Consider the following 1,153,433-nt stretch of genomic DNA (forward strand, 5'->3'; position numbering starts at 1 on the left):
TAATAGGATGAGATTTAATAGTGAGAAGTGTAAGGTGATGCATTTAGGGATGACTAACAAGAATTTTAGTTATAAGTTAGGGACGCATAGGTTGGAAGTGACGGAGGAGGAGAAGGACCTCGGAGTCCTGGTTGATCGCAGGATGACTATGAGTCGGCAATGTGACATGGCTGTGAAAAAAGCTAATGCGATCTTGGGATGCGTTAGGCGAGGTATTTCTAGTAGGGACAGGGAGGTGCTGCTTCCGTTATACAAGGCGCTGGTGAGACCTCATTTGGAGTACTGTGTGCAGTTCTGGTCTCCTATGTTTAAAAAGGATGAACTCAAACTGGAACGGGTACAGAGAAGGGCCACTAGGATGATCCGAGGAATGGAAAACCTTTCCTATGAAAGGAGACTCGAGGAGCTCGGTTTGTTTAGCCTAACCAAAAGAAGGCTGAGGGGGGATATGATTGCTCTCTTTAAATATATCAAAGGGAATAATACCAAGGAGGGAGAGGAATTATTTCAGCTCAGTAGTAATGTGGACACGAGAACGAATGGATATAAACTGGCCGTGGGGAAGTTTAGGCTTGAAATTAGACGAAGGTTTCTAACCGTCAGAGGGATGAAATTTTGGAACAGCCTTCCGAGGGAAACGGTGGGGGCGAAAGACCTCTCTGGCTTCAAGATTAGGCTTGATAAGTTTATGGAGGGAATGGTTTGATGGGATAATGTGATTTTAATCAATTAGGCATTAACGTGCCATCACGGGTAAAATGAGGGTCCGGCTGTAGAATCTTGCCTGTATGCTCGGGGTTCTACTGATCGCCATATTTGGGGTCGGGAAGGAATTTTCCTCCAGGGTAGATTGGCAGAGGCCCTGGAGGTTTTTTGCCTTCCTCCGCAGCATAGGGCAGGGGTCGCAGGCTGGAAGATTCTGTTGTGGGTGGGTCAGCTTTTGTGGCCTGCATCATGTGGGAGGTCAGACTAGATGACCATATTGGTCCCTTCTGACCTTAAAGTCTATGAGTCTATGAGTCTATGAGTCTTCCCTGGTGGAGTACCGGAGTCAATGGGAGAGCGCTTGGCGGTCGATTTAGTGCATCTAGACTACACCCCTGCTGGATTGGTCGCTGCCCGTCAATCCAGCGGGTAATGTAGATAAGCCCTGAGGCTCAAAGACCCAGTCAATTGACTTGGACTCAGGGGGCTTGGTCTGCAGGGCTAAAAATTGCAGGAACGCTCAGGCTGGAGTCCTGGGGGGGATCTCAGAGCCCAGGCTTCAGCCCAAGCCAGAATGTCTACTCTGCTATTTTATAGCCACACAGCCCAAGCTCTGTAAGTCTGAGTCAGCTGACCCAGGCCAGCCATGTATGTGTTGTGGGTTTTTTTTATTGTAGTGTAGACATATCTTAAGATTTCTACATATTATATATAACCGAGTTCCTTGTGGTCATCCTGGAAGTTATATAAAGACAACATTCTGACCTTCTAAAGCAGGGTTTCTCAAGCTATTATAATATAGACTAGAATTTAGTAGAGATGTTGGCTTGCCTTCTTTCCTATTTCCATTGCACACACCACCTTTCTTTCATGATCACATGATATCCTCATGGCAACTCTAGTCATGGTTTGCATAGATAAGTAATATTAAGACTGTATTATATGTATTTGTAACTGTCTCTTAATGTGATGGAACAGATGGCAGATGGAACAAGGAGGTATCAGCATCATGGGCCAGATTCACAATGACAAAATTATATCAACCTAACTTGGCATACAGCCACTGCACTTATTAAATCGCTTGTGTGTATGCACACTTGGCTTCTTGTGCTGGCAGTGCACATCCTCACCAAGAGCATTTGTATCAATTGTATAGTCACTGTGGAGCATTGTGGGACAGCTCTGAAAACCAGTAATAGTCGATGTAAGCAATTCAGTGTCTATACTGACACTGCATTGACCTAATGGCATTGACCATGAGTCTATGCCACTTGGGGAGGTGGTATTACTAAATCGGTGTAGAGAGGCACTTACATCAGCAGGAGCCAAATTTAAATGAAGCTACTTTCACAGCTAGATCAACGCAAAACAGCTTATGTCGACCTAGTCATGTAATGTAGACCAGGCCTAATTCTCATTAAAGCACCATTGTAAATCTGGGCCCATGTAACTGGTATTTGCTCTATAAAGACAACAGTTTGAGCTGTTGTCCTTCAGATTTGTCAATTGCACAATAAAGAGAAGGACAGAAGTTAAATATTACAGAAAAAAAGATGTGGAGAGAGTAATTATGCCAAACCCTCAACCTGTTGTTGTGACCACTTGGCCACATATTCATGACTTATAAGGTCTGGATGTGGGAGCTTCTAGAGCAGGAAAAAAATAAATGAGCTTGAAGAATCATGACGTGCAGTCTCTTGAGCCTTTTAATACTTGTTAAACCATAAATCAGAGATGCCAAGGCCTAATAGTTTTCTCTTATGCCTTTTGGTTGTATTGATACTTATAAAGTTTCAGCCATCAATTTTCAGCCACCAACTATACAATTGTTCTTAGTGTTAAGGATTTTTTCCTAATGCCTAGTCTAAATTTGTCTCTGTTTATGTGTAGTTCTAAGTCATTACTCTTGTTCATCTTCTGAAAGTGAAATAATTCCCTTCATTCATTGTAATCTTGAAAGCATTTAGAGACTGTTTATTTATTTACTCTTTTGATTTATATTGTGCCTCTATCTCCATTCTCTAGGCATGCAGACAATAAAAATATATTTAAAATATGAGTTAGATGAGCACAATGCCATCAACGATAACTAGAGAGAAGATGATATTGAAAGAAGTCCAATCTACCAACCCCCTGAGTGAACAGATAGGATTTGCCTGGGAGTTAAACAAATCTATTCTCTATCAGGCTATGGCAGAAAGGAAGTTCCAAGATGAGGCTGTCTGTCTGTCTGTCTTTACTTTGTATTTTTTCCCATGCTCACCAAGAAAAGATGGGAAAAAAATAACACTTTTGGTTATAGCTATTATCTGATACATACAAATGCAATCCAGGATATAATAAAACTCCAAGATCATAAACCCAAGAAAGAAAAGGTGGGGGAACCCTTCAGCTGAAGTAGATTGTCCACTTCCTCCAGTTGTTTTTCCAAACCTACCAGCATCACTTAGTGGGACTTAACCTAAGCCAGCTAGCACTCACCCAGGTACTAGGAAAGCCATGTGACTGAAATATTTTGTTGTGCCCTCCAGGTGGTATTTCCTCTTTGACACTATACGAATTAAATGTAGTCTTCTCAGTGTTCCTTTGTATGTCTTATCTTCCAATCCTTGAAATGCTTTTGTTGCTCATATAACTGGGGCCAGTGCCATACTGGGTATGAACTGGACTTTCTCTATATTCACTGAGGAATCAGAATAGACAGCAAAATACTGGATGATGTGTTCAAGACAGTGACCTGTATTGATAAGCAGATGGGTGGCTGTATTTACCTATACTTACTTCTTGTAAATTTAGAGATTGGTATAGTTGATTGATGCTTTTTCAGAGCATGTGGCTCATTTCCCAGATTGGAGTCACAGTAGTCAACCCTGGAGATTATTAATGTGTAGGTCTCCCCAGACAGATTTATGACTGACAGACTGGGGTGCTACTTTCTAGCCTTTCAAACAAATATGGGTGTGGTTTTGCTGCTGTGACTGTTTTGTTTCCAAAAGCAGTGGGGCTGCTGTGGGCTGATTTAACAATCTGAAGGTAGAAGCCCTCACAGGACAGGCTGTTGTGAAGCAGGCAAGCACTTCCCTCCTATACTGGCATCATATCAGTCTTGTCTAGCAGGTTTGAGATTTAGCCAGATGTTCTTCATCAAGGAACTGAGCTCAGGTAGGCAATGGAGAAGCTGGAACATGGGCCCAGATCCTCAAAGGTATTTAGGTGCCAAGCTCCCATTGGGGAATATCTTTGAGGATTTGCACCATAATGCTGTTGACTTTCAATGCAAAGGGGAGGTAGGGCTGGTAGTCATTGCATACAATTGGCACTTCAGCTCATATTGTCTCATCAGCTTTCCCAATGTCTGTGTAGAGATGTGGGGGAGATGACTGAGTCTTGTGGGGATGCCACAAGGAAGGGCTCTGGAGATGGGGGAATAGTTGCCCACAACATTCCCTGAGATCAGTCCGAGATGAAGCACCTTAGCTATTTCTGGAAGTTTCCATTCAACCCGGGCTCCTCTTGAAGTCAGGATAGGGATATATGGGGCTCAGAATATAAGGTGGTCAGCAAAAGACAGAGGACCAGCAGGTTGAATGTTAATGTATGCCCAATCAATGGACAGTGGGAATTCATCCACCAGAGCAATATGTCATTGCCATTCCCTTCCCGTTGCAGATCACCTTATTGACTTATGATCTTCACATGTGGTTCCCTTCTGCTTTCATCTTCCACTTCTTCTGCTTCACTTTCCATCTGCAACATCTTTTCAGTGAGGTCTCACTGAGCACTGGGTATATCTCTGATAATTCAAGGTGGAAGAAATGTATTCAGTGACCCTACAGTGCTATGTTATCAATTCTTCTCAATTTTCCTCTTTGTAAACATCTGTAGGTTCTTCATGTTTCATTTTCTTGTACTAGCCACATTCAAGTCTGCTGAAAGTAACTTATTCCCTGAGTGCAGCTGAGCTTACAGCCAGAAAAAAAACCCACATAGAATTCCTTAAAAATTTGTCACAATTTGAGCAAGTTCATGCTACTTTATGTTCACATGGCTAAGTTTTATCCGAAGGATTGTTTGCAGAAAATGAATTTTAAGCTCAAATGCTTGACTTGACATACCCAACAGAGTCTATTTAATAGGGGTGGTGCGAGGGATCATGGGTCTCAAATCCAGATCTGTTAGTCCCCAGACAGTCGTCAGACCACAGCCACCATGCGCCAACTTGCTGTTAATGACTGTGAATGTGAGCTGGTGGACTAGTTCACCAGAGGCACTGCCCACAAAGTTCTCAATTGGAGATGTTTGTCCTCACCAGTTGGCTCAGACTCACTACTTAAGCAGCACAGGAAGTTGTTGAGCAACTACATGAAATCATGGATGGCTGCTACATTTTATTCTGCCTTTTTGCTTGACTCCTGAGCCGTGCCTTCCTGTGCTGTTCCTGGTTCCTGCCCTTCTGCCTTGTTCCAGAACCCAACTTCTGTAGCCCAGCCCTGGCTACTGACTCTGGTTCTGACTCTTACCTTGTTTCCTGACTTGGTCTCTGTCTCTGACCTCTGGTTCCTGGCTCCTGATTCCTGTTTTGACTACTAGGTCTGATAGCCTATGCCCTGGTCTATGACAGGTACACAATGAGAAAAATAATATAATATTCATTAGGTGTAGCCCAAGATCGAGTGTGCTTTAACAGCAGCTGTGGAAACCAAACTACAAACTGCAGCATGTTGGGAAAACTTCCTGGTTCATGCCAGCATGTACCCTCTGCCCTCCCAGAAGGAGGTCTCAGCACTGACTGAGCTGAGAGCACATAGCAGGCAAGCAGAAAGGAGGCAGCTGGACTGTAATCCTGTTCTATGTTCTTTACCGGTAGGGCCAAAAAGTGTTTAAAGAGCACCCTGAGAGGAGTTTAAATGACACAAAAGGAGCACATGGGCTTGTTTGCTTGGGGGTTTAGTTATTGTGGGAATTAGAACATGTTTGCAAGTTTGGGAGGGTGTTGCACAATGTACCCTCTGCTCTCCCAGCAGGAGGTCTCAGTATTGACTGAGCTGGGAGCACGTAGCAGGCAAGCAGAGAGGAGGCTGCTGGACTGTAATCCTGTTCTATGTTCTTTACAGAATAAAGCCTGGTTCCTGGTGGTTTGTCTAAGTGGGTCTGGTCTGAGGTGAACACACACTGACACACAACGCAGATCACACAAAGGAGCCTCAGGCCCAGTTTCCCAAAGTTGTGTAAAAAGTCACAAGGCAGGCTTCCCCTATCTTGAACAACGTCATACTGGGCCAATGAAAAGGAGGTGTGACTATATATGTATATAGTGCTTTTCATCTAATAGTAGACCAGAGGGTCACACACTTAATCGCTTATGTAGACTGAGGTGTACATCCAAGTGGGCCCCTCACCCCTTACCCCTACCACAGCTGGACTCCTGGCTATTCTACACTTATGATCTGAGTTCCCATTTGGTCACTCAGGATACAGGGGTGGGAGAAGGAGAGTGAAGAGCCTGGCTTAATGGGGTCAGGCTAGACTAAGGGATGGGGCTGGCTGGAGTGCGAGGTTGAGGGCATGGCTGGAGAGGGACTGAAGGAGTGGGTGGGGGACAAGGGGCCCTGCCTGAAGGAAATGCTAGCTGGAATGTGGAGGGAAAGAGGTTTCTAAGAGCCTGATTTCCATGAAAATCAGACCCACAGAATGCTCATTTGGTGCTGGAGGCAGAGGAAGCTCTCTAGTGCTCTAACCCTCACCATTACCTTGAGGTTACTACCCCACCCCTGAATTGAGAATGACTTTGCTCCCCTGCCACGGACCTCTGCAAGGTCACAGTCTCACCACGGTGTCCTAAATTACCAAGGGGACACCCTGTGGGCCTGAATAGTGGAAATTGGGCTTTTCAGGTTTGCTGATTTTCACTGAAATCAATATGTTTCTCCCTATTGATACCAAGACAATTCTCTGAAATTTTGGACTTGATTGGATGTGTTTTCCAAAAGCTATCACATGGCAGACAGGTAGACAAACAAAGAGATGCCATTGAGTTGAGTGTAGGGCCTCACACTGCTTGGTCATCAATAACCTCATTGTATGGAACACAATTATAGTTCACACAGCATTAAACATATACCCTGCAGTCTCCTGCTGTCCAGGAGAAAGAGGCAAGCCAGGTTGTTGGAGAGGAAGAGGTTGCAGATGAAGGGGAAACTCTTGTGCAAAAGTCACAAGAGGAATGAATATCTATTTTCTACTGATATCTGATACATTCAGCTGACCAATGGATTGCCATATGTATTTCTAGTGACAGATGAAAGGAGGACATCATGGATCTTAAATGGTAGTACCAGGGTGTTAACATTAGCTGGTTGGATTACTACCTCTTTAATACCCCTTTTAATTTACCCCTTTCTCACACACTTCCTCAGCTGTATAGAAGTGGTCAAGCTCACCTATTAGACTCCTGGGCAGTAAGAGCCAGCCCAGTGTCTTCTCTGCCATGATGAATCGGGAAGAGAATTCCTAATACCCCAGGTACTTTGACATGGAGGCAACTAAATATTTGACTGCACCCTTTGAACTAAAAGAATGGATACAAGTAACTTAGTGTTTACTTAGTGTTAATGATTGTACTGATGACAGAAAATTACAGAGCAGTAAATGCAATACACTTGGTATATTTTTCTTGGAATGGGATACTGCTTGATACAGCATCACCAAACCTGGCACAAAAGCAAATAATTGAGCCATATGAGAATCTGACCTCACCCTTCGCAACCAGTACCATGTTCACAATAATTGTGTATGATTGTGACAAGAGAAAATTAAATTTAAACTTTTCAGTCAGCCAGTAAATCTTGCAGTCATCTACTTTCTATAGCAGTAACACCTCAGACAAGGTTTGTGTTAACACCAAGGAAAGTGCTTACAGTCTTCTAAAATTCCTTAATCTAATATCATTGCTTAAACTACTCTCTCTCTCTCGGGGCCTCAAAGGCTCAGTGACCTATAATCCCTTCTATTATATGAGTACAGCTTGTCCAGTCAGGGAGCAGAGATCAGTGGTGATTGGTCATGAAAATCACATGGTAAACAGTAATATTTGAATTTTGAATACTGAGTATCAAGTATTCAAAAGGAACTGCTTGTGATCATATATCTTGGGGAAAACTGATAAGAATTTGAATAACGAAGACATTCAAGGAAACAATGATCTGCTTGAAGACCTGCGAGCAGAAAAAAGGGGCTAAATTTATAAAATGATTTGCTGTGAATTACTCACTAAATTGTGTGTCCAATTCAGCAGATCATTTTTTAGATTATTTCTGGTGGAGGGATGACTTTCAGATGAAAGGATATTTAAGGAAAAGCAAATTAAACCCAGGATAGTTGAGTTGGCAAGGAAGAATAATGTGGGAGAGCTATATAAAATAATTATACCACTGCAATTAGTGGGGTTAAACTGGACAGAGTTTGCTCCTTTATGTTTAAATCAGAAGTAGAAGAAATTTGTGCCCTGGCAGACAATGATATTTTTCATAGTTGTATGCAAACAAAATGTTTAGCTCCTGTGCAGGCTCCTTCTCATTAACACAGTATGAAGGGCTTGTTTGGTTTTGAAATATCTGAAATTGCAGCAATTAATTATATCACAAGACTGGAATGATCTTGCCATCATTGCCTGCTTTGAAGGCGAATATTAAAAATGTGTGAACTTTGGGAACATGGCAGTTTTAATTCTCACTTCAGCCACCTACTGTGTCTCCTCGGAGTTTAGCATAGTTCGTTTAACAATGTTTCAGCCTAGTTTTTCCATACGTAGTAGAATAAATGATGTGCTGGTTTTAATAGAGCAATCAAGAGAGATACATGGGGGGGTGGGCATAAGCAAGTGCCACCTTTCCTGCTCAGTAATTCTGTTAGAGGAGGGGGGGAAACTTGTAAGGAATTAATGAAAGTTTTATACAATTTCACAGCTTTTTTGTTAGCGTCTGTTTAAAAATAAAAAAGCACTAGAGAAGTTGTTTGCATATTCCTGTTGGAAATGTGACAGTGTTCTGTCTCTATTTTGTGCTTGCTGGTTGTGTCTTACACTAAATAATACAGTGTTGATTTTTGCCTCTTGTAAAGTATTTTTGGATTTAATTTAATTTATTCTATTCATCAGCTACTGTCTACTTTAGTATTGTTCATTAATGTAATTTAATTTGATTTATTTGGATGTATACAAAAAATAAAAATAGGCAGCTCTCCAAAGCTCCAGCCATCCCTGGTGCAAGTTACAAAAGAAAATGTAAATAGTGGTTGTAAATCCCCTTCTCAATGCCCACCAGCTTGCAGAACTCAATCCCCAACAAAACACACAACTTCTCTCCCTACACAGATCTGCTGGTGCCCCCATTGCAGCTGCCTGTGCTAACAGTGGCACTTTGAGTGTGTCCTGAGGTCTATAGTCCTGGGCTGTTTTGAATGGGGACTGGGGTGAAGCTTGTTCCAGAGCTGTGAGTTCCTCAGAGAGAACATTCTGTCCCCAGCCCCCACCTCATTGAAATAAGGGAACTCCAGTCTGAGCAATGTCGCTGATTGCAGCTCTGGCAGTATGGTACAGGGAGAGAGACAGTCTCTGAAGTAGGTGAGTCCCAAGCTATTTAAGGCCCAGAACCTCAAACATATTGATTTGGGAGTAAGGTACCTAAATACCTTTGGGGATCTGGGCCTTAAGGCGTCAAAGGTCACACACAGACACCTTCAACTGTTTTACTTATTTTATTTTAAAATTATTATTATGCATTCGCACTGTAGCAGCATCTAAAGGTTCAAGGATCAGGGCCTCATCATATAAACAAGTGTAAAAAGTCATTCCTTGGCCCTGGGAGCTTCTTATGTGTTATGAAAGAAAGAGTGTCTCTAAGAAGTCTGTGAGTGTTTCTGTATTTTTCATAACTCATTTGGATCTGGCGATGGTCATATAAACATCAGTGGCAATTAACAGCAAAGAGTTTTTTAAAGTTGAACTTTTTCATCTGAAGAACATGAAACTGCAAACACACCGAGCTTCAGTGTTCACAAGAAAATGCCTTATTTAGTCACACTAAAATATATATATTTAGAAATGTTCTACTGCAAAATGTTTGAGGAGGATTCAACCCTCCAATCCCCAATGGGGAAACAACTTACCCTACTCTGTCACCATTTTTCACCAGCAAAAGCTACTTTATGAATTAATACTAGTTTTCCTAGCTGAAAATAAGTGTGCACCATTTTATATTTCAGCTGGGAGTGGCAATGAATCATCGTCAACCTCTCCCCAGTGTTATGTTGTAAATTACAGAATTCTATGCCCTCTTTGTGGCATGCTGATGTGACACAATTAAATGATAAAAGTCAAGTCCCTGCAGAATATTTAAAGTGACACACACTAATGTTCATCTAGGAAGTTACTCTTAACCCATTCTGTGTGAGCTTTCCCAGCTAAGAGAGGTAATTAACAGTAGTAGCAGAGAGCAGCCTTTCTCCCAGCTCTTTCTAAAAATTCAGGATAATTTTTTAAACTTGCTTTCTTTTTATGTGTCTTTTGCAACTGGGAGTCCCAGTTATTGGAGTGCTTGGACTCCCTTAATTTGTCATTTTATCTCTGAAGGAAAATGCTAAGGGAATTCTTACTAAAATCCTGACAGAGAAACACTGTTATGGGAGAGTTACTTTGATTTACACCAACCACTGTCCATACCTATTGCTTTATTTTGTGTTGCTATTTTTTACCATTTTTGTCTATGTATCAACAATCAGCAAGCCCAATGGTCCATTGCAATCTTTCCTTGGATGTAAAGACTCCACAAATAGTAAGCGTCAGGGAGTATGTCTGACAAGAGCAGTCAGAAAGGTAGGAAATCGGGAGATATCATGTAAATGAGGAAGAGCCTGTGAGATTCTGTCAATAATTATGTGAGTAAAAAAAAATCCATTTAACATACCTACCAAGAATTGTCCAGAATGATTCCTTATTCTGTCTACACTATGCAGCATCTCACTTCAGTTTCTAAATGCCCGTTGCTAGTAAAGACGCTCCCCGGGTTACGCAAACCCGACTTATGCAAATCGACACTTACAGGAAAAGTTCTGTAAGTTCTGTAAGGGTTTTTTTTTTGCGTAATTGTCGGGTATACGTTCCCTACTTACGCAAAATTTGACTTACGCAAGGCGTTCCGGAATGGAACGCCTTGTATAAGTCAGGGAGCGTCTGTACATAGTGGTGACAACAACAAAAATCTGAGTTTGCTAGATTCATCTTAGTTATCACTAATAAACTTTAGTGCTCACTATAAAACACCAGAGAATTTAGCACTTTTCAGAGTTTCTGCCCAGAAGAAGCCTGAGCATTTGCAAGTCAGGATGGAGATGCATTGGTAGAGCTGTATAAGGAAACCTGAACACAACATCTGCCTGCTTATCTTTAGCCAATACCATTAGTTGGTCATTTCAAAGGTTATTCATGTATTAAAAGGCCAGAAGGGATCACTGTGATAATCTAGTCCAGGCAACCTTTGGCACGTGGCCCATCAGGGAAATCCACTGGCGGGCCGGGACGGTATGTTTACCTGCAGCATCCACAGGTGTGGCCGATCACAGCTCCCACTGGCCGCAGTTTGCCGTTCCAGGCCAATGGGGGCTGCGGGATGCAGCGCGGGCCGACGGAAGAAGAGGAAGAAAACAAAACCAAAACCAGGAAGATAAACTATTTAGCAAACAGAAAAGGATGCACATTGGTAGGAGGAAAATTTCTACTTTTAAAGAGTATTAAAAGTAGTAAATAAAAATCATAAAGTGTAATATTATTTTCCTTCTGCCATTTATTTCTACACTTCTTGAGCCAAATTCATGAAAAAATATTTTTAACTGAAAAAAAATCAACGTTTGTTATTGATTTCTTTTTGAGTAAGAGGATGGGGGCTGAGTATGTCAAACATAATTTTTCAATTTTGTGTGTACAAAAGAGGTATTCTGACAAGTGTAGCAATACAAAAACAGAGGTTCCAGGGATTCAAAAATCTTGCAGTAGATACAGAATTCTACTGTCTATAGTTCTCTTTAGGTATACATGTGTGTGACTGTCAGTGCAACCCCATCAGCAACCAACCTTCAAAACACAATTAGAGGCTGGTTCATTTCCAACAGCTGTTTGGAACAGGATAGCTCTGAGTGAGCCATTTCAGCAACTAGAAATTGCAGCCATCTACCGGTAACTGCCAAAATGTCAGTCAGAGATGTTTAGGGCTTGGCTTCTATTTATATTCTTTCCCCTGACAAATACAAGCTTGTCCAAGCAGCTGTTGAACACCCCTTGAAGAATGAAATCTCTATAGAGTTTGGCATCTGGTTCCTAGGAACCTTGGTTAGTCCACTATTGTTCTTATTACAAAACATTTTTTTACATACACACAAAAAACATTTTAACATTTAACACACAACAATGAAAAAAAATACTTTAAATGTATTATAACAAAGCACCCTTTTTATGTTCTCCCTGTATTTTGTTCATCTGTGTCATTTCCTTCTCATTAATAGGCACCGTAGAAGTACTAAATGATAAATCTTGCCCTCCCTGTGGTATTGTAGTGGAAAAACAAATGTACATGCTGTTTGAAATAGCTGCTCAGTGGTGACTGATTTGATTGTTTGGGAATGTGCAGTAAGTATGTAGTAAAAGAATACCTCAGGTACTCTCCTGTCCAAAATATTGACCTATACCACTTCAGAGTTTACATTTTTATTTATAATCTTATTTATTTATTATTTATAAGGGTTCACTGATAAAGGCAGAGGATTTTTCAGTGTTCTCATCTGAACTGCATGGGCTTTGGCATACAGTTTCTTTCTTTGGTTGCGGGGTTACAAGGTTTAATAATCATGTCAGGAATGCAGAGAGATTCTCCGTGTTGGTCTGGGAATGCCATGTTTTTGTGCTTAACAAATGGTAGACTGCATTTTGAGGGGCTACTTGACACAAAATCTCCAGGGGAGCAACTGAGATGGGAAATATTTGGAGGGGCTACAGGATATGAAGGAGTTTCCCTTCCTGAAATCTTCTAATTGAACCACTGTTTTATCTCAGCATTAGTCATGGAAGTCTGGGTTATTTCACTTCTTTGCAGGCAAATATCTATACCTCTGCTTCCTTTTTGCTGCTCCTTGGATGGCAATTTCCCTTAAAGTCATATTTGTGTGCAGTTTAGGTTTTAGTGCTCTGAACGTTTGATCTCCTAGTATTTGGGATTGATTTTTCCTTGTGGTTATTTCCTTTGATAAGAGGTGGAAAATATTTGTTTTAGCGGAGAACCTAGAAATAAATGTAAGCCTGAGATGCTGAAAACAAAGACACTTCAATGGTCATTGTGCTGAATTAGTACTAAAATGTGTGGCAAATAACTTCTGAGTTATGTCATAAAGTACTGTACACTAATAGCTTGGTAGAATTAACTCTGATGGCAAATTCTGGATGGTTTAACTACCAAGATGACTTTGTCAAACCTATCAGGACAGATGAGGTTCAGCATATGAATACATGCTGGTGTGAAGAGGTATTTGTCCTTCACTGGGGGTATACTGAGTTTTTAATGTCTAAACAATCAGTTGAGTTTAATGGGTAGAATTTCTCTTTATCATATTTACATTGGAAAAGTGTGTGTGAAATGTGCCTTCTCCCCATACCTCCATAACATGGTAGAGAAAAACAGGAGTGATATTGTCACTGTTACTTTTATTAGGAATACACAGGAAAATTTGCTTTCCAGGTGACTTAAAATAAAGACTCTATCTTTCATATTTTAATACTATGCTTACCTAGAATTTGTCATCAAGCTCTGGAGTGCACAATGAAGTTGGTCAGGCTGGCGTAAGTATGGGCAGCATTCCCATTGATCTAGATCTATATGCAGACTCAAGTGTTTGTATTAAAGAAAGAAAACAGACCTTTGCAGCTTTAAATTACTTCGTAATTATTTGAAACAAAAATCTTGGTATTTGTGAAACATGGGGGAACTTGTTCAAAAATATTATTTTAAAAGGTAAGTATCCAGGAAGAAATAAATAGATGGTGTATTATAATTAGCTCCCATTCTCTTCCTATGTTCCTTTCTCTTAATATTCCATATTTTGATTCTTTGTTACAGTTTGCTGTAGTTATAACCTCTTTTAATACATAGTATTATTTTTTTTTAATTTGCCCACTATAACCATCTTTTGTCAGAAATGTGATTATCCAGATCTTTGTCTCCTGTTCTTCCAACACAAGTGTCCTGTTGCAAATGCCAGCATAACTCTATAACTCTTCCGCTGAATACTAGCAGAATTCTGCTAGCTGCAGGTCAGCTTCCCATTGGAGGAGAAAACAGAGATATCTGGGTATAGTCTAAGGCAGTGGTCAGCAACGTTCGGCACGCGGCTCGCCAGGGTAAGCACCCTGGCGGGCCGGGCCAGTTTTATTTACCTGCTGACACGGCAGGTTCGGCCGATCGCGGCCCCCACTGGCTGCGGCTCGCCGTCCCGGGCCAATGGGGGCGGCGAGAAGCGGCGCGGGCGAGCAATGTGCTGGCCGCGGCTTCTCGCTGCCCCCATTGGCCCGGGACAGCGAACCATGGCCAGTGGGGGCCGCGATCGGCCGAACCTGCCGTGTCAGCAGGTAAATAAAACTGGCCCGGCCCGCCAGGGTGCTTACCCTGGCGAGCCGCGTGCCAAACATTGCCGACCTCTGGTCTAAGGCCTGGTCTACACTGGGGGGGGGGGGGTTGATGTAAGATATGCAACTTCAGCTACGGGAATAGCGTAGCTGAAGTCGACGTATCTTATTTCAACTTACCTCCAGTCTTCATGGCACAGGATCAACGGCCGCGGCTCCCCCGTTGACTCCGCTACCGCTGCTTGCCCTGGTGGAGTTCCGGAGTCGACGGGAGCGCGTTCGGGGATCGATATATTGCGTCTAGACGAGATGCGATATATCGATCCCTGATAGATCGATCGCTACCCGCCGATCCGGTGGGTAGTCTGGACATACCTTTAGTGTAACTTGCTTTATTTATACATATACACCACTTCTGGAAGTGTGGTAGTCCCAAACCAGCATGCAGGCAACCCCCTTTTCCAGAAATCTCAGTCCATCGCCAATACCTAGTTCCTAAAAAGCAACTCTGCCTCAATGATTGATTCTACTTAGAGAGATTAAGTCGACTCTCAAGCTGTTCACACAGCTTCCCTCAAAGGACCTTTGCACAACCAAGTTAACAATAATGCAAGGTATCAACAATGCAAGCATTTTGTCCATATCTACAAAATTACTCACATGCTAAGAAAATCAATTGGAAGACAGTGTAACAGCACCAACTGCTGACACTTACCAGTACATTATTACAATTCATAAAAAATATTGAACACAAAAATTGAATATATGAGCCGTGCTCCAAAATCTGTTGAAATAAATGGACTTTCAATGTCTTTATGTGCATTGGATCAGGCTTATGGTCCTTTTGCTATTTTACTCGGTACTATGAGTGGTCATATTTGTATTTGCATGTGAGCTGCAAAGCAAAATGAAAATTGAATAAATCAGACTTTTTTTTTTAATAGTGAGACTAACTTGTACAAAAAAGTGGTTGGAGTACTTAACTTAAAAAAACAAAAACAAAGGATTTATATCACTTTAAAATCCTCTCAGTACTAGTACTTCCTTTTTCACTGAAAATATCCCAGACCATGATGTCATGAAAACCAGAAGTTTCACTGTAGCCATTCTGACAATTTGTTTAGTGAGCCAGAAAGTTCCAAGTGGCTTTTACAGAAGGAAGAAAGAATCTCTTAAAATGGTCTTTAAAACATATTCCTTTGCTGACTGGCCCCCTCACAGGCTTTTTTGTTTTTGTTTTTGTTTTGTTTTGTTTTGAGGGTGGGAAGGGGGAAAGGGTATTCAGAAAAAAAGTCAGCTCAACTCAATTTTCATGCTTGGACTATAGGTCACTTTTAATTAAAGCCTGTTTTCATTTAGGAACATGTATATTTGGAATCACTTTGCTTTTTGGAGTTGGCTCTCTCCCTTCAGAGTTCCATTGATCTTATTCGAGAAAACCATTTTCCTTCTCTGCCCATTTATCTCTACTTCCAGCCTCACACTCCTTCCACTCTTCTATTCTACCATTGTAACTATACTACACTATACCTGTAGTTTATAGAAATTAATCTCCCTTTAAATAACTTGTCAGCCTTCTAGTGACTCTTTCTGTGTTCTGTGCTTTAGTAACCAGCTGGAGCAGCTGTGTATATAAGTAACCCTTGCCTATTGTGCATATTTAGTAAACACAGTTATTTGGACTCAGTGGTGCCAATGTGATTTCTTCATGCTATTATTGTTACATGAAGGTCAAAATACACAACACTACTTTTTTGATTTTGCTCTTAGCTGTGTGGTTTCTCCCCTACTACATTCAGCAATCCCAACGAACCAGGACAATGCACTCTCTGTTCCAGACGACAACACAACTGATGCCAGAAATGTTTGATTTGTGTTGCAACCCCCTCTCTTCTTCTCATCCTATTGCTAAATTCACTAATGTTTGATTGACTGGGGAGAGGTCAGGTTTGAACATCCACTAAAAAACTCTGTCTCTTAAGCCTACTGCAAACCGGTGTTATTTAAATTAAATGTGAACTTTAAAATACTGTTTTCATCAGCAAAGATTTAACCAATATTGTTCAAATAATACCTACATTTTCTAGAACACATCCTTCTGGTCTTGTGTTTCTTAGAGAACAAATTTGTTTTAGGTTTTTCTTACTGTGAAACCAAGTTCCCTAAACGTGGGGTTTGATGTGGGTTTTGTTTGTTTGTTTGTTTTCATTATAGGAGACAAAGTGACACCTAACACAAACAATTTCTTGCTTTCCTTTGTATGTCTACACTACGAAATTAGGTTGAATTTATAGAAGCCGGTTTTATAGAAATCGGTTGTATACAGCCGATTGTGTGTGTCCCCACATAAAATGCTCTAAGTGCATTAAGTCGGCGGACCGCGTCCACAGTACCGAGGCTAACGTCGACTTCCGGAGCATTGCACTATGGGTAGCTATCCCACAGTTCCCGCAGTCTCCGCCGCCCATTGGAATTCTGGGTTGAGATCCCAATGCCCGAATGATGCAAAACAGTGTCGCGGGGGGTTCTGGGTACATGTCGTCAGGCCCCTCCCCCTCCGTCAGAGCAACGGCAGACAATAGATTCGCGCCTTTTTACCTGGGTTACCTGTGCTGACAACATACCACGGCAAGCATGGAGCCCGCTCAGCTCAGCTCACCGTCACCATATGTCATCTGACTGCCAGCAGACGTGGGACTGCATTGCTACACAGCAGCAGCAGCTAACTGCCTTTTGGCGGTAGATGGTGCAGCATGACTGGTAGCCTTCATCGGCGATCTGGGTGCTGGCAGCCGTGGGGCTGGCAGCCATAGGGCTGCATTGCACCAGCCTTTTGCCTTTTGGCAGTAGATGGTGTATTACGACTGGTAACCGTAGTCTTTTCCTATTACAAGTTGGATCATCGCACGTTAGCAGAGTCTTCCCTGAGCAGCAGATCGTGCAATAGGCCTGAAGGCCATCGTCATCATACAGGAAAAATGTGGCTATCAGTCGTAGTACACTAACTGCCAAGCGCCCAGTATTTGCTGCCAAGCACCCAGAAGATGCCGAGGGCTATCAGTCATGCTGCACCGTCGTCTTAAGATGTAAAAAATAGATTTGTTCTGTATTCATTTGCTTCCCCCTCCCTCCGTCAAATCAATGGCCTGCTAAACCCAGGCTTTTGAGTTCAATCTTTGGGGGAGGGCCATTCTGTGTGACAGTTGGTTGTGTTTCTCCCTGATGCACAGCCACCTTTGTTGATTTTAATTCCCTGTACCTGTACGCCATGTCGTCACTCGCCCCTCCCTTTCTCCCTCCCCTGGTCCGTCAGATACTAGTTTCGCGCCGTTTTTCAGACCAGACGCCATAGCTAGCACTGGGATCATGGAGCCCGCTCAGATCACCGCGGCAATTATGAGCACTATGAACAGCACGCGCATTGTCCTGGAGTATATGCAGAGCCAGAACATGCCAAAGCAAAACCAGGACCAGCTGGTGAGGAGAGTGATGAGGAAATTGACATGGACATAGACCTCTCACAAGGCACAGGCCCCAGCAATGTGGAAATCATGGTGTTACTGGGGCAGGTTCATGCCGTGGAACGCCGATTCTGGGCCTGGGAAACAAGCACAGACTGGTGGGACCGCATCGTGCTGCAGGTGTGGGACGATTCCCAGTGGCTGCGAAACTTTCGCATGCGTAAGGGCACTTTCATGGAACTTTGTGACTTGCTTTCCCCTGCCCTGAAGCGCCAGAATACCAGCATGAGAGCAGCCCTCACAGTTGAGAAGCGAGTGGCGATAGCCCTGTGGAAGCTTGCAACGCCAGACAGCTACCGGTCAGTTGGGAATCAATTTGGAGTGGGCAAATCTACTGTGGGGGCTGCTGTGATCCAAGTTGCCAGGGCAATGAAAGACCTGGTGATATCAAGGGTAGTGACTCTGGGAAACGTGCAGGCCATAGTGGATGGCTTTGCTGCAATGAGATTCCCAAACTGTGGTGGGGCGATAGACGGAACCCATATCCCTATCTTCTCACCGGAGCACCAAGCCACCGAGTACATAAACCGCAAGGGGTACTTTTCAGTGCTGCTGCAAGCCCTGGTGGATCACAAGGGAAGTTTCACCAACATCAACGTGGGATGGCCGGGAAAGATACATGATGCTCGCGTCTTCAGGCACTCTGGTCTGTTTCGAAAGCTGGAGGAAGGGACTTTCTTCCCGGACCAGAAAATAACCGTTGGAGATGTTGAAATGCCTATCGAGATCCTTGGGGACCCAGCCTACCCCTTAATGCCATGGCTCATGAAGCCGTACACAGGCAGCCTGGACAGGAGTCAGGACCTGTTCAACTACAGGCTGAGCAAGTGCCGAATGGTGGTGGAATGTGCATTTGGACGTTTAAAAGCGCGCTGGCGCAGCTTACTGACTCGCTCAGACCTTAGCGAAAAGAATATCCCCATTGTTATTGCTGCTTGCTGTGCGCTCCACAATATCTGTGAGAGTAAGGGGGAGACATTTATGGCGGGGTGGGAGGTTGAGGCAAATCGCCTGGCCGCTGATTACGCGCAGCCAGACACCAGGGCGGTTAGAGGAGCACAGCATGGCGCGGTGCGCATCAGAGAAGCTTTGAAAACGAGTTTTGTGACTGGCCAGGCTACGGTGTGAAACTTCTGTTTGTTTCTCCTTGATGAACCCTCCGCCCCGCCCCCACCCGGTTCACTCTACTTCCCTGTAAACCAACCACCCCACCCTCCCCTTCCCCCTTTGAGCACCACTTGCAGAGGCAATAAAGTCATTGTTACTTCACATTCATGCATTCTTTATTAATTCATCACACAACTAGGGGGATAATTGCAAAGGTAGCCCAGGATGGCTTGGGGAGGAGGGAAGGAAAAGGACACACTGCAGTTTAAAACTTTAACTCTTATTGAAGGCCAGCCTTCTGATGCTAGGGCAATCATCTGGGGTGGAGTGACTGGGTGGCCGGAGGCCCCCCCACCGTGTTCTTGGGCGTCTGGGTGAGGAGGCTTTGGAACTTGGGGAGGAGGGCTGTTGGTTACACAGGGGCTGTAGCGGCGGTCTCTGCTCCTGCTGCCTTTCCTGCAGCTCAACCATACGCTGGAGCATATCAGTTTGATGCTCCAGCAGCCGGAGCATCGAATCTTGCCTTCTGTCTGCAAGCTGACGCCACCTATCATCTTCAGCCCGCGATTCAGCACGCCACCTCTCCTCTCGTTCATATTGTGCTTTTCTGTAATCAGTCATTGACTGCCTCCACGCATTCTGCTGTGCTCTGTCAGCGTGGGAGGACATCTGGAGCTCTGTAAACATGTCATCATGCGTCCTACGTTTTCTCTTTCTAATCTTCACTAGCCTCTGTGAAGGAGAAACATTTGCAGCTGGTGGAGGAGAAGGGAGAGGTGGTTAAAAAAGACACATTTTGGAGAACAATGGGTACACTCTTTCACGTTAAATTTTGCTGTTCACATTACACAGCACATGTGCTTTCGTTACAAGGTCGCATTTTTCCTCTTATATTGATGGCCTGCCGGTTTGGTGTGAGAGATCACTCACGCAGTGCCAGGCCACAGATTTCAGCTTCCAGGCAGCCATGGTAAGACACAGTCTTTTGGCTTTTTTAACCTTCTTAACATGTGGGAACGGTTTCAAACAGTAGTGCTCTCATTTCCCATACCAAGCACCCGTTGGGTTGGCCATTTAAAATGGGTTTGCAATGTAAAAGGAGGGGCTGCGGTTTCAGGGTTAACATGCAGCACAAACCCAACTAAGTCCCCTCCCCCACACACCCAATTCTCTGGGATGATCTCTTCACCCCTCCCCCCCACCGCGTGGCTAACAGCGGGGAATATTTCTGTTCAGCAGAGCAGGAACGGGCACCTCTGAATGTCCCCTTAATAAAATTGCCCCATTTCAACCAGGTGACCGTGAATGATATCACTCTCCTGAGGATAACAAAGAGTGATAAGGAATGGATGTTGTCTGCATGCCAGCAAACACCGGGACCATACGCTGCCATGCTTTGTTATGCAATGATTCCAGACTACGTGCTACTGGCCTGGCGTGGTAAAGTGTCCTACCATGGCGGACGGGATAAGGCAGCCCTCCCCAGAAACCTTTTGAAAAGGCTTTGGGAGTACATCCAGGAGAGTTTTCTGGAGATGTCCCTGGAGGATTTCCGCTCCATCCCCATACATGTTAACCGACTTTTCCAGTAGCTGTACTGGCCGCGATTGCCAGGGCAAATTAATCATTAATCATTAAACACGCTTGCTTTTAAACCATGTGTAATTTTACAAAGGTACACTCACCAGAGGTCCCCTGTGTGCCCTCAGGGACTGGGAGCACATCTTGGGTGAGTTAGGGGGTTACTGGTTCCAGATCCAGGGTGATAAACATATCCTGGCTGTTGGGGAAACCAGTTTCTCCGCTTCCTTGCTGCTGTGAGCTATCTACATTTTCTCCATCCTCATCTTCCTCGTACCCCGAACCCGCTTCCCTGTGTGTTTCTCCAGTGAAGGAGTCATAGCACACGGTTGGGGTAGTGGTGGCTGCACCCCCTAGAATGGCATGCAGCTCCGCGTAGAAGCGGCATGTTTGCGGCTCTGCCCCGGACCTTCCGTTTGCTTCTCTGGCTTTGTGGTAGGCTTGCCTTAGCTCCTTAATTTTCACGCGGCACTGCTGTGCGTCCCTGTTATGGCCTCTGTCCTTCATGGCCTTGGAGACCTTTTCTAATATTTTGCCATTTCGTTTACTGCTTCGGAGTTCAGCCAGCAGTGATTCGTCTCCCCATATGGCGAGCAGATCCCGTACCTCCCGTTCGGTCCATGCTGGAGCTCTTTTGCGATCCTGGGACTCCATCACGGTTACCTGTGCTGATGAGCTCTGCGTGGTCACCTGTGCTCTCCACGCTGAGCAAACAGGAAATGAAATTCAAACGTTCGCGGGGCTTTTCCTGTCTACCTGGCCAGTGCATCTGAGTTGAGAGTGCTGTCCAGAGCGGTCACAATGAAGCACTGTGGGATAGCTCCCGGAGGCCAATAACGTCGAATTCCGTCCACACTACCCCAATTCCTACTCCCTAAGGCCGATTTTATCCCTAATCCCCTCGTCGGAGGTGGAGTAAAGAAACCGGTTTAAAGGGCCCTTTAAGTCGAAAGAAAGGGCTTCGTCGTGTGAACATGTCCAGGCTTAATTCGATTTAACACGGCTAAAGTTGACCTAAACTCATAGTGTAGACCAGGCCTAAGTCTCCTGATGAAGTGGTGCAGAAGAAGTAATAGTGCGGAGCCCTCACCTGCCACGAGAAGAATAAATCAGAAGAGATGGCTGCTTCAGATCAGCTTCTAATAAGTTCATTTTCTTTAGTTCTGTGAGGTAACTGACAGGAAGAAACACTTATCTCAGAGTTTTCTGATGGAGCACATTGAGATCAATGAAATGAGACAGATAAAAAGAAACCTTAGATCCGCCTAAGGGCTGTGCCTATAATGACTTCCCTCTACCATCTTTCCCATGCATGTATGCACCCACTCACAGACTGGAAAATTGAAGCCTCCCATTCACTGAAGTTTAGGAGCATCCTACGTGTTACACTGCTTGTGCCCTGGTATGGGGCAGAAGCTTGAATCTATTGTAAAAACCTTTCCAGTAATGCAGTGTGCATCTGTGTGTGCAGATCTGCATACATTTTAAATGTCTTTCCATCAGTTAGCCACTTCCTAGGTAGAAAGTGTTTTGATCTTTGAGTAACAGTGCAGCATGTGAGTATGCATGAGTAGTGTCTGCAGTCTGTGGGAAGAGATTGGGATTGAGGAAGGAGAAGTGTGGCTTGCAGTAAAAGGGTTGACAAAAGTTGTTTTGACTCAAATGTGTGCATATGTCTTTCTTTATTTAAGTGGTTGTTTGTGTTTTTGTGTGTGTAAGATTTATTATTTATTATCTTCCTTTGCCCACATGCAGAGGGCAGGCTTCCATGCCAGTATTATTGGACTTATTTGTGCCATTCAGCATCATGGATCACAGTGTTCTGCTAGCTAATCAGCTGGAACAGGTAGAAATAGGTCTGCAGTTGCAGCAGAACCACCTCACTAGAGATTAGGCTGAGACCAAATCTTTGCCATTTCTGGCAGCATCAAAAGATGGCCCTCTCCATGCAGGCATTTTCCTAAACCCTAACACCAACATAGCTTTGCCTACAATATGAAAAATATCCATTGCTGAAAAGATACAAGAGAAACAAAGTGGCAAGAAAAGCAGCTAAACTGGTGTTGAATATAGTTCACCTGCAAATATATACAAGGGCAAACTACGTTCTATGCTACAGAAAGTGTGGTTAAAACCTGTCTACACTTGCAACTAGATAGAGTTAAGAGACAGAGTTGATGGTATTTTGGGTCAATAATGGGTAAATTGCACAGTGTAGACAATGCTTTGAAGTTTAACTTTTGATTCATAGATTCATAGATTCATAGATTCTAGGACTGGAAGGGACCTCGAGAGGTCATCGAGTCCAGTCCCCTGCCCGCATGGCAGGACCAAATACTGTATAGACCATCCCTGATAGACATTTATCTATCCTACTCTTAAATATCTCCAGAGACGGAGATTCCACAACCTCCCTAGGCAATTTATTCCAGTGTTTAACCACCCTGACAGTTAGGAACTTTTTCCTAATGTCCAACCTAGACCTCCCTTGCTGCAGTTTAAGCCCATTGCTTCTTGTTCTATCCTTAGAGGCTAAGGTGAACAAGTTTTCTCCCTCCTCCTTATGACACCCTTTTAGATACCTGAAAACTGCTATCATGTCCCCTCTCAGTCTTCTCTTTTCCAAACTAAACAAACCCAATTCTTTCAGCCTTCCTTCATAGGTCATGTTCTCAAGACCTTTAATCATTCTTGTTGCTCTTCTCTGGACCCTCTCCAATTTCTCCACATCTTTCTTGAAATGCGGTGCCCAGAACTGGAAGCAATACTCCAGCTAAGGCCTAACCAGAGCAGAGTAGAGCGGAAGAATGACTTCTCGTGTCTTGCTCACAACACACCTGTTAATACATCCCAGAATCATGTTTGCTTTTTTTGCAACAGCATCACACTGTTGACTCATATTTAGCTTGTGGTCCACTATAACCCCTAGATCCCTTTCTGCCGTACTCCTTCCTAGACAGTCTCTTCCCATTCTGTATGTGTGAAACTGATTTTTTCTTCCTAAGTGGAGCACTTTGCATTTGTCTTTGTTAAACTTCATCCTGTTTAACTCAGACCATTTCTCCAATTTGTCCAGATCATTTTGAATTATGACCCTGTCCTCCAAAGCAGTTGCAATCCCTCCCAATTTGGTATCATCCGCAAACTTAATAAGCGTACTTTCTATGCCAATATCTAAGTCATTAATGAAGTTATTGAACAGAGCCGGTCCCAAAACAGACCCCTGCGGAACACCACTCATTATGCCTTTCCAGCAGGATTGGGAACCATTAATAACAACTCTCTGAGTACGGTTATCCAGCCAGTTATGCACCCACCTTATAGTAGCCCCATCTAAATTGTATTTGCCTAGTTTATCGATAAGAATATCATGCGAGACCGTATCAAATACCTTACTAAAGTCTAGGTATACCACATCCACAGCTTCTCCCTTATCCACAAGACTCGCTATCCTATTGAAGAAAGCTATCAGATTGGTTTGACATGATTTGTTCTTTACAAATCCATGCTGGCTATTCCCTATCACCTTAGCACCTTCTAAGTGTTTGCAGATGATTTCCTTAATTACTTGCTCCATTATCTTCCCTGGCACAGAAGTTAAACTAACTGGTTTGTAGTTTCCTGGGTTGTTTTTATTTCCCTTTTTATAGATGGGCACTATATTTGCCCTTTTCCAGTCTTCTGGAATGTCTCCTGTCTCCCATGATTTTCCAAAGATAATAGCTAGAGGCTCAGATACCTCCTCTATTAGCTCCTTGAGTATTCTAGGATGCATTTCATCAGGCCCTGGTGACTTGCAGGCATCTAACTTTTCTAAGTGATTTTTAACTTGTTCTTTTTTTATTTTATCTGCTAAACCTACCCCCTTCCCATTAGCATTCACTATGTTAGGCATTCCTTCAGACTTCTCGGTGAAGACCGAAACAAAGAAGTCATTAAGCATCTCTGCCATTTCCAAGTTTCCTGTTACTGTTTCTCCCTCTTCACTAAGCAGTGGGCCTACCCTGTCTTTGGTCTTCCTCTTGCTTCTAATGTATTGATAAAAAGTCTTCTTGTTTCCCTTTATTCCCGTAGCTAGTTTGAGCTCATTTTGTGCCTTTGCCTTTCTAATCTTGCCCCTGCATTCCTGTGTTGTTTGCCTATATTCATCCTTTGTAATCTGTCCTAGTTTCCATTTTTTATATGACTCCTTTTTATTTTTTAGATCATGCAAGATCTCGTGGTTAAGCCAAGGTGGTCTTTTGCCACATTTTCTATCCTTCCTAACCAGCGGAATAGCTTGCTTTTGGGCCCTTAATAGTGTCCCTTTGAAAAACTGCCAACTTTCCTCAGTTGTTTTTCCCCTCAGTCTTGATTCCCATGGGACCTTACCTATCAGCTCTCTGAGCTTCCCAAAATCTGCCTTCCTGAAATCCACTGTCTCTATTTTGCTGTTCTCCCTTCTACCCTTCCTTAGAATTGCAAACTCTATGATTTCATGATCACTTTCACCCAAGCTGCCTTCTACTTTCAAATTCTCCACGAGTTCCTCCCTATTTGTTAAAATCAAGTCTAGAACAGCTTCCCCCCTAGTAGCTTTTTCAACCTTCTGAAATAAAAAGTTGTCTGCAATGCAGTCCAAGAATTTGTTGGATAGTCTGTGCCCTGCTGTGTTATTTTCCCAACATATATCCGGATAGTTGAAGTCCCCCATCACCACCAAATCTTGGGCTTTGGATGATTTTGTTAGTTGTTTAAAAAAAGCCTCATCCACCTCTTCCACCTGGTTAGGTGGCCTGTAGTAGACTCCTAGTATGACATCACCCTTGTTTTTTACCCCTTTTAGCCTAACCCAGAGACTCTCAACACTTCCATCTCCTAAGTCCATCTCTACCTCAGTCCAAGTGTGTACATTTTTAATATATAAGGCAACACCTCCTCCCTTTCCCCCCTGTCTATCCTTCCTGAGCAAGCTGTATCCATCCACACCAACATTCCAATCATGTGTATTATCCCACCAAGTTTCAGTGATGCCAACAATGTCACAGTTGTATTTATTTATTAGCACTTCCAGTTCTTCCTGCTTATTACCCATACTTCTCGCATTTGTATATAGGCATCTAAGGCCTGGTCTACACTACGAGTTTAGGTCGACTTTAGCAGCGTTAAATCGAATTAAGCCTGGACACGTTCACACGACGAAGCCCTTTCTTTCGACTTAAGGGGCCCTTTAAACCGGTTTCTTTACTCCACCTCCGATGAGGGGATTAGCGATAAAATCGGCCTTAGCGGGTCGGAATTGGGGTAGTGTGGACGGAATTGGACGTTATTGGCCTCCGGGAGCTATCCCACAGTGCTTCATTGTGACCGCTCTGGACAGCACTCTCAACTCAGATGCACTGACCAGGTAGACAGGAAAAGCCCCGCGAACGTTTGAATTTCATTTCCTGTTTGCTCAGCGTGGAGAGCACAGGTGACCATGCAGAGCTCATCAGCACAGGTAACCGTGATGGAGTCCCAGGATCGCAAAAGAGCTCCAGCATGGACCGAATGGGAGGTACGGGATCTGCTCGCCATATGGGGAGACGAATCAGTGCTAGCTGAACACCGTAGCAGTAAGCGAAATAGCAAAATATTAGAAAAGGTCTCCAAGGCCATGAAGGACAGAGGCCATAACAGGGACGCACAGCAGTGCCGCGTGAAAATTAAGGAGCTCAGGCAAGCCTACCACAAAGCCAGAGAAGCAAACGGAAGGTCCGGGGCAGAGCCGCAAACATGCCGCTTCTCCGCGCAGCTGCATGCCATTCTAGGGGGTGCAGCCACCACTAGCCCAACAGTGTGCTATGACTCCCTCACTGGAGAAACACACAGGGAAGCGGGTTCGGGGTACGAGGAAGATGAGGATGGAGATAATGTAGATAGCTCACAGCGTATGGTTGAGCTGCAGGAAAGGCAGCAGGAGCAGAGACCGCCGCTACAGCCCCTGTGTAACCAACAGCCCTCCTCCCCAAGTTCCATAGCCTCCTCACCCAGACGCCCAGGAACACGGTGGGGGGGGGGGGGCCTCCGGCCACCCAGTCACTCCACCCCAGATGATTGCCCTAGCATCAGAAGGCTGGCCTTCAATAAGAGTTAAAGTTTTAAACTGCAGTGTGTCCTTTTCCTTCCCTCCTCCCCCACCCATCCCGGGCTACTTTGGCAATTATCCCCCTAGTTGTGTGATGAATTAATAAAGAATGCATGAATGTGAAGTAACAATGACTTTATTGCCTCTGCAAGCGGTGCTCGAAGGGGGAAGGGGAGGGTGGGGTGGTTGGCTTACAGGGATGTAGAGTGAACCGGGTGGGGGGGGGCGGAGGGTTCATCAAGGAGTAACAAACAGAAGTTTCACACGGTAGCCTGGCCAGTCACAAAACTCGTTTTCAAAGCTTCTCTGATGCGCACCGCGCCCTGCTGTGCTCCTCTAACCGCCCTGGTGTCTGGCTGCGCGTAATCAGCGGCCAGGCGATTTGCCTCAACCTCCCACCCCGCCATAAATGTCTCCCCCTTACTCTCACAGATATTGTGGAGCGCACAGCAAGCAGCAATAACAATGGGGATATTCTTTTCGCTGAGGTCTGAGCAAGTCAGTAAGCTGCGCCAGCGCGCTTTTAAACGTCCAAATGCACATTCCACCACCATTCGGCACTTGCTCAGCCTGTAGTTGAACAGGCCCTGACTCCTGTCCAGGCTGCCTGTGTATGGCTTCATGAGCCATGGCATTAAGGGGTAGGCTGGGTCCCCAAGGATCACGATAGGCATTTCAATATCCCCAACGGTTACTTTCTGGTCCGGGAAGAAAGTCCCTTCCTCCAGCTTTCGAAACAGACCAGAGTGCCTGAAGACGCGAGCATCATGTACCTTTCCCGGCCATCCCACGTTGATGTTGGTGAAACTTCCCTTGTGATCCACCAGGGCTTGCAGCAGCATTGAAAAGTACCCCTTGCGGTTTATGTACTCGGTGGCTTGGTGCTCCGGTGCCAAGATAGGGATATGGGTTCCGTCTATGGCCCCACCACAGTTTGGGAATCTCATTGCAGCAAAGCCATCCACTATGGCCTGCACGTTTCCCAGAGTCACTACCCTTGATATCACCAGGTCTTTCATTGCCCTGGCAACTTGGATCACAGCAGCCCCCACAGTAGATTTGCCCACTCCAAATTGATTCCCAACTGACCGGTAGCTGTCTGGCGTTGCAAGCTTCCACAGGGCTATTGCCACTCGCTTCTCAACTGTGAGGGCTGCTCTCATGCTGGTATTCTGGCGCTTCAGGGCAGGGGAAAGCAAGTCACAAAGTTCCATGAAAGTGCCCTTACGCATGCGAAAGTTTCGCAGCCACTGGGAATCGTCCCACACCTGCAGCACGATGCGGTCCCACCAGTCTGTGCTTGTTTCCCAGGCCCAGAATCGGCGTTCCACGGCATGAACCTGCCCCAGTAACACCATGATTTCCACATTGCTGGGGCCTGTGCCTTGTGAGAGGTCTATGTCCATGTCAATTTCCTCATCACTCTCGTCGCCACGCTGCAATCACCTCCTCGGCTGGTCCTGGTTTTGCTTTGGCAAGTCCTGGCTCTGCATATACTCCAGGACAATGCGCGTGGTGTTCATAGTGCTCATAATTGCCGCGGTGATCTGAGCGGGCTCCATGATCCCAGTGCTAGGCACTTGTTCTGAAAAAAGGTGCAAAACTAATATCTGACGGACCAGGGGAAGGAGGGAGGGAGGGAGGGGCGAGTGATGACATGGCGTACAGGTACAGGGAATTAAAATCAACAAAGGTGGCTGTGCATCAGGGAGAAACACAAACAACTGTCACCCAGAATGGCCCCCCCCAAAGATTGAACTCAAAAGCCTGGGTTTAGCAGGCCGTTGATATGACGGAGGGAGGGGGAAGCTAATGAATACAGAACAAATCTATTTATTACATCTTAAGCTGGCAGCCGACGGTGCAGCATGACTGATAGCCACTGCAGTATGATGAAGATGGATACCAGTCGTAATATACCATCTTCTACCAAAAGGCAAGGGGCTGCTGCTGTGTAGCAATGCAGCCCCACGTCTGCCAGCCCCACGTCTGCCAGCACCCAGATCGCCCTCGGCCTCTTCTGGGTGCTTAGCAGAAAATATTGGGCGCTTGGCAGAAAATAGCATACTACGACTGATAGCCATCATCGTCAAGACAGTTCAATAGGACTGAGCATGTCTGCCCAGGTGCCCATGATCGACAGCCACTGCAGTACGATGACGATGGATACCAATCGTAATATACCATCTTCTACCAAAAGGCAAGGGGCTGGTGCAATGCAGTCCTACGGCTGCCAGCCCCACATGCTGCACCGTCTACCACCAAAAGGCAGTTAGCTGCTGCTGCTGTGTAGCAATGCAGTCCCACGTCTGCCGGCACCCAGATGACATATGGTGACGGTGAGCTGAGCTGAGCGGGCTCCATGCTTGCCGTGGTATGTTGTCTGCACAGGTAACCCAGGTAAAAAGGCGCGAATCTATTGTCTGCCGTTGCTCTGACGGAGGGGGAGGGGCCTGACGACATATAGCCAGAACCCCCCGCGACACTGTTTTGCATCATTCGGGCATTGGGATCTCAACCCAGAATTCCAATGGGCGGCGGAGACTGCGGGAACTGTGGGATAGCTACCCATAGTGCAATGCTCCGGAAGTCGACGCTAGCCTCGGTACTGTGGACGCGGTCCGCCGACTAGAGCACTTAGAGCATTTTATGTGGGGACACACACAATCGGCTGTATACAACCGATTTCTATAAAACCGGCTTTTATAAATTCGACCTAATTTCATAGTGTAGACATACCCTAAGATACTGGTTTGATCTTTCCTCCCAGTTTTGTCCTGACCCTCCTTTCTCTCTGCCAATATAGCCCACACTCCCTCTTGTTTCCGACCCATCTCCCAGGTCTCCATGTTCCCCACTTACCTGCGGGCTTTGCTCACCTGTCCCCGTCGAACCTAGTTTAAAGCCCTCCTCACTAGGTTAGCCAGTCTGTGTCCAAATAGGGTCTTTTCCCTCCTCGAAAGGGGAACGCCATCTCTGCCTGGCAGATGTGATAGCTGCCTAGCTTGACAGTGTTCATGAAAGAGAAGTATAGCTTCTATGTCCTCCCCACACCTCCAGGCCACCTTCAACTGCTGGAAAGGGGTGTCCTGTGTGTCCAGAAATACCTGACTCCTAGAGGGCCCTGTTGGGCTGTGAGTAGCCAAAGTAAGACAGAGAAGACTTCCACCTATCTTATGCCAAAAAGGTGAGACTGGTGCTCGATGACTCTAATCCAAGCACAAAGATGGCTTAAAGTGACTTTGCCCACACTTTGTGAAGCTTCACTAGGAACTTAAGAGACTGGACCTCAGGATCTGGCCCCCAGTAAGTTCTGCAAAGCATCAGCCTTGCATTAATTATGGCAGTTGAAATTTAACATTGTGTTTATATTTAGCTCTTAAACTTGGGCAAAAATACAAAGCAGAACCTGACTGTCAGTTATGAAGAATAACTTTCTGACAACTAAATTATTTTAAGGAATAGAAGATCAACATGCATTTAAGATTTTTCATGGATTGAAGAGCATAAGTGGAAGCTTCTGTGTTCATAGTACAGAGCTCTCTTCACTCAGTCATACTGTTCAAGGAGCCAGCATGACATCTTATTGTCCTGCTGCTACATTTACTATACCCTTGTTTTGATGTTCTATTCCTATAAAGTTTTATGTTGACATAATACTTCATTTCTTGCCTGGAGCCTTCATCCATGTAAAGAATTTATTTATGACAGTCTGAACACTGAAGTGTTTTTGAAAATAGTTTCTCAGATCGCTCCTGAAATTTTCAAAGGACTTATGATGTCCATACTTTTAGCTACTACAGCTTTCAGACAGAGGTGGTTGTTACCTTTGAGAGCAGCCCATACAGAACTTGTTTAAATCTCACTTTTTCACACATACATTTGTTATATTGTTCAGAGTAAGAAATACTGACATATAGGATGCACATTTATTTTTATAATAAAACCATTTTCAGTAGCTCATAACATTGTAGACAAATTCTTTTTTTGGGGGGGGGGGGCTTAAACTTGCTATGAATGGTCATAGCCCTACATTTTTTGTGGAGGGAAGAGGAGAGTTGTTTGTTTATTTTAAAGAGATTTTGAGAAAATTCCATTCAGTAGACTTTAAAGAACATTATAGGATGAGAAAAAGATCCTTTCTTCATTTAAAAATGTTCAGATTTTTTTCCTCTTCATCAGTAGTAAAATAGTTTAATTAAAATTCTTCAGACTGAATGATCATGTAGCTAGTCCTCAATGGGGGGATAGTCAGCCATAAAGGTCTGAGAGCTTTTTAAAATAACAAAGTCATGAGGGATTAAAAAAAACAACATTCAGTAGCAAACTTCTAAAAATGTTAGACTCCCCACCCCATAAGTGAAATGGTGATGTCACAACACAATGAACCAAGACCCATAAGACACATTTCCTACCAACAGCAAAAGGAGTGGGGTCAAGAATATCTGTGGCAACATCCTCCTTTCCTCCTCAATCTCAAGAACACTTTATAGGGTATGGAATCTATAAATGGGGAGTAGGGGAGAATCAGGAGGACCTGTAGGTTAGGGAGAGGGTGGGACACAGTGTCTCCTCCTAAGGCCCAAAGGCAGTACTTTTACAGCACTGGTAAATTGAAGCTCTATGACATTTTCCACAGCCCTTTCTCCATGCTTGGAATTGAACCTTTCCCTCTCCCCCCTCTCTCCTCCCCCCCCTCCCCGCCCAGGGTGAGTTCCAAGGTCTACTGTCTGCAGGGGAAGTCATGCTGTCAGAGAGAATGGAAAGAGCAGCAGAGGAGACCCATTCCCCATACAGAAGCAAAGGGCCTCAATGTAGTGTTTGCCTGCAGAGAATCTCTCATGTTCTTCATGGAGCTGTAGAATTGGGGATGGAGTCATCTAGGCATGTAGCCCCCTTCATGGCATGATTGACACAAAGTCTGTTTAAATTACGAAGGGCAAAACCATGCCATTCAGGCCTTTTCTTCTTAGGACAAAAAAGATGAAAAAGGGATGTGACAAAGGTTAAAAAAATGAGGGAAGTAAAGCGATAGTGAATGCCACCAAGCTGGACAAGAGGATGTCACGACAAAACAAGATGGCACAAATTAAAATTTGGGTAATAAAGGACTGGACAATCAGGAGATGATTGACCCAAAGAGTAATACAAGACAAATAGTAAGTAGATCCAATTCCACTAAACACAGTGGGGTTGCACCTGACATATACCAGAAGAGAATTTGACTTATTGTGTGGTACAAACTCTAGCTACAATGGACACCGTGGATGAAGTTACAGAGACCAAGAAGACGTCCTTCCCTACCAAAATAGGATGAAGAGTAGGCAGAGCCATAACTTTATACCCCTTGCTCAGTGGAGATGAGTGGCCCTGCAAAGTAGAAGAGGGGTTGCAGTTTTCACTCCCCCAGTGCACTGAGAGTTCTGAGAAGAGAGCACAGGGAGGCAGAATGCTTTCTGTGCTCCCTCTGGGGCAATATAGTTCTGCACTATCCTGGATGCAAGGCTGTGGCACACAGGAACAATCTAACCCTATATTATTATGTAAAATGAAATCAATGTTGTTATCTAAATGAGTTTTTGATGAATGGAAAGATTGTAACATATTATTATTATTATAAGCTAGAGTGTGTTTCCTTATATTGTCGTAGAGCAAAGTGGACTGTGTGCTTTAAGAAATTTGGGTTTGTAGTGGTTACAACATCCAATTACTGACTTGCAGTTTCCAGATCAATGGCCTTAAGGGAATGTAAGGTTAATTAATCCTTAATTCCCTCAAGATAAATTGACATTTCCATCTTACAGCTGTAATTGTCTGAACATAAAACGTGCTAGTGGGGGAGGGGAGTTAATAAAATAATAATAATAACCACCATTTTTATTATCTGAAGCATCATTTACTAAAAGCCTCCCTACATACTACAAATATAAAACCCAGTAGGTGCAACAATAGCCATAACAGCACCTATATATAATTCTGGCTTTAAACCCTGGCACACTTGGACCTGTTAATATATCTTAGAAGTCAGCTCCATAGTTTAGACTGGGGCAATAATAGCTAAAGGGCCTAGCTTCAAGGCTTATTAGATATCAAATTTACCCTTGGAGCTTGTAATGAACTGTTCACTGCTGAGTACAAGGTGCTCAAAGCTCAAGTAGGAAAGCTTCAAGGCCATGAGCAGATTTAAAAACAAATGAAATAATGTAAAAGTCAATCCTAAAACCAACTAGTAACAAAAGAAGGTTTAATACACTCAGGTTTTTATGTTTAGTCAGCAGATGAATTGCTGCTTTTACTGAAGATTGAAGCCATGCTCACAAATCATCAGACAGTCCAACAAACGGAACATTACATAATCAATTTTTAATGTAGTAAAAGCATGAATTAAGTGTTCTGCCTCAGTAAGATTCATATAGTTCAAGATGTTAGCAATATTCCCTGGCCTCAAAAAAGAAATCTTTACTATACTATTTATATGCAATTTAATGAATAACTCCATAGATAATGGGCCTGATTCTCCACACCCTTTTACCTTGTGTAGTTGTTGGCACCTGGAAAGTGTGAGTGTAAAATTCCACCATTCTGATTTGGCTCACTTTTGCACAGGTGCAAATGGTTATAAAATGCAGGGCAATGGAGAAGGAGGCCCCGTTATGTCAAATAGTACAGCATATGGTGAAAAATAGTTTGCTAATATCTCTGCTGACTTATACCCCATCCAGCATTTGGACACTGGCCCCAATACTGTTATGAGTTACACTTGTGCACTATTGATGTCATTAATGTTGCATATGAAGCAAGTCTTAATTTAACACAGGATGAATCTTAAGGGCTGAATTCACTTTAGTTGGTCTTATTTGCAGCATATGTCCTTTTTCAGTAGTGACATCAGAACTGATTACAAAGTAACGTCATTACAGTGCAAGAAAACACATCAGTACTGTATAAAATCCTTATAGCAAACTGGTTTTCTAACAAAGATGGGAAAGGAAGAAGTTTGGTTTTGGCAGATAGCTATTTGTTTCCAATATTCTTTTTTTTACCTTGTCATTTAACCATAATGTTGTTTTTTTCCTCCTTAGATTCTGGTTTCTGTTTTAGTTCAGGGCTATGCGTGGCTTCTCTGAATCTCTTATGGTACCTTTAAGTAGCCTCCATCAGATGTCTAATGATTTTAACATGCTCATGTTTGAGTTTAGGATCTTTTTTGACATGTTTCCTTGTTGTTTTTAAATCCCCTTTTCAAAAGTTTAGTGTTATCACAATGCCTGGTTTTGGTACAGTTCCTTCTCTGGGGGATTATACCAAATGTAGGCACTGGATGTGGAACTTAAGTGTGCTCACTGTGGCTTAACAGCTGCTGAACCAACATCTGAAGGTTTCTTATGATCAAGTTGTGAAGAGCCTATCATCTTGTATGTTCTAGTACTGTTATAAGAAGCAACCTTTTAAGATTTTTAGTTGTCTATTTCTCTCTTTTTTCCATTATTCTTTAAACTTCTCATGAAAAAGCTGGTTAAAAAATTGCACATTTCCTTACTAAAATATATGAAACTTTAGTCAACATTTACTAATTCAGATTCATCTTCCTCCACAGCCTGCAGAACATCAATGAAGCCACTGTGTGTCACTGCTTCAGCCTCAGGGAAACAGTAGCCATCTCAACCATTATATTCAGCCTCCATTGAGGAGAATAGGAAGAACCATGAACTTGTGGATGCATCTGCCCACTCCCCAGCTCCTTCCTGCTATGCCCTCAAAACATGAGCTCACACTTGCAGGATCCTCTCCATGGATTTCAGCTCCATAGGCTGTTTGGAGTGGCCAAACCACCTTCCAGCTCACAAAATCCTGCACTGGATTTGCAACATCCATTAAACCTCCTGTTTGAAAAATACCACCCAGCTTTTGAGATTTATGTTCTACTGTGATAATTGTTGCATTCATATTAGGATCCGTGCTATCTTATGTGGATAATGCTTATTGTATATAGACTTTTTTATATTTATATGTAAAAAATTAGGGCTGGCATGGTAGTATTTTTGGCTGACAAAGTACACAGGAAAAAAAAATTTTCAGTTGGCGATAGGAAATCTAAAAAAGTTTCTATTTTCTTGTTCCCTTTCCCTTGCATACATCTATCCCTGATGAACTGGGAAAAGTCCTTCCATCTCATACACTATATTTTAACATTGGAACCTTCATGAGGAGAAATGTTAGTCCTCTTTCTCCATTACCAAGTTCATGCCTACCTGTCATGTGATAACATACAATCTCCTTGTAATGGCCAAAAAACAGGTGGCTTTGCAATTCGTCATGATCTGTCAGACGTTTTGGTACTCGACCATAAAGTATTGCTGACACAGCTGCAGACTTAGGGGAAGTTGCACATGAGTATAGTTGCATTGATTTTTTTCTCATGGAGAGGACCAAAAGGAAAATGTTGGGTGATTATTTTTCTTCCACTTGAGGTGCTACAAGTTCTAGTTCTGATCTCCCATTGTACAGTGTGCATGGGGACTACTTTAAGAGATAATGAGGCAATTAAAGTTGCAATGCTACCAATATGCTGAGGACACTTTGATGATATGTATCTTTTCATTGGATAAGACAGTTAACTTTATCATTACTGGGAATGGGACTTAAAAGAGAGTGGGCTGCCTGAGTCTCAAACCAGAGAAGATCATTGTTAGGATGGATGGATGGATGGATGGATGGTAGAAAATCTGGAAGTGGTTGTGGAGTTGATATTTACCCTTTGACAGAAAAAGTATGTCCCACTTTTGTTACTGTGGTCTGCAGTCTAAGGGTGTCTATTTGTTTTAAGAAGTAGAAACAGTAGCCAAGTGTGGGAAAATGTGAATGCAAAAGATCCCCAATTCCTGACATTTTAATGTCATTCTCCAATTTTTCATCTATGTTTTGCTAGGAAACCGAGATTTCCTTTTGGATATGTACCTGACCACAGGGATCAGTTCTTGGCTCTATGCTATTTAATATTTTTTATCAATGACTTGGAAGAAAACATAAAATCATCACTGATAAAGGTTGCAGATGACACAAAAATTGGGAGAATGGTAAATAATGAAGAGGACAGGTGCCTGATTCAGAGCGATCTAGATTGCTTGGTAAGCCGGGTGCAAGCAAACAATATGTATTTTATTATGATAAAATGTAATGTATAGATCTATGAACAAAGAATGTAGGGCCACAGTTATAGGATGGGGAACTCTATTGTTGGAAACGGACATTCTGAAAACGATTGGGGGGGGTGGGGTGGATAATCAGCTGAACATGAGCTCCCAATGCAATTCTGTGGCCAAAACGGGTAATATGATCCTTTGATGCATAATCAGGGGAATCTAGAGTAGAAGTAGAGAGATTATTTTATCCCTGTGTTTGACACTGGTGTGACCACTGCTGGAATACTGTTTCCAGTTCTGGTGTCCACAGTTCAAGAAGGATGTTGATAAATTGGAGAGGATTTATAGGAGAGCCATGAGAATGATAAAGGATTAGAAAACCTGCCTTAGAGTGATCGACTCAAGGAACTGAATCTATTTAGCTTAACAAAGAGAAGGTAAGGGGTGACTTGATTACAGTCTGTAAGAACCTACATGGGAACAAACATTTGATAATGGGCTCTTCAGTCTAGCAGAAAAAAATGTAAAGTGATCCAATGGCTGGAAATTGAAACTAGACAAATTCAGATAGCAAATAAGGTGTACATTTTTTAACAGAGTGAAAAATTAACCATTGGAAGAATTTACCAAGAGTCATGGTGGAGTCTCCATCACTGGCAATTTTAAAATTAAGATTGAATGTTTTTTTCTAATATATATGCTCTAGGAATCTTTTCTGGAAAGTACTATGGCCTGAGTTATACAGAAGCTCAGATTAGATGATCACAATGGTCCCTTCTGTTTTTGGCATTAATGAGTCTATGATTCATTACTTTTGCCATTATCAGTTTGGATTATGCATTCCCCCTCTCCCCCAAAGTGCTGCACCTGAAAAGTACTCAGAAACTTGAACTAATGCAGAATGTGTCTATTCAATTAGTTGTGCTTTTCACAAGGAAATTACTACATCTGTGCTGCACAATTTACACTAGCTTTCAATAGTTGCGAGGTACAATTCGGGTGCAGGGGTTATGATACACATCTGCCCTGGCTAGCATTGTTTATTCAATGGCTCTAACTTCTGGGGCACTCAAATAGACCACTTTTAAATGCAAAGTGTTTCCAGGGAAATCCTTAACTCTGGCTCTCACTCTCCTCAGTGATCCAATAGAGCCTAAATTTGTTGATCTCTAAGTATGTTGCAAGGTCTGCGTATTTAAACAGACATTTGCCTGAGAGAAGGTCTGGGAGGAGTATGAGGCTCTTTTTGTTTTGGGGAGGTTGTTGGCAGTCTGAATTTTGTGCATAGGGGCTACACAAAGCTCTATCACTTGTGTCCTTTTTAATTACCTTAAGTGGCACCTAGGTGCTGTCCAAGGCTGAATTTTGCCCTAAACATTGGGCCCCATCCTACATGGATGCACTGGGGTGAGGAAAGGGAATAGTTTTCTCTCTCTTAGCATCCTGGTCAGGGTGTGAATCCAATCCCAGCCATCGTGCTCAGGAGGAATGAACATTACTTTATGTGAGTGTAGCACCGTGGTTCTCAAACTGTGGGTCGGGATCCCAAAGTGGGTCCTGATCCCATTTTAATGGGGTCACCAGGGCTGATGTTAGACTTGCTGGGGTCTGGGGCTGAAGCCCAAGCCCAAGCCCCACCACCCAGGGCTGAAGCCCTTAGGCTTCGGCTTTGGCCCCTGAGCGCAGGGCCGCAGGGCTCAGGCTTCAGCTTTGTTCCCCACCCCCATCCCGGGGCAGTAAGGCTTGGACAGGCTCAGGCTTCGGTCCCCCTCCTGGGGTCAGCTAGTAATTTTTTGTTGTCAGTAGAGGGTAACGGTGCAATGAAGTTTGAGAACCACTGTCTGGTTATAAACCTCCCAAGGGATAGAGGCATTGTCCCAAAATACCCTCCATACAGTCCAGTCAAACTCATTGCCATTTTGTCAAAGAGTAGCAAAGCAGACTGACTCCTCATGAGCCCCTGCCTAAAATAAATTGCCTCTAGGAATTCCCTGTGGGGAAGGTCACCCACCCCAAATCCTCTACTGTGACTGTGACTTTAATGTATACTTGACCTCTTGGTTTAGTCAAATCCTCTGTGAGTGTAATTTTACTGAAGCCAAAGGAGTTCCACTTGCAGGGGATTTGGACCCTTGCTTTTATTGTGTTGTTACTGATAGATCCATAGATCTGTTATTTCAATCTGCACATGTTCATTTGGAAATACTTCCAAAATAAGTTAAAACAGACCTCTGAACTATAATATTGCACACATTTTTTTGGTGAAACTTCAGCATAATTTGCCAGTATTTTCAACAGATTTTGTTTGGCTTTGAAGTTATTATGTTAAAAGCCAAAAATGAACATAAAATTAATTACACCTTATTGTGAGGAAGCATTAAAATGTTTTGCAAGGGGAAAATGGCACAAATTCCAGCCATTTGCATCTGTAATTTTTCTGTGGCTTTGACCAGAAAGCTGTAGAAAGCTACAAGAATTGACCTAAGCTCTTTGTGCCATGTACAGAATACAATATAGAACAGATCTTGAGAAGTGCTGTATATATACAGCTGCTGGCTCTCATGTCTCCTCTTTTTGTTCCACTTACACCACTTTTTCACCATTCCATGAGTCTGATCCTTCCAGGTGCTGAAGTGCCAACTGTCTGTTCCTCAGCTCCCACTGTAGTCAGACATTCCCATGGGAGATTAGGGCAGCTCTGCAGAACCTCACTGGACATGTTCAGCACCTTCAAAGATCAGACTCATTTTTTTTTTATACATGTAACCCTTCCTCCAGGTGGAGCCGGCAGCAACCAGGACTGGGTTCAATATCTAGGGGTTCCTTTTCAACAATACAACACTGAACTGGCTTGAATGGCCACACAGTAACCTGAGAAAATTACACACCACCCCTGGGCACCTCTGAGAGGCAATACTTCCCCACTCGCAAGCACAGAGTCTGAGTGTAAAAAAGAAACTTTTAATGAAAGGAAGGAAGTCACCTGACATTAATTAGGGAAAATGTCACAAGCAGGATTCATAATCACAAAACTGTGAGCAGGACACCCATCCCAGAATGCGTGGGGCAGTGCCTTCTGCCTCATGTTCTTGAGTTCTACAACCAAAAGTTCCTTTTCTGTGCCTCTCTCTGCTTCCTCACCATACCCCACTCACAGTGGTTGTCCTTGGTGAGTGAGGACCCAGGGTTCAGAAGTGCATCTGTTTGAGTTCACCTCCCACCTGGGAAAGAAAGCACCCTGCTTGCTCCACCATCTGAGCACTTGCGCTGTCCCACCATAAGTGATTGTCAGCTCTTTTGAGCACTTAAAATAACAAAGGGCTCCTAATAGAGCCTATTTAACTCTATCTTTGAAGAGCAGGAAGGAACATGTTAAACCAGACTGGGGTCCCTTGGGAGAGTTCACATTTCCTAGCTAGGATACCTGTCCCCACCCCTCTGACTGTCATAGGGATCTGGCATTTGAGCCCCTGGCTTAATGGGGTCCTTTCAGCTGAGGGTGACCCTCTTTTGGGGGACAGGTTAAGCACAGTTCTGCTTCCCTTTACTCATACAATGAAGATAACAACATTGATAACAACATTCACTACCCCACATTCAGTACTAAGGTGATTTGTAACCCAACACCACCCAAAGTTGATCACTTTGAGCCACACTGCTCTATCTGCTAAATATCGAGGCAGAGTAGGTGTGTTCATGTAAATACAGTTTGCTCCTGAAGTCTCTCCCCCTCTCAGCTATCTGTCAGGGGAGAACTCATTCAGACCCTGCTTACACACAGACACAAAGGGTTAAACTTTTCATAACAGAAATTGAATTTTACAGATGAAACCAAAAGCACCTAAAACATCAGCAATTTTACTTGCATGTAAAATGTTGGGGTGTTTTATTGTCTCTCTTTTTATGTGCCATTTCATTCTTCAGTTCATCCACTATTGGAAATTAGATAGAGCCTTTTCACTTTTAAAATTACAGTTGCAGTCTGTTTTCAACACAATTCTAAAAAAGTACATATCTGTTAATTCACTGATTGTTTTTATTCCTCTTTCTCTGCCAGTTCTGTCTCTGCTATCTAGCTGCATATCTACAAAATGACATCCACTTTCAGTCAGAGCAGTAGCAATCCTGGCTTCACAAACTGCCTTCTGAACGTAAAAATGCTTTGGGAAAATATCTGGGTTATCTTAACATGTCTTTACTTTCACCTCAGCTTTTCTCAAGATAATATTTCTAGATAAATGAATTATACTAATTGCCAATCACTGGCATATTGGAGTCCTATTTTCAGTCACAGTCTGCTGTAAGATGACCACCATTAAGATGAGATGGAAATGCTGGTGAAATAACATAGGACAGTCATTTATATGACAGCTATTTATTTCTCCTTAAAGATTATCAAGATTTATTTATAAAACAAACTGAAAATGTTCAGAATCCTACTTTTCCCTGGTTGATCTAGCAAGAAAAAACTTTGGGTGGAATTAATAAAGGGGATGTAAGGCACCAAAGGCAATGTCTATGCTACAACCTTACAGCGGCACAGCTGTACTGCATCTGCACCGCTGGAAGGTCTCCCATGTAGTTGCTTGATGCTGACAAGAGGGAGCTCTCCCATCGGCATAATTAAACCACCCCCAATGAGTGGCGGTAGCTGTGCCGGTGGGAGAGCATCTTGCACTGACATAGTGGTGTCCATACCTGCACTTTATGTTGGTCTGGGGTGTGTTTTTTCACACCCCTGACTGACAAATGTTTCACTGACAAAAGTGGTAGAGTAGACATAGCCTAAATCAAGCACTTTGCCACCATTGGCATTCATAAAATCCCTGCTCAGCTGCCGCCTAATCCTAGGTGTCTACGTTTCCAGTGGTAAAATCCCTTGAATACCTAAATTTTGGTGTCTGGACATGAGCACAGACACCTAAGTCCAAACACTACCCAGCAACTTGATGACTAACACACCCCTATACCCCAGCAGGATTCACAAACTAGGTGTTTCCCTGCCTATCTTGCCTTTGGGGCCTGATCCAGTAGGTATGCTCAAAGCACATCTAAACCTATACCAAAAGGATGGCTGAGGAGGTGCTGCCCTCTATAAACTTTATCCCAGTGGTTAGAGCATTCACTCAGGAGGTGGGGTGCCTGGGTTGAAGTGCCCCCTCTGTCTGATGTAGAGTGCCATATCCTCTGGGCTATGGGGTATTCTGGAACAGTTCTATCTCTTGATGAAGTTGTTCTGCTTTTTGTATAGCTAATTAATGTTGCATTGGAGCAGGGGGACTGGGTCCTTAGTCTCCCACTCCCAGGTGAGGGCCCTAACCACTGGGCTGTAGAGTCAGTCTCACTCGCTCTCTGGCCCAATGAATATTTAATTAGTTACACACAGTTGCTCAGCTCCAGGAGGAGAGATTAAGAAAATCCCATAACCCAGTGGTTCGGACACTCACCGGAAAATGGGATACACAAGTTCAAATACTTGCTCTACATCAGGTGCAGAGGGTAACTGAACCTATGTCTCCTACATCTGAAGTGAGTGCCCTAACCACTGGGCTAAAGTTTATAAAAGGGCACTAAGTCCTTTTTTTTTTCTTAAAAAACTACTGACCTGGCTTAAGTACCTAACTCCAGGAGAAGATCATAGCTCTCCAGTCCAGACACTGGCGTCTAACTGCCTTTGAGGAGAGAGGCTTAGGTCACACCCCGCTTCTCAACATTTCCTATTGGCTAGTTTATGTGGATCCCCTCCTCAGAGAATATTCTTTGTTATCTGAGTGCCTGGCTATAGATAATAGATAACTTGGTGTGTTGGGGGTAGTTTCTGGATCTATGAATATAGATGTGGTGAGCTGTGGGTTTCTGAAGGGTTCCATTGCTGAAGACAAACGTGTAGTCCAGGACATTGATGCTAGTGTGGGAGTATTCCAGAGATTGCTTAATGGATAAGTGGTGATTGTTGAAGTTTTGGTTGAAGTCTATGAGGGAGTTTGTTGCCTGTCCATAGGATGAAAATATAATTGATGTATCTCAGGTATATCATTGGTTTCACGGTGCATATGGCCAGAAATTCTTCTTCAAGATGGCCCATGAAAAGGTTGACATATTGGGGAGCCATCTTAGTACCCATGGCTGTTCCCACGGTTTGATCAAAGCATTTGTTGTTCAATGTAAAATTGTTATGGGTGAAGATGAAATGGATGAGTTTGCCGATGTGTTTGGGCTGGATATCTGAGGGTTATTCCTTGTCTTGTAAATATTTGAGGCAGGCATTGTGAGGGATGTTGGTGTACAGGGAAGTGACGCCCATGGTGTCAAGGATGGTGTTCTGAGGGAAGTTGTTAATATTGCAGAGGGTTGTGGAGGAAGTCGATTGTGTACTGAAGGAAGCTGGCCCTTTGTGTGGTGGGTGGTTTGAGGATGGCTTCTATGAGTTCCGATATTTCTTGCGTAAGAGTATTAGATATGATGGGTCTGCCTGGGTTGTGTTGTTTGGGTATCTTGGAAGCACGTAGAAGGTCCCTGGGGTGGGTTCATGGGGGATGAGTTAGTAGAGTTTCTCTTGGAGTTATTTGGAGAAGGATTTGGTGATATCCTTAAATTCCTGGGTAAATTGTTGTGTGGGATCTTTGAGTTCTTTATGTAGGTAGTGTTGATGAGTTATCAGCTGGCCTCATTGACATAGTCATCACAGTTGAGGACTACGATGGTGCCCCCTTTGTCTGCTGGTTTGATCCCTTTGTGGTGATTAGATTTCACAGACTGTATAACTGTCCTCTGGTGGTGGAGAGATTGTGGTGGATGTGATGTTTGTTAAAGATTTCACTGTCAATTTTTTTCCTGAAGCAAACAATGTAATGATCAAACGTGTGATTTCATCTGTTTTTTGGTGTCTGGTCAGATGATTCTTTTTTCTTATAATTGTCGGTGGTACATGGTAATTGTGAGTGATGTCACCATTGTTGTGAAAGAATTCTCTCAGGTGGAGTTGGTGAAAGAATCCTTCTAGTTATGCACATCAAGAAGAGAGGTGAGTTTGGCTACTAAGCCAGAGTGTGTGTGTGTTCTGTGCAAGGGCAGGTAAGGACTACGCTTGTTCATGGCACCCATCTGCAGTCTGTATAATTAGTTTTTGTATACAATTAATTACACACATCACAGATCAATCTAAATCCCTACCTGTTCTTGCACAGAACATACATGTTGGGTTTGTGCTCAAACTCTCTTCCTGGGGTTCTTCTCTTAGGTTGCAAAGTCAAACTCTTGGAAATTAGGAAATGTCAAAAAAGTCTTCCTTTAGACACCCATAAAGTAAGGAACACACAATTAGAGGTTTCCTGCAAAGTTTTGGTTTAAGTGATTTGCCCAAAACCATATAGAAGTCTGTGGCAGAGGCAGGGATAGAAATGAGTTCTCTTGGGATATGTCTACACGGCATTGTGGAGCTTATGGGAGTGAGCCTCCCAGCCCAGGACAACAGACTTGGGTTAGTGAGACTCCTGCTAGTGGACTAAAAATAGCTGTGTAGACAGCACTCTGAAGTTGCAATTCAGGTTGGCGCTCCAGTTCGGCTTGAGAGCCTGAGCTCCAGGTTGAGCTGCAACATCAAAGCACTGTCTACACAGCTATTCTTAGAAGGCTAGCCTGAACTCTGCTAGCCCAAGTCTGTTAATCCAGGCAGAAACTCTCTCCCGCAGGCTCCAAAATGCTGTGTAGACATACCCCTAGGTAGGGGAAGCCATCTTAAGCTGAAGGTTATCCTTACTCTCCCTACCTCATTCTCTGCATAATGCACCTGACAACTGCTATAGAGGTAGAGGAAAGGATCCTCCAAACAGCAGCCTCTTTCATTATGCAATCCTGGTCCATTTGCTGAATAACGAGTGAAGCAAGGGTTCATTTAATCAATTCAGTTTCTCTACTCATGGAACCCTTGCCCTTTCTACTGCAGAGACTTCCAGCAGGGTTGTCAAATAATGCAATAGTTTTCCTGAGGTGAACCTTTAATCAGGTGCTACCAAACAAGCACCATCTGCTAGTGACTTCTGATCACAAATACTCGAAAGTGTTCATGTCCCCATGAGCTATTGAGTCCAACTGATTTTACAGGGATTATATGAAATAACCTAAATGTCTTAAATATATTGTATTTTATTTTGATGAAACCAAATTAAGTCCTAGCAGAATAATTTAAACATCAAGGACCAGATCCTCATTTTCTTTAATTAAGTCAATGGAGCTACATTAGTGCAGACCAGCTAAGGATCAATACTTTAAAAATAATCAGAGGCTGGTTATTTACAACAAAAGTTTATCTATTCAGGACTTTTTCTGCATGGCCCTGGATGTGGGGTAATGGAAGGACCTCAGAAGGGTATGTCGTGCAGGTGACATGGAACTCATCTAAACAAGTTTGCCTTAAAGGGACCTGAATTTTTCAGAAATGCTGAGTACCTGCCCACTGAAAATCAAGCCCCTTTAAAATGGCATAAATTGGGCACCCAAAAATGGAAGCATCCAAAGTCAATAGTCACTTTTAAAAATGTAGGCCCAGGACTAGAGCAGCACAATTTTGAGTAATATTTTATGCCTTTTATATAAACATTGTATGTCAAATAAATGGAAGTTTGTCTTCTCTCCTTTCCCCTGGTGCCACCCAGACCACTGAAACCAAAAGAAAGAAAAAAAAATCCAGATAGATAGTGTGGTTGTTATGAGGATTATCCACGTTCCTTACCAAGAGCTTGTCATTCTTTTCCTAAGTACCTTTAAACTATAGTTACAGTGAGTCATTTGCCCCTGTGGGCTTGTGATCTTTAGGTGTCATGCTTACTGCTGTTCTCCCATTAGGATTTCATTGAAGAGAGAATCTAAAATAATCTGCTAAAAGGCATCACTGAGCCACAGGGAAATTCAAACTGCTCTGCATGCTAGAGCCAACAGAAATGCTAAAATCAACAGGTAAAGTTCAAGATGGGATCATTTCATTGCAATCTCCATCAGAGTGTGATTTGTTTAAAATATGAATTGCTGTGAATTGGAGCCAAAGTCTGAGCATCAGAAGGGCTTTGATGTAAAAAGAAAAGGGCTATAGTAAAACAAAATAATAAATTATACCTTGCAAGTGTATAGTACTTTCCATCTGTGGATATCAAAGTCCTTTAGGAACGGTAGTGAATTTAGTCTCACAGCACTGTTGTGAGATAAGAAAACATTATTAACCCATCTTATAAGTGAGGAAACTAAGGCACAGAGATATTAAGTGATTTTCCCAATGTCAAATAAGAAATCTGCGGCAGAGCTGAGAATAGATCTCATGTCTTCTGACACCCAATCATGTGCCTAGTCATGGATTGGGCCTTCAAAGTGCATTTGTTGTGCTTTTATTCCTCAAATGTGAGAGGGACTGATGGGGCAGATTCTACATTGATTTTGCATGTTGAACTCTTATTGACAGCAGTAGGAGTTCCACATGTAGAAAGAATATATCAGAGTGTTTAGACTCCCAGTATACATCCAGAAGGGCCTCACCGTGACCTCCACCCCTGGTTGGGGTAATGGTGGTGGCAGGTCCTCCCACAGAAGAGCCATCTGTTAAGGGTGAATATTCAGACTTAGTTGCTTAAAGTCAGGCACATATACAAAGTGCCTAAATATGGATTAGACAACCAATTTGGGAATTTTTGACCTTATCTGCTAAATTACCCCAAAGAGTAAAATTGGGAAACATTTGAAACTTCACAGGTGCTGTTAGGACTGTCCTTCAAAGTGCTTGCAACCCCTCCCAGCGTGGTGTCATCTGCAAATTTTATAAACATATTCTCCATTCCATTATTCAAGACATTAATGAAAATAATGAATAATACCGAATCTAGTATTGACCACTGTGTGATCCCACTAGATACATCGTCCCAGTTTTACGTAAACCATTGAAAATTACTCTTTGAGTACAGTCTTTCAACCATTTGTGCACCTACCTTATAGTAACTTCATCTCAACCACATTTCCCTAGTTTGCTGATGAGAATGGCACATTGGACTGTGTCAAAAGCCTTACTAAAATCAAGATATATCACATCTGCTGCATTCCCCCATCTATTAGCCCAGTAAACCTGTCACAGAAGAAAATTAGGTTGGTTTGACATGATTTGTTTTTGACAAATCCATGCTGGCTGTTCCTTATAACCCTGTTATCTTCTAGACTCTAGGTGCTTATAAAATGTTTGTTTAATAATTTATTCCAGCATCTTTCCAGGTATCAAAGTTAGGCTGACTGGTCTATAATCCCCCAGGACCTCTTTGTTCCCTTTTTAAAGATAGCTATGATGTTTTCCCTCCTTCAGTCCCCTGGGAACTCACCTGTCCTTCATGAGATCTTGCAGATAATAGCGAACGGTTCTGAATTTGCATCAACTAGTTCCTTAAGTACCCTAAGATGAATTTCATCAGGCCTTACCAATTGGAGTATATCTAACTTATCTAAATATTCTTTAAGATGTTCTTTCCCTATTTTCGTTTGCATTCCTTCACCTTTGTTGCTAATATTGTCTTGAGTATCAGGTCACCATTAACCTTTTGAAGTAAAATAAGCATTAACCACCTCAGCCTTCTTGATGTCATCAGTTATTAGTTCTCCTTCCCTACTAAGTACATGAAACTAAAAAACTGGATGGCTTAGGGGACTGGTAGTGGAATACGAGTCTCTTCAAGGTTACTGTTTCAAATTAATTGCAAGTTTGTAGTCAACAAGATTCTTTATCATTTGATGGCTTGTTGGAAGGGTGTTTTTTCCTGATCTATGTGAAATGAGTTGGTAATCTAAGTCCAGTTCTTAGTGGAAGGGGCCACCTTTATAAAAATAACCCAGACAAACACCATGCTTGGGACAGTTGTTGCCAACCACAGTAGAAAAGCTTTGGATTAAATGATCAAGCAGAGTGAACTACTGTCTCAATTTTTGAGATGGAGGTAATGTTTCTAGAGGTGGGAGAAATAAAGCTCATTGCTGGAAGAGTATATCCCTCAGGGTACAATATTATATATGACGCAAAGAGAACTCTGCAAGATTATGTCTGCAAGATGGCAGCAAACTAACCCACTGCCATTTAAGTTCCTCTTACCTCTAAAATGAATGCCGTCTTGCTCTCCATACATGTGTAACTCCTATTGTCTTCACTTCTATATAGCAATACTGTGCATGTTCTACTCTAGACTGGCTCGGATCAGTTTGTGTGTGTTTGAGGTTCAGTAAAAATCTTTTCATACACAGTACTGTACCACCCTGTGTAAATCCAGTATCCAAATTAATAGAAGAAGCCTTAATACAAAGCAGAAGGGTTGTTCTATGAATACATTTACAGATATGTGGACATCCACTTGAGTACAAGCTCAATGGGTATCATTCTGAATATCATAGAATCATAGGACTGGAAGGGACCTCGAGAGGTCATTTAGTCCAGTCCTCTGCACTCATGGCTAAACTAAGTATTATCATTCTAGACCATTCCTGACAGGTGTTTGTTTAACCTGCTCTTAAAAATCTCCAATGACGGAGAATCTACAACCTCCCTAGGCAATTTATTCCAGTGCATAACCACCCTGACAGTTAGGAAGTTTTTCCTAATGTCTAACCTCTTTTGCTGCAATTTAAGCTCATTGCTTCTTGTGCAATCCTCAGAAGTTTAGAAGAACAATTCTTCTCCCTCCTCCTTGTAACAATGTTTTATGTGCTTGAAAACTGTTATCATGTCCCCTCTCAGTCTTCTCTTTTACAGACTAAACAAACCCATTTTTTTCTATCTTCCCTCATAGATCATGTTTTCTAGACCTTTAATCATTTTTGTTGCTCTTCTCTGGACTTTCTCCAATTTGTCCAAATCTTTCCTGAAATGTGGCACCCAGAACTGGACACAATACTCCAGTTGAGGCCTAATCAGAGCAGAGTAGAGTGGAAGAATTACTTCTCGTGTCCTGCTTACAACACTCCTGCTAATATATCCCAGAATGATGTTCACTTTTTTTTTGCAACAGTGTTACACTGTTGACTCATATTAAGTTTGTGGTCCACTAAGAATCCTAGATCCCTTTCTGCAGTACTCCTTCCTAGGCAGTCATTTCCCATTTTGTATGTGTGCAACTGATTGTTCCTTCCTAAATGAAGTACTTTGCATTTGTCCTTATTGAATTTCATCCTATTTACTTCAGATCATTTCTCCAGTCTGTCCAGATCATTTTAAATTTTAATCCACTCCTCCAATGCATCTGTCTCATCCACCATTAGTGATTTTCAAAGGCTGTTTTATTTTGCATCTCTGTTTAACAAAGATCATAAAGCAGCCAACATATTATCACAACATAAAGACCAAATCAATGTACAGTTGACCTCCCAAAGTCATTCTCCTAGTTTATTATTACTGACAATGAAAGAACTGAAGTGAGAGCAGTGTGAGATGGTCTATTCACACTATGCCATGTTTTATACAGTGTGCTAGCTTGCTCTCATATGATTTTCCTAAGAGAGGTGATAGTGTTAGACATTTTCTGTCAGAAGCTTAAAAATACCTAAACTATTTAGTCACTCAGGCTTTGTCTTCACTACCCGCCGATCCGGCGGGTAGCAATCGGTTTTTCGGGGATCGACTTACCGCGTCTAGTCAAGACGCGGTAAAATCGATCCCTGATCGCTCTGCCGTCGACTCCGGAAATCCACCTCGGCAGGAGGCGGCAGCGGAGTCGGCGGCAGCGCGGCAGCGGTCGACTTTCCCGCGTCCTCACCGCTAGGTAAGCCGACCTAAAATACGCAACTTCAGCTACGGTATTCACGTAGCTGAAGTTGCGTATCTTAGGTCGGAACCCCGCTGCAGTGTAGACCTAGCCTCAGTGAAAGCGTGTAAAATTCTTAGAAGAACATTGTCTACCTATACTGCTAAGACTTGAAATGCAGTATAATATCATGGAAAGCATAAAGGAAATCACTTAATCTACCTCATCAGTCTGTTGAGAAACATTCAAAAGCTAATAGACAAAATTTGGAAAGGTTACTAAGATGTTTGCTGTGACAGCTGTAGATTTTTTTTCTTCATGAAATGTGAAAATATAACAATTTCTAATCTGAAACCTCTCCAAACAAGAGGTAAAGCTTAAGAATTACACTTATGCCTCAGCCACTAAACAGGTAGAATCAGAAAGAAATGCTGAAAACAATACCCCTGAAGAAAGAAAGGGACCAGTAGAGAATAAATATTTGTCCTTTCATTAGAACTCTTTAGCTAGAGGAACTAATTCTCCTCTCACACCTGTGTACATCAGGAGTAACTTCACTGAAGGCAGTGGAAGTGCAGGATGTGAAAGGAGGAAATTTACTAACTACATTTCAAGGTTTCTTTCACCTTCCTATGAAGCATTTGGTACTGGACATTGCTGGAGACATAATACTGGGCTAAATCAGTATGGCAAGTCCTATGTTATAAATGAGAGGAGAATCGGGCCAAGAATATTTTATATTTACTTCTATCTTCCATAATCTCTTAACAGTACTCCCCATACCCTGACAATTTCCTCCAATGCTTCTGGGTCTTTCCCCCTTTTCCCAAGACTCTCAATAACTGTTGCCTTGTCACATTTTTCTTTTCCTTTTCTAAAAGTATTCCAGAATTAGACGTGGTTGGAAATTCTGATGAACTGCTTTTCTGGTTTTTTGTTTGTTTGTTTGTTTGTTTTTCTGGAGGCACTAGCACCAAATTCCCCAGCTACTTGGCAGTTCCTCAGGTGGGCTGCTGCACATCCGGGGCTCCCAGGGCTGGGATGTTGGGATCATATTTCCTTTTGGAAACACTGAAACATTCAAGCTGTGGGAATGTTTTGCCATTTCCAAAACAAAATATTGCAAACTTCCAGTTCTGTGGGAAAAAATGAGTGTTTGGATTTTGGGCCTGATTCAGGATATTTTGGTTTTTTCCAAAAAGCCAGTGTGTGTGTGTGTGTGTGTGTGTGTGTGTGTAACTGGAAGTCCATTTCCTGGCCAGTTGTATCCAGAACACCTACCTCTTCCTGGTGTTCCTCAACCCCCAACTCCCTGGTATACATCAGAGTCATGCTTGCCTCCCCTCACCTCACCTCACAGTAATTTCTATAGCTCTCAGATTACTCTTATGTTTTCATCTGATCCATTGTTGGTGTCTCTCTGTCTCTCATAATCCTAAACATCTCTAAAGAGAGATCAGATGGCTTCATGGAAGAAATGCATCAAGTCTTTGAATGTACTGTTCAGATACTCTGCTATGAGAGGATGATAGTGGAGTTGATAATCTATCTACCTTGTTCCCTCATTACAATTCCCATGTTACATCCAAGGTTATATATTAGGAAAAACTTTCTAACTATAAGGATAGTTAAGATCTGGAATATGCTTCTTAGGGAGGTTGTGGAGTCCTCATCAAGAGAGATTTTAAAGAAGAGGTTCCACAAACACCTGTCAGGGAGGGTCTAGGTTTACTTGGTTCTGCGAGAGCACAGGGGTCTGGGCAAGATGACTTCTCAAAGTTCCTTCCAGCCCTACATTTCTATGATTGTAAGTCAGTATCATGCCTTTTTAAATTAAAGTTTGCAGCTAAATCTATATGACAGGCTTTAAAAATGAATTTCAGCTGCCCTTTGCATCAGTGGTGTCAGGAATCAGGAATTTCTGGATTAGAACAGGCCTGTAATTTATTTTCAAAATGTCTTGCTACCCAGACTTTTTTCACTTTTATCTCCCCCCCCATACACACACACACTTGAGCTTTACTGAATAGGCTTGCAATCTTTAAGAGTTTTTTTTCTTATTTTAAAAAGACAAGCTAGATTGTCCGCTTAGTTTCTGAAGTTAATTCAGAATTATTTGGGCCTCAGTGCAGAACTTGTCTTTTTATGTGGTTTCGTGATAACTTAACATTTAGCATGCTAAAACATGCTCTATGTTTCTGGCACATATGGCCTGCATGTCATTTTTCCACCCACAAATCAAACTTGCTTTCTTGTTTTTTACATTCCTATTCCTCAAACTCTATATATTCAATCTGCTATGAAAAATATGTTGGCCCTATCTTAATCTCCATTTAGCACCTTGCACAACATAACAGGATGAGAGGATGATGTTGGAATGACAGGGTCCAAAGGGGATATCCGCTTCTAGAGAATCACACAGCTCACTTCCTTTTGTCATTTTAAATTACACTTTAAAAAACTTGATCAGGTAAGAGACCACATTTGTGACAAAAGGAATAAAAAATGAAACATCTCAGTGTAAGAAAGTTTCTTTTTTTCTACATGTCAGATATAAGACTTCAAAGAACAAACCCCGCCTCCATTTCCACATTTTTCTAACAACTCATACCTTGCTGGGAGAGGATAAACTTTTCAAGATTCACAGTGGTCATGCTGTATTGTATTATAAGTCAGCTCTCAGTTCTGATTTTTATTTCTATTTTTTCAGTTTTCATATTTTTTGTCCAAATGTTAACCCTATTACAACTTTTCTAAACCTAAAAATGGTTAGAATGAGTGTCTGATACATGCACAATTATATATACAGGAAAAGCTGTGTTATCCAGCACTTTACAAACCAGAAAGTTCAATAAACCGGCATTTCGGCAGAGGGTGTGGGGCATGGGCTCTGGGAGGGAGTGTGGGTGCAGGAGGGGGTTTGGGGCAGGGTGTTGAGGCGTGGGAGGGATTTTGGGGTGTCAGATCCAGGTGGCACTCACATCAGGTGGCTCCCCTTAAGTGGCGAAATGTCCAGAGAGGTGCAGCCAGGCGGCTCTGCATGCTGCCTCTGCCCACAGGCGCCACCCCCGCAGCTCCCACTGGCCACGGTCAATGCTCCTAGGTGGAGGAACGGCCACGGGGGCTCCGTGCGCTGCTCCCACCCTGCCCCGAGCACTGGCTCCGCAGCTCCCATTAGCCGGGTACTGCGGCAAATGAGAGCTGCAAGGGCGGCACCTACAGGTGGAGGCAGCGTTCAGAGCCACTTGGCCGCACCTCTCTGGACATGTTGCTGCTTGTGGGGAGTGGTCCACGGTGAGCGCTGCCTAGATCCGGCACCCCGAAAACCCTCCCACACCCCAACCCTCTGCCCCGAGCTCCCTCCCATAGTCCATGCCCTGCACCCCCTCCCATGCCCCAACCCTCAGCCCTGAGCACCCTCCTGCAAACAAACTCCTTCCCTCTTAGTTAATCAGAATTTTTTACTTACCGCCACCCCCCATTCCTCCAACATGCCAGATAAAAAAGCTTTTACTGTAATTTTAATGGACCATTCCCACTGGGGGGAAGAGCAAGTTCAAAGCTTTTGTACTCCTAACAAGGCACTCAATTTATTTTATTTCTGGTGAGCATGCTTCCTCTTTTTCATACCTCTTAATTTGTCCTGTTCGATGGAATATCAGGAAGAAAGATGTTCACCTGCTTAAATATCTGTGAAACTAGAGCTAGAAAACCCTAATTACCATATAAACGAATGTAATTGGGATGAATGTATTATGATCACATCACAGAAACATCAGCACATTCCTCATATTAACGTGATTTTCACTATCTTTTGTGATGTACTTGTCTTCTCTTGTCATAATCCACTTTCAGCGATGTTGGATAATTCCAGGTGGTCTCAGAAAATCTACTTTATTCTTTCTTAAAATGTTGTTTAATAAATGCAGACACAGAAAAATGTGCATAGATAAACAAAGAAGCGTACCGTGGGTCAGAAAAAAACATCAGTGGTTTACAAGCTAACTAAAATACTAGCAGGTTTTATACCACATCCCAGAGTGCCAACACTAAAACCACCTCAGCTAGGCAGATATGAAAGGTTAAGGGCCAATGTACACATTAAACATGCTACATTAAGACAAGTAGTGTAATCAAAAAGATGACAGTGCATTGTTGGGAGTTGATAGCACACTCTAAATAGTGTTATACAGTATGAAGGTGAAGGCCAAGTGATTTGAAGTGCTTAAATAATGATAATTATGCCTCTAATATACTGTCTGGTGAAAAGATCCAAAAGAACCATTATTTTGCAGTTCAGATCAAGCTGTGCCTTTTTAAACCTGTCATTTACCATTTTAACTGTTTGCTATATTTCTGTTATTTCCCATACTTAAAATGATCACAGAAATCAAAAGTAGTTTTGGGGTTATATTGGTAAATGACAAGCTTTCAGGTTGCTTACTGTATTTAGAACACGCCAATATGAATATTTTCTGAATTATACTAAGATATGCCTATCCATACCAGCTGCACTGTCTTGGTTTAAAAATGAAAAATGTAGACATGCATCCAAAAAATAACATTCAAATTCAGACTTTTCCTATGTCCATTTCGGGGATAGATTGGGGTGACACTTCAGGTCCTTTTAGAGCAGGGGTGGCCAACCTGTGGCTCCGGAGCCACATGCGGCTCTTCAGAAGTTAATGTGCGGCTCCTTGTATAGGCACCAACTCCAAGGCTGGAGCTACAGGCACCAACTTTCCAATGTGCCGGGGGGTGCTCACTGCTCAACCCCTGGCTCTGCCATAAGCCCTGCCCCCACTCCACCCCTTCCCACCCCATCCCCTGAGCCTGCCATGCTCTCGCTCCTCCCCCTCCCCCCCCAGAGTCTCCTGCATGCCAGGAAACAGCTGATCGGGAGGTGCGGGGAGGGAGGCGGAAGCACTGATTGGTGGGGCTGCCGGTGGGCAGGAGGCTCTGGGAGTGGGGGGAGGAACTAATGGGCAGGCTCCTGATGTATTACTGTGGCTCTTTGGCAATGTACATTGGTAAATTCTGGCTCCTTCTCAGGCTCAGGTTGGCCACTCTCGTTTTAGAGAGATGAGGCCTTTTACAGACCTGGCAGAGTCCCCCTAGTGGATGGTCACCAATCACTATGATATTGGACCCAGCCTTTGGATCCCACATACTTCCAAGCCAGCTGGGTCCGGGCAGTGTCCAGAGACTGTTTCTAGTTCTGGCTTCTAGTTGTGCACTCGTGGTATGCAGACTTGCTGTCTGACCCCCGCTTCCTTGGGATATGAAGTTGTGCTATTCAACTGCCCGAGGCCCTGAAACCAGTGCTGAACCTCGCAAACCTCACCAGTCACTAAGGATCCTCCCCCAGAGCTCCCATACTCAGTGGGCTTTATAGTTTAACTCTTTGGGACCACATGGCCGGCAAAATAAGGAACACAGGCTTTACATAAGAGTTCTAAAACCACAGAAAGCATACATAGTATATGCTCACCCCTTATTGTGAGTCCTTCTGTTTCTTGCAGTCCTTCTGGTTCCTGAGGGGAGAACAGGGGAGAGAATCACATCTTGACTTTTAAACAAGGTTGCTGTGTTCTCTGTCATATTTGTAGTGTAGTGTTGGTTCCAGGATACTGTAGAAACAGGAGAGGTAAAATAATACCTTCTTCTCCAGACCTGGAGAAAAGCTCTGTGTAATCTTGAAAGCTTGTCTCTTTTACCCACTGAAATTTGTCAATAAAAGATATTATTACGTCACCCACCTTGTCCCTCTGTCATGTGGCTCACTGACTGGCTTCAGAGTCCAGTCAGGTAGTTAAAGTTCCAGCCCCCTGGAATCAAACTGGTAGCTTGGCCACTCCCTTTAGCAAGCCCACTATTCCCATAAGAGAGAGTTGCTCAAAGCTGATGGTCCCTTGATGACTCTCTTATTCAGGATCAGACACCTAGGCACTAGGCCCCCTAACAGAAGAGTGATGTAGCAATCCTACATGGCAGTTACGGTATATAGAAAAGGTCATAATAAAGGTTACACTCAAACTGGACACTGAAAATACAATTTGGCTTTCACAGAATCAGAACAGGGAGGTACTTAGACATAACCCCAAACTATTACAAGTCTAAGTTGACACATTCAGATTTGGACACAGACCCAGATCAGAGAAAGCAGGCAGGAAATTATGTATTTATTGTGTATTTCATATACTTGTTTTACATCATTGTCAGCTATTCAGGAACCATTTTATGAATTACTAATCTCCTCTGTAAATGTCAGCTTGGTGCAGATTCCCACAGCCAGACTGCTTTCTCAGAAGTTGGTCCAATAAAAGATATTACCCCACCCACCTTGTCTTTCACTGTAGGCAGAACAATCATATCATCTCTATCTTTTAATAGAATCGTATTATATATCTCTTAACTGTCTACCTGTCTCTCAATGAATTCAATTTAAAAGTGCCAGTTAGACATCTGACAGTGTCACATACACTCTCATCTCATGGTTTTCTGTTCCCTTCACTGCTGAATCTCGAAATCCAGAGATTGACCACATCTCTCTATCTTCCCTGTGACACTCTATGGTTGGGAAGGACTCGGGCAATTTACCTGTGTTGTGGAAAAAGTCACCCACGCATCATTTTGATTAGAGACTCAAGCCTGAGTCTCTAATCAAACTTAAAGCCGCGCACAAGCGACCAGGGAGCTTTGCGAACAGGGGCTGCTAACAGGGAGTTTCGCAAGGGAGTTCTCCAGGTGAAGGAGGAGCTAATACAGCATCTGTGGGGTAAGTGACTGTCTGTAGTGTGTGTTTGTTTGTGTTTGGGGGTTACTTGCTGTGTGCTGAGCTTGTGTTTGTTTGTTTGGTTGTTTGAGGGACCGTGTGCTCTGGCTGGCAGTTGGAGGCAGGTTTGAAAGCTCGAAGCCTCTGGTAATTGGCTGAGCCTTAATCAGTGGGCGGGGCATTCACTCAGGCCAGGGCTTTATAAAGCCGCGCACAAGCGACCAGGGAGCTTTGCGACCAGGGGCTGCTAACAGGGAGTTTCGCAAGGGAGTTTAGAAGGGGAGTGGGAAGGGAGTGGGAGTCCCTCGCCAGCCGTAACCCCATCCCCGTGGCCCCCCCATAAACCTATAAACCAAACCACATTCCAAAACTCCCTTCTGTAAACCACCCTTTCACTAACTAGGATACAATGCAGGCAGAAGCCCAGCAGCAGAGTGGGGGCTATCCAGTTTATTGCACCGACTGTTGCATGTATGATTACCTGCCCTGTGGGTGGATGGCGTATGTGTGCAGTCGGTGCAAGGAGCTCCTGGCCCTCAGAGACCATGTACGGACTTTGGAGGCCAGGGTGGCGGAACTGGAGGAGCTGAGAGAGGCAGAGAGGTATGTTGATGAGGCTTTCCGGGACACTGTAGAATTGTCCCACCTCCGCTTAGACAGCACCTGTGCTGTTGAGGAGGAAGAAGGGCCCAGGGAAGTAGAGCAGTCAATGGGAGCAGAGGGAAACTTTCCCGTAGTTGGGACCCTCCTTCCAGATGGTTCTGGGCTTGCCTCTCGCACTGAGGTTGCCTCTCCGGGGGAGGGAACTCCAGTTTCTAGGAAAAGGCAGGTGTTAGTAATGGGAGATTCGATTATTAGAAATGTAGATAGGTGGGTCTGTGATGACCGGGAGAACCATATGGTGACTTGCCTGCCTGGTGCAAAGGTTGCGGATCTCTCGAGGCATCTAGATAGACTTATGTGTAGTGCTGGGGAGGAGCCGGTGGTCGTGGTACATGTAGGTACCAATGACATAGGGAAGGGTAGGAGAGATGTCCTGGAAGCCAAATTTAGGCTGCTAGGGAAGTGACTGAAATCCAGGACCTCTATGGTGGCATTTTCAGAAATGCTCCCAGTTCCACGCGCAGGGCTAGGTAGGCAGGCAGAGCTTCAGAGTCTCAATGCGTGGATGAGACGATGGTGTAGAGAGGAGGGGTTCACGTTCATTAGGAACTGGGGAAACTTCTGGGATGGGAGGAGCCTATACAGGAGAGATGGGCTCCACCTAAACCAAAGTGGAACCAGACTGCTGGCACTAAACATTAAAAAGGTTGTAGAGCAGTTTTTAAACTAGGAGATGGGGGAAAGCCGACTGCTGCAGAGGAGCGTGTGGATCGGACACAGACTTCTCTTAGGGGAGAGTCTGATGATAGAGAATCTCCAGGTTATAGTCAGGAGCAGAGGACTGAAAAGTATAATGTAAGGGCCGGATCAAATGATAAACAGCCACATAAAAAAGAATCTGGCACATCAGAAAAAGGCAGGCTAATAAACAGGGACAAGTTTTTAAAGTGCTTGTACACAAATGCCAGAAGTCTAAATAATAAGATGGGTGAACTAGAGTGCCTTGTGATAAAGGAGGATATAGCTATAATAGGCATCACAGAAACCTGGTGGACTGAGAGCAATCAATGGGACACAATCATTCCGGGGTACAAAATATATCGGAAGGACAGAACAGGCCGTGCAGGGGGAGAAGTGGCACTATATGTTAAAGAAAGTGTAGATTCAAATGAAGTAAAAATCTTAAGCGAACACACAGGTTCCATAGAGTCTCTATGGATAGAAATTTCATGCTCTAGTAAAAATATAACATTAGGGATCTATTATCGACCACCTGACCAGGACAGTAATAGTGATGATGAAATGCTAAGGGAAATTAGAGAGGCTATCAAAATTAAGAACCCAATAATAGTGGGGGATTTCAATTATCCCCATATTGACTGGGAACATTTCACTTCAGGACGAAATGCAGAGATAAAATTTCTCGATACTTTAAATGACTGCTTCATGGAGCAGCTAGTACGGGAACCCACAAGGGGAGAGGCGACTCTAGATTTAATCCTGAGTGGAGCGCAGGAGCTGGTCCAAGAGGTAACTATAGCGGGACCGCTTGGAAATAGTGATCATAATACAATAGCATTCAACATCCCTGTGGTGGGAAGAACACCTCAACTGCCCAACACTGTGGCCTTTAATTTCAAAAGGGGGAACTATACAAAAATGAGGGGGTTAGTTAGACAAAAGTTAAAAGGTTCAGTGACTAAAGTGAAATCCCTGCAAGTTGCGTGGGCCCTTTTTAAAGACACCATAATAGAGGCTCAACTTCAATGTATACCCCAAATTAAGAAAAACAGTAAAAGAACTAAAAAAGAGCCACCGTGGCTTAACAACCATGTAAAAGAAGCAGTGAGAGATAAAAAGACTTCCTTTAAAAAGTGGAAGTCAAATCCTAGTGAGGCAAATAGAAAGGAGCACAAACACTGCCAACTTAAGTGCAAGAGTGTAATAAGAAAAGCCAAAGAGGAGTTTGAAGAACGGCTAGCCAAAAACTCCAAAGGTAATAACAAAATGTTTTTTAAGTACATCAGAAGCAGGAAGCCTGCTAAACAACCAGTGGGGCCCCTTGACGATGAAAATACAAAAGGAGCGCTTAAAGATGATAAAGTCATTGCGGAGAAACTAAATGGATTCTTTGCTTCAGTCTTCACAGCTGAGGATGTTAGGGAGATTCCCAAACCTGAGCTGGCTTTTGTAGGTGACAAATCTGAGGAACTGTCACAGATTGAAGTATCACTAGAGGAGGTTTTGGAATTAATTGATAAACTCAACATTAACAAGTCACCGGGACCAGATGGCATTCACCCAAGAGTTCTGAAAGAACTCAAATGTGAAGTTGCGGAACTATTAACTAAGGTTTGTAACCTGTCCTTTAAATCGGCTTCGGTACCCAATGACTGGAAGTTAGCTAATGTAACGCCAATATTTAAAAAGGGCTCTAGGGGTGATCCCGGCAATTACAGACCGGTAAGTCTAACGTCGGTACCGGGCAAATTAGTTGAAACAATAGTAAAGAACAAAATTGTCAGACACATAGAAAAACATAAACTCTTGAGCAATAGTCAACATGGTTTCTGTAAAGGGAAATCGTGTCTTACTAATCTATTAGAGTTCTTTGAAGGGGTCAACAAACATGTGGACAAGGGGGATCCGGTGGACATAGTGTACTTAGATTTCCAGAAAGCCTTTGACAAGGTCCCTCACCAAAGGCTCTTACGTAAATTAAGCTGTCATGGGATAAAAGGGAAGGTCCTTTCATGGATTGAGAACTGGTTATAGGACAGGGAACAAAGGGTAGGAATTAATGGTAAATTCTCAGAATGGAGAGGGGTAACTAGTGGTGTTCCCCAAGGGTCAGTCCTAGGACCTATCCTATTCAATTTATTCATAAATGATCTGGAGAAAGGGGTAAACAGTGAGGTGGCAAAGTTTGCAGATGATACTAAACTACTCAAGATAGTTAAGACCAAAGCAGATTGTGAAGAACTTCAAAAAGATCTCACAAAACTAAGTGATTGGGCAACAAAATGGCAAATGAAATTTAATGTGGATAAATGTAAAGTAATGCACATTGGAAAAAATAACCCCAACTATACATACAACATGATGGGGGCTAATTTAGCTACAACGAGTCAGGAAAAAGATCTTGGCGTCATCGTGGATAGTTCTCTAAAGATGTCCACGCAGTGTGCAGAGGCGGTCAAAAAAGCAAACAGGATGTTAGGAATCATTAAAAAGGGGATAGAGAATAAGACTGAGAATATATTATTGCCCTTATATAAATCCATGGTTCGCCCACATCTCGAATACTGTGTACAGATGTGGTCTCCTCACCTCAAAAAAGATATTCTAGCACTAGAAAAGGTTCAGAAAAGAGCAACTAAAATGATTAAGGGTTTAGAGAGGGTCCCGTATGAGGAAAGATTAAAGAGGCTAGGACTCTTCAGTTTGGAAAAGAGAAGACTAAGTGGGGACATGATAGAGGTATATAAAATCATGAGTGATGTTGAGAAAGTGGATAAGGAAAAGTTATTTACTTATTCCCATAATACAAGAACTAGGGGTCACCAAAAGAAATTAATAGGCAGCAGGTTTAAAACAAATAAAAGGAAGTTCTTCTTCACGCAGCGCACAGTCAACTTGTGGAACTCCTTACCTGAGGAGGTTGTGAAGGCTAGGACTATAACAATGTTTAAAAGGGGACTGGATAAATTCATGGTGGCTAAGTCCATAAATGGCTATTAGCCAGGATGGGTAAGAATGGTGTCCCTAGCCTCTGTTCATCAGAGGATGGAGATGGATGGCAGGAGAGAGATCACTTGATCATTGCCTGTTAGGTTCACTCCCTCTGGGGCACCTGGCATTGGCCACTGTCGGTAGACAGATACTGGGCTAGATGGACCTTTGGTCTGACCCAGTACGGCCTTTCTTATGTTCTTATGTTCTTATGTTCTGAGGCCCGTTTATTGCAATACATACCAACGCATTGGGGGTAGCAGTTAGAAACCACTCCCCCGATTGGAGTACACCAATCCCTTTTAAAGCCGAAAACCGCAAACATATTATACGTTACACGTCATTTAGAGGAATAGGAGAGTCTTCTTGGTGGTTTCCGACACTGTCATTTCTTTGCATCATTTGGGGTGCCTGTTACTCAAATGTTCCAGGCAGGGTACAGTTACACAATAGGGTTTTATGCAATTGTGGGGGCATAGATACACAAAAAGATAAGAAGAGGCATAATTAATCATTTTAGCTAGTTACTTAATGCTTATTGCTTTACACAAGCGGTTATTATATTTCACCAGCCATAAACACACACACTATTATTGCAGTCGCCAGGACTTACCATTCTTCCCCTCCCCGCCCCCCCCCCCCTCCTCTGGTCATAACCCTTGACTGTCCCTGTCGGGAAGCACAACACTTAGCTTGGTTCAGGCTTGTGGCCTGCAGGGTGGGCCTATGTCGATTTAAGGCTTAAACTAATAGGGCTGGCGAGATTTTTTCCACACCTGTGTTTACACCAGGTAATAAACAATGAATTTTTTTAGGAATCATAAATCAACTCTTCATGGTTAGTAACATACTGTAAATTATTTACTTTGCTATTAACCCAGCTAGTTTGCTATTGCCTCAACCACCTTGCATTACTGAAATGTTTGCTGCTGACTCTTTTGTACAGACCTACCAGATTGTTATTGCGTTCCTCTTCTTATTCTTTGGAGTACCCTACAGGATCAGAATTGGGCCACAGGCAATCAAAGAGTCATAGGAACACAGATAGTGAACCATTTGGGGAAAGGCTGTGTGGGAACCAGATTTCTGTTTTGTGGGAAATTCTGCAATTTCAAAAAAATTTCTGTTCCAAAACAGAATGAAAAAAAAATAAAATTTGAAATTTCCCATGAAACAGACTTTGGGGGAAAAAATGGTGTTTTAGGTCAATCAAAACATTTTGTTTTGATAAAATTTAAACAAGTTTTCCAATTTTAACTTTTTAACTTGTTTACATAAAACAATGTATTTTGTTTACGGAAAGTCATTTTGAAGTGAAAACTTGAGAGTTGAAATGGGCTATGTAACATTATCAATATATATATATATATTGTGTATGTGTGTGGGGGGAGTTCAAAACACAATTTTGTTGAAATCACTTTTTCCAAACATGTTGATTTCTACATAAATGGCATTTTTAATTGAAAATCCATTTTGATTAAAAAAATTCTGATGAGCTCTAATAAAAAGTTAGTCCCACTGTAGATCATCCTTGGTGAATGCATGAACATTTAGAGCTGTTTTCTCCCTCTCTTTCACTCTGAAGAGGAGGGAGTTTTATCCCAATTTGCCCATCTTAAGATAAGTCAGGAAGGGTCTAGGTGATGAGAAGGAAATAGCTTGATCCAGGAAGAAAACAGCTGGTGAGTACAAGATGGTCTATGGAAGTTCAGGCAGCCAAGACAAACAAGGAAGGAAGGGACTAAGGGTATGTCTACCCTGCCGCTTACATCAGCAAAACTTATGTCGCTCAGGGGTGTGAAAAAAACACCCTCTGAGCAACATAAGCCACACTGACATATGCGCTTATGTGCACAGTGCTATGTCAGCAGGAGAGCTGCTCCCACTGACATAGTTACTGACCCTCGTTGAGGGTGGTTTAATTATATCAATGGGAGAGCTCTGTCCTGTTGGCATGGAGCGGCAATACTAGAGATCTTACAGCAGCGCAGCTGCATCGGTACTGCTGTGCCACTGTAAGCTCTCTAGTGTAGATATAGCCTATATCATGGTCCCTACTGCTGAAATGCGAGACTAAGAACAGCCAGTGCGGAGTCAGCAACTACAAGCATGTGGGGAAAGACAGGATTTTGGAAATGTGATTAAATCCAAAGCCTGAAAGGATCTAAATCTCTTCTGCTTAACCAAGAAAGAAAAAGATTATAAAAATCAATTCAGGTGCTAGATCTGAGAAGTCTGATGGGTAATGCATGCACCAGATGTTGGAGTTTATTTGCTTACAATACTTGCCTTGGACTCTGTGGAACACTAAGATGCTAGCCAATGATTCAGGTTTTCTAAGACATTTAATAGCAACCACAAGAAAAGGAGGGTCATTTAAAATTTCAGTGGAATTTTTGGTGGCCTTAAATTCAGAGATGAGTCCATATTATTCCACCTATTGATAAGGTGGTAAACTGGCAAGAAGATTATTATTTGTGGATTATTTTTATTATATGGAGCCTCGTTGTGCTAGGGGCTGTGAGAGAAATAGTGAGAGAAAGGCCTTGCTTTTAAGACCTTACAATATAAATGGAAAAGATTGATGAGCACTAGGGATAGGGGATACAGCATACAAGCAAGTGATTGGGGTAATGTCTGGCGAATTAGGGTATGGACTTTTCTGAACAAATTTATCTAGTGTATTGTTTTATCTTAGAGTTGATCAGGAAATTATTTCCCCACCCTCCACAAAATATTCAATGAAAATGGAAAAAGTTTTGTTTTCATATAAAATTTCTTCAACATTTTTCCGGTTTTCAATAAACAACTGAAATCATTTTAGCAACTAAATAGCTTCTACCCCACACCTCCAAAAATTTGACAAAACTGTTTTGTTTTAATTTTCCAGTTTGTCAAAAAATCATTTCCTATTAAAAAACATTTTGATGGAAAAGATTCAATCAATTTTAATATTAATTAACCAATCCAGCCTGTATGTAAAGAACATTAACACCGGGTGACATTTTGTCCCCTTTCTGTGGATAGACCATATGTAAAGGTTTATGAACTGCTGATGCTTCAAAACTAGCAGACCTGACCTTAGCTCTCTCAGATGTGGTTCATACTTACAAATCCAGAAGTCCTGGATTCAGTCCTAGCAGATCATAGAATCATAGAATCATAGAATATCAGGGTTGGACGGGACCTCAGGAGGTCATCTAGTCCAACCCCCTGCTCAAAGCAGGACCAATTCCCAACTAAATCATCCCAGCCAGGGCTTTGTCAAGCCGGGCCTTAAAAACCTCCAAGGAAGGAGACTCCACCACCTCCCTAGGTAAAGCATTCCAGTGCTTCACCACCCTCCTAGTGAAATAGTGTTTCCTAATATCCAACCTAGACCTCCCCCACTGCAACTTGAGACCATTGCTCCTTGTTCTGTCATCTGCCACCACTGAGAACAGCCGAGCTCCATCCTCTTTGGAACCCCCCTTCAGGTAGTTGAAAGCAGCTATCAAATCCCCCCTCATTCTTCTCTTCTGGAGACTAAACAATCCCAGTTCCCTCAGCCTCTCCTCATAAGTCATGTGCTCTAGACCCCTAATCATTTTTGTTGCCCTAATCATTTTTGTTGAGATGACTCACTTAGGGACATTGTCACATGTATAAAACGAAACCATCTATACATATAATACACTTACAAAGCACAGTTCCAGAGTTTTTCCATGAGAATATTTAAACAGCACTTTGTACTTGTTTCACTCTGAGTGTACTACGTATGGATCTAAAAGCAAAAAGGCTTTAAGTGCTCCCAGTTCCAAAGTAGTCTGCTTTTCTTTATTACCAAAAGGAGGATAATTTTGCTAAAGAAAAGAAATGCTGAAAGCACAAACAATTCTTTTCACCATAACACTGTTACGGTAAAATTGGACATACCTTCTTTTTTATATTGAGGGTAAGGTACAGAGCTTTGGGATCTGATTCCGTTTTAGACTATGTAGAAAAAAAAATCTAGAATTATTTTTGTTCCATTTACAAAACACTGCTTATAGCCTGAAGACCTTGTAATGCATTTCCCCCCCATCCACTCCCGTCTCCACCCCCCCCCCCCAAAAAGGAATTGAAGAGCCTCACCTTGATAAGATCTCATCAACCAGACAGGGCAGAAGTGTGACCATATCTAATATGTAATCTTATCCATCTTGACAGTTATATGCAGGTTAGAAATAAGGGTACACAGAGAACTTGAACCAGACTGATTACAGATTTTCAGAATGTTCTTGGCATTGCTCTAGGAGCACAATCTGACTTTCCTTCTGACACATTTGGCTATAAAATAGACAATGTGGCATAGTACAATGGAAGGATCAGGAGCCAAATGTATTCCTGGTATAAAAACTCCAATGAAATCAGTGGGGATTACAACAGGGGGAACCTGGCCTGATTGTGAAATTCTGCCCTTTGGCAGAGCTGTGAAAATCCCACAGAAATCAATGGGTTTACACAGACATAACTGAAGATAGAATTTGGCCCTACTGGGATATTTTTAGCCAATATTGGCAGTGAGGGGAATTGAAAGCTTATTAAAATCATGATACATGAGTCATCTGCCCATTCCCAAAATTATTTATTTTTATTTTTCATTTACACACGGGTATAGAGTAGGCAGTACTGGCAAACAAATGCCTAAATTAAAAATTAGTATGCAATGTTTCAACATATTAATAACTTACAATGAAGGAATCTTAAATTGCATATTGCTGTTCAGGGACATCAGCACTATTCAGAAAACATTAACTATTGAACAATTTATATTTAATTTCCTCATTCTAGAACTGAAGAAATTGATTTCCACTGTAATCATTTCGTGAAGGCATGTGGCCAAGATTTTGAAAAATGGGTGCTTAAAATTCATCTCCTAAATCAATACTTAGGCACCTATGTAAGTGGGCTTATTTTCAAATGTGCTGAGCACTTGGAAGTGTCCATTCAAGTCAAAGTGAGTTTTTGGATGCTTACCACTCTTGATCATCAGGCCACCTACTTAGGAATCCAATTCTGCAAGGTACTTAAGTACATGGACAATCAATGAGTGCGTAAAGTTATTCATATGCTTAAGTACCTTGCTGAATAATGATTTAGGGCCCAGATCCTCAAAGGTATTTAGATGCCTACCTTTCAGTTGGAAGATCTGGGCTCAGGTGCCTAAATATGGATTTTGGATCCTAACTGTGCATATCTGTTTTTAAAAAATTACCAATATGTATATGTTTTTTGCAGTGTTGTAGCCATGCTGGTCTCAGGATATTAGAGGCACAAGATGGGGGAGATAATATTTTTTATTGGACCAGTTTATGTTGGTGAAAGAGATTTCCTGACCTGAAGACCTCTGTGTAAGCTCAAAAACTAGTCTCTTTCGCCAGCAGAAGTTGCTCCAATAAAAGATATTACATCCCTTACCTTGCCATTCTAAATCTATATGCACACAAGTAAACTTCTCTCTCTCATATATTACACAGATCACACATCTAATTTGACCAACCTTAGGGTGATGAATAAAAACTGTGTAGAGAAACTAAAGCAGGAAATCTATAAAAATACGTCACTCTGAACAGCTATTGGGAGTAATCATAGTTGCATCCACAGGAAGGAAGAAAAAAAAAGCTACCCTAAAATGGAATCAAATTACAGAACTCCACAGCTGCTTCTCTCAAGATTGACAATTACAATCCATTTTCTGGATATATTTCCATTAATGTCACATATTGCTGCTTCTATGGAATTTTCCCTGCTTGTTTTAATAGGATGGCTATCAAGAGATAAGCATTTATCACTTAAAACTTGATATACTGTGGCTATAGCCAAAGACGCCTGCAGATTTAAACATGTGTATGCAGCATTATCTCACATTAGAGGGTTAATTACTTTCTTTCTTAATATAGACATTGCATTCAGTTGCTAAGGAAACAAATTATTTCTTCATAATCTACAAGTATGCGAGTTGTATTATGTTGGGGGGCGCGGTGCTAGAAATGTTAAATCAGAAAAGAAAAATAACCCTGTGGCTCAAAAAAGTGAAATGGAGGCAAACTCCCTGAGCGGGCCAGCTAAGTAATGTAGAGGTAGAACAATGCACTGCCTCATGGGAATCCAATTGCAAGTTCGGAGTTTGTTCTTCACTCACTGGGTCAGCAGAAGGTTGGAACAACGTGTCTACTAAGAGCTCAGTGCTGAGATAGGAGGTGTCTCGTATCTTGCTCAAGCAAGACCCTCTGTCCAATGTCTGAAGCAGCACATATTTCCTCCCAGATAATACTTTAGGTATTAAAATAACAAGCAACCACATGGAGCTCTCCAATAAAATATGACTAGGTAACTTGTTCCCATTCTACCACCTACCCGATAATAGGGTGACCAGATGTCCCGATTTTATAGGGACAGTCCCGATTGTTGGGTCTTTTTCTTATATAGATTCCTATTCCCCCCCCCACCCCTGTCCCGATTTTTCACACTTGCTGTCTGGCCACCCTACCTGACAACCAATCCAACTGGTCAATAGAAGTTCGTGGCGTAAGCATCAGAAATAATCTCAGAACTGTGTAGTGTGGCTGATTTATTACAACACATAGCGTAGTCTGTGGCTACTATGGTGTTTTTGGTGGTACTAGATGCTTCAGCTTGTGGAGGCAGCAATAAACCCATCTGCCACTGGGGAACTTCATACTTTGCAGGTCACAGACTGCAGGTAGCACAGGGAGGAAGAAGAGAGGAGGGAATACAAATTTCTATGGGGTATTTCAGATCACATGCACATGCTCCCTGCTGCCTCTGTTCTTGTTTTTCCAGACCCAACAAAAAGCCTGGGTGGGGGGGAGCGCTGGGAAGCTAAAGCTGGGAGGCATCTGCCCTTGTGTCTGTGGGTGTCAAGTAGAAGGATGAAGTATTCTAAGCCAGTGAGGATGGGTTTTGTGAGACTGGAGTGGTGGGCGGATGTGTGCATTTCTGGGAGAAGGAGTGTTCTGAGCCTGGAGGTGGTAGTTCGCAGAAGGTTCATTGCTGTCGGGAGTCATTCTGAGGTGTCAAGAGGCTAAGTAGAAAGGAGAGTTTCTCAGCCCAGGGAGGCTATAGAAGGTGTGGCTGTTTCAGACCTGGTGGAGGTTGGTTGGCAGATGCTGATGAGTTGTGAGAACATCTGAACTGGGAGGGGGTCAGGTTGGCTTGGCAGTGTGAGTGCAGGGGGTAATGCAGCTAATTACAGGGCTTTTAAGTGTCACACTTTTGATAGTCCTGTCACACATTCCCAGAGCTTAGCTGGAATGTCACACATCTAAGGCTACATCTACATGTCATGCTTCTTTCAGCAGTCTATAGAGTATGTACTTGGGTAGCCCTCTGAATGAATTTAAGTAGCAGTATAGACTGAGAGGCATGGCTTAAGTGAATAGAGTACAGGCATACTTGAAGGATGTAGTTATGTATGTGGCTCTCTACTCACCCATGCTGTACCTTCCCATCTATATGGCTATTTTTAGCCATTGCCTCCCAACTGCTGGATCCTTTCACCACTGCAGGGAAATACTCCAGTCACGAGGAAAGGCTCTGGTAGGGGAGGGGCAGCAGGGAAAGGCTCTGGCAGCTCCTCCCTGCTGGAGCCTTCTCTCTGCTGCAGGAAAAGACTCCAGTGGCTCTGGCACGGCCTTCTCCCCACTGCCTCCCCTTTTCTCAAAGACTTTCACTGGCACATGTAGCTATACACCACAATGTGGATGCCGCCTGCTCTTCGCTGTGGCATGTAGCTATGCATAGCCTTCATGCTGCTGAAAGTGGTGGGTAGTGTGGACATAGCCTATGTGTCCTGTGGTCCTCCTGTGGAAGCCAGAGGCCTCTCTATTCCACATAATGCCTGAATTCAGAGCAGTGGCACCAATTAGTAGAATGTGGGAGCAATGCCCCGCTCCCTTCAAGGTTTTTGCACTCGCTCAAAACTCCTTAGGCTGCAGAGCTAGCAGGTGGCACAGGGACGTGTCCTGACCAATTTTAAGCAGTGTTCCCACAGTAAATCAGCATGACTCCTGCTGGAGTGTCTGGAGAGTTGCTCTGGCTGGGTGGTAGCAAAGCCACTGAAATGTGACTCAGCAGGGACAAATTTCAATGAGAGGCATTGAACCCTGGTGCACAGCGTCGCAACACCACTCAGATTTGGCTCCGCAATCCTTCCGTCCAGACAGAGGACAGCCAGGCCAAGTGACATTGGAACCCGTCACACAGATGTGACAGGATGGTGAAGTGCGGGAGAATCCACTGAGAACTTGTCTCCTGGCAGCACTGGCTCATGCACTGTGTGGGTAAGAGAGAGGGGAGACTCCCTGGTTGAGGGAGACCTGGGGTCCCTGCGGCGGATGGAGGGGACAAGCGGGGACGTCGCTGTTGGGGGAGAAGTGCAGGCACCAGAATTTCCTCTCCCAAGAAATATCTGAATTGGCGCCACTGGTCCTGAGGTAAAGACAGCAGCTTTGGTCATGATAGCTGCAGCAGCTAAGAGGAGCAAGTTGGGACAGATTGGGGAGCTGAGAATGTGGGATTTAATATGTAGGGTCTACACCAGAGAGACTAGAGAGGAGAGGATGAAAAAGAAGAAGGTAGAATGGGGAGGCTGATGGCATGAGGGGAAGAATGGGGGAGGCAGCCCTAGCTCCCCTATAAGGTCAGGAAACCATACCCCACTTACTACAACCCCACTTAGTACAACCAGCTTAGCTTGTTCCAGGTACTGTCTCACCCTATCAATTACGTCTTCAAGTCAAGTGGAAGAATTTGAGCTAAAGGTCTGGGATCAAATCCTGCTGATGAGCTTTGTTGAGAAAACATAGAGTGTGGTCATATATTTAAAACTGCATCATAATGAATATGCACAAAGGGACCAAATCAAGGCAACTTTGATTCTGATATTTTCAAACTTTTGAGGGCTTGACTCTTCAACCTTAACATTCTTCTAACATTGTTTTTCTGTTTGTTTAATACATACACATTATATATTATGTATAACAAATATAACCTCAGCTTACTTTAGCACTAATTGGGGGACTAGATGCTTCAGGGCACTGTTAATGGGCTAAAAATCCTTTTGATTGTAGGTCACTAGTTTGAATTGAGCCCAAATGGGTGGGAAGTAAAAATTGTTCCCATCTAATGGATGTTTGGTAGCTCCTAAAAGAGTCTCACTTTCAGCTTCCACATCACAAATTCACCACCATGCTTTGCACAAATTGACAGAGTTGGCAGAGAAGGCAAGAATTTCATGGGCCATGGGAAAACAGAGTAAAGGAAGTTACCAGTAAAGGAAGTTTTTCCCCAGATCGGGGTTGAGGTATGCTAGCTGGCCAGTGTGTGTGTGTGTGTGGAAACTTGCCATACTTCTGTCCTGTATTTACATAGCTATCTTCATTCACCAAGGAGTGAATCCAATTTGTTTTAATTTGCAATTTATTTTCAAATGTGAAAAATAACTAAATAACTTGCATGGCACGTCACTGGGGAGCTACATAAAACTGTGCAGCTCTTCCATTGGTAAATGAGGTTCTGGGCAAATTGGTAGTGTGTGTTTGGAGGGAAAAGGTAACAGAGAGAACTACTAAAGCAAAAGATAGATTGGAGGGGGAGAAATTTGAGTCATGAGAGAACAGTATACGAGAGACACAGAAATAGATATTATTTTCTCCCACTCTACCCTTTTCTCTAGAGTGCCTTAGTGTTTGATTCTGAGAGTGGATGCTCTGTTTTCTTCCTACTTACTAATCAACTTCCCTTCACTTCTCTCTATCACTTTGACCATACTGTTCCAGTTTTCCTCTTTGAAAATATAATCAATCAAAGGAAGATGGGGAGAAGCTGCAGATTGCTACCTGTAGCCCCACCACTTAATCTGGACACCAGTCGCCACTACTGACAACAAAGGTAGCAGCTCTCTATCCTGTTTCTCCTACACACATAAAATACCTTCTAGCAAAAGGCACCATGCTGACTTAGGGACTGAAAATTATTGTAAGACTAGTGCTGGAAAGGCCAGCAAGAACTTTGTCCAGCTTTAGAAGAACAATCAAGTAATGCTGACCCCCTGACAATTGGGGAAGTGAAGTAAAAGGAAGATGCATGGGAAATCCCAGAGAATCTCTCTTAAAGAAATGTTCCCTAAAACCTCTCCTGAGATCTGGAACTTTAGAGTGCATCTAATATCCTGTATTGTTTGGTGCCAAGTTAAACTCTTTCATGTCTCTACATTCCAGTGGTTAAAGTATTGTGTGGCTCAGTTTTCTACCATGCAAAGAAATCATTCATCACTGTAAGGTACAATAAAATCTGAGCATTTTAATTTCATTTTAATTCTGTCTGGCAAGCTCTCAGAACAATCCAGTGATAACGATTGAACCTGGCAAAAGGAGGAGTATACAGTGCTTCAGCAGGAGGTTCTAAAGTGAGTGTGCATGTTGTGTGTCTGCTCAAAATGAAATATTAGTGAATGTGTTTAAATTTAGGAGCATGTACTGTCGATTTAAATCTGCCCCAGTGAGGGCTACAAACATGACAAAACTAGAGCCTCTGAACTCTTCAGCTTCATACATGAAAGCACTAGATGCATAGCTACAATTTGTGGCTCTCATGAGAGTAATTTCATCTCATTCATGACCTTTTCTATTCTAGCTATTGTTTGTATCATATAGTGTATATTTGTTCTTTATTTCAATGTTCTTAATATTCATCTAGGCCTTGCTTTATTTTCAGCAGTTTATTACATCTGTTTAGAGTTGTTCATTCAACATCATATATAACACACATTCCATTATTAGTCCCTTCTTGTTCATTTAAAATGATATATCAGCAAAAATAGCCAACATATTTTCCTAATACATTGTTAGTGAGATTTATAAAATTGTGTGGGAACAAAGCAGTAAATGGGTGGCAATACAAAAAAAATATAGAGCACAGACATAAAAAATGAGTCTTAAACCATTTGTATAATGGTTACAATAATAGCGTGCATCAGTTGAGACTTTGCTACTTCTATTGATTTTACATGAAAGGCACTCAGGTAGCATGGTGATGGGCAGTAATATAAACCAAGATAGATAGTGAAAATAAAGGGCTAGATTCACCACTAAACTCTAGCTGTTTTGTGCAGCTCCACTGACACAAAGCACACTTAAATCTGGCTTTACTGGCTGTTTAATCCAAGTTTATAGCTGGTTTGCAGAACTGGAGCAGGTTCAGTTTTATTTGCAGAAATTCCTGAGTAAATTCTGACAAAGTGGTCACCACTAAGAAGTCAACATTTATCATCAGTTATCGTACAATGTATCTAAGATGCCACAGTATTTTCCCATACTTAAGATATTCCATTTATTTCCTATACTAAAATACCATGATGTTAAGAGTGGCAAATGTTATCTTTTTTGATGGTGACCATAAGTAGAGCTAGTGTTGGGTTTCAGATAATTAATACTGGAGAGTTTTTGCATGGTCAGTGTTAGAAATGCTTACTTGGCTGACTATGTCTCTTTTTTTAAAACATTTTGTTTTATTGAAGAGTCTTTCTTTTGTAAAATAACAACAAATAAATGAACTAACCCAAATTAATGTGAGTTTACCCATATGTCGAGAATGGCTCTAAAAGAAGAGTTTAGGAAAACGGAGTTAAATAACACACATTTTCCCCTTTCCTGTCCTTCCAGGAAAGAAAGATAAATGTAGCCTTTTAACCCTCCATAAGAAAATAAAAACATGGAACAGTGATGTTCTATTCACTGCCAAATAATAATAAATTTTTAAAAACCACTACATTTATACGAAAGTCTTCTTAATCTAAATTGACAAAACACATGAGAGTTAAAGTTAAAGCTAAAACACTACTTCAACTTTCTTTGTTAAGTCATTTTTCTATGTGTATGGCCTGAACTAAGTGGAGCATCTATTCTATCTGTGAATTTCACTGGGCTTTTTGGCCAGGTATTGTAACAAACCCAATTTTATTTAAACTTATTTTTATTGAATTGACCAGACACATATTAAAAAAATGACATTCACTTTATCACAGAAGAATTGAGAGATGAAAGTTCTCCAGCTAACACCCAAATTTACTAACCCAATCAATAATTCAGTCAGCAAATCAGAGTTCCAATAGGCAACACAATTGCCTACAGATATTGCATTCTCAACTGAACTGAATAAGAGAAGGCCTTACTTTGAACAATTGATCTCACTATTTCTTGCAGGCTTCTTACATATGGAATGCATTTTTGAAAATTCAATAAATCACCATCCTTCTTATGCAATTTGACACATCTGAGTGATGGAGGCTTGAAAAGAGGAGGGGGAATCTGCAGGCAAAACAGTGTCAATACAGACAATGCACATATTCATAAAAGTATGCAGAAAGTCTTCCAAACAGTCTGCATAGGCTACTGCACCCTGGGGCAAACATCACTTCTGTGCCAACAGCTTATGTGTGCTCTCATGTATCTATTTGTTCTGATGGTTAAAAATAAAAAAGACAGTATCACAGCTACAAAAGCAATACATAGCATGGAAGCTTCACTGCGATACGAAGCACATCCCTAAAGAAACACATTTACTAATATGTAATTGAAAAGATGATGTTGTACTTAGGGCATAGAACTGAAATAGTCATTATCTACTGATGAGGCAACATTTTGTCCCACTTCGTGCTCATTTTTAAACATGATTCTTTTCTTTTCTTTTAATGTTAAACGTTGTTTGTTTATAAGAAATGGAAAGCTTTAGTTTATGTGTGCCAGGCATAGCTAAAGTAGATTTTACTGGTATACTTTTGTGCCACTGAGTGAAACGCTGGCTCCATTGAAATCAATGACAAAACTTTCTGACTTCAACGAGGACTTGATTTTACCCACTATTTCTTGCTACTATAATTAAGTATTCATATACAGCACATTTGTAGGTCCAATCCTGCAGACATATATTTCTTGTAAATGGTAGCAATTCATTACACCCATTAGTAGGTGTTGTCAGTACTGGGTCCTTACTTTAAAACACATGGCATGAAACGTTAAATGTTCCTTTCTGTTTATTGATCATTTCTCCATAGCAATACCTGTTCATAGGGTGAAACCCTGGCTGCATTGAAGGCAATGGCAAACTCTCACTAACTTCAACAGGACCAGTGTTTCATCCTTTTAGGCTTATACTGAACAATATTCTACTATAGCACATTTCAAAGAACAACAGCTGATCTCTCTTTATGATTCATGAATGTAATTATGCTACACAACTTTTTCCATGGACATTTTTAATAACATTAGAGTACTGACTAAAATGCCTTAAATATATAGACCTGTCTCAAATAGCAAATCTCACATTGTTAATACTCATTTTGGGTGCTCTGAAACATCTATATGACTGGCCCATAAAAATTGCTGCTGGTTAGATCTAGCCTTCTGGCATGACTCAGGAACCGAGTAACAACATGCCAGAGGTTTAGTTAAAGGACTAAGAACTAGTTCTGGGAGCTATTCCAATATTTTAATAAACCTGAAAAAATCTTTGAAATTTCTTACTTCTCATTCTGTCATTTTTTACATTTTCATAAAAACTCTGTGAAATTGGACTCTCAAAAGTAAACTGAACCAAATATTTGTCAAATTCTGAAAGTCTTATGGTCTAAGTATGAAAGTCATTATTCTGTTTCCAGGGTAATAGCTCTAGGTTTTGACTTCAAAAGGAAACATGAAATGTCTGATTTTCTACATGATTTAGATTTAAAACATCTTATTGGCTTGTTGAAATACTGGTGAATATCATTAAAATGTTCATAAAAATCATGTGATCTGACTTCACTAGTTTAAAAAGAGAAAAGAGTACGGTGATTAGATGTACAGCCACTACCACCAATTAAATTAACTACCTTCAATTCATATACATCTATCTAACTTGAAGAAAGAAATGACATATTACCTGTAGCTCATCCTATTAATCCTTAAAAGGATTGCCTGGAGATGACTTTAATATTGCCTCATCAATATTGTGTGCTAATGAGGGAGGGAAAACTGAAGATTGAATGTAATGCCAATTTTTTTAAAAGGTTCCAGAGGCTATCCTGGCAATTACAGGTCAGTAAGCTTAATTCAGGCAAATTGGTTGAAACTATAGTAAAGAACAGAATTATCAGAGGCATACATATACACAATATGTTGGGGAAGTGACAACAAGGCTTTTGTAAAAGGAAATCATGCTTTGACAATCAGAATTCTTTGAGGGAGTCAGTAAGCATGCAGACAAGGGTGATTCAGTGGAAATAGTGTATGTAGACTTTCAGAACGCCTTCAACAAGGTTCATCACCAAAGACTTCAGGAAACTAAGCAGTCATGGGATAAGTGGGAAGGTCTTCTCATGCATCAGTAACTGGTTAAAAGATAGGAATCAAAGAGTTGAAATAAATGGTCAGTTTTCACAATGAAGAAAGGTAAACAGCAGGGTCCCCCAAGCATCTGTACTTGGACCTGTGCTGTTCAGCATATACATAAATGATCTGGAATAGGGAGTAAACGTTCATGTGGCAAAATTTGCAGATATTACAAAATTACTCAAGATAGTTGAGTTCAGAGCTGACTGAAAAGAGTTGCAAAGGGACCTCAGTAAACTGGGTGACTGGGTGATAAAATGGAAAATGAAATTCAATGTTGACGAGTAATACACATGGGGGAAAAATAATCCAAACTAAACATACAAAATGGTGGAGTATAAATTAGCTGTGACCACTCAAGAAAGAGATCTTGGAATCATTGTAGATAGGTCTTTGAAAACATCTGCTCAGTGTGTAATGGCAGTCAAAAAAGCTAATGGAATGTTAGAAACCATTAGGAAAGGGATAGATAATAAGACAGAAACTATTATAATGCTGCTATATAAATGCATGGTACGTCCACACCTTGAATACTGAATGCAGTTCTGCTCACTCCGTCTCAAAAAAGATATATTAGAATTGGAAAAGATACAGAGAAGGGCAACAAAAATGATTAGGGATATGGAACTGCTCCAATATGAGGAGAGATTAGAAAGACTGGGACTGTTCAGCTTAGAAAAGAGACGACTAAGGGGGGATATGATAGAAGTCTATAAAATCATGAATAGTATAGAGAAAGTGAATAGGGAAGTGTTATTTACCTCTTCATATAATACAAGAACTATGACTCACCCAATTAAATTAATAGCAGCAGATTTAAAACAAACAAACAAAAGGAAATACTTCATTACACAACACACAATCAATCTGTGGAACTCATTGCCATGGGATGTTGCGAAGGCCAAAAACATAACTCAGTTGAAAAAAGAATGAGCTAAATTAATGAAGGATAGGTCCATGGCTATTAGCCAATATGGTCAAGAATGCAACCCCATGTTCTGGGTGTCCCTAAACCTCCAACTGCCTGAAACTGGCTCTGGAGGAGAGGGGATGGATCATTCAAAATTGCCTTGATCTGTTCATCCCCTCTGAAACATCTGGCACCAGCCACTGGATACTGGATTAGATGGATTATTGGTCTGACCTAGAATGGCCATTCTTCTGTTCTTTTGAATGGAGAAGACTGCTAATATTACTTAACAATCTAGACTTTAATTTATGGAACATTGATAGTTAGTTTAGGTGGTGGTTACAATAGAAAAGGAGTGTTTTACTTTCTCCATTTGTTAGTGGGCATGTAGATAAAATGAAGTAATTTCCTGACCTTAGCCTAAAGACCAAGGAGTAAGGACAGTGACCCTATCTGGCAGCTCCCCTGAAGACCATAATTAGGAACTTCACTATTAATTCTCAGCACCTTGGTTTAAAGGAGCTCCTCAGACCCTTAATAGTACAATGTCTGAACTTGGGATGGGAGAATCTAGTTGAATTTAGGTGCTTTTGTTTTCATTAATAGTTTTGTGATATATATCTTCTCTTAACTTCAGCCACTGATGTGAAAGGGAAATGTAATCAAACAAACATGTACTCTGAGCTAATTGGAAGCCTGTGTTGGGCAAAGAATAAACATTTGTCCTTTAAAATACTTTTTGCCGTGCTTCCAGGATAAGCAGAGGAATACATTGTGCAGCAGCAGGAAAGCCACAATTTGGCAGAGCAAAACAGAACCTGAATCTCACAAGATGAGATTTTCTCTAAGGCTGGAACTCCTGGTTTCCAAGCAAATTCTAAAGTTTGGCCCAATGAGTTCACCTATCCTCGCTTTTTCAAATTGGGTTGCATCCAACCCAACTATTTTTTGCTTTAGTCTGATAATCATTCGCTCCTGCTTCTGTTGTTTGGAATTATAAGAAATGGAAAAATGAGTCCTGGAAAAAGGTAACAGCTGAATCCTTCTGGGTTATTAGTAAGATTTGTGCAGCTTTCGCTGAATATAAAATGAGCTCAAGCTGTCATGCTCTGCAGCTAGTTTAGCACCTACAAGACTCTCCATGTTGTTTGATTTTATTAGTTAATGATGAGGAAAGTTTATTTTAGCATTGCTGTTGGGTTCTTTTTCAATATGTTCCTTAGTCTTTGGTGCAAAAATATAATGCTACAACAAGTGAAAATGCATTATCAGACAATAGTTTGAAATAACAAAGATCGTGAAAAGATCTCAGTTGCAATTCAAGTATATGACTCATTTTCCCCTGATAAATATTAACTTCATCAAAAGTCTAAGGACATACTGAAAAACAGAAGGAAAGGGAATATAGTAAAGACAGTAGATAAAACATGTACATAAGTGTAGTTATCCCTTAGCTACTCAGAAAGATTGTTTAAGGAAACTCATATATGACTTTACTGCTTATAGACTAAGGGGCGGGTTTTCAAAGATATTTAGGCATTTTAAGGTGCATATAGTCATATAATGGGATTTTTAGGCACCTAAGTCCCTTGGTAAATTTGGCCCTAAGGCCCTGGTTCTGCAAATGCTTATGTACTTTGTTGCTCCATTTAACTCTCTACTATTAATCACATGTGGAAAGTTAAACATATGCATAAATGTTTAAAGGATTGGGGCCTAGAGGATTATATAGGTACATCAGGGTGGGCATACCTGCCCGGATAAGCAGATATCAACAGCGGCAGTGTCTAGAGCTAAATGAAAAGTTGTCAGTCAATCACTGTCCAGTACGTGCAGGAAGAAAGACAAGACACAAGGCATGTGGTTTAATTAGGCCACAAATGTATTAACTTAACTCATCTGAGAACTATTTGGCAATAACTTACACAGTGAAGGTCATCCTTCTTTCTATAATCTGTTCAACCTGGTGGTGTGCTGCCATCAGCCCTGCTAATCACTAACCTTATCTTGGATGATATATGGTTTGAGGTAAAATATAATCTATTTGCTAAGCATGCATATAGAAATAGTAATGGAAGTTATTGAAACTGTAGCAACAAGCCGAAGAACCAAAAAAATATGAATTAAAAATAGGCTTTGCTATAGATTTTAAGTATTAAGGGCTTACAGTGAGGCCCAGTAGAAGTTGACAGCTGGCATAAGCTAATGTGATTATTATGTACCTGGCCTATGGTCATAAAATTTAGCAATATGTATCATGTGATAGTTTAGCAATGCATTTTGTGATAAACAGGTAAACCACAAACGAACATATGGTAGCATCTTAGGGTACTTTTGCAATAAGGTAATAATGGAGCTAATTGCACTGATGTATCAAAACTATTGGGACATTAATGGAAGCAAGTGAGATATTAACGGTCAGAAGTTTAACTATTGTTAGCCAGAATACCACACATTGGCAGGGGCCAAAACCTTATCAGATATGTTCCTAGGCTTGTGTGGGTGAATTAGAAAAAGTTGCAGGGATGCTGGAACCAGAAGTGCTGGGGATGCGGGAGCATCCCCTGGCTAGAAGTTGTTTCCATCATATACAGGGCTTACAGTTTTGCTCAATGGCTCTCAGCACCCCCACTATACACATTGTTCCACTGAAAAGTTGTATAAAAGATGTGGTTATCCAGCCTGTTGTTGGGATATGGGATGACATGGGACAACCAGGTAGGAAGACTGGCCCAGCACCATTCTCTTGGGGTGATCGTCACTTACTTTTCTTTCCATCTAATAGTTTTCATAAGGTTGTAAGTATGCACAATGTAAATCTGTAAGTATGATCAATGCAGGAAAACACTTTACTGTACTTATCTTATTCATATGTATATTGATTTTTCCTATGATTTCAATTATAAGTGTCTGTATTTACTAATGCTCATAAAGTTTCATCAATTTCATGTTCTTAATTAACTCTAAGTAGCTGCCTGAAAAAGAACCTCTTGTGACAGGTTTATGTTGCACCCCAATAAATAATTTTATAATTGCAATAATTAATCAGACTATAGCCCTCAGCCCTTCCACAGCTGGTCCCCAGCCCAATGCTGGCACCCTGCCACTCTCCCCTCACAGGAGGGTTAAAGAACTGGGTAAAAGGGGTTGACTCTTCATCATATCAGATATTAAGAGCCCCTATTCCCATTCCCAGGTTTGTTTAGGAGATACCCTCCCTATAATCAATTCCCAAGTCTGGTTTATCAGGGAACTGGACCCCTATTAAACAAATACCTGCACTGGACACATTAAAAGCTGTGACAATTTGAGCCTTACCTCCTGTCCTATGCACTGGGTCCCTGGGCTGCTATAGGGAAGGTGAAGAAAAACAAAACCTATCCCAGCCTGTCCAAACTGAGAAAAAATATTTTGCAGTGTCAAAAAGCTAACCATAGCAGACCCAAAAAACAGACCCAACCATGGTTGGGAGGTGGGAGCTGCTGGTCCAGCTCAGAATGGCATCCAGACAGTTGGGAAAAGGCTTATATGCCCTCCCATCTAATATGTGAAAGCCAATGGGCTGCCAGAGAACTCCTGCCACTTCTACTGTCTCCCAAGTACTCTTTCCCACCACCGACACCCACACCAAACTGCAAGAAGCTGGCTCTCATGAGGGGGTGGGGAGAGAGAGGGACAACCTCTCCCTCCTCCCCACCCCCGCTACAAGGGCAGCAGCCTTTTTCCTCCTGGAGTTTCACACACTGAGCCCTGCCCTTGAGGCTGTGTTGGTCCAATTTTTTCAATGTACATGAAACATCTACAAGCAGATTGTGTTGCCTTAAATGATTAGATTATTTCTTTTTTGGAATATTTTTACTCTGTGAATTGATCATGAACAATTTTCCTGTGCATATTTGACTTTGGATACTTGCTATTTGAGATGTATTTGTTAATTGTGATTGGTCAGATAAATTAACTAGAATTGTTTCTACTCAATGATTGGACAAGCCCACAAGCATCTCTAATATTAATGCTCATGTATGAAAATTTAAAATTTGGCTTCTGTGAATATTAGTCCCATTAAAACCCAAAGGTGGTTCATGGAAAGTGAACACAAAAGGGACATGAACATGGCAAAACAAATCAACTTAAAATTCTGAATGAATATTTGAGGAAACTTTTTCTCTACTATTATTCTGGCTCCAACGCTATTTCTTTCATTTAGCACCATCTTTAAAAAGGACCCCAAAGTGTTTTACAGACTGTACAGTATACACAGAAATCATTTCTGAAGTGGCATTATACAACAGTGTTGGGTTTTTGGTTTTGTTTTTTACGAGCAATGAAGAATAACTGTCTTTATTACATTTAAGAAATGATTTAGAGATGGCTAATGGCTTCTTCTTATATAACACACTGAGTTTAGCTCCACAGACAGGCAGATTTTGTCATCCCCAGAGAGACTTCTATACCTTCACTACTTTTTTGGACTGTACCACTGAAGAGTCCTTTCACTCATGGTCAGGCTGAGCATCTCTGACCCAGGAAACGCTTTCTGCCAAACACTGTTGTAACCAACGCTTCCAGCAGTGAACTCTAGGTATGTTTTCTTGGCATCATGTCAGCTCATGATGGCTGTCAAGAGGGTCAAACCTCTCTTCTCAACATCAATTTGCAACACATATAAACAAATACAGTAGTGCACAGCCTATATTACCCTCCTTCTACATCAAACAAAATCCACCCAACCATAAAAATGCATGCACACAGCACAGCCTCCCTGATGAAACTGCCTTTGAAATTGCAGACATTTCACTAGAATCTAGACATTCATAGAGTGAGCAGACATCCCATTTTTAAAGGTACAGTCCTGTATTTAAGCCCTCCTGCAGGTGTCCTGACTTTTTCTTAAAAACGGGCAAATTGTCCCATATTTTCTGTCTCCTCTCCATCAGTACTGGTGGGTCCTGCTGCTGGCTGGATCCCTGCTCGCCAGCCACCTGCCCACCAATGGTGAGTGGTGGGCTCCAGTGGCCGACGATGGGGGTGGGTGTGCAAGGCTGGTGGCGGGGCAAAGATGCAGTGTGCGGGACCGGCCACTTCCCCGCTGGTCCATCAGGGCAGCCCCTGCTGCACGCCGGCTGTTGGCCAGCAGGACCGCAGCCCCCATTCCATTTCTGGCTGGCACTGGCTACGTGTTGCGGTGGCTGGTGATCGCGGGCAGGCACCAGGTGGCGGCCGGTTACGTGCTGCCCACCCATCAGCCCTTTACATGCTTCCCCTCTCACTGTCCTCTCTCTGCTTTGCCCCTTTTCCCCCGTCCCCAGCCCTGATGCTCCTCCATATCCCTCCTGGTGGGGTGCGTCCCGCTCCCAGTGCTGTGCAGAGAATCAGACCCTGGTCAGAGCACTGAGCTCACCAGCAGCCTGGCCGTCAGGCTCCTTCCTTCCCATATAACCTCTGCCTGGGCCAGCGCCCCGGGAAATCCCAAGACCCTCCGGCCCAGGACACTGGCCAGGAAGAGCCAAGTCCTGCATATGGCAAAGCCCCACACAGCGTTGGCACAAGAAGCCTCTCCGACCCTCAGCTAAGCTCTGGAGTGGTGGGGGGAGCGATTTCCAGCCTGTTCACACCCCGAACCTGCAGGCTCCACAGCAGCCCCCCGGGGCAGGGGCTTAGCACCCTCTTCAAACCCACCCCTCACCCCTGCCCTGGTTCCTGCCCCCAGGGAGTGTGGGGCTGCTCCATTCCCTAGGCACCCTCCCCAGTTGAGCCACCTCTCTGGCCAGGTTCGCGGAAGCCCCTGCAGTCAGGTTCCCTGAGCCCTGGTGCACAATGCATCCTTAGGGCTTAACTCCTTCCTGCCCATGCTGGAGCCTGACCAGCAGTAGCCTGGAGGTGTTAGCTGCCTTTCAACACTGTTCGGGCAGGAAGGGACAAGCTGCTTCCAGCCACACGGAAGTGGTGGGGGAGGGAAGAGATAAGCTCTACAAAGACACAGGCCAAGTCATCCCTTCCCCCACCACTCCTCCTCCCCTGTGGTTGGAAGCAGAACATTTTATTTATTTATTTAACAGCTCCCGTCCCTTCCCTCCCGTACAGTGCCAAAAGGCTGCTACTGGCCACATTCTAGTGTGAACCCTGGCAGAAATCTGGGGAGGGGGGGACATGTGACCCTGTATGCCCCCCCCCCCAGCGTTGCCTCGGGAAGACATAGTGCCAGGTACCAGGAGAGGCGGGACCATCCTGGGGGCTCAGCCAGGCCCGGAGGGCGGAGAGCGCTGGGCAGGGAGGGTTGGATCGGTCAGTCATCCCCCCGTGTGAGAGATGTGTATGGGGGGGGGTGTGACACCCTTCCCCGTGTGTGTGTGTGTGGGGGGGGAGGTAAGGGTGTGTATGTCACCCCTTCCCGTGTGAACCCTAAAGTCTTAAAGATAAGAAGGTAAATAAAAAGAATCCAATTACGCAGTATTTCTTTTTAACAGGGGCTCAGTCAACTTGATGTTAATTTGAATGTTTGTAAAATTGATTGCTATTGAATTCGCTTGAATACAAGTAATTTTACCAAGTGTCCCATATTCAGCAGAGGGAAATATGGTAACCCTAGGCATTCATACATCACTTCGTAAATGACGCTCTGACCTTGAATTCAAGCCCACACCCACTTCTGTGGACTCTTAGAATGAGCTCTCTCAAAAGAGTTTCCTGTGCAGAATACTGCCTCCCTTTTAGTAAGAAGCTGATTACTGACATATATTTACTTTTGCAGCACCTACCCTGGGAATGTGGATTTTGGAATGCAATGCCTATCAGCAACTGCTTCATTTTATGCATCCTATATATAATATATTCAATATTTCTTAGAAGAAGATTCACAGATCCTCAGACTTCATTGGATTCATTCATCTCTAGTTTAAACTAACAATTTTTGAGTAATTTTTACCTGGATACAGAGATTAACACACCTACTCTTACAAAAAGTGTTGTGGGTGACAACCTAAATTCTACATCAAACCAAGTTGAGATAGTTCAAATATGAAGAGACTAGCATGCACAATATTCTTCTGAACATATGCAAGAGTCCCATTCAGATACTAACAGGACCCAATCTTTATATCCAGTCACCTCATGGAATAAGGTGGGATTGCTGCAGGATAAATAGACTCCAATGTAACATTAACAATCTAATATCCAGCTTTCAGCTGGATTTAAAAGTCTTGCTGGAGTTAGCACAATAGCTCAGTGGTCTTTAGAGAATATAATTTAGTTAAATGTGTGTTGAAACAATTCTGTTCTCAAAGGGATCTTGTTGTGATAACTCTTCTACCTTCAGTTTCCCTGACTCTTCCCTTTTACCACCTTTTTACACTTCACACTTGAAGTTAATATTTTTTTGCTGTATCTCATTTTAGGTATTGAACTTGATCTAGTGGTACCAAAGATGTTTAAAGGACTGTTACAATATGTCGTGCCTACTGACTCTCATTTTGAGTTTTCTAAAGATATATTTTTTTTAGATGTTGACAGCTAGAATCACTTAGAGAGGCCTTCAGGATGTTTTAACATGCCAGAGGTTTGAACCGGCATACAGGGAGTTCTAAGATCAGGGGAGCATAGATGTGTGAGAGGTCATCAAGTTCAGCCCCCTGTGCTGAGGCAGGACCAAGGAAACCTAGATCATTCCTGACAGATTTTTGTTCAACCTGTATTTAAAAACCTCCAATAACTCCACAACTTCCCTGAGAAGCCTATTCCAGAGTTTAACTTCCTTACAGTTAGACAGTTTTTCCTGATATCTAACCTAAATCTCTCTTGCTGAAAATTAAACCTGTTACTTCTGATCCTACCTTCAGTGGACAGGAAGAACAATTTATCCCTGTCCTCTTTAGAACAGCCTTTAACATATTTGAAGACTTATCAGGTTCTCTCATTAGTCTTCTCTTCTCAAGCCTGAATATGCCCATTTTAAATGTTCCTCATATATGTCAAGTTTTCTAAACCTTTTTATCATTTTTGTTGTTCTGCTCCAGACACTCTCCAATTTGTCCACAAATATATACTATACTATGTTTTTTATATATTTTATAAATTCCTCTGAGATTTTGGGCTCAATGAAGTATTCACAGAGGTATCAAGAGTGCAGCACAGAGTTAATGTTCCTACTATGTATAGCTCTGGTGACACAGCACTTGGAATACTGAATTTGGTTCGGGGCTCCTCAGTATCTGAAAGGTTGTCAAATTTTAGGATGCTCAGTCTACGCTTACTTAGGTGCCTAAATGAAGATTAAGAAACCTAACCCTTCACAGCATTTAGCTGTGAAACTTTTTGCTTTCTCTTGGTTATGCCTAATTCCAGAAAAGAACTTGTGGAAATACAACAATTAAATAAAGCTAAAGTAGGGGGAAGAATCACTTAGAGTTCCAGCTGGGTATTCCACTTTGCTAGCAATTATCACAAGTGCCTCCCCACAACAGGGAATGAGATAGAAGCTTCGGTTACTGCCGCTTCCCTGCTCTCTATGTTGCTATTTTATCAGTGGTAGCCCCCTAAACAAGTTATCCAAAACCAACAAAGTGCACATACTACATATTCTTTTCAAAAGCATTTATGCAAGCAAACTGCGCACGCTGTTCCTAATTTCTCAGCCATCACCTTTTTCTACTGAGAAAACAAACAAACGAACAAACAAAGCAAACAAACCAAAAACTCCAAAATGAGAGCATGATCTGCTGTAGAAAAATTAACTATAAAAACAAAGTGAAGTGTTACTCTGGAAAGATGCTCAGGTCCTTGGACAGCTGGATACCACTCACTAACCTAGAGGTGTCTTCATCAAATTCTAGTCTCTGAGGGCTGGTCCACACTAACCCCCCAGTTCAAACTAAGATATGCAACTTCAGCTATGTGAATAACGTAGCTGAAGTCGAAGTATCTTAGTTCGAACTACAAGGTACTTACCGCGGGTCCACACGCGGCAGGCAGGCTCCCCCGTCGACTCCGCGTACTCCTCTCGTGGAGCAGGAGTACTGGTGTCGACGGCGAGCACTTCCGGGATCGATTTATCGCGTCTAGACAAGACACGATAAATCGATCCCAGAAGATCGATTGCTTACCGCCGAACCCAGAGGTAAGTATAGATGTACCCTGAGTCAGCCTCTTGATGCCTCTTGTTCTAGCAGTACAAAGGAGAATTATGCCATCAGCTGAGGATTCCACTAGTGCAGGGAAATCCTCAGATGGTGTAGGGCTGTCACAACAGCATTTTACAATAGCTTAGGGCTGGCCTTTTGGCTGATGGGATGTTCCAGAGTGGGAGGGTAGCGTGGGTAGGGGCAGAATCAGAGTATGATATGCTCTTGAGGTCAAGGCCAAGGAAGTGACCTACTGAGGCTTGATATCTTCTGGCACAATTCAGAGCTGTACTAAATACCCAACTGCCCCTCACCAGAATCAGGGGGATAGATATTCATTGCAAGCCACCCACAACTCCTGTTCTATATATACTGAGCATTTCAGTGGTGCACTAGCCTTTGTAGTGGTTTGAGCATTGGCCTACTAAACCCAGGGTTGTGAGTTCAATCTTTGAGGGGGGCATATAGGGATCTGGGGCAAAAATCAGTACTTGGTCCTGCTAGTGAATGCAGGGGGCTGGACTTGATGACCTTTCAGGGTCCCTTCCAGTTCTATGAGATAGGTATATCTCCATATATGAAAAAAAAATCATTTGCTTTGGGACATTTCAAGATGAAAGGCACTACATACATGAAAATCATTATTATGTTTAAAATTTCTGGTAGAAGTAGCAGTGTAATAATGACCCTTTCATCTTCTTTGTTGTTACTTTGCATGATATGCATAATTACTCCCCAACTGATCTGTGGACTTCACAAAGCAATTAAGTATGTTGGGTTTTAAGAAATATATTGTGTCATTTTTTTGTAAAATTAATATAAACCATCTATACATTGAGTTCAATGAATGAACTTGAATTCTGTTCTGGTTAACATAAAAGGCTGTAGTTAGGTTTGTATTACAACTAAAAACTAGTGAAATTCTAAAAAGATAAGTCAAATAGGACATTCCATATACTAGCAAAAGTACTAAACATAAAGGAAATTTTAAAAATAATTATGAGGAGCAATAATGAACTCACCTTAAGGGCACCATGAGCATCCATTTAACTGCAGATGTCATTAAATATATCAGTAAAGAAATATGTCTGTGTTTTAAAGTTTTTCCAGAGTTTCTGGCCAAGTCATTTTCACAATAAGTACAAGAAGGAACTTCCACAGGGACATTTGGTCACAAACGAGTCCGAAATCTAAACCAAAAGCTTCATTTATTTTTAGGCTGATCTATCTATTTAGTTGGAGTACAGAAAAATGATACTGTATATGAAGTAACTACAGCTGAGTGAAATTTTTCAGCTGAAGCTTTTTACAAAAATACAGATTAGAGTCAAGCAAAACATTTAGCAAATCCATATTTAAGAAATGTCAAAAAATGAAACAAAACATTGTGTTTCAGGTTGAAGGAAACACCTTGTTCGACCCAAAGTAAAAGTTTACACAGCTCAATTATTAACCATATTATAAAGGAGTAACACAAGTTAATCATCTTGGGCTTTTATTGTTCTTTAGGGCCTGATCCATCCCCTTCCCCCCTCCCCCCCCCCCCCCGAGTCAATGAGGCTAATGGAACCATAAAAAATAAGCAGTGTTAGTTTATAAAGATTGATTTTTTTTTAAGAGGCAAAACATGACTGTGTTTTTTATTTGGTAGCGTCTCACAAAATCTTACTCTGAGAAATCAAATTGCCTTGGATATGAACACTTTTATATGGCATGAAAAGTGGCTGAATAACCATAAATAATATTTAATGATGAATGACAACTTATCAAGTAGGGAGAGATGTCTAGGGGCATATCACTGAGGCAAGTTTCAAGTTTCTTCTTTTCCGATATCTTCATTAACTATTTAGAAGGGGGGTTAAATAACACATTAATTAAATTCACAGAGATGTGTTGCAAACATACATGAGGATAGAGAATAAAATAATGAGACATTGAGTTTGATCCTGATAGATACTGAGTGTCTACAATTCTCACTGATTATGCCAGTCTAAACATCTCTATGTGTACATCTGAGTGTTCCCCTATACATAGGTATGGCAGAATTCAATTTCTTACATATTATTTTGACAAATAATATTGATGCAGGTAGATACCCTGGTAGAGTTTAGAAGGGGGTTTGAGCAGCTAATGGAGCAAAGGCAAGGAGTGGCTGAAGGGGAATGCTCAGGGGTACAGGTGGAAGTAGGGGCTAAGGTCTGTGAGGGGGAAATGTTGGGGGGAGAACAAGGGCAGTGGAAGCATGTGACCGTGAGAAGCAGGCCAAGGAAAAGGAGGGTCAGTGAAGGAGAAATAGAGCTCAGGAACAGGTTTGAGTGTTTGGATAACGAGGAAGGGGTGCTGCAGTTTTAACTGAAGGGGGAAGGGTGAGGAAGAAGAGAAGAGCGGCTAGTCCCATAGAAAGAGGGGAGGAGTTGATGGAGACAGCACCAAATCTGGGCCCCGGGACGGTACAGGGTGGCATAAGGGGGACTATAAGGGAAAATAGGAACGGACAGGGGTTGCGACTAGAGGGAACAGGGGATAGATTAGTAGATCGCACTGTCACCAGGCAAAGGCAGGTTTATGTGATTGGGGACTCCTTACTAAGGTTAGACAGGCCTGTGACCAGGGCGGACCCAGAGAACAGAAGGGTGTGCTGTCTGCCGGGTGCTAAGATACGGGATGTGGACCTGCAGTTGAAAAGGATCCTATAAAGAGCAGGTAAGAACCCCTTGATCATCCTTCACGTAGGAACGAATGACACGGCTAGGTTCTCGCTAGAGAGAATCAAAGGAGATTATGCCAGGCTGGGGAAGATGCTTAAGGAAATCGAGGCTCAGATCATTTTCAGTGGGATTCTGCCTGTTCCTAGAGAAGGGCAGCAAAGGGCTGACAGGATTGTGATGATAAATAGTTGGCTAAGGGAGTGGTGCTATAAGGAGGGCTTTGGGATGTATGGCCACTGGGAGGCTTTCGGGGACAGACAACTGTTCTCACGGGATGGACTTCACCTAAGTAGGGAAGGAAATAGACTTCTGGGAGGGAGGCTGGCTCATCTCATCAAAAGAGCTTTAAACTAGGAATTTGGGGGAGACGGTTGGGAGATGTCCAGTTAATCTCCACGCCAAATTACAACATTGAGAAGGAGGGTGACGAGACAAGAACGGATATAGCCGGGGGGATGAGATTGGACATAAGGAAGACAGGGGGGATGGATACTAGACTAATAGGTCATACTGGCGGTACGGTGTCCGTACCAAATCGGATAACTAATGTGAGGGAGGCTAAACGGCATAAATTAAGATGTTTATACACCAATGCGAGAAGCCTAGGTAACAAAATGGAGAAATTGGAGCTCCTGGTCCAAGAAATGAGACCAGATATCGTAGGAATAACCGAAACGTGGTGGAACGGTAGTCATGACTGGAGTACAGGTATGGAAGGGTATGTGCTGTTTAGGAACGACTGGAACAAAGGTAAGGGTGGGGGAGTAGCATTGTATGTCAATAATGAGGTAAACTGTAAAGAAATAATAAGTGATGGAATGGATAAGATGGAGTCTGTCTGGGCAATACTCACATTGGGTAAAAAAACTACTAGAGCCTCCCCTGGGATAGTGCTTGGGGTGTGATATAGACCGCCGGGATCTACCCTGGATATGGACAGAGAACTCTTTAATGTTTTTAGGGAAGTAAATACTAATAGGAACTGTGTAATCATGGGAGACTTTGACTTCCCGGATATAGATTGGGGAACAAATGCTAGTAACAATAATAGGGCTCAGATTTTCCTAGACGTAATAGCTGATGAATTCCTTCATCAAATAGTTACTGAACCGACGAGGGGGGATGCCATTCTAGATTTGTTTTTGGTGAGTAGTGAGGACCTCGTTGAGGAAATGGTTGTAGGAGACAACCTTGGCTCGAGTGATCATGAGCTAATTCGGTTTAAACTAAATGGAAGGATTAACAGAATTAAATCGGAGACTAGGGTTTACGATTTCAAAAGGGCTAACTTTAATAAATTAAGGCAACTAATTAGGGAAGTGGATTGGACTAACATATTTATGGATCTAAAGGCGGAAGGCGCCTGGGATTATTTCAAGTTGAAGTTGCAGGAGCTGTCGGAGGCCTGTATACCGAGAAAGGGAAAACGGATCGTAGGCAGGAGATTTAGACCGAGCTGGATGAACGAGCATCTCAAAGGGGTGATTAAGAAAAAACAGAAAGCGTACAAAGAGTGGAAGAGGGGAGGGATCAGCAAAGAAACCTACCTTATTGAGGTCAGAGCATGTAGAGATGGAGTGAGAAAGGCCAAAAGCCGTGTAGAGTTGGACCTTGCGAGGGGAATTAAAACCAAAAGTAAGAGGTTTTATAGCCATATAAATAGGAAGAAAACAAAGAAAGAAGAAGTGGGACCGCTGAAGACTGTAGATGGAGTGGAGATTAAGGATAATCTAGGCATGGCACAATGTCTAAACGAATATTTTGCATCGGTCTTTAATGAGGCTAATGAAGGGTTTAGGAATAGAGGCAGCGTAACGGAGGGGAATAAAGGAGGGGGGTTTGACATTACAGTATCCGAGGTAGAAGCCAAACTCGAACAGCTTAAAGGGACTAAATCGGGCGGACCGGATGATCTTCATCCGAGAATATTAAAGGAACTGGCGCGAGTAATTGCAAGCCCGTTAGTGATAATTTTTAATGAATCTGTAAACTCGGGGGTGGTACTGTTGGACTGGAGAATAGCTAATGTGGTTCCTATTTTCAAGAAGGGGGAAAAAAGTGACCCGGGTAACTACAGGCCTGTTAGTTTAACATCTGTAATATGCAAGGTCTTGGAAAAAAATTTGAAGGAGAAAGTGGTTAAGGACCTTGAGGTCAATGGCAATTGGGACAAATTACAACATGGTTTTACGAAAGGCAGATCGTGCCAAACCAACCTGATCTCCTTCTTTGAGAAAGTAACAGATTTTTTAGATAAAGGAAATGTGGTGGATCTAATATACCTCGATTTCAGTAAAGCGTTTGATACGGTACCACATGAGGAATTATTGGTTAAATTGGAAAAGATGGGGATCGATATGAAAATCCAGAGGTGGATAAAGAACTGGTTAAAGGGGAGACTGCAGCGGGTCGTACTGAAAGGGGAACTGTCAGGTTGGAGGGAGGTTACCAGTGGAGTTCCTCAAGGTTCGGTTTTGGGTCCGATTTTATTTAATCTATTTATTACTGACCTCGGAACCGAATGTAGAAGTGGGCTGATAAAGTTTGCGGATGACACAAAGTTGGGAGGTATTGCCAATTCGGAGAAGGATCGGGATATCCTGCAGGGAGACTTGGATGACCTGGTAAACTGGAGTAATAGTAATAGGATGAAATTTAATAGTGAGAAGTGTAAGGTGATGCATTTAGGGATGACTAACAAGAATTTTAGTTATAAGCTGGGGACGCATCGGTTGGAAGTGACGGAGGAGGAGAAGGACCTCAGAGTCCTGGTTGATCGCAAGATGACTATGAGTCGGCAATGTGACGTGGCCGTGAAAAAAGCTAATGCGGTCTTGGGATGCATTAGGCGAGGTATTTCTAGTAGGGATAAGGAGGTGCTGCTTCCGTTATACAAGGCACTGGTGAGACCTCATTTGGAGTACTGTGTGCAGTTCTGGTCTCCCATGTTTAAAAAGGATGAACTCAAACTAGAACGGGTACAGAGAAGGGCCACTAGGATGATCAGAGGAATGGAAAACCTGTCATATGAAAGGAGACTCGAGGAGCTCGGTTTGTTTACCCTAACCAAAAGGAGGCTGAGGGGGGATATGATTGCTCTCTTTAAATATATCAGAGGGATAAATACCAGGGAGGGAGAGGAATTATTTCAGCACAGTACTAATGTGGACACGAGAACAAATGGATATAAACTGGCCGTCGGGAAGTTTAGGCTTGAAATTAAATGACAGTTTCTAACCGTCATAGGGGTGAAGTTCTGGAATAGCCTTCCAAGGGAAACGGTGGGGGCGAAAGATCTCTCTGGCTTTAAGATTAAGCTTGATAAGTTTATGGAGGGGATGGTTTGATGAGAAAACGTGATTTTAGTCAATACGTCAATAACGTGCCATGGCAGGTAATTAGTGTCAATGTGGGTCTGGCTGGAGAATCTTGCCCGCATGCTCGGGGTTCTGCTGATCACCATATTTGGGGTCGGGAAGGAATTTTCCTCCAGGGTAGATTGGCAGAGGCCCTGCAGGTTTTTCGCCTTCCTCCGCAGCATGGGGCAGGGGTCGCTTGCTGGAGGATTCTCTGCGACTTGAAGTCTTTAAATCATGATTTGGGGACTTCAACAGCTGAGTCAAGGGAGAGAATTATTCCAGGAGTGGGTGGGTCAGATTTTGTGGCCTGCATCATGCGGGAGGTCAGACTAGATGATCATAATGGTCCCTTCTGACCTTAATGTCTATGAATCTATGAATCTATGTTCATTTTAAGCCTTTTTTCCAATTTTTATCAATTAAAATTTTCACAATTGTAGGAAATCGGGGGGGAGGGACAGACAATTATTATTTAATGACAGTAGGTGTTGAGATTCAAAAGGTTAAAACAGGGGTCGGCAACCTCTGGCACGCGGCTCGCCAGGGTAAGCACCCTGGTGGGCCAGGCCAGTTTGTTTACTTGCCGTGTCCACAGGTTCGGCCAATCGCAGCTCCCACTGGCTGTGGTTCGCCGCTCCAGGCCAATGGGGGCGGTGGGAAGCCGCAGCCAGCACGTCTCTCGGCCCGCGCCGCTTCCCGCAGCCCCCATTGGCCTAAGATGACAAACCACAGCCAGTGGGAGCCACGATTGGCTGAACCCTGCGGACACGGCAGGTAAACATACAATTGGTTGCCGACCCCTGGGTTAAAGCTTTATAACTGTTAAAACAGAAATTGTCAACATCACATCAACGCATACAAAGTAAACATCCTTAAATTGAACTCTAAGTTCTCAAACAGCATTTTTCATACTTTGTCTATCTGTAAGTTTCAGTTATTATTGTTGGTTTATGTGTGTACAGTGAAATTAACACTTACCAATAAAATCTAATCCTTACAGGCCTATCTGTACATGGAACAGCCTGACACCTGCTTGTAAAGTCATTGTCCTCCTGGCTTTCAAATTCTTCCTAAAACACTTCTGCAGTGTTACCTATGGAAAGTGGACAATAATAATTAAAAAATAAATAATGACACAATAATAGTTTAGCAGAAACAGAAAGATATATTGTAAATGCTTTGATCCCACAAGCTACTCTGTACTGGAGGTCCTATGCAAGGAGTAACTGGCAGTAGTGGAGGTGAAATATGTGACTGATTTTACCGTGTGATATTATTGACACTCTTGTCCTACTCATTGCCCTTTTTTAATTGGTTTATTACATTCTTTTTTGTGTCATATTTGAACTAAGCCCTTGTACAAGGGTTTGCCGGGGCTCGACCCCCTCTGGGACAGCGGTGAGCCACACCGGCTCCGTACACACAGTTGATGTTCGGGGGAATTAGTCTGGCCACAGAGTCTTCCTCGGCAGCCCTTGCAGTACTGGAACAAACACCGTAAGCCCAGGCCCTGGGTCAGGGCGGGGCAACAAGGAGTCCGGTGCTCAGGCCCTCAGGCAGGGCTGAGCAACCACAATACAATAGAAATAGGCCTAGGCCCTGGGTCGGGGTGGGGCAACAATGAGTCAGGGCTCAGGCCCTTAGGCAGGGCTGGGCAGTGACAGTAAAATTAGTAGCAAGCCCAGGCCCTAGGTCAGGGTGGGGCAGTACAGAGTCAGGAGCTCAGGCCCTCATGCAGGGCTGAGCAACAAAAGTAGGCCCAAGCCTCCACAGGCCTGGGAGATGGGGAGACTGCCACCCACGAGTTGGGTGGCAGTGGGGACGCAGGCCCTCCCACTCCACTGCGTCCCAGCCCAGGGCCCTAGCAGTGGCAGAAGACCCGCTGCTGTGTCAGTGGGGATCCTGGCCGCAACACACTGACAGGGGCTCTGGCAGTGCTGCAGCCAGACTAGGGTCGGCTGCCCCCGGGCTACTTCCAGACTCCCTCTTGGGTAGTACCTGGGTCAGGGTGTTGTCCTCTGGGTGGTCCAGCACCATGGGTTCTTCGGGGCAGTGGGCGATCAGCAGGCCCAGCAACTCCTCCGGGTAGTGAGCGCAGGGCAGGCCCAGCAACTCCTCCGGGTAGCGAGCGCAGGGCAGGCCCGGCATCTCCTCCGGGTAGCAAGCGCAGGGCAAGTCAGGCCAGTCCTGGCCTGCAGCTTGGGCCGCGGGGGTTTCCCAGTCGTGGGCTAGACTGGAGGCATCTGGTTTCTCCGGCGGCTGGGAGCTTACTGAACTCTGAGGGCGAGCCTTTATACTTCCGGGTCGCCGCCTGACCCTCTGAGGGGCGGGCTCAGAGCTCCCTAGCTCCACCCACTCCGGCCTCGGATGGGCTCGACCCCCTCCGGGGTGGTGGGGAGCCACACCGGCTCCCTACAGCCCTGATCCTACAATCTGATCTATCTACCAGACTTCCTGCAGCCACACAGAGCCCCACTGATTACAGTAATGATTCTGATGGAAAGAGGAAGCTACCCACATGGATTATTTTGCAACATCATTGAATTGTATGTTCAAGTTCAATACTGCCGCAGAAGTTTAATGTTGCTACTAAGTAACAGGACATTTGTACTGAGGCATGCACCAAACAAAAACAAAACAAAAAAAACTACATTCAAAAGTAAATATTTTCATTTGTGAATAATCACAATCATCATGTTCTGTAAAATAAGTTTATATTTTTATTAGCTCCTTCAGACACCTTTATTCTCTTGCCTCACCAAGGGAAAACTTGATACAGACTCAGCTTCCCCTATCCATGTTTGAAAACGTTTAGCTGCTCTAGAATAAGAGCTGTGTCAATGCATTGAATCGGCAGTCATTCAAGTGTAAATTGGCTTTTTTTAGTTTGTAATGAACAAAGTGACATTCATCTAACAAGCCCTACTGTATTAAGCTTGGTTTATTTAAATTTAATGAGCCTTAAGGATTTCAATGGAAAAAAAAATGGAAGAAGAATGCCAGAAACTCAGCACTCAAGAAAGGAACTAAAATGGTCAATTTTAGAACTTATTCTTTTTGGTTCATAGTAACAGGACTATCTGCATTGTTCAGATCCTTTGGAATAACAGGGAATTATTTTCATATTTCATGAACCTTATGAATGATATAATATACAATATTTTTTTCTGGTTAATACCAGTGCATCTTGATTTACCTTAGGAAATACTGTGTGTCAGATTCTCAGTCTCAGTTGAGGAGTGTACAGAGCATACGAGAAGGGGTGTGTGTGTGCAAAGCTAAAGTGAAGAATACTTCTATGCTCCCCTGATCTTAGGACTCCCTATGTGCTGGTTCGAACCTCTGGCATGTTAGAACATCCTGAAGACTGCTCTAAATTATTCTAGCTGTCAACAGCTCCCAAGAGGCTGAACAGATGTCAGAGACTGGTGGGGAACAGAGAAACTACAGCTATGGCCCTTATGCTATCATCAGAGGTGGTGGTGTACGAGCCTCTCTACACCAGCTTTACATGACCAGTGAATGCCCTACTCATTGCCCTTTTTAAAAATTTTTAATAGGCTGGGGCTATTCTCTCAATGCTGGTTACGTCGGATCCACTATCAGTTTCCATTGGTAATGTGGTGCAAAGAGGATGTACTTGATTCAAAAATTTCCCCCAGTGTCTCCAAGATCAATGGTCTACAGTGCATTGAGAGGCCATGAAGTGACTGAACTTATAGCTTCATCCAGCTCAAGCTATTGCTTTTCTAACTCCTTTCCAAATACATTGTTTTCTTTTTGGTTTCTTAATTATGCATTTGCTGTAGACAATGTAAAATCAAATAATTTTTCCAGGACCCATCTGATCCACATTCCCTAAACTGTCTCACTCTCAGGCAATGGAGGGGAGGGGGTGCAAATGAGAGAATTTTTCACTTGGGTCATACTATATGTTTTGAATGTGAATTTTGGAGCTGGTAGAACATTTTGGGGAAATCACAGTGCACATATGCTGAAGGCTCATTATATATTAGCATAATGTGGGGAGAACATTGGCATTTTTGAGTAGTGGAACCTTTCCAACAGCACATAAGAATTAAAGAAAACCCTATTCCACTTAGAATATATATATATATTAGGGAAAGACGGCAAATAAAATTGATAGGCACATCAGCGAATAACATAAATTCAGCAGATCTATACAAGTGAAAATTATACAGTTAGCAGAATACGATTTTCATTTCTCTAAAACTTAAACCTTATAATAAAGCCTCCACTAGGAGGGCTATATGAACCCAGTAATGAGAATCAGTTACACTGAACCATCCAGCAACACAGCTCCTTTTTTATTTTTCTGTTAATTCTGACAGGTTGATTCCAAAGAAAAAAAATCTGTCATTAGCATCTGACTCCTGCAGAAGACAAAGCATAACAGACACATTAGAAATTGATCATTCAAAGATTGATGGTCCGGTTAATCTATGTATCTTTGTGCACTGTCTCGCCGAATCGAACCTTCACTGGGAAATTACATTTATGTTTTCTTTTTATTTCCCTCCCCTTTCAGTGGGATACAGGGAAACTACCTTTCTAATTAGCTATTATTCTTCGTTCCTCAAGTTGTATCATTTTTCCCTGGGAAAAAAATTATATGTTGGCTCTTCAGACCTCTCAAGGAATGAACCTTATTTGCAGGAAGTTATTCTAGCATAAAATTATTTTGTCGGAAGGAGACTAGCAGCAGGTCCTGAAATAAATCAGCACTCATCATTCTGGAGGGATATTAGAAAAGCACACTCTCTCTATAAAACTGGCTACTGATGTCAAAGAATTTGTGTGGGAATTGCTAATGTTAGGCCAGGTAACAGCTTAACATGAACTGTGTTCAAGATGAGAACAGGAGCATAGCAGTCCTAAGATATATATTGTGACATGGTGCACTGCATTTGAAGAGGGCTAACAGCTTTAATATCCTGCTAACTTTCTCCGAGACATGTACTGTCTGCATAGAAAATAATGGATAGAATTCTCAAAGCACGGTATGCACCCAAATAATGAGGTTTCATCAAGCAGGTTAGTGGAACTAAGCACATAAAAAATTGTCAGAAGGGTGACTTAAGCTCACACAAAGCTGCTGCAGGCACCAGGATTGGTATGTCTATTTGTATGTTGTGGGTGTGGCCAAAAGGGATTTTGAAAATAGATGTCAGAGCACCTAACCAGAATTAGTCACTGAAAAGTTACACCAATCTAGGGCACACTTACATTGTTAGGTGCTAAGGCAGGTTTTTCCTAGGTGCTAGGTCAGTGCTGGAGAGGTTGTTTGTGGGGAACATCAAAAAATACCAGCTGATGGAGGAAAAGAACTAAGGTAAGAAATCAAAGAGAAAAGGCAGATGATACCAAAGTAAATTAGGTGCTTCGTCTTCATTTTTTCCTCTTCAAATGCTTGAGCTGTTTCGTGGTGACCTGCTGGGAAGGTGTATGGATGACTCTTAGGAGACTCAATGAGAGAACTTGGCTGGTCCATTGTTGCTGAGGACATATGTGAACCTTGTGGCGTGGGTCGGGAAGAGGAGGTATTAATTGATCAGTGGGAACAGAAAAATTAAAGATTGTGATGACACCTCAGAATACAAGGTAGACTCCCCAGACTCCTTGAGTGGGTGCCTTGCCAAGAAAGCTGTGCACATCTAGTGCTGGGTGGCTCTACTAAAAAGTCTGTGCTCTTGCATAGGGAATCAGCCATGCTAGCCAGGGCCTCAAGGAACTCTGATTCACAAAGGCCTAGTTTGCCATTTCCCTGTAATGAAGGTCACTGCTTCTTGGCCTTTACATCACTACTGTCTGTGTCTGATCCAAAGCTCACTGAAGTGAACAAAAAGACTCCCATTGACCTCAAAGGATTTTGCATCACAGGCCTGTGGTGTCTTAAATTCCTGAAAGAACTTTCATTTTGCCAGACATCAGCATCTTTTCCGTGAGGATCAAAACCTCCTGTAGAGGAAGTGCAGTGCCCTGCCAGAAGGACCAGGGGCCCCACTGGTTCTTCATGGAGAGATATTGCTGTCATCTTGGATGAAGATGCCACTGCTCCTATCATGCCATTGTTGACTAAGCAGGCTGTGGGGGTGGAGGAGCACACATTCCTGTTCCATAAAAGGAAGGAAAAGATAGGCACAAAACACTTTTGGGTGTTAATCTTGAACAACAGGCAACAGTCTGTTTAGAAAATCCAAATTCTGCCCTTGCTGACAGGGCTCCTGTTAATTAAACTCAGTCGGATTTTCAAACCAAAGCTTTTGAAAATACATATGTAAAAGAGGACACATAAATCAAACCCCATGACTGTAAACTTAGATGTTCACAAGCACATCTTGAAAATTCGGACCATCAGATTAGTATGGATGCTGAGACAGTCAGAAATGCTGTATTAGTTTATAATTTGCAAATAATGTTGCAGAAACAGACCTCGGATTTACACTCGTAAGAGATGCTGCTTATTTAGCTTCTACTTCTTCACATGTTTTGGATACAAATAAAATGTCACACCTCAGGGGATAACACAACGTTATAGATGCTATTAGCAATAAAAGGAACAGAATGAATGGACATTTTTTTAGTTTCTGGTTCAACTATATCAACATTGTTTTAAAAATCGAAATTTTGCCTACTACTTTAATGGAAGCAGCATTGTTGCACAGTGCCAGGATATATCAGCTAAAATGAAGGCCTGATAAATTCTTTACTCATTATAACATCACTGTGTAACAAAACTAATTTACAGCTTATTCACACCACATACTACAGAAGGTTCAGGTAAACAGCAATAATAACACTTTATAGATTTAGGGTATGTTAGATTTGTCACTGAACTGACTGGCATGTGTAATGGGGATGCAAAACACAGGTTAGCAGTGAGAAAGCACATTTTACATCTGACAAGTTTTCTCTCGGCAAATAGCTTTGAATGCATGGTGCAACATCACAGACAAAGAGACAGTGGCAATGTTTGCAATGTACTTTTCTATATGAATAAAATAGTGTTGATAAATAAGCAAGTATCCAAGTCTGACCTTCAGTTCAATGTCACTTTGACTTTCAAAAAACACTAGTATGCTTGAGAATGTTCATGGTAAGAGAAACTGTAATTGCTACTGTCACATTTGCAGATCATATTTAAGTATTTTCTTGACCTCAGCCTAGGCTAATTTTAGAGAAACATTATTTTACAAGTATTTGCATTGGGAAACAAGGCAAGATTGCTACAGTTTGTTCTATTTCTTGTTTATTTTTCTTTTCTTGTTTCTCTTGCATGGTATGATCCATTACATCCAAAAAACTACATTAAGAGAATGTTAAGGTTGCCAAGTCAAGCACTCAGAGCTAGGAAATGCCAGAATTAAGGGTGCCTCACCCTTGCATTATGATGGTCTAATTAAATGATTGCATACTATTTTTCCCTGTCTGATTCAGTGAATAGGCAGTTATTAAATATTTCTTTGTATCCACCCTATTCAGAGTGTGGCTTCAAGCCTTATTTAACATACACTATCCAAAAGTGCACTGCACTGCACTTCATTTCCCCCTAGCTATTTCTATGGTACTCTCAAGCATCTGAGTGCTTTACTGACATTAATGAATTTATCTTCACAACAGCGGTGAGATTAGGTGAGATTATCCTCATTTTACTGATGGAGAACTGAGCCACAGAGAAATTAAGACCAAAACTAAAAGTATACATTACATTTGGGTGTCTCTTAGAAACATCTGTGGTCTATTTTTCTGTGCATTTAGCATTTTTATATGCTGCTTTGTACGTTCAAAACACAGCTACGATTGGCTTCAGTTGTGGTTATGAGTACTCAGCACTTCTGCTAATTCGGGCCCCAGGTGTCTCAGGTTGGGCAACCAATCAGTGGCCAAGTGCACACATTTATTTTAACTGATTTGCTCAACATCACATAGGAGCTCTGTGGCAGAGGCCAGGATAGTATTCAGTTCTTCAGGGTGGCATTTAATTGTACTAACCATGAGAACATACTTTCTCTTTCTATAATCCCATGCCTTGTTCATCTTTCAGCTTCTGTAAGAAATAAATCAAGGGTCTTACGGACAACAGTGTCCTTCACTACACAGTTCTGAGTCAGACCCAGACCAGATCCATCCTGTGCAGTGAACGAGGAAAGGTCCTAGGGTTCAAAAATAGCGAATATGCGATCATGCAATTAAAGACTGTATCATAATGCATACACACAAAGCTGTCAAATTGTGAAGCATTAACCTTGGCATTTCCTAACTTTTGAGTGATTGATTTTGCAATCTTAATGTTCTTTTCAGGTAGTGTTTTTTTTTAATGAAGTTTAATATTTTTTTTTTAAAAATCAACCAAAGAAAAAACCCCCACAACAACAACAAACTCCACTATATAGAACCATGTTGACCCCAACAACATGGGGTCATCAGCAGGGTTCAGTCCTTTAGATCCGTGGCAAAGACTTCTACCACGTGGGCTAATGCAGTAACTGGTATCAGTAGTAAGCTGTTATCTTCTACGTGGACCAGTCACTAGATGGGTGATGAGGCATACAATTTGCCTGTAGGTTTCACAACTATTTTCTGATCATGAAAGATTGTAGACACTCTGGACTTCCAGGTTCAACTCCAAGTGATGTATAGGAGTGTGCTCTAGTGGTCATAGAGCTTTCTACCCCATATCTGTAACCTATTTCTGTCCCCTTGTGCTCCTGTCTGCCCCACCCCAACTCCCATCCACTCCTCTGCTGCTATGCGGCCCTCCATTCTGATCCTGCCTTTCCCCACACACTCTGTTCCTATCTAATCCCCATGGTGCATGACCCCTTCACTACCTCCCCTTACTCTTAGAATCCTGCTACCCACTCTCCCCACCATACTTCTCAGCCCTCTGAATTCCAGTATAGCTGCTTCCTCCTTCTCTTCCCTACTGCTTGGATGCGCAGAGGTAGTATTGAGAGCAAAGGAGAGATCATTTAGTTTTGGTTCCCAGTACTACAGCAGCCCATAGCAGCCAAGAGGAGAAACTGCAGGGAAAGTCTTGCTCAGTCCCTGCATCCCTGGGCTACTGTAGCATGCTTAGTGCAGATGAAATCTCTGGAGAATTTAGCTGCCAAGCTCTAACAAGTCTCTGCGGATTTAAGTATGTTTTTATCATGGGCAAAAAATGTTTTTCCCCTAGTTTCATTATCAGAAACAGCTAAATAGTTTTAGCTGAAACTTTTCCCAATTAATAAATAATAATAGCAGCCCGAGGCCAATACATGGTATGGAATATTTAAGCCTGAATGGTTAAAGTTTGGAAAAGTTATAAGCAAAATGCCCTATGATGGCAAATGTTAGGTAACCTTAAGTATAGGCTCCACTACCAGTTTTGCCTATAATAAGCTCAAAATGCACATAAGATCAAAGTTATATGATTAGGTCTGATTAAATGTGGGTCAAATTCATCACTGATCTACAAACAGGTAAGTCTGGTAGAGTTCTGCCAAAGATGGAATTAGCCCTATATATTTCTTTATGAATGAGGCCAGATAATTGTTACTCCCAATTTTGCATCAGTCAAAATGTCCATATATAAGAATAATGCAGAATATGATAAATATTCTTTGATCACAATTAATACATTGCAATTGTAATCAACAATTCAGTTTGCAGGAGTTTAAAGCAGTTGTTTGGAATTTTGAGTTCAATCCCTTAGCCTTCCCCCCTGCAACAAACCCTAAGACAGCCACCCCTGCCTTCTTATAGGGGTCCTATAAAGGTATCCAGCCAGTCAGGCAGTGGCACAGGCAGCTGCAGCGGCACAGGAGTCAACAAACAGAGCTGTAAACAGGGGAGTTTGAGTAGAAGTTTTGGGGAAAACTAAGAGAGGCAGGAGAGGAACAGACAGGCTAGTGAAGGGAGTGTGTGGTGTTCTGGCAGTGTTTTGGTGCTCACTGGGGGGTTTGTTTTGCTGTGGGTGGTGGTGTTTTGGTTTGGTTTGTGTTTCCCGGACTTACAGGATTTAGGTGGGAAGGCTATGACAGATACAGAGGCAGCAGTGGTAGTGACCCAGGCAGTGGAAGACACAATGAAGATGACTGGATGTGGAAGCTGTGGCATGTACATGATCCTAGAGGGGGTATCTGAAAAGAGTTTTGTCTGCATGAAGTGTCGCCTGATAGAGCTGATGGAAGAAAATCTCAGAGGATTGGAGATGCAGGTGGAAACTCTGGTTGAGTTTAGAAGGGGGGGGGTCGAGCAGATGATGGAGCAAAGACATGAGGAGGTTGAAGGGAAAAGCTCAGACTTGCAGATGGAAGCAGGGCCAAAGAACTATGACGGGAGACAGCTGGGTGAGGAAAGTGGGCAGTGGAAGTATGTGACTAAGAGAACCAGGCAGAGGAAAAGATGGGCTAGTGAAGTTGAAATGGAGCTCAGGAACAGGTTTGCGGTGTTGGAAAATGAAGAAGGGGCACAGCAGGTGATCACTGAAGCTGAGAGGGCAAGGAAGAAGAGAAGAGCAGCTAGTGCTATAGGAAGAGGGGAAGAGTCAATGGATATAACAACACAAAATATGAGCCCCAGGAGGATACGGGATGGGTTGCAGAGGATTGCAAGGGAGAATAGGAATTGAGAGGACTTGCAGCCAAGGGAATGGGGATAGACCGGAGAATCTCACCATCACCAGGAAAAGGCAGGTCTATGTGATTGGGGACTCCTAACTGAGAAGAATAGACAGGCCTGCAACCAGAGCTGATCCAGAGAATAGAAGGGTGTGCTGTCTGCCAGGTGCTAAGATACGGGATGTGGACCTGAGGCTGAAGAGGATCCTAACGGGAGCGGGAAAGAATCCACTGATTGTCCTTCACATGGGAACAAATGATACAGCTAGATTCTCACTGGAACGAATCAAGGGAGACTACGCCAGGCTGGGGAAGACACTTAAGGAAATTGAGGCTCAGGTGATCTTCAGTGGGATTCTGCCTGTTCCTAGAGAAGGGCAACAAAGATGTGACAAGATTATGACGATCAACAGATGGCTCAGGCAGTGGTGCTATAAGGAGGGCTTTGGGATGTATGGCCACTGGGAGATATTCATGGACAGAGGACTGTTCTCTCGGGATAGACTTCACCTGAGTAGGGAGGGAAATAGACTTCTAGGATGGAGGCTGGCACAACTGATTAAGAGAGCTTTAAACTAGGAATTTGGGGGAGATGGTTGGGAGATGTCCAGGTAATCTCCACGCCAGATTTTAATATTGAGAGGGAAGAAAACAAAGTAAGGAAGGATACAGCAGTGGGTAGGAGAATGAACATAAGGAGGAAGGGGAGTGTAGATACCAGTCTAGGTGATACTGGTGGTAGAATGTCTGTGCCGAATTGGGTAAAGAATGTGAGTGAAGACAAACAGCAAAAATTAAGATGTTTGTACACCAATGTGAGGAGCCTACGTAACAAAATGGAGGAACTAGAGTTATTGGTGCAGGAAGTGAAACCAGATATTATAGGGATAAAAGAAACATGGTGGAATAGTAGTCATGACTGGAGTACAGGAACTGAAGGGCATGTGCTGTTTAGAAAAGACAGACATAAAGGCAAAAGTGGTGGAGTAGCATTGTATATCAACGATGAGGTAGACTGTAAAGAAATAAGAAGTGATGGAATATATAAGATAGAGTCTGTCTGGGCAAAAATCACACTGGGGAAGAGCCTCCCCTGAGATAGTGCTTGGGGTGTGCTATAGACCACCGGGATCTGATCTGAATATGGATAGAGACTTCTTTAATGTTGTTAATGAAGTAAATATTAATGGGAATTGTGTGATCATGGGAGACTTTAGCTTCCCACATATAGACTGGAGGACAAGTGCTAGTAATAATAATAGGGCTCAGATTTTCCTGGATGCGATAGCTGATGGATTCCTTCACCAAGTAGTTGCTGAACCAACAAGAGGGGATGCCATTTTAGATTTGGTTTTGGTAAGTAGTGAGGACCTCATAGAAGAAATGGTTGTAGGGGACAACCTTGGTTTGAGCGATCATGAGCTAGTACAGTTCAAACTAAATGGAAAGATAAACAAAAATAGATCTGTAACTAGGGTTTTTGATTTCAAAAGGACTAACTTTAAAAAAATAAGGAAATTAGGGATGTGGATTGGACTGAAGAACTTGTGGATCTAAAGGCGGAGGAGGCCTGGAATTACTTCAAGTTAAAGTTGCAGAAACTATCAGTAGCCTGCATCCCAAGAAAGGGGGGGAAAATTATAGGCAGGAATTGTAGACCAAGCTGGATGAGCAAGCATTTCAGAGAAGTGATTAAGAAAAATCAGAAAGCCTACAAGGAGTGGAAGATGGGAGTGATCAGCAAGGAAAGATACCTTATTGAGGTCAGAACATGTAGGGATAAAGTGAGAAAGGCCAAAAGCCATGTAGAGTTGGACCTTGCAAAGGGAATTAAAACCAATAGTAAAAGGTTCTATAGTCATATAAATAAGAAGAAAACAAAGAAAGAAGAAGTGGGACCGCTAAACACTGAGGATGGAGTGGAGGTTAAGCATGACCCAATATCTAAACAAATACTTTGCCTCAGTCTTTAATGAGGCTAATAAGGAGCTTAGGGATAATGGTAGGATGACAAATGGGAATGAGGATATGGAGGTAGATATTACCACATCCGAGGTGGAAGCCAAACTCGAACAGCTTAATGGGACTAAATGGGCGGGCCCAGATAATCTTCATCCAAGAATATTAAAGGAACTGGCACATGAAATTGCAAGCCCATTAGCAAGAATTTTTAATGAATCTGTAAACTCAGGAGTTGTACTGTATGACTGGAGAATTCCTAACATAGTTCCTATTTTTAAGAAAGAGAAAAAAAGTGATCCAGATAACTACAGGCCTGTTAGTTTGACATCTGTAGTATGCAAGGGTTTGGGAAAAAAATTGAAGGAGAAAGTAGTTAAGGACATTGAGGTCAGTGGTAATTGGGACAAAATACAAGATGGTTTTACAAAAGGTAGATCGTGCCAAACCAACCTGATCTCCTTCTTTGAGAAGGTAACACATTTCTTAGACAAAGGAAACACAGTGGATCTAATTTACCTCGATTTCAGTAAGGCATTTGATACGGTTCCACATGGGGAATTATTAGCTAAATTGGAAAAGATGGGGATCAATATGAAAATTGAAAGATGGATAAGGAACTGGTTAAAGGGGAGACTACAACGGGTCATACTGAAAGGTGAACTGTCAGGCTGTAGGGAGGTTACAAGTGGAGTTCCTCAAGGATTGGTTTTGGGACAAATCTTATTTAATCTTTTTATTACTGACCTTGGCACAAAAAGTGGGAATGTGCTAATAAATTTTGCGGATGACACAAAGCTGGGAGGTATTGCCAATACAGAGAAGGACCGGGATATCATACAGGAATATCTGGATCACCTTGTAAACTGGAATAATAGTAATAGGATGAAATTTAATAGTGAAAAGTTCAAGGTCATGCATTTAGGGATTAATAACAAGAATTTTTGTTATAAGCTGGGCACGCATCAGTTGGAAGTAACAGAGGAGGAGAACACCTCAGAGTATTGGTTGATCACAGGATGACTATGAGCCGCCAATGTGATATGGCCATGAAAAAAGCTAATGCGGTCTTGGGATGCATCAGGCGAGGTATTTCCAGAAGAGATAAGGTGTTAGTACCGTTATACAAGGCACTGGTGAGACCTCATTTGGAATACTATGTGCAGTTCTGGTCTCCCATGTTTACTAAGGATGAATTCAAACTGGAACAGGTACAGAGAAGGGCTACAAGGATGATCTGAAAGTTGGAAAACCCGTCTTATGAAAGGAGACTCAAAGAGCTTGGCTTGTTTAACCTAACCAAAAGAAGGCTGAGGGGAGATATGATTGCTCTCTATAAATATATCAGAGGGATGAATACCAGGGAGGAAGAGGAATTATTTAAGCCCAGTACCAATGTGGATACAAGAACAAATGGATATAAACCGGCCATCAGGAAGTTTAGACTTGAAATTAGACGAAGGTTTCTAACCATCAGAGGAGTGAAGTTCAGCCTTCCAAGGGGAGCAGTGGGGGCAAAGGACATATCTGGCTTCAAGACTAAGCTTGATAAGTTTATGGAGGGGATGGTATAATGGGATAGCCTAATTTTGTCAATTAATTGATCTTTAACTATTAGCGGTAAATATGCCCAATGGCCTGTGATGGGATTTTAGATGGGGTGGGATCTGAGTTACTACAGAGAATTCTTTCCTGGGTGTCTGGCTGGTGAGTCTTGCCCACATGCTCAGGGTTTAGCTGATCGCCATATTTGGGGTCGGGAAGGAATTTTCCTCCAGGGCAGATTGGCAGAGGCCCTGGGGGGGTTTTGCCTTCCTCTGCAGCGTGGGGCACAGGTCACTTGCTGGAGGATTCTCTGCACCTTGAAGTCTTTAAACCATGATTTGAGGATTTCAATAGCTTAGACATAGATTAAGGGTTTGATACAGGAGTGGATGGGTGAGATTCTGTGGCCTGCATTGTGCAGAAGGTCAGACTAGAGAATCATAATGGTCCCTTCTGACCTTAAAGTCTATGATTCTATGATTCTTACCTTGGATGTCTCTAAGGTGGTCCTTGTACTTGTTGGGAATGGAGATAGATGCTAGGGGAGTTCAGAATGGCAGCTGTAAGGGATGAAGGGTCATCTATTTTTCAACTGAGATATTCCAGGTTTGTCTACCTTTTGTGTATTTGGGAAGTGTATTGAACCTTGAACACAAGGCTCAGTGGGACTGAGTTTGAGGTTAAATGTAGAGATTATGCAACAATTTGATATATATTTGCAAATGGGCACACATACGCATGTGCACACACACATCATCTTTTTTATTATTCAAGTTCATACTCTAGTCTAAAGCTGAGAAGATGGATCATCATTTTTATTTGGTGCCAATGTGCATTTGTTTACTGAAGGTCAATGTGTATTTATGGTGCTACATAAAACAACAACAACAAAAGTCATGGAATAGCTACAATCCATTTAAAACTTGTGACAATTCTAGGTAAATCCATCTAGTCCAGGATTTACCTGACACTATTACATGCAAAAAATGCTCACTAATCAATTAACCCAAAGGAATGAACAGGCTGACGGATTCCTCTGCTTCCTGACTGAGGCTAGTTCAGTTTTCATTAGTGTACAAGCTTCACTTGTGACAGTAAAATGTATATCTGAAGTTGGATTTTTTGGTTTGTTTAAATAGATTGTGATTTTTCCCATAGCTGAGGGAAGCATACTCTGATCCAGGAAAACACATGCTTAATTTTAAGACTTAATGGTTCTGTTCACATGCTAAAAGTTAAGCATGTGCATAAAAGTGTTTCACTGGAACTGGGGCTCCAGGGAGTAATGCAGCCCTGTGTTTCTTTGTTTCCTAACCTCAATGATTCACAGTATGTTTTTAACTTCAGGGAGTCTCCCATTCTCCAACAGTCTGTGAGCTGGAAGTACACTGTCAAATCCATTGGCAGCTGCTCTGCCTGACAGTACTGCGTGGTATAACCCTGCTGAATATCCAGGGACAGGTTTAAATAGCTACTGAAAATTTCTGTACAAAGGTGGACATATTTTAAAAAAACATACCTTCCGGTAACAAAATGCTCCTACTTTGCTTTTTTTTGGTGGTAAAAATCATACAAAATCTAACACAAATATTCACTATATTTTTATTGATTTATTTTGAACAAATGGCAAGGCAATGTCTTTTGATAAAAAAAATCAATATTGGTAAGTGGATCAGGAAATATGACCTGGCCAATGGACTTAAGATAGCGTGACTAAGGTCACTCAGGGTTGCGTGTGAAATGATTGAATCCATGTACAGTAGTATAGATTTTTATTTATTATACACATACATTAAGTGTTAGAGGGCTTTCCCTTCACCCTCTCCCCTGGTTCTTGTCGTGCAGATAGAAAGCAGAAGACCAGAAGTCCAAAGTGCAGACAATGCGATGTTTATTGGGGTTAGTCCCAAGCAAGCATATCTATAGCTCTACATGCCAGCAGTTTTTCGGTGTTTTCCAGTTTTCCAACACTGTTTTCCAGTGTTCCGTTCCCAGATCTGACACCACAGAGTTTTTACCCCATGTTCCCCTTCCGAGCTCTGATGCCTCAGAGCCTTGCCTGTGTCTCCATTTCCCATTCCCATTTCCCATCTCCTCCTTTGTAGCAGGCCCAAATATACATGCAATGCACACCCTCAGTCCCACCACTTACAACTTATGGTCATGTTCCATTTGGAGGGTCATGAGTCTAGGGTCTTCATCTCACCTCTTTTGTATTCTATGGCAGGGGTGAGGAGTGAGGTTGTGCTATTGTCAGGGACAGGCATTTCTTTGGCCTCTTAGTGTTTTATGCCTTCTCCCCAATCCCCCTTTGCCCCTTCCAACTGGTTGCTTGACCTTGCCTTGAGAGGAGCCAAGCACATATTAATATAAGTATATTAGTATAATATTAGTAAATTAGTACAAGATGTATGAGTATCAAAAAGTTAAATCCAAAATTCTATCTCAGTCTGACAAGCATGCCTATATACTAATATTAGACAACACAAAGAAGCCTATATACTAATATTAGACAACACAAACCAGCACTTTTCTAACTTGCTATGGCCATTGGTTGCCATCAGACATGCATACACAATTTAATAAGCTATCCAACTGTCAGTGGGCAGAATTTGTTCCTGTGCAAACCTTTGCAGGCCAACATTTTTCTTAAATGAAGATTTCAATTTTTTTTTACTCTCCTCGTTTATGAAAATGCAACAAGTACTATATTTAGGGACAGATTCTAATCTCATTTACACTAGAATAATTCCATGCATACACCAATGACTTCAATGGAGAATTCAAATTCACACCAGGAAAGGTAGTGATACAAGCATTTTTTTTTTAAAGCTGCTCTCATCCTGTGTAAAAATTTGCAGCACCCAGGACAGAGACATTCTGTGAGGCAGCTGGAGAGGGAGAGACACATCATTAAAAACTTATCTCCCCCAATTAGCATAATGAAGGTGGTGACAGTATCAAAATGCTTTAGCTTGCATAAAACAGTAGTTAGTTTTAGAATTAAGGCTTTAGATAAGGAATAAATAATGATAGTTTAGAGCTGAAAATCCAAAATGGAGGGCTCAGATCAAATCAACCAATAACAGATAAGAAATAGGGGTGAAATAAAGTTCAGCAGGTATGATTCAGGTCACTGAAAAATACCTGAAGGGAGGGCTAAGGAGGAGGTTCAGCTCGAGTGACAGGCAAGGCTGATTGGCTGAGCTGTTGCCACCCATGCAGGGAGGATCCATGCTAATTAGTGAACCAATCAGAGAAGGCCAGAAACTGAATATAAGGCTAACAGCCAGCAGGCTTGGGTATGAGTGTTGGAGCAAAGAAGAGCGAGTGGCGGAGAAGAGCAGAACAGCAGCAGGAGAGTGGTAGACAGTAGAGCGGAGAAAAGAAGCAGCAGCAGCAGCGAGCCCAGCAGCGGTGACCCCAGCAGCATCTTAGACAGAGCAGAAGAACCAAAGACGTATCAGAGGGATTGATAGAAGACAGAGTGTAAATCTGATTTTATGTTTATTTCTGGAGAATGACTGGGTGTGCTTGTAAATAAAACTGGATACCTGAGTTTGTGATACCCCACACATTCTGTGATCGTTTGTCCAGCACTCACAGAATGGTAGTGTTAAATAGTAAATGCTTCATTGGTATGTAATGTTGAAATGTTCTCTAATACCTATGTATAGAAGTTCTGCTTGTTACATCATAGTAGATTTAGTATTATACTGTAACAGCATATTAGAGCTTTATACATATGTCTGAAGGGTCTCCATGTACCTTAAGTATTACATTGTAACCGCATATAGTCTGTGTCTCCTGTGTATTCCATTATACTTTGCCGCTTTAGTGTATAATTCTCAATGAAAGATAATAGTGTTCTATAATGTCTTATAAATTATAGTGTATTTTTCTTGCTATATTGAAGGTACTGTAACTGATGATTTCTTTTAAATAAATGATGCTTTGTTTTCAAAGAATTACTGCTTGAATGTCAATCCTTGAAGCGGAGGGCTGTATCTGTCCTCCCACAGGTTAGCAGGATTAGCCTGCCCTGGGGAGTCCACTGGGGGTCAGAGACAAACCTCCTGGTAAAACCTTGGCAATTCATATAGGGTGAGCCATCCATTGTTACCCATTTGGGTGGGGGGAAATTAACAATTGGTTTATGGTCATGGACAAGTCGTTATTGGGGTGCCTTGGATCCAAATTTTGGGGTAACAATAGGGTGATATTATCTTATCAAGGCAAAAAGGTTATAGGAAGAAGCCCTTACAATGCAGTGGAATCACAATAGCTCTGCTGCATGGGAGGGAGAACAGCTGCAAAACTGGTGCACATGGGGAATTGTAACCTTTGTTCATGATGACCCAGGGTTCTGCATTAGCTGTAAAGCTGGTTGCAAATTTTTCATCAGAATGACATTTCTGTCAGAATTGAAACCATAAAAAAACCAAGTCAGCTTCAACAAAATTTGCTTAGAATCACCATTCTCCCTAACCCTGCCAGGCCACCTCACAAAGCATTTTGATAATGTTGCAACATTTTTAGCATTTTTAGAACAAAACTTTTCAGTTTTTCATTTCAAAATTACATATTTTATATAAAAATACACTTCACAATGTTTGAAAAGGCAAACTTAGAACAAGTGTTTTTATTTTATCAAAATGAAACATTTTGATCAACCCAAAATGATTTTTTTAAATTTCCCCCCTAAATTTCAACATTTTGTTTTTGTTCAATTTCTGAAGGAAAAATATCAGTCACAGAATTTCCCACAAAACAGAATATCCATTTCCTGCACAGCTTTAATTCACTCTACTTAACCCATCTCACAGTGGTTTATTGTAGGAGAACAACCAACATTATGAGTATGTAGTGGGCACACAACTACATGGGGCCATGTCAGATTTCCAACTTGCATTCCAGCTCAAGAGTTGAAGTGATGCCTGTAGAGTTTGTCAAAGAGACAAAAATCTAGTGAAGCTCCCACCTACCTCATGTTAGGGAGCTTGGCCCAAGAGCAGTCAGTTCAATAAAGTGAGTGCACTTAAATACCTCCATTGTATCTTCAAAGAAGTAGAATTAGAAGCAAGTAACTATCTCTTATTTGCACTAAGTTGCATATGCACAATTAAAAGCAGTCTGAGGAGACACTGAAATGCCTTAGAAAGGAGACCTTGCTACAGCTCTCCCTCATAAATCTTTGCTGAGCTTTTTTCTTCACAAATTTTATGCTATCAGCAACCTGATTTAATGAGATTTTTCTGAACTGTTTTATTTTATATTTTCAGGGTGGTGGGCTAAATTAAAAAAAAGGAGGGGCTTCTTTTAGAAAAGCAAATTTGACAAAGCACGTAAATCCTTACACAAGGAGCTAATGTGGCTTCTCAAAATACAAGAAAACAAAACCCCAAATTACCATTCCCCCCCCCATACTATCTACCAAGTCTATTGTAGGTTCAAAGTCACCATCTCTTGCCTCTGGGTTGACAGTCCCAAAATGTGATCACCTGGTCCCTAAGGCAATAATTCAAGGACAAAGGCCTGCAGTACACAACACAACTGCTATTTAATTTATCAAATCTGAATCTTTTTTTCTCAGAGACAGCACTACTTGGGATATCTGGGATGGAAATCAAGGTTGAGAATTTGCAAGGAAAAGGTCACATGTACCCTGGCTTCACTTATGTATCTGAGAGAAGTGACTAACAGAAAAATTGAAAGAATAAAAGTTAAAATGTTAGTTTAGTTTTCTGCTATACCTTCTGTCCCTTCTATCATTTAAGAAGCAATCTATATTACTGGAATGCACCTGTGAATATATGTAACATGCACTGTAATACTTCAATCATGGTTAGTCAATAGTACAGTGTTATTATTGTCAAAGCTGTGTTGCCAAGAATGGCCCTTCATGTGCCTCTGAATTTAGTAACTGAACCTTGTCCACCCATACAGAGAAAAGTATAGCTCTGTTGTCAAGATTTTGCCACTTGAAATAATACAGCATTATAATATGTTACCAAAATGTAGCCAATTTTATTTATTGTTAAGAGAATCCATACTTATGCCAAAGTGAACTATTTTCACTAGCATCCTCTATAATGAAATATATTAAAAAATGTATGTGAGCTTTTGTTCTTCACATACACACAGATAAAGCAATGTTTTGCTACGGTCTGTGAAAATAATAAGCAACTCATATAGAAACTAGGTACAAATTTCTAACAACCTTGAATAGTAAGTTCAGACTGCATGGGAATGAAAATATTAGAGTAAGAATGACACAAACTAATTTAGGAGAGTTTTGTGCTCATGATACCAGTCTAAGATATATATATTCCTCAGCAGCGACTTATATTTCCAGAACAGTCTATGCTGCTCGTTGTATCCCTAAGTCGATGGAGAGGTAAAGTATTTAACCCTTATCTTTCTATATTTGTGCTGATTGATCTTTGACTAACACTCATGGGTTAATAAATTTGGTTAACTGAGATTATTTGACATCTTATTGATAAAGAACCGAACCTTTGAGTAACAGATATTATTCCAATTTATAAGACAGAGGACAATTCATACAGAGAATCATTTGATACCAGTTATTAATTAATTACTGTTTATTATTATTTTGGGTAGTACAATTTAGTATGAACAAAGAAGAAAGTCACCAAGGGGCTGACCAATCTCCTATTTAAGTTAGTGGGAAGATTCTCAGAGAGTTAAATGGAGTTGGATTGGGCCCCAAATGAGCAAATGTTAGTTGTCTTCTTCCGCTCCTATATACAATAGCTAACTAGTCTGCTTGTCCATAGGGGCACTATCCAGCTTTGAGTTTCAACAATGAAAAACACTCAGATAAGTTCCATTTAAGAGAGACCATGGGATGTATTAAAAGCTTGCCAATCATACCTTAGAATGATAACATTATCTCAGTATTTGTAGTATTTTCAGCTAGCTGGTAGTCCCTACACTACGTACAGGGAAAATAGGAATATGCTGAAGTAACCATATCAATTCATTATTTGCACCAAAAATGGCAATTTTTTAAGGGTAGTAATTGGACTATACTTTGCAATAATATTCATTAGAGCAGACTCTACAGGTGTGTAAACTAAGCAGAAGAACAAAATCATATTATTATAATCTTTGTCCTGCACCTCTCCACCTTCTTTGTTTGTAACCTTCACTTGTCAAGTGAAGTCTGGAATTTAGACTGTAAGTGCAGTGTAGCAGGAACCTTGTTTTTACATGGTTGTAAAATACCTAGAACAATAGCAATTTCAAGGGTTTTTTTGAAATGCCTTTTTTAAAATAAGATAAAGAATAAGGATGTTATCATGCCTCTGATATCAGAAGAAACTGTAAATTTATTTTATTGCCATAGTTTAAAAGGCAATGCATGATTCTGAAATAAATATTTTTCTAATTGACTCAGCCTCAAGTTTGTGTAGTGATTTCATACAGTTTACTGATTGTCACCCCACCTACTCCTCCGTATAGCCTTGTTAGACATCTCTGAATCATGACTTCAGACAGGCTGGACAAGTGCTATACATGCATTGTTCCCCAAACTGGGCAAGTTGAAGAGGGGCAAAGTTACAGCTCGACCCCCCACAATATGTTGGCCAGCAGAGCTGATTGGGTAAGAGAGGTTAAGCATGTTGTGCTCTGTAAAAGTGGCTGTAGCAGATTACTCAGCCCTCCAAACACAGAAGTGGCTCAGGGTGGTGTCACTGAGCCTCTCTGAGTAACTCCTGCAGGATGCAGTTTATCCACCACACCTTCTTACGGGGCTATGCCTAAAGACACAATCCAAACTTTCATTTTTTGTTATTTTCCTCTCTGAACACATTTCAGAAAGGCCATGGCCATGTTCCATTACCATATATCAGATACATTGCACTCTTGCTCTGAATCAACAAGGGGTCCGGTGGCACCTTAAAGACTAACAGATTTATTTGGGCATAACCTTTTGTGGGTAAAAAACCCACTTTGCCTGAAGAAGTGGGTTTTTTACCCACGAAAGCTTATGCCCAAATAAATCTGTTAGTCTTTAAGGTGTCACCGGACTCCTCGTTGTTTTTGTGGATACAGACTTAACACGGCTACCCCTCTGATTCTTGCTCTGAATGTAATACTTGAAAAGGAATAGAAATATCTTGAATATTAGAAATGCCATTAGCAAGGCACTGTCTTCACTGTTGTTCAGGTAAGCATTCTAGAAACATTCTAAAGGCACAAGTTGAAGCACAAAAGAAACACTTGGGAAACTTTAAATCATCTCTCCCTCTGAAATTGTTTTTTTATGATCCCTCAGGGCTTCACACCCTTTTAGTTTGTGCAATGTATTTAATATGCCACAAGGCAGAACATTTCAATAAAATTATGTCTCTTATTATGAGAACCATATGCTTAGGTATAAAAGCAGTTCTTAGCATTTTAGTATTTTGGGCCACTAGAAACCTGGAGTGCATTCTCTCATAACATGTTGTAGACATTAATCCACCATTGTCTCTAGGGGGGAAGCAAATGGCAAAAACAACCCCCTTGCATTGGTCTGCAGGGCTGGCCAGGCAAGCCCGGGGATGGTACAGCAGGCAGAAACTCCTCTTCCTATGCACAAAGGCTCTTAGGCAGATATTCTGCCTCCCTGCAGCAAAGTTCCTTCCATGACCTCCCCCTGGGATGGTGTAGATTATAGATAGTGGCTAATTTATACCATTTTACCCACATGGAGCAGCAGTGGAAACATTCACTGGGAACAATCATGGATCCACACAGCTCTATTCATTTCCAAGCCCATCATAAAACCCACCTCTGTCCCAACACATAAGGGGCTCCTATGAAGCTATGATCCATTGTAACTGTTCTCTTTCCCTGAAATGCAGAAACTCACCAGTTCAACAGCTTTCAAATCCTTCTGCTCCAAGGGTTCAGTGAAAATACAACATCCTCCAACGACTGCTCCCAAAATGAATGTAAGCTTTGCCATTTACTTTAGTAGGAGCAGGCCCCATGAGAACCCACAGAATACAATCTGAATGTTTTTAAACATTTCAATCTAGGAGTATCTTTTCAGTGCTAATTAACATAACTTGACACAATTTTAGGTATAAACACTTTATAAGCACTCAGTAGCAGCAGTGTAAAAAAATGTGCTACACTCCATCTGCTCATATTGTATACTCTCTCCGATCTCATGTAGCACTTGAAAAGCAGAGAAATATGCTCAGGTTAGCTAGCTAGCAATACAAAAGAGGGAACTGTGCAATTTAGGTTGTCAGCAAAATAAGTGTGGAAAGGGACAGTTTTCATTTTAAACCAAGAATGCGAAACAAGCACGGCGAAATTCAGAGTATTGTAGCCCCGTTTTCCAACACCAGTTTACCATTGCTGGCACTGGTAATTCTAGTCTTGGGTAGCAGAATTCTGAGGCCTTGCAGTTTAGCTGCTCAGAGGAGAAGAAATCAATAATGCAGATTGTGATATATTCTATATGTTATTTACACATATACACCAGTCCTGAAACAAAGACAGTGTAACAGGTTGGCCTGCCCCTTTAAAGGCCAGAGGCCTAGGGCAGCCAGCCGTGGTCAATTATCAGAACCAGCTGGGAAAGGAGTTAAGTTATTATAAAAGTGAGCAAGTGGCTCAGTTGAGAGGGGACGACAGGGAGAAGCTGTAGGAAAGGACTGGCTCCTGAAGTAGTCCTGGAGGAAGTAGGAATCCAGTGGGTAAGCCCTGGGATTCGTGGCTGGGTAGAGAACCCCAGTTGTTTATTTTCCTTTTGTAAGTCTATGGCCAGCCCAGAACTAAGGGCTACAGACTAATTCAGTCTGGCTGACAATTTCATAGGCTGGTAAGGAACCCACTGTCTTAGAGGCATCACAAAAAGCAGCCAGACAATGCCCCCTTCCTGAAATCTCAGCCCATTCACCAATACCCAGTTTCTAGGAAGCTGTCCTGTTCCAATGATTGCCTCCCTTTCCCAATGTAAAGAATAAAGCAAAGTGAAAACTCTGCTATCTGCCACAGCTTCTTTCCAAGGAGTACTGCATAACAAGACCAAGTGATGCATTTCTTAAAATATTAAAAAACACGCTTATATGTTAAGAAAAATAATGTCTAAGGTTATGTGTAACTGTATCAACTAGGGACTCCTGTCATCACAGTATTATAACTACAGCCAGGTGAATGCCTCCAAAAAAGAATTTTCTCTCCCAATTTAATTATTTTGTTTGTCATATTCATGCCCTTTTCTATTCTGTCTATGAATATTCATGTGATAAACATTCATAGAAAGCAAATCTTTTTCAGAGTCACATATGGGAGTGTGCATAGGAGCTGAACATTTGATTTACATATGCAAGTGTAACACCCACAGACCCTGGTTGTTGGTGGGCAGGATCGAACCTGGGGCCTCTGGAGCTAAGTTGGCTCTTAGCTAAGGCAGTAGAGCAGATTCATTTCATCTCTCTCTTTAAGTGGTCTTGGTGCCACTAGATGGGACAGAACACGACACCCAGGAGGTGTGTGGATTACATACTTCCCCTAGCTGAGGAAGCGCATCCCAAGCTTCAGAGACTTCCCAGTTGAAATCCCAGATGAGCCCTCACTTGTAATGCCGACAGACCCTGGTCATTGGTGGGCAGAATCGAACCAGGGACCTCAGTGCCTGAACTTCTACTGCATGAGGTAAAAGCCAATTGGCTCTTAACTAAGGCTGTAGAGCAAACTCATTTAACTCTCTCTCTCTCTACTTGGTCTTGGTGCCACTAGATGGGATAGAACACCACACCCAGAAGGTGTGTGGGTTACACAAGCAGTTGCTTGTGTGCTAATTTAGTCATGGAATAGAAACAATATCATGTCATTTATCTGAGCAACCGCAACACAATTTAAATATAAAATAATGCAGAGCTATATTCAGAGTATACCTATGACATTTTGGGTTTCACCCAGGCCAGTAAGGAGTTTGATCACCATCTGCCTTGTACTGGGGAATCTTGTGGCTGTGCAGCTTTGGTCCAGAGTTCTGACCCCGACAGCCTGCTAGCAGCTCACAAGCCTCAGTCTGGCTATTCCTTACAGTCTTACCTTTACAGTCCCAAATTTTTCCCTAAATCATCCTACTGCAATGACCAGTCCCTCTCACTAGACCCTCACAGAGAAAGTGTTAAGTTTGCTGCCTCTTCAGAGACAGTAAAACACTTCAAGTTGTTAGCTTTCCAGAAGCACACACTTTACTGAACTTACACAGTGCTGATTTATAATGAAAGCAAAACAAATAATTAACAAAAGAACATGGATTAAGTGATAGCAAGTGAAAAGGATAAAAGATAGAATTGGTTAAAAGCAAAGAAAAATGAAAATACACATCTAAAAGACTAAAACTTAATCTGGCAAGATACAGTCTTTGTTAAAGCCGGTTTCTCTCATGCACAGTTTCGTTTCCAGCTTTTACTGGCCAGCTTGGCCAGGATCCATCACAAAGACCAAATTGTTTGGTTCCTTTGTCTTCTAAGGTGAAAGATAAAGATGAAGTCTCTCTCTGTGTTCATTATGTCCCCCAAGGAATGCTCTTGTCTTACAAGTCAAGAAGGCCTCCTCTGGGATTCAGTCTCCTGTGTCTCTCTGGGGTTCAGGAACCATGTTACTTCTCTGTTCCTCGAGATCAGGATCAGGATAACCGCTGCTAGTTTAGCTCCATTGCTTTGTTTACTGCCAATATGTAAATTGAGGTAAACTCTCATTCCTTTGTCTTGAACAGATCTGTTTATCCCCTTTACATGGTCTTAAACATGTTCTAGTAACATCATTCAGAGGGAATTCATAACTTCACATAACGTTAACACATACATACATACATACACATACATTTACAGTTATTAATAATCTACGTGTTGTTAGCTTTCGTATGATAACTTACACAATGCCTTTTTGGATAAATACCATAACAACAGAGTGTTGAGTGTAATGAGTTGGTTGGGTCTGATGATTGACAGTGTACCCTATGCCCTATGAGCATTAGGGGATCTTAGCTCCCTATTTAAAATTTTACAAAAAATTTAACAGTTCTGCATAATTAATATATCTGAGAAAATTTCAGTTTGTTTAGAGATATTCCTCAAGTTAAAAAGCTTAATTGTCTTGATAATTACTCATTTTTTAATTATTTACTCAGCTCTAATCATATTAATAAATAGATTTCATGTGCAATTACTTTTTAAAGAGCTATGTCTGAAACGGAAATTTCTTACTGAACCTTGAATCTTTAGTATAAAAATGTCCACCAGAGAGTATTGAAGGACCCTTCACATATCTTTTGAGAAGAAGGAAGGCAAAATGGTCAGCAGATTATTCTTCACTTAGAAGATTTAATTCCAGGAATCTTTCTTAAAATACATTTTAGGTTGAATTATTTTATAAAGTTATCACAAGATTTTCATTTTTCTAGCAAATAAATCACTTCCATAAATTCCTCACTTTTGACCCCTTTTATATAAAATACTCATTTTCCATCATCTTAAATTTAATTTGTCATGAATGAATCTTAATTATTAATTATAAAATAATGTATTTAAAGAGTTATATTACATTAGTAGGGTTGTTTGTTGGTGATGGTGGGGTTTTTTTGGCAGCAAGATCATCTGGGACCATTTGTTTTCCAGCTCATGACCACCACATCTCCTCTCCTTCCCTCAAACATACAGAGGATTTTCCCCTTTCCATATGCTTCCATACATTTCCCTGCACACACTTACCCTAGTGTGCCAAACACATACCCTCTCTTCTGTCACCCATATTCCCCTACACACTTCCCCAAAGTTTGCCCCACTAGAGATCTAATGCAACAGGTAACTTTTGAAAAGGGTCATTTTGTCATTATTCTTTATAACTGAAAGTTTGTTCTTGGACAGGCTGAAAACTGATGTTCTGTTTCAGAGAACTCCATTTCAGAGAACTCCACAAAGAAGATCCATCTTTCAAAATGGCTGCCATCTAGTTTCAATGGGACTGAGACCACAGGTGTCCTGAGTTTAGATGTCCCCTTTCACAGTGGCCACCATCTCCATTTTTTTCCAGTTAAAGTGAAGCCAAACTGCCCTCAGAGGACATGGTGTCCTCTATGTCATCAGAAGCCATCATCTTCCCAGAGGCCAGGATGGCTTTATTCTCCTTGTTTCCACTAAGGACTTGAGCCAAAAGTCTGTTTTCCCAATGGCTATTTCCTGATCAACTCACAAGTGAAAGAAGGAACATCCATCCTTCTGTACTGGTACTAGTCTCCAGAAAGGAATTACACAGCAAGAAGCTATTCATCAATATATCCCGTAATGATTTAGGAAGGTAGGAAAGGTTTTTAAGCAAGACAGTATCTTTGTGTAGCTGGTAGAAAATGGGACGGAAAGAGTGGAATCTCTACACCTCTCCAATCCAGAAAAGATCAAAATAGGTAAGTTTCTGAGGATCTAAAATGGCAATGAGTTGATATAAATACCTAGATTAAGTTAGATTAGAGTAGATTTTTGGGGGGGAAATCTTCATAAACTTTTAGGAAGTTTTAGTCTTTCTAAAAAGGTCCTGCTCCAATGTTCACACAGGATACACTCACTGAACTTAGAACCTCTGTTTGTGATGATCAGAGTAAATGCCCTTCAGAACCTATTAAAGTCTGCCTTTGATCACCAGCCATCAACCATTAGGAATATAGCCCCTCTCCAGAAGTGTGGCTCAAGTGTTGTCCCTGGCACTTGCTATTTGGAGTGACTTCTCCCCCCTCCTCACATAGGTTTGGTCCTGGGTTCTTTTCTGTGGTGCCTGGTGCCTCCACACAAGGTCACTCCTTACTGTGACCAAGACATAAGAGGTGCTGTCCCTGAGAAAACTGAATAATGCTACCACTGCTGGAAAGAAATATAACACCCAGGAAACATGAAGCAATAAAATAGAGCAACACAAACCCCAGCAAAGAAATTACATACCCCCAAAATAAAATAAAAAAAGGGGAACTTTAATTGGGAGCTGAAAAATAGGATCTATGGAAGAAAAGTGTTAGGATTAACTAATAAGTACTAGAACATCAACCAATTCCCCACTTCCCAACACTTAAGACTCATACCTTCCAACCCATCTACCTCCCTGGCACCTTCTCAAGCTGATTGTATGCTGGGGATGAGTCTGGAGACGAGTCCTGCAGTGTTGTGAATGTTGGCTGGCTTAAACCTCCCTGTCTTGTGGAGATCTCAGCTGGCTCTTGATAGGCAGTGCTGGGTCACATCTCTGCCATTCTGGATGCTGGTCTCTGCAGGGCTGAAACTGCCTGACCCATGCTCTAGATCCCACTCCCATTGTGGGAATGGGAGTTAATCAGCTCCATGAGCTGTTCTGATTCTCTCTCTCAATGTGCAAACTCAAAGCTCAAAACTGAAATTTAAACTAGTATATTTTTCTTTGAGTCAGGTTGCCCCCTCCCATGGGGCTGGGCAGACCTGGCTCATCATGGGCTCAGCAAGCTGCTTGTCCAGATCATTCCATAGAGAAGAGTTCTCCAGACATCCCAGTAAGACATATGATCCTTGCTGAAGATGCAATACTCAGAAGACTCAAAAGACCATTCTGTAAGGGACAGGTGGAGAACAGGGCTGTATGCTGTCCCAAAACCAAGACATGAGACGTCACTCTAAGATTGGATAGGCTTCTGAAGTTGATGGACAAGGATTCATTGGTGATGGTTTATATTGGCACTAATGACGCTGCATTCCAGGGTATCTCACAGATAGTAAATGACTTCAGCACTCGGAAGTGTTCTGAAGAAGAAGAAAGTCCAAGCAATCTTCTCTGAGATCCTTCCTATCCCACGAGCAAAGGAAGACAGAAGGAAGAAGATTCTTGAAAGGAACCACTGGATACATAAGTAGTGTAGAGTGGAGGCTTTTGGTTTTGTGGAACATTGGTCCACCTTTTCTGGGGAGAGGGGCTGTATAATTTGGAAGTCCTCCACCTGAGCAGAAAGGGGACCAATCTTCTCAGGGACAGGCTGAGTGTTAAACTAGCAGCAAAAGGGGAGGGCAAAAAGAGTGAAGGTATGAGTACTCAGCACAAAATTATGATGTTGACAACAAAATTAATAAAGGAACCAAAGGACTTAAAGAGAAGACATTCTTGAATTACCTATTGATCAATGCTGGGAGCCTGGGTAACCATAAAGAGAATTATAATTGCTCATTTATGAGTAGAAATGTGATCTAGTTGGTCTACTGAACCCTGGTAAGAAGATTTGCAAGACTGGAATGTTGAAATCAGTGGTTATAAACTATGTAAGAAGGATCGAGTGGGCAAAAAAGGGGAGGGGAGTGACACTGTCAAAAATGGCATTACCTGTTTCCAAGCCACTGATAACTCAGCAAAAATGATTTTGAATATTTATGGATCCATGTCCTAATATATAAAACACAAGATAGAGTATTAGTTAGTGTCTGCTTCACACCACCAAATCACACTAGGAACAGTATGATTGGCTTCTTATGCACCTAACTATAATCTGTGGGGGAGGGGGAACTACATAGAACCATAGGACTGGAAGGGACCTTGAGAGATCATCTAGTCCAGTCCGCTGCACTCATGGTAGGACTAAGTATTATCTAGACCAGGGATCGTCAACCTTTGGCACGCAGCTCGCCAGGGTAAGGGCCCTGGCGGGCTGGGCCAATTTGTTTACCTGCCGCATCCGCAGGTTCGGCCGATCGTGGCTCCCACTGGCCACGGTTTGCCACTCCAGACTAACGGGGGCTGCGGGAAGCAGCGTGGGCCACCATTCCAGAGCACATGGTTCCATGTTGATGATGCTCGTTAAAAAAAAAAGCATTAATTAAATTTGTGACTGAACTCCTTGGGGGAGAATTGTATGTCTCCTCTCTGTTTTACCTGCATTCTGCCATACATTTCATGTTATAGCAGTCTCGGATGATGACCCAGCACATGTTCATTTTAAGAACACTTTCACAGCAGATTTGACAAAATGCAAAGAAGGCACCAATGTGAGATTTCTAAAAATAGCTACAGTACTCAACCCAATGTCTAAGAATCTGAAGGGCCGTCTAAAATCTGAGAGGGACGAGGTGTGGAGCATGCTTTCAGAAGTTTTAAAAGAGCAACACTCAGATGCGGAAACTACAGAACCCGAACCACCAAAAAAGAAAATCAACTTTTTGCTGTTGGCATCTGACTCAGATGATGAAAACGAACATGCATCAGTCTGCTCTGTTTTGGATTGTTATCGAGCAGAACCCATCATCAGCATGGACGCATGTCCTCTGTAATGGTGGTTGAAGCATGAACGGACATATGAGCGTTTAGCATATCTGGCATGTAAATATCTTGCGATGCTGACTACAACAGTGCCATGTGAACACCTGGTCTCACTTTCAGGTGACATTGTAAACAAGAAGAGGACAGCATTATTGCTTGTGAATGTAAACAAACTTGTTTGAGTGATTGGCTGAACAAAAAATAGGATTGAGTGGACTTGTAAGCTCTAAAGTTTTACATTATTTTATTTTTGAATGCATTTATTTTTGGTACATAATTCTACATTTGTAAGTTCAACTTTCATGATAAAGAAATTGCACTACAGTATTTGTATTCTGTGTTGTAATTGAAGTCAATATATTTGAAAATGTAGAAAATATCCAAAAATATTTAAATAAATGATATTCTATTATTGTTTAATAGTGTGATTAATCACGATTAATTTTTTTAATCACACTATTACTCATTATTAATTTTTAAAATAATTTGACAGCCCTAATATACATATATATTACAGAAGAAAGGGGAAGATGATAGTTATGAATATAAATCAGAAGTTAGGAATTATAGAAAATTGATAAGGAAAGCCAAGGGACACAGGGAAAAATCTGTGGCCAGCAGAGTTAAGGACAATAAGAAGGAGGTTTTCAAAAATATTTAGGAACTAAAAGAATCCTGAAAATGTTATTGGTCCATTACTAGTTCAAAGTGGTAGAATTATCAATAATAATACAGAAAAGTCGGAAGTGTTCAATAAATACTTCTGTTCTATATTTGGAGAAAAAACAGATGGCGGTCTATCATATGATCATGATAACACTCTTTCCATTTCACTAGTATCTCTGGAGGATGTTAAACAGTTAGACTTTTTTAAATCAGCACATCCAGATAACTTTCTTCTAAGAGTTTTAAAAGAGCTGGCTGATGAGCTTGCTAGACCATAATTTTGCTAGACCATAAAGACCATTAATAAGTCTTGTAGCACTGGGGAAGTTCAAAGAATGGAAAAAAGATACTGTTGTGCCATTTTTAAAACAGGTAAATGGGATGATCCAGTCAGCCTGACATCAATCTGGGGCAAGATAATGGAGAAGCTGATATTAGACTAAGAATTAAAGGAGGGTAGTGCAATTAATCAAATCAACATAGGTTTATGGAAAATAAATCTTCTTTAACTAAGATGCTATCTTTTTTTTATGAGATCACAGGTTTGGTTGATAAAGTGAATAGTGTTTACAGACTTCTCTAAGGCATTTGACTTTGTACTGCAGGACATTTTGTTTAAAAAATTTAAATGATATAATATTAAAATGGCACACATTAAATGGATTAAAACCTGGCTAACTGATAGGTCTCAAAATATAACTGTAAACAGATAATTGTCATCCAGCAGGTGTGTTTCCAGAGGGTTCCACAGGGATCAGTTCTTGGCCCTAAGCTCTTCAACATTTTCATCAATCACCTGGTATAAAACATAAAATCATCACTGATAATGTTTGTTGATGATGCAAAAATTGGGGGAGTGGAAAATAATGAAGCGGATAGGTCACTGATTCAGAGCCATCTGAATTGCTTGGTAAACTGGGCACAAGCAAACAGCATGCATTTTAATACCTCTAAATGTAAAAGTATACATCCAGGAACAAAAAATATAGCTGTGCTTACAGCATGGGGACATACCCTGGGAAGCAGTGACTTTGAAAAAGATTTGGGGGTCATAGTGGCTAATCAGAAGAACATGAGCTCGCAGTGTGACACTGTGGTCAAAAGAGCTAATGTGATTCTGGGATGCATTATCAGGGTAATCTTGAGTAGGGGTAGAGAGGTTATTTCACCTCTGTATTTGGCATTAGTGTGACCTGTGCTGGAATACTGTGTCCTGTGCTGGTGCTCACAAATCAACACACCTATGATAAAGTGGAGACAGTTCAGAGAACAGTCCTACAAATGATTAAAAGATTAGAAAACATACCCTATGGTGATAGACTCAAAGAGCTCAATAAACTTAGCTTAGCAAAGAGAAGGTTAAGGGATGATGTGATTGCAATCAATAAGTATCTGCATGGTGAACAAATATTTAATAATGGGTTCTTCCATCTAGCAGACAATGGTATAACAGGATCCAATGGTTGGAAGTTGAAGCTAGAAAAAAATCAGACAGGAAGAAAGGTGTAAATTTTTCATGGTGAGATTAATTAAATATTGGAATAATTTACCCAGTGTTTTAGTGGAGTCCCTATCACTAACAATTATTAAATGAAGAGTGGATTTTTTTCTAAAAGAAATGCTTTAGGAATTATTTTGGGGAAGTTCTGTGGCCTGTGTTGTACTGGATGTAAGACTAGATGATCACAATAATCCTTTCTGGCATTGGAATCTATGAATAACCCTCCTGACAAGCCACAATACAAGTTTCTAATGCATTCTGTCCCCACTCCTGGCTTAAAGATTGCTTGGAAACAGTGACTGAAGCCTCTGGTAGTCTTTATTGTTGTAGTCCATTGGATAGGACCGACTAGAAGGTCAGTAGTTCCAGGAGCTGACAGACTCGAAATAGGGGTTATACTAAAATGCACAATATCCTGAGAAAAAATATAGCATTTCACATTTTGTTTTTCTCCCATTATTCAGAAGTTGATTTTACTGCTCAAGGAGAAGTTCTAGATCTGAAGGGAAATTCATGCCATTGCCAATATCTTAGTGAAGAATGTCCTTTCATATCTTGGGAGTTCCTCCTGTGAGCAGTGCCTGGCTTGGAAATGAACTACTGTAGAATTCTTTCATACACATCACTTGGCATTATCAGAATGGCTTTCATCTAGCTAACCTTTATCAAAAGGACTCTTATCAACCACAAGGAAGAAAATGCATTTTGTGGGCTCATAAGTGCCTCTTTCTAGATCATTTTTTATCATTTCCTTCAGCAAAGATTTAAGTACAAGGAAAAAAATACATCTAATCCAGTATCAGAGGAAGGTGGAAAAAAACCTGTATCTCACTTAGCCAATGATGCAGTGCTATAAAGGAGAGTAAATTCCTTTCTGACTTCTTTAGGTAATTATTATCCTACACTTTTAAGCTACAGTAATTCTATGCATAACACCCTGCCATTTTATTTTTGATCCATGACATCTTTTAAGACATTGTTTTCCTTTGCACTAAGGGAAAGGAAACAAAGAAGCAAACATTTAAAAAGAAGAATGAAGAGGCGAGAGTAAGAATAGAGAAAAGTTTTACAGACTAATAGAAAACAGACAAGAAAGGAGAAGGTACCTCAGAACACTAGTGTTAGCAGCCTACCCTAGGAAAGGTATCTATCGCATATTAGCATATTGTTTCTGAAGGGCACCTAAGGGCAGAGATGAAATGTTCTTATTAGGAATAACGTTAATAGGACATCGTTACTTTTATGCCAACACTTCCCTAAGTGGCAAGGTTAAGCCCCCTAGAGTGGGCTTTGCAGAAAAGCTGATGAAAAATGATTGTTAAGTCAAATATCGGTGAAAGATGGAGGCAGCTTAAGAGGGAGCTGAATGGCTTCAGAAAAGACTTTCTAGTAGGGTGCAGAGGATCAAGGAAATAGTAATTGACATAGGTATTGCTCAGCCAGGATTAATTTAACGAGTTCAAAAGTATGGAGAAGTTGATTAAGGCTCAATTTCTCCATTTTGTGTTTTCACTCACAACACTTATGGTGTTATGATTCTGGTTCAGAATCAAGATATTAGAATGTCACTATTATTACTACTAAATATTTATATTATAATGGTGCCCAAAGGAGCCTGCTGTATTAGATGGAATACAAATAAATATAGACTCTCTTCATTCCCCCCAGCACTTTTTAATTTAAAATGACAAACATACAAAGCTATGTGGAACTAGTGTGTATGTTTAAGGGAAATAATCAACTATTGCACACACACACACACACACACACACACACAGTATTTTTCCATTAATTGGCTTTGGATAAGGTGCTTAAATACTGTTCTTAAAATACTTTCAAGCCACTATGAATCATGTTAGTAACTCCTCCACCATTCTGCTGTGGACAGTTGAAATTTAGATTTGCTATTCACTGAAAGTAGTTACTACTGATCAGAGGAAGGATGCTACAATCCTCCACTATCTAGTTTAAAATACAAAGGCAGCACTGTTAATTTTCCATTACAAAGGTTTCCATCTTAAGTGGAAATACAAAGAAAATGAGTATTTTGGTCAGTTATTAAATGTTACAGACTAAGCATGCTGTCCCAATATAAAGACTTTTTTATAAATTATAAAATCATATGTCTTGCTGATTTATGAAACAGATGAAGCAGGGCATAATTAATCACTCCCTTATGCCACTAAAGGTTTTAGAAGTAGACACAACAAAAATGTATGAACATCTAATATTTGGGGGAGGTTCGAAAGAGCCACGAAACTCTACTTCTTATTAAGGTGTGAAAACCAATGCCAGTATAAAAAGGCCATCATCCCACACAAAAGGCTCATTACAGATCCCAGCACTGGCACCAAAAATTCACAAAGCAACCACCAACGTACACCCAGATTTGCCCCTATTCCAAAAAACAAATTTTCCAGATTTTTGTTGGTGCAGTCATCCAAACACAATGAATGAGGAACATACAAGATACATTCATCTGTTTCTGTACAAATGCAATAATGTTACTATTGCTGTTCTTAATTATAAAATCTTCTAGTGAGGTCCCATAGCAGTACTGCACAAATACATATTAAAGGACAGCCCCTGCCCAAGATACATTATTATCTACATAAACAAGGAAAACAAAAAGCAGGAAAGGAAAGATGGTCTAGTGGTTAGGGTACCTGCCTAGGACTGGGGGAACTAGGGTTCATGTCCCTGCTCCACCACAGGCTTCTTATGTGACCTTGGACTGTGGGCAAGTCTCTTAACCTCTCTGTGACTCATTTCCCTACTTGCAAAAGGGGATAAGAGCACTGGGAACATCAGAGGGGTGTTGTGAGGACAAGTACATTAAAGACTGTGAGGTGCCCAGATACTATGGGAATGGGGGTCTTCAAGATAGTGGACTCACTGCTGGTGTGCCTTCTAGTGGCCAGTAATGGGTCTCTCCTCACCTGGCAACCCCTACCAACTGGTTCTGCAGTCATTTCTGTTCCCGTGACTTAGTCCTCCAGCCAGGTCACAATTTAGCCCACCCCTTTCGGGTAATAATGTCCCAGATCAAACGAACAAAAACTCTTCTATCGTTCCCAGAAACAGTCCTCTGCACACTTTTCACACCACTCCAGGCTCTGCAGAGTCCCTCTTCACTCTAGCAAAGGGCTGGGCTGCCTCCCAGGGCCTTCTCCTTGGGGGTCCAGCTCCTCCTGAGACACTGACCTTCAGAACATGCTCTCTGAAGCCTCTCTTCTCCCAGGCCTGCTTTAAGAGTCTTCTTCTTCCCAGCTGCCTTCTTCTTTCAGAGACAGTCTCAGGGCACAAGCTTCGTCATGCAAGCACCTCTATTGTTACTTTCCCCTTTCTTCCTGGCCTTCTTCCTTAGCCCAACTTTCCTAGCCTTGCTCCTTGTTCAGGGCTTAGCATTTATTAGATCACTCCTGCATTCTGAAGTATCCCTTTTAATTGCCAGTATACCCGATAGCAAATCTGAAAAGATAACAGCTGTGATAGGCCATACGTCCTGTGATGGGTTCGATCACAGAGACCCCCTAGGGACTGTCATCTGATGTGCTGAAACTACCTCTGAACCCATTTTCTTTGCCAGCTTGGGACTCCAGAACCCTGTCTTGTTGAGCCAGACATGCTAGTCTGCTGCAACACAGACCCAGAGTCTGAACCACCCCCCAAAGCCGCAGACTTACCTGAAAACAGCTCAGCAAGTACTCCTGTCTCCAGCACCCAGACACCCAGCTCCCAATGGGATCCAAACCCAAAATAAATCTGGTTTATTCTGTATAAAGCTTATACAGGGTAAACTCATAAATTATCCACTCTCTATAACACTGATAGAGAGATATGCACAGCTGTTTGCTCCACCAGGTATTAATCACTTTTTCTGGGTTTACTAATAAACAAAAGTGATTTTATTAAGTATAAAAAGTAGGATTTAAGTGGTTTCAAGTAATAAAAGACAGAACAAAACAAAGTTACCAAGCAAAATAAAACAAAACATGCAAGTCTAAGCCTAATACATTTAAGAAATGAAATACAGGCAAATCACACCCTTAGAGATGTCCCAATAAGCTTCTTTCCCCTGGCACAGCCCTTGTTAGTTCCACCTCAGGTGGTAACTAGGGGATTTCTCATGACTGGCAGCCTCCTTTGTTCTGTTCCACCCCCTTTTATGGCTTTGGCACAAGGCAGGAATCTTTTGTCTCTCTGGATTCCCACCCCTCCTTCTAAATGGAAAAGCACCTGGTTTAAAATGGATTCCAATTCAGGTGACATGATCCCATGTCAGTGTAAGATCCCCTTCTTCATTACCTAGTAGCTGGGAGACAGGTACATAGGAAGGCTTGCAGATAAACAAACCCATTCACAGTTCATTGATTCTGAAGCACCCTTAATGGCTTCCACTTAATATGTTTACATCAGTAATACAAGTTTATATCTTATTCTTCTAACTCCATACATAGAAATAATACATGCAAACTAATAGGATGAACACACTCAGTAGATCATAAGCTTTGTAATGATACCTTACAAGAGACCTTTTGCATGAAGTGTATTCCACTTACAGTATATTTACACTCATTAGCATAGTTCCATAAAACATATGGAATGCAACGTCACACGTCCCTTATACATTTTAATACTAACATTCCCACCAATTCAGCTGTCATAATAGCCACAAAATTAGATATGCTTTTAGAGTTCTAAACTCCAGTCTCAGGGATGCAAAAGGCTGCTCTCACTCTACTTATTTTTTTGTCATTAGATCCGTCAGTCTATATTTGGTGATGGTGACTCCATTTACCACATACAAACTCAAACTTTATCTGTCATGTAGGATGACTTTTTCTTTTCCTTTATTTTATTTTATTATATAATTCTAAACTCACATCTGGAGGGATGATTTTCCAGGCATAATTTACTGCCCCATAACTATAAATCTTAATCTCTTCTAGTCTTTCCTTTTCACTTACATATTTTACGTACATTTTAACTCTAACAGATTGAAATTTATTTTGTTGGGCGACATTCGATCTGCTTATTTCCCAAAATTCCTTGTATATTTGTCAAGCATTCTTATCTGCACTATTTCCTCTTATTTTAGCCCAAAATGTCAGATCTAACATTAGAGAGACAAGTTAGAACATAACATAAGAACATAAGAAAGGCCGTACCAGGTCAGACCAAAGGTCCATCTAGCCCAGTATCCTGTCTACCGACAGTGGTCAATGCCTGGTGCCCCAGAGGGAGTGAACCTAACAGGCAATGATCAAGTGATCTCTCTCCTGCCATCCATCTCCACCCTCTGACAGACAGAGGCTAGGGACACCATTCCTTACCCGTCCTGGCTAATAGCCATTAATGGACTTAACCACCATGAATTTATCCAGTTCTCTTTTAAACTCTGTTATAGTCCTAGCCTTCACAACCTCCTCAGGTAAGGAGTTCCACAAGTTGACTGTGCGCTGCGTGAAGAAGAACTTCCTTTTATTTGTTTTAAACCTGCTGCCTATTAATTTCATTTGATGACCCCTAGTTCTTGTATTATGGGAATAAGTAAATAACTTTTCCTTATCCACTTTCTCCACATCACTCATGATTTTATATACCTCTATCATATCCCCCCTTAGTCTCCTCTTTTCCAAGCTGAAGAGTCCTAGCCTCTTTAATCTCTCCTCATATGGGACCCGTTCCAAACCTTTAATCATTTTAGTTGCCCTTTTCTGAACCTTTTCTAGTGCCAGTATATCTTTTTTGAGATGAGGAGACCACATCTGTACGCAGTATTCAAGATGAGGGCATACCATCGATTTATATAAGGGCAATAATATATTCTCAGTCTTATTCTCTATCCCCTTTTTAATGATTCCTAACATCCTGTTTGCTTTTTTGACCGCCTCTGCACACTGCGTGGACATTTTCAGAGAACTATCCACGATGACTCCAAGATCTTTTTCCTGACTTGTTGTAGCTAAATTAGCCCCCATCATATTGTATGTATAGTTGGGGTTATTTTTTCCTATGTGCATTACTTTACATTTATCCACATTAAATTTCATTTGCCATTTTGTTGCCCAATCACTTAGTTTTGTGAGATCTTTTTGAAGTTCTTCACAGTCTGCTTTGGACTTAACTATCTTGAGCAGTTTAGTATCATCTGCAAACTTTGCCACCTCACTATTTACCCCTTTCTCCAGATCATTTATGAATAAGTTGAATAGGATCAGTCTGAGGACTGACCCTTGGGGAACACCACTAGTTTCCCCTCTCCATTCTGAGAATTTACCATTAATTCCTACCCTTTGTTCCCTGTCTTTTAACCAGTTCTCAATCCATGAAAGGACCTTCCCTTTTATCCCATGGCAGCTTAATTTACATAAGAGCCTTTGGTGAGGGACCTTGTCAAAGGCTTTCTGGAAATCTAAGTACACTATGTCCACTGGATCCCCCTTGTCCACATGTTTGTTGACCCCTTCAAAGAATTCTAATATATTAGTAAGACACGATTTCCCTTTACAGAAACGATGTTGACTATTGCTCAACAGTTTATGTTTTTCTATGTGTCAGACAATTTTATTCTTAACTATTGTTTCGACTAATTTGCCCGGTACAGACGTTAGACTTACCGGTCTGTAATTGCCGGGATCACCTCTAGAGCCCTTTTTAAATATTGGCGTTACATTAGCTAACTTCCAGTCATTGGGTACAGAAGCTGATTTAAAGGACAGGTTACAAACCTTAGTTAACAGTTCCGCAACTTCACATTTGAGTTCTTTCAGAACTCTTGGGTGAATGCCATCTGGTCCCGGTGACTTGTTAATGTTAAGTTTATCAATTAATTCCAAAACCTCCTCTCGTGACACTTCAATCCGTGACAGTTCCTCAGATTTGTCACCTACAAAAGCCAGCTCAGGTTTGGGAATCTCCCTAACATCCTCAGCCGTGAAGATTGAAGCAAAGAATCCATTTAGTTTCTCCGCAATTACTTTATCGTCTTTAAGCGCTCCTTTTGCATCTCGATCATCAAGGGGCCCCACTGGTTGTTTAGCAGGCTTCCTGCTTCTGATGTACTTAAAAAACATTTTGTTATTACCTTTGGAGTTTTTGGCTAGCCGTTCTTCAAACTCCTCTTTGGCTTTTCTTATTACATTCTTGCACTTAATTTGGCAGCGTTTATGCTCCTTTCTATTTGCCTCACTAGGATTTGACTTCCACTTTTTAAAGGAAGTCTTTTTATCTCTCACTGCTTCTTTTACATGGTTGTTAAACCACAGTGGCTCTTTTTTAGTTCTTTTACTGTGTTTCTTAATTTGGGGTATACATTGAAGTTGGGCCTCTATTATGGTGTCTTTAAAAAGCACCCATGCAGCTTGCAGGGATTTCACTTTAGTCACTGTACCTTTTAACTTCTGTTTAACTAACCCCCTCATTTTTGCATAGTTCCCCCTTTTGAAATTAAATGCCACAGTGTTGGGCTGTTGAGATGTACTTCCCACCACAGGGATGTTGAATGCTGTTGTATTATGGTCACTATTTCCAAGCAGTCCTTCTATAGTTACCTCTTGGACCAGCTCCTGCGCTCCACTCAGGACTAAATCTAGAGTTGCCTCTCCCCTTGTGGGTTCCCGTACCAGCTGCTCCATGAAGCAGTCATTTAAAGTATCGAGAAATTTTATCTCTGCATTTCATCCTGAAGTGAAATGTTCCCAGTCAATATGGGGATAATTGAAATCCCCCACTATTATTGAGTTCTTAATTTTGATAGCCTCTCTAATTTCCCTTAGCATTTCATCATCACTATCACCGTCCTGGTCAGGTGGTCGATAATAGATCCCTAATATTATATTCTTATTAGAGCATGAAATTTCTATCCATAGAGATTCTATGGAACATGCGGATTTGCTTAAGATTTTTACTTCATTTGATTGTACATTTTCTTTCACATATAGTGCCACTCCCCCCCCTGCACGACCTGTTCTGTCCTTCCGATATATTTTGTATATATTTGGGTGAGGTATCTTTCATTGGATCAACTTCTCAAAAGCTTGTCTCTTTCACCAACAGAACTTGGTTCAATAAAAGATATTACCTGATCCACCTTGTCTCTTTAATATCCTGGGACTAACTGTTCCAACCATACTGCAGCTAACATTTTCATTTTTAAATTGATAGGATTTATTCATATAGCTAGCTGCATTACACAGAGCGGCGAGCCTTTTTGTGCTACAAACTTCCTCTCTTTATATTAATCAGCCTGCTCCTGCCCAGCTGGGCTTCATGATCTGGTAAGTCTGGCTAGCCCTCCAAGTGCTGCCTGGTATGTAAGTTGGCCTCTCAGGACCACATTAGCTCATTCAGAGCCCATATGAGGTATATACCCAATCACAGTGCCATAAAAGTTCCATATCTAGTTACGAAGTATTTAGCTGGAGTGTTGTAATTAAGACTATGCAGCACTGATAAGACCTCAAGTGGAGTATTGCATCCAGTTCTGGATACCACACTTCAGGAAAGATGTGGACAAATTGGAGAAAGTCCAGAGGAGTGCAACACAAAATGATCAAAGGTCTAGAAACCATGACCTATGAGGAAAGATTGAAAAAACTGGGTTTGTTTAGTGTGGAGAAGAGAAGACTGATGACATTATAACAGTCTTCAAGTAAGTAAAAGGGTTGTTATAAAGAGGAGAAAAATAAATAGTTCTCCTTAACAACTGAGGGTAGGAGAAGAAGACTTAAATTACAGCAAGGGAGATTTAGGTTAGACATTAGGAAAAATATGCTAACTGTCAGGGTAGTTAAGCACTAGAACAAATTACCTAGGGAAGTCGTGGAATCTGTCATTGGAGGTTTTTAAAAACAGGTTACACACCTGTCAGGGATGGACTAGATAATACTTAGTCCTCCCTTTCTATTATTCTATTTTCCTGGTTTTAGGGACTCAGCACTGAAACACAGAGGGCTAGATTCACAAAGAGGATTTAGGCGTTATAACTTCTAGGTGACCTGCAACCCAGTGGAATTCACAGCCTTGGGTGAGGTGCTCAGGCTCCCCGTGCATTGTATAAGTAAAGTCAGGTGCCTACAAAAGGGATTCACAAAAGCCAGCAATCTGCGAGGGCAGCTGCCTAAACTAGCCAGCAATGAAATGAAGAGGAAAGGGGAGCTTACAGATTTAGGGGCCTAAATGACAGCCTGGGGAGAGATGCTGCTTTTCAATTGTGGCTCCACAATGAACCTTCTCATGGAGTTAGGCCAGGTCAGCCCTTTCTTGAAAAAAAAAAAGAGAGAGAGAGAGACACCCCATCCTGCTACAGCCAATAGCTCAGCAGTTAGGACATTCACCTGGGATATGGGAGACCTGTTTTCAAATTCCTGCTCTACCTGATTGGGAGCAGAGATTTGAATCTAAGAGTTCCACACTCCAGATGAATGTCCTAGTCACCAGGTTATTGAGTACTCCGGGGTGGGCTGCTCCCAGCCTCTCCTGTGGCAGCTGTTCCACTTTGTTTAGATAATTAAATAGTCATTGTTTCAGAGAAAGTGAGACATTAACTCTGTAGTCCAGTGGGATGTGGAAAATCAGGTTCAAGGCCCTGCCTTAATGAATATTTAATTGTTTATACAAAGTGGAACAGCTCCATCAGGAGAGATTGAGAGAGATTCACCCCAGTGTACTTAATACACTGGTGGTTAGATCACTCCCCTGGGAGGTGAGAGACCCAGGGTTAAGTTCCTGCTTCAAATCAGGCAAAGTAGGGATTCAAAACTGTCTCTCCTATATCCCAAGGGAGTGCACTAACCACTGGGCCATTGCGTATTACTTAGAGCATGTCCCCTGAGCCCCAGAAGTGAGATAGGTGGAGGAACACCTAGCCTGAGAATCCCATTGGGGTTTAGGCATGACCCAGGGCACCAAGCAGCTTGGGGGCATCAGGACTTAGTCAGCTTTGGACATGCCCACAGGCAGAGAATTAGTCTTCTAGGTGCTTAAAAGGGTAAGCTGAGCAGTGGTTTTGTGAATGTCAGTGGAGTTGGAGTTAGGTCTTTTTGTGAACATAGCCCAGAGAGACTTTAAGCAGATGCTTAATTTAAGCACATGAATAATCCTATCCCTGTTCAGCAAAGCACTTAAGCATGTGAGTGGCTCCATTAACTTAATTCTTGCAGCATCAAGCCCAGAGGATATATAAAAGGGAAAAAAATCAGTCCTGCACTCTTGTTGGCTCAAAGAGGTCTTGCACCATGTTAGGGGTCCAAGTGTGGTCCAACAAAACAAATATTTTGGAATTTATGAAAGTCATGTCACTGTAGAAGATGACAATGACTCATCAGTTTTCTGATGTTCCTGACCTCTCTCTCTTTCTGCTTATTCATCTGTGTAAATAGAATTCAGTGTAATTTCAAATCTTTTTGAAAATGAAAGCTGCTAATGGAATTGAACAAATGGAATACAAAAGTGACAATATGGTTAAATTTTAGCTCCTTTTTATTCCAGAACAGTAGCATTTCATTTAAGCACAAAGTAAATTTGTGACTTTAATGTCATGTGGCACTTTGTCATTATTCATAAAACTGACTTCACAAAGGTGACTCATGGTAGGCGCTGATAAATTATTAACATACGTTATTGCCATCTTTGTTCATCTGTGTGTGTGTAAAACACAGCAGGTAATCTACCAAAAGTGTTATTTGTGACAATAAACCATTTCTGAGAATCTACACAATATTATTCTGTCCTCATGTTCACTAACTCAACAATCTTTTCAACAAACATTTCTCCAAGCCTGATTTTATTTTAGCAAAAGCACTTCTAGCCCATATGCATTCCCACATACAATTTATTTCAATAGAATGAAATAACCCCCCTGCAGCCTCTTAAAGGGACATGTCACAGGTTAGCAACTGATTTCCACATTGCCTGATGTGTAGTGACTGCTGCCTCTGCTGGATCAGATTTATTTCTACTCCAAACAGTATGTGGCAGCTGGGACATGATTCAAGTTTGGACCTTTGGTGAAACTAAGGAGCTATTCTTCTAAGGTAAAAAAATATATATAACATTTTAATCTGAGACAAGCTCCCCAAACAAAAATTTATAGTAGTAGCAGATGAGTGATTATGTAATGATTTATAGTGTAATCACTTATAAGGGACTTAAGGGTTTATGTTGCTGGCTTGGTATCAGCCAACTGTTTTACACAGTATCCAACTTTTGTGCAACAAACCTTTTTTAGCCTTTTTCCTAAGAGTACTGATGTGCTTACTTCATCATATAAATAGGATGAACTTTAGTACGCAGAAAAGAAAACAGCAGGAGTCACTGTGTGTTTGACTGAAGAGAAGAGTCTGGGAAAGAATATTTAATAGGATGTCCACTTAGGATACTCTAAACATCATTACTGGCACTTGTCCAGCTCAAAAAAAAAATTAGGAGAAAGGAAACTACATACTGCTTATTTTAATTAGGTGAAATTATGTGGTTCAATAAAGCATGACAGCCTGCATAATGAGAGGAGAGACCCATGTTTATGAGAGAATTATTGATGACAAAAATGTTGGCAGAGTGCATGTTTTACTGTGACAGTTGAAAGCCATTTTATTATCTTTTCATTCATAATTTCCCACAAAGTGTTTCAGAGTGTAAACTGATAACACCATGGAAGTGTCGAGGGGGAGGGGAGTAGATTTTTTTTTTTGCACAGGAATGAGCACGAAGCATTTTTGTTCGTCACTTCAGAAGAACTGAGTCTGGTTGACCCTATCACAGTCCTCAGGGGGACAGTGTAGAGGTGGGTAAAGAGGGACACTAGACTGCTATCCATCCTGCCATCTGGGTCTCGGATTTCTTTTTTTTTTTTAAATGTCAGCAACTAAACTTCAAATCTTACTGATCAGCACAATGAGCTCTAGTTTTTGGCACTAAATGGAAAATTATTGGCTGCCTACAGTCTAGCAGAGGGTTTAAACATAGACCTTTATTAAAATAAGTTTTCTGTCTGCAATATTTTCTCCCTCCTCCTCTCCATACAATGCCATCACTTACTGTTCAGATCCTAACCAGAGACTATCTCAGCATGTTTAATGCTTAGCAACTTAGAGATGTTTATTTTCATGAGTGCTGTAAAAAAGAAATAAAAGGAAGCATCAATACACTGAGAAAACAAGATGACAGATAACTTTCCATTGGAATTGGTTTAAACAAGCCATTTTTTCCCCACAGGAAATCTTTTTTTTTTTTTTTTAATTGCTTTCCAACTCACTTTCAGTAAAAGAATTAGATTTCAGATTTTTGGAAAAAATACAGGAAAAATTCATCCAAACTGAAATTTCTCCACAAAAAGTTTTGTTTTGTTTGAGAAGCCATTTCTCCGAGAAAAAATGTTTGGATGAAAAAAATGTTGATTCTACTTTGGACATCCAGCTGCAATCAGCTCACCCACTCTTCTGAGCAACTAAAGAGTTAAATAGTTTGGCCTCTGCTCTGCTCCTGTCAAAGTGAATGGCAGTTATCATTTCAGTGGGAGCAGGAATGGATTCTAACATCTATTTTGTAGTATCTGGAATCGGATTTACTGTATTACAGTCAAATGCCGCTATTTACATAGGGGAGATGGGCAGTGTAATTGCTTGCATTTTATGAGTAATAGAAAAGAAAAAAAAAGGTGAACAAAGAGAAAAAGGGAGACAGAGGAGGGGAATCAAACCTCTCCTTTTACTTCACCCTTTCATGAAGCTCAGTATAACTACCTATCTTTGGTGCAAAGAGAAAGGGAAAGAGAAGAAAATGTAACTGAAACAATCCCAATATAGATGACTAAGGTGGTAGATTCTCAGATATGCTTGAATAATACTTCATGAACCTGGCCCAATGGACACTATGTTACCTTCCCTCCTGCCTCAACCCTAGAGCAGCCAAGGGACAGCTCAGCTCTCACCATAATTTAAAGCAGACTTAGAATAAATCAGCTGTTTCAAGGCTTCTCTAAGTTAGGACAGCTTGTAACAGGTCCTAAAAGATTTCTGGGGATTCCTGGAGCACAGCAAATTCTGACCTCACCCCTTCCCCATGAACATGGTTTTACAACAAACAAACAAAAAACAGAGAATGGGCCTCACACGGTCACCCATAATCAGTCCCTCATTAGGCAAAACTCCCATTGACTTTGCTTGACTAAGGCTGATTAATGGCTATAAAATTTGGCCTAATATATTTAATACATTGGTTAAAATGTTCAAACCTGGATGTCCCAAGTTGGGCTCCTACATACAGTTCAGGGATACTCCATGTCAGCATCTCTCATTGACTTTATTGGAGTTACACCTGATTTACACCAGTGGGAGTGAGAGGTGTATCAGGCCCAATAACCATTAGCAGATTATGAAAGAAAAGATGCACACACATTATAGCTTCCGCTCAATTTGTACTTAATATTTAAACCAAAATAACATTTTATCTCTCTGCTGAAGCTGGAAATAAGCTAAATTGTGTTAAGTTATCTTTACTCTTACCTTTATAAAGAGACACTGTAAACAGGGAGCTTTTGCCAAGGGGAGTGCTAGCATTACTAATTGATTTAAGATATTTTTAAAATGTTGTGTATATTTTGTGATTAGTTTAATTATCCCCATTTCCTCTAAAAGGCTCTACATTAATTCCTATTGACTGTAATGCTAATCACTAGCAAGGCCAGAGATGTTCAACTGCTGGCTCCATGAAGCTGAGCTGTGCCAACAAGCCACTGCTGACTTCGGATGGTTGTGTGCTTTACACCGTGTAAGACCTTTGCAAGCCATTACTCCCACACCTTTCTAGAATAAAATGCCAACATGGTCAAAATTATGAAAACCCTCTTGTGATTCCAGAGAGGAAAGTGCTAAACAGTGAGTTTCCAAACACTTAGCAGGTCTTCTGGGGGGGTGGTAGGGCGGGGCATGATGAAGGTAAAATAATTGCGGAGTCTAAATAATTCCATTTTAATTTGGCTGATCTACTACTTCCTCATATCCCACTGTAGACATTAGTTTCTCACTCTGACCCCAGTGCAGGCCAGAGCTGAGGAAAGGTTCTTACTGGTTCAGCAGGCCTGCCACTGCTGAGTATCCTGCTGTCTCCCGCAGGGAGAGGTGTTCATTTGAGATTTTAGAGAACAAGAGCCTTTTCATAACCTCAATTACCACAAGGTCAATCTGTGACTGAGTGTTCGAGTGGTACTTAGATTGCCTAGTAAGCAGCTGTGGCCCAAGAGCTGTGCTGAAACCAAGTTAAACTGTCATCAATGTCTATCTGCTAATGACAGCAGGGGCAGAGATACTTTTCTCATAATTGGCTTTTTGAGGAGCCAGAGATGGGATTTGACTCTTGAACAAATAAAGCCTTGTCAGGATTAAACTTTCATTTGTAATTCATAAGAAATTTCTCTGTCTTTTCTATGTCCCTCTTCATCCCAGAGAACTTAAAAAATAATAATAATTTGCTGAGCAATAGCCTTAATAGGCTTTCAAAATTGCAAAAAAAAATTATTCATGTATTTTACTATAAATATATATTACAATTTTGCAATAAATATATTTATGCTCTGCCATGAGATTCATGCATAAGAATTGAAAATTACTGAGAAGCTGATGGCAGTATGTCAATTGATTGAGAATCCTTCAATCCCTTCAACTTTTATTCTTTCAGTAAGGTCTTACTGTAGGTCAAAATACAGTATGAAAAACAGCATTACAGTGGAATGAATAAACTGATCCAGTTAAATTAAAAACCAATGGTAGCTTGTCAATACCTAATTCAGAATGTTCCAAATCAAAGCCCCAAACTAAACCAAATGTTTTAACTTAAGATCTACTGCATATCCATAGGAAAGAACTAAATGTGTTGTAGTCACAACTGTTTGAATGTTTGTGATGTATTATAAACATACATGTTTTATGCATTATGCAGATTCTCTTTGATCTTCCCTTGGAACTGTTTGTCCTTGCTGACAATTACTTAAGCTTGGCAGATTTCTGGAGAAAAGCCATTAATGCACATAGAGTAGGATGCCATCATTATTCAATAATGTACTCTAGAAAGGAACTTGCTACCCAATGTACTTCTCTTTCTGAAATTTAGCTGAAAATTCTTTCTATTATTGACCAATCTGTGTGTTTATTGAGAAGATGAGTTTTGAATGGTAGGCTCTACTGTATGGTTTAATCATACAGTTGTTACTCAGGCAAAACAACAAATGACCTCAAAGGGAGTTTCACTGCATCAGAACTACATGATCATCACCTGTAATTCTAGTCCTTTATTTTTCAGTATCAGTGGGTGGGATTTTTATATGCAGTGGAATTCTGATAGAGGGCCAATCCTGCAATCATCCTTACATATTTACCTCTAACGTGAGCAGTGCCACTGAAGTCAATGAGATTAGTCCCATGACAAGCAGCTGCAAAAATATTTGCAAGGCCACAATGGACAGTTTTTTACATCTCCCCGTTTGAGTGTTACAACCAAATGATCACTATATACAGATTCATAAAACAATCCAGAAATCAGGCATACAGCCAGAAGGAAAATCTTTATTTTAGGGTATGTCTACACAGCAAAAACTTTGCATGGGCTAGGCTGCCCAAACTAGCTTGCATCCAACTAGCACAGATAACAGTAGCAGTGAAGGCAGAGTAACATGGGCTTCAGCATAGGTAATATAATCCGGGCAAAGACCCTGGGTATGTATTTGGCTCAATAGCCCATGGTGGGTTAACTTCACTACTATGGTAGCTAGCTCAGGTAGGCTAGCCCAGGCACAGCTTTTGCTGTATAGATGGCTTGGAAGGACAGGCATTAGGTTAAATTTATCAGTCAAGCTATAATTGCTTGCAAATGGTGTTTCCTTCACCTGATTATTATTAAAAAGCTGAAGAAAAGCCTTTCCAATCTGATGCTTACATCAGCCGTTCTCATTGGTCAGTGTGAGTGGCAGTGTGAAAGTGGCTTTTAGACTGTACAGTAGGGTTTGAATTGTATACCCACCTGATCTCTCACAGCAGTGATCAGTGAAACAAAATCCCATTGTGTTCAGTTAGGTGCTACATGTTATTAAAAGGCACTGGGCTGGTTTGTGACTCGTGCCACAGCCGTGTGTGGTGTGGGGGCTACAGGGCCTCCCTATTCAGGAGAAGCCTTCACGAGCTTGTGCCTCAGGCAGATACAACCTCTGCCAGGGCTGGTTCTTGCATATGGTGAAAGAGTTGTGGGGAGATAAACCACCTGCGTCAACCCATTCAAGGGGGGAGTTTTCTCTCCCAAAGCTTTGACTGTCCTGTTCTCAGTGGTGGCAGACTGCCAGAACGAGGAGGCTTCTTCCTCGCTCCTGTGCACCTGAGAAGTGGCTCCACTGCTGCTCCATGGCTGATGGGGGGCCTTTTCCCCCTAGCACACACAGTGATCTTAATGCACAGAGTGACTGCTCAGGACATCTTCTCTACTCTTGGTATTTCACTTACCTCTTATTAGGATAAGAGGTAAGTGAAATACTCAGAGTAGACAGTTTAGAGTCATGTTTACTTTGATCATAAACTCTTTGGGGGCAGGGACTATCTTTTTTGTGCTGTGTTTTTACAGGGCCCAGCACAATGGTGTCCTGGCCTATGACTGGGGCTCCTAGGTGCTACTATAATACAAAAAATAAATAAATATCTAAAAGTGGGTAAAGGTTTTCTAAAAGGGTAGGGGGAATTCTCAAAGACAAACAGAGAGTTGGACACCTGAATGCCATGGAAAGTTTTTAACAAGCTGCCTATTCAGGTGTTTAAATCCATGTGTTAGACACCTCAAAGGTAATTTAGGACCTTGATAGGATAGTGATATCAATATTGGCATGGGGCACGGGATGCAGAAAATTAACTCAGTCTCAGGCTATATAACTTTCCCTTTAAAATCTCTGTAGATATGGTAGGAGGGGAAGACGTGTAGTATCCTGGCTCTGCTCCAACCCACCCAGTGTTCCTTTGGCCCTTCTTCTGCCTGCCGCCCCACCTATGCAGAAATGTGGGCCTATGGAGACTGCCTTCTGGGAAGGGGGAGATATTGCTGCAAAGGCAATGACCCTCTCTTTGTGGGCAGAATGGGCAGGTCTGTACCTTGATCATTACCGTACTATCCTTTTTCCTAACCTAAACAACTACAGAACCTACCTCAGTATTTGTGTTGCCACATAAATACACTTTTGCCAGTAGATTGGGCTTATGTACCCTAATGTTTACATGGCCTGCTCGCTGTCACTTACTCATACAATTCTGATCCAACGGACCAAATTCTGTGGTGAATTATATGCCTATAACACTACTGAATTCAACAGAATTACTTCAGATTAGACCAGATGTACCTCAATTGAATGTTGGCCCTTTTAGGTTTATTTGATGATAAATGGCCACCATGAGGAAAAAGGAACAATCCATTCCCACTGTCATTACATGACTATATGTAGTTTTACATGTAGATTACAAGCGATTTCTTTTTGAGATATCACCAAAATTAGACAGGGAAAAGAGTTAAATATTGTTTTACACAGGGTTTTTGTTATTGATGTGTTTTATTGGTCTTTCAGAAACAAAAGCTAGATTTCTCTCTTCTTTTTGACACATTTTGACAGAGAATGGAGAAATGCAGAAAAGACAACTGACACTGAAGAGTCAAATATAAGGTAGTAATTTAATTTTAAAAGTGTGCTGATGACTATAAACAACTCACACTTCTCTTTCAGAGTTTATGAGATCAATAGAACCACTTGAGTGAATTACTGCCTGATATTTAGATCTCAGTCATTTATCATTCTAGCTACTGCATTTAGCTTATTCTTTATTATTTTTACTATTTTACTATTTTAATTTTTTCAGACAGAAATATTGGAAAATCAGTTTGGTGCTTTTTTCTTGTATGCTCTTTTAAGATATTTGAATCCAGGGAGTACTAAAAGAGCCCTAAATAAAGACATAAGAAATTCAGGAATATTTTAGCACATGCTTGCAGTTTCACCAAAAGCTGTTTGGCTTTACTAATAGAGAAAGGAGAAAAAAGGATTTTTGGCTAACAAATTTTGTCCCCGAAGGCAGATTACACAGATGATGATTATTGCACTGGCACCTTGACTACAAATTCGATAAAGCGCTTAGCACAGCCGATCTCTGTGCTGAGTATACTAAAAAACAAATGGAACCCCTGGGCACTGCTGAGAATACTGAAGGACACCTGATACCATTCATTTGTCATTTATCTTCTTTAGTGTCAAAACTTTGTGAAACTTGGTGAAACACAAAAAAAGAAAGCCAGATAGGAAATTGATAATTGTCAAGGTCAAATGGAGACATTCTTCTTCTTTAAAGCTGTCAGCAAAAATTGTATTTGCAAGTTCACTTTACAAAAAATATATTTTAACTTTTTTAAAGCCTACGTACCTCACTGGAATTACAGCTTTACCTATCAGTGCTGAAGGCCAACTACAGGTAAGAGATGACGAGCAGGATCCATTTATTCGAGTTGTGAGTGTGTTACCTGCTATTTTCCTGAATTGTACCTGAAAGTAGGACATCAGAACCATTTTTTATTCTGATGAAGGCTGCACTATAAGCAAAGTCAGAGCTATTGTTGACCAGACAGTAGTGTACTGCGAGAAACCCCCAAAATGTCAGACAAGATTCTGTAGTCAATGCTGCATTCCCTAACCTGCCGATGCTCCAGTGGTCACCAATTCTTGTCAAATGCAAGAATAGGATTAAAAGAAAAATCTCCTTCCATCTGTTGACATTTCTCCCAGTTACCAAGCAGTAGATTTTGAGACAGGAGTGTGTAAATCTCCCTCTTCAGTTAGAATAGAAAATAACTGCAGTACCTCAGATATTGCTGTCTAATAAGCATGAGTAAACATTATTTTTTAAATGGCAACTACTGTATTTGCAGTATTACGATGTTTGACAAGGTGGCATATTGCCCTAGACATTTTCATAGCCCTAAAGAAAAGTATTACCTCCACACACCAAAAATGAGAAAAAAAGAAGAAGAAATACACTCTTCCTGGCATTTTGAATAGTTTACATTCACAACTAGTCTTTGACTACTTTGTAGTCAAAGGACTCACATCCACTCCCCAATTCTTTTGAAAGTCATTTCTTGATACATTAACGGATTCCATAATGTATTCCATAATGGAGAATGAATGGATAATCTAGGAATTGGGAGACTGGTGTTCAATTGCCTACTATTCCACAGACTTCCTGGGTGATCTTGGGCAAGTTACTTAGTCACAGGTTGGCAAAGCTATTTAGGCCTTGCTTGGTTCAGCATTGCAACACCTAACTGGGATAGGCTCCTAACTCTTATTTTCAGAAGTGACTTAGGCATTTAGAAGCCTAAGTCTCATTGAAACTGAGGCTGCCTTTGACAATCCCATGCTTAGTTCAGTGCTGTTCTGAAGTTTGCCAGCTGTATGGTGACCAATATGAAGAGAGCTGGTTGTTTCAGCTGAGTTCCCAGTAGCTGGGTAGCTGTCCAGAGCAGAACAAATCACAACTGACATTAATGAGTGGCCACAATAGAGAGACCAAGGACTGAATATTAATGGAGACAAATCTAGTCTCTTCCTCCTGCTGGAAGATTGGTGGGTCAAGCTTTCTCTATTATCAGTCAGAGATGTTGCTGGACTACTAAATTAACATACAGGTAAAATAGTCAGTGAGGAGACCCACAAACTAACATACAGTGCATAATCTATTTCTATAACTGTATTTTTTCCATTATTTTAATAGCCAAATAGGACATATGGTCACATTCTGAACTCATTTGCAGTGGGGAAAAGCTAAAGCTACACTGTTGTAATTCTAGAGTACAATGTAGTTATTCTCTGTTTACACCAGTGTAACAGCAGTTGGAAAATATATTGTAATAGGGCCTCAGGTTTAAACTGAAATTTACTTCAGGGGATAAATAAGAGTAGAGTTGTCTGCCTCATTCCAGAATGGATTGAAAAAATTTATATTGCTCTACTTTCACAGAGCTGTTCATTGTTAAAAGCAAATACACTTGTGTGTGCTTCTAGAAGGCTGCCCAGTTCATAGACCATTTAAAACAGAACCACTGCTGATAGCTATAATTAGTTTCATAACAACTCTTCCTGCTGCTGCTCTGTAAATGAGACTGCCAGTCCAACTTTTATAGCAGGCATGTCACTAATTAGCACAGCCCAAACCACGTCCAAGGATGTCATAATGAAAGTATAACAATTGAGGAACTGAGGTCATTTTTCCAGCAGAATCTTGGAGACATTCCATTTGTATTCTGCATGTAAAGGTCGACTTGAGAAGAAATAATTGTACTTTGTTTTAGTCCATCTGGATTGGACTGTAAATATGCCTTTCAGTTTTACAACATTAAGGGTTGGGGACAGCACTCAATGTCAGAATAATGTTCAAGAAGTTCTATCTGGGTGATTAACCTGGGAACATTCATCAGTTCCAATGTCCTGGTTTTGTCTTTCTAATCTTCCAAAGATTTATTCTTAAATGTAAGAAAAACATCTATATCTCAGATCTTGGCAGCTAGACCAGGATCTGAATTCGTAATAGGGTATAAAACTTAGTTCCAGGGCAGCATATTTTTTCCTTTCTGGCCAGTCATAGTATATAAAATAAGTTTGTTAGCAGGGGAGAGGGAAAGTGAAGTGAACAAATCTATATTCCTTTGGTATGGTATTTTTATTGGTTCTTCAGCAATAGGAAGTATTGTATTTTGCTAATCTTGTGACTTGCTTTATATTAACTTGCTGGGTTTTACATAGTGTTTGAAAAGTATCTGGCATTTCTAGCTGTTTCTATTTCTGGTTTAAATTTTCACATACCCATTAACTTCCTTCTTTCTCTTCCAGTCTAAATTAATTTAGAATGAGATCTAGCAATTTTAGCCCATGCAAGCACAATATCAAGGCTGAGCAAGGCTATTGGACTAAAGTGTCTAGCTCATTCCCAAAATCTTCACCTTCCAGTTTCAAGTGTTCTGCAGCCAGCCACATACTAGCCATTAGTACCAAGAGGGCAACTGTTCACTCTTTAAGAAATTATTTAACAGAAAATGCCTGAAGTAGAAATAAAGTCCTGTTGATGCCCCCTTTTACAGCCCACCCCTACCCTACATGCCCTTTCAGCTAAGGACACCCAGAAATTTTATTTACAACAAAGAAGGAATACAGGTCAAACAGGTGCTGGGAAACATCTGGTACTTAAAGAACTGATGCAGAGACCCCTGAAGTCACAGGTAGGCTTTCTATGGATGACAGAGGGTTTTGGATCAGGTCCTTAAACTGCAGGACTGTTGACTGACATGTCTTTTTCTACCAGCCAAACCTTCTGAAAGTATAGGAGCTGTTTTTCATGCCACTCTGTCTCTGAAAACAATGCTAGTTCCAGAATGACATTGCAGTTTTGCAAAATGCTAGCAGAATGGCACTGTGACATTCTCAGAACTGCTACCAAATGGAGTAGGTCACATATTCCCATTCTGCTGTCTCTATGCAAGCAGCTTTTTGGTGGTTTTTTTTTTTTTAAACACTAAGTAATGCCAAATCCTTCTATCAGAGAGTCATGTGCACTTCCCATACAACTCCACTTGGAAGAAAACTTCTTTTCATCTTTCTAGGTGGCTGGAAAAGTGCTAATATGGATGGTATGCTATTAATCTCCTTGGGCAAGTTCTACCAGTAGGCATTTACAGTCAACTTCCACTGTAACTCAGTAAGTAACAGGCGTATCTGAATTTGACCCCAGGGTCTGAACAGCATACAGTCTTGGTTAACACTTTCCCAGAAATCTAACAAAATCAAAGGGAGAAGTTGTCTTTATTCATTTGTAATATCTGTCTGTACACAATCATCTAGACCTCACACGTATATCTTTGGACAGTTCTAAAAAAAATCACTACCATGCAACTAATGCACCTGTTGTGACAAAGGAAACAAAAAAGGAATAGGAAATCTATCCTTGTATAGAAATATTGCTCAGAATGGCCCTTAGAAATACTTGTGGATGAAAGGCACTATAAAAATGCAAGATCATCATTAATGCAATTAATAACTGAACTAGAACATCAACACATACTTGCACTCCACGTCCACTTTTACATGCATAATTTATATGTTTAAAGACATAGGACTGTCAAAGTGAGCATTTCAGTTGTACACACCACACAAACACCATCTACTGTCATTCACTGCAAACCTAACTAATTATCCTGGGACTGCCATTACAATGAGTTGCTATTATATTTCCTGATCCTAGGGCCATTGACATAGGGGTCATTCTCTTTAATCATGGAAAGTGCAGGGAGTGGTTCCCACCTGGAGAGAAAAAAGGAAATAGAATTCCTGTCATCCCAGATTGTTTAAATATGTTGCTGATACAGCAACGCTATTGACAAGCAGCAGCTGTGGACGGAGCTTGTATTATTCCTGTCTCTTCAGTAGCAAAATATTCCTGCGAGGCCATGTTGCGATTTGCTAGAACTAAATATATGGTAAACTGGATTGATCATGCTTAACATAAAATAACTGTCTTATATACGTAGTAGGCATTTACTTTAAAAAACCCACAATTTCAGGTTATATTTATTTTTTCCCTAGACATGAGGAATTCTTGCCAGAATAAGAATCTTACACACAATCACAAATATGTATTGGAAGAACTCAGCTTCTTTAATGAGACTTGGAGAAAAAAATATACTGCTTGTGTAAAAGCAGCTATGTACTAAACCAACCCAAGGGGCTAGCACATATTTGCATACAGAAATTGCTTTCATTATAGAGAAAGAAAAACTAGGTGGATTCTTCTAAGTTAGTGGTAGATGCAGTGCAGGTTGAAGCGATGAATGGCAGAGTACAGCTGATACTGTGAACCCAATCCTAGATAAACTAGGCATATCCTATTCATCCACTGAAGTCAGGTACTCAGAAAGGTGATGAGCATGGTATAAAAGAGAATGTTAAAACATTCATTGATTTCAGTGAGCGCAGGATTAGGTTACATTCTTGGTTATATAGTAAAGCAGATGCTGTCACTGTAGACTCTCAAATGAATTGTTCTGGTTTTGTTACCTTAAGCCTTCTGCTTCATTGTTTCAGGGATTCTTATCTTGTTCCCCCCTCTGTTTAAATAAGAAACATTTAAAAAAAAATCAGGATATGTTCTGGAACTCCACTTCTAAAGACAAAAGAACATTTTTCTAAAAAATGTCAGGAGAAGATAAAAATGACTAACTGGAAAGTACCTGAAGTCTTGCTTTATAGGGGCTCAGTTAGACGTACAGGTATGTGACACTATGTATGTAATATTGGTTGACATCGGGTTTTACTGGGTCTGGGCTAAACTTCATGCTCATTACACAACCAGGTGAATTTAAGCTATTATGTTATGTTATGAGAGTTCCCTAAAACTATATTCTCAATGCAGAATCCCTCACTATGCTGTTCTGTTCACATTCCCTTCCTTCCTCAAAGACCCCCCTGGTCAGGCAATCTACCAATCTGATGCTCACCACCACCACTATATTAGACAATGATTTAGAGAAGCATTGTTTTCCATTTCAGGGTCAGAAAGTGTCAGATCTGCATAATTCTCAACACCTCCCGGCTGAGAAAGCTTAAGAAGTGACTCAAGAAGCATCTAGCTCAGAACACAGAAATGAACCTGAATCTCTCACAGAGCAAGTAGCCCAAAGCACTAACCACAGAGCCACAATGCCATTCCATAGCTGATAGCTAATAACAGTAAGGAAACATGCCAAACAGTTTGTTTCTTTCTTTGTTTTGCTTAGGAATGTTTCAATATATTCAGAAATATACAGTAGCATGAGTAGGAGGAATAAGGAGATTTTTCCACTGAACATTTATACCAACTAGGCACGACATGGCAAGTGCTGGATGCTTGATTTACCCAAAAACTATACACATATAGCCCTTTCAAAATATACTGCACACTATTTTCCTCTTTTTAGGATTATTGTGTGGATTTAAAAAAACAAGCAAGCTGGTAAGCAGGGAACCTTATTGTAAGAGTAACACCTCTGGTGGGGGAGAGAAGGGACCCAATCTCTTTCAGGTGTAGTCAGCATCCCTCCACAATCACAAATGTTTTTATTTGCTCTCAGCCTGTATAGCCGGGTTATTTTACCACAGTTTATTTTGTTGTTCTTGTTGCTGACAAGTGCAGGAAATGCCAGCCTGAGAATGGCCTTTTCTGGTGAGGTTTTTGGACACACACTGTGCTGTAAATTGTGGCAGCTGGCTTGAGAAAGTGACAAGAGAAGTTCTAAGCAAGAGGATGGTTTGGGGGATTGACTGATGACAGCAAAGCACATGAGGTTTGTTTTTTCAACAATTCCAATTATTCAATTTCAAAATATGGTGAATTATTGCTTCAGCAGTACTGAGGGTGCCTACAGTTAGAATGGACAAATGAAGGGGGAAAACACAGTTAGAATGATGAAACTCCTCACAAGAGGCACAATGGGCAAGATCCAGAACTAATGTACATCTGCATAACTCCATTGATGCATTCCAGCTGTAGATATAGTCAAAAAATCCTGGGCTAGATTGTGAATAGCCCTGCATGGCTATATAAACTCTGTGAAAAGATCCCCCGCTCCTCCCCCCCACACACCTTGCACAGGTGCAACCACAATCTTGGCTTCCATTTCTTGTGTATAAGGAACGGTGATGGGTAGCACCACCAGACCCCTAAAGGCCTTGCCATTTTCCATAGCAGACAGAAAAGCAGTGCAAGGGACAAATGCTGCACCCCTACAAAGGGTGTCAGCTCCCATAGTGGCAGGACCGCGCTCTGCAGTGCTAACAATGAAAGTCTGCCAAAATGCCTTGGGAGGCTGTCATTGAGGTAGAGAACCTCCAAGCCCACCCTAACTACTAACGGACACTCTGGCCGTAAGAACACTTCCATTACCTCAATGTGAAAACAATCCCTTCCTTCCATGAGAGATCATACACAGTGTAGGAGAAATAGTAACTGAAGCAGGAAATGGATACCGGAAGACAACTGCTTTTAAGAAGAAGCATATCACGATTGCCACAAAACAGCCACATCCTAAACATTAGAGATCTATCAAAAACCTCAGAGAAAAGCAGGTACAACTCAATGAAAAGGAAGGAAAGGGTTTCTTCCTTTACTATGTTTCTAAAAACTCCTTACATTATTGGGAACTGAAATTTTGTTTTTGTGCGTTATCAGAAACATTGCCTTCATTAATTATGTAAGCCAGGAATGACAGTAAAGTCTAATGTCCATCCATCAACTTCCTCCTGTTTCCAGGTTGTCTTCATAATCACTGCAGAATTAGACCTTCAGTTTCTGTTCCTGTCTCAAGGATTCAGGTAAATCATAATATCCAAACTAACTTCTTGAGCATTTCAGATGTTTTGCAGGATTCAGATAGTACATCAGCTATTCTAGAGATAAGAAATAAAAGTGAAAGAAAGAAGTTATTAAATTATAAACTTATCTATGCCCAATGTCCAGAAGATCTTAAAACAATCAATTGAAAGCACCAGGGCAAATAGCTGTAAACCTGTGAAGATTAGTTTAAAGATGCTTTGTGTTGCTGAGGAAGTGCAAATCAGCTGAAGTATACTGGTGTATCTTTATTTGCAAACAGATCACTAGTTGCAAATAAAAAAGCAACATTTTCCAAATAAAACAAAAAGAGGAGCAATGGGGAAAACACTCCAAACATTCCTTCTAGACAAAGTATAAATATACTCACATACTCGGAAAATATAAAAATAACAAAGAAATTCAAATAAAGAGGCCTTGAGCTTTGCTTTAGAAAATGTCACAGATTAAATTTGGTGTATATAAAGATGTACTCCAAAGAAACAAGCCTTCAAAGAAACAGGCCTTCAACAGAAATAGCTCCCTCTCCTTGGGATGCTCAGCAGCTATAATCTTGCAAACCTCAGTTGCTGAAATAAGAGAATGGGCAACAAACTGCCGGGTTTGGTAGGAAATATTTTTGGAGATTGAAGCAGTTTGACTAAACTTCCTGGCGGCTCCTCCTGAATTTCTGGGTTTGCTTTTCTGGGTGGATCCGACAGTTTTATTTGGTTAATTCCTTTGATGCTCTGCAAATTCATTTGTATCTGTGCTGTGGTTTTTCTCTTCTTTCTTGTAACTGAAAAGTGGCATAGGCAGGAAGACAAGGATCAGTCCAACTCCTCCTCTCCTTTTACACCTTTTTGTGATTTGCCTGCAAGTTCAACTACAAACTTTTCAATTTTAACATTGAAACGATTAAAGACTGAGAAACTGACAATGAATAAGTGATATTCTCTCATCTTCTCCTTCAGAGGGTATCTATTTACATTCCAGGTGCTGTTTCCTCTCTGGCCCTAAAAATACCTCAAGCCCCTATTTTTCTAATTCTCCCACAATTCCCCTTGAAAAGTGCCACCTTAGGAGGTGATTCACTCTTGAACTTTTGCTGTCCTCTTCTCTGCTTCTCCTGTGCTATGCCATGGTACCCCTGTAGGCCTGTTCATTCTCCCACCCCAGTCTAAGATCCTGATTCATTCCACGGTTGAACTATTTCTTCTCAGCTGAGAAGAAGTGAGGCAAGACAATGTTTTTAATGGTGCAGTTATAAAAAGTCAGCATTTCCCACACAGCAATATATATCTTTACTGAAAGATTTGCAATAGTCTTTAAACTTGGAAAGGGCAATATCAGAAATACCACATGAAGTTTACTATACCTGATAATAAATGTTGATTAATGGCATTCATATACTCCAGGCAAGAATTCTGATCTAACTTGCCTTCCAATGACCAGAAACCCTCTCATCTTAGCAACCACACTCAGTGACTAAGTGATTTTACCGGGAAAACTGCTTGCAGCTATCCTACTGCTAAGAATTAGTCTGCTCTCAAAATTCAGATTTATACTCCTTTCCTAAACTCATAAACCAACTGATACTCCTTCAACATTCTGTTCAGCTGCAACCAAGCTCACTAGCCCTTCAGTCTGCACTCACTCTTGGAAGTGTGTGCACCTGGTCATCCTCATTATCCTGTCTTGCCTAAGCATTTCATATCTGGTGTGGGGATGGGCAGAGTGGTGAGGAAGGGGGGTTTCTACAACTTGGCCATCTGGGAGTCTTAAACAGGGGCACAAAATAGGCAGAATCCTAAATCCCTGCATCAAAATTGCATTCTCCCCCCCCCCCCCCCCCCCGCAGGAATTTCTCTTCCTTCCTCCCTCAGCAACTCATACATACAAGACAGCAGGCTGATCTCTTCCTTGCATTCCAGGGATGTTGAGGTACTCACCTTTTCATGTACTATGCTTTTGTAGGATAACATTGCTCCAATAAAGTTTTTATAATTTTGCACTTGGACTGTTATTATTCATTCTTCAAACACTGCCAGTAAAACACTCTTGTATATCTGAGAGTGCACCGTTGATATAATGTTCCCCCAGAAGCAACACTGGCACTGACTTGCGGAGTGACCTTCAACAAATCACTTCATAGTAATGTACCTTAATCTCTCCTTGTATGCAATGGAGATAGGGACACTTGTGATGTTATCTGATTAAAATATGACCATATAGATCAGGGATCAGCAACCTTTGGCACGCAGCCTGTCAGGGAAATCCGCTGGTGGGCCGGGACGGTTTATTTACCTGCAGTGTCTGCAGGTTCAGCTGATCGCAGCTCCCACTGGCTCTGGTTCACCGTTCCAGGCCAATGGGGGCTGCAGGAAGCGGCAGCCAGCACAACCATCAGCCTGCGCTGCATCCTGCAGCCCCCATTGGCCTGGAACGGTGAACTGCAGCCAGTGGAACCTGCAGACACTGCAGCTAAACAAACCATCCCCGGCCTGCCAGTGGATTTCCCTGATGGGCCGCGTGCCAAAGGTTGCTGATCTCTGATATAGATCATTGTTTCAACCACTGTTATATATTTGCAACAAATCTTGTACAAAATGTGGCATGTAAGATGTCTATGAAAAGGTTATGATTTGCTGGTTATGATTATGCTATCCATATGCTTGTATCATTTTTGTATTTAGAGTTATGAATATTGGCTCTATACCTGGATTTCAAATGTTTGCTCCTGGGGTAACACCCACAAGGTAGTTAGCCAGCACATCTTGGAGGGATATTCAAATTGAGTGGCCCATCGAAAGAACATTTAACTGACAAATGGACCATGGGAGACGCCCATCTACACTGAATGGACAGTCCTGCATACGTGCTTTTTTGAGGTATAGGTAATGGCTTCTACTGTGTCCAAATCTTCATGAATGGACGTGACTTACCCATGTGACTCCAAACTCCCATCTTGTCATCTGTAATTTTCCATTAACTGTGCTGAGGGCTTTCTTTGAAACAATGGGTTTCCATCCACATGACAGAAGATATAAAAGGCCATGGAAACGCCTCCATTTTGCCTCTTTTCTGCTCCAGCCTCTGGACTATGAACTTATACTAATGGGAGCATTCTAACCAAGGAATTGAGTACCTTCCAATTATTTGGAAGCAGTCAGAGACTTGACTTAAGCCAGCAGTTTATTCCATCACTGCTACAAGCCTGAACAGAGAATTTATCAATTATTGAATGTATTTAATTCCCTTACCCAATTTTAACTCTCATCTTTCTTTCTTTGTTTTTATGAATAAACCTTTAGATTTTAGATACTAAAGGATTGGCATCAGCATGATTTTTGGGTAAGACCTAAGTTATATATTGACCTGGGTACGTAGCTGGTCCTTTGGGATCAGAAGAACCTTTTATTTGAAGAGATTGGTTCTAATGAACCACTCATCTCTAAGTCTCGTGTTTTCAGTGGTAATACAAGAACTGGAATGCTTAAGGAAACTGCTTTTATGACTTCTTGTTAGCCAGTATGGTGAAGCAGAAGTTTACTTTTGTTGTGGGTTTAGTATATCCTATGGGGGATTAGCCACCAGTCTTGGGGTTTATCTTCCCTATTTCTCAGCACTTTGTCCTGAATTTGGCATTCTCAGTTATGGCCCACCGAGGCACGGTTACACTCCCCTTGTATGCAATGGAGATAGGGACACTTTAAACCTGCTTTGCAATCTATGACTGAAAAGCCCCATGTAAGTCCTACATATTTACTTTTAACTGTGGGGCTAAGGTGTACCTTGTCCCATCTCCCTATCTCAGGGGTTTTGAATATTAAACAATCCACTCTGAGAAAATCCTTGGGAAAAGCCAATAGTCTCTTCTTAGCCTCCAATGTGTACATAACTCTGAGGTTCTCCTGTATCTGTGCATTCAGACTTTTCATTTTCAAGAGTTGTCAACTAGTTTCTATCACCCTTGAATAGCATCAGATGATAACCAGCAACCACATTACTAGGGAAGCTCCCCAACTTGTTGATATAGTAAAATTTTTGCTACTAGATACCTATAATAATAAAATGTCCAATGAAAGGATCAAATCTATAGCCTTGAATATCGGTAATCAGCATATGATGCTACTAAAACTAATTCCATTCTATATTTAGAACTGTACCTGAAAAACATACTTTTCAAAGACTGGAAAAATGTGTCTTAGCTCAGCTCATTACTTTAATATTAGAGAAGAATCTGTTCAGTTTCAGATTTCAACAGGTCAGAACAACAAAGCAAGCATGTTACTTAAGTGTTTGATTTTTATTCCTCCAAACCATGATAAGTTATTTAAAAATTTGGGGAAAATTAAAAATCAATATGACACTTCCATAAAAAAAAAGATTCATTCATTGTAAGGCTTTTAAGGTAGTTTCCATTTGGATCACCCATGTGGAGTATGATTTTTCTCTATATACATTGTTACCAGGAGGTACAAGAGGAAGTGAAATTTGACTGAAGAGAAGGCAGATATTGCAAAAATATTGGTTGGATGTTGCTTTACTTCCAACTAAAATGTATTAGAAATAAAGGAATCCAAACAAGCAGTTCTGTTGAGGCTTTATTACAAAACTATGATTATTTAATATATTATGGAGAAGACCTGGAGGCTGGATTGATATATGGGTTGTACACAGTGAAAACTGCAGTGCTGCTTGTTTGCTGTTCCGTGATAAAAGAATAAGGGTTGGCTCATCATGAATGACAGACAGTTAAAAAAACAGAAGGCAAAACACTTCGCACCACATGTAGCTAGTATGTGGAAGACACAGTCCTATTCTCAGACTAATAGATATATTTGCATACATGCAGAGGTCTAAGAGAAAGTGAACAAAACAACATACATATGTATGGACTGGATCCTTGGCTAGTTTAAATTAAATTAAATTAGTGCAGCTCCATTGAAGTCAATAGAGGTACACTAATTTACATCACCTGGGGATCTGACTTACAAGGTCTAATTTTTTTATTTTTTTTGGGTACTTTGAGATGCAGATTTCTATTAGTCAATCTTAAAAAGCAAGGGAAAAAATGTACTCTCATCATGATAGAAAATATCATTCCTATTTTCTGCACAATGGCCATAGATATTAGTCACTGCTGATAACTTCTAGAGGCATGCTGGTGATTTATTGCCTTGTGTAACTGCAGGTATGCTAAATACATGAAACTTATTGCAGCACTGCTCCCAGGTGCATCATCATCAAAATCATCCCTGAGTGAATTAGCATGGTGAATCAATGCTACTAGCAATATAATTCTCAACAACCCAGGCTAGCTCTTCTTGGAATGATGTTCACAAATCAGACAGCACTCAAAAGATAAGCAAAGGTCTGAGTACCATGTACCTTATTGCATGTCGGCTAAGGACCCTCTGGCAAAGACATGGATGTCTGAGCACAATGTTCGTATGATAATCTGTAAAAAATAGAAATAAAATAAAAATGAAAGACATCTATATAACATGTACAATTTACTAAGTCAATGCATATGACTCATTAGAGAAAAATGTCAGTTGCCTTTCAATATTTATGCTTTTATATTGACAATATCCAGCCAGATCCTGAAAGCACCTAGGTGCATGAGTAAATTTAATGCTGTCATTTAGGGATCTAGGAACCTAGCCACACACATGACCATTTTAAGCTAACTTGCTCTTGGGTCTGGGTCCTGTGTGAAGCACAGGGAAGGAGCTTCAGGTGGTGAAGTGAGGAGTGAACTGAATAAGAAAAGCCTTTGCTGGACACTGAACTGAACTGATCCCTGAACTGAGCCAGGCTCTTTTGTTTTATTTCCTCTCGAGGCTTGGTATTAGCTGCTGGCAGATCAAGGAGGGAGTAGCTTGCTTATAGGCTCTCCTTACACCCTTCTCTGCTGGTGTGGGGCCTCTCTAATGCTTCACAATTATTTATTACAAGATAATAAAAAACATTTTAAGACATTAGTTATAGAGCTGCCCACTAACATAGCAATGGTTATCATTCAGTCAATGTTTCCACAATATTAAGCCCATTTTTTTGTAAAATTTCCTTTGGGTTTAAGCTTTGACACAACTGAACAGCCACTTTCACTTTTGCCATCTATTTCCCCAATCCCTTCAGAAAGGAGTAATAATCCTGTCTAATCTTTTATATAATTTTGCTCTATATATTAGATGTCTAACTCTTACAAAGATTAGCTTTTTGTTGGCATTGTGTCCTGAATTTGGACTGGTTCTTTATGTCCATTTGTTTAATTAAAATGATTTATTAGGATTTGTATGCATGTGCAGTTATTCTACAGCTTTTTCCTGAAACAGATTTTAGATTGTATCTGTTTAACTTTGTGGAGCTCAGTGTTGTGAATTGAATCATGTTAATGTTTTATTTTATTAAATGAAGCTACAGCCAAATCTACACTATGGATCAAATCCTTAGTCATGCCCACTCCAGTCCAAATAAAAAAAATCAGTATTTATAATATGATAGCACCCAGCTGGCGTTGAAACACCTCCAAAGAGCTTCTAATCTAAGTATCAGACTCTGAAAACCCTCATGTAGAATGGGTATTTTTTCTCTTCTCTTTATCTAAACATTACATTTAGTTTATTTTCTTCAATTTTTACATCTTTTTTATTTTATATCTATTTTAATTATTGTTAAACTATTGGTTATAAACTCCCTTCCACAATGGCTTTAATTTCTCCATAACATATTACTAGTTTTTGCTTTATTGTAATGTTTACCTATTTTCTTTTTCTACCCTACCTCTCCCTCTCATGGTAGATTCAACACTTAGCACATCACTCCCCTTCTCTGTCCCTCATGGTTTCATAATTCAGTTCACAGTTCTTCTGGTACCAGAAGACTGAACACATGCAGAGTTGCTGAAGAAGGAAGCTGCTTCTGTCCCACCATTTCTCTGTCTGTCAATGACCCAACACATGCCTAATAGGAGGAGCTGTGTGGTTCATTTCTCAGGGAGCGACTTGGAGGACTTCTGACCATTTGTTCCAAAAGGGTAGGTGTCACGTTCTGGGGTGCAATTCAGCCAGTGAGAGGTTGTATCACTGTTTGTATTATAACCCTGACTGCCACAATATTCTTCTGCTACTTGTGGTTCCCTGCCTGGGGCATACACACAGCCAGCATGCACTTCATGTTCTGTATGCTGTACAGCTCTGATTCAGCCACTTGGAATGCCTGCCCGCAGGCATCACAGACACACTTTTGTCTTTACCAGACATGGTTAATGTCTGCAGGTGACACTAACACCCCCCCCAGTCCTGAACTTCCTCAGACCTGTGTACTCTGATATGTCTACCTCTCTCCTGCAATATTAAGAGGAATATAAAGATCCTTTTGCTCCTTTAAGGAGACAAAACCCACATTAACCAGAGCTGATATTCACTTTAGTACAAACATGGCACTGTTGGTTTAGATAATGGTAAAACAAGTTTATTAAAGGTAGAATTTTAAGTGAGTTGAAGTATAAAATATAGAGTTGGGTTGGGTTGGGCTTGCAATGTCTTATGGGACCAAAATATTGGCATGGGTGGTTATGGGAACATGGCGTTAGCCTCCCATGATCCACTTACCTCCATCCCTCCCTGAAATCAATGGCAAACAAACCAAGCCTTTTTCATGCTTTTTTTCGTAAGCCTGGATTACCTGGCTGGATGCCATAGTACCATAAGCATGGATCCCACTCAGCTGTACACTGTTGTTGTGAGCATTACAAACACCTCGTGCCTTATCCTGCAGTATTTACACAGCCGATACAGGAACTGCAGCGTGGAACAATGTGATGCCATGCAAGCAGCCTTGCTAGTAGACAGAGCAGAGTAATTTGCAGATGCTGGCAACAGTCGCACATCACCTTGAGACGGTTGAGTGCCATTTCTGGGCCCAGGAAACAAGCACTGACTGGTGAGACCACATCGTTATGCAGCTATGGGATGAAAAGCAGTAGCTGCAGAACTTTGGAATGCATAAGGCCACTTTTATGGAACCGTGTGAATAGCTTTCTCCAGTCCTGAAGTGCAGCAATAGTAAAATGAGAGCTGCTGTGACAGCGGAGAAGCGAGTGGCGATAGCTCTGTGGAAGAAACAAAATAATACAGAACTAACCCAGATCCATCAGTTATTCTAGGTGCAAAATGCTAATGATTTTAATGGGAGTTCCACACACTAAATCACAGGATCAGGACTTTCACTGTCTTATCTTACCCCATTCCATGTGAGTACTTTAGGAATCTCACTATAGTCCATGGTGCTGGACAGAATATGTGTTGTATGGTTTAGAGCACAATGAAATGAAGGGAAGATGGAATAGGGTTTACTCTATTTCCTTGCTTTTACTTGTTTTTAATCTGAATCTTAACATTAACATTTTACTACTTAGAACAGTTGTACACCCAGGCATTTCCAGATCCCTGCTCACACAACTATATCCTGCAGAGATATTTATTTAATGCTACACTGAGCAGATGAAGCACTCTACACAATAATAGCTTCTGTTTTCTGAATGTAAACAGAAAAAAAAATCTTATAAGTGCTCAATACTCTTGAGAAACCTTTTTCCACATTCAGAAAGTCTGTGGCTGTTTTTCCTTATAAATGATTAAGGTTTCATAAATGGATTAGCTTAGTATTTTTTGAAGAAAAACACTACTTTCATATGATCTAAACATACGCTGAACAGAGAAGAGACAGAATAAGGAATGCGGAAATTAAATTAAAGGAACTGCACACAACACCTCCTCCTCATCCTGCAGACATTCAAATAAAGTTAAGGTTTTTTTTTCTCCTTTCTTTCTTTTTTTCATGGGGGGTGGGAGGGAAGGGGCAGACAACATGGAACAATCCCAAGCCTTCCAGACACAGGATTAAGAGAATAACTTAAAAAACCAAATTTTCGCAAGTCACTGCATTGAGAAAAATCCAACAGTGTGACTGGGATTCTAGTGTCCACAAAACTAGGTAAAATCCTCTAAAACTCAACATTATAGCAGAACTAAGACAGAACTTAGTCTATTTTTCAGTGAGTGATACAGTAGGGAAGAGGAATTAAAACCCAATGCTATGTGCAGCAGCTGCCAGGCAAGTCAGAATGTTAACACTAGGAGTGATATCCTGACCCTACTGAAGTCAGTGGCCAAACTCCCATTGCTGTCAATGGGGGGTCGGGGGGAGGCAGCCACAATTTCACCTTAATGGTAGAAATGGATGGTTTCTTTAGGTAAAGCTGTTTGAAAGGGAGAGAGAAGTTATATATCCAAAGATGGAGTCTAGGTTTCCATTTTCAAGTATCATTATCTGACAAAGAAAATCAAAACATATTTATAAGAATGTTGTGCCCAATCCTATATAGTGCCGAGAGACTTCTGAGAAGTGTTAATGGTTATAATCTGCCACTGAAGTCAGTGAGAACTAAGGATGGCTGGCACCTATCTAGATCTGGCCTTTATCAGGGAACCATGGCAGCTACATGTTGTTATTTTCCTAGAGGCTCCTTACAGCAGATGTTTTCATGTGTGTTTCCTCAACTAACATTCATCTTGCACAGAAGGAGCAGATTGCATTGCTGCTCTCCTTCTGAGCTAAGGAGACGAATCTATAAGTGTTGGATAATTTGCACTAAATATAATACTGATTTTTCTCCTAATGCCCAAATTATGTCTTTCCCTCACCAACGTCTCATTGTGGTGACGTCAATTGATTACACTGCTCTACAGCCAAAATGCTTCTGAAATAAATGTAGTCAAACTTTACTAATTCTGGGTCACTGAGAACGAAAATGATTCTTAAAATTGTTGATTGGCTCTAGTTTTCAAGATATGCTATTGGGTCAGTATATACGACCCTTGACTTGGGAATGGTGGAGGATAAGTGAGTTATAAAGGGAAGGGATCTCAATTTAAACCAGAAATGACTAAAATACGTCTTTGACTGGATCTATGAATAAATCTATGACAGGGTTTGGACAGTACTTGCTTTTTAGGCGAAACAATGAATGATGCAATCTGAAGCTGGTATTGCGTCATACAGGATATGAATTGCATCATGTTATTCCTAGAAGTCATGGATGATGCAATCATAACGAAGCTTACATCACTCTGCTGAACAAATTGCCCTATATCAGCTCTAGAAATAATACAGTGTCGTGCTCTCTTATTTGTCAGTGTTTGATTTTGCAAAGGGACACATTTCTGTGTAGCCAAAGTGAGCAGAGATGCCTCGTACTTGTGTGAACAGTGCAGATAACTTCTGCTATGTTTGTGGTGAAGTGACTTTTGCATCACAAAGGCGCAGTATAACCACTATGGTTAAGAAAGCCTATCACCTTTATTTTGGCTGCAAAATTGGAGATCAGGACAAGAGGTGGGCCCCACAGATATGCTGCAACACTTGTGCAACAAATCTTCGCCAGTGGATGAACAGGAAAAGGAAATCTATGCCTTTTGCAGTGCCAATGATTTGGAGAGAGCCAACAGATCATACCAGCAATTGTTACTTCTGCATGGTGCCTCCAGTTGGGAAAGGTGTGTTGAAGAAGAAAAAGTGGACTGTGCATTATCCAAACATTCCATCAGCTATACGCCCAGTACCCCACGGAGAAGGACTGCCGGTTCCTGATGCACCAGAATCATTCTCACTTGAGTCAGACGAGGAAGAGGATGAAACTTCTGGTCCTGAACCATCAGTGTCACAGGACCCACATTTTCTCCCATCCTCCTCCTCTGAACCACACCTCATAACACAAGGTGAACTGAATGACCTTGTCAGGGATTTGGAACTACCCAAGAGTAAGGCAGAGCTATTGGGCTCCAGACTACAGCAGTGGAATCTCCTGGCAGGTGATGTTAGGGTTTCCATGTTCCGTGACCGCCAAAAGGATCTTGTCCCATTCTTCATGGAAGGTGATCTTGTAGCCTGCAACAACATCGATGGTGTGATGGCAGCCCTCAACATCGTTCATGATCCAGATGAGTGGAGACTGTTCATTGATTCATCGAAGACGAGTCTTAAAGCTGTTTTACTGCATAATGGCAATGTTTTGCCATCAATTCCAGTTGGTCATGCAGTCCATATGAAGGAAACCTATGACAACATGAAACAACTTTTGAGGTGCATAAACTATGACCAACATCAGTGCAGCTTTGTGGCGATTTGAAGGTTGTTGCTCTCTTGCTTGGTCTGCAGACTGGATACACAAAGTACTGCTGTTTTCTCTGCCAATGGGATAGTCGTGCAAGAGATTCCCACTACATCAAGAAAGATTGGCCACTCGACAGTCATTGGAGCCTGGGAGGAAAAGTGTTCAGCATCCACCACTTGTTGAATCAAGGAAGATTTTGTTACCACCCTTACACATCAAGCTGGGTCTGATGAAGAACTTTGTCAAGGCCATTGACAAAACACAAGCAGCTTTCAAGTACCTCCGTGGAAAATTTCCAAGGTTAAGTGAAGCTAAGATAAAGGAAGGTGTCTTTGTTGGTCCTCAGATTCATGAACTTCTTCGAGATGATGCATTTGACCATGCACTGCGTGGCAAGGAAAAGACGGCATGGAAAGCCTTCCAGTTAGTGGCAATAAATTTTCTCGGAAACAACAAGGCAGACAACTACAGGTTGTTGGTGGAAAACCTCCTCAAGGCATACAAAAGCCTTGGTTGCAACATGTCACTAAAGTTACATTTTTTGCACTCTCATCTAGATTTTTTTCCACCGAACTGCGGAGCAGTGAGCGACGAGCACGGCGAGCGATTTCACCAGGACATTGCAACAATGGAGAAACGCAATCAGGGCAAATGGAGCCCATCAATGCTTGCAGACTATTGCTGGACAGTGACAAGAGATGCTCCATTTAATGAATACAAGAGACAAGCCAAGAAGCGCCGAGTAGACACTGAATAGGACTAAACTATGTACAGAATAGTTTTTTGCCTTTTGTTTCATAATAAATTGTATTTATATAACCCTTTTGCTGATTTTTAAAGTGTTACATAAACAGGACAGGTGAAATATTATCATGTAAAGCAACCATAAACACATGAAAAGACCTAGGTTTACAATTTATGATTAAAACTCTACTATCTACACAATATACATAGACCTAAAATGTAAAAACTTAAATATCTTAGAAACAGTAGCCAATCAGTTGTTTTAATTGTCATATTTGAATTCAGCACGTCAAAATACATAATAAATAGCACATTTTATCTCTGAAGCAGACGACTTCTCAAAAATTGTAGACCAGTGTTATGTACATTGCAACAGTGTAAAACTCTTCCATATAAAATAAAACGAAACCTTCCAAAATTATATCAGTCTCATGACTGAGTGAATAAAATAATTTTGCTCTTTTCCTCTCAGGATATTTTTATATGAAAATTAATTATATACTTGCAATAAAAACACCACCACCTTATACATCTGACTGTTAAGGCGTTACCCTTCACCTACTGGAGAAGGCATGGTCCACACTGATCACTCAATGTGCTCCTGCAGGCCCATGCTGTCTATTAATGGCCATGTATGGAAACCTAAATAACTACTCAGTCCACAAGTTCTATGCTGTTTAGTTTTGTTCATTTGTTGCAAATGCTCAGTAGGCCTTGATTGCTTTGTCTGCTTCTGCAAGTGGAGACCAACATGCTTGGCTGAGCTGTCCTGCATGTGTGGAAAGTGCTGGCTGCCTCTACAGCATCATTGCCCTTTCCCACTATGATATACCCAGGGTACTATCCAGGCTAATGAGTTGCTGTGTCACTCCTGCCCTCTAGCCTGGGGTGCCCTTCACACTGCTTTGCTGCTGTAGTCTCCAGTATGGACTGCCCACAAACAGCCTCCAGCATGCAAGTCACTCCCAGCTATGTCTGTGTGTGCTGCAGAAGGGGTGGGGCCAGGGGGCTAGCCTCCCCGAATGGGTGGTTCATGCGCCACCCTTGCCTATAAGCCCTTTCATAACTCAACCTATGCATGCCACTGACAGCACTGAGAGTTGCAGAGCCATATTAAGGACTTGGCATGGTCATAATTATATTATATATTCCAGTCACCAGTTTTCTGAGGACAGCAGCAGCAGGTAAGTAGCACAGTACACATTGGTTTTCATAAAGTGTCCCATTGGTGAAAATCTCCATAGAATATGTAGTATATTGTATATCTATTTCCAAAAAATACCACTACTGCTGGTAAGAACTAGGTCTGCAGAGGGATGTCAGAGCACCACATGACAATCCAAAAGCATGCCACTGTATTAAATTTGGATGCAAAATAGTAGTTCTGCCCAATTCTTGTGATAACATGGGGAATATTCAGATCAAGACCTATTAGTCAAGCAAGTTATATTTTATCTCTGACCTTCAGCTCAATTTCCACTGTGGCGCATCACATATTGTACAGTTTTTTCTAAGTAAAAGTGTTTTCCACCATAATTAAACAGGCATAAGAGCCCCAACAAGCTGATTTTTTGCTCCTGTAATTAAATAAGTGTGTGTATGTATTAGAGTGTGAGTGTGTGTGAGAGAGAGAGAACACAGAGATTTAAGTTTTACAGTCGTGTTTTAGGTAGTATACATTTTCACATGCCTTCACGTGACCGTGTCTTACATGTAAAGCACCTTACTAGTTAGAGTTATTCAGCCTCTTTCACAAATAGCATTAATATGTAAGTCATTAAAGAACATATCTGATAAAGCCTCCCTTTTCTCCAGATGCAGAACACAATATTATTCTTTGCCAACTGGGATTTAACATAGAATGATTTCATTTGCTTTAGGAACAGGACAAATTTGAACTGCAAATCTGAACCCTGATTGTTTACATTTGAGGTATCTGGACCCAAACTGGTTCGAAAGAAAGAAAGAAAGAAAGAAAGAAAGAAAGAAAGAAAGAAAGAAAGAAAGAAAGAAAGAAAGACTACTTGCTTTAAAAAAATGTATTTCTACCCTGAACAGCTAACAATCTAAGGCTCCAATCTTGCAATCAGAATCATGGGATGGACTCTTTTACCTCACACGATCTAGTTACAAGATCAGAGCCTAAGTCAACAAACATGACACAAGCAGGAGAGGAAATCAATTTATATATTTATATACATACTATGTATGTAGTACTTATGTTATTTGTATATGTTACACACACACAAAGAAAATAACCACTCTTCAACCTATCTCCAGTTAGCAGGTTCATTTCTTGTAGGCAATGCAGAAGATTTGTATCTTGAGGAGGTCTTTAAGGAGGAACTGACTCCCATTTAGCTTGCCAAGTAACTGTTGTTATTGTTTTTTAATCTGTGAGAATCGTGATGATATTTATGTATAATAACCTTGGGAACCAGAAAAAAAGTCTCTCGCTGCTCCTCTCTAATGTATTGACTTTGGAATCAGAGTATGTTTTTTAAATATTTGCTGGAAAACTACGTATGCCAAAGGTGAAGCACAATTTGAAGTAACTAAAAATCACACATGGTACACCTCTACCTCGATATAACGCTGTCCTCGGGAGCCAAAAAATCTTACCGCATTATAGATGGAACCGCGTTATGTTGAACTTGCTTTGATCCACCGGAGTGCGCAGCCCCGCCCCCCCAGAGCACTGCTTTTCAGTGTTATATCCGAATTTGTGTTATATTGGGTCACGTTATATCGAGGTAGAGGTGTATGATTGTAATTATTGGATTGTTTTAACACTTAATAAAATATACTTGACACATGATGACAGGGATGTACAGTGCATTTGATAACTGTGAACCATGTAAAGAGATTAAGTGAAGCTGTCCAGAACTTGTTTTGCACACTGTAAGAAACATGTATGGGTTGACTTGCTATTTAGGTGGTGGGAAAAAAATTGAACTATTGCTCCAAAATTTCCTTTCTGTATACCTCAAATTTAAATGTTTCCCATCATAATTTGCTTACCATACAACTACTACTTCAATACAATGCATACACAAGGATACATTTTCATGGGAAGAATTACCATGTAACTCCCATTGACATTAATTGAATTCACATAGCTAAATCCCCATGGCCCTACTTTAAAAATGGATCCTATAGCATGAATATAGATTTGTACTTTGGATCAACATAATTACTGATTTATAATAAATGCAGTGTGCAGTTTAAGATTTGCAGGTAAATAATTTGAGTATCATAAATTTATCCATCAATAAATAAATGAACTTTAGTGAACTCCATAAACCATAGAGAGAGACAAGGTGGGTGAGGTAATATCTTTTATTGGACCAACTTCTGTTAGTGAGAAAAAACAAGCTTTCGACAGACCTGAGGAAGAGCTCTGTGTAGCTCGAAAGCCTGCCTCTCTCACTAACAAAAGTTGGTCCAATAAAAGATATTACTTCACCCATCTTTAATACCCTGGAGCCAACACAGCTACATCACCACTGCATACCTATAAATTGTAGAAACTTGTAACAAGGGTCCTATAAAGCAGTTTTTTACCCCAACTACATCTGATAGACCGACATCACTAAAGTTCCCATTCAGCTAGCATTGACCCCTTACGTTGCCACCACTTAAACCCTTCTGATGTTGGTGCTCTGGATAATGGGCTCCCAGATGGTAAGTGTTATTCCAGCCAGCACTGGCCCTTTGCAGGTGCTCCTGTCATATATCAGTGATAGCATGTGACTTGCTATTTTGTGTTGCATCTCCCATTGTCTTTTTTACATCGGTTATATTAATGTACCTGTATCAAATCTAATATGCAATCTGTCTGTTCTACTCCAATCATGTTAGTTTCATATTGCAACATTAATGTATTGGAACATGCATATTTATGGTTGGGTATCATACATATGCTGGTTTAAAAGGAATGAATGTTGGGGCATGGTATCCATGACCCATCTCCAAATGAGTAAAATGTCTTATAGATATAGTTGAAGTATTGCTGGTGTATTTGAATTACTAGACTTATACACTATATTCCCAACCATAAGTAGAAAAATGAAAATAACAATAATTATTGTTCTCTGAATGTATTGATTCTGCAGATATGTTTGCATCAGAGCCACATGTCAAGCCATGTAAACATGGACTCATTGGAAGCACTAAGTTTTATGTGTCGAGTGTTTGTGCTTCTTGTTTCCAAAGTCATCATCATTGTTTGAAAATCCCAGCCATTCACCATGCTTCAGTTCCTGTTCACCTTAGTAAAGGTAATTATGAAGCAGTGATAAAAAGACAGAATATCTGCAGAAGCAGTATGTTGAAATAACATTTACTTTCCTCCTCTATACATCCCCACAGTAAAGATCTGAAAAACAGCAACATTTCTCAGGAGGTCAATTGAGGAGCACTTACTAAAAGAGAGACCGAATCACTGTTCTCCCAAACAGAGATTCATAATGAGATTCATCATGATGAAAGTATTTATTTGTATATACAGCTTCATCAGACCTTTATGAAAGTAGGTCTGGATAGGTGATGTCTGGTGCAACATCCATCCATGCAGGTATGTATACCATGCAAACAACTGTGGTATTTAAGTGTCTGAGTTATGGAAAAAAGGTCTCCCTGATACATACATAGTCATAAGAGACATCACAAACAAAGATAATTCTGAATTTATCAAAGATAAATGACCACCCAAAGAAAGAGGAATAATGCAAGACTAAAACGTTCCTTTAGTTCTTGCAAAAACTTTGTAACTTTCAACCTAAAAGCATAAGAATGCTTACTGGAAAACTTTGTTCGTACAACATAGATTTATATAGCGTATTCCAACAGAAACATTCCCCAGTTAACAGTTCAAAACCCAAGTTTTCATGTGAAGCAAATTCAGATAGGAGTGTAACCCCTGACTTTCCTTCCAGGAAAAAAAAATCTGGATTTGTGTTGGGGTGGGAAATGGAACTTTTTGGAACAAAGTTTAATCTTCAAGCTCCAAGAACTCAGTGGTGAAATTCATCTTTGTGAAGGACCACATACTGCTCTGCTGCTCTGCTTAGCTATTGAGGTTCATCAGTCTTTCAAATATCTAAGGACACAGGCATTGTTATTCCCAGGGGCACATCATTTAATTCCATTCCTGGCACATCTAGGGAGACATCCTCCTTGTCAGATCAGATTAAAAAATTGCCACTGTGCTGTCTGAGAGAAAGTTTACTGTCTGTCCTCTGATCAATGGAATGATCACCCTGAAAGTGATTTGTATTGCTCTGAGATTCAAAAGATTTGTGAAACCTGATCCCCATGGTGACCAAGTACTGCAAATTATTCCTTTATATGCAGTAACTGTGCACCACATTCCAAATTGGACGCATCTGAAACTATCACTAGAAATGGAACTGGGGTGAAAAAAAGCATCTCCCTCAAAATATTTCTGGAGATATAGATAAAAAACTATAGAGAATCCTCATGTAAGAGCTCCTATAGGACACTCAGACAGCTGTGAGGGGATCCAAATGCTGAACCCCTTGATGGGCCTGGGCAGGGTTTAGGCAACATCTGGGCACCAAGTATCTGGGCACACATTCCAGATTCAGCCTCATGTCTGACATTTGTCTCTACTGTGGGGCTCCTGTGGTCCAGTTACCTATGTCCTGGAACTAATGCCATCTTGAGCTGGGCAAAAAAAATTGGGCTGAAACTTTTTCACCAAAAAACAGATTCGGGCTGATCAAAATATTTTATAAATTCGCGCCAGTTTCTGAAAATTGTTTTAGTTGGAAAAAAATGTCAAAACTAGAGTCACAAGGGGCTTAAAGTACCGTTCACAAAGAAGAGGTTTTCCTAGTGGCTCCAACACTCACCTGGAATATAGGAGACCCAGGTTTGAATCCCTGCTCTGGAGCAGGGACTTGAACCCAGTTCCCCCTATGAGTTCCCTAAACACCAGGGTATTCTAGGGTTGTGCTCTGTTGATGCTGTTCCACTTTGTATAAATAATTAAATATTAATTGAGTCAGAGAGAGACTCTGCAGCTCAGTGGCTAGGGAATGTGGGAGGCCCAGGTTCCAATCCCCTGTTCTAATATGTATTTAATTATTATATAAAGTGGGACTGCTTCAACAGAAAAACCTGAACAAAAGTCATCCCAAAATACCCTACAGCCTAATGGTTAGGGCACTTACCTGGGGGAGGGAAACTCTAGATTTTGAGTTCCTGGTCCAAGGTGAGGGTTAAAACCTGAGTCTTCTATATCCCAGCTAAGTGCCATATCCACATGGCTGTAGGGCACAAGGCAGGGACCTCCATTGCTTTGTCAATAGCACCTAAAATGTTGATGTTAGGCACCTAAGGCCCCTTGTAACTTTCCAATTTTCCTTTGCTTTTATTTAAAAAGAAATTATAAATGCCCAGAAATGAAATGAAATATTTTGTTCAACCCAAAACAATTTCCCCAACTTTTAAATTCATCAGAATTTTTAAAAAAATGGTTCTGAGTTGACCTGAAATTAATTTATTTGCTTTTTCAGAACTGCCGGCAAATCAGAGTCATTCCCACAGATCTAGTGCCATCTCCCTCAAGCCTCCTTAGCAGTTCTTGGACATTCTCTGGAATCCCACCAAAGGTGTGAGCCTTACCGTTTACAGGCTACATCTTCAAGGATGTGTAGCCCATAAAGCCAGCTTGCTATATTGCATAATGTGTTTTCTTTTGGTTTGATTCATATTATTGTATCATATCTTATTATTGGTGAATCATAGTATTTTCTTGGGTTTTGTTTATGTTGAATTCCAGTTTATGGTATTCATAAGAGTTATTCATAATAGTTAAGTATCAGAGGGGTAGCCGTGTTAGTCTGGATCTGTAAAAAGCAACAGAGAGTCCTGTGGCACCTTTAAGACTAACAGATGTATTGGAGCATAAGCTTTCATGGGTGAATGCCCACTTCGTCGGATGCATCCGACGAAGTGGGCATTCACCCACGAAAGCTTATGCTCCAATACATCTGTTAGTCTTAAAGGTGCCACAGGACTCTCTGTTGCTCATAATAGTTAGTTGTAATTCAGTAACCTACAGGCCTGTCTCCTGTATGATTAGCTAGAGCAAGTTAGTATGAGTGTTTGTAACCTTTGGCATAGATAAATGGCCTACCGGTCGCCCTGCTTAATTTTGGGGAACTGAATGGAGAACCGAACAAAGAAGTGAATCTGTTTTAACTGAAGTCTGGAGCAGACTGGTAACTGCAGGGCACACTGCAGGACATGGAGGTCATTAGTTAGGCCACGGGTAACGATTTCAGGAATGAGATAATCAATACTAATACGTATGAATATATGTCATAATATGTTAACCTATAGAGTAAGTGTACCCAAACATTCATGTGGGTGAGGAAATAAGATCTGGCCATGGTAGGTTGGGCCTAGATTCCAGCATTGGGCAGTACCTGGACCCTATAAGAGGGCAAACAACCATGCAACAGAGTCGCTTTTTTCTATCTTCTATCAAGCTATCAGCTCAGCTTTGCAACACAGCTGAGCTACTCAACACTCGAACCTAATCCCTACCAACTTGGGAAGCCTGGACCATCGAATTCATCAGGCATGCCAGAGACGAGGCTGGTCCTCTGTCTCTTACTACCAGGTCTTCAAGGAAGGGTGTGAGTATGCTAGTTTAAGTAGTCTTTTAGAATAGAGATGTTACCACCAGGGGTCATAGAATTGTATTACTTCTTTGTGACTCTGTGTTTTGTAACATTTATTCTTCTTTCATTCATTTTAATAAAGATCTTAGCAAGTTGGTATTGTCCTCAGTATAAGTGCCCTTGCCATACACCCCAAGACTCGTCTCACAATATTGAACTCTCTGTGTTCTCTATTCGTGTAGCCTGAATTGGGACAAAAACCTAAAATATCTTCTAATCTAATCAGTGGTGAACCATAATAAACTAGCCCATAAATTCAGGTCAACAGATGCATACTGCAGAAACAAATATAAACAGGCTTAGCAAAAGGCATGTAACTCAATTACTCTTTACTTAAAAGATAAAGAATAGAGGATGCAGTTCATTTAGCACCCATCCTAAACCCAGCACTCCTCACTGTATCTCACCCTTCCACTGTGAGTCACTGGGGTCCCCTTACTTCATCAAGCTCCTGCAAAAGCTCCATTGAGTTAGAGCTGGTAAAAATGGCCAAAAAGCAAAAGTAAAGCAGCTCCTGCTCTTCTATAATCCTTCCAGTTTCCTCTGACATGTGACCGCCTCATCAGCCTTAACAGGAGAGCACATATTCCCTACCAGGTGATTTCATTACCAGGCAACCTCCCTCCTAACAAAGCAGTTCTCCTGGGTGGGAGTTAGCCTATTGTCTATGGTGTGTCTATTTGAACAGAGGACCATCAAGTTTTAACAACCCTCTTTGGCTAGCCATGTGCCACTACCCCTTGGAAGTCCAGTCTGTGGAGGTAAAAGGACAATAATAGAGAAGGAAAATAAACCATTCATACAACATGGAGTCTGCAGTCTGTCATAGACAGACATCCCCAATATCAAACTGAATTCATAAACTGTAAATAGACAGACGCCTCAAATCATCGCATCCTGCCTCCCTGAATGAGGGGACAAAAATCCTATTAAGACTAAAGTGCTAGGGTTTAAAGGAGGATTCACCCTGCTTTGAATGTGAAGGGGTCACATTCAAAGCCTCACAAAAAGTACTCTAATGGTGCAAGGTGCCATCAGTCTCAGAATTTGAGGTTAAGACTTTCTATGTCATTGGTTCAAGATGTTGTCAAGCAGAACCTCAGAGGTTTTTTTGACAGAGAGAAACCAAGGATCTTCTGGAATCCAAAGAGATCTGAGTGTCATTATCTATTGGGTCTTAGAATAAACTTTTCTACATCCCCCACAATGTAAGGAATAGGTTAGTAGGGAACAATCCAGCTATGTCATTGGGAAGGATTGGTTGACCTAATACGTCATTTTTGTCTCTAACTATTATGATTTAACCACATTTGTGTCTTGTGTTACTGTAACTCTCAGATTGTTCAGTTGGAACAATGTATTATATCCTCCCAATTACAAATCAACGCAGCATTCCAATACAGTATAGTATGACTTCTAACTGCTATGGGCACACTGTCACGCTGTCTGGGGTGGCTCATGACCATGAGTGCCAACCTGTGGGCAGATTGTCAAAAAGTAGGGCAGACACCTCCACAGGTGGTATGTTCTATAGACTTCACCAAACCAATAATAAATGTGAACTCCCAAAGTACTACAATAGTATTATAATGGAGTCACACACAGTCTTCTTCGATACTCCAGTCTATCTTGCCACCCAGGCAAGCTGGACTATGTGATAGATGGGCACTTACACCAAAAATCACAAAACATTCAGGTTACACCCAGTCCCAAGAGAACAGTCTCTCACCCACGTCCATTTGCATCCCAGATCTCACACCAAAGACAACACTAATATTCAATTCTATAATAAACTCACTAAAGGTTTATTAGCTAAGAAAAGGAATGAGAGTTATTGAGAGGTTAAAGCAGGTAAAAATGTATGTACAGGTGAATCACTGTCTGCAATTCCAAAACATAGCAGAGATGTAGTAAACTACTAGTTTCCCAAAAGTCTTTTAGAGCTACCCAGAGTAACTCTGGGGATCTCTGTCTTCTCATTCAGTTATTCTGCCCTGTTAGAATTCAAAAAGTCCAGAGATTAAGAATTTTTTCTTGTGTCCATATTTATAGCTTCTCACAGAAACCAAGCTGATAGCAACAGTTCCCACACAGGTCCCTTCTTCGTGGTGGTGGTGGTGGTGGGGTGCAATGCACTTAACAAAGTCTTTGATCCTCGATCTTGCACAATGGCTCATTTGCATTGAATGAACAGGATTTTACATCATTTTGTAAGAGACTGTCATTTGCATTGCACAAGGCTTCTTTCTCATTTGATGAGTTACTTAGTTACAGGGATATATGCAATAAAAATATTTGCTGTTACATTATAACATGGGGTATAGTTGAGTGAGACCAATACATGCAGCATCGTACAAATGATTTATAAGACACTAAACACATTCTTATCAACTTAACTACTATTTTTTTTTATAATGCTAATACACAAGTAAGAAGGACTGGTTTCCAGCTATGCGTTTGTAAGTGTTCAGTGAAGCCTGGGGCCTTGGGATGAGCTGGCACCTGGTCTGCCAGCATCACCCACACTCGTGTGACTTTTCAGTGGTAGTTTTGCCTACTTCAGTGAGGGTTGTCTATGTTTAAAAACCACAAGACTTATCCCTTTGCGGCTACTTCAGTGATGACTCCAATGTTCACCATTGGTTTGCTCCAAAACAGTCATTCACTGAAACTCTCATTACTCATGCATTATCGATTGTCTCCTCTTGTACTGCAGCTTAGCGATTGTATGCAACCATCTCAAAAAATAGTACCAGGGCATTTATTTTCTTTGGTCATCATTTCATTGTTGAATACATAGGTTTCATATACTAACTCATAGAACAAGTGGCAGGACATCTGTGAAGCTATTGCAAGATACAGTAGCCAATACATCAAAAAAGCTATTTTAGATTAAAATATTCATAAAATAAAAAAGCAATGGACACAGAACATTTAATTGCACAGCACTACAAATTTTCTTTCTGACACCATCTCCATTTGCTCATTTAGTTTAAGATCTGTCTCCTATACATTGACAATGAGATGATTCCATTTGAACAAGTACTTTTTCCACTTGGAAGAAAAAGATGCATTTCACTCTTTGAAAACTATACCTTGCTGGTAAATGTATGTAAAGCTTTCTAAATATTAGCCAATTAATCCTTCCATCTTCTTTGTAGGGTTAATATTATCCTCCTCCTTCTACAGATGGGGAAAGAGGCAGAGAACTTCACTGATGTTCCCAAAAACATATTCTGTCAGGGATGGTATTAGAATGTGGGAGTCTCTCATTCCTACTCCTCTGTTTATAGCATTTCATCGCTCCTCCCTCACTCTCTCTCAGTGCATTTCACCTGCCTTTTCTCGGAATTACTTGCTCTTATTTACCCAACATACAGGCATGCCAAAAGGAACAGCAGACAGAATGATTTTATATGGAACATGCAAATGCCCTGCTTGGTTCCAGAAATAAAGATTCAAATGGCACTAGCATAGCATGTTGACTGGAGAGATTTAAGTATTTCACCCTTCTGTTTGTGTTTATTGTAAATAATTTTAAAAATTAGATTGGACATCTGCAATTATTTAGGCACTAATTTCAGAGACCATGAAGCCCTCTGGGTAACTTTTTTCATTTCCTTAATAGATAGTTTAGTTTTAAACTACATACTTTTCCTTCGAAAGATGAAAAGCTTGCCATAAAATTGATTTGGCATATACATAAAGAAAGTCTTTGTATGGAGCGGTACTAACCAAGAAACCTTCTTCACCAAACATCTGTCAAAAAATTAAAAAGTTTTACTCAATTCTGGATAACCGCCCCAGAAGAAAATAGCACAAGTCTGTTCTACAAAAAAACCAACCTTGAATGCACTGTCTTATGTTTTAAAAATGAGTCATTAACTTTTGTCTTCAGAATTCATTGTGCCCTACTCCAAGACTGAAAATATAAGAGATACATTAGACATTCTGAACTAGTTCTATCTAAGAGGATTCACCATACCTCCTTTCAGTCTAAGTGTCCCTATTATTATTTTTGTTTAAACTTAAATATACAGTAGTTTTGATAGTATATTTTATGTTGTCAGCATATTGCTCTGTTCTATGGAAAAGCCACAGGGAAGAACACATTTGAAACTCTCCATCACTCAGTGAACTAGGGAAGAAAAACTCCTTTGAGGACATGACACAGAAGGGGCAAGAAACTCAAAGCTGCTATATTATTCAAATACACATTGCTATCCAGTTTATGAATAAAATTGACCCGAATCTCATGAGAGGCTGCTTGCATTGCACAATTTAGGATTAAGAAGAAAAATGCCTTACTTTCAAAAGATATGCCTATGTTAAAAAAGCAAGGATATTTTCATACCTTATTGAAATAATTGATCATATGTTAAATGAATTCTGTGTTGAATGAGCTGTACAGAACTGTCTTTTAATGCGTATTATTCTGGCAGTCTGATGGTGAACCCTCCTCCATTATTCCACCTCACCAAGTAGTTATTTACCTTATCTGACCGCAGTGATGTCACATGTATTCTAGGAAAGTCAAAGAAACAATTACCAGACTAATTACTTTTTATCACCTGACATGACAGCAGTGCTGAAATGATTCATTTTCCAGTTCAAAGAGTAGCCTCAAGCTCCATTTCTTAATTTTATTTATTCATCTGGCTCAGAGACTAGCTGTTTCATTTCTGGTGTCCAATGTTTCTGTAAAATATTTTTTGATAAACTACAGTACCCAACACCAGAAGCAAGGAGCTTGAAAGCAGTGTCCATGCACATTTGTGCTCAACTGACTTTCAATCATATCATGCCCAATGAATGTACAAATTCAGGAGCTGTACATATGTGTTCCTATGTGTTTAAGCGAATCTGAGTACATGCATGAGGCACTATATGTGCACATTTTTGAAAACGTGGGCCAGAATGTCATGTCTGAATAATATTAATTGCTGAACAATCTGTAACTTTTGTGAGTGCAACATTTATTATACCATAGGCAGTATGAAGCATATGACACTGAATGTATTTAAAATATACATGAAAATACTATGATCTGCATGTGCATAAAGCCTGTACAACAAGATTTAATGGAGACAAATATACAAAAGAGAGAAAATATATTGTAATCTGTTAAATGTGAGAATATATATTTTGTATGTCAAAAATAAAAACTCTTCAACAAGTTTGAGATATATAATATATAGATATAAATATAAAGATAGATTATCTCTCTCCATCTGTGTGATATTTATATATCTGATCACTGGTGCATTATGTATGGTTTGCCTATTTAGACCCCATTTAAGAGAATGGGATACTCTGATTAGTAAAAACTAGGTTTATCAGTAAGTATTTAGAGGACTGGGTCGTTAAAGCATAAGCTCCTTGAGGCAGAGACCAAGGTATGTACAACATATAGGGTGAAATAAATAAGTGTCTATTTTCAAATGCATGATGTGAGAGAGTTTACATACAAGTAATGCGAAAGAATAAAGTCTGGCCAAATGATTCTGGGTAACAGGTCGGTATGATATCGTCAACATCACAAATGCACTGCACTCCTCTACATCATGTAAAATACCACAATTCACATCTATCTCCATAAAGGAACCTAAAAAATAGGCAAAAATGTGTTTGTTTCAGTAATTAAAATTTTACCATATCATCTAGGAACCTCACAAGAAATATGCATAAATATCAAGTCATTTATATAAATCCCTGATTTACCTACTGCCCTTTTATGTGCCTAATATAGGAACCCATCATCTCCCATAATGAATTAAAGGCTTGAATGAATCAGGTACACTTGATACCATGCTCTTAATCCACTGATTGCACTGCACAAGGGACTTGTTGGAGGAAGGTGTGTACCACTTTAAGGGGTTAGAGAGGCAAGGAGTGACTTTAACAGTGCTGCAGAACAGGTCAGCCTGGGGACTCTGACCCATACCTTTCCCCAGGCCACAGGAATACAAGGGGTACTTTAGAGGTCCATGCCAGGCAGGAAAAGCCTCCCCCCCCCCCACACACACGGAAGTGGTGAAATACTAGGTTGTCGGGATCTGCTGTGGGCATTGCACTGGTTGCTCCTTTCTCAGCGGGCTGGGAAGGAAATTTTCCTTCACTGCCAGATTGGGCAATGCGAGGTGAGGTGGGTTTTTTTTTGCCTTCCCCATAGCAGGCTGCGGGGGAGGGGAGGTTCAGTTGGGGCAAACTTGGAACTGGAGTTAAGCTATGATGTCTCCATTCGTTACACAAATGTGGGGTGGATATCCAGTGCAGGTACTCCATAGAGAAGGGATACAGTGATCAGATAAAATGGATTAGTAAAGGATTTAAAGGAGGTATTTGTTAAAGGAGCAGGGTGGTCAGGGCTTCTATGAGTGGCACGGCAGAGAGCCAACACCCCCTTTATAGCCCTTTCCACCTCATTCAAGGGGTTGGTGATGTGGAGGTCCCAGCAGCAGGTTGCCTAGGGTCCGGGCTCGATAAGCAGTAGGGCTGACAGAAGCCCCCCAGTTATATATGAAAATGCTCATGGAATAACCTGCACCATACACTTTTATCTGCTGGGTACTCCCAGACAATCAAGAATAAAGCTGTGGCCTAATTAAACCATATCTAATGCCTCCTGTCCTTCCAGCATAGCTGGACAACAAATGTAGGCACTAGATGATCAAAGGGAACATGTTTCACAGGGGAAGGCCTTCAACTTAGAATGCTCTGCCACAGTTCCTAGAAAGTTTTACTCCAGGAGAGGAAGTGTAAATTATTCTTAACACCCTACGGGTCTGGTTCAGTAGCAGAGTTACAAATGACTCAGGATTTTAAGGATAGTTACTGCTAAAAGCTTGAACTGCATTTAAAACTACTATTTTGCAAGAGTGGACACGAATCATTGGTGTTCATGACAGTCCACCCCATTATTATTTAATAGGTGAGAAGCAACCCTTTTGAGCTTCCTGAAGCTTCTCAAAGTCTTTCTAGGATAGCTTCATGTAGAGAGCATTGCAATTTAAGCCTGGAGGCAACCAAGGTGCATATAACAATGGAAAAATCCTCACCACAAAAAGAGAGCTTTTTGCAGCCTTTTGGCTAGTCATAAATTGAATAAGGTATTTTTAGCTACTAGTGACATCTGAAAAACAAAGATTGATGTAGTCTGACCCTGAAAAACCATCTAGGCCAGTGTTTCCCAAACTTGGGATGCCGCTTACGTAGGGAAAGCCCCTGGCGAGCCGGGCCGGTTTGTTTACCTGCTGCGTCCACAGGTCCGGCCAATCGCGGTTCCCACTGGCTGCGGTTCGCTGCTCCAGGCCAATGGGAGCTGCTGGAAGTGGCGGCCAGTATGTCCCTCGGCCTGCGCCGCTTCCAGCAGCTCCCATTGGCCTGGAGCAGTGAACCGCGGCCAGTGGGAGCCACGATCGGCCGAACCTACGGACGGGGCAGGTAAACAAACCAATCTGGCCTGCCAGGGACTTTCCCTACACAAGCGGCGTCCCAAGTTTGGGAAACACTGATCTAGGCAATAGATAGGCATAGCCTTTCTAACAGAAGAGGCTAACAGAAACCCTGCCTACTCCCACAGTTGCTTTCTCCTGCCAACTAACATTATTTTCTGGACTGAGCCTCATTCAGTTTATTTTTATCTACCTCAGTCTGCAACACTGTGCAAGGAAAGACAAGTAGAATGTGGGTTTGCTGAAAAGAACATAGAGCCGAATATCATCAACATATTAATGACAGTGTAAGCCAACATTCTCAGTCATCCCCCTCAGCCTTAGATATACACTGAACAGGAGGCAGGAAGAGATTGATCCCCTATATGGGAGCTCACATGTGAGCCCTCAGGGAAGAGGAATAAATTATTCAACACCATCCTTTGGGATGTCAGCGCTTATGGTGTAACAGACTACACATGTTGTGAGAGCGCCTCAAGGTTCAAACATTTGGGAAATTATTCAGTAAATACTGAAAAGGAAGTGTTGTTTAGACATGTCAAACTTAACATAGTCGTAAGCCCAAACTAGGTAATGAGAATGAAACACCAACCTCTCTTGGGTCCTGGCAGCAGTATGTATTACACTCACAGCATGCTGGCAAAACTCTTTTATTCCAACAGCCAACAAATGGTGTGTTAAAATATAGGATGCGCTCCCCACTGACTGATGTGCCTACATCACAAGAGACAATCTGGAATTCTGAAACTTTCAGTTTAGGCTCAAAGAACAGAAATAGCCCCTTTCCCACCTGTTGATATACTGTAATATGGAATGGATGCTGTAAGGGATTAATTTTTAGTAAAACTACAACTACTTCCAAGATGGAGAGCTGGGGAAAGAATCAGAACTGAAAATAATGTGGCCCCTTTGCTTTTACTCAAGATTGTTAAAGTGACTGGAACTGCGTACCTGTTTGTATAGAAGTCCCTATTTTTATTTCTGTGACTAGAAATATATATATCCCTTGCTAAACTAGGGTAGCGGATAATAGTGGTGTAAGCTGCTCTACTTCAGGGCGTGGTTGTCCCTATCCACACAAACCTCAGGTCTCACTGCCCCTCATCAGTGTTACCAGATAAGGGCTCCTACTCAGGGTAACAAGAGAAGGCCAATGATGGACCACGAGGACGAGAGCCAAGTTTGCCAATGTTAGTGAAAGTGGATAAGCTATAACTGTAGAAGCCTGGACCACAGTAGGGCATGTAGTAAGATGAGGCCCTGAAACATAAACCCTTATCAGAGGCCCAGTATGACGCCTAAGGCCTGAACTAAAGTAATGGTCAAGACTTTGCTAACATAAAGCAAAGTTAAGCTGTGAGCCGGAGGCAGACCCTGCTCACAGAAGCTGGCAAGGAAAGGGCTGATGCTGCAAAAAGAGACATACCTAAAAGGTACTGGACACCAGATATCAGAACATTCACATACTTGTACATTCCACACACAACAAGGAACAAGCTGACCCATCCCAATGACAGGGCCAAAAGGTACAAGGTGAGAGGCGGCACCTTACTACGTAGAGGGGTTGTACCTTGCTACGTAGAGGGGTTGCACTTCAATACGTCAGGAGTGATGTGTAACTTGTTTGTACCTGTGTATAAGAATGCATCCCTGGAGTGGTGTCTTTGTCCGGCCAGGGGGCAGTGGAAAGTCCTACCACTGACTGAGCTGAGTCCATTGTCAGGGAGCACATAAGTACTAGCTAGCCGCACCTCAGCAGCACCTTGGACTTCTATGCCGGGGAGCTGGAGACTGTGTTTCTCTTCGACAATAAACCTGGCCGACGTGCCTTCGTACCTTACTAGAGTCTGTGGTCATTGGGGGTTCTCTCGGGGTCTGCTGTGTCAGTTATCTGTGCAGAACTGGGACAGCACACAGAGGGAACACACGCACGCAGCCGATTGATATCAACATTGAACAGAGCAGAGCACCACACCGGTAGCATCTGACAAAAGGACAGAAGAAGAGCTAGATCTTTTTAATGGTAACCCATGGCCTCAGGAACTAATGGCATCTGGCAGAAGAGTTCCTGGGAAGGGGGATGGTGTCCTCAAAATAAAACCCTTCTATATCTCCCAAGTCCCAAGGAAGAAGAGTGAAATGTGGCCCTCACAGACCACAACAACAGCATCAGGGTTACATCTCCTGTTATTACCATCTTCACGAGGAAGGGGATGTTCTGCATAGTGCGGGCCGAGGGATGTGCTGGCCGCCACTTCCCGTAGACACCATTGGCCTGGAACAGTGAACCGTGGTCAGTGGGAGCTGCGATTGGCTGAACCTGTGGACACTGCAGGTAAACAAACTGTCCCGGCCCGCCAGCGGATTTTGGAGAGATCTGGCCTTCCTTCAAGTCACTCATTATATTCAAAAGCAGTGTTGCACGCTCTTCAGGCACATTGACAGAACGGGCAAAAACACTCCAGTGCACCATGCTCTCAAGTTCTCCATCGATGCATTAAGGGGTTGCACACCTTGATCCTACCTGGTGACACCTGTGGGGCCACCCCACAGATTTGTGTATTCACAGGATTGAGCCAGATCTGGGAGCATCACTACATGATGCCCAGTGGGATGCCATCAACCATGGTCACTCTGGCTGGTGCAGTTGTCCTCAGTAGACTATACATGTTTGATTTGATGTTTGACGCTAAACTAAATTGCATGTGATATAAGAACAGCTGTGATTATGAAGACGCTGTTTTAAGAGAACAAACATAAAGAAAGAAAGTTCTTTATGTGAAATATGATTTTATCACTTTCTCCACAAATGTAACGACTTCCCCACACATAATCATGTCTAATAAGAGCATTTTAAATAGTTTTAATAAGAGAAAAACACCAATTTCTAGATTATTAGTCCTAACTAAGACTGAGAACCAATTCTGTGAGGCGCTGTACAAACACATAGCAAGAAGCAACAGAGGGTCCTGTGGCACCTTTAAGACTAACAGAAGTATTGTTAGTATAGTAACTAACAATACTTCTGTTAGTCTTAAAGGTGCCACAGGACCCTCTGTTGCTTTTTACAGATTCAGACTAACACGGCTACCCCTCTGATACATAGCAAGAAAGGATCCTTTTCCATTTAGACTGTAAGCTGTTAGGGATAAGACAGACAAAGGGAAGGAGAATTATCTCCACTTTACAGATAGGGAACTGGGGCACTAAGGGTGAGAGATTTACACCCAGTGGTGCAGTGCTCAGTCTCCCCTCTCCCAGGTGAGTGCTCTAATCACTGCACTGCAGGGTCACTCAATCTCTGTCAGGTCCAATAAACATTTAATTTATACACCATGTACTTCTGGGGGAAATCTGCGCCACTGTGCATGCACAGAATGTATGTCCCCCTGCTGATTTCTTTGCTTCCTCTCAGAAAAATGACTTTCTGATAGGGAAGCAAAGGGAAGCCACAAGAGCCGAAATGATACCTTCCTCAGCAGTATATTTTGGGGACCCAGGGCAGCTGGCAGAGAGGTAAATCACTGTGGGGTCTGGGGCGGGACTGGGGAAGACTCGGCTGGTGGCTCCTACCCTGCGCCAGTCTCAGCTACTCTTTGTGGCTGGGCTGGGGAAGATGGGACTTCCTCTTCCCCTGCACAGCATCCGGGGCCGTGTCAGACCCACCCCCAGATTTCTCCCCTGGCTGTAGGAAGTTCTGCAAACTCTCTCCCCCACCCCCGCTTCCTGCACCCATTGCTCCTCAGCTGCAGGGAGAGGGATCCCTGTACAGGGAGCTGCTCCCCCCATCCACCCAACCCACGTGCATCCAGACCCCCTCATACCCAGACCCTCCCACCGAGCCTCACCCCCCGCACCCAGAAACCCTCCCCCCATGAGCCCCACTCCCCCGCACCTGGACCACCCTGACGAGCCACCTGCACCTGAATCCACACCCTACTGAGCCACAATCAGCTGCACCTGGATACCCACCCCACTGAACCCCACTCCCCCAGCATCTGGACCCCCACACACCAAGATCCAAGTGCTGAGCTCTATCCCCTCCACACTCTCCCCCCCCCCCCCCGCTGAGCCCCAACCACCTTCACCTGGACCCCCCCATTACCAGAGTCCCATTACCGTTGCACACAGAACCCCCCCAACAAGCCCCAGTGCGTCCAAATCTCCTCCGCACCCAGATCCCCCATTGAGCCGCCCGCACCCAGATTGCCCCACACAGAACCCTCTCAACCCACACCTAGTTCCCCCCACATTAAGCCCCTCCACACTTGGATCCTGCCTTGCTGAGCCTGCCTGCCCACACCTGGTGTACCTGGCACAGATGGGCAGGGCCCTGGGGTGTTTCTGGAGCAGGCCCTGTCCTTGCCTTTGTGCTGTGTCAGGATTGGGTTCAGCCTTATCGCTTAGTCCATATCATGGGAGGGAGCTGAACAGAGAACTCCCATCTCTGTGCAGCCAGTGGCCTGTGCTCCCCAATGCCATGTTGGAGCCTCCACATTTATTTGACAAATAAAATTTGCAGAATTTTGCAGAATTTTAAAATATTGTGTGCATATTTTTTTATTTGTTGGCTCATAATTTTTATTTGTTTGGCACAGAACGCCCTCAGGAGTAACAGTGGAAAAGCTTCAACAGATGAAACTGAGATTCACCTTCCCCAGAATATCCCCTAGCCCAGTTCTCCCTCAGAGGTGAGTGTTCTAACCATTGTTCAACAGGTTATAGGGTGACCACCATCACCTCTATGCACCTTTTGTTCAGGTTTAGTCTTGCTCAGAGCATGTCGACTGAATCGGGCCCCAAATGTAAGACAGATGGGAGAAATGTCTGATCTGTGGATCACATTAGGGCTTAGGTACACGTTATATGTTGAGCGGCTAGGTGGTGTCATGACTTAAATTACAGCAGTTTGGAATGCTCACAGTTGCCTAAGACTTGTGTATCTTGGGACTTTAATAGTGGACACTTAGTGTCTAGGGACTTTAAGGACCTACAGGGTTAGGCAGCAGCTGTGGTGTCATTTTAGGCACTGCTGACATTCACAAAAATTGGATTTATACACTACACTGACAAATAAAAGAGGTAAAGGGCTGGATTTTTAAAGGTAATGAGGTGCCTATCACCCGTTGATTAAAAATCAGGTCCTCAAAGTTTCCACAGGACAGTCTTGGGACAGATTCAGGAAATGAACCCAGATTGGCTAAGTGGCAGTTCTGCAGAAAAGGACCTGGGGATTACAGTGTATGAGAAGCTGGATATGAGTCAACAGTGTGCCCTTGTTGCCAAGAAGCTTAACGGCATATTGGGCTGCATTAGTAGGAGCATTGCCAGCAGATCGAAGGAAGTGATTATTCCCCTCTATTCGGTACTGGTGAGTATTCACATCTGGAGTATTGCATCCACTTTTGGGCCCCCCACTACAGAAAGGATGTGGACAAATTGGAGAGAGTCCAGCGGAAGGCAACGAAAATGATTAGGAGATTAAAGCACATGACTTATGGAGGAGAGGCTGTGGGAACTGGGCTTATTTAGTCTGCAGAAGAGAAGAGTGAGGGGGGATTTGATAGTAGCCTTCAACTACCTGAAGGGGGCGAGGGTTCCAAAGAGGGTGGAGCTAGGCTGTTCTCAGTGGTGGCAGATGACAGAACAAGAAGCAATGGTCTCAAGTTGCAGTGGGGGAGGTCTAGGTTGGATATTAGGAAAACTATTTCACTAAGAGGGTGGTGAAGCATTGAAATGGGTTACCTTGGGAGGTGGTGGAATCTCCATCCTTAGAGTTTTTTAAGGCCCAGCTTGACAAAGGCCCGTCTGGGATGATTTAGTTAGGGTTGGTCCTGCTTTGAGCAGGGAGTTGGACTAGTTGACATCCTGAGGTCTCTTCCAACCCTAATATTCTATGATTCTATGATTTCTTGAGCCTCAGACCAGTGCTTCAATCAAATGGCTATTCTTCCTCTCATTCATATCCAAGGCTATGGCTACACTACAGCTTAAGTGGATATAAGTTATGTTGCTCAGGGGTGAGAATTAGCCACCCCTCTGCACAACATAACATATGCCGACTTAAGTGCTGGTGTGGACAGCACTATGTCAGTGGGAGAGCTTCTCCCGCCAACATAGGTACTACTGCTTGTGGGGCTGGATTAATGAAGTTGATGGGAGATCTCTCTCCCATCAGTTTAGAGTGCCTACACGAGAGAGATTACAGTGGTGCAGCTATGCTGCTATAAACTCCCTAGCATAGCCATATCCCACATGGTGTAGTGAGTGGAAAGTACATGGCTATGATGATTAAACAGGTTTAGTTAGGCAGAAGTATTCATTAAATATGGGAGAATCAATACAGCAGCTTCCACACGCTTCATTAGTAGAGGCAAAAGGATGAAGGAGGAAAGATAAGTAAGTCAGATGACTGTCAATGAGACTTGGGCTCCTAAATCACTTGGGCGTTTTTCAAAATTTTACCCAAGATCTCAAGCAAACTTTGCTCTTAGCATCTCCTAGAAGGAAAAAGTTAAGTCTACTTTAGGATGAACATTTCCATTTTTGAGAAACTATTGAATTAGCCTGCACTTACGTTGAACACTTTTAGATATGCAGATCCACACATTCTTGTGGAGGAAATATCAAATTTATATGTACACACCTACACCCAGCAACAACCTATTAAGTCAGATGCCAATAATAGGGCCACAAGATACTATTTTGCTCTTAAATCAAAGTCTTCTTATAGACAGAGATAAAATTAGTAGATGAAGTTTTATGATGTTTCCTCTCTTCATAGACTATGGACCAATCCTCTAGTCTTTACTCAGACAAAAACTCCAACTGACTTCAAATTACAGAACTGCAGGATTGAGCCCTACATCAGATTCAAATTGTCAATGCCCTTACACTATTCTGCAAGATACTTTTCCATTTTGAAAGTTAATCCCAAAACCAAATATTTTATATAGCAAAGCTTATTGGATTTGACTTATTGGATTCGATGGTGGTCAGAATAATGAATGGCACAGTAAAATAAGTGCTGTTACTTTGCTTACTTTTCACTGAGTTTCTCTTCAGAGATATGTGAAATGGCATCATGAACTTATGAGTAAGATCTGAACATAGGTTTGATGTATTGTAAGAGAAAGCAGTTTAGTCATTATTGTATAATTACATGGTGTACATTTTAATCCAAATGTCATGATCCTCTTAAGGGTATAGTAAGATAGATTTCAACCACAACCAGAGTTGTAGTTGTCAGTGTATCTGCAATATATTTTTGCCAAATATTATAAATTAACTTCTATGCATTAAGCTGAATGAGCTTGGGCAAACCCAATCCTATGTACTGAACAAAGTCACTTTATTTCCCAAGAAAAAGCTCTAAAAACATGTAGGGCTATCAAGTTTCTTTTTTCCTGTATTAAACCAAGTATGTACATTTCATGTGCCTATTCCTATTACAGATTTGTTTGTCAGGCTGTGATGGCTCAAGACCTGAATTTCCTTTTGACTTTCACTGAGATTCGTCATAACTGAGTTTTGAGCTCCTTCTGCACCTATCAATGTCAAGTTTTGGTTTAACTAAACTGTTTCTGTTGCAGTGAGATTTTACTTGAGTGGGTCACAAACCCAATTGCAGCACCCTTCGGACCAGCATTGTTACTAACTCTGCCATAATGGTGAATGGCTTTTGAATCTTTGTGGCACAAATATCCTGTGGATAGGAGGCAGTCTCTTCCAGTACAAGAGGATTCACAAGCTCATATGGAAATCACCAGACAATGCAACTGTCTACCTTATGGCTCACGTATATATCTAAGAGATGGGTATCTTCTCTGAGGGATATCAGGCAGCAGAGAAGCAGACATTGGCTCATTTATTATCTTTTACTGGCCGTGTTACATTTTAAACAAACAAAGAAACAAAAAACTGAAAGAGAGTGTTCTAGCAATAGAGAATTTCAAGTACATAGAAACAAAGATCAGATTCCAAATTGCATTTAGCAACCATTCCAGTGGTGTACAAGGTCAGGCTGATGAAAGTCTGGAAGACAAATGGACAAAGTGCAAGAAGATGGTTGACAAGACAGCAGAGGAAGTACCAGGCCACCAAACATGGCAGAAGAAAGATGCACGGATTACATCTAGAACATGGGCAGATCTTGATGAGTGGAAAGCTCTGAAGGCAAAAAAGGAACAGTGCAAGAGATGGATGCAAGATACATAAAAAAGGGCAAAGAAATATAGTAAGATAGAAATGTCTTGGTTCAGAGGAAGGCTGCAGAGGTAGAAGAAGCAGCACAAAGGGGAGACATCAAGCAGGTCTATAAAAGAGTGAGACACCTCTCAAGAAGAACCGGACCATCACAGGCAATTTCCATCAGGGACTCTACTGGATGGATGCTGAAAAACACTTTAAGAATAAGCCAGACAATGGAAAGAACATTTGCATTTCATATTAATCTGTCCAGAGCCAATGAGCATGCACAGGTTCAAGAGAAATGCTAATGTCAAGTTAGAAATAGAAGAGGGACTAATCACACTGGTTGAAGTTAGAGCAGCCATAAAAGGCCTCAAACAGGGGAAAGTACCTGGGGTTGACAGAATTCAAGCAGAGGTAGTAAAGGTGGAAGGCAAAATTCTGATTAAGTAGCTCATCAATATCGAATGAAATATGGATGAAAGAACAAGTGCACAAGACTGGAAAGATGGTATCATTGTGGCATTGCCAAAAAAAAAAAAAAAAAAGGTGATCGTATTCAATGCACAAACTGGAGAGGTATTGTACAGCTATCAATCCAGGGTAAATTATGCCTACAACTATGCTGAAGGTAATGGATGAAATATTACTAGAAGCAAAGGCTGGGTTCCGTACCGGTAGATCATGTTGTGATTAGATATTCACTCTTCCACAGTTCATCAAAAAGCTACTGCTTAGCAAAAACCTGTCTTAATCAACTTCATTGATTTAAAGAAAGTGTTAGATAGTGTCCACAGCTAGACCTATGGAATATTGCTAGAAGTTATGGGATAAATGATAACTGAAAAGCTGACTAACATAATAAGGAATTTATATGAGAGATGCAATACTGTGACTGGAGTTAAACAAAGATGTAGGTTATCACCAATACTCTTTGCACTAGCAATAGACCAGGTGATGAAGTAGGTAATAAAAGGTATCATGGACAGTGTAAAATGGGTTAGCAGAGATGAGCTACACAAACCTTGACTTTGCTGGTGACAGTGCTTTACTAAGTATGATGTAGAATGGAATGATTGTCTTTACATCACAGGTAGAACAGGAAGCAGCGAAAATTGGACTGAAAGTAAATGAAGAGAAAAATCAAGCCTATGAAGGAAGAAAACTGATTACACACAAAAGTGGATGGAAAAGAAACTGAAGTATTCTGCTCTCTGGGGAGTATGGTGACATTTGAAGGTAACTGCAATAAAAATATTTATATGAGATTCGGAAAAGCAAACATAATTTTGGAAGATGATTAACATCTGGAAAAACAGATCTTCACACCAAACTGTAGGTCAAATTATATCACACAAGTGTACTGAGCACATTACTGTATGGAGCAGAGCCTTAGTGATGACAGTGACTAACAAAAAGAGATTGGAGGCTGTCCATCACAGATGGCTGAGGAAGATATTACACATTTAATGGAAAGACAAAACAAAAAATGTGAGCGTAAGGGAGCTGACAGGACAGGTTGGAAAATATCAAAGACAGAAGGCTCAGGTGGTTGGAACATGTGCACCATATGGAAAATGGGAGAGATTCTAAGCAAACTTAAAGTTGAGTACCTGAGGGAGGAAAGAAAAAGTGAGGAAGGCTGCGGAAGAAATGGCAGAAGACAGTGACAGGATATTGAATGTGTTTGAACCAGCTGGGAAAGAGTACTGCAACTAGCAAGTGATCAATGGAAGAACTGGACTGCCTATGTGTCAGTGGCATTGGAGGAACTAAGGTAGGTAAGATAAAAGTTTCTAAAGGCATTATCAGCAATGGGACTTCAGCACATCCTTAAAGTTAAGCACCTGCTTAAGAACTCTACAGAATTGGGGCCATAACGGGTTTGTCTACACAGCACTTTGGAGCGAGCCTCGCAGCCCAGGTCAACAGACTTGGGGTAGCAGGGCTCATGCCAGCTCGCTAAAAATGGCTGTATAGCCATCCCTTACCCCCAGGCTACAAAACCCAAGCTACAATTTCAAAGAGCTGTCTATACAGCTATTTTTAGAGCCGAGACTGTTGACTGTTGACCAGGGCTGTAGACATACCCAATCTAAAGTACAGATTTGCATTACATTCAATGGGCGTTCCATTCATGGAGGTGCTTCAGGATTAGCTGCAGAACCAATTCTTTCCTTAACTTCTTCTTTTTACAGTTGTCAGGAACAGAGTTTCACTACTTACCTACAAGTAATGTTTGTAAAGCTCCTGGAGAGCTTAATGAAAAAGAAATGATAGGAATGATTTTTGTGTGTATGTAACAATTTCAGGATTCATGAGTCCAGGAATGACAACATCAGACTGCAGCAGAATAGACACAATAAGGAAGCTGCATATTTAAGATAGATGATCTAACCTCAGACTTCTACATACACCTAGGTTAGCAATACCTGAACCAAATTCTTACCTATGGAAGCTTTCCCCACTGTTTACCAACAATATTTTATCATTTCCATTTGTGGAGTACGTGGGGCTACTAATGGTAACTGCCAGAGCATGTGAGGCACTTGGGGATGTTTGAGCCTTATTGTTAGCATACATTTCTGTCCATTACTCCAAGAAACAGGAAATATTCTATGGGGTTTTCATAGGCTAGGATTTTATTTATTTATTTTTAAACTCCAAAGAATGGGTGTAATTATTTGTATTTGCTGTTAGTGTCATTTGACTGTCCTAATATTTTATTTGCTTGCATTATCAGGTACATAAAATGTACACGTCATCTAAACTGAGCCCACAAATAACTGTTCCTGCAATTTTGCAGCTATCAAAAGTTGCAATTATAGGCAGGATGAAATTTCAAGCCTAGATAACTACACCTGCATGTATTTGCACCTTCCAGCCTCCAGATAAAAGCTATCACACAGGAACTTTCCATTCCATACAAAGGCACTATCCCAGTGGACTGGTCATTCACAAGTACCTGGAACAGACCTCCATAAAATGTTTCCTTCCTATCATTACCTGACCAGCACATTGGCTATTGAAAGCTGGTCACAATTTTCTGATTTTGATTTCTTTTTCACTTAAAAAAATGTATTTTAATAAATATTTTGATCAAAGTGTTTGGAATTTTTGACCAGTTCCAGCTGCCAACCAACTTTCTGCAAATCTACAGCAACATGGTGGAGCTCTGTTTGATATATAGATTCCCTGTGACTGCTGGGATTGTCCATTTCAGAGCACTTTATGACTTTCCCAACACTCTTCCTATGCCCATATTTGGTTCTGACTTAACTAATCAAGACACTGTAATTTATAATTCCCCCCCCCAAAGTATATGATGTTAGTTTTTATTTCCATAATCTATTCTTATTATAGGATGTGTTTCTTACAGTTGCAACTTTTAATCTTAGAAAATAATAGATTATATATTTGACTACATAAGTAGCATTATCACATATTTTTGAAATAATTAAGACAGGTATATAATAAATTCAGTCTTTTTTATTCTTTTAACTGGGCACCTATAGCTTTGGATAGGCACCCCCCATTGTTTGGGTTTTTACTACAACAATTGATTATTTCAGCCAGATATAAACATATTAATTTTAAATATAGGCATATATAGAGATAGCCTAGGCAGGCAGCTACAGACATCTCAATGGTCAGCTTGCAGCATATGAAGAAAGGTTTCTCTACTGCTAAGAAGTTTCATATCAATAAGTGATTATAGATGTTAAGCCTCAAATAGGCAAAATACAAATTCAACAACATGTTTTTAAAAAGTTTGTTCAATTTTACTGTAAAGTAAAATAGAATAGTCAATCAACAACATAACAGTCATTGTGTTCAAATTGTGATATTCTTATTCAGGTGAAACTCATTGGGCCCAGTTCACTGCTGGCATAAATCAACTCTGCAGGCTTTGTAGGAATTTTGCTTGAGTAAATACTTCAGTACTGGACTAAAGGGAAGGCTTAAGGTAAATAAATTACCTGCTCAGCTAAAATAAAAAATTTGGAATAATAGCATGGGAAGCATAATGAATGACTAGCAGAAAGTATCACATAGGATCTCTGAATTTTGTCAATGGCTTATGCCAAAGATATACATTCATGCTGCCATGTACTAATAAACCAACCAAGTGAACAGTCACACATGTGTAAGAAGTGAAGCAGAAAAGAACTGTGAAGTAAAAAAGAACTAATTTTCCTCAGGACTTTTCAATAAAGAAGGCAGAAGCTTAATTTTCAGCCTACCTACAAGTCAAAGCAAAAACATCCTGAGTGTCACGTAGAGTGGAGAATATATTACACTTCAGACTTTCTTCTTTATATATCCTGGTTTTATTAAGTTTTCAATTTTCATTAGTAGATGAAACTTTCACTTTTTTATTAAGTCTGGAGAACACTGTGAGAACATCTGTGCATTGATAGAAGTTATCTATATTTCTTCTTAATTGTGATATTTGAGTGTTGTTTAAAATTAAATATTCTGTGCCATCTATCTTATTACATATTTGAAATCTTCATTCATCCACAGGGATCAACAAGTCCTTGGAAACCACAAATACTCAGCTCCTTTCTTGTACCCCATCAATGCTATTCAAATGAAAACTCAGCTGGGAAGCAGCATCATATTTGGCAGGTTCTATATGAGTCTCTGAACAAGACAAGTCAAGATTGTAGAGACTTCATAGTAATAAGTATCTGTATTTATCTCTCTTCATGCTTGATAGGAAACTAAACTCTAAATATATATATCCTCTACTTCAAAGGAGTATACAAAATAAACTGGTAAAAACCTGCTACACATCACCTTTTGCTACTTGCATATTTATAACACAGATATCAACTATAAATATACTACTTGAAAATGAAAACTGCCAAAATATCTAGGTGAGCACAGTCATGCAAAATTAATGTGATGAATATTCAGAGGTACTCAGTATATTTCAAGTTATTTCAAGCTACTTGGACTGATCTTAAAAAAAAAAAAAGTAAATGTGATGCTAAAGACCATTCAGAAGGGTCCTGGGCAGTACATTAATCATAATCTAAGAAATTCAGTTTTCCAAACTTTTCTAATATTCATCTCATGCAACAAGATGTCCCTTACTGTATAATACAGTAAATACTCATACCATTTATAAGATCAAAGTGGTTGCACATTTGTTTTGTTTTCCTATTTGGAGTTCTTTACCTTAAGTCATCCTTTTAATGAAGTATTTGCATTAGACATCAGATACCTCTTAAGTTAATAAAATATATATTTCTTGTATATGTAGCTTGTTCAGTTACACTGTAATTTATATGCACAACATGTTGAGATATATCTGACTCCCTTGATCCCCTATTCCTGCCAGTCCTTGAGGTCATTGGGATTTTCCCATTTCCCTAATGATTGTACCCACTGTCTGGAGGACCCTTTTTATGGGGTATGCCTCAGCCAAGTGTTCCAGGACAGGTACAGTTTCTCCCTGACTGAAACTCACAAGAGGCAAAGAGATTGTTTTGAAGGAGAGTCACTAAAGTACATCCTTGAGGGAAAACAGTTCAAGATTCATATGGTCTTATTAAAAATTATGTAGAGAAAAAAGTCATAGTAAATCAGTTAGAGTAAGCATTCTTTCTCTTTATGCCATTTTGTAGGGCAGCACTCCGGCTTCTTGGGTTGGGTCCTCACTAGTGTAATCAGTGAGCCTTTTGATCTTAAAGACATTAGCCCATGCATTACAATAGCAAGCATCACCACACAAAGGTATTTACAGAGATCCTGTCTAGGAGGTGATCAAAACCTCTTATGAAATGTCATTCAGGAGTGTGCTTTTTGCTTTGTATAGATTGGTTTCTCTTTTTCCTGCATAACTTGCATGTTTTTTTACAGGCGCATGCGCACAGTAGTTGTCATCCAGCATCCCTCTGCATCTGATTTTCAAATAAGCAACTAGAACTAAAAGGGCCATTTGTCCTCACCTAATATCCAAGTTTTTCCATGTTAGTAATTTGCCTGGAGATGTCCACCTGAAGCCAGGTCAGTCTGATGTTAAAGATACAGGGGTTATATAATACCTGCACTGCAATTCATTTTTAAAAGCTTTGTTCTCTCTATCAAGCATGAAGTATAGACAAATTTCAACCAGCGTGACAATAACCCCCCCGTTTTCACCATCCCCCTAAGGGAGCCTGGAAGATGCATTTTCACTCCCAATCCTCCACCCCACTACTTTTGTGACCACATCTCTGCTGTACTTCTGTATCTGTGTTAGATATTTAGCTAGCATTCAAACACTTGTCACCCTTGCCATCTCTACAATTTTGCTATTTGCTCAATTAATGTTAGTGCAGTGACCCTGCTCTGATGTTCCACATTATTCACAGCTAACTTAGTTAGGATATTGTGTTGTTTTAACACATTTTAGTAAATGAAGTCCAACAGGAATAAATTCAAGTTTATTTTGTGCTGAGAGCCAAGCCCAAGAATGTTATAAAAAGTTGTCAAAAATATCTATTATATACTCTTGTCCTTTTAGGCCAAATTATAGCAAACTGCATCCATTGGTGTTTTGATGGCAAATTCTTAATCCTGACAGGTTATCAATAAGAGATGTCAACAATCCTTTCTTCTGGATGGATGGCTAGAGTGAGTGACTGCAAACCCATCTTCTGCTGGCAAGCAAAGCTAGTCAACTTTATAGTTTTTACCTGGTAGGCTCACTCTTGAAATCTGAATCTCTAAAGCAGCGAGATATATAAATTTAGGCAAGCACAGAATTCAATAAAGTTTATGTTACAGAGTGGCTGGCCCCCAAATTAAAAATAAGACCAGCTCCCCTATGCCAGAGCAGGTGGTCCCAGTTGTGCCTATTAAGGGATTGGGGCTATAAACCTGGGCTATAAAGGATCCAATGGAGTTCAGTGGGGACACAGCTGGAAGGGAAACTGCAGGGTGAAGCTGAAGGGAAACAAGGCCTCCCACAATGGTCACTGGAGGGTGTTGGGGCTGGGGAAGAAGACCCAGCTGAGACTCTACCTCAGGGAGCAGGGCTGTACCCAGTTTAGGGCTGGGTGGAAGATTTGTTTTGTGTTTGTTTCTCTTTGGAATTTTGTAAATAAAGAAACCAGGCCCCAAGAAGGGCTGTGGTTTTAATGAAAGAGACTGTGCAGGGTTTGTTTAAGGAGCCCTGAAGAAGGGGAAAACAGGGGTTGGGCACTGGCGAGGCAACCCTGGCCATGAGGGGGGTGCTCAAGTGGCAGCCACTATAACCAGTTTTAAGATTAATAGATTTTAAAGCCAAAGGGATTGTTATCATCATTTAGTCTCACCTCCTGAATAACAAAGGTCACAGCCATCAGGCCCATACATTTTCTTTGAGCTCTAGCATCTCATTTAGAAAGAGAAGATGTCAAGTGGAGAACCCACCATATCCTGTTTGTACATGTAACCCTTCTGCCAGGCCGAGTTGATAGCAGCAAGGGCTGGGTTCAGTACATAGGGGTCCCCTCCCAACAGCGTAACACAAAACCAGCTCGAGCCCCCACCCAGTGACCTGGGAAAATCTTACACACACCCCTGGGTGCCTCGAAGAGGCAATACTTCCCCTCTCACAAGCACAGAGTCTCGGTGTAGCAGAAAATGTTTAATAACATGAGGTAAACGACATAGCATTAAATTGGGAAAACACCACAACTAGAGTTCATAGACCAAACCATGAGCGAAGACCCACCCCAGCAAATTGGGCCGTGTCCTTTCCCGTTGGTTCTTGAAACCAGCAACCCAAAAATCACCCAAAGTCCCAAAAGTCCAACACCCCCAAAGTCTCTGTCCCTGGTCAGTGCAGCCCCAGAGTTCAAAGGGGGGCATGCAGGGTGTTAAGGGGCACCTTACGTGATCCGAGGCCGACCGGCTGCCTCTCCGTGGGGTTCCGCCGCAGCCTTCATCATGAGCCACTCCACTCCACCAGCCATCCCATGAGCCGCTCCTGCATCCCACGAACTGCTCTGCTCTACCAGCTGCTCCACTCACCGACCCGTGAGCCGCTCCAGCTGTCCCCACAAATGGCTCTGCTCCACTCGCCATTCCTTGGGTGGCTCCAACCGTCCCCGCAAGGCTCCGCTCTGCTAGCTGCTCCTGCAGCCGTCCCCGCAAACTGCTCCGCCAGCCGCTTAGCAATATAGCTTCAGGCTCCCCCACTAGTTAACACAGCACTCAGTGATCTCAGCTCTTAGTAACTTTAGCTCTTTTGTGATTTCAGCTCTTAGTGATTTCAGCTAGTAGTAGGGGAGCCCCAGTGCTGGTGCACTATTGGCCCAAAGTGAATTCAGCTCAGCAGCCTGTAATTAGACTCCTAATGGAATCAAAGCTAGCTCTGACATTCAACAGTGGAGAGAGAAGGAGGTGCAATTGGTGTTTCAGGCTCACAAAAGGGCCCACACCACCAGGTACAAATACCTGTCCAAACCTCTGTCAATTCACTAGGTTTTGTAACCCATGCCCCTTGTCAAGCGAGTGCTAATTAATTAATGGTGAGTCTGTCTGTCATACAACAGTTCCACTGGCCTTGATTCACAGAATCAGGGTAATAAAACTTTATTCTTCCTGCCCCAATAACAGAGAAACTGGGGATCCCACACCAGCCAAAGTAACCACTTTCAGTTGCTGTTGTCTCATGCCAGGCGGGTGGGTGTGCCTATGCAAACAAGATCAGCCCCTGGAGTTCTTTTCCACACTCACCATAATTCACCACCAGATGTCAGGGTAGAGGTCATCCTGACTCTGCTTACATCCAGAAAATTGGCTTTTCAGCTAAACAATTTTTCAAGCGTCTGCTTTTTGCACAAAATTTAGATTTTTCACTGAAAAAACCTAGTGCCTGAAAAACTGAAATATTTTGATTAAGATATGCTGCCAGAGTGCCTGATATGAGCTGTAGTTTTGCTGCCTCCTGTCCTCATTCTCCACTATGGGAGAGACTTCCCAACCAGACTTTATCTTCCATGGTATACTAGGGACATGGGACTCCCATGATGTACCACCTGCCTTGGTGAGATGATGGTGCACCATGGGAAATGTAGTCCATCCAGGGAGCCCATTTAGAGAGGAAAATGGGAACAGAAGGCACCTGAACGACAACTCCCATTACAACTGCAGTGGAATTTCTGAATTGAAGTATTTTGGCTTTCAGCCAAGGAGTCATGCGGGGGAGGGGGGAGTAATTTTCACATGTGGTTTATTATTTACCATCACTTAATTTATATCTTCTTTTTAATCTGAATTTTTTTGGCTTCAGCTTCCCATCATAGGATCCTTTTATGCTTTTTTTCTGCCAGATTAAAGAGCTGTCTACTATCAGCAATCTTCCCCAAGCAATATCACCTCCTTCCTATCTGATATTCCCCTTCTGAACCCTTTCCAATTTTCCAAAAATCATCCTAGACATTGTAGCAATGTGATTTTATTTTAGGGCCTGCATAATGTAAATTCAGGGTTCTCAATGAGAAAGAAAGCAAAGAAGGCACTGAATAGAGAGACGATCAGCAGCAAACAGTGAATTTGGGGGAAGGAGAGATTGAGCTTCATAGCTGTACCTTTATTGTATTGCACTTTTCCCCATAGGATTTGGATGTATTTGGGGCCATGTCTGCCCCAAACTGACCCTGATAAGGTTCTCAGTATCCCAGCTACATACAATACGACCCCCAACTGGCTCTAGGAGAACCCTTCATTCTCATATCTCCAGGAGCCTTGTTCATTTTGGACTATAAATGTAACTTGCCATGGTATTATGTTTTTTATTTATTTGTTTGTTATTTAGTTTTGTTTTTAAAGAAAATACTAAGATTCAGGGATGTAGTAGTCGGGAAGTAATTATTTTTCAATAGAAAACATAAGTATTAAACAATTACAACAAAATTTAATGTAATTGTTATCCATAATTATATAGCACCCAAAAGCATGCTATGTGTTTCTTAGGAGACATAGAAAGACACAGTCTACACCCCTGAGAATTTTTAGATGTGACATGATGAGCCAGGATGACAAACAGAGTGAGAATGGGCATTAAAGCAGTGTGATCACATGGTTACTCCTCTAGGCACATGCATATCTTTGGTCTCATAGATGAGATAAAAAGAAAGATGATCAGATAAGATAGAGACTACTACTGATTCCTTGATTGTGGCCATGTGGAAGAGAAGTTTTCAAGAGTGATTTGAAAGATAAGTGTGTTGGTTGACCATGTTATTATATATAAAATGGATAACCATATTTTACAGTATCTCCATTACATTGTAAGCTCTTTGGAACAGGGAATCTTTTCTTACATACTTGTACAGTGTCTAGTATAATGCAAACATAATCCTAACTGTTGCCTTTGATTGGTACCATCATATGAACAATACTAATAATGTTCAATAATTAACATTCTCCCTACCTCTTAAGCACTATGGATGGGCTGTGCTGGTGAGGATCCAGACAGAATGGTCACACGGAGAATCTCCACATCTTTGGGGAGCAGGCACGGCTGTTTATGCATATCCAGTGTCCTTAAACCCAGAGGTGCTGATTGATGTTCCAGCCCATAGGGAATAAAAAATGGTAAAAAAGAGAACATTCTTATTACAAAGGAAATGAATCAAATTACAAAGCAGTGAACAAGGACATTTAGTGGGCATGGAACAATGGCTAAAGTAACAAAGAGTAACACTGAAGAATTCAATGGAAGTGAACTCAGAGAGAATGTAACATATTGTTAACAAATTCACTCTATAAATCACAGGCTTTCCCCCACTACTCCTCCGCAAATGCACATAAAGTGAAGTCTGAGGATTTTTTTCTTTAACAAAATGAAAATTGAGGAGACAGTGCTTGGAGCAGAAAGTATAAATCACCAGCCCTGTGCCAAGGTGCCCCTTTCACTATCAGATATGCAATAATTGAGGAACAAAGACTTGTTAGTAATGGATGAAATGCTCAGCTGTGCAAAGTTCAAGCCAAATGGCTGGGGATATTCAGAAACTGGTTGAACATTAGATGGTGTCTTCTCTTGGGCTTGGGCCCTGCTTCTGACAAAGTGATCTGGGAGGAGACTCCTGTGCCCATGAGGGTGTCAGTGGAGATCCACACAAGCACAAGGGTACACCAAACTGGATGCAGCTGCAGATTTTGGGGCCCAACTTTACACGTACTAAGCAATGTAACCCTAAACACACTAAGTGTCTAGGCTTCAATCAAACTATCGCTGAATTAATTTTGCTCAAAAATTTCGTGTAGACAAAGTCCTCCTCCCCCAAAATATACACACCAGAGCTCTCCAACCCATCTTCCTTTTTAGCCCAAATTCCTCAGATTCTCTTCTCTTTCCCTCCCAATCTTCCTTCCCCCAAATCACTCTTTATTCTTTCCAATCTCTTCATCTCCTACTGCCCCCCAAGCCCTTTCTGCTTTTGTCTTAGTCTTCTTCTTGGAGTCATTTCCTTCTCCTCAGATCCTCCTTTCCTATACCCCCCACCCGTGTTTTTCCGGGTGCCCCCCCGCAAGAATCCCCAATGTCCATGACTCCTTATGAGAAGGAGTCTGAGCACGTAGCTTAATCTCCTACAAGACTTGGCTGCAGTGAGATTCAGGAAAGAAGGCTGTTGTGGGAGTGAGATGAGACAGCCAAGGAGAGACAGCTCAGATGCCAACTTCCTTCTCACCCAACATTGGGCAAAAAGGAGAATTTGTAGTCAGAGGTGATGGCCACTGAAGATGTTGATGAAATGCAGCCAGGAGATGGAAGGAATTGGAGAGAGAGAATATTGTATATCTTTCTCTCCCCAGACTGAAAACTCCCAATGTTCCCTTCATGAAATTATAACTATGATGCCTATTCTGGGTAGTAAACACTGTGCTTGATTATACATGTTTGCAGGCTCTGACCCTTGTTTTGCAATCCTGTATCATTCAAATGAGCAATGAAGATAGCATAGTCAAACCCACCAGCTGCATCCATCAGCCCTGGTTCAGTTATAGTGGCATTTTTGATACTGACATATTATTAGGATGGAAGACCCGTAAATTACAAAGTATGTTTACCAAGATATATTGCTACATGGGGCCGGTGATCACGTGGGTACCAAAAGCTTCATTGGTGCAATAAGATTGACAGTGATGGATATGGACTGAACATCCAACCAGACAGTCTTAAGGACCTAGCTAGAAACCAATCAGGGTGGCACTCGATCTGCAAGACTACACACCTTGGAGATTTGCCTTATTGATCATCACTATCATTAAAGTGGTAGTCACAATCAGGCCCTTTGTGGAAGAAGAAAAGGAAAGGGGGAGAAAAAAGGAAATGAAGAAGTCCAAACAAATGCATGATCATGGCTATGTAATGTGAAGTCATGGGGCAGTAATTTCAATTTACATTTTGGCTCATGCCACACTTTTCTCTAAATGGAGAGGTTGCAAATATATGCAAAAAGAAAAAATAAGTATATAGGAGAAAATGAACAAGGGAAAAATATAAAGCAAAAGTGACCTACATTATGTTCTATATGCTAAGTGTCACTTATTGATTTTCAATTTTGTGGTGCTTGAAATCTTAACTTTTAGTTTAACTTTGAAAATGTGTTTAATACAATGCATAAAATATTTGGTGTTGGACTTGAAAGTAAAGGACTTGCTGGTATTACAAACTTTAAATGACTATTATAATTTGAGTGCTGCAGCAACCATTACATTTTAATTGTTAAGTTTGAAATGGGTACTATAACAATGAGACTCGAATATCAACTATACGTTTTTTCCCCTTAATAATTAATGAGTTCTTTTAGTGAAAATCTGTGTGCACTTTGAGCTTAAGTCCAGTATTGTATGATTGTGTAGAGTATTGTAGTTTAATAATATAATTGTATATGGATCTTTCTGTACTTTGTCATTAATCTCTTTTGTACAGATGTGATAATTATGACATATCTAATGAACTTAAATAGGCGACCTTGCAAAATGTATCATAGACATGGAGATACAGCTCAATCTACTCACTGAAGAATAAACATTTCAGCTTCAATCTATCCATGCTTTTTTTTTTTAGCAAATATTTGATAATATTGATAATTGCTGTCCATTCGCTGGGAAGGCAAGTGGTGTAGCAATCTCCCCAGGCCCTGTCAAATCTCTCAGACACTTAAGCAAATCAGTAGATTTGAGTAGTGTGTTTAAAAAACAACAATCTGTCATCACCTTCCCTTTGACTGAATAAGCAAAAACAAGATTTGCATGGAGCTAAGGTCTTCAGCTGTGAGTAGCCAGGAAACATTAGGGGACTGTAACCTCAAACTCACTACTTATATCCATTCACCCCTGAGCCAAGACCCCTTAGCGCCATGAAACAAGCTTTATAATTGAAACTAAGGTCCATAAAATGAATACATCAAAAATAATTTAAAAACCTCTCTCTTGTCCTATTGAAATTATCCAAATTCAAGCGATCCAACAGATAACAAGTGACACTCACTGCAAATTCAAATTATGCTTTATTGCATAAGCTATAAACACAGCCCTTGGGGCAACTCTGTCCCACATAGCCATAATGGACAAATCATTTTACAAAAAAAAAAAATCTTAGAAATTAGAAGTTGATACTTAAAACTGCCCATCAAAAAAACAAACAAACAAACAAACAAACAAACAAAACCCCCAAACCCCAGAAACAAAAAGCCAATGAACAAACGAAAAAGAAGGACCCAGATACCAAATACTGGAAGCACCCAGAACTGCAGGTTATTGCAAACAATCCTGAAGTAAAATTAACTCATTGTTTTGCTCATATTTATAATACTTCCATTATTAATCTAGATAAAGACAAGAAGAAATGACAGATATGTTCAAAGAGAAGACTATGGTAAATTACCATCCAATAACCTCAGTGCAGCAGTAGCAGTTAAGCTTTCAGCATTTTGAAACTTAGCACACACAGTAATACAGACTACAGCAGACTATTACAGGGGAAATGGGAGTGGGAAGTGGTTAATGGAGCTCAGACACTGAACTTCGCTCTACCACAAACTTCCTGTGCGACTTTGAGTAAAACACTTAATCTCTCTGTGCCTTGATTTTCCATGTGAAAAACAATAATGGAAAATGTGGAAATTAAGCAGAAGTGCTTAATGACTTCTTTGTTTCAGTTTTCACCAAGAAGGTTGGTGGTGATTCTATGTCTAACATAGTGAATGCCAGTGAAAATGAGGTAGGATCAGAGGCTAAAATAGGGAAAGAACAAGTTAAAAATTACTTAGACAAGTTAGATGTCTTCAAGTCACCAGGGCCTGATGAAATGCATTCTAGAATACTCAGGAAACTGTCTGAGGAAATATCTGAGCCATTAGCGATTATCTTTGAAAATTCATGGAAGAGGGGAGAGATTCCAGAAGACTGGAAAAGGGCAAATATAGTGCCAAACTATAAAAAGAGAAATAAGGACAACCCAGGGAATTACAGACCAGTCAGCTTAACTTCTGTACTCAGAAAGATAATGGAGCAAATAATTAAGCGATCAATTTGCAAACTTCTAGAAGATAATAAGGTAATAAACAAACTAGGGAAATGAAACCTAGATGGAACTACTATAAGATGGGTGCATAACTGGCTGGAAAACCATTCCCAGAGAGTAGTTATCAGTGGTCCACAGTCGTGCTGGAAGGCCATAACAAGTGGAGTTCCACAGGGATCATTTTTGGGTCCGGTTGTGTTCAATATCTTCATCAGTGATTTAGATAACGGCATACAGAGTATACTTATAAAGTTTGCAGATGATACCAAGCTGGGAGGGGTTGCAAGTGCTTTCGAGGATAGGATTAAAATTCAAAATGATCTGGACAAACTGGAGAAAAGGTCTGAAAGTCATAGTGGACCACAAACTAAATATGAGTCAACAGTGTAACACTATTGCAAAAAAAGTGAACATCATTCTGGCATTTATTAGCAGGAGTGTTGTAAGCAAGACACGTGAAGTAATTCTTCTGTTCTACTCTGTAATGATTAAGCCTCAACTGACCTCCAATTCTGGGTGCCAAATTTCAGAAAAGATGTGGACAAATTGGAGAAAGTCCAGAGAAGAGCAACAAAAATGATTAAAGGTCTAGAAAACATGACCTAGGAGGTTAGATTGAAAAAGTTGGGCTTGTTTAGTCTGTAAAAGAGAAGACTGAGAGGGGATATGATAACAGTTTTCAAGTACATAAAATGTTGTTACAAGGAAGAGGGAGAAAAAATGTTCTTCTTAACCTCTGAGGATAGGACAAGAAGCAATGGGCTTAAATTGCAGAAAGGGAGGTGTAGGATGAACATTAGGAAAACACTTCCTAACTGTCAGGGTGGTTAGGCACTGGAATAAATTGCCTACAGAGGTTGTGGAATCTCCATCATTGGAGACTTTTCAGAGCAGGTTGGACAAACACCTGTCAGGGATGGTCTACATAATACTTTGTCCAGCCATGAGTACAGAGGATTGGACTAGATGACTTCTCAAGGTTCCTTCCAGTCCTCTGATTCTATGAAATTTGGGAATAACATCACTTCACTGATCCCACACTGTCTATCTTGTCTGCTTAAGCCTTGCTACACACAAAAGTTGTACCACTTTAACTATCTTGGTATAGTTAACGAGTTCAATACAACTCCCCTTGTGTGGATGCAGTTATATCAGTATAAAAGTGCTTGTATGAATATTGTTTATTCCTTTATGAGAAGAGGAATAAGCTATACCAGAATAACTGCATTCACACTAGGGATTGTACCTGAATAACTGCTTTGGTAAAAAAAAATCACATCCCCAACCAAGATAGTTATACTCGTATAAAATTTTTGTGCAATGCTGGATTTAGACTTTGTCAGGCACCAGACTTCTCCAACCCAGACCCATCAAGAAAGAGCACCACGACCAGCAAGGTCATATAAGGGAACTGCAGCTAATACTCCACCACCAGAGGCTACACCTTCTGAATCAGAGGGGTCAGGTGACTAGCAGCAGACTGCTGATTGGCCACCACTATGTATGAACCTTCCTATTCCTGTCCCACCACTTGTCTGAGCAGCTAGTCATTAGGTCTACTGCTGATCAGACCCTAGAGACCACATTCATGCCTCCTTGATTCCCACCCTTTGTTCCTGTCACCACACCTTGTCCCTGGTTCCTGCTTCCTTGTCCTAACTCCAGTTACAGACTCAATCTTTGACCCTTGGAGTGACTCTTGACAATAACCATGACTCTACTCTGAACTCTGACCATTAAATCAGACCGCCCACGGTACAGGACTTGACAGTTTACTTAGACCCTCTCAGAGTATGTCACATATCAAGTTAAGGTAGAGATAGGACTGAGCCTGCTTATCAGGCCCTCCTGTGGCATGGGCCTCCCCTTTTCTAGAACAGGACCATTCAGTGTTGACCAACTGGGACTCATTCTTTCAAGCATTTGTCACTATTTTCACAAAGCCTAGAAGTCAGAGACAGACTTACAAGAGCTGTGGCAAATTTCTTATGTCACCCAGTCCAGATGTTTGACCATAGAGACCTCCTAGAATGATACTGCACTCCTCCATCAATTTTGGTGATGTCTTTGTGAAGAACTGAAAGATGAACTGGCTTGGGTGGATCCCCCACCATCCCAGCCAGTTTATAAGCCTTTATGGATCTGTGTATCCGGATAGACATCAGACTTCATAAACGGCAATGGGAACATAAGGAGGGAGTCACTTACCTCCTGCACTTACCTAAGGCTCAGCCTGCAGGCCCAAGTGAGGTTGGCCATAGTCAAACCCGTGCAGACTGATAGGGTATGGCCACGATGATTTCCTTGCAAGTGAGTACCTCTGCTTCTATTGTGGAGGAACCGTGCTTGCATTAGCCACTTGTCATGTCAAAAGCCAATGACAGAGAAAAGTACTCCTACACCTGGCTAGGGTCCCAAGCTTGGGTAGCACCAGAGAGGAAAACCAAGATTATGTTAAATCAGGAGTTCCTCATTCATCTCCACTTCTACAGATTCCCCAGCAAATGCGGATCCCACAGGTTGAGCAGAACTGTCCCATATAATTGGCCTTGATTAATTTAGGAGCAGGAGAAAGTTTCATGGAATTTTTCCATGGTCTGGGTCCTCGGGCTTCCAGGAACCCAGATCTGATAGAAACAGTAGATGGGTCACCACTGTATTCGGGTCTTGTTACACAGGAGACCACACCACTTGAAGTGGTGATTGAGGAACACCAGGAAGTCCTACCGTTTAAACGTATTTCCTCCCTGCCTTTTGACCTGATTTTTAGGGTCACCCTGGCTAATCTGTCATGATCCCCATATATTATGGTCCAAATGTGTCATTTCCTTCCCATCAAGCTTCCACAGAAAGTACTCCCTTCTTCTTCCAGAACTTGGACCCCTGAACACCAAGTCAGAGGATTACATTCCAAGAAAGTATCTGCAATTCAGGAGTAGGCAGAACCTCAGAGCAGCCAATATTTCCAAAAATTAATGGGGTTTACCAACTTTTCCAGGAGGTTTATTTTAGACTTCTCAAATGCCACAGCCCCTATAACTGCCATCCTGCTAATATTTGCAAGATTTCACTGGTCCCTGTGGGGCTGCCAAGCCTTTGAATGTCTGAAGATAGCTTTCATGCCTACCCCAGTGCTGGTCAACTGGGATCCTGACCAGTCCTTTATCCTTCAGGCTGACACCCGTGATGTAGCCAGGGAAGCAGTATTATCCCAAAGAACAGGACCCCAGTGAGAAATGCACCCATGTGCATATTTTTCACAAAAACATACACCAACCAAACATAATTATGAAACAGAAGACAAGGAGTTACTCACTATCAAAGCTGATGACATGGGGACACTACCTGATGCCCTTTATGAAAAGGGGAACACTATCAGAACCTGCTATCCCCAAAGAACCACTACCCAGCAATTAAAAACCACGTCATTTCATTTGTGGGTCTGTATCCTTGGACTCTCTTAGCATGCTTTGAGCAGCCCCCCCATGACCTTTTTTTAAAACTCAGAATACTATCCAAGTAGGTCTCCCCAATACCATCCAATGACACTATTAATGGGCCAATGACCTTCTCCATGTCAATGGCTGCCTATATGTCCCTGACAGTTCCCCAAAATAGGAGGTGCTGTACACACATCATGACACTTCCTGGGCAGATCACTTTGGGCAATCTCAAACTTTGCTTGCTATAGCCCGCTCAGTCTGGTGTCCACAAATTCAGGATGATATCCAGTCCTATGCCCTGCAATGCCTGTGCTCAAACAAAGACTCCCCAGAGCAGGCCATTCAGCCTCCAGATGCCATCTTCCCAGACTTGGTCTCTCATAACTCTCAGTGGTTTATTTTTTAGTGGGACTACCTGAATCAGAAGGCTACAACACCATACTGACTGCCATGAACCAGCTTACCAAAATGGCATCTTTTGTACCAGGCATACATCTTGTGACTGAAGAAACTACAGCACACCTAATTATACTATATGTGTTTTCCTTCTCCATGTCCTCCCCAAACATTTTACCACAGACCATGGCTCCCAGTTTATATCCACGTTATGGAAGGAGGTGTTTGACCTCTTGGAGGTCCGGTCCCATGCATCCATCATCCATTACCCTCAGGTGGATGACCAATCAGAATGAGTTAACCAGGTGCTCAAACAATACCTGCACTGCTTCTTGGACCACTGTCAAGATAACTGGATTATGTTACTACCACTTGCTGAATTAGCAGAACACATCTCTACCCGATACAACCCCTTTTACTCAAACTATGGTTTTCACCATGTTTCCATCCCTCTGTTTCCTCATCCATAATGGTTCCTACAGCCTCTGATCTGGTACAGATTACTCAAGAAACTCAGGCCACCTAAAGAAGCACCTGGAATTGACTAAAATGACCTACAAACACCATGCTGACAAACACCACCAAGAAGTCCCACCTATAAAACTAGGCCAAAAGGTGTGGCTGTCCACAAAACCCCTACAGATTGGCCAACCTGCACACAAATTAGATCATCAGTATTCAGGCCCTTTCATCATTATTTGGCAGATCAATCCAGTGGTGTTTGAATTACAGCTGCCTCAATCCTGGGACATCCATCCAGTATTCCATGTATCCCTCCTGAAGCCTTCCTTTGACAATCCTTTCCCTGATGGGGTGTGCTGCCTCCACTACATGTTCAAGGCCATGAGGACTACATCAGACATGACATCCTGGACTCCCAAGTGTATAAAGATGCCCTGTACAATCTGACTGTCAGATTGCCTGAAGAACACTCTTGGGAACTGGATCAACACATGCATACCACTGCAAAACTATAGGCCTTCCACAGAAATCATCCGGAGAGGCCTGGCCTTATGGATCACCCTGGGAGGATCGATAGTGTTAGGTGGCACAGGTCTCAAACCAAAGTCCATGGGGTTGCCATGCAAGAGTCCTACCCTTTGACAAGATCAGTCAAAGAAGTTATTGCTAACACCCCACCCCCATAAGCTACGCCCACTGACTCAATGGGGCCAGGTGACTAGCAGCAGATTGCTGATTGAAAACCACAGGGTATAAACCTTCTTGTTCCTGTCCCACCTCTTGTCTGAGCAACTAGTTGCTAGGTTTACTGCTGACAATATCCCTGAGATCAAATTTCTGCCTCCTTGCCTGGTTACTGCTCCTTGTTCTTGTTACCATTACTTGTTTCTGGTTCCTGCTTCCTTGCCCTAGCTCCAATTAATGACTCTGGCTTTGACCCTCAGTGTGTTTTCTGGTTCCAACTCTGGCTTGACCCTTGGCATGTCTTCTGGCTCTGACTTTGGTTTGACTCTTGGCATGGCTTCTGACGCCGACCCCAGCTGTGACCCCTGGCTTGACTCCTGACCATGAACACTACTCTGGGCTCTGACCTTTCAGTCAGACCACCCACGTTACAGGCCCTGACAAACTGTCAGAGCACAGACTGTCTTCTGCTATGAATATGTACAGAACCTAGCACTGAAGGGCCCTGTTCTCAGTTGAGATCACTAGGGCACTAATGATATAAATAATGCAATCTATATTTTCTCATTTACTTCTTGCTTTTACAAGCATTATTGTTATGACTTTAGACTTGCATTATGGATTTTTTTTCCTTTACAAATTATGTTTTTTCAGGATATTAAAATAATTTAAACAATCAGTAAGATTCAATTTAGAATGTCTGCAGTGGACATAGCCATGGTAACATACATGGATTGCAAGGGGGAGGGTGTGTTTACAGGAATTCAAGACGATTTCCTCATCAAAGCAGTAGGTTTTGTTTAGATGGCCACAGCTGTATATATTTTCATCTATATTAAAGAAAGGAATATAAAACTAAACATAAATAAGGAAAAACAGATAAAGAAAAATAATTAAAGGACCAGAGTGGTTTAAGATTTTAAACTGAATTTTTCTAATAAGTATCCTGGAGACTTATCTGTCATATTGCCTCAGCGATTCAAAGCTGAGATCTCTGGTAGGCTTTGTTCAATTCATCAGCAGGTAGCTGAATAAAGATCTAAGAAGCAGACTACATGGTAGATACAGACATACACATTGTACAAAATAGCACCATTCTCATCTAGTCACTGATTAATTCTAGTAGGTCTATGTATGGGAGTCAGTGAATGATGTTAGTGTGTTTTTCTTCACTATGTGTGCATGGAGGATTTTTTGTTTATTCTTAAATAGCTTTCAATTTTTCCAGCAGAAATGTTCTTTTGGCTGCTTACCTCGGGGCATCGACTGAGCTTTTATAGCCAGTATTTCCTACCAATACTTTTTGCTGGTTTGACATAACATGTTAAACTAGCTCTGAGGACCTTTCTCTAAGGGCTTCATCCAAATGCCATTGCAGTCAATGGAAAGACTCCCATTGACTGCAAATGTCTACAAGATGTCCCTGATCCCACACTATGTGCCAGTCAACATAAGGTCGGGACTTGCCATATAGGAAAGCCCCATGACTCTTTCTTGTGCTCTATGGACCACCAGTTCTGCTTCCCTTTATATCCCCTTTGTTTCCTTCTTCAACAGGTGCCTCTGAGTCTTTCCTCATGCTGCTCTGTCTGTCTGTATCTTGTGTGAGGCTAGGAGGGTGAGGTAATATCATTTACTGGACCAGCTTCAGTTGGTGGGAAGGGGGGACAAGCTTTCAAGCTTCACAGAGTTCTTCCTCAGGTCTGGAGAAGGTAACCAGAGAGTCCAAGCTAACTACATGGTGGGACAGATTGTTAAACATAAGGGGTTAACATATTTTGCAAGAAACCAATTTAAACAAATTGGGTAATTAACATCTCTGCAGACATAGGACAAATAGGTTACAAATTGCTGTAATGAGACATAGACTCAGTGTCTTTGTCCAGACCATAATTTTGTCCAGCAGAGTTATGAATTTAAATTCCCAGGCTTGTCTTTGAAGGTGTTGTGCAGGTTTCCCTTTAGGATGAGGACCAAGAGGTAAGTTATGGAGTGACCGCTTTGTGAGAAGTGTTCGCCCATGGGTGATCTGGTATATTTATCTTTTATAATTTTTCTGTGTAAGTTCATTCAGGTGCATGCTGATTGTTTCATTTCATCCACAGTTGTTGGGACATTTGATGCACTGGATGAGGTAAACACATGCTGTGAGAGGCATGTCTAGGACCCATGGAACTTGAAAGGTGTGTTGTGGTGAATATTGGACATTGCAGCAGTGTAGATACATTTGCAGGCTTTGCATCTGTTGTTATGGCAAGATCTGGTACTGCTTTGAATTGGTGTGTCCCAGTCTGTGGGTAGCTTGCTTCTAATGATGAACTTAGTGAGGTTGGGAGGCTATTTGAAGGTCAGAAGAAGGGGTTCGGGAAAGTTTTCTTTCAGGATGTGGTCCCCGTCAAGTATGGGTTGTAATTGTTTGATGATATCCCATATGGGTTCTGGGGTGGGGTCATTAGTGACATCTAGGGGTATGTGGTCAATGGTTTTTTTTTCTTTACTGAAGCAGATTCTCCTGGGATGTGTCATACAGCCTTCTTCTCCTCTACTTTGAAAAGCCACCTGCTGTTCAGACTTTCATTCCAGAGTGCACAGACTGAATTCCACATAGTGACCATGTCCTGGTTCACATAGAGAAAAGTGAGAATGAAAAGAGAACAGAACACCAGAATGAGAAAAGAAAGTATTGTTAAAAAGGAAGGGGTGGGCTAGTAATAGAGAAAAAAGAGGATACAGAAATAAGATGACAAAATAACTTAGGTTATTGTATTTAATTGTATTTATTTACAGTCTCATTTTAGTGTAATTCCTTATATCCTAGATCAGGGGTGGGCAAATTTTTGGCCCAAGGGCCACATCTGGGACTAGAAATTGTATAGTGGGCCATGAATGCTCACAAGATTGGGGTTGGGGTGTGGGAGGGGGTGAGGTCTCGGGCTGGGGGTGCGGGGTCTAGTGTGGGGCTGGGGATGAGGAGTTTGGAGTGTAGAAGGGTGCTCTGGGCTGGGACAGCAGGGTTCGGAGGGCGGCAGGGGGATCAGGGCTGGGGCAGGGGGTTGGGGCATGGCTAGAGGCTCAGGGGTGCAGGCTGTGGGCGGCGCCTACCTCAAGCAGCTCCCGGAAGCTGCGGCATGTCCCTTCTCCAGCTCCTACACGGAGACGTAGCCAGAGGGCTCTGTACATTGCCCCGTCCGCAGGCACCACCCTGCAGCTCCCATTGGAGTGCCAGAGGGGGCCATTGGAGTACATAGGAGCCGAAGGGGGGGTGATGCCTTGGCTTCCGGGAGCTGTGCGGAGCGGCCCCTGACCCTGAGCCCTGGCTGGAGTGCCGGAGGGGGACTATGCCATGGCTTCCAGAAGCCGCGTGGAATGGACCCCAACCCTGCACCCCGGCTGGAGCACCGGAGAGGGGCAAGCCCCAGACCCTGCTCCCCAGCTGTTGGGCCGGATGCAGCCCATGGGCCATAGTTTGCCCACTCCTGTCCTAGATCTTTGTACATTCTGAACAAAACTAATGGAAATGGTTATTTTGAACACTTATAATATATTAATATTTTTGTTTATATTCTATAGTTAAATAATTGGACAAATGGCAAAGAAAATAACCTAGAATTCACCAGAAAACAGACACCCCTCCTTGAATTGTCCCTTGAATAATTTTCATTTTTTAATTAATTATGATTATTATGTGTATTGTGATATCATTCAGAGGCCTCAGCTAAGGATCAGGGCTTCTTTGTGCTGGGCACTGTACATGCATATAACAAAGAGATAGTCTCTGCTTCAAAGAGCTTACAGTCTAAATATAAGATGGGATACAACAGGTGGCTAGAAGAAACAGATGAGGGGAGCACAAGTTCATAGTAAGATGATTATGATTAGTGTAATAAGCACCAGTCATAGCACACCAGCTGCCCAGCCATTCACAAATGTTTTGTAGGCATCAAAATAATAACAACATGATAATATGTTGACAACTTTGTCCAGATTCCAAGATAGCAGAAGGCTTCATTTTCCTGGCAGCCAAGGAGGATGAGGGAGTTCTGAAGATACCACTTTTTATATAAGATATGTGAGATAAGTTTGACAGTCCCAAAGAATCATCTCACTGAGCCTTCCTAAAATCAGAAGGCTGGCCCTCTGCATAATAGTGTGATCCTAGTGGAAAGGAAAATGTTAAGTTTAGGGGATAGAGTGGACTGAAATATTTGCACTCTAAAATGCCAAGGCCAGCTTTGTGTACATAGTGACTTTCTCAATCATACAAAGCACACATCATATTGATACTTATGACTAACATCCTGAGGAGTTGATCAAACCAGTCTCCACTTTCGTCAAAAGATTATTGGCATTGTGTGATTTATAAAACCTATCTAGAACAGTGCAGCATGCTGTTGCTGCTACTGCCAATGCAGATGTTATGCTTACTCTCATACATGCAATAAACAAGCACCAGCATTTTAGCTGTCATGCCATTGAGGATGCCCTTACGTTGGATACATCTGACATAGAGAAAGGAACTAGGATTTGGGTCATATGGTGGATTCTACTTGTTCTTTCTCAGGGACAACATATATGCACCCGTGCCATCTGAGAAAGACAAGCATTTGCCTTGAGAAAATGAATTGGGAAGAAATGAATCCCACTCCACCTATAGCCTGTATAACCTTCTAAGCCACAGATTTTCCCACAGGTGTCCAATGTTCTGAGAAGAACAAGTTCTGAAGGTGACACAATACAACCAAGGTGCCAAGATGCTAGGTAACCTTATGCCACACGTGTAACACCATTCATAATATCATAAAAATAAACCATGCACATAATCACTTCTTTGGGTCTCTGACAGCTGAAAAACATATTGCTATTGCTGCCAACAAGTAATGTGGCTGTTTTCTGCACCACTGATGATATCATAGGTTTAATTCTCCTTATTAGTCCTTACTGCTTCTCAGTTTTCATTTCCAATGCTTTCTAAAGCATGGTCAAGTACCTTGGCTGTGCTGTAGTGGAAAATAGGAATTTAAAGTGGAAGCCCAGCATCCAGGATTAGAATGGAACCAGGTGTTTCTTGTTTCTCTCCTCACAGCAAAGACTATGTTACTACAGTTTGTCAGAATTTTTATTTATTTATTTATTTATTTATTTATTTATTTATTTATGCATTTGTCTCCCTCCTGTGGAAAATTTCAGATTTTCAGTGAAAAATTGAAAACTCCATTCTTTTGGCTGAAAACTGAACATTGCAATCCTGCTATGGTACGTCATGAGAGTTATAGTTCAGGTGCCTTGTGCCCTCAGTCTCCTGGCCACACTAAATCTCTCACAATGTACCAGTCTTATTTCTTTCTGAGCCAGTGCAGTGCATCATGGGAGCTGTAGTCCAGCTGGGGAACCTTGCTGATAGAGAAGAATGGGAGCACCCAAATTACAGTTCCCATGAGGCTCTGCAGCCGCATTTCCAAATCAATATTTTTTTTGTTTAGTTTGGGGAGTTCAGCTTTTTAACAAAAAGTCAAATATTGCTGCAGAAAGCAGACATGCTTCACAAAAAAATTGTTTAGTTGAAAACCCCCTTTTCTATCACAAAATAGTTTTGACAGAAATTTTCTGAGCAGCCCTATATATTACCCTTCCAAAGCAGAGTAATTTCTTCCTTTGGGTCTCCCCCTCTTGCATCTGTGCCTTCTTTCATGTAGTTCCATTGATCGAAGCTACTTGCTTGCATATCCTCAATTTTTCTTCAGTTGCCTCCTCAAAAATACACTTCTTCCAAAAAGGCCATAAACCCTAGTTATTCCCTATAGAAGTGTTAATGAAACAGCAGAGAGTAACTGACAATAATAAAAATTAACAAAAGTCATGTAGCTAACAAGACACATGCCAGATTGTTCTGGCTAATCATTTATTTTCTTGATGCATCCACTCTCCTGAGTAATATGGTGTGCTCATTGAAGTGAATAGGGGTATAGAATAAATATGAAATTAAAGAATTAGTGTTATCTTAAATTTGGTTAAGAAAATATATGTGTTGTAAAGAAAAGCCCTGACTAGCAAGTAGAAGGAAGGCCTTGAAAATAATGAATTATAAGGAATGAAGTAGGGAGGCTGTCTGATTCAAAAAATAACTCATGAAATAAGGGGAAATTTCTAGAAAAAAAAAAAGACCTCTGGCCGATAGGGGTGACTGAAGTTGGTTTTAAATAAAACAAAGAGACTCTGTCTTAAAATGAGCCAACATGGCCCTTTCCACCCCACATACCAGAGTTATCTCAAAAATGAAGGTCTACGTAAAGCCAGGTGCAAAAATAAAAATTGTTGGTCAGCAAGAAGGATGGGAAGAGATAGGGAGGAAAGGCCTTGGAGAAAAAGGAGGTTGTAAATCTTATCTGGATTAAGACTGGAAATAAGGATAAACTCTCTCAAATTGGTTTTTAGCTCTAGTCAGTAACTGGCAATGACATCACCTGTTTGCTAAAGAGTATACAAAAGTAAACTCTACAAAGGTTCATTGCTAATACCTGCTTGAGCACTTTGGAGCCGACCAATATGGGTTGGAGCACCCCTGGATTTAGCCGTTTGTAAATATATTGACCAAATCCTTCTAAATGTTTTGTTACTGTTTGGATGTAGTACTTTGCTTATTATTTAGACTTTTTAGGCATGTTTAGAGCAATTGTACAAATACCATTTTGTCTTTAGATTTACTAAAGGAATTTATGATTAAATTATTGTTGTGGTAATACCTTGCATAAATAATAATAATTCCAACAAAGGGACAGGATTTCACCACTGGCTGAGACCCTGGGGGGGTTTAACCTTCCTCTGCAGCATGGGGCATGGGTCACTTGCAGGTTTAAACTAGTGTAAATGGTGGATTCTCTGTAACTTGAAGTCTTTAGATCATGATTTGAGGACTTCAGTAACTCAGCCAAAGGTTATGAGACTATTAGAGGAGTGCATGGGTGAGGTTCTGTGGCCTACAATGTGCAGGAGGTCAGACCATTAGATGATCATGATAGCCCCTTCTGACCTTAAAATCTATGAGTCCATGAAAGAAGATAATAAAATGCAGTAAGCCATTGTTTGCCAATCAGACAGATACATGGACTAAATTCTATTTCCCTGGATTTTTTATGTGAGAATCTCAAATAGAAAGTGCTACACAGGAGAAGTACAAAATGTTATTGTGCTTTCCCTCAGTAGATTGCTATACAAACATTCACTAATTATCCTTAGCCAATTTTCTTGCATTTTAAAAGGAGGAAAGAATAATTTCACTCTGAAGTTTGATTTGGTTCCAATGTGGATATAAAGCTTTAACCTGTGATGTGTCACTTTTACCTCTTTTCTAAGGGAGCAAATTTCAGGATGATCTAGTCTAGCTAGCACCTTGTCAAAGTGACAAGGCTAGCTGAACCTCTGATCCCTCCTGGTCTGAGTGCACTCTCCCCAGGTCTCAGGTTTCTTACCTTCATCTTTCTTCAGGTTGGAACAGGTCCAACTGAGGTCAGGAATTTCCAGTTCTTTCCTTTGGGAGCTTGTGACCAATAGACTTAAATGACACAAAAACCTTCTTAAAACAAAGGTATTGTTGGTGTAACCATAGGAACAAAGCAGAGTATCAGAAAGAAAAGATTTAAAAACAACGAAGCATATGCATGCATATCTATCTTACCAAAAGCCTAACAATTCCCTGTAGCTTTTCCGTAGATCGACACAGCAGGCTTTAGTGTCTCCTTAACTCAAAAACCTGATTCTGCTTGATGGCATGTGTCTCTTTTTAAACCTTCCTCAGGGTTTTATTTATTATTAATTATTATTATTATTTTATCCCCATCCCCCTTGCACAGGAACCAAGTCATTCCTGGGTAAACCTGTCTGGCAGGCCCAGCAGGGGGATGAACTGGGGCTTCACAGGGAATGGCTCTTGCACTCTTTAAGTGTTTGCTCAGCGGTATAAATCTGGATTTACCTCCATCCTTTCTGTGTGCACTTCCTGACAACCAGGCTATTGAATTAACTCAATATATGCATATAGTAGACATCACCATAACCTGGTCAAGAATAAGATACAGTATTAATAAATTATTGGAGTTTCAGATCCATTACACACCTAGCCATTTCTCTCCCCTTGACTAAGTATCACTAAATCAACATTTCCCTTAATGAGTTCTTGCCTCCACTGGTCCTGTGCTCCTTCAGCATATACAGACTCAGAACAATAATATAGTGTAAATTTTCATCTTGACACTTACATTCTTGTAATGATCTTGGCAAATTCATAAGGATTTGCCCCATAAATTATCCAAGTGTCTATTTAGGGATATGAATATGGGGATGGAGAATGGTGGGACTTATCATTTCAACAGAGCTATTCTCAGGCTGTCTTATTTCCATGCTGCTCCTCTATGCTTTGGATCCTCTCTAAAAGCAGGAGTCAAGAGGTGGCCACCTGTGTGGAAAATTCTGTGGAGCAGCTATGGTGGAGCTACATTGCTTGTATCTGAAGTTAATGGGAGTTGGAAACTAAACCCATGTAAAATTGTCCACACATTAAGTTGCACCAGTTTAATTAAATGGCTGCAACCCCATAACTTTAGTTAAACCAGTGCAACTTTGTGTGTAGTCCTTCAGTCTCTGTATTTTAATGTGTCCGGGCATACCTATCACATTAGGATCCCCATCTCAGTTAGAAACTCTATATGCAACTGTAATACAAATAATAAGCAAAAGAAATATGTGTCTCATTTCCCCTTTCTGGAATGTTTGAAAACTCTTCACCCATTTTTAAAGCACACTGTAGAATGTGCAATAAAACCCACACTTTAAACTTCAAACAAATTAAATTAATTAGTGGTCATAAATTAAGATAAAATAAAATAAACCCGGAGTTAAAAAAAGTGTTCAGATTTAAAATTCATGCAAATTTTGCTCAGACTCTATGTCCTTTGATCGCTTTTGCCAGATCATACCATGGGCAGAGTCAAAGCACAAACACTAACAAGAGGAACTTGTTAAATTTTCATTTCTTGAAATGTTAGAGCAGAAAGAAGCAAAATGTCTTACAAGTGTGGTTGGAAAGAGATCAGAAACATGGAAACTTGAGGATTAGAGCAGAACTTATTTCTTTATAAAGAAAATCATTCACATATTAATGTAAGAAAGAGGATCATCAGAACTTCACAATCTGTTAAATACTACAAACTACAAAGCCATTGGCACATACAGTGACAATAGCAAGTCAAGACAATTCATAAAAAGTTGCAGAAGTATTTAAATTGCTACATTTAATTGGTTTATGCACTTCTTTAAGGTAATAATCTCAGAACAATCACGGGGGAGAAGTCGTGTTTATGGAAAAATAAGGTAACTTCTAACATGTTAATTTCCACTCTTAAGTAAACTCAAAGGAAGGCTTGGGAAACTATAGCAAAACATTGTTTGTATAGTATATATCTTTCAAATAGCTGTGCTGAATGTTTCAGTTTGCTTTGGGAACTCTCTATTCATTATATTATAGGACAACCAACCAAGTATTGTAGCTACCTGTAATTATATGGAAATAGTGATCTACTACTTCTTTACACTATATATCCTGTACTATATTGCAGAAGCTGTTTTGGCCCTTCAATATTACATAAATAGATATATTAGGGGGTCTTTCTGTATTATTATAGCAATCTTAACTTTAAGTTAAAGGAGTTTTATGTTTGGTTTGTTTTTGATAATTAAATGATCAATGCAAGAATGACAGAAACAATTTCCTAATTACTGAAAGGAAGAAGAATCTCAGTCACTGAAAAATTGGAGTTCTGCCATATTTATCCAATATATGGGGCAAAGTACATGGCTAGATGATATCCTACTCGTGTGCAGAACATGAGGTACAAATCTCAGTGTTTCAAAGGATTGCTCAATTCTGCCCCAGCACAAGAACTTTATCAAAATGATGCAAATTAAGGTAAAGAATTGGGTGGGTCAAATAATGAAAACAATTATTCACAAATAATTAGTCAAGAGAATAATGACAATATTCATAATGAACATTATTTGCTATACATTACATCAACGCTAGTCTTTCCTCCTCTACTTCCATTCCCCAAACAACAAACAATGTTAATAAAGATAATTAAAGGTAACATGAGTCTTAGCACTATGGCTTCTAACTAACTAAAATAGTTTTATTAAACTCCCAGTTACACATACACTAAAATCCCCGAATTTAGGTGTCTTAGAGCATGTCTAACCTCCAGCGTAAGCACAGGGTTTGAACTCAAGCTGACACCTAACCCCCCTTCTGTTTGCACACAAATAGCTCTAATCCAGGGCTCAGACTCAAGGTCTCAGGACCCCGACCCAGGGTCCCAGGACCCCACATGCCTGGAAGGTCCAAGCCTGAGTCAAGCCAAGACCAAGGGTTCAAGCCCTGTTGCTTTGCAGTGTAGACAGAGCCTCAATGGACTTGTGCAATGGGACTCTGCCAAAAGTTTTCCACAGTCCCACAGGCCAACTTTCTTTGTTCTCTGGACAGACAATTTTGGTGAACAGTCAAGTTTTCTCACACTGCACTCACAAACAAGGGGCTAGAGTGGCCACATTTTGGGAGGATGCTGGGAAGACTGAGATATGGGTAGCTGGATTTGGGCCCTCATAATACAGTGTAGATACTGGATTCTCAGATTCGGACACAGGGTTCAATAATTCCTAACCTGTGGTTACAAATGAGGGTATATGCTCAAGCTCTAGGCTTACACTGCAATGTAGACACGAATACCCTTAGTAAATTTCTCATTATACAACTGACCATTCACTATTATCCCAGCCAATTTCTACCACTCACTCATGCTTAATTGTACCCCTTTATTTGGCTAATTGATCAATCTATGGTTTTAGATGCACAGATGTAAATATGTATGCTGCTTGTAAAATGCTTATGACAGGTTTTAAAGTAAATAGTGGGTTGTCCATTTAGAATCACATTTAGAAAGAGAGAGAGAGAAATATGCAGGTTAAAAATAGTTGGTGGGTAATACAGTGTTAACATTCTTTCCACTTTAACTACCATTTAATGAAGGGCTTATGTGTGAATTTCCCAGATTTTTGAGGTTTTAGTATTTTATCTTCAGTTGTATAATTATTGGAGGTGATTGGAATCCATCTCTCCCACTCACTTGATGCAGAACATTTTGACAAAAATAGGGGGGAAATTAACTTTTCATCACAAAACAAAAAGCTTGGAAACCAAAAAGTGTGGGGAAGGCAGGGTTTCAGATTTTTAACAAAACGTTTAAATATTCCATGGAAACCAGACAGTTTTTTGGTCAAAAACCCAGCCAGGCCTAATATTTATAGGCTTGACAGCCAGATTGGACCCTTATGAACCCTACCTGGAAGGGACCATCTTTCAATTCAGAAAGGAGGCAAGCTACCCCTGTGTCACCAAGCCCCTACTCTCCCCTTCTTTCACATGGTTCTCTGTGGCTAGGTCTACACTACAGCGGGGGTCCGACCTAAGATACGCAACTTCAGCTACGTGAATACCGTAGCTGAAGTTGCGTATTTTAGGTCGGCTTACCTGGCGGTGAGGACGCGGGAAAGTCGACCGCTGCCGCGCTGCCGCCGACTCCGCTGCCACCTCTTGCCGAGGTGGATTTCCGGAGTCGACGGCAGAGCGATCAGGGATCGATTTTACCGCGTCTTCACTAGACGCGGTAAGTCGATCCCCGATAGACCGATTGCTACCCGCCGGATCGGCGGGTAGTGAAGACATAGCCTGTGTGTTTAGGTATCTACACGGGGTCCGTGGAAGAACAATATGTCAGCAGGGGAAGAAATGGGTCAGCCAGGGGCTTCTTCCACATCATTGTGCATTTTAGGTGGAGCTTAGGTGTGCCGAAGGCCTTATGTCAGTCCTCTGCATTGGGATGAATTTCATCCTTACAGAAGTATGGGGGGAGACATGGTGCTAAATAGGAAATAAGAAGTGTGATTTTTCAAATGGCCACAAATCCTGCCATACTGTACTGTCTACTAATGTTAGGAGCCGTAGTCAAAAATTCAAAATATGTGTTTGTTGATGTGTGATAACATAAGACTTTAGCTATAATTAATTACTTATGTTTAAAACATGGCATATGGGAAGATATGGAGCTTCCAGAAAATATTAAAACAGATTCAGGATTTCTATATTGATGAACAGGAAATCCATCCTCCTCTATTGATATAGTAAGGAATGCTTTGAAACACACACAAGGGATAGTGTAATTAGATATGCTACTGCTAGGAGACACATAGAAGATTTAAAAAAAAAGCCGGCCTTGAAAAAAAAAAACTGTGCAGTAATTAAAATAACTAAAGACTATCATATTGGCGACATCTATATAAAGTCATTTTCAGTTCATATGCCATCTTAGAAATGTGTATGTGATTAGGCAGTCAGAAGAAAGTCTGGCAAACTCCAGCTAAACTGAGTTAATGGGACATGACAGATTTACATGTGTGTGATATAATGTATACTCCAAGGTTAACACTAGCAGCCATAAAACATCTTAAAACTCGATCCTACAAAAAATGTGGGGGTTTTTTAGATTTGTCAGCAAAAGCAATCAATGTTTATTCCATTTTTCACAAAAATCCTTAGAGTTAGCAGTGTACATCACTTCTGGATGTCCGTCTCCTCATTATAACATAAACATTTCAGATGCAGCACGTAAACCAACATTTATTGGCCATGATTTGTATTCATTAAAGCTAACTGTCAACATTTCAAAATCATTTTAATAGCAAAATTGACTTTGTGATTTTGTATCTTTTTATACTAGTCTTTGGCAAACTGTGAAATCTGTGTACATTTGCTATGGTAAATCTATAAAATCTGTCATGTATCTCTATGATTTATTAAAATTCTTAAGCCCAATCCTGATATCATTTAATTCAGTAGGTGTTTTGACATTGACTGCAGTAGGAAGAAGATTGGGACCCTATTGGTTAAAGATACTACATGATGGTGTACCAGATAAACAATTACACTGTTAAGATTCATACTTTTTTTAAAAAAGAGCATCTGTCATACCCCATCTCTCTACTCCTTTGCCTTTGGATATAGCTTTGTTCTTGATTATTTTTCCCATCTACCTGCATAAAATACTAAGTTTTGTTATTAGGGACCTGATCCAGTTTCCATTGTAGTCAACGATTTTCAATGAAAGTTAGATTAGGCCCTGGATAAGCACTGGGAACGGGCATGTAAATGATATCTTTAAAACTATTTACCCAATATTTTTAAATGAATAACTGAGTTGCTTTAATAAAGATTTCAAGTTATTCTCTAAACATAGAAAATCTGTCATGTTCATGTACATTCTGGTAGCCCCTGAATTAATAATAGAAAAGCACAAAGTACATTGTTTGCTCAAGTAATAGGCCAACATCATTAATTTTGTAGTTATTGTAATAAGGGTCATTGCTGAAATTTTGACGGTTTTATTGAGTCTGTATCTAACTAAAACCACCAGTTTAAACCATATGGGATTATGCAACAAAGTTTCATATTACATCCCGTACTAATTTTAGTGAACTCAGTGTAAGCTGCTGAAGAAGTGAAAACCATCATTGTGAAAGGCAATTTTGACTGTTATGCAGAAGGCATCAGGCAGCAAAGAATCCGTTTCCATAGAGAAATAAAGATGGCTTTGGTGATATCTTCATTAGTGAGAATCAGGGTGTCTTTTTCATATTTCATTTAAAATTGGTCATTATTGATGGAATGACCTTAAAGTATTCATATCTTCAAAGACCCACCAGTCAAAACTGTCTTTTTACCCTTCTTCTTACATCTGGTGCTATCATCTTCAGCATAACTAATTAAACAATAATAAGAAATTTAGAGAATAAATTCTCATTATTATTCAATATCACGAATTGAGCATGCATGCAGCCATTTGTTAATTGTAGCCAATCCCGCTACTTTCCACCATTTCATTGCAAACAAATGGACTAGATACCGTAACATGGACCAGGGCCGCCCAGAGGATTCAGGGGGCCTGGGGCAAAGCAATTTTGGGGGCCCCTTCCATAAAGTTTTTTTGCAATACTATAGAATACTATATTCTCGTGGGGGCCCCTGCGGGGCCCAGGGACTGGGGCAAATTGCCCCACTTGCCCCCCCTCCTCCCCCAGGCAGCCCTAAAATGGACAAAGAAAATGTTAAAGAAAAAACCTACACACAAAAACAACCAATCAACAAAACAAAAATCACTCAGCCCACCCACCCAATTTTGTTCTAGAATACTTTAATTAGTTCTGAGATGAATACTGCTACTGTGACATAAAATAATAGGAAATTCATGCACTGCTGGAGTTTAATGCAGTTATACAGCTTTATTCAAAATAACATCAGATACCTATAAATGCCCACAGATCCACTGGCATTTTTATTGAGACATTTTCTTTTACTGACTGCCTGAGTTTCTGTTTCATGCTGATCAGATGTTTCCAGTTACAGATTTTATTTATCATGATGTTCAACCCACCTACATTTACCCTATTTTATGTTCCAACCATGTTCCAGAGAATGGGGGAGTATCAGGTGGAAAGATAGATTGCAGTAGTGTCAGGGTGCACAATAAGTGATACCAGAGCCCTCACCCAGTGCTACTGCCCTTTCTCTTCATCTTAGAGCAAACACCCCCCCTACCTTTTCTAAAGCCAAGGCTGTAGAGGTACCCAACATTGACAGCTTCCAGAAGATCAACATGGTCCTAGCATGGAGAATGCTCCTGAGAGCAAGCAAACTTGAGACCTGATCAGGGAAAGAAGGGATTTGGCTTCCACACCAGCCACTGATTTGAGCAGGTCCAAGGGTTCACCTCCTTGTTCAGCAGTAGCTGGGCTGAGGGAAACCTGCAGAGCCCAGGGAGCTCCACAGGCACCATGAGCAGCCTGTACAACAAATGACTTGTAGTAGCTTGGAAGCGTGCAGATAGGCACGCTTCCTAAGACATGCAGCAGGGTTAAAGGATGTTGCTTTAATATTCTGAGTGCCCCATGTGTGCGTTTTAAAATGTGCATGATACCAATGCATGCCTTATAAATACAGTGCTCTGCCCCGTAAATCTGCCTCTTTCTAGCTCTGCAAACTTCCTCAGACATCAGCTGCCGCTTTGTGTCTGTGGGGCTATTTGCAGGCTTCCTCATTCAGCAAGAGATTTTAGGAATATCCTCATTAGTGTCATCACAAAGGTTAGGTCTATAACAAAAAACAGAAAAAATGGGTAACAATGGACAGGATATAAGCATAAATATTAAATTTAATTTCCACATTCAATTTCTTTAAAAACCCGAAAGCGTTTTTCATTAGCTTAGGTTTGTGGCATTCTTGATCAATGGTAGTTCAAAATGACTTATGCTACAGTGTTTTTTTGATTGTACAGTTTATTATTATGTATTTGTATTATGGTAGCACTTATGGTTCCCAATTATACATCAGAGCTCCATTGTGCTAAGCACTGTGCAAACACAGAACTAAGACAGTCCCTGTCTACAAAAGCTTACAATCTAAGTGACCTGCCTCTTCCACTTCTCTTGCTCATTTAAAACACTATCCTACTCCTGCTGAGGTCAATGGCAAAATGCTTATTGATTTGAATAGTGCAGAATTGGAGCCATGCAACAGAGGAACATAGATATCACCATATTGGATCAGACCTAAGGACTATCTAGTCTGATATCCTGTGTCTAATGGTGTTCAGTACTATATGCTTCAGCTCAGTGGCGTAGCCAGCTTCTCAGTGCAGGGGGAGCAACCATAAATAAGGCACTCCCCCCTTGGCTCCCCCTCTGGCCACGCCCCTCTTTGGCTCCTCCTCTGGCCGCTCCGCGCCCCCCCCCCCCTTGGCTCCTCCGGCCATGCTGCGCCCCCCCTCGGAGGGGCTCCATGGGGGGGGGGAGGCCGGGCGCGGGGGAAGGAGTGGCGGGCGGGCGCTGCTCACTTCTCCCGGGGGCTGGGGGGAGCGGAGCAGTGGGGCGGGCAGCAACTGGCGGGCAGATCCCCTCTCCCCGGCAGCTTCCTGGTTCCCTCGCCTGGGCAGCCCAGCAATTTTTTCAAAAGCGGAGCCTGCCAGGCCGCTGCTGGGCTCCTGCAGGCAAAGGGGGGGGGCAGCACGGCCGGACTCCGGAGGAGTCATTGGGGGGGGGCGGTGGGCGCAGTGGGCTGAGCGAAGCGGCCGGGCTCCTCAGCCATCGCACCCCATGCTCAGCGCAGCCGCCTCCTGCAGCGGCTCAGGGCTCAGTGGCCAAGCGCTCCGCAGCTGGTGGGCAGATCCCCTCTCCCCGGCAGCTTCCTGCTTCCCTCGGCCCGGGGCGATGTTGGGGCCGCGCTGAGCATGGGGCGCGATGGCTGAGGAGCCCGGCCGCTTCACTCCTCCGGCCATGCCCGCGGCCCCCCCCCCCAATGGCTCCTCCGGAGTACGACAGTGCTGCCCCCCCACTTGCCTGCAGGACCTCAGCGGCGGCCCAGCAGGTGCCGCTTTTGAAAAATGTACTGAGGGGAAACGGCTGCTTCCCCTGAACCCCCCTAGCTACGCTACTGCTTCAGAGGAAGATGTAAGAACCACCATAATGAGCAGTGGTGGAATAAGCAGCCCAGAGGCAAAGTTTCTTGCTAGTTCATATCAGTTAAAGTTAGCATGGGCCCCAAAGCCTGAAGATTCATATCCCTTCTATCCTTTTCATGTCTAATGTGGACTGTGGATGGTCTCATTATCCATATAAATGGATAATTCTTTTTTTTTTTAAATCATACTAAGCTCTTGGCTTCTGTGATAGCTTGTGGCAATGAGTACCACAAATTAATCAGACAGATAGAGAACTATCTCTACTTATCAGCCTTAAACTTGCTACTTTTCAATATTATCTTTGTTCTTGTGAACCAATGAGAAATGGTAAATAGAAGTATCTGATCTACCTTCTCTAGCCAATTCATTCAATATTTTGTATACCTCAGGTCTCCTCTTATTCATCTCTCGCTAAACTAAACAGTCACAATCTTTTCAATCTCTCTTCAGGATCATGCTTGATCCTGAGGTGCCAAGCCTCTCTTGTGAGGAGCTAAGTACTATCCATTCCAGTTGAATCCACTGGGAGATAAATGACAGAGCACCATGACAGGATATACATTTCCTAAATATACAATACATGTAAAAAGAATAAAAAGCCAAAAATAAACAAATACATTTATAATCATCTAACCAAAGGCTGTTACCTTTGCTCTGCAAAAATGCTGCATATATTTTGAGAACATATTGGTGATGCTATCTGTATTACCTCTGCTGAAGAAAAGGTCAACAGCTCTATCACACATCTTATGTTTTAAAGTGTTTCACAATTTTCACTGTTACGTATCAATTTTTGGACAGCAAATACAATTTTATGACAGGCGACCTTATCCCTGTCAGCAAGAGATGTGCTTTTGAGCTGTACATCAAAATGAAATACATTCTCTATAATTCTTTCACCGTTACCAAGGTAGAATAACATATCTTCATTAAATGTCAAGTATTTACCTCAGAAGACTGAAGAAATAATACAGAATAAAGTTATAGGAATAATATAAGAAAAACTGATGATAACACAAGATTACTTTCACCAAGGTAAAATTGAAAAATGTTTTGAATAAAGAACATTTTTGCAGCAACTGGTCTTAAACCGTGCCTACTGAATATTTTCACACTGTAATAGCTCTTTACAGACATTATCTTCTGTTTTCCTCCCCCCAAAAAACAAAACAAAATGTTTCTTTTGCTGGAAGTAGATATTAATCCTATGAAGTTATCAACAGAGCCTGAAAGTGAGAACATATAGTATTATAGCATACTTAACAAAATATGTAGCCATGACCTAACTTTCACCAGCTAACACATCTGAATCACATGATAGCAACTCAAAAATTATCTTTTTCTGGGAGGGGCAGCGGGGAAATTCTCTCTTTTCATAATCTCTCCTTATAGTTTTACTTCTTGTATGTCCTTCCCTTGCCCGTAGTTTATGGTTAAATTCAACCCTATTTATTTAAACACTAAATAACAAAAGCAAACACTTTTACTAAAACCAATGTACTTTTGTCTATTCCTTAGTTTTCTGTGGCCAAAGATTGAGGAAAGAGAAGGTTGATTCTCTGGCGATACAAACACTGGAAATCTTGGCCAGCAGTAGAAAGTAGGATTTTGCTACACCATTTATATACAGATTACCCATAACTTTTGCTTTTTCTCTAACTCTCAGGAAATTACTTCTGCCTGACATGGCACATAACTTGCTCCCCAGAAGTACTCATCTTACCACTCATCTTACTCATCTTACCACTACTCAGAAAACGTTCAGATCACAGCAACATTCTTTGGTTGGGTGGACAGGAATATAACTTCCTGCAGAACTTAATGTCACTCCTGACTATCTGGTAGTGCTCACTATAACTGGAGTATACGACTCATCCACTCTTGGGGATGGAACACATCTGTTGCCCAGAATTTGAATAACCTCTTGAACTACTCAAACCTCTAAAACGGTACACAGAGATCATCTCTGCCATGGCACTAATTTACATTAGATGCTTTTATTTTGTGACGTTGTGCAGTCTATATGGTTTTATAAAAATATGATAATAAGTGAATATAATGTAACTGGGATAGTTTTAGAAAAATGTGGTAATAAGTGAATATAACGTAACTGGGATATGCTTCATGCAAAAGGTCTCTTGTAAGGTATCATTACAAAGCATATAATCTACTGAGTGTGATCATCCGATTTGTATAAATGTACCACTCTTGTATCTAAAACTAGAAATATAAAATATAACTCTGAGGGCCTATTGTAATTTTGTAAAGTGTGGGCCATTAATGATGGTTTGGAATCTTGATGACTCCCATTAACAAGGACCATTATCCGCAGATGGCTGTGTTTACCTGTGAGTCTTCCTGTATATGTGTGTGCTGGCAAGTGGGCAATGAAGTCTTGCAGTGACATGTGATCATGACACCTGAACTGGAATCCATCTTTAACCTGGTGCTTTTCCAGTGAGGGGGGGTGGAAACCCAGAGGGACAAAGTGTTCCCGCCTTATGCAAAAGATATATAAAGGGGTGGAACAGAACAAAGGGAGAGAGGCACCATCATGAAGAATCCCCTAGCTACCACCTGAGCTGTAACAAGAGCTGTACCATGGGAAAGAATTGTGCCCAGGCCTGGAAGGTGTCCAGTCTGAGAAAAAACTTACTGAAGCATCTCTGAGGGTGAGATTATCTGTATTCAGTTTGATTAGACATAGATTTGCGCATTTTATTTTATTTAGCTTGGTGACTTACTTTGTTCTGTCTGTTACTACTTGGAACCACTTAAATCCTACTGTCTGTATTTAATAAAATCACTTTTTATTTAGTAATTTACTCAGAGTATGTATTAATACCTGGGGGAGCAAACAACTCTGCATATCTCTCTATCAGTGTTATAGAGGGCGAACAATTTATGAGTTTGCCCTGCATAAGCTTTATGCAGGGTAAAACGGATTTATCTGGGTTTAGACCCCATTGGGAGTTGGGCATCTGAGTGCTAAAGACAAACACACTTCTGTGAGCTGTTTTCAGTTAAACTTGCAGCTTTGGGAAAGTGATTCAGACCCTGGGTCTGTGTTGGAGCAGACGGGAGTGTCTGGCTCAGCAAGACAGGGTGCTGGAGTCCTGAGCTGGCAGGGAAAACAGGAGCAGAGGTAGTCTTTGCACATCAGGTGGCAGCTCCCAAGGGGGTTTCTGTGATCCAACCCGTCACAGTAACCTCTTGAACTACTCAAACCTCTAAAACGGTACACAGAGATCATCTCTGCCATGGCATTAATTTACATCAGATGCTTTTATTTAATTTAGATTAATTAGTTAGTTAGTTTTAACCTAGATGTCTTATTGCAGGCCCTGAGATGGAATCTTCATGCCCATTGCATGTCCATACCTCAACATTTAAAAAAGTTCAGTTTACTTATTTTTAAAAAAGAAAGGGGGGGGGGAACCCTAGCGCCCTGAAACTGGACTATGTTCCTGCCATTTTGTGTATTAGAAGCCAGATTCCCCCATCTGGGAATATCCAGTGCAGGAGGTAAGCCTGGTGGTGGATACCCAGCATAGTATCTGTCCTCCGCTGTCTCTCACAATGCCTGATGGAAGGGTTTGCTGCTGGCTGGCTGAGAACAGGATGGGGTACAGTATGTCACAGAAGGGAGGGGTGTGCCTGAGTGTTCTGTGCCCCAGCTATTCTGGACCAGTGGAGTAAGTCAATAGTCAGCTGTGGAAATTTACAATGCAGATCATATAGACCCCCTAGCTTCTAGCCAGATGTTACTTTTTCGTTCACCTCAGGCTGTCCTTTCTGAGAGGTATAGTTCAGCATCAAAATCTAAGTATGGCATTTTTAAGTCAAACTGGCTTTACTTCCAGAGAAGTCTAATGGACAACACAGTGGTCTAATAGCAAAACACTGCATTATCGTGCAAAGGCTCTGTGTTTTTTGGTTAAGAGATCAGTCGCAAGCCCTTAGATAAAGTGAAGTTGGGGAGTGCATCCCAGAGCTATTTAGCAATCTTCTAATTGAGGCATGGAACAGCTAGAATAGGCTCCACAATTAGTCATGCACAAAGACCTTGTCAGCTAGAAGGAAGGAGGTAGGAAGCCCTTGAAGAAGTGAACAGCTAAATAGGGGTAAATGGGGCATCCTTGGGCCTTCCAAGAGTGACGAAGAAAAAATTAATTTACAGCAATGTTTGTTTCTCATGTCAATGACGTACCCATCCATTTGATGATATGATATGTAGCTCTGAGATGAAGCCTTCATCCAGTGTAGATACAAATTCATTACCAGATGTTATTTTGAAAATCAAAACAGTAAGAAAGGGTAAAATTGAGGATATTTATAGTGTAAAGTATTTAAAAATGCAAAATAATGGTGGATTCCTGCAAAGAATGAAATTATGGTGTTTGCAGACATAAAAATAAGCTACTCCTCCCAAAGTTTTGCAATCTGACAGTAAATGCAGTTTCTTTAAAAAACAAAAACAAAAAAAACCACTTCCCAGGAGTAATGAGTGTTGCAGTTTCAGACACTTATTATTCTCCGATTGCCTTTCAGTTGCCTCATCTTCTGTGAATTCTGTTTCTCTATTTGGCATCCAGCAGATGTCTTCTAAAAAGATATATGTTAGGAACAGAACCATTGAAAGACACAACAGACACAGAATTATAGCTGGAGACTTTCATTTTCTACCTGCTGGAAAATTAATTGAATGTGCACTTTTCTTGCCGTTAATGTTCTGTAAAGCTCAATAGTTAATAAGATAATTGAAAGCTGAAAGGTGGAATAAGAAAGGAGATGTGCAATAATGTGTACTGGAGATGATTACACATGGTGTTGTTACAGGATGAATGCTTTCATCCATATAGGTAGGTGAGAAGACACAATAGTAAAAGACATCTTGTCATTCAAGGGCTGATTTCTTAACAAATGTGTGTTGCTATTTATATTAGTAAAACTGTAACCAACATGCTCACTTCAGTTGCTCATTACCTAAGTCATTTTGTCCAACTGAGCCCCCCGCATACTCCAATATTTATCTAATTTCATATTTTAAACTGAGATGCTGTTAGTCTCCTGCAATGCTTGTTCCTCATGTGGGTAAGTTTGTCCAGTTGCTCAGATAAATATACCCACCTCTCCTCTAGACAAGGATAACAAAAATGCTATTCTATAAGGAAGCATTTCAAGTGTACAAAAAGGAAGAAGAAAATTTATAGAAAATTAATGAGGGGAAAAGAAGAGCAGAAAATATCAAGTGCCAAAGCAGTCACCAAAGTTTCCCCTGTAAAAAATAAAATAGCATGTATCTTTTGCTCCTATGGCATGTTATGCACAACAGGATGAAATTGGAGCCAAGATACAGCAGTGATAAGTCATCCCACATGCTTTAGTGAGCTACTATACTTAGATGTGTCAAAGAGGTAAGCAAATAGGCTAGCCATTTTGGTGGTATCTCTGTGGAAGGTAAATTATAATGACACTGCTATTTCTATGATGTCAAATACTGCTCTCAGATTGTAGTCATAGAATCATAGAATAGAATATTAGGGTTGGAAGAGACCTCAGGAGGTCATCTAGTCCAATCCCCTGCTCAAAGCAGGACCAACACCAACTAAATCACTCCAGCCAAGGCTTAAAAACCTCTAAGGATGGAGATTCCACCACCTCCCTAGGTAACCCATTCCAGTGCTTCACCACCCTGCTAGTGAAATAGTTGTGACGGGTTGGATCACAGAAACCCCCTTGGGAGCTGCCACCTGACGTACCAAAACTACCCCTGCTTCTGTTTTCCCTGACAGCTCAGGACTCCAGCACCCTGTCTTGCTGAGCCAGACACTCCTGTCTGCTCCAACACAGACCCAGGAATCACCTGCCCCAAAGCTGCAAGTTTACCTGAAAACAGCTCACAGAAGTGTGCTTGTCTTTAGCACTCAGATGCCCAACTCCCAATGGAGTCTAAACCCAAATAAATCCGTTTTACCCTGCATAAAGCTTATGCAGGGCAAACTCATAAATTGTTCGCCCTCTATAACACTGATAGAGAGATATGAACAGCTGTTTGCTCCCCCAAGTATTAATACATACTCTGAGTTAATTACTAAGTAGAAAGTGATTTTATTAAATACAGACAGTAGGATTTAAGTGGTTCCAAGTAGTAACAGACAAAACAAAGTAAGTCACCAAGCAAAATAAAATAAAATGCGCAAATCTATGTCTAATCACACTGAATACAGATAATCTCACCCTCAGAGATGCTTCAGTAAGTTTTTTCTCAGGCTGGACACCCTCCAGGCCTGGGCACAATTCTTTCCCCTGGTACAGCTCTTGTTCCAGCTCATGTGATAGCTAGGGGATTCTTCATGATGGCTCCTCTCTCCCCTTTGTTCTGTTCCACCCCTTTATATATCTTTTGCATAAGGCGGGAACCCTTTGTCCCTCTGGGTTTCCACTCCCCCTCACTGGAAAAGCACCAGGTTAAAGATGGATTCCAGTTCAGGTGACATGATCACATGTCACTGCAAGACTTCATTGCCCACTTGCCAGCACACACATATACAGGAAGACTCACAGGTAAACACAGCCATCTGCGGATAATGGTCCTTGTTAATGGGAGTCATCAAGATTCCAAACCATCATTAATGGCCCACACTTTACATAATTACAATAGGCCCTCAGAGTTATATTTTATATTTCTAGTTTTAGATACAAGAGTGATACATTTATACAAATCAGATGATCACACTCAGCATTGTAATGATACCATACAAGAGACCTTTTGCATGAAGCATATCCCAGTTACGTTATATTCACTTATTACCATATTTTTCTAAAACTATCCCAGTTACATTATATTCACTTATTATCATGTTTTTATAAAACCATATAGACTGCACTACGTCACAATAGTGTTTCCTAATATCCAACCTAGACCTCCTTCACTGCAAGTAAAGACCTTTGCTTCTTGTTCTGTCATTGACTTCAAGTAGGAATGGTCATATACTACAGTGATTGGTTCTGTATATACTGTGACAGACCCAGACCAGTGGGGTACAGGAGTCTGGTAGAGGGCAAATATACTGGTCACTGGATGACTAGTTTTCTGTTCCCTGAGTGACCAGAGCAGGGGCTGCACTAGAGTAATCAGGAACCTGCTAGAACCAGTTAAGGCAGGCAGACTAATTCGGAAACCTGGAGCCAATTAAGAAGAAGCTGCTAGAATCAATTAAGGCAGGCTAATCAGGGCACCTGGGTTTTAAAAAGGAGCTCACTTCAGTTTGTGGTATGAGTGTCAGGAGCTGGGAGCAAGAGGCGCAAGGAGCAGAGAGTGTGCTGCTGGAGGACTGAGGAGTACAAGCATTATCAGACACCAGGAGGAAGGTCCTGTGGTGAGAATAAGGAAGGTGTTTGGAGGAGGCCATGGGGAAGTAGCCCAAGGAGTTATAGCTGTCATGCAGCTGTTACAGGAGGCACTATAGACAGCTGCAGTCCACAGGGCCCTGGGCTGGAACCCGGAGTAGAGGGCAGGCCTGGGTTCCCCCCAAACCTCCCAATTGACCTGGACTGTGGGTTCTTCCAGAGGGGAAGGTCTCTGGGCTGTTCCCCAACCCACATGGTGAATCTCTGAGGCAAGAAAATCCGCCAATAAGCGCAGGACCCACCAAGATAGAGGAAGAACTTTGTCACAATACACACACCTTAGATTAGATTGATTAGGAAGAATTTTGTTCATATTATGTTTAGTTCTTATAAGAAAATTATATTAATCATGAATATATAAATATCCATTATCAATATACTATACAGATGATGAGCAAGGAACATATCATACAGGGCCTGCTCAAAAGCCCATTGAAGTCAGTGGGTGTCTCTCAGTTCTGTTTGATGGGCTTTAGGCCAGGCCTTCAATGCATTTTAGTGCTAATCTGCTCACAGTTGACTACAAAACAGCTGAATTCATACAAGTGGGTGATGTTATGAATCAAAATGCACAAATGAAATCTTGAAAAACTATATTTCATTTAATCTTCTATCTAGTCAAACAGGTTTAATGAATTATGTGGATGTTTAAATAAATAAAATCTCTCTAAGGTGCTTACTACCATATTATTTATGAATGGTGAACATTGGTTTCTGCAGCTTCTGAACTGCTGACCTTGTAAATTTGCATGCTGTCTCCACACACAGGATGATGCCTGTTTTCTAAGGTTTATGCAGAACCTAGACAGGCCTAAATGAAGCTAATACTGGAAGCCCCAAAGTTCTGGGAACGCGCACAGCATAGGGATTTTGAAGATGGACTTCTGTCTGTAATTTAGCTATGTTGCCGCACAGCACATGTCTTTTGCCCGCTTGCAAAAATTGTAAAGTATACTGCAAATAGGGCCTTGGCAGCTATTTATATAAGACCCCCATTAGGGGGTAATAGCTGAGCAACTCACAAAACATTGCTGCATTATGCTTACAACATCCCCTTTATGGTCAGGAAATATGATCCCCATTTTATAGATGGGGGAAACTGAGGCACAGATAAACTGGGGTACAGCTACACTTGGTGGAGTGTGGAGGAAAGAAACCGCATGTCCAGCTAGTAGGGGTATAAATAGCTGTGTAGATGGTGAGGCATGGCTTAGGCAAGTAGAATAGAGTGCCCTAAGCTCCTAAACCCGTAGGATATACCCTGAACTGCTCTCTACATGTCCAAGCAGTGACTCCCACGTCTACACTGCTATTTTTAGCAATGTAACGTCCCGCTGCCTCCTGCCCCCAGAGCCTTTCACTGTGGTGTATAGCTGCTCACCACAGTGACAAGTGTGTACTCAGTCTGCCTTTCACTGAGGCATGTGTTGCCTGTACTCTACGCACTGCTGTAAATGTGGACATAGCTTAAGTGACTTGCCAAAAGTCAGACAGCAAATTTGTTGCACAGCTGGAAAAGGAACCAAGGATCTCTGTCCTGATTTTCACTTCTTTTTCGTCATAAGAAGACTATCATTCCTCCTACTAATAAAAAAAAATCTAAGGAGACCTATATTGTACATTTGTTCTCCTTTTACTGTACGGATGTAAGCCATACATAATAAAATATTAAATAGATATAGAGTGAGTCCATACACTGTTGATATCTGCTTCAATTCTAAAATAATAAGTATGCCTGGGAAGATAATAATATTTTCCTTACAAATGAAATGAAGACATGATTTAAAATGTCTTGGTTCGGGTACGTGAGCAATCATATCCAATAGCCGGTCACACACACACAAAAACAGTTTTCTTGTTGGCTTATAGTTACATTTCATTTGAGAAAAAGGCCAGGTTAGAAAAACCTGAGCAGACATGATATCTGTAAAAACTCCCAATTAGAAAAACATTGACCATCTAAATGGTCAAATCAGACTAAGCACAGTTAGGGTTTGTCTACACAAAGGGTATAGGCCGCACTAGCTCAAGTTAGTCTGGTCTGGAAAAAAATAATAATGGAGATATCCTATCTCCCAGAACTGCAGGGGACCTTAAAAGTCATTGAGTCCAGCCCGCTGCCTTCACTAGCAGGACCAAGTACTGATTTTGCCCCAGATCCCTAAGTGGCCCCCTCAAGGATTAAGCTCACAACCCTAGGTTTAGCAGACCAATGCTCAAACCACTGAGCTATCCCTCCCCCCTACATTAAGTGTAAGTGATTACATACACTTGATGCAATTCCTCTGAGAGCACTAACTCCAGAATTACAGCAAATTCTGGAGTCTTTTTTCAAAGTGTGCTACATTTACTGCAAATTGAGTTAGTGTGGGGGTCTATTGCTTGTGCCACTATTTTGGCAGTCCTCCAATAGTATCCCACACTGCTGGGTGGATATCTGTGACTGACCTGTCTATTTACCTATATGCCCTCCACATCCCCACGGTCAAGTTCACCAGCTGTCCTCTCCCCCATTTAAAGCTTTTAAAGGTGGCCCAGTGCCAGGATTGACCAATTTGTTCCAGAATTCCAGTTCTATTACAATGATATTACTCCAGAAGCCTTTACAACAAACCCCAAGAAGCCGCTTGAAGCCATGCTGAGAACCTAGATCTCATTGAGGTCCGGGCAGACGTGTTGGTGCAACAAGCTCTTGAGGACAGCCACCACGATAAATGCGAGTTTGTGGACATTGCTAGTAAGATTTCTGAGTGGGGTCACAGCTGGTACCCTGACCTATACCCACAGGTTTAGTAGCTTAGGGCACTCTACTCTACTTGCCTAAGCCATGCCTCACCATCAACACAGCTATTTATATCCCTGCTAGCTGGACAGGCAGTGTCTTTCCTCAACACGCCACCAACATAAACAGAAAACAGCTCAAGGAAAACTTATATTAAAACCAGGGCTGCCAGGAAGCAGTCTGAATGTAGAAATACAACCTGTCCATTTTTTGAGGAGCTGGACAAGATTTGGAGGAGGAACAAGAGAAGGACAGTGAAGTGATCTCCCTAGAAAGCCAGGATTTCTTTGAGACTCAGGACCCTGAGGGTGGCCAGGTAGGAAGCCAGCTGAATTTTCAATGAGAAACTCAGCCTAGGGCTCAGGAGGCAGATCCTTTTGAGGGTACCTTGGCAAATCTCAACAATTTATTTATACTATACTGCTGTGCTAACTTCTGTTCCGGTTGCTGTATGACGACAGCCATTTTGGATGGATGTGAGCTAGGAGCTTTTCCAAGTCTTCAGTCCTCATTCTTTCCCTCCTTCAGCACATGCTGTCCCTCTTTGTTCATTTGCACTACCCCATTTGTGTTTTTAAAATGGTGGATGATCTGGCCAGGCAATTGGTTTCTGCCTTATGCTAAATCCTTGTTTATAAGACTGTTTCCAAATCCATGCCATGGAAGGCACCTATGTTCTTTTTCCCTCCCTGCATCTGCCCTGCCTGGTGAACACCTCTCCCAGAGGTTATTCATCAGCACATATTGGCAGCTGGCAACATGGCACAAGCTGCAACTTGTACATCCCCTCCCCTCATCTCTCCTCCGGCAGTATATTCAAATAATGAAAACATTCAGTTGTGCAAAATTCAGAGGGAGTGGCTACAAGAAAAAAAGTTTAGCTGGTATTCTCAGTTTACCATTATATGCCCATAAAGGTATTAAGACTACAGCTCCCTTCTGAGGCATATATGCTCTGTAACAGGGATTCATATGAGGGAAGTTTACATTTGGGATAACATAGCCATACAGCTTTTTGTGGCTTTTCACAGGCTTAGATAGAAAAAGACTGGGAGCAGTTAAAGTTTCAAACAATGAGTGCTGAACCCGATTTATTTTTCTCTGCACTTTCAGCAGGGGAGATAAAGCAGAATTTAAGACTGAGAAATTGCTCAGTTTTAATCTGTACATTCTGTAGGATAGCTGCTCAGTCATTTCCCCCAGCACAGCTAGACACTCCCTTCAACTTCTGCAGCACTTGGTGGGGGACCATCTTGGTGAATAACTTCACAGCATATCCCACTGACCTTCCCTTTGCCTTTTTGAATAAAGCCAATCATTCCCTACCTCCTAGTCACCTGTTTCAGTGGATCATCATCAAGAGTCAGGACAGCCTAAAGAAGATGAAGAGAGTATTATTATCCAGTTCTGTCCTAGATGACCTACTGCTAACCCCTCTAACTCCCTATAAGCATCTCCAAGGCACAGTCTGAGCTGCCAAGCCAAAACAGGAACATAATTCCCAGCCCCTCACAGCCTCCAAAGCACAACTGTAAACGCAAATATATTGCGCAGCCAAAAATCCCAATCTAGACCCTCCCCCCATGCACACACCACTTGCCATCTCTAAGGTCTGCCCAGACATCCCTCAGCCCACGCCTCTTACCACCACTCCCATTGGCCTGGAGCGGTGAACCGTGGCTAGTGGGAGCCGCAATCGGCCGAACCTGCAGATGCAGCAGGTAAACAAACTGGCCCGGCCCGCCAGGGTGCTTACCCTGGCGAGCTGCATGCCAGAGGTTGCCGACCCCTGAACTAGATGTACAGCTGTACATTTTCAGGCCTCAGACTCAAAGTAAGAGCAATAGGCATCCCTGACAGTATTGCCCTGGAGGTTTCTATTTTCTACAGGACACCTTGGTGACTGCTCAAACCTCTGAGCAAGTCTCTGCACCTCCGCCTCCCACCCATCATTCAGGCTTTCTCCTTTACTTTCACCACTATTGTGTGAAACACAGCATGCAGCTATAATCCTAGGCAATTTTTTTCTGAAGCTTCCAACATAGCCACAAACAGCACCACCTTCCTTTCAGGAGGCCAACTGCACACTCCACTGTCATTCTGCCGCTACTGACATCAGAGTTAAACAGTTCCTTCCTTCTGTCCAGGTGGCCTGTAAATGGCTTCATTAACCATGGAAGCAAAGGGTAAGCTGGGTCTCCCAGGATAACAGGAAAATGTTGACAGTATTACTGTCCACAGTGATCCTGTAGGCAAAGTCTCCTTTATTTATTAATGTAAATAGAGCTGAGTTCTGAGAGATCCTATCATTGTGAGCCTTTCCAGACCATTTATCTTTGGGAACCTGCAATGGTAGTCAATCAGGCCTGGGAGCACCTTAGAAAAATACCCCTTTCTGTTTGGTAACTCTGAACCATGGTGTGGGGTGCAAACAATATGCAAGTGGGTCCCATCAGTTGCTCCAGTACAGTTTTAGGAACCCCATGCATGCAAAGCCATCAATAATCTCCTGAGCATTACCACACTTTATAACCCAGTGCAACAGTACCTTATGCATGACATCCCACTTCTGGCATGACAGTGGCCTCAATGGCGGATATCTCTATGCTGAATTGGTTGGCTACAGATGACAACATTTTGGGGTAGCCAGCTTCCTGATGGTAATGTAATCTGTTTCTCAATGGATATGGGACACTACATATAGAAAGCTGCCACTGCAATTCTGGGCTAGCTCAGCACAGATCTCAAAAAGGTTGCCTTCACCATCCTGATATTGTGTCATGACTGCTGGTTGTCCTAGGGCTGCAGAACAAGCCTTTTCCACCAGTGAATGTTGGTTCCATGTGCCCATAAATGTCATTGCATTGTGTGCAGCTGCTCCAGGAGCAGCAGTTGCTTGGTGTTGTCCTCTTCTTCCTCATCCTCTTGCCTTGGCTGCTGGAGAAGCCACTGCTGCAGCCACATCATCTGGTCGGTGATGTGACAGGTGAAGTCCAAAACCAAAGCCACGCAGTTCCAAGAGCTTAAATAAATCCCAAACAACCTTTGCAGATTCGCAGTTGCCAGCACAGTGGCACAGAACATCGTTGGGTCTATCCGGGTGGCCAGCAATATGAAAGTGGTGCTAGCTCCACCAGAGAGTGAGGAACCATGGGACGGAGAAAGCAGAATCACAGGATTGTTTGAGTCTGACCCCAAGACCCATAATTCAACTGGCTTCCACTATGCATCCCACAATGACCAGCAAGAATACACATAGCTCAGCATCAAAGCAAAGGACCCCCAGAATGCCACACACTTAGTGTGCTCCAAGCCCTCCCCCGCCTGCCCCCCGTACACAATGAGGCAAATTGAAAGAGGGCACAGTCAATTTGTGTGCACTCTATTAGTGTGGTTTACTTATTTTGCACTGACTAGTGCATGTCAACTCAGTGAAAACTAAACCCCTCATGTAGACAAGCCCTTAAAAGTCAACTATATTTTGGCCTCCTAACTTTGAGCTCCCAAGTGTGAATTTAAACCACAAGTTAGCCCTAATTGTGCCTTGTTTTGGATAATGTGCTCACTGATATCACTTTTATAAGGTGGCTGTTTATATTTATCATATACAGGTTTTCTATGGCTTAAATATTTGGGAATTTTGTTTTAAAATTCTATTTCACTATTACAATATGTGCAATGTTTTTGACAAGACTATTTCCTTTTTTCAAAAAATGGTAAGAACTAATTAATTTGAATGCATTTAAATATTAGTTAATGGCAGCATTTAAAATAAATTAGAGATGAGTCAACTAGTACCAAGCATCCACTGAACTATGAGAAAGTATGTATGGGTAGACGCTATAATACCATAGCTCTATTTCTGTCTCTTGTCTTCAATATCAAGAGTGTGACAGTGCCCACTATTGAAGCTCATTTGGTAATTCCAATTCTTTCCTCTGAACACACATCTACTAAGAGGGCAGGGTTTATTTACTGAAAGCTTTATTCCTGCTAAGGTCAGCCCCTGACGTTGAAAACGGTAGATAATGGGCAGGAAGGCTTCAAAGGGAACATCAAGACATTCTGAGAGCAGCAGGGGCAAAGTTAAGAGAGTTAATTGATGCTGCCATGAAAATGGGAAACACCTGAGCAAATACATCACAGATCAAAAGAGAGTGAAGTGGGCTACACTGAGGAAAAATTGCCTTGCAAATCCTGGGAAAGGCTACAGATAGTTTCTGTTGTTTACAAAGATGGGCTTAACCTGCAAAATTCAGCCCCAGACCCAGATTTTGCATACACCAGAGTTCAGGAGCATTAGATCTGGGATTTTGGCTTGGACCCATCTTTAGTTACCAATATAAGTAGAGTTTACTATAGAAAAATAATTCAGTGTGCCCTCTGACACTAAAACATCAGTGCTAAGCCTGTGTCCTTAATATACCCAAGGTAAAAAATAATTGTTCTCACTGAGTAGGGACTACACCTGAGGACTGATTATTTTTTCATTATATATCCAATAGAGCAGTTTTGGAAATGTTGTGGCAGCATTAGAATATGTTGAGTGACAAAGTAATACTTTGCAAAAGCTAGAACTTTCTTCCTGGCTGGAGATAAGGGAATGGCATATCTAGTTGCATAGGATGGAACTTCCTTTAAAAAGAACAATTCTTTTAAAATGCTCCACGAAACTGCATTAAAAAAGAATGTTTAAGGTTGTAAGGTGCAGCACTCGAAAGAGAGGAAATAGCACCAAGCACAAGGGAGCTCAGATATTAATAGATATCTTTGGATGATACCATAAAAGAATAATGTATAGTTGTATGTACATGTACAGTATATCTATCTGTCTTATCATCACCACTCGATCACTTGTTTTTTTTTATTGCATCCCTTCCCCTTATCTTCATGTATACATTATCTATTTATATGTAAGACCTTCAGGGCACTGGCCTTGTCTTCATGGTTATCTGAAAAGCAACTATCACCTTTATGGTGCTGTATAAAATAGAAAAAGAAGCATTTTTTTTTATAATGGAGATAATCCTATCTGCTAGAACTGGAAGGGACCTTGAAAGATCATCAAGTCCAGCCCCCTACCATCACTATAGCAGGACCAAGTACTGATTATTTTTGCCCCAGATCTCTAAGTGACCCCCTCAAGGATTGAACTCACAACCCTGTGTTTAAGAGGTCAATGCTCAAATCACTGAGCTATCCCTCCCCTAATTCTGAAAGCCTTATTTCAGAAGGTGGTTATTCTTGGAACAATATGTCTCAAAGCACTACCAACCCATGATTACTGAACTACTTTCATAATCAGAAGTACATCCAAATCTTTGGGGTTAAATAAGCAACATGTTCATCCCTGCTGCAGTTAAGACAATGACTATATTAAACAACACAGCCAGGTTTAAAAAAAAAACATTCTGGCTAATTAGAACTCTAATTATGATGCTTTATACTCTAATGCTCCAAGAGATATGATAAACATCAAGTGCAAGTCTAAGAAACATTTTAAATGTTGTTATTTGAAAGTGTCTTTATCTAGAATTGTTCCCCTTTGTTACAGAAGAGTCTGACTGGAAATATTGGCTACCCCATTTCCCCCTTACCCCAATAACTGCATTCATTTCTAGAACAGTGAAAAACAACTTGAAACTCAGGACAAGTTGCAAAGCATGATCGGATTAATGGGATGAAAGCAGACAAAGGAAAATGTAGGCTGAATCTTTTTTATGATTATATTGATTAGATTGTGGTAAATTATTCTCTCCAGGAAAGTGGTGGAATTACCATGGTTTGAGGTATTTAATAAAATCTAAACTGGAAAAAGTACTGGAGTATATACTATAGGGAACAATTCTTCATTGGAGGCAAATGAATTAGATGACCTAACTTGTCTATTGTAATTGAAATGTGTATGATTCTATGAGGGAAAAAGTGCAGAGCAGTCTCCTGTCCAGCAATGCTCACCATCTCATGGAACCCTGGCATATGAAGTTACTGAGATGTAAACAAGGGCAGAATGCAACACCTCCATTGAAATCCTGTCCCTGTTGAAGTCAATGGGATTTTTGCCATGGATTCAATAGGGACAGGATTCAACTTCTTGTCTCCATAGTGCCTGTGTATTGGGTGATCTGCAGAAAAGCTTATAGACACAAGTTTAAAAAAAAGTCATCTATCCATCCTCCATTACAAAGGGCACGATGGAGCACATTTATCGTAAATGGGTAAAAGGACAGAGATGTGGGTGACAGAGGAAAAAAAATAATGATCTTCCCAGATACAAGTGAAGAAATTATACAGTTAAACAGAATTTGGTTATGTTAAACCATTAGTAAAAAGCAAAAATTTACAAAATTCAAACACATCCAGCTACATTGAAAAATTAAACAAAAAAGTGAAAGACAACTCCTTTGAAACTGAACAAATTATATTATATTTTCAGGATACACAGATTAAACAATTCTGCTTGCATAGAGAACAGAAAAATACCAAGACTATTCTCAACAGATCAGATTTATACCTATAACTGGTTTTTTTTTTTAATTGCATTTGTGGCTGATGCTTTAATAGGTACATTCAACATGACATTTACCATTTATTTTTCATTGTAACAAGTGAAAATATTTAAAACTTAGCTCTCATGATAAGTGAATATCCATGTGTATGAAAAAGACTGCTCACAATCTAGAAAATAAATACAAAATCATAATGCATGACTACTGTAGGACATCCCCAAGGGACGATGTCAACACATAAGACTCATGTTATCCCTGATTGACTTCATCATGTCCACGACCTCTAACATCATGCAGACACCTACATCAATGAAATCCTCCCTATCTTAGGCCCTGAATCAATTCCCCTGAAGACAAACACACATTTAACACTGCAAAAACAGCATTTTCACCAGTCCCTATCTCTGTCTGCAATTGTCTCTGCCTTCATGCCAGTGCACATCATTCCTGTCAGGAGCAAACATGCCTAAGGCATACAATAGATGGGGGAATCATATGAGCTAAAACTTGCTGGCCACCCTTCTAACAATACATGCGATCGTGGAATGAGACCTTGTGGCTGGAGCAATAGAATAATTCCTGTGAACTCAGCGGTTTTGGGGGAATCCAGGAGACGGGAATAACAGTAATGCTCTGTTTTCCTGTCATGGTTGCCATATACAATTATCACTGGATCTAAACTGTAGGGGTCTTCTGAAATACAGCAGAGGAAACCTTGTGCAGCTTCAAGCTCCAACTTTGGTGAGTTTTCCACCGTTATCTCCCATAGCAGGCAGCTCTGGAACACAATTTGTGCTGCCTTCCCATTTCTGCCATTGCAAGCGGATCCACCAGTGATGTCATCAATGAAGGAGATAGGCCTGCCTGCAGAGAGCAAGTAAACAGAGGATCCAGTGGAAAGGAAATATAGTGGTATTTTTAAAAGGAAAAATGTGTCTGATCTTTTGATCAAATGGAGACACCGAGGACATATTTTTAAATGTGGGAGGCCTAAAATTAGATTTAGCAGTTTGTGTATTTGTTTGCAAGCACACATTCCTGTCATGACATCCCTCTGATATGTCTGCCTCTGTCAGTCTCACAGACAGAAATGGTATTTAATCCTGTTTACAGGAGTAATCATGGAACACAATTATTGCATATTTCAATACCCAGCCTTCTCTAAATGCTGGAGCTGCTAAAATTATGCTCTTTGGGGAGAAGTGGGGTCTCTGTACCATTTGTGGCACAAAGAAGGTCAAATCTCATTGCATTACAATTACAAAAGAAGTTCCAGGCACTTGAAGAAATAGTGAAAATCTATTGCAGGAACTTGAAGAAAGATCCCCCCCCCCCCCCTTGTGCTGTCATTTAGTACAACAGCAGTATCTTAGAGAATAAGTAGCTGGAGAACCGCTTGGCACAAATAAGCTTCACATCATGCACAACTCTCTGCTCTACAACGAAGAGGCACATTTCAAAATGAAATTATAATTATTCTCTTTTTACAAGCTCGACAGTTGTACTGCTGAAACACCAGGGCATTTAAGTGGAAGCTAAATTAATCTTTATTAATCCTTGTTATCATGATTGCATAATGTCTGGATTTGAATGTCTGATGTGCAGTTTTCTGTTTCCTGCTCCTCTGGCAATCAGAAGTGTGAAAATAAACCTTACACTTAAAAAGGAACACTTCGTTTGGAAAAAAGAGATATAATCATCTGTACTATGTAAAAAAAAAGAGAGAGAGAGACTTTTACTTCACACAAGAATAAATATACAGCATGTCAGAGCTTCAGACGTGCTATTTTATGTTAAAATATGCACTGCTACATGTCAGGGCTGTGAAAATGGGAGGTAAAACAAGAAGGCAGTTGGCCAAGTAGGTACAGTACGGTTCCTCCCCGCCCCCCCCCCTTTTTTTTTAGAATATCACTCCCACAGCTTAATTACTGCATTTAAAATACCCTCTAAAATGGTCTGTGTGCCCTATTGAAACTCCACTCTTCCCTAATTAATAGAAAACAAGGCTATGTTAGACTTTGGGTCTTGATCTTCTTTCAGGCTTCCTCATCACAGACACAGGCTGTAATGTGAGCAACCAGTTTCAAACAGATAAAATGTATAACACTGTTTAAAATACTTTCTCCATCATTGGTTTAGAATTAAGTTTCTGTCAAGTTTACCATTGTGAACCTAACTGCTGAAGAAAACAGAAATCTTAACTTAGTTACAAATGCATTCTGCCTAATATAGCTTAAAAGGACTACTCAACTAGAGTAGATGTTTTATTTAAGAATATAACCTGAGAAATTTATGCCTAATTTAAGTTAAAGAAAATAAGGGAGAGAGAAATTGTTCCTGGTATCTCACTTTTAAAAAATATAATATAAATGATTTTAAAATACTCAAAATAGTTTTAAAAGCTTTTGCTATTAAAACAGTCAATAAGTTATACATATTTTGAAGTCTACTTCCCCTTTTCTCCATTGTTTTTCAGGCATGTGTGTTTTTGGGATGAAGCATTTCATACTATAAACTGACACGATATATGGGACAGATTTTCAAGTACTCAGCATCTACAGTGAGGGAAAGATTTTCAAAAGAGCACAACTCCCATTAAGACAACTAAGTTAGAGAAAAATTTTCAAAAGTGCTCAATAACCATTGTGCTGTGAACACTAAGACCACCCAGTCAGAAAGACATTGTACCTTTAAGCATTTCTATTTTCATCTTAAAAATAAAAACAAAAACTTCAAATGGTCACTTTTTTCCTTTTCGTTTGCTAAACACAATTTTCTTCCCACAGCTATGATAGCACATTGCATATTTGGAAACTTGACATATGTCTTGCTAAGAACAAGAAGATTAAAATGCTTTCATTTTCCACTGTTTTTTCTGACAATTAATCCTAGATCACCTCAAGACCTGGAATATTCAGTTTGTTTCATATTGCTCTTTGAACTTTTTAATGATTGATCTATTGCACTTAAACTTTGAACTCTGAAAATTATCAGTTCACCTTATTGTTGGCCATGGGGGCCTGTAATCCTGCTTTAGAAGGAAATCCTCTTGATAGGTATTGATCCAAAAGAAATTGAAAAATATACCATTGAAATGACTAATCACCACCCCACAAATCATCTTGTTTTCCACAATCTTTGTCATGAGGAATTAAAGAATTGCAAGAAAATTAACTGGTATTATTGGGAATGTATTTCATCATATAATTATTAATCTGACTACTCTGTTGCAGAAACCCCATAACCGCAGCATGAAAATGACCTTTATTTTGGAAAGAGAGGTTGGAACCAATTGACCCTTGGCTTCTGTGAGTTCTGATATATGACAAGCTTCAGCAGTTTGGACATTCAGTTGTCTAAAGTAGAGTGGTCCATATACATACTGGTCAGTGAATTACATAGTGAGATGGAACCCAAAAAGATTTGGACCTGTGACTCTCTTTTGTTACAAGTACACAAAAGTTAAAATGTTTTCTGAATCTTATTCAATGTATCTGAGCAACCCTGGAATCTGGGGAAGTTGTTTGGAAATCTCACCACAATTAACTTTCTTCAGATATTTCCACAATGTCCTGCTTCCAGATGGGCTCATTTTAAGTTGAGAATAGCCTTGCTCATGACATTTTGGCATGTGCACTTAAAGACATGGAGGTTCAAAGGGGCACAGAATCAAAACATTACTAGTGGTACCGTGCCTTAGTAGGTCACACCTGAGAATACCAAATACAGGACAAACTGCTGAGAAATAGGGCAGACTACCCCAAACTGGTAGTTATTCTATCATTAAATAAACCAAGCCAGTAACAAAAGTAAACTTCTGTGTCACTACATTGGTTAACAAGTCAAAAATGCAGTCTTCTTAGGCATTCCAGCCCTTATTTCACCACCCAGACACTGGACTCTATGATGAGTGGCTATTGAAAACCAATTTCATGAAACAAAGGGTACTTCTGATTTCAAGAGATCAGCCACACAGCCAGGTCAATATATAACTCAGATCTTACCCAATAATCATGCTGCTGCCAATCCTTCAGTAACTAAAATCGAAAGGTTTATTAATAAAGAAAAGAAGAAGAGAGTTAAAATGATTAATAGATCACATACATACAGTAATGGCAATGTTTTTATATCAGGTTTGTAGCAGTGATGCAGACCGCTGGCTTGTAAAGTTTCTGGTAACTTCCAAAAGATCGGAAGGTCCTCAGTCCATAGTCAATATGCTCCTTTTAGTTTTAAAGCACAGTCCAGAGAATCAGAACAGGAAAGAGGCAACATGGAGATATTTCAAGGGTCTTTTATACCCTTGGCCATGTGTTTGGAATTTTACTGTCCCAAACAAAGCCCACAGCACAGTTTGTGGAACAGTACTGGCACAAGATGGAGTCCAGGGTCATATGAGCATGTCACATGCCCTTTCATGGCTTGCTGACTCACAGGGGCAGCCATTGGCCATATCCATGCTAAGGCATCCACAAGGCAACAGTGGGAATGACTCTACAAGCTGGTAGTTAGCACCCTCACCTGGGAAATATGTGACCCAAGTTCAAGTTCCTGCTCCAGTGACTGGTTATAAAAAGTGGAACAGCTTCAAGAGGCGAGAGTGAGAAAACTACACACTACTATATCCCATAGCTCACTGGCTAGGGCACTCACCTGCAATGTGGGACACCCTAATTCAAATCCCTTTTCATCAGGCAGAGGGGGGGATTTAAACTGGAGGAGTCCCCTAACTAGTGGGCTAAACCTTATAAGGGAGGCAACTGTGACAACAGATTCTCCTCCAGCCATTTTGTGAATTTGCTCCTCCTTTGCTTTTGTCACAATGCCTCTCAGATGAAACAAATTTGAGGTCAACACTAAACATTTTGTTTCAACATTATGGAAGTGTTTCATTTTGACTCATATTTTTACAATTTTTTGATTGACTGAAAAATTTTGGCCTGCCATTTTCAGTTTGACTTGAAATAGAACATTTTTTTCAGTTTTTCAGAATTCCCAGCAAACCAAAAAAATCCATTATTCGCCCAGCACTAACTGCAACAAAGTCCAAATATCCCGAGTCTCAGAACTATCATGCTTAAAAGAACCAGTTTCCCTCCCTATATAACACTTCTGGAATTATAGGTGAAACTATTGCTTTTTTGCTCAAAAACTGCATACAGTATTCAATACCACCATTAATTTTTGATATAGAACACTGGAAAACTGATCAACAGTAGAATATATTCTATGGCATGCTCTGTTCCACCACAGATCGCCACTCCTATGTGCACTCCTGTTAGTATACTTATTTTCACAGAGTTATTGACTTCATTAAAGTTTGAATTATCCCAGATGTATTCCATGGTCCTTATTTTTTCACAGAACATTAAAAAAATTCTATTCTACACCTACTAGTTCTGTGTGTGAGTTTTTGGTTTAAAACATATAGCCAGTGGTCCAATATATTTTACTAATAATCTACTGTATTGCCATAAAGCAGGGGTTCCCAAACTTGGTTCGCGGCTTGTTCAGGGTAGGCCCTGGCAGGGCACGAGACACTTTGTTTACCTAAGCATCTGCAGATACAGCTCGCAGTTCCCAGTGGCCAAGGTTCGCCGTTCCCGGCCAATGGGTAAACAAAGCATCTCACGGCCCGCCAGGGGCTTACCCTGAACAAAGCCGCGAACCAAGTTTGGGAACCCCTGTCATAAAGTTAAATATTCCTTATGACAACTGAGAGGGCAGAGCTTTTAATGGCTTCATTTTTGTTCCAGTTCCAATATGTTTAACTTTACGGCATTCCCACTCTTCCTGAGCTTAGCACTCGTCATGTTGCAGCCAAGGCTGACTAACACTTCATTACTTGTTCCAAAATTCCTTGGAGAGTAAAAGCTTCTTTCATCTTCCTTCCCATCTGCGCTGACTTATCTTTCACTTTTTCAAGCACTACATTGTTATCTCATTCAGTTGACATTTCCACATCAGCTCTAACTGGTAAAGATTATCGTCAGGGTAGGAGGCTAGCCTAGTGGCTGGAGCAGAGGTGACCAGGCTTAGTGATCAGAGTCCAAATCAGGAGCCAAGTTATCAAGTCTAAGGAGTGAGCTAGAGTGGAGAACCAGGAGTCAGAGCCAGAGCACTATCTGGAGCAGGGTAGGAGCCAGAAGTAGAAACAAAGAACCAGGAGCTAGATGCAGAAAACCAGGAGCAGGAGAAGGAACAAAGATCAGGGGGCAGGAGCTGGAGTCAGGAAGAAGGACCCAGAGCAAGAAAGTAGCTGAAAACAGGAAGCTGGACCAGAAACATAGCTGCAGACATGAAACATTATTGAGCAGCCAGAATCCCAGGCCTGCTGCAGAATGTAAGAATGTGCCTGCTGGAGCCTTCAGCCAATCAGGGGGCCAGGTTCATTAGTTGAGTCAGCCGAGGACAGTGAGCTGCATCTGGGTTCAATTGTGTGTCCCTGAGACTGACATGAAGATAGTCCAGAGTACACATCAGTGCTCATGAAACATTTTACCAAAAGGAACATCAATATGAAAGGTTAAAAAAATGCACTATACCAAATTTACTCTTGTAATGCCTGTACATTAATGCCCTGTGTATTGATGAAATATAGAATATTACCAAAGGTTGATGTAAAGTAGTTTGCAAGATTTTCATTAACTTATAGGTCGGGCAGTTATTTTCCCATCAACATGACCCATACACTAATTTTAATGGCAGCTTAGATAATTTAGACTACTCTCAAACATTGCAATTGACGAGTTCATGTTAAATAAATTATGTCCTTTGACTTGAGCCAAATCTCCTTTGACTGCCAGAAGCTGGGACTGAATGACAGGGGTGGATCACTTGATAATTGTCCTATTCTATTCATTCCCTCTGAAGCATCTGGCACTGATCACTGTTGGAAGACAGGATGCTGAACTGATGGACCATTGGTCTGACCTAGTATGGCTATTCTTATATGATCTATCTCTGACTTACCACTATCATGTGATTTCTCTATGACTTCCTGACAAAAATATGTCAGCTTAATGTGTATCTAACAGTGGGACAGAATAACACAGTTTCTATGGCTATTAGTGGAGAGAGGGTAGAAGGGAGATATTAAAATTCCAAATAAGCTTATTAAAAGCTTATTTTTGTTCACTAGTTAATTTTATTTGTAAATAATTTTCTAAAATTGTGTAACTAATTCTCCAGTTCATTAGAGCTGATTTACACTGCACTGCCTGCATTAACTGGCCAAAGGAGATCTTGTTAGTGCCGGGGTGGACTTCCAGTGGCATAGAACTATTCCAGCATCTACTTTTCTTGTTTCCATAACAGCAAGGAAAAAGCTTGGTGGCTAGAGAACAGGGGTGTGTCGCCAGGATGCCCCTGTGCTATGCCAATCCTTGGTTGCATTGTCAGCCCTCTGTAATCATTGCAACTCAGTGTAAATTAGAGCAGTCCTCAAGCTATCCTAATACAGAGTAGGAGGAACAGAACAGCACCAGGTTCAGGGAAGTGCAAAGAAGAGTTTTAAAGCCAGTTTGGATAGACTATGGTAGTATGCTCTAATTAGTACCACCCTTGCAGACTACCAATAAGCTTCAGTTATTGGAGCACATAACACCTGAGCTGAATGCACTAGCTTCAGGATTGCTTCTTGTTTCAATTCAAGGTGTTGGAGTCAGTCTAGAAAGCCCTGAATGATTTAAACACAGCTACGTAAGGAGACATCTCTTATCATATACCTCATCACACCAGTTAAGACTGATGTGTTCTTGTTTCTAGTGTCTGGAAAATTCAACTCCAGATCTTGGGCCTGTGGTAGAGGGCTCAAAGTAGAGAATCCTCACATTTGGAACACCCTTATCTTGATAGCCTTCCAGCCCCCGGACTTGGTGGCGTTCAGAACACTGTGACTGTTCCACCACCAAAATATCACTTAGTTGAGTTTGTGTTCTGTATCTACGTTATTCCTGGCAATTTGATTTTGTTTTGATTGGTCGGTTGCCATTTACAGCATTGGAGACTCTCTCTACCACCAATTTCAGATAGCATTTTATCATATGTAACTGATTTTAATATTTTGCATCACAGCCCATGGATGCCAAGGCATTAGGCACAATGAAAGTCAATCAAATCAAATAAATAAGTATTATGCGTAGTTTCCTACTGAAGCTGTTTATCAAAAGGGAAACAAGTATAGAGACTACTTCTCCTTGGAATAGTACAACTAAATTGAAAGCATGTTCAATTAGCCTCTTATTGAGAAAAATTATAAATGAGGTTATTTTGCCCATTACAGTTACAGTCACTATGTTCATCTAAAGTACATATTTTGACAAACTCCAAAATGGACCAGAAAATATGTTCCTGCATCAAATCATTAGCTCTTACCTTCTGAGTGTATTGAAAGTTCTACAAATCAAAGCCTCTTAGCAGCTATTACAGATAATTACAGACATTTCAGTTACCATTTATTCAGGAAATAAAATATTTTAGTCATCTAAATTTTCCCAGTTGAAATGGAAGTTTATAGACAAACATCTTTTATGAAGATCTAATTTGAATACCTAGATTTGTAGCTCCACCTACTCCATTTTGGAGAGGTTCTGAACTAATGCAGTGCAGTAAAATATGAGACAACTAACCAAATCAGGATTTCTTGTAAGATTATCAGTAACATCCTGTTTCTGCGTGTGGAAATAGCAAACTATCTTTCTAACAGTGTTTTTTTAAGAACTTCTAGTCCTCGCCAGAACCAGGAAGTGCAGAAATATCATATATGGAAAACAATTATCAAATTTCTGAGCTTGCAAAAAGGATTGGTTTGAGATTTCAACAAAAGTTTTTTTTCCCCTAAAACATTTTGCCATCCTTTGTTTTTAGGTGTGAGACAGGAATGTAAAGTATTGTGTTTTTTTTAATCTAATTTTTATTTTTATTAAAATCTTTATAATAATAAATTAATAAAGTTATTTTTGCTTTATGCATTGTTTTTAAAAACAGACACATTTTAGGAGTTTTATGAAGCAGAGCTTCCTGGGGAGAGGGCACTACCGAAGTGACACTAAGCTTTCATAAAGCAAAATTCCTCCTGGGCACTAGGAAGGTGCAGTGGACTGCAAAACTTGCTACACCTTTAAAAAATACTGGCAAGTATGTACAGAGATGTGCCTCCTCCTAGATATAAGGCTGTGGTCTCAGTCTCTAAAGGGAAGGAATTCTCTGCCACCTTCTACTGGTGAACTGTCCAAACTCTCTCTCTCTTCTCCACTGGCCTCCAATCACCCTCCTTACCCAATATTCCCCTTCACCATTGGCTCCCAGACCTAATCTCCATTCCCAGGCTCAGTTTCCCCCCTCCCTGGCTTTTTTTCCCATTCTCTTTCAGTTCTCTGCCTGCACCCTGGGTTCTCAGAAGATCTGTATCCCTTTTCCCACACCACCTTCATCCCACCCCACTGGTCCCCAGTCCCAGTCTCCATGTATACCCAGTCCTAGATTCCTCATCCAATGTCAGTCTCCCACCCCACTTACTGGCTCCAAGACCCTGTTTTCCATGATTCCCAGGCCAAACATACTTGCACAAACATACAGTCCCAGTCTCCTCTTCCCCGGCTCCAGTCTTTCTCTTCCCTACCAATCTCCAGTCTCAGTTTCCTCTCCCCACAGGTTCTTTGTCAGTCTATCTCCCCTGACTCTGCCCACCTACATGATCTCTTGTCATGGGTGGCACATGACTTTTGCATTTCGGGAGGCTGGTGCAATGCCAGTAGCTCCCTAGAAGTGGGGGGGCATGCCCCCTGCTCTGCTCCAAGGCCTGTCCCCACTTTGGCCTTCTCCCCCCAAGGCCCAGCCCAGGCTCCACCCCCCACTCCACCCCAGACCCCACTCAAGTTCTGCCCCCACTCACCGCATAAATTGGATATCTGTGGAGCTGCAGTGCTCTACTTGGAACCACAGTGGCAAAAGCATGTTGGACCACCGCTCGCAAGAGCCAACGCTCAGTCTGGGCAGCTCCTCTGGCATGGCTGTACCACTGGGGTGGGCAGCAGGCTCACCAGCAGCTGTCCCTGGTCGTGCTAGTGTGTGCAAGCAGTGCACATGCCCCTGGACAGCAGTCTTGTCCATGCAGAGGTGAGAGTCTCCTGTCCAGGGGCATGCGAGCCACTTGCACACATTAGCGTGACCAGGGACAGCTGCTGGTGAGCTTGGTGCCCGCCCCAGTGGCTGGGACTGGAGGTGGTAGAGCCATGCCAGAGGAGCTGCGGGTGCAGGGCACTGGCACCTGGGAGTAGCGGCCTGAAATGCTCCTGCAGCTCCTGGTAGAGCTCTGCAGCTCCTCAGATACCCAAATTATATCCGCAGATATACATTTTGTATCTATGCAGGGCTCTCCTCTTCGTCCCCTCACCACCTGTACTTGAGCCTCTTCACCTTTCCCCTGAGCTCCTCCCCCACCCGCTGGGGGAAGAGAGGCATGAGCAGCTGGGGAGGCGGGGGGGGGGGGGGGGCTCAGAGGAAGGGAAAGAACGGGCGGGGGGAAGAGGAGCAGCACAGGTGGGGCCACGGCCCCAGAGCCCTTTCCACAGCGGCGCTCCAAAGATGGCAGGCAGGTATGCCTCCAAAGGGAGGTGTGCCTCGTCCTGTTTGGGGAGACTTATCCTCCCCTGGACTATTATACCTGCTGCCCAGTCTCTTGTCCCCTCCACATTAAAATTAGGCATCTTCCTCCTCCACCCTCCTTGTGTCCAGAAGGTGGTTAGTTGACAGCACTGGAGAGACAGGCTATCTTCTCCTAATTCCCATGCCCAAACCCAGACCTGGCGTAACCTGGAACAGTCAGGAATGGCAATTGCAGGGAAAGGCCTACTCAGCAATTAATAAACTTTTCACAGTGAGTGTAATTGAACACCGGAACAATTTACCAGGGGTTCTGTGGATTCTCCATCACTAGCAATTTTTAAATCAAGAGTGAATGTTTTTCTAGAAGATATGCTCTAGAAATTATTTCAGGGATTTTTTGGCCTGTGTTATACAGGAGGTCAGACTATATGATCACAATGGTCCCTTCTGGCCTTGGAATGTATGAATAAGTATATTGCAACCATGGGCTAGAGCATGCAAAGTGCAGATGGAATCTTTGAAGATTTTAGCTGTGAAGATCTAGCAAGTATCTGCTCACATGTATGAACTTCAATTTTTCAAAGGATTACAGTTTGGCTAAATTTGGGTGGATTTTCACAGGGATGGTAAAGGCACTTTCCTGACATAAAGGCCAAAATTTGAAGTCCCTGCTTCCTGTGGGAACAGAAGAGCTTCTCAAAGAAAAGGTCACCAGAATTTTGTAGCATGGACAAAACAATGTATTTGTCTCTAGCCTCATTCATAGAAATAGCTGGACTGTTTTGGCTGAAATTTCAAAAAAATCATCCTGCTGCTGATACCCAGCATGGAAAATTTCAGCCCAAATGTTTAACATTTGTCAAATGTATAAGCACCGGAATGTAGGGTCATTCAGGATCTTATGCTAGGAAGTGTCAGGCAACCTGAACTAACAATGGAGCTAACTCAGTCTTCAACTTTGTCTTCCTGCTAACACAATAAGAACATAAGAACGGCCATGCTGGATCAGACCAATCGTCCATCAAGCCCAGTATCCTGTCCTCTGACAGTGGCCACTGGCAGATGCCCCAGAGGGAATGAACAGAACAGGTTATCATCAAGTGATCCGTGCCCTGTTACCCAATCCCAGCTTCTGGCAAACAGACGCTAGGGACACCATTCCTGCCCATCCTGGCTAATAGCCATTGATAGACCTATCTTCCATTAATCTATCTAGCTCCCTTTTGAACCCTATTATAGTATTGGCCTTCACAACACTCTCTGGCAAGGATTTCCAGAGGTTGACAGTGTGTTGCGTGAAAAAATACTTTCTTGTGTTTGTTTTAAACCTGCTACCTATTAATTTCATTTGGTGGCCCCTTGTTCTTGTATTATGAAAAGGAATAAATTACACTTCCTTATTTACTTTCTCTATACCACTCTGGTTTCATAGACCTCTATCATATCCCCCCTTAGTCGCCTCTTTTCCAAGCTGAAAAGTCCCAGTCTTATTAAATCTCTCCTCATTCGGAAGCCGTTCTATATCCCTAATAATTTTTGTTTACCTTTTCAGAACCTTTTCCAATTCCAATACATCTTTTTTGAGATGGGGCGACCACATCTGCATGCAGCATTCAAGGTGTGGGTGTACTATGGATTTATATGGAGGCAATATGATATTTTCTGACTTATTATCTATCCCTTTCTTGATGACTCCCAACATTCTGTTCACTTTTTTGACTGCCGCTGCACATTGAGTGGATAATTTCAGAGAACTATCCACAATGACTCCAAGATCTCTTTCTTGAGTGGTAACAGCTAATTTAGACCCCATCATTGAATATGTATAGTTAGGATTATGTTTTCCAATGTGCATTACTTTGCATTTATCAACATTAAATTTCATCTGCCATTTTGTTGCCCAGTCACCCAATCACATATACAACTCATGTGTACAAAATTCACTTCTTTTTATCTTGAAACTTACAAACAACACTTTAAGAAATTCTTTTCTGTGGTTCATTCCTAGCATTTCAGGAAATGCTAATTAAACAATTTTAATCACTAAGTCATGCCACTTCATATTTTTGAAATACTTACAAGAGCTTGCCGATTTCTTTTTTCACTAAACCAGCCAGCATAATCAAAACTAACACACAAAATCACTCCATCTTAATTTCAAATATTTAATCAGAGTAATGTGTGTCTTGGGGAAAACAGATGCACTGCTATCTATAGAATGCGTTTCCAAATCCATGAAAAACCAATTAGACTGAATGTGGTACATGGAGCATACAAAGTAGTGAACTTTCCTGAAATCTCATTGTTGCAAGGCTTAAAAAAAAAAGTACATTTTCTTCTGAGTTAAATTTCTGCCTCTCTGCATCTGCTGTTCACTAGTCTTATCCAGTAATGAGACATCTGATACACTGATAGCAAGCTTCCATTTCTGTACATTCCTGCCAAAGCAATAACAACACCCTAAAACAGGTCTTTTCTGTCCTTTTTTATATAACATGTATTATTGTTCCCGTGTTTTAATATCACTAGTACTGTCTCCTAGGTAAAAGATTAATTACTTGGCTGTGGTTCATAGGAATGGAGCTGAAACTAAATTACTGAGCCAGCATATCAACCTCTGCTTTTGTTATGTTATGAAGTACAACTGCTAAAGAGAGGAAACAAAGTATTAATTTACCTGTAAGATACAATGCTTACATCTCAGGAACAGTATCAATAACCCAACTGCTGTAAGAGTATTAATGTGCAACAAATGTATTCTGTCATCAGCAAGCTACATCTTTATTGCCTCTATCATATCAATGCTCATTACTGTAACTCCTCGCTTAACGTTGTAGTTATGTTCCTGGAAAATGTGACTTTAAGCGAAACGATGTTAAGCAAATCCAATTTCCCCATAAGAATTAATGTAAATGGGGAGGGGTAGGTTCCAGGGAAAAAATTTTTTTTGTCTATTGAAATTTTTTTCACCAGACAAGAGACTATATATATATATATATATATATATATATATATATACACACACACACACAGTATAAGTTTTAAACAAACAATTTAATACTGGTACACAGCAATGATGGTTGTGAAGCTTGGTTGAGGTGGTGAAGTCAGAGGGTGGAAGAGGGCGGGGTATTTCCCAGGGAATGCCTTACTGCTAAATGATGAACTAGAACAGCTGAGCCCTCAAGGGTTAACACATTGTTGTTAATGTAGCCTCACACTCTACAAGGCAGCACAAATGGAGGGAGGGGAGACAGCATGGCAGAGAGAGACAGAGACATACACCCTGTGTGTGTGAGAGAGAGATGTGCATTACCCCTTTAAGTACGCTGGCCCCACTCTAAGTACATTGCCTTTTTTACGTAGATCAGCAAGTTGAGACAGCAGCTTCTGCCCCCTCCGTCCTGAGTCCTGTCATGTCCCCCCTCCCCCCAACCCCCTCCCCCCCGCTCTATGGTGATGCGGTAAGCGAGGGGGCAGGAGCAGGGGGGAGGGGGACAACCTGACATTAGCCCTCCTCACTTCCCCGCCCCACACACACACAGCAAGCAGGAGGCTCCCAGGAGCAGCTCCAAGGCAGAGGGCAGGAGCAGCACATGGCAATGGGGGGAGGGACAGCTGAACTGCTGGCAATTGATAGCCTGCTGAGTGGCTGCCACACAGGGAACTGAAGGGAACGGGGAGCTGATGGGGGGCTGCCGGTCCACCCTGGTTCAAAGCCCCCACCAGCTAGCTCCAATGGGCTGCTTTTTCTGCAAGCAGTGGACAAAGCAAGCAGCTGCCAAACAACGTTACGAGGGAGCATTGCGCAACTTTAAACGAGCATGTTTTCTAATTGATCAGCAATGAAACAACGTTAACCAGGACGACTTTAAGTGAGGAATTACTGTAATTATATTTAGGTCATCTTATTTCTGCTAACCTTCAAAACTGGAAGTCCCTCCCTCCCCCACTTCAAGTAGGTGTGAAGGGAAATAGATTCACAACTAATTAAAAACCAAAACCCAGATTCTTACTTCTAGTGTGGATTATCTTTGAAGTCTGGTTTTTACAATAGTGTCTTTCAAATATATTAAAGATGCAGAAAATAGCTTTACATAAGAATATAAGAATGGCCACAGTGGGTCCGACCAAAAATCCATCTAGTCCAGTATCCTGTCTTCCAACAGTGATCAATGCCAGCTGCCCCAGAGGAAATGAACAGAACAGGTAATCATCAACTGATCCATCCACTGTCACCCATTCCCAGCTTCTGGCAAACAGAGGCTAGGGACACCATCCCTGCCTATCCTGGCTAATAGCCATTGATGGACCTATCCTCCATGAACTTTTTTTGTTCTTTTTTGAACCCTGTTATAGTCTTGGCCTTTACAACATCCTCTGGCAAGGAGTTCCACAGGTTGACTGTGCATTGGATGAAAAATAATTCATTTTGTTTGTTTTAAACCTGCTACCTATTAATTTCATTTGGTGACCCCGAGTTCTTGTGTTCTGAGAAGGAGTAAATAACACTTCCTTATTTACTTTCTCCACACCAGTCATGATTTTATAGGCCTCTATCATACCCCCCCTTAGTTGTCTCTTTTCCAAGCTGAAAAGCCCCAGTCTTATTAATCTCTCTTCATATGCAAGCCGTTCCATACCCCTAATAATTTTTATTGCTCTTTTCTGAACCTTTTCCAATTCCAATATATCTTTTTTTGAGATGGGGAGACGACATCTGCATGCAGTATTCAAGATGTGGGCATACCATGGATTTATATTGAGGCAATATGATATTTTCTGTCTTATTATCTATCCCTTTCTTGATGATTCCCAACATTCTGTTTGCTTTTTTGACTGCTGTTGCACATTGAGTGGATGTTTTCAGAGAACTATCCATAATGACTCCAAGATCTCTATCTTGAGTGGTAACAGATAATTTAGACTCCATTTTATATGTATAGTTGAGGTTATATTTTCCAATGTGCATTACTTTGCATTTATCAACATTGAATTTCATCTGTCATTTTGTTGCCCAGTTTTGTGAGATCTGTTTGAAGCTCTTCGCAGTCTGCTTGGGATTTACCTATCTTGAGTAGTTTTGTATCATCTGCAAATTTTGCCACCTCACCGTTTACCCCTTTTTCTAGATCCTTTATGAATAAGTTGAATAGGACTGGTCCCAGTAGAGACCCCTGAGGGACACCACTATTTACCTCTCTCTCCATTCTGAAAACTGACCATTTATTCCTACCCTTTGTTTCCTATCTTTTAACCAGTTACGAATCCATGAGAGGACCTTCCCTCTTATCCCACGACTATTTACTTTGCATAAGAGCCTTTGGTGAGGGACCTTGTCAAAGGCTTTCTGAAAATCTAAGTACACTATATCCACTGTAATCCCCTTGTCCATATGCTTGACCCCCCTCAAAGAATTCTAGTAGATTGGTGAGGCCTGATTTCCCTTTACAAAAACTATGTTGATTCTTCCCCAACAATTTATGTTCAGCTATGTGTCTGACAATTTTGTTCTTTACTATAGTTTCAACCAGTTTGCCTGGTACTTTATATTTTACAGAGTAAATCAGAGAGATAGCTCTGACTGGGCAGTTATATCAGAGAGCTATAAAAACTAGAGAAGTGAGACCACAAATGTATAAAGCATCTAACCAGTCTCAATTTTATTATCTGATTCTCCTTAGCTGTGGTCACTATTGACAGGTTGTGTCGATACGGTAAATCTTAATATTGATCTGAACAAATCCAAATATGCTTCAAGGGCAGCAGAGAAAAGTGGCATCACAGAATATTCAGGAAGCTTTTATACATGGCAGCATACTGCTATATATATTCTAAATGTATATTAACCTGTAATTTATACTCTATAGCAGTGGTTCTCAACCTGTGGCCTGTCCAGCTCAGCTGTGTGCTAAAGGCCACGGGTATACCCAGGGTCCCAGGTTCCCAGCTACCTGGGGGGATGGGTCTGGGCTGCCCCGCTGCCTAGTTTGGGGGTCAGGCTCCCAGCCAGCCCTGTAGGGTCAGGGGGAGTGTGGGCCAGGGGCTCCCCGCCGGCCCCGGGTGGTCACATGGTCTGGGGCAACCACCCAGCCTCATAGGATCTGGGGCAGCTGTCCGGCCCTGCAAGCTCCAGAGGCCTGGGCAGTTGTGTGTGGGGGACCGGGCTGGACAGCCAGCCTGCCCTGCATGGCGGGGGTCCCGGGGTCCGGGGCAGCCACCAGGGCTGGCTCTGGCTTTTTTGCCTGGGGCGGCAAAAAAGCCTCCGCCCCCCCCCCCCCCCCACAGCGGGGCCACAGCGCGGGGGGGGGGAGGGCGGCCGGAGCCCCGGGGGGAGGGCGGCGAGCCCCGGCCGGGGCTCTGCTCTCCCCGGCGGCCGGGGGGAGGGCGCCGGGGGGGAGGGCGGCCGGAGCCCTGGGAGGAGGGCGGAGTGCCCGGCCAGGGCTCCGCTCTCCCCGGCGGCCAGAGCGCCGGGGGGAGGGCGGAGTGCCCGGCCGGGGCTCTGCTCTCCCCGGCGGCCAGAGCGCCGGGCGGAGGGCGGCGAGCCCGGCTGTGACCCCGCTCTCCCCGGCGGCCGGAGCCGGAGCGCTGCGCCGCCCCCCTCCAGGTGCCGCCCCAAGCACAAGCTTGGTGGGCTGGTGCCTGGAGCCGGTCCTGGCAGCCACCCAGCCCCACAAGCTCTGGGGGCTGAGGGAGCTGAGCAGCAGGGGACGGGGCGGGACAGGGGTCAGGGTAGCCACCCAGCCCCATGGGCTCTGAGGTCTGGCCTTCCCCACATGGCAGGGGTCCCAGGGTCCGGGGCGGTGGCCCACGTGGCGGGGGTCCAGAGTTGGTGTCCGGGCTGCCACTGCCCTGCCATCCAGCCCCTGCAGCCCAGGTTACATATTGTGGGCCGCATCTGTCGTAATATGTTGAGAACCACTGCTCTATAACCTGGTAATCATAACAGCCCTGTAGTCTATTCCTCTTTTTGTACCTGAAACAGTTCACTCAGAGTACGGATGAATGTAAGCCTTTTAAAAGTTAAGGTTGGTCTTTTCTGACAATCAGCTTAAGAGCCTTTTTTGTCTTCTGCTCCTTTAGGGCTTAGTATTTCAACCCCAAATTTCCATTTCTCAAAAAATCTAGTGATAATTACCTTTTGTACGCAGGTGGAGTTCTCGCCTTGCTCTGATCAGAATGCACACACAAACTGCATGTAGTCCAAGCTTAACTACTTCCTGGGGTTTTGCTTTATCAGTAACTCAGATAGCAACAACAAAACATACATGTAAATATAATCTTCTCCAAAGACCAGGACCACCTCCGTGCCAATCCCTCAGACTCATAGCCTCTGAGAGAAACTCTTCAACCCCTCTGATGTCCTTTTGGTATAAACAAGATGCACCTGCCACTTTGATGGAGCAATAATTACTCTGTTTCCCAAAGAACAGTTCCAGCACCAGAAATCATATAACTAAAAAGAGAAGACCTTCACCCCTAAAAACAGTTGAGGTGCTAATCCTGCAAACACTTATCTTCAATGGGACAGCTATAAAGTTATTGGGGTGCTTAAGTGTTTGCACATCAAGGACTTAGAGTCTGCCACCATGTTACACCTCTATCTTCCAGTATGGTTAGCAGCTCTCCTGAGTTTAAAGGAGTTTTTCTTTACTAGTATTTTCCTCTTAGATGCTTGAGTTCTCACAGAATGGAATGTCTTTGATCCAGTCATGTAGAAAATAGTTACATTTATCTGAAATTCCAAAGCAAAAGAGGGTTTGGTGCTAATGCTAAAATAATGTTCATTTAACAAATTGAAGTGGTTTTTTTCCTTATCAAATTACCAGAAAACTGACTGTTTAAAATGTGTGATAAAGATTAATTATGCTGTGGCTGTTGAATTCTAGAGCCTGAGCTTGGAAGATACACTGAATGGCTGATGTAGGATACACTAGACTGTATATCTGAAAGCAAGTAGATAAATCCCAGGCTGGCTGCTAGCTAAGACTCTCCCTACTTGCCTGACTTCTTGCTAACACCCTATGGAACAGCAGGCACAGCTGCTTCCTATGCAGCTCATGTCTGCTGTTTCATATCGGACACTAAATGGAATGAGGAGATCCATTTATTTGAGTTTCAGTGGGGCTTGTGGGATGAGGTCAAGGATGAACAGGCCCAAGTCGAGACCTCAATGGCTCTGGATGCCTTCATAGATCTTGTTATCCATATTGACAACTGTCCACATGAGTAATGGGAAAAAAGAAGAGGGGTGTCACAACCACACCCTCTGCTATCAGATCCAGCCCCACCAGATGAGCCAGGTCATATTATCTCTAATTGTCCCAAGAGGAACCCATTCCAAAGTAATCCGGGAAATGAGCTAGCCCAAACTCAGTGAAAGGGGCTAGCCTGGGCATCCTAACAAAGAATTCCCCTGAAATTCAAACCGAGGTCCTCACTGGAACATGCACCGGTTCCTGTCAACTGGCACCACACCTGAAAGTATCAGTTGTGTTATGAATCCCAAGGAATCGCCAACCTCTCCCTTCACAGCAGGCCCTTTTTGACTTGGAGGCACAGGACAACTTTATCAATGAAGAAGCAGCCCAAGCACTACAGATTCCCCTGTAGCCAAGCCTGTTCCAGACCTAGTACAGACAATCAGTGGATCCTTCTTATCCTCTGGGCCAGTGGCCATGCAAACTGTTCATCTCAAGGTTACTATTGAGAGACCCCACCATTCAGTGCCATACTTTCCTCTGATCCTGGGTATCTTGTGGTTGACTTTCCACAACACCTTTATCCATTAGCATGAACTAAAAGTTGAATTTCTCAGAATTCTGCCAGCAGCATTGCTTGGCTCCAGGAAATGGGCAACACACAGTAGTTCCCCAGTGAACGCATACTAGGATAGCTTACCCAGCAGAGCCACCCACTGATTCTGGTCTTTGACTTTCATCCAAATACAGTGACTACAAAGATGTCTTCAGAATGCAGACACCTTGTTCCCGCACAGGATCTATGATTGCCCAAATGAGCTACAACCAGGCACAAACATTCCATTTGGATGTATGTATGCCATGTCCGAGCCCAAACTAACTGTGTTGTGCACCTACCTTCAGGAGAACCTCGACAACCCTTTATTCGTAAATCCACTTCACCTGCTGGGGCACTAGCCCTCTTTATTTTTTTTAAAAAGGATGTAGGACTCTGACTATGTGTAAACCATCAGGCACTGAATCAGGTCACCATTAGAAATGGATACACGTTACCACTAATCTTGATCTATTGGACTGTGTGAGCACTTCCTGGGTGCACACAAAGCTAGGCCTCTGGGGGCATACAATCTAGTATGTGCTAGAGATGGGGATGAATGGAAGACTGCCTTTTGAATGCATTACACTCACTTTGAGTATCTTGTGATTCCTTTTGCTTTGATAAATGCACTTGTGACTTTCCAATATTTTATTAATGATATACTTCAGACCATTTTGGAGAGATATGTGGTAGCATACTTATTTTTTTCAGACACTGCTGAACAAAACACCATGCACATCCATTCCATCCTGAAGAGCCTATACCACCATGGCTCTGTGCTAAGGTAGAAAAATGTGCCTTTGATCAGTCCTCCATAGAATTCCTAGGGTTCATCGTATCTCCTTCTGTTATCAAAATGGACCCATGCAAGTTAAAGGCAGTCCTCAGGTGAGCAGTTCCATAGAATGTTCATGAATTGTAACGCCTCCTGGGATTCAGGAACTTCTATTGGCAGTTCATCCCAAAGTTCTTGGAGTGGATAGCCTTTCTCACTACCCTGCTCTGCAAAAACACCATGTCCCGCTGGTCACCCGAGGCCCAGCAGACCTTCAAGCAATTAAACCTTGTGTTTACCACTGCTCCCATATTAGTCCACCTCAACACCACGCAATCTTTCACCATTAAAGCTGATGCTTCCAACTTGGCAATCCGAACGGTGCTATTCCAGAAGCATGGTCTGCAACAATTACTACATCCCTGCACCTTTTATTCTAGGGCACTCAAATCCATAGAGCAAAATTGTAGAATTTGGGACAAAGAACTCCTTGCAATTAAGACCAGCTTTGAAGAGTAGTGTCACTACCTAGAAGGGGCCCAGTACCCCATTCCAGTGTATAACAAACATAAGAACCTTGAATATCTGCATAAGGCCAAGGCCCTCAACCAGTGACAACTTTGTTCGGCCTTCTTCTTCTCACACTTTATTTTCATAATCTCCTATTGTCTAGGAACCAAAAATAGGAAGGCCAACACTTTATCCCAGAAGGGCAAATATTACACTGACCTAAAGGAATCGAACCCTAAAACCTCCTGCATCCTCAAGTCTCATAATGTTCTGGGCCTGGCTCCCCACCAAGATCTGTGCACCCTTATGCCATCAGCCTCAACTGACGGGATCCATCCTGATGAACAGGAAGATATAAATAAGGAACCCCACTATGTTTGAGATATGGTGATCTATGTAAAAGGGTGTATATATGTAACCTCTGGACCTCCAAGGACTATAGCCTTCAAGTATATCATGACCCCCCCCCCCCCCCCCAGGCAGGACATTTTGGCTTCTTTACAGCTCAACACCAACTCTCTCATGCTTTTTGGTGGCCTCACAGTGCATACCTATGTGGCCTCCTGCAATGTATGTGCCCATTGCAAGGTGCCACACAATAAATCCCTTGGACTCCTGCAACCCCTCAAGACTCCATCTGGTCCTTGGACAGTCATTGCTTTAGACTTTGTAGTAAAACTACCCAAGTCCAATGAATTCATGACCATTCTGACAGTAGAAGACAATCTCACAAAGATGGCATACTTCATCCCCTGCTCTGGTCTACCTTCTTGCCAGAAAACTGCCTGGCTCTGAGTGGACCAAGTTGTCTGCCTCCATGGAACTTCCAGAATCCTCATCTCCAACCATGGTGCACAATTTATTTCTCACTTCTGGCAAGAAACTCTGGATTTTGGGCATCTGCTCTTGCCTCTCTTCCACCTACCACCCTCAGACAAATGGTCAAGTGGAGAAAACCAACCAGATCCTGGAGCAACATTTTCAATGCTACATTAATGTCCACCAGATTAACTGGTCCTCAGGCAGACTTTACATACAATAACACAGAACACACTTCCACAGGGTAAAGTATCCCCCACCATTTTTTCAGAACTATGGGTTCCATCCTCAGTTCTACTGAAAGCTACCCTCAACTCAGCAGCCCTAGACTGGATACAACGGATATGTAAAACTCAAGATAACCTAAAAGTTTACCCAAAGAAGACTAAGAGCTACAAACAATAAACAGACTGTTGACAACAGGTATGCCAGAAGATACGGTTGTTGACGAAACACCTACACACCATCTCAGAAATTGAACTACCAATTCCTTGGCCCCTATTGAGTTCATTGGCAAATTAACCCAGTGACTTTTGAACTTGATTTACCCTGTTCTTCCAAATACACCCAGTTTGTCATATATCCCTCCTGAAGCCCCACATTCAGAACCTATTCCCTCAATGCTCCCAACCACCACCCCGCACTGGTAAATGTTCAAGACCATGGTGAGTATATACTCCACGAGACCTTGATGTCAGAATCAGTTGGGATTGACTCTGATATCTCATGGATTGGGAAGGATGTGGTCTTCGAGAGCACTCCTGGGAACCGGTGAAGAATGTCCAAGCTCCTGACCAGGTAAAAGCCTTCCACAAAAAACACCCTGGAAAACCCAACGCACTGCAAGCCAGAGGGTGCCCTGGGGCAGAGGATGATGTGAGAGATCATGCATCTCAAAGCCAGGTCTGTGGATCCCCAAATAGTGCTCAGACCATAACCCCTCCCCAGAAGCTCACCCCAACTGGTAGAGAAGGTGCTAGTAAAGCTCCAGATCACAAAGAACCCTACCCACAAAACTCCTGGTTGGGGGAGACGTTATACCCCACCAATTGGCTAAGATGCACTACTTAAGCCAAAAACACACACAAGAAGTTGTCTCAGCAAGTAGGTGAATCCCTGCTTACTTGTCTGACTCCTGGTTCCTTCCTCCTTATCCCAACATCCCATCTGCTCCCAGTCCCTGCTACCACGCTGTGCCCCTGACTCCATCTTTGACCCCTGGCTTGACTCCTAACTCTTTCTCTGGTTCTGTCCTTTGGCTTGGGAGCTGACCCTGACCACAGCTCTAGTTCCAGGCGCCCAAATCTAACTATTAGACATGATCACCCACACTCCTGTCCCTATACATAACAGATGTGGCAGACTGAGATGCTGCAATTGTCTAAATTATATTGTACAGGGAAGGATGCAATTGGCCAAAGTACTTTTGGAGAATGGGGGAAGTACCACATTTAGGGAAAAGGGGGATTTATTTTTTAATGATAGCAGTTTGAAACAGCATAGAAGTTTGGAATGTTAGTAGTACTGGAGGAGAGATTAATGGGCAAAGTGCAGGTGAAGGGAGGATCAAAGGCACATAATAAATACAATTTATCACGAGTTTGAGTTATCAGCTAGACATCACCATCACATGTGGCATAGGGAAATATTAACAACAATTTTAAACCTATTATTTCAAAAGAGAGGTAAAGTGCTTGAAATTTGCAAACAAATTCAGGGGTTATCATACCACATGGCTGGGAAGGGTTTTGACTAGGCTTATTTTGTATAAATCTTTTCTGGTGGAAAGTTTATGAGTTCTGCCTCAGTACCATCTTAGTATTGCCAATCCATTGCTCTTATGCTTCCATCCACAAAGAGAAAAATGTCTTATTTTAGATTAGCTAAAACAACAACAAAATAGAATAATGAAAGTCTCTGAGAGAGCACAGTGTGGGGGTCTCCTTTATAACAGGCTGCACCAAAGCTGAGTAAAAATGGCTTCAGTCTCTGCAAACATACGGAGTTCTTTGAAATGTAAATCTGCAGTATACAGAGAACAAAAGAATCGAAGTCTGACAGCCACATATACTACAAATTCTGTTTCAATTGCTAGTTTCTCAATAGTAGTATGTTTTTCAAATTTATTCATAAGTGTGGGCAGTGAATATTGACTTGGTTCCTGGGCACAATTTAATCTTTGTTCTACGGTGTCAAATCTTTCCTTGAATACAACTCTGTTATCCGTACAAATATATTATATTTCCCTATCTGGGAGATGGGGGTAGGGGTGGGCTCATGGGATAATAATGTTTCATTCTTATGAAAATCATGGGATCAGCTTAGGCAGATTTACTTAAGCCAATTTCTGTTCACTTAGGCAGGCTTCCCTTTAGGTATTTCTATCTGAATAAGCACTAACAATATGTCTGTGACATGTGCTAAACCACAGTGAATGCTGAAAAACAGTGCAGTGTATACCACCTCCAGAAATTGAAATAACACAGTCTTCATTATACATTTAGGAATACAGACGCTTGAAACATAAAGGCTCAAGTGTATTGAAAGTGCAGCACTCTGTGACTGTATCATCAAATACCTGCATATAACTTATCTAACAACCCAAAAGAAATTGCGCTTTTGACATCGTTTGAAATTGGTCTGGAAAATAAAAGCACTTTTGGGGGCAGTGATACCAAATAAATGCTTATAAAACAGATAACGCTGTTATTCAGTCTCAAAATAATAGAGTCTTTTGAAGGATGGATTGTAAGTATTAACCATGTGGATTTAATTTTTTCCGTCAAAATACAGTAACTTATTCAACTATGTTAGAATTTTTAATCACAGGATAAGTATAGTATCCTCCAAACTGTGATATGTTTGTTGCCATGCTGATATTGAAAACAACAGATTTGGAGACCTAACCAACAGTTATGACAATGAAGTGTCATAAAATAGAGACACTTGCAGAAAGAAAATGAAGCAGTTACACCAACTTTCAAAAGCTAATGCTCTCCATATATTTGCTGCACTAATCGTTTTGGATTTCAATTCATCCTTTGCCTGTGAGTATGTTTAGTGTAGAAAATGTATGTTTTCTCCCATTATTGTAAAATAATTACAATCTGTGCTAATCTTTCCTTAGACCAGTCTCCTCTTCATTGCAATTACACCAGTACATCAATTATTTCACAAATAAGAGTTTTCCTGGAGATGAAATACACTATTGCACTGAATTAGATAAAATCTACTGTTCATATTTATCATTACCAAAGACAGAATCAAATTAATGTAGCTAGAAATAAATAAAAAAAACATAAACAAAAAACAGAAATGACATATTAAGGGAGACTCAAGGTGGAATTGACAGAAAACATAACACACAACATGGTACATATAGCTAGACATACATATATGCAGTCTACTTTTAGGTGCAGTGTGATAGAAAGACTTTATCAGCATGAGTTTAGGATAATCATATTATTCACAAGTGGCAAAACAGGTTGAAGTAGCCTTTTTCCAGCTGTGTTATTTCAATATGCTGAACACTGAGAACCCAAAGCTGCAAAACAATTTTACAATCAAGAGGCAGGATACAAAGGGGCATTATGAAGAAAAGGAATTCTTTGACGTATTTCTCTCTTCTTAGAAGCATACTTTGCCAGGATCCAGCTTTAGCCAGATATTCTTCTTCCAGGTGCAGATCTCTGCTGGCATTGGAAGAAATTACATCTGCCATAATAGAGAAGTAGAGCTGGGTATTACAGTGCATTTTTGGCATTTCAACTCTTGGCATCTAACTGGATAGGGAACAGGATAGAGCCGTTTGAGAAGATGAGGATTCTTGCAGCAGAGGGCAACTAGCTAATCACAACTCCCTACTTTCAGTCTCCAGTTTTTTGGAAGTGGGATAGGAGCATTTGGTGTTCAGTGTTACAGAATGCCAGAGAGATATAGCAGGGATGAGGATGAATGTAGTTCCCTTCTCAATGGGCAAAAAAAGGATCATCCTACCAGAGCAACACGTGCTGTCTTTGTACCATGTTCTGACCTGAACCGTGACTGAGAAGAGCCTAGAATACCATTAGCTGACAAGTAGCATTCGAGGCTAAGGTTTGTCGTAGTTGTTGTTATAAAAGTAACAATGTACTACCAGCTTCCAGATCAAACTGAAATTGAGTGCACATCATCAAGGGAGATCACTGATTCAACTACATCTAACAATGAACAGTAACAAGTGACTTCATCTGCTCATACACAAACAGGTCATATGTCACACTGAGATAAGATTTGAGATGCAATTTTCTGACACCTTTTTTGAAATGCTTGTTGTTGCTGCTAGTTCTAGATCACACAGGAGGAGAGGCTACACTCATTGTCCCGAGTAACATACAGCAGTGGTTTCACTATGTAAATACAAATGAACCAAATTCAAAATATAAAAGTTCAACATCCTTCTGGGAGGGCTAGCACCAACAGCCACCAATGTTGTATTAAACTTTTGAAAAGGGGACTTTAAAAAAGTAAGGAGGATGGTTTAAAGGAAATTAAAACCATAGGCTCAGCATGGAGGCTATTTAAGCATACCATAGAGTCACAGAAGGCATATGTCTAAGGTACCTCTACACTCGAAAAGAACAGTGGGGAAATAGTTTGTTTATATATTCAAGCCAACCAGGTATTCTTCAAGAAATTGAAATGTATTTCAAATGAAGTTAACAGAAAGGAACAAACTACAAGTAAAATGTAACCTGGAAGTTAGAAAGGCTAAGAGGGATTTTGAAGAGCAAATAATTGAAGGTGTAAAAACAAAGGATGCAACATTATTTAATTATTTCAGAAGAAGGGAGCCTGCAAGGGAACCAATGTACCTGCAGGACAATTTAAGGAGTAAAAGAGCCAATTAAGGAGGATAAGGACATGTAGAGAAGCCATGGCTGTGAAGCCTGTAAGGAATCAGCTAACAAACTATGGCTAGATTGAGAGGATGTTGAGAGAGCTGATTTTATCAATAAATTTTAAATTTGTTGGGTAAACAAAACAAACAAAAACAAGAAAAAAAATCAAACAACCCCTTCCCCCCAAACTTTCAAATGATATATTACCATCATTTTTACAATAGCTAACCTATGGAACTATAAAATCCTGTTATCAATGTCCTTGACCTCTCTTCCCATTCCCTGTTGTTTAGTGTACTAACTTGCTGCATACTGTTTCAAATTAAGTTGCAAGCTATTCAGGACAAGGAACTATACATATATATAGTGTATGTGTCCGAATATATTTATTTATCTGTATTTCAGTAGCAACCAAAGGCCCCAATTAGGATCAGGGACCTATTGTGCTGAGCACTATACAGACCCATAGGAAAACATGTTCCTTGTCCTGAATAGCTTGCAACTTAATTTGAAACAGTATGCAGCAAGTTAGTATATATATTTTTTCCAGCCTTCAGCACAGAAGACATTGCAGAGATGTGTATCCTATACCTATTCTTTCAGATAATGAAGATGAAGCCCTGTTAGAAATTGTGGTGTCAAAAACAAAAGTGGTAGAATAAATGATCAATTAAAAAGTTACAAGTCTCCAGGTCCAGACATCCACACGCTCTGAAGGAACTTTAGAATGAAGAGAAGGGGCAGATCTTTGGTCTCTCTTTCTGTTATCTTTTTACATCTTCAGTGACACAAAGGGAACTTAAAGCTGCCCTGAAGCAAGAGCTGAGAACTCTGTTACACTAGGGGCTCAGTACCTTTGAAAAATCAGGCCAAAGAATATTTGATGATTCAGGGGAAGGAGGTGTTAATTTTGTGGGGGGTCCTAATAAACTTACTACTTAAAGTTTTTTATGAATGGGGGAGGGAAGCAAAAATATTATGGTCAATGTTATGGTTGTATAACTAAGTTATCTACTAAAGAAAACAGAGCCCTTTCTAGTCGTACTGCAGCTCTGTCACATTCCTCCAAAACATTCTGAAGAAAATCAATAACATATCAAGAACACAGTGATACCTGGCAGTTTAATTTCAGAAAGTCTGCAGATCAATAGCTTTAGAGAGGCTTACAGTTCTTCAGAATCTAAGTGTAATAAAACTAATGCCGGAGACTGTGTGTGTGAGATTAACATTCATTATTGGGACCTCTACAACGTTGTATTTTAGTCACAGCCTGTAATGTCACTTGGTAAATAAGATTTAGAACCAGACATTTCTCATTCTTTTGATGATTATTTGATTTAATTTATTTTAGAGCCGCCCCTCCCCTTCCCCCCGGGTTGTGCCGCAGTTAAGGCTGTCAACATTTCCATTAAAGCCCAAATATTAGAAGTGTATAATTCAACAACAAGATAACAACAGAATGAAACTTCACCTCCAGGATCTCTGATCACGAATACATTATTTTAAATTCAATTTGCCTAAACTTCATTCAACTATTTTTAAGTAAATGCCAATAGATTAAAAAAATATATGAGTTTAGGATTATTTGTTTGCCCTCAAACTCAAAAATTGTTTCAATTTAAAAATTAAATTGTGCAAGATTTAGTTTACAAATCCCAAGTAGGGGGAGAGAGGCCTTTTGGATATTTCCAAATCAAAATAGCCAAGAGATAACTTGAGTTTGAAAACAGGTTAGTATTGACACAAAGTAATATTTTATGGTGATTTTTACAGTGGATGTATAATAGAAAATTCAATCTATTCTAAATACACACACACAATCAATACTGTCATGGCTGCAACAGCTCCATTCTTGCCTATACTGTACACAAATATTTACAATAATGCACAAAATACTGTACACAACATTGTCAAGATAGTAACTCATTCCTTACTGACTGACCTGTAATTTGAGTCAATTCGCTGAATACTTACCTTTTCAATGTCTACATAGGCAAGTCCATTTATGAGAATTTAAATGGACAAATCCTAGCCCCTGTTCAAAGCCAAATTCAATAGGCTTTGCTCAGGGAATATAAGTGAGAGTTGGGGAATAGAAACTGGAAATGACCTCACCTCATGTTAAGCAGTGTGAGCTGCTGTCTGGGTTGTAGGAAAAGGTGTGTGGCCCTTTTAAGGCCAAATAGCCAGAGCATGACTTGCTGCAGCAGCTTCAGACCAGCTCAGTGTGGCTGACCCCTCCCCGTCCCCAGGTAACCAGAAGAGAGGGGTATTGTTTAGGTCCAGGTCGGTGCAGAAAAAAACCCTCTTTTACGTGGACCATGTGGTGCAACCTCCCACCCATGGAAGTAGTGAAATACTAGGTTTTGTCAGGATCTGCTGTGGGTATTGTGCTAGTAGCTCCTTTCTTGGGGGCCTGGGAAGAATTTTTCCCTCTCCACCAGATTGGCCAAGGTGAGGTGGAGGGGTGGGGTTCGCCTTCCCCACAGCGAGATGAGGCAAACATGAAACTAGGGTTAGGCTTTTATGTCACAACTCATTATGTAAGTGTGGGGCGGATGTCCAGGGCAAGTACCCTGTAAGAAAGAGATATGGAGATCAGCTCAAATGGATTACTAAAGGATTTAAAGGAGGTATTATTTAAAGAAGCACAAACAGGGGGGAGAGGTTGGGACTCGTATGACTGGTACTGCAGGGAGCCAATCCCCCCACCTCTTTTATAGCCCCCCTGAACCCTCTTTCAAAGGGGAGGTGGCGAGGTCTCAGCAGCGGGTTGGCTGGGGACCAGGATGGGCAAAGGGGGAGGGATGACAGCAAACCTCCCATCGCCCACGAATTACCAGCACTGTACACTTATCTGCTGGGTACAACCTGATATTTAGGAATAAAGTTGCAGCCTAATTAAACCACATCCAGTGTCTTTTATCCAATGATGTCATCCCCACCCCAACAGGAGCAAAGCACCAGAGCAGATATTCATCTACTTACATAGCACAGGGCCCATAATAGCAGATACTGCCCCTCCATTCCCCCTTTATGGAATGGGCTTGGAATAAGAACTATATTAATCCAATGTTGAGACCACACAATTTAAATGAAAAGTCAGTGAATTCAAACAACATGTTGCTAGATCTTCCAACTGTTGGTTTAAAACAATGAAGGGCAGGGTCAATTATAGCTCCAAACTGACAACATTGCCATCTCCTTCTGACCAATTCCCACGCTCAAACAAATGGGGAGGTAAGCCAGAGACTCCCTGAAATCAACCAGGGACTTTGCTATTACTACCAGAGCTGGTTGAAACTCAGAATTGCCATCTTCTGGGAAATTTTGACAGTTTTGTAACATTTTCACGCTGAATAAGAACAAAACCTAATATTTTCAAAATTCCCCAATTTAAAAAAATCATTTTGATTTTTTTTCTTTTGCAAAAAATTCAGTTTAATCAAAACAGCTTTTTCCATAAAAAATAATCTGACCAGCTTTAATTGCTAATAATTTTTTGTGGATGGTGCTCAGGTTCTGTAATGATGGGTGGCGGTATAAAACACGTCTATTTATTTGTATTTATTTATTTATGGGAGGTCAAAGAACCTAGGCTCCTCTCTTCCTGGATTCAGAAATAAGACTCTTCCCTTGCTGTTGAGCAGAGCTGGTGGGAACTTCCCATCAGAATGATTTTCCAATGAAAAATGCCCTTTGTGCAAAAAACAACTCATTTTTTTTGTCAGGAGAACCAAAATGATAATTCCCCCACTGCTGACCTGGAAGACTCTCTTCAGTTTCACTCTCTGGCAACTCCGCTGAGGAGGAAACCCGGGAGGGAGAGCCAGGGAGACAGACAGGAGCCTTGTAGTGGCCAGCTGTCAAGCTGAAATATTTGGTTTCTGGTTTTTTTAATGGATTTTTTTTTAAAATGTCTTCCTGTGAAAAATTTACCATTTTTGTCTTTGGATCCCAATTCAGGAGGATTTTTGTTTCCCCAAAATGTGAAATTTTCCTCAGAAGGGATTTCTATTTCCCAGCCAGCTCAACTGACAACATGTCCAGAAGAATCTCCCTGAAGCTCCTTCATGGAAGCAGAATGGGAGATGGCCAAGCTGCTGAGGAGAGGAGCTTTTTAAGGACTAGATCTAGCAAAGCACTTACATGCATGCTTAACTTAAAGTAGATGAGTAATACCATTGATTTCAGTGGGGCTGCTCACATTTTTTCAGTTAAGCACAAGTTGAAGTATTCAGCTGGATTGGTGCCTAAGAGCTGACAAGAAGGGGCACCAGCAGTCTGTTTGCAGAGAATATGGTCAGGATCAAGCACCTCAAGCTCCACTGTTCATCAGTAGGGGGTGGGGGCACTCTTCTCCCTCTCCCTCTCCCTCTCCCTCTCCCTCTTCTTCTGGTTGCCCACAGATGAACCATGCCATGGAGAAACAGGGGGAAAGGTCAGGGGTAGTCACTCACACAGGTGTTTGCCTTTCTCTCCCTCCCTCCCTCCCACTGTAGGTAAAGGGCTGCTGGCATCACTATTCCCTGCTCTTTAATCCTGCCACAGAGATCAGAGAGGAAAGTGTAGCTTCATTGGATCAGCCCCTCTCTTTCCCCTCACGCCTCCGATACTTCTCCCTGTTCTAGATGGGCAGACGGATCCCTAACGGAGCAGGGGAAATTCTGGCCCCTTCAATGGGGCTATCCTGATTTACAGCATCTTAGAATCTGGACCAAAATCTTTTCTTCTAATGAATTATTTTCCAAGTGTTCTATTATTCCAACTATTCAGTTAAAACTGTATATACTCCCTACTGCCCCACAATGAAAAATATATAGCTGTGTCTATGCTAGGATATTTTCCTAAAATGTCTCATCATTATCATCACAGGTAAGAAGAATAGGGATGATAATGCAGTCAGAGTTCCAGGGAGCAGTCCATGCTTTAAGTACTGTAGATGAAATCTTGGCCTTAATGAAGTCAATGGCAAAACTTCAGTGGGGTCACAATTACATCTTGTGGCATACTATATTCAGGGCAGGTAGGTCTACATGACACAATGGCTATAATATGGAACTGAAATAACTGGCAGTGATCATGGGGAATTTTAGGGGGGAAACTGCTAGTGTACACAAAAGCTTATGTGAATTACTCCAGGTAACAATAAATTTATAAACACCTATCTTAAATTAAATTATCTTATACATCAACCTAAAACTGATTATATGTTTCAGATCAGTTTGCTGCTCATTATCACTAATAATTATTTAATTATAATATGCTATACACACATATTTATCATTTGTATTTATATTATAATTTAATTTGTTCATGCTGTATCTATAGCTATAAACACAAAAAACATGTTGAAGGAGAACACCACTTTATTAGCTACTATAACACTGATTGTTTTAAACCATTCATGGCAGCCATCTGCCATAATAGTTCTTAAGAAGTCTGTAAAGAGCCTTCTTATGTTCAATGCAAACAAAGTTTACAAAACAGCTGAGTGAGCTGAGAGTAAAAAGGTGCTGAGCTGTTAGTGCCCCAGGATATACTTTGAGTACCACTGATATAATATTTTTTTTATTTTTAACCAGAAATTAATAGGCTAATTTTCAAAGATTAGCCTATTTATATCTGAGTTTGTTAAACATTGCAGTAGACTGGAACCAATTAACTGAATTACTCCTAATTCCATATTATTAATGTCAGAAGTCCCATGTTTCTTTTGCTGAAATTCTGTGAAAAGTGGGTCTGTATAAAGAATAGATTTCCTAGGGATCAAAGCAGGTGGTACAACTTTGTAATACAATGTCGTAATGGTTTGCACTAGCCAAAAGCCATTGTTTCACTTGCAAAAATAATGCTCTTGTAAAACAACTGAGAGACTCATGAAAATTAGAGGCAGAAAAGACCATTCTGTCTATTGCATTCCCCTCCTTCTTGGAATTAGAGTGTTATATTTTCCCTTTGGCTAGGGTGTGAACATGTCATTATCTGAATTTTGGGCAAACATTAGTGATACCATGCAAAAATCTCCAAATAAATTTACAATGAAGATCAAGAAAAGAAATGTGCCAAAAGAATCAGAGGCAATTGAGAATAAACCTTACTTCCCAAATGGCCAGGAAAATTGTCATAGAAATTAACTTTAACCTACAATGAGTTTGGAGTCAAAATTTGCCAAGCTGGAAGCTAAAATAGACAATAAATTAGAAAAGATGAACACTACAATTTCAGAAGTACAAGACGCTGTCTGAGGGAAGGATAGATCAGTGCCTTGATGTTAAATGAACAGAGACAGATAATCAAGATACCGAATGGTAGAGCAAATAAAGCTACTGGCTGCCAAATTGGAAGAACGTGAGAACCATAGGGAAAAAAAATCTAAGACTGATTGGACTCCGAGAAGGTACTAAGGAAAGTAACCCACATCTTTCTTTGAACAATGGATTCCTGCTGTGCTTAAAATAAGAAGTGAAAAATTGTTGGATTAAAGCCAATAGGATAATTTTTTCACTACCCGCATGCTAGACCCATAGCCACTGTTACAAGAGTCCAACATTTTAAGATCAAAGTACCCTAGAAGAACTAAGAAATAGTCAGGTCCTAAAGTGAGGTGATAATAAGCCATTTATATATCAAGATTAGTTACTCCATTTGTGCCCAGCACATAAGAGTCACTTTCCTATATCCATCTCTAAAAACAGACAACACCCAAGCTCCACATCTCCACCAGAATCTAAAGATTTTTTCAGTAGTATTTCTTCAGAGAAGTATGGACCATGCAGCTACTATATTAGAAATATAGTTGTGTTTCAGTATATCCCTTTGATGTTTTATATATTTTCTCCCAACTAGACATACCTGGAGCCATACATGCTGGAACTAGGGATGCTGGGGGGTGCTGCACCACTCCCTGGCTTGAAATGGTTTCCATTATATACAGGGTTTACAGTTTGGTTCAATGTCTCTCAGCACCCCCATTATAAAAATTGTTCCAGAACTCCTGCCTGGAGCCCACCTGTGGCCCTGCCTTGTGGCCCCTCACCTCTCACTCGGAGTGGTAATGGTGGACACCTCTTTCCTCTCCCCCCCAAGAGTTGCAGCTAGTGAAGTGGTAGATTGCATCTCCCCAACCCCTAAAGAACCAGGTCGGGCAGCAGGTCCAAGTCCCTCCCTCCCAGGACTTACCCCAGCAGTGAGAGTGTCTCTTGGGTGATCTGGACCAACTGCATTCTCCTCCTGCCATACATTTAATCCTCTTCTGGACTGGTGTTAGCAGGACTCCCCAGAGAGGTGGGTCTTGAGTGTTAACTTCCCATGGAGATGAGCTGGACACATCGTATGCATCTCAAAGCTATCATTTCAGACTCTCTGCAGACACAAACATTGCTATATCAGTTACACTCAGTTCACACTTTAAAGCTCTTCTTTGCATCCAAAGCAGCTAATCACTTCACTTATTTTTATTTAAAAATACATCATAATATGAGTTACTGCATGGCTCCAAAAGCCAGGGCCCTGTGATATCACAGTAAGTGTAGGAGGGGAAAATCTTTCTGGCTAGCTAGACCTCAGATTAAAGCTAATTGATTAGCATGTCCAATGAGTTTGTGACATCACTATTTCACAGAAAACAGAGCATACGTCTATGCTGCAATGTAAGCCTGTCATTAGTGGGACTTGAGCCAGCTGACCCTGGGTTAGAGAATCCAGGGTTTGAGCATCTACACTGATTGTTAACCCTGCGTTAAGAATTTTCTAACCTGGGTTGATCCTGGGACTCTGGCATTCACACTTCAGCACACAAACCTGAGTCAAACCAACTATACCCTAGACTCCCTAGCACTCTCCTGAAATGTGGCCAATCTAGCCTTTTGACTGTGGTGCACTGTGGGAAAACTTGACTACCCAACCTGTTTCAGGAAGTTTGAACAGTCCACCAACACATCCCGCTGAACTGTCATTTTGGTGGATGTGCTACCAGCTACCAGAACCAGAAACATGGAGGAGGCTACTTTTGAAGAATTCTCTTGCTTGTGCTTTCATGCCTGTGTCAGGAAATGGCAGAGTTTGTGTGAGATGCTGATGGACATTCTGGCAGTGTTTTCTGACTCACCAAAAGCACCTGACACAGGAGAAAGCAGAGGAGACTACTACCCAGGCATGGCAGACATGAACTGGCTGATGTTGCTCATGACACTCACTATAGCTACTGCTGCTGCCTCCTATGTAGAACAGCTGGAGCAGGGCCACAAGCACAGACAGGTGGGATCACATCATTATGCAGACCTGGGATGACCAGCAGTGGGTCCAGAACTTTTGCATGAAGAAAGCTACATATCTCAAGCTTTGAGAACAGCTTGTTATGAACCTCCAGCATAAAGACACATGCATGAAGCCACTCTTGCTGGTCCATAAGAAGGTTGCTATGACCATCTGGAAGCTGGCTACCCCAGACTGCTACAGGTCCACTTCCAACCAATTTAGGATTGGAAAGTTGACTGTGGATACAGTGGTGGCAGAGGTTTCTGAGGCAATCAGGTGTTTGGTTTACTCCAAAGTGGTCAGCATAAAAGATTGTCCAGAATAATTGCTGGCTGTGAGATAATGGGATTTCCAAACTGTGCTGGGGCCATTGATGGGACTCATGCCCATTGTTTAGCATTCTCAAGAGGCATTCTCAGGAGTCTACATTCTTGGACAGGCTGGGACACTATTCCCACCAAATAGTCATAAATGGCATTACTGTCCCAACCATTAGTCTAGGTCCCCTGCATATCTGCTTTTGCCTTGGCTTATGAAACCATACCCTGATTTCAGAGGTCCTGGCAAAAATGGTTTAATTACACTCTCAGCAGGGTGCAGAATGGTTGTTGAATGTATGTTTGGCAGATTGAAATGCCATTGGCGGGGTGTCTACTGTAGCCTTTTATTTTATTTAAAGTGAATTTTGTAATGTGGTATTACACCACCGTGGGCTCGGCTCTGGTGGGTACAGTTTCAAGCTTACCAGAGTGAAAGTCACCTCTGCTACTTGTTTTAGAGTTAGAGTCTCTAGGAACACATAAAGACCAAGGGTAGTGATCACACATATATTCACATTCCTCTAGCTGCAAATCCCTCTGTCTTTTGCACTGGACCTGCTTGTTGGCCCTGTCCAGAACTTCAACCATAAGTTCCTCCCGGAAATGCCGGCTCTTGGAAGCGTCCATGAAGGGACGTCAGCTCAGGTTTCTGTGGCGGTGTGGGTGAGCTGTGGGGGTATTGCAGCCAGTAGACATTGAGGGGCCTGGATCAGGATAAGACACAGGGTTATTGTCTCAAATAGCTCACTTCAGGAGCACAGAAAAAAATCCTTGTGGAATTTCAAGGACATGAAATGTTACTTTTAATAACTGAACTTCAGTATACTGTAAGAAGGATGTTTCAGACCCCAGAAGCTCCCTGGGCACAGGTTGATTAATCGCAGCGAAAAAATTGTAGACACAATGGTAAGTTAAAAATGCAAAGCTGCTTTTTGTTTTCTAAAAATTGCAGAACTACTTTGGTTGGGGGGCAATAAGGGCATTTTGGAGGAGATATCAGTTCTTGTGGTGCCTGACTGGCAAAAGGAGATATTATTCCAAGCTGCTGATGGAAAATCTGCAGTTTATGCAACAGAAGTATTCACACATATAAAATGGGACATATTTGAGTGGAGTGGGCTGGTCAGCTACCAAGCTGGCCCTGGACAATATGCCTTTCCCCAAAAGGTAAGTACCTATCTGGAGTTCCTACTTCAAGAAAAGCTTGCAGCTATCTGCCCCTGGGATTGGTTCAGAATTCATGAAGGACTCAACAGAATGCTGTGTTACCTTCCACATATGTGTTGCCTTCCTTTTATGGCTGCATGCAAACACACAGTACTCTACAGCCTTCCCCCTCCCTGCCCCAGCACATTTCTGGACAAAATTTCAAACCCCAGTTGTATTTTCTGACCTATGGACTGCATGGGCTACCCAAACTGAAATGGACTAGATTTGTAAATGGAACACATTTCCAATTCCCCCAGCCCCACTCAGTTCACTGTTTCCAGGCAGCTTGATAGACTGCAGAATGGTTACAAAGTGGCATATTTACAGGCCTGGCAATGTAAGGCTCTTATTTTCGTAAGAAACGGAAATGGACCTAGCAAAAATCTGGGCCTTTCCAGTAAAAATTCACTTTAAAGGCATTCTTTACTGTTTGCATTCCCCAGTTGCCATTTTGAACACCACGTGGTGGTGGTGGGGAAGGGGAGGTGGAATGCCAAGCAGCTGCTGGCATGCAATCCCCCATTAGCAGATACATGCTGCTAGCCCTGGCTTATAATAATTTTTGCATTGGTTCATAGAGCAGAAATCCCTCCCATTACTGTCTTAATAAACATTAAAAAAAAATCAGACTCAGGGGTGGCTTCTGCCCTATCTGTGTCTGCTGCAGGCTCTGCAATGGGCTGTTTCTTTGGTGGTGGGGGTGGGTGGGATTCAAACAGCTTATCTGAGTATGGACCCAGAATGTGCTGGCTGCTGCTCCTGTCCAAAGCCTGCTCTGGAACTAATTTTAGCAACAGAGGGACCTCATTGTACCCACTCTGTGCCTGTTGCTAACTCCCATCAGTAACTTTGCTGGATTCTGGGCCCATTCCAGCTGACCAGGTCATCATGCACCATTGTTAGCTTCATGCTGGGCACAGTGCCCAGCACCCAGTGAAACATCTCATAAAATGGATTTGATGTCAGCGAGTTGCCCCAAGTACAATTCTGGTTCCTGGTTTTCCAGTACTCACTCTTGAGTGATTTAATCCAACCCTGCTCTGGTCACCGGTCCAGTACATTTACAAAGCTGCAAGTTTCATTGTGATTTTCTGGTATGCGTGGTCATTCCTGCTACTCTTACTAAAGTCTAGTTTTGCTGGCCTTGCACCAGACAGCTACCTAAATCAGGCTGTGCTCCCATGACCATGAAGCAGAACACTTTGCAAAAGGCTTACTCTGTTAAGTCTCCGCTGCAAACTCAAAAGGCTCTCTGATGATGAGTTTACAGCTCAGGAGTCAGAAGACAATGGAAGGATTAACACTGACTCACTGAGCTGCTGGTGTATGCCAAGGGGATTGCTTCCCTTTTCCATGCAGTCGAATGGAAATTCTTGGGATAGAGAGGACAAAGGAAAGTTGGCCCATGGGTATACTTTTTGGAGGACTAACAGGACCCAAGTCGAGGGTCTGGATCTACACTGCAGAACAATAGCGTTTGGACCCAGGATCACGGTTTGGCTCGGGCTCAGACCCTGTAGCTCCTGGGGTAGTGTGATTTGTGTGTAAATGGAAGGGGGGGATTAGGCTTGAACCTAAATCTGAGCCCAGGCTTACATTGCAGTGTAGACATATCCAGAGTTACATCTACTGCTGAGAACAAAGGGCTGTGGCCAAAAGGTTAACTTCATGGAGGAATAAAACACAGATGCAAAAAGCTGATTTACTTTTTGGTTTGATTTTAAAGTTATTAGGATGATTTAAAAACATAAATGTTAACATATGAGAGGGTTCAGAAAAAATCAAAAACAGCTTTATAGGCCATTTTTAATACCCTACTTCTCTAGTCCATAGTTTGAAGCAAGATAAAGGAAGGAAGAAGGGGGAAAAGAATAAACTGATTTTCAAAGAAAAGCCATTTCATGCTGTATTGCTAATCATAGCAACCACTTCATGGACATAGAAGTGTACATGTCAGGGACTGGGGGAAAACACAATGGGAAAGTGTCTATGGAGTGGCTGATCCGATTTCCAACTCCCAGCTAATTCCCAGCTCTACTGGTGTTTGAGCTCTGGAAACAAACCAAAAGTCTCACAGATGCTTGTTCATTCACCCCTTTCTTGTTGGCCTTAATTAATTTATAAGAACTGAATCAATAGCTTACCACTATATCATTTATTCAGTTTCATACTATTCCCATGGGCTGATGAAGATAATGCAATTTTTGAAAGCTTCTACTTGATTTTTATAAGTTAGTCCAATAATTATTATCAACAAACTTCTGAGATTTGGTGCATCTAATTTTCAATCCACGTTTAGAGACTGATTTAAGAAAGGTTACTAGTAAATATCCACAATTGGAATTGAATTAGATTCTGTTCAAGATATAATTATTATTAATTCTTTTGTGGTACTCACAAGTTTGTTTGGGGGCCACAGAACAATGTAGGGTGGAAAGACAGGTACTGTGCTTCAGTGAAAACATATAATGAATAGGTTCCTATCAACATATGGGCAGTGGGTATAAAATGCAGACCCTATTCCCCACTGCAGCACACTCTTATAGTGTGCAGGGGGTATGGATTAATTCATGACAATTTGCCCAGCTTAGCTAGGCTGATTGACAAGACCAGTACTAAGGGCATGTAGCTGTGATCTTTAACCCTCTCCCTGCTAAAACCTAGACAGTGTTAAACCAGCTGATTGCAGACAACCCCCATAATAAAGGCTGAAATTAAAGTGCATGTGGGGGTGGGGGAGAAGCAAAATTGTAGGATATTAAACTTAGGATAGTGTTAGGGAGGACTCTCTCCCACCTTCAGATTGCTTTCCCCCTTCTCTCCTTGCTCATTTTCTTTTCTGTTGTTTTTCCCATTTTCTTTCCCTACTTTCAGTCTGTCTCTATCCCTACTGCCAGTCCTCTTGTTTCCTCTGCTTAGTTACTTTCTTTTTCTCTTCAGCCTCTCTGCATATATTTCCCTCCATCTTCCCAGCTCCCACATCTCTTCCCCCTCCATTTCATTCTCTTTCTTTGTCTTCTTCTGTCTTGCCAAACAATATTTTCTTGTTGTTCGTATGAAATATCCATCAACTTTTATTCCTCTCCCTAACTCTCTCTTAAACTTCCCAGCACCCATGCTGAAAATCCTTCCTGGGATTCCTATCCATTTAATTTTTCCTTTTGGCCTCTTTTCTTCTCCTTTTTGCTGTTTGCAAAAAGGGGAGGGCGGGGAGTCAGGTTCAGTGTATGACCAGGGAATACATGGAAGATAATTCTAATTGACTCACTATTATCTGCTGTGAGAAAATCTGTTTGAGTTTGAAGAAAAGAGCAGCCATCACTCTCACCCAATTCAGGCACATTTAGCAGACTCTCATATCCTGCACACCTTGAACTTCTGGAAGACTTGCTTTCATGGGACTGAGGAGCCCAATACTCTCCCCTCCTTGATCTTTCCCTATGTCTAGTTTTAACTTCCCTCCACTTATGCTAGTCAAGAGAAGAGGAGACAGGGAGAGAATTTACCATTTTGAAGATCATCATTAACAGGGTTTGTTCCTTCTTTTGCTGTCTTCTGTCCACAGCTGTGGTGAGGTTGGCAAGGGAAATCTACCAGGCTAATGCATTTACTTGCTGAAAACGAGGGTGACAAAAACATTCTTTGCCTTGTGTGAGGGAAGCTGAATTCTTACTGCTCTTCTTTAATATGTCAAATTGAAGAGGACCAATTTATATTCAGTTCCTGTTTTCATAATTGTGTGACTAGGAGGAAGATAACATGCCAGGAGCAAACACAGAAATATATACTTAAGCATTTATGGACAAAAACGTTCAGCGTTTAAAGCTACTTTATGTAAACATTTCTTTTAGATAAGGAGTAACAGTCATGAAAGCCAATAGTTAAAACAACTCCAAAGCATAAACAAAAATTACCATGAAAAATGCAATTCTGTACCAGCTGGCAACTAGTGTGAAGGCTGTTATTAGTATATTTAAACAACTGAGCAGACGTTCTCTGACCTGTGGAAAGTACAAAAAACTTTTTGGGAGTGTTAATGCACATCAGAACTTCTAGATTAGTGAGAAATGTTAAAATTTTGCAAAATGAGGTCTGGAGTGCATGTTGAAAAAAAAGAGGAAGTGGAGACCAATAGAGTCAGCCACTGCTTAGGATAATTATTGACATCCATCTTTCAAAACATGCTAAGCTTTTTGCTTCTTACACATTTTACCATTTGTTGCTGCATTCCAAGAATCCCCCAAGCAATTCATGATTCACAAATGTACACCTTCAATACCAAGACATTTGTTTCACTTTGCATAATAATCACTTTTGTTTTAATGGCTTATGATATCTCATTTGTGAATTTTCATTAAAGAAAGACACTTGTCTCTAAAATATCATCAAAATATGCAGCACACAATCAGAAAATGAAACTCTTGTGGTAATGAATTATTTGCAAGAATATTTCCAACATCACACGCATACACATTCACAGTAATGAGCCATATAAACAGAATAATGTTAAAGGCATGAATGTTAGGCTGCTATTCTTTAGCTGTGTTCTTATGTTTTTGTATCATAAGTAATGGTACAGAAGAAACTCATGATTATGATCATGGATATATATTGCTTGGGAATAGCTGCTATGTATAGGGATGTGATAAATCACTAATTTACATGCATTCTAGACATAGATCATCACATTTGGCAGGCATTTGTATCCAGCAGAACCCTGATCTCAACCCACATAAAAAGAAGATGAAATTCACCAAGGTAGGGAGGCCATCCTGCGCCACTTCAGTCCTGCAGTAGTGGGGCACAGCAAGACCTGCCAGCCAAGGGATCTTCCACATTTTCTGTCTCTATGTTGGGCTATGGGATGAGGGACAGCCAAAAGCAGACTAGAGAAGGATTCTCCATATTCACAACAATGTGAATCCAGTGGCCAGAGATCATATACATGTAGCACTGGGAGGCTAGGCTAACACTTATTAACGCTGATAGCATTTACAAAATGGTGGGTACATAATTAAAGGCCAGGCTTTAAAAAAAGGCATATACTGTCAGTTGACTACATAAATGCTAAGGTGCTTAAATATATATCTCTGCAGATTATATTTTTTATTATTATTTTAAAATAGGTCTTGTGATGAACCTCAAAACTCAAGTTTATTTATTCAATGAACCAGTCAGTTAAGAAAAAAAGCAGAAAATTACTAATGCCACCATGAACAAGTCAAAATATAGTCTGCCATGCCCAGAAAGGACAACAAAACCTACTTCTCCTTAATGGGCCACTTTACTTTGAATGGTCTCTTAGAATATGTCTTAACTACCTATGCTAAACAATCTGTTCCACCTTTTATTTAGTTGTGACACTGAGTACCTTTCTCAGACCAGATGAAGAGCACTATGTAGCTTGAAAGCTTCTCTCTTTCACCAACAGAAGTTGGTCCAGTAAAAGATATTACTTTACCCACCTTGTCTCTCTAACAAAACCCAAGGTATACCATCCAACCCTGGTGAAAATGGAGCCACAGAGATGTAAGAGAAATAAATGGACAGCCTTCACTACAAAATATCCTTAAACAAGTGGCCATAAATACAGGAAATATAAGCAGGCAAATAGACAGCAGAGATTAAGAAGAAAACAATGAGAATAGGATAAGTGGAGAATCATGGTTCAAATTTAGCAGATAATAGGTTGCTGTTAAGAGCTAAAAGCAGGAAGAGTTAGGGAACAATTATGGGTGAAATCCTGGCCCCACTGAAGACATTGACAAAGCCCCCACTGACTTCAATGGATCCAGGATTTCACACTAAAAGAAACAGAACTACAGCAGAAGAAGCAAGTGACCCCATTGTAAGCATACAATATAGTGATCATTGTGCACTCAAAACTGCCTTTGACTTCAAGGGATTTTTTGGGTGTATAAGGAAAGTAGAACTGGGCTCCAATTAACTTAGATTCACAATTCACCTTGCAGATTATTTAGGTTCAGATCCTGCAGTCAGACATGCAAGTAGTGGCTACTCATGGGGGTAGTCTCCTTATACTGCAGTGGATGGGACTGTTCATATGCATTAGAGTTTGTTGTATGGGCCTTTATTAAGCATATGCACAGCAGTGTCTGTCTAAAGAAAATCCAACAAGTACATTAGCATAGTAATTATTGTTGTTCAGATTTTAACACTCAATCTAGGCTACTTACAATTATCTGCTCAATAAATGCAGTATGTTCCCACACAAGATAGTTAATATTCATACTGATTTCCTGATTAGAACTACACTGTAGGTCCCATTATATTTTGTTTATGTAAAATTGAATATAATAATAAATAATAATAGTGACAATCTTCTGAGAAAGAGTGATATATTGAACCACGGAAGAAAGGCGTTATCTCTCCCATCAAAGCCCAGGTGATTAACTTGAGGATCTTCCGTTAAATGCTAACCTGAGTTATGCATGTAAATCCTCTGCACATTGATGAAAGAAGAGACCCAAAAGTGTTTGACATAATTAATCTTTTGCTCAGCTTCTTTTGCTTCACTATAAAAAAAAATATAAATAATGCAAAGGGACTGAGTAGTAGGTATCTCTGTACAGTTACAAGATGATTAATTACAATGGCTAATACGCAAAACATTAAATTGAGTACTAACCTAATAGCAGAGTCTGGAATGAGGCCAGTACATAGTCCAGGTTATTTTCTATCAGAGTCCTAATTTGGCAGTGGAGAAAGAAACAAATATTACTTCGGGTCCCATATGGATTAATCATACACCATGTACAGTACTGTATTTACAGGTAAATTTAAGAATAAAGAAGTGACAATCTAGATCCTTATCATTTGATGTTAGGCCCTGCTCCTGCAAACAATTATACATAAACTTAACTTTATATACTATTATAAGGGTTTCAGTGGCCCATCGTCCATGAGGCTCACTCTTAAGGAAATATGACTCTCAACAACTTCATGGAGCCTCTATAATTTCAAAGACTTCTTAAGGAATGAGAAGGGCAAATGGAGGCCTGATTGTCTTACTCATCATCATCATGTTCCTATTACACCTCTGGCATTTAGGGCAGTGACGAAGCTCCTCCACTCCTGACTGTTTCTGGCAAGTCTTTCAATGGTTCCCCAGCTGTACCCCAGGTTTTTCAGGTCGGCTTCCACAGCTCTTCACCATGTGGATTTCAGGCGGCCTCATTTTTGCTTGTCTTCAGGTGTCCATCTTATTGCTATTCTGGTAATTGAATCAGTTTCCATCCAAGCACATGACCGATCCATCTCCAACGCCTCCTGGCAATGATGGTGCTCAGATCCTCTTGGCTGCACTGTGATCTTGGTTTGAGATTGTTCTGGGCCAAAAGATACGGAGGATTTTTCTGAGGCCGGTTGTATGGAATCAAGACAGTTTGCACATGTCATACTTTCTCATTCCCCAGCATTCTGCACTATAAAGTGGTGTTGAAACTACGCATATCTGATAAATCTTGAGTTTGGTTTGGTATTGTATTTTGATGATTTTCAGACTGTATTTAAGGTCCTGAAGGTGTTCCTGGCTTTATTGATTTTGTTCCGGATGTCCTGGCTTGTTCCACCATCCTGGCTGATGGTGCTGTCCAAGTATGTGAATGTTTCTACATTGGTGGAACATAATCTTCTATCCATACTGGTGATGGTGAGGCAATATTAAAGGTCATATCTGTCTTATTGCGGTTGATTTTCAGTCCAATTTGCTGACTGAATGCATTGAGTCAAGTTGTTTTTTCTTGTATTTGGTGTTGGGTATGTGATAGGAGAGCAACATCATCTGTGAAGTCCAGGTCTTCAAGGGTTGAGAAGAATGTTCATTTAATGCCTCTAGGCATGTCTTCTGTTGTACACTGCATTACCCAGTCGATGGCAATCCGGAGAGGATTGCAGACATGACATACCCCTGACGTACTCCTCTTTTGACTTCAAAACTAAGCTCACTGTGAACAACACTGCATGTAAAGTTGAAATAGAAGCTTTTGATGAGGTTGATTATAGACTCATAGACTTTAAGGTCAGAAGGGACCATTATGATCATCTAGTCTGACCTCCCGCATGATGCAGGCCACAAAATCTGACCCACCCACTCCTGGAATAATTCTCTCCCTTGACTCAGCTGTTGAAGTCCCCAAATCATGATTTAAAGACTTTAAGTCGCAGAGAATCCTCCAGCAAGCGACCCCTGCCCCATGCTGCGGAGGAAGGTGAAAAACCTCCAGGGCCTCTGCCAATCTACCCTGGAGGAAAACTCCTTCCCGACCCCAAATATGGCGATCAGCAGAAACCCGAGCATGCGGGCAAGATTCTCCAGCCAGACCCACATTGACCATTGATACTAATTACCAGCGATGGCACGTTATTGACCTATTGACTAAAATCACATTCCATATGCCCACAGAATATGGAATCAATGCTGATCCTGTGAATGCTATCAAAAGCCTTCTCAAAGTCTATGAAATGTATGTAGCATTGCTGTTGCCATTCTAAGCACTGTTCTCTTATGTTTCGTAGAGTGAAGATCTGGTCTGGAAATCCACGTCCTTTCCGAAAACCAGCTTGCTCTTTTCTGAGAACGCTATCAACTGCCTCGGAAATATGCTGGACTTTGATCTTATGCAATACTTTGCTTGGGACAGATAAAAGTGTGATACCACGCCAGTTATTACAATCACTGAGAGTTCCTTACTTTGGTATCTTCACTATAGCCCCATTGGTCCACTCATCTGGCACTTTTTCCCTTTCCCAGACTGATGTAAATAGAGGGGCCAGGATAGATGCTGCTAATTTAGGATTTACCTTGAACAATTCTGTATTCAAGTTATCCTTGCCAGGAGCTTTCCCAATTTTTAAGGATTTGATGGCTTGAATGATCTCTTCCTTAGTTGGGATGGCTGTGTTGATATCAAGATCTTCTTCTGCCACCTGGGTGTTTGCTTCCTCTTTAGATGGCTCCCTGTTCAGCAGTTCTTTGAAATGTTCTGTCCAGAGCATTTCTTGTTCTTTTTCGGTTGTTAGTAGGTATCCTTATTTGTTCCTGATGAAAGTGTTTGTTGGTGTCTGCCGTTAACCACTGATAAGCCGCGTCATTTTGTAGACGGTTCCTTGTTCACCACAAGCAGCCGCATCCTCTGCTTGTGTTGCCAGATTATCAATATAATGCCGTTTGTCCCCTCTCACAAGGCGTTTGACATCCCTGTGTGCCTTGCTATACTGCTCGTGGTATTTGTCCTTTAGCTTCTGGGATTTTGTATCTAAAACTTTTTTCTTCAGAGCTCATCTGGTTTCTATGGTGTTCCATGTGCTGGGTGTAATCCAGTCCTTCCTTCTCTTCTGCCTGTAGCCTCGACAGGTTTCACTGCTCTGTTTATAAATTGCTGTTACTTTGTCCCACTTCTTACTGATCTCCTCATCTGCATTCATCAAGGTGCTTGAAACCTGTTCTTTAACTGCAGAACGAAGGCTTTCTGTATTTCAAGGAACTTTAGCTTGTCAATATCATAACGTCTATGTTCCTTGTATGGTGGACCCACACATCTCAGTTTTAGCTTGACGGAGACTGTCACAAGGTGGTGGTTGCTGCCAACATCTGCACCCCTTCTCACTTTCACATCTGTCAGTGAGCGTCACCATTTGCCATTGATCATGATATGGTCAATCAGGTTCTTATCTCTGCCATTTGGAGAACACCATGTCAGCTTGTGAATTTCACAATGTTCAAATAGGGTTCCGCCGATGACTAGGACATTCATATTACAGAAATCAACAAGCCTTTCTCCGTTTTCATTCATAGTGCCACACCCATGTTTCCCCATTGCTCTGTCGTTGTTTGTGTTGTCCTTACTGACCTTGGCATTCAGGTCTCCCATGACGATAGGTTGTGGCATAGTACTCTCTCTAACTCCACCTGTAGTGTAAGGTAGAATTTGTCCTTTACTTCTTCATCACTGTCATTTGTCAGAGCATAACACTGAATCAGGGTGATATTATTATGTTTCCCTTTCAGTCTGGCTCTCATAAGTCTGCTGCTGATGGATTTCCATTCAAGCAGGGAATGCTCCACTCCCTTCTTCAAAAGAATGACAACACCCTCATGGTGTTGTCCATCATCCCATCCAGAAAACAGCAAAGTTTCTCCCGAGGCTGTTGTTAATCTTCCTGATCCCGTCCATCTGCCCTCGCTGACACCCAGGATGTGTAAGCTGTAGCGTCTCATTGCTGCTGTGACCTGAGCTAGCTTTCCGGCTTTGTACATTGTCTGTACATTCCAAAAAACAAGTTTGGTTTTTGTCTTGGTTTTGAGCACTTCAGTCTCCATGCCAGTGGCTTCCTTTCAGCTTTCACCACTGGCAGTCATACTGGTCATTGATTCCTGAAGGCCATCACACATAGTAATGGTCGATTTCTCTGTTGCTGTTTCCGTAACATATTTTGTTTTTTACGGGACAGGGTTGTTAGCCCTGTGCCTAACCCCCAACCTGGAGGACCAGGGTGTCTGTTTTGTCTGGCCCCTCCCCATCAGACCAATCCGGCATGTTGAACCTACCAGGAGCAAAAAGCCCCCACTGATACAGACTCTGGGGATCGTTAGAGCACGCAAGCTGTCTCATCGCGACAAGGCACGGACACCAGAGGACAGGATCATCTTACTACAAAAGTGATAATTATTCATCATACCTTTGACATATGACCATCTGATGCCGCTAATGGTGTGTGTATGTTACTAATACAATCTGATGCCATTAATATACATTTATTTGAATTATTTATTTTGAGTTGAATATGGGGCTTATGGGACATATGACAACAATGCTGAAACAGAAACAAATACCCTATGGTGCTTAGATTATCATCCTTATCAAGTTAACACTGATGACTCTCTGAAGAATGTGCAACCCATGGCTTATGCAGAACTCAAGTCAATGGGAATTGGAGCACAGCATACTAGGAAAATGGACTCCATATATATTTTGAAAAAGGTGACAAGCTGAAGTTGTCATAATAGGAAAACTAATAAAGAAAAATTCAATACTTGTCAATCTGTCCTTCAACTATGACTGGCAAAAAGGCCATGATTGTTAAGGATATCTGAAGAAGAAATTGCCTCTATGTCATGCCAAGCTAAAGATACATAATTTCCCTACCAGCATGGTGACTGAATGAATTTGAAGTGTGCTAGATATTAAAAAAATTACAAAACGAAAAAAGAATTAAAAATTTAGGAGGAAAAAAAACCATTGAACCTGGTCCAGCTGAAATAATAGAAAGTACACCAAGGGAAAATTTGATCTATTGAATTTTCCCAAACAAGCAAAGAAAAAGTCACAGAATGCATATAAAATGGGGTGGGATTTGTTATAAAAAGTACAGCAGTTGCTTCTCTGATAATTAAGTAGGTTGCTGCAGTGAAGTGTCCTAGTTCAACTTTCTACTTTTATCTCACTTTTCAGTTCCCATTCCACCCTTCACCAACATCCAAATGGGACAATTTTTTCTAGCGCTTCTCCCTTCTACTCATTGAAGTTTTGTTCTTTTTAAAATTAGTCTTTGCCCACTACTGTATTTTGAGATCTTTCTCAAGTGGCCATGCTCAGATGGGCTCATGGAGCTTAGCCAACAATGGCAATGGTGCGAAATTATCAGAAAACTTCCATCATGTCGACAGGGCCAAAAGGTACAATTGAACAGTATAGGGGGTAGTGTGGTCTAGTTCAGTGTTTCTCAACCTGTGAGTGTGTGCCCAAGGTGGCTTGAGAGAGTTAGTAACCCTAACCCACCCAGTGCAGAAAACAAACAAAATCCTGCAGAACTAGGACAAAGAAGCAGTAAAGGAAGGAGAAACCACTTTTATACCTTCCAAACATCTGCACCTCACCCTACTCCCACGTAAGCTGCTACTTTCAGAACTGATTCCCTTGACCATGAGCTTTCAAGTTGGCTTCATAAACACTTTTGGCAAAAATATATTCCTGCATGATTCCCCACTCTTTCTCTTTACACACACATTTTTACAAACAAAATCTTTCTTGTTTGGATGTTCACAGAAAGCTAATAAAAGGCCTCATAAATATCACTAAAGAGGAGATGAGAGGTTATATTTGGACTACATATTGTGACTACTTTTTCTGCAGCGTTCACTCAGCTCTTATACCAAATAAGTACTGGTTCTGGTCTGTACAATACGCAAATGCCAGTCACCAGATTACAGAGGAGGAAATCATTACAGAACAAGAAATAACAAACAGAGAAGAAAACAACCCTTGGTGCTGGATATCCCACATATGGCTACCATTTCTAGCACTGGTGCTACTATCACAGAGCTTGTCTGCTCCTCCATATTGATGAGCTAGAGTTAGATTGCTGCTTTGGTAATGGAATTAATGCTTTGATTTTGTGCTGGGAGATCCTTGTTCCCCTTGAAAAGGGAATTCCATGGATACAGAAGAAGTGGCTGGATTTGTCCCACTGTATGTTCCAAAGTTTTGCTAGCTAAGCCCTAGGCACCAAACACACATAGAATAAACTAATAGCAAATCAATATATAAACCGATAATACATCACTCTTCTCCCCAGTAATGTACCACAGATGTTTCAGAGAACAAAGTGATTTTCCACAACAGGTCATATGTGTAATACAGAAAAGGAGAGCTGTTGCTGGTAAATATGCTCTCTGCTGCACAGAAGCTATTCTCACTTACCCTTTCCTGATAACTTGATAACTTAAAGAGACACTGTCAGCCTGTACACCCTGCTTCTGCCTGAAAGTGTGGTGTGTATAATGTAAACTATAGCATGTATAGTCAGAGGTGCTGGAACTAGGGGTGCTGGCTTTAAGTGGTAATAACAAACCAAATACATGGTTTCTGCCTTCAGCACCCCCACTATAAAAATGGTTCCAGCACCACTGTATAGTTACATATAACACCTACAATATCATAACTGAAAGAAGCAGGTTTCACTTTTCCCACTGTGTAGTCAAATTCACCTTTGCTGAAAAGTTTTTTATAAAAATTAACAGGGAAGGAGAGAAAACACTTATGCAACTTTTAAAGTACATTTTAAAAAATATTAGCACATACTGTTTAAAGGCTTCTCTAACAGAAAATGTTTTTCTTTTATAACTAGTCAATTAAAAGAAAAACAAGATGGAAGGGTCCCTTTATATCAAAAAGGTCTGTAGACAACAAAAAATGGCTTGTGTTCTGCTGAAAGACTGTCCCTGGTTGCTCTGTGCAGCATGGACATTGATAACATCCACTTTCTCTCGGCTTCACAAACTTTTCCCCTGTTACTGGCCACGGCACGCTTGCATGGCAGCATGTGCTTGTTTTAAGCCTCTCAGAGTTTCCTGAAAAGTGACATTATTCACTTGTCAGTCACTCTAGGACCTTCTACACTAGATGCCTGCTTGAAGTACACAATGGTAATAGGCAGCAGATACAGACCACCTACTTGAAAAGGTGCAATCCACAAGTCCCTCTTGAACTGCCAGTACAGTTGCCTTTCTGTGTTAGAAAAAAACAAGAGTTATCTTGATGACTAGCCCTAGCCTGTGCAAAATCCTCAATCTCTGAGACACTACAAACATATCCAAAGCTGTGCTCCAAGCTATCCCCAAAGGTACTTTCCCTGCATAACTGCTGCTGCCTTCCTTCTCCATGCTGTTCTCTGAAATCTACCCTCGCATGGGTTACACAAGGACAGACAGGCTTTTTGTGCATATCTCCCTCTCCCCCGACCCACAAGGGCAAATCACAATGTGATCCTTTGTGTTAAGAAGGTTTACAACAGAAACAATTAAAGTAAACCAGTTTAAGCATAGAAGGCACCTACTTTATGATTCTCTCTCTCTCTCTCTCTCTCTCTCTCTCTCTCTCAGGCTTTCCTCACATTAAAACAACTACAGTTTCTGACAAGAATAGTGGCAAAAATACGCATCTTAAAATATTTTAGATAAAATAATCTCACCTACTTGAGTCCTTTCTCAGGAACAGCATCTTTCTGATACTATATCCACTCAAGGGAAGTAAGAAAGAGACTCAGGCCCCTCCCTACTATTTTCTCTGAGTCATGTTCCTGACTACCAAACTGAGTTGGGGCTTGCCCTCTTTGTCTCAAGGTCACGGATGGTGGGTGAACCCCCACTTTGGGGAGGCTAACCCGCTGCCCCTGCCCCTTCTGCCCTCCCCTCCCCCACCACCACCAGAGGAGCCTGATCCTCCCCCCGCCCGCTGCTGAGCACCAGGCCGAGCCGCCAGCCCCAGTGCCAGTCCGACCCTCTGGCCCAACCCTCGGGATGGCCCAAGTCGCCCAGGGCAACCGCAGCCCCAGGCCGCTGGCTTGAGCTGAGCCCCCACCAGCTTCAGGGGAGAGGGGAAGGGAGGCAGGACCTGGGGGGAGGGGAGACATGGGGGCCATGGCCTGCGCTAGGGGAGGCCTAGGCTGCCCTGGCCTTTGATACCCACCACCCATGATCAAGGTCCCTGTGACCTTCAGATATGAAATTCTAGAGTTAGCGGCTTTGTATAATAGAAAGGCTTGGCACAGACTGATTTGTTAGAAAATTGCATAATTGAATGTTTCTGGCCATTAGCTTCCTAAAGATGTTTGATCAAGAATTAGGTTTAATTAAATTATTACCAGTCCTGTATAGTATTTAACAAACTTTCATCTTTTATGGCATTCAATTAAAACAATATTCCTTTTGCACCTGAGCAAATATTTCTCATTCATGGAAAGCCAGGTGTCACCAGGACTTTTTCTCTGAAATCCGTGCCCCCTCCCCTTTTTTTTTATCATTTGAGACCTAGCCATTTTTATATAATGAAGTTTTAGCTTTCTCTTTTGAATGTAATTGGATCTTTGAACACCCAGATAGTTACAGAAGTTCCCAATCAGATTCTTCGTGGAGGTGTATTGTTCCTAAATTCTGAGTATTAATAGCTATTGCTGACTCACTTTACACACACAACCTGTTGTTATAATAAGATGGATTTTGAACAAAAGTTACCACTATTACGTTGACTGATTTATTTTATTTTATGATAAATATATCTAAAGCTAGTCTCTCTCATATGAGTAAAGACATAATTTCCCAGGTACTTAAGGTCAAACAAGACTAAATGCCAATCACCTCAGTCTAAAGTGATAGTATCGGGGGGGGGGGGGAGAGGGGGGGGTCAAGCGAAATTGTTCCAGAGCGTGAAATGACATATATATTAGGCACCTAATGACCTTTGAAGATTTGGGCCTTAAAGACCAGAGTCATTTTAACACACACACACACACAAAAGATTTGGGACATATTCCCCCATTACTGTAAGATCATTTAATGGGAATTTTGAAGCATATAAAGGAGAAGGGAGAACACATCTATATTTTTTTCTGCCCAATTAATCTCCTTCTTCCCCAATACAAAAGCCAAAGCTGGCCTTTTGAAACAAAAAATATAAAAAGGTGATGGGTTTGATGAGTTGGGATTGGATTTGTACCGATGATCTCAGGACACAGAATGATACTAACAAAAATTACAGGCAGTTTACATAATGAAGTTATTAGAATACATATAATTGTGGTGTAATTATCCAATATTTACAAGAGAATGAATTAGTAGAGGATTCATCTTCTATGACAAGCAGAACAACATCAAGTGAAATACCATGTGTCTGTTATATTATAGTCACATGCACACATAGTGTTTTGATGGTCCTCTAGTGATGGTTCTAATTATGTTACTAACTGCTATACAAGATGCTTTTTGGCCTACTCTACCCAGAATCCTTAAGTGGAAGTTGGTTTGATGTGTTTTGGCAATGGTAAAATAAAGTATGGTGAATTATTAGCAGCAAAAGGTAAGGTCTTGTTTTTCTTTATAATACATGTGTGAGCATAGTTTAAAAAAAATGCCAAGTGAAAGAGTCAAATCAGCTTTTACGTTCATGCCAGACAAATTGAGGCCAAAAATATCATTACATATACAGTACAATTAAACCATCTTACTGATCTTACGTGGAATACACATGCTTTGGCTTAGATTTAAATCTGAGTATGTGAAAACTCGAAGTTATGTAAGAAAATAGATATGGAGATAACACCTCATCTTATTCAGAAGGTCAAAAGAGATCACTGTGATCATTAAGTCTGACTTCCTGTATAACACAGGCCAAAAGACTTCCCTAAATAAATAAATCTTAGATGCACAGCCATTTACAAACTGTGATCTATGAGGCACTGGCTAGTAGTCTACAGAGAGCTCAGTCACATGGTGATGACCTTCTCCGTGCAGAGGGAGAGACAGGGGAATGTGAAAGTAAAAGTAAAAGTAGACAGCGTAAGAACATAAGACCCAAAGGTCCATCTAGTCCATCTAGTCCAGTGTCCTGTCTTCCAACAGTGACCAATGGCAGGTGCCCCAGAAGGAATGAACAGAACAGATAATCATGAAGTGATCCATCCCCTGTCTCCCATTCCTAGTTTCTGGGAAACAGAGGCTAGGGACACCATCCCTGCCCATCCTGGCTAATAGCCATTGATGGACCTATCCATGAATTTATCTAGTTCTTTTTTGAACAGCATGATTAACTTTTTCAAAAAGGACTTAACACTTATTGCTCTGAAGTCAATACAAATACATTAAACCACTTCCCAATTGCTACTCTACGTTGTCAGTGCCTGGTTTACCTGCCCCAGGGATGTTATGTGTTTGCAAATGGGAATAGAGCAGTCTATGAGAGAAGGGGACTGACTCTGATTTCACTTACTTGGTGCAAATCAACAGTAACACCACTGAAGTCAGTGGAGCTAGAGGAATGTAAAACAAGTGCCCATGAAAGGAGGACAAAGGCCAATCTATTAAGAAGTGGTCAACACTATAAACATTTTGATAACCTATGCCCAAGTGGACATATATTGTTGAGTAATTTTTTGACAGAAGTTCACATTCTACAAATACAAATTTGGGAATTTGTACCCAGGCCCCTGCCATTTATATTTATATTTAAATTATATTTGTAGGAAGATTGCAAAATAATGTACAAGGTTAGCTATTGTTCTAATAGGAAAAGAACTTCATGTACAACATTTCACCCACATTCTATAAGAGTGACTCTTGAATAATTTTGTGAAAACCAATGAAAGACTAATAAAACTTTCAGTTTGCAAATACATTTGTAGGTCCTTAACAATCTAGCACACTTGTCAAAATAGGCTCTGACTTCCAGACCTCCCACTATGATATAATTAACTTGAATGAGCTTCTCTCCATCATGAAGACAAAGGTGGGAAAAGTGATGTAACTGCAATCCATCTAATGCAGGTTTTGTACAACCTCGTTCTTATGACTGGCTTCACACACTGATTAATAGACACTTTCCACTTCAGACTTTAATTAAAAATTATAAAAGCAGTCAGCTGTAGGCCATGAATGTGTTGGTGACAAAAAAAAAATAGTGCCATTTTATAGTAGGAAGATCAAGCACTGAACAAATTTAGTGTGAAACCATGTTAAGTAGATCCATATGCCTGAATTAAGTGTAATTCTGAGATCTACTTGGTTTCAGTGGGAATACTCAAATAGAGTAAAATATCAATTAAAGTCAGGTAAAAATGGCTTTAATTCAGAGGATACCTACTGAATATCAAAGTGAGTGAAAACATCAAAATAAGACAACTTTGAAAGTACAGCTTTGAGCCTTCAGGTTGTGTTGTAAATATGAATTGCTAAATTGTGTTGAATCTGAAGATTAGTTTGCTATAGATTAGAGCTGTGCTAATAATTTAAAACAAATAATTGATCCCGTCACAAATTGTCTGTGAATAGAGTGCAATTTTCTTTAATGTATCTATTGTTCAAAATTATTCACTACATAATTTCAGTGAATAATTCTTGATTTGTAGCTCGCATGATGTCTGTTATGAGTATTCAGTATTTGAAATTCAATCTGTCTTGAACAGAGACACAGATCACACAGTATTTTTCTGTTCCCTGATTGGATCAGAATAACTCTTAGAATCAGCTTTCTAGTACAAATGAAATTATACATTTAAAAATAGCTTTGCATGCATATTTTGTAATAGTCATTTAAAATGTGTTTTCTCCCTCCAGTAAATTCATTTGCTAGACTATTTGTAGAAAACAAACACAAGAGCATGAACACAATCAAAGCAGTTTTATTTATGAATTCTAAGACATATTTGTGGAAAATGTTTAACAATATTCAAACATCTCTGCTGTAAGTCAAAGAAAAGATCACATATACACTGCTATGGATTCTACAGAAATCCAAGTAAGTTGGTATTATTTTCCATTATACTACACTGATTATTTAAAAACAATTGTATTATAACATAAACCTTCATCAAACTTTCTGTTGCATATATTTATTCAAAATAGTTTCAGGACCCAATATGATGACAATGTGCCACACATTCTGTAGTTTGACTTGATAACAGAATAGGAAGTGATCTCCTGGGTTTCCATCCGTATTCAGTCTAACCTAGATATTTTAAAGGGCCTTTTGCATTGTAACTGAAGTATCTGCAAGCACTGTACAATAGTTTGTTAGCTACTGGTCTCACAGTAACTAAGATTTTATGGTAATCCTTGTTCAAAGCATTAGTATGCAGCAGGTACATATTTGGGTTGAGCAAGTATTGGATTTTTCTGTTTGGGGGCCAAAATAAAAAATCTGAAAAAATCTGGTTTGATCTGAACTGATATCTTTTTATCCTGAGAGTTTTCTAGCAAAAGAAAAACTCAAAAAAGTTCATCTTGAATCAAGACAGAATGTTGAGAGCTGAGACAAAAGATGTTTTTATTTAGTTTCTGGTTTGAATCAGCTCTTTGGAGGGTTTTTCACCCTTTTTGGGTGTTTTGTTTTTAATTGGCCAAATAAGGTTGGACAAATTTAGGTTGGACATTAGGGAAAAGTTCCTAACTGTCAGGATGGTTAAACACTGGAATAAATTGCCTAGGGAGGTTGTGGAATCTCCATCTCTGGAGATATTTAAGAGTAGGTTAGATAAATGTCTATCAGGGATGGTCTAGACAGTATTTGGTCCTGCCATGAGGGCAGGGGACTGGACTCGATGACCTCTCGAGGTCCCTTCCAGTCCTAGAATCTATGAAATGTCAGCTCAAACCACTGTTTCAAAATATTTTGAAACAAATGGTTAAAAATAGTTTTGAAAGAGTTAACACAAAAAACATTTCAACTCTCTTCACCCCCACCCCCCCAACTGAAACATTTTGTCAAATTTGACAAACAGGGACTCTAATTTTTCGGGACTCAATTTTTTTTTTTAATGAAAAACTATTAGTCAAAAATATTTTGGCCAGCTTTAGTGCATATTGCCAAATAAAAATACAGTTAAAAATGTGGTGAGCCTATGTACATTCAACAAAGAATAATCTATCCCATGAGTTCAGATTCTTCCCATTCAGAAGATGGGACAATCAGATGATTAGGAAAATACCCCAAACACTTTTCTGCTTCATTTAGGATAAAAGGACTGAACTAGCTTTCCAAAATCCAATTTAAAATTATATATTAATATGTCATAATCCCTCCCTTATTTATATAGCTTTGTAGGGAAAATAGTTTAGATTCTATACTAGAGATAAAATCATTTTGTTTTGCAGGTAGAGGTTTCTTTGTAGAAACCTTTCATCATAGTCAAGTAAGAAAATTGACTATAAATTCTTTTGAGTTCTTTTTTTGTGTAGAATGACAAATACAGATCCATAAATATGAGCTCAGATGTAATTTTGATTGACATTTGGTACACCTGCTCAGATTTCTTTGATTGACAGCCTTAGCATCTGGTCATAGCATGGAAGCATTCAACATGTTACAGCTAGACTAAACACATATAGTCTTGCTTGCACTTATACAGTAGATAATCTGACTGGAAATTCATACAAAGATGATGTCTGGAGTTCTGAATATGTTTGTGGGCTAAAGGAATTGTAAGTTCTTCTTTGTTCTTACTATTTAATATTTCTGTTCAAAAACACATTCATCAGGGAATGCATACATATTACATATAAATGAACTTTGGATTAAAGCATTGTGTATCCTGCCATAATATCAGTCCCTTAATTACCAGTCGGCAAAAAGGTGGCCTATGATTGGGAGATCAGCTGTGACTGCCTCTTAATGCAATAATCATTCTTTACTGCATCATGGTTAACTGAGAAGGTGTTGGAGCTGGTGGAAAAATGATACAAAGTGAAAGAGAATGGCTTGGACACAGTAGAATGTAGGACACAATATAAGGACTGAACAGACAGATTCAAAGGCAAACTAGATAAGACAAGAACAAATATATAAGGGCAAAATGTATGGAACCTGAGAATTACAAAGAAAGTAATAAAACAAAATATATATTCACAGTGGTCAGACTTCTTACCAGGAGGTTTTCCCATTGACCAAACATAATAAAAGGTCACTGAAGATGATGATATTAAATGTAGATGGAGATATTACTGAGCCTCCCCAGAGACACTCATAATACAGAATGACAGAAAAGAGGGTACCGAGCTGTACCCATATATTGGGCAAGAGGAAGTGGTTCGCACTATTATGAAAATGAAGTCTAGGAAAGCACAAGAGGTAAATAACATGCCTGCAGAATTGTTAAAAGTGATTGATGAATGGGGTACTGATCTTATGTGGAATATTGATAATGATATATGGATGGCTAGAAATTGTCCAAAAGACTGGATGAAGGCAATTTTTCTGCCCTTACCATAGGAAGGGGACTTAATAGAGTATTGTGCAAGAAAAGGTCTACTCCACATAATCCAGGATCGTATAAAATGAAGGATAGAAGCAAAACTATCACCACAACAGGTTAGTTTCAGAAAAGGTCGTGACCAAATTGTGAATACCTGTCACACAACTGAAAAATGCAGACAGTGCTTCATTGTGCTTTACTGACTACTCAAAAGTGTTTTATACCATCTGACATGACTGCCTTTGGAGGATACTGGCAGACATCGGTTACCAAAGCATCTAACTGAACTCACCACATACAGACTATGGTGAGAGCAGCAGGATGTGACAGTGAGTGGTTTTCCACAGAGTAAGGTGTGAGACAAGGGTGTATGTTGTCCCCAAGCCTCTTTAACATATTCACAGAATTTATTATGAGATAAGCCTCAGAAGGTCTTGACAAAGCAGAAGACACTGGAATTTCCAATGGTGGACACCTCTTAACCAACCTGAGATATGCTGATGACACAACACTCTTTGCTACAACCACCGATAAATACTGAAATAAATACTGGACTCTGTAAAAACAGCTAGTGAGGAATATGGACTGAATGCAATGGAAACAAGATGTACACTGACAAACTAACAAAAACTGGATGCAAGCTGACATCACAATTAACAGACAAACTGTAGAGGCAGCAGACGAACTTAATTATGTGGGATCATATATATCCAACCAAGGAGGATGTTCCAAAGAACAAATGCGGTGCTGGCAAAGGCTCTTGTGTTTCCTCTGGATGGGAAAAGAGACAAATGCCTATATTAGAAATATTATTAGAAAGAAGCAGATGTCAGAAATCAACAGAAGCAAATTTCTGTACTTTGATCACATTAGGCATAAAGATGGAAATAACCTTGAAAAAGTTATTGTGAAGGAATGGTGGTGGGTCACCAAAGCAGAGGACAACCAGCAAGGAGACAGATGGATGGTGTGTGGCAGATCATTGGGAGGTCTGCTGCTAAGTGCTCAAAGTTAGTGATGGATCATGAAGGATTCAAAAAATTCTACTATGATGTCACTGATATTCAGACATGAATAAACTGATTTACTTACTTACTTAATCAGGGAACACCGAAGACATTAGTCTATTAGATCCATGTGCCATACAGCCTATTAAGGGCCAGCCCACTGAATTAGACATAAGCCTGCTAACAGGGTCCGGGGTGAGTGTGCTGCCGGGAGGAAGAGGGGAGTCCTCCTCTCTGGCCCCAGCCCCAAGGCAGCCTGCCTGCACCCAAAACTCCTCTTCTCCAGCCCCACCCCACCCCAGTGCCCGTACCGCCAGCCAGAGCCCTCACCCCCAGCGCCCCAACCCTGAGCCCCCTCCTGTACCGTGAACCCCTCATCCCCGGCCCCATCCTGCAGCCCTCACCCCCACACCCCCACACCCCAACCCTCTGCCCTAGCCCTGAGCCACTCCCACACCCCAAACCCCTCATCCCCAGCCTCACCCCAGAACCCTCAGCCCCAGCCAGAGCCCTCATCCCCGCCCCCATGCCCCCACATTGTGCAATATAGGGACACTGTTAAATGCTTACTGTTTCCAGTCCATTTTTACATTATTTTAAAATATATATATTGGCGTACAAGGCAGGTATGTGTGGGGGGGGTGGGGGGGACTTCAACCTGTTCGGGGCACCACCAAAAATTATACAAATCTGCCACCCCTGAATGTGGCTCCAGGGCAAAGTACAGCAGTTGTAGAGCACTGTAATCCCCCATCTCCCAATTTAATTGTCAATTTTCTTCTGCCAGAACTACCCTGCCAACCAAAACTTATGAACTTCAATTCATGACAAGAATAACATCCATATGATCAAGTGCAATATCACCTTCCTGATACATAGGGACGAGAGGGCAGGGAATGCAATGCAGCAAACAGAATAATTAACAGAACACTTGAGCAGTTTACATAATCAGATGTAAAATGTGATTCCTCTGGTCCAGCACAAGGCTGGGTGGGCAAAGCACAAACAAGAGAGAGCGAAATGCCGGGGGGCCCTTCCAAACGTTAAGAGAGTAGTGGGAGGCTGCCTAGCCACTGTGGATTAATACTGGTGCTCCTTAGGCCCCAGAGGGCAATCTGCCATAGCCCGACATAATGGTTGAGTGTGCCTGCAGTCCTCCACAGCAAGCTCTACCTTGCGGTAACTAGGGAGGATTTCATTACAAAACCCCAAAGTACACAGAACTCCCTTACTTTGGGGTTTGTTTAAGAAAAAAATCAATCCAGTATTCAAAGCAGGTTGGTAATAGTTTGAAAACCTTTCAAGAAAACTTGAGCCCAACTATCGTTCACATTTTTCCTCCCAAACAATTTTGCTCATAATTTTCCTCAGTTTTGGTTATTTAATCCTTCTGAAGCATCAAATAAATATATTACTGATTGGGTTTGCCCTCTGTTTGCCCATATTAATGTAATTAGATTATTATAATTGGTCCCTATTCAATCATTAACATCTAATTTAGTGATTAATTTATCTTTATCCATCATAATAAGAGCCAAAGAAAGTTATCTCATGTTGACTGCAGTACATTTTGTGTTAGAAAATTATCAGCTATATTTTTAGAAACTTTTATGCTGTTCTACTACTTACTGCATGAGGCATGTGTCTCCCAAACTGGCTTAGGATCAGGCCCTTAGTACTGTGCAGTCTGTAGGATTCATTGCTAATAGCAATACACAAGCCAGAAAGGAAGGAAAAGGACATGTTAGTCTAAAATGAGAAATTTCTAGCTAACGGGTATATTTTCTAGCAGATTTCACATGACCCAGAGTCAAAATACCCATTACTCAGTGCTATCTCTAACACACCTGCACACAGGCAGCTGAGTAATCTTACCTGTCAATTTCCCAAGCAGTGGTTCAGTAGTCAAACTATAGTTACCCCAGAATGATTGCCTGCAACAAGATAAATTATTTCTCTCATAGATGAAAAAGGAAATAAAGAATCATGAGGAAGACAGTAGTGCCATTCTTGTTGTTTGTTACTTACCAAGTGTCCTATTAAGAAAGATATTAAGCATGTGCTTTACTAGGCATAGGCGTCCTACTGAAGTCAATGTGACTACTCCCTTACTTAAAAGAAGGCTCTTCCCGGGAGTAACATAAGACACATGCTCATGGACTTTACTGAACTGGGGCCTAAATCTCCAACAGAACTTAAAGAGTTTCCAGAACAGACCTTGGAAAGATATTCTATACAGCCTTTGCCTTAAATGTTGACCAAATGCTGACTTTTAAAAAAAAACACAGCACAGCATTCTGGTAGGATAATCTTTCATGCCAATGTTTTTCTCTGGTCTAAGTAACTGTAAAGCATTGTACAGTAGCTGAAGGCAGGTACACATTTCCTTCATTATCAGGTGCAGTTAACTAACACCAGTGATTATCAGCAATAGAGATGGTTCAATAGCAAAAAAAAAAAAAAAAAAAAAAAGAAGAGTTCACAAGGATTTGCACAACAAAACCTGCCAACATTTACAACAAATATTATCAGCAGTGAAGAGTTTTTGATCAGTTCTAATCATTAGAATCACTGCCATTTCAATTTGTAATGCCAGCTGGCCTGTCTGCCAGAGTGTTTAAATAGTGAAGATCTAGATGGGCTTATCTGCTGGCTCTCTATCTGTGAAGCTGGAGGAGTCTTTGCTTAATCAAAAATTATTATTTATACAGCACCGTGTGTGCAAGGTACTTTAAAAAGCCAACTAAAACATCCATTGCTCTATGCTTTCAATTAAAAACTGAATGCAATTCAGAACAATATCCAGTATCACCTTCACTTTGACCTGATGCTACATGGAGGTTTCTTAGATTGTTATTTTTTCACTGGCATTGTATTTCCTAATATATCTTAAAGTTGAACTTAATGCTCCTGCAAGATGCTTGGTTGACAGTCTTAGAGACTGAATTCCTCTATTCAGAAAATAAGTTCAGCATAACAACCCTCCAATGCACCTCAGTTGTGACCTCGAAGGATAACCTCAAGTGAAATAAAGTAACTCTCTTTTCTCTCTTTTTTCCCCCCAATCCTTGGTCCCTCTACTGAGGATGGTAATAAGGACAGCAACTGTGGCATTGTTTGTTTGTTTGGTATTTGTGTTGTGATCATATCTCCATCAGGCTGTGAACACCAGTTCATTTCAGATATCATAAACCACTAAACAGTCATTAGATGATGATGGCGGCTTTCAGTCATTAGCTATATAGGTTGGGTTTAAAGCAGTGATTTAGAGGTTACAGGATCTGTATACTCTTGCTGATCCCCTACATTTTGTGAATTTCAAACGAGCAGTTTGTGGATGAAAAAAGCTTATTGGCATATGGGGGTAGGCAAACTTTTTGGCCCGAGGGCCACATCTGGTTATGAAAATTGTATGGCAGGCCATGAATGCTCATGAAATTGGAGTTGGGGTGAAGGAGGGGGTGAGGGCTCTGGCTGGGGGTGCAGGCTCTGAGGTGAGGCCAGAAATGAGGAGATCTGGGTGCAGGAGGAGGCTCCGGCTGGGGCAGGGGATTGGAGTGCGGGGTGTGTGTGAGGGCTCTGGCTGGGGCTGCAGAGTCTGGGGTGGGTCTGGGGATGAGGGATTTGGGGTGTAGGAGGGTGCTCTGGGATGGAATTGAGGGGTTCAGAGGGCAGGAGGGGGATCAGGCTGGGGTACAGGGTTGGGGTACAGGGGGAGTGAGGTCTCCAGCTAGGGGTGCAGGCTTTGGCATGGGGCTGGGGATGAGAGGTTAGGGGTGCAGGAGAGTGCTCTGGGCTGGGATTGAGAGGTTTGGAGGGTGGGAGGTGGATGAAGGCTGGGGAAGGGGGTTAGGGTGCATGTGTGGTGATGGCTCTAGCTGGGGGTGCGAGCTCTTGGGTGGGGCTGGGGATGAGGGATTTGCAGTGCAGGAGGGGGCTCCGGGCTGTGGGGTTTGGAGTGCAGGCTGGGGCTCTGGGCTGGGGCAGGGGATTGGGGTGCTGGGGGGGAATGAGGACTCCAGCTGGGGGTGCAGGGCTGGGGTGGGCCTGGGGATGAGGGGTTCAGAGGGCAGGAGGGGGATCGGGCTGGGGCAGTGGGTTGGGGCTTGGGAGGGGCTTAGGGCTGCAGGCTCAGGGTGGCACTTACCTCAAGCAGCTTCTGGAAGTAGCGGCATGCCCCCCTCTAGGTCGTATGCAGAGGTGCGGCCAGGCAGCTCTACACTCTGCCCTGTCTGCAGGCGCCGCCCCTGCAGCTCCCATTGGCTGGGAACTGCGGTCAATGGGAGCTGTTGGCTGGCGGCAGTGCGCGGAGCCCCCTGGCTGCCCCTAAATGTAGGAGCCAGAGGGGGGACATGCCACTGCTTCCGGGAGCTGCTCGGAGCAGCCACCGATCCTGTTCCCCGGCTGGGGAGGACAAGCCTCAGACCCCGCTCCCCAGTGGGAACTCAAGGGCCGAATTAAATTGGCTGGCAGGCCAGATGTGGCCCGCAAGCCGTAGTTTGCCCACCCCATAGTGGATCACACAAAAACCTTTTGGTAAGTTGTGATTTCTGATTTCTTTTACCAAAGGACTCTATACAGTAACAGCAAGTAATGGTAATGAATAAGATAATTACTACTGAGCTGGAACATACCTCCAGATTTCGATCTCCCAACTAAATAAATAATAAATATTCCATTTTAGGAGGTATGGTTTAGGGGATAGATTCTCTAAGCTGCATGCTGCTTTCTGCCTAATTGTCTCTGCCCGGCCACTTCAATAGCTAGAGTTACTCCATAGCACAGTTCAGTGATCACTCTCACACTCACTGTTTTTATTATTTTCACTTTTGCCCTATTCTTCTAAAACAATTCTGAGGTTGCCTGCTCTTCCCCCAGGGAACATCTGTGTTTTCAGGCTACATAGCCCTTCTGTTACATCTAAAAGAGAATAATTGCCCACACTTAGAAACCCAAGTTTCTCCCTCTGCTTCCTTGATATGTGTGCAGGGCCCATCCAGCAAGAACATAGTACAGCCACCTATTCAACTTTAAAATGAAGGTGCTACCTTATATGCTATAATGCCTGCAAATTAGGGTTGCCAACTTTGTAATATTTAAAAACCGGACACTCCAGCAGGAGTGCCAGATCCTCCCCATCCGGCCTCTTCCCCCTGAGGCCCCACCTCTGCCCCACCTCTTCCCCCAAGGCCCCGCTCCTGCCCTGTCTCTTGCTCAAGGCCACACCCCTCATTCACTCCTCTTTCCCCTACCCCCTCATCGCTCGCTGATTTTCCCCTCTCCACCTCTCCCCTCTTCCCGGGTCAAAGGAGGTACTCTCCTGTGGAGCTGGGGCTGGGAGCTGCAGCCGCCTGACAAAGGTAGGAGAGGACCCCAGCTGAGTAGGGGCTGGCTTGGGTAATGACCTGATGCCTTTCTGCCTCCTCCACCCACAGTAACCAGACTTTGGGTGTCTGGTCAGTAGATCTGACCAGACACTGTCAGGTCCCCTTTTCGACTGGACTTTCTGGTAAAAAACCAGACACCTGGCAACCCTACTACAGATACTGCCTGTTGTCCTTACAAGAAAGAATATTTAAAGAAATAGAGTGGGCTTTCTCATGATTCATTTGGCACAGAAAGCCACCTCATATTGCCTGTATCACATATGTCCAACCAGATTGTTCCTCTTCCTTAGCAGAGATTAGAACTGTGTGAATATCTTAAAAGAGAATTCATGATTATTCAGTCAAATGAAAGCTGTGAATTCATCTCACCAATCACAAACACTTTCACTTGCTTTTCATTAATGTTTCATTTTAGGAATCCCTTCCTTTCCTGCAGATTTTGGGCATGAAGTACTCTTGTCCCTCCATTGCCTGCTCCCTCATTGCCTACTCCCATTCCTGTTCCTGCAGTATCTTGGCCTGTGTCTGTGGTGTCTCCCTTTCCCACCACACAGATAAGAGCAACTGTGTAGCCTGCTCAATCACAGTGTCCAAAATGGGACCCAGGCAAGATGTTTGTGGCTTCACCTGGGGCTGGTTGAAGGGGGTTAGCGAAGTGTTGTTGTAATGGGTGGTACATGGCAGCCATCTCTGGCACGGAGGTGTTCACTGGGGCCCCAGCACCTTGGAGTGCCTCTTGTAGAGGTGGCACAATAGGACACTCCTCTTGGAGTCCCTCACCATCTGAATGGGAGCCTCCTTCTTCATGGTGATGGCAAGCAACCACATCCGGCTGCCCTGTCACCACTGCCAAAGACTCCCAAGCACTGGTGCAATGCTGACTACTGGGCTGGTGAGAGAGTGCTTCCTCCACATTGATCCCACCTCACTCCTCATCATCTCCCTAGTCCTAGTCCTAAGGGGAGGGGGACATTTATTAATTTATTTGTCTTTTGTTTTGACCATGCATCAGTGAGCTGTCCGACTCTCACCCTGACCAATTGACAGTGAGCATGGACACAATGAAAATTGAATTCAAAATGGACACTTATTGGACTTTCTGGTCTGGGTGGAAAAAGTCAAAATGCTTGTTTCAACATTTTCAAATCAAACTATTTCAGATTGTTTTGTCTTGTGAAATATTTTGATATTTCCATATTTTATCTCAATTTGGAATGAAAACAAATGTCAAAATACTGGAATTTCCTGTGGGATGAAAACAAAATCTATTTTTGGTCCAGTGCTAACAGTTTCTTTTGCTGTGTGTGCCTTATTGAGGTATTGCTCATAAATCACACAAGCATTTAGGTCATATTTAATTTAATTAATTTAATACAAAGTGTTAGTCTTTCTTATAGTGAAGTTGATGGACAATACATTAGTAATTACAATAAATTTTGTTATGATAGGAAATCATAGTATTGGAATGCAGTGTCATGTAGTCCATGTTATCATGGAGCTATATCCTGCATGTTTTGTTTTATTGTTTTACTTTATGGGTTCATTGCCTATACTATCAAGAGGAGGGGCTTTAGTGGATATTTAGAAGTAATTCTTGTGTGAGGACACAGTGAATACGGGACCTCTTCTGTGAAGCTACAGTATTCTACTCCCAAAGTGGATGATTTTCAAGTGAGATCCTAAAGGTATTATCTTTAATATACCTAGCTCTTATATAGCTATTTTCATCCATAGATCTCAACGCACTTTAATCCCTCTTCTCACATTCTCTCTTAGGCTATGACTACATTACAAACGAGGGGTGTGATTTCCCATGCTCACGGACGCATTTGCGCTAATTAACATAACAGTGTAGCTGCAGGAGTACAGGTGGTGGCAGTGAAGGCATGGCTGAGCCGAGCTGAGTAGAAGTTCGCTTGAAACTGCTCAGTATGCTGGGCATGGATTTTTGCCCATGGTACAAGATCCAACAGAAATGTAAAAAAAAATCCATATTTTCACTCTTTTTCTAGGTGGAGACCATTAAAGAGAGCATGCAAATGTATGTTAGTACTGTCAGTTTGCCTGACTTGGACTGAATTTCCTTCAACTGATGCTGCACCATAGAGATTCTGGGCAATGAAATACTTAAAAATTATGATTGCCATGGTAACTACCAGCTACTATTGTACCAGTTCCACCAGTAATACTGTTTCATTAAAGATATTTCTTTAATGCACTGCAGCAGAAGAAATAAAATATCTCTTGCCATAATAGGTACAAAAATTTTCACTCTGCTGGATTTCTGAATTCATATTTTGGTAGCTATAGATTTGTGAAACACTATTACTATGGTCTATGTACACTATTATATATACATATATAGTTACAGTGTTTCAAATATCTATATACATACATTTATAACAACAATATCATCCATACAATGAAAGCCATTGGATTTCAGCTGCATCCATTTTAATAAAGGCTTTTAACAGCCTTGGTATGGCAGTAGTCAGCAATCTGGTTGATAAATACACAGCAAATGACAAATTAATATGTGCTGGCCCTCGTCAACAACAGAGACAAATGTTATTATAATGTTTTGGACTCTACTCAGTTTTGTCTATCTGGGGAAAGGCTGATGTAAATGGGATGTGAAACTGCAATACAGAGGTATAAACTGCCCTCTGTGTGAAGAGAGTGTGAGCTACATCATGCACAACAGAAAAAGTGGGAGGTTGATAAGGTTCAGAGTGAAATGGATTTTATTAAGCTGCCAAATCTATTAAACTGCTTAAATGTAAAAACGAGTGTGCTATTGAAATCCCAGTAGGACTCCTGTTCAGCTAGACCAGGGGTTTTTTTTCCAGTGGATAATGTACTTGCACGTGTTAAGTATCCTGACTGACTTCATTTTTCATCTTTTAGGGAAGGGGTTTAGAATCTACAAGAACTTTTCATGTTAATCACAGAGGTGAATTTACAAATAAAAAGTTAACAATAAATATTATTACATAATCCAGTCTGTCAATTTACCGATTTACCATACACTATAGTTATTTGTAAAAATACGTTTGTGAAAAACTGAGTAAGTAATGGTGCTTTTTTATATTCAGGTCATAAATATTAACTATTTTTCTGATGTGGTTGGAAAATGTTTTGGTTTACTTTTATTTTATATATTTATTTATTTTACTTTTTGGCAAAAAAAACCCCACATTTTTATTTTTTACTTCTAGCATTTATTTTATTTTACTTTACTTTTTGGCAAAATAATCCAAAGCCAGACATTTTTGGGTGTAAATTAAAATATATTGGCCAAAAACTTTTGGTTTAAACCAGAAAAATATTGATTTCGAAATACAGCCATAGTGCCTCATGGGAGTCATAGTTCAGGTGCCTCAATTCCCCATTGTTACCAGGCCCTAGCATTTCTTATGACTCACCAGCTGAGTCACGGTGGTGCATTATGGGAGTTGTAGTCCGGCTGGGGAAGCCAAATCACAGAGAAGAATGGGGATATGAGGAACCTAAATTACAACTTTTTTGAGACACTGTGGCAGCATTTCCAAACCAAATTTTCAATTTTGGGGGTGACATCAAGGACAAACCAGAGTTTCTGAGGGTTTTTTTTTTATCCAGATGAACCATTTCCTGAGGAAGTTTGATCTGAGTGACCAATATCAAATATTTATAAACTGCTCAGGCTTGCTTATTTTAGATGGTGTCCCAACCTAGTTCAAAACAGTCAAAAGCCTATAAGTGCTGAAGATGTATTTACCCATGGTTAGGATTTTCACTCCACATGCATCCACCATCCATTGTAAGTTGGTCAAGTAGAGTAATAGTAAACTTTCAGATTGGCAGTGAACAGATCCCCACAGGTGCCACTAAAAGCTCCTTTTCTAAAAGCCTATGATTAACAAATTAGAGGGGAAATATCATCTCCAGAGTGCTGGCAAGACAACTGGTGCTTCAGAAAAAGAAACAACTTCTAAAATTCTCACAGCAGCTTTCAGGAAAAGTGAGAAAGAAAAAGAGAAAAGTCTCTTGTTATGTTTTTTCCAGGCAGAAAAAAGCAGCCATATATATTTTCAGTCTCAATGACTTTTATTTTAAAATAAAACAAATAACCCCAATCCCAAGAAAGAACAAAAGCAAAGTGTCTAGGAGGGAATCCAAGAGGCAGTGTAATTCTGTTAATGTGCGGCATGAACTCTTCCTCACAAAATGGCAGCCTGACAGATGTCTTGGAAATTTAAAAACAAAGTAATAAAAGTGAAAAGCCAAACACCATTGTACTTCAACCCTCTTCCAACATTATAAGTGATTAGTGTTGCTGAAACTTCCAGCCTTTCAAAACAAATCAATGTAGAGTATAATATTAAAGAGAGTAAACAATAAATCCATCTAATCCAGTTACCCAGCATCATAGGATCGCTCTATGCTAGACTTCATGAAAAATGGAAAGGTAATAGTTTAAATAAATTACAAATGTATTAAGCTAGATCCTTGGATATGACTAAAATGCACACAGTGAAAGGCAGGAATATGTGTGCTAAAGTGGTTTACAGGTCTCCTTTCTATCCCTGAACTGTGGCACCACTCTGTGTGTGGCGGATCACCTTCACTGCTGTTACAGCAGCTTAAGGCCTATTCTAAATCACACTGGCCTTTAATAATCATTGTTGCCAGAAACACAGCCTGGAATTGGCATGGTATAGTGGCATCCTGGTCTCATCCCCTTTCTGTAGCCTCACCCCTTTTTTTCACAATGCCAACAGCAGGGAGAGTGGGCAGTGTAGAAGACTCTATGTTGGCTCTATATCGCCACAAACTCACCCTTAAACTGAGGTGATCCTCTCTGGGTCTATCTAGCCCATTGTTTTGAGAAAACCTCATAAGGAAGTACTTCCTCTGGCAAAAGTTTCTGCTACAGCAGCCAGGTATTGAAGGAGAAGAAAGTAATATTCCTCCCCACAGTACCATTTAAAGAATACCTAGGACACTATCAACATCAGCAAAAACTTAGCTGGACACCTCAACAGTTATGTAATTTCAAGTGAATTCAATGGTAATTCTTCCTCAAAGTGCTGCTCCAAATTTTGATCAATGGGCACTGCATCAAAAGAGAAAGTCTGGATACATAAACTTAATTGGAAAAAAAATGTAGTGCTTATAGCAATTAACTGATTGTAGAAGTTTATAGCCACTCATTATTGGTTATAAGATTTAACTAAATTGATGTATTAGATTAGGCCCTCATTCAGCAAGGTATTTAAGCACAACAAGTTTAGGAGTGACTTCAGTGGGATTACTCACATACTTAAAGTAGGTGTAAGCACTTTTCTGAATCAGGCCTTCAGCTAAGATGTAAACCCACAAAACTGAACTCTGTAAATAGCATTAGTGTACTTAGCCATGATTTATAAATCATTGCTATATCTGCAGGTTGCATTGAAATTCCATACTCAAATATCACAATAAAATATTTATTAAAAACAACCACCAACAAACGAAAAGCCTTATTTATAAACAGATTTCATTACTTAACTGTAGTTGCTGAATTGTATAAACTCTGTGGCCTGATAAAAATATTACAGCAGCCAGAGACAGAGGACATCACGCACCACTGACAACAGTAATAGCAGAGACCACTGGGTGGTCGGGAATGTTTCATTTCATACCCTACAGTTAATATATTCTGCAGTGGTTCCATAAAGTCAGTCTTATAATTTTAAAATTCTTAATAATAAAGGAGGCTCACTCTTTTCTAGTGATTTTGAAAGTTCTGTATTACCTAAGCCTAGAATTGTTGGGCACCTTCTGACACCAATTCCATTCCCATTGTACTACTTTGACAGCATAAAATCATTAGTTAAAAATAAATCATAAACCAGAAAGAAAAGTATAGAAGAGAAATACTGCAAAAGTTTTTACTGTGTCTTTATTTTTAACTTTTAACTTTATAAACAGAGCTGGGAAAATACAACAAATAGTGAATGGACAAACTCCAGGCTAAAATTAGATAAAACTACAAATAAACACATTTGTAAAAATTACCACCTGCTCACATACAATTCACAAAGAGAACAAAGGCTAAATTTATAAATCAGATAAATTAACTACAACTAATTAATTCAGAAAGCCCTATTTCTAAGGATGTAAGTACTTCATCCTGTAGGGGCAGAATAATACTAAGAAGTGAGTAACTTCGTAGGTCTTTACGGTTCTGCCTATGCTGGACACCTTGACCACTTGAAAATGCATCGTGACGGCTAGGCAAGTATTCAGATTCCCCTGCTTCAGGAATCTGATCCTGCACCACTGAGGTCAATGGGAGTTTTGCCAATGAATTCAGTGGAAGTTGGATCAGACCCCCAAATCACAGGCCTCTGCCATTGGAGCTAAAAGAGAATCTTCAAAACAATATGTAGCCTATGAATCACAGCTGAGAAGTTCTGACTCCAACAAGTAGAGGGAAATAATATAATTCACATTGGCCAGTTCATTACATATAAAAAAAAGAAACCACATTGAAAGAACAATCCAGGAAAGTCAATGGTTTGAGAGTAAATTTAAGGGATATATTCAGAGGGAAACAAGGGATTAAGACATTATAAGGCACTGTTTAATAAATGTGTTTCCCTACTGTAATGCAGTGATGACAAAGCCATTTGTCTTTTGATTAATAAATTAGAAGAAAGGAAAGACTTTTAAAAGAGTGTTTTGAACTTGAATGTTTTCTAGTGTCTCAGGATAAACACACTGGGCATTTCCCATCATTGAATTAATTATCGTTTCGTTGCACTGACAGTGAAGCAAATAGGGTATGTTTAAATGAATAATAAATCATAAATAAAGAATAGAAGAAAAATATTTTTGCTTTTCAATGCCAGGAAATACTTGGGCCAGTTCCACTCTTAAAGCACTGCCTGCCACAGATTTATGGTTCCCTGTTGCAGTGTGCCGGCCGCAAGTCCATTTATCTGCTCATTAACAAACAGAAATTACAGGACCAGAAGAACGCAGAATGCTATTGAGTGTATATGTAAGATAGCTTTGCAGAGTTTTAAGGTGCTGAGTTATAACAACAAGGCAAGTGATTAGGTTGGACACCTGCTTCAGCTGCTTTCATTTCATTATGTCCGAAAGAGGAGAAGCTACCTTAATTGGTGCATGCTACCATATAACTAGAGCTTCAGGAAACTTTTGTAACAAAATCCCACAACCTGGTGAATTTAAACCACACAAAATTTACCTGGCTTTAGGTTTAATGACAAATCTAAGACTCTAATTAGGTTTGTGATGTTGACCTGAGCCCTCTCAGCAGTCCATATCTGAACATAGATATAGCATCTGAACCAAAATGGCAGACAGTTGGGCATTAACAGAGGTCCTTAGGGAATGGAAATGTATTCATTTCCATTATTTCTGCCTTCTCCCCATAAAAAGTTTACACCATCTTACACTGTGATAACTTTACAATATCTTTTATTGCATCTTTTACTGTACTCAGATTGTTCATTGAAACCCTTGACGAGTCTTAGCATGCTACTCCTGAGATGACCCTTCCATTTAGAATATACAATGGATGGGATCCTCTGTAGTTTGTCAATCAGAAGTTTATGTAATTTAAAGTTCTCCTCTTTGGCAAATTTTATCCTTATTCACAAGAAAGCCACCAATGATTGTTTGGGGCATGACAGTACTGAACCAAACACTTTTTGGAAGTAATGAATGAGCTACCGAAATCTGCAGTAGTATCAAGGCTAATGGGCAGGGTATTTTCACACCAGCCTCTCTCTCTCTCTTTCTGTTCTTTGTTTTTATTTTGTTTTACTGAGATTTATGACCACGGCAGAGTTGCAATACCACATAACATCTGAAGTTAGTTATAATCATGCCTATTTTCAGTCCCAGGTTCCTCTATTCTAAAAACGAAGTGGAACAAAGAGTCAGGAGCAAGTGCTGCAGACAACATTCCAGAAACTGAGAAAAAAGCATCACAACTGGCAAAAACATACTAATGACTTCATTTAGGATGCAAAGTTCTTCCCACAGCTCTCATTATGGTATCTGGGCTCCCCTAATTCCAAGACAAACAACCTAGTTTCAGAGACAGGGAGACCATCACATAGTGCAGACATTCTTACCATTTTTGAGACAGCCCTGCCAAACGGTTTTTGCACACTTCACTGCCCAATAAATTCCAGTCTGCCATTATTGCACCATGATGAGCATGGCCACTCAAAGGATTTGGGAAAGGGTTAGTTAGATGATCCTTTGCACAGTCCCCAAATTTAAGTGTTTTCCTGTATATAGACAAAGCAGGTACTGAAATCTTTAGGTTCCCTCTTGCCTACTCGGCCTCTTTTCCAAAAGTCGCACCCAGCTGCCCTTTTCTTTTCAACTCTAGTACTCCCTTTACATCAATTCATGTTTCCGAGACTATTTTGGTAGAAGCTTACTCTTTTAATAAATGGAAACCTGAGATTCCCCTTTACACCTGTGACATCCCCAAATCAAAGTCCAATACTGTCTGACAGTGACTTGGAAAAAGATGCCTGATGCTTCAAGGTGCTGAGCACCCTTTAATTCTATTTCAATTAGTAGGTGCTCAGAGCACTTTGTAGAAGTAGTATCCACAGGGGTGCTGGAACAATTTTTATAGTGTGGGTGCTGAGAGCCATTAAACCACACTGTAAAACCTGTATATTATGGAAAGCACTTCAAGCCAGGGGGTGCAGCAGCACCCCCCACATCCCTAGTTCCAGCACCTATGTGTATCTATATCTAATATTGTGCCAGTGGAAAAGGATTAATGGGAGTCCTTTCTCCCCTTGTTTTTCACTGCAGGAATTTCATTACCCTCTTAAAATTAATTGAAAACTTGTCTGCTCCTGATAGGTCATATAAGTGAAGACACCTACAGCACTGACACTGTGATCTCAATTTTGAGGTGTCATTTTAGGCTGTCCAAATCCGCCATTCAGATGCTGATATTAGCACATCAGTATGTAAAACTGGCATTTATATGTATATGTTTTGGGGAATATTTTTACAGTTAAGTTCACTCACCAAACTAGTAACCATGAGCATTCACGCCAGACGCAAGATCCAAAGATTTATGTTTCTCCATTCAAAGAAAAAGAAACCTACCCATATGTCCAATCTAAACTGCTCAATTTGTGAATACTGAATACTCACAATTTGTTCACCAAAAACCTACAGACCAACAGCTATTTCCATACTCAATACATTTCAAATAATTTCAAATAACAAAAATGTAAGAAAATTTGTTTTCAGATATGTTGTGAACAGCAAAATAGTGACATTAAATTAACAAATTATTAATTGTGTTTCCAGTCACTGACAAACCCTGTTCATTAAGTGTGTGTCACAAGTTTGGGTTCATTGATGGAACGTGGGCATCAAAAGAGAGATGCCATTATCGCTTCTAGGAGCACAGCTAATAGTTTAAAATAGTTACTTTAGATTGCTAACATTAATATTGTAGATCATATGCCTAGAACTAAATACAACATTGTATTACACAGATTTTGATCTAAATGGGTGGAAGAAAGTTGAAAGTGTGTGTGCAAGATAGTGAGATGAGGAAGCAGCAGTTCAAGGGATAAAAAACACAGATTCAACAATGAAACTATTAATGTTTGTCATTTTTTCAGATATTATGTTGCAAGATGTACTGTATAAAATGACTAGCTTCAGAATGTGTCTAGGCTATAATAAAATTTGGTGAAAGCTGTGAATACTGCTGAGGTAAAGCACAAAGGACAAAGTACTCAGTACTTACCCTCCCCTATTCTCTTTTGTAAAACACTGACCAATGTTGACAAGTACTACTATTATTTATTATTTGTTTTATGGTAGAGCTTAGGAGCCAACTGAAAATGGGGCTTCACTTTGTACAAACATTGAGTAACAGACAGTTCCTTTTACAGGTGAAGGGATGGGATTTAACATAGTAGTAGAATGAGTGAATGTGTTGATCAAACATACCAACTGAACTCTTTTCTCAGTTACACCTGTTTCACTCCATCGACTCCAATGGTGTTGCAGTGGTACAGCTTTTGAGCAAAGCCTGGTCTGTAGCCTCCACAGCACAGAATGCAGGTCCAGCTGTGCCTCACAACCATGAAACCTTACCCATATCCTGCAAGAGTCTCCCCATGGTTGGAAACATAGGTCCTACATGAGCACTTATCCCGGCCTTCTCAGGGCAGGGTCTTGGATTCCCTCCCCTCGCTACGCCCAACATACTGAGTCATATATGACAATCAGGGCATGGGAGAAGGATCCCTGGGCCTTGAAAAGCACTGAAGAAACAGAATAAAATGGTATCTTGGCTTAAACAGAAATCCCAGTAGACGGGTGGGTTCCTCTTTGGCTGCTTGACAGCCAGGGAGGGTAACCATAGTGGATCCATACAGCCCACAGACATCAATCCCTGCTGACACATTTGACATCCAGTAATTATCTGGAGAGGGGTTGTACATGCTGGTAAAGATCCCTCTGCACCAAGCAATCAGGAGAAGGAAAAGAGAATGATTATGAGAAATCCTCAGGTTTTGTCAGAATCCCCTGTGAGCATTATACTAATTGCTCTTTTTGCAAAGGGTGGTAAGTAATTTTTCCCTTCACCACCAGATTGGCCAAGGGAAGGTAGGTTGTTGTTGGGCTAGTTTTGTTTTTTGGGTTCTTTTTTTTTTCCCTTCCCCACAGTAGTTTGTGGGCTTATTTGGGGCAAATGTGAAATGGGGGTTAGGCTATGATGTTGAAACTCATTATGTAAGCATGGGGCAGATGTCCGGTGCAGGTACCCCATAGGGAAGGGATACAGTGATCAGATAAAATGGATTGGTAAATGCTTTAAAGGAGGTATTCTATAAAGGAGCAAAAACGGGAGTTTAGGTGTTCTATTACTGGTATGACAGGGAGCATCTCCCCCTCCTTTAAACACCCCTCACACTTAACCAGGGGTCGGCAACCTTTCAGAAGTGGTGTGCCGAGTCTTCATTTATGCACTCCGATTTAAGGTTTCGCGTGCCAGTAATACATTTTAACATTTTTAGAAGGTCTCTTTCTATAAGTCTATAATATATAACTAAACTATTGTTGTATGTAAAGTAAAGAAGGTTTTAAAAATGTTTAAGAAGCTTCATTTAAAATTAAATTAAAATGCAGAGCCCCCCAGACTGGTGGTCAGGACCTGGGCAGTGTGAGTGCCACTGAAAATCAGCTCGCGTGCCCCCTTCGGCACGTGTGCCAAACGTTGCCTACCCCTGCACTTAACCCTCATTCAAGGGGTGGGGGTGGTGAGGTCCCAGCAGCAGGTTGGCTGGAGACCAGGATGGGCAAAGGGAGAATAGCTGACAGAAGCTTTCCCTGCCTACAACTATATAAATGATTATGGAATTACCGGCACTGTATACTTATCTGCCGGGTACTCTCTGACATTTAGGAGTAAAATTGCGGCCTGATTAACCACATCCAGTGGTTAACCTGTCCTTCTTTCAGCATATCCAGACAAGGACCTCATGGTAAGATAAGAGGATGTGCAGGGGGTTACTTGCTGAGGAAGTACTCATTTATGAGGTTCCTCATCCCCAGATGGATTCCTGTAGGGTTGATATGACACAGAATGGACATGGAGCCCCTGCAGAATGGCTATGGGCCTTCTTCATCTCCATACCCCTCAGTCTGGATTTGATTATGGTTTGAAACTGAGTTATACAGGAGTAAGTGACTATCATGACTGTTTTTCCCACATAAGCAAGGATCAGGGATGAGACCCGAGAACAGAATTTGATTAATAGAATATAAGCTTTTGCCTCTTTAAAATAACACTGGATATTTATCAGGAAAAAGGTTTTATCTGAGTTGGGTTTCATTACATTTCATATATGTAGAATAATAAAAAAAAATGTCTTGACCCAAATAGCACAAACAAAAAGCAGTCATGTCACAACCTATCAAAATGTACAAGGTAATTCAGATTGTAGCTAAGTTACTGTTATCAGTCTGGATTCAAAGTAATCAGTCAAAATACATTTTCTTTTAAATATCTCAAACTAAAGATTTTCAAATTCAATTTTTAGGTTACATCTACACCAGGGATCGGCAACCTTTGGGGGCTGCGGGAAGTGGCGCGGGCTGAGGGATGTGCTGGTCAGCGGTTCCCGCAGCCCCCATTGGCCTGGAATGGTGAACCGCAGCCAGTGGGAGCTGCGATCGGCCGAACCTGTGGATGCTGCAGGTAAACGAATCGGCCCGGCCCGCCAGCGGATTTTCCTGGTGGCCATGTGCCAAAGGTTGCCGATCACTGATCTACACTATGAGCTAGGGGTGTGGTTCTGCTGCTCATGTACACCTACTTGTCATACCCATGTACACGTACTCAATGAAAGCTACCATGTATGAGCAGGGGAATAGCACCTTCATAGTGTAGATGTAGCCTTAGTGTAGAAGTGAAAACTAAGAGGCTGCCACACTGCTAGTGAATGACTCTAATTATTTTGCACTATATCAGCCAAAAGTGTTGGGTTATATCCCAAGCATAGATTGAATCCTACCAAGGCTCTCAGCCTCAGTGATATCTTGTGGCAATGAGTTCCACCGGTTAATTGTGTGTTCTGTAAAAAGTTTCTTTTTATCAATTTTAATTTTATTGCCTTTCATACTCAAGGAATATATTCTTGCTCTTGTATTATGAGAAACAAACAAACAAAAAAGTCTCCACTGTTGGGTACAAGTGAATTATTACTGACTGTACAAAAACAGTTTATTTTTACAAAGAATAACTGTCCCTGGTTCAGCTTATTTTCTTTTATTCATCAGTATCCTGTTTGTCTCCCTTCAATGTACTTTTAGCAATCCCCAGGCCTTTGTAATCTCATGTAATATGAAGGTACCCAAGAATAATACCAAGCTGCTCTCTTTTAGTGCTGTTAGCTAGACTTTTTGTTCCTTTTCTTGGCACTTGAACAGTTACTGAATAGGAGATTCTGTCATGGTTAATTGACACAGATTCCATTATTTCAACAATTGAATTACTGTTAAGCGCTGTGTTGCTAAGCTTTGTGGTATGTCATTCTTTCATTATCATCAGTAGGCCTGGTATATTGTTTAAGATATAGGATTTGTTCAAACCTGAATGATAGGAATAAATTTGGCTAAAATTATTTAATACAGATTCTATTAGGGATTGGAAAAAATAATTTATAGAATCCTTAGCTCTTTGACTACATAATAAGATATTACAGGAACAATTGTTAGACTTTTATGAAAAGACCTCAAAATCTTTTACCATTTATAAAAGCTTACATAATAAAAGAAAATCATAATAATAATTCAATTTTCATAACTCTGATCAATTCAAAGTAATAGAATAATACATTGTTTTTTGGTAAAAAAAACAACAACCCTGATTTTTATATTAAATGAACCTCAGAAGAATTAATTTTGCCCTGGACAAAGGTTATATATTTTATGAAGTACATTAACTGACTTCTTTATCAACATAGGTTCTATTTTCTGAATTCATGAGTAGGAATACTGTTTCTTCAATGAAGAATCTTTGCAAAGGCTGAATGGCAGGGATCAGATAAAAACACAGGCTTTAAGCTGCTGAGCATTTTAATTAATACAAGTAGATAAATATTTGACTATCTCTAAATGCTCATTTCACTAGTAGGGCATTAGGTATATTATAATATATAGGGTAACTGATTCATTTTCATGCTCATCATCTGGAATTTCCCCAAATAAAAAAAAGATTACAGTGAGATATGCTTTATTTGACATATTCTCCCTATGGAACAATTAATTTGGGGAATTTAATGGAGTTTTTTTCAGTGACAGAGCTGTGCAATGTTTCTCCATTCTCCTATTAAAATATTCTAATTAAATCAGTCATCCTAGTCCCATCTGTTATATAGAGCTCTCATGTGGGGTGGCTGCTGGATTCTCTCCAGGGTAGCCTCTGTATTTAGCTCCCTTCATGGCTGGTTGGATGTCATACACAGCAGAATCTTGTTCTCTGTTAGAAATTATTGCTAATATATATTTTGGTGTTACATCACACACAAAAGAAATCCCAGGAGAATCGGCCCATCATGAAAAGTGTTAACTTGACAAGATGAACTGAATCATATCTCCCTGTTTGTTTTCTGTAGCAAAAAGGATGGTTTACATTCTTTTGAGAGGGCGGAAGGGGAATTTCATGTATGAGAAAAGGAGGTAACTAATTAGTTATTAAGAGCATACTTTGAGCCCCCATCTCTTCTTTGTCAAAGAAGAAGCTTCTTTACAATTATTGCTGCAGATGTCATATATCAAAGAAATGTTAACTGAGTAGCTGAAAGTTTATTTCCAACCCCATCAGGCCATCTCATAAAAGAAACAAAATACTTGCAAAACCATTCAATTGCATCGGAAGTCTGGTTAGCACCATACCAGGTACTCTGGGTGAAATCCTAGTCCCACTCAAGTTAATGGGACTTTTACCATTGATTTCATGGGGTCTGGATTTCACTTTCTAAATACAATTGATATGAAACTAGAAGCTAAACTATGTTATATATACCACCCAATCCATGCAATAAATACTCCTCAAATGTTTCAAAATGCTATTTAACTAGGGTAAATCCATTCTGATTCAATACAGTTTAAGGATTTTCATATAATTTTGTATTGTTGAATTAGGCACACACAGGTCCAGAGGCGATGCCTGGAGAGGGAATCATGTGGGGACATGTGCCCCCTTCTGATTTCTGTCAGAGTTTATATTTTTATTGTTTTTTTTATGTGGGCAGTGCGTTCAACTATCAACAGTTATGCATCGCCACAGGTCAAAGGACTTACAATGGATTACAGAATGAGTCTGTGGTACATACATTATATCTGTAAAACACTGAGTAAATATACAGAGCTGTAAATTATTTTTAATAATAAAATCAACCACCATCCGATTTCAGTGCACTTGAACTATTCGTCTCAAATCTCCATGACAGGACTTTAGGACATGCAAACAGTCTCAGTATAGCTGTGTGACTAAAACATTAATACTTGCATAGGGTGAATTGTAACACCTCCAGGGTTTGAAATTTCACACTGGCTATACTGGATGGCCAGATACATTCCACCCCAACTCAAGCAGAGTTTGAAATTTCAAAAGTTGTGTGCAGTTCTTCTGTAGTCAAAAATAGAGATGGTAACCCCCATATAGATAATTTTTATATATGAAGTTGTGTGTGTTCTTCCTTATTTTATTCACATACTGGCTCAGACCTGTATACTTGCATCAGGCTTTCCTTTTTCAATGCATCATGCAGAACAAATTACAAAAGGAGTTCAAGCCCCCCCATGCACTTATACATACCATCATAAGACTGATTTCTTTCAAGATAACCTTTTCAAATTATGTAGCTTCTGCTTTTCCTTTATGGCATGGCCCAGGAACCTATGAGAAGGAATTGTGCCAGTAGGAGCAGGACATGTTTTCCACTAGGCGTTTGGCTCCAATTGAAATACATAGTTCACGTGTAAACAAAAATGGTGCATCAGGTGATTTGAGTTCTATGAGTCGAATGCAGATTCTCCGCATGCATGCATGTGCATGCTGAAGGTTTGTTTTTGGTTGGTTTACCATTTGTATCACCCTTTCCCCTGAAAGAATCCAAGGGCCAGTTGCTTAATCATGGTATTTGCTTCCTCACAACCCCCCTTTTTTAAAAAAGCAATCCACTCATCCAGTCAGGGGACAGAATTATGTTTCTAAAGTAATCTATCACACACAGATCATATATCATAAATCACAATATATGCAATGAACATAATTTGTGAGCCAACCAGAGGATGAAATTTAGTAGCATGAAATGTCAATCAATTAATTTTGAAAAATCAACAAATCTATAAAAAACATACAGAAAGAAAAAGATAATATATGTCAAATAAATAGCTCACTATGAATAGTTTCTGTGGCTGAAATGTAGACTTCATATTCATATATATTTATATATAGAGAGAGGTAGAAGATATATTACCATGCTGTATAAGCACACATATATAGAGAGACGTTAGCTATCAGTTTTAAGAGGTATGATGCGACTGCCTCTCTGTAAAACTTCAATTATTGTTTATCTAATTTCAAATCATAGGGCTTATGACTGCTATGTCTTTGTTAAAATTCAGAAAATATTTTAAAAGATCTGCTTAATCTTCTTGCATGGATGAATCTGGCTTAAAAAGATTAATTTAAATATTTCATAATAATGACTATTTCCCTATTAGATTTATTTAAAGTATCCATGGCTATTCATTGAAAAGAAAGGTTTAAAGCACTTTATAAAACATTATGGGAAAGAGTATAAGTGGAACATTTCATATTTTTCCATTACCTTAATATTATTCTGGGCTATTGAGGCTGAATGTTGGTTTTGTTCCCTAACTCTTTCACAATGCAGGCTTTGTGTTTTTTCTCAATTATCACTATTATTATCACTGCATAATTAACGATCAATGATTAAAGCCTACAATTTTATTCTTGTTTGTGTGGTTTCTTTGTTTTTGATTGGCTTTGTAGCCTCAGCAGCTTCACCAGAGATCAAAAGTCTTTGCGTTTTTTTAGCCAGATGGAATAGTTTCCATGTTCAGTGGGAGGGCCACCTATGAAAGGCCAGCTGGATGAATTTCAGAATAAGATGCAAAGAGTAGGAAACCACATCTTCAATACAGAGACTTCATAAATATCAACACAACCACAAAAGGCAGGAGGTGAAGTGCAGTAACAGACAAGGGATTCAGGCATATAATATGAGCTCTGATATTTAATATAATTTTGGTGATTCAAAAGATATGTACAACACTACAAAGTGTCATTGTACTTCTTAACTGACTGAAAAGCAGATTTTCTTAAGACAATATTGTACAATAACGGAACATAAGAGGTATTTCATAATGAAAAAACAGTTCAACTACTTAACTGGCTTTTCATAGAACAACAGAAATTAGAGATGAAAAAGATCCATTAGATCATTGACTCATTTCACTGCTATTGGAGGATCGATCCATCCTTGATATTTCCATGCAGAATATAATTTACATTTTAGTACTTTCCTACATGTTTGGACATGTTCAGACACTACTCTTAGAGTTTAGACCACATGCAAATGGATCTCACCTCCAAGAAGATTTTCCTAAATTCATCCTGAAATTTATGTTTCTTAGGTTCGGCTCATTGTTTTTACTTACATCCACTTATCCCATGCTATATAATTTTTTCTTCATCTGCAGTGTTCTTCTCAAATATTTTTAGTTAGTGATTTCTTTTCCAGCTGTAACTTAGCCAGACTATTTCTATTTAACTATCTTAGGGCCTGATCCAAATCCCATTGACGTCAATGGATCGACTCCGTTGACTTCCAATGAGATTTGGAACAGACCCTTAATTTTTCCTTCTGCTCAAACATTGGACTTGTTTCTCCACTGCTCTGCACCCTACACAGTCACTTGCAACTCTTCAAGGAGAGTGCAGCGTGGGTATAAAATAGTACCAAATGAGAGTGCTAACATTTTACACTCCCTTTGCACAGAAGTCAATGGCTGCACAAGGTTCTGGGCCATGGGCCATTATTTTATTTATTTATTTATATAGGCATATACAATATTCTATTGTTTGTTTGTTTTGAAAATTCATATAAAACTATTTATGGCCATAATAGGCGCTTACCTAGGCATCTTAGATTATCCCAGCAAGGACTTTATGCCATTGGAATTGGGAGATTGCCAGCTTACTAAAGGGAACCAGCCTTTGCTTCTAGCCCTGGAGGGCGCAAGGCAATGAACTTTAAAACGGTGACATTTTTAGGTACAGAAAAGGTATTTTTGATCATTTTTACAGGCTTTTATGGCTCCTTCTGAGTCCTGCACGGTGAGGCTCCCATTGACTACATTGCTTGGCTTCACAGGTGGAAGAAATAGCCCCAATAAAAATGTGAAAACAGTCAAACTATTTCAGAAATATCTTAGACTATAACATATATGGCATGCACAGAATACGTTAGTATGGTGTATGCTATAAAGGTTTTATGAGCACTCATTTGGGTTGATCTGCAAAATTCGCTCATGGCTTCATCACCTTTGGGTAATATGTCTGTCTCAAACTCTCATTGTTGAAACCTTTATACCATGCCTTTCTGTACTTCATACATGTATCATTAACAATGTTAGAACAGAAATGGGATGTGTGACAGACTGACAACATACTATAATATCCTGGACAAACCTCACTGAATTAAGTTAAAGTTTAAAGAATTAAGTTTAACATTTTTGGAGTTCATTGTATTAGAAATGCAAATGTCTATGTAGTATTATGTAGTATTGTGAGACTATATATGTAGCTTCTTTAGCAGGAAAACAAGATTAATACAATCTCTGGGAGGTATCAGGAACTTCAACGTTCTGAAGAATACCTATGAAGTGGATTTCCTAGGAAGTACTTTGAGGTAAGGGGGAATTCAAATTCTCCCCTCCAAAGCCAAGCTTTTGAAGGTACACCCTGGGGAGAGAGCCCCATTGTGTACTACCTACCTACTTTGGAAAACTCCAGCTCAAAGTTCCCTGATCTGCATAAAGGGTGAACCGAATATGTCAGGAGTGTGGTTGTTCTGAGTGGAAGCTGTGATGAGCTGGTAACCACAAGGAATCCCCTTGCACTGGGCTGAAGGACTTCTCCTGCTTGAATCCAAGTCAGGGTTGCAGTTAACTCTGGTAAGCTTTTTAGCCCATGTGTAGGTTCTTGTATTATTTTTAATATGTTTTCTCTGTAATGCTTTGTACCTTCAGAATAAAATGGGCTTGTGTGGTAGCAATTATCCCTGTTAACTGTCTCTGAAGAGAAAGCAAGCAGGTGTCCTTGGGCATCCCATCTGTGCTGGGAAATACAAAGTGAAGGCAGGGCACTGTGCAGCCTGGAGATACCATGGTCAGAAAGGAGAGAGAAGCATGTCTCCACCCAATAGAGGCAACAACTGGGGAGCTGGAAGCCTGAACATGGATGCCTGGACTGAACCACTGGTGGAGAATACAGATGCAGTTGCCCTGAATCATGAAAGTAAGTTCTTTCAAAACTGATTTACCTGTTAGAATGCAGTACTGTACAAATAGTAGAACTGATTATGAAAAATACAACAGCATGCTTAGACAGCAGATGTCCATGGCGCCAAATGTCCATGACCACACTGTACGACTTTATTCCAGGCATCTAAGACCTTCACAGGATTATTATTGATCTGGTGCAATGAGGTTAATCACGGGTGACCACATGACTCCTAGTCCATGACCAGATAGTGACCCCTCTTGACCTCAAGTCTGATCTTCAGAGTTCAATGTTTAGGGACTTTGTCTTTGAGAAGGGCAACATGATGAAAAAGGGCCAGCCTACAATGGCCAGTGATGATTTCAATCCTTTCAAGGCCAGTTCTCAGTGATATCTTCCTATTTCTGATAAAGTCAAACCATCTTATACAGAGCAGTTGCTGCTTGCAACTCCTATGAAATGCCTCCAGCCTCCTGATGTCTTGTTTAAGCAACCTTCATATTTCAGATCCATAAAGGAGGATCAGAAGTACACAGGTTTGGTAAATCTGTACTTTTGTATATAGTTTTGCCTTCTTTTGGCTCCAGATCCTTTGCAGGTCCCTTATGGCTAAACCAGTTCTCCTTAGGATGTTTGGCTGTCTGTGCCTGTCTGATGACAGTTTACTGCCTAGAGAGATAAACTATTTCCATGATTTGCCCAGCAGACCAGACTTCTTGTATCACAACTTTTATGCCAACACTCTGGATTTTTGTTTTTGCCCAAGAAAACCGTAGTTCAAGGGCAGCTGCCTCAGACTAGAAGCTCTCTGATGCATCTTTGAGATCAATTGCATCCTGACCAAAGAGGATGACATGATTTGCAAAATCTAGATAGGTGAAGAAATTGAACCAACAGTTACACCAATATTTGTGGAGATACATTTGAGGAGCCAATCCACTGAATGGCATAACGGGGCTGAGGCCAGGACACATCTCTGTTTTACCCCAGATCTAGTGTGAAACCTGTCAGATCTATGGCCAATGCAGCCATGCCCCTGCATGTCATTATGCAGGTCTTGAATTAGCGTCAGGAGGATGTCAGGAACACTGGTGCCTTCTATCAGCAGAATCAATGGCTGCCTTTAGGTCCATATATGCTGCTGTCAAAGGCTGTTTGAATCACGATGGATCTCAGATAATAGACAAGTATGAGAACAAGGATAGGTCCATTGTAGATTGCCCAGCAGTGAAGACCAATTGCTCTGGGTGATGGCATTTCACAATGCGAGGTTGGAGTCAGGTGAATAGGACATGAGTGAAGACATTTCCAGGAAGAGAGCACAGACTTATGGGCCTATAGCTATTGCACTCAGTGTGTAGGCCTTTCCCCTAACAGAGTGGGACAATGATTCATTTCCTTCCACTCCACTGGTACCTTCCCAGCAGTCCAAGCCCAAACAAAAATTTGGTGTCATGTGACACTTATGGGCTCTATGGCACACCTGAGAGGATCAGGCATTATGTCGCTGGGTCCAGGAGCATGTCCACTTCTAAGTTTCTTTATGGCAGATCAAACCTCTTCCAGTGTAGGTGCATCTATACAAGTTTGGGGGTCAAGGATTGCATCTACTGCTAATGAATTCAGATCTGGACATGGAGTCGCTTCATGATAGTTAAGCTCAGACTCAATATTCTTTCCATCTTTGCAGGACTTCTTCTTTGGTTAAGCATGTTTTACCATCAGCCTCACTTATTGGCAGAGACCCAGTTTTGGATTAACGTGATTTAATAGCTTGGAATGGAGGTCATAATTTATTAACTCTTATTCCCTATTCTGCCTCTTTTGCTAAATTCTCACAATAAGCTTTGTCACAGTTCAAGGCAACTGCACCTGTATTTCCCTTTAGTGATTCAACAAGGGCTCCCCGTCTTGACTTTCAGCTCCCCTCTGTTGCCTCTCTTGGATGGAGATATACATCTCTCTCCATTCTGACTGGGATATTCCCAGGCTGCAACATTCCCTTGCCTTTACTTTGTTATTCCCAGCACAGACAGGTTGCCCTGCCACACCTGCTTATTTTCAAAGATAGATAATAGTGTGATTGCTACAGGTATAAGTTACTACGTGGCTCTTTCTAAGTAAGCCTATTTTATTCTTAAGTTTCAAAGAATTACAGAGAACAAATATTAAAAAAATAAAAGAACCTACATGGATGCTAATAAGCTTACCTGAGTTCACCTTAACTCTCACATGGGTGCAGTATTTTAATATCCCAGACTAGAGGCAACCTTGTAGTTACAAGTTCATAAGAGCTTCTGCTCAGAACAAGCATACTCATAACATGTTCAGTTCATTTTTTGTATAGTTCAGAGGTCTCTGATCTGGAGTTTCCAGAAGCAGGTAGTTAGCATACAAAGGGTCTACCTCCCCAGGGCATATTTTCAAAAGCTTGGTTTGGAGGGGGAGAATTTGTATTCCCCTCATTTCAAGGCATTTCCTTAGGAAATCCAATTCACATGTATTGTTCCAAAAAGACCTTTGAACTTCCTAATACCTTCCAGAGATTGAATTAATCTTGTCTTCCTGCTAAAAAGTTTCATTTAGTCTCACAATAGTGCATAAACATTTGCATTTGTAATATAATGAACTCTATAGGATTTAATCCTAATTCATTCATTTAATTCAATAAAGTTTATTTGACTTTCATAAATTTTGTTCAGGATATAGCAGGATATGGTCAGTCTGTCAAATCTCCCCCCTACAGAAATGTGTGTAACTAGAGTGCTGACTGGCACACAAGAGCAGGGGTCAACCACATTCAGCACGTGGCCCATCAAGGTAATCCGCTGCTGGGCCACAAGACATTTTGTTTATGTTGACCGTCCGCAGGTATGCCCCCCCCCCCCCCCCAGATCCCAGTGGCCGCAATTTGCCATTCCCGGGCAATGGCCCCATAGCTAAATTCCTGTCTCTGCTCCAACTCTCCTGAGGTTAGAGCTCGGAGATTCTGGTGGCCTCACCTCAGCTTCTTTGGAGAAGGAGGAAGAATATTGATCCCGAATAGGGTGGCTTTTTGTTCCCCACTGAATCAAGGTGAAGAATTTATCAACCCTCAAATAGGTCGAGACAATCTGAATGGAAGACTCACCTGGGCATGGAAGAGAGAGCCATTACTAGGTAAACTGGATCTGTGACAAGTTATTAGAAAAGGAAAGAGAGGGAAGAGAAATCAGAGCTGGGAACAGAGACCTGGCTAAGCTCAGGATGTGATGTACTTGTATCTTAAAATGTGTACCCAGCAAGGTTAATGATAAGCAACCTGAGAATACAGTGGGAAGCTTTGCCATTTATTTTTATTTTAGTTAATTCTTTTTAGGGCTGTCAAGCAATTAAAAAATTAATCACAATTAATCGCACTGTTAAGCAATAATAGAATACCATTTATTTAAATATTGTTGGATGTTTTCGACATTTTCAAATATATTGATTTCAATTACAACACAGAACACAAAGTGTAAAGTACTCACTTTACAGTTATTTTTATTACAAATATTTGTGCTATAAAAACAAAAGAAATAGTATTTTTCAATTCATTTCATACAAGTACTGTAATACAATCTCTTTATAATGAAAGTTGAACTTAAAAATGTAGAATTATGTACAAAAAACCTGCATTCAAAAATAAAACAATGCAAAACTTTAGAGCCTACAAGTCCACTCAGTCCTACTTCTTGTTCGGTCAGTCACTCAGACAAACAAGTTTGTTCACATTTGCAGGAGATAATGGTGCCCTCTTCATGTTCACAATGTCACCTGAAAGTGAGAAGAGGTGTTTACATGGCACTGTTGTAGCCAGTGTCACAAGATATTTACGTGCCAGAGGTGTTGAAGAGTCATATGTCTCTTCATGCTTCAACCACCATTCCCGAGGACATGTATCCATGCTGATGACAGGTTCTGCTCGATAATGATCCAAAGCAGTGCAGACCTACGCATATTCACTTTCATCATCTGAGTCAGATGCCACCAGCAGAAGGTTGATTTTCTTTTTTGGTGGTTCGGGTTCTGTAGTTTCCACATAGGAGTATTGCCATTTTAAGAATTCTGAAAGCATGCTCCACATCTTGTCCCTCTCAGATTTTGGAAGGCTTTTCAGATTCTTAAATCTTGGGTCGAGTGTTGTAGCTATATTTAGAAATCTCAAATTGGTACCTCCTTTACGTTTTGTCAAATCTGCAATGAAAGTGTTCTTAAAACAAACAACATTTGCTGGGTCATCATCCGAGACTGCTATAACATGAAATATATGACAGAATGTGGGTAAAACAGAGCAGGAGACATAGAAGTTCAGTCACTGTATGAGGTGAATTGAAAAATACTATTTCTTTTGTTTATCATTTTTACAGAGCAAATAATTGTAATAAAAATAATAATATAAAGTGAGCACTATACACTTTATATTCTGTGTTGTAATTGAAATCCATATATTTGAAAATGTAGAAAAATATCCCGAAATATTTAATACATTTCAATTGGCATTCTATTGTTTAACAGTGTGATTAAAACTGCGATTTATCAAAATTAATTTTTTTAATCACGATTAATTTTTTTGAGTTAATCATGTGAGTTAACTGCGATTAATCGACAGCCCTAATTCTTTTGATTTTTGAATAAACCTTTAACTATTTTAGAGTTATTGGCTGATTATGGTTCTCAAAGTACCTATGCAAAGCTGCAGTTATTACCTATACCAGGTACAGGAAAGATTACCTATATTTCAAATTGATCTTATCTTTGGAAATAACTTCTTTTCCTAGCAATGGAGGCCTGCACCAGAAGTTCTGCCCCTCTTGCCTGGAACGTGAAACTGATTTACATCAGAGGATACTGAATGAGGAGCCACAATGTATCTCTTGAAGAATTACCTGAGCACATGAAGTGACACAGACATACACAAGAGGAGACAACTGTTTTTCCAGGGAGGAGAAATGGTAGCATGGAGAATATTAACATGGAGATTTTGATTAGGTAATATGTAGAGTATATTATGAAAACTAGCATCTCTTGGGGACACTGCATATTGAATGGAGAGGACTTCATTGTACTCATTATTATTGTACTGGCTCTAAGAAAACCAGTGCAATACTTCAGCAAAAATGAACGTTATCAAAATGTCTAAATATAAATATGTAATAATTTTTATTTCAAAGAATCATCATCTAAAGCATCTGTGAAATCTGACATTTTTCAAAGCTTTCAGTTTTGGAAAAAGTGCTCCTACTTCTTGGAACCCTTTCCCTTCTTTCTACCTATTCATCAACTCTTATTTTTCCCGTTTGGGAGCATTTAGTCCCAAGTGAAATGTGTGAATACTATAGCACACTCTGTTCTGTTCTAATGTATATAATTTATATTCATTATTGTTCATTATTATTATTTATGTATAGTCTAGGTACTTTCCTCCAATAGTGAAATTACATGACAAACATAATGAAAATAAATATAAGATGTTTCATGACCTTTTGCAGAAATCCTACATGGTGTATATCTTCTAAAATAAAATACTTAGTATTAGACTAATTGGTAACACACAACACATATGTGATAGTCAAAGTTGATGTGATAAATTCATGATCATATAGTGCTTCCTAAATGGACAAACACTGCAATGTCAGATAACCCAAATAATGAGCATAACAGAACATGAAATCCTGATCCTATTGAAGTCTATGGCAAAACTCCTGTGGACTTTAACTGGACCTGTATGTGACCTGTGGACTGTAAATAAGCTAATATAGGAGTCATTTGGCTATGATTCAGGTTTGCTTCTTTATAATGAGTGTGAATTTTACATTCAAATATACAGTTTAAAAATAACTGGAAAAAAATTCAGCATTCCCAAGTTTTTCAGCTAAGTCCTGCAACATAAACACCATACTCTGTGTGAGAATATTTCCTGAAGGCTTCAGAACTACTAAAGAATCCATAAATTAAATTGTTTTCTACAGTTGTAACACTGCAACTATGGCATGAGATTTCTTCGTTGTAGATTCATTTAGGGGAAGAAGGACAAAAACAATTCATGAGTCTGTTACATACCAAAATGGAGCATTTTTAAAATGTAAAAACCCTATAAAAATAGATCAGGTACACACACACCCTGAGTACCTCCCCTGAAGACAGGGGGCAAGTGCCTTGTAGTGCAAACCTTGCACTTGGTTTCTCTGTCTCTATCTTTCCCTCCCTCCCTTGTGTCTTGATATAAGATTTCAAGGAGGGTTTTAAGATTTAAATTGCCTTCTGTGTTAATCCTTTATTAGCTCTTCCCCTTGGGCTCATTCATCCTCAATGCCAAGTTGTACAGTCACAATGACCAGGATTTAAAAGAAACAAGGTCCAAAGGTTAGGCTGCTAAATTTGGACTCAAGTGCCCCAAAATGGGGCTGATTTTCAAAAGTACTGAGCACCCAGCATCTCCCATGGACTTCCATCTGTGAGAACTGCTGGGTGCACAGCTGCCACTGTGGCTAGTGACAAAATGATTGGTAGGCCTGCAGGTAAGAAGCAGAGGTCAATATTCACAATGAAAGGGAATATTTGTATCCAAGGGTCCATTATTAAACAGTTTAGAGACCATGGATATTTTTTTTATGATTGTGAGATTATCCATCTACCATCTCAACGCCCAATGTACCTGTTTAAGGAGAGTAGATCCTTTCTCCCCAGGCAGGGACTTCTTCCAAGGAGTGGCAGCTATTGAGTACTCTCTCTCTGGCAGAAGCAGGTTTCTTTGGGGTCCGAGGGGGAAAATGTTGGGGAAAGGGATAACTATGGGAACACCATGTAATAGGCGGGAGTTAGTTTTCTTGGGGATGGCCCCTCTCAAACATACTGAGAACATGGGAGTGGTATTGAACTTTAGGGTGTGGGCAAGCTCTTATGGACATTTTCACTACACTTTAAAATCAGGACCAGACATCAGAGAAGGAAGGAATAATAAATCCAGGATTCTTCCCTGCCTTACAAGACATATCAGGGACAACAGGCTTTTATCCACTATGCTAAATGTCATCTGGCTTCTGTCATGACAATGTATCTAACTGTGCATATCTCTCTCTTCCTGATGCTAATGCTGACTGTCTCACCCCCCACACTTGCTGGCTTTTTCCCCCTCAAACTTGGAACAAGTCAATTTCTGTCACCTGCCAGCTGGCTTCCTTGCAGCCTCTTCTCACACCAGAGCAGGTGCTTCATATTCTGGACTATTTTTTAGGCAATAAGACATGAGGGAAGTATGGAATGCCTATTGCTGGTCATTTGACCAAACTATAACTAATGATGGCTACCAAAAAACTTCCCCAAAAAGGTATTATGCATCTATATTTAAACAGGGAGAGAGCAGCTCAATACAAGAGGTTGTAATGGAAATTATCATACAAATTTAACACTAATGGGTCAGATCAGTGTCCAGCCGTAACTACATTAGGAAATACTATACTTAAGATTGCAGGAAATTTCAAATGATAACTTCTTATTTTCAAATTTTCATAACTTTCTGGGAAAAAAGCACTTTTCAGATAGAATTTTGCATGCTTTGTTTCTCTGTAAAGGTGAATTTTTGAGATATGTTTGAGCCAAATGCCTTCAAGCAGTCTATAAATTTAGGCTGTGGTGAAAAATATGCTTCCTTTACAAAGTACTCTAATCACATATAGCCCTTGATTATGCAATGAGCTCTGCAAAGATGGAGAAGTCTATTCATGTGGCACTTATTGCAGGGCCAGGTCTTGCCGCAGTCCCGCCTCTGTCCTGCACCCCTCCTTGCTGGCTTTGACCTAGGCTGGACACCTGCTCCAACCACTAGGTTAGCTTGCTCTCATCTCAGGTGGCTGACAGTTTCTTTGCCAGGTTATTTTTAAAAAAAACACAACCAAATAGAACCTGGTATTGATTTAACTAAGTTTTTCCCTTTGAAAACTGAGTACCCTGCATGCATAGCACAAGGTTTTCAGCTATGCTGAATCACACGACAAAGCTGCTACAGCCTAGGAAATGCATGTGTTTCCTGAGAGCTTGAGACCTGAATCCTTCCCATTCTCCTGCCAGCTCACTAGAACCCTTCTGTTTATTTGACGTAAGTTGATATTTTCAATTCAGATATCCCTGGCTCTCTGGGAAAATGTTTCAAAAGCACGTAAGTGACTTGTGAAAATCCCGTGCTTGGACAAAATATTACTGATTTTTTTTTTAAAAAAAATTACAAAATATGCATTAGGCCAGTTGATATTGCTGCAAGAACCTTCCATTTTAAATTTCCTTTAATATTTTTAATGAGCACTGGATTATTATTTTATATGACAGAGGTGCTGGAACAATTTGTACAGTGGGGGTGCTGAGAGCCATTGAACCAAACTGCAAATCCTGTATATGATGGAAACCACTTCAAGCCAGGGGGTGCTTCTGCACCCCAGCAATTCTAGTTACAGGACCTATGTTACATGATATATTGAATATACTGTAGACAATTATTCTGACTGCAAAACCTACCTTTTTCAACGCACCAGGCTCACTTTATGGTGAATAAATTTTTTATTTTCTTGTCTTCACTGCTTTATTGAAGAACGCACTGGAAAGAAAACATGCACAGTTTTATATGGCAAAAAATTTAAAGTTAATTTCCTATTAAGTATAAAATGTTGTTTCCCTAATCTGCTAATACTGTGTGTGGAAACTTAAAGATACCATCTTCAGAAAAAAAATACTTTTTGCCTTTGTTCTCTGAGATTAATTCCACTGAACTAATGAGACTTTCAGTATGATCCTTATTAAGTAAAGCTGATTTCAGGGACCCTGTTTATAAATATTTAGGAACCAAAACCATCATATTAAACCTTGGAAAGTAACTCTACAGAACTATTGTCTGACAGTGACCTAATTAGAGTCATTTGCATAATAATGAGACTTTGAAAGAGATAAGTGATAGCATGCTTGTAATAGATAATTAATTTGTGTTTCAAAATAAGCCATGGATATTTAACCACAATCCATATGACATGTTGAATTAAGGGAGTTGTGCAAGTTATTTTATAACAATAAACCACAGTTACAGCTTTTCAGTTCCACTTAAGCTCCCATTCAACATATTCCCCTCTATGTTGAAAAGGTAAGGCTGTTCACTAAGGTTTTGATTCTGAAGTTCATTTGCCAAAGGGTATAGCTAGGAAATAAAATACTTCTTCACATCATAAAAGCAGCATAACCTACTCCATATGTTGTCCTTCATTTAGTATGATTGGTGCATGGCTCTGTTCTCCTTCCAGTCACTTACACCTTCTCTCCATTCCTAAATTGTTCTCTTTGAGCCCATAACATGAGAACACTCCATAATATGCCTTATCCACAACTACCTGCCCTCTGAGTCACCATTCCCACTTGTAATAATTCAATAGTTTGGATACATATGGATTCATTAAAATCTTTTCTTGGGCTTTGATTCGCATGGATGCCCAAATTTAAGATTGACTTTGAATTGAGGATGTGAATACATCCAAAAAAAATCAAAGTGCTGCTACTTCCAAACCACTGAGTTTCACCTCATTTCACATTAAAAAAACATGTGAAACCACAAGACTCAGACTGTTTCTATGCAAAATCATAAAGTGGCTAAGATTCACTAAAAACTGGCCAATGTTTGCACGCTTCATTGAGCAATTTGGTAATGGCCGAATTGTGAGTTTGAACCACAGGTTTCAGGTTTCATAATTAAAGCTTCACCCACAGCTCTGGTGCAGAACTCTGACGAGATCAACAAAAACCTATTGCAGTGTGTCACATTCCAGGGTACAGTCCAGACCAGTGAGAGGTTCTGTCACCACCTGCCCCATTATCCTGGATGCCTCACAATACTTGGCGGTTGTAACTCCAAACCTGGCCTGTTCACAGAGGGCCTAACGGAATGCAGGTCACACCCTGAGTGCTTGTGTACAGTTACAGCCCTGGCCCAGCAGCTCTGACCCCAGCAGCCTGTCAGCAACACCCCAGTCAAACTCTGGCTTCCAACAGCCTCAGTGACTACTTGCAGGGTGGTCCTGATACACTGCCAGTCCTGAATTTTCCCCAAAAATTGTGTTCTGCATTTTCCAGCCCTCTCCTGTCCAGTTCAGATATTAGAGGTCTGTTGCCCCTTTAATGGGTCAATATTCATGAGTTTCCTACTTTAACTGGAGTTACCAAACAGTTCAGTTTAACCACAACACTGGATTAGTTTTGATTAAAAAATATTAACAAAATAAAATAGGATTTTAAGTGAGTACATGTATAAGGTAATAAAATCAGAAATGATTACAAGAGAAATAAAGATCAAATGCTTTCTAGTAGCTAAAACTTAACAAGCTTGACTTGGTTCAAGGTAAAATTCTTACCACATATTCCCAGCAACATGGCTGACCTAAATCTCAGGTCAGGCTCTTCCTGCCCAGCTGCTCCCAGAGTCAAAGGGCTGGTTCCTTTCTCTTCTTAGGTGTGTGTGGTGGGTGAAAGAGAGAGAGAGAGAGAGGGACAGACAGAGGGAGAGGGAGAGAGAGATGCTTTGGGGAGTTTTAGCCCCTCACTTTTATAGTCCTGTCACCCTTTGAAGTGGAGTTTTCAAAGCAAAACTTATTCAAATAGTAAAGAAAGTGATATGGAGACGAGGAGGGGGGGGTTAAGGTGGCTCCATGATGTTTCTTCTCCCCGTGTATGCTGAAATGCAGATTTGCCTTGTCTCTTGCCATTTCCCCCTCTTGTTCTCTCAAGGACCCTCTTTATTACTTATGTAAATTAAGGTTAACACACATTCCTTTGGTTCACTAGACGTGTTCAACAACTTTTCCCTAGTCAGGACTATAAGGGTTTAAACATGTGCTACCAACATAATACAGTGAGAATTAATAACTTTACATATAATGTTGCTACATACATTTCACCATGATATTATTGACCAGCAAGTTATTGGTTTTCACATGAGATACCTCACGAGCATATTTTGCACAAGGATTACTACAATAGCATGTAGGGTGTGAACACAGGGTTTTTTTTGGTCACATAATGTAAATTATTAATGTTTGAAAAGTATTTCTGTTGGTACACAAAAGGTGCATTCAAGTGTCAGGCTAGCCTCCTTTCAAGTTCATCACTTAGCTGATGATAATGACACTACAAAATTGCTTTAAATAGGATCCTGCATATTTTCATTAGTGCTATATACAGAGAGAAACTAACATTTATGCTATTTTTAATAATGCAAATACATTAGAGATGCATTAAGATATTGTTTTTGGCTTCCCAATTTTTGCATATGACAACTTCATAAGAATTCATCCAAATGTAATTTTTATTTCCCAACTAAGCAAATGACTACAGATTTACATTGGGGGAAAAAAGGGACCCAATATTAATTTCGGAAAACACCACAACCATAATTCAGAAGCATGTAACCATTAGCAAACACTCAGCCCATAGTGTGTCCTTTGCCTCAGTTTCTCACCTTGCAGTGTGAAAGTGCAACAAATGAATGTCCCTTAACGTACCACTCCCCTTTCCCTCAGCTGCACCCCACTCACAGTTGGAGGTCCTTGGTTAGTGAGGACCCAGAGTTCAGAGGTGTATTCATGGGGGTTCAGCTCCCACCCTTGGGTGGCAGTGAGTGTTGAGTAATGTATCTGCTGCTGCCACCTCTGCAACTGGCTCACAGCTACCACTGTCTCTCTGCCATTGCTCTCTCTCTCTTGACGCTGGCTGCCACTGTTTGCTGCTCCCGCAATGTCATGGTCTGAGGTTCCGCCACTTAACCCAGTTCTTAGTGATTTCACGTCTCAATGATTTCAGTAGGTAGTAAGGATCCTCATCGCCAGTGCAATCTCTGTGTTGTATTTCACTGTCCCCACAAAAGGTCTAAGGGTTAGACATCAGCAGTGATGTCAACTCTAGGAATCTCTACCTGGAAACAATGACTTTCAATTGAGTCTAACCAGCTCTATCATTAAACACTGGAGGAAGGAAATCAAATGGTGTCTAAAACTCTTTAACCAGAGCCAACACTGCCAAAGCGGAATACCCATCCTCACCCTCTCTCCTTTTCTCTGGGATTTGGCATCCCTACCCCCTGCTTAGCAAGTGAGGTTCACTTTAAGGTGGCCCCCTCAATCAGGACATGCTAAGTACAGTTCTGCTGCCCTTCACTCATACAATAAGGATAACAATATTTCATTACCCTTACATTCAAATACTAGAGTGATTTGCAACCCAAACCAGCCAAAATTGATCATTTTGGCAAAACAGCTCCATTTGCTGTGCACCTAGGCAGAGTAGGCGTGGCTATGCAGACACGGTCTGCTCCAGAAGTCTCTTCCCACATCATCACTAGATGTCAGGGGAGAGCTCATTCAGGCCCTGCTTACATCATATGTTTGCACACATGTGATATAAGCACACGTGTGAGCTAAGTTTTGCAAAAACTACCACAAATTTGAAGTGAAAATGTGTGTGTGTGTGTGTGTGTGTGTGTGTGTGTGAGGGGGAGTAGGGGTATCCTCCTCTTTCCCCAGTGATTATGTATTTCCATCTCCAGAAATTTTACTACATGGATTATATCCAAGCAAATATCAGTGTTGCAAATCTTTAAATATACTCACACTGCAATTAGCCAACCTGGTAATAATAACTAAGCAAAGGTGTTTGTCTTTTGTTTTCTCTTCATGGGTGTATTGAAACTATGTCATAGCTAAGCCAACATAGGGAAGAGTGTGAAGGAAGGAGGGAGAATAAAGTGATTGCTGGACTAGAGGAATAGGCTTAAGAGGGGCAGGGTACTGGGAGAGAAGTACAAGAGAGAAGGAGGATTGTCCTATTAACCTCCTTGGGACTACTCCCATGGTTAAAGTTAAGCAAGTGTTTGAATGCATTGCTAGATGAGGGCCTCCAATTGTAAGCTTTTCAAGGCAGGAAACTCGTATCCCTTTACATCCATAAATAAATATTTAAAATTCTAAATAAAGCTCATTAAACTTTATTCTTTTATAAAAGTAAAATGGTAAGATTTAAGAAAAAAAAATCACAGGAATTCTTCCTTATGTGGTTACCACAGGTGATAGACTAGTCTTTTGTCTAAAGTACAGGCTAGGCTCTGCCTTTTAAGAAGTCACTAAGACTTTGAACAACTCACTAATACTGTGGCAGTGTAAAGAACTCTGCAAACAGATGCAAGTGCAGGACTGGGGCCTAAATTCTTTGTGCATGTGTTGCCCCATAAATAAAATAAAAATAAAACCTAACTTAGAGTTGTATTTGCTCACAAGGGCGACTGTGAGGCTTAATTCCATTATGTTAATAAAACACTATGAGAATCTTGGATGAAAGGTGCTATGTTAAAAGGAAAAGTATATCATGTCTGTTGTATTTCCATATTTCATAATGAAAATGATGAAGCATAAAGTAAGTACCAACTTATCCACTGCAACTGGCTAAAGAACAACAAAGGGTTTACAATGATTTATTGAAATTCTTCTGTTAGAATGTCTTCCTCTTCTAGACCATTAATCTCTGTTTCATATAAAGATGAAGCTATGCTTTGGTTTATTTTCATAAAGTTAAGTCACTCTGCAGTAAGGCAGTGCTGTTAACAATTACAATATGCCTAGCACTGCTAAAAATAGACATAATTGCAGTTGTACAAATCAAATAATAAAAGGCCACCCTAGACAGAGAGTTCTAAACTTTTTATTTACCTTCTAGGTGACTAAAAAGGTCACCACTGAACACTGACATTAACAGGCATTTACAGAATGAGCTGTCTACTGTTGTAGCCAGAAAAGTACATATCTGATTAATACCATGATCAGGTAGCTCTGAAGAAAACAGAAGTGAAGCTAACTAAAAAAGGTTAGTGAGAGTAAGCAAATAGGGCCTGGATTTTTTTTTTTTTTTAAAGATGCTAAAGTTAGGCTCCTCAATCCATATTTAGGCAAAAAGTAAGTAATTCTGATTTGTAGAATTTTGGCATCTTGGGAAATTAGCCCATTTATTTAGGTGCCTAAATATAGATTTGTGAAACTGAATTTAGGCATATTTTTAAAAGCAATCATTGTCAGTTTATCCACGGGTGAAAAAAAAAAAAGTGTGGAGCTACATTCCCCACCTTCTGCATGGCTAAAAGAAATACACTGATGATAACTATGAAACAGTTGCCAAGATTTTTCCCTATACTTAGAAGAGGAAATAATTGTGGTAACTGATTGATATCTGTTAGCAAAGGTTGACTTCTAAACACCAATGACTGTAAAAGCATAATCAGCAATGAAGGACTGACAAGGGAAAAGAAAGAGTAATGTGGAGAAAATTGGTTAAAAATACTTTATAATAATCAGCAATGACATCCATGCAATCAACTACTTGTGAATAATAGTTTACATGTTATTATATACTGGCATGCCCTATTCTTTCATAGAATTGTAGAGTTTAAAGTCAGAAAGGAACATTATTTCATTGAGTCTGACCTCATGTATCCCATAGGCCATTACATTTCATTCAGTTATTCCCATATTAAGCCTAAGCTCTGGTCCACAATACAAACTTATGTAGCTATAACTACGTCGCTCAGGGTTTGGAAAATCCACATCTCTGAGCAATGCCATTATGCCGACTGAACTTCCACTGTAGACAGGGCTTCTCCCAACGACATAGATATGGCCTCTTGGGGAAGTGGAATACTATACACCAACGGGAGAAGCTCTCCCGTTAGCACAGGTAGCATCTTCGCTAGGTGCAGCTATGCCACTACTGTGCTCAGGGCTTAATTTGTGCTAGGGCTTGCCTGGGCTGAACTCTAGGCATTGCAATTCACAGCCCCGACACCTCTGGGCTTTCTGCGTCAGTTATGGAAGTAAAAAATTGCTTGAGCCCCGGCTCCTCTTTCATTACAAATTAAGCACTGGGTGCGCTGTAAGTGTAGAAAAGCTGTAAGAATTTATGTTTGGCTACAGCATACAAGGACTAGATTGTTTATGAGAGTGGTTATGGCATATAGAACCTGCGCTGGGGGCTGATTTTCAGGGGAAGATATGGAGTATTTGTAGGATGATTCTTGGGGTTGCCACCCAGAAAAAGGACAGAGCAGGGAGGTTGAGAGATTGAGGAGAGTTGGATAGTTACCTGCATGGTTACCAGATGTCCCATTTTAAAGGGACAGTACCTTATTTAAGCCCTCCTACAGGTGTCCTGACTTTTTCTTAAAAACAGGCAAATTGTCCCGTATTTTCTCTCTCTCCCCCATCAGTACTGGCGGGTCCTGCTGCTGGCCAGATCCCTGCTCGCCAGTCGCCCACCCACCAGCGGTGAGTCAGGGAGTCTAGTGGCTGATGATGGGGGTGGATGTGCAAGGCTGGTGGCTGGGAAAAGATGCAGCGCGCAGGACCAGCCACTCACCCTGCTGGTCCATCAGTGCAGCCCCTGCCGCGTGCTGGCTTTTGGCCAGCAGGGCCCTGCCCACCATCCTGTTTCCGGCCGGCACTGGCTGCGCACTGCAATGGCTGGTGAGTGCAGGCAGGCGCCAGACAGAGGCCAGTTACATATTGCCTCTGTTGACCACCGATCAGCCCTTTACATGCTCCTCCTCTCACTGTCCTCTCCCTACTTTGCCCCTTGGCCTCCCGCCCCAGCCCCGCTGCTCCTCCATATCCCCACCACTGGGGCTCGTCCCGCTCCCAGTACTATGTGGAGAACCAGCCCCTAGTTAGAGCACTCAAATCATCAGCAGCCTGGCCAGCAGGCTCCTTCATTCTCCCACTGCCTCTGGCTGGGAAGGTACCTTGGGAAAGCCAAAGACCCTCCGGCTCAGGGACTGGCCACGAGGTCCTGGGACCTGCATGTGCCAAAGCCCTTCACAGCACTGGCACGAGGAAACCTCTTAGCCCTTCAGCTCTGGAGTGGCAGGGGGGGAAGTGATTTCCAGCCTGGTCATGCCCCAAATCTGCAGGCTCCACAGCAGCCCCAAGGGCAGGGACTTAGCATCCTCTTCACCCCCCAACCCGGGTCCTGCCCCCAGGGAGCTTGGGGCTGCTCCATCCCCTAGGCACCCTTCCTGACTAAGCCACCTCTCTGTCCGGTTTGCTGAAGCCCCTGCAGGCAGATTCCCTGGGCCCTGGTGCACAATGCATCCTTAGGGCTTAACCCCTTCCTGCCTGCACTGTAGCCGGTGGTGACAGGAGGCAGCTGGGTTATGTTGGTGGCCAGCAGCAGCCTGGAGGTGTTTGCTGCCTTTTGACACTGTGTGGGCAGGAAGGAACAAGCTGCTTCCAGTCACGGGGCAGGCATGGGGAGGGAGAAAAGAAGAGATGAGCTCTGCAAAGACATGGACCATGTCATCCCTTCCCCCCCTCCACCCCTGTGACTGGAAGCAGCTCCCATCCTTTCCCTCCCGCACAGTGCTGAATGGCTGCTGCTGGCCACATTCTGTTGTGAACCCTGGCAGAAATCTGTGGGGGCATGTGACCCTGTGTGCCCCCTGCCTATGTGTTGCCTCGGGAAAATGTAGTGCCAGGTACTAGGAGAGGCAGGTCCAACCTCTGGGCACAGCCAGGCATGGAGAGGAGAGAGCGCCAGGCAGGGAGTGTTGGTTTGGTTGGTTGATCAAACCCCTGTGTGAGAGAGGTATATGGGTGTGTGTGTGTGTCACCTCTCCCCATGTGGGGGGGAGTTTAGGGGTGTGTGTGTCATCCCTCCCGGTGTGAACCCTAAAGCCTTAAAGATAAGAAGGTAAATAAAAAGAATCCAACTACGCAGTATTTCTTTTTAATGGGGGATCAGTCAACTTGATGTTAATTTAAACGTTTATACTACATAGTTCTGATTGATTGCCTTTGAACTTACTTGAACATGAGTAATTTTACCAGGTGTCCCGTATTCAGCATAGGGAAATATAGTCACACTACTTCTCTGGATTGTGAGGGAAGATGGAGAAGTTGCTTACAAGGGCAGTTTGGCCTGCAAAAGGATTTTTGGCCTGCAAAGGGAATTTTGTACATACTGAGTAACTTATTTTGTTACTAGATGTTCATATAGCTAGGTAATTATATCACCCTCATCAGCTGTAGTATCCGAGAGCCTCACAATTAATAATGGATTTTATCCTTACAACATTCCCAAATGTTTTAGTGTTATTTTAATATGAAAAAATAAGTAATTTCTGCAAATAACTCTTAGCCTTTAGCTCTTTCAATTGTGAGTCATTGCAAATATTCAATATTCAGAACTTAGGCATTTTGATTGGACATATAGGACATATGGTGTCTCTGTGTTTCCAGAATGTGTGCAACTCTTATGAACATGTTTCCAGAGTGAATATTAAAGATTACGAACTGGCTTTGAGTAAAATGAGAAAGAAAAATCAACCTGGACACTAAAGCTGATTTTAAAATAGTGGTTGTAAAAAGGTGCCAGGATAACAATGGAGCATGAATCACTCTGTTTAGCAACAAAAGAGATAGAGCTTAGGAACTGAGAGTTCAAGCTTCATCATGCTTCCCTGTCAATGTACGTCAGCATTGTTCTTTTTAAGTGGATACCTATAGGGGTAGCATTCAGGTCTAAATGGCCCCCTTGCTGGTAGTCTCAGCAGAGAAGCCATTTGCAATGGTGTTTTTGTTGTTGCTTTTCTTTTTCTTTCATGGATACATCTGCCAAGTAGTAACTGGAATGAAACCATCAACTAATTCCAAACAGATCACTGAGCAGTGGTCAGAGGGTAACAACTTTTATTAATTATTATTATTATTATTGATTCATATTGCCCTCGAACATAGGAGCCTCAATCAAGGACCGGGACCCAACTGTGCTAGGCACTGTAGAAACAGAAAATAAAGAAGGTTTCCACTCCAAAGAGCTTACAGTCTAAATAAACTAACTAAACAAAATTTAAAGTAGCATCTCGAGATGAAAGGCCTGTTACGAAGTTCAGGAAGCATCAAGACCACTGTTCCAAAATACATTTGAAAAGAAAAGTTGTAAGTTTCTTTTAAACACTCGAAAGAGAGTAAGTTTTTGTGGCATCTAAAGAATGGCTTTTTGTCAAGCACATAGATAGTAAAAGTTTGATCACCAATGGGCTGAAATCTGCTTGAAGAAACTGAGAAAAAGCCTGAATCATGACAAGAGCTAGCCACAATAAATCAGAATATCAGATACATAATTCCACACAATATCATAGGGAAAAACAAGTACTGTGCACATCTTCTCCTGAAGAAAGAGATACTAATGCAAACACAAAGTGAAAATGTATAATAGAATTAAATGTAACAGTATTCCCCCTCCTTTGATTTTTGTTATGCTGGCTAAGTAGAGCTGTGCAATAACTGATTTTTCATTTCACTGGCTGAACTGAAAACAAATAATTTTGGGTTGACCCAAAATGATTTTTGTTGTTGTTTTCTTGTTGAAACGAACCCCACTCCTCCCTCCCCCCCAAAAAATAGTTCATGATGCCTAAGACGTTTTGCTTGACATTTTCGGTTGGGGGAGGGAGGTTAACCTTTTAAAAATGAATTTGGGCACATTTTGAAATAAAACATTATTTTAAAATTAAAAATTGAAATGGCTTGTTTTGTAAACATTTTCTCCTTTTTTTTAATAGCAAATAGTTTCAGTTTACCCCAAACTGCTTTTTCAGTTAATATAATATTTGCCTGAATTGTTTTCCCCAGATCTATGGTTAAATAGCTGACAAAATTTTAAGTAGGCTTCTGCATTTGGTAAAATGTCCTAAGAAAGTGGAGTTAAAGAACTATTTCTAGGTTGTTTTGGTTTTGTGATTCATCCTATGTTTATCCTGCTTTCACGCTACTACCAACAACAAAAATTAAGTAGTTTTATTTATCTCAATCTCTCAGTCTCCCTTCCCACTGTTAATAGTGAACAGATTTTTTTCCTGAAAAGCAAAACTTTCCAAAGATACCAAGACTAAAACATCCACGTCAAGAGAGTTTAGCAAGACTTGTTTATGTAAATGTTCACAGACACATACTAACATTCAGGGGCACATTTTCAAGGTAGCACACACAGATTTACTGATAATAATAATAATCTAATTATTTAATTAATACTAATAGTCAATTCTTATTGATGGTAATAGTAGTAATAGTAGTCAGGCATTTAAACTGTTTGTCACTACCTTAAAAATGTAACTAGCACCCAGCAGAGCCACTATATTCTACATTTGTTATCCCACCCAGGCCACTTAACATTTTGTCCATACCTCTTGCTCCTTGGTCATTTCCCAAGCTTTGTTAACTTATCCCGCTGCTGTGCCAATAGTAATCACGAAAAGTCCATTTTCAGACAAGGGAGAGGAAGACCACTGATGAAAACATTACTATCCTCTTGAAATTCTTCCTCAGAGCTCAAAATTGTTGTTGTACCACATGCCACGCTAACATCACAAACAGAAGGTAAGCACCATTCCATGCTTCCCAGAGGTGTGTAATTGTGAGTCAAAGAAAATTAGCAATAAAGAAAATAGGCAGCTTGTCATTTACATATTTTGATTGTGCCAGCTTTGAAACCTCATAAAACCAAATAAAACCATTTCTTTTTTGTCACTAAGCTCAAGTGCGCCATAAAAATGGATATAAAATAGGAATTCCATCAAGAACAACAAAACAATATTCTATATAGAAATGGTACAAAAAAGGTTTTTCACCTGTCCCTCACCCCCCCTTGATAGACTATTCCACCTGCTTACAGATCTCACTGGTCAAGACATTTCTTCTATTATTTATCCTGTGTTTAATTTTACCCTATTCTCTAGGTTATGCTCCCTTTAATGCATGCTATATACTTTCAATTCCCCATTGGGATTTTCACCCTCCAGTTACTTAAAGATCTTTGTAGAATGCACTTGGAACTTCAGAAGAATGGTGCACTGGTGAGCTGGGTGACTAGTGGAAAAAGATGCTTAGCTGAGCTGGTCAACAAATTTCTAAATCTGAAATCAGCAACAGTTTTAGCATTTTTCTTTCTGTAATGGACAAAAGGGTGGATATAAGCTCACAGTAAATTGGAGACACCTATTCACTTGATATTACTACGTCCACACTTACCAGTGATTTGCTTCTTTTAGACACCCTTCTTTTCTTAACTAACGACTGCAACAATCATGCTTCACCTCATAATCCCTACTTTGAAATATAATCATGTAAATAGTAAAGTTAATATTAATGCAAAATTAAACTAAATATTAATACTAACTCATTTTTATAAGACTAGACTCGGGGAACTAAATAAGAAGACACAAGCAATATAAACAATCTAAATCATATGACATTATATGTTCTCTCTCATTTTATCCTTTGTATTATGTCTAACTAGAATATACACAAGCACCTTTTATTCTTCTTCCTCTAAAGTGCCATTCACAACTATGAGGCTACATAAATAATAATACCTGTAACCCTTCTGCCCACTGGAATGGCAGCAAAAAGGGCCGGGTTCAATATTTAGGGGTTCCCCTTCAACAATACAGCACAAAACCGGCTCAAGCTCCCGCCCAGTAACCTGGGACAATTACATACCACCTCCTGGGCACCTCTAAGAGGCAATACTTCCCCTCTCACAAGCACAGAGTCTGAGCATAGAAAACAAGTTTTTAATAAAAGGAGGGAAGTAACCTGCCATTAATTTTGGAAAATGCCACAAGCAGGATTCATAAACATAAAACCATGAGCAAAAGCCCCAGCCCAGAGTACATTGGGCAGTGTCTTTTTGCCTCAGGTTCTTAAGTCCAGCAACCAAAAGTCCCTTTAATGTGCCCATCCTTTCTCTGGACCCCACTCACAGTTGTTGTCCTTGGTCAGTGCAGACCCAGAGTTCAGAGGTTCATGTGCACAGTTCACCTCCCACTCTGGGTGCAGGTGGGATAAGAAGGCACCTTATTCGCACCACTGCCTGGGCACTCGCTCATCAGCTCCTCTCCGCCAGCCGACTTGCTAGCTGATCACCGCCCCTCTCCACCAGCCGCCCTGCTGGCTGAGCACCATGCCCCGCATCGATCCTCTCCACCAGCCGCCCTGCTGGCTGATCACTGGGATGTCTTCAGATCCCACCACTTAACACAGCTCTCAGTGATTTCAGCTGTTAGGGAGAGAGCCTCACTGCTGGTGCACACTGGGCAGTCTCTTGCATCAGAGACACTGTCCCAAAGCAGGTCTAGCACTTAAACCTAGATATCAATGATTTCAGCTCTGCAGTGTGTAACAAGACTCTCAATTGAGTCTAAATTAGCTCCTTTATTACTCAGTGGAGAGAGAAAAGGGGTCAAATATCATCTAGGACCCTTAATCAGGGCCCAAACCACCAGGTACAAGTACCTATCCCCACTCTTTTTCAACTCACTAGGCTTTGGAACCCATGTTCCCTGTCTAGCAAGTGTCATTTAGTTGATGGTGAGTCCCTCAGTCGGGGTATGCTAAGTACAGATCTGTTGTCCTTTGTTCATACAACTAGGATAACAATGCTGTATTACTCCTACTCCAATAACAAGAAGACTGGGGATACAACAACAACCAAAAAGTGATCATTTGGGCAAGCATTCCCATCATGCTGAGCACGTAGGAAGTGTGGGTGTGCCCATGCAAATGAGATCAGCTCCTGAAGTCCTCTTCCACAGCTCATCACTAGATGTCAGGGGAGAACTCATTCAGACCCTGCTTACAATAGTTACAACAACACTTAGTGTCCTAAAACATTACACATTTATCAAAGAAAGCCATAACTTGATCAACTCTGTATTTAAATCAAAAGTTTAAACTCTGCTGAACCGTAGAACTTTGAAGTGATTAATTCTGATGCCTGACCTAAATCAGATCTCAGTCTTTTCAGTACAGCTACCTCTAGCTTTTATTATCTCACATTTCACTTCCCATCCAGGGTGTAAAAAAAAAAAGAGAGAAAATGTTTCTGCTAACCACACACATGCACACATGCACGCTAGCTGTTCTTACAAAAGAATCCCCATTTTACAGCTGTAAATTAACAACAATGATGTATAGTCCTGTGTCAGTTGAGGAACTATTGCCCCAATCATTAAGCATCTATTAGGGAGCTGTTCTTTCCAGTTTCCAGCTCACAACCATGCTCTGTAAGGTACTGCTCTAACAGTCACCTTGGAGATATGTGATACTAGCTAGCAGCATATCATATAAATGACATTTCTTTAAAAACAAAAGTCATATGTTCTGCTCACTCCAGATAAAAATAGCAGAGGCCTCCAGCACTGTTCTCCTGGCATTCTAGTACAAAGAGGGCAGTGGCAGAATTCAAGAGCTTCCAACTTCCTGAAATAAACCCAAGTCTTTCCAAAGTGGGGTTTGACTATTTTAAAACATAGTGTTCTCCGTATAAACATTTCACTTGTGTATCATCTTGTGATGGATTTTCCAGGTTGCTGTCTGCAGAGCATGTGGATCCTGACTGGTGGAAGAACAGGATTTAAGAACATGTGTGTTTTTGTTACTATAGGTATAAACAGTATCTACTAAGGAGAAAAAACAACAGTGTAATTGACATGTAGTCATGTCTATACTTTACACCTCATGCACTACACTAAATGAAACACAGGATTAAACTGAGAGATGAAGTGAAGGAGGGTGCAATTAAATAAGGTGGCACACGCTTAAGCTCTTTCAGTAGACTTACATACCAACATAAGAGCATCAGGGAGTCTAGGTTGGTGCAAGTTGCATCCTGAGCATTTTGAAGCAAGTATAAACTGAAATAGAGGGCAGTCTCTTTAAATTTACACTCCATACTCATTTCTTTTAGTTGCTTTTATTTCTACACTTCTCTTGTCTGCCTTCTCAGCATATAAATTACACTGCCTTTGACTCCTAGTGCCAATTCCATAGTAATGCATGAGAAGGGGTGTAAATTAGATGGTAAATGTTACCATTGTAAGCACAACTGCACCTGTATTTCCCCTCGAGGATACTCCCTTAAATATTTCTGGCTCCCAGCCATCACCTGTCCTATTACAACTCAATCCCTTCTGACTGGGAGTTTTAAGGCTGCACAGCTCTCTGACCTAGGCTGTGATGTCTCCAGCAAGCCAATCTTTCTAAGAGACAGCTTCTGTGCTTTGCTTTCTCTCCAAGGAGTAGGACCAGTGTATTGCCTGCAGTTGCAAGTTACCACACAGCTCCTAAGCAAGCACATGTATTCTTAGGTAAAAGCATTACAGAGAAAGTATATAAAAACAATGAAAGAACCTACATACATGTTAAAAAGCTTACCAGAGATCACCTCAACTCCAATCTAGTGCTCTGGTAGGTGTCAGTCCTTCAAAACCCACAACTAGATTTTCCCTGTCATAATAAGTTCATATCAGTCTTCAAATCAGGAACCAGAATCCAGAATGGGCAGATCAGCCTTTTCTTTATACTGACTGGGCCTTTGATCTCCAGTCTCTGGGAACAGGTAATCTCCTCATGATATAGCTTCAAAAGACTCAGTTTTATGCGTAACCAGAGCTGTGACATTAACCCATTCCCAAGGTATTCCCCAGGAAATCCATGTAACAAATATTGTCCCAAAAGTTCATTCTTCTCTGGCACATTTCAATATAGTCATTTGAACTCTTTACACTTCCCATATCTATCATGTTAAGTAGTTGTGAGTCTGATTCTAAGAGCTTGTCTATACTCTGGTGTAATGCACTCTACTGGAGGGTGATTTCCAAAGCACAGTAACATCCTGTGCATTAATTGGCTCATTTAGACCCTGTTGGTACACACTAAAGGCTCCCTACTGCACTTTAACAAAGTACTGTTTCAAATGGCACCACATTAAAGCACACCAGCAGGGCCTAGATGGATACATTAATGGGCTACACGTTAGTGGGTTTTAGAAATTACACTCCCATAGAAGGCATTACCCCACTGTGTAGACAAATCCTAAGAGCCAATTCTGGTACAAGCCAATTGGTCTGACGTCAATGCAGTTGCCTCAGTGTAACTAAAAGAAAAAATTGTTCCTAACTATCTAAGGTTCTGACCCAAAGCTCATTGAAATCCTTGGTATCAATTCAATGCCATTAAACAACTGAGATTGTTCCATCACCTTGGCAGCAGAAGAAGTAGCAAAAGGAGAAGAGCATGCCTGATGGTATATCAAATAATGTTCTGGCGGAAGATATTTTGGGCTATCTACTGAACAGTACCAGTTGCACGCTGTATATTAAATTAGTATGGGACCAAGTTTAACCAGAGTTTTGAAAAATGATAAACAAATAGCTTAGTAATCTATCAACATTTTTTTCTGGATGGCACAACTTCTTAATAATGTCCTTTTTCTCAACAATGTCCTTCCCTTTGTAGTTTGCAGAGAATATAATTGCTGGACACACTACATCGTTTGTTATATATTAAGGCTATATTTACATTGAAGCTGGGGGCGTGAATGTCAGCTCATGTAGACATATCCATGCTAGCTGTATTCTCACTAGCTCACTCAAAATAGAAGTGAGGACACTATGGCAAGGGCTTCAGTGTCAGCTCCACAAGTGAGTACGTACCCACAGGGCGAGGGGTCAGGTGAGATTATGCAGCCCACGTGAAGTCTCTGCTGTGGCATCCTCACTTCTATTTTTAATGAGCTGTCTAGAGTATAGCTAGCGGGGTATATCTACATGAGCTGCCATTCACATCGCTGGCGCTAATATAGCTGTATCCTAACTGACTTAGTTTGTTGAAAATAGAATTTAATTAATTATACTAAGTCACATGCCATGACATTTTTGCAAACAAGAGTAAGTTAAGTTAGCCCTATGAAAATACTAAGGGGCACTGGATGACTGTACAATCCATCTACGAATGTAAGAGGCAAAGTGTCCAAGTGGACAGGACTGGGATTCAGGAGACCTGTGTTCTTTTCCAATCTCTACCACTGGATTGCTGAGTGACCTCAAGTAAGGGTATGTCTACACTACGGGATTAATCCGAATTTATATAATTCGAATTTGGAAAACAGATTGTATAAAGTCGAATGTATGCAACCACACTAAGCACATTAATTCGGCGGTGTGCATCCAAGTACCGGGGCTAGCGTCGATTTCTGGAGCGTTGCACTGTGGGTAGCTATCCCATAGCTATCCCATAGTTCCCGCAGTCTCCTCCACCCATTGGAATTCTGGGTTGAGATCCCAATGCCTGATGGGGCCAAAAACATTGTCGCGGGTGGTTCTGGGTATATCCTCCCCCCTCTCCAGGAAGCAATGGCAGACAACCGTTTTGCGCCTTTTTCCTGGGTGAACAGTGCAGACGCCATACCACGGCAAGCATGGAGCCCGCTCAGCTCAAGACAGCAGTCATGAACATTGTAAATACCTCGCACCTTATCGTGCAGTTTATGCTGAACAAGAACCTGCAAAACCAGGTGGCGAGGAGCAGGCTACGGCAGCGCGGCGGCGAGAGTGATGAGGATATGGACATGGAATTCTATCGAACTGAGGGACCCGGTGCTTTGGAGATCATGCTGTTAATGGGGCAGGTTATAGCCGTGGAACGCCGATTCTGGGCCCGGGAAACAAGCACAGACTGGTGGGACAGCATAGTGTTGCAGGTGTGGGACGATTCCCAGAGGCTGCGAAACTTTCGCATGCGTAAGGGCACTTTCTTGGAACTTTGTGACTTGCTTTCCCCTGCCCTGAAGCGCCAGAATACCAAGATGAGAGCAGCCCTCACAGTTGAGAAGCGAGTGGCAATAGCCCTGTGGAAGCTTGCAACGCCAGACAGCTACCGGTCAGTCGGGAATCAATTTGGAGTGGGCAAATCTACTGTGGGGGCTGCTGTGATGCAAGTAGCCAAAGCAATCACTGAGGTGCTGCTACGAAAGCTAGTGACTCTGGGAGATGTGCAGGTCATAGTGGATGGCTTTGCTGCAATGGGATTCCCTAACTGTGGTGGGGCGATAGATGGAACCCACATCCCTATCTTGGCACCGGAGCACCAGGGTACCCAGTACATAAACCGCAAGGGGTACTTTTCAATGGTGCTGCAAGCACTTGTGGATCACAAGGGACGTTTCACCAACATCAACGTGGGCTGGCCGGGAAGGGTTCATGATGCTCGCGTCTTCAGGAACACTACTCTGTTTAAAGGGCTGCAGCAAGGGACTTACTTCCCGGACCAGAAAATAACCGTTGGGGATGTTGAAATGCCAATAGTTATTCTTGGGGACCCAGCCTACCCCTTAATGCCATGGCTCATGAAGCCATACACAGGCAGCCTGGACAGGAGTCAGGAGCTGTTTAACTACAGGCTGAGCAAGTGCAGAATAGTGGTAGAATGTGCATTTGGCCGTTTAAAAGGTTGCTGGCGATCGCTACTGACTCGCTCTGACCTCAGCCAAAGAAATCTCCCCTTTGTTATTTCTGCTTGCTGTGTGCTCCACAATCTCTGTGAAAGTAACGGGGAGACCTTTATGGCAGGGTGGGAGGCTGAGGCAAATCGCCTGGCTGCTGATTACGCGCAGCCAGACACAAGGGCGATTAGAAGAGCACACGAGGAAGCGCTGTGCATCAGAGAAGCTTTGAAAACCAGTTTCATGACTGGCCAGGCTACAGTGTGAAATTTCTGTTTGTTTCTCCTTCATGAAATCCCACCCCCTTTATTGACTCATTCATGCTCTGTAAGGAACCCACCCTCCCCGTTCCCCCAGCTTTCTTTCAAAGGAAATAAAGTCACTATCGTTTAACAATCATGTATTCTTTATTAAGTGATTATAAACATAGGGAGAGAACCAACAAGGTAATCTGGGTGAGGTTTGGGAGGAGGATAGGAGGGAAGTAAAAGGCCACTGAACAAATTCAATATAATGACAGCCTTTTGGTTGGGCTGTCCACTGGGGTGGAGTGGGAGGGTGCACGGAGCCTTCCCCCCCCCCCCCCCCGCGTTCTTACATGTCTGGGTGAGGAGGATATGGAACATGGTGAGGGGGGAGGGAGGTTATACAGCGGCTGCAGCGGCACTCTGTCATCCTGCTGCCGTTCCTGAAGCTCCACCAGATGCCGGAGCATGTCCGTTTGCTCACGCAGCAGCCCCAGCGTTGCAGCCTGCCACCTCTCATCTCAAGCGTCCCTCATGACCTCATTCACTGGCATCTTTCCTAAATTTAGATACAGTGTCCTTCCACTCATTCAATGAGCTCTTTCATTGCGGGTACATTCCATTATTTCCGTGAACATGTCGTCTCGCGTCCTCTTTCTACGCCGCCTTATCTGAGATAGCCTTCGGGATGGAGGAGGGAGGCTTGAAAAATTTGCAGCTGCTGGAGGGAGTGTTGAAAAAAAGGAGAGAAGTTTTTAAAATGATACATTTTACAGGACAATGCTTATACTCTTTCATTGTGAAAAACACTATTCACATTATATAGCACATGTGATTTCAGTACAAGGTCGCATTTTCCATCTTAATATTGAGTGCCTGTGGCTTTGGTGTTAGAGATCACAGATGCAGGTCCGGGCAACAGAATTCAGCTTGCATGCAGCCATGGTAAGCCATTGTCTTTTGGCTTGTGCGCTCTCCTTTCCCACATACCAAGCAAAGCCCGTTGACTGGTGCGGTTTTCCTGTTAACCTTCAGCAGCAGAAAACAAACTAATCCCCCCCCCCATCCAATTCTCTGGGATGATCGCTTTATCCCTCCCCCCACCGCGTGGCAGGTATCAAGGAAGATCCCTGCAGAAACCAAACTAACCCCCCCGCCCTCCCTCCCGCCATGAATTCTCTGGGATGATCGCTGTACTCCTCCCCCCACCGCGTGGCTGGTAACAGGGAAGATCCCTGCTAGCCAAACGCGAAAAGCTCAGGGCCAATTCCCCCCCCCCCTGCACTTGGCTAACTGCAGGGAAGGGTTTCTTTTCAGCCACAGGCAAACAGCCCAGTAGGAACGGCACCTCTGTCCCCTTAATTAAGTTCCCGTATTTCAACCAGGTTACCATGAGCGATATCACTCTCCTGAGGATTACACAGCAAGATAAAGAACGGATGTTGCTTGAATGCCAGCAAACACCGGGACCATACGCTGCCAGGCTTTGTCAGGCATTGATACCAGATTACTTGCTGCAAGCATGGCGTGGTCAAGTGTCCTACCATGGAGGACGGAATAAGGCTGCACTGCCCAGAAACCTTGTGGCAAGGCTTTTGAAGTACCTCCAGGAGAGCTTCATGGAGATGTCCCTGGAGGATTTCCGCTCCATCCCCAGACATGTTAACAGACTTTTCCAGTAGCTGTACTGGCCGCGAATGCATCCCAAGTCCTCAGGGCAAAGTAATCATTAAAAAACGCTTGCTTTTAAAACAAGTTTTATATTTTAAAAGGTAAACTCACCTGAGGTCCCTTCCATGGGGTCATGGTCTTGGATACTGGGTTGGGAGGGTTGGGAGGGTACTTCAGTCAGGCTGAGAAAAAGATCCTGGCTGTTGGGGAGAACGGAGTGCTGGGTGCTCTCTGCAAGCTCGTCCTCCTCCTCCTCCTCCTCCTCTTCCCCATCCGCAGAATCCTCAGGTGTAGCTGATGAGACTATCCCCGACCCGGAATCCACGGTCACAGGTGGGGTAGTGGTGGCGGCCCCCCCTAGAATTGCATGCAGCTCGGCGTAGAAGCGGCATGTCCGCGGCTCTGACCCGGAGCGACCGTTTGCCTCCTTTCTTTTTGATAGGCTTGTCTGAGCTCCTTGACTTTCACACGGCACTGATCTGAGTCCCTATTGTGGCCTCTCTCCATCATGCCCTTGGAGATTTTTTCAAAAGTTTTGGCATTTCGTCTTTTCGAACGAAGTTCTGCTAGCACTGAATCCTCTCCCCATATAGCGATCAGATCCAGTACCTCCCGTACAGTCCATGCTGGTGCTCTTTTTCGATTATCGGCCTGCATGATTACCTGTGCTGATGAGCTGAGCTATCTGTGGTCACCTGTGCTCTCCACGCTGGGCAAACAGGAAATGAAATTCAAATTTTCCTGGGGCTTTTCCTGTCTACCTGGCCAGTGCATGCGAGTTCAAATTGCTGTCCAGAGCGGTCACAATGGTGCACTCTGGGACAGCTCCCGGAGGCCAATACCATTGAATTGCGGCCACACTAACCCTAATTCGAAATGACAAAATTGATTTTGGCGCTACTCCGCTCGTCGGGGTGGAGTACAGAAATCGATTTTAAGAGCCCTTTATTTCGAAATAAATGGCTCCGTTGTGTGGACGGGTGCAGGGTTAATTTGATTTAACGCTGCTAAATCCGAATTAAAGTCATAGTGTAGACCAGGCCTAAGTTACTTCCTTTCCCTATGACCCAATTTCCCATGTGTAAAACACTGATAATTATGCTTACCTCCTTTGTAAAGTTTTTTGGGCGGGCTCTGTATATCAGTGGTGGGCAACCTGCGGCCCGTGGGCTGCTTGCGGCCCATCAGGGTAATCTGATTGCGGGCCACGAGACATTTTTCTCACTTTGACCGTCTGCAGACACAGCCCCCACAGCTCCCAGTGGCCACGCTTCGCCGTTCCTGGCCAATGGGAGCTGCGGGAAGCAGCGGGCCAGCAATCAGATTACCCAAATGGACCGCATGTGGCCCGCAGGCCGCAGGTTGCCCATCACTACTCTAGATGAAAAGCACTATATAAGAGCTAAGCACTATTATTAACTACAGTACCATTCACTGCTATTCTATCATTCTATGGATCCATCTTGACTAGTCACTGAAAGTGCTCCTGAGTTCTCTATCTATAAAACACAAAAAGGCATGATAGTGATGAAAGCTGTGTACGCAATAATCAACTAATAATGTGTGCTACTATACTATGCAATTACTGTTCTGTGTAATGAAGTCACTATGATATTATTCAATGACTTGAGCTAGATGTAATAAAAATCTAATCTGCTTTCTATTAAGCACAGGGTAAGATAACACACCTCTGTACAATTCATTTGTGGCTCCAGCAATCTTCCACAATGTGGAAAGAGGAAAGAATGTGTATTATACTTTGCCTTCTCTAATTAGCCAGCATCACCATTGTATCCAGAGAGCCTAGTGTTGTATGATTGATTGTTTTGTAGTTTGGGAAATATGGTCATAGTTTCTGTGAATTACATATTACCAATCTAGTAGAAAGTGGACTTCTGTAATTACTGAGAAGCTCAGCTGAAAAATTTTAAATGACATTATAAAGCTTACATTTGCTTTTACTAGCATATGATCTTGATAAGCACTTGTGTGTGAAATGTTAACGATTATTCTTTTCAATATTCATTGTTTTCCCTTTAAAAAAAATAAGCTGTTTCTGATTTAGAAACCAGGCTGAGACATCTTGAGCCAACGTCCCCCAAATATCCCATTTAAACATTTTTGTCCTTACCTTCAACCTTGCACGAGTCCTGCCTACTCTCCTCCTTTCTTTTTTCCCTATTATCTGTCTTTTTTTCCCTCCTGCACAGAAACTTCTTCCCTAAGTGCCTTCTCTTTAATTTTCTATGTTTGTTTTTATTGATATTGTGGTAGCGTCTGGGAGTCCCTATCATGGATCAGGGGCACATTGTTTTCAGGCACTGTATGAACATCTAACTAGTTGTCTCTGAAGAGCCTACAATTTAAGTATACGTTGAGAGACAACAGGTGGAAACAGCAAACAGCTGTGGGAAGCACATGGAAACAGTGAGACAATTATGAACAGCATGATAAACAGTGGTCACAGCATACCCTTAACCATTTATTGCTCAACTGACTAAATATTGTCAGAATTTTGTCGGTCTCATTACAGAGTACATTTTTACAGAGGGATTTAAAAGAGGAGAAAGAGGTGGCTGTGGGGATATATACAGGGGCTTTCTTCATACATAGGAGAAAGTACAAAGGTGCATGTTGGAAAATTTAACAAATGAGCAATCGAGAATGGGATCACTGGCAGAGCAGAGGCAGGAATCAAAGTCTCCATAGCATATCAGAGATGATAGGTAGGGTGGGCACTCTTACTCTTCATTTTCTTCCAAATAAACCCATTATGTTTTTACAATTTTCCTATTTCACATCAATGAACTACCTCTCTCCCGTCAAATGTCGTCTTCAAACATCCTTCTGCAGATCGTTTCCTGGATTCTTATAAAGTGCTGACACAGGAAGATTGCACAGCCTCAGGCTTGTTGCGTCATTAGGTGTATTACTTTTAAGTCTGAATTGTTTTGTCTATGCCTAAGTAGACTGTAAACTCTTTGGTGCAGTAACTGTTTCTGTGCCTATGTTTGTACAGGGTTGAGCACACTGTTGAGATTCTATAAATAACTTCCCATAATAAATGGATTCAGTAAATTGGATTCAAGGTTTAAAATATGTATCAATTACTTAAAGGGAGTGGGGGACTTACAAAAATATTGTTATTTAAAACAAACAGTATAAGAAAACCAGGAAATTCTAAATTATGGTTAAATTGTAATATAAATTGTAGGAAAATAAAGGCTTAAACACCTACATCTTCAAGCTGTTGGCTTCTCACATTCTCCCCTCTGCCACCCCTCTTTCCATCTTTGCCCAAGGCCTTAGAACCATAGAATCGTAGACTGGAATGGACCTTGAGAGCTCTTCTAGTCCAGTCTCCTGCACTCAAGGAAGGACTAAGTATTGACCATCCCTAACAGGTGTTTGTCCAATCTGCTTTTAAAAATCTCCAATGACAAAGATTCCACAACCTCCCTAAGCAATTTATTCCAGTGCTTAACTACCCTGAAAGTTAGAATGTTTTTCCTAATTTATAACCTAAACCGCCCTTGCTGCAATTAAAGCCCATTGCTTCTTGTAACCTCAGAGGTTAATAAAAACAATTTTTCTCCCTTCCCCTTGTAACTACCTTTTATGTACTTGAAAACTGTTAATATGTCACCCTTCAGTCTTCTCTTCTCCAGACTAAACAAACCCAATTTTTTCAGTCTTCCCTCATAGGTCATGTTTTCTAGACCTTTAATCATTTTTGTTGCTCTTCTCTGATCTTTCTCCAATTTGTCCACATCTTTCCTAAAATGTGGCACCCAGAACTGGACACAATACTCCAGTTGAGGCCTAATCAGTACGGAGTAGCGGAATAATTACTTCTTAGGTCTTGTTTATAACACTCCTGCTAATACATCTGTAGTGGGGTGGTCACCCCACTCCGGCCCTGAAGGGGTTAAAGCAGCCCGGGAGAGGGCTGCAGCTGGGAAAAGGTAGGCTGATGGGGAAAGCAGCCACAGCTGTGGCCAGCTTAATCAGGGCCCATCTGGCCCTTATAAGAGGACTGTGGGCCAGAAACTAACAATCTCTCTCGCTTTCTGAGAGAGAAGGACCTGGCTGCCTGGGAGCTAAGAAGGGTACCTGAGATACAGCAGTGCTGGGGAAGGGCAGAGGGAGCTGGGGAACTCCAGCCTAATAAAACCCCAGGCTGTAGGCCTTGCTAAGAAGGCCAAAAAGGTACTGGGGCTGCAGGGAGGCAGCCCAGAGACAGGCAAAGGCAGCAAGTCCTAACCCCCCTTTGCCGATGATGAGTGGTATACAGACTGCAGTCTGCCCCAGTGAGCAGGAGATAGATGGGGTCTCGTAGTAGCCATTGAGGCAAGGTGGGGATAGAGGGTTGGGGGTTCCCCTGGGTGGGGAGACCCTGCTTGTGGGTTGCTGCTGGGGGCAGAACCCTGATGTAGAGGGGCACTGGGTTCTGGGAGGGACTTGGGGGCCAGCAGCAGGCAAGACACCGGCCTGCAGAGGGCGCTTTGGGCTGGAAGAGCTAATTCCCGAGACGGCCAGCAGGAAGCGCCGTGCCGGTGAGTTGTCGCCCCAACACAACATTCCAGAATAATGTTCGCTTTTTTTGCAACAGTCGTACACTGTTGACTGATATTTAGCATGTGATCCACTAAGACCCCCCTGATCCCTTTTCACAGTACTCCATCCTAGGCATTCATTTCCCAATTTGTATGTGTGCAATTGATTGTTCTTTCCTAAATAGAGTACTTTGCATTTGTCCTTATTGAATTTCATCCTATTTATTTCAAACCATTTCTCCAGGTCATTTTGAATTGTAATCCTATCCTCCAAACCACTTGCAACCCCTCCCAGCTTTGTATTGTCTGAACATTTTATAAGTGTATTCTCTATGCCATTATCTAAATCATATAATGAAGATATTGAACAGAACTGGACCCAGAACTGATCCCCGTGGGACCCACTTAATATGCCTTTCCAGCTTGACTGTGAACCACTGATAACTACTCTCCAGGAATGGTTTTCCAACCACTTATGCACCCACCTTATAGTAGCTCCATCTAGGTGGTATTTCCCTAGTTTGTTTATGAGAAGGTCATGTGAGATAGTATCAAAAGCCTTACTAACATCAAGATATACAACATATATTGCTTCCCCCCCATCCACAAGGCATGTTACCCTGTCAAAGAAAGCTATTAGCTTGGTTTGACGCAATTTGTTCTTGACAAATCCATGCTGTTGCTTATCACTTTATTATCTTCTAGATGTCTGCAAATTGATTGCTTAATTATGTGCTCCATTATCTTCTTCAAAGAGATAATTGACGAGATCAGATGTAATCTTCTTGCCTCCCTCCCTTCCCAACACCCTTTCCTTCTTTTTCTGTCACTGACTCTGATTCCTCATCTGCTGTCCATCTACAGACTTCCAACCTGTTCCCGCATCTCTCCCAATCCATATTCTTTGTCTCCCCACCCAGCCCTCATCCTCTTTTACCCTCTGATTCCTTCCTCCTAAAGTACAAGTATACTCTAATATGCTCCATCCTCAAAACACGGCAGCATCTAAAATGTTTATCCAGGCTAAACAATCTGACAATATCACCTGTCTTTGTATTTTACTCCTAGCTTCCCTGTGAACACTGCATCAGACTTCGGTTACTCTTCCTTAACTTCAAGGACCTACACAATTCTTCCATGGCCTACATCTTGGATCATGTCTCTTATCACATTCCTTCCTTCTGATATGTCATCCTTGATGCCTTTTTTATTTCCTTTCCCACCTCTCAATAGAATTCAACACTTCCCTTTATGCATAGAATGGCCTCCCATTTCTTGGTTCAACAGGGTTGTCTCCCTTTGCTCACTCCAATTCATCTTAAGTGTTCACTTCTTCCACAATGTTCACAAGTGCTTAGTACATAATTAATAGCAATAATGCATCATTCATACTAAATAATACATAATACAGTATAAATAATTAACACTAATAAGGAACCTCCCCCGGCCAAATTGTAAATGATCCCCTCTTCTGGATTTCACAGTGTTCTCTGTCTTCTCTGAATCTATCTTTCAGGCCTGAATCCTGCAAAAATTAACATACTAGAGCTGGTTGGGACCTTTTCATGGAAACATATCAGTTTTGACAAAATTTTCATTTTGAAGCTTTCTCAGGTCCAAGAAAGACTTTCTGGAGATGAAGAGGGGGAGGGGGAGACAGAGAGAGATGAATGTAGGAGACCCAGTTTCAAGTCTGTCTTCTGCCAGCTTCAGATTTGGGATCAACTTGAGTCTTCTACATCCATTATACATGGGAATAGAAACACATGCCTAAATTTCAACTTTTTTCATGAAACAGAATTCTTATTTTTTGGCCAGCCTTATTACGTGCATGCTTAACTTAATTCATACCAGGTGAAAATCTGCCCCACTGAAGTCAGTAGGATTGTTACCATTGACTTCAATGGAGCCAGGGTTTCACCTGTTGGGACTACTCACATGCTTAAGCATGTGTGTCAGTACTTACAGGATTGAGGCCTAAGACAATAAGAGTCATATGAAACTTGGGGACAGAGTTATACATTTTTTTTCTAAAAATTTGCAGTTGTGGGTGTGCGGATTATTCTAAATAGATAAAGTAAATGCTGGTTAGCTCCTTCTGACTATCAAGCCATGATGAATTATTTGATAGTATAGGCATCATGACAAAGAGAGGTCACCAGCAATGCAGATCCAAGATTTTCAATAAAAAAAACCCAGAGAAGTAGAATATTTTTATTCAAATTCTTGTCAAATCAAACAACTGATTCTCACCTGGTTTATTCAATTTTTCAGTCAATAGACTGATATATTTTTTTTTGATGTAACTATTCAAAAACATCATTTAATCATAATCTTGAGAGAGTTACCTCTTAACATATTTAACAAGACTATGGCTACAGTCATGGACTTATTCAGTAAATAATGATCGCACCTGAAGTGGGGGGGAACATTGTCTAGGCTTGCTGAAGGAAGGTGGGAGGGCAGAGGTTAGAAACTGCAGCAAAAAGGTGAGTGGTGGTCAGCTTTGCAGTGCTGACCTCACCCCTGTGGAATGTAAGGGGCAGAAGGTTTTAAAGGTGCAAGCCCTGGGTGTTAGAAGCCATGATTTCTCGACTCAGCAGGCAAGGCAGCACATACAATCAGTCTCACTGATTTCAATGACTCAGGTACATAAAGTTAAGCACACGCATAAATCCTTGAAGGATCAGGTCCAATGCTTGTCAGGAAAAAGTACTGAAACAATAAATACTAGCAAGGAAAATTCTTCCAGCAGCATAACCATTTCAGTTTTCCTTCCATCCTGGAGTTAGGATGGAAAACATGGATTTGTTTTATCAATATAATAGTTTTCTTTCCTTTACTTTCCAACCACTGACACCAGTGTGTCATTATCTTAAAAAAAGACTAAAAATGTACTATGTTTTTGCATCCGAAAGCTATTATCAGATGGAAATACTGAGGCTGAAAGTTAGTTGGGAATTCAAAACAGTTTTACACTTTTTAGTGAAAGATCATATTTAGGCCTGAATGTTTTTAAATTACAAGAAGAAAACTTCAGGGGAATTCTAAGCCTTCAGAATTAACTCTGTTTCACCAATTGGTCCCATCTGGTTAATCAAGCAAATCTTTGATAGACTTCCTTGCAGTCCTGGCTATCATCATCCTAACCCAATCCACTGCCAATTCTCTTGTAGATTACAAAATTACAATTACAAAACCAATTGTAATACAATTCTGAAGACAAAGATGTTTTTGAGGTTGGTAATGTCCAGCAGACCTAGAAGACAGAGGGTAATAAGATACTTAATGCCAATATTCTGGCTGACCGGATGGAAACAAGGACCTCATGGTCCACCAGAGAGATAAGATCCAGCTGGCAGGCCTTACCCATATGCTCAGTTTCTAACTGATCACCTTTTTTTGTGTGGGAAGCAATTTTCCTCCAGCTCAGACTAGCAGAGACCACCTGAGCAGGGCCAGATTTACACCTTGACCCCAGGCACAGCATCTTCAGTGCTCTCTCTGCCTACAGATGAGCTTTGTGTTGCACACTGTTTTAGAGAGGTAAGGCACCGCCAGAATGCGGGCACCCCTAGACATGTGCCTACTGTGCCTAATTGGAAATATGGCCCAGTTCCTGAGTGTTTTTCACATTTCTCTGTAGTGGGGCCTGGGTCACTTGCTGATTTGAACTAGTGTAAGTGATGGATTCTCTGTAACTTGAAATCTTTAAATCAAAATTTGAGGACTTTAGTAACTCAGCCAGTGATTATGGGCCCATTACAGGAGCAGATGGGTGAGGTTCTGTGGCCTGCACTGTGCAGGAGTTCAGACTAGATCAGGGGATCCCAAACATGGTTCGCGACTTGTTCAGGATAAGCTCCGGGCAGGCTGCGAGACGCTTTTGTTTAACTGTGTCCCACTGCTCCCATTGGCCAGGAACGGCGAACCGCGGCCGCTGGGAGCTGCAAGCGGCCGTACCTGCAGACGCTCAGGTAAACAAAGCGTCTCGTGGCCCACCAGGGGCTTACCCTGAACAAGCCACGAACCAAGTTTTGGAACCCCTGGACTAGATGATCATGATGGTGCCTTCTGGCCTTAAAGTCTATGAGTCTATGAATGGTGACAAAATGTCTCCCCTTAACCTACATATCATAGCTACAGTGTTCAACCTCCGGCAGGGAGTGTGAGCATAGTCCTCCCCACACCCAAAATTCTCTGGACCTGATTCTGCTTTCACACCATTCTGAATCCAGAGTTACAGCATTAAAGTCAATGAAATTACACTGGTGTAAAACTAGTATGAGAGACAGAACAGAGGCAGTGTCTTTCCCTCTGTGATACACTTGAGCTCCATCATTGCACTAGCTGCACGAGTACGATGTCTTAGAGTTAAGATGACATCACATTTTCTGTGCGGAGGGAATGTTTGGCTAGTAGAGTGCTCACTTCTGTTTGTGTGGTTAGCAACTGCAAATTGCCTGGGAATATTCTGTTGTAAAGTATCATTTGCACTTTCTGGAAAGCAATCTGGCTGCAAATGAGCACAGGAACAATTATCTTGTTTCCCTTTCTATGACACAGGGTCAAAATAATTAAAATCTAAGGAGATTTCACACATTTGTACAGTTTCAGTTTCACAGAACACTTCACATATCCCATACTTAGTTGTTCTACCACCTACCGCTGTGATCAGTTCCTATATGCATAGGAATTGCTTTCTCAACCTGAATACATATTAGAAGCCAAGTTTTTGAGAACTCTCTCCTTAATATATTACTACTCCTGATTTCTATGATGATGACCTAACTGAAAAAATATTATACTTCTAGTTTGTATCTATTTTCCATCTATTTCTCTCATTCAGACTCAAAGTCTAACTTCTACTACAAACTGTAGCTTTCCTTACAAATTTATTGAAAGCATTCTGTACCACCTGTAAGTTACATGTGTTTCATATTTCAACAGCTGTTATACATTAGCAATGATTTCACATTTTCCTAAAAAGCATCAGAGAGGCCTCTTGTCTGGCTCTGTTGCTGTGGTAACTAATTATTATTACTTTAATTATATTGAAGAAATAAATAGTTTTAAACAAGGAAAGCAGCCTAGACTCTATCTTAAAGCATAAGCTTGAGAGTGTCAGAATCATAACTGGCAATTTCCACCAAAATATTTTTTTAAGTATGTAATCTGGCAAAGATTTCTTTTATATATGTATGGAAGTTGTTTTCCTCGTATAACACAGATCCCCAACCGTAGTTAATAGAAGCACTTCACCAATACTTCAAATCGTACTTCCACCAATTTTATTAACATCTGTGCTGCACCAGTATCCAATCTACTGGACAAAATTAAATATTCCCAAACTCTCTGCAACTACCAACAAAACCAACAGCTTCACTGGATATGGATTTTATTACCCAGAACTGCCTCAGATTTGTCTCCCTAACCTAAGGAAGTATGTTTTTCATTTGCACTCTACACTAATGCTGTCTATTTGACAAAATCAGAAAAATGACATTGCATACCACTATCATTTTAAATTGTCTTTTTCTTAAAATTGAATAGTCTGAGGATCAAGATTTTGATTTACTGTTTAAGAAGACAAAATGGCTAAAGCTACCACAAATGTGGTTTTATGATAATTAATCTCCACCTTTGAAAGGCTAGTTACTTTAAAACTATTTCACATCTTGTGTTCTTTCTAAATTTTTCCACTTGGGGCCCAGTCCTGTAAATATTTATTTCCAAGCGTAGTGTTAACTCTGGGGTATAGCACTTTGACAGGTCCTTATTTCTGTTTACCTTGCTCCTTTGCCCTGAACCAAAATACATTGCCAGTTAGGGCAATCCTTTCTCACCAAGAATCCTGAAATACAAAGAGACTTGCCTGTTGAAATCAGTTTCTCCATTTTACCATGCATAAAAAGACACCTTAACAGCATCAAAGAAGATAGAAATGGGAAAAACTTATTAAATCAATTGATCCCTCCCTCCTCTCTTTCTCACTCTCTCCAGTCTTACTGAAAAGATGATTAGTGAGTGTTACAAAATTACTGAGCATTATTTTTTTTTTTACTAAAATATAACATTATTATTATTAGCTTTGGAATATTTTTGTCACAGTAATCAATTCCAAAAACTTACCCTATTTGTTTAGCCTCCAACAACTCCAGTGAAATCCATCATTGGGATCAGCTTGGACTCCTCAGTCGTTCATTCCATTAAAGGTTTTCTTTTTCCATTAATAGAGCTCATCACCCCTTCTCTGTCCCTTTCCCCTGGAGTAGCTGAAGCTTTTTCATTTCTCTCACTAGTGTAATGGTTATGCGTTTAATATTCCCACCTAATTTGTACTGATGAATACCTAGTTAAGACAAATCTATTTTTCCTCAAAGAAGGGCATGGGCATGTACATTGGAAACAATTTCATTAAGTCAGTGACCTTTTTAAAATGAATTCCTGTTGATAAAATAAAACTGGTTACCACCTAAAGGCAAATAGAAGTAAGGCAAATAGAATTTACATGTGTATTGGTTTCTAAGATTGATATTCAGGAAGAATAGAAGAGGGACAACTTACCTCCTAAGCATAGGAAAGCAGCTATAATTTTTTTTATGGCTCTGAGCACTGTAACATGGTTATTTTAATTTGCTATTAGTTAGTTTATAATAGCAAATTCCTAGTGTATGGTTCACTTTAATTTCATGCTCAGTAGTGCTGGAGTTTAACACTGTAATTTCTTCAGCTGAGCTTTGCATTTGCACAAGTATGAAACTAATACACTTTCAACCCTCTAACATTGTATAGACTGAAAAACACACAATGGAATAAAGCACAGGAATCAGCAAGCATTTTAACTCTTTCCCCTTCCCACTCCTCTTATACACCCTGTTGCAATAGCTCACCCACCCTGCAAACCTGCTGATACTAAGCAGGCTTCTAGCAGTGGTCATTCAGACTATCATCAGAACCTCCAGGGAAAATAATCATTGCACTAATGACAACTTTTAAAGTACACAGAATTTCTATAAAATCAAAACACTGGTATTTGGGTAGGCCAGAATCTCATTTATTTACATCAATAAAATATGCACCTTAGGACATTCTGGGTCACTGTTGAGTAATGTATTGCATTTTCCACTGTTTTTAGAAGGAATGAGTAATGACAGTGGAAAGGCTTGGGTTCATTAAAGAAAAACAAATTTGGAGCACTGGAGCCCTTTATTTAGAAGGAGCTTGTGATATGAGTTGACAGTTGCTTTGTTTAGACAAGTGTCATAGTTTTATTTCATTGACCAAATTTTCTAAAGTCAAACAGGGCAATCATTATTTCTGTGTGCACATTTGAGTGAATGATAGCATCAAGAGCAAACTGTTCTTAATTTAAGTTTTGGAGAGAGAGAGACCTACAATTAAAAAATCTTTGTTTTAAAATAATGGCATCGTTTGACCCAAACTGAACTTTTATGTAAAATGTTCTACAGCTAGCAGAATTAGAATTTGGTCTCCAGGCTTCTTTTTCCTCCTAAACTAGGGTCCAAATATGCAGCCTTTACTAACACAAGTTATTCATGTGCATTCCTGAAGTACCTTCATCTTTAACTCATGTCAGTAAAAGTTTGCAGGTTCAGGCCATTGAAGCCCAATTTTGACAGCAAAATTCATTATTTATTTATTCTTGTTATTCAGACTTCTTGTTATCATCTTCACAGGTCTACATATCTGACCTCTGCCCCTGTGCCTCTATCTTTCCCTCTACATAGAATGTCCTTCCTGAGCTGGTTTGTAAAGAGGGCAGTGTGGGAGGAAGCACAGAGTTTGTGAGAAAAGTAGGAAAATTAAGGTGGAAATTGAGGCTGGTGAAATGGAGAGGATGGGCGGCATTGCAATAAGACACTAGGCTGGTAACATAGGCATAGAAGGAATTATTTATATGGTGCCTGGAAGGAGGAGATAAGGGTTGAGATCCATTCATGCTCAGTAAAAGGCCAGAGAGCATAAAGCAGCCCTAAAAGCCCTGTTTGTGGCTCAGGGAAAATTCCCCCATCCCAAGCACTGTGGAAGATTATGCCTTCTGTAGAGCCTATCACAAACCCCAGCATAGGGAAGGTGCCAGGGGCAGGACTGAAGGTGGGGCTTGTTTAGTTTTAACAGTTGGAATAAAAGTAACATAAGACAAGAAGGATTTTAAAACAACAGTCCACATGCACAACTATCTTACCTAAAGGCCACCACCTCTCCTGATCGAAGCTGTCACAACCTGCCCTGCCCTGGGCATCACCCTGTTCAACACCAGTGTCTCTGTGTTACTAGCACAGCCTTTTTACCCCACTAAGCTTATTTACAGGCACGTGGCCTGAGAGTATCGGGTGATCCTGGCTGCTTTTCCTAATTCTGTTTTGAGGGCTCTGCTGATCGCTTCAAAACCCACCCATTGAGTAGGTTTGAAAAACACTCATCTTGTATTTAACCAGAGTAAATGTAAAAACTCAACATCAGCTTTTAGTAACCTTCCTTCTGACTCTTCTAGGGACAGCCTAATTTTATAAGAGCCTGGCAGTGCTTCCCCATATAATCCCAGTGTAGCTTCCTAACCCCTTTTGTAATCCTCCTCAGGAGCCACTTGATGACCCTTCAAATTCAAACCCCCAAAGTTCTGAATGAACAGCTTGGGTGGAGCTTCCATTCAGGAGTCCCAGCCACTGTGGGTATATTTACACAGCAAAGACAAACCTGTGCCTGGGTTCCTGGCTGGGTACACTTCTGGGTTCAGGCTGGAGCCTGAGTTCTAGCACCCTCTCCCCCCACAGGGTCCTAGAGCCTGGGCTCCAGCCTGAGCCTGGAAGTCTACACAACAATGAAACAGCCCCGCAGCCTGAGCCCGGCGAGCCCGAGTTGGTTAGCATGGGCCAGCTGCAGGTGTCTAATTGCTGTGTAGACATATCCTGTGTCTCTGTGTGCCCAGCACCATATGCTCTTCTTGGTCTTTGTCCCGTAACATTCTCCATCATACAATTTTGATTAACATTTATCATCTAACAACATCTCATATCAAACAATTTCAAGTTAACATAGTAGCATCTCCACAAAAGCCTGGGAAGGCCTACGTTCTTCAGACATCTCCAGTGGTGTCTGAATATTTCAGTCTGAACAACTTTTCAGCCACAACTCTCTTCCCCACACCCAGAGTATCATTTTTTTATCCAGCCAGAGTTTTTTGTTCTCTCAGTTCATGTACTTTTTGGCCTTGAATTTGATAGGCTCAGTGGGAGGTTGAGCCAATGGTTCTCCATTGTCTTATAACAATCTTCAAGTGCTTGCTGACAGATAATGTATTTTGAGTCATTGTTTTATCTTCCTGTTTGTTTCCCAACAGTCATGAGTCATACAGTAAACACCTCAATATTTAACTCAATATAGTCATACAGTAAATATTCCTATAACCAGGTCAACATACAGTATTCATAATTTATTGAAGGTCTGCTCCATGCCTATCTCAATATCAACAAAGGAAAATATTTTTTCCTGACTAGATTTATTCTGTACAAATCCAGGCTACTTATTTTGTATTTTAACATCTAGATAGTTGATTCCCCCACCCCTTAATATTTGTTACATTATTTTACTAGGCATTGAAGTTACATTTGACAGACAGTAATTGCCAGTAATCTCTTCCTGTTTTGAAAAATGCTTATCTCAAGTAAATGTTATTGGTTCTCCCCCTCCATATCTAGACTGTAGCCAAAGCCTATTGCTTTTTCTTCCACACAATGTTTAAAAAAATAGCTCCTTTAATTTTCATCCTGACAGTTAATTCCCTTGGTCATGTCCTTATCTCCTGTCTTGTCTTCTCTCTGGTTTCTTTCATATCAGTTTCAACCCCTCCAGTCCATTCAAAAGACTACTGCCCAAATCACCTTTCTTTCTGTTAATTCAACAACATATGTCCCTTCTCTTTTAGGCAGTCCAGCAGCTCTCCATTGCATTACACAAAACATTTAAACTGCTTGTCCTCATCTTTAAGATCCTACCACTCACTGTTCCTGCCTGTATCTTTTTACTTTTATGTTTCCCCTTGCCTCCTCCATCCCATTAATACTACCTTCATAACCTTCCTTAACAGATTTTTCTATGCCTTTTCCCACGCGACCCATTTTAGCACATCCTCCTAAAACCTTTATGCAACATCACCTCCTCAGCACTTTCAAATACTTCCTAAAATATATGTATGCTTTTTCACCTACAAGAAGTGAAAGGAAGGCATGGCAACAAAAAATCAAAAACTGAATAAAAAAAGTTATCAAAACATTAAAATACTTAGCGAGTATAGTAAGCCATCCAGCAAAAATAGCAAATCCTTGCAATAAATTCAAACTAGAAACTCCCCTTACTTGGCTAATTTTATCTTAATCTGCCCCAAAAGGGAGCAAAAATTACTGTGTCTCACAAATTATTCCAGACATTCTTCTAAGGATCCTCCCCCCAAAGTAATTATGATAAGGAAAATAAAAATGGTTTGACTGCTCTTTCCAGGAAAGACCACCTGAACATGCCAGTTCCTTGGGTAGAGACCTGGGTAGAGACCGTCGAATCATGGAAGTCAACGAATGGCTACGCAGGTGGTGTTGGAGAGAAGGCTTTGGATTCTTCGACCATGGGATGGTGTTCCAAGAAGTAGGAGTGCTGGGCAGGGACGGGCTCCACCTAACGAAGAGAGGGAAGAGCATCTTCGCCAGCAGGCTGGCTAACCTAGTGAGGAGGGCTTTAAACTAGGTTCACCGGGGGAAGGAGACCAAAGCCCTGAGGTAAGTGGGGAAATGGGATCCTGGGAGGAAGCACAAGCAGGAGAGCACAAGAGGGGAGGACTCCTGTCTCATACTGAGAAAGAGGGACGATCAGTGAGTTATCTTAAGTGCCTATACACAAAGGCAAGAAGCTGGGAAACAAGCAGGGAGAACTGGAAGTCCTGGCACAGTCAGGGAACTATGATGTGATTGGAATAACAGAGACTTGGTGGGATAACTCACATGACTGGAGTACTATCATGGATGGATATAAACTGTTCAGGAAGGACAGGCAGGGCAGAAAAGGTGGGGGAGTTGCGTTGTATGTAAGAGAGGAGTATGACTGCTCAGAGCTCCGGTATGAAACTGCAGAAAAACCTGAGTGTCTCTGGATAAAGTTGAGAAGTGTGAGCAACAAGGGTGATGTCGTGGTCGGAGTCTGCTATAGACCACCAGACCAGGGGGATGAGGTGGACGAGGCTTTCTTCTGGCAACTAGCACAAGTTGCTAGATCGCAGGCCCTGGTTGTCATGGGAGACTTTAATCACCCTGATATCTGCTGGGAGAGCAATACAGCGGTGCATAGACAATCCAGGAAGTTTTTGGAAAGTGTAGGGGACAATTTCCTGGTGCAAGTGCTGGAGGAACCAACTAGGGGCAGAGCTTTTCTTGACCTGCTGCTCACAAACAGGGAAGAATTAGTAGGGGAAGCAAAAGTGGATGGGAACCTGGGAGGCAGTGACCATGAGATGGTCGAGTTCAGGATCCTGACACAAGGAAGAAAGGAGAGCAGCAGAATACGGACTCTGGACTTCAGAAAAGCAGACTTTGACTCCCTCAGGGAACAGATGGGCAGGATCCCCTGGGAGAATAACATGAAGGGCAAAGGGGTCCAGGAGAGCTGGCTGTATTTTAAAGAATCCTTATTGCGGTTGCAGGAACAAACCATCCCGATGTGTAGAAAGAATAGTAAATATGGCAGGCGACCAGCTTGGCTAAACAGTGAAATCCTTGCTGATCTTAAACGCAAAAAAGAAGCTTACAAGAAGTGGAAGATTGGACAAATGACCAGGGAGGAGTATAAAAATATTGCTCAGGCATGCAGGAGTGAAATCAGGAAGGCCAAATCACACTTGGAGTTGCAGCTAGCAAGAGACGTTAAGAGTAACAAGAAGGGTTTCTTCAGGTATGTTAGCAACAAGAAGAAAGTCAAGGAAAGTGTGGGCCCCTTACTGAATGAGGGAGGCAACCTAGTGACCGAGGATGTGGAAAAAGCTAATGTACTCAATGATTTTTTTGCCTCTGTCTTCACAAACAAGGTCAGCTCCCAGACTGCTGCACTGGGCAGCACAATATGGGGAGAAGGTGACCAGCCCTCTGTGGAGAAAGAAGTGGTTCGGGACTATTTAGAAAAACTGGACGTGCACAAGTCTATGGGGCCGGATGCGCTGCATCCGAGGATGCTAAAGGAGTTGGCGGATGAGATTGCAGAGCCATTAGCCATTATTTTTGAAAACTCATGGTGATCGGGGGAGGTCCCGGATGACTGGAAAAAGGCTAATGTAGTGCCCATCTTTAAAAAAGGGAAGAAGGAGGATCCGGGGAACTACAGGCCAGTCAGCCTCACCTCAGTCCCTGGAAAAATCATGGAGCAGGTCCTCAAGGAATCAATTATGAAACACTTAGAGGAGAGGAAAGTGATCAGGAACAGTCAGCATGGATTCACCAAGGGGAAGTCGTGCCTGACTAACCTAATTGCCTTCTATGATGAGATAACTGGCTCTGTGGATGAGGGGAAAGCAGTGGATGTGTTATTCCTTGACTTTAGCAAAGCTTTTGATACGGTCTCCCACAGTATTCTTGCTGCCAAGTTAAAGAAGTATGGGCTGGATGAATGGACTGTAAGGTGGATAGAAAGCTGGCTAGATCGTCGGGCTCAACGGGGAGTGATCAATGGCTCCATGTCTAGTTGGCAGCCAGTTTCAAGCGGAGTGCCCCAAGGGTCGGTCCTGCGGCCGGTTTTGTTTAATATCTTTATTAATGATCTGGAGGATGGAGTGGACTGCACTCTCAGCAAGTTTGCCGATGACACTAAACTAGGAGGCGTGGTAGATACACTAGAGGGTAGGGATCGGATACAGAGGGACCTAGACAAATTAGAGGATTGGGCCAAAAGAAACCTGATGAGGTTCAACAAGGACAAGTGCAGAGTCCTGCACTTAGGACGGAAGAATCCCATGCACAGCTATAGACTAGGGACCGAATGGCTAGGTAGCAGTTCTGCAGAAAAGGACCTAGGGGTCACAGTGGACAAGAAGCTGGATATGAGTCAACAGTGTGCTCTTGTTGCCAAGAAGGCTAACGGCATTTTGGGCTGCATAAGTAGGGGCATTGCCAGCAGATCGAGGGACGTGATCGTTCCCCTTTATTCGACATTGGTGAGGCCTCATCTGGAGTACTGTGTCCAGTTTTGGGCCCCACACTACAAGAAGGATGTGGAAAAATTGGAAAGAGTCCAGCGGAGGGCAACAAAAATGATTAGGGGTCTGGAGCGCATGACTTATGAGGAGAGGCTAAACCCTGATTGTTTAGTCTCCAGAAGAGAAGAATATGGGGGGATTTGATAGCAGCCTTCAACTACCTGAAGGGGGGGTTCCAAAGAGGATGGAACTCGGCTGTTCTCAATGGTGGCAGATGACAGAACAAGGAGCAATGGTCTCAAGTTGCAGTGGGGGAGGTCTAGGTTGGATATTAGGAAACACTATTTCACTAGGAGGGTGGTGAAGCACTGGAATGCGTTACCTAGGGAGGTGGTGGAGTCTCCTTCCTTGGAGGTTTTTAAGGCCCGGCTTGACAAAGCCCTGGCTGGGATGATTTAGTTGGGAATTGGTCCTGCTTTGAGCAGAGGGTTGGACTAGATGACCTCCTGAGGTCCCTTCCAACCCTGATATACTATACTATGACTATGATTCCTTCCACTTCTTTCTCCTGATACATGGGAAAGGTTTTTTTTTATATACACACACACACACACACACACACACACAGAGTTTCCTAGCAAGACTTGTCAAAATCTAAAACTACAAAATGACTCTCATGATGAGTTACGTGTCCCAGCCCAGTTTTCCCATGTCCTCTTTTTCTCCTCTATGGGCTGAGCTCCCCAGCCATATTTCATCTTCCATCACACTTCATGATGCTCTCATAATGCACCACCTCTGCTCTCCAAGAAGAGAGATCATGCTGCATCATGGGAGACAAAGTCTGACCAGGGAGCCCAGCCTATAGAAGAGAATGATGGACCCAAACTACAACTCCCATGAGGCACCACAGCAGCATTTCCCAACTCAAAATATTTCAAATATTTTGGCTGAAAATTGAACTTTGAATTTGAAATTTTGTGTGGAAAATTTCAATGAAAGCTTTTTTCTGTTTTTGTTGATATTTTGCACATAAAAATAATATCAATTTTCCAACCAGCTGTGTTCATAACATTAAGCAGCAATGCTATATTATTATGTAAAAGCAGCAAAGAGTCCTATGGCACCTTATAGACTAACAGACGTATAGGAGCATGAGCTTTCGTGGGTGAATACCCACTTCTTCAGATGCAGGTATTATTTTACCATTTAAGGTGCCAGCATGCTCTAAATGCTCGTAATCCACTTTCTCAGAAGAAAAGTCTATAGAGCTGATCAAAAATTTCCCTGCTGAAAAAATATCGTAGCGAAAAACTAATTTTTATAGGAAATGTCTAAATGAAACAAACATTTACACACCTGCATCCGAAGAAGTGGGTATTCACCCACGAAAGCTCATGCTCCTATACGTCTGTTAGTCTATAAGGTGCCACAGGACTCTTTGCTGCTTTTACAGATCCAGACTAACACGGCTACCCCTTTGATATATTATTATGATCACCCTTTTTCTTTCTATGCCCTTCGCTGGCTATGACCCTCACATTTCTAGACACTTAACAAAATTTCCTCCATGAAAATTATTCTTCATCCTCCCATCAAACTGAAGACATTTGTGACCTGAGGGACCAAGCACAAGGTATGGCTTTGAAGCTTGATTGAGGGGGAAATCAAATCCCATCCTTGCAGATCCAGGGACAGCAATGCATTAAGATGGCCTTTACAAGAGACTTCCCTGAACAGAGGGAGCAACCTTTCATTGTGAAATATCTCCCCCTACCCTGCAATATTCCCCCCCATATTCCTACTCTTAAAGGGCATTAATTCTGCTTACAGAACAGATGTCTGCTATGAAATTAGCCACATCACCAAGAGAGCATGCTGAGAAGACTGTATGCTTGAAAGCATTACTGTGTTCTGAACCATGAAATCCTGATTCCAGTGTGCCCTGCAGAGGCACTTACATGGGCTCCAATAGACGAAAGGGACATTTTACACAGTTACTGCTCCCCTACCTCTTTTGGTCTTCCTCTTGTCTGGTATTTACTTCCTTTCACCTGTATCATGGGAGGAGCATCAGGGTCTCTATTTTTTTTGTTAGAGACATTTAATAATAACTTTTGATTCATCATGATTTTTATTTCCCACCTTCTATAAGTTCAGATTCTGTCACCCTTACTCATGCTGAGTGCCCCTTACTTTTTGAGAAGCTCCATTGATATTAATGGGACTAATCAAAGAGTAAAGTACAACTCAGCATGAATAAGGATATTAAATCTGGCCCTAATTAACTACTTCCACTGTAGTTCTTCTTTATATATTCTGATATCATTTTAAAAGCCATCCTTATACCCCCTTAATTTATCTGGCTAGTACTAACCCATGCTGCATTTTGTGCAACTTAGATCTCCTATTTTGATCTCCTTATTTTCCCCCGACTATTGTTCATTACCTTTCCCTTTTCAATACCAATGGAAATTATGTCAACTCCCTTAATGTGCTTCCATCTTGTAATATACAGGCCATTGCATCTGAGCATTTAATAAAAGTGAAAGAACTAATAGATTTACATGAGTCCTTTTGGCCCAGGACAATCTCCAGGATGCTAGAGCATATTCCCCCGGCATTGCATGTTAACTAAATAACAGAAACATTTTTAAAAGAGTTAGAGGTCAAATCACTTGTCAATTAATACTACAAAGGTCAACAGCTTGATGCCAAAGAGGTCAGAGAAGTGACATTGCAAATAGAACTTCATGACCTACAAATATACCTAATGACTATCTACAGCAATGAAACTGCCGGGTAATAAAAGCAACACATGCATTCAAAACTAGCTACAACAGGTATTGTAGATACAGTAAAACAAATGCCTGCAAATAACACAGGAACAGATATTATCAGTATTCAGGTCATTTTCAGACTGCACTTTTAATTCCACATTTTATATCTAAAAACCCACAATTCCTAGTAGCCAATATTCTTTAAATATAAAGGACCAGATTCTCTCACTCCACACAATGAGTGAGGTCATCTTATTTCCCAAATTGTTCCATTGAGTGAATAGGACTTATAAAGGAAAACCCATTTTGGTTTAGAAGTATTTAGGGACTTCAGTGGAAATATTCATGAAGTAAGATACTCCTCAGCTTGAGTAAGTGTGGCAGCTTTTATGAAATCAAGCTCTTAAAGCCATGACAGCTGAAATTATATAATTCCAAAGGTATTATTTTACCATTTAAGGTGCCAGCATGCTCTAAATGCTCGTAATCCACTTTCTCAGAAGAAAAGTTTATAGAGCTGATCAAAAATTTCCCTGCTGAAAAAATATCGTAGTGAAAAACTAATTTTTATAGTAAATGTCTAAATGAAACAAACATTTACTTACTTTTGAATTGCATTTTTCTAGTTTGGTTTTCAACAACTGATTTATTTGTATTTTATTTCAGATTTGGCTGTGTTTTTAATTACTATTAAATTGTTTAATTACTTTTTTAACTCAAACTTTTCAAAATTTCTCCAACTTCAGAAAAGTTAGAGTGACAAAAAGAATAAAAATGGAAACCATGTGTGTGGAGGGTGAGGAGGGAGAAACCCTACATATAAGTCATTCAATTGTAGTTAGTGGCAAAGAAGGAAAAAGGGCAGGAGGGGGAAACAACTCCAATTTCAAACAAACCACACAGAAACAAAAAAATCCATTCCAATTAAGACAAAATTATAAGTTCATTTCATTTTGAAATTTTTCTGTACAAAATTTAAATACTTCAAACAAAAATCATGAATGATTTTTTTTCAATCAAGATTTTTCATGGGAAATATATTAGGTGTTTAATGCACTCTTGTGGTACAATAAGGCAAAGTATTGTAATAATATAAAATTTTTAGCTTTTCAAAAAAAATGTAAAGGCCATTCCTGTACTCATTACTCAAGGACAGCTTCCACTAAAATCATTTTACTGAGTACCTAGAGAAGAGAGGAGTCAGAAAATTATTCCTTGGAGACTTATGTACTAACTCCAAGCAGAGGTTGGCTCACTGAAATCTGCATCTGCCAGATCTCTTTTGATTAAGTCATGAAAATTGAATCTTTCAGGTATCATTCATTTAGTGGATCTGCCTATCTGTCAGATCACTGCAGTATCTGACAGGTAGAGTAGCTGTTACCCAAAGGCACATCTCAAAGGTGTTATTTGGGATTCTAACCGTACATACAGACAGAACAGAGTGGACCTACCTCTGAAAAGGTTTTAAAAAAAACCCACCATGAGTTTGTTAGTAAATTCCAAAAAGTAAAGCTTGTCTATGTAGGAATGTGACAGAGTGCTGAGAGATGGAGTTTGAACCAGCACTCTGGTCACCATTCGCACCAATTAATTTCCCCCAGAGAAGGCCTGATTGGTCATGAGTGTGTCTAATTACTAGGCCAGACTGGAGTTATGAAGTTAATGAGCTAGTTAGCCCATTAACAGGCAAGTGGCTTCAAAAGAACACAGGAAGAAGTGCTAGAGGACAAAAGGGGAGAAAGAGAGAAGGAGAGTGAGAGGAGACTAGGGCAGTTCTCTGAGTAGAGACCAGGGCCGGCTCCAGGCACCAGCTGAGCAAGCTGGTGCTTGGGGCGGCAGATTGTTCGAGGCGGCATTCTGCCCAATCCTAGGGCGGCACGGCCGCTTTTTTTTTGTTTGTTTTGGTTTTTTGTTCCGCTCCGGCCGCCCTGTAGGGGGCAGTGGCGCGGAGAACCAGAACGCCCTGCAGGGCAGTCCTCTTCCTTCCCTCCCCGCCGACTGGAGCAGAGCCCTCGCGGCAGGAGGCGGCGCAGCGGGAGGGGCCGTGTGGCAGCGCCCCTGCTGTAGCCCTGGCCGCCCCCTTCTCTCTCTCTCCCGCCCGCTCCCTCCCCCCCCCCCAGCCGGTCCCCCTGCACCCGCGCTCTGGCCACGCCGCAGGTTTTTTTTGTTTTTTTTTTGCTTTGCCGTTCTGGCCGCCCTGTGTTTTGTTTTTTTTTTTTTTTTTTGCCTAGGGTGGCCAAAAAGCCAGAGCCGGCCCTGGTAGAGACACCTCAAGCACTCTCCCTCCAACCCTGGTCAAAAGGGCCAGAAAGCAGGGGAAAGAGCAAAAGTGTGGATGATCTGATATGTATTGGTACAGGAATTGAGAAATAGTCAATAAAAGTACACACCGGTGTTTACAAACAAAAGTCTCAGGGTGGCCTGTGTTTGTCAAAGATGCAGGGGAATGGCACCCTAGTCCCATCACATGGAAACAGCACTTTCTTGATGTCTGGGCTGACACCGTGGAACCAATTCTCACAGGAACTCAGGATCCTCACAAATCTCATCACCTTCCACTCCTGGTGCAAGGCATACTTCTTCGACCTTGACTTCTCCAATATAAACACAGATCAGAGTGGACACAAACAAAAAGCAAACCCCCAAACCCTATCAAAACAGAACACTCCACTGTGCATGCAATTCTTCCCTTGGGAAGAGGGTAAGAGAAAGAACAAACCTGATGTGACTAATGTTAGTTAGATCAAATAATGCACTACAGGAAGGTGCTCAGATAGTAGAGTAACAAGGATGGTTTAAGAATCTATGAACCTATATAAAATGAAATAGAATAGACCATTATAAAACACAGGGAGGGAGGACATATACCACACTCCCAACATCTTTTTGTGTTTAAGCATTCCCTTGGGCCAGAGCATAATATTGTTTTTCTGCAAGGATGGTGTTTTGGGTGATACAATATCAACATTCTCAAGCATGAAAAAATGTCCACTGATGAAAACTGCAAAGTATTTTCTTTTTCTAAACTCTCAATTTCATGTTTTTTAAACTGTGAATACTATATCTTAATATTTGTACCACACTTTAGTGGTATGGGTTGAGATTTGCAAAGCTGCCAATGTGGCCCAATGGGAAAAATTCATTTCTGATCTCAAAACAGGCAATCAGTCAGACCCACAGCATCCTGAACACCCAGCTCCTTTAATACAAATGAAGTGAGGGAGCCTAGGGCAGCTAAAGGGCACATGAGGAGTCAAAAGCAAGGGACAAGGTTTAAATTATTGGGAGAGGAGAACAGAGACCAATCAGCTCCTCCTCCCCTCTGGCTGTTCAATGGGAAACGGAGAGCGTAATAAGGAAGATGGGCCCAGCTGTGACTTCCTAAGACACCAGCTTCTTTTTCTCTCCCTTTCTGCCCTCCCTTCTGGATAACTGTTTTTCTCTTGCTGGCACATTCTAGATCCTTCCCCAGTGTAGTTAGGAGTGGGCATTTCCTAGAAGTTTCAGATGTATAGCAAGTATTGTCTCTGATCAAGCTAAACAACCCCTTATGCAGTAACATGATTCACAACAAGCGGCCAGAAATCACAAGTGCCCCAATTCAACACTAAAAATTTGTGTAACTTGTGGAATGACTAAATGATCTAAAATTTGGTGACTGGTCTGATCTAAAATTTGAAGGCTGGCTTGAAAAGAAAGGTGCCTGTTCGTTTGTTCACTTGAATCATTTCTGAGAGAGCTTTTACTTCAGCTTTTAACTACATTTTCCTACCAAAAAATAATGGTTCACTGCCGTTCTATTTAGTAGTTGTTAAACTCATGCAGCATCCCATATGAATGTTTCATTTTCGCACTTTTAGACCTTCTCTGAAGCTCAGCAAAGAATTCTCCAGTAATGTAGTTGTGCATTGTACTAATCTGAGCAGTTCATTTCCCCAGTTAATAGCAAGAACTATAGCTTTACATCAAACACAAATATCAATTTTTATGGTAATAAAGTCTTACCGGTAAATTGACAACCAAAGTTTGTACTTAGTTTAGTTTATGTATTATTGTATTTGCACAGTAAGCACCATATGGACATCAAATAAATCATGAAACTCTTAATTATATCAATAAGAGTACCTTCTTTACTATAGCACAACCATCCTTCATGCCAGGCTAAAAATATTCCCTCCTGAAATCCCAGATTTCCTACCCCTATTTTCCACATTAATTAGTTACATAAAATCATACTCTACAGACAGAGAGCTAGTACTAAAAGTTGTTTTCCTTTGTGCACTACATCATGCATGTGCAATAGTGCCTTTTTCTTCATCCTTTTCAGAAACACGGATATTGTCCTCATCAGACATTTTTGATACTAAATGGGCAAATTTCACCCATGTTATAGAGAGCCAGTAATAGGTTCTCTGGGCCACTTAAGCTCCACAGACAGTCTTGTGAGGACAGGGGAAATGTTACGTCAGAAGCTAAACCTATGCACCCTACTATGAGTTACAGAAATGGTTCCTACACCATCTTAGTGTAAACTGGTGAGGAAAGCCATGATGGAGGCCAGGAGAACGGGACATGGGATCTCCATTTATACAAATCCACTTGGCCTCAATACCCCTTTCAAAAGGAACTGAGGGGCTGAAGCTGCTATTGCCACCTGGAGGATGTCATACTTATGGCAGAGGACGAGCATGCTGCAAAAGCAGTTACTCATTGGCCCCAGTTGTGGGGGGCAGTGGATTTCAAATCCCCAACCCCTTCCATACCCACCTTCCAACCCCTTTCATACCCAGTCTAATAGATGGGTGCATTTTGCCCAAAGCATACATGATTCTTTCACATTGTAGGCACCTGCATGGACAGCCCAAGTAAAAACGGAGTCGTGGAAATTAACTTTTTGTATTACGTTTGAAACTATGAAGGCATTGGGTGTACTGTATGCTATTTCAAACTGGCACTGTGGATTACCTGCAAATACCATTTTAAAAAAATCTTAACCCACAAGGAAAAAGGCTGCCCTCACCATCAATAAAGTCAGCTAATGGTGACAGATTAGTCTGCACGACAAGTACAATACTCTTTCAGCTAAAGGTTCTCTTTTATGGCTCCCTCTAGCACAAAGCTATTATGTTCTGGCTTACAACTCTATTGAAGACTATTATAAAAATACCCTTATGCAACTCATCATATTGTAACAACTTTTCTTCCAAAAATATATTGTTCATAGTGATTCTATTGTACTGCTCATTACACAAGCTTTGAAAACATGGTGAAAGTTATCAAACTTTGATTCTACCAACCTTGATATTGTCCCTCAAACTAAAGTAACACAGCTACATTTTCTTCTGCTTCTGTGACATGAGCATTTGTTACATTGCTTTATAGTGCTGATTTTTCACAGGTCACACTGTTCTTCTGTAACCCTTCTGCCAGTTGGAGTCAGCAGTGAGTCAGGGCCAGGTTAAATATCTAGGGGTTCCTTTTCAACAATACAACAGAACTGGCTCAAGTCCCCACCCAGTCAGGCTGGAAAATTACACGCCACGCTCTGTGTGCATCTAAGAGGCAATACTTCCCCTCTCGCAAGCACAGAGTCTGAGTGTAGAAAGAGACTTTTTAATAAAAGGAGGGAAATAACCCAGCATTAATTTGGGGAAACAGTGCAAGCAAGATTCATAAATATAAAACCAAGGGCAAAACACCTACCTCAAAGTATGTTGGGCAGTGTCTTTTGCCTCAGGTTCTTGAATCGAACAACCAAAGTTCCTGTAACATGCCGCCCCTTCTTTCTTCAACACACCCCACTGCCAGTTGTTGTCCTTTGTCAGTGAAGACCCAGAGTTCAGAGGTGCATCTGCTTGAATTCACCTCCCAGCATGGCAGGGGAAAAAAGACACCTTGCTCATCCCACAATCCAGGCTCTTGTTCTGGTGTCAGCTGCCCTGACAGCTATCACCCCTGCACTGCTGCGCTGGTCACCCTGCCAGCTGCTCGGCCGGTCACTCACTGCTCTGCACGTCGTCCCGCCGGCCACCTTGTTTAAAAAGTAACTGTTTCTGGTGGGAGTGGTGATAAATAAGGTCTAGTAGCATCCTGAATATTCAAAAAAGTCCTTGCTTCAATGGACAAAAATCCAGTGGAACAAAATAAATACTGTGTTTGCTGGGAAGACTCAGGAATCAGCTCACAGTACAATTGTTGCAGTGTTAGTATTGTTAGGTAAGGAGTGGACACCCTTAACACCGATGAATAAATTAGGACCTGCTCTGACAAACACTATGGTCCTTTCCATGTATTAGTATTAATAATGCATGACACTTAGAGAGCACTTCTTGGGTCAGAGTCTGATCCCAGAGATGCTGGTGTAATTGAAATCAGAATTGGGTGCCATGTTATGAATGCAGTGTAGAAACATAAACTGTTTTTAATTAATGTAGAATTGCACAGTGAGTCAAAATACACATTAAAATAGGTTAACAACATGTATCAGTTGGTCCAGCCTTGGGATCAATTAAAGAACACCCTGTTGCCAAACTCATTTTAAAGTGGTGACTTTCATTGCCCTGATTACATAATGTAGGACTCTTGTTCTCAATCAGTCTACTAAATTCACATTATTTTTCAGTAAGCTCAAGATCTGTCCAACCGTGGTCATTGGTCAGGACTTAGTTGTGATCCCAGCTAGAAATATGCAGTGTCTAAAGTTATAGTTAATTGTTTGCACAGCCAAGGCTTTCCTGTAGGTAAGTAATCATGTTCCACACCCTCTTTATGCCTGTTCAGAATGGATGGTAGATTACTTCCTTCCATGCCTCAGAGATTCAAACTTTTCTTCTTATAAGGTAAAGAGGAAAATAAGAGATTTTGCCTTTAGGGGTGTAATTTTAATAACTTTCATAAACATAACTAAATTTATGCTTTAAAATTACATTAAGAGCTTGTGTATACAGGGATGCTAGCTGTGCTGGGGATACCTAGAAATACATACATACAAGGGTTACACCTTGATTTTCTCTCATTTTTGCAAGTGACCAGAGAGAGATGGATTGTATTTCCATTCATTTTATGGGTCCTGGAAATGTAATTTTAGTAGTACTTTGAAGATAGGACTTTTGGAAATGTCTAATAGCAGTGAAGCTAAGAAGAACAGTTCATTTTTTTGTTTACTTTAACCTTCATTTTTATTAAACATTTTCACTTTGTAAGACACAGGAGAGGGAATGACTGGATTTCATACAATTGGAATTGTTACTCAGGTAATTTTAGCACAGGCTGATGCCAGTCCTGGTTCTGTTAATATTACCCAGCTCTAATTGAACAAATTAAGTTACTATTTCAAAATTGTGTTTGTGTGTTAAACATCTTGGTGAAATGAGAGAGAGAAAGAGAGAGACTTTTTTTTTATATATAACAATCACCATTTTTACCATTCCTGGTCTCTTCTGCAGGAGACCCAACACAAATAAAATAAGTCTGTGAGCAAGTCAAATATTTGAGCAAGCCATCCAGCCTTTACTGAACATACCAAATGTTCAGAAACAATAAAATACATCAGCTAACAAGGGCTAAATCTCACATATTGACCTTATTGTGTAACAGTTTGTAAATGAAAACACTCTTTTGTAGTCCCACACTTCCTGACCGCAAAAATAGACTACTTACAGCAACCTTTGGAGAGGGATGCTAAGGACTCAATCTTGCAAATACTTATGCACAGTCTCACTGACTACAAGGAGAGAAGCTGAACAATATCATTAGGTATATCATTATATGCATATAACTATTGCTTTGATCATCGCTGTGAGTGCACAGGTACAACAGAGCATAACCTGGTTCAATATATCTTCTAGACCTTTAAAGAGACAAGGTGGGTGAGGTAATATCTTTTTTTGGACCAACTTCTGTTGGTGATGGAGACAAGCTTTCAAGCCACACAGAGCTCTTGCTTGTCTCTCTCACCAACAGAAGTCAGTCCAATAAAAGATATTACCTCACTCACCTTGTCTATCTAATACCCTGGGACTGACACAGCTACAACTATACTGCATACTTCTAGACCTTTAGTCAGTCAAGTTTTAAGGATCTCATTTGGTGGGATTCAACAGTGTCATGAAGGTTTTCATCAGACTTACCCTAAATTTTCCATGGAAAAATTCCATGTATTTTTCCCATTGTACCATGTTAAATAATTCATCTCCCTATTTGGTGATCATATCCTTCAAGTACCAGTAGAATGTTATGTTCACTTTCACTCATTTCATAACCAATTTACAGATTGGAAATTTTGAAACAAGTTGATTTTGAATAGAAAATCAAAACATTGTGCTTCAAAAATTTCAAAACCAAACTGTTTTTACTTTTTTGGATTGGGGAAAGGAATGTTGACCAAATAATTTAGCAAATTTGACACAAATTTGCAAAATGTTTCAGTTGACCTGAATCTGAATTTTTCACTGAAAAGTTTTGCCCCCAAAATTTTGCCCAGATCTATATTCATATGTACAGATACATCTCTACTTAACAGAAACTGCTTGCAAACATATGTTCTAGCTATTTCTTCTTGGCCAAATATTAGGCCCATGCTCCACCCTTAATATTCCTGACCTGTCTGCTGTTTCTAACGCCACTGGTAACACCCTCCCTCCTTAACAACTTGTCTCCTTTGGTTTAGTGTCCCCTCTCCTCTTTGGCTCTTCTCCTACCTCTCTGACTTCTCCTTCAATGTCTACTTTGGTAAGTCCTCCTCCTCTCTCTCCTCATGCTCTTTGGGGATGCTACAAAACTCTGTCCTCAGACTGTTTTTCTTCTCTCTCTCATCCATTCAACTATGGTTACTATGCTAATAACTCACAGATCTACCTTTCCATTCCTGAAACACATCCCTCTGTCCAATCCTGAATCTCAAACTCTCTCTCTCTCTCTCTCTCTCTCTCTCTCTCTCTCTCTCTCTCTCTCTCTCTGACATCTTTTCCTGGACAAATTGCTAACTACTTATAATTTACATGTCCAAAACTGAACTACTGGTTCTCCCTCCATTCTCTGTCAGTGTTGACAAAGCCACTTTCATGTCACTGACACTCAAAACCAAGAGGTCATCTTTGACTCCTCTCTTTCTCTGACTCCATATATCCAGGCCAGGTCCAAATCCTGCTACTTCTTTCTGTGTATCTGTCATAACTATAAAGGGAAGGGTGACAGCTCTCCTGTGTACAGTGCTGAGATCCCTCCTGGCCAGAGACTCCAAATCCTTTTACCTGTAAAGGGTTAAGAAGCTCGGGTAACCTGGCTGACACCTGACCCCAGGGACCAATAAGGGGACAGGATACTTTCAAATCTTGGGGGGGGGGAAGGCTTTTGTGTGTGTCCTTTGTTTGAGGGGTTGTTCGCTCTTGGGACTGAGAGGGACCAGACATCAATCCAGGTTCTCCCCATCTTTCTAAACAAGTCTCTCTTATTTCAAAATTGTAAGTAAAAGCCAGGCAAGGCGTCTTAGATTTACTTTGTTTTCTCAACTTGTAAATGTACCTTTTACCAGAGTGCTTATCTTGTTTGCTATACTTTGAACCTAAGACAGAGGGGATTCCTCTGAGCTCTTTAAGTTTGATTACCCTGTAAAGTTATTTTCCATACTGATTTTTGCAGAGATGATTTTTACCTTTTGCTTTAATTAAAAGCCTTCTTTTTAAGAACCTGATTGATTTCTCCTTGTTTTAAGATCCAAAGGGGGTTTGGATCTGTATTCACCAGGAGTTGGTGAAAGGAAGGAGGGGGGAAGGGTCAATTTCTCCTTGTTTAAGATCCAAGGAGTTTGGATCTGTATTCACCAGGGAATTGGTGAAAGGTTTCTCAAGGCTTCCCAGGGAGGGAATTCTTAAGATGGTGGCAGCGGACCAGAGCTAAGCTGGTAGATAAGCTTAGAAGTTTTCATGCAGGCCCCTACATTTGTACCCTAAAGTTCAAAGTGGGGATACAGCCTTGACATGGTGGCACAGCGGTGGAGATCGTTTTAAACCCAAAAGCCAGGAAGAGATTTTTTTTTTCCTTCTAGCTGCTTGGAAAGCAGAGCTGAAGGTAGATGCATATCTTATCTCTCCTTGCCTGAAGGCAGAGGTGTTACGTTTTTTTTTAACAAGGTCCTTTGTTAAGAGAACGGTTCAATCAGTGAGCAAACTTTGATCTAGTAAAGGTAATTTACAAGCTGAATTGTTTTTTTTTTTCTTTTTACATCCTCGGGAGTAGCTTGTTAGAAAGTCTCTGTTAACTCAGCAGCACTCAGCAGGAGCCTGAGCTAAGTACATCCCAGTTTCAGTCAACTGCAGAGGGGTGTGACCCAGCACAAGAAAACCAGGAAAATGACTACCAAAGAAGAAAAAGCTAAAGAGGAGGCCCACAAGAGAGCTATGGAGCTGAAAGAAAAAGAGATAGAGCTGAGAGACAGAGAAGAGAAAGCCAAAGAGGGGGCCCACAAGAGAGAGATGGAGCTGAGAGACAGAGAAGAGAAAGCCCAAGAGGAGGCCCATAAAAGAGAGATGGAGCTGAGAGAAAAAGAGATGGAACTGGAAGCAGCAAGGACTAGGCAGGGTGCATCAGACCATCCTAACAACTCCTCTCCAGGTACCACTTCCCATCCCAGGAAATTCCCCACCTACAAGGCAGGTGATGATACTGAGGCCTTCTTAGAAAATTTTGAAAGGGCCTGCCTTGGATACAACATCCCTTCAACCCAGTACATGGTAGAACTGAGGCCGCAGCTCAGTGGACCCTTAGCAGAGGTGGCGGCTGAAATGCCTAAGGAACACATGAACAGTTATGAACTTTTTAAAAACAAGGCCAGAATCAGAATGGGGCTAACACCTGAGCATGCCCGTCGGCGGTTCAGAGCCCTAAGGTGGAAACCCGATGTGTCATTTACCCGACATGCCTACCACATTGGGAAAAATTGGGATGCCTGGATATCAGGAGCAAATGTTAAATCTACGGAAGAGTTGCCCTTCCTATTGCAAATGGAGCAGTTTTTAGAGGGTGTTCCTGAGGAACTAGAAAGGTACATCCTAGATGGGAAGCCCAAAACTGTAACCGAGGCGGGGGAGATTGGAGCCAAGTGGGTGGAGGTGACAGAAAAGAAAAAAGCTAGTAGCAGTTGGAGCGAATATCAGAAGGGGCAAGCCGAAACAAAACCTTACCACCGGGGACAACCCAAGGCCCCACCCACATCCCAAGGGAAACCCCAGACGCCTTCTCACCCCACCACACCAGTCTCCATCAACCAACATCGCCCCGGTGATACCTTAGCAGGGCGATGTTTTAAATGTAATGAACTGGGACATATAAAGGCTCACTGCCCCAAGAACCCCAACCGATTACAGTTCATTACACCACAATCACACCAAAGATCCCCAGACCCAGATGCCTCTCTCATACCCTCGGAGCGAAGGGAAACCTTGAGAGTGGGCGGAAAGAAGGTTATCGGTTGGAGGGACACTGGGGCACAAGTGTCAACTATTCATCAATCCCTAGTGGATCCCAAACTCATCAACCCGGAGGCTACAGTGACAATTCAACCCTTCGTGTCACAGTCTGTAACCTTGCCTACAGCCCAGTTGCATGTCCAGTACAAGGGCTGGGCAGGAATGTGGACTTTTGCAGTCTATGACAATTATCCCATCCCCATGCTGCTGGGGGAAGACTTGGCCAACCATGTGAAGCTAGCCAAGAGGGTGGGAATAGTCACCCGCGGCCAGGCTAAGCAAGCTTCCACCCCCATCCCTGTTCCTGAGCCGTCCACCAGGACCCCGTCTGTGTTACCAGAGACCCAAACAAAGGTGGTGGAACCGGATCCCCTGCCAACGACTGCAACAGCCGTAGTGGATCCAATCCCAGAGACCCAGCCAAAGCCAGTCCCAGAACCGGAACTGGCAACGCAACCAGCACCAGAACCATTGTCAGCACTGAGTCCAGCGCTTGCAAGCCCGTCTACAACTCCAATGCCAGAGGACACCAGCGAGCCTGAACTGGCGGAAGCAGCAGATAACCTTACCCAAGAGGCTCAGCCAGAGCCTGAGATACCACATAGTGCACCAGCGAACAGCGGTTCACAGTCAATGGAAACAGCCCCAGCACCTGCATCGCTTCCAGAGGGACCAAGCCCCAGTCCACAGTCCAAGGAGGAACTGATGTCTCCAGCATCAAGGGAACAGTTCCAGGCCGAGCAGGAAGCAGATGACAGCCTTCAAAAAGCTTGGGAGGCGGCGCGGAGCACCCCACCGCCTCTCAGCTCTTCTAACCGATCCCGGTTTGTTGTAGAACAAGGGCTTTTATACAAGGAGACTCTTTCTGGTGGGCACCAGGAAGACTGGCATCCTCAAAGACAGTTGGTAGTTCCCACTAAGTATCGGGTAAAGCTCTTGAGCTTAGCCCATGATCATCCCAGTGGCCATTCTGGGGTGAACAGAACCAAAGACCGGTTGGGGAAGTCCTTCCACTGGGAGGGAATGGGCAAGGACGTTGCTAATTATGTCCGGTCTTGTGAGGTGTGCCAACGAGTGGGAAAGCCCCAAGACCAGGTTAAAGCCCCTCTCCAGCCACTACCCATAATTGAGGTCCCATTTCAGCGAGTAGCTGTGGATATTCTGGGTCCTTTCCCAAAGAAGACACCCAGAGGAAAGCAGTACGTACTGACTTTCATGGATTTTGCTACCCGATGGCCGGAAGCTGTACCCTTAAGCAACACCAAGGCTAAAAGTGTGTGCCAGGCATTAGCAGACATTTTTGCCAGGGTAGGTTGGCCCTCCGACATCCTTACAGATTCGGAACTAATTTCCTGGCAGGGAACATGAAAAACCTGTGGGAAGCTCATGGGGTGAATCACTTGGTTGCCACCCCTCATCACCATCAAACCAATGGTCTGGTGGAGAGGTTTAATGGAACTTTGGGGGCCATGATACGTAAATTCATAAATGAACACTCCAATGATTGGGACCTAGTGTTGCAGCAGTTGCTTTTTGCCTACAGGGCTGTACCACATCCCAGTTTAGGGTTTTCACCATTTGAACTTGTGTATGGCCGCGAGGTTAAGGGGCCATTACAGTTGGTGAAGCAGCAATGGGAGGGGTTTACGCCTTCTCCAGGAACTAACATTCTAGACTTTGTAAGCAACCTACAAAACACCCTCCGACACTCTTTAGCCCTTGCTAAAGAAAACCTAAAGGATGCTCAGGAAGAGCAAAAGGCCTGGTATGATAAACATTCCAGAGAACGGTCCTTCAAAGTAGGAGACCAAGTCATGGTCTTAAAGGCGCTCCAGGCCCATAAAATGGAAGCGTCGTGGGAAGGACCATTCACGGTCCAGGAGCGCCTAGGAGCTGTTAACTATCTCATAGCCTCCCCCACCTCCAACATAAAGCCTAAGGTATACCATGTTAATTCTCTTAAGCCCTTTTATTCTAGAGAATTAAACGTTTGCCAGTTTACAGCCCAGGAAACTGATGACGCGGAGTGGCCTGCAGGTGTCTACTATGAAGGAAAAAGGAATGGTGGCGTGGAAGAGGTGAACCTCTCCACGACCCTGGGACGTCTGCAGAGACAGCAGATAAAGGAGCTGTGCACAAGCTTTGCACCGATTTTCTCAGCCACTCCAGGATGGACCGAACGGGCATACCACTCCATTAACACAGGTAATGCTCACCCAATTAGAACCCCACCCTACCGGGAGTCACCTCATGCCCAAGCGGCTATACAAAGGGAGATCCAGGACATGCTACAGATGGGTATAATCCGCCCCTCTAGCAGTGCATGGGCATCTCCAGTGGTTCTAGTTCCCAAACCAGATGGGGAAATACGCTTTTGCGTGGACTACCGTAAGCTAAATGCTGTAACTCGTCCTGACAACTATCCAATGCCACGCACAGATGAGCTATTGGAGAAATTGGGACATGCCCAATTCATCTCTACTTTAGACTTAACCAAGGGGTACTGGCAAGTACCACTAGATGAACCCGCTAAGAAAAGGTCCGCCTTCGTCACCCAGGCAGGGGTGTATGAATTCAATGTACTCCCTTTCGGGTTGCGAAATGCACCCGCCACCTTCCAAAAACTTGTAGATGGTCTCTTAGCGTGATTGGGAGAATCTGCAGTTGCCTATCTCGATGATGTGGCCATTTTTTCTGATTCATGGACAGAACACCTGGAGCACCTGAAAAAAGTCTTCGAGCGCATCCGGCAGGCAGAACTAACTGTTAAGGCTAAAAAGTGTCAAATAGGCCAAAACAGAGTGACGTACCTGGGGCACCAGGTGGGTCAAGGAACTATAAATCCCCTACAGGCCAAAGTGGATGCTATCCAAAAGTGGCCGGTTCCAAAGTCAAAGAAACAGGTCCAATCCTTCTTAGGCTTGGCCGGATATTATAGGCGATTTGTACCACACTACAGCCAAATCGCCGCCCCGCTGACAGACCTAACCAGAAAGAAACAGCCAAATGCAGTTCAGTGGACTGATAAGTGTCAAAAGGCCTTTAACCAGCTTAAGGCAACACTCATGTCTGACCCTGTGCTAAGGGCCCCAGACTTTGACAAACCGTTCCTAGTAACCACAGATGCTTCCGAGCGAGGCGTGGGAGCAGTTTTAATGCAGGAAGGACCGGATCAAGAATTCCATCCTGTCGTGTTTCTCAGCAAGAAACTGTCTGAGAGGGAAAGCCACTGGTCAATCAACGAAAAGGAATGCTACGCCATTGTGTACGCGCTGGAAAAGTTACGCCCATATGTTTGGGGACGACGTTTCCAACTACAAACAGACCATGCTGCGCTACAGTGGCTTCATACCGCCAAGGGAAATAACAAAAAACTTCTTCGGTGGAGTTTAGCTCTCCAAGATTTTGATTTTGAAATACAACACATTTCGGGAGCTTCTAACAAAGTGGCTGATGCACTCTCCCGGGAAAGTTTCCCAGAGTTAACTGGTTAACAATTGTTCTTGTAATGAAATATATTGTTAGTTTTTATATAATCAGTAGTATGTCTAAAGGTACATGTGTCTTATTAACTCTGTTTTCTCCTAGAGCTCCAGGAAAGAAATCACAGCCAGTGTGGAACCAAACGTCCAACACTATCTGTGATTTGGGGGGCGTGTCATAACTATAAAGGGAAGGGTGACAGCTCTCCTGTGTACAGTGCTGAGATCCCTCCTGGCCAGAGACTCCAAATCCTTTTACCTGTAAAGGGTTAAGAAGCTCGGGTAACCTGGCTGACACCTGACCCCAGGGACCAATAAGGGGACAGGATACTTTCAAATCTTGGGGGGGGAAAGGCTTTTGTGTGTGTCCTTTGTTTGAGGGGTTGTTCGCTCTTGGGACTGAGAGGGACCAGACATCAATCCAGGTTCTCCCCATCTTTCTAAACAAGTCTCTCTTATTTCAAAATTGTAAGTAAAAGCCAGGCAAGGCGTGTTAGATTTACTTTGTTTTCTCAACTTGTAAATGTACCTTTTACCAGAGTGCTTATCTTGTTTGCTATACTTTGAACCTAAGACAGAGGGGATTCCTCTGAGCTCTTTAAGTTTGATTACCCTGTAAAGTTATTTTCCATACTGATTTTTGCAGAGATGATTTTTACCTTTTGCTTTAATTAAAAGCCTTCTTTTTAAGAACCTGATTGATTTCTCCTTGTTTTAAGATCCAAAGGGGGTTTGGATCTGTATTCACCAGGAGTTGGTGAAAGGAAGGAGGGGGGAAGGGTCAATTTCTCCTTGTTTAAGATCCAAGGAGTTTGGATCTGTATTCACCAGGGAATTGGTGAAAGGTTTCTCAAGGCTTCCCAGGGAGGGAATTCTTAAGATGGTGGCAGCGGACCAGAGCTAAGCTGGTAGATAAGCTTAGAAGTTTTCATGCAGGCCCCTACATTTGTACCCTAAAGTTCAAAGTGGGGATACAGCCTTGACAGTATCATTTCTAAGATCCAGTCTTTTCTTTCTGCCAAAAAGATAATCCTTGTCCTCATCTTCTATCTTGACTATTGCAACTTCCCCTCTTTTCACCTCCCGAATTCCCACATCTTTCTCTCCACTATATTCAGAACCATAGCTGATAAAATAACCTGACTGGATCATACATCTGACAACAGCACCTCTCCATCTGAGCCCTCAGTGGCTACTCCTTCTCAAGCAAATCAAGTTTAAATAATAATAAGTTAAATCCTTGCCCCATTGAAGTCAGTGGCAAAACTGCCATTGACCAAAATGGAGCCAAAATGTCACTCCTTGTCTTTATCTTCAAGAGCCTTCATAATGTAATTCTTTCCCAACATACTATCTGATTTATTGCCTCCCCCCCACCCCCCACACACACACCCTTCTGCTCTGCTAATGATACTTCTCCCACATCCATCTCTGTGACTTTTTCCATATTGCTTCTTACACCTTGAATATCCTCAGCTGGACTCTAAGACCTCTTCACCTTCTGACCTGGTATGCATAGGGTAGTCCTCACTGAAAATGCCAAGGTCAGGGCAGGCTGCAAAAGGGAGAGCAGATACTCCCAGAACTGATGGTTAACACTGAAGTTAGACTCACCAACCAATCAGAAACTGTGCTCCTGATCTCCCACACTGGTTATCAAGAATGTGGGGGATCAATAATGTTCAGTAGATTATGAGTTTTCTCATGATACCTCACAAGGCATACTTTGTACAAAATTTATCATAGCCTTGTAGAAGTATTGAAGATAAGGGTACAGTCTGTGACAATTATAGGAACATATGTGTTATTTCACTTTTACAGATGGTGAAAATGTGTCAGAGGTCTAATGATTTGTCTGAGAGGCACTGTGGCCTAGAAGAAGCAGCACAGGGTGAAGTTAGAGCTAGGTTCTAATCCTTGTTTGACACCAATTTGCTGGATCACAGATACCATAGGGAACCTGATATAGATATGCTAAGTTCATGGGTGCAGAATAAGACCCAGTATAAGACTACAATACGGCTACTTTTCTCATCTGATAAATTACAGCAATATTTACCTATTTACCCTCTTCAAAGAAGTGTTGTGAGAACTAAATGTATATATTGTGCTTGTAAAAATGTGGGACAAGTCCAATGTGTTATTATGGTTAGAAAGCAACATAACTGAAAACAGAATTCAGTAGTTCTGCACGCCTCCATATTCATCTCCTTCTGCTCAAATTTTCATAAAATGAAGGCTTGTTTAGTTATTGCATGCACATTTTCCATATCCTGAAATATTTAAAAATATAAATCAGGGCATACAGAAAATCATATTAAATGAGTAAGCTAAAAATATCACATGAGCTTTCAAAAAAATGTGCCACTAATTTTGTCTAGCTCTTTTCATCACATATCCATTTCTATGTCTAAATTAATCTGAATTGAACACCGGTGTGCTTCATAGGAATATGGAATAATTAAGTAGTTCATTTTTAAGTACTTTATGAAGATTTAAGTAGTTTCAGTAATTTCAGAGTCACTTATAGCATTCCAATTGTAGTGATATGTGAATATGTCTCAACAAAATATAGCTGGCAAAAACAGCTTATTCACCAATTTGTATGTAATGCTGGTAGCTTGCCACCCACAAACGTGTTTGGATGTTTTTCTAAAAGGCATGCTTAGGTCAAACAGGAATTATTTTGGGGAAGTTCTATGACCTGTGCTATGCAGGAGGTCATCTAGATGATCACAGTGGTCCCTTCTGGCCTTAGAAACTAGAACTGTAATGTTCCTTACACAAGAAAAGCATGTTTTGCCCCCATCCATCATGATACATGAAGCAAATTGAAAACATTGCTAATCCTGCACAGTGTCTGAAACTTGGTAAGAAGCAAGTATCATACAAATATATGGAATTTATATTTCCTACCTAAATAGCTGCTGCATCCTTGGGTATTATACAACATGCCAATTAATTAAAATTACATTTCCTGCTTGCTACAATAAATCTTGGACAATAGAAAAATCACATTCAAGTACAATACACTCTAAAGAACAAAAATACTCCTCATCCTTACTCAAAACAGCATTCTGCACGTTTCAGCTTTAACGGATAATCTTCTTTTTTGGGGGAGGGTGGGGTAGAACATTCAAGCTTTTTTCTATTTTTGAAATGAAGGCTTTTAAGATTTTCTGTGCCATCATTCCTTTCATATGGCAGATTGTGACACGTTGGGTATAAACTAGAATTATATATATAATGGAACATTGTTTTGTCAGGAAATGTTAGATGACTGCCAGTGTTGAGAGGAAAAAATAAGAAACTGTGCACATATAAACCAGCAGATTGCCACAGAAAACTATTGCATGTTGTCTCTTGATTGTTTAGCAGATTTTAACCTAATGTAAATCCAGGCTTGTGGTTTGTATGATCACTCACTGCAAAAGCCAAAAAAACCACAAAATGTGCAGAGGGATTTTAAAGTAGGGCTGGCCAGAAAACAAGAATTTCATTTTGCAAAAAAATTCAAGGTTTTGAGATCACCCCCCCCCCCCCCTCCATTTTCCAAACAAAATAGCTAATTGGAGGTAACTGGGAATTTTCCAACAAAATATTTTTCAAATCAGAAAATGCTGATTCATCAAAACCAAAATGTTAATGCTGAATTAAACCTACCTGGTTTCCTACCATCTTACCTGGCAGACTGCTGGAGAGCCCAGGCTTCCAGGTCCATGGTTCTATGTCAGCCCCCTCATGAGGACTGCCCTGGGACTGGGAAGCACACAGTTTATAGGAGCCCTGCTGCAGATTCTGGCACCAAGTTCCCAGGGCTTCTCAGCTCCCCAGTCAATGGCTGGGAAGTCTGGAGTTGAAGCAGCATGAAAAGTCCTTGAGAAGGGTAGCTGGCTGCTCCATTTTGTTTCAGAAAAACTGAATGAAAATATTTTGATTTTTCTGAAACAAAAATGTTTGGAATTTTACTTTCTGTGGGAAATTTCAAAATTCCTAGTTTTCAATTAGAATTGGAATGAAAACTTGTTTGCAGTGCTAGAATTTCCTATGGAACAGAAATTGGAGAGTTTGGTTAACTGTATAGCCATTAGCCCAGTGGTTGGGGCACTTGCTTAGAAAAATCCCAGCTTTTCTTTTTCAGACCATGGACTTGAACCTGGGCCTCCCACATCTCACGTGAGCATTCAAACCATCAGGCTGTTGGCAATTTTGGTCTATGGCTGGTTTTGACCATAAATTCCATCATGGACCTGAGAAACGTTTCCAATGAAATTTAAAATCTTACTGTTTTATAACTCTACGCCAAGGTTTTACGTCTAATTTCTAAGATCCTGAAACAATGTTATATAGAAAGGTAAAAATTCAAAAAGTATTTATCTTTTTATTCACTGGAATAACAGAATCTTGGTAGAAAATTATAATTTTCTCTTATTCACTGAAATTGTATAACTTTAGTTAAGTTTCATGTAAAATTTCATTGTGATTAAAGTGATTTTTATCTCCAATTTTAAATGTAAACTTCAGTGCAACCCTAAAGATGGCCAGTGGAGTCACCAACAGTTTCATTCTACAGCAGCTTTTATTATTTTGATATTCCACATACAATTTCAGTTTATGTGTGGTCATAACAGAAACAGTGGACCAAATTTCACCCTGGGGTATTTCTCTTGAAGGCCATGAAATTATTCCAGAGATTAATTTAACCCATTACATTTATGGTGGGATAATTTGTTTTCAGATTATGGCCAGATCCATCACTATGCTATGAGTGCTTTGTGTCACTCTGCCAATGCCAAGCAGATGTAACTTGTCTTAACTGGCTAGTTAAGGTAGGTTTGCAGTGGCTATATTTTGCCAGAGTGACACAAAGCGGCTAGAGTATCCTAGTGAATCTGGTCTGTATCAAACACTTCTTAGATTAGATATTCACCTTCTCACATCATTGTTCTATAAATCAGTAACTGAGGTTTACAGACCAGACTCTACAATGATGAGAGTACAATGACAGATAAATCAACAGGATGACTGGCCAGTCTATGGCAGATAATAGGTGCAGTTCAAAATCCCTTAGAATAAGGCATTCATCTAGGGAAGTGGTGGATAACCTGCAGCCCACAGGCCACACGCAGCCCATCAGGGTAATCACTGGCAGACCACCAGACAGTTTGTTTATATTTCCACGGCCGCCCGCAGTTCCCAGTGGCCATGATTCGCCGTTCCCGGCCAATGGGAACAGCAAACCACGGCCACTGGGAGCTGCGGGTGGCTGTGCAAATGTAATAAACTGTCTGGCAGCCCGCCAGTGGATTACTCTGATGGACTGCATGCGGCCTGCGGGCCGCAAGTTGCCCACCACTGATCTAGGGTGACCATATTTTCCCAAAGGATAAACAGGACATTCCACAGGATGGGCCAAGCCCTTCTGACCAAGGCCGGCCCAAGGTGTCCCTCACCCCCCCACGCACAGGGCTGGCCCAAGGCCCTCCTTCTTGCCCCCCACACGGGGCTGGCCTGAGGCCCCCTGCTGCCTGCATGCGCAAGGGGCCAGCTGGCCTGAGCTGCTCTCCCTAGCCCTCCTCCAGTGCGGGGCTGGCATTGCTGCTCACCCCCCCGCCACAGGTTCTTTTGCGCCCCGCTAGGGGTTGCACCCCACATTTTGGCAACATTGTGCATTTGTCCAGTTTTCTTTTGCCAATTAGATCAGTTACTAAGAACAAATGGGACAAATGCCCAGTTTTGCCTAAAAAGTTGGGATGGCCAGGACAGGGCCTAAAAAGGGGACTGTCCTGTCCAAAATGGGACGTATGGTCACCCTACATTCTTCACTTTATTTTTAGTCTGTGTCAAAATATGTTGATTTGCTTTGAGTAGCTCTGAACTGACTATTTAGATTTGATCCACAATGCCCAACTTGAATTGCAACAAGATCAACTTGCCACACTTTGTACACTACAAAGTCATCATAAACTATCAATTGCAGTGCATATTCCTTATCTCACAGAGTGGTGGATTACAGTTTGGCTAAATTACTGCTCCTTATATTAATTGATATGGAAAATTATCTGTTAATATTTATTTTCCTTCTTTTAGACCTTACCTCTCTTTTGTTGAGTTTACTAATTTCTGTTCTAGTTTTATTTTTAATCTGTGTCAAAATATGTTGATTTGCTTTGAGTAGCTCTGAACTGACTATTTAGATTTGATCTACAATGTCCAACTTGAGTTGCAACAAGAACTATCAACTTGCCGCAAGCTGTTTACAGCTCAATAAAGGAAGGGGACTTATTTCAAACATCCATACAATGATTCAAGAGCACCAATCCACTTAGATGAGTTCCAGATGCATCAGGAGCCCTGCTTAAAGCATTTCTGGTCTGTGTCAGGAATCAAAAACTATCTTCAAATGACTCAAAACTTAGTTGAGCACCAATCCCTTCTATGTCAAAAGGGGCAAAACTACTGCAACTATCACCGTAGTCAGTTGTCCAGGTACAGTTGCATCAGGATGTCAACTTCTATTGATCAGAGCTATTAAGAAGTGCCTCTAGAGGAACCAAATACAATGAGAGGCATCGTCCTGTCTTGTCTGGTTCTTGTTCACATAGTCCTAGAAAAAAATGTAACATGCTCAAACCTCATTTTAGCCTGTTAATGGATCAGTGAGACAGGTTGGATGGAACTATGGTTATGAGCAGTCTCTGAGTGCCTTGAGATCCTCTGATGAGGGGTAAGTGCATAGTATTCTAAGGGGGTGGCTAATGTGTGTGTACCATGGCGCTCTACCGCATGTAATCAGCATAATTCAAATGGGTATCAGTAGTAAAGCTGGTTGAAACACAAGAGAAACTTTTCAACCAATTCTAGTCATTAGCCCTATAATGAGAATTAGGCAATATATATCTATGTTTGTAATTAGCCTGTGATTTCAGAGAAGAGGGTTCTGTCCACATTGTTGCTGGATGCACTGGGTGACTACTGTGTTCAGCATAACGACAGCACAAAGGTCCCAGGTTGCCTGAATTTGTTACAGCATTTATTATTATGCAAAATAGGTGACTTCCTGCAATGTTTATACACTGAAGCTGGCACACAGTACTGGTTTTAAACAACAGCACTATCATTCACTGCTTACCTCTTTTGTGAACATAGGGTCAGATTATCCGCTGGTATAAAATCAATGGAGCAATGCCGATTCATACAGCAGAGGCCATCAGTCTATAGAGTTCTCTCCTTTACTACATGGATTCTACAAAAATACAACAATAAATATTTCTTTAAATTTCAGGACATGTATCAAGACAAAAAAAAATACTTGAAGTGTGTCAAATTCTGTTCTTAGTTACATAGGTGTAACCACAACTGACTTCAACTGGAGTTGTATTCATAATGATGGGAGAAGAACTTGGTTCAGGATAAGTATGAGGAATGAGCAAGACATTTCTTGAAATAGAAGATCTCTCTTAGACTTCATCTTTTGATCTATTCCACTGAACCCCAAACCTTTTTTTAAAGTTTAAGTGAGTTACTCTCCTCATTTAACCAATGGGCTGTGAGGAAAAAAATCCCTTTCTCTTGAAACCACACCATCTACCAGCCCACTTCACTCCAATTTAGATGATCTCCTTATGGCATTACTTTGAGAATCCCAGAAAAAGGATTGGGAAAACAATGCTATTGGAGGAATCAGGCTGTCAGCGCTGTTCCTTCTTAACGATCACCTTAGTAGGGAAGTAGCTGTCAAAACTCTCATTCAAGTCTCCGATGACTAGTATGGAGAGTGAGAGTTATCAGCAATGCACTTGCATGAGACGAGTAGGACACTTATCATGCCCTCATGAGGATCTGGCTATGGAAGGTGAGTCATTCCAAACACACACAGGGCCAAGCATAGGATCTTTATCCACTGGAAAGCTGAGCCAGGTTTAATTTATTCAAGCAATATGGACATGTTAAACTAGAGAAAATCCTGTTGTAAGTTTGAGGGGACTTTTGTAGATGATGGTGAGGAGGCTGGTGAAGCCAAGGATAAGACCTGAAAAGGACATTTTGAATTTTTATTCAATCCAAACCTATAAACTGGCTGAGGTTGTCCTATCACTAATAACTACACAGATTTACATGGAGGATACTTTTCAGCTCTGTAATAACAACATATTCAAACCTCAATAGCATAGCAGACCTCAAGGTAAGTACCAGACCCTTCACTCTGGTTTAGAAGACAAAAATAATTACGTATTTGATAACAGTACAATAGTTACTATGTAATTACATGGATGTAAGGAGCATACTTGGTATTTAATTGAAAAGCGTTGACAAACTTGCTCAACCATATAATCCTGTTCTAATACATTGTAGCAGAGCAGAGATAGAATAGTCAAGGGCAAGGATTTCCTCCTTGCTCACGTTGCTTTTATGAATGACACATCTGATTCCTTTTGGCATAAATAGATAAAAGCCCAAGAGAGCCAGAGACAGAGCTTCCTAACCAGACTTCTTGTGCCCCCCAGACTAAATACAGATCCACACAGATGGATGTAAGCCTCATGATGTAAAGCCTGGAGATGCCTGGTTTTGCAGTGCTTTAATGCATGAGGTTTGTGTTTCCAATTAAGGCTGATAAACTGCAGAGGTGTTACCACTCTGCCTCTGTGAGCTTTTTCCTCATTGTCAGGGTTGCTGTTCTCTGAGAGGGTAAGGGGATAGCCTCCCCCCAAAAAATTCCTCTGAGTTAGTAAGAGACATGTCATCAATCCTACATCAGTCAGAGCCACAAAATGGTTGCTAAAAGCTCTTAGGAGCTCCCTCTTAGCATTTGAAAACATACTAAAATCATTAATAATATCTCTTTTCGAATTTTATATGAGATTTGCAATACTATTGTAACCAAACAGATGATTTTGCTTGCAAGAGGCAAGATTCTGTGTTTATCACTTATCAAAGGTATGAATATGTACATATTTTGTAGGACTCTTTAAAGATAGCTGATAGAGTTTCAGCATGGCTCAATCCTGGCTAGCTACAAACAAAAGGCCACTGTTCTCTATAAATCCACCAAATAACACCAATTGAAATATTGTGCACAGAAGCACAAACACAGGATAACAGTACTTTTCTGACCAGCAAGAACACAACAAAGTGCATCTCAAGAGCTTTGTTTGTATGGAACAGGCCTCTCTAAGCTCCATCTGTGCAGAATGAACTGGCTGAAGAGGCTTTCCTTAATGCACTTCTTAATGGCACGGCTCTTCAGACTGTTCCCATTCCATTATGGCATGTGCACTGCTTCTCCTCGTTCGTCTGGCTAAAGGAATACAAGGGAAACATGAAAAAGGTTGCAGCTTATTCAACCCAATTGCTTCCAACTCCCTTCCCAAAATACACATAGTATTTAACAGTGGCAAATTTGATGTTAATTCTCTATTTGGCAATGTCTCCACTGAAAACAATGAAATATGTAGAGAGAACTTGGTACACTTGCCCTCTTGCGCCATTAAAATCTCATTAATTTAACGGAAATGGTTTGATTCGATCAGAAATAGAATCACAGAAATCTTGAGATTTGCAGATATTATCTGACATGCAAGTTGAGAAGCAGCCATATATCTTCCTCTGTAACGTCTATGTACTTAATGCAAAGGACATTAAGTACAGATGAAATTTGATATTTTTTTTATAAACTAATTTGCACTGCTTTTATTAATGTGCACTATCTTCTGCTACATCTAAGAGAGCTGTGCGTGTAAATACCTCTCATAATTATATGTGGATGCTACTTAGGTAGGCACACCTTTTAGCTAGCATTGCAAATTATATGGTACAGTGAAGTGGTGATCACCACTAATTACAAAGAAATGCTTGTCATCCACGAAGTACTGTTTTGGTTTGCATTAAATAATGACCAGGGCACGAGGTGAGGGAGATGCTGTGAAGCACTGAGGCGAGAGGGAGTTGTATTCTGCTTCAAGAGGTCTCTCCACTTGTGATATAATCACTTGATTTATCCACATATTTTGCAAATAAATCAGAACAGATTACGGTATATGCACACAAATAGTATATGGAATCCTGTATTGATTCAGATGCAATACATGAAATCCTAAGGGCTTAATCTTAAAATATGGCAGAGAGAGAAAGGTGAGCAATCTGATCCTGACCTGTGATCTGAGGTGAACAAATTTATTTTTCGGGTTGGCCAGCAAACTGAAAAAATAAAGGGAAACTTTTGGTTTAGTGGTTCTGGAAATGTTTGGAATTTTTCAGCATATTAGAAAAAGTCTGTTTGGGGCCAGCAAACTCTGTACATGTGTATGCCTTTAGTCCAGTGATTTGCCCAGTATGCAGGAGACCCAGGTTTGCATCCCCACTCTGTAGGCAGGAGTGGAACTCAGATTTCCCTCCTAACAATTAGGCTATTCTAAGGCGGGGCACTCTCAGTGTCTCCTGTTCATGTTGTTCCACTTTGTGTAGATATATAAATATTCATTGGGCCAGACACAGAGAACAACTCTATAGCCTGGTGATTAAGGCAGTCACCTGGGAAGTAGGAGATGTGGATTCCAATCCCTCCTTTGTACCTGAGAGAGGCTTGCACCCTTAAATAGCAGCAGTATACTCAAGTGGTAACAAATTGTGATAAAATAGGAACTAAACTTTCTGATTAGTCTCTTTCTTTAATTCAGTCCTCTCCTTTATGTAAAGCAAATAATAAACTGTGCTCTAAATCCCAGACTGTGGGATTGTGCAAAAAATTTAAATTACTAGACTGTTTCTGTGTCATTCTACTGTTCTTCAATGTGTACAAAAGCTTCATCCAGGAGCTCTGGATCTTTAATAATACAGCTGTTTTCCTAAATTCCTGGAAAATCTCAGGCTGGAAACGCCTCGCATCAGATTGGTGGTTTAAGTATCTAATGGAGCATAATCGCTACAGTGGACATGCTTTAAAAGTTTCCACTGTTTTGAAAGATTTTATTGGTTTAAGAGACATTCCCTACACATTGAATGGGAAATACTGTTACATCTGATATAAAAAGTTTTCAAACAGGCAGGACATTTTTTAATAAAGTCCACTCTGTCTGGTTTCAAAACAATAAACCAGGAAATCTGTACCAAGGAAAATTCAAACCATACTTTGTTTTTTTCTTTCTCTCAGAATACTACCCAAGATTAAATTTCTTTGTCCAATTATTTCAAACCAATATCCCTGCTCTCTAAGGCCCTCTCCTGCTGTGAGCGTCACCAATGTTAGAAACATTGGGAATATGAGGGTTTGTCAAAACTAGGATTTAGAAGTGTCATGATGGATCACATTAGATAGCTTGTTCTAACACCAAGATTCCTAGGGTCACCAGATTTTTTACTACTGACTAATTAAAACCTGCTGTGAGCAGAGTTAGACAAAAACATAATAAAACTCTGAACACTTGTAAGGGCACGGTTACAATAGTACTCTCACCATTGCTACCACTGTTGGAGCAACTTTGGTAGCATCAACAGTGGAGATGTTGTGCCAAAAATCCTCACGGTGGACACAATCCCAGAAATGAAAGTCTCTCTACTCCATTTCCAATCCAATCTCCCTTAATTATATTTTTTCTTTTATAAAACTACTCATATTTATTTCAACACATTGTTCCTATCTCTAATTGTATCACAACACAAACATTCTAACTGAAAAGCTTGATTTAAAAACTGTGTCTAAATACATATATGTTTAATATTTTGATGGAGTATGCAGTGACAGCAACAATAGCTTTTCATTGACAATTTTTCTTGGTAATCAGGTAACTTGGCTCTGCCATTAACCTGCAGTTAGCCATGTAATTTCACTTCTCTGTGGTTCTGTTTCCTCTTCCGCCCTTTGTCTATCTTTTCTTTTTAGATGGTACACTGTTTGGAATAGGAGCTGTCTCTTACTATCTATCTAAAACTCCTAGCAAAATAGGTACCAACTGAGATTGGGGGCTCTAAGTGCATCTGAAGAACAAATAATACTCTTACTAATAGTTACTATATATAAATAGATCTTGGCTTTCACAACTGTTTTCTGATTCTGTAAGATTTTCAATTTATAAAGAAAAGAAACAAAATCCATATAAAGAAAAAAAAGTGCTACTAACTGCACGTACTATGCCAATTTATTTCCATTAAACATAATTAACTATTAGTTGAAATGAACAGATGGTCAAAACCAGAGAAAAGTCAGGGTAATTTACTGCCTTCAAAAATATTTAATATAGCTAGTCCAGAATCAACACAGAAAAGAGTTATTTTATCTTTCAGTCTGAAAGATCAGTTGGTGCTCTTCATTAAAGCATTGGCTCTTAACATCTAGGTCCCATGTTCACATTTAAAACATAGTTGAAGAGTGCGTGAATGATCTAAAACAAATCTATAAAACCATCACATGTACTGTGTTATGTCTAAGGAAGGAAGATGGAAAATTACAAATCATAGGTTCTGCTTTCATGGATTCTGTAGATTAAGGCCAAAAAATGACTTAGAAAGGAACGAGTTCAGTGAGGGAACCCATCCCCCACTCTGGGATTCACCAAAAGCTGGTCTGAAGTGGTAAAATATGAAGATTTCATTAAACTTCTTTGGATTCTTCCATGGCTAATACTCTCTGGATAATAAAGCGTAATTCCAGCAAATAAATTCAGTAAAATGCTGCTGCAAAAATTGCCTTCTTATATAGCTGCACAGACTGTCACGCTTACTTCTTTCACTGGCTTCACTTTGCCTTTTGCACCACAATCCAACTTCTGGTCTTCACTTTCATAGCTGTACTCCTGCTTGCATCTCCACACCCTGGCTCTTTCTTGAGCCCTTCACTCCATTCTAGCCCCTCTCTTTGTGTCCCTCTCCCACTCTCAGCCTTGTTTCTTCTTTCATGCTGTCCCTTATATCCAGAATTTCCTCTCAAAGCTATTGTGCAGGCTGACCACCTCCGCTTCTATTATATCCTTCCTTAAAGGGAAAGCATCAGTGAAACATCAATTCTGCTGGAAATGAGTTTGCTTACTCTTTAAAAAATATATATCTAGCTCCCAAAATTACAATAATTGAAAGATGAAAGGGAAAAAAATCAGACTTTGTTTAACTTTGTGCATTTGTATAATCCCTGACAAAAATTGTAATTGGTGTTAAGGGTGAAAGTAAAGATCAATAATTTAGGGTAAAATACATTAAAAAAATTAAAAGAAATCCAAACTAGATAAGATATGGAAATGCACAGAGCACTCTAACAACCTTCTCTTTTCAGTCTCTCTGCATCAGATGCTTGCACCTATCAGGCCAACTTTCCAAAAGACCCTCAGTTGGGTCGCCATTTGTGCTTATGCACCATTTTGCATACAAATTACGTGCACACACAATTTTCTATGCATACTTGTGCACACAAATGATCAAATTTTCAAGCACAAAGTAAACTTCCACTCATTTTTTGCTCAGTTTGCACTGCACTCACATGCACAAACAAACACATGTAAATTATTGCAGCACACATCCCTTAATTGCCTGAAAAATTATCTGCATGCACAAAGCTGTTTGTGTGCAATGGAGACCATGATTTGAAAAATTGGCTTTTTAATTTATACTCAACAGTGTCACAAGCTGAGGCTATCGTTTCAGAGAAGGTGAGAAATAAACTTTTACAACACTACTGTTTCCATTCATAGATGCCATATTAATTCTCTAGCTCTGCTAAGCCTCTTATTAATCACCCTTCATTAACAAAACAAAATAAGAATTCAGCTTAGTCCGGGAAAATTCTCTATGATTCAAAAGGAATTAAAAAGAAAGAACTCTTCTTCAAAGTAGTTGTAGCTAGGAACTTTTTTTTTCCAGTCAAAGGTTCCTTAGCTTAATTTTATAATTGTATTTTACAACAACATGCCACAATGTTTAAAAATAAAACAAATCAAGAAAGTCTTATTAGAACTGAGCTGCTGTTCTTGCGGTCAGCCTGCACCACCACCCCCTTCTCGTCTAGATCTTTGTCTCATGATTCCCAAGCTATTTCTGCCCTTCTTGCTCTTGTTTTGGTCTGAGCAGCTACTTCAAAAGAGATCATAATAAAAAGAGTGTTGTATTTTTATCAGGGATTAGTGGTTGAACTGACAATTAAGAATGGTGGGTACTCTCCTGTAGGGTCTATTATCTCCCAGGCCTTTGTTTTTCGATTTAATATTAACAAATGTCAGTGTTCATCATTATCACCGTCTGTTGTACTAGAGGAGATGCCTTCAGTGGACTGGAAATGAAAGGTGGAATGCCATTAGAGAAACATTATTATTAAGCATTGAAATCCAGTCCTTTGGGGTGATGTTTTTGTAATTATTTTGTGTTCCAGGGGATTCCCAGTCCTCATGGTTAGAAACTGGAGATTCTGATACCCTGTTATGACCTGTTTTCCAGTTCTTGCCTCTTACTATCTCCTAAAGAAGAGATAGGGCATTGATGAAAATGAACACTCCGACTCCACACACAACTATTGTACAGGCAAACGCCCTGCTATTTCTTATCTTGATAGTAACATTAAGGGGAATGCAGTTGCACTGGTGAATGTACAAGTAAAAGCATATTTTTGCCCCTTTTGTGTACTATGTAACATATTGCTAGCCATAAATCTTTCTAAAGTCTCATCTGGAAAAGCAGACTGTCTCCTTTTATTCAAGGCAATAGTAAAATACCCTTTACCAAGTTGCATGTATTTCATATACATTTCACACCAATGGAATTAAGAATTTTGTAAAACAATCCTTTTGAAAAGAAAACACTGACTCCACAAACTCTGAGCTACGCATACACCCAGATGACTGGTCGTTAATAGCCCTACTTGGTTGTCTTAATTTGTTTTAAACTATTCTAGGTACTTATCTAGCCCCATCACAGTAGCATCTGTGCATCTCACAATCCTTAATGTATTTTTCCTCACAACACCCCTGTGAGGCAACGAAGTACCATTATGACTATTTTACACACAGGGAACTGAACCATGGAGAGACAAAGTGACTTGCACAGGTCACACAGGAAAGTCTGTGATGGAGCTAGGAAATGAACTCAGATCTCCTGAACATCAGGCGAACCCCCTAATAAATGGACCATCATTCCTTTCTTAAATACAGTATGGATCCTAAAAAATAATTAACACCCAGTTCAGCATACTCTTAGCTTTAAGTGTATGCTTTATTTAATCCCTGTTCAGGAAATCATGTAATCAAAGGACTTAAGCACATGCTTCGGTGCTTTGCTGAGTATCGGGGCCTTACGAGCACAGCAATACCTGATACTCCTTTGTTCAGGGATGCAGTCTGGTACTCACATCAGGTGGTTTGATTACACCAGATGAGCTCCACTGATTTCTGTGAAGTTACACCTGATTTACAATGCTGGGAATAAGGTTAGAATCTGGGCATTAAATTGTTCAACGAAACTAGTTCAAAAATTATCTGTAATTTTTCATGCTGTTATATAAAAATATTGTCAAAGGAGGAAGTTTCCTTCTTGCTCATATTGTCTAGTGTTATGTTGGTCATTTGCTAACTACTTATGCATATGTAGTAAGTTTCCTTCATTGTTACTGATTAACATGAGCTACAGTGTAAATCCGAAACAAAAACAATCAGCCATGTTAATCATGATAAGTTATTCTTTCTGTGAAAAATGCCATAACCCAGGCATAGTTAATACGTTACATATATATTATTAGACAATACAAACAGAAAAAAGGGGTAGAAGTTAAAATATTACAGATGAACATTTTTCTCTCATTGAGAGAGTTGGGAAATTATTATTCATATTCCATAAATATCTATTTTTAAAAATACATCATCAATTCTAATTATTTTAATATATATTAATGTATAATAAAACTGAGGATCAGATACAAGGATTTTAATAAAGCTTTCCTAAAACTCAGGGAGAGGAAGAGGAGGAGGATGATCAACTTACATATTAAGGCTGAAGAAGAATAAACAACTCCTTTGGATATAAGGAAAATCATGGGGAAATATTATATTATGATAAGTTGGCAAGAGGCACAGTAGGTAGAATATTGAATGCGTTATTCAGTGGACACATTTAAAAAAAAAAAATTACCAAAGTATGTTATATGTGTTACATACATCACCTTATATTTTTGTGGTGTATATAGCTGTGAAAACTTCGGTTTTTTTGTGGGTTACAGTCTTTAGATATCTAAGAACATTGTCTGTGTGCAGACTGGAAATACACAGGGAATACACAGGAGTAGCTGTTTTAATTGCAGAGCCCAGGAGATCTGCTGGGCCTGATTCACCACTGCCTTGCACGTAGTAAACATTTAAACTTGGGACATGAAATGCTACTTTGCACTTGAACGTTATATAGTGGAGACTCAGACATCAGGCTCTACACTAAAAAATAACAGGCTGACTATGACCTATTGGAAAAACATTCTTGATTTAGAGAAAACTCGAGCAAAGCTAATTTCTCTGTTCAAACAATGGACATTGATGCTAAGTAATATTAGAGGGACAAGGTAAATGAGGTATCTTTTATGGGACCAACTTCTGTTGGTGGAAGGTACAAGCTTTCGAGCTTCATAGATTGTCTCTCTCACCAACAGAAGTTGGTCCCGTAAAAGACATTACCTCACCCACCCTCTCTCTCTCTCTCTCTCATATTCTGGGACCAACATGGCAAAAACAAAACTGCAAACTAGTAATATTAGGCATTTTAGACTTAGTTATTTTTAACAAAAATAGTTAAAAACTGGGAGACGAGGGAGGAGAGACATAAATACATATTTGTAATCTACAATGAATTCAAACAGTTCTAAATATTGCTACTATTTCAGCAAGCAATTTTTTCCATCTTGTGCCAAAGAGAAGTGGTAGTGCAGAGAAATGTCAAGCTAGTAAATTGCAGTCTTTTTTTTCTGGTAACCTTTTTTTCATAGCTTTTCTCTGTACCCTACCTCAATCTCCATTAAATCTATGCTGGTTGCTCAAAAAGTACAGCTTGCTAAAAGCACTCAAGGGAGGGCCAACTTGTAAAATGCATGTAACAGTTCATTATTTTCAAGAGTAAGTACAGACTGTGTTGTGAGAATGCACTAAATTAGCAGGGAATAGACACAAAACAAACCACTACATGCTGCTCCTAATATTTCCAGGAGGAATAATTTTTTTTTAAATCACTTTCTTTTTTCCCTTGTCTGGCTTCATAGTCAGCTATTCTTCATGCCATAGCATATAATTATGTTTCCACTATAAACTAATAGGAAAAATAATTTGTCAAATTAATGAGGTATTTTTATTAGTCAGTGTGACCACTAAAACAGAAGGTAAAGATTTCAAATGGTAAAAATGCAGAATCATACTCTATGCATGGAACAGCGCACTGTATAATTCCAATAGAATTACGTGGACCTTAGAGAGTTTCTCTGGTACTATACAACATGCACCTTAAGACTCATATCCCTTTTTATACCTCCAAGTCCCTTCTGCCTTTACTCACAGAATAGTACTTACTCATGAGAATCATCCCTTGGATCCTCAAACTCGTCTATACTTATGAACTGTGTGTATTGTGGGGTTATTCTTTTAATGGTATTTCTGGGTATTCCTTTCACACTACGACACAGTCTCGGGTAGTCTGAAGAAGAATATTATTATGAGATACAACATCTCTGAAGCCTTTTTGATAGCTGTTACATCTGGACTCAGCAGAGGAGATACAGGCACAGAGGAGCTCATTTAAGCATAGCTAGGTGCCGTGCAAACCTTTATTGTTCACACTGCAAAACTGAACCCGACACAAAAGTGAGGCTTTCCATGGAGTAAGGGGAGAGCTCAAATGTTAAAGGGACAGGACATCACATTCCTCTACCCTACTTTAGGAAACTTTCCAAATATATATACGTTATTGTTCACTTGGTTAACAAGCATTGTGGGTGGACTACTGCAAACTCTTAAATTGCAAGGGAATAATCTACACTGAAATAGCAACTCACTAACTAAACAATTTATAAGTTCGGATGCACCACTCGCTTTCACACTCTGTTGGGATAATGTGCTGATATGGCAGTGTCCTGAACAACAGGAACAATTGGTAGTAAGGAATCAACTGGAGCTAGTATGAAATGTACTAGATCTGGTATCAAAGTTTCTCCCAACAAGTTGTCAAAATTAGCAGCTGTAACAGAAGGGGGTTTGATTGGAGGAACAGAATGTCCTATTGGAACATTTCTGGACTCTGGTATTTGTTGAGGCTGCAACTGGTCCAAATGTTGTTTCCTCGAAATACCATCAGATAGTTTTACCACAAACAAAACAGGCCATGTGCAATTTACTAGTTCTCCAGGTGCCCATTTCACTCCCCAATTGTAGTTGCACATGCACACTGTCTCCTATTTCAAAAGAACAAAGATGAGTCACACTTCTTCCATCAACCTACATAGCTTGTGATTTGGCTACCTATGAGTCAACATTAAGATGTAACAGGTCCCAGCAGGTACACAAAAATAGCTTCAAGAAAAGAGTTGCAGGTGACTCCTGGGTAGTAGCATGTGATGTGGTCCTGTAGACAAGCAAGGAATTGTCCAATTTCTGCTGATGACTCAAAATAGACTTGTTAGTTCTTAAGCATCCATTAAGTGTCTGTATAAAGCATTCCACTAGTCCATTTGTAGCCAGATGGTATGGTGTGGAACATATGTGCTTAATTCCATTTGAAGATAGGAACCTCTGAGATTATTCAGAACAGAAATGAAGCCATTGTCACTCATCAGCTGTAACGGTAACCTAAACTGGCTAAACAAGGTATGGAGATATCCAATGGTCTTGGTAGCTGCAATGGAAGTCATTCTGAAAACTTCTGGCCATATCTGAAGCCATGACCAAGGGTGTGGACAAGCTGAGTCAAGATTGTCCTGAATTTGCTCACACGTAGTACAGCACTTAGCCTTCCTCTCAATATCTTTGTTGATCCCCAGCCATGAGAAATGACTCCAGACCATGCCCTTCATCTGTACAATGTGAAAATGTCCTTTGTGAAGAGCTTCCAAAACCTGAGACTGAAGTGATTTTGGAGTGATCATTTGCATAACCCATGAGATGCAATTGTGATTCACAAAAAATTCACGTTGACGTGCAACGGATTGTGTAAACTGGAGATTCTTTTGAATCAACACTGTAAGTTGTAGTACCATTCCCTTCACAAGAGAAAGCACGTCATCCTTAGCAGTTTCTGTGTTGATGTCTGTGCTAGTAATAGGTTAGGGAAATAGAACACTTTGTCTGAAGTTCCTCTGGGTTGATGGGATCTTGGTCATGGCAGGCGCAAAAGCCCATCAGCATTACCGTGTTAAGTCCCTTTACAGAATTGAATAGCATAGGAATATGCTGAAAGCAGCAATGCCCATCATTGCATATGAGCAGCAGCTAATGACAGAATTCCATGTTTCAGTTCAAAAATTGAAAGTAAAGGACATGATCCATCAGCAAGGTCAAACATCTACCATACAGATAGGTATGAAACGTCCAAATTCAAAGATAATGCTGAGAGCTTCTCACTCTATTAGTGCATACTTCTTCTCAGGTGTAGTGAGTGTTTGTGAAGCGAAGGCAATTGTTTTCGCCATGCCATTAGGAAAAATATGGGGAAAGAACTACTTTCACTCCATATGGTGAAGCATCACTAGACATCGCAATAGTAATGAAGCATTCAAGTATGTAAGAACTTCATTTGATGTCAATAGTTTCTTTGTTTCTTAAATGTCACATTCTTTAGTCAATTTCTATTTTCTCTTTGCTTGTAACAGTTCCCATAAAGGTGTCAATACTGTCACCAGATTAGGCAGACGTTTACCACAGTAGTTAAGCAGCCCTAAGAATGAACATAACTGATACACATTCTCTGGTGGGTGCACTTGAAGAACCACCTTCTCTTTCACTGATAAATTCCTTAAGCCAATGACATCAGTTACATGCCCAAGACATTCAGCCAAAGGTTTTAAAAACTCACATTTGTCTCCGTGTAGTCTCAGTCCATGGTCTTGGAAACATTGCAAGACATCATCCGTATTTCAATCCTTTCCTGTAACCAGGGTGTCATCCAAATAGCACTGAACTATGTTCAGTCCCTTAAGAATCTCACCCATGATTTTCTGGTACAAGTCAGGTGCTCGAATGATACGAAAAGGCAAACTGTTATAACAAAATAAGCCTTTTGGCATGTTGATCATAAGATATTTGTGAGATGCCTAATAAATCTCCATTTGAAGATATGCATTGAGTAAATGCAATTTACTGAAATACTGTCCTCCACTAAGAGTAGCAAACAAATCTTCAGTATGAGGTACTGGATACTGGTCTGCACATAAAACTGGATTTATCATCACTTTGTAATCTCCACGAATTCAGATTGAGTCATCCATCTTGCTTACTAGTATGATGGGTGTAGCCCACTCACTATGTGAAACCAGTGATAGGACTCCAACGTTCACTAGATGGTCCAAATCAGCTACCACCAGAGGCTTCAGAGCATAAGGCACAACTCTGGGCTTGCAATATTTTGGCTGGCTGTGATACTTAAAAGTGAGCTTCACTGACATATTGCTCATTTGTCCAAGTTCTTTGTCAAAAAACTTTGGAGTGCCTGTCTAGTATTTCTTGAAGATTTTGAGGGGCTTTCATGACCACCTTGATCTCGGTCCAGTTCACCTTGAACTTCTCAAGCCAAAAACTACCAAATAATGGTGGATACTTTCCTTCAATCACATACAAAGGTAAAATGATTGATTGTCCATCTAGTTGAACTTTCACCAGGAATATTCTTTTTGATACCAACTTTTCCCAAGTATAAGTCTTCAAAACCATGGAGGTTTCTTCCAGAGGAACTGGTGACAAAGTCTGGTGATTGGTAGATGCAGAAATCAATGAAACAGCAGCTCTAGTATCAAGCCTCATTCTTGTAGGAATTCCTTCAATCAAGGATGTGACCCAAACGCTATTTCTTACTCCAGAATCTGATAACACATGGCATGCTAGGGCTTGATCAGTATCACTTGAGTTCTTGTCTTTTTCCAAAATTATGAGTTCCCAACTTCCATCCTTTCTTAGTGTCAGTCTTCATAAGTAACAGAGGGTCCTGTGGCACCTTTAAGACTAACAGAAGTATTGGGAGCATAAGCTTTCGTGGGTAAGAACCTCACTTCTTCAGATGCAAGTCTTCATAAGTGTCTTCTTGATTGGACAGTCACTCTGTATTGCTGGTTGTTTTGTATGACAGGTCATGGCGACATGTCCTTTCTTTTGGTACTTCCTGCAAATAAGCTGATGTGCACCTCAATCCTTCTCAGCAAACATAGTTTGTGCACAATGGCCATACAGAAATTCTGTAATTCCCACGGTTCTCTGTCTCACTGATTAAGGAGATGAAATTCTCAGTTCACACTAAATTCCAAAGAGATCTTCTCGGTGGTCTCAGTGGAAATAGCTATTTCAACAGCCTTCTTGAATGTAAGAGTTGATACAGTCAATAACTTCTTCCACACCTAGTCATTGCATAATCCAGAGAGACTAACTGGTCATGCACGGCACCATTTAATGTTTGTCCAAACTGACAATGCTCTGAAAACTTCCTTAGAGCACCAGCAAACTATGCTACCAATTTTCCACTTCCCTGATGTCGCTGGTGGAACCAATATCATTCTGCTATTATCTATGGGATAGGAGAAAAATGTTCCTGTGTTGCTGCTGTAATTGCAGCATACGTGACAGTTCCAGGCACTGTAGAAGACAATAGAAGTCGAATGGCTTCAGATCCATCACTGTTAGTAATGTTGAAACTCGTTGTCCTTCTGGAATGGTGTTGCACGGTACAAATTGCTCAAAATGTTCTAGGTACACCACCCATGATTTGCAATTATTATTGAATTCACCAACACTGCTCATAAAACTTGCCACTCTATCTGTTCTCCCATTGGACTTCATGCCCTTCTGGACACCTTTTGTTCCACAGGGAAACTCTTTTTTGTTACTGTATGATCTGGGCTCAATCTGTCTCTTCTGGCTGCATGACAAAATTGCAGAATGCTTCCTTTGGCTGTATTTGGGCTTCCAATGTTGGCTATAGACCAGGGATCGGCAACCTTTGGCATGTGGCTCGCCAGGGTAAGCACCCTGGAGGGCCGGGCCAGTTTGTTTACCTGCCGTGTCCACAGGTTCGGTCGATCGCGGCTCCCACTGGCCGCGGTTCGCCGCTCCAGCCAATGGGGGCTGCGGAAAGCGGCGCGGGCCGAGGGATGTGCTGGCCACCGCGTCCCACCGCCCCCATTGGCCTTGAGCGGCCAGTGGGAGCCACGATCAGCCGAACCTGCAGACACGGCATGTAAACAAACCGGCCCGGCCTGCCAGGGTGCTTACCCTGGCGAGCCGCGTGCCAAAGGTTGCCGATCCCTGCTATAGACCCTCAATGCAGGCTAAGCTATTTCTCTGTCTGCCTGCTTGCACATGGTCAGTGAAGACAGCTGCTAGCTTCCCTCTTAATGCTTTGTTTGAACAGGTCCAACAGTAATTGCAGAAACCTTATTCTTTGCTCTATCTTTATTTCCTACTTCCCTCTGGTTCATGCTGTGCCCACAGCAAAAAGAGCAGCTTGTCACCTTGTGCCTGTAGGTGAACTTTCACTTTTTTTATAGTATTATTTGCCTACACTTTCTTCTTGTTGTTCAGGCAGAGGCAGCACCGGACACTCGTGGGATATAAATCCTTCATCGCCAAATGTTATATCTGAACCCAGCAGAGAAAGAGATACAGATGTGCTTAAATGAGATTCTCTGTATCTAGCTGCTATGCAAATGTTTATTGTTCACACTGAAAAACTGAAACCAACATGAAATTGAGGTTTTGCACTGGGGAAGAGTGCTCAAACATTTAAAGGGACAGGGCATCACAATAGTCTTATATAATTAAACTTATTTTATGGACCACTTAATCAAACAAAAACAAAAGCAGACTGTTACAATTTGCTAAGGCTGTAAGTAAAGCCTTTGTGGGTATCTCCAGCTTTAAGTCAAAAAAGGATTAATTTCTTATTTCTCTTCATTGAGAGAAAGAGGCTTCATTGCTTAGGAAATATAAATGTCTTGTGTTACTGTTACTAGGAAATCCCTCATTAATGAGGAATTATGATGGTGCAGCAGTGCCACTACAGCTAAAGTTGCATCATGACTTCTGTTTAAAGGTTGGCATTTCTAAGTCCACTAAAATGAACATGCTTAGTTAGATTCCTTTGAAATTTGGTGTGCCTCAGAAGGGTGCAGGATAGGGTAAAAAAGCCCAATTTGGGATCATTTGATGTAGGTGTTGAGGAGATATAAACCCTGAAAAAATAGCCATTTTTCAAAAAGTTTCTAGGTATTGATTCTGCCCTCTCCTCCCCCTCACCTGTGCAATTAACTCATGTTGTTTGCTACAAGTTGTCTCTTTTTATTTTAATGTGTTTTTATTTTAAGGGGAGGTTTACTGTGAACACAGTAGAATAGTCAGAAGTTGGTCTAACCAAGATTTTTGGACTTGCAGCGGGCAGTTGGGATGAGGGCACAGGGATGGGGGTTGCATCTGTGAAGGGAGTGGGAATAAGGAGGGGTGGTAGGCAAGCCTTGGAGTGGTTGTTGGAGTGTATTTTACTAGACCTGGGAGGTGGGGAGTGGGAGACCCAAGTGTCTACTTCCTGATCTCAGGACAGATTAATGTGGTGTTCTGAAAGATGCACAGCATGGATGTTTGGAACTGACAATGCAGGTAGCTTAACTAATAAGGGGGGAAATATATGTGTACTGCCAGGGTTTCCAACCTGTCAGGGTTTCCAATGTGTGGATCTGGGCAATCCCTGCATCACAAGGTTGCAGGAGTTTGCAGGAGAGGAAGGAGTACACCATGAAATGGGGATTGCTGATTAGGGTGGAGAGAGATGGACTGTGTTGGCATAATGCCCATTCTGTAGCATCTAAGTGATGACTTAAGAGGTTGTGATCTATCGGACATTGCGGTGATTCACGCAGGCAGAAATGACCCAGTGTGTACCTCATATGATGTACAAGAGCAGGTTTGGACCATATCTGAGATTTGTGTCCAGGAACTGTGATAGTTTACTCTGATTTGGCTGTGTGTCTGCATAATTGCTACAGAAACAATATGAAAGTTCTTAATAAGTGTTGAAAGAACATTAACTGGGAAATCAGAGGGTTCATGGCTGACTAGAAAATATATAATGTACGGCATAGAAATATTACAAGCTCTGGCACCTCAGTGTTTCTCGGAGATGGGAGGTATATCTATTGACACAGATCAGTCAAACATAAAACTGACAGTATTTTGGGGTAGAAACCCTGTCTGTGATTTTCATGTATTTGTATGTGTGTATGTATGTATTTTTTGCCATTTTATAGTGTTAGATGGAATCCTGTGGGTGAGAGTGAATGTGCTATAAAAGGAGGCAAAGAGCCCATTACATTTCAGCACCTGTGTGGTTAGCAAGCAGAATAAAGATATGTGTGTTAACGGGACATTTGGGGCATTGCTAAAAGAGGACAGAGATAAGGTAGCCTTGGGATCCCTTTACTGTGCATTTTCTGGTTTTCAGACATTTCAGTCTTTCTCAAATCAACATTCTGAAAAAGGATTACATACCACTATCAGCCTTAACTCTGAATTAACATAGTTTCCCCCCCACCCCCCCATTGAATAAGACATAAAATTAAGCAGAGGTGTTTAAAGAAGGACTCACAAAGTAATGTAAAACTGAAAAAAATGAGCATGTTTTGAAAGAAGAATTGGCTTGTCTAATATTCTTCTGCTTTCTTTGCCTGTCTTAAGGAGGTCAGATTAGATGACGACCGTTGTCTCTTCTGGCCTAGTAATCTACGAACAATGTGATTTCTGTCAATTTCTTCCTGCAATTACACCGGTCCTATCTCAGCAACTGCAGTGGGAATATATTACTTAGGGCAGAACATAGTCCATTTGTGTTTTAATAAGTGCTTTTCCCTCTCACAGACCACCTTTCGTTTTTGCTTATAGTATTTACAGTGCATTGTTCTAGAAATTATGATCATGTCACAATTCAATGTTAGTGAACCTATGTTCCTGCCCTGTAGGCTTTATTTGTGTTTAAAAGACATATGTCCACTTGTTCGAACTTTTAAATGAATGTGCTTCAGCTGTGTTTGCACCTATTTTGTGTTCACTTTCTCTGAATATTGTAACAAGTTAACAGGCACAAAAATAGACAGTTTTAACCAAATATTGTGGAATGGTCATGTGCAGCCAAGCCGGTTTATGATCATCCAACCAGGGAACAAAAACTGATCAAGCTGTGTCCAGTCAAACAGCTTGAATGTACAGTTTGTGAATAAGATACAAAAATGATTTGGTAAATAATTATGGACAGCAAACAATTTCAAGAAACATGGAGTTTCTGCAGATAATTCATAAAAATGCACCAAGCTATATTTCCTGAATAGGATGATCAAGATGCTAACGGCGCACTCAAGGAGGATAAAGCCATTACAGAGAAACTAAATGAATTCTTTGCATCAGTCTTCACAGCTGAGGATGTGAGGGAGAATACACAACCTGAGCCATTATTTTTAGGTGACAAATCCGAGGAACTGTCCCAGATTGAGGTGTCATTGAGGAGGTTTTGGAACAAATTGATAAATTAAACAGTAGTAAGTCACCAGGACCAGATGGTATTCACCCAAGAGTTCTGAAGGAATTCAAATGTGAAATTTGAAAACTACTAACTGTGGTATGTAACCTGTCATTTAAATCAGCTTCTGTTACAGATGACTAGAGGATAGCTAATGTAACACCAATTTTTAAAAAGGCTCCAGAGGTGATCCCGGCAATTACAGGCCGGTAAGCCTAACTTCTGTACCAGGAAAACTGATTGAAACTATAGTAAATAACAGAATTATCAGACAAATAAATGAGCACAATGTGTTGGGGGAAGTGACATGACTTCTATAAAGGGAAATCATGCCTCACCAATCTATTAGAATTTTTTGAGGGGGGGTCAACAAGCATGTGGAAAAGGATAATCCAATGGATATAGTGTACTTAGATTTTCAGAAAACTTTTGACAAGGTCCCTCACCAAAGGCTCTTAAAAAAAGTAAGCTGTCATGGGATAAGAAGGAAGGTCCTTCCGTGGATCAGTAACTGCTTAAAAGATGGGAAACAAAGGGTAGGAATAAATGGTGCATGTTCAGAATGGATAAAGTTAAATAGTGGTGTCTCCCAAGGATCTGTACACAACTTGGTGACTGGGCAAGAAAATAGCAGATGAAATTCAGTGTTGATAAATGCAAAGTAATGAACATTGGAAAACATAATCCCAACTATACCTACAAAATGATGGGATATAAATTATCTGTTACCACTCAAGAAAGAGATGTTGGAGTCATTATGGATAGCTCTCTGAAAACACCTACTCAGTGTGCAGCAGCATTCAAAACAGCTAACAGGATGTTAGGAACCATTAGGAAAGGGACAGTAAATATCATAATGCCACTATATAAATTCCTGGTACTCCCATACATTGAATACTGCATGCTGTTCTGGTCACCCTATCTCAAAAAAAGAAAAGCGACTAAATGGGGTAGCAAGTAGCCGAGGGGAGCCAAACCTTGAGCAAAAGGTCAAAAAAGCAAACAATGTTGGGAATCATTAGGAATTCATAAGACATATAATCATATTGCCGCTATATAAATCTATGGTACACCCACATCTTGAATACTGCATGCAGATCTGGTTGTCCCATCTCAAAAAAGATATATTGGAATTGGAAAAGGTACAGAAAATGGCAACAAAAATGATTAGGGGTATGGAACAGCTTCCATATGAGGAGAGGTTAATAAGACGGGGAGTTTTCAGCTTGTAAAAGAGGCGACTAAGTGGGGATATGGTAGAGGTCTATAAAATCATGACTGGTGTGGAGAAATAAATAAGGAAGTGTTATTTACTCCTCATAACACAAGAACTAGGGGGTCACCAAATGAAATTAATAGGCAGCAGGTTTGAAACAAACAAAAGGAAGTATTTTTCCACACAATGAGTTCCACAGGTTGACTGTGCAACTCTTTGCCAAAGAATGTTGTGATGGCCAAGACTATAACAGAGTTAAAAAAATAACTAGATAAGTTCATGGAGGATAGGTCCATCAATGGCTATTAACCAGAATGGGCAGATATGGTGTCCCTAGCCTCTGTTTGCCAGAAGCTGGGAATGGGCAACAGGGATGGATCACTTGATGATTACCTGTTCTATTAATTCCCTCTGGGGTACCTGGCTACTGTCAGAAAACAGGATACTGGGCTAGATGGACCATTGGTCTGATCCAGTATAGCCATTCTTATGTTCTGAATAAATTATTTAATACCAGTTATTCATCCTGGTCCTAGTTTCAACTTTAGCTGAAATAACTTGTACCATCAGTACCAATACATGTGTAGTCACTGGGGACTTGTATAGCTGCATTGTAGTATTTATAGGCCTGTCAGATAAATTAGATATCGACAGGTAAAATACAGAACTTAGCCCATGTAGCCCCAGTGTAATCAGTGGGGTTCCATGGATATAAATGAGAGCAATTTTCAAACTTCCACTTGTATCAGACAGACACTGTCTCGCTCTTATATTTTCCATGTTATTTAAAGAGAAACTACACAGGATTTGAGGAAGCCACACAGGTGATGCCCATCATACTGCAGTTTTCCTGTCTAACTGTGCAAGGTGGACAAGGGTGGGATGGAGTTAGATGACCTGAAATGTGGAATCTTCAGGGTGTTTTTTTTTCTATTGGGTGATGATGATGGGAAATTTAGGGACATGGAAGCTACTAGAGCGGTTCCATTCACACTGACGGGCCTGAGAAGGAGGATTCTTTTCCCTTCTACCATGAAGTTATTTATGATGGGGCCCAAGGAGAGGACTTAACTCGTAGTGTTTTAGTCAAACTTTCCACTTAAGGAAATTTTGCACTCATTCCATCTCTTAAAGATCCATGGACAATGATGTAGAAGACACATGGATCTGAAGATTGGTACTGTTTGGGGCATGACAGAATATTAGTATATATCAAGCTAAATGGTGACACTATCTGCCCCCAACAAATTCTTAATTTAATGCACATTTCAGAGATCCATGATGCTGATCTGGTCAGAGATTTGACCTTAAGCATGGATGACTTCTGCTGTGATCACTGCAAGTCTAGATACTGTCGGGTAAAAGTTTCAAAAGTGCCTAAGTCCTATTTTCAAAACTAAAATAGATATCTAAGTCTCACTGAAAGTCAAAGGGACTTAAGCTCCTAAGTAGAGCTAAGTGATTTTATTTTTTTGTTTGGTGGCCGAACCAAGAAATCTGAAAATCAAAACACTTTGGTTCAATAAAATGAAATTTGGGGGGAGGGGTGGTTCCATTTTTTTTCAATTATATTTTTGGGTCTTTTATATCCTTTTCAATTTTATTTTTAAACAAATCTAGCTTATTTTTAAAATGAACGATTGTTTTGAAATGAAAAATCAGATTTTTTAAAATTTTAAATGTCAAAACAAACTATTTTGACTTTTCTTTTTCTTTTCTTGTTTTTCATTTGGCCAAAACTATTTGCTGAATTCAACCCAAATGCACAAATAGTTTTGGTCTAGCAAAAAATGCCTATTTTTGGCAAATGAACTACTCACCAATAAAACAAAACAAACAAAAAAGCTCACCCAGCTTTATTTCTAAGGGCCAGATCCACAACATAATTTAGCTGCCACTAGACTGCCATTCCAGGTGCCCAAGTCTAAATTTTAAAAGATGGGCTGTGCAACAAAAATCAGGCTATTTTGGGCTGACATGTGGAGTGAATTCCAAAGTCAATGCCTGCACTTCAGCTTGCATGGCTCTCTTGATTTCAGCTGTGGTTCTATGATGTGAAGAGAGAAGCATTTTCTTATGTGGGTCAGGACCACGCCACATAGGTTTTTGCAGGTCAAAACCAACACTGCAAACTCAACATAGAAGCCAATATGCAACCAATTCAGATCCCAAAGTACTGGCATTGTGCTCATGATAAAATGCTACTTTCAGAAGTGGGATCCTGTACTTTGCACTACTGTTAGGTTCCAGATGGATTTAGGGTGTTTTTTCAAGCAGAGTGCATTGCTGTAATCCAATATGGAATTGATAAAAGTATGGCTCACCATAGCCCAAGTCATATCTAAGAGGAAATGGCACAACCTCCTCTCCAGATGCAGATGAAATAAGCAGTTCTGGTATTGCTGCTATTTGATTATTTAGAAGCAACTGCAAATCTAGTCAGAAACCCACATTCAGAACTTTGCAAATGAAAGACAGACATGCACATTCAGTTAGGATGGATGATGTAACTTCAGCCAAAGCCTCCTGCTTGTTCTTCCAGCCCACCATAAAAAAAAAATTAGTCTTATACAAATTGAGACTTAGCTAGCTTCCTCTCATCTGTGCCTCAGTATCACCCAGATTTTGGAAAAGACAACTGTATTCTGTGCTGGAAGTGATGGAGATACAAAGCTGGGTGTCATCAGCATACTGAAACTATCATATCTATAGTCCTATTTTCTGTGACAAGGCAATAGAGTTCTATGTCAACTCTCATTGCAGTTTATAGCCGTTCTATAGCAGCAACTTCAAGTAGCTTTAACCACCTTATTTAAAAAAGGAAAGCACACATCCCTATTCCATTAATAAAAGCCTACCATAATATGTTCCTCAGTTAGCTACTTTAAAATAATTGCACAGGTATTTGGCAAGGACCCCAAGTGAAAAGGATTAAACAGATTTTACTATGATGGTTTTCCTTTTGCATGTTTTACTTACATATGGCTATATTGTGTCTAAGAATAGCTCTGAACATGGGGACTGGGCATTGGATTGCACCAACCACACAGCAGCTCTGGAAAGCATTGTGACTCAGGGACACAGTTGAAATACAGTTCCTTCTCTACCTCTCCTTGTTGTGTATGGGTTGGAAGAGTGATAGGCTTTACTTTTGGCCTATACCTGCAGCAAATATCTCTAACGGCTGGTGATGGGACACTAGATGGGGAGGGCTCTGAGTTACTACAGAGGATTCTTTCCCAGGTGTCTGGCTGGTTGGTCTTGTCCATGTGCTCAGGGTCTAACTGATCGCCATACGTGGAGTCAGGAAGAAATTTTCCCCTAGTCAGAATGTCAGAGACCCTTAGGGTTTTTCACCTTCCTCTGCAGCATGGGGCACAGGTCACTTGCAGGTTTAAACTAGTGTAAATGGTGGATTCTCTGTAACTTGAAGTCTTCAAATCATGATTTGAAGACTTCAGTAACTCAGCCAGAGGTTAGGGGTCACAGGAGTGGGCGGGTGAGATTCTGTGGCCTGCACTCTGCAGACTACATGATCGTGACGGTCCCTTCTGAATTTAATGTCTATGGGTCTATAAGTTAGAACATGCCACTCATACCAGCTCAGCTCCACTGGCCAGCATGTGAGGGAAGGTGAAACCAAGACTCTTCTCATTCCATACCTCTCCCTGTCATCTGCTCCTGCTAAGGAGTAAGTGGCCATACAGCACCCATTTACTCATGTGCACCTGCAGCTAAGGTCTAGGTAATCCACTCAGAGATGTTGTGGGGAGTTATTACTTCCTCTCACTCCCTTGCATGGGTATGGAGTCTAAGTCACAATCTAGCACATAAGAATTGTTACTGTTGTGGTCTTAATATTTAGATGCTTGAAGGCTGTTGCTATTATTATTAGCCATTACCATTTATACAGAGATGTACATTTACCAAGCTCTGTGCAAACCTTAATTAATTTGCTGAAACAGTGGTTCTGCCATTTAAATTTCTCTAGTATATACACAGAACTTTGAGTGAACAGATTGAGAGTTTATAGCAGACATCTTTTGTGAAATCAGATAGGATTCCTTTTCAAACAAGGATCAAATGTTCAGAGAAAGCCAAATAAATAAAGTTGTGATCTAAACTCTTGATATATACCTATCAAAATTCTGTACCGGGGGGGGGGGGGGGGAACATGAATAAAACATGATTTGCCAGAAAATTCTAGGTGAGGTGGCTTTTCACAATCTCATTCTCAAAACTTTTAATAAGACAGAGTTTCATATAATCCTTTAAGTGTACTTGTACTTAGAGCAGAAATTCACAAAAGGTCATTTGGGGAGACCCTGTGGACATATGCTGCATGTCATCAAAAATTACTGCCAGAAATGGAAATAAAAAACCCAGAGGCTGCATCTGCTAAAGCAGTGGAAGTATTAAACATTTTCTATGAAGTATATCAAACTCAGTATTGAAGAAAGCTGTATTTTAAGTAGGGCTGTCGATTAATCACAGTTAACTCACACGATTAACTAAAAAAAACCTTAATCGCAGTTTTAATAGCACTGTTAAATAATAGAATACCAACTGAAATTTATTAAATATTTTTGGATGTTTTCCTACATTTTCAAATATAGTGATGTAAATTACAACACAGAATACAAAGTGTACAGTGCTCACTTTATATTATTATTTTTACCATTTTTACAGTGCAAATATTTGTAATAAACAAAAGAAATCATGTTTTTCAATTCATCTTGTACTAGTACTGTAGTACAATCTCTACAACCTGGCAAAACGGGAATTACATTTTGAAATATAAATTTATATATATGCAGCGCTGTATAGCAGGTTAGAATATTTCCACTTATTTAGTAAATACAAGTTTACAAGATGATCCAAAATTGTGCAGGATAATCCAAGAAATGTACAGGTTATTCTAAAGTGAAGCTTACTGTTAAAGTGAAGCTTTAATGTTAAAGTGAAGCTTACAAATGTAGATTTTTTTTGTTACAGAACTGCACTCAAAAATAAAACAATGTAAAACTTTAGAGCCTACAAGTCCACTCAGTCCTACTTCTTATTCAGCCAATCGCTAAGACAAACACGTTTGTTTACATTTACAGGAGATACTGCAGCTCGCTTCTTATTAACAATGTCACCTGAAAGTGAGAACAGGCGTTCACATGGCACTTTTGTAGCTGGCATTGCAAGGTATTTACATGCCAGATATGCTAAACATTTGTATGCTCCTTCATGCTTCGACCACCATTCCAAGGGACATGCTTCCATAATGATGACGCTCATTAAAAAAGTGATGTGTTAATTAAATTTGTGACTGAACTCCTTGGAGGGAGAATTGTATGTCTCCTGCTTTGTTTTACCCACATTCTGCTATGTATTTCATATTATAGCAGTCTCGGATGATGACCGACCACATGCTGTTCATTTTAAGAACAATTTCACTGCAGATTTCACAAAACACAAAGAAGGTGCCAATGTGAGATTTATAAAGATAGCTACAGCACTCAACCCAAGGTTTAAGAATCTGAAGTGCCTTCCAAAATCTGAGAGGGATGAGGTGTGGAGCATGCTTTTAGAAGTCTTAAAAGAGCAACACTCCTATGTGGAAACTACAGGACCCGAACCACCAAAAAAGAAAAAGCAACCTTCTGCTGGTGGTATCTAACTCAGATAATGAACATGCATAGGTCTGCACTGCTTTGGATCATTATCGACGAGAACCTGTCATCAGCATGGATGCATGTCCTCTGGAATGGTGGTTGAAGCATGAAGGGACATATGAATCTTTAGGTCATCTGGCATGTAAATATCTTGCAAGGCCAGCTACAACAATGCCATGCAATCACCTGTTCTCACTTTCAGGTGACACTGTAAACAAGAAGAGGGCAGCATTATCTCCTGCAAATGTAAATAAACTTGTTTGTCTGAGTGATTGGCTGAATAAGAAGTAGGACTGAGGGGACTTGTAGGCTCTAAAGTTTCACATTGTTTTATTTTTGAATGCAGCTATTTTTTGTACATAATTCTTCATTTGTAAGTTCAACTTTCATGATAAAGAGATTGTACTACAATACTTGTAGAGGTGAACTGAAAACATTTTTTTTTGTTTTTTACAGCACAAATATTTGTAATAAAAATAAATATAATGTGAGCACGGTACCCTTCGTGTTGTGTTGTAATGGAAATCAATGTATTTTAAAATGTAGAAAACATCAAAAAATATTAAAATAAATGATATTCTATTATTGTTTTACAGTGTGATTAATCGCACAATTAATTGTGATTAATTTTTTTAATCACTTGACAGCCCTAATTTTAGATAAATATGGTGTTCATGGAAAGTACTAGGTTGACTGCACAAGACTGAAGTTCAGTACTGTATTTACAAAAATCACACCAAAAATATGGTATGAAAATTGGTGGTGCAAACTTCCTTCCACCGATCCACCAGTGTGACTCAGCTCTGGGCTGGGGAGACTGCCTGTAGTCCTTTAGTTCTGACACCATATCCTTAATATAATTAATAACTAATAATTGCAAGGTATTTAATAAGCACAAAAGGTAAGGTAAGGCCACTGTCATAAAATGCTCACATGCTAAAAAAGTGAGAGTTGGAGAGAAAGAGAAAAGTACAACAGACAAGTAAATTGGAAAGTAATACATTCTAAAAAGAGAGCTTCAGAAATTAGTCACATATCCAATAGCCTTTTCAGTTTTAACTACATATGGCAAAATACTGCAGTTAACACTAATTGAAAATTCCTGCTGAAATCAGTGGGAGTTTTATCTGAATGTGGATTTCAGCACTGAGCACATACCATTTTAAATCTACCACTTGTCTTGCTTCCAGCTTCATACAAACAGTGTGAATCTTCCTTCATAGCTACTCTAACTTTAGCTCGGTAGATATTTTCTTTTCTTCTTCAATATGGCTAGAATGCCTATGATATAGCTTAATTAGTGTTGTAAGGGAAATATTTAAGGACAGGCTCATCTGCCCTTCCTCATTTGTGTAATAATTTAGGACTTGATTTTCATTTACACTAAGCCCTTTTATGTTGCCAGAGGAGCATAAGAATGAATTACTTTGGAATTCATCCCATTGAATTCAGTGGTTCTAATTACAGATTGCAATATTACTTAATATGAGTAAGGGGCAGAATGTGGACTTTAGAAAGGAAAAACATATTTTCCTTCTTTCAGGTACTATTTTATGATCTATGTAAGCAACTCCATACCATTTTTTAGTTCTCTGTGGGATTTGGTATGGAAATATTTCAATGTTAGTATGCTCTGGGATGTTAATACTAAACAAAACTTAATTAGACAACTTCACTTGTCGTCATTTATCTCCCTTTAAATTAACAGAGATGCCCCAGGGATTAATTCGACCCAGTCTTTTCAGCTATGTCCTAAAATAGATTTGAGCAAAGAACATCTTAGTAAATGCCAGAACTAGAATGAAAATTATTTAAACCTAAAGGCATGAAACCAAACTTCTAAGCAAATTAAAAGAGAAGTAATCCAACTATGCAAATATAAAGCAACAGCAACATTGATTGTGGTCTTGCTCCATTATCACTTTGAGTGATATTCACTCTCAATCAACACTCAATATAAAAAATAACATACTCAGTGTAATACCATAAATGTAGCATCAGAAAATCATTTTGGATGGACAGAACAATCAGTGTGTTATCTGTTCCACTACAATCTATTGTGGTAACATTAATGTAATTATCTTTTAAATGTGTTCCTGGGCTATCTTTCAGCAATGGAAATTCCATGACATCCTAGTTCTGTTGCCTGACTTTTTAAATTTACCTGATTAAATAATATAAGGCAAAGGAAAGGCTATACTCTGAAAACTATGTAGATAGTAGACTGAGACTGGTGTTTATTATTCCAAGCATATTCTTTCACTGTTGGTTTATCCATCCTTCCCCTCTCCTGATATGTTTGTTCTCTGCATCTGTTGTCTCTTGTCATAGGATATGATTGCAAACTCTTCAATGGAAGATGACAGTGCTCAAAACTTTGAAAAGTGGGTCCAAGGTGCCTCAGATTAAACACCCAGAAATTGAGACACTGAAAATCAGTGGTCACTTTTGAAAATTTGTCTGTGTCTCTCCCTCGTTCATTCATATTTAAAAAAAGAAACTTGAAAGTTACAACTTGTGCACATTGCTAGTCTACATAATGATGTCTTCCCAATTTCTCTCACCTCCCCATTCTCTGCACCCTGTTGTGTCTTGTCTCTAGGGCAGGGAATGTGTCTTTTAATATATGTTTGTATAATGGAGCCCGTATATTAATTGGAGCATCTAGGTGCTACTGTAATATAGATAGATAATACATTATGGCTAGGATTTTCAAAGGAAACTAAGATAGTTAGATGCCCAACTTTCAGTGGGCCTTTCTTTTAAGCTTCTCTGAAAATTCCAATCTTTAAAAACAAATAGGGCAATTATGAATCATAGGCTGAAATGAGAACTATTGGTGGTGTTGGAGGATGCTGCTCTTCCTTACATTATTTTCCTTTTTGAATGCTACAGCTGTTTTTAACAGAGCTGATTTTACAAAGACATGATTTTGTTTATTCTACAGTCCAGAATCTGGTATTTGGCAAGTAATTCTACAAACAAATGCACAACCACAGGACACCGGCTATCTCTTGGATGATTGCCACAAAGTAAGAACACACAGACAGCCCGCTAGCTCAGGGAGCACTTAGCTTCTCACAGCCCTCTACATTAGATGGCATTGAAGGGAACTTTGGAGGTGCTTATTAATGGGGACCTTCTGGAAAGGAAGATTCATTAAATATAAAGTGTTAGACCATTGCATCGAATCTATTGCATGACAATGTATATGGGTAATTAATTACGTTTTATTTATAGCTCTTAATAATATTACATAGCGCTATTGTTTGCATTACTCAAAGGCTTTAACGGACAGTGTAGCTCTGGCATCATCTAATAGCACATTCTTTGCTTCCACTCCATTTGTGCTTTCAGAAGATACTTATTTTGTCTGTTTCTATACTGAGAGTAGTAATAGGTTACCTCTAAATGTATTCTAATTGCATTTCAAAGTAACAGATAAGCCTCATCTGTTTTTTCTTGCAAGAAAGGAAAAACGAAGTATCACATGCACAGAGTGCCTTTTGCAAATCTGATTTATTTGTGAAATGTCTCTGCTAATGATAGCTTATTCGAGTTAAATAAGAAGTAATGTAATATCTGGTAAAGAGTTTGTTAAAGCTAATTCTTCATCCAGATGCAAGCCATGCCATTTCCAAATTGTTTAGATGACTAAAGTGCCAGAGTAAAGGTACAGAGAGTCAGAGCTGACATATTAGTCTGCTTTAACCCTTATAAGAGAAGACAGATCCAACCTTAGTTATTTATTCAAGCTTTCAGATCTTGACAAATATGTATTTTGTTTCCTCTAAACTATTTCATATGTGGAAAAGAATCCAAACTGATGCTACAACAGATGTTTATACAGTTAGCTCTAGGTCTATATGCCCTTGCTAGAGAATTAAATGATTGATCCACATTCTCATTAGTCTCCAAGCACCTGAATGTTAAAAGTCACAGTATTTTATAGAAGTATAACTTTTAAAGCAGAATTGTGCTTCTGAACCCAAATTGTTTTAATCCTTCTCTTTGAAAACATTGCCAAATATGACAATGTTTTACATCGTAATTGACTGAAGGAAAGAGGCACAGTATGTTAAAGGACCAATAACAGGATGGGAGAAAAGCTCTGTTCTTTTTCACAGTCACTTTGTAACCTGATGAGCTCTGAGAATTTGTCAAGTTTAAACTGGCCATACCCAGACAAAGTTGTTCTCTTTCTGTTTCTTGGAGGAGCTTTGATAGAGCTAAACCCCTGCCCCCTATCTTTCCTTCAGGCAGATATAATATACTGTGTTTATAAATCCAGCCCCAGACTGAGTTTTGTTAAATGGTCTTTCAAAATCTCCTTACCTCCCTCGAATAAGCAGTGCTGACTATAATGTCATGAGGTGCCAATATATATTAAGTTGAAGGTTCCCTTTGTGTTTTACTTTTTTCCAGAATGACTAACTACTCACCAGTGATTCCGAGTGGTATATTTTCTTTCAGTTTACAAATGCCAACAAGCATAATTTTATGGAGGACACACGAAAGTGATATGGCTTTAGTTAGAAAGTAGCAAAAGATTCATTAATATTTTGCATAATACTAACATGCTATCTACCTGTAGAGATGTATTCCCCTCCCTTCTCTTATCCTGTGATCTACCACATTGAAATATGTCAGTTCCAGAAATATCACCTTAAAATCTTTCCAAACAATTTTAGTGTTAGTAAAACAGCATTCTGAAAATTAAACCATAACATCACTCTGAGGGATTTTAGAGTGATACTTCTGGAATACTGAAAGATGTGGTAGCCCTCACTGTTGACAACAAAATGCTAACGCCACAACGACTTATTCTCCAGAATTATTATGACCTATGGTGAACAGGGCCCTCAGAACTCACAAACTTTTTGACATGCCTGATGGGTTCTTTGCTATGGAGCTGTTTTGTTGGGGTTTTTATAGAGAGACAAAGAGAAAATTACAAAACCAGTGGCAAACCTAAACTGCTCTGGGCATGAAAGGCAATGTGGAACCTTTAATGATTTTTTACATTATGAATGAGGTTAGTACTCCGTTCTCATTCTTAACCACTGCAATTATGACTCTCTGTGTTTTCATTGAAAACACAATGGAACATTTTGACTTACCTCATGCACTATGCAGCACTCAAAGTACACTTCAGCCACCAGGCTGTACTTGGCCTGGTAAGCAGCTGTGAAGCAGACTGATGACTGATTACAGCTTTCAGAAAACAACATAGCTCAGTGGATAGAACATTGGATCTGGGAGCCAAAACACCTAGGTTCTGTTCACAGCTTGGCCACTGGCCAACTATGTAATTTTGAGCAAGTCACTTCATAGATTCCATGGCCAGAAGTGACCATTGTGATAATCTAATCAGATCTCCTGTATCACAGAGGCCATGGAACTTCCCCAAAATAATTCCTAGAGCAGATCTTTTACAAAACACATCCAATCTTGATTTAAAAATAATCACCACTGGTAAATTATTCCAATTATTGATTACTCTCACTGTTAAAAATCTATACCTTATTTTCAGTCTGAATTTGTTTAGCTTCAACTTCCAACTGATGGATCTCATTACACTTTTCTGTTAGATTGAAGAGCCCATTATTACATATTTGCTCCCCATGTAGGTACTTATAGACTGTAATCAAGTCATCCCTTAACTTTCTCTTTGTTAAGCTAAATAGAGTGAGCTCTGGGAGTCTGTCACTATAAGGCATGTTTTCTAATCCTTTAATCATTCTCATGGCTCTTCTCTGAATCCTCTCCAGTTTATCAACAACATTGTTGACTTGGGGGCACCAGAACTGGACAGAGTATTCCAGCAGCAGTTACAGCAGTTTTCAAATATAGAGGTAAAATAATCTCTCTACTACTACTCAAGATTCCTGTTTATGCATCCAAGGATGGAATTAGCCCTTTTGGGCACAGTATCACACTGGGAGCTCATGTTGAGCTGATTATCAACCATGACCCCCAAATCTTTTTCAGAGTCCCTGCTTCCCAGGATAGAGTCCCTCATCATGTAAGTATGGCCAAAATTATTTGTTCCTACATGTACACATGTAAATATAAGCCATATTAAAATGCACATTGTTTGCTTGCAACCAGTTTGCCAAGAGATCTAGATTGATCTGCATCAGTAACATGTCCTTTTCATTATTTACCAATTGGCCACACCCCCAATTTTTATGTAATAAACCTTATCATTGATAATTTCATGTTTTCTTCCAGATCATTAATACAAATGTTAAATGGCATAGGACCAAGAACCGATTGCTGCAGGAACCCACTAGAAATACACCAGTTTGATGATGAATTCCCATTTACAATTACATTTTGAGACTATCAGTTAGCCATCTTTTAATCCACTTACTATGTGACATGTTATTTTATATCTTTTCTAGTTTTTTAATCAATGTCAAGTGGTACCAAGTAAATGCCTTAGAGAAGTCTAAGTGTATCACATCAACATTATTACCTTTATCAACCAAATTTGCAATCATCAAAAAAAGATATAAAGTTAGTCTGATTTCAGAGTAGCAGCCGTGTTAGTCTGTATCCGCAAAAAGAACAGGAGTACTTGTGGCACCTTAGAGACTAACAAATTTATTAGAGCATAAGCTTTCATGGGCTACAACCCACTTCTTCGGATGCATATAGAGTGAAACATATATTGAGGAGATATATATACACACCCATACAGAGAGCATGAACAGGTGGGAGTTGTCTTACCAACTCTGAGAGGCCAATTAAGTAAGAGAAAAAAAAAAACTTTTGAAGTGATAATCAAGATGGCTCAGTACAGACAGTTTGATAAGAAGCAAGTGTGAAAATACTTACAAGGGGAGATAGATTCAATGTTTGTAATGGCCCAGCCATTCCCAGTCTTTATTTAATCCTGTGTTGATTGTGTCTAGTTTGCATATCAATTCCAGCTCAGCAGTCTCTCGTTGGAGTCTGTTTTTGAAGTTTTTCTGTTTTAAGAAACAATACACCAATAATACACCAATATTCCACACAAAGATGGACTACAAGCTATCAGGAACAGTATCCCCGATAATGTCACAGCTAACCTGGTGGCTGAACTCTGTGACTTTGTCCTCACCCACAACTATTTCACATTTGGGGACAATATATACCTTCAAGTCAGCGGCACTGCTATGGGTACTCGCATGGCCAACATTTTTATGGCTGACTTAGAACAACGCTTCCTTAGCTCTCGTCCCCTAACGCCCCTACTCTACTTGCGCTACATTGATGACATCTTCATCATCTGGACCCATGGAAAAGAAGCCCTTGAGGAATTCCACCATGATTTCAATAATTTCCATCCCACCATCAACCTCAGCCTAGATCAATCCACATAAGCGGTCCATTTCCTGGACACTACTGTGCTAATAAGCGATGGTCACATAAATACCACCCTATACCGGAAACCTACTGACCGCTACACTTACCTACATACCTCTAGCTTCCATCCAGGACACACCACACGATCCATTGTCTACAGCCAAGCTCTAAGATATAACCGCATTTGCTCCAATCCCTCAGATAGAGACAAGCACCTACAAGATCTCTATCAAGCATTCTTAAAACTACAATACCCACCTGCTGAAGTGAAAAAACAGATTGACAGAGCCAGACGAGTACCCAGAAGTCACCTCCTACAAGACAGGGCCAACAAAGAAAATAACGGAACACCACTAGCTGTCACCTTCAGCCCCCAACTAAAACCTCTCCAGCGCATCATCAGAGATCTACAACCTATCCTGAAAGATGATCCTTTACTCTCACAGATCTTGGGAGACAGACCTGTCCTCGCTTACAGACAACCCCCCAACCTAAAGCAAATACTCACCAGCAACCACACATCACTGAACAAAAACACTGACCCAGGAACCTATCCTTGTAACAAAGCCCGATGCCAACTCTGTCCACATATCTATTCAAGTGACATCATCATAGGGCCTAATCACATCAGCCATACCATCGGGGCTCGTTCACCTGCACATCTACCAATGTGATATATGCCATCATGTGCCAGCAATGCCCCTCTGCCATGTACATTGGCCAAACCGGACAGTCTCTACGCAAAAGAATTAATGGACACAAATCTGACATCAGGAATCATAATACTCAAAAACCAGTGGGAGAACACTTTAACCTGTCTGGCCATTCTATGACAGACCTGCGGGTGGCTATCTTAAAACAGAAAAACTTCAAAAACAGACTCCAACGAGAGACTGCTGAGCTGGAATTGATATGCAAACTAGACACAATCAACACAGATTAAATAAAGACTGGGAATGGCTGAGCCATTACAAACATTGAATCTATCTCCCCTTGTAAGTATTTTCACACTTGCTTCTTATCAAACTGTCTGTACTGACCCATCTTGATTATCACTTCAAAAGTTTTTTTTTTCTCTTACTTAATTGGCCTCTCAGAGTTGGTAAGACAACTCCCACCTGTTCATGCTCTCTGTATGGGTGTGTATATATATATCTCCTCAATATATGTTTCACTCTATATGCATCCGAAGAAGTGGGTTGTAGCCCACGAAAGCTTATGCTCTAATAAATTTGTTAGTCTCTAAGGTGCCACAAGTACTCCTGTTCTTTTTAAGTTAGTCTGACAGGATCTATTTGCCATAAACCCATGTTGATTATCATTAATTATATTACTTCCTTTAATTCTTTATCAGGCAAGTCCGAGATCAGTTGCTTCATTGTTTTGCCCAGGATCAGTTTCAGACTGACAAGCCTTTACTCTTTTAAAACAGTGGTCTGACAATAGTTTTCTTCCAGTCGTTTGGAACTTCTCCAGTGTTCCAAGACTTATTGAAAATCAACATTAATGGTCCAGTGAGGTTTTAAAATTGCTGGATGCAAGTTATATGGACCTGCTGATTAAAAAATGTCTAACAGCTCATGGACAATTCAAGAAGTGAAAAATGGTAAAAAGTACCAAAAAAGTCTCATGTTACAAGTTAAAAAGCCCAACCCATTGCTTCAAAGTAGCTGGCTTTGATTTGCCTTTAAGTCATCATCTAAATTGCTTTCTTTCTGAATAATGCACTACAACTATGGCAACATTGCAAGTTCTTGACGAATAATGGAGTGCTCTTTAATAATTGTTCAAACTGTTTCTTGGGCTGTCATTGGCCATGGTGGTTTTTATACCATATAGTAGAATGGATATTTCTCTTTGGGAGAAAGGGAGGAAGCCCTTCTACTAGTCTCCTAATAACTTACACTTATGAGTCACAAAGACACAAAGCCAGTTAGAGTGAGAAGCCTTAATGACTCTACAGTACTCTTGGGAAGTTGGAGGTAGAGAGTTTGAACAGGACGAGTCAGAGACTGAAGTTTTGCCAGTGTGCTGCATTAGTCCAGGTATCTAAGGCCTGGTCTACACTAGGAGGTTATGTCGAATTTAGCAGCGTTAAATCGAATTAACCCTGCACCCGTCCACACAACAAAGCTATTTAGTTCGACATAGAGGTCTCTTAAATTCGATTTCTGTACTCCTCCCCAACGAGGGGAGTAGCGCTAAATTCGACATGGCCATGTCGAATTAGGGTAGGTGTGGATGGAAATCGACGCTTATAGCTCCGGGAGCTATCCCACAGTGCACCACTCTGTTGACGCTCTGGACAGCAGTCCGAGCTCGGATGCTCTGACCAGCCACACAGGAAAAGCCCCGGGAAAATTTGAATTCCTTTTCCTGTCTGGGCAGTTTGAATCTCATTTCCTGTTTGGACATCGTGGCGAGCTCAGCAGCACTGGCAACGATGCAGAGCTCTCCAGCAGAGGTGACCATGCAATCCCAGAATAGAAAGAGGGCCCCAGCATGGACTGATTGGGAAGTCTTGGATCTGATCGCTGTGTGGGGCGATGAGTCCGTGCTTTCGGAGCTGCGATCGAAAAGACGGAATGCAAAGATCTACGAGAAGATATCAAAAGCCATGACAGAGAGAGGATACAGCCGGGATGCAACGCAGTGCCGCGTGAAAATCAAGGAGCTGAGACAAGGCTACCAGAAGACCAAAGAGGCAAACGGACGCTCCGGATCCCAGCCCCAGACATGCCATTTCTACGAGGCACTGCATTCCATTTTAGGTGCGGCCGCCACCACTACCCCACCACTGAATGTGGACTCTGAGGATGGGATATTGTCGAGGGCCGCTTCCTCAGAGATGTTAGGGGACGGGGAAGATGAGGAAGGAGATGAGGAGGACGAGGCAGTCGACAGCACTTACAACGCTGATTTCCCCGACAGCCAGGATCTCTTCATCACCCTCACAGAGATCCCCTACCAACCGTCCCCAGGCGTTAACCCGGAGCCAGAATCAGGGGAAGGATCAGTCGGTAAGTGTTTAAAACATGTAAACATTTATTTTGAACAGAACAGGAATATTAACAATATTAACAATGGGTTTTTCATGATTAGTTTGCCCTAGGCACTTAACGTTTTAGTCCTTGGCAGTGCAACTACTGCAAAAGAATCAAACAATGTCCGGTTTATGATGATTAGTTTGCCCTAGGTGCTCCACTTTTTAGTCCTTGCCAGTGCAGCTACTGGAAAAGAAGGTCTATATGTCCGGGGATAGAGCTAAAATCCTCATAGGACATCTCCACGAAGCTCTCCTGGAGGTAATTGGAAAGCCTTTGCATGAGGTTCCTGGGGAGATAGGCCTTATTGGGTCCTCCGTGGTAGGAAATTTTTCCACGCCAGGCTATCATCAAGTACTCCGGGATCATTGCCTTGCAGAGCATGGCGGCATAAGGCCCTGGTTTTTGCTGGCTTTCACGCAGCATGCGGTCTTTCTCTGTCCCAGAAATCCTCAGCAGAGTGATGTCGCTCATGGTGACCTGCTTTGAATTAGGGGAATGTTACTGTTGGGACTGCTAGCCTGTTCCTTTACAGAACTGTAACCGGCGGTTTACAGCCATGCGGTGGAGGCAGGAGAGGGGCAGCATACAGGGATCTTTCCCGGGGACAGCCATGAGGGGGTGGAACAGGGGCAGAGTTCATGCTTGCCGGATTGCCAGCAGCAGGAACTGGCCAACGCTAGAAGCATGGCTTTGAACGTGAAAGGAGGGCACTGCTATAATTTAAGTTTTAAGCAGCCAAAAGTCTACGGCTTACCATGTCAGCCTGCTACCCGAATTCCGCTGTCCTGCCCCACTTCTCTGATCTCCAGTGCAAGACCCCAGGCACTGAATGCGAAGGCCGAAAATTCGATCTTGTCCTGAGTGCGCATGTGATAGGTGCTGTGCATGGTCTTGTTCACAGAGAAAGACTATGTTCATTGTTCACAAAAAATTATCTTTGTGAGGAATTCACTCCCTTTTTCACATCCCACAGCTGCGACTGTCTCCCGACCTACCTTGGCATCCCCCTCCCAGAGGCTGGCGCAGATTAGGCGGAGAAAGAAAAGGACACAGGACGACATGTTCTCAGAACTTATGGGCTGCTCCCGAGCCGAGGCGGCCCAGCAGACCCAGTGGAGGGAGAACATGTCCCAAATCCATCGATCACACATTGAACGGGAGGAGAGGTGGCGTCAGGAAGACCAGCAGGCGACTCAAACGCTGCTTGGACTAATGAGGGAGCAAACGGACATGCTCCGGTGCCTTGTGGATGTTCTGCAGGACTGGAGGCAGGAGGACAGAGCCCCGCTGCAGTCTCTCTCTAACCGCCCTCCCCCGCCACAAAGTCCCATACCCCCCTCACCCAAAGTCCCAAGAAGGAGGGGCGGCAAGGGCCGTGAACACTGTCACTCCACCCCTGCAGACTGCTCAAGTAACAGAAGGCTCTCATTCCCCAAAATTTGATAAGTCCTTTCCTTCCCACCTCACCCAAGCCCCCGGCCCAGTTTCATCCCCTAACTGTTTAGTTGCTAATAAAAAATATTTTTCTTTTAATTACTGTTTCCATCATGTTCTTTTAGAGGACAGTGTGTTTGAAGGGGGGGAAGGGGATTGGTAATTGGACAGGACAGTCACCTTTACCAGGGTACAGACAGGGGGGCATGTTCAGCAGCAGGTCACACACACATTGCAGTCACTAGGCACCCTGGTCAGTCTGGGAGGTGGTTTTTATGTTCTGTGTGTGGAGGGGCTATGTGAGTTTGTGGCGGGGGAGCGCGGTTAGAGATCTTATGCAGCGGTCCTTATCCTGGATCACAGAGCCACGCAGCAGCTTCCTCCCCCGCCACAAAGTGACATAGCTCCCACACACAGAGTCCCGAAAAGGAGGGGTGGCAGGCTCCGTTGAAACAACCAGTCCAGCACTGCGGACCGCTCTAGGAGCAGAAGCCTGTCATTCCTCGAGTTTATAAGCATTCTTTCCATCACTACGCCCGCTCCCCACCACACTCTGCATCCCAGTTTCAACCCTTTACCGCGAAACCCGTAATAAAGACAATGGTGTTCATTAACAAAGTTCCATTTATTTTATTTTTAAACGTGTGTTGGAAGGGGGGTGACGGGGTGAACGGGGTATGTAGCTGCAGAGGATAGTCAACATAAACTGGGTAAAGAAACGGGGGCAGGTTCAGCTTCTCTTTAAACAAAGTTAATAGTCACAGGTTACCCTGCTCACTGAGGAACCTAGCTTTCAAAGCCTCCCGGATGCACAGCGCGTCCCGCTGGGCTCTTCTAATCGCACGGCTGTCTGGCTGGGCGTAATCAGCAGCCAGGCTATTTGGCTCAACCTCCCACCCCGCCATAAAGGTCTCCCCCTTACTCTCACAGAGATTGTGGAGCACACAGCAAGCTGCAATAACAATGGGGATATTGGTTTCGCTGAGATCAGAGCAAGTCAGTAAGCTTCTCCATCTCCCCTTGAGACGTCCAAAAGCACACTCCACCACCATTCTGCACTTGCTCAGATGGTAGTTGAAGAGTTCTTTTTCACTGACCAGGGCGCCTGTATAGGGCTTCATGAGCCAGGGCATTAGCGGGTAGCCTGGGTCCCCGAGGATCACTATAGGCATCTCCACATCCCCAAGAGTTATTTTGTGGTCCGGGAAGTAAATACCTTCCTGCAGCCGTCTAAACAGACCAGAGTTCCTGAAAACACGAGCGTCATGAACCTTGCCCGGCCATCCGACGTTGATGTTTGTAAAACGTCCCCTATGGTCCACCAGTGCTTGCAGCACCATTGAAAAGTAGCCCTTTCGGTTAATGTACTGGCTGGCCTGGTGGTCCGGTCCCAGGATAGGGATGTGAGTTCCATCTATAGCCCCACCGCAGTTTGGGAATCCCATCGCGGCGAAGCCATCTATGATGACCTGCATGTTTCCAAGGGTCACTACCTTTGACAGCAGTAGCTCAACGATTGCGTTGGCTACTTGCATCACAGCAACCCCCACGGTAGATTTGCGCACGCCAAAGTGGTTCGCGACTGACCGGTAGCTGTCTGGCGTTGCAAGCTTCCAGAAGGCTATGGCCACTCGCTTCTGGACACTCAGGGCTGCTCGCATCCGGGTGTCCTTGCGCTCCAGGGCAGGGGACAGCAACTCACAAAGTTCCAGGAAAGTTCCCTTCCGCATCCGAAAGTTTCGCAGCCACTGTGATTCATCCCAGACCTGCAGCACTATGCGGTCCCACCAGTCCGTGCTTGTTTCCCGGGCCCAGAATCGCCGTTCCACAGCATCAACATGACCCATTGCCACCATGATGTTCACGGCGCGGGTTCCCGTGCTTTGCGAGAGGTCTGTGCCACTCTCAGACTTCATGTCCTCACCGCGATGCCGTAACCTCCTCGCCCGATTTCTCAGCATCTGCCTCTGGAAAAGGTGGACGATAAGGTGCGAGGTGTTGACAATGGCCATAACTGCAGCGATGGTCGCAGCGGGCTCCATGCTCGCAGTGCTGTGGCGTCCACTCTGTCACTCACCAGAAAAGCGCGCGAAATGAAATGATTGCCCACCGGCGCTTTCAGGGAGGGAGGGCGGGAGTGACGGTTGGATGACAACAGTTACCCAAAACCACCCTCGACACATTTTTTTCCCCAGCAGGCATTGGGGGCTCGACCCAGAATTCCAATGGGCAGCAGGGACTGCGGGAACTGTGGGATAGCTGCCCACAGTGCACCGCTTCCAATGTCGACGCTTGCCCCGTTAGTGTGGACTCACAAAGTCGAATTACTTCCCTTAGTGTGGATACACACGTTCGACTTTGTAATATCGATTCCACATATTCGATTTAAGTAAAATCGAACTACTCTCGTAGTGTAGACATACCCTAAATACATCACCAAACCCTTTCTAGTGTAGACAAGGCCTCAGATAATCAGATTGAAAGTTACACACATTCTCAGGAGCATCGAGATAATACTGAGTCCTGCCATGAGTGCAGGGGCCTGGACTAGATGACCTCTCTAAGTCCCTTCCAGTCCTACGATTCTATGATTCTATGATCTAGGCTTTGCAAGTTGGTTCTATTCTGTACCTGTAAATTAAGAGAATAGTTTATCTCATTTACCTTGGAGCAAAGTTTGAGATTAAATGAGACTAAATAAGCATGTGGGCTGTTTGCTATTTTAAATCCTTTTCCCCCTCTAATGCTCTGTTCCAATTGCTAAGTGAAAACACCTTGTTTCAAGAAGGCTTTTGATCATTCTCACTAACCACACATTCCCAAAGGGAAGAAACACAGATGTCCAAAACCCAGTCAGACCTGTGCATTTCTAAGTAGTTGTCATGCATGGGGTACTGTAATCAGGCCCATGTCCAAGACAGGAGGAATCAAGAGGGTCCATCCTGAGACAAGTAAATGCAAGAGACTGAAACATGAAGGGGTGCATTCAGACCGAAAAGGGATTGAAGTGCAACTAGCCCCATAGCCATGGCATAGTTACTCTTATTTTACCACTGTTATAAATTCATTTCTCTCTCCATTTCTGAGATAGTGCTAAGAGTGAGACATCGTTAAAACAAAACACTTTTCCTCCCTCCATCCCACTCTACCCTTGGACGGGCTCACCATACCTTCTAGGGAGATATCTGCCTCCTGGAGAAAATTATCATTTGTATTGCAGTAGCATTTAGAGACCCCAGTCAGGAATAGGGCCCTATTGTGCTAAGCACTGTACTGACCCCTGTCTTTCCTACAAAATCCAGCCAAATAATAGGCCCGTTTATTCTAAAGCAGGTGGGTTAGTTCAGGTTTGGCTTGAACAAGACTATCAAATTATTACCATGTACCAAAGACAGAATGAAGATAATTCTCAAGCCTGGAAGTACCCATGCCTTACCTATAAATGCAAACATCTCTCTTGAAGAGAAATCCACAGCCCCTCATATTCTTTCTTATATTGGAATATATGGAACAGAAGTTGTTGTTGTCACTAAAGGTGGGTGTGACCCAGGGATCTCTTTGTGACAACTGGCAGAGGACATAGGGATGCATAAGGGTTACTGGGTCTGGCATCTAATACTAGCTCCCCAAAGAGTGTCATGTAAGGTTGTGACATTCCCAAGAGGTGGCCTGAACTGCTAAGCTGCTGTGTCTCCTTAGCTCTCCAGCCTGGGATGATTTTTACACTGTTTTCCTAGTGAACAACTCACCTCTCCAGGTGATGATCACTTACAGCATGTACAGTCACACCCAGATGAGTAACATGAATGCTCTCCTGGCCACTCATGAACTACACACAGGGCAATAGCCTCAAATTCCCCAGCCCAAGCCTCAGGGCCGGCTCTAGGATTTTTGCTGCCCCAAGCACAAAAAAAAAAAAAAAAAAAGCCGCGATCGCGATCGGCGGCAATTCGGAGGCAGGTCCTTCGCTCCGAGAGGGAGTGAGGGCCCCGCCTCCGAACAGCTGGACCTGCCGCCCCCCTCTTCATTGGCCACCCCAGGCACCTGCTTGCTACACTGATGCCGGCTCCTGCCAAGCCTTCCACCCCAGAAATGTGCATCTTTCAATGTCCAGTGCAGTACTGAAGACAGCAAGCTCATAAATCAGTTTTTCATTCAAACAAAGGGTAATAAATAACCTGAGTAGAGATTTCCCAAACAAACACACTGGTTTAGACAAAAGAATAAAACAAGTTTATTAGCTACAGAAAGATAGATTTTAAGTGATTTACAAGTGGTAAGGCACAATGGTCAGAATTGGTTACAAAAGAAATAAAAGATAAACACACAATCTGATTCCTAAACTTTACCAGACTAAGTAATATTTGAAGCAAACAGCTTTCTCACTCCACCAGATGCTGCAGGCAATTCACAGGTCTTATTTCACTGGGTGGATTTCCTTTCAGCCTGGGACCACTCCATTTAGTTCAGTGTCTTTTAGGTATTCATTGATGTTATGAGCAGAGAAATGTAAGGTGAAAAGGAGAGGTAATTTGTGTGTTGTGTGTTCTCCCTTCTTGTACTCCAACCCCCTGTGCTGGAAAAGTCCTTGCTTGGTCATGGGGTAGGCAGTTCCATAGCATATGTGCTCTGCAATCAGTACTTCATATGAATTGTAAATTATTTAGTTTATACCTTCCCCCTTCTGTTGAATGTCTGATTAAACAGGTAATAGCTCCAACAGTTTGCTGGTGAGCCAGTATGCCTTTGTCTCTGAGACATTGGCTTGTGGGTGTTACCCAGAGTTACAACACATTTCAGTAACAATCATACAGCAAAATATTATAACTCCATATACAATGTTGGTACACATATTATAACAATGATGTTCAGCAGATTATGAATTTTAAATGATATTGCACAAGGCATACTTCGTACAAAATATAACATTCTATGATTCTATGATTCTATGATTACTACATAAAAGTGGTAAATATGGGGTACAGGGTGTTACATGGGGTTCAGTGTGTCACAAAGGTCTCTAATGAAAGCCTGTTTCACACTGATCACCATAATCACTGTGTTATATATGTATGTATAACATGTAAGGAGTTATGTTTATATGCTGAAAATTATGTTTGTAAGGCCTGTGACTTGAGGCTGGTCACCAAAAGGTGAGATACAGATTTCTTTCAGACAAGAGATGTTTATCTATCGGTCTATGTATACATTGAGTATTTTATGGTTCACAGTGAATGCCCATTTACAGTCTGAGCCAAATGCTAATGAAGGGATTAAGAGATCTTCCAGAGAGGGAATTTACAGGAAGAAATAAACCAACAGGAGGGAGTCCATTTACATGTGAAGACAATGGATTTTTGGACTATAACTGTAGATACAGAACTATATTCTGCATCCTTCACTGAGGGGCAAGCTGAGAGCTTGGCTTGCTTTATAAAAAAGGGATCACTGCCTATCTGGCTGAAAAATGCTGGTGAGCTATACGAAGTTTAAGAATGTATGTTATGGTTTTATTTTATATGTAACACTTTGTTTCCAATCCTTCCAAGCAGTTGCTTCTTCTCAAAACTCTGTTTTGTGTTAAATAAACTTCTTCTTGTTTTTTATTATAAATAGATCTAGGGCATGTCTACACTTACCGGGGATTGATGCTGTGGCGATTGATGCACCAAGGTTGAGTTAGTGGGTCTAGTGAAGACCCACTAAATCGACCACAGATCACTCTTCCATTGACTCTGGTACTCCATCGGAATGAGAAGAATAAGGTAAGTCGACGGGAGAGTGTCTCCCGTTGGCCCAGTGTGGTGTAGACACCTCAATAAGTCGACCTAAGCTACGTTGACTCCAGCTACGTTATTCACGTAGCCCAAGTTGTATAACTTAGGTCGACTTACCCCTGTAGTGTAGACGAGGCCTAAGTTGTGTGTGCTGAGCAGTGTAACTGGTAAACTGATGTGTACTGCTCCTTTGAGAGTAGCAGATCTGTGAGTGCTATGTGTCCAGTAGAACAGGGGCTGGACATGCCAGGGGGATGCTCGCGGGGTGGAGTGTGCCTACCATTAACCTATAAAGACAGCGAGGCCTGCGGAGACCTGGGAGGCAGAGCTTGTGTTGCCAGAGACTGGGGGTATTAATGAACTGACCCATAGTAGACACAGACAAAGCTTCTTCACACTAAGAGCTGATGCTAGCCAGGTGCCTCACAACCCTGGGTACCCCCAGGTAGCGTCACAGTGGGGAAGGTAAAACCTATATTGATCAGCATGCAGTTCAGTGACACTATAATCTGAGATAGTGTGGCAAGTCGGGTTCCACAACTACGGGTTATTGAGAACACTACAAATAGAGAAGCAGTTTTAGTAGCTGTGACTTTGGATGCAAACCTAATGAGATGTGCAATCTGGTGTGGATCAGCAAAAAGATCCACTGAATGTAACTGTTTATGAATAAGAATTTTTTTTAAACAAACTGCATTGAAATAGCAGGAACCCTTAAAATGTATATTGTACAGATGCATTGTTTTTCACATGCTACACCCATTCAAGGATCAGGGGTCCCATTGTGCTAATCATTTTTCAATCTGGTAGTAAAGGTCCTTGTTCCAAAGAACTTAGAGACTTAGTTGATGACAAAATGAAATAGGTGGATGACATAAACAAGCTGGTGCGGGGGTGGAAGGGAGGGAGGATGAGGTAATCATAACATAGGAATATTTTTGCAGAAACCAGTGGGGCACACAATGTAGCTTGCCACCAGCTTACTGTTACTGTTTAATTACAAATCAGATGCAACATCTTATTGGTGATAATTCCTGCACTTCCATTTGTTCTCTTAAATCAACATGTTTAGGTATGTTGCCTCCTGTTACTGTACAGCTGGTCAGAAATTTTTCAATAAATTCTTTTTCTTTTTTGTGTGTGAGAAAATGCCAATTTGTCAAAACCAAAATCATTCACTGAAACACTTCTCAGATCCAGGACGGAATTTCTGGTCAAAACATGTATGTGTGTGAGAGAGACAAACACATAGAATATCTAATAACTCAGTGGTTAGGGCACTCACCAAGAACATAGAAAATCAGAACCTGGGTCTCCTACGTCCCAGGTGAGTACTCTAAACACCAGACTATTGGCTACTCTAGGATAAAAGTTCTTTTTTTTTTTCATGAAGAATTTCAAAAGGTCTTGTTTTTAATCTGATGTGGAATGAACTCAAATTCCAAAACATTGGAATTGTTCACAAAGATGGGGTTTTTTTTGGCCAGTCCTACAGTGGAAAGTAAAAGTATAAATTGTAAATACTGTACATTTAAATAAACAACAACTACCATGTTGCTGAAGTTATTTCTGTTTTAAGATAAAATTTTACTGATTCTCCCTCTTTTCCTATATTGTAAGATGTGGTCAAATGCCATTTTTGTCACATTTCAGTTTCTGAATTGATTCTTTAAGAAAACATATAAAATGAACCCATTTAACTTAAAATAATCAAGTTATGAAGTAAAGATAAAAAAAACAATCTGTGGTTTTAAAGGCATGCAAATCCTACTGCCAACTGAAGAATTTGGAAGAAGCTTAAAGTGGAGATTCCCAGGGGGTCTCTGCAGGAAAGGTATCACAGCTATTGCTGTCTCAGACTTCCTAAAGTAATGCATTTTCCTTTTAAACCCAATTCTTTTCACCCTTGTCCTGCTCCTTCCACAACCAAGAGCCCTGAATCCCACAAAAATGAGCCACAAGAGGGACAATTCTATAGAGGTAGCTGACCCTCTTCTCTCACAACACAAGTTGTTACTCATCTAAGGCCAGATTAAGTCATAGGCCTGTGCCTAGAGCCAGGGGTCACATAACATCAGAATCTATTTTTTCTTCTAAAAAAAAAAAAGGTTTCTAGCCCTCATGGTTGTGATGAAAAAGGTTGAAAAAAGCATGAACCAAGGGCTATTGATGCAGTGATCTCTACCTGTGTCCGCAGACAGCTTGAAACCACAGCACTGAGAGTAGTCAATTGGCCCATTCACCTTAATTGGCTGTTAACTCTGAAACCTACTGCTTTTGGGGCCAACCCCATCCAACCAGTGGGCTTTGTGTCTAGGTGCCTTCTCTACCACTACTACTTTGTATGGCTCTGCTGGAGTGAATGAGGGAGTTTCACACACATACCTACCCCCCTACACAGCCCTCTGCTTAGAGTGGAAGCCTCTAAAATGGACCACAGCCTTCCTGAACATAGAGAGGTTTTCACTTGTCCACAGTGGAGTGGGCCCCCCAGCAACCAGCTCTTGTATAGGTGGGTGAGTGTTGGTTATATGATCTGGCCCACACAGTATATCTAGCATCACTTTTCTTTTTATTGTATTACAGGCAGCATAACAGGCCAACTGAAGAATTTAACACACTTTCTTCTGTGCATCTCTATTTTCTCCACCTTCCTCCCACATTATCAGTAATTCCCCCCCACCCCCAAATCTATCACCTTGAACAATTAAACACATTAGCATACAGTTTGTGCTAGTAAAGTCTATGGTTAAGGTAAAGTTGTCAAAGGATAGATACTTGGAGGGCAGTATCATTAAAGTATTTCCCATAAGAAAAGCTTCCTACAATAGGAAATAATGCCTTTAAACCCCATTTAATTAATGGGGTAATTTTTCAATCCTGAGGGAAATAAATTACAGAGCTACTGCTAAAATAATTAAACAACAAATGTAAATAATCTCATATAGAACTTGTGAATGCTATATGGAACTTGTGAATTTCTTAAATTAAATGGCATAATCCTTATCCGGAAAATTCTCCCGCATGGGAAGTGTGTGGTCCATCATCAGTTTTAGTTGCTGGAAGCACAATGAATTTCAGTGTACAGTATGCAGTAATACTTTTACAGGCAACCGTTCAGAATTATAACATGAGATATGACACCAGTCAGAATCAAGAAAGATGTGTGTAAAATGCATACTGTATACAGTTCAATATGAGAAAGCATTTCCCAGTAAGCATGTATAGCTTGTACCCATCCTACATGGTTTTGTTGGCATTTAAATTCTTTCTCATTTCTTAATAATTTCCCTATTAGCCTATGAAAAGATGGATATACTGTAATGTAGCATGGAAAAGAAAAGCTTGTTTTGTAATGAAGACTCATCTTCTGCTAAACCTAGCTAAAATAAAAAACAAACAATTTCCTGCTCAGCTCTAAAATATAACCAGCCATATACATGGGGCGGCTATTTTTTATTATTTTTTGCCAGCCCTGACAGAAAAATTATGTTCGGGAATTTGAAACTCTTATGCACCATTCACATATACCTAATAAATAATGACAGAGAACTGGGTAAGCCTAGTGGCTTACATGTCTGAATAATATTTACTTAACCAGAACATTTATGCATCACATTTTTTCTGAGCTGAATGGTTCATATAATACAATTGCCACAGTCATTCTCTCAGAAGCTCTGAAATTGCCATTTAGGTGCCATCTGTGAGGCAGCTGAAAATGGGCTGATTCTATGCCTTTGTTGTTTCTGTGTGATGTTATGCCTTGGTTAATAACTGAGAATTCAAGCAAAGAGAAAGATGAATCTCTCTGATGTCATTCCCTTTATTATACTTGAAGATCTGTGCCCCACCACCTACCAAGCTTTCCCTGACTGACCTGTGTTTACCTTCTGTTGGTGCCACTTCCCACTGTGTTATTGATGTGCTTTTCTGCCCAGGAAGCCAGCTTTCTTAATGCACTTTGTTAAGCTCAGGCTATGGGCACACACTGTTCTTTGTTGTACTGTATATGAAGAATAATGTTTTTCGAGGGAACACTGAAGATATCAGTGATTAAGAGTTAAACTGTCTTCAAAACTGTTGAAGAGCAGCATATTCTTTCTACTGAACACTCTCCATATCATTTGGATTATACCTGAAAGCTACTGACTTTCTAATGAAACAAAAGGTCAATTCTTCCTAATCGTTAAGTAGGTCCTTCATGCATAATAAAAAATTAGGTACTTCCGTACATACAGAACTGTGTGTGTTTCAGTCAGGATTTGACTTTCTCCTTTTGCAGAATTGTTTCCCTAACTTAGTTTGGTAGTCAGAGTGGTTTGAAAGGGTTCAATAGTTAGTGTCAACTACACCATTAGCTGAACAAACTGGGTGTTTCTTAAAAAGCTAGGAAACCAGATGTGCAAGACGTGGGTTTGATTTTTCTGATACCTTAGGCCAGAATTTCACAAATTGTGAGACGTGCCCACGAAAAATTAGCCAGGGTGGGTTGGAAGATTTATAAATTAAAATGGATAGACCTTTCTCAGGATTGAAGGGGCGGGAGGACATGATTGGTTCCACCATTGTCCTGAAAAGGGGACTCAGCCTTCAAAAGTTTGGGAAATGCTGCTTTAGTTTGTTTTTCTCTCTTTACACTACGATGAAATTTGTGCACATACTTATTGCATCATTTATTTCTTTCATTATTCAACTAGGACCCATGTAAAAGGTTGGCTGTTTATTTACAAATAAGAAATCTTAGGAAAATAAAAATTGACTAAGAATCCTGCTCTCCCACACACAGCCCTGGTAGTTTATCTTTCAAACCCTATTGACTGCGAATATGCTTGCAAAAAATGCTCATTGTGAATTCTGATCTTCATTCTATCTGAAGAAAACAGACCTCAAGCCACTTGTGACACTAAAAGTTTGGACCTAGTCACCATTTTTCTTTATCAATGAACTCTGATTTAAGAAGTCTGGCCATTAAAAAACAAAAACAAAAACACCTAGAAGGATTCTTTCCCCTACCCTCACTTCCATTTTAAGGGAGTTCACATTAGATCTGTGACAGCACTACTCATTTCCCTCCCTCCCCTAGAAGTGTGGTAGGTCTGTACTATCTTTTTAGTTATATTCTTTACCCCATAAATGCTGGTTCATCCTACTAGAGGAAACAGCATTAGTAAACATGTAGCGACATCAAGAGGACCAACTGCTGTTGATCCATTGACAATGGACATTCTAGACTGGAATAAACCCAATATATCATCAGAGCTTGCTTGCTTTGAAAAAAAAAAGCATTAGTTATCTAAAATACAGCCATACTTCAAATCTGTTTTCTGTCTTTACATAAAAATAAAAACCTGAAACTAAGCATTAGTGGTGATCATTCACTTAAAGTATTTTTGCAATAAAAGTAGAGTAAACAAAATAAAAATACTAATATTGGTCGCTGATTTCATTTTAACCTCAGCTTGAATGCCATACCCTATTCACTCAAAAAGGCTGAGATTGCTGTTATTATTTCAACATTTCTTGTCACCTTTATTTTAATCTTAAATATGAAAACATTCACATAGCTTTTTTTTTTCAGAATTACCTATTTAGGTACACGAATTATAGCTTGCATACAAGATCAGACTTCAAATAGAACATTTTTTTCATGTTGGCAAGAAACAGAATAATTCTACCAACCTTTCATTCACCTTTTCTTATGTTTTGTCAGAGTATGAGGAATTTTTGTTTATAAAATATGAAAATTGCCATAAATATAAATGAAGGGAAAATCCTCATACATTTTTATATATTGCAAAAGCAACAGTTTATAATAGATGGGCAGTCAATTAATATTCTGGTACTCACTGCATTATCATTAATCACTAACATATTTTTTTTCTGTTTATAGGAAGGTAACAGAGTTTCACAGGAATTTCATTTTAATCCATCATTATCACTTATTATAATTCCCACCAATCATTTATATTCAAATTCCAGAGCTCCAAGAACAGGGAAGCAGATTTGCTATTTCCCTAACTTAAGGATCTAAGGAAGAAAAAGTATTCCATAGATGGCATTGCTTTTTTCTTTATTGATCACTGAGTAGTATTGGAAAAGATCCCCAATGTCATTGCTGCTTCCTGTTTTACCACAGATGATATACTGCTCTCTTTGGAAATAAACATACAGGAACCAATATACTCATAGCAGGCAAAAGTGCCATATCAATCCGGTCAAATGTGCCTAATCTCTTTATGGGGTAGCTATGGGTCATAGATAATTAAGCCTTGTTAATAATTCATTTTCTATTTGCACATGAAAATATGGCACTAGTTTCAGAACAGGGAGGCTTAAAACAGAACAAAAGGCTCTGGCATTCTCAAAGGGGGGGTGGGATTATTTTTTTCCCCTTAGTCAAATATATTTAAGCACAACCTCTGTAAGGTAATAAAAGAGAAATAAATGAACAGATAAAAGTTTTTCATTAGTAATTATGATAATGAACTCTTGTTTGAAGAAAAATTATATTAGCAAGGTTGGACAGTTATTGAAAACCAAGCTATTTACAGATAACTTTACATATCTCATATTGTGTATACTAATAAAGGTGCTTTCAGCAGTGGTAAGTGATTTCTATAAGCTATCGTCTTGTAACTGTACAATAACATTTGAAAATGCAATGATACAAGATAGCATATCTACAGCATAAGGCATCTTATCTTTCAAGGCAGGTCATAAAAGCATGTAGCTTCTGTTTATTAATATTCAGGACAAACATACAATTAAATTCCATAAACTGTTTGTAGAACAACAAAAAAATCCTTCTTTATCTTTGCCTTAGCTATAGTGCACCTCAGACAGATCTTTTAAATGTGAGCAATGCATTATGGAAGATATGACTAATCGAGAGAATTTCCATTTGAAAGAGAAATGAGTAATAATTGATTGGCCTAGATCCAAAGTCACAGTGGGGTTCAAAAAGCTTGTAAGTGCCCTCATAAAAATAGAAGCTGTATCAACCAATTGAATTTAATTATATATGAAGGTGATGATGGAGCTAAACAGCCTGTAATTGGAGTCCAATTACTCAGCTGGTCTTCCATAAAATTAATTCATCTGAAAGTTTGCCATTGTCCCATGCTCCAGGCCTGCTGCTGGTTTAATTAGTTAACACTAAGGAATCTTGAAACATTAAATTATTTTGTCTTTATTGCCAATTATGGGTTAAGGAAAATTGTATATAAAATATTAACATCTGCTTCCAGATGGCAAAAAGGAAAACATGTGGGTTTTTTTAAGTTAACAAATATCAAACCACACTGAAGCAAAGGGAAACATCTTCCTGCCACTTGCGGCTTATAAAATTAGAAGTCAGAGTGCACAAAATCATTTGAATATAAGATGATTCTAAATATCAAGATCTATTCAACAGGACACCTGTAACAGTGTTTTTACCACTGAATTCAAGCATCATTTGAATTCAAAAGGATTGGACAGGCGGACAACAACAAGAAAGCTTGAGAGCTTGATCCAAAGTCTCTTGTAGTCAATGGGAGTTTTTTCATTGTCTTCAATAGCCTGTAAAGCATTTATCATAACCTTCTCCACTTTCCTCTGATTATCAAACCAATACAACATTATTTTTTTGTTCCAATTACATAACTCCTGACTAAAAGGAGGTGTTCTTAGCTTACTTTAAAAGAATGAAATTTGCTCAGGTAATGTGTGTCTGTATGTTATATACCACCGCTGCCCAGGCCAATTCAAATTAAACAACACTGCCTACACTTGGATAGCTTTTTGTCTCCCCTTAACTCCTCTGCTGCCACTAACACCAGCTATATTCATGCTCAGACGTGCTTCTGACAAGGCTTTCCAAACTCCACCAAATCTGTGTGCTCCTCTGCAACATGATCCAAAGCTACCTGAAGTCAATGGGAGTCTTCCCATTAATTTTAATAGGCTTTGGACGAAGCCCCAGTTCCAGAGAATTTGCAAGTGTTACAGAGTTCTATAGAAAATTCATTCTTGTTGATAATCACCCTCTTATTTCCATTTTAGTTTTATAAATAAAGAAAAATAATTACACACACACAAATCTCCAAAATGATACCAGTTTATTTTGCAAAAATCACATGAATTTCTAAAGAGGACAAATTAAGACCTATAAAAGATCTAATTTAGGAATCCAGAGGAAGTGTGTGTTAAACAATCCAAGGCGTCCTTGTTTTGATTTCTGTTTTTCTTTGAAGAACAGTATTTGGAGGGAGGCTGTCTTGTGAGCATTGCAGCTTGACCCGAATAGCTCTTTTAAAGACTTGCGTACACACTACATGCACTACATGTATATTTCTGCAGATTTAATAAATAATTCTATTATAGTACCACTCAATGTAGTTAAGACAAATTGTCATTACATTTTTTCTATATCTTCTCCAGAAATACCATTACAAAAGCCAATTAACCTTTTAAAACCCTTTAATTCGATCAAGAATGTCAAATTAAATCCATATTTACCAGAGCAAGACTAAAGTCAGCCTTGGAAAACAAACTATACTATATACTTCAAAAACGGTGAGAGAAAGAATAGATTGCTAGATTTCACTATTATCTTCAAAAAGAAAAAAGCTTCTGATTTAAGACTAATTCAGAAATAAAAGATCATCCAGCTTTTATATATGAACTAAACAAGAGGCTTTACATAGTAAGTACAGGATGGAAGCTGTGAGAGTCTTGAACATTCTTTTAAGCCATAGGGGTACATGTTATGTTTCTTTGATTACTCTGAATTAATTTTTATGCTTTGCCAGTCCTGGAAAATATGAAGAACAAAAACAAAAAGGAAGCTATTGAGTCAGAGGGCGTAAAGCAAGGAAATTACATTGGTAATGCATATGTGCTTCCTGACAAGGCAGAGAGTGGGGTGTTATAAAAAAACATTATTAGTAATGATCTATGGGGAATTGGTAAACAGACTTTAAATAACTTTAACTATATATAATTACTATATAGGATTACAACATCATGGGATGATAGCAGACTAAACAGTAGATGATTTATATGGTTCACAGTTTCTGTATTTTTCCTTCAATCCTTTTCTAACTGTTCTTAAGAATGTTACTGAGAATTGCACAATATACAGGAAGTGAACAGTTGCCTAAGGTTATTAACATAGAAGAAGAGATATTGAAGTACTCCCTATTGAGAAGAAATGGCAGGACATCAGCAGTAATAATGCCTGCGTTCACTACTGGGAGGAAATTGAAGTGCTAATGCTGACCCCTTTGTACAAGTTTAGAGTGCTCCCTTATTAAAATAAGTAAACACACTCTCCATGCAAAAAGTGGGAGCCTTTCCCATGCAGAATGAAAATCAGAGCTTCTGCTGAGGCAAAGTGATGCACCACACAGAGAAAATATATCAGTGTGCTATCACTCATTCTCAATTTAAGAACTTTGACTACAAAATTTCGATATTAATTTTCTCCAAAGTGCAAAAATAATAACTGTAGGTTTAATGTGTGTGGGGTCAAGTTTCCTCCTAATGTGGCCATAGTTGAATATTTCTATTTTGGCACTTCATTGTATTTGTTTTACTTATAATAGTTATTCTGAATTATATGATGTGTCTTTACCAAAGCTTCTGAGTGAATTTATACACTCAACAATTCATTTATATTTTTTATAATATATTGCTGGCACTTGACAATGAACAAACAATTCTTAAAATTGTACAGCTTCCAAAGCTAGCCAATAAACAAGGAAAATTCAAAAGGACCGTCATTTAAACTTTCCTCCTAACTCTTACTCAGGTAAAATCCTATGCAAAAGCCTTGCCTCATGCTCTGAAGCCTGGGTTCTGGCAGATATTGGTGCACAATTTCACTTATGCTGAATATGAGTGATTTTTACAAACTATATAGTGACGTATACATATATGTATCAATAGAACCAATCCCAATATCTTTAACTGTTTAAATGTAAGTATGGTATAGAACGGGTGCTTTAGAATGGGTGCCATCAAAAATAGAGGTTTATTCTCAGGAAGAGATTTTCAAAAGACCTCAGAGTTAGTCTAACTCTTACAAGTCAGTGGTTAATCTACTCCTGATTTCAACAGGAGCTGAGTTAAAGCACGGTTGAGCACTTTTGAAAATAATGGTATTTCCTATCACTAGAATGAGAAACACCACAAATATGGTGGCCAATTTAATTGTCGCAGGTAGTTAATGCTGAATTTTTATTAGCGGCACCTACATCTAGGGTCTTTCATTTTTTCAAATTTACACCCTAATATACTCTAGATTTCCAAATGGTGAATTATACAGGGCATAGTTACTTTTCCACACACTCCAGTGTGCCTATGAACATCATTAGTTCTCCTTCCCATTATATTTACAGTCCTTGAAAATCTTTTAGCTATAAAACACGCTGCAGGGTGCTCCAAGTCAAAAGGCTGACAAGACAAGTATAATGACACTCAAATATGACAAACCTTTAGAGCTGTGTGAAACTACTAATTAGATATTTAATGGTGAACTGCAAAACTTATGTTTCCCTCTTTGTTATTCCTTTAAAAGGATGATAGTTCTTCTACAGTGCTTTTTCTGAGTAGATCTCAAAGTGCTTTACAAAGGAGGTCATTATCATTTTCAAAGATGGTGAAACTGAGGCACAAGGAGAAGAACTGACTTGCCCAAGGTCACCCAGTAGCAGAGCTGGGAATTGAACCCAGGATTGCTTGAGTCCTACTCCAGTGCTCTAATGCGTAGTCCATACTGCTTTTTAGGATATGTTGAGATAGCCACAGGGTATTTTCTTCTACATTTTTTCCCAAGATTTTTTCCCCCCAAAACATACTGTACCTTAGAAAAATACAAACAAGTTTTCACTTTCCATCTTTTCCTGGGCAACTGCCAAGATCCTGGAGGACTGGGAAGAGGATCTAAGAGGATATTTAACCCTGAGTTGTTCACTTCTTTTGTCAGCTGGCCACTAACAGATATTGTGTTTCCAAGATAGACAGTCATTCACTCTTTCATACTCTTCTCACACATCTACCAGTATTACAACATTTTCTCCTTTCTCCATGGTCTTGTCCTTCTGCGTACTGATACAAAGTTCTACTTTAGCAGTTTCTGTGCTTATGCTCATAAAACATCTTTTCATTCCTTCCAAGTTGATAACCAGTATGACTATATCATCTGGAAATTTTTACACCAGAATAGCACATTTGGGTTGCAGTGATGGATTCCTCATGCCTGTGTGGCCCTCTTTAGAGAGTTTTGTGTGTGCCTTCAGGCTGATGGCAAGGAGGGATAAGTAAGTGATTGAATTTCACTCTTTGTGGCTATTCATATGAGTTTGAATGAGAATTTATAGATATAATCAATGGCAAAAAAAAAAAAAAACAGCAAGCACACATGTTTGCTGTGAACACGGAGCCAGAATTGCAAAGTTGTTGAGTCCCCACAGCTCTCATTGATTTAAATGGAACTGCAGATGCTCGGCAACTTTTGAAAAGGATGAAATGTCATCAGATGCAAAACCATGAAACTTCCCATATTGATCTTGGGTGAAGAGTGCTCCCATTTTCCATAGAGAACTGTCATGATTTTTTTTGTTGCTTTTAAAAAATAAATAATAAATACATCTAATGGCAGGTGTTTTATGCTCTACAGAAGCCCTTTCATTTTCAGAGAAATCAGGGAAGCATTCATAGGAGACCCTATAAATAGTTCCATATTTTCTTGATAAACTATGAAAGAAAGTGCTTTTTTCTGCCTGTTTTGTCGGAGGTGACAGGGTATTTTTGGTTTGGTTTTGATTTTGTTTTTTTTGCAGCTCCAGTTGGTACTCTACTTGTACGACACTTGCAAAGTGCCTGCTTGCTATTTTAAAATAACACTGAATTTGCAAGTTCCAACCTGGGGATAATTTCTCCAACCCTCACATATACAAAACTCCCCATCTACTTCAAGAGAAATTAATATGGAGCCAGTATTGAAGCACTTACACTTGTATAATTAACTTCTATTCATAGCAGAACAAGTCATTCCATCTGAAAAAAAGAATTGCTCTTTATATAAGGCCTGGTCACAATAGAAATCAGTTCTTTTTAAGATACATTTTATTTTAATTTTAAAGAAAATGAAGGCGGAAATAACTGCCTAAAACTAGACAATATTCTTCTTCATTTTCCCCTACCACTTGAAAATACCTGTGAAAGGGTCCAGTCTGACTCATATTAACTGCACAAGGTCAGATCCACAGTTGCAGCATAAGTGCTATATGCTCTTAAATAAATAGGACAAAAATTGATTTAGCTTTTTCCCCGTGAGTGATTTTTTTAAAATCAAGCCATTATGAAAATAAATACCTAATTTCATCTCTCAACAGTTCTGCAGTTTTATGAAATCACAGGTAGGCCATAATTTCAAAAGAAAACAAAAACAAAACCTGTTTCTCGTGTTTTGCATAGTCCTAGTACAACTGTGGCTTTTAAAGGCGAATAATTTTCCATAACTATAGTGTACAACTGAGCACCAGACAAGAATAAAAAAGAACCAGTATCTCTCCATTATACAGTCTCTGGGCAGTTGCAATTTTTAAAAGTGACTACCACTTTAATGCACATGAAGTAAGATTTTTTTCCCTTTAAATGATTAAATGCTTAAGGCCCTATCCTGAACTTTTCAACTCACATGTGCGCATCTTTGATTAGGCCATGTGTCTGCTGCATGGCTTCAGAAGTAGCTGCTCTGCCCAGTGTTCTGAACTTCTGATAATTCAGATACATCTAAGAAGGAACAGTTTATCTCAAATATTTTTGACATTTTTGATTCTGTGATCACTGGCAGTTCATTACTGCAAAACTCACTTCATCCACCGCCGACAGAGAGCATAATTGTCAGGAGAAACAACAACAAAAGACTAACCTTTTCAGCTAAATAATATTACACTTTATTTGCTTATTGACTTACAGTAAAAAACATACTAGCTATAATTGTAAAAGATGGCAGAACGACTGACATAATGACTGCTATGTACAGATACCAAATACACAATCCCCCAATGGCAGCTAGATGATAGATAGGCTTGACAGTTTTTATACAATTCCAACAGATATCAGTGTATTTTTCAACTTTTTTATTTGCATTGATTTAATTTTTCATGGTTGCATAAAATTTGGGGTTTTAAGCAATTCTTTGTGTTTTATTGATTTAAATTTTCACAGTTGTGGGACATTATGGGGGGAAGGGAGTCAGACAATAGTCATTTAAGGATGATAGGTAAAGCTATCTAAATGGCACCCCTGCTCCAGCTCAATTAATACTAGCATTTCAACATGTTTTATCGACATTAAAGGTGGGAGTCTAAGCTCTCAAGTGGCATTTTTTCTTACCCTGCCTATCTGTAAATTTTGATTACAATCAATGACAATATTTTTGTTTTGGTTTGTATGTGTATGGTGAAACCAATGTTTACTGACATTTACCAATAAAAATCTAGTCTTTCAAGCATAGTTATAGATACTACGAAAGTGACAGACAAATCCAGCTCAGAGGACAATACAGAACAGAGGACCCAGTCCAATACAGGTTCTGTATTGTCCTCTACTGTCCTCTACTACCCCTCTACTGACCAGTCCAATATCTCTCTCCCTATCCTTATGAGCCCCTAGTCTCCTACACCTACTCCATTAGGATTTCTTATTAACAGTGCTCTTATAAATATTCTATAGTATTTGATAAAGGTGAAACAAATGGGGTTCTTTAGAAATTAAATACAGTTCTATAGAAATTATATGGAATCTAAACCCTATATAATTTATCAGAGAACAATATCCTTTCTTTAGAATTTTTAAGCCATCCTGTGTAGATTAATGGAAGCTTATATTCCTACAATAGCCTCTCTAGGTCTGTTTAATTTCCACTGTTTAATTTGTTTTTTTTATGGAATTAATTCTGGTTCTCAGTTTATACTGAGCTATTGTATACGTATGTCAGTATTCTCTTTTTAGAGGAGACCTTTTCCACAAAAGAAATTGATAGGTATCCTCTAAAAAGAGAATACTGACATACATATACAATAGCTCAGTATAAACTGAGAACCAAAATTAATTCCATAAAAAACAAATCTACAATAGTAACATAAAACCTGGGCAAGCAAACACATCCACAACTTTCCTCAGATGAATAGCCCCATTATCTGCAAGTTTATGTAGTAGATATAAATATTGTTATGATTAATTTTGTATCAATACTGACTTTATTTTTAACAATATATTTTAAAATTTCTGAAGGGCAAGTAATCTATGATATTTGTATAAAATTAATTGTTACCTGGAAGACATGGTAAAATCATAATACAGTGAAGCACTAGCCTTTAAAAGCTGAAAAATATTGTAACTATATGGGATATATTTCACTCTAGGTGTAGAACATAGATTTGCAAAATAATAAAGATATCGACACACAGGAGTAGCCGTGTTTTATTTCTCTGTGACACTCCTCACAGATTAAAGTTTCACGTCTAACTAAACTGCAAATAACGCCAGTCCACTCTCCATTGAAAGATTTAATTTCTGAGAGATGACACAAAAGCAGATGGTACATCAAAGATGATTTTAAGACAATGGTTTGCAAATGGTGGACTATGGACTTCCAGGAGGTCCACAGAGCTGATTCTGTCACAGTGAAGCAGCTGTCATTCAGTAAGCAGTGACACTTAGTGCTTTCTGTAACCCACTCTGGGACTGGTTTAAAGCTTCCCGCGGCTTTTCTAATCCACTAAAGTAAAACAAAAAAAAATCACCTTCTTGTACAGCTACTTCATATCTCTGTCAGGCAAATTTCACTAAGATCAAATGTGTTAATGAGTAAAAAAAAATATCAAACTGAGAAGAACAGCAAAACCACAGGATGACAAAACCAAACTGCAATGTGACTGAGAGAGACTAGAAAAAGTCGCAGCTGAAGGATATAAGGGAATTTTTATGAGTAATTTTATAGGGCCAGAACCAAAACACCAGATCTGAATTCCCATAAATTTTGGGCAAGTTACATTCTGGATCTGAATATTGCAGAAGCCATTGCTACAACTAGTAAAGATAGTTCTTACACCCAGAGAGAGAATATTAAAAAATGCACAGATGGAAAACAGGGTTTATAACTAAGTTGTTGTACCCATTGTATTTTCATCTTTCTTTCTTAAAACTGTCCATATTACTTTTTTGGGTAACCAGCACTACCATCACTGCTGGAAAAGTATGAAATTAGTAAGGGAAGAGGAGGTATGCAGAATAGCATTCTGCTGTAAACAGGAAGTCAACAAGATGAAAAACTTGGAAAACTACAGTTTTAGGACATTAAGCAATATAATTTGTCTTTCAGACAGCTAAATGCAGCTAAAAAGAGGAGACGAGAAGCTTGGATTGCTGTACAAATATTCCAAAAGGGAGGGGGGAAAAGCCAATATGAGAGTATGTTTATCATTGCCTAACTAAACAATAACATTAATTAGACCCTCATCCTGCAAAGACTCATGCATGTGCTTTACTTTATACCCAATAATACTACTCATACACTGTTACTTTAGGATAAGACTCGATATTTGAAATCATTCTACTGTCTTTGACTACAGACATTAACACTATTTTTAAATTTACTGTGTTTAAATCATATAATATTATTGAGGTATTAAGAAGAAGCATGCAGGTGGGAGGGATATTTAATTGAACAAATTAAGTTTTAATTTTGAAACAAAATGAAATTTACAATGAAAAATTAAACACAAAAACGTGGCATAAAGGAAACAATCCTGCTGTATTTTCATCTAGCCAATTCTCCCCTGACCTTTATACTCATATGTTTGTGAATTAGTAGGTCTACACTCTTAATTTAATGTTCCTGCAAATGCTAATATTCTTTTCTGGTATCAGGAGAAAATTTCAAAGTCACCTTATTATGCATAAATGAGTATAGTTTTAAATGATGTCTCTATGTATGATCCAATTACATTACATATTACATAAATGAAGGCTGCTAATGTGTTTCATGTAACCTTGTTCCCCATGGCTTCAGATAACCACTACTATATCTGCATTATAAATAAATCAAAATGATTATTTTCAGGATAGCAAATTATGAAGTGCCACAATCCGATTGGTGGTCTCCAGACATTCACTCTCTGTCACTGATATAAAACTGTATGTTCGCTGAGGGTTTCTGGTGACAACATAAATCAGAAATCTGGAGTGGTTTGTATAAAACACAAAAAACCTCAAAGACAAAAATATATCCTCATAATTTCCATGCATTTTTGATACCACACAAGACCCAGTTAGATATTTAATACAAATGTTATATTTTTTTCCTCTAACAATTTACATTGAGTTTCTAAATACACAGGTATTTGTATTGATTTTCTAAAGCTGTTGCTCTCCAACTTGGGTGCATTGGAAGCTTTTGTGTTGCATGGTAAATTAAGTTCTGTTTAAACGTGCAGAGTTTTAATTTTCCCATCAGTTCTGTCGTGTGTGGAAGGACATCCTGCCACAAAAAAGTCAAATCTTGTTCAACAGACTCCCTTTATATTTATAGAAAAGGCGAAGAGGAGAGACAAGGTCTATTTGTGCAGTCTCTCATATCACAATTGTGCTCCACAAACCTTTAACCTATAAACCCAATTTGGGGCTAAAATGTGTCTAGATACTCACCTCAATTGTATTCATTACCTTCATTATTTGTAATGCTCTGTTAATGTCTTGAAAAAATATTTATTTCACTACACAGTCTGTGCTTTTTCTTTTTGGCATTAAGCATTAATTCCTTCACATTGAGGGCCTGTCTTCACTATTGGGGTAAATCAGCCTAAGTTACGCTACTCCAGCTGCGGTATCTTCACTGTGCTGCATCGATGGGAGATGCTCTCCACTCGACTTACCTACTCTTCTCGGGGAGCTGGAGTACTGGAGTCGACCAGAGAGCACTCTACTGTCAATTTAGCGGGTCTTCAATAGACCTGCTAAATCAACATCTGCTGCATCGATCTCCCCAGTAGTGAAGACAAGCCCACACAGTGCTACTCAGGAAATCTGCCCACAGCTGTTTCAAATGGAATGGAAGCCAACATAGATTCATGTTGTTTAGATTCCTGTTGAGCACAAACACTATTGCCGATGATCACCAGGAATGCACACAGCTTTTTGGAATATTGTTAATTAGTTATTTTAATGTAGAGAGAGGCAGTGGAAACAGCTGCACAATTTTGAGAATACTGTCCTAGAGCACATTCATTATCTGGTGCTCCCTCTAGAGGCTGTGACAAATCTCCTATGTAAAGCGTTGCTGTTGATCATGTAATTATTTTTAAAACAAAACAATATCCACTCATCATAGAGCTGTTAGAAAATTTGTATTATGACCCAAACTTTGGGCCTGATCCTGTATACAGATCTGAGCAGGCAGATCTAAACTACTCAAGATAGTTAAGACCAAAGCAGATTGTGAAGAACTTCAAAAAGATCTCACAAAACTAAGTGATTGGGCAACAAAATGGCAAATGAAATTTAATGTGGATAAATGTAAAGTAATGCACATTGGAAAAAATAACCCCAACTATACATACAACATGATGGGGGCTAATTTAGCTACAACGAGTCAGGAAAAAGATCTTGGCGTCATCGTGGATAGTTCTCTAAAGATGTCCACGCAGTGTGCAGAGGCGGTCAAAAAAGCAAACAGGATGTTAGGAATCATTAAAAAGGGGATAGAGAATAAGACTGAGAATATATTATTGCCCTTATATAAATCCATGCTTCGCCCACATCTCGAATACTGTGTACAGATGTGGTCTCCTCACCTCAAAAAAGATATTCTAGCACTAGAAAAGGTTCAGAAAAGAGCAACTAAAATGATTAAGGATTTAGAGAGGGTCCCATATGAGGAAAGATTAAAGAGGCTAGGACTCTTCAGTTTGGAAAAGAGAAGACTAAGGGGGGACATGATAGAGGTATATAAAATCATGAGTGATGTTGAGAAAGTGGATAAGGAAAAGTTATTTACTTATTCCCATAATACAAGAACTAGGGGTCACCAAATGAAATTAATAGGCAGCAGGTTTAAAACAAATAAAAGGAAGTTCTTCTTCACGCAGCGCACAGTCAACTTGTGGAACTCCTTACCTGAGGAGGTTGTGAAGGCTAGGACTATAACAATGTTTAAAAGGGGACTGGATAAATTCATGGTGGCTAAGTCCATAAATGGCTATTAGCCAGGATGGGTAAGAATGGTGTCCCTAGCCTCTGTTCGTCAGAGGATGGAGATGGATGGCAGGAGAGAGATCACTTGATCATTGCCTGTTAGGTTCACTCCCTCTGGGGCACCTGGCATTGGCCACTGTCGGTAGACAGATACTGGGCTAGATGGACCTTTGGTCTGACCCAGTACGGCCTTTCTTATGTTCTTATGTTCTTATCCTTTCTAGCCTCACTGCAAAACTGGGCTCCACATAGATGTAGAAATCTGTCCACATGGATTTTATTGCAGGATCAGGAGTGACGTGTCTGGCCCCAGTCTTTATAGTGGCCTTGGGCAAGTTAGGATCCAAATTTTGTGGCTTGGACCACAGAGATTCAGAATGAGAAGATGTCACAGCAGTTTGTAACTGTTTTCGAGTAGGCTAGAATTGAGCCCTTAACTATTGGGCAGCAACCTTTTACACCATTGGCTAATAAACATTCCAAGCAATCTAAATACTGAATTGCCTACTTCCATTTTATAAAACAATTCTTTCTTTTCTTCTCTATTTACAGGGCCGGCTCCAGGCACCAGCTGAGCAAGCTGGTGCTTGGGGCGGCAGATTGTTTGAGGCGGCATTCTGCCCAATCCTAGGGCAGCAGGGCCACTTTTTTTTTTTTTGTTCCGCTCCGGCTGCCATGTAGGGGGCAGTGGCGCGGAGAACCAGAGCGCCCTGCAGGGCAGTCCTCTTCCTTCCCTCCCCGCCGACCGGAGCGGAGCCCTCGCGGCAGGCAGCAGCGCAGCGGGAGGGGCCACGTGGCAGCGCCCCTGCTGTAGCCCTGGCAGCCCCCTTCTCTCTCTCTCCCGCCCGCTCCCCCCCCCAGGCGGTCCCCCTGCACCCGTGCTCCGGCCGCGCTGCAGGTTTTGTTTTGTTTTTTTGCTTTGCCGTTCTGGCCGCCCCATTTTTTGTTGTTGTTTTTTTTTTTTTTGCTTGGGGCGGCCAAAAAGCCAGAGCCGGCCCTGTCTATTTAAACAAAAATAGAAGAAGAAACTGCATTTGGGAGAAGATATGAGAAAAAATATTTTAATACATGGACTTCTACTCTAAGGTAGCAAATTGGTGGCTATAAATATTGTACTACATTCAAAGTTGTGTACACGCCATCTGGTGACCATGTGCTTAGTGTATCTATGGGGCAAAGGAGGGAGTGAGGGCTTGTCATCCCCTTATTTATTTTCAATGCTCAACTATGCACTTTCTTAAACCCTAGCCATATGCTAGAGCATCTGTTAAAGGAACATTTTTTTCTGAATTTCTCATTTTAAATTAAGTTGAATTTGCCCTTTAGAATTTCATGCACTGAACAATACTTTAGAATGCCAGATACTATAGATCAAATTATTATTATTATTTCTGCACTGCCCAAAGTCTGGTAGGCAGCTTGATCAAACAGAATAAAATTCCCATTTGGTAAAGAATCAGGATATTCCAATTTATGGTACCAGAATGCAAAATCACCCCTCTTTATTTACAGCTCTATTTACCAAAGTAGTTATGATTAACTAAAATGTCACTCATGCAGATACTCTAATGAACACATTTTAATTTTTCCTCACACTGCATTTTACATTCTCTAATGTGCTGGCATTAAAGAAAGCCTTTTTGCATGAATATAAAGAGATGCTGTGCAGTGGTTATATATGTGAAGAGGAAATTCAGTACTTTAACGGAAGAATGTTTCATATACCTGAAATCATTACTTAATTTATAGAGCACTAACAAAGGTAGTTGCCAGCATGCCTTTGGCAACAAAAACAACAGCCTTTGTAGTTATTCATCACATCCATGCCACAAAAGAGTAGTTCAAACAAATATAATCTTAAAAAAAAAAAGAAATACGCATTTATATTACAAAGATTTTCATTTGGAAATACAGGGGCCCCTAGCCTGTAGTCCTTACTCATGCAAAATTTCCATTGAAGTCCACAGGGGTTGTGTCTCTGAAACTATTACAAGACCAGGTTCCAACTTCACTGCTCTAACGTATTACGGAGCATTTTAATTCATCATCTCTTTTGCTACTTGAACTAACTGAAAGCTGGAATGAGGTATTGAAAAGAGGAATGTATGAAGTTTATCAAGATGATGTTTATTATTTCAACAGAAAACACTTGTCACTTCTAAATCATGTTAAATACACGTAGCTCCTCCTTCCCATGCAGAATCATTTGTATGGAAACTCATTTTTTTGCTGCACTATTAAATAGGGCACTGCGGTCTTATTGAACTTTTCCCCTCTTTCAGAATTCCAGAATTATCCAGATTGACGTGCCCATGTCACTGGCACTGCATTATCCTACTTTCCGACACTAATTTCATGCACCAGATCCCATGATGAACCTGGGCTGTGCAGTTTCTCAGTATTTATGCTAGGTCAAGGTGGCAGAATTTAATCTTGCAAAGCTAGCCCCAAAAGGGCACACCAGCTGCTGTGTCTAAATAAATCAGATAACAGCAACAGATCTAAAGAGGGAATGGGACAGAAGTAAGTGAGATTATTACATATATTTAAATCCTATAACCCTTACAACCATCTCTAACGCACATATTTGTTATCAACTGCACAAAAATAATGTTAAAGCATAATTAAAACCAGCCGATAATGTCAGTTTGGAATATTTTGTTTCTAATTGTGTTTTAAAAATAGGATTGTTGTTAGAGTCCTAAGAGCAGCTGGGAAGAAGTTCAAATGCGGGTCAGCATGCAGCCTAACTGAACTAAGATTTCTGCATCTTTAGCCTAAATTAGAAGAACATTAAAAATCAATGTACTGTGATATGAAATGGCAGTTCTGAGCCTGGTACACAAACAATGTGTAGAAATGAGGACAGGGTGTTGTCTTACAGAGCTGATTTATTCTGAAAGCACTGACAAAAGCTTGGGAAAATGAAAACAAGAAAATAGGCCTTTCCCTTTTTTTTTTTTTTTTTTTTAATTTAAAGAAATAGAATAGCGATCATGTACGGGGATTGTAAAATGCCCTTATTTTGCACTCCACATGAATTATGATGTTTACTAGCTTCCTAAGTGGGTAGCCAACATTGTAATTACTGTATCTCACAGAAATCATGATAAGACAATCACTGATGGAACTGATAGATACTGGACGTAAAACAGAATTGTTCTGGCTGTTCCCTGCACATGTCACAGTGTGTTGTATCAGTTCATGGCACTGTGCTGCACTGGAACTAGGCAGGAAGTGATATTGTAGTGCCCCGACCTCTCTTGCACTCATGGATACTTTTAGGATGCCCACAAATACCCCATCATGTGGTTCCATTCCCTAAAAGTAGCAATTTGGGAGAAATGACATGACATCAGCAGCAAATTAGCCTTTCCCAAACTGCATGGCCATCCCTGAAAGCATCATTCTCAGCGCTTTAGAATGATCTCTGAATAAGCGTGGCAATCCAGGCTCACTCAGCTTGTGCACTTCAGTGTTGAACTTGATCCATGCAGATCAATTTACAAAATGGTGGTTGCAGTTATTCCAAACTGAGGCTCTGATTCAGGAAAGCATCCCTATTTGGAACAGAATTTAAGCATGTGTTTAAGTCACATTAAAGAGGAAGTGTACAAACTATGGTTTATTGAAATTTCCCATCAAAACTATTACTGGAGAGAAAATTGTTTTTTTGACAATATGATTTTTTTTATGCAAAGTATCTCCTTTCCACAGAAAATTTTAATTTTTCATAAAAAAAACTGAAATATTTTTTGTTGAAAACCAATGTATTTCCATTTGAAAATGATGCTGCGGTGCTTCTTGGCAGATATAAGTTCATTGTCTCATAATCTCATTCTTCTCTATGAGCTCCCCAGACAGACTACATCTACCCTGAAGCTCTATGGCCCGGGTGTCCCATGATGAACTGCTTCCACTTTCCAAAAGGGAAGACTGGGGTCCCTAATGGAGATGAAATCCAGCCTATAGAGGAGAAAGGGAGTTTGAGGCACCTGAACCATAACTCCGATGAGGCACCATTCTTTCTACAATCAAAGTGTTTGGGGTCTGGTCAACATTTTTCAGCTTTTGAACTTCCATTGAAAAAATCAAAATTTTCCATGGAAATTTCAAAAGAAAACTTTTTTTAAAAAACATTTCCATGGAAAACAATGCCCATTTTTTACCAGATTTTTTTAAAGACACACACACACACACACACACACACACACACACACACACACACACACACACACACACACATGCCTTTTCTAACACAGAGATGAATGAGTCCATGTAACTTGTGCTGTAGAGTAATAAGTCATGACTGAATGACTGAACATTTGTCAGCCTGGAGAAGATGTTTCCAAACAACCCCCACCACATTCTAGAACACCAAGAGTGTGACCCAGACCCTTGTATTTTTGGCCAACAAACAAGCAGAGAGGGGAGAAACTGGGAAATAGATGGATCCTAACAGGAAAATAGGCAGAAACATTTCCTGAAAAAATCTTAATTGTTTCATCAGGAAAGCTAAAGAGTCAAGGTGGGTGATGTAACATATTTTATTGGACCAACTTCTACACAGAGCTCTTCTTCAGGTCTTCTTCAGACCAGAATTCTGTATCGCTCAAAATCTTGTCTCTATCACCAACAGAAGTTGGTCCAATAAAAGACAATAACCTCACCCACCTTGTCTCTCTAATATCCTGGGGGGACCAACATGGCTACAACATTGCAATCAAGAAAGTTGCCTTTTTTTGGTACAACACTGACATGTTAAAAATGTTAGTCATAAAAATTACATTTAAACAATGTATAGGTTGGTCATCAATTGATGCTGGGAAATGTAGCATAGCTGACAGCCAGCACTTCAGTTGCACAGGCCAGATTCTGCCACTCAGACCCATGTTTACTGGTAACTTACTTTACAAACATCTAACTTTGACTCATAACTATTAAAGATCTAAGAAAAAACATCTTGAGACTGAGGCATAAAGTAAACATTTCAATGTCAAATTTAAATCCATTCCAGGGATAGCAGAATAGTCTAGTAGTTAGACTGAAGGACAGGGAGTCAAGGAAGCCGAGTTCTTAGCCAGATATTAACCGCTCTGTGACCTCAGGAAGTCCTTTTGTGCTTCAGTTTCCCCTACGTCTACAAAATAGATTTTTTTTAGATTAATTAAAATAGATTTGCAACACCTCACTGGGGTGTTGCAAATCATAGTCAGTTAACACTTGTGAGGTGCTGTGAGACTCTTGGGTAGTAGATGTGTGTGATATTATTTGTATGCAGAATGTTTATTTTCCTTGTTCTCTGTCTCTCTCTCACACATTTTTTAAGAGGTACAAGGACAGCATTTAAAAAAAACTGAGCTAGAAAGATACACAGAGCTCAGTGTTTTCTCTGCTTTTGTAACTGGGCAGTATTTAAAATGCATATTATGTACTTAACAGAGCAGAAAACCTCTGGGAAAATATTTGGGTCTTTTTTGACAGCTTGTGTCATGTTGCCAGTAATTACACAATTACTTATTGGGGATATGTCCTAAAAACCTTTCCATTTTACATCTGAAATATTTTGGGGAAATAGTATTTACATGTAAACATACAGGGCAAAATACCAGCCTACTAGGAGCTGAGCCAGGAATGGGGAGTGGAGAAGCAATGCAGACTGGGTATCTGCATCTGTATTTATTTCACCTAAAATGCAGATTCAGGCTGACCAAAACAAGTTGCAAATTTGTGTCGAATTCACCAAATTGTTTCAATAAAAAAACCCATCACATTGATTTATTTTGACATTCTAAAAATATTCTGATTTTTCCTACTCAAAATGACTTCTTGTTTTGCATTTTACTTCAATTTAATTTTTAAAAGGGTTGAACTCAAAAACCAAAACATTTTATTTAGGGTCAAACAAAACTTTTAGTTCAACTCTAAACCAAATATTTTCAACTTTTTGAGAAAAATGTAAACGAAATTGTTTTGGGTTGACCTGAAATGATTTCCGTCTCCTATTCCCACCTAACCGTTTTTCATATGGCTCTACTCACAAAACTTTTACCAAGTACTGCAGATAAAATACTTATTGGGATCACTTCTGCAAACCCCTGAAAAGCAGCCCTCTGAAGAGAACAGAAGCAGCTGTTTAACAATGCAGAGCAGTGCAGGCAACATCAGGGTAAAGCAGGAAGGGAAGTGTGTCATATGAAGCTAATCCTCAACAGGGATGTTAGGTGGGCAAAACACAGTTCCCCATATTGGAATTTAACCAATACATCTGGATTAGACACATCTAGAAAAAGTACCATGAGATCTTAAATTACTACAATTGGTAAAGAGCTCAGTTTGATGCCTGATGATTCTCCACTGCATTGTGTCTTTTATAGCACAGGCATAAATGGCTAAGTGAGGGTAAAACACTAATAATCTGATTTGGTAGTTTATTGAACTACACAAGAAGCCTAGAACTTCCAGCAACACCATGTCCCCCAACATCAACCTGGACATTAGGTCAGAAACTAAGGGCTTATCTACACTGCCCTGGAGTTCAGACTACAGGGATGTGAATAGTGAATAGCCCCAAAGTGCTGGACTGTAACTCTGGTATGGATGTTGCGGGCATGAACTAAAAGGTTCCAAGGTTGCTTTAATGTAGTCCCAGTAATCTTTTAGCTCACACCTGCAGTGTCCATACAGGAGTTACAGTGCAGCACTTCGGTGTGCTAGGCTATTCATAACCCATCATTTGAACCGCTGGGCAGTATATACATACCCTAAGTCAAAGGGAAGAGCTCCACTACTATATCACCAACCTCACTTTCTGCAGAACTGAAAGAATGACCCAGTTTATCCATGTACTGCTTCTAGCCAATCCTGCTTATCTTTTGAGAGCGGACATTCACAGAACAAAGCAGTGCATAGCTGTAGCAGCCTCAGAGGCTCCCTTTAAACTTAAAGAAAAAAATTATTATGTATCATATAAAGTCCGGAAAAATATCTTCAGCATGAAAATGCTGGCCATAATTTAAGAGCAACAAGACCAGTAACATGACTGCTTTTAGAAATGGGTGACCATAAGCAGTTCAACATTAATTACCCACTTGAATTGAATTGGTGGAAAGAAATTGTGAAAACCCTGGGTAAAAATATTAAAAATAGACAAATGGTCCTTCGCCAGGCTGTAGTCAGCCTTGTGTTTCCAGTACATATTGTTTCTGTCCTCTTAAAGGGCCAGGTATAGTAACAAATTTTCTTTATTTGGCCTACTGAATAACACAGTCAGAGTAACAATTTTGTGGGCACAAAGTCCCTGTTTCAGACATTTTAGCATCGCTTTCATTTCTAGAAGTTCAGTGGTCTCAGTGTCTATTAAAGTGATATTTTTGCTACTGAACTCTCTTCAAAGGAACAGAACATACTCCCTTCATATATCTATCTGTCTTGCTGAACCGATCAATTCACATTGTTGCATGTCAGAAGCAGGTGTGGGTGATCAAACACTAATATTTTCATCAGGCATTAAAATGCATGTCTGCTGACTGTTCTGTGTCAAATACTGACACAGTCTTTTCAGAACTTCCAGATAGTCCTCAGATCTAGATGTGTCTTGTACTGACACAATTTTCCATATCTTCACCTTTGTATTTGAACATAAAAATTCTGCACAGGCAGAAACATTTTTGGTAAGCGGTTGATTAAGCAGTGATTTAAAAACGGAGTGAGAAAGAATTATGCTGAGTCTCTTTCATGCTTGCACACTGATGAATTGACTGTGCAGGCTTGAGAGACTGGCTGCAGTGCAATCAAAGTGGCTACACCTGTCTGTGACTAGATCTCCTAGAGGTAGGCAAGGAAGCTGGTTTTAACACACAGGTTCCCCAGTGGAAAAGAGAAAATAATTTGCAGTATTAGATCATGGCTTGCCTTGGCTATACGCCAGCAAGAGGAAAGCTTTCATTGGTGCTGCAATCCCATAGATACTAGTAAGGAGGGAGCCAAAATGAGAACAATTCAGAGACGTCTTTGTGGAATTACTAAAGAACAAAGGTTATACAAAACCCAGACTATTTTGACTTTAGACTTAGATAATTCAAAGCAAAAGCCTTTTAACGGTGTAATTGTATCAATAAGAGAACAAACAGGGCTAAATAATGATAGAAACTGAATTAATGAGTTATTTGCTTGCAACAGTTCCATAGCAGGAGAAAACTTTAATTATTCCGCCGGCTGCACATGGGGAAACTTTCTCCCTACTTTTCACTGTCCTCATGCTCCTATTGATTTTATCATAATTCAAATACATGGCAAAATGCACCTGAGCACAAAAGCAGAGGGCTAAGCCTCACTCTCTTTTATTACACCAGAGAGCCACTAAGTAGGAAAGGATTTTGATTTAGATTCCAGCATTAAAATTAAATCACACATCCTAAGGAAAAATGATCTGTAATAATGGAAGTCACACACAGGGGGATTGAAAGTGCTATTGAATAATGAAGAAAAAAACAGTTGCAATGAATGTAAGGGCCCAATATGATTTAATGACGAGATATTTCAGAAAGCAATGTCTCCTGTCAGTGTTTTCTATTGATGGCCTGAATATTATCAAACAAATTATGTGAAATATGAATATCATTAAGTGCAAATGAATTATTGCCTTTTGATTTGGGTTGCCTCATTTTATGGCTGTGCTCTAGGAAAGAGTTACATGTAGAGGGGTGATTTTCAGTGCACCGTACAGGATGAACTCATTGAGCCTCCAGGGCTCCCGGCAGTAAATGTACTTCCATTTTGTAAAGTATTGCACTGTGACGCTGGCCACTGGGTAGTGAGATTATATATCATTCCAATACTGGCATCTTTGCTGTTGCTCTCACACCAACAGCACCATTGGTGATTTTATTGGTTAACACATTTTCCCCAAAACAAACTAGTAATCTATTTCTGTTTTGATGGCATTTGCTTTTTAATTTTTATGTCTTTATTGTTTATTTGATTTGATTTTTTTTTCCATTTTAAAATTCATTTTAGCGGTAATTCAATTTTAAAAAGAAATAGGACTTTTGGAGTGAGGGATTGCGGATTCTGGGGGCAGGAGGGATTAGAATTGTCTGCACCCAAACATTCATTTTCAGTCATTTGACTGGTCATCAGCAGTGAATGGGGGATGGCTCCATGGATACTCCTGAAACCATCACCAGTGGACATTGTTCATGACTCATATTGTTATGCAACCTCGGAATAGTTTGACTCCCATGACTCCAACTCCATTACTTTCCACCATAAGAATTACACTCATACCCTTCCCCCACCAAAAAAATCCATAACCAGCCAATCAGCCAGAACAATATAAATACCCCTGACACAAATCAACCACACAACAAAATGATTCTAAAAATCTAAAAAAAAAACCCCAAAAACAGATTTTGCGCCCTGAAAATGGAGACATGATGAAGATTAGATGAAACCCACTCGGGATTTGGCTTTTGTTATTGATTTTATGTGGAAGGCCCTCCAGCTCTATGGTGATGGCAGCAGACAATTAGGGTAGATAGGAAAGATAGATAAACTCTTCTTATTTAGCCACTTCCAGGGCTTCTGAAATTGTCACCAGACTCTGGCCTCTCTGATTTTATTCTGTTTTTTGTGCAATTGGGAAAGGAAAATTTGGGTTTTATCACAAAAAAAAAGACATATGAGAAAAGAGCACTGTCACAATCTGGAGCATATGCATCAAAGATGACTGAATACCTTACAAATTATTGGTTAAATAATTAATTGGCAGCTGATACGGGTTTACCTACAATGCCTATAACGGCACACAAATTACAGCGTATGTGAAAGCAGCACCAAAAAACAAAAAAACAAAAAAAACAAACACACCAAATGGAGTATGGTTGTCAGTATGCCCATTCCATAAATTGGCAACAGAAAATTAATTGAAAAGAATCCTACAATTTATATGGGGGATTGTATGTAACTGTATGCCATTTATATGGCTGAGAACACCTATAGTTAGGTTCTAAGCATACAAAAGTGCTTGAGTGATTTAGGAGTCTAAGTCCCATTATCCAAAGTGTCTTAGGAAGCCTAAGTCATTTAGGTGCTTTTGAAAATGTTACACCTAATCACTCATGCTTCAAGGCATAAGCCAACCTTATGGGGGTTAGGAAGAAGCTGCCTCCAAGGACATACTATTCCATGATTTCCACTGCAGGGTGTTTTGCACCTTTCTCTGAATCATCTGGTCCTGACAAGTCAGAGCCATATATTTGATTACTATCAGAGACAGGCTACCACTCTCAGAGGTGTGGACTACTGGTCTGATCTGATCAGACAATTTCTGTGTTAAGAAAGTGAATGTACAGTAGACAACAGAAGTGCAAACTGTGCATTCTGCCATCATCTCTATCTGCTCCCAAGATGAAAAAGAATGACTCGCACACTCAAAGCCCCCATGATTTATTTCCACATCTCTAGAACCTTTATTCACGGAAGCCCTGGAGAGCACACCTTGTTACCTCTGCTGTGTTACAGAAATGTTAACTTCCTAAATGTACAGGATTTTAGCTGTAGATGTTTATTTCTTTCAGTAGAACAGATGGGTATGTTCCCTATGCACTGAACATACTAAGGACTCTCTTCACACTTCTGACAGTCACAGCTTTATACACTCATGTGCTGTACATCTGTGGCTTATTGGCAATGTACTTGACTGCACAGCGGGAATATCTCCGCTTTAACACTAGCTTTATATCTGTTTTCTCCATTTGATTCTTTTATAATGTCTCTTCTCTCCCTTTGCATGTCTGTTCACAGCATTCGCCACTGAAGATGAACCTCACAACCTTTGCAAAATTTAGGATCTCATGCTCCCCCCACTCCTCCTACATGCATGGGAAACAGCTGTTATAAACAGGGCAGCGACCAAGCGGTGCCTCTGCTGTCCCCTCCCTTTCCCAAGAGATTGTCCCCACTGCATGTAGTTCAGTCTTCATAGCTCTGGGAGAGAATGGGAGTGCTAGGGGCTAACAAGGGGAGGATAGGTAGAGCCCTCCACACCTTGATCTCCAGCAATCTCATAGGAAAATTAACGTTGCAGAGGATATATAATGTTCATACTTCTCCTGTTCCACAGCAGTGCATCACCACAAAGAGGAATATATTGCCCGGAATTAAATAAAACCCCAGAGCAACACAGCTCCCTGTCAATCTACAAAGTAGAAGGGTACTTTTATGTAGCACCACAAAAAGGCAGCTGTCCTGCAGAGGCAATGTTTCCTTTCCCTCATAAGTCTCGGGAATAACCATGACAATATACCACACTTCCTCTGCAATTCCACTTGAAGAAAGCATCATTCAGAAACTCCACAAGCTGAACTTCATGGACTTTCCTGGGCCAGAGTACAATATAGTCCTTAATTATAAAGCCAATGTTAATAGTGCTGTACTCCAGAACACCGTAAACAATCATGGTAACACATGTCGGTGGAGGACAGAGTGCCCAGGAGTTTTTGCAAGTTTTGCCATTCTGAGTTTCCACCTGATGCTCCCATCAGAAAGGAGGATGATTGGGGTAACTGAGGATGCAGGTAGCTCAGCCACTGAACCAACAGACCTAGAGAAACAAAGCAATAATCCAGCAGAGTCAGGGCTGGATTAACGCAATTTAGGTCTCTAGGCACACCACAACAAGGGGCTGCCTGGGGTTCCACTCCCATAACCTCTCTCCACACCTCACTATGACCCCACCCCCTCTTGGAATGGCTGTAGCAGAATCCCCAGTCACCTCCCAAAGAGGAAGGGTCAGCAGCATGGGACTCCCTTCTGCCCCAAAGTGACTGCAGGGGCCCCTCTGCCATGATGCAGCAGCAGGTGTGACACCTTTCCCCAAAAGCTGGGGGGCATCTGCTTGAGCGAGTGGGCTGTGCCGTTTGCATTTCTTTCCTCCTGCCACACACAAAGTCCTCTACTACAGTAGTGTGGGCAGGGCCCACCAGCAGTGGGTCTTGGATTTATTAATCCAGTGAGATGCGTGGAGCAGTTCCCCCTCTCAGAGATATTGTCCCAGTCTCTCTCTGCAGACACAGGCAGGCATCACTGCATTGGTTATATTCAGGATACATTTTCAAGGTTTTCTTCACAATCACGAAGGCTAAAAACTTACTATTTTTAAACAAAATCTGAAATTCTGATGTGTCGTCATGACTCAGAGCTGGGGTCCTAGGCATGGGCCTATAGCCTATCCCTATAGCGAGTCTGGCTCTAAGCAGAGAAGCTGCCACCCACAATATTACCTGAACTCCCTTACATCTAACAGCATGACTTTCTCAGAAACCATGTGGCAATGGGCTGCTTTAACTAGGCATACTGAGATGAGGATGGAGGCATAGACTGATAGTTAATGCTGATTAGACCATTAACAACCTTGGCCAGTATTCCCCTGGGTATGTGTCTATTCACGAGGGGAGTGTGCCATAAAAACTGGCCTCTCCCTTGCTTTGCATCCCTCCTCATGACTGGCACATAATTCAGGGCAATGGAACAGTGTCTGCTCTGAGTGAGGACAGAGGAGCTTTCACAATCCCCCAAGAGAGGGAAAGTACTGTCCCCACCTGCCACCAACTGCATTTGATCCCCTCCACCCACATGTAATGGTGGAGAGAATCAAGTGCATAATGATCTATACATAAGAATAATCTTACGCATTTTAATATTCTATAATCATGTAAGGTAGGTATCCTCACATTTGTTCTTAAAAGCAAAATACATAATCAATGATACAGTATGGTGGGTTAAGAGAAAGAATTCCAATGAGTATTCTCAGCAGCAACATCTTCAGTTTTGGAAACAAATTTAGCAGGGCCTTTGCTTTCTGAGTTAGCATCCTGAGTAGGCATTTGCTTTTCCATCTCACTTTCCCCATGTATACAGAATAACCAGTGTAGATTATGCATCTGGATTAGCACTTTCACCAAAAAAGAAACATTGTCTGTGTTCCCTTGGAGATCATGAAATAGATGGCAAAAGCGAAACTATCTATATGCCGATGCGTGCCCATGCATTTCTACATAAAAGCACCACACAGTGTCTGAGTCACAGTTCAGATCTGAGGAGGATCAATGGATGTGGACAGTAAACACAAAACATCAGACTATGGCCTTCCTTATTTTTCCATTATACAGCCAACTCTGTAATACAGCTCCTCACCAATTTCATATATAACAGGTGAAACTGACAAGGGGACTACATTAGAAAGTTAGAGTCGCTACTGTTAAGTAAATATAATTTCTTGTGGTGAGCCATGCAATCATTAATTGTACATTGATTAAAATTCCTAACTGCAGTGATATGTAGCTTATAGACCTCATAAATTAAATTAAATCAGAACGTATCATATTAGCTTTTGGAAATACTTCAGGCCTTTGAATTAGGATTGGAAATTTAGTAACCAATGGATGAGAACCCTTCAAATTATATTATCAAAACTTTAAATCTACCAAACCTAAGGACATTTATTTTTATTTTTAATTTAAAAATAACAACTTTCTGTCTTTGACAGAAAGATTTAGTGCAACAAGTAACTGGTTAATTTTCAGTCATTTATTGTGGTGTTTAAGTGGTATTCGGCTATACATTATTTATTGAGTAAGGCATTAAAAAAAAGGGGGCCAAGACAGAATACAATTTAATCTGAATAACTAGGGGGAATAATATCTGAGATCTTACTATCAGAAAATATTTAATAATTGTGTTCTGACAAAAAACAATTATTAGTCTGCAACCTTTACTTATGCTTCTGCTGAGTAGCAGTCAGTCAGCCAGTCGATTGATACAGTGGGGTTACTATAAATACTACTTTAACATAAATAAGGGGTGCAGATTCTAGCTTTAAATGGAAACCTAAAAGATGATGTCATTCATGCCTCTGAAATATGGCTCAGTGCATTAGGTTCTATCATTAAAACTATGGATTTTTGTCTTTATTAGATCAGACTTTGTATAACTTTTTTGTACACATTTGGGTGAGATAAAAGAAAAAGAAAATGAAAATTAGGGCAGTTCATCCCAACACATTTTTTCTGGTCATTACTTCCTTTGTAACTATCTCTCTCTATTTCATGCTAAAATGTAGACTCCACACTTTAGGTTCAAATGTGATAAAAGCTTTAATGTTGTTCATTCAAGCAGAAGAAAATGACTCTCTCTTTTACAAGGGCTTACAATTTTGTACGAATATTTAAGTGCCTGATTCCTACAAAGATTTAAGCACAAGTAAATTTACTCATGTAAGTACTCCCATTAGATTAGGCCTTTAATCAAGTGGAGAATGGTTATGAGTCAAGTATAAATTATATATAATATATATATATTAGGACTGTCAAGCAATTAAAAAAATTAATCATGATTAATCACACAATTAAAAAAATTAATCGTGATTAACTGCGTTGTTAAACAATAATGGAATACCATTTATTTAAATATTTTTGGATGTTTTCTACATTTTCAAATATATTGATTTCCATTACAATACAGAATACAAAGTATATGTGCTCACTTTATGTGTATTTTTATAACAAATATTTGCACTGTAAAAAACAAAAGATGTAGTATGTTTCAATTCATCTCATACAAGTACTGTACTGCAATCTCTTTATCGTGAAAGTTTAACTTACAAATGTAGAATTATGTACAAAAAAATAACTGCATTGAAAAATAAAACAATGTAAAACTTTTGAGCCTACAAGTCCACTGAGTCCTACTTCAGCCAATTGCTCAGACAAACAAACTTGGTTACAATTTGCAGGAGATAATGCTGCCCGCTTCTTCTTTACAATGTCACCTGAAAGTGAGAACAGGCATTTGCATGGCACTATTGTAGCCGGCATCGCAAGATATTTACATGCCAGATGCGCTAAAGATGCATATGTCCCTTCATCTTCAACCACCATTCCAGGGCACATGCTTCCATGCTGATGATGGGTTCTGCTTGATAATGATCCAAAGCAAAGCAGACCGATGCATGTTCATTTTCATCATCAGAGTCATATGCCACCAGCAGAAGGTTGATTTTCTTTTTCGGGTTCTGTAGGTTCTGCATCTGAGTGTTGCTCTTTTAAGACTTCTGAAAGCATGCTCCACACCTCGTCCCTCTCAGATTTTGGAAGGCACTTCTGATTCTTAAACCTTGGGTCAAGTGCTATTTTTAGAAATCTCACATTGGTATCTTCTCTGCATTTTGTCAAATCTGCAGTGAAAGTATTCTTAAAACCAACATTAGCTGGGTCATCATCTGAGACTGCTATTACATGAAATATAAGGCAGAATGTGGGTAAAACAGAGCCGAAGACATACAGTTCTCCCTCAAGGAGTTCAGTCACAAATTTAATTAACGCATAATTTTTTAATGAGCATCATCAGCATGGAAGCATATCCTCTGGAATGGTGGCCGAAACATGAAGAGGCATATGAATGTTAAGCACATCTGGCACATAAATACCTTGCAACGCCAGCTACAACAGTGCCATGTGAACGCCTGTTCTCACTTTCAGGTGACATTGTAAATAAGAAACAGGCAGCAGCATCTCCTGTAAATGTAAACAAATGTGTTTGTCTTCATGATTGGCTGAACAAGAAGTAGGACTGAGTGGACTTGTAGTCTCTAAAGTTTTACATTGTTTTGTTTTTGAGAGCAGTTATGTAACAAAAAAAAAATCCACATTTGCAAGTTGCACTTTCATGATAAAGGGATTGCACCACAGTGCTTGTATGAGGTGAATTGAAAAATACTACTTATTTTATCATTTTTACAGCACAAATATTTGTAATAAAAATAATAATATAAAGTGAGCACTGTACACTTTGTATTCCGTGTTGTAGTAGAAATCAATATATTTGAAAATGTAGAAAAATATCCAAAAATATTTAATAAATTTCAATTGGCATTCTATTGTTTAACAGTGCGATTAATCACAATTAATTTTTTTAATAGCGATTAATTTTTTTTTTAGTTAATCGCGTGAATTAACTGTGATTAACTGACAGCCCTAATATAAACCTAGAATATAATAACTATATTCTAGTTATTACAGCAGGGCACTTTGAGGAGAACTATCCACCAATAATTGTGCACTTCTGGGCCTGTAAAGAGTCTACATTTCACAAGGCCTGATTCTGCCACCTTTACATTGAGTACTAACTTACTCCTCTAAGAATCCTATTTAAATCAACAGGGCCAATGGTGTGGAGCAAAGGTGTCAGAATCTGGACCTAACTTTCCTGCTGAAATACCAGATTTCTGCTTTCTCATATTTTACTTATGAAGAAGCAGAAATAGGTAGTTCACATGCTATCAGTAATTATAATGTTACTGCCTGATGCCAACTTTATGCTTCACTTTGGACATTGACTGTGCATCTACAATTTGAGGGAATATGATGATTTTTTTCAGAGGTCATTTTAGGAGTTACATTTCTGACAGGGAAACTGACTTTCTGTTTCACTTAAATGTGTAAACTACATCTACACTAGCAGTTGTTTCATGAAAAGTGCTGCTGCCACTTTGGAAAATCTTTTAGTTCCCCCTTTACATTATGTTGGATTTAATGTGCCTTAGATTTCATTTTGCAGTACTATTTGTATGTAAAATGTGATGTTAAATTATATCCTGGTCTTTTCCAGATACGAGATGATATAACTCCTTTTTGCCCCAAGGGCAGCAAACCACAAGAACTTTTTTTCCCCTTAAAAAAAGATGTTACCAAAAGAGCAAGTTACCAAGTATACCCCTGTCTGTAAATTGTCTTTAGCTTTGAGATATGAGATGCTAGTGTTGGATGAGAGATGCAAAAATGAATAACCCCACTCAGTTCAATGGTGCTTCTTGAAAGAGGAGAAAGAATAATTAGGATGGGAGGTAGAAAGTGCAACACAGATTGATGAGGAAGAAAAAGACAGAGGATTATCAGGTGTTACTTTAAGATAAATTGAGATCTGAAATTGTCCTGTCTCATGTATGGCACAAATATTAATAATTCACAAGTTAAAAAAATCTTGATTCCAAGTTCTGGAATTACTCTATAAACTGTACTTCACTATCATTTTTTCTTTGTAATTATTCTCATTTATTTCAAGTTGAAGATTTTCTCCATTTTTAATTTTGTATGAATATGGAGGCGGGGGTTAATGTTGTACTGCATTAATCAATGTTGTTACATTATTGATTGCTTAGCAACCTCTCATACGTTTTTCATTCTCTCATGGTTTTAACCAAAAAAAACTTAAATTTGAAATCACTGCATCCAAGTCATTTCAAACAAACAAAACTAGATACCTATTTTATAGATTATGTGAGATCTTTCTAGTCCTGCCAGTTACCTATTACTTTGACCTAGTTTATGGTAATGGTTGCATATTACTAGCTCATTTTTAGTGACTGACATACTCTACAACAGTTTCTTGACTCCTGAACCTATCTTTGTCCAATGCGTACAGAAAACCTTCTGTAAGCACCAGACCCACAACAATCCTCCCTCTAGTCAAAGTAATCCTATGAATACTGCTCTATAAAGGCCAAACAAATCTTTGTGGGTCCTCCCAGAATTCCAGAAGTAGTCTCAAAGAAGAATTAACAGTACAATTACAAAGGAGACCTTTCTTTGAAATAAAAAAAATCAATCCAGATCATCAATTAAACCAGCAAGCTATGGAGATGCACATCCAAAAGTTCTAGCCCTTCCATTATTTCGAAATATGACTCAAGAAAGATTGATAAACCAAGTACCAGTAGAGAGCAACTACATTGTAATGCAACATTACCCCTTCAGAATATGATGTATGATGCCAAAATTCATCTACCCTATGCGGCAATACATTCTTATGTACATCCAAACCCCATCTTTTTCCAATACTGAATTTTGCAAGTTGTAGATCAATTTTAAATTGAACCCATTGATTCAATATACCAAATACATAAAATTTCCTAACAAAAGAGTCATATTGACAAGCAACTTAACTTCAAATTGTTTAGAACAATATTATAAACAATAACTTCCAGATGTTTTTATCCATCACATAATGTTGTTTGGAACTACATACATGAACAAATTTCATTTCCGGCCTTACAGTTAACTGAATGAGCAGGGAGAAAAATTTCCACATTAGCAATATCTTTGGAGTTTTGCTGTTCTAAAACCATATTGAAAATAATGTCATGCATGCCCTTCAGTTCTCCTATGCCCTCTCAAGCCCCTAGCCTAAAATACTGACTCCAGAAGGATAAAGATGGGGGGGGAAAGGTACTCAAGGCTGACCTTGCTGCTACATCCACTGGGCCAATGTGATTCCCACTCTCATAACCCTACATTTTCATTCCCATGGCATATTTGTTCCCAGTTGGACAGCCATTCATAAGTTGTCTGGTTCAATAATAAAAGGGAGTAAACCCTCTTACATACTTGGGAAAAGAGTTCTCTTTAGTTTTCTAGGTGGTATCAATAAATTCATGGTCCATACTTAACTGCAAGGCAGGCATGTCTAACCTTTTGGTGGGAGGCTCAGTTTCCTTCCTCTTTCCAGCTTTTCGTCACCAGCCACCAGAGGTGGTAATGAAATAAAATAACCCATTCAATTCATCCAGGGCCGTAGCAACAAAGAACGTGGCCCCCTCCGAATGGTGGCCCCCTCCGAACATATGTCCGGGCGGGGCCCCTTACAATGCAGAAACTGGAATGCGGTATTTAATTTGCCACTTTTAGGGGCCCCCTTCCTTGCGGGGCCCCCTCCGGTCGGAGGGTAAGGAGGGCACTCGCTACGCCTCTGAATTCATCTTCCACCCAACATTTTTCTCATTATTTGTTATACATTCACTTTTATCAACATTAGGAGGGCCTTTATTCAGTTATTTTCAAACAGATCTATCTATATCAATCATTTTGTTGAGAAAGTTCCTTATAATGTTTCCTCTCTTAACCACACTGGTAACATATTTCCCCATTCACAGTTCCACTAAGGTCAAATTCTTTTCTTGAACAAATTAAAAATGTTAATTCATATATGGAGCACTTGAAAACAGTGCTGTCATCAACGGCACATACATCAACTAAAGCAAGATTACTAAAACTAACACTCTTTCCTGCTTACAAAATGAAAGAGCTGTTTGATGTTGGACAATGTATACAGTGTTTTCTTTATCTTTCATGCTTCATTGCTTTATTATTTCATTTCTTTATTGTCCTCCTGACTCAATTGGCTGTATCCTATGTCACTACTCATCATCAACATTTTGTGCATTGGATTGTCTGATATATTCCTGTGAGCTTCTGCCCATTGTCAAGTTTCTTTTTCTCTATCTTAGCTATATATATATATATATATGTATATATGTATGTATTTAAACCTCCCCTAAACACACTATTCACTCATTAAAGACACTTTATCATCTGCGAAAAAATTATCAACAGTATGACAAACCTGTAGCCTTGCACACAAATTTAAAAGTCATTATGGAGCTGAATGCTCACCTGACATTCTGTATTATACTGGCATTAGAAAAGGTTCAGAGAAGGGCAACTAAAATGATTAGGGATTTGGAACGGGTCCCATATGAGGAGAGATTAAAGAGGCTAGGACTTTTCAGTTTGGAAAAGAGGAGACTAAGGGGGGGATATGATAGAGGTATATAAAATAATGAGTGGTGTGGAGAAAGTGAATAAGGAAAAGTTATTTACTTGTCCCCATAATATAAGAACTAGGGGCCGCCAAATGAAATTAATGGGCAGCAGGTTTAAAACAAATAAAAGGAAGTTCTTCTTCACACAGCGCACAGTCAATCTGTGGAACTCCTTGCCTGAGGAGCTTATAAAGGCTAGGACTATAACAAGGTTTAAAAGAGAACTAGATAAATTCCTGGAGGTTAAGTCCATTAATGGCTATTAGCCAGGATGGGTAAGGAATGGTGTCCCTAGACTCTGTTTGTCAGAGGGTGGAGATGGATGGCAGGAGACAGATCACTTGATAATTGCCTCTAAGGTTCACTCCCTCTGGGTCACCTGGCATTGGCCACTGTCGGCAGACAGGATGCTGGGCTGGATGGACCCTTTGTCTGACCCAGTATGGCCATTCTTATGTTCTTATTAAATCTTCATGTTTCTTTTGGTATTCAGCTGAAAAGCACTGCTTCCAAAGTAGTCCCATATAAAATAAGTTTAAACACAAACCAGAAGAGTTTGCAATAATAACCTCAAATACTATATGTTACCATAGTGTAGCTACAGCATTGTCTCACTAATTTTATTTATTTAGATTCATACAGATGCTATAAATGGCACCATTGAAATAGGTATTATTTGTGATTTTTCAAAGGCTTTCTTGTTTTTCTGCTGACCAAACCTCCAATATTATAAATAGCAACTCAGGTTTTTTTTTCCCACTTAACCTTAGGTACTCAGAGTACCATTAAAGATGGACAATGCACCCAGGCTACTCAGTAACTTTTCTTTTTATTCACTGATATATATACACATTATTAAATATTATATGTGGATTCTCAGTTCAATCTCTATTAAGTTTGTTTTTGCACCAAATGCAGTATTGCAGTAAGTCTCCAATTGCCACATGATTTATATAAAGGAAAAACACAGGTAGCTGAAAATACATCTATAGTGATGTATACATCTCAAAAGAATGAGGATGGCAGCCTGCGTGGGTACTCAGACTGTTAGCTCTTTGGAGAAGAGGCTGTCATTTTGTTCTGTGTTTGTGCAGCACCTAGTACAAAGAGGCTCCATGACTGGGACTTCTGGGCATTACAATAATACAAATAATAAATAAGAATAAGTACCACTACGAAGGAGGCCAAGGTTCAGTCCTTTTCAAGCTTTTACTCATATGAACATGTTCTCGTTTCCAAAGCAATTTTGAGAGGCGGGACAGGAAGAAAAAATCACATTTTCATTAAAAAGACCCAATCCTGTATTTCTTGCTCTAGCAAAACTCTCACTGGCATCAATGGGAGGTTTCTAGAATTCCAGGATTCTAAAGAACGGGTTTTGCCCAGATCTTCAACACAAGGAGGAAGGGGCTAATTAGTGACTGCACATATTTTAAATAATTTCCATCACAAACATTCTTTATATGCCTGAGTCATTAGATGCCATAACCAATTCCCTTAGTTAGAGGATTAAATCAGTCCCATATCAAGGGCTCTCAAAGTAATGAAAACTCTCATAAATTGATATAGGCATATATAGTCTGGGCATGCACCCATCATGTCTTGATATCATCTATTTCTTTCTCTTTGGGTTCAAACGTCTCACAGCCAATTTATTAAGAGTCTAGCTGTATACAAAAACTAAATTATAGCAACAAATCTATGATGATATTAATTTAGAACAAGCTATAAGCTGAATGTAATTTTAGAAAATTGAAAAGAAAATTGCATGAATGCTTATTGCAGGTTCTACAGTTCTTACATGACACCCAACAGGCCTAGTAAAAGATTGAGACTATGACTTTCAAAGGAACATAAGGGAATTAGCTGCCCTGGCTCCCAAGGATTTGAGCACTTAGCTCCCTTAGGCTCCTTTGAAAACCTCAGCCTGCATAACTTTTGCAGTAAGTATATTAATACTAAATGACATATATTTTGCCCATTATCTGGTTCTTACAGTATCCCCAAGAAGCCGCACCAAACTATATTTACTGTACCTGTTAGAGCCCTACATGTTTCTCATATATTAGAGTCATGGCACTAATCTGATCTGCAACAACGAGGGATGTTTTCCAATTCTCCAATCATACAATATAAATATTTGGACCATTAGGCTCACCAATCCTTTTGTTCCACCCAAACACCTCAGTCCTTGCACAGTATCTAAAAGAATAATAAATGTTGAGTGTACATGAGTGTCAAATTCTACCCCACTGTTGATTTACTCTAAGCCATTTCTTCAGAACAAGATCAGTGTGAGTCAAAGCCGACTAAAGAGACAGACCATTCAGCTGTGGCCCATAACAGAGAATACTTTCTGTTGACTACATTGTGTTCTCTCTAGTGAAATAAGGGACCCAGCCAGCCTCAGTGAAATATACAACCAGATGTAATATATTCCAAATATGAATCTCAAAATGTCATTTGTGTAGAGGCCGCTATTTAAAATGTATTTTACTACATGTGAACAGTAGAGCTGGGCAAATCATTTACAAAGGTACATCTCATTTCAAGAAATATTCATCCCTTTTCAATGCTCTTTGTAAATTAGCCACCATTTTTCAAATATCGGAGAGGATTGTTGTAATGGTGTTTCCATGCACCCTTCCCCACACTTGTTTTTATGAGATTTGGTCAAGCATTATGTTTCCACTGATAAAAATTGCCTTATGTATCCAATAAAAATCTGTTAAATAGCAGTGATAATGTGATATTAAAAATCTTCTCATAATGGTGGGGAAAAGCCACATTTTCTGTTTCTATATTACATGCAAAACTTGTCAAACTCTTCTGGGAAACACAAACAATGACAAAAGAGACAGAGAGTCCATTAAGAATTATGGTTTGCTAGAGTGCTCCACATGCAAGATATCTCAAAATTCTCAACAAAACTCATCTTTTCTGTTTCCTCAAGGAAGAAGTATGGTCCAGTGGTCTGGTACTAGCCTGGAACTTGGGAGACTTGGGGTACATCTACACTACCCGCCGGATTGGCGGGTAATGATCGATCTATCGGGATCAATTTATCGTGTCTAGTGTAGACGCGATAAAATCAATCCCCGATCGCTCTGCTGTCGACTCCGGAACTCCACCACGGTGAAAGGTGGAAGCGAAGTTGACAGGGGAGCAGCAGCGGTCAACTTGCCGCCATCCTCACGGCCAGGTAAATCGACCTAAGATACGCCGACTTCAGCTACGCGAATAGCGTAGCTGAAGTTGCGTATCTTAGGTCGACCCCCCCCCCAGTGTAGACCTAGCCTTGGTTAGAATTCACCACTCTGCCACAGACGCCTGGGTGTCTTTGGTCAAGTCCCTTAGGTTTCTCTGTGACTCAGTTTCCCATCTGTAAAATGGGGATAAATAGTATGTCCCTATCTGACAGGGGTTTTGTGAGGATATATACAATCCTAGTTGTGAGGCACTCATCTTCTGTGGTAATGGGGGGCCATATAAGTACCTAAGATAGAAAGCTCATATAGTTTGAGAGAGGACATTTACGGTGGATAGAGAGTGGGTTGGGAACTGGTTTGCAATACATATGCCCTTTCCACATGGGTCTTATTTAACACTCCAAAGGTGATATAAAAGGTGATAATGGGAAGCTTTGAAATGGCCACATTTTGGCAGTGTAGCTCAGCAGATGGTACTTATAAACACATATTGTAGAGGGGATTGCTCTGAAGTCTGGATTTTTTGCAAACCATTGAGACAGTGAGTTTGATTTTAGGATTTTCCACCATTGCTCAATGTGTCGATTGCTGTTCTTAGGGAGGTAGATAAAAATGAGCATTCAACAAAGATGATCCTCTTTTGTCCTTCTGACTGATTATTGCCAGACTCACTATTGCAGCTCAGTGGCTAAACTCCACTGTTCCCACACTGGGCAGTTGTTTTTGTAAAATGCAGGATAGTCGCATCATAAAAAGCCTTTATTAATATAAAACATGGAATAAGTAACTTACATGTTGCTATTTGTTTCCTTTTATTAAATCATCCTTTTGCTATCTTTTGTTGCATACTAATTTCATATGCAACACTTAATATTTGAAATCTTGTTAGTAGTGTTTACTTTCTCTTAACCATGTAACTATCAGCCACTTGCAAACTATACCTCTACTGTGTTCTTTAATTATATTTGGATAATTATGCAGCACCAACTTTCTTTCTTTTATCTTTTCTGCAACTCAAATTAAATTGTTGTCCATTACTTCCAACAGTGCTACTAGGAATAACAAGTAACTAAAATGAAAATGTCACCATTACTTTAGCGACACTAAAAATTACTTTTAAAACATAGCTGTGCACGTTTATTTCCAGAAGTCTAAAAAGGGGAGCTGATACCCTGGTTTCCTGTCATTCAAATACTCTGAGCACCAACACTGCACGTGTATTTCCCAACATTTGGGTAACAGTAGTTTTTGTTTCAAGGACACAAATTGAGAACTGATTGTTTTTCTCCATCACAGCCAAGAGCATAAACAAGAGTTGCTATTTAAGTGTTGAGATCTTATTAGGTACTCCTATCATATTAGGGTAGCACTAATTACTTTTAAAAAAATCAAATATCAAACTCCAGTGACAAACAGTTCTCATTTTACTAGAGAACAACCATATTTTCTCCTTTCCTTGGTGTCTCACTGTGTAAAAACTAATACTAAAGATCCAAGACACTTGATTTGCCTCATTTTTCTGTGGCTCACAGAGAGAAATAAAGACTGGCTAAGATCCTCATACTTCAATGGCTTCACTGACTTCAATGGTAGTACATCAGTTTTTACCTCTGGAAGCCCTGGCCCGGCCCATTGTCTTACAAATTCAAGGAGAATATCCAGTACAGTTATAACCACATAGGAACACTGTAATAAGCTTTCTGGTCCATTATTGCGTGCTTTATTCCCCCTTAGGCTGATATGGATGGAGAGGATTTAGCCAAAAATTGTCACTAGTGAGTCATGGACACAGCTCAGCACTTAGCTAATAGATCTAGAGTACACCAAAACAGAAGTAATATCCAGAGGATCACAAATATGATGACTGGGAGGGTGTGTGAGAGCAGCAATTGAGAGAGCTGAGGACTGGTCAGATAACAGTGCTTACTAGATGGCTGCAAATAGCACCCAGGACACCTGAGGCTAGTAAAAGCAGCCCCCGAGAGGCTGGGGAAATCTATTGTGACAGACCCAGACCAGTGGGGTACAGGAGTCTGGTAGAGGGCAAATATACTGGTCACTGGATGAGTAGTTTTCTGTTCCCTGAGTGACCAGAGCAGGGGCTGCACTAGAGTAATCAGGAACCTGCTAGAACCAGTTAAGGCAGGCAGGCTAATTCGGACACCTGGAGCCAATTAAGAAGAAGCTGCTAGAATCAATTAAGGCAGGCTAATCAGGGCACCTGGGTTTTAAAAAGGAGCTCACTTCAGTTTGTGATGCGAGTGTGAGGAGCTGGGAGCAAGAGGCGCAAGGAGCTGAGAGTGAGAGGGTGTGCTGCTGGAGGACTGAGGAGCACAAGCGTTATCAGACACCAGGAGGAAGGTCCTGTGGTGAAAATAAGGAAGGTGTTTGGAGGAGGCCATGGGGAAGTAGCCCAGGGAGTTGTAGCTGTCATGCAGCTATTACAGGAGGCACTATAGACAGCTGCAGTCCACAGGGCCCTGGGCTGGAACCTGGAGTAGAGGGCAGGCCTGGGTTCCCCCCAAACCTCCCAATTGACCTGGACTGTGGGTTCTCCCAGAGGGGAAGGTCTCTGGGCTGTTCCCCAACCCACATGGTGAATCTCTGAGGCAAGAAAATCCGCCAATAAGCGCAGGACCCACCAAGATAGAGGAGGAACTTTGTCACACTATGTACTCAGGTACAAGTATGGTCTCCATCAGAATAATATCTAAACAGAGGAAAGCAGAGATGGGCTGACCTTTTCAAAAGATGAAAAGCGCCTAGCAGAGAGGCAGCAGTGGAGTCACATAGTAGGACTGGGAGGGGCCCAGGGAAAGTCTGAGGAACAGCTGCTGTGATCAGTACAGCTAGCGCTGGAGAAAGACAGCCTTGCTGTTGGCGAGGGGGAGCAGCAGGAGTTGGCACAGCAGGCACAAGCAGCCTCCAAACCTGCAGGGGAGCGACTGGCAGCAACCCAATTTTACAGAGAAACATAATTTTAGTTACAGAAATTCAAGCAGAAATCTCGCAGCAGGTATAACAAAATGGAATGATTTTAAATACACTTGGAAGAAAACACAATTAGTGAGGAACCGCTGCCAATTCAACACCAAAAAGAAACATTGTCAAGTAATAGCCCTTGATCCAGTTTTTCCATATGAATTTCCCTAATTTGCAATATTTATTGTTGAGATTCCCTGTCTGCTTCTCTCTGTTCAGCTGATTATTCCTCCTGATATTATTTGTTAAGCATCAAAAGTGTGGTCAGCACTCTACAAACACAAACAGCCCCTTTCTCAAGGAGATTGCTACATGAGTTTTAAGGATGTAATTGAATGAAGAGAGCTTAGATGCTCTCTAATATTAGGAGCAGGTGTAAGGGGCAGCTTGAAAGAAGGCATCAAGAGTAAGAGATTGCAAAAGGAGCAGTTCAGTGCGAATCTGAGGCTCAGCACAGGTACCAAGGATCAGGAGTTACAGGGAATGGAACTTTCCATATAATAATTAAGACTATGCAACACTGCTTAAATGGACACAGCAGCTTTTCTTGTTGGTGTTAATTTATTTTAAAATAGTCTGCCGAGCCAGTCAGGGCACTCACCAGCTGCTTCTGATAGGCGACCAGAATTGCTCTTATCAATACAAATTCCATGTGCAGAATGATGGCCCATAAGGCTCCACTCCTGTTTCTTTTGTAGTCAGTGGTAGTTTTACATGGGAGAAGGAGAAAGCAATTCTGTATTGCCAACCTAATGATCTCCCTTTACAAAGTTTTAACTGCAATTAACAAACCCTCTTTAAAATGATTACTATTTTAATGTGGGGATCTATAAATCCTAGCACAACAAATCACATACATTCCTCTTCCCCTATACATACAGTATTCTTTTTGTGAAAGGAAAAAATGTGATATATGCCATTTTGAGGGGCCTTCGGGATCTATAGAATGCAGACAGAGGCATAATTCCTATAACAACTTTGAATCTTATCCCAAACATTGCCCAAAACATTGTCTTTTACTTACAGATCATTTTCCTGTGATACATAGATGTTGTATTGGGTCTGTCTCCAAATATAAATCTCCCTGCTGTGCTTCAACATATATTGAGACATTACTAATTATCAGTAGTCTATATTATTGGTCAGTCTGCCATCCTGTCCTTGTATGTATTTTGTTACAACATATCCACACCCAAGAACTACCTACTTAAACTTTGCTAGATGCCTCAGTCTACTAACTAAACCCATACAGGAGCAACTGATTTTTATTTTCAATAAGAAAAATATTTTATCTCTGCGTCAGCTAAACGTAGCCAATATTCTTCCTTGCCTCACCAGATATTTGTGTATGTATCCTTTACATTCTATTTAGCATAAAGACATATTTTATAACTTTTTTTAGCTTTATGTACAATTTATCAATAAAGAAAGAGAGGACTTGCCATGTAATAGAAACGTCTTTCAGATTTGTTCTAAAATGACAATATTTTTCCCGAGTAGTGCTCTTTAATATCACTTATGTTTCACAAACTATTTTACTTCTGTCTGTAAATATCTATAATTACCAGGCCAATAATGATAAAAAGAATAAGGCTTCTAGAACTTTATTACTCTCTGGACCATGCCTTAATTATATCTATTCTAATTCAGGAAGGTAGGACCACAAATATTGTAAAGATTTCAAAATCCTACGAAGGCTAGATCCTCAGGGGTCTAAATTGGCATAGCTCCATTAGCTTCAATGGGACTATTTTAATTTACACCAGCTGGGGATGTGGTCCCAGATGCTTTATTTCTTCCATATGCCCTTGATTAAAGTAAATAAAAAAGAAGTTACAGGCTTGTTTGTTGTTGTTTTCAATCAAACATGAATGCACAACATGAAGTGTTAGTGCTCTTATGGTCTGTGATGAGAGAAGGTTCTGGCTGGAGGGTGTAGAGTATCAAAGCTCTGCCCCCTGTCTCCGCAGTGTGTCTGGTGCACTGGTGTCCTCATGTCAGTCAATCACTTCTGGTTCCCACTTGCCTCATCTTGGGTATTGTACACTTCGTCCTCACCTTGTAATCCAAGGGCATTGGGGACCCTGAAAGGAGCTGTAACCCTTTTCTTCCTGTTGGCCAGACAAAGTCCCACTGCATTCAGTTGAAGTGAGAATGTTGTGTAGAGACCTCACAGTCTGCTAGGTGCAGTACACACAAACACAAGAAAATAAAATCTCTTCCCCAAGCAGCTTTAATTTTGTCTCATACAAGAGACAATAGGTGAATACAACAAATGCGCCAAGGACTGTTGAGTGAAATCTTGTTTTGTACAATAAACAGCAGCACCAGTACACCGACCAACCGCTTTGCTATTAAAATGTTCACACTGATTATTAATGATGCTTAAAAGGATTAATGCAGATTATTATGATTTTAAAATGTCCAATTATGTTTGCTAAGCCACATTACAGAAATTTTTAATGTCCAAGGTGTAATGTTAATGGAAGACTAGTTGTGCATAAATCTTAACATAATTAGATAGCTTAGAGTTCTGTTTATGACTGATTTACACAGGGATTTTTGTGCCAATTGCCCAATCGAAATGCACTACAGGAGCAAGCAAGCCATATGAAGTGGGTAATTTTAATAAGGAACCTCGTTGATATGCTTTGCCCACTCAAGAGGGATTATACTTTCATGGAAGTATTACTGGGTGTTAATAAAAAGATATTGTTTTAAATTTTTTTAAAATTTTTTTTAAAATTATTTTTATTTTTAAAACAATTTATGCAATGTTCTAAGAACATAAGAACGGCCGTACAAGGCCAGACCAAAGGTCCATCTAGTCCAGTATCCTGTCTACCGACAGTGGCCAATGCCAGGTGCCCCAGAGGATGTGAACCTAACAGGTAATGATCAAGTGATGTCTCTCCTGCCATCTATCTCCACCCTCTGACAAACAGAGGCTAGGGACACCATTCCTTACCCATCCTGGCTAATAGCCATTAATGGACTTAACCTCCATGAATGTATCCAGTTCTCTTTTAAACACTGTTATAGTCCTAGCCTTCACAACCTCCTCAGGCAAGGAAAGTTGACTGTGTGCTATGTGAAGAACTTCCTTTTATTTGTTTTAAACCTGCTGCCCATTAATTTCATTTGGTGGCCCCTAGTTCTTGTATTGTGGGAATAAGTAAATAACTTTTCCTTATCTGCTTTCTCCACATCACTCATGATTTTATATACCTCTATCATATCCCCTCTTAGTCTCCTCTTTTCCAAGCTGAAGAGTCCTAGCCTCTTTAATCTCTCCTCATATGGGACCCGTTCCAAACCCCTAATCATTTTAGTTGCACTTCTCTGAACCTTTTCTAAAGACAGTATATCTTTTTTAAGATGAGGAGACCATGTCTGTACGCAGTATTCAAGATGTGGGCATACCATTGATTTATATAAGGGCAATAATATATTCTCCGTCTTATTCTCTATCCCCTTTTTCATGATTCCTAACATCCTGTTTGCTTTTTTGACCGCCTCTGCACACTGCGTGGATGTCTTCAGAGAACTATCCATGATGACTCGAAGATCTTTTTCCTGACTCATTGTAGCTAAATTAGCCCCCATCATACTGTATGTATAGGTGGGGTTATTTTTCCCAATGTGCATTACTTTACATTTATCCACATTAAATTTCATTTGCCATTTTGTTGCCCAATCACTTAGTTTTCTGAGATCTTTTTGAAGTTCTTCACAGTCTGCTTTGGTCCTAACTATCTTGAGCAGTTTAGTATCATCTGCAAACTTTGCCACCTCACTTTTTACCCCTTTCTCCAGATCATTTATGAATAAATTGAATAGGATTGGTCCTAGGACAGACTCTTGGGGAACACCACTAGTTACCCCTCTCCATTCTGAGAATTTACCATTTATTCCTACCCTTTGTTCCCTGTCTTTTAACCAGTTCTCAGTCCATGAAAGGACCTTCCCTTTTATCCCATGACAACTTAATTTACGTAAGAGCCTTTGGTGAGGGACCTTGTCAAAGGCTTTCTGGAAATCTAAGTACACTATGTCCACTGGATCCCCCTTGTCCACATGTTTGTTGACCCCTTCAAAGAACTCTAATAGATTAGTAAGACACGATTTCCCCTTACAGAAACCATGTTGACTTTTGCCCAACAATTTATGTTCTTCTATGTGTCCGACAATTTTATTCTTTACTATTGTTTGAACTAATTTGCCCGGTACTGACGTTAGACTTACTGGTCTGTAATTGCCGGGATCACCTCTAGAGCCCTTTTTAAATATTGGTGTTACATTAGCTATCTTCCAGTCATTGGGTACAGAAGCCATTTAAAGGACAGGTTACAAACCCTAGTTAATAGTTCCGCAACTTCACATTTGAGTTCTTTCAGAACTCTTGGGTGAATGCCATCTGGTCCCGGTGACTTGTTAATGTTAAGTCTATCAATTAATTCCAAAGCCTCCTCTAGTGACACTTCAATTTGTGACAGTTCCTCAGATTTGTCACCTACAAAAGCCGGCTCAGGTTTGGGAATCTCCCTAACATCCTCAGCCGTGAAGACTGAAGCAAAGAATTTGTTTAGTTTCTCCGCAATGACTTTATCGTCTTTAAGTGCTCCTTTTGTATCTCGATTATCTAGGGGCCCCACTGGTTGTTTAGCAGGCTTTCTGCTTCTGATGTACTTAAAAAACATTTTGTTATTACCTTTTGAGTTTTTGGCTAGCCATTCTTCAAACTCCTCTTTGGCTTTTCTTATTACATTCTTGCACTTAAGTTGGCAGTGTTTATGCTCCTTTCTATTTACCTCACTAGGATTTGACTTCCATTTTTTAAAAGATGCCTTTTTATCTCTCACTGCTTCTTTTATATGGTTGTTAAGCCACAGTGGCTCTTTTTTAGTTCTTTTACTGTGTTTCTTAATTTGGGGTATACATTGAAGTTGGGCCTCTATTATGGTGTCTTTAAAAAGCGTCCATGCAGCTTGCAGGGATTTCACTTTAGTCAATGTATCTTTTAATTTCCGTTTAACTAACCCCGTAATTTTTGCATAGTTCCCCTTTTTGAAATTAAATGCCACAGTGTTGGGCTGTTGAGATGTTCTTCCCACCACAGGGATGTTAAATGTTATTATATTATGGTCACTATTTCCAAGGGGTCCTGTTATAGTTACATAAAGTTTACATATAGCATAAAGTTTGGGCAAAATCATTCCTTCCTGCAGGAATACTGGCAGGAGAGGGACAAGGGTCCATGCAATCTAGTGAGGGGAACCTTATGGAGTTTCCTTCAAACTGTTTCCTTAGGTTAGAGGAATATTGGGTGCCATGGAAGTGGCAGGGGACAGAGCCTCCCAACCCTATGAACCCTGGAATTCCACATGGAGAGAATCTTTAGTGCAAAAGAGGGTTGACCTCTCCAGATACCCCTCTAGAACACCCTTCATTATAGCAGCACTGCTCCTATAGGAAACAAGCTAGAAAAATGAACATGCTACATCTCTGTCTGTATAAAACACACAACCAATATGCACCATTTACATTCTCTTCATCACCCAAATTTTTCTGACACCTACTTTTAAAAAATATGTTTTCATCAAACAAGGTCTTCAGATTTAGAGCAACAGCATCTCCCTTCTGAGTCATGCTGTGTTACGGCTTGTTGCCTATTTGTTAATAAATCATAGACATTTCATTTCTTGGGAATCTCTAAATGTTAGTTCTCACACAATTAGACTAGTGCTATACTAGCATTTTTAGTAGGGGTATGTCTACACTGGCAAGTTTCTGCGCAACAAGTTATAGCACTTTTATTAAAGCACTGGAATTAAACCGCTGTTGCGTGTCCACACTGTGCTCCTTATGACGCTGGAGCACATCCACGTTAGCAGCTCTTGAAACAACAAAGAGAGCAGAGCATTGTGGTAGCTATCCCACTGTGCAACTGGCCAGAGGGTAATTTGGGAAGGGTTTGCAATATCTCATGGGGCAGGCACAGTATCACATGAAGCAGGTTTCCCAATCCCATTGTTCCATGGGCATCCTACTACATTGCCAGCTGCTTTTCAACTGAAGTGGGATGGGGGGACAGAGTGTGTGTGTGTGTATGGGGGGGCGGGGAAGAGAGATAGTATGTTTTGGGGGACAGAGAATGTGTCAGCATGCTATCTTGTAAGTTCAGACAGCGGCAGGAAGCAACCAGTCCTGAGGTAGGGGGAGGGGGAAACCCCGACATCAGCCATCGCTTCCCTCCCCAGCTCTCTGCACAGCAATCTCTCTCTCTCTCTCACACACACACACACACACACGACTGCCTCTGAGTTCAACAGCACAAGCATTCCACATTAATGGTTTGCTTTGTGTCCCAGAACAGATCAGCACAGCGTGCAAGGGCTGTCAGAAATGGAGCTTTGAAAGGAGAGGGGCACATGTCTCCAGGGCAGCTGAGTTCAAAACAATGAGCAGAGCGGCCACTTGAGGGATTATGGGATACTTCCGGAGGCGGATTGATTGCTTTCTGTGCTGTAATGTGTTTACACTGCTAACACAGTGCTGGAGCCTCTGCACTTTAAGGCTTACAACTCTCGTCAAGGTGGGTTTTTTGCAACACTGCAACTGAGGAGTTTCTGCACACTAAGTGGCTTCGCAGTGTGTACGCCTCGGGAGTTATACCACAGAAAGCTGCTTTAGTGCACAGAAACTTGCCAGTGTAGACAAGACCTCAGATTTCTACCTCTGTATCACCCACAGTAATTGTGATGGAAGCACCAGTGTAGACCAGGTGATGATGTTTTAACCAACATGTCTTCTTCTAACCCCAATTAGATCAGGTTGCATGACTTGGTGATTAAAACACTGATGGACACTTCTTCCCTGTCAACATGAGTACTCCCACCCTAATGGTTTACACAGAGATAAGACTTTGCAGTGTGCAAAGTTTTAAGTGAGAAGTGGCTAAAAGAATGCATAGTATAAAAGCAGCTATCACTCTGGGAAGAAGAGAACCAGAAAATGATATAATAAAACAGAGACTAAGTTGAACTTACTTTATATAGGTTTCAGAGTAGCAGCCGTGTTAGTCTGTATCCGCAAAAATAACAGGAGTACTTGTGGCACCTTAGAGACTAACAAATTTATTAGAGCATAAGCTTTCGTGGGCTACAACCCACTTCTTCGGATGGGTTGTAGCCCACGAAAGCTTATGCTCTAATAAATTTGTTAGTCTCTAAGGTGCCACAAGTACTCCTGTTATTTTTACTTTATATAGATACCTGTTCATGCCCCATGGTAGCTTTGCCCAATCCTATTCAGGAATGGTTAACTGAGGTCAAAATGCAGATGAAAATGGACACTTTGAAAGTGCACTGCACAATTCAGTAGCAATTTTTAAAACAACTGTGTTATTTTAGTCGTTTCCAATGAATACACAAATTTACCTCCCTAAAATATGTCAGATTTATTCAGAACATGTCTGTGCTCTTTCTTTCTGCTCCTGGCCAACATAAAGCTCTGATGAACAATGCCACTGCTTCAATAAAATGATTATACAGAAAATGCCAATTCACAAGTGGCTGTTTTCTCTTCAGCCTGACTATAAAATTACTACAGAATACATTGCGTCTTCCGATCTCACTTTGTTGATGACATGTTATATTTATTACAATTATTTCAATTGAATGGTCTTTCATTTTGAGCTAGCCTAAAAGCTCCAAATAAGCTAGAGTGCCATAGTAAGAGAGAGAAAAAAGAAAAAAACGTTGTTGAAGAGTTTTTATTGTAGCACCCATATCTTTTTGCAGTTCAACAATACTGTATTTGTTACCTAATCTTCCTGATAAATATCAGCTGGATCTTACCTAAAGGCTCTTTTAACTGTAATTATTGTAATTCAGGGTGGAGGGGAAACAGCTTTGTATCTGCAAAATGAAATATGTTACAAAAAGAAAACGGCTGGTGATTGATGGCTTTTTGTTTTACTTTAGACATCAGAGTCCTAACTTTCAATTCCTGCAACTGCTCTAAACATGAGGTCCATACTTTTCTCATGTCTTAAAATACAGATGCCTATCTTTGGAAATCAGTCACCAAGTCCTCAAAAACCAATTACAATGAAGCAATTGTATCATTTTAATGTGTTTCTGGAGGTACAGATACTACAAATAAAAGTGGCATAGGCATAGGCATAATAAAAATTGAGATATTGTTTTCAAACGTTAAATGTTTGCCTATAGCCATGGATAGATGTGTAGAGCAAACACTTGGCTAAATTAAATTACAAGGAGATATGCATTGTCTACAGAAGCCTTTGATGTCACCAATTAATATTCAATCCCTGTATATCTCACAAAAGAGTAGACCTTTGGTTCTGTTCTCTCCAACTATTGTGACAAGTCCTTTTGAGAAATGTGATTATACACTCAACTGGCATATACACTTTAATGATTCATTCAATGTGTTCAAAGTGATTGTGATAGGATATGGAGCCATATTATTTTACTAATGACACTTTTCCTAGGCACGAGTCACTTTGGAAAACAATATAAGAACATCTTTCACTTACACAAACAAATCTTCTCTCCAATCTCAAATCAAAATATTTTTTCTTGTTCAGAAAAATTTGGTTAACTCTGTGTTATTATTATATTTATTACTTATTTATATGCACTACTGGGTTCTGCCTGTGACTGGAAGAGGAAGTGCCATGAGACCATGACAAAGTATACTTTGATAAGTAAGATGAGTAGGATTAACCCTATGATTATTTTTACAATGTTTCTGACATGACCAAAAGTAGGAAATATTGGACATATGAGAAATCCTCTTTGTGAAAGACTTCCAATCAGTTTTGCACACACTAGTGGGTAAGATAAGGATCTGGAGTGAAATCCTGTCTCCACTGAAATCAATGGCAAAATTCTCATTGACTTCTGGGCAGATGGATGTTCATTTCCCCCATTACCAAATAGGGTCAGATTCTGTTATTCTTCTGTTGAACAATACCTAGGTCCACACAGGCTGAACAAAGGCTGTTTTGCTTTGTTCTAAAGTTATTTCTCAAAAGCCACAATAGCAATATAGTTAATGTGTTACCTCCATTCAAAAATGTTATATTTATGAAGCAGTGTATTACATCGATGAGTATGTTCTTTAAAAAAAAATCTCTTTCTCTGATAAACTCAAAGTAAGGGAGGGAAATGGTTTATATGCTAAGCTGGAACAATCAATAATGAATGAAAACAAGAACATTCATAGTTAAAAGTATGAGCTTATTTCAAAGGGAATATGTCAGACATACAGTACTAGTTTGTTTTCACCAAAAACTCTAATATTATTTACAGACATTGATCCTTTTACTTATGTTAAGAAAGATTAATAAATCCTGTCCATTAGCAATGCTAACAACTTTGAATTTGCAGGGTGTTTTTATAATACTGATTTTCATTTGATCCTCAGATACCATTTTGTTTAAGAAAGTGATCTAAAATAGAGCATGTTGAATACTTGACCAAATGCCAGGTTTTGCAATTCCATTAGCAGCACATTCGCACCTATCCCAGTGTATTTCCCACCAGCTATCACTCAAGTTGTTATTTAGTTTGAACATGTTAAAAGGATGCTCTGGGTGAAATCCTGTTCCCAAGGAAGTTAATGGATGTTTTGCCATTGGCTTCACTTAGTTTGTTTCTCTCTCTCTCTTTCCTCACCACCACTCCATTAACATTGCACTCTCCCCTTCTCACTAACCTCAAGACTCAGTTCTATTGTTTGGCTTTCCAAACTTTACTTCCACTCCACTGTAGGCCCTCCTGATGGTCTTTGGCCTGGTCTACACTACGACTTTAATTCGGATTTAGCTGCTTTAATTCGAATTAACGCTTGACCCGTCCACACAACGAAGCCATTTAATTCGAATTAAAGAGCCCTTTAATTCGATTTCTGTACTCCTCCTCGACGAGAGGAGTAGCGTCAAAATCGGTATTGTTAATCCGAATTAAGGTTAGTGTGGCCGCAATTCGAAGTTATTGGCAATTCAATGTTATTGGCTACCCACAATGCAACGCTCTGGAAATCGATGCTACTACGGTAGCTTGGATGCACACCACCGAATTAATGGTGCCTAGTGTGGCCGAATACATTTGAATTTATAAAATCGGTTTCCTAAATTCGAATTATATAAATTCGGATTAATCCTGTAGTGTAGACATACCCTTTGTTCCCTCAAACTGCAAGATAAGGATTGCATCATGAAATGCACTTAGTGGTAATGATAGATAACCAATTAAACATGAACTCACAGTTTGATGATGTAGCCAGAAGGGTGAATGCAATCCTTCTATATATAAACAGGAGGAAATCAAGTAGGAGTAATGTATATAGCATTAATGAAACCATTACTGGAGTACTGAGTCTTGTTCTGATACACACAATTCAAAAAAGATGTGGACAAATTGGAAGGTTTCAGAAAAGAGCTACCAAAAGGATTTAAGATCTTGAAAATCTGACATACTGAGAGACTCAAGCATCTCAATCTATTTAGTTTAGCCAACAGAAAATTAAGAGGTGACTTAATCACAGTCTCTGAGTACTTACTTGGGGAAGAAATTTCTGATAGCTCTTTCATCTAGCAAAAAAAGGCTTCATGAGATCCATTGGTGGGAATCTGAAGCTAGACAAATTCAAACTAGAAATAACACATGTTTTAACACTTGCATCTGAAGAAGTGAGGTTCTTACCCACGAAAGCTTATGCTCCCAATACTTCTGTTAGTCATAAAGGTGCCACAGGACCCTCTGATGTTTTTAACAGTGAGGCTAATTAACTATTAGAACAATTTACCTTGGAATAATTCTCCATCAATTCAAGTCTTTAAATCAAGGCTGGATCTCTTTCTAAAGAACACTCTATTGCTCAAACAGAAGTTATGGGCTTGATGCAAAAATTACTGGATGAGGTTTTTTGGCCTGTGTTATGCATGAGATCAGTCTTGATAAACATAATGGGGGCTTCTAGGCTTAAAGTCTATAAATCTATAATATATTAACATAACAAAAATTTACATTTATATACACACACATTTTGAAAGGTGTGCATGTCATTTTTTCCCCCCAGTTCTAGCACTCCATGATCCCTTAACAAATGGAAAGAGGTAGTGTACTGATTTTCATGTTGTTATTCCCATTTGTCTGTCATTTTTATTGTGTTCTAATTTAGGCAATAGAATTCAGTGGAATAATTCTTATTCATGAAAATACTCACAGACATGTTTGCAGAATCGGGCCCTTACATTGAAATCCATTAAAAGTCCTGCTAGTGGCGCAGCATGGGGCCTCGGGGTAAGGAAGGCAGCCAGGAACTGGGAAGCTCTGCGCGCTGCCCCCACCCTGAATACCAGCTCCGCAGCTCCCATTGGCCGGGAACTGTGACCAATGGGAGCTGCAGGGGGCGGTGTCTGCAGGTACGAAGGCACCACATGCCGCACAGAGCTGCGTGGCTGCTCATGTGCCTAGAGGCCGCAGGGAGATGGTGACCACTTCCTCAGAACTGTAGTAAGCACCAGCGGGATCACCCCCCCCCCCAGCACCCCAACCCCCTGGCCCAGCCCGGAGCCCCCTCCAACACTCCAAACCCCTCATCCCCAGCCTCACCCCCAGCTGGTGCCTTCACCCCACTGCACCCCAATCCCCTGGTCCAGCCTGGAGCCCCCTCCTGCAGCCCAAACACCTCATCCCCAGCCCCACTCCAGAGCCTGCACCCCCATCCCAGAGCTCATACCCCCTTCTGCACCCCAACCCCCTGCCCCAGCCCAGTGAAAGTGAGTGAGGGTGGGGAAGAGTTAGGGAGGGAGGGGGGGAATGGGGTGAGCGGGGGTGGGACCTCGGAGAAGGGGCATGGTAGGGGTGTTTGGTTTTGTGTGATTAGAAAGTTGGCAACCTTACCTCCAGCCTCAGCCAGCCATCTTGTGATTCTAACACCCTGATCCTGCAATGAGCTCTGTGACAGTGCAAGGATGTGCCTGTGTAGAGACCATTGAATGATCAGGGCTGTATAACCAAAGTGGCACTATAGAAAGATCAACATGAAAATAAAAAGTGTGATTTTTGAGCTGACTGTGTCTTTCCTTAAAATAAGGAAATAATCCATCTTGATTTCCTTCTTTGATAAGGTATCTGGTTTGGTGGAGAGAGGGAATACGGTGGATGTAATATACCTGGACTTTACAAGATTTTTGACACAGTCCCACATGACATTCTGATAAGTAAACTGGAGAAATGTGGGCTGGGCAGAACTACCACTAAAGTGGATACATAATTTATTAAACAATCATAAATAAAGAGTAACTATTAATGGAATGATTTCAGATTGGAAGGAGGTCTCAAGTGGGGTTTCACAAAGATCTGTTTTGGGTCCAATGTTATTTAACATCTTTATTAATGACCCAGATGTAAGTATAGAGAGCATACTGATCAAATTTGCAGATGACACAAAGCAAGGGGGGTGGCAAATAATTTGGAGGATAGAGCTAAAATTCAAAGAATCTTGATAAACTGGAAAATTGGGCTATACACAACAAAATGAAATTCAACAAAGACAAATGTAAGGTGCTTCACTTAGAGAAGAAAAACCAAATGCACAAACACAGAATAGGAGAACAACTGACTTGGCAGCAGTGCTGCTGAGAAGTATTTGGGAGTTGGTGGATCGCATCCTCAACATGAGTCAGCAATGTAATGCTGTTGCAAAAAAAGCAAATACAATTTTAGGTTGCATTAACAGAGGCATAGCATGCAAGTCAAGTCAAGTCAGCTGGAGTAGTGTGTCCAATTTTGGTCACCAATGTATAAAAAGGATGTAGCAAAACTGGAAAGGATCCAGAGGAGAGTAACAAAGATGATGGAATGCAAGCCATATGAGCAAAAGCCAAAGGAACTGGGTGTGTTTTGTGTGGAAAAGAGGAGATTAAAGGGGGATATGATATCAGTCTTCAAAATACTTGATAAGCTGCCATAAGGAAGATGGAGAAAAATTGTTCTCTCTTGCCACAGAGGGCAGGACAAGAGGCAACGGGTTCAAACTACAGCACAGCAGATTTAGATTAAATCTCAGGAAACACTTCCTAACTGTAAGAACAGTAGGACAATGGAACAGGCTGCCTAGGGAAGTTATGGAAGCTCCTTCACTGGAGGTTTTCAAAAGGAGGCTGGATAGCCATCTGTCTTGGATTGTTTAGACACAAAAATCCTGCATCTTGGCAGGGGGTTAGACTAGATGACATTTGGGGTCCCTTCTCACCCTCTGCGGCCCATCAAGGTAATCTGATTGCGAGCTGCGAGACATTTTGCTGATGTTGACTGTCAGCAGGCACAGCCCCCCGCAGCTCCCAGTGGCTCAAGTTCGCCATTCCCAGCCAATGGGAACTGCGGGACGTGGTGGGCCGTGGGGACGTGCTGGACATTGCTTCCCGCAGCTCCCATTGGCCAGGAATGGTGAACTGCGGTCACTGGGAGCTGCAGGCGGCCGTGCAAATGTAAACAAACTGTCTCGCGGCCCACCAGCGGATTATCCTGACAGACCTTGTGCGGCCCGTGGGCCGCAGGTTGCCCACCACTGGCTTAGAGGCTGGCTAATTCCACAACACAGCCCAGAGGGATGCAGACATCTCTTATATTCTTTAGCCCAGTGGTTAGGGTATGCACCTGGTAACGGTGGTGGGGTAGTATTGTATATCAATGAAGCACTGTGCAGTAAACTGTAAAGAAATACCAAGATATAGTATGGACAGAACTTAATCTCTTTGGTTCAAAATCACTTTGGAGAAGGATTTTTAAAAAGGTTCTGTTGGGATAGTGTTTGGGGTCTTCCATAGACCACCAGAGTCAGAGTTGGATACGGATGGGTGATCTTGTTAAAGTTATTAGAGAGATAAATACTTCTGTAAATTGTGTCATAATGGGAGACTAACTTCCCGGATGTAGACTGAAGAATAACTAATAATGGTAGGGCCCACTTATTCCTGGATGTGATAGATTATAGGTTTCTTCATCAGACTGTCACTGAACCAACAAGAGGTCATGCAATTTTAGACTTGGTTTTAGTAAATAGTGATGACATCACAGAAGAGCTGGTTCTAGGAAATAAACTTCTATTGAGTGATCATGAGTTGATTCAGTTTAAATGCAATGGATAGTCAAAATCAGGTTATCAACAATGTTTTTTTATTTCAAAAGGGCAGATTTTGGGAAATTAAGTGCAAGTTAAAGTCAGCTGGACTGAAGAGCTCAAGGACTTAAATGTAGAGAAGACTTGTAATTTCTTCCAAATCAACTACACAAAATGGTCTGAAATTTGCATCCCTACTGTGATGCTGTGAATGAGAAAGGTGACCATTTATATCACTGTTATACAATTTCCACAAATCTTATACAAAGTATGTTATATGAGGTATCAGTGGAAAAGTTATGGAGATATACCTATCTCATAGAACTGGAAGGGACCTTGAAAGGTCATCAAGGCCAGTCCCCTGTGTTTACTAGCAGGACCAAGTACTGTCCCTGACAGATTTTTGCCCCAGATTTCTAAATGGCCCCCTCAAGGATTGAACTCATAACCCTGGGTTTAGCAGGCCAATGCTCAAACCACTAAGCTATCCCTCCTCCCATATTTGCTAAGTATGATTATCTTGTTTATATGCATGTATCATCCTTGAATCTGAAGTTATGAATATTGGCTATATATTTGTACCTTAAACATGTGGTCTATTCCTGCGTGACACTCCCTAGGTAGATTTACATCAGGCATGGACAGCTATGTGTTGATGGCCCAGTAAGGACATTCAGCTCTCAATGGGCCAGTAAGCCTTTCCTGTGGATGCCTCAGAAAGGATGTGGACACTGGCTGCCCCTGAGTCAGCAAACCATGTAATGACATGTGACCCTGGACTCCATTTTGGGCCAGTAACTTTCCATGCACTTGGGCTGTGGGCTTTATTTGGGGCAGTAAATTTCCATGCACACGGCAAAGAATATAAAATACACCAAAGACAACTCAATTTTGCCTCTTTCCTGCTCTCATTCTCTTGACTGTGGATTTACAATTAAAAGGAGCATCTTGAACTATGGTCTGAGGACCTTCCAATCATTTGGAAGTTACCAGAGAGACTTTGGCAAGCCAGCAGTCTATTCCATCACTGCTACAAACCTGATATAAGCACTTTGCAGTCATTTGTATGTACGTAGTCTATTTACTATTAATAAAAGAAAATTAGAGAATTATAAATGAACCTTTAGTTAGTTTACTAAGGATTGGCTGACTGTGATGATGAGATCTGAATTATATATTGACATGGAGTAAGTTTCTGATCCTTTGAGATTAGTAAGAACTTCACATATGGGGAACTGGGTTTTCAGTAACTTATCATTATATTAGACTTGGTTGTCTGGATGGGAGCCAAGGGTTGGAATGCCCAAAGGGGACTGTGTGGGGCTTCTGGTTAACCAGTGTGGTACACCATTGTTGGGGATTATCTGCCCTATTTCTTGCAGTTTGCCCTGAGTGTGGCATTCTCAGTGTTGTCCATCCCAGACACCTGGTCACACTTTGTGCAGGGAAAAACTTGTAGGGAAAGGCTCCAAACCCAGCTGGATGAATAACCACCTCAAAATGGTTATTAGCAGAGAGCCTGTAGGGAATGGGAAAAGGGGGGGATCACCAAAGAAAACTATGTCATGGAGATGGGAAAATGTAGGAATAAAGTGAGAATTGCTAAAAATCATGCTCAATTAGTTCTTGCTGAGGAAATTAAAATGAATAATAGAGTTTTCTAGTTATGTTAATAAAAAGAGAATAAAGGAGGAGGAGGTTGAGCTGCTAGGCATTGTAGATGGGAAGGAGATTAAAGATAATCTAGGGATGGCCCCAAAGCTAAATGAATACTTTGCCTCAGTTTTCAATAAGGGTGATAATATGGAGCATGTGCATGAAGGCAGTATGACTGATGGAAATGCGTGTCAAGAAATGGAAATGACCACATCTAAGGTGGAAGAAAAATTTAAAGAGCTTAATGCACTCAAATCAGGGGAATCAGATAATTTCCATCCAGGAATACTGAAATAAATGGTACATGAGATTGCTCGTCTGGTAAGTTTTTTAATAAATCTATCTATTCAGAGGTAGTACCATATGAATGGAGAATAGCTAACATTATATCTAATTTAAGAAATGGGAAAAAAGCGAAGCAGGCACACACCGACCTGTTAGTCTGACCTCAGTATTATGCAAGGCTTTAGAACAAATTGCGATGGAAAGAATAATTAAATTTATCGAGGTAAAGGGACTGTAAGGCAACATGGCTTTATCAAAGGCAGATCATGCCAGACTAACCTGATTTCCTTCTTTGAGAAAATAACAGATTTAGATAAGGGAAGTGCAGTACATCTAATATACTGGAACTTCAATAGAGCACTTGACAGAGTACCACATGGGAAATTATTAGGAGATAAGATAAGGTAGATAAGGAGTGGGATAAAAGGCAAGAAGGCAATGGGCTGTGCTGCAAAGTGAATTATCAGACTGGAGGGAGGTTACTAGTGAAGCTCCTAAAGCATCAGTCTTGGAACCAATCTTATTCAATATTTTTATAAATGACCTTGGCACAAAAAGTAGGAGCGTGCTAATGAAGTTTGTTGATGACACAAAGTTGGGAGGTGTTGTCAATACAGAGGATGACCAGAATATTATACAGGAAGATCTGTAAGACCTTGAAGACTGGAGTGACAGAAATGGGATGAAATTCAATAGTACAAAGTGGAAGATCATGCAATGAGGGTCTAATAATAATAATTTCTGACGCAACCTGGGGGCTTATCAGTTGGAAGTGACAGAGGAGGAGAGAGACTTGGGTGATGGGTCGATCACAGGATGACTATGAGCCACCAATGTGATGTGGCTCTGAAAAAGGCTAATGCAATCTTAAAATGTATTTGGTGAGGACTTTCCAGTAGAGCTAGAGAAGTATTAATTCCAATATACAAGTTTCTGGTACGACTCATTTGGAATACTGTGTACAATTCTGGCCACCCATGTTCAAGAAAGATGAATTCAAACTGAAACAGGTGCAGAGAGGATCTTCCAGAATGATCAGGGGAATGGATGAGCTTGGCTTGTTTAGTCTAGCAAAAAGAAGCCTGAGAGGGGATATGATTGCTCTCTATAAATACATTAGGAGGGTAAATATCAGGGAAGGTGAAGAGCTATTTAAGCTAAAGGACAATATTGACACAAGAATAAATAGATATAAATTGGCCAGGAACAAATTCAGGCTGGAAATTAGAAGAGGGTTTCTAACTATCAGAGGGGTGACATTCTAGAACAGCCTTCCAATAGGAGTTGTGGAGGCAAATGGTTTAACTAGTTTTAAGAGAGAGGTGGACACATTTGTGAGTGCAGTTGTATGACAGGGTCACTTGTGATGAAAGGGGAGGGCTCAACAGCCCTGGGGCTCACTTCTGATTTATGTCTTATGTTCGTAAACTCATGCTTCAGGGTTTCAGCCAGCCACTGGCAGTGGTCAGGAAGGGAATTTTCCCCCCAGTGTATTCTGGGAGGGTATATTTAAAAAAAAAATCTTCCTCTGAAACATCAGAGATGGCCACAGCTGGAGATAGGACATTAGGCAGGGTAGGCTAGAACTTTGAGGTGGCACCAAGAATTTTCTCTGTCAGGTGCTTGGCTGGCTAGTTCATGCTCATGTGATCAGGGTCTAAATGCCATATGTGGGGTCAGGCAGGAATTTGCCCCCAGCTCAGAATGGCAGTCACTTTGGGGGCAGTTCTCCTTTCTCTTTAGGGTGTGGATCAGGATTATCTGGGTATATCTGACAATCATTTTCCTCAAGCACTTGGGCACCTCAGTTCCTCCTATCTCTGCTCATGGCACATAATAATCTAGTCTCCTATGGGCTGTAATATTTTGGTCTCATTTTGGTTGCTGGCTGCTGTTGATGGCCTGTGATACACAGATTAGGTCAGATTAGATGTTCTAGTTGTCCTTCCAGATCCTAAATTCTATGACTTGACCATGGATGTGGGAGACTACCAGTTCAAATTCCCCTTCTCTCCACACCTCACCTGAGGGGAAGAAGGAATTTGATCTGGAATCTGCTACCTCAAATAAGTGTTCTAATCACTGGGCTATATAGTGATTTTTCACTCTCTGGACCAATTAATATTGATTTATTCAATTATTTAACTGAAGTGGAACAACTTCAATACGACAGTAGGAGGGAGCCCCACATCCCATACCACATGGTTAGAGCATTCACCTGAGAGGTGGTAGATCCCTGCTCACATCCCTTCTCCTCATCAGGCAGAAAGGGGGACTTGAATAAGTACTCTAATCATTGGGCAAAAGATTATAAGGGAGGTCCTGTCAAGGTGCCTATCTCCATGAGAGGAGTGGGCCTTGGAACATATTCCTCCTGTTAGCAACTCCCATTTGACCAGCAAGCTGTCTTTGTGGATCCCATTGTAAGGATGTCTCTCTCTCTCCATTCATTGTAGAGGGAGGAGCAATCTCTCTCTCTCTCTCTCTCTCTCAATTCATTGTACAAGGAGCCTAGGCACCTAACTCAGTCTTTGTGGCTTGCAATGCTGTTCCTGTAATTTTCTAGGTGTCTGAAAGTTAGGCACTGCAACGCTGAGTGTCGCACTGCCTACGTCCCTTTGTGGATCCAAGCCTGTGTGTCCTGTATACAGAAAAGAAAGAAGCAATCAAAGTCAGTCAGAAGCATGAATCATGGGAACTGCTCTGGCAGGCTGCAATTGAATGTCAAAACTGCCAGCAACTGAAACTTTCAGTGAAGCGATAAGGCGTGATTATGACTCAAGATGGGGTGGCAGCCAGGCCATGGAGGCACAGTGTATATCCAGCATAGGTTATGTAGCAAAACATGCAGCAAAAATCCAGGAAGAAAACTGATTAGTAAACAACTAAAACTGTCACTTTACAGTCATATAGAAATGTTATATCTGTAATTTACAATAAACCTCAGGATACCATAAATGATTTCATTAGCTTGTCACTTGCTGTTCTAGTAATAGATAAACAAATAATGCTGGAAGTGTACAACAACATATCTGAACTAAACGCCTGGTTAAAAAATGTGCTATGATAATTTCTTCTTAACTATATGCCAACGACTATTCAATTTAAGGGGGAAAAATGTCAAATAATTAAACCCCAGAAAATAGAAACTGTTTTCAACTGAAATTCCTCATCAGAACCAGCTTGATTTTCTTAGGAGGGGACAACAAAACAAAAAATCCACAATTAGAGTATTTAAATGTCAAATTCCCCCTACCATCAATTCAGAAAATAACTACCATACCTGTTTCCATCTAGTGTTGCTTATAACTTTCCTAGGAAAAAATTCCACTTGGGCATCGCATTTATTAAAAGTAATTAATCAAAGTATAAAATTTAAATCTCTAAATTGAGGAGTTTTTTTACAATATTAAAACACATTCAGGGATATTTATAATAAAATATTGCTTTATTTTTCTTTTATGTATATATCAAGCTTTGGTCTTTAATACAAAGAGAGAAAAACTATTTAAAATGTCCGAAAAATGTCTTATCCAGATCTTCCATTACTATTAAATGAAAATCAAGAAGTTAGACCACTAAACACCTTTTTCACTAATGAAAGGCTGTTCAAATGTAACATATAAAATTTCCTCCAACAAAGCAGGTAAGGTACTAACCATATTTTTTCCTTCTAAACCCTGGTTTAAACCTAATACTTGAAGATTAACCACACAAGAATTGTTCTTTAATATTTCTATTTTATATCGAATTGCAATGTTTTTTCAGCTAAAATTACTGGGGAAAAAAGATTTCAAATTGTTAAATTCAATTTTCATTTAATGATCACGACTCTCTTTTGATATTTTGTTTTGCTTTCATTGTATTTTTGGACCTAATTATGTAACTTTCACATTCTTTTATATATTTTTACACACACACACACACACACACACACACACACACACACACACACACACACACACACACATTATAAGCTATTCACTAGGATCTAGTATCCAGCAGACAATAGCCAAACACTTTAAACAGAAAGATCATTTGAAAAATGTAAGTACCCAATTTTTATAATGTCACTTTCTTTATTAAAATTCGCCATTTATCTTATAGGAAAGAGACACCTATCAATCATTGTCAAACTCCAATCAAAAGTTGTCACAACAATATACATTTGTTCAACTGTGATCCATAATAGCAGCAATGCCCAACCTTTTCTGAACAAGGGTACAAAAAGTGTATATATTTCTCTATTCGCAGTGGTGGCAGCAGACCTCCCAGCCTTAGGGGTACAACAACTATTGTGGGATGGTACAATCTTTGAGCACAATGAACATTGGGGGGGAGGGGGCACATTAGACTTAACACTGACATTCATAAACCACTTCAAGAAACTGAAAAGAAATGTGACCTCTAAGAATTTTGTAGTCCAGAAACCACCCAACACAAAATGGAGAGCAGACCCCCAAATGCCCTGAGAATCTGTGAAGAACTGTGCCCTAATATGGTCATGCTCAAGCTATGCACACAAAATAGAAACTAAATTCTATTTAGTGATGTAGTGTCATCACAGGGACTTTGATCCCAACTCCCATACTGTCTTGCGGAGATTGCAACATCATCAATAAGGTGGGATGCATTCAGTAAAAAAGGTGCATGATCCAAGACATCTGCTGAATGGACACATTCCACTACTGATCTTGTAGAACCAAGATCCTTCAGTTCCTTCAGAACAACTTCATCCAGGCACTAACCTCGAACAAAAATATGGGTGTACTGTACTCTTCTTTGTCACAAATAAAACAAAATTGGGATATTTTAAGCAACATACGGCTTTTGGAACTGCCACTTCTGTTTCTTGGGACATTGGAGAGCTAGGATGGCAAAGACTCATGACAATTTGACCAAGTGGAAGCTGAGGAATGACCCCAAATGAGAATGTGGAGAGCTTAGGCAAACACCTGGACTCTGCCAGATGGAGTGCCCTCTGTCAATGTCCTGTACTCCTGAGGAACTATTCAAAATAAGTGACAATACCAGGTCTAGGATGCTGTTTTGAAGTGACAAGATATGATGATAATGACTAAACCTAGCAACATGTGCCTCCTTCTATGCAATTTTTTTTCTCTCACCTCTCCTTTTCAATTTCTAGTCCTCTGTTTCCCATGCTGCCACATACCTTCTCTATATGCTACACTTCTGCTTTTTCTTTACTTTGTTCTATTTTTATGTTTCCCCCTATTAACATATACATTCCCTACTTTCCTCTCATTCCTTTCTTCTGTTCCATTGTCTAGTCACATCAACTCTTTCTTTTCCTCCCTAATCTTTTGCGGGGTTTTTTTATCCACCAAATACCCAGTTTCCCTGCTCCGTTTTCCTTTACTCTCCCCAATTATGTTTACCATTCCTTATATCTTAGGGTCCCTCTAAAATGTCCCTTCCACCATTTCTCCTCAAATTTTCTCCCTGACTTCTTTCCAGGGCTCCTCTCAGCTTTGGTTACTAATCAGGCCTCATGACTATGAAGATGAGGCTGGTGGGAGCCTAACATTGATAAAATCTATACAAATTGACAAATTGGAACCAGCGTCCAATTCTAAACCAGAGGTGGTTAAATAATACAAAAAACATTTTCAAATAGTTTAATGAATGATCATGGCATGTTGCTTTGCTAGTCTTTGTGAGGTCATACTCATTGGTTGTTTTTGAATAATTCAGATGAACTCTGGTTTATTTGTGCAAATGTTTGAATCCAAAAGTTTCACAAATTTTAGTATAAGTGCACTACTCATCATTTGATATGAAGTTTTCTCCTGTTTATAAACTTCCCATCTTCCAGTCAGGAAGCAGAAACAATACTGCATGATCCAGGTGACATTTATCCCAAATAATGAGGATCAAAGTACAGTTTTTGAGCAATCTATTGGATGAAATTTTTCAACCAATTCTTAGTTGCGCAGAAAACAGGATGTGTGTGTAACACATACTTATACAGAAATCAGGATGAGTTTGGGAATAATTTGCAAAGTGAATAAAAGGAGAAATTCATCAGATAATTTATTCACAAACTATAATTTCACCAACCCTACCTAAATCCTCCTAAGTCAACCCAAACTGAGATTTTTTCTTTCACCTATGCACCATCTGTCAATTTGGGATCTTAAACAATTATTAGTGGGCTTTTTAAAGCAATCAGTTCATCTTTAAAAATCACAATAAACTTTTTTTTCCCCACCACAGAGCTTTTGATACAGTTTTCCGGGAATAATAAAGGAAAAGAACTTTTATTGTTGGTGTTTAAGATATCTCTTTATATTTTCTTTTAATTCAGTAGGAATTTAAGTTGTCTCCTATCTCTACTGAGTCATCAGAAACAGACCCTTTTGTGAGACATATTGCAGCACTACATGCCCATTTCTCAGCTCTTGAGAATAGCTGTCTCAAGGGAATTTGATAAATTTACCAGGTCAAAATTATCTTTGCATATAAACACCACAGACATTTTGAGTTCTCTCAGTCAAAACATGGGAAAATAAACTTTATAAATGCATAAATAGATTTTATAGTCTATCTGGAGCAGCCCAATAACAAACTCTCTTAATAACATTCATTTTTTACACAATGACATGTCTTCACTTCTAAATAAAACTAATGGGCAGTGGAAACATGCATGCCCAGATCAGATCTTAAATGAATAATGTCATTAGATTAAAAAAAAAATGAAATACAAAGTCCATAAATACTGATTAGGAAATTAATGGCGAGTGCAACACTTACTTCATTATAATAATCAGCTGAGCCCCTGGAAAATATTATTTGTTTAGTTTTGCATGCAACATAATTTACATTTGAGTGTAATGCTGCATACACAGTTCAACGTTATAGAACTGCACCACTTGGTTGCTCTTGATGTCTAACACAGACGTTCCTTACATTCAACTAACAATGGTCTCTCAATTTATTTTAAAAATGTGCATAATTTTGTGGCATGTTTTGTATATTAAAAATGATGCCCAGGCCTATTGCATAGAGACAAAATAAAGCCAATCTTGATTAACTCAGCCAAAAATTTCAAGAGCTTCAAAAACTAGGTCATACCATAATAGTGACATTGAACTTTTCAACTGAAAATAATTAGATTTTATTTCCAGAGCTCAGTGACCCACTCTGAAATTTAATATAATACAAGAAGAGTTTGGTTTTGTTTGTCGTAATTTAGCAGCTTTTTTATTGTTTCTTTTTGTACCTTACAAATTCATAATTATTACCTACTCAGAAAACAACAGCTGACAGCTGTGTCAGATACTTCTGCTGCTTAACATGTCATGAAGAATCTGTTGCAGGCAATGATGATATCATTAGGGAACAAGGATGCTGTCTTTCTTCAGAACCAAATAATCCAGTATTAAATCATTTCAACTGCAGTGTCACTTGCAGGGAATGGGAAAGGGCAAGAGTTACTGTATATAAAATAAGCTTTACAGTAATAATACTTACAACTCAGAGGGCATTTGAAGCACACTTGCTTATGTAGCCCCTCCAGGGTGTTTTAAAAGTCTTTTATTTTATTTAAGAGCTGACTCCTAATGCAAAGAGACATAATAGAATGCACTTGTGTCTGCTAGCTCAAATAACAAGACATGTTCTCTGATATTTTTTTTTTCATTCCAAGAGCCATTAGATACAATTCAGACTACTGTATGCTGCAACATGGAATTATTCCCTCCAGTGAGTTTTAAATTTTTTATCTGCAAGCATTGTCATTGCAATAAACAATGCACCATCTGCTTCAATCACGTGTTTGCCCTTATAGGTGTGCAGGGTGGCCTGCTGAATCATGTCAACCTGCATTATAATATGGCATGCACAGCATAACTTGACATAGTATGACAGATGTGGCAGAACACAGTAAGGCATGTATGAAATTTTCCTAGACAAGGGACCACAATCATGTTGGGACATATAGTCATTGTTCTTTACATGGGTGTGCACTGGGAGAAGGGAGGTCAGAGATCTTTGTCCACTCCACCCTCATCTCCACTTGCATGGTACACATAGATTGCATGAGAGTCTTTCCCCTCTGTACACGGGATTCATGTACACAGGGGTTTGCAGGCACTGCTTCACTGGGTGCACATAGCACTCCTAAAAGATGGAGAAGAGAGGAGTCTGGACTGCAACAATAGGGGCATGTGTGGGGAACAGAATGCTGCACCCCAGAAAGGGGTGGAGCAGCAGACATACTTCCTTTGTGTGCTGAGGCACTATTCTTCTCTGAGACAGGATTGCCTCCCAGTGCTATTCCTGGAGTGCTGCAACTTCACACTTTGATGGGTTTGGGCCCTTTGGGGTGTCACCTGAAGTGCTGGGGTTTAACTGAGCCTCCCCTGCTCAATCAGCCTATTCTGCCAGCCTGGGTCCCCTTTACCTGGCTTTGCTGGGTTAGGCTCACAATCCTCTTCCAGCCAAGGACACAGGCAGGGCCACACCCAGCTGCACAGAGAGACAGGGATCTGCTCTGGAGAGATTCAGCCTTAGGGCTTACCCCCAACACTCCGGTGCCCACTCCCTTAAAAGGGGTACAAACCCAAAGGTTTTAAGAAATTTGCCCCCTCCCTCAATGGGTTATATTATAAACAAGAAATAAGTTTACTAACTACAAAAGGTGAATTTTAAGTGAGTATAATAGATAACAGACAGAATAAAGCAGATTACTGAGCAAATAAAAACAAAGTATGCAAGCTAAGCACAATATACTTAAGAAACAGGTTACAAAATGTAAATTCTCATCCTAAATGTTATTTTAGGCAGGTTGGAAAGTTTCTGTGGTTCAGAGTTCCAGTTATATTCCTTTTCAGACTGGACCCCTGTCTCAGTCTGGACTCCCCCCTTGCCTTCCCTTCAGGAGCCTTTAGCAGTCTTTCTTCTTGGGCAGACAGGCCATGGAGAGGAGGAGTCCCATTTGCCTTACTCCCCACCCTTAAATAGGATTTACATAAGATAAGAATCCTTTGTTTCTCAAACTTGACCCTCCCCCCCCCTTTCCTTCCACTGGAAAGATACAAGAAGTCCCAGGTAATGTTTAGCATCAGGTGACAAGACCACCTGACTCTGTAGTATCACAGCGTCCATGAGTCAGTGGCAGTATGGAGCATCCGCAGGAAGACCAAGCCTTTTCACAGTCCATTGTCCTCACTGACGGGCCATCAGTCCTGACTGGCTTTTCCATTATTGTACCTGAAGTGTCACCCAAAGTAGCATAGTTGAAATACAGATACATAGTCAATATTCCTAACTTCAGATACAGAAATGATCCAGGCATACAAAATGGATAATCACATTCAGTAAATTAAAGCCTTTCCAATGATATCTTACAAGACCCATCTTGCATGAAGTACATCTCAGTTATGTCATATTCATATCATAAGCATATTTTCAAAAAGAATATGAAGCGAAATGTCACACACACCTCCTACAACACAGGAACATGCCTTAAAGACGCAACTGAGTCCAGAATCTTTTCCATTCTAGGTCCCATTCCCATTGACATTTTGTCATTGATTTAAGTGGAGAAGAAGTGGGCCTTTCATAAGGAAACAATCCAAGTTTTCTCAGGTGGTATTTTTCAGCCTTTCTGATTGTTTAAAAGAGTGGTGCAGGGAAACTTTTTTTTTAAATGACAGAAATCCATGATGAATCCTTTCCAAACTTTCTAACAGTCCTTAATTTTCATATTCAGGTCATATAAACCATAGTTTTTAAACAGCTCAAGAAGGTGTAAAATTAGGGTGACCAGATGTCCTGATTTTTATAGGGACAGTCCTGATATTTGGGGCTTTGTCTTATATAGGCGCCTATTACCCCCCACCCTGTCCCGATTTTTCACATTTGCTGTCTGGTCACCCTATGTAAAATGCTACTGTGCAATTTAGGCATGGCTACAAACACACACACACTGTGGATTATCTTTGCACTTTGAAGTTAAATCAGTGCTTGGGAATAGGCAGCCCACATGGTGATGTCATTAACAGAGGTACAGCACAAGCAGTAGCAGTGTAACACTCCAGCTGTGACAGCCTCTGAATCCAGTAAGTTCTCAGCCTCTCTGCCAAGCGACTAACAAGAGTGTACTCAGCACCAATGGCCTTAGTCTTTGTTACTATGTGAACACCTGTTCATTGGGAGCTGGACTGAGACACCCACCCTCCTTCCCCTCTCAAATATTTCAGCTTGGAGTAGAATTAAAAAAAGCAACCTCGTGATGAAAACCTCCATTTAGAGAGCATTTTTGCTGCAAACAGGTGGAAGGAGCTGCTTGCTGGGCCCTATTTGTTGCTGCACAGTCATCCCATAATATTAGGCAGAATAGTAGTATGTTTATTACTACCAATTACTGTGGGACGCAGAGAGCCATACATTCCATATTACCAATCCATCAGCAGATAAGAAGAGTAATGAGACCACGGTAAAGGCCTTTTTGTTATGGCTCCAATTCAACAAAACACTTAAGCACATGCTTAAGTCCATCCTATTCAGATAAGCACTTAAAGCTATTGTTAGGTAGTTTGCTGAATCGAGGCCCAGGGGAAACATGCCTAAAATAATATTTCAAGTAATTATGATTTTTCAGAGGAAAATAAAATACTTTTAAAAATCTTTTTTAAAAGCAACTCATGGAAATATTCAAGACAAATGTTTCCTCGTGGCTTTGTGGGGTACCTGATGTGCTCAATACTCCTCAAAAGCAGGGAAATTTTCAGTTCAAGGCAGCTAGAAGTAAATCCTAGGGTTCACATTTTGAATCTGGCCAATTCACAATTAACTTTCTTACAGCATCTGTCTGTGGAGCTTTGTAGCTGACTGCTTTAGGGAAAATGTGTTGAAGCCAAACTAGTAGGTGCTGCTTTACATTCAGAGTCTCTCTCTAGCAGTGTGTGAGTGGGATAGACACAGACCCAACTAAAATATTACACAAAATGTATACTACTTACGCTCAATTACTCCTCCTCCCGACACCAAGTACTTTATATTACTTTTAGGATACTGTGATACTTATGGTGCATGTACAGTAAGTCAAAAATTATAGCATTGTGGGTCTGTCAGATTGCGTAGTATACATCCCTTTTATCAGAGATTTCTAACTCATCTATACAAGAATGATTTAGACTGGACAGAAGTAAAGTTCAGTCAGAGGGTTTTATTTGGATCTTTTCCAAAAGAAAATTCCCAGAAATCTGTCTAATGACTTGAATTTCCAAGTCTCAGGAATAGATTTTACAATTTAACAAGTAAAGGATTTTTTTTATTAAGCTTATAAAATACAGTTTTTATAGTGAATCTTTCAGTAACCCGATGAAATTAATTGTTGTATCATAAGAAAAGGATCCAAAAATCTAAGTGTTCATAACATTTCCCGGTCATTCTGTGCTGTAGTCTCCTCTTAAGGCACATAGAAGGCAGCCATTAATAGAGTGAGTTATGTGCAGACATCAAGAGGAGAATATACACCACAGCTTGTAATAGGTACTTTATTGATATGAGTCAGTAATCTGCAATCTAGGGTTGTGTATAAAAGAGCTTTATACCATAAAAAAGGCTGTCAGTTTATGCCAGTACTGCAGGGATTTTACAATGTACTATGGTGCCACAACCTTCTTCCTACCTTATCCCAAATTTTAAGGCCAGATTATGCAAACCCTTACTCAAGTAGATAAACCTTATTTACATGAGTGAACCAAGTGATGTCAGCGAGTGGGGTGTAAGGTACAGCTCAATGTGAGTCAGAGTGTGCAGTAATTCCTAATGGCATCAGTGGAACAAGTCACTTAAGTAAGGATTACTCCATGAGTCAGTGTTTGCAGGATCAGGACTTTAATTTTAAAACATTCTCATGAAAGTAAAGAGGGTGAGGATTCAGTGGGGAAGGAAGATTAAATATTTTAACACACACACACACACCCTTATTTTATTTCAGAAACTAGGTATTTCCCCCATAACATTGGGAAGCCCATGTGAGCAACAAAATTTGTTTTAAAAGGTGGTCTTCTGATAAAGCTAAAACAGTATGATACTCTATGCATTTGAATAACTTTTGGGGGCAGTCACTTAGGACTGGAGGTTTGATAATAAGGGTGATTATTGTACAGGTTTCAATTTAATATTCCTACTCTTATTATTTTTAGTAAAAAGAAGAAGATTTGCTACTGGAACTGCACATCTGAAAAAAACATTAAATTAACAGAATATCAATTAGTGTCTGGATAAAAAAACCTATTGAGAATAAATATGAGTGTTTTTAAGTTACAATTAAAAGAAAATTCAGCCTAATAAATCTGTTTAAAGAATGCCAGAAGAATACACAGTGAAGATTATTCTCCAATACCTAGGTTCAATACAGCAATATATAACTTTTTGTGCAAGATGATTCAAAAGACAAGCCTGCCTTTACTGTAGAGAATGCACTGTATCAGATCAGTTTGCATTTAAGCACGTTAACCTATGTGACTATCATTCAAGGAGCTTGTAAAGCCAGGTACCCACCCACCCCACAACACTAAGGTTGTGGGCTTCACAGATACTTTTTTATTTGCTCTGCTTTGGAAAGCTGCAATGAATTTGGATCAAACAGTATTTACTCTCTGTGGCTTGGCTCTGACAAAATCTTTCATAATTCTTCAGAACTCAGCTATGTGCTGGGCCAGTCCAATTCTGAAAGGTTTTTGTTATTCTTTTAAAGCTTTTTGTAGATCAGCTACTATATCAAAAGTGGATGAGTGGATAATGTTTGGGTCCAGACTATCCACCCACAAAAGCTTGCTGCTATTATTAAGGGGATGAGGAAATGGACGCTTAATCTGCCATGGGCATAAAGTGAACTTTATCTGCCCTGATATTTTTAGCCAAATAAAACAAAAACAATAAAAAACCCAGATGGAATTTTATCATCCAAAGTAAAATTGGAATAGGTCAACCATCCACCAGCAGTATAACAAAAGATTAAAAATGTAGACCAGCCCGTTCAGAACAGGAGCAGTGGTGGTGACCCTGTGTACCTCACATTAGCTGTGAAACAAGAGAATGCACTACGTGTGGTGAATGAGAATACAAAAGGTTGTATAAACAAAATAGCATTTATCTATTTTTTTTTTACATTTGTGCAAATTTGAAAAAAAAAAACACATTATCACCTGTCACAAAATATTTGCATCAATGTTAATGGATGCCACGTTGCTGACATTAGTGTTATGGCATGTACTATTACTGGAATCACATGATGCAAAACAACCCAGAGCTTGAACTCACCTTGGAATTTTGCAGTTACTTGTGATTGAATGTTTTAAATTAATCATTACGAATTTCTAACTTTCTAAGCAAAGTTTACACTGAAATAAATAATTGTACATATTACTGTAGTGATGTAGTCAAGGAGAAACTGAGTATTTTAACAAGTGCATAATATACTGCTTACCTGAGAGGCCTGCAATGTGTCTCAAAGTATCTTATGTGCTATAAAAAATATTAAATTTCTGATCATAATATCTTGTGATTGTTTTTTAACCTTTATCTATTAATTCAGAGGTTTTATACATTTTTCCAGTCTTGAAACCATTCCCATCAACTTTAAACCCCCCCACAAATAATCAGTAAAGTATAGGTGAAGACAACAGTTGGAAATATCTAATTTGCACATATTGTGATAAAAATTTCCCTACAGAAAATTCAACCTGTTAAAACATTTTAGTATCCATAAATAAATAAAAATAAATACAATTAAATTAAATTAATTCACAAGAACTGTTAAAATGCCTTTATCTTAACTTTACCATGTTACATTTTTTTTCCAGCATTGGGTTGCAGAGTCAGTATAGGGAGGTGGGGGGGACTTGAATGCAGGGCCAGATACACCGCTTCATTATTGTAGTTTTATCCTGGTGTAACTCCATAGAAATCAGTGTTGATTTACTGGTGCAAAACTGGAGAAACGCAGTAGTGAGTCAGGCCTCTCTCTCTTTCCTGACATTTAAAGAAGATCTCTGCTTTAGATGAGATACTGAATTACCCACCAAATACAAATGCAAGATAGAAGATTAGATGAGATGGTGATCTCCGAGGGGTGAGCCTCAAAAGGTCTCAAAAGTCCAAGCTTGTCTGGAAATGTTACAAAATAAGTTTGTCTCAAGAGATTGTAAGTTATTCTGGGTTCCAGCTAAGAAAGAAATACCTTTCACCCTTGGAATATTTCAACCCTTTTTCTCCTGGCCCTCGCCAAAATCAGGTAGTTCAGAGGCAAAAAATAAATATATGATCAAACTTTTTCCAGTCAAAAATATTCCCTGTTTGATTCAGGTTGAGCTGAAGGTTTGGGTATAAAATGGACCAGTACAGGGAGACTGAAATGGAATCAGAAACTGAAGTCTGAGAATGTGTTTCAATATTATGTTCCAGACTGGGCCTGTTACAGAGATGAGCCTTAGCCACAAAGTTCAGATCTGGACTTGAACTTCCACTGTGTTCAGATTGGGAGCAGCCAGGGTAAAGGGACTGGATATGTTTGTTCCATTTTGGGCCTCTCTTTAATTTGACTCATCTCCTATATTATCTAAACCAGTTCTTTCATCCATGATAAGGATCTATACTTTGGGGGGGCTTACTAAAAGCGAACCTCTGACCATTTAGAGATGCCTCCTTCCCTAATTAAAATCCATTTTATAACATAATTACTGTATCAGTGTTGTAACAGAAATCTGTCTATAGACATGCAATTGTGTTAATAATTCATAAGCTACAGTAAAACTTTCATTCAAGGCAAAAAAAATGTTGACAAAATTTCAAATGTCTAACGTTTAGAGGGTTACAGACAAATTTAACAATCCTGAACCTTTAAACACATAATAGCGATGTCTGCTAAAAACTCAATCATATCAGATTGCAGTTTGTGCTCACTAGATGGGAATTTTCTACTCTGCTGAACCAAAGCTTTACACTTTCATTAGCTCACATTCTCTGTCATGACACCAGTGCCCTCTCATCAGATGCAAGGCTGAGCTGAGTTGTAGAGACAGGGAGAGGCAGATAGAAGGAAACTGATGAAAGAGCTAAATGTTTGCCTTGTGGGTAAAAGCTGCATTTGGCTCTGCTGACCACGGATTTCCTTCACACGGTTCCAAGGAGACAGGAGTGTGGCTTGTGCTCAGTTTTTACACAGTGTAGCTTTGAGTTCAACAAATTTCATTTTGGTGGGTCCAGAAAAAGCAATTTCTGCCCAAGCTGAAATAAAAAGGGGGTATTTTGCTGCTTCAGTTGGAATCATTCAAGACTGGGATTTTGAAAAGTAAAGGGGAGAATCAAACTTAATCCCTGAATTTTCAAAGACCTGGACAGGATTTAGCCAAATTCACCAAAGTCTATAGAAGTCTGACTACCCTAAGAGGAGTCCAGGGAGATTACTTTGTGCTCTATTGGGTACCTAGGACAGTCTTTAGGTGTGGCATAACCAGAAAGTCCCAGGAGCTAATTTGGATATGATCCTGTACAATGTTGAGCTTTTTCAAATTCCACTGACATCTGTTGGGGTTGCAGGTATTCATATCATCTTGCAGGAGGCAATCAGCCCTAGAACTGGTCAGAACATTTTCAACTAAATCAAGTTTCATGGAGACTCATAGGTTTTAACAAAGGTTTTTGTCAGATGGAAGGAGACAGAAGAGTGATAGATTCACACTCTATAGCTCAGTGATTAGGGGCAGTGGCATGGGATGGGGGGAAATTCAGGTTCAAGTCTCTTTTGTTCCTGATTTAGAGTAGAATTTTTTTATTCCAGATCACTCTGTGTCAGGAAGGAGGGACCTGAACCTGGGAATCCTCTAGGCAAACACCCTAATCACCAGGTGGACATGGGCATGGACTTGGACACACACACTCTTTCTGTAGGAAAGAGTCATTTTGACAAGTCAGGTTTCATTAAAAAAAATATTCAAATGTCCAAACTGGAACAAAAACAAATTTCAAAACCCTGAAAGTTGCTGTAAACCAAATGTCTCATCCTCTAGTTAATATTACTCAGCGATTTGTGTATTCTGGTGTCATTTGTAGGGAAACCAAACTAACACATACACACCCTAATGCAATGGTCAGAACCAATATGCAGTGATCACTGAGATAAAGCAGCCCTCACACAGAATATTTATTCAAGTTATCAGGTTTTTTAAATAACTCCCCAGCTCCTAACATATATGCATATGGGTGGGTAAGCCTATCTGGAAACATACAAACTATACCTTGTATAACACCAGAAACCATATTCCATTCATTTGCCCAGAAAAGTAAAGCAGGACATGGCACATAATAGTACATTACAGGAGCACACAGTTATCTAATAATGGATGGCTGTGACCCTAAGCACTGATGTATTCACACTATTGTAATAATCTTTGTACAAAATATGCTTAGTGAGGTATCATTTGAAAACTAATATCTCATTAACCATTAATATTCTTGTGTGATGTATGTACAGACTATGTATTAAGAGTTATCAATATATGCTGGGGGCTTGACTAAAATATATTTAAACCAAGCTTGTTAGGGGAGTTGGTAAACAGATCTGCCCTAGACAAAGGAATGTGTTTGCCTCTCTGACCAGCCCAGTCATCAGGCAGAGAAAATGAAGGTACATTTACATGTAAGCATTACATAGGGCCATCAAATTAGCAAGGGGAGAGATTGCAGGAAACAGAACAATTAACACCAGAATCAGAAGAAAGCACATGGAGCTTCCTTCACCACCAGGCTCCTTGTCACCTTCCTCCCAGCTTGAATAAGCTTTACTTTGAGAGGTAACCCTCCTAAGAATCCATTTTAAAGGTTTACTGGACTAAAAAGACGAAGAGAGGCTGAATCTCAAGTGATAAGTAATTGAATCATCTAATTGTCTATAATATTACTGTATTATAAAAGTGTTTAGAGCGAGGTCTTTTCTGAAACCTAATGACACTGGTGATTAATATCATTGTGCAATATATGATTAACCCTTTACGATGAAATATGGATACCTAACAATATGCTTTAAAGTCTATGGCCAAACAGGGAGAAACAGATTCCTTCCCAGAAGGAAGAGAAGGCACCTATCTGTCTGTCTCCAATATAAATTAAGCATGGCGGAATCAAAACAATCAAAGTCCCATTTACATTTGGGGGAGAGGAAGCCCAAAGGAAGGGAAGAACATCATGAGGTCATCCTGCCTTGTGGAAAAAATTCATTGAACTTTGGAAGACATAAGCAAGGTCAAAAGCCATCTTTGGCATCCAACACTAGACAGAAACAAGCGAACAGAGCTCTTGCAAGCTGAAAAAGATTGGCCCTTGAACCAATGGGAGGGGGAGGGTTTAAGTCTCTGTAAACTAAATATAGGTGAGAAACCTGCTTAGGCGAAGATCTTTCAGGTAGGAAGACAAGGGAAGCCAACCCCTTGTACTTCTGTGGAAAGTCCTGACTTAGGGAAAGCCAGTCATGGCTGAGGAAAAGAATGATTGGTGGGAGATACCAGCTTGAACAAAACCTGTACCTTGCTAGATTATATTTGTGTTTTCACTTTTATTTGCTTATAATCCTTTCTAACTTTGTTCCTTTTACTTGGCATCACTTAATCTATGTCCTGTTAATAAATTTGTTTTATTTTTACTATAAACCACCTCAGTCCTGAGTTTGGAGGGAAGGGTGTATTTATTCCAGCTAAGTTAATAAGCCATGATGTGTTTTTGTCTCTTTAAAGGAACAAATGAACCTTATTGTTTCTCTGAACTGTCCAGGAGACAGCTGGACATCACAGAGCACACAGTTTTGGGAAAATTCAGGACTGGGAGTGTGTTAGGGTCATCCACACCAAGGCTGGTGGAAGCCAGAGTGGGACTGTAGACAGGCTACGGGGTCAGAGCTGCTGAACCAGGACTGTCTAGCACAGAGGCACTCAGGGTGTGACCTGCACGGTTGCCTGCTGGCATCAAGGTTGTGGGCCACAGCAGCAGGGCACTTCAGGCACCCACTGTTTTAGGGCAGGTGGTGACACAGCCTCTGACTGGTCTGAGTTGCACCCCAGGATGTGACAACAGCATGTTTGTTTAAGGCAGCATGCTTTCTTTAAAATAATTAAGCTACAAACAAAAAGTTAATATAACTTGAAAGGTCTAAAACCAAAGAAATGATAGTAAATGCTGGACCTTTACAAGTGTTCTTAGTGGTGTTTTTAAATTTGCTTCTGTATCTGGGACCATCATGGAGATTCAGAAATAAAATTTCAGCTCAGACTTTAAGACAAAAATCTAAATCTGTCTACTTGTGGGCATTCAACTATTTTTTATATTAAATCAGCTTTTTTGTTGTGAAATTCCTTTTCTAAGGGCAGCATTTTCAAAAAGAAAAATGGAGACCAATTCTCTTATGAAAATATATAACAATTGACAGTATATGTTCAGATTCACCATGTTCTTACAGGCTAGATCTTTAGTCAAATTCTAGAAGGTGCATTTTATCTTGATGGACCATAAAGACTACAGATAAACCATTGCACGCTGTCAGATAAATACGTACATAGATCTCTAGTGTATCTGGAACTGTTTCACTTCACACTGTGTGTACATATTAAGATGATCATTTACAAGAAGAACTATGATGGCTCCATCATTTTAATTAAAAAAATAAAACAAAGAATGGCTGAAACATATAAAAATTAGGACCCAAATTCTTTCCATGCTCAACGGATTTTTGAAATGCCTCAGATTAACAAGATTTATGGGGCCAGAGTTGGTTTGCCTACATTTAGCCCTGTTTTGTTTTACTTTAGTCATTTCAACCATTGGTTGTGTCTGTTCTTCCTCACTGATTGAACTTTTTACCTTTTAATCGGCCAAACACTCATCTGGCTTACAGTACATTGAAATGGCATCATTCCACTTTTCAAACTGAAGTTTGAAGTGAACAAGACCGATTATCATTGCTCTCTGCACTTGTAGCTCATGAATTTATTTGATTGTTTCTTTCTCATGTTAATCTTTGACTCAAATGTCTGACAGTAAAAGGTTAGAAGCAGTAGGCTGATCAAAAACTATTATTCACCAAACACTTAGCAAAACATTCAGTTCAAACCTGGAAATTAAAAAAAAAAAAAAAAAAAAGGACAAAACAAAAGGAATTTCTCAGGGGTCTATCATCACCACAATACAAGTGTTTTCATGTGTCCTTCAATTTCAAACTCAAAGTGATTTGCTTTTTTTCAAGGCTCACCATGAATGCATGGCCCATCACATTGCATATTTTGCTGAAGTGCAGCCATCTTGAAAATATTTTAACCCAGAGGTGTCAATAAAAATGAATGTAAGACACTGCATTTACTCTGTGTTTTTATGTGAAAATGTTTTGAAGACAAGTCTACTTCTGAAAATTTGTTCTCAGTTCAAAAACTTACTTTGGGAGGAAATAATTAACTTCATTCATTTTTTTACTCTTTGTACATGGAGAGTAAAATCCAGCATAAGGTATGTGAAGTCTGTTATCGCTAGCATTTTCCAAACTTATTAATATGAACTGTCATCTTCAGCTCAAGCAATTATATACACTGTGCCTCAGTACTTCCAGTGTTTCAACCATATCTGTCATGTACACCAATGCAAACCACAGAACAATCTACAGCAGCAAGGAGCTATCCTGAAATCTTTTAGTAGAAGTGAGCCAATGCATTTACTTCATTTCTCTGGACAGACACAACAGTAGCAATATTTTAATTTATTTGACAGCCTTACACACTTTTTCAAGAAGTAGCAACTCTTTAAAAACCTGCTGAAATCAGCAAATTTTAGAATGTTGTATTTCTTTGTCCTCTTGTTTAAAAACGCTTTTATGATGACACAGAGGAAGGAAAATTGTGCTGCTAAGTATAAATGTGTACTTATAAAAATATCTTCACAAAATGTACAGCACCTTTAATCCTAAATTAAAATTATTGCCGGAATGCTATTACTTTAGCCCTAGGGCATATGTGATTTCTAAAGAAACAAATTCAGCATTTAATTAAGTCTGAAATCCTCCTGTAAATGGAGCGTATGTGTCTGTGTAAAGTTCAAGGCAAGCAGGCTGAATCTATAGAAGAAAACTGCTTGGAGGTGCTGCTGTCCTAGAGAAGAAAGTCTGCCCTATCTGAGGCAGACAGGCTTTACCACATGGCTACATGTACTAAATTAAGAAGTGGGGAAGTTCATCCAAAGTGCACAGATTAAAATTTTCAATAGGCCTAAAAATGACTCTAAGGCATGAATGAGCCTGTCACTTTTTCTCTGCCTCTTCAGCAAATGATGGATTCACTCTATGCCCATAATATAACCCGTGAGATATGCCTGACTTCGTTGGTTATTCTTCATTCTCAGTCATGCTGAAATAGAGGCTGTGGTTAAACAAATCTGCTTTTATGGAGCAAAGCGCTGTGAAACAGAGCTGATTATGGCCTGACACATTGAATTAGACTGTGGTGTAAAGTAGTGCTGATGACTGTTGTTTCAATGAGTTTTTCCTGGGTTTTATCCTTCTTTCTCAAGCCACACACATTTCTATTTTTCCCTCACTTCAATTTATTTACTATTTGCAATGGACACTTGAGTACAATATCATTTATAGGTCAGTTCAGAAGAAGGCAGAGACTGTGCTTCTACCCAAGGGAGTCACATTTGTTTCTGCATCACAACTAAAAACTCAGTCAGTTCCTATGTAGTTAAAAATATAGTAATATTGGGCATTTACATTTTTCATCTTCAAAATAATTTACAAACATTAACTAATTAATGCCTTTGAATCGCGTGGTCTAGAGCAGGGATCAGCAACCTTTGGCACACGGCCCATCAGGGAAATCTGCTGGTGGGCCGGGACGGTTTGTTTACCTGCAGCATCCATAGGTTCAGCTGATCACAGCTCACACTGGCCGCGGTTCGCCGTTCCAGGCCAATGGGGACTGCGGGGAACGGCGCGGGCCGACGGATGTGCTGACCAGTGGATTTCCCTGATGGGCTGTGTGCCAAAGATTGCTAATCCCTGGTCTAGGGTTTGAGCAGAGGAGTAGGAGTCAGGAACTCCTGAGTTCTAATCCCAACTCAGTTACACGTTTCCTTTGTTCCACTGGACAAAAAAACCATAAACATTTTGCATCAGTTTCACAGAATCCTATCCACTCCTGACCTCAGTGATAACCTGTGACAGTGAGTTCCACAGGTTAATTTTCAATTGATTGCCTTTCAATTCACTGGATTCATTGTTTCATTCATACATTATTCTTGAACTATGAAAATAGTTAATCTAAATTAATTTAGATCGGCATTTCATGTATTTCTATTATGTTCCCTCTTATACATCTCCTTTCTACTCCTCTACCCTCACAGTCCAAAGCTTTTCAGTCTCTACTCATATTAAAATTTCTTATTGTCTAATGATTTTTGTCGCCGATCTCTGAACCCCTTTTATTTCTACTTCCCCAGATAGGCTGTCCTGTATTAAGCACAATATTCCAGGTCAGGGTATACCATAGATTCAGGGCTCGTCTTCGCTTGAAATGCTACAACTGCACAGCTGTGCTACTGAAGCACTTCAGTGTAGACACTACCTATGCCAACAGGAGGGATTCTCTTATTGGCATAGGTAAACCACCTCCCGAACAGGTGGTGGCTAGGTCGATGGAAGAATTCTTCTGTTAACCTAGCACTGTCTACACAGGGACTCAGGTGGGCTTAACAACGTTCCTCAGGAGGTTGGATTTTTCACACCCCTGACCAACTTAGTTATACTGATTTAATTTTCTAGTGTAAATGATGCCTTAGAAAAGGGCATATTCTCAATATAATTTTCTATATTTTTTGTACACCCTAACTATTGATGTGCTTTTTTGTCCACCACTGTACACTGAGCAGATATTTGCAATGAGATAGCCACAATGACTCCTAAATCTTTTTCATGAGTGTCTATAGTTAAGAACTATGTATGAGAAAATCAAATTATTCTTTCCGATATCCATTATCAATTCACATACATATGCAACATATGTAAGAACTATATGACAATCTCTGTGAACACAGGGCCAGTTTTCAGAATTGCAGAGCACATATCTTCATCTCCTTTTGACTTCCGTGGGAGCTGTGGGTGCTCAGCACCTTTGAAAACTCTGTCCAAAATCCTTTCCAAATGAGATTATGGACACACCTGTTCCACCTGCACAAGTCTAGTGCCCACTTCCCCAAATACTTCCATAAAATGTACTTTCCTCAACCCCATGAAAGTCAGCTTGAGGTTTGAGAGACTTCTTAAATTGGTTCAAAATAACCAAAGAAAGTAATACTTAATGGCTAAGATTCTCAAAAGTGACTAATGGATTTCTGGAATCTTAATTGTTGGATGCCCAACTTGAAACAACTAAAAGCTGTCTGCTTTTCAGAGGATCAGAGTTAAGTGCTTTCTCAAAGTCAGATCTCTCAAGAGGGATAACCAGAAATTGAGGTACACAAAATCACCACATTTTAAAATCTTGGCCAATATAAGGACATAATATTGTTTTATGCTTCTTATACATTTTTGTGAGTGTGGTTAAGACCTATACCATGCAGTAGAATGATCAGTACCCACGGTGTATAAATCAGACCACAATTGAAAAGAATAAAAAAAAATTCCAAGAAAATAAAGTTCAACTACTTAATATATACAAATGTAGTTAGAGTGGATTGACATACTTCTGATATTTTCAATCCCTATTTCTTTACTCACTTTCCTCATGCCTCGTTTTGAGTTTTAACTTGGTTTTGTTTCTTTTGCCTTTGGTTTTCTCTTTCTAGTAGAACACCTACAGTATCAGTCTTTTTACATTCTCTCTCTAGGGGCTTTCTCTTGTGTGGCATCTGTTTGTTAAGTCTGTGACTGCCATGGGAGCTACTGTACTAACTCAAGCATCTGACATCTTGACCTGATGGTAACTTCCAGCTGGCAACATCAAGGTGACAGACACTAAAGCCAGATTGTCCAAAACTGGCTTCATCAAACAAAATAGGACACACTTTCTCCAATCTGACACAGTTACAACTGCAGCATTTTTGCCAAAAAAGTAAATATTTTGGAGATTTAAAAAAAGATTGGAATTAATTCTCTCAAAAATAATGAAGCAGAGAACATCTCCACCTTGAATGAAATTGTCACTTCAATGGCTGACAGCATCATAATCCATAAATAAATATCACAATGAGTTTAGTCTGAGTGCTGAAGTTTTGAAATGTGCATTTGAAAATCTACACAATCAGCCAACTAACAATCTCTTGCACTCCTACAAATTTTCAACATGGTGAATCCTGTCAATTATTTTTAGATTTTTTTTTCAAATTGGTAAATGAAATTCACTGAATTATTATTCACTCTACTCTAGAAAGAAGATGAAGCAAAACCAAGAACAAGGGGGAAAACAATTTGAGAAACATACTGAAACTCAGAAGCAATAATAGGATTGTATTTACTAGCTGTGCAGTGAACATCTTTCTTTATTAGTAGATCAATTCAGTTAGTGATAGTTTCCATTTGCAACTTTAAAAAAAATCTGAAGTGACAGTACAGCTTGTGAAGAATGCAGCCCTAATAACACTGGAGAGTAACCTTCTCTGCTCATATAGAGATTGCATGTGCAGCAAATGAGCTGTGCAAGCTTCCCCATATTGCCCTGGCAATGTGCATCAAAAAAATGTCCTAGAGTGACTCTAGGAATTCAGTCATCATAGGCTCAACCTTGTATCCAAAAAACTCTCACTGAAATCAATGCATAAAAGAGCCTAATGGATTTAACCCCATCTGTGAATATGCAGTTTTGTCTTCTCTCCTAAGACGGGCTACCAAACTTTCGAATTGTGGATCTCTGTCCACTAGGAAATTAATAGAGAACACTGATGTTTGCAGTGTTGGTGTATCCATGTTGTTCCCAGGATATGAGAGGTACAAGATGGGTGAGGTAATGTCTTACCTTAATAGTCACTTAAGTGTTTCCTCATGCACCTTCTCTCTCCCATATCCTGGGACAATGTGGCTACAACAATGCTACAAAAAACAATGGAGGATATCAAATGTTGCCAGCTGAAATGGAAACTCCACAACATGAAGAAGGAATTCAGACTTAATAGAGACATTTACTTCCTAAGCAAATTCAAGAAACAAATCATCATCACTAGAGGACTCACCAACTATAAACCTCTGACCATTACATACAACAAAGTCGGTCCAATAAAAAATATTACCTCACCCACCTTGTCTCTCTCAGGGAACACTGACTCATTTCACATACACAACTGCATAGTCTTTAGATAATAAGTTTCATTTCTTTTAAATCTGGACTGGATTGGACCATTCTGCATGAAATTCACCTCAGGATATAAATACAGCCTTCCACAAACTTCCAGCCTTTAAGTGAGGCTCAGGTAGTGTAAAGGGCCAAAAACAGACTCTCTTCACAGAAGTAACTGCTTCAGCTTGTACTTAATAAGTAACTCAAGCAGAAAAGAAAAATGCAGTGTCTTCATTCAGTCGATCTTTTCATCTCAATAGTTGCCCATGCAGCTCCCATCGATTTCAATTCATGCACATGCAACTGATGGGATAATTGGAGATATAATTTCTGGCAGAAGTGATACATTCTGAAATATAATTTTTCCCTGTGCAGAAATTTCCTAATGGTATAAATATGCAGGTTACTGTACAGTAAAAAATAAATAATGATGCAAATTTTTTAAATAAATGCAGAAGTAATGTCATGTAGCTATGATTTTTATAATACTGAGCAAAAATCTGGGCTTTCAGTGACTCAGAAAAGTGTTCAGAGATGCTGCAGGAGCTTATATGCAACGTTAGTTAAAACTTCGCACCAAGGGCCTGATCTTTTTTCCAATGAGATCAGGAGGATCCTTTCCATTGGCTTGTATAGAAGTTGGATCAGGCTTTAAATGTTATTGTGAAAAGAAATTCATAGAGTCATTTTTATGTTACTTCAACATTAGTGCCTTTCAGAGACTTCAGGAAGACTATGTAAGATAAAAAGAGCTTGCCAAGGAATTGCTGATACTTATATTTTAATATATATTTATACCCCCATTTGGGCTTGTATGTTTTCAGTTTCAACAGTAATTATTTATCTGAAACATTTTAATAATTAAATAACAAAACAACCTGAACCGATCCCCACATTTATATTTATGCAGTCATTTTAATGCAATCTTTTTACCTCCATTCAGCCTTTTATCAGTCCATTACAAAGACAGTCATAATGACTATTCCACCTTTGGTAGTCATGGAACTTTTTCATGTTCATTATCATTAATGGCTTAATGGTCTCCAAATTGTTACATTAATCTTTTTCCATATCAGTGAGATATTTCCTCAACAATCAGCATTTTGCATCTATTACATCTATTAAGAATAGCCATAGTTGAAAGCATGTTCAATAAGTGGAGAAAATAATTATATTTAATGAAATGGAAAATGTTGACAGTATTTCTCTTTTTCCATTATATGACCCTTTAGAAATGTCCTGTTTAAAAATACATACATATACTAAATACAGTCTATAATACAATCTGACGTGAATATATGTTAATTAAATATATTTCAAAATACAATAGAGTCTATAGGAATTAATGACAGGTACAAAGTTGATCTATTGGTTCCTATATTATCCAATGATATATGGGAATCAGTTTTATTTGTTTGATGATGTTTTCTATATAATGTTTCTTTATAGATGCCTGTGCATTGTTTTTTTATTTACTATTAATATTATAATAGTGGCCCCAAATGAGCTAAGTGAGACACACAGAGTTCCTGCAATTTACTGTATCATGGCCATTTCTGCAGCTGGATATGTGCAGACAGACTGGTATTGGTTTCAGTGAGGGTCATGTGAACAAAAGGGGGTCCCCTTCCATGCTGATCCGATTATGGGAACAGGACCTTCACAGACAAAAATATGAAAGGTGTGTGTGGGGGGGGGAGGGAATAGCATAGAGACAGGTTTTGTTGTATGAAGTATATGACAAGTTCCCAAATGCACCCGTCTGATTATTAGTTGGGCAACTCCAAGCTGGTGATCAAGGCAGAAGTAAGTGTTAAGGAAGGGGTTGAATGAGGAGAGAAGAGGACAGGAGAGGAATCTAATCAGTTTAAGAGGGAGCTCCATGTGTGAAGGGTCATAGTATTAATAAAAAATTAAGTCATTTCCATCAAAATTCATTCAATTTAATACAAAAATATTACAACAGAAAAAGTAGGGATTTATTGTTCAAGCTCTCTAGGACCATACCTTTGTCTCTCACATTTACCTGCATTAAAATCCTTAGAGATCAGTAGCTCACACACTTATTACAGTGCAGCAGCAAGGAATATTCAAATTTATTTCTGCACACCTTGCCCTTCTGAACTAGTGCCTGAGTTTAAGGCAGCGGGAGAGGGAATTAGAATCAGTGTAGCCTAAGGCTAGACACACCACAAGGAATGGTTCATCATAGGTTCAAACTCTGATGAACAAACCCTTTAAACCTAAGACTCACTTGAAAGACTCACCTGCCATTGAGATCACACCTACCAAAATTACTGTCTTAATTTCTTTCATCCATTTTGAAGCTTATAACACTTTTAGACTCTTGCATACATGTGGCATCATTATATTATTTCGGTCTGTGTTTTGTGGGGGAATATGAGTGCTACATTCTTCAGTAATATTATTTGGAGATTTGTTATATCTGATTGTATCAGGTAGAGAGAAAAAAATGGTGGGAGACAGAATAAAAACCAGCACAATAAGTCACTTTATTTTCCTGCTTGGAGATCTCTATTATTGTTAATCAACCAAACATATGGGTCTCAAGCTTGGAGAATTTGCTGTTCATTTGCCGTCCAGGTAGATTTTTTACAAACTCTCAATATAACCTTTGACTGATTTTTGGCTAATATTTAAACATTTACAACACTGTATTCTAAGATACCTAAAGCTGGACATAACTTATGAAATTACCATATACAATTAGTGTCAGATCATGGAATAAAAAAGGTAAATAAAATACTGTAGGTCCCTAATATAGTTCAGTTAATTCTACTGACAGAGAAATTTTTGTTGCCTTTTTCCTGTTATATTAAGCCAAATCTTTGCCAGAACTATAGTGTCTAGATTTTTAGCTCTTTGAAGACAGAGCTGATGTTGATGAAGGTCACTAATTGCAAAGTACAATGTCTCTATCTATCACACAATATTCATAGTTAATTACTTTAGGGTGTAAAGTATCACGCTGAATGATAATTTATATTTTGAAGATCTACCTTTTTCACAAGCAGAATTTCAAAACCACATTAGTTTTCACGTCATCAATAGAATATTAAAGAAAAGAGTCTGAATAGATTTCAAAGGGGAAAGTTTGATATATATTTATTAAGCTCCAGGCGAAAACTGGTTAATGACTGAATATATGCACAAAAGAGATTTTTCTGTGTATTAAACAAGATTTTTTTTTTTTACCAGTTCATGTCTAGGTCAAATAAAGTTCATTTATGTCCAATAGATTATTCCAGTTAAAAGGAAAGGCAGAGATTAAAGAGTATAGTGAAATACCTTCCAATCTGCCATGGATGCAGTCTTTAATATTAAAGTCAGGTGACACAAATGCAGCTAGCCCTTGGTAGCTAACCTAGAGACCTACGGGTGTTGAGCTGGAAAAGATGAAGTCTGATTTTGACTTCATAGTATAAACAGAATGTCATCCACACATCAAAATTCCACCCTCAGTGAACCTCCGGCATGGTTAATGATTATAATCTTCACATTTAATCATGGGAACACAGTGACAGGCAAACAAAGGTTAGCTAAACTGACAGATCAGACTGTTTCAATGGAATAAGGGAACTTTGCAAGTTTTATTTTAAAATGCATATACCCTTCCAACAGCACTTTTCAGCTTTAAACCTAGCTGCTTGTACAAAACCTAGCTGCTTGCAAGAACTGGCAGTGTGCATAATTAACCTTTAGATGGCAGAAAGGCTGGACATTTTGATTTCTTTAAAACTGTTGCTATGCCAATACCACTTTCAAGGTTAAATTAAGTTAAGGGCACCTAAAGGGTGAAGGGACGAACACAACACTAACATGTCAAAGGGAAAAAAAGCCATTTTAGAAATGACACAGCTATCTTGAAGAGATATTCTCTTGGGCTAAAGGACAATGACAACTTATTGAGAACAATATTTCAAGATATATCATATTCTCTGTTCAATTTTTTTGTCCATAAAACCATGTGTCACTTTCACCCCCTTTCTTCTCCATACCACAATGTCAAAGAATTGTGAGTCTTCAAAATAGTCTGTAAGAACTTCAAAGGGTTTATTATTATTTACACATATTCAGTGTTCTTTCAGGTGTATGTTATAAAGACATCCAGCTTCAATAAGGAATAATTAATGAAAAGACCAATTTTTATCCTTACAGATAAAGTGAACCCAATACAAACATTTCCGATATTTCATTATCAGCATTTGAAATAGCATATAATTACTGTCCAATATTTAAATAAATGCTTACTTGCTATTTTTAAACCAGATTTTAAATTATTTTATTGCAATGTACTCATGTGTTTCAGCAGGAAGGTGCTTCATAAACAACAATACAAACAATATTATTAATTAATAACATTCATGCTACATTGACCATTCAATTTCAGATTTCATTAATCCATTCACACTGAGGTATCAAAATGCTTAACAAATACCTATTTGAAGTCAAAATAAAACAAGTAGAATAAAATAATATCTATTAGTAAGTTATTACAATACAATTAAAACAACTTACTAATAAAAATACACAACACAGAAGAGGGCCAGATTTTCAAAAGTATTTAGGCAGCTAAAGATGCAGTTAAGTCCCTTGGAGATTTTCAAAAGTTCCCACTGCACCTAAACAGCTTTAAAACTGGCCCAGGACCTTTAGAACTCAAATCAGATGATTTATAGTGGATTAAATAATTGCATAGACAGACCAAAACAGTAATAAAATAGAGAGTAAAACAATACTAAATAAAACGGATGTATCTTTCTTCCAGTTGGAAATAAAAAAATATATTTAGGAAATGGGTAATTTAGAGTCAGAAGTTAGCAACATATTGTCTTGATTTCTTTTATGTTTTATTAATGTAGACTGTTAAACAAAACAAAAGATATGGACAAATTCTGCACTGACTTATCACCTCTCCCATTCCACTGAGCTCAGCGGCAGGGATATAGCCACTTTCATGGGACAACTGCACAGTTAACGTGAATTCAGTGACCTCTTTTCATCCAACCTACATTTTTGGCCAAATTCTCTTCTCAATTTACTAATTTCCATGGAGTCAAATTGGGTAACAGAAGACTTAAGTGCCTTAAGGTTCTCATTTCTCCATTTTATTCCAGATTCTGTTCTATTTGTAAAATTATTTCTGTTTTACTTTTCATTCATTTCTACCTCTATGAATCATTCTTTTGGGGACAGATTGTGGATATTACTGTTTTCTTTTGAATAATTATTTCTGAACTTTTTTTTGTTTCCTCCTTTACTATCTTACCCTTTGGATAGCATGGACAGCAATTCTTCCTGCAGCTTACTTCCTGAGAGGAACCCTTATTTATACACTGTAGCTATCTGGCTTCCAGGCACACACATAAGTCAGAACAGAGTTACAGACATTAGGCAGAAAAGTGGCTCTACAGAGGGATAACAGATGAGATTTTTTTCCCTCCCCAACACAGACTGCTGATGTTGATCAGCCATTAAATGGTATATAGTAGAAGGCAATGCATCTATTTACAGACTGAAATTTAGCATCCTTTATAATAAAAATTTAAAAAGGAGTGCCAAAGCAAAAAAATATTTTAATCTGTTCATGCAAAAATATGTTATTGCACACTTAGCTTGTACGCACCATTACAGCAGTGCGGTGTACAGACTGATTAACTGCACCACAAATACCAGACCGAACTGTTAACTGGCTGTTTGCAAAGCTGCTTCCCGAGGGGCATGAGCAATTGCGGTAATTAGATGTGGAAACTTGGTGTATAACATTTTGAAAATCAAACCCCGAGTGGTTCAGAGAAGGAACAACTACGTTTCTAATTTTTCTGTGGTAAAAAAAAGAAAAAAAGAAAATTGGGCCTTCTTTTAATTTGAGGTCTGATCCAGCACACTGAAATTACTGCGCATTGTCCCACTGACTTCAATTGGTATATGCCATATGATAACACTGCACTTGCTAGCATGTGTTTGGAGAGATCGGACCTTTAATAATATCATCATTAATGTGGCCTCTAAAATCACTCATAAAAGAGAGATTTAAGAGCTTGCTATATTTTTGTGACCAGCTCACACAGCCAGTCTCTTCTAAAGAGGTTGTATCCCAGCATAGTACTGTAACATAGGCCCATTTGCTGAACTATTTAAATATTCTTTAACTAACAGTCTTGTGTTACAACTCCAGCTCTGATGAATAGGCCTCATCATGGAAAAGAAAACCACCTCCGGTTGTTTTTAGAGTGTTCAGGGAGACAAATAACTATTCAGGGGGGAAAGTAACAATTAAAAAAACAAAACAAAACAACCAAACAAAAATGCTATAACTCCAAAACAGAAGGACAAAGCACATGCAAACAAGAGACCAGCATTAAATAAAAAGGCTCGGCCACCAGCAACAGAGAGACCATTTCAGGTTAGTGAATCCTTTCTCCTTTTCACATTAATAACTGAACACTGTCTGAACTAAACACACCATGAAATTTATTGATTGTGCTGTGAGAGATGTCTGACACAGAGAAAAACATTTGCTAAAGCTGCAGTCTTATCAGCTTCCACAGTGAAAGGGCAGTAGTGGGAGAGCAGCTACTTAAATTCATCCCAGTTAGAAAGAGGACACCACCAACTATGTATTTTCTGCCCCGGTTAATCCAAGTCTGTCTGCAAACTCCATTTTTATTCAGATTAACAAATCCTTGTTAAATGCAGGCTATAAGATAGGTTACAGTTTAAATCCTTCAGATAGCCAGACATATGGATAAACCAAGCATGGATTAAGTAGCTGGGACTGTAAATCCAGGAAACAATGTCTGTTAATTAGACAAGGTCAGGACTATAATGGGGGGAGGGGCGGGAACAGGGAAAATAAAGCAGCTGCCTCAAGGCCAGAGAGAGAGTGTGTGTGTGTGTGTGTGTGTGTGTGTGTGTGTCCAGTCCATCTGTCCCTTCTGGAGTATAAAGACAAGAATAATCCCACTTTTTCACTGAAAAAGAAATCTGAAGTCACCTCCTATTTTGGGTTCTCCCCTTTCCCCTTTTCTGGTGGAGAGATGGAGGAGGAAGGTACTTTCCTTTCATTTCCCACTGTTTTTCAGAATTTCCTTTTCCTGTGCTACTTACAAAGAATCAGACTACAGTCTCACAGGGAAGGGGGAAAAAACAACACATAATAAACTGCCGGTATTATTAAGATTTCTATCCCCCCCCCCCCACACACACACACACAAAAGAAAAAAGAAATACCTTCAAAAATAAAGTGCAAAGAAAACACAGTTATGGATCTTGGGGTATGCATGCTCAAGACATACGATACAGAGAAGCACAATAACAAACAATGATTTCAGCATCACTAAATTCTGGTAGCACCCAACATTCCTCAAGAAGTGTAGAGAGAAAGCAGTAAGGTATAGAAGTGAGGGAGCTATGTAACTTTCCTTCATTATTATGATTTTACAGGTGGAATCACCAAATCTCTACAGCTAGAAAGAATAAGAACAGAAGTCTCTCCACACACCATCATCCCTCCCTCCCTCCATCCCTTTCCTAGCTCATTTCTTACCCCCACCCCCGACACACACACACACACACACCTGCCCATCCCATTGCATGAAACAAAGAGGGAATTAAGTAAAAGTTGTTCAAAGGAGGTCATCAGTTAACAACAGGGCCACCTCAAGAGAGGAGAAACTCTTTGAGGACTTCTGAATGCTAAGAATGAGAAGTTCTCTAGGAAACAACATTCAGCTGAGGGAGAACACCCCAGAAAGACACTCCAGAGCTATGAGAATTCATTGTGAAGTTCACCTGCCCTTTGGGATGACAGCTACTCTTGTGTGAGAAATTCTCGTAGGAAATGTGAAGCTCTAATGAGATCATAGTCTCCTAGCCCTAATATTTGAGTATAGTGAAAACCTTCTTGAAAATCATTCCTCATATATGTTCCAAAGCAGTGAAAAAGGTTTGCCCCTAACATACAACCTCTTGAGCATGGCTTTTCCCCAATTTTCATAATCCAAACTGCCTTTTTACTTTGTAAAAATGATCGTGCCGTCAGCAACACAGGGAGATCAGCAAAAGGTCAATTCTACTGGCACTTAAACACATTTTCAAAGCCAGAACTGGGCTCAAATGGTGAGCTGAGTTCAGACTCATGAGAGGTTTGTTTATACTGGATATACAGTGTTAGTCTCTTGGGTGATATGAAAAAAAGGTTGAACTACATTTTCTCTGACTTTGATAATGCCACACCCTTGTGGGAGCACAAGAAGCAAGTGGATGAATTTGGTGAGATAAATATTATGCTCAGTTTGAATAATGGTCTGTCTTTTTCCTTTGCTTGTTTCTGTGTACTGGAGAAACAAGTTAAAAACTGTGTGAAGTTCATTAAAAAAAAAGGGAATCCTAAATTAGCAGATGTGTGACATGGAAAGGTTAGAAACATTATGATGAGATAAGCATCAAAAAGTTCCGGATTGAAATTGTGGCCCATTGAAAAATCAATGGCAAAACATGCACTTCATTGGGACCAGGTTTTCAGCCCTGATGTTTATCTGACCTGCTGAGGTTTACCAAACTTTGCTGGGGATCTCACAAAAACATCCTCTCATGATTTCTGGTACCTTCCTGCTTTTGGAATAGGAAGGAAATAATATGAGAAAGGCCTTTGCTGCGTGAGATTTGAAACATCTGCTTCCTGTGCCAATTAGAACAGGTATACAAAAATGAAGAACACAAAATTAATCAGACATTTTTGAACTTCAAAACCAAGGTGGTTGTAAAAACATTAAAAAATGGAGACAAATAATTTAAACATTCACCTACATGGTAGCTGTTTGAAAGATGAAAAACTATTTGAATGAAAAATTTCTACCTTTCAATGTAGTTTTTGTTTTATAGGTTTTGAAGTGGACCAATTTTTCTTTCTTTAGTTAATTTTTTGGAAAATTGTTTAATATTTTTATCGAAAACATGATTTAAATGGTTATCATAACGGTTTATGAAATTTTTCATATGTCAAAATCCCAGGTTTGTATAAATGAATTTTGAATAATGTTTTGATAATGCTTTAATCATTTAAAAAATATGTATAATGACAGCACATAATATTTCATGAGCAATGAATACTGAATTTTTGGCAAGACATTTTTAATAGGCCATTTTTCAGCAAAAAAATTGTTAAAAAATGTCAACCCTCTCTAACACACTTGTGCATAAATACACCAACACATGCTTTTAACTTTAATTAGAAATTTGCATTCCCATTTCAGTGCTCTCCTAACAGTCCTGTGACTCTGAAACTCTGATAGTTGGTATTCAATCCTGTCCTAATTAATCCCTGACATTCCCTCTCCAAATCTCCCTACCTTTATTAATATTTCATAAGGGTTGGATTTGACAGTTTATCTGCTAGACTTTGACCATTCTCTATCTCTCACTAGTTCCAGTAAGATGCCCCAGAATGCATTGCCTTCTCATGCTCAAATTCAGGAAAGTCAGCATCTCACCATATTACATGACAGCAGCTTACTCAACTGAGAGTGTCAGATCTGCTGAGATCTTTTGAATTTCCAGAAAAAAGAAGACACCTGTAGGAGGTCAGGTATTTTTTTCCCAAAAGAATACTCTTTTGATGCAGTTCGGTTCAAGAAATAGGTTAGGATATTGGCCTGTCGTCCTCCCCACCCCCCCACCCTCAAACAGGTTTGTACATTTCAAATGAAGACAAATGACTTTCAGCAACTATTGATATTATGAATTACACTATGTGAGCCATTATGAGAGACTGTCAGTGCCTGTATTGCCTAGCCCAAGGCAAAGAGTGGCCTACTATATCAAGAAAGAAAGATTAAGCACTGGTTGCATCATTGATCTGTTTTCACTTGGGTTTGTATATCAACACAATAACTGTTTCAAACTGTTGCAGTCAGTGTCAGGGATGATGATGATAATGATGATGAAAGAAGAGGAAGAAACCAACTTTAGAAGTTATAGCTATTTTTGTTTAATAGTGGTAAAATGAGACGTTAAAAAAATAAGCGTTTCATTCCTGCTAAGAGTATGCTCTTTAACTTTGGAAATTTGGTGTAAAAGATGTTTGGAAACATAACTGGTGATAATAGGAATATAATTGGAATGGTAACATTTTAACCAGAGGCCCAGCAGGCTTGTAAGATCGCAGCAAAATCGCTTCTATGTTAAAATGAAAATCAGTCTCCTTTCTCTCCAGGTTGGGGAAGTAAAGTTAGGGCAGAAAGAAAAATATTCCTAAGAAAAAATATTTTGTAAAATTTTAAACTGACAACACTTATAGTATAGAAATAGTAGCAATAAAGAACATAAGAGGGGAATATTGTTCAGAGATAGAGCACCACCCTGCCAGCCATTGACTTGCTGCGTAGCTTTGGGCAACTAACTCAGCCTCTGTGTGCCTCAGCTTACCCATCTTAAATAAGGATATAAACAACACCTGCTTTCATCGGACTATTGAGATTCTTATTTAATGTTTGTAAACTACTTTGAAATTAGATTAAAGGTTCTGTTGGAGAGCAGGGTATTGTTAACTAGCATTATTAGAAATACTATTGAAGTGTGAGAGAGAAAGAGAATGCAGGCAGAAGTCCTGCACAGATTGGGGGCTATCCAGTTTATTGCACCCAATGCAGCATGTATGACTACCTGCCCTATGGGCAAGTGGCATATGTGTGCATTTGGTGCAAGGAGCTCCTAGCCCTCAGAGAGCGTGTACGAGCTTTGGAAACCAGAGTGGCTGAACTGGAGAAGGGGAAAAATAGGTAATAATATACGTCTTTCTGTGATCACAACTATATTTATGAAGCAGGGTTGAACCCAGCAGTAGGCAAATCATTTTTGAAGCAGTCAGTAGCAATTGAAATAAACACAGTTTTCAACAATTAGGGAGAGAGAGAGCAGAGGAAATGCATCCACAATTAAAAGCATACAGACTGGCAATGATAGTAATATATATACATTCAGTATATTCACTAATTAAAAAGGCAAGATGGAAAATGGATGTACTGGGGAATATCAGAGAAAAGCATCACACTGAAATATAATTCACTAGTTGAGAAATAATTTTTGGAAGACTCCCCAGTTGGCAGCAACATCCTAAAAATTATACTGTATATTGTATATAAGCCACCCTCTGAGTGAATAGTTGTACAACAGCAACAGTAATCTCAGGCCCAGTTCAGATCAACATAAGGAGCTTGGCCAAGTTCCAAAAATATGGAATATGTGTCTGCCTTTTCCTCTCATCAAGCATCTGTAAAATTCTCATCAGGAATTTCCACACTGGCGCATTCAAAGAGCACAAGAGGCCGATTTGCCAGTCTGTTTAATTCTCCCTAGGTGAGCAAAATGATATGTGGTGGTATTTACCCAACACAGATTAACAAAAGCAGTGCCATCCTTGCTTTTCTATCATACTATTCATTGAAAGTTGAAGTACAATTTAAATCCCATGCCAATCCTTAACCTAGTTTTTGTTTGACTGCACTTTTGTCAGGCAACTGGCCTGCAATAGCATGCATTATCACTAGATTCCTTTGGGCAGTGAAGTAAACCTCAAAAGAATGTAATACATTTGGATGAAACGTGGGTTTCCAATCAAGTTGAGGTCACAAGTGAAATGAGTCTGCTGCTCTCAATTTATTGCCTAACACTAATGTGTTCACATCACCCACTCAGCACAATTTCATTTACCCTGATTGTGCAAGGTAAGACAGAATAGTACAGAGAAGCTTAAACACTATGCTCACTTGCACTATTATCTTACTCTTAACCAATGTGATCTGTGTCTATTTTTTGAGCACTGAAATTGATTACATTCCATCAAAAAAGAAAATGGAAAAAATACAAAACATTTTGAAGTGAAAAGTGAAGAACATTAAGTTATGTCTTTTGCAAATGTTATACAGATGTTTACACATGTAGTATAAATTTGGGGATTAGCATCAATAATGCACTGATTTAGGACGCTTATTCACATACCTATGTATCACAGGTATGCACATAGAAAGAGCTGCTAAACCCCTTTAGGGAGTTTTTTTAATCAAGTAAGAAGAAGCAAGAGTAACAAAGACAGGAAGAAGACAAATGGAATGGCATTCAGATCACAGAACCAAGGGAATAAAGGGGAAGCTACACAGTCTATTGAAATATCATGTATTTTCAAGGTTTTTCATCTAGACATTTCCCAGAGTGCATGTGAGATTTTAATGGAATGGCTGCCTATGCTCATGAGGGAGGAAGTAGATGGCTGGTCCCCATTAGGAAGCCTTCTAAAGGCAGAAGTCATCATTTAAAGGTTGGAAAAGTGACTCCTAGAGACAAAGAATGAAGTTGTGTTGGAGGTCGTGTTGAGGTCCTGGAGAAGAACATGAACTGAAACCTATATTTAAGCCTGAGTCTTCTTGTGAGACACATCCCTGTTGCCCAGCTATGTTATGCAACTGTACCTCCTAGGTAGATGGATTCCTCTAAGCCAGCTCTCTCTTGGTATCTAAGCAAAGATTATATACCTGATGCTACTGTGCACTGCACTTTGTGGAGAGGAGCAAAAAGAGAAGTTGTTGATCCTGAAATGGAATGAACACTACATATATACACAATGACAGCAATCAAGGGGGAAGTTTCCTCTCCCCCGAGACTATCAAAGCCATACTACACAGCATCACACTTGGGGTTGCATAGATGTTGTCAAGAAGGAATATTAGTACCAAGGGGAAGCAGAGCTGTTTGTTAATGATACAAACATTTGTCTCCTGAGAACCCAGTAGACACTCAGATGAAATTCATGTAGGACTTAATGTTTTACTCATTGGCATTACCAGCTCTTGTATCCTATGTGAGTTCTGCTACCAGGAGGGAGGGAAAGTCACAGAAAGAGTAATGAGTAGAATAGGATAAATTCTCGAGGATGATTCCTTGGGATCTGTAGAAGCACGCAACACTCCCTCCTCCACCATCTACCAGCAAGCCCCTCCCCCAGAGTAGAAAATGAGGTGAATTTTTGCATATTCATATTTAGTGCCAGATTTAGTCAGGCCCTGTGTAGTGCATTGAATAGTACCTTACTCTAAAATTAAATCAGTTGGACTACTCCTAGAAGAAGGTACTACTAAAGGCAAGAGTGGCAGAACCTGACCCTTGGCATTTTCTGAGTCTTTAGTTCCCTCAGTGGTGCAAGGAACTAGGATGGTCAGATTTCAAGGAGAATTATGTAATCACCTGATCAAAATTGTATACTCCAGTCTTTAGTTTGTAGCTATTTATACGAAGAGCTCCTAGCATTGCTCTTTTAGAACTAAATCCTACCCGTAAACTGAGTAAATGACTGGACAGCTGATCGCTGGCTGCATATTAGACGATCCTCCATGACAGGATGTGATGCTTTAGGGACAGTCACCACAATGCACTACAGCTGCATGTTATTTCTTTTGAGTTTGAGTAAAAAAATCTGATCTCTGACTTCCCCCCCCCCCCCAAGATCCTTACATCTAAAAGTTTTTTATTAGAGTAGATCAAAATTACCCCAGTGAACACTTTTCCATCAGAAAACTCTGCTTTGATGGAATGGAATCATTTCACAGGAATGTGTCAATTCCATCAATTTGAAACAGAAACAAGTAGGCTGGCCCACTTGTTGGCTCATTCCGCAGCTGGTAATGAAATGGATTGCTCCCTTATTCCAGAAATTCCATGAAGTTGGCATTTCATTCTGCTATGGAACTGAACAAAATCTGGAATTTCCCGCCAAAGAGAAATTCCCTTTTCCAACCAATTCTACCATATAAATATTAACAAAAAATAATATAAGATACTAAAACACCCAAACCCGGAGTGTAACCTCCACAGTTAACCCAAGTTACTATATTATCTTAGTTTTTTCCCCCCCATCATGTAATGAAGATGTGACATATGACAGTGCTGCAAAGAGACTGCTATATCCTGACCCCAGTCACACGATATAGGTCAATATAACAAAATATCATATGGGTTGAGTCAACATCAACAGATTCTACACTTGTTCCCTTCAGACCCTCCCTGTACAGTATGTGTCATCTCCTAGTTTTCTTGCTTTAACTTAAATAGTAAAACTGGTTGGAGCAGGGAGTATGTCTTCTTCATATGTATTTGCAGAGAACCTTGAACATTGGGGCCCCAATTCTAACTGGGGTCTGTAGATGGTACTATAATTTAGATATTTAGTAGTTTGGAGCAGGGACTCATTTGTATTGTAAAAAGTTATGCGCATCACTGGCACTGTATACAGCCACTAATTAATAAGCAATTTTAGCTGATGGAAGCATGCACACTGCCCTAGTGACATGACACCCCTTCAAGTCTCTTTCCCACAGGTTGTGCTGCATGCTCTAGTACAGTGCTTCTCAAAGCCGGTCCGCCGCTTGTTCAGGGAAAGCCCCTGGCGGTCTGGGCTGGTTTGTTTACCTGCCGCATCCGCAGGTTCGGCCAATTGTGGCTCCCACTGGCCGCGGTTCGTCGCTCCAGCCCAATGGGGGCTGCGGGAAGCAGCGTGGGCCGAGGGATGTGTTGGCAGACCGGCTTTGAGAAGCACTGCTCTAGTACATTAGGGGCTGGATTTTCAATGGACCTCAGCTTCCATTTTATGCACCTAAATAAAGGCCAAGTGTTCTGAAGTGTTCCACACCCAGCAGTTCCAATTGTAGAGCCAGATTTTCAAATGAGCCCAGTACCCACCATGTACCCAATATGCTGAGCTCTTTTGAAAACTGCAGCCTACAAGGGCATAAAGCCTTATTTGCTCTCCAGTTCCTTTGCTCTTCCCCTCTCCAAATCTCCACTGTTCTGCTCATCCTACTATCACCCAACCTGGAGAAAATACACCAAATGTTCTTGCTTGGAAAAAAGGAACGCATGAAAGTTCCCTCTAACAGGCATGGTTCTTCCTTCACCTTAAGCAACCCCTCTTAGCAACTTGCTGGGTTGACTTTGACCCAGGAACAATCTTCCTACTGCTGCTTCCTGTTTCTTTCCTACAGAAATGTCCCCACCAGTTCCGCTCCATCTTCATAACTTGCAGTCACAGGAAAAATTATGGGTAAGAAAATAGAAAAAAGGACAATCTGGAAAGATAAAAATAGATGTATTTGGAACTGTAGGACAGTCCAACAGTGTTTTAGTGGATCTACTAATATATGCTTAGTGGATCTACTAATATATGCTTCACGCGGTGAAAGGCATGTATCCATTAATTATAACTTGTTCAACAAAAATGCCTCTTTATATCTAACTACTGAAGTGGCACAACACAAACGATCACTTGCATGAAGTGTATGTTATCATACTCCTCATTACCTGACCATTCATAGCACGATTGCCAAGGAATAATCAACTGAAGTCAATTATACAGTAAGCACTGCAACGATTCCTGATAGACATGACTGCTATCATTGAAGAATAATAAAGCAATATATTTTGAACTTTATCTTATTGCACTCAACAACTGTCACTTGTTCTGTGAATTTGCCCTGTGAATGCTGATTTTCAGAAATATTTGATTAAATAATTCTTGACAGTTGTTTACTAACGTTTAAATATACTGCATACATCACAGTAATGATGGGCGAACTAGAAATGCCTTAAATATATTCCATTCATAGACACCAATCCTGCAATCAGATCTGAAAGCAAGCATCCTTGTGCCTGGGCACAACCCTTATGGCTCCACACAGGTGCAGAGGGCTGCACAGATCTGATTACAGGATTGGGCTCTGAGGGCCTCAAAAAGCTTATTGAATGTGATGTTTCAACTGATTTCAATGGACTTTGGATCAGGCCTCTAAATTTGTAGACACCACATATAACCCTACTTTTGCAGGTAAATTTAATTTTTTGGATTCCTTTTATCAGTGAAAATGAAAATCACTTGACTAAATTAAGATGACTGATATTTAGCAAAATGCCTTAATAGGAGCTGCAAAAGTTTTACCTGTCTACTTCTGTATAACGAACATTTAATAGCAGACCTTTTTTTCTTTCATGCCATGAATGTATACAATGCACTTCGAATTGCTTCACAAAAAAATATTAACATTTGGCTCTAAATGACATTAATTGCAGATGTCTGGATCAGTCTTTTCTGCTTAAGCATTCCCAAGTCTGCATGTTCATTTCCTCAGCTATCGGTATATCAATTTAATTGAGTTGACAAGATTTTTTCACCTCAGATCTAAGAAATAGGTTGCCTCTGTATTTAGTCGTATTTCTGAGTCACACATTGTGTTCATCATGCTCCCTTGATGAGTGATTTGTTAACATTATCCATCCTATAAATTAGTAGTTGGAATGTAATACACCGAGGGTATTTATTTCGTTTGCTTAATCCTATGAGTTGTAGCCATAAATAGTAAATAATTTAGCTCTTTTTCTGTTTGTAACTTATATGCATTTTACAAATGGATTTCACTGGTCAACAAAGGCCTGATCCAAAGTCCCCTGGAGCATTTCCATTGACTCGAACGACCTTTGGATCACCCCTCAAATATTTTTTTTGCAAACACATTTCAAATAGGACTGGTCAAAAATTTTCCATTAAAACTGTTTTCCAAAGAAAAATTGGATTTTCAATACAACAGAAAAATTAAATGTCTTCTTCCCCCCACAAAAATTTTAATGTTTCACCATGCATTCTTATGTATTTTGCCATGATGGAATTTGTGTTCAGGGTTTTTTAAACTCTAGGACAGGGGTCGGCAACCTTTGGCATGCGGCTCGCCAGGGTAAGCACCCTGGCGGGCTGGGCCAGTTTGTTTACCTGTCCCGTCCACAGGTTCGGCCGATCGCAGCTCCCACTGGCCGCGGTTTGCCGCTCCAGGCCAATGGGGGCTGCAGGAAGGGCGGCCAGCACATCCCTCGGCCCGCGCTGCTTCCTGCAGCCCCCATTAGCCTGGAGCAGCGAACCGCAGCCAGTGGGAGCCGCGATCGGCCGAACCTGCGGACGGGACAGGTAAACAAACCGGCCCAGTCCGCCAGGGTGCTTACCCTGGCGAGCCACATGCCAAAGGTTGCCAATCCTTGCATTAGAAGAACACTAGCATTGAAAGGTCAAGCACTCAAACAATTAGAAAATGCCCTTGAATGAACGCATTATGACTCGGTCTTTAATTATGATAACATACTATTTTTTCCCTCTGAGGTTTGGCTGTGTTTTTGTTTTGTTTTTGTTTTGCTTTGTTTTATTTTAAGAGCAGAGTAGGAAAGGTCAGGGTAGAGGGTGCTATTTAAATAAATACTCTAATCTTCAGTTCCAATATGACAACAGGATTCAGAGTGTGCCTACGTGCACTGAGCTTGAAAGCACCTTGAAGAATACTCTGTTATTCATAAGAGCCATAAAATGCTAAATCAACCCAGGGATCCATGACAATATGCCTGGAATGACTCCACCACTAGACCAGTAACCAGGGCCACAAACTATCAGCTCTTGGGGAAATCTCATTAGGATTTGGGTGTCCGCTTCACACTCACACAAGGTGCATACACTCGAAAAAATCCATGTTTGCAATCGAGCACATACCTTCCCTGCATCTGAAACCAGATGCAAATGGCACAGCGCTCCACCACCTCTCTGACCTTTCTCAACTCACACTTAACCACACAGGCAGCTGGAGAGAGCTGGGCATACAAAGGTCTTGTTGCAGCATCTAGCCCAGATTCAATTATACAGCAAAGTCGAGGTGCTAGTCCATGTTTCACTAATGGATATTGATTACCATACTTTACTTTATAAGCCACTGTCCTTGCACTGAAGTCCATTAATCCTGAAAATCCCAGAAATCAAATGTCAAGTGCCCTCGATTCTGAGAAGAGAGCCTACACAAGACCTACGCAACAAATGTTTCACAAATAATGTGTATCTATATAACAAAACCAACCTTCAATCTTGCCTTCCTAAATGCTGCTTAGCAGTGATTTTTTCCAACCCAGGCCCCTGGAGACGTGTTTCCACCCCTTCTCTTCATAGTCCCAGCCTCTCATAATTACATTAACCAAAATACAAAATAATAATAGTGCCGTTCCCCCAAACTGGGAGAATTACAGCAGATCAGATGGCAATGCACTAGGCCACTACCTGGCAGGTCAAAAATATTCAGGAGTTGGACTAAGAAATGCATTGTGACTTTCCCAGTAGGATGAGAGATCACAACTCAATTGCAGCCATCCCAGACCCAGATAAGTGAAAATTGCTTGTTCTCCACTGAACTGACCTTTAGGATCACATGGGATTGACGTAACTAAACAGATACAATACATAGGAAAAATAGCTTGTGACTTCCCCATGTGACCTGTTCCACCAAATCAGTTGCAGTTGGATGTTATTTCTGGTCATCCAGATACACTTAAACCAGCTTTGATGGGCAGTTCATAAACAGAAGCAAAATTAAAGTGCTGATCTATGGGTGCAATTCAAACTAAAGCCAAGCCTGACTTAGGATAATTTTTGGTTTCAGTTTAAGAGCTTGCACTAACAATGAATGTGATAGAAGTATTGTTTAGCAGTCCTGCTATTTTTACTTATCTGGTAGTACCCCTATCTGAAGGAACAGTCCCTCCCTAATGAGCTCACACCACACAAATGCTTAGTAAGTCTAGTCAAAATTTCCCCCCGTAAACTGTTATTGGACTGAACATTTGTTTTTTTCACAAAACATTCTTTTTGCCAGAAGTGCCTGCTTTTCATTGCAAGTTTTCATGGAAAATCTTAGTTTTCAACTTTGCAATGAAAACATTTTTCACAGAAAATTTAGACAATTAGTTTGTGTCATTGAAACTTTCTAGAGGGGAAAAAACATTTACCTACCAGCTTTACTGCTCAGTGTTGGAGTCAGATTTTTTTAAAAGAGAACAATTGATAAGCTTTCACAGCATAAGTGGGAAACTGAAGATGCTGGGATTTACATTTCACATACCCATACTAAATTTCTTTCTAGCATTTGAAAAAAAAATGAAATAAAACAATTGGTTTTAAAAAAACAGGAAAATAACCCTTATTTTAAGTGAGTTTAGGAAGAGCATGGCTCAAATATTAAAAAATGGTCTTGTCTGCAGCCAGTCTGGTGAGGACCTATTTTATCTCTCCTCCCTCTATTTTATGTCAAAATAATTTTCAAGTGTGCAGCACGTGAAGCCATAGCAATTGTGTCATATATAGCCCTGCAAGGTTGCAGACAATCCTGATTGGTTGAAAATACAACCAGAAGCCTAAAATTAGGCAAGTATATTTGACAACTCAGATTAAAGACTAAGGTATTAGACTTATCATGAAAGAAAAAATTAGAACAGATTATTAGGTATGCAGCAAAACCTTTTCAAATTTATTTTTAAAAATCCAATGTTGCCAATCTAAGCATTCAAAATCTTGAGTTTGCCCCCAAATTTATGAGATTGGTTTAAAAATGAGGGTTTTTAAAAAATGTTTGTAGGTATTTCTATTTGCCTACTGATTTTTGAGCCTTTAGAGTAGAGCCAGGTCACATTTTGAAGCTTTTCTCCATTGCCACAAGGACTAGAAACATTTCATACACACAAAGACACAATAAAAATTGAAAACCCAATTTTCCATCAAACCGTTTTGATGGAAAATTCCTGACCTCACCTAATTACAATCTATATAATAAACTGGAAGACTTATTAAAATATTTCCATCTTATTGGTGAAAGTGGTACAGAAACAACACTATGACTAGTACTAGAATAGCAAATTATGTTAGGTTTATCCAAAACATTTTCCAATTACTTTTAGACTTTAAAAAAAACCACACATACAATTAAAAAGAACTAATCACCCCCAATTGTTAAAGTTTTGTCACTGGATAAAATAATCTACATGGAACAAAAATATATCACCTATCTGAATGCCCTGTAAGTAACCTTTTTTACGTATTGGACTTGTTTAACTCAATATGAAAGTCACCCTCTTCAAATTTGACAAAAAATATGATTTACAGTCACTTATATGAAACACCTATTAGTTCCATGTAGACCGTTAGCAATGTATTAGATGTGCATTTGGAGGATTCTTCTGGAGCAGAAAATTAAAGACTGTACAAACCTGTTTATTATGTTTACAATAATTGCAATACACAGATGAAAAGTGCACTCATTGAAGAGGATGAGGATAACTGGCAGTAGCTGCACAGTATGGGACAGGCAAGTGACAGTTAAAGCATCAGTGGGAGGTCCTGCTTTCAAAGAAAGCAGCAGAAAGGATGTCTACAGGGGAGAGACATGAATCCCCTGACAGGTATAACACTGGGAAGGAACTAAAAGCTCTGGAGTATTATTTTATATTTCACATGGTGAATCAATCTTCTGTTCAATCTTCAGCTTCTATGTTTCTCCTTACACTCCTTTCTCTTTACCCATGTTCTTACCTTTTGGTTTTCTTTCCTCTTCCGCTTCTACTATTCCTGCTTCCTTTTCTGGTCTTTACCCTTTCAGCTGCATTTCATAGCTCTTGGAAAATCTGAATTGCCCTCGTTGATACAGCTGCTTCCTTCACAAGCCACTTTCCAGGGTGAGTCGTATACTGCCTTTATGTTTGAGCTCCCCAGCTGCAAATGCAATACATATTTGAAGCTGCTCAGAAAAGTATAATCTTAAAGAACACATTAAACATTTCCCTCACAATCCAATATTTCCCCATGACCCATCATTAACAACCTGTACCATACATAACTGATAGTAAATCATAATTGCAGTGATTTTTAATATTGGACAGGTAGGGTATCATCAATTCGTAAGTAGCATAAGTTAGATTTAATTAACATAAAATGTTTCTAGCTAAAAAGATGTGTCATTTGGTGCCACTGATTTTGGTGATGGATTCTCCATCAGGAACATTTGACATTTGGAGTGAAAGGGTTCACTACTTAAAACAGCATCGCATACAACTTCTGGCTACAAAAAACTTAGCCATTAATGGTAAATTTGATCAAATTGTAACAAATTAAAAATACTTTCTGCTTTCCATCAATCTTCTTCTAAACAAGGCTTTTTTTAAAGGTCAGGGTTGTAAACCGTACATAAGATCAGAAAACAACAAGGCAATATTATTATGACTTGAGTTTAGATGGCTCCAGAGTGCAGCATGTAAGAATTAGGTCTGACCTAGCATGTTGACTGCAGAAAAGCTGCCCCAAAGCTACATTTTGAACTAAGAGGACATGACACATAGATATACATTCTAAATTGCCAAAGATATGTGGTCTATCTCTGCCAAATTGGCTCACTTATTAGAAATTAGAGTTGGATGCACTATTCATAAGTATTTGCACTATTTGCAGCATATAGTACTGTACCGGATATCTAGGGGGGTTATGATTTAATTAACCAAGAGATTGCAATCTGTAGTCTTAAAACAACTGAATGCATATCAGCCTACTAACCCCATGTTCCAAAAATATAATACATTGTTGATTAATATCTCCTTAAGAGCCTGCAGACTGTCCGTTTTCTTCATGCTTAATGTGTTATGAGATCTTATTCAATTAAAGTGTTAACATTACTGGCAATGTTTTTAATGCCTGGGAGAGAATAGTAATTTCAGACAGGGTTTCTGTGCTGGTGCTCAACTACAACTGGGCTTCCTCATCAACTGATAAAATCAATGTGTCCCAAAATGGATACTTCATCTAAGCTTCAAATAAATGATAAACTCCAGTTTATATCCACCGATGTAGGACTAAGGTGTTGGCTTCTTGTTTGGTTGTCTGAAACAAAATATTCATTCAAATATATTGTACTGATAGTCATCACATTCAAATATTGTCATCAAGAATAGAAACGTCTCTTTATGTTATACTTATCTCATTGTAGCCTCCCCTCCTTATTTTCAGTTTTAAAGAAAAGAATGATTGTTCAGAAGCTAGCAATTTGTATGATTGTGTACAGTTCCTCATACAAAATGCATTTCAGATTCTAAAAGTCAAATGACATTCCATTTACTTAGCAATTATGAAGTAAAGGAAATTTAAAAAGTACTTTTCTTTCCAAGACTAGATTTAAGATTTGTGTCTAGTCTAAACATCCACTTTATGTGAGAAAAGTTCTAGCCATCTCAACATTCCCAACAGAAATGGGCCAAGTCATTTTCTCTCTCTTCCAAAGTTCATGGCAATTAAAGACTATTAGCCAAGTTTTTTTCAAATTGCTAAACATGTTTTGAAAAAAACATGTATATAAAGTTGGGCTCCTAAATCTGCATTAGACACCTAACTAAGTGGCTTGATTCTCTAAAAATACTGAGCTTTCATTGATTTCTGGGTGCTCAACAACTTTAAAAATTAAAAATTTATTTGAAGATGGAATTTTCAAAAGCACTTTGGTGCATAAAGCTCATGGACTTTCAATGTGACTTGCATTCAAGTCACTTAGATACTTTTGAAAATGTTACCCTTTGTTCCTAAATATGGATGTAGGAGCCTAATTTTATGCTTTATTGTTGAAAAACATGACTTTAGTTTTCTCAAGTTTTAGTTGACAGCATGGCTTTTTTGAAAACAGGTAGGAGGACTTTTTATTGTAGTTGTGAGAGAGAAAGTTCTGTAACTGAAAACATTGCAACAGTCCAGCTCTCTGATAAAGAAAAAGACTGAAATGAAACTGCAGAGCCTGCTACACGACAGTTAGGAATATCCACTAAAGTGAACAGAGACACATGACATATTGCAGCCTCTTCTTATTGCTCTTCTTTTTTATCTCATCACCTCACATGCATTTCTTTTATCACAATGGTGATATATGGTGCCAAGACAATGGTTACATCACCACAAGTTGTTGTTAGTGACTAGCAAAAGTCACAAGACAGTTGGTTTCAGACAGACCCTGAAAATTCTGGATGTCTATCTGACCTTTTGAGATTTCACTTCTCCTTTCTTCCTCCCTATTTTTGCTTCCCATTCTCCTGATTGCCTCACTACCAATCTTAATTTAACTTCCTTCTTCTGACCAGGGATGAAATTGGGAAAAGCTCTTCACCCTAGCAGCATCACCAAAACTAGCTCTGCCCAAAACCTCTGATCCACTTGGGATTACAAAAAAAAAAAAAAGAAAGAAAAAGTCAGTGACAGTAGAGATCTTTTAAATAGAGTTTTCTTTCTCAAATGCTATGCATGCAAGGACATCACCTAACTATTGTCTCCCTCTCCATTACTGAGTGCTTTGATCACAGAAATAGTTCAGACTATGGAAATTTAAAATCGTAATTTAACTTCAGGACTAACATTGTATTGCAATGAATTGGAGACCTGACATCTCTGAATCATTTTACACATGCTACAAACTTGAAGAGACTTAAAAAAAAGTTTACATTCTGGAGCGCAGTGTCCAAGAAAAACAGGTGCTGATTATACGAGCCACTGCAAGTCAGACCAATTTGACCCATGCCACGGACTTCATTCTTCTTTGTCCCTCACATTTAATTCTCCAAATCCCTCTCATTGACTTCCAATTCTTTAGTAATCTTTGTCAGAGCTTCTGATCAGTGTCAGCTCTGGATCTGCCTGGCAGAATTTACACTCTAAATCCCTGTGACAGAATAACTTTTGATTAATTTACCATTCTTTTTGTCCAGTTATTGGAGCATTTATCATCATTATTTAGACTAGAGTACTCTGCATCTGTGCAGGTTATGAATTACAAGTTGCAGCACACAGATACTGCATATGCAAGCAGAAAAAAAAACTATCTACTGATTCATCAATTGGGAAACATTGGACTACTCTGGGCTAATTTTAGATACCATATCTTGGGTTGGGTGATTAAATTTCATTTCATCTGGCAACACTGCTATGAGCTGCAGAGCAGCCCTCCTTCGTTTTATGAAAACAATTCAATTCCATCAGAATTACCTGAAAACCATCTCTGAAGAGATTACTTTCACACAGAGATGGGACCTGATCTAGACAGACAGACTGACAGAATGAGACCATGACTGGAAGATTGTTTTAGTGGTAGATAGATGCTGAGTTCAGGACAAAGTGGAGTAGATAATGATTTCGCTGGTGATAGTTTTGCTGTTTTTATTTTTTTCCCCTACTCCTATCAGAGTACCTAAAATTTATGGATAGATACAGATATTGAGTAATAAAGTACAATTCTTTGTTTTAGATCACGGCATGTAGTCTAGACCTGGCTAGGCAAGCCATTAGTAGGCATCGGGTAGTGAGCATTCTTGCTATGAATAACCCAAGTGGTCTTTTCTGGCCAGTCTATAATTTCTTGAGTAAAACACAACATAAAACGTTTCAAACTCGATTACTAAAAATAAAAGCTGTAGGTGGTAACATTTACCAACTAAGGTTTTTATATTAATTCTACTGTGTCATAAGCTAGGGAAAGTGAATATGTTCATTTATATCATCACTCAGAAGAACGATTCTTGGCACTGTTTAAGAGAGAATTGTGACCCATGTAAGAAATTGTTGCAATTCGGTGCAACAAGCAGCTAGAAAGGTTGACATGATATATTTCATAAGATAGTGGCTTTTGCATTATGACCCATATCCGTTGTCTATGAGTGGCCATATCCACTGTCCATGACTTTCTTCTTGACTGCTCAGCACACACACACACACACACACACACACACACACACACCTTCCCACCCCCACAACTTTAATGATAATTACAGAGGGAGCCAGCATCTTCCAGTCTCCCTCCAACTGAGCAGTATCTTACTCTACAAGGAATACTATTTAAGTGCTTGCAGAGAAAAGTAAACCCTGAGGAAGGTTCACAGAATCTGGCCCTTGGAAAGTAAGTAGGGTAATCAGGTTACTCATCCATACAAATAATAGTATAGCAGTTCTGGAATTAAGATAAAAAGGTGAAACTTTAATAAGGAGAGACAACAAAATTACACACAAAAACCTCTGAAATCTTGACACTTCGCGGGTAGCATTCAGGATTCTAGGTTTCCAACATACCTTTTTGGTACATACCAAGTCCAAAGAAAAAGCCTCACCCTTAACCATATTTTTTGTATAGATCTCAAACCTGGATGACAGAAGGCTTTATTATACCTGTATTTTTCCAGCTCTTTTCATTTCCTTCAGATTGAGCTATCAAGACATTAAACTAAAGAACAGTATTATCAGACCACTTCTCTGCCATTCTAGGCTGCTTTGCTTAAACTCCACATCCTCAATACACGGAATGGATTAAAACATGGACTTGAAGTCAACACCCACTGTTCCGTTTGAGTAGCAATGATACTCAGACATAAGCAGTAATGGAACAGCATAACTTTCTCTGCACGTGCCCTCATGCTGTCAGCCAAATCTGTGTCTACATAGTGACCTGAAACCTGTCATAGTGACCTTGTTTGTCGTACCATTGTGACTCCTGATATACTCCTAGCTCAACAAACTTTTAAAAATTAACACACATTTCAAAACAGCAGGAGATAATTAGCAACATTAATGAGGCTGCTCATTGGATTCCACAACAATATCTTTCACAGCAGGAGAGCCAGACTACGTATATGTCAGGGATGCTTACCCTTGACATTTCCTAATTACTTTTTGAAGGTTTTGTTAACTCACCTTACCCACCAGAGGCCACTGACCTTGAAGCTGACCACGGAGGCTAATGTGTGCCATTGTTAGGTAAAAAGCAAGTCCTTACTCACCTCTCCAGCACCCGAGTTCGTGCGGAGTTGGTATGGGGCTCACAATCTGTCAGAGACCAGACACCAATTCGTTGATCAACGGGCTCACACTATCCTTAGCTTAAAAGGCTTCGGAGTAAGTGTGGCAAATTTATTAGGGGTGAGCATCAATATTTATACACAGAAGTAAACAAAGTGATTAACAAATCATAATGGTCATGCATAATCAATCAAGATTCTACAGGATAAAACAGGTTAAAATGTAAACTTAAAAAGACGAAAGGGGAGATGGCTACTTAAGGGGAGGGGGGGTGTCATGAGTAGTTAGCAGGTCAGAGCTTTGATTAAAACTTTCAGACAGAGACATCAAGTCTGGCTTAAGTTTAAGCTCATCAAAAGTTCAGACTCAATATTATCAATTATGAAAAAGTTAGGTTGCAAGACCCTGCCCTAATATTGAACAGAGGTCAAAGTGTACCTTCTAAAGAAACCATATTCCTAGCATTACTGTAAGAATGAAGCTTTTTTTTTATTATTATTATTATTAAACTGTCATACATTGTTTCCGCATTCAGAATTATTTAAACACTCGGATCTACCCAGGGCCTCGCTAACTGAGCACACAGAATTGGCAGTGCATCAATTTCACTTAATGTTCTGTCTTCAGAGTGGGGAAAAAAGCCTTTGGGTTTAAATAAAAATCTTTAGAGCTTTGTGAACATTTGTAGAGATTTCATTATATAGTTTTAGAAACAGAAGGCACAGGGTGGGATCTTCAGAAACATTCTACATTGACCTAACTCCTTCTCCTTTGGAGCCAATGAGAGTTTTGTCCTTGATGTCAAAGGCAGCAGAGTTAAACCAATGCTGAGTATTTTTGAAAACCACACCACCATTGACTCTGAATTCTTGTGCACATGACTGCTGTAGCTCAAATGAAAATTTCAGGATTTTCACTCAGTGAAATGAGAAAATAAATTAAAATGAAAACAATGTCATATCTACAACATCTTTATTAAACTCATAACTCCTTGGAGGAGAAATGAATTCCTTGGCAAGTTTTATTAATATAGGCTCTCTTCTCCTGAGCACATTTTTCTCTCCTCACCTTTTCTTTGCTTTTGTCTAGCTTTTCTCCCTCTGCCAACTCTGCTCCTAAGTATTCCCTTCTGTCCATCAGCTACCAGATCCTGCCTCTCTGTCACATTCTCTCCATCAGAGCGTCCCTCCTTATTACCTATTTTCTAACTTGTGATGTCTGAAAAACATTCTTATTACATAGGGATTGCCCTGATGTGGCCTTCTATGCAGTGCTGTGTATATTATCAGCCTGTAAGGAAAAAATATACTAAAATTGATCATAGAAATAGCAAAATATTTCAACACTACTACTAATAATAATAATAATTTGGGTCCTTGACTGCATCTCTCCTCATGGTATCTGAGCATCCCCTCGTGCAGCATTTTCCTCAATAAACTAGTCTGCTTTTCATTTCTCCTTATTAGAAATTACTACCTACATACAAGCAGGCAGTAATGCACATTGCAGGAAATGCCAGTTTTCAGCTCTAGTTAATGAATTGAAAGAGCAAATCTGATGCCAGGATACAGAGCATTTCCAGGCCAAATCCAGTCTAGGCTGGGAATGAGTTAAAGTTATTATCATCAGTAGCTCCTGAGTGCCCTATTGGTATATGAAATGAACTGTTCCCAGGATTAAGCTGCTAGTGTCCTGCAACTTATGCTCATTTTTCACTTGATGACAATTTCTTGGGGTGGGAGGGCAGATGTTTTTCCTGTACTCTTTTTGAAGGCCAAGCACTTCACATTTTCACTTAAATATGCAGGGCTTGATTCTCTCCTTTGTCTGAATTCTAGCACTAGTGTGAGATTAGTTTGAAATGTCTCCACAAGCTATACCTATTTCTAATTTCAGATGCATAATCAATACACAATTTGTATGTACAAATACAACAAAGTAAGGTTAAGAATAGACAGGTCACAATCTGCATCGCAAACTACTTGGCCCTATCTCATCATCATTGGCATTCACAGCTGAGAAGATAAGGAAAGAAGTGACATGGAGACTCAGCTGCCCAGTCTACATTTAGAGGTGGTATTGTCCCCTTTGCCAGCCTTAATGCACATTGGTATGACCAGGGCCGGCTCCAGGCACCAGGCAACCAAGCACATGCTTGGGGCGGCACCTGGTAAGGGGCGGCCAATCTTGGGGTGGCGGGGGGCAGCGCGGCGCGGCATTCCGCGGGGGGGGGGGCGCTCCGGCGGCGCAGCACTCGGCGGGGGGGCGGAGCGGGGCGCTCGGGGGGGGTCTGGCGGCGCGGCGCTCGGTGGGGAGGGTGGGCTCTGGCGCCGCGGCACTCGGCGGGGGGGGGAGCGCGGGGCACGGCGCTCGGGGGAGTCCGGCGGTGCGGCGCTCGGCAGGGGGGGGCGGGCTCCGGTGGCGCTCGGGGGGGGTTCCGGCGGCGCGGCGCTCGGGGGGGGTTCCGGCGGCGCGGCGCTCGGGGGGGGGTTCGGGGGGCGGCGCTTTTTTTTGCTGCTTGGGGCAGCAAAAAAGTTAGAGCCGGCCCTGGGTATGACAGTGTCAGAAAGCTTGTGCTGCTGCCATTCTGTGAATAGAAAGACTATTTCAATACTTCAGTCTCCAGGACTGCCAATCCCAGCATCTTTCATGGACACTAAAATTCATAAACAAAGCAAATAAAAAATGATAATTCTGCCCTCATTTCCATTGCATCTTTCACAGACTACAGACTTTTAATGACTGTTACGGACACAAGAGAGATTCTGTGGCAGCTTTTCACAATGGAAGAGACATTCAGGGATTAGTCAAAGGCAATGTTGCACTGTTACACTTCTTCCCACTTCATCAGGGAAGCACGGCTTTACTAAAGCGCTCATTTTGACGAGATGTGCCATGGTCAGTATCACAAGACAAGAGTGAAATCTGAAGTAGGAGGCATGTGGAAATCAGGCCTGGCTATCTCCTGCTGGGTTTCTTTACTGTAGGAGTAGCTGCACAATGGAACAAGGAAGGAAAAAAATCATCCACCGCCCTCTACTAAAGGTGGGAACTGGGGATTAAAATAGCTTGTAGAAGGGCTCTTCCCATCCTTCACCCTTCGTGTATTAAACCATCATCACCTGCCACACACATTTGAAATATCCTGATTTATCTAACCGCCTCTTTTAATTTCATCTGACACATTGCTGCAACATGCACATTCCTCCCCACTCTAAAAACACTTCACAGCAGGCTCTGTGTCTTCCAAAGTAAAATTCCCCGATCATGGAGCACAAATGCCATATTGACAAATTTACATTCCATTGAATAGACATTTGTTTAGCTTCAAAGAATACACACGGCTTCATGAAGAAATAAAAACTAAGGCAGCTCTCTCAAGGAAAGGAAAGTTGTTGTGTTTATTTTTCTTTCCTAATAATGCAATCTTTTCTCTAACACAGCAAGTGAAGGGATATAAGGCAGATGAATTACATGGCTGATATTCAAGCTCGTATCCCTTAATATTTGGTTTGGCTCTGACCCTTACTATTCAAAAAAAATGGGGGGGGGGAGGAGTTCCTTTATTTTTCCTTCAGGAGGCATTATACAACTATTTTCCCTAGCACTCTTCTCAAAATATTTATAAACACTTCATTAGTGTCTTTCATTTTGCAGGCTTTAGTGGTATGTTTATAAGAACTAAAACCCTAATTTTTAAGAAATTTGGATTGCGAGGGGCTTGTCTGGGAATTTTATTTTGTTTAACAATATCAAATGTGCACACATGTCATCAGTCTTAGCTCTGTTCAGCAGGAGTGTGTAGCAAGTCAGGACCAATGCACTCAGGGATAAATCCTACTAAAGTCAAGTGAAATGTTTCCATTGATTTCAATACAGCTAGCATATAGCCATGAGAAAGGTGTACAAAAAAGTTTCGGAATGTCTGCCTGTCTCTGCAGGCCCCAGACTGGAATATCCTTACTCAGGCTGAATAGTACTTTATAAGTAATCCCACAATGGAAGTGATTGTGATGTGAGATGATATTCAGTGTGAGCAAAGAATATGTCAGTCTGGCCCTTAATGAGCAGAAAAAACATACCAAGCACTCTACCTTCAGATTTAAAATCAAGAATAACTGGAATAGAATTTGGTCATTTCTGAAGGGTTAGTCAAAATAGTTGCAAAACTCCATTCTTTAGAAGTTCATGGACAGATCCACGATTTGACAGCCGACATCTTCATACCCGACTTGAACCACAGAGAATAAAAGAACCATAGGGCTTGATCCTAAAATTTACTCAGCACTAGAACTGGGCAAATTATTTTAAGTCTATAGTAAATTAGACATGAATTAGCCAAATAGCTTTGGCCCATTCCCCCCCACCCAGTATGAAGCACCGTTCATAAAACCTCCAGAAGAGGAGGAAGAGATTGTGGTGGTAGTGGGACCTCCTTTATAAGCTTTAGTCCAGTGGTTATGGCCCTCATCTGGGATGTGGGAGACAGATTCAATTCCCCCCTCTGCCTGATGCGGAGAAGAGATTTGAGCATTGTGGGAGCACACCTTAGCTTCTGGGCTATGTAGATTCTGAGGTGCATCTCAATCTCTCCTGTTGAAGCTGTCCCACTGTGTTTAAATAATTAGTCCTTGGAGCAGAGATTTGAACGGGGGCCTCCCACATTCTAGGAGTGTGCTCTAACCCCAGAGCTATAGAATAAGCTGGGGTAGGTCTTTCTTGGTCTCTGCTATCCTTCGTATAAATAATTTTAAAAGCAGTCACTGGGCCAGAGAATGATTGTGAGGATTACTCTATAGCCTAGTAGTTCAGACACTCCCCTAGGAGGTGGGAGACCCAGATTCCTGTCTCTGCTCCAATGACCATTTACTTATACACAATGAGATTCATATTTTTTCCCATTTTTTCAGTAAACTGAAAAATCAGTTATTCACCCAGTTCTACTCAGCACCAGGGCAGATGGGGTGGGGTTGGGGGCAAATTATATTGAGGCCCTGAGTTGCTTCCCCAAAACATCACTAGCTGGGATGAAATGGGAGGGGGTGGGCTCCAGTGAACATGATATAGCAGGGCCCCAAATTTCTATTGACTGGCATGCTCAGTACCCTCATCTGTCATTGATATCAGCATCTCACAGGATCAGAATCTAAGGTCCATCACATGCAATCTAGAGCTATCTTAGGTACTTCAAACCTTAGTTTTTTAAGCTCTCCGGGGCCTGAACTTCTACAAATATATAAACTATATAAACTATCTAGCGCATTTATCACCACAAATAATGAGGTTGGATAGAACCTTGTTGAAGCAATTAAGCTCCTCCATGGAATAAGATCGCGTAAACAATTGGAACCACCACCCAAAGCACAGGCCACATAAAAGGGGTAATGGTATTGTTGATAACACTACCATTTAAAATAAAATAGTTATAAAAAATAAATACAAATAAGAGTAAAGCAATGAGGGGTTGATTGTATTGAATACTTACACCTTTCAGGTTTTTAGCTAGTTTTACTAACCTCCAGACTCAATTTTTAAACATTTAAAATCTCCCTGTAATGGTCCTCACTTGGGGTTTGGTTGACGAGCATGGCCTAGTGACCATGGCTGTAACCCCTGACTGCCAAGGGGGTTGTGGGGGTGGGGAGCCTGGGACCTCCCACTCCACTGGACTCCGACCCAGGGCCCTTTGGGCTACCAGTAGTCTGGCAACCAATAATCCCCCCATCCCCTCTTTGGGGTTAATTTAGTCTAACACTTTCCCCTAGTGGGGAAATCCAAACCATAATAAGTAAGAGGGGTTACCAATGTCCAAGTTCCACAGGATACTTCCCTCTCTGGTTGTCTCTGGGGTGGTTGCTCCCTTCCTTCAGGGCGAGCCCTTTTGGGCAGCTGTGTCAGAGTCTTAGGCTTCCCTCTCCTCTCCTCTCCTCTCCGCTGCGCTGCTGGAGCGGTGGGCTACAGGGCTGCTCACCTCCAGCTCTGCCACCCAAATGAACTAATTACTTGCTTTTTAATTCCTCCAGCAGATGGAGCATTTGCTGCAGGTGTGACAGGGCAGGGCTGTCTGAGCCCAAAATAATCCCTTAACCCCTTGTTGCCCAGCATGGGGTTTGTACACCCCATCACATTCCCTCACAGATGTGTGCACACACATACACACCCAGACGGACTCCCACAGGAAAGTAACTAACACAACTAGAAAATCTCATATTAAGGGTTGCTTGTATCACTTCATTTTTTTGTAAATACAGACGGTTGCATTTTCACATTGTGTCAGTTATACTATAAGTGTTTTGACTGATAAAATTAAAAGTAGACCCTAATTTTAATAAACTAATTTCTTTGTACAAGTACTACAATCTAAAAAATAAGCCCTATTTGGTAGAGATTTCCATGAAGTTTATTACAACAAATGGTGTGGAAAAAGTTAATGAAGCTGCTAAGGTTCATCCAAATCTTATTTTAAGATCCAGCTAAAAAATACTTGTCTCTAAATTGGACTTTTTTTCCCCCCTAACATCAGGCCACTGTAACAGAGAGTGAAAGATGTCTCTTTGTAAAACAGTCATTGCCCAGCTATGCTCAGCAACCATTATATATCTTTGGCATATAAAAAGCAGAATACTTAACACCTCTAGAAGGATGTCAATTACAGTATTTTATTTGAAACTGTATCTGTCAGCTAAAAAGATAATGTTGCTAATTTTCTTATTATTATTTTCAATTAAATATAAACAGCTTTAAGTCAAAACAGTTTAATATAGCACAGGCCTTAGGTTTAACATTTTTCAACATATCATATCTGGTAGTTCTTTTCATTAATTCATGGAGGTCCAAAAATATATATTTCCCTTACACAAAGAACTTAACCATTATGTTGGATGGGGAACAACCAAATGGGCAACAAAAAACCTAATTGAGGAAAAATAGAAGTGTTAATTATTTTTGGAGAGAGAATACATGAATGATTTCCAAAAAAACCCCAACAACAACAGTAGAATACATTGTCTGTTATATCAATTACATTATTGCAAATTGAATCAACTGGCATACAGACAACTTTTGGAAACAACCCACTTTGTGTGTGTGTGTGTGTGTGTAAATATAAATAGAGGCATTGCTAGGTTGGCCTCTCTCCTTAACATAGATACTACTGAAATGAACTTATAACAAGTATATCTTTATCAGGGAATGGATAAAATAAGATAGAAGATATTTTAATAAATGTCACATTACATAAATATTTCCTTGTATCCCAATCTACTTTTCCTTATCAGACTATTTTGTTTTGTTGGTGTCATGTAATTTATGCACATAGTTCCAACAACTGACTCTTTTTAGAAAGGTTTAAGATGTCTTATTTTTCAGAGTCCAAAGAATGATGATAAAAAAATGTTAATGTCAAAATCATTTGCTAAACCACCATTAAAAGCTGAGCAAACTATGCAATGTCTGCTTTTTTTTAAACCATGAGTTAAACGTTGGGTTTAACCATATTGGGGAATTAAATGTTTCAGTGCTGGGGTCTAAGAAATGCAGTTGCAAAATCCCTTACTCTGTCCTCTTTCCCAACATTTTGGTGTGCCAGCATTTTACAGCCTCCTCAGAAGATGATTTTTCAAGAGCTTTTGAAAACAGAGCTGTGTTGGACTGATGATATTAATCATAATCCAAATGGCTAGTGTAACTAATGCACCGATGAAAAGATAGCAGCTGCTGTCGTCCAGGGATGAGCCTATCTTTGACATTTCATTCACCTCTCCCTGGGCAAAGGTGACTCAGCATACTATACGTCTTCATCTGTCTTCTCAATCCCTACAAGTTAACAGGATAATAGGGTGGTCGCTTGGTGGTCTGCAATACATACTTCTCTTTATCTTTCCAGTCACAATTCAGAAGAGCATAAGGAAACTCATTTTACCGGTGTGCTGGCTATTCTATCCCTTCCTGGTCATCTGATCTAGGGCCTGTTTTGCAACCCAGGTCCTAATGACAGAGAGATAGTATCAGCCAGCTACTGATAGCTGCCAGCCTTTGAAGCTACACTCAAGTCAGATGTAAATCACACACAATGAAGCCACAGAACATTAAAGGCAGAAAGTCTGTAAAACCAGTTGAGCTGATTAGTACTAAATTACTGATGTTCCATCTGCTAGGGTGGTAATATTTTTTTTTTTAAAAAACTGCCTGACTGCAGTGCTTCATTTCACAAAGCCCCCATGTTCAATGGGTTTATAGGGAACACTTTATGCTGACTGACAAAGGAAGGAGATGGTGACAAATACATAATTACTCTTTCAGGGAGTAATGCATCCATTAAGAAAATTAGCAATCTGTGTGTGTATACATTGAAGAAAAATATATAAATATATACATACACTTTTCAGTGAGTAGATTGTAGGCCACTTTCCTTAGGTTCTAATTGTTAAAAACAAATTTGTAGCAGAACAAGTATGTACAGAAGACATTTGTTATTTAAAAGAATCAGGAAACAGATCAACAAAATACAATCCTTAGGGCTAAATTTTCAAATGTGGGAAATTAAGTTGACCTGCAAAATCTGTTTTTGCTTGTTCAGACAGATAACTTTGCGCATACTGCCTGAGAAATGTTCTTCTGAGAAACGCTAGCCACAGCATTAACAGGGGACATTGCCAGTTCCTCCATGCAACCCGACTGCAGTGCTGAGCAGCACATGAGACGGGGTTGGGGTCTTCTAGTGGCACAGACTATAGGACAGGGATCGGCAACCTTTGGCACATAGCCCATCAGGGAAACGCGCTGGCGGGCCAGGACGGTTTGTTTACCTGCAGCATCTGCACGTTCGGCCGATCGTAGCTCCCACTGGCTGCGGTTTGCTGTTCCAGGCCAATGGGGGCTGCGGGAAGCGGCAGCCAGCACATCCCTCGGCCCGCGCCACTCCCCGCAGTCCCCATTGGCCTGGAACAGCGAACCGCGGCCAGTGGGAGCTGCGATCGGCCGAACGTACAGATGCTGCAGATAAACAAACCGGCCTGGCCCGCCAACGGCTTTCCCTGATGGACTGTGTGCCAAAGGTTGCTGATCCCTGCTCTAGGAGATAGAACTAGGAGTTCTGCTAAGGCTCCTAGCTCAGTATCTTGACATGAAGACCAAGTTTAGGGTGCTCGTGCCCTACCCTCTGGGAACCAGGCTCACCTGACTGACCGCTTTATGTCTGTTTCCCACAAATGGCCCATGCTTTCTCCCTCACTGCCCCTTGCTGCTGGAAAGACTTCCTTCATCCCACGTACCATGCAATCAATCTGTCCTCCTCTCAATCCCTCCCTAATTTTGATCATTTTTAAAAAATAAAAATCTTGATTTTTATAGAAAACATCTTGATTGAAAATGTTTGTGTAAAAACTGAAAATAATGAAAAATGGATCTATTTTGAAACCCTGTGAAAGGAAAATGGAAACAACTTCAATTTTTTGTGTTTTTGTTTAATTGAACAAGCTCTAATTTCAACTATTCCTGATGTATGATTGGTCACCTAAATTACAGTTTGTTTCAGATATGTGTTAAAAGTTCATAGCTAAAAACAAACAGATAAATAATAACAGGTTTCAGAGTAGCAGCTGTGTTAGTCTGTATCCGCAAAAAGAACAGGAGTACTTGTGGCACCTTAGAGACTAACAAATTTATTTGAGCATAAGCTTTCGTGGGCTACAGCCCACTTCATCAGATGCATAGAATGGAACACACAGAAAGAAGATATTTATACATACAGAGAACATGAAAAGGTGGAAGTATAGCGGTCAGTAGAAGTCCTCGAGGAATTCCACCATGATTTTAACAATTTCCATCCCATCATCAACCTCAGCCTAGACCAATTCACACAAGCGGTCCATTTCCTAGACACTACTGTGCTAATAAGCAATGGTCACATAAACACCACCCTATACCAGAAACCTACTGACCGCTATACTTACCTACATGCCTCCGGCTTCCATCCAGGACACACCACACGATCCATTGTCTACAGCCAAGCTCTAAGATACAACCGCATTTGCTCCAATCCCTCAGACAGAGATAAACACCTACAAGATCTCTATCAAGCATTCTTAAAACTACAATACCCACCTGCTGAAGTGAAAAAAACAGATTGACAGAGTCAGAAGAGTACCAAGAAGTCACCTACTACAGGACAGGCCCAACAAAGAAAACAACAGAACGCCACTAGCCGTCACCTTCAGCCCCCAACTAAAACCTCTCCAGCGCATCATCAAAGATCTACAACCTATCCTGAAATCCTCTCTCACAGATCTTGGGAGACAGGCCAGTCCTCGCTTACAGACAGCCTCCCAACTTGAAGCAAATACTCACCAGCAACCACACACCATACAACAAAAACACTAACCCAGGAACCTATCCTTGCAACAAAGCCCGATGCCAACTCTGTCCACATATCTATTCAAGGGACACCATCATAGGACCTAATCACATCAGCCACACCATCAGGGGCTCATTCACCTGCACATCTACCAACGTGATATATGCCATCATGTGCCAGCAATGCCCCTCTGCCATATACATTGGCCAAACCGGACAGTCTCTATGCAAAAGAATAAATGGACACAAATCTGACATCAGGAATCATAACATTCAAAAACCAGTGGGAGAACACTTCAACCTCTCTAACCACTCAGTGACAGACTTGAAGGTGGCAATTTTGCAACAAAAAAACTTCAAAAACAGACTCCAAAGAGAGACTGCTGAACTTGAATTAATATACAAATTAGATACAATTAACTTAGGTTTAAACAGAGACTGGGAATGGTTGGATCATTACACTAATTGAATCTATTTCCCCATGTTAAGTATCCTCACACCTTTTATGGGTCATCTCGATTATCACTTCAAAAAAAAAAATTTTTTTTCTCCTACTGATGATAGCTCATCTCAGTTGATTGGCCTCTTACAGTTGGTATGGCTACTTCTACCTTTTCATGTTCTCGTATGTATAAATATCTTCTTTCTGTGTGTTCCATTCTATGCATCCGATGAAGCGGGCTGTAGCCCACGAAAGCTTATGCTCAAATAAATTTGTTAGTTAGTCTCTAAGATGCCACAAGTACTCCTGTTCTTTTTGCAGATAAATAATAATGGAGAACAGCAAATAGTCCTATCCCATATAACTGGGGTAAGAGGGGTGAAGAACCAGCCATTCTTCAAATATTTTTGTGAACAAAAGTCCATTCACAATAAAGGGAATGAGCATGGTCAAAGTGAGCAGCTACTTGGAATGCACACAAATGACTGTTTTGCATTATTCAACCAGCTCTAGTCTGTAAAATGCCATGCACGCTTAGGGCACTATATAATAAAACACATTGTTAAACACATGAAAAAATGTATCATCCAGCAGGGTGTTTAAACAATTTGTATAGTGGGGGTGCTGAGAGCCATTGAACCAAACTTTAAACCCTGTATATAATGGAAACCACTTTAAGCCAGGGGGTTCAGGAGCACCCCCCAGCACCTCCATTTCCAACACCTATGCCATCTAGTTAAATTTTGCACTGAATCATAATAGCAAGCCAGTGAAAATAGTTGTACATTGTTATAAGCTGGAAGCAACAGTTATGGGGGATTAGGTTGCTCATTTTGCTTTTAATTAAAAAGCAACTACTTTAAAAGCATAGAAGCCTTCAAGTAACTTTGCAGGTATAATATAACATTACAACGTGTGATCCTTTTTTAGGTATATTATCACATGAATAATAATTAGCCTAGGGCATGGTTTTGATAACTGTTGATATGCTGTTGATGTATCTTATGTCTTCTCTGGTGTCAAGGCATATCAGCACCATGATACCTGCTGTTCTGGTGTTAGATTAGCAAATTTAAGTGCATTTCATTTTGTATTATTCTTTCAAACAATCCCCTGAGAGATATGGCCTGACACTATCTTCACAGATTTCTCACCATAAATGCTGGGGGGAGGGGGAGGGGTTTTTTTTTTTTTTTTTTTGGAAGTGGGGAGGGGGGAGAGTCTTATCCTCCTCACATAGTAATTGTCCTTGTTGTATTGTTTTTAAAGGGAAAGAACTACTTGAGCTCACAAAACCTAAAAAGACTAGAAGCTCTTTTTATCAATAGTGTCTGTTCATGCAAGGATCAGGTATGATGCTATTATTCAAATTACAAACTTCTCCACACATCTCAACTATTAAACAATTTTGAAATGAGGGTTTAGACTCTTGGCCTTTTAAAGTATAAATGAACAAAACACTGCTGTTGCCCACTTCCTGTCATTGTGCACATAAGGGAACAGTAAGAAAAATAGAAAGACTCCAGTGCAATGGAGGAGATTGCAGAACTGAAGAGAAGAGAGGGAGAAAAGGACGTGACTGTTATGCTTCCATCCTAAGAGGAAAACAGATACGTTCCAAACTAACTTGTTTTCCTTAATACAAAATAACAAGAAAGAACAAGAGAGACGACTCCAGGAGTACTAGCATCATCCACCTCTGAAAGCCTGGGAGCAGTATGAGGCTAATCGGGAGGAAAGTGTGCTTAAATCTAGATGGGCTGAGCAGCCATGGTTCATTTTGTTCAAAACACCAAAGTTTGTTGGGGTTTGAATAAAAGGTTTCAATTATTTCCCATGTCTTGCTAAATACCATAATGATTGCATTAGACTCATATCTGGATCCCAGCTCCTGCATCCTTGGCAATTGTAAATGTGCACATCTGCATGACCGGATGGTAATTAGATACCACAGTCATGGGTGCATTAGAAATGCATTGACAGAATTCTAACTCATGTCACTAATATATCATTGCTGAATGGACTTCAGTCAATTTAAAGATAAAAGCCCAATGCTTATCCACTGAACTATCCAGCTCTTCACATGCCAACAAAAATGTTCAAAGCATATTTGCTTACTTCAAAAGGCAAATATATAGTTTAGTTTGTGCTTCAAGGAAATATGATTTTACCTCACAACTTTATTAAATGGCCAGAATGTGAACAAAGCTAGGAAGAGAAGAGAAAATAAGGGGATGGCAGGATATTCCTTTGCACATTAAAACAATTAGAAAAACTGGCAAGGAAGGTGCAATTTAAAATTAGCATCTCTTTGGCTGCTTTTATTTATGCACAGCCCCTGCATGGGTGATTATTTCAGCCCAGGCCTGCATAGATTCCACATACAAACTTCCTCAGAAACAGAAAGCCACAGAACAACAATTTTTAGTCACCATTACAAGTTTCTAAGAAGTTCTAATGAGCCTGGAGCTATTCATTCTTTTACATTTCCTCTTCAAGGTCTTTAAATATATTCACTTTAAGGATACAAATACTGGTGGATAGAAACCAATGTTCTTATTTTCTTTCCAAACTCAAAATAACAAACTGTATTTCTCCTGATCCCTTTATACAACCTGAATAAGATCAATAACAAAGCTGCTGTTGCCTATGTATATTTTTTATTATTAATAATTTTCTTTTCTTTTTAAAGCTTTAAATCAAACCACAGGTTTAATAAAAAGTTTGCCATTTTTATTCTCAGCTTAACACATACAGCCATGTGCTCAACTGATGTAAATTGTACCTAGTGCTTTGGAGTCAATGGAGCAACACTGATTCACACCAGCTGAAGATCTGTCCCATACCTATTTTAAAAGTCTTTTAATTTTGCAGCTAACATGGAGCTACCGTATCAGCATTGTAGCTGGGCCTGCTCAGACTCTCCTGTGATTCCTCCATTTTCTCTGCTGTGTATTCCTCAGCTGTCTCTTTTCTATTGGCAAGGGATGAGACCACCCTGACTAATTACAGACTAAATACTGGTGTTGGGGCATAGACTGCTCTTACTCTCCAATTACTGGTACAGAGTGGAAAGGAAGACTCACCATAACCTTTTAAAAAATGGAAACAGAGAAGAGGGATCCAGCTGTTAAATCTTGATTTGATTATATAGGTAGGAATTGTGATCCTTTTTACTTGTAAGTTACAACCTATTCTTACTTGTATTTGCAGAACCAGTAGCTCCATTTCAAAGACAGTTAAGCCAAATTAGTATATCAGTAATGGGGGAGGGGGGGTAAACAAAGGTGTTTTCTAGGGACCATTTAGAAAGTAAGTCACTATGACAGGAATGCTGAAACACTCTCTGTCACAGGGAATTGCAAGGAGTAAAAAGTTTGCTCCTTTTCTATTTTTCCTTTTAAATTTGAGAGCCTGGATAAAGCTAGTAATGTTGGGACCATCTATTACTAGTTGGGACTAGTAATAGATGGTCCCAACATTTGCCATAGCTTTTCCTCAACTGCTCTTTCTTTCTCTATCCCCCTTTCTCCTTCTCTGATATAAGCATACTGTACCTGTTTCCTCACATCAGGAACTGGATTTGTTTGGCAGAAGGAAATCAATATGGAGGATGGGTTTTTAATAAAAAAAAGCTCCTCCTACAAAAAGGGTTAAGCCAATGATTAGGCAGGGATCAGCACCTATGTGTAATACAGTTCTGCCCCTGTTAGCATTCTTCCTGAGCTAGTGATTTTTATCTCTTCAGGTACAAAATGCATGCAAACACAACATAAAAATATTCATGTTTCTTTGTTTGCAAGAGAACACATTCATATAATGCCCAGATAATATTAGACTATTAAAGTACCGAGTATTAAATATTAGAATATTTAATATTAGAGTGTTATCAGATTTTCATGTCAGAAGAAAAAAGGAGTTTTAACATTTTTATTTTTCAAAAAATCAGTAATTTCTAAGGCAAATACTGAAGCTGTTGCTTCAATGGTATTAAGATATATTATTAGTTGCAAGTGATATATATGTCACATGTCATTGAAATGTCAGCCAACAGAGAAAGCATGCACTGGTGTTTTGTAATAAGATGAAACTAGCATGTTAGATATGCTGGTCTAGATTTGAAAACAGAAGTAGAGAATAGAGGTAAGAAAATAAGTGTTTTTCAGTTCTGAAAAAAAATGAAAAATCAGGGCAGGTATTTGGTTCTGTTCCAAAATCTTTGGAATTTGCCAGCAAAGTGGAAAAGCCCATTTTCATCCAGTAAACGAAGAGCATATGCCCCTCTGTCCACTCATGACCTGTTGCAAAGTGGTTAAGGCGCTTTGAAGCAAGCATATGAACTCAGGTCTCCCTCCTCCCGCAGAGCAGGCTATAGATTATTCTGGGGTGTGATGCCCTCAAACTCTGTGGAATTGCACTCAGGGTGGATAAAAATCAATTATTTAAAAAAAAATCGGATTTTTTTAATTTAAATCATTTTTTTATAAAATGCTTTTTGAGGAAAAAACCTATCTAAAGATAGTTTTAATTAAGATACATTATAGCTTAAAGTTATCTCATCATGGAATAGGGATTATAAATTCTAATTCTATAGCATGAGACAATATATTCATGAAATGTTTAAGAAAAGTTTTGTAAACGAGTTCCAATAGTTCATGGATTAGGGACCCAATCTTATGGGTTTCCAGGGGGTTCTGTATAGATTATTTAGGTTAATTTTTCTAGCTACCCAATGGGACTCAGTGCTCAGTCTAGAACAAGGTTCGGCAATCTCTGGCACGTGGCTCGCCAGGGTAAGCACTCTGGCGGGCCGGGCCAATTTGTTTACCTGCCACGTCCGCAGGTTCGGCCTATGGCGGCTCCCACTGGCCACGGTTCACCATCCCAGGCCAATGGGGGCTGTGGGAAGCAGTGCGGGACAAGGGATGTGCTGGCTGCGGCTTCCCACCACCCCCATTGGCCTGGAGTGGTGAACTGCGGCCAATGGGAGCCATGATCGGCCGAACCTGCGGACACGGCAGGCAAACAAACTGGCCCGGCCCGCCAGGTTGCTTACCCTGGCGAGCCGCATGCCAGAGGTTACCAGCTCCTGGTCTAGAAGATACTATCAGAGATGTTTAGTTTTGCAATTCTCAAACTGTGTATTTGTGTCTCCAGAGATAACATGCTTGTTAACAGCAAAAATGTTTTAAAATAAATAAATAAATAAATAATATATAGAGGTGAGAAATAACAGACCTCAACCCTATTGTCCCTCTGTAAATTTGTGTACACAGAGTCAATCCCTTACCTCTCTCTAAAAGTGCAAAGTTTCAAAAAGTTCAATGAATAGAAGATTGTTGGGGGCAGAATAGATCTGGACAAGGAGGAGACGTCTGGAGATAAATGTGAGAAGAGAGGGACAGGTAGTAGAAACAAAAGTGAAACTGTTTGAGCAGCATATTCCAGATGTCTTGAGGTCTTTCTGAGTGTAGCCTTCATTGATTTGAGATCTACCATACCATTCTCTCACTAGAAGGGAAAACCTATAATGGCAGCAGGTCGTAAAAGAGACCCAGTTTGGGAATATTTTAATGAAGTTCCTCTACCTGTGGGTAAACAGGCATGCGTGCAAAATGCAAACAGTGCAACAAAGAAATGCAAGGCCTGGTTGCCCGAATGAAACAACATCATGAGAAGTGTTCCTTCTTAGGAGAAAGCTGCATTGAAGATGATGAAAAGAACGTGTCTGAACATGGAGGATCTTCAGGTCAGTAAACATTTTTATTTCATACTTCTTTCTTAAGGACTGCCTGTCTTGAAGGCAGGGGGCTGGACCTTTCAGGGTCCCTTCCAGTTCTATGAGATAGGTATTTCCTTCTGGACTATTCTTGAATACTCATGTTTGAGCAAAAAATATAGTTGTTACTCTATGGTACTATCATTTTAGATGCAGTTGTGATAAAAATAAATAGCTGAAATAGGCAGATCTTCCTTTTACAATTTCACCTTTAAAGTAGTACTGAGTGTCGTGAATGCAATGAGTAATACTAAATGAGCAGTATGGTAATAATTAAATAACTGCATTGACTTATTTTGTTTACAAGAATCCATCCTCAACATACAGGATTCTGATGACTATCCACCTTCAAGATCACCATCATTTTCTATAGTTTCAGAGTTATTTGCCAATAATAGTGTTTCAGTCACATCGTGTATGTCACATAGCCACAGTATATCACCTGTAGCAAAAAGAAAAATAAATCTCCATCATCCAGAAACAACCATGTATAAGTTTGTGATAAGAACCAACAAATTACAAAAAGAGGTAATTGATGAAAAAAATTGCCCGGTTTGTTTATGCAACAAACTCTCCTTTCCATATGATTGAGAACCCACACTTCATTAACATGGTTCAGTCATTAAGATCAGGATACAGTCCACTCAACAGAGCAGATGTTGCAGGAAAACTGCTGGATAAAGTGTATGAAAGAGAAATTGAGCAGTGTGCAAAAGGTCTAGAGGGTAAAATTGTTAACATGAGTCTTGATGGGTGGAGCAATGTCCACAATGATCCTGTTGTATGTGCTTGTGTGACAACAGAAGAAGCGAATGTCTTCCTTATAGAAACAACTGATACATCAGGAAATGCACACACAGCAGAATACTTACAAGAAGTAGCAGTAAAAGCTTTCAAATGTCTAGTCCACAGCTTGGTCACAGATAATGCTGCAAATGTATCCAACATGAGAAGAAATTTAGAAGAGAATAAAGAGAGTCCCAAGCTAATAACATACAGTTGCAGTGCTCATGTGATGTACCTCCTAGCCAAAGACTTCAGTGTTCCAGAAATAAAGACTAATGTTGTTGAAATTGCAAAATACTTCCATAACAACCACTTTGCAGCAGCAGCTCTGAAAAGAATTGGAGGAACCAACCTATCTCTCCCACAAGACATGCGATGGAACTCAGTAGTGGACTGTTTTGAGCACTATATCGAGAACTGGCCTAATCTGATGACAGTTTGTGAACAAAATTGTGAAAAAATAGATGGCCCTGTCATAGCCAAAGTTCTCAACATTGGGCTTAAGAGAAATGTTGAACACATGCTGAATACCCTGAAGCCTATTTCTGTTGCCTTGGACAAAATGCAGGGAAATAACTGTTTTATTGGTGACGCTGTTGAAGTTTGGAAGGAACTGAGTGAGATCTTAAAAAGAGAAATATTCAATGACAGAGTTAAATTACAAGTATTAAAAAAAACGAGTGGGACAAGCACTGTCTCCAGCTCATTTTCTTGCAAATATTCTCAATACTCGGTACCAGGGTCAAACCTTAACTGCGGAAGAAGAGGAGTTGCAGGAGTTGAAGAAAAGGACATCCAGCAATCAGCCCTCCATAATGCCAACTGTAATAAACTTCAGAGCTAAGGGTGAACCATTCAAGAAATATGTTTGCTGATGATGTTTTAAAGAAAGTCACACCAGTGAGCTGGTGGAAGTCACTTAAGCACTTGGATTCAGAGACTGAAATTTGACAGAGAGAGCAGAATCCATGTTCAAAATTCACTCTGAATTTCAGTATTGCAGGAAAGCTGTTTTACCTCTGGTGGAGATTTTAAAAGCACGAAGAGCCTTTATTGTTTGCCAGATATTTGAAGTCATTGGGGCAGTTAGACAATTAGACACTGTCTTCAATTTATTGAAAATGAGTAATCTCATTTCTGCTATGCTGTCTCTTGACATATAAAGGCATTTGATACCAGCCCAAGAAAATCATCCCAGCTACAGCAGCATTCACAAGTTGGTTTTGCCTTAGTGATGACTCACAGCATTCTATCTGTTATTCTTTAAAAATGAAATAAATTGAAATAAATAAGTTGTCTCAGTTTGAAAACTAAGAGCCAAATATATCCGTTCATCTACAGGGAGAGTGAAAACACAATGGATTCTGAGGGCATGGAATGACATCAAAACTTCTTGTCCCTGGACTCCACATAGAGCCTTTTGCAGGTCACATGTATTGCCCACTGGGGAGAAATTGGCCAGGGTAGAAGGGGAAATACTAGGAGCGGAACCTGGAAGAACAGGTGTACTGGTGCATCCTCCATCCAGAAGGCCAACAGAGAATATGTTGTTGAGGCAATTCAACCTTATGATACATTTACTTTTGTGTGCTGTGTTTCTATGGAACCACCTTTTAGATGGATTTCAGAAATAGCAGCTAGTAGAAAAAGCCAGTGGTCTCATGCTGATAGCTAGCATGAAAGAGACTGGGATGCAGAGATGGCTGGGATGCAATGTAGAGATAGATTTTGCTTACTGATAGCCCAGTCAGATCTCAGGAGAGCCACAGGTTTTAAAAACTGAATCCCTGCTCATTCCACACGTGGAAATTCCTGCCACCAAAGAAGAATCCAGTGGCAATTCTGCAAGGGGAAACCTCACAGTGTTTCCTATGCCCTACCTGGGACTTTCCCCATTGGGGAAGATTCTAGGCCTAAACAGGGGAAGGTTCTTAGCCTTTGTTTCCCCTAGTGGTTTTAATTGCCATTGCTATTCCCAAATACGAAAAACACCTATCCTCTGGTGTGCAGCACTGGAGAGCAAGAGATAGGAATATAGGTTTTGACAAATCAGATCAGATCACTGGTCCATCTAGTCTAGTCTTCAACAGTAGCCAGAACCAGATGTATCAGAAGAAAGTGCAGAAAAAAATGGAATTATGGAACAATCTGTTCATTGTGTAAGTTTCTTCCTAAAAAGCACTAGACCGTGGTTGGCTGACTTATGCTCTGAAGTATAACGGTTCATCTGACATGTTTTATGTGTTTTCTAGTATACAGAGAAATTTTAAAATAGGCAACAGTTTGATACACATCCTAATTAATCACAAACAGGCCAACTTTTCCTTTTGGTAAATGAAAATATAAAAACTGTCATACAATACAATAATACAATATTGTGTGAGTTAGATTTTCTGCTCCCACAGAAATCAGTAAATTAGATCTGAGGACTTCCACAGCAACCATAATTAGACAGTAGCTTGTATTTCTGTACATGTTAGTTATAATTTTTATATTACTTATTATGCTTTGTGTACTTTGTGCAATAGAATTCACAATTAATAATGTATTCAATTAATGTCATCTTTTTATCTGCTCACAGAATATTTGCGAGCAGAATGTAACTCACTACTTATGTGAATGCATTCAGTAAATATAGGGTTACCATATTTCCTCAATAAAAAAAGAGGACACTGGGGGGGGAAGCCCCGCCCTAGCCCTGCCCCCGCCCCGCCCCCATCCACTCCCTCCCACTTCTCACCCCCTGACTGCCCCCCTTCTCACCCCCTGACTGCCCCCCTCAGAACCCCAACCCCCCCTGCTTCTTGTCCCCTGACTGCCCCCTGCTGAGAACCCCCCACCCTAACTGCCCCTCCTAGGACCCTACCTGTCCCCTGACTGCCCCGACCCTTATCCACTCGCATGGGTGGCAGGGTTGTAGAAATTTTGGTGGTGCCCAGAACCCACCCCACTCCACCTGCCTAAGGCTCTGGGAGGGGGGTTGGGTGGGGGGAGGAAGTCTGGGATGCAGGTCCTGGGCTGGGGATTAGGGTGCAGGAGGGGTGCAGGGTGCAGGATCTGGGATAGAGTTTGGGTGCTGGGTGCAGGCTCCGGGCTGGGGCAGGGGGTGGTTGTGCAGGAGGGGGTGAGGGGTGCAGGCTCTGGGATGGAGTTTGGGGGTGGAAGGCGGTGCAAAGGGAGGGGGTGCAGGCTTTGGGAGGAAGTTTGAGGGCAGGAGGGGGTGTGTGGGAAGGGTGGGGTTGGGAGGGAGTTTGGGGATAGGAGGGGATGCAGGGGTGAGGGCTGTGGGTCTGAGGATGAGGGGTTCATGATGCAGGAGGGGGCTCAGGGATGGAGCAGAGGATTAGGGTGTGGGGGGATGAGGGCTCTGGCTGGGGCTGGGGATGAGGGATTCATGATGCAGGAGGCGGCTCAGGGCTGGGGTAGAGGATTAGTGTGCGGGGGGATGAGGGCTGGGGATGAGGGGTTTGGGGTGTTGGAGAGGCTCAGGGCTAGGGTGGAAGGGCAGGGTAAGGGCAGCCTGTCTTCCCATTAGTGGATGGGGGACGCTAGGACCCGGGGGCAGCAGACAGCAGTTGCTGCTGGCTCTGGCAGTACAAGCTGGCAAGGGAGAGGCAGGCAGGGAAGGGGGGTCATGGGGGGGACGCGCGGAGGGGGGGTGGCAGGTGGAGGCCGGGGACCCATCCAACACTCCCCCGCTCCCTGACTGCGCCCCCCCCCGGACTCCCCTTACCATTCTGGCTCCACGTGTTTGCAAAACACGCTGCCCGGTGGGTCGGTTTGTGTGTTACACAGGGCTGCAGACAGAGGGAGGGGGGAACAGGGGAGGGCTCTGGCTGCTGGAGGCCAATGGGAGCGGTTCAATTGGCCCAGCCGCCCAATCAGCAGCCGCACTCTGCATGGAAGGGAGGGAGGGAGAAAAAAAACCCGGACATTTTAACCTTGTTACCAATTCCTCCCGGACAGCTATTTAGAGACGCAAAAGCCGGACATGTCCGGGGAAATACGGACGGATGGTAACCCTAGTAAATATCTTCTCAGCTTTGTTGTTCTATGAAATAACTGAATTTTCTAAATTTGAGCCAATTTTTATTGGTTTTGATTCATTAGAGAAATAGCATGAGCATGCATGCTAATCTAAACAGGGAATAGAAACAATCTTTTCAGGACAAGTTTTTGCATCTTCAAATGCAAAATTTTGTTGCAGAAATTTGTTTGAAAGTGTTTGAAATATGCTTTCCATGATTAATTTTCCCAACAGAACTCAAATGGCTGAGGAAAGTAGAATTTGACTGTTTTACCCATGTCCTCAGACCTCAACTAATATGAATACAATGAGCTGTGTTCTGCTCTCATTTACCCGAAGTAAATCTGAACTAACTCAGATAAAATCATCAGGGTTATTTCACGTTTACACCGATGTAAATAGGAACAGAACTGGGCCTAATTCATTTCAGTTTTCTTGAGATACAAATTACGTTTAGGTATACAACTGCATACAGTAATGGAAAAGAAAATTCCCAAGAACACACATGGTATCATTGAACAAATGCATTAGCTCGATGAAAGGCTTTCTGAAACCACAGTTGGGTGAACCTCAGAAGGTTTGTTTTGTTTTAGCTAAATATCAGATGTTTACATGAAGATTTTCTAAATTTTACTTTAATGCCTTTAGTCTGAAAACTGGAGAGGAAATCTCACAAGATTAATACATCCTGATTTCAAGTGGACCAAGAAACACAAAAACGAACAGTCTATCTCATTCAAAAATAGGATTGCCTTTTATTGCACTTATATTTCATCCTCGTTATATTACCCTTAGCCTCTTGTTCACCTCAATTTTTAGTTCTCATCGGTTCTTACCATTGGAACTATTGTACTGTTCACCTTCTCAATGACATTTCAGTAGTGATGTCCCCATTTGCCAGTGTTTTTCCCTCCACTGCGCTCATGACTGACACTTGTGAGGTAAATGGTGCATTCAGCTGAACTCAGCTAGCTCCAAACATATTTACAGGGTAACTGTAAAAAGCTGTCATGCTGCAGATTTCTTTATCACTCCTCATGTCACTAATGGCTGCTTAATGATAAGGCTATGGTTTAAAAGTAATTCTTGATTTTTCTGGACTTCTGGGGACAGGGCATGGAGTGAGAGTAAAGTGGGATTTTCCCTCTTTTTTTGTTTTTATTGTTGCTGGTGGGCTGTTTTTTGTTTGTTTGTTTTGTGTGTGGCCTATTTCATATTGCTGTGACTCAAAAATACTGTTTCTGAATGTAATAGTTTGTGCTATGTGTGTGAGAAACACTATAAAATGGGTTAATTTGCAAAAGACGGCCATATATTATTTGTTTTTCCTACTGACCCTCAGCATCACTCTTCCCCCAATTCAGGATCTGACTTACGGCCACTTACAATGACCTCCTAACATGAAACTTAATTTTTTGAATTTGCCTGTACACATAGCATCTGACCGTAGCTCTGTACAAAACTCCAGACTATTGGTGAAAAGTAAAAAGTTGATATTTTGGCTCAGATTATTTGCTGTTCTGAAAACAGGTTGTTGTTTTTACAAGAACCTTTAGATATGTAAATCATAAATCTTCTAAATATGGCCCCAGTCTTAAATAGCCAGGTTTGGCTTAGTTTATTCCACAGAGGAACGCAAAAGTGAATTATTTTACCCATCTTGCTGTGTATTCTTTAGGGCCACCACTGTGCTGCAGGCTGGAGGTTGCAAGCCTTCGATCACCCCTGTGTACTTTGCAAAAGTGCCAGGGACAATAGCAGTCCCTGTGCTCAGGCTGCTCCCTCCAGACACACTCAGGGCACCAATCATCCTTCCCTCCACAATGTCCATAGACTTGGCAGTCCATGCAGTGGGTAGCCCAGCCCACTCTTGAGTGAATGCACAGAATGGAGCTCTGAGGATTATGTCTTTTAAGATACAACCTTTCTCAGAGTCCCTCATGGTACATTGTGGCTCTGTGCTGTCCCCCGCCTTGGGGCTGTAGCTAAATATCTAGCATTAGTTATTTCACTATTTTTATGTTTGTAACAATCTTGATGCCATTAAATAGCAAACCAGTGAATGAGAAAGGAATAAAACTTCAATAAAACAAACTGGAGAGCTGCTGCCCACACCCATGTGGTGTTCCCAACCCCCGCCTCCAGGGCACATCTCCAAACTCCCACACTGTCCCTTATGAGGGAGCATCTCCAAATCACAATCTTTCATAAACATCTCTACATCTTCCCTCTTTAAATGAATTAACTCTTATATATATATAAGCTGCAAAAGTATGATTTCATTGTGACTACGGCTGTTGATTAATCTCAGTTAACTCGTGATTAGTAAAAAAAAATTAATTGTGATTAAAAAAAATAATCTCAATTCATCACAGTTTTAATTGCACTGTTAAACAATAAAATACTGATTGAAATTTATTAAATATTTGTGGATTTTTTCTACATTTTCAAGTATATCAATTTCAATTGCAACACAGAATACAAATATTATCATTTTATTACAAATATTTGCACTGTAAAATGATAATTAAAAGAAATAGTATTTTTCAATTCAGCTCATACTAGTGTTGTAGTGCAATCTCTATTGTGAAAGTGCAACTTACAATGTAGATTGTTTTTTGTTACATAACTGCACTCAAAAACAAAACAATATAAAACTTTATAACCTACCAGTCCACTCAGTCTTACTTTTTGTTCATCCAATTGCTAAGACAAACAAGTTTGTTTACATTTATGGGAGATAATGCTGCCTGCTTCTTATTTACAATGTCACCTGACTGTGAGAACAAGTGTTCACAGGGCACTTTTGTAGTGTATTTACATGCCAGATATGTTAAACATGCATATGCTCCTTCATGCTTTGGCCACCATTCCAGAGGACATGCTTCTATGTTGATGATTCTAGTTAAAAAAATAATGCATTAATTAAATTTGTGACTGAACTCCTCGGTGGGGCGGAGGGGATTGTATGTCTCCTGCTGTTTTACCCTCATTCTGCCATATACTTCATATTATAGCAGTCTCAGATGATGATCCAGCACGTGTCATTCGTTTTAAGAACACTTTCACTGCAGATTTGTCAAAACACAAAGAAGGTACCAATGTGAGATTTCTAAAGATAGCTACAGCACTTGACCCAAGGTTTAAGAATCTGAAGTGCCTTCCAAAATCTGAGAGGGATGAGGTGTGAAACATGCTTTCAGAAGTCTTAAAAGAGCAACACTCCACTGAAGAAACTACAGAACCCAAACCACCAAAAAAGAAAATCAACCTTCTGCGGGTTGCATCTGACTCAGATGATGAAAATTAATATGTCGGTCTGCACTGCTTTGGATCATTATCAAGCAGAACCTGTCATCAGCAAGGACGCATGTCCTCAGGAATGGTGGTTGAAGCATGAAAGGACATATGAATCTTTACTGCATCTGGCTCGTAAATATCTTGTGACTCTGGCTACAACAGGTTCTCACTTTTAGATGACGTAAACAAGAAGTGGGCAACATTATCTCCTGCAAATGTAAACAAATATGTTTGTCTGAGCAATTGGCTGAACAAGAAATAGGACTGAGTGGACTTGTAGGTGCTAAAGTTTTATATTGTTTTATTTTTGAATGCAGTTATTTTTTGTACATAATTCTACATTTGTAAGTTCAACTTTCATGATAAAGAGATTGCACTACAGTACTTGTATTGGGTGAGTTGAAAAATACTATTACTTTTGGATTTTGCATTGCAAATATTTGTAATCAAAAATAAACATAAAAGCGAGTGCTGTACACTTTGTATTCTGTGTTGCAATTGAAATAAATATATTTGAAAATTAAGGAAATATCCAAAATCATTTATATAAATGGTATTCTCTTATTGTTTAACTGCACGACTAATCGCGGGATTAATCATGATTAATTTTTAATTGCTTTACCGCCCTAGTTTTACCTACCCATATGGTAAATTTATGTTCACTGAAGATGCACTTTCCAGAGCAGTGACTCCCATGAAACCAGAGAAGTTCAAATTGACTCCCAGAGAAGTCAACCAAATGGACTTGTGAAAAGGTTTATACGGACAGTAAAGAACCTTATGAAAAAGACTTTTGACAGTGGGGCTGATTTGTATAAAGGTTTATTGGTTTACCAAAGTACATTTCTGGAGAATGGCTCTTCTCCTGCTCAGTTGTTAATGGGAAGAAGGATCAGATCTAATATACCAATTACTGATAACCTGCTGAAATCACATAACAATGCAATCATATGGAAAATGAAAGAAAATCAGAAGTGGAATCAGAAATATTATTTTGACAAAAGGGCCCATGATTTCCATCTCTTAACCAAGGTGATAGAGTGTGCCTGAGGAGTCACACCTCTAATACTTGGGGACAAAGATGTACCATTAAAGAACAGCTGCATTCAAGGTCTTATGTCAGTGTTGGGCAACCTGCGGACCATCAGGGTAAGCTGATTGCGGGCCATGAGACATTTTGCGGACATTGACTGTCCACAGGCATGGCCCCCTACAGCTCCCAGTGGCCACGGTTTGCAGGTTGCCCACCACTGTTTTATGTAGTCCAGACAGACTAAGGGGACACATTTCAATGTAATCAAAGGGATCTATGAGTAATCTCAGAAAGTTCCAACACATTGATAGCTGATATGGACTGGCATTTCGTATCTGACTGATCCTTTATCATCAACGCACAAAGGAGAAACTGTCAAGGAACAAGAGAACAACTCAGACTCTAATGAAAGATTGATAGTGAGAACATCAGAGTGAAGAGATTAAACATCCTGAAAGACTTGCAGAGACTTGGTAACCTGCCTGCAAAAGGGGTATTTGAGGAAAGTGAGTGGCAAAGACTCACTCTATAGTGATGTGTGGTAACCTTTCATCTCTAGGTAGTTGACACATTGGGTTTATGGAAATGGTTTCTGGAAATGTACTAGATGGGTTGGAATTTAATGTATGTGTTATTAGATAGCTGCTAACCGTTTATATCAGGGATCAGCAATGTTTGGCACGCAGGCCACCAGGGTAAGCCCGCTGGCTGGGCTGGTTTGTTTACCTGCCGCGTCCGCAGGTTCGGCCGATCGCGGCTCCCACTGGCCACAGTTCGCTGCTCCAGGCCAATGGGGCGGCAGGAAGCTGCGGCCAGCACATCCCTCGTCCTGCGCCGCTTCCCGCAGCCCCCATTGGCCTGGAGCGGCAAACCGCGGCCAGTGGGAGCCGCAATCGGCCGAACCTGCGGATGCGACAAGTAAACAAACCGGCCTGGCCCACCAGGGGGCTTAACTTGGCGGGCCGCATGCCAAATGTTGCCGATCCATGAAATCCGTTGGGCATCTGGGAATGTGGCATCGTTTCAATGGCTGAAATCTTCCTCTTATCAAGGAATCTTACACCTTCTTTGGAAATAATGTCCCCAACAAAAGTCAGTTCTGTAACTCCTAAAGCACATTTCTCCCTATTTAATTGGAGGTTTTCAAACTTGAGGTTTTAGTTTGAGCTCTAGTTGCACCCAGGATATCCTGAAGTCTATGATCATGCTCCTCTTTCATTGAGCGACTCATTTACTTCTGTTGCTGAAGCTATGATGAAGGGTAAGCGTAAAAATCTGTATCTTCCAAATGGGGTATTAAATGTGCATAGCTTTCAGCTTTCTTCAGTTAATTTTAGCTTCTGAAACCTTGAAGATGCATCCAATTTACTGAATTATTGAGCATTTGCAAATTGAACCATAATCTTTTCTCTGGTAGTTTGAAATGTTCTCTTTTTACAGACTCTGGGATCTAAGCATGTGCATAACTGACTAGGGAGTTCACCCATTTTGTTGGCTCCTCAATTTTTTGTATTACTTGCATTGCTTCCATCCTTGCAAGCTCAGCCTTGAGATTATCCTGGAGTACAAATGGCACCTTTCTACTTGGATGGATAACTGGAGGGACCTGCTTGTTTATCTGGATTGTATGTTGACCCTGCAAGCAACCCAACCCTTGAAACAGGTCATGATATTCCTGAAAGAGTACTTCATAGCCAGGTTCAGTATGATCTTGTAGTGAGAGCACCCATTTTACCAGACTGAGTTTCTCTCATGTAGCTAGGCCTAAAATTGGTGTCACCTCCCTTGGCCCTACAATGAATTGGAGGCTGTACATCGTGTTTTTATGGTTGATTCTAGCAACTACACACAAGTACTGTATATTTGTTCCAGAATAACCAGTTACTTTTATTTTGTTGGTCCCAGTTTTGCTCTTAATTTCAGTCTCTCATAATCTTGTTCAGACAGAATATTAACCTGAGCTTCTGTGTCCAGTTTCAGTGGAATAATTGTTCCATTCACTGTCATAGGCAGTATCCAGTCCCTCTCATCAGGCTTGGTAGATCCTAATATGCCTATGAAAAACTCCTCAACCAGATTGTCTGTAACTGAATGCACTTGACTTTTCTGAATTTGGGATCTGCAGAATTTTGCAAAATGATTATTTTCCCCACATTTATGACAGCGTTTCCCAAAAGCAACACACTGTTTCGGGCCATGCTGTGATCCACACCTTCCACATAACTGTCTGTACCCAGTCTCCCTCCTAGCAGTGGTTTTCATAGCGTGGTTCCACTCTTTGATTTGACCTATTCTGGCTATATTCTTTTGTACTTAGTACATGGATAACCCCTTCTGGTGAATTCAGCTCTTTGGCTTGTGCTTTCACAGTTTCTGCTGCCCTGCATATCTGGAGAGCTTTTTTGAAAGTTAAATCTCCTTCGGAGCAGTCTCTCTCTTAACACCTTGTCTTTAATGCCACAAATGATTCTGTCTCTGACCAGAGACTCTGTCAACTCACCAAAGTCACATGTTTTACTGAGTTTCCTTAATTCTGTGACATGTTCCCATCAGTTTGGTCATCATATTGTGTCATCATTTTTTTTTTTTTACATGCATGTAAAAAAATTGTGTCTTTCAAAGGTTTCATTCCTTTTTGGCATGCAATGTTCCTCAAATTTAGTCAGTATTTTTATTTAACTTCATGCTTTCACCTTCTTCAAACTTAAAAGTTGCTATAAATATCCCATGCTTACTCCCCGGCAACATGCAAAAAGATTGATGATTTCACTTTATCATTTTTTCCTCTGCCCTTTTGGCTGCTAAATACAATTCAACTCTCTGTCTGAATATTTTACAGTTCTCTGCAACATTGCCTGACAATTGCAGACTGGAAGGAGATTGCGACACATCCATTTTTCTCTCCCCCCCTTCCCCCCCATAAGCTAGTCAAGCTACTATTGTGCTCACCAAATACATGCAAAAACCTCTGTGCCTGGTGCTCTACATGCTTCTCTGATGCCTCCCTTTGTCTCTGCTTTCAGCTGCAAACACCTGACAGGAGTTAACTTCAAAATGACTGCAGTTTCCTTCTCATTCAGCACTTCTGACACCAAGTAATGGTGCTGGGGTTCATTAAATAACAAACAAATAACACAGGAATAAAACTTTAATAAAACAAATGGAAGAACTTCTGTAGTGAGCTGCTGCACACAACCATGTGGTGTTCCCAACCCCCGCCTCCATGGCATATCTTCAAATTCCCACACTCACAACACTGTCTCTTATGAGGGAGTGACTCCAAATCGCAATATTTCGTAAACATGTCTCTATAGTGTTTGCCACAGGTTTTCAGTTTATCGTTCGTTACTTAAATTGAAAACAGGAATAAATGAGAGCTGTCTTTGGTTTTGTTTACTATTAATGAGTTCATAGATTGGTGGCCAGTACTGGCACTGCTGTTCCTATGCTGGACTATGAAAAAATGGCACTGGCATAACAGTGCTTGCTCAGCAGACAGAGAAACTCCATGTGAAATCACAATCAGAAACATTTTTTTCTTTAAATCACTGTAGGCATAGTACTTTGACATCAGTGTAATTTGGGAGATTGAATCGGTTCCAAATCTGTCCATACGCCCCAGTACAGACAGTAATACTGAGCTACTGCCTATCAGTCAGAAACCTTGCAGAATCTCGAGAGACTCATCCACACAAGCTGAATGCTACCATTATGAACTCATCCGTAAAGTGCACTGAAGGCCAGCTGGCTTGACAATGTTCCAAAAGCAACATTTGATACCATGTACTTTTTTGTCATAGATTTTCTATTGCTATTTTTTAAGAAGTGCATGAGCCAAAGCACAATACAGGAACTAGATGATATATTAACCTAGCAGTACAGTAAAAAAAAAAATACAGCACTTCCAATCAATTCAAGTGATAGCCAATGCAAATAAATGTGAAGAAAAAGAAGAAAGAGGGAAGGATTGGAGCAGTTAGTAGGAACCTGAGGAAGGGAATGGATATTTCTCAACTATATAAATATTAGCAAGAATATTTGGCTTTGATATCAATACAGTATATAATGTTATGGTGCTACAGTAAAATGAAATCCATGTAGACATTAAAGGGTACTTGACATGTAATGTGGATCAAGTATTCTTGCTTTTCTTCTGAGCTTGAGAGCAGTGAAAGATTTTACCAGAAAAATTTACCACTAAGGCCTTGACTACATGATATAAGTTGCACTGGTAGAGCAAAATCCATCTAGTTTAACTGGTGTCAGCCCTATATGTAGACACAGTTTAACCCTTTCTTATAGTGGTTTAGTTAGCATCAGTACATTTCTGAATTACATTAAACAGATTTAAACAAGTTTTAGGTTCAGATTGGCTGTTGTCTAATTGGTTTCAGGCTGGGCTTTAAAATTAGGCCCAAGCAGACCTCTAACCTTCACCTGCTTGCTTGAGTTGCTTGATATAGTTACACCAGTACAATGTATATCATTGAGACAAACCCAGGAGCGGTAAACTGGCTCCAGTAATACATGTACCCAAACTACATGCATCTCGCAAACTGAATCCAAAGAGATCTTTTTTGCTGGGCTGAATGCATTCAGTTACCTTCTTTGGTTACCTTCATTTTCACTCAACTTTGCACTTCTTAGTACCATTCACAGCTGAAAATCAAAGAGGAAAAAAAAATAACAATAAAAGCTGTGCACATGATATTCTGTCCAAACAGGAAAGAGTGGAAATCTTGTCAAATGCAGAGATCTAAGAAGTTAGGACATTTTAAACAAGCATAAACACTTTGTTCATCTGAACTGTCCCTCCTAACATTTTCAGGTATATCCATCAAACATCAGCATACAAATATCATCTTTATATGCCTCAACTTCCCAAAGGAAATTTTCCAAACTCAACTAAAAATATTTTTTTTAAATGAGAAATATGTTTATCTGTTGTATGCTTGTTGTATAAAGGTCTGTACTACAGCCTCAACATAGACTTAGATGCTGCACATAGAGACCATCATGTTCAGTTATACCAGGCCAAAATATATATATAAAAATAAGCTGAATGATTAAAAAATAGTATTAGTATTAATTTTATGTTTTCTTCATGTGTTCCATTTTCCTTCCTCATAGCCCTACCACAGGATAGGAAACATGTGGCTTAAAAGCTGAATACAGCTCATGTATTATAATGTTGTAGCTCTCTGCACTTCTTTATTGATATAGGACCATTGCTACAGGAAATATTCAGAGCACATGCAAAGAGCTCTTAGTGTAGGCATTATACCCTAGCACAGGGTATAATGAGGCAGTCCCCTGTCCATGGTAGGCCCCAATGAAGCAACCTAGGCACATACTTAAGTCATCACAATTAAGCATGTGCTTAAGCATTTTACTAAATATGGATGGACTATACAAATACTAAACATACTAACAAAACAAACAAGGCTCCAATTCTACAGAGATTTACTGCATGTACAGTAACTCCTCACTTAACGTTGTAGTTATGTTCCTGAACAATGCGACTTTATGCAAAACGATGTTAAGCAAATCCAATTTCCCCATAAAAATTAATGTAAATGGGGGGGGGGGGTAGGTTCTAGGGAATTTTTTTTTGCCAGACAAAAGACATTATATACATATACAGTATAAGTTTTAAACAATTTTAAACAAACCGTTTCATATTGTACACAGCAATGAATGATTGTAAAGCTTGGTTGAGGTGGTGGAGTAAGAGGGTGGAATATTTCCCAGGGAATGCCTTGCTGCTAAATGATGAACTAGCACTCAGCTGAGCCCTCAAGGGTTAATGCACTGTTGTTACTGTAGCCTTACACTCTACAAGCCAGCATGGACTGAGGCAGGAGGGAGGAAACATAATAGGTGCAGGGCAGTAGCTGCAAACACTTCCCTGCAAAAACTGAACATGCTGATGAGCCCACGCTATCCAGCTGGAGTGCAGCACTCCCTCCTCCTGACAGCACATGCATGGCTACACAGGTGCTGACTTTCCAAAATGCTGGGGGGTGCATGCATGAGTGAGAGAGACTTGCATTGCCCCTTTAAGTACGCTGACCCCACTTCAAGTATGTTGCCCTTTTAAGCAGATCAGCCAGTTCAGACAGGAAGCAACAGCTTCAGCAAGCTCCCCCTCCCCTCCTTCTGTCCCCAAGCCCTGTCCCCTCTGTGGAGAGGGGGTACAGAGCGGGGGGAGGGGGGGGGCAGGAGCAGGAGCAGGGGGACATCCTGATATCAGTACCCCTCCCCCAGCAAGCAGAAGGCTCCCAGGAGCAGCTCCAAGGCAGAGGGCAGGGCAGGAGGCATCACCGTGGCGGGGAGGGACAGCTGAACTGCTGATGGGAAGCTGCTGAGCCACATACCTTACAGGGAATTTAGGGGAGCTGATGGGGACGAGGCTGCCAGCCCCCCCTGGTTCTAATCCCCACAAGGAGGGGCTGCTCATCCAGAGAATCCTGCAAGCAGAGGACAAAGCAGGCAGCTGCCAAACAACATTATAAGGGAGCATTGTGCAACTTTAAACGAGCTTGTTCCCTAATAGATCTGCAACGTAACAGCATTAACCGGGACAACGTTAAGTGAGGAGTTACTGTACTTACCTTCACACACAAGCACATTGGAATTACTCACATGCAATGGAAGTATTCTCATGTATAAACTTAAGCACGTGTGTAAGTCTTCATAACATTGGGGCCAATGATCTGTCTCAAGGATATCTGTTGTACTATATCTGCAGCCATGCTCACCTTTTATGATGGAATGTCATGACATCCTCCTGGCCATAACATATACTTTTGAAGAAAATGATGGGTTCAGATGAAATGCAGGCCTATGTATCCCATGAATGAAAATTTGTATCTGGAGCAGGGGTAGGCAACCTTTCAGAAGTGGTGTGCCGAGTCTTCATTTATTCACTCTAATTTAAGGTTTTGCGTGCCTGTAATACATTTTAACGTTTTTAGAAGGTCTCTTTCTATAAGTCTATATTATATAACTAAACTATTGTATGTAAAGTAAACAAGGTTTTCAAAATGTTTAAGAAGCGTCATTTAAAATTAAATTAAAACGCTGATCTTACGCCACCAGCCTGCTCAGCTCACTGCCAGCCTGGGGTCCTGTTCACCTAGGCCGGCAGCGGGCTGAGCAGGGCCTATGGCTGGGATCCCAGACCTGGGGGGCGGGTGTTTCAGGGGTCAGGGCAGAGGGCTGGGGGACGGGGTTCAGGGCAGAAGGCTGGGGGGGGGAGGTTCAGGGATCAGGGCAGAGGGCTGGGGTGTGTGGGGGGTGTAGGGCAGAAGGCTGGGTGTGTGGGGGTTCAAGGGTCAGGTCAGAGGGCTGGGGGGAGTGCAGGGCAGAAGGCCGGGTGTGTGTTGGGGTGTGGGGGGTTCAGGGCAGAGGGCTGGGGGTGTGTGGAGGTGCAGGGCAGAAGGCTGGGTGTGTGTTGGGGTGTGGGGTGTTCAGGGCAGAGGGCTGGGGGGCGTCGGGCAGAAGGCTGGGTGTGTGGGGGGTTCAAGGGTCGGGGCAGAGGGCTGGGGGACGGGGTTCAGGGCAGAAGGATGGGGTGTGGGGGGGGTTCAGGGATCAGGGCAGAGGGCTGGGGTGTGTGAGGGTGTAGGGCAGAAGGCTGGGTGTGGGGGGGGTTCAAGGGTTAGGGCAGAGGGCTGGGGGTGTGTGGGGGTGCAGGGCAGAAGGCTGGGGGCGTGGGGGGTTCAAGGGTCAGGGCAGAGGGCTGGGGGTGTGTGGGGGTGCAGGGCAGAAGGCTGGGGGCGTGGGGGGTTCAAGGGTCAGGGCAGAGGGCTGGGGGACGGGGGACGGGGTGCAGGGCAGAAGGCTGGGTGTGTGTTGGGGTGGGGGGTGCAGGGCAGAAGGCTGGGTGTGTGTGGGGGGTCAAGGGTCAGGGCAGAGGGCTGGGGGTATGGGGGTGCAGGGCAGAAGGCTGAGTGTTGGGGGGTTCAGGGCAGAGGGATGGGGCTGTGGGGGTGCAGGGCAGAAGGCTGGGTGTGTGTTGGGGGGGTTCACGGCAGAGGGCTGGGGTGTGTGGGGGGTGCAGGGCAGAAGGCTGGGTTGCTCGGCTCGTGGGGGTGCTCCCAACCCCCTGCCCTGAGCGGCTCAAAGCAGGGGGCTGGAAGGGATATGCCCTGTTCCACCCCCTTCCCCCAGGCTCCATCCCTACCTCTCTCTGCCTCCTCTGCGGGGCTGTGTGCACGCTGCGGCTCTTCTCCCTCCCCCTCGCTAGGGTCATCAGCTGATTGGCGCAGGGATGGAGAGGAGGAGGGGCTGGAAAGCACCACGCTGGGGGAAGAACCAAGCTTCTGCCTCCTGCCCCCGCAGGGGAGAGCGGTAGGCGGGGGGGGGCTGAGTGGGGCTGGGGGCCGGGACCGCGGCAGGGAGCTGCGTGCCACTCAGAATCGGCTCGTGTGCCGTGTTTGGCACACGTGCCGTAGGTTGCCGACCCCTGATCTGGAGAGTTAAATCCCGGAAAACTAAACAAATGAATTTGATTTTTTTAAATGTCATTGCATTACATGGGAATCATAGCATACAAAATGATATATTAGATAACAGATACTCAGTATACATGAAAGTTTCACTTCACACATTAAAAATATCCATTGTAATAATTTAAAAAAGTCTAAATAACACATTTTCCCTCAGAGCCATCTAGCACTCATTATAAATCTAAACACCATATGCTAATAATATTTTGAACAACTGATTGACTGACTTGAAAATAATTTGGGCATCTCCAGCATCTAAAATGATACTACACTGATTTATCATTTATTAAAATTCCAGTATTTATATTTACACCACATAATTTATAAATATACTTGGAAGGATTAAATTTTTATCGATAGAAACATTGATTTCCACCATAGACACACAAATGGATGAAAAAATATTTATTGATAACAATTGAAATTTGCAGATAAGCAAAGCAAGAAAAATGCTGCTTGAAAACTTCTTAGAGTTTGATTTAAGGCTATTTATTTTGTATGCTTTGACATATGATGTTGACAATTTGTATTTTAATGGTTATCAAACTTTAACTTTTTGAATCTCAGTGTTTACTGTCATTAAATAATTATTGCCTGACCCCCTACATTTTAACCCCCATAGTTTCCTGCAACTGTGAACATTTCAATCAATAAAAATTGAAAAAAGCTTAAAAATGAACATTGATCTTATCCATCAAAATTATAAACAAGTAAAAATTGAATTCAGCCAAGACTATTTATAGAAGCTTTCTGTGGTGCTATTAATCTGATGTGGTGTTTTCTGTAGGTTAAGGATTGTTCAGAGTTCATATTGCTACATCTCTAATGTGGGATTCGTTGGTACAATCAATAGATTTACAACAGGCTTTTTGCTCACAAAGGAGTTTATATTCCAGACCCTTAAATTCGAGCTAGAGAGTTGTTAACATATGAGGATTCCCAAAATGTATAATGAGGAGTTAAATGCTTGAATCAGCCAGCAAGCTAGCAAAGTATGAAATGAGGACTCAGTACCCCAAAGCAGTGCATATAATGGCAGTTCCATAAACAATACATGAGTAAGGATGAACAATAATCACATTTAGAGCATCTTAAATGTAGTTCTTGATTCACTCTGTTAGAAATAGGAGAAAAATAGCAAAGTCTATACAGCACAAAGTATTGCATTTGCTTTCAAAAGGACATTCATGTGCTTTCTGCCATTGATTATCTTTAAGTGGTATTTTAAGATGTTGAGTCCAGAGTACAACACGTGGACTATCCATTTGCACCATTTTCTTAGCAAAGAAGTGGCTCAGGAAATATCGCTTAACTATTTGGGTTAGGCACTCTCTCAGTGTTTCCTCTAATTAGTTTTGTCCAACTTGTAGACTTTTCTCCTTTTGTAACTATCTAGGAAATGCCTATCTTGCAGATACATACAGAAATCCGGATAAGACACTGTGACCCTAAGAGCATATCAATGCCAGCTGGCACACTGTTGCCCAAAAGATGTAATGTAATGTATCATAACTCACAGATCACTAATATTAATGTGTAGTGTATGTACGGGTAACATATGCAAAACTACAAACATGAGCTGAACTTAGGTTTTTAAAATGTGTAGCAGACAGAACTCAAAGCTTCCTGATTATGAGATTGGTCCTACATCATCCCCAGAACTGCTCTAATTTACATTCGATAGCTGGAAAATGGCCCCGGGAGGCCATAGCCATTGATTACTGAAGTACAGAGCTCTCTGGCCATGGCCACTTTTCTTCCTTCCATGTCTCCTATGCTGGGGTGGTACAGGAGCCTTCTATATCACCTCTATGCCAAATGGGGACTTGGGGACTTGCCCATGGCTTGAGAATTTTCATCTGGGAGATCCAGTGGCTTTTTGGTCCCTTTGTGCTACCAGATCATGCTGAAAAGTTGGTTCATCATGGCGAGGGCCTCTGATAGTTCTTTAAGACATTGCATGCCACTAAGATAAAGTAGGCTACACGTCTGCAAAACAAACTATTTTACATTCTTTATCATGAATTGTGATGCTCTGACTCTCTGGAGAATCTGATAGTTATTGCAAGATGTTCAATGGATAGAGCAAACAGACAAGGTGATAAAAGGCAACCTGGCCTTGTGTGTTCTTTAACAAAAAAGGCTGAGCAAAATCGATTCAAATAAAAGAATGCATCTGGAGAATGGGAAACGGTATGACTGGAAAAAATAAACTGATGTCTGAAATTATTTTTTTCTAATGCTGTGAAAAGATAATCCCAAAGAACCCTAGTGGATATCTTCCACTACTACTAGAAGACCACACTTAATAATTTCCTTAATTAATGTGATTAAAATTTGTGGGTCTCCCTGGAATAAAATTAGATTGATCAGTTAGTTTGAATTAGAAGTGCTAAGGCTGGAGATAGTTGGTTTGCCAGTATTTCATTGTCTCAGTTAATTAATTACTTTTGTCAGTATGTTCTGCAGTCTTCCAGATTTTTAGCTCATTTATTTATTTCAAGAGAATGGCGATCCTTGTTTCCAAACAACACCTGGGCAATTTTTCCTGTTATAGAAAGTGACAGAAAATATGAATTATTTGAGACATTAGAATCTCTTGACAAATTCCAGTGGGTGGATACTTCTTTTTTTTTTTTTTTGAAGAACTGAAAAATTTGTCCATGTAATTTTTTGTAAATATTTTTTCCTTTATTTGATTCTGTTGCAATTGTGGGTAATGGTTGGTGCATTACTTGGATAGTAGATTTTTGAAAGCATAGAGCTAGCTTAAAAAAACATAGTCATGAGACAGGTTTCAGTGGTAGCCGTGTTAGTCTGTATCAGCAAAAAAAAACAAGGAGTCCTTGTGGCACCTTAGAGACTAACAAATTTATTTGGGCATAAGCTTTCATGGGCTAGAACCCACTTCATCAGATGTATGACATAAAAAATACAGGAGCAGGTATAAATACGTGAAAGGATGAGGGTACTTTACCAAGTGTTAGGTCAGTCTAACAAGATAAATAAATTAACAGCAGGATACCAAGGGAGGAAAAATAACTTTTGAAGTGGTAAGAGAGTGGCCCATTATAGACAGTTGACAAGAAGGTGTGAGTAACAGTAAAGAGAAAGTAGTATTGGGGAAAGTAAGTTCAGGTTTTGTAATGACCCAACCACTCCCAGTCTTTATTCAGGCCTCATCTGATGGTATCTAGTTTGCAAATTAATTCCAGTTCTGCAGCTTCACGTTGGAGTCTGGTTTTGAAGTTTTTTGTTGTTGAAGAATTGCCACTTTGAGGTCTGTTATTGAGTGACCAGCGAGATTGAAGTGTTCTCCTACTGGTTTTTGAATGTTATGATTCCTGATGTCAGCTTTGTGTCCATTTATTCTTTTGCGTACAGACTGTCTGGTTTGGCCAATGTACATCAGGGGCTCGTTCATCTGCACATCTACCAATGTGATATATGCCATCATGTGCCAGCAATGCCCCTCTGCCATGTAAATTATAATATCACATTGGTAGATGTGCAGATGAACGAGCCCCTGATGGTTTGGCTGATGTGGTTAGGTCCTATGATGGTGTCCCTTGATATGTGGACAGAATTGGTTTGTAGCAGGGTTTGGTTCCTGGGTTGGTGTTTTTGTTGCTGGTGAGTATTTGCTTCAGGTTGGGGGGCAGTCTGTAAGCGAGGACTGGCCTGTCTCCCAAGGTCTGTGAGAGTGAGGGATCGTCCTTCAGGATAGGTTGTAGATCCTTGATGATGTGCTGGAGAGGTTTTAGTTGAGGGCTGTAGGTGATGGCTAGTGGCGTTCTGTTACTTTCTTTGTTGGGCCCGTCTTGTAATAGGTGACTTCTCGGTACCTTCTGGCTCTGTCAATCTGTTTCTTCACTTCACCAGGTGGGTATTGCAGTTTTAAAAATGCTTGATAGAGATTCTGTAGGTGTTTGTCTCTGTCTGAGGGATCGGAGCAAATGCGGTTGTATCTTAGAGCTTGGCTGTAGACAATGGATCGTGTGATGTGCTCTGGATGAAAGCTGGAGGCATGTAGGTAAGTATACCAGTCAATAGGTTTCCGGTATAGGGTGGTTTTTATGTGACCATCGCTTATTAGTGGACCTTTTGTGTGGACTGGTCCAGGCTGAGGTTGATGGTAGGGTTGAAATTGTTGAAATCTTGGTGGAATTCCTCAAGGGCCTCCTTCCCATGGGTCCAGATGATGAAGATGTCATCAATGCAGGGCAGGTAGAGTAGGGGTGTAAGGGAACGAGAGCTGAGGAAGCGTTGTTCTAAGTCAGCCATAAAAATGTTGGCATATTGAGGGGCCATGCAGGTATCCATAGCAGTCCCGCTGACTTGAAGGTATAAATTGTCCCCAAATCTGAAATAGTTGTGGGTGAGGACAAAGTCACAAATTTCAGCCACCAGGTTTACCGTAACAGTATCGGGGATGCTATTCCTGATAGCTTGTAGTCCATCTTTGTGTGGAATATTGGTGTAGAGGGCTTCTACATCCATAGTGGCTAGGATGGTGTTTTCTGGAAGATCATCAAAGGATTGTAGTTTCCTCAGGAAGTCAGTGGTGCCTCGAAGATAGCTGGGAGTGCCGGTAGCGTAGGGCCTGAGGAGAGAGTCTACATAACCAGAAAATCCTGCTGTCGGGGTGCCAATGCCTGAGATGATGGGGCGTCCAGGATTCCCAGGTTTATGGATTTTGCCCTATGTGATAGCTTTGTTAAACTGCAAATGAATTTTTTCAGCACAAGCTTTTGTTTCCTGGAAAGCACCAGTGATCACTTAGGCCTGGTGTACACCTAAAAATTAGACCTACCTTGCTAATTCATTCAGGACTGTGAAAAATTCTGCACCTTGTGTAACATAGGTTGACCTAACCCCCACTGGAGATGCAGCTAGGTAGAATGAAGAATTTTTTCTTCATCCTAGCTACTGCGTCTCAGAGAGGTGGATTACCTATATTGATGGGAAAATCTGTCCCATTGATGTAGGAAGCATCTACACTACAGTCACACAGTTGCAATGCCACAGTTGTGCCACTGTAGTCACTGTAGTGTAAAACATACCCTTATTGTTTACTTAGGTTGCAAGCTCTTTGAGCAGAGATTGTCTTTTTGTTTTCACCTTGGGGCCTCAGTCCATGACTGGAGTTCCTACACACATGTACAATAAGAATAAATAAGTAATAAAAATAATAATTGTTGAACAGATTTTACTGTCTTTCCCAACATCAGTCTCTGCTGAAAAGACTCTTTGATTTGCATCATATATGTAGTTTTCCTCTCTTTAATGTATGTCTTAAATGCCTGTCACAAAACCTGTACAGTGACTGTCTCCTATTAATTGATAAACTGAAGTAACACTTAAATTCTTTCAAAAAATATAAAGGGGAATGTCAAGTCAGCTGTGATCTTAGACATCCCATGTTTCCAGCCAGATTTATACTGCTGTGTTACCTGAGAGGAGTCCTGTGCCTATCTCAGGACCTAAATATTTTAAGGCTGTTTCAGCTTTAGTGGAAATCAAATCTATTCTAGAGGAGGAAGCATAAACTTTGGACTGGAAAAATAATGTCCTTACATTTATGCATAGAATGACATCTCTGAACTAGTCCTTAAAACCGTCCACCTTCAAATCTTCCCACAAGACCCACTATTGTGATGCCTATGGTGCTGAAAACTGATAATGACTAGGCAAGTGGCAAGTAGGGATTAGTGATTTTATGAATACTTTATTTTTATCTTTAAAAAATGAACAATTTGACACCAGCTAATTGTTGTACCTAGCCAGTCTATGTAACTATGTGTTATCTTCAATCTCCTTCCACCTTCCTTCTGGTTGCTTCATACACCTACTTGTGTGTTGGTTTTTTAATTAAGTGCCAATCTGGCAAATACACATAAGTTTAACTTTATGCACAAGTAGTCTTGTTAGGAATCTCCCTGCCAGTCCTTCTCCTCTCTCAAAGAGGTTTCAAAGAAGCAACCCCAAAATATCTTGTTTCTGCTTCCCAGTGGCACCTTCTAGAGCAGTGTTTCTCAAACTGGGGTCGCCGCTTGTGTAGGGAAAGCCCCTGGCGAGCCGGGCCGGTTTGTTTACCTGCCCCATCCGCAGGTCCGGAAAAATAATATATTTGATCTTTTTTCTAATTGGTTTTTTTTTTTAAAGATATAGCTGCCCAAGAACAGTACACATTTTAAAAGTGCTCATTAGGGTCACAAACCACCTAGAACAAAGCCAAATCCTGGAAAATGGGACTCAGCTTCGCTCTTGAAACTCCTACTGGCTTCAACAGGAATTGCAGGTTTTCAGTATATCAGGGTCTGACCCACTGATCAAATGTTCTGGCTACCCTCCCTGCCTCTGAAATCCAGAATACCTTCTTAAACATAATCTAAATATTTTTAACTAAGCACTTCCCACCAGCCATACATTTCCCCTATCCATTTACTGATAATTTGTTAACAAAATATTTCAGCTTTACTGGTTTTCCCTTCACTTTAGAGGTCAAACAATTTTAATGAAAACCGGCTCAGTCATGTTTACATGGTAGGTGATCAAGTGAAGTGGTCCACACTAAGAACAGTCAGCATCCCTCTGATGTGACAGGGTATTTTAGGTTTGTTTTGTTTTTTTCTGCTGATGTGTGACTAATGCAAAATGGGGGGTTTCCACACATGAAGTATCTATCAAAGTTCTATTGAAATTAGTAGAAAGATTGCCATTAATTTCAGTGGATGATGGATGGGGATCAGACCCAGGAGTGGCTTCAATGCAGAATAGTCACCCTCCAGTGTCTGGTTTCATTAGTTTCAGGGCAATTTTCCACAGGTGCATTAGTGAAAAACTGCTCTCATGCAGCTCAATGTTGAGTTTTCAAATTAGGTGCACTGTTATAATGTAAACTCTGAAAATTCCTTGGGGCCCTAATTCTGTGAAGACTTGTGCATATGCTTTAGATTATGTATGTGAGAAGTTCCAGTGATTTCAAAGAGACTCATAAGAACATAAGAACATAAGAACGGCCATACTGGGTCAGACCAAAGCTCCATCTTGCCCAGTATCCTGTCTTCCGACAGTGGCCAATGCCAGGTGTCCCAGAGGGAATGAACAGAAGAGGTAATCATCAAGTGATCCATCTCCTGTCACCCATTCCCAGCTTCTGGCAAACAGAGGCTAGGGACACCATCCCTGTCCATTCTGGCTAATAGCCCTTGATGGATCTAACCTCCATGAATTTATCTAGTTCTTTTTTGAACCTTGTTATAGTCTTGGCCTTCACAATATTCTTTGGTAAGGAGTTCCACAGGTTGACTGTGCATTGTGTGAAAAAATACTTCTTTTTGTTTGTTATAAACCTGCTGCCTATTAATTTCATTTGGTGCCCCTAGTTCTTGAGTTAAGAAAAGAAGTAAATAACACTTCCTTATTTACTTTCTCCACACCAGTCATAATTTTATAGACCTCTATTATATCCCCCTTTAGTCGTTTATTTTCCAAGATGAAAAGTCCCAGTCTTATTAATCTTTCCTCATATGGCAGCCATTCTCTTTCTTGAGTGGTAACAGGTAATTTAGACCCCATCATTTTATATGTATAAAATTCATGTGTGTAAGCGTTAATTCATTTAAGAACACCTTACTAGCTGCCCAAAAAGTCACAATCCCACAATTAAGGAAAAAGGCAACAAATGGAAGCAGAGGGAAGTTGATAGTAATGAATATAAATCAGAAGTTAGGAATTGTGTAAAAGTGATAAGGGAATCAAAGGTTTCAGAGTAGCAGCCGTGTTAGTCTGTATCCGCAAAAAGAACAGGAGTACTTGTGGCACCTTAGAGACTAACAAATTTATTAGAGCATAAGCTTTCGTGGGCTACAACCCACTTCTTCGGATGCATAATTTAGGACATTATTATTAGGACATATATTTTAAATATATATAAAACACCGTCTTATTGTCCTTAATTTTGCTGGCCATAGATTTATCCTGGTGTCGCTTTGCTTCCCTTATCACTTTTACACTGATGATGGTATTGGTCTAGATGGAAATGGTAGAACTGTTAATAATAATGCAGAAAAGGCAGAAGTGTTCAATAAATATATCTGTTCTGAATGGGAAAAAAACAGATATAATCTCATCATATGGTGATGATAACACTCTTTCCATTCCACTAGTATCTCTGTAGCATGTTAAACAGAAGCTACTGAAATCAGATATTTTTAAATCATCAGGCCCAGATAACTTACATTTGAGAGTTTTAAAAGAGCTAGCTGAGGAGCTTGTGGAACCATTAATGCCAATTTTTAATAAGCCTTAGACCACTTGCGCTGTTCTAGAAGACGGGAAAAAAGCTAATGCTGTGCAAATTTTTAAAAACGGTAAATGGGATGGCCTGGGTACTTAGAGGCTTGTCAGCCAAATATTGATCCCAGGCATGATAATGAAGTAGTTGATATGGGACTCAAATAATAAAGAATAAAAGAATAAAAGGATGGTATTGTAATTAATGCAAATTGACATGGTTTATGGAAAATAGCTCCTTTTAAACTACCTTGATATATTTTTTTATGTCAAAGATAAATAATGCTGATGTAATGTACTTAGACTTCTGTAAGGTGTTTGACTTGGTACCACAAGATATTTTGATTAAAAAACTAGAACAATATAAAATTAACATGGCACACATTAAATGGATTAAAAACTGGCTAACTGAGAGGTCTCAAAATATAGTTGTAAATGGGGAATTGTCACTGAGTGGGTGTGTTTCCATTGGGGTCCTGAAGGGATCAGTTCTTGGCTCTACACTATTTAACATTTTTATCAATGACCTGGAAGAAAACATATAATAATCATTGATAAAATTTGCTGATTGGGGGGTGGCAAATAATGAAGAGAACAGGTCACTGATATAGAGCAATTTGGATCACTTAGTAAACTGGACACAGGCAAACAATATGCATTTTAGTATAGTTATATGTAAATGTATACTTCTAGGAACAAAGAATGTAGGCCATATTTACCTGATTGGGGATTTTATCCTGAGAAGCAGTGACTCTGAAAAAGATTTGGAAGTCATGGTGGATAATCCGCTGAAAGTTAGCTCCCAATGTGACGCTGCAGCAAAAAGAGTTAATGTGATCCTGGGATGCGTAAGTAGGAAAATCTTGAGTAGGAGTAGAGAGGTTATTTTACTTCTGTATTGGCACTGGTGTGGCTGCTGCTGGAATACTGTGTCCAGTTCTGGTGCCCACAATTCAAGGAGGATGTTGATAAATTGCAGAAGGTTCAGAGAAGGGCCGTGAAAATGAATAAACGATTAGAAAACATGCCTTATAGCAGTGTTTCCCAAACTTGGGACACCGCTTGTATAGATAAAGTCCCTGGTGGGCCAGGCCGGTTTGTTTACCTGCCGCGTCCGCAGGTTTGGCCGATTGCGACTCCCACTGGCCAAGGTTCGCTGCTCCAGGCCAATGGGAGCTGCTGGAAGTGGCGCGGGCTGAGGAACATACTGGCCGCCGCTTCCAGCAGCCCCCATTAGCCTGGAGCAGTGAACCGCAGCCACTGGGAGCCGCGATCAGCCGGACCTGCGGATGCGGCAGGTAAACAAAGTGACCTGGCCCGCCAGGGGCTTTCTTTATACAAGCGGCGTCCCAAGTTTGGGAAACACTGCCTTATAGTGATAGACTCCAAGAGCTGAATCTATTTAGCTTAACAAAGAGAGAATAAAGGATGACTTGATTACTGTCTAGAAGTATCTACTTGGGGAACAAATAGTTAATAATGGGCTCTTCCATCTTGCACAGAAAGGTATAACAATGGCTAGAAGTTGAAGCTAGAGAAATTCAGACTGGAAATGAGGTATACATTTTTGACAGTGAGGGTAGTTAACCACGGAGCAATTTACCAAGCATTGTGGTGGATTCTCCATCACAGACAATTTTTAAATCAAGATTGGATGTTTTTCTGATAGATATGCTCTAGGATTTATTTCAGGGAAGTTTTAAGTCAGACTAGATGATCACAATGGTCCCTTCTGGCCTTGGAATCTATGAATCTAAGTATGTGCATAAGTTGAGGAAAATACTGACCATCTTCGCCACATGTGTGCACTGGCAATACTAATGATAGTGCTTGTCTGAGGATACCATGCTAGATTCAGCAGTAAAAATTTCCCGTGAGAAAAAACATCTTTCTTTCCATAGGAAATGGACAGTACAGTCTGCTTCATCCTCAGGTCCACTGTCATATGGCAGACGCACATCTGCTCTGTTTCTTTGTAGAGAAAAAACAGATATTTTTCTAATGAGAACTGACCATAGAAGAAAATCCACTGTTTGTAAGTGTATGGGAAGCAAGTGGCTTCAGATCACAATAAAATACTTTGTATTGGAAGTACAGGTTTATTTGAGAAACTGTCTGGGCTGTCATTAATGCAATTTATAACTGTTGACATACAGAGACTAAGCATTTGAGCTAATTCAAACAATTTAAAGTCACTTTTCCTCTCTTATATAAACAAACCTATGGTGTAGTGCCGTCAGAGGCCTCCTGCTGTTCTTGTGTACTACAGCAAATTTTTGTTATCCAGTATGCACGGCTTTGCATTGCCTTTGAAAACAGGTTTTTACTGATGTAGGCATTTACAAAACTAGCAATGAGCTGAAAAAGCTTCAGGAATCAAAAAAGGAAACAAAGCTGCCATCTCCACAGATAGAGAGTAGAGCTGAGTGAACAGTGTGGGTAAGCAGCCACATAAGCATGAACCAGCAGCCCACATTCAAGTCTGCTGAAACAAACCTCAGACCTTGGCAGATAAGGGTGAACTCACTTCCTTGTTTGTGTGGCCATGTTGTAAATTGTACAAGTACAAGGAGGAGATTGACTGTTAGCCATCCAAGAAGAGTGCTGAGCTTCTGAGGCCACATCCAAAGGCCAGTGAATGCATGGGGGGCTAGAGTGGAAGCTACATTTGGTAATGAGTTGATACAGTATATTTCCTTTCCTGAACAACAGGGGTGAGAACACGATAAAAGACAGGTGAGATTAGATTAGCTATGTCTGGTAACCCATAGTCAAAATCATACGTCAAGATCCACTTTACAGGCAGGGAAGGATTAGAATTGATTCCCATTAGCCTGCATTCAGGCAGATATGTGCTAGCAATCATAAGATATCCGTGTGGACTTCTCCAGCAGTAGAATTTGTTCCTAAGATTCCTGATTTAAGACTGCAGCACATTCATTAAGTATGGTACAGAAATCTATAACAGTGCTTTCAGCTTAGCAGCACAGAGAGAGCAAAAAGCAATGAGCCATTACAATATCTAATTCACATAATATTGAGAGTAGCTGCCTAGGAAGAGTGAACATGAGTTGATGGTAAGTTATATGAGCTCATCCTTGTCAAGGCACCCATTAAAGGGCCAAGCCTGGGACACAATTGGATTAGTGAGATCTTTTGTATAACATCAGAGCTAATAAAATAATGAGGCAAATGCACTACATAATCAAAAATAAATTGAATTCTGTCAATTTTCTGCTCACTCTCTATTTGCTCCATATGTACTCTCTTCTAGTAATAGTAGAGATCATATTGTCTTTCTAAGTATCCTTGAGGCTGGAATTTGCAAAGCAATTTCAATATAGCTGGGACTTTAGATCCTGAAGCTTTAAAGAAGGGTGACCTTACGAAGATAGGGTTATAAAATATTTAATTAACTACAATTAAATTCAAGTTTAAGGGAAACCCATCTATGAAATGGTCATATTTAAAAAACTGAATAAAGTGAATCTGCATTGTTTTAAAAGGACATAGCCCACAAAGGTAAATATAAAAAGTAGAGCTGGATAAGACTTATTCTATCATTAAATCCAGTCTTCTTCCAGTGAAGGATTTTTCCCTGAAATATAACTTCTTGGGTGAAATCCTGAACCTACTGAAGTCAATGTGATTTCACCCCTACTGCTTCATCCACTTTAAGAGGCCAGGATTATGGAGCTTGCACCATTCCATTCAAAGGCTGTTCTAATAAATCTCACTTCCTGAAAACACCATCCTGGCCACCATGGATGTAGAAGCACTTTACACCAATATTCCACATGAGGATGGACTACAAGCTGTCAGGAACAGTATCCCTGATGAGGCCACAGCACTCCTGGTGGCTGAGCTTTGTGACTTTGTCCTCACCCACAACCACTTCAGATTTGGGGACAACTTATACCTTCAAGTCAGTGGCACTGCTGTGGGTACCCGCATGGCCCCACAGTATGCCAACATTTTTATGGCTGACTTAGAACAACTCTTCCTCAGCTCTCGTCCCCTAGTGCCCCTCCTCTACTTGTGCTACATTGATGACATTTTCATCATATGGACCCACAGAAAGGAGGCCCTTAAAGAATTCCACCTGGACTTCAACAATTTCCACCCCACCATCAACCTCAGCCTGGACCATTCCACACAAGAGATCCACTTCCTGGACACTACAGTGCAAATAAGTGATGGTCACATAAACACCACCCTATACCGGAAACCTACTGACCGCTATACGTACCTACATACCTCCAGCTTCCATCCAAGACACATCACACGATCCATTGTCTACAGCCAAGCCCTAAGATACAACCGAATTTGCTCCAACCCCTCAGACAGAGACAAACACCTACAAGATCTTTATCAAGCACTACCCACCTGGGGAAGTGAGGAAACAGATTGACAGAGCAAGACGGGTACCCAGAAATCACCTACTACAGGACAGGCCCAACAAGGACAATAACAGAACACCACTGGCCATCACATAAAGCCCCCAGCTAAAACCTCTCCAGCGCATTATCCACGATCTACAACCTATCCTGGAAAATGATCCCTCACTCTCACAGACCTTGGGAGGCAGGCCAGTCCTCACTTACAGACAACCCCCCAACCTGAAGCAAATACTCACCAGCAACTACACACCACACCACAGAAACACCAACCCAGGAACCAATCCCTGTATCAAACCTCGTTGCCTACTCTGTCCCCATATCTACTCTGGCGACACCATCAGAGGACCCTGTGACGTTGTGCAGTCTACATGGTTTTATAAAAACATGATCATAAGTGAATATAATGTAACTGGGATAGTTTTATAAAAAAATTGATAATAAGTGACTATAATGCAAATGGGATATGCTTTGTGCAAAAGGTCTCTTGTAAGGTATCATTACAAAGCTCATAAGCTACTGAGTGTGATCATCCTATTTGTAGAAATGTACCACTCTTGTATCTAAAACTAGAAATATAAAATGTAACTCTGAGGGCCTATTGTAATTATGTAAAGTGTGGGCCATTAATGATGGTTTGGAATCTTGATGACTCCCATTGTCTGCAGATGGCTGTTTACCTGTGAGTCTCCCTGTATATGTGTGTGCTGGCAAGTGAGTAATGAAGTCTTGCAGTGACATGTGATCATGTCACCTGAACTGGAATCCATCTTTAACCTGGTGCTTTTCCAGTGAGGGGACAAAGGGTTCCCGCCTTATGCAAAAGATATATAAAGGGGTGGAAGAGAACTGAGAGGGAGAGAGGAGCCATCATGGAGAATCCCCTAGATAACACCTAAGCTGGAACAAAAGCTGTACCAGGGGAAAGAATTGTGCCCAGGCCTGGAAGGTGTCCAGTCTGAGAAAAACTTACTGAAGCAACTCTGAGGGTGAGATTATCTGTATTTAGTTTGATTAGGCATAGATTTGCGCATTTTATTTTATTTTGCTTGTGACTTACTTTGTTCTGTCTGTTACTACTTTGAACCACTTAAATCCTACTGTCTGTATTTAATAAAATCACTTTTTATTTAGTAATTTACTCAGAGTATGTATTAATACCTGGGGGAGCAAACAGCTGTGCATATCTCTCTATCAGTGTTATAGAGGGCGAACAATTTATGAGTTTGCCCTGCATAAGCTTTATGCAGGGTAAAACGGATTTATCTGGGTTTAGACCCCATTGGGAGTTGGGCATCTGAGTGCTAAAGACAAGCACACTCCTGTGAGCTGGTTTTCAGGTAAACTTGCAGCTTTGGGACAAGTGATTCAGACCCTGAGTCTTTGTTAGAGCAGACTGGAGTGTCTGGCTCAGCAAGACAGGGTGCTGGAATCCTGAGCTGGCAGGGAAAACAGAAGCAGGGGTAGTCTTTGCACATTGGGTGGCAGCTCCCAAGGGGGTTTCTGTGATCTAACCCGTCACAGACCCAACCACATCAGCCACACCATCAAGGGCTCATTCACCTGCACATCTACTAATGTTATATATGCCATCATGTGCCAGCAATGCCCCTCTGCCATGTACATTGGCCAAACCGGACAGTCCCTCCGCAAAAGAATAAATGGACACAAATCGGACATCAGGAATGGTAACATACAAAAGCCAGTAAGTGAACACTTCAATCTCCCTGGTCATTCTATTACAGATTTAAAAGTCACTATTATTGAACAAAAAAACGTCAGAAACAGACTTCAAAGAGAAACAGCAGAACTAAAATTCATTTGCAAATTTAACACCATTAATCTGGGCTTGAATAGGGACTGGGAGTGGCTGGCTCATTACAGAAGCAGCTTTTCCTCTCCTGGAATTGACACCTCCTCATCTATTATTGGGAGTGGACTACATCCACCCTGATTGAATTGGCCCTGTCAACGCTGGTTCTCCACTTGCGAAGTAACTCCCTTCTCTCCATGTGTCAGTATATAATGCCTGCATCTGTAAGTTTCACTCTATGCATCTGAAGAAGTGAGGTTTTTACCCACGAAAGCTTATGCCCAAATAAATCTGTTAGTCTTTAAGGTGCCACCAGACTCCTTGTTGTTACTGTAGAGACATTTATCCACATATTGGGCCTGATTCACCAATACATTATTTGGGTTTCACACTGGTATAACTTCATTGATTTCTAGCAGTCCTAGGTTTGTTTTGTTGTTGGTGGTGTTTTTTGTTTTTTAGTCTATGCAGCACTCACAAGACTCTTGGCATAATGTTCCTTGGGCATAAGTTTATTCCTCCATGTGTAAGTTAGTCTTGTGAGTCCAATGCAGAATGAATATAGAGGGACAGCTCTTTTCTGGTGTAAATCATAGAATCATAGAATATCAGGATTGGAAGGGACCTCAGGAAGTCATCAAGTCCAATCCCCTGCTCAAAGCAGGACCAACACCAAATAAATCATCCCAGCCAGGGCTTTGTCAAGCTGGGCCTTAAAAACCTCTAAGGATGGAGATTCCACCACCTCCCTAGGTAACCCATTCCAGTGCTTCACCACCCTCCTAGTGAAATAATTTTTCCTAATATCCAACCTAGACCTCCCCCACTGCAACTTGACCCCATTGCTTCTTGTTCTGTCATCTGCCACCACTGAGAACAGCCGAGCTCTATCCTCTTTGGAACCCCCCTTCAGGTAGTTGAAGGCTCCTATGAAATCCCCCCTCACTCTTCTCTTCTGCAGACTAAATAACCCCAGTTCCCTCAGCCTCTCCTTGTAAGTAATGTGCCCCAGCCCCCTAATCATTTTCGTTGCCCTTCCCTGGACTCTCTCCAATTTTTCCACATCCCTTCTGTCATGGGGGGCACCAAAACTGGACACAATACTCCAGGTGTGGCCTCACCAGTGCCGAATAGAGGAGAATAATCACTTCCCTCAATCTGCTGGCAATGCTCCTACTAATACAGCCCAATATGCTGTTGGCCTTCTTGGCAACAAGGGCACTCTGCTGACTCATATCCAGCTTTTCATCCACTGTAATCCCCAGGTCCTTTTCTGCAGAACTGCTGCTTAGCCAGTCAACAGAGCTCCATTGATATCAGTGGAGTGCTGATGTCAATAGAGCTACACCAGCTGAGGATCTGGCCCAGAGTCTTTAACCATCAGGGCAGTTTGATCCCAGACAGAGGACCTCTGGGCACAGGCTCTTACAGTGCATGTATGACCTTGAAACTAAGGGCCCCTCCCAGAACCCCCAAACTGTCTTTTAAAAGCCTGCTTAACTAACGGGGCCCAGCAGTCAGCACTTCCCTAATGAACTGATAACTCATACACTTTCTATTGGGCAGGGCGTTTTCCCTTCTGTGCATGGATGCTCAGTAACCTTTTCCTCCCCTTGCTGGGCCTAGTTATGTACACTATATTACTTGCTATTTCCTATCACTAAAATCTCTCAATTCATAGAATTACCAGTAGGCATAACATTTGCTACCTTGACTTCAATGTGACTGTTATAGTAAATATCATGCAGAGCAGGGTTTGTAGGGACTGAGCCTTTAGATTAAGCTTCTCTGGGCTGGGGTTTTGCCTTTATCGTCATATAAAGCACAATACGTTTAGGTCCATCTTTGGACAACACAGTCTCCCTCCTTCTGACTTCTACTCCAGTAGGTCGCCTGCTAGTGGCCGAATAGATTTATATCAGGACATAGACGGGATCAAAGCACATACTCACCTCCAGAGACTGAAGGACAACATGAATCTTTATCTAAGTACTTATCTGACTTAGATAAAGTCAGTGTCCCCAGCTCCAACCCCAGTCTTCACAGAACTCAGGACTGCTGGGGGATGCCATCAGATTCCTGTTGGTAAAGACTGCCACCTTTGGAAACAAGAGTATCTGGCAAATCTTCCATTTCCTCCTGCTCTGTGCTGCCATCTTCCATTGCACAAGCCTGACATTTATTCAGCAAGCTTCCCATTTAAATTAACTGAAGCAAATGTATAATAAAAACAACAAATTACACCTCTACCCCGATATAATGCGACCCAATATAACACGAATTTGGATATAACACGGTAAAGCAGTGCTCCGGGGGGGGGCGGGGAGGGGGCTGCGCACTCCGGCAGCTCAAAGCAAGTTCGATATAACGTGGTTTCACCTATAACGCGGTAAGACTTTTTGGCTCCCGAGGACAGCGTTATATTGGGGTAGAGATGGATTACTAAAATAATTTTCTTCTGACTTAACATTTTAATATTTTAGTAGAGTTAGATATAGAGCTATCTCTAGTCGTGTATACAATAGAATACAGTGCCTACCACAGGGACAGGAGATTTAAAAATACATAAGACAGATAAAAATCCACATGCTCTGAAAATATTATACTTATTATGGAACTTTTCTTAGCTTCAGAATGAGATGCCTATCTGGAGGTATATAAAAATTAAGTTTACCTTAGGTTATCTATCTCAGAGTAAAGAATGTGTTTGATATAGTTTCTCTTTTTCATATTATCTCTTTAATCTTTTGAAACAAAAAGTTTATAAAGTCACTTCAAAGGAATTTTATTGTAAATCTTGGCAACAATAACCATCAGACTATTGCTTTAACAACTCATCAGCAGTGAAAAATTGCCTGTTTTGGGAAGTAACTCAATGACCTGATAGCTACAGTACTGAAAGCTTCTTTAGCATAACACCTTCTAAACATACATAGACTAGTTTTTCTATACCTTGTTTCTTGAAACAGCCTGCCAGCCCACATATCTTTTATGTGGTTGCTTCTTTGATGTCTTTCAACGCAATAGGTTTAATTTGTATAGTTCTTTCCTGGGACTTTCAGAGTATGAATGTTCATCTGGCGGAAAAGGTACTCTCATTATTGAGTAAATCATAATTTGAGGTTACTTGCCTCTTATCACTCTTCTTTTGATATACAGATTCTACTTTTCATTTCCACTGAGTTGTTTTATCAACTGACAGGTGGTCCTGATGTGGTTCACTTCAGCAACCTCTTTCTGGTTACTAGCTGACGCTCCAGATGTTTAATTTAATCATTTTGATATGCTTCAGTGACTTTCTAGGCTAGTTCTCCCTAGCATTGATACAGGTCTCTCCCTCCTCTATCTTTCCTCCTTCCATCCTACCTTTAGAAGTAGTTTTGTTATCTCTCATCTATGGATAAATTCCCTAGCATTAGCCTTAGGATATTTGGTAAGACTGGTAAAGTATTCCAACTATTGTGACACATGATGTCATGACATACTATTTCTTGCAATGCTACATCAAAATACAACCCTACACTGTGATCCCAAAAGTATTCAGGGTTCTTTGATTCATAGGCATTTCAGAATATGAGAGATACTTATGAAAATGGGGATTGTCTCATAAATTTTGAGATGGGACTGCAAGTAGTGTATCGGCTGCCCCTAGACGTGATGCAAGGAAAGTGACAAAATGTTCAAATCAGCCATTTTGTCTTTGTGCACGATCTCGAGGAAAAGCATCACAATGACTCTGCAACACCTTAATTCTAAGAAGCCTGTAAACTGGCTTTTGCTGCTAGCTTTTCTTTATTGTATTTCTCTGTGTCTCCTGCTATGTATCTATGAATGCACAACAGTTTTTAAACTGATGCTCATTCTGTGTGTATTTCTGTTCCTGTGGCAGTCTTGGATTAAGCTGATTCACTTCCACCTCGGGAGGTGTTGGCTATTATAGTTAGGCACAACTCTCTCATCAACTAATATCCAGAGTTGGAAATGTGAATGAGATAATTTACTGTATTTATCAGTTATGATGAATCTTTTTTCTTTGAAGTGTTCTCCCACCTCCAAAATAATAATAGTAATAATAATAAAAGGAGATGGAACACAGCCTGCAGTGACAATCATAATGTAGATGCTGCTGTCAAAAAGTTGCTGATTGAAAAGCTATAGATGGGCAACATTTTCATCTTTCTTTTCCAACTTCACCCATATTTAGAACCGGGGATGCAACAGCGTCGGGGGGGGGGGGGAGGGCAGGGGGAAAGCAGGTTAACCCTTGGCCATAGACACTACTAACAAATCATGGTATCAGTCTCTCTAGTGAGAGGGGAGGGGGAACAGATCCCAGGAGATCCTGCTTTCTCTGGTGGGAGGGGAGGGGAAAGGAGTGCAGTGGAGTGGGAGACCTCCTGGCTGTTCCCGGTCTCTCCAGTGAGAGGGGATGGGATGAGTGGGAGAGACGTCCTGGCCAGTCCTCGTCTCTCCAGTAGGAGGAGATGGTGGAGAGTCCCAGTCTCTCTGGTGATGGGTCCTCCTGGAAGTCTGGCCCCCTAGACCCAGCTCCCCACTTCCCAGAACCCCAGGCTGCCATCACCTCAGGCTATCTCCTTCACCTCTTCCACTTCTGGGCCCACTCCAGAAGAAGAGATAGTGGCTCAGTGAGGACATACATGTGCTGCAAGGCAATGTAAAGGTGAGGAGGACCCCATACACATGTGTGCGCTACTTGGTCCTCTCTTTAGGAAAATTCTGCTAGTGCCCCTCAGGAGAACTGAACTCAAGCCACATCATTTTTGCTTGGATTCGTTAGGAACCCTGTCAAAATATCATGAGAAAGTCTGTTCTTGTGGCAATTCCAGCCACGACTGGAAGAAAAAGCCTGTTCAAAAGAGAGTTCAATCCTATATTCAGAGAATTAAGAGTTTTGATTAGGTCAGATAAACTTTGGATAAGCTTGCACATCTGAACTGAATCATCAACATTTTGAGGCTTGCCCATCTCTGCCTGTGCCCCACCTAAAACACTGCAGCTAAGAAGGAGAGAAAGTTGAGAACAAGTGTTAGAGAGTAAAAGTCTATTTTAAAAGCACCTCCAACTTTATGGCTAAGAGGAAAGGCTCTCCCCTGCTGAGATAGTTTCAGTTATTGAGGAGAAACATTAATAAAACTGAGGAGACAAAGGTAAATCGAAAACCATATCCTTCCTGGAATGCTTCAGACATTCCAGAGTGGATGCCAATTTGTCTTCCAGCAGCCCAGAATAATCTGTAGCTTGATCAGTGCTTCCCAAGGTATGCTCCAGAACTATGGTTGTGCAAGTTTCCCTTATGCTGACTTGCCACATGGTAGGATTATAGGTTTGGGGATAGGGAAGGGGGTGTGTGTGTGTGAGAGAGAGAGAGGTTACTTAGAATTTCCTGAAGAGGTGCTCAGATTTCAAAAGCTTGGGAAATGTTGAGCTAACGAAAATGGATCTGTTATTTAGTCCTTCATTGATTCGTCCTCAATATTACTCATACAGCTAGAAATGAGTCAACAAAATGGGAATGTGTCAAGTCATTGCTAGGATGTGTCAACCACTTTCATAACTGACCTAGCTATCTGGAAATGAGGGAAGAAAACACTACAACTTTGGTCACACCTTCTTCTTACTCCACCACATGAAGTAAAGTGACCAAATAGTGCATGCTGCATTGTGTGTTCAACCATATTAGCCTCCACTCATTTTTTTTTTCTGTTTTAGGTTTCTGGGGTGCTAGGAACTGTATATCTGAATCCCACTATTGGCCCTTTTTTCTTAGAATGCAGGTTGTTAACCTGTCTACAGAAGAAAGATTGGGTGAAATCCTGACTCCATTTTACATCAATGGCAAAATTCCCTTTGAGTTCAAAAGGCTCAGGATTTCAGCAATTAAGTGCTAGTTTGAGCACATATGATTGGTATAAAGGTGCAATTGAAATTATTTATATTTCGTAACAATATTGGTATGAATTTTTGGTAGAATAGAGATTCTCAGCTCACGTTTTTCTGTTTAACATACCTTGTTTTATTTGTAGTAATAATAAGAGAAGTATGTGGAAATGTTGTAACAAAATATAAAACTACTAGAGAATTACAATTTCCAAAATTATAAACAAAAAAGGTAATTTTTCAGCCCAAATAGACCCATTTGAGGGCAAACTCAGAGCCATTTCTGTGGGCCAATTTTAAAACTAAAGATGATGTTTACATCAAAAGTAGGCAAAAGTGAGTGGATTGGCATATTATCAGTAAAAAATAGATATTTTTGTCAAAATGGCAGATAAAGTGAAAAGGAAAGCAAGAAGAAAGAACTTAAGTAAGGTACATGTTCTTGTATCCAGAACTTCTAGTACCAAACTCCCCTACATGATATAGAGTAAAACATTCAACCAATGAAACATAAGACATCAACAGAATACGCTTTCACTGGTCAATCACTGGCACATGCTGCAGAAAGCTCATTAAATCTTTTTTGGACATCACATACTACACAACTAAAACTGAATAGGTTTCAAACATTCCATAAAAACATTTAATATGATAGTGTTCCATACCCTTGTAGCTAAATACACCTATCAATGACATTAACATAGAGATTCTACTCCCAAAATTTGGATGAATCGGAATTTCTATGTATCTACCTTGTGGGTATGGTAACATGATGGGGCCAGTGCTGAAAGGAAACAGCCCCAGCAGTGAGGGAAGGAGATGCTCACTGAGGGATACCAGGTGGCTCCTCCCCCACACCGTTGAAGTCTCTGGCAACCAATGTTCAGTTTTGTGGGAGGGATGCTGATTGACCCACATCCCCCAGGTCCAGGAATTTAACCTGGAGCGGGAGCCAAGTAAAGCCTCTTTCACTCTGTTCCAGAAGCCCCACCCTACCCATCCTGAACTAGGAATGGGAGTCTGGCCTGGCAAATGCTGCGGGTTTAGCTGATCACCCATTTCAGGTTCAGGAAGGATTTTTTTCTCACATGGGCCAACTGGCAGAGGACTGGGGAGTTTTTCACCTTCCTCGCAGGACTTCAAACACAGTGGGTTAAGCAAGAATGCACTTGGTACCTAACTGAGGTACTTGGGTTGAGTTGTTAATTGATCGCAATTTGCATCCAGATTCCAGTGTGATTTAAACGATAACATGAACCATTTCCAGAGGTAAAAGACCTGGGAATTTGCTGTTGGGCCTTGGGCTCATGGGGGTAAGATAAAACTGTGTGGCCCTCGCAGGCTGAGGTCAGACCTTGTGACCTTTGCAGGCTGAGGTCCCTACCCTGCTGCACCCTCTGTCCCCCTCGCGGGGTAGGGAGGTAGTAGAATTCAGAGAGAGCTGTGTCCTGGGGAGTAGGCTCAGGAGATTTGACTCCGAGTTACAGATTATATGGTGGAAGCCCTGTAACCCCTGCAATGGAATTTATTAAATGCCTAGTATAGGAGTGTATGGGTGATGGGCAAGTAGTGCCCCTCCGCTGTGTTTAATAAAAGTTGTGACCTGCCACATAAAATCCATCTATGTGTCTCTCTTCATTTTGCCACCGTGTTCAGATCAACCATTCTTGGCAATGCAGGATCCAATGGGGGCAGGCAAAGGGGCCCCTGTGCCACCTTCAGACTCCTCTGATCCTAGAGCAGCCTGAGATTGTTATTTTAATATTATTATTATTATTTGGAAATTTTGGAACACGCGTAGGGCTGTTCTCAGTTGTGCATGGTTGCAAGAACGTCAAATGAAGAATTGCTAAAGAGCCATGTGCTCCAATCACAGCACCTTTTTAACAGCCCTGACATGGCCTTTATGCTGTAAGAGAAGAATGACTCTGCACCACCTAGGGATTCTCTCCTCTGCTTCATCCAGCTTTTCAGCATCTGCAGCTGGCATTTTGTTTTAGCTAAAGCACTGAAGTTTAGCATTGAACAGAGGAACACACCAGGTAGTGCACTCCACAAATCATCCTTAGTGCCCTGTGCTTTAATGCGGAGTTGAGCATCAATCACTCAGGCTCTAAATAGCTGAGCCAGATGGGCACTAGTGTGAGGGTTCCCGCTATACCAAAGAAGCAATTTAGAGCTCAGTTACCCAGATCGGCGGGGTTTAGGTTCAGCTCTATCCCAGATTCACTTTATTACTCTTCTGTACGTTTTCACTCTTCTTAGCTATTATGCTTTTACATACAAAAAGAGCAGCCACATCCTTTCAGTCTGAATCACGTTTTGTTTCTTATGGGAAATAAAACAAAATCAAAAGAGAAGAAAAATAAAGTCTCTCTGAGAGTGCGAATGATGTACCATCTCTGCCTCACAAAATGGCAGCTGCTTTTTGTAGTCAACAGACCCCTGGAAAACTGAAAAGGTTCAGGACAGAGGACACAAAACTATAACACAGTCACAATAGCTACATACACTATGGTTCAAAAATTAAAAGGAAGAAAAACCCCTTCAAACATGTGCCAGGACACCAAGAGGTAAATCCAACGATGCCCTACACAGAAACAAATGATCAAAGTGAATGCAGTGCAAAATTGTCCAGACTCAGCAAATGTCTCCAAGGGTGCTGAGACTATAACTAACTGTTGTTGCTCTACTTCTGGCTGAGTCAGGGCCACATGACCCTATGAGCTAAAACTGAGAGAGAAACTGAAACAGAGGTAGCTGAAGCTGCAGCACATTTAAAAGGCATTTGGAAGGTTGCAATGAAACACGTACAGTAGCGCTTGAGGTAGTAGTTTAGGAAGAAAACTGCCATTGGAGCTAAAAATATAACATGAGGGGTTTTGCCTATTTTTGTCAATGATTTCCAAGCCACAGAGGAAAGGTTCTTATAATAAACTTGAACTTCAATTCTCTAGTCCTCTAAACCCAGATTCGTTCTTGTTCTAGCGCTTGGCATCATTCAGGCAGTGCGGTGAATCTGGCTTTAACTGGCCACAAAAAAATACCCTGCCATAGGTCAGTTAGCCTAAAGAAGCAAGCTGGCTCCTGTATAACTTTCCTCCCAAACCATGGTATAGGGCATGAGTGGGGGAGTGCTGGGAAAAAGCAGAATATCCCTGTGCAACATCAAATCTCAACTGACACAATATGGTTCCACGGAGACCATAGCCAACCACTTTGATGGGCAGTGGGTCAGTGCAAAGGCTTCCCTGATTTTCATGATGTATAACTTGCTCCCCAATAACCCACCACCCTCTTCTGAGCTGAATGTATCTCAGTGTAGGAGAGGGTATGAACTCTATTACTTTTGATTGATAATACCAAAAACTTACATGCAGGGCCGTCCCTAGGGAGGTGCGGTGCCCGGGGCGGAAGCAACAAGTCCGTCACTTCCGGGACTGACCTGTCACTTCCAGGACCGATCGCACCGGCCAATCACACTGGCCCATGGGGCCCCACAAAGCTCGAGGCCTGGAGTGGTCACCCCGATTAGCCGTATCCAAGGGACAGCTCTGCTTACATGGATCTATCTCATTGTGCTTTTATTGTATCTTGCCTGCCATGACATTTCCAAAATGCATGTGTCTGGGAAATATATCCATAATCAATGTGCATAAACTAAATTATTATTAGTTATAACTATACAAGGTCATTGTTACTGGTGACACTAGACAGACAGATAGCTCTTTGATTGTTCTCAAAGACAGAGACACCTATAATGCAATGAAGAAACAAGGCATTGATCCTAGGTACGTCCAGATCAATTGCAGCTGACGGGACCCAAAAGTGTTCAGCAGCTTCAAAGATAAGGCCTGAAGTGAAAATAATGGAAAGATTTTTCCCAAAGTTCTAATTTGGAGTTGACTCTACCTTTGATATTAAAATCGTTAAAGCATTTATAGTGGCATCATTTTTATAATATAGTCCAATAAAATGCAGACATTTAAAAAAGGCTATTGACATATTTTTGTCAATATTGTGGATCTTTGTTGATGCTACAAAGCTGAAAGGTTACCGTGTTATGTGAAATGGAGAAAAACTAAACCTTCATTTCAATGTGACACATGTACATGCCTTGAGCACTAACAAGGCATAGCTAATTACTGATACAGTTGCAGAAAAGGCGCTCTGACAGTCATGATATATGAACAAATTTATCTTGCAAGTGACAAGTCAAACAGAGGTTACTGAGGAGTCATGGGCACTGCCAGCACTGTGGGTGGGTTACAGAAAATTTCTGCAAATTTTTTTTTTCTGCTGCAGGTGAAATATTCCCCCTTCAGAGCAGAAAGTTGACACTTTTATTCATGCTTTTACTGTTTCCATTACAGGCACCAATATTTCTTTCTATATATGTTGCCAAAATGATTTTAAATCCAACAATTCTTAGTATTCTTAGTTTTCCTAAGTTCTTCCAAGATTTTCCATGATCTATCACACAATATGTAGTTTATCTGGATCAAAGGCATTTACTTCGTGTTGAACAGTTAAATCTCACACATCTGTAACTATACTTTAGGCAAATCTTTTAAATATAACCATATTTGTGAAGCATTATAAATTTCACCCTTTCATCATTTCAAGCACCTTCCTTTTTTTTATTATTGTAACTTATGTTTCTGACCATCTAAATACTAGTGCAAATAAATGGGCATGCACAAAATCAGATGGATGTATGGCCAAATCTAATTTATAACAAAAATGAATATTTGAAATCAAGTAAAAAATACTCCACAGTTTCACCAACAGCTTTGTTTCCATCCAGCATTCTTTTTTTAATAGTGTTTTAGCCTTGAGATAAAGGCGTTCTCAAACCTCCCCTTCCCACCCCCCATGCCAAACGAGTTCAGATAAGGCTCAGTAAAAGTAACTGTTCTTTATCACGATGAAATAGTTATTTCTTCTTATGATTTCTTCAACTATACATAATGCTGAATCAGTGCTCCCAGTGCTATACGAAAGACATGATATGAGGACTGAAACATGTATGACATTAAAACGCAGAAAATTTTTTAATCAGCAGTTATTATTCACTTGTAGTAAATATATTACAATAAGTTACTCTGGAAACAACAGAGAGTTACTGAAAAAGTCATCACAATGCATCCAAGTACAGTAAGATAAAGACATTTTGCTCTTATAAATTATATATATTATTTATATACAAGGGATTTATTTTAAATAATAGCTCCATTTTTTCATTTTCATATCAGATGCTTTATAATTTTTTGTTTAACTGTGCTGCTAATTTAATCAATTTGCAGGAACACTTTCATGCACTGAGTTGTCATAAGTTATTAAATAATATTTCTTTTTCTTTTACACACACACAACACAGTCTGTGACATCATTATAATGCCAGAAACATTTAGGGCTACATTAGACAAAAGCCCTAAGTAGGGGGTGTAGAAAGCTGCATCACTCCAGTGCAATTAGAGGAGAGATTGTGCATCTTTCCCTCAGCTCTCCCTGGCACAGAGGGAGTGCATAGGTTGCCCCATAGTACCTGCTTCCTGGTGCCCCATGCCAGTCTGTGAGGGGCACAGTGCCACAGCCCACCACCTCTTCACCCTGGCAGTGAAAGAAGGACCACAATTATCTCAGCTTTATCTGAGAGATTATTTATCTGAGAGAAGGCCCTTTGTTTTGTAAAAAAGAGATGGACGCACAAGACAAACATCCCAAACAATATACAAACTGTCACTACAGTAGAAACTCAGAGTTACCAACAGACGTTGGTAACTCTGAAATGTTTGTAACTATGAACAAAACATCACAGTTGTTCTTTCAAAAGTTTACAACTGAATATTGACTCAATACAACTTTGAAACTTTACTATGCAGAAGAAAAATGCTGCTTTTAACCGTCTTAATTTAAATGAAACAAGCACAGAAACAGTTTCCTTATCTTGTCAAATCTTTTTTTGAACCTTTTCCTTTATTTTTTAGTAGTTTATGTTTAAGCCAGTACTGTGCTGTACAGTGATTGCTTTTTTTTTTTTTTTTTTTGATCTCTGCTGCCTGATTGCATACTTCCGGTTCCAAATGAGGTGTATGGTTGACGGGTCAGTTCATAACTTTGGTGTTCATAACTCCTCCTCCCTCCATCTCGTGTATCTGAACAAGGGCAATGGACAATCTGGCTCTTAGCAGTTAGCCATTCAATTGCACTACCTAAACTTCTTCTTCAAGTATGTGCAACATGCCTCCGATGGCAAGTGACCAGGATTCATCAATGAATTTGGTCCGCTGGTTGAATCATTAGCTTCCTCAGCATGTGCCAGGTACTGATGGGGAGTGCAACAGGAATACTGTCCATGCCCCTCACCTGTTGCATCATGCTGTCAAACAAAAACAATGAACTAATTTTGGTTTAGATTCATTTGTTTGCGTATTTGGGTATTTCTTCCAACCAAAACACCAAACAACACAAGGACATGGCCTTTATTCCTGACTCCATGCCTCCCAACATTCACAAAGCATCACCCACTGCCAATGTTCAGGGGCTGTTACCTGTCATGGTTTCAACATTATTTTAGACTGGGGATGTCTTGGAAGACATTACTGTTCTGAAAATCCCAGAGTGGAAGAAGGACCAAATTTTCCAGGCTACTGGTGTAATTTCATCTAGCTTCAAGACAACAACAATATTTATACAATGTTCATGCTTCTGAATCACAAATGCAAGAGTGAAATATTAATGTGAGTAGAGAAACAGCGGGATTTCTTGCTCGCCCTCCACTGGGAGTAAATTCTTTGAGTAATGTGGTGATCTGCAGTACAATCTGAATACAAAAAATAAAGGTTGAAATAGACTCTTCGAAGTATTATTCCAACAGTGCAAAGAGTGTAAAACGCTACCAGATCAGAAAAGCAGCATTTTGCATTCACTCTGCATTGTCATAAATGACTACACAAGGTGAAATGCAACAGAAACCAATATGCTTTCCTAAAGTATGATTGGGGAAAACATGCAGGTCAGTGGAATTTGCTGGGGTTGTCTAGGTTCTGAGATCTAATGCTACCCAGCACAGCTGACCCCTGAATGGAAGCACTGTGGAAAAAAGACTTCCTGCACTCAACACACTTAGCACATTAGCACATGATTTGACCCTTAGCACTTTCCTAGATTTCCTTCTGAGTAACAGATACTGCTGGAGATGGAAGAATGGACTAGATGGACCACAGGTCTGATCCAGTATAACAAATCATATGTTTCTATACAGAATTATTTTACATTCTTAATGCTAAGCCACATTTGATACATGTTATTGTTGACTGTTCTATGGATTCATTCTTATTATGAGATAAAATATGCTCTGGATAAATTCTAAATTTTGAAAAGGGGCATATTGGAATTTTAAGCCCATGTTACATCTCAATGAGAGGTAAATAAAGGGCTAGCTTCAGTATTGCTGTCAGCACAGCATCTGCTCACATGAGCTGTTTAGTCATGATAATGATGCTTAGTCTCAATATATCAAAGCAGATTTAGAACCTAGCACACAGTGCACCTCTTGAATATTCCCAATGAACTGCATGTGAGCAATCTGCATGCCAAGAATGTATTAACTGGAGAATTTTAGTAATAATTTGGGGTAATGAATAAATCTGAGAATTTTGCCATATGTTTGTGGACAATTGGTGAACGGAAAAAAATGTTGGCAAAATTCATCCAATATATTATTCATTACAAATTATGTGCCTGGATCTGTTTTAAACCTGAAGAATTAACTGGCTTTGAGCTTCTTTTTACATGTGTCACTGTCACCCAGTTATTTCATACATTCTGTGCTCCCCATCACCTCTGGTTACCATCAAAGGCATCACACCTAGCCAGGAGAGGAAGAGAACAATCCCTTCTGAATAAAATGCTAAATCAGGTTACATCTTATGTATGTCCCCATTTCAAAGGCTGAGGCCATCACCTCAGTCTGAATGGGCAAGAGACTGAGACAGATCACAAGGATAAGATAATGCAGTGGGTTGACTGGTACCTTCCTTCGCCTCCTGCCCCCTGCTTTGTAGTCAGCCATTGTTGAGACATGGAAGAAAAATGACTAAAGCTGAAAAGTCAGTTGTAGTGAAAGTCAGCGTCATCTCTCTCTCTTTTTCTCTGGCTCAGGTCAAAAGTTCAGCATCATCATTCCAGAATAATTAACCTCATTTCTGAAACAAATTTCTAAATTTAAAGTTATTATCTAAAGAGACAATCTGAAATCTTGTCTAATACCTTATGAGAGTGAAAGTTAAAACAAAAACAAAACAAAAAGGAAGATAGAAATAAACTTCCAGTCTAACGTTACTTAAACAGAGTACTTCATAAATATAATGTTCTTGACTCCACTATGCTGAAAGTTTTAGCAGCATTCTTCCTAGAAAGGTTTATGTTAATGATCTATTTTTCTTAGAAGAAAGTAGCCTAGCTCGCATAAAAACAGAACAGAAGTGAAAGCACAAAAAAGATTGCTTGTTATATACACCAACCAGCCATGGAAAACACTGTGTGATGTAGTAAATTATCCTGGAAGATAAAGCCTTAATTTATGTTTAAAATGCCGGCACAGCAAAAGTAAAATGCAGTGATTCATTATGTTATGTACCACAGGAACATAACTAAAATAAACTATCACACCAGAAAAGTTTACTTAAGTACTGACCACCTTGAGGCTTATTCATGCAACACTTTCTCATGTATTTACCTGAATGGGACTACTCACCCAACTATGGACTGCAGGATCAGTCCTTTTTGTGGATGCCAGACCCTGATTTTAAATGTGTTTGATATTGTATTGGCCCATGGAAACTGAACCAGGAAAAATATAGGATGAAACTTAGATAAATGCTTAGCACTGAGCCATTCTTGCTCAGCTTACTACTACAGAAAAAACTGGTGCACTTAAAGCTTACCTGTTAAGATCCTGCATTGTGACAAGCTAAACCAGGGGTCGGCAACCTTTCAGAAGTGGTGTGCCGAGTCTTCATTTATTCACTCTAATTTAAGGTTTCGCGTGCCAGTAATACATTTTAACCTTTTTAGAAGGTCTCTTTCTATAAGTCTATAACATATAACTAAACTATTGTTGTATGTAAAGTAAATAAGGTTTCTAAAATGTTTAAGAAGTTTCATTTAAAATTAAATTAAAATGCAGAGCCCCCTGAACTGATGGCCAGGACCCGGGCAGTGTGAGTGCCACTGAAAATCAGCTCGTGTGCTGCCTTTGGCACGCACGCCATAGGTTGCCTACCCCTAAGCTAGACAGTTCTTAGGGGAGTCAGTTAAAGGGCTTATTTGTAATAACATTTGTTTCTGTATAACCTCCTCCATCAAATGATTGTGCTGCAGTTAGACTACAAAGTATTTATTCCAAGCTTTTTAATATACAAGTACAGCAAGTGTAGTTATTAATCTTTCATTTACACCTTGACCAGTTTCACTTTGTTTTGGTGGATACCCAGGGCCAAATCTTCAGCTGGTATAAAGCAGTTGAGGATCTGGCTCCAACTTTTGGTAACATGAGTAGCCCAATGATGGTTAACACCATCCTTACACAGTCATTGAGGAGTTTTTAAACAAAGGGCTGGGGGAAAGCCAACAGGTGCAGAGGAGCACATGGTTTGGCAGAGACATCATAGAAGGATCTATTAACTGGGATTCTCTATAGCCTAATAAAGAGGAGAGGATAGAATTTGATAATATACAGGTAAGAACTGAAAAGAAACACTCAAATAAAAAAGAGTCCCATTCAATTACATCACAGGAATTGATGTAAGGAAGGCAGACAACTAAAAAGTGAAAAAAATTATAATTGCTTGTATACAAATGCTAGAAGTCTAAATACTCAGATGGGTGAATTTGAGTGCCTGGCATTAAATTATATTAAATGATAATAGATATAATAGACATCACAGAAACTTGGTGGAATGATGAAAATAAATGGGATACTGTAATACCAGGGCACAAAATATATGGGAATGGCAGAATAGGTCATGCTGGTGGGGGAATGGCACTATAAGCAGCCATAGTCCAGCAAGGGAGCTACAATGCAATGACTCGTCTGCATGAGACCACACCAGGGGAATTGCTCAACCTTACTTGAACAGACTCAGCAATGCCCCCCAGACATGCCTGCACTTGTGCTCCAAAAGCACATGAACTGAGGGTATAAAACAAACAGTGTGGACACATACGGGGCCCTCTCCTGCCCTCACCTATGCTGTAAGCCACCACGACACTGAGAAGAAGACAAGACTCCAACACAGGAGATTGACCCAGGTTTAAGGAACAAACCTGTATACTAAGAACTGCAATATCCAGTGGGGTGAAAAAAACTGCTTAATGTAGTTGCTGCCCAGTCTAATAAGGTTGATAGTTTAGACTGTGTGCTTATATTTTCTTTTCTTTTGGTAACTAACTCTGACTTGTTTTGCGTTGACTTATAATCACTTAAAATCTATCTTCATAGTTAATAAATCTGTTTGTTTAGTCTACCTGACGCAGTGTGTTTGGTTTGAAGTGTGTCAGAGACTCCCCTTTGGATAACAAGCCTGGTACATATCAATTTCTTTGTTAAATTGATGAACTTATATAAGCTTGCAGTGTCCAGTGGGTATAACTGGACACTGCAAGATGGAGGTTCCTAGGGTTGTGTCTGGGACCGGAGATATTGGCTAGTGTCATTCGGTTGCAAGTAGCTGGGAGCAGCTTACATGCCAGAGGCTGTGCGTGAACAGCCCAGGAGTGGGGGTTCTCACAGCAGTGTAGGATAAGGCTGGCTCCCAGAGTCAAGGATTGGAGTGTCCTAGCAGATCACCGGTCTGGATAACACCAGAGAAGAACATCACATTGTGAAAGAAAACAGAGAGTCAAATATGATAAAAATCTTAAATGAATCAAACTGTACTATACAATCTCTATGGATAGAAATTCCATGCTTGAATAATAAGAGTATGGGAGTAGGACTATACTACTGATCACTTGACCAGGATGGATTGTGAAATGCTCAGGGAGATTAGAGGCTATAAACGTAGAAAAGTCCTTAATAATGGAGGATTTCAACTATCCCCATAATGACTGGGTACATGTCACCTCAGGACAGGATGCAGAAATAAAGTTTCTGGACATCATTAATGACTGCTTATCAGAACAGTTAGTCCTGGAACCCATAAGGAGAAAGGCAATTCATGATTTAGTCCTAAGTGGAGCACAGGATCTGCTCCAAGAGATGAATAGAGCTGAACCATTCAGTAATAGCAACCATAATATAATTCAATTTAACGAGCTTGTGGTGGATGTGTATGTGTGGGGAGGAGATACCAAAGAAGCCCACCACAGTAGCATTTAACTTCAGAAAGGGGAACTACACAAAAATTAGGAAGTTAGTTAAACAGCATTTAAAAGGAACAGTCACAAGAGTAAAATGCCTGGAAGCTGCATGGAAAATTAAAAAAAAAAAAACCCACCATAATAGAGTCTCAAATTAAATGTATACCCAAAATTAAAAACAATAGTAAGAGGTCCAAAAATGCCACCACGACTACACAACAGAGTATAAAGAAGTGATTAGAGGCAAAAAGGCATCCTTTAAAAATTGGAACTCAAATCCTACTGAAGAAAATAGAAAAGACCATGAAACTCAAGTGTAAAAGTATAATTAGGCAGTCCAAAAATGAATTTGAAGAGCAACTAGATAAAGACTCAAAAACTAACAGAAACAAATGTTTTCAATACATCAGAATCAGCAAGCCTGCCATAAAATCAGTGGGGCCACTGGACAAACGAGGTGATCAAGGAGCACTCAAGGAAGACAAAGCCCTTGCAGAGAAGCTACATGAAGTCTTTGCATCAGTCTTCATTGCAGAGGATGTGAGGGAAATTCCCACACCTGAGCCATTCTTTTCAGGTAGCAAATCATAGAATCATAGAATCATAGAACTATAGAACTGGAAGGAACCATGAGAGGTCATCTAGTCCAGTCCCCTGCACTCAAGGTAGGAATAAGTATTATCTAGACCAGCCCTGACAGGTGTTTGTATAACCTGCTGTGAACAAAGTACTGGGGGGGGGGGGGAGGCACACTGAGATTGCTCAGTCAGGGCAAACTGCAAAGAATGGGGCAGACAATCCCCAAAAGTGGAGGTTATTTCTATTACTTAGATTTACCAATGCAGCAACAAAACAGCTTCTACAATACCTTACTGGTTATCCAGAAGCCAAAAACACAGTTCCTTTAAAGCAACCAAGCCTTGGGCTCCCATCCAGATAGCCAAGTCAAATATGATGAGGATTACTGAAAATCTTGTTTATCATATAAAAAGTTCTATCAATCCCAAAGGATTGGACACATGACCTCCCAGGTTAATGAATATTCCAGATTTTACCCAAATACACGCTTACAGCCAATTCTTAATAACTAAACTAAAATATATTAAAAAAGAAAAGGAAGAGAGTATAGGTTAAAAGGTCATTATACATACAGACATTAATAAAGTTCTTAGGTCAGTTTCATCGTAGAGATGGTGATCTTTAGAATTGCAAAAAGTTCTTTCAGAATTAGTCCAGAGGTTACAGTCCAATATCAGGGTGAGCCAGGTGGGACTGGAGACCTCGTCTTGTGACTCAAACTTCCCCTGACAAAGCTTAAGCAGATATGAGCTACAGGATCAGGGCCCAAGAGTTCTTTTATAGTTCTCTAACAGCCTCTTGACAGTTTGACGAAGTGGGTATTCACCCACGAAAGCTTATGCTCCAATAGGTCTGTTAGTCTATTAGGTGCCACAGGACTCTTTGTTGCTTTTTACAGATCCAAACTAACACAGCTACCCCTCTGATACTAGGTAAGCATTGTGGCTTTGAAGTAGACCTCCTATGTCCTAAGCATCACCAATAATTAGCTACATGGATTAGCATAAGGCAACTGCCCATCTCTCACCATTTACAGGTAGTTTATTACATACTTCAAAAAGAAATTAAGACAATGATATTACCACATTCACAGTTCATTTAAATGTTAATATTCCCTTTTGATCTTCGAATCACTAGAAAATAGTGACAGACAGGAACCCCCTGGTTACATTGTTAACCTCTAACAAGATATAGGTAAACATAGACTACTACAATTACTATCTTCTTCCAATTCTTTAACAACACAGCAACACATTTCAAAGCTCTAGTCTATCCAACATGGTTTTGCTAGCTATTTATAAGGAATAGCCCTAATTACCATTTACATACTTTCCTAATATGTCGTTAAAGGTAGAATTTGGGTTATTTAGCCTGCAAGTTGCTTAACCCTTTCTGGCTCAGTGTCACATCTGCTCTTAAAAATCTCCAATGAGGGAGAGTCCACAACCTCCCTAGGCAATTTATTCCAGTGCTTAACCACCCTGACAGTTAGGAAGTTTTTCCTAATGTCCAACCTAAATTGCTCTTGCTGCAATTTAAGCCCATTACTTCTTGTTCTATCCTCAGAGGTTAAGGAGAACAATTTTGGTCCCTTCTCTTGAGAATCTGAGGAACCGTCCCAGATTGAGGTGTCAATAGAGGAGATTTGGGAACAAATTAAATAGTAATCAGTCACCAGAACAACATGGTATTCACACAAGAGTTCTGAAGGAACTCAAATATGAAATTGAAGAACTACTAACTGTTGTAACCTATCACTTAAATCAGCTTCTGTACCAGATGACTGGAGGATAGCTAATGTAGTGCCAATTTTTAAAAATGGTTCCAGAGACAATCCTGGCAATTATAGGCTGATAAGCCTGACTTCAGTATCAAGCAAATTGGTTGAAACTATAGAACAGAATTATCAGACACACGCATGAACATGATTTCTTAGGGTCAACATGACTTTTGTAAAGGGAAGGCATGACTCACCAATCTATTACAATTATTTGAGTCGGGCAACAAACATATGAACAAGGGTGATCCAGTGGATATAGTGCACTTGAGCTTTCAGAAAACCTTTGACAAGGCTGTCACCAAAGGCCCTTAAGCAAAGTAAACTATCATGGGATAAGAGGGAAGGTCCTCTCATGGATCAGTAACTGGTTAAAAGATAGGAAACAAAGGTTAGGAGTAAATGGTCAGTTTTCAAAATAGAGAGTGTGGTGTCCCACATGGATTTGTACAGGGACCAGTGCTGTGCAACATATTCATAAATTATGTGGAAAAGGGGGTAAACAGTGAAGTGGCAAAATTTGCAGATGACACAAAATTACTCAATAAAGTTAAGTCCAAAGCAGATCACAAATAGTTACAAAGGGATCTCACAAAACTGGGTGACTGAGCATCAAAATGGCAGATGAAATTCAATGCTGATAAATGCAAAATAATGCACAGTGGGAAGCATAACCCCAACTATACATACATAATGGAGGAAAGCTTGAAAACATGACTAAGTGTATCCTAAATGCTCAAAACCAAAAGGCAAATAAAAGAAACCCTTTTTGAAACAATCTCATGATTCTCAAGCTAATTTCATGAATTTTGTGGCCTGACCCATGATATATGAATAGTTGGGGTGAAACGATGGCTCCATTGAAGTCAATGGTAAAAATGGAGCCAGCATTTCACTCTGGGCATTGGCAATACCATTGACAAGAGCACAGCAGTGTCTTTAGGAAATGCACAGTGGTGTCATTGGTTTTCTGTTGCCCTTTTTGTTAAAAAACCTAGGGCACTGATTTTTTTTTTTTTTTTTTTTAGTTAAAATCCTAGGGCATTGAATAGCAACCCACACCCATGCCCAACACACATACACACACAGGTTACAAACATAAAGAAAATAAGTCAGGAAACGCAAAACTGTAGGTTCTCACAGCACTATCAGCTCCCTTTTTTGGCAATATTGCATATATCAAGATGTACTCTTAACATTCCAACTAATAATGAAAACCTTTAATTTCTTTATCCTCTGACTTTTCACATTTAATGTTTCATTAAAAAAAGACTGTTGCATTTAATATATTTTTTGTGTAGAAAAACTAAGGTTAACATTTGCAAACTTGGGACCCTAAATCCATATACAGACACAGGCAGCTGGATTTTCATATACCAGACACCCACAGCTCTCATTGAAGATTTCTGTCAAATTTGCAGTGTGGGGAGCAGTTGGGGTTATTAGGCACCCATATTTTAAAACAATGGCCTGACTCTTTATACATTTGATGCAAGGTCCTTCATTTTTATTTTGTTTAAAATGTCCAAGAAATGTATCAATGTTTATTATCAATAATAATAAATGGATGAAAATCAGTGCAAAATATAACTTTTCTAGGTAAATACTGGGGGACAGGAGGACAGAAAAATAACAAAAATAAAGAAAAAATATTGAAAGTAAAAACAATTTAATCATAGAATCATAGAATATCAGGGTTGGAAGGGATCTCAGGTGGTCATCTAGTCCAACCCCCTGCTCAATACAGGACCAATCCCCAACTAAATCATACCAGCCAGGGCTTTGTCAAGCCTGACCTTAAAAACCTCTAAGGAAGGAGATTCCATCACCTCCCTAGGTAACCCATTCCAGTGCTTCACCACCCTCCTAGTGAAAAAGATTTTCCTAATATCCAACCTAAACCCCCCCCACTGCAACTTGAGACCATTACTCCTTGTTCTGTTATCTGCTACCACTGACAACAGTCTAGATCCATCCTCTTTGGAACCCCTTTTCAGGTAGTTGAAAGCAGCTATCAAATCCTCCCTCATTCTTTTCTTCTGCAGACTAAACAATCCCAGTTCCCTCAGCCTCTCCTCATAAGTCATGTGTTCCAGCCCCCTAATAATTTTTGTTGCCCTCCGCTGGACTCTTTTCAATTTTTCCACATCCTTCTTGTAGTGTGGGGCCCAAAACTGGACACAGTACTCCAGATGAGGCCTCACCAATGTCAAATAGAGGGGAATGATCATGTCCCTCGATCTGCTGGCAATGCCCCTACTTATACAGCCCAAAATGTCATTAGCCTTCTTGGCAACAAGGGCACATTGTCGACTCATATCCAGCTTCTTGTCCACTGTAACCCCTAGGTCCTTTTCTGCAGAATTACTGCCTAGCCATTTGGTCCCTAGTCTATAGCAGTGCATGGGATTCTTCTGTCCTAAGTGCAGGACTCTGCACTAGTCCTTGTTGAACCTCATCAGGTTTCTTTTGGCCCAATCCTCTAATTTGTCTAGGTCCCTATGTATCCTATGTATCCTATCCCTACCCTCCAGCATATCTACCACTCCTCCCAGTTTAGTGTCATCTGCAAACTTGCTGAGAGTGCAGTCCATGCCATCCTCCAGATCATTAATGAAGATATTGAACAAAACTGGCCCCAGGACCGACCCTTGAGGCACTCCGCTTGATACCGGTTGCCAACAAGACATGGAACCATTGATCACTGCCCGTTGAGCCCGACAATCTAACCAGCTTTCTATCCATCTTATAGTCCATTCATCCAGTCCATACTTCTTTAACTTGTCGGCAAGAATACTGTGGGAGACCATATCAAAAGCTTTGCTAAAGTCAAGGAATGTTGTAGTTTATTTCATGAATTGTATATTAACAACAAGTACTACACATATGTATGTATCTTCCATTACATTGCCTTACTTTAAACAAACAGTCTCACATTTACACTTAAACTTCCTTATTAAGATAAACTCATCTGCCTAATCTAATGGATTGGATTTTTTTAACAAACTCAGTATTTTCATGTACCCGAGTAGTCCAAATTTTAGGTGAAAATAAGTAGAAAAAGAATTATAGCTTTTGTAAAACTCAGGGTTTTTTTCAGTAAAATTCAGTAAAAACAGAAAATGAAGGTTCTTAATTTTATGTAACCATACTCATGTTTCCAGATAAACAAATAACAAGGCTCCAGCTGTATTTGGGAAAGGATGTTTAATATTCTTAAAATGTTTTTTACATTTTGGCATTTTTAACTTTTTCTTTAAAATATTTGTTAGACTTTTCCTAGGAAGGTTGTGACATGATAAAGGCACATATCTAATAGTATCCTGATTATCCAAACACTGATTTCTTTGTGATAATTGGGAGTTCATAAAATCAGAAGTCAATATAAATAGAATCAAAAGGAAGGCAGATATGACGGTAGTTCATGAGATAGAGAGAGTTGTCCACTGTAAGTTTTGTAAAACAGGATCCTACTGTAAATGCATGTGGGACTCAGAGAGAAATTATATTACAAAGCCAAATTCTTCTCCCAGCCCTTGGGGTTGTCTGAGAGTATCTCATGGGAAAATGTGGTCCATAAATATATGACCTCTTATAATAGTAATAGTACCTTGAATATAAATTTTAAGATCGCAACATGCATTTTCCTTAATAGTAATACTGAAGGCAATACATATGAGATAATAACAATAATCCTAATGTTTAGCTGTTGTCATAATTATAGTATTTCTCTTTCAATTCAAAAGGACACATATTGACACATATTATAGGCACTTAAACTGATACTATAAAATATGCACATTGACTTATAAAAATATGCAGTTGCACATACCATTTGCTGTGTAGATGTGCATATTTTATACAATTACTTGATCTGCTTATGATTTTTTTTAAACTTAAAGATATTGCAGAACAAAGATTGATTTTTATTTAAGTGAAAGAAAAATAGGTTTTAGAGTTAATCTCCTGAAAACCTGACGAAGTAGAATATATCCTCTCCCTTCTGGATTTAGTTCCTGATCCTGTATCACTGACTTCAATAAGGCTTGGATCAGGCCTCAAGTCTTGACCCTGTCCTAACACTAAATCTATTTATAAGCCTTGTCTTCTAAGTGTGATATAAAGCCCATTCACTTGACTTTTAAAATTTAACCTTTTTTTTTTTTGTCTTTTTCACCCAAACTTAATCCCACATGATGTCTCATATTTGAACATTATCCAGATTGAAATGCTTACCCTTTCTGATCCAGTGGATAATGACTGTAGTACTTGTGAGTTCCTAGATCACCACTGGTGTCTAACGACATCTACATGTTCTGGGGACTTGACTATTTATTTATTTTTCAGATCACCCAGAATATAGTTAATACTAGTCTTGAAGATTGGGAGAATATGTCCATAATCAGAACAAGTTCTGTCTCTTTTCTGTTTCCCTCTCTCTCTCTTTGAAGTAATCAGTCCCACATGTTATGGAAATAAATTTTAACTCTGATCACCAGTAATGGAGGTCAGGCTTTGGCAGCTATATAAATCCAGTGAGGTTAACTAACCCATAAAAAATAAGTGCTGAAGTGTTTGTTTCTCTGTGGGTTATCCCACTAGGTGACTTGCTTTTCCTGTTTTACCCGTTTTATTACAAGTTTCTTCAGACAAGGCAAATGCCAAGTGATTTCAGGAGAAGAAATAAACAATAAAAGTCAGTTGCAGCCTTTAAATAAGTATATTTGTATATACCATAATAAGCCAAATTGAGTTATAACATTTTTCTACAGTGGAAAAGTCAAAAATAAACTGATTGGCATGCTATTAAATTTAGTGACATAATACAAAAATGACAACTAAGACTTATGCATTTGCCTAGAATTATATTTGTTATTTCAAGTGCAATAACTTATCAAAACTGTGTTTTGGAAAATGTAACTTAAAATAGGAAACTAGAGTGAACTAGTTCATCGATATTCAAACTGTGAGTCTTTGGATGAATTTAAGTTAGAACTTGATTCTTAATTATTCCAGCACTTCAAAGCGCATATCTTTTAGCATCTCCTCATTTCCCAATATTGAAGTTACCTTCCCCAGCAACTGCACTTTACGCTGAATCATGCTGGGAAGTTTTCCCCATGATGTGTTTCTACATAAAAGAACAACCTGTACTTATCCAATCTAAAACCTAAATTTGTGCCATCAGATCCTACCTCTTGAGTCTGAGATATTTAAATCCTCATCCCTTCCTTACTTTGCATGGGAATCCTTCCATCTCCCAAAATATGCAAAATGTTCAGTTCCAAAGTTACACCCTTGTAATGTGTTTGGGGGAAAAGAGGAAGGAATTGTTTAAATTAAATTAATTCTATCTTCTTTCTAAACAAAAAAATTGATCCCGTATCAAATATATGTTCTATAGGGGAACAGCTGTGAAGGTGATGACCGGGAACCTGTTCCTGCAAAGCACTTAAGAATGTTCTTAACTTTAAGCACAAGTAGGCTTGTTGAAGTCAATGGGATTATTCACATGCTTAATATTAAGACCATGTTTAAGAGCTTGTTGGATCAAGTCTCTTATCCTCAACTGCTACAAATTGGCATAGCTTTGCTGAAATCAGTGCACCAGCTGAGGCCCTGACCCAGTAACTTGCTCTTTCAAATTGTGTACTACATGTTTCTAATAATAGCTCTCTGTGTTCTAGAGAGCTTGAATTTGGGAGTTGAGTGATAATGCACTCAAAGGATGTTCTGGAATTTACTATATTCTGTATGTGGCATTGAATTTAAACTATGAGGCAGGAGTGCTAGGTTCTATTCCCAGTTCTGCCACTGCCCTATTATGTGACTTGGACACAGGGCCGGCTCCAGCATTTCTGCCGCCCCAAGCAAAAAAAAAAAAAAAAAAAAAAAGCCGCGATTGGCGGCGGCAGTTCGGCGGCAGGTCCTTCGCTCCTAGAGGAAGTGAGGGACCTGCCGCCCCCGAATTGCCGCACGTGCCGCCCCTCTCCCTTGGCCGCCCCAAGCACCTGCTTGTTAAGCTGGTGCCTGGAGCCGGCCCTGCTTGAACAACTCACTTGACCTTTCTGTGCTTCTCTCTCCCTTCCAACTTTTATTAGTCTTGTCTATTCAGATGGTAAGCTCTTCCAGGACAGAGATGGTCTCTTACTGTGTGTGTGAACAGTGCCTACCACAATGAGGTTCTAATCTTGGTTGGAGTCTCCTGGTGCTATCATAATACAAATAATAAATAACAAGGTTATCATCATCCTGGGCTTTAGTTGGTCTTGACAGACACTTGTGTGTCTACTCAAGGCTTACTGATAGCTCTGTGTAAAACCAAATGGACCATCTTCAAAGGCATACAACACTTCCTTCATTTCACAGAGGGATACTAGGAGCATCAATGGAAACAAAATTAAATAAGAATACAAAGCATTTATCTATTAAATAGGATATATTCTCAAACTGAAGTCATTGAGATAATCATTGTTCAACTGAAACTATTACTCTGCAGAGAATGTATAGATTTTTAAGCAGCATTCCCCACTGAAATCAATGGGGACAGCAGCTTAAAAATTGATGGTGCAATATGGCACATGTTATCAAGAGTTTATATTTTTTCACTCGGCTGAGTTTTCAGCTGTCTGTCTTTTGGATTAGCCATCAGAATACTTGAACTGTAGCCCAAAGTTGATCTTTTGTTTAATAATATTTTTCAAGCCTGCAGGAAGTAAAGTACTGCCCAAAGTAAGGGCAGCAGAATCTGATCTTTCCCCACAACCCCCAAATTTATTTTCCCATTACCTATTACGACATTTTGTTTTTGTATACCAGGAATTATTTAACACCATAGTTCTCTATCTGCAGTAACACTGGGATTACTTATTAAGGGCTAGATTTTTCACCCCAGACTTGTTCATGAGCACATATTCACCTGGGTAGGCCAATCCAGGGCACAGCTGGATTGTGAGTCCAGGCACTGGGCTTGGGGAGACAACAGGCACTGTGTGACCATTACTTTCACACATCTGAAGAAGTGGGGTTTTTTACCCACGAAAGCTTATGCCCAAATAAATCTGTTAGTCTTTAAGGTGCCACCGGACTCCTCGTTGTTTTGTGGCTACAGACTAATTCGGCTACCCCCTGATACTTAGTACTTTCACATATTAGCACATAAGCAAGGAACTGGTCTGTGAGACTGTAATTGGTAGAGCCAGGGCTCCACTTGCCTCCGCCCATACCTCCAACGCACATTAGTGTGGATAGCTCAGTGAAGCTCTCTGTTCAATATGCAGCTACAGACAAAAGGAAACAAAACGTTAGGTTGCATAAGGAATGAGACAGATAATAATACAGAAAATATTCTAATATATTCCTCACCTGGAATATTGTATTCAGTTCTGGTCATCACATCTCACAACGGATATAGCAGAAACACAGATAACTCAGACATAGGTACTGCAAATTATTAGAGAATTGGAAAAGCTCTAATGAAGAGAGTTTATAAAGCTTGGGGTTCTTTACCTGGGGCTAGGTCTACACTACAGCAGGGGGTCGACCTAAGATACGCAACTTCAGCTACGTGAATAGTGTAGCTGAAGTGGCGTATTTTAGGTCGACTTACCCGGCTGTGAGGACGGCGGCAAGTCGACCGCTGCCGCGCCGCCGTCGACTCCGCTACCGCCTCTTGCCACGGTGGATTTCCGGAGTCGACGGCACAGCCATCGGGGATCGATTTTATCGCGTCTTCACTAGACGCGATAAGTCGATCCCCGATAGACCGATTGCTACCCGCCGATCCGGCGGGTAGTGAAGATGTGCCCTTAGAGACAAAACAAATAAGAAGGGACATGATAGAAGTATATACAATAATAAATGGCATAGAGAAGGTAGATTATTATAATACAAGAACAAGTGGGCATTTAAACAAATCAAAATGTGCACATTCAAAACTGATAAAACCTTTTCCACACAGCTTGTGGAACTCATTGCCACAAGATGCTATTGAGGCCAATCAATGAGCAGAATTTAACAAAACATTTGGACATTTATATGGCTAACAGGAATATCCAGATTTATAATAATAAGGATTTTTTTTAAATAGAGTTTTGGAAGGGATATAAACTTTCATGCTTCAGGACATAAGGCAGCCTAACTAATTCCTTCTGAGCAAGTTATTGAACAACTATTTACTGAAGGTTTCTTGCACCCATTTTTGAAGCAGCTGATATAGGCCACTTCTGGACACTGGATGCTGTACTGCATGGACCGCTGGTCTGATCCATTATAGACATGCCTATGTTTCTATATTCCTCAGAGGGTTGGTGGGGCAACATACCTCTCTCCTACTCCTTCCCTGTTTGGAAGATCAGTAACAGGAAATATGACCCAGAAAGGTGTTGGGATTCATCATTCCTTTCTGGAGCTCTTTGTGGGGTCTTGCACAACTTGAACAGATTGAAAGTAAGCTTTTTTTAATCCTTAGTTTGGAAAGTATGGCACGTATGCCAAGAAAGGAAACCTGCCCAACAAGACGCTTAAAAAAAGAAAGGGCAGCATATCAAGTACATTCTGCAGCCCTGAAGATACTCATTCATGTAAGGAAAAATATGCTTATGCCTGTATATCTGCAAAGCAGCAGAATTTGTCCCACTTACTTTTTAGAGAGTCTCAATTGAATTAATAAGAAACTCTAGATTTTCTCTGAATTCCAGCAGGCACCAAGAGGAGGTCAGTGCCACTGTTTACACTGCAACTCACTTTAACTCAAATATATTGGTGTAACTGGGTCTACAATCATTTTGAAGAAGGAATTTCCTGCTACTCTCCTGTGCCTTTATTTCTCTAGCATTTCTGAATATCTCCTAGAATGATTCTTAGATGCTTTAGGGCAAGTGAAGCAATTATTACATCGTGAGATCGTATTAATGGGTTATAAGTTCAATGGCATTTTGAAAGAAATAAAATAAGAGAGCAAGTACATTTTCTACCCTCTCTAAGACCCCTTTGTCCTACTTGTCAACTTACTGTCAGTCTCTCACCCTCACCAAAAAAACCCTCTAATGCTGTGCTAAGTCTGATTTGTAAAAGGCGGGGTGAAGAGTTCAGATAGGAATCTAAACACGCCCCAAACAAAATAGCTCCGATTCCCGTACAGTCCATGAACAAATAAGAGATGCATCCCCTCGGACTCTTGACAGAACTGTCATTGTTTACAATTAGCACTGTCATATTCGTATGCTTTGTCATTCTATACAGCAGGGCATTGGTTGGAACACTGCCAAATTGCCGATTTGCAGAAGAACTGCCTTGTGTCTTTGACTCTCTGTGGATATTGCAGGCAGCATAATTCCTGATGAAAGTGTGCTCTCTAGTGTTGCAGTGCTACAAAAGCCAGTGAGCTTCAGTTAGAAAACTATAAAGCAAAAGACATTCGGAACTGTTATTTCAGCAGATTCAGCTGCTCAGTTTGTGCAAAGGTTATTCTGGATGAATGTCTCTGCTTGTACTTCGAACTACCATATGTATTTCATTCAAAAAGGAGGATTAAAACTATTTCCATATTTTTTTTTTCCAGAAAGGTGAAAAAGATACTTCTTTGTCTGGTGATTTAGGACCAGGTTTCCGAAGAAGTGGGTTGTAGCCCACGAAAGCTTATGCTCTAATAAATGTGTTAGTCTCTAAGGTGCCACAAGTACTCCTGTTATTTTTGCGGATACAGACTAACACGGCTGCTACTCTGAAGCTTGGCCAAAGCGCATAATATTACATGGACATCTGAGCACATTAGTGGCCTAATTCTCAGAGCTTCTGAGCACCAGCAGTTCCCACTCATTTCAGCTGGAGTTGCAAATGATCAGCACTTTTGAAAATAAAGTCCGACGAACTTAGACATCCTGGCAACAGTAACTGTGCCTGCAATTATTTTGTACCTGGTATGATCTGTGGGGTTCAAAAATGGTGCACTTTTATAAAATCTCATTCTGAAACATTCCCTGACCCTTTATAGAGAATTCTGAAATACGTAGTGTCTCATTCTCCATTGTCTTGCCCCTTACATAGTCATTTACCCTTAATTGGAAGTTAAAGGACACCATTTTTATTTTCTATTGTTTTGCATCCACTTTGCACTCACCTTTCCATAGGTGTAAATGGTTGCACAGAGTACATGATTCTGGAGAATCAGGCCCATTATATGTTGTGATGCAAGGCAAATTCTGAAATCCATTAAACCAATGTAAATCCAAATTAACACCACTGAAACCAGTTTCAAAGATGTTACAAAGGTGTAGTTTGGATTTGCACCATTGTAACATAGATCAAAATTTGGCTCATTTAATACGTTTGGATATCATAGAGCTGATCTTGCATCCCATGTGCTCCTCAAGCTTCCAGGAATTTGTTCTGATGACATCACAATCATTTCTCCAGCAACTGACCACTATGTACCACAAAAAAAAAAAAAAAAAAAAAAATTCAAGTAGGAAATTGTCAGCAGAAGAATGCTTGAAAGCAAAGAGATTTTTCTGCAGAGTTCTTAGTAATATAACTCTAGAAACAGAAAATATAGGGCTAACTCCTGTATCCCTTCACCTGATGTCAGTAGGAGATTGAAATGCACAAGAGATGCAAGATATGGTGCAACTTATATAAACAAACAGGTGCCAATTGGTGCTGGGTAGGAAGTGTTTTATCCAACCCAGAGAAATGTATGTGCATTTGTAACTTTTTTCTCTCCCAAATTGCGATAAAAAGTTGAAATCTCAAAGTTTTTGTGAAATATAAATATGAAATCAATTTCATTTCAGGTCAACCAAAACATTTCATTGCAATAATTTTAAAATGTTTTAATTTGATTTGGGCCTTTTTAATTTTTAAACATACTATACAGTATCTTACATTTTGAAATGAAAACTGAAATTTTTTGTTTAGAAAATGTCAAAATGGGATATTTTTTTAAACAATTTTGAAGCTACACCTCTACCCCGATATAACGCTGTCCTCGGGAGCCAAAAAATCTTACCGCATTATAGGTGAAACTGCGTTATATCGAATTTGCTTTGATCCGCCGGAGCATGCAGCCCCGCCCCCCTGGAGCACTGCTTTACCGTGTTATATCCGAATTTGTGTTATATTGGGTCGCGTTATATCGGGGTAGAGATGTATTTTCATTTTTTCCCCAAACAGGAAGTCTGTTAACACTGACCCTTTCCCATCAAAAGTTTCAGTTTTGATGAATTGTCATTTTTCGACAGAAAAATGTTTATTGAAAATCCCTGTCCAGCTCTAGTGCTTATTATTTCAGATACAATTAATATCTGATGGACATCGAAGAACCTGTCTTGCAAGCACAATCAGTTATTTAGTCATTCAAGTGAAATGCAAAAATAGAGTCCTGGATGAGGCAGAGATGAAAATGTTCACCCTAAATTTTCAAAATGCTATATAATAGGCCAAATGTTGATATCCCAGCTCATGTTGAGTTGTATTTTCAAATAGTGCTACAGGATACAATGGAACTTCTCACAGCATAAGGTACTAATCAATGCAAGGTTATCACTGTCTCACCCAATATATGAATGGATGCACAACAGATACAGGATTGGGCCCTATATTTTTTGTATTACTCTTTACAAAAAGTTACATTATTAAGGACTTTTGTTCAAAAATATCTTTGTATTAAGAGTTCTTCTTCTGACTATTTCCTCCTGGAAATAATTTATTTTTTTCCTGACATCACAATCAGTTGCTGGAGAAATGATTGCAATGTCACAAGTAAAGGAGTACATTATTTCATGTGGGAAATATGCAATAGAACCAGATGAAAATTTAAAATGTGTCTTTATATAAAAAAAAGGCAGAAAGCAAAACCGTCTGAAAATATATTACATATAACTGACAGACTGCTTTCTATATTTCTTAAAGTTTTCTATCAGCTTCTCATTTATAATAAATAGACTGTTGGAACTTAGAATATACAGCCTTTTTACTTCAGTCCTGCCTAATGAGGCAAAAACTAAAAGTTCTTTAATGTATCTGAATGGATTTCAACTATTCCATAGTAGACATGAAAAAAATGATTTATATTTAGATTAAAAAAAAATAATGTATTCATCCTAACGTCCCTATGGTCCTTCAGAAAATACTCTTTTTTAGATTGGAAGCTCCTTGAGGTAGGACTATTTTCATTTTGTGCCCTGTCGCAGCACTGACAATATTGTCATCATTTAGCCAATAATAAACAACAATATTCTCTTACAAAAAACTACCATTAAGGGCCCAGATCCTGCACTGTGATCCACATACATGACCCTTATGTCTGCATATCATCCTGTTCAATCAGTGGGCCTCCACACAGCTGCAGGCTTCTAGAGACACAGATTAGAGCAAAGGATTACAGCCCAAATCACTTGCAGTTTCTTTTTGTCAGGTTCGGAGGAGCTGTTCCTTAAAGAATGTGGCATACTTATTAAATCAGGAAAATATACTGGTCCTGAAGCCTGCTCCCAGTGGAGTCAATGAGAGCTCTATCATTGACTTCAATGGGACAATGAATGGGAATGAGATGCAGACTGTGTCCTGGCACCACCCAAAGCAAGTGTGCATTTCCTTCTGTGAGCCGGCGGATGGCTCTCACCTAGCAGTCAGAGTCTGTGGCGGCAACCCGAACCTCCTTGTCAAAGTCTATGGTGACAGCCATTCCTGGTAGTTAAAGTCTGTGGCAGTAGACTTGCCTAGAGATGAAAGTCTGTGGCCACAGCCCCGCCTCATGGATAAGAGCATAGGAGAACCCAGGCCCTCCCACGCCACCAGGTTCCAACCATGGGGCCTTCTTAAGCTCTGTAAGGAAGGTGTCTGCTACCTGCTGTCTGGCTAACACCCTTCACTGTGTCCCTTCCTATCACTCTGCACCTCCTCGTGAGCATTGTGGCTTGTGGTTGTTCCTTGCAATCTGGCCCACATGCTTCAGCAAGCTGGGATCACAGATTCATGCAGCAATCCTCCTCGTGGGGAACTCTCCTGGCTGAACCCTCTGTAGCAATGAGTGCAGGCCTGCCTCTCTCTTTCCATCCATCACATTGCTGAACTGAAGAGACTCCCGTTTAAACTCCTCCTCCAACTGGAGCATGTGCAGCAGTCCTGCCAGGGTGGGGCTTCCCAGGACTAGAGTTGCTCCTGCACCTCTTCCTCCCCACCACACCTTCACAAATAAAAATGACTGGAAAGTTGGAAGTGATCTATTTGCATGTCATGTCAACAGGACAGTAATACAAGAAATATTCCTAATCCCTTTCTACAAAAGACCACTGAAGAATGGCATTTCAAACATCATTGTGTTATTCACTTTATCAAAAAGCAAGAAGATATTTTAAATTTGACTTACTATCTGACTGGTGAAAATTCCCTGCATTGTAATGGAACAATGTAAAATTCAATATAATCTGACTTTCTTTCATATAGTCATTAGAGATTTTGAAATAATCCATTTTTTACCTTTTAATTTGTGATTCAAAACACAATGTGATAGTGTAGCACTAATTTTACATTTATTCTAAGGGATAAGTTTAACTATTTGGGGTGGCTGAGAGAAAGAAAATATAATCAACCAGTATCATAAATCCGTTCAGCCCCAGAATTTCTTGAAAACTAAGTATTCCAGATGTGTCTGGTTTTGATTTGTTTACTGATTATTTTGCACACATTCTACATATTCTTCAAGACAAGAGTTATGCTTTGGTTAGCTATTATAGCTTATGACTTTATTTTGCTCTTGCTGAGAGACTTGCACTTATCTCAGGGTTTTTTCATGCTCCATCTGTGTTGTTTAATCAAGTGCAGTCTTTGCCCAGAATGCTGCCATGTTTGGTTTTAAAATGTAATATCCTAGATCAGTTAATAGGAAGATTTTTGTGACCCTCAAATTTTACAACTAACTGCATCATTAAAATAATGAAAATAATTTTGTCATGGTTTCATGGTACAACTCTGAAAGTGTATATTATTCTACCACATATAAAGTCTGTATGAAGGTCTGAATCCTGCCGTGTGCTGTAGATGGACACAGGGTACAACCCAAGTAGAGTTCAGTCCAGAATCAGATCTTAGAGTCAATCCCTTTCTGTCATTCCATTGACAATCTAGCCCAGTGCTACAGAGCTCCGGCAACTCTTTATATTTTAAATTTTGAAAAATGGAAAGGGTTGTGGTTTTTTTGTGGGTTTTTTTAAATATAATTGCGAGCATAGCACATGTAAGGTAATTTGGTATATATGATGCATGGTATATATTTTGTTGAAAAATATGTTACTTTCACTCATTGGTTTCAATGGGAAACTGAAATTATTATATTGTATATGGTATGTAACTTTAAAAGAAGTCAGCTGACAATCATTGTGAATAGACTGCAGTAGTTGAAGGTATACATGGTTTTCACGATAAATGGCATGATGATTGTAGTATATATAATTATAGTAATTTTGAAGCAGTTTATATGTGTTTTGAGTTTATCATATTAATGCCTTGGATACATGCTTTAGACGTAATTTCTATGATTTTCAAATAATTTATGCTCTGCATTAGAGAATGAGACATAACTTCCTCATTATTCCAAAGAAAGGTTCATATAATTTTGTCATTATCTTTTTTCCACCAATTACAACCTCTTCTCTTATCCCATGCATTAAGTAGCAAGTGCACAATAATTTTTAGGCCAGACAACAACGTTTCAGACCAGAGAACTGCCTGCATGAGAAAGCCACCTCAAAGGCAGGGGAGGTCATAAATGTGGCAAAAATGTGGAGAGGAGGGAGCTTCTGAAGTAGGGAGGATCCTTTTGAAGTAGTGCGGAGCCGAAGAGAATGTGGGGCCAAGCCTAAAACTCATGCTCTGTTCTTGGGTTAAATTCATTGGCTCTGCATCAAGGATGATGACCTGCAGTAATGGTGTGTAGAGGAACGAGAGGAACAGCAACTGTCTCACTCTTCAGTGCCCGCTTCTGCTTTGTGTAAGGATGGGTGAGTTTCACCACGTGGTCATATTCTATGTGCCCTATACTCCTTCCAGTCATTTCTTAATATGTCTTAGAGACATCCTAGATTTGGTTTACATGGTACCAATTTATTTGGCCCTTCCTGCTCTGTGCTACTCCTCCAGCCTCCTCACTAGAGTAGCTTCTGCATCACTTGCATCTGTGTCATGTAGAGAAGAATGACTGGTGGATGTACCTCCTATCCCCACATCCCTACTGCACAGTGATGCATAGGATTCTATAGGAAGCACCTATGAAGTCAAGTATGAGGTGTACAGCCTATTTCAGGATTCCCAAATTATGATCCATTCTCTGTGTGGGCCCTTTGAATCAGAATTGGTAGATTTTTCTCCTAAGAAATGTGTGAACTCGTTCCGTTAATCTCAGTAGGTGCTAATATTGACATCTCTCTGTGTTTGTCTCAGTCTTATCATTTGGAAGAGCAATATGGATGAAATTACCATGCAACATCAATTGTCCCCCTGCAGCCCATCCCAAACAATCTATCCTGACGTACTGATGGCAAGTAGGTTCTAGAGTACATCATGATGTTTTTATCATACGAGATATATGCAAATCTTATTGGACTTCTTGAGATAAAATTATATATGAGTAGGTGTTGTGCTTCTTCATTTGGCTGAAAACTTCAGCACCTTAAAATTTCAATACACAATATAATTTTATCTCATGAGGGACTTTAGATATTATTCATCAATAAGAAGTTCTTATAACAAGAAAAATTGCCTCTCAATTGTGAATGGACAATGCTTAAGATTTATTAATCAGGGAATGTATTATAAACAGGAACGGCACTATGACTATAATAAAGTGACCACAGATCCAAAGAATGGAGATTCTAGTCTGAACTACAGACAGCCAAACCCCTGAATCAAAAGGCCACAAAGTTTGGGGAAGTTTGTATCTGGATCCCGACTTGGAATTTTGGACCCATGTCTAGAATAAACTACCAGATGAAGTAAAATGAAAACTCAGGAGAAGTCTATAGTTGCAGCATGTCACAAAATATCAACCTTACAGCCTTGAATATAACTAAAATTATACTGTGCTTCACTAAATTCTAGGTCTCATGGTTACAGAATATTCTAGGGCTAGGTCTACACTACGGGGGGGAGGGGGGAGTCGACCTAAGATACACAACTTCAGCTACGCGAATAGCGTAGCTGCGTATTTTAGGTCGACTTACCTGGCTGTGAGGACGGCGGCGAGTCGACTGCTGTCGCTCCCCCGCCGACTCCGCTTCCGCCTCTCGCCACGGTGGAGTTCCGGAGTCGACGACAGAGCGATCGGGGATCGATTTTATCGCATCTACAATAGACGCGATAAATCGATCCCCGATAGATCGATTGCTACCCGCCAATCCGGCAGGTAGTGAAGACATGCCTTACGTCTCACAGTTACAAAAGTGAATAAGTTGCAACTCCAATTGTGCAAAATTCAACCTTTTTGCTCCACAGGAAATCATGTGAACATTTTCTTTAGGTATGAGGTTTCATCCTCTGAATTTTGCTTTGGGTTTTGGGTTTAAAATAAATGTATAGCCAAGGATTGTCTCTTACTATATGTTTATACAGTAAAATAGGGCTCTGGAAACTACTTCAAACTAAGTGTTAAACTAATAAATAATAATAATGAAACAGCAAAAACGGTCACATTTTGATCTGAAACCATCAAACAAGACACCTCTCCATAGTTCCTGGATTCCATCTTGTCTCTCTGTGGTGGCAGGGCAGTCCCCTAGGGCATTCCTCTCTTCCTGCTAGTTAGTCCCTTCCTCCAACTGCAAATCTGAGAGTATGTGGTTTTCTCCCACTCACCCCTTCCACAGTATTGGGGGATGCAGAAAGGTCAGTTCATTCTCACATAGGGCACATATATTGTCATGAGGGTTGCAGATAGCCGTTCTGTACACTCCTTCCTCCATTTGGCAGCAGCCGGATTCTCAGTGATAAAGTCTGACTGCTACCATGGGGCAAGGATTCAACCTCTTCGCCCTGGGCATTAACCTATTGTAACTGCTACTCTTTCTCAGTTTCTAATACGTTCTTCTGCTCCACTTTGTTGATACTTCTGTGTCTACCCTTTTACCAGCTTAAATGTCATCTAATTCATTAGATGAAACAATGCGGTCACCAGAATCAGTATCAACAATTCCATCTGACCTCTGCTTTGATAAGGGCTGGTCCCTCTGAGGAATGTAAAGGACAAATAAAATTGTAATGTTTTAGCCGTTTGGAATTGGAACTACATGGTTAAGATATGGACAACGATTAGAAAACTATGCTGAGCTAGTGGATAGTTTCCTAAAGGCAACCTACCTTTGCCCCCGTTCATAACCATCTCTAAAAAAATCCCTGCCTACATCCCAGGCCATCCTATACAAAAAGAGGTGTTGTGTGAATAAAGACTTTTTTGTAGGAAAAATCTCCCTAACCATGAACTCTGCAAGGCTGTCAAAGTCACCTAACGTAGGTGCTGGGAACCCCCCTGCTTGGGACAGTTAAAACTGGATGAAGCACTATATGAGTCAAGTAAAAAACTATTCTGCACTGACAATGAGGTGACCTAATAGTCCTTTTCCATCTCCAGCTTCTAGGATTCTTTTGTAAACTGCAACTACAGAGTTCAATTAAACACAGTTGTTCATTATAAATACTGGCTGGCCAGCCTTCCTGATTACAGGGGTTAGGCTTGAACAATCAGATACCCAGAACGGGTGTTAGGCATAAGCAGACTAAGCAATTGCTTAGGTCCCCAAGCAGCTCAAGGGGGCACCCTATTAAATATTAGCATTTAATGTGTGGGGAGTGGGGCCCAGAAATATTCCTGCTTAGGCCCCCCAATGGGCTAGCACCAGCACTGCAGGAACCCAAAAGGTCTACCTTGTGAATTACTACAAGGGACTTTTTTCAACAAATCAGGAACACATCAACCTTTAGTTTTGTCAAAAGTACTGAACTGTTCAAGCAAAACCCAGATGCTTTGATTTTTCTGTGAAAAACTGAGGCTTGCATAGTTTGTGGAGCTCTTGTCCGAGCTCAGCTTTCATTGTAACCTCCTGTTTTCACTTGCACATTCTTTTGAGAAGAAACTTCTCTTCTTGGTGTCTGCTCAATTATGAACCATTTTGGAAAGTTTAATCAAAGCCCACAAGATGAGCAGAGGAAAAAAACTAACCCTTTTGAGGTTACAAACCCTCAAACTTTTCCCTACCTAAGTGTTATTAAAATGACTAAACTTTATAATTTTATAACTCCAGTAAGGAATAGCTGCTTAGTTAATTAATATATTTTAAATTAAAGTATTATACATTTGATTTTGCACATACAGTAATACCAGAATGTGATACTTCGAATCTTACTCATACCAACAACCTGCTAAAGTTCTCAAGGTCGGGCTAACACCCAGGGAAGAAATTTCCATCAGTGTTTTCCCCACACTGATGTGGGGCCAAGGTTTGCCACTCTTCAGAAAAAGCCATAGGTTAGGCTTCAAATGCCCTGGGATCCCAAGGAGACAAGTGTCTTTGTGTGGATGCCCTGTGCCTGTGGGCTGCCTCTGGGACATCATGGCAGGATCCCACAGAAAAAGTGAGACACCATAGTAAGTTACTTCTGTCGCTGCCCCAACTCCTACCCATGCATGAGCCATGACCCCACTGAGAGCTCCATGCAGGGTCCAAGGAAAGAAAAGAATAATGTCACAGAGGAGTCTGAGACCTGTCCCCTCTCCCCCTCCTCTCCCAGGGTAAATGACAACACAATCTGCAGAGCAGCAGAATATCAGGGCCCACGTGTATTTGCTTTGAAAACTTTAACTTTTTTTTTTCCAGTTTTCAGTTTGCCACCTTAAAATACATGTGAATATAACATTAAAAACAGTTTAATTCAATCACTGTTGGGTTCTGCTTGAAGAAACCTGACACTGATACAGCTTTTCCACTTTCTGGTTAATGTAATTTGCATCTCTCACCCACATATGGTGTTGAATAACTATTTGCAGTCAGACCCATTACTGTATTTGCTTTTATCCCTTGACAGGATATTTACCAGGAGTGCAAGAAAGTGCTTTTGCATGTTATTGTTCCCTTCCATGTTTGCAAGAAAGTGCTTTTCCATGTTACTTGTTCATCAGTGTTCTCAAAATGCCTAAAATACTAGTTTTCAGCCATTTTAATTTACATAAAACTTGGTTCAGCTGGACCTGAAACCCATTTTCTCTGTGATAAACAGGAATGTTCCTAAAGGACTGAGGCAAAGATGGGCAACATGTCACTGGGACAAACCTTTCTGCTCCAGAAGGGATTGCAGAGGTTCAGAATTGGACTTGAAGAGATGCAGGGCCCTAATCACTGAGGATGCTGAAATTGTGTCCTTAGGGCAAAAGTGACCCAAACACACAGTGCAAGAGCAAAAGCATAGTTAGCCAAAGCATAGTTCTGGCATGAGTTATAAAGGCTTGTCTGTCTACTGACCTGAGCAAAAAATGCACTACAAGTCAGGACAAATAAGATTTGAACTGGGTGGTAGAGGAATCCTTAAGGGAAACATTGTATGTGTGTGGCAGAGAGAGGGAAGGGGGAAGGAACACCATTCATTTGGAAGGTATTACTGAAAAATTGGGCTGGACATATTGTCAGTGTCACAGGCACAAATTGTCTGTACACTTCTCACAATTTCTCCCTATTACTGAGCTTTGCCGATTTATGCATATTGTCGCTTCAAAGCTGCCTGTAATACATCAAAATATTCAACAAGAACAAAACAGAGCCTAGAGTAGATGCTTGTGAGAAGGGGAGCCTGTAGGAAAGTAGGTAAAATTGCTTTGGAAAAAAAACAAACATTTCTCCAGAAGGTCATTGGGGAGTTTCAGAATCATCCTTGGGGTTATTAAAATAATTCTAACCAGCCACACAGGATGTCTCCATTTGCAACTGCCTGTTATTGATCTAAGCTGCTGACTTTATTTTACATCTTTCCCTTTTGCAGTTTGGAGGACAGGAAATAAACTCTCATATGCTTTCAGAGCACAGCGGCTGAGAACTTAAAAAACCTCACCCCTATAATACAATACGAGGGTAATTACAAAGCCTGACAGGGAGATAAAAATTGTCTCTTAAAAGCAGCATATATTGTAAAATCAAAGCCAGAAAGAAATGTGATGTGGAAGAGCCATTAAGGAGCTAATTCTTAATTGCTTCATGGGATTAGTTTGTTACATTTTTTATTTCCAGGGATGTTCTAATTAGCACAAAGGGGCAATTTGAGCAGTTTGGCATTTAGCAGCCTATTGTTGTGCTCAGGTAACTTCAATCATTTTGTTCAGCAATTATCAACCTCAGTATTTTTATATGCCTCTAACAAGAATACTGGCAAGAGTCTGTTACTACCAGGTAATAGTCCTGTTAAGTAAATTAAACCTTTGCAGCTTTTAGGAGAGAAAACATCAGCAGTTATAAATGTGAAGGGCATCAAGGAATCTTTTTTCTTCACTCGTGATGATAAGAGATGAGTATTAGTTTGGTGTGTTTCTCAAAAAAAAATAATAATAATAATAATAATTGTGAGTGGGGCATGGGGTAGGAGCCAGGAACTAATCCAGTGAAGATAGCAGCCACAAAGGAAAAACATCTCTCTGATAACAGAGACTTGAGGGGGATTCCAATGTTGATTTTTTATTTTATTTAAGAGGGAGTAGGGGCAAATTCTCTGCTGGCAGGTTTCAGGAGAATTATGGCAGTGGAGAAAGTGGTCTTTTGCTAAGTTTTCATTTTGCTAATGATCTCTCACATGATAGGGTTTTTTTTTTTTTTTGTACAGAACAGAGGTTGTCTTGCTCTAAATTACCCCATCATTTTACATAGAGTTTCCTATAAAAGTCTATACAGTTATTGAAGGATACCGAAAGGATTTCTCTTTTTTCTTGGCTTTGAAAAGGCGACCATTACTAATGGTGAAATTGTCCTCAAAGAATAAGTGTCTAGACCAACTTTTAGATATGTCGCTTAATTTTCCTGTTTGTAGTTCTGGAGGAACCTTCAGTTTCAGCTTCCCTTAGGCAAAAATAATCATTTTGTGCAAGTGGACGGGATAATGTCTGTCAGACAACTCAGACAACCACAACTGAGTGCACCAGTGATATTTGTTTTGGGTTTTTTTTAGTTTGAAAACATTTCTAGCTAGACAATAAAATAAGAGAGAGAGAATTCCATTGTCTTGGGGAAAATATCATGTTGTCATGTCTTAAGTCTTCAATGAACATCTATAGTTTTGAAAGAATTTACTCTTGTTCTTTAACTTCTTTTTTAAATTTGCTGAAGGGCGTTTTGTTCTTCCTTTTACACATCTGGTATAAGAATTTCCAACACAATTTTGTCTCATCTTAGTGCTGGAAATGATTTTCATTTGCTGATTGCTTGGACAAAATTAAAGACAGACTCTTTAACAGCGCATCCTCCACATTGTTCCTGAGTAGCAATTAGAAATGAATAATTTCAGTTTGCAAGACAGACTATCTTCCCATCAAATCAGGGTGTGTTCTTGTGAGGCAGCATGTCTTTTATCAGTTTGAAGTCAAAAAATGTATACACTGCCAGCTTGGCTGGTTAGATACAGTTGGCAATAACCTTGTAAGTAACAGATGATGATAATGAAGACAAATAAAATGGTACATTTGAATGTAAATTTCAATTGTCAGGATCAGTACTTGAGCCCAGACAAGTCACATGATCTTTGTAGATGTATTGACCACACTTACCCACCCACACACTGGCAAACCAACTACTGTAAATTAAAATTGGGAACATGTGCTGTCTAGTGATTAGAGTGACAAACCAGCTGGCAATGGGTTACAATTTCCATTGCTACCAGTGACTTATTGGGTGACCTTGAGTGCATCATCTAACCACTGTCTCAATTTCCACATCTGCAAAATGGAGGTATACTTATCTTCCTCACAGGGTTTTGGTGAGTGTTAAATATGCTTGTAGCTCACTTTGTAGATGTCCAGAATTAATATTATATATTTTTATAGAACATAAGAACAGCCATGTTGGGTCAGACCAAAAGTCTATCTAGCCCAGTATCCTGTCTTCTGAAAGTGGCCAATGCCAGGTGTCCCAGAGGGAATGAACAAAACAGGTAATCATCAAGTGATCCATCCCCCTGTTGCCCATTCCCAGTTTCTGGCAAACAGAGGTTAGGGACACCATCCCTGCCCATCCTGGCTAATAGCCATTGATGGACCTATCCTCCAAGAACGTATCTAGTTCTTTTTTAATCCTGTTATAATCTCGGCCTTCACAACATTGTCTGGCAAAGAGTTCTACAGACTGACTGTGCGTTGTGTGACAAAATACTTCCTTTTGTTTGTTTTAAATCTGATGCCTATTCATTTCATTTGATGACCCCTAGTTCCTGTGTTATGCATAGGAGTAAATAACACTTCCTTATTTACTTTCTTCACACCAGTCATGATTGTATAGACCTCAGTCATATCCCCCCTTAGTCGTCTCTTTTCCAAGCTGAAAAGTCCGAGTCTTATTAATCTCTCTTCATATGGCAGCCATTCCATACCCTTAACAGTGTTCCCTCTAATTTTTCCCATGCATGTGCAGAATGAATTTTGTTATGTGCACCAATATGGAGAGGATGTGTGACACATGACTTTCATATTGGTGCACATAACAAAATTCATGTGGTGGGGGTGGGGCCAAGGGGTTCGGAGTGTGGGAACGGGCTCAGGGCTAGGGCAGAGGGCTGGTGTGCAGGGGTGTGAGGGCTCCAGCTGGGGGTGCGGTGGAGGGTTGGGATGCAGGAGGGGCCAGGCTTGGAAAATGTAGGGGACAATTTCCTAGTGCAAGTGCTGGAGGAACCAACTAGGGGCAGAGCTCTTCTTGACCTGCTGCTCACAAACCAGGAAGAATTAGTAGGGGAAGCAAAAGTGGATGGGAACCTGGGAGGCAGTGACCATGAGATGGTCAAGTTCAGGATCCTGACACAAGGAAGAAAGGAGAGCAACAGAATACAGACCCTGGACTTCAGAAAAGCAGACTTTGACTCCCTCAGGGAACTGATGGGCAGGATCCCCTGGGAGAATAACATGAGGGGCAAAGGAGTCCAGGAGAGCTGGCTGTATTTTAAAGAATCCTTATTGAGGTTGCAGGAACAAACCATCCAGATGAGTAGAAAGAACAGTAAATATGGCAGCTTGGCTTAACAGTGAAATCCTTGCTGATCTTAAACACAAAAAAGAAGCTTACAAGAAGTGGAAGATTGGACAAATGACCAGCGAGGAGTATAAAAATATTGCTCAGGCATGCAGGAGTGAAATCAGGAAGCCAAATCACACTTGGAGTTGCAACTAGCAAGAGATGTTAAGAGTAACAAGGGTTTCTTCAAGTATGTTAGCAACAAGAAGAAAGTCAAGGAAAGTGTGGGCCCCTTACTGAATGAGGGAGGCAACCTAGTGACAGAGGATGTGGAAAAAGCTAATGTATTCAATCCTTTTTTTGCCTCTGTCTTCACGAACAAGGTCAGCTTCCAGACTGCTGCACTGGGCAGCACAGCATGGGGAGGAGGTGACCAGCCCTCTGTGGAGAAAGAAGTGGTTTGGGACTATTTAGAAAAGCTGGATGAGCAGAAATCCATAGGGCCGGATGCACTGCATCCGAGGGTGCTAAAGGAGTTGGTGGATGTGATTGCAGAGCCATTGGCCATTATCTTTGAAAAATCACGGTGATCGGGGGAGGTCCCGGATGACTGGAAAAAGGCTAATGTAGTGCCCATCTTTAAAAAAAGGGAAGAAGGAAGATCCGGGGAACTATAGTCAACCTCACCTCAGTCCCTGGAAAAATCATAGAGCAGGTCCTCAAGGAATCAATTCTGAAGCACTTCGAGGAGAGGAAAGTGATCGGGAACAGTCAGCATGGATTCACCAAGGGCAAATCATGCCTGACTAACCTAATTGCCTTCTATGAGGAGATAACTGACTCTGTGGATGAGGGGAAAGCAGTGGATGTGTTATTCCTTGACTTTAGCAAAGCTTTTGGTACGGTCTCCCACAGTATTCTTGATGGCAAGTTAAAGAAGTATGGGCTGGATGAATGGACAATATGGTGGATAGAAAGCTGGCTAGATTGTCGGGCTCAATGGGTAGTGATCAATGGCTCCATGTCTAGTTGGCAGCCGGTATCAAGCAGAGTGCCCCAAGGGTCGGCCAGTTTTGTTCAATATCTTCATTAATGATCTGGAGGATGGCATGGACTGCACTCTCAGCAAGTTTGCAGATGACACTAAACTGGGAGGAGTGGTAGATACGCTGGAGGGTAGGGATAGGATACAGAGGGACCTAGACAAATTAGGGGATTGGGCCAAAAGAAACTGAAGAAGTTCAACAAGGACAAGTGCAGAGTCCTGCAATCAGGACGGAAGAATCCCATGCACTGCTACAGACTAGAGACCGAATGGCTAGGCAGCAGTTCTGCAGAAAAAGGACCTAGGGGTTACAGTGGACGAGAAGCTGGATATGAGTCGACAGTGTGCCCTTATTGCCAAGAAGGCTAATGGCATTTTGGGCTGTATAAGTAGGGGCATTGCCAGCAGATCGAGGGATGTGATCATTCCCCTCTATTCGACATTGGAGAGGCCTCATCTGGAGTACTGTGTCCAGTTTTGGGCCCCACACTACAAGAAGGATGTGGAAAAATTGGAAAGAGCCCAGCGGAGGGCAACAAAATTGATTAGGGGGCTGGAACACATGACTTATGAGGAGAGGCTGAGGGAACTGGGATTGTTTAGTCTGCAGAAGAGAAGAATGAGGGGGGATTTGATAGCTGCTTTCAACTACCTGAATGGGGGTTCCAAAGAGGATGGATCTAGACTGTTCTCAGTGGTAGCAGATGACAGAACAAGGAGTAATGTTCTCAAGTAGCAGTGCGGGAGGTTTAGGTTGGATATTAGGAAAAACTTTTTTCACTAGGAGGGTGGTGAAGCACGGGAATGGGTTACCTAGGGAGGTGGTGGAATCTCCTTCCTTAGAGGTTTTTAAGGTGAGGCTTGACAAAGCCCTGGCTGGGATGATTTAGTTGGGAATTGGTCCTGCATTGAGCAGGGGGTTGGACTAGATGACCTCCTGAGGTCCCTTCCAAGCCTTGTATTCTATGATTCTAGAGGTGAGAGGTCCACCTGAGGTCTGGGCTCTGGGCTGGGGCTGGGGATGAGTTTGGGATACAGGAGAGTGCTCCGGGGCTACAGCAGAGAGAGAGGACTCCCCCCAGCTCTCTCCATGCTGCGGCAGCTGGGCTGGGGGAGAGGAGGGGCAGGTATGGGGCTGAGTTGGGGTCGGGGGAAGGGCGCCCCCATAGGCGCTGACTCTGTGGGTGTTCCAAGGCTGGAGCACCGACAGAGAAAAATTAGTGGGTGCTGTCCAGCAGCACCCACCGGCAGCCAAGCTCTCCTCGCCCTGCAGCACCTCTCACCTGCCAGTGGCCCCGCTGACCAACTCCTCCCCCTTCCTCCTAGTGCCTCCCACCCACCGCAAACAGCTGTTTTGTGGCATGTAGGAAGCTTCGGGAGGGCGGGGGAGGAGCGGGGATGGGCCACACTCAGGGGAGGACGCGGGACAGGTGTGGAGCAGGCCGGGAAGAGGCAGGGCGGGGGCAGAGACTTGGGGGAAGGGGTGGAGTGGGGGCCGGGCCTGGGGCAGAGTAGGGGCTCCAGCTAGAGTGGAAGCCTATGGTGCACCCCTCCCCCGGCCGCAGCAGGTTGGGGCCAGGCTAGGTTGGGACTGGGGGAGGGGCACCCCTCCCCCGGCAAAGGCAGGTCAACTGGGCAGGTTCCCTGAGTGCTTGTGCGGTGATAAATAGGCTGCTGCGCGGCTGTGCAGCTTACAGGGAACTTAGAGCCTAATAATTTTTGTTTGCCCTTTTCTGAACCTTTTCCAATTCCAGTATATCTTTTTTGAGATGCGGCAATCACGTCAGCACGCAGTATTCAAGATGTGGGTGTACCATGGATTCATACAGAGGCAATATGATATTTTCTGTATTATCTATCCACTCCTTTCTTAATGATGCCCAACATTCTGTTTGCATTTTTGACTGCCGCTGCACACTGAGTAGATGTTGTCAGAGAACTATCCACAATGACTCCAACATCTCTTTCTTGAGTGGTAACAGCTAATTTAGACCGCATCATTTTATATATATAGTTGGGATTATGTTTTCCAATGTGCATTACTTTGCATTTATCAACACTGAATTTCATCTTCCATTTTGTTGCTCAGTCACCCGTTTTGTGAGATCCTTTTGTAGCTCTTCACAGTTTGCCTGGGACTTAACTATCTTGAGTAGTTTTGTATCATCTGCAAATGTTGCCACCTCACTGTTTACCCTTTTTTTTTTCAAATCATTTATGAATATGTTGAACAGTACTGGTCCCAGTATAGACCCTGGGGGACACCACTATTTAACTCTCTGAAAACTGACCATTTATTCCTACCCATTGTTTCCTATCTTTTAACCAGTTACCGATCCATGAGAAGAACTTCCCTCTTATCCCATGACAGCTTATTTTGCTTTGAGCCAAATTCTGGTTTCAGCTTCACCCATGTGAATATGGAGTATATCCAGGAGCACTCATTGGAGGTATTTCAGATTCACATGGGTATAACTAAGATCCAAAATTGGCCCTTAGTGGCAAAGTTTACACTATGTTTGTAAAAAAAATCATAACTAATATCATGTTTTTCATGACTCTGAATGTAGGAATCACCTCATGCAGAATAACCATAAGTGGAATTAATTCATTATTTGCTATGTTTATTGTTTTGTACCTTTTAGGGACATGGTTGTTGTTTTTTTTGTTTTAATTCAAGGCAAAGCTATCAGAGATGGTACGACTTCAGCAAGTCCATTAGAAGTTACTCTCAGACCTTTTCATTTCTTCAAACCAAACCTTGCAAGCATCCTTTTTGAATGAACTCAGAATTGTAGTATTTGCAAGAGACCTGCCATGTAAGGCTTGTTATAAATTTGCTTTTTGTGAAGGTTGATTTTTGAGAATCAAAAAAATCAGGGGCTCTCAAGACAATACTTGCACAGATGGATAGTTGTAACTTAAGGTGGGAATCAGAAAACCTGCCACCAAGCTGGCCTCTCAAAGTTCAGAATAAGCATCTGGTAAGTATGTACAAGATATTAAACAGGCTGTGGAGTTCTGAGGGAAAGCTACTGTGCTCTCATACCCTTTTTGTGGTAAAAGCATATGGATGTAAGCAGGGGGCCTCAAGTGGGGACAGAGAAAACTGAAAGTAAATTAAAAACAGAACTTGAATAGACTTCTGATGAATTAAAAACTGCCAACAATGTCTGATGTCTAAAGCTGATAACGGATTTGTATTTCCTTTATTCCTCTGAAAACTTTATCACTCCTTTCCCTGCAAAATACCAGGGTTACATTTGGTATAGTGGAACTTCTGTATCACATATCCTTGCACATTACTAAAGAGCTGCAAACAGAAAAAAATATAGCAATTCTTTTTTTAGAATTTAATGCCTAACTGCCTTCTAAAATACCCTACTCCTACAGGTGCACAAATCCTGCCAGCACAAATTTTATGCATAATGTCATATTAGATAGGTAATTTTACTTTACTTAATAATATAATCCAATATTTGATTTGAGAATTGTGGTTCATCCAAAGACATGAAAAAGTGATCACTCCTACCAGGCAAATCAGGTTACTTTAAGTTTACCATCATTTGTGTGCTAAAAGGGTTAAATAACTTTAAAATAAAATCTCTGTCCTCTTTATTTATTTATTTATTTTTGCCTAGTATTCTAACCTGTGATCATTGTAAGTGAAAGAAATTAGAGAAACAATATATTTCTCTGCTTCTGGTTTGATGACTTTCTCTATTTGATTATATTTTGAATAGTCAGTTCCCTAGTTTCCCCTGAATGGTCACTTTCAGGCAAACTGTCAGCACCTGGTGTGGGAAAAGCATTTAAAAAAATAGGAAAATGGGACTGTAAAATCAGAACAATTGTTAGGAGAACACAGTCACTGTCCCTCTGCAGTCTCTTTGCAGTTCAGGAACTGAACCCACATCTACTGAGTCCCATTTAAATGTCCTAGGTGGTAGGGTGGCCCTAAACTGACCCTCTCTGCCCTCAATTGATTCTACAATTCCCACAACCGCTGATGGTAGCGCTGACTTAATTCTGGTGTAGTAAGTGAGCTTTGACAAGCAAAGGGGTTAACATGAGCTTGTCACTGTACAACACTAAATAGTTAAATATGGATTGGGGTTTCAAATACAGAGATCTTCGGCTGCTTAGTTCCACAGAAAATATACTAGAAAAAATATACCAAACTTTGGAAATGTATTGATTGGAATAAACAAGAGAAAACTAACCAAAATAAAATAAAGCATTTCCAAATTAAAATGGAGTTGTTATGCAAAAAAACAAAAACAATCAAAACTAATCAAAGTCCTTTGGGATATCAGTTAGAGTCTCTTATTTTGTTGCCCAATCCTTCCTGGTGGGGAAGCAAGGCTTAGTTCTGCTGTTGAATTTTGAGTTTCCCTGCCTTTGACAAAACAGACAGAAGGGAGAAGAAGAAATAGGAAAGTAAAAGTGGGGAAAATATGTTTTTTTGTTGATATTCTCAGGCTACAAGGTGGTCAGCCAGGGACGGATGCTCTTGGCTGACAAGTCAGCCACAACAGCTGTTGCTCTGGACCCTGGCTCACTTCCCCCCATCTGGGACATCATCTGGTTGGTCTTGTTACGTCCTTCTCCTTTACTGGTCTGTCCAAGGCTGAGCAGAGCAGGGTGAGCTGTCTCATCTCATTAAGCTGATGCTGTGCAGTGTGGTTGATCTCAGGCAGTGGCACTGGAACACTTTTTACAGTGGGGGTGCTGAAAGCCAGTTGCCCCCAAACTTTTTACTTTGCACCCCCTTACCCTATCCATGCCCTGTCTCCTCAGAGCTGGGGCCAGGCCCAGGCCCTGGCTCCGGAAGGGTGGAGGGATTCGGATAAGGGTAAGGGGGATGAGGGTGGGACTACAGTGGGGACCCCAGGCATAGGACCGGGAGCAGAGCCCTAGGCGCGGGGCCAGGAGCAGAGCCTCGGGAGCAGGGCCAGCAGCACCGGAACCCTTGGTGTGGAGTCAGCAGCCAGGACCCCTCACAAAACCTGGGGGTGCTGCAGCATCCCCCGCACGACTAGTTCCCATGCCTATGATCTCAGGATTCAGTGAAAAGCCAAAAGAGATATGACTGGGGGAGTTGAGGGGGGTAGTAAGGAACACGCAAAGGAAGGGAAGACAGAGCAGAATCTCACATATATTAGCCTAGGGTCCTCACTTATCCAAGGGTGATGGTCTCTCCAGTGTGCTAGTACAGACACCCAATGATCGAGGTTCACCCACAAAGGACAGACTCTCTGAGGTGAGGCAAAGCAAAGGCTTGTCATCTTTTGCTTGAGGGAATTGACAGGATCTGTTTCCTGCAAGCCATTTTAATCCTCAAAACCCTCTTTTTAAAAGGACCCCAAAGTGGGGGTAATGGTTGGAAAAGGCCTTTCCTCTTCATTCTTTTGTTCACCCATTAGGCAGAATTTCTGATATTTCCATCAAGGTCCATGGATTTCCAATTTCAGATTCTTTCTGTTTACAAGCCATGTTCTTTACAACCCAGTCCTTGGGTTGTATGAGTAGCCCTTTTTGTTTGGACTAATCTAGTCTGTCTTCTTTTCATCCCTTTTTTATCAACATTCATTGTTACAGGTTATGGTAACATTTTATGATTTCCCCCCCCCCCTTTCCAACTGTTGACCTTACCACCGGAGTAGACCTGCTAGACCTCAATTATTATAACAATAGTATGTGGCTCATAGTTGGATATCTAGGTCAGCCTTTCGTTCTCAAATAGAGACAAAGGGATAACACCTGCAGTAATTTTACATTTACACAGGTTCAACTGAGAGCAGAATTGGGCCCAGTATGTTCAGCTGCTGGATGGGAAGCAAAGAGAGAGGAGGAACTTGGTGAACAGTACCTCCAGCTGACACAGGACCAGCACTGGTAAATTCCAGAGAGTCATATTTAGATGAATGCAGGGCATTTTAGAACAGGGAATATATTAGAGAGAAGCCCAATATATAGAGAGAAACACAGATGAAAGTCAGAGATGGAAGAGTTTTATTAAGTCTCTAAGTCCATCCCCCGCCACTTCAGCATAATTTCACACAAACTAATGTCTCACTGTCTGAATTTTTTTCCTAATATTCAGCTGACACTTTCTCCTTTCTTAATTTTGTTTCATTAATATGTTTGTGCTGCTCTCCCCTGAACTCCCTTCATCCTGTTAATATTATTCTGGTAATGTAAGGTGAAATTGTGTTCCTTCTGTCTCCAAGGTTGGAGGGGATGAAAAATCCTATTGATCCATGAGGCTGGCAGGCAAGGAAAAGAGAATGGCAACCAGCACAATATCATTTCCTTCTTCTCCGGACCCTGTGGAAACATTTCCAGCAGGTTAAGAAACTGCACATGGAAAGGGCTCAGACAGGAAGAGATGTGTATTGTCCCCACAATAACCCCCTGGGGATCCTACAGCAAAGTTAATACTGACCAAGTCAGTCTCCATGTTTATGGATATGTGCCTTGCAAGGAGGAACCTCTATCTTTAGAGGAATTCTGAGGGGAATGACTGGCTGGAAAGCCCCTGGCAGTACAATTTCAACACAGCTGCGTTGCCATGGCCCAAGAAATGGAAGCCTCCAAGATAGTGTTCCTCCAGACAACTACAGGGACATTGTAGGTTTTGGAGCTGAACCTGTTGCTTATTCTACAAAGGCCATCATCAATACGGAGGAGATTTCCCCGCTATAGTGGATGCTCCAAGCCATGGTGCCTGGAACTGAATGTAGCCCACATTCCAGGTATGATTAGAGACCAAGACGGTTACCTCTCTGCTCCATGATGTGATGCTATATATACAGCCCCAAATTTTGTCAGCAGTCCTGTTGCATTGTAAACTCAAATGGTTCACAATGCCTTCCAATTTAATATTGTCTATGATGTTAATTGGTCTGCACTCTGGGCCTGATTCTTTTTTCACTGACGTCAATGGCAGTTTTGTCATTGGAGCAGAATCAGGACTCCTAATATCTGATGCTCAAACAGACATTTAAAGCAGCAATACTTAGGCTATATCCACATTTCTTTCTCGTTTCCCCTAAAAAGGTGCACAGATACAAACACAATTTTCAGAATGAGTGCAAGATACAGAGATCAACTGCTGAAGCTGCCTTTTTGATTCACTAGATCTTTTGGCTCCTGGGCTTGAGGCAGTTTTAAAATTTAGTAGCTCAACATTGGACCAACGGCAATAAAATTGTGCGCTATAAGGGGCAGGCTAGCAGCAGTACAGCCCTCTAGCAGATATCTCACTGTTCTTAATTTCATTCATGCCCACCTGTTGGCTATTTTTTAAAAAAAATAATGCAAATAGGCTCATAGGGACAAAACAGAGCATCAGAATTAGATCCAGTTTCCTATATTTTTGCCCTGCGTAGCTCACTGCACCTGCAGAAGCAGTAGAAAGAATTAATATGGCATGTCTGAGGATACCCTGCAGCTCTTTCCTTATTTCACCACCAGCAAGAATTAATTCAGAGCTTGTTACATTGCATTCTTGGTAATAGAATCTTCAGATGGACAAATTCTGTTTAACTGAGTGATTACCTGCAGCCTATTTGGCTTGATTAAGAGGGCGTGGAAGGGGAAAAAAGGTGACTGTATTATAGTAAATAATAGAAATGGAAGAATGAAAACAAATTTAAAATATTTAGGGACATAAAATACCAGTTTATGAAATACAGCAAGTGTGCGCTGAGCCTGACCTGTCTAGACAGAGACTTAAGGAATGAATCCAAGTACCACAGAAAACTGAATACAATATCTGAATTTAGGTTTAAACTTTAGAAAAACAACTAGTTTGACATTTTACTAGGGTTGAAGAAATGGCTTGGGGGGAAAACAGACAGACAGACTGATAACTACTACGAACATTAAATACTGCAAACACACAAGCCCAGTAGCAGCAAGGTACTTGAGCTTGTGCCAGACTTTAAGCATGTCACGTACTCCCTTTAAAGTCAGACCTTTCATTTGAGAATTTTGCACTTTGAAGTGATTTGCCAAAAGTCACCTAGCAAGTCACTGAGTGATAGGAAACTTGACTTTTCACTCATTCTTTGATTCTATGTAAGACATGCAAAATTATAGAGGTTCACATAATTTCAAGTGATTGATAGTTAGATGTGATGTGAACGCATATCTGAGGGGAGAATTTATTCCATATATTTGTCCCAAACCTAGTTTGGGCTAAATTAATATTACAAAGGATATGCACAAGGAACATCTGCCTGGGCTGAAACCAGGAAGTACTGGTTGATTTTTTTGTCAGTCTCTCACTGGTGGGGGCTAGGAATAATCCTTAGGAAGGTTATTACTTAGCAGCCTATTGTAGGGGCTTTTCCACCTTCTCTGAAGCAACTGTTAATAGCCATGGTCAGACTAGACCAACCACTAGTTTGTTCTTGTTTAGCAATTCCTGAATTTTTATGACTTCCACATAAACAGCTATTCCAAAGAAGCAGAGAGAGGGGGAGATGTTCTGTGTTGAGGATTTTGATTGCATCATAGCAGTTAATAATATGACAATGTAGGCAGTCTGAAAAGAACCAGGCAACTCTCTCATCTGCTTATTCTGTTGTTATCGTGTAACAATGCCCAAAACAAGCTATGTGTCTCATAAATGCACATAGAAAGACACAGCAACTCTCCAAAGAGCTTACAATCCAATTAGAAATATTACCAAGCAGATGCTAACAAACCTTCACAGTGGGTTAGAAGGAGGCTGGAGAATGGTGTTTGTGAAGGGGTCAGAGGCAGTTTGAGTTTCTGACACCCAGGCACCTATTTCGTTTCCAATTTTAAAAGGTTAGCCCAAATCAGGCTTATAATAATAACAGAATCTATTATAACAGTAGCTCCAGTTCAGTTCATAATAAAAAAGAGGAGATTCCACATAGGCAACCTCTGTCTTCATCCACCATGTGAGTCATCATTTTTAAAATAATGAAGGCTACTTAGTTGCTATTCGTTTAGTCCATCATTTCAAGAAGAGCTATATCATAGTTGGTACTACAGACAAGAGCTTGTTGGAAAACCAAATTTTTGCCCATGAAAAAAAATTCAGGAAATATGCCTGTTCTGAAATTTTTCAGTTGAAGAATGCAGTTTTCCACAAGAAATTTCAAAATGAAACAAAGAAATGAACAAAGAAAAATGTTTCTTTTCATTACAAAACATTTCAAAAAGAAAATGTGCTGATTTTTTTGAAACATGGAAATAAAAAAAATCCATTTCATTTTGACTTAAAATATAATTTTGTAGGCTATCACACACTTCATAATCTAAAGGGAAAGAGGCAAAACCCATGAAAAGCCAAAAAACCTAATGTGGAAAACTTCTTTTTTTAAGTTCAAAAACATTTTGTACCGTTTTGGGAAAGTCAAAATTAAACAAAATCTTTTGTTTCATTTCAAAATGTCACTTTGAAATTATTATGTTTTGGTTTTAATTTTCCTGTTGGATATTGTGCTCTTTCCTTTAAGTCAAGTCAATATTGTGTCATGCAATGTCACAGCCTAGTTTTTTCTAGTACTGTGATGCTAGAGGAGACTTCTTTCTGGTGAGATATAAAACAAAGGTCCTTGAGATCATTTAAGATCCAAGATCCATTTAAGATTTAAGATCCATTTAAGAGACGTGTTATTGTCACTGCCTTAGCCACATTCCAATTTGAGTCATTAATTACATTCTCTCTTCCAAAATTTCCTCTAAATAAATGCCTAGAAACACTTTTCAAATACACATTATAGGGCAACCCTAGTACACTTGTACCTACAGACTTAAATAATTATAGCCTGTACTGAAACTAGAAGAATATCATTTGAATATATTTGTTCCACAAAAGCTAATATACTGTATTGATAATGTCATTCCTATGACATTTTTGGTTGAGTGTGGGGGAAGAGTCAAAAGAAAAACACAAACAAACAAAAATGCATCTACAGAAACCTGTTCACCAGGAAACAAGAATACTTCATTTTATTTGGTTGAGAATTAGTGCCACCATTAATGCTTTGATGTCAGCCATTTTCCTATTGGCCCATCAATGGACCAGAAATCTGGGTCTACAACTGAAACTAATATATAGGTAAGGTTTCTGACCTTGGAAAATACTTACTACTGACTACTGACATTGCTGTCTACCATTTGTCATCTGATCTGAGGTTGTTAGCAAACAGATGTCTCCTTTAGCCTAAGGCATACTCTTAGTTACTAGGGCAGCTGTTGCTATGATATTTGATAAAGGTATGGAAAGTGATGATAATGTGTTTATAGGCCTATCTGCATTAAGTGTATAATACTGAGATGTGGCTGATGCATTCCCTGCTAATTTTTTAATGCCTATTTAAAAAAAAATGCTTTTAGTTCAATGTAATTTCCTGTGCCAAACAGTTTTTTTCTTTAAAGTGCTTTCTAAGATAAATTACAAAAGGATAATCTTTGCCTAGTAAATTTTCTCTTTTTTTACATCTGAACTCCAAATGTTATCTCACATGAGATTGTAATATACCTTTCTCACATCCTAGTCTTTTAAAAGGAAATATATCCTAATTAGCAGCCCTGGAACATGTGGCAGCCTTAAGACAGTCTCATCTTTCATGCATCTGAGAAGAGGTGTAGCTAGGTTGCTAATACAAGCACTGTGTTCTCATTTTCTTGAAGTGCAGTTAATGTATTCAATACCAAATTCTAGAATAACTTAGAAAGCTCAAACTGAAAGGCTGGTGCCTATTATAGACAAAGAGAAAAACCTCTAATGAGAAACGAAGGTGCTTTATACATAATGTATACAACAGTACAATATTCACTATATTTGAACATAGTAGCTAGAAAGAAAGAAGTGTATGTAAACTAAAGAAAGTGCTCAAGTAGTGTACCTCAAATTTTAGAGAGGGAATAGCCTGGGGAATTTACACTGATAGAAATATTAGAGTTTAAAAACCTGCCAGGTGTACAATTTTCTAATTGGTAATGTTTTATGTTTCTGCAAGTTTGAGATGATTCTTGGGTATGAAATTGTGTAAAAAAAATGTGGATATTGATAAAAGAATGTAGTCAGAAGCCTTCATATGGCCTGATTCTGCTAGCATTTAGGTAAATGTGAGTTCTGCAATGGACTTTAATTGGAGCAAGAACAGGCCCAAAGTAAAATCTTTTTTTCCTCTTATACAACAGCTGAGCTAGGCATGGGTTCACTAGAATTAGAGATACAATTTGCACATTGCGATGGGCTGACATAATCCAAGACTTCTTACACCAGTATTGCAAATGGAGTTTAATTATATTAGCGTTCACTTGAAACAGGTTCCACTTTAACAAGTAGTCTACAAAAGAAATTCTGAATTCAGAAACTCTCTTCTCTGGTGGATGGCTTGTGCCATGGGATGGTTCAACCCCTCTTGTGGCAAAAGAGAGCCTATCACAGTTTCAGGCTAACTGCACCTGTACTAACCCCTCCCCATGGTCTCGAGGACAGTCATTTAAAGGTTTCTAGCTCTCAGTCATCACATCCCATAAGTAGAAACCCATGTCTAACTCCCTTCTTACTGGGAGCTTTAAGGATGCTATAAAGCTTACAAGAGGTCCCTCATCAGTCTTCTAGGGCCCTAGTGGGTCAAGTCCTTCCAACCCTTCTGCAAGAATTGCTCCTCCTTCCCTCCCCTCAAGATCCTCTCTGTTTTCTGGATCAGAAAGAAGGCCCTGAATCAGTTTGACCTCCAGCTATTTATCCAAAAGTCCTTTCTTTGTCTGTTGGTCTTTGGAGAATCCAGTTTCAACAAGTATATGTGAGGCTTCCCAGAAGTTGGTACCTCTCTGGGGAAGGGTGGGGGAAGGAGAGTTACCATCTGGCTGATTTGAGTTTAGTTCCCAGAGGAGCTGTGTTGGCCTTCCCCCACAGAGTAGAGCACAGTCATACATAAACTATTGATTTAAAACAATGGACCCCAAAGATACTGCATGGTGTTGCAATATCATCACATCTCCCCTTTAGGGAGGTGAAATGCAATCCCAGCCTACAATAATACATATACTGAATACAATAAGGTCTTTCAAGTCTATTGTAGGAAATTGCCATATCTCTCACACTGCCCTCAAATACCAAGGATCCCAGGGAATCAGTAGAAGGCCAAAGCCATCCGTGAGGCGGTACTACGCTTCCACGGTAGCTCTTCTCCTTGATACCCTTCTCCCTGGGCCCTGATACTGCAGTTCTGCTGCAGCCACACTACCAGGGATTCCCCGGCCCATGCTGCCTTAGGGACTCTCCAAAGGAGAAACCCCTCACAAAGATGGATCTGTAGTAAAAATAATGCAGGCCTGGGGTTTATTATCACTTCCTTGGCAGCTCAGAGGAGCCAACAGAAGAATGATGTGCATCTCCTTAGTTCTGCCTCTAACCAGCATGAATCCAAGTCATATACCGTGCATATTCAAGGAAGAATTTAGGAAGGAATACTGCTGGTTCTATGGGACTGCTAAGAAGAGCTATAAACAAGATGTGGATGGAGGTACTTCAGCATTCTGGCAGAAAGGGTATGCAATTGTCAGATTTATGGATGATGGAGTGGACATGCAAATGCATACTTATACCCACTGTTTCTCTTGAATATCCTGCCAATCCCATTAAGAACGTAATGTCATTAGATTCAAATTGACTACATATTCTATTACCAATATTTGTACGACTCTATGGCCTGGTAAATAAGGGAATGGAGAAAGGAGGTTAATAAAGATTATGTTCATTTGGTAGTAGGTAGTTTATTATAAGGGTGATATCAATACTTTTAGGGAGAAAAAAGGTATCCGAGAGCTTGTACAAGTCCATCCCATAAGGAAATATGTCATTGAGTGTTTCACATTGATTTAATGTCTGATACAATTGTACACAACTGATTCCAAAACACATTCATCCTGTTTAGTGAAATAGATACTACATGACCCTTGATGTAACAACCATAGAGAAAATGATGATGAACACCATAGAAAGGGCTTAATGGGATAACATCAAGAAAACGCAGATTAAATGAAATGAAAGGAAATGCTTTCTATCATTTCTTGTTATTGGGAAGTAATGATGGAGCTACAAAAAAAATCCTTAGCAGATGGCAAGTCATCTTAATCAAGCAAATTAACGGATCATACATTTAAAAAATAAAGTAGTGGGTTATTTGACACGCACTGTAATTACATTGGACATATTGCTTTCAATAAACGTTAAAGGACAAATTAACATTACAGTCGTGCCAACTATGTTTCTAAATCTGCTTTTCAAGCTTATAATTAAAACCCTAAATTATTACTGCAGCAAATTAAGAGTTTTAATGTGATTCAAACATTGTGATCATTAGCATTTAGTTTGCTTTCTTCTTTTTTTTTAAGTAGACATTTTAAAATGAAAATCCAAACAATATCCACCTCAGTAACTGCTAAATAGTAGATAGGGTAGAATTACATAGTGCAAATACACATATTCCAGGCCTGTGCTCTGTGAAAATCATTATGACACTGAGGTTAAACTGTATATTTTAAAGAAAAGTACCATCCAACACTCTGGGTAGTTGAAAGATAGTCTGCTTTAGTAGCTTTTAAGCGTCAAAAGGGGATGAATAACTTATTAACTACCGTGAGCTATTGGAATAGGCATCTCTTCTGCAATAAATTGTTTGTATATGTCTTATGCCATCAGGGTCTGATCCAAAAGCCCCCTAAAATCAGAGAGTCTTTCCATTGACTTTAAGGAGCACTTGATCAGGCGCTTATTCCCTATCATTTCCTCTTCACCGTGCTCTGCTCTCTCTGCCTTAACTGCTCTTCACCCTTCCCCATGACTGCTTCTGTCTCCTCTCATCACCTGATCTTTCGTGATCCGTTTGCTCCTTCACCATCCCTCTGTTTTCTACTTTTCTCCTTTCATTGCAAATGAAGAGCCAGACAAAGGGTAAATTTAATTGTAGGTGGGATTAAAATATTCAGGTGAAAAATAAAAGCAAACATTTTCAAAACCGCAAATGTTCTCAGTGCTCTTTTGCCAGCTGCTTTTTGCAGCCAACTCAACAGCACCTCAAGTTGTTTAAGTCAACACTTACCTGTGTTATAATCACTTAAGACTAATTTTTTTTTAAATAAACAACTACTGTAGCTTCTGAGCCAATCAGCCTACCTATCTTTAACTCCCAAACTACCTTTTTGCTCTATTCCACTCTAATGCCTCCTTTTAAAAATGCAGATTCAACCATTCTTTCCCCCTTCTTTGGTCTTCTCCACAGCTTCTCAATCTCACCCTGATCCCTATCAAACATTTAAACACACACACAAAAACCCCTTATATAATGCATCTTTTTTTCCAGAAATTATCCTGCTACTATCCCATCTCCCCTACAGCTTCTTAGTTTTTTCCCCACATAGTTTCATGTTTTGCTTGTAAATTTCATTGGGTCTAAAGTAACCCCATAGTCAAAAGATGTGGCTGCTCTGTTCTTTTTCTGGAGCTTTCATTTACAGTAATTCTTGCAATGTAATATTAGAGATATCCATCGATGTACAAAGACAACAACTGCAAGTCACTATCATAAAAGTTTAATTAACCTGATTTTTTTGAAGAGTGGCCTCAATTACTGCAAGCATAATTCTGTGCCCAAAATTAAATGAGAGAAATAATCCTGTCACGTAGGGACAATATGCTGGCTAGCCAGTGTGCAGGTGTGCCGAGAAATGGTGCAAGGAAGCACAGTGGGGGCAGCTGTGATCCCTCTGTGTGGAGGAATGCCCTCTTAAAGTACCCTCGGGGCGCCCCCTCACAGAAAGAAAGTGGGACCATGGTGATGCCTCCCTCCACAGTGGCCTTACCAAGAGGTTAAGCTGCTCTGTTTTTTAGGCTTGGTATGTGACGGGGTGTCAAGCTGTACCCTCACTGACCTACCCTCATGCAATATGGCTTGACACAATCCCCTGTTCAGGATTGTCCCTTAAAGAACAATATAGCCATAAGTAGTTAAAAAAAATTGCATTCACAAGGAAGGGTAATTAGATCTCTAAGTAATAGCATTCATGTCCTTAATTAGTTGTAGTCTTACAAGTGCAAGTATTGGCCGGGCAGGGCTGGCCTTACCATGAGGCGAACTGAGGCGGCCACCTGAGGTGCCAGATTGGGGGGGGGGGGGTGCCACTAGGACCCAGAGTGTAGAAAATTGTGTCTGCTGCTGGTGCATATGTATTCTCTCTGCTCTAGATGCACAGAGATGGTGGAGTGCTGTGCTGGAGGAAGGAGGGCACAAGAGACATAACAGGCAGGCAGGAGAAAAGGTGAGAGGGAATAACAGAAAGCAGCAGGAGCTGCAGGGAGAGAGAGGAGGAGGAGCCTCTTATGTACCTCTCTAGCACCCCCGGGAGCCTGGACTGATTAACAACAGCTTCTCAGGGAGCTTCCTGTTTCCTGCTGCTTCTCTGAACCCACTTGAGGAGAACAGACAGTCAACTGAAATAGTAGGAGCCAGTTAGGCCCTTAAGACGCTGATATCTTCCCTCACTCGGGCCCTGCTACCAGCCTGCTTATTTGTCCCCTTCAACTGAGTGTTCAGAGCCACTATAGCTGGCACAGAACAGCAGTCATGAGTGAAAGAAGAAAACGCCCCTCTGGGGCAGCATTCAGAAAAAGAAAGAAATCAAAGGAAGCTTTTCTATCTAAGCAGGAAGGAGCTCTTCTGAGATACATAGACATAAATCAGAGGGGTAACCGTGTTAGTCTGAATCTGTAAAAAGCAACAGAGGGTCCTGTGGCACCTTTAAGACTAACAGAGGTATTGGAGCATAAGCTTTCGTGGGTGAATGCCCACTTCATCAGACGCAAGTAATGGAAATGTCCAGATTCCTGATATCTGACTTGTGTCTATTTATCCTCTTGTGTAGTGACTGTCCAGTTTGGCCAATGTACATAGCAGAGGGGGCATTGCTGGCACATGATGGCATATATAACATTGGTGGACGTGATCTACAACCCATCCTGGACAATGATCCCTCACTTTCACAGACCTTGGGAGGCAGGCCAGTCCTCGCCCACAGACAACCCGCCAACCTTAAGCATATTCTCACCAGCAACCACGCACCGTACCATAACAACTCTAACTCAGGAACCAACCCATGCAACAAATCTCGATGCCAACTCTGCCCACATATCTACACCAGCAACACCATCACAGGACCTAACCAGACCAGCTACAACATCACCGGCTCATTCACCTGCACGTCCACCAATGATATATGTGCCATCATGTGCCAGCAATGCCCCTCTGCTATGTACATTGGCCAAACTGGACAGTCACTACGCAAGAGGATAAATGGACACAAGTCAGATATCAGGAATGGCAATACACAAAAACCTGTAGGAGAACACTTCAACCTCCCTGGCCACACAATAGCAGATGTTAAGGTAGCCATCTTACAGCAAAAAAACTTCAGGACCAGACTCCAAAGAGAAACTGCTGAGCTCCAGTTCATTTGCAAATTTGACACCATCAGATCAGGATTAAACAAAGACTGTGAATGGCTATCCAACTACAGAAGCAGTTTCTCCTCCCTTGGTGTTCACACCTCAACTGCTAGCAGAGCACCTCACCCTCCCTGACTGAACTAACCTCATTATCTCCATACTGATTTATACCTGCCTCTGGACATTTCCATTACTTGCGTCTGATGAAGTGGGCATTCACCCACAAAAGCTTATGCTCCAATACCTTTGTTTGTCTTAAAGGTGCCACAGGACCCTCTGTTGCTTTTTATAGACATAAATGTTCACGGTGAGCCTTCCAGTCCCAGTGAGGATGTGAATGGTAAGGAGATGCCTGATCTTCCAGTTAGTCAGAGTGCAGGTGACCTGGAACTACTGCAGCATCCATATCTCCATCTCAAATGGATGTAACCATGCACATTCCTGAAGAAAAGTGTAGATCAGAGAAGAGTGTGGTGGAGGCACAAGAAACAGCTGCTGTTGAGTTTAGTTCCTTAAGTCTAAATGATCCAGGACTGTGGCACTTGAGCAGTAGCCTGAGGGACTTCCTTGTATTGCATGGGACACAGCAAGTGAAAAACTTCATGTTCCCCAAAGACAATGAAAATAGAAGTTTCCATCCAACACATTACTGGCGTGAAATCCCCAATGGTGACAAAGTGGAGAGGCCATAGCTTATGTACTCAAAAACCCAGAATGTTGCATACTGTTTTTGTTGCAAACTCTTCCAGCCTAATGTTGTGGCCACATTGGGATCTACAGGAACAAAGGATTGGAAAAATCTGGCAGCAAATCACCAGGGAACATTCCATAGGTGGAAAGAGCTTGAGATGAGACTAAGGTTAAAGGCCACCATAGATGATCAGCATCAAGAGAAGATTGCATCAGAGTCTCTTTACTGGCAAAATGTTCTGAAAAGGCTCATTGCCATTGTGAGAATGCTTGCTACTCAAAACCTAGCACTGAATGGCACTTCAGATCAGTTGTACGTGCCAAACAATGGAAACTTCCTTAAAATTATGGGGCTAATGGCTGAGTTTGATGCTGTACTTCAGGAGCATCTAAGAAGAGTCACCACCCAAGAAATGTACACACACCACTACCTTGGAAAAAACAATTCAAAATGAGATCATACAGTTACTGGCAACAAAAGTCAAACAGAAGATTGTGGCAGATCTGAAGTCAGCAAGATATTACTCTGTTATTCTGGACTGCACACCTGACATCAGCCATAAGGAACAAATGACTTTAATGGTGTGTTTTGTAACAACAACAGAACCTAGTGAAAATGTCCCTGCAATGGTGACTGTCAGAGAGCATTTTCTAGAATTTATTGACATTGATGATACTACAGGAACTGGTATGACAAATGTGCTTCTTAAAAATCTGGAAGATACGGTAATTGCGATAGTTGACATGAGAGGTCAGGGCTACGATAATGGTGCCAACATGAGAGGAAAGAACAGAGGAGTGCAGACAGTGATCCAAGAGTTAAACCCTTGAGTTTTTTTCGTCCCATGCAGTTCTCATTCATTGAACTTGGTGGTGAGTGATGCAGCATCAGCTTCTAGTGGGGCTGCTGAATTTTTTAATGTAATTCAAAGCATCTATGTATTTTTCTCTGCATCAACTCATCGATGGCAAATTTTGAAGCAAGATCTGGGAACATCCTCTCTGAAACTGAAACCACTGAGTGCCACAGGATGGTAAAGTTGAGTGGAGGAGATAAAGCCTATCAAACACCAAATTGGGAAGATAGATGATGCCATAGTTGCCATTATGGAGGATAATGCTATAACAGGAACTGTTCATGGGAGAACAGTGGTAGAGGGAAATGGAATCAACAGAAACATACATAACTTCAAATTTCTGTGTGGCTTAGTGTTGTGGCATGACATACTGTTTGAAATAAATGTTGTAAGCAAGAGACTCCAAGGTGTTGACCTTGATATATCTGGAGCAATGGAACAACTGGACAAAGCAAAGTCATACCTACAGTCTTACCGGTCAGGTGAGGGATTTAAAAACGTTCTGAAGAGCACACAGAAATTGGTAGAGGAACTTCACACTGAAGCTATATTCCCATCCATTCAAGAATACAAGAGTCACTGAAGAAGAAGACATTTTGATTACGAGGCACAGGATAATCCCATAAGAGACCCCAAACAACAATTCAAAGTTAAATTCTTTAACCAGGTGCTAGATTGTGCAATACAGTCAGTTGAAGAACGTTTCATGCAGTTCAAGGAACACAGCAGTATATTTGGGATGTTGTATGATATTCTAAAACTCCTCACTATACCTGAAGAAGACCTACACCAGCAATGCAGGGCAATAGAGACAGTTTTGACACATGATGACATGTGTGATATTGATGAGAGTGATTTAGGTGATGAACTGAAAGCACTTTCAAGATACATTTCAGCAGGATCAGCTCCAAAGGCTGTTCTGGAATATATGTGCACAAATAAGATGACCACCCTCTTTCCAAATGCTTTTGTTGCTCTGCGCGTACTTCTAACACTTCCTGTAACAGTTGCCAGTGGAGAACGCAGCTTCTCCAAGCTGAAGTTAATAAAAACACATCTACGCTCCACAATAACACAGGAGAGGCTGGTCAGCCTTGCAACCATCTCAATAGAGCATGAGCTGGCCCAGACTGTGGACCTTCAGGAAGCAGTTCAAATCTTTGCAACCAAGAAGGCACAGAAAGCACCACTTTGATTATTCGAACAGATAAAAATGCCAGTGTTTATTATGCAGACAAGAAAAGTTACATTTGCTGTTCAGGCATTTGAAAATTAAGTGTTACTTAAAATTTTTGAACAAGGCATTTTAAGTTTTTAGTTCTCCTTTATTGGAGTAGGTAGCAGAGGAGTAGAACAGGAAGAAGGCAGAATTGAGACCTTTCAAAGTTTTGGCCCAAGCGAGGCGGCATGGGGGCGTCATTAGAGCTCCCTACCTCAGGTGCCAAAATGTTGTAGGCCGGCCCTGTGAAGAGTATCATTTTCAAAAACAGGCCAAAAGGGCAGATTTTGTAAGACATTTAGGTGCCTAGAAGTACAGAGAGCTCAAAATCAATGAGAGCTAAGTGCTTAGGTGTTTTTGAAAATCCCACTAGACACCTATCTGCATCTTTAGATGCTTAAATGCCCTTGAAAATCCAGCCCAAAAGTACCTTAAATATGATACGGTATACTGCAGCACATACATAAACTGATGCACATGAATAACTTCAATGAAGACAGTGGGAGTATTCCCAGGCATAAAGTCACGTATGTACTTAAGTCTTTTGCAGTATCGGGGTGTTAATTTGTTCTTTATCTAATATTAACTAATGTAGCACTTATGAATACAATATAAAATGTGCCATTACAATGTATAATCAAGCATGCCAAGTATAATTCTTTATGAGGGCAACTGTCTCATTTAAAATTAGTTTTAAGTGGAGCTGGGTGAAGTTTTTCAGGAGTATAGTTCATTCAACAAAAATGCAATTTCATATAGACTGAAACTATTCCCAAATTTGACACATATTTGCTAGATAATTTGGGCCAAAAATTGTTTTGAGACCAATTCCAAGGGAACTTAGCTGCCAATAACAGAGGAGTTGGTAGACATAGTACCTCCCTTTTACATTCTAGCCCCATGGTTAAAGCATTCACTAGGATGTGGGAGACTCAGGTTTAACTTCCCAGGCTACCAGACTCAGAGCAGGGTCCTTAACCCAGGTCTCCCTCCTCCCAGGTGATTGTCCTAACCACTGGGCTCTAGGGGATTCTGGGATATGTCTCTCTCAAGCTTTCCTGTTGAAGATGTTCTACTTTATATAACTAATGAGAACAAACCAAAAACCAAAAAATATATTTTTTTTGTTTGGTTTGGCCAGACAACCAAAACATCAGTTTGTACAGCTTTAGTGTTAAGGCATTCTTTAAAGTCTCTCATACTTTGGAGGAAGGATTTTACTGTGGCAACATTATATAAATAATTTGTTCTATCTGCAGTCGTAGGATAGAAGACTCTTCCAGTTTTATAGTTCAAAATGTTGCATCATCATATGCCAACTATTACACTCCTACTATACTTAAATAATCATTTTCTCCCATTAGAATAATTATAAACCCTCTAATATATATAACCTGTATTGTTTTAGCATACTATTATAGGGATTTTTATGACATTCTTAATGATATAGTGTAACTGATTATCATAGTTAATTCACAATAATAGTTTATTTCATGAATATTAATGTGACCCCTTTAATTCTCAGCAGTAGACCTTTGATTTTAATATATTCATTCAACAATTTTAGTCACTGGTACTATGACACTGTTATTTCAATTTCAATTTCTAATTATCTAAAGCTTGAAATATTGAACAATGAGTTATACAGTTATCTAGAGCTAGTGATGGATGTTTAATCCTCTCTGAAAGTGTCTCATAGCAACCAATTATTTGGGATAAATTGCATAAACCTTCTATAATTAAGTCAAGAATTACAGGGACACCTAGGGTGAAATCCTTGCCCCATTAAAGTCAATGGAAGTTTTGCCATTGACTTCGATTTTGAAAAGGATTTCACATCTAAAATAAAATTAGCTGTGGAAAGATGCCTCTATAGTTTCTTCTTCCTACTTTATTGTTCTTTATTTCTACTCATAGTCATATATATATTATTGTAACACTCAATGTGTCTTTGATGATATGGAAACATATTTTGAGTGCTTCAACAATATTAATACCTGCTTTATTTACCTTGCACAAAAGTAATACAGTAATGTCACTTTAGTCTTGCACCCATTTTCAATTTATTTTTATTTTTTTCTTAGTGCCAATTTCAGAACAAGAGGAGCCAGGTCCCTAATTTACTTGTAACTGTTTCAAATCCGCATAATTGAAACTGTCTACATTATACTGTCATAACTAGCCTTAGAGCTCGATGTCATCTTTAACTAAAGTTCTCTCCAAGGAAATTAAATGGAATATACATTGTTTAAACCACTCCATCCTCCTTCCTACAAAAGAACACACTGGCACATGTCAGGAGTGTCTCACAACTGAGTGCCTACCTCAGGACAGACTGTCAAAAAAAGGGCAGACACCCCAAACTGGTGGTATGTTCTATAATTAGATTTCACCAACCCAGTAACAAATATGAACTCCTGGATCACTGTAACAGTCTTACCATGGAGTCACAGACAGTCCCCTTAGGCCTCCAGTCTGTCTTGCCACCCAGGCAATCTGGACTTAGTGATAAATGGCCACCTACACTAAAAATCCCAAAATATTCAGAGACCAAAAAGTCAGTCACTTACCCCAGATCAATTTGTATCTTAGATCTCGCACCAAGGACAATGCCTGTAGTCAATCCTGTAATAAACTAGCAAAGGGCTTATTAACTAGGAAAAATAAATAAAAGAGAGCTATTCACAGGTTAAAGCAAGTAAGCATACACACACAAATGAGACCAGATTTCCACTACAAACTTACCACACCCCTGAGCGACATAGTTATACCGACCTAATCCCCGGTATAGACAATGCTACCGCCTCTCACGTAGGTGGATTAACTTTGCCAACAGGAGAAGCGCTCCTGTCGGCGTAGTAGCATCTTCACTAAAGCACCGGTACAGCTGTGCCACTGTAGTTTTCTTAGTGTAGACCTGCCCTGAGTTACCATCTTGGTTCCTAAAAAAGACAGAGATATAGTAACCTGATAATTCAAAATGTCTTTCCGGGTGGATCTATGGGTGACCCTTGGAGAGCAATGCCTTAGTTTAGTGTCTCTGGCCCTGTAATAGTTCAAACAGCAAAGAGATGAAAAATTTTCTTATGACCCTGTTTTTCTTCATTTAGCCTTCCAGTCCATGAGACGAGCTCCCTTGCACATAGCATTTCCAAGGTGTGACAGGGCCATTCACCAATTCTTTGTATCATGATGTTCCCCCTTAGTGGCCTGCTTAATCTTGATAGGCGTCCTGAATGGGTGGGGTGGGGTCAGGTGGGGTGGGGTGGGGTGGAGGGATGGGGACAATTCCCATGCCTGGGTTCACAAGTTCAGAGCAAACATTTTCAAAGTTATAAAACAAAACTTACGTATTTCCTTATAGCATGGAATACAGGCAGGAATTTATAAGAATTTCATAGTGTTTAAACACCAAATACATTTTGATAAGACTAATACATATTTTGAACAAAGCTAACATACAGGTGAGCTGGTTTGGTTTTCTGCTATGAGTTTGTCAGTGCTCAGCTAATACCTATGGCCTTGGCGAGAGTTAACACTTGGTTTACCAGCATCACAAACACTAACAATTCTTTGATCTTTAAGATGTAGGGTAACATTTTTAAAAGCTCCTAAGCACCAATGACTTGCAAGGGGCCTTTGACTCCTAAGTCCCTATGCTTTTTTTTTTAAATGGGACTTAGAACCATAAGTCATCAAATCTTTTGAAAATATTATCAGTGATCACATGCTCTTTCAAGAGACTAGCTTCAACATAGCTGAATCAAAAAAGTTATGTAAAGACTGAATGGGCCATCTATTTTACAAAGCTTGTCAAAGGATTCTGCTAGTGTCAATGACACTATGTCATGAAAAGTGTTGACAATCAGGATCCTGAGATAATCTTCTGATAATAAAAGAAAATAGATTTAAAATATTCAAAAAGTAATAAAATAGCTGTTGTAAAATATACATACACCTCCCTGCAAAACTAATCTTCTCCAATACTCTGCCTGAGGAAATATAGAACACAACAGTCTCTAGAGGAATTTGGACAGAAGATTTCAACTTGATGCTAGATCCTTTATCCAATTAATCTAGACACTATTATCTGAAGCAGGTGCTCTTGCAAAATTCCAGCCTCCCTTTAAAACTGCCATCAAGTATTCTGGAGCATTCTGATGACTTCTTATCCAAATTCATATTCCTGGATTGATTTTACGGTAATCTTATATTCTCTTATTTATTTTATTTAATCTCACATTCTCTAATTAGAAGGTGTATAAAAGACAATATATATTGAAGCTGTAACAAAACATAATCATTATTATATATGTAGTAGTCATTGTTTCACTGAGGGAGGACTTCCTCAATAACTCAAGCTTAATATCAAACACTGCAACCCATGCAACAGAATTTAGGGCTTGATCCAATTCTGAATGGCATCAAAAAGCATCATTTTATTAAATTGAATCAGAGCTAGATCAGGCCCTAAATTAGTTAGCTCAGAATGAATGCAAATGGTTCCTTAGAGACCTCACAGGAACTAAGAAAAATATTTCTAAAACCATAGTAAAGCAAGATGGGATCCAATTATAGACACTGAGTCAATGGACCCATATAGGTGCTTGACTGGCTGATTTTTGTTCACATGCTCAGGGTCTAACTGATTCTCATTTGTGAGGTTGGGATGAAGTTTCCCCCCACATCAGATTTCTAGCGACCTTGGGGTGGGGGGTTCACCTTCCTCTGCAGTCTGCGGGTGTGGATCACTTGCCAGGACTATCTGGGTGTATCCCACTTAATCACTTCCCTGCCAGTGCACTGATGCACCTCTATCCCATCTATTCTCTGCCCATGGCACACAATAGTCTAGTATCCTGTGAGCTGTAATACTCTGGTCTAATTTCAGTTGTTGGGGTTAGTGTGCGGGTGCTGGGTGGTGTTGGTCGCCTGTCATATACAGGAGGTTAGACTAGATGATCCGATAGTCCCTTCTGGCCTTAAACTCTATGACATTAGACGGCCAAATGTGAGCAGTTAAAAGGAAAAATTAGAGCTTTCAGTGAAATATGCTTCCCTCTCCACCCACTCCCTGGCCCCCAGCAACAGTAGGGGAAATAAACTAATAATACCTCAAACAACTCAGCATGATCAAATATCTTCCTTAATTATGATTGTCCCAATATCTCCTCATACTACTATAGCTACATATTATCTCAGACGGAACAAATACATCTATTTCTTCATCTATTGGACAGTGGAGTTAATTAATTCCGCTAAATCTTATCCAAACCTCCTTGACCTTCTCCTTCCGTAGCTGGGATATCACCAATATCTTTCTTTATCTCTCACTTAAAAAAAAATCCATTCCTCTATAACTAGGACCCAAGTCTGGTAACAATCACCTGAAAATGGACAGGGCAATGACTTATCTCCAAAAGACTGCCTCGAATCAAACACTATTATCTTTAAAGAAAATATGGATTAGATAGCATAGAATTTTATTGGATATATAATTTCTATACTAAACAGATGTTCACATTTTCAACTTTTATATAAGACTGCACAAAAATATCTGTGTAGAAACCTGGTTATTTATTGCTGGTCATATGCTGCTGTTTTGTAGAGAAATCAGTTCAAGCCCCATTTTGCTCAGCTTCCCCTCCCACGTCAACAAAATTAAACCAACACATCTGAAGTTTTATATCACACATTTTAACACAGTGTATTTTTTTTCTAAATAATTGTTATCAGTATTATTTCCTTGATCAAGCTGGTATAAAAACATTGATTTTTCAAGGAAAAAAAGAGAAACTTTCAGTTCTGAAATTTTCACTATTTTTTTTAGCTCTTAATATTTCCAACATGGCCTGGACTACAAACTTCAGTTATTTTGTCTTTCCTCAGGAAAGGTGTCTGAATGTAGTTTTAGGAGGCTGCTGGTGGAATTTAATAGATACAAACAGTTCTTTGGAAAATACATATTTACAGCAGGAACAGAAAAGTAAGGGTAGATTGAGCCTATTTCAGGAGCTCTGCATAGAGAAAGGTAAGGAATCCAGTCACTGTCTTTGCTTTCTGAATGTCCCAAACCCCTCAACCTAAACTTCCCCAGTGCATCTATCAGCTAAGTGTTCCTTTCTCCCTAGAACTTCCAAGGCCCAGACTAACATTCCCAATCTACCCCTCCCAAACCCCCATAAGGCCATGATGCCCCCAAAACCCTCATGTTTTTTCCTCTTCCAATTATAAGAACATAAGAAAGGTCATACTGGATCAAACCAAAGGTCCATCTAGCCCAGTGTCCTGTCTTCCGACAGTGGCCAATGCCAGCTGCCCCAGAGGGAATGAACAGAACAGGTAATCATCAAGTGCTCCATTCCCTGTCACCTGTTAGGCGTGCTAGTGCCAATGTAGGATCCAGGCCTGTATTTTTGCCTGAGATAGTATTTTGGGGTTTTGCTTGCAATGGGGGTGGCGTGAAGCAGCGGCCAGCACATCCCTCGGCCTGCGCCGCTTCCAGCCACCCCCATTGACCTGGAGCAGCAAACCACGGCCAGTGGGAGCCACGATCGGCTGAACCTGTGGATGCGGCAGGTAAACAAACCGGCCTGGCGTGCCAGGGGGCTTACCCTGGTGGGCCACGTGCCAAAGGTTGCCAATCCCTGATCTAAACAAATACTTTGCCTCAGTCTTTAATGAAGCTAATGAGGAGCTTAGGGATAATGGTAGGATGACAAATGGGAATGAGGATATGGAGGTAGATATTACCACATCCGAGGTAGATACTACCACATCCAAGGTAGAAACCAAACTCGAACAGCTTAATGGGACTAAATCGGGAGGCCCCAGATAATCTTCAGCCAAGAATATTAAAGGAACTGGCACATGAAATTGCAAGCCCATTTGCAAGAATTTTTAATACATCTGTAAACTCAGGGGTTGTACCGTATGACTGGAGAATTGCTAACATAGTTCCTATTTTTAAGAAAGGGGAAAAAAAGTAATCCGGGTAACTACAGGCTTGTTAGTTTGACATCTGTAGTATGCAAGGTCTTGGGAAAAAAATTGAAGGAAAAAGTAGTTAAAGACATTGAGGTCAATGGTAATTGGGACAAAATACAACATGGTTTTACAAAAGGTAGATTGAGCCAAACCAACCTGATCTCCTTCTTTGAGAAGGTAACAGATCTTTTAGACAAAGGAAATGCAGTGGATCTAATTTACCTTGATTTCAGTAAGGCATTTGATATGGTTCCACCTGGGGAATTATTAGCTAAATTGGAAAAGATGGGGATCAATATGAAAATTGAAAAATGGATAAGGAACTGATTAAAGGGGAGACGACCATGGGTCATACTGAAAGGTGAACTGTCAGGCTGGAGGGAGGTTACTAGTGAAGTTCCTCAGGCATTGGTTTTGGGACCAATCTTATTTAATCTTTTGATTACTGACCTTGGCACAAAAAGTGGGACTGTGCTAATAAAGTTTGCAGATGACACAAAGCTGGGAGGTATTGCCAAAACAGAGAAGGACCGGGACATCATACAGCAAGATCTGGATGACCTTGTAAACTGGAGTAATAGTAATAGGATGAAATTTAATAGTGAAAAGAGCAAGGTCATGCATTTAGGGATTAATAACAAGATTTTTTGTTATAAGCTGGGGACGCATCAGTTGGAAGTAACAGAGGAGGAGAAGGACCTCAGAGTATTGGTTGATCACAGGATGACTATGAGCTGCCAATATGATATGGCCATGAAAAAAGCTAATGCTGTCTTGGGATGCATCAGGCGAGGTATTTCCAGTAGAGATAAGGAGGTGTTAGTATCATTATACAAGGCATTGGTGAGACCTCATCTGGAATACTGTGTGCAGTTCTGGTCTCCCATGTTTAAGAAGAATGAATTCAAACTGGAACAGGTACAGAGAAGCGCTACTAGAATAATCCGAGGAATGGAAAACCTGTCTTATGAAAGGAGACTCAAAGTTGGCTTGTTTAGCCTAACCAAAAGAAGGCTGAGGTGAGATATGATTTCTCTCTATAAATATATCAGAGGGATAAATACCAGGGAGGGAGAGGAATTATTTAAGCTCAGTACCAATGTGGACACAAGAACAAATGGATATAAACTGGCCATCAGGAAGTTTAGACTTGAAATTAGACGAAGGTTTCTAACCATCAGAGGAGTGAAGTTCTGGAACAGCCTTCTAACGGGAGCAGTGGGGGCAAAAGACATATCTGGCTTCAAGACTAAGCTTGATAAGTTTATGGAGGGGATGGTATGATATGATAGCCTAATTTTGGCAATTAATTGATCTTTGACTATTAGCAGTAAATATGCCCAATGGCTTGTGATGGGATGTTAGATGGGGTGGGATCTGAGTTACTACAGAGAATTCTTTCCTGGGTGTCTGGCTGGTGAGTCTTGCCCACATGCTCAGGGTTTAACTGATCGCCATATTTGGGGTCGGGAAGGAATTTTCCTCCGGGACAGAATGGCAAAGGCCCTGGGGGTTTCTCGCCTTCCTCTGCAGTGTGGGGCACGGGTCACTTGCTGGAGGAATCTCTGCACCTTGAAGTCTTTAAACCACGATTTGAGGACTTCAATAGCTCAGACATGGGTTAGGGGTTTGATACAGGAGTGGGTGGGTGAGATTCTGTGGCCTGTGCTGTGCAGGAGGTCAGACTAGATGATCATAATGGTCCCTTCTGACCTTAAAGTCTATGAGTCTATGATTTGATATTCAGGAGGTTGTCAAGGGTGTTACTGCCCAGCAATGCACTGGGGCAGGCACAGCGATCTACGGGTGAAGGGTCATTGACCTTCTCCCCTCCACAGGCTCAGAGCCTGTCTGTCAAACTGAGCTGACTGGACTCTTGCTCTACCTTCTATTATATCCAAAAAAAGAGAAGGACAGTTTCATGATTTAGGCAGCTGAATATCTACATGAAGAATTGGATTCTGTCTCTGCCTCTGTCACAGATTTCCTTTGTGATGCTGGACAAGTCATGTAAGCCACCCTTTTACAGGTGGCCATTGTGTGTTCCTCATTTTCTGGGTACCCAACTTGAGACATCTGGGGTATGATTTGCAGAAGTTCACAAATGCAATTGGTGTCAATGAGATGTCTTCTCTGAATATGTAAAGTGCTATAAAACTGCTCTGGAAAATCCAGCCCTATTGGATATCAAATTTGGCACCCAAAACTAACTATGCTAAATATGTGATGTAATCCATATAACCAAATCTGGTCTACCAAATGGAAGACACAGTTTCATAGCCCTTATCCATAAATTCCTCTGCCAGTTTCAATTAATCAATATGTTGTAGATGTATCTTCTTATCCTTAAAGCGCTTGATTTTTTATATATAAAATTGTTGGGTTCCTATTGTATTTACCATCAGAAGCTAGCTGTATCTGGAAGGATGAGTGCTTTTATCTTAAAATTACCTTTTGCATTCCCATTTTTCCACCTCTGATTACTGCCACCTTCTCTAGCAACATCGCATACAGTACTGAACCTGCAGATTTGCTCAGGCATACTGCCTTGATGTGAATTGCTAGCTTACACTGCAGCTCTCACCTAGGTTTGGATATTCATAACCAACAGATCAAATTTGGTGATGAATCCTGGTCATACCATTTGAGACACATTGGGCATACGCTAAGAAGATTGGTCAGTGTTTGCATGTGGACCCACTTGATGTATGTGGCACTGTGCATAGTCTCATCTGCAAAATGACGTAGGCAATCAGGTAAACTTTGATCATTTGTTTAACTCCAGTAAGGATACAGCACAGACAATTAGGAGTGTGAGCCATTATCTTAACTGGATTTGCTAAAACATGTCAATGTTATATAAAATAAACATCATTAACTATTCTTCTACAGTAGTTTACATTAGCTAGAAAATGAATAGCTGGAGCTGCTCAACTATAAAACAACCTACTCTGGCAGTAGTTACCAAGTTATAAAAGCCTGATCAGCAAAGTAATTTCTTTCACTGGTACTCAGACTGCTAATCGATTCACAAAGTCTGAGAAACTGTCCAAATTTATGCCACTGGTGCAGAGCAGAAATCAAGCAGTTACTGCCAAAGATAGGCTCTTGATATTATCAAACTCCTTTAAATAAGATCCAGTTAATACTAAAGAAGAGGAAAAGCATGCTTTAGAACAGGGGTCGACAACCTTTGGCATGCGGCCAATCAGAGTAATCCGCTGGCGGGCTGCGAGACATTTTGTTTACGTTGACCATCCGCAGGCACGGCCTCCCACAGCTCCCAGTGGCCACGGTTCACCGTTCCCGGCCAATGGGAGCTGCAGGAAGCAGCACGGGCTGCAGGGACTTGCTGGCCGCCGCTTCCTGCAGCTCCCATTGGCTAGGAACGGCAAACTGCGGCCATTGGGAGTTGCGGGGGGCCGTGCCTGCGGATAGTCAACGTAAACAAAATGTCTCGTGGCCCGCCAGAGGAATACCCTGATGGGCCACGTGCCGAAGGTTGCCAACCCCTGCTTTAGAATCAATTGATACCATTACTTAACAAGGTGGGGGTTGCTTTCTACCTTCATATTTCTGGTAGTTTTTTTTAACTTGGTCCCTTGTGCTTTTTATTTAATTTATTTAATTAATTTATTTATTTATTAAAGTTGAGATTTTGAAAAGATTGATGTGCAATGGGCTCATTTGTGAAAGAGCAATACTACTGCCTTCCTATTCAAATAGGAAAGATTTGGGGTTTATTTGAACAGTAAAATGAAGTGCAATTTATTAACAGGATTGAGTATCTAAGCACTTTATTTTATTTATTTATTTATTGCCTCAATTTTGTTTTTCATCCACCCAGCACAAATGTGTATATCTAACTGAACACTGTACAAATCCAAGCATTTAGAATTCGCTCTGTACAAACATTCTACCAGTTAAATGCAATTTTGCAATACTTGTCATGAAGGCCGCAGTCCTGCATTGCCAGGGCACGTAAAACTATCATTAACATTACAAGGAATGAAGAGTTAGGCCCTATTCTATGTTCCTTATTTTCAAAATACACCAGAATAGTCAGAATAAATAGACCATCAATAAAATATATTACATGAATTAAAACCACAGGACAGCTCCAGACATCTCATCGTTAAGCCTGTGGATGTCTTTATGTCTATTTTCCATAAATCCGGTGTATTTTCTTTGGGACTGAAAGTGGATCAAAATAAGATTTAGAGTGAGCAAACTTCAAAAGGTTTGAATATCTGAGTCAGGCAAGCACCCATAGGTTTGCATGTTCATTCAAATCCTGTCCAAACATCTTATGTCTGCAAAATTGGGCTGAAAGAGAACAAAGCTTTTTACAAAATTTAAAACATTTTTGTTACACCCCAAGAACAGCTTTGCTCACGTGTTCTGGCAGCTGTACCTCTAGTCCTGGCTAGAATAAAGAAGTGTGCCACTAATCAGTTTATTTCACCATGTTCACTCATCCATAAATAGAATATCCCAAATCCTGACCTTCTTACTCACTTTTTAGAGGTTTGGACCTCAAAGAATTGGTTGTGAGACATAAAACCAACTAAGGTCTTGTTCCTTCCTCAGGAATCATACACTCTCTCACTCTTTCTCCAATAATGTTGACTGGGACTGTAACATCCAAGAAGAGAATATACAAAGAGATTGAGTTACTTGTTAGCTAAATTTGAGTAGACTCAGAAACACAAATTTGAATTTCTTCAAGCCTGCAAAGAATAACCTTGCCAAAATACAATGTAACAGAATTATGTGGCCCCTCAGAGCTGTTGAGGTAAGAAATATTTTGATAACCTGGAAACCTAAACTTAAAATAAATGTGTTCAATAATTTTCTATATAACAATATTAGTAATGGACCAAAGGCATTCTGTTGTGACAAGCTTTGACACCAAATATAAAATGGGAAAGTGATTTCAGAATGCAGCTCTCCAAGACACTCTTTGGATCAATTTTATTGAACGGGTTTTATATCAACTTAATATGATTTTATTTACTGTATATATCAGCAGACTGGCAAAGATAGATATGTGGCAGGGCTAGAATAAGTTTTCTCTAGAAAAGGCTCATAGGTAAGACATAAGTAATAATTCTCTTACCCTAATTTTCTTTTTGGTGTTCTGGTTCTAATGCTTTGCCACCTCACTAGGATGTTCTGTCAGGCTTTGTTAATTAAGACAATATAGATGTAAAATGTATTATGAACAAATAATGCTATGGAGTTTATACAACGTTTTGGTTGGTGCAGTCTTCTTCATTCATATTCAAATACGTTTTGGATGGGCAAAAGTATTTAACACAGACATAACAAAAACAGCATGAGCCCAATCCTGGACCCGTTTAAATCCTTGGCAAAACACTCATTGACTTCAAGGGAAAAACATTGTGTTCTAAAAGTTTAAAATACCAGGTCTACTTGTTCTATTGCTCTGCATTTCAGATTTTATGCAGTCAGGTCTCTATCTTTTTAATATAAAATTAAATAAATTATTTCCTCTTTCAAGTCTATTTCAAGAATAGTTGCAACTGTTTTGCCCTATGGTACGTTATATAGTAGTTTTGAATCAAATCAAAGAAGCTGTTTCTACTAAAATGAGATAATTAGAAAGGTTTTGAAACATGGGCCCCAAATTAATAAACCTTGAGCTGTTCATTTTCTATTGCCTACACAATATTTTAATAAGTGAAGAGAAAGTTCAGGTCTTTGCCCACAATGTGTTAGTGGTGCCTTATTGCAATCTGGTATTAGGGGTTATTCAGAGTTCACACCAGGGTAGGTCTTTCGTCAAATTTCAAATAAACAGAAAATAAAAAAAAACTATTTTTTTCTTCTTCTTTTTAAAGAAATTTTGTTCATGTGTCCCAGAGGCCAAATATATTATCTGCATAACACTTCTTTGAGAGATTGAAGGTAACATTTTATATAATGTGAAGTATATAGTAAATTCAGGTGAATTGATTCAAATATAATTGTGTGAATTATACTTTGCAAAATCTCCAGCCTTTCTGCATGCTTGAATGCTTTAGTTTTTTATAAAATGCCAGCCTTAGTTCTGTCTCTATTATGCAGTTGGAAATGTCTCTTGTGAGTCACATGAAATGCAATGCAAGTCTAAGCACAGATGTTGCTGTAAACTACAATCCTACAAACATAAATTAAATTAAATCAGGCATATGAATAAATAATATATTTTGATTTTGCATTACATCTCGGATTCTTTTAAAAACAAACTACTTTCCTCTGCAAACAATTTCATTTTTTTTTTTTTTATAAAAAGAGTACATTATCATTGGAGCCATTTGAAGAAGTGATGCTGCAACAGACAAAGAGAAACTTACTGAGGGCTTGATGCTGCACATAAACCTACCTATAATCTAGATAGGCACCTGGAGTGTGTAAGGAATGCAGGATCAGGTCCAAAAATACTAATTTAGGCCCTGTTCTATGTAAATTGGCTCATATAACCACACAGAACCGATTGACTTCTGTGCAGTTCTGTACACATGCAAGCGTCAACCCACATGCAATAACTAGGATGACTAGGGCCTTAATGAAATGTATCCCACTACCACAGCTGTGACTACTTATAAGTAAAAAATAACAGCCAAAGTCATCAAGTATTGAATGCACACGTTCCATTATTTTTACATAGAGACAGAGCATTTAAGATAGTCCTATAGATACCTGGATGTATTTTCCTTTTGATTTTAAAAATGTCATCTGTATTTCTCCCTTAATAAGTAGCAGAAATGTCTCCTTTGGCAGTAAAAAATTACATTGATATTTTCCCCAATAATTGCCCCATTTTAATACTCCTACAACATAACATGTAAAATGTCACTACTTCAGCATAATTGCCTTCCGTTTTTATCCTTTCTTCACTATTTCTTCCTGTTTTCCCCATTCCCCAGTATTCAGACACTGATTGGCTTTCATCTTTTCAAGTCTCAGGGAACCTGGTTGGGATAAAAAATTCAGGGCCTGGGCCATAAGAAATTCCTATCGACACTGTGCACGTTCCGAAAGCGCTGTCTTACTGCTATAATAGGCTACTCTTGGGTCTCATACTGTACATGATTATCCTCTAAAGTGCTGAAAGAACTACCCTCAGAACTCTCTTAATGCTTTACATGATCATCCAGTAGCAGGTATTGTTCAGTGATAAGAGGCTCTGACTCCCCAATAGATCTATCAGCATCATTCCCACCTACGGGCAACATAGAGAAAGAGAAACCGACAAGTCCAAATTAAATGTTTATGCAAAGTCCCTATATAATGTAATAGAAAATAACCTTTTACACCATCTTATAGAATGTAATAGAAAATTATATCCTGTTACAAATTCTACTGAATGGGACAAAGAACCTACAGAAATGATATTGTTTTGGTATTCAGCAGGGGTGCAACCAATATTTTCCAAGTTACCAAGGTCCAGGTTACCAGCCAAGTAGCAAAGGTCACATTCCAAGAGGTGTGCATGTCTCTCATGTTGCATTGCTGAGTGGCACATGTATGTCCTAGCTGAACTGCCATCTATCCTTCCAAAGCAGGCCCAAATGTGGAAGGGTTGGAGGAGGCAGTATGAGGAGATAGCAGCCCAGCATCTGGGGTGGTATTTGGTGGGAGGAGAGGGGAAAGTCCCAGTTTCTGTCACTCAGTCATTGGAGACAGGGAAGAATCATAGAATCATAGAATATCAGGGTTGGAAGGGACCTGAGGAGGTCATCTAGTCCAACCCCCTGCTCAAAGCAGGACCAATTCCCAACTAAATCATCCCAGCCAGGGCTTTGTCAAGCCGGGTCTTAAAAACCTCCAAGGAAGGAGATTCCACCACCTCCCTAGGTAACGCATTCCAGATAGAAGCTGTGACTGACTAGGGGCAGCAGCTCCTCTTGGGGCTCTGACCTCTGGGACTTCGTGGACCTGACTACCTTCTTCCCAGGACTCCAGGCCGACATCTCCTCATGCTGCATCTTCCATCTCTTCCACTTCCAGGCCCGCTCTGGAAGGGGAGTTGGCAGCTCAGTGAGGACATTCACGTGAATTTGCTATTCAGAGCAATTTCTATAACATTCCCTTAGTTCAGACTTTGTTACCTTCATGATTCCTCCATGGGGGTCTGTTGCAGAGTGCAAAGGGCAAAAAAGCCATGCAAAATGGTGTGACAGGGAAAAGTGGCTATGATGAATGTTCTCATATTCTCCATTTCTATAGTTAATTTTTTCTACCCTCTAAAAATATCTGTTTGGTTCATCAGGTGGTCAAATAAAGATAGATAACCAAAGAAGGGGGCTGAAGCTGAAAAATGGTTTTTTGCCTGTATAAGCTGGTGACTACTAGGCACGAGTATGTGAAACCAATCTGAAAATAGTAGTCTCAGATGTAATTGGCAATCCCGCAAACCAGATCCAAAGCCCTGATGGGCCTGATCCAGCCCATGGGCCGTAGTTTGCCCACCCCTGATCTACTATGAGGTTCAACTGTTATGAATTTAGATTTTGAAATGATATTGGTAGATTGAGACCTGACTAAAAAGACACTAGAAAAAACATATCAAAGCCAATAAAGAGAATGCTGAGTTTAGAGAATTGTTCCAGAGGTTGAATTTTATGCCTTGGGGTTTTAGTAACAAGAAATGGATGCTCTCACCTCTAGTTCATTGGTCTGAGACCAACATGGGTCTAAGCAGTAAATTCAAATCATTGGGTCAGATACTGTTTTAAAGCAGAAGTCTTCATTGAAATCAATTGGAGAAATCCTGGCTGTATTGAAGTCAATTGGAGTTTTGCCATTGACTTCAAAGGGGCTAGGATTTCATCCCGGGAGTTTTGACTATAACTCAACAACACAATATAGCCCATTATCATTATTTAGAGCTCTCTTTCACATCAGTTATTCCGGAAAAACTTCTTCCATTGGAATAAGAATAAGTAAAGAATACTTAACAGGGACCTAACATCTGAAAAATAAAAAGATGGGTTATTTTGTTAAAAATCTTTCATAGCAATTATCTAATGGCAATACAAGATACTCAGGAGGGACTATGAATTAGACTTGGGAAAGAACAAAGCACTCTCTCTTACATGTCTCCCTGTCTTTTCCTCCAGAGATCACAGAGTAAAACCACTCATCTTAAAAATCTATAAAAAAACATCTTTCTGGAAAGTTACCTGCTAAAATATTGGATCAGAGTAAAATGTTTCTTTTTTTAATTAAAAATCCTATCCCCATCATTGATTTAAACCTACATATCCTTGCTCCTAATATTCTGCAACTCACAACACAAATGCTGGAGACTATACTGATATGATAGTCAGATCCTCACCTCTGTGCACCTTGACCTGATGAACTAAAGCTGACAGCTAGTCGATTATGAGCATTCAGCTGCGCTCCAGACTAAAATACAGAAGCGTGAGCATTAACTCCAGTGACAGGCTGCTCTAACTTGGCTGTCATTTGGCGCATTATCTACTACAAACTATCAACATAATTCATCCTAAAGAGCTTTAAAGGGAGTGCCTAATGCTTTTCTTCCCCCCCCCCCCCCCCCATGCACAATAGAGAATTCAGGACAGATTATTTTAACTTCATAATCTGAATAGTGATCTAATAGGGGACAGCTGTGGCATCTAAGTCTCACGTCTATTTATCATCAAGTAGAATGAATCCCAAACATACTCCCTTCAGTCTGTATTTGACCTGTTCTTAGACAGTAGACAATGTTACATGTGGAAAAGAAAATATGAATGTATGGCAAGGACCGATGACTTGAATCTAAACGCTGTGAATACAAAGAAACCTCAAAATGAATTAGGTAAAGGGCTAAGCTAATGAACCTTTGTAATGTGAAACCAAATGCTCTTAAAGCATTATTTGATAATAAAAGGTACCCAGAGGGAGACAACAGAAATACAAGCTGTCAGATTTAAGCCATGTGTTACAGTTACCACTAGACTAACTACAAATACATCATCCTTCAAAAAAATAAATCCCTCTGGTGTTTTATAAACAATCTCTAAACCTTCCAAGATGTAAAGTGTCTTCAAAATCTGTGCAATCAAAAGATTAGATTTTCAACACTGTGTAAGGGGGAAAATGGGGGATTTGCCACCAAATGCATTAGCCACTGTTAACCCTGCATGCACCAAGTTGCACTTCAGCATGTAAACAAGCACAGGGAGTGCCATTACAGTGTCAGCATTTGCCCACCATTACTACATAGTGGTATCTGAGACCACAGTCATTTCCTATTCTTGGAATACAGGGCATCTGTTGTAACTGTATGGGAACAGTTGGGAAAGGCTGCCTTTTTAATATACTACTGTAATGTCAAGAGTGGTTTTGTTTGCAGGGGTTTATTATTATTAGCAAGTGGCAAATCTAAAAGGTTTCTATGTGTCTTAAGCAGTGCTTAATTTGTGCCAGGGCTTGCTAGGGCTGAGTCCCAGCACCTCTAAGTTTGGCAGTTCATAGCCCCAGCACCTCTGGGCTTGTCACATCAGTTCTGAAAGTAAAAAAAAATTGCTTGTGCCCCAGCACCTCTTTCATTACAAATTAAGCACTGGTCTTAAGTATATCTGTAGTGCCATAGTATCAAAGGTCTTATCTCTAGCCATTAAATTTTGGATGCTAGTTTATACATGCAGTCAGCCCTGGAATATCAATATCAATTGACTTCACAATGCTGATTCCACATAGAGGCTTGTCATTATATCATTTAAAAAAGAAAAGAAAAAAGAAACAAGGGGCTTGTTGGGTGCTGAAAGGATGGGTTGTAGCATGAAAGAAAAATGTGGGAACCAAGTCTGTCTTACAATAGATGATATGAGAATAATGTAGGGCAGGGGTCGGCAACGTTCGGCACGCGGCTCGCCAGGGTAAGCACCCTGGCAAGCCCGGCCAGTTTATTTACCTGCTGATGTGGCAGGTTCGGCCGATCGCAGCCCTCACTCGCCGCGGTTCGCCGTCCCGGTCCAATGGGGGCGGCGGGAAGCGGCGCGGGCCGAGGGATGTACTGGCCGCGGCTTCCCACCATCCCCATTGGCCCAGGACGGCGAACTGCAGCCAGTGGGGGCTGCGATCGGCCGAACCTGCCATGTCAGCAGGTAAATAAACTGGCCCGGCCCGCTAGGATGCTTACCCTGGTGAGCCGCGTGCCGAACGTTGCCGACCCCTGATGTAGGGTATCAGTTTGAGAACAAGTTGTCCAGGAAGGTATATTTATATATATCCAGACAGAAGGCCTCCCTGTAATAAAGTATTCAGGAGTGCAGGTAAGTCCCCCGTAAAGATGCAGAGAAGTGTGTCTGATCTTTATTTCTTAGTGTCAGTCTCCTGACACGAGTCAAGGCTATGAAAGGCCACAGGACAGTGATGAGTAAGCGCTGAATCCAGTGGCTGGTGTTTCATGAACCACCTCTTGAACTGACCTGTAAAGACGTGAGAACATTGCACAGGCATCAAACTCAGTGAAATTTCGTTTTGGATTTGAATGCTCTCCGCTGTTAAGTTTTAGTGTTTTATTAAGAGAGTTTGGGGAACCCCCTGGGAAGCACATTTTACATGGCAGATTTTAGAATTAATTCTGCACCATTGAGACAGAAAAGGATACCTGCACTTGCTAAACAGACAATAAATACCCTTGCAGAAGTTCTTTATACTCTGTATTGTGATAACATTGCACCAAAATCTTATATGAAGGTGCAGTATGGATTGATCTGGATAGGGAGAAGCATACCTTCCACTTGATGTCCTCCCAAATACAGGCAGAATAAAGAGGGGGAAAGTGTCCTTTCATATGAAATGGAAAGATCCAATACTTAGGCCTGGTCTACACTACAGGGTTAGGTCGAATTTAGCCGTGTTAGGTCATTTTAAAAATGACTGCGTCCACACAACCAACCCCGTTCCGTCGACCTAAAGGGCTCTTAAAATCGACTTCTGTACTCCTCTCCAGTGAGGGAAGTAGCTGTAAAATTGACTTTGCTGGGTCGAATTTAGGATGCAAAATGATGGCATTGGCCTCCGGGAGCTATCCCAGAGTGATCCACTGTGACCACTCTGAACAGCACTTTGAACTCCGATGCACTAGCCAGGTACACAGGAAAAGCCCTGGGAACTCTTGAATTTCATTTCCTGTTTGGTCAGCATGGTGAACTCAGCAGCACAGGTGACCATGCAGTTCTCCCAGAATCATAGAGCATAGAATGTTTCTACGCTCCCCCTATCATCTCCGTCCCTGAGGTTATCGCAGATTAGAAGGCGAAAAAAACGCACTTACGATGACATGTTTTCCGAGTACATGCAGTCCTCCCGCACTGATAGGGCACAACTTAATGCATGGAGGCATTCAGTGGCAGAGGCCAGGAAAGAATTAAGTGAGCGCGAAGAGCGGAGGCAGGACGCGATGCTGAGGCTAATGGGGGAGCAAACGGACATGATGAAGCATCTGTTGGAGCTGCAAGAAAGCCAACAAGAGCACAGACCCCCACTGCACCCACTGTATAATTCCTACCCTCCTCCCCATGTTCCATAGCCTCCTCACCCAGACTCCCAAGAATGCAGGGTGGGGAGGCTCTGGGCACCCAGCCACTCCACTCCAGAGGATGGCCCAAGCAACAGAAGGCTGTCATTCAAACAGTTTGATTTTTAGTGTGGCTACAGTAAGCAATGTGGCCTTGTCCTTCCCTCCTCCCCCACCCCACCCGGGCTACCTGATCCGTTATCTTACTTTTTTTTAATTAATAAAGAAAGAATGCATGGTTTCAAAATAATAGTTACTTTATTTGAAGCGGGAGGGTGGTTGTCTTGCAGGGAATTAAAATCAACAAAGCGGGCGGGTTTGCATCAAGGAGAAACACACAGAACTGTCACACCGAAGCCTGGCCAGTCATGGTTTTCAAAGCCTCTCTGATGCGCAGCACGCCTTGCTGTGCTCTTCTAGTCACTTGCCGTGGTATGGCATCTGCCCGGGTAACCCAGGAAAAAAGGCGTGAAACCATTGTCTGCCGTTGCTTTCACGGAGGGAGGGGCAACTGACGACCTGTACCCAAAACCACCCTCAACAATGTTTTTGCCCCATCAGGCATTGGGAGCTTAACACAGAATTCCAATGGGCGGCGGAGACTGCGGGAACTGTGGGATAGCTACCCACAGTGCACCACTCCGTAAGTCGATGCTAGACACGGTAGTGAGTATGCACTCCGCCGACTTAATGCGCTTAGTGTGGACATATGCAATCAACTGTATAAAATCGATTTCTAAAAATGGACTTCTATAAAATCGACCTAATTTCGTAGTGTAGACATACTCTTTAAAAAAGTCATGCTACACCTGCTCTGGGCACAGACATATCTAAAGTGTAATGGAAATAAAATTACGCAAAACAGGTCAAAAGTAACTACTAACTGAGAACAATTATTAAACCACACTGATTGCAGAATCTAAACAATAGTACGGATTTGACATAAGTAACCAGTTGTCACAATTACAGGGCTAGCTGCACCTCTATGGCTTTTCTGGTCTCTTGAGTGTACCCCACAGGTGTTAGGCCTCATGCCTTTACTGAGCACAGGAATGCTGTAATTCTCCCACTCCTCAACTGGGCCCTGGGTCACAGTACCCTGTGTATCAACCGTTCTTACCCAGCACTCTGACCAGTGGTGTAAAGTGATCAGACAGCCACATTAGAACACAGTGTTGTTTATTTAACAGTAGGAACAAAGTATTTAGAGAAAAAAGGATTTTAAAACAATCAGCCTACATGCATGCTATCTTACCTATAGGCTTACTCTGATGGTAACTTATGGAGGACTACTTTCTCTGGATGGCCCAGTGGTTGCATATGTTTCACTCTGGTTCCCTCAAACTCTCTTGAGTGTGTTCTATTTTAAACTGCTATAGTCCCTTTATTCTTTTGTATTCCTGGGGTTTAGCCCTTCTGGACAAAACCAATCAGATAAACTCAGCAGGACATCAAGCCAGAATCCTCCAAGCCATTGTCTCTGCCATGATATCTTAACAATCTTCAAGTGTTTGCTGAAGGGGGGCTTATCTTGAGATAAGCCTATATATCACTACAGTAAATAGCCTCATAACCAGGTCACCATACCATATTCATAACTTACCACACACAGCTATCACACCAGTTTAACCAGCAACCAGAAGGATGCAAGTGCTAGGAAATAAAGCTCTCGTTGCCATTACTTTTTACTATGCAGTATTGCTGTAGCTGTGTTGGTCCCAGGATATTAAAGATACAAGTGGGAAGGATGATTATCTTTTCTTGGACCAACTTCCGTTTCTGAGAAAGACAAAAGCTTTCTGGGCAGGCTGCAAGGGTCGTGGTTCCAATTCTCTGCCATCCTCTTCTCCTAGCTCCAGGATTAGAGAGGAAGAAAGCCAGGGTGCTCAGCCTCTCTGACTCAAGCGTTGGGAGGATGCAGGGAGGTTGAGCGGCTGGGCTTTCTGCTTCTTCGGCAGCTGGGCTGGAAGGCTCCTGTCAATTTCTGCAGAAAGTGTAATTGACAAAAGCTTTCTATGCGGGTTGCCCAGGCTGAGTGCCCTAGCGTCTCCTTACGGAAGCTGGAGGCTGAGTTGCTGAGCTGAGCATGCAGACACACTCTGTCTCTGACGACTAAACCGAAAGGCTCTTGTTCATTTTACCTAATTCAAATGCTCCCCAAACAGAATTTTTTCTGGAAAATTTCACATTTTGGCCATTTTGTCCTGGTTCAGAACATTTTTTATTTCAAAAACGCCAAAGTTTTCACTGGGAAGAATCTCCATTTTCCAGCCAGCTTTACTCCACAGGCCTTGCTGTATGACTGGCTGCCATTAGTCACTTGAGGAACAGTCACCTCTCTCTAAGCTGCCTATTGACAAACAGGTACCAATCGTTTCCCTCTTTATATTTCCTTGGAATAGCCTTAATTTAATTATGCTGAAACTTCTCCCCTGCCCTGCCATTCTAAATTATTTTTTTAAATAATACCTGTGATTATGGCTCGTAGTTTTAAAAAATACATACGAAAAACCTGACAACATAAACTTTCTCCGAGGTGTATTCCAACCTCTTATCTGTGTATACTCATTAAGAGAGTTCTTTCCACAGACCATCACCGCTCCATCTCCAATCCTCCTACTGATGGTTCTGAAAATATTGTATTATGGAGATCATCAGGAATGGTGCCAAGGACCCTAGTTTTAGAGCCAGGAGGGGAAAATAATAAGATTCAAATCCCCAAAGAAATATATGCTATTCTCTTCTCTCCAAATGTGCACAGCTATGGGAAGTCTGCCAGGGAACTAAATAAAAGAGCAGGAATAGAATTCGCTAACCCTGAAATCTGTTCCTGTTTTTATTTATTTTGTTCTTTTCCCATTTTTATACATCTCTTTTCTCTTTTGATACATCTACTATGCTTTCCCTATTTTCATTTTCCAGCTCTTTCCTTCAGTCCTTAGATTTTCTCTCCTCTTTCATCTTCTTTTCTCTTTCTTAGGATAAAAGAAGAAACTACTGTCCCCTCGCTTCCTTTTTTTCCATCATGTCCCCATCTCTTTACCTGCCATTTTTGTCTTTTCTACTCCTCTCTTTTCTTGACCATATGGTTCCAATCTCTTTTCCTCCCAAGGACCCTGCTCCCACTTTTCTTTCTTATGCATGCCTATCTAAGAGGCAAATAACCATGGTGTACCAAAACCAGACCAAAACCAAAGGCTGCATCTCATGAAACCACACATTCTGGATTGGCCCAAGATTGATTAGGTGAAGGAAAGGAAACAAATTGCTGGAGTGACTGTATCCAAGCCAGAGGGATAAATCAGATAGTGGATTGTACTCAGGAGAATGTGTGTCAAAATTAGTAGGGAGCTATTTCCTCATTTAATAGAATTATAGCAGGCCTAACTAACTATTATTTGTAAAGTGCAATAAGTCCAACTATTAAGACCTCTGGGATCCCAGCCATGTGCTTAATCCTAGACCATCTCACTTTTGGAAAATATCCCTACCCACCACAATTCCACATGTGAATTTGTAGCTGAAAGTTCCTTTTCATTCTTCACAGTTATCCTAAAAGCAAAAAAAGTTGTGCAGTGAATTTCGTTGCATGATTCAAAACATCATTAAAAAAGGCTCCAAACACTTGAATATTTCTCAAACAGGAAAATGTCAATGAAAATAAAGGTTAGGAGGCTATAGGAATTGTAGCAAAAGAAGGGGAGCTAGAAGAATTGCCAACTTAGGAAAAACCAACCAACCAAACTGATCTGTCCCTTCAAAACGGGTTGGGGCTTGATTCTGGTCTCACACCTGTGTTACTACTACTCATTTTGATTACTCTTGTTTTACAATGGTGTATGTGGATTTAGAATCCGGCCCTCGTTTGGCTAAAGTTACATGCATTATTATTCTAAACTGTTTTACCCATTCCCCATTTCCGGAGAGCAGAATTTCTGTAATGCTTACTCTGTACATTCCAGGCATATGCTATACCACAAGTTATATCACTTGTGAGAATGATCAGCAGCATGGCTTACATAAGTGATAACATTAAAAGCTGTTTCCAGTCATACTTTAAATTCAGTCCAAAATGTTTCATCTTGTAACCCCTCACTCAACGCAAGAAATGTAATCAGTGCAGGTGCACGCAATTACACTACTTGTACTTCTGCCAAACCACCATCTAAAATATGATCTGAACATTACATCCACCACTACCAAAATTTTGCTCTTTATTTTATTATTTCTTTAGCCAATGTTCTCTTTGTGAAATGAACTCTTCACCTACCACAAAGCTCTTAAAAAAAGTTGGTGGGGGGAAGATTGCAACCGCCCCACAATCTGATTGATTTATTGGAGGTAAATCATGGTTCTTCATAAAGAACGTCTCTGCCTAGTATGATGGTGCTGAAGGAAATCTTTTGGCAGGGATTTGGTCAGGGCACAGTAGTTAATACTTCTCTTTCATCAGATCCTTCAAGCCTGTAAAACAGAGTGACACGATAGACAGTCCAGTTAATACACTATTCTGAGTGCTTGGGAGATTTATGGAGCCATTTGGTTCTCAAGCATGTTTTGTATTAAAACTGTGGCAGCATTACACTGAGCTTGTTTCACAGCAAGCCTGGACTGGCGTTGCAGGATGGATTTGTTTTTGTGCTCTCCAAGATAGTGCATCAGTTTGCCTCTATATATGCTCTGCCTCGGAAGTCCCCAGGTCCCCAGGTGTAATTCTCTCAGCATACGTAGTCCTCAGTGGTCTGTTAGGTGTCTAGCTAAACTGTAAGCTTTCAGCACAGGGCCCATGTCTTCTTACACACCTGTAAAGTGCCAGGCACATCAATGGGCCTATAGAAATAATTTCTAAATAATTATTTTATTCAGTAATCTACAGTAGGGACCAATGTTGCACTGCCTGGGTCAGTAAGAGATTAGCCACTGAGGGTATGTCAACACAGCAACATCAACCCATACTTGAGCCCAGGTTTAAGACTAACCCCCCTTGCATCTACACTGCAATTGTGATAACCAAGGGCTTGGGCCGAGGATCCCAGGACCTTGCAGGGCTGGAGGGTTTGAGCTCAAGTTAAGCCAGCACCCAGGGTCCGAGCCCCCTTGCTTTGCAGTGTAGACACAGCTCCTCTTGATTCAGGTCCCGAGAATCATCCGGAAGTATCCCGTAATTCCATGGAACAACTTCCTTAGTCCGCTCTATCCCAACAATCTGCAATCCACTCAATTGAAAATAGAAGCCAGGCCCCGTTTGTGAGTGGCAGCAGCTGAGGTCAGCATTAAGCCATTCTGGTCTCATCACTGATCTGCAAGAATACTGTCAGAGAACCTCCTGGTTTGCAATAGAAAGTGAACTGACCAAGCCTTTTGCAAAGCGAGCTGCTTCAAACACGCACTGAAGTTTTTCCACAGTGCACCTCTCTCCTACGGCTAGAGCAGCCACATTTGGAGAGGGGTACTAGGCACTCTGGGATAGGGTTACTTTGACCCAGGTTTGTGCACTGCAGCGTGGATGCCAGAGCCCGAGGTTCAAGCATAGGTTAGAAAAGCCCTAACATATGGTTAAAATACAATGTAGCTGTTCAAGCCCAGGGTTCCCTAACACAGGTCAGGTGAGATGAGTCCCACTAACCCTGGGCTTACATTGCAGTATAGACATACCCTCAATGGGAGCAGGATTAGGGCTCCTTCTCCCCAACAGCATGTCATAATATGTTTGTCAGTTCCTCTGTAGCATCACACACATGTCTATACTGCAATTAAAAGCCTGTGGCTGGCCTATGCCAGATGACTCAGGCTCAAGGGGCTTTGGATAAGGGGCTGTTTAATTGCAGTGTAGGCTTTCAGCCTTGGGCTGCAGCCTGAACTCTCGGTCCCTCTCACCTTGCAGGGTGCTAGAGCCCAGGCTCCAGCCGAAGCCCGAATGTCTACACCGCAATTAAACTGCCCCTTAGCTCGAGCATCATGAGCCTGAGCCAGCCATGAGTGTCGAATTGCAGTGTGGACATACCGTTAGTGGCTAGATGAGGTACTCTCATCCTATCCCTTTCTTCTCCTCTGCCTCCCACATCCTGTAAATGTCTTGCCTCTCATGAAGCTATTGCATATAACATCAAATATCAAAGTCATATTGGATCTGTTACAAATCACAAATACATGCTTTGTAATCGAACCTTTGAGACTGTTGTAATTCAAACTGGTAGTTCTGCTGCACATAAACTGCTCCTAATGTACTTTGGCTGTTTACGATGTCAGCAGAACCCCTTGACTGAATTATGGTATTTTGCTGAAGTGTTGACTCCGTTTTATTACAGGTCTGGGCTCCCATGTTACACTTTTGGGCTTTTCTGGACGAAAAAATATACAAGTACTAAATAAAGGTAGCCGAGTGCACTGATCTCAATAAATAGGAAGAATTTTTTTGGCATTATATGTGAGTGCCATTAGAAAGACACTTTATGAATAGAAAGCTGCATGTATAAAGTAAAACTGGGTCATTAACATTTACTCACTTTTTCTTAATTGCATTGCCACAAACCACCTTCCTGAACTGGGCAAGCATTCTGTAATAGGCTTTAGAATCCATTCTGCCATCCTATTGCTCTATATTTATTTTCCCTCCCACCAGGAACAGCACAATTGGACCATTGTCAAGTGGCACACTTAGAAAAAAGAGTTTGATATAAATCCTTGGGCTCCATTTATCGAAAAGTTTATATACCATTTACATTAAAATTGTATGTGTTTAGTTGGGAAAAGTTCAGAATGCACTTTTCTGAGTTAATTACAGTAGATTTCTTAACTAAATATTGATTTTATTCCTTTCCACAGAAGTGGCCAACGTGCTATTTGAGTCTGCTTCAAGAGCTTACAATTAAACCTTGAGGGCACCATGTCCTTAATTCAGTGGTGTGCTTCCAAGTATTGCAGTGTAGTAAAGCAAGTAAAAACAAGCAAACAAAATCTCTCAATTTGAAAATAAAGATTTATGCTTTTACCAGTCCCAAAAATGTACAGAGTACTGTTATCTGACAGTGACCACCTTTAAAAAAAAATTGGTTCTAACGGACAGTTACTATAAGGGTATGTCTACACTACGGGATTAATCCGAATTTACAGAATTCGAATTTTGGAAACAGATTGTATAAAGTCGAATGTAGGCGGCCACACTAAGCACATTAATTCGGCGGTGTGTGTCCATGTACCGGGGCTAGCGTCGATTTCCGGAGCGCTGCACTGTGGGTAGTTATCCCATAGCTATCCCATAGTTCCCGCAGTCTCCCCCGCCCATTGGAATTCTGGGTTGAGATCCCAGTGCCTGATGGGGCAAAAAACATTGTCGCAGGTGGTTCTGGGTACAGCCTCACCCCTCCCTCCATGAAAGCAACGGCAGACAACCGTTTCACGCCTTTTTTCCTGGGTGAACACAGCAGACGCCATACCACGGCAAGCATGGAGCCCCCTCAGCTCAAGACAGCAGTCATGAACATTATAAACACCTCGCGCATTATCGTGCAGTTTATGCTGAACGAGGCCCAGAAAAACAAGGCAAGGAGGAGGCGGCGATGGCAGCGCGGTGACGAGAGTGATGAGGACATGGACATGGACACAGAATTCTCTCAAACCGCGGGTCCCGGCGCTTTGGAGATCATGTTGTTGATGGGGCAGGTTCTATCCGTGGAATGCCAATTCTGGGCCCGGGAAACAAGCACAGACTGGTGGGACCGCATAGTGTTGCAGGTGTGGGACGATTCCCAGTGGCTGCGAAACTTTTGCATGCATAAGGGCACTTTCATGGAACTTTGTGACTTGCTTTCCCCTGCTCTGAAGCGCCAGAATACCAGGATGAGAGCAGCCCTCACAGTTGAGAAGCGAGTGGCGATAGCCCTGTGGAAGCTTGCAACGCCAGACAGCTACTGGTCAGTCGGGAATCAATTTGGAGTGGGCAAATCTACTGTGGGGGCTGCTGTCATGCAAGTAGCCAAAGCAATCATTGAGCTGCTGCTACGAAAGGTAGTGACTCTGGGAAATGTGCAGGCCATAGTGGATGGCTTTGCTGCAATGGGATTCCCTAACTGTGGTGGGGCGATAGATGGAACCCATATCCCTATCTTGGCACCGGAGCACCAGGGTACCCAGTACATAAACCGCAAGGGTTACTTTTCAATGGTGCTGCAAGCACTGGTGGATCACAGGGGACGTTTCACCAACATCAACGTGGGCTGGCCGGGAAGGGTTCATGACGCTCGCGTCTTCAGGAACACTACTCTGTTTAAATGGCTGCAGCAAGGGACTTACTTCCCGGACCAGAAAATAACCATTGGGGATGTTGAAATACCTATAGTTTTCCTTGGGGACCCAGCCTACCCCTTAATGCCATGGCTCATGAAGCCATACACAGGCAGCCTGGACAGGAGTCAGGAGCTGTTCAACTACAGGCTGAGCAAGTGCAGAATGGTGGTGGAATGTGCATTTGGCCGTTTAAAAGGTCGCTGGTGCACTTTACTGACTCGCTCAGACCTCAGCCAAACCAATATCCCCATTGTTATTGCTGCTTGCTGTGTGCTCCACAATCTCTGTGAGAGTAAGGGGGAGACCTTTATGGCGGGGTGAGAGGCTGAGGCAAATCGCCTGGCTGCTGATTATGCACAGCCAGACACCAGGGCGATTAGAAGAGCACACCAGAAAGCGCGGCACATCAGAGAAGCTTTGAAAACCAGTTTCATCACTGGCCAGGCTACAGTGTGAAAGTTTTGTTTGTTTCTCCTTAATGAAAACCCGCCCCCTTTATTGACTCATTCTCTGTAGGCAACCCACCCTCCCCCTTCGATCACAGCTTGCTTTCAAAAGAAATAAAGTCACTATCGTTTAAAAATCATGTATTCTTTATTAATTGATTATAAAAAGAGGGAGAGAACTGACAAGGTAGCCCGGGTGGGGTTTGGGAGGAGGATCGGAGGGAAGGAAAAGGCCACTAAAAAAATGTTAAAATAATGACAGCCTTTTGCTTGGGCTGTCCACTGGGGTGGAATGGGAGGGTGCACGGAGCCTCGCCCCCCCCTCCCGCGTTCTTACACGTCTGGGTGAGGAGGCTATGGAACATGGTGAGGGGGGAGGGTGGTTATACAGGGGCTGTAGCGCCAGTCTGTGGTCCTGCTGCCGTTCCTGAAGCTCCACCAGATGCCGGAGCATGTCTGTTTGTTCACGCAGCAGCCCCAGCGTTGCATCCTGCCTCCTCTGATCTTCCTGTCCTCACGTTCACTGGCATCTTTCCTATACTTTGAAACCATGTCCTTCCACTCATTCAGATGAGCTCTTTCATTGCGGGTGGATTCCATGATTTCCGTGAACATCTCGTCTTGCGTCCTCTTTTTCCGACGCCTTATCTGAGATAGCCTTCGGGACGGAGGAGGGAGGCTTGAAAAATTTGCAGCTGCTGGAGGGAGGGGAAAAAGGAGAGAATTTTTTTTAAAAGATACATTTTACAGAACAATGCTTATACTCTTTCATAGTGAACAACACTATTCACATTACACAGCACATGTGATTTCTGTGCAAGGTCGCATTTTGCCTCTTAATATTGAGTGCCTGTGGCTTTGCTGCTAGAGATCACAGATGCAGGTCCGGGCAACAGAATTTGGCTTGCATGCGGCCATGGTAAGCCATTGTCTTTCGGCTTCTGCGTCCTCCTTTCCCACATACCAAGCAAAGCCCGTTGATGCTGCGGTTTTCCTGTTAACCTTCAGCAGCAGAAAACAAACTAACCCCCCCGTCCAATTCTCTGGGATGATCGCTTTATCCCTCCCCCCACCGCGTGGCTGGTATCAGGGAAGATCATCCCTGCTAGCCACACGTGAAAACCTCAGTGCCAATCCCCCCCCCACCCCCGCGTTAGGCTTACTACAGGGAAGGATTTCTTTTCAGCCACAGGCAAATAGCCCAGTAGGAAGGGCCACCTCTGTCCCCTTAATTAAATTCCCATATTTCAACCAGGTTACCATGAGCGATATCACTCTCCTGAGGATTACACAGCGAGATAAAGAACGGATGTTGCTTGAATGCCAGCAAACACCGGGACCATACGCTGCCAGGCTTTGTCATGCAATGATACCAGATTACTTGCTACTAGCATGGCGTGGTCAAGTGACCTACCATGGAGGACGGAATAAGGCTGCACTGCCCAGAAACCTTCTGCAAAGGCTTTTGGAGTACCTCCTGGAGAGCTTCATGGAGATGTCCCTGGAGGATTTCCGCTCCATCCCCAGACACGTTAACAGACTTTTCCAGCTGTACTGGCCGCGAATGCATCCCAAGTCCTCAGGGCAAATTAATCATTAAAAAACGCTTGCTTTTAAACCATGTTTTATATTTAAAAAGGTAAACTCACCTGAGGTCCCTTCCATGGGGTCATGGTCTTGGGTACTGGTTTGGGAGGCTTGGGAGGGTACTTCAGTCAGGCTGAGAAAAAGATCCTGGCTGTTGGGGAGAACGGAGTGCTGTGTGCTCTCCGCAAGCTCGTCGTCCTCCTCCTCCTCCTCCTCTTCCCCGTCTGCAGAATCCTCAGGTGTGGCTGATGAGATTACCCCCGCCTCGGAATCCACGGTCAGAGGTGGGGTAGTGGTGGCGGCCCCCCTAGAATTGCATGCAGCTCAGCGTAGAAGCGGCATGTCTGTGGCTCTGACCCGGAGCGACCGTTTGCCTCCTTTGTTTTCTGATAGGCTTGTCTGAGCTCCTTGACTTTCACGTGGCACTGCTCTGACTCCCTATTGTGGCCTCTCTCCATCATGCCCTTGGAGATTTTTTCAAAAGTTTTGGCATTTCGTCTTTTCAAACGAAGTTCTGCTAGCACTGAATCCTCTCCCCATATAGCGATCAAATCCAGTACCTCCCGTACGGTCCATGCTGGTGCTCTTTTTCGATTATCGGCCTGCATAGTTACCTGTGCTGATGAGCTCTCTGTGGTCACCTGTGCTCTCCTGTGCTGGGCAAACAGGAAATGAAATTCAAAGGTTCGCGGGGCTTTTCCTGTCTACCTGGCCAGTGCATCCGAGTTCAGATTGCTGTCCGAAGCGGTCACAATGGTGCACTGTGGGATAGCTCCCGGAGGCCAATACCATCGAATTGCGGCCACACTAACCCTAATTCGAAATGACAATATCCATTTCGGCGCTACTCCGCTCGTCGGGGAGGAGTACAGAAATCGATTTTAAGAGCCCTTTATTTTGAAATAAATGGCTTTGTTGTGTGGACGGGTGCAGGGTTAATTCGATTTAATGCTGCTAAATTCGAATTAAACTCATAGTGTAGACCAGGCCAAAGACAACTTCAGAGATACTGTAGACATTTCCTGAGTGTGAACGAGTGTTAGCATCTCAGAAACCAGGATGTGGTAATGGCTGGTAAATGTTGGGCTTTAAATAGTGACCACTCTAATTCTATTGAAATATTGTGGATTAAGGAGTCATCATGGGATATAGTTTGGAGCCAGATCTCCATGGTCTCATAAGAGTTGGCTGAATTTAAAAGGAAGTCACATTAGACTGAAAGCAGTAGAAGAGTTCCAACTCATTTCTTGATAGGAGCTTCAAATTTTTTAAAACTTCTTTAGTTCTCTCTAATAATATATGTATTTGATAGTATAAGATGTATGGTGTACACAGACATATTTTAAACATTCGTTTGACTGGCTGCCACAAAATGCCAGTATTTTAAAGTTACCTACTTCAAGTAAATCATGTTGCTTCAAGATACTAAAATTCATATTGTTTCCCCCTACTTTTATTTTTAATTTACTTACCTATTTTAAAGGGAAGGGTGATAGGGGGATGGATCATTTGATGATTACCTAGTTTTTTCATCCCTCTGAAGCACCTAGCATTGGCCACTGTCAGAAGACATGATACTGGGCTAGATGGACCTTTGGTCTGTCCCAATATGGCCGTTCTTATGTTCTAATTTAAAAAGGTAAAGAATCTGATCAATAAGCAATGGGAAAGGGAACTGAGATATCTAAGAATCATAGACTATTCTTTGGCAAGTCTCAGTACCCCGTCTATAGAAGCATCCACAGAAAAATTCCAGCTACTTTAAGTGAAGTGTGCACTTGATGGAAATGCTATATACAAACTCTTGCTGAACAAGCAAGAATGTGTGTTCTTGGCTAGGTTTCTGTTAATAGGTAGAGCAGGGATCGGCAACCTTTGGCACGTAGCCCATCAGAGTAATCCGCTGGCGGGCCGCGAGACATTTTGTTTACATTGACTATACGCAGGCACGCCCCCCCGCAGGTCCCAGTGGCCACGGTTCACTGTTCCCGGCCAATGGGAGCTGTGGGAAGCAGTGCGGGCCACAGGAATGTGCTGGCCACCACTTCCTGCAGCTCCCATTGGCCAGGAACAGTGAATCGCGGCCACTGGGAGCTGCGGGGAGCCGTGCCTGAGGACAGTCAATGTAAACAAAATGTCGCGTGGCCTGCCAGCGGATTACCCGGATGGGCTACGTGCCGAAGGTTGCCGACCCCTGAGCTAGAGTATGAGTACCTTGTCTAACCCCATCCACATGCTAGTCATATATAAAAGAATTAAAACTTAATCTCTTTTCTTTTTGAATAAGGTCCCACTACTTAAACTCAGCAACTAGTAAGAACTACTGCAGTATCCTGAACCCACACAGGGAGATTAATAATAATTTTAAAAAAGTAATAAGGCCACCTAATTTTTGCTATGTTTTTATAACCCTAACTGCCATAAATTTTTGTGCTTCCCCCCCACCCCCCCGCCCCGGTATTAGTTTCCCTACTATTTATTTTCCTGAACTAATACATTTGCTATTTAAATCAACAGTATTCTTATTATATTTGATGTAATAATAATTCAAAACCTACATATTCTCTCCATTTCCAAAAATGTCACTCTTTTATTTTAAGATAATTAATTATAAAGTTTGGTGCCTGCTACATACTAATTATAGATCTTGGTTGCTATTACATACTTTTTGGCCTAAATTTCCAAAAGTAGTTAGTGATTAAGCTGAAGGGCAACCTTAAACACATATGATATTCAAAAAGTTATGAGCACTCACTTTGTGAAGATCAGGCCCCTTTAACATGTGTCAAGTTAAATACTAATGACATGATATGGAACTTTAGAAGAGTTCATACTTTCCTTAATAGGCACTCACAAAAGTAACTCCTATGAGCTTCAGTGCCTGTGTGGGCATTAAGGGAGAAATGGAACTGTCCGAATGGAATATAAGAGAGACAAGGTGGGAGAAGTAATATCTTTTATTGGACCACCTTCTGTTGGTGAAAGAGACAAGCTTTCGATCTACACAGAGCTTTTCTTCAGGTGACCTGAAGTTGGTCCAATAAAAGATATTACCTTACCCACCTTGTGTCTCAGATATCCTGGGACCAATGTGGCTACAACACTGCAAACTAGAATGGAATATAGGCATATTTATAAAGATAAAGGTATGAAAAAGCAAAACCAAACAAAGTGAATGTTACCTCAAAACTCATCTGGATTTGAGTTTCATTACAGATTCAAAGGTCAATACAGACTCATTCAAATGATCATTGATTTCTGGAAAACTTTTGAGTCATCCTAGGCATCTTGAGAGAACTTGGGACAGTTTAATATCTCACAAAGGTAACAGATGAATCGTGTAGTTTCAGGTGGTTCTGGTGAAAAACTGAGTGAAAAAGTGAAAAGTGAAAAAGTGAAACTCATCTGCTGAGCTTCTGGATATGAAATTCAAAATGAAACATGAGAGATTACACTTCATGGTGTACGGGGAGATTTTGGCAAACCTGTAAGCTGCCTGAAACCACTATTGCTTATTGCTAAAAGCAGCCAAGTCAGCAGGCCGTAAATTGGCCATGCAGCAGCCTTAGCTTAACCAAGGCAGGAGGGGTGGGGATTTTGGGTGCCACAGAAAGGGCAGACCTTCCTGATAAGAATTGTGTTGAAGTTGCTGATACATGCATTTTCGAAGAGCAGGATGTGCTCTCAGGAATGTGTCTGACAGGGCTTCAAGGCTGCAAACTCTGGGAAAAAACCACACCTGGTTAATCAATAATCAGAAGGAAACCTCTTGCTTGACCGTTGAAACTGCTTGCTTAACAAGTTTTCTTTAAGTGACATGTCATTGTATTACTAATGTATAAATAAGGGGGGAAAGTTTGAGGTAGCGGGACTCTCCCTCTGGGTGCATCTTGTGTTCCCCACCGGCAGACGGGCTGCTGCTGTGCCACTCGAGAGCCACACTCAGCTTCAGTAATTATCGAGGGTTAGGGCTGTTTTACTAACCTGTTGCGGACGTGTGTAAGTGCTTGAGACTAAGTAAAGTTTAGCTTGAAGTGAAAGCACTCTTGTGTTGTCCTGTTTGTGCCAGCCATCTATCGGTCAGACAGCCGTGTGTCCCCTGATTTATTTCCTGACACCACCTCGCACAGAGTAAAAGTTATGAAGAGCTTTGGTTTGAAAGAACCCTGGGTAACAATGCAGGTCAATACAATAGAAAAATGTTGACACAAACCACTGAACAGCAAGACCTGAATTTCAAACAACTCTAGAATGGCGCCTTTACTCTTTATCTGTCTATGCATCTTTAATATGGTCTTCACTGTAGTATGTAAGGACCACCATAACATCTACCCATCAGAAATATACCACATTTATTGCCAGTTATTTTAAAAATGAAACACTAATCACCTGTCTCCAAACACATGCGTTCTCTCTCATGTTGTTGTTACTTAACTACCTAAGAGGATAGTAAGCAATTGTGGGGAACAATCTAATGTCTGTGTCCTAATCCCTTTGCTCTTTCACAAGACATGTGGGTGGAAGAGTTGGGGAAAATTGTTACTTTTTTCTGACTTTCATCCAATGGACCTTTATATTAAAGCAGGCCAGGGTCGAAACGAAAGCTGGTTTCAGTTTGCTGTTAGAAATAAATAGCACCCAAGGGAACGAGTACAAAATAATCACTATGTGTACCCCTCACTAATGCACTATTTGATAAAACCACCCAAATAGCACACATTCTTCCTCCTTCTACCTCAATTAGCCTTTAGCCTGAGGTGCATAGAAGATAATTACATCACAATTACTACCCTGCCCCAAATTTGAGAAGTCCTTGGAATACTTGGTTATAAGTCTTTTCAGAGGATGCAAAGCTTTATTAGAGAAGGGTAATTGTCTAAGACAGGGGTGGGCAAACTTTTTGGCCCGACGGCCGTATCTGGGACTAGAAATTGTATGGCGGGCCATGAATGCTCACAAAATTGGGGTTGGGGTGTGGGAGGGGGTGAGGGCTCTGGTTGGGGGTGCGGACTCTGGGGTGTGGTCAGAAATGAGGAGTTCAGGGTGTGGGAGGGGGCTCTGGGTTGGGGTGGTGGAGTGGGGTGGAGGGGGGCTGAGGGCTTCGGCTGGGGGGGATGGGCTCTGGGGTGGGGCTGGGGATGAGGAGTTTGGGGTGTAGGATGGTGCTCTGGGCTGGGACTGAGAGGTTCGGAGGGTGGAAGGGGGATTACGGCTGGGGCAGAGGGTTGGGGTGTGGAAAGGCGTGCAGGCTCTGGCTGGGGGGTGTGGGCTCTGGGGTGAGGCTGGGATCTAGGGGTTTGGAGGGCGGGAGGGGGATCAGGGCTGAGGCAGGAGGTTGGGGCATCGGGAGAGGCTCAGGGGTGCAGGCTCCGGGCAGCGCTTACCTCAAGCGGCTCCCAGAAGCTGCGGCATGTCCCCCCTCAGTCTCCTACACGGAGACATGGCCAGGGGGCTCTGCACGCTGCCCCATCCACAGGCACCACCCCTGCAGCTCCCATTGGAGCACCAGAGGGGGCCATTGGAGCGGGGCCATTGGAGCGGGGCCATGCCGCGGCTTCCAGGAGGCACGTGGAGTGGCCTCCGACTCTGCACCCCAGCTGCAGCGTCGGAGCGGGGCAAGCCCCAGTCCCCACTCCCCAGCAGGAGCTCGAGGGCCGGTTTAAAATGGCTGTCAGGCAGGATGCGGCCCACGATCGGTAGTTTGCCCACCCCGGTCTAAGAGCTGAATTCTGGTTTTAAAAATATAGCCAAATGGTAATATCTTAGATCAAAGCAAGCTGTTTGATGAAAACACAACAAAACAAAGACCTACCCTGCAGCATGCCAAAGACCTGTTGTCTTTCCATTTCTTATACCAGACTCTAATATGTCCATGTAATAATTTTGTAAATAAAACAAAACAGTTGAGCTTCACAAAGCTCTTTAAGTGATACCAAAATATGTTAATAAAGTAGTTGATTGACCTTGTACAATATGACACAAACGATACCAAAGTGTTTAATGTTTAATAAAACAGCTTCACTATATTTGCCATTTGCCACTGAATGTTGAAAACTTCCTACCATGTAGGTTCATGTTCACTTCACATGTAGTATATAGCCATCAATTTTGGGGGCACAAATTTAAAACTCATTATGAGTCTAAGGATCTCAGAATTATCTGACAGAAATATTTCCTCAATAAGCTAAATCAACAAGATGAAATGGATAAATCTCCAAAAATCAATTTTAGCACTGATCCCCTCTGAGACCACTAGGTAGACATAAAGCCCAAACCAATCACATGCTACATAGTGTAAAACCATTTCTGGCACAAAAAAGAAAATCAGGCCACACAGAGAGTAGCAAGGATATTTTCCATATGTGGCACTGCCAAAAATAGAACTTTTGCACTGCTTCTGGACCTCACATGGTGCCATTGTATATTGTAAAAGGGACAGGGTTTCATTAGAGAGGTTGCAAAACCTGCAATCATAGGGGAATGAATGTAGATCTTAGTATTTTAGAAGTCTATCGAATAATAGCAGTTGAGATTTTTTGAGATGCTTGAGCCTGTTTTTTAGAAGAAATGGAGAGGGCTGGTGGCAGGTGAGGTGTTCTTGCCTCTGGAACTTGCTTACCTCCTTGGTCCTCTTATAGTCCAGATATGGTAACCTGCAAGATGTTCCACAACAGTAGTCTGTGTACCCAGCCTTTTCCAAGTGGAAAGGGGAATGACTGATTGGGGAGGTTATCTAAGATCCTGAAGTCTTTGTGTGAAATCCTGACCCCACTGAAGTCAATGACAGAATTCCCAATAACTTCAGTAGGGTCAGACTTTCCCCCTGTACCTTTAAGATCCTTGTAGGGACAGTGTATTATTATTTTATTACAGTGGTAATGTTTTATGTAAATCCCTAATACACCTAGATAGGTGCAGTTAATGCATTTAAGTAAAATACGTCTTAGCATGACACGCTAACGCCCCACTGTTTCCACTGTGCATGGATTTCTCCTAGTGCGAGTAGCAAACCTTCGCAAAAAATAAAAAATAAAAATGACTATGATCAGTCCCTCTTTAGTCTATTTCTCTTGAGACATTTGTGATAATTTATCCTAATTTCATCACCTAGAGTCAGATCCACAAAAGGACTTAGGTATCTAAATGCCAAGTTTAAACACCTGAGTCCCAGTTTTAGGTACCACTGAGGTCCACAAAACCTCTGCACAGCAGGCACCTAACCTTGTAAGCACCTACATTTCTACTGTAAAAGTTCCCTAGGCACCTACCTCCTGCCTAAGCCTCAGCACAATCCACAAACTGGGGAAGGCAGATGTTGCCCCACCTATCTTTTTGACAGGGCCCTATCTGGCAGACATGCTCAGAGCATGCCTACCTCCTCAAAAAAAGGCCAAAGGGAGGATGAGGACCTTGCTTACAACCTTTAGCCCAGTAGTTAGGGCACTTATCTGAGTGGTGGGGAACCCCTGATCAAATCCCTTCTCCTTAGGCAAAGAGAGGAACTGAAACAGGGTCTCCCACATCCCAGGTGACGATCCTACCCCCTGGGCTAAAGGTTATAAGGGCCTCATCTACCTCCCCCCTCTACTATTTTGTGTGGAACTAGGCACCTGCCTAATTCATTCTTACAAGAAACAACTTAAGCTCCTAAGCAGTCTGACGGCATGCAAGGAGTTCCCATTTGTGGATTGCAAGCAGAGATAGGCACCAAACTTAGTGAGAAGGGTGGGGTTTAGGACACGCCCCACTTGTCAGCATCTCCCATTGGCTAGCTTAGGCATACTGGCTTAGCATACTGGCTTTTGTGTATTGCATTCCAAGGAGCCTATCTCACCCCATGCACTGTATAGGGAGCCTAGGCTGTAAATCAGGCTTTGTGGATCCCATTATTGTTCCAATGATTTTCTAGGTGCCTAGGTCCCTTTGTGGATCCAGGTGCTACTGTTACTCACATCCCTGGTAAAACTGTCTCTGCAGCCTGCTGTGTTTGGGTCCCAATACACTAGATCTGCATGCTTTTAATCTTGCCTGGGTCTCAGTAGGCTGCAGCCACTGTCTCTCACCTTCTTATGTGGCACACTTTTTGGTACAGACTCTGTCTCTTACCCCTGCATGGGAAATGGGACCACAGGACAAGTGCTGATTCCCCAAAGATACCCTCATAGAATAAGCACTCTTTCCCAGAACTTCAATTTTGTGAGTGCTTTGGATTTGAACTTTAATTCTTCACTAGCATATGAAGTGAAGCAGACAGAGATTGGCTTTGAAATTGTTTCTAAACACAATTATTCTTTCGATAACACAAGAGATAAAGATCGAGCAAAACAATAAGGAAACCTATATGCATTTGCCTGCATTGTTTCCTCACTATTCCGGAGTGTTGTTTAGGCTTAAGTCAAAGTCCTCTAAGAAGCCCAGGATTCCCCCTCCTGCACATGGCTTCTCCTCCTAACCATGGAATTTTTCTGTCTCTCCTCCAACTCAACTACTGTCCTTTTTTCTTGGCTGGACCCACAGTTAAACAAGACCCCTCTGGTAAAAAAATATGCCCCTCTCTTCCTGTCCAGTCTCCCTCTCTCTCTCTCTCTATGTGTGTGTGTGTGTGTGTGTGTGTCTCTCTCAGGCCTAGTGAAGACCCACTAAATCGACGGAAGATCCCTCCCCTGAGTGTGCCCTATCCCCGTTCCTCCTCCTCCCTCCAAGAGCCTCCTCCATGCCGTGAAACAGATGATTGCAGCAGGCGGTAGGTGCTGGGAGGTAGGGGAAAGAGTTGATCAGCGGGGCCACCAGTAGGCAGAAGGTGCGGGGGGAGAGGGGGGAGATGGCTGCCAGTGGGTGCTAAGCACCCACAAATTTTTTTCTATAGGTGCTCCAGTCCTGGAGCACCCACGGAATCGGTGCCTATGACTGGAGTAGCGTAACTTAGATCAACTTATTGTGGTAGTGTATACAAGGTCTCAAGGTCCTTCTGAGTTTCCCCATAACCTCTCAGGCTATGTGGCTTTTAATACTCTGCGCTAACATCTGACTTCTTTGTTCTCTTGTCCTGGAATTTTCCACTCCCCAGACCTGAAGACAATCTTGGTCAAACTAATTTCCCACCTCACGCAAAACTTCCTTATCATACTCATTATACGGTCAGAGCACAATCATTAAGGTTAATGACTTTCCAGTGTCCCTGGTCTGGGGGATACTGTGACATAGCCCTGATAGCACATCCACTGAGGCATTCCATGGTGCAACAATTTTATAACAATCAGAATTCATAAGTTGCACATAAATAGATTCCTCAAATCATCATATCTCCAAATGCAGTTGCACTACATGTGGGCCCTAGCCTGCAGTATCTCTGCAGGCAGAACTCCCATTGACTGTAATGGGAGTTCTTTTTACATAGAAACTACAAGATCAGGCACTCTGTATATACTGGGTTTGAAATAAACAGGAACAAAATTCAGCCTTGAATGGAGGGGAAATGGACAGAAATGTATAATATCTTCCTGATACAGTACCTAAACCATGCATGAATTATATTTGAAAAAATCATTGTAAAATGATATAATGTACAGTGTACATAGGAAAACATACAATATTATTTGTTGCATGCATTTATTGGATTTTTCTAACCCATGGAAAACAAATATAAATGATGCTGTTTTCGCAATATTAATGAAGATTTGAGATCTTTGCCTTTATAGGAGCTGACTTTTCTTGTTTCTCTGTCTCATAAATCTTGCCAAGGAAGATGTAGTTACTTCAATAGATTGTTGATTTTTATACTGTCTTTTGGGCTCAGGATAATGAGTTACAAAAATGATATTGATTTCATACTAGCTAGGTAATCTTCCATGACCTTGTCTTTTCACTGTGCAATTATTTTTCTTTTGTTTTATTAGTTTTTCTAATATGCCTTAGAGTAATTCACGTTTTGTATACAAAATGATTCAACCAAAGGGGAAAAAAGTGTACTTGTGTGTTTTATTTCCCAATAAAAGCACTCCAACTTCAAGTAGTGTTGATTATTCAGCTGTGCAATTCTCCTCCTCCCCCTGATGTTAACATTCCCTCACATCATCCCTTCTTTCCTTCCAGAATGGGTTTTAACTTTTAAGAGATAGTCAAACAACAATAAAAAGGGGCACGCTGATGCTATCTTGCGTAATAATCATACTTTGCACTTCCATCGCGACTGTTAAACAATTAATTCGCCTCTGTGAGAGAGTGCAGGGTTATTATTCCTATTGAGGATGTTTGGGACACCACACTGACATAAGGAGCCGAGCCACCCACCACAGATCCAACTTCAGGATCTGGGGTTCAAGCCTGTGACAGAACCAGGAATAGAACAAAGATTTCCTATACTGTCCCTAACCCGGGAATATTCTCCATAGCGCTGTGTGTCATGTAACTTCCCTCTTCACCTATTCATTCCACAAAAAACACCGCTTTCCACATCCCTCAAATACTTCCCCAGTTCCCTTTCAACACTGAAAAATAATGCAATCCTTAAACAAACACCTAGTCACTTGCATGATTTGCACTGTACTGTACTTCTCAAGTCACCCGTATTCAGCATACCACCCCCCACCACCACCACCAATCTTGTTTGCATGTGATCTCCCTGAGATTTCAGTGGGCAGCATTATCCTGTGCAGATATCATTTCTGCAATGTGGAGCCCTCCAACGGCATGTGTGGGGATGGATGGGGGTTGAGTAAGGGGCAGGCACATATATGGGTGAGGGATGCTGTCATGAAGAACAAAGGCCAATGACCCTGTCCATTTCCTTCCTTCCCAAACCTCAGTAGGACCTTTTTTTGGCCTAGCACTGTGATATACCTGGGAGCATCCCATGCTTCTATTACCTCTACAGTGGCCTTTTGAGACCACACAACTTTCTTTCTTCACAGGGTGGTAACCAGCACCAGCGGGATGATGATTAAGAATCCTCACATTTCATTTTAGACAGTTTGCTGATACTACCACAGGCTTTTCCCAGAAAGGATATGATTTGACCCTCTCACACTATACATGACCATAGACACAACTATTGAAACAAGCCAAGTAATACACAAAATAAACAGAATATGTTCTCATACTACAGTACTTTACATTTCTCCTTCTAAAAGCACTGAAGCAGAAACCTTGATCAAGATCAAGCTCTCCTTTCAATACTGTGTGCAAATTAACAGCTACAGTTAAGATGTAGGCAGGGGTAAAATAATTGTGTGCTTTCCTTTGGTTACATTTTAGTTTCTTCCATCTTTATAAGTCCCATTTTTATCCTTCTAGACAAAGTTGGAAAATAATGGAACATTCACTTGAATTTCCTGTTTTCTTCTTTTGGTCTAGCAATAAATGTTTGAGCCTTGGGCAATGACATGAGAGTAAAGGATTCTTCTAATGCATACACAACACAAACTCATCCAGAGCAAAGAACACCCTTAGAGCAATCATCATTTGAAGAAGCAAAGTGATTAACACTTTTAAGCAGCTTTATTGGAACCATTGTATGCCATTTTAATAGATCAACCATTAAAAATAATCAGAAGTACTGCTACTAAAAGGAAACTTCATCTTCACAAGTGACAAATCTTATTTGCTAAAATAGCTGGCTTTGTTAAAAAAAATATAAAATAGCCAGAGAGTTTTGCAATTAATGGATGCTAGCAAGGACACTTTCAAACACTATGAAACAAGATGTGGAACTTGCAGTCAATCTATAAAATAAAAAGAGAGAGACAGGGCCTGTGACAGCTTCCCAAGTGTAACACCAATGAGGAAACCGCATTACTTTACATGTGCAATCAGATCCTTCTGTCTGGGGTGAATGATTATACCCTTCATTTTCACAATTAACTAAGTTTGTCTGTTAACCAGCATGATTTTCTAAGCTGAAAGAATTATTTTATAGTACAAAATCCATTCATTTGTTTTTTATTGGATGCATTAGCTATCCAGTTGAGGCCTGGTTCTGCAGTCAGAACCATGCAGAATTCCACTGATTTCAGTGGGGCCCAGATGAGTGACCGGATCTGACTGTATGATCAGGAGCAAAAAACGTTGTTTTTTTGTTTTACACTTGGAGTCTTTCGATGATTTTTATTTTAAAAGAAAAAAAATCAAAATTAAGATATTTGTATGTCCTCAATCTTGCTTGATATACATGTTTCTTACAGCCTTACGTACACAGGTTAAAATCTGTTATTGTATATTTTTTTATTTAATCAATTTGCAGTTTTAAATGTCAGTTCTTTCATTTGTACATGATCCTGCAATTTGCAAGGTCAGGTAGATTTCCTGGGGCTCTGTAGCTCACAGCAACCACTGAGGTTCTGGGGGGAAAGGTGCAGCAGACCAACTGCATGTTGTAAATTGCAGAATTGGGGCCTTTGGGTTGTAAGTATTTTGTTCACTTTGATTAAAAAATGCAAATATTTCTATAAAGAAGTATGATTATACTAACCTTTGAGTAGAGCTGAGCTGAAACTATAAATTCTATCAAGAGCTATGCAGTACTTCTACAATATAAAATGAACTCCATTTTTCCTGTCCATGCCTTTAAAAAAATATTCTCTCTCTCAAGGGTAAAGCATTTTGATTACTGTATAAAACTTCACAGTAGTTATTTTATAAACTCTGTGTTAAATCCCAATCTAGTAAAGTAGTTTAATCTTGAGTAAAACTGTAGCTATCTTTTGGAGTGTTACCAGATTTGCCCGTTACTTTGGGGTATGCTCATTTATTAGGGTTACTCTTCTGGGGGGCGGTGTTCTGTAATTCTATTAATGTACTGCTTGTGTCACTTGTGTTTTCATATGGAGCTCTACTTCTCCCTTCTGCAAGTCCCTTCCCAATGGAGCTATCCTGCAGAACCTCGGTTCCCCAGGGCTGGGTTCCTCCAGCCCCAGAACCAGATGAACACACCCACACCCACACATACATTAACAGAGCAAGTCTGAGTGGATCGGGTCAATCAGCACTTTCAAACTGACCCCTTATATGTCCCTGGGTTCAATAGGCTGGGCCAAGCAGCACTTTCAAGCTGCAACCCTTATATGCCACAGGTTCAGCATGTCCCTATCCCCACTTTCACGTTACAATTGTTCTGGTAGTAACCCACTTGATAAGCAAACCCCACAGTATTTTTGGGCACTACAGGGATCTTTAGCTTAGGTAAAAGAAGCGTTGCTGCAGAGTAAATGGGGAAGCTAAAAACACACAAGAGTAAAGTTCAGAGAGAGAGGGAAGCAACCAGCTTAACCATAAAAGTTATTTATTGAATAATAGTGATAGCTACACAAGGAGAGCCTAAACCAACATAACAGTTGCATTATTAAAGGTTAATACCTGAGGTAGAAAAGAAAACACAGAGAGAGAGAGAGAGAGAGAGAGAGGGATCTCACTGCTCCATGAAGCTTGAACTGGTCGGGGTTCCCAGGTGATGGTGGTAGCTCAGGGTCCTGAGTGCTGGAGACAGGCAGAGCCCTCAGCATGATCAGTCAGGAGAAGATGAAATCCCAGTGGAACTGATTAAGAGTTTGGATCCATGCATCAGAACACTTACTTGAACATAGGGAGTTTTATAGAGAAACAACAATGGTTCAAGGGAGAACACCAGATTTGTTTATGGGTAAACTGATGACTCAAGTGTCTTCTTTAGACTATACAATAGGAGCTGATCACTCTTGGCTATGGGTGGTGTTCCTTCCAGGGAGCTCACAATGCAATTAGGCTGCTTCAGTATTTTGGATATCAATTAAGGATTTATTACTAGAATTGGTCTGATAACTGCGGGGCTAGGTGTGTGCAGGCGTGGATTTATTAACATCTGGAGAAGAGATCCCCCACGATGCAGTGCTTCCCTGCTTTTCTGGTCCCAGAGTTCAAGTGCAGTTCTTGCCTTGGAATCTCTGTTCTCCATTCTGTATGCTAATGGAGATGCCTCCCTGTCCCATCTTTGATGCAGATGAGGCTAGGGGAGTTGCCTTAATCTTGTCACCCTTGTCAGGAGGGGTCTAGGTGTGTTTCCCACCGCCCGTCACTGCTTTCTACAAGTCTTTTCTCTGATAGTTTTTGGTTCAAGCAGAGACTGGAGGGTGTCCTTCATAAGTCAGACAGGTTGGAATGGGATAGCTCAATGGTTTGAGCATTGGCCTGCTAAACCCAGGATTGTGAGCTCTATCCTTGAGGGGGCCATTTGGGGCAAAAATCTGTCTGGGGATTGGCCCTCCTTTGAGCAGGGGGTTGGACTAGATGACCTTCTGAGGTCCCTTCCAAACCTGAGATTCTATGATACTGCGCCCTGGTTCCCCAAGAACACAGAGCTGACTGTTATCAGGAGTTGCTATAGCAAATACATTTAGAATTTCCCCCTGAAGGTTTTAAATTTACCACCATCTTCTTTGTTCTCATTCAGACTTTTAAGATGTTCACTGTTATCATTTTGCATGCAAATTAGTCCTGCTACAGACAAATATTAAACATTATAGACCATGGTTGTAGTTTGTAAACATGAAGATAAATAAAAGTATCACAATTTTAAGTTATACAAGATGCACTTCTCAATCAATAATTTATAATTTCATAATTTAGTGTTTAGGCTCCAAAATTTTAATACTGTTACTAGGCTAGTCAAGATTTGCCACTCCTTCTGTGGAGAATTATCGTATGGAGTTACACATGTGGCTTTAGCAGATACAGCAAGCATACTAACGCACTACCCAAAACCAATATTCCTTAACAAGAGATCAAACATTATTAGAAATGACATCTTATAATACACCAGGGGTCGGCAACCTTCAGCAGCACGTCCCTGCAGCCCACGCCGCTTCCCGCAGCTCCCATTGGCCGGGAACGGTGAATCCGCGGCCACTAGAAGCTGCAGGAGGCCGTGCCTGTGGATGGCCAATGTCAGCAAAATGTCTCGTGGCCTGCCAGCGGATTACCCTGATGGGCCATGTGCTGAAGGTTGCCAACCCCTGTAATATACCATATGTTCAAAGTAGATTCAATTATCTCTTTTCTGGTTTTATAACAACTCTAGGCCAAGTTCTGAGGTCCTTACTCAAGGCCTGTTTCTATAGCATTGAGTAATATGTAGTTACATGAGCTGTCATAATGAAGCCAACAGGTACAGATAGGTGCTGCAGAATTGGCCATCAGATGTTAACAATGAGAATTCTCCCTGAATAAGCACTCAATAAAAATGGAGTAAGCACTATAATTTTAAGGTAACGAACTTGATTGCATTTTGTTTCAGACATCTGATAATTAAACCCCAGTTTGCTGTATAAACTGAATTGCCTAGTATCGAAAGTGCATAATATTTCTTGGTATTGGGTAGAGAAGAAGCAGTTTCTGCTTAAGCAAACAGTACTAGCCACTTAGCTGGCATAGATAAATGTAAGAAGCTCTGCCCGATCTACAGAGATTAGCTCTCAGTTCTATGGCAACAACACACTGATCTCAGGAAAACAAATTCTCTTTTAAAACCTGTAATTAGTATGCAAACATTCTATGCAATTAAATAAAATTAATGTAATATTAAAGTGGAAAACTTAAGCACTTGAACAGGAAAAGCTGAATATTAGCTCTCTACCCTTGTGCTTTAAAGCATGCTAATTTCTTTAGATTATAATTGTATTAATCTATTACATAATATAAACTAGACTTTTATTCAACCTTGTGTAGAGAACGACTTTACTTGATTTTTAAGTCTCAGTAAAGTCTACAGAAGATCAAATAGTAGGAAATTGTAAAATTTGGTTCCCTTGTCAAGGTTTTTCTTTCCAACACATTATTAGTAACATACTGATATTTTTAAAAGCAGTACACATTCTACTTTCTCAATACTACCAGTAAATCTAGCAATCAGCAAGGTCTATATTTCCTGTTGTGAGAATTAGTATATTGCACATTCCTAAAGATAGCCACAAGGAGCTCTCATATACTAATGCACCCTGGGACTAATTTAGTTTTGAGACCTTTAATTATTATTTATTAATATATTATTTCTTCTGTGTAAATACAGCGATGTTATTTCAGAACTTAACTTCAACAGGGGTTTAGTTTAGGTCAGATGAGAAGGTGTATCTTACATGGAGTTATAGTCCAGGAAACAAAAACGTGCCTTGAATGAAATAGCAGCATCCCTAAACTGTTCCCTTCCAGCCTTTCATGCTTTTAGGGTTTGGGGCTGTTTCTGCAGTAGAAGATTTAACATATGGAAATTAAAAAACATTTTTGGGTCAGGTAGATTCCACTTATATATTCTTTCAACCTTAATTATTTCCCAAGTAGCTGGTTTATTAATTTAATCTGACATTTATATATAGCTTTCAGGTATAAAAAATGAAGAACTAGAATAAGTTGTTATATTTAAAGTTAAAGGCTTGTTTCTGTGAAGACATAAACTTGTGAGTAACTTCATTCACATAAATAGTAGCACTGATTACTCAAATACGTTAATACATTTTGCAGGATTGAGGTGGGAAGAGCTAAATCAGTTTAATGGGTAGCTGTGGTGGAACAGAGATCAGTATTGGAAGTAGAATCAAAATAAAATGGATTGTTAAAGAAGTTGAAGTAGGACAGCAAGGCCATATGGCACAGTCTCAGGGAGGATATTCTAGCATGGGGAATAGCATGAGAAACATCAGAATTGCCACACTCCCCTCTACAGAACGATTGTAATACCAGCCTCATAGGATATCTTAAGGCTTGATTAGTGTTTGTAAAAGTGCTTTTATGAAGGGTACTATTTTAGGTGCAAATTACAATTAAACAAGCACACATCACCTCTACTTTTATGGCTACCCATTAAAAGAAATTATCAGAGGGGAAAAAATCTTCAATATTCATTCTAAATCAAGCACAGAGTTAGATATCAATGAGGGTGACATGCCTTTTACACCTTGAATTTCTGAAGAGAAAAAGCCATTTTCTAGAACACATAATGATATTTCTTGTGATTTACACTTATTTAAACCCTGTAATCCTGTACTCCAGGAGTCAAGACAAAACAAATGTGGCCTGGTCTAGTTCAGGAAAAACAGGATCTTATCAAAGATTAAAAACCATTATTATAAAGAATAAAACTGCTACTTATATTAATTGCGATCGCGGTAGAACCCAAAGTGGGCTATCAGAGGGGAAAAGTACTTTCTATTCTGCAGGAGACACATTTTGTTTTGTGGTTTGATTTTGGGGGGGAGGTGAGTGAGGGGGAGGAATTGTTCTAATGGGGAAATAAGACAGTGGCATATACATTTTTTTACATTTAGATTCTTTTTATCTAAAAATTGGCTTAAAGAAGACGGTATGAGCTGCAGTTAGTTGAATACAGTTATTAAGCTAATAATATATCTAATGAATAATTTATTAAGTGGAAATAGTATCTTGTGATTAAGACATGGGACTGGACTCATGAGATCTGTGTCCCTGGGTCTGTCACAGACTTGCTGTTTTATGTTATGCAGATCATTTAGGCACAGATTTTAAACACACAAACACACATGAGTAGTGCAAGGATACATTCTTTAATGTTTTAGAGGTACTCAGATACTACATTAACTGGAACTATAAGTGTAGGAAGAAAGACTATACAACCAGCTCTAGTATGAGCAACAGAATTCTGTATCACAACCCAAATCCAGAAACAAATAATGTACTGAATTCATCTGACTCCAAAATGTAATATGCTTCTCCCATTTCTCTCTTCAGTACACATGCTGGATAGCTGGCCAAAGATGTCAAAAACTAACATCCTCAATATGGTTTGCAACAGTCACCAAGCTGTAGGAACAAAACAGTTTTTAAACAGAATTTTTGGCTAACTAGTTTTATTTTCAGTTCACTTTTGTTAAGATTTACAGTTTTCAAAGATGATCTTACAAATATTTATTCAGCCTTTTGCATAAGGTCTGAACAATGGCCTAAGTCATATTTTTCTAACATATTTTTCTAAGTGAAATATGCTGTAAACATACTTAGAACTGGAACAGCACCATTTATCCAAGGATTTTAGTGTTCCACAAATCAATTGATTAAAACCCTTATGATGTAGCATTATACTGATTATTGCAGAAGCTACAGAATGTCCTCATTCTTTTTGAGCCAAACAAGTTTTCACTCAAGCAAACAAATGTATTTTAGAGAATGATTGATCTAAAGATCTTGAACATTTTCCATCCTGATAATGACAAAATGTTTCAGGAATATAGTTCCCTCACTAGCAAACTGAAGCAGAAACTTGCCACTACCGGACCAGAAAAAACAGAGTGACGATGAGCATTATCTTACCAGACAAGTAATCAAATGACTGTGAAATAACAAAACAAAAAAATCCCCAAGAAGAATATAAAAGGAGACAAATCTGTGGGATGAGCTACAGGTGGACAAATATAGTCTCAGTAAAGATGCCAACCTCTGAAAAGTACAAGAAAGGAAGATACAATATAGTGCCTATGAAAATTACATAGTTGAAATCCAGAGAACAAGAGCAGTGGGGCAAATTCTGCCCACTGTTACATCTAGGCAAGTGCAGATCGATACAGTGGGAATCGCACAGTTGTAATGGAAGGCAGAATTTGGCTTGATGCTTTCAAATGCAGATTATGAACATTGGCCTTATCAGTCTATTACTGCATGAAGGTCTCCACAGTCATTCTCTGTATTTCTGCTGCTCTGTTCCTTCCCTCTCTGGCAGTCTCTCCACATTAATTTTCATTCTCCCAATTCAATTTTGTAATTACTTCGTAAGCACTATATTGTGTCTTTCTTTATTGCACTTTTCAGTGCTTGGCAGATTTTCTGAGAGTATATTTGTCCACCTGTTGTCTGTTTCCCTGCTGACATGTCTTGGCTGTGTATTTCTCTTGATCTGCACAGTGTCAGCTGTTGATTTAGATTTGTTATTTCATAGCAATTTATTTGATTTCTTGTCTGCTAAGATTTATTTTATTCTAGTGGGGCTGCACTGGTGTAAGTGAATTTGTGATTTCCTGCAAGATGAATTGTTCTTCATCACAGAGATTACAGTTTAGAAATTCAAAATAAAAGGCAAAATCTGTAAACAGTCCCACAGTCTGCAAAACGCAGCAGCTGGCTTCATGGAGTTTGAGGCCTCAAGGAAAAAGGAAAAAGAAAAAGATAGTGTTTCAGGGTTAAAGCTATCATATATGCCTAGCTTCCATTTCAGCAGGTTCCGTAGCCATTTTCAGTTCCGAGTTTCTATTACTAAAGCTAAAAAGGTGAGCTATTTAAAATTTCCAAAAAGCAAATGAGAGTTCCAAGTGACCATATGTACACAGACCACTGGTAAAGAGACACTTGTGTTCACGAGGGAAAGAAGGAAGAAGGAGATCAAATAATCCAGACCTCTAACAATACAGAACACATATGTATATATTTAAATATAAATAGTATTTTTTGGGGTGGGATGGGGCTTTTTATTAATGTAAAATTACAATAAAATATTAACATACTACATTACTTATTACTTATTCAGGATCTGGTTAATATGCAAAGTATCTGGCAGAAAATTCTGACTTGCTGGCTGGGGACCCCTCCTTCTCTGAGTATGCTAAAAAGGGTGACCACATTTCTAAATACCTATCTTCGTTTTGGAGATTCTCTTGCATACATACTTTTCCATTACAATGACAGTGCATAGTTTACTATACCACAATTCCGTAGGAGTTACATTTTTCCAATAACGTTCAATGCAAAGTTCAGCCGCTAATAGTAAAAAAGATATTAATTTTTACTTCTGTTTAAAGTGTAGATCCTTTACTGCAGCATTAAGCAAGCAGATCAGGGGATCTCTAGGAAGCTGGCATTTTATCACAAGATGGATCTCTTTAATAATTTGGTCCCAAAGCAATCTAATTCCTGGACGTGACCACCACATGTGCAAGTATGTTCCCTTTTCCCACAATCCCTCCAACAGAGCACCTCCCAAGTAGCAGAAATAAGATGGATCTTAACTTGAGTCAAATGCCATCTATACAGTAATTTATAAAAAAATTTCCTTTATGAGCTATACAAATTGAAGATATATATCCCCTTTCCCATATAGAGATCCACTCATCCAAATCTATTTCTTTCTCCAATCTCTCTCCCATTTTATCATCTGGATTATTTCTTAACATATTTTTCAATCAAAATCACAGAAATTAAACCTTTTTCTCCAGTTTGCTCCTGGGTCAACACCTCAAATATGGTTAAAGATCACGATAGAGCTAGATTGTGTCTAGATTTCACAATAAAATGTTTGGCCTGGCAATATTGAAAATACAGGATTACATGCAACTCAGTATGGGTATGTCTACACCCAGCCGCTAGTTCGGCGGCTGGGAATCGAAGTTCTGGGTTCGACTTATCGCGTCTTGTCTGGACGCGATAAGTCGAACCAGGAAGTGATCGCCGTCGACTGTGGTACTCCAGCTAGACGAGAGGAGTACCGCGGCGTCGACGGGGGAACCGCGTCGTCGACGGGGGAGCCTGCCTGCCGCGTGTGGACCGAGTTAAGTTCGAACTAAGGTACTTCGAACTTCAGCTACATTATTCACGTAGCTGAAGTTGCGTACCTTAGTTCGAATTGGGGGGTAAGTGTAGACCAAGCCTATGATTTCAAATCAGGGCCCAGGAATAGATGACTGAATTGAGTAATCTGAGCACTTACAAGGAATAATTATGTTGATGAAAGTAACTGGGGATGGGGGTGCTATTCGGTAACAGGAGTTAAAAAAAATTCTAAAGTTGCTAAGGCAGTCTGGATGAATGGGTGATTTATTTCAACTACTGTGCAAGCGCATCCCAACTAAGCACTACTACCAAAAATCTCCAATCAATGGCACTGGGATGCACCGACACCTGAAGTGGAGCACCCACAGGCACACACATCTTGAAGATCCTCAGTTACTGCATAAGGTGAGTAACCCTCTCATTTGTTCCATTCCTCTAAGGCTTTTATTATTTTATTCCACATTGCAGGGCAATCTGGTTTACAAAGATTTGTATGTTTCTCCACAATATTTATTCCTACCTATTTTAAATTTATGTAGATGACAGTTTGTTTTAACCCTTTTGAGAATATTCATTCCTAAAAATTTCAGTTTTATTGTAGTTTATTTTGAAGCTGATACCTGCCCAAACTCCAAATCCAGTTGTTTTATAATTTTTAACAAGGCTTCTGGATGCTGCAAATACAAAAAGATAATCTCAACATACGACGCTATTTTGTGTTCTAATCCAGAAAGTGTTTTGATGCCCTTTATCAAGCAGCTGCTCTCAAGTTCATTGCCAAAGCAAACAGAGGGAATAGTGGGCAACACTGACACTCACCCCTAGACAAATTAAAACATAAGAATGGCCATTCTGGGTCAGACCAAAGGTCCATCTAGGCCAGTATCCTGTCTTCCGACAGTGGCCAATGCCAGGTGCCCCAGAGGAAATGAACGGAACAGGTAATCATCAAGTGATCCATCCCCTGTCACCCATTCCCAGCTTCTGGCAAACAGAGGCTAGGGACACCATTTCTGCCCATCCTGGTTAATAGCCATTGATGGACCTATCCTCCATGAATTTATCTAGTTCTTTTTTTAAACCCCTTTTTAATTATCTTGGCCTTCACAACATGCTCTGGAAAAGAGTTCCACAGGTTGACTGTGTGTTGTGTGAAAAAATACTTCCTTTTGTTTTAAACCTGCTGCCTATTAATTTCATTTGGTGATTCCTAGTTCTTGTGTTATGCGAAGGAGTAAATAACACTTCCTTATTTACTTTCTCCACACCAGTCATATTTTATAGAGCTCTATCATATCCCCCCTTAGTCGTCTCTTTTCCTCTGAAAAGTCCCAATCTTATTAATCTCTCCTTGTATGGAAGCTGTTCCATTCCCCTAATCATTTTTGTTGCCCTTTTCTGAATTCCAATATATCTTTTTTGAGATGGGGCGACCACATATGCATGCAGTATTCAAGGTGTGGGTATACCATGGATTTATATAGAGACAATATGATATTTTCTGTCTTATTATCTATCCCTTTCTTAATGATTCCCAACATTCTGTTAGCTTTTTTGACTGTTGCTGCACACTGAGTAGATGTTTTCAGAGAACTATCCACAATGACTCCAAGATCTCTCTCGAGTGGTAATAGCTAAATTAGAACCCATCATTTTATATGTATAGGTAGGATTATGTTTTCCAATGTGCTTTACTTTGCATTTATCAACACTGAATTTCATCTGCCATTTTGTTGCCCAGTCACCCAGTTTTGTGAGATCGCTCTGTAGCTATTCACAGTCTCCTTTGGACTTAACGATCTTGAGTAGTTTTGCATCATCTGCAAATTTTGTCATCTCATTGTTTACCCCTTTTTCCAGATCATTTATGAATATGTTGAACAGTATTGGTCCCAGGACAGACCCCTGGGGGAGACCACTATTTACCTCTATCCATTCTAAAAACTAACCATTTATTCCTACACTTTGTTTCCTATCTTTTAACCAGTTACCAATCCATGAGGGGACCTTGCCTCTTATCCCATGACAGCTTACTTTGCTTAAGAGCCTTTGGAGAGGGACCTTGTCAAAGACTTTCTGAAAATCTAAGTACACTATATCCACTGGATCCCCCTTGTCCACATTTTTGTTGACCCCCTCAAAGAATTCTAGTAGATTGGTGAGGCATGATTTCCCTTTACAAAAACCATGTTGACTCTTCTCCAACACATTATGTATATCTATGTGTCTGACAATTCTGTTCTTTACTAAAGTTTCAACCAATTTGTCTAGTACTGAAGTCAGGCTTACCAGCCTGTAATTGCTGGGATCAACCCTGGAGCCCTTTTTAAAACTTGGTGTCACATTAGCTATCCTCCAGTAATTTGGTACAGAAGCGGATTTAAATGATAGATTACAAACCAAAGTTAGCAGTTCTGTAATTTCACATTTGAGTTCCTTCAGAACTCTTGGGTGAATACCACCTGGTCCTGGTGACTTATTACTTTATTGTTTAATTTATCAATTTCTTCCAAAACCTCCTCTAATGACACCTTGATCTGGGCCAGTTCCTCAGATTTGTCATCTAAGAATGGTGGCTCAGCTTTGGGAAGCTCCCTCATATCCTCAGCCGTGAGATCAAAGCAAATAATTCATTTAGTTTCTCCACAATGGCCTTAATGTCCTAAAGGAGGGGATTGATGACCATTAACCAAAGCATAAGTTTGAAGATGGGTATCTAGGGCCAATATGCCTCTATAAAACTGATTTCCAAAACCAAACCTTATCAAAGTCTGTCTTAGGTACCCCGACTGCAGCCAGCCAAAGGCTTTCTTAGTGCCAAAGAAAGCAGTATGAAGGAAGAATTGCTAGAATTAACCTTATCAAATTTCTGAGTATTATCAGTTAGATGCCTACCAGCAATGAATTCAGACTGATCAAGTAAACATATATGGGGAAGAGGACACTCAATCTGTTTGCTAGCAAATTAGCATAAATGTTAGCATCCACATTAAAGAAACAGGGCTGTATTGGTAACTAATCCAAGGATACAGAGATAAGTGGGGGGGTCATCTTATTTTTTCCATGTGTCCTTCTCTTATTCTTGTAAAATAAAATAGAGATGAACCCAAAGTAAACTCTAGGTCTGAACCCATGCAATCTTTGAAAAATTCTGGACTGAATTCTAATTGTGGAGTTCACGTTTAGCAAACCCTTTGACAGGCAAGTAGTCCTTATTCATATGACTTTTCTCACTAGGGCAATGAATGACTAATGAGTACTCCACAGACTAAAGCTTTTGCTGGACGGAGCCCGTATTTACCATAGGGAAAGCTCTCTCAGACTATAGTGTCTGAAACTCTCATTTTAATTTTTATTTAGTCTCCAAAATAAGGCAAATCACCGCAGGGAGTTCTCTCTTCATTTTCTTGGCTGCTTGTTTCAGTACCAACTAAAGTCTCTAATGCAGCTGGAAAAGCTACTGGGACTGAGCAGAGTTTCCCTGGGAATGGATTCCCCCAGCTGCAGCCCTCTGGATGTGGAGGCTGTGCCTCCTTCTTCGGCTTTCAGTGTGCCTCCTGCTGTTGCCCAGCCAGCCAGCATGGACCTGCCCATGGAAAGAGTGAGCATAAAGGAAGCACCACCTGGTTGATCTTAGGGCCTTATCAGCAGGAAGGTAAGACTAAGAGGGACAGGATCAGGGAACAGGCTGAGCAGAAGAGGAGCAAAAGGATGATCAGGCTGGAAGGAATGGTGGACTCTAAGGGAGTTGAGGGAAGCATGGGCAAGGCAGCTCCATGATCCCCCAGCAAAGAATCCCCGAGGCCTGAGCGTCCCACTCTCCTCATTGCAACTCAGCCTGAAGTTTGGGTTCCACCCATATATCTCCCCCTCCCACTCCCCAAGTCTGCAAGCCCAAGCTCCAGCAACAGCTGCAATGTCTACACAGCTATTTGCAGCACACTAGCACAACCCTGCTAACACAAGTCTGTTGACCCAGGCTGGGAGACTTGCTCCCAGATCTAGTGTAGGCATACCTGTAGGATCTCCCTCCATTCCCAGTACCCTCCAATGAAATGTGTTACGATAAGACTATTCTCATTGTTATACACTTCAGGATACACCAGTGCTTGATTAATAGCATGTGTGTGCATGTGTGACTATTGTCTCTAACATCTGAAGGTAGGACCTGAACTAATTTGCTTTGCTAATGATGGGCATGAGACGGTAGGGGAAGGACTGTTGAATATAACCAAAATGTTTATTTTTTCCTAAGTAAATTTAAATGTTAGATTTATAGAAATTTTAATAGCACAGTATTATATGGTAATAACAATGGAATACATTAAAGCATGAATTGCTTGTCCACTTTTTGCACAAATCAGATGGCTGAATGTAAAAGGCCTTTGGACTCCTATAGCAAAACATAGGAAATCTGTGTACAAATGCCCCAGTAACAATGATTCTCTTGCACATCTTGGCTACCAGCTTAAATTAATATCATTTAACTTGACTAGCGCTTGCCTAAAGCATCTTCCCACCAGTGTGTGTTGTTCACTACATTCAACAATGAAACCTATGCCAATGCTATTTGAAAAAAGGATGGTTTAAACAGAGTAGTCACTGCTCACTTAGGAAGAAGATTATGAAAGCAACTGATCTTATATTAAAATATTTGACTGAACTAGTAGCTTGGAAAAAGGAAGTTCTCTATTTATTTTGTTTTGGAATGGTAACAAAATGAGTGGGCTTGGAGGAACACTTAACCTTTAAAAAAAAGTAAATTGAAATTCTGTACCATATGCTGCAGAAAGCTAATGCTGAAATTCCCTGTGCTAATTCACTTAATAATGTTATGGAGGATATTTGTCATAACCTCCAGAGTTAATTTGCTGAAACACAGACTAACTTACTTAAATGATGTGCACTTGGTTTATTTATGAAAAAGAAACAAACATTCTAGCACAAAATATTGGGGAAGGATGAACTGTTTCTCTTCCAAACACCAGCTGCAGTCCACAAAGAGAAATGTTTGGTGAACAGTGTGGTTAATTTGTCATCTTTGTTTTTTGTTTCACCAGGGATACATGTGGGTAGATTATCTAATTAAAACAAATGTGGCTAATTAAACAATGTTTGTACTGCACTTTGAAAATGGAAAGTATTGTGTAAGTGCTCATTATTATTGGGCCAAATCCTGAAGTCATTACTCAGTCCTTAATAGGCAAAACTCCCAACAGACTCAATTATTTGCGTCCTGATTTAGTCGATCCTCTTACATAAGAGAGAAGGTCTTCAAAATTATATGGCATTACTGTGGCCTAGGCCTACAATGACTAAGCACCAGAGACTGCACTTCATTTTCAAACAAATGGGAAATTGGAAGAAGAACTGAAGGTTCTAAAGGAGTTTAACATTGTGATTAAGAGCCTTCCACATCTAGTTTGTAAGTGAAAACTCAGTTCAGGTCACTAGTGACTGAGTATCATTGCCATTTAAACACTGTTTGTTTTCCTATGTGAAAATGTGGTAATGGTCTCAATTCAATTCCTAATGAAAAAGGTGCCTACATATTAAAAACATCCCACCATACTAGGAATTACTTGGCCCAATCTCAAAACTGAATTCAACCCTCCCTCAAACTGTAGCAAAGTTTTTCTTTGAACTTTGTAACTCAGGCTATTTTTAACTGGTACCCCTGTGGAGAGTATTAGAAACCAAAGAGTGAATAGACAATAAAGAGTAAATTACCAATAGCTGTGGGAAGAGAAATTATGAATATTAGAACTTGGTTTCTAAAATGAACACAACTGGCTTCAGCTTGCCAATGTAACTGGACACAACTGTATTGATATCATCTGAATCACACCCACTTACAATCATGAAGAATTTGCCATTGTATACTGCAATCAAGAAAAGAGGGAAAAGTGAAAGAAAATTGTTCCTGATGAAGAGACTAAAATAGCAGATTAGACCGTTATGATGGGGGATTTAACACAACATGTAGTGTTCCATTTTCTTACATTTTCACATTGTCCAGCTATACCAGAAAAAGGACAGGAGACATTGTATATAGTTTAATTAGACTGCAACTAAGCTGTCTGTACCCAGCAGATGAAAGTGTACAGCACAGGTAACTCAATGATTATTTCAATATCTACCTGGGGGGCTTCCATCAGCACCCCCTTTTCCATATTGGTCCCTTGCCAACCTGCTGCTGGGACTTTACCACCCCTTGAATGAGGGTTAAGGTGTTCTATGAAGGGGTAGGAGGGTTGGCTCTCTGACATGCCAGTCATAGGAGCTCCGAACACACCTTGTTTCTGTTCCTTTAAGTAAGACCTCCTTTAAATCCTTTATGAAACCATTTATCTCATCACTGTATCCCTTCCCTACAGAGTACCTGCACTGGACATTTGCCACAAGGAGGTGCCAGAAATTAGCTTGGCTGCCTCCCCCCCATACCTAGCTGGGTTTCCAGACATTTTCTATGCCCCTTTTAATATCAGCCAAGGATGCATTAGCCCCCAAGTCTGACAGGTGAACCTTTTCTTTCCTGAATAAATCTAGTGCCCCCTATACTATGTTGAGATGCAAATTTACCAACCTCCCTATAACCCCCATGAATTTGGCCACCTCCCTATTCACATACCGCCTAGCCTTGTCTACCCAAGGGGCTTTACAGCATACTGCATTGCAGTATGTCCAACCATATAATTTTTACTCCAGTGAAGAGTTCCAAGTCCCAAGAGTCCCAAGTCCCTCTTTGCTCTTAGCATTAAGGCTACCCCATTACACATTCTCAAATCATTTCCCCCAATATACACCGCAATTATATCTGGAGCCTGCTTATGGGCCCCAGAGGGTACAGTTGTTCCCATAAGGTGCTCCTCTTTCCATGCCAGCTCAGGCCTGCTTCATCACTGAGCCTCAGCTGTGAATCCTCAGACAACCTGGATGCCTGCCTACGCACCCATCAAACAATATTGTGCCGGCAGATTCATATTGCATCTGTGTGGCCCATCTTCCCATGTATGTAATGAAAACACAATGAAAAATTAATACTGATTCCCCATCTGGGGTCTCACATATGTTCTGTCTGCTTCCAAATGTCAACGCCCAATTGCCTGAATTGCCCTAGCCCCCATATCCAGTTATGCCGCTGCTGTTGCATTTCCCAATCCTGAAGAAGTAGGAACCAAATTCCTGGGCTGGGAGCCCCAAACTCCTCAGTCCCTATCTCACCATCGTAACAAACTAGTATGTTGTGAGGGGACTCCCATAAATGTGCATAAAGAGGGTCCATCCCTTCCTGGTCTTATCACCATGTATGTCCTCAAAGCCTCCACTGTGCAGACCTCGAGCTTGCCACCCACCTATAGGATAATGGATCCATCTTTGACATTAGTAAGTATAATATAACTGCTTGCTATTCTCAGTGTATATCCCACAGCTCCAAAGTCCTTCTAGCAGAATCCCTATGGGACCCAGGTACTAGCTTTCTGATCCTAAAAGCTCCAAAAAAATGCCATCCTGAACAAGGCCACCTCCTGTCCAGGGCCAGCTCCAGCGTTTTTGCCGCCCCAAGCAGTGGGGGGGGGGGGGGAAAGCCGCGATCGGCAGCACTTTGGTGGCAGCTCGAGCGCCGCCGCTTCATTCTTTGGCGGCAATTCAGCGACAGGTCCTTCCCTCAGGGAGGGACTGAAAGACCCGCTGCTGAATTGCTGCCGAAGAGCCGGACGTGCCGCCCCACTCCGTTGGCTGCCCCAAGCACCTGCTTGCTGCGCTGGTGCCTGGAACCGGCCCCGTGTCCCCCCATCTCTTCCGGTCCCATGGGGGATCAGTCAGTGTTGCCATGCTGACCCGCTCTGCATCTGCGGCAACATCCATGCCTCCCCTCCCCCACCCCCAGGCTTAAAGTGGTATATTTAAGCAAGCCAGACAACAACTCCTCCCCACCTCCCCGCTTAAGGTGCAGTGCAGTCATTGCATATCTTCTTTTAATCCCATTAACTGGGGTATACTCTACAAGCCCTCTCCCTCCAAAGTGCTCTTTTCAATGCCATATCCTCTAATACACCACATGCTAACATCTTCCTTTCGACATCTCACAATTTCTTCTTGGATCAGCCTTTGTCTTTTCCTTTCAATCTTGATCTGTTGAACTCTCTTATCCACATAGTTGTCAAGACTGTTTTACATGACCAAGCCATCTGAGGCTGCACTCCCTTGTTTTTTTCATTTTCATGGATATTACTTTGAGCACGTCTCTAAAATACACATTCCCCATGTAGTCTTTCTTGCTTACACCACTGATCCATCTCAACGTTCACATTTGTGTGGAACAGATTATTTGTGCATGTCCCTTTTTTGTTTTCGAACACTCAGCACTATATATTAAAACTGGATGGACCACTGTTTTGTAGACTTTCATTTTTAATCTGACTGGTCTCTCCTGTCACATACTACACAACTTACGTCTCGCCATTTGAGCAAGGCATTTATTATTCTAGATCTGTTTTTGTCCATTTCACCCAATTCTGGGATATTTGAAACTTTGTGTTTTCAGTATTGTCTGCCCATCTAGTTTCAAGGATAAATTGCTTCAGTGTTCATATTATTGAAATTACATACCATATATCTGTTTTTCTTCTGTTTATTTTGAGCCCATGTCTTTCCAACATCTCTCCATATATCAAGATCCTCTTCCAGATTATATGTCTCTTCACTGCATAGAAGATCATCTGTAAACAACATGCACCAAGGTGCCTCCTTTTGTATGTTCCTTGTGAGGGTATCCAGGATGAGGATAAACAGGAAAGGGCTCAATCCTGATCCCTGATGCACTCCCACCTTTAATGATAATTGGTGTGTCTCACCACTAGAAGCTCTGGCTATTGACATTGCACCTTGAACAAGCCACACATGAAGTATTCACATTGTACATACTTTATACAAATGAATCATTGAGTGATCTTAATGTAGGGGTTCTTCTTTTAGTGGTGGTAAACCCAGGGAACTAGCTTCTTAATTACAACCTTTAAGGTTATTTGACACCTAACATGGCCCAATTAAACCAATGCCAGATGGACTATTTTGGTGGAACAGTCACTACAAAGAGGCAAAGGAAGAAAAGGCAGTTGAAAGGTATCCAATGTAGCAACTCTTTCTCACACTGCCATTTGGACTTTGTTTTGAGAAGCCTGCAAAACTGTATTACTGTGATTAAGAATCCTCATTAACTCAAGGTGCATAATAGGAAAGTAGGAGGATAACAAATGGAGTAAGGAATTGATGGCCTTGGTACAAGGTGGGAGCACAGAATAGCGTAAAACTCAAGAGGAGGGGTGGGGAATAAAAGGGATCCTGGTTTAGCCTAGATAAGAGTTTCAGGGAGGAAAGGTTGTATTTGCCCAGCTCACCAGAAATAGAGCTCTTCTTGATTAAAATATATGTTAAGCCTTTGCAGCTTTACTTCAAAATACATTTTCATTCCAATCATGGGACTGGGCTGATGAAAGATAAACTTGAAATGTTAGATAATTTGTTACCATGTGCCAAAGCATAAAGTACAAATTAAATTTAGTTGGAGTGAGTAAGCAGAGGAAGGGCTTAGTTTAGCAATGCCGTGCCATAGAAAAAGAATATGAAAGCTCACTATCTCCCCAAGTATGTGTTCCCAACTACCACTTGACTTCTCCTGGGATCTGCTTTTTCTCTCTGTCTCTCCAATACATGAACAGATATCACAGGGTAAAAAAATGAATATAAACTGTTCTCACTTCAATGTCAAGCAGGGTGATGATCTATCACCCTTCACACCACTTCTACAAACTCATATCAATCTAATCTTGCTTTTCCCCATCTGTCATACTCCAGCTATCTGCAGAGAGACCAGACTTCAAATTGCACTTGGTGGCTGTGCTTCAATGGTTTTAAAAACTGTTACTTTCATTTGTTGCCATTTCACATGGTCAGTCCTCAATGGGAGATTATTTTAACCTCCATTACCTTCAAACTGAATTTAGGCTGAAGCACTGTTATTATGAAACCCTACTCAAAGCCACAAATGTTCCTATCTTTTTAAAGTACTGAACACTCATTCTTTTCCATGTTCCCTCCTCTGGCCTCCTAATGTATATGACCTGTAGACTCTTACAATCCATAATGACATTGCAGTTAAAATGAAAAAAAGCATTATTTTTTTTAAATTGGATTCAATTGAACTACTTTGGTAAAGGATAATAGTATGACCTAACAATTTCAGCTTGATTTTAGAGTTATTTTATAAAGTAAGTTTATCTGATTAAAATTGCTTAAAGCCACCAGAATTTGAGCTGATAGCCTAACAATTTAACAAATCAAAAGATGATCTGTATTCTTCAGTGACATGATGCAGAATGATGCCATCTTTTTCTAAAGCTGGCTCTCTTGACAGTGAACTAAGAAAAGCATGCAGTGTGCAAGAAAATGCTGTGTTTTCAAGGATTTACCTACCAGAAGCTCGATAGCAGCCCCCTACTGTTATACTGAGAAGACTGCAAAATTCTAATATCCATAGCTTCTGGTAGTTTAAACACAAACAAGAGCAGAATAGAAGATATTTAATCTTCTTCCTCCTTGATATGAAGTACATTAAAACAAGGACAGAAGGAGCTGGAGAGACCTACTTTTCCCCTTCAATCAGGAGTCTATATTGCACCCTTTGTCTTTCTATATTGCTAAATAGGATGGAAGCCCCAGCTAGAGCTCAGCTAGAAGGGAGGGAGGGTCTGGGGTGGTCCCAGTATGAAAAGGTAGGGCGGAGTCACAGAGGGGGAAAGGTGGTGAATTACTGCCTTGTAACACACCTATTTTCACCCACAAAGTTCTCGATCTTTAGATCACATGCGGGATCAACTCAGTGAATACCCACAAATAATGATAAGCTCCCTCTCTTTTTGTCCCTGTTAGAGAGATAGGTGGATTTAGTCCTGAGTGGAGATAATCTCAGTGAGAGATAAAAAGGCACCTTTTAAAAAGTGGAAGTCAAATCCTAGTGAGGTAAATAGAAAGGAACATAAACACTGCCAAACTAAGTGTAAAAATGTAATAAGAAAAGCCAAAAGGGAGTTTGAAGAACAACTAGCCAAAAACTCAAAAAGTAATAACAAAATGTTTTTTAAGTACATCAGAAGCAGGAAGCCTGCTAAACAACCAGTGGGGCCCCTGGACGATCGAGATACAAAAGGAGCACTTAAAGACGATAAAGTCATTCCGGAGAAACTAAATGAATTCTTTGCTTCAGTCTTCACAGCTGAGGTTGCTAGGGAGATCCCCAAACCTGAACCATCCAGATCTGAGGAATTGTCATAGACTGAAGTGTCACTAGAGGAGGTTTTGGAATTAATTGATAAACTTAACATTAACAAGTCACCGAGACCAGATGGCATTCACCCAAGAGTTCTGAAAGAACTCAAATGTGAAATTGCGGAACTATTAACAATGGTTTGTAACCTGTCCTTTAAATCAGCTTCTGTACCCAATGACTGGAAGATAGCCAATGTAATGCTAATATTTAAAAATGGCTCTAGAGGTGATCCCGGCAATTACAGACCGGTAAGTTTAATGTCAGTACCGGGCAAATTAGTTGAAACAATAGTAAAGAATAAAATTGTCGGACACATAGAAGAACAAATTGTTGGGCAAAAGTCAACATGGTTTCTGTAAAGGGAAATCATGACTTACTAATCTATTACAGTTCTTCGAAGGGGTCAACAAACATGTGGACAAGGGGGATCCAGTGGACATAGTGTACTTAGATTTCCAGAAAGCCTTTGACCAGGTCCCTCACCAAAGGCTCTTACGTAAATTAAGTTGTCTTGGGATAACAGGGAAGATCCTTTCATGGATTGAGAACTGGTTAAAAGACATGGAACAAAGGGTAGGAATAAATGGTAAATTTTCAGAATGGAGAAGGGTAACTAGTGGTGTTCCCCAAGGGTCAGTCCTAGGACCAATCCTATTCAACTTATACATAAATGATCTGGAGAAAGGGTGTAGTAGGTTTGGGCCGAGGATCGGCCCTCAGCGGGGCTGTGGGGTATCCCACCGCCTTGCTCTGGTCCGGCGGCAGTCGGGGACCACGGACCCACAGTTAGGGGCTCAGACCCGTAAGCAGGGGCTGAGCCAAGAGGTCCGAACACCAGCCCTTTAAGTAAGGGCTGAGACAAAGTCTATAGCAGCCCTGGCCTTAAGTCAGGGCAGGGCCGTAATCAAATAGTTACTCAGTGGCCCAGGTCCCTAAGCAGGGGCTGGGTCAGCAGGAAATAGTCAATCGGCGGCCCAGGCCCTTAAGCAGGGGCTGGGGCAGCAAACAAATAGTCAATCAGTGGCCCAGGCCTTGTAGCAGGGGCTGGGTCAGTTGCAAAGAGTCAATCAGCGGCCCAGGCCCTTAAGCAGGGGCTGGGTCAGTTTGGGGCGGCCCAGGCCCTAGGTCAGGGCGGGGCAGCAAGCAAATAGTTAGTCAGGTACCCAGGCCTTTAAGCAGGGCCTGGGTCAGTTTGTGGCAGCCCCCAGCCTCTCTAGGCCAGGGAAAAAGGGGGGGGGGGGGAGTCTGCCACCCAAGGAGTGGGTGGCAGGGGGGACGCAGGCCCTCCCACTCCACTGCATCCCAGCCCGGGGCCCTAGCAGCGACGGAAACTCGCTGCTGTCAGTGGGGATCCTGGCCGCAACACACTGACATCAGCTCTGGCAGTGCAGCAGCCAGACTGGGGTCGGCTGCCCCCGGGCTACTTCCACACTCCCCCTCGTATGGTACCTGGGCCGTCTTAGTGTCGTCGGTGCTCTCCACCAGCATTGGCTCCTCTGGGTAGGTTGCGAAGGGCAGGCTCGGCTCCTCCTCGGGGTAGCTGGCACGGGGCAGGCTCGGCTCCTCCTCGGGGTAGCTGGCACGGGGCAGGCTTGGCCAGTCCTCCTCGGGGTACCTGGCACGGGGCAGGCTCGACCGGCCCGGTGAGTTAGCAGGCCGGTCGCTGCCTGTGGCTGTTTCTCAAGCGGGAGCTCGGCCAGGGACGTCTGCTCTCTCCGCCGGCCTGGGCTCCACTGAGGTCTGCAGACGGGCTTTTATACTTTCGGCCCTCAGCATGGCTGTGGGGTATCCCACCGCCTCGCTACAAAGGGGTAAACAGTGAGGTGGCAAAGTTTGCAGATGATACTAAACTGTTCAAGATAGTTAAGACCAAAGCAGACTGTGAAGAATTTCAAAAAGATCACACAAAACTAAGTGATTGGGCAACAAAATGGCAAATGAAATTTAATGTGGATAAATGTAAAGTAATTCACATTGGAAAAAATAACCCCAACTATACACACAATATGATTGGGGCTAATTTAGCTACAACTAATCAGGAAAGAGATCTTGGAGTCATCGTGGATAGTTCTCTGAAGACATCCATGCAGTGTGCAGCAGCAGTCAAAAAAGCAAACAGGATGTTAGGAATCATTAAAAAAGGGATAGAGAATAAGACAGAGAATATCTTATTGCCCTTATATAAATCCATGGTACGCCCATATCTTGAATACTGCGTACAGATGTGGTCTCCTCATCTCAAAAAAGATATACTGTCTTTAGAAAAGGTTCAGAGAAGGGCAACTAAAATGATTAGGGGTTTGGAATAGGTCCCATATGAAGAGAGATTAAAGAGGCTAGGACTTTTCAGCTTGGAAAAGAGGAGACTAAGGGGTGGGAGATATGATAGAGGTATATAAAATCATGAGTGGTGTGGAGAAAGTGAATAAGGAAAAGTTATTTACTTGTTCCCATAACATAAGAACTAGGGGCCACCAAATGAAATTAATGGGCAGCAGGTTTAAAACAAATAAAAGGAAGTTCTTCTTCACACAGCGCACAGTCAACCTGTGGAACTCCTTGCCTGAGGAGGTTGTGAAGGCTAGGACTATAACATGGTTTAAAAGAGAACTAGATAAATTCATGGAGGTTAAGCATATTAATGGTTATTAGCCAGGATGGGTAAGGAATGGTGTCCCTAGCCAGATATATGCTATGTAATTTCAATAATATGAACACTGAAGCAATTTATCCTTGAAACTAGATGGGCAGACAATACTGAAAACACAAAGTTTCAAATATCCCAGAATTAGGGGAAATGGACAAAAACAGATCTAGAATAATAAATGCCTTGCTCAAATGGCGAGACATAAGTAGTGTAGTATGTGACAGGAGAGACCAGTCAGATTAAAAATGAAAGTCTACAAAACAGTGGTCCATCCAGTTTGTGGATGGCAGGAGAGACATCACTTGATCATTACCTGTCAGGTTCACTCCCTCTGGGACACCTGGCATTGGTCACTGTTGGTAGACAGGATACTGGGCTGGATGGACCTTTGGTCTGACCCAGTATGGCCATTCTTATGTTCTTATGGAATTTATTGGACAAATGGTTCACTTGTTGCGAAAACATAGTTTCTGTCAACAAAAAATTACTCACGAATTTGACACAATTTGTTTTGGACATTCACGGGACAACCAGAGGAGAAGGAGATGGTAGTGCAACTCCCCCTGAACTGGAAAAACAAAACAAAAACACAGTCATTTGCCCAGCTCTAGTCCCTACATACCATTAAAGTCCTTCCCAAGACTAACCTTTTCACTCTACTCACAATCCTCCACAGGCCAATACTGTGTATGCCATCCCATCACAACTCCTCCCCCAAGTCAGCTGGGAAAGCTGAAGCTACTGAATGCATGCAAGCTGACCAGGCTTCTCCTCAGGGTCCCTCTGCCTTCCCAGTTCCCCTCATTGATGTTTCCTCTGACTGGTTGCTGCTCTAAACAGCTTCCCACACACTTACGTGGCCTGGGTCAAAGCTTTGTATGTCTATTGGTTAACATGACTTTTCACTGGATAACAGAGCTGGCCTAAAAATGTAGATATTGACCTATATATGTGCAGCACTCAGCCATAAATCTTTGTCATGCACTCTTTTCCTGTTCTAGGTGACTGAAGGACATTGTACTATAGCCTTGGAATGACCTCATTCCATCATGTAGCAAAACACAGAGACCAGAAGTGAATCTAAAAAATTAATGTATAACCCTGTATTCAGTGTAGATTTCTTTTAAAATAAAAACTAGATGCAAATTAGCATAAGAACTGCATTTCTTGTTTATTAATTCTGACCATACTTTCTCTGTACATTACGTTCATGTAGCTCATTTTGCTAGTTCCAATTAGATCAAATTAAGTCAGGATAGCTTGGTGCAATGATTGATTGAAGGGTCCAGTTCAGGTCTTCAAGACTCATTCAGTTCAAGCTAAACTTTATAAAGCAAAATTAAGATTATGTATAGAAAAGAGACTCCTCCTTTTAATGGGGTAAAGTGACTGATAACAATATGTTAATTTCAGTTTAATATGATTTTTTACTAAAGAAAAAAATAAAAAATGCTAATATACTTTTGAGTAGGGATGACAAGTGTAGAGAATTAAAACAGAATTGAGAGGTTAAGAAAGCTAATGGGGGTGTTCTGAAAACATGGGGGTAAACTTTATCGAAGAGGAAGATTACATTTATTTTTTTGGTTTCAGTGTTATTTCACACAAAATGTATTCTGTAATAGTTTATATTAAGGCTTTCAGATGCACAAGACTGCAACTAGGATGAGCAAATGTCCTGATTTTATAGGGACAGTCCTGATAATTGGGGCTTTGTCTTATATAGATGCCTCTTACCCCCTCCCATATCCTGTCCCGATTTTTCACACTTGCTATCTGGTCACCCTAACTGACACACTTACAGCCTAATTTATTACCAGCATTCTGCTTGCAAATCACTGTGTGTATACAGGAACTAAGTTACATATAAAATTGACAGCTGTCATTTCTTTCCCCTTTCAATGAATACCAGCAGCCCCATTTATATAGTTTTCTTAACCTCAATTTCTCTATGTGGGCATGCATAAGCTATGTTTTACCTCTGTGTGGCCTACGAGAACTGGTTGTTCGGGCACAAAGGAAACATGCAAGGTTATTATCAAAGGGAAAATGCTTAGAAAGTGTTCAGAAATTTCTGCCTGCACAAATCCTGGAGGAGTCTGGGAGACAAACAAACATTTTCCAATAAAATGATTTAATTCAGCACTGTTAACTGTGTTTATCAGCCAGAGACTTGATAGCACAGCTTCACCATGTTACTAGCTGAAACAAGATTTTTGAAAAACAAAAGCTTAACAAGCACTGCTGTTTCTTTTATATTATTTTGTTCAGTGTTTTCTTTTTGCATTTGTGCACTTTGTGTGTGGTCAGTTGCATCCCTCATGCACTGCTCACCTACACACTCTTCATCAGCCTTCCCCAAAAGGGGTTTACCAGTAATAATAAAGCTGAAACTGAAGAGATGGAAGCCAGGAGGATGCACAGACAGAAACAAATGAAACAGGGGTCTCTCCGACACATTGGATGTTGCTTTCAAAACCTACCCAAAAGACCCATCTACACATCCAGCTGGAGCAGATAAATTCTTATAATTTTTTTATAATATATATATATATAATTCCTTTTAGCAGATTCGGGCCATACTATTTAAAGGGTGTTCTGCACCTACTGACATTCAAAGCAAAAACCAGCAGATTTCTAATTTGCATAAAGGAGGAGAAAGATGGGAGGAAAATTGGGTCAGACAAAAGGTTCAGGAATATAGAGAGATGTGGAGCCCTCTTCCTTTCTGGCTAGAAAGAGAATTAGCAACCCCACCTCCATTAAATTCAGCTGGATGGTCTAGAAAGGGTCAGGACTGTCTAGATGGAGGCTAAATTGATACTAAATTAGGAGGCATTGAGAATACCCATCAGTGTGAAGAGAAAATCTAAAACCAACTATTTTAGAAATACCAGCAAAAGGAAATTCAGCTTGGAAAATGCAGGGTAATGCATCTTGGGAAACACTATTCTTAAACACAGATACTTAACAGGACACACACCTAAGAAACTAATGCTGAATGAAGCCAAGGAGTGATAATGGAACTTAACTTAGATATTACACGAAGGCATGACATCATGGACTGGGAAGATAACAGTCTGTAGTGAGCCGGTGAGGCGCCCCTCCGTCCCGCATAGGGCTGAACTTCCCCTAACCCCAACGTGGGCGGAGCCACCGGATCCGGCGCCCGCCCCTCTGAGGTCACGGCCCTGACCCGGAAATATAAAAGCCCGCCGGCAGAGCTCAGTGGAACCCAGGCCGGCAGAGAGAGCAGATGTCCCGGGCCGAGCTCCCACTTGGGAGACAGCCGCAGGCCGCCGGCTACCCCACCGCGCCGGTCAAGCCTACCTCTCGCCAGGTACCCCGAGGAGGACTGGCCAAGCCTGCCCCGGACCAGCTACCCCGAGGAGGACTGGACAAGCCTACCCCGGGCCAGCTATCCCGAGGAGGAGCCAAGCCTGCCCCGGGCCAGCTACCCTGGTGGAGAGCTGCTGGACCGGCCCCCAAGCCCCTCACCCGAGGAACCGATGCTGCTGGACTGGCCCGAACCCGGAGTCGCCAACGAGGTAGGCCCCGAGGGGGGACACGGAAGTAGCCCGGGGGTAGCCGACCCCGGTCAGGCTGCAGAGGCCTGTAAGCCAATGTCAGTGTGTTCCGGTCAGGATACCCCACTGAGCAGCAGCGGCAGTAACCGCTGCTAGGGCCCCGGGCTGGAACGCAGTGGAGTGGGTGGGCCTGCGTTCCCCCCTGCCACCCCTGCTCACGGGTGGCAGGCTTCCCCCTCACCCAACGCTCAGGAGTAGGAGCCTGGGCTTACCTTAACTGTTTGTCTGCTCAGCCCCTGCATCCAAGGGCCTGAGCTGGGACTGTTTGTGCCCCGCCCTGCTCCAGGGCCTGGGCCTCAGAGCTAATGGTTTGTCTGCTCAGCCCCTGCCTGAGGGCCTGAGTCCAGGACTAACTGTTTGTCGCTCAGCCCCTGCGTAAAGGGGCCTGAGCTTTGACTGCCTGTGCTGTAGTGAGCCGGTGTGGCGCCCCTCCGTCCCGGAGGGTAGAGCCCCGGCGCAACCCTACTACACAGTCCCTTTACATATGGCCCTGGTGTGAGAATTCCAGGAATACCTTGTTCAGTTCAGAGCACCACATTACAATAAAGTATTGACAAACTGGAAGGAGTTAATGGAACATACTCAAGCTTCTCTCCTGCAAGATGCTCTGCATGGGCAGACCCATGCCCCTGCACCCAGCACAGCTGCCAGGATTGGAGCCTTTGCCAGAAGTTGCAAGGACTGAGTTACAAGGAAAGAGGTGTAACTCTTAAAAACCCTACACTGAGGATTATGAATTTGTTAGCATAATAAGAGGGGAATAAGTAGGAATAATGGGATGAAATTAAGAAGAGACTATGGAAGCGTTTTCCAATGAAATAATGGAAACCTTTGCTCTGCACTATGCACTTTTAAAATAAGACAGGAGAAGACATTAATACATTCACAATACAGACCAATTCTGCACTGGCTGTTAGAGTGACTGATTGCATGACATGATAGTTTCCCCCCCCCCATTTCCAAATGCCATAATTCTTTTCATATTTCTTCCCCTTGCCACTTTTGACAAGTAAACTTTAAAGAAAAGCAACAAAGCCTGTAAGGGAGGTGGGAGGTTAATGCTTCACATGTTAGGCAGGGAAAATTTTCAATATCATTTGCCAGGCTCCATATGCCTAAAGACAAACACACACACACACACCAACCACCCCACTTCCAGGTATTTAGTTAGGAAAAAACCTGAGTGGCATTTTTTTCAGCAAATAAATGACCAAGTCCCCAGCATTTTGTAGCATTTTTCTACCTAATGTCACTTGGCCTCAGCTCTCACGTGTGAAATTGACTTAAAGTAGCATAAAGCTGAGTGCTGACAGCAAGAGTGTTGGTTCAAGAGCAGCATAAAAATGTTGGTCTGTCTTTTAGTTCAACTAAATATTAGCATTAAATTCTTAATTACAGTGAACTTCTGCCAGGACATCTCAGCTAAAACTAAAAACGTCAAATCTTAATTTTAATATGGTGTTATACAAAGCAATCTGACATAATTTAATACAGGTATACTGGTTACTTTTCAAAAGAGCCACATTTCCCCAACAGCTGGCGCACCACGGCATCTTCAATCGCACCGCTTTCTCCCAATAGGAAATAATTGTGGTATCTATGATATCATAGTGTGTCAACTGTTGACTTTTTAAATTGAATTTACTGTAACTGAATAATCTACAAGGTGAAAGTGTCACAGGCTCTAAACTGGGACACGGACAGAATACAAAGCCATTTCATGAGTGTAGTCACAGAACAGTGTAACCAAGGGAGGAGATTGTCACCTGTATTATATATTTCTTAGTTGTGTCACCACCCATCAGATACAGGTTGTCCACCTCCTGAGAACCCCCTTCTTTGCAGCTATCTGCTGTTCTTTATAGGGCAGTCACCTGATCCAATCCAGGTGTGGCTCATTCAGTAATCCTTCAGGGTTAGCTAGCCACAAACACCCCGCCTCCCACTCCCCTAGAAACTTGCCTACCCCAGGGCAAGTTCTAGCTGTGGGAATATATTCTCTCCTTATGCATGCCCCCACCCCAATTCATCAATACCTTACTTCTTCCTTCATCCCTTACTAGACTGTTTTTCTGCCTGTAGATGCTCCAGCTCCCCTTTCAGCTGGCTGACCTCTGGGAGTAATTGCTCTTTCTCATTACATGTCCGTTGTATTAATCTAACAACATTCCTCTTTGCTCCTTTTCATCCTCCAGCATTTCTACTGGAACTCCGAACCCTGCTTATCAGCTGCTAGGTCATCCCTTTTCTTTCTTTCTGTACTGAGCTTTTTCTAAAGCAGCAACCTCCACTCGGTACTTCTCCACTAGACAGGTCTGGTTTTCTATGGTCGAACCTCCTAATGATGTATTGCACATTTTGGCAGCTGTAAGAGGTGCTGCCATGACTGCAACATCCACTTTCACTGCACTGGGTGTCCCCTCATTCTGGTCATGTTTCCCAGCAGCCACCTGACTTTACGCCCTGCCCCACCTGCTCAGTTCCAGTAGGGGACGCTGTGACTGTCACTGCCCCACTTGATTCCCTCACCTCAGGCACCCAAGTCTGACATGAGCATACAGACTGCTCTGCCCTTTGACTCTCTCTGAGTCTCTCTCCCTCTGCAGGGCTTTTTCCTTCCCACAGACCCCATTATTCAAGAGGAAGACCCTTCTAGCCATACCTAAAATATTTGGGAGTACGCTTACTCTGGGGACCTGCTTTCCCATGCTTCTGTTTTTTCTTACTTATCTCCCTGCAATACCCATACTGCCTCCTGGGGCACTCAAATCTTCTCTGCACCACTCTTCCACATAAAGAAATTCTTCCTTTGCAGGCAGGAGTGCTCTCCCTACCAGCATGGTTGATACCAAACCCGTCTGTCTCCACTTTCCTCTGTGTGGCCCATCACACCTTCTGCTGCTGCCACTGCCAATCACCCAATCAATCCCAGGTGGGCTCATTCAGAAACCAGGGTTGGCCAGCCCCAGATGAGTCACCCTATTACAAGACTACTATAGCAGGCAGCAATGAATACAGCAAATGTGCTGAGGAAAAACCGTAAGTACAACTCTTTTCTCTTTGTCAGTGCTGGTTGATGTACCCTTCATGTTGAAGAGTGATGGTCTCTAGGGAAAGTGCAAATTTTGATACTTTGTATGAACCCACAAGCACTAGTTTTATAAGCTTCTGCTTTCACATCTTATTTGCAAAGAAGATATTCTTTGATACGATCCAGTCAGCACTGCTTGTCAGTAGCTCTGTTGACCTTGTATCTTTGCTATATAAATCTATCACAAAGCTTGGAATCAGCTGTTTCTCTCCCTAATACAGGAAAGCTGCATTACATGTCTGTTGTATTAATCTAACAACATTCCTCAGCTCAAACCTCTTGTAATTTCTTTAAGAGAGACATTCTAAGTCAGGAATGAGTGATTGCCAGGACATCACCATACCTTGAGTGTAAGACCAATGTGACAACACCCTGAAGTGATTTATTGCAGTCATATATTGGCCCTCTTCAACTTATTATTATGAGTTAAATAATTTCCACTACAACTTAATGCAATTTAGGTAAGGCCATAGATTTGTAAAAAGGTTCATGGAGGGAAACAAGGTGGAATTTGAAGTGCAGTCATTGGGCCATATTCCACCCACACCTCCTATTCTCTGGGACTGGCAAAGATGTAGAACAGGGGTCGGCAACCTTTGGCATGCGGCCCATCAGGGTAACCCACTGGTGGGTCGTGAGACATTTTGTTTCCCCTGGACAGAATGAGAAGGAGTTTGCAAAGCTTTCTATGCCACAGCAATGGCAAGACAGCATATGGACACAGAGACTAGAACCTAGGTCTGTAGAGCCTGAGACAGGTGGTATTCCCACAATGCCACCAAGAGGCCATGCAATATGACAGTCTGGGATCACTATGTAGAGTAGGTATCTCAGGAAGTCCCACTCAAGTGATCCAGAGTGACAGTACTCTGTGGCCCTGTGATTGGCCAAGCACTCTATTTAAGAGCTAGGGGTTGCCCACGCAACTAAACTTTGGCCTGCTGCAACACCAGTCTTTGTTTGATCTCCAGTCTTTGACTCGAGCCTGACTCTCATTCTGATTCCTGCCTCTCAATTCAGCTAGGTGCTGCCTCTGATCTCCAGCCTCTGACTCCTGCCTGACCCTGACTCTTGCCTCTGGATTCCAGGCTGGAACTGTCTTTGATCTCTGATCCCAGCCTGACTCTGACCCAGACTCTTGCTTACAGAACCTGGCTCTTGTGATTCCTCCAAGTCCTGTCCTTGGTGGGCAGACCTCAGCCCAGCAGTGACCACTAGGACAGACACCCTATGCCCCAGTCACTTACATACAGTTGGTCACTAGTTATACTGCCATTGGATGCTAGACCCATTCTGGGACTCCTCATGGTCTGTGAACCCTATTTGAGTAGCACTTAATCATGTTACGAGCAGGATTAACTAATCTTTTGTTTCACATAGATTGTGGGTATAAAGGGAGAGGTGGGCCATGGAGCACAGTGTCCATTTCCTGCATCTGGATACTCCCTTTTTCTTCTACTCAGTGGTAAATAGAGACTACATAGATTTATAAACTCCTGTTACTTAGCCATTTCCCCCCTTTGCAAGGTCCCCTTCTGGTGTTCCCACATTTGCTCTCATGTGCACCAACAGTGGGGGTGTGCAGAAGAAGGGGCTATGGACACTGAAATTTACCGCGATAGTAATCTTATTTCAGAGAACTAAGATCAAACTAGGAATGTGTTCTCAGTACCTGTTCTTGTCATAACCAAATCCCTCTAAATGACGTGCCTAGGACAGTCTTGATAGTCAGCTCATCTATATTGAAAATTGTATGTGAGGATTTATTTTACACTCGCATTGTTCTATCCATACAGGATAATGATAGTGTATGCACTCACTATACAATTTACCTATTTGATTATAAAAGCCCAATAAAGAATGTAAACACATGCAAACAAAGTTCTAACATAGGCTAATTAACCGTACATAGAAGAAAATACCATGACTGAATGCAAATTCAGACAGACAACAGAAATAAAACATTAAATCTGTTAAAGTCTGGAAAGATGCTGAACCTGTGAAACTCTAGTGTAAATAAGAATACCAGGTGTTCAGCATGCCTGAGGATTGTATTAATTATAATAATTAGAATGACAGTGTCAGAGGGCCCCTATCAAAGATTGAGCCTCATTGTGCTAGGCATTTTACAAACCTTTATTAAAAAGCAATCCCTCCTTGAAACAGAGTCCCCCGTCGTTCTTCCCCCAGATGATGGAGAACCTGACCACACCCAGTTATCTATATTGGTTGGCTCCAGCACAGACCCCATCACTTGCAAGGGGTCCCTGCCCTTTGTGGGCCTTCTGAAGTCTCTGCAGAGGGAGAAATCAAAAGGAAAGCTACAGATTCCAACATATTCATTTCCGACCAAAAAAAAAAAAAAAGGTTTTGGCCGAAAAATTTCACCCAGCTCAAATTTGACCCTTGACGAGCATTTGGGATCACTTGGGATGAAAAATGCTATCTATGAAGTATTAGTCAGTACAGTTTTCAGTCACTCTGTTTAAGTCAACATATCACAAGAAAGTTAACACTTCATTATAACTGTAATTCTGACTAAATATGCAGTCCTCAGCATGTATTGCAAAAATGTATACCCTTCATGCAAGAACTATTCTTATGTATGTTTCAGGCTGAGAACAGGGTATTTAGGTTTAGAAACTTACAAAAAGAGAACTTCAATTTATATATATTTGCACAACAAGTATACGTTAAGGAACATTAGAGCTGCTCAATTATTCATTGAACTTTTACATTTTCCTTCAAATACCTTAATAACAAATGTATCGGTGATATTCTACCAGCCCTAAAAGATATAATACAAATAGGATGAAATAAGGAAACACAAGCTCCCTGCACCGACAAGCACTCCGAACACCACCCTCTACACAGGAAGTAAACTGGGGTTTCTTCCTGTTCTCAAATACATATAAATCAACAATAGGCATGTAGTGTGCTCCCAACATCCACTTCAAATATGTTGGATTAATAATCCAGTGAATGCCATTTCAAGAGAGGTTGTGTGATATGTCCTTACCACATGTAACTCTGAACAAGTAACAGCTAACAGGAAAGAAACTCCCCACTTTAGGGGATTCAGTTATTACAAGTACTGCATCAGCTCTGCATTTTTACTATAATTATTCACTAGGTCTGTTTTTCAGCATGACTGGATAATTTAAGAGATTAGCAGGTCATTTGTAACCATGGAAATGGTGTTGCCTGCATATGTAGTAGGCTAATTTACACTTGAAGCAAGGCAGCAGTTTTTTGTTTGTTTATATCTTTGTTAAATGTTATATTCAGCTGCCTTGGTTTTCTCAAGTGAATTGTCACTCAATTGCTGGAATAAAAATCAAGCCATGTTTTAACTGTCCTCACACAGCCACAATAAGAGATAAGCTTTGTTTGCCTGTTTTGCAAACTTTCTCATGCCCAGTCTTCTTCCACTTCCATGCTGACATGCAGAATGCCCTTCCTGACTGGACCCATAAGGTCACTGCGCTCTTCTTCAAATCACTTCTCATGACATACAATTCCCACAACACCTATAACAATTAGCTAGTTATGATGGTGTAACACAGGGGCCAATTTGTGGTTCACTGCTCTGGGTCAGCAACTCAGGTCAGGCCTGACATACTCACTACACCTCATACTCTGGTGTCATGATATTTATTTAAAAGGTTAAATATAACAGATCATTTGAAATCTGACATGCTGGTTGTTAATGTCACAGTGAAATGTTTGTAACAACTCTATTGGGTGAAATTATGGACACTCTCTGATATTATGTCCTGGAGACTGTAAACAGACAAGGGTGAGAAAACAGGTTTCTTCTTTGTAAAGAGCAAACAAAATATGGTGACAGACACATTGTCCAGGAAAAAGGGCTCTGACCTGTTGCCTCTGGGTCAATCAGCAGATAATGCTCCTCCTGCATCTTTGTAAGGGGGAAGGTGTGACCTTAAGAGCATCCCAGTGCCAGAAAGCAAGGGGCTCACTGGTTTCAGGAATGAGTTTCAGCTGGCCTGTACATTTCAGTGTACCCCAGCCCACTATGGTTATAATCTGTACCTAAAAGGTGTCATGTAACATGTCATTGGAGAACTCACTAATCATTAACACTCTTGTATGATGTATGTACGCGGTGTGTATTAAGAGTTATGAGTATATGCTGGAATGATTACTAAAATGTGTTTAAACCAGGCATGTCAGGTGAATTGGCAAACAGGTCTGACCAGCTGCTTCTCTGACCAGCCAGGTTGTCAGGCAGAGACAATGAAGGTTCATTTACATATTAAGTAAATAAAGCTATTGGCTAACTAGCAGGGGAGGAGACAGCTTCTAGCAGGGATAAGAACTTTATCTGGGCTGTAAAGACAGACTCTCAAGTGCTAAGTAATTGAATCAATTGATTGTATACAATATTACTGTATTATGAAAGTTTATCAAATGAGATGTTTGATGAAAGCCTATGAAATACTGGTGATTAATATTATTAAATGTATGTATAAACACTATTGAAGGAATTATGAGTACTCATTGATAGTAGGCTTTACAGTCTGTCTCCAAACAAATTGAGAAACAGATCGGTCCCAGACAAGATGGAATGTGATAGGTAAATAGCTATCTCCTATATAAATTAAACATGGTAGAATCAAAACAATGGAAGCCCCATTTACATATAGGGGAATGAGAAGCCCACAGGAAGGGAAGAAAAGCATGAGGTCATCCTATCTCTTAAAACAAGGTATTTGAACTTTGGAAGATATAAACAAGGACAGAAGCCATTTTTGGCATTCATCACTGGACAGACACAAGGGAACAGAGCTCTCACTAGCTGAGAAAGCTGCAGCCTTCATATAAGGGTTTGTGGGGGTGGGGAGAGGAGTTGAAGTCTCTGGAAACTAGATATAGGTGAGAAACCTGCTTTCACCAAGGAAGACAAGGGAAATAATCCCCTTGTGCTTCTGTGGAAGGGCCTGACTAAGGGAAAGTCAGCCACGGCTAGAAAGAAGGAAGATTGGTGAGAGAAACCCTCTTGAACAAAACCTATACCTTGCTAGATTAGGTTTTAGATTTTAGATGTGTGTTTTCACCTTTATTTTCTTTGAATCATCTCTACTTTTATGTCTTTTACTTTGCATCACTTAACCTATGTCCTATTGTTAATAAATGTGTTCTATTTCTATTATAAACCAATTCAGCCCTGTGTTTGAAGGAAAGGGTGTTTTAACCCCAGTTAAGTTAATAAACTGTAATGTGTTTTTGTCTCTTTACAGGAGCAATGAACTTTATTATTTCTCTTAGTCGTCCAGGAGAGGGCTGGACACATAAGAGCACACAGTTTTGGGGGAAATCAGGACTGGGACTATGTTGGGGTCACCTTGCTGGTTGTAATCAAGACTGGTGGAGGCCAGCGCTGCTGAACCACGTCTGTCTAGCACACAGATATTCAGGGTGTGACCTGAATGTTAGGAGGCTGTCTGGGAAAGCAAAGCATTGTAAGGCACCCAGGGTTGCAGAGCAAGTGGTGACACAACCCTTTACTGGTCTGGATTGCACCCCAGAATGCTGTGACAGATGGCCAGGTCTAAATTGCTTTTATATAACTAAAATGCAAGTTTATCTGACTTTTTTCCTCTACCCCCACCTTTTCTGATATTTGTCTTCAGAGGCTGTAAGCCAGTGGTGGGCAACCTGCGGCCCGCAGGCTGCACATGGCCTGTCAGAGTAATCTGTTGGTGGGCCGTGAGACAGTGTTTACATTGACCGTCTGCAGGTACAGCCTCCCGCAGCTCCCAGTGGCCGCGGTTCACCAGACAAAGGAGCTCAGACTCTAGCACAGGCTTTCTGTGACTGGCAACATGAGGGCAGAAGGCTAACGTGTCTGCTGGGTCATGTAAGCACTTAACAGTCTTTTCTCTAAATTACAGCATCTAAATCTCACTTTTATCAATGTGTAAAATCTAGATAGGATTAGGAAACAGTTCACTTGTTTTCACTCTCTGATGTGAAATAACTTGTTTTACTAAGAGATCTGCTTTACGTTTGGAAAAATTCAACCAGTTCTTCCATCTCTGAGGAGAAAATGAGCAGTGGCATAACAAGGCCCCAGAGGGCCCTGGTGAAGAATAGTTTGGAAGCCTGATTCCAAAATCTGACCCTCGCCACCTCCCCATAGCTCCAATCCAAGCCCTCAAGCTCCCCAGCTCCTGCCTAGCTCTCCCATAGCCCTAATCCAGCTCTCCGGTTCCATGGTTCCTGCCAGCTTCCCTCTAGCTTCCCTACAGACCCCTTGCTCCCCTTCAGTTCTGATCCAGTCCCTCCAACTCTCCCTCAATTCCTCTCCAACCTTCTTCAGTCCAGCCCTCATCTCCCTCAGCCCTGATCCAATCACCCCCCAAGGACTTTTTAGCTCCCCTCCTGCCCTGCACTTTCCCTGTCCATGCCCCCAGCCCTGTTTCAGGCCTCCACAACCCCTCCCCTGGCTTCCTCTGTCAGTCCCCTCCAGCTCCTCTCCAACCCTGCCCCTGTAACTTCCCCCATCCTTCCATCTCTGATCCAGAATCCCCAAGCTCTGCTCCAACCTCCTTTCCCCCACCCTTCAGTTCTGATCTAGCCCCCTCTCCCCCGCCCAACTTCCCATCTCTATGCAAAGCAGCCAACGGTTTTACTTTGCACTCTGTCTCTAGGGGCAGCCACATCTCCTGTCTCCACCCCCCTGTACATCCCCACACATCCCCCCATTCGACCATTTCCCCACACCTTCTCTGCACATCTTCGTGAGCTGCTCATCTGGGTTGCCTCGGTCGGAGGGGCCCCTCATCCCAGCCTCTCCCTGCTTGGGCGGCCAGCAGGCCTCACTCTCTGGTGACCTTTCTCCACTGCAGTATAGCACAGCTCAACTTCTGCTGGGCTTGCAGTATCATGAATGGGAATAGGTGTGTGCAACTAGATAGGAGCTTCTTCCACTCTGGCGTGGACCCCCTCTAACCTTGTGGGCCCAGAGTGACTGCACCACTTGTCCCATAGTAGCTAAACCAGTGAAAACATGGAGGTAACCTCACATAAGCAGAATCTGCAAGGTAAAGGCATCTGTTCTACTCTTGGTGAAAAAGCTCAAGGATCAGAGGATCCTCTCACAGCGGGGTATGTTGCACATGTCTACAGCAGTGGGTAATACTTGGGGAGATGCTGAAAGGCGAAGTAGGAGCAAGAAGTACAGGCGGCTCAGAAGTCAGACTCCTCTATCTTCCTAAACTCTCTTCCCACTTTCTCCATCATCAGTGATAACTCCATTATCCTCCTCATCACTTAGGCTCAACAATTTCCTTTGAAGACACCCTCTCACATCAGGCTCTCATTACATTATATTGCTTCTCCCTCTACAACTTTTCTAACATCTGCCAATTATTTTCCATACCAACTGATAAAATCCTAGTTTATGCCATGGTTCTCTCTCACTTGGGCAACTAACTTTCAGCCTTCCTGACTATCCCAATCCCTTTCACAAGCTATCATCATTCAGCAGTTAAAATAATCTTCCTCTCCTACCACTCTAGCCGTGGCAGCCAAATTACATTGTAATGTGAGACCCAAGTATCAGATGAAAAATATTTTCAGACAATCCGTTCCCAAGTCATTCTGAGTATGGAAAGTGGGAGTGGAATAGAGGGTTGGGTCAAAACACAGGCACTTTTTAAAAGATTTACATAGCGGCTTAACCACAATAAAACACTGTCAAATGGCCTCTTCACCTCCCTAACTTAATTGGGTAAGCTCAGACAGTAAGGGAACCAGAATCTTGTGACAAATCATGGGACTAGTCCAACCAAATCAACTCAAAATACACCATTTAAAGCTGCAATAAAACTTCCATATTCATAAAGTCAGCAGGAAAAAATATTGTTCTCAGCTTTATTTGAATATTAACTAACATGAAATGTTTCTCAAGAAACACTGCATTTTTCACGAAAGCTCTGCAAACTCAACAAGGGACATACTTGTTGTGAGTGTAGGTGAGGTAGAGTCTGTCCTGCTCAGTATTTTCAAACTTCCTCTGACATAAGTTAGTAAGTAAAACAGAACGTCTTATGTGTAATAAATAACGTAACATAAATGACTTTGCATTTTATAAATACCAAGGGAATATAGGCCCTCTCCTGGTTGTGTTTTTAAGTTCAAAGATGATTTTGAAACTGAAATCCAAACACAATAAAGGTAGAAGGAGTGATTAAAGTTCATCTCCAAATGTTCACAGGAATTGGGGGTATATTTGAGGACCTTAATCCTAACACCTAAGTCACAGTAGACCCGTGTGTCTCAAGCTTCTTCTTAGGCCTGGTCCACACACTTAGGCCTGGCCCCCACTTCGAACTAAGATACGCAACTTCAGCTACGTGAATAACGTAGCTGAAGTCGAAGTACCTTAGTTCGAACTTACCGCGGGTCCAGACGCGGCAGGCAGGCTCCCCCGTCGACTCCACATACTCCTCTCGCAGAGCAGGAGTACCGGCGTCGACGGCGAGCACTTCCGGGATCGATCCGGGATCGATTTATCATGTCTAGACAAGACGCGATAAATCGATCCCAGAAGATCGATTGCTTACCGCCGGACCCAGCGGTAAGTATAGACGTACCCTTAGTGTGGACTACATATTAAGACAGTATGCCTGTTGGATCATCTCCCCCATATGATCACATACACCACCTGCCCTTGAGTTCATGTTCGAATAATATTCCTGTGGCAACTACAGAAAATGCTTACATTAAAAAGTAATGAGGGATGTATTTAAATAAGGAAAGCCAGCATCCTGTGATTAGCCATCTTTCTGTGGACCACCAGTGGTCCATGAATCTTATTTGGGAATTACTGCATTATGCTGTGGTTTTTAGAATTTAAAAAGAATATCATCGCTCTGAGATTATAGATGAGAAGCAAAACACTATTTAGATATCATACCATAAGAAATACAGGATAAGTTTTATTGTACGTGGTTTTATTCTAAACCAAAATGTCATGTCTTTAAACATCCCGATTGTTTAAATGGGTTTATATTAGGGTTTCCCCTCCCTACACTATTATACCACATTGACCACCTTCTTTGCTCTATCAGTGTTATCAATCTTCATCTGTTAGTCTGCTCCTCCCACAAGTGCCTCTTGTGAGCACTTTTTTTATGCACACCTTATCCATGGTGTAAACCCCAACTCCACATTTATAAATTCCTTCTTCACAGTCACTTCTGCATGGATTGCTACAGAATACTGCCTCTTGATATCTTTTCGGCAAGGGGTGATCTACACTGTGCACACAGCTAATCTATGAAAAAAGTGCTTGCATTATTGTTCTCTTCCTGACTGGAGGACAATGGGAGCATGAATCACCTGAATTACAACTCCCATGATGGCATTTCTGAATAGAATTTTGGGGTTTTCAGTTTTGAGGCATTTGAGTTTTCATTAAAAAGTCAAAATTTGCTTTGTTGTCAACTCAATTTTCCACTGGAAAAAAGTTTTGATAGAAAAAAATTGACTGCACTAAATTTACAGAAAGATGTAAAGATGGGGGGAGGGATAGCTCAGTGGTTTGAGCATTGGCCTGCTCAACCCAGGGTTGTGAGTTCAATCCTTAGGGAGCTGGGGCAAAATCAGTACTTGGTCCTCCTAGTGAAGGCAGGGGGCTGGACTCGATGACCTTTCAGGGTCCCTTCCAGTTCTATGAGATAGGTATATCTCCATATTATTATTATGTATTTGAATTGAAATAGAAACGTTTTCCAAGCCTGTTTAAGACAAATTCATATTGAATAACCTTGGTTCCTGTCATCTAGTTCTGATAAGAATGGGAGTAGAACTTTTGTAATATTAATTATAGCAAAGTAGCATGGGAACCCGCAATTAGGGATCGGGCCCTGTTTTATTAGGTGTTGAACAGATGTAGTTAAAAAAAATCAGTCCTTAGCCTAGAGAGCTTACAGTGCACGATAATGACGAGATACAACACATCGATGGGACAAACAAATGGATGGGGTTGGGTGAGAAGCAATTTTAGATTATGTATATGTAGGGCAGAGGAGCTCTCTCTCAAAAACAAATTGTAAATGTTGATTAGTTTGTCCAGGTGTGATTCTAACAATATAGTCCTTTTCCTTCCATAAACTAAATTGAAAACAGTTATTTGTACTTTAAGTATTTTCAGTACATCTGATGGTATACATGAGATTCTTATGGAAACATCATCTTTTTGCATGGTTATCTAAATCATCAAATAAATAATTGTCATGAATCATTCATTACCTTGATTTTTCTGTTGCTATCAGTAAGAATTTCTCACAACTGTCAGTGCAATTGCTGAGACTATACAAGCAGTGTACAGTGGAGAATGTTTTTTTTCCTTCCAACGATCAGTCAGGAAATTATCAATGCTGAAAACTGGAGTGACACAAATGGGGTAACAGACTAAGAAATTGTTGTTCCTAAGTAAGGGAATCATGCAGGATTAAAAATCCCTGAACAAAACAAAGATCATTCTCTAGAAACATGCCCATGCCAAGACTCAATGAATATGTTCTTTTATTTCATCTGCAAATTGTTATAAAAGGTCTTCTGTCACTTCTAAACAAATAAGGCAACAATATTAAAATTCACTGTCTACAACAAAGATCTAGATATAAAAACATGTCCATGTTTAGAATAAAGGGGGAGTGGAAAATGACTTATTTGCTTAATATGTCAGAAAAATGAAATAATGCTAAAGTGTAGGAATGGTGTTCAGTCGATGAATTATGATTGCTCTGATGGTAGATGATCATTATCTTTCTTTCCAGGCTAAGATTGCTACCTACACAGTGTAAAATGAAGAAATAAAAAAATCCACTGCTCTTATTATAGTGATCAGGTCATCCGAATGGCACACATGATTGTTTTCAAATATTCAAAGCCAAATCATCAGAGCAGTTTATAGTCACAGCATTAGGTCAGTAATACTATTCCTTGTACTTGCTTATGATTCTTACATTATTTGTTCTATCAGAAGAATGCAAAGGATATATTTGACATAGATTCAAGCGGCAAGGAACTAATTGATTGAGACTGAGTTTTAAGTACTATGTCATGGGCTTTTGTTTTTGCTAACTTGGGGTGAAATTCACTCCTGTGAAGCAGTGACATACAAGGCGTATGCATCACTCAATCCCTATTTTGAGAGCTTAACAGGAACTTCAGAATTGCATAGGCTTTCGCTTGCCCTTTGCACCCTTGGAAAGTATCATCTTGTCATCATATCTTATGTATTATGTGCTATGTTTACATGCACTGAAAAACGCTCTAGTTCAATGAGATTCTGTATTGTTTTATACTGCCATTTCTAAATGAGCACAATTTAATCTTTTAGCCTTGCCAGTTGGACCAAGATCAGAACCATTTTCCCAAGTACAAATGTATATTAGTCGCTAGATGTTCTTGCAAGGAAGTAGGTAACACTGGGACAACTACCTATAACACATCTGTTGGTATTCATATACAATTTCCTATTGACTTCTCAGCACTTATTATCAAAACAGGCTTACTCTTCCTGTCAGGATGACAAGGGTGAGTCACAACAGAAATCCATAACAGATTTACTACCCCTAACATTCTCTGTGGTCACATATAGCTTTGGAATTTAAATATTATTTGCCTGAAGGGCACATAACTATTGTGCAGTTTGGACAGCATTAGCACTATTTTCCCCACTGCAACATGCAGTAGTTGCACAATGTGTGTTAGTCGTCCTCACCAGTATTAGATAACTATCCTGTACCCTGTGCCAGCTCAGCTGTGCTGGCTGGTCCATTGTGGAAGTGGGGGCAAAGCTCTTACCTACTCCCCATGGCTGCCCACTCTTGGCTCCTTCTTGTGTGGGTGCAGCCTTATGCCGTTGAACAACACAGGCCACAATGTAATCCTTAATCTTTGAACAACTGTAAGTAGCACAAGCTACTGGGAGCTCAAGGAGTATCCCCTCAACTCATATTCCAGCATTTCAGTCTCAGAGAACTGGTTTCACTGTTTTTCAATGCCAAGACAAACACCTTCACATACTGCTCAAATCAATATTACAATGGAACCTCAGAGTTACGAAGACCAGAGTTACGAACTGACCAGTCAACCACACACCTCACTTGAAACCGGAAATATGCAATCAGGCAGCAGCAGAGACAAAGATCTCTCTCTCTCTCTCTCTCTCTCTCTCTCTCTCTCTATATATATATATATATATATATATATATATATATATATGAGTACGGTGTTAAACATAAACTACTAAAAAAATAAAGGGAAAGTTTAAATAAAAAGATTTGACAAAGTAAGGAAACTTTCTGTGCTTGTTTCATTTAAATTTAAGATGGTTAAAAACAGCATTTTTCTTCTGCATAGTAAAGTTTCAAGGGTGTATTAAGTGAATGTTCAGTTGTAAACTTTTGAAAGAACAACCATAATGTTTTGTTCAGAGTTACAAACATTTGAGTTATGAATAACCTCCATTCCCCAGGTGTTCGTAACTCTGAGGTTCTACTGTATGTCAATAAAGTTGATACAATTGTCCCAAATTATTAGTAGAAGCTGAATATTGTAAGCCTTCAAGATAAGCACTTTCATTAAATGGTTTAACTCCTATTACCTCTAGGCCAGTGAAACTCTCTCTAAATCCCTAACGGCTACCAGACAACACAGATGATAAATAATGAGCCTGGTCTCACTAAAGACAGGCCTATACCATAAATGGTTTACGATTAGCTAAAAAGCTGTTTCCCTTTGAAAAGCACTATTTTGTCTTCCCCAATCTGAATACTTAGGAACAGCAGATTATTGTCAAGAAATTAGTCTCTCAGAGCACAGGCAAAAGACTTAGTTGCTCATGTTGCCTCTGCCAGGACTAAGATTCAGATGGGAAGATGGTCTTATATAGAGATTGAGAGGTAGAGATCCATCTTATTGTCTCAAGAAAAGTAGGAATTAAAATGTTATTTAATAAGTACAAGTTTCCTTGCTTGTGTAGTGCTACCTTCCGTGCTCAGATCCAGCCTGCATAAAAAATAGGCACTTACACTAGATCTCCACACTGATTTGAGATGTCAGAAAGTTTTTTTAAAAGGCCTATTCTCAATAGACGTTAAGAGAATGAAACAGAGACATCAGATAACTGAAAACAGATGCTGTTAAAATGTCAAATAAAACAGATGCCGGGTAGATATAGACAAGCTTTGAAAAGGTTAGACTTTGATCCAGTTTAGGTTATGAGAATTAAATTTATCAAACTGAAGCCATAATTTACACTTTGGACCAGATTGTGCCACCCTTTCTCCAGTACTTCACTCCATATTGATTTTAATAAGAGTTCTTATGGAGTAAGATGCTAATCAGTGTGTGAATAAAAGTTGCTCAGTTTGTCCCATTCTTTGTATTTCTTTTACCCTCCATTAAAAAAAAATCTTCACAAAGACTCACATGATTTATACTCCAGTAAAACAATCAGTGAGCGTTATTCTACCTTCACATTCACATATGCCAGATCCCACTGACTTCAGAAGAAGCTCTGCTAATTCAATTGAGAGTAGAGTTTTGTCCTAGGTACTTTTTTTTATGTATAAGCATAAGGATTACATTGTACCTTCAGGCATAACCTTGAGCAAGAGGTAGTGAGTAAGCTCTACCACCCCGGTAATAACTACAGGAGGTGCCGTATCCCAGACGCTCACTTTGGGGACACAATTCCCTCTCTGCTCCTCCCTTGCTCCAGTATGGTGGTAACCTACCAGAAAGGTTTTTTAAGGCCAGATGGTAATGCACTTAACTCATATTGAGTAGTACCTTACTCGGCAGGCACTCTCATTGTCTACATTCAGCATGAGTAACGGTAACCCAGTCTGGTCCTCTGAGTGCAATAAGCACCTTCACCCTGTCACTGAAATCTAGCCGTTGCTAGCCTCAGCCCAGAGTAAGCTGGTGTTTAAGCTAACATGGAGGAATTGGAAAAGTGTTTTGTGGGGGGGAAATCCTCCTCTGCTCCCCTCTTGTTCTGGGGAGGAAATATGTTTTTTATCCTTTTCAGAGGGCAACTTACTCCCTGGCACATGGGAAGGGACCAGAGCCATGGCTCAGCCAATTCCCTGCCCCTCTCCACTCATTTGCTCATGGTGAAGAGTAGATCATTTGGGCAGCTCCCATTCTCTTCCTGTACCCAGAGCTAGCATCTGGACAAGGCTAACCCTAGTCTGTACAGGGGAGTAAGGGTGGGCCTCTCTCTCAACTTTGACTACTAAGTCTGAGCCACAAGTTTGTAACAGCAAAATGTATTTCATCAGCATTCATACCTTGTTACTGAAAAAAATATGCTGTTAGTCAATTAGCATGCTCATTGCTATTTATCAGTGCTTGGACATCAAATATGCCCGGGGCCTAGAAAACTAAGGCTATTAGGGTCCAATCTTGCTCCTACTGAAATCAGTGGAAGCTTTGCCATTGATTTTAATGGACAGGCATAATATCAAGGCCTTGATTTGTAATAAAATATATTTACTTTTTTGGGTTACTCTATTTTGCAGTAACCAACATAAAGCCCCACCGTGTTAGTAACTTTTGGTACTGTTTTCTTTTCTGACTACAATAACGACAGGGGGGAAAAATGCGATGATCCTATTTTGTATGATCCTCTGTTACTATTGTTCAATAACACCATTTTTCAGATAAAAGCCCTATGCAACAGCTGAGCTATGAGGTGACTCTTTCTGGTGTCAGAGTGACACTTTACCACTTCAGTTTTCCGTGACCTATTGCTGAATATAGCTCTAACCTTTAAAAGAATTGCCGATAACAGCTTTTTCTTTTGCAGGGATAATAGCCTTCAAGAGTTGTGCTCTCTGTTCAACTTAAAGATTCCTCTTGCTTTTATGAGCTTTATAGATTCAACACAATAGTTTTGTTTTATTACTCCATTCAGAATCTTCTCATCTGTCCTGCTCAACTTACTTAGCTTCCACTTGGGTTGTATGTCAAAGTTGTTCTACTATTTTTATACTGATTTGGGTAATTTGTCATCCATTTGTACTGGCTAGGTTGGCTAAACACTGAATTAGGAATTGATAACCATAACCCTTTGTGCTGGGCTGTCATTACCCTGTAAATTTTAGAGCAATCTCTACTGTAATAATGTTGTACTTGGCATATTTGATAGTGTTGTAAAAATTGTATTAAATAAGCACTTTTATTTTTTTTTAATTAATAGTTTGTTGAACACATTTGTGTCTCTTTTACAGCTTTATCATGCATGCCTATGAATGATCCCACTAACCTAGCAATGAAATGAGTGCAACAAAAGCCCTTCACCCAGATACAAATAACCTACCACTGAAAATGTGATTCAGACATCCAGATAAACCTAAATTTATCATTCTATTCATTGTGATGGACAAAAACATAGTAGTTTAGGTTCAATATTATTCCTCGGGGGCCCTTCTAGTAAAATGGTACAGAACACTACAACCAACAAACCAACCAGAAACAGTTACATAAAAATACAAAATGCTTCAATAATGGCATCTCTTTAAAAGCTCGCTGTTTGCAATTTTCCTGATGTCCTAAGGGAAGGCCTTGGGTAAGGGTGCTGGAACTAGGAATTCTGTTGGTGTGGCCGCACCCCCTGGCTTGAAGTTGTTTCCATCATATACAGGGTTTACAGCTTTGTTCAATGGCTTTCAGCACCCCTGCTATACAAATTGTTCCAATGCCACTGCTTTGAAGCAACATGGAGCCATTCATTGCATTAACGAGACACATGGTGTCAAGGCTGTATCCCCACTTTGAACTTTAGGGTACAAATGTAGGGGCCTGCATGAGGACTTCTAAGCTTAACTACCAGCTTAGTTCTGGTCCGCTGCCACCATTCCCTACCCTGGGAAGCTTTTAGAAACCTTTCACCAATTCCCTGGTGAATACAGATCCAAACTCCTTGGATCTTAAACAAGGAGAAATTGACCCTTCCCCCCTCCTTCCTTTCACCAACTCCTGGTGAATACAGATCCAAACCCCCTTTGGATCTTAAAACAAGGAGAAATCAATCAGGTTCTTAAAAAGAAGGCTTTTAATTAAAGAAAAAGGTAAAAATCATCTCTGTAAAATCAGTATGGAAAATAACTTTACAGGGTAATCAAACTTAAAGAGCTCAGAGGAACCCCCTCTGTCTTAGGTTCAAAGTATAGCAAACAAAGATAAGCACTCTAGTAAAAGGTACATTTACAAGTTGAGAAAAACAAAGTAAATCTAAGACGCCTTGCCTGGCTTTTACTTACAATTTTGAAAATAAGAGAGACTTGTTTAGAAAGATGGGGAGAACCTGGGTTGATGTCTGGTCCCGCTCAGTCCCAAGAGCGAACAACCCCTTATAACCAAGAGCACACACAAAAGCCTTTCCCCCCCCCCAAGATTTGAAAGTATCTTGTCCCCTTATTGGTCCTCTGGGTCAGGTGTCAGCCAGGTTACCCGAGCTTCTTAACCCTTTACAGGTAAAAGGATTTTGGAGTCTCTGACCAGGAGGGATTTTAGTACTGTACACAGGAGAGCTGTTATCCTTCCCTTTATAGTTATGACACATGGTCACCAGCAAATTTTATTTAACTCCCCCACACACCCTCCAAATGGGCTCAAGAATGATATGAGCCAAGTATGGGTAAGCATGGGGCCAGTCCATTCACCCCCAAAGCCCACTAGTTGACTCACTATACTGGAAATACTGGGTCAAACTACTGGCAGCAAAGCAGTGTGACCCCATGTTAAGGGGATGAACAAATTATCAAGCAAATCCAAATTCGGTGTACTATATTATTTCAACTTTGCAATGGCAAATGCCTAAACAAAGCTAAAAGACAGATGATCATCATTGTTTAATGTTCTTAAAATGACCATTGACTATGGCTGACACCTCTGTTTTAAATAACAGTGAATGGTTAGCAGCACTCCTGACTGCACTCAATCATGGGCCTCCCCAGAGTGTGAACACACAGCCATTCTTCTAAAAAATAAGGGCCAGAGACAACTCCGTGATATTTATCAAGCTTAATCTGAAGATGGCTAGAAACCATTTGTGAAAAAGTTCAATTCTTGCAATATGGCAAGTCAAACACTCATTGACTCAGATGATATGGAAATAAAAATTCCAACTGACTTTCATCCTTCAAAGCAGTGAAATGCAGTAATATTCCATCCAAAAATATGTGTACCTAAACAATATCATAAGGGCCAAGACTGCAAATCCCGAAGGTTTCCTAATTGTGCTATATTTCCTCATACAATATATAGGATATTAGAAAATAAGTGTTTGAGCCTTCTGTGGACAAATAATCATTTCTGTGGGGAACTAGACTATTTTCAGGCTGCATTAGAGATTTGGTATTCCAAGTTCTTTCTTTGAACAGGAGATTAAATGAGGATGCACTTTGAGAAAAATGAAAACAGAGCCTAGTGTGCTTAGTTTTGATAAATCCTATATACAGATATTAGGTTGTATTTTACTGACAAAAGTGGGCTAAGCTCTCTTAACTGATCCAACATTGCACACGATTGGATAGTTCACTCTATTCAATCTGAAAGGCTTTCCTATCCTCTCCCTCCCAAGGCACAAGGCTAGGAGAGAGTCATACCCAAGCACAGGCTTCAGGAACTCATAAAGTCTGCTGGGAAGAGCCTTGGGGTGACTGTCTTTAATTGTAGTTCGTTATGCTGCATGTATGAAATAATCAAAGAGCATCTGAAAATCAAGGAGGATAATCAAAAGTAAAACAGCTGACAACAAAATTTCCTGTCTCTACCCACATAGCAGGAGGACCCAAAATCTCACTTCACCTATCTGAATAGCAGTGGTGATAAACAACCTCCACCCATGTGAATGGACTCTGGTGAAGCCCTGTATTCCATACGCGGGGGTAATAGGGAGAAGCACATAAACCAGATTCCCCTGGTAGTGTAAGAAACAGTGAAGGACCAATGCTTTGGCCTATCTCCACCTTGAGCTGCCTAATATGGTCAGAGAGCAGAACATAATGGTGTGAAAGGAAGACTTCCCCTCTCCTCCCCCCACACACAGACCTTTTTGGACTAGACAGGAGGCTAAAAGGCAACCTAAAGGAGCAGAAGGAGACCTAACTTGTACGAAAAGATGAAGTAGAATTGTTTGCTGAAGATGAGAAGGGAATAAGAATAATAGAAGTCTCCCTGTTTTCAGAGAAGCTTCCGACATACAGACTACCAAAAGGCTCACAGGTAAGACAAGGAATCATCAATCATACTAGATCAGGACAGACAACTGAGACAGTTGGAGGTAGAATCTAGGATTGACCCATTCAGATGAGAACAGAAAACTCACTTGTCTTAGAGAAGGGTCTCCTGAGAAAATCTGGACCAATGAGTGAAAAAGAGGTCAGATACCAGAACATTTTGAACTTTCCCTAAGACCCCATGTGTTTAAAAAAGAAGATAAAAAGCTGTGCTTACATATAGCAAAGCCATTTTCAAATTATAGTGCATGCATGCTAACCAAAATCCTTTTATTATAGAAGCTAAAGAAAGTATAAGCCGCTTTAGAGGAATATACATATTATTTATAAAATATAAGTATGTTATTTAAGTGTTATACTTTAGTTTACCTTCAGAGGTTTTTTCTCTAATAGTTTCATGTGTTACAATACTAATCTATGTATCACTATGATATGTGAAATGTACTTTCTTAATATTATTGTGGTAGAATGAATCATTAGTTGTCACACCCCCGCAGAATGAGAAACATGCCAATTAAGGGGATGTTATGAAATCTTTACATTTGCGGCCTGCAAGTAATAAACTTTACAGTTGTATTCCTCAGTGTAAGAAGTACTGCGAAAACCCCTAAGGTTAAATATTTGCAAACCTTATGATTTAAATAGCAAATCCTATAAGTGAATGTTATGATTTTAAGTCTCAGAGGAATACATTATGCTTGGAGATATTTACTTTTGTTTAGCCCATGATTCAGTAAAGAACTTAATAATGTGCTTAAATCCTTTACTGAATCATGGACTAAACAAAAGTAAATATCTCCAAGCATAATGTATGTGCTTACATCCCAAATAAGCCACATTTGCTGACTAAGGATGGGTGATGTGCTTAAATTAATCCTGGGTTTACTGGGAAGACTTTCAAATGCACAAATAGGACAGGTGCAAATAAGTCCAATTTGAATCACTGAAAATCTTCCAGTGTTTTGATGAATAAGGGCCTATATGAATTGCTTTAAAGTTAGGCATCTGAGCTACACTTAGGTACGTAAATAAGTAGCCCAATTTTCAGAGTTATTGAGTCCTGCAGCTCCGATCCAAATCAGTGAGTGTGCATGAGCGCTGCACCTCGGAAAATTCGAGTTCCTAGCATGAGGCACCCAAGGTTGAAAACTCTGTACATACTGTAGAGCTAAAGTAATACTTGCTGTCTTAGGTGATTTCATATAATTCATACAGTGTTAATGAAAGTGCTCAGTCATACAATGGGTGCTAAAATTCTAAGCTTCTCTTTTCCATTTTCTCACTTATTCAGTTCACAAGCTGATAATTGACAGCATAAGAATTTGTCCTGATGGCATTATGGTATTAATTTATATTATACACAAAAAACTATGATAAAAGAACATTATTAAGCTTGCAAAGTCAACCACTTTAAAGTTAGAAAATGCCAGAATTAAGGTAATCTGTTCAACCTTGAATTGCCCCCCCCGTCCGTCCGTGTGTACATATTATACCTTCTTTAATTACATGATCACTTACTATTTTTTCCCACAAGACCCCTGCCTCATTCAGTGCACAGGAACTGTCATATTGACACCTATGTGGTTCATCAGGAATGGAACCTTTAGATGCACCACACAAATCTTTGCCATTTGAGTTAATGGAGTAGCTATAGCAATTGTCATCTTCTATGTGGACCAGTATTAGAGGGGAATGAGCCACTGCCAATGGGTTTCACAAATATTTATTGAGAGCAGAAGAATGGGGAGACTCAGGAATCTTGGGTTTCTTTAGTGGACACAGACCCTTTTGCCTGTTCTCCCAAACTTGAGCCGTTCTGCCCCATCACCTCCAGCCTCTCCCTGTGCTTTCTCTTCCTGGTTCTTGTCCTAGACCCATTCTCCTTGCCCAGCCAGTTCTTGTCTCTCCCTCTGTTCTCACTGCCCAATTCTCATCCCTCTCCCCCACGGCTTCCAGTCTCTCTGCCCCCCAACACCAATCTCTTAGCCCAGGCAGTCCTCCCAGCTGCTCATCCAATCTGTCTCCCCTCAACCCATTTTCCAGTCCCCATCTGCCACCGCAGGCACCTCATCCAATCTCAGCCCAGGTCTACACTACAAAGTTGTGTTGGCATAAGGAAAACTACACGCCTGAGTGACGAAGTTATACTAACCTAACTCCCGGTGTAGACAGTGCTATGTCAATGAGAGAGTGTTTCCCGTCGACATAGCGACCACTGCTCTTGGAGGTGGGTTACTTACGCCAACGGGAGAAGCTCTTCCATTTGCATAGGCAATGTCTTCACTAAGTGCTAGAGCAGCGCAGCTGCTGTGCTGTAAGTGTAGAAAAGCCCTCAGTCTCCCACCAAACACATTCCTTGGCTTTTTGTCCTAGTCTCTCTGTCCAGTTCTCCAGCCACACCTCAGGTCTTTGTTAGAGTTGTCTTTCCTCCCACCTTGCCCCTGATCCCTCCCAGACATTGGTTCCTAGTTACAGTCTCCTCCCAGATTCTCAGCTGATGTCAGTGTTCCTCCCCAACCATCATACTCCCAGTCTCTCCACCCTCCATTTCCCTCACTGGCTCCCAGTAATGGTCTCTTCCTACCAACTCCCAGTCACAGTTTCTCTCCCTCCCCTACAGTCCCAATCTCACCATATTCCTTGTCCCAATCTTCTTCTTTTCCTGTCCACTTGTCCAACTTTTCTTCCTTCTGCCTTTGAATCAGATGGCTTCCTCCTCCACACTGCCTGGATGCCAACAAGGGGGTGAGTGAGCGCACAGGAGAGACAGGCTCCCTGCTCTCAGTTGCACTACACAGCCACACACCCTGGTCCAGAGCAGCTGTTACAGGGAAAGTCCTTCTGAGTTCTGTAGCCCTGGGCTGGAGCATTCTTACTTGCTCTGTGGGGATGGTGCATGCATGGTCTGGTCAGACTGCACTGAGCATGCTCAATGAGGATGAATCTTTGGAAATTTTTTCCCACAAGAAGCACTAACAAATCTCTGCTGAACATATCTGAACTGAAATTTTTCAAAGGCTTGTAACTTGGCCAGCTTTGGACAGATCTTAAAGGGGATGGCAAAAGGCACATTTCTGGCACAAAGGCCTCCTTTTTGCCAAATTTCAAGACGCTTCTCCAAAGCTTTAGGAGGGGCACTTTTTAGAGAAAAAGTTTCAAGAATTATTTTACATGGGGATTTTTTTATAAAAAGTCAGCATGAGACAGACACCCAGCGTGGAAAATTTTAGCACAAACTGTCAGTTTGGCAAAGTGTAAGCAACTGAAACCAGGTGCTGTTATGAGAGATGTCAGGCAGCCTTAATAAGAGGTGGCACTACCAGTTCTGCCTATAATATTATGGCTTAAAAAAGAATAGACACTTACACAGATGGGTTTACCTCACAGGTGGCATTTTATGTGGCATAAAATAAAAGGAAATGGACTTTTCCATTTTTTTTTAACTCATACACTGATTCAATAATTGTGAGGCAAATCTGCAGCCGGAGCAGAGCTGCTCACTCAGCTGCCCTGACTCACCCCTCCAACAGAGCCTGCAGTGATTCAGCCCTCAGTCATGCTGCAGCAGCTTATCGCTGGGGAGGCCCTGGGTCAGAGTTACAAGCACACGTATTTCACTGTCCCTGCCAGAGCTGCAAGTTATTCGGTGTGACAGCACGACTTGGTCAGGAACCCTCCTGCTGCCATGCAGTGTTACAGACTCCCTAGGCTTCCAGCCTGCCCTTGATGTGGTTCCTGTTCCTGCCTCAGTTTTACCTGAGCCTTGTTCCAGCCCAGTTTAGCCTTGTCTGTGTGCTACTCCAACTTTGCTCCAGCCCTGTAACTGACCCACTCCAGTTCTTCACCCTCCTCCTGAGCCTCACACCGACTCCAACTCGGGTTAGACTTTGGCCCCCATCCAGATTCTGATTACTATCCCAATTTAGCTTGACTATGGACTCTGTCCTAAGTTCTGACCCACGGCTTGTTCCTAGACCCCAGTTTCAGTTCTGCCTTTGGCCCAGTCCTGACTCTCCAGCTGACTTTGACCCTTGATACATGTTCACAACCGCAGCTACAACCACCAGGCCTGACTACCTAGAACCCAGAGCCTGACAAAGCATAAATATGTATCATGACTTATTTACAATTATTCATACCCATAGTGTTAAAAAGCAATTATCTCCCTAGGAAAACTTGGAAGTTCAGTGAATTGGACATCATATTAACATCTTACATATGTAGTGGAGACAACCAATCACCAATATTTTTCAAGGAAGAGGTGAACCCAACTCTTTTAATCAAGTATTTTCCCCTCCTGCCCCTCTACCCCATTTCCCCAGACTGCAATGGCACAAGGACCCTCCACAGAATTGATTGCAGGATTAGGGCAATGAACGTCTAGTTTGAAATCAAGACTCCACTTAAATGGATGGGAATTTTACTATTTACTTAATTAGGGTCAGCATTCCACCCTGAAAGTTATAAGGGTCTTAAAGCTTCTCTTTGCAAAAATTCTGACAAGGTCAGAAGTTCAATTGGTGAATAGTTCTACTGCTGTTGTCCCCTTTGCAACAACATTCTTCCAAATAGAAAGTAACTAGGAAGAATTACAGATGGTACATTTTATTTAGCTGGGGCAGGATAGGTTCGATAGACTTCATAGGCAGATCACCTAAGAGAAAAGAAACTCTGATTTCCCACCAAGGCTGTCATGCTTGACAGCTGATCTGTAAAGCTCAGACAATAGATATGCTCATGTGAACTGATGGCTGTGTCAAGTGTACCTAAGAAGATTAGGGTGTTCCCCATAAGCGATGTACAACAGCCTTTGCCTGACTGTTGTAACTGCTCATGGGCTGCTAAAGTTAAAGAAGCAAATGAGTATGCAGAATAAGCTAAAATAGGCACTTGGAATGTAGGAACACTGACTGGAAGAAGCTTGAACTATGTAAGGTCTTAAAGAGGAGAAAAGTAAATGTGGCAGGTGTACAAGAGACGAAACGGAAAGATTGTAAAGCTAAGATGCTGGTGAAGGGTTACAAAATCTACTATTCAGGGAGTTCAACCTTCCAAAATGGTGTTGGAGTTATTTTAGCTGAAACCATGCAGAGGGATGTGATAGAAGGCTCCAGAAGGTTGAACTGACTCACTGTCAAACTGTGTTGGGAAGAGGTAACTATCCATATAGTAAATGGGTATGCACCACAGTTAGGAGAGGCTCAAAAGGTAAAAAAAAGGAGGTTTTTTTGAGCTGCTGTGCTTTCTTGGAAAGATACCACCCAAACAGAAGATAATGATTGGAGAAAATCTAAATGCATATGCTAGAACTGTGAAGGCTTGATATGAAACTGTTCATGGAGAGCACAGTACTGGAACTAGAAACTGATGGGGATATGGCCCTCCAGACTTGTCTGGCACTGTACATGGTGACTGCAAACATATACTTTCAGAAGAGGGAAAACCACCTCATACTTATGGGTTCTCTATCTCTCTAGCTGTGGAGAGAGAAGGACCTGGCTGCCTGGGAGCTCAGGGTACCGAGCAGAGCAGTGCTGGGGAAAGGCAAGAGGAGATGGGGAGCTCCAGTCTGGTAAACCTGCAGGCCTTGTTAAAAGGCCCAAAGCAGGTACTGGGGTTGCAGAGGTGTAGCCCGGGGATAGGCAAAGGCAGCAGGTCCTACCCCCTTGCCAATGATGTGTGGCCATTACAGACTGCAGTCTGCCCCAGTGAGCGGGGGTTAGATGATGACTGGCAGTAGCCACTGAAGCAAGGTGGGTTTAGAGGGTTGGGGGTTCCCCTAGGAGGGGAGACCCAGAGTAAGGGGGTACTGCTGGGGGCAGAACCCTGAGGAAAGGGGCATCGGGGTCCGGGAGGGACATGGGGTCTGAGGCAGGAGAGCCACTGGCCAGCAGAGTATCAGAGGGGTAGCCGTATTAGTCTAGATCTGTAAAAGCAGCAAAGAGTCCTTATAGACTAACAGACGTATTGGAGTATGAGCTTTCGTGGGTGAATACCCACTTCGTTGGATGCATGTAGGCCAGCAGAGGGCGCTCCAAGGCTAAAAAAGAGCTAATTCCCAGATGACCAGCAGGAGGTGCTGCACCAGTGAGTCCTCACTTTGCTACAGAAACAAAGATAAAACTTTGAGGGTATAAGCAGAGAGAAAAGGGCATTCTGGCATCCTTCACCTTAAGAGACAAAGAAACCAAGCACTATGAGCTCTGTGTTGGATCCTGGCTGGAGACATGTTCTGGAAGGCTATGTCCATCTTATCCTAGCTATGTATGATAAAGTGACTACAACAGTAAAAACCAAATGGGGCTATAGCAGGGAATTTCCAGTGCATGTTGGCCTGTACCAGGGTCAGTGTTGAGCCCCTTTTTGTTTGTGGTTGTCTTGGATATGATAAGTGAGACGATACAAAGGCAGCTGCCTTGGAACGGGCTCTTTGCTGATAATGTAGTAATATGTGCGGAAGATTGTGAGACTCTGCAAACCAACTTTGAACACTGGCAACACAGTTTTGAGCAGGCAGGACTTAGTTATCATAGTCTCAGACTTATCAACATTCACTCTGAGGGAGGAAGACCCATCATACAGGATATTAAAGGAAGAGCGCTTAGAAGAGTGAAATAATTTAAATACCTAGGATCAATGATTGTTGATAATGGTGCCTTCCTCAATGATGCCCTGCATCATACCAAATCTGCTTGGTGCAAATGGTAGGAGCTGGCTCCAGTTCTCTGATAAAAAGATGCCAATAAAGTTAAAAGGTATAAAACTGTAATTCGACCCATGTTATGTATGGAACAGACACACAAAAAAGAAGTGAAATGAAGCTGTTGAGATGGACAAATTATTGGACACTCTGTGATAGGAAATGAAATTAGGTTGTGAGGGGCCTAATGCAGGTTGTTCCAGTTGAAGACAGTTTGTGGGACATTAGGCTATTTTGGTATGGACATGTCCAGTGGAGACCTGATAGTTGTACTGGTAGGGTAGCCCTTGCAACGTCTTGGTATGTAGACCAGATAACAGCAGACCTTACAGAGACTAACTTGCACAAGCAGGCGTACACTCAGGAGTTTTGGAAGAAGTCCAAAAAAGTTGCTGACCCCAAATAGGGAAGTGGCAAGAAAGGGACGACATTTCATTTAATTCTTCCTTGGTAAATCCATGAGGGGAAATTAATGTTTCTTTTGTCTGTAACCTTTCCATGCCTCACAAGATTGTTCCCCCTCAGTACATCCCTCAATAAATTAGAACAATTCCTAGTGTTATTATGACTGTAGTCTCATTTAGGTTCTCTTTTTTTCTCTGGTTTCATAACAACAGATCCCTCTGCCAACAGCCTTACACAAATGTAGGATGTATGGTCTTTAAAAGTGTAGATTAAACATTAATCAATAATCAAATGTTTTCCAGAAAATGTTTTCTTTTTTCAACTATCCTTTATAGCCTTTTCATATGTGCAAAATGGTCCTGCTTTCTATTTCTATTGGACTATTATATAATATAATAAATTCTATAAATATTTCTTTAAAACAAATTGCCAGCTTTAGACTGCTTTACAATTATTCTTATTTTTAATTCAAAGTTTTTCTTAACTGAGGGTTTACTCAGAATAAAAAGCCCATTACAATCATAAGCCAATACACAGAAGAAGAGGTTAAATTTCTTCTTCCTGAAAACAGATCTAAACCAAGCTAAATTTCAGCTCAGCAGGGCTTCCATATATAATAGTCATTTATGTCAAATCTTGGCCTATTTGTTTATTATTGTTAGCTCATCACAGGCTCCATCATATCTCCCAAAATAATTGAGAAAGAAAACAAACTTCTGTATGTCTTTTGTTTCCCGTCCTGCTTATTTGTCAGACTGGTAAAATGCTCTCTTTGAAAATAAACCAGAGTTGACATATAATTGTTGCCTTCACCTTCACTGTTACTGACATTACAATCTGAACCTTCCTCGGAGACTTAAAACCAATTTCGATGTCATGCTCTGATAAGTCATCTCTAGTACTTTATGAATAGTTCAAGGTCACCGGGATCTTGACCTACACCAATCCAGATAAACCTCTACTGGGTGTTATGTTTTACAGAAAAAAAAACTGTTTTAATTAATTTTCCAAATTGCAGATATTAAAGTAACATCTAACAAAGCAGCAGCTACACAAACAAACAAAAAACCCCACCAACCCTAAACTACATATTTAATGACTTTTACCAAAGTAATTATAAATAAAGGGAATTGGGTGAGGGTGACAAGGAAAGAGGAAGGAATGAGAAGTTCTTCACATATTAGTGTTTTAAAGTTTACAAATCTGGGTATAATAAAGGGATATGTACGTGTGTGAGGGATAATTTGAATGAAAGACAAGACTCACAACAGGGTGTTTCTTCCAGTAAACATTTATTATATACTACAAAGTCTAAAGAAGGGCAAAAATTAGCTCTAAGTTGTTCACATTGCTGGTTAAGTCTGCTAAGAAACAGTCATCCATGATGACAGGTTTCAGAGTGGTAGCCATGTTTGTCTGTATCAGCAAAAACAACGAGGAGTCCTTGTGGCACCTTAGAGACTAACACATTTATTTGGGCATAAGCTTTCGTGGGCTAAAACCCACTTCATCAGATGCATGGAATGAAAAATAAGTAAGAAGTATAATAATTCAACTAACAAATTATTTCTGTTTGCATTGTTGTTGTAGCTGTGTTGGTCCCAGGATGTTACAGAGCTTACACAGAGCTTCAGACCTGAAGAAGAGCTCTGTGTAAGCTCAAAAACTTGTTTCTTTCAGAAGTTGGTCCAATAAAAGATATTATCTCACCCACATTGTCTCTCTAAAATCTTTCTGAGCTGTTGTATGTGTAAATGTTAAACTTCTTTTCAAACAATAAAAGCAGGTTTTTCACAAAGTTAAATTCAAGAAGTATTGTGCTTTCCCAAGATGAGCACTGGCTCTGGGTGGCCAATATGAGAAACATTAAAAGGCTTTTTCCTATGCTTTCCTCCTACAAGGACCATCTTTCTCTCACCCACTGACCATTTTAATTATTTCAGACACTTGGAATGGGGTAACTGGCCTCTCAAATTATCTCCTTTGTCTTTGAAGGGGCAGTAGCCCTTTACAGGGTGTATTGAACTGCGCTGGTTGGATAACTTAAAAGTGAACTTCTGAGTGCCATGCAAAATCTATGCATAAATTGTAACTAGAATTATTTGAAAAATGGAGGCTTTTTTGTAAAAATTAAAAAAGGCTAATTTTTGTTCTAACAGGATTTCAAAAGGAATATTTTTCCTTTATTAAAATGGTTTTGCATAAATTTGGTCCCCCCCCCTCCCCCATTTTCTTTTCCTTTGCACCCTTCCGTTTTTTTTTTTTTTCTTTCTTTCTTTTTTGCTACTGAAAAACAGGGAGTAAAGGGGCAGGAAAGTAAAAATTTAAAAATATCTGAGAATTTTCATTGTTATGTTTTGTCCAAAAAATTCAAAAAAGGAAAGCTTTTTACACAAAAAAATCTATTAAAAATAATATCCCACTGTTTGTTCAAAAAAAACTTGGCCAAAACTAACAATCACAAAGAGTTCTTCTGCACATCTAACAAAGTTTTACATTATTTTAAGTTACCAATTATATATTTACAACTTTAATTATCATGCCACACCTTACTACTACCAGTGGTGATTTTGGCCCAAAAAGGTCTTTCATTTACAGATTTTAAAGTGCTTTACAAACAATAGAATTAAGCCTCAAAACCCTTTATATTAGGTGAAGAAGGGTATTTGTTTTTTATTTTAACATTTTCCTATTTTTAATTTGTTTTCCTACAAACTCAAACACAGAATTCATACATCACCAACTATATACATCTGCACAGAAATGTTTATTTAAGTCCAATGCAATGATATAAGTATAAAGAGTATTTAAAAATATTATTCCTTCCCTCCCCCCTCCAGCAAAACAAAAACCAACAAAATCATTTGTTCTTTAATTGTCTTTCTCCATTCTACTTTCTCCTATCTGCTTTTGAGTACCTATAATTTCACTGGTAGTCTTATCAATGGAGGAAAGGGCCTATGTATTTCAAGTGCCTATGAATGTGTTGTAATGTATTATTCCTGCAAATGTATTCAATATAAAGGAATTCATAGATTATCAAAATTAGCTACTATAATTTTAGGCCTAAAATGTATGTAATTTTTTCATATACTTATGTATTATGCCAGTTTTATAGATGAGTAAACCAAAGAATAGATGGAACAAGTGATTTGTTCAAAGATACTAAATGAGTCTGACAAAGCCTAGAGTCTTAGACTTTCACCCAAAACTCTAATAAATACACCACAATATATTACCTATATAATATACACATATGAGCAGCAATGTGTTATTCTATGTGATGGAGGTAGGTAGATTACTGGTAAGAAGTGACAGAATATTAGCTCTAAAGTGGATTCCTATCCATCTTTTAGATGATTTTATACTAAAGCAAAGCATTCCATGCACTATGAGACCATCTCCCATGTGTTTACTTTCTTTAAAGGCTCAATTAATGGGGAAAAAAAATCAAACCCTAATTAATTAAGCTGCACATCATCAGACTAGCATGGGCGGATGCCATTCATTTTCATCTTCTACTAAAGAGACTACAGTTTATATCACACAGGAAAATGAAAGTCTGTATATAAATGAGACAAATTCCCTTGGGTTCAGAAGCAGGATTTACTTAACCTGTTATGAATGTAGCACAGTGAATTTAGCTAATATGGCAGGTCTATGCTTTTTCATTTCTTTCCACCAAAAATGCCCCTTCTACTTCCTGTACTTGACATTTTAAGAAGTACATTTAGTTGAGTTATAACAACAAATCTCTATGGTAACTGCAAGGCTGGCCAATCAGAAGATTATATACCCCTGTTCCTCCCTGCCTGTTCTTTCAGCAGAAGCTGTGAACTAAAGGAGAGGGTAGCACGGGTTCTTTCTTTTGCAATAAAAGTTTGTTATAAAGCAGGAAGAAATGAATTTTGTTTTTCAAAGACAGGCTAGAAATGATTAGCCTGTGTAGAGGGAGAGTTAGTAATGAGTCAAGGGCCTGGTCTACACTAACCCCCCCACTTCGGACTAAGGTACGCAAATTCAGCTACGTTAATAACGTAGCTGAATTCGAAGTACCTTAGTCCGAAGTTACCGCGGTCCAGACGCGGCAGGAAGGCTCCCCCGTCGATGCTGCGTACTCCGCTCGCCGAGCTGGAGTACCAGCGTCGAAGGCGAGCACTTCCGGGATCGATCCAGGGCACTTCCGGGATCGATCCGGGATCGATTTATCGCGTCTTAACCAGACGCGATAAATCGAACTCAGAAAACCGATTGCTTACATCCGGACCCGGATGTAAGTGAAGACGTACCCAAGGAGTAGTTTGACCAGAGCTTTTTCTTTTAAACTATTTGTATTAACTATGTGGTTGGTCTTTGAAGTAATTAAACGAGTTCTTGTATCGGAGGAAACTGTAGTGATGAGTTAGCCTGCGAGCCTGGGTAGACATACTTGCACTAGCAGGGCTTGAGCTAGCATGCTAAAAATAGCAGTGTAGATGTTGTGGCTCCAGTGGAGATCCGGGTTAGCCACCCAAGCTCAGTCCCAGGGGGTTGGCTGGTCTTGAGAGGTGGAGCTGATGCCCAAACTGTAACAACCACACTGTTATTTTTACCGTGTTAGCTCAAGCTGAGCTGTGTGCCCAGAATGGAGTTTTGCTCTCAGCTGCGGTGTATCCATAGTACCTATCCAACACTAGTTCAGTGAGCGTTAAGATAACTAATGTTCCACTATTAACCATTTTCTTTTATTATGAAACTGCAAATCTTGTGTTCTAATTTTCAAACCAATACTGAATCAGGCTAGAAACCAATGTAGTCTCTCACATAGAGTTACCATACTTCAAGTTTAACAATCAATATCCCTTAATTAGCAAGGCAGTCTGTATTAGCAATCAATTCAGATATCCCAGTGGTAAATAAAAACATTGTTAATAAATGTGCTGTAACCAATAAAGAATGGAGATTTTCAGATAACTTATGCATGATAGGCCATATTGTTGGTATGTAAACATGTGGAGTTCCCATTGAAACCAATGGAATTAGCACACACACACACATCTGGAGGTAGAGTATGGCTCTACAGTATATTCATGTATATTAGATGGGCAGGTCATGTTATCAGAATGGATGATGATGGACTTCCCCAAAAGACTTTTCAATGGTGAACTGAAAGTTTGGTCAACAAAAACACTGTTACGCAGAATCTCACCTCATGCAGCATGAATACTGATAACTTTGAAAACATGGCCAAGGATGGATCTGAATGGGGAGCAATTATCCATGAAGGATGGAAACACTCTGAGTAAGACAGATACAAAAAACTGATCAAGAAAGGGCCAAGAACCATGCCAAGTCCTCAGTGGCTGCCTGCACATTCCTGTGAGAGCTGTTCATCACCTTGCTCCTTGTGGATCAGACAATGCAGCCACCTGAGAACACACATGATCCAGTAACCTCCTTATCCGATATGATGGACAGCCGTACACTATATACACACTATATAACAGTGGTGGGCAACCTGCAGCCCGTGGGCCGCATGCGGCCCATCAGGGTAATCCGCTGGCAGGCCGTGAGACAGTTTGTTTACATTGACCGTCCGCAGGCACGGCCACCCGCAGCTCCCAGTGGCCATAATTTTCTCAGATAAGATAGGGAGTTTAAGAGAAACTTGAAAATATTACTGAATCAGAAAATAAATGTTTCCCTAATTATGTTTCCATAATTTTAAGGAAAATGTTTTTAATTAGGATCCATGCTGGCCAGTCCCTCTGTATTTGCAGACTGGTGGAAGCAGGGTGCTCTTCACAGGGTTTACAACATAAGGGTGCAGACGTTCCATGCTCCTAAAATGAGCCTTTTCTTTTTTGTTGTTTTTTTGACCACTATAAGATGATCTGCCAGCCGTAGTAGTCTGGCCAGATACCTTGGGGCAGGCAATGTTTAGGGCACCTAAACATTTAGGTTTAGAATTTAAATGGAAGATATAACCATGGATAGAATCATTTTCTTCCAAAGAAATTTGGGATCTGTTCTATTTGGCCTTAGATTTTCCCAGTGACAGCTTGTTCCCAACAAAATAAGCCACAAGTCAAAAGGAGAAATCCAAACCAGCAATACCTATGTTGGATTTTGTTTATTTTCAAAAAGTTTGGACCTTTCCAGTTTTTAACATGTCAGATAGCCTGATAACTCTGAAATTGCTGCATAAAGGTTTGCTGAAAGAGATGAACTTGTACATCATCCACATTAAAATGAAGAATCACACAACATAATGGCAAATATAGGAGCCAGAGGAAGCATAGACACTCTGAAAAATCTCTAAGTGATCCCTACTTACAGGAACAAAATCGGAAAAGAACATTTATGATGAACTGCTTCTACAAACACAAAAAATGAAATGAAAGCATGTCAGAATGATGTGTGAAAGACTCATGTACTTCAAGTATTTAATGAGAAGAACCCCATGGTCCACATAATAAAAAAAATACCTATAAGAACGAAAATGAGTGACAGGAAATCCAACTGCAAATGGAAAGTCATAAATGGATGTTAAAGCAATCTCAGTGCTATAGACCGATCAAAGGCCTGACTGAAATTTTTTAAACAGTGAAGTATCAGAAAGGCGAGGCTGCAGAAATTTCATCATACCCCTTTTCCAGAACTTTTGCTAAAAGGAACAGATTTGAAATAGAGTAGAAATCTGATAAATTGCTTGAAGACAAAAATAGCTTCTTAACAGGTGACATAAATAACTTCAGCAACCTTTAGTGAAGTGATAAATAGATAGTGTGTGATGTCTCCATTGCACCAATTACATTCTGTCCTTGGATCTAGGTAACTAGTCATGAGATGTTAATACTGTGCTACATCTATGTTAAAATACGTCACAAATTCAAGATCTGTAGAATGGACTGATGCATACAGGTAAAAAAAAAAGGCGAAACCATGCAATGTCAGGAGAGAATAAAGTGATAATCAAAGTCATGTCAGTTAAAATAAAAAAAATCTACTCAGAAGCACCATGAATACCTGTCTGAAATAAATGAACAAATAAAATATTGATAAATAATTTTCAATAGAATTGTTGGATGTTTTCATCCTTTTTAATTTTATTTACAAAGCAAAATAAATTCTCACTCACTGAAAACCAATCCTCATTTTCGGTGAAGTTTCAGAGCTGAAGCAACATGGTAAAAAATAAAGGCTAAAAATGGAAAAAGTATAAATATTTGAAGTATTATATATGGCTAATAACTCAAACATTTTAAAAGCTAACCCAACACAAATTAATATTCTTTTAAGTGACTTTTCAAGTACTTGTGTAAATATGTAGATTTATGCAATGCAATCCAATAGACTCATAGACTCATAGACTTTAAGGTCAGAAGGGACCAATATGGTCATCTAGTCTGACCTCCTGCATGATGCAGGCCACAAAAGCTGACCCACCCACAACAGAATCTTCCAGCCTGCGACTCCTGCCCTATGCTGCGGAGGAAGGCGAAAAACCTCCAGGGCCTTTGCCAATCAACCCTGGAGGAAAATTCCTTCCCGACCCCAAATATGGCGATCAGCAGAACCCCGAGCATACAGGCAAGATTCTACAGCCGGACCCTCATTTTACCCGCGATGGCACGTTAATGCCTAATTGACTAAAATCACGTTATCCCATCAAACCATTCCCTCCAAAAACTTATCAAGCCTGATCTTGAAGCCAGAGAGGTCTTTCGCCCCCACCGTTTCCTTCGGAAGGCTGTTCCAAAATTTCACCCCTCTGACGGTTAGAAACCTTCGTCTAATTTCAAGCCTAAACTTCCCCACGGCCAGTTTATATCCATCCGTTCTTGTGTCCACATTGCTACTGAGCTTAAATAATTCCTCTCCCTCCTTGGTATTAGTCCCTTTGATATATTTAAAGAGAGCAATCATATCCCCCCTCAGCCTTCTTTTGGTTAGGCTAAACAAACCGAGCTCCTCGAGTCTCCTTTGATAGGAAAGGTTTTCCATTCCTCGGATCATCCTAGTGGCCCTTCTCTGTACCCGTTCCAGTTTGAGTTCATCCTTTTTAAACATAGGAGACCAGAACTGCACACAGTACTCCAAATGAGGTCTCACCAGCGCCTTGTATAACGGAAGCAGCACCTCCCTGTCCCTACTAGAAATACCTCGCCTAACGCATCCCAAGATCGCATTAGCTTTTTTCACAGCCACGTCACATTGCCGACTCATAGTCATCCTTCGATCAACCAGGACTCCGAGGTCCTTCTCCTTCTCCGTCACTTCCAACCTGTGCGTCCCTAACTTATAACTAAAATTCTTATTAGTCATCCCTAAATGCATCACCTTACACTTCTCACTATTAAATCTCATCCTATTATTGTTACTCCAATTTACAAGGTCATCCAAGTCTCCCTGCAGAATATCCCTATCCTTCTCCGAATTGGCAATACCTCCCAACTTTGTGTCATCCGCAAACTTTATCAGCCCACTCCTACATTCGGTTCCGAGGTCAGTAACGAATAGATTAAATAAAATCGGACCCAAAACCGAACCTTGAGGAACCCCACTGGTGACCTCCGTCCAACCCGACAGTTCACCTTTCAGTACTACCCGCTGCAGTCTCCCCTTTAACCAGTTCTTTATCCACCTCTGGATTTTCATATCGATCCCCATCTTTTCTAATTTAACCAATAATTCCACGTGTGGCACAGTATCAAACGCTTTACTAAAATCTAGGTAAATTAGATCCACCGCATTTCCTTTATCTAGAAGGTCAGTTACTTTCTCAAAGAAGGAGATCAAGTTGGTTTGGCACGATCTTCCTTTCGTAAACCCATGTTGTAATTTGTCCCAATTGCCATTCACCTCAAGGTCCTTAACTACTTTTTCCTTCAAAAATTTTTCCAAGACCTTGCATACTACAGAAGTTAAACTAACAGGCCTGTAGTTACCTGGGTCACTTTTTTTCCCTTTCTTGAAAATAGGAACCACATTAGCTATTTTCCAGTCCATCGGTACCACCCCCGAGTTTACAGATTTATTAAAAATTATCGCCAAGGGGCTTGCAATTTCTCGCGCCAGCTCCTTCAATATTCTAGGATGAAGATCATCCGGTCCGCCCGATTTAGTCCCATTTAGCTGGTCAAGTTTGGCTTCTACCTCTGATACTGTAATGTCAATCGCCCCTCCTTTATTCCCCTCTGTCCCGCTCCCTCTATTCCTAAGCCCTTCATTAGCCTTATTAAAGACCGACGCAAAATATTCATTTAGATATTGTGCCATGCCTAGATTATCCTTAATCTCCACTCCATCTGCATGCTTCAGCGGCCCCACTTCCTCTTTCTTTGTTTTCTTCCTATTTATATGGCTATAAAACCTCTTACTATTGGATTTAATTCCCCTCGCGAGGTCCAACTCTACACGGCTTTTGGCCTTTCTCACCGCATCCCTACATGCTCTGACCTCAATAAGGTAGGTTTCCTTGCCGATCTCTCCCCTCTTCCATTCTTTGTATGCTTTCTGTTTTTTCTTAATCGCCCCTTTGAGACGCCCGCTCATCCAGCTAGGTCTAATTCTCCTGCCCACTAACCGTTTCCCCTTTCTCGGGATCCAGGCCTCGGACAGCTCGTGCAACTTCAGCTTGAAATAATCCCAGGCCTCATCTGCCTTTAGCTCTCTAAGTATGTTAGCCCAATCCACTTCCCTAAGTAGTTGCCTTAATTTATTAAAGTTGGCCTTTTTGAAATCGTAAACCTTAGTCACAGTTTTATTTCTGTTAATCCTTCCATTTAGTTTAAACCGAATTAGCTCATGGTCACTCGAGCCAAGGTTTTCCCCTACAACCATTTCCTCAACGAGGTCCTCACTACTCACCAGCACCAAATCTAAAATGGCATCCCCCCTCGTCGGTTCAGCTACTACTTGATGAAGGAATTCATCTGCTAGCACGTCTAGGAACATCTGAGCCCTATTATTGTTACTAGCATTTGTTCCCCAATCTATGTCTGGGAAGTTAAAGTCCCCCATGATAACACAGCTCTTATTAGTTTTTACTTCCTTAAAAACATTAAATAGTTCTCTGTCCGCATCCAGGCTAGATCCCGGCGGTCTATAGCACACCCCAAGCAGTATCTCAGGGGAGGCTTTAGTAGTTCTTTTACCCAGTGTAATTATTGCCCAGACAGACTCCGTCTTATCCATTCCATCACTTATTATTTCTTTACATTTTAGCTCATTATTGACATACAATGCCACACCCCCACCTTTACCTTTTTTCCGGTCATTCCTAAACAGCACATACCCTTCCATACCTGTACTCCAGTCATGACTACCATTCCACCACGTTTCGGTTATTCCTACGATATCAGGTTTCATTTCTTGGACCAGGAGCTCCAATTCCTCCATTAGTCTGGTTCCATTTTAAAGATATGAGGTTATAGATATTTTGTAGTTATAATGAATAATTTAATATTTGGCTTTGACAGCAATTGTACAAGCATATTCACTATAGTAAATGAGTAATATAGATACTTCAGTGCATTCTATATATTCTACAAACAGGAAATACTGATGTAAGTAAATCCCACGCTTTGACATTTACTTACTTTTTAACAGTATCCCATTTTATTTCAGATCACCACATAATGTTTTATACAGTAGAAAGTGTCCTGATTCTCTGTTACATTCTTAAAAACCTACATTGTACTTTGGATCAGGTATGCTGACTAAGTAATGGAAAGATGCTATAACTTCTCTGAATTATTTTCCAGTTTTATCCTTGTCCTTTGTTGTTAATTAGATCAAGCCAAATTTCCATTGAGACTGGGCTGGTTGTGTAAAATGCAGACTATATTTGGATTAAAGTTCTTCTTCTGCTGAGTGCAAATTCCAAGATATGTTGTTTTACTAAACCAACTTTTGTTGGTGGAAGAGAAAAGATTTCCAGCTTCACAGAGCTTTTTTTTTCAGATTTGGAAAAGACAACCACAGTGTCACAGCTAAATAAAAGTGGGGCAGATAGTTAATCAGAAGGGGTTAACGCATGTTGCCAGAAACCACTTAAAAAGAAGTAGGCAATTAACACAGCTGCAGTTTTAGAATAAAGCAGGTTTAGTGGGTTACAATGAGTCATAAAACCAATGTCTCTGTTGAGACCTTGATTTTTAGTGTCTAGAAGCGTTATGAATTTAAGTTCCCAAGCCTGTCTTTTGAAGGTTTTGTGCAGGTTTCTTTTGAGGATGAGGACTAATAGGTCAGATATGGAGTGATTGTTTTGTGAAAAGTGTTTGCCCACAGGGTGTTTTTGTCTTTTAATTTTTTGTAATAGTTCATTTCAGAGTGTAGTGATTGTCTGTTGTTGGGACTTGATGCACCAGCTGAGGTATGCCACATACAGTAAAAGCTTTGTTATCTGGAATGTCGGGGGAATGGGGGCTGCCAGTAAGTAAAAAATTCTGGTTAACTAAGAGGGAGGGAGTTTGGGTGCCGGATCCGGGCGGCGCTCACCTAGGGCGTCTCCCTGCAAGTGGCGACCTGTTGCTGCTGCTCCTGGGCGGAGGTGCAGCTAGGCGCCTCTGCACGATGCCTCTGCCCTAGGGTGACCAGAAGTCCCGATTTTATAGGGACAGTCCCAATTTTTGGGTCTTTTTCTTATATAGGCTCCTATTACCCCCCCACCCTCTGTCCCGATTTTTCCCACTTACTGTCTGGTCGCCCTACTCTGCCCACAGGTGCCACCCCCGCAGCTCCCATTGGCCGCAGTTTCTGGACAGCTCACTGCTTGCGGGGAGCCACCTGAGGTGAGCACTGCCCGGATCTGGCATCTCCTCCCGTGCCCCAACCCCCAGCCCCACACCCCCTCCCGCACTCCAAACCCCTCGTGGCTGTTCCTCCGCCTAGGAGCAGCAGGGACCTGTCACCGCTTCCGGGGAGCCATGCAGAGCCAGGTAGGGAGCCTGCCGGCCCAGGCCAAGCGGACTATACACTGGACTTTCAATGAAGATCAGAAATGCCAGTTTATAGAGCTTTCCAGTTGGTAAAGTGCCAGATAACACAGCTTTTACTGTATTGTGGGATAGTCATGTGTAGGACCCATGGATCTTGAAAGATGTTTTGTCTATATCTCGAAAGCTTGTCTCTTCCACTAACAGAAGTTGGTTCAATAACAGATTTAAAATTTTATTAGAGAATGTTTAAAAATAGATGATACAGAGTGTTGAAACATCAGTTATTAGTCATCGGGGGTAACATACAGAGTATAGGGGGATGTTAGTATTTTGATATTGGATGGCACATAACACATACAGTCTGCAATATCCCCAATGGGGGGTATGAGGTGGATGAATCAATATACAGTCAGCAAGCAGTGAGGGTACATCACTCATACAGGGATTATAGGCAATCATAGGTATAAATAAGTGGGCCGGGTAATGAGGATAGGACGACCCTCATATGGTGGAGTTCAGTTCGGTTCGGTGGGTTCAGGGCTCAGGGGATAAGGTCCAACAGAGGAAGTCTACAGGTCTCTTCCTCATTGTGGGTGCCTGAAGTCACGACGGCTCACTCTCGGTATTGGCGGTGGCCGATGATGTGCTCTGTATAAATGTCCCGGGACAGTGTCCGAGATCATCAGGCGTTTCATGAGCCGCGCGTAGCGACGGCCCATCCCGCAGGTCCTCAGTACGCGCTCGTTACAGGGGTCCCAGGCACCCAGGGACCCAACGATCAGAGCGTCGGTGTACACCTCGTAGCCCTTTTACCTCACCCACCTTTTCTCTCTCATATCCTGGGACCAACACAGCAAACAATGTATTTATGATCATTGGTGGCTGATAACGAGGTGCTAATGGGGCTAAGCCTCAATTGCTAAATGCCCTCTCCTTTCTTCCTTATAGCGAACAAAAAAGCTTTTGTTGTAGATATCTTGAATTTCCCTCTTATCTTCAGTAGTGCAATGGAGAAAGCAGCAGGGGTGGGTCAGGGAAGAGAGGAGGAGCTGGCAGGTTCTAATTCCTTCCCTGCAGGCAGCATCTAGAGTGCAGCCAGGGGTGGGGTAGGCTGGCTTTCTCCAGACCCTTAGTATAACAACACCATAAGGTATGCCTTCACTGCATTCTAAATCTGTCTCTGTGGGACATGGGCTTGTGGAGTTGGTGTTTCAAAGCCCACACCTGAACATCCACACTGCATTGTAAATCTGGGTTTATAATTGCTGAACCCCAGTCTCACAGCTGTGCTAATGGGTCTATACTGCACTACGCAAACCTTCTGACTCAGATCTGCACCTTGAGCTGCATCCACACTGCAATCTGACAGGGCTTAGACCTGAGTCACAGCTGGGCTCAGGGGGCTCTCGCCCACCCCCCTGGCAGGTCCAAGGACCCAGGTCCTGAGTGCTTGCTGACCCGACTGAGACTGATTTGTGCATGTATGGGAGTGGGGGGTTGGGCTCAAACCTGAGTCAGAGCTCAGGCTTACTGGCAGTCTAGTACATACATAGAGTACAGGGACAGGTGGGGTTGGTGGGAACTGGTGGGGCTGGTGGAGAAGACCTTACCCTTTAGGGTATGTCTACACAGGAAATAAAAGGTGTATTCTGAACTTGGGTTAACTAAACCATTAACTATAAAATAGCAGTGGAGATACAGCTAGTCAGCTTTTAATACAGGTTAGCAGCTCCAATTCAACCCCAGGCTCCCATATTGGCTCTGACCAAGTAAAGAACTAGTTGAAAATTGAGGTGGATGTGGACAGAAATGTTTACCAAAATTTTGACCAAAAATGGGAAACATTTGAAATATTCTAACCAGCTTTAATGGTAGGTAGGTGGCAGAGGAAGAGAAGAAATAAATGAATAGAAAATTAAAGTGTGATCTGAAAATAAACCTAATTGAATTAATACAATTAATGATAAGAAGTCTCAAGAAAAGCACCAAATCAGGAAGATGTTAGTTCTGAACAAGATTTTATGAGATTTAATGTAGTGACAAAAAATAATTTTCCTCTGCTGATACTTACACCTTCTTGTCAACTGTTGGAAATGGGCGATATCCACCATGATTGCATTGGCCTCGTTAGCACTACAAAAGTAATTTCCCCTCTTTTGATATTCACCCCTTCTTGTCAACTGTTGAGAATAAGCTACTTCCACCTTAATTGAATTGGCCTCATTAGCACTGACCCCCCACTTGGTAAGGCAACTCCCATGTTTTCATGTGCTATAATATTTATACTGCTTACTGTATTTTTCACTCCATGCATCTGATGAAGTGGGTTTTAGCCCATGAAAGCTTATGCCCAAATAAATTTGTTAGTCTCTAAGGTGCCACAAGGACTCCTCATTGATTTTGCTGATACGGACTAATACGGCTACAACTCTGAAACCTGTATGGAATATGGGAGACACTTTATGATATTGTTGATACCAATATTATAAAATTGTAAGGAATCTGACCAGATATGCCATATACGGTATCTGTGAAAATTTTATGATTTGCCAAGTATCATGATCTTGTTTATATGTTTGTATCACCTTTGTATTGTGAGTTATAGATATGTATGGTAAATCTGTATTTCCAAACTTGTGCTGGGTTTCTGGGTGACACCACCAGACAGATTGGCATCATCACTGCCTAGTTTGTTCGATGGCCCATCAAGGGTTATCAGCTGTACAATGAACCCATTGAAAGGAGCCAGGGGATACACCTTATGAGTCAGCAGGACTTGTAGGGACATGCCTATGGACAGGGGACTACAAGGTTTTTCCATGCCATGTGCTGTGAAGCTTGTGTTTGGGACACAGGAAGTACAAGCCACATGGCAAAAGAATATAAAAGGCAGCTGCAACATCTCCATTTTGTCTTCATTCCTCCTTCTTACCTCTGGAATAACTTTTCTACAAACCAAAGCTCTGAATAATGGACTGAATGACCCATCCAAGCTGAGGATGTGTTCCAGAGGGACTTTCAAGACAGTTGCTAAGAATCTGATATATCTCTGTATGTATCTGAGTGCTTTATCATTTAACAACTCTCTTTTTGTTCTTTCTTTCTTTTATAATAAACCGCTAGTTTTAAACACTAAAAAAATGGCTGGCAGCATGGTTATTTTGGGTAAGATCCAAACCTAGTGACCTGGTAACGTGACTGACCCTTTGGGGTCAGAAGAACATTTTGTATAGTGAGTAGAGTTTGTAAATAACTTCTCACTGTACTGGACCTATGTGCTGATTGGGAGCCAGAGAACTGGACTGCAATAAAGGGGGCTGTATGATTTCTTTTTTCAGCTTCTTGATAGCCAGTGGGCGGGATCAGAAGCACAGTTTGTGACTGGTTGGTGAATTTAACTTCAGTGTTACCCACCAGTCTTGGGAGTATTTGCTCTCCCTTTTGCAGCCTGCCCTGACCTTGGCATTTTCAGTGAGGGCTACCCCAGGCACACCGGGTCACAGCTTATATATCACAAGAACCTGTGCAAGCTTTACTTGCTGATAGGCATGATTCTCTGCTCAGTTACAACAATGTTGCACTGGGTAACTTCACTGGCATCAATGAACTTTTCTTTGCCTAAAACTAGTGCAACAGAGCGGAAATCTAGCCCAACACACACACAAAACCTATGTTAAAATTAAACATTAAGGTTTCAATGTCAATCACTCAAAATTTAGGAAATGATTGAATTATGACGGTCAGTACAGCCTTAATTCGATCCGCTTGTGTGTATGCATTATGATACAGTCTTTAATTACACATATTATTTTTTCCTCAGAACTTCTGTTTGATTGAGTGCAAAGTCCCACCCTTATCATGAGTCCTTGTACAAATCTCCTTGCCAAGCTAGCCCATTCTGATACCCTCAGTCCTAGTTTCAGATGAAATCTTCAAAGAATTTAGCTGCCAAACTGTAAGAAGGCTGTACTGAACATACCTGAATTGTGATTTTTTAAAAGGGTTTATACATTTTCCAAATTTGTGCAGTTTTTCACTCAGACATCAAAATGTACAATCTCTAACACAAAGGCAACATCCCTAACAAATTTCAACTCCCTGCTCCAAAACTGAGGGGAGCTAGAATGTCTCAACAAAATAGTTTTAATATTTTGGTTTTTAATATGGGCAAATCACATATCTTTCCTATTCTCATTCTCGGAAATGGGTGAACCATTTTTTCCTGAAACTTTCCCCAAAACGTCATCTTGAAGCAGACACCTGGCATGGGAAATTTCAACTTGATTAAAGTTTAGCAAAGTTATAAGCAACTAGGTTTGGACAACCTTAACTAAATGTGGCGCTACCAGTTTGGCATATAATAACTGCTAAATCAAAAGAAAAAGAAGCACAGAGCCAAATAAGTCATTTAGAGACAGTAAATATAGGCACCAATCATACACAGCAGCCTAGTTGTAAATGAAAGATAAATGCAGCTCCAACACCTCTGCAATTGTTCTGACTTATGATGAGGAAATAACTAAGGTAAGTAACCTCACAAACAGGACTTGTCAAGATACAAGTCTGCTTGTGTAATACAGATGGCAACCAAACTCTGATTCAATGTCAGATCATTTGAAATGAAAAGTTTAGTTTCCAAATACCTAAAGATAAGCAGAGCTTTTTTATAGATAGATAACATTTTAGGTGATAACATTTTAACAAGCACTTTGGGCAAGTAAAAATACATTTGTTGCACTACATGAAGACTGAAGTCAACAGTTTCCTATCTGGTCATATTAGAGGTTCAGGATGCAAAACTGGTACCAGAAAATTAATTATACCTTCTAATGTAATGGTATGATGCAACGTTCAATTTGTTAGTATAGTCCTATAGTTGCTGCACCTAATGAAGGAAAAATCCCAAGCACAATTGTTTTAACAATCTCAACAGACGAATATTTGTAACAAAAAGAACAGGAGTACTTGTGGCACCTTAGAGACTAACACATTTATTTGAGCATAAGCTTTCGTGGGCTACAGCCCACTTCATCAGATGCATAGAATGTAACATATAGTAAGAAATATATATACATACAGAGAACATGAAAAGGTGGAAGTAGCCATACCAACTGTAAGAGGCTCTGAAACCTGTCATTTGTAACAGAGATAGAGATATTGGAATGTGCATCCTGTCTTTACAAAATAATCACCAATAGTATCCCCAGAGTGCCCAGGTCAATCTGGCACATAAACTCACCGTTTGCACTGTAGCCAGTATCAAGCACTGAGATGAACAGGCATTACTAACCTTCCAAACTCAACAGTCGCCCCCACAAAATACTCCCTCTAGTTTAAATAACTGCTTTAACAGTAGACCATTTAAAAGGATTTCTGCAATAACACTACAGTAATCAACAAGTAAGATCTTGATATCAAATCTAATAGACGAATCCCATGGAAATGACACTTCTGGTAATAACACGTTTTATAGGCCACAAATGATACAGGTAAACAAATCCAGAAAATCCTATAAGGCAAGTGTTTCCTGCAGCTGTCTCCCACAGGTTCTGAAACTGTAGATAGCAAAGAGGTGTATTTCACTGAGTCTCTGGCGTGTCGTAGTTTAATGGTATTTCACAGCTACAGTACATCACATTACATTATATTCCCCCTGTCACCCTCTAAACTACAGTAACTTGAAGTGGTAACATAGTGTAATGAGACAAACAAACCCAATGTAATGTGACATACAAGAAAATCAATGCAGCATATCACTAAAAGCATCCTCACTACAGGGAACCCCAATGGGTGTTTCGTATAAATGTAGAGGTCATTCATTTTTTACATATTTCTACTGTGTTTAATCTCTGTGCATCTTCATGCTTCCACAGAGAACTCTAATATAATATTAGCAAGCTGTGGAATAGCACAACTGTAGAAAGCTCAACTAATAAAATGCAAGTGGTTCTGTATATAACCTTCTGTAGGGCCTTTAAAGATGAAATGAAATACTGTTACAAAATAAAGAGATAAAACAATTGTCTAGGATCCCCAAAACATTAGCAGAATAGATGAATGAGAATTAACTATGTTATGTCAAAAGAACTGGAGGGAAAAAATCAGTTTAATTGTTTTGCTTTTCTTACCTGCCCAGTCCTGAGGTTTGGGATCTGTGTTCTTCTTGATGACAGCAGTTACATCTAACAGTATAAAGAATACGGAAAATAGAGCTCTCTGCTCATTTTTAGGTATTAGAGATGCCATCACCATTTGCAGGTTACCAAATCTCTACTATGTTATTAGCAGGTAAAGAGCCTTTCTGATTGTAAATGTATTTACAAATTTCTCACATGTATTTTTCAGTAGTCTCAAATGCTCCCATCATTTGTACTGTGTAAAAAGAAAAACTGATCACAGTGTAATCCACAATGACTATAACATGCCTCCCTAAGGGAAAAGTTTCCTATGCGGTATACTAATACTGCAAAAGCACAGTGGGCACCATTCGAAACTGGAAGTGTACTGTCCCGTTACTTACTTTTAGCACAATATTTGCAGTATTCCCTTTAGTTAGAATGGAAAATACCAAAAATACTACAGCTGATTTATCCTGTAAGTGTTAAATATCCAGCTTTTAAATGGTGCCCACTATATTGTCCTGCCAGGAATAGGATTTGCCCAAAAAAGCAGAGGTGCTGAGTAAGGAGGTGATGTTTTTTGCAGACTCACATTTCAAACTAAAACCAAAACTTAAGGGAAATATTGTGAAGTTACACTGTTTTACCAGCAATTTCTATTGTTTTCATAACTGTATTTTTATCATAATAATATTCCTATTCAGTTATTATTAAATCTGTCAGCATTAATCTAGAGATATGCTTGTCTTCAATGTCACATGACTAACAGTATACAAATCTTTTAAAGACATATTGTTATGCTTTGTGATTATCCTCTGGAAATATTTCCCTAAGCACATCTCCTCTTTAAAATACATTTTATTGACTATCTGTTACCTGCCATGGATATCCAGCTTTAGATTTTAAATGTGCTTGATCATATTGTGGTTTAAGAAATGATCATGGAGGATAGGTCCATCAATCGCTATTAGCCAGGATGGACAGGGATGGGGGTGTCCCTAGCCTCTGTTTGCCAGAAGCTGAGAATGGGCAACAGAGGATGGATCACTTCATGATTACCTGCTTTTATCATTCCCTTTGAAGCACCTGGCACTGGCCACTGTCAAAAGACAGGATACTCGGTTAGATGGACCTTTGGTCTGACCCAGTATGGCTGTTCTTACATTCTTATGTTCTTAAATATCAGAGGTTAATTCATGGGGTCAAAAAGTGCCACTTGGAAACACTTTATCAAAAGGAGTACAATTGCCATCCTTATCTGCTGTTAAATGTGACAGATTATCTGTCATATATAGACTTGAAAGAATTCAATTTCTATTTTTTGTTAATTCAACATATAATATCAATGTTAATTTTAAGTATTTTTTCCTATTTTTATCAATTTAAAATTTTCATAGTTCCTGGAAATTATGGGTGGTCAGACAATAATTATTTAATTAACCATTTGTGACGTTATTGATATAATCTGGGCCCATATAGAACATGGTTGCAACCAAAATCCTGTAGTGGCACCAAATCTTGTATAAAGGGTGTCAAATGAGGTGTCTAAGACGAGGTTATGGTTTACTGGTTATGATTATGCTGTCTATATGTGTGTATCAATTTTGTAGTTGAAGTTATGAATATTGGCTCTATACTGTCTGTATTTCAAATTTATGCTATGCTTCTGGGAAACTTCCCAGACAAGTTGGTGTTAGATCTGCCTAGCCTGCTTGATGGCCCATTAAGGACCATCAGCTATACAATTGACCCCTGGAGAGAAGGAAAATACGCCTTGTAACTCAGCAAAGTATGCAGGAACTTGCCCCTGTGACTCCAGACTCCATTTTGCTGTAATTTTCCACAGTAAGAACAAAGAGGTGTTCTTACACCTGGAAAAGACTATATAAGGCTGATGCCTCGTCTCCATCTTGTCTTCAATCCTGCTTCTTACCTCTGGAGGGACTTTGCTACAAACTGAAGCTCTGAACAAAGGACTGATGACCCATCCCAGCTGTGGATTTACTCCAGAGACTTGATTTGAACCTGCAGTTTATTCTATCACTGCTACAAGCCTGAACCAAGAACTTTGCTATTACTGTATGTAATTTATTCCATTTAGCCAATTCTAACTCTCATCTATATCTTTTTCCTTTTATGAATAAACCTTTAGATTTTAGATTCTAAAGGATTGGCAACAGCGTGATTTGTGGGTAAGATCTGATTTGTATATTGACCTGGGTCTGGGACTTGGTCCTATGGGATCGAGAGAACCTTTTTTCTTTTATTGGGGTATTGGTTTTCATAACCATTTGTCCCCATAACGAGTGGCACTGATGGTGATACTGGAAAACTGTAGTGTCTAAAGGAATTGCTTGTGTGACTTGTGGTTAGCCTGTGGGGTGAGACCAAAGTCTTCACTCTCTGGCTGGTTTGGTTTGCCTTAGAGGTGGAAAAACCCCAGCCTAGGGCTGTAACTGCCCTGTTTTAAGCGATTTGTTCTGAATTGGCACTCTCAGTTGGGTCCCGCCAGAACCGCATCATTACACCATTAAAACACAAATTGTCAATATCACACGTCAAAATATACAAAGTAAATATCCCTAAATCAAATTCTAATAAGCTCTCAAGTAGCATTTTTCTTACTTTTCCTACCTGTAAATTTCAATTATTATCAATGAAAATATTTATCAGTTTGTGGCTGCACAGTGAAATCGACATTTACTGACATTTGCTGATAAAAATCTAATCTTCCAAACCATCTCATATATAACCTCCAGTATAAAAAGCCCTTAAAAACCTTTAAAAAATAAAGCTATTTTTTTCATTCAGTCGAAATTATCTTCACTTTGTTGAATGAAAAAGGCTCCACTATACATTATGTTTACGTTAGCACCAGTTTCTTTTTTTTTCTTCATTAATGCAAAACAAAGTAGCATATTCCAAATTGAACTAATAATAGTATGCAGTTCTAGAGCATACATAATTCCTTTAGCAATTATACTATACACAATGCACATTTTGGGCCTGATCCTGTGCTCAAGCTGAGATGCACCCTCCCCTCAGTTCCAGTTGGAGGTAGTGGTTTTATGGCCACTCTAGCTTTTCCCAGTCATGCCCTCTACACTGCAGACCAAGAAAGGGAGTGGTTGCTATGGTGGTCACATGTCACCAAAGGATTCCCCTGCACCAGGGGTATTCTCTGCCTTTAGATCCATTGAATGTACAGGTTCAACACAGCTGTATGGTGTCCATGAATCTGGACATAATTTAAAAGAGCCATTGATAGTTTCTCCTCTTTTACCCAATGGGATGCTTACCTCCTCAGATCAACTGACAGATACATACAGAGCAGCAAGAGGAGAAATTTGTGACCATGCAGGGCCCAAATGTTTAGGCTCTAAATAGGCAAAATTCCTTTTAGTGAGAGCTCTTGTTGGGTATTGATGGCAAGGTCAGTTGCAGGTTGCTAGAAAATGAAGCCTATTACCCTGGGAATGCTTTTGCACTACAGGTGTATACAATTAATTTAACATTTATATTTAAAGATAGATCGAGATTCAATATGCTTGGGGAAAATGGGGTTCCAACATTATTCAAGTAGAATTTAACTTGTGCAAAAAGTCTTCAGTATCTTTGAAATGTATGAACTAAACTTTTGATAGCAAGATAGTGACATTTTTATATTTTTTAACCAAGCCTTTTCACAGCTCCTAAATGTCTGTAGTACTAATTTGAAATCATGGCATGATTTGTTAATTCTTATAGGTCTGCAAAACCTGAATAAATAGGACAAAATTTGAACCAGATTTTCTGAGTCTTGCCAAGACATTAATTTAGTATTATTACTGTCAAGAGTGAAATATGCTCATAAACTTGCAGCATCACATCACACCACTTCACAGCTGAACTGGCATTCCATTACATCAAACCCACAAAGTTATCTGCGATTTAAGAGAACCAGTGAAATTGTCTATTTTTACTGAATTTAAAGCTGCCCATTCTCAGGATCTTTCAGAGTAGTAGAAAAAACAGTTGTTGGGACACACACGGAAAGACTGGTCTTTATTTCCAGGTTCCAGCCACCTGACATAGATCAAAGACTAGTACCCTGTCACATGACAGAAGTCATACTAACTTCTATGGCTAATATTCCATCTTCTTTTATAGGAGGAAAGGGGGGGAAATGCAAATAAACTGTAATTTGAACTAAAAACCAACAACCACAGTCTAATACCACCAGTTAATAAAATGCACGAATAGGGACATCTAGGATGGAGGTCAGGGTAGATTATCAGAATCCCATGTCAAGTGAGAGGATTATTCTGCTTCTAGTATTTCGAACATCTGCTAATAACAACTGTCACAGAACTTCAAAGGCTTTCTGAACATACAGCCATTTCTTGTTTTTATAAGAGTTCCTTCCTTCTGCAGTAGCCCATTCAACTGCTCAAGTGAATCTGATCTCTGAATCCTGCATTCGCTATTCCTGGTATTTTTTTATTGGCATTGACTGGCTAGGTGGATGGATATTATTTTTGTCAGCACACAGTGTAAATAACAACTCTGGGGGTATGTCTAGACTGTGAAAATTAGTAGTGTTTTAAAACATGTTAGTTAATATATTTTAACATTACTTAAGCAACAAAGCGTGATTGCAAATGTGTTAGCTGGTCATGGTTAGGACTAGAGGGAGACCAGTGAATTGACCAAGACCAGATAATGCATTTTCAAACATCATTCTAATTGTCTGCACTAGATCCTAACTAGTGTTTAAAACCACATTAATGAACTCATGTTAGATACCACATTTAAAAACACCATATATTTTCCCAATCTACAAAAGCTCCAGATGCCCTCAGTGGCTGCCATGGTTTTGTTGAGATGTCATTTTTCCCCCTTTATGGTTGCCAACCTCAGAGATGATTGTGACTTTGTGCAGATGTTACTTTGGTACAATTTGGAGAACCCATTTCACAAAGTACCTAAGCCACTGCTGATGTCTCTACTATGATTCTATGTGATACCAGAGGACCTTGTCCAGACGGTGATGGGTTTGGATGATAGATAGTTCTGTAACAAAAGTGCAGACACACAGCAGTGTAAGATTGGCCTCCACCAGGGTTAGATGCTTAGTCCATCACTATTCATAATTGTGATGGCCTTTAAAAGTAAATCCAAATGAAAAGTCATACAAAGTAGATCTATGCAGATGATATTACACTGATGGCCAGTAGTGAGGAATATTTGGTTCAGGCAATTGAAACCTGGAACAGAAAACTAATTAACTAAGGCCTCAACACGAGAAAAGAAAAACTGAAGTCATGTGGGTGACTAGCATGGAATGAAGGTAGATGCACGTCCACATTGAGGGCCACTGCCTAAATCAAGTTTCTGTGTTTAAGTACCTTGAGGGCTGGTTAGCAGAAAATGGAGAAATCAACAGAAACTGCAAGTAGGTCTTTTTAGAGTATGGAAAGTCTGGCACAAAATTAGTGGAGTGATTTATGATAAATGGTTGTCCAGACTACTTGAGGGACAATTATTCAAAGCTATGGTAAGACCAACTCTTCTGTACGGATCAGAGACATGAGCAACTAAGGAGAGTCAACTGAGAGGACTTGAAACCATTTACATGAGACATTTGAGGGCAGTGAGAGGCCCACATGCAGAATGAGGTCATCAGGAGTGAGACTAAGGTCTGTGGTATCAGAGAGAAGAGGGAAGAGAAGAGGCTAAGACTGTATGGGCATGTATGAAGGATGGATGAAGGGAATCCTGCTAGGGAGGCATTTGAGGCTAGACTTTGTGGGCAGGGAACAAGAGGACAGCCAAGAAAACAGTACATAGACTGTGTAGGGGAGAACAGAAAGAATATGGAGTGACTGCTGGAATGACAAGCATGAAAAAGATTGATCTGGCAACCCAACCCCAGCTAGCTTGGGAAATAGGAAGAAGTAGTTTTTGCCTCTCTCTCTACAAGTATCTAACAGGTGATCCTGATGAAGTAATGTGTAGTGTGTTGTAAAATTCTAACAATGCTAACCATTCTTACACTTCTCAATACCCAGATGCATTATGCTTTGTATTTCAGACCTCATGCTGTGTAGTACTGCTATGTGTTTTTTGGAAGAACTTCCTTAACTGATATAATTCAAGATGGCAGGACTATTAGGCATACCATAGAACAAACAGGAGGAAATGAAGATGCAGAGATGGGGCAAAAATTGAGAGGACAAGGGAGGATAAATGGAGAGGATAAGAGAAGATTCAAGTACCTTTAAAAGTTTACAACCAAATTCTCTGCTGATGTAAATGGACAAAATCTGACTGAAATCAATGGAGTGGCAAATGTTTACACCAGAGAATTTTACCCTTTCTTTTCAAAACTCTTACAATTGGTTGACTAGCCCCCAGACTTATATCACCTGTCCTAGATTGTACTAATAAATCCAAAGTGATTATACAAGATTTTTGTTTCTGCTTTTAATAAGTTACTTAATGGGCTCGTAATGTAGATGTTTGCATCCTAGAATTATATATTCTTTTAATGTGAACAGTCAAAAAGCAATAAACAGGATTATTCCCAGTGCTTTCATAGGGAAACAAGACATCACCAGCACTTGGATAATCCATTTTTATCCACTGTATGCAGGATGTTCTAGCCACTTCATTTTAAACTAATACAGTTACATTTATTTCCCCTTTTCTGTTTTTTTTACTGTACTCCTTTTTTCTTAATGCATGTGCTAAAAATCCTGCCAACAAAGTGTAAACAGAAATCTTAATATATAAACCATTATTTATTTCCAGCACTTATTTAAAACAAAGATGTTCCTTTGTGAGCCACAGAATCCTTTATCAGGATGAATGACAGCAGTTTTGAAAAGAGCGGAACCCATCTTTGTTTGCTTGTCTGTAACTGAAGTAATGGCATAGAACATTAAACCAATGTCTCTTAAGAGACAAAATGCATTTTCTTTCAGGATTAATGGTCCACTGCTAGTGTGAAGAAGATTAAAACTGGGAGTAAAGAGAGGAGAAAGTCCATAGTAGGTCTACAGTTCAGGTCTATGGAACTTGTTAGCAAACAAAGCCAAAAAGTCAAGCATTTGAGTAAACAGTTCAACATGAAATTACCCACTGAATGCTATCAGACGTTGTGGTCAAATACATCTGCTGCACAGTTAGGCAATAGATAGAGTGATTTAGTACTGCATACAAATCAATGGGTTTCTATGTGATGGTACCAACTGAAAGGCTGGCAGCAGCAAGACGAATGCCAATCACTGAGTGTCACTTCTTCATTTACATCACATTGGTATTCAGACAGCAGCAGACAACCCCCAAAGTGAATTTTATTGCTCAGAGAAAGTCAATATTTTACAATAACTGTAGGCATTCTGAAGCAGTGATTTAAAAGACTACTTTGTGCAGACCATTTACTTCTTTATACACATGTATATTGCTATTCATTGCCACGGATACCTACAACCAGAGTAATTTTGTGAGACTTCTTAATCTTAAACACTTGGTCTTTTACAAAGTAAACTGCCAATGTTTAGTTTAGTTAGCAAAACTGAGTTATTAGAAAGCTCCTTTGGCTTCCCTAGAACAATTATTTACTGTACATGGTTCATTTGCCTCTCTCTTTTCAATTTTCTTAAAACAACATTTCATTAGTTATTTTGCCCTGAAATTACCATCAGACAGACCAATCAGAGCACCCTATTTTCTTATGAAATATCAGTCTGGCTAAATAACTAGCCTTCCTAAAACTACAAACAGCTTTAGCAAACAGAACACCAGGAGAAGGATGTTCAGGTTTTGATTTGCAGTTTCATTGTGAGCAAGACAAAAGCCATGCTAACTGCAGTGTATTTTCATTGTATTTTCAACTATTGAAATAGAAAAATCTTCTAGTGAAGATAGACAGACAGACATTAAATGATCTCTATGTCTTCAGAACATTTTATCATTTGGAAATACAGAATTTCCTAGGCTTGGCAAACATCCTAATGATATGCTTCCCCATATTCCAGAAATTCAGGGTTGTCTTGAGCCTGGTCTTGCAACTTTTACTCACATTGTGTAGACCTTACTAATGTAATTAATTCTGTTGTCCAGAATGGAACTACTAGTCTACAGAGTGCAGGATTGGGCCCTTTCTCTCTCTCCTTATTCTACATATCTATCCAAAGTGTTTAGTTCATCCTTCCACTCTTCAAAATAATGTCACCACAATATCAATAACAATGTATCACTGGTATTGGGAAACCTTTTTACCAAGGCAGAAAGTCTACTGAAATCTGAATTCTCTTATATGGGAAATATTTCCCATCTGATCTAAAATAGAAGATCTTACCTTCATCCCAATCTACATTTCAATAGATAGGTCTGTACCTGCAGTATAGCAATAGAAAAGACACTAACAAGTCTTGTTTGTATGAAAATAAAGTTCTACGATTTGTTTGTGAGGATATATTCTTCTGGGCAGAGAAGGGAGTAATTCACGGCACCTAATAATGGTGGCTCAGGAGTCTGATTATGTCAGGACTTGGCTCCTCAAAAAGACCAACCAATATAATTGATCTTGTAACATTTAAAGACTCTTCACTTCAAGTGTATTTTATTGCTGCCTGGCTACAATTATGTTGACCATAAGTGAGGCCAGCACTGGGGTTCAGAACTCTGAGGAAAATCAGTTCAGCATGTAACCACTTCACTCCTAATGGCAGAAGTTGCATGGGAAATTAATTTTCAGGATCACATTAAGTCAGGCAGCAGAAACTATTGTGTGCTTCAGTTGGATAAAATTGCTATAGCTGCTGGAGAGATGAGTGTCAGTAATGATATTTATTAAACAAAATGAATAACGTTTGGAAGCCATGGAAACCAGAGAACTAGAACTGGGAAGATGCATTAAGTGCAAAGGTCACCAAGAGCTTTTTAAGACAATCAAAGGATTTAAAGAACAAGAATAGATTAGATGAATTTGTAAGCATTTTTATCTGTCTTCATTTTCCTACAAGAAGTCTAGTGAAATAAATAAAGTACCAAAATGTATAATCACAGAAACAAACTTCCAAACCTACTGTAGTGTAATAGCTCCATCCTATTTATGTCTGTCAGTCAAGGCTCCACTCTTTATATGCCTAAAATACCAACATTTAAAATACAGATAATATAATACAGAATAAAGTAAAAAAAAGGACCACAGAGAGAAAACATGTTAAGTCTGGAATACAAATTTGCACAGAATGCTTATGAGGAAAAGAAATGTGGCAGATTATAAATGCACAGCTAAGGAAAGAAAATCTTAGCTGCTTGTGATGTTTGATAGAAAGAAAAAAAAGAAAAAAGAAAAAGTGAATGGAGCAAAGCAAAGGTATACAGAGTAGGCTGGTTCTGAATAACAACAATTTGTTCTTAAATAGTACTATGGCCCCAATCCTACAAAAACATACACAGATGCTTAACCTTATACCCTGTGTAAAGTTAAGCATATGTGTAAGTCGGGGTAGTGGCCTTAGTGAGAGGAAGCGGGAGGAAGAAGGAAGAGATAAAAAAAAATATGAGCTGTTATATGTTTTAAAAAAGATCAACAAAACAATCATAGTATTGGATGTGTAGGAAAAAAGTTAAGCAAAAGTTAAAGGCCAAAGAAATGACAGTCTCAGATTTAGCTAAAATGATCCTTTAAATTGAAAAAATAATGCTAGATTACACACTTTCAAGAACAAAAGAATGGCCATACTTGGAATGGGTCCAACCAATGGGCCATCTAGCCCAGTAACCTGTCTTCTGACAGTGGCCAATGCCAGATGCTTCAGAGGGAGTAAGCAGAACAGGACAACTTATCGAGTGATCCAGCCCCTGCCATACAGCCCCAGCTACTAGCAGTCAGAGATTCAGGCACACCTGAACATCTTGGCTAATACGCATTCATGGACCTAGCCTCCATGAATTTATCTAATTTTTCTTTGAAATCAATTATACTTTTCACCTTCACAACATCCCTTGGCAATGAGTTCCACAGGTTGACTGTGTGTTGTTTGAAGAAGTACTTTCTTATGTTTGTTTAAAACCTGCTGTATATTAATTTCATTGGGTGACCTCTGGTTGGTGTGTTATATAAAGGGGTAAATAACACTTCCTTATTCACTTTCTCCACACCATTCATGATTTTATAGACCTCTATCATATCCCCCTTAGTCGTCTCTGTTTTAAGATGAACAGTCCCAGTCTTTTTAATCTCACCTCATATGGAAGTTGCTCCATACCCCTAAATAATTTTTGTTGCCCTTTTCTGTATTTTTTCCAATTCTAATATTTTTGAGATGGGGTGACCAGAACTGCAGGCAATATTCAAGATGTGGGCTACCATGGATTAATATAGTGGCATTATGATAATTTCTGTTTTATTATATATCCTTTTCTTAATGGTTCCTAACACTGTTAGTTTTTTTACTGCCACTGCACATTGAGTATATGTTTTTTAGAGAACTATCCATAATGACGCCAAGATCTCCTTCTTGAGTATTAACATCTAATTTAGATCTCATTATTTTGTAGTTATTGTTGGGATTATGTTTTCCAGTGTGCATTGTTACACTTATTAACACTGAATTTCTCCTGCCATTTTGTTGCCAAGTCACACGGTTTGTGAGATCCCTTTCCAATTCTTCATAGTCTACTTTGGATTTAACTAACTTGAGTAATTTAGTATCATCTTTAGTTTTTGCCATCTCATTGTTTACCACCTTCTCCAGATCATTTATGAATATGTTGAACAGCACAGGTCCTGGCATAGATCCTTGGTGAATCCCTCTACTTAACTCTTTCCATTGTGAAAACTGACCATTTATTCCTTCCCTTTGTTTCCTATCTTTTAACCAGTTACTGATCCGTGAGAGGATCTTCCCTCTCATCCCATGTCTGCTTACTTTGCTTAAGACCTTATTAAAGGCTTTCTGAAAGTCCAACAACACTATATCAACTGAATCACCCTTGTTCACATGCCTCTTGACACCCACACACATTTTTATTTGGCATGATTTTCCTTTACAAAAGCTGTGTTGACTCTTCCACACATATCATGTTTATTTACAGGTCTGATAATTCCATTCTTTGTGTCATCTGGTACAGAAGCTGATTTAAGCGATAGGTTTTGTACTACAGAAGTAGTTCTGCAATTTCATCTTTGAGTTCCGTCAGAACTCTGGGGTGAATACTGTCTGGTCCTGGAGACTTATTATTGTTTAATTTAGCAATTTTGTTCTAAAACCTCCTCTACTGACACCTTAATCTGGGACAGTTCCTCAGATTTGTCATTTAAAATGAAGGTCTCAGGTGTGGGAATCTCTCTCACATCCTTTCCAATGAAGACCAATGCATAGAATTCATTTAGCATTTCCACCACAGCCTTGTCTTCCTTGAGTGCTCCTTTAGCACCTGGATCGACCAAACAATACATTACTGCCAAACAATACATCCTGCCAAACAATACATTACATTTTAAACATTGCAATACATTCTGTAGTCCTTTCAAAATATAAAGGGAACTAAATGGACAAATTCATGCACTAAAGCTTTTTTTCTACAAAATTCCCGTTATTCAGCAATTCCTAACTTAGAAAATAGATGGCTATTATTTTGGGAGAAATTTTTCACACACTTTTATAGTGAACATAGTACTCATCACACTCAAATAGCAGGATCTAAATTATAGGGATACTATTGATGTACACTTTGTCTTCAGAAATGCAAGTTTAAATTTAAAATTACAAATGAAAGTGACTGAGGAAAACAAAGAACTGTGAGATAAAAAAGCAATGACTCTATTTCAGATTCTTTATGTAGCAAAAGAGAAAAAGAAGATAATGTTATTTCTAGCCTGAGCACTCAAATTAAAATGCCATCTACCTGTGTTTCATTTGAGGCCATATGACATTACAGGGTGCAAATACAGTTAGAGCTAATCAAGCACACCTATTATCTAATGTATCTGACAGCTCTCTAAGATATTAGAAGTGATTCACTTCATCCATTAGTGGGAACATCATAAGGGTGCAAATGTCTTTTAATACTCAACTTCCATAAATAGGCCATCTGTTATCTGTTAGATCAATATGAATAAGAGTTGAAATAAGGCCAGGATCTTTTTCATTTGTTAACTGGAACATCCTTCAGTATTCCTGGAATTATTTATTTAGTCAGTTCACCTTCAACAACTCAGAGTATATCCCATGTTTATATGGCATATCCCATTTCCTAGAACATCTTTACCCTGTAATGTACTCAGTACTGCACTGTACCCAATCCTGGTCCACACGTAACCAAGAAGATGTATGTGTGGTTGGGGAGGCAGATAGAGGTTGCGTGCTTGTTAAGAAGCAGTGGGAGTCTTCATAGCTAATTATATTTTTCATGTGTAAACTGTAATAAATGTAATACATTATAGAGTTGAGATGATGATGATGATGATGAAGATGAGAAATTCATGATGAAGGTCTTTCTTGAGACAATTGTATTGTGGCAATTTATTTAGTCAAATGTATTTTGTAGCTTATCTTTTGGAGAGAATGACAATCAGTGAAATTTGACATTATGAAAAAGTAACTCTAAGTCAAATATTAATATATTGGTAACGTGGCACATATGTGGATAAGCATTTCCCATAGAAGTTATCAAGAGAATTAAATGCAAATAGGGAATCCAAGCCTGCAGTCCTCCTGTAGTTAGTTTCCCTTTAGTTTCAATAGGAGATTAGCCAGTATATAGACCAAATTTGGACCTGTTGTGAATGCAATATTAAGCTGGAGATTTTAAACAAACAGGCTTCAGGAAATTTGGTGTTCCCACAGCAACTGGAACTTGCCCCCTGCCTTCTAGTATTTTGTATTATTGTCTTTGGTGTTAAGCAAATACCATAGGGCCCAGCATTGAGTCTACTTTTGCAAGGAGACCCACACTCAAAGAGCCTTCTACCCACACTGCTGAAGGCTGCATACCTTGGGAGACAAATCCCCAGCCATTGAGAAAAACAGGAGTGGAACTTCACCTGAGATGCCCAACCCTGAAGTGTGGAGGAAGAAAGGACACCCTGACTCACAAGACCTTGTCTTTCCCCACAACCTCTCTCCAGGTACCATTCCTCTAGGATTTTACCCTCAAATCCTTAGGGTCCCTCAGTTCTTCTGATGACTAGAGCTGGATAGAAGACTTCACCCATCCTCTCCATATCTTCTGGACAGCTCCATCCTTCAGGGGGTGACCAAGGAGGCCTCTCTATCACTTCCCAGTCCAATAGAGAAAAGGAAGCTCCTGGAAGTTCCTTACAATCTACAGTGCAGGACAGAGCTCACACAGTGCCAGACAGGCTGGCAACATTACCTTTCATAGACTTGCCCCTCATGGGGACTATCCTTGTCCCCATGAGTAGGCTGTCCCACAGCCCAGAGTATACTCTGTCAATATCAGGTGAATTTCCCTTTGGAGTCTAGGCGACCCATCCAAGTTAGGGAGATGACAGTAGCTTTGAAAAACCTCACCTAAGCCTTTAAAAGGCAATAACATCAATACATTTTGATTTTTTTCTTAACTCATAATTTATTTCCATCAAAAATCACATTAAAAAGGCCTTTGATTAATTCTTTTGTAGAGTGTCAGAGTGGGTGATCTTTTTTCTTTTATTGTGGTGATGATTTTTTGGCTCTGTATATCATATTATATGATTTATTTATGCTCAGAATAGAACAATGTCCTGTTAGATTCTACGCTTCCCATGTTTAGGGAGTGGCTTGATTGTAAAATGGGCACATATTAGTAACCTTTCCTGTGCCTGGGGTAGTTTTTTTGTTTGTTTGTTTGTTTTCACACAGAAGAGAGAGGTCATTGTTCTAATCAGCACAGTTTTTTGGGAAAATATTCTTCTCCACTAATTGAATTGAATCTTATGGCTGACCCCAGCATTTTGCTGTCTTTGTAATGGAAGCACCAGCTTGCTAAACAAGCTGATACAAGTATGAATCCCATCCCATTCTGTGGCCTTCTACTTCCATTTGTTCTGGAGAGATTTCCTGGCCTCCTGGTTAACGTGAATTCCATTGAACAACAATGTGTTCCGATAAAAATTACTTACTTGCAGGATGGGTGGAGTTTTGTGCATCCAAGGTTCTGGAGAAAATGTAGCAGCATAGATCAGAGAACTGGGTAAAGAGAAAGAGGAACTGCAGGGGTAAGAAAAATTGGATTCCCTTCTTCATTAGTTATGCATAGGTACTTTTGATGCTCTCTGCTCCTTCTTGTATCCTTTTATTTAGGAGACTCATTTTGATGTACTGGTTAAGGGGACCAGTCTTAATATCAGTTACAGCCACCTGTCATCTGTTACAAAAATATAATTTTCCCCATTATTATTAAGCAACCTGCACAAGCTGGACCTTATTAATCCTATGATAGACTCTCAACAGTAACATATTTCTTTGTGAGATTGAAGCTTGATTATCATCATGACCCCTCTCAAACTTGCAGCTTGCTCAGAGTGTAGGAGCATGATTGCTAAGTGGTTGAGCAAATATGATCATGGAGAATTTGCTACTCCGCTCAGCTCCAGCATGTTTAGGCCTGCCCACTTTTTATGAGCCCTTGTCAGCATCCTCAGCTGGAAGACTCTGCCTTCTGAACAGGTTTATTTGGGGAAACACAGGCCCTTTCCCCAGTGCAGACTTTGATTTCTGTCTAATTAGGGATGGAATATGTACAGTGCATTATACATAACCGCCACGTTACATTTCAATAAGAAAATTTTAAAGATCTTGGGACAGCTCTTCAACTGATGTAAATCACCGTGGTTCCATTGGCTTCAACAGAGCAATGTTACTTTACATTAGAGGATATGGCCCTTGTGTTGTTTATCCCAAGCACTTCCCTTGAATAAATGATTGAAATTAAAACTCATAAGAATGGCCATACTAGGTCAGACCAATAGTCCACCTAGCCCAGTACCCTGTCTTCTGACAGTGGTCAATCCCAGGTGCTTCAGAGGGAATGAACAGAACCGGCAATCATCGAGTAATCTATCCCCTGCTATCAACGCCCAGCTTCTAGCAATGAGAGACTAGAGATACTCAGAGCAAGGGCTTGCATCCCTGACCATCTTGGCTAATAGCCTGATGGACCTATCCTCTGTGAACTTATCTAGTTCTTTTTTCAATCCCGTTATAATTTTGGCATTCACAACATTGCCTGGCAATGAGTTCCACAGGTTGACTGTGCATTGTGTGAAGAAGTACTTCCTTTTGTTTGTTTTAAACCTGTTGCCTATTAATTTCATTGAGTGACTCCTTGTTCTTAGGTTAAGTGAAGGAGTAAATAACACTTCCTTATTCACTTTCTCCACACCAGTCATGATTTTACAGACCCCTATCATATCCCCTTTTTGTTGTGTCTTTTCCAAGCTAAAAAAGTCCTAGTCTTTTTAATCTCTCCTTATATGGAAGCTGTTCCATACAATCATTTGTGTTGACCTTCTTTGTACCTTTTCCAATTCTATTTTTTTTTAAGATGGTGTGACCAAAACTGAAGGCAGCATTCAAGATGTGGGTGTACCAGGAATTTATATAGTGGCATTATGATATTTTCTGTCTTATTATCTATCTTTTTCCTAATGGTTTCTTACATTCTGTTAGCTTCTTTGACTGCTGATACACACTGGGCAGATGCTTTCAAAGAACTATCCACAATAACACCAAAGTCTCTTTCTTGAGTGGTAGCAGCTAATTTATACCCCATCATTTTGTATATAGAGTTTGGATTATGTTTTCCAATGTGCACTACTTTGCATTAATCGACATTGAATTAAATCTGCCATTTTGTTGCCCAGCCATCCAGTTTGGTGAGATCCCTTTGTAACTTTTCACCATTTACTTTGGACTTAACTATTTTAGGTAATTTAGTATCATCTTCAAATTTTGCCACCTCATTGGTTACCCCTTTTCCCAGACTATTTATGAATATGTTGAACAGCACTGGCCCCACTACAGATTCCTGGGGGACATTACTATTTACTTCTCCCCATTCTGAAAACTGACTACTTATTCCTACCTTTTGTTTCCTGTATTTTAACCATGAGAGGACCTTTCCTCTTATACCATAACTACTTACTTTGCTTAAGAGCCTTTGCCGAGGGACCTTGTGAAAGGCTTTCTGAAAGTCCAAGTACACTACATCCATTGGATCACCCTTCTCCACATGCTTGTTGACACCCTCAAAAATGTTAATAGATTGGTGAGGCATGATTTCCCTTTACAAAAGCCATGTTGACTATTCCACAATAAATCATGTTCATCTATGTGGTTGATAATTCTGTTCTTTCAACCAATTTGCCTGGTACTGAAGTTAGGTTTACTGGCCTGTAATTGCCAGGATTGCCTCTGGAGCCTTTTTTTTTTAAATTGGTGTCACATTAGCTATCTTCCAGTCATCTGGTACAAAACCTGATTTAAATGACAGATTACATAGCACAGTTAGTAGTTCTGCAGTTTTATCTTTGTGTTCCTCAGAACTCTTAGGTGAAAGCCATCTGGTACTGGTCACTTACTACTGTTTAATTTATCACTTTATTCCCAAACCTCTTCTACTGACACCTCAATCTGGGACAGTTCCTCAGATTTGTCACCTAAACAGAATGGCTTAGGTGTGGGAATCTCCCTCACATCCTCGGTCATGAAGACCAATCCAAAGAATTCATTCAGCTTCTCTTCAATGGCCTTATTTTCCTTTTGTGCTCTTTTAGCACTTTGATTTAGCACTGGATAGTGGCCTCACTGACTGTTTGGTAGGCTTCCTGCTTCTGATGTACTTAATTTTTTTCTGTTAGTTTTTGTGTCTTTTGGTAGTTGCTCTTCTAATTCTTCTTTTTTTTTACTTTCCTAGTTATACTTTTATACTTGACTTGCCAGGGTTTATGCTCCTTTCTATTTTCCCCAGAAGAATTTAACTTCCAATTTTTAAAGGATGCCTTTTTGCCTCTAACTACCTCTTTTACTCTGCTGTTTAGCAATGATGAAATTTGTTTGGTCCTCTTACTTTTTTTAATTATTATTTGGGATATATACTGTGATACAGGAAGGCTAGGGGCAGTGGTAGAGTGCTAGAGGGGAAATATATAAGCCCAAGGCTAATTAAGGAGTGGTTCCCTGGAGACTAGGGAGGGTGGCTACAGGTTAATTGGAGCACCTGCAGTCAATTAAGGCCCTGTCAGGAACCTAATAAAACCCCCTGCTTCAGGCCGGGGGGAGAAGGAGGAGGACTGGAGCCATGCTGTGAGACTTGAAAGCTCAGAGAACTGAAGTAAAGGAGACCCTTCCCCAGCATCTGGTACCTTTGGTACCTTTGGTGGGGTACCAAAGGTACCCCACCCAAGGGGGAAGAGGGTAAGAACCTGCAGGGGTTGAGAGGGGCTGGGGCTCAGAGTGAGGAACAAACCCAGATCCCTCCCCCTTCCCTCCTTTACCACCTTCCTGGGCCACTAATGGGGCCTTTAGTGCCCCAAGAGCAGGGGCAAGGGGTGGCATCTTAGCCCCCACCAAGAAAAATGCAGGACCCACCATCCTAACATTGGCCATCTTGTCACAATATTTAGTTTCAGCCTCTATTATGGTGTTTTTAAAAAGTTTCCATGCTGCTTGTGGGCATTTCACTTTCACTTTTATCATCATAGGTCACTCCCAGTTTTTTCCTTAAATACAATCAGCCACATTAAAAATGTATAAACATATTGGTTGTGCCAAAGTTGTTACATTTAAGGCTTTTTCCTGTACAATGCTTACTATGATAAGGAAGCTAGTTAACTGGAAACTTAAAGGAGTAGTCACAAAACTCAAATGTCTGAAAGCTGCAGTATTGCTTTTAAAAAAAAAGTTGTGATTTTTGTCTAATGTATAAAGAACTCCAGCTTCAAATATGAATCAATTATGGGAGTCAATTATCAAATTTTTAAAATTGTATTGCTATTGACTCTGAAAATACTCAAACTCTCCATTTAATTCATTATTCAAGAACAATGTATCTAACAATGTCCAGAGGGGAAAAAAAACTAAATATTTAACTCACTCAGTCCAGTAGTGCAGAATACTAGAGATGTGCAGGAGGCTAAGAAATAATTCCTTACTACAATTGTGGGCCTTATTTTTAACCCTCGGGCCATAGGTAAACTTGAGTTTAATATCATGTAAGTTACATAGAAACTTGTTCTGTGCTTTTTTTCCCCCTGTGATTTACATGTAAGTTCGAAACTAGAATTTAATGGTGTTAAATTCTAAGTTTATAATTAAAGTCCAGTAATAATAATGTCTTCTTTCTACATAATCCAAACACTGACACTTCCAATAGCTTGGTAACCTGTATGACAGTGGGACGATTAATTCAATACATACTGGAGGAAAGAGGGCTACCTACTGAGGCACCAATAACATTTCTTGTAGTATACAATTAGGAGAAAAGATTACAAGCTAATATGAGAGCAGAAAACAAAGGAAATTATATAACCAATAATAATTAAACAGATAAAGCAATTTATCACTAGTTACAAATGCCATTATTATGAAGATACCATTAAATTAAACTTTTATTGAATATTTTTTCTCCAATATAGTAGGCATAGTCCTAGTCTCCATCACATTTAAGTTCACACCTTTTTTTGCCATATCTTTCATTTTGACAGGCACTGAAAGTACAATCCCACTCTATGCTTATGCTTTGTTTCCTATATCTGTTACAGTTTGTGGGGTAGTGTGCAATATACATATCCCAATGTTCTGATGCATCTTGATATTTCTAGTTTCATAGATCAACTGCTCATATTTAATGATTTTCTTCTGCATCACTAGTTCTGTCATCTTGCAAGAAAATTGATTTCCCCCCTTCCTCCCAACCTGACATATGAAGAAGAATGTATCCCTTTGCCTAAGAGGTTACAGTGCCATCAGCTACAGCTTTAATGGCATTAGAAGCAGGAACATTAGAATCAGCATTAGCAGATTTAGGTAGTTCTATTCTTCTAGGACAAATTGTTAATGTTCAACAGGGTTAGGAACTTGGGCTGGCATTCAGCATCTGATCACCTGTGGAAGCAGTTTGTCAGTCCACCCACCTCCCTCTCATGTATGATAGAAAAGAGACAGAGATGTATATGCTTTGAAAACAGTTAACAAAGATTTATGAAGGAAATTGACAATAGTAGGGATAGGGGAATGATAACTAGACTAAACAACCCAATACAAATGCAAGTGTGGCTGCCTGCAATTGGACGTGAAGCCTGGAGACCCATACAGCTCTTAACCTAGGCTATATTTAAACTAAACAAAAGGAAAACACAAACTACCCCAATACTGTACTGAGTCAGAGGAGACAAAACTTCAGGTAAGACAAAAGAGCTGATGGTGGTGTATCTCATTGTAGCTTGAGAGCTTGGGATCCAAATCCTGGATCTCAAACCAAGCTTTGCAGACTGACCTGGGCTACAGGAGGGAGGAGCACAGGACCGTCAACGAAGATCTACTGGAACCAGGATTGAAGATAAAGATGTTGCTGGAATTGGGATGTAGGTAGGTGTCATAGTTCATGAGTGATGGTAAGTGATGACTTCTGGGCCGATGGTGTAGATCTGGAGTCATTGAGGAGATAATTTGCACGGCTGTCGATGAACGTGATACCTGGCTGCCGCTCTGGACAGCAAGAATGCTCAGGCGCGCAGCCCTTTTTATAGGCTCAGTGGCGCGAACGTAGCGGTCTGAGCTGGTTCTAACTGCCCCCTAAGAGTATGTTGCTCTTTTCCCGCCACTAATTTGAAAAGGTGCGAAAGTTCTGACAAGAAGGAGCAACAACATGGAGTGCGAGTTGTCATTATGGCACAACGCCATCTTGAATTATGGACTCCATTGATTTCTGTTCCATAATTAAGTCATTTTATAATAATCAGTACAGCAAACACATTAATTCAAACATAAACACTACCATTAACATCATTAAACATACATTTAGGGGAAACTTCCCAACAAAATCATATTCCATTTCTTGCTTTATATGTTGTGGGAAAAGCTACGTGTTTTGTTGATGAATAAGGCAGAAGCATCCAATCTTTGTTAAAACTTGTCCATTGACCCCACATTGTTCAAAGAAAAATAATTGCTTCTTGCCATTTGGGAAAAAAATGCTCAAGAAATCGTGCTGCCAAACAGCTGTATTTGCTGATGTCATCCTGTTTAGTGCTTTGGTGATGCTCTGTAAACTTGGTGGTACACACCGTGCAGTCAATTCACCCACTTTGCTTATATAGAAGAATCCTATATTTCTGTATTCATTTAGTTTAAAGATACATCCCTATAAAGTGTACTGAAAGGTGATTAGATGGCTCAGAGATGGGACAATGAGTCTTTCACCCATAGGTTATTTACTCAAATTCGAATATGGTGATGACCCATGCTCAGTACCATGGATTTGATCTAATCCGCAGCCATCTATTGCATTTACCACCACATAAGCTGGAAGTGAGGATACTACATAGGAATAATTTAGCCTTTCTTAGGCAGATTAAAACCAGCTGCAAGCTGCAGTTTTACTGACAGGGATAGATCAAGTGAAAGAACAGATTCATGAGAGAGGGGCAGGGAAATGTGGAAAACTGACCTTGATTCTGGTTGTTGTCTGTGTTTGTAAGTTTCTTTTTTTTTCCCCCCTTCACTGAAGCTGCTTTGCTGATGAAGAGAATAATGAATTGGTATTGGCTGTTACTAGGGAAATTGTTAGTGTATCAGGGGCTATTGTGAGTTATACACTTTGTTCAGAGAAAATCTACAATGAGTTTAGTTCAAAAGTGTGCTTTGGAACAGTCTGAGGAAGCTTTTCTTTGGGCAAGGATCTGGTACCTAAAACACCCCAGCAGCTGGATGGAAGGAGGGCCCCCTGAAGGCTGGTTGTTGATTCCTCCAAACCATCTCACATTTTGGGTAAATATAAATGTTTTGGATGCTCTGAACCTACTGTGACATCATATATGGGTGTATGTGTACTTGAGACCCAATAAAAAAGTAGTTTTAAGTAAAAGCACTTTGTGCCAATCATTTATCAGACAGAGGAGCTGATTTATTCCTGACACTGCCTGGAGAGAAACAGTTAAGTTAAAATGTGTTGGTGATTTCAGACAATTTGCTAGTGGTGAGCACATCACAAAATCCACCAATATAATTGAAACTTGGTCTGGCTGTCTTAGTAGAGACTCCAAAGACTAAATTTACATAGACTGAAGTACTTTCATCTTACATGGTAGGTATGTAAGTCAGTCTAACAGATATTGGTGCAGAAGCTTGTGGTGGCCAATACTTGCACTTATCTTGCCTATGGATAAACAGAGCACTTCACCTTCTAATGTGGTCAATCTGATACATTTCACAAGCAATAAAATTGTATTTAGTTTTGAAAAGGTACATGACTGAACAGTACTGCTTTTTGTAAAACAGACCTCACTTTTTGGTGTGATAGGCTTCTTTTTACTGCTCTAATGGCACAAAGCAGCCCTAAAGATAACGTAGACAGCCACTACAGGGAAAAGCTCAAGTGGCATAGAACCACTCTAAGCAGCTTCTATGCTAGCCCCTTCTTAATGGTCAGTTTAGGGGGCATGGTGATGTGACCAGGCTTGCTGATGGGCTAGGGATTTGCAGCTGCCGTATCAGCCTTTTGGAACTTTTGCTAGCTGCTGCAAATTGCAACAATACAAAGTTTGGATTTAATGTGAGCATATTGAATATTAAGTATAGATTCCAAGAAAAAAAACATTTTAAGGATTATTACTTGCAGTATTCCATCCAATTATTGACCATCTAGTTCTGCTTAGCTTGAGAATATAATAATTATAAATCAGTGTGGATTTTTTTTCCACATTCTGGACTATTTCTTAAATAGAGATCCTCCTTGGTATATCTCACTTTCATTCCCAATCCCACATCACCATCCCCGACCCCAATAACTATCAATCTTGGTTATATACAAAAATAATTAGTCAGATCTAAAGGAATCAAAATGAAAATAAAGTTGCTTTAGTGCAATAGGTGCAGATACTTACTTATGTTCCCAAGTTTTGTATCACTAATGGCTAAAACTGTTCAATTTCCATTTTGAAATCCTTTTAGAATCAAGTGAAAGGCTCTTATGTCTGAGCCTATCATCTATATTTTCAGACGTGTAAGAAGCATGGGAGGGGGAGTTAAATTCTCTCTCCTCCTGAACTCTCCAAATCATGATGTTCTAATCATTTGCTCTTCATCTCCATATGATAGTCCCACCATCATTGCCCCTTTAAAAAAAAAAAAAAAAAAACAGTCCAAGCCGCAGCATACATAGTTGAAGTCCACATCCCTCCACAACTGACTGTTTATTTCATGTGTGAAGTGAATCATACTGTCCACACTGAGGAGAGACCCTGTGCAACCAACATGGTTCCACCACAGGAAGGGGGCCGCATGGGATGTATGACCCCATGTGTAGCACACATTTTATGTTTCTGCAATTTTTCTCCCTTTCTCAACCAACTGATTTTATAAAATACAAAAGTATACTCCCGCATGTGGCAAAAATAGTTGACTATCCAACCCCATTCCTTGATTTCTACTAGATTCTGGCTGGCACATTAACTGGGAATTCATAGAATCATAGAAGAGACCTCAGGAGATCATCTAGTCCAACCCCCTGCTCAAAGCTGCTATCAACCCACCCTCACTTTTCTCTTCTGCAGACTAAATAAGCCCAGTTCCCTCAGCCTCTCCTCAAAGTCGTGTGCCCCAGCCCCCTAACCATTTTTATTGCCCTTTGCTGGATGCTCTCCAATTTGTCCACATTCTTTCTGTATTGGGGGGCCCAAAACTGGGTGGAAATACTCCAGATGTGGCCTCATCAGTGCCGAATACAGGGGAATAATCATTTCCCTCAGTCTGCTGGCAATGCTCCTACTAATGCAGCCTAATATGCCATTAGCCTTCTTGGCAACAAGGGCACACTGCTGAATCATCCCCAGGTCCTTTTATGCAGAACTGCCGTTTAGCCAGTCAGTCCCCAGCCTGTAGCAGTGCATGGGATTCTTCTGTCCTAAGTGCAGGAATCAATTTAAATGTCAGCTTCACTGCAGAAATATCCACCTAACATGCTTATCTGACAGAAGTTCCATTCATTTTAAAGGATGTTCCAGAGAAGCAATACTTAAAGTTCTAAAAGATGCAAGAAAATGGTGTTTTACCTGAGTAGAATTATTTTATCTGTGTCATAGGACCTTTTCTCCCTGCACCCTATGTTGGGGTACTTACCAGAAAAGTCCCAGTTTCTGAAACCCTATTAAGCTGATGTATGAAGTTAGGGGCCTCTTTTCCAATGCCCAGTCACCCAGCTTAACCATACTGAAGTTCATGCTCCAACTAATTTTGTGGTAGGATCTCAGTGCCATGAAGCACTTGCCAGCTTCTCTTCTGAGTTAGGCGTTCACTAGGCTGCAATGACCCAGTGTCCTAAATCTTGGAGTTGCACCTTCTGATGCATTGTGATTTAGATGGCTCTAGACTCCACTGCAACCTCATTTTAATAAGGCAAAGAGATGCACCACAGTATCTGACTCTTATTTCTTCATTAATATAGGATTTTAGGGTAGCTGAATGTCTCTGCAGGGGATGTCACTAGACTAGGAGGCTATGGGAGAAAAGGCTGGAGGGGAAGAGCCATGGGAGGAGTCTGGAATATCAGGGGGGAAGAAGAGACTTTCACCCCATATGTACACACAATTACATAGTGATAAACTCTAATTTAATTACCTGCATTAGTTGTCAAGCAGTTGTATGAGACCCTAAGTGCCAACAGGCAGGGAATGCCCTTTGAGAGTCAGACTCAAGGCCATTGTCCTCTTCTCATTGACATCCCTCTTGCAGATCCACTTTTAACATGACACATGTCAGGAACCACTCAAGCAGGGCCCCTCTGGATATAAAAGAGTGAAGCCTAAAGGCAGGGCATTTGCAGACAATGTATACCCTCTCTCTGGTCTGAAATAGCCCAAATCTGATGACCTTCAGGGCATGCTACAAGACATATCTTTAAGAGGGCTGATGAACTGGCAAACCTCAGCCAGAGGTGATGTAAAGGGAAAGTGATGAATGTTTTATTTGTATTATTTTTGTGCTGCAGGGTTACTGAATATTATCAAACATTATGGATCGCTTTGAATTGATTCGCTGTCTTTTTTCAGTAATTGTCAGAGGCACCTACGATGTCAGACAGGTGCGCTTGGTCACTTTATAAATGTAAATTATAAACACAAGAAACTAATTGGTAGATTATGGCTTGTTATTGATATGTGGAAATTCTCTCACCCATGCAAAAATTCAATGTCAATAAATTATACTTCCTAATCTGACCAATTAACACCTTGACCACTTTAATGTATATACTATGCCCCCTTTTCTTACTCTTTTGTCCATCTTTTGATCCTGCAAACACTTCTGTAGATGCTTAACTTTACTCATGTGAGTGGACTGTTCACATGAGTAAAGTTAAGCATACATGTTTCCAGGCTTGGGGCTTTGGTTTGTAAACTTTTTACAGCAGGGGTTATTCATACCTTTATTTTTGGAGAGTGCCTGGTACAATGAGGGAGAAGCTATTAAAAAAATAATAAATAAAATAACAAAGGTTCCTAGGTTTCAAAACTGTCCAAGTAAAACTCTAATCTTACTCCATTAAAGGCATGCAAAACCTGCCTTATAGCGATAGGCTCAAGGAGCTCAATCTATTCATCTCTACAAAGAGAATGTTAAGGAGTGACTTGATCACAGTTTGTAAGTGCTTACAAGGGAAACAAATATTTGATAATGGGCTCTTCAATCTAGCAGAGAAAGGTATGACAAGGTCCAGTGGTTGGAAGGTGAAGTTAGACAAATTCAGACTGGAACAAAGGTGATAATTTTTAACTGAGAATAATTAACCATTGGAACAATTTACCAACGATTGTGGTGGATTCTCCATCACTGGCAATTTTAAATGTAGAGTTGATGTTTTTCTAAAACATATGTTCAAATTCAAACAGGAAATATTTTGAGGGAGTTCTATGGCCTGTGTTATGCAGGAGGTTGGATGCATGTTCACAGTGGTCCCTTCTGGCCTTAGAATCTATGAATCTCCAATGAGTCCTTCCAAGAGCCTGAAGAACTGCATGGGACAGTTTTGAGCCCATCATCCCAATTCCTCCTCCTGCTTGTTTGAGGGATCAGTGTAATATCATCTATTCCCTCCTCAGCAGGGTCTATACCACTAGCTGTCTTTCTTCCAGCTCCCATCAGCCTCAAGGGGTGAGACTGGGCCTGAAAATAGACTCCAGGTCTCAGTTATACACCAGCCCTGAGCAGCAAGTTTGTTTAAGCAGATTTTTGATTGTGCAACTAATTGAGATGCGTGTAACTGTCCTTAAAAATGATGATGAAAGACAATGCACAACATTGTCAGCTGAGAAGCACTGGGCTTCTGATAAAGGATTTGGTGGGGTTTCTATTAAATTTATTCCAGCAGCAGTTTCCAGTGCTCCTATTCAGAATTTTTTTTTCTTCTACTTATGACTCACTTGGGCTCCATGTCTACAAATTCTGACACGTAGGCAAACTGCTGCAGCCCTGCAGAGCCCTGCTGAGTTCAGCGGGACTCCATGTAGGTGCAGCAGTCCATCCACATGCAAGAATTTAGAGGATCACTACCTCAACGTTTTGTTCGATAAGCTGGAAATGATTGTGATGTCACCAGTGCTCAAGTCCTAAAAAAGCAGTGCCGGAACTCATGATTTTGAGAATAACAATATTTTTTTACTGCACACCTGAAAGATGCTATATACATTTCATTCTCCATTGAATCAATATATCCCAATCTGTTTATATAGGTTTGTTGCTTGTTGTCAAGAACTATGGGCCTGAGTTCCCTCAGGTGAGCCTGTGGCTAGCCAGCTCAGCCCTCATGCCAGTTAACTCATGCCACCTGGGCTGCAGCAGAATCACCTGACTGACTGAAAGGAGCCTACATGTCTGCTCAACAGCAGCGGCAAGTTGTTCAATGTATATGCCCGCAGATGGGCTCACTCCAGTACTGCCTTGTTCCCAGCCTTGCTTCTGCTTTGTTTCAGTCCAGTTCCAGTGTGCTCCATCCCTGTGCCCTTGTCCAGTGCCTGACTCTGAACCCTGATTCGTTCCGTGGTTCCTGATGCAGGTTCTGACCCTGGAATGTGACTCCTGATTCCTGTTCCTTGTTCCAACCACTAAGCCAGACTCCGGCTCTACCCATTAGGCTGAGCCCCATCTCTAACTATTGGGCTGGCCTCTGGCTTTAACCATTAGATCAGATCACCCATTGCCTAGTCTGTGACAGTTGTGCTGCCTCTTCAGGTATCCATTTCCGTGATTTTTGTATCATCTGCTGATCAATGCTTTGCAAGCCACTTTTCCACATATGGAACTGGCTTTAAAAAATGCACAGGAGGCCCAAGCAAGCTAATGGACATCAACAGTGAAAGCCGAGGTACTTTGAAACTGTGGCACACAGAGGTTTAGATATTGTTCATTATGCTGAACCCTCTTTATGTGTCTCGACATCACAGGAATTATTTCAATAGCAAAGACTAGAGATTTGAGATCCTCAGGAACCTCTTTGCCTTCACTGTCAATAGTCACAAAAGATTTCCTTAATCAGTTCAAAAGTCAGATGTAACTTTTCACATAATTTCTTCAGCTTCCTCTCTCCCTGGTACCAAGGACTCTTTGTATCTAGTTGCCACTAACTCGGATCTAAGACGTGTATCTGATCTATCAACTTTTTGAAATCAGAGACATTCTGTTGATTATGCCTACCAGGAAGGATAGAGCGATTCAAGGAAGCTGTGATAAATAACCAAGATATAAGGTTGTAGACTAAGCTATGGAAATATTGTTGCTGGTCAATTGCTGATTGTTTGTTGCACATTTCAACAGTGGTACTGACTTTAAAACCTGTTCAACAACAGCTTGATCTGTATCCAATATATGTAGAGGACTTCTTGTTTTTGATTGCCTCTACAGATCTTTTGAACATCAGATTCACTTGCGCTAAGGTGACGTCATCTCTTTGTCAGTATTCTGACACTTTAATTACCTCCTCTAGCGTATGTATCAAATGTCTCAAATAAAAAAAAAAAATCTTCAGAGCCCATTGATTTAGCAAGCCACCAGAAAGTCTCCTGGGTCTCAGAACTGTGTGACTGATCTTCAGATGCAACTGTGAAATTCGCAGGAAGAGCTGCATAATTTTTCTGCACAGCTGATACTGCTCTAAAACTAGAAGCCACCCAATGTACCATTAGAATTTTTTCAATCTTGTTAAGTTATACAATGAGTTTGGAGACACAAGCATCAAGTTCCTGTTGGTTTGGGGGCAAATTGGCTGCAAACTGAGTGTGTCTTGTGATACATTCAATCCCTTAAATAATTCCTCTTGTCCATATAAATTTTGAGTGATATATTCCTCCAACTTCCTCGATGGTATCTCCAATGTTAAGTTCAATTCTGTGATATAGACAGTGTCATTTGATAGGATCAGGGTAGTCTTTGGTTAAAGAAGTCAGCATCCCACTTTTTATCTCAACTAGGATGCTAGCATGTCACTGCATGCACAGAGAAATATTTTAATGAAATATTCATTGCAGAAGCTGTGCTTTGCTACACAAGCTTTGACTCCCTTCACAGTTATCCCTGATCGGGTCTGCAGTTTCATGGGCTGACCAGTCAGAGTGCAAAGTACCACCCGTATCTAAACCACTGCTTTGCTGCTCATCAACAGCATGAGAAGGGTTGCACAGTGGCAACAGCATTTTCCATAACGCTTTCTTTTCATCAGCTACAAACTGAAGCTGAACCACGTATGGCATTTTTCGCGGGTTCAAATATTTTTCTCTGTGATAAGTGCTGTCACTTTTTGTGTAGTTTTGTCAAATTCAACACTGTATGTGCTCCACTCCTTTGAAATCTGAGAAACTCCCTGGCTCATTCTTGCTCACATGTTCACTTCTTGGCAAATCTAGCAATCAAGATTTCCTCCAGCTAAATAAATAAATAAATAAAACCAGCCCTGGATTAGCTTTTTAAAAGTAGCTGGCCTGCTTTTCACTCCAGCAAGAAGGAAATTCTGCTTTCAGAAGTAATATGTAGCTAAATGTAGCTAAATGTAAACCCAATTTCACATTTCTTTCTTCTGATGATTAATCAGAATGCACAGAAGAGGCAGGGCTGCAAAATGGTGAAGACAGGGAGGCAGCACAAAAAGCGACAGATGCCAAGGTCACAATGATTTGCAGGTCATGTTTCTGGTGATGCTGAACAGAAAGGGGATGATGTTGCCGCTGAAGTTTCTGAGCTGAAAAAGAGTTCACATTATTTTTCATTCAAAATCTGATGAGACAAATCAAATGATATGCAACATGATCTCCCTGAGCTACTTTTATATCCCCCTACATAAACAAAACTACATAGATCCACAGAAGCCAAAAATGGGTGGGATTGACCCCACTCAATGAGACAAATCAAATGATATACAATATTACCCTGTCCCCCAGAACCACTTTCAAAATTTCCCCCCTTTTGACTCCCTGGGGCTTTCCCTCTTGCCTCCCCCCTAACACACACACATCCTTTGTTCACACTTATTTTTGAACCTCCATTGGTGGTCTGTACATCTTTCATCTCAATCCAACAAACTGCTTAAGAGAATACACTGTTAACAGGAAAGTTTATAAATAAATAATCATCCAAAATCAAGACTACCCAGAAACCATCTAAAAATATAGAATGTACCTTTGAATGTTGCTTTTTGGGTTTTTTGCAAGCAACAGAAAAATACAACAAATGCATGATAAAAAAGCACACAGAGATAACATTTTCTTTACCCACAGAAACCAAACATCAGTTGCTCATGGCTGGGGGTAAGAGATGGTGGTTGGGTGTGTCTGATTATGCCAGGTGGGTAGAGAGTGTGTGTGTGGGGGGCAGGGATTGTGGATGGTTGTGTTAATCGGGGCTGTGAATGGATGAGGATGTGTTTGGAGGTTGTGGCACATGGGGTGAACTGGAGAAATAATGGCATGGGAGATCATTTGTTTGGGGTGGGAGTCAGGGTGAGGGAGGTGGGTGGGTTGGTGGCTTTGGGGAGGGGAGATTAGGGTTTCTGTTATGATGATGTAGTGAGTGTGTGTCAGAGAGGGGAAACTGGACGTGTCTGTTATAGGGATGTAGTGGGTGTCTGTCTGAGGGAGAGGGGAGATTGGGCGTGTCTGTTATAGGGATGTAGTGGGGGGGTGTTTGAGGGAGGAGGATCTGGAGGGAGGTCTGTTTAGGAGCTATAGTAAGATGTCCGACAGTTGTCTATTTATGGGACATAGTGGGATGTGAAATTGTTTGGGGAAGAACTGTGGTGGGTGAATGGCTGAGGAAGGAAAGAAGGGAGATTAGTGAGCAGGGAGGATGCTGGTGATTAAGGCTTTTTTGCCAGCTATTGAATTGGTCGCCTTAAGGGCACTAGTACTTGTTGCAAGTCTCCCAGAGAAAGTTCAATAGACTTGGCAAGGGGACCTTACTGAAGAGAAGGAGGTTACCATGCAGAGAAGAAGACAATGCTTTGCTGCTGAGGGGTTTCGATTCAATCAGACTGATAGGCCATTATCGAGTGGTGTCATCTCCTCGTGCTGCCTCCTCCACCTTCAGCTTCTGGATCGGCTCCAGAAGAAGAGATGGCGGCTCAGTAATCGGAAGGAGTGATTGGGGGTGTCTGTTATGGGGACGTAGTGGATGTGTGTCAGAGAGGGGAGATTGGGGATGTATGTCACAGTTCCGCAACTATTTGCTGACAGCCAGGACCGGCTCCAGGGTTTTTGCCGCCCAAAGCGGCGAAAAAAAAAAAAAAAAGCCGCGATCACAATTGTGATCAGCAGCACTCCAGCGGCAGCTCCACCGTGCCGCTTTCTTCTTCGGCCGGAATTCAGTGGCAGGTGCTTCCCTCCGAAAGGGACCCGCCGCCAAATTGCCGCCGAACAGCCCTATGTGCCGCCCCTTCCCCTTGGCCGCCCCAAGCACCTGCTTGCTGGGCTGGTGCCTGGAGCCGGCCCTGCTGACAGCAGAGGAATGTAGAGACTCAGAACTCCTGGATTTAGTTCTAGGTTCTGGAAGGGAGTGTTCTCTAATGGTTTTAGGCCATTCTACCCCTAACCCCCACAAACCTCTCATTTCCCCTCTGCTCCTATCCTCTCTAACCCCCAGCCCTTGGTGCTTGCCCCTTCCCTTTCTATTCTTATCCACCACCACCCAGCTCCTGCCCTTTTCCCTCCTCCATGCCTAAATACCAACACTTTCCCTGCTCCTCCCTCTTCTCCTTTTTAAGCCCCCAGCCCCAACTTCATCTGTCTCCCAACCACCTACCCTTTTACTGTGCTCCTCCCACTGGCTCCTGGCTCCCACTTCTTCACCTGTTTCCAGCTACTGTTCCTGCTTCCCTCTACTTCTCATCACTCTCTGGCTCTGGCAACCCCCACTCCCCATATCCCATCCCTTCTTCCTCACCCCTCTGCCCAGTGTATGGCTTCATGAACATCTTCATGAATTAAGCTGTCATGGGATAAAAGGGAAGGTCCTTTCATGGATTGAGAACTGGTTAAAGGACAGGGAACAAAGGGTAGGAATTAATGGTAAATTCTCAGAATGGAGAGGGGTAACTAGTGGTGTTCCCCAAGGGTCAGTCCTAGGACCTATCCTATTCAATTTATTCATAAATGATCTGGAGAAAGGGGTAAACAGTGAGGTGGCAAAGTTTGCAGATGATACTAAACTACTCAAGATAGTTAAGACCAAAGCAGATTGTGAAGAACTTCAAAAAGATCTCACAAAACTAAGTGATTGGGCAACAAAATGGCAAATGAAATTTAATGTAGATAAATGTAAAGTAATGCACATTGGAAAAAATAACCCCAACTATACATACAACATGATGGGGGCTAATTTAGCTACAACGAGTCAGGAAAAAGATCTTGGCGTCATCGTGGATAGTTCTCTAAAGATGTCCACGCAGTGTGCAGAGGCGGTCAAAAAAGCAAACAGGATGTTAGGAATCATTAAAAAGGGGATAGAGAATAAGACTGAGAATGTATTATTGCCCTTATATAAATCCATGGTTCGCCCACATCTCGAATACTGTGTACAGATGTGGTCTCCTCACCTCAAAAAAAATATTCTAGCACTAGAAAAGGTTCAGAAAAGAGCAACTAAAATGATTAAGGGTTTAGAGATGGTCCCATATGAGGAAAGATTAAAGAGGCTAGGACTCTTCAGTTTGGAAAAGAGAAGACTAAGGGGGGACATGATAGAGGTATATAAAATCATGAGTGATGTTGAGAAAGTGGATAAGGAAAAGTTATTTACTTATTCCCATAATACAAGAACTAGGGGTCACCAAAAGAAATTAATAGGCAGCAGGTTTAAAACAAATAAAAGGAAGTTCTTCTTTACGCAGCGCACAGTCAACTTGTGGAACTCCTTACCTGAGGAGGTTGTGAAGGCTAGGACTATAACAATGTTTAAAAGGGGACTGGATAAATTCATGGTGGCTAAGTCCATAAATGGCTATTAGCCAGGATGGGTAAGAATGGTGTCCCTAGCCTCTGTTCGTCAGAGGATGGAGATGGATGGCAGGAGAGAGATCACTTGATCATTGCCTGTTAGGTTCACTCCATCTGGGGCACCTGGCATTGGCCACTGTCGGTAGACAGATACTGGGCTAGATGGACCTTTGGTCTGACCCAGTACGGCCTTTCTTATGTTCTTATGTTCAGTCGACCAAAAGCATGTTCCACTTGTGCTCTGCACCTGTTGAACCAGTAGTTGAATCGTTCCTTGGTGCTGTTGAGACAGCTGGTATATGGCTTCATAAACCAGAGGATTGAAGAGTAGGCTGGGTCCCACAAGATCACTACTGGCATTTCAAATCACCAGTGGTAATCAGCTTTCTGAACAGATTTGTGCTCGTAAAGATGCAAGTGTCATTCACCTTCCCTGACCAGGTCACATTGATGTCATTGAAGTCTCCCTGGTGATCCACCAATTTTTGCATAACCACAGAAAATCAGTCCTTTCTGTGGCAAGGTTGGCTGGTGCCAATATAGAGATATGTGTGCCATCTATCACCCCACAGCAGTTCTGCAACCCCATTGCTGCAAATCCATTCACTGCCTCTTGCATATTGCTAAGAGTCTCCGTCCTGCATAGCAGGAGATGATTAATGGCCCTACACACTTGCATGACAACAGCCTCCACTGTGGATTTTCCAATTCCAAAATGATTTCCCACTGACCAGTAGCAATCCGGCATTGCAAGCTTCCACAGTATGATCACCATTTGCTGTCAGTGCAGCTCTCGTTCTGATGTCCATACACTCGAGGGCCGGGGCCAGCTTGTCACACAGATCCAGGTATATGGCCATCCACATCCAAATGTTCTGCAGTCACTGCTCATCATCCCAATCCTGCATTACAATGCAATCCCACTAGTCAGTGCTCATTTCTCAGCCCCAAAATTAGTGCTCCATCTTTTGCAGTGGTTCTGTGAATGCCATCAGCGACCTTGAATTGGTTTTCACTATGTCCCACAACAATCTGTCAAAGAAATCAACATGCCCTCTATTGTAATGATTCTTACTGTGTCTCTGCAAATACTGGAGGATCATTTGCCCTATGTTTGCAACGTTCATGATAACAGTGTAGACCTGTTTCTGTCAGAGATGGCGGAGAGTGAAAAGTGCCATTCAGGTTTGCAGGATTTTTTTTAAAAGCACAAAAATTATGGATATACATGGCATTATGGGATAGAGAAAGCTGAATGGACGTGAACTTGACCCCTTGCTTCTGCCTCACCATGCATTGTGAAAATTTCCTGGTGGACAGTGGCAAGGACACACTGGGATACCTACCCATGGTGCACTGCACTGGGCATTGACACAAATAATCCTGTTGAATACATTCAATACCAACACAAGCAGTCAAGTATGCACACACACAGGCAATATACTAACCGATTCAACAATGTAAGTTGCGTCAACCAAAGTTTGCAGTGTAGACTTGGGCTAATCCAGCTCTGTCCTTCTCCTCCTTGCTGCATGAATGTCAGAAGTGGCAGTACTGAGCACACAGAAGAGACAGTCTCCCAGTGCTGTCAGGAATCTCAGTTGCCCAGGATTGGCAATTTTAGGGAGTGTCTTGCTCATCCCCTGCAGCCCAGGGCTGGAGCATGCTCAGTCACTCTGTAGTATGGGACATGTGCCGTGCAGTAACAGATAGAATCATAGAAATGTAGGGCTGGAAGGGACCAAAAGAAGTCATCAAGTCCTGCCATGCATGCTAAGGCAGGACCAATTATAGCTTGACCACCCCTGACAAGTGTTTGTCTAACCTGATCTTAACACCCTCCAATGAGAGGGATTCCACAACCTCCCTGGGAAACCTATTCCAGAGTTTAGCTACCCTTATAATTAGAAAGTTTTCCCTAATATCTAACCTAAATCTCCCTTGCTGAAAATTAAGCCCATTATTTCTTGTCCTGCCTTCACTGGACCTGGAAAACAATTTATCACAGTCCTCTTTATAACATTCCTTAACGTATTTGAGGACTATCAGCTTTTCTCAAGACTAAACATGCCCAGGTTTTTTTTTTTTAACCTTTTTTCATAGGTCACATTTTCTAAATCTTTTGTCATTTTTGTTTCTCTCCTCTGGACTCTCTCTAATTTGTCCACATCTTTCCTGAAATTTGACACCCATAACTGGACACAGTACTCCAGATGAGGCCTCATAAGTGCTAAGTAGAGTGGGACACTTACCTCCTGTGTCTTACATATATCACTTCTGTTAATATACCCCAGAACAGTATTAGTTTTTTTCACAATTGTACCACATGGTTCAAATATATTTAGTTTGTGATCCACTATAAATCCCAGATCATTTTTCAGCAGTACTATCTCCTAAGCAGTTGTGCATTTGATTTTTCAAGTGTAGTACTTTACACTTGTCTTTATTGAATTTCATCTTGTTGATTTCAGACCAATTCTCCAATTTGTCATGGTCCTTTTGAATTCTAATCTTCTCCTCCAAAGTGCTTGCAACCACTCACAGGTTGGTGTCATCTGCAAATTTTATAAGTATATTCTCCACTCCATTGTCCAAGTCATTAATGAAAATACTGACTAGTACCAGACCCAGGACTGATTGCTACAGGACCCTACTACATACATCCTCTGAGTCTGACACTGAATTATTAATAAGTACTCTTTGAGTATGGTCTTTGTGCACCCACCTCATAGTCATACCATCTATGCCACATTTCCCTAGTTTACTTATGAGAATACCATGTGAGAATGTGTCAAAAGCCTTACTAAAATCAAACTATATCATGTCTACTGCTTCTCCCCTTATCCACTAGGTCAGTAATCCTGTAAAAGAAGGAAATAGGAACTATGCAGGGCTGGAGCATGCTCAGTTCAAATTGAATGTTTGAAGAATTTAGCAACCAAATTCTGAGAAGTATCTACTGAACATGTGTGTACTGAGATTTTTCAAAGTCTCGTAATTTGGCCAAATTTCAGCATTTTTTCACAGGAATAGCAAAATGCACCTCTTTGACATCACGGTGACTCCCTGCCAAATATCCAGTCACTGTTCCAAAGAATGGAGCCCTAGTGAAAGGGATTCTAAACAAAATTCTTCCATTCATTAACATGGGCAAAACAATGTCTTTTCCATATTCTTGAAAACAGCTGATACACTTATGCTGAAGCTTTCCAGAACAATTGATCCTCAGGCAGACATCTTGCATGGAAAATCTGAGCATGAACTATTAAAATTTGGCAAAGTATTAAGCAACTGAAAACAGGGTCTTATAATGAAAAGTGTAGAGCAACCTTAACCAGATGCATAGCTACCTGCAGCACTTAAATTAATAAGAAATTGTAAAATTAAAATGTGTAGAGCATATACCTCAAAGGACCAGTATGGTTTTCTTCAAGATCAATTACATATAGGGATATGCATGCAGTCTATCACATGACAGCAATAAAAAGTCTCTGGAGAAAAATCTTTAAGCAAAAGCCTTAAAAAGAAAAATCTTATGAAAACTCTCTTCTTAGAGCATAATATCTCTGAAAATAAAAATAGAAGCAGCAAAGTTCAAAAGACAATTATAGTCTGACAAATATATTACAAATGTTTGAATTCCAAACATCTTTATTTAGGTAGTTGTAAAAATCTCTTCAGTTCCTAATCATATCTCTGACATTTATTTTGTGCAGTTTTGCACCACAAATTTCTCGGAATATCAGATTTCCTGTAAAGTAACTCACTGTTGATTTTTCTTGTATCAAAGTTTTTAGGCCTCAGAGCACAGGGACACTTTAGCTTGGTCAACACTGGGAAAATTCCACCTCAAATTCTAATCGGTTTTAAAAACTATTCAGAAAAAAATGATTTCAAACCATTTGAAGCCATAGTGTAGATCAGACTCTGGCAGTCTAAATCAATTTCACTTTGTCAAATTCTCTTCAGACACAGATAACTTCTGGCCATTTCAATTAAGAATTTTTTACCCTAGGTAAAGGCCAGCAAATCAATATGAACTCACTTCCATGAGTATAACAGTTATTTTCAGAAGTGGGGTTGGTGCAAAACAAACTTTGAATTCCACAAACAGAGAAGGTTTACGGTTATAAACATTCTTCAGTAGGCCTGTCTATGTATGAGCACCACCTATGCTGTCTCTCTAAAAATTTTATATGAATCATACCTGGATGGTTTTCATGAAGTTCTTTCAAATCTTAATTACAATATTTTGGGACAACAATTCTTATACCCAACATGCCATATTTTATCTAGCGACAATGTATATTTCCTGTAAAAATAAAGTCTCATCTTCTGAATAGTTTCATATTTGTTTGGCTATCTATTTAATGTAAACTTGAGATAATCTTCACGAGACCTGGCAGTATTATTTGAATATCACAGGTAATTATGACACATATTAAGTGGCTTCTTGTATCCAGGATAAGGTTTCTTCAATATACATTGAAGGGCAACCTCTCTTAAGGGCAACCTAAAAAGTCCATCAGCATTAGCATTTTGTGCTGAAGAGGAAAATTTGATATCATACTAAAGACAATCAATAAAATTGCCCATTTCTGGAACTTGTAGGCAGCTATAAGAGTAATTTTTTTTCATTAATCTCTAGAGTAGGAAGAAGAGGTTGAGACAAGTTACTGGTGTATTTTTTGACACTGTAAGTGTGCATGAAATTTCCACACTTCAGAAATGATAACTAAAGTGTCCCTCTCAAATCATCAACACTTTTGCTCAACTGGCATTAAGGGTCTTGACCTGCAAGAAATGGGATGATAGATCAGTATGATAAATAACTGCTCCCAATTTAAAAAGGAAAACATCAACAACAAAAGCTTATTTATTGGGTTTATCAGGATTATAGTGTACCAAAACAACAATGGGTATTAAAACTGTTTGTTTAGGCATTGCCTTGCTCAAACAAATAGGTTTACTGGGTACTAGCTTTGAGGGAAGTTTACCATTGAGGATATATCAGAAATGTATTGTTATCCCTTTTGACCTGAGCAGTTAGACAAAAATTTGGGGCCCTGTTGGTTGTTTCCATTATGAGGAGAAATGGATGATAAACAGGTTTTCATCAAAAACACCTGACTCTATTTACAAAAAAATATATAAGTGTTTAGCCTCCGTTCACTGATCTTGACCTGCAAGTCCAAGTCCAGCTGAGTGCCTATAAATTGGTCCACTGTCAATTTATCCTGGAAGTCTTCATTGGTACCTGGGTATGCCAGGAATAAAAGTCTCCACTAATCTTCTTCCAATATAGGTGGGGCCTCTTCTTTCCCTTTCCTTCCTAGGTCTGAGCTGTGTCCTGGTCAGTTCAGACTGACGTTTGAGTCCAAACTGCATTTCAAGGGCTTGCACTCTATCTGGATAACTCAGTCACTTTTCAGGGGGTAAGTTCTGCAAGACCATCAGATCTGGGCCCGTCACATTGATTGCTGGAAACCCCCCTTTCTGACCATTTCCCAACCATTCATTTCGGCTACAGTAACTCCTCGCTTAGCATTGTAGTTATGTTCCTGAAAAATGCTACTTTAAGCGAAACGACGTTAAGTGAATCCAATTTCCCCATAAGAATTAATGTAAATGGAGGGGTTAGGTTCCAGGGAAATTTTTTCCACCACACAAAAGACTATATTTTATATATATATATATATACACACACACACACTATAAGTTTTAAACAACCAATTTAATACTAGTACACAGCAATGATGATTGTGAAGCTTGGTTGAGGTGGTGAAGTCAGAGGGTGAGATATTTCCCAGGGAATGCCTTACTGCTAAATGATGAACTAGCACTCGGCTGAGCCCACAAGGGTTAACACATTGTTGTTAATGTAGCCTCACACTCTACAAGGCAGCACGAATGGAGGGAGGGGAGACAGCATGGCAGAAAGAGACAGAGACATACACCCTGTGTGTGGGAGAGAGACACACATTGCCCTTTTACGTACGCTGACCCCACTCTAAGTACATTGCCTTTTTAAGTAGATCAGCAAGTTGAGACAGCAGCTGTTGCCAGCAAACTCCCTCTGTCCTGAGCCCTGTCGTGTCCCCCCTTCTATGCAGATGGGGTAAAGAAATGGGGGGCAGGAGCAGGGGGAAGGGGACACCCTGACATTAGCACCCCTTTTCCCTCCTGCCCCCCGCACAGCAAGCAGGAGGCTCCCGGGAGCAGCTCCAAGGCAGAGGGCAGGAGCAGCACATGGCAGTGTGGGGAGGGACAGCTGAACTGCCCGACAATTGATAGCCTGCTGGACGGCTGCACAGGGAACTTAGGGGAGCTGATAGGGGGCTGCTGGTCCACCCTGGTTCCAAGCCCCTTCCCTTCCCCCCCAGCTAGCTGCAACGGACTGCTCTTTCTGCAAGCAGTGGACAAAGCAGGTGGCTGCCAAACAACATTATAAGGGAGCAGTGCGCAACTTTAAATGAGCATGTTCCCTAATTGATCAGCAACGTAACAATGAAACAACGTTAACCGGGATGACATTAAGTGAGGAATTACTTTATTATTTTGAACTGAGCCAAATGTATCTCTGGGGGAGGGGAGTCTCTTAAAGTTAGTGGGCTTTTGCATTATTTCACCTCGGAAATCTGACCACTCCCCTCTGGGCCTCTGTGAGTTATAAAAAGGGTAGAAAACTGTTTAGTCTTACCCAGGTTCTTACCCAGTGGCTCTTTTAGACTCATATTGTTAAAGACCAGAAGGGACCATTGTGATGTGCAGTACTTCCTGCACATCACAAACCACAGAACCACACCCACCCACTCCTGTAATAGACCCATAAACTCTCACAGAATTACTGAAGTCCTCAAATCATGCTTTAAAGACTTCAAGTTACAGAGAATCCACCATTTACTCTAGTTCAAGCCAACAAGTGACCCAGGCCCCATGCTACAGCAGAAGACAAAAAAACAAACAGCGTCTCTGCCAGTCTGACTTGGGGGACAATTCCTTCCCAACTCCAAATATGGTGATCATTTAGACCCTGAGCATGTCAGTGAAACCCATCAGCCAGAAACCTGGAAAAGAATTCACTGTAGTAACTAAGAGCCTTCCCCATCTAGTGTCCCATCTCCAGCCATTGGAGATATTTGCAGCTAGCAGTTGCAGTTGGGCCACCTGCCATTGTAGGCAATCTCATCATACCATCTCCTCCATAAACTTACCAAGCTCAGTCTTGAAACCAGTTAGGTGGTTTTTCCCTTACTGCTTCCTTGGAAGGCAATTCTAGAACTTCACTCACCTGATAGTTAGAAACCTTCATCTAATTGCAAACCTAAACTTGTTGATGTACAGTTTATATCCATTTGTTCTTCTGTCAACATTGGTTCTTAATTTAAATAACTCCTCTCCCTCCCTGGTGTTTATCCCTCTGATGTATTTATAGAGAGTAATCATATCTCCCCTCAGATTTCATTTGATTAGGCTAAACAAGCCAAGCTCTTTACGTCTCCTATCGTAAGGTAGATTCTACGACAAGACTTTATTGTCCAAATAGACAATTCACTATTATTTTCTTGATCCTTTTCTTCATAATTTTTTGCTCTCATTTGTAGTCCCAAGTTGTTTTAATTTATATTTATATTTCTTGTTTTGATTTTTTATTAACTTTTTCTTCCTTATCTAAATTATTTTTCATAGATTCATGGATTTTAAGGTCAGAAGAGTTCATTATGATCATGTAGTCTGACCTTCTGCATAATATAGGCCATAGAATTTCAACCAGTGATTCCTGCATCAAGCCCCAAACTTCCAATTGAACTAAAGCAAGTCTTCGGAAAGACATCCAATCTTGATTTAAGACTGCAGATAATGGAGAATCCACCACAAAATTTTGTAAATTGTTCCAGTGATTAATTACCAGCACTGTTAAACAAATTGCACCTTATTTCTAATCTGAATTTGTCTAGCTTCAGCTTCCAGCCATTGGATGTTGTTATGCCTTTGTCTTCAAAAGTAATGAGCCTTTTATGTTCACAGATCTTCTCCGTACTTTATAGACTATGATAAAATCAGGTCAGCCATCTCTTGGATTAACTCTATAGATTGAGCTTATTTTCTGTATAACTGTAAAGCAGGTTTCCTAGACTGTACATCATTCTTGTAGCTCTTGTCTGATCCCTTTCCAATTTGTCAATGTCTGACATTTTTGTGCAATTTGTTCTTGTGCACCCAAATAAAGCACCCATTGTGGTGAATTAGGGCCCGGGACATTTTAACTCACTTGTATTTTTGCTGAAAGCTGTGTCCACAGTGTTTTGCAAGATAAGGTGTGCTTATGCAATTAGCTAGCCTTGTGTTTCATAGGAATTTAAGCTACACATGAACCTGTTCCATAAAACCTCCTTTAAAAATTGCCCCAATTGGCAAACCTCTTTTTACTTCTACTAAAATTTTACTACGGATTTGCTTTCTTTTTGCTATTTCAGATGAAATGTAAACCATTTTGCAATTGTATGTGGCTTTGAAGTAATTAGTGCACACATTTCTTCATAACTTTGATAGTCTTGGAAGATTTGAGATACTAATGTTTCAATCAAACTGTTTTCTTTTCACATCCAGTCAAAGGAATGGCTTTTTCTCCAGCTAGCTCCTTGTATATAATTTGCTTCAAAGAACTATCATAGCTTTTCAATATTGCATTCTACAATACTATCCTTCTTTATAATCTTCTGTTTTCTCATATGCTGTCATTTTCACTTGTGAAAAGTCTCAAACAATATTTTTCCTCTTTCGGCTGCACAGTAACATTTCAGTCAAACTGTTTTAATTAATTATTGCTTTCCAAGGGAACAAAATATCAGTCACTTGCTGACTCCTGAACTCAAACAAGCTGTGTAATATAATTTTATGTAGCGAGCAGACTGGATTTCAAACTGCAGGTGCAGTACCAAAATGTCTCTAAGCTATCTCAAGGTTTACAGTCTCCCCAATGATAAATGCCTTGTTATTTGACATTGGGCAAGTCAAATAACTTCAGTTTCCCCATAATAGTATTTAACTTCCTTTGTAAAGCACTTTAAGACCCATCAATGAACAGTTTCATATGAATTGAGCATTATTATTATTATTATTATTATTATTATTAGAGATAGTCAAAAATTGAGATTTCCATCTCACAGGAAATTGCAATATTTAAAAATGTATTTTCATTACAAATTGGAACAAAAAAATCAAAATTTTTACAAAATGGAAAGTTTTAAAAATGTTAAATTTGGAAATGTCAGAATATTTTTTCTGTTCATCTGTTAATCATTAATCCGGAGCTGCTACAGTGTCGCATGAGAGTTATAGTTCAGGTGCCTCATGTCCCCAATCTCCTCTATAGGCTGGCTTCCTGCTGGACTACATCTCCCATGATGCCCAGTGGCCACATGACTCCCAAGACATGCCACAATGATTCAACTAGCGGGGATCCAGATCCATAGAAGAAAGTGAGGGAAAAAATTATTTTTATTTTGCAGAAATTGCATTTTCAGTCAAAACACATCTTGATGCAGAATTCCCAAACAGCTCTAATTTTGAAATTTTACATTTTGCACGTGTTCCTATAAATCCTGTGTGAGAGTGGGATGTGAGTATATCAGATGATCAATTCCAACTTGTACTATGTGTAGAAATATGAATACCATGATTGCACAAGCATTCCAGAGAGCTGCCCTGTCTGGAAAAGGTGTTTGATGCCTCATTGAAGGACTATCACTGAGAACCATCAAGGCTGCAATTTGGAGCCATCCACATTGACTGTCTCTCTACTACTGGCCCACCCACATGGAAGAATTTTTTTTCTACCCAAGAGCCCACCAGGGAGGAAAGCATAACTGATGTGCTGGAGCTTTTCAGTGTGAGCACATGGCACAGAGATGGAGGCTTTACTGAAGAGTGGTGTTCTGCTCTGTGCAGGGGGCCGACCGTGACATAAAAAGGACTTGCAGAAAAGACAGGGCAGGAGGGACTTTGATCAGCCTGAAGTATTGACAAAATATTGACTTGCAGGAAGGGTGAGCTCAGACCAAGGAAGGTGCATCTAGGGTGTTCGTTGTAAGATCTGTAATTCTTGAGTGCTTTACAATTAAAGTCATTGTGGTTAAGAAACTCCTTTGCTAAGCCCCTGTTCCTTGCTTTTCTTTTATCTTGTCCCTGAAGGGTTTAAATTAGAAACCAAAAGTACCCACACAACCTTGGTGGAATGTAGAAGCCACTAGGGGGACTCAGAAGGTCACAGCCACTGGTTTCAGGTAGCTGGAAGAGGGTGCCCCATGTCCAAAAGGGGATGGGTGTCAGACAAGAATTCTGATCCTGGGCATGTGCCCTGTAGAGTCAGAGCTAGAAACTGTGACTAGACTCTACTCAGACCAGTGGGCTTAGCACATCCTGTAAAAATCCACAAGAATTGAGTTTTCAAAAGTCATTATGAAAACAAACACCTGCTACATAGGTTCTCCAGTGTTAATGAGAGTTACAGCTGGTTAAAATATAACTATTCATTAAAAACAGACAACCCAGACAATTTAGAAGTCAAAAATAAAATAGATGTGAACAAAATTTATCACATTAAATGGAATGGTTTGTGATACATTTGACCTACTCTTCAAAGGGGCCTCTCAACCTGGACTTTACATTTTCCTTACATTCAGTTAGGACTGCAATAAATGGCATACCCAAAGAATTGTGGGGGCGGGAGGGAAATCATAAAATGTAAGGTTTGGAAGTTTAGAGTGTGTAGTAGTGGCTTAACTCTGCTCCTACGGTAGTCCATAGAACTCCCATAGACTTAAAATGTGAGCAGAGTTAGGCCAACTTCCCCATTTGTGGGTACAATCAAGTAAGTATATGTCTACATTCTTTTGTTATCACCCATAATTTATTGCAGGTGCAAAATTAGAAAACATTTTAAAATTGTGACTTGTATCTATAATTGAATCAGTTAGACATATAAGGACAGGAATATTTAAATAGGACACTTATAGTCAGAAAACTGAACCTGCACATAGGCTGAGGCTACAAAATTGAGATTCAGACCCAGGATTGGATTTCAGTCAGCCACAAACACTTTGAGAATTCACATCTGGTGTTTTTGTTCATTTCCCTCTTTTCTACAAAAAAATCTACAGGAAATATAGACAGGAAGAAGATCCTGAATTTCAGTAGGCTTTCTTGCAAAGTCAGTTGAAAAAAAAATCTAGCCATAATGCATGCTATGAAGAATAAGAAAAAAATAAGAGATGTCAGAACATTTTAATACACTAGCCATTCACTTCTGGAGAACTCCATTCTCTTTTGATTTATGATATACATGAAATTAGTTTGGTAGTGATCTTCATCTAGTCCCTAGATGGTATGTGTCCACATCCCAAAACCACTAAGTAATTTTATATGATTGGCAATCTTTGCTCAAGAGAAGTCCAGAATAGAAAGAGCTGTTGCAGGTCAGAATTGAAGTGCACTTGCAGAACTCAACAGGGAAAGCTCGTACAGTGTTTGTTCATACTGTACTTCGTATGAGTCTAATCAGCACCATCAGTCACTCCTCTTCAGAAGTACTTAAATTCACCTTAACAATTAATGGGCCTAATTCAGTACTGTGTTACTCCAGTTTTACACCAGTAGAAAACTGGAGTAATATATTAGTGAATCAGGCCCAATGTTTAAACATTAGGTAATACAACAGATCTACACCTAATCTCATGAATTTTTAAAAATAATGTACAGTATATATTGTTATGACAAGTGTCATCAGGTGCTGCTGTTACACAGTCTTCCAAGTTCCTTTTCTTAGGCTATGTCTACACTACAAGCTAAGGGTGTGATTCTCCTGCTTGTATACACATATTTGCACTAGTTCCAATTGAGCTAACACAGGAGTCGGCAACATTCGGCACGCGGCTCACCAGGGTAAGCACCCTAGCGGGCCGGGCCAGTTTATTTACCTGCTGACGCGGCAGGTTCGTCCGATCGCGGCCCCCACTCGCCGCAGTTTGCTGTCCCGGGCCAATGGGGGCGGAGGGAAGCGGCGCGGGCCCCTAGGTTTTTACCCTGACGAGCCGCATGCCGAACGTTGCCGACCCCTGAGCTAACACAAGTGTAAATAGCAGTGTAGCCACAGTAGCCTGGGCAGCATCAGAGGAGGCATGGCTGAGCAGTGCCAACTACATATCCAATGTTTCAAGTGGGTTTGTATTTGGCACAGCTCAGCTGTGCTTCCGCTGCTGCTACCAGCTATGCTAATGTGGCTATAATGCCATTTAAACTCACAGTCATAACAGGAGTTACCAGAATGAACAAGGTAAGATGAGAGATGCAAGAGAGAGTAGTCAAAGAGAGACAGAATGAAGCTAAGGAGTGGTAACCAGAATGTGACCTGTCTTAGAGTTGGAAGAAGGAGACCTATCCACACTAGTTCTGATGGAGCTATCACATTAAAAATAGAAGTAGTATGGTGAGTGATGGGAGGGGGGCTAGCGCCCTTGAATGGGATCCCATGCGAGACCCTAGATATGTATTTGGAGTGGCTAAACCCACCCCTGGCTTGTAATGCCGTGGCTACGCATTTATTTTTAGTGTGCTAGCTTGATGAGAGCTAGCCCAGTAAATCTCCTTGAACTAGGAATCCCACCTTCCAGCTCAAGTGTAAAAATACCCATAAACCATATGGTATGTAGCAAAAGACACTTCAAAAAATAAAATAAGAGCAATATAACATACTGCATAAATATGAGTGGTATAGTAGAGGAATGCAAATGGGCACATCACTACTTTTCAATGGTACTTGACAGGTATTGGGCAAAAAAATCTTATTTTACGTACTCACTTGTACAATAGTTAAGCCCCATTCCCAAATACTGGATTTTTTAAAAAGCTAAATCTAATCAAAATAAGTTATGGAAACTTAATATTTATAACATTCTTAAATCTTGAGTAAAAATGAATAAGACTGTAAACTCTTTGGGGCAGGGACTGCCTTTATGTCCTGTGTTTCTACAATGCCTAGCACAGTGTAGCCCTGGTCCATGGCTATGGCTCCTAGGTGCTACTATAATACAAAAATAATGTTAATGGTAGTAACATGGAAGTACCCGTTACTTTCCATTGCCATTCATAAGAGGAGAATCAATGGCATTGCCAGGAAACCCTGCTCTAGGCAACTCACTGAACCTTTGGTATCTTTTCTTTTTGTCTGGAGGTGGAACAATGAGAAGGCCTACCTTGCTCACAGACAGCCCCATGACAAAAAAATAAAATAAAATAGAATTGCTAAAATGATTTTTTTATCTCATCTACAAAACCATGTGTAGCCTCCCTCCTATCCATTGGCACAATACGAGGTGGTCTGTCCTGGGGCTTTTTTACACAACTTTGGGAAACTGGGCCGGAGGCACCTCCATGTGCTCTGCTGTGTGCATCAGTATGCAGTGTGCAGTGTACCTCAGACCAAACCCACTCAAATAAACTACCAGGAATCGGGTTTTATTCTGTAAAGAAGCATAGAGTAGGATTACAGTCCAGCGGCCTCCTTTCTGCTTGCTCACCACATGCTCCCAGCTTCAGTCAGTGCTGAAATTTCCTGCTGGGAGGGCAGTACTTCCTGGCAGGAAACAGGAAATTCTTCCAACATGTTACAGTTTGTAGTCCACAATTTGTAGTTTCCCACAGCTGCTGTTGAAGCACACTGGACCTTGAGCTACATGTTTCTACTGCTGTATGTTTAACCAGGGCTTAAATTCTCATTGAGTATTTCCTGGAGCCCCAGGGCTCCGGGCTTCAGCCCCTTGGGGTATGCCGGGGCATGAGGCTTCATCCCGTGGCATGTGCTGGGGCTCTCTTGGGTTTGAAAATATTTACTGGAGCTCTGCTCTAAACAACTCTGGCTGGATTAAGACCTGTTTTTAAACAAAACAAACTCCTAATCTACTTTATATGTATATGTATATATGCATGTGTATGTACACACACACACACACACACACACACACATATTTAGGATTAACATTTTAATAGAAGAATAGAAGTAAAGCCAAATCATGAAAAGAAACCGAAAATAAAAGATACCATCTACAAAAACACCTCAAAATGCATAATGATGAGGCAAAACAGAAATACAAAGGAATTAAATATTTAGCACTGGGGGGTTATTGTCTTTAACATCATAGAAAATATATGGAAATATTGAACTATTTTAAATGACTCCCTTAGACATATCAATAGAATATAATCACCTACAATTGCCCTCTCAAGCCAGTCTAATTAGAAATGTTTCATCATAACCCGTCTGAAAAAAGCTTCAGACAAAGCTGCCAAATTTTGTAAAGAGTAACTGGACAGCCTTACAGGTATGAATAATTTGCTCCAATAGGGCATGGGCCAACAAATCTCAAGACTATTCTTTGACAGCAGGATCTTTCTTCTCTAGCATTGGTAGGAGATATAATTAGATCACAGATTAAATTTTTAAATTAGGTCTTTGTGCTGTGCCAATTTTTTTATGAAATAATCAGAACCCAAATTCTGACAAAAATCAAATAAATCTTCTTTATCTCTGCATGCTGATGCCTCCAAAAGGATTCAATCACAGATTGAATTCCATGCTAGAATGTATGATATAATGTTAATTATTATGTACTGTGAAGGTAGCAACACTTAAAGGTAAGATATGCAGATACTTTCCTTCCCAAGACCCTATTTTCAGTTACTTATAATCTTACCATAGTTTAATCATTTGGGCTGAAATTTTCCAGGTTCCCCCTCCACCCCCAGAATTTTTTAGCAAAAAAGCTTCAGCCACTTCTCAAAACAAGGTTAGGGAAAAACACATTGTTTTGTCCATATTAAAAAATTATACAGATATTTTGCTGAGTATCAAAGGGGTAGCTGTGTTAGTCTGGATCTGTAAAAGCAGCAAAGAGTCCTGTGGCACCTTATAGACTAACAGACGTATTGGAGCATCTGACGAAGTGGGTATTCACCCACGAAAGCTCATGCTCCAATAAGTCTGTTAGTCTATAACAGGGGTCGGCAACGTTTGGCACGCGGCTCGCCAGGGTAAGCACCCTAGCGGGCTGGGCCAGTTTATTTACCTGCTGCCATGGCACGTTCGGCCAATCGCAGCCCCCACTCGCCGCGGTTCACCGTCCCGGGCCAATGGGGGCAGCGGGAAGCGGCGCGGGCTGAGGGATGTGCTGGCCGCGGCTTTCCGCCGCCCCAATTGGCCCGGGACGGTAAACAGCGGCCAGTGGGGGCCGCGATCGGCCAAACCTGCCGCGTCAGCAGGTAAATAAACTGGCCCGGCCTGCTAGGGTGCTTACCCTGGCGAGCCGCGTGCCGAACGTTGCCGACCCCTGGTCTATACGGTGCCACAGGACTCTTTGCATATTTTGTTGAGAAGCTCAAGAGCCTGCAGGCTGTGGGGAAAAAGGTTTGAAATTTGGGAACATGGTCGCTCTTTTGCCATCCCCATTAAAATTGCCCTAATTTGGGCAAGTATGAACATCTGAAAATATCAGTTCACACATGCTCAGTAGAAGCATGTTAGAGTTTGGCAGCTAAATTCTCAAAATCTATACTGAGCATATTCCAGTGAATTGAATGAGGCTGGGATTCCATGGGGAAAATAGTATGTGATCATTTAATTAAAGATGGTATCATCTGTATATGCACAAGGTTCATGGGCAACCTTCATTCTGGCATTTTCTAACTTTTGAGTATTTAACTTTGTAATCTTAATGTTCTTTTTTATGTCATTTTCAGCATATAATTTTGGATTATAATTTAGAGAAAATTATGTATGGCTTGTAACGTTTGTATTTCATATCTAATGTTCATGTTTCTAATCTGATGGATGGGCTATGTACTGCCTACTGTGATTTATTGTACCTTGATTAATGTATATTCACTAAAATGCTCTTTTTTTCATACCTTTCTACCTGCCCATATCGCAAATGCATAAAACAGGATTAACATAGTTGTGGAGCAGCCACTCCATGTAGCATGGTCCATCAAGAGACAGGGCAAAAGAACATTACACAGCAAAATACCTATGTAAATTAGTGAGCCAATGGTCTAAATTAAATCATACCTATCTCATGTAAGTGGAGAAGGCATATGAGGGAAATTGAAGAGCCAATGGTAGCACTGCTCTTCTACCAGCCATGCTGCCTGTTAGGTTGGAGGTGTTGGAAAACACACAAATGATTTTCAGCTTTGTGATTCTGACTGGGCACTCAGAATACCATGGTGATAGATGCAGTAGGAATACTTGGATATTTCCCCTGAGCAAGGCTTCCACACATTCAGGAGGCTAACAGCTGCTCTCTCTGTTTCCATGCTGCCTCCGTCTCTGTCTGACTGAGGGGGCAAGCAGCTAATCTCTATGGAACGGAGATGCACAGATTACTGCAGGTAAGTTTTTCCTGTCCATGAATTTCTGCACAGAATGGAAATACATGGTCCTAGTGCATCTTCCTATATCCACAATGTATTATCCACAAAGATGAGAAATAAACCATGGGCAGAAGCTGAAATTATTTTTTTCCTTGTTTCTAATGTAAATCAAAAGTGATATGGAACCCCGTAGGATATTGATCCTTCCCAGAGACATAGAATAAGGTCTTTCTTTATCTAATGTATGAATAACTAATTAAGCCAGACCTAGAGGAACATGTATCTGATAATCATCCAAAACCTGACCTTTATGTTTAATTTAGGAGCCATGACATCCATCTCTACTGTGACCAGCTGACTACTATTCTCCTATGCTGACCAGGATAGTTTTTCAATGTTTTTATTGTTTCATATCACTTAGGATACAAAATAAACTTTGAAAATCATGCCACATAAAGAAAAACATGACCAACACTTACCAGGGCCACTGAAGGGCAGCCTCATGCTCCAGTGGAATTTCATAGTGCTTAAGATGTTGTCAGAATGGTGCACGGTGTTGGTATCAGAGCAGTGGTGGATCCTGCTGGCCAAGGTAGCAATAGATATTGTAAAGCCTAACAAAACCTATGAGAGCAATAGCCAAATAATGTGTTGCTTGCTGCTTGTAACCTGGTTAATGAGGGCATTCTGGAGGTAATGATGGAAGGAGAGTGGTGTCATATTTTGCAGGCAGTACTCCCTAAAGTTATGGTTAGTTGCACTTCCTAATAATCCCTGAGATTCAAACTCTGGTTGAGTAGTCTCTTGCTCTGCAGACAGCCCCATGTATTTCAGTGACGAGCAAGAGGCCATTCACTGTGAGTAAGGGTATATGAAGATGTGAAAATATTGTAGAACTTCTAAAAGATTGTTGGAAATCAAGCAAGTAATCAGCAACCCTTGCCAGCTAAAGTGTTTCTATTTGCATCTGCATGATCCATTTTTCCTGGACTTCTTTCTTTGTTTTGGTAATAATTTACTGGCACTAGGGTGAAATTCACTGCAGCTACATGCTACCTGGATAACTGGGATTTATGCTGACAAAAAACCACAGGATGAATTTCAGCCCCAAATTCAACAATAGGCTGCAGAGCCCTTATGTGGCCCCAACCTAGAGTCCAAAAAGCAGTTAGAGACTCCTCTGTGGCATGCTGAAGGTTTCCTCTCTCCTGCCTGTGAGATTACAAAATTGAATTCATAATAATGCAGCCAACTTGGTTAATTTGGTTAAAAATAGTTTCTGTTTCATCTACAGTTCAGAGGTAACTTTCACTAGCTATACATGCCCACCCTAACATCTGATTTCTAACGAGTAGTGTAAGAGAAAAGACATAGTGCACATGTACCAAAACCTCTTGGCTCCCAACTGGCTGCCATCAGTTAGGAAAACCCAATAATGTGTGTAATATCCAGAGTTTAACTGTGATTGGGGAGTTTTCAGGGTTTGCATATAGGTAATGGAAGACCAGGACAAAATATAGTTACCTTTATGTTAATATTTTAAATGAAGAAATTTGGTTAGAAGGCTATTATGTTTGTCCCCTCCCACATATGGTTGACCTTCACTTTGGGGCAGTGTGGTAAAAATTTCACTGTCACTGATGGCCAAGAGCATGTTTGTTGATTTAACACGGGGCCTTGTGTGAATGTGGGTACTGTTTTAATAAAACGGTGGCAGGCAGGCAAGTTGACGAGAAGCTTCTAGATCAGCGGTTCTCAAACTGTGGGTCGGGACCCCAAAGTGGGTCGCTTCAGCTCTGGGCTGTGGGGCTCAGGTTACAGGCCCACTGCCTGGGGCCGAAGCCCTCGGGCTTCGGCTTTGGACCCTCACCCAGGGCGGTGGGGCTTGGGTGGGCTCAGTCTTTGGTCATCTTCCCCCCCCCCCCCCCCCGGGGTCCTGTAGTAATATTTGTTGTTAGAAGGGGGTCGCGGTGCAATGAAGTTTGAGAACCCCTGATCTAGACAGAAGTTCTACAGTGAAGCATAGGGAAAGACAGAATAGTTTTAGGGATAATACTGTTTTCCTTATTCTAATAGTTCTTTTGATCAGTGTTACAAGGTGACTATTACAGTGGTTCTGTACCATTGTCGCAGGAGTGGGGTTCAGGACTGTCACTCCAGTAATTTTTAAAAAGGCATTAAAATTCACTCAGAATATGGGGGGGAGGGATAGCTCAGTGGTTTGAGCATTGGCCTGCTAAACCCAGGGTTGTGAGTTCAATCCTTGAGGGGGCCACTTAGGGATCTGGGGCAAAATCAGTACTTGGTCCTGCTAGTGAAGGCAGGGGGCTGGACTCAATGACCTATCAAGGTCCCTTCCAGTTCTAGAAGATGGGATATCTCCATTAATTTATTTATTTATTTTATAAGAAATATTGTTCCAACTTATTTCTCTGTATTACATTGTGTCAATATACTTGACAGGATATACTTTTTAACAGTCAGTCATTTGCTTCATCTAGGATAAGTGTTCCTAAATAAATGATCAAGAATTAATCATTTTCTTCTCAGTAGTGCCATATGTTACACTTCTAAGTATCCACAATACAGCAAGCTTAAAATAGGCCATTATAAATATCCTGCAGAGGCGCTCATTCCACTGTTGTCCCGCTAAATGAAGGACAGGAGCTCTAATATTCAGGGAAAATAACCTCTGAAAAGAGAAACAAAATACAAATCTTCAGGTGATTATCACCCCTTTATTCAACCATTCAAATGAGTCAATAACACTTTCTCAGTATCCTTGTACCTGGCAACCTCAGCTTCAGCTTTTCATATGAAAACACAGGCTTTAAAATGCCTAGTTTTATACATCCCCAAATTAGCATTAACAGAAGATTGTGGAATAAAGCGAATAATATATACACTAATCTAAAAAAATACAGTATTTTAAAATCTAGCCTGTTCATCACATCATCATCCTTATATTGTACCTTCCTAAATTCCACCCACCCTTCCGCCCACTCACCTAATTTCAGCAGAACAATACAAACTATATTCATACAGCACTGAAAAGCAGCCCCCTGTGGACTGGAAAAAGCAGCAACTTGTTGGCACACTGCACAACTCTGGGGGGAGGGCAAATCAAGGATACCAAGGCTTTGTCTTCACTGGAAAAAAGGGTTTGGGGGAGTGTTTTTACATCAACATGGCTGTCTATATTTTGATGCAGCACGTTGAGGTAATCTCTATACCTCTCATGAGGGGCTTATGTTGACTCGGTACATTGAGGTCAAAACTACCTGTGCCTTGTCGCCGCTAGGATTTTACACTGAGATAGCTATCTTAATGTAAAAACTACATACCTATTTTTGAAGCAAAGACAGAGCCTCAGGCAAATCCTTGTTCTTACAAAAGGCACCATTAGATTCTTAATAGCTAGCTGGAGGAAACCAGACCTTGTGTTTTAGGTCCTCATCTAACAAACTCTCACATAGTCAACTGAATAGATTTCAATTCCCACTGCGGGAAGAATCATGTATCTGCATGAGAAGGATGAACGGTATTGTTAAGCCTGGTTGTATTTGAATTCCTCATTCAGGGAGTTGAAATATTTCAAACCTGATATTTAGACTGTAAGTCACCTCTCTACCTGAGGAGATCTTTATATGTTTTCTTAAAGTGCTGCATAGTGTTGCTGTGTTCTTTGTGGGTCTGATCCCACTTGCACTGAAGCACTGTGAGTTTAGTCATTGACATCAGTGGGCATAGTGGTAGGCCTGATTCTGCAAAGAATATACTTAGGTGCCTAAATTCATCTCCATTCAGCAAAACACTTAAGGCACTATATAAAGGCAGTTATCATAGGTCCTACGGCTTTGCACAAAACACAGTGAATGCAATAGGTAGTCAGGTACAAAAATCCCTTCTGTAATGTCTGGAAATGTGAAATATGATGAAATAAAACATTTTACTTGGATTTCAAACCATAACTCAGCAAGGTAGAGCTTTGAATATTTGATACTCTTAAATCTTAATTTCTATTCAGCATAATCAAATTAAAAACATTTCTTTTGGACTTCTCTACTGAAATCAGCATAGACAAACTAAATTTAGAAGCTAACTTGACCCTTCTTTCAGGCTTCCTTTCTTCATCTTGGTAATTCAGTATTTTTGCTAGTCTGTCTTGGAAGTGGTCCAAGTATTGTAACAAGATTGAACATCAACTTTACCCAACATATCAGTGTTATACCAAGGAGGTCTTTACGATAAAGTAAATTTTCCTGTAAAAGCTTTTGAACATTTCGGAAAGAAACATAAAGAAGGGTTTTATTCTATAAGAAGTCTTGTTTATCACTAGTAAGCCTTGTAAGCTTAGTAGTTTTTAACCCTACTTCAAATTCTGACATTTCGGTTAGGGTCAGATCAGATCCAATGTGCATAATAAAGCATCTAAGTTGTCACATGAGGCTAAAGTAAGCTCCAGTCAGGGGAGCATGCCCCCGTAAGTCTAGAACAGGGATCAGCAACCTTTAGCACACGGCCCATCAGGGAAAGCCTCTGGCAGGCCGGGATGATTTGTTTATCTGCAGCGTCCGCAGGTTCGGCCAATCGCAGCTTCCACTGGCTGCGGTTCGCTGCTGCAGGCCAATGTGGACTACGGGAAGCAGCAGCTAGCACATCCCTCAGCCCGCATCGCTTCCCGCAGCCCCCATTGGCCTGGAATGGCGAACCGCGGCCAGTGGGAGCTGCGATCGGCAGAACCTGCGGATGCTGCAGGTAAACAAACCATCCTGGCCTGCCAGCGGATTTCCCTGATGGGCCACGTGCCAAAGGTTGCCAATCCCTTGTCTAGAATAAGGGCTTGTAGATCACATAAGACCAAAAAAAGATTTTAGAAAAATGAAAAAAAAATTATAAGGAAGGGCACACTATAAGGATGAACAGACCTTGAAGCTTCTAGTTCACAGAGGTCTAGCATCTCTGAGCTTTCACAAGAATGAGCAGCACTTCACTGCTTGTTTGCCAGTGATTATGCACAAGTCACTTCTGAGATGCCGATTATCCCATAGATACAGGCTTTTCAAGCCAGTTGGCAGCATTCAACAGCAGCAATGTGGATGTTACAGTGGTACTAGCTTGGGCTGAGCTGGATTCATACTTAGGTGGCAGAATAATTTTCTGCTGGGCTTCAAGACTGGCAAGACCTCGTTGGACTTGGATTACCTGCCTTGGTAGGTTCAAATACACCACACTGAAATATATGGTGCCTGCTGGGTGGGCAAGCCATGGCCTTCCCTCTCTGAAGGCTGACTTTACCATTAAATAGCAAAAGTCTCTGCCCAGGTGACTACAAATCTTTGCATGTGTCTTTCTGTTCTGACTCCAGCTCCTATGGTTGTCCACTGGCCATGACTTCTTCAGCCAGTTTCAGTAACTAAAAATTCCCTCCAGCTCTGGCAATGCAGTGGTTATCCACAAGGTCTTATGGATATCAACCACTTCAAGCTGGCTGCTTCCTCAAAGTTTACAGGCCTATTCCCATTAAGAAGACCTTGAGCAATTCTTTGCAGCTCTACTTTCCTTACTCACCAGCCATCTGACCCACATTGTCATGGTTTCTCAGGTTGCTGCCTCTTCTCAGACATTCATTTTATTAACCAATCAGGGTTCAGATAAAATTTATATGAACTATCATACAGATAATCAGGGTTAACAAGTGCCTTTTGAATATCTCATGACCCTACATGGCATTTCAACCGTTATCCAGTGTTGCCTTTTATAACTATATCATTGTTACCAACTCCTCATCCCCAGAGTCCTTTTTGCATATGCTCCAGCCCAAAAAGGGCATCCAGTGGACAGCTTGACTGACAGCTTTAAACTGTCATCAACCTTCTATTCTCCACTCAGCCATATCTCAAGTGGCAGTACAGCCTACAATGATGACCAGAACTATCCTCCAAGTGCCTCCAGTAACTCTCCTAGTGTCTCAGGTAAAGATCTTTAGTAGCCTCTTGATAATCATTTGTGGAGTCAGGCCTTATGTGCAGATCAGTTCTGCTAAAATTCCATTGATATAAATTATTTCCTTATGTGCCAAAAAAGGGGGTAGGAAAGTATGTAATGTGCAAAGAAATGGTTTAACAGTTTTTTTGGTTTTTTTGTTTAATAATAACAAGGAAAGCTATTAATTGGTAGTGAAGCAAAGCAATAGCAACTCAAGGTAAAAATAGATGTTTATGGTGCACTGTAACCATCACTGTCTGCACATGCACTAATTTATAGAATCATAGAATCATAGAATCATAGAATCATAGAATATCAGGGTTGGAAGGGACCTCAAGAGGTCATCTAGTCCAACCCCCTGCTCAAAGCAGGACCAATTCCCAACTAAATCATCCCAGCCAGGGCTTTGTCAAGCCGGGCCTTAAAAACCTCCAAGGAAGGAGACTCCACCACCTCCCTAGGTAACGCATTCCAGTGCTTCACCACCCTCCTAGTGAAATAGTGTTTCCTAATATCCAACCTGGACCTCCCCCACTGCAACTTGAGACCATTGCTCCTTGTTCTGTCATCTGCCACCACTGAGAACAGCCGAACTCCATCCTCTTTGGAACCTCCCTTCAGGTAGTTGAAGGCTGCTATCAAATCCCCCCTCATTCTTCTCTTCTGGAGACTAAACAATCCCAGTTCCCTCAGCCTCTCCTCATAAGTCATGTGCTCCAGACCCCTAATCATTTTTGTTGCCCTCCGCTGGACTCTTTCCAATTTTTCCACATCCTTCTTGTAGTGTGGGGCCCAAAATTGGACACAGTATTCCAGATGAGGCCTCACCAATGTCGAATAAAGGGGAACGATCACGTTCCTCGATCTGCTGGCAATGCCCCTACTTATACAGCCCAAAATGCCGTTAGCCTTCTTGGCAACAAGAGCACACTGTTGACTCATATCCAGCTTCTCGTCCACTGTGACCCCTAGGTCCTTTTCTGCAGAACTGCTACCTAGCCATTCGGTCCCTAGTCTGTAGCAGTGCATGGGATTCTTCCTTCCTAAGTGCAGGACTCTGCACTTATCCTTGTTGAACCTCATCAGGTTTTTTTTGGCCCAATCCTCTAATTTGTCTAGGTCCCTCTGTATCCGATCCCTACCCTCTAGTGTATCTACCACGCCTCCTAGTTTAGTGTCATCTGCAAACTTGCTGAGAGTGCAGTCCACACCATCCTCCAGATCATTAATAAAGATATTAAACAAAACCGGCCCCAGGACCGACCCTTGGGGCACTCCGCTTGAAACCGGCTGCCAACTAGACATGGAGCCATTGATTACTACCCTTTGAGCCCGACGATCTAGCCAGCTTTCTATCCACCTTACAGTCCATTCATCCAGCCCATATTTCTTTAACTTGGCGGCAAGAATACTGTGGGAGACTGTGTCAAAAGCTTTGCTAAAGTCAAGGAATAACACATCCACTGCTTTCCCCTCATCCACAGAGCCAGTTATCTCATCATAGAAGGTAATTAGGTTAGTCAGGCACGACTTCCCTTTGGTGAATCCATGCTGACTGTTCCTGATCACTTTCCTCTCCTCTAAGTGTTTCATAATTGATTCCTTGAGGACCTGTTCCATGATTTTTCCAGGGACTGAGGTGAGGCTGACTGGCCTGTAGTTCCCCGGATCCTCCTTCTTCCCTTTTTTAAAGATGGGCACTACATTAGCCTTTTTCCAGTCATCCGGGACCTCCCCCGATCGCCATGAGTTTTCAAAAATAATGGCTAATGGCTCTGCAATCTCATCCGCCAACTCCTTTAGCACCCTCGGATGCAGCGCATCCGGCCCCATGGACTTGTGCACATCCAGTTTTTCTAAATAGTCCCGAACCACTTCTTTCTCCACATAGGGCTGGTCACCTTCTCCCCATATTGTGCTGCCCAGTGCAGCAGTCTGGGAGCTGACCTTGTTTGTGAAGACAGAGGCAAAAAAATCATTGAGTACATTAGCTTTTTCCACATCCTCGGTCACTAGGTTGCCTCCCACATTCAGTAAGGGGCCCACACTTTCCTTGACTTTCTTCTTGTTGCTAACATACCTGAAGAAACCTTTCTTGTTACTCTTAACATCTCTTGCTAGCTGCAACTCCAAGTGTGATTTGGCCTTCCTGATTTCATTCCTGCATGCCTGAGCAATAGTTTTATACTCCTCCCTGGTCATTTGTCCAATCTTCCACTTCTTGTAAGCTTCTTTTTTTTTATCAAGAAAAACAACAAGGAGTCTGGTGGCACCTTAAAGACTAACAGATTTATTTGGGCATAAGCTTTCATGGGTAAAAACCTCACTTCTTCGGATGCATAGAGTGAAAGTTACAGATGCAGGCATTATATACTGACACATGGAGAGCAGGGAGTTACTTCGCAAGTGGAGAACCAGTGTTGACAGGGCCAATTCAATCAGGGTGGATGTAGTCCACTCCCAATAATAGATGAGGAGGTGTCAATTCCAGGAGAGGAAAAGCTGCTTCTGTAATGAGCCAGCCACTCCCAGTCCCTATTCAAGCCCAGATTAATGGTGTTAAATTTGCAAATGAATTTTAGTTCTGCTGTTTCTTTTTGAAGTCTGTTTCTGAAGTTTTTTTGTTCAATGATAGTGACTTTTAAATCTGTAATAGAATGACCAGGGAGACTGAAGTGTTCACTTACTGGCTTATGTATGTTACCATTCCTGATGTCCGATTTGTGTCCATTTATCAAGGGTACTTTTGGCTTTGACTGTTCAATGAAATGTGAGTGTCTTCCCTTGAAGTCCTGCTGTTGCTACTTTATAGTTCCCTGATGACACATACACTGCACAGTCCAAGGCACCAGAGCAACTGTCTCAACAAGAGTTATTTACCTAGAAGATTAAGTCAGTATACCGTTAAGAACTACTGTGGTGCATGACCAGAAAGGGTTAAACACCCTGCAAAATAAATTACTCAAATCCAACCCTTAAAGACATGTGGGGAGATAACGTTTGTGTTTCTGTGTATTTACATATATATATGGGTACTGGTCAACAATGTAATCCACAGTCCCTGTCTATGCTGTATTCTGTTAATTCAGAGATCAAAAGAACATCCTAGCATTTAAGTGAATTCTAAACACGGGATATCGCTGTATTCATCTCTCTTTGAAATGTATAGCAAATCACCTGTAAATGGTGGGAAAACAGGAAATTGCCTTATGTTAATCTGTGTGAATAATTAACAACGATGTTTAGGAAATAAGGGCCTATTGTTCCCCGAGGGACTCCAACCTGTCAAAGAAGGCTTGAAATTGTATAAAAGATCCTTGGGTCCTGATCCTGTTATCTCAGATCTGCTTAAGCTTCATCAGGGGAAGTTTGAGTCACAAGACTGAGGTCCCAGTTATGCTGGTACTCCCTGAAAGTGATATTGGACATTGGACTATAACCTATGGACTAAATTCTAAAGGAACTTTTTACAACTATAAAGCTCACCATCTCTGCTATGTAGCTGAACCTCAAGAATTGAACTCATGGCTGTATGTATATTGATCTTTTAACCATACTTTCTCCCTTTTCTTTTTAAATAAATTTTAGTTTAGTTAATAAGAATTGACTGTAAGCGTGTATTAGGGTAAGGTCTGGAATATTCATTAACCTGGGAGGTAATGTGTCTGATCCTTTGGATTGGTAGAACCTTTTCTTCTATATGATGAAATAAGATTTTCAGGAACCTTCATCATATTTGACTTTAGTACCTGGATGGAGGCCTGAGGCTGGGTTACTTTAAGGGAACTATGTTGTTGGTTTCTGGGCAACCAGTGAGGTAATAAAGAAACTGTTTTGTGCTGGCTTGGTAAATCTAAGTATTGAAAAATCCACCAGTTTTGGGGATTGTCTGGATTGCAGTTCACCCTAATTGATTCACCTCAGCTGGGCCCCCCAGGATCAGGGTCACCACTACTGTGAAAATATTTTTGTTACTTAAATTTAATTTTCTCATTCCCCCTGTGTGTCAATGGAAGAACCACCACTGGAAGCATAGAGAGAAGATCTGGCAGCTTTCCTAAGCCACTCATATCTCTCTGACCCCCCATTAAAACGGGAAACATTCATTTTAGAAACAACTGATCTGGCCCCCATGGGGTTAAAAACCTCTGAAAAAATAACCTATCCACAATACTTTGAACCATTCCTGGCATGCCAAAAGAGGAAGTGTTGCTTTGGGCAACTAGATGACCTAAGTGTAGTTAGATTATCTCCTAAAGCAATTTCACCTATGGTGTCCATCCAGTTATTTTGACAATGCTATATTTTTGTTGTATACAATCCTGTTTACTCCTTGTATGTTGAATATCTGTGGCCACTATTATGTTTATGTTAGATCTATTTTACATGAAGTTCACAATTTCACAGTCTATAAGTACCTTCATGGGGATGTGATATCTGAGAGCAGAGGGCTCTTTAATCTAACAGACAAAGACATGACAAGATCCACTTGGCTGAACGTTGAAGCTTGACTAATTCAAACTGGAAATAAGAAGCACATGTTTTAACAGTGAGACTAATTAACTATTGGAATAATTTAGCAAGAAATGAAGTGGATTCTTCATCACTTACAATTTTTAAATTAAAATCAGATGTCTTTCTAAAAGATATAGTCTAATTCAACTACATGTTATTGGAATAGAAGCAGGAAATACTGGGGGAAATTCTATGTCCTGTGTTATGCTGGAAGTCAGATTGGATAATCACAATGGTCCCTTCTGGCCCTAACATGAATTTAAAGAAAAAGAAAACATGTAAAGTGTCATGGATTCGGGGGGATGTCCATGTATATTCCTAGCATGACACAATCTGATACTAAAATCAAATCATTATCTATAGTCCAACAGAATTTAGAGGCCTGGTCAGATATTAAGATGGTAAAGTATGCTTATTGCATACATGGATTGCAACAGTTTTACAATATCTTTGTTCAGACTTGCTTAAAGTTTACATTGACAATTCAAGACTCATAGACTCATAGACTTTAAGGTCAGAAGGGACCATTATGGTCATCTAGTCTGACCTCCCGCATGATGCAGGCCACAAAAGCTGACCCCCCCCCCCACTTTCCCTTAACTCAGCTGTTGAAGTCTCCAGATCGTGATTTAAAGACTTCAAGTCGCAGAGAATGCTCCAGCTTGCGACCCCTGCTCTATGCTGCGGAGGAAGGCGAAAAACCTCCAGGGCCTCTGCCAATCTACCCTGGAGGAAAATTCCTTCCCGACCCCAAATATGGCGATCAGTAGAACCCCGAGCATACAGGCAAGATTCTCCAGCCAGACCCTCATTTTACCAGCGATGGCACGTTATTGCCTAATTGACTAAAACCACTTATCCCATCAAACCATTCCCTCCATAAACTTATCTAGCCTAATCTTGAAGCCAGAGAGGTCTTTCGCCCCCACCGTTTCCCTCGGAAGGCTGTTCCAAAATTTCACCCCTCTGACGGTTAGAAACCTTCGTCTAATTTCAAGCCTAAACTTCCCCACGGCCAGTTTATATCCATTTGTTCTCGTGTCCACATTAGTACTGAGCTGAAATAATTCCTCTCCCTCCCTGGTATTTATCCCTTTGATATATTTAAAGAGAGCAATCATATCCCCCCTCAGCCTTCTTTTGGTTAGGCTAAACAAACCGAGCTCCTCGAGTCTCCTTTCATAGGAAAGGTTTTCCATTCCTCGGATCATCCTAGTGGCCCTTCTCTGTACCCGTTCCAGTTTGAGTTCATCCTTTTTAAACATAGGAGACCAGAACTGCACACAGTACTCCAAATGAGGTCTCACCAGCGCCTTGTATAACGGAAGCAGCACCTCCTTGTCCCTACTAGAAATACCTCGCCTAACGCATCCCAAGATCGCATTAGCTTTTTTCACAGCCACGTCACATTGCCGACTCATTGTCATCCTGCGATCAACCAGGACTCCGAGGTCCTTCTCCTCCTCCGTCACTTCCAACCGATGCGTCCCCAGCTTATAACTAAAATTCTTGTTAGTCATCCCTAAATGCATCACCTTACACTTCTCACTATTAAATCTCATCCTATTATTATTACTCCAATTTACAATGTCATCCAAGTCTCCCTGCAGAATATCCCGATCCTTCTCCGAATTGGCAATACCTCCCAACTTTGTGTCATCCGCAAACTTTATCAGCTCACTCCTACATTCGGTTCCGAGGTCAGTAATAAATAGATTAAATAAAATCGGACCCAAAACCGAACCTTGAGGAACTCCACTGGTGACCTCCCTCCAACCTGACAGTTCACCTTTCAGTACTACCCGCTGCAGTCTCCCCTTTAACCAGTTCTTTATCCACCTCTGGATTTTCATATCAATCCCCATCTTTTCCAATTTAACCAATAATTCCTCATGCGGTACAGTATCAAACGCTTTACTGAAATCGAGGTATATTAGATCCACCGCATTTCCTTTATCTAGAAGGTCTGTTACTTTCTCAAAGAAGGAGATCAGGTTGGTTTGGTATGATCTGCCTTTCGTAAACCCATGTTGTAATTTGTCCCAATTGCCATTCACCTCAAGGTCCTTAACTACTTTCTCCTTCAAAAATTTTTCCAAGACCTTGCATACTACAGAAGTTAAACTAACAGGCCTGTAGTTACCCGAGTCACATTTTTTCCCCTTCTTAGCATGTCAGGCCATGCTAAGATAAACGTCAATTACATGCTGATGCCACCATGACAGAACTGTTGCAATGACAGGCTGTTTTAAGTTGGTTCTTGTTGACCAATGAGGAAAGACAGACTTAGGATTTAGAGGAAAGGAAAAATATTAGTTCTTTAAGTAACGATTCTGCAGTTATTGTCAGTATGATGTATGGAAAGGCACTGGACTTGGATGGATATACTAGAGGGAAAAGAGAGTCCCTTGCTTGCCCTTTTGGCTAACACACAGGGGACTGAACTGGCGTACCTCCTAAAAGCACAAGCTGCTACACCATGAGCTAACGATCCAAGCCTGCAAAGCTGGGGGCTGTAACAACTCCTATGCTCGGCAGAGGGGTCTCAGAGGAGAATCTGTAACATGCACTCATCTGTGGGTTACCAAGGGTATGTCTACACTACGAAATTAGGTCGAATTTATAGAGGTCAATTTTTTAGGAAGTGATTTTATACAGTCGATTGTGTGTGTCCCCACCAAGTGCATTAAGTCGGCGGAGTGCGTCCACAGTACCATGGCTAGCGTCAACTTGCGGAGCGTTGCACTGTGGGTAGCTATCCCACAGTTCCCGCAGTCTCCGCCGCCCATTGGAATTCTGGGTTAAGCTCCCAATGCCTGGTGGGGCAAAAACATTGTCGCGGGTGGTTTTGGATACTTGTCATCAGTCTCCCCTCCCTCCGTGAAAGCAATGGCAGACAATCATTTCGCGCCTTTTTTCCGTGCGGATGCCATACTGCTTTCAGCAGACAGTGCAGTAGGACTGCTAACTGTCATCATCAAACGACCGCTTCTGCTGCAACTCTGCTCTCCTGGTGCCATGAATCCACCTCGCAGGTCCTCTATATGATCGTCGTCATCCACTGCTTCCGCTGCAAACCTGCTTTCCTGCTCTTGTCTTGCCATACGACGACAAGCGTGCAGCCCGCTCAGCTCAGCTAACATAAGAACATAAGAACAGCCGTACCGGGTCAGACCAAAGGTCCATCTAGCCCAGTATCCTGTCTACCGACAGTGGCCAATTCCAGGTGCCCCAGAGGGAGTGGACCAACAGGCAATGATCAAGTGATCTCTCTCCTGCCATCCATCTCCATCCTCTGACAAACAGAGGCTAGGGACACCATTCTTTACCCATCCTGGCTAATAGCCATTAATGGACTTAACCACCATGAATTTATCCAGTTCTCTTTTAAACACTGTTATAGTCCTAGCCTTCACAACCTCCTCAGGTAAGGAGTTCCACAAGTTGACTGTGGGCTGCGTGAAGAAGAACTTCCTTGTATTTGTTTTAAACCTGCTGCCTATTAATTTCATTTGGTGACCCCTAGTTCTTGTATTATGGGAATAAGTAAATAACTTTTCCTTATCCACTTTCTCCATATCACTCATGATTTTATATACCTCTATCATATCCCCCCTTAGTCTCCTCTTTTCCAAGCTGAAGAGTCCTAGCCTCTTTAATCTCTCCTTATATGGGACCCGTTCCAAACCCCTAATCATTTTAGTTGCCCTTTTCTGAACCTTTTCTAGTGCCAGTATATCTTTTTTTAGATGAGGACACCACATCTGTACGCAGTATTCGAGATGTGGGCGTACCATCGATTTATATAAGAGCAATAATATATTCTCAATCTTATTCTTTATCCCCTTTTTAATGATCCCTAACATCCTGTTTGCTTTTTTGACCGCCTCTGCACACTGCTTGGACATCTTCAGAGAACTATCCACGATGACTCCAAGATATTTTTCCTGACTTGTTGTAGCTAAATTAGCCCCCATCATATTGTATGTATAGTTGAGGTTATTTTTTCCTATGTGCATTACTTTACATTTATCCACATTACATTTCATTTGCCATTTTGTTGCCCAATCACTTAGTTTTGTGAGATCTTTTTGAAGTTCATCACAGTCTGCTTTGGTCTTAACTATCTTGAACAGTTTAGTATCATCTGCAAACTTTGCCACCTCACTGTTTACCCCTTTCTCCAGATCATTTATAAATAAGTTGAATAGGATTGGTCCGAGGACTGACCCTTGGGGAACACCACTAGTTACCCCTCTCCATTCTGAGAATTTACCATTAATTCCTACCCTTTGTTCCCGGTCTTTTAACCAGTTCTCAATCCACGAAAGGACCTTCCCTTTTATCCCATGACAACTTACTTTACTTAAGAACCTTTGGTGAGGGACCTTGTCAAAGGCTTTCTGGAAATCTAAGTACACTATGTCCACTGGATCCCCCTTGTCCACATGTTTGTTGACCCCTTCAAAGAACTCTAATAGATTAGTAAGACATGATTTCCCTTTACAGAAACCATGTTGACTATTTTCAACAGTTTATGTTTTTCTATGTGTCTGACAATTTTATTCTTAACTATTGTTTCGACTAATTTGCCTGGTACCGACGTTAGACTTACCGGTCTGTAATTGCCGGGATCACCTTCAGAGCCCTTTTTAAATATTGGCGTTACATTAGCTAACTTCCAGTCATTGGGTACAGAAGCCGATTTAAAGGACAGGTTACAAACCTTAGTTAATAGTTCCGCAACTTCACATTTGAGTTCTTTCAGAACTCTTGGGTGAATGCCATCTGGTCCCGGTGACTTGTTAATGTTAAGTTTATCAATTAATTCCAAAACCTCCTCTAGTGACACTTCAATCTGTGACAGTTCCTCAGATTTGTCACCTACAAAAGCCGGCTCAGGTTTGGGAATCTCCCTAACATCCTCAGCCGTGAAGACTGAAGCAAAGAATCCATTTAGTTTCTCCGCAATGACTTTATCGTCTTTAAGCGCTCCTTTTATATCTCGATCATCAAGGGGCCCCACTGGTTGTTTAGCAGGCTTCCTGCTTCTGATATACTTAAAAAACATTTTGTTATTACCTTTGGAGTTTTTGGCTAGCCGTTCTTCAAACTCCTCTTTGGCTTTTCTTATTACATTCTTGCACTTAATTTGGCAGCGTTTATGCTCCTTTCTATTTGCCTCACTAGGATTTGACTTCCATTTTTTAAAGGAAGTCTTTTTATCTCTCACTGCTTCTTTTACATGGTTGTTAAGCCACGGTGGCTCTTTTTTAGTTCTTTTACTGTGTTTCTTAATTTGGGGTATACATTGAAGTTGGGCCTCTATTATGGTGTCTCTAAAAAGCGCCCATGCAGCTTGCAGGGATTTCACTTTAGTCACTGTACTTTTTAACTTCTGTTTAACTAACCTCCTCATTTTTGCATAGTTCCCCCTTTTGAAATTAAATGCCACAGTGTTGGGCTGTTGAGATGTTCTTCCCACCACAGGGATGTTGAATGCTATTGTATTATGGTCACTATTTCCAAGCGGTCCTGTTATAGTTACCTCTTGGACCAGCTCCTGCGCTCCACTCAGGACTAAATCTAGAGTTGCCTCTCCCCTTGTGGGTTCCCGTACCAGCTGCTCCATGAAGCAGTCATTTAAAGTATCGAGAAATTTTATCTCTGCATTTTGTCCTGAAGTGAAATGTTCCCAGTCAATATGGGGATAATTGAAGTCCCCCACTATTATTGGGTTCTTAATTTTGATAGCCTCTCTAATTTCCCTTAGCATTTCACCACCGCTGTTGTGTCCTGGTGCTGCTGGCAGCAGACGGTGCAATAGGTCTGCAAAACTGGTCTTCCAACCACCACTTCTGCTGCCATTCTGCTCTTGTCTCGATCGATAGCGAATTTCTCCATGTTGGCTGTCATGGGCCCCCGCTTCCGCTGCAACTCTGCTCTCCTGCTCTCATGAATCCACCTCACAGGTCCTCTCGTCGTTCTCTATAAATATCTATTCTCGTGTCATCCGTCATCAGCCACTGCTTCCGCTGCAACTCTGCTCTCCTGCTCTCCTGCAGATGCCATACCATGGCAAGCATGGAGCCTGCTCAGATCACCGTGGCAGTTATGAGCATTGTAAACACCTCATGCATTATCCTGCAGTATGTTCAGAACCAGAGCCTGCAAAAGCAGGCGAGGAGGCGACGGCAGCGCAGTGACGAGAGTGATGAGGACATGGACACAGACGTCTCTCAAAATATGGGCCCCAGCAATGTGGACATCCTTGTGGTAATGGGGCAGGTTTCTGCCGAAGAACGCTGATTCTGGGCCCAGGAAACAAGCACAGACTAGTGGGACCACATAGTGTTGCAGGTCTGGGATGATTCCCAGTGGCTGCGAAACTTTCGCATGCGTAAGGGCACTTTCATGAAACTTTGTGACTTGCTTTCCCCTGCCCTGAAGTGCAAGAATACCAAGATGAGAGCAGCCCTCACAGTTCACAAGTGAGTGGCCATAGCCTTCTGGTAGCTTGCAATGCCAGACAGCTGCCGGTCAGTCGGAATCAATTTGGAGTGAGCAAATCTACTGTGAGGGCTCATGTGATCCAAGTAGCCAACACAATCACTGAGCTGCTGCTATCAAGGGTAGTGACTCTGGGAAATGTGCAGGTCATAGTGGATGGCTTTGCTGCAATTGGATTCCCTAACTGTGGTGGGGCGATAGACGGAACGCATATCCCTATCTTGGGACTGGACCACCTTGGCAGCCAGTACATAAACCAAAAGGGATACTTTTCAATGGTGCTGCAAGCACTGGTGGATCACAAGGGATGTTTCACCAACATCAACGTGGGATGGCCGGGAAAGGTACATGACGCTCGCATCTTCAGGAACTCTGGTCTGTCTGAACACCTGCAGCAAGGGACTTACTTTCTAGACCAGAAAATAACCATTGGGGATGTTGAAATGCCTATAGTTATCCTTGGGGACCCAGCCTACCCCTTAATGCCATGGCTCATGAAGCCATACACAGGTACCCTGGACAGTAGTCAGGAGCTGTTTAACTATAGGCTGAGCAAGTGCAGAATGGTGGTAGAATGTGCATTTGGACGTTTAAAAGCACGCTGGCGCAGTTTACTGACTCAGTTAGACCTCGGCGAAACCAATATTCCCATTGTTATTACTGCTTGCTGTGTGCTCCACAATATCTGTGAGAGTAAGGGGGAGACGTTTATGGCGGGGTGGGAGGTTTAGGCAAATCGCCTGGCCGCTGATTACGCGCAGCCAGACACCAGGGCGATTAGAAGAGCACAGCAGGGCACGCTGCACATCAGAGAGGCTTTGAAAACGAGTTTCATGACTGCCCAGGCTACGATGTGAAAGTTCTGTTTGTTTCTCCTTGGTGAAAACCCACCCCCTTGGTTCACTCTACTTCCCTGTAACCCAACCGACCTCCCGCCTTCGATCACCACTTGCAGAGGCAATAAAGTCATTGTTGTTTGAAATTCATACATTCTTTATTAATTCATCACACAAATAGGGGGATAACTGCCAAGGTAGCTTGGGAGGGGTTGGGGAGGAAGGAATCACCGGGTGGGGTGGGGGAGGAGGGATGGACAAGGCCACACTGCACTTCAAAACTTATTGAATACCAGCCTTCTGTTACTTGGGTAGGCCTCTGGGGTGGAGTGGTTGGGTGCCCGGAGGCCCCCCCCGACGTTCTTGGGTGTCTGGGTGAGGAGGCTATGGAACTTGGTGAGGAGGGTGGTCAGTTACACAGGGGCTGCAGCGGTGGCTTGTGCTCCTGCTGCCTTTCCTGCAGCTCAACCATACGCCGGAGCATATCAGTTTGATCCTCCAGTAGCCTCAGCATTGCATCCTGCCTCCTCTCATCACGCTGCTGCCACCTATTATCTTGCTTCCACCACCTCTCCTCTTGCTCCCGCCACCTGTCCTCTCATGCGTCCCTCCTGTCCTCACGTTCATTTTGTGCTTTCCTGGACTCTGACATTATCTGCCTCCACGCATTTTGCTGAGCTCTTTCAGTGCGGGAGGACTGCATGAGCTCAGAGAACATTTCATCGCGAGTGCATTTTTTTCACCTTCTTATCTGTGCTAGCCTCAGGGACGGAGATGATAGGGGGAGCATTGAAACATTTGCAGCTGCGGGAGGAAAAAAAAGGGAGAGTAGTATTTAAAAAGACACATTTTTTAGAGAACAATGGGTAGACTCTTTCGCGGTGAACCAAGCTGTTAACATTACATAGCACATGTGCTTTCGGTACAAGGTCGCATTTTGCCTCTTATATTGAGGGCCTGCCGGTTTGGTGTGAGAGATCACATATGCAGGGCCGGGCAACAGAATTCGGCTTGCAGGCAGCCATGGTAAGCCGCAGTCTTTTGGCTTCTTTAACCTTCATAACATGTGGGAATGAATGTCCCCTTAATAAAATTCCCCTGTTTCAACCAGGTGACCATGAATGATATCACTCTTCTGAGGATAACACAAAGAGATGAAGAACAAGTGGGTTGCTTGAATGCATTCTAGTAGCTGTACTGGCCACGAATGCATCCCAAGTCTTCAGGGCAAATTAATCATTAAACACACTTGCTTTTAAACCATGTATTATATTTACAAAGGTACACTCACCAGAGGTGCCTTCACCGCCTTCAAGCTCCGGGAGCCCGCCTTGGGAGGGTTGGGAGGGTATTGTCTCCAGGGCGATAAACAGTTTCTGGCTGTGGGGGAGAATGGTTTCTCCGCTGGCCTGTTGTGCGCTACCCTCCTCCTCATCATCATCATCTTCCTCATCCCCCAAATCCTCATCCCTGTTGCAAGAGACTCCCCCCTTGCAGGAGTCCATGAACAGGGGTGGGGTAGTGGTGGGGGCACCCCCTAGAATGGCATGCAGCTCATCATAGAAGCGGCATGTCTGGGGGTCTGACCCGGAGCGGCCATTTGCCTCTCTGGTTTTTTGGTAGGCTTGCCTGAGCTCCTTAAGTTTCATGCGGCACTGCTGCGGGTCCCTGTTATAGCCTCTGTACTTCATGCCCTTGGAAATTTTTTCAAATATTTTGGCATATGGTCTTTTGGAATGGAGTTCTGATAGCATGGATTCATCTCCCCATACAGCGATCAGATTCAGTACCTCCCATTCGGTCCATGCTGGAGCTCTTTTGCAATTCTGGGACTCCCTGGTCACCTCTGCTGATCAGATTGCCACACTGGCCAAACAGGAAATGAAATTCAAAAGTTCCCGAGGCTTTTCCTGTCTACCTGGCTAGTGCATCTGAGTTGAGAGTGCTGTCCAGATCGGTCACAATGGAGCACTCTGGGATAGCTCCTGGAGGCCAATACCGTCAAATTGTGTCCACACTACCCCAAATTCGACCCGGCGATGTCAATTTCAGTGCTAATCCCCTCGTCGGGGAGGAGTACAGAAATCGATTTTAAGAGCCCTTTAAGTCGACAAAAATGGCTTCATCATGTGGACGGGTGCAGGGTTAAATAGATCTAATGCTGCTAAATTCAACCTAAACTCATAGTGTAGACCAGGGCCAAGTGTATGTGCTCCTACCTTCCTTTTGCAATGCATCTATGCATGGACCAGCCATAATTTGGCAGGTTACCCTGGGCAATGCAACTTGGGACGCCAATAAGCACTATTGGCAGGGCTGGTAGCCTTGGAATAGGTTTGTTTGGTTTGAATGGATCCAAAGCCCCTGTGCATACTAGGCAGCATAGGAAGTCGGCACCATTTTGAAAAGCTGACTACAGCGTCTCTAAAGCATAGCAAGAGTCAGTGCCCAGCACAGTCTCCCCGGCATCTCTTACACCAGGGTTTCTCAAACAGGGGTCGCCGCTTGTGTAGGGAAAGCCCCTGGTGGGCCGGGCCGGTTTGTTTACCTGCCCCGTCCGCAGGTCCAGCCGATCGCGGCTCCCACTGGCCGCGGTTCGCTGCTCTGGGCCAATGGGAAGCGGCGTGGGCCGAGGGATGTGCTGGCCGCCGCTTCCAGCAGCTCCCATTGGCCCGGAGCAGCGAACCGTGGCCCGGCCCACCAGGGGCTTTCCCTACACAAGCGGCGACCCCTGTTTGAGAAACCCTGTCTTACACAGAGATAATGCCTCTAAACAATTCCACTCATTGGCTGCACCATCTGCCCTTCCTCCACTGCAGAGCTTTGACTCTTAGAGGTATAATTTAATCCATATTATTTTATGCTTCTGGGATTGTCATGTCTCTGTGACTATGTCTAATTAACACTCAAAGTTTCCCGCAATATGAATAGACTAAAAGCTGGCTGTTAATGTGCAATTAATATAGAGCTGTACCTCCTGTTTAAGAAAACCAACTACTGATTGAGTGCATCAATAAACATCACAAGTGGGTTACAGTCTGTACGAACACATCATAAAATAATATGGCAGTATGTATCTACAGCACCTGGGAAAAGGGGTGAATGAAGGTGTCCATTATTCTATGACATATGAGTTGAAAGTCAGGGAAATAATAACATACAACACTGTAATTGTAGAAAACAGTTATGAATGTGCCATGTTGACATGTGTCAAGCCAACATCATTTCCCAATCCCTGACCAGAACAGATTCTGTTTCACAATTTTACATATTGGGCACGATGTCCAAGCCCATCCCTGACTGTGGGTCAAGTTGCAGTACAAACTGACTAGGTTAATTCAAACAATAGATCAGATGCATAGCCTTGAAGGCATTTGCATTCTATTTTTTATCACAATCCCTTGGCGTTCACCTACAAGTATATAAGATCATGAGGTCTCTTCCATTCTGAATGCATGAAAATATTCTGAAAACAGTCATTACAACTAGACATTTGGCACCTAAATTGCAACAATAACATTTCCAGGGGTGGAACTTAATGAGTGCATGTAAACATAAGTAAATAAATACCTATTTATTCATCCAGATTCCCATTTTGTGTCTGCATGTAGTTGTGATATTTGGCACACTGATAATATAGTGATGAGCACAGCATAAATAACAGATATTCACCAGATTTGTGCATGCAACAGAGGCACAAATTTCACTGATTCAGCTTAGGTGGAAGGCCTTAAAAATACAGTCCCAAACCTACCTATGAATGACAGAAAAAAAGCACAACAAGTGAAAACTTTAAGTGATAACTCTGCAAGGAATAAAAATATCTGAGATAGGAAGGATTAAAACCACAACTAGAATTGTTTATTGCTGACCTTCTTTTAAAAGGTTAAAAGGGCAGTCACTCAGATTACAGAAAAGCTTTTGAAAAGTTACCACGGAACTACTTTCCAGTGCTAGTTAAACATTAAACTTCCTCCATCTCCGATAGCCCGTCTTAAGGTGCTTTACAAAATAAATCTGACAAACAAATAAAATACAGTACTTCTAAAATGAAAGGATTTCCAGTAGAGCTAAGCAGAGGATGCAAGTTCCATTTCATGAAGGATTTCAGGTTTTCAGAATCTGACTCTGTTCTCAGTTGGAACAAAAACAGATGATTTCAAAATTCTCCACAATGGAAATTCTTGAAAAATATTTCATTTCCATCAATTGAAATGTTTTATTTTGGCAACATGAACACATTGTTTTGATTCTGACTTTTTATTTTGTATTATATAATATCTGATAATACAAAATAAAAATATGTCAAAACAAAATTATTTCAAAAATGGATCATCTGAACGTTGTCCAGTTTTTTTCCAAAAAGAAATTCCTGTGAAATTGACTTGATTTTGCAAAGCATTTTGATTTTGAGAGATCCACATATTCCAACAGAATATGATCCATTAAAGTTTCTCTGACCAGCTTTAATTTTCAGAGGCACAATGTCAATATCACCACCATCTTTTCTGCAAAATTTCTTACTGTCACACTGTTGAATTTTAATCAATATGAAAGCTTTGGGAAACAGAAGAGAATGGAAATAATAATAATAATTATAAGGAAAACAAATGTAAAAAAAAAAGGCTGGAAAAGCAATAATTGCCAATAAAAAAGCATACAAATTAACCTACATTAGGACACTCTGCTTCAACACTGTCACAAAGTACTACCCATAACTCAATGCCATCACAAAGAAAATATTGCACAATAAGGGGCATTTTTCAGACATGCTCAGCACCACATAATCAGGTCCAGATTTTCAAAAGCATTCAACAGCACGTTTTGAAAATCTGGCCATAAGTGTCACAATGGAAGTTGTTGGGTGCCGAGTCCTTTTCAAAATCTAGTCCATACTGAGATGCCTGAATGAGCTCTTCTAAAAAACTGATCTCAATAGTGTGTGCTGAGCAACTGAGAAACTGACCCTGGGCTCTTTTGAAAATCTGACTCACCTGAATGTGTGTCACCACCATGCTATAAACCCAGACAGCTTGCATGCTGTAGGAGGACCGTAGTTATGGCTCTTTAAGTAAAGCGGGTCCTGCACTGTAATAGCTAGAAATCTCACCACCAGGCTTTCAAGACAGAATTTTTAAGGAGATGGCTCAACATGGTCAGAGAAAAGAAAATGACAGAATGAGGGCAGAAAGCTCTTGATCAGCAGCGGAAAGGAAAGGAAAAACTTTTAGGAGGTAGGTGTTGAGTAGGTTTCTTTGTTTAAAATAGGAGAGCAACTAAGCCCATTCCTCTCACTTGCTACAGAGAAATAGGCATAACATTGTTGCTGTGACTGTGGCTAGATGATCTCAGTGCAGGAGAAGGAAAGCTAATTTGGATCAGTTCTCTTCTATCTGTAGATCAATGACTATCAATTGGAGCCAGACAAATACAGGAAAAAATGTCTAGGACTATCCACTCACATTTTTTAATTAAGTCATCTCAAGCGTGTTGACCATAACTTTGTTAATTTCCCACAAATATTACAGCAAATTATACTTCCGAGAGTGAATATTTGTGAAAGTTGAAATACTCACCAACAGCAAAATTGGAATTGTATATGCGATTGTAAATTCAAAGTCCCCAATTTTTCCCATGTTGGGTAGGTATGCAAGCTATGAAGTCAGCGAACAAAAAATACAAAAAAACAATATATCTAACCAACAAAGCTCAGTTTTTGAACATTCACAAACTGTTCACAATAAATCAGCAAACCAGCAATTTTTGGGTGAAGAAAAACATGAATAATTCTGAATAATGCCTAAATCTGAGAAAATCACAATTTTCTTAGGAACAATTCACAAATGGTGGGGGAGGAGAAACGTATCAAATAAGTTCTTTTCTGCTACCAGCTTTAGTGTCAATCTAGGCATGACATAGTAGAACTGATCAAGTGTTCATCTAGTCTAGAGTCCTTTCCGTTCCAGTATACCACCTCCAACAATGTTATGGGAAGTCAACTTCCCATAAACTGGTGATCAGTTTATATCCAGAAGCATGTTGGCTGATTCTTTCCAATTTTATCCAAGCTGTATATCAAATTCCTATCAATAAAAGATGACTCAAAACCCAATGAAAACCCAAGCTATGAAGGACTGGTGATAGGGTGACCAGATGTCCCGATTTTATAGGGACAGGCCTGATATTTGGGGCTTTTTCTTATATAGTCGCCAATTACCCCCCACCCCCTGTCCCGATTTTTCACACTTGCTATCTGATCACCCTAACTGGTGACCTTTGATCTTACTTGGAAAGAGTTTGGCCAGCCATTGAACTGATATCCAGATGGGTCTTCAAAAATATATTTGGTATGGAAAGCCTACAAATACTTGTGACCAAACTGCAAAATATTATTCCTTCTATTTTCCTATTTAAGCTTTTTCGACTGGAGAAAGTTCCACTGATCTGTACAGTAACACACAATTTCTCTGCATTTTGTCCATGTGTGCATGTGTATGCATATATATTATATATAAAAATAGAGCTTGCAGTGACGCCTCTAGTGTGTATATATAAAAATAGTATTTGTAGTGACACACTGTTGTCTATAAGTTTCCACTATGACTCTGTTTCAGACCATTTGGACTGAAATTTTACATGTTTGGTGGCTACTTCAGGCTCAGTTTTTTAAAAGTTTCAGCTAAAATGGTTCAACCATTTCCAAGAACAAGATTAGGAGAAAATATAATGTTTTGCCCATATTAAACAAAAAAATTCTTACAATTGTTTCATTGAGAAGCTCTAGTGCCTCCATGCTTTCAATCAGTGACTTAAAATTTGCTGGTGAGGGAAAGGGAGTATCACCTTAGTATTAGGGATGTGCCTTTTGCCATTGCTGTAAAAGTCTGCCCAAATTTGGCCAAGTTTGGAGCCTCAGAAAAGTCTAAGTTTGTGCATCCTCAATAGAGACTTGTTAGAGTTTGGCAGCTAAATTCTCCAAAGATTGTATCTGAACTGAGCACTAAGTATGCTCTATCTTCTCACTGTTTGTGTGTACTAACTGGACTGTGCATGTACCACCCCCTCAAAGTGACTGAGCATGCTCCAGCCAACAGGTACAGGGACTGAGCAGGACTTTCCTGCAATTGCTTCCCATGGGTTCTGGGAGCTGCTATGGTGCCAGGTACCAGAACTGAAAACAGGGGAACTGTATCTTCAGTAGTCTCAATGGTCCTGCTGCTAGAATCCAGGAGAAGGAGGGAATGTCCTGTCTGTAATGGTGAGGGAAGGGGAAACAGGGGCAGTGGTATGAGCTGGGGAAGAGGGCAGGGACACGAACACAGTGGGGAGAGGTGTATGTGAGCAGAGTGGGGGGACAGGACATGTGGACAGGAAGACAGAATCAGGGGCCCAACAGCTAGAGATGAGGGGAGACAGAAGTATGTGGGAGAGAGGAACAAGGACAGGAGCTCAGATTGAAGATGGAGATAGAAGCAGAATAAGGAAAGAGGAGCAGAGGTGGTCGGGGCAAGATGGGGACTAGGAAAAGGGAGAGAGGCAAGAACTAAAAGAGCAGAGGGTGACAAGGGCAGAAAGGTCTGCAACTAAAACAGCATACTCCACTCCAGAACCTACAAATGAACCCAGGATTCCTGAGTCTCAACATTTTATGTTGTCTAGCAAATAGCTGAGAAATCTACTTGGAAAGTATGTGTGTTATCCCCCTCTACTAACAGCCTTCTGCTGCTACTAGAGATGGGTGGTGTGGCAAAGTGTCTCACGAGCCAGTGCACCACCTTGTGCTTAGCTACAGCATTCTTGGGGGGAGGAGGGTGCTCTGTAGGCCAGTCAACCAGGCCCATTGGCAGTCTCCTTTTGCCATGTTACTTGGTCCTCCAGCTGGTCACCTTTTGTCTGACCCCTTTTGGGGTAAACCAGGGTTTTTACCCAGTAGTCCCAGGACCTTACAGCAGGTTGACAGTCCGCATCCAGGCCCAATAGTCTTTTTGGCCCTTGTGCCCGGGATCTTCCTGCAAGTCTTCCCAGTGAAGTTGTAGAGGACCCCAGTCTCTCTATCTACCCTCTCTCATATTCTCAGTGGGGGGTCTGCCCCAGGATTAAACCTCTTGTCGCAGTCCTCAAGGCAATAAAGGATGGGAAACTAAATTAACAGAAATAAGGAAAAGTACCAGCTTTACTGTCCTACTAAGATCCTCCAGCCATCTGTCATACCACTCTGTGCTTGCAGACAACCAAAAGTAGCTGGACTATCTTTTGTGCTCCTATGCAGGAGCTGAGGATGAGGGGGTCTGTCCACCTCCCCAGGCTGGAGCCTTCTGAGCTGAGCTTCTCCCTTTTTAAGGCTCCTCCTCCAAGACTGGCACACCCCACAGGTGTGGCAGGGCAGGACTGCCTGAGCCCAAATCTGCTCTTTAACCCCACCATCTCATGTGGGAACTGGACTTTACTTTCATGGAAAATTCCATGATTTCCATTTTTTTTTCTATTCCAAAATGGAACAAAAACAAAGCATTTCAACATTTCCCACAAAATGAAGTTCAGAACAAACATTGTTTTGATCTAAATGTCTTGTTTCGATAAAATTGAAACATTTAATTCTGAACTATAATTTTTTTTTATATATTTAAACAATGAATTTAGTTTTGAAGAGTCATTTAGAAACAACACGTTGAAACTTCCTATTTGGCAGCTAAATCCCCCAAAATTCCATCTGTGTCGGGCATGCTCCTGTGTAGTAAATGGGGACAGGATCCTGTGGCAAAAGGAGTATTAATCATGTAATTAAAAATTGTACTATAATGTATATGTGCCAGGAGGGTGAGGTGAATTAAGATTGGCACTTCCTAACTTTTGAGTGCTTGATTTTGCAATCTTAATAAAGTTATTTTAAACATAGTTTAAATGTAATGATATAGATAGATAAGATATAAAACCAACCAACAAAATGCACCTATGTTTGGGATACAATACTACAGCTGTTTAACCATGCTCTGCAATACATCAGTTATTTGATCAGTGCACATAGTAACCTGCACTGATATGTTTCTCATCACAATTCTGTCTTTGACTTGAAACTATTTTAATGAAAGTTTAAACATATCTGGGAATCTACCTTTCACGTTTATTCCATCACAGTATTATTATTTATTGAATGGCTTTTGCTTAACTTCAATTGGTGTTTCTGTAAAATTAAAGTGAAACCTTCAAAAAAAATCCACCAGGTGGCAACTCTGCCAGAGAAAGAGTTCACAAGTGCAAATCCTACTCCCTCCATATTATCAAGCCACGTCCCAACTGATAGTTTACTCATTCTTTTTCACAGATAACATGCTGAACATCTTGTTCAGCAATTTTAGACAAGCCCATGAGGTCTATAACCTCTGCCAACATATTTTTTCTACATCACAGCAGAGGCAAAAAAAAAAAAAAAAAAGACTCAGTTTAACCTTGGAGAAATGAGATGCTTTAGAGTACCACAGGCCACAATTATTGATTTTTGTGATCTTTCCTGTAAGTTAGTGAGCAGGAGTATTTCGAAAGATAGGGCAACCGTTTTTATACAACTCCTTGAGGATTCCATAGAAAAATAAGATGTGGTCCCAAGGGCCAAAAACAAACTAGAAGTTACAGAGGATAATGACCACAATGAACTTGGTCATGTGCCTAGAGAAATTACAGCGGGAGAGATTTTGACAGTTCTATCAACAGTCACACACTTCCCATGACACCTTTACCGAGATAGCATGAGGAGGTCTACTGAGGAAGTTGAGGAAATGGTCAGGTCCTGCTTTTCCTGCAGAGAGAGGGAGGCAGATAAGGTCTTGCAGGTTCACATCCTGCTCCTACTGTTACTGCTGGGGCAGATGGGGCGACTGGGAGGGAGGAGTAGGAGCTCAGGACGTTTAGGCTCCCAACACAAGCTCATCTCTTACTTTTAAATGGACATGGTATAACAATTAGATCTGGACAAAATATTTTGGACAAATAGTTTATTTGGCAAAAAACTCACTTTTGTTTGTTCCAAAAATATTTGTGAATTTGATCCAATTAGTTTCAACTAGGGAAAAGTTTTTTCAGGGCCAACTTGGTGGGGTATGTGTCCTTTATAATCTTTAGCATGCTGGTGTGGGCAGTTGGCTGGGATGCAGGAGACCCAAGTTTGAATTCACACTCTGAAGCATGGACTTGAACTCACATCTCCTACTGTCCAAATAAGCATCCGAACCACCAGGCTCTAGGCTATTCTACAGAAGATGGCTCACCAGCTCTCCTGTGGAAGCTATTCTACTTTTTTATAACTACTTAAATAGTCATTGGATCAAAAAGAGAGCGCATAAGATTGCTTCCCTAGACTTGTGATTAAGGCACTCACATGGGTAGTAGGAAATGTAGATTCAAATCCCTCTTCTGAATCAAGCAGAGAGAAAATATTAGGGCAGGCAGGGGGGAGGTCTCCCTACCCCCATGACTATATTAAAAGAACATTATTTAGGTTGCAAAGTTAATCTCTCAAGAGTTTCTTAACTTTCAACATTCAAAATCACATAGCACAGTTTGTTGCTGCAGGATTTCCTGTGTGACTGCTGCTCCCCTCTTTAAATAAGTGGGTGAGGAAGAGGCAGAGCCAGGGTTCTACTCACCCACCCACCCAGATAAAATATACCAGCCAGCTGCACCCTTTGAGGGCTGCAGCAAATTAATTCCCCCTGGAACAAGATGGGAGAAGTAAAATTGTTTGCTCTATGAATGTTAGTAAATGAAAGCACACTGACACAAGTAGGAAGACACGGTATGTTCTATCTTCCAACTGTGTTACAATCCATTAACAAGACAGGAATTCAGATTGTCATGAAAAGGAGCAGAGGGGAGGTCTTTTCTGAGGACTGCTGCTTTTTTCTGTAATATGGCTTTACACACTCTCTTTTCCCCTCCCAGATCGTATTAGTATTATTTGTATCAGCAAACAATAGCAACGATCTGAACCACAGACTGAGCAAGCTAATACTTCAGTAAATTGTTGCTGCCTCCTGTTACATCTGTTCTGCTCTGTTCACTAATTGCCTGTCACAACCACTGAGCCATGGTGCCAGCCATGCTGCCGCTTCCTGTTTGGTCAGCTTGTCGTCTCCTATTAATCTGAGCCCTGTTGCTTTTTCCACAGCCTCTGTTTTTGTGCTCTAGATATAATGAAAATCTATTGCCTTGGTGTGACAAAGTACCAAAATTATAATTCAAGACAGAAAAAAGCTAATGAGTTTTTTGTGTGAAAATTGACAGTCACTCACCATAACAGCATTAACAACCCCCTCCCCCCCAATATACTGTTCACTTTCAGGACTGTATGTATCCTTCAGTGTAGTAGTAGTAGTATTCTATCAGCTGGAAAGGAGCTTTTGGCATCCAACATTTTGTATAAGTGATAAGTGAGATCTAATCATAAAAAAGTAGTGCTAGACAGAGTGGGACAGTCATAAAGGCAGGTCAAAGCTAGACTTTTGTTGGTTTGTTTGTTTGCCAGAAACCAGTTTAGATTAGCGAGATTTGGCAGTTTCTAAAGACCAATTATCTTTTCCACATTCTAAATAATTAACTCAGTATCCAGGGAACACGGGATTTACATATATGAACAGTGTCAAAGTTATTTGTCTAGTTCAAACTTTTGAAAGCTGATCCCATCCCCGTCCTGCTTCTGGAAAATCAAGCCCTTCTGGTGACCTCACCATGTCTTATGTTTTGGGAGGCATCATTCAGTGGTGCTGTAACAGAGTCTGAGTGCTTTTCCTTAGTAAGTGAACAAATATTCAGTCTTGTTCAAGACTTGTACATTGTTACTAGATTTGGGTTATTCAAAGTTCTGCATAGAGGGACGTGTGCAAACAGAAGGAGAATTTGTTCAGTTCTTGAGGAGAGCTTCTCCCTGAGAACCAGACATTGGTTGAGATTCCTGAAAGAAGGAATTGCCTGCAATCACCTCTCTTCTAGGTTTGGTGTAGGTGTGTAAATAAGACAAGTTACACATAAATTATTCATTATTTGTGTTATCCTCGTAACTAACTAAAGACCCTAGTTGTGGACCAGGACTCTGTTGTCCTAGATGTTTAGATACCAAATTTATATCCATGGATGCAGATATACAAGGAGCTGCAGGGCTCTACCAGGAACAGCAGCGGTGAAAGCAGCCGCATGCCCGGCCACCCCTCACAGGAGTCAGCACCTTGCTTGGGCAGCTCCTCCAGTGTGGCTGTCCCACTCCCAGCCCCACCCACTGGGGTGGACACCAGGCTTAGTGGCAGAATATAAGATAGCTTCTGCTTCAAAGCTTAAAATCTAATTATAAATCAAGAGAAAACAGATGGAGCAATACAAGGAATGAATGATAGACTATCATCACAGCAGCAACCTGACAATTGTCAAGTTTTTTGTTGGCATTGTAGTATCTTACTGATGAGCAGACCGATGTGAAGATCAACCCTTTATAATGAACAGAACTATGTTCAGAAATGAGGTGACAAACTTTGTACTGCTCTGCATAGCTGTAGCCTATGACTGCCCTGTCTTGGGCCTCTGGGTATATCTACACAGTAATTAAACAACTGCAGCTGGCCCAGGTCAGCTGACTCTGGCTCATGGTGTTCAGGCTGTGGGGCTGTAAAATTGTGGTGGAGCCTGGGCTCCGGTCCAAGCCAAACAAAGGATGAATATAAACAAATAACACAAGTATGTAGGGACAAAAATAGAAAGGCCAAGACACATAATGAGATTATACTACCTAGAGACATAAATGGTAACAAGAAAACATTCTACACGTACATTAGAAGCAAGAGGAGGACCAAGGACAGGGTAGGCCCATTACTGAATGAGGGGATAAAAACATTAACAGAAAATGTGGAAATGGCAGAAGTGCTAAATGACTTTTTGTTTCAGTTTTCACCAAAAAGTTTAGTAGCAATTGGACATCTAACTTAATGAATGCCAGTGATAATGAGGTAGGAACAGAGGCTAAAATAGGGAAAGGACAAGTTAAAATTACTTAGACAAGTTAGATGTTTTCAAGTCACCAGAACCTCATGAAATGCATCCTAGAATACTCACGGAGCAGGTTGAGGAGATATCTGAGCCATTACTCATTATCTTCAAAAAGTCATGGAAGATGGGCAAGATTCCAGAGGACTGGAAAAGGGTAAATATAGTGAAAAATCTATAAAAAGGGCAATAAGGACAACCCAGGAAATCACAGACCAGTCAGCTTAACTTCAGTATCCAGAAAGATAATGGAGCAAATAATTAAGCAATCAATTTGCAAACACCTACAAGATAATAAGGTGATAAGTAACAGTCAGCATGAATTTGTCAAGAACAAATTGTGTCAAACCAACCTGATAGCTTTATTTGACAGGGTAACAAGCCTGGTGGATAGGGGGAAAGCGATAGACATGGTATATCTTGACTTTAGAAAGGCTTTTGATACTCTCTTGCATGACCTTCTCATAAACAAACTAGGGAAATACAACCTAGATGGAGCTACTATAAGGTGGGTGCATAAATGGTTTGAAAACCATTCCCGGAGAGTAGTTATGAGTGGTTCAGTCAAACTGGAAGGGCACAACGAGTGGGCTCCTGCAGGGAGTAGAGCTGGGTCCGGTTCTGCTCAATATCTTCATCAATGATTTAGATAATGGCATAGAGAGTACACTTATAAATTTGAGGATGATACCAAGCTGGGAGGGGTTGCAAAGTGTAACACCAACAGACTCTAGTCATGAGTGGGCGGGATTGAACCTGGGACCTCTGGAGCTAAATGCATGAGCCTCTACTGCATGAGCTAAAAGATGTATCACCCTTAGCTAAGGTAGTAGAGTAGATTCATTAATCTCTCTCTAAGTGGTCTCGGTGCCACTAGATGGGACAGAACACCACACCCAGGAGGTGTGTGGGTTACACAAGTGCTTTGGAGGATAAGATTAAAATTCAAAATGATCTGGACAAACTGGAGAAATGGTCTGAAGTAAATAGGATGAAATTCAATAAGGACAAATGCAAAGTACTCCACTTAGGAAGGAACATTGAGTTACACACATACAAAATGGGAAATGATTGCCCAAGAAGAAGTATTGCAGAAAGGGATCTGGGGGGTCATAATGGATCACAAGCTAAATATGAGTCATCAATGTAACACTCTTGCAAAAAACAACAACAACAACAATTTTGTCATTCTGGGATGTATTAGCAGTAGTGTTGTAAGCAAGACACAAGAAGTAATTATTTCGCTCTACACTGATTAGACCTCAAGTGTGTCCAGTACTGGGAGCCACATTTCAGGAAAGATGTGGACAAAATTAGAGAAAGTCCAGAGAAGAGCAACAAATATGATTAAAGGTCTAGAAAACATGACCTATGAGGGAAGATTGAAGAAATTGTGTTTGTTTAGTTTGGAGACGAGAAGACAGAGAGGACATGATAACAGTTTTCAAGTACATAAAAGGTTATTACAAGGAGGAGGGAGAAAAACTGTTCTCTTTGACCTCTGAGGATAGGACAAGAAGCAATGGGTGAAATTGCAGCAAGGGCAATTTAGGGTGGACTTTAGGAAAAACTTCCTCACTGTTGGTGTGGTTTAGCACTGGACTAAATTGCCTAGGGAGGTTGCAGAATCTCCATCACTGGAGATTTTTAAGAGCAGGTTAGATAAACAGCTGTCAGGGATGGCCTAGATCATACTTAGTCCTTCCTTGGGTGCAAGGGACTGAACTAGAAGACCTCTTGAGATCCCTTCTAGTCCTGTGATTCCATGATTCTATCTACATCACAATTTTACAGTCCTGCAGCCCAAGCCCCACAAGCCTGAGTCAGCTGACATGGGCTAGCAGTGAGTGTTCAATTGCTGTGTGGACATACCCTATATTTCTGCCCCATCAGGAAGTGGGTTGCAGGAAACCAAACACTGCATAAGGAGCATACAGAAAGTGTGACATCTCTTCACTTCTTGGAGGACTTACTCTATAGCACATTTACCCTTTTTAGATCCCTTTACTGAACTAAAACACTATTAAACCAACAAACTATAACCAACATAATAACTGACTTAACAATACTTCAGGTTTGTTTAAAGCAACACTTCTTGACTGGTCTATTAGGGCATTTCAGGAATCTTCCTGATCTGCTGTATTGCAAACCCTCATTAACGAAATCCTTGTCTGTACCAGAGTGTTCAGTCTCATAGTCAATACCAAGGTCAGTTTATAAACTGCTTTCAACATGCGCATCTGCTCTCCCGTTACTTGTCTCAGCTAAGTTGTCAGGTATCTTGAGCAGATGTTTACAATTCTTTCATAAGATTTTGCCTTCATCTGTGATCGCTGAGTATAAGCGAGGTAACTCCTCTTTGATCACTGTAACTTTAACTGTTCAGTGTTCATCTTGCCAAATTCTCATGTGTCTGGGTTGGTTTTTTTAAACTGGGGTGAAAAGTCCTGCTCCTTTATGGTAATATTTTGTTTGATTGTACTTTCCCAGCCATTTCCTTACTATCACAGACTCATTAGTCATCCTTTGTTTTTGTCCCATATCTGGTAATCAAGTATTTATACATGTAGTTATAGGGGAGTTCAGTAGGTGACTACATATTGCAGCAATGTAGATCTATAGTTGAGTTCTGACAAATATGGATATTGACTGTTGTATTTTGCTAGTTTGTTTATGAGAAGGTCATTCCTTAGAATCATGAACTATTATCATTTCATGATCACTTTTATCCAAGCTGCCTTCCACTTTCAAATTCTCAACCAGTTCCTCCCTATTTGTCAAAATCAAATCTGGAACAGCCTCTCCCCTAGTAGCTTTCTCCACCTTCTGAAATAAAAAAGTGTCTCTAATACATTCCAAGAACTTGTTGGATACTCTTTGCCCAGCTGTGTTATTTTCCCAACAGATGTCTGCGCAGTTGAAGTCCCTCATCACCACTAACTCCTGTGCTTTGGATTATTTTCTTAGTTATTTAAAAAAAGCCTCATCCACCTCTTCTTCCTGGTTAGGTAGTGTGTCGTTGACCCCTACTATGACATCACCCTTTTTAAAAACCCCTTTTATCCTTACTCAGAGACTTTCAACAAGTCTGTCTCCTATTTCCATCTCAATCTCAGTCCAAGTGTATACATTTTTATATACAAGGTGATCTTGAGGTTCATTAAATAACAAACCAGTGAATGAGAACGGAATAAAACTTTAATAAAACAATCTGGAGAGCGTCTCTGGTGAACTTCTGCACACAGCCAGGCGGTGTTCCCAACCCCCGCCTCTGAGGCACATCTTCAAATTCCCACATGCACAACACAACCCTTATGAAGGAGTGTCTCTAAATCACTGTCTTTCATAAACATATCTCTACATCTTCCCTCTTAAAGAAAAACAAATTAACTCTTATAGGGTATGTCTACACTACAGGATTACTCTGAATTTACAGAATTCGATTTTTGGCAACCGATTGTATAAAGTCGAGTGCATGCGGCCACACCAAGTACATTAATTCGGCGGTGTGTGTCCATGTACCGAGGCTAGCATCGACTTCCGGAGCGTTGCACTGTGGGTAGCTATCCCATAGCTATTCCATAGTTCCTGCAGTCTACCCTGCCCATTGGAATTCTGGGTTGAGATCCCAATGCCTGAAATTTGTCGTGGGTGGTTATGGGTAAATGTTGTCAGTCAATCCTCCCTCCGTGCAAGCAACGGCAGACAATCATTTTGCGCCCTTTTCCCTGGATTGCCCGGGCAGATGCCATAGCACGGCAACCATGGAGTCCGTTCAGCCTTTTTTCACTGTCACCGTATGTCTACTGGATGCTGCTGACAGCAGCATCCCCTTGCCTTTGCAAGTTAGCAAAGACAGTTACCAGTCATACGGTACCGTCTGCTGCTGTCATGGGTGCTCCTGGCCGGCCTCGGTGAGGTCGGTCGGGGGCGCCTGGACAAAAATGGGAATGACTCCCCAGGTCATTCTCTTCTTTAAGTTTTGTCTAATGGAGAGTCAGTCCTGCCTAGAATATCAGGCAAGCCTACTAAAGAACCCAGAGAAGCAAACGGCCGCTCCGGGTCAGAGCGCCAGACATCCCGCAGAAATGATGAGCTGCATGCCATTCTAGGGGGTGCCCCTACAACAACCCCACCCATTGCTTCCCTCCTCCCCCGGGCTTCCCTCCTCCCGGGCTACCTTGGCAGTTATCCCCCCATTTGTGTGATGAAGTAATAAAGAATGCATGAATTTGAAACAACACTGACTTTATTTCCTCTGCAAGCAGAGATCAAAGAGAGGAGGGGAGGGCGGTTGGCTTACAGCGAAGTCAAGTGAACCACCATTCTGCACTTGCTCAACCTATAGCTGAAAATGGGAATCTGTGATAAGCACTAGGATAGAAGCACAGGCAGGACTGAATCTCCATTTGTGTGTGGGCCTTTGGTTGACACTGGTAAAATACAAAATGTCCCAGGATATGTATGTTGGGGGACAGTTCTAAACGGCAGCTTTATTTTTTTATTTGCAGCAAAATGTAGAGGTCTAAGTATCTGATTGTGAGCCCTGGGAGCAAGGGGTAGGCTGGGGTAGGTGCGACCGCGTGGTGCTGCCGACTGGGAGAGCAGTCTGAGGCAAAGGCCTCCAGCTGGCATGATATTCCAGGCAGGACTGAATCTCCATTACACAAAACTTAAAGAAGAGAATGACCTGGAGTCATTCCCTTTTTTGTCCAGGCTGCACCCCCGAGCGACCTCACCAAGGCCAGCCAGGAGCACCCACAGGACAATGATGACGGTTACCAGTCATACTGCACCGTCTGCCATCCGCAAGGCAAGGCAAGGTGATGCTGCTGTGTAGCGCTGCAGCACAGCGTCTGCCAGCAGCATCCAGTAAACATACGGTGACAGTGAAAAAAGGCGAGAAATGATTTTTTCCCCTTTGCTTTCACAGGGTGGGGGGGCTGACAACATATACCCTGAACCACACACGACAATGTTTTTGACCCTTCAGGCATTGGGAGCTCAACCCAGAATACAAATGGTTTTCGGAGAGTGCGGGAACTGTGGGATAGCTACGGTCATCAGTCGCCCCTCCCTCCATGAGCTTCCATTTGATTCTTTGGCCTGGTCCACACTACCCCCCCACTTCGGACTAAGGTACGCAAATTCAGCTACGTTAATAACGTAGCTGAATTCGAAGTACATTAGTCCGAACTTACGGCGGGTCCAGACGCTGCAGGCAGGCTCCCCCATCGATGCCGCGTACTCCTCTCGCCGAGCTGGAGTACCGGCGTCGACGGCGAGCACTTCCGGGATCGATCCCAGAACATCGATTGCCTGCCGTCGGACCCAGAGGTAAGTGTAGACGTACCCTTTGGCTTTCTGGTACGCTTGTCTCAGCTCCTTAAGTTTCACGCAGCACTGTGTTGAGTCCCTGTTGTGGCCTCTGTCCATCATGGCCTTGGAGATTTTTTCAAGTGTTTTGGCATTTCGTCTTTTGGATCGGAGTTCTGATAGAACAGATTCATCTCCCCATACAGAGATCACATTCAGTATCTCCCATACGGTCCATGCTGGAGCTCTTTTTTGATTCTGGGACTGCATGGTCACCTGTGCTGATGAGCTCTGCATGATCACCTGTGCTGATCAGCGCTCCACGCTGGGCAAACAGGAAATGAAATTCAAAAGTTCGCGGGGCTTTACCTGTCTACCTGGCCAGTGCATCTGAGTTCAGATTGCTGTCCAGAGCGGTCACAATGGTGCACTGTGGGATAGCTCCTGGAGGCCAATACTGTCGAATTGCGGCCACACTAATCCTAATTCGAAATGGCAATGTCGATTTTGGCGCTACTCCCTCATCGGGAAGGAGTACAGAAATCGATTTTAAGAGCCCTTTATGTCGAAGTAAATGGCTTCATTGTGTGGACGGGTGCAGGGTTAATTCGATTTAACGCTGCTAAATTTGAACTAAACTCGTAGTGTAGACCAGGCCATATAAATATATATATATCAACAGTTAACTATGTAATAAGACATACATTAATTTCACAACCTATCTACTACATTTCCATAAACACAATGTGTCAACTACCTAAAAGGAGAGGTTACCTGCACATCACTCTCAAGTGAGTCTTTACCACTCACTTTCCTCAAATACCCCTTCTCCAAGCAGGTTAGCAAGTATGAGTTTTTCAGGATGTTTAATCTCCCACTCTGATCTCTGGTTGCTAGTTTGAAATGTTTGATAGCATTGTTGAGTCTCTGGAATCTAAGCATATGCGTAGCTGGCCATTATTTTTCTCCATAATGATGAGGGAGCTCACCCATTTTGTTGGGTCCTCAATTTTTTGTATTACTTGCATTGCTTACATCCTTGCAAGTTCAGCTTTAAGTTTATCACAGAGAGAGAATGGCACCTTTCTACATGGATGGATAACTGGAGGGACCTGCTTGTTTATCCAGATTGTATGTTCACCCTGCAAGTAACCCAGTGCTTGAAACAGTCATGATATTCCTGAAAGAGTGCCTCATAGCCAGGTTCAGTATGATCTTGTAGTGAGAGCACCCATTTTACCAGACAGAGTTTTTCACATGCAGCCACGCCTAATATTGGTGTCATCTCTTTTGGCACTACAGTGAACGGGCCCCTGTACATGGCGCAGGGGTCTCAAAGTCCTGGCCCGCGGGCCATCTGCAGCCCGGGAACCTCCACACTGAGGCCTGCGGAGGAGAGACGCATGCAGCCACGCTGCCAGCAATGTCTGCTGCAGGTGTCGCCCCCCACAGCTCCCATTGGCTGGGGGAGAGGGACAGCGATATCATCACTAGTCGCTGGGCAGAGTCAGCCATGGAGGCAGCATCATTAGTTGCTGGGCAGAGTCAGCCATGGAGACAGTGTCACTTTTTTTCATAATGAATATAAACAAGTCAAAATACCGAACACAACTATCTGATGCACACAACTTGCTGCAATCCTGAAGGTTTCAACTGCTCAGTCCCTGAGGCCAAACATCAACAAACTGACAGAACTGAAGCATTGCCAGGGGTCTGGCAAACACTAAAAACTCTCTGTCAGGCGAAGAACTGTATAAAGTTGTACAACAGTTTTATTATTTCTAAGAAATTCGAAATAAAAAATACAATATAAACATTTTCTTTTCTGAACACCATCTTCAGTGACATTATTGGCCCGCTGGGAGGATTTGAGGACTGGCACTGGCCCTAAGGTAAATTGAGTTTGAGACCCCTGACATGGTGTTTTTATGGTTGATACTAGAATTGTATCTTCCCTTCATAGGTATATTTGTTCCAGAATAACCAGTTATTTGTATTTTGTTGGCCCCTAGTTTGGTCTTATTTTTAGTCTCTCATAATCTTGTTCAGACAGAATATTAACCTGAGCTCCTGTGTCCAGTTTCAGTGGAACAATTGTTCCATTCACTGTCATAGGCAGTATCCAGTCCCTATCCTCAGGCTTGCTGATCCCAGTATGTCTATGAAAAACTCTTCCACCAGATTGTTTTTAACTGAATGCACTTGGCTTTTCTGCATTTGGGATCTGCAGCATTTTGCAAAATCATTATTTTCCCCACATTTATGACAGAGTTTCCCAAAGGCATCACACTCTTTGGGGCCATGCTGTGATCCACACCTTTCATATGACTGTCTGTACCCAGTCTCCCCCTAGCTGTGGTTTTCAGAGTGAGTGGTTCCACTTTTTGATTTGGTTATATTTTCGCTATATTCTTTTGTACTTAGTATATGAATAACATCTTGTAGTGAATTCAGCTCTTTGGCTTGTGCTTTCACAGTTTCTGCTGCCCTGCATATTTAGAGAGCTTTTTTGAAAGCTAAGTCTCCTTCACTTAGCAGTTTTTCTCTTAACACATTGTCTTTAATGCCACAAATGAGTCTATCTCTGACCAGAGACTCCTTCTGGGGTAATAAAGCCCCACCGGATAAACTGTCCATATGCCATCTCAGGCAGCCTTCTGTTCCAACTACAGAACCTGTGCCACTTTGCCACTGGCTGGTAGGGGAAACCTGGCCTGCCTGCTGCAGCAGTTCCAGCTCAGGGACTCTGTGACAAGCTACCTAGGTCTGCTCAGTGTCAGGCCCCATTGCTGTTTCCCTGGGCTCCTTCCTACCCCCTCTCTCTATCTTCTTGCCTAGCTCTGGGTTTACCACCAAAGTGTCCGCCACTCTCCATGCCTATTTCAGCCGCCTAGCCCTCCTCTAAGGCCAGGTCTATACGTACAGCCCTGCAGAGGCACAGCTGTACCAATACAGCTGTGCCACTTCAACGTGTTTGGTGAAGATGTTCTATGATGACAGGAGAGAATTCTGCCATCGGCATAAAAAAACCACTGTGCACACGAGTGCTTATGTTGGTGTAACTTATGTCACTCAGGGGGTTGGAATATCCACATCCCTGAGTGACATAAGTTTTGCCGACATAGCCCGTAGTGTAGACATAGCCTAAGACTCCTTAATGCAGGACAGGAATCCAGGGCTTACTCTCCCCCTGGATCTCCTCCGTGTTCCTACCTAGCTCTCTTTCCTTCAAGAGGATGACTGCACTCCCCATCCCCCAGCTAGGTTTCATCAGCAATTAGTGTTTATCAATCCTTGGCTTCCCTCCAGCTGTAGCATATAAGGTTAATTGTCTCCTTCTGGCCACATTAACCCACTCAGGACTTGTGTGTGGTGGATACTCCACCACACTCCCCCGATGGAAAAGGGACCCCGAAGGCTCCAGTCAACACTGATGACTGGGCCATTAAAAGTCCAGTTGGTGGGGCTGGCAGGCTGCCTACCCGGCTCTGCATGGCTGCCAGGAAGGGCGACATGTCCCTGCAGCCCCTAGGTGGAGGGGCTGCCTGGGGGACTCCATGCAATGCCCCGCCCTGAGCACCATCTCCACAGCTCCCATTGTCTGGGAACCGCGACCAACGGGAGCTGTGGGGGCGGCACCTGCAGAGAGAGGCAGCGTGCACCGTGCAGAGCCACCTTGCTGCCCCTCTGCCTAGGAGCCAAGAGACATGTTGCTGCTTCTGGGGAGCTGCCTGCAGTAAGCACTGCCAAGAGTCCACACCCCAAACCCCTTCCCACACCTAAACTCCCTCCTGGAGCCCACATCCCCTCCAGCACCCCAAACCCCTGCCCCAGCTCTGAACCCCCTCCTGCACCTAAAACCTCTCATCCCTGGCCCCGCCCAGAGCCTCTGCCCCCAGCTGGAGCCCACACCCCCTCCTGCACCCCAACCCCCTGCCCCAGCTCAGCCACCTGGAGCCTGCACCCCCTCCCAAGCCCCAAGCCCCTTCCCCAGCTCTGAATACCCTCCTGCACCCCAAACCCCTCATCCCGAGCCCCACCTCAGAACCCACACCCCCAGCTGTAGCCCTCACCTCCCTGTACCCCAACCTGCACTCCAGCCCGGGCCCCCTCCTGCACCCTGAATGTCTCATTTCTGGCCCCACCCCACAGCCCGTACACTCTCCTGTGCCCCAACCCCCTGCCTCATCCCCCAGTCCGTTCCCACACTCCGAACCCCTCAGCCCCCAGCCTGGAGACTCCTCCTGCACCTCAAACCTCTCATGCCCAGCCCCACCCCAGAGCCCGCATCCACAGCCAGAGCCCTCACCCCCCCCCCCCGCACCCTGAACCCCACATTTCTGGCCCCACCACAGAACCCTCACCCCCAGCCAAAGCCTTCACCCCCTCCCGCACTCCAACCCCTGCCACAGCCCAGTGAAAATGAGCGAGTGGGTGAGGTAAGGGAGAGTGAGCGACAGAGGAAGGGGGGATGGAGTGAGTAGGGGACGGGGCCTTGGAGAAGGGGTGGGGAAGGGGCAGGGCCTCGGGGAAGGGGCAGGGCAAAGGTGTTCGGTTTTGTACGATTAGAGATTTGGGAACCCTAACTCCCCCATCCAGTCATTTTGGCTTCTTTTATCCCCTCTCCTTATTTTCCTCTTTTTATGACTAATTCACTTACCCCGATTCATTCTGTACAGAAGAGCAAAAGAGCTCCCCAAAAGAGTCGTTACACATTTTTGTTTGCAAGCGTAATTCTAAATAGAATTGAAAAGTAGAGGCTAGAAGCCATTCAATGTAAAAAATCAAGGAAAACAAATATGACAATTATTTATTTTAGAGTTATAAACATTGTAAAAATCTGAACAAAAAACCATCCATCCCATGCCCTGGGCAGCCCTGATACTTTTTGAAAAATAGAAGCAGATCCATCAGTTCATTCAGATAAACTCAAAACCACAATGACAACTGAAACTAATTGACAGTAAGTGACAATAATGTGTGTCAATTATTCTGGGGACAATAAGAAACCTCCAGACAAGAGAGAGAAGTAAGTGTGAAGGCAGGAAAGAAGAAAACACATCAAAGGGTTTAACATGTTATATATATTAGCTGTTGTGGCGTGATTGCTTTTTAGTGCATTTATTTTCCTCTTCTCTTTGATATATAAATTCCATTTTTTCCCTGCTTCAGTTAAAGGGAGTGACAAGCTCAAACATCCCCCTTCGCTTGCCAGAAAACCATGAAAATTCTGAAAGCAGGAGCCAATAAGAATAGAGCAATTTACATACTGAGAAACAACTGTCCAGTGTTTTTGCAAATCAGGCACCCAGAATGTCTAAAAAATGCATAAATGGGAAAAGCATTAAGAAACTTTACAACAGCTGCATAGTCTCATTGGCCAATGCAGTTTCATGTCAGTTTAATGCAAAATACAAACTGTGATAACTAACTCTAACTATTTTTCAGTGAGTTAGAATGAAGAAGGGCTCATTATGCAAGCAATCTATTTTCACGGAAAACAAAAAAGCCTGGGTGAAGGACAATGTGATGTAATGGTAAAAAAGAACAAGTTTCAGGACATGACACTTCATTTCTAGAAGACTTGAGAGATCAATATGTTAGCCTGTGTAATATCATCTGCATCTGTTCAGAAAGTACATCTTGAAGAATGAGCTGATGTGCATGATATTTTCTTTCAAGTAATTGGAGATGTAATGCATAAGTTGTAGAAAAGCACATTGATTTTTTTCAACTTTAAATTTTTTTGACATCAGTCAAATTTAACCCGGATGTAATGCCAAAGAAGTTATACCTGGGATGAATTTAGCCCTACATACTTACTCATTTTTAATTGACATAGTCTTCTATATTTTCATTATTTATTGGAAGTTAAAAATAGTTATTCCATCTGAGGATATTTTAATCATTTTACTTGTTCAATCACATAGCTATTGTGTGCCTGAACATGTGCATTTCAAAAGCAGAATCCCACAAATATTATTTTTTTCTATTAGGCCAGTTAAGTACGTAGGCTGCTATAGTACTAGGCTGCACTTGTTCAGACAGGGTATCTAAAAATAGATATACATTATGAGATACTATATTTCTATGTGCTTTGCCAGCCAGTCAAAATGCAGGCACGGCAACCAATCTGTTAGAATGAAATGTCATTTACAACACTCATTACTTGTAAAGTATGAGGTTTCGAGAATGACTGGGAACTAAAAGCATGATGGTAGGAGAAATTACTTTCTTTATAGTCCAGCTACAATACTGGAAAGCAGCAAGGGACAAAAAGTTATTTTCTGTTCAATTTATCTGTATTGGACTGCATACAACGGCTATGAAGTTCAGACATCAAGACTATGCTCCTTCGACAAGGCCAAGGTCACAATTAAATCCTATAGCAGTGTAGCCTGCCACTATTTTCAGTAGGAAATATTTATACATAGGAATCACTTCTACTGTTAAAGAAGGGGAATGTCTATAACATCCATTAATGTTACGTGAGTCACTTCCATAAAATGTATAGGAGATTTCTGATGAATTAACATCATTTTGGCTGGAAATTAGAATTTCTTTCAGTTTTAATGGGGATTTCTTCAAAGACAGGCTGTCAATTCAGAGTGACCTCACCACAACATTGTGTAATTCTTGACGGCAGCAAGTTAAATGTGACTAGACGCAGAGCAAATTGCTTCATTAGTGACACAGCCTACAATACCTGAGAAACTGTAATGTGTATTTCCGAGCACATGGTCCATGTAATTTTTTCATTTAACTCCCACAAGTAGACTACATCTGCTTTAGCTAAAGCTATACTTAGTTGTCATATTATTAAGATTTGATATTAACAGTATATATTATTACTTATTATTAATCATAAATGGAAAATATCACCTTTATTGTAAAGGTTCCAAACACAAACAAGGGAGGGGGAGGGCGATCTAGTACATATCCAATTCTGGAATGAGCAAAAACACACCAAGGGTCCAATCCAGCAACTGGATCTGCGCAGGTGGACTCAACTGCCTGTTCAGTATCCCACTGAAGTTCAGTGAAGCTCCACATTGGCCTGTCTGCACAGATCCAGGTGCAGAATCAGTCTTGAATTATCAATGAAAATATAAAATACGAAAGAGCATATGTGAGACCATTATTTCATTGTTGGTTATTACACATATAAAGAGTAGTTTGTGCAGGTGAGGGCTGGTAGAGTTTCCAAGTTTACCTTGGTTTTCCTGATGTTGAGAGAGAGACCCAGGCTGTGATAGGCATTTGCAAAAAGATTTAGGGGGCTTTGCAGTTCAGCCTCTATGTGTGTGAGAAGGTCAGTGATGCCAATTCTCGTGATCTTCGATTTTGGTTGGAGATTGAGGAGTTGGCGATACTCAATCCCGATTCCATTGGGAAGGTGGTCACAGATGCGAATCAGGATCACAGCAAGGTAAATGGAGAAGAGTGTTGGAGAAAAGACACAGCCCTGCTTGACACCAGCGCAAATGATGAATGGGTCATCTCTGAGCCGCTGCACAGAATGGTGGCAGTGATCCCATCAGGGAGTAGTTTGAGGATGGAAATTAATTTCTGTGGACTGCTAAACCTACACAGCACCTTTGACAGGGCATCACGATTGATACTCTTTGTACTCCACAAATCACCATCAGCAGAGAACCTTGACAGCCATCTCTCCCAAACAGCCAGCATTGACACAGAAATTGAATACAGGATTCACTGTGCCAGCACATGCTTTGGAAGACTACTCAAACGAATCTTCAATGATAGGGATCTGCAAACAGGCACCAAAACCTAGGTTTACAAAGCAGTTGTCATCCCCACCCTTCCCTTGGGTGTGATACCTGGGTAACCTACAGATGACATCTCAAGTGGCTAGAATAGTTCCAGCAGCGCTACCTCAGGAGGATTCTCAGGATCAGCTGGGAAGACAAATGCACTAACATCAGCATTCTCTCTGCAGCCAACATCAGCAGTATAGAAGCGCAGGTCATGAAACATCAACTCTGCTGAGCTGGCCATTGTGTACGTATACCTGACACTTGCCTCCCCAGGCAAGTACTCTTCTCTCTGTTAAGTCATGGAAGAAGGGCTTGTGGAAGGCAGCAGAAGCACTTCAAAGACATACTGAAAGTACACCTTAAAAAGGGAGGCATCAACCCAACAAACTGGGAGGACTTGGCACGGAACAGAACAAAGTGGCACCACACCATACACCAAGCCACAGCTCACTTTGAGGAGAACGGACGTACTTATGAGACAGAGAAGCGATGAAGGAGGAAAGAAAGGGCACAACACTTCAGCCAACAACTATGTCTCCTCCAAGATTACACCTGTAATTTCTGTGGAAAAATCTGCAGGGCATGAATTGGGCTCCTCAGCCACTTAAAAACCCCCTTGGCAGACATCATCCTCGCATCGAAGGATAGCCGAAGATCCGAAGACTACACACACACACACACACATATATTTCATATACAAATATGAAATGTATTGTTTACAGACCTGTTTGACAATGTAAACTGTGATAGTAAAGTGATTTGTGGAAGAGATTTTGTTCAGCACAGTCTACCTGCTGTAAGGTACTGTGTGCAATTAAGGTGCATTATTTAATTAATTGCATACAGTAACTATGTCTAAAGATAATGTTGCAATGTCAAGCCTTCAAGAGTTAGGGAATACAACCTTAATTCAACCTACTTGTGCATATGCATTATGACTCAGTCTTACCTAACATCACATATAGAAACTGTGGCAGAGCCAGAAATAGAATGCATAAGGGGATGTCAGGCAAAACACTAACCTAACCCAGTCGAGTGCCTTAACCACCAAAGAACATCCTTGCTCTTTTTAAAACACTCTTCCCCATTCACCATCCAACCTATGTACTGAATGAAACAGGCCTATAAAACAAATTCAAGACTATCATAATGCATACACACAAAGGAGCCTAAATTACATTGAATAGGCAATCTTAATACTAGCATTTCCTAGTTTTTGAGTGCCTGATTTTGTAAACTTCACTTTCTTTTAATATGGTTTTTGAATATAATTTCCCAGTTTAAAAAGAAAAAAGGTGGGGGTAAGAAAAAAAGAAAATTAAAAAAATGGAATTCCATATTGTGGAAGAGCATTGATCTTGTGAATGAGTCATCAAGAGGTTTTGAGCTCAGGCCTTTTAAATCCAAAGAACAGACCTCTACAACTTGAACTAAAGAATAGTAGGCTATTTGATGTTATGTGTTTCAGACATTAGAAGAGGCTGCTAGACAGCAGTGGAATATTGAGAGACTTGGATCTAGATGGGAGTGAGGACAAGGGGATATAGACAGCACAGACAGGCACATAGATTTGGCACATTCATTGTGAAAGGCAGTATGTTTCTGTATAATAACTGAGTCTGCCATCTTAAGGCTTGTCTACAGTTACCGGGGGATCGATTAGTGGCGATGGATGCATCGGTGGTCGACTTAGCGGGTCTAGTGAAGACCCGCTAAATCGACCACAGATCATTCTCCCCTCAACTCCTGTAGTCCACCAGATCGAGACGAGTAGGGATAGTCGATGGGAGAGCGCCTCCTGTTGACATATGCTATTCATGTAACTCAAATTGTGTAGCTTAGATCAAATTTCCCCTGTAGTGTAGACAAGGCCTAAGAGACATTTTCTCAAAAGACTTGTTCAATCTCTCTCACCTCATCTGTGTGTGTGTGGGGGGGAGTTAATAATACATGCCTACCTCCTACAGTTGGGAGATAAGGCTTTCCTATATAATAAGCACTGTGAAGTGCCCATAATTATCAATATTATTAAGTGAAAGACCTCAGACTAGAACCCATAGTTTTGTCCCAGTTCCTATCCCATAGGCCAAAGAGGTGGCTTCAACTGTGTTGCCCCATCTTGAGCTCAAACTCTTTGGGACAAAGGTGACTGATCAGTGTAAATGGAACGGTCAGAGATTTTAGCAGCCAACCTCTAACAAATTCAACTGACTATGAGCATATGGTAATTTATAAAGGTTTATAACTTGATCAAATCTGGCTGGATTTTCATTGGGACAGTACAAAGCACCTCTCTGATCCAAACCCTACACTATCCCTCTGCCTAATTTCATGTTCCTACCCCAAAACATGGAGGCACTAGAGCTCCACAAAGAAATTCTTGGGGGAGAAGGGAATTAACGTTGGTAAAACTAGTTATTTTGCTCTAATTTCATTCCCAGAAATGTCTGTGATGTTTTTAGTAAAACATTAACCAAAAAATTCTGCCTCAGACAAACAAGACATGGAAAAATATAAGCAACAATGGTTAATGTTTGGGAAAGTTATAATGCATTTATAATGAAAATTATACTGGGTTTATAATGAGAAGCTATCCCCACTTGTAATGACAGGGCCCATTTCTACCACTTACACTCACTGTGGGTAGTATCTCACTATATGAATAATCCCAATGAAGCTACTCTCAGATATTAATGTACTACTTGGCATGAGTAAAGATAGCAAAGTTGGGGTCATTTTGAGTTAGATGATGCAAAAATAGTGAAAATATTTGTTTTTCACTTGACCAGCCCTGTGTGCATTGGGTGAAGTGTTGGAATCTGGGTGGCACATGGGCAATCACAGCAGGGAAGAAGGAGAGACTAGAGAGAATATAGAAGGGAACTCTAATGAATATCTTAGATGTCTGTATACTAATGCAAGAATTATGGGGAATAAAGAGGAAGAACTAGAATACCAGTGAATAATCACAATTATGATATAATTGACATTACAGAAATTTGGTGGGATACAACTTGTTCAGGAAGGACAGGCCGGGGAAAAAGGAGGAAGTGTTGTCTTGTATATCAAAGATGTATACACTTGCACTGAGGTTGAGATAGAAGTGGGAGTCACACCTGGGTAAGGATGAAGGGGGTAAAAAACAAGGGTGGGTGATATCATGATAGATGTCTACTATAGACCATCTGACCAGGAAGAAGAGGTGGATGGGGCTTTTTTTAAACAACTAACAAAATCATCCAAAGCACAGGACTTGGTAGTTATGGGGAACTTCAACTACCCAGACATCTATTAGGAAAATAATACAGCAGGGCACAGATTATCCAACAAGTTCTTGGAATGCATTGGAGACAACTTTTTTATTTCAGATGGTGGAGAAAGCCACTAGGGGTGAGGCCATTCTGGATTTGATTCTGACAAACAGATAGGAACAAGTAGAGAATTTGAAGGTGGAAGACAGCCTGGGTGAAAATGATCATGAAATAATTGAGTTCATGTTTCTAAGGAATGGAAGGAGGGAAAACAGCAGAATAAAGACAATGGACTTTAAGAAGGCAGACTTTAGCAAACTCAGAGAACTGATAGGTAAGATCCCTTGAGAATCAAGTCTAAGGGGAAAACAAGTTCAGGAAAGTTGGCAGTCTTTTTAAAGAGACATTATTAAAGGCCCTTGAGCAAATTATCACAATGTATAGGAAAGATAGGAAGTATGGTAAGAGACTAACCTTGCTTAGCCAGCAGGTCTTCAATTACCTGAAACTCAAAAAAGAGTCTTACAAAAAACAGTGGAAACAAAGTCAAATTATGAAGGATGAATATATATTAAAAAAAAATACAAGCATGTTGTGACAAAATTAGAAAGGCCAAGGCAAAAAATGAGATTAAACTGTCTAGGAATATAAAGGGTAACAAAAAAACATTCTGCAAACACATAAGGATCATCCGGAAGACCAAGGACAGGGTAGGCCCTTTACTCAGTGAGGATGGAAAGACAATAACATAGAACATAGCAATGGCCAAAGTGTTAAATGCCGTTTTTTTTTTCTTTCCAGTTTTCACAAAAAAAGTTAGCTGTGATTGGACGATGACATGAGGTAGGATCTGAGGCAAAAATAGGAAAAGAACAAGTTAAAAATTACTTAGACAAGTTAGATGTCTTCAACTTGGCAGGACCTGATGAAATACATCCTAGAATACTTGAGCTGTAGGAAGAGATCTCTGAGCCATTAGCAATTATCTTTGAGAACTCATGGAGGATGGGAAAGATACCCGAGGACTGAAAAAGGGAAAATACAGTACTTATTAAAAAAAGGGGATCAGAATAAGGACAGCCCAGGGAATTATACACTAATCAGCATAACTTTGGTACCCAGAAAGATAATGGAGCAAATAAACAAACAATTTGTAAGCACCTAGAAGAAAATAAGTTGATAAGTAACAGTCAACATATATTTGTCAAAACCCAATCATGGCAATGCATGATGGGGCTAAAACAAATTGGCAGGCCTGACTGGGAATGTGGGGACAACTTCCTAGTCAACAACTGTCTCCATCCCATAATACCATCTGTATCCCATATATTTTGCACCTTTTTTCAAAATCCCACAAAGCTGTGCAGCTCTTCTTCCCGTCCACATCTCTGTCAGAAGCATGGAGTCTGCATAGCTCTGCACTATTGTCATGAGCATTGCAATCACAGGGTGCATGATCCTGCAGTATTTGCAGAGCTGCAAGAAGAATCAAATCAGTGGGGAACCTGATGATTTATTGGAGGACAGATTGCTGTAGGATATAGTGAAAACCAATTCTAGATAGTAGGTAGCATTCATTGAGCAGCTGCAGATGGTGGAGCACCAATTCTGGGCCCAAGAAATGAACACTGACTGGTAAGATTGCATCATAATGCCAGCTTGGGATGATGAGCAGTGACTGCAGAACTTTCAGATGAACAAGGCAACATTCCTGGATCTGTGAAAATTTGCAGAGCCATTAACCGTCTCCTGTTATGCAGGACAGTGACTCTTGGCAATGTGCAGGACATAGTGGATGGATTTGCTCCCAAACTGCAGTGGAGCAATAGACAGCATGCATAAGCCTACTTTGGAACCAGATCAATTTGTCATAGAGTACATAAACATAGAAAAGTGACCTTTTCTGTTGATGCAAGCATTGGTGGATCAACGGGAATGCTTCACTGACATCAATGTGGGATGGTCATGAAAGGTGCATGATGTTCACATCTTTAAGAACATAGGACTTTTCAGAAAGCTGCAAGCAAAGACTTTCTTTCCTGACCAGCAGATTACCACTGGGAATGTTGAAATGCCAATAGGGAACCTGAGTGACCCAGCCTACTCTTTAATCCTCTGGTTTATGAAGCCATATACCAAGCATCTCAACAGCACCAAGGAACGATTCAACTATCGGCTCAGCAGCTGCAGAGTGCAAGTTGAATGTGCTTTTGATCGATTGAAGGGATGCTGGTGTTGTTTACTCACACAATAGGAACTCAGTGAGAAAAATATCCCAATGGTTATAGCTGCCTGCTGTGTCCTGCATAATATATGAGAAGCAAACTGCCAGGGTGGAAGTGGAGTGACTGTCTGCTGAATTTGACCAGCCAGATAGAAGAGCTATTAAGGAAAGCTCAGCACAGAGCTGTAAAGCTTATGGAGACTTTCAAAGACCATTTTAACAGTGAGCCACAGTAACACATTTTGTTGTATTGTTCTCTACCTGGCCCTGCTCTTCTGTGAGCTGTTAGGAATTGTGTGGTGATTGCTGTACATGTAGTAATATAAGATTGTCAATACTTCTATTAATTTTGTTTGTGGGTTATCCTATGAGTTGTGCTACACTGTCAGTTAGAAGCAATTGATTGTTTTCAGACCTGCTAAACACTCGGTAGCAGATGTTGCAAACTAATAAAGATGAGCTATGTTAAATTAAATAATAGACATTTATTTTGTAACAGAATTCAGTGCAAAAACAGAAACCATGAAATTTTAAAACAAATATATTTAAAATTTACTAAAACTTAATAAATTATGAGAACAGAACTTATGAAGAGGAAAGAACATTCATGTCCATTTCAGATGCACCTCTACCAACTGTGACTTTCACAGGTCAGTGTATGTGAAGGTGTGATTGTCTTTAATGTCCCCCAGGGTGGAGTGGTAGGGGTAGTACAGAGGCCCTTGATGCCATGTGAAATGTTTGGGGGGGGAGCTATAGAGAGGTTCCAATATTAAGTTATCAGTGGGCTGCAGAGGGAGACAAGCCCAGGTTTGTTAAACCTGCAGGTACACCAGAGTCTGTAGCAACTATGCTTGCAGCATCTATGTCCTGGTGCATCTTTCTCTTCTTTTACTGAGCTTTTCTCCTCTCCACTCTTTCCTTCTCCAGGCTGTCCCCAGTGTTCATCCTCCAGATCCTGTGCTCATGTCCGGATGCAGCACTGGCTTGCAGGATCTCAGTGAACATGTCATCCTGAGTCCTCTTCTTTCTCCTACTTATCTGGGTCAGGAGTTCTGCAGGCATGGAGGGGAGACCCTCAAGGCTACAATGGCAGCAGCTGCAGATAAAACACACAGAGGTACCATTGTCAGTATATTCACTTCATAAAGCAAAACGTAAGATGCAGAACTCACTCCCCATAAAGTTTTAAGCACTGCATGGTCATTCTGCTTGGGATTGCTTGTGCACTGCACCAGTCACAGCACCAACAATGGTGAGGAAGGCCCACCAGGAGCTAGGGAAATGAGGAGGGAATTGCTTGGTTGCACAAAACTAGTAGCACAGGGCAGTGGCACTGAATACTGGCTCCATTTTCCACAGGCGGTGGTGATTTTAGCTGATATCTCACTCCTGAGGATAACAAAGGCAGAGAGAGCACAGCTGTTGCTAGCGTCCTGAAGCCGCCTGGGCCCATATGCTACCAGCCTGTGCACTGCAATGGTGCCCACTGAAGTTATTGCTGACTGGAATGGGAAAGTGTCCTACCGCAGAGGAAGAAATAAGGTAGCCCTCCCTAGAAACCTTTGTCAGAGGATTGCAGAGTACCTCCATGAACGTTTCATTGAGATCTCTCAGGAGTATTCAGGAGACATCCTCATTTATATAAACAAACTGCTCCACATAGCCCCTTCCCCTCCCCCACATAACCCTAGAGAGGACTGAAAAACAGATAGCAACTCTATCTCTCTTGGCTGTGGCACTATTCTAGCATGAGCAAATTAATGAAAAGTCAAAAGCTGTGTCCTGTTGTTTCTGGAGGGGGGGGGCCATCCCTGTAATGGAAAATTTAAGTACACACGTATCCAAGGTTCTTTCTCCTGCATCAGCCTCGCCCGTGTTTGACTGGCAGGACTGGCTGGACTGTGGTGGAGTCAAAAACAGGTCCTGGCTCACTGCACAGCTGGATCCCCTAGTTGTCTGTCCCCCCTCCTACTCTTCTTCCTTGTGCACCTCCTCCTCTTCGCTGTTCACAGCAGGGTCCTGTGACTTGGGGTCCTCAGAAGTATTGGCAGTGGTGTGTGGGGTCCTGGTGGGGTCTCTGCTAAATATGGCATCCAATTTGTTGTAAAAATGGCAAGTTGCGGCTCGGCACTGGATCGATTGTTGGCCTCCTTGGCCTTCTGGTATGCCTTATGCAGTTCCTTGGCTTTCACATGGCACTGCTGCTGATCCTTGTTGTAGCTCTTTCCCTGCATCCCCCAAGCAATCTGCTCATAGATGTCCATATTTCTATAGCTGGTTCAGAGCTGGGCCTGCACAGCCTCTTCTCCTCAAAGGCCCAGGAGATCCAATGTCTCTTGTCTACTCCAGGTCAGACTGCGTCTAGAATGGGTAGCCGGCATAGTCAGCTGGGCAGATGCACACAACAATAGAGAGCTGCTAGGTGTGTTTGCCAAGCCAATCACTCAGGAAAAGACATTTCAAAAATCCACAGGGCTTTAAAGAGGAGGAGGGGCTTTAGGTCTACATGATCCCTGGGCAGTGGAGTTCACAGTACTGACTAGAGCGGTCTGTGTGGGACAGATGCTGGAGGACTGTTAGGGTTGACATAGGCAGGGCCGGCTCCAGGCACCAGGCAACCAAGCTGGTGCTTGGGGCGGCACCTGGAGGGGGGCGGCGCGGCGCTCGGGCCGCCGGGGAGAGCGGGGCCACAGCCGGGCTCGCCGCCCTCCCCCCGGCGCTCTGGCCGCCCTCCCCCCCGCGCCCTCTCCCCGGCTCTGGCCGCCGGGGGGAGAGCCGAGCCCCCGCCGGGGCTCGCCGCCCTGCCCCCGGCGCTCTGGCCGCGGGGGGGGGGGGGGGAGAGAGCCGAGCCCCCGCCGGGGCTCGCCGCCCTCCTCCCAGGGCTCCGGCCGCCCTCCCCTCCGGCGCCCTCCCCCCCGGCCGCCGGGGGGAGAGCGGAGCCCCCGCCGGGGCTCGCCACCCTCGCCCCGGGGCTCCGGCCGCCCTCCTAGGGCGGCAAAAAAGCCAGAGCCGGCCCTGGACATAGGTAACAAAGTGTCTGCATGTGTGCTGTCTCGACCATACATTGACCTTGGCTCAACACTGCTCAGGGAGGTGGTGTTACTATGTCGGCATACTGGGCTACTTACATCAGTGGGAAACAAATTTAAGAGGAGGCACATTCACAACTAAGTCAACACAAGACAGCTTATGTCGACATAAATTTGTAGTATAGACCAGGTCTCAGTCCTGCCTCAGTGGAGGGGACTGGACTAGATGACCTAAAGAGGTCCCTTCTAGTACTACATGTCTATGATTCAGGAAGTGAACACTTAAAAAATTCCTTTTCTACCTTAAGAAAAACAGTTTTCGGTAAGATAAAAAGCAGCACATGTAATAAGGTGTAGCAGCATTTGTCAAAAAATGTGGATGAGTAATCATACAAAAATGTGTAATCGCCATGCAATCTCAATCAAAAACATTTCAGTCAGACTTTTGTGGCAGACATGTCTCGTAACTGTAATAAACCTGGGAGATTTAAAAAAAGAGAGAGAGAAATGAGTCATTTAGTTTTATTAACTATTTTAATGTGACATGTATGGAATTAATATAATATCAATTATTGAATGGTGTAACATATCATTTTGATAGCAAAAGAATGTCCAGGCAATATCAAATTACTTTTTTTGTTAATTTAAAAACCGGCTGCAATCTCTTAGAAACTGTCAATTTCAAGAATCTCTCCATGTCACTGTGGAAGCTTGAACCAACAAAAATGAATTTTTGATTGATTTGGAATACAGCCAGTCATGGTATTTCATTCTATCAAATACACAGATATTATTTTAGGTTATTTAGAGGTTATTAAACATTTTTCCAGTGTAATTTGCACCACCACCATAATCAATCTCAGAGAAACCTCTTTCTTGAGTAATATCTACTGTAGCTCATGCATATGTTGAAGTCAAAATTGTGTTTCTTTATATTATGAAGGTCAGAGAAATATTAAGAATAGTTCTGAATTATTAATCGGAACAGTTAAATTCTTTGGCCCTATTCTTTGGCCCTACTCTTACTCACATTGCTTACCAAAGAGTCCCACTGAGCTATAGGTCAGTGGAATGTTAAATAAAAACAAACAACTTCAGATACTAGAATTTAGAAACATTATGCAAAATGTCTCAGGCACAACAAGGTACTACTCATCATGGGAGAGCGTGTCATAATTTGGCCCTTTACAAACAGACCTCAGGTTGAGAAAATAATTCTGTGTGACAGGGTTTAAATTTACTTTAAATTAAATATCACTCTCCTCCTGAGGTACAATATGAAATTAGTAAAAATAAAAAGTCAGAAATCAAAATGTAGAAGGGGAAAATATCCCACAAGTGAAAAATGACCCAAAACTTATGGCCCTTGAGTCATTTCTCCAACAGCTGCAAAAATGTCAACACCAGAAAAACATAAAAAACCCAGCAGTGATTTCATTAATAATACGCTTACTGCTACATTGCAGAAGGGATCATTTCAGCATGCACTCTAGGGACAGACATTCCCTTTAAAATTCAAATAGCTGAACTGGAACTTTTCCTCTGCTTCAATTTACCTGCTGTTACCTACACCAGTGAAACTAGCCAACTGGAGATCATTAATCCACAGGCTCTCCAAATCTTTCATTTTCTTCATGAGTGGAACATGGCACGTTAGAGCACATTCTATTCAAAGCAAGAGCATCAAAGGACTGAGGTAACAATCTCTGTTTATGGTAAATTCACCACAGACAGTATGAAGTGGTCCCACTGCAGGTTGATAGCTACACTGTACTGTTGGTGCTTTAGTGACTGTGCATATGGATTCCAAATTTTAATATCTCAGCCTATATTTTAGCCCATCTTAAAGACAATCTCTTGAAAATCAGAAAACAAAAACCCTGGCTGAGAGAGGAAGGAAGGTGTTGTAATTTAAACATTGAACAAGGACTCAACAGATGTGTGACCCGGGGCAAATTTTTAATTGTTCATAATCTCTCTGAGATCAATTTCCTATCTATAAAATAGGAATGATAGTACTTCCTTTCTCCAACTTTTTCTCTTGTCTATTTAGATCAGTGATTCTCAAACTTTTGTACTGGTGACCTCTTTCACATAGCAAGCCTCTGAGTGTCACCCCCCGTATAAATTAAAAACACTTTTTAATATATTTAACACCATTATAAATGCTGGAGGCAAAGCGGGGCTTGGGGTGGAGGCTAACAGCTCGTGACCCCCCCCTCACATAATAACCTAATGACCCTCTGAGGGGTCCCAATCCCCAGTTTGAGAACCCCTGATTTAGATTATAAGTTTTTTAGGGCAGGGACTGACTCTTAGTCTGTGTAGGTAAAATACCTAGCAAAATGGGGCAACAATCATGGCTTCTATATTAAAATACTAAACAATAGTAATGGGCCAAGGTGTGCTTTTGAGATGTATTTATCAGTTTCCCAACTGTATGAAGAACAATACGTATAATCCAAAAGATGAGTGTGCTCTACATTATCTTTTACCTTCTATCAGTTAATATGTTTCAACAAATTTACTTCCCTGTCTTCTTACAAAACAAATAAAAATGAGTAGATGAGGTCCTGGGGTGACTTCAGCCATTCATGTTAGGTGCCAGCATCCTGTCTCTCAATCCTGTGGCAGATTGGTCACCATAATTTCCTTTTATCACAGAGCTACCTTATGTAACACCTAAAATTCAGTGTTCTCACAGGGGCCAAACTAATTGAAAAAGTGAAATGCCTGAAAAACTGAAATGCTAGCACAACCTGGAAGGATTTCTAATAGCTAAGATCTCATTAAAAGATAGTGTTTTCATGTAAAACCAGACAATAGTGAGATAGGCCTCATAGGCTAAGTGATTGACAGTGCACCTGCACTCTTCATCCACTAGAGACCTCCATATTTATGGTTCAGTGACCAAGGACATGATGCTACTTAATTTTAAATTGCCAAAATGCAGATCATAGCTACAGTTTTCTTTATTTGTTTTGTTTCCTGCACAGGTGACCCTTATCTCATCAGAATATAGAAAGCCAAGTATAGTTAATACAACTTCTTCAGACATTTTTATTGCTGTTAATTTTTGGTGAAACACTATCTCTACTCTTCTATGCAGTGGCACTTGCTTGGGCAGTTTCCCAAGCCCCATTTTATTAAATACTGTGCCAGTCAAGGGCATCACAGCAACGGTTTGGCAGGCAGAGAGCACACTTTTTAATTCTTTTACTGTTTTCTTTAGTATGATATTTTGAAGGAATATAGAAGTATCAACAAAAGCTTAATGAAGTCAAATTGAAGGGTTCTCTCTTCAAGCTTGCTGACTGGTATACGATGTGCTTCAAATGTGGCCAAGTGAAAATCACCAGGGAGAAGTAAGTGAACAAGCCATTTACCTCTATGGTACTCTTCTCTGGCAGCCCAAAAGCAGGCCTGATGTTAACTGTGAAGTGGGGTTGACTAGAAAACAACTGTGTTTCAGAAAAAAAATTCAAGGTTTTGAAATTTGTTTCATTCCATGTTGAAATTTTCCATGAAAAAACACAAACAAGAGAGCAGATATTTGAACTGTGGTCTCCCACATCTCAGGTGAGTGCCCAAACCACCAGGCTACCCAATAAACCAGAAATTACAGTCATAATAGAGGCAGTACACAAGCATACGTAACCCTCAACACCCCATTGTCTTAAGGACTAAAAAGTCAATTTGATACCAGAGGCCCTCATGCCAACTGCCACTTTTTCAAACTCATCTGTTTTCACTCAGCTATTGCTCACAACTGAATGATTGCACATATAGTTGGGACTAGAGTTTTGAGTGAGTTGTCTCGTGCCTTAAAAACCAGCTGAATGGCTATGTCAAATGAAATATAAACTTTCTGCATTAACAACTTTAAGGATCTCAAAGAAATCACTTACCAAACATCTATCCTTCCCTATTGAGGTAGATGCAGAATCCTCTAGTGTCTAAAAAAGTCCAAAAGACAAATGTTCATAAGTCTGGCCACAAAACAGTGAACTCTTGGTTTTGAGGCCAATAGTTCCCAAATATGGATGTTAAAGGAGCAGAATAGTAAAGATTGTTCCACAATCTCCTTTGGGGGCAGCTTGTATCCACAATCAAAGCAGCCTTCCTGGGGGCAGCCTGTATCTATCATATGCTTCCCTCATAGGTTGCCTCTGACATACAATTTACTATGAAACACCAGTCACTGTATAGCAGAGATTTTCATTGAATGTGAAACTCTGTTCCCCCCTAAACTGTACATTTAAACCCTGAAATCCCTTTACCAAACACTGCCTAGAGTAAAGGGACCAGAGAAAACAATACTATGGTGGACTCAAGAGACAATTTTTCCTTAATCCAGAATGCATCTGTATAACCTCTCCCCTCCACCCATTTACTAAAGTGATGCATAGCGCATGAACACATAAGAGTTACCACCAGCTAAGGGAAGGGAATACCATATTGAGATAAGTAAGGTAGGTTCATTCTATCAAAAGCTTTGTCCTGATCCATAACAAAAACATAACACCCTCCCATTCTCCACTTGCCCAATTTCAGATAATTTCCACAAACTACACAAAATGTCTTCCACGGTATGACCTTTAACTGCTTTAGACTGACTGGGATGTAATAATTTCCCTGCAATTTCCCCCAATCTCTTGGTTTAAATGGAAGCCAAAATTTTGTAATCCATGTTAAAAAGTGCAATAGACCCTCAGTTCCTGATATCTTCCAAATCCTCTTCCTTTTTACCCCAAAAATTGAAAAGGCCTTCATAAAAGAAAGATCCTAATGTGCCTTTAGTCAAGAGATAATTGAAAGCACATGAAAGCATCAGAGAGAACGAATCAATGAATTTATGATAAAATTCTGCTGTCAACCATCAGCCCCATCTTCACTGACAAGATAGCTGCATGAACATCCATCTCCTCTATTGGTTTCACAAGTGAGTCCCATTCCTCATCGGCCAAAATTCGAAAAGCTCCAATACTTGTAACCTTTCAGGCAGGTGTTGTTAGCAAAAGTTCAGGTCAATTTTTAGAATAATAGAATCATAGAATATCAGGGTTGGAAGGGACCTCAGGAGGTCATCTAGTCCAACCCCCTGCTCAAAGCAGGACCAATTCCCAACTAAATCATGCCAGCCAGGGCTTTGTCAAGCCTGACCTTAAAAACCTCCAAGGAAGGAGATTCCACCACCTCCCTAGATAACTCATTCCAGTGCTTCATCACCCTCCTAGTGAAAAAGTTTTTCCTAATATCCAACCTAAACCTCCTGCACTGCAACTTGAGATCATTACACCTTGTTCTGTCATCTGGTAACACCGAGAACAGTCTAGATCCATCCTCTTTGGAACTCCATTAAGGTAGTTGAAAGCAGGTATCAAATCCCCCCTCATTCTTCTCTTCCGCAGACTAAACTATCCCAGTTCCCTCAGCCTCTCCTCATAAGTCATGTGCTCCAGCCCCCTAATCATTTTTGTTGCCCTCTGCTGGACTCTTTCCAATTTGTCCACATCCTTCTTGTAGTGTGGGGCCCAAAACTGGACACGGTACTCCAGATGAGGCCTCACCAATGTTGAATAGAGGGGAATGATCACGTCCTTCGATCTGCTGGCAATGCCCCTACTTATACAGCCCAAAATGCCGTTAGCCTTCTTGACAACAAGGGCACACTGTTGACTCATATCCAGCTTCTCGTCCACTGTAACCCCTAGGTCATTTTCTGCAGAACTGCTTCCTAGCCATTCGGTCCCTAGTCTGTAACAGTGAATGGGATTCTTCTGTCCTAAGTGCAGGACTCTGCACTTGTCCTTGTTGAACCTCATCAGGTTTCTTTTGGCCCAATCCTCTTTTGGCCGAGGAATGTACTGGCCGCCGCTTCCAGCAGTTCCCATTGGCCTGGAGCAGCGAACCGCGACCAGTGGGAGCCACAATCGGCCGAACCTGCGGACGCGGCAGGTAAACAAACCGGCCTGGCCCGCCAGGGGCTTTCCCTGCACAAGCGGCGGAACAAGTTTGGGAGCCACTGTTTTAGGGGTTCCTTTTGAAAACATAAATAACTTCGATTCAAGCCACCACCCAGAAACCTCAGAAACTATAGGTACTGATCTGGGTGCTCTTGATAGGCAAAACTTCGCCATCTGCAAGCATGAGAGAACTTTAGTCGGTGGAGGGTGGGGGGGGGGAGAAGAGGGCAGGAAAGGAGCTCAACAGAATAAACTTAACACCAGCAATTAATAAATTAGCAATATTAGGCAGGACTCCCTCACCCAAGGTGTCTTAGCAATTCCCCCCACTTCAGTCTGAGTGGCTAATGCAGTGTAGTCACTTCCCTCCTTCCTAACTTCCCCACTTTGTTGCTCACTACTGAGGGGGTCCAAGAATTATGGCAGGTCAGTCTCCAGCCCCTAAGTGCTGTCTGGGCTGCTCTGGGGCGGTTCTACCACCTGACCCATCTGAAATGATTTCAGCTTTGATTGCTGGATAGGAGACGCACACCAGAGTCCATCCGATAGGTGACTGCTGCTTTCTGCAGCTTCAGCCCAGGCCACCTGAGCACCATCACCTGCTTCAGCTCAATCCACCACCTTAAAGCCACCTCATACACTGTCTTGAAACTGCCTCTCCATTACGTATTTGGTGAGGGCTACATGGTATATAAGACCCTTAATAGCATTCTTGCCACTGGGGAGAGACTACCACTAGAAAGTAGGATCCTATTTCACCTCTCTCTCTAGCGCTGTCCAGGCTCTCTTAACCAACTGTGCCCAACTGTGGTATGGGTCAGGGTGACCCCTCGCTCCAGGCATGCTTTGTGAATTTCTCTTGCCCTTTCATTTCCCAACAGGGATAATAGTACTTTATTGCCCCCAACCTCAAAATGTATTTTAATCCAAATGCCCTAAAATATCACAAAACTGAAATGCAAATGAGGTCTGGCCCATTCGGTCAATTCCCCTTGCTCACCTACAGATGCGAGCAGAGGGCACCCTCCCACATGGAGCTTCTGTCCATCTGTAGTTCTCAAGCAGCTCCAGGCTTCTTCCATTTCACCAACAGATATCAATAGTGACCTCCCTACTCTCTCAGGCTTTAGGCCACAGGACTTCCACACTATTCAAAAACTTCTACCACTGAAAAGGAGGAATGGCTTGTCCCTGAAAGAACTCACTGTAATATTGCTGAACTATCTTCAACATGCCAGCACGGTCCCTGCAGACGTCCCAATATTAGGATCCCATAACCCTACCATTCCTGCTGCATTCTCCTTTCATTACAGACTGACAAATATATCAGAGGATACAAAGTTCTTTTGTCTTAAAATCCTTTGCAAGTTTAACTAACTCAAGTTTTTTTCTTTGATACCGAATCATCTGCCTCTTAACTTCTTCTGAGACCTTTATGTCCATGCATTCCCCAGAGTGCTATGAAGATTTCTCAAAAGACTCTGCAATGCTCAATAATGCTGGTAATCAGTTACATACAGATGTTCTGAAAGGGAACATACAGAGGCCACAAGGTTCTGCTTAGTAATTTCCAGCATTTCTCATGTTTCTCATTCCACAAAGACACCAACTTTTCTAATTGCAATTGCAGTAATGAGTAAATAAGTATTTAGTTTCCAATAACTCCAGCCAAAAGTCACTGTCCTTCCCCAAGTTTAACTCAGGACAAGAAATGGTTAGGGAACTCTACAGGCTTCACTACACATCATCTAATCATTGTAGCAGTTTTCATATACACCTTGTCTAATCTATTACATGATTTCCCTCTGATAAATATAAGCGCCCTTGCCCTTCTTCAATGAGGATGCCCCAAAATATCCTGCAACCCTGCTACATCACATACTTCTTATAAGTATTTTTATCAGCTCATAATCCTTTAGTTTATTAGATCTTTTCATGGCATCTGACACTGTGGGCCATAGATTGTGACACAATGATACCTCACATCCAAATAACAGAGATCAACTAATGAACCCTTTCCTACTATTGTTCTACTACCCTTTGCACTGATACCTCATAAGTATAAAACAGAACCCCTACTCCATCATAAATATCAAGCCCAATGGACCAAAATATGGGCCCCTACTCCAATCCCTCTGAACTCCCAAAATGTCATACCTAGAACATAGTCTGTTTTGTTGATCCTGATAAGATCCAAATCTTGCCCCTCCAAAAACTGAAAGATCGTCTGTCCAGAGCACACTCCAACTTGAATGCACACTCCAAATGGAATAGATCCATAAGCAATTATCTTTGAAAAGTCATGGAAGATGGGAGATATTCCAGAGAACTGGAAAAGGGAAAATATAGTGCCAATCTATAAAAAGGGGAATAAGGACAATCTGGGAATTTACAGACCAGTCAGCTTAACTTCAGTACCTGGAAAGATAATGGAGCAAGTAATTAAGCAATCAATTTGCAAACACTGAGAAGATAATAAAGTGATATGTAAAGCTCAGCATGGATTTGTCAAGAAAAAATAGTGTCAAACCAATCTAATAGCTTTCTTTGACAGGGTAACAAGTCTTGTGGGTAGGGGCGAAGCAGTAGACATAGTATATCTTGACTTTAGTAAGGCTTTTGATACTGTCTTGCATGACCTTCTTATAAACAAACTAGGGAAATACAACCTAGATGGAACCACTATAAAGTGGGTGCATAACTGGTTTGAAAACGATTCCCAGAGAATAATCATCAGTGGTTCGCAGTGAAGCTGGAAGAACATATCGAGTGAAGTCCTGCAGGAGGATACCAAGCTGGGAGGGGTTGCAAGTGCTTTGGAGGATAGGATTAAAATTCAAAATGATCTGGACAAACTGGAGAAATGGTCTAAAATAAAAAGGATGAAATTCAATCAGGACAAATGCAAAGTATTCCATTTAGGAAGGAACAATCAGTTGCACACATACAAAATGGGAAATGACTGCGTAGGAAATATTATGGAAAGGGATCTGGGGATCATAGTAGATCACAAGCTAAATATGAATTAACAGTTTAACACTGTTTCAAAAAAAGTAAACATTCTGGGTTGTATTAGCAAGAGTGTTATAAGCAAGACACAAAAAGTAATTCTTCTGCTCTACTCTGCACTGATAAAGACTCAACAGAAGCAATGTGTCCAATTCTGGATGCCACATTTCAGGAAAGGTGTGGATACATTGGAGAAAATCCAGAGGAGAGCAACAAAAATGATTAAAGGTCTAGAAAACATGCCCCTGATTGAAAAAATTGGGTTGGCTTAGTCTGGAGAAGAGACGACTGAGGGGGGGACATGATAACAGTTTTCAAGAACATAAAAGGTTGTGACGAGGAGGGAGAAAAATTGTTCTTGTTAAACTCTGAGGATAGGACAAGAAGCAATAGGTTTAAATTGCAGCAAGGGAGGTTTAAGTTGGACATTAGGAAAAACTTCCTAACTGTCAGAGTAGTTAAACTCTGGAATAAATTGCCTAGGGAGGTTGTGGTATCTCTGTCATTGGACATTAATATCAGGTTAGACAAAACACCTGTCAGGGATCGTCTAGATAATACTTAGTCCTGTTTTGAGTGCAGGGGACTGAACTAGACGACCTCTCAAGGTCCTTTACACTCCTATGATCCTGTGTTCCAAGTTGCTATTTTTAGTACCATCAAAACAAAGAGTCAGGTTCAAGACTCCACAGTTACTTGTGATGCTCATTTGGCTAACAAACTTGTTGCTGTTACTGACCACTTCAGATTTATCCCAGTCTCTCACCCTTTTTTTTGGTTTGGACACTTTTTTCTCGTTGACTGTTTCATTATTCTTAAGTACAGAGTCTCTTAAGTCCCCAAACCTGATTCCAACATGAATGGTTCTTCCTGAAACTGCTCAAACCAAGAACCACCCAGCCCTCTGGCGTGCTGTCTGGAGTGGCTCATGGCTCTCCTCTTTCCCTTGCCAATTTCAAGAAACATTCTTATTCCTGAAGTTGAGCACATAAAACCCTGCTTTTCAACTGGAAAGTTTGCAGTATCCATAGCCCATATATTCATCCCTGACACCTGAGATTTCTGCAGATATTCCTTCCCCTGTTTCTTTTTTTCCCTCATCTCCCTTTTTTTTTCTAATCTGATCGTTTCCTCCACATTACCAGAACTCATGCCCCATTCTGTAGCAACCTGACTTTCAGGGTTTCCCACTCCCTCTCCCTGACCCATTCCCAATCCTGCTTCAGTAAGGGACAAGATCAATCCTTCCCCCAAAGGTAAAGAGGCCCTGCCACTCAAAATGGGGCCTTCATCAAACCTTGAAGGGCTGCTTAGAATCCTCTGACTAAGGGAAGGATCCTTGTGTGATTGGGAATTAAATCTTTCTCTATTGTACTATGTCTCAGGGCACTGCCTATAAACATGTCCACTTTTCCCACACAAATTGCATCTAGTGAAATCCCTGCAGTGCTCAATTTTGTGAGCATGAAATCCACATCACATGCATTTCCTCACTCCACAGCCAGAACTAAAATGCTCAGTGGAACTACAGGTAAAACAAGTGCCTGGCTAACCGGAATACCTACTTGAACACATCTTGGAACCTAAATAAAATATACTGGAAAAAGTTCAATGGCGCCTTTAACTTCACCATTGCAAACCCAGAACCTATTGCAAACTTTAACTGGGTGGCTGCACCACTTTAGCATAATGAGTAACCCACAGCAGAATGTCTGCTTCATGTATATTTTCATTACAGAAGAAAAATCAGAGGCTTAAAAGAAGGCTGAAATAAAGAAGTGGCAATTATACTTCGTCCCAATCACTGGTCCCCTTCCTAATTCCACACGGTTCCCAGAAAAAATTCCACTCTGCTACCTAGCAAGGGAATCACAGCTTTCAGTTGTGCAGGAGATCATCCTAAAGATTTTAACAAAAGAATCCCATCAACAAAATCCTTAGTGGGACATTTATTCTTGGTCTCTGTGTTGCGCAGTCAAATCATGTATCTTTGCTGAGGCATCTTAGGCCAATGCTTCAACTGTAAATCCTGCCTGGCACCCTGATCTAACTGATTGTGACTGCTACATAAGATTTCTTCCTTGGCAGCCTCTTGGGAGGCCCATGCCTAGAAACAAACACCTCAGGCCCTCCCTTATTGTCACTATTCCTCACATGCTCGCTCACAGCTACTCCTGTGAGTACTCCTGGGGCTTCCTTTCATGTTGCTGGGGATCTTGGAGTCAAGAAAAACAAAGACTTCAAATTCTAAAAAATGCCTCTTTGGGGCTGCTTTTCCCTTGGGTCAACTCATACCCCAAGTAATCCCTTGCGTGGAGTCTCTTAAAGTGAACAGAGCCTCTGCAACAGTGGAAACTCTAGTACTAGCTCCTTCCTTCATACAGCTCACCTTCCTTTGCCTCTATTTTTCTGACACAGCTTGACTGTGGCAAAGCTCCACTGTATTTCTGTCCCTCCTCGAGACCCCATGCAGATTTTCCCAGGAGGAAGGAACCCAGTGCTACCATATCTATACCGGGGGCCCCTCTGGTAGCTGCTCCCCAGTAGCAGGGAGCTGGTTTTCTTTTTGAATAACATGTTCTCATATTACCTGTCCCCTCACACCAAATCCTCCCCTACCTCCAACCCCTTGCAGTTCCCAGGTCAGTTTCCCCACTTAAGGTACCTTTAGCCATGGAGCACAAAGCTTCAGGCACCACAGGCACAAACTCATAACATCAGTTGCTAAACCAGCTGATAGTGCCATAGAATCCACCAGTGTGCGCAAAATATCTTCTCCATCAGACTCCAAACAAGCTGTCAATATCTCTTTCACCACTTCATTCAGAGAACCCATTGGAGGAACAGAGCTTCCTCCAGCCACACCACCTGAGGCTGCAGCCATCTTGGCAGGAAGAAGAAAAGAAAGAGGAAATGAGAGCACAACCTCACATCACAGACACAGACACACCTGACACACCTAATAGAGACGTTTCTGCAAAACATTTCGGTTTCGACTAACAGGGCCGGCTCCAGGCACCAGCCCACCAAGCGTGTGCTTGGGGCGGCACCTGGAGGGGGGCGGCGCGGCGGGGCGCTCCGGCCTGAGAGCGGGGCCGCGACTGGGGTCGCCGCCCTCCCTGCGGCGCTCCGGCGGCCGGGGAGAGCGGGCCCCGGCCGGGCTCTCCGCCCTGCTCCCGGCACTGTGGCCGCCGGGGAGAGCGGAGAGCCCCGGCCGGGCTCTCTGCCCTGCTCCCAGTGCTCTGGCTGCCGGGGAGAGCGGAGAGCCCCGGCCGGACTCTCCGCCCTCCCCCCGGTGCTCCGGCCGGTCGGGGACAGCGGGCCCGCGGCCGGGCTCGGCGCCCTCCCCTGCCGCAATGGGGGGGGGGGGGGGGGGCGGCCGGTGGCTTTTTTGCCTAGGGCGGCAAAAAAGCCAGAGCCGGCCCTGTCGACTAAACAGTGTTTTCGACAGAAAAAAGTTTAGTCAAATTTTTTTCAACCAGCTCTTCTGTGAAGAAATGTATATTTGGCTGTATTAGAAAATGTGGAGGAGGGAAATACCATCAAATGAACTTATATGGGATTATGTGTATTTATACCATACTCATTATACAATTATATTAATAAGCATATATTATACAAAACAAGAGGTTTATCTATTTCTTCAGATTCTACTTCTTTTCTTTCTTTATCCTCCCACACCCTCAGGTGCATAGGGTGTCCACCAGTTTCTGCCATTTATTTCAGTCTCTCTTGTGCTAGTCTGTTCAGACTTCTAAGTGTCCTGTTGATTGGTTTGGCTTCTTTCTCTACTATTTTGGGTAATGTTTCTCTAGATTACCCTCTTTTTCTGTTCCCTTATCACTTGACATGGAAGACCTGTTGGTGACATCCATAAAGTATGTCCTAAATATGTCTATCATCTTCTTTTTATCATGTTTGATGCTTTAGGTTGGTTTGTTATACTTAGAATTTCTGATGTTGCAAGAAATTCTTTCCTGTGTATTCTGAATACCTTCTGCATGCATTTACTTTGGAATGAGTGATCTGTTGTACAATTTCTGCTGTAGATCTACATGACTGCTCCATAATGGAGGACAGGCATGATGTCACCGTTAAAAATTTGTGGGTTTGTATCGGTGCCAATCACACTGCTTTTCCAAATCTTTTCAAGGTTATGAAAGTTGTTTGCTCTTTTTGATATTCATTGTTTGACACCTAGCCTGGTGTCACCATCGTTGCACATCTCAATCCCTAGATAAGTAAAATAAACCTACTCCTTCTAGTGTTTTTCCATCTACTCTGATGGTAGCTCTTGGGACGTTGATAGCCATATATTTTGTCTTGTTAATAAACAAACCAATTTGTTTTGCTGTATTTGCCAAAAGCTATATCTTTTCTTCTATTAAGTGATGCATTTAACTAAGCAGAACAACGTCATCACAAAAATGAGGTCATCCAATTGTGCTTTATCATTTGTCCATAAAATTCCTCGATTGCCTTGTGTGGTTACTTTCGTCATGACATAGTCAATGACCAGTGCAAACAACAGCAGGGACATAATACACCCTTGTTCTACTCCAGTTGTCACTACAAACCATTGACAGGTGTTGTCACCATTTCTGACTGCACATTCAGCATTATTATGTAGATCTTTGACTATTCAAATTACTTTTGTTGGCATTCCATCATATGTCATAATTTTCCAAAAACTGTCTCAGTTTACACTGTCAAAAGTCTTCTGGAAATCTATAAAATTTACCATAAGAGGCATTTGCCACTCTGTACTTTGTTTTATAGTGTATCTGAGAACAACAATACGATCTGCACATGTTCTCAGTGTTCTAAAACCTGTTTGTTTCTCTCTAAATTGGACATCTATTTGTTTCCTGATATGTTCCAAAATGAAGTTGAACATGATTTTCACAGACACAAAAAGGAATGTGATTCTTTTCCAGTTATTCCAGTTGGTAAAGACCTCTTTGACAATTTTGCACTAAGGCCTCTCTTCCACTGGTTTGGCTTCTTTTCGTCATTCCATAGTCTATCCAAAAAACACAGGGAAAGTCTGGAGGGCTGTTTCATCACTTGCTTTAAGCATCTCTCCAGTAACGTTATCCTCTCCAGCTGCTTCTTTGCCATTTTTGAGTTTACTGGTGGCTTTTCTAACTTCTACCATTGTAATATATCTTACATCAGGGGTCGGCAACCTTCGGCACGCGGCCTATCAGGGTAATCCACTGGTGGGCCGCGAGACATTTTGTTTACATTGACCGCCTATAGGCACGGCCCCCCGCAGCTCCCAGTGGCTGCAGTTCACTGTTTCTGGCCAATGGGCGCTGTGGGAAGCGGCCTGGGCTGCAGGGACATGCTGGCCGCCGCTTCCCGCAGCTCCCATTGGCCAGAAACAGCGAACCGTGGCCACTGGGAGCTGTAGGGGGCCGTGCCTGTGGATGGCCAACATAAAGAAAATGTCTCACTGCCCGCCACCGGATTACCCTGATGGGCCACGTGCCGAAGGTTGCCAACCCCTGTCCTACATCAATATCAATCTCTGGTGGTAGCACATCACATATTTCTAGTAGTTGCTTGGGCTTGGTCTATTTAAAACAGTCTGAAAATATTCTGCCCATTTTTTCCTCTGTTCTTCTTTTCTACTAACGAATCTTCCATTTGCACCTTTAATAGGGCCTCCAGTATTGTTAAAATTTCCTGTTAGCTGTTTAATTGTCTTATACAAGATTGTAAAGTCACCTCTTTGGCTGGTATCTTCAGCAACTCAATATTTTCTATTGCTATATATCCCTTTTCATCCCTTCTGTGTCTCTTTTTTACCCTTCTGTCTTTTTAGAGCTCCATATTCTACTTACCACTTGCATTTCTCTTTGCATGTCTTAGCATTCATGAGTTTTTGCTTTACCCTTCTTTTCTTTTCTTTTTTCTATGCTACCCAAGAAGCATTGCCAATCCATTCTTCCTTTTTAGGTTTAGGTCTTCCCTATTAGGACTATCTTTACACATTCTATATAGCAATCTATGGTGTTTCCCCCCAGAGTATCAATGTCTTGGTTATCTTTAGTCGAATCCATTAGAACACTGAACCTGTTCTTCAGTTCAAGCTGAAAAGCACTTTTTGTATTGATGTGGACACAGTGGCAAAATCAGGACAGATACACACATGGAATTAAGCAGCAGGCCACAACTTTTGTTACATTTTAACACAGGTATTTAATTGGTTCCAGTGCAGAGGCTACAGGGCTCCTTACCATATAACCTGTTAGTAGTTTTGCACTGCTGCTGGAAGCTGGTTGAGGAACCCTTTCCCTTCTAGAATGGAGCCAAAAGAGGCACTGGGCTAAATGCTGGGAGCTGGGGAATGCTGGCAAATCAGTGCTCCTCTCTCCCAGCTGCCCAATGGGTGCCGGAGACTCCCTCCTGTTGTAGCTATCTATTGTCCCTTGGCAAGTGTCTCCCTCCATTTCTACTGGGACTGTCCCCGTTTCACCGCTGGCCCCATCAATTACCCCACCCATTGATGTGAGTGGGTGGCATTTTGGATCTTTTAATTGTGCACCGTTTATATGTGTTCTTCTTTTAATCTTCTTCATCCTCTTTAACTTGATCTTCAATTTAGCAATAGAAAGGCTATGGTCACTACCAACGTCTGCTCCCCTGTACACATGTACATCTGCCAATGAGCAGCCAAACTTCCTTGAAATGCAGAAGTAGTTTGTCTGGTTCTTTGTAGTAGCAGCTCAGGAGTTCCACATCACTGTATGGATTTCTTTATGAGGAAATATCATTTCACCTATTGGGGTGCTGGAACAATTTTTATAGTGGGGGTGCTCAGAGCCATTGAACCAAACTGTAACCCCTATATATGATGGAAACCACTTCAAGCCAGGGGATACGGCAGCACCCCCAAAACCCTGGTTCCATCACCTATGTCACCTATAAATAAGTTATTTACACTGTATAATTCTACTAATCATTTACCAATTTGATTCATGTCCAAACCCCTGCCACATTTGTCCATAACTTTATCCAACACATCATTGTTGCTTCCAACCTTTGCATTAAAATCACCCATGGCACTATAATATCATGTTTTGGGACCTTGGTTAACACATTCTGTAACAAATCATAAAAAGCATCTTTTTCCTCATCTGGCTTTCCATTGATAGGTGCGTAGCATTGTATGACTATTAGTTTGAAAACTCTAACCTGAAAACGAGCTCTAATAATTCTTTGATTGACTGATTCCTAGTCAGACAGTGCCTGCTCTGTTTCTTTCAACATTAGAATTGCTACCCCAGCTTCATGTCTATCATTCACATTCCCAGAGTAGATGACGATCTTATTTGTTTGTTTAAAGTGTAGTTTGTTTGAACCTGTCCATCTACAGTTACTGATTCTAAGGACATCAAGATGGCACCTATCAATTACTTGAGCAATGTTAGTAGTTTTGCACATTGTTTCTCACATTCCAAAATCCAATTTTCACTACTGGTCTGACATTGAATAAGGGACCTTTCAGGACATGGGCTATAGGTTTGACCAATGCCTGTCATATTCTTCACATGAAGTTGATCTCTGGTTGGAGCCTGCTGCATACCGATATGGGTCCTGATGTTCGTATCTGTAGTAAGTTTGTTTTTATATGATGACTTTACCAGCTCCGGGCACAATCTTAGGTCCGCAGCTCTTTATTCATTATTCTGAGCTGTCCTCATGTGGACACTCCCCCATGAAAAATTACAGGTGAAATAAGAAGCTTAATCCCCCACTCTCAACCTGGGGTCAGAGCACAGGGCTGGATATTGTTGCATCACCTGTATAGGATGTTGATCTGACTGAGTGGAGCACACATTGCCCTGCCTTATCCCACAGCTCTCTGCTCTTGGCTACGCAGAGTCAGCATGAAACCCCTTCCTCAGCACACGACAGGTGAATAGTGTCCCCACAGCTTTCCTGCTCAGCTCTAGTGTGGGCTTAAATGGTCTGCAAAGTTAAGCACTGGCCCTCCATGTCACAGGTGAATTTGCTTTCATGTACTATGTAAGTATAGCAAGAGCATGACATGGTGCAGGCTGAATCTTTTAACAAATCCAAACTCATTCACACCTTTCAGTATTATAACATGGTCTCATAAGAAAAAACGAATGTATTGAGGACAAAAGGGTTAAGAATACTGTAATTTAAAACTGGTCAGTCAAATTAATCACCGACTTACCCCCAACATGACCATACTGAAAATTGAGCATTGCACAGGGTGAAAATCAGTGCTCAGTTAGGCCCAGTGTATTTATATATATATTAGACCTACTCAGAGACCAACTATGAAGCTATTGTCCTTTCATCTGTATTTCACCAGCAAATTTTCAGCTGAATAGAAAATAGCAAGAGAAAGATTGAGTTTTATTGACTCCCTTGTAAAGTTCTGACAGTGTATTCAGAAGGCAAAGTGCAGCATGTATGAATATCCATAGGGCCTACTTTAATGGCTAACAACATGCATTTTATTAGTGTGAAATACTGAAATGGCCCCCTACTGGCTTATATTGCTGAGATACACAAGATGGAAATGCACCATGTATCAATTCCATCAACTCTATGAATATGCTAACAAAATATAATGTTCTGCTAATCAGATTTCTATTTATTTCTGATCTGCTCTGTAAACGATAATAATGATCTTGGTATTTACACTGTCCTTTTCATCCAAATCAATCTCAAAGCATTTTACACACTTTGCCATTCCTATTGAGTTTGTGCAATGAATTAGTAAAGGGCTGGACTGCCACGATTATTATTAAAATATAATGGAGTTTACTAGCTGAGAGTGAGGGCTGTTTAGAGAAATCCATGGGTAGTGGAAATTTTAATGCTGTTGCATTTTCAGTTTATATAACTAAAATACACATAACTGTAGGGCACAGAGAAGTTCTCATTATTTCCAAAGTCTTTCAATACAGCACATTAAAGCACAGCACATTAAAGGTCAGCCTGGATATAAACTTCTGAGGGAGGACTCATTTTTAACTGATGCACAGACTTGGTCTTAAAAAAAAAATCAAAAATGATATTTTTGTCAATACTCTGTGTACATGAGATGAACCAAACTGGCTTGAGGTCAACGGCTGTGTTGCAAGATAAATGCTCTTCAGCTGTAGTTTTCTGAATCAGCAGTGACACCAGGCTAGTTAGGCCAATGGCAAATGGGAGACAAAGATAGGGGTGAATCTTCCCTTCAATTATAGCTGTATAATATAACCCCAAGGATTTCAGTAAAGTTGCATGGCTAAAAATGGAAGGCAAATTTTGGCCTGTGTGGTTATATTCCACAAATATATTGTAAATACTACAGGTTAGGGTTTTTTTGTTTGGTTGTTTTTTTTAGATGCAGAGATATAATGGACCAGATTGTAACTAGCTCTCATGCATAGTCACCCCACCCTTTTGTAGCCCATTATAGCTTGTCACAATTGTAGTCTCTGCCCTCAGAAAAAAAGGCAGGGAGGGACAAGAAGGTGGGGGCCATGGCCCCATGCACTCCCTCTGCACTAGCAGCTCCAAGGGAAACGATCTATTTTAAATGTGTACAGTTTGTGCATGTTGCCTGTGCACCCGGCCACTTGGCTTTATCTCTTTGTCTGAGTGTGGGGTAGGGATTCTGCAGTTCTTCACTGCCCCCTACTTGGGCATGTAGCTAATGCCACAGTTTGGCCCAAATGTTAATTTCTGCTGAGTGCAATGCAGTGCTAATGGCTACTTGTTTTTTCTGCTCACAAACTCTCACTTGATGTCTGTATCATAACAAATTACAACAAATTATAAATAGCCAGGCATGGTTACATGAATTAGCTATGCACAAATGCACTGTAACTCTGAGTCTGCTGAAAACCACTATGGTGACAAAACCAGTAGTGGGCAACTCTAGTGATTCAGTACTGCCTTTTTTGCTAATAAGATACAATACACTGCATTTCTAAAAGACCTTCCACGAAAGGATCTCATCACTACTAAGCTGCACTACAGCCTTGCTGGTTATAGAAGGGAAAAAGTAAGGTGAATGGAGGTTACATTACAGTGCCTGGCACAGAACTTAGAACTCCTGACACCCAGATCTGTATATCTAACTGCTATGCTTCCTATCTCTTTTTACCTATTGCTTCCCATAAACATCGGACCAGCCATCTTTGACTAGAAACAGATTTCCTAGAACACATTTCACCAGCAATGGCATCATTGTGATCTGACTGAAGTATTTATATGCTATATTCCTTAGGGTTTTGTGATGCTAAAGGCTATGAATGTGTCTTTAGAGATGGCTGTGCTCTGGTAGTCTGTAAGAACTTTCTTGTGCAGCTAAAGCCATAGAAGTTAAATATAGAAATTATATAAGTTATCTAGTCCATCCCTCTCTGCCAGTGTATTACAGTGTCCTCAATGAGAACAGGAATATAAGCTGTTTAAAAAAAAATATTTTGCAGAATTTTGCACAAAATTTTTCACTTTGGGCAATTTTGTACTCACAAAAATGATTTTATGATAAATGATAGTGAACTAGCTATGTTCACATTAAAACATACAAAGTCCATCTGTGAATTTTTTCAGTGTGCCAGCTTGCATAACCAAGCAATTCTTTGTATGAAACAGACCCACTGAATTTCAATTAGTTTTACATTCAATTTCTAAATATTTTACACCCATCAGATGAGCTGACATCTACCAAGTAAGCCACTGGGGCAACCATTTGTTATTGGTCTTCATCAGACCTTTTATTAATGTGCTGAGCTTTCACAATTCTAACTACATTGACCATGCTAGTGATTTACATTGGTCAAATTCTGTGAATCCTAGTCACATGAGTAGTTCCATCGCTTTCAGGTGATTTGGCCTGTTGTATGTAATGGCATGCCTACCTTGAGGAATGATAGGTTTGATTTGTGGTAGAGAAGTGGGTAGTGAAACAAGCAGGATATGTGCAAGTCGAAGCCCTTCAAATCTTTGATTTCTATTTTCTATGAGACTGAAGTACTACCTGAATTCTTCACATAACCTATGATCAAAAGAGTGTATAGTAAAAAAAAATCAATTTTATACTTTGTATTCCTAGGAATACAGCCTTTTGTGCACCCAGTTCCCCTACAGCAAAAAATACTTTCATATATGTTCTTATAAACTGTTCTCTTGAGAATGGTCCTGAGATATTTTCATTTATTCAAATCAGCTGAATCTTAATTTTCAATTCACCAAAGAATAGGACATCAAGGATTTAAACCTGCAAGTCTTGCTCAAGTAAGCAGTTCCACATGACTCATAATAAAAAATGTCTGGCATGCAAAAGGGTTGCTGCATCAGGCCCTAGAAGCCCATACACACACTTCATGGGATTGTTTTCCCTTAATACTTCCTCTGCAGTACAGTAGAAGTCTATTTCAATTTCATTCTGTACGTCATGTTAAAAATATCCTATATAAGTGGATAAACTTTATTTGGCAATGGGAGTTCCTGTTCACTAGGATCAAGTTTGTGGGACTTTTGGTCAGTCAATTTGTCTTATTTACAGTATCACTTTCACAAATCCTCTTCATATGGGGGTAATTTTTGCACCTGCTTCTTTGAAAAAAAACCTGAAGGAACTATCTTAATGATTCCCCTAACTCTCATATACTATTCTGAGGAACACTTGTGAACATTCAAACATGTATTTCTCAGAACTGTCTAATTAGAGCAACCCTTTGGACAAGGGTCAATCATAGCACCTGGGTCCTTCAAAAGCAGTTCCAGTAAATTTATCCCAGGAATCCTAAATAATATGGCAATTACAGGCGACTCGGTGAGCTGTCTGTGTGAAGACCCTTGTTAACAACAAGGTTTTGGAATCCTCCTGATGATACTTCACACCTTAGTTTTGCAAATTAATAAGTGCCTGGCAACATTGGTGGGGATCTTTCAAACATACTCTAGAGGCTAATTAAATTTTTAGCCTTCACATCCTTTGACAGATTCTGAAAACAACTCTAAAAGCTTTGGGGCTGTTGGCTTCTTTGCACATCTAGAGAATTCACAGCTGACCTTTTTTTCCCCCACTGGCTACCCATGTTACAACGGGTCATTCTCTCTCCAGCCATATTCTTAATAAGGTTCCAACTTTAAACACTGAGCCAGATCCTCAGCTGGTATAAACTGGTGTAGTTCAATGAAGACAATGGAGCTGCACCAACAGGAGCTGAGGCTCTGGCCCTGTACACTGTCTGAAAACTTAATTAAAACATCTTTTGTGCCCCCTCTATTCTGTGGCATCTTTTTCTTGGATGAATGGAACCACCTCTCTAGTGCAACCAGAAAAACTGACTTGACAGCAGAAAGGCTACTTCTTCATAATTCACATGCAACCAATCAAGACCTGATGGCAATCTGGACCACGTGCATGTTCAGTTTATGAGAATGAGCTATATTTCTGGTGCTCCCCCAAAGTATAATGGTAGTGCAGAGATTAAATATTGATTTTTCCATATTACTTTAAATTATTAAGAGGGGGAAATCATTCTTTTGAAGTGATCCGTTTCAATAAAATACAGCACATTTTATCAAGTTAGATTTATTTTGTTAAATGGTTTTACAGTGAAAGAAATGCTGCATATAATTAGCAATACAGCATCTGTATTATCTTGTTGGTCATATCATAATGACAGCACAATCAAAAATAAGCCACTAATCAAATCACAAGGATTTCACTCACAGAATTATCTTTTTTTCTACTGTAAATTTTAATGCCCGAGAAAAGGTATTGGACTGAAAACCCTGAAAACCAAACTTTTCTATTTATCCATAGAAGTTATACAGAACAGGCAACTTCTTGCAAGCTTTCTTAATCTCCACTGTGCCTTAATTCTGTGCAGAAAGAACCAACTCTCCGGGTAAGAGCGAAAGGGAAGTTCACTCACCAGGCCTCTCACTTGCCAGTCACTCCTTGGGCTCTGGCAGAGACAATGTGTGGGGGGGGGAGAGGGGACGTTTGCAGGGTCATGTGCCCTCCCCCAGCTTTGCTGCTTGGCTTGTACTGAGCATGCCCACATGGACTGAGCATGCTCAGTCACACTGCTGAAGCCATCTACCTTCACTCTGCCTCCCCACTATTGGCAGACACAGGTCACCTCTGCCTGGGCTGATGCTGCCAATTAATGCTATTCATTATGGTTGTTTTATAATACAGTCAGTCTTGCTTTGTAATGAGATCATCAACTCACTGAACATCCATCAGATGGTAACAATTTTCAGTCACTACTGGCCCCGCTTCAGATCTGAAAGGGTCACTTTAAGGGAAAAAGTCCAATACCCCACTACTGATCACAGTTTTCCCTCTCACAATTATCTGCACTATAGGCAACATTTTTTTAAATCCCCTGAATCAATGCTTATATAATCTCTGAGTATTAGCATAACTCTAGGATGTGTTGCTTAAAGATTTGGCAACTACAGTAGATGTCACTAGGACTATGAAACAAGATATTGTCACTAATACTCTACAAAATGCAAATAAGCCACAGGAGGTTTATACATCTTAAACCACAAGATAGAACCTTAAGCTATATAAAACTAAAAAACTCTAGTAAATACATTATGTAACTTTTAAATTTGCTCTTAATTGTAATGAATGCAATAGCCCCAAGAAGCTAAGTAACTTCCAAAAGCAAGTTGCATCTTGTATAAATTCATACCAGTCATGCTCTCTAATATATATTACATTTGTTTAATAATTTTTCCCCTCCCTCCATATTCCAATATTTTATGGGAGTTTTAAGTCTTAGTGCAAAGAATTACGGGCAAGGTAATGGTTTGTGCATAAAGTACCACAAAGAAGAAAGAGACGATATTAATTTGTAAGGTATGGCTGTTCCCAAGAACTCCAACTTCGAGAAAAATGAGTAGCTATATAAGATATTCTGAAAAACATGAACTTTTCATGTACTTGGTGCATTGATTGTCTAAAGGCACACAAAAATGTGCCCATAGCTCAGGAAAGTCTCAAGAGAAGCAACTATTTCCTATTATTATTAATCATTTGTATTCTGGTGGCATCCACAATGTTCTATGCACAGTCCACACACAAACAAGAAGACAAGCTTACAGTCTAAGGACCCAACCCTGCAAATACTTGAACAGATGAGTAACTATGCCAATATCAGTAATATAACTGAATTCAATAGGACAATCTAGGAACTCAGGTACACCTATCACTGGAGCTCCTCAGCTCTACACAAACAAGTAATTTATCCTCACCCCTCTGTACAGTCAGGCAGCATTTTATTGCCATTTTAACAGGCAGAGGGAAATTGAGTGACTATGCCTGAAAAAAAGAACAACCCCCCAACTCAGAGTTCAGTTCCTCACTCACATAACCACCCTTCCTCTAGAGCTACAGGTTGTTGTTTTTTTTATAATTTGTTAAACTTTGTAGATATGCCTCAACAGTGCAAAAATAGATTCTATACTAAAACCTGCATTAAGCTTAATAAATGTTGCATGGGTAAGTGCTCAGAAAAAAGTACAGCCTTAATTTTGCCCTTCTATGTCTGTATTAAGATACATTGTTTAACTACATGATCAAATGCTCTCTCTTGAATACAAGGTAATATCATGCAATTGTTTCTATAACCTTACATGTACATGTGTAACATCCCGTAATTTTTTTGACAATTCTTTTGTACTTATACGAATGTCAGGTATATTTTTATTCCCACAGAGTTACATCTCTGGCACAGAACCTAGCCCTGGGTACTCAGGCTAGACATTGAGCAGATATGGGGAGGGGAACAAAAAGACAGACTTCCTTTCACCAACTTCGCAGAGTGGCTGCAGGACCGCTTCTGAACCACCCCTGTTCATTGGAATGAGGCACTACACTGGGCGAGGATGATGGGAATATCTGTAATCTCTAGCCCTTCCCTGGCCCCTGCACATTCTTTTACAAGAAGCCCCAATAGAGAGTTTTGCCATGCACTGGTTCTGCTGCCTAGGTGACCTCCACAAGTACAGAGATGGGAGCTAAATTTGCTCTTTGAGAAAATGTAACATACCTGCATGTTTTTATAATTATTAAGCATGATTTACAGTGTTTCAGATATTCTGTACAACACACAGAATAATAAACTAATCTCTTCAGAGCAGGGACCATGTTGTTATCATACATTTGTATATCACCTAGCACAATGGGACTGGGATTTCTAGACATTGCTGAAATGCAAATAAATAAATATTATTAATAACAAGACCAGATGACACATACTTGTTGGTAAACTGATAAAATAGTATGATATTATTTATGTTACTTTAAAAAAAATAGCATGTGTTCATATAATTAAAGAGTGGTGTAATTACAACTGGGTGGATCTTTCATCTCCCCTGCCCGTAAAAAAAACAACACAGATGTGGTGACTGAAACATTTTGCAAATTAATATCATTTTTCTGAGTTGTTCTAGTCAAAAATAATCCTAAAAAATCAAACCATTTCATTTCACCATTAACTAAATGAAACATTTCACTTTCTTGAGTTGAAATGTCTTCATTTCAAAATTTCAGTTCATTTTCAAAAAACAATTTTAAATTAAAAAAATACTTGAAATCAACATGAAACATTTTTATTGCAGGTTGAACAAAATGTTTTGTTTGACCACAAACCATTTTTTTTGGGGGGGGGGGAACTGCCAGTGAACCAAAATATCCATTATTTGCACAGCTCTAGTTTTAATACATTCACACAACAGGCAGAGTTAAGAGTGTCTGCACACATAAACCCATGTGCAATCTATTGAAGGATTAGGGCCTAATATTAAAAGGTCTTTGGGAAGGAACTGTGTGCTTGTAGAGTGCCTAGAACATTTCAAACATTACTATGATATAAGTAATAATCAAACTATTTGGCTTGTCAGCACCTGTCCCATGCAGTTTAGGAGGTCTGCAGTTATGGGCCTTTCTCCTATGCACATGAACAGAGAGTCTCCTTTCTGCAAACCTTAGTAAGTGGCTTTCTCCTTGTGGTATTTCAACTCCCAGATGTTTGTACTGTAAATGTGTATAAAAGAGGTGGACTAGAATGTATTTTATATATAACAGATAAAAGCACAGTATATGTTTCCACTCTCTCCTTTTGTTCAAACTTCTTTACCCCAAAACATTCACCTTCAGGCACAACTAAGCAGGGCTCCTTTGGGTTGCATGAAAGGGCTGAGCAGCCTAAAGGAGCCCTAAAAGCCCCATAATCTTCTGGGCGAGAATGACCCTGGGGCATGCATCGTGGTAGACTACCATACGGCTGCCTCCCAAGAACCCCCTTGAAAGCCCTGCTGCAGGGGGCTGGCTCCCAGGACTACATTGTGTTAGGGATCCCGGAACAGGCCAGAATTGGGAAGGCACAGAAGTGGATTGAAGCGTCTATAACTACCCACTTCCCTCGTCTTAGAGGTGCAGTACAGAATCTTACCCTATAAGTGAATGAAAACAGGGTTAGGATAGAAACTAATTTGCAGCCTTAACTATAGTCGTTATTGCTGAACCTGCTGTAATTTGCATATTTTAATCAGTCTAGAAACATGAGAACAGTTCAAAAGAACCTTATAGGATGTCTATGAGGCATTGCTTTGTGTTTTTGACCTTGTATAAAAAACGATATCATAAACCAACCACATCTATATTATAGCCAAGTTAAGAATGATCTAAGACCACAAAAATACAAAACATTTCAGATTAGATTTAGAATTTTATTGATAGTGTATGTTTGTTTAAATCTACTGATTAGACAGATATACAATGAGATTAGCAACTTCACAACCATTTAAATTTATTTGCATGACATTCCATACACACACACACACACACACACACATGGGATGGGTAAACAAACAATAGAATAAAAATACTACAAAGAGCGACCTCGCTATTTTAATAGGTCTTTTCAAAGGTTTATTACATATTTTGGCAGCAAGTATAGACTAAGCCTTAGAGTGCCTAACACATATATACATACACACTACCCCTTCTGCTCCCAGCATTGCTCAAAACCACTTTGGTAATGGCTTGCCTTATTTCAAACGTTAGTTTTTAGTAAAACAACAACAACACTCCAAACCAGGAGTAATCTGCCATTTCCGGTTTGATTTGATTATTGTAACAGGAGTTAAAATATTAAAAGGTCAGCTGTATTTAAAGGGACAGTCCAACTCCATTCAGGAGTTTACAAGGCAGTGAACAAGGAAATAAGTGAACCTGTAACTGACTGGCAAGTGGAAAACATAATGCCATTATTTTTAAGGGAGTCTAGTGACAAGCCAGGAAACTATAAACCAGTGTGTTTATTCTAACATCCACCATAGGGAAAATCTTGGAAACTATTTGCTGCAAAGTGACAGGAGAACACCTGAATAAGCACACCTTGATTAAGGTTAGCCCCATGGATTCAGACAGACTAGGTCAGGCAGCATAATTAACTTCATGGAGGCATTACTGCCTAGGCTGCTAGGTGAATTTCAGTATATATATTAATATATTTAGATTTTCAGAAAACATTTGACAGTGGTTCACATCAAAAAAATTAAAGGGGGTAAAATACGGTGTTGGGTAGAAAACTAGGAAACACAGGTTAAGCAACAGAAACTGTTAAGATGGAAAGGAGTTATGGAGAGCAGAACACTGGAAATGGTAGGTTTTAGTACATAGGTTGTACATAACATCTGTATAAATAATTTGGCCAAAGGCAATGAAAACATGATAAAATTCAGCCCTGGTATGCAGGTGGAATTCCTTTAGTTTCAATGAAGTCATAACATGCTTACACCAGGGCTTGATTCAGACCAATGTTTCCAAGAACAAAAGTCTGGAGAATGAAGGGACTGCTGGATTAAAGCGTTAGGTGAAAAATTAAAAAGGTGGCAGTAAGATAAACAAAATAGTTCAGGCATGTTATGTCAATGGCCTTTTCCTATTCTGATAAAAGAAAGCTGGCCCCTTTTTGAATAGATATTAAGAACTATGGCTGGCTGTGCAAACTTCAAAAGGGCTTTAAAATCATCATCCCACCAGCCTAGTCATTGAAGTGTTCACAGCCAGGCCATGCCTATAAGACAAGATAAATCACCAGTCAGCAAGACTGTTCCCTGCTAACTTTTCTCAGAAAAGTCATCTAAGCCTCTAATAGATTCTTTTAGGACAATTATGCATCTGCTATAAAAAATGTTAGGAACTAAGAAATATCATCACCTGTAAAGCTAGAAATCATTGCAACAATCAGAGAAATAATCTGGCTTTACCTTTATGCTATAATGGAGACAAAAATAACTTTCTTTTAACATTGCCCAGAAGTCATGTGAGGAGATATTTAGAATTATCGTCTAACTTCATCTGCACTTTCAAAGATCTTTCTCTTTAGCCCGCTGATAATAAATGTCATGCATCCTTCACACTTATGTCAGAAAAGAAAAAGCACCACCGGAATGAGATTTAACATACTTTCATCTTTTAAAAAAGATAGCCACCCGCAGCAGGAGATTACAGTATAAAGGACTGAGATGTTAATCCACCTAAATTTTGAAAAACTTCTTCTAACACCTGGGCAATTTTTCTCATGAAAGAATGAAACTCTGTAAATGAACACAGAGGATAATTTTTTAATAGCAACTAATGTATTATCTTTTACCCACATTTACCACACACAGTGTTATCTGAAATTCTTTGGTACCACAGACAACGCTGTTTAGTAACTGTGGAGAAATGTTGGTGTTTAAAGGGCAACCTACATTAGTCTCTGTCTTATCTAAAGTTTAAGTAGACCTATTTTATCCATATATCCCCAACTCTGTTTCAGGGAAGGGACAGTCTGCACCACTGCAGTCTCTGCCTCACTCTGTCCCTCTCCATGTTCTTCAAGGATTACCCTTTTATCTACCTGTAAATTCTTTGTTCTTCCCTGTGTCTCTCGAACCTGGTTAAGTCAGTTTATGTGTCCCTTCCCTGGGTGGTGGTGGTGGGGTGTTACGAACCAAACTGTTCACCTCAGAATGGTGGAGGAAAAACTTCAAAAGGGACTGACTCCTGCATTGTCCCTAACGTACTGGCAAATAGGGCTATCTGAAGTTAATGTCCACTTTCTGGCCTACATGCAGTCTGCTTCTGTTGGAATTAGGCCCTTGTAATCATATAGCAAACCACACAAGAAACAAACAGATGGGCACAAAGTAATACAGGTATCTCCCATCTCTTTCACATTGAAATCCACGTCATGGGGACAGTGGCTTAAATCTACAATGGGCTGTGCTTTGAGACAGTATCAAGATACAATCTTCAACCAGGCATTGATTGGGCGGGATGTCACACAATAATGCAGTACAGGTTAAAATAACACAGTGGATTGCAAAGCACAAATGAAACTAATCTAGCTAAGTACTGTTTGATCCATTAAAAACAATCAGTGATTGTGCTGATTTTTTCCCTCAGTATTAGTGAACAATATGTTAAAAAATCATCTTTGCCTCCCCACAGCCAAAAGCATTTGCTCCTCACTCCTTGATACTCTGTATTGTTTCCGAGTGCACCAGTCAGGTACCATTGATGCAGTAAGCCTTATATGTTTTTTCCCCCTCCTTTATTCTAATAAAAAATGCTCTGCTCTTTCCAGTTGAGCATCCCCATTGTTATTTCCCTTCCCCCTGTGGGACCCTGTGTTTACAAACAGATGCAGCTTTCCCCTCCATTTCCAACTATTAGCAAATGATACTTTGTAGCATGGGTTTTTATCTTTCAAACGGGCTCTGCCTTTGAAGAGGCTCAAAATTAGTTTTTGTCCTTTCCCTGCATAGTGATTAGTTTGCATGCACGGAAATTCAGAAATACCTGCCTCAGGAAAGGTGCTCTGTAGTCTTTCTGAAGGAATAAATTGCCCCTCCCTGACCAGTTGGCCTGTTACAGGCACTTTGTTGCCCTCCATCTCTACTCAGTGACCTAATCTATGTTCAGTACTGTGATTCAGCTACACTTCACCAGGCACTCAGCAATTACATTTGAAAATGCAATCTTCTACTTTTTGAGACACTGAAGATGTGCACTTAACTCTGGTGGTGCCCCTTTCCACCAAGGAGTATCAGACAAGGCACAATACTTAGACTCGGTCATTTATTATCTATGTCTTAAAATATTATGATTTATTTTGCAGATATGTACAAGAAAAAGGTTGTTCCTACAACCCAGGTGGAAATACAAATGGTATAGAAGCACTTCTACCTAGACTGATTCTCAAATGAAGGAATATTGTAACAGAAAGGAAAGGTGATAACATATAAATCAATCCAAATTAGGTGTTCTCTGAGGCACCAGCTTTTTCCCCAGTGTATTACCTTCATTATCAATTAATCTCTTTGGCCAAAAATGGGGGATTAAAGTTAGGGTGCTTATATTTAGACACCTAAATAAGTAGCCTGATTGTCAGACACTGAGCACCTGATAGCTTCCGTTAACTTCAATGAATTTGACTTCAAACTGTCTTTTGATTTGTATAGATCTTGGCTTTTTTGTCTTTTTTCTTGTCTTAATGAGTAGTGGCTATTAAGAGCAAATTATTTAATTTATGGACTTTTTTCCAGGGGTGCTTTCCCATGCATCTCTAACTCACATGAAGTAGCACTTTCCTCCACGTTTGGTCCCATTGAAGTAAATGGTACTGCTTATGGAATATGGTACTATTCGGTGTGAGTGAAGGTGTCACAATCTGGCTTCTAGACAGCAGGAGTCATACTAGTACAGAGTTGGATCATGTCCTGTAATACTCTCTGCACTTTTACATTTAGTAATTCAATGCATATCCTAACAGGGTGAAACCAGAACAAGAAATGTCTTTCCTCCTTCCACGTGTCTTTTGATCTCCTAGAGCTAGACAAACAATTCACAGTTAATTTATTCTACTGAGTTAGCTTCTTTTTTTCACTTTGCAAAATACTCACAAATGTTTAGGTTTCAACAAATTTGCTCATTTTCGAAGTTATTTGAGGAATGGTTTAACAAAAGTGATTTCAGTTTGTAAGCATGTGGACTCACCCCTGCAGCGCCTCCTGCTGGTTGTTCATGGGAATTAGCTCTGCCAGCCTTGGAGCACCCTCTGCAGACCAGTGATCCACCTTGCCACTTGGCCCCCGTGTCCCTCTCGGACCCAGTGCCCCTTTATCTGGAGGCTGCCCCTGGGCAGTAACCCCTTTCTCTTTGGGTCTCCCCTCCCCAGGGAACCCCCACCCACTAACCCCACCTCGCCTCAGTATAAGGCTACTGCCAGTCACCATCTAGCCCCACTCCGTGGGGCAGACTGCAGTATAAGACACTCATCATAGTCACGGTTGGGTCTGGACCTGCTGCCCCTCTCTGGAACCCAGTGCCTCTCTGGGGCCTTGGACAAGGCCCTGCAGCCTGGGGAGTTGCCAGCCTGGAGCTCCCCAGCCCCTCTGGCCTTTCCCCAGCCCTGCCTCACTCTAGGCACCCTGAGCTTCCCAGCAGCCAGGCCCTTCTCTCTCTGAAGGCAGAGAGAGACTGTTTGGGTTTCTGGCTCGCAGCCTCTTATAGGGACCAGCTGGGCCTGATTGGGGCATGGCCCCAGCTGTTACTGCCTTCCCCAATCAGCCCAGGCTTTCCTTCCCAGCCTCAGCCCTCTCCCAGGGCTGGCTTTAACCCTTTCTGGGCTGGAGCAGGTGACCATCCTGCTACACAGTTCCTGGGTTGTTCACAAACTGTTTGCCCGGTCTGCTGCTTCATTGTTTGCAATAAATTTTCAGCAAGATTCTGGCCAACTCATAGCCACACAATGGTGGCTTCTTGTGCAGCCTGCATAAGGGCTGTCTGAAATTTTAACCTTTACCTTTCGTAGGAAGGGAGGAGACGTTCCCATTCAATAATGTGCTGGCTTTGTATGAGTTTATATTGTTGTCCTCCAGACTCTTACTCAAAGGGATCTACTACTACTAAAAAGCTGCAAGCATTCTTCTTCAGTTCAGGTGACTGGGATCTGTGCTTCTGGAGCTGAAAGATGAGGTCTCTTGTTGTAGGATTAGTAGTCTGCTGAACATGGATTTGTTTATACTACTACCCCCAATCATAGCAACAAAGAATGATGGATGTCCCCATCTGTTTGTTACTGTTTGGGGGGGGGATGGAGGGAGAATCTTCAGTTTGCTGGATTATGTCTCATGATCTTCCTGTCTGAGCTCCATTTTGGAACTTTCAAGTAGGGAAAGGTCATGTCTAAGCCTGTAGTCCATGTGAAATTTCTACTCAGATAAGGAAGAACCTGGCTGCACTCCTTGTAAAGTAAAGTGCGGTCTGTGTGATGGTGTAGCCAAGTTAGTTTGTAAGATTTCCATTAGGCAGAAGGTGCAAAGGTGAATTTTGGCCCAAAAAGAGCTGTAGTTTACGGATTGAAAAAGGAGTTTTTAAAAAGCCTCTGAAGCTATTTGTAAAAACATAAGAAAGGGTCAGGCCAATGGCCCATCTAGCCCAGTATTCTGTCTTCCAACAGTGACCAGTGCTAGATGCATCAAAGGGAATGAACAGAACAGGTCAATTATCAAGTTTTCCATCCCTTGTCATGCAGTTCCAGCTTCTGACAGGTTTAGGGACACCTAGATCATGGGATTGCATTCCTCATTAACTTATATAATTCTTTTTTGAACCCAGTTATACTTTTGGCCTTTCGAACATCCCCTGGCAATAAGTTCCACGGGTTGACTGTGTGTTGTGTGAAGAAGTACTTCCTTATGTTTATTTAAAACCTGCTGCCTATTATTCATTGTTCTTACTAGATTGGTTTGCTCATTTCTGAGAAACGTGCATATTTCTTCAGCATTTTAGAGAAAAAGTATGGTCTGGGAATGAAAGTCCATAACTGGGAGTCAGGAGAGCTGGAAGGGTGGTAAATCCCAGAGCTCAGGGTCAAACCCAGGCCTGAATGTCTACACAGCAAATTTTAGCCCCGCAGCCTGACCCCTGCAAGCCTGAGTCAGCTGACCCAGGCCAGCCACAGCCATGCCACAGGTCAGTTATCCCTGTGTAGCTGTACCTTCTGTGCCTCAAAAGTTTCAAATGAGAATAATACTTCCCTACCCCATATACACACAGGTGCTGAGAGTCTCATTCAATAGGTGTTTGTAAAGTACTTTCAGAAAGTCAGATGGGAAGCATTAGAGGAGTGCAAATTATTCTTAGCGTCATTTTACAGATAGATACGTTTTGATTGCTCCAATATATTACTTTTTCTATGTATTGTAAGAAAAAGTATACATTGGCAGGAATAGTTTCTACTGTCTAGTATGCTAAAAAGTACCATCAAGTTACCGTTACTTGAGGATAATAAAATAGCTAGATCTTTGATATAAGCATTCCAAAATTCACAGCTTTTTCCCATCTGTACATTTATGTTAATGAAGAGTTTAAAATATCGTAAAGGGAAATAGAACAAAGACATCAAATAATCACATCTCTTGTATCGGCTAATTTACCAAAGAGCTTCCTATAGCTATCAATTTTTGCTAAGTGCACCTCATTCAACTAAAAGCTTTCATACCTGTTTTTCAAGTGGGAAGTTTAAATATGCAACCAGATATACTGAACCTCTTAGTACATGCAATGGGCAATGAAGGCTGCACGTAGGCTAATAATTAACTAAGTGCTATTAATGAACTCATCCCTGACTCACAATTGGCAGGATCAAGAGTCCACTGACCTGGGGATTTACAAAACGATTTGTGCTGCTACTTATTTGATTTTTGTAAAGAAGTAACATATCTACCATGGGGGATGTTCAAGATTCTAAACAATAACATCTACAAAATTTATAAAGTTAACCAGGCTAAGTACAGCAAATATGTATTGTCTCATATAAATCTATAATCTCTCATTCACTATCAAAAGGTCAACTCCCACCTCCAAACAGCCTTCATCGTACATTTGTTACATTTTTAAACATCTGCAAAACTAACTCATTATCCTCCTTCAAAATCCTCCTGAAAACTCTCTTTTGCTGTGAGGCCTACAAAAACTTGACAACTGTTAGGCCACTGGCGTGCTGAGACCAAACCATACTATGCTTAGGGTGACCAGACAGCAAATGTGAAAAATCAGGATGGGGGTGGGGGTAAAAGGAGCCTATATAAGAAAAAGACCCAACAATCGGGACTGTCCCTATAAAATTGGGACATCTGGTCACTCTAACTATGCTGGCCAATGTTACCTCATTATTGCCTTGTCCTCCCCCATATGTTTGTATCCATCAGTTGTTTCTTGCTTTACACATAGATTGTAAGACCTTTAATGCAAATACTCTCTTCTTGTTGTGTGTGTACATAGCACTGAGTACAATGGGGTTTTGGTTCATAGCTGGATCTTCTAGGTGCTACAATGATACAAGTAATAAATAATAATAATAAGTATACATGAAGTTTGTATTTTCTTTGAAGTCACCCTAGCCAGTGGTTCATCTATACTGTAAATATGACAGAGATAACGAATTCGCCATTTGAATTTATCTCATATTGAAGTCTCTAATACACATTAGGAAGCGTAGGCTAGTAATCTAACCCTAACACCTAAACTCTTTCTACAACGGTCTATGACCATAATAGGTGTCGCGTTAGTAGGGATTAGGAGGAAAATGGCTCCAGGACAAGGAAGTTTGATGTGCAAGAAATTCATTTAAATTTTCACTCTATAAATCCTGTCATTTTACATGCTGAATAAGAGAGCCTGTTGCATAGCCAGCATCAGAGAACCAAAAGGCAATACACATTTTAGGTTTGAAGCATTTAAATAGAAAATATGAAGGCAGCCACATATTTAGAGTGAAAATATCCATAGAAATCTTTATGATTCATAGATTTAGTGCAAAATCTTGTTATGTCATGACCTCTCTTAGACAAATATATATCCTAGTGGAAGCAAAAAATATCCTCAGATCCTTCAAACTGAATTAACATACAAATCGGGGTTTACTCATTATAAAAACACTGAGTGAGAGCTGTTTAATATTTTAAAGGTAACTGAATGCACATACCATTATTATAACATTCATAACATTATATGAAATGAACTTAATGTAGCAAGTCTGAGGGGAACAACAATGCAATTTGTGCAAAAACATTCTTAAATTTCACATCACTTTGGATCAGATATTTGTATTCAGTTATAATTTACTGTAATATATTTCAAGTGATAGGCAGAAATCACTTTGGTAGTGTTTCACTCAATACAATACTTACTACACATATGAAAGTACCTTCCCAGTACACTTTTATTAGTGTAAATTATTTACAAGATTAATCATGAAACCAAAGTTATACATATGTTAAAAAGAGAAATCCCTCATCATTTGAAGCTTCCTATGTTAATTTCTAGGTGTGTCATAGTGTATGTCTTCTGAATCCCTCTTTTGGTACAAGGCAGTTACAATATACACCTTTATTAATAAGAAATTAATGGTATTTTTGAAATATGCAATTAATTTCTAAATAAAGCACAGTGTTCAGTTTATAAGGGACTGAAAAGACTGTATTTTATTTAGGAGTAGTAACATTATCCCATAATTTGAATGGATGTGTTACCATTTTTTAAAATTCTGATTGAGATATTTTCATGCAAAGTATCCTGTGATTGTTATTGAAGGAACAAGCTCTTTGCAATTAGTCCATATAAACATTTTATTAATTAATTACCAAGTATACTCATTAGCATGCACCTGCATAACAATGCTCTTGTTAACAAAGGGCATGTTCCAATGTCATTGCCCCCTGCAAATGGGCACTGGATCAGACCTTCAGGTAGCAATCAGCTTTAAGAGGATTATTACTATGATAAACCACAATCAATGACTTAAAAATCAATAATAGCTTCCCCCCTCCTGTTCAGATGGATTAACTGCTAGGAAATGATCCCAGTAATCAGAATGAAAAACACAATAATCGATTAATAGATTCTCAGGCTAGAAGGGAACATTGTGATCATCTAGTCAGCCTTCCTAATACTGGCCATAGAACTCCCCCCAAAATAATACCTAGAACGGGGATTGGCAACCTTTGGCACGCGGCCCATCAGGGAAAGCCACTGGCAGGCCGGGAGGATTTGTTTACCTGCATCATCCGCAGGTTCGGCTGATTGCAGCTCCCACTGTTCCAGGCCAATAGGAGGTGCAGGAAGCGGCACGGGCCAGGCCACCTCTTCCCGCAGCCTCCATTGGCCTGGAACGGCAAACCGCAGTCAGTGGGAGCTGCGATCGGCCAAACTTGCAGATGCTGCAGGTAAACAAACCATCTCGGCCCGCCAGCGGCTTTCCCTGATGGGCCACGTGCCAAAGGTTGCTGATCCCTGACCTAGAACATATTTTATAGTAAACATCCAATCTGGGTTTTAAAATTGTTGGTGATGCAAAATCAATCATGAACCTTGGTAAGTTATTCCAATGGTTCTTTACTCTCACTGTTAAACATTTATACCTTATTTCAAGTCTGAATTTGTCTAGCCTCAACTTCAAGCCACTGGATAGTGTTCTACCTTTCTCTGTTAGATTGAAGAACTCATTATCAAATATTTGTTCTCCATGTAGGTACTTATAGACTGTAATCAAGTCACCCCGAACTTTTTCTTTGTTAAGCTAAATAGATTGAGCTCCTTGAGTCTATCACTACATGGCAGGTTTTCTAATTCTTTAATTATTCTCAGGGCTCTTCCCTGAAACCTCTCCAATTAATCTACATTCTTCTTGAATTGTGGACATCAGAACTGGACACAGTATTCCAACAGCAGTAGCACCACAGTCAAATTCAGAGGTAAAAAACCTCTATTCCTACTCAATATTCTCCTGTTTACGCATCCAAGGATTGGCCACAGTGTCGCACTGAGAGTTCATGTTCAACTGATTATCCACCATGACCCCCAAATCTTTTTTAGAGTCACTGCTTCCCAGAATAGAGTCTTCCCCAAATCTGAAAGTATGTCGTACATTCTTTCTTCGTAGATGTATACATTTACACTTATCCATATTAAAATGCATATTGTTTGCTCGTGACCAGCTTACCAACCAATCCAGATCACTATGTATCAGTGACCTCTTCATTATTTACCACTCCCCAATTTTTTGTCATCTGCAAACTATCAGTGATGATTTTAAGTTTTCTTCCAGGTTAGTAATAAAAATGTTAAATACTGTACCTAATGAGGTAGCTTTATATAGACATTTATCACAGGGGTTATGGTATGGCTTATTCATAATTTAATTTCCATGCTGAGAACTAGTGCTGTAAGTACTCGGCGTAGAGCAGTGATCTGTACAGCTTACAAACTCAGATATTCTGGATGCTGCAGGGATCCAAGAAAGGCCCACATAAATTCCGTGTTAGTTTTTCTACATTGACAGTATTCTAAGCAGAGGGTGAGAGTCTGCTTAGAAGCCACTGCACAGAAAAGTACCGAAAAATGCAACCAAAATTATTAGGGGTATGGAACAACTTCCATATGAGGAACAATTGAAAACACTGGGACTCTTCAGGTTGGACAAGTGAGGACTGAAGATCTATAAAATGAACGATGTGGAGAAAGGTGAATTAAAAACTATTATTTATCCCTTCATATAACACACCACCCAAGTGTCACCCAATGAACTGAATAGGCAACAGGTTTAAAACAAACATAAGGAAGTACTTCTTCACACAACACACAGTCAGCTTACAGAATTCACTGTCAGGGGATGTTGTGAAGGCCAGAAGTATAACTGGGTTCAAATAAGAATTAGATAAGTTGATAGATAGAGGATAGGTCCATCAATGGCTATTAGCCTAGATGGTCAGGGATACAACCCCATGTTCTGGGTGTCCCTAGTCTCTGACTGCCTGAAGCTGGAACTGGATGACAGGGGAATGATCACTCGATAATTGCCTTGTTCTGTTCATTCCTTCTGAAGCATCTCATACCAGCCACTGCCAGAAGACAAGATACTGGGCTGGATGGACCATTGGTTTTACCCAGAATGGCCATTCTTATATTCTTAAGAGACAACTATGTATCATTGTCTAAGTAATTACAGTAATTTGCTGAAGTGAAGAGAATTTTGTGGAGCACAAACAAGTATTCATTTATTATGTGAAATATTAATAAGCAACAACATTTGGGCCAGATTCAAAGGCTTTTAGAGAAAAAAACTCATTAACAAAAACAACATTCCAATTCAAGTAACGGAACAGATACAGATTTGTAATAATTAACAAATTTCTACACTGAAAAAACTGGTAGTTATGTTAGATCACACCCCTACTTAGATAGTGCTTAATTTGGTAATTAGCACTAAAATGATTTACTGTATTACAGGAATACGCAAGTTTGTGATTCTTATTATGTTGTCACTTAGGAGAATGATATACTGCATTGTTGAATCTTGCCCCAGACATCCCAGGAGCCTGAGAGAGGCTGAAATAAGACAACCATAAACAAATTAATTTGGGGATGAAGGAAAAAGGGAATTTATAACTGCCAAGAGCCTCATTTTACTATGAGAGGGACAACCTTTGTCCCTCACAACTTTGGGGGGCAAATTATACTACCAGTCACCATCCCTACCCAAATGGTGGTGTTTAGTTACTTGCTGCACCTGGAGTTGACTTTCTTGGACACTAATATTGATATTTGTATTTTTGGCATTTTCAGGAGAAGCTGCTTGTATTATCTGTTATTTTATCTGCTGGTATTTTTACTGTATGGCAAGAGTTCCCAGGTTCAGACCATGTTCTATCACCAATCAATCAAGAGTGTGTATTGGCATCAGCACAAGTGGAGCTTGGTGCCATAGCTTTTAGAACAACAGAAGTGGCAGCAGCAAGAGCATTAGCATGAACAGATGGTGATTGGTCAGTTCTCCTGCTCTATAAAGCCATGAAGCCAATCCTTTTTTGACATGGACATATAATACATAGACAATTTTAAGATGACGATTTCCATGAAACCTTCTGAAGCTGGAATAAAATGAAAAAAATAGGTCTGGAAGCCAGCATATTTAGCCAAATGCTACCTTTGGTTCTTCATTATCTTGTAAGATGAAAAAAACTGCTATCCATACCCCCATTTTAAATACTTTTGTAAGTATAGCACACGTTTTGCCAACCTTTGACTAGTTGCCACTGTCTAATCCCATATTTTGAAATATGTTTAAGATTACTAAATAGCAATCAGTCCATCCCTCTGGCCATCAAATGTGATTGCAGGAAAATTAATATTTTATTTAAAATGAATCAATTTTTAAAAATTTATTCAAGGGTTTAACTTAAACCAAAACCAAGGATTTTTCCAACTGAGCCTTGGTAATGAAGGTAACAGAGCTATGTATCTTCTAAATTGTGTAAAAAAACCAAGGGTAGTATCAATATGAATTATGAATTTTCCTTACATTTGTTTATTTTAATTAGACCTGTTTAATTCATATGTAATATTTGTATTCAACTAGTTACCTTTTACAACAAACCAATAGCAAATCAGAAAGATATATGTGAAAAAAATCTCTTGATGCTTTAATGGTACTTATCATCTTTTCTGGTTAGTCTAGTGACAAAAGCAACTGAAATGGAACCATCTCCTTTCCCTGTGTCATGTAAAGCTGTCTTCTTCTATCCCATTTCCTTCTATGGTTTCCCACATTACAGATTTTGATGATCATTAAATTGTCTGTTGTATACTAGAGGGTCATTGTTTCCTCAGCATACTTAAAATCAATTTTTTCCCTTATACTACAGCACAATCTATAAGCACAGGAACTTATGCTTATTTTAAATGAAAAGAACATTTTAGTAGTTGTGTTTTAGAAATTTTGTTGTTGTTCTAAACTGACAAATCTAAATTAATTTCTTTTCCCCACTCCTTTTCTGGTTCTACTTTCACTCCCTGCATAGTATTTATTTTTTAAAATACTTCTGTAAATTGACCCAGTAGTCCTGGATAGGCTGAGACTTGTCTTTATACTGTTTATGATAAATGTGCTTCTGGAAAGATGTTCCAGAAGCTGCTAATGACATTTACTGAGACTCATGTTTTATAAACTGAAGACAATCTATTTTTTTAACTCAAGCATTCGAATGTTAGAGTTATTCTTAGGTTCTGGAAATGATTTATGACAACGGATAACAGATAGGACTTTTGTTTGTAAAGATTACAGAGACCTTTGATTTAGTAAATCATGCTATGGTGGGAAGATTACATTTGTGCTGTAGATTGCTTTGAAACTAAATAATTGAAGAAAGATTTTTTTCTTGTTAAACTAACTTTGAGATTGGTTCTTCCAATCTCAGGTTCCATAGTTATTTATTCTTAAGATCCACCCTTTTAGTTAATGTTCAGATATGTCAAACAAGGATTTACTTAATACATAACAGTACTTGAACTACACAACTGTAAAATGGTTAATCCACAGGACTAGGGGTCAGAAGGCCTGGATTTATATTGTACTATGGAAGTCCTCTGTGTACTGAGATAAGAGATCCAACCTTGGTGTACCTCAGTTTCCTCATCTACTAAATGGAAGTAACTATATTTGCCTATCTTACAGAGATGTGTATCTTAAAAGTGGCCTGTGAAGCAAAAACCAAAATTCAGCAACATTTTTTTGGGTATTTCAGTGCCTACTTATGATATATAGAGATCCCGCCAACTATCTGTCTGTCTCTCTCTTATACAAGGAAGCATAGATCTTTGGAAGACCTGAAGAATGTCAGTGTGGGCTCCAAGCTAAACTGAAATTCTTCTTTCCCTTGCCTAGTGAAATCAAGTTCATATGAATGGGAAAGAAGAACTGCCGTTCCCCCTCACTCTTATGACATCACTATTTCAGAAGTTCCAAAGCAGTTGAGAAGGAAAATGGAGACCTGCTATATCTAACGTTAAGGGAAGAGGGCGGATGCAGAAAAACAGGGAAAACCTGTGAGGTCAGAGCTATACATCATTAAAAGGAGTCACAGGCAAACATTTTTTACTTTGCATGTCACTTTTCATATTTATAAGGCACTAAGGAGGTGCCAGGTATCATTACCAATTATCTATCTCCACACAACATACTACTGTAAATAGTTGATTTATAACACTATTGCACCTGCTGTGCCTTTCGAATATAAAGACACTGAGGCACTGAGTCTCATTATGTAGGACAGTTCAACTATTGCAAAAGCATTATGTAAAGGCAAAAATGAAATAATAATAACAATGTTTTAGTTTACTCCTAACTCTGTGCTGCCGGACTGACTAAAACAAAAACCTGATCTTATCTCATATTCAAGTGAAAAGTACAATAATACAAACTGGACATACAGTAATATGTGATTACTTGAAATCTCACTTCAACCCTTTATCAACTAAAATACAGTTTTAAAAGAGATTTTGTAAAAGGTCCAGTGAGAAGGCCACTACCAAACCATCTGGATGTATTCAATTTATACTGTGAAAGGTCCAAAACTGTAAATCAGAACATTAGAGAGACAAAGAGGGTATATATTTTATTGGACCAACTTCTGTTGATGAGAGAGACAAGCTTTTGAGCTCTTCTTCTGGTCTGGGAAAGGTACTCAGAGTGTCACAGCTAAATGCAAGACTGAATAGATCGGTTAGCATAAGTGGTTAGGGCATATTCTAAGAGACCATTCAAGGTGAAGCGGCCTGTTAACACCCCTGTGGTGATAGGACAAAAATGGGCTGGGTTTAGTGGCTCATAGATTGTTGTAATAAGCCACAAATCCAGTGTCTTTATTAAGACCATGATTTTTAGTGTCTAGAAAAATTATGCATTTAAGCTCCCAGGCTCGTCATTTCAAAGTGTTGTGCAGGTTTCCTTTGAGGATGAGGATTCTTAGGTCAGATGCAAAGTGATCTATTTGTGAAAAGTATTCACCCACAGCTGATAGGGTATTTTTGTCTTTTAACATTTTCCTGTGTGAGTTTATTTGAGAGCATAGTGATTGTCTGGTTTTACCCACATAGTCGTTATTGGGGCATTTAGTGCACTACACAAATCAGAACATGCCAGTGCCAGAAAAACATCTCTTTTCCAGATGAGGCAGGACCATAGGATGTGATTTTTTCATCACTTTCTGATGTCCCATGAAAAGAAACTATTCCATCTATAGTCTTGCTATGCTCTAGCTCAACCAAAAGTTAAGGTCCTGATGCAAGCATTACTGGATGAAATTCTATGACCTGTGTTATACAGGAGATCAGGCTAGATGATCATAACGGTCTATTTTGGCCTTAAAATCTATTAATTCTCTCTCTCATTCTCTTATTTTTAATTAAAGTTGGAATTACACTAGTGTACATTAAAATGTCAGTATTTACCATATTTTTATCATACTGTATTATCAAAATAAGATCTGGTCATTATGAGATCATTAGCGGGGACATTGAATAACTTGTATTAGTAAGCCCATTAAAAATGTGCCATTTCTATCTATTTGAAATGGATATTTGGGCTGGAGATACTTAGATCAAACATCAAAACAGATTAAATGAAAAATTGTGGAATTTTATCCAAAACATAGTTCAATCAGTGAACTAACAAAGTTTTGAATTCACAAATATTTCTTTGAATCCACACTTGTTGAATTTCACTCAAATCTGCTATCTAAAATTCAGCTCATCCCTAGAGATCATATTATACTTTTAGGAAAATATCACCTTTTTCTATGATAAAGATACTCACTGTGATAAGGTAAATGCTGATAAGGTAATTGTGATGGGGTGTGACTCACCACCTCCTAACGCCTCCTGCTGGTCATCTTGCCAATCAACTCCACAGCTTGGTATGCTAACTTTCGGTGATGTCTCGCCCGCCGTCACTTCTGCTCCTGGAAGCACGCTGTTCCAAGGAACATAACATTCTCTTCAGGACACAGTGGGCTGTATCCCACTCTGTTCTCCCCTGTTCTGGGGGAAGTGTACCGCCGTCTGGTCCAGCCACTTCCCCACTGCTGAGTGGGGATGAGGGAGGGACCCAGGCCCACCCACTACTCTGGGTCCCAGCCCAGGGACCCAGTAGATGGCAGACACACACTGCATACCTCCAATCTCTCAGTCTACTTCCCTGGGCCGCTTCCCTGCAGCCCCAGCACCTTATCCCAGGGCATCAGCATGCCAGTCTTAGCAGTCAGCCAGGAGCTCTCTCTCTCTTCCCTGATCCTACCCAACTCCATTCTGTCCAAGGTACTAGCTTTCTTCCTCCTGCAGGGCTGCCAGTTCTCCCTCCTCAAGCTCAAGGGAGCCACTGACTCTGCTCTGCTTTGCAGCTCTTCTTATATGGGCCTGCCCCACCCTGATTGGCTGCTTCTCGCAGCCCCTCTCCTATTGGCAGCTTTTCACACAGTCTTCCTAGGGCTACATTAACCATTTACAGGCTAGTGTGGGGTGGACGCCCCATCAAACCATGTCAAGTATCAGGGGGTAGCCGTGTTAGTCTGTATCCACAAAAACAACAAGGAATCCGGAGGCACCTTAAAGACTAAAAGATTTATTTGGGCATAAGCTTCCGTGGGTAAAAACCCCACTTCTTCAGATCACAACATGGTATATGCTCCTTTTAGGTAGGCCAAGAGCAAAATAAGTAGTCCAAAAAGCAAAATAATACAAAGTTAACAGCCCTTTTCCACCTACAGCACCCACTGAGACTTTCTCTCTTCCCTTTCTAGAAATAACAATCTTCCAAGTGGACAAGACAAAACTCAAAATAGGACACAAAATAAGCTTTCAAGCAAGATGTCAAGTATTTATTGGGTCAGATATATGGTATTTCTTGCAGCATATGCAGTCTAGACCAAAAGTGCTATGATGCATAAAAGTAAAAATTATCTCAACATTTTCATGCATACAGAAAAGTGTTTGGTTTGAGTTGGGGGAAATTTCAGGTCAGTTCTTATTTCATGCAAACCAATTTGCCCTTCTCTAATAAATAGTCAAATCCTCCTGGATCCATTACAGAAAAATATTAAAAGAAGAAACTAACCATTTTATATTATTCACAAAGAAATAGGGAGATGTAATTTCCAAAGGGGGCCCTTTGACTGACACTCTGCAACCTGCAAGAGCATATGCAAATCTGTAATTTGCTGCCTTTTCATAAATTCCCCTTATGCACCCTGTAAGAATTAAAACGTTTTTTGAGCAAATCTTGAAGTTTGCAACATCAGTATAAATAAAGCTTGTTAGGCACTAATGTGCCAGAAGTATTATACTTGACATCTAGCAAAACATCTGTTATTCCATCATTCATACTGAGTAATATCTATAGGGACACTACGGGTTAACATTTCCTAGGTGATTATTGGTACCATGATGAAAGTCCTTTGTTTCTTTCATCGTGAGCCATTTAAGAGAAATAACCACGTTCCAAATATGAATTCCTCTCAGACTGCATTGACTTTGAAGTTCATTTATCCATGTCTTAATTCATCATGTATCACACTGCATCTGAGTCCGCTTAGGCAGCCTATGAATGCCTGCCCCTGAAAAAGGGGGATGATTCACGTGAGTAGACTTGTAAGATATTATAACTATGACAAGGGTAAAGCAAAATTTAAAATGATGCATGCCAGTGTTTTTGTGGTGCCATAATTTCTCATAGGAATTGGAGTTGTCAGCCAAATGACGTGGTAATGCTCCATGTCCTAAAGTCAGAGCACATCTTTGCCAGGCAGGAAAAATAACAAACACACAAAATTCCATTCCAGAGTCTGACATAAGGTGCTGCCAAGCATAGAGTTTACCCTTGTAACAGTGGCAGCACTTCCCACTAGCAAAAACATTTGGGGAAAAACACAGAACTAGTCTCGTTATCTCCTGCATACACTATGATCTGGTTGGAACAATCCCCAAAATATTAGCACTGAAGCTGAGTGACTGCTTCAAGCCCCCATAACCCTGAAGAAGTTTAAGTCTGAATTTTTGTTTAGTTGTGTATGCCTGTTTTGTTTATTCAGTCAAAAGGTTTGCAAGCAGGGAAACAGGAAAATAATTCACTATTTGAAATAAGGGTCTCCCAGTTATGTGCTGAAAATGCACAAATATGCATTTCACATGATCAGACTGCCTGGTCCAAATTCCCTGTGACCTAGGGAAGTTATATGGATGTGTGCAGCTGTTAAGCTTTATTTCATAAAACTACTAGCTCCAATCCAACCTATATAAAGAGCATCAACCAATATAGATCTGCAGAACACCAGGATACAGGCTACCAATTAAGATCAAATTATTCTATTTTTTTCTTAAATGAATATACTCCCTGTGGAAGATGGCACTAAAAGCTGAAATTTTCAATTCATCCACAGAACAAGTACAACACAGGTAGTAACAGTGCAAGCTTCCCTGGACTACATTGTGAGTGAGCCTAAACCTTGTTCTGTAGGGACCAACTTTAAAGGTTTCCATATCAATCAATTCCTCCACTTTTCTGTTGGACTGAGATCATCAACTTGTTTCACATAAGCCCCTAATGGGCATCACAGAGTAACAATTTTCAATCACTCCTGCATCTCATTTTAAAAAGTGAAATAGTGGTGAAAAGCTCAGTAGCTATAAACTAATCTGATGTATCCATTGCCCCTAATTAAATCTCCACTCTGCCTTCTGCAACAGAGTTAGGCTTTTTGTAATCTCTCTCTCTTTCACTAGATAATTCAGAATGAAGCAGCTAATTGGCTAACAAAAATATGTTAAGTTTGAAGTGGCGGGGCTGATAACCAAAAAAGGCAATCGTTCAATAAAATCAGCGACTGTATCAGATCTGAAGGGTGGTAAGTTTTGTACCAATCTGAAAACAAGATCCAAAGGATATCCTCAATCATTGATAACTGCCTTACTTCCCAAACCAGATAAATTAATTAAAAAGAAAATTATAAAACACTCAGAGAAGCTTGACATACTGGTGATTAACCAGCATGGCTTCGACAAAGGAAAATCATGCCTCTAGTCTACTAGAATTCTTTGACTTTGTCAACAAAATATTGGACTAAATGGATCACACGTTTGATACACTGTGGCAGTTCCTACACCCCCATAAGCATTCCATTCAATTTTCTTCAAACAAAAGTAACCTTTGAATATACCGAAGCCTTTCGTACTGACCCAATTCCGTCCCCCATTTAAGTGAACAGTAAAACTCCCATTGCCTTGACCAACTCTGAGTGCTTTTAAAAATCCCACTCGTAGTACACATATTACAGGGTGAATCTTTGGAGTACAATTTAATGTTGGGAAATTTCATCCAATTTCATCCCCTTACTGTAGGTCTGTGAGGGAAATTACAGAACACAGGATAGGAGAGATGCATGTTTGATGAGTGTAATTGGAATTATCCAGGTCCCTCTTCCTGTCCTCACTCCACTCACATATATGAAAAAGTGTGAATAGAGCACTCAGCCAGAGTGTTCTACTAGCTTTCAACTAACAAAGTTCAAATGTAGTTAAACTTTGCAAATGAGTGAACATTCAAGCAATGAAGCCCTCGACGAGGCACTGGTCCAGCATAGCACTCAGGAAAATGCTTAAATTTAGGCACATGATTTTAGGTGTATGTGCACTTCAGTCGGGATGTGTGATGGCATCCCAGATGGTAGTCGGGATGTGTGATGGCAGCTTGTAGACATAGCCGAGGTAGCTTTAATCTCACTAGCTTGGCTAACAATAGCAGTGAAGCCACAGCAGCAGAGGCTGTTTGAGTATGGACGCAGGATCCCAGTGGGTGAGGCTAGCCAGTGCAACCACCCATGTTCCCACAGCTTCGCCGCTGTTGTTACTCAAACTAGTTTTGATCTAGCTAGATCAATCAACTGTAGTGTAGACATATCATTCAGTGTTTTGTTGGATCAAAGCCCTAGTTTTCAGCTGGCATGTCATGCTTCCTTTTTCTTACACATACAAATGAACAAACACATTAGGGGATGGAAGTTGTGGGATACAGAATTCAAATCTGAGCATGAGAGGAGCTGCTGGATGTTCATCACTTTTGAAGAAGCAGGTCACTTATTTAATATCTAAATATGGATTTAGGAGTGTAACTTTACGCACCTATTATTGATAATCTTGGCCAGAACATTTCTAATTTTACTTTGGTGGGTAACAAGTGTTCTATATGTGAACAATGAAAGCATAAATATTTTGGCATGGTTTCTGTTATATTTGGATTCTTAAGTTAACTGTTGGGAATGAAATCCTAAAGATATTTGCTATTGCTTTGTTTGACTAACTCTTGCTTTTTTGTGTGTGTGCATGCATGTCATAAGATCAATAAAATCTACATACAGCATGTAAAGAAAAACAAACATGTAGAACTCACAACTTTTTGGCATTAAAATAGGCAAACTTACCTATCTAACAATAGATTGCTTCATTTTTATTGTTGTGTCTAAATCTTGCCAAGAGAATTGATACTGAACATGTTCTGTCATTGTTCATGTTTGAAACAAATTCTACAATGAATAGAAGAATGAAGTGTATAAATACTAATGATTAAAGCATGCAGCAAAAGATAGTAGCATGACATACTGCTTTGACTTTTCAGCATTCTTTACTGTGATTGACTGTGTATTCCATCTCTTCCCATGGGTCTGTGACTCTGAAAACAGAAGAAAACTTAAATAGTCAACTAGTCAAATGATGGAGCATTACAAAGATCAAAGCAGTCCAGCACTCAATTATGTAATTTACAAAATACAAGAGTCATCAACATTCAAAACCTTATTTTTGTGACAAAAAGCATATAAAGAACAGAAAATAGTCCATTATAAATCATCATTCAGGACAATAATTGTAACAAGAATGAGAAATCGAGCCAATGTGTCCAATGCTCATTATGATGCTTAAATTGTAACCTTATGGTCCTCTTTGGAAACCAAACAGAAAATAGACAAGATGTGAAAAATGTTTAATGAAGGTTTTCTTTTTTTTAAAAAAACTACAATCTCTAATGTAGCAATAAACAATCATGCCTATCATAGAAAATAATATGAGCTATATTTGGTGCTATCATGAGCAGACTTGCGCAAAACAACGGAAAAAGTCATGAACATTTCATGAAATTTGTATATATGCATGATTTATTTGCAAATAGTTTGCACAGTTTTTATAAGGATCTGGTCATAAAATGCAAATTTTACTGGCTTAATAGAAGTGTTAATGAAGCACAAGAACTGTCCTCAACAAGGAAAATACATATCAATGGGCATATTCTGATACAAATCAACAGGAGTAAATGTATATTTCTACCCCATATAGTAAGTCACTGCAGTCCATGTGTTTACTTCTGGAATAAAGAGCAACTCAACATAAGTAAGGCTACCAGAAACTGGGCCTGAATAACCTCTAGAAAGTTATATCCTTGAGAACAGATTACACAAAAAGAAAAACAGTTCATTTTTAAATCAGTACAGTACGGGAAAAAGAGTATGAAAGAATCTAACGTACAAGGTTCATGAAAACGTTTTCAAATAAATATGTTAACTGAGTTCTTATATAGAAAACCATAGTAATACAGAAAAAAATAGCTAGCCATAAATAAGAAGCTGATACCCTGTACTGTAGTTTACCACATTCTGTACTCTGGAATTCTCTAAACCAAAAAGTTTTCTATGATCAAGTTCAGAACATCGCTTGAACAAACACTGTTGTGCTGTCACATCTTCCTCTGAAATTAAACAAAAGACAGCAGTAGTAGCTGGGGAAAAGGAACAAACCCTCAAAGGTCAAAATAGATTGTGATGCATCATTTTGACTTCTGTTATTGCTAGTGTACAGAACATTTGTGAGGGAGGAAAAGCACAACAGGGCTGTGATGGTACAGAACATTGCAGGCACCTCTGGATCTCTGAAGTGTTGATAGTCATCGAGGCACCAAGATCAGTGAAGGACAGAGGTTAGAGAAAACAAACAGACAGCTCAAATTAATAGCTAATATAATTCTTACAAAACTCCAGTTGAAGTTAACTCCCATATATCCCAATCTTCAATGTGTGCTGGATATGTATTTGAGAAATAAAGACATTTGTCAACCTTTAAAAACTCCCATGAGCCCCTTTCTATTTAATTCCACAGTGCTCATCCTGTTTTCTGCATTGAAAATCATTCCAAATTAAAGGTCATAAAATGGGAAAAGTTAACAAGGGCTTTGACACAATAAGGAATATGAACCCTGTAAAAATATTTATTTGGCCCTCTGCCCTGGTTGCAATCAACTGAAATTAGGGGAAGGAACAAACATTTCAATTTTTAAAAGAGGTAGAACAAAATAAAGCTATCTGGTGCTGTAGCTTAGTGCATTCTAGTTTTTTTATACCTTCTAAACCCTGCTTCGGGCATAAGTCAAATCTGAACTCAAGTTGTACAAAACTCAGTGCTTTTATGTCATACAGGTTCATGTGAATTTGTTGTTCAGTGTCCCTCCACAGGGATCCTTCATGTACCAAATTTCATTCTGAGTTTCATGGTACAATAAATCTGAAAATTTAAAGTGAAACAGCCAAGACTACAAAACAATGCATCTTTTTGACCCCATCTTTTCCTTCTCCTTCGCTTTTAATGTCATCAGAGGTCATTAGGTGACACTCTTGCATACCTTGTATACCTTAGGACAGGTCAGAACACATTATTTAGAGAATTAATCAAACTGGTGTGAGTGTATTCATGAAATCTCAACAAAAAAATCTCTTAAATTATTGTTCACATTTTTGAATCCTTGAATTTTAGTTTTCCAGATCCCCCAAATTTCCCAAATTTATTCACAGGGCAGCATGCAAAATTCATTTTCTCCTCCACATTTTGTGTATCTGAAATTTCACCTAAAATATTGGCCTGGCGGCTATGTTTGGCAATTTTTATTTGCAGAAAATGGGAAAGATTACAGGAGTTCTCAAACTTTTTCCATATGTCGTCTACAGTTTAATAGAGACTTTGTCTCATTTGCCCACTTCTCTTCCTATCTGCAATTGCATAACTTGCATGTGAAAGCAACAGTGATTAGCTCACATGGAAAAACAACATTATAGATGTATATAACATTGTTAGCTGTCTTTCCATATAATGTAGCATCTGGAAATGAGGAGATTCAGTATCATGTAACCATCAAGCATTCTGTGGGCCATCAACAAGTGCTCCACAAACTACCGGTGATCGATACCCTACAGTTTGAAAACCAGTAGGATGCAGCAACACACAGGAAGTCACATGCACATTTATATTATGTTAGACACACACAATGTTCAGGGGCCCGATCCTCCCATTGCACATGTTACTCCCAATAACTTCAAGAGTTATGCACAATCAGCAACACTTCTTTGCCGTTATTAGGATCCAAATATTAAAATTTGTTTCTTGGAAGCAAGTATAGATATAGTCCTGCACTTGCCTCCACTCCAGTTATTCCTAATCCAAGGGAAATTGAGCTATTTTTATTTTATTTTAAATTATAATGGAATGATAATGCAACTTGCCAGAATGAAGACCCTGGAGCCTGAAGCCCTACAGAACCCAATAAATATACAGCATGTATAAGTTTCCTCATCCTGCCCTGCCTGAATGCATCCGGTCTCATCTGAATGGACTGCTTTGAATGGCAGCAAAATAATTCATTTTCCAGGCTTCAACTGTCTTTGGCCTCTCTGTTGAGAACATTGATTAGTGAAAAGTGTGACAGTGTTTATGTGTTAGAGAGGCCTATTCTCCTAGATACTGGATTGAGACCACCAGCTCATTTTATCCAGTCCACTAACCCACTGTCAACTGGTAATGATTTTCTGTTATTATTGACCTAGGCTACATTCAGATGTGAAAGTCTTAGGATCCATTTCCTAGTTGGTGGATCAATGTTGTGGCTGTAATGCAATCTATTACTGAAACGTAAAGGATGGACATTGTTAGGGACATAAAACGTAGGCTAACGTTCTCCTCTGAGAAGTTGGGGAAGTGTCATATTATCACGATTGAAAGAAATTGGCACCTCTCTACTCAAGAGCAATATTCCAGTATAAAGGGAAGGATTTTCCCAGGAGATGGAGGACTTTTCTTGTATAGTTTAAAACAGGTTTTAGGACACGGGCAAAATTTATTACACCATTAGATTATACAAAATAACTACTTACTCTACAAAAACAGCATTCATAAAGAATCATCACCCTGAACTAGCAATCACTGGCAAATAAATGTGTCCAGACAGTGTGCACACTAAAATTACCTGGAAATTGCATTAATAATATCTAGCAGTTCACCCAGGGTATTATTTTTCATTCAGGCTCATCCATTAATTTGAAATCTGCAGTAAAATAAGAGAAATGTGCTTTGTTATATTAAAACAATTCTAAAATGTGACATCTCCTCGGAAGTCTTGTTGAGAAAAAAGGTAGATAGTGAGTTTTAATGTTGGCTCACAAATTTATTTGCACTTTGCTGCATTTAACAGCTCGTCAGAATAAATATAAGAAAAGCAGCTTATGCCCATCTCTGTCCTGGCAATTTGGTTAAAAGCATGGCACTATAGCTGTGTTGCTATAGCACTTCCTTTGAGATGATTTGTTCTATTTTTTACACTTATTTGATTAATATGCCACGTAAGCCCACTAACAATCTCTTCCCAGTATGTTTCAGGTAAGTGCTACAACAGTCATTCAGGATATAAGTCACTAATAAAAGTCATTATGCTAAGAGGATCCAGCACAACTGACCAAGAATATATTACTTCATCATCTCTAAAAAGTTTAGTAGACCAGCAAAATAAATCATAATCTAGCTCACACAGAGAGGGCATAAGCTGCTTCGTATACTCTAAGCACTTTATCTTAAACTATTCAGATAAAATGCAGACGCTCAGTGGGGGGTAAAGATTTTTAGCTAGAGGTGAATTTCAACAGGGTCAGTATTAGCAAAATAAGTAGCAGTTTCCTGTCCCAACGCTCTGAAAGCATTTATGAACATGAACTTCTCTGCTTCATGTAAGATCTCTCCCAATGAATGACAACCTGAGAGTTACTCTGTGCCAGAATTCACGACAAAGCTGGAAGACAGTGGCACTACATTCAAAAAGAACTGGAGTAAAATATTTAAGGTTCTGCCATTGAATCATGCACTTTACCTTTCAGTGGTGGTGAGATGCACATGTGCATCAACAGGACAAAAAGAGATTGTACTCTCTCCATATGTTTATACAATGCCTAGCTCAATGGGACCCTTAGTCCTGATTGGAGTTTCTGGACACTGCTGTAATTAAACAAACAAATGATTCCCAACAACCTATAACAACAAACAATTAAATAATAAAATAATAAATAACACGTATTGTGAAAAAAAATAATTAATAGCAATAAATAATACATAGTAGATTCCCTCGACATCAAATGTGATACGAATTATGTGATAATTACCTTGGCATATACCCAAAGTCTACTATTTAAGCACGGGCTTGCAATGAGGATGAGGCAGAGCTTCATCATCCTAGGCAGAAAAAATGTGCCGAAAAAGTTAGGGCTAATCTACACTAGAAGCGCTAACTCGGCACAGCTGCACTGATACAGCTGGGCTGCTGTAGCACATCTGGTGAAGACACTCTATGTTGATGGGAGAAAGCTCTTCCATCAGCATAATAAATCCACCTCAACGAGAGGTGGTACCTATGTTGGCGGCAGAAGCTGTCCCACCGACATAGCGCTGTCTACACTGGTGCTTAGTGTGACGTTATTGATATAATCTGGGACAATATAGATCATTGTTGCAACGAAGGTCCTGTAGTGGCACCCAAAACTTGTATAAAGGGGGGCAAATGGGGTGTCTAAGACAAGGTTATGGTTGGCTGGTTATGATTATGCTGTCTATATGTGTGTATCAATTTTGTAGTTGAAGTTATGAATATTGGCTCTATACTGTCTGTATTGCAAACTTATGCTGTGCTTCTGGGTGACATCCCAGACAAGCTGGTGTTAGCTCTGCCTAGCCTGCTTGATGGCCCAATAAGGACCATCAGCTATACAATGGACCCACTGAGAGAAGGCAAATATGCCTTGAGACTCAGCAAAGTATGCAGGAACTGGCCCATGTAACTCCAGACTCCATTTTGCTGTAATTTTCCACAGTAAGAACAAAGAGATGTTCTTACACCTGGAAAAGACTATATAAGGCTGATGCCTCATCTCCATTTTGTCTTCAATCCTGCTTCTTACCTCAAGAGGGACTTTGCTACAACTGAAGCTCTGAACAAAGGACTGATGACCCATCCCAGCTGGGGATATATTCCGGAGACTTGATTTGAACCTGCAGTTTATTCTATTGCTGCTGCAAGCCTGAACCAAGAACTTTGCCATTACTGTATGTAATTGATTCCATTTAACCAATTCTAACTCTCATCTATATCTTTTTCCTTTTATGAATAAACCTTTAGATTTTAGATTCTAAAGGATTGGCAACAGCGTGATTTGTGGGTAAGATCTGATTTGTATATTGACCTGGATCTGGGGCTTGGTCCTATGGGATCAGGAGAACCTTTTTTCTTTTACTGGGGTATTGGTTTTCATAACCATTCGTCCCCATAATGAGTGGCACTGGTGGTGATACTGGGAAACTGGAGTGTCTAAGGGAATTGCTTGTGAGACTTGTGGTTAGCCAGTGGGGTGAGACCGAAGTCCTCTTAGACTGGCTGGTTTGGTTTGCCTTAGAGGTGCAAAAACCCCAGCCTTGGGCTGTGACTGCCCTGTTTTAGCAATTTGTCCTGAATTGGCACTCTCAGTTGGGTCCCGCCAGAACCGCATCGTCACACTTAGGTCAGTGTAACTTATGTTGCACAGGGTGGTGGTTTATTCACACCCCTGAGTAACAGAAGTTATACCGAAGTAAGTGGTTGTGAAGACCTGGCCTCAGAATCTTTCCTCAAGCTTCCCCGTGTACACGTGTGTGCTTGCGTGCCAGTCCACGCCCCTCCAACACTTCACTAATTTCCCATCTTTTTTTAAAGAACAGCCCAAATACTTCTATGCATCCTGCAATCAATCAGCTGTCCCCACACCTGCACCTTCTGTTACTTGCTACCCATTCTTCTCTCTCCTGTGTATTGTCCCCACCTGCAGGGCTCTCACACTTTCTTATAACAACATTCCCGAAATTCTAATAGTTCTATGTTATGATCAATATACTCTCAAATTAAACTGCATTAGAAAGTATACATGAAGTAATATTGGCTGCAAATACAATTGGTTAATATGAGTTCTTTGTTGCAAGGTACAAACCCAATACTACAGAACTTCTTCTCTACTCAGCCTCTTAAACTAGGATTTTAGCTGCCAGTGATCATAAACTACAATGATATTTTATACTTATTATAATATACGCTGTTTTGTGGAAATAAGCACTTAGGACCAGAGGTGAATTGGAAGTTGGCACCTCATCTATTTAGGGGCTTTTGACAATCCCATTAGGTGCCGATCTATATCTTCAGATGCCTTTGAAAATCTATCCCCCAACTCCCATTTAATATCAACTGGATTTGGGCACCGACCTTTGAACATCTTAGTCAAAGCTTGTAAGTGCACAGGAGTAGTTTCCACCACTGGTCAATTACTTTTAATTGTTTACCCATTGGGAGGGGGAAAGGAAAAGCAAACTACCCCTCAGGGAGCATAAGGACCAAGATTTGGGCTATTTCCTGTGCAGGCAAACCAGGGGAGGATGGAGGGATCCTTTTATTTCTTCCTCCTATGTATCCAAGTGGGGCGCCACTGTCTGGCAGCTTTATAAAACTTAAAAGAAATCATTTGTTTTTAGTGGGTTAATGTTTTAGTGGGTGTTTTTATTGGGCTCTTTACAGCCAGAACTTGGTCCAACCAATTCCAGCATGCAAAGCGTTTTCATCACTGAATTCCCATCCCCTGAAAAACAGGGTTTAAATAATGGAAATGCTGACACCATCTTAACCATAACAGCATGAACAGTGCCACTATAATTAAAATTAAAGGAAGAGATCCTAGAATATGAGACAGAGTGATGCTCTCATTAATTTCCCTGCCTGCTGCAACCAGCATTCAGACACAGCTCAGAGTCTAAAGGCCAAAAGTCTTATCAATCTGAGCAATAAACGTTTAGCATAGCGAGATGGAATGTCATGAGGGGATGGAAGAGAAAAGCTTGTGTGCTAGCATGGTGACCTTGAAGTAACAAATTGAAAATGTTAATAACAATTTAGATTAAGTTTTTGTAATGATTCCTTGATTATCATGATAACAAAAATTCAAATAAAATTAAATATAGTAAACGGGTGATACTTAGCAGATTTCATTATCTGGATTGGTTATTATAACCGCTCCAGGTTTACCTATGAGAGGATGCTTTACATATCAATACTGAGTTTCCTTCTATTACATTTGCCAAGGATGAGCATATGCAAATAATTGTAAAACATTATTTGTAAGCACTTGCAGAATCTGTCATTTTTTGTTTTAATAACAATGTGTACCTCACACCATTCAATATCAATCAGCAAGGACCCAGAAAACTATTTTTTCTGTGTATTTTATCTTAGCACTAACGTATTGCTTGAGGATTACATATTGTTGTGGAATTTTGGCCATTTACTCCAAATGTGACTACTGAAACTTCTGATAGTAAAACTAAAGCTCTGGACAATCGTTAAGCCACCTTGTGGTATGTCTTACAGTGCACATGTGTTGTTATACCCTAGTTTACGCAAGGGTTATGAATGAGGGAATACCCTAACAGATTAGACATTCAAGTCTCATGCATTTAGAAAATGGCTTCAATAAAACATATGCTTTGATAAGATAATGAGCATTCCAGTACTTGGACTATCTATCATTGGCACTATATAGGTCTATGTGTATAGTCAGACTAGTGTGTCATGCAATATTACAGAGATCGGCAACCTTTGGCATGCAGCCCGCCAGTGGCGGGCAGGGCCGGTTTCTTTACCTGCCACGTCCACAGGTTTGGCCGATCACGGCTCCCACTGGCCGCGGTTTGCCGCTCCAGGTCAATGAGGGTGGCGGGAAGCGGCAGCCAGCACATCCCTTGGTCCGTGCCTCTTCCTCCAGCCCCCATTTGCCTGGAGCGGCAAACCACGGCCAGTGGGAGCCGCGATTGGCTGAACCTGCGGACATGGCAGGTAAACAAACTGGCCCGGCCCGCCAGGGTGCTTACCCTGGCAGGCCGCGTGCCAAAGGTTGCCCATGCCTCCAATATTACACGTACTTTACTTCAAAACTTCCTTATATTGGATTTTTTTCTTTCCCATTGGGGCATAGAGGACTTTAAATTAATTCCTTGGATATTTTAATTGTAAGAACACCACTAAATACCTCGATTTCCAAGATGGTTTGACCCTGATCCATTATGAATCAGATAAAGCTTCAATCATTCTTCTTTTCCAAGGGGCTTGGCAATATCTTGAATTAATTCCTCATGATTTACCTATTCTGTTGTGCCTGGATCTTGCAATATGTATACTTGGAAGTTGTAATGAAGATCTGTTATGGATGGTGTTTCAGCCTTCTCCACTTCATTATCTATAACATGCCAACACTCAACTTATTAAAACAAAATTTAAAAGAACTAAATTGGTTGACATTGAACAGTTTCTAATGGGTTTTTCTGGCAAGTTCTGCAGCATAAAAACTAGTCATGCAACAGAGTAAGCTATATATGAAACCCCGTGAGAAGCATAGCCAAGACAAATAATGAACAGGTGTTCTAGACAAATAGGGAGCTCAACCAAAGCAAATCTGATAGGTTACTCTTAAGATCTTTGCTGCATTACTGGGCGCTTTCTCACTCTTAACTCGGTAGCTGAATCTACATTCGCCAGCCTCTACCTAGCACTTGCAGAAACTTCCCTCCCTGCTGTGTTTAGTGGAGAATGGTTGTGGGGAAAGGATACATATCTTCTACATAGGAAAGAGCTAAACTCCTCCAGGGGCCTCCTGCAGAGCAGCATGCAAGGGGAAAAAGGGATGAATGAAGCATTGGTGGACTGGGGAGGAGCCGGGCCAAGATATCCACTATTGCCCTCTGCCCCATAGAGGGCGGGATTAGAAGTAGTGGAGCCTACTTCAGCCATTAGCATGGAGTTGTTTTGCATCTGATCCCAATCCCCCTGCTTGGGTCTCCTGCAAATAAATGGGAGATCATTGAGTCATGAAAAAATAATAAATATAGATTAATATGTCATCAAATTAATAAGGGAAAGACAGGTTGCAGCTGGATGTCCCTAGGCATTTCTTATGGAAAGGCCGATAACGTAATCACATGATTAAAGGGGTTTGAGGGTATTGGGTTTTTTTATTGTTTGTTTTTAAATTACTCCAACAGATATTTGCAGTGCTGTTGCTGTGTTTGTCCCAGGATATGAGACTGACAAGGTGGGTGAGGTAATATCTTTGATTGGACCAACTTCTTTAGATCTCTTCTTCAGGTTCTTTCCAATCTGTGTAGCTCAAAAGCTTGTCTCTCTCATCAACAGAAGTTGGTCCAATCAAAGATATTACCTCACCCAGCTTGTCTCTTGAACAGAAGAGAACTGCCCACAGAGAAGACATCAACCCTGACAGCCGATCACTGCTGTGAGGAACCAATCAATAGCAGTTCTATCTGATCAGCATTGGGTTTAAGAAACTGCTTGTAGTTGGAAAACATTTAGAAATCACCCTGTTTATACATTATATTTGTAATATTTATTGTATTAAACTACAGCACCTTACAATACACACAATGGGCCAAATTTTCTGCATGGTTCAGAGAGGAACAAAAACGCACCAGAAAGATATGAAAGGCTTTAAAACCACACAAGTGGGAACCGCAGCTAAATGTCATGGACCCACTGTCCCCATAAACATATACATATGAATAGTGTGAGACTGGAACCAAGGCCCCGTTCTAGCCAAGCACTTGGATATGGGCTTAATATTTTGAGGCAAAAAAATTACTTTTTGACAAAAACTAAAATTTTCCACAGAAATTTTTCATGTTTCATGACCAATTCAGAACTGATATTTTATATCTTTTAGGAAAATTAGGTTTATTTCAGTTTTTTCCTTCTATTTTCCAAAACTTTTTTCTCGTTTTTCGCCTAAAACAAAGTGTATATTGGGAAAAATTTTAAAGGTGAAAAGCGAAAGCAACAAAGCAAAAATAGAAAACATTCAAACAAAAATCAGTTGGGGGGGGGGGGGACTGAAATAATAAAAACCTGAATTTTTTCAAAAACACCTTGATGTTTTGCAAAATTAAAAAAAACAAACAAGTCATATTTAAAGTAAAATACGCCCATTCTTTTTAAAAGATCACCAGAATTTTTTAACATGGGCAAAATAACATTTTCAACTACCCTTGTTCTTGGAAACAGCTACATCATTTTGGCTGAAATTTTCCAAAATCTTCAGCCTGAGGCAGACACCTGGCATGGAAAATTTCAGCCCAAACAGTTAAAGACTGCCAAAGTTATAAGCAACTGAAAACAAGGTTTTACAATGGGAACTGTTAGGCAACCTTAATCATTGACAATGAAAGAAGAAAAGTGACAGAAGAAAACCAGCTGAAAGTTTATTTTAAAGATGAGGCACAAGTGGTGAGATCGCAAGGGGCCCTGTATAATGATGGGCTACGCCACCAACGCAGAAAAGAGCTAGTGCCACACCCATGTCCCTTTCAGACCCCATTTATTGTTCAAACACAAAAACTCATGAGTAACGCAAAAACAAAGCAATTTGCAAGCTGCAGGCCCCAGAAGCTTTTCCATTGTCTCACTCAGCCCCAAGAAAGAGGATGCACTCTTCCCTTAAATCATCTGCTGGGTCATGTGACAGACAGGTAGATCTTAACCCTGTCCTGGATATTTTACCCTATCACAGGTCCTATATGAGTGAAATATTCACTGTGTCATAATGGTTAGGACCCAAGATGTCTACTACACTTTAATAGCGATGTAGGTCTATGATCAAATGGGAAACTAAATCCTCATCACCCTGTCATCAAGAGTCAGTAATGAAACTCCAAAAATCATGTTATAGAGATGAAAAAGGAATTAAAGAATTGCCAGGGCCAAAGTTATTAGGATGATGGTCAAGGCCAGTGAAGGGTACGATGATCATCCTAATAATAGATTCTTTTTCTAACGAAGTACCAAAATAGATCATCTAATTCAGTAAATGACTGATGAACAGAGAAAAAAAGTGGTGCACTGGATTAGGTGAAAAAAATATATGATTCAGGAGGATTTAGAGGGGCAATTTGTCCTTGAAGCAATAATACTATAAAAATCCTGAAATTGGGTACCAAAGGTCAGCATGGTAGTGCTAGTTAATACACAGAACAAAATAGAAAACTGATTTCCGCACATTTAACATCATCACAGAATGGAAAATGATGACTTACTGTCTAAGACAGTAATTGTTCTTCTGTGTTTTGATTAAATTAAATGGGTTGCACCAATTCTTTCCCTAACTTTAATAGTTCAGCAATGAAAAGATTTGGGAATTAAAATAGCACATTCTCCATCATGACCAAAAGAACAAGAAATATAAAAGAATGATTAAATTACACGCAGACACGCTGTTTCTGAAGAACCAGAATGCAAAATAGTGATCATTAACATTTCAACCATTTCCAGAATATCTGAGCCATAGTCAGAAATGTGATTATAGACTAACTACTTCCAAGCAAAAAGTCCTACCAGGTAGCTTCCCACATCAATAAAGAGGTTAATGGTGAACTATAGTTATGCAGTGATATAACTTGATTTAAAATATATTTAACAACATTCCTGAATTTAAATTGTAGTAAAGACTGGTCTTGAGATGGAAAGGGTAAATAATATAATAATAGCCTCTTTACCTATATTAAATGCCTCCAAATTTCAGGGAACATGGAAAACAGCAAATAGGAATTATTATAAAAACATCATATATTAAAGAATGTGAATTGAGATGACTGTTAGAGAGTTAGCATTTCCTAATCTAAATGTTTAGGTTTCAGACAGAAGTTGTGGGTTTTCCATTTTTTGGCCAAAAGTCAAAATTTTCCACAGGAAAAAAAAATTCCAACAAGCTCTAGTAATTATGCAATTTCTTAAGATATAATCTGATGTACCTAACTCTGTAGCTATATTGGTAACTATTTATTGTTCACAGCAACAATTATAATAATTCACAAATAAACACAGAAGCTCATTTAGAAAAAGCCCACTAATGCTATTGCCTATATAAGACCAAACATGTTGTGAAATCTGAGGTGTTGTCCCAACAACATCAAGCATTTAAATTTTGCTTTTTCTTTTGTTTTCTTGTTTTCTTGCCTATACTGTCTGTAATTGCTGTAAAATAGTGACCATAATACAATAGCATTCAATATCCCTGTGGTGGGAAGAACATCTCAACAGCCCAACACTGTGGCATTTAATTTCAAAAGGGGGAACTATGCAAAAATGAGGGGGTTAGTTAAACAGAAGTTAAAAAGTACAGTGACTAAAGTGAAATCCCTGCAAGCTGCATGGGCGCTTTTTAAAGACACCATAATAGAGGCCCAACTTCAATGTATACCCCAAATTAAGAAACACAGTAAAAGAACTAAAAAAGAGCCACCGTGGCTTAACAACCATGTAAAAGAAGCAGTGAGAGATAAAAAGACTTCCTTTAAAAAGTGGAAGTCAAATCCTAGTGAGGCAAATAGAAAGGAGCATAAACGCTGCCAGATTAAGTGCAAGAATGTAATAAGAAAAGCCAAAGAGGAGTTTGAAGAACGGCTAGCCAAAAACTCCAAAGGTAATAACAAAATGTTTTTTAAGTACATCAGAAGCAGGAAGCCTGCTAAACAACCAGTGGGGCCCCTTGATGATCGAGATACAAAAGGAGCGCTTAAAGACGATAAAGTCATTGCGGAGAAACTAAATGGATTCTTTGCTTCAGTCTTCACGGCTGAGGATGTTAGGGAGATTCCCAAACCTGAGCCGGCTTTTGTAGGTGACAAATCTGAGGAACTGTCACAGATTGAAGTGTCACTAGAGGAGGTTTTGGAATTAATTGATAAATTTAATATTAACAAGTCACCGGGACCAGATGGCATTCACCCAAGAGTTCTGAAATAACTCAAATGTGAAGTTGCGAAGTTAATATAAACCTATTAACTAAGGTTTATAACCTGTCCTTTAAATCGGCTTCTGTACCCAATGACTGGAAGTTAGCTAATGTAACGCCAATATTTAAAAAGGGCTCTAGAGGTGATCCCGGCAATTACAGACCGGTAAGTCGAACGTCGGTACCGGGCAAATTAGTCGAAACAATAGTTAAGAATAAAATTGTCAGACACATAGAAAAACATAAACTGTTGAGCAATAGTCAACATGGTTTCTGTAAAGGGAAATCGTGTCTTACTAATATATTAGAGTTCTTTGAAGGGGTCAACAAACATGTGGACATGGGGGATCCAGTGGACATAGTGTACTTAGATTTCCAGAAAGCCTTTGACAAGGTCCCTCACCAAAGGCTCTTATGTAAATTAAGTTGTCAAGGGATAAAAGGGAAGGTCCTTTCATGGATTGAGACCTGGTTAAAAGACCTGGAACAAAGAGTAGGAATTAATGGTAAATTCTCAGAATGGAGAGGGGTAACTAGTAGTGTTCCCCAAGGGTCAGTCCTCGGACCAATCCTATTCAACTTATTTATAAATGATCTGGAGAAAGGGGTAAACAGCGAGGTGGCAAAGTTTGCAGATGATACTAAACTGCTCAAGATAGTTAAGACCAAAGCAGACTGTGATGAACTTCAAAAAGATCTCACAAAACTAAGTGATTGGGCAACAAAATGGCAAATGAAATTTAATGTGGATAAATGTAAAGTAATGCACATTGGAAAAAATAACCCCAACTATACATACAATATGATGGGGGCTAATTTAGCTACAACAAGTCAGGAAAAAGATCTTGGAGTCATCGTGGATAGTTCTCTGAAGATGTCCAAGCAGTGTGCAGAGGCGGTCAAAAAAGCAAACAGGATGTTAGGGATCATTAAAAAGGGGATAGAGAATAAGACTGAGAATATATTATTGCCCTTATATAAATCCATGGTACGCCCACATCTCGAATACTGTGTACAGATGTGGTCTCCTCGCCTCAAAAAAGATATTCTAGCACTAGAAAAGGTTCAGAAAAGAGCAACTAAAATGATTAAGAGTTTAGAGAGGGTCCCATATGAGGAAAGATTAAAGAGGCTAGGACTCTTCAGTTTGGAAAAGAGAAGACTAAGGGGGGACATGATAGAGGTATATAAAATCATGAGTGATGCTGAGAAAGTGGATAAGGAAAAGTTATTTACTTATTCCCATAATACAAGAACTAGGGGTCATCAATGAAATTAATAGGCAGCAGGTTTAAAACAAATAAAAGGAAGTTCTTCTTCACGCAGCGCACAGTCAACTTGTGGAACTCCTTACCTGAGGAGGTTGTGAAGGCTAGGACTATAACAGCGTTTAAAAGAGAACTGGATAAATTCATGGTGGTTAAGTCCCCACGTGGCTAATTTCATACCCATATAATGGGCCTGATTATCACAAAACACCATGTAGTCTAGTGAATAAACTGCCTCCTTCATTTTTCAATAGCATTAAGTCCAAATCCTATTGGGGTTGTATTTTTCCTTATAAGTTTTATGAACTCTTTTCTGTCCGTTACATTATAGATTAATTAATTCCACTCTTCAAAAGCAAAACAAGAAGAAATTATATCTGATCCAAAAGATTTGAAGGAGCTAACGGTACTCAGCAGCTGGTGTCTTCAGCTATAATCCACGGGAAATACCCTGTGCTGATGTCACTGTTATTTAAAGATGAATATGATTTAGTTTCTCCTTTTCCTGTCAATTGGGGGGTGAAATATCCATCTGACATCACTGACACCAGAGGTGTGACAACTGCACATTGTGAGACTGAGTCAACTTCATAGAGTCATTTCAATATGCTTTCCATCTGTTTCTTAATGGCCAGTGTGTAGGATATAGGAAATAGTGGGTAGAGGTCTAGTGAGGACACAGAAAGAGAAATTGTCTGCAGTGATGGGATCACAGCTTCTCACCTCACTTACCAAATGAAACCAAGATTTTCATCAGGTTGATGAAACTGGGACATGGGAAGGATGCAGTGGAACAAAGGATGGGAGAGGGAGTTGCGGCTTTTGGTTACCTAGTGGTAGAATCTACTGAATTACATTCCTACACCTTATTTATTTCTGGATATTAATTTAGTTGTCTTTTGGAAGTGTCCTTTTTTAGTGTGTATATAAATCTAAATAAATAAAATATGTTTCTGTTTTTATGAATGATGTAGTGTCAGTTAGTAAGTACAAGACATATCAAGAGAATGAATTCCTGTTATACCAGTGGTTCTCAAACTTTTGTACTGGTAACCCCTTTCATATAGCAAGCCTTTGAGGGCGACCCCCCTTATAAATTAAAATCACTTTTTATATATTTAACACCATTATAAATGCTGGAGGCAAAGCAGGGTTTGGGTTGGAGGCTGACAGCTCATGACCCCCGTGTATCATGACCCCCATGTAATAACCTCAGGACCCCCTGAGGGGTCCCGACCCCCAGTCTGAGAATCCCTGTGTTATACTAAGCAATCAAGTGTCTTTATTAACCTTTCAGCATTTAATCATGTCATAACAACCAATTTGATTAATGTGGGGTTCAAATTCTGCTCCCTCTGAAGTCAAGTGGATTTCAATGGGAATAGGATGGGGCCCTATATGAACTATATTAACAAAGGTATTTAAACTTTAGTACAGTCCCACAGCAGCCAGTTCTTCAATTTGGGCTCAAACAAAAATAAAGGAGGGGGGAAAAGGACATAAAATCTTTAGACAGACAAACTCCTCAAGGTGCAACAAATTCCCATTCAAAAGGAGTTTTGGCTGGCAGGATTTGACCTTTTATGAATGAAGTAACTGCAAAATATTCTTAAAACAAATTTTTTTCACAAAAGAGCACACACACAAAAATCTAGACGATCCTTTTGGTCCCTCAAAACAAACAATAGAACTGAATTTTAAAAAGATATTTTTAAAATGTGTATTACTGAATTTTAAAAAGACACGTTCAAGCTCAAATCACATTTTATGGACATATTACAGTCAGAAAACAAAATGCTGACACCACTTCAATTTTAGTGTTGCAAATGCACTTCTATAATAATCCTGTTTAATCGCTGTTTATTGTGATAATAATCTCTTGACATTCCACAGCTGCAATTTTCTTTTCTATGTCAGCAAAATTTCCTTTTATAGAACCATTTGCCCCCAACAGCCAATGATATTATACAAGACTACATTAATCCACTGATCTTACAAAGCTATACCTGGTATCCTTGAGGTAAAGTCTTTGGTGAAACACAGACCACAAGTAAATAAAAGCGGAGGGTGGGAGAAAATCTTTGTCATACTTAAAAGCAAATATTTGATAACGTATTTTTTAAGTATTCATTACATGAAGGTATATTCATGAACCAGTATTATTCACCTAATGACCAAAATACCTCTCACCGAGGAGACTGACAGCTAATTATAATTAACGAGACCAATAATGTTCCCACATCCAGTTCCCAGATGTTAATATAAAGTAAATTGACAACACAGATAGACATAACAAAGGGGTCTAAGAGAATTCATTCACACCTGCTCAATACCAGTACATCTTAGAGGTCAGCAGAAAATTCAGAGATAATTTTCAGCCTTTCACATAGTAAGATGACATTTGGCTTCAGTGGAACTTCAAGGGCAAACTCAACAAGAATTTATACCACCAAAGAAATCTGGATAAAAAAAAATGATAGATAATTAATATCATTTTTACATAGTGCATCAGTAATGCTGAAGCTTAATGTGAAATAAACAATTGAGTCAAGTTAATCTGATGATACGATGATTGGGCAATTTATTAGAGCCCAAAAAGGATGTTGCCACCAGAACAGGAAAAAAAGATTTTAAAACTTGTGGTAATTATTTTCAATCAGTGTTGCTTTCAAGGTCAAATGTTTAATACTAGCCATTACTTTCTCTCTGCTACGTTTGGCAGGCATTTCACATGACTCACCCATAAATATTTAAAAGAGAAGTAACTGCTGCATCAGCTTACCCTTCAGAGAGAAACTTAGGTGTCCAAGATAAAGACTGTACTCAATTTTCTGTTCCCAAAAAGACAAGCAAAATGCATTTTACACGTGTTAACAAATGGCTGCTGCTTCCTAGTACAACAATATAAACATTCCCTAATAAGCTGTCACTGTCCTCATTTTTCCATCTGGACCATTCTCAACCACTTGAGCAAATTGAGACAAATTACAAAAAGCAAATGCTCTCTATACACATATACTGCCAGCACAAAATAAATTAAAAATGGGTTAACCTGTTGGCAGACTAGCATGAGTGAACAGGATGATGGAATATTTGGTGAGATTTGGCCACTTGTGATGACATAACTATTTGACAGTTAGCAGCACTGGTTGATTTAAAAAAAAAAAAAAAAAAAAGCAGGTCTACCTCTAATGGCTCTTCTTCATTAGCGTGGAACAGCACGCTGTAAACCGAGGGTTGGCACAGGGGGAGTAAGGAAGAGCAGAACTGTAGGCATGAGTGAATACACCAGAATTAATATGCCATGCAGTTAATTTGTTGATGGTAATAGTTTTTGCTGATCATCAGACATTTGATTAACACAATGTTGATTTTCTCTGTATAACTGTACTTGCTCTTTCAAGCCCCTACTCAGAAAAAGGACTTAACCAAATCAGTTAAGTCCTACTGAAGCACATGCTTAAGTGCTGTGCTGGGAAAGGGATGCTCTTCCTTGCTTTAAGCTCAGGCTTAAATGCCTTGCTGACTAAGGCCTTTGTGATTTTACTTTGATTCACAATAGATCTGCTTTGTGGGCTTATAGGCATACCGTGGAAAATGAAGAGATAAGTCAATCAGTGTGTGTGCACAAAATTCAGCTATCAGCCTCACCCATAACTGTGGGACAGCATCATAGTATTTGGAACCTGGTTAATGCTTTTAGATTTTGACACAGCATATTGATTCTTCAGTGCAAGGAAGAATTCAAAGTCCTAGGCCAACGCTGACACTCAGAATAGAGGTCACACTAAGTTAGAAGGGGAAACCAAAAGGGATAAATATACAAGTGAAAAGGGAATCTACAGCATCAGTGAAGGGCAGTGGCACACGTGGTCAGAAAACCTGTGAAAACAAATGGCTGGCTTCCTTTAAAACTTTTCATCAGCACAATACACAATACCACTGTAACTAGGGCCCTGATTCACTAAAGTATCTATGCAAGTGTCTAACTTTAAGCATACAAGCAGTCTTATTGAAATGCCTACAAACCTTGATGGATCAGGGCCTAAGGAAGAAAAATCCTAACAGAAAAATATTCTCTAGGAGCCCATACCCTTAAATGTGTATTTATAATAGAGTTCAGTTTTCATCATTTAAAAATTAAAGTAGTCAGTATTTAATTTAATTTAATTGCATTAAATTCATGAAAATGCATTTTCAGTCAACGTCTCTCCATTTTAACCTGGCACCTTCTGAGGTTATTATTCAATCTTAACAGTTTTCATTAAATCACATTTAATAGATTTATGATAGAGTCGACTACTCATGGAATCAGCTTATCATCATACAAGGCAGTGAAATACAAACAAAAGAAAGGAAAAAAAAGAAACGTGTCAAGTGCAGGAGCTGCTTCATCTTCCCTCGGCATAAACACATTCAAATCTTTCCCCTGACGTGGGTTACAAATGAGCAATGTCAATATTGACAGACATTCTATATGAAGTTAATAGCTTCTTGACCACATTTCTGGAGTAGTCTGTAACTATTAGCCATTAAACCAATTAAACATCGCTCGCCCGCGCTGCTTCCCACTGCCCCCATTGGCCTGGGACGGCGAACCGCGGCCAGTGGGGGCCGCGATCGGCCGAACCTGCCGCGTCAGCAGGTAAATAAAACTGGCCCGGCCCGCCAGGGTGGTTACCCTGGCGAGCCGCGTGCCAAACGTTGCCAACCCCTGATGTAGAGAAAACATGGGTGGCTAATGCTGGGGACCTATAATAATGCTACTCCTTGTTTCATATGACAGAATCTGCTGCTGATCTCGAATATATCATCTTCATGTTGCAGAGGCTGCTTGATGATCCAACGTGATACAGTGTAAAATGTCAAATACCATATAATGATGATTCCAAAACACAGCTTTAAAAAAATAGGGATGCATGACTTCAGTTGAGGATCACTATAGGGACCATCCTTTTTGTAAAAGTATGTGTCAAGCCAGATAATACATGATATGACTCTTCCCAATAATTGGAGAATTGCTGAAGGAGTATACATTGTGTAACTCTGTCTAGCTATAATACACTTTAGACATCAATCTAATGACAAGAGAAATCAGATCTCAGTGGGGGGAAATATACTTTCCTTTGTAAAGTTAGTAAAACCTTGTGTCCCGCCAAATACAAAACAATATAATTCCCAAAGAAATTACAAGAGATAACAGCCTGTAACAATCAGACAAACACATGGCCTTAGAATTTCTTCCCCTCCCCACCCCAGAGTAGGGTGACCAGACAGCAAATGTGAAAAATCGAGACAGAGTGTGGGGGGTAATAGGAGCCTATATAAGAAAAATATCCCAAAATCAGGACTGTCCCTATAAAATCGGGACATCTGGTCACCCTACCCCAGGGACTACTGCATCTTGATCAAGAAGTTCAACTGAAGAGACAGTTTGTCTTCTCTCTGGGAATCCAGATGAAAATGACTGCACCTTTAAATGGGAGGGGGGCATATTTGTCTGGCTGGATGAATGAAGGGAACAGTGCTTTATGGCTGGGGGTTTGGGGAAGATGAAAACTTCTGCAAAAGGATCAGCATGGTCACTGACTCATTCCCTGGGAATGCAGCGTTTAAAAGGCACCTGAAGCCTCCCTTTTACACGGAAGGACCTAGATGGAAAAAGACGGGGAGCTGGTGGAAGCGCCCCAGGTATGGTAAAGTCCCAACAATGGATTTGCTGGAGGGACCTAGATGGAAAAAGAGGGGGAGCTGGTAAAAGACCCCTGAGTAATTACGGAATAAACATGGGGTTACCTGCACTGTACACTTTTATCTGCCAGGTAGTCCCAGACATCTAATAATAAAGTTCCAGCCTGATTAAACACAGGTCAAATGTCTCCTGTCCTTCTTTTGGCATAGCCAGACAATGACCGCACCGCGCCGCACCTTTAAGTGGGGGGTGGGTATTTGACTGGCTGGCCAAATGAAGGGAACAGTGCTTTATGGCGGGCAGGGGGAGATGAAAACTGCTGCAAAAGGGTCAGCGTGGTCATTGACTCATCCCCCGGAAATGCAGGGCTTAAAAGGGGCAGCCCTGTGCCTGAAGCCTTCCTTTTACATGCAGCAGGCTGAGGCAGGACCCACCCTCCTTCCCCTTTAGGTGGTAAAATATCAGGCTTGGTCAAGACCTGCTGTGGGCATTACACTAGCTGCCCCTTTTTTAAGGGGGGCTGGGAAGGAATTTTTCCCTTACCACCATATTGGCTTGGCTGCAGTTGGGGTTTTTTCGCCTTCCTCACAGCGAGTTCAGGGAGGGCTTTATTTATGCATGGCCTGAAGGGCAGTAGGCTGTATGTCGGAATTAATTATTTAAGTATAGGGCAGATGTCCAGTGCAGGTACCCCATAGGAAAGGTATACAGTGACCGGATAAATGGCTTGGAGAAGGACTTCAAAATAGGTGTGCATTAAAGGAACGAATGGGGAGTGGTTGTGGACTCCTATGATTGGTATGGCAGGGAGCCAACCCCCCATTCCTATAGCCCACCTTAACCCTCCTATGGGGGTGATGGTAAGGTCCCAGCAAATGGATTTGCTGGAGGGACCTGGATGGAAAAAGGGGGGGGGGGTGTCTGGTAAAAGCCCCCCGGGTAATTATGCAATAAACATGGGGTTACCTGCACTGTACAGTTTTATCTGCCGGGTAGTCCCAGACATCTAATAATAAAGTTGCTGCCTGATTAAACCAATGTCAAATGTCTCCTGTCCTTCTTTCGGCATAGCCAGACAATAGATTTTGATGAGTTTAGCTGACCTTCCTGATCACGTGGGAGAGGCTCAGGCAGCCAGGTGCACAGATGAAATGCCAATGATGTTCACCATCAGATCTTCCCCATGTGACCTAGCTCATGAAAAGGTTTTCAGGTGGTCAAATAGAACAATAATAAGTCACAAAGAACTTCTCTGGGATAGTCTATGGGCACAAAAATATGTAGCAAGGAGCTGCTGGTTCACAGAGACTGTTTGAATTCAGAACCAGGGCTAACTTCAAGTATTTTTACAGTACCATTGGAATATCTACACTTCTTCTTGTACTTTTGTTCTATTAGTATGTGAAAGAGTTCTGGACAACAGCAGCTAATCCAGCACTCTGATCACTGCAATTTCAATCCGGGCAGTGCCTTCCCGTCGGCATAATTACTCCATCTCCACAAGAGGCGGAAGCTACGTCAGCGGGAGAGTGTCTCCTGACAACATAGCGCCGGTATGGACAGCGCTTAGGTCACTGTAACTTGGGGGTGGGATCTTTTTCACACGCCTGAGCAATGTAAGTTAGCTTGCCACAAGTGGTAGTGTAGACCTGCCCTTAGTCGCCCTGTGCACACCTGAATATGGGAACTGTGTCAAACTGATAGACTGAAGATAGCTTTTAACTCTCCCTAGTCTAATTACCTCATTAACTCTGAAGGTACAAAGGCACAGCAAGGAAGTACAAAGGGGGGAAAGAGAAAACAAAAGAGCTGTAGGCTAGTAGAGCCAAGACAGGAGGTCTGCCACCTGCTGGACTCAGGACCCTTAGGACCTTTGAGTCGCTGCACAATCTGTGAAGGTGGTGGAAACAAACTTTGTAAAGAAATCACTGGGTGTTTTACCTGAAGAAGGTCTCCAAATAGCTTGTTTGTCTGAAAAGGGAGAGGAGCAGAACATGCCCCTGCCACATAGTGTAATATGCTTGGGTTGTGAAGTGCATTGAAAAACTCATGAATAAGGTAGAACTATTAATTTCAGGGGACGAAATGATGGGGGCAATAAGGAGGGGGAAACACAAGTCAGTTTTTTAATAAAACAAGAAGGCGTTAATAGTAATTCTATGTTTGCATTCAGTGTTTGTCTATTTGAATAGACCCAGTTTTGAACCAGTTGTTCCCTTTTAGATTCCAGGATATGGCTGTCTTTGAATATAAACCTTCATAATTGCTTATACGGGTGACTGGGAGAGGGATTGAAATCTACATGATAATACTCTGTAGAACATATTACCTGCAGACTGGCGTTAGTGCTTACTGAAGTACTGCCTCAGGAACACTCTGAGCCATCAGACTGTCTTTAGCCTCATCCTCCAAAGGCACTTCTCCTGTTCCGCAGACAGAAAATCATTCTGTCAGTTTTCCACTTTCGGACTCCTATATTTGGTGTAATCCCAGATATCATAGCTTTCCAATGTCGTGCAAGAGCGGAATATTTTTATATCCTATTTTAGCAGATGGAATCAATGGCAGCCAGACCGATCACTGCCAGATGGATGACCCTTATTTACTAATAAAAGTTAAACAAAAAAAATAAAACTTCAATCAGTTAGAACACACAAATTCAAACATGAAAATCTGTTTTACTGAGAGGGGAATGTAGGCAAGGCACTGTGTGTCTTCCATACTCATTTCAAAAAGCAGCAGCAGGTCAGTCAGCAGTGGGATTAGATAGACTAGTGGGATTTCAAGTTACACTATTACATTCTCCTTTGGATTGGAATGCAGTACCAGTTGGAAATTCTGAGGTGGAGATTAAGGCTTTTATTCCTGCAAACACAAAAGCATGTGCTTAACTTTACTTCAGTGGTACTGCTCACATGTGTAAAGTTAAGCACATGCTTAAGTGTTTACAGGACCAGGACCTAAACCATATGTACAGCTGAAAGGGTCAAAGGTTTTGGTAATGGGATAGGAAGAGGAAACATCTACTGCATAATTGCCTATTTCCTTACCTGTAGAATAAGTGTAAGCCCCAGAGCTAGAAGGCTTACTTGGAACAAGAACATTCTGCTCCTCCTCGACCAGTGGTGGGCAACCCACGGCCTGCGGGCTGCATGCAGCCCATCAGGGTAATCTGATTGCGGCCACAAGACATTTTGCTGACGTTGACCGTCTGTAGGCACGGCCGCCTGCAGCTCCCAGTGGCCATGGTTCGCCGCTTCTGGCCAATGGGAACTGCGGGAAGCTGAGGCTAACTGGATTCATAAGTGAGGTTTAGGCAGGGATGCTGGAACAATTTTTATAGTAGGGGTGCTGAGAGCCATTGAACCAAATTGTAAACCCTGTATATGATGGAAACCACTTCAAGTCAGGGGGTGCGGCAGCACACACACACACCCCGCACTCCTAATTCCAGCACCTATGGGTTTAGGTGGTTGGGGATTTCGTTAGTAAATAAAAGTTCTGGGCCGCAACAAGCCAAGTAATTACTAATGGGGACTTCAGACTCAGTACCCTTCAGACACTGTTAGGATTTTGCTAATATAATTTTGACATGTATATAGATGCTTATCTTGTTTTCCCAAATAAAAAGTGATTTTATATCCCTAGAGACTCTAAGATCTTGTGAATGGGGAAGAAACACCTTATAAAGGTGACTGGGGTTTTACATTTTAAGTTCCTAAAACATGGGAGCAGATAAGGTTTTAGGTGGAGGTACAAGCCAATCATTTTATTTTTAAAGGGACCCTCCACTTCATTGAGCCTGGCCCTTACTACTGCTAATGATACCTGGAAAAAGGGTTCCATAGTGATAATAATTGTTTCTTACTACTGAGATCCAGAGATTAAAGATAAATGCGTAAGTGCAACGTATCGTGACATTTAGAAAAGGGACAGCACCAGGATATTCCTTGGTTAAAAAAAGAAGCTAATAACATCCTTTGCAATTGAAAAAGTTGTAACACTGAAAAGAGGTTTATTATTATTTTCATTATTGACCTATTGAACAGCAGGGCTCTGTTTTTAATTCTTTGCTTGCGTGTGAACTTCCAGACATTTTTCACTGATAACTAACATACCACCAGTCCCATTTTGCAGTGTTTCTCAGAACATTACACACTAGGTTACATCATTCAAAAGAACTCAGCACATTTTCCCTACTAATGAAAGCAAATGTTCATGGTGTAATGACTTGTTTTAGGTAATTTTTTGCCAACTTGGTTAAATAAGACAACATGGATTTATATTAGATAATGAAACCAGAGCCCAACATTTTAATTCTGATTTTATCTAAATATGTCTGTACATTAGACAGGATTAAAATGTATAGGGGCTATAAACCACTAACTGCTTGAAGGCTAGGAAGAAACTTCCTCCATGGGCCATGTTATTTAATAATTGCCCACTGTGGGGTTTCTTGCACCTTCCTCTGAAGAATCTGGCACTAGCCACGGTCACAGCCAGGATACTGGACTAAATGGCCCATGGGTCTGAGCTGGTTTGGCAACTCCTATGTTATATATTATATACACAAACACATGTATAAAATATAATATCTATTTGCACACAGTATATTTATAATATAAAATCTGACTTCTGTATATCTTTCACAAGAGACATGAGCACTTGATACCTCTTCCTGAAGCATCTGGTAATGGCTACTGTCGGAGACAGAATATTGAACTAGACGGACCAGATGGCTGATCTAGTATGACCAGTACTACCTTCCTATAATAGAATAGAAAACAAAATGTGTTAACAATCATTTTCTTAATAATCTGCAATTAATTAGCAAAATGATATTCAAAAGGACACTGACTGAAACAATTTAAACTAATAAAACTGCCTCCTTTATTCTTCTGTATTTATTAGTTGCATTTCAATTAATTTTTTTAAAGCAGAAATTTCTCTTTGCTTTCTTTACTGCTCTTTCAACCCCTTGTCTCTCTTCTTCTTCTGCAAAACCACATCACCTGCAATCAGAGGGCCAGAAGAACCCTACATTCAGAGTATAATGTTCTAGGTACCATGTGACGGAAAACTGAAACCACCCCAGAGCATGGACAATATATTTTCCTTCCCCCCCCCCCCCATATTTACTTTTTAATTAGGAAGTCCATGACAGCCAGAGGGAGCACACTCTACTTCAGTGTTTGCCGTACTCTGTTTCACTTTCCATGTTCCTCTCTCTCCTTTGACTTGTTTATCTGCTTCTAGCTACCGCCTGTGCCAGGGAATGTTTTTTTTTTCCCAAGAAAAATTTCAAAACAGCTCCTCACCCCTGCCAGGATGTGTTATGTTAATATGGGGACAGAGCTAAGACCATAGATATAAACACACACCCCACTAGTCTACTAGGGCAGTGAGAACTACAAAAAATTTCCCCACCTCACATCCGTTTCAGTGCAGTTTTATTGGTTTCTCATGTGTTTACTGACATACCAAGAGCATACCCTAAGCGAGAGCTGGAATGGCAAAGACTGGTGACAATATTATCAAGTGGAATTTGAGGAATAATCCCAATGTGAATGTGGCAAACATTGGAACACTTTGTGATGTAATGCCCTCTGTCAACATCCTGTACTCCCGAGGAGCTACAGTATTTGAGATAAGTGATAACGCCAGATCTCAGCTTTGGAGCACCACAGCACAGATTTTTAAGTCAGCTGGCATCAGGAGAAGGCTGTCATCTCAGGGGTTTGGGGCTGTTTAGGCCAGATCTGGAGAGTGGTCAGGGTAGCCTGGCCTGACTCTTTGTCCCCTGATGGGAGCTTCTGACCCATTGCACCCCACGGAAAAGGGGCTGTTGCAGTCACATGCTGGCTCTGGGGGTGTTCGCAGGGATCCCAGTCCAGCTCTTTCTCCCTCCACAAACACATTACAGCTCCCCAGGTCCCAGGCATTCACAGTGTTACTGCTGCTGCTGCTTTAGTGGCAGCATGATCCTGATACTTTGGAACATTTGTGTGTTTGGTTATTATTTTGGCATGATACCAACAATTTTCCTGAAGAACACAAACAAAAGAAGAGAAATGGGGATTTTCCAAAGTTTCAGCAAAACCTATACGGAACTTCAAGGAACAATAAAAAAAGGCACATCTCTAGCTCAACTTTCCCTTTGCCAAGTTTCAAAGACCTGCTGCAAAGCATGGAAATATTAGAGCTACTCATGTAAAGGCTATGAGAATCCTTTGTAATGAAACGTATTAGGCTACCCAAATATAGGGGGTAACTATTATCTCCCTATAATACAACTATGAATAGAATGTACAGCCCTATTAGGTGGATCTATTTCTGTACCTCATTCATAACCAGTAAATTGTGTTATTTGATTTTAGAAATTCAAATTATTTTAACTGGCGATAGTTTATTTCCTTATTGTATGAGCATAACTCCAATAATTATGTTTCGTCTGAGAATTGCTATTTTGGCTATGAATTGATTACAAATTCAAAATCCACTTTCCACAAACATCCTGCAAAAATTTCCTAAAATGTGCTGTTTCTGGCAAGAGTCCTATCAAACTCATTGGCTAGAATATTATGGAAAACAAATACAGACAAAGCAAATTTATTACAACTTTGAATGAATATTCACCGAATTTTTTCACTCTTTCTTTTTACACTCAGCTCCAGCAATTTCGTTGAGTGCAAAACATGAAAATTTAAAATCCTTTAGCTCTATACAAAGGATAAAACACAGTTTGGATTCCTCAAGTCTCTTTCAGAGAAGCATTCCAAGACAAAAGTCCTTCCTTCTATTTGGGGTATTACATTATGAGTAGTTATCTCTTATCCACAGCTGAGTATGCAGGAAGGGTGGGTATTTCAGTACCCAACTACATAGATGTGTTCTTAGTAAGATAATTTTGGAATACAGAAACAAAGTGTTCAGCTGTGGCTACTTGAATCATCTATAGAGATGTTTCACAGTCCCTTATTTGAAATTGAAAAGTGTAACTAGAGCTGGATTAGACATTATAAATGTATTTGTTCATTTAATTTCTATGGAGACTTTTTCCACACAAGTCTTACAAATTCAGCAGTGTTCAAAGTGAACTAATATGTACTAAATGTGTGTACTTTTTGTCCATGAACTACCAAACTGTGACGTTTAAGTAATAACAATGAGTATTTGTTTTTGTAATGTGTTACTGTCCATGAAATGCAACTCACAGTTAGAGCTCAAGTAAATTTGTACATAGAATAGGGAAATGATTGTTGTGCACAACAAATATAAGAACATAAGAATGGCCATACTGGGTCAGATTAAAGGTCCATCTAGCCCAGTATCTTGTCTTCTGATAGTGGCCAATACCAGGTGCCCCAGAGAGAATGAACAGAACAGGTAATCATCAAGTGATCCATTCCCTGTTGCCCATTCCCAGCTTCTGGCAAACAGAGGCTAGGGACACCATCCCTGCCCATCCTGGCTAATAGCTGTTGATGGACCTATCCTCCACGAATTTATCTAGTTCTTTTTTTAATCCTGTTATAGTGTTGGCCTTCACAACATCCCCTGGCAAAGAGTTCCACAGACTGACTATACGTTGTGTGAAAAAATGCTTCCTTTTGTTTTTTCTAAACCTGCTACCTATTCATTTCATTTGGTGAACCCTAGTTCTTTTGTTATGAGAAGGAGTAAATAACACTTCCTTATTTACTTTCTCCACACCAGTCATGATTTTATAAACCTCTATCATATCCCCCCTTAGTCATCTCTTTTCCAAGGTGAAAAGTCGCAGTCTTATTAATCTCTCCTCATATGGTAGCCATTCCATACCCCCTCATCATTTTTGTTGCCCTTTTCTGAACCTTTTCTAATTCCAATAGATCTTTTTTGAGATGGGGCAACCACATATGCACGCAGTATTCAGGATGTGGACATACCATGGATTTATATAGAGGCAATATGATATTTTCTGTCTTATTATCGATCCCTTTCTTGATGATTCCCAACATTCTGTTTGCTTTTTTGACTGCTGCTGCACATTTAGTGGATGTTTTCAGAGAACAATCCACAATGATTCCAAGATCTCTTTCTTGAGTGGTAACAGCTAATTTAGACCCCATCGTTTTATATGTATAGTTGGGATTATGTTTTCCAATGTGCATTACTTTCCATTTATCAACACTGAATTTCATCTGCCATTTTGTTGCCCAGTCACCCAGTTTTGAGAGATCCTTTTGTAGCTCTTCGCAGTCTGCCTGGGACTTAACTATCTTGAGTAGTTTTGTATAATTTGCAAATTTTGCCACCTCACTGTTTACCCCTTTTTCCAGATCATTTATGAATATATTGAATAGGACTGGGCCCAGTACAGACCCCAAGGGGACACAACTATTTATGTCTCTCCATTCTGAAAACTGACCATTTATTCCTACCCTTTGTTTCCTATCTTTTAACCAGTTACCAAGCCATAAGAGGATTCCCTGTTATCCATAGGAATAAGTAATACAAACATTAGTCCTGGAACAAGTAATTCGTTTCTTGAAAAAGCAATTTAAGACAAAATTTCAATTTCCCTGCTTGCTTTATCAGAGAACATAAAATAATATCCCTGATTTCTCTACAGCAGCTCAGTGTGTTATGGAATACATTTTCACAGTAGATGACTGCTGGATCATGTCTGTATTTAAAGCACACACTCTTCTAGAAGCATATTTGTCAAAATAAAAGTGTCAAGAGAATCCTGTATTTTCATTTACATTCACAAACGTTAGTAAACAATCGGGGGAATGCACCTGATGTACAAGCCGGTCAAATTTTCTAAAATCTTTTCCTTCAATTTCTGAAGCATGTACGCCTGGCCAGAGTTACTTAAAATACATATCAAATGAGATTCTGAAAGTGGCAAATTGGTTTCATTTACTATTTTTACATAATAGCAAAGAAATTTCAGTCTACTTGCCTATGACTAACACTGTCTCAAAAGTCTTGCCCAACAGCTTACTACTTTCCTTCTGGATTCTGTTTTTCATCTCACCTCATTTGCTTTTTGGCCCGGTCTACATTAGGACATTTGACCATAGTTGTCAGCAGTCATGTTTACTGACAGGATGATGAAGATGGTTTAGCAGTCAGTGAAGACCAGATCAAACTGTGTCCGGTGTCATATCAGCTAACTGTGATTAAGTTTATATATTTTTAGTCATTACTATAGATATTTATTACATTTCTATACAAGCCTATAGCTTTATTTCCTGTTATTGAAATCCCACTGTGGTCTCTGAGGTTGAGGAAATAAAGCATGGTGTGAAACATGTGTATACCTTGTGTTTACTGGCTTAAAAGAAGTAGAACTGATAGTCATGTTTCCCCTAAGTGGCTGACTTTGCTCCTACTTTTCCCATGGTGCTGCTCGGTTTCAGTGCACTAGGCCCTGAACTCTGAGACATGCACATTCTTTCCAGCTATCCACCGTACTCTGTTTCTCTGGTGTCTCTTTTCAGCCTTCCCTTCTGCTAGATACTCATTGCTGAAGTGTGGAAATCTCTATCATGGGCTCCTCCTTGAGGCTGCTGTTCTGCTCTGAGTTTTGTGTCATCCTTGCCAGTTGTGGTGTTGTGTTTTATATCACTGCCTACACTAATTACTTACCATTATTTCCTCTGCACACAGGGGAATGAACAAACCTGGTGTGCATGAGAGACTTTGTGGAACCTGTAATGCATGACTGTGGGAACGCTGTATACTCCACCCTTTTAAAGAAACAGAATAGTAACATATTGTTACAATTTGTGATATCACAATGTAAGATAAATACTTATATTCATTAAGGAAGCATTTTCCTGGGGCCTAGACAAAGAGAGCAAACTACATCACTGTTTCTTTTTATGAAACTGACCAACATAAAGCCAGATCTGCCAAGATGACAATACCAGAAAACTGCCTTTGAATAGTTTTCCTGTATAATTTCTCTTAAAAATTATATAAACAGTGGAAATAAGAAGATTTTCGATCAAAAGCATAAATAATTATTCGCATTTTCAAAAAGCAACATGTGGTACAGCAAAACATATAAATCTCATCTGTTCTCCTCCTCCCACACTATCTACATTAGCAGCAACAACAGCTATTTGTTTTTTCTTGTAGCAGCCCAAGTGAAACAGGACTGTAAAAAGAAATCTCAGCACATTTTAGATCGTGTGCTTGATAAAGCTGTTTTCTTAGACAGACAAAGTGTGAAATTCTTTTCATGGTTCTTAGTCTAAGTAATTTGAGTAGGTCACCATTCAGCATGTTGCCCAGAGTGGAACACTTACTGTAGCGCTACACAGAAAAGGTTTCCTCCTGTCCAACATTTTTCCCCTGATGAAGCAAGAAGATTAATAGGATTAAGTGTCTCTCCATTTGGATCAGTTTCTTTGGCTGCATTATGCTGCTTTTTTGTAGCTTGTCAAAATTGTGCTGTTTTTAAATGGTTCTTCTTTTATTATTTCACCTTTGATCAGCTTTTGACCTTCTCATCCTGCAGTGTATGGCCTTGTTTTGAAAGTACCTAAAGGAATTCTACAAATGTTTAAATCTCAGGCTGCCTACTACCTTAGGGCAAAGGATTAAATACATACCCAACCTTTTTCTGCAATACAAGACTGTTTCTTAACACAGTTTCTCAACAAAGGCACCATTTTGTTATGTTCTATATTTTCTGCCAAATAATGTTTACTTCCTTTTTAGTCTATGTTTTTTTGTGTGAAGATGTCTTTATTCTTCTGGGGCGATAAAATATAGAGGTTAAAGCATAAAACTAGTGTAACATTCACTTGTAGTACAGAAGAGACAAGGCTGTTTTATTGAATGCAAAGATGATTCTTCATTCAGGCTGATAGACACAGACAAACCTTGTAGTTTTGGCTGGCTCGCTAGCTCACAACCTGTAGTGCCTACTGTCACCCCAGGGGGGTCTCCCTAAGCCCTAGCCTGGATTAAGCAGTTACAGACTGCTGATTACAACAGAATCAGGAGACCTGGGTTCCATTCTTGACCCTATCACAGACCAACTGTGTAACCTGGGGCAAATTGTTTGACCAGACTCTCTACCTCCATTTCCTCATCTTCTTTTCCTTATTCCCTCCTGCCAACACCACCGTCAAATTGTGACTTGTGTGTTACTTGTATAAATTAAAGCAGTATTCCTCTTTGTGTTGATTTCCTGCTATTCCATCTGTATGGCAACACTGTTGCTAATATGAGTCTTGTCTTCATTGTACCTATGGCTTGAGTTTTTCTGGAAATCCACCGCCTCCTGTCACACTAGTTGGAGTACGACGACCAGGAGGATTCGAGAGCCCTACAGCTTTGCTAGGCAGATAAATTTTCACAGCAAATTTCACTATTTTGAAATTTGACTTTGTTCCATTTTGGAACAAAACCAAAAATTTCATAATTCTCTGAGAAAATGAAAGAGAGAACAAAGCAGCGCAGTCCACCTGACCGGTTGTCCTGGAGCCATGAACCATGGAACCTTCCTGGGGTCCCTGCCTCACAGGCAGTCCACCTAGTAAGCTGTACCAAAGCTACAGGCCCTAGCACCCTGTTGTCCTCAGCCCTGAGGTAATCCACGTAGTTGGCTTCTGTGTACCCTGGAAGCCTGGGCTTAACAGCAGCCCACTAGGGAGGCTGCCAAGCACCTGGGTGGAGGCATGGCAAGAAACCAGGCAGGTTTCCATCCATCCACCTGCCTGGTTTCTGGAGGGACTTCATCAAACTCAAAGCATCTCCACAAAATATTTTGATTTTGACAAATTGGCAACTTCTGACAAAAAAACCCCAAAACCCCGTTGAATTGGATTTTTTCCAACCAGCTCCACCTAGCAGTACTGATGAAAGCTCCTGAGCTGTCTCTTCAATATATGCATATGCATATGCAGTGTATAGTTTCGGTACAACAGTAAATAAAGCTGGTCAAAACTGGTCTTTTTTCGCCCAAAAAGACTTTGATTTTGTTTAAAATTTTCTTTGTTTTGAAATTTTTCATATGTGAGAAATATCCCACTTTGTTTTCTTTTTAAAAATGTCTCTTTTTCCCACAAGGAAGAGGGAAAGGGCATACAAAAGTGAACAATGGGCAAAAATCCACGCTCCTTCTTACTTTAAAATTTTTCCACTAATAGGAAAGTCAAACTGTTACGTCCTCACTTAAAGCGAGAGAATGACAACAAAAATGAGAAAAGTGTTAATTTTAAAAGTGAAATTGTTACCTCCTCTCATGTCGGGTTTGTTTCCTTTTCTTTTGGTTTGATTTTTTAACTCTTTTTATACCACACACACACACACACGCACACACACACACACACACACACACACACACACACACACACTTCTAATGGAAAAGATAGGAAGGGAAGTAAAACACTAACAGAAGATGGGCAGTTTTCCTCAGTTTCAAAAATATTTCAACAATGCAGAAAAAATTCAGGGAGCAATGTTCTCAATTTTTTTCCCAAAAAAACCCTCAAAAACTATTTTCCATGATAAATTTAATTTTCAACAAAACTTTATTTTTCATTAAAAAAAGGCATCTGTCTCTCATAATGTTCTTAAGGTTTCCATGAGGGGAGGGGAGGCTTTGGAGTTTTTCAAAAGCTTATTAGGAGTGAAACCTTTATATTTACAGCTTTGGAGTGTGGGGTAATGGGTGTCTACTTGATTTGATTAAGTTCCAGTTTACAAACATGGTGTGCTCGATCTTTCAGATATTCTGACACACAGCCCTGGAACTTTCATCAGCCAAATAGCTTTCAGGTGTTCTCAGGTATGCTGCTCTGATTATAACTGGGGAGGGAGGGACTGCTTCTGGCTTATTCCAGAGATGTAGCTTTGATGCTTTTCCCATCTCAAACACTTACAGCCACATGGCAAAATTCATTTAATTCTCTTAAGATTCTGGCAAGATCTCCAGAGACAGCATGGTCCCAAAAAAGAGGAGAATGTGAAAGTTCAGTAATAAAGGTGTTGAGTTGTACAATAATGTACATTGAAGTGAGAAGGCAATACCGTGAATTCTGTCACACTATAAAGGTAATCAGAAGTTGGGTGGCAGGAGCAGATTGGATGTGGCGGTACGGCTCTCAACTCTCCACACAGCACCAGACCCTACAGTGTAAATCAAGGAGAAATAAGCTTCACTCCTGGTGTGATCAATACACTATACTCCTGGGGGAAAGCTGCACTACTGCGCAGGCACAGAATTTATAACCCCACAGATTTCCCCTTTGCTTCCCTGCAGAAAAATGACTTTCTGACGGGGAAGCAAAGGGAAGCCACAAGACCCTGCCCAGAACAGCTGGCAGAGAGGTAAATCACTGTGGGGTGGGGACGGGACTGGGGAAGACCCGACTGGTGGCTCCTACCCTCTGCTGGGCTCAGCTGAGCTGGGGAGGATGGGACTTCCTCTTCCCCTGCACGGCATCCAGGGCTGGGTCAGACCCACCCCCAGATTTCTCCCCCAGCTACAGGAAGCTCTGCAAACTCCTCCCTCCTCCCCCCAACACACACACTTCCTGCACCCATCGCTCCTCAGCTGCAGGGGGAGGGATTCCTGTACATGGAGCTGCTCCCCCATCCACCTAACCCCCATGCATCCAGACCCCCTCATACCCAGACCCTACCGCCGAGCCTCACCGCCCGCACTCAGAACCCCCACGATGAGCCCCACTCCCCCAGCACCAGGACCACCCTGATGAGCCACCCACAGCTGGATCCCCACCCCACCAAGCCCCAACCAGCTTTACCTGGATCTCCACCCACTGAGCCCTCCTCCCCCAGCATCTGGATCCCCCAATGAGTCCCCCACACCCAGACCCCCATGCCAAGCTCTATCCTCCCACACCCAGAGGCCCATCCCACTTAGCCCCAACCACCTTCACCTGGACCCCCCTGCAGAGTCCCATTACCACTGCACCCAGAACCCTCCTCCCCCAACAAGCCCCAGTGCATCCAAATCCCCCCCCCCACCCCACCCACAGGCCTGGTCCTTGTATTGTGTCAGGGTTGTTTGCAGCCTCACTGCTGAGTCCGTGTCCCGAGGGGGGAGCTTCAAAGTGATCTCCCATCTCTGGGCAGCCTGTGGCCTGTGCTCCCCAATGCCATGTTGGAGCCTCCACATTAATTTGAGAAATAAAATTTGCAGAATTTTGCAGAATTTTAAAATATTGTGCACAGAATTTTTAAATTTTTGGTGCAGAATGCCCTCAGGAGTAACACTACACTTAATAAACTGATAATGAATGGAATGTCACCAGCATTCACACCCAACAGAATTAATCTTCCCACATCACCACAGTGTCCATCAGCTATTCCACAGGCAGAACAGATTTTTTTTTTAAATTGCCAAGAACATTATAGGCTCTTTGGGAATAAAAAAAATAAAATGTGTAGAGGTACCATTTTACAAGGTCACTCTGGCAGTAGGAATGTGAAAAGAAGCAAATCATACAAAACCATGGCGGCTCTATCCTGTCACTGTCTGTAACCAGCTGGTTGCTAGAATATTTCAGCTGAAGGGCCAATGTGCAGGATAGCTGATATCTTTGCAGTGACTTCTGTAACAAACAGAGGAAGCTTGACAGTGCTTCTATATGCTGGGAAATTTCCCAAAACCTGGGAATTTTTGAGTAAAATGTTTTGAATGAAAATTCCCAATTTCCCAAGTTGAAACAGTTTACTCACAAATTGTTCAATCTCTACACATACTGGTGACCTCCAACTGACACAAGTAGTCCCATGTGTACAATGTTTACATAACTGGGCCCTTGCATTCAAGCCACAGAAATAAGCTCCGGCATCAGCCTCAACTCTTGATCTCTTCCTTGGTTGTGCCACACATAGCACTACAGTCTAAGCTAGTAATCTAATCAACTGGGCTTTTGCTGTGAATGGACCCTTGCTGACAATGGATGTTGATGAAAACTCCAGCATATTGCCTGCTATAACTTCCTGAATTACCAGTTACCCTACTTCCCTCACTGCCCTACAAGGTCTCTAATTCCTCATCTCTTTGCGTTTCTGTTAACACAGTACAATCTAGCAACAACCGTTTATTTACCTTTAATATTATTGTTATTATGGGCCACTTTGAGCCACCTTTATTGCTCACCGGAGTCCCAATTAATTAAATTACAAGACCAAACATTTACTACTCTACAGGAATAAGGATGGCAGAATATTATTGTATATACAGGGTAACAAACCATTGTACATATCTCTCTTACCAGTGAGGCACTGCAAAAAGCCACGGCCCATCCCACCTCTTCAAAGAGATAAAGAAAGGTACTTAGTTTTTCAGAGGATACCTTTGGCCCTGCATGAGGAACTGTTTCTGCTACATGGCAATGTGTGCTGCTCAGGAATGATCAGATCTTTGCCAAGTACCTGCTTGTTTGAAAAATTCCTTTATCTTGCACAATTATTCAGTCCAAAGGATAACGTACAGTGTTTACGTTCACATTTGATTCTCCTAAACACTTTTTTGCCAGTACATTTAGTGTTCATAAAAGAGAATAAAATCACTGGCTTGTGGCAAAACCAGAAAAAACAGGTGCAGTGCAAGTTCCCCTGTGCAGCTCTGTCAATACAGTTTAATCTTGACCTGCAAGAGCTCTAGGCCTCCTTGGAGCAGAGGCTTCCAGTAATGCACTGCTTTGTGTGATGTTTACAAATAAGGCACTGGACAAGACCACCAATCTTATTTAAGACCTCAGCCAGGACTTCACCTCAGACTCTTTAGTATAATTCACTCAGTTTACGAGTGGTGTGACTGTGTGATGGCATGATTTTTTTTTTCTTAGAGACACCACAGTGGCAAAAAGCTTTCCTGACAGACTATTTGGAAATTCTGCCCTAGCAATGCATTTCAAAGAAGATATGCAAAATGTATGGCTCCTACCTCCACTTTAACGTTGTGACATTCTTTAGTATTCAGATTTATGGGAACTGTCAGAATTTCCATACGATTAATTAACCAAGAGTCTTAGGGGTTCTCCCTCTGCTTTCCCTTCAATGGATGTAGGAGTCAAATAAGACTAATGAAAAAGACAATGTTAACTTAAGCAGCTTTACATTATAAAAGTAATTTGATAGTAATGGAAAATTTCAATCATTTCTTCTGGTCCAGAAAAACAGGCAAATTCAGTTGAATTGATTAGAATTTGATCTCTTGTTGGGATTTTAAATACACTAAAATAGCCTATAAAACAAAAAAAATAAATTCTGTATTTGTAGTCATGAAAAGGGAATCTACTAAGAAAAGTATTAATCAAGTGGACACACAATTCTAGGGGAGAGAGAAAAGAAAAGAAAAATTAGTTGGGTCCAAAATAAGCATTCCCTGTAATAAAAAATAAAATAGCATCTTTTATAGATGAAAATATGGATCTGATACATTGCTGGCAAAATACCGAATGTCCATAAAATATGGGTGGTAGTGTACATTTGTGGTTTAAATAAGGATTAATAAAACCTGCAAAGTCAGTATTTTTATAGTGCAATTTGATATTTCAGCAATCAAAGTACGTTGCTTACAGTAGGCTCAATTTAGGAAAAAGTTTCCCATTTCATAGAGGGAGAAAGCAGGGGTGTTTTCCTTTTTTTATCATTATTATCAAGAGTGACATGAAAAATAAAGAAGTACAATAAGAACCCACATGGTGCACACATGACGTACTGGTGGGAGAAAGAGAAAGTGCAAAAAAGTTTTAAATACACAAAACAATAAATCAAAGCAATGTAATTTTATGCACGTCAGGAATTTATCACGTGTAGCCACCAAGAATACACACAAGAAGCTAATGTATATTTTAAGTTTCCAGGTTAGCAGCATTTTTGAAGGCTAATTAATCACTCGGTCCCTGGGGATGAATTAGGTGTTTAATAATCTCAGCAATCTCTAACTATACAGTGTATGTGGGGCACAAAGATACTGATAATGTCAAACGAGTCAGGACTCTCTCCAGGTTTCAAGTTTAAATAAACGATTCTAGGCAATCATCTATAGAAAAAAAGGGCTGAATTGTTACCGAGCATTACATTATAGTATCTGGCCAATGTTGTAGCAATATCAGTCTTTCAAGAAGTATTTGTCTGGAATAGTTTTTCCTCTCTAATTAAGGAGAAATGTTTTTTTTTAAATGACAGTAGAGCAAAAATGCTTCTCCAGTACCTTACCAACTTCTGAAATCTTCCATTTCCATTGATAACTATTTGACTTTCATTATGCACCATTGCAACAAAAATAATTATGGATCACTGTGAAGATGTGGAATTTAGTAAGCACTCATGTTTCCCCTTCTGTGTTTGTAGCATAAATCCAGCTTTATCATATGCTACTGAACCAGACAACTCACACATTTTTAAGAAGTTACAATCCTACAATCCTAAAGTTTTTTGAGCTATAAGTAACAAATAATCAAGTACTTTCAAACATTCATAGGGAACTCAAATGCCTATGATGATGAAAATGTTATATTTGTTGGGGTTTTGTGGGGGGTTTTTTGGTATTTTTTAAAAACAGCATCTTAAAATTAGGCTCATTGAAACAGTTACTCCTACTACATTTTGTCACAGTTAAACAAAAGAAGACCACCAGAGCAGATTTTTTTTTTAAATGACAAAGTCTCGAAGCAGAAGATGACAATTCTGTCTCCATCTAGGCTGACAACGATGGTACTGCACAGCTAATTTCCAGATGCTCCCCAAGCCTGATGGTCCAGCCCAAGGAACTTTACTTATGTACATGCACCCCAAGGGTGAGTTGTATTAATTTAGATGGAATATAGGGGTCCAAAGACGTTAACATAACCAGTAGCTGTCCAACATTAAACAGCATTAAACAAGGCTCAGAACTTCATATACAGAGACCTCAGCCTACTTAGTACCATTGCAGACACCATTAAAAATCCTTTTAACCTTTTATTAAAGATAAAGAAAAAAAAACCCACAACATTTACAGTATTTGAAATGTAAACTATTAAATAAGGCTTTCATTTTAACACCATCCTGTGTGCCCTTTCTCTTAGCTGGTGACAGCTTTTATAGAAGGAAAAAAACATGTTTGACTCTTCGATGGTATCAAGATGGTAATAACTGTCCTTTTGGGGAAAAAGAAGTTACTTGAGATAGGCTGGAGCTGTTGTTGCTGTTGTTGTTAAAGTCCGATCCCATTTCATCCCATGTGGTGTTTGGGATTCAGCTGGCGTGGGTAGAGTGGCGAAGTCATCTGGGTCCCCCTCTCTGGCCCGGTCTGGTCAGACATCTCTCAGGATCAGGATGACGAAGTCCTGGGGTGCCAGGAGATGGTGTTGGGTGGCAGCCATGATGGTAAAACTCACACCAGTAGCCAACTTTTCTCCCAAAATCTCTTCCTTTAAGGATAGCAAAGGGAGTGGTGGGCAGAATAGCCCAGCCCCTCATTATTTTGTCCACCAATTAGGCCTAGTTTCCAACACCCCAATTTTGGTTCACTGATTTATTTTTCCTTACTTTTCTTGTTTGCCAAGTGTGATCTTAAACAGTCCTTGAGTTATATTAGCAGGCTTTTGGGTTTGGATTAATTCAGATTGTCTCCTTTTTGTACCCTTTCCCATCAGCAATTTGTTGTTGTCGGTTATTGTGACATCTTATGAATTTACACTCACATTTTACTGTTGATCTCACAGTTAGTGTAAATCCATAGGTCCAAATTATTACAACAGTTGGATGGAAAGATTTGAAGCAATAAATCCCACAGCCCTGCCCTCTCCCAGCCACTTTACTCTGCCTCTGCAAAAGGGCCACTCACAGTTGTAGAGGACGGTATTGGATTTCCCCATTATGAATAAATGCTTTTTTTTTCTTAAATGTAACAAGGTAGGTGCCATGTGATACAGAATAATCACATTAGCACTGTTATTGCTTATTAGAGCTAGGTGTAAACTGAAAAACAAGCTTCCAGAAATTACTTGTTTCCAGTTTTTATACAAATTCAGCTAGCTGGAGTTTGTACCCTTTTCATTCACTTTCCCAGCATAAGGCTGTGGCCAGCTGTCACAGTCCAACGATTCACATTTGCAACAGAAATATTCTCAACTACATACATAGTAATAGTACTAGATTTCTTGTAATCATACCCAAGATTTTCATCTATTGCTTTTGGAATGACACTTTTTAAAATGAAAACTTGAAGTTTTTGAATTTAAGATATCAATTTATAGACAATATCACAAAGTCAATGTTGTAAACCAAGGATAAGGGTTAATACAAGGCTGATGCGGACTTATTAACAATGAAGATCCAGAAATTTTACTCAGAATGAGCATAATAAAATTGGCAGGAAGTTTTCTGAGTCCTCTAAATAGCAATGTCTTCATTATAACATGCTTATTCCTAAACTATTGGTATTTTGAAAAAATACCAGCAAAATCTATCGTATTTAGGTGGACAGCTGGTTTTGCTCATAAGTGATCCTGCATCTGATTTCTTTCCTACCTAAAAGTTTGTACTTAGGGCCTCATTTATAAAAAATATTATGCAATCAGTTTTGCATGAAACGTATGCACATAACTATTCACTTAGGATGTGATTCAAAAAAAGTACTAAAACAGGTGCTTAACTTTTCATAGATTCATAAATTCCAGGTCCAGAAAGGACCATTGTGATCATATAGTATGATTTCCTCCATAACACAGGCCATAGAACTTCCCTAAAATAATCCTTAGACCATATATCATTCAACCTTGATTTAAAAGTAGTCAGAAATGGAGAATCCACCACAGTCCTTGTAAAAGTTGTTCCAGTGGTTAATTACTCTAACAGTTAAAAATTTATGCCTTTTTTTCCAGTCTGAATTTGTCTAACTTCAACTTTCAGCCATTGGATCATGTTATACCTTTCTCTGCTATATTGAAGGGCCCATTATTAAATATTTTCTCCCCATGTAGGTAGTTACAGACTATCATCAGGTCACCTCTTAACCTTCTCTTTATTAAGCTAAATACACCTCTACCCCGATATAACACTGTCCTCGGGAGCCCAAAAATCTTACCGCGTTATAGGTGAAACCGCATTATATCGAACTTGCTTTGATCCACCGGAGTGCGCCCCCCTGCCACCCCGGAGCACTGCTTTACCGCGTTGTATCCGAATTGGTGTTATATAGGGGCACGTTATATCGGGGTAGAGGTGTATGTTAACCTCCTTGAGTCTATCGCTATAAAGCATGTTTTCTAATCCTTTAACCATTCTCATGGAACTTCTCTGAACCTTCTCCAATTTATCAACATCCTTCTTGAATTGTGGACACCAGAAGTGAACACCATATTCCAGCAGTCATTGCACCATTGCCAAATACAGAGGTAAAATAACCTCCCTACTCCTATACTAGATTCTCCTGTTAGCCACGGGATTGCAATGGGAGCTCACAGTCAGCTGATTATCCAGAATGACTCCCAAATCTGTTTTAGAGTCACTGCTTCCCAGGATAGAATCCCCATCCTGTAAGTATGGCCTACATTCTTTGTTCCTAGATGTATACATTTACGTTTAGCCACATTAAGACGCATATTGTTTGCTTGCACCCGGCTTACCAAGTGATCCAGATCTCTCTATCAGTGACCTGAACGATTCATTATGTAGCACGCTTTCATTTTTGTTTCATCTGCAAACTTTAGCATTGATGATTTAGTATTTTCTTCCAGATCATTAATACAATTGTTAAATAGATAGGGCCAAGAATCAATCTCTGTTGGACACCAGAAATACAGTTGTTTTAAATAAGCATTTAAACATGCAATTAAGCATGCTTAAGTTCCACATGCTTAAATGCTTAAGTAATTTCCTGAATTGGGATTATACTTTGTGAATTAATTTACTGCCGTTTTGTACATAAATTTGATAATTATGTATGCCAGTCACCAGTCAAATTTTAACCAGTCAGTTGAGTGCAAAATTTTCATCATTGCCAACCTAAGCATTCAAAAATCATAAGTTAACCCCCCCAAACTCATGAGATAGGTGCAATAATCATGAGATTTTAGAAAATAATACAAATTCAGGGCCATTAAATTTATCTTCTAGGTTTGGGGCGTTTAGAAACCATATTGTCAAGCTTTCCTCCACAATCATGAAAGCTAGAAATTTTTAATTAAAAAAATATGCTGAGAGTCTCAAGTAATCACCGGACTCCAGATACTGGGACTTTAAGGACACTACCAAATATCATCAATATCATGATAAAACCGCAACAGAGCTACTGTTTAAAGCATTGGTTGTATGTTAGTTATTGATTAATTAGATAAGCCAATTAACACTCTGTAGTTTGGCAAGGTTCTGTCCCAGGACCAGACCTAGAAGTATTAGTTATTTTAAGGACCCTGGTGTGCACGAGAAAGCCACTCACACTTAGGGGAAGGTGGTTTGACCTTGTAATATCTTTATTAGCACAATTAGCAAAGTCACAAATACTCCAACACAGCAGAGAAGGTAGAGATAGTATTAAAATGAGCATCTGAGCATCCATATACTCCCCCCCACATTCCCTTGTAGAAAAACCTGAAGTGTTACTTATCATCCTTACCATCATCACCACCACCACTGGTCATCATCCTAGCGTCTCCCAAGGTATGCAGGATGGGATACAGCTTTTACAATGCAACAAAGAGTCCTGTGGTGCCACAGGACTCTTTGTCGCTTTTTACAGATCCAGACTAACATGGCTACCCCTCTGATAGCTTTTACAATGTGTTACAATGATGCCCACTGTGCCTAATGCATATTCAGTAAGGGTGTCCCTTTTCCTTATCTGTATTTCCAGACCCTACTAATGTTGGGGTGCCCTTATCCCATAGGTTACTAGGCCTTTTACCTCAAACTTATTGGTTTGTATGTCAATTAGTTACCATGTCATTCTCGTGGTCAGACATCTGCTGATAGTCCTAATTTATAGTAACTAAAACTGATATCAACTGGCATCTTGAGGTTACCTGTCAGCAGTTTAGTTTATTATAGCATGCTAGTTTGTGATATCTTATAACCTAGGGTTACTCCTGGTTAGATGCTTATGCTAAGCCTTTTTGGGCCTTATGCCTTGATTGGTTTAACTAAGCTATTGTCTTACAGGCCTTGAGGCTTGTAGGCTCATTGCATTACTGCTTTAACTTATACCTATGCCTTACCTTCCTATAACTGTAGGCTATGTCTGAGCCATATCCTGTTATCCTTATTCAAACAAACCACTCGGTGCTTATTCAGGAAAAACTTGTATTCACACCAGTGGGAGTTTTGCCACAGTAGTAACAGCGGGATATTTTGTCCTGTCTGAAATGATAATATATTGTCACTCTTGTATCAGAGTTAAATATAATGGTACTGCTGCTGGCACAGTCAGCTGCTCAACATTTGTGCAGTAAATGGCCTGTTGCATTTTAACTGTAATTAAATTTCCTGCCTGCTGAAAGCCAGACATTTTTATCTCTAAACAGTATGTGCAGTGTAATAGAAAAGGGCAACATGTTCTTGTTATCAAATTGAAAGTCAGTTGGCCATCAACAAGCTAAATATTAGGAAGCTACCGATCTTCTTATTTGTTATGAAATACACAATTCTGAACGTTTTAACAAAAAAATGAAAATGTCTGTAATGGCAACTTAAAGGCTAAAATTTCTGTTATTGTGGTAGGAGTCATAATTTTGCATTCTTAAACTATTTCATTTGTGAGAATCCATGTCTGAATATCTTTACGTAAGACCTTAAGAAATGAATGATAAAGGGAAAAGCAAATGAATTTCCAGAGAAGCACAATAATATTCTCATTTTAGTCATTTATTCAGTTTATTCAGATACATCATAGAACAGGGTCTAAACCTCAAATTCAGAAAATATACCACTAAAACTCAAGAATAAAATAGTGCAAGGTGCCTATCAAGGCACTTGAGTTAACAATAGCTTAAAATGAGAGTCGAAGTATTCAGATGGGTAAGGCATGTGCTTGGCAATTATTTGAAAATCTTTTTAATTCTGGTAACTCTGACCCTAGCTTAGGCTATGGCTACACTGGCGCTTTACAGCGCTGCAATTTTCTCGCTCAGGGGTGTGAAAAAACACCCCCAAGCACAGCAAGTTAAAGCGCTGTAAAGCGCCAGTGTAAACAGTGCTCCCAGCTCTGTAAACTAATCCCCTCGTGGAGGTGGAGTACCTGCAGTGCTGGGAGACCTCTCTCCCAGCACTGGTGCGCGACCACACTCGCACTTCAAAGTGCTGCTGCGGCAGCGCTTTGAAGTTTCGAGTGTAGCCACAGCCTTAATGTCCAAGGTGCTGATCCTGAAAACACTTAAGCACACGAGCAGTGCCTTGAATCAATAGGTCTACTCACATATTTAAAATGTAGTGTGGGAATGTTTACATGGTAAGAGCCTTAAAAAGTATGTAAATCACTTTTGCCTGACACTTTATAGTTGAAAAAAGCTGATGCCTATTTTATAAGGATTTCTCATCTTTTTGCTTCTGAGAAGATACTTACAATACTACTGAATACAAAACTATACTGTCAATGGACCTCAGGATCCGCCATCATTTGTATGGTTGTATCTACCCAAAATAAAAGCCTAATAAGTATTTATGAAGTAAACTTTCCTGTCCCCAAAGAGCACAAGTAAAATTAAACAATCCTCACAAGAAAAGCAATGCCATCACAGGTATCTTAGTAGTACAGTTTAGGCTCTGTGAGTCTTTTCAAGTGTGCAATGAACAGATGGAGATTGTTACATGCTTTTCAAACCAGTGTTTGTTGCAAACTTCCAGGCAATCTGTCATGATTTTTGTATTCCCAGTGACTTTTTAAGTCACTTGAAAGGGGACCAAAAATCATAAATGGTGCTTACCAACCCATGTCTACCTAATTCACAAACAAACTTTCATTTTCAGTATCAAAAAGATGTTTAAAAAGGTGAAAAAAAATGTGATCCTCTCAAATGCATTAATTCCTCTTTGAAGACTGAGTTCTATGGATTGTGTTGTTGTGAGAAGGCACTGTTATTGATATAAAAAGTGGCTTTACTTGTAGGTGCAAGCCATATTGTTCTTCCAATTAATGATGAGACTGGAGCTGTAGAATAATAGGCAAAACTACAAACCCAGTTCCCTGCTGTTTAGTCAATGAGAATATTTTTTGCACCAGTTGAGACCCGCATTAGTTCCAAATTGTCCAAGCCAGGGAGCAAAAATTGTTGTGACCTTATTACCTATATACGCATTTTGCCTCTACTAATCTTGCATACAGGGTTAGATTGTAGTTTCCCATCTACATTTCAATGCAGTTTTTTTGTTCTTCTCTTTGGTCATAGCAACAAGCAAACAAGAAATTAAATATCTTCCTCCTGGACATTTCAAAATTAGCATATCGTGTGAAATTCTTCCAGCCCCAAAAAATTTGTTTAAAAAAACCATCTTCCATAAATAATGTCTGCTGGATATTTTGTAATATGGAAAGTTGTCACCAAATAAAGAATCCCTGCAGAAATGACATATTTGCAGAACTCTACTATTGTGGGTCACATCCTGCTTGCCTAACTCACATGAGTGAAAGAATTCAGGTGAGTAAAGCCAGTAGGATGCAGCCAATATCAGGTTTGCCTTCAGATTTTCATATGGAACAAAAATCCATTGATGTTAATGTTCGGGAGCCTTTCTCAAAGTTCTCAAATGCTTATGGAAACATTTTCCTTAAGAAAACCACTACTCTTGCGTGCATCCTTTCCACAGATCTACATAGCTGAAATAAAAGGAAACAAACACATTTTAGGTGGGATTTTGCTTTATGGTTTCATATCCCCAGTGCCATTATTATTATTATTCATAAACGTGACTTTTTCCTTTAGTGGTAGAATGGCAATAGGATGAATATTTTTGTTTACTTGAACAAATAAAGAGACAAAAAGATACCTGCCTAGATAATTAAGATACCTAAAAAGAGTTATTTTACTCTTCATTACACAAGAACTAGGGGTCACAAAATGTAATTAATAGGCAGTAGGTTTAAAACAAACAAAAGGAAGTATTTTTTCACACAATGCACAGTCTGTGGAACTCTTTGCCAGAGGATGTTGTAAAGGCCAAGACTATAATAGGGTTCAAAAAAGAACTAGATAAATTCATGGAGGATAGGTCCATCACTGGCTATTAGCCAGGATAGGCAGGAACGGTGTCCCTAACCTCTCTTTGCCAGAAGCTGGGAATGGGCAACAGGAAATGGATCACTTGATGATTACCTGTTCTGTTCAATCCCTGTGGGGCACCTGGCATTGGTCACTGTCAGAAGACAGGATACTGGGCTAGATGGACCTTTGGTCTGACCAGTGTGGCCGTTCTTATGTTCTTAATCAACAAATCATCATTATAAAAACAACAGAAACCAGCAACAGCACAGCAAAAAACAATCTCCGTGTAACAACAGAACAGCCTGTCAGCTAAAACATGCCCATTTCAAATCCCACAAAAGCACTCTCTGGCTGCTGTGTATCATATACAAGAACATTTATGTACTTAAGTATATAGAATCCTTTGCTATAAATTATGTGACAAGTCACAACACAAGGAAAACATGTTATTTTCCAATCCATTCATTACCGCACAGAATTAACTGGTCACATGCAAAGTGATGTTTAACTCTGTTATTTCCTCCAATTTAATCTTGTACCCAGAGAGAATTCAATTAGAATGTAGAATATATTGTGAAACCACAAAAGAAAGGGAGCTATAGTTCACACTCTGAACAGGTGACGAAAGTCTAACTTTCTCATCAATTATTTCTAATGCCCAAGGGGCCCACGGGGCTTTGTTGCTACTGAGAGAATGTCATCTGGGCAAATCTTTCCCTCTGCCCCGGGGTAAATTCCCTATAATAGCCAAGTAACTAAAAACATAAGGAAACATTGTGTGTGGTCTTGACAGCCTTTCAATTCACCAGTCCCAAAAGGCTAAGTGATTGACTACCTAAAGTCTTTGAAATTTCCCAGGTAGTTCAATGTGACTGTTGCTGCACAGCCTTGGAAACCTCATTGATTCATTCTGGAAGTCACTAATAGATATTCAAAGCGCCTTTGCACTAAGATAGCATGATGCTGGTTGAGCAGCAATGAAAACTGCTCAGCAAGGCAGGCAGACTGAATTTGCTTTTCCGCAGGATCTATAAAATAACTAATAAAGCCTTAAGTTATATGGAAACTTGTTAGCATTTATATTTTAATACACAGATTGTAAAGATCTAGCTGTGATACTCTACCCAGGATATAAAGGACAAGCAAAACCTTGGCAGTCTACTAGTATTTTAGTTGGCATTAAACTTCAGTGAAGCTACATTGTTACAAGAAGCACGTGGACCTATTCAGAAATCATTTTAAAAAATCAACCCTCTGATGATTTTGCAGCTATGTTACCCCACAGGGGGCTTGGGAGTCCTTTTGCTTCACAGTGTGCATCATGATACATTTGAAATGGACACTTGCTTTCTGAATGGTAAATAGATAAATAAACTAAAGGCTGTGGAGTGACTAAAATCCTTTAGGGATAATATGAACTCTCAGTTACCCAAAATTTTCTCCTGCATCCTAGAAATTATGGTCCAGGACACTACTCCCTAGTTGGTCAAACCAAATTTCTTCCTACAATCTTCAGCTGACAAGATGAGACTATTTTATCATAGTAATGGCTAAAATGGTACCTCTTGAACAATGCCACCTGATTGCTAACACTGAAAAAGACTGTCAAGGCTGACCAGTGCCTGCTCACAAAAACAGAAGCAGAAGAGGCACAGAATACAGTGCCTGCAGGCACTTGGCAGAGCAGGACACTATGATGTCTATTCCGACATTCAGTAAGGCAGTATTTGTAGGATGTGTAAGTATAGTGTGCACACATCATCACATTCACCCCCATGAACCATCCCAGAGGAGGTAGCTCTAATTTCACTTCAGATGTCCCTTAAACATACATTTTTCTTTCAGTTCATCCATGTGATTAGTTTATCATCAAGCTCCCAGTAATTCTGAACTGTTCTGTCAGTCATGGGAGAATTGTGTTCCCATTATGCAACCCAACTAACCAGGTTGCATGCCGGAGAGTCCTGAGGGACTGGATAGGAGAAACCTGTCTCTCAAGTCCCTGGAGAAGCAACAGAGAGAAATACTCTAAGCCTGAAGCCTATTGGTAAAGGATACTTAAGAAAGGTGCTTCTGGAACTGGCCCATGAATTAGCTTGTCTATAATGTTATCCAAGAAAGGGACATTAGATACAGAGTAATATCACTGCTATTAAGTGATTGGTTTTTGGACAAAAGTTAAACAATGGCATATTTTTATGTTGATGGAAGTCTACCCCAACACACACACATACACAGGCTTCCATTAGCCAAGAGTATTGGACTAATTTGCAAATGGTGGAATAAATTTCCTGGTGCTTTCAAAATCCTTACCAATAAAACATGTCTGCAGCTTTGTTAGGGACACTGGTAAGATTGTCCACTACTAATTTGTCCCTGCTTTCACAAAGTCATGGTGACTGGCTTAGATTAAATAAATGTTGCCTGCACAGAAGTGGAAGATAGTTGAGTCTGAAACCAAGGGAAGGCTATGTTATCTAGTTAGACAGCTCGCTTTCCAGAACACTTCACCTGAGGGAGAGTCTCTAAGGAACAGGATTTCTTATTCTCCTTCGTGGCCATATCATAGGATTGTATGATCTCCTTGTCCTACAGTTGATTGGATTTGGGTCTGATTTTCTGCCACTTACGATTCAGCTTCCTACTTTTCCACTTCATCAATGAAACATGGTGATCTGTGAGGACAGACCAAGATCAAAGGGTGCTTAGGGGCCAGATCATGGTTGGTGATGGCTATCAGATGTTTATAATGACCTGTTAGGACTGTCAATATACTGGTCTGGCTGCTGAACACCATACTCCACCAAAAACTTCTGGAAACCCTTTGGATCAATGAGACTTCAAAGTTGGACCAGCACAACTGGACCATCTATTGGGTTGGAAGGACCTAACCTCTGCCTGGAGGAGATACATGACAGATACATTATATTACTATGCACACCTATTACTGAAGTCTCCCAGGAAAATGAATCATGAGAAATGACAAGATATGGGACCACAACAAACGTATACGTTGATAATTCTTTGTCTGATCTATTACCAAATAACAATAGCGTGATATTGAATCCTTTTGTCTGCAGCAGATTTCTGCACTTTGCCTCAGCCTCTTTTTACACTTCAGGTATACATTCTCTTGCTTAGTCATATCTTATTCTTTTAGTAACCAATGTTTTTACATACCCTTTTTCCCTTGGTAATTTCATTTTGTGCTTTAATCTTTTTTTATGTCCATCCTTTTATTCCCACCAACAGATAAACCTTGTGTCTCATGCATATTTTGCCTTTAAATGATTCTTTACCACCTAACGATGTTTCCCTGTTAACAGACTGGCATTTCTTGACCTCTGCCCTTCTGCAGCATTGGTTTCTCTAAATACAGTTAAAATGCTTATTCATCTTTTTCTGCCTAATGCAGTATTTCCTTTTTTTGTAACACAATACACAATAATGCTAGCAACAAGATAAACAACACAAAACAGAAAACACAGAACAGAATCTTTGTCATGACAGTAGATCCAGGTGCCACGAGTACTCCTCGTTCTTTTTGATGGTATTCTCGGTTGCACTTCAGCTGCTACCAGCTTTTCCTGATTTTCTGGAAGACAAAAAGAACATGTTTCTACCCCTTTTGGGGTGGCAGATTATTGCTTAAAATATCCCTTTTTTTTTGGTAAATATCCTTGCTAATTGCAGGCAAAACAGAGGAATTACCCCCATACTTTCCTGTGTTTTTGTTATATAGGCAGGCCAGGTTTCAATGGCTCCTACCTTTTAAGGGTTTAGGGGAAATTATCCCACTGTTCAGTTATTAAATTTATGGGGTGGTGTACCTCAGTTTTTCTTCTTATACAGCAGACCACATTTGTAATGTTTTTTCTGCTGTGCTAAGCTTTAAGTTTATTCACAGGTAATAGCTGAGAAGCATCATTACCATACCACCTTAAAGGTTTTTTCAAAAACCATACACACTATACATTGTTACAGGGGTACTTATTAACATTAAATTTATCCCAATGTTTAATATTAACATCAAATCTATTAAAAGTATCTTGTTATACCATGCCTTTTATTTAGACAATTTGTTTTTCAGGCCAGTGTGTTCAATGTTCTCTTGAAATTTTTGCATAGGCTTTTTAATTTAATTATATCCTTGGGGGTTTGGTGAATTAAAAGGTAGGGGTGTCATGCATATAAGCGGACCCCTTTTGTACCTGTCTTCAGATTTCAGCACTGCATACACACACACACACAAATATATTTTTTCCTACTTAGGGTTAACCTGTCCCTCTCTTATTTTTAGGTTTGACTTTTTCCACCTTCCTCTGGAGGGTCATAATTTGAGCCTTTTGGTGTCAGGTAGTTTGTTTGTTGACCAGGTATCAGAGTAGCAGCCGTGTTAGTCTGTATCCACAAAAAGAACAGGAGTACTTGTGACACCTTAGAGACTAACAAATTTATTAGAGCATAAGCTTTCGTGGGCTACAGCCCACTTCTTCGGATGCATCCGAAGAAGTGGGCTGTAGCCCACGAAAGCTTATGCTCTAATAAATTTGTTAGTCTCTAAGGTGTCACAAGTACTCCTGTTCTTTTGACCAGGTATGTTCATTATCTACAACTCCTTTGTGCTGCCATTTATGGGCAGTTCTCTCCTTCCTCTATCAGTTAGGTAATTTGCATTAACACAGATGCTTTCTGGCTTGCTTTTGGATCCAAAGCCATCAGCAGCTCAGAGTCCCTGTCTTAAAAGGGACACAACCAACTTCCACCCAGAGTTTTGGTTTCTTTTCACTTTCAACTCCTGAAAACACAACCTATTGTGGCTCCCTTTAAAGCCCTAACAGGATTTTAATTAAGTAGCATGTTTTGTTTGCATTTCTTTTACCCCTTCTACAATATACACTGTACGTGTCCTGGAAAAATGCACATTCCTTTCATAGTTTAACTTCTATAACATTATATTAGCCATATCCATTTTTATATAAGGTGTAACTGTTTCTTTTGTGCTCACAGAGTTTTCATGTACCTTTATCAAAGTGACAGTGTGATTACTCAGAACCACCTTAAGGCTCTGTATTTCTAATGTTGCTGCTGCCTTTTTTTTTTTTTTTTTTTGGCACCTCACCCCTGCTGTTGCTCCAGAGGGGCACTGTCTTTTTTAATTTCTTATTTTTTTACTACAGCTCTTATCTGCTATTTTGTTACCAAAAAAAAAAAAAAAAAAAGAGAGAGAGATCCAGAATTTCTCCCCATTCTCCTGGGTTTGACTGCCCTGCTGCAGCCACTGGTCTTTAAAAAGATATTGAACTTTATAAAGCATTGAGGTCCCTTAAGGGTTAAATGCTAAATACCAAAACCAAACAACACTAGTTACCTGTGTCTGGCAAAAAAGTGTCTGTCAGTTTTGCAACTCTGAATGAAAGATTCAAATGGATTTTTAGTGGTATTATTTAAAAACAAAACAAAACAAAAACCAATGTATCTTAAACCTACAAAACAGAGTTTTACAAGCCAGGAGTGTTGGTTTAGGTCCTAAACACTCCACATATGTACACAATATATTTATACACATACACACACACAGAGAGAGAGAGAGAGAGAGAGAGAGAGAGAGAGAGAGATACATCCCTTAACATCCCTTACAATGCTTTAATTTTTACACAGCTGTACATAGATTACATTGGTATACATTTGGGGTCAGTTTGTTCAGTCAAATGATTTAAATCAGATTGTCTTTTTGCCTGGCTTATTACAACATTCCTTTGGGAAAAGGCCCATTTTTCCTTCAGAATGGCTGCAAAGAAACTAAGAATTTTTTTTCTATAACACTTTTCTTGTTGACATTTTTACAAGTTTCAACTGCTTAAGCTTTCTCCAGCCTCTGCAGAGTTAACTTCTCACTCTCTTTCCTTAACTCACTTGCTTATCTCCCAAAATGACACCTTCATCAGCTCAGAGTTTACCATTCCAAGTAGTGTCCCAGGGATTTGAATTCCCCATGCCTGTACTTACTCCTTTCCTTACTCCTGCCACCATGCCTCTCAGGGCTCCTAACCTGTTTTCCAGTCTCTTTATCTGTTGCCTGACTGCTTGTCTGGGCCCGATCCTCAGTGAACCGCCCCTTCCCATGGGCACAGGCTTTGTCCCACTAACCATTTAGCAAGGAGGATGGGCTCCTCAACTAGCCCTCCCCACCCCTCCTGGTCCCTTTTCTTTGTTCCCTTTCTCTCTTGTTGCTCTGGGGTGATCATTCTGCCAGATAGGTAGCGACCCTTTCTGACAGAAGGCACAGGTACTTTGCTATTGTCTACTGTGTTAGACTCCATCAGTTCAGTCCAAAAGAGCTTGGGCTGCCCGCATTCTCTCCACCAAATTTGTTACCTGCACAAAATTCTCTTTTACTCACACATTCAAGGGCACCCACCTTTACCCCAGTTCCTAGAGCTCAAGGCGTATCCCTTTTAATTTAGGCACCCCCACCCTTTCCCAGTTCCTAGGGCTCCAGGCAAAAAGCACCTAACTTTACCCCTCCATGGGCTCTGGGCTCTACTCCTCCATGGGCTCCAAGCAAACACCCTTTCCCTGTGGACTCTGGGTTTAATCTTTTGCGGGTTTATGGGGTCTTTTACCAGTGAAAGAGACTTACACAGTAATGTACTACAGAACCTCTATTTATTAACAATCACCAAAAACAGAATGTACACGCTACACACAGTGCTCACCACTCCCAATAAGACAGATGAACTTTTCTTGATGGCCAGTCAAAATCAGGTCTGTCTGGGGGACTCCAGTTTCTGAACGGTGTCATTGGCAGAGTGTTAAAGTCTGGCAGCTCTGATCTTTGGGGCTGTGTCCTGGAGTTGGTTCCCTGTCTCTGGACATAATTTCTCCACTCGAGCAGGCAATCAGCCTGAGTTCTGAATCCCAGGAACAGAATGTATCCGTAAATTAAGTCGCGAACTGCGACACGGGAACTTGTAGGGAGCGACCCCACCCTGCCATCTTTTACCTCTTATTGCAATGGACAAACTACAAATTGTTTGTACCATCCATCTCCTTCCTCTCTACCAATCCTCGCTGGAGCCTCCAAATTCTGTTACCCAGGGTTCTTTCAACTCAAAGAACTTTTACTCTGTCCGAGGTGGTGTCAGGAAATAAATCAGGGGAGACACGGCTGTCTGACCGATAGATGGCTGGCACAAACAGGACAACACAAGAGTGCTTTCACTTCAAGCTAAACATTACTTAGTCTCAAGCACTTACACATGTCTGCAACAGGTTAGTAAAACAGCCCTAACCCTCGATAATTATGGAAGCTGAGTGTGGCTGTGGGGAACACAAGATGCATCCAGAGGGAGAGACCAGTGCTCAAACTTTTCCCCCTTATTTATACATTATTAATACAATGACATGTCACTTAAAGAAACCTTGTTAAGCAAGCAGTTTCAACAGTCAAGCAAGAGGTTTCCTTCTGATTATTGATTAACCAGGTGTTGTTTTTTTTCCAGAGTTTGCAGCCTTGAGGCCCCTAAAATGCATGTATCAGCAACTTCAATACAATTCTTATCATGAAGGACACGGTGTCAATCTGCCCTTTCTGTGGCACCCCAAACCCCCTCCCCTCCTGCCTTGGTTAAGCTAAGACTGCTGCATGGCCACTTTACGGCCTGCTGACTTGGCTGCTTTTAGCAATAAGCAATAGTGGTTTCAGGCACTTTACTGTAAGAATGCCACTCTAAAACCATTCTACAGTCTATCAAGCCGCCTGGAAACAGTGAACTATGTATGTGTGTTTGGGGAATTGTGTTCCATTCACAAAGCTAGTCCATTTCAGTTAGAAGTAGTCCATGAGGTCCATAGGTGACAAAATCATTTGTCCCAAATATGCCAGCAGTTTTAAATTTTGTCCAGAAATGTGCCAGCAGCGAGGAGGGAAATGGCTGTGGATTTCTGTGTTTTTGCATGCAGTCATAATGGCTAAGTCATATGGAAGCTAATGTAGCATCCTGTTGATTCCCTGATGAATTCTGACTCAATCGTGTGTGTTGATAGCTACAGACTTTTCCTGAAGCAGGATCTCTACGTAGTTAGTCACATTTCAGGGAAGGACATATTTTATAGGGCCACCTCGCTAGCTGATTGGCCCACTCCACTCATAGATGTGCTGCTCAGCCAATATATATTTTAATACTTCTGTGCATAGGCACCGACTTCCCCTCTTTCCCATGGGTGCTTGACCTCCCCTCTGCCCCCGGTCCCACCCCCACTCCACCCCTTCCATGAGGCCCCGCCCTAGCCCTGCCTCTTCCCACCCTGCCCCACCCCCATTCCAACCCCTTCCCCAAAGTCACCGCCCCAACTCGGCCCCCTCCCTGCCCCTATTCCAACCCCTTCCCCAAATCCCCGCCCCGGCCCCGCCTCTTCTCCTCCTCCTCCCCTGAGCGAACCACGTTCCTGCTTCTCCCCCTCCCTCCCAGAGCGTGCTAACACTCCCAAACAGCTGTTTGGCGGCAGTTGGGCGGGAAGCGCTGGGAGGTAGGCAGAGGAGCAGGGATTCGGAGCGCTCGGGGAGGAGGTGGTGGGGCGGGGGTGAGGGGAGCTTGGCTGCCGGTGGGTACAGAGCACCCACTAATTTTTCCCCATGGGTGCTCCAGCCCCAGAGCACCCACGGAGTCAGTGCCTATGCTTCTGTGGCATAAACTGCAGATTTCTTGGAATAACACCTCCCCTTGTCAGTCAATTACCACAAGAACTGTTATGTCCTCCAAAATGTGGAAGGCCTGAAATCACAGAAAAAGCTTTTGTAGCACGGCCACTCATAGCATACTCCTCCTCCCCCAGCCTTCCTCCCCACCCCCCAAAAAACCCAAGTAGTTTTGTAATTTTCTAAAATAAAAAAAGCAGTTTGGATTTTTAACTTACCATTGTGCCTGCAATTCTTCCACTGTGATTAACCAAGCTGTATCCAGAAGGCTTCTATGGTCTGAAGCATCCTTCTCACAATATATTGAAGTTCAGTTGGTAAATGTATCATTTTATGTCCTTAAAATTCCATGAGGAATTTTTCTGTGCTCCTGCAGTGAGTTCTTTGAGACAATAAGCCCATGTCTTATCCTGATCCAGGCCCCTGGATGTCTACTGGCTGCAATACCTCCACAGCTCACCCACATCGCAGCAGCAGCCTGAGCCAATGCCCCTTCACAGACTGTTCCAAGAGGAAGTTTTTCCATGATAAACTTATGGTTGAAGTTCTGGATGGGGCCAACAAGCAAGTCCAGTACCAAAGACAGAGGGACTTGTGACTTCAGGAAAGGTATGCTGAGAGGCAAAAGGCAAGGCTCAGGCTGGCAGCACAGCTTGAGGACAGGGTTTCAGCATGGGAGCAGGCACTTGCTTTGCAGTTCCTGGAAGAGGAACAGTGGCTAAGGGAGGAAGACAGAGCTCAGCAGAAAGAGCTGTTTGAGTGATTCATATCACTAATGATCTCAAGAGTAGCATCTTCTGCTGCATCATCTACACCACAGCCTGAGTCCCCTGCATGATCCTTGCAGCAGTCCAGAAGCAGCTTGAAAGACTCCATGGCTGGGTGACCCAGGAGCAGCTGGGCAGGGCAATCTTGCCCCATGCAGCCCTCCATATTAACCCTCTCCTCTTTGGATCCCTCCACCTCCTTCCCCTAGAGCCACATGCCCAGCAAATGGGGAAAGAAGAACAATGGAATAGTAATTACATTTCAACAGAGAGTTGTTGCCATTGTGAAGAAAAAAACAGTGCCATGCAAATCTTTGGTTGTTTTGCATGTGGAGGGGACAGATTAAGGACTCCTTCAGCCTCAGGTAGACACAAAGCCTCCTGCGGTGCAGAGGGAGTGTGATGCTAGAGATTCAAACACGAGCAGACTATGGGTGATTGCTATTTTCTATTGCATGATATGAAAATATTGCCACATTTTATTCTCGGGCTTTTATTGATTTATTTCTTGTTTGTTCATACTTTACATACACAAGTCAAGTGCAACTTTAAAGAAATCAATGAGGATTTCTGTTGAAGAGGACTGTGTGCTGATTATTTATCTTATGGCCTGTTATCTCCCGCTTTGTTTGTATTTTCCTTCTTTTTTCCCATGCCAGAGTGCTGAGTGATAACAGCTTTCTGCATCTGCTGATGCCATCGCTTTTTACTAAGCGTAATTGGATTGTGATTGGCCCTGCTGCGGCTGTGGGGTGAGGAAGAAGCTTCCCCCTGCTCATGTGTTGTGCAGGGTCCACTCATAATAGCTGTCCCTGAGTTCCATGTGCTCTGGGAACACTGGGTCTACTCCCTCCTGCTCCTCTCCCACCAAAGAATACAACAGGAGGAGGATGGGAATGGGTAGGTTCATACTCCTAGCCCCCAGGCCCAGCAGAGCTCACATGTAATGAGCAAAGCTGGGACAGACTGTGGGTACGTCCACACTACCCGCCGGATCGGCGGGTAGTGATCGATCTATCGGGGATCGATTTATTGCGTCTCGTCTAGATGCAATAAATCAATCCCCGAAGGCGCTCCCCGTCGACTCCGGAACTCCACCAGGGTGAGAGGCGGAAGTGGAGTCGACAGGGGAGCTGCGGCCATCGATCCCGTGCCGTGAGGACGGGAGGTAAGTCGATCTAAGATACGTCGACTTCAGCTACGCTATTCTCGTAGCTGAAGTTGCGTATCTTAGATCGATCCCCCTTCCCCTCCCCCCCCCCCCCACTGTAGACTAGGCCTGTGACACAAACTCTGAACTGCTCCTTATGAGATGGTTTAGCTCTGTCACCCACTACATAGGACTGCTATGGTTTTGGCCCTAAGACTTACACTAATGTTAGAAAGCGAGGGGCTTATTGGGTATATGTGGTTCCTGGAGTTCAGATAGTAGATTACTAATCTACCATACATGAAACTACAAATGTTACAAATTTTCCTATCCTAACCTTTAGTCCATTTTTTACTATGGGTAATATTATCAAAGCACTTACGTGGCCTCGGAACCCATTCATTTTCTACAGGACATAGGCTCTTAAGTGACCAAGGTGTTTTAGAAAAAAAAAGAGTAGGACTGAACTAGATCAGTCCTTGAACTGGAGAGACCTAAAGAAAGCCAAGGGTGATTCAGGAAGTGGTACTCTTCCCTCTGAGTTAGTAACGAACCAATGCCCAAACTAAGTGAGTACAAGAGGACACTGTGAGCAGATGACAGCGCTATTCTTTTGGATGAGACATATAATTAAGGTTCTGACTACTAGCAGACTTTAAAGATCCCATGGCACATGGTTTGCAACAGTAGAGGTATTCTCCCCAATGTTGTTCTAGCCAAATTCCAAAGGGGGTAATTAATTGTGGTAGATTCTGACTCAGAAACCCCCCCCCCCTGTGACTTTCTAATTGGCTAGGTCTTAACTTCCTGCCCCAAACTGTTGTATAATGTTGCTGCAGTCTGTTAAAAAAAGCTGCCATATTTCACCAATGACGTGGCTGCATTTCAGTGAGGAAGTGACCCTTGTGTGTGTAGGTTTTTTGGAAAATATTTTGAAAATTTAAAGTATAATTATTTATTATTTTTTTCCTTTGTTAAATTTGTAAAACGCTTTGGAAGAACTGAGGATGGAAGGTGTTATATAAGTAGAATATCTTATTTTGCACTAATTCTTATGTAAAATATTATATGGATTCATATCGTTCACAGCCTATACATTTACTACATATTTTCCAGGAATCTGTCTCTACTTCAGTTGTTCCAAAGTCATGATCAGGAGCTCAAAGAAACATTTTTAGCACCTCTATCACTTTTGTTCTATCTCGTGAACTAAAAATACATATTCCTGGAGTGGTGCTAAGAGACCAGTACTACCAATCTTTTCTAAGAGAGAGATTTCAAACTATCCAGTATCTGCAAACATGCAGTGACTCAAATGTCACCCTGAGAGTCTTTTACAAAATGCCTGCTACTGAATGCCCCCAAAGCTTTGAAATCGATAGCAGCAATTATACACGTGTCTAAAAGAGCCTCCCCTCTTTGGTAACTGATATCCTCTACACCACAAGTGGGTACTTCACAGCAAAGCAAAATCTGCCTTCATCACTAACAGTAGTTAGTTTCTTTCTGTGAACACATAACTGAATGTCAAGTCATTATCAGCACTGTGTTTTGGGAGGACTTTATGTTTGTGGGCATTTATCTACTTTCTTTCAGTTGGCTAATTACAGCTACACACTCTCCAGCTGGAAATGTTTAACCCAATCCATGCCCACATTTTCTGCGGCTGCCCCGACAAGGCTTTTAGGGATTTTAGCTGGGCCTGGGGGCAGGGGAGGGAAGAATAACTCCAAAATGGGTAGTGAACTGTTTTGAGTCCCACTTATTCTTGTTATTGCAAAGCAAACTGCGGCAGAAACAAAATAGCAGATCTCTCTTTTCTTTTAGACAACATGAGGCCCAATGCTACTCACATGGAAGCCAGTAGCAGTTTTGCAATAGACTTTGGTGGGAGCAGGTTGAGACCTTACTTTGTAACTGACAACTTTTCTACAAATAAATTGTAATTGTAAACTCTCTTCTTTTGCTCTTTTGTCACTGACATGGGGAAAGACTAAAGTCCAAATCTCGCAAATACTTATGTACAGGCTTAGTTTTACACATGTGAGTAGACCTATACATTTCAATGGGGATTTTCATAAAGTTCAACACACATATAATTATTTGCAGGATCCTTGCTTAATCTTTCTAAGTAAAAATATCAACAAAAATATATTATGTTAATGAATTTTATTGAGGGTCTGATCTAAACTCTAGCTAGGGCCATATATACAATTTATGCTTCAGTCTTCAAAAATGCACGTGTTTAGCTTTACTCATGTAAGTAATCTCATTGACTTCAACTGGAACTGCTCATGGGAGTAAAGTGCAATTGCTATGTAATAAGCTAGGAATACTGAGATGTAATAATTTCATGAATATTGTATGTGACCTGTTCAGTTAGAGGTTATTGGATAATGGGTGTGACACACTGTACCTCAAAATAATAGCCTGTACCCTCATATTCACCAGTTGTATATAGTTATGATATTTTGTACAAAGTGTGCCTTGTGAGTTGAAAAGCCATCATTTGCTGAAACATTGTCCTGTTTAAATGTGTGTATCATCGATGTATATGAAGTTAGGACATTTTATTATATGTTTGTTACTGAAACATGTTGTGAGTCTGGGAAATGCCCACAGACTATCCCCTCAGAAATAACAAAGGGACTATAAACAAAGGACTTGCATGTCATCCCTGGAGACTGCTCAAGCCTCACATAGACAAAAGGTGGGAGAAAGGAAGTTTCATTCACCTGAGACACACTTATATCTCACACTTACACCACAGACTGAGTGTCTGTACCCCAGCAGGGGGGTATTCCTGAAAGAGAGAAGAAGAGTATAAACAGGGGACAGTGACATCATTACTTCACCTGCCTCTCCTCCCCCATCTCTATACAAGGAAGCAAGATCATCAGGAAGGCAAAGAAACTCTACTGAGACTATGGGAGGGGCTGGTCCTAACTAGAAGGCATTCCAGTTAGCAAGAACCGCTGTGAAGTTTTGGGTGAGAGAAATCCTTTCACTATTTAGAATTATTTAAGAATTAGGGTGCAATTTTGTATTTTATTTCCTTTAGTAACCTGCTCTGATCTTCTATGCCAATATCACTTAATCAATTAAAATCTATCTTTCTATAGTTAATAAATCTGTTTTATATTTAATCTAAACCTGTGTGTTTTTGACTGAAGGGTTTGGGGAATCTACTCAGGTTACAATGGCTGGTGCATGGTCAATTTCTTTGTTAAACTGGCAGACCTTATGAGCTTGTACAGCTCAGTAAGTAACTGAATGGAACAAGACAGCACATTTCTGGGGTGCAAGGCTGGGACTAGGGATATATTAATGTTGTCCTATATGTAATTCAAGAGTGGCTGGGCATAGCACTCTGGTATATGTCTGGGGGTGGCTTGCATGCTAGAGGCTGGGGTGCGTGGCAGGATGTCAGCTCACACAGCAAAGCAGGGCATAGTGCACATCAGACTGGAGAATTAAAGGGGGCACAACGATCCCACAGTTCAGATTGTACCCTGGGTGATGTCACAATGGGTTACAAGACTTTTGTGGATGAATGCATTGATCTAGCTCAGGGATCGGCAACCTTTGGCACGTGGCCCGCTAGGGTAAGCTCCCTGGCAGGCCGGGCCAGTTTGTATACCTGCCGCGTCCGCAGGTTCGGCTGATCGCGGCTCCCACTGGCCGCAGTTCGCTGCTCCAAGCCAATGGGGGCTGCAGGAAGTGGTGTGGGCCGAGGGATGTGCTGGCTGCCACTTCCCACAGCCCCCATTGGCCTGGATTGGCGAACTGCGGCCAGTGGGAGCCGCGATAGGCCGAACCTGCAGACGCGGCAGGTAAACAAACTGGCCCGGCCCGCCAGGGGGCTTACCCTGGTGGGCCGCGTGCCAAAGGTTGCCGATCCCCGATCTAGCTGTATAGGGGGTTGTGGGAAGAACAAAGAGGAAGACAATGGCCCCAGAACACACTTGAAAGCCAATGAGGAAATCTATCGTTTCAAGGATCTTACATGCCATCTCCAACACATTGCAAGCCTTGTTCTGCCAAGGCTAGAAATTAGATAAAAGGGCTATAAACAGTTAAAAAGTAACAATCTCTGGGAAACGGGGTGACCAAAAAGATTAAGCAGTTTTAAAGGAGCCTCTCCCAGACAAAGGGGAAATGGATTGTGAGTTAAGGGAACTTAGACCTACCAGAGTCCAAGGGTGCTGGACAAAAGTCAGGACTGTTGTGGTAATCATGGCTGATACACAGAGGGAGTGCAACCCAAGGCCTGATCTGAGAGTTGGAGAATCATGTGATTCCCTCCTGAGAGAGGTGAGGGCTTGAGGCCTGAGACCTTAGAAGGCATACACTCAAAGAGACCAGGAGGACTCAGAGGCACAGTTAGGCCAGTAAACATGGCATATGCATAAGAATTTGTAGGATCACAGTTTACATACTAACTTTTACAGGAAAATCATTGCAAATTAGCCTCTCTATCCAGAAAAAAACCCAGCAAAGTTACTGCATTAAAAAAAAAAACTCTCAGTTTTCTATCAAACCAGCATGTTGACATCTATGAGAAAATAGCCTACATCAAGACGCGGTAGGTGAATAAGTCAGCTCTGAAGATTTCACCATATACAGAAATCTTTTCTTTTTTAAAAGATACAATAAGTAGACAAAATTACCATCCTGCTGACTGAAAGCAATCCGAGGTGTACTATATTAGTCACTGTGTGGAGAGGAATAACTGTCCATGTTATGCACAAGACAGAAGCAACATTATTTGAGGCTAATCTGAAATTCAGAGCTGCTTCTTCTTGGTGACACCCTCCATATAACGAACAAGAAAAGGAGAGCAGTCCTGCTAATTAGAAATGGCTTCTCCTTTTTAAACGGTTGGTGACATCCTTGCTCTCTTTCATCTTCAGACTTTGATCCTAGCAAATATAACAATCAGTGTCCTATCCTGAGAGGCAATGTACTAAGCTCTGTATTTACTTTTTCTCCCTCCTGTTAGACCAATTATGCTGCCTGTACCAACATCAGACACAACATACACCATCTTTCTACATGTAGGTGACTGTAAATACCCAACTATATTTTAGAATAAGCACGGTGCTGGGCAGTTGTGTTTTCACTTTACACAAACTGTTTTTTGAGTAGAAACACATTGTAACTGGCAGTGGACTCAGGTTCTCAGGAGTATTATACTTAGTTACAGGAAGACAACTGGGCTGTGCTTCCTTCTTATAATTATAGGGATCAAATAATTCACCATAGATGAATTTCAGTTCTTGTTTTCAGTTCTTGTCATTTTTGGACAAAATAATTAAATCTGATCTATGACTCATTCATTAAAGCCATTGTGTAAATAATAAATATAACATGTTGTCAATGTTTGATAATGTTGCTAAAAAAATTCCTATTCAGAAAAATTAAAAACAGGACATGCTTCTCTATTAAATGGATGTTAACCTTGCATCTGCAACTGAATACTTTGTAATAAATTATTGTACAACTGAAATTCAGACAAAGTATATACTTCATAGTTAAAAAGATGCAGTGTTTGCCTAGGGTGGCCAGGTGTTCGGTTTTTGACTGGAACACCCAGTCGAAAAAGGATCCTGGCGGCTCGCTGACCGGGCCGTTGACTGTCTGGTCGGTGGCGCTGCGCAGCGGGGCTGGCAGGCTCCCTGCTAGCCTCCATGGCGTGCGGCTCCCGGGAAACAATGGCATGTTCCCGCTCTGGCTCCTATGCTTAGGGGCAGCCAGAGGGCTCTGCACACTGCCCCTGCCCCAAGCACCGCCCCTGCAACTCCCATTCGCTGGGAACTGCGGCCCACGGGAGCTGCGGGAACGGCACCTGCAGATGGGGCAGCACGCAAAGCCACCTGGCTGCATCTCCGTGTAGGAGCCAGAGGGGGGCACATGCTGCTGCTTCCGGGAGCTGATTGAGGTAAGTACCGCACAGAGCCAGCACCCAGACCCCTTCCTGGGCCCCAATTCCCTGCCCCAGTCCTAATCCCTGGCCTGCCCTCCAAACCCCTCGGTCCCAGCCTGGAGCACCCTCCTATACCCCAAACCCCTCATCCCCACCCCAGAGTCTGCACCCCCAGCCAGAGCCCTCACAGCCCCCCGCAGCCCAACCCCCTGACCCAGCCCGGAGCCCCCTCCTGCACCCCAAACCCCTTATCCCTGGCTCCACTCCAGAGCATGCACTCCCAGCCAGAGCCCTCACCCCCTCCCATACCCCTGCCCCCTGAGCCAACCTGGTGAAAATGAGCGAGTGAGTGAGGGTGGGGAGAGCGAGTGACAGAGGGAGGGGATGGAGTGAGCAGGGGGTGGGGCCTCAGAGAAGGGGAGGGGCATGGGTGGGGCCTTGGAGGATGGGCGGGGCGGGGGTGGGGCAAGGGTATTTGGTTTTGTGCGAGCAGAAAGTTAGCAACCCTAGCCCCAGTCCGGTGAAAGTCAGTGAGAGTGGGGCAGAGCAAGCGTCGGAAGGAGGGGAGATGGAATGAGCAGGGCGGGGCCTCAGAGAAGGAGCAGGGGTGGGACCTTGGGGAAGGGGTGTTTGATTTTGTGTGATTAGAAAGTTGGAAACCCTATGTTTGCCAGAAAATATAGAAGCAATCAAAGAGCAGAGAACAGGAAAGTGAATGCTTCACTAAAGAATAATTAAGGATAGAGTGACATCCCCGATACCATATTAATTATAATTCAAGAATGCTTTTAAGTTAACATCCTTGTAGCTTTTACATACATCATTCTCTTGCATAATAAAATATTTTCAAAAATTAAAGCATAGACCTGTGCTTTGGGATATCAGAGGATGGAGAAAGCTATGAGACACATTTGCACTATGTTTCCCGACTATGAGAAAAACTTCAGGATGCTTATCGCTTGGCTATGGCTGCTGCCCAGAATAACTCAGATAGTAACAAGCACCAGTATGATGCAGGAGCTCCAGCCAGAGTTCTGCTATGAAATGTGGGTGTTGCCGGAGAACATAAGATTGCTGACAGATGGAAGGCAATACCTTACCTGGTAGTGGAAAAGCTGGGAGATCTGCCAATCTACAAGATTAAACCTGAGACAGGGCCAGGGCAAATAAAGATGGTACATAGAAACCTCCTACTATCTGTGGGGGAATTGGTAGGCGCCCCTTATGGAATGTACCATGACATGGGATGTGGGCAGAAAATGGGTGCTAGACCAAATCCACTACCCAACACGTGCAGTGGGCCCCGTGGGGCTAATCCACCCTTATCTAGCACATCTGAGAGAGAGTCTGAGGAGGAGGACACTACCATGGAGTATCCTAGAATGGAGATCAGATTCCAGTCTCCATCAGTTGAACCCAGTGAGAGCTCCACTTCTTCAGCTCTAAACCCCAGGGCAGAAGCATTTAGGCCTGTTGCTGGCCACCCCCCATCAATGATGAGACCAGTCTAAGACAATGAGCTTGCCTCACTAACACTCCCAGACTTCCTGGAAGAAAATCAGGCCTGTGATGACACGCCTAGGTTGCTGAACAGAGAGGACATACAAGTGGTAGGTACCTCTGGTGACCTGGATATTCCAGTACCTGGGCAAGAGATGCAGGGGCCTGTGCCAGTAGAGGGGGTACCCTCAAGGGAACCCTCATCATCCCTCTCCCCAGAAGAAGTCCCCACTGCCCCTGCCATGCCCACTCTCAATAGGCGTGACAGGGTTATAAGGCCAGTAAACGGGATAACTTACGATGCACCTGCAATGGTTAGTGAGGAAGTGATATACTTAGCTCACGGGGTTGTGGCAGCCATAGTGGGTTTCCTCAGACCCTTTGAGGAGAACTCATGCAGTTGGTATAATCTGGAGCATGATTTGCCAGGATGACAAATTCTCGGCGGGGGCGGGGAGGATGTAAGCAGGGTCTGAATGAATGCTTCCCTGACAGCTATCTCGGAGGGGAAGAGACTCTGGGTGTGGTTACGTAAATACAGTTTGCTCCTGCTTTGCTTATATTTGCTTAGATATTCAGCAGATGAAGCGGTGTTTTGCTCAGTGTAATCAACTTGGCTGGTGTTGGGTCACAGATCACATTAGTACTGAATGCAGGGGTAGTGAAATGCTCTTATCAATGTTGTGATTATTGTGGAAATGCAGGGAAGCAGGACTGTGCTTAACCTGTTCCAAATGGGGGAGGGGTGTCACCCTTAGCGGAGAGGACCTCATTGAGCCAGGGGCTCGATTGCCAAAGCCCTGTGAAAGTAAGAGGGTTGGGAACATGAGTCTTGGTCAGGAGGCTGCACACACTCTCCCCCTGCCCTCTCTAAACTAGCTTAACCTGTTCTTCCCCACTGCCCAAAGAATAGAGCTAAATAGGCTTCATTAAGAGCCTTTTTTGTTATTTTAATTGCTTAATCAGAGCTGAAACTAGTTGTGATAGGACTGTATTTCTGCCCTGCCTGCTAAAATCTAAAATCACTGAGAGCTGAAATCACTTGAGATGGGGCAGTGTTTCTGCCCACCGTGCAAAAGAGCTGAAAATCGCTGAGAGATTGATGTGCAGCGGTCACAGCAGAGAGGCAGAAAGTGACTGACAGCTGGTGAATGAGTAACGAGCTGGGCAGCAGTGAAGAGGCGTGATGAGCAGCCAGCAGGGTGGTGGCAGAGAGGCACAACAAACGGCCAGCAGGGCGGCGGTGATAAGGTGCAACAAGCAGCCAGCTGGGTGGCTGGTGGAGGAGCGCGATGAGAATGGTGAGCAGGTGGCCGGTGAGAGGCCAGTGGAGCAAGTAAGATGCCTCTTTACCCCACACCCAGGGTGGGAGGTGAACTCTGCAGATGCACCTCTGAACTCTGGGATTGCACTGACCAAGGACAGCAACTGTGAGTGGGGTGCAGAGAAGGGTCGGGCATGTGAAAGGGACTTTTGGGTTCCTGGATTTAAGGACCTGAGGGGAAAAGGGCACTGTCCAACCTACTTGGGGGTGGGTCTTTTACTCATGGTTTATGTTTATGAACCCTGTTCACGGTGTTTTCGCAAATTAACTCCAAGTTACTTCCCTCCTTTTATTAAAAGTGTCTTTTCTACACTCGGATTCTGTGCTTGCAAGAGGGGAAGTATTGCCTCTCAAAGGCGCCCAGGAGTGGTGTGTAATTTTCCCAGGTTACTGGGTGGTGGCTCGAGCCGGTTCTGTGTTGTATCGATGGAAAGGAACCACTAGATATTGAACCCAGCCCTAGTTGCTGCTGGCTCCACCTGGCAGAAGGGTTACAAATACAACCAAAGCTTCCTTACATATATAGTACTGCTTATTGTTCGGTTTTTACACGGTATACAAGTGATTTTTTTAAAACGGAGAAAAGAGCAAAGAAATAAGTTGCTTTAATAATGAACCAGGATCAGTTGGGAGGAATCAGGAAACTGCAGAAGGGCTTGGGAAGGCTGCCACCTAGGTCCCCGGTACCCAGACATATCCACGGAGGACTGATAGGTCCTCTGGCATAGGTCACTGTTTGATTGAAAGGATAAAATGTAAAGCTGTGCTTGACACTGGATCCCAAGTGACTATTATATTCCACTTCTTCTACCAGAAGATTTTAGGCACTTGTCAATACAGCTTCTGAATGGAGTAGGCCCATGTGGCCTTAGAGAGGATGAATACCCAAAGATAGGTCATAGTATACCTGGAATTTCCTGAGGAAGTGAAGTGGATACTGCAGTACTAATATACCCTGACCCTGATGTGTCCGTGCTGTTAAGGACCAACTCTAGACTTTTCAGGGTACTCTCCAGTTACTGAGGGGGAGCAATACCTGAACACCCTGAGAAACCATGCATTTTGTGCTGCAGCCAAGAGAGCATAGAGAACTGCAAGGAAGATAGCCGAGTTACCAATGGGAATACTAATATATGCAGACAAGGCACCCTAAGTGGTACTGGCAAGGAGTGAGAAAAAAATTGCTTGATGTAAGTATCTGCCTGAAAGAGAGTAAGAAGATACTTGAAATTATATAGCAGTCATTTGAAGGAAATCTCCTGGAGGAGTGCTGATCCCAAGCAGAGTCATAAACTTACCTGCAAAAGCCAAGGGAAAAGTGGCTATGATAATTGCTAATGAAACTAACCTTGATATTGTTGTGAAACAAGGACAGAAGATAGCAGATCTATTTGAGCCAGAAACCATCACGAAACCCACTGCAAAGACCAAGCTTCACCAATAAACCCTGCAAGGTTTGACATGAGGATTCAGACACTGATGACATTTTCTGTTGAATTAGGCACTTGGCCTTTAGTGTTTGCACAAAATATTCAAGTATATTCTTCAAGCAAAAGAAAAGAGCCCTGAACTTTCCAAGCTTCATCAGAGAGTGCTGCCCTAGTGAGACCAATGCTTATTAAAAAAGATCATTCTATAAACAATGTAATATTTCAAGATTTTAAATATTTTTCTAGCTCTGTATGTTCATCATGTAGGCTAATGGATTTCTATCCACTTGCCAGTTCTGATTAAAAAACCTGCCAACAACAATGAAACTGTGACAAATCCACAAGCTGGTGGAATTTTGATCTCCGAGGTTCTTCCTGCTTTTCTCCACACCTATGTATCTCCCTCTCTTCTTTTCAGCCTCTGCCCTGTAAAAGCTCACTGTTAAGTGATGAGACTGAAATCAGAGGTGCTCTCACTTCTCTCTGCCCCATTGATTTTAGTGGCATTGCTCTGGATTTTCACCAGTGTGGCTGCGATTAAAATCTGACCCAGTCTCTCCCTCTTCCACAAAATTATTACTCAGTTTGCAGTAAATGGGAAGTAATTATAAAACATCAGGACCAATGTGTGATATTACAGTGTGTAAACAAAACGTTCTAATAACAATGATTTACTATACGTAGTGAGATTACCTCTGCTTCATGTAAACCTTGTGTTAATGGAAGTATAAAATGAAAAAAACCTTAGTCAGCTACAGTAGAGAAGGATTATCAAGTCACAGACCCCACTATAGTCTTGCTGCATGTGTGTACTGAAAATATAGAGTACAGTCCACATGCATATTCCAGGAAACCTGCAGAACTGCTGCATAATTTATTTTGTGGAGGGGGTTTCAGACTAGGCTGTAGCTTAATCTATTACAGCATGTTTCAATCAAGTAGTAGCTTTTCTGTATCCTGTTTATTGTATGCCTGCCAATTATGTTTATTACAGACAGGTGGAGTTAAAGCAGTCACACAGTAAATTAAAATGAGAACCATCCAAATTAACAAATACAGGGCAAAATCCTGAAGCCATGGAAATCAAAGGGAGCTTTGCTATAGATGTCACGGGTTCAGGATCACGCCCATAGATGGTTTTAAATTAACTGTATAAGAGTAATAATAATAGACAGCACCTGTAACAAGTAAATCTCAAAGCGCTTTACAAAGGAGGTCAGTATAAAAGTCAACAATAAAATAGGCTAAAATTCCATTGTAGTTAAGGGGAGTTTTGCCTTTGACTTCAATGAGGCCAGGATTTCACCTATTGTCTTTACTTGGTCCACAAATAATTTTCCAATACCCTCTGAAACACAACATACACTGATAACACATGGAATATAAGATGTAGTGTTCATTATGAGTCTGTGTAGATGCACTTGACCAGGGGTGGCCAAACCACAGCTCACAAGTAGCATGCGGCTCTTTTACAGTTAAAGTGTGGCTCGTGGACCCTTCCCCCAATGTTCTGCCTACCAGACTCGGGGAGGGGAGGGGGCGAGGGGAGCTCAGGGCTTCTGCCAGAGATGATTGGTTCTTGCTGAGAGTGGGGGTGGGGCACAATTTAAAGCCCCCCCCCAAGAGCTTGAGTCACACCCTCCTAGGCATGCTCCCCCTCTTACCTTCAGCAGCCCTCACTGAAGCACCCAGGTGTTAGCTCCACAGGGAGAGGCAGCAGCAAAAGAGAGGCTCCCTCTGCAGCACCCAGCTGTTTGCCACTGACTCTCCACACAGCCACAGCTCCCAATTTGTCGGCTCCAGCAGCTGCCGTGCAGGGAGGGGGCCCAGCAGCACCATGTGACGTAGCAGGGTCAGCAAACTCTGGCAAAAATCTGGGGGGGGGGGGCATGTGACCCCACATCTTCCCTCCCCTGCCACATCACCTCTGGCTTCTGCCCAACAGGGAGGTGGGGCTCAGGGCTTCATCCCCGTGGGACACACCTGCCAAAGCTCAAGACTTCAGCAGGAGCAGGGCTGAAACCCCGCACCCCAGCAGGTGCACCCTGGCTCTCGAACTTCTGAAGATTGTTGTATGTGGCTCAGAGGGTCAGTAAGTTTGGCTACCCCTGCTCTAGATGATTTTCTACAGCCCTACCAATTTGTGCTATGGCACTCTCAGATCTCACCACTAAGCAAGCTCACCCTAGGCCAGTGCTTGAATGGGGGCCCTCTAAAGACTGCTTATTATAGATGCAGTAGGAAGTAGTGCCTGTGATACACTATATCGAACTCTTCCCCTTGACTAAATATGGAATCAGTTCCCTACAAGGGTGGTGGTGGGAATATTGTGCTGCTACTGCTGTCTTCCATGTGGAATATGAAACTAAGATGGCTCCTGACACTTATTAAAATTTCTATGGCACTTTTCGTAAGACTAAGGTTGTTAACTCCAGTGTTAACTCTGGTGTCCTGGCAAAATTCCAAATCCAATATATATAATATATGCTTATCTAAATTCTTCCTTCAATTTCAGTTGGCTATAATAACCTCCTTCACTTCCTGTTTTAAATTGTTGAATATGGTTGTTTTGCACTGATACACAGCTGCTGAGCTCCACTTCAGAGGTGACTGCACATCACTGTTGATGAAATTATCTTTATATATTCCTTGCCTACCTCACAGGGCCTATTGTGAGGCTTAATTAATGTTTGTAAAGAGGTTGAGAACTTAGGAAGAAAAATATAGAAGTGTGGGGGAAAATATTCAAATACACCTAAGTCGCATTGAAAGTTAATGGGATAAAGACTGTTAAATCACTTAGATGCTTTTGATATTTTATCTGCAATCTATTAATTATTTATTATTAATTATTATTATTATCAAGCTACATGTCAATAAGGGTTGTGTGTTGAAAAGGCAGAATCAAGTTGCACATCATTTTTACATGTTAAACTATAAAATCTTGTTTCTCTTCAATCTTTTTGTGGTGGTGTTTTGGCAAACACTTGTGTAAAATTCCTAAACTCATTGATCATCTGTTTTAAACTAGTGTAATTTCATTGACTTGAAATTTGCTATTTTTAATAGACTATGGTATGAACAAGATCAGAATCAGGCTCCAAAAATAATCCTATGTTATTTTTCTATAATGCTGCAACCCTTAACAAAGTTTAGCTAAGTGTATATGAAAATTACTAAAAGTAATTATGGAAGCTATTTGATCTCATCGCACACAGACACATCAAAGGATGACAGGTCAGACTGCAAAGTATGATGATTTCTGGTAACAATTATTTCAGTTAAAGAAAATAAAACTTAAAATACAACTATTTTTGATTCTCTTTCAATTTATTTCTGCCTTAACTGGCAGTAAATTGTCCAAAGAAAATAGAACTAAAAATAGTAGTTATACAACTTCCTTTTTAAAAGAAAAGTTGCTTCATTAAAGAATCATATTGATGCCTTTCTGTTTTCATCTTTGAACTTAATGGACCAGATTCTTATTTCTGTTCCATTGGTGTAAGTCCTAAGTAATTCTGTTAAAATAAATTCCATTACATTAACACTGGATTGGCATTGGTATAATTGAGATACACAATTGGCCCAATAACTAGTGGGGGTGACGATGAATGCAGAAGATGAATGTAGAAGCTACCTGACTGTTAGCATCATTGGTATTGGCACTATCTTTCCTCTTGATGTCCATTCTCCTATCCTCTCCTACCCATCCTTTCTCCATTGCTGTATCCTCTCTTTTTTGAGTTTCCTCCTGCTCAATATTAGAATCAGGCGTGGAGATTACATGAGCCTCTCCCAACCCTTTCCCCCCAATTTCTAATTTAAAGCTCTTTTATTCAGTTGTACCAATCCCCATCCCAATAATCTATTTTCTCCCTACTCAGGTGGAATCCATCTCATGAGAACAGTCATCTGTCTGTGAATACCTCCCAGTGGTCAAACATCCAAAAGCCCTCCTTATAGCACCACTGCCTGAGCCATCTGTTCATCATCATAATCTTGTTTCCCCTTCATTCTCCTCTTCTAGGGACAAGTAGAATACCACTGAAGATCATCAGAGTCTCCATTTCTTTAAGTGTCTTCCCCAGTCTGCCATAGTCTCCCTTGATGTGTTCCAGCAAGAATCTAGCAGTATCATATGATCCCACATGAAGGACAATCAGTGGGTTCTTTCCTGCTCCCATTAGGATCCTCTTCAGCCTCAGGTCCACACCCTGCATCTTAGCTCCCAGCAGATAGCACACCCTTCTGTTCTCCCAATCAGCTTTGGTGACAGGTCTGCCTGTTCCTCTTAGTAGAGAGTCACCAATCACATCGACCTGCCTCTTCATGGTGTTGGTGTGATTCTCTAGTCTTCCTCCTGTTTTTTTCTGGCTGGAAGTCCTCTTGTCTTTTGTTCTACCTTGCAATCTTCTACGAGTCATCCTCTATCCTCCTGGGGCTCCGAACTCTGGCTATCTCCATTGACTCTTCCCCTCTTCTTGTAGGACTAGCTGCTCTAAGAATCATAGAATCATAGAAGATTAGGGTTGGAAGAGACTTCAGGAAGTCATCTAGTCCAATCCCCTGCTCAAAGCAGGACCAATCCCAACTAAATCATCCCAGCCAAGGCTTTGTCAAGCGGGCCTTAAAAAACTCTAAGGATGGTGATTCCATCACCTCCCTAGGTAACCCATTCCAGTGCTTCACCACCCTCCTCGTGAAATAGTTTTTCCAAATATCCAACCTAGACCTCCCCCACTGCAACTTGAGACCACTGCTCCTTGTTCTGTCATCTGCCACCACTGAGAACAGTCTAACTCCATCCTCTTTGGAACCTTCCCTTAAGGTAGTTGAAGGCTGCTATCAAATTCCCCCTCGCTCTTCTCTTCTGCAAACTAAATAAGCCCAGATCCTCGTAAGTCATGTGCCCCAGCCCCCAATCATTTTCATTGCCCTCCACTCAACTCTCTCCAATTTGTTCACATACTTTCTGTAGTGGGGGGCCCCAAACTGGACACAATACTCCAGATGTAGCCTCACCAGTGCCGAATAGAGGGGGGAAATCACTTCCCTCGATTTGCTGGCAATGCTCCTACTTATGCAGCCCAATAAGCCGTTAGCCTTCTTGGCAACAAGGGCACACTGTTGACATATATCCAGCTTCTCGTCCACTGTAATCCCCAGGTCCTTTTCTGCTCAAATGCCGCTTAGCCAGTCGGTCCCCAGCCTGTAGCAGTGCATGGGATTCTTCCATCCTGAGTGCAGAACTCTGCACTTGTCCTTCTTGAACTTCATCAGATTTCTTTTGTCCCAATCCTCCAATTTGTCTAGGTCACTCTGGACCCTATCCCTACCCTCCAGCGTTTCTACCTCTCCCCGCAGCTTAGTGTCATCTGCGAACTTGCTGAGGGTGCAAACCATCCCATCATCCAGATCATTAATGAAGATGTTGAACAAAACTGACCCCCGGCTGCCAACTAGACATCAAGCCGTTGATCACTACCCGTTGAGCCTGACAATCTATCCAGCTTTCTATCCACCTTATAGTCCAGTCATCCAATCCATACTGTTCTAACTTGCTGGCAAGAATACTGTGGGAGACTGTAACAAAAGTTTGCTAAAGTCAAGATATATCACATCCACTGCTTTCCCCATATCCACAGAGCCAGTTATCTCATCATAGAAGGCAAGCTTCTCTTCTTCCATGTCCTCCCACCTTCTGTTACTGCCTGCTGCATCCCTTCTTCATTTTCCAACACACCAGACCTGTTTCTGAACATTATTTCTCCATCATTAGCCGGTCTTTTCCTTTGCCCGGTTCTCATGCTTCCATTACCCTCACAGTTCTCCAGTCCAGCTTACATCTGCAAGTCTTGAGGTTTCCTTTCAGCCTACTCTTGCTTTCCCTCCATCATCTGCTTGAATCCCTTTCAAAACTCAACCATAGTTTCTATCTGCATCTCCAAATCTCAGAGCTGATGGAAGAGAAGATCCATCAAGCAGCACTTCATATAAACAAAGCTCTTTTCAGGTACCCACTCCAGGATACTGTACTCCTGCTGCTTCCTCATCCAGTCATCTTCATTTTCTCTTCCATTCTTTGGGTCACTACCACTGCTGCCTCTGTATCTGTCATAGCCTTCCTGACTAAGTTCCTGTCGGGGGAGGGAGGAACCACACACATACACAAACACAAAACAAAAACAGACCACCACAGACCTCCTGCCCCAAATTCCCCTTACAAACTCACACTCAAACTCCCTTGTTTTCAGCTCTGTTTGCTGGCCCCTGTGCCACTGGCTGGCTGCTTAGCTGCCTTTATAGGTCTCCTAATTAGGGAAGCCCCACCCCCAATCAGGGCTCTTTTGTGATCACAGGTTCTGCTTCTCTCACAGAACCCTGACCCCTATCAGCCTCTGCAAACTGGGGGAAAAGAAAAAAAAACAGCAAGCAATCAAAACCAACAAAAAAACTCTCAAGAACTCACTCATTGCCCCTAAGGAATAGAGGCTTGCCTCCTTTCTCCTCTAACACTCAACATCTCCACTCAGACTCTCCTGTTTTCATCTCTGTTTGCTGGCTCCTATGCTGCTGCTCCTGGATAAGGACAACAGGGGAGGCTAGGAATTGTCATTGACCTGCCAGTCAGAAAAGGAGGGCTTGAGTGGGAGAGAAGGAAAGAGAATGGAACTACCTCAGGAGGTGGAGAAGGAGCTGAGCATAGCAATAGAGCTGTCATTCAAAGGGGAAGATACAGGAAGAGGAGGAAACGGACCTGTAGAGCTGACTAGTCACCTGAAAGGCAGGGAATGGGACCTTTGTTTCTGTCAGCAACACAAGTAATACCTTGGGAGAAGTATATTGCTGAATATGCCTGAGTCTGTGGTTATTGTCTGTTAGCGCTCTGATCAGAGGTCTGTGGTGACTGTGGAGAGGGAAGATTGACTGTAACTGAATAGACCAGATGCAAACAATTAAAAAATAAACAATTTAATTTTCCAACCAAACCAGAATAGGTGGTAAAGCACCTTTTAAAGCTTTGTAATCTTAGCAGCACCTAACCTGTTTTGATTAGGCACAGTTTTAAGAGGCGAAATAAATTTGCAAGCTATGGGTCACAGTCAGGTAGTTCAAAGGCAGCGAATTATATCTCAGAAATGCATATAATAATATTATCACATAATTTATAAAGACCACAGTGTAACTTCTAAATAAGTGAAAATTAATTTGTCAGTATTCTCATAGTTGGATTAGTGAGACTGTACAGTCTTTATCTCTAGCCCAGTATTTAGTTTTGATTTCAATTCATATAATGCTGTATGTTGCCATTAGCTTCATATTAGTCACAAAGTGCTAGTGTAAGACAGAGATGCCAAATTAGGTCAATAAACTGACTACCAATTAGCATAAAAAAGATAGTCATTAAATATATATGGAATATAATACCATTGAAAACAGACAGGGTTTTTTGTTTGCTTTGTTTCCCCCCTCTCATTTTAAATGTGTTCTTTTAATATGGCCAAAACAGATTCTTTCTTTTTACTTTTAACAACATTTGGTTATTAAGACTGTATCTATAAAAAATTAAGAGAGATTCTTTTACAGGAATTCTGTCTGGTCTAATCCTGTTCATTACCTCAATTACCATACAAGTATCCAGTACCTATAATTTCAAGGGGAGAATTAAAATGTCCATTACTGTGTTGTCTCCATAATTTTACAAACACTTACGCATGTGAGTAACTACTACATAAACCTTCACAAATCAGAGGCCTGCATCATACCTCTTATATGAGGCGATAACCTATATCGTTTTGGCTCTGGGGTTCAATACCAATTTTTGAGAAGCTCTATATAAAAGTCATATAGCATTTAAGAATTAATATCTTTCTACAGAATTACATAAGAACATAAGAATAGCCATACTGATCAGACCAATGGTCTACCTAGCCCAGTATCCTGTCTTCCAACAGTGGCTGATGCCACTCAGAGGGAATGAACAAAACAGGACAATTACTGAGTGATCCATCCCCTCTTGTCTAGACCCAGCATCTAGCTGTCAGAGGCTTAAGAACACACAGACCATGGGGTTGCATCCCTGATCTCTTGGCTAATAGTTATTGCTGGACCTATCCTCCATGAATTTATCTAATTACTTTTTTAACTCTATTATACTTTTGGCCTTCACAACATCCTCTGGCAACAAGCTCCATGGGTTGACTCTGCGTTGTATTAAGAAGCACTTCCTTTTGTTTGTTTTAAACTTGCTGCCTATTAATTTCATCAGGTAGCCCCTGGTTCTTGTGTTATGTGAAGGGATAAATAACACTTGCTTATTCACTTTCTCCACACCAGTCATGATTTTATAGACCTCTATCATATTGTCCACACTTAGGAGTCTCTTTTCCAAGTTGAACAGTCCTAGGATTTTTAATCTCTCCTCATATGGAAGCTGTTCCATACCCCTAATCATTTTTGTTGCCCTTCTCTGTACCTTTTCCAATTCTAATATATCTTTTTTTTAGATGGGATGACCAGAACTGCATGCAGGTGTGGGCGTACCATGGATTTACATAGTGGCATTATGATATTTACTATCTTATTAACTACCTTTCATAATGATTCCTGACATTCTGTTGGCTTTTTTGATTTGTGCTCAACATTGAGTAGATGTTTTCAGAGAACTATCCACATGATTAGACCATCTTTTCCTTGAGTGGTAATTTTTAAACCAACCTATCAGAATTCTATAAGCAGGCTTATCATTCTCTATTAAAATCTATAGCATAGCTTAAACATTCTATAAAAATAAGATTGTCTATTACAGACCATAGGTTTTAATGGACTAATGTCTAAAGAACCCCATTTCATTTTTATGAACCCTGCCAGTTTAAGTCCTGTTAAATTCTATTGGGCTTTTACATACAGGGAAGAAAACCTGAAGCTCTGAAAACTTCTAGTCCATTAAAGACCTGCCCACAACTCCCTCTAAAGTCAGTGGGAACTACAAGTGCGGAACACCTCAGAAAATCAGGCTCTTATGTATACAGTGTAACCTTCTGCCAGGTGCTGACAGCAGCAAAAAGGGCTGGGTTCAATTTTCTTGGGGTTTCCTTAAAGTCAACACCAGCTCAAGTCCCCATGCAGAAATCTTTTTGTGGAGTATCACTAAAAAAGCCATACATATGTAGAATTGAATGCACTTGCCATTAAGTACCGTAAGTAACAGGGCCAGCTCCAGCTTTTTTGCCGCCCCAAGCGGCGAAGCAAAAAAAAAAAAAAAAAAAGATAAAGCCGCGATTGGCGGCATTTCAGCGGCAGCTCTACCGCACCGCTTCATTCTTCGGCGGCAATTTGGCGGCGGGTCCTTCCCTCCAAGAGGGACTGAGGGACCCGCCGCTGAATTGCTGTCGAAGACCCGGACGTGCCGCCCCTTTCCATTGGCCGCCCCAAGCACCTGCTTCCTTCGCTGGGGCCTAGAGCCGGCCCTGGTAAATAAATAGCACCTACCCAACAAAAGAAACTGGCCATAAACTGACTAGACTCATTAGTGAGCAACTTCCTTCTAGGGAGACTTCTTCTAAGTGTTTTTTTTTTTTGTCCAATCTGTAGACAATGGGATTTCCAGTTGCTGGGCAGTGGGCACTTTTAGCATGGAACCCTCACTGTGTTTGAGCACTTGGCATAAAGTTGTGCAACTGGGCATTTGACATAAAGTTGTTCAGCTAGTAGGCTAAATGTCCTTGTCGCATGTGTTTACCTAAGACCCAGCAAGATACAAATAGTTCTGATTAGGATGGCAAAAATTAAATACCAAAATCCATAACAGTTCTAGCTGCTGGGCATTAGCTGTGTAGGTGTCACAGGTAACTGCATATATAAAGGAATTGGCAACAAACAGACATTTATCTCTAAGTCACAAGATAGTAATGTATAAGAATTTTCTCTTTCATGATTTCCCAGAGTACTTCTCGTTCCTTCCCTCTCCCACCATATATAAATCTGATGTATTGGTTGCCTCAGTCCAGCTCTTAGTGGACAAATGTCCACAGTCTCACTAGAAATGCTGAAGAATGAAGGGGCATGGAGACTGAATTAGTCTGGTCAAAGTCAAAGCATATTGATGAGGCAGCTGGGGGAAGCTTGCACTGCTGTGGCCTGTATTGCTCCAGCTTTTTAGCTAAAAAGAGTCTTAAATCAGGAGTAAAACCACTGAAGTCAATGGGGATGCTTTGGTGTAAACCTGGTGTGAGATCAGAATCAGGTCCTCAATATCCAGAGTATACATCTGTCACCATTCACAAGCATTTCAAGGCCTAATTGTATCACCTTAACTCATGATGTGTACTTCTTATTACATAACTAGTCCAATTGATTCTAATGGAGCTACCTGAGGAGTACAGAACTACTGAAAGTAAACTAGGTTTCTGCATGGTAAAGAATCAGCATTTGATACCATTACTCATATAGTTAGCTCCTTACTACACAAGTAGCCCCATACACGCCAACATTCATTGTGAGTAAGAATATAAGAACAGCCATACTGAGTCAGACCAATGGTCCAGCTAGCCAAGTATCCTGTCTGCCAAGAGTGGCAAAGCCATGGGGCTTCAGAGGGAATGAACAAAACAGGAAATCATCAAATGATCCATCACCTTCCATCTATTTCCAGTTACTGGCAATCAGAGGCAGTGCATGAGGTGTCATCCCTGACCATCTTGGGCAATAGCCATTGATGGTCCTATCCTTCATGAACTTATCTAATTCTTTTTTGAACCCCATTATAGTTTTGGCCTTCACAACATCCCCGGCAACAAGTTCCACAGGTTGACTGCGTTATGTGAAGAAGTGCTTCCTTTGGATTTTTTAAACCTGTTGCCTATTAATTTCATTGGGTGACCCCTGGTTCTTGTTATATGTGAAGGAATAAGCAACACTTCCTTATTCGTTTTCTCCACAACTTTCGTGATTTTATAGACCTCTATCATATCCCTTTTGTAGCAGTCTCTCGCTCTTGAGGGCAGAGGGAGGCCACTCTGCCTTATTACAGGCAGATGGGAAAAATAGTCTATTGGGGGAAGCTCTGGCCCTCTGGGCGGGGCAGAGCCCAAACAGTCTGTTAATCCACAGCCTCCTGGCGAGCACAGGTGGCAAGTACCCATCTATAGGGGGTGCTCTAGCCCTCTGGGCAGGGCAGAGCACAAACTGCCTGTAGCCCCAGCTTTCTGGATGGGGCAGACAGTAAGTAACAGTCTATAAGGTGCAGGCCTCTTGGCCCAGACAGAGTTTCTAGGGGAGGTTGGGGGACCTATCGGGGCCCTATCGGTGCTGGGCAGTCCTGCCACTGGGTCAGGGGGGAAAGCCACTGAGCCAGGCTGCCTCACTTTCCAGCAGCACAGCTGGCTCAAGGTCTGGTTCCCCTGGGCTACTTCCTACCCCACTTAGTTGCTGGGACTCTGTCAAGCGGAGCTCAGTCTCGTCGCCTTGGAGTCAGGCAGAAGTTACTGCAGTCCCTCCTCAGGATCTTCTGTCTCCTCCAACCACAAGGCACTGGTCCACTATTCCCTACTCTATGGCCACACTAAAAGGTCTTTTTCAACTTTAAAGCACATTAAGACATTCACACGCAAGAAGCATGGAGGCAAACACCTGACCAACTTGGCTTTACTAACATCAAAAAGGGACCACTTAGGTATCTGCACAGCTTACCAGATTTCTCTGACTTAGTCATTGAGGAGATTCTTTAAAAAAGATAGAAGGATGGATTTTTGATTTCAGTAGAAACATTAGATAATCACATATTTATACATTCTCAGCTTTCACTGTATTTGACAACCAGGATTTGTCAAAATGAAAGTATTTGGTTTATGAATCACTATGGGTAGGTTAGAAAACAAAATCGTATCTGTCATCTAAAAAGTTATTGCATGCCTTACTAAAAATGTCACTGCGTACCATTGTTCTTTAGATAGAGATCAGTGGTATCTAGGACTTTTTACAGAGTCCTCACCATCGGAAAGGTGCTCCTAGAAGAAAGTAGGTAGGCTTTCCCTTTCGCTCTCCATCTCAGCTCTGTCTAGACTCCTTTATGCAACTGTACGTGACTGTATTCACAGGCAGAGTAACACCAGGCACATTCAATGTCAATGTCTTATCCTTCTATTTCCCAGCAAGATTGATAGCATTTTATTACCCCCAAACTCAAAATTTAACTGTACTTTAACCAAAATGCCCCAGGCTGTCACATAACTAAAATGCAAATGAGGTCTGGCCCATTCAGTCAATTCCCTTTGCCCTCCAACAGATGCTAGCAGAGAACTCCCTTCCCAGTAAGGTCCCTGCCCATCTACAGTTCTTAAGCAACTCTGGGCTACTCTTCTGTCATTTAACCAAGAGGTAATAATAGAGAGCTCATTACTCTCTAAGGCTTCTTAGGGCTTGCATTGTATAAGATGAATAGTGCCTGGTTTATGCTGTGGGCAATACAGGACCACATAGGACCTATGGAAGCATTGCATCTCCATTGTGTAACAGAGATTGAATCTATAGTACTACATAGAAAATAAATATGATTCTCTTTTTAGGGTTGCCAACCCTCCAGGATTGGCTTGGAGTCTCCCGGAATCGGCATCAGTCTCCCGGTGAATATTGAAGGCAATCTGGGAGATTTTAATAGGATATTTTAAGAAAATGACATCACATCATGTTGGGGGGAAAAAAATCTCCTGGAATAGCTTCAGTCAGAGTTGGCAACCCAACTTTCTATAGATTCTTAAAACTTTCCATAGAATTCTATAGCAGGGATATATTTTCTATTAAATTCTAGAGGATGAACCTCAAATGCTGCAGAAAAAATTATATCTAATTAAATTCCATAGGACCTTTCAAACAAGGAGCTCCTTGGAATGTAGGCGAGGGTGTCCATTGTTTCACGCAGTGCAGCATGTGATCCCTTCTCTGATCAGGCAACTTTATTGGCTAGTACAGGGGAGAAGGGACATGATTAGGCAATTGCACTACCTCCTCCCCACCGCGTTTGGGATGGTTCACATTGCAGGAGTTTAGCAGGGAGGAATCCCTGCACTGAAAAAAGTTCAGAAACTACAATTGTGGCTGCAGTTCAGATGCACAAGTGGGATGACACTCTTTGGACCCTCCTGTCCTTTGCATACTTTTGGAAAGGCCAGCCACAGTCTGGCCCTAAATTTCCTGTAATACACCCTCTGACATTTTCAGGATCATTCAGACCAGTAAGGGGTTAGGTTATCAACAGCCTTGTAACTTGGGGTGCCTTAATGCTGTGCTGCTATTCTGTATGAACTAAATTCCCTTTTCTAATACAAGTTACCTATTGCCTTTGAACAGTTTCCCAGCATGCCTTCTGTCATACAGGGGAGCCAGTGTTTTGCAGACAGCACCCTACTTAGATGCTGGACTTTGGTTCCTGGATAGCCTTTACTTCAACCTCTTCCCTTTTACCAGGATTTGCAGGATTTTTGTCTTTGTCAGACTATAGTAATTCATGGTTACACAGGCCTTGTCTACAATACCGGGATAAGTCGACCTAAGTTACACTACTCCGGCTACATGAATAACATAGCTGGAGTCGATGTAGCTTAGGTCGACTTACTGCAGTGTCTACATCACGCTGCGTCAACAGGAGCGCGTCTCTCATCGACTTACATTAATCCTCTCATTCCGATGGAGTACTGGAGTCGACCCGAGAGCCCTCTGCGGTCTTCACTAGACCTGCTAAATCGACAACCACTGCATCAATCACAGCAGCCTCGATCCCTGGTAAATGTAGACATGGCTACAGAGTGGGGAAAAGTCCCTCCTTCTTAGTTTTCCAAGACTGGGATTTTCTTTTCAGTTTCAATGCCTTTCCATTAACTTTAATGGTCCACCATTTTCTTTCCCTGTACAAGGCTAGGTGATTGGAGTTAGTTTCACATAAAAAACTAGCCTGGGAGGTGCCTCTCCCTGCCTGATTGCGTCCCCACACTACTGTGAGGTGATGCTGTGGTTGCACCCTGATGACAATTACAATGTTCTACACAGCTGTACATGCATCCATTCATAACCATAACTTGTATACATATCTCCTAATGACCATCAACTTCAGAACATTACACACTTCCATAAAAGATCTTAATTGGCATATATTTACACACAATAACATTGTATACAACCAGTTGATTCTATTGCTTATTCTTTGGGGGAGAGTCTGAACCTCATTTTCCCCTTGGGGTGTCTGGACCCTGATTGTTACACCCCATTTAGTTTTATTATCTCCTCACTGACTAAACATGATTTTTCAAAACCACTTGAAATATAAGGTGCTAAATTATGGCTCACAACCCACAGAAGTACATGAGGAAAAAGCTATGAAAAATCTTTATGAGAAAAGCCTTCTGGCCCAATCCTGGTTGCAGAATTACCTAGCAAAGAAAATGTTCTGCAGGCTCTGCCTGAATGAAAAGGAATAGTGTCAGAAAGGAGCATGCTCAAAATCAAAGGCAGGTGGAAGGGCCCGGGCTTCCCAGCCTAGCTGCAGGTTCCTTCTTGGCCGGGGGGCAGGGCCTCAGGGGAAGAGGCGGGGCAAGGGTGGGGACACAGAGGGGGCAGGTCCTCATGCCCTCCCCCCCACACTTTCAGGAAGAATCCATTGCCCCTGATTCAGGCTCACGAAGGAGGGCTGCGGGACTCCTAAACAAAGGAGAAGGGTGGGGCCTGCGAGTAAAGAGCCTGTTTTGAAAAAAGACTAAATAAATGAGATTCCACAAAAAGGGAATCTTGTTTTAAGTATTTCAGCCTGAGAGTAAGTCATTACAAGGAACTAAGAGGGAACTGAGGGCAGGGTCCCCGCAGGTCTATCTCAGGCTATGAGAGGGCACTCAGGGATGGCACCTATCCACAATACCTATTTATGGAGATTATTTCCCCCCCTGTCACCGCTGCCCCTTTCCTGATGTAAGTCAGAATTGTCTTGTAATAAATTTTGCCATTGACATTATGATGAAGTTGTCAGATGAGGCTGCACTCTGTTCAAGGAGCCCGGGATTTCACATTATAAAAACACTGCATCTGTCAGACAAATGTAAACATCTGAGCTATTTCATTACTGAAAATATACCCAGGTTAAAATTACTTTCCCATTCACATGTACAAAAAAAGATTATATTTTTTAAAACTATTTCTAAAAAAAATCTAAATGTGATCAAATAAATAAAATGTCACACCAGCTGACAACCATTCTGAAACAGCCAAGGTTTAAAAACCCTGAGCATTGTGGCGTTTATAATGAAAATACCCAATCAACAACTGCCTTGCAGGTAATGTGTGCCTCTTCCTACAGTGTTGATACATGTTATCTCTGCAGCTGCTGTGAAATAATAATGCAGCCAAGATTTGAAAGAAACAGGACAAAAATTCTGTAATGATAGTATTTTGCTTTTATGGCCTACCAGTAAAAATAATCACCTGCTCGGCTTGGTATCCAGAGCAGTAGAGCCTCTGTATTGCTTTGCACTGTAAAGTCTAATTGACTGTTGTCCAAACAGTGGATATAAAGTGACATCCTACAAACTTATCTTTTGTCTATTCACTACAGTTAGCAGGAAGAGCTGTGGTGCTTTACTGTTCTTGCTTATTGTTTGTGATTTACTCAGCAGCCATTCAGAAAATGGCAGGACTGAAAGTGTTTGGGAAGAGTTTGACAGCCCCGGCCCTGTGGTTAGTCAGCAGAATATTCTGGTTGGTTATAAACTATCCTCAGTGGAACAATATTTTGGTTTTACTCAGGTTTTTATTGGCTTATCCTCCCTGTGCTCTGGAAAATAGGTTCATCTTAGTGTTTTGAATTAAATGTTTATGGATTCTTATCTTCTGTAATTCACACTCTGCATAAAAGAGCTGAATGCTAACTAGAAGCATGAGTTCAGAATTTTAAAAAGCTATTTTTAAAATAATCAATTGAGTCATCTTAGGAACAGAGCAACAGCATAAATACCCCCTCTCTCCCCGCCCAAAACAAGGGAATAGTGGATATATAGAGCTGTATAAAAAAATCATGCTTTAGTACTGCTCCTAGCAAACTTGATTGCTTTTTGCATAGATTTACAAAATTAGCTGCTGAAAGGAATGCAGTAAAATGTTACCTATTTGAATTTTAGCAAATATTTGATACCCTTAGCCAGATTGTTGCAAGCTCTGTCTGTATATGCAATAAACTTTACACCCACCCCACCACCACCACTTTTGTACACCTCCATGTATGGGTCAGCCACAGCCTTTGCTCTCCCTGAATGCAAGGACTGCTCTGGACTAGTGCTACCAGCAGCACCAGTCTCCTGGACAGTACAGAGAAGAACTTGCAAAGGTTGGCAGAGATACCAGCTCTTCATGGCACTCTCACAACAACATGCCCTGTATCCTGCACAATACAGACAGCGGCTTGAAGCCACAGTCTGGTCCTGTGTTTTGTTAGTAGCAGTAGTAACTATCGGTATTCCAAAAGTGCCTAGAGGCCCACCCAGTATCAGGAACCCATAGTGCTATGCACTCTACTGCAAGAGTTAGTCCCTGATCTGGAGAATTCACAATCTAAATAGACAAGTCACACATAGGCTGGGAGGAAGGGATAGAACATATAAGCAGAGTGACTGGAATGATGGTTTCCAAATGGCCTGCTAGTTGCCACAAATTTTTAAAATATTTTTGCAGGTTTGAATTTTAAATTTTTTTTATACAAAATGTATTATAAAATGCAGTGTGAGTGAAGCAGGAAGGCAGGAATGCTTTAGCTGAAAGGAAAAAAAGGAGACAGTGAGGTGAGGTCTACACTATAAACTTACATTGGTATAACTATGTCACTAAGGGGTGTGAAAAATCCACACCTCTGACACAATTATACTGACCTAAACCCCAGTGTAGACAGCACTATGTCGGAGTGGCCCGCGCCACTTACCGCAGCTCCCATTGGCAGGGAATGGAGAACCACAGCCACTGGGAGCTGTAGACAGCCATGCAAATGTAAACAAACTGTCTGGCGGCCCGCGAGCGGATTATCCTGACAGGCTGCATGCAGCCTGCGGGCCGCAGGTTCCCCACCACCGGTGTACCAGCATCTTCACTGAAATGCTACAGCAGCACCGATGCAGTGTAGACCTGCCCTCAGAAATAGGATGTGAGGGAAGAAAATAGATAGGAAAGTTGGAGAGAGCACAGAAGGCAGTTAAAATGAGGCTAATGTGAAGAGACTGAGGGAGAGGGCAGGAAGGAACTGGAGCCAACAGTCAATCAGCAAAGAGGAAATTGTGTTCAGAGAAACAACTGTAGAAAGGATAATCTCATTACATCATCAGTGTCCAACAGTGCTTGCTGCAGCAGCTTGTATAGCTGCTCCTGCCAGCTGAAGTCTTTTCCCAAGCTAGATGTTTCCTGGGATTCCTTCCTTACGCAGTCCCACTGCTGGTGCAGGATGGGCTGCCTGGGGACTACTGGGGATGATTGGGACATACCAGAAGGGGCAGAGAGGTGGCAGCCCTGGCTGAGTATTACTCCACCTGACCCTTATCCCTGGCACTGTTCTGCCTGTTGAATCTGAAATTGTCTCAAGAAATATTAATTTAAAAATTAATTCAAATTGGTTTGGACAGGAACACTAACATGTGGATTCAAAACTGGCTAATAGACCATTAAAAAAAGGTTAATGATGAAGGGAAATATATCCACAACTGGGGAGAGGTGGAGTGCTGCCTGGAGAGATTAGAAATATGGACAGTCTAATATGTCGGTAGAAATCATTTGAAATACAAATACTCAGTGGGAGGGAGAACATTAGTATTCAGGAAGAAGTAACATTGAAAGAGAGCTACCGGTGACAGACAGCAAACTAGACATGAGTCTACCATGTGACATTGCCGCATATAAGGCCAAAGTATTTGATTTGCATACTAGTACTGGGTGGGAAATAAATTTAGGAGACCTAAAAAAAATGTCCATCTCAAAGTAGGACAAAAAGTCAAAATCTCAAATTTTCATGAACAAAAAAAAAATGGCTCAGGTCAGGTGAAGCAAAATATTTTGTTTAGATAATTTTTTGTTTTAATTTTATTACTATAATTAGCTTACATTTCGAAACAAGAAGTTGTTTAGAACTGGAAAAACCAATTTTTTTCATTTAAACATTTAATTTAGACACAACATTTTGACAATTTCAAAGCTTTTTTCCCCAGAAGTTTTCGAAGTAAAAAAATTAATCAAAACCAACTCTTTACTATCAAAAGTTTTGGTTTTGACAAAGACCCATTCTCCAATGAAAAACATTTCATTAACAAAATTCCCAACAAGCTAAGTCGCATGTGCAAAGGCCTCATGAAACAAGGAGATTACAACCCACTATGCATGTGATTTGACTTTATGTGGATAATTGTATTTAGTTTTAGGCACCTCAGTACAAACAAGTACTAACAAGAGAAAGAGTTCTGGGAAGAGGGACAGAAATGATCATGACCTGACAAGAAGGATTTGTGAGAAAAGATGAAAAAAGATAAATATACATAGCTTCATTAAGTTACAGCTAAGGAGGGAAGGAAACATTACAGTCTCCATCAAAGGTTTAAATATCATAGAATAATAGAATCATAGAATATCAGGGTTGGAAGGGACCTCAGGAGGTCATCTAGTCCAACCCCCTGCTCAAAGCAGGACCAATCCCCAATTAAATCCTCCCAGCCAGGGCTTTGTCAAGCCTGACCTTAAAAACCTCTAAGAAAAGAGATTCCATCACCTCCCTAGGTAACCCATTCCAGTGCTTCACCACCCTCCTAGTGAAAAAGTTTTTCCTAATATCCAACCTAAACCTCCCCCACTGCAACTTGAGACCATTACTCCTTGTTCTGTCATCTGGTACCACTGAGAATAGTCTAGATCCATCCTCTTTGGAACCCCCTTTCAGGTAGTTGAAAGCAGCTATCAAATCCCCCCTCATTCTTCTCTTCTGCAGACTAAACAATCCCAGTTCCCGCAGCCTCTCCTCATAAGTCATGTGCTCCAGCCCCCTAATCATTTTTGTTGCTCTCTGCTGGACTCTTTCCAATTTTTCCACATCCTTCTTGTAGTGTGGGGCCCAAAACTGGACACAGTACTCCAGAGGAGGCCTCACCAATGTCGAATAGAGGGGAATGATCATGTCCCTCGATCTGCTGGCAATGCCCCTACGTATACAGCCCAAAATGCCATTAGCCTTCTTGGCAACAAGGGCACACTGTTGACTCATATCCAGCTTCTCATCCACCGTAACCCCTAGGTCCTTTTCTGCAGAACTGCTGCCTAGCCATTCGGTCCCTAGTCTGTAGCAGTGCATGGGATTCTTCTGTCCTAAGTGCAGGACTCTGCACTTGTCCTTGCTGAACCTCATCAGATTTCTTTTGGCCCAATCCTCTAATTTGTCTAGGTTCTCTCTGTATCCTATCCCTACCCTCCAGCGTATCTACCACTCCTCCCAATGTAGTGTCATCTGCAAACTTGCTGAGGGTGCAGTCCACGCCATCCTCCAAATCATTAATGAAGATATTGAACAAAACCGGCCCCAGGACCGACCCTTGGGGCACTCCGCTTGATACCGGCTGCCAACTACACATGGAGCCATTGATCACTACCCATTGAGCCCGATGATCTAGCCAGCTTTCTATCCACCTTATAGTCCATTCATCCAACCCATACTTCTTTAACTTGCTGGCAAGTTACCAAGGTGGAGTGTAATTGCTTAATATAGAACATGAGTGCATAACTAAGAGTAATGGAATTAATTTTAAGGGAAATTAAGATACTAATCACTATGAGTATCTTGGCAGAATCAGGCCCATCAGGAATAGAAGAAGTGAGCTTCTGTTTATGTTATAGCAAACAATACAAAACGAAAAAAAGTTAAAAAGTTATGAATTATTTTGAACAACACATAAATCTAAGGCAATAGTGATCTGGCAAGCAGAAAAAGGGGCTAAGTGCATCAAATAAATCATTTCTTGCAAATTATTCTCTCCACTCTAATTATAAGCTACTTACAGTTATATCTGCAGTTAGATGCTATTCTACTTGGTTCATTGATACATATTAGGGGCAAAAAAATTTAAATGTGTTATGTGTCTGTTGAAATTAGGTCATATTCACTCACATAACATTATGTGATAACTTAAAATGGAAGGAATGGATTCCAAGTTGCAACAAGTTCAGATACCTCTGAACTTTCATCCTGTAGGTATTTTACTGCTTCCTACTAATGTGTCAGGTAGTTTAAAAAATTTTCCTTTTATATACCTCCTACTGTGTTTTTATCACAGGTGAACATACCTCATTACCCTTTATTGTGCTATTTAATGGTCACTTGTTAACTTTTCCCTTTTTTATGTTCTTTTAGGTATAGGTACTCACCTATGGAAAGCTAATAGTCCCAAATGAACAGAGATTCATGAATAAAACACAGTACATGGATTTTGGAAAAGTCAAGTACCAAGTTACTGCCAAGCACCGTTCGCTCCAGTAACTATCACTCACCTGACAGGAAAACTAAAGTCGGCTAAAAACTAAACCGGCTGCCTAAACTGAAATGAGTAGGGCCTTTAGGGGCTGCAGTTCACCACTGTGGCGAGAGGCCGGGCGAAGGACTGCCGGTTCCCTCGGAAGGGGAGAGACAACGGAGTTGGGGCAGAGCTGGAGGGCCGTGCCCTGAAGAGGACGCCACGGTCCGGGAGTGACACGGGTCCCCACAGACAGCGGAGACGGTGGAGAAGCAGCGACGGAGAGTGAGACACCCCAAGAGGAGGATGCCCTGCTGATGGACAAAGCTAATTCCTGGAGCAACCAGCAGGAGGCGCTATGGTGGTGAGCACAACCTGTTACAATGACAAACAGCTGTACACTAAAGGTCAGATTGTGGCCTGAGCTGCGTGGCCATGAAGGTATGGGAACAGTAATCTGCCCCTGGCCTTTACCAATACGTTTTGTGTCAACTGGAATATGATGAGGGAGAGAGGATGGAGGAAAGCCAAGAGTTCCCACATCCTTACCCATATGCTTAAAGGTTGGTGAAGTAGAAGGTGCACCACACCCCTTTACTCACTAGGACCCAAGCTCTTATTCCTCCTTATGTCCCTTCATGGACATGCAACTCAGGCCGGCCACAATCTGGCCTTCAGTGTATAATTGTTTGTTACAAACGTGTAAAAAGAAATATACAAAGTTCTTGTTCATTAGCAATTTCAATTATCATCCAGATTGCTAATAACCGTAGGCGCAAGGGAGTAAGGGGGAATAAGGCACCTCCCTACTCTCCTATGTGAGCTACCTGTACCACAGATTGCATGATGGGAACAGAAGCGAAGCTTCTCCCTCCTCACTCTGTGAAGGTGGGAGGACAGGGACTGTGTGAAGCGGTCTCCCAACCAACACACCCTGAGTGACATATGCTGCACCAGATATGCACCCAGAACCATTTACTTCCTCCCCAGACCATTAAGGAAGCCAGGAGGCAAAAATATGGCTCTTTGAATCCCAATCTGCTTCCCTGGGCTGGTCCTAGAGCAGTGCAACAAAGCACAGCTCCTTGCCAGGGTAGAATGTAAAGTGACAATGTCCCCCTATGTTTGTAATTAATGTTTTGTACAGAAATTATATATAGGATAGTCATCTAAAAATGCTTGGCCAGATGTACCTACACCTCTACCCTGATAGAACGCTGTCCTCGGGAGCCAAACAATCTTACCACGTTATAGGTGAAACCGCGTTATATCGAACTTGCTTTGATCTGCCGGAGTGCGCAGCCCTGCCCCCCGGAGCGCTGCTTTACCGCATTATATCCGAATTTGCATTATATCGGGGTAGAGGTGTATTTACAGTTATTTCTACTCTTGGGTTTAAAATTTAAATTGGCTTTTTATATTAGAATTAAATTTCCATAACTAAAATGGCTTCAGATACAAGATTAATTGTTTTCACAATTGTTATTACTAATGATCAGCAAAAAAAAGTAAATGACAGAATGTTACACAGACAAAGGGTTAGATGAAAGTCCCACTTTACATGAGAAATCCCTTTCAGAGCTAAGCCCCAGAGCTCAGAAGCAGAAACAATGGTTGAAATCCTGGCCCCCTGGAAGTCAATAGCAAAGCTCCCATAGACATCATTAGAGCAAGCATTTCACCCAATATTTATGAAGAGCTAGCTTTTGCCACCCTGGCTCAAAAGGTATAATACCTTACACCACAAGTAGACCTTTAAGCATTAATGAGACTACTTGTGGCTGAGGTCAGTGTGAGTAAGGGTTTCGTAATCTGGCCCAATAGGACAGCAGCATCAGGCAAGAATCCCAACACAATTCTTTTGTCATGAATTTTATGAATGAAGTACAGATTGGTGTATTTTTCAGTGATATTTCTCTCTCTCTCTTCCCCCACCCCCCATAAAATCCTTCCCTGATGAGTCACTCAAAAATGGTTTAAGCGGCAGATTGACCTCAATCTACTCAATTCAATTCAAAATGAAAGCTTGTATTCATTTTTTTTCTTTTTACTTACTAAACAAAATACAGTTTACCTTAGCTAAAGCCACCATCACAAAGTCATTGTACTATATAACAAAGGATATAGCAGCATCTGTAGACTATAGATTTTCTACAAGAGCTGAAGTCATGATGATCCATGTTCTTTTCACATAAGTTAGTTACTTTCTATTTTAGAAGAATAAAAATAATCATTTAAACTTTATTAGCATTTTAAACGGTTATAAAATAAGGTCATAGCCTTCCATGAAATCATCTCCTACTCACTTCAGTACAGGATGATAATGCTCCTAGTAGGCAAATTATTCAAAGCAGGCTAGCAAAGATAGGATGTTCAATAATCAATCCAACAGGATGCATAGCATTAATCTAACATTGCAGAGTTTGACCTCTCCCAGGTATAAATTTAAGGATCAAATTCGACCTTCAAACAGTGTCACCTACCTACATGGTGGCTTATTCTGTTCCTAATTTCAGAGTTTAAATAGCCAGATACTAAACACAGAATGACTGTCAAAATGACCCAGTCACTACGGGGGATGGGTAAACAAGAATAAAATAAGATCCACAGAAGCAATTTGCCCTCAATTCAAACTAAACTCAGAGTACATTTTCTGAGATTCAAAAACTTTAGTTATCTCTTTATTTTCAATTATTTTCACATGCTTCCGCACTTCTGTTCCTGGAGTCGGAAGTGCCAAAATGTCATTTCCTTTTCTGTGATACCTACAAAATACTTGACAACAATTAAGCTCTTGGTGTGCAGAGACCACAGCCTATCATGCTGACCAGTATTATCTCATTGTTTACTTGTACTCCCCCATCAGTCTATACCCACCTGTTGACTCTTGTCTGGTACCTGGGTTAGGGCAAGGACTGTCCTTTGGTTTTGTGTTTGTACAACCAGTAGCACAATGGGCTGCTGGTCTAGAACTGGGGCTCCTAGACACCATGATAAACAAATAATAAAAACGAGAGTCTTCAGATAAGTTTAGATAAACTTCAATTAAGTATGCATGTTTTTGGGTGCTTATCGATGCTGAATGTCCAAAGTTTTTGAGTTTGCCTATTACTGCTCACACAATTCCTTGGCATTTGATGGCATCAGTTACCTGAAAAACAGAATTTTCTTGTGGGATAAAGGATCACTCACCTTTAATATTGTTTACTCATGTTTTGTATTTAAAATATCAGAGTTTGATTAAAATATGTTTTCTTCACAAGACATCTCACACGAACACATTTCCCTTACATTGCCTAGAGCAGAGGTGCACAAACTGGAGGGCACACTCCCCGTCCCTCTCTGCGGGGGGGGGGGTGCAAAGAAACTGGGATCCCATGGGTCCTGCAGGACCTGCTGCCATAATAGCGATAGCAGGATAAAAACCGAGTGGGTATTGCAGGGCAGAGCAGGAATGGGATTGAAAAAATACTCCTCCCACACCGCAAACATGAACGCCTTGGCCAGTAGCTGCCACTCTCCAGCTGCCCAGCTCTGAAGGCAGCACCAGCAGTAGCAGTGCAGAGTAAGGTTGGCAATGCCCCGGCCAGCAGCTGCTGCTCTCTGGCTGTCCAGCTCACAAGTAAGAGATTACTTCAGATTACAAGGAACAGGGGGAGGGGGAGGGGGAAGCTTGACAAATTCTGTAAATGGCAAGAGGGGCACAACTGGAGAAAAGTTTGTGCATCACTGGCCTAGAGAATGAAAACCTCTGAAATGGCTCATTATTTTATAGTTCATTTGTATCAAGTTTGCTTCAGCTGAAAAGAGCCTTTATTTATTGGTGGTAGAAATCAGCTGGCATGTTTAACTCAACAGCCTAGCTCTTCTTCAGCTCTGTGTAATCTCAAAAGCTTGTATCTGTAACCAATAGAAGTTGGTCCAATAAAAGATATTACCTCAACCACCTTCTCTTTCTAATATCCTGGGACCAACACAGCTAAATCACCACTGCATATTTGATCTTGAGCGAGTCATTAACTCTCTCTGTACCTCAGCTCCTCACAAATAAAATGGTTATAACATTTCCCTACCTCACAGGGGTGTTGCTAGTATAATTTATTTTGTTTGTGAGATGCTCAGGTACTATGGTGACTGAGGGCTCTGTGAAAACCTAGATAGAAAATGCTACCCTTCACTGACGTTCCTTCATGTTAAACGGCAAGAAGAGGGAAAACACGGAGGAAGGACACTAAGATTTAGGTCCCAATCCTGTGTGTTACTCAGTGCCTCCTGTAAGGTATTTAGGGTCCAATTAATTTAGGGAGCTCCACAGGAGGGATACAGTGTCTTCCAAGATCAGATACCCAGTTTAACTGTCACCTACGTAAAATATTTTTAGTGTCCATCAAAATATGAAATTAAGAAACAGGAAAATAAGAAATGAAACTGAGGGACTGCATCATTCTTTTCAAAGTGTACCTACTCCTTTAAGATTTTTAAAACTCTTAAGTGTTATGCAAGACAGAGTTTTCTCTACAGTAGTCTACTAAATGCATTCCTAAGTACTTTATGATCATAGGAGACCACGCAAATGGAATTGAGCAAAACAGGGTTTTAAAAGAGATCTAGTTGAGGGATATTCAGAGTTATAGTTATCTTCAGAGATATTCCAAATTGTTTTAGAATGTAGGATTCTTGAACAGCTTGGCGCTGCAGTACAGAACTTATTTGCAGTTGTCTGTGGTTCCATTAAATATAAAGTGTTGCCTGCATATCAGGATAATTTAAAATGATGCTTCCCCAAACTGATATTTGCTTTAGGGTTTCTGCCAGCAACAGTGGTCACAAAATATTCATAAAGTCATTGTTCAAAACAACATAAGGTTTATTGTAAAACAGCAGCAATGAGACAGCCACACTGAGGAACCTATTTTTAGCTGGGTTGTAGTCTGACAGTTGTTTGCAGGCTCAATTTGCACCTCAGTTTTTGTTCCTATAAAATGAATTGCAGATGTAAATCTGAATAATTGCATTCCCATCTCTCCAACCTGCACCTGCAGTCAAGCAGACAGAAGCACAGCTACTTGCAGTGGAATGATGGTAACAATCCATGGTTGCAACATGCACTTGCAAACAGAGTTGCTTTCCTTCTGAAAATGTATCACTACATATCAGACCAAGGATCATTTCAGTTAGTTTACATTTTATTTCACACACATCCACACCGGGACACCAATGCTAGAACTCTGAGGACATACCTTGAGATACATTAAAATGTCAGTTTTATGGGTGGCATAATGTAAATAAACATGATATATTCCAAGAATGCCTTGGCAATGGTGAAATGATGTACTTGGTGTTAATGATAAATTTCAATTAGTGCCAAGCAAAATATAACCAAAGTTTAATTTGGTAGTATAATGCACAATGCTTTGATTCATAGGATAATTCCAGAAGGAAGCACTAAAATAATTGTCTGACTTCCCGCATAACACAAGCCATAGAATTTCACACAGTAATTACTACAGTACAGAGAATGATTGTTCCCTGTTGTATGAGGTGGGCACTAGTGAGCCCAATAACTTGTGGCTGAGCCAAAGCATATCTTTCAGAGTATTGCCAACTGCAAGTGTTCAAAAAGCATGAGTCAAACAACTAAACATCATAGGTCACATTTTCAAGTTTTTCCCCACAACCATGAGGCTTAAAAACTATTGTTGTTGTTAAATAAATGTTAAAAGAATCTCACATAATCACAGTAATCCAGGAGCTGGGGCTCTAAGAAAACCACCAAATATCACCACACACGATTATATCACAAGCATTGGCAATACTGCTTTTTTTTTTTTTTTTTTTTAAAGGACATCTGATCTTTAATCAAACAACTCCAGATGAGGATGACTTAATTCCTTCCCTTGGAAATCTGGTCTAATGGTTAATTACCCTCACTGTTAAAAAGTTGTGTTTATTTCCAGTGTGAATTTTTTTTTAACTTAACTGCCAGCCAGAGGGGACCGAAGGATGGCGGGTGAACTCCCTCTTTGGGGAGGCTAACCTGCTGGCCCTGCCCCTTCAGCCTGCGGCCAGAGGAGCCCCAAGTCGTGCTCCCCGCCCCCCACGCAGCCGAAGGAGCCCCAGCCCAAGCTGCCCAGGGCAACGCCCACCCCGGCTGGCCCAAGCTCCAGGCCGCCAGCTGGAGCTGAGCTCCCGCCGGCTTCAGGGGAGAGGGGGAAGGAGGTGGGGCCTCGAGGCTTAGCCTGCCCTGGATTTTGATACCTGCCACCCATATTGTTATGCCTTTGTCTGCCATATGAAAGAACCCCATAAGGTAATGAGGATATGTAGTGTTACTTATTTATCAAAGAAAAAAAAAGGCTTATAACTGTCTGTTCTTGTGGTTTTTGTGACCTCCCCCTTTCCCTCCCTCCATCCCAAAAGCAGCTTTTTTTTTTTCAAACAAAAATGAGAGGCAGCAAATAATCTCTTCAAATCTTGGGGAAGTTTTGCACTTTTTTATTTAATCAAAAACTTTTGGTGCATAAAGAAGTGTTTCCTTATTTCCAGTGGCCAGCCATGTGCGCGTGAACCTGTTTTCATCCACATGCTACTACTCTTTTCATTATTTTGAAAGACAGACAGAAAGGTAACCATTGTCTAGAGATAGTGTAGGTCTGAGGTGCCCAGTTAGTCAATGATGCACTCATGACACCATCTGTAGATAATACCATGCACACTGACTTTCCAATGTGCCAGGGGGTGCTTGATAGGCTTTGCAGCTGCAGAGGCTTCTCCTCTACACTTAGGCCTGGTCTACACTAGGCGTTTATGTCGAATTTAGCACCGTTACATCGAATTAACTCTGCACCCGTCCACACCACGAGGCTATTTAGTTCGACATAGAGGGCTCTTAAATTCGACTTCTGTACTCCTCCCCAACGAGGGGAGTAGCGCTAAATTCGACATGGCCATATCGAATTAGGCTTGGTGTGGATGGAAATCGACGTTAATAGCTCCGGGAGCTATCCCACAGTGCACCACTCTGTTGACGCTCTGGACAGGAGTCCGAGCTCGGATGCTCTGACCAGCCACACAGGAAAAGCCCCGGGAAAATTTGAATTCCTTTTCCTGTCTCGGCAGTTTGAATCTCATTTCCTGTTTGGACAGCGTGGCGAGCTCAGCAGCAGTGGCAACGATGCAGAGCTCTCCAGCCGAGATGGCCGTGCAATCCCAGAATAGAAAGAGGGCCCCAGCATGGACTGATCGGGAAGTCTTGGATCTCATCGCTGTGTGGGGCGATGAGTCCGTGCTTTCCGAGCTGCGCTCCAAAAGACGGAACGCAAAGATCTATGAGAAGATCTCGAAAGCCATGGCAGAGAGAGGATACAGCCGGGATGTTCATCAGGTTCCTTGGGAGAGCGGCTTTACTTGGTCCTCCGAAGTACGAGACGTTCCCGCGCCAGGAGACAAGCAGGTACTCTGGAATCAGTGCCTTGCATATCATGGCGGCATAGGGCCCCGGTCTCTGCATGCTTTCTCGAAGCATCCTCTGGATCTCGGTGTCCGGGATCCTCATGAGGGTAATGTCGCTCATGACAACCTGCTTTGAATTAGGTAGGGGACTGTTAGTATTGGGACTGCTTGCAACAAGTTCCTTTACAGAACTGTGACCGCTGGTTTACAGCCACGCGGTGGGGGCAGGAGAGGGTCAGCATCCAGGGATCTTTCCCTGGCACATCCGCGAGGGGGTGGGACAGGGCCACAGTTCTTGCTTGGCCGATTGCTGGCAGCACAGACTGGCATTGCTTTCAGTGTGAAAGGAGGCCAGTGGTACTCCTAAAGTTTTAATCTGCAACAAGTCTACGGCTTACCATCTTTGCCTGCTACAGAGAGTACCGTGTCCTGCCCCGGTTCCCTGATCGGCAGTGCAAAAGCCCAGGCACTGAAGGCGAGGTTCGAAAATTCGACCTTGTCCTCAGTGCGCATGTGATAGGTGTGGTTCATGGTCTTGTTCACAGAGAAAGACTAGGTTCTTCTGAATCAAGGTTCTTGATTCACAACTACATTTATCTTTCGGAGGAATTCACTGCCTTTTCCTCATTCCCACAGCCACATCTGCAACTGTCTCCCAACCCAGCCTGGAATCACACTCCCAGAGGCTAGCGCACATTAGGCGGAGGAAGAAGAAGACGCGAGAGGACATGTTCTCTGAACTTATGGGCTGCTCCCGAGCCCAGGCAGCACAGCATAACCAGTGGAGGGAGAATTTGTCCCAAATGCACCGGACACACATGGACCGTGAGGAGAGGTGGCGGCAGGAAGACCAGCAGGCGACTCAAACGCTGCTTGGACTTCTGAGGGAGCAAACGGACACGCTCCGGCGCCTTGTTGATGTTCTGCAGGAACGGAGGCAGGAGGACAGAGCCCCGCTGCAGTCTATCAGGAACCGCACTCCCCCGCCACCAAGTCCCATACCCCCCTGGCCCAAAGTCCAAAGAAGGAGGGGCGGAAGAGTCCGTGAAAACTCTCACTCCACCCCTGCAGACTGCTCAAGCACCAGAAGGCTGTCATTCCCCAAAATTTGAAAAGTCCTTTCCTGGCCGCCTCAAGCAAGCCCCCGTCCAAGTTTCACCCCCCAGTTTCATGTGTGGTTGTTAATAAAAAATACGTTTTTGTTCATTACTGTTTCAGTCATGCTGTTTTGAGGGAGAGTCTGTCTGCAGGGGGGGAAGGGGCTTGGTAATTGGACAGGACAGTCACCTTTAGCAGGCTACAGAGGCGGGGGCAGGTCCAGCAGCAGGGCACATACACAGTGCACTGACTAGTTACCCTGGTCAGTCTGGGAGGTGGTTTTCATGCTCTGTGCGTGGGGGGGGGGGGGTGTTGCTCTGCGACTTTGTGGCAGGGGAGGGCAGTTACAGATGTTATGCAGCGGTCCTTGTCCTGGATCACAGAGCCACGCAGCAGGGGATCTGTAACCGTCCTCCCCCTGCCATAAAGTCACATAGCCCCCACATACACGCAGTCCCGCTCAGGAGGGCTGGCAGGCTCCGTTGAAACAACCAGTCCGCCACTGCGAATCCTGTCATTCCTGGAGTTTAGAAGGATCATTTGCATCAGTACACTACACCCGCTCCCCACCACAGTCTGCGTCCCAGGTTTAAAACATTCCCACGAAAACAGTACTAAAGACAACGGTGTTCATTAACAAAATAAAACTGAATTAATTTTTTTGGAAGGGGGTGGAGGGGGTCTGTAACTGGAGAGGATAGTCATCCTTAACTGGGTAAAGAAACGGGGGCAGGTTCAGCTTCTCTGTACTGAAACTTAAAAGTCACTGGTCACCCTGCTCACTGTGGAACCAGGCTTTCAAAGCCTCCCGGATGCACAGCGCGTCCCGCTGTGCTCTTCTAATCGCCCGGCTGTCTGGCTGGGCGTAATCAGATGCCAGGCTATTTGCCTCAACCTCCTACCCCGCCATAAAGGTCTCCCCCTTGCTCTCACACAGATTGTGGAGCACACAGCAAGCTGCTATAACAATGGGGATATTGGTTTCGCTGAGATCACAGCGAGTGAGTAAGCTTCTCCATCTCCCCTTGAGACGTCCAAAAGCACACTCCACCACCATTCTGCACTTGCTCAGCCGGTAGTTGAAGAGTTCTTTTTCAGAGTCCAGGGCGCCAGTGTAGGGCTTCATGAGCCAGGGCATTAGCGGGTAGGCTGGGTCCCCAAGGATCACTGTAGGCATCTCCACATCCCCAAGAGTTATTTTGTGGTCCGGGAAGTAAATACCTTCCTGCAGCCGTCTAAACAGACCAGAGTTCCTGAAGACGCGAGCGTCATGAACCTTGCCCGGCCATCCGACGTTGATGTTGGTAAAACGTCCCCTGTGGTCCACCAATGCTTGCAGCACCATTGAAAAGTAGCCCTTTCGGTTGATGTACTGGCTGGCCTGGTGGTCCGGTCCCAGGATAGGGATGTGAGTTCCATCTATAGCCCCACCGCAGTTTGGGAATCCCATCGCGGCGAAGCCATCTATGATGACCTCCACGTTTCCCAGGGTCACTACCTTTGAGAGCAGTACCTTGACGATTGCCTTGGCTACTTGCATCACAACAACCCCCACGGTAGATTTGCCCATGCCAAACTGGTTCGCGACAGACCGGTAGCTATCCGGCGTTGCAAGCTTCCAGAGGGCTATGGCCACTCGCTTCTGGACAGTCAGGGCTGCTCGCATCCGGGTGTCATTGCGCTTCAGGGCAGGGGACAGCAACTCACAAAGTTCCAGGAAAGTCCCCTTCCGCATGCGAAAGTTTCGCAGCCACTGGGATTCGTCCCAGACCTGCAGCACTATGCGGTCCCACCAGTCAGTGCTTGTTTCCCGTGCCCAGAATCGCCATTCCACAACATCCAGATGACCCATTGTCACCGTGATGTCCTCGGAGCTGGGTCCCGTGCTTTGTGAGAGGTCTGTGCCCCTCTCAGAGTTCAGGCCCTCACCGCGGTGCCGTAGCCTCCTCGCCTAGTTCATCTGCATCTGCCTCTGGGAAAGGTGGATGATAACCTGCGAGGCGTTCACAAGTGCCACAACTGCAGCGATGGTCGCAGCGGGAACCATGCTCGCAGTGCTGTGGCGTCCGCGCTGTCACTGACCCGAAAAGTGCGCGAACTGATTTCCCGCCGGCGCTTTCAGGGAGGGAGGGAGGGCGGTATTGACAGACGGATGACGACAATTACCCAAAAGCACCCTCGACCCTTTTTTTTTACCCAGAAGGCATTGGCGGCTCGACCCAGAATTCCAACGGGCAGCGGGGACTGCGGGAACTGTGGGATAGCTGCCCACAGTGCACCGCTTCCAATGTCGACGCTTTCCCCGTTAGTGTGGACTCACAAAGTCGAATTACTGTCCTTAGTGTGGACACACAAGTTCGACTTTGCAATATCGATTCCACATATTCGATTTAAGTGAAATCGAAATACCCTCGTAGTGTAGACATACCCTGAGATTGCTCTGTGTCGGATTTCAAGCCTCCCTATCCCTAGATTTGCAGTCTGAAACCCTGCCCCAGCAAAAAGTGCAGAGAATTCATTCCTCTGAGGCAAGAAATATAAGTCAAACCCCGATACGCCTGCCCTATGATTCTAACTGAGGTACACTGACAGAACCATAGAAGAAGCTTCTACAGCTTCTGCCTGCACCATTCTTTGGTCTTGCCAGTGTTATAAATACATCACTGTTGTGCCAACAAAAATTCACCGTTTACAAAAATAAATTAAACAGTTGAAATAAAAAAAAAAAAGGCAACCACAAGAAGGTATCAGTGGGTGTCCAAAATGCAGCTCAGTGTGTTATACCAGAGTTCTACAATTTGTTTCGTTAGGGTTACCATATTTCAGCAAGCAAAAAAGAGGACGGGAGGAGCCCCGCCCTAGCCCCGCCCCTGCCCCTCCCACTTCCCGCCCCCCTCAGAACCCCCAACCCTCCCCCCGTTCCTTGTCCCCTGACTGCCCCCTCCTGGGACCCCTGCCCCTAACTGCCCCCCAGGACTCCACCCCCTATTTATGTACAGGCGTGACTACCTGCCCTTTCCTGGTTATTATACGCGGCCAGTCCGCATCCACATCCAGTAATTAAAAAAAAAAATAAACTAATAATTTAAATTGGAATTTCATCCATTAATAAGTATTTATTATATAATTAAAACCATTCTATTGAAGGAAAGATATTAAATAACACTAAATAAATTAATGTTCAAAAAAATATTAAAAATTTGAAAATTTAGAGCATGGAAACCAAAATAGCTAAAGTTTAGTTTTGGCAAGATACACGGAATGGAAACTCCGGGATCTTTACCTGTCACTGAATATAGCCATCATACCAATAGTGGAATATAAAACAAGTCTACATATACTCTCCTTAAAATTTTTACTTCTGTCCATTCCCAATAATTGTAACAAATCATTATTACCTTCACTCCACTTGCCACGCGCCCCAAGCACAAAACCAAAGAAGTGAATATTTTTACCTCCCGTTAAGTTTTTAATTTCTTCCTCTAACTCAAGATAATAAGCCACCTTCTCACTGTGGGCTTGTTCCAAACTTCCGGCATTATCCTCCCATCGCACTGTAACATCAACCACCACTGCTGTATCTCCTTTTATAAATATAATATCCGGCTTTCTTAACTCACCCTTACTATTTCTCAAATGGGGCTCTATCATTGCCTTCCACCCTAATTTACCAACCTTATCTACAACTGCAGACACTACTCTATTATGCCTTTTTATCCTAGCATTCTTAGTCTTATAACATTGTCCTGAGATATGGGGAACAGTCTCCCGCACTTTACCGCACCATCTACAAAGAGCATTCACACCTCCTCTTCCTCTTGCTAATGTCTCCCTAGTAGGATAAATATTTGCCCTAAGCTGCAATGCTGCGATATACGCTGACGATTTAACTTTACTAGAGTTTCTAAAAATCGAATTACTAATTAAATCATTTTTAAAATATTTTATCCCTATTCCCTGACATCTCAGTTCCGACCATCTTAAAAATTCCTCTTCCCTCCATTTCTTGGGATGAGATGTTACTGCACTAAATGACAATATTTTATCCACAAGATTTTCTCCTGCATATAGATAAGATAGGTCCATCCAATCATCTCTTGAGACAATATGTCTCCTCCATTTACGAATTAACATATTTGGGATTTGCACACTAAACTTAGTGAGAGCTAAACCACCATCCCTACCTCCAGAATAAAATATCCCATCTGTGGTACACTGAGGTAAATGTAAAATCTCTTTAACTATTTTTCTAACTAACACATCAAGATCGTTTAAAAGATTAAAAGGGGGTTCTATTAAAAGAAGATTATAAAATAGCTTCGGTAAAATATATGTCTGTAAAATTAATATTTTTTGGGCCGGTTTTAATGGGGCCTTAATTAAATTCTCACTCCAATCTTTCAATTTTTCTTTAAGTACCGGTCCCCCTACACCTATCCAGGGATCTATTCTAGCTCCTAAATATTTTTCAAAATCCCCTGGTTGAACATATTCAATCTCCTCTGACCCTATCTGCCAATTATCCTTAGGATTAACTACATAGGTTTTATGCTTAGTTAAAATATGAAAGCCTTTCGTTTTCTTCACATTAACAGAGAGATTAGTATTTTTACAAAACTCCTCTAAGATACCCAAATTTTTAATCATTCCTTTATATGAGCTGCTTAAAATTGCCACATCATCGGCAAAAGCCAATGACGTGACACCATTGCCCTTAACATAAAAACCACTTGCTTCTACTTCTAATCTAGTTAAAAGGGGATCCATAGCAATATTAAACAAAATTGGGGACAACGGGTCACCCTGCTTGACCCCCCTCCTAATTAAAATAGACTCAGTAACTTCATCACCCACCCATACCCTAGTTGTGCAATTATCATAAAGGTCCCTAATAATATCTATAAAATGTTCATCTATACCAAATCTTCTCAACCCGGCTATTATATGTCCGTGTCCCACAGAATCAAAAGCTTTAGCCAGATCTACGAACACTATTGCAATTTCATTCCCATTTCGTTTAGCCCCTTTAATCAAATTATCTAATATAGCAATATTTTCCTCACACCCAGGGGCGGATATAAACCCTTTTTGTCTACTACATATCTTAACTGTTTCCACCAGTCTTTTTGCTAATATTTTGGTATAGATTCTAATCCAAACTGACCCAATTGTCAATGGTCTCCAAGATGTTAACTTCTTCATTTCCTCCTCATCTTGTGTCTTTGGTATTAAAATCGTTCTATTTTTCTTAAATTCATCTGGTACCTGTCTATTTAGAAACCATATATTAAAATTTTTTGTAAGTATTAAGGAGTCTAAATTAAAAATATCCCACAAATTGCTCACTTTTACTTTATCTGGGCCAGGAGCACTATCTTTTCTTATTTCTCTTAAAGCTATTCTAATCTCATCCACAGAGATCGGACTCATTAATATATCATTATCCGCATTCTCTGTGGATGATGGCCACCCTATCATATTACCATGTCCAATTGTTCCCAAAATATTCACATAGTATTCCTCAATTTCTTTCATAGGGATAGCACACTTAGTCTTATCTGGCTCTCCCATTATAATGCGAGTCAATCTTCTTCTATCCTTATCAAATAATTGTTGATAGAATTTATACTTAGCTTTCTTTGTAGCATATCTCCTAATTGCATTAAATTGCTTCCTTCTCCCCTCCTTTCTCATCTTCCCTTTTCCTTTATTCCTCAACTCTATTTGACTTTCATTTCTAGGGTCCTTTCCCTCTACTAATGAATAACATAATTTTTCCAACATTGCCCATCCGAGAGCTTTTGTTAAATCCTCCTTTAATAATCCTTCAATTTCCCCTAAACTATTTATTATTTCTCTTCCCTCCCTACTTTGTTTTCCCCGTTTACATATTTTCTCCACTAAATCCACTTCTGGATGTCCTTTTAGTGGGAAAATCCTCTCTCTTGGGGGCGGAATTTCTAATATATCTACTCTAATGTCCTCTACCTCAGTCACTTCCTCCCTATCTCCTGTTACCACTAACTTCTTCTTTGCTAATTCTCGTCTTTTATCTGATATTTGTTTATTCGTTTTGGTCCTCATCTCGCTCTCAATACATTTATTTATATTCCTTTTCCCAATATATTTCCTTTCCAACTGTATAAGCTGCGCAACCTCATCTTTGGTCCATATACGAGATCTAGTCGATCCCTCTTTGATCTTACTTTTAGCAGCCATATCTTCTTTTCTTTGCTCATTCCTCACAGCAGGGTGTCTATGTCTACAGTGTTGGCTCAATCCAGATCTAGTATGAAAACCAAGCCCACAGACCGAGCATGTATGGCTCTTCATTGGGGTATCCGCCTTCTTGGGTATGCACTTGGGGTAGTGGCAAGCTATATTATGATATTGAGAAGATTTTCCACATTTACTACATACAACTCATATGGCTTTACTTTTATGAACCACATTAATGTGTTTGGCCCATTTACCAAATGTTGGTAATATCTGGGGACATATTGGACAATTAAAACTATCAACGGGATACTCTAAATAAAAAACCCCATCCTTCCACGAACTACTTTCTAATATATTTATATTACTACCAGTACTGTTAAGATCCTTATTACGATCCCTATTAAAATCAGTACTTGGTCTAAAACTATTTAATAAACTAGACCCATTAACTAAATGAGCATTAAGATATCCCGATTCGCTAACATATGGATCATCAAATGTACTTAAATACTTAAAATCTGGATTAAAACTTTCCATAGTTAAATCATTAAAAGTGTCCCTTGTAAAAACCATCGGTAAAATAGATAAAATCTCCTCACCATGATCATCACAAACAGTCTCCTCTACCTCCTCTCCATGCTCCACTGGAAGGACTTGATTCTCACTCTCATGCTCATGAGACTTCATTATAGTCCACACCATTTTATCCATTGGTCCAGCGACCCTAATCACACCCCTAATATATTTAACACTGTCAGCCGGGGCATCAAAGCCAACAGCGGGGGCGTTATTAACCCGGTCCAGCGCCAATCCGGTATAAAAATATAAATTACTTTTTTCCATAGCTAAAAGATTTACCCTTCTCAGGGGGAAACTAACCCTTTCCAGGGGGAAACTAACCCATACCTGGGGGAAACTTACCCTTTCCAGGGGGAAACTAACCCGTGCCTGGGGGAGACTACCCTTACCAGGGGGAATCTAACCCTTACCAGGGGGAGTCAACCCGTACCTGGGGGAGGCTACCCTTACCAGGGGGGCATCCATGTGGCACCATATGGGGCTGCCCAACCCCGTCCCACACTCCACTGAATGTGGGATGTGGGTTCGTCCTCCGCAATCCGCCTGGCTATCCAAGCCAGTTACCGACTCTCACCACGAGGAGGTAGCGGTTGGACTTGCAATCCAGAGGCTTTCCTCAAAGAGGGGTCCCAAACAGCATAATGTCGAGCTCTAACGGGCGTGTGAGAAAAGGCTCAGATCTTGGTAGGGGTTGCCCCTATTGACCGGGCTCACGCCCACCCCCACCTCACCGATAACCCATTCTCTCACTACCCTCAGGCAATGTTTCCGTCCAAGCCCGACAGCTGAGAGGGTCCAGAGACGCATGGAGAGCCATTAAGAGAGCCTCCCTGCCTCTTGTCCCCTGACTGCCCCCTCCTGAGACCCTCCCCCCATCCTAACTGGCCCCCTAGGACCCTACCCCCTACCTGTACCCTGATTGCCCCAACCCTTATCCACACCCCCACCCCCAGACAGACCCCTGGGACTCCCACGCCCCATCCAACCACTCCCCACCCCGACAGCCCCCCCCAGAACTCCCGACCCATCTAAACCCCTCTGCTCCCTGTCCCCTGACTGCTCCGATCCCTCTCCCCACCCCTGCCCCCTGACAGCCCCGCCCCCAGAACTCCCAACCCCACCCCGCTCCTTGTCCCCTGACTGCCCCCTCCTGGGACCCCTGCTCCTAACTGCCCTCCAGAACCCCACCCCCTATTTATGTACAGGCGTGACTACCTGCCCTTTCCTGGTTATTATACGCGGCCAGTCCGCATCCATATCCAGTAATTAAATAAACTAATAATTTAAATTGGAATTTCATCCATTAATAAGTATTTATTATATAATTAAAACCATTCTATTGAAAGACAGATATTAAATAACACTAAATAAATTAATGTTCAAAACAATATTAAAAATTTGAATATTTAGAGCATGGAAACCAAAATAGCTAAAATTTAGTTTTGGCAAGATACACGGAATGGAAACTCCGGGATCTTTACCTGTCACTGAATATAGCCATCATACCAATAGTGGAATATAAAACAAGTCTACATATACTCTCCTTAAAATTTTTACTTCTGTCCATTCCCAATAATTGTAACAAATCATTATTACCTTCACTCCACTTGCCACGCGCCCCAAGCACAAAACCAAAGAAGTGAATATTTTTACCTCCCGTTAAGTTTTTAATTTCTTCCTCTAACTCAAGATAATAAGCCACCTTCTCACTGTGGGCTTGTTCCAAACTTCCGGCATTATCCTCCCATCGCACTGTAACATCAACCACCACTGCTGTATCTCCTTTTATAAATATAATATCCGGCTTTCTTAACTCACCCTTACTATTTCTCAAATGGGGCTCTATCATTGCCTTCCACCCTAATTTACCAACCTTATCTACAACTGCAGACACTACTCTATTATGCCTTTTTATCCTAGCATTCTTAGTCTTATAACATTGTCCTGAGATATGGGGAACAGTCTCCCGCACTTTACCGCACCATCTACAAAGAGCATTCACACCTCCTCTTCCTCTTGCTAATGTCTCCCTAGTAGGATAAATATTTGCCCTAAGCTGCAATGCTGCGATATACGCTGACGATTTAACTTTACTAGAATTTCTAAAAATCGAATTACTAATTAAATCATTTTTAAAATATTTTATCCCTATTCCCTGACATCTCAGTTCCGACCATCTTAAAAATTCCTCTTCCCTCCATTCCTTGGGATGAGATGTTACTGCACTAAATGACAATATTTTATCCACAAGATTTTCTCCTGCATATAGATAAGATAGGTCCATCCAATCATCTCTTGAGACAATATGTCTCCTCCATTTACGAATTAACATATTTGGGATTTGCACACTAAACTTAGTGAGAGCTAAACCACCATCCCTACCTCTAGAATAAAATATCCCATCTGTGGTACACTGAGGTAAATGTAAAATCTCTTTAACTATTTTTCTAACTAACACATCAAGATCGTTTAAAAGATTAAAAGGGGGTTCTATTAAAAGAAGATTATAAAATAGCTTCGGTAAAATATATGTCTGTAAAATTAATATTTTTTGGGCCGGTTTTAATGGGGCCTTAATTAAATTCTCACTCCAATCTTTCAATTTTTCTTTAAGTACCGGTCCCCCTACACCTATCCAGGGATCTATTCTAGCTCCTAAATATTTTTCAAAATCCCCTGGTTGAACATATTCAATCTCCTCTGACCCTATCTGCCAATTATCCTTAGGATTAACTACATAGGTTTTATGTTTAGTTAAAATATGAAAGCCTTTCGTTTTCTTCACATTAACAGAGAGATTAGTATTTTTACAAAACTCCTCTAAGATACCCAAATTTTTAATCATTCCTTTATATGAGCTACTTAAAATTGCCACATCATCGGCAAAAGCCAATGACGTGACACCATTACCCTTAACATAAAAACCACTTCCTTCTACTTCTAATCTAGTTAAAAGGGGATCCATAGCAATATTAAACAAAATTGGAGACAGCGGGTCACCCTGCTTGACCCCCCTCCTAATTAAAATAGACTCAGTAACTTCATCACCCACCCATACCCTAGTTGTGCAATTATCATAAAGGTCCCTAATAATATCTATAAAATGTTCATCTATACCAAATCTTCTCAACCCGGCTATTATATGTCCGTGTCCCACAGAATCAAAAGCTTTAGCCAGATCTACGAACACTATTGCAATTTCATTCCCATTTCGTTTAGCCCCTTTAATCAAATTATCTAATATAGCAATATTTTCCTCACACCCAGGGGCGGATATAAACCCTTTTTGTCTACTACATATCTTAACTGTTTCCACCAGTCTTTTTGCTAATATTTTGGTATAGATTCTAATCCAAACTGACCCAATTGTCAATGGTCTCCAAGATGTTAACTTCTTCATTTCCTCCTCATCTTGTGTCTTTGGTATTAAAATCGTTCTATTTTTCTTAAATTCATCTGGTACCTGTCTATTTAGAAACCATATATTAAAAATTTTTGTAAGTATTAAGGAGTCTAAATTAAAAATATCCCACAAATTGCTCACTTTTACTTTATCTGGGCCAGGAGCACTATCTTTTCTTATTTCTCTTAAAGCTATTCTAATCTCATCCACAGAGATCGGACTCATTAATATATCATTATCCGCATTCTCTGTGGATGATGGCCACCCTATCATATTACCATGTCCAATTGTTCCCAAAATATTCACATAGTATTCCTCAATTTCTTTCATAGGGATAGCACACTTAGCCTTATCTGGTTCTCCCATTATAATGCGAGTCAATCTTCTTCTATCCTTATCAAATAATTGTTGATAGAATTTATACTTAGCTTTCTTTGTAGCATATCTCCTAATTGCATTAAATTGCTTCCTTCTCCCCTCCTTTCTCATCTTCCCTTTTCCTTTATTCCTCAACTCTATTTGACTTTCATTTCTAGGGTCCTTTCCCTCTACTAATGAATAACATAATTTTTCCAACATTGCCCATCCGAGAGCTTTTGTTAAATCCTCCTTTAATAATCCTTCAATTTCCCCTAAACTATTTATTATTTCTCTTCCCTCCCTACTTTGTTTTCCCCGTTTACATATTTTCTCCACTAAATCCACTTCTGGATGTCCTTTTAGTGGGAAAATCCTCTCTCTTGGGGGCGGAATTTCTAATATATTTACTCTAATGTCCTCTACCTCAGTCACTTCCTCCCTATCTCCTGTTACCACTAACTTCTTCTTTGCTAATTCTCGTCTTTTATCTGATATTTGTTTATTCGTTTTGGTCCTCATCTCGCTCTCAATACATTTATTTATATTCCTTTTCCCAATATATTTCCTTTCCAACTGTATAAGCTGCGCAACCTCATCTTTGGTCCATATACGAGATCTAGTCGATCCCTCTTTGATCTTACTTTTAGCAGCCATATCTTCTTTTCTTTGCTCATTCCTCACAGCAGGGTGTCTATGTCTACAGTGTTGGCTCAATCCAGATCTAGTATGAAAACCAAGCCCACAGACCGAGCACGTATGGCTCTTCATTGGGGTATCCTCCTTCTTGGGTATGCACTTGGGGTAGTGGCAAGCTATATTATGATATTGAGAAGATTTTCCACATTTACTACATACAACTCGTATGGCTTTACTTTTATGAACCACATTAATGTGTTTGGCCCATTTACCAAATGTTGGTAATATCTGGGGACATATTGGACAATTAAAACTATCAACGGGATACTCTAAATAAAAAACCCCATCCTTCCACGAACTACTTTCTAATATATTTATATTACTACCAGTACTGTTAAGATCCTTATTACGATCCCTATTAAAATCAGTACTTGGTCTAAAACTATTTAATAAACTAGACCCATTAACTAAATGAGCATTAAGATATCCCGATTCACTAACATATGGATCATCAAATGTACTTAAATACTTAAAATCTGGATTAAAACTTTCCATAGTTAAATCATTAAAAGTGTCCCTTGTAAAAACCATCGGTAAGATAGATAAAATCTCCTCACCATGATCATCACAAACAGTCTCCTCTACCTCCTCTCCATGCTCCACTGGGAGGACTTGATTCTCACTCTCATGCTCATGAGACTTCATTATAGTCCACACCATTTTATCCATTGGTCCAGCGACCCTAATCACACCCCTAATATATTTAACACTGTCAGCCGGGGCATCAAAGCCAACAGCGGGGGCGTTATTAACCCGGTCCAGCGCCAATCCGGTATAAAAATATAAATTACTTTTTTCCATAGCTAAAAGATTTACCCTTCTCAGGGGGAAACTAACCCGTACCTGGGGGAAACTTACCCTTTCCAGGGGGAAACTAACCCGTGCCTGGGGGAGACTACCCTTACCAGGGGGAATCTAACCCTTACCAGGGGGAGTCAACCCGTACCTGGGGGAGGCTACCCTTACCAGGGGGGCATCCATGTGGCACCATATGGGGCTGCCCAACCCCGTCCCACACCCCACTGAATGTGGGATGTGGGTTCGTCCTCCGCAATCCGCCTGGCTATCCAAGCCAGTTACCGACTCTCACCACGAGGAGGTAGCGGTTGGACTTGCAATCCAGAGGCTTTCCTCGAAGAGGGGTCCCAAACAGCATAATGTCGAGCTCTAACGGGCGTGTGAGAAAAGGCTCAGATCTTGGTAGGGGTTGCCCCTATTGACCGGGCTCACGCCCACCCCCACCTCACCGATAACCCATTCTCTCACTACCCTCAGGCAATGTTTCCGTCCAAGCCCGACAGCTGAGAGGGTCCAGAGACGCATGGAGAGCCATTAAGAGAGCCATGGTAAGCCTCCCTGTTCCTTGTCCCCTAACTGCCCCCTCCTAAGACCCCCCCACCCTAACTGCCCCCCAGGACCCTACCCCCTACCTGTACCCTGACTGCCCAAAACCTTCTCCACCCCCCCCCAAAAGCCCCCCCCGAACTCCCGACACCCCCCCGTCTCTTGACTGCCCCCTCCAAAATCTCCCTGCCCCTTCTCCTGCCCCCTGGCCCCCTTACCCCGCCGCTCAGATCATGGTGTTGGGCTCTGTGCGGAGCCGGACACGTGGCTGCGCTCCCCAGCGCAACACACAACCCGGTCCCACCCCACCCAGTGCTGCCGGAGCGGGGCGCTGGGCAGCAGGGGAGGAGGAGCTGCCGAGGCCCGGTGCAAACGGCCCAGCAGGCCAGCCGGCTCAGAATGCGGGGGGGGGGGGGGGGGAGAGGAGCTCTACAGCTGCTCCGGAGTCCAGCCTGGCAAGCTGCGGGGGAAGGGCTCTGGCTGCCAGAGCCCCATGCGAGCGGCTGAATTTCCTGCAGCCCTCCCAGCCGTGCCTCGCTCTGCATGGGGGGGAAATCCCGGACATTTTTAGTGATTTACAAATTCCCCCCCGGACGCTATTTTTAACACAAAATGCAGCACATGTCCGGGTAAATCCGGACGAATGGTAACCCTAGTTCGGTGGCTGCCCTCATCAGCATCCTGTGGAAAATACAGGCCCCAGCATGTCTGGTCCCTCTTATATTAAGCTGGATCGGTTCAGTTACGCATGAAAGCTGGGACTTTCACAGATCATATCTCTGTATAAAACTGCAGGCAGCTGCAATATGCTCAATTTTATGCAAATGAAGGGTGACACTCAGTCTTCTGGAAAGCCACCAATACATCCTCCAGTTGGGCAAAGTGTGGATGCTCCAGTTTCAGTGGATGTGTCCAGCTACATCTAAAATTAAAACTTGCCAATCGTTTTGCAAGTCTCCATCATTCAAATGCAATTTATATTAAGAATATAGTGCAGTTACTTTGAGGTATTCAGGGGGTGGGGGTATGGGGGCTGGCGGCGGCAACCAAAATATTTCCCTGCTCCAACCAAATAATTGAGTGATTACATTTTTGGCTGTAAGGCTGCATATAAAATAGCTCTTTCCAGTTCTGGTTTGTTTCAGTATATAGTAACAGGGTCAGAGGATTGTCTGTCTTTAAGAGTGCTTCCCTATTACCTCAGGCACCTGCTTCAAGATTTAGAAGATATCCTGGGGTATTGTGTGCAACTTTTTGTTCCATGGTGATTCCTTTCTCAGGACTTCAAAACACGTCCGTTTTTCACTCTGAGCTAATTGAAAAGAACATGGATAAGGGAACAGCATGGAATGGCACCCAGCAAAAGTTTTTCACTAAGGCATGTTGCTTCACCTTTGAATAAAGGCAAAATATTAAAGAAAAATACTACAGTTTGTTTATTTGAAGAATAACTGTTGTCCAGCTATGGACACTGAAAGGCTCATGTGCCCTATTGTCTAAAATGTTCACAGCGTGCAAAGGATAGAACATGTACTGTACATTTGAAAACATTGTTTTGCTAATTAACTCTTTACATAATGAGATTTTAAAAGTTCAAAGAATTGTGATGCTTTCATCTCAGGAATATGCCTGTGATCCAATATAGGACAAAAGAAGGACTCTGCAGTTGAACATACAGAAAATGCATCGTATAAGCATTACTTAATCCTTGCTATTTGCTAGTTTTGAAACAATAATCATCTACCAAGAATTAAACAGAACCTAGAAAACTGGCAAACAGTTCCTACTGCAACCATGCCAAGAATATTGAAAGTGAAATTCAGCAAATACTTTCAGCTAAGTAATAATATTTTCAAGGGTATATACATGCAACTAATGCCTCTGGTGTTTTTTTTTGTTTTTGTTTTTTTTTCCTCTTCCATCTCGCACATTTGTTATTTGGAACACTCATATTAAAGAACACAGTTTCCAATCCAATTTGTGGATAATAAGCTCACTGCTTCTGGTTTTATTTTAATTAGGTGGGAGATGTACCTGAGCTATGACTGTGTTACATCTCTTCTGAAACTTACACCCACAAGGAAACAAAGCCATAACAAAAACAGCAGAAGAGAATCGTTTGAGCCAGTAAAATCCACAAAGCTAAATTTTTGTTATCTTGAATGTATGTAACAAATGCTTATGTCTCATGAAACAAACTAATACTTTTCTCTTCTTCTAGATCTAGCATTGTCTGTCTATTCATATGCCTACTTGTGTAGTTTAAGCTATCTAATATGTATGCTTTAATGCTTCTGAAGCCAAAGTTCCATGCTTAACAGTGGGCCCTATTGGCGCCAGGTCTAAGTACAGCTAATTGAATGAAGCAGCAAATACTGGATACAGAAGATACTATTAAAGCAAAAATAATTTCAAGTGGTAACTTAACAGTTATGTATAGACAAGCCATTCAATGTGTCCAATTTCAGTTTTCTTTACCACAGGCCACCCCAAATTCCTCTGTAATTATAAAAACATTATTATGGCAGGTTTAAATCCCATCTGATTTGGCAGCAGTGCTGTGTATTTACTGTGATGGCAGTTCAGAGCACTCATTAAATGTACAAACAGCTGACAATACAAGAAGGAATTCCAAAATATGTTTTTCCCTCATTGCAGTGACCCTTTCTAGCCTTTCAGAAAAAATGTTGACTGAATTCTAGGAGTAAGTGTACAAGAGGCACTTCACAAAAACATAAACCGTATTTTCCTTCAGTTACTACTTCAATAGCTACCCCTCCCCACAAAACACTTGATAAGAAAATGCACAGATTAAGAATGAAATTCACATGAAAGCCTGACATTTTTAGATTTCAACAGGGATAAGTACTGGGGTTTTGTCATGCTTTTTTTTTTTAACCTTCCACATGATTTAAGGAAAAAAATGTTTCCAAATCAAAGGTTTATTTAACTATTATTTAACATTTTTCTCCCAAAATATAACAGCTGAAAGAACATTATGGCCTATGTAATATGGCTTGCGTGTTTACCTGTCTTTCTTAGCTTCATCTTTTGTAGACTTTGATCAAACACTCTACTGAGTTTGCACTGGTGGGATTTACATTGGCTGCTTACAATATTAATAGCTGTCAGCATTCGTACATTGGTGAGGGTTTGTTTGGTTTTCTTCATGTAGATTTTTGAAGAACCTCTGAAAGCTCAATTAATGCAGTTTCAAAAGGGTTGTTCTCCCTCAATATTAAAGATTTGCAAGAAGGACACAAATAGCTTAACTGCAACATAGCAAAGACTGGGTACTTGCATGTGCACATGAACTTTGATCCAGCAAAGCACTTACACACCTAAACTAAAAATGTGCTTAAGTAGTCCTATTGATGACAGTGGGAGTACTTAAGCTTAAAATTAAGCACATGCTTAAGTGCTGCGCTGGATTCAGGCCTAGATACCTCATTTATTATGTGCATGTACAAATATGCAATTGTATTTTGTGCATGCTGTCATGGAAGTTGCGCACAGAGATTTGATCCTGAAATGTCCTGGCACATGTAATCATAACCCAGCAGAAAAACAAAAGTGAAATTCATGTCTTACGTTACTGGAAACATTTAATTAATACACTTAGACTCACTCTAAATGCAATGATGTATAAATTAGAATGAAGTTTATTTGATTCCAGTGTACCTGGATGTCTTATCTACACAGTATTACTGAATACTCCCATAACATCCTATCCCAACATGGATTGCTTCTTGTGTAAAACCTGGGATGAATTCCTCAGAGAATGTTTCTACTGCAGTTGTTTCAAAGTTCTGACATGTTTTCATGGATAACATAGACCCAAATTATTTTTCTCTAGTTCAGTTGCCACCAAAAAATGGAGCCTTGGACCCTCATTCTCACTCACCTTCACCAGTTCAGTGTACAAAAACAGGGGGAGAAAAAAAAGAGTGAAAATGGCCACATTATCTTTGTAAGGGGAAAAAAAAAAAAAAAACCTCTGTCCTACGGTCTTTCTTCACATTCAAAATCTAGCCATCTGTAAGCCAGATTGGTGAACCCCTTTCTACCAGTGGTGAGTAGTTATTTACGTCAGTGGGACTACCTGGGCAAGTAACTACTTCATTGCTGAGCTGAGAGTTCAAGAGCCTGAATTAGACTGGATGAAGTGTGTACCACAGCTAGAGTTATCTCCCTCCCCCTCCTAGCAACTGGGGGCAAGGAAGGGGCAGCAGAGGCCCTGCAAGTTCTCAGACTGAAACCCACCTACTAACTTGTATAGGGACAGGTTCACAGTGCGGTCCTAAGACTTCTCCAGTCCCACCTGCACTCTGTGGAGGCTGTCAACATCTGTGGAGAAGGCAAGGAGTTTATCTGCATGACCTTAGGGGTTCAGTAAATCCTGACCATGCAGCAAGCTAAGGAACCGTTTCATACCCCTCCTGCTGTAGCCTGACTATCCTCAGCCTTAAGCAGTGCAGGCCTCCCTAGTTTCCACTTTTATAGGCAGCTGTGGAAATTCTTCAGGAAAATCCTCCCATGCAACTGAGCTTCTGCCCTTCACCTCCTCTAGCCCTAATCCCTGTAGAGTTTTCTCTTTAGTTATCACATATTTTATTTGCATTTGGTGCTTCTGCTGCACAGCCAGAAGAATGAATGTATTCACAATTACCTTTGCTTCAGTGGAACTGAGCAGAAAGTGTTATTGAAGCTGATTAAGAAAATCACTTCTGTTTGCTATACCGTTTTAGTGCACATAGCTCCTCTTCATCCAGAGTGATACGACAGAGTAAAACAGATGACAAAAGAATCTTTGGAAGGGAGAATAAACTGCATCATCTGGTTTCAGTCCAAGGATTGATTTAATTTGGTAGCTTTGTTTATTTAATTGTTAAAACAGCATTTAAAAAGCACAAAGCACTATTAAAGGAATCTCTTTATTTTAGAAATTCATCTTCCCCTTAGATGTGACTCAAAGATCCCTGAATCCAAGAGACACATGAGCTAAAGATAAATTTCAAATAAAAAGCCAGTAGTCCTAGTTTTCATCTCCTCTTTGCAGGCCTCTAGCTGCCATGAAAACAACAAGGAGTCCGGTGGCACCTTAAAGACTAACAGATTTATTTGGGCATAAGCTTTCGTGGGTAAAAAAATCCACTGCATTTGAAGAAGTGGGTTTTTACGCATGATAGTTTATGCCCAAATAAATCTGTTAGTCTTTAAGGTGCCACCGGACTCCTCATTGTTTTTGTGGATACAGACTAACACAGCTACCCCTCTGATACTAGCTGCCATGAGAAAGCAAGACTATTGCAGTATGCTTCTAAACAACATATTTATTCTGACAAGCACAATTTTATCCCACTATATTACTTTATTCACTGTTGTTCTGCAAATGTTCAACAGTGAGCAGCAATGCTGAAAACATCTCAAGAGAGCAAGTGAAGAATAACTTATTCAGTTGAAAACTACAGTGGGAATTTTAGGTGGACAGCATGTACTTATGCAGCCTGGAAATAGTGTAAAAGTGAGAGCAATTTTTAAATATGCCTTATAGTGAGAAACTAAAAAAGCTGAGTCTACCTAAGTGACTTAATCACAGTCTACAAGTACCTGCATGGGAACAGATTTCTGATAATAAATGGCTCTTTTTTTTAAACCAGGAAAATGAACAAGAAAAGCAATTTCATTTATAGAGAAAGAGAGACATTTATGACAAAGTGTGGACAATTTCAGCACCATTCACAACCATTCCATTAAATACTTCCTTATTATCATCTGGGATTAGAGACTACAGGCTTTGTAAGGCACTGTACAAATTGGCACTGACATATTATAAACCCATAGCAGGGAAAAGGAGGTTCATTATGTTCTAGAGTTCTCACATGTATGATCTGTCAACTATGTGAAATTTTAGTATTTTTCCTACAGATATGCTAATCTCCTCTCAAGCTGTGATGATGCGCCCCATGCATTTTGACTACCACGTTAATGACTTACTGGTAGAATATATTTAGCTTCACTAATTTAAATGCAGGAAGAGAAAATATGAGACCACTTGTGATATAATATTCAACATCTATTTATGGCCAAGTTCTGTTCCCCAACCATTTTGAGGAATGGTCAAAGCTAAAATGTGTAGGTAAAAGTGACTAAATGACTTAGGGAGTTAGGTATCATTTTTAAGTCATTTAGGCATTCAGGACACTAAGTCCCATAGAAAGTCAATTGACTTTCACTCAAGTGACTTTTGAAAATGGAACTTAACCATTTAAAAAAATTAAAAACATTGTGTGTGGTTGGCCAGGTTGTCAGAGAGTTCTTGAGAACAGGCCCAGGCCCCTTTCATGCAATGGGGCTGCTTGTGTGAGTAAAGTGCTCAGTTAAGTTTTTAAGAAACCCCCTAAAAAATGGAACCTTTTTGCTGCTGTCAATATCTGGCAGAAGTGTTACCTGTTGGGACCAAAAGTATCCCTAATGTAGCCACACTGAAATCAACAGTTATATCAAGGGTGTGCCCCATGGGTTCTATGATAGGAAACCTCGTATCTAACTCTTAGTGAGTTTCTTTGGTTTGTGATATTTTGGGGATGGGAAGAGGAGTTATAAGATGACCAAAACTATTCAGAGGTTTGGGCTTGTTTGTTTATTTATTTAAATGCATTTACTATAGGTACTTTGAACACTGAGCCACCCAGACTCTATTCTCAAGTACATGTAGAGGGGTCATTGAAGGTGGATTTAAAGGAAGGTAGGGAAACTCCAAATATATCCTTGAACACTGGTTCTAGAATGAAAATTATTATTCACCATTCATATAGCACAGAGCATGCTAGTCACTTTACAAGCAATTAAACAGATCTCTGCCCTGAAGTGTTTGCAATCCATGTTAGGGACAGTCATACAAAAAGACAGCTAAATGGAATCAATGAGATGTGACGGAGAAGGGAAACAAAGGAGAGAGAATGACATATTCAATTTAAATTAATTTTCTGGCATCTCTAACATCCACTTTTTATGGTACCTCTCTGCAACAACTCCAATATCTGCAGAGAATACGAGTGATCTTCATGTACTCTTATGTCTAACCACATCTGTAATCAGACTTAGGGTATGTCTACACTACGAGGGTAGTTCGATTTCTCTTAAATCGAATTTGTGGAATCGATATTGCAAAGTCGAACGTGTGTGTCCACACTAAGGACAGTAATTCGACTTTGTGAGTCCACAATAACGGGGAAAGCGTCGACATTGGAAGCGGTGCACTGTGGGCAGCTATCCCACAGTTCCCGCAGTCCCCGCTGCCCATTGGAATTCTGGGTCGAGCCGCCAATGCCTTCTGGGTAAAAAAAAAGGGTAGAGGGTGCTTTTGGGTAATTGTCGTCATCCGTCCGTCACTACCGCCCTCCCTCCCTCCCTGAAAGCGCCGGCGGGAAATCAGTTCGCGCACTTTTCCGGTCAGTGACAGCGCGGACGCCACAGCACTGCGAGCATGGATCCCGCTGCGACCATCGCTGCAGTTGTGGCCGTTGTCAACGCCTCGCAGCTTATCATCCACCTTTCCCAGAGGCAGATGCAGATAAACCAGGCGAGGAGGCTACGGCACCTCGGTGAGGGCCTGAAGTCTGAGAGTGGCACAGACCTGTCACAAAGCACGGGACCCAGCGCCGAGGACATCACGGTGACAATGGGTCATCTGGATGTTGTGGAACGGCGATTCTGGGCACGGGAAACAAGCACGGACTGGTGGGACCGCATAGTGCTGCAGGTCTGGGATGAATCCCAGTGGCTGCGAAACTTTCGCATGCAGAAGGGGACTTTCATGGAACTTTGTGAGTTGCTGTCCCCTGCCCTGAAGCGCAATGACACCCGGATGCGAGCAGCCCTGACTGTCCAGAAGCGAGTGGCCATAGCCCTCTGGAAGCTTGCAACGCCGGATAGCTACCGGTCTGTCGCGAACCAGTTTGGCGTGGGCAAATCTACCGTGGGGGTTGTTGTGATGCAAGTAGCCAACGCAATCGTTAAGGTACTGCTCTCAAAGGTAGTGACCATAAGAACATAAGAACATAAGAAAGGCCGTACTGGGTCAGACCAAAGGTCCATCTAGCCCAGTATCTGTCTACCGACAGTGGCCAATGCCAGGTGCCCCAGAGGGAGTGAACCTAACAGGCAATGATCAAGTGATCTCTCTCCTGCCATCCATCTCCATCCTCTGACGAACAGAGGCTAGGGACACCATTCTTACCCATCCTGGCTAATAGCCATTTATGGACTTAGCCACCATGAATTTATCCAGTCCCCTTTTAAACATTGTTATAGTCCTAGCCTTCACAACCTCCTCAGGTAAGGAGTTCCACAAGTTGACTGTGCGCTGCGTGAAGAAGAACTTCCTTTTATTTGTTTTAAACCTGCTGCCTATTAATTTCATTTGGTGACCCCTAGTTCTTGTATTATGGGAATAAGTAAATAACTTTTCCTTATCCACTTTCTCAACATCACTCATGATTTTATATACCTCTATCATGTCCCCCCTTAGTCTTCTCTTTTCCAAACTGAAGAGTCCTAGCCTCTTTAATCTTTCCTCATATGGGACCCTCTCTAAACCCTTAATCATTTTAGTTGCTCTTTTCTGAACCTTTTCTAGTGCTAGAATATCTTTTTTGAGGTGAGGAGACCACATCTGTACACAGTATTCGAGATGTGGGCGTACCATGGATTTATATAAGGGCAATAATATATTCTCAGTCTTATTCTCTATCCCCTTTTTAATGATTCCTAACATCCTGTTTGCTTTTTTGACCGCCTCTGCACACTGCGTGGACATCTTTAGAGAACTATCCACGATGACGCCAAGATCTTTTTCCTGACTCGTTGTAGCTAAATTAGCCCCCATCATGTTGTATGTATAGTTGGGGTTATTTTTTCCAATGTGCATTACTTTACATTTATCCACATTAAATTTCATTTGCCATTTTGCTGCCCAATCACTTAGTTTTGTGAGATCTTTTTGAAGTTCTTCACAATCTGCTTTGGTCTTAACTATCTTGAGTAGTTTAGTATCATCTGCAAACTTTGCCACCTCACTGTTTACCCCTTTCTCCAGATCATTTATGAATAAATTGAATAGGACTGGTCCTAGGACTGACCCTTGGGGAACACCACTAGTTACCCCTCTCCATTCTGAGAATTTACCATTAATTCCTACCCTTTGTTCCCTGTCCTTTAACCAGTTCTCAATCCATAAAAGGACCTTCCCTTTTATCCCATGACAGCTTAATTTACGTAAGAGCCTTTGGTGAGGGACCTTGTCAAAGGCTTTCTGGAAATCTAAGTACACTATGTCCACCGGATCCCCCTTGTCCACATGTTTGTTGACCCCTTCAAAGAACTCTAATAGATTAGTAAGACACGATTTCCCTTTACAGAAACTATGTTGACTGTTGCTCAAGAGTTTATGTTTTTCTATGTGTCTGACAATTTTGTTCTTTACTATTGTTTCAACTAATTTGCCCGGTACCGACGTTAGAAACGACCCTGGAAAACGTGGAGGTCATCATAGATGGCTTCGCCGCGATGGGATTCCCAAACTGCGGTGGGGCTATAGATGGAACTCACATCCCTATCCTGGGACCGGACCACCAGGCCAGCCAGTACATTAACAGAAAGGGATACTTTTCAATGGTGCTGCAAGCACTGGTGGACCATCGGGGACGTTTTACAAACATCAACGTCGGATGGCCGGGCAAGGTTCATGACGCTCGCGTCTTCAGGAACTCTGGTCTGTTTAGACGGCTGCAGGAAGGTATTTACTTCCCGGACCACAAAATAACTCTTGGGGATGTGGAGATGCCTACAGTGATCCTTGGGGACCCAGCCTACCCGCTAATGCCCTGGCTCATGAAGCCCTACACTGGAGCCATAGACACTGAAAAAGAACTGTTCAACTACCGGCTGAGCAAGTGCAGAATGGTGGTGGAGTGTGCTTTTGGCCGTCTCAAGGGGAGATGGAGAAGCTTACTGACTCACTGTGATCTCAGCGAAACCAATATCCCCATTGTTATAGCAGCTTGCTGTGTGCTCCACAATCTGTGTGAGAGCAAGGGGGAGACTTTTATGGCGGGGTAGGAGGTTGAGGCAAATAGCCTGGCATCTGATTACGCCCAGCCAGACAGCCGGGCGATTAGAAGAGCCCAGCAGGACGCGCTGTGCATCCGGGAGGCTTTGAAAGCTAGGTTCCACAGTGAGCAGGGTAACCAGTGACTTTTAAGTTTCTTTACAGAGAAGCTGAACCTGCCCCCGTTTCTTTACCCAGTTAAGGATGACTATCCTCTCCAGTTACAGACCCCCTCCACCCCCTTCCAAAAAAATAAAATCAGTTTTATTTTGTTAATGAACACCGTTGTCTTTAGTACTGTTTTCGCGGGAATGTTTGAAACCTGGGACGCAGACTGTGGTGGGGAGCGGGTGTAGTGTACTGATGCAAATGATCCTTCTAAACTCCAGGAATGACAGGATTCGCAGTGGCGGACTGGTTGTTTCAACGGAGCCTGCCAGCCCTCCTGAGCGGAACTGCGTGTATGTGGGGGCTATGTGACTTTATGGCAGGGGGAGGAGGGTTACAGATCCCCTGCTGCGTGGCTCTGTGATCCAGGACAAGGACCGCTGCATAAGATTTGTAACTGCCCTCCCCCGCAACAAATTCACAGTGCAACCCCCCCCCCCCCCCCACGCACAGAACATGAAAACCACCTCCCAGACTGACCAGGGTAACTAGTCACTGCACTGTGTATGTGCCCTGCTGCTGGACCTGCCCCCGCCTCTGTACCCTGCTAAAAGTGACTGTCCTGTCCAATTACCAAGCCCCTTCCCCCCCTTCAGACAGACTCTCCCTCAAAAGAACATGACTGAAACAGTAATGAACAGAAACATATTTTTTATTAACAACCACACATGAAACTGGGGGGTGAAACTTGGACGGGGGCTTGGGTGAGGCGGGCAGGAAATTTTGGTGAATGACAGCCTTCTGGTGCTTGAGCAGTCTGCAGGGGTGGAGTGAGAGTTTTCACGGACTCTGCCGCCCCTCCTTCTTTGGACTTTGGGCGAGGGGGGTATGGGACTTGGTGGCGGGGGAGTGCGGTTACTGATAGACTGCAGCGGGGCTCTGTCCTCCTGCCTCCGTTCCTGCAGAACATCAACAAGGCGCCGGAGCGTGTCCGTTTGCTCCCTCAGAAGTCCCAGCAGCGTTTGAGTCGCCTGCTGGTCTTCCTGCCGCCACCTCTCCTCACGTTCCATGTGTGTCCGGTGCATTTGGGAAAAATTCTCCCTCCAATGGTTCTGCTGTGCTGCCTGGGCTCGGGAGCAGCCCATTAGTTCTGAGAACATGTCCTCTCGCGTCTTCTTCTTCCTCCGCCTAATGTGCGCTAGCCTCTGGGAGTGTGATGCCAGGCTGGGTTGGGAGACAGTCGCAGATGTGGCTGTGGGAATGAGAAAAAGGTAGTGAATTCCTCCGAAAGATAAATGTAGTTGTGAACAAAGAACATAGTCTTTCTCTGTGAACAAGACCATGCACCGCACCTATCACATGTGCACTCAGGACAAGGTCGAATTTTCGGACCTCGCCTTCAGTGCCTGGGGTTTTGCACTGCAGATCTGGGAAGCGTGGCAGGACACCGTAATCTCTGTAGCAGGCAAAGATGGTAAGCCGTAGACTTGTGGCTGCTTAAAACTTTAGTAGTACCACTGGCCTCCTTTCACACTGAAAGCAATGCCAGTCTCTGCTGCCAGCAATCGGCCAAGCATGAACTCTGGCCCTGTCCCACCCCCTCGCGGATGTCCCAGGGAAAGATCCCTGTATGCTGCCCCTCTCCCGCATCCACCGCGTGGCTGCAAACCAGCGGTTACAGTTCTGTAAAGGAACTTGCAAGCAGTCCCAATACTAACAGTCCCCTACCTAATTCAAAGCAGGTCATCATGAGCGACATAACTATCCTGAGGATCTCGGACACCGAGAAGGAAAGGATGTTTCGAGAAAGCCTGCAAAGACCAGGGCCCTATGCCGCCATGCTGTGCAAGGCAATGATACCGGAGTACTTGCTCGTCTCCTGGCACGGGAATGTCTCCTACTTCGGAGGACCCAGTAAGGCCGCTCTCCGCAGGAACCTGATGAACAGGCTTTCCCATTACCTGCAGGAGAGCTTCGTTGAGATGTCAGTGGAGGACTATTGCTCTATCCCCGGACATATAGACCGGATTTTCATATAGCTGCAGTTGCAGGGACTATAGAGTGGAGCAGCTTGGGCAGCAGAATCATGCACAACCGGACACTGTTTGATTTTTTTTAAATAGTTGGAACTGATTACTTAAGCGCCCAGGGTAAAGAAATCATGAAGCACACATTGTTCTTATTCTTAATATTCCAGTTTTGTAAAAAATAAATGTTTAGATGTTTAAAGCACTTACCGCTTGATCCTTCCCCTGAATCTGTGTCCGGGTTACATGCTGGGGAGGGTTGGTAGGGGATCTCTGTAAGGGTGATGAAGAGCTCCTGGCTGTCGGGGAAATCAGCTTGGTAAGCGCTGTCGACTGCCTCGTCCTCCTCATCTCCTTCCTCATCTTCCCCGTCCGCTAACATGTCCGAGGAACCGGCCGTGGACAATATCCCATCCTCAGAGTCCACGGTCAGTGGTGGGGTAGTGGTGGCGGCTGCACCAAGGATGGAATGCAGTGCCTCGTAGAAACGGGATGTGTGGGGCTGGGATCCGGAGCGTCCGTTTGCCTCTTTGGTCTTCTGGTAGCCTTGTCTCAGCTCCTTGATTTTCACGCGGCACTGCGTTGCATCCCGGCTGTATCCTCTCTCTGCCATGGCTTTAGAGATCTTCTCATAGATCTTTGCGTTCCGTCTTTTGGAGCGCAACTCGGAAAGCACAGACTCATCGCCCCAGACAGCGATGAGATCCAAGACTTCCCGATCAGTCCATGCTGGGGCCCTCTTTCTATTCTGGGATTGCACGGCCATCTCTGCTGGAGAGCTCTGCATCGTTGCCAGTGCTGCTGAGCTCGCCACGCTGTCCAAACAGGAAATGAGATTCAAACTGCCCAGACAGGAAAAGGAATTCAAATTTTCCCAGGGCTTTTCCTGTGTGGCTGGTCAGAGCATCAGAGCTCGGACTGCTGTCCAGAGCGTCAACAGAGTGGTGCACTGTGGGATAGCTCCCGGAGCTATTAGCGTCGATTTCCATCCACACCAAACCTAATCCGAAGAAGTGGGTTGTAGCCCACGAAAGCTTATGCTCTAATAAATTTGTTAGTCTCTAAGGTGCCACAAGTACTCCTGTTATTTTTGCTAATTCGATATGGCCATGTCGAATTTAGCGCTACTCCCCTCGTTGGGGAGGAGTACAGAAGTTGAATTTAAGAGACCTCTATGTCGAACTAAATAGCCTCGTGGTGTGGACGGGTGCAGGGTTAATTCGATGTAACGGCGCTAAATTCGACATAAACGCCTAGTGTAGACCAGGCCTTAGAGATGCTGTCTTTACTTAGAGCCACAACCTTCAATAGCCTTTTCAGATTCCTCTGAGTAAGTTCACTGAGTGTGCTCTGCATTCAGCAACTAATATATAAATGAAAAGAGATAAGTTCTGAACTTTTGACCAAATCTCTGACCATGCATCTGGCACCAGACCATGGATTCAAATAAATCCAGTGTTTGAAAAGGTCTGTATATTTACTTATTTTGATGTCCCATATTGAAATTCTTATGCTCAGCTTCCCACACATGTATTTCTTTGTGAAAAGGAATAATTGTTTCTTCCCAGTGATCCAGATTGTCATCTTTACTGACATTGAGTAGTACATCTTACCACTGATTGGGACTACCTGGGGAGTTAGGGACTACTCTGAGTGAGTAAGGGTGGCAGAATCTCATACCATACAACCCCTCAGGAACAAAGTACCATCACAAACCTCGCCAGCTTCCGAGGTTCATTTTTTTGAGCTTGCCTTCTCTAATAAACACATAGCAACAGGTATATTTTAAAAAAATACATCCCACCAAAAAAAAAAAAAAAAAAAAAAACCACCCTACCAAACCAAGACACTCCACTGCACACACTTCTCCCTCTAGGGAGAGGATGAGAGAACAAACATGTGAGAGATGTATAATCACATTTCTTAATGAGCTACTGGATGGTGCTCAGGTCATATGATAAACACAGTAAAAGAACATATAGCATAGGTATAGAATACTATGCTATTTTCATAAGTCACAGAAGGCAACATTTCCTGTTATCATCACTTGAGGGAAAGTCCTGGGATTACAAAGAGCAAGATAGGGAGCTCAAGGTGAGGGAATAGAAGAGGAAAGTTGGAAGGCCCTAAAATGAAAGAGTGTCAGAGCTTTGTCTATACTCAGAGGAATGACATTCCTCCAAACAGCAAAGGAAGCAGAGTACTTTCAGTGGATTGATTCTGAAACTCTTACTATATAGTCTGACCACTAAATGGTGCCATTGCTTGCCTCATTTTTTATTTTCTAACTGTAGTGAGGCAGAGTGGCCTCCCTCTGGACTTGAAAGCGAGGGACCACTACCCATCCTGCCCCCGTTGGCCTAAGTACCGAGGCAGGGCAGGAAGTATAAAGAGGGGACTCTGCAGCTTAGTTGACAGTGCACCAGAGAAGAAGGCAGATATCTAGGGAGCCGAGCCTTCTCTGAGACAGTGGACAAGCGGCCAAGCAAACCAGCACCTACTGCCTAAAGAGAAAGAGGACCCAAGGAGTCGCTGAAGTGGCCGCCACCTGGCTGCTAGGCAGTGAAACAGAGCCCCAGCTCAATGGAGAAACATCAACTAAGTGGGGTAGGAAATAGCCCAGGCGAACTAGACATTGATCCGCTTGTGCTACAGGGAAGCAAGGCAACGTATTTCAGTTTCCCTGCTGACCCAGTGGAGGGACCATCTGCCACTAATAGGACCATGGGCTGGGACTCAGTGGAGTAGAGTGGTTCCAAGTCCCTGTATCTCCTTTGTCAATACCCCACACCTGAGGATTAGCAGCACACTCAGCCTAGGCCTGTGCCTTGATTATTGATTGCCCCAGCCAGGAGGCTGTGGACTCTAGACCAGACGTTCTCAAACTGGGGAGTGGTCTCCCCTGGGGGGGGGAAACAGATTGTATTCTGGGGGGTCACAAGAAGCTTTAGGAGAAGAAGGAAAAAAAAAAACTTACCGCACACATTTTATCCACAGCAATGAATAACTAGCAAAGCAGATTCCTCCAAACATATCAGATCCTCAGATGGTGCTGTGCATTTTGACAGATTTCTGTTAAGTTTGCATAGCATTATACAAAGTCATTGCCATCTGTATGTTAATCTGTTTGCTACAATGCAATGGTGCTCATTTAATTGTAAGCATTGACCACAATCACAGTTTTGCTTTTGTTCTCATTACAATTATCATTGAAGTTGCATGTTGATTTTTTTTAATCAGTATATGTACTTGTGTGGTTGGTAGGGAGGCGTATAACTACTACAGACACAAAGGGAGGTGCGATCAAGTAAGTTTGAGAACCACTGCTCTACACTGTTGACTGTCTTAGCCAGGAGGCTCTAGGTCAGTGGTTCTCAAATTATTTACCATTGTGGGCTGCATATGCAGCTCTTTATGTGTTATGTGGGCCACATCCACACAATATATATACTATCTGTATAGCCCTGAGGATATCACATGGGCAGCAGCGGTATGCTGATTGCGCCGCAAGCGGCCCACGGGCCACAGGTTGAGAACCACTGCTCTAGGCTAAAGACTGCTTATTGTTCTGCCCCGCCCAAAGGGCTAGAGCCCTAGATTGTTTATTGCTGTCTGCTTTAGCCAGGAGGTTCTAGGCTAAAAACTGCTAATTACTCTGTGCCACCCAGGGGCCAGAGCCCTAGACTTTGATTGCTGTCAACACTAACCAGGAGGCCTTGTTGTTCAGCTCCAGCCAGCGGGTCCCAAGCCCAACTACCGTTGCCTGAGGCAGTGAGGCAGAGTGGCTTCCCTCCCCACTTGAGAGTGATGTACCACTACACTAACACATACAACCTTTACATGAAACAGCAACATCAAAAGCCTCATGTTTCGATACATTGCCTTGCAATCAAAATTTAATATTTTTTTTAAAGTTGTAGTTAATAAAAAGAGATATCTTCCTGCTTTTAGCACTTCGTTTTCATTTCCTTCCAGCTAATGCCAGCAATAACTGGTGCTTCAACAACTTATTACTCATTAAATACTCATTTAAAACACCTTTTCTACTGTATATTTTGGATTATAGAAAGTGTTTTTGATACTCCATGCCGTTTTACAGTACATGCTTTTTTGTCCAAATACAATCAAAGCTTCATTTGAAACCAGATTTTTTTTAACATGTTTTATTTTATTTGTCAAATTTCCAGGCTTAGATTTAGTTAAAATGTTTAATGGAAAACATAACAGTATTGCCCTGAAATCCAACAAAAGATGGGGGGAAATATTCTAATAAATCAAGGATAATAAATATAATATTCAAGTTCACTTTTATTAGACACTACAGGTCTGCCAGAAAAAAGAAATGTTGATTTTAAGTTGTAATCTATATCCTCTTTAAAGTTCTACAGATGCATTTGGTGTAAGATCAAGCTACTTATTTTTATTCAATATTAATATTTTCCCACTTTGCTAGTCTTTTGCACGCAGAAGAATTTCTGATATACACAATTATTTAAAACATAGATTTGGAGTTTTTGATTTGTAATTTGTTTAAGGAAAGTTTATTTTGTTTATATTATTCCTTCAGTGTTATCAGCCCTGGAGATGGATGGGAAATGTCTATTTAAGCACAGAACTGGTACAGAAAGGACCACAGTAGTACAAGCTTCCTCTTCCTCACTGATCTGTATTAAGAATAAACTCCCTGTAGGTGGGGAGAAGATAGTTAAGTCTTGATGCTGCTTCAGTGCTTATCTCTCTCTTAAAATGACCACCAAGAATGTTAATTAGCACCATTTTTAATCATATTTCCAAGGGTTTACTAGGAACTGGAGTGAAATCACTAGACAATCATCAGATGCTACTAATATTTGGTGACATTGTCAAAATTCAAAACTTTGACAGAGAGATGAAAGAGGATTACGGCGCTTGAACTGTTGATTCCCTGTACATTCATATGTAGTTTCCCATTTCATATAAAATTATACATATTGTCACAGTTCAGGGCAACTGCACATGCATTCCCCCCGCATCCCCTCCCCCAGTGGTCCCTCAAGCGCACATACTCTTAGGCTTTCAGCTCTCCAGCTGTTGCCTCTCTTGGGTGGAGATCCGTGTCTCACTACCTTCTGACCAGGGTATGTCCAGGCTGCACAGTCAGTTCCCCCTACCTTCACTGTGTATTTCTGAGCAAAGACAGTCTGCTTGAACAGACCTGCTTGCTTTCTCTTCAGAGACTGCTAACAGTGCAATTGCTCCAGATATAAGTTACCACATAGTGTTCTTTCTAAGTAAGCCTACTTTATTCTTAAGGTAAAAAGCATTACCGAGAAAACGTATTAAAAGCAATAAAAGAACCTACACACATGCTAATCCGCTTACCAGGCATCCCCGCATCTGAGGGGTTTCTTTGTGGTTACAAGTTCATCATAGCTTCATCTCAGAACAAGTATATAAATATAGTCTTATGGGGCCTCATTAGACCAAGTCCTGCCAATCCTCCCCAAAGGACTGGGGCCCTCTGCGGACCAGTGGTCATATCCCGATAAGGAAGAAGGCCTTGAGTCAGTTTAAAACCCAGACTTTTATCCCCCCCCAAAATTTTTTTTTTGGTCTGGTGGTCTCCAGAGAATCCAGTTTGAACTAGTTATGCTTATCTCCACAGTTGGTTATCTTCAAAGGCTGATAACATAGGAAGCTCATTAGCACCCCCATCCTTACTAGAGAAGGTACATACAATGCTACAATACAATATACACAGTTGCATTTTTAATACAATGTACCCCAAAGGTGTTAACCCTAATTCGATAAGGTTTAACTTAACTCAGTAAGATCTGAATAAGGTTAAACTTAATTCAATAAGGTTTAAACAATAAGGTTTCTTCAAGATATTGTCAGTCTGTCATAAAATCAAAACATTCACAAACATAAGCAATAAAACACGATAAGAACTGCAGGATGCTAGTGATGGGAGAACCTCAGAATGCCAAAGCAGTGCAATGAGGCATTAGCGGACATGAGAATCAGGCTCTATTACTTTTCAGATGCTTATCTGAACAATCTGAACCTCCTGGGTCTGTTCAGCTTCTGATCAAGCCAGAAATACTACTGAAATGTCTTCCAACACTTTAGCATTTCTGTTCTTAGCCCCAGATGCACAACAATAAAATCTAATGGGCAGAAAGATTAACAAGGTTTTTGTGGACCACAAAAAAGCTTTTGTCTGGGTTTTGAGTCAAGCTTCAAAATACATGGTTTGAGTGTTTCTTAATCCACCTGCAAAAGATGGATCTCATAAAATTTCATATCTATTGTTTTAATCAAAATTATTATACTGAGTCCCACTTCATGCAATTAAACTAGATTATTATACAGGCCAGAACTCCCAGACAGATTCCTCCTTTCCTAATGGTCTCTTGATAAAAAAAAACAAAAAAAACTCATAAGAACACTGTTCTTCTTATCAGTTTAGAGTGCAGCAAGGGCCATAGGAGTTTCATCTCAGATTCAAATAGGCAAAAACATTTAGAAACCAGCTCCTATATGGCTGTGTTTTTATCCCAGATATATGGTCAAACCAAAGTAAGGAGATTTTATATAAGCCCATTGTCAGTGATTTCAGACCTCCTCAGTCTGCTTCATATTTGGCTGGATAGGTAGATAGTAGGGATGTCAATTAATCGCAGTTAAATCACGCGATTAACTCAAAAAAATTAATCGCGATTAATCGCACTTATAACAATAGAATACCAATTGAAATTTATTAAATATTTTGGATGTTTTTCTACATTTTCAATATTGATTTCAGTTACAACACAGAATACAAAGTCTACAGTGCTCACTTTATATTATTAGATTTGATTACAAATATTTGCACTGTAAAAATGATAAACAAAAGAAATAGTATTTTTCAATTCACCTCATACAAGTACTGAAGTGCAATCTCTTTATTGTGAAAGTGTAACTTACAAAATGCAGATTTTTTTTGGTTACATAACTGCACTCAAAAACAAAACAGTGTAAAACTTTAGAGCCTACAAGTCCACTCAGTCCTACTTCTTATTCTGCCAATCGCTAAGACAAACAAGTTTGTTTACATTTATGGGAGATACTGCTATCCTCTTCTTATTTACAATGTCACCTGAAAGTGAGAACACCCATTGGCATGAAAGTGAGAACACCCAGTCAGCGTTGCAAGGTATTTATGTGCCAGATATGCTAAACATTAGTATGTCCCTTCATGATTCAGTCACCATTCCAGAGGACATGCTTACATGCTGATGATGTGCGTTAAAAAAAATAATGGGTTAATTAAATTTGTGACTGCACTCCTTGGGGGGAGAACTGTATGTCTCCTGCTCTGTTTTACCCACATTCTGCATATATTTCATGTTATATCAGTCTCGGATGATGACCCAGCACAAGTTCATTTTAAGAACACTTTCACAGCAGATTTGACAAAACGCAAAGAAGGTACCAATATGAGATTTCTAAAATTAGCTACAGTACTCAACCCAAGGTTTAAGAATCTGAAGTGCCTTCCAAAATCTGAGAGGGATGAGGTGTGGAACATGCTTTTAGAAGTCTTAAAAGAGCAATACTCTGATGCAGAAACTACAGAACCAAACCACCAAAAAAGAAAACCAGCCTCCTGCTGGTGGCAGCTGACTCAGATGATGAAAATGAACATGCATCAGTCTGCACTGCTTTGGATCGTTATCAAGCAGAACCCATCATCGGCATGGAAGGATGTCCTCGAAATGGTGGTTGAAGCATGATGTGACATACGAATCTTTAATGCATCTGGCACGTAAATACCTTGAGACGCCAGCTACAACAGTGCCATGCGAATGCCCATTCTCACTTTCAGGTGACATTGTAAACAAGAAGCAGGCAGCATTATCTCCTGCAAATTGTAATCAACCTTATTTGTCTGAGTGATTGGCTGACCAAGAAGTAGGACTGAGTGGACTTGTAGGCTCTAAAGTTTTACATTGTTTTATTTTTGAATGCAGTTTTTTTTTACATAATTCTACATTTGTAAGTTCAACTTTCATGATAAAGAGATTGCACTACAGTACTTGTATGAGGTGAATTGAAAAATAATTTTTTTTTGGTTTTTGACAGTGCAAATATTTGTAATAAAAAATAAATATAAAGTGAGCACTGTAGACTTTGTATTCTGTATTGTAATTGAAATTAATATATTTGAAAATGTAGAAAACAGCCAAAATATTTAAAACAAATGGTTTTCTATTGTTGTTAACAGCGCGATTAATTTTTTTAATTGCTTGACAACCCTAATGGATAGATATTAGCCAAATGTGAAGTAGACTGAAGAGGTCTGAAATCACTGCCAATGGGCTTATGTTTGTATCTAGGGGAAGCATCTAAGGGTGCAGTATAGAATCAATTAAAATCAGATTTCCTGGTTTCTAACTGGTGTCACTTTAACTCATTAAAAAAGGGTTAGTAAACCACTGCAATATGATAGGCGTGAGAAATGCAAATTTGTACCCTGTAAAACATGTTGCTGGTGATTAAAAAACTCAGTACAGTGACTGTTAATGAATTGTGCATACCATAAACACTGAACTACCCTTGTAAGTACAAACACCACAAAAGCAAACTGTGATAGAAAAGAGCATCAAATGCCAACAATTAGAATTTTCTTCACAAAGAGGTTTTACAATAGGCTATTCAGGTAGACCTATTAGTCACTGTTCTCAACTAGCACTTGTAAATGTACTGAATGGTACAGTCCTGTCTTTCAGACACACAGTACAGTGAATTTCTATACTCTGAAATTCACTATACTCACTGAAGTATTTTCAGCATTATATGACATGGTGCAGAATGCCTGTTTACATGTACTTGTTAAAATGATGGGATTCGGTCATAAACCAGATGACCTCAGATGAAAATCTCTGATTCAAGTTTTCTAAACAACATGCAACCACTTGATAAGGTAAAATCACTCCAGTGTATGGGACAGATCAACATCTAAGCACTCAAAGACATCCAAAATATTCTTAGCTTTTGCAAGTCCACATACACCAAGTAACAAATCTACTGAACCGAACAGAGTCTCTCTGTTCAGTGTACATGGTTATCCACCAGCTAATTTTGAAGTGTGATCTTACTAATTTCAAAATCATGCTTCTTTTGGGGACTGAGGGGATCTTTTTGGATTTGTCTACAACATTCAATTTAAACCAGTTTAGATTGAGGTCTGTAGCTGACTACCCACACATACTTGATATGCCTAGGTCAACATTTTTCAAATATGTACAAATTCATTCCATTTTTAAAAACAAGAGATTTTTAAAGGAGCCTAAGGGTGTTAAATGCCCAACACTCATTGAAATAAATTGTAATGGGAGTCATGTGCCTAACTCCCTTAGGCTCCTTTGAAAATCCCAGCCAAGTAATAATGTCTTAAAATAAGAGTCTCTAGGAGTCAGATGTGAAATTATAAGCTCAGAGAAGAGTGTTCAGACACTGGGTGCCAATTCAGCCCACTATACAGGTAGTCTATACTCACAATATTGAGATCCAACTTCAGGTCTGATTTCAAACTCCCACATCTTGGAATTCAGAGCTCAGGCCATCTCTACCAGAAACCACGTGGTACGTTCTCTGATCTGTAAGCAGCCATGTCAGGTACAAACTTCTACTGAACACTGTTTAATACACAAGTGGAGGGAAGCTACTGAGAATCAGTGGGAAATAATTTGGGAAGATTCCCCCCCCAAAAAAAATCCCAAAACATTCAGATTAATTTTAATTGGATGCAAAGGGCATTTGTGCTGCCACCATTTTACCATCCTCTCAGACAAGAGCTGGCATTGTAACAAACAGCTGGGGAATAACATGCTTATGTTCTCATGGTGTGAGTATTTACAAAAAAAATTGGGAGAACATATGGTACACACTATTGGGAATGCTACAGAAAAAATATACTATGTACCCCATTCTGTGCATCTGTTGGAACTTAAACAAAAAACAAAAAATGGGCTGCTTGGGTAAAGCAGCCTCCAAAATGGTGAGCCAGAAATTGCGTTCAGGGAGACAACATATAATAATGGCCTGGAAAATGGCAGGACAAATATCACTCAACAGATGGTTTTCAGATTTTTTTTATGCTGTGGTTATAGAACACAAAGTGGATAATATAAGAGCAAACTACTGTATGTATCCACAAAAAAAACAAGATCTGATCAATACCTTATGCAAGAACTATAACAACTTTCCTAAGAGGAAAGTTGTCTGAGTTACAAAAATATCTCACCCACTTCAGCATTGTACTGAAGACTATGTTTAACCATTATTTATTTGTCTTACTTATTTTGGCAAGTCTACCCTCAGTTCCACTGAGGTAAATCAGAATTCAATCAGTGCAACTTCTCTGGATTTATACCATGTTCAGTAAGAGCAGAATTTGGTTTATTGCTTGTAGGTATGACTAACTTCTGCAAGAGTACAGGTGTTTATAAGACAGTGTAACAAACTCCATTACAGGGTGTCTCTGTGAGTGTTGTTGTACACTAATCCCTTGGATGTTTAGTAGTGTGCTGGGTGTACAACAAGCTCAGAGACAAGTTGCAACCGTGCATCCACAACTGAGGATGCCAAATTCAGGACGAACTGCTGAGAAATAGGGCAGTGACCCCAAGGCTAGTGACTAATCCCCATAGGATATACCAAACCAGCAACAAAAGTAAATTTCTGTTTCATCACAGATATAAAGGCAGTTTCCGCAGGCATTCCAGTTCTTATATCACCACCAAAACACTGGATTCAGAGATGAGTGGTTCTTTACAACCAGTCTCATCAGATACTAGGTTCTTCTGATCCCAAAGGACTAGCCACACACCCAGGTCAATATAGAACTTAGATCTTAAACAAAAATCACATTGATGCCAATCCTTTAGTATCTAAAATCTAAAGGTTTATTCATAAAAAGAAAGAAAGGTGAGAGTTAAAATTGGTTAAAGGAATCAAATACATACAGTAATTGCAAAGTTCTTGGTTCAGGCTTGTAGCAGTAATAAAATAAACTGCTGGCTTGATAAGTCTCTGGCTGCTTCCAAATAATTGGAAGGTCCTCAAGTCCTTGGTTAGAATGCTCCCATTAGTATAAATCCATAGTCCAGATGCTTGGGCAAGAAAGAGGCTGGAGCAGGACAGAGGCAAAATGGAGGGGTTTCCAGGGCCATCTATCCTTCTCTATGTGGAGGGAAACCCATTGTTTCAAACAAAAACCTCAGCACGGGTAGTGGAGAATCGCAGGTGACCAGATAATGTTTGGAGTCACCTGGGCAAGAAACTTGTTCATGCCCAATTTCACTCAGTCATTGCAGGAAGCCATTACCTATATTCCAGACAGCAGGTAGGACAGTCCACTCAGTCTAGATGGGCATCTCCCATGGTCCATTGTCAGTAAAGTGTCCTTTTGATGGGCCACTCAATTTGAATAGTCCCTCCAAGATATGCTGGCTAACTACTTCGGGGGCGTTACTCCAGGAGCAAACATTTAAAATCCAGGTATAGAGTCAATACTCATAACTTCAAATACAGAAACGATATATGCATTCAGATAGCATATTCATAACCAGCAAATCATAACCTTTTCATAGACACCTCACTTGATAACCTTTGTACAAGATTTGCTGCAAATATATACCAGTGGTTGCAACAATGATCTATATAGTCATATTTTAATCAGATAATGTCACACAAGTATTGTAGGAAGAGAGCTGGTTTAAGTTTTTCTTTCAAAAACTCTGTCATTGAAAAATGGCTTTGTCATGAATATTGAAATGTCCATTTTCAAATAATTTTTTTTTTGAGTTTTTGATGAAGAATGAGAACTCGAAAGCCAAAATTTCCAACCAAAATCTTATGGTTTTCAGACAAAATAGTTTGCTTTTGGGGCCAAACTTTCTTACTAGTTTGACAAACTTGAAAATTTTGGAAATCTTTTTATAATGAGAACATTTTGATTTGTCACAATTTTTCATGGGAATAAAATATATTTCCCAACTATCTCCAGTTGTAGGTGCTCTAAGCACAAGCCTTTTCAAGACTGTCCCTTTGGTGGGTTCCTGTGAATACTCACACACTGGCTAGCTAGGATTTCTGTGACAGGATGTATCTCCCCCGCACTGGCCCCACAAGTGTTAACTGTGCATTGCAGGCTAAGGAAGCCATGCCCCTTCGTCCTTGCTGGGCATGTTCAACCTGGAGACAGGGAATAAAGGGAAGCAGCCCACCTCAGTTGGTGGGACCGCTGATGAGGACAGACATGTACTGAGAGTCACCTCCATGGAAAGGACTGAGTCACCGCAGACCTCACCAGCAGACGACTCCAGAGACCCAAAGGATCCATGGACTGCTGTACTGGGAGACTGGGTAGGAAGTGACACTAGTCCGGTCATAGGATTGGGAGATCCATCAGCGTGTTTCAGTGGGATTCCCCGCTGACCCAGTGGCAGGACACCCCCCAATCATTCCTAGGGCCCTGGGCTGAGACCCGGTGGAGTGGGTGGGCCTGGGTCCCCCTAACCCCTTCTGCCAACCCCACACCCAGGTGGCAACTGCCTCTGTCTAGATCTCAGCCTTAGGCCTAGAGGCTTGCAGTTGCCTACTGTTCACCAGAGTTAGAACACTAGACTATTGAGCCTGTTTGTTTGTTTGCTGCCTTGCCCTGCCTGAGGGCCGGAGCAATCCAGACTGTTTGCTTGCCGCTATGCCCTGTCTGAGGGCCTGAGCAACCCAGACTGCGTGGGCCTCAGACCCAAAGGACTCTGACCACTAGGCCACAGTCTCCCATTCTGTGGGTTAGACCACCAGAGAGACTCAAGCAGCTGGGCCGTAAACTCCCTGCTGACCACAAGTGACCAGACACCCCTTGATTCCCCGGCCAGAGTTCAGCTTTATTATCTGTCTCCCAGAATCTCCTTTGGGACCATGTGTACAATCTTCCTGCCAGTCCTGTGTCCACTTGCCAAGGCTACTGCTGGCCACCTGACAACAGGGTCTGCCTCTGCCTAGATCTCAGCCTTTGCAGCCCAGCTCCCAGGCAGCTGCCTCCAACCTACTGCTCCTATTCTCATGCAGAACCACCACGCTCTAGCCCCGATCCCCACCAACCTCAATTTGGACTTCCCTTCCTGTATTGGAGGGATTATGGAGCTTTCTACTGGCTGGATGTTGAACTGGAGGAAGAGCTGTAACACTGTCTTGTAGTGCGCCAACACATTCCTTACAATAGGAGAAACAGTGATTTTCATACCAGACAGTTCATGATTCTGTACATAATATCTGCCAAGGGATAAATACATAGTTATTAAAAATAATTTACAGCAGAGACTCCTCAACATTATAAATCATGGGCTGGTTTCCCCATTTAACATCGCACTAAACCAGCCAGAGATTTGTGTAGAAGAATTCACATGCATGATCTGAAATCCCTGAATATGATTTACTGACCAGCTATGACTGCCGGACAATTCCGTCCGGGTCCCAAATGCACATGGAGGATGCCATTTTGTTCTACATGGTGGTGTCCTCCACATAGTTATGTCTCGCAAGCACTGATCATGTGAGGTCACTCCTTGCATGCAAGTGTAGAATTGCACACTTTACTAAAAATATCATGGCATGCCACTTCTCCTGTCAGGAATCTCTGTCAGCATGCTGCCTTCTATGTCAGTTTCCCCCACACCGCACAATAAGGGGAAAGAAGGATACGTCAGGGGCAGGAGGGAGCGTGGCAGAGACGTATGCCAGCGGCAGAAGTTAGAATAGGCCCTCCTCCTGCTCCAACTAGCAGATCTGCGTGACTGAGGGTAAGAGAGCCCAAATGACTCCCTGCATTCATCGTTGTCCACTATGGAGAATCATGGCCCTAATATTATGACTGTTGTGAAAAATCTGAAGTACTGAAAGTCAGCGGAGTATTGTGGTTCAGATGGATTCCTATACGAAAAAATCTGTCTTGGAAGAGAAACTATAAAAGCTTGGTTAAAAATGTAGTATGACATAAGGAAAAACTTAACAATCTAAACTAAAGTGACTCAGAAGATATACACTATAGGGAGTAAATACTGTAAGTTAAGTAACGAAGTACCATTTTTTAAAGGATATTTGTCCTGACCAAAACCACACTTTAAAAAATGTTGGAAAAACTGAGCAGATCTCAAACCTAACAAGTCTTTATCCAAATATTGATCTATATTTCTAGCGTAAATAAACCAAAAAGGGATGAGACAATATATGAAGCAGAAAAACCACATTGATCTTGAATAACAGTTTGCCCTTGTAAATTGGAAATATTTGATATGAACATTGTGGAAAGAGAATAAATACCAAAAATCAAGATGTCAGCTTTACATAAGCTCTTCTCTGGATCATAACTACAAAGGTAATGGTATTTTTAATGTCAGTTTTACTTTAAAAGTTAAATAGATTTGTTTCCATCTATATAACCGGCCTCTGTTTTTAGAGGCTGAAACCAAAAGTAAACAGTACATGTGGAAGCTATTGACTTGTGCAGCATAATCATAAATAACAACCTCACTGAGGAACAATGCTGAGTTTATGACAGATGACATACTGCTTCCTCCTAAATATATATTGTATTGCTTCAGTGTGATTGGCAATACTTTAAACAAAATACAGCTAACTATTTTCCAAAATGGTGTATTTTCTACTAATACAAACTTTAACCCTCTGTTATACCAATATAATTATATGAAACATGACTTTTATTAAATATAAAAGTTTCAGCATGGTTAGAATCACTTCTGGTCTATTCAGGTTCTTAGGCTACACCCATCACTGTAATACCTGAGAGTAATATTGTTTTCATTAGTTCTCCAGGATTTTGCTTCTGCTGGAATCAGTAAGAAAATTCTCAATAATTTCAGTGAGAACAAGATAGGGCCTCGGATCTCTCATGCATAAAAATCCATTCCAGCTAGCAAAATTAGGAAACCATGGGGGGGGAAATTAATTCTTCTACTCTCCTACTCAGATGAGTTTTATTCAAGACAAACTATTAACAGCAAGCAAATGTACCACAAATAGATAAAGAAACCTGGGGTTGAATTTTAATATTGGGTTTGCATATCAGAATTCCTGAGGCGTATGCAAAATATATAGGCCACAGGTTCTGATCCTGCAGGCCAGAATCCTGCTAAGGGCTAGCGCTAGTTGGGATTTTTTTTTTTTTGACAAAATGTTATTTTCAATCAGAAAATGCCAATTCAAAGGCTTCTCACATTGACGTGGGGAAGGAGGGGAGAGAGGGAGAGTAACCCTCAGAATAGCCAATTGTCCTGGGGTCTTCTTGAATCAGAGCAGGGAGTTAAGTCTAGGTCTCCTACATCCCAGCTAAGTGCCTTGACCCCTGTGCCATTGGCTTTTCTGGCATGTGTCTGTCTCGGTCTCTCTCTCTCTCTCATTTATTGTGAAAAAGGTCACATTTTTGTCCTGATGTGGAACAAAGACAAATTTTGAAACTTCAAAAAAAATTTGTAAAACAGAATAATTATTTTCTGGCCAGCCCGACTAAGGGCTCGTAAACAAGTTCAGAGGGGATCACAACCACCCTCTCTCTTTCTGGCTAGATGGGATGAGGGTCCCATAACTTTGGGGTTGTACCATGATATGGAAAAGGTTAAAAACCAATGACATATTCTGAAAGCACACTGCTGCTTGAGGGACGAGTTCTGTAATCCTGAATGGAGCAAGTCTCCTACTGATTTTATGGGAATTTTGCTCCATTAAGGACTGCAGAACTTAAGCCTCGGTGACTAAACAACAGTTGAATCCTGTATCAATTGACGTCTATGGGAGTTTAGCTATTAACTTCAACTGGAAGCTTAACAACCAAAACTCATGTGGGAGAATTCAAAATCCATAGGATGAACTAAGGGTATTTCTACACTGCAATTAGACTCCCATGGCTGGCCCATGCCAGCTAACTCAGGCTCATTGGGCTTGAGCTAAGGGGCTGTTTAACTGCAGTGTAGACATCCTGGCTGGGTCTGAAGCCCAGGCTCCAGGAGCCTCCCACTTCACAGGGTCCTAGATCTCAGGGTTCAGTCCGAACCAGAATGTCTACACTGGCTAAACAGTTAAACAGTCCCTTAGCCTGAGTCAGCTGGCACATGGGTTTTTAATTGCAGTCTAGACATACCCTAAAGGTACAATCCTTCTATCAAATATGCAGGTGTATGTAGCCCTCTGGTGTAGCTTGTCTAGTATATATCTGTGTGCCAGTTGGTTTGAAAAGATACTGTATACAGCTTTCACACCCACGTCTCTAAGATCAAACTTGAGCTGTAAGAATATATTTTTCATAGTGCTGATAAGGCACACTGGGCCAGGTGGCAGCCTTGGTGGTCTCTCATCCTCCTTTATTACTTTGTCTTTCCTATGGAAATCCTTGAATAGTTAAAGACTGCATTTAAAAGCCATTATGATCTAAAGGAGGGATGGCTTTTAGCTTTCATGTTCCTTCCTCAGGCTATCCTGTTTAACGTTTTAGATGTGGCTGCTAAGGAAAGAGCTAAGAGAAAACAGAACCATTTTTATCAGTTATACTTTCTTGCCCCCTGCTGGAAAAATCTATCAACTGAATGTGCAGAACTGAACTTTTTAAAAAATATATTTTCCACAGAGAACATCAAAATAATTGATTCTAACAAATAAATAAACAATCCTCAAACATGCTAGTGAATTTCATTTCTAACCAAGACATAAGGCGAAATCATTTAGCAAAATTAAATGAAAACAAGATGGGACTTCAGTGGCAAAAGCTATGTTTTCCCTTGTAGCTTAGATTTAAAGGGCCCAGTTTTGCCCTTGCTCTAATACTAAAAGCAGTGCAACTCCACTGAGTTCAAAGTAGTTAATCTTGATTTACACCAGTATAAAAGACTTCAGAATCACTGCAAGTAGTCTCATGCCTACAAAAAACAAACAAACCCTATAACTTCTAAGAAAACTAAATGAGAAAAAAATCATTAGGGCAAATGGACACAAGTAATAATTATGCCTAATATTTTTCTGCAGTGCATCTATATTTAGTTTGCTTGGAAGCATTCGGTTTGGAAGGGATGCACAGGGCAGTGTTATTTTCCTCCTTATGATATATCATGGTTGGTATTATGATTTTACCAGTGAATAAGTGGGTGGTAAGTATTCCATTGTCAGTAAAGAGTATATATACTTTTCTAGTTATCTACATAGTAACTTTCTTGATACCAGAGGCTCTATCAGTCCTGCATCATGTATCATTATCATGGAAACATATTTGTAGCGTTTGAAGATCTTTGAGAAAGTATTTTCTCTGCATGTTATCTTCACAGTCCCATGCCTCCAACGACTTTTAAACAAATACAGCTCCCTGTGAATAGCAGTCACCCTTTAGAAATGCAGTGAGGTCTATTAGCCCTATCATCAGCATTCTCTTTTCCATCAAAGTCCAGCTATGGTGGATTAAATAAGTATAACTGTGTCACAAAGAAGGAAGGGTAGTTCTTTGTTAAGTGTGCTGCTGGGAAGAGTCTCTCTGACTTTTTATGCCTCTTTAGGCTTTTCAGACAAGCAGCAGTTCCCTCCTGTGAGTCATGAACCTTTGTAGAAAGCTTTTCTGTCATAAGTAACCTTCTGATTTCTGTTTAGTGACCTTAATCTTCAAAATGACAGGATACCTCTGTGGCGTGGAAAATTTCTCCTTTTACACTCCATCCAATGTGGAATGACTCACATGAATAAGCGTATCATATTTAGAAAAATGGATATTTTCATTCAACCATTCTTTTTCAATGAATACTTTCAAAGACCAGATCTTAGCTTGATACGGAGACAAGTGGTCATCTCTGATGTGATAAAACAGATGGAATGTAGATGTGAGCAGAACAGAATCATGTGTCCTTTTGCATTTTTCAGTTGCAGGGGGATTCATGTCTAGATTGTTCGTTTGAAAGGCCTCAGTGATCCCTGACATTTATCTTACTGTTATTAGTCAACAATCCAAATCAGGCATTCTCAGCTTTTTTCATAGTGTGGACCAGATACTAGAGAGCTTGGGCTGTGTATTATCTCTCCTTCCTTTTGCAAGTATTCAGGGCATCTTCAGCTCTCACTAATGGCTGCTTATCACCCCTGTGGCAACCACAGCAATTGCTTATGCATAGCAAAGTAAGGTCTTTTTAGCTCTTTAATGCAATATAACCCCTGGAAACACAAAAGACAACCAGCACAATTCAGCCAGCAAACTCTCTGCAGACCACCTGCGGTCCACAATGTTCAGAGTAAGAGCAATTGATCTAAATTGTGTGTGTGTATATTATATATATATATATATATATATATATATATATATATATATATATATATATAAATCTACGTAGAGGCAACATTCAGAACACAATCATCTGTAAATGTCAGGCTCTGAAACTCAATTGTAAATACCTGCTCAAACACATCAACATTTTTCTCTGCCTTAAGTTCTTTCCCAAGAGGAAAAGAAATCAAAGATGAACTATTAGCAGGACTGTATGCTCCAGGGAATTGGCAATGTCATGCACAGGCTTTCACCTCTAGGATACGAGTTCAAATCCACTCCAAATCAGTAATGATCCAAGTGGCTCTTATTAGATCAGTTAGATCCAAGTGACCTGTTTTAAATGAGTTTGTGTTCCAAGCCCAATTCCTATGGGAAATGTGTTCACACCACAAAAACTAACAGCACAGCTGCCAGCCTTGTTAGTGGCTTCAGCAGAAAGGCCAAGGATTAATTGGGAATAAGACTGATCTACTCATAAGCATTGCTCTGTGCATGCTCCAGGGCTGAAGCACCCATGGAAAAAAAATTAGCGGGTGCTTAGCACCCACCAGCAGCCAAGCTCCCCTTCCTCCCGCCCACTCCCTCCTCCCTTCAGCCCCGGCCGATAAACTCCTCCCCCTCACAGCGCCTCCTGCACCCTGCTGAATAGGGCAGGAGCAGGGAGGGACGTGCTAGGGGAGGGGGCAGAAGAGGTGGAGTTGGGGCAGGGCCTGGGGTTCAGCAGAGGTTGAGCAGCCTCAGGGAAAATTAGAAGCTGGCACCTGTGGGTCTACTCATTCACTCTTAGAGGTGGTACCCTCCAACATCAAAATACAGGAACACTGGCAGGGCACTGGCTGCTAAGAACAGTATCAGCTCATGGGTTCTTCTGATATGTCATTTCTTCTAAAATGGGCACTCTGCCATGGAGCCATGAGTGATGATGAAAGGGAGGCAAAACAAAGCACTTGATAAGGAGTGTGGGTTCAAGGTTCAAATCCAGCCCAGGAGGATACAAGTGGAAGGGGATCTATTCTATCTTACCATTCTGCATCACAGAAAGTTCTTCTGTTGCTCACAAGATAGCGCAGCAGCATGATACCCACCAGCCTTTGGTTTGTGCTCTGATGTTACCAGTGATGTCATTAAACCGGGGAGGCGTGTTCATCTTCAGCCTCGTGTTCTTGAGCATTCAAGTCAGATTCGGTAACATTTACATTGACAGCAGGATCCTGCCTGGCAAGGCCAGAAGGCTAACTTTAGTGCTGCTACCCTGCAGCACCTGTGTGTATGTACAATTATGTACATATTTTATTATGCAGACTTCCAATGCTTTTGGTCCTCTTACTTCTGCTCCTATTTGCTATGGACTTGTATTCATCCCTGGTGCAACCTGCATCAAGCTATTGTAAGCAGACAGAATTATTGTACTCTGTGCTGTATAAACACCCCCCATCCTCCTTAACACAGAAGAGCAGCAGCATCCTTTAAGGTGGAACACTACTCTGAAAAGTTACTGTCTAAAACAGCCAATGTAGGGTGCCATATTTATTGTCTCTCATGAATTTCATAGTACAATTGGTCAGTTTACATGCAAAAAGATGGGATTCGTTCCTTTCATACTCTCAAAGCTTCAGACTCAGCCTGGTATCTGAAAGTCAAACTATATTTTTCTGGCTCTGGCACATTTTCAGGGATCTTCATATGTTTTGACTGCTGTTTAGAGTAGAGTGAGGATGGGCTTCCTGTGCCCTTCTCAATCTCTTTGCATGCTTATGCGTCACAATCTAGTCCTAAAAGTGTATGGATTTGTTTTTTAATCCAAGTTGCTCCTTTGCTGAGTTTTTGGGGCCCTTCAGGATAGCTTTCCATCTGGAGCAGAAATCAGTGATTACAGAGCCAGGTATTTTCTTAGTGAAAATACACATGAATCTTGTTCTTTCAAACAGAAGCAGAAAAAAACACCCTCATCTTCCTCTCCCTGGAGAAACCTTGACTCAGGTACCTCTATCCCCAGAAGCAGCTGCCGTGTGCCTGTTTCTCTCCAGGGCCTCACACATTCTGCTTAACACACATTCACCCCTCTTCCTTTCTCTGAGGATTGAGGTTTACACTGGGAAAACCAATAATCCAGGGATTCTTACCAAAAACTAACATGACCTGGAAATGCACCTACCCTCCTTTCCAGCAGCTGTTCTCCAACACAAAAGGAACCTCAGAGCTTCTGCTGCCACACCAAGGAGAGTGCTTTAACCCACACAGTACCCTTAACAACACTCTGAGTATAGTGACTACATGGCATCTTTAGTTCTGTGTGGAGTATCACGCTGAGTGCTTATACATCAATGACACCTAATGAGCGAGCCATTAGCGTCTTTTGCCATAACAGCCCCTAAGCAAAGGCCTCGTCTACACTACAAAGTTTTACCAAGAAAACTTTTGCTCTGTCAACATAGCTTTGCATGAGTCCACAGTCAATTCTGAGTCCTGCAGACAAATTCTCAGCTTTAGCTGGCGAAGTTATACCAGCTGCCTGAGTAACAGAAGCCTCTACCATATAGTTCTACCAGCACAATGCCTGTATGCACATAGAAGTACCTGTACCAGTATATGCAGTCCTCCTGCAGCAATCTCATGATGTAACTGTCCCTGCAGCAGTGACCGCTCTGGTTGAATTTTTGAATCTACTGACGAAATGTCATAGTGACCAGAAGCGCCCATTTAAAATCCCCAGCATGTTTTGCAAATGCATCTTTCCCTTCCACCTATTCAAGCACACCAATGTAAAAATGGCTCCAGCTTACCCTTGTGCTGCTGCATGGTCCGGGAGGGAAGTCCTAAATTTCCTCAACCTGTGAGGGAGAGGGGCAATAATGTGGGCAGGCCCAACTGCAGCATTGCTGCAGGAATAAAGATGTGTACACTAACATTGCAAAGGCCTAGAGAAAATAGGGTTCAGCTGGGAGGAAGGCCAATGCCAAGTAAAGTGGAAAGAGCTACAAAAGCTTTATCAGAAGACAATGGAGCAGTGTCTGAAACCTGGTGTTGCCCCCAAGACCTGCCCCTATTGTGACTAGCTCTATGACATACTGAGCCACTCCCCTTCCCAAGAGTGACAGTGGACACCTCATGAACTGCAGTGAAGGGCACCTGGAACTGGTGACGGAGGAGATCATGGAGGATGGGGACACAGAGTGTGCTGAGCCAACTGATAGCAAGTTGTAGAAGATATAGAGAATATTTGGATCTTATTCTAGTTTCTTTGTTCACTAAGAAGCATGTTGTCATTTTTAGTTGTTAATCACTTTTGAATTTGGTGCTGCTCAAATATGACAGACTGCATTGCCCCGGAGAATGAAGTGGTGTCTTAGAACGGATGCAGCATGGGCAGTGCCAGTTCAAACTTCCACCACTTCCCAGCCAATCTGTCTGAACCTTAATGTGGAGAAAGTAGGCCAATTCTGGTGTGATTTATGTTAGGGTAATTGTACAGAATTTTGACTGAGTTGAACGCTGGTTAACCAGAAACCAAATTTCTCCCATGTTCCAAAATGGAAGGGTAATTTAGTCTCCACTCTCATTCCGTAAATGGCCTTTCTGCAACACTACCTTCAAGAATGCCAATTACTGTCATCTTTAGTGGTGACTTTCATTATGTAGACACCCTTTCATTAACAATGGAATGGAGGCTGTAGAGATACGTTTGTGGGAGTTGTAATTTAGAGATGCTCCCTCATAAGGGACAGTATTATGAATATAGGAATTTAGAGATGTGTCCTGGAAGTTGGGGATGAGAACACAGCGTAGCTGTGTGCAGCAGTTCACCACAGAAGCTCTCTCTAGTTTGTGTTATTAAACATTTTATTCCTTTGTCATTCCCTGGTTTTTGTTTAATGAACCCCAAGATCATCACATGGTGTCAGAAGTGCTGAATGAGAAGGAGAGTACAGTCTTTTCCAAGTTACCTCGTGTGTTTGAAACTGAAAGCTGGGGCAAGGGAAGCACATGGAGCAGCAGAGAAGAACAAATGCTAAGGAGGTGGAGGGAGGAGTCAAAAACGGATGTGTTGCACTCATCATCCACTCTGCAATTGTCACACAATGTTGCAGAGAACTGGAAAGAATTCAGACAGATTTGAATTGTGTTTAGCAGTCACAGGGGCAGAGGAGAAAAATAATAAAGTGAAATCATCAATCTTTTTGCATATCGTTGGGGAGGAAGCATTGGATATTTGTTACAATTTTACGTTTGAAAAAGGTGAACGCATGAAGTTAAGTAAAATGCTGATGAAATTTGAGGAAGATTGCATGCCAAAAAGGAATGAAACCTTGGGAGAGAATTTTTTTACATCCATGCAAAAAACTGATGACATCATTGAGCAATGTGTCACGGAATTAAGGAAACTCAGTAAAACCTGTGACTTTGGTGAGCTGACAGAGTCTCTGGTCAGAGATAGAATCATTTGTGGCATTAAAGATAATGTGTTAAGAGACAGACTGCTCCACGAATGAGACTTAACTTTAGAAAAAGCTCTCCAGATATGCAGGGCAGCAGAAACTGTGAAAGCACAAGCCAAAGAGTTAAATTCACCTGAAGGGGTTATCCATGTGCTAAGTACAAAAGAATAGAGCCAGAATAGGTCAAAACAAAAAGTGGAACCACTCGCTATGAAAACCACTGCTAGGAAGGAGACTGGTTACAGACAGTCATGTGGAAGGTGTGGATCACAGCATGGCCCCAAATAGTGTGTTGCTTTTGGGAAATTCTGTCATACATGTGGGGAAAATAATCATTTTGCAAAATGCTGCAGATCCCAAATGTAGAAGAGTCAAGTGCATTCAGCTGAAGTCAGCCTTTGTGAGGAGTTTTTCATAGATGCACTGGGATCAGCAAACCTGAGGAGAGGGACTGGATACTGCCTATGACAGTGAATGGAACAATTATTCCACTGAAACTGGACATAGAAGCTCAGGTTAATATTCTGTCTGAACAAGATTATGAGACCCTGAAAATAAGACCAAAACTGGAACCAACAAAAATAAAAGTAACTGATTATTCTGGAACAAATATACCAGTGACGAGGAGGTCCATTGCTAGCATCAATCATAAAAATACCATTTACAGGCTCCTCATCATTGCAGTGCCAAAGGAGGTGACACCAATTTTAGGCCTGGCAGCACGTGAAGAACGGGTGCTCTCACTACAAGATCATACTGAACCTGGCTATGAGGCACTCTTTTGGGAATATTTTGATCTGTTTCAAGGGTTAGGTTGCTTGCAGAGTGAATACAATCCAGATAAACAAGCAGATCCTTCCAGCTGTCCATCCATGTAAAAAGGTGCTATTTGCATACCGTGATCACCCATTTCTTAACCCAAGTGATAGAGTGTGCCTGAGGAATCACACCTCTAATACTTGGTGTCAAAGGGGTACTATTAAAGAACAGCTGCAGCCAAGGTCTTATGTAGTCCAGACATACCATGGGGACACATTTCACTGTAATGAAAGGGATCTAAGAGTAATCCCAGAAAGTTCCAAACCATTGACAGTAGAGTTGGACTCTGGCATTTCCAAATTGATCATTTATTATCAACAGACAAAGGAGAAACTCTCAAGGAACAAGAGAACAACTCAGACTCTAATGAAAGGCTGATACTGAGAAGATCAGAGAGGGGGGATTAAACGTCCTGAAAGACTCAAGACTTGGTATGGGGTGAAGAAAGTGAGTGGTAAAGTCTCACCTCACAGTGATGATGTGATGGTAACCTCTCCTCTCTAGGTAGTTGACACATGGGGTTTATGGAAATGTACTAGATGGGTTGAGAATTTAATGCATGTGCTATCAGATAGCTAACTGTTTTTATATATGTATATTAGAGCCACTTTTTAAAAGACAGAAGATGTAGAGATATGTTTCTAGAAGATTATAATTTAGAGATGCTCCCTCATAAGGGACAGTATTATGAATATAGAAATTTAGAGATATGCCCTGAAAGCTGGGGTTGAGAACACAGCATAGCTGTGTGCAGCAGTTCACCACAGAAGCTCTCTCTAGTTTGTTTTATTAAAAGTTTTATTCCTTTCTCATTCACTGGTTTGTTGTTTAATAAACCCCAAGATCATTAAAGAGACCTCCAGCAAATTTCACTTGATCCAGTGAACAACCACCAGCTAGAACCAACTTTCAGTCCTATTGATGTGTGATAGATTCAAAGTGGTAATCTAGTGATGAAAAGTTCTGTCACATTACAATCCTTCCCTCCCACCCCACAAATATATTCTCATCTTGGTGTACAAGAATTTCTCTATGGTTGCCGGACAAATTCCTTTTTAAGCAAAAGTTTTAACTCAGGTCATTATCATTTTAAATTATCAACTACATGTTTAAAACAGAGTGACTGTTGTGTGAGTCATTTCTAAATTAATGTGATTGTTTTAAAAAAACATGAAGCACTCAAGTGAATTTTAATTCTTTCTACTGCACAAACCATTTTAAAAGATTACTGCCTTGCACATTTTTAGGAGGGATCTAATCATGCTAGCTACAAATTTCATGCAACCACAATAATTTTTAATCATTCCACACTGCACATACCTAGCATTCAAATGTCTTCCTTCAAATGTCAAAGTAAAATTAATATTTATTACCATACCTATGAACTAGCGCACTTACAAAACTGAAGTTCAGGAAATTTTCTACTAAACCATTTTTGCACATTGTCAGTTAAATGTATTTTTAGAGTTATTGCTATGCCACAGTGACTTGCAGAATTTCTGAAGTACTTTGTTGCTGGTTTGGCTAAGTTATGCAGCAAAAATTTCCCAGCGTGTTGAGAAGGAGTTTCTAAATTCCAGTGGTAGCTTTTCTCCATTGGTTAGGTTGCTGTAAATAAAGCCATCACAATCATTGACAAAACATCCACCAAACTAACACCAAAAAAAGTAATTAATAAATGCTTAGATATAATGAAAGATGTCCATGCCCAAACCAAAACCCTGGCTCTGAAACCTCCAGAACCTTGGAGAACTTACTAGTCACTCCTCCATAGCAGGTCAAATCAAAGGTCAGGTTCTGAACTCTTCCATTTTGGGGGAAGCTTAGCTCCAGATCTGAGCTTTATAGACTCAATGACATTTGGAGAAATAACATTTTAAATTAGGTTTTAACATGTATGATTCCCATAAAGATTACAGGTGGAATTTTCAAAAGTGCTAAGTCACTTAGAGACACATGACCCATCGGAAAAAAAATGACTGGAACTTGTGCACCTAAGTCACTTGGCTGCCTTTAAAAATCCCACCCTAAAATACAAACACAAACCATCTAGGAAAGATATTGTCCAGGAATATCTAGTCCAGGACAAGCAAAAAAACAAAAAAAAAAATCAAGCAAGACACATGAAATATAACTACTTATTACTGCCCAAACAAGTAGCTAACCTGCATTTAAAACTTTAGGACACTAAATGACCCAATCAAAGAGTAAAATTATAGCTACCCTTGTAAGAGTGCAATAGGAAGGAAAAGGAAGGAAGCCATTATGCCACAGTGCACCCCAGTGATAGGCAATCATAATTCAACAGCTGTTACTGGCCCAGAGGTTCACAGTGGGACCCCCTGCATATGACAAAGCACTGATAAAGGGAATGGTCTGTCTTCCTATACATGTAGCAAGACATGATATTTACTGTGCTCCCCACTGTGTGCCTAGGGTCATTATATCTTAGAGTCTTGGAGCCAGGCAAAATCTGCACACAAAAAATGTGAACTAATGATCTTCTGCTGCATTTCTGACCCTTTTATGTTTGTAACAGGGCCCTCACCTCTGGAGCACCGCTGAGTGAGGGGGTGATATCCCAGTCATTTTCTCCCTCCTGCTGCTCCATGCAAGTGGCTGCCAGACCTTACTGGGTCTTCAGTGGCTTGGCCCTCCAGCCCAGACACAAAGTCAAAATGAACCCCTTCCAGGGAATGAAAGAGTTCAGTAACCAATTAGTCTCTTTGCCCCTTACTAGGATCTTCAACCCCAGCTCTGGGCCCTTGAAATTCAGCCCTCCCAAATAAGCCCTGTCCCATTTGGGGGTTTGCGCTGCTTTACCTGTGACCAGTAAGGGAACCCAGGCCTGCCCAATACTCGGTGTTCCAGCTCAGGGACCCTATACACAGCAGCCACCCACTGCTCACTCCAGTTCCATGCTGCTATTTCCCTGGGCCTCTTCCTACCTTTTATCTCCAGCCCTATGTCAGGGCCAGCATCCTCAGGTCCTTCTCTGTCTCCAGGCCAGAGAGGAGCCCCCTTTTTCACTCTTTTGGTCCCGGTCAGCAACTGACCTGGTGTGGTTAGATGTTTGGCTGCATGTGTGTGTGTTGTCTCTGTGTTCTCCCTGTGTGCTGCCCCAGCCCTGCGCAGACAGCAAATACAGCAGATCTCAAGCAAACCACCCAATGACCGCAAGATCCATTAAGGGACGAAGGCACCGGTCCAGGTTTATTGTTGATGAAGCATGGTACTAGAATCCTGCAGACTCTACCGGTCACTAATACATATATGCCCATAACAATGGACCAGCTCAGTGAATGGTGGGACTTTCTGCTCCTCCCTAGGCCAGACAAAGACACTCTCTCTGAGATACATCTTTATACCCTGATACAAACAAGTTAGTATTGCCCCTCGAACATAATTAGTTACTGCCCCCTGATGTGGCTAGTTATCACCCATCCGTTGTACATGTTGGTTTGATCAAAACATCTTTATTACGTACTTTCATCCTGACCTTATCCTTTAGGAGGGATCAGTGTGTTCCTGTTATCCTTGGGGATTGTTTTTGTACCATCCTTGATATCAGGATGTGTTTGCATGAGTACTCTGTGCCTAGCACTTCTTAGGAATGTATATTTCTGCAATATCAGTCCTGTTTTTGCTAGATTCTGTGAGCAGGTCCTGCCTCTTGCTCACAGCTTGTCTTTGCTTTATATCAGTAAAGCTCTGACTACTACTTTAGCTCAGGCCTCATACCAGGCCTCTGATACAAGGGCTTATGTCTCAGACTGTCTTCCGACTACACCTGGTAACATAGGTGCTGACTCTGTGGGAGCACCCCTGGAAAAAAAATAGTGGGTGCTCAGCACCCACTGGGATAATCAGCTGTGGCAGCCGCAAATCAGATCTTGGGCAGGCGGGGCCCCATCAACTGTTTGGCAGCCACCGGATTAGCTGTTTCCAGCCAATCACAGACACCTATCAGCTGTTTGGCAGGGAGCCAATATGAGCTCTTTCTCAGCGTGTGGCTGCAGTTCCTAGCCTGACTAACTCCCACTGCAGGTAAAAGTGGCCCCTACAGAGTTTTCTGTATTGTTCTGTCTGCCCCCACCCCTTCTCACACAGAGGGAGTCTTTAATGTGGTTCCCAAATGCTCCCTCAGGATGGGCAGCAGAGAGCCTGTGTGCCTTAGAAACCCCCCTGCCAGCCCCCACAGCCAACAGCAGTGCTAGCAGCCCCAGGAGGAGGGGGAACGTCCCATGCCACTTTGATTGAGTGGGTGGAGGTGGGCACTAGACAGAGCCACCAGGAGGTGGGGAGCAGAGAGAGGTGGAGTGGGGGTGTGGCCTTGGGGGCGGAGTAGAGGTGGGGAATTAGGGGAGGGGACAAAGCCGGGGTGGGGCACCCGCCGGCAAAACCAAAAGTCAGCGCCTATGCCTGGTAATGCCCTCAAGCTCCTTTTATCTGAGCCTGCTGGGCTCTAATTGGCTATTGCTAGCCCTTCAAGCCCTTGGAAGACCAAGCCTCTCTAGCTTTTTGAATCCGCTTGCAGAGGAATGACATATGGAAAAATCACTCAGGAATACATCCCTCACCTAGACAAAAGAGGCACCGAGAGTGCCATTGGTTAAAGAGCACTGACGATTTACACAAGGAGCAGGTTTTAACCCCATATTGCTAGCGCTCCTGTGGTAATGGTGGGCAGGTCTAGCCTATAAACTAAATATCTGACTAAAAAAAATTGTGGTTTTCCCAATAGGCAAAAGACTAACACAACTAACGAACGAACTAATTAACAACATGACTACTAACTAACACTGGCACTAGCACAGTGTGCAAAGAACCAGGTGGATGCTGTAAAACTTTAGTCTAACTGCCATAAGCAGTAAGAAGGAGCTGAGGGATGGCTGGGCTCACTCTCCCTTTTACGCCCTCAGGTGGTGGTGGTGGTGGGGAGAGGCACAAGGATATTCAACGCCTCAGTGCAGCCCCAACAGGCAACGTGTCAAAAGAACCCAGCGTTGTGCACATGGGGTGCATGCACACCAAGAAGTGAAATCCATATGGGCTATCACTCAAAAGAACCACACTTTCTTGCTGTACAGCCAAATCTGAGAGCCATGTTGTCGTTTGACAAGTCACCTTAATTATTTTTCCTGCACTGAAGTCTAAGGCCTGGTCTACACTACGAGTTTAGGTCAACTTTAGCCGCGTTAAATCGAATTAAGCCTGGACACGTTCACACGACGAAGCCCTTTCTTTCGACTTAAAGGGCCCTTTAAACCGGTTTCTTTACTCCACCTCCGACGAGGGGATTAGCGATAAAATCGGCCTTAGGGGGTCGGAATTGGGGTAGTGTGGACGGAATTCGACGTTATTGGCCTCCGGGAGCTATCCCACACTGCTTCATTGTGACCGCTCTGGACAGCACTCTCAACTCAGATGCACTGGCCAGGTAGACAGGAAAAGCCCCGCGAACGTTTGAATTTCATTTCCTGTTTGCTCAGCGTGGAGAGCACAGGTGACCACGCAGAGTTCATCAGCACAGGTAACCGTGATGGAGTCCCAGGATCGCAAAAGAGCTCCAGCATGGACAGAACGGGAGGTACGGGATCTGCTCGCCATATGGGGAGATGAATCAGTGCTGGCCGAACTCCGAAGCAGTAAATGAAATGGCAAAATATTAGAAAAGGTCTCCAAGGCCATGAAGGAAAGAGGCCATAACAGGGACCACAGCAGTGCCGCGTGAAAATTAAGGAGCTAAGGCAAGCCTACCACAAAGCCAGAGAAGCAAACGGAAGGTCCGGGGCTGAGCCGCAAACATGCCGCTTCTACGCGGAGCTGCATGCCATTCTAGGGGGTGCAGCCACCACTACCCCAACCGTGTGCTATGACTCCCTCACTGGAGAAACACACAGGGAAGAGGGTTCGGAAGAGGAGGATGGAGGAAATGTAGATAGCTCACAGCCGCAAGGAAGCGGAGAAACCGGTTTCCCCAACAGCCAGGATATGTTTGTCACCCTGGACCTGGAACCAGTAACCCCCGAACTCAACGAAGACCCTGAGGGCACACAGGGGACCTCTGGTGAGTGTACCTTTGTAAATATTACACATGGTTTAAAAGCAAGCGTGTTTAATGATTAATGATTAATTTGCCCTGGCAATCGCAGCCAGTACAGCTACTGGAAAAGTCTGTTAACGTGTATGGGGATGGAGCGGAAATCCTCCAGGGACATCTCCAGAAAGCTCTCCTTCATGTACTCCCAAAGCCTTTGCAAAAGGTTTCTGGGGAGGGCTGCCTTATCCCGTCCGCCATGGTAGGACACTTTACCACGCCAGGCCAGTAGCACGTAGTCTGGAATCATTGCATAACAAAGCATGGCAGCGTATGGTCCCAGTGTTTGCTGGCATGCAGACAACATCCATTCCTGATCGCTCTTTGTTATCCTCAGGAGAGTGATATCATTCACGTTCACCTGGTTGAAATGAGGCAATTTTATTAAGGGGACATTTAGAGGTGCCCGTTCCTGCTCTGCTGAACAGAAATATTCCCCGCTGTTAGCCACGCGGTGGGGGGGAGGGGTGAAGTGATCATCCCAGAGAATTGGGTGTGGGGGAGGGGAATTAGTTGGGTTTGTGCTGCATGTTAACCCTGAAACCGCAGCCCCTCCTTTTACATTGCAAACCCATTTTAAATGGCCAACCCAACGGGTGCTTGGTATGGGAAATGAGAGCACTACTGTTTTAAACCATTCCCACATGTTAAGAAGGTTAAAAAAGCCAAAAGACTGTGTCTTACCATGGCTGCCTGCAAGCTGAAATCTGTTGCCTGGCACTGCGTGAGTGATCTCTCACACCAAACCGGCAGGCCCTCAATATAAGAGGAAAAATGCGACCTTGTAACGAAAGCACATGTGCTGTGTAATGTGAACAGCAAAATTTAACGTGAAAGAGTGTACCCATTGTTCTCTAAAATGTGTCTTTTTTAACCACCTCTCCCTTCTCCTCCACCAGCTGCAAATGTTTCTCCTTCACAGAGGCTAGTGAAGATTAGAAAGAGAAAGCGAAGGACATGTGATGACATGTTTACAGAACTACAGATGTCCTCCCACGCTGACAGAGCACAGCAGAATGCGTGGAGGCAGTCAATGACTGATTATAGAAAAGCCCAATATGAACGAGAGGAGAGGTGGCGTGCTGAATCGCGGGATGAACAGAGCAAGTTGCGGGCTGAAGATGATAGGTGGTGTCAGCTTGCAGACAGAAGGCAAGAGTCGATGCTCCGGCTGCTGGAGCATCAAACTGATATGCTCCAGCGTATGGTTGAGCTGCAGGAAAGGCAGCAGGAGCAGAGACCGCCGCTACAGCCCCTGTGTAACCAACAGCCCTCCTCCCCAAGTTCCATAGCCTCCTCACCCAGACGCCCAAGAACACGGTGGGGGGGCCTCCGGCCACCCAGTCACTCCACCCCAGATGATTGCCCTAGCATCAGAAGGCTGGCCTTCAATAAGAGTTAAAGTTTTAAACTGCAGTGTGTCCTTTTCCTTCCCTCCTCCCCCACCCATCCCGGGCTACCTTTGCAATTATCCCCCTAGTTGTGTGATGAATTAATAAAGAATGCATGAATGTGAAGTAACAATGACTTTATTGCCTCTGCAAGTGGTGCTCGAAGGGGGGAGGGTTGGGGAGGGTGGGGTGGTTGGTTTACAGGGAAGTAGAGTTAACCGGGAGGGGGGGGAGGGGCGGAGGGTTCATCAAGGAGAAACAAACAGAAGTTTCACACCGTAGCCTGGCCAGTCACAAAACTTGTTTTCAAAGCTTCTCTGATGCGCACCGCGCCATGCTGTGCTCCTCTAACCGCCCTGGTGTCTGGCTGCGCGTAATCAGCGGCCAGGCGATTTGCCTCAACCTCCCACCCCGCCATAAATGTCTCCCCCTTACTCTCACAGATATTGTGGAGCGCACAGCAAGCAGCAATAACAATGGGGATATTCTTTTCGCTAAGGTCTGAGCGAGTCAGTAAGCTGCGCCAGCGCGCTTTTAAACGCCCAAATGCACATTCCACCACCATTCGGCACTTGCTCAGCCTGTAGTTGAACAGGTCCTGACTACTGTCCAGGCTGCCTGTGTACGGCTTCATGAGCCATGGCATTAAGGGGTAGGCTGGGTCCCCAAGGATCACGATAGACATTTCAACATCCCCAACGGTTATTTTCTGGTCCGGGAAGAAAGTCCCTTCCTCCAGCTTTCGAAACAGACCAGAGTGCCTGAAGACGCGAGCATCATGTACCCTTCCCGGCCAGCCCACGTTGATGTTGGTGAAACGTCCCTTGTGATCCACCAGGGCTTGCAGCAGCATTGAAAAGTACCCCTTGCGGTTTATGTACTCGGTGGCTTGGTGCTCCGGTGCCAAGATAGGGATATGGGTTCCGTCTATGGCCCCACCACAGTTTGGGAATCCCATTGCAGCAAAGCCATCCACTATGGCCTGCACGTTTCCCAGAGTCACTACCCTTGATATCACCAGGTCTTTCATTGCCCTGGCAACTTGGATAACAGCAGCCCCCACAGTAGATTTGCCCACTCCAAATTGATTCCCGACTGACCGGTAGCTGTCTGGCGTTGCAAGCTTCCACAGGGCTATCACCACTCGCTTCTCAACTGTGAGGGCTGCTCTCATCCTGGTATTCTGGCGCTTCAGGGCAGGGGAAAGCAAGTCACAAAGTTCCATGAAAGTGCCCTTACGCATGCGAAAGTTTCGCAGCCACTGGGAATCGTCCCACACCTGCAGCACGATGCGGTCCCACCAGTCTGTGCTTGTTTCCCGGGCCCAGAATCGGCGTTCCACGGCATGAACCTGCCCCAGTAACACCATGATTTCCACATTGCTGGGGCCTGTGCCTTGTGAGAGGTCTATGTCCATGTCAATTTCCTCATCACTCTCATCGCCGCGCTGCAATCGCCTCCTCGGCTGGTCCTGGTTTTGCTTTGGCATGTCCTGGCTCTGCATATACTCCAGGACAATGCGCGTGGTGTTCATAGTGCTCATAATTGCCGCGGTGATCTGAGCGGGCTCCATGATCCCAGTGCTAGCTATGGCGTCTGGTCTGAAAAAAGGCGTGAAACTAGTATCTGACGGACCAGGGGAGGGAGGGAGGGAGGGGCGAGTGACGACATGGCGTACGGGTACAGGGAATTAAAATCAACAAAGGTGGCTGTGCATCAGGGAGAAACACAAACAACTGTCACACAGAATGGCCCCCCCCCAAAGATTGAACTCAAAAGCCTGGGTTTAGCAGGCCGTTGATTTGACGGAGGGAGGGGGGAAGCAAATGAATACAGAACAAATCTATTTTTTACATCTTAAGACGACGGTGCAGCATGACTGATAGCCCTCGGCATCTTCTGGGTGCTTGGCAGCAAATACTGGGCGCTTGGCAGTAGCCTTCAGGCCTATTGCACGATCTGCTGCTCAGGGAAGACTCTGCTAATGTGCGATGATCCAACAGGGCGCTTGGCAGAAAATGGCATAGTACGACTGATAGCCATCATCATCATTATGAAGGCAGCAGAATATGACTGGGGGGATGGGGGACTGGGGGACATACGGAGTTCCAGCCACTGCTGGACTGAACATGTCTGCCCAGGTGCCCATGATCGACAGCCACTGCAGTACGATGACGACGGTTACCAGTCGTAATAAACCATCTACTGCCAAAAGGCGAAAGGCAAGGGCTGGTGCAATGCAGCCCTACGGCTGCCAGCCCCACGGCTGCCAGCACCCAGATCGCCGATGAAGGCTACCAGTCATGCTGCACCGTCTACCGCCAAAAGGCAGTTAGCTGCTGCTGCTGTGTAGCAATGCAGTCCCACGTCTGCCGGCACCCAGATGACATATGGTGACGGTGAGCTGAGCTGAGCGGGCTCCATGCTTCCCGTGGTATGTTGTCTGCACAGGTAACCCAGGTAAAAAGGCGCGAATCTATTGTCTGCCGTTGCTCTGACGGAGGGGGAGGGGCCTGACGACATGTACCCAGAACCCCCCGCGACACTGTTTTGCATCATTCGGGCATTGGGATCTCAACCCAGAATTCCAATGGGCGGCGGAGACTGCGGGAACTGTGGGATAGCTACCCATAGTGCAATGCTCCGGAAGTCGACGCTAGCCTCGGTACTGTGGACGCGGTCCGCCGACTATAGCACTTAGAGCATTTTATGTGGGGACACACACAATCGGCTGTATACAACCGATTTCTATAAAACCGGCTTCTATTAATTCGACCTAATTTCGTAGTGTAGACATACCCTATGAAAAGCTTTCACACAAAATTCAACTAGACAATATGTCAATTCGTTTTACACTGATATAAGACATTTTAGAATCTTTAATATCCATTGCTAAGAGCAGCATTCACTACAAATAGCATCCCATATATTAGCATTAATAAAAGCAGACCAAAAATCTAGAGACCTAAGGGGAGATTTCCAAAGGCACAAATGGCAGTTGGGAGCCTAAGTTACATTTATGCCTTGGGAAATCTCCCCGCTTGAGTCAGAGATGTTCATACGAATGGAAACGAAGCTGAATATTTCAGAATACCTTTTCTATTAGCGGGGCTGAATGGATACTTTAAAAAAAGATTCTGAAAATATGTACTTGAATAAAAATGTGAAACACACTTTAACTCTGCCCAGACCCCTTTTGTGTTCACTTTCTGCAAATATTTTAGTGACTGAGCTTAACAGCAGGAATATTCACACAAGTATTACGTAATGACCAGAGAATATTTGTAAAATGGAAATTTTGAATTTAATAAAAGTGAGTATTCATATTCCACTCTTGATTGTGATTATTATGCTTATCCAGTCAGCAACCAGAAATACACCATGTGACCTACATAACCCAATCAAAACTGAACATCTGGACAATTGAATATTCATAACAAATTGCTCATAGGCTCCCTCAGATTCAGGGAATCTCTGAGATGAAAAATATGAAAATGAAAGATAGGTAAAGAAACAGGGACTATATAAGAGGTGAAAGTAAATACAAAAAGTCAATGAGGAATACAGTAAGGCAGCAGAATCAGTTCTCTAACTGGAAAATAAATGATGGCATACCTGTCCTTCCAAAAATTGCTGCCCCCTTCCTTTGTTTTTTGCAGTGTTGTTGTGGTCATGTTTGTCCCAGGATATGAGAGAGACAAGGTGTATGACGTAATATCTTTTGTTGGACCAATGTCTGTTGGTGAAAGAAACAAGCTTTTGATCTTCACTGAGCTCTTCTACAGGACCTGTGCTCTGTGGAGCTTGCAGGCTTGTCTATGTCACCAACATAGACAAGCCTGCCCAATGAAAGATATTACCTCACCCACTTTGTCTCACCCCTTCTTTTGACCGGAGTGTCACATTTTTGACATTAGTGCCATTCCTTGGCTGAGAAGTAGCAGATGCCCGGGGCAGGGCCGGCTCCAGGCACCAGCTTAACAAGCAGGTGCTTGGGGCGGCACCTGCGGCAATTCGGGGGCGGCAGGTCCCTCACTCCCTCTAGGAACTGCCACCGCCGATCGCAGCTTTTTTTTTTTGCTTGGGGCAGCAGAAATGCTGGAGCTGGCCCTGGCCCGGGGTCACGCATATCAGCTTCCCAATTGAGGAGAAATCAGTGACGCAGAATCTTAGTATATTCTAAGTGTAACTTGCTTTTTTACACACATATTCCAGCCCTGGAACAGAGGTAGTGAAAAAGAGAACACAGGCAAGCTGTCCTCAGAATTACTTCCACGTATAGATAATAAAGCAGAGAACAGACTCTCCGCTGACTGCAAAGAATACTGCATTCTCTCCAAGGAATAATACACTACAATACTAATAACAATACAGCAGTTCTTCAAAGAATAAAAACTTGCTCACATGCTAAATAAAAGAACTCTCTGAAACTGTAACAGCGCCACATGGTGATACTTGTCATAACAATATATTCCAACTTTTTCCTTCCCCTCTTCCAGCTGGCAGTAGTAAGGATATGACATAGCCACTTATGCATAGTCTTGCTGGTGTTATGAGCAAAAGGCCTGTAAGAGATATGCAATAGGAAAAGACCCTGGAACATGTGCTTGTGTGTGTGCGTGTGTGTGCGTGTGCGTGTTTGTGAGCGTACACACACACACACACACACACCTTGACATAAGAATTTACAGGACAGTGTAATTTTCAATACAGTCCTCAGAAACATTTAAGATAATTAAGATGCTCAATATTTCTCCTCCTAAATACTATTGTTTCATACATAAGCTCATCAGGAAATTCAACAGATCACTTAAACAACATCTGAACCATGTAAGTGGCTGATATATTTTGCATGCATCCTTAGTGGCAACAACATACAGCTCTGTTCCATACCTAGTTCTCCAGTAAAATGACTTTAAATGATAACAGGTGTTTATTGTAATGGAAATTGCTGATAGGTATTGTTGGTCAACATGTAAATTAATTTCACTCTTTACAGAGCCAGATGGCAAATTCTGAAGTAGCAGCATGGGCAAAATTAATAAGCCTCCTTGTTGCAGAGCATGATGTCATCTGTAGATTCACTGGTTTCTATATCCAGCTACCCCATGATCTGCTACAATACCCCTCTGACAGCAAGATTAACTGGCCTGGTCTCTGCCCAAGAAAACTACACTATATATCATCAGGTAAAAGTGGCTAAAGGTCATATAAACAAACTTCACAAAAGATTAAGAGAAACATTGAGAAACAATAATTTTGTTCTTTTTCATCCCCGCAATCTAAGCCAGTTACAGTGTCAATTCAATGTGCTGTTATTATTTTCTTGCTGCTTTATCTCATCTAGCGGTTTGGGATTGCAGAAAATGTAATTTAACTATAACGCTCAGCAATTAGAAAATCCAGATTTTAAAATGTAAAAAGAAAATTTTAAAATTCTCCTCCAAATTCTTAATTGGGAAACGCTTGGTGTTGAATTTTATCTGATTCAAAAGGTTTCTTTGGGATCATAGATTCCCCCACCCTCTTCCAAACAAAAGCAAACAAGCACCAGCGCTGGCAGAACTGAGACACTCCATCAATCTGCCAGTCAGATTGGTCAGAAGTTTCCCATGTAAGTCAAATTAATGGTTAAAGGACGTAATTCACCCAGGTGCAGAGGGTCCGTACAAAACTGCACAACATTTAAACCTTGTGATATGAGTATAAGGGGTGTAACTCCATAGGGAATCATGCCACAAAGGAGGTCTAAAGGCTTATTTTTTAAGAACCACAGATTCAATCCTTGTAAATGACAGCCCACCCAGGGATGTCACATTACAAGGAGTGAAACATACACAGGTTTGAACAGGGTTGATCTGTGAAGTTTGGGATGAGGGGGATTATGTAACCCACTCAGTGTGGTGCTCTGTTCCTCTATAGTGGTGGCTGGGCCTCCTACAACCTCAGTAAACAGAGCAGCATCTCTGAGTACAGGCAGGAGTAGCTCATGCTTTAAAAATCTGTAAGTCCTAGGTTCAACCCCTATTACGGATCACACATCTGGTGCCATGGTGTAGAGGTGGTCGTTGGGAACAGGGTGGGGCAAGGAGAGATATATACTTGTAGAGGTCCCCCTAGTGCAGGGGTCGGCAACCTTTCAGAAGTGGTGTGCCAAGTCTTCATTTATTCACTCTAATTTAAGGTTTTGCGTGCCAGTAATACATTTTAACATTTTTAGAAGGTCTTTTTCTATAAGTCTATAATATATAACTAAGCTATTGTTGTATGTAAAGTAAATAAGGTTTTTAAAATGTTTAAGAAGCTTCATTTAAAATTAAATTAAAATGCAGAGCCCCCCAGACTGGTGGCCAGGACCTGGGCAGTGTGAGTGCCACTGAAAATCAGCTTGCATGCCGCCTTTGGCACGCATGCCATAGGTTGTCTACCCCTGCCCTAGTGCAAAAAATCTCATAGGGAATTAGCAAGAGGTATTCTAGCACATAGACTTTTCCATTCTGTAGACACTCTGCAAGGACTGCTAACAAGCATGCCAAATAAGGCCAGATTGTGCACAAATGCTCTAAGAGTGTGCCTGCTTTTATTAGTCCTTAGGATGCTGTAAAGCATTTTCTCTGCAGGGCCAGCTCTTCATTCCTTGAACACCCGGGGACACTAGTAGAGACTGAGATTGTGCCTGGCCCTGGCACAGAGGATGCAAAGATTGCAGGAGGATCCTTGCATCCTCCCAGCCTTCTGGAACTACACAAGAGTCACAGACACTGGTCTTTAATGTCAGAGATGATGGCAATATGGATACCTGACACACTAAGAACTAAACTGATGCATCCAACTCATTTCAAACAACAAAATTATCTTTCCTGCTATATTGGAGAAAGAGAGGAATTTGTGATAAGGAGAAGTGAGAACAATATACCCATCACTTGTATGGTGTGGGTAGAAGTGGGTGTCTTACTCAATGTTCTGTCCCTATTAGAATTGCCAGTGTTTATTTCAAATAACTTTTTAACTGAGGATTTAGGAGAACGATAACCAAGAAAGGTTTAAACTCCTGTACTCAGAATGGAACTGTCAAGATGTCCAAGAACCAATCTTTAAAGTTGTATGTTATAGTTTAAAATGTGCTTCTCATGCCATTCTAGTTTCTTTTTCAAATGATCATTTAAGATGAATCCATACGAATGTGGCACTTTGTGTTGGTCCCAGACAAAATGATATTCACTGAGGCGACTGACGGGGAAAAACAAAAGTGAAAGGTCAAGCAATACAGAAAATAATTTGTGCAAAGAGAAATATAGCGATGTTGTTACAATAATAGCTGATAGTAATGAAGGTTTGTGAATGTATTTGTATTTAATTTCTGGAGCGTTTCATACAGTTCAATTTTACATCTACCAATTTTGTTCAGCTATCATTGGTTCACAGTAGGGCTGTGGATTAATCGCAGTTAACTCACGTGATTAACTCAAAAAATTAATTGTAATTAATCGCAGTTTTAATTGCACTGTTAAACAGTAGAATACCAATTGAAATTTATTAAATATTTTGGATGTTTTTCTAAATTTTCAAATATATTGATTTCAGTTACAACACAAAATACAAAGTGTACGGTGCTCACTTTATATTATCTTTTATTAAATATCTGCACTGCAAAAATGATTAAAAAAAAGAAATAGCATTTTTCAATTCACCTCAATTCAATTCACTGTAGTGCTTTATAGTGAAAGTGCAACTTACAAATGTAGATTGTTTTTTTTTACATAACTTCACTCAAAAACAATGTAAAACTTTAGATCCTACAAGTCCACTCAGTCCTACTTCTTGTTCAGCCAATCGCTAAGACAAACAAGTTTGTTTACATTTACGGATGATAATGCTGCCCACTTCTTATTTACAGTGTCACCTGAAAGTGAGAACAGGAGTTCGCATGGCACTTTTGTAGCTGGCATTGCAAGATATTTATGTGCCAGATATGCTAAACATTCATATGCCCCTTCATGCTTCAGCCACCATTCCAGAGGACATGCTTCAATGCTGATGATGCTTGTGACGAGTTCGGTCACAGAGACCCCCTTGGGACTGTCACCTGATGTGCCAAAATTACCTCTGAGCCCATTTTCCCTGCCAGCTTGGGTCTTCCAGCACCCTGTCTTGAGCCAGACACGCTAGCCTGCTGCAACACAGACCCAGGGTCTGGGCCATGCCCCCAAAGCTGCAGACTCTAACCAAAAACAGCTCAGCAGGCAACCTGCCTCCAGCACCCAGACACCCAGCTCCCAGTGGGATCCAAACCCCAAATAAATCACTTTTACTCTGTATAAAGCTTATACAGGGTAAATTCATAAATGATCCGCCCTCTATAACACTGATAGAGAGATATGCACTGCTATTTGCTCCCCCAGGTATTAATCACTTATTCCGGGTTAATAAAATCACTCTTGTTTATTAGAAAGTATAAAAAGTAGGATTTAAGTGGTTTCAAGTAATAACAGACAGAACAAAGTAAGTCACCAAGCAAAATAAAACAAAACACAGAATTCTAAGCCTAATAATTTAAGAAACTGATTACAGGGTGAGGTAATATCTCACCCTCAAAGATATTCCAATAAGCTTCTTTCACAGACTAGACTCCTGCCTAGTCTGGGCCCAATCCTTTCCCCTAGTACAGTCTTTGTTAGATCCAGCAGACATCTCAGGTGGTAAGCAGGGTTTTCCTCATGACTGGCAGCCCCTTTTGTCTTGCTCCACCCCCTTTTATAGCTTTGGCACAAGGCGGGAATCTTTTGTCTGTGCTTGTCCCCACCCCAGCCACATCAATGGAAAAGTACAAGGATTAAGATGGATTCCAGCATCATGTGACATGGTCACATGTTACTGTAAGATCCCTAGTCTCCATTCTTCCTGGGTTGGCCCACACTTACACAGGAAGTTTTGCCGGTAAATAAACCATTTACAACCAATTGTCTGGGTCAATGGGAGCCATCAGGATTCTAAACCACCATCAATGGCCCACAGTTTGCATAATTACAATAGGACCTCATAGTTATACTTCATATTTCTAGTTTCAGATACAAGACTGATACATACATACAAATAGGAGGAATATATTTAGCAGATTATAACCTTTGTTATGATACCTTACAAGAGACCTTTTGCATAAAGCATATTTCAGTTATACTTATGACTGTGAATATGATGTATTTCCATAAAACATATGGAGTGCAACATCACAACACTTGTTAAAAAAATAATGCATTAATTAAATTTGTGACTGCACTCCTTGGGGGAGATTTCTATGTCTTCTGCTCTGTTTTACCTGCATTCTGCCATATATTTCATGTTATGGCAGTTTCGGATGATGACCCAGCACATGTTGTTCATTTAAAGAACACTTTCACTGAAGATTTGACAAAACACAAAGAGGTACCAATGTGAGATTTCTAAAGATAGCTACAGCACTTGACCCAAGGTTTAAGAATCTGAAGGGCCTTCCAAAATCTGAGAGGGATGAGGTGTTGAGCATGCTTTTAGAAGACTTAAAAGAGCAACACTCCAATGAGGAAATTACAGAACCCAAACCACCAAAAAAGAAAATCAACCTTCTGTTAGGGGCATCTGACTCAGATGATGAAAATGAATGTGCATCGGTCCGCACTGCTTTGGATATTTATTGAGCAGAACCCGTCATCAGCATGGATGCATGTCCTCTGAAATGGTGGTTGAAGCATGAAGGGACATATGAATCTTTAATGCATGTGGCACGTAAATATCTAGTGATGCCGGCTACAACAGTGCCATGCGAATGCCTGTTCTCACTATCAAGTGACATTGTAAACAAGAAGCAGGCAGCATTATCTCCTGCAAATGTAAACAAACTTGTTTGTCTGAGTGTCTGGCTGAATAAGAAGTAAGACTGAGTGGACTTTTAGGCTCTAAAGTTTTACATTATTTTATTTTGAATGCAGTTATATTTTGTACACAATTATACATTTGTAAGTTCTACTTTCATGATAAAGAGATTGCACTACCGTACTTGTATTAGGTGAATTGAAAAATACTATTTCTTTTGTTTTTCACAGTGCAAATATTTGTAATAAAAATAAATATAAAGTGAGCACTGTACACTTTGTATTCTATGTTGTAATTGAAATAGATATATTTGAAAATGTATTAAACATCCAAAAATGTTTAAATAAATGGTATTCTATTATTAACACCGTGATTCATCATGATTAATTTTTTTAATTGCTTGACAACCCTAGTTCACAGATGCAGCTACAAGTAGCACCAGAATATAACAGCCTAGGATATACCACACAGTCACTGCACTGATATAGAGAACAGAGTAGAATCTTATCTTTTCATACTTAATCGACTGTGTGTAAACAGAATAAAGGGAAAGATAATGTTTCTGACTGATATTAAATGTGCAGAAACTGCCTTGATTTTGGTTGTCTTCCTTTTCATTTTCTGGATGCACAAAATTTTATTTTTTCTCACAAACAGGAGCCTATGTTTTAAAATTTCAAAACCTTTCAGTGCGTTACTAAGAATTAACATCCATATGTCACCTGATTCTGGAGTAGAGGGAGCTGCCTCTATGTTATCTCAGATGGGGTTGAGTCATGCAAGGAAAAAATACCATATGCTGAAAGACGGTGTAGGTCTGATAAGCCTTTTTTTAAAAAATAATCCTTTCTAGTTTGGAAAAATCTTCATCTGTAAAAACACATAATGAACCACAAACATTCTTGATGATTAAGTCAAATCAGAGATGCACTATACATCATCCATATAAATCCAGTTTTCACCTTTGCATATAGAGTCACACAAAGGTAAATTGACTGCCCAACCCCAGACATGCTTCCATTATTTAAAAAACTGCAGAAAAGATGGGAGAACAAGAAACTGAAGCCGAAAAAATATGTGATGAGGAGTTTCAAATTAAGATAATTGTAGTAATTCTTCACATTTGTATAGCACTGTATTCATTCCAAGCATGGTACAGACATTACCCAGTTAAGCTCCACAACAGCCCTCTGAAATGAGTGAGTAAATCTTATTTATGGCACTAATTGGCCTATTTCACAGCTCAGGAAACTGAGGTGACGGGCCAGATTTTCAAAGGTATTGTGGTGCCTAAAGACACAGATAAGGGAGTAGAAGGATTCTCATAAGTGCCTGTAAATTAGGTGTGGAGTTAGATGCCTAACCTACCTAGGCACTTCTGAAAATCCCACTATGTGTTTCTTTAGGTGCCTAAATACTAGGGCTGTCCAGAAAAAAAAAAAAATCATTTTGTAAAAAATATTAAGGGTTCAACACTTGGGTTCTGTCTGTACCAGAGAGAAAACAAGGCTTTTCAAAATTGTCACAAAAGATAAGTGAGTGACCCCCACCCTAGAATAGCCAATAGCTTAATGGTTATGTAACCCACAAGAGATGTTAGAGACCCAGGTTCAAGTCTCTTCTCTGCCTGATTTGGAGAAGAGACTTGAATCTGGGTCTCCTCTATTCTTCTTGGCTGCCCTACCCACTGAATTATTGGGTATTCTGGGGTGGCTCTCCCCCATTTCCCATCACAAAAAAATCCATCTGCGTCCTGAGAAACCTTTCCAATGCAAGTTTAATCAAAACCAATGCCTTTCTCTAAAAAGTTTTGGTTTCAACAAATAGACATTTTCTGACAAAAAAAAAGAATCGCATTGAAAATTCCACATCCGCTCTGCTTGTAAATCCGTCCCAAAGTGAATTGGCTGAGGCTACACAGTGAGTCAGTGGCAGAGCTAAGATTATTACTCGTAATCTCCTTGTGACAAACACGGAGCTGCTCTGTAATAATTCATGAATACGGTAGGTTGACTTGGGATGTTTACTTTATGACTATACTGGATTAAATCAACAGAGCTGTTGGCAAACAAACAGGAAGGTGTAACAATGACTCTGGATAAGATACTCCCCAGTAAAGGCTGGAGGGTCATTACAAGACAATGGAAGAGCCATTGGTCCTAAGGAGACTGGTTACATCTCCTGTTGAGCTTATCAAACTGTTTGACTAGCAAGGCCAAAAATCCCAGGAACAGATAGAATTCTTTGCTCTATCTGGATAAAAAGTGGAAGACAATCTTTCTAAGGGTGGGGGGGATACAAGTTGTATAGGAGCTGATCACACTGCAACAGGCACCTGCTCGGGATATCTGAAGAAGCTAGACCTTCCTGGGTCGCCATCATAGAATGGCAATAGGTCATTACGTAAAATGGCCAAGGATCTAGACTGTTGATTGTTTTAGAATTCTCTCTCTCATGTTATGCTCTGTTCTACTGCCCAGATTAAACAATAATTTGTTTTTAAGAAGGCTGTCAGGTCATTCTATTCTGGAAGAACCGAGGTGCCAACCCAGTCAGACCTGCTGGGTAAGCATGGTTGATAGCCAGACCCTGGGCTACAATACCCCATCTGAGGAGTGGGAGACTCATGTGATTCTACTCTGAGCTAGGTAAAGGCATGAGGCCTAACACCTGAGGGAGGTGCACTCGGAGAAAGGGAACAGAGGTGCTGCTATCCCTTACAACCATGACACACCTGTTTTCAAACATCTGTGCTAATTCCTCCAGATGATCTTCAGTCCAGGATGCCATTCCTTCTTCTGGTAAAGTACAGAGCTGTATATTCACAATGAACGTACACTGTATTACAGTTGCATCAGCTTCGTTCACAGTTTCCTCCAAAACATGTTTCTCATTTTTGTCCTGCAGCTGGTGATTTGGTTCTATTGTTCAATGCCAACAGCGATATGCTTGAATAACACTGTAGAGTAGCTTAATTAACATATTAGATCAACAAAGAAATACCTCCCTTGTGGAATACAAACAAAACAATTAACAGACACCAAGCCACTGATAAGCCATTAGAGCAAAACAAGTTTCTACCAAATCATAAAATGAAGGCTCATTAAAGCAAATCTAGTGCTGTGCAGCAACATGTAGGGTTTTCAGTAATTGCCTTTATGTTACTTACTTGTGACTCAACAACAACAGAACAATAGAAAGGTGAAACTGTACAATAAATTGGCTGTAGTGTGTGTAGTTCTCCCATCATTTGGAGAATATAGGAAATGCACAGCAAGTTTGCCTTCAGCTGAAATGCACAGATATAATTAACGGGCCTCGTTCAAGGTTGAAGACTGATTAAAAGTACTGGCAGCATTCTGAACAGATGTAAGTCTCAGGTGGTCTTCAGGTGTCTGCATCGCTGTAGTGTAAGGCTTAGCTCAGAAGCCTGTGCATACCGCATGCACAGGCCTCTGGGGTGAAGCTTGCAGAAGAGAGGTGAAGGACAGTCTGGGAATAGCAGCAGATGCTAGGCAGGGGCAGCAGCTGGGCACAGGAACAGCTTAATGTCAAGGTGACCTCTCGGTCCTCAACAGGGGGGGCTTAGATGAGGAACTGGCCTGCAGCAGATAGTCACAGAGGTGCTAGGCTCCCAAAGTGATTTAAAGATTTCTAATGCAAATGAAGTGTTCTCCCATCAGTACTTTATCAGAGGACGAGGGCCACTATAGAAAGCAGGAGGGGGAAGAGATTGTGTTTCATTCATTTAGGAGGACCCAATATTTTTTTAAAATAAGTTTGTTTTTAGTAATCATCTAGGTCGAGTGCACTTGATAACACTCCTGCAACCCCATTACCTCAGCCACGTCCTTAATAGTGGAGGCATTAATCCCTTGTCACCCATTAGAATAGTGGTTCTCAATCCATGGCCTGCAAGCTGCATGTGGCCCAATTAGCACACAACTGCGGCCCAGCTCAGCTGTGCACTAAAGGCCATGGGCTCCAGGCTCCTGACTGCCCTGCCACATACTCATCACTGTTACACACTGCCGCCCCGGCCCCGCACAACAGGATCCTGGTCCCAAGGTGGGGTCTGGGTCAGGGTCGTGGCTGCCCCCATCCCCCTGCAGCAGGGTACGGGGTCCCCCTGCGGTGGGGTCTGGGCAGCCGGCTGCCACACGGCCCTGCACAGGAGGGGTCGGGGTCCCCATGAACAGGGTCCGGGGTCCCTGCCCCACGCCCAGCTCTCTGCTTCTGGCCATGTCTCTGTGGAGGCGTCACTGGGCGGAGGATGCTGAGCATAGGGGTTTGTGGAGGGTACTGTGGTTCTCAACCTGCAGCCCAACTAACACTTTGTGGGCTGCATCCACACTATATACTACCTGTATGGCCCTGAGGATGTCACATGGGACTGCAGCTGGGTGCTGAATGGGCCGCAAACAGCCCACGGGCCACAGGTTGAGAGTCGTATGACCGCTCTTGTGGCTTCCCTTTGCTTCCTCATCAGAAAGTCATTTTTCTGCAGGGAAGCAAAGAAATCCGTGGGGGACATAAATTTTATGCATGTGATGTAGCGCAGAATTCTCCCAGGAGTAGGGTGTATTGGCTCGGGGGGGCGCGGCTGTGGCTAGGCTCTGAGGGAAAGGGTGTGTGAGTGTCTGACGCCCCCCAGCTGGGCTCTAGGGGGGGGAGAGGGGGCAGAGAAGCAGGAACCGGGTTGTCGTAGGGGTTTCTTTTAACTCCTGGGGGAGGAGGGGATTTTGTCTGTATTTTTTACAAACATACTTGCTGATGGATATTTTGAAATAAATTACCAAAATAATTAAAACTGGCGTCATTATGTATTGTTATTTTGACAAATAAAATTTGCAGAATTTTAAAATATTGTGCACAGAACTTTTAATTTTTTGGTGCAGAATTCCCTCAGGAGTACAGGAGTTGATAAATTGGAGTGGGTTCAGAGAAAAGCCACAAGAATGATTAAAGGATGGAACCTGCCTTATAGTGATAGACTGAGCTCCTTAAGTCTATTTAGCCTAACAAAGAGAAGGTTAAGGGGGTGACTTGATTGCAGTCTGTAAGTACCTACATGGGGAACAAAGATTTGACAATGGGCTCTTCAATCTAGCAAAGAAAGATACAACACAATCTGTAGCTAAATATTTATAATCATGTAATTATGTAATGAATGTATAGGTATTAGATTAGATTTGAGTTGTAGGATTAAGAGGGAAAATATAGGTAGGCTCAAACTGCAGGGGTATGGGACTAATAAGTATTTTATATTTATATACATAAGTAAGATAAGGCTGTAATTCAAGGCCTACAGGCTTCTAGGTCTGTAAGATATGTAGCTTGGCCACAGAAGATCACAGGTCTGAAACAGGTTGGCATGATTACCAAGAGATAATCCTGTACCAGTAAAATGTAAAATCACAGTAAAAGATGTGTTAAGATGATGATGTTCTGGAAACTATGCAGCAATAGACTGGAAAATACGTTGCAATGTTAAAGTTAAGAGTTTCACAGCTGATACTCTTTGGAGAAACATACATCTATTATGGTATTTGGGGCAGGATATCCCCCTGCCCACCCACCACCACCCCTCTTGACCCCTGGTTACTAATTGCTTCAATTTCATTATACCCCTTAGAGATTAAGGGTAACATTGTCAAAATCACCTAAATAATTTAGGAGCCTATGTGCCATTTTCAAAAATGACTTTGGGCTCAGATTCAGCTACCTAACTCCCATTAAAATCAATGTGTGTTAGGTATCTAAATACCTTTCAGGATCTTGGCTCTAACAGCCAAAGTCTCAGTGAAAGTTAATGGGATTTAGGGCTCCCATGGCCAGATTTTTAAAAGATATTTAAGCACCTAAAAATGCAGATACCCACTTGGGAGTTAGGCACCTAAGGCCTTTAAAAAAAAAAAATCACACTAGACACCTATATGCATTTTTAGATGCTTCTGAAAATTTTATCCTTAGTGACTTCTCTAAGGTCACACAGGAAGTCTGTGGCAGAGCCAGAAATAGAATCCAAGAATCCTAGCTCAAAAGTCTGTGACATAACAACCACAAAATCATGCTTCCTCCCCTTATTTGTTCACTTCATTTAGGGTGATCAGATGTCCCGATTTTATAGGGACAGTCCCAATAGTCGGGGCTTTTTCTTATATGGGCACTTATTACCTCCCACCCCATCTCAATTTTTCACACTTGCTATCTGGTCACCCCAACTTCATTCTACAGATTAAAAACATGCTAGTTAAGAAATACTATACATTGGGAATAAAATTAAACTGTATATATGTGAATATATTAAACAAAGGACCTAATGTTATCTGCATAATCTGACAGAAGAAATGTCAACTATGGAGTTTTATAATCTTATAACATAATAATCAATGTTCTGAAGTCCATTCTTTTCCATATTCTAATCAATTACTATTAGTAATATTTCTGGATATGCATATGCTCTTATTTCCATCCTTAATGTGGTTCTAACTATCATTATTTTGTAGTTTACTATTCTATAAATAACATATTTAATGGTAATGTTTTTATTTATTATAATGAAATGCAAAAGGACAGTCAGAATTTTGATGGAATACTGAGGGAGACACAAACATTTCTTTTCATAAGCTACAATGTGCCCACAAATCTATATTTTGTTCAATATTTTAAATTGGTAGCTTTATTTAGTGCCTGTTCTGGAGATAATTGCAACACGGAGGATAAATGTTTTTGCATAAAAAAATATTGAGAAACAACAAGTTAAATTATTTTTGCTTCTTAATTGATTAAAAATTTAAGCTGAGACATATCTAATGATCATAGATCTAATAAGAAGACCAAATTTTGCCACCACTCACATTCATGCAACTCTATTGAAATGAATGGGATTGAGCAAGTGTGTTTAAGAGAAGAATTTGGCCGATTGACTTTAATGTGAATTGTATTAGTGTATCTAAAAGAAGTAGGCAGAGGGCAGGATTCTTACCACATTTACACTGGTAATGACAGTTTTGAGTAATGCTGCTGAGTTAATGCAAACTGACACTGGTTCTGTCTCTCTTGCAATCTTTCAGTCTGACACTGCATATATTGTATATAATGCGCATTGCTTTAAAGAGAAGAAATGTTTATTTTAAATACATAAAGTCCTGCATTTATCTTTATTACAGCCCAAACAATCAAAGTCTATCATCTCTCTCTACAATCAAGCTTCTATTATTTATTAAAGACATTTGATTATTTTGGAATGAGATATGTAATACATGCCCTCATTCTGGTAAAATTACTAATGCAGATTGAGTTTTCCAGAAGAATTACTTAACTTCTGTACTTATTGAGATCCTAACTTAATTTATGTACTTATCATGATAAAGCTCTTTATTATCCATTACACGAGGCGGATGAATTTTCCTTAAGCAATGTGTAATTTTTGAGAGTACCTATGACAAGAAAATTGCTACATATGCTGGCTCCATATAGTTTACACCTTTTCTTTCTCTATTTCATTTCCTGGGTCAGAGCTGTCATTATGATCTGAGTTAATTCAGAAGGAAAGTTCTATTACATTTCAAATTATCTAGTTATACTGCTGATTTCATATTAAAATATAAATAAAATAGGAAGAGTTGGCCTTGTTTATCAGTGTAAAATTCCTTATGTAAGACAGAAGTTAGTCCAAAAGCCCAACCAACCAAAACTACCAATGGAAGTCTGCAGTGGTGTTGTGTTTAAGCATTTCCACAGGAGAAAGGCAAAATTTAAAAAAAAGTTTATTAATTGAGATAATTCAATTCTTAGTTCAGATCAAATTCCAGTGGGTTCAAATCTTTCATTCAAATAAAACCTAAACAGTTGTAGAGTATGAAAAAAAATTGGGAGGCTTTTTTGGCACCTCTAGGTATTGGAGATTATTTATCCTGAGGCTTGTGTCTTGCACTCCTGAGGCTGAAAAAGATTGCTGCCTTCAGTAGTTGCAGCAATGTAGTTCCTTGACTGTAGCCTGTAGTGATCAGGCCGATAAATGGGAGAATCCCCATGAAGACTGGCCCTCACACCAAGTATTCTACTGTTGCCAACTCTCAACATTTGGTGTTTTTCTTAAAGTCCCACCTCTTGGAGTCATATGTTTACGTGAGAATCTCAGCTTTTATTTAAAAATAAGAGTTAGTATCTAGCTCTCATGACTGAGCTTGAAAAATACAAACGCTAAGGGCTCAAAAATAAGAAAGGAAAATAAACATAGCATTTTTTAAAATCTCATGCTTTTGGGGGCCTGACTCAGGATTTTTGAATGCTTATGGTGTCAAAACTGGTATTCTTGTGTAAATATGTAGCATATATAAATCTTATTTAAGTGTTCAGATCTTTCAGTTCGTAAAAGATCTGCTTTGTCATAACATATGCTACAAAGACATTATGTCCAACATTTGAGAGAGAGACATATATCAGTAGTTGCTCTGTGAACCAGATTCTGGATCACTGTTCCTCATTCTAGCCCATCATTCCACCCATTTGTAGCACTCCAACTGCACAAAACAGCTGGTGGCACAGGGCCAGTGTAGCAGCTGACAACACTATTTAAGCCTCAGCCTCTGGTTTGGTGGCATGCTCAGGAACAAGAGGCATGCCAGTCCCCAAATGTTCTGGCCATTACCAGCTAGAACCGAGTGAAATTCAGAATTTCGATCCAACCTGAAACGTCAACATTTTCATCTCAAATTGGAATGAAAAGTTGAAATTTGGAAATTATTTGTAGAATGGAAATTTTCAATTCAGAAATGTTTTGTTTCATCATTTTGATCAAAACAAGATTTTTTGACATTATCAAAATTGGTATCTTTTGTTTAGTTTATTGAACTGATCCAAAAAGCTTTGTTTTGTATTTTCCCATAGTGGTGCATTGCATAATGGGAGTTGTAGTTTGAAAACCAGATGCCCCATTCTTTCCCTAGGAGCCAGGATAGCTATAGAATATCAGGGTTGGAAAGGACCTCAGAAGGTCATCTAGTCCAACCCCCTGCTCAAAGCAGGACTAATCCCCAGACAGATTTTTACCCCAGTTCCCTAAATGGCCCCCTCAAGGATTGAACTCACAACCTTGGATTTAGCAGGCCAATGCTCAAGCCACTGAGCTATCCCTCCCCCCTGAGTCAGAGTCACATGACTGCCATGATGCCCCACACAGCTTAGTTAGAGGGAAGCCTGCATTGCATTATGGGAAGATGTGGTCCATGAGGGAATCCAGCCTACAGAAGAAAATGGAGCCTGAACAACAACTCCCATAAGGCAATGCATGGATGGGGAAATACAGTGATGTTTTGTTTGACCCAAAACATTTCATTTCAAATCTGTTAAAAAATATATATTTCAATTCAGGTCAAACTAATCCAAAATGAAATATTTCATTTCAATTTTCCCACTGGAAAAAAAATGAAAATTTTCAGCAAAATCAAAATTTTCACATGGAAAAATCATTCCAACAGAAACTTCCTGACCAGCTCTTTTACTAGCCAAAGTAATTTAGAGCACTCCTTAGGCTTCTCTAAGTTGCCCCTTTCAACAAGCCACCTTCACATACATCCATTACTATTATTCTGTCCCTGGTGCAATTCAAAAGGGACAGTTTTACAAAAGGTGGACACTTACCTGGTTGTAATCACAGTGTTTTTACATTCATACCATGTTGATCTTTCTCTAGTCCCTGCTACAGTTGGGCCCATGAGGAGTATAAAGGCAAGTTATCTACAGTTTCAGCTAATAAACTGAAAAATGTATTTGTAAGATGAACGACATATCTATCCTTACTTCACTGGATGTTATAACAGAGATATTCTTATTTGTGCTACCTTTCCATGGGCCAGAAATACTGAGAGAACCTCTCTTAAAGCCATATGAAGTCTCTTGCCCATGGTGTCTCCTGAGTAGCAAACATTCTTGGGCAGTAATAAAGCAATGGGATTTTTTTTTCAAACTCTTTTTAAAAGATGAAGGTGTGGGAGTAGCAGAAGCCTCACTGGATGAAGAGAGCAACCCCAGACTAATGGTGGAAGACGGAGGGGTCTTGATTGGAATGGTGGGAGCAGATCAGGCCTAAACTTTAGCAAAACATGTCTTTGTGGATATTACACGGTTATTAGCCTTTAAGAAGTATTCTCCCCAATTTTCAGAAATGAGATGATATCAGTGAGTTAGGGTAAGCAACATAGTGCTATATCTACTACTAAACAACCAGAGCTAAGATTAGAAAAGCACTGAGTCTGTGCTAGATCTTTTCAGGTCACCGCTGTCACTTTGCAATGTGCTTCTTCAGTGATGCCTTGGTAACTGAAGTGTCTCCACCACTAGAGAAAGAAGATGTTGTTTCTTTAGTGCATTCTTTCTGTGCCAGTGAGGAGGGATTTCAGTTTACATTTCTGTGATGAACCATGTAAGCAGTAACAGATGGTGCTTGGATTGGAGTGAAGACATGGAGATACCAGGGGAGTTGAAAGAGAAGTTCAGAGCATAACAAGCTGCTTTCCAAACCTTCCCTAAAGAAGATCTTACAGTTGTAAATATGGTTACTTCCTACCATTATTTTCTGTTACTTTATAATAAAAAAAAAGGTAACAATAAAAGTAGAGAAGTATTTCCTTAAAATACATAATAAAACTGCAAAAAAAATTCCATCTAGGTATTTAGGTGATCCCCATCGCTGTAATATCTTGCCTACAATATATTAATTTCCCTTCCCTCTACAGTAGGAAAGTATTATTATCCCAGTTTTACAAATGGGAATCTGAAATACAGAGAAATTAAGTGACTTGGCCAAAGTCACACAGGAAATCTGAAGTACAGTGCGTTAACCACAAGGCCATCTTTTCTCTTTGATACATATAACATCATCTGTCTTCTACAATTCCTTGTATACTGTTTATCAAAAGAGCTATTATATTATATTGACCTCTCGAGGTCCCTTCCAGTCCTAGACTCTATGAATCTATGAATCTATAGCAAGGCTCATAAAGACATGGAGAGACATGGCTGAATAAGCAGCAAGGCCCATAGCGCAGTGTGGAAAAGGCACCAAAACTGGTAGTTATAAGGAATAAGCAAGAAAAGTTCCTAGGTTTTGCAAAAAAAACCTCCACAAAGATACCCAGAGTTTGGCTTTATTTCCCTATTTGCAGGCCACCATATATATTAAAAGGAGGTAATTAGTCTGTGACCAGACCTGCATAGGGAGACTGAATATTTTAGCTTTGTTATTCTACCTGAAATGGGATCATGAAAAAACTTGCTTAAGACCAAGAAACAATTTAAAACAAACACATAAACACTAATTGAGATTGGTGATATACAAACACTGCCCTGAGCAAAGCTAGGAGCTGGTGAGTGAAAGGCTTATAAAGATTCCACTGCATCACCATTTCATGCCTGCTGAGACCAAATCGAGAAAGACCTTCTACCATTTGAGTGCTTAGCCTAGATGTTGAGAAAAAGTGCTTACTCGCCTGGTATTGTTTTACTCTATCGTGGATGATTAGTCTAATATGAGTGAATTCTTCTCTGTGAGTCATACTCACAGAGTGTAAGGCCAAAAGGGATCACTAGATCATCTACTCTGGCCTCCTGCCAACACAGGCGAACACCACAGCCCAGTATCTGCACAGTAAACCCAATGATGGAAATGAGACTAAAGTAAATGAAACCCAAAGGGGACTGGTCTAATGTGTGCCACAGGCTGGAAACAGAAGGGAATGAGGTGCACCTATGATTGAAGCCCCCACAATGTCAGGAAAGGGATTAAATGAGATATACCCAGATAATTCTGGCAAATGTCTGCACCCACAAACCACAGAAGGGGAGGTGGGGGGAAAGGTCTCTGTCAAACTGACCCGGCGAAAATTCCTTCCCAACCCCGCATATGGTTATTAATTAGATCCTGGGCATGTGAGCAAGAACTAGCCAGCCATGCACCTGAGAGAAAGAGAATGCTCACTGCCACCTCAGAGCACGATCTCTAGCCATGGCCATCCCTGATGCTTCAGAGGAAGGAGCTAAAACTCTCCCAGAACACATCTCCTGACCCCTTCCAGTGATTGGTTGAAATCCTGAAATACGAGCTTTTAGGAACATGAGACATAAGCCAGAAGTGAGCCCAGGGGCTTTTGAGCCCTGTCCCCACCATCATAAGCAACCTCCTCAGACAATTACAGTCATAAATTTGCATAGCTCTCTTTTTAACATTAAATTGTTTGCCTCCACAACTCCTATTGGAAGGCTGTTCCAGAATCTCACCCCTCTGATAGTTAGAAACCTTCTTCCAATTTCCAGCCTGAATTTGCTCATGGCCAGTTTATATTCATTTGATCTTGTGCCAATATTGTCATTTAGGTGAAATAGCTCTTTGACCTCTCTGGTATTTACCCCCTACTGTATTTATGGAGAGAAATAATATCACCTCATAATCTTCTTTTTTGCCAAGCGCTTCCAGTCTCTTCGTGTAAAATAGGACCTCCATTCCCTTGATCATTCTAGTAGATCTTCTCTGAACCTGCTCCAGTTTAAATTAATCTTTCTTGAACATGGGTGAGCAGAACTGAATATGGTATTCCAATGAGGTCTTACCAAAGCCTTGTACAAAGGTATTAAAACTTCTCTATTTCTAATGGAAATGCTTCACCTAATACATTCTAGAATTTCATTTGTCTTTTTCACAGCCACATCACATTGGTGGCTTATAGTCATCCTGTGATCGACCCACTACTCAGGTCTCTCTCTTGCTCTGTTATTTCCAACTGATGAGCCCCCCATTTGCAGCAGAAATTATTGTTATTAAACCCTAAGTGCATCACTTTATACTTTGTACTATTGAAGTTCATTCCATTTCTGTCACTCCAGTCTTCAAGGTTATCCAGATATATCTCTATAATATTCCAATCCTCCTCTGTATTGACAATGCCTCCCTACTTTGTGTCATCAGCAAATTTCATTAGCAAACTAACTTTTTGTGCCAAGGTCATTAAAAATATTGAATAAGATGGTTCCCAAGAAAGACCAATTCTTGAGGAACTCCACTAATAATCTCCCTCCAGTTTTATGGTTCATCTTTCAACACAACTCATTGCCTTCTCCCCAATTCCTTAGCCAATTCCTTATCCATTTTACAATGTGTGTACTAATGCCCATCTTCTCTAATTTAACTAATAATTTCCCATATGGTACCGTGTCAAATGATTTATATTATATAATCCATGTATATTAGATCAATTGTACTCCCCTTATTTTAAAAAAAAAAAATCAGTTATTTTCTCAAAGAAGGAAATCAGGTGAGTCAGGCATGATCTACGTTTGGTAAACCCATGTTGCATTACATCCCCTTTACCATTTACCTCTCGGAATATAATTACTCTTTCCTTCATAATTTGCTCTAAAACTTGCATACTACTGAGATAAGATTAACAGGTCTGTTATTGCCCAGATCATTTTCCCCCCCTTTCTTAAATATAGGTATGATGTTAGCTATTCTCCAGTCATATGGTACTACCTCCAAATAGTTAGACTTATTAAAAAGCCTTGCTACTGGACTAGCAATCTCACTAGTTGTGAAAACACTAGTGATAGTGTTTTCAGTATTCTGGGATGGAAATTATCTGGTGTCCCCAATGTGAGTATATTAAGATCTTAAATTTTCCTTGCTGCTCATAATTTCTATTTCTAGACATTTATTTTCATAAGTCATACTGCCTTCGTGCACATGTGCCATATTATCATGCATACTGAAAACTGAGGCAAAGCATGCATTTAGTGTAAGGGTCATGCCTAGATTATCTTTACTCTCCTTCCTATTCATACTGCATAGTAGCACAACTGCCTCCTTCCTTATTCTCTTTCTCTTTATATAACTAAACATCCTCTTATGCATTTTAATTTCCTTGGCAAGAGCTAATTCGGCTTCACTTTTAGCAATTCTCGATTCCTACATTTTCTAACCTCCACAATATAGCTTTCTTTCCCAATCAATCCCTTTTTCCATTCCCTACTGGCTTGCTGCTTACTCCTAATAATCTTTTTGAAGTGGTTATTCATCCACGTAGGCCTGGAGACTTTCCTTATAAGTTTTTTCACCTTTCTTGGGATGCAAATTTTAGACCTTTTTGTATAATTGATCTGAATAAATTTCAAGCCTCCTCCACATTTAACTCCTTGAGCTCTTCAGTCCAGCTCACTTCTTTAACCAATTCCCTTAATTTCACAGAGTCTGCCCTTTTGAAATAAAAAAACAGAGTTGATTTCCTGGTTTTGATTATCCCTTCATTTAATTTAAACTCAATTAACTCATGATCACTCGATCCAAGGTTATTTACTATGACCAGCTTGTTGGGGTACCATTAAAAGCAACTAAATATTAAAGCCCTAAAATTAATACAACACAGGAAAATTTTAAAGGGTTTTTTTGTTTTGTTTTGGTTTTTTTTTTGGTAATGATTCCCAAACAAAACTGGACTTGGAATAAAAAAAGGCTTTTGAAAACACATGTTGAAAGAAGACAACATTGACGGAAAGGGGTCATAGTGTTTTCCATAAGCCCCCGCCCCTTTTTTAATTAATTAAGGGTGATGATGATATATACATACTAAATATAATCCTGAATTACTGAATTACAATTTTTCTAAATGGCAAGATTAAAAATTGATAGCTATACTTTAATCATTTATAATTTGGATACGAAATGAGTTTAAATAAGGTAACACTTAAGACAAGGCCTTACTGCTATAAGTATGGTTTTGCCAGGTTTTTTTTTTTTTATTTAACATAGAACTTGTGATCGGCTTAAAGTGACGTTATTGCTGACAGAACAAAGGTAACATGTTGTGCTGGAAGTTTTGAGGCAAAAACGCAGACCTGCAACAAAGAAGCCTTTCACTGGGAAAACCCAGGGGCAGGATGACATAAAGATTGTCTAAACAGCAACAGAAATTGTATAAATTGAAGTTTGCCCGTGAGCAATGTACAGGTTATATAAAACCCAAATGTGTGACATGCTAAAAGCCAATTGCATAATGATTAGGTAATTTGTAATCTAGAAATGTATAAGAGATCTAAGAGAACAAGGCCAAACTACAGAAACACCCGACCAGAAACTGAAGGACAGGACTGAAGGACCAGATCAGAAGATCAGAGGAGATGACAACCATCATGGACAGTGGAAGGACTTCCCAGTGCCCTGGAATGCAGTAACTTGGGTCCATTTACCTAGTCAATCTTTTCTGTTACTAATATGTTCAGACACTATAAGTGACAATAATTCTATCTAAAATTGTATAAAGGCAAAAACTGATCAAGCCTAAATTAGGTGGGCTTGTATCTCATTTTCCCAGTTACACCCCTGTGACACTAAGCATCCCTGCATTCACACCTTACACACTATTATAATAATCTTTGTACAAAATATGCCTTGTGGGGTATCAATAACTCACTGATTATTAATATTCTTGTGTGATGTATGTACACAGTGTGTGTTAAGAGTTATGGATGTATGCTGGAATTACGACTGGAATGTGTTTAAACCAGGTAGGTGAGAGGGGAATTAGTCATCAGCTCTCCCCAGGTCTTAAATACAAGTGAAGCAGGGTTGACCAGAGACAATGGGATTGCAACTTACATGTGCAGTAACAGAATCATCAATGCTCACAAGGAGGTTGGGGGATCACCTTAGTCATCAGGCAAAAACAATGAAGGCACATTGATAGCTTTGCTTACCTGGCATCAAATTAAAATTGAAACAACTGACTACTGTATTAACATATCATGCAAGGTCTTTTATGAATGCCTGTAGCACACGGGTGATTAATATCATTGTAAAATATCTGTATTAACACTACAGGAGGAATTATGGATACTCATTGATATTATGCCTAAAGTGTGTGGCTGAACAAAAGGAGGAAAAGTTCCTACCCAGACAGGAGGAAACATCACACCTATCTACCTGTCTCCTATGAAATTAAGGTGTGACAAAAACAATAGAAGCCCCATTTGTTCAGAAATCAGCAGGGGGATGGAAGGCCCACAGGAGGGGAAGAACAGCATGAGGTAATTTTGCTTCTTATAACAAGGAACTATGGGAGATACAAGGAGAAGCAGAGAGCCATTTTAGGTATCCATCACTAGACAGACATAAGGGAACAGAGCCCTTGCAAGCTGAGAAAGATGGGTCCTTCAACTAAAGGAGGGTTGAAGTCTCTGGAAACTAAATATAGGCAAAGATTTCACTTAGGAAGACAAGGGAAGCCAGCATTTTGTACTACTGTGGAAGGTCCAGACTGAGGGAAAGTCAGCCGTGGCTGGAAAGAAGAATGGCTGGTGAGAGAAACCATCTTGAACAAAGCCTGTACCTTGCTAAATTAAGTTTTAGACTTTTAGATGCTTGTTTTCACTTTTATTTGCTTGTAACTATTTCTGACTTTATTCTTTTTATTTGGCATCATTTAACCTGTGTCCTATTGTTAATAAATTTGTTTAATTTTACTACACCTCTACCTCGATATAACGCGACCCGATATAACACAAATTCGGATATAACGTGGTAAAGCAGTGCTCTGGGGGGGCGGGGCTGCGCACTCTGGTGGATCAAAGCAAGTTCAATGTAACGCGGTTTCACCTATAACGCGGTAAGATTTTTTTGGCTCCCGAGGACAGCATTATATCGAGGTAGAGGTGTATTAACTATCTCAGTGCTGTGTTTAAAGGGGAAGCATGTATTCACTTCAGTTAAGTTACTAAGCTGTGATATGGTTTTGTCTCTTTACAGGTACAATGAACCTTATTATTTCTCTAAACTGTCGAGGAGAGGGTTGGACACCTCAGGGGACATGGTTGGGGCAAATTTGGGATGGGGAGTGTGTTGGGGTGATCTTGCTCGTTGTAATCCAGGCTGGTGGAAGCCAGAGTGGGGCTGTAGACAGACTGCTGGAGTCAGAGCTGCTGAACCAGGGTTATCTAAGCACATAGACGCCAGGTGTGACCTGAATGCTTCTTGCTGACTGAGAGCATCCCAGGCTGGAAGACACAGCATCAAAACATTGTAAGGCACCCAGAGTTGCAGGGCAAGTGGTGACAATCTCTTACAGGTCTGGATTTGCACCCCAAACTAACCAGACCATTATAACACACACACCCCCAACAAGCTCTTTTGTGATGGCCTCACTACTTACTAAAACAAAGTCTAAAATTGCATCACCTCTTGTTGATTCAGAGATAATTTGATGAAGCAAAACTATCAACTATCACATCCAGGTATAGCTGGGCCACACCAGTATTAGTACCATTTATTTTCCATTCTGTATCCAGGAAATTAAAGGTTTCCATTATGATAATTCCCAAAAGTATCTCTCTCTTTAATAACATTAGACCACTATCCATATCCAAGTCTGACCCTGGGGGGTCTATAGCAAGTCCCTAATACTATCCCAACAGAACATCTTTTACAATCCTTCCCCAAAGTGATTTTAACCCAAACAGATTCCATTTTGTCCTTACTAGTGCTTTGTATTTCTTTATAATTCACTGCTTTGTTGATGTACAATGTTACCCCATCATCTCTCTCCTAACCACCACATACCTTCAATACCTGTATTCCAGTCATGAGTGCCATTACACCTTGTTTCTGTAATCCCAGTAATATCTGGTTTGACCCCCTGCACCAGTAGTTCCAAATTCTTCCATTTTATTGCCCAGACTGCTTGCTTTTGTGTGCAAGCATTTCAGTACAGTAGAACCGCAAAGATACGAACACCAGAGTTATGAATTGTTCGGTCAACCGGACACCCTGGGGAACCAGCAGTAAGCTATCAGGCAGCAGTGGAGACACACACAAAACACACCAAACAAACCAGCAAATACAATACTGTACTGCGCCTGTATTGCATCTTAAAGGTAGGCACATCTGGGCTGCCTGTCCTCACCTCCACCCCCTACTCACCACAGCACGGGGCAGTCATTTACAGTAGGAGGTGGTGAATGCTCTTTCCCCCCTCTCCCTTCCGGAGGGGGACAAGCTTGCAAGCTCAGAGCCTGAGAAAGAAACTTCCTGAGCTGCTACTGAAACCTGGCCTGGAGTATAAACTGCTGGAGCCAGAGCCCAAGCTCCGGCCTGCACGCTGGGTTCTGGAGGAGCAGCTCAGTTTTAAAGGGCCACAGCCTGCACCGTGCGCCCACTGACACTGTGGTGCCCCAGGCAGGGCTGGCTCCAGGCACCAGCTAAGGAAGCAGGTGCTTGGGGCGGCCAATACAAAGGGGCGGCACTCCGTCCGGTATTGAGGCGGCACGTCCGGGTCTTCGGCAGGAATTCGACGGCAGGTCCCTCAGTCCCTCTCTTCCTGCCACTGAAGAGGAAGAGAGGGAGTGAAGGACCCGCTGCTGAACTGCCACCGAAGAATGGAGCAGCGTGATTTGAGCTGCCACCGAAGTGCTGCCGATCGGTTTTTTTTTTTCCCCCCCGCCGCTTGGGGTGGCAGAAAACCTGGAGCCAGCCCTGGCCCCAGGGTGCCTCACTCATCACCCTTGAAGCCAAGGAGCTAGAACCAACTCCCCATCACCACTTTCCAGGTAGCCACTGCAGTGCTGTGAGCCCCTGCTCCGAGCAGTCTGCCCTGAGGAGCATCCCATAACAGCTTTTTCAGAGTTACAAACAACCACCATTCCCGAGGTGTCCGTAACGCTGAAGTTCTACTGTAGTTTCCCAATGGTTGATCATCCCAAACCCTTCCTCATAGCACAAATCCTTGAGCCATCTGTTGACTTTCATGACCTTGCCATGACTTCCCCCTCCTTTCCTAGGGATTGGAAGTATTCTGCTGAAAGTCACCTGAGCTTCCACTTCTTTAAGCATCTTACCCACACTGAGTGTAGTTGTCCTTGAACCATTTCATTATGTAACACAAGACAAATATATGAAATATATGAAACAAAAGATTATTTTTAAGCAGCACACTCCCCTTTGGGTTTTTTTCTTATCTGTATTACAGTAGCACCCAGGGCTCCTTTGAATTCAGGGTAAAATACTGGGAAAGCAGGATTTCAGGAAGCAGATTTTATCATTCAACAGTCAAACTGAGGTACGGACGATCATTAGGAAAATATGCTCTCTCAGATATGATACTGCAGTAACTACTGATAGATTCTGAATTTTTAATGGTGGCAATAGGCAATACTCCTTCAATACTCTTTAGGTAGTGCAGCTTTACTGTGTCACCCCTCCTCAAGCCTAGTTAAACTCTTTGTTTTATGTTTATGCTTGTTGGGAAAATGTGACCATTATTAGCTGCCAAACTTACAGCTCATTACATTTGTATCATATTGCGTAAAAGTGCTCTTTTTTTATTTAATCGGAAAGATATTAAAAACATGTTGGCAATGAATATGAGCTTGTGAAGGTGCAGATGCTGTTTCCATCATTTCTACCTTTAAATTCATATTTTGACTTGTTATATTAATACTCAGGACATTTAAAGCACTTTAAACAGATTTTTTTTTAATTCCTTGCTATTACTTTCATATATGTATGCATCAGTCTGGAATATATTACAGCTGGTTAATATAGATGTAAACATAATTGGTCAAATTCATGCATGGTCTAACACTAATGAAAGTAATGGAGTTAGACCAAGGATGAATTTACCCCATTATAATTATATATACACACACACGAGGGTAGGTATTCTCTTCTTCTTAGCTCTCTGGTATGTTCTATTATGTTACATTATAGGGTCTTTTACACTCAACTCATCCAAGGCAAACACGCCAGAGGAGAGCAGAAAAAATCCTACAGGGATATCCTCAAGACTAATATGAGGAAATGCAACATTGACATCAACTTGTGGGAATGTATAACCCAGGACCGACAACAATGAAGTAACTGCTTGAGGCAGGGAACTCAGCACTTTGAGAATCAGAGGCAACTACATGGTGTAACAGAAAAACAGAAGCGCAGAAAGAGCTCACCATAGCCTGAACCAATATCCCAGGTTCACCTACCCTGCGTGGAAACACATGTCTGCAATGGGGCAGAGTCTGCAGTTCCAAAATAGGCCTGATCAGCCATCAGATGACCCACCGATAATTTGAAATTGTCTTTCATGGATTGTCAATCATACTCTACTTCGAGGGATTCCAGATGATGATGATGATGATGATGATAAGGCCAGAAAACTGAAGCATACATATATACACACACACACACACTAGAGCAGGGGTCGGCAACGTTTGACACGCGGCTCGCCAGGGTAAGCACCCTGGTGGGCCGGGCCAGTTTATTTACCTGCTGACGCGGCAGGTTCGGCCGATTGCAGCCCCCACTGGCCGCGGTTCGCCGTCTCGGACCAATGGGGGCGGCGAGAAGCGGCACGGGCGAGGGATGTGCTGGCCGCGGCTTCCCGCCGCCACCATTGTCCCAGGATGGCGAACCGCGGCCAGTGGGGGCTGCGATCGGACGAACCTGCCGCGTCAGCAGGTAAATAAACTGGCCCAGCCCGCCAGGGTGCTTACCCTGGCGAGCCGCATGCCAAACGTTGCCGACCCCTGCACTAGAGCCATACAAAATATCTGCTTTGACTCACAAACCTACTGAAACTGAGCCTACAGTCCTTTGAGAACCACAACCCCATTCTCATGAATGTTTTGCAAATATAGAATAAGATAATGTACTCAGCTGGGAAACAGACCAGCCACCCATCCAACCTCCCAAATATTTATTGACAGGCAGTTTGGGAAACACCAGCATTCAAAGAATAAATACTTGTGCTGTCAGGGCAAAATTGTGGCTCATATGAAATATCATAACAGCTCAATATAAGGGGAACCAAGCTATCCTGCCACAATCTAAATGTTATAAAAGCAAAAGCCTACACACATCAATAAGTTGGATTCTCACTGAGAACTTTGCAGATGCATGGTGGTGGTGTTCAAACAAAGCTTGAACAATGGGTGGGAACTAATAAGCAAGCAAGTTGATTTCACCTTAAAATATACATTAATGTATTATGTGTTTAACAACACAGGAGTTAATCTGTGAAATGATTGCTCATTTCATTTAGCAGAAATAAGAAATATATGCTTTACCTCTGATTAACAGAACTATGTGGCTTTTCATACCAAAAGACAATTACATGGCAACTAGTGACAATGGGATGGATTCTACCATCCTTGTACTAACTGAGTAAATACCTTGTTCTGTGTATACAAGGCACATTTTTTTAGCATGACTTATGGGGACAGAATGTGGCCCTATATTTCTGTATTCCACATGCACTTGGCCCTCTTCATACAGTCACAGAACCAACCAACAAATAATTTATATGTGATTGTCCTCAGAGGTTGGAGAAATACCAAATCACCAGCTTCTCAATATCTGAATCAAAGAATCTTCAGTATGTGGCAGGGGTAGACAAGAAGTTTGCTGACAGTTTAAAGCACAGAGAGCAATCTATTCAGTGATGTCACCAAGAATAATCAACATTCTGCTTTGCTTAATTTAATTTGTTCAATTTCAAGCTCTCAGTTTTTGATAACTAACTTTGAAAGAATGCCACACAGAATGATATGCTTTCATATCAACATACCCAGTTAAAAGTAGGACAGGCCAAAAATTTTTGAAGGAAAATATTTTCTCATCAGAAAATTGGGTAATGTCAAAATTTAAATCTCCTGCTGGAAAAGACCGGTTTCAGAGGAATTTTCCATCAAGAAAATCTAAACCGAACATTTCAGCTCAATTTGAATAGACATTATCTCTGCATTTCCCTGAGCCGCTATGGTGCCTCATGGGAGTTGTAATTCTGGGCCGCTTATGTCCCTATTCTCCTGTATAGGTACAGCTCACAAGCTGGCCTACAACTCCCTTGAAGCACTGTGGCACATGCAAAGATTAAAATTGACTTGACATTTTAGAATCAGAACTTTTTGGAACATTCTGTGAAAAGTTTCGATACTCTTCATACTGATTTGGGCTGAAAACATATGTCAAAATATCAGAATGTTCAATAGGTCAGAAGTTCCATTTTTCGATGAACTCCACTTACAATGTCATCTTCTAGATTTAGTGTAGAAAATGCTTACACATCTGATTGCTAAAGATGTGGAAAGATCTTCCCAAGATTGGAGTAAATGCAATTTTAGGCATAGCATTTAGTGATTCTTATATGACTTAGGAAGTATGACTTTGCATACTTCCTAGATAGTAACATAAAGTAGACAGATTATCTACATAAAACTGATGGCAATGTAATATGGCTGTAATAGAAGCACTTCAGATTATAATGATTTCTTTGTAAGATGTCAAAATTCTGCAATGTAGTATATATTTTCATCACATTTTTGTGATAGTACAACAAACTTCCCACATCAGAAATGTAAAGTTATCCAAAAGTTGTCTCAGGTTCCTCACCTGTAAAATGATTGCATCAGCTACACTTAATCTTCCACATTTCCAGCAGGCAACAAATCAAAGATCATGCTGATATACAAGTAATGGACAGACTAATTTACTGAAAAATTTCACATGCAAGAAAAGTTTGATCATGCAGCAGTTTTCCATATATCTGGCATTGTCAAAACCAATCAGTTGCAAGAGGTAAAAGCTACAATACATTATATCTGTATTGGACTGTATCGTTATCTGTAACAATGAATTCCTAAGAAGCAACATGCTCAATTTCTTCTTTCTTTACTTCAAAATCTAACTATATTCAAACTGTAAAAGGAGGAATGATGATAGCAGGGAAAAAAAGCTGTAAAAATACAAATTAATTTACTGCCACCAACACATACAGATCTTTAATGCATTTTCCTAACAGTTGTCAGATGCCTGTTTTCTTTTATTGTTTTTTGAATTCAGTAATCTTGAGTAATTTTATCAGAAAACATATTTTAGTGGTGTTTCCTATAAATATAATAGTAACATTCATTTTAGCTATTGGTTTTTATTTCAATGTTACCACTCAAAGACTAAAGTACTATTCAATGCGAGTAAGGGCAGCAGAATCTGGCTCTTAAAAAAAAAAATTAGTCAGGCTCTCTGTTTAAAAAAAGGTTTACAAAAGGATGATCAAGTGTTATTCCTCACTTAGGCCCTGAACAAGCAAAGATTTATGTACGTACTTAGCTTCATGAACATACATAGTCCTACAAAATCAAGTTAAGCCTATACATAAGTCTTTGCTGGATTGGGGTCTAAGAGCACTTAGCGTATTTGCAAGGTAAGTACTTGCTGTTAACCATCGACATTATTTTCAAAGTTAAGTGCCAAGGGGCAGATGTTGAATTTATGTAACCAGCATGGGCTAGTGAATTAAACATGAGACTGAATCAGAACTCCTAGGTTCTAACAAAGCCTTGCCACTGATTTTGTGACCTCGAGGAAAGTCATTAACCTCTTAGTATCTCAGCTTCTCCAGCTGTAAAATGGGAGATTGTTGTAAATAAACAGCACTGATAGCTCACCAGGATATTGTCAGAGTTAAATGTTTATAGTGGATTTTGAAAATAAGAAATTCTAGATGTTAAAAATTAGGAAGCATCCTGCTGCAGTTATCATGACAATTTTAGCCTTGTAATACCTACTCTGACAACTAAACTGAGGGATAGCTCAGTGGTTTGAGCATTGGCCTACTAAACCCAGGGTTGTGAGTTCAATCTTTGAAAGGGCCACTTAGGGATCTGGGGCAAAATCAGTACTTGGTGCTGCTAGTGAAGGCAGGGGGCTGGACTTGATGATCTTTCAAGGTCCCTTCCAGTTCTAAGAGATGGGATATCTCCATTTTTTTTATATCTGGCATCCATTTGCTCTAACAAGGAAGCAATCATGGAGCCACACACAGTCTTTATTCTGTACTCCAACTCCCATTGGTGCAAATAGGAGTATTATGCATGTATAAAGGGCAGTCAGTCAGTCTATCATGATATTCTTATGTTTTACCATTGATATATGGCCTATGACATGTAATATCCACCACTGACTCTTCCACCTACCAGATTATTCTGCATGTATTGACCTGACTACAGTAGCACCATGGAGCAGTATTAAAGATACTGCATCAATCTTAAGTCACAATTTCTATGCTTTTATTGGTTTGTCATAGTATTTTATATTTCCATTCATCCACTTTATTGTTGGGTCTTTGATTCCACAGATACTATTTACAATAACAATAACGTACCCAGCTGTGCTAAGCACTGATAACCCATTCTAAATGATTGCTTTTCACCCATCATATCAGACCAGATGAAAATTATACTCAGATGAGGAAATGCTTTCTTAAAAAAATCCATAATATTCAAATGCTTAACAAGAACACTGACTACTCATACAAGTGCTAAACATTGTGAGCAAGGGCTGCACAATCTGGTTCTCAGTGTACTCAGAATTCTCACTGTATTTATAAATCTGAACCTTAGTTGGTCTATTTGGACTCTTGTCATCAGTTCCTACAGCTCCCATTGGAAATGAACATAGGAGCCACAACTGAAGACTTATGAATAAACTGTTTTAGTTTAATGTATATGTAAAATGTTAAGATATTGTAATTGTTCCTTTACAACCACCCATTCTCATGAACTTGGGACCACAGTTGATCACTCAAAAAGTAGGTCTAAGTTCAAGCAGTCATCAAAGACCTTATCTCAGGGATCTCAAACTCAAATCACCACGAGGGCCACAGGAGGACTAGTACATTGGCCTGAGGGCCGCATCGCTGACACCTTTTAATATAAAGAAATAAAAGCCCCCCCCTGCCTCACTCCACCCCTTCCATGAGGCCCCACCCCTGCTCCGCCTCTTCCCACCCCTTCACGGCCCCATTCCAACCCCTTCCCCAAAGTCCCCACCCCATCTCCGCCCCCTCCCTGCCCCTATTCCAACCCCTTCCCCAAATCCCCACCCCTGCCCCCTCCCCTGAGCACATGGCTCTCCACTCCTTGCTGGAAAGTGCTAAGCCCCGCCAAACAGCTGTTTGGTGGCAGGAAGTGCCTGGAGATAGGCAGAGGAGTGGGGACACGGCACACTGGGGAGGCGGTGGGATCGGGAAGCTTGGCGGGCCGCAGCAAATAACTCCACGGGCTGCATGTTGGAGACCCCTGCCTTATCTCTTGCACAATACAGACTTTGAATGCTTGTTGCTCTACAATAATATTTCAAAATAATTAATTCTTGAGTTTTCCTTCTATTCACTCATTACACCTGTCTGGATAATAATAATTTATTCAGTTCTTCCAAGAAAAGAAACTTACATGAGATTTCATGCTGCAGTGACCACTGACAAGCATTGGTAACAACTGGAGCCTCTTGGATCCTCACTACTCAATTTGCTGAACAGGTTGCTAACACGAGACCCATATGCAGGCTTCACATCTGTAACTGATGTCCTGTAATTAATGTATACAAGAGTTGTCATCTTTACCAAAAAGAAATTAAGATGAATGCTGCAATCACCACATGAAATAAACCAAGTGTACTTCCATTATTTACTCACTACTGAATAAAGGGAAATCTGTCACATACTGTATTTTGTCTTGCTATACTAGATCTAGTTCAAACATTATTCTGAACTCTTGCAGGAACCAGAGTCACTGGAAACCCACACAGAATTTGGTGAACGCCATGAGAAGTAACTCAAAATTCAACAAGAGTTCATCAGGGAAATGTAACAAAATCGCTTGCTGTGGGGTCAAGGAGGGTTTATGTGGGTGCTTCTCCTAGGTGCAGGATACAAGAGGCAGTGGTAGATAAAGGGCAGATCTCTGTATCTACAGATTGGGGCTCAAGCCTATTTCTTGGTCTTGTAATTTCCTATAACACAATTCCTATCTGTTTGTTTAATTTGTGGCTGTGTTCATTTGAGTTGAAATGTGTTGTACTAACAATGAAACAAACATAAAAGCCTTTTAAACAAACAGATTCATTTGTTGTTTACATCTCTTCCCTTACTGTGAATACCCATGCAGAAAAACCCCCAAACAACCCAGTTACAGTGCAGCTGCTATGCATGACTAAGAAATGAACCATGGGGAGCAACACCAAGCATGGCTAACAACCAACAGCGTGAACACTATTGCAAGTCATTTATAGGGGCTTTCAGTATTGTTTTTTTAAAACAGTGATTTTTCAAAATTAAACTTGGGAGGCATTTTCCCTTTAAAACTGAAAACCAGAATCCCCAGTTATAACAACTGCAGTAAATCACAGTGGTGGGGGAGACCGTCACCTGATTTCTTGTTGAATACATGCAAACAGTGCTACTACATACCACATTTGAGTTCTGCCCATGTGTAATCTTTGCATGGACTGGAGTTCACTCCATTGCCTACTCCAGTGCCTAAAAAACCCCCAAAAGTAGCTGGAGACCCAGAGTTCAGTCTCTAAGGATTTTCAGCAAGGATTGCACAGGGTCAACCTCCCCACATTCAAGTCCCAAAAGGAACTAAAGAAATGAATTAAATAACTTTATAAAATCTTATGCTAAAGAAACAAATAATAATCTAATTTTCACAGCATAACATGGCTATTTTATAATCCACACACATTATCTTCACAGTTATACAGAAACATAAATAAAGAAAACTAAATCTGAACAGAAACACAGTGAAAAGAAACAGAGTTCCCAAAAGCTTAGGTTTAGTTCACCTAAGTCTCAGTTAGAGTCTTTGATCACCAAATCTATACAGTTTGCTGAGTCTAAAACGTCTTCCCTCCACTTGCTTGTAGGAATCTTCAGTTGGAATCCATGCAGATTCTTCCTCTGCTGAAATCACTGCTAGCCAGTCAGCTAACTGATTAACCAACCACTCGGTTAAGTCACAAGTGTACAGATTTAAAGGAAAACCCTGCTGCAAAATGCTTCAGTTAGGGACAACAGCCTGCTTTCTGCTCCTGGGCTCAGCTTCTCCCAACTCACACAGGACACATGGCCCTTAGTAAAGCAGCTGCCCTCATGGAGTCTGACCCCAGCAACAGGGAACCTATTGGAGCATACCCAAAACTACCACACCTAATTCCAGAAGCTTCTGGATGTGGAGTGCTAAATCTGCCTAGCAACAATGACCCAGTCACAACTCACTCCTACCTCCCCCGCAATGGATCTCTTAAAGAGATATCTCCCTCCCTAGGCACATGGGTTACACATGCACAATTAATTCTTCTGTATCCATGTATGTCTGTCAACTCCAGCATAATGCTTCTGTGAAAGTTACTAGTGACCCCCTCCCCCCCCATAACAGCTAGTAGCTGTTATGTCAGCCAGCGGCCATTAGGGGGAAGCAGACACTTCAAGTACACAGTAGCCTGAACTTTTCAACTGTCTTCCCTTTCAAGGCCTTAAGGTAGTTAACACTGGTCCCAAGCCGGTTTTCACTGACCAGATAGCAAAAGCACGGGTCTGACAACCACCAATCAAGTGTTAACACGGCAAGGGCCTTTGTCTGAATGTGTATAAAGGATCTGTAAAATGTGTGTAAGACAGAGTTTTTGTACCAAGGTGCAAAGCTCTCCTTTCTTCTGCAGAATAAAGCAACTCCTCCTTATCCCTGTCTGGCTGTTATTGGCTCTCAGCTAGGTGGACCCGATATTTCGGTGACACTTCCACTGATGCACTTTTTACTGTAACCATAAATTGCATTTCCAAACAGTCAAAAAAAACCTCAGCAATACAATAAAATAAGCAGAGATCCTCTCCATAATAGGCCTGGTTAGAGACAAATTTATTAAAATACATTTCTAATGGGCTAAGCACCCACATATCCAATTATATGTGCACAAAATGGTATATAGTCCAACACTTACAAGCTCCAATATATATATATATATATATATGACAGGCATATGAAATGCCTACTACAAATATGAAATGCCTATTACAAATAAATCTTATATTATGTTTGTCACTGGTCCATACCACAAGCATCAAGAATCCCAAGTGACCAAAATGACTGCACTTAGTTCCAATTGTTTCACATATACACATACGTTTGTGGTGCCCTAACAATGTTAGGAAAAATATATATATAATTAAAAACATAAAATTAAGTAAATATTTTGAAACCTTATAACTAAGCCAAATCTAGTCAGATTTTTACCCAACACGAAAAGGTACATTCTTAGTCTTGGGAATCTCTCCCTTCCAAATGTCAAGTTTCTATCTCCCTTCTTATGAGGTGCTGGAATGTTTCCCAAAGAAGTCATTGTAGCAATACTGCATTTCCAATATGGTTTCAGGCTAGCCACTGCCTCAGTTTCTCTTCCCCTCAGTCTGGATCTCCCAACTTCCCAGCATGGTTCAGTTGCTGCAGTAACCTTCTGCTGTGACTAGGCCCTCTGGCTAAGTCAGAAAAGAGAAGTCCAAACTAAGCACAACACAATACTGTAGTGCTCAACCTCAAGTTGCTCACAGCCCTTTCTTCCTGAGGCTCTGACTTCTGTTCTCAGCCGCCTCCTGGATCCCTTTGAGTTCCTCCTTGCTCTCTATAAAGTAGCAACTCTCAGGGTTTTCTAAATGGAGTTTAGTTTCCCTCCTAGCTCTTCACAGGCTTCACCCCCTCCACCCCCAATTTAGCCATGTGACAGACATTGCTTATTTTCTCCACCTGGGGAGGCAAGTTAAGTGTGTCACAGGTGAGGATGGACCCATTTCCCCTTAAAGGACAAATCATCCAGGGACAGTCACAAGTACATACATATATATATACACATGCTTAAAATGACATAAGTGCTTTTTCGCTCGGTTCATTCCTGAAAATGCCTGAAGTGTTTTGCTTAAAACTTTAAAAAATCTCTCTTGGGCAAGACTAAATATGGAAAATGTCAGTCCAAATAGTTACAGTGTGAAAAGATTATTAGCAACTGGAAAACCTCTTTAGAATGGAAACACTTGTGCAGCCCTAACTATATGTATCTCTGCACACTCCATATATAACTTCACTTAAATGCTTGGAGGATGATTAACAGCCTAGAACAATTTAAAAGGAAGGTCAGCTTTTAGAACAAACAACTTCAACATTGCTTCTTAAAGGCTATTTGTTCCATGATGCTATTGCAGCAATAAAAGGAAAAATATCTGTAAGAAATCACTTGAAGGACTCTTACTATATCAGGGTTGCCTCTGGCCCAAACCAAATAGTGAAATTAAATCAAACCAGCAAGTCTTTAACAACAAAACAAACATTAATACTATAAAATAACGGCCTAATCATTCATTCCTTTTTATTTACTGCTGAAAAAAATTAATCACAGCAGATACATAAGGCCCTCTCTTTTAGGATTTTCAATGTCTAATTAAACATTCATTTCACTATTTTAATTTGACACAAAAAACCAGTAAGGCAGAATTATTTGACTTGCTAGGGGCTCAGATTTAATACTTCAGAGAGTTATTTTCTTTTGTAGGGAAAAATCACCTGGCTCAGTTTTGTACAATTAGCCAAGAAATCATTGGTCAGACCAGCAATCAACCTGCTAAATGCATCTTCAATAGCTTAGTTCTATTTTTTCTCTATAAAAAAGAGCTGTCTGAAAATGTCACCATGCTTGTGCTTTAGAATAAAAATCTATCGTATACACCTGAAGTTGAGACATCTTTAATAGCTTAAGTCACAAGAAGCTGCTCTAGACCATTCACATTGTTATAAAATGCATGTGAATTTTAGTTTTTATTCATTTGTTCTGTGTCTGACAGATCTTGAAATATATTACACTTACAAATGTATTTAACGACACTAGAAGCCATTGGAAAGACAACATTTGAAAAACATTACTGTGACTGGCTGCCAGGAATGGGCCTCACTGAGAATGCCACACTCAGGGCAGAGTGCAAGAAATAGAGCAGACAATCCCCCAAACTAGTGGCTTATTCTATGATTAGATTCACCAAGCCAGAAACAAAATAGCTTCTGCAGTACCACACTGGTTAATCAGAAGGCAATTTAGTCCCCCTTAGGCATTCCAGCCCTTGGATCCCATCCAGATCAACAGGTCTGATATAGTGAGATGTTATTGAAAACCTATTTCACCATATGTGAGGTTCTTTCTACCCCAAGGGATCAGACACATATCCCCAGGTCAATATGAATCTCAGATCTTACCCAAATATCATGCTGTCAAGTGTCAACCATTCCTTAGTAAACTAACTAAAGATTTAATAAGAAAAGAAGAGAGTTATAAATGGTTAATAGATCATATACATACATATGATTGCAAAGTCCTTGTATCAGGTTTATAGCAGTGATGGAATAAACTGCCGGCTTGCAAAAGTCTCTCTGGACTCATCCAAACAGATTGGGGGTCATCAGTCCTTGTTCAGAGCTTCCTTGTTAGAAATCCAGTCCAGAGAAATGAAGCAGGAAAGGAAGACAAAATGGAGATGTCTCAGATGTCTTTCTATATCCTCTGCCATGTGCATGGAATTTTACTATCCCAAACAAAGCCCCAGTTTGTGGAAAGTTACTGGCCCAAGATGGAGTCCAGGGTCACATGAGCATATCACATGTCCTTACATAATTTGCTGGCTCACCGGGGGTGGTGATTGGCTCCTCGCTGTCTGAGGCAGCCTCAGGCCGAGCTATCTGGGCGGGATGAGTTTCTTCTATGGCCCATTGTAAGATTGGATAGTCCTTAATGGGCCATCAACACATAGCTATCTAGCCAGTGCTTAATTTGTGCCAGGGCTTGCCAGGGCTGTGTCCCGGCACCTCTGGGCTTGCCATGTCAATTATGAAAGTAAAACATTTACTTGAGCCCCAGCAGCTAATGTCTTGAGCCCGGGTACTTCTTTCATTACAAATTAAGCACTGTGTCTAGCCTTGATATAAATTCTATCTGGAGGGTGTCGCCCAGGAATACAATACAGATTTAAGATACAAGCACATAGCCTGTATTCATAAAGATGATACATGCATATAAATAGTATAATCCTATTTAGCAAATCATAACTTTTCTACTGATACCATTCATGAAACACTTTGTACGAGATGTATGTTAATGGTATAATAGTGGTAATATCAATGATAAAAATGGGCATCTTTAATCATACAGCCTCATAATTACAAACACATATGGTGAGATTTTCACCCCACCCCAGCCCTTTTGCACTGGGTAAATAGGACAGAGCAGAAAGCCCCAGTTCCTCCTGTGGAAGGATCGCAGGCACTCAAGACCCTATGAGGGGGGAAGATGCCAGGGCCTGGGCTCCAGCCTGAGCCCGAATGTCTACACTACACTTAAACAGCCCCGTAGCCCAAACCCTGCAAGTCCGCATCAGCTGACACAGGCCAGCCATGGGTGTTTAATTGCAGTATAGACATACCGGTAGAGGCAGAGCACATAATCTCTCTCAGCGTTCCTATTCTAACCATAAGGAAATACTATCGTATCTCATTGCCCACAGTGAAAAAACTTATGGTGTATACTGACTTTCAATGGCAAATGCTAACCATTGCTCTTTTTATCATCAGATACAGAAGCAATAGCTATTTCGGTGATTGGAACTTCATTTATTATGGGTTCAAGTTCTTCCATCCCAACTCACAATGAGTAGTACCTTACTTTCATGAGTAATCCCATTGTAAAACCAAGCTCTGTGTTAAAAAAAAGTCTATAAAACACCGTGACAGATTATGCTCAGCCCTTATGAGTGTGCATAGCATAGAGGGAGATCAAAAGCAGGGCCGGCTCCAGGCACCAGCTGAGCAAGCTGGTGCTTGGGGCAGCAGCTTGTAGGAGGCAGCATTCCGCCCAATCCTAGGGCGGCACGGCCCCTTTTTTTTTTTGGTTGTTGTTCCGCTCCGGCCGCCCTGTAGGGGGCAGCGACGTGGAGGACGGGAGCGCCCTGCAGCAAGCCCGGTAGGGCAGCCCGCGTCCTTCCCTCCCAGCCGATCAGAGCGGTGCAGAGCCCTCCCGGCAGGGGGGCACGGCGGGAGGGGCCGCGTGGCAGCGCCCCGCTGAAGCCTTGGCTGCCCTCCTTCTCTCTCTCCCCCCGCTCCCTCCCCCCGCTAGCCGGGGCACATCTGCAGGGCAGGGAGTCCCCCTGCACCCTGGCTCCGGCCGCGCCGCAGGTTGTTTTTTTTTTGCTTGGGGCGGCCAGAAAGCCAGAGCCGGCCCTGATCAAAAGGATCCTTCCCACACCTATGTGGCCCAGATAAAATCCAGGAAGAACTGAAGCGCCTGCAAAGGGACTGCTCTGGCTTTACACCATGGGCAACTGGCATGCCAAAAGAGGCAGGAGACAAGGCTGTGACTTTACCTCTATGTTGCATCAGCCATTGGAGCAGGACTATGTGCAAATAAAGAGCAGGTTGCACATTACAAAAGGGAGGTAGCAGCTGGCATGTGCACCCCTGTGCACTGGAGAGTTAAGGGAAACATTCTCCCTTAGGCTAAATATGTTTTGTCCTCTCTCTCTGTGGAGCATTGCAACTGCACAATGCCTCTTATCCTGGTTTGGGCCTGACTGGCACTGTCTTTCCCTGTCCGGGAAAGTAGGAATTCTATAAAGTGCTATGAAATCTATGTACACGGTATAGTACCATACTCTGAATTCTGTTACAATTGGCTTAATCTACAATACATGACAGAGAGAACAAAAACAGTCATGGTAGTTAATGTGATTAATTACTATTAATTCAGCAGATTACTACCAGTAATGCTCCCAGTAGTTCAGTAGTTATGGATCAGGTTGTTGTCATCAGAATGCCCTTTGTAAATATGATTAATGACATAAGAGGATGACATACTGGGCCTTCACTTTTCTCTAACTTTAATAGCATTGAGCAGTTTTATCCATATCCTCAAAATGATAGATACACTTAATCAGTAAGTACTAGAAGTCTCATTAAGTTCTCATTAAACTTCTATACCCTATGTATAACCTTGAGAGGTAGTAGACACTAATGAGTATATTCTCCTCTCATTGTGCATGCTACTCTTATTGAAGCACTCGGATACCATGGCAATGAGCGTCCTATAAACACCTAGATAGATAGAGATTAATGGGGTTTCCATATAAGCACCACTAGAAATTGTTCCTATCAATGATGAGAACAGTGGCAAAGTCAGTTTACATACAGTACAAAAAATATCTACCTGCACTGCTAAAGCACCTGTCACGATAATATTATTATTACTTATTATTTGCATTACAATAGTGCCAAGAGTAGGTGTCATGGACCAGGATCGCATTGTGCTAGGCACTGTACAAACACAGAACAAATAGACAGTCCTTGCCCCCAAAGAACTTGCAGTCCAAGTAATAGTGATGTTACGCGATAACACCAGCTAACAGCTCTATTGTTGACTGGTTAACAAATTAAACATGAAGTTAAACAAATACAATCTACAGGTGTGTTTTAAACTGTGCTTCCTAAAGTGACTGTAATAAATTAGCATCATTGTTAAGAGTAGGGTTGCCAACACTCCTGTATTATAAGGGACACCCCTTACTTAAATAAAATATTGCCTGTCCCATACTAAATCAGTACAGGATGCCTTTTATCCTGTATTTCAACTAGAGGTATGCCCAGTCCTTGGGAGTGGCAAGGAGGGTGTTGGTGCCCAATTCCTGGCAGTGGGAGAGTGTCAGTGTCTGGAGAGGACTCAGTCAGTGCCCAGTGAGGGCAGGATTTTCCTCAGCTCATGCTGTGCTCTCCCTGGCGGGGGCAACTCTTTTCTTCAGTCCCTAACTGGCCACACTTTGCAGACTGCCACACACTCTCTCCACAGCACTGTGCAGGCTCCCCGCACCCAGGAGTGGGAGCCGGGGCCCTGGCTGCAGGAGTGGGAGATATCGGGACCCAGTGGGGAGGAGCCTGGACAGGACAGTGAGTGCCATCCTAGGAACTGACCCCACACCCCGCCACAGAGAGACCCTGCCTAGCTCACTCAGCCCTGCAGAGGAACAACCCCCCCACCCCCAACAGGAGAGACCAACACACATCCCTGGGCACTGACCCCTGTCCTTCACCAGGAGAATTCAACATTCCACCTTCCAGTCACCTCCCCCAGCACCGACACCTCCCAGACACCAATCCCTGTTCGTTGCCAGAAGAGACTGATACCCCCTCCCAATCTAACTGGGCATTGGCACCTGCTCCTCAGTGGGGAAGACCAATATCCTCCAATCTCTGGGCACCAACACCTGCCCCTCACCAGGCCAACCCCTGACCTCAGGCACTACCTGCTGCTCCTCACACATGAGAGACTGACCCCCCCGGGCACCAAGACTGAGGATGGCTGAGCTCTGTCCCGTATTTTTGAAATGCAGTGTTGGCAAACCTAGTTAATGAAATAATTAGCTAAACAAAGAAATTGAACCTTTTATAAAAGTGACACGGCGCATTAATTTCTATCCTGCTGTAGTGCCCTCTTCTCAATGAAATGTTAAACCAGCTCACTTGTGGGGTCACGTGGCTAAATTCTATTACACAAGCTGCAGTGCTGACATCTGTATGATGTGTTTTGCTGCCCTCCTGTGGCTGTTGTCTTCAGCAGTTAGGCCCTAATAGACTCTCATAATTGTAAAATGAACTAGAAGTTGGTGTTATCTAGCATATGGAAATTTTGAGAAATCAAAATGTTTGACCAAGTTATGAGGTGAAGGCTGGTAGTGCAATGATTTTTTTTCAGAGAGCAGATTAATTATATACTCAAGAGCTCAGACAACATTTTGGGGTATGTCTACACTTGCAAGTGTACACAGTTACTTGTTCATGTACTGCTAGAGTGTTTACCCTGTACCTGCACTGAGCATGTACATATGCTGTGCTGGGCATGGGTATACACTGTGCACAGGTATATATCCTCATCAACACTGCCCCTTTTCAGTATGCAACATTAGCGCTAACATTTATGGGGCAGTATCCCAGAGTCCTGTGCAAAACAGGAGACACTCTAGGAACTGCTTTGCTGAATTTTGCTGGACTTGTACTCAGAGGTGAAAGTAAGCCGGTCCGGTCCGGTACGGCGTACCCGCAAGAGCCAGTACGCCGTGCCGGACTGGACCGGCTTCCGCGGCGGGGATTTAAAGGGCCCAGGGCACCAGCTGCTGCGGGGAGTCCTGGGCCCTTTAAAGTGCCGGCGGAGCTCTGGCAGCCAGGCTCGGGCGGGGATTTAAAGGGCCCGGAGCTACGGCCACAGCAGCCGGAGACCCGGGCCCTTTAATTCGCCCCTGAGCCCCGGGGCTCCCAGCCGCCTCTGCAGCTGGTAGCTCCGGGGTGATTTAAAGGCCCCGCCTCTTCCAGTTGAGGCCACGCCTCTTCCGGCTGAGGCCACTCCCCCGCTCAGGAATCCGGCGTACCGGTAAGTCCTTTAAATTACTTTCCCCCCCTCCCCCCGTACTCTACCTTCACACATTTGATGATGGCCGCTCCCTGTCATCTCTCTTTTCTGCCAAACTGTGTTGGAGACATGGAGCAAGTCCATGAAGATGTAGTTCTGCTCCTGCTAGCTGGACAAATGTTTATGCAGTGCAGTACTTGATGCTGGACAGAACTGCTCCAGAGAGATTTCAGATTATGTAGATGACTGATCCAGCGGGGGGGAATGGAAATCCACTTGTCCCCCATGGAAAAGAGGCGTTGAATGACATGATTGCAATGGTATGCTCATGGGTCAACCACCACTTCTGACCTGGACAACCATCATGGTGTGGTGGGACCACATCGTTATGGAAATATGCCTGCAGAATTTCAGAATGAGGAAGCAGAACTTCACACTTGGCATCTTGTGCCAACCCTCCGCACCAGACCACTTGATTTCGAAAACCCATACCAGTGCACATGCAGATGGCTATTGCCCTGTGGAAGGTGGCAAAACCCGACAGCTACTGTCAGTTGCCAGCCAATTCAAGATTGGGAAGTCAACTCTTCGGGCAATGGTTGTACAGGTTTGCCGGCTACAAGGCTGTGATCTGTCCATGTGTGGTTGCTATAACCCAAGTCCCTGAAATTATAGAGGATGGGTTTCCAAACTGACAGAATACACATGCCTACACTTTGCCTACCAAAAGGGCCAGTGAATATGTGAACTGCAAAGGTTACTATTCACTGGTTCTTCAAGACTTAGTGGACCACAGGGGTCAGCCGGACACACAGGAAAAGTCCATGATGCCGGAGATCAGGGATGTTCTGCAGGTGGCAAGAAGGGACTTTATTCCCCTGAAACGACATGACTATGTACGGTGTTTCTGTGATTATGTTTATTCTGGGGGACCTCACATACCCTCTCCTACCATGCCTCAGGAAGTCTTATCCTGATATTGCTGACCCAGGGAAAAGGGAATTCAACTACAGACTAAGTAGTTGCAGACTGTTGGAGAAGTGCACCTTTGGGCAGCTGATAGCCCATTGGTGATGCCTCTGGACCTGTCTAGATGCCAATATGGCCAACTCAGTTTGGATTATCATGGCATGCTGTGCTTTGCATAAGGTCTGGGAGGCAAAAAAGGAATACTTCCCCAGCAAGTGGGCACAGGACAGATCTGTTTTTCAGAGCCTGTACAGACAGTCAGACCCCACACATGTGAACACAGCTCCTGGTTCCCAGTGGACCAGGGAAATTCTTGATGTTGTGTGCTCATAAATCATGGAACAACAGGAAGCCAGAAGTTGAACTGAATTAGGACTGTTCTGAGGGACACTACTGTGATGCTCTGTTGCTGCTTGAAAAAAGAGCATTACCACATATTTCTGTTGCAAGATACCTCAGTGGGTTTTGATCCTCTGCAGCTGAAATTAATGTACTAACTGAAAGGAGACAATTGGGGGGAGGACCCTCAAGATTAACAACCTTGGCCATGGTTTTTTGCTGTGGTGACTGTTAACACACTTTAATGCCATCATTGAGCAATGTTTTGTTACATGTTTAACTGTTCTGTTTCACGTTGGTTTATGGGGTGCACTTAAGCAATGTTAATGTAATTAAACAGTTCTGTATGGTTTTGGGAGGCACTTCACACATGTCTTTTTTTACACTTATTTCTGACAGCATAGCTCACCGCACTTGTCAGGTGCTATGCATGGTTACTCCCAAGGCATGAGTACTCCCATGATGGTTGTGCCAGTGGTAACTATTTGGTGGGGACAGGAGTCATTAAAGCACCACTCTGTGGCAGATATCTTCAGTGTTAGTTTCGTTTTGTTTCCTTTGTGTTGTCATTTAATTATTAACAAAGACAACAACTTTTCAGTAAATTCTGTTTTTCGTTGTGGCGCTTTGGACAGCAACAGTTAGTGCGCAGCTTACTTAATTGTCATGAACCATGAACCCTTTTAAACAAAAATAAGCAAATTCATGGCCGGGGGAGAGATTTGGGAAAGGATTGTGGGATGGATGGAATTGTTCACATTTCCACAGCACCACTTTTTTAAAGAAATCACATTCATGGGCTGTGAGTCCTGCTACCTCATTCCAAACTTCTGGGAAGTATCACACTGATCATACTTGGAAAACAAGGTGCACACACAAGTGAAGTGAACAGTACATACATGGAATATAGAACTAGACTTGTTTGTAATAGGAACGAATGAACCCCCCTCCCCCCAAAAAAGGCCAAATTCCCTCAGAAGTAGGCAAACATTACTTTCTGTGGACAAGTTTCCATGTCCTTCCCCTCCCTCTCACCCTGATGGAGTAGGAACGGCTGTGGAATACTGTGCAGGGGAAAAACGTTAACTTGTCCTGTGTGGGGTTTGGGGACTGAATACAGACCGGGGTATAGGGACTAGATCAGGCTCATCATTGCCCTCCTGAATGCTCTGGGGGGTTCTCTGAGAGGGGTTTCAGATGACTTTGGAGAAAGTGGTGCCCGGCGTCTAGCATGCTCCTCCCCAGTAAGGGGGAATGTAGGATTCAACACTTCAGCAGCAGTCTGGGAAGGCACCTGGAGAAGGAGGAAGTGTTGCCTGTTCCCATAGAGGAGCAATGGCCACAGCAGTAGGCAGACCCTGAAAGTGTTATACCATGAATTGGACTAGGGATTGCATGAGTGCACGATCCTGTTCCCTCTGTGCACGCTCTCATTGCTTGTGTTGTCTCTCCATTTCCAGGAATTCCTTATCCTGCCTAAGAGCCTGCTCCTCCCTTGCTGTAAGTCCATCTGCTGCTGACTTCTTCTGTCTATGCCAACAAACAGATCCTCCAGAGTCCTCCAGTGTCTTCCTTTGCTAGCCCTTTGGTGTCGCTCCTGCTCTCCCAGTGGAAAAGTTTCCCTCTTGGCATCAGAATGTCCTGGCAACTCAAACACAAGGGTAGCATTATATTTCATTTTTCCTTGGAAAGTACCTAAATCCCCCCATATAATGCAATTGTGCTGCCAAAGGCCACAATACTGATACTTTTTCAAATCCTAGGAATGCAGTTGTTACAGTTTCCTTCCATCAAACTATTTTTGCAGCCCATGAGTAAGGAGCTGAGGCTCAAAATGGTAAGATACCTACATTACTTTTATTAAAATATTGCAATGTTTACAGTGCACGGATGGACCACTGGAGTGGGGTTCGGTTCCTTCAGGAGTACAGTTACTGAGTCACCTTTCTGTTCTTTAAAGGCTGGCCATCCCTTGGAGAACATAGCAGTTTTGAAGGTATCAGAATGGAAAAAAGAAGTGACTTTCCAGTACTCTGCAGGACACCTGACCACCTATGCCACAGAGAGGTTTCTGATAATGGTGACCCTTCTACATATTGCTGAGTGGAGGGATTTGGTGAGCTATGAAGGTAGACGGAGCACATTTGCCCTGCCATTAAATCTAAAGAACCAACTTGAATTTCTGCTACACCAAAAATGTACTGAATTATGTTTATAGGGCTAGATGGCAATTTGAGAGGAAATTGACTGTATTCTACACTAGCAGATGGAATTCCCATGGAAGAGGAACAAAGAACCACAGAAAACATCCACCCATCTCCTAACACACACACCCCTCTGCATTGCCAGAAAGTGCGGCCCCCGTGTCCAGCAAACAGCATTGAAAGGGTGAGGGAAACAGAGTAGCATTGCAAGTGTATTTTCTTCCCTGAATTTCTGGATTAACACCACAACCCAGTCACCTCTACACTGCCAAGGGACACAGCACTGTGTTTCTTGAACCACCAGAATGGATCCTTCACCCTCCTAGCTGCCATGGGCGGTGGGGGACCCCCGCAGCTCTGAGCACTGCAAGCAGACCCCAGAGCTCCCAGCCATGCGCCCCGCAGCTCCGAACCACTGCAGGCGGGGGGAGAGGGGGGGAGACTCCAGTGCTCTCAGCCACTGTGGGTAGCGTGGGGGGGACACCCCAGAGCCCCAGCAGCAATGGGTACTCGACCCTCCTCCCTCCCCATTTTGTCACAGTTATTTTTAGTAAAAGTCAGGGACAGGTCACGGGCTTCCGTGAATTTTTGTTTATTGTCCATGACCTGCCCCTAACTTTTACTAAAAATCACCACGACAAAATCTTAGCCTTAATCACAAGATCCTTTAATGCTCTGCCAGGTATAGATGAAGTTCATTTAAATAAGATATTATGCACAGTGCCACCTAGTGGCTGTGCTGTAGAATGCAGTTTAGCAGTCCATTACCTCTCCCCCTTTAAATTCTACATTCCTGCCATTTACAATATTTATACCATCACACTGTCTTTGAGGCTCAGTATGTATCAGACTGTTAAGTGTCTAAAAACTACTGGTTTTCTCATTACATGACCCAAACGCATAACAACTTGATCATCTGGCCATCCATTAGTTGCAACAACCAGCTGTGGTCGGTTTGGAATCCTTGAGTTATCTTCTTATTCTGCATCTGCCATGAATAGAGTTTGTTCTGTTGATTGTTCTTTCTAAGGAACAAACTGTAGATGTCAACAGTTTCTGGTGAACTCTCCCCTGTTGGTCTCAGTTATATATGATTGGGGCACTGCATTCTTTTTCTTTCTGATAGCTGGAGTTGTCCATCCTTTTTCTCCATCCAGTTTGACACAAATACAGTCACCAGGTTTTAGACCCGGCAGTTCTCTGAATAACATCTGTTGCAAAAGTATTTATAGGCTTTTTTTGCCTGATGATCTGATTTGGCCACTCTCTTCATGTCTGGCCACTTTAGAGATAGATTCTTTTCCAAAGTGGGAACAGTAATTCTGAGTTGTCTTTCCATCGGGAGTTGTGCTAGCTAGACTATATCCAGTAACTGCTATTGGTGTTAGTCTGTAACTCAGAAGAGCAAGGAATGGATCTTCTTGCTGTAGGATTTTCTTGGCTGTGTATACAGCTCTCTCAGCCTCTCCATTCACATGTGGGCTGTTAGTAATATGATCAAAATCATATTTCACTGCAGCAGAATTTAAGTCATTCCAAACAAATTTTGGTCCATTGTCTGTCACTAGTTGTTCTGAAATGCCAAAGTGAACAAAAATGCACTTCAGGTTTCTTCAGTGCTGATCAATACTGTTCATGGGAGAACTGAAAGCGTTCAGCTCAGGTCTCAGCAACATGTTATGGTCTTTCAAGTACATTATTTCTATATACCTGGAAAAATAGTCCCCAATGACTAGGTGATGATGTCCTTAAATTGCAGCTAGCCCGATCCAAGGTCTCTCTGGTAGGGATGTTTTCACACTACATGATCCAGCATTCTCTTAAGTTGATTTGTACTGGATCTCCTTTCAAAAGTCCAATATCATCAAATCTTCAATCCAGTTCTTCCTCCTTTCTCACTAGGCCCATCATGGCTGCCATGCTGTAACTGAGGAAATTATTGGTCTTCGATCACATGCACTCTGAATGCATAGCTTTAGTTTTGGTAAGTTATTTCTATGCTGAACTGGCCCTTGCAATTCAGAATACCTTCAGGGCTAGTCAAAGCTGTGTCAAGTGACTCAGCACTGGGAGGGGTTGTAGGGGATTGTAAATCCATTCTGAGATGACGGTGATGTCAGCTCTTGAGTCAATTTTAAAATCAATAGTCTTGCCATGAATATTCCAGGCAAGCTCTATACATCACAAGTGATAGATCCCAGAAACAATGGTTCTTGATTGTTTGTAATAAGAGTCAATTCTCTGACTGCTTTGGTGCAGCAAACAGCTGCAAAATATCTATTTCATGCATGTATTACACCCTGGACATGCATCATCTCTTGGGATACGATTCTTTCCGCATCCTATGCATGTAGGCTGAAATGTGTCCCTCTTAGCCTGGGAGTTGTCTCTCCTTGCCTCAGGGGTTTTATGATAATGACTTTTAACACTTAAGTGTCTATTTATAGCTTCTAAGTTAGTTTCAGGTTTTTCAAGTTGCTCTTGCCTCTTGTTCTGTTGTTTGACAAATGTTGACTGTTTTGCTGTCTATATAGCCGTGGCTAGGGTTAAATTTCTCCTCAGTTGTAGCTGCTGTGAAATGTTTTTATCTGTTGACACAATAATCAGCTTGTCTGATATTTTCATGTTTTGCATTCTCAAATCACAGTTTTCAGCCAACATATGCAGAGCTCTTATAAAACATTCAACATTTCCCCCTGGTTTTTGAATTGTCTGGTGGAAACATGTTCTTTCATAAACGACATTTCCCTGAGATATAAAGTATGCATCAAACATAGCCAGACTACTTTTATAGTCATCTTTGTCTTCAGTAAAGTCAAGGGATTTAAAGATATGCTCTGCTTGCTTCCCCATAGCATAAATTAAAAATGACACCTGTATATCTCCAGTTTCTTTGTGCAGCTTGGTAGCAATGCAAAATATTGTTTTCAGCCTGTCTATTCTGAAGGTTTGGAAAAGCTGAAGTTCTCTGGAGCACTGAAGAGTGGCATGTTGAAAAGATTCTGCAACCTTTTGTTGCTGTGTTCCTTCTGTCTTCAATCTTTGTTGCTGTTCCCTCTCTTTCTGTTCTTAGTTTACTCCTGACACTATTTCATGCTCCTGTACCAGACATGGAATGGTCACAGAGTTTGCTTATATACACCAGATGTGTTCATCATAAGTAGGGCCCTACCAAATTCACGACCATGAAAAACATTTTCACAGACCGTGAAATAAGCCCTCCCCCATGAAATCTAGCTATTGGAGGGGTGGGAAGAGGCAGGGCTGGGGGTGCCCCAGTCGGGAACTCCTAATGTTCCCTGGGCTCCAGCTGCTAGTACCTGGGCTGGGGAGGGACAGGACTTGCTCTTCCCCTGCACTACACAGCTGGTCTTGGGTGGAGATCAGATCCACCTCCAGGTACCTCCCCCTGCTGCAGGAAGCTCCAAGGCTGCTGCCCACCTGCAGAGCTTCTGCAGCAGCGGGAGGTATTCGGAGGTGGGTCTGATCTCCCCCCTGAGAGCGGCTGCATAGGGGAAGAGCAAGTCCTGTCCCTCCCCAGCCCAGCCGGGACTAGCAGCTGGAGCCCCCGGCTAGGGTGCTCATAGCAGCACAGGAGGGGATCAGACCCACCTCCAGGAACCTCCTGCAGCTGCAGGAAACTACGTGGCTGCTGCCTTTAGAGCCCAGCTCTGAAGGCAGCACAGAAGTTAGGGTGGCAATCCCATGACCCCCCCTACAACAGCTTTGTGACACCCCCCCCCAACCTCTTTTTGGGTCGGGACCCCCACGGTTACAGCACCCTGAAATTTCAAATGTAAACATCTGAAAATGTGAAATTGACTAATTTTCAAATCCTATGGCCGTAACATTGAACAGAATGGACCGTGAATTTGGTAGGGCCCTAATCATAAGTTCCTTTAATGCTCTGCCAGATATGGCTGAGGTTTGTTTAAATAAGGTATTTTACACACAGTACCACCTAGTGGCTGGACAGTACAATGCAGTTTAGCATTCCATTGCAAGAGGAGAAGCCGCACACCAGGGACTGGGAATGGTAATAAATATTTCCAATGGTCACAGGGAGAACAGACAGCCCTGACTTTCCTCAGACAAACAAACAGTTCCCTTTCCCTTCCCAGACCTACATCCAAGCCACCAACCATTCCTGCCCCCTTCCCACTCAGCTCCCATTTGCAAAGGGAAGAAAAGTGGGGGGAGAGGGTGGTTTGGGATCTTTGTACAACCATACGTCATAAAACTGTTTTTCCCCACCTGGGCCCTTTCACAACCTGCCTCCTCCCTTTCTTCCTTTCCCCCTGGTTGGCCTGGCCCAGGGACTATCGCTGTTCAGAGTGCTGACCAACAAATGAACAGACCCAGGGGCACAGGGACTGCTCGTTAATACTCTGTTATTGCTTCCACTTAATGCTTTATAGTGGTTCATGGGGTTTCCACACAATCACTGATTTACAGACGTGGCCTGCTCGTGAACCATGTCAACGTGAAGTGGTGGTGTGGTGAAGGGGCTGGCTTCAGGCATGTAATTCCAGAGTCAGAGGGGATATTTCTGGGGAGTATGGGGATAAATTGTAACTTACCAGTCTCAGATTCTGGTTCCTGCTGCAGCTCGGGCTTCTCCTCAGGCTCCTAAGAGGGGGCAACCTCAAAGAGGTCTGCCAGAGAGAGATGCAGAGTAACATGCTCCTCTTCTTCCGGGTCTCCAGGTGCTTCCTCCGGGACTTCCTCCCAGGACCCTCCTGCTTCCTTGCCCTGCCCCTCATCAGGATCCTGCTGTGCAATGAGGCCAGCAGGGTCAAGGAGTGGATTATGAATTCAGGTTCAGTAGTCACAGCCTGGAGTGCACCCAATCCAGCTCATCTTAGCAGGGGCAATTGCTAGGTTCCCTCCCAGAGAAACTGTTAAGAGTCCTTCACACTCCAGTACAGGTGCCTGAGGTGTTTTGTGGACTCCCAGCACTGGGACAGCACCTCCAGTCTCTGTTAAATTTCCTGGTACAGGTGTATGTTCCTGCCAATACAGGTGAAGTCAGGGAGGATGGTGTACTCTGACCATACATTAGTGTGCTCCAGAGATCAGATGCACCTTTGGATACTAGAGTTAGTTTTATTGATTCATGGAGATGGAACACCCAAGTTGTTTCCCTACTTGATTCTGAAAGAGATGTAGAGTCTTTAACTTCCATGTAGATAGCCTGGACGGTGCTATTCTTGCCTTTTTCTTAGGCCTGGTCTACACTAGGCGTTTATGTCGAATTTAGCGCCGTTACATCGAATTAACCCTGCACCCGTCCACACCACGAAGCTATTTAGTTCGACATAGAGGTCTCTTAAATTCGACTTCTGTACTCCTCCCCAACGAGGGGAGTAGCGCTAAATTCGACATGGCCATGTCGAATTAGGCTAGGTGTGGATGGAAATCGACGCTAATAGCTCCGGGAGCTATCCCACAGTGCACCACTCTGTTGACGCTCTGGACAGCAGTCCGAGCTCGGATGCTCTGACCAGCCACGCAGGAAAAGCCCCGGGAAAATTTGAATTCCTTTTCCTGTCTGGGCAGTTTGAATCTCATTTCCTGTTTGGACATCGTGGCGAGCTCAGCAGCACTGGCAACGATGCAGAGCTCTCCAGCAGAGATGGCCGTGCAATCTCAGAATAGAAAGAGGGCCCCAGCATGGACTGATCGGGAAGTCTTGGATCTGATCGCTGTGTGGGGCGATGAGTCCGTGCTTTCCGAGCTGCGCTCCAAAAGACGGAATGCAAAGATCTACGAGAAGATCTCTAAAGCCATGGCAGAGAGAGGATACAGCCGGGATGCAACGCAGTGCCGCGTGAAAATCAAGGAGCTGAGACAAGGCTACCAGAAGACCAAAGTGGCAAATGGACGCTCCAGATCCCAGCCACAGACATCCCGTTTCTACGAGGCACTGCATTCTATCCTAGGTGCGGCCGCCACCACTACTCCACCACTGACCGTGGACTCTGAGGATGGGATATTGTCAACGGCCGGTTCCTCGGACATGTTAGCGGACGGGGAAGATGAGGAAGGAGATGAGGAGGACGAGGCAGTCGACAGCGCTTACAACGCTGATTTCCCCGACAGCCAGGATCTCTTCATCACCCTTACAGAGATCCCCTACCAACCGTCCCCAGCCGTTAACCCGGACACAGAATCAGGGGAAGGATCAAGCAGTGAGTGCTTTAAACATCTAAACATTTATTTTTAACAGAACAGGAATATTAACAATAACAACAATGGGTTTCTCATGATTAGTTTGCCCTAAGCGCTTAACGTTTCAGTCCTGGGCAGTGCAACTATTGAAAAAAAATCTAACAATGTCCGGTTTTGCATGATTGTTCTGCCCAAGCCGCTCTACTATTTAGTCCCTGCCAGTGCAGCTACAGTAAAATGCGGTCTATATGTCTGGGGATAGAGCTGAAATCCTCAATGGACATCTCCACGAAGCTCTCCTGGAGGTAATTGGAAAGCCTTTGCATCAGGTTCCTGGGGAGAGCGGCCTTATTGGGTCCTCCGTAATAGCAGACATTTCCGCGCCAGGAGACAAGCAAATACTCCGGGATCATTGCCCTGCAGCGCATGGCGGCATACGGCCCTGGTCTTTGCAGGCTTTCCCGAAGCATTCTTTGTTTTTCCGTGTCTGAGATCCTCATCAGGGTGATGTCGCTCATGGTGACCTGCTTTGAATTAGGTAGGGGAATGTTAGTATTGGGACTGCTTGCCCGTTCCTTTACAGAACTGTAACCGGCGGTTTACAGCCACGCGGTGGAGGCGGGAGAGGGGCAGCATACAGGGATCTTTCCCTGGGACAGCCGCGAGGGGGTGGGACAGGGGCAGAGCTCATGCTTGCCGGATTGCTGGCAGCAGGGACTGGCATTGCTTTCAATGTGAAAGGAGGCCAGTGCAACTATTAAAGTTTTAAGCAGCCACAAGTCTACGGCTTACCATGTCGGCCTGCTACACAAATTCCGGTGTCCTGCCCCGCTTCTCTGATCTGCACTGCAAGACCCCAGGCACTGAATGCGAAGGCCGAAAATTCGACCTTGTCCTGAGTGCGCATGTGATAGGTGCTGTGCATGGTCTTCTTTACAGAGAAAGACTATGTTCTTTGTTCACAACTAAATTTATCTTTCTGAGGAATTCACTCCCTTTTTCCCATTCCCACAGCTGTGACTGTCTCCCAACCCAGCCTGGCATCACACTCCCAGAGTCTAGCGCAGATTAGGCGTAGGAAGAAGAGGACACGGGAGGACATGTTCTCGGAACTTATGGGCTGCTCCCGAGCCCAGGCAGACCCAGTGGAGGGAGAACTTGTCCCAAATGCACCGTTCACACATGGAACGGGAGGAGAGGTGGCGGCAGGAAGACCAGCAGGCGACTCAAACGCTGCTTGGACTAATGAGGGAGCAAACGGACACGCTCCGGCGCCTTGTGGATGTTCTGCAGGACCAGAGGCAGGAGGACAGAGCCCCGCTGCAGTCTATCTGTAACCGCCCTCCCCCGCCACCAAGTCCCATACCCCCCTCACCCAAAGTCCAAAGAAGGAGGGGCGGCAGAGTCCGTGAAAACTCTCACTCCACCCCTGCAGACTGCTCTACTACTAGAAGGCTCTCATTCCCCAAAATTTGACAAGTCCTTTCCTTCCCGCCTCACCCAAGCCCCCGTCCAAGTTTCACCCCCCAGTTTCATGTGTAGTTGCTAATAAAAAATACGTTTCTGTTAATTACTGTTTCCATCATGTTCTTTAGAGGAGAGTTTGTCTGAAGGGGGGGAAGGGGGTTGGTAATTGGACAGAACAGTCACCTTTACCAGGGTACAGAGGCGGGGGCAGGTTCAGCAGCAGGGCACACACACATTGCAGTCACTAGTTACCCTGGTCATTCTGGGAGGTGGTTTTAGTGTTCTGTGGGGGGTGGGGGGTGCTCTGTGACTTTGTGGCGGGGGAGGGCAGTTACAGATCTTATGCAGCGGTCCTTATCCTGGATCACAGAGCCACGCAGCAGGGGATCTGTAACCGTCCTCCCCCTGCCACAAAGTCATATAGCCCCCCCACACACAGAGTCCCGAACAGGAGGGGTGGCAGGGTCCGTTGAAACCACCAGTCCACCACTGCGGAGCCTGTCATTCCTGGAGTTTGGAAGCGTCATTTGCATCACTACACTACACCCGCTCCCCACCACAGTCTGCGTCCCAGGTTCAACACTTTCCCACGAAAACAGTAATAAAGAAAACGGTGTTCATTAACAAAATTCAAGTGATTTTATTTTTAAACGTGTGTTGGAAGGGGGGGAACGGGGTATGTAACTGGAGAGGATACTGAACATTTAGTGGGTAAAGAAACGGGGGCAGGTTCAGCTTCTCTGTACACAAACTGAAAAGTCACTGGTTACCCTGCTCACTCAGGAACCTAGCTTTCAAAGCCTCCCGGATGCACAGCGCGTCCCGCTGGGCTCTTCTAATCGCCCGGCTGTCTGGCTGGGCGTAATCAGAAGCCAGGCTACTTGCCTCAACCTCCCACCCCACCATAAAGGTCTCCCCCTTGCTCTCACAGAGATTGTGGAGCACACAGCAAGCTGCAATAACAATGGGGATATTGGTTTCGCTGAGATCACAGCGAGTCAGTAAGCTTCTCCATCTCCCCTTGAGACGGCCAAAAGCACACACCACCACCATTCTGCACTTGCTCAGCCGGTAGTTGAAGAGTTCTTTTTCAGTGTCCAGGGCGCCAGTATAGGGCTTCATGAGCCAGGGCATTAGCGGGTAGGCTGGGTCCCTGAGGATGACTATAGGCATCTCCACATCCCCAAGAGTTATTTTGTGGTCCGGGAAGTAAATACCTTCCTGCAGCCATCTAAACAGACCTGAGTTCCTGAAAACACGAGCGTCATGAATCTTGCCCGGCCATCCGACGTTGATGTTTGTAAAACGTCCCCTATGGTCCACCAGTGCTTGCAGCACCATTGAAAAGTAGCCCTTTCGGTTGATGTACTGGCTGGCCTGATGGTCCGGTCCCAGGATAGGGATGTGAGTTCCATCTATAGCCCCACCGCAGTTTGGGAATCCCATCGCGGCGAAGCCATCTATGATGGCCTGCGCGTTTCCCAGGGTCACTACCTTTGAGAGCTGTACCTCAACGATTGCGTTGGCTACTTGCATCACAACAACCCCCACGGTAGATTTGCCCACGCCAAAGTGGTTCGCGACTGACCGGTAGTTGTCTGGCGTTGCAAGCTTCCAGAGGGCTATGGCCACTCGCTTCTGGACAGTCAGGGCTGCTCGCATCCGGGTGTCATTGCGCTTCAGGGCAGGGGACAGCAACTCACAAAGTTCCATGAAAGTCCCCTTCCGCATGCGAAAGTTTCGCAGCCACTGGGATTCATCCCAGACCTGCAGCACTATGCGGTCCCACCAGTCCGTGCTTGTTTCCCGGGCCCAGAATCGCCGTTCCACAACATCCACATGACCCATTGCCACCGTGATGTCCTCGGCGCTGGGTCCCGTGCTTTCTGACAGGTCTGTGCTACTCTCAGACTTCAGGCCCTCACCGCAGTGCCGTAGCCTCCTCGCCTGATTTATCTGCATCTGCCTCTGGGAAAGGTGGATGATAAGCTGCGAGGCGTTGACAACGGCCACAACTGCAGCGATGGTCGCAGCGGGATCCATGCTCGTAGTGCTGTGGCGTCCGCGCTGTCACTGACCAGAAAAGTGCGCGAACTGATTTCCCGCCGGCGCTTTCAGGGAGGGTGGGAGTGACGGTTGGATGACGACAGTTACCCAAAACCAGCCTCGACACATTTTTTTCCCCAGAAGGCATTGGGGGCTCGACCCAGAATTCCAATGGGCAGCGGGGACTGCGGGAACTGTGGGATAGCTGCCCACAGTGCACCGCTTCCAATGTCGACGCTTGCCCCGTTAGTGTGGACTCACAAAGTCGAATTACTGTCCTTAGTGTGGACACACACGTTCGACTTTGCAATATCGATTCCACATATTCGATTTAAGTAAAATCGAACTACTCTCATAGTGTAGACATACCCCTAGAGATGTTTTCCTAAAAGGAAACAGCATTGAATTATTAGCAGCAACATTTGTTAGCACTTCTTCACGAACTCTGCTCAACAAGATGTTAGTTATGTCACATAAAGGACTACTAGAAGGTACTCAGATTCTACAGTGATAAAGGCAGCACAAGAACCTGTATAAACTAGAACAAAACAAGAAGATGGATATGTTGGAGAAGCTCAGAGCACTCTGAGTCCAGAGTTTGGACATAGGGACACAGAACAGCATCATATGGCTGCTTATCCTCCCATCATTGGAACATTTGTGTATGTGAAATCCTAGATTTATCTCTTTCTAGACAATAAAACTTTTGAGATAATTCATCTCCATTTACATGCACTGAAGACAACTGTGTTACATCAAGGGATAAAAATGGTCTATTATCTTTTTGGAAATCTTTGTGACCTTAATTATCTGATTATCATAGACAATAAATATGTTTTGAAACCCAAGATTTCTGATAATGATTTTCCCTGTAATTTATAGCTGCCAGATATGATGACCCTGATTTGGCTAATCGGAAATTTTAGGCAATTGAAGTTTGGATATTTAAGGTTCCACTAAAATGCAAAATTGGTAGTTTTCATGTGTTGTTCTCTCCTTTTTGAAATGTTATGTTTCTAGAAGTTTGATGTAAGACTGGAAAGGTTTCGTACAATACCAGGTTGCATGTGATTTATTCTTATGTGACTTAATTAAGCAGTATACCTAACTGAAAATATTCCTTTACAATTTTTTTACTTCCATTTGATATTTTCAGTATTGCTATAAGTTCCTGTTGCTGGCTTCTCTTTCTTCAGCATTATTAAATAAATATGTCTGCTAGGAATAATTAGCTATAGTTTATCACAGCACTGGTGTAATACTGTACCTATGAAATAAATCATTACTATAACCTGTTTTAAATAAGTCTCAGCTTCATTCTGCACCAGTATTCTTGGCATCCCTAGCCAATCAGAATGAAGAACTGAATTCTATACATTTTATAGGAGCTAATTCAATCTGGAGCTAAAACCTTGACAAGCCATATCATAAGTAATAAGAGGTTATGCAAGTAAATTATGTAAGTCCTTTTACATAATTAAAAAAGCCCTAACACACACTCTGGATATGGGATATGGTATTTATTAGCCTTCTGGAGTAGGTAGTGTTTTGTGGAGAAAAATGAGTATTCTTCTTTCCAAATAATACAAGGCATATGTCAATGGGCTACAGTGATTTACAAGTTTACCACATAATCATAAAAGACTTATTAAATTCCAAGAAGTAAGCTAAGTACAGGTAATATGAGAACTTTCCAGAACCTTCTCAGAGATAAGGACTTTTATATCCAAAGACTTTTACCCAAATATACCCAATAAATAGAGAATATGTCTCTCATACAAAAGCTTATTGTATGCCAATACCACACACAGACCCTAGTCATAGATCAGGGCCCCATTATAAGTCACAGTACAAACATAAGAAGACGACATTCCTGCCCCAAAGATCTTACAATCTGAATCCATAATTTTCTGCTGCTGTGCATGATCAGCAGCCTGATTTGACACTTCTGCATTCATTTGCCAATTTCCCCCACACAATTTCTCACATAAGCATGCCCCCAAATGCAACATATTTTGCTTTCAATTATTTATCAAATGAACTGCTACTCTGTTCTGCTGGAAAATTATTACCCACAGCCCAGGGTGAATGAAACATGAACAATATTAGTCTATATCAGTGTTTTAGCCCATCTATGCAAAACATCAGGCTTAGTTTAATAAAATATAACCAAAGAAATAAAGGGATTTGAACAATATTGATTAATTGTGATTTGAGGTGGAAAATTAAAGTAAGATGGAATTCATTTAACTAGGATGATTTCTTTGGTATTCATGCGAAGACTGAGCCATAGAAAAATGCAAATTTGTTTAGGTCAGAAAAATAATTTTTGTAATAAAATTACAAAAACCCAAAACACTATTGTGTCAGTGGGATATTTGGATGCCTGAGGAATGTAGGGCCAGGCCTTTGGTTTGCTTCAATATAATCTTCATTGCTATGATTGCCAGTCACATACTAATGTTTCAGCATTTTGTTTCCTCACAACATGAGGAGACTCTCTCTGGTGTTCTTTTTCATGAGATTCAAGCATAAGAACTATAATGGCCACCATTAGTTAAAAACTACTTGAATAGCTATCCACATAGGCTGCAGGTGGCATGGGTGGCAAATCTATCTTTGCCAGGCAGAGCCCCTTTCCTGCTGGCATGACAGAGGGGTGGCCAGGTCAAACAGAGTGTGTTGTGACCTAGTGCCTAGGTTCCTGCTACCATTCCTTGGGTTCCTGCACATGGGCTCTGCTCCGTTCCCCATCGTCACAGGCTCCAGCTCAGTCTCACACCACCCAGCTCTGGTGATTTTCTGCCCACACCCATTGCAGAGGTGGTGCACCCTGCACCAGCCCACCGCTGGTGGGTGCCTAGCCAGAACCTGATTGGCTCTCAGCTCCCAAACAATCAGCCAATGGGGAGGCAGTAACTGGAGCTGTGTGGTGCTGTGTGGAGTCAAAGCCTGTGTTAATGTGAAGCACAGGGGTATGAGGCAAGAGCAGCTTTACTAAGACTGCCCCCTTCAAAGGCTCGGCTCAATCTTTAAATAATATTTTTTCTGGGGCTGCAACTCCTCACCACCTGCCTCACTTTAAGCACTGTGCATGGTGCCCAGGCCAACCCGTGACTACACCCCTGCTCAGCCCCTCCCCCCCCCAAGAATATTTTAACCTACCACTTGTGGCTATCCAGGCTGCAGGAAGCAGTAGCCAGCATGTCCCTGCGGCTCGCCGCTTCCCGCAGCTCCCGTTGGCTGGGAACGGCAAACTGCGGCCACTGGGAGCTGCGGGGGCCATGCCTGTGGACGGTCAACGTCAGCAAAATGTCTCGCAGCCCGCAATTAGATTACCTGATGGGCCGCAGGTTGCCCACCACTGAGTTAGAGCATTCTAAGCAGTACATCCGAGACTCTGTTATACACTCCCAAGAGAGTTCAGAAAGAGACCTTCTCTCACATTTTCAAGTCATATAGTGCCTTTATCACAGTATTTCCTAAACAACCAGAACAGAAGAAAGCCCAGATGTGAGCAGAGTAACAACCCATCATTTAGCAAATAGCAAATTCACATTACTCTCAAAATAAGGGGTCTACCTTTAACCTAGAACAGGACAGAGCAAAGCACTCACTGTTTTAAAGCTGGTATTTTAATACCATGGAAACAGGTGCTTTGTAAATACCAACACATATTAGAGCTTAATTGGATAGTTTACGGGCATATTCAACTCTGGTGTAATTTATTGGCTTCAATGATGTTATAGTAGGAATTAATTTGAACATGGGATGCTACATCAAGGCAAAACAAAACGCAGGAAATGGAAGATGGACTAGTAATTACTAAGATAACTGGATATGGCACTCTATCACCAAACACAGAAAAGATAAGGCAGGGTTTATAGCAGGGGTCGGCAACCTCTGGCACGCGGCTCGCCAGGGTAAGCACCCTAGCGGGCCGGGCCAGTTTGTTTACCTGCCGCATCCGCAGGTTCGGCCGATCACGGCTCCCACTGGCCGCGGTTCGCCACTCCAGGCCACTGTGGGCTGCAGAAAGCAGCCTGGGCTGAGGGATGTGCTGGCCATGGCTTCCTGATACCCCCATTGGCCTGGAGTGGCGAACCGCAGCCAGTGGGAACCGCGATCGGCTGAACCCGCGGATGCAGCAGGTAAACAAACTGGCCCGGCCCGCCAGGGGGCTTACCCTGGTTTATAGTAATAAGGCCTTGATTTAGCAAAACAGTTAAGCACATTCTTAAGCCCATAACTATATACTTTAGTTAAGTACTTCAGTACATGCTTAAATTCCTGGTAGAGTGGTCTTTATGTGAGCCCCTCAGATCTGGATTTCACTCCCCTCCATGATACAAGAAAGCTGGAATTTCTTGACTTTGAGGGCAATCTATAAGGTTTGTATATTTTTTTAGGCATCAGGGAAGTGGGAAATGACTGAGGATTGGGGAGACCAAGGTATTCATAGATTATTTTTTGTTATTGTTGGATATGTCATGATATGGTGAGGGCATATGCTGCTAAATTTCTGTATATTGTGTACAATTTCCTAAAGGACACCTGGACTGTGGGATAGGCACTTATTCATTATAGTTATTTATAAACTCAACTAAATAATAAATAGACAAAATGATTTCTGGAGAATCTGCAGTGCATGTCTGTACAAAGGGAAGGAGTAGGTGATGGCTGGGGACAAATTCTCAAACAGCATTTCTAAAGCATATTGTGTTCAGCACCAATCATTTGGCTGCTGTTCTTTCCTCCTCTTTTGAGATATTGTCTATTAGCCATCAAGTGAACATCCTGTGAAGTACCCTCACGTCACCAAGAATGGCCTGGGGACATCAAAGAGAAACCAGCAGCACAGCCAGGAATAAATCATGCAAAATAGTGCCAGATAGATGTTGGTTTTTAAATAATGCAATACAATTTAGGTTTTATTCTTCATAAATGAGCTTCTGGAAACAGATGTAGGCCCTAACCCTACAAACTGCACTGAGCACCCTTGATTATCATTAAAGCAGGGCTGGGATGCTCAGCACTCTTGAAAATAAGGACACTTAACCAAGTAACTAATTTTAAGCACCCACATTCAAACATTTTAGGCATGGCTTTTAACAGTGTAAACCAGTGGTTCTCAAAGTCGGTCCGCCGCTTGTTCAGGGAAAGCCCCTAGTGGGCCGGGCCGATTTGTTTACCTGCCGCGTCCGCAGGTTCGGCCGATCGCGGCTCCCACTGGCCGCGGTTCGCCACTCCAGGCCAATGGGGGCTGCGGGAAGCGGCGCAGGCCGAGGGATGTGCTGGCCGCCCCATTGAGAACCACTGATGTAAACCATCAGAGACGGCCAAGTTATTAGGCTGTACTCCCACATGCCGCTTGAAGGCACACAGGTCCTCCACTTTCTCATCACTCTTGCTGGATTACTTAAACTTAACTCTGTGATGAGAAACTCAAAGATGAGTTTTCCTGGAAGGAGGACGATCACTAACTGTACTCCCTGAAACTTCTACAACTTCACACTAATCACTGGCCACTTCCCTCCAAATAGCTGCCACCAAACTGGCTGTCACCTCCTTGATTCATGATATCAAAGAAGTAAAAATAAATTCTTCCCACTAATATAAAAAAAACCTGTTCTTCCACAAATAAGGACTTTCAATAAGGAAGTGTTTGAGCCAGCCTGTGTGTACCCCCATTGCATAAATAGAATTGCATCAAAATCCAACCCTTTCCTTTATGTAATTTAACATTTTAAAGCTCATCTTCATGTTTCTTTTCTGCAGGCAGGTCATACAAGGCATTTGTGTTGTCAAAGCCATCTCCTAGGATTTCTTGTGACATGAACTGGACATCCAAAAGGTCTTGTCATAGAAATCGGATAGCATATATATTTCTTTTGTGGTGCTGGGGAAATGATCAGATTAAACATTATCAGGTAATTCCATATCCAGTACAAATTCAAAACCATTTCTGCCTTCCAGCATCTTGGTTTGTAAATGCAGGATAGAGAGATTACTGCAGCATACCTGCACTTAGCAAATGAGAAATGTCAAAACAAATAAACCATTAAATCCATATTGGAGCATGACAAATTGATTTTGAAATCATGTTTTCTGCAATCAGTTGCTGCTACAGTGACTGATTGTTTCAAAATTTCATATGGAGTTGAGGTCTTGGACTCACATTATTGAGAATGGAAAGGTGATTTAGCAATTCCAGGGAGCATTTGCCATAAACTCAGCATTTGTTTTTATTTTTGTCATCTTTTGATGTATTAGGAAACCCCTATAGAATTGCTTATGTGCCAAAAACTTTGGATACCAGATAAGCTTATTTTGTATTTAAGTTGCAAAACATTGCATTCTATTTCTCTATTGTATATATATTCTATTATAAACACCTATACACAAATGCAAGCTTCCTAATCTTTAATGAGAAATTATTTGTTTAGTATTCTTCATTATTTAATGTATTATTTTATATAGCTTAATAGGCATATTAAAGAAAAATAGAAACAGCGGGGGGAAATAGTATTTCCTTTTAGGTTCCATAATATCAAATAGCTCCTTTCCTCTATTTTCAATAATAGTCTCCAAAAAGAAAAAAAATTACCATAAGAAGGGACTATTAAATGAGGGGTGTTGCACTATGAATTAAGTAATTAGAAAAATATATCAAGGGAAGAAAATGTAACTATAGCAGAATCTTAAGATCTGATCCTACAAACCTGTCAATGGGTCTATTGTAAGAGCCAGGTATCCAGTTTCATCCATATAGAAAACTAAATAACTGCTAAGAATCCTATAGTGCAACTTACAGTGTAACAAAAATTAAGATAGCAGTGTCTAATTACTTTACAGATCTCGCTACAATTATAAAACAATTAGCATATTCAAAATTTAAGATTAATAAAATCCATCAGTTAGTTAGTAAACCCAGACATGTTTTACTAATACATTTCCAGTAAGATATTTAATACAGGAGCTATGAGGAATAAAAAAGTGTCAGGCATCATCAAAACTGAAAAAGTTTAATTTTTGTCTGCTTTAAAATGTGTGTGCATTTTTGCTGGAAATTAAACCGTGACAGTTATTCCTTAAGGGTCAAAATTTTGTCTTGATATCCAATGCTCTAAAGCTGTCACAGGAAGCTAGGAAGAAAGATGAGGTAATAGGTAGATGCAAAACAAAGAAGCAGAGAGTGTGGTAGAGTAGCTTTAGGGATAATATTTTTATTGCTTGGATTACAATAGTGTTGTTTTTCTTTTTCTATAATAAAGTTCCTTGTTCAGTATTAGAGGAAAGTAACTTTCTGTAATTCCTCACTATTTTAAATGACATTACATGAACTACGACCAAAGGCCGTGAATATGTGTGGCATGTGCCAAGTTTGAGAAAATCTATTTATTCCTCCAGAGGGTGGAAGGACCAGGGAGGTTTGGATGCTGCCCTGGACGGGGGGAAGGGGTCGAAAGATTGGCGTGGCGGGGGAATTGCAGAGCAAGCTTGCCCCACACTAACTGGGGGGGGGGGAGGGGACGACCCACACCTGAGAGGCGCTGCAGCTCCATGTGCCAAGTTGCAATTCCCAAATTCCCAAGTGGGAAGCCACGCCCAGCCAGCCCCACAGGACAGGAGCCACTTCCACCAGAACAGGGGGGTTGTAGGTTGAAGCAGGGTAGTCACATGAAACCCAGGACTGTTGAGAGGTCTGCAATATGCAGGAAGTGTTGAGGGGGGTGGGGCAAGAAATTCCAAAAGATTGACCTCACTGACTTTCCAGGAAATTGTCCTCTCTGGTAAGAGAGATTCTCCCGGTTCAGAGTGGGCAAGGGCTGCAGCCTCTAAGTCCCAGAAATCCTAGGGTTCTGCAAGCAAGACCTTGGCAGGAGGCGGTGACATGGACGGCTGTTCTGCAGGCCCACAAGTCTGGTAGCACAGATCCACTACAAATCCTACTGCTATTGGCAAAGAATTCACAGCCTCCATGCCCCCTCTCATGGGCTGTGAAATAGCAGTCACAGAGGAGACTGTGCAGGAGTTAATTTATTCAGCACCATCTCCCCCAAAAGAAACTGCAATGACAGTTTGATACACTGTACAGACAGGGGATATTTGCAGTGTGCAATTGACCAGGTGCTTTTGTTTCATTATAGGAAAGTCATTTATGTTTGCCAAAGGTCCCTGCTGACCCTGGAAAGCACCACTTTACTGCTGCTACAATGCAGACCTGTAAAGACTCTTTAAAATTGTCTTTTTGTTGCAGTTATCATCAACATTCACTTTCCTATTCCACTTCCTGTGGAAAGATTTAGGTACGATAGACCTGAACATCCTCAGTGTCTAGGCTGCTGACATGCCCTGAACCTCCCAGGATGGAAAAGTACCTAAACCTGATGTGTGTTTAATTTCCCCATCTAGTAGGGCTCCACATGGGTTCAACAGTCTGCCCATGTGGATCATTGTATTATTATTAATTATTCAAACAGAAAAGCAAAAAAATCTCAATTCCTCATGATCACAGAACACGCCTGTATAGATCTCAGCAAGGCAATGCTACCGACTCAGTACTGTCAACAGGCAACGTGAGATGTAGCAGCATGCCTGAGATACAGTCCCCTTAATCCATTCCTCCTCTATCTGTATAACTCACAGAGGCTGTAACACAATTTCTGAATTCTACCTGGCATGTACAAAGCCATTTTAAAAGTCCACCGAATTTTTTATTTCATTTACTACCCATACAAACTTAGTCTCTGCAACAAATAATTATCTTGAAGTACTGGAGTCATTTTTTTCCCAACCATTTCTCATTGCTGTTTCTTAGTAGCTTTGTCACATAATGGGTTCTTAGATTAAATCCAAATTAGTGATGGCAGGCAGCCTCTGATCCACAGGTGGAGGAAACTGTTGGCTCGGTGGGGATAAAAGCCCTACTTGTATCTGGGCTTATTTCTCAAACAAGCTAATAGAAGTTATATAATCAATAACTCATACGCATGCTCACTCCACCACACTTTCATTACTTCTTGAGTTCATCCTTCCAATCAGTCTGCAATAAGAGCCTCAGAACAGGTCAGAGTTGTTTTTTTGTTTAGGAGTTGGGGGGGGGGGGGGGCTTTGTCATCTACCAAACTTACATGATACTGCCTGAATCAAAAGGCCCATCAGAGAAGACCTCTCTGCTCCTCACCAGCAGATGAGCCTTCTGCACAGGCCAACTGCATTTTAAGGATCTTGGACCATTGCAGAGGGGAATCAGACCACAACTGACCCCAGGGTCAAATTACACCACCTGCACAAGTGGGAAATGAATCAAGTCTCAATATATATGAAGCAGTTTGAGGTCCTTGAATGAAATTGCTAAGTATCAATATTACTTTACTACAAGCATGTTAGGATTTTGTCAAAGAGTGAAGTAAATTATGCCTATGGATTTACCCTCCCACTCTTTTACTGAAGCTACCCCTGGCTAGCTTCTGGAAATAAAAAAAACGTACTATACACACTTTCAGAGATATAACTATCTAGGAATTCAGGGTATGATCCAATGCCCACTGATGTCAAAGAATCTTTACATTGACTTCAATGGGCATTGGATTGGGCCCTTATAGGGCTCTCATCATTATAATACCTGAGCACCAGCAGCTCATCACAATTTGCTTTTCATCCACCCTTTTCTTCCCAGTCTAGCCCAACTTGAAAACCAAAAGCTAAACAGTGGTAGGAACCAACTACCCTTTTAGTTTTGACAGTACGGTACGCTGTCACTACAGTTTATATCAAATCATGGAATCATAGAAGCGTAGGACTGGAAGGGACTTCAATAGATCTAGTCCAGTCCCCTGCACTCCCATGCATGTGAAAGTCAACACTAGAGACAGAAACTGCATTTTCTATCGTTGCTGTTTTTTTCTCTTCCCCTTTGTGTGTGTTTGGCTTGGTTTGTGTTAAATGTTGCTTAGTGAACTGTATGTAGTTGAAGGACTACACTTGATGCCTGTGTCCTCCATTCATGTCCTAGCATTGACACTGTCTTACTGATATTATATTTTTAGGCATACAATATGGTAAAAACAACAGGTTAGAACTTCTTTAAAAAAAACTGAGATTACACCAGAAACGAACACCTGTAATTCACGGAGCTGAGCAAAGAGTACAACTGAGCATTGAATGTCAAAAAGATATGGATGATGTGAGTTTAATGGGCGGATTTGCAGTCTATCAAATTCCTTTAATAGAAGTATTAATGACTCCCAGTGGTGACCTATTACTGAATAATGACATCATGAAGAGAGAGGCCTATTGCAATAATTGTACCTACAAATTTACCCTAATTGTAAACTCAACTTGGGGAAAGTTGATAAAAGTGCATAAAGTGTCACAATAGCCTATAACAACAAATGTTGATGAGAAAAGGTTCAAAAGGGAGACAGAATGGCTGAAATAGTACAAACAAGAAGGCCTACTGCTTTAATTCGAGGACTTTATTAAGATCATGCCTGGTAAACAAGAGAACTGGGCTGGAAATTAATGGACCCAAATTGATGTGTCAGAAATTAGGCCTAATTGTTAGACAAAATAATGAGGGGATTGGCTATTCCACCCATTGCTCCTCTTTTGGGGGTCCTTCAAAGAAAAGGCTTTGGAGATAAAAATTAGAGGACAGATGCAGATGCTAGCTAGCTGAAAGATGGGAAAACAGGAAGGAACGAGCTTCACCAATATGGCAGCCACCCACACTGTCTCCTGGGACCCCAGTATCCACTCTGACTGTGCTGGCCTTGAGAGATGTCCTGACCAGTCTGGAGAGAGGAATCTAAATGGCATTGCCACCTCCACTGACTCCGGCTAAATCCTGACCACCACCTGGGATGTGAGACTTTGTCACTTCCTTCCCCACTCCGCTCCCCCGCGTGTGTCCTCTCTCTTCCCCACCTTATTTTCTCTTTTTCCTATCCTTCTCCTTTTGCCTAATAAGAGTCTGGCCAGGACTACATTTTGCAACACTGCTTTGAGCCTGTGAGCAAAGTGGCAAATAAAAGCATGCCTTATATATATATATATTATTATGTAGATCAATGCTGGTACTAATAAAAATAACAGGAGTACTTGTGGCACCTTAGAGACTAACAAATTTATTAGAGCATAAGCTTTCGTGGGCTACAACCCACTTCTTCGGATGCATAAGTGGGTTGTAGCCCACGAAAGCTTATGCTCTAATAAATTTGTTAGTCTCTAAGGTGCCACAAGTACTCCTGTTATTTTTGCGGATACAGACTAACACGGCTGCTACTCTGAATGCTGGTACTAGTTTGCCAAGTCTCAAGATGGCCGATTAGACCATGGACTGTGTCTGTGTTTTTCCAGCAGTGAGACTGCACATGAAAGTCAATAGTAAAGACAGAAACTGCGTTTTCTATCTTTGCTCTTTTGTGTATTTGTCTTGTTTTGTGTTCTAGGACAGGGGTTGGCAACCTTCGGCATGCGGCCCATCAGGGTAATCCACTGGCAGGCCGCAAGACATTTTGTTTACGTTGACCATCCGCAGGCACGGCCCCCCGCAGCTCCCAGTGGCCACAGTTCACCGTTCCCAGCATGGGAGCTGCGGGAAGTGGCGGCCAGCACGTCAGACTTTAACAACAGCAACAGCTCCAACCTATCTCAACTAACTTTCTTCTCTTTTTGCCCCCCAAAAACAGTTATTGCCATCTACGAGACTGTCAAATAGAGGCATTTTCCTTTTAAAAACTCTCTCCAGCAAGAGAGAAAGGGAACAGGGAATGTTGCTAAAATGAAAGCCTTACTAAATACTTTATATTTCAAATGCTTTAACCTTTCTTTCTTTTCTGTATCTTTAATCAGAAATTAAAAGGATTTTTATGGTGTGTTTGCCAGGGTACCAAGAAGGCTGAGGTCTCCCAACTTTTTTTAACACTGTTTAATGTTGGTCATGTTAACACCTTTGACTTTTTGGACCCCTATATTCCATCTAATTTAATACAACATGCCCAATTCAACTCAATTCTAAAGCAGCAGCACACACTGTACAAGCACAGTGTGACCTGTCTTCCATATCACTTTACTTTTGTTTTCTTTGTATTGTGAGTTAATTGAAAAGTCTTTATAAGTTTGTTAGTGATTTAACTTCTCTGTTGCTCATGTTGCTGCTTTTACAAGCAGCCGTTGTTTTACAGCTTATTTCATTGCCAATAACCCTTTTTATTTGTTTGTTTTAAACACAAATAAGCCCATGGTCAAGGGATGGAGGTGTGGTAAGGGTTAGTGTGAAGGATATCATTATTTGCATTTCAGTGGCTCCAGGCTTATACAGATAACACAGTTATGTGCTGTGGTTCCTGCTATCCCATCTCAAACCTCTATGTACTAATCACTTTGATCATCTTTGGAAAACAAGGTGCACGCACGTACATGTGAAGTGAACATAAACTTTTCTTTACAAACGTACATCTAACTAACTGCAAAAAATGCTTTGTAACAGGAACCAATCATACCAAAAAAAAACCAGGCAAATTCCCTGATGGTAGGCAAACATTACTGTCTTTAGGCACAACTACAAGCCCTTCCCTTCCCACTGTCCTTGACAAGGAGGGAACGCCTGAGGAACGCTGTGCAGGTTCAGGGAAGTCTCCTGCATAGGGGTTGGGTGCCAAACAGGCTTTGCTACAGGGTCAGGATTGGGTTCATTGTTGCCCCCCTGAAGGCACTGCCAGGTTTCCAGCTTGCTCATCCTTGTCAGGCTGAGGGATGGGATTCACTGGCTCAACAGCAGCCTGGCAAGCAGCTGGAGGAGATTGAGGGGGAGGAGAAGATGGAGGAGGTGCTTCTTGTTCCCAGACAGAAGCAGCAGATAGGGTGGTAGGCAGTGCCCAGAAGCATTTCACTTCCAGCTGAACTAGGGTCAATACCCTCCAGGTTGTGCTGATGAATAGCGCTCATGGCGGGAGAACTGAAAAATGCTCAGTGCAGGTCACTCCTACCACCAGCAACAGTGGGTCAGGGACCTTTATATCTTTTTTTGGTGTCAGGCACCAAAGGGGGCACTGTGGGAATGGCCTGGGAGGATTAAAGATACCTATGACCTGCCCATTGCCCCCGTCCACACTGCATTGTAGAATGGGTACAGGGCCATGCTACAGCATTGGCGTGTATATATCCACCCCTCTCCTGCATGCCAGGGGTGCTGGAACAATTTGTACAGTGGGGGTGCTGAGAGCCATTGAACCAAACTATAAACTCTGTATATAATGGAAACCACTTCAAGCCAGTGGGTGCTGCAGCACCCCCCGCATCCCTAGTTCCAGCACCTATGCTGCATGCTAACTTTTGCATACTTCACTCTCCTTCAGGAACATGCTTCCTGGGTTCAGTTACGGACAGTAGGGGGGCTATTGCACAACAATACCCATGTAACCATGTACAGTCAAAGTGTACATGGGGCCATAAAAAGATTCATTTGGATAGGCTACCTACACACAATTCCTTCAATGACACTTGGGGAGTCACCATAACTATATGTAAACCTGTATTTTTGGGAGTAGTGGGTTTCCAGAGAGCTTTGGAGCAAGGAGCTTATGTCCCATCAGGTAGGACTCTCCTCGACAGTCCTAAATGTTCTTGGCTTCTCTCCTGTGAGAGTTGGCAGTGAGAAGTGACTCAGAAGTCTTTATGGCAAGTGAGGATGGGATTCTGAGGCTCTGCTGTGAGTCACTGCAGAGGACAGAAATGGTGCTGCCTCTGTACCTCAAAGCAGCACCCTGGAACCCCCATATTCACCACTGTCATAATTATGATGTTTTGTACAAAATATGCCTTGTGAAGTATCATTTTTAAAGTCTTGATCTGTTGAGCAGTAATATCCTGTTGGATTGTATGTGCTATCGTTGTATGTGAAGTTATAAAGTTTTACTATGTGTGTGCTATTGAAATATGTGAGGTTGAGAACACCCACAATCAGCCTTTCAGGTACAACAAAGGAGTGCTGATGGCACAGATGTGCTGATGGCCCATTAAAGGGAATCCATTCTCCCAGCACTGTGGGGAATACCCCAGGTTGGTGGAACAGAGGGCTCAGCGGTCCCACAGTCCAGGTTGCACCCCAGGGACCCCATCACAAGCGCTGAGTGAACTCTGCCAACCCAGCACCTCCATAAAGATGAATCACTATGCTGGGTTACAGGGCCGGCTCCAGCTTCTTCGGCGGCAATTCAGCGGCGGGTCCTTCGCTTCGAGAGGGACTGAGGAACCCACCGCCAAATTGCTGCTAAAGACCTGGACGTGCAGCCCCTTTCCATTGGCCGCCCCAAGCACCTGCTTCCTTTGCTGGTGCCTGGAGCTGGCCCTGCTGGGTTAGCAAGCTTGCTTGGTGGTAAGCTATGCTCTGGAACTGAAGATAGACCTATAAAGGAACTCAGACTACTAATCCTTGCTGATCCAAACCATGAGTGGGATAGGGTGGATGGGAACTATTTATCACCTATGGGATATTCTCTTGTGGGTGGGAAGCAAGTTAGATGGACTACTGCCAAAGTTACTGTAAGGAGATATATTTTGTTGTTTATTTGCATGTATAATCGGTTGCTATGTTTTCCTAAGTTTATGACTGTGTTCTCTTTCCCCTAAGATTTTCTTGTTTGTATATAATCCTGGAATGCTTGTAACTGGGGCAGTTCTGCCTGTTAAGGCCACCAAAAGAGGGTAGGTTCAGTGTTCTCAGATTTCTGGGTAGGGGTTCAAGCAGATGTAGTTCTTTGTGAAGAGGCACCCTAGATGTATCAAACCCCACAGTCATTGCTGCCATTAACCACCTGAGCTACAAACAAAAGTGATACTTGGACTGAATTCTTACTTGACTAAGGCTATGGCTACACTACACTACAGAGCTTATAGGGGTGCAGTCGCACTGATGCGGCTGTGCCGTTGCTAGTGCAGACACTCTAAGACAACGAGAGAAAGCTTCTCCCGTCAACTTAATTATTCCAGCCCCCGCCAGCACCAATAGCTGTGTTGGTGGGAGAAGCTCTTCTTCCAACATAGCACTGTCCACACTGGCCCTTAGGTTGGTGTAATTTATGTCGCTCAGGGAGGTGACTTAATCACATCCCTGAGTGACTTAACTTAAACCGATTTGAGCTGTTGTGTGTACATCGTATAAGTAAATGTTTTCATTTCAACAGATGCGATAGTCAGTGTTCGGCCACTATGGTGCAAGGTGCTATAGAAAACCTTAAGATAGAAAAAAATCTCTTTCCAATGTCAAGTGCAGCATCGGAGCACATTTTACAGCTATATGTAGTACTAGTAGTATGGACTTAGAAATAAACAGCAGAATTAATCAACAGCGCTCAACTTTATCCTCTTTAAATTCATGGGTGCTTGATAGTAGGATCATAAGGATCATAGGTTGGCCTGCACTCATCCCGCTGCAGGATACGAGCCCAGAGTTGCTCTCACGGCTCTGTATTTGAGCTTCAGATTTATATTACATTATGCAGCTCATGTATTTGCATGACTAATTACCTGATCTGCATATACAGATGTGGATTTTTCCACATGCTAATTTTGAAAATTTGGCCCTGGATACCTATTAAAACAAGAGGTAGTTTCTTATTTTATCCCATTACTGGAGCCCAGAGATGCAGATGTTACACAACAAAACATGCCAGACTAGAGATTACATAGAGGAGGACCTGTGTTACATAGACAGTATCAAATCCTAGTGTGATTATGTAGTTTATAAAATGTGCAGGAGGAAATTCAGTTCACGCTCTAGAAGGCTTAGAGCTGTGAGGCCTTTCCATTGCCACACTCCTGGCGATCTCTTTATTAGTGTACCTTTTCACTTTAAAGTGCTGCAGCCTGCTTCCCATTTCCACTGCAGCATGGAATATACATGAAATATTCCACAAATGAGTGGCCTACAGCATATGCCGGGGGGATCTCCAAGGAATACACACATGTGATTAACAAACTGGCCACCTGGCACAACTGTTGCTCCACATAAGTGCTGCTGAAACAGCAGCTCTTTTGCAGTGGGAAAAACAGTAGAAGGAGGCAGTGCCTGAATTTGAACTAAATCTGAGTTATTTAGAAAAAAACTTCTCTCTCTGATATTCTAAGGAAGCCTAGAATATAGCTCTTTGGACTTTGATTTCTAGCTTTCTCATATTTAAAAAAAGATGACATATTTTACAATGTAAAATGACTTCTCTAGGTCTGTCTCTGAACCATAGCTGATTTCCACTCCATGAGTTCATTAATGGTCTTTTCATAGTCTCTGCAGGCCTACCTTGAGTATTATAACCGGTCTTTTGGCTAACTCTGGATTACCTTTTAAAATATTTCCAGCAATATGATGTGAAGGTAAAATCTTTATAAGAAATATTTTTCTTAGTACAGTTGTGGAGCAACATTTTGCTGCACACATAGAATGGCACAAATGGTGCCTTCAAAACTTTATTATCCTTTGTTAAAAAAAGGATTTCAGCTAATGGGGTGCTGTCAAATCTTCATTGCCTACAAAGCCCCACTCTCACAGAAGAGACAGCACATGGCCCTTTTTGACCACCACCATTGCCACAGACACAGAATAAAAATACTTTGCCTCTCCCAAAGACTAACCCTTTCTTAAATTTTTCCTTACTAACCCTATCCCCAACCAAATGAGTAGCATCACGGCCAATACTGGTCTACCCTCCAGGGCATGATCCTGCCTGCTTGTAACTCTTACAACCATATAGCTGCCTGCAGGGCCGCCTCCAGGTTTTTTGCCGCCCCAAGCAAAAAAAAAAAAAAAAAAGCGGAGTGCCGCCGCCGAAACAAAACAAAACAAAAAAAGGGCCGGAGTGCAGCCCCAAAGGGCCGGAATGCCGCCCCTTGAAAAGTGCTGCCCCAAGCACATGCTTGGGACACTGGTGCCTAGAGCCGGCCCTGGCTGCCTGGCAACATTTTCAGAAATAGGTGACTAAAGTTAAGCTCCTAAATCCATATTTAGACACCTACATAAATGGCCCAATTTTCCAAAATGATCAGAACCTAGCAGCTCCCACACAGGGATCTGCATACATTTAAGCTTTTGAAAAAATGGCTTTAATAGTCACAAAACCACAACTTTAAAACTTTTATTTCAAGAATTCTCCCTTAACAGCTGCTGGGACTACAGTCTTTCAGACGCAATAAAATTATCTGAACAACCAATCCATCACTGGAATGAACCCCCTGGTAAGCTGAAGGCTGCAGGGATCTAGATACTGTTGTGCAGTCCTGACAAAAGTTACTCATTGTAATGAAAGAAGACATGGCAGTCATGTTAAAGTTAAACTAGGATGACAGGTTTGGGGTAAAAGCCTATTCTCCAAAATGGCAAGAGGCAAGAATTTTTTAACTTGATTTTCCAAAAAGTAAGGTGCACATGCCATTGCTGCTGTTGTGCATGCAAAGTGGATATTTGTGCAAGCTACTGTGATAATAAAAGCAAAAAAAAAAAAAAAAAAAGACACATAGTTGCTCACAGTTGTAGGTAATTGCAGAAGATGTAAAGCAGCTTCCGGATTCAAGAACTCTGCTGGGTTTCATACAGGGCCTGAAGCAACAAAGTGTACCACCACCCACCCGAGCTATGACACTTACTCAAGCCTTCACCTCCGGAGTCATGGATCTCGGGTCCAAGAGTTGAACTTCATCAGGTCCCAAGCAGAGAGAGGATAGTGCTGACCTTCCTCACGCAGGAAAGGAGATAGCTATGTGGGAAGAGGGACGTGCTGTGTCTGCACTACTGGCCTAGTCATCTGGCTCCAAGTGTCCATATTGGATTTACATAATTCACTTAAGCCAACATTCAGGAAATTTTATAGGAACTAAAAATTTTACAATTGTTCATAACTGCCTGGATTCAGAAAGACATCTGTGAATATGAAAAGCTAATTGGATTCACTAAGCCCAGTCAACATCTGTGAGAGCTACTTCTGGATAAATGCCCAAGGATGAGGAGCAGAGGGACGGGGATGACTGACAGAAATGGAGCCTCTCTCATTGTTCTTGCTTTCTTCCTTTTTTGTTGTATAATTTTTTCCCATTCCTCTTTTATGTTGTTTGTCTGGGGGGGAGGGGGGGCTGAAAGGGAGGAGGAATTTGCTTTGGAATGAAATGGTGTGGTTGTGGTAAAGCATCAGAATTACTCTAATTGAAGTGTGAAAGATTACACACTGGTGCTTTCAATCTTTCTTACAAAGCAATAGAGTTGAGGTCTTAACAACAAATTACACTGTGTTCAGAGTACATGAAAAGCCACTATACGATCTAATTTATCTGGTAAATTATGGCCAATCAATGAGGTATAATTGGTGCTGTTGACTCAGATTAATTGGCTATGGTGCCTTGGAGCTGCAGCTATAGACTGATTTGAATTAGGGAGATTTAAATGGTTAGTAACTTTGCATGTGCATATGTTTTGCATTTCATGTTATCAGTAGAGATGTAACACCTGGACAAAACCAAGTTGTAAGTATATGTATGTATTCCTATGAGCAGTCATGTTTTAAACTATAAAAAAGTAACAGTTTTTCTGACCTTATTTATAGAGCTTTTGGTACAATACATTTTTGCAAATGTATGACCCAATTCTGCAAACATTACTTATGTGGAGTAGAATTTACTTACACAAAGTAGTTCCACTGAAGTCAGTATGACTATTCTAGATCAAGGAGCAGAATTGGGCACAAAATAATTGAATTATAAAGAGAGATGCTTGCAAAGGATAAGATTTTCAGAAGTTCCTACAGGATTTAGAAGTATAAATTCCACTGGCTTGTGGAAACCGTTCCCAGAAATCAGTGCATTTTTAAGAAAAACAACAGGTGACACTGTAAATTTTGAAAACACTAGGATAGAAACATGTTTTTTTCTTTGAGGGAGGGAAGGGGGTTTTAAGGTTGATTATTCAACAGACAAAAGTTAGTCATGGTCAGATGGAATTGTGAGGGATGAAGTGCCACACCTGTTGTTTGTGATAGAATATTGTGTTTTAACCATAAAAGGGTATGGAAGAAAGACCTTCGAATGCAGTTAGATTTTAGGCAATCAGTGTACTCTGTTCTCAGTAAAAAGCCACAGAGGGTCCTGTGGCACCTTTAAGACTAACAGAGGTATTGGAGCATAAGCTTTCGTGGGTGAATGCCCACTTCATCAGACACAAGTAATGGAAATTTCCAGAGGCAGGTATAAATCAGTATGGAGATAACAAGGTTAGTTCAATCAGGGAGGGTGAGGTGCTCTGCTAGCAGTTGAGGTGTGAACACCAAGGGAGGAGAAACTGCTTCTGTAGTTGGATAGCCATTCACAGTCTTTATTTAATCCTGATCTGATGGTGTCAAATTTGCAAATGAACTGGAGCTCAGCAGTTTCTCTTTGGAGTCTGGTCCTGAAGTTTTTTTGCTGTAAGATGGCTACCTTTACATCTGCTATTGTGTGGCCAGGGAGGTTGAAGTATTCTCCTACAGGTTTTTGTATATTGCCATTCCTGATATCTGACTTGTGTCCATTTATCCTCTTGCGTAGTGACTGTCCTGTTTGGCCAATGTACATAGCAGAGGGGCATTGCTGGCACATGATGGCATATATAACATTGGTGGACGTGCAGGTGAATGAGCCGGTGATGTTGTAGCTGATCTGGTTAGGTCCTGTGATGGTGTTGCTGGTGTAGATATGTGGGCAGAGTTGGCATCGAGGTTTGTTGCATGGGTTGGTTCCTGAGTTAGAGTTGTTATGGTGCGGTGCGTGGTTGCTGGTGTGAAGCTACCATTTTATGTGCCCTTAAAATGAGAACTTTGTATTTATTTTTAAAATAATCCAAAAGTGCAGGAGTACATTGGGATCTCTGGGTTGTAGAAGGTAGTTTGCAAAATATAGAAAATTATTGTGTAGATAGGGTTCTGTGTTTATAGATTTTGATGCTATTCTGTTTGGCTGATTGATACGATGTTAAGAGAAAGAGTGGCTAAGGTCTGAATGAGTCAAACAATAGAAACCCTTCCATGGACTTTGATTAATGGGGATCTCATTGGCATGTTCATTTCTGTGAACTGCCAATGAATATGGCTTTTATTTCCTGTAAACTGAACTGGGCATTGACAATGATATTTGGGGCTGGCTATTTGCTGGTTCACTCAATTGGAATGAAGATGAGTGAGAGTGAACATGACTGGGGTGTTTTATTTACTGGGTCAAAGGACACAGATCACCTTCAAATCTGGCTACCTATATTTTTGTTTAAAATTTAAAACAAAATAATTACAATAGTCATTTGCTTTCAAGGCCAACTCTCAAAGCAAACTTTCAACGTTCTCAGAAACTCCCTACAATTTTCTTGTTAAAAAAAACAGACAAAGCATTATATTGTCCTTTTGCTGCCAATGTTTCCACCACAGTGGTTTATTGCATTGATTTTCTGTGGGTATAATTAAGTTATTGCAGTGAAATTACACTAAAGTAATTCAAACTGAATCCCAGGGACAAAATCCTAGCAATGAGTTCTACTGGACTGTAGACTAGTCTTTCAAGGGAAGTGGAAACGACCCCACCACTTGAAAGATAGTGGGTGAGGTAATGTCTTTTATTGGACCAACTTCTCTTGGTGAAAGAGAGAAGCTTTCGAGCTTAATAGTTCTCTGTAAGCTCAAAACTTTGTCTCTCTCACCAGTAGAAGTTGATCCAATAAAAGACATTACCTCACCCAGCTTAATATCCTGGGACCGACATGGCTCAACAACCCCACCACTTAAGACATTTAAAACCAGAACAGGTCCTATGCATGGTGCACCCTCGCTGAGATCATCTGCCCACCTTTTTCACATTTAAATCCAGTTCAAAACCTCTTGAAGATCCATTTCTTCCATGCTTGAAGTGTGACTCATGTTGACAAAAAAATTAAATTAGAAAAAAAAAATGTTATTTCCCATTCCCCCTAATCTTGGTCTACTTGTCTATCTATCCTTACTTTGCAAGCTCCTAGCTTTAGTGGGGAGGGATAGCTCAGTGGTTTGAGCATTGACCTGCTAAACCCAGGGTTGTAAGCTCAATCCTTGAGGGGGCCACTTAGGGATCTGGGACAAAAATCAGTGCTTGGTCCTGCTAGTGAAGACAGGGGGCTGGACTCGATGACCTTTCAAGGTCCCTTCTAGTTCTATGAGATAGGGACAATGACTTTTTAGCTCTCAGTCTGGAGAGCACATAGCAGGAGCTACTATAAACAATTTACAGACTGCATCGAGTATAATTAAATATGCCATAAGGGAAAGCTCTCTCCTTGCAAAAGGATTAACTAAATTCACTGGATTTAAGGTTGTACCGATACTATTGACCTCGTACGTGTCTATGAGCAGGAATAAACATTGACTTGGACGAGATGGTATGTGAGACTACAGTTGTTCCAAACATTTTCCTTCCACCAAATGCCACAGTTGCATGATTTAGATGTTCTAGGACTGGAGTGGGGATTATTAGAGGGGAAGAGGGTCCACAAATTGGCACAAGAGGAAACTGGCGCAAAATAAATTTATGGAAAGGAACCTAGGATTAAAAGAAAAGAGGATTTGGAAAGAAAGCAATTGGCGTAGTAAAACCAGGTTTATGAAGTACTGCATGTATTAAAAATGTAAATAGATGTTACTCAAAATCCATTAAACTAGCAAATATGTAGCTAACTAGAAAGCCAGGTGCAGGAAAATATAAGACAAATTGCTGAAATGTATTTGAAGGATGTAAAGTTGATTAATTTGTTTAATAGGCATAAGTAGCATTTTTATCATTTAATTAATCCCCACCACTTGGTAATTTATAAGGAAATTACTTCCTCATTACAAAAATATTTTGATGACATTTCTTTGTAGGGAAGAGAGGATATTGGACACGTTCCATTTCTAGAAGACTCTGAACTGAGAAATTTTATGAGTATTAAACTCTGCTGAGTAAATTCTTCCTTTTGGCTCTTCTTTGATAACCCTCATTCTTTTGTACTATAGGATGGTGGTTGTTTTTAAATTGTTGCTGTTAGCATGTTTTCAAAATGCTCAAAAAACTAAGTGCGTCACAAAACCAAGTGAAGACACAATCCTTCCCCAAAGATTGCACAATCAAAATTTGAAGGGACACAATAAGGGAGAACCATAGGCCAAAAAAAAAGGGGGGGGTGGGAGGAAGTACAAAGGTGACAATATTCATAGTGATCACTTCTTGGTGATCCTCTTTCTGGTATGAGGAAGAATGGTCATGTTTAAGGGACTCAGGAGATCTGGGTTTAATTCCAAGATCCACCATAGACTACGTCCCTGTGTTCTTGGGTAAGTCACTTACTCTGTACATTAGTTCCTCAGCTGTGAGCTGGGGATAATGATACTTCCTTTTTCCCCACTTATTCTCTGTCCTATCAGTGTGGCTCCCCCTTTGTGCCTAGTCAGGGGAGTAAGGGAGTAAGTACCTTGGGGGTAAATCCACAATCAAGTCCTTAGATTGTAAGCATTTCCAGGCAGGAATCACTGTTTATTACATGTGTGTACAGCACCTAGCACAAAGGAAGGGGGCACTGATCTCAGCTAATTCCGATACAAACCAGATCCCACAAGAAAGTTTCTCCAAAGATATTCTAAGGTGCTGAAATCTATATTAGTTTTACATCAGATTTGATTAAGGTTAATTTGAGATAAAAATCAGAAAAGTAACCTGGTGACATTTCTAACTTTGTACACACACATTCTTTCCCTACAAAGAATATCATCTGTATCACATGGTTACTCAAAAAAGCAAACCATTTCTTGATGATTTTGTTACCTTTCCTCTACCCTTTACTTCTCAATTTGGAACTATTTTATTTTTAGCCTGTCCCTTATTAAAATGTTTTCTCAACATAACGTGGCATACTGTAAACTCTCATCTATTTGTTAAACTGTTAATGATACTGACAGAGACTACAACATTGTGTAAAGAGGCAAAAGGTCATCCTATGTTTTGGGAGGCAGCATTCTGGACTGCCAGGAGATCAAAGAACTGCAGACTGCAGCAGGATCTCACTGTTGGGTTATGTAATGTTTAAATAAAAATTATAGAATTAAATACAAGCTCTCTGTACCTTAATAAGTCCAAAACTACATGGGTTTAGGAATAAGTACATCCAGCTCCATTCTTATTTCAAGAGGTTTTCATTTACTCTACACGTGTTTGAATTCACACCTCCAAATTTAACTGATTATGCTAAACATTTGTTGGGCCCCAACTCATTTGTATATTGATAAATGAGGGCAGAATTTGGCCTGGAAGGTTTATTTTTTTTCCGTTTTCAAAGGGGTTTGTAATAATTGCAATGGCTACATTGAGCTTCCCCGAAAGGCAGAGGCATATCACGTACAAACAAACAACAAGAAGAAACATCTAGCAGATCCAATATCCAAGTCTTTTCTGTTGGCAGGGTTTTATGTTGCTTACTGAAATTTACTCACCTTCATTGGTTCTCTAATGATTTGCATTCATAATTTTATCATGAACTATGCTCAGGATGTGTTTTTAGGGTGAAAAGTTTCCTTATCTTGTAATTGTGCATAATAATGTATCACACCGCCTCTTACCTAGTGCCTAATTGGGTACTACAGACTAGTCCAGGGTTCAGCAACCTCTGGCACGCGGCTCGACAGGGTAAGCTCCCTGGCAGGCCGGGCCAGTTTGTTTACCTGCCGCGTTGGCAGGTTCGGTCGATCGCAGCTCACACTGGCCGCGGTTCGCCGTCCCAGGCCAATGGGGGCGGCGGAAAGCCACGGCCAGCACGCGGAAATCCCTCTGCCCGCACCGCTTCCCACAGCCCCCATTGGGCGGACTGGTGAACCGCGGCCAGTGGGAGCCGCGATCGGCTGAACCTGCGGACGTAGCAGGTAAACCAACTGGCCTGGCCCGCCAGGGTGCTTACCCTGGCGAGCTGCGTGCCAGAGGTTGCCGACCCCTGGACTAGTCAATTATATGCAAAATTAGAGGAGTTAATTTTTATTCTGAAAAGAGATTAAAAGACCCTGTAATGACATTCAGTAAGCTGTTGAACCGGGGGGGGGGGGAAACACCACACACACAACACTAGAGTTTGGTCCAATAAGCCCAACTTAAATCTTTCCTACAAAGTAAAATTATAATTTCTAAAGCTAAAGTAGAGACATTGTGCCAATTTGCACAATGTATTGTCTGTCAAAGTCCAAGGTCGATACTTACTAAGGAAAATGAAATACATGCTTGTATTAACAGATTCCAATCCAATAAAATCATTTGAAAACTTTGAAGCGTAGTTATGGGATGACTCATTTCTCTGACTTCAATAATATGGAATTATTTACCTTTCAGCTGTTTAGCCAATGACATTTTAGATCACCCTTATAGTTCAATGACCAAAAGGCCAAAAATTACATTCTTGGCAAATCTTTGGTATTTGTCTTATAATATGCAATCCTTACTGCACAGTATAAAAGTACAACTCTCATCAGGCGCTCTCATAAATGTAGTAAAAAAGGGAAGAGCTCTTTGGAATCTAGGGCATTTGCACTCTGTTGCTCTCTGTTAGATAGGTAATCACATGCTTCTGAGATGCAATATTATATTCTAGGCAAAATGCTGGAGTTTGGCTACAACAGACAGATACATTGGATTAGATTTTCTATCAGGATTTCAATATGCTAGCATGAAATGTATCACAGAAAGCAAATGTATTGCTACATTTCTTCATGTGTAGACAGGATTTAAAAAACACTTTAGCAGAAACATACTCCCCCAAATTGACTGACTGCACAGGTGTAGCCATGGATTGAAAAAACACTTCTCAAGGATAGTGCCCCAGAAAATTGACTTTACACATGATGCATATGCAAGCACCCAATGCTTTTTCCCAGCTGGGCTTGTCTGCTTCATGTTTATCTGCAAGAAGAGTTGCCTGAGCAGGAGAGCATGTGTCTTGGAGATGTCTTTTTAGTCTGCATAGAAGCATGGAGCAGACAGGCAGAATGTAGAGTAGAATTCCATGCATGTATGCACACACCTCAGAACTAGCCTGTTAGCTTGTTGATTTAAAAAATTAAATTGAAAAACTTTACAGGGATTTACATTTGAAAAAAAATAAACTGAGTTATTTAATTCTTCAATGATGAAGTTGGAGATTGAAAAGACATTTGATCATGCAGACCATCTCCCTGAAAACACAAAATTGTGCTCTACAGCCTGTTTCCTGTATTTTGTCCAAGCTAGTTTTAGCAGTCCCAGGTGATAGGGATTTTCCAACATCCATTGGAAGAAAGTTATGTAGCTAAATGTATTTAACATCAAGAAATATTTCCTACTATTAGCATAGATTTTCCTTTTCTTAATTCCTTCCATTACTCTCAGTTATACAGTACCACTGTCTCCAAACTAAGCAATTATCCTCCTTGTCAATAATATCTAGGGTTGAAATTATTAACAGTTAAACAAAATACGAGGGAGGAGACACACAGTAACAGGTTATGGTTTAGTATGCACTTACTGTTCATGTATTTTTGAACTACTGGATAAATAACTCAGCTAACACAGAGCACATATATTTAAAAATACATAGGGCCAAATCCCCTTCTGGTGTTAATCAGCCTAGATTTATTTGCTTCAGTGGAACTAACACAATTTACCCCAGAGAAGATCTATCCTATTGCTCCTGAAAATTCAACAGAGCAGTATTCATTATATAAAGTCACAAATATTGATGTCAAGTATCAAAGGGGTAGCCGTGTTAGTCTGGATCTGTAAAAAGCAACAAAGAGTCCTGTGGCACCTTATAGACTAACAGATGTATAGGAGCATACGTTTTCGTGGGTGAATACCCACTTCGTCAGATGCATGGCAAATATTGATGTGACACTGTAGTTACGTTAGCATTAATACCATGAAGTATTGATAGACTTTCCAGAGCTGTTCTGGAGGTTGGATAACAGCTTTCATGTGCAGAAGAGTTTGCAGGATCAGGCCATAGGGATCATCCACAATTGAAATTCAAATTCAAAATTTGTGGCAGCTAAAGTCAGTTATGACTTTCTGAACACAGGAAGGTTACAGTGTGCAATAGAAATAACAGAATACACATCCTAGACATTTTTCAAAAAATGCAAAAGCCCACTAGTGATTTTTACTGAAATGGATAAAAGAAAACTAGCATGTTAAAAGAGCTACTGTATTGACCACCATGGAAAAAGTTCTGTTACCATCCCCAGATTTCATCCATTACTCTTGGTCTGTCTCATTTCTCATTCTGTCCTGCTGTTACTATAACCTACATTCAGCCTAGTAGGTAGAACTGGAACAAACGTGTTGCATGTCTGAGTTAATGACTCAAGATTGTCAAATAACTGGCTCAATTGGAATTATTTAATCAAAGATTATCAATCAGATTAGTACAGCACTATACAGAATACAGAAAGAAAGAAAGACATTGTCAACCCTTTTTGTCAGACCAAGAGTTGGTTCTGGCTTTCTCCTTGACTGTATGTGGAGGGACCCGCAGTTTTCATTTCCCCCAGCTAAGTTCCCATACCGATATCATTATATAGAGTTTTAGACAAATAAACCCTCTTTGCCAAGAATATTCTCCCAGCAACATATGTGCTGAGGTCATTTCTATACATTCTCACTTTACCTGATTTATGTGTGAAGGTATGATTATTGACAGCTGAGAGAACTAACAATTCCTCAAGATAATCTCTCAGTGGGTCCTTCTTACCCCACAATCATTCTTTCCTATTGATTCCACAACAGAAAACATCTGCTGTAACAATCGTCCCTTATTAGTTTCCCAAGTCTATATATACTTACGTAAGCATTACAGATAGACCGGTTTCCAAGAATATCTGGAGGTTTATAGACATGAAGGCACCCAAGATTGTTAAAGTACAGCATAATGGAGAAAACTCCTGAATAGAATTACTTATCGTTCAAGGACCAGTGTTCTGGGCCTTAGAATTCAGACACACTCTTTGATGAAGATAAAGATTCTTAGGATTAGTTGATATATAAATGAATGAAAATATACAAAGAACTAAAAGGGTTAATATTTATTAACAGATACTAACAAACCTTAGCCTTTTACCTCATTATCCCCAGAAGTAAAACTATTGTGACTAAATGGGACAATGACAAAAAAATTCATTAAAAAGCCATATAAGTGATC

This window comes from Emys orbicularis, chromosome 1 (genome assembly GCF_028017835.1).
Source record: "Emys orbicularis isolate rEmyOrb1 chromosome 1, rEmyOrb1.hap1, whole genome shotgun sequence".
NCBI classification, from domain to species: Eukaryota; Metazoa; Chordata; order Testudines; family Emydidae; genus Emys; species Emys orbicularis.